General features: G+C 40.4%; 6 protein-coding genes and 2 long non-coding RNA genes across 20 annotated transcripts; 5 read left to right on the plus strand and 3 right to left on the minus strand.

Moving 5' to 3' along the window:
- The first annotated feature begins 33,000 nt into the window (after nt 1–33,000).
- FGF5 (fibroblast growth factor 5) lies at nt 33,001–58,055 on the plus strand. 3 transcript variants are annotated; one of them, XM_047719654.1, is made up of 3 exons: nt 33,001–33,519; nt 41,317–41,420; nt 57,503–58,055. In XM_047719654.1, exons 1-3 carry the CDS (start codon nt 33,159–33,161, stop codon nt 57,596–57,598), a joined length of 561 nt encoding a protein of 186 aa, XP_047575610.1. In that variant the 5' UTR covers nt 33,001–33,158; the 3' UTR covers nt 57,599–58,055. The 3 variants fall into 3 exon arrangements, with proteins under 3 accessions (XP_047575610.1, XP_047575609.1, XP_047575608.1); XM_047719652.1 differs by lacking the exon at nt 57,503–58,055 and adding an exon at nt 52,594–53,336 and having other exon boundaries at nt 33,006–33,519; XM_047719653.1 differs by lacking the exons at nt 41,317–41,420; nt 57,503–58,055 and adding an exon at nt 52,594–53,336.
- Nucleotides 58,056–79,300: 21,245 nt separating this feature from the next.
- LOC125093907 (uncharacterized) lies at nt 79,301–94,506 on the minus strand. Of its 5 annotated transcripts, none has more exons than XR_007125369.1 (6): nt 94,295–94,506; nt 93,851–93,961; nt 92,921–93,045; nt 91,196–91,260; nt 82,922–83,095; nt 79,301–80,064 (listed from the first exon to the last, which is right to left on the minus strand). It is a non-coding gene; the product is annotated as an uncharacterized LOC125093907 (long non-coding RNA). The 5 variants fall into 5 exon arrangements; XR_007125372.1 differs by adding an exon at nt 90,406–90,572 and having other exon boundaries at nt 79,301–83,095; XR_007125368.1 differs by having other exon boundaries at nt 79,301–83,095.
- A 91-nt stretch (nt 94,507–94,597) lies between these two features.
- On the plus strand, nt 94,598–728,183 carry CFAP299 (cilia and flagella associated protein 299). The gene is made up of 6 exons (XM_047719655.1): nt 94,598–94,755; nt 126,806–126,936; nt 314,637–314,727; nt 628,581–628,723; nt 700,970–701,099; nt 727,929–728,183. The coding sequence occupies exons 1-6, from the start codon at nt 94,645–94,647 to the stop codon at nt 728,022–728,024; spliced, it is 702 nt and encodes a 233-aa protein (XP_047575611.1). The 5' UTR covers nt 94,598–94,644; the 3' UTR covers nt 728,025–728,183.
- Nucleotides 728,184–785,735: 57,552 nt separating this feature from the next.
- BMP3 (bone morphogenetic protein 3) lies at nt 785,736–812,575 on the plus strand. 2 transcript variants are annotated; one of them, XM_047719657.1, is made up of 3 exons: nt 785,736–786,568; nt 801,752–802,659; nt 811,420–812,575. In XM_047719657.1, exons 1-3 carry the CDS (start codon nt 786,244–786,246, stop codon nt 811,609–811,611), a joined length of 1,425 nt encoding a protein of 474 aa, XP_047575613.1. In that variant the 5' UTR covers nt 785,736–786,243; the 3' UTR covers nt 811,612–812,575. The 2 variants fall into 2 exon arrangements, with proteins under 2 accessions (XP_047575613.1, XP_047575614.1); XM_047719658.1 differs by lacking the exon at nt 811,420–812,575 and adding an exon at nt 807,260–808,339.
- A 29,515-nt stretch (nt 812,576–842,090) lies between these two features.
- Nucleotides 842,091–947,972, minus strand: PRKG2 (protein kinase cGMP-dependent 2). 6 transcript variants are annotated; one of them, XM_047719662.1, is made up of 19 exons: nt 947,620–947,972; nt 937,127–937,600; nt 908,314–908,480; nt 903,850–903,963; nt 902,140–902,245; nt 898,829–898,892; nt 891,528–891,605; nt 889,701–889,795; nt 884,986–885,054; nt 880,690–880,788; nt 879,166–879,319; nt 877,153–877,289; nt 874,976–875,065; nt 872,828–872,969; nt 858,970–859,133; nt 855,364–855,486; nt 854,377–854,439; nt 846,619–846,685; nt 842,091–844,074 (listed from the first exon to the last, which is right to left on the minus strand). In XM_047719662.1, exons 2-19 carry the CDS (start codon nt 937,585–937,587, stop codon nt 843,979–843,981), a joined length of 2,289 nt encoding a protein of 762 aa, XP_047575618.1. In that variant the 5' UTR covers nt 937,588–937,600; nt 947,620–947,972; the 3' UTR covers nt 842,091–843,978. The 6 variants fall into 6 exon arrangements, with proteins under 6 accessions (XP_047575618.1, XP_047575616.1, XP_047575619.1 ...); XM_047719660.1 differs by lacking the exon at nt 947,620–947,972 and adding an exon at nt 947,200–947,330; XM_047719663.1 differs by lacking the exon at nt 947,620–947,972 and adding an exon at nt 937,766–937,895 and having other exon boundaries at nt 879,253–879,319.
- Nucleotides 864,494–865,822, plus strand: LOC125093913 (uncharacterized). Its single transcript, XR_007125373.1, has 2 exons — nt 864,494–864,615; nt 865,574–865,822. It is a non-coding gene; the product is annotated as an uncharacterized LOC125093913 (long non-coding RNA).
- Nucleotides 947,973–1,046,856: 98,884 nt separating the features above from the next.
- Nucleotides 1,046,857–1,087,568, plus strand: LOC125094205 (collagen alpha-1(I) chain-like). The gene is made up of 13 exons (XM_047719873.1): nt 1,046,857–1,046,961; nt 1,050,404–1,050,523; nt 1,050,932–1,051,393; nt 1,051,850–1,051,994; nt 1,052,268–1,052,415; nt 1,052,664–1,052,996; nt 1,053,190–1,053,285; nt 1,053,370–1,053,746; nt 1,053,865–1,054,338; nt 1,068,663–1,069,409; nt 1,069,497–1,069,734; nt 1,083,635–1,083,919; nt 1,087,415–1,087,568. Exons 1-13 carry the CDS (start codon nt 1,046,857–1,046,859, stop codon nt 1,087,566–1,087,568), a joined length of 3,684 nt encoding a protein of 1,227 aa, XP_047575829.1.
- A 20,922-nt stretch (nt 1,087,569–1,108,490) lies between these two features.
- Nucleotides 1,108,491–1,146,424, minus strand: RASGEF1B (RasGEF domain family member 1B). Its single transcript, XM_047719666.1, has 14 exons — nt 1,146,278–1,146,424; nt 1,134,248–1,134,430; nt 1,132,421–1,132,543; nt 1,131,706–1,131,843; nt 1,125,869–1,126,081; nt 1,125,162–1,125,236; nt 1,123,718–1,123,813; nt 1,123,495–1,123,597; nt 1,121,550–1,121,629; nt 1,120,168–1,120,263; nt 1,115,171–1,115,266; nt 1,114,693–1,114,816; nt 1,113,252–1,113,324; nt 1,108,491–1,110,502 (listed from the first exon to the last, which is right to left on the minus strand). The coding sequence occupies exons 2-14, from the start codon at nt 1,134,422–1,134,424 to the stop codon at nt 1,110,478–1,110,480; spliced, it is 1,419 nt and encodes a 472-aa protein (XP_047575622.1). The 5' UTR covers nt 1,134,425–1,134,430; nt 1,146,278–1,146,424; the 3' UTR covers nt 1,108,491–1,110,477.
- Nucleotides 1,146,425–1,153,433: the final 7,009 nt, after the last annotated feature.

Below are 1,153,433 nucleotides of genomic sequence, written 5' to 3' on the forward strand. Positions count from 1 at the left end.
CGTTGTTTTTTGGGGTTTTTGTTGTTGGCTACTAATGTCCTTTTTTTTTTAAATGATTTTATTCATTTACTTGACGAAGAGAGAGACAACGAGAGAAGGAACACAAGCAGGGGGAGTGGGAGAGGGAGACGCAGACACCTTGCTGAGCAGGGAGGCCAACATGGGGCTCCGTCTTGGGATCCTGGGATCATGATCTGAGCTGAAGGCAGACGTTTAACAACCAAGCCTCCCAGGAGCCCCTATTTAATGTTTTAAGTAAAGAAACATCAAATGTTAAGTCACTGAAGAAGTATTACTATTTATCTTTGTGTTGTGCGATGCCAGTTTTAAATGTAAACATAAGAAGGTTTAACTTGCATGCAGAAGCACCCAAATCACACAAGTGTATTTTATTTTTATTATTTTTTTTTTATTTTTAAAGGCTTTTGTTTATTTGACAGGGACAGATAGCCAGAGAGAGCATGAGCAGGGGGGAGGGACAGAGGCAGAGGGAGAGGCAGACTCCTGGCTGAGTGGGAGCCGGATGCGGGACTCCATCCATGACCTGAGCCGAAGGTCGATGCTCAATGACTGAGCCACCCAGGTGCCCCACGAGTATATTCTGTACCTCATGTATGTGTGTGTGTTCTTACCAGAAGAGTGGAAATCTGCACAAAATTAACCGGTTTTCTCTTCCTGAGAGGCACACATTCTAATACTCGCCACACTTGGCTTACTGATAAGTAAGGAAGACTGAAAGCCAGGGGAATTGTTAACAGCCCTCTCTTTTCTTTTTCTTCCATTTCATGTGGCGCCGGGTGGCTCAGTGGGTTAAGCCACTGCCTTTGGTTCAGGTCATGATCCCAGGGTCCTGGGATCGAGCCCCTTGAGCCCCGCATCGGGCTCTCTGCTCAGCAGGGAGCCTGCTTCCCCCTCTCTCTGCTGCTGATCTGCCTGCTTGTGATCTCTCTCTCACTCTGGTCAAATAAATAAATAAAAATATTTTTCTTCTATTTCATTATTTTCACCGTGAATGGTCAGCTAATAGAGGACAGTAACGCACTAACACTGTCTTCTTTCTGCATTGACCCTATTTCAAATGTTCCTGAAACCAATCAGGCAGACACGTGGCTGGCATATGCAGTGGGACCAACCTGCTCTGCTTTGTGTCCCCTTGTCCCCTTTTCCCTCATTCCTTCGAGGAATGTTTTTTTCAGAAACTTCTTTCCCTGCTTACATTCATTTTCCACAGAGATTCCACTGCCAATTGACCTTTTATTTTATTTTTTACTGTTTTGTCTTAATTTAATTTATTTTTAGCATCATTATTTGCCAGTCATATAAATTATCTGAGGCACTGTGTCCGCTTGCCACCCTACCCCATCTTTATAAAACCATTTATTACTAACATTGCACATTATAACAAAATTTTGTGTCAATTTTTCTTATTCTTTCTGAAATATGTCCTACAAATACAAGGAGTTTCTACACAAAATTTTCTCCATGAGTAAAAATAATAAGCTTCCATGTAGGGATGTCATCATCTCCTTAAAAGAGTACTAGTAGTAAATATTTTGCCTGGTTAAACATTGGTCAACATTCTTTGTTTTTTTCTTTTAAATATCTGTAGTGTCTTCCAAACTTCGTTTCTCTCTACACATGCAGGAACTGAATTATCCTTCTTCAGATGTTTTTTATCATTTGATGTTTTCACTTAGTTGAACTATCAGTATTGCACATTTACAATGACTTATTTCAGGAGCCCTATGAGTAATAAAGGTGTTAAAACTTCTGTAGAATTTATTTTTTAAATTTTTAAAAAAGATTTTATTTATTTATTTGACAGACAGAGATCACAAGTAGGCAGAGAGGCAGGCAGAGAGAGAGGGGGAAGCAGGCTCCCCGCCCAGCAGAGAGCCCAAAGAGGGGTTCTCCCCGCAGGTGCTCCGTTCTGTAGTATTTATATTTACCAAAGCATTTCACATACTTTTCATACAAATATCTTTTCATTTGATCTTCATGGCAACTCTAGGAATGATCTACAAATGTATTTTTTGGGGACGCCTGGGCGCCTCAGTCATTAAGCATCTGCCTTCAGCTCAGGTCATGATCTCAGGGTCCTGGGATCAAGACCGCATTGGGCTCCCTGCTCAGTGGGAACGCTGATTCTCCCTCTCCCACTCTCCCTGCTTGTGTTCTCTCTCTCTCTCAAATAAATAAATAAAATCTTTAAAAATTTAAAAAAATTGTAATGTATTTTTCATCTTAAAGTTAATGAATAATACGTTAAGTTGCATATTAACATACAATTCCTTTATTCCTAGGTTTGAAGGTTTTTTTTTTTAAGACTATGTATTTATTTGACAGACAGAGATCACAAGTAGGCCGAGAGGTAGAGAGAGAGGAGGAAGCAGGCTCCCCGCTGAGCAGAGAGCCTGATGCGGGGCTCGATCCCAGGACCCTGAGATCATGACCTGAGCCGAAGGCAGAGGCTTTAACCCACTGAGCCACCCAGACGCCCCCCAGGTTTGAACTTTTATAAGAATTTCTTCGGAAATTATACACAAGCCTCTCCTCTCCCTGCTGCTGCTGAGTCTCTAATGGAGGGAAGACCTGGCCTTCACTGAAAACAAAGAGAATAGTCATTTGGGGGTCATTAGAGTCAGCTGGGTTTGTAGTCTATTACAGTTAGTCTAAAATCACAGTAGAATAACTTTAAAATTCGTGGTTCTTTATTCGTTTTAATTCGCCAGGTGCTGCTTTCAGAGGTCAGACGTAGAGTGTGGTGGAAGAGGGGCTGAGCCATCAGTCTGGCCCTTTCGTCGGCTCTGTCGTGCCGCAGAGCTCAGCATTTTGTCGTTACAAAAGTGGGGTACAAACATATCATAGAACCAAACCCCGGCCCCCAATTTTCTTGAAAATACTGAATCGATTTTCATCCTCAAAATTTAAATGACACATATTCATTCTTGAGACCCGAAGTGCTGCGAAACATTCTTTCTTGCCGTGGCGACAAACAAGAATTTGGAAAACTGTTCAAGTTCAGCAGCAGCCAACGCATCGACATGCCCTGGCCACAGAGCAGCACGGTCAGCAGGATCGCAAACACACTCCGATTCTGACTATCACCTGTTTAACTCTCTTGGAAATTATTGATACATACACTATGTGCTACTCATGATTATATGACATCTAATACCTCATAGATGAATGTATCTCTAGCTTGTTAAGATTTTCATAGAGCCTCTAAGCTTTCTATTCTTAGGTAAGTTTTAACAAAGGTCTCACTGCCTGCTGCCTTATTTAGATTTCATTCTGATGACCGATTTCTATTTTAAGTCACTTTCTTTTCCTTCTGCGCACTTTCCGTCTTCCGTCCTTGGGGACACACCAATGCCCGGAATGCGTCTTCAGGTTGGTACTTCCTCTCTCCGTGGTTTCACTTCTCGTCCTTTTCCTTTCACAGGTGTTCGGTTTCCCTACTCACAGGTCCTTCCCACCCCTCCCCTCTCCACTCTCTGGGGTAGCTTGACTGGGAGTTCTCAGTTCCCAACCAGGAGAAAGAGGAAGCCTATTCATGTCCTATGTGTGTGGGCGACTTGCCTGCCGCTGCTTCTCCACTGGCACCTCTCCTGCCCCGCCCCCAACACGCCCCTTCCCTACTGTGAATATCAACCTCTCCCCTCCGTCTTTCATATCACCGAGTTTTTCCCCTTGCCTGATCATGCCCATCTTCATACACGTATCATTAGTATCTCCCATCTTAAAAAGCTTCTTTCTCATTCCTGAATTCCCCTCCAGCCACCTCCCCATCTCTCTGGTCCCCTGAAGAACAAAATTCGTGAATGAGTGCACGTTTCCAGAATCCTCTTTTCTCATCCTTTCTTCACCCATTGCAATCTGGCTTGTCACTGAGGAGTATCATGTTGTCAAATTTAAAATTCTCACTTCTCATCTAACCTATCAACATTTAACATGACTGATCACTTCTTTCTTGAAATTATTTCTTTCCTGGGTTTCTCGCCCCTATCTCTGTGTTTCTTTGACCTCGCTGGCCAAAAGTTAGCTGTCTCTTCTGCTCTCTCTTCATTCACAGCTTCACTTTGATGTCTTTATACCTCTTTCTCTCCACGCTAGTTTCCTGGGTGATCTCATCTGGCTCCAGGGCTTTAAATGTCATCTATATGCACATGGCTTTTGAATTTATATCTTTAGAGCTGATTTCTCCCTAACTTTAGACTTTTATAATCAACACCTATTTAATATCTTCACATGGTTACCCAATAGATAACCAGAAGAGAACTCCTGATTTTCTCCTCCAAATCTACTCTTCCAGCAGTCTTCCCTATCTCTCTGTTAATGGCAAATCCATTCTGTTCAGTTGCATAGTTTAAAAATCCTGGCATGCTTTCTGGCTTCTTCTGTTTCCCATAGAATTCAGACATTCTATCCATCAGTTGTTTCTGTTACTTTATCTTCAAAATGTCCCCAGCAGGGGCCCCTGGGTGGCTCAGTGGGTTAAAGCCTTTGCCTTTGGTTCAGGTCATGATCCCAGTGTCCATTGAGCCCCAAATTGGGCTCTTTGCTTGGCAGGGAGCCTGCTTCCCTTCGTCTCTCTCTGCTTGCTTGTAATCTCTGTCTGTCAAATCAATCAATCAATCAATCAATCTATCTTTTTTTAAAAATGTAACCAGCAACCAACCCCTTCAATTCCCTCCACTGAAAATGGACACATGCGTCCAAGACACATCATCAGACCCATGATCCCAGCACTGGATTATTCCAATAGCTTCCCATTAGAACTTCCAGTTTTGACCTTTGTCCTTTACAACCTAACCTCTATTAAACAACTGGAGTGATTCTTTGGAAGATTGATTCAGATCATATGGTTTTGCTCAGAATCCTTTGACAGTTTCCTTTATCACTCAAAATGAAATTCACAATCTTTACCATCAGCTTCAAGGTCACACAGGGTAAGCATCCTCCTCCCCTGGGACCTTTTCTCCTACCACTCTCCTTCTCTCTCTGTTTCCATCACATTATCCCTTTGTTCTTCTGAATTGCTCCCAGCCTGTCTGTTCCAGAATATTTCTCTACTGTGTATCGGTACAGCATGCTTCCTCACTTTTTAGGTCTCCATCCAATGGAAATTTGTCAAAAACTGCTGCTCTTGACCACTCTGTATAAAATAGCAACATTCTATCCTCTAACCTAATATCTCCATCCTGCCTACTGTGTTTCATATTTTTAGTGGTTTATTTATTTATCATTTGCCTCCCCTCTGTGCCTTGAAAGCTCAGTACAGGTCAGGGCTGTTCTGTTGCTTATTATGACATCTCTGGCAATCAGAATAGCACTGGCAGAAAATAAGCACTAGGGAAATTTTTCTGAATGAATAAACCAATTTTGTCATTACTTCAACGTGGCCATTTTAAAACCATTATTTTTAAAGTTATTAAGTGTATCAGAAAATACAATACACGGTAAGCTACTGAGACTAAACTTTGTTTTGCAACTCAGCTCTTCTTCCCAGAGCAGGATTGACACTTTGGAAAACTATCTTCCTCCAGGAATATCTTCTTTTTGAGAGACAATTTGTCAAAGGGAACATAGTAAAATATTGATGGAGTGCTATCACATCGAATCAAATGTCTTCACCCTGTCTAGTTACATAGTGTCAAGGCAGTATCCAAATCCGGCAGAGCAGCAGTCCTCAGTGACCCCCTCCTGCACAGAATCTTGATGCAGTAACCTGCATCGGGAACATTTATTCCATCGGATCATACGAGAGAAGCGTTTTACCATCATGGACAATTAGCCGTCATGATACGTGTCTCAAAGGGCTGTAGGACAAATAGAACTGGGGCCATAGCAAGATGTTTAATCTCCGGTTCTGAAGCTAAGAACTCTGAGTTCTTACAGTACTCGGGGACTCCCAGAGGCTCCTCTCACATCATTGTTCCTCGAGTGGGGAGAAGAAGCGGCATCAACAATCAGTGAAGAATAAAATGTCACTAAGGCTGCATTCTCTTTGTTTTCTTCCCTCGGCGGTGGCTGCGGCGTGTGGGCTGCCTTCTGGCGTGTTTGCTCGGGGTGACTCGCACGTCTGCTCAAGTACTGCGGGCTTCCCGGCCATCGTGGTGTGATCCTCCCCAGCCAACATGGGGCCACCGGCCGCCGCTTCCACTCTTATCACGCTCCCTGTTTGTGCCTGTTCAGGGGGTACCTGTCATCCTGCTATGACAGTCTGTTCTGCCCTGCTCCTCTATCCCCACGCCACCGTCTCTGCTCTTTCTCTGCTAGCAGTCGTTCCTGAACTCTGGTTACCGACAGCTTGCCAACAGCACACTCTGTGCCCTTGTCATCTCTCGCCTATCACACCTGCTGCTGCCACCTGTTCCGGTATTTTGCCAACATCTCCCCTACTGCCTTCAGTGCTGGCCATGCTCCTTCAGTGGGAGGAAAGATTTTTTTTTTTTTCTAATCAGTGGCTGCTGCTGGACAGTGACACAACTAAACACTGACATCTGGGAAATATCATGTCACCTGTCCTCGAGACAGGGTACTCGTCTCATTGCTGCTGAGATATTTAACCACCAAATTCTGAGTTCTGTGGTGTTTACTGCTCTAAGAATGTTTTCTTTCCCTGGCTTTCTAAGAGCTGTAGCCTCTACCGAAAAAAAAAACCAAAACTGTTAATTGAAACTACTCTAGTAAGCTTGTTTTTAAAGATTTCTTGATTTTCAAATCAAAATTTAATTAGGGGGAGAGGAAGGGAGAGACATATTGTAAAAGTTTGGTTCCAATATCACTGACATTAGCTAGGGCAGAAATAAGTCTGAATCAAAGGGCCCTATTATGTCAATGGGTAAGTCTGAATTAAACTTTCCGATTTTAAAGTCAATATTAATTTGGCATATAACCTGTAAGAGACGCATAGTTAGGCTGTTGATGAAAGACCACCTACTTCTGGGTGAATGATGTTCTCCATAACAGTCTGTTTTCCCAAAATGCCAAAGAAAAAATTGGGGGGAGAGAGAGAGCGAAGGCAAATGAAACAGTATATTTGGGAATAATAAAATTTTTCAGAAAATAGGATTTTTTAAAAACTTGTATATGCATAGACAGGATTAATGGAGATCCAAAGATTAATGGAAATAAAAAGATATGAATATGCTATGTAAACTATAAACTATTATGCAAATATAAGGATTATTTTTAACCAGGTTATTTCTAAAGCACAGCTTCTAGAAATAGTAAACTGATTTCTTAATAAGGCAATCTATTTCATTTAAGAACAGCTCTAATTGCTAGAAAAATTATACCAAGCTAAAAGCTAATTTCACTTATACTAGTTCTATGCTCTAGAATTATACAAAATACTTCTATCTCATTAGCAAATCCCTTTAAATAATTGAAGATGACTTTACAAAAATATAAAACCCAGAATATCCATGTTCCTGTAGAATTGGAGTCAAGAGTTTCATGCATTATTAGAGGGGTCTCTGGGGAGCTATACTGCTTTTTGAAAAGTGATATTTATTCAAATAAAATTGCACTTAACATATGATCTAAAGCAATACCAGTTTTGGGTATCTGCCTCATAGAAATATAGTCAGAGGTACGCTTGAATGTTTTGTATTTTGATTAGTTATGGTGAAAAAAATACTGGAAACAAATAACCATGAAAATATATATTAATTATATAGGATTCCATGGAACATAAAGCAAATATTTAAGAAAGTGAACTATGTCTGTACATATTGATCTGTATGTAGTCCAAGAGGGCTACTCTTGGTATATTTGCATGTGAGGGAAGCACAACCATGTGTATTATAAGGTCTCATTTCTTTCTTTTTTCTTTTTAAGATTTATTTATTTATTTGAGAGAGAAAGAGCGAGAGAGCATGCAAACATGGGGTGGGGAGGGGTAGAGGAAGAGGGAAAGAGAGTTTTAAGCAGACTCGGTCCCTGCTTGGAGCCCCACATGGGGCTCTATCTCATTACTCAAGATCACAACCTGAGGGTGCCTGGGTGGCTCAGTGGGTTAAGCCTCTGCCTTTAGCTCAGGTCATGATCTCAGGGTCCTGGGATTGAGTCCCGCATCGGGCTCTCTGCTCAGCGGGGAGCCTGCTTCCTCCTCTCTCTGCCTGCCTTTATGCCTACTTGTGATCTGTCTCTGTCAAAGAAATAAATAAAATTAAAAAAAAAAAAAGATCACAACCTGAGCCAAAACTAAGAGTCAGATGCTTAACCAACTGCACCACACAGGTGCCCTAAGATCTCACTTCTTAAAATGAACAAGAAACAACCCAAATATAGATGTGAAGATAAATGTTTGAAATAACATTAAAAAAGCATGGAAGAACATAATACATTTCGACATTAATTATAGATTTTTAAAATATATATATATATATATTTTTTTTTTGCTTGAATAGGTTTGCATTCCTCTTTTAACTTAAGTGATCCAGTATCCAAAAACACAAAACATATTTTTTTATAAAGTTCAATCTACACTTTAATTGTATGTGCTTCTAGGATTTCATTGGTTTCGCAATGATGCGCTGATTTTCCCAGTCAGTGACAAACGTATCTAAGGGACCCCTGGTTTTCATACAAGAATCATTAAAAATATTGATGAGTTGCTCAACTCTAACAAAGTTATGGCAATAAAGCCCACTGTTCTTTTTTTAAGTACTCACTTTTATATTTGAATTGAAATTGGAAATACAACCAAATAAATGTTGTTAAAAAGTTTTAACTCCAAAAAAAGATATAGTCCTCCAATTCTATTTTCTATGCTAGACATCCCCAGATGTTTTGAACAAATGATAATAATATAAGATCTTTTACAACATATTGGCTGTAACTCACTCACTTTCTTCCTTCCTTCCTTCCTTCCTTCCTTCCTTCCTTCCTTTCTTTCTTTCTATTTCTATTTTAAACTATGTTATCCTGCCTCAGAGACACTTATCCATATATTTCTTGCAGTCTCCCAATATTGCAATTGATATTACAAGGCTTATTTCAATAGAACTCACATTGAGGTTGTGGCAAACTAACAGTCCCAGAGTTTTTACTTGTGTGTTGTGTTTGTGAATGTTTTAATAGAAACTATGCAGATCCTCTAATATCTAGTACTAGGATGGAGATTTCCCATGCTAGGCACAGGCAGGGGGATTAGTTCATAGCCAAGGCTGAGGGTAGCTCCTAGCCGCTCCTAGCCCCTTCCAAATAGATAGCCTGTTGGGGAAATTGAGACTAGTCCTTCATCCCCTCCACCACGTCCCCAGGCAAGGGGCTGAGACATACTTCACCTGCTATGGGGAAGGATTGCAGCCTCATTTGACAGCTCCCAGAAGCTGTGTAGCCCAGCAGCATTCAAGTCAAGAGGAGGGTAGACAGAGTGATAGTTTGTAGAACAAAGCCAGTGACTCTGGCCAGAGAATTTAGGGTGTAGATCAGCATGAGTTAAGACAGCAAAGAGCTTTACAGTTTTAGAGCTGCTTCTTCCACTGCACCCAGGAAGGAAATCTAATTCATAGCCCCTCTTGTCACTGAATGAAACCTTTAGCCTAACTGACCAGGGAACCTAACCAGAGCACATAGGAAGCTTTGGAGCCCATTCAGCAGCTGTAACTACAGTGGAACTTGAACAGAGAACATTATTCATGGCTTCTTTCATCTGTAGAACAAAATTGGTGGCCTTACCTGACCAGGAATTCAGTGCACACTTAAGCCTGATTTCAGCCCCAAAACAATGAGCTGTGCAGGCCCTGGACACTGCCAAGTAAGAAAGCTAATTCATAGTCCCACCTACTACTGAATATAGTACTGAGTCCTGACCATTTAGCAAACCTGACTAGAGAACCCAGGCAAGTGTGGAGCCCCTCTACAGCTTCATTTGGTAGAGAACCAAGCTAGCAGTCCTGGTCAGCCAGTGGCATATCCCCTCCACCCCTGTCCTCAGATCTCAAGCAGTTACGTCACCTAAAACAGACCACCATAGCAGGCCCCACCTACCCAATGACATTAGCAGTGGATATACCCAGAAACTGAAACTGAGCTGGCTGCGGAAGAACTGCCTCTGGCGAAGCAGATATATGAGACTGGAAGAGAACCCCGGTTATTCAAATGCAGCTACCAATATAAGGAATCAAGGATCATGAAAAAGCAGGTAAATAGGACACGACTGAAAGAAAATAATAAGGCCCCAATGCCTGACCATAAAGAAATGGAGATCTATGAATTATTAGACAAAGAATTCAGAATGATGCTCTTAAGAAAGTTCAGTGAGCTACAGGGAAACCAACAACAACAAAATGAAAATAGGAAAGCAATGCATGAATAAAACAAGATGTGTGACAAGGAAATAGCAACCATATTGGAGTTGTAAAATACAATAACTGCACTGAAGAATCCAATAGAGAGTTCAGAAATTAGGCTACACCATGCAGAAGAAAGAACCAATGACATGGAGGATAGGATATTGAAAATTACCCAGTTGGAATAACAAAAGGAAAGAGGAATGAAAAAGAGGGAAGAAAGCCTTGGGAATGCTTATAGGAATTATGGGACCCAACAAAAAGAGATAATATTCACATTATGAGAATTTTAGAAGAAGAAATACAGAATGAGAAAGAAAGTATATTTAGCACAATAATAGCTGAAATTTTCTGAACCCAGGGAAAGAAATGGATTTCCAGATCCAGGAGTCCCAAAGGACCCCAAACAAGCTGAACCCTAGTAGAGCTACACTGAAGTACGTTTTAATTAAATTGTCAAAAGTCAAAGACAAAGAAAGAATTTTAAGAGCATCAAGAGAAAAGAAAGGTTATATACAAGAGAATCCCTGGAAAGCTAGCAGCAGGTTCATCAACGGAAACTTTTCAGGCCAGGAGAGAATGAAATGATATATTCAAAATATTGAAATAAATAATATAACTGTCAACTAAGAACTCTATACCCAGCAAAGCTGTTCTTCAGAAAAAAAAAAAAAAAAAAGGAGTAAAGACTTCCCCAGCAAACAGAAGCTGAGGGAGTTCATTACCAGACCCACTTTACAAGAAATGCTAAATGAAGTACTTTGAGTGGAAGTAAAAGAATGCTAAATAACATCATAAAAAAAAAAAACAAAAAATAGTGTAAATATCACTAGTAATGGTAAATATACAGCCATAGACTCTGTAATATGGTAACAGTGGTACATAACTCATAAACTAGTTGAAAAGTTTTTAAAAAAAAAAAGAACATAGCAGAAATAACCAAAAATGGGGGTGCCTGGGTGGCTCAGAGGGTTAAAGCCTCTGCCTTTGGCTCGGGTCATGGTCCCAGGGTCCTGGGATCGAGCCCCGCATCGGGCTCTCTGCTCAGCAGGGAGCCTGCTTCCTCCTCTCTCCCTGCCTGCCTCTCTGCCTACTTGTGATCGCTGTCTGTCAAAGAAATAAAATCTTAAAAAAAAAAAAAGAAAGAACCAAAAATGTAATAATCTGTTATTAATTACACACTATAAGTACATGTAGGGGCACCTGGGAGGCTCGGTCAGTTAAGTATCTAACTCTTGATCTCAGTTCAAGTCTTGATCTCAGGGTTGTGAGTTCAAGCCATGCATTAGGAATTATTTAAAAAAAATTTTTTTAAATAAAAAATTAAAAAATGTAACGGCAAAACCTAAAATATGGGGGGAGAAGAAGTAAAAGTGTAAAGTAAATTAATTCTATTAAATATGAGTTGTTATAAGTTTAAGGTATTTTATGTAAGCTTAGTGGTAACCATAAGGATAAATTTTGCAGTAACTGCCAAAAGAACATGATAACGAAGTTGAAGCATACTGATATCAAAAGACATCAGAACATGAAAAAAGAAAACAGTATGAGAAACAAGGGTCAATGGATCTACCAAACAAACAGAGAGTAATTAACAAAGTGGCCATAGTAAGTGCTTACTTACCAATAATTACTTTAAACTAAAACAGATTTAATTCACCAATGAAAAGACAGGATGATTGAATGAATAAAAAACAAGATTCAACAATATGCTGTCTCTAAAAGACTCATTTTAGCCTTAAAGACATAAATAGACTGAAAATAAAGGGATGGAAAAAGACCTTTCAAGCAAATGGTAACCCCAAACAAGCAAGGGTAGTTATACTTTTATCAGACAAGATAGATTTTAAAAATGGTAAAAAGAAACAAAAAAGGTTATTATATAGTGTTAAAGGGGTCGATTCATCAAGAAGTTATAATAATTGTAAATATTTATGCACTCAACCTTGGAGCACCTAACTCTATAAAGCAAAAACTGACAGAGATAAAAGGAGAAACAAACAGAAATAGAGCAATTTTTAGAGACTTCAATAGCCCAACAGTATCTTTAATACCTCAACAATGGGTAGATCATCTAGGCAAAGGATCAATAAGGAAACAGTGAATTTGAACTACACTATAGACCAAATGAACCTAATAGACATGAATAGAACATCCTACCCAACAAAAGCAGGATAAACATTCTTCTCAAATGCACATGGAACATTTTCTAGGACAGACCACATGTTAGGCCACAAAGCAAGTATTAGCAAATGTAGGGAGACTGAAATAATTGAAATCCAGTACCTTTTCTGACTACAAGGGTATGTAACTGAAGTCAATGACAAGAGGGGAAACTGGAAAATTCATGAACACATGGAAGAAATCAAAGGAGCAGTAAATATGATTTCTGAGACAAATAAAAATGAAAGCACAGCATGCCAGAACTCGTGGGATGCTGCAAAAGCCATTCTAAGAGGGAAGTTCACTGCAACAAACACCTACATTAAGAAGTAAAAAGGATCCCAAATAAACAACATAACTCTAGCGTCAGGAACTAGAAAACGAAGACTAAATTGAGATCAAAGTGAGTGCAACAAAGGAAACAAATAAAAGTTAGGGCAGATGTAAATGCCATAGAGAACAGGAAAACCAGAGAAAAGAATAAGCAAACTTAGAGTTGGTTCTTTGAAAAGATAAACAAAATTGATAAACCCTTAGCTAGTGCAACCAAGAAAAAAGAGAAAGTACCTAATTAACAAAATTGTCAATGAAAAAGGAGATATTAAAACTGACACCACAGAAATTCAGGATTGTAAAGGACTACTATGAACAACTATATTGCCAAAAAACTGGACAACTTAGAAGAAATGGAAAAACTCTCAGAAACATACAACTTATCAAGACTAAACCAGGAAGAAATAGAAAATCTGAATAGAGCAATTACCAGTAAGGAGATTGAATCAGTAATAAAAAAAAAAAATCCTCCAACAAGGAAAAGCCCAGGACCAAATGGCTTCACTGGTGAATTTTACCAAACATTTAAAGAATTAACATCAATTCTTCTCAAATCCTTCTAAAAAATCAAGGACTAGGAAACACTCCCAAACTCACCTATGAGGCTGGAATTATTATGATACCAAAACCAGAAAAGGACACTACTAGAAGAGAAAATCATAGGCCAATATCACTGACTGATAGATGTAAAAATTCTCATTAAATACCAGCAAACCAAATTTAGCAGCACATTAAAAGGATTATTCATCATGATCAAGCGGAATTCACCCCTGGGATTGTAAATTGGTATAGCCACTATGGAAAACGACATGGAAATAGAACTACCATACAATCCAGAAATTCTACTTCTGGGAATATATCCAAAGGTCGGAAAAACACTAACTCAAAAAAATACCTGTGCTTCCATCTTTTCAGCAGCATTGTTCACAATAGCCAAGACATAGAAACAACCGAGGCGTCCATCAGTGTCTGAATGGATGAAGAAGAAGTGGTGGTGCACATGTACAACAGAATAGTATTCAGCCATAAACAATGGAATCCTCTTCTTAGTGACAACATGGCAGTACCTTGAAGGCATTATCGTAGGTAAAATAAGTCTGGTGGAGAAAAACAAATACTTGGTTGTCTCACTTAGATGTGCAATCTTAAAAAAAAAGAAAACCGAATTCATAGAAAAAGAGATCAGACTGTTGTTATCAGAGGTGGAAGCGTGAGGGGTGAGAGTGGGGGGTGGAGGCATTGGAGGAAGGTCATCAAAAGGTACACGCTTACACTTAAACAAATGAGCACCAGGAATGTACTGTACAACTTGATAATAACTGACACTGTTGTATTATACAGCAATTTATTGCAATGAATTATACAAGAAAGTTGTTAAATTCTACGTCTCTCATCACAAGAAGATTGTTTTCCTGTCTTCATTTCATATCTATATGAAAAGATGTATGCTAGCTTCACTGATTATAGTAAACATTTCGCAATATATGTAAATCAAACTATCATGCTGTATGCATTAAACTATGCAATAAGGTATGTCAATTATTTCTCAATAAAACTGGAAAAAAATTAAGATGACCTTCATCTTGTTTGTTTGAACAAACTGCTATGTATCCAATGATGATATAAGAAAGAGAATTTAGAAACACTTAATTGTGGAATAGCAAGAATTTCTCACTGAGAGGATCTTGGCTACTGATGTGACCTGTTCCCCCACTTTCGGTATAAAAGCAAAGGTTGTTGTTTTATGGGTATTAAGTTTCAGTTTGTAAGATTAAAAATTTCATGGAGTCTGTTTCACAACAATGTGACTATACGTAACACTACTGAATTAACATTACTTTAAAATGGTTAAGATGGTAAGTTTCATATTATGTGTGCTTTATCAGACTTTTTTTTGAAGTATGGAAAGAACAAAACTTCTCAATACCAAGTACAGCAGTTGCGGAAGTATGTTATTACTCAAAGCATCCTGCCTTGAATAACTTGGTGGAAGGTGATTGCATTTAATGGAAAAAGTGAGCATATAGGAGGAGGAGCAACTTGGAGTGAAACGACTAATAGAAAAGATGTTTCACACCGTCTCTTCTTTGCCCAAATGATTTGAGCATTGCCAGGGTCGCATCTCAAATGAGAACTCTTGTATCTCTTTCTTTTTCTACCTCCAGGCTTTCTTCTAAGGCATGGGCACCCCCAGCCAGGGCACAGGTGCAGCCTGGAAGGAAGAAGAAGAGGAGTCAGTGAATAATTGCTCCGTCTCACCCATCTTTCGTGAGACAGTTTTGTTCCAGGTTTCAAAGGGTGCCCAGCATGTCCCCAGTGGGTCTGAACCCCAGCCCCTGATGCTGGTAATCAGTTCAGTAATCTATCCCCCCAACCCTTTTCTTGGGCTTTTCTGTATTTCTGGTTTCATTCCCTTGACTCTCTCCTTTTTGCTTTCTAGGATCATCTTCCAGAGAAACTATCGAGACCCACTCCTTGTCTCAGGTTCCGATCAAATCTAAGGTACAACTATTGAATCAGGGGCACCTAGGTGGCTCCGTTGGTTAAGCATCCAACTCTTGACTTGGGCTCAGGTCATGATCTCAGGGTCATGAGATTGGGCCCCGAATCAGCCATGGAGCCTGCTTAAGATTCTCTGCCTCCTTCTCTAAAAAAATGAAGAAGAAAAAAGAGATATTGAATGATATTTAAAACAAGCAAAGCTTAAAGATTAAAGCATAAAGATTAGTTGAAGATGTCCTTTAGAAAGCTAGAAATGAGTGTCATTTCAAAAATAACATTGTTCGGGCGCCTGGGTGGCTCAGTGGGTTAAGCTGCTGCCTTCAGCTCAGGTCATGATCTCAGGGTCCTGGGATCGAGTCCCGCATCGGGCTCTCTGCTCGTCAGGGAGCCTGCTTCCCTCTCTCTCTCTCTGCCTGCCTCTCTGTCTACTTGTGATCTCTCTCTGTCAAATAAACAAATAAAATCTTTAAAAAAAAAAATAACATTGTTCATTGTCTTGATCTACTTAGCTCTCTTTCTTTCCAAAAATTGTTCTTTCCGTCACTCGCTTACGTTTTGTACTGTTCTGTGCTTCTTCTCTGATTCTACTGTTGTTTTTTTGAAGTCTGAGATCTTTAAAAAAGTTCGTGGAAGAGAAGGTTCATTTAAAAAGCTTTATCTTGGGGCACCTGGGTGGCTCAGCTGGTTAAGCACTGCCTTTGGTTCAGGTCATGATCCCAGGGTCCTGGGGTAGAGCCCCACATTGGGCTCCCTGCTCAGCGGGGAGTCTGCTTGTCCTTCTCCCTCTGCCTGCTTCTCCCTCTGCTTGTACTTTCCCTTTCTCTCTGTCAAATAAATGAATAAAATCTTTAAAAAAATAAAGAAAATGCTTCACCGTTTTCTTCCTCAAATGGATTATATGTGACTATATACAGGTCTAGTTTGTCTTCAGAGAATCTCTGTCCCTCTTGGGTTTCTAGCCTTTAGGCCTTATTGGGTAAGGGTAAGTCCTTTTACCTTCTCTGCGCCTTCTTTTCAGCAAATGCAAAATAGCGTTCTTTGAAAAGACTGTGAAAGATACACAATAAAAGACATTTTGATCCTGCCTGATATTGTCAGTCTCCAAGAGCTGTAACAAAGATGTTTCATTTCCTTCCTTTTAAAAAAAATGCCTCTAGGAACCCATTATGTCCATGTGTTCACATCTTATTGGAGGTGCAGCGTCAGAAACGTGGTTGAAATCTGGAGAAATCCAGGATCTTTGGCACTTTTCCAAAGACTAAAAGAAATCTTTGCAGAAATAAAAGCTATTTGTCTTAGGAAAAGTAAAATTGTTCTGCTTGAATCAAAATTGTTGTCACAAAGAGAACAAAAAAATGGAAAGTTTGGGAGATGAAATGAGGATTAATCCACTCTTGTAAGTGAGAGCAGTTTTCTTCTTCCTGTTGCAAGGATGCTCTGATCACATTTCCTTACCCTAATCCTCACGCAGGCAAAAGGATGCCCATCTCTTAGGGTATCGTTTTACCCCCTGCTGTGTTTTCTCCCACTTTTATACGTGCTCCCTATTGTCTTTCCCAGAAGTAACTTTTTTCCCATGATATTTAACCTCTTCATAAGGTTTAGAGGACTTGTTAATTTGACTTAAGTTTAAATAAAATCATTGGAAACTGGGCATTCAAAACACATTAATTCAAGGATTGTCACACAAAAAAGAACGACTTTAAACAAAACAAACTAATCAAATGCTGATGATTAAAAAAAAGGTCAGAAATAATTTCTTTCTTCTTATATATAAGTTTATGTATAAGAAAATGAAGGCCCATGAAGTTTAAGTGACACGTTCAGAGCCAGTCCAACAATCAGCATTGTCAGGACTAAAACATACTCTTTTGTGCTTTGATGTAATTTAGTTGAAATGAGCTCCAACGTGGTCAGTAAAGCCCGGGCAGTAAGTGACTTCTTGCTGTTGATCTTGTTTATGACATCTGTCTTGTTTCTGAAGGAATCCTAGTGATGATCTCATCTGCTTGCTTTGACAGATTTTACATCTCACAGCTGCGGAAAGCCTGATACATTGATTAAGTAATTTGGCTAACCACGTGGTTAATCAATGGCAGAGCTAGACTCAGAACTCACTCACTCATCCATTCCTTCATTCATTTCTTTTCTCATGCAACACATATTTCCTGAGTGCATTCTCTGTTGCAGGCACCATGCTAGGCAATGCAAATTCAAATAGTGACTAACATAAACGGCCTGCTCTCCTGGAGCTCCTGGTAGTCCGTGGCTGGGTGGCCATACATCTGATGAGGACATAAGAAAGAGAGCCTGGGAACATTTAGCTGTGGAACAACGAGAATTCCCAGTTGATAGGCTCTTGGCTGTCTATGTGGCCTATTCCCCTCAGCCTCAAAGTATAAAAGGCGGGAGCTTATGTTTTGGGGGTCCCCTTACCTGGTTGGTTCTTTTTTTTTTTTTTTAAGATGTTATTTATTTATTTGACAGACAGAGATCACAAGTAGGCAGAGAGGCAGGCAGAGAGAGAGGAAGGGAAGCAGGCTCCCTGCTGAGCAGAGAGCCCAATGCGGGACTCGATCCCAGGACCCTGAGATCATCACCTGAGCCGAAGGCAGCGGCTTAACCCACTGAGCCACCCAGGCGCCCTACCTGGTTGGTTCTTAAGGGACTGAAGAAAACCAGCCACTTTGCACACACCAGCATGAGGAACTAAGAAGAAATGATCAGTGCATACAGCCCCTTGTAAACTCCTGTGGTGGTTAACCTCTACTCCCCTCGAGTGTTTGTTCTGTAGTAAAGCAAAGCGACAGCAGCCTTTGTTAGCATCTAGATTGGCTTTATTGCCAGTAGTTGAACCAGGTCGACCTTTGTGGACCAACCTGGTTTACCGTTTATCAGCCAGTGAAAGCTACTCCCAAGTGTAGCTAACTATAGAGTCCAATCCCAGGAGGAGGGAAACAGGTGGCCGTTCATCATGCCATTAGCTGGTTGGAAACAAGTTCATACCAGAAAGCTTCCTCGTTTAACCTTACTTATGTACTTTATAAATCACACTGCTGACTTCCGGTTGTACACACCGATCTTTACTTTCATGCAGATCTAGCCCCTAGAGGACGGTTCGTACAGTATAGTTTAGACTTTGATCAAAGAATTGGGCTTACTTTCACCTAGCGTCTGAAAACATTTATGAAACGAATGTTCTTTTTGGAGAGACTAGCAGGACCAGCCACACATTCAAGTCCTTTTTTATCTTCCCCGGTGTAGGAGACAGACAGATTAATTATCTCATAAAAAGCTATGTAGAAAAAAAGCTGCATAGACACAGTTGTGGTGAGTAGGGATACTTTAACAAGAATGGGACATCACGGAAGGGCCTAATCTGGGTTTGGGGTGGGAGATAAGTCAGGGAAGGCTCTTGTGAGGAAGCAGCTTTGAAGTGGAGATATTTTTAAAAATAAATAAAGGAATAAGAAAGAAGAAGTTAGATAAGAAAAACAGTAGGAAGTGGAGGGAACATCCCCCCTCCCTTCTTCATGTTTTCCATTTAAAGGACAGAATCACTTACACCTTGTCATTTATACGCCATTACATTCATATATCTTAGAGCCACTTAAAACCCAATTAAGATCTTGACTGTGGTGGTAGTTACATGTCTGTTCATTGGTCAAAACTCAGATCTGTACACCAAAATGAATAAATTCTACCGTATATAAATTTTTTAAAAGAAGTAAAAACAAAATATAAATTAATAGGGCATTAGCTACCGTGGTCCAATCGCTTCTTTGGCTTCATACTGAAAAGCGGAAGTAACATAAAAGTGTGCACAGGCTTATGTGTGCTTCCTGGAAATTCTAATCTTCCTCTTGTGAATGGAATGTTTGCTCTTGTTTTTGGCCTTTGTCTGAATATTTTATGTTTCTAACACAAGAAGCGCCCTTTACTATGGCTTTATTATTTAGACAGGCTAGAAAAATCCCTAGAAGAAAAATATGTTTTGTAACATACCAATCTGACAAACGGAGTGTCATCTGAAGGCTTTATTCTGGCGTTACATGACAGGTGTCTTTGTTATCTAGAAGAGATATGGCTGTACTCAGTGGTTAAACACATGATATAGGTGTCTGAATGTCATCACTCCAGTAATGGGAAGACATGAGAGATCATTATCTCATAGTCTGCAACACTTGTGTTCCGCTGTTGTTAAATTGGAGGCCTGTCATTTCTCCATGTGTCATCTGATGACATTGTCTCTGATATTTATGACAAAGGAAATCTCTTGTGATCTTTACCACTCAGGTGAAGTAGCATTTTCTCTACCTTTTACAGAATCGAAGAAGTCTTTCTCAGGTGCATTTGTTGACTTGCATCAAAATGTAAGTCCTCCTCTCCTCCAAAATGATTTTTCTCCAAATTCGTAAGGGGAGAGAAAGGGATTGCATTTTGATGGTTATTGGCACCGAGATGTGACAGGAAAGGACAATACTGTTCCATTTATATGGACTGGCTCCTTGGTTTTCACAGCAATCATCAAAGCAGAAGAGGTTATTACTGACTCTATAGTACCAATGAGGAGAGTGAGGCCCAGAGAGGGTTAGAAACTGGCTCCAGGTGGCAGAGCTAGGAAGTGCTCTGAGCCTTGTGCTGTTGTGGAGGGCTGACTGTGGGCTTTATGTGGGCGGGTGTGCTTGTGGAGAGGAATGATGCTGCGTAACTACTGAGCATCTTCTGGTTTTGGCGTTTTGGTCCGTGCCGAGTTCTGACTGTTGGATGTGTTCTTACTGTGGCTTGTCTCAGTTCTTACTGAGACCTCGCGCCTGGTTCCCGGCGTTTACACGGACGGTAGTTTCCCTTTAAGAAGCTCTAAGACTCTCCGGGGGTTTTGGTTCCTTACCAATCTCGCCTTCAGTGGCAGTAAGATTAGGTGTGAAACAACTGCAGTTGGACGTGCAGGTTTCCTTCCTCTTTATTAATTCATGCAGAGCCAATATTTTTAACTACCATCTCAAATGTTTCAAAATCCTTTACTTTGGCAACAAAGCAGCATCCCCTTGCTGTTAAGTAGAGGATTCCTTTATGATTCTGTTTTCCTTACAATCCATGGACATTTCCTTACAATACATTTAAAATGTTTAATCTTAGACATGTCCCAAGACTTCCATCCTACTGCTTTGTTATCTTAAACATACGATCTTGTCGCTCATCTTTCTCCAAACAAATTGAAGCATGTTATAGATGAAACTTTATGGTGTTAAGAGGCCCTAATTTTTTTTTAACTTTAAGATATAATCATGTATGAGAAACACTCTTAAAGCTGACAAGTTTTTTATCTCAGTTTTACTAATGGGGAAAAATAGATGAAAATGGGTTCAAGTTTGTTCTAAGTTTTCTCTAGCCCATCAGCGACTGTGAGGTTATTCGAGTCAGTCAGTGTGAAATTATCTGCTTGATTTTGAGACACGGAGCTTTAACTGCTGTGGCGTCAGGTGGCTGCTGCAAAGGTGTCCTGACGTGAAAGTCTGAAGCAAAATCGCTTTCGCTTTCTTGTCGCGGGGACACAAGTTATCTGAACAGATCCTTCTACCCTGCAAACCGTGCTGCACCTGCTGGAGGGCTCAGACTCGAGAAGATGACCCACCGGGGACTCTTACTGCCTTCGTGCAATTCTAGCACTAAGAAGGATCGCTATTATTTGAAGAAGATAGCTGAAAATGCAAACGCGCTTCTTGACTTTATCTTCCGTTCCTTTAGTGTTCTTCAGAATAAGGCAGATAAATCTCATTCTTTCTATAATTCACAAATGGTCACTGGAATTGCCGTTCAGTTGCTGAGACACCAGTAGGCGGCCATAATCCAACCTCGTAGACACACAGAACCGAGGTCTTCTGCCACAAAGTACGACATACACAAGCATTAATTTTATTTATTTTACTATCTGCATTTTCAAAGGGAAGTTGAACTGATCAAAATATTTTTTAAAGATTTTATTTATTATTTATTTGAGAGAGAGAGAGCACAAGCAGGGGGAGGGGAGTGTGAGGGGGAGAAGCAGGCTCCCTGCTGACCAGGGAGCCTGATGATGGATCTGATCCCAGAGCCCCAAGATCATGACCTGAGCCAAAGGGAGAGGCTCAACCGAGCCACCCAGGTGCCCCTGATAAAATATTTTTAAAAAGATTTATTTATTTGTTTTAGAGCGAGGAGGATGGGGAGAGGGAACGAGAGAATCTTAAGCAGGCTTCACGCCCCGCCCAGCCAGCAGCAAGGATAGCGAGGCTGGGTCTCACAACCCTAGGCTTAGGACCTGAGCCAAAATAAAAATAAAATCTTAAAAAAATATATGGGGTGGAGAGGGGACGTGGAATTGTAAGGGGAACTTACGGTGGAAAAGCGTTCAGAGGGAATCAAAGTAGCATCCCTGGGGCGGTTTCGCTCATTCACAAACTGTAGAGTGAAATACGTTTTCTGAACTAGAATGCCTTTTCTCCTCATTCTCATAGAAGATAAAGCGGATATTTTGGTAATGAGACTGAAATACAGTATCTCAAGCTGAGGCCAGACTCTTAATCATCAAGCTCATTTATTCATTGGAACATTTCTGCTCACCACAGTACGTCAAGTGTCATTCTCGATGTTCGGTAAGTATCTGTGAAGAGAAGAAAGACGGTTCCCCTCATGCAGCTTACAGCCTGGCGAGGTGAGAGCGACAGCGAACGGGAAGCAGGACACAGAATACGGGGTACACCTGAGAGCCGTGAGTACAGAGGGCACGGTTGTCGATGTACGGCTCCCAGAACCCGAGTTCAAACCTCGGCCCTGCCATGGCCTCGCTGTGTGACTTGGTACCTCCCCTCCGGGCCTGTCTTCTCACGGCCTAAGACGGGCGCGACGGTAGTGCCTGCTCCCTTAGGCTGCTGTGGGCGTTAGATAAGGAATGCCTGACACGGGAAGAGCTCTGTGCTCGTGAGGCCGACGGTTGCTGCGAAAAACACCGAGAAGAAAAGCAGCGTGGGTGGCAGGGACTCTGTAGAGGCTGTAGGTGACATCCGAGAAGAAACCCTGGAGGGGTTAGCGGCCAAATACCCCGGGGAACCAAGCCCGAGGAGGGAGTAATCTTTGCGAGTGTCCTAGGCTGAGTGCGGGGCTGCTGCGCTGGCAGAACCGCAAAGGAGCCAGGAGGGTCCCGAAACAGTGAGCCTGGCATCAGGTAGGAGCTCGGAGCCCACTGGGAGGGTTTGGGTTTTATTTTAAGTGAGAAATGGGAAGTGATTGGTAGTCGAAGAGGAACGGCAGACACTGACTTTTTCTTTCGGAGGATTACAGTGCTGCACTGGAAATGATGTGTGGGGAGACGAGGCCAAGAGCAGGGGCACGGGTCATCCAGACGAGAGGCGACGAGGGCTGAAACCTGGGTGGGGCGCGGCAATGGGGTCCCAAGAGATGCTGGGATTCTGTACACGTTCGGCAGACGAAGCCCACAGAGATCCTGCTAGTGGGTCCTGTCTGGTGGGTGTAGGACAAAGAAAAACCAAGAATGAATTCAAGATTGAAAGTCCTTTTAAGGACTTCTCCCACCCGCCCTCCTTCCTGCCCACCGTTGTTTCCCTCCCGTCCTCTGACTTTCTCTTGGGCATTGTTTCTCTCCTGCCGACACAGTTCCGAAGTCTAGGAAAAATCATAATGTAAGGGAAGAAGAGTGGTTTTGTGAGAGGTAATGGGGTAGAAGAGAGAAGCAAACTCCATCCGGAGGAGGAATCCGGCTCCCAGCTCCTGCGCAGAGTATCCTGGAGACCAGTCCCGGCTGGAAAGAGGTGCCAAGGGACAGGCTCCATGGCCCCGCCCTTAGAGTGCCCAACTCTGTGGGTTACCCGCCACGGGATGAGTCAGGTTCAAAACATCTCTCTGGGCTGGTATGGATTTCTATACATCTTGGACATGGGGAAACAGAAGGTAAAGAAATTAAAAAAAAACACTAAAAATCTATCTTTGAAAAATGTAGGATTTTTATCTCCTCTCTATCTCCTCTTCCCAGACTTTTTCATCACTTGTTTTCTCTTCCTTCTCCACGTATGGGCGTAAGCCATAGTCAAATATCTAAACTGTCAAAGAGGAATTAATTACTTCACGAGCGGACACTGACTTTTTTCAATGATGTCTATTAGACAAGATACACCCGTCTGTACAGGTTCATACCCCCAATGCACTCCAAATGGTGATTTTCTTTTTTTCTTTTTTTTTTTTTTTAAGATGTTGTTTATTTATTTGAGAGAGAGTGAGAAAGAGAGAGAGCAGGGGAGGGGGCAGAGGAAGAAAGAGAGAGAATCTTAGGCAGACTCTGCGCTGAGCAGGGAGCCCAACACATGATCTCATGACCCTGAGATCATGACCTGAGCCAAACTAAGAGTCAGACACTTATCCAGCTGAGCCACCCAGGTGCCCCTCAAAATGGTGATTTTTCTGAAGGAGATTATCATATGGAAAAAAATCTTCTTTGTCCCATTTCTTCTATCATCTCTCTTTTCTTCTTGCTTCCCTTCCGCCATTCCTATCACCCAGATATGCACCCATGGAAGCCATTTAGAGTTTGGTGCCTCAAAGCCTTCATCTCTGTTAAACTACACTTTTTCTTAAAAAGGAATTTTCCTTGAATCTGATCACGTTCATTTACAAATTAATAGATGTTGTGGCCACAGGCTGCATTTCTTGGGAGTAGGGAGAGCAAGGGGACTGGATTCATCGACATCTCCTGTCACAAGTCAATGAGCAATCATTCTGTCCTCTTGGGCCCTAAGCAGGTGCTCCTTCCTTCCTTTCTGCCCACAGTTGCAAAGGTTCCCAAGACTCCAGATGATAGCTCCTATGTTAGTATTTAGAGGCTCCACTGACAGGTGCTTCTCTGTATAACCAGACAACAGGTGTTTGCCTGGTGCCGCCTGCCAAAAGCCAAGGAGCCAGAGTAGAAAACAAAGCCCATTTGTGAAAATGATTACTGTAATTAAGAACTATGGTGAAGCAAACGATGAGAACACACACACATTCACACTCACGCTCTCCAGAGTCCTCCATGCCCTTGACAGAGGAAATCACAGACTACACATCTCCCAGCATTACAGTGTACTTTAAAAAACTTTTTAACATCATTTATTCCTTCTCTGATGCTTTTCCTTTCATTAAAAATTTGTCATTGATGTATAGTTGACAAACAATATCCAATTAGTTTCAGGTGCACAACTCAGTGGTGCAACAATGATATCCATCCTGAAATGCACACCACAATAAATGTATTACAATATTATCAACCGTATTCCCTAGGCTGTACTCTTCATCCCGTAACTTATTTATTTTGTAATTGGAAATGTGTTCTCTTAAACCGCCTCACCCATTTTGCCCACCCCCTACCTCTCTCCTCTTTCGCAGCCATGAATTTGTTCTCCATATTTATGAATCCGTTTCTCTCTTTGTTGTTATTTGTTTCTTTGTTTGAAAGCATAAAACTCTTCAAAGAAAACATAGGCAGTAAGTAATTTCTTGGACATCAACATTGGCAATATTTTTCTGGATCTATCTCCCCAGACACAGGAAACAAGAGTAAAAATGAATAATTGAGACTACATAGAAATAAAAAAGCTTTTGTACAGTGAAGGAAACCACCAACAAAACAAAAACAACCTACTGAATGGGAGAAAATACTTGCAAATGGCATATCTAAAGCCAGTAAGAATGGCTGTTATCAAGATAAGAAACAACCGTTGTTGGCAAGGATGTGGGGAAAAGGGACCCCCCATGCACTGTTGGTGGGAACGTGAACTGGTGCAGATACTGTTGAAAACAGAATGGAGGTTCCATAGTAAGCTAAAAATAAAAATACCATACAATCTAGTAATTCCACTTCTGGGTATTTATCCAAATAAATGAATAAAATGAATACACCCATCTGGAAAGATAAATGCACCCCTATATTTACTACAGTGTTATCTACAATAGCCAAGATATGGAAGCGACCTAAAAGTGTCCCCTGATCAAGGACTGGATAAAGAAAATGTGGTGTGGGGTGCCTGGGTGACTCAGTCAGTTGAGCATTCAACTCTTGGTTTCAGCTCAGGTCATGATCTCGGGGTGATGGGACAGAACCTGAGTCGGGCTCCGCACTTGGCTTGGAGTCTGCTTCTCCCCCCTCTCTCTGCTTCTCTCTCTGCTCATACTTCCTCTCTCTCCAAAATAGATAAATAAATGAAATCTTAAAAAATAAAAGATGGCATATATACTCATTGGAATATTACTCAGCCACAAAAAAAGAATGAAATCTTGCCATTCACAACCACATGGATGGATCCGGAGGTTATGAAGCTAAGCGACATAAGCCAGACAAGGAAAGACCAATACCACATGATTTCACCTACATGCGGAATCTAAGAAAAACACAACAAATGAACATACAATGTACTTTTAAATGCCAATGTTCTTATCTCTTTTGGTGATAAGTGGCAATGATTGGTAAGCCATCTTCTGAAACCAGCCCTGGTAAGGATCCTCATTTAGGATTCACATTATTGTGTATTGGGGGGATTACAAGGCAGTGTATGCTGGAAGGAGGCTGCCTTTGGGAACCTATGATTGACTGGAGACTATTTCTATCTAGAAGAAAAATGAAACAGCTGAGCAAAAACTGAATCACAATACGTTTGGTTGTGGCCTTCATCATAGCCCTGAGTTCCACTGTGTGTCCCTCTGGGTCCCAGCAAGAAACTGCCTCATCTACAACCAAGAAAAGCCATGATAATAATACAGTGTATGTTCCTCAACCCCTGACTTAAGGGTCATGCAGGAGCTTCAAAGACAAGGCAAAGAGCAGAGTAGCTTGCATAAACTCTTCTTTTAAAAAAAATCTGTGAACGGGCACCTAGGTGGCTCAGTCAGTTCAGCGGTTAAGTGTCTGCCTTCAACTCAGGTCAGGATCCCAGGATCCCTGTTCAGTGGGGAGCCTGCTTCTCCCTCTGCAGCTCCCCCTGCTTGTGCTCACAGTTTCTCTCCCTCTGTCAAATAAATAAAATCTTAAAAATAAATAAAAAATAAATAAAAAATAAAATCAAAATACCTGTGAATATGAATTACTCTTTTTTTTTTTTCCAGGAGCTTAAGATTCTGTCACTGCTCTAATTTGGTATGGGCCAATGGCAAAGACATAGGCTGGAAAAAGTCATGGGTTTTATCAACATGATTTTTATATTATATATATACAGTCACAATACTCAAAATAAATTATGTATATTAGGTCTTTCTGCTTCTTTTTTTTGTCCTTCTGCTTCATTTTACATCCCATTTGTATATGTTTACATGGCAGCTGAGAGGGTAGTCATGTGCGTAGTTCAATTTTATCTGTGATATACTGTGATTATTAAATGCTTTTATACTGTGATTACCAAAATAATGGTCCAGGATTTTTGAGCTAGCAGTTTTGCAATGTGGGAGGGGAAAAAAATTAAAGGAAGAAACAAAAACGACTGATCACAAATAATTCCTGTAGAGTTCACAAGAATGAGATACTTTTTTTTGCACTTATTTGTCATTGTCTTTGCTTTGTCTTTTTAATTTTTATTCATATTTATTTCTTTATTTGCTTTGGGTTTTTTAAAAGATTTTATTTATTTATTTACTTATTTATTTGAGAGAGAGAGAGTAGGAATTGTGGGAAGGGCAGAGGGAGAAGAAGACTCCCCACTGAGCAGACCCTGGGATCATGACCTGAACCAAAGGCAGACACTTAACCCGCTGGACCACTCAGGTGCCCCTTGCTTTACAGCTTTTGGTTAAGCAGAGATCACTTTTGAGCTTCTCAGAAAATTACAAATTTTAGAAAAAGTATGCAAGGAGTATTTGTCTAGAATATGATACCTACATTTTTCTTGGAAAAAAACGGAAACAAAAGCACAGCATCCACTTGCTATTGCTGAAGATATCTTTAGTTTTGTGACTTCCCTGCCAACAGCTGCCTCTCCAATTTTGATCCCGCATCCCTTTAACACTGAAAAAAATAAGCATCTTATTATTGGAGGGAAAAACCTTAGTCTGTGTGGACTGGCTTTCAGAATTAGTCAGAGAAATCAGCTTTGATCAAATTACTTTCTGAACAAATGGCCTTTGACTGGCCTGGTGAATGGACAGCCCGTGTACCCCGGTTTCAGCAGCTTCCTATCTGTTTATTACTGGTACTAGGCTTGGTCTCACTTCTGTTCTCTTCCCTCCTGTCTCATTTGGCACAAGAAGGATGTCCTAGAAGAGGACACTGTGCCTTCTTTCTCTCTATACCCCGCCCTCATTTTTCTTGAATGAGTGCCCATTTGCTTATGGCCTGTCTCTCTGGATACAAACCAAACATTCAGAATGCTAGAGCTATTGCAATAGTGGTAATTCTTTTTTTTTTTTTTTAATTTTATTTTTTATAAACATATATTTTTATCCCCAGGGGTACAGGTCTGCGAGTCTCCAGGTTTACACACTTCACAGCACTCACCATAGCACACACCCTCCCCAATATCCATAACCCCACCCCCCCTCCCAACCCCCCTCCCCCCATCAACCCTCAGTTTGTTTTGTGAGATTAAGAGTCACTTATGGTTTGTCGCAATAGTGGTAATTCTAATTCAACCTTTTTTTCCCCCCTCTCATAGACAAGAAAAGTCTCTGATTCCCCACTCTTACCACTGGACACACTTGGTATGGGGAATTAAGACAGGAAGGACCTACGTCTCTCCACATATGCTCAGAATGACCTCTCTAAACATTATTGGATGCAGAATGTGCCAGGCACAAAACCTGTTACAAAAGGCAGACTGGTCAGGCGCCTGGGTGCCTCAGTTGGTTAAGTGTTTGCCTTCGGCTCAGGTCATGATCCCAGAGTCTTGGGAACCAGCCCCAGGCTCAGGTCATGATCCCAGAGTCTTGGGATCCAGCCCCACATTGCATTGGGCTCCCTGCTCAGCGGGAAGCCTGCTTCTCCCTCTCCCCCTCCCCCAGCCTGTGCTCCCTCTCTGTGTCTCTTTCTGTCAAGTAAATAATAAATAAAATATATATTTTTTAAAGGGTCAGGCTAGACTCTGTTTGGGGAAGATCATATTTAAGCACATGATCTTTAAAACCCCACATATGGTTTGTACTCATGTTTAAGAGGCACTGGGAAGCGCCTCCTTCACCTTCTGTGACTTGCCGAGGACAGGACAGGGGCTTTATACTTGAAGAGCAGTGGCTTGTCTGGAATTGGACACTGCATGCAGGTTCAGGTGTCTAGAGGCCTGACGCGCTGTGGACTCAGTGGCTGGATTTATCAGACACTAAAACCAAAATGGTCACGAGGTTAGTTGGAGAGCCCCCGGAACGAGCTGTAGAGTTGAGCTTCAGTTGAGCTTTGAGCTACTTTTTAAAGAAAAGAACTGATTTCATTGAAGTCAATCCCGGTCACGGCAGACCCACTCCTACGAGCAGAAGTTGCTTTGCCTTCTGACTCCACACGCAGCAGACAAGGCCAGAGGCCTGCAGCCATGTCAGAACAAGTCATGGAGGCTGGACACCCATGACGACCTCTCGCCTCAGGACCTGGAGAAGTTCGGGTCACCCGCTGCTGCCACCCTGCTTGGGCACCCTGGCTTCGTGTCCTTCTCGCACATCCCTCCCGGCCCTTCCTAAGCCCTCCTTCAGCCACTATTCTTCGTTGCTGCAAGCAAGGCCGGAAACAGAGGGTCCCGGCCAGAGCATGGCCTGAAGGCCCCTCACCTCCCCCACAGTACAGCTGCGCCTCCATTACCAACTGAACGGAGGGAGCCCACACCGGCAGGTCATCAGGGACCTGGTTAGCGAAAAGGGGTCCGCCATGCGGATACAGCCTCTCGCTGTGGGGAAGGGTGTCGGGAACCCACAGGGAGGGCCGCAGGGCCCTGTAGGCCCGGGTTCAAGCCGCTGGCTCAGGAAAGAGTGCTGAGAACCTCCGGCTCCTGTGTGCTTGGATCAGAGACGACCCGTCCCTGCCTTCCCGCAGGGAACCTCAGGCCAGGCGACTCTCATGGAGTGCGGTTCGGCCCGGAGCAAAGATTGGGCGCCACCGAGGTTCTTGGAACAAACGCTTGAGCAAGTCGGGCCGGTGCAGGAGCAGCGGGTGTCCAGGGTGCAGAGTCTGTCCGGACTCGGGCGCGCGGCCGCCCAGGGCTGCTCCTCCTCGCACTGTGGACCTCCTGTCCTTGCTCGGTCCTGGCGCGACGCAGGGAGGATGGACCAGGCCTGGGCCTTCGCTCCGGAGCGGGGGTCTCCGGAAACCGGCCTCCAGGTACCACCGGCGCGAGGGTGTGAACAGCGAGCGTCTGCCCGCAGTGCGGGAGGCTCGGGCACGGACCCCCACCCCGAATTCTTTCTCCTCAGGCGTCTGGGCGCCCGCGCGAGCAACGGAGGACGTGAGAGAGATTCGCCATCGGGTTTCTCAGACGGAACCGGAAAAGGTCTGGAAGGACAGCTCGGGGGCTGGGGCTGGGAAAGGGGCCGAGGCCGGGGCGGGGGGGGGGGGGGGTCGGCGACGGTGAGGCCGAGGGGCTGCAGAGCTGCTGTAGGGCCGTCTGGGAGGCGCGCGGCGGCGGGTGACCTCCAAGAGTGGGGGGAACCGAGCCGGCGCGCGCGCACTCGGAACCTGGCGCCGGGTGACTGGGGGCGGGGGGACCCCCTCACCTACGGATTCGTTTTTCGGTTCCTTGTCGGGGAGCGGGTGTCGAGGAGTGGACACTCGGTTCGAGGACCGTTTGCTCTGCCCCTGCGAGCAGCGGGCGGCGTGCGCCTTCTCCCGGGCCGCGCGTCGGGGCTGGGAAAGTGCGGCCGGGAGAGCAGCCCCGCGCCCCGGCCGTGCGTGCGCTTCTGTGACTTGACCCTGACCCGGCCCCGCGGCTGGCGGGTGGACGGCGGGCGTGGGGGAGGGGTCGATGGTCCCCGAAGTAACCAGAGAAAAGTGGCTCGCGCTCTCCTGGAGGGGGTTCAGGGGACGCAAGGCGTGGGTGAGCCGAGACGGTGCAGCGAGACGCCTTCTGGCCGCGCGTCCGCGGGAAGCCGGGCTCAGCGGGACCCGCCGCGCAGGGCGTGGGACAGGGCGCGGGCGGGGCGGGCGCAGCCGAGGACCGCAGGGCCACCGTCCCGGCCCCTGCTAAGCTGCGGAGCCTGGGGGGCATAGGGGGCATGGGGGGACGTTGCAGGCTTCGCGCAGGAAACACGTGCCCTGTTGTCTTCCTTCACTACTCATCTTGTTTCTTTTCTTTGTTTTTAATGAACAAATACGTGTTTAACTCTCTTGTCATAGATCTTAAAAGTTTGGTGAGCCCCACCCTACTTTCTGAACACACCCAGAGGACTACTCCCCACCCCACCTCCGCCCGAGTCTCCGAGAGAGCTGGAAAGGAACCTGGGGTCTGGTTTGCCAAATTCAATCCCTTCCCACCAGAGCTGGTCACGTCTCTTGTCTTAGTGAACACTCGGCCCTTCCTGAAGTCCGCCCCTCGGACCCCAGAGAAAGCGTAAGTGCACTTGCCGGCCTTCAGCTGAGGTGGACTAAAGCCCAGGCTGACGTCTAGGCCTTCCTAGGTCACCTCTAGACAAAAGTTTGGTCCTCTACTGGACTCTTGCAGCGGAAAAGAGGGATACAAACAAAACAAAACAAAATAAAAAACCCCGGCTGTTTCAATGGGGGTGTGACTTGAGAAGCTGAAAGAAAGGAAAAAGACAAGAGGCCCAATTTCAGCCTCCAGAGGCTCAACCAAATGGTCTTTGGCTTCCCAGGTTCTGGAAAGAGGCTGATCATCTGGGGCAAGAGCTACTCCTCTTTGAGCAGACCCCTACGGAGGGAGAACTGGATTTGTTTGGAAAATCTTTGCCCCGTGAGGCATGGGATAGACTGTGTGACAGGAAAGGGGACTTAATGACGGCATCCAGCAGCACCTACCTATGGGCCTTTAACTCTGACAGCTTTGCCCCAAGGGCATCACCTGCCGAGGGCACATTGCCCAGGTTAGCTTCCCACAGTCACTCACTCAGTGGAGAGACAACTTTGGTCAGGTACACTCTTCTGAGGGACTGCTGTCTGTTCACAATGTCCGCTTGCAGGATGGCCTTGGAGGGTCTGCCTGCCCACACCAGTTAGCGCCAGAAGTACAGAGCTTGAGGCTAGAACAGTGTAAAGAGAAGGGGTGTTCAGCCCAGGAGAGAATCTCAATAGTGTATCAGGGGCACGTGTCCAAGCCGTCCACATCCATGTGCGATATGATCTCTCTCCCCACAGTGGCTTCCCTGAACTGTCCAGGTGACTCTCTGTTTTATAGCTGTCTTGATGTTAAGTATGGTAGTCACGGAATATTTCCAATCCTGAAAAATCGACAAGTGCCTTATAAGCTTTTCATTATTGAGACAGGAACTCTTAAGCGGGTAATCAGTAATGGATAAAGCTGTAACTTAACGTCAGGTTAGCTTTTGTGACTTGACCTTATCGTGCAAAATTACCACTTTTTCATTAAAATGACCAATGAATAATTTATCAGAGTGTAATTTAAAGCTCCAAATATGTGTTCAGACAAATATTCCAAGAATGCAAGTAAGGTATATTTCTCAGATAAATGACAGTAGGGGCATCGCATACGCGGAAATTCTCGGTTCTCAGGTTTCCTGAAACCCAGCGCGCGCGTCATCAATCATTCATTGGGGTCGGTCCTTCCGTCAACGGCAGCTCTGAGGATGCCGAAGAGAGCCCTTAGCTAATCCTTGCTGCCAAGGGGATCTTGGGGTGAGAGAGGACAACTGGACAGGCAGCCACATGTGCGGGTGCCCGACCTAACCCCCATGCCCCTCTCCGAGCGCGGTATGCGCGTCCGCTCCCCCTCCCGACGCAGACCGAAAGCTTCCCATAGGGAAATGCAAATCGGGCATAACGTTTAGCGCAATCCAGAGTTTCCAACAGAAGATTAGCTCGAATCGTGGCCTAATGGCTCAAGGTGGCTCTCTAAATGCCAAAGAAACCCGCGCCTTAGCTGTTTAATAAATCAGAGACAACAGCAGCAAGAAGACCAGCCTTCTCCTCCTGCCGTGCGGCCCAGAGGCTTCCCAAGTTGGGCTGCGAATCCCGGCGTGGTTCCCCGCTGCGCGACCTGGGCAGCGCCGGGAGACTCTCGGCCGGACTCGGTTCCCCGGGGCTTCCCAGCACGGGGGCTGTGCCGGCGGACGGGAAGGGAGCCTGGAAACTGGGTCCCGGTGGGCAAGAGTGCGTTGCTGGGGCGCAGGCGTGCGGCGGAGGTGGGCGAGGACGCGAACCCACTTCCACGCTTAGAGCCTCCCCCCATCTCGGTTGCTGCCCCCGGAGGACTCAGACGCTCGCGCGCAGCCAAACGCCGCGCAGCACCGGCTCCAGCGCGAGGGGGGCCGGCGGCGCGTGAGAACTGCTGGGGTGCGTGGCCCTGGTCTGCGCGTGCCCAGCGTCGGGGCGCAGCTCCTCTCCTCCCGGCTTCCCCTCCCACTCGCCGTCTCCCATCTCCTCCCTCCTGCACACCCCCGCCCCCGGGGCCGCGAGGCTCCCTGCCCGCACCGGCCGGAGAGCGCACAAAGCGGCGGGTGAGGGGAGGCTTCGCGGGCGTGCGCCGCGCAGTGAGATCACCGGCGTTATAAATATCCCCGCCGCGGCGCCGGGATCCGCTCGAGTGGCCTCTCTCCCTCCCTCCCTCTCGTCCCCGAGGCTATGTCCACCCGGGGCGGCGAGGGGGGCAGCGCCAGAGGCTCGCAGCCGCGCGGGGGCCACGGAGCCCAGAAGCAGCCCTACAAGATGCACTTAGACACCCGGCGGCTGGAAGAATGAGCTTGTCCTTCCTCCTCCTCCTCTTCCTCAGCCACCTCGTCCTCAGCGCCTGGGCTCGCGGGGAGAAGCACGTCGCCGCCAAAGGGCAACCCGGACCCGCTGCCACCGGTCGGAGCCCGGGAGGCGCCCGCAGCAGCCGGAGCGGCAGGGGCACGACGTCTTCCTCCTCTTCCTCCGCCTCCCCCTCCCCCGGCGCTTCTCCGGGCAACCGAGGCGGCGGCTTGGAGCAGAGCAGCTTCCAGTGGAGCCCCTCGGGGCGCCGGACCGGCAGCCTGTACTGCAGAGTGGGCATCGGTTTCCATCTGCAGATCTACCCGGATGGCAAAGTCAACGGCTCCCATGAAGCCAACATGTTAAGTAAGTTGCTCCCTCGCCCGGCCAAGCGCGTCCTGAGCGGGCAGCGGGGGACTCGGGCGGGACCGCGGTTTTGCCCCGGCCCACGGGGGCACCTTGGGGAACGCGGGCTGCGGGACCCGGCGGCCCCGGGGCGGCCCGCGGCTGGGGGTGCGGATGCGTCCCTGTGACCGCGCTCGCGCGCCCCTCTCCGGGTTAGAGAAATGGCGATTCCTGCGGCGCAGGCGGCCAGCGGCTAGGCTCTCCCGACAGGCGACCTCGTTTCCCGCTTGGGGGGGTCCCAGAGGAGCCCCAGCCTGTGCCTGGAGAAAAAACAAGTCCTTCTGCTTGTTTGGTTTCTGTTTACCTCCCGCTTCTGCTTGCCGGGCTAGCATTTTTCAAGAGGCGTCAAAGTGCATCCCTTCTCCTTGCCCAAAACTGAACGAACGGTTACTTCTTTTTAGAAGAATCAAATTCACAGGCCGCCCCTCCAACGGCCACCAGGAAGCCCAGAGCAGTATGTATTATACATACATGTGTCCCGATTGATACCCACGGCTATACACACCACGTTACACACATACACAGTGTGTACTGCATCCCGGGGGAGACCAAGACAGCCCCTGCCGGGAAGAAGACAGGCGTCTGGAAAGCTGGACACGTTTAGAGAAAGATAGTGGTGGGCATTGGAGTGACTGACTTCAAAGTTGGGTTTAGCAACCTTCAGTGCGTTGAGACCGTGACAGCACCTTGTGAGGAAGTGGCCAGGCTTTGGTTCCCCGGGACGGTTAAGGAAAAGTTCTTTATTTTGGAAGAAACTCAGAGGAGGTTCAATTCCTTACAGGTGCACAGTGTGTTAAGTTTTTGTTTTGTTTTGTTTTGTTGTTGTTGTTTTTAAAGCAAAGTTTGACATTTTCTTTCTGAGTTCTCTCTCTAGCTGCATCTCTTCCCTTCCCTCTTCCCTTCCGCCCGCGGGGGTTTGCAGCCTGTCACTGCTGCTCCTCGGGTTCCTCTCGCTGCCTCCAGAGCTGCTGGAGAGATGAGACTCGGGGTGTGCACGAGACTGGGGCGATCTCTCTGAGGCTTCTCCTCGGTAGGGCCAGATCGCTCATCCGGCAGGGGTCAGCCCAACAGACAGACCCACAGCCGGGGCCTGCGAGATACCCAGGAGGAGCGGGAGCGTGGCCAGAAGGCTGCGCGGCATCCGGTCCCCTGGCTGTCGAGTGTCAGCCCCGGAGCTCGCTCCCAGGTGTGCGGCCCCTGCTTCGTTTCAAATCCACGACCCCACGGGCCACTGAGCTTCTCTAACCCCCGGAGGAGCGCGGGCGCCTCGGCGGGGCTGGCAATCTGGCTGCCGCCTGCCAAGCAGGGCTGGAGGTGTGCACGTCGGGGGGGGGGGGGGGTGGTGCGGGCGGGCACGGCTGCCCCCGGGGGTTCGGGTGGCAGGGTGCGGGAGACCAGGCGGTGCGCGCGTCCACGCCCGCCCCTGCCCCGCCTCCTGCGAGCCGAGCGGTGCAGCTCCAGCGGGCCGCGGTGCGCGTGTTTCGCGGCCCTGGAGCCCGGAACCAGAGAGTGTGCCCCCGCGAGCCCTGGGGCCTACCACTCGCTCCGTGGAGGAGGCTGTTTCTATGCTTTAAGGTTCTCCGCACCCTTATCGGACAACTCACCGTCTTGGGTCATAAAGGGCAGGCGTGTTAGGGCGAAGGGGACCTTCCCGAGATTTCAGGGGCAGAGAGAGTCGCCATGTACTTCAGTATTTCCACTTGTCTTTCTCATTTCCCCCCACCCAACTTCCCACTTCTGATCTTTCCACCTTTCTTTTACAGGAAAACTTTTCCTGTTCCGTTCTTGTATTTTTATCCAGGAAATTAGCACCAGCACAAGATAACTTCTGTGTTCCCAAGGGAGGACCCAAAGTTAGCATTTAACAGGCTACTGGTTGGATCTCGGCGGGGGGGGTGGGGGGGTGGGGAGCACGTCTCTAGGGTGGGTTTGGATGTACTAGTGGTCTCTGAAATCCAAACTCCTTCCCAATATACTCACCCTCCTCTCTTGGAAAAGACAGAGATTTTTGCAACTTAGGCCCTGCCAGAAGGGAGGTTCTAGAAAAGCACAGGAAGGAACATGAGAGCAATTCAACAAAGAATACATTCACCTAAAGGAGGCGTTGACCGATATTGCTATTAACAAGGTACATTTTATTTTATTTTATTAAAGATTTTATTTATTTGACAGAAACAGATCACAAGTCGGCAGAGGGAGGCAGAGAGAGAGAGGGAAGCAGGCTCCCTGCTGAGCAGAGAGCCGGTTGTGAGTCTGGATCCTGGCACTCCAGGATTGAGACCTGAGCTGAAGGCAGAGGCTTTAACCCACTGAGCCACCCAGGCGCCCCAAGGTACATTTTATTTTAAAATCCACTTAAAAAAGATACCTAGAAAGGAACAGTGACGTTCACTTAAAAATCACCTAAATAAAACTTCCTTAATTTAACACGTGCCCCCATTCATTCCTGTTTAGAATAGCCTTTCAGAGTGTGGTCTGTCTTTCTGATGGCCGCCATCATTCATTCACTCATTCATTTATGTGTGCGTCCTTAAAAGGTTGCCTACATCATTAGCCTTAATACTTTGATTACTTCTGGGAGTTGGGGGATTTTTTAGCTTGTTTTTGCCTTCCATAGATTTTTCTCACAGAGAAAACCATAACTTGAATATTTAAGTCTTGGTGGTTTTCTGCTTTGTGATGTCTGGTGTCCAATACTAATAACTATGATTTCACTACCACAGCTGGATGGAGAATTTATGAAATATGTCATGTTTAGTGGGAAAGCATGTACATTGGAAATTTAAGATAAGCCTCTGCCCCAAAGAACTGTGAAAGAGAAACAGAAACCTGCTAATTGTGGACATACACCTCTTTGAAAGCAACACTTGACGGTTTCCTGACATGTACATAGAACTAAGGCATCGGTCATGGACTGTTGGGTAGAGTACATAAGGAAACATTTGTTGTTTAAGTCTCACAGGAGACACAGAGCTGGGACCAGAGAGGACCACAGAGGACACACCAGAGTTTTACCTCATCATCTCATTTTACTGTCTGTGAGTTAGCAATGATAGAAAACTTACATTCCTTTGGTTACAGCATAATACATGCTACTTCAGAAAACAGTCAAAACCTTGCCATCGAACCCTCTTCTTCTTCTTTTTTTAGTCAAACTGCCTTCTAACAGGTTCTTTTAAACTCAGTAATTTTCTGTAATGTTTGTCAGAAGAGATGCATATAACTATCATTTGATACTAACATTTCTGAAAACTGTGAATATTTTCTAGTTTTACCATCAGAAGTATACTCTGACCATAGATTTGGAAACACAATTTATTTAGTTAAGGCATACCACTTAATATATTCTTAGCTTCTCTTACACAGTATTTATTCTAGGTTTTGGAGACAGAAAAATAAGCTCATTCTTCATACTCTTAGTATGAAGAAGTACTAGGGAAGGATTAAGAAAGATGGACAAGACAAGGCAGATGATAAAATCCCGCTATTGAATAGAAACAAAGGTTTTGCTTTAATTTATACACTTCCAAGTTCAGTTTCAATGCTTCTGTTGACTTATGCTGGGCCACTGACGAACAGGCAGTCAAGTAATTATCAATTCAGGCAGCTAAAGTTGAAGACTATGGTTGCACAAAGCCAAAGTGTTCACATAAAATATGAAAATTCCAATCATATATTCTGACTGAACTGAACCCTTGGCTTTATTAATTTTTGAAAATCTAAATTCACTATCAATTTTGGGGTCATGTAGAGTCAACCTTTTAAGTAGTCCCCCAAGCCTAGCTAAATCTATAGCTATATCTACTGAGCAGAAAAACTCAAATGAAAGATTTCTGTTACTAATTTAATCACTGAAAACTGCTAAGTTGGGTATTTCAAGACTCAGATTTGATAATGGTACAGCATATCTGTTGCTGTGTAAATGCAAGTAGAGAAACTTCAGTTTTGAATTATTTTCTTTGAGGACTTTCAGAAGAGCTATTGCAAGTTTCTGAATACAGGTATCTGTGTCTTGTATGCCATTCACTAAGAAAAGAGAAAAGGGAAAAGTTTACATGATTTTATCAACCATCATTAATAGAGTCCTGTAGTATTAAAAAAATCTGGAGAGGACAAAGGTTAAAAAAAATCTAGACATATATTCTCTTGGTGAAATAAACTTACTTTGTAATGCATGTCTGCGCTTGTAAGTAGCGGATTAGACACTGTGTGGATAAGTTCTTGCCTCCTTCAATCCAGATGTCAACCCCCAAATTCCACCAAGAGAAAGTAGTGTTTTTCTATTAAGTACTGCTTTTTTCTTTTGATTCTCTTACACATTAACACCCTAAGAAAGATAACACATTGTCACTAGCACTCTAATGGGAAGTAATTACCCTGCCTGACTCCCCAAGCAGAAGGCCAGAATTGCAGGAGAGTAAAATGTGTGTCCATACGTGTGTGCACGTGGGGTGTCCTGAAAAAGGAAACAGAAGTTGTGAGAAAGTCAAATTCAGTTTAGTGAACATTCATTGACTATCTGATCTATGAGATATACTTGGCCTTCCACAATTTTGCTTAGGGATACCATCTTGGCATCCATAATGGGAATTATAAATTCTCATAAAATTTATTATTACTCGCTCTAAAAAGAGTCAGGAAATTACCGAAGTTGAGAAAAATTTAGTTTTAGAGAAATGTTTTCTGGGATTTATATATGTGTGATTTAATGCATGAGCGTTTAAAATATTATATAGAATTCTTTAGTGCCTTCCTGAGATTTGGTATAGTAAAATCAATAATTGTGTAATCTCTTGGAGGTGGGATCAGGGAGTTGAACTGCAGAATTTGCTCCAACATTCTCATAAAAAAGATCTTGTGAAATTACTGTTGAAATTACGTTGGAAATTATGATCTTAATACCGTTCTCAATATTATATCATAATTACATTAAGATTTAGAAGATCATACCAAAGTTACCTATGTGAAAAAATAATTATTGCATCTGATCTCATCTTTATCTTTCCTGCATTCTTCATAATTTTAAATAGAATGTATGCAAAAGTATATTTTAAGCTTTCAATTACATATAATTTTTTAAAAATTACAAAATCCAGAGGTGCCTGGGTGGCTCAGTGGGTTAAAGCCTCTGCCTTCGGCTTAGGTCATGATCCCAGGGTCCTGGAATAGAGCCCCAGAGCTCCACATCGGGCTCTCTGCTCAGCGGGGAGCCTGCTTCCCCCACCCCACGCCTGCCTCTCTGCCTACTTGTGATCTCTCTCTGTCAAATAAATAAATAAAATCTTTAAAAAAATAAAAAACTAAAAAATTATAAAATCCATTCATTCCCAGGCAATATATCATTTTTACACTGGCACTTGCAAGAAAAGAAACCAAGCAGTATATATAATAAAATAATAACCCTTTACATATATTATTTCATCTTCCCTGTGTAATTTGTTAAGATGCAAATTTTACATAGCATATACACACAGAATGTACAAAGAGTGTGTCAGAAAACAAGTGACTCAAAGTGGGTTTTTCTCAAAATAGAATACATTACTTGTCAGAAGCTATAGTTTACATAGGCAAAGCTTCAAACAGATACTTCCGGAGGCTTTGTCTTGACCTCTGAAATGTTAGTCTGTAAACGGATACATTCAATAAGAATTCTATCACTTATGCTACCATGTATTTTTTTCATTAAAACACAGGTTTGTATTTACAAAACCAAGTAATTTTCCAAAGAATGAATAAAAACACTAACGATGTAGAACCATAAGTAAATTGGGGGAAAACATCCAACTAAGTCTCCTTTTTACCAATCCATATTGTCCCTTTTGTTTCTCTCGCTCCACACGTAGCCAATTTCTCATGTTTCGGTGTCTCATTTTTTAACACATTTAAGCAACATTCACAACATTTCCCCCATCTTCCAAATATCTAAAATCCTTGAGCTGTTTTTAATATTCTGTGTGATAGAAATATAACTTTGTATCATGTTCTATTAAAGCTTTATTAATAACATCATCACAATGTATTACATCATATCTTGTATCTAACCTTACAAAGCATTCTGTGTGCTTCGTCACTATGTGATAAAACGGTAATGCTTCTAAATCCTTGGGTGTGCATCAGTCAAAGAATTTGTACAGCAAAACCTATTGAAGAGAGCATCTTGAAAATGTTTTGAAGAAAATAATTAATGAGATGTCAGTTTCTTTAGGAGTTTCTTCTTAAAAGTGAAAGTCGTCCCTTTCCAGTAGTTTTTTGGTTTTTTGTTTTTGTTTTGTTTTCAAGAAATATCCACTAATAAAGGGGTAGTGGCAGTTTCCTAGAAGTGTTTTGTTTACTCTGGACTAAATATGCTTATAACAAAGACAATAGTTCTTCGGCTACCCCTTTCCCCCCATGAACTTTCTGATCAAGTGTTTTTAAGAAATCAAGTTGAATAAATAAGCAGCAATATTTGCTACAATTATAGGTACTAACTCACATTGTGCAAAAAAGTGCCTAATGAAGGTGTTCATATATATGTATTTCTGTATGTCATATATATGTGTATCCACAATACTGCCTTTTTGGTAAGTTGAATAATTTTATATGTATTTCAAATACTGCAGGTGGAGGTTACTGTTTTTCAAAATTTCCGGCGAATTTCTCTATTCAGCAGAATATTATTGAGATATCTTACTTAGTATGTATATTCAGAATAATTTAGGCTAAAAGGTTGAGATTTTCTTCCCTTCTCCCATCCTTTCTTCTTTCCTTTCTTTCTTCCTAGGCTAAGTCCCTTCTTAGCTCTAGGGAACTATGAGATTTTGTCCTCCCTACCAATTTTTTGACAATTGGAGCAGTTAACAAATTGGGCAGTTAACAAAAATCACTACGCTTTTCTCATGTTCTTATAAACTATATATGAGTTTATGATAAACAGGCAGGAATTCCAATTATATACAGACTATGAATTTTATCTTAAAATACTGTGTGAACTGTGGTATGTGATTCTCTTGACACAGTTGATGTGGACTTTCAAATTATTATAGGAGACAGAGGAACATGGACTTGATAATGCTAACTATGAAATACTAAATATAAACAGTAATGTAATAAAATACCTCATTAAATTTTTTGCCAGAAAAACCGTTTAAAATGCAGGATGTCCCAAACCATAATGCTTTAACACTCCTTGAGCCAATAATCCCAAATTATTTACAATGCTTTCAACATCTTTTTATGTGTAGTCTTTAAACAAACTACTCACTGAATGATTGAATATGGTATATATTGATTTGTATAGTTATTATAATTTGAGGAGAGGGATTTATTTCATGTAAATAAGTAGAATTTGTCTCTGGCTTTCAGTGTTTATATCAGTCTTGGGCCAGACTTTATGAGATTTAATATTAAAAGCAGTGTATTTTCTCTGATAGAAAACAATGGATGAGAATTAGTTTGAAAAAATTTAAGACTAAGATTGCGAAGATTCTATTGGTAAACACTGTTTACTAAAAGTGACCTATTTGTAAGGAAAAAAAAAGAATTATTAATGAACCAGAACTAAGTTTTTGAATATTAAAATTTGCTATTTTAAGTGAACACTTGCATGCTAGACTTTTTTTTGAACATAATGAATGTCATGAAAGATATGGATGTTAAATACTGTTTTTTTTTTAAATCACAGCTATAAAGAATGAAAAGAATCTATGTAGAAATTTAATTCTACACAATGATATATAGAGGAGTCTGTGTTTTATTTTGGGATTTCTGTCATCCTAGGTATTTTGGAAATATTTGCTGTGTCTCAGGGGATTGTAGGAATACGAGGAGTTTTCAGCAACAAATTTTTAGCGATGTCAAAAAAAGGAAAACTCCACGCAAGTGTAAGTAGAACCACTTTATACTTGTTAAAGGTGTTACGGAGTTTCTACATTTGTAGAATGGAACAAAGTGATTTCCCACATTGGTAGAGGAACAATTTGCTCAGAGGACATAATATTTTGTTTTTTTAAAATTATATGTACATTTAACCAAGATGTTCTTATAAGTAATCATTTTTATATTTTAGTCACTTGAAAAGATAATATAGAGTCCACAAAAAATTTTTAAGGATGAATGTATTTGAAAATAGCACTCTCAAAGTGATTGCTACTATTTATTTCTTAAAATTTGTCCATCTGAAGGGAAATATTATGGAAGTGATAATATTATATAACAACTAAAATGTACATATTTGTGGTGATTGTGTGTGCATATTTACTAGATCAGGCTCTTATTCAATTTTATAAGCTATTCATGATGTCAGAAATTAGGTCTAAGTAATATAACATATTTTCACATCATTAAGTGTGGAGAGGAATCAATAATGAGAAGATTTTGATCATGCTTAGAGAAATTCAATTTATCCATTTGAGGACTCTCATTTTGTAATTTTGTTGCATTAAAAATAATAGTTAAAATTATGAAGACTAATTTTGCACTGAAAAAGTTTTTCAGGCCACTTATATATTTTGTAATCAATTTATAAATTATAGATTTCTATGTTTTTTTCTGAAAATACTCACTACTTGGGAAGCATTAAAACATTGTAAAGATAATAACTATGTCTAGCTTGGTTTTTCTACTCACAGATTTGATTTACTTGTTTTAGTCCCTATGTACAGCACTTAAAAGTGATTTATGCTTTTTCTGTAGTGTACTAAGATTTGTCACATTATATGATTTTTATAAAGCAATTATTATTTAATGTTAGTCCTTTACTTTTTATTCTCTCTAATTTTTACGAAATGAATTGGAGAAATATTGCTTTTCTGGTTTTTGAAGTATGTAGAAACTTTTAATTAAGAGTGTAATCAATTGAAACTTATGATTTTTCATTTTTACTTACAGATCTTTAAAAAATTCATTGAGAGTTTTATTTGTTTCAATGTGTAAAAATTTCAATTTTCCTTTTTCTAAAGGTGACTTGTTAATACAAGGGGGTAGCAGAATTCAAGCGATCTCTATACTTATTTGAAGATTAAATGAGATAATACATTTAAAACTTTTAAACAGCATTTGGTACATTGTAAGTAATCAGTAAATACTAATAGTATGCAGTAATCTAAATGTAATAGATACTGAAACCTGTTGATTGAGATAAACAAAAACCCTCGCTAACCTCTTTAATCACTGATTATAAGAATCATAAAAAGATTTACCTACTTCATCTTGTGAGGTGAGAAAGCTATAATACAGTTTTCACAAAGTAATCGCACTTTGATTATTTATTTACAGGGGCAAAGTTCTGCATCAGTGTGCACAAGCAGGGCATGCCATTTTATGAAAAAAGTTTGATTTTTAAAAATCCACATGCAGAATATTGTAAACAGTGATCAGACACATCTGAACACAGGAACTTTTTCCCCAGTCTACTTTAAGGTTGTAAATAATTGGAACACTTTCAGAATCTAAACATCTTAATAAAGTGCAGGGCGTGTAAAGAAACTTTCTCATACTGGTTTGTTTTGGGTGAGCATCTTAACTTTTAAATTATTCGATTTATGCTCTAGTACATGCAAAAAATAGCTAAACTTGGGCCAGCTTAAGGATAATTGCCACAGAACTCTAAGTATTACAAATGGATGCCAGTCAGAAAGGTCACGCCAAAAGGTGAGGTTACATGATTCCCCTGTCAAATGCAAATACCAAATTTCCAGAAATATGACCCAAATGTCTGAGGACGGCTGGCTGGAATAATGCAGATAACGCAAAAACAGCATCTGTTATTCTTCCTCATCTTGGCAGGCTGAAGTTATTTCATGGAATAATGACTTTTAAACAGTACAAAGCAAGTCTTGCTCCTGTCACTCACCGAAGCTCTTTGATATAAAAGTCATTCTGATGACTTTGAGGGGAGCTGTAGATGAAAAACTAAGCCCTACGATTATGTGGATTCTTCTTAAATCAATTGTCCAAGCCCACTTTCTCTTATCTGAGCTTTTATTAGCGCTTTTTTCTTTAGATGGAAACCTAATTAAATTATAAAGTGATTTATTTTTAAGGAAGTTGAATTCAGAAATAGTATTAATCCTAGCAATTATCAGTTTTATGCCCAGATGGTTTCTTTCTTGTTTTCTTCTAGTTAAACACATTGAAAAATTGTTCTTGTAACTTTAGATATAATTATTTGATTTAGTTTTGATTTGCACAAAATTGCATTGTCACAGAAAAAGCTAAAAACCTTTACATTTTAAGATTAAATGTGTAATTTGTGAGCTGCTTTAAATTAATAACTGCCCAGAGACATTTAAAGAGAACTTTATAATCATTTTGCTATGTATATACGCATATATATGAAAATTATGTTGCACACCTTAAACTTACATAATGTTTTATGTCAATTATATCTCAACAAAACTGGAAAAAATTTTAAATTAATAGAGTACTTTCAGGGTTTTATCTATAAAGTAAATATGAACCAAAAATGTAAAACATTCATATAATTCTGGAGGAAGTAATTCCCATATTGTATTGAGAAATATTCATGAATAATTGTAGATTTTCAACTTATTTTTTACAGTAACAATTAGAATATTAAGAATGAGTTGCAGGCACAGACAATGTATTTGCACAGTTCTTTAAAAACTCTTTCACTCACATTGCCTCATTACATGATTTGGGGAGGAAGCAGTCTTAGAGATGTTAAGTCTTTTCCCAAGTTAACAAGTGGTTGAACCAGAACCATCCTTCTAGAACTCTCTTTCTCTATAAATGCTATAACGCTTTGTGGGTAAAAGCTAGTTGAAAGAAGATGCTGAGTTTTGTTTGGAAACAATTTCATTGTTTTCCCCATATTGTTTTATAGGAATAATAATATTTTCATATTACATGACAAAGAATAAATATCGTGGTGCATCCTTACGATATTTTGCTTGTGCTTTGCACCCCCTTCCCCAATTCTGTTTGGATTCTTTTTCCCCATCTATTTCTGTGTCTCTAGTACTCGACTTAAAGTCTCGAGAAGCAGAGGGGATGTGGTCCCCGCAGAACTTACCACAGAATTTCACACCTGCTGGTCACTCAGTGTGATGATGTGCTGCATAGGGGACGCCTCTCAAGATGAATTTTCAAAGCAGGAGTGAGCTCTGCTTTGTTCATTGAAGTGTTTCATTTGGAAAATGCTTCCGTATCAGCGACACAAAGATGGCAGACAGGAAAGAGAGCCCGGAACGGGTCACACCTCGGCAACATTTGTGCTGATGTTCTTCTTGGGCTAAGTTTGTTAATTCGGTAAGAGAAATTTTCTCTTGGCACCAAGTATGCAGGTGAACGAGTGCACAAAGACGTGCACACGGAGATAACTGAAGTTCAAACAAAATTTCACTAGACTATTCCAAGCACTAGTGCAGCCCGCTTCCTACCGTGCAGGTGTTCTCAGCGTTCTGTGCAAGGATGAAGGCGTCTGGTCTTCCCCTTGTCAAGGTGTGCTGGGAATCATTGCGGTGGGAGCCAAAGTCTGCCTCCCAAGAGCCGTGAGGGTTAGTCAGACGGAGCCTTCGCTGGGACTCCACTCCCCTCCTCAACTCATTCCAGGCTAAGGTACTTGTGGAAATGAGCTCGCTTCTCTTGCTGTCTCTGTCTCTCTGCCTGCTTTCTGTTCCTGTTCCTTCCTCACTCTGTTCCTGCTCTCTCCTCAGCTTCCTTATCTCTGTCGAAATCCCCACGGAGAGCCCTTCTGGGTTTGTCTGAGGTGGGTCCAGATGTAGGAGTGAGAGACCTTGAGTGCAGGGGTTACCGACACAGTTAGATTGTGTCATTCTAGTTAAATTAAACCTAGTCTTTTACCTAATCTTTTTCTTCCTTGGTTTTATCAGCTGTAAACGGAGGAAAACTAAAGTAACCATCTATTGTGATAGTTGAGCAGTTTAAATGAGATAACACATATGAGAGGTCTAGAATAGCGCCTGGGGGTGGGGGGAAATAAATTCAGCATTTATTTTTTAAAGACTTTTTAAAATTTAAGAGTAAGAGAGAATGCAGGTACACTAGCAGGGGAAGGGGGGAGAGTTAGAGGGAGAAGCAGACTCTGTGTTGAGCAGGGATGCCCAAGCAGGCTCCATCCCAGGACCCTGGGATCATGACCTGAGCCAAAGGCAGACACTTAACCGACAGAGCCACTCAGGTGCCCGGTGTTCACCATTTAATTTAAGAAAGATCCTCTTTAATTTGCTCTGAGGCAGCTGTGTGATGATCCTGTCTCCTTTCTCAGAAGACTTCCTGATTTCGGGGTCAGGCAGCTGTGACCCTTCAGATATTTAGATCAGCCTCAATCCTATTTATCACGGACACTTTTTTCCTTTAGGTCCAGATTTTTTGTGTCCACAGGAGCCCCTTATCTCCAGAGTTTTCCTTTTTTTTCAAAGAACCTAATTTGAAAGCAAAATTCTCAGGCTCAAGCTCTTAAGAGACAAGGATTTCTTACGATCATAATCTCATAATTCTTTTAGAGCCCTGTTGCATCTTGTTTTTTCCCTAAAGAAAACGGAAATCCTGGAAGAGATGGTTATCACGTTTTTTTTCCAGCCTTTTCATAAAATATGCAAGATAGCATGTTGTCTATTGGAGAAAAAAACATTTTAGCTTATTTTAAAGGTCCAGAGAGAAGCATGTGGTAGAATTATTTTTGTTTCTCAGGGTTTTAGGGGATCATGTTTGGAAGGAAAGCTAATTGCAGAGTTTACGAAACAGGCATGGAATGTGTGCTTGATCAGCCCTGAGCAAGGACTAGAACGTCTTCCTTTCCTGGTTGCAGAGAGTGCCAGCTGGCTGGCCCGGGATGGGAGTCTGGAGTGGACTTCCTGCGCTGGGGGCAGTGTGAGGAGGAGTCAGCAGCCCCAAGAGCTCTGCGTGTTTACTGAAAGGGGGAATGGAGGCTTGAGCAACAGTTACCATCATCATAAAAAAAAAAAAAATAACCCATTAAGCACTCCACTCTCCCAGTCCAGACCTTGAGCTCTCCAAAGGCATTTGACTAGAAACTCCACTTGCCCTCTAAGGGCTTTCAACTTACATAGTAAAACCAAATGTCCATTAGTTCAGGCTCAAAAACGGGCTCAGGGCTCGGCCTTTGCAGTAAATGCCAATTTTCCCTCAAATTCACACTACGTGAAACTAGCTAGAGAGCCTGTTTTATTGAGGAAATCTGGGTGTGATGAGTGGACTTACAGCTCCATAGTTCCATTTCAGCCCAAAGCTGGAGACGGTGCTCTGTTTCGCCAATGGTGTGGAGAATGGCATTGTTTCTCATCAGTATTTTAACACGGAGCAACTTCCAGACAGGTAGGACTAGACGGAAGTCTAGGAGATGCCCTTGGGTTTGTGTGGTGTGAAGGAGCTGGAACTGAGGCGTTGGGAGATGGGAGCTTGAAGTCACAGGTGCCTACCTCCGCGCTTGGTAAACATGGGGCTTTACAGAATTGTTTTCTTTCCTTCTCTGACCAGAGAATTAGATAATAGCATCCTGCTTGTCTTGGGATGATTGTGAGGGAGAAACAGGAGACGTAAATTCCCCCGGCACATAGGAGCCCTCAGTGGGCCAGCTTTTTGAGTTATTAAGAGCATCAGAGAGAAAATTCTTACCTCCCCTGCATCAGGTCACACGGGATGCTGGTTAATGACGTAATTCCAGGGTCTCACCTTAGACTTACTAAAAATGACCTCTGCAGATAGGGCCTGGGGAATCTGCATTTTGAACTGGCTCCCGGAATAATTTTAGTTCAATTCGTAAAATTTGGAGGGGGAGAAATCCGGTGGTCATTTTTCTTCATTACATTATGTCAGGCTGGTTTATTATTATTTTTGTTTTAGTTTTTATTTATTTATTTGACAGAGAGATCACAAGTAGGCAGAGAGGCAGGTGGTGGTGGGGGGAAGCAGGCTCCCTGCTGAGCAGAGAGCCCGATGAGGGGCTCGATCCCAGGACCCTGAGATCATGACCTGAGCCAAAGGCATATGCTTAACGACTGAGCCACCCAGGCGCCCCACATTGGTTTATTATTAAATCCAACTTATATATTCCCTTGGTCACTCAGGATGAAGAGCAGAGATATAGAATGGACAGATGGTCAGTGCCAAGCAGCAAGCAGGCTATGCCCTGGAGATAGCATAGTGTGGCTGCAACTGACCTCTGGGAAACCTTTGTAGTCAAGAGTAAAAGACGGCCCTCTGGGGGATGCCGCCCTGTGCTGGGGTACTCTGGAAGTAGTTGGAACAGGGTCTGCCTTTTAGCCTTTAATCACCACCAAAGGTGGGGCACCTTTGCTCGGGGAATATTCAGCCCAACCACACAAGACAGCCTAGGTTAAGGGCACCTGGCCAGGGCAGCCCCATTGGTGGGAACAGGGGTGGGACCCAAGAAGCACTGACAGGAGACAGGGGAACCAGACGCAGGGATGCAAGCAGTAAGGGAACTTTGCTTAAAGTACAATTTGGTTTATAATTGTTTTTATTACAGTCTATAATAATGTTTTAATTATTTAATAATATATATTGGCTGTAGCCCACAATAACATTGTAATTATTTGTATTTGGTTAATTATTCCTTCACAAGGTTTTTCAAAAGAGGGAGGCAAATCAAAGAAAACAAAGCAAAATAAAGAATTAAAATTGAGGGGCGCCTGGGTGGCTCAGTGGGTTAAGCCTCTGCTTTCGGCTCAGGTCATGGTCTCAGGGTCCTGGGATGGAGCCCCACATCGGGCTCTCTGCTCAGCAGGGAGCCTGCTTACCCCCCAACCCCCACCGCCTGCCTCTCTGCCTACTTATGATCTCTGTCTGTCAAATAAATAAATAAAATCTTTTTTAAAAAAAAGAACTAAAATTGATTAAATACCCCACAAACTGCAAGGATTATACTGGCGTAGGTCCAGATTCACTCTTCTCCGTGCCCTTTCTGCATGCTACATACGTATTTCTGCTGCATGAAGTGAGAACAGCAGCTCGTTCCCGGCGACATCCTCCATCATCACACACCAGGGTATTTACGAAGGAATGAAACTATGTTAAGAGGTTTTAGAAAGCTTTTAAAAAATAATGTTTCAGAAAGAATTTTCTGTTTGGCTTACTTGACCCTCAGATTTCAATTAAGCGGAATTAGTCTTTTCTAAAATATCCAGTTAATCAAAGTTTTACTTTCTTTGAACTGAATTTGACCTTTCTTCTAAACATCCATTGTGTGTTCTCACTGTGGGAAGAGATGAGTAGAAACAAGGCACAGAGTCCTTCTAATCCAAAATTTCTTGTTTTCCTTAATGGCACTCTTTCTCTTCCTCTGAAGAATTAGGCTATACAAGCAAAAAATAGCTTCATTTGTTCAAGTTTCATTTGTTTTGTCCATTAGGACTATATTAAATTGCATTAGGACTGTACCAAGTTACATAAAAATTAGCCGAACATTTCATTTTAATTTTACAATTATGATCTGTTGAATGTAACCTGTTTTTACACTTGCAAGATCAGGGAGAAATTAAGGAGAAAAACTCATCATTTAATTCAACAAAGAGCATGGACAGGACTGTGTCTGTTTTGTTTTTCATTGGAAAAGTGGCAACTAGCAGAGTGCCTGACACGTGATGCATAGCCGGGAAGCACCTGTTGAGTAGACCCGTAAAAATGAATTTTTTCAAAGATATGGGTTCTTTAGGACCGTTTTAGTGTTCGGTTTTGCGATGGCCACTGGTGCTAGCCCAATGCGGCCATGGGGCTCCTGAGTTTAGTAGCTTACCTGAAATCTCATTCACCTCTCTACTTCACACCCGCACTATAGAAAAAGTCTTTCTGGCAGCTTCACTTTATCTAGGAAAATAATGTAGTTCTATTATTGAAAAAATATGTGTTTTGCCAAAGGACTTCTTATAATTCAAAGGAGATTTAAAAAATTGAAAACCGCCTGGAGAACTTACCATCCGAAACTGTGTGACGGTAAACGCATACGTATATTTGAACACCTGTAGCTAAGACCGGTATTGCTTACTGAGTCTCTGCCATATAAACGGTTCGTGCATGACATGAGGGACAGAAGTTAGGGTTAGGGCCACCGTCGTTTCTGAACAAGGCCAGGAGTCGTGCTCCTCAAGAAGAAACTGGATCTCCTGATGAAAAAATTCACTGAAGGGATTGTTTCAGATGGTTCTGTTCCATCGCAGCTGGAAGACTTTTTCAGACAAAACACGAATTTAGAAGTCCATTGAGAAAGCCAAAACAGTCTGACTGCCTTCTCTCCTGCTCTCATGTGGGGGCCGGAAAGGTAGTGGGGCATCCCATAGTGTGTGGGTCCTCGGATTCAGGGCACCTCTGCCCCCGGTGACAGTCAGTGACCCTTGGAAAATCTAGAGCCCAAAGAGCCTTCTTTCCTCTTAAGAGCTGAAGAACATGAATCCTAAGGAGGGAAAGAAGAAGGTTTTAGACAGAATAATTTGAGCGGGTGGAATTGGGGGGCTTCCACCCATATGAAGGCTCTAAGATGGGATTGCTGTAAGTTAAATTCAGCGCGGGTGTGTGTGTGTGTGTGTGTGTGTGTGTGTGTGTGTGCGCAAAGGAAAGGTTAAATACTGCAGTACACTTTAAAAAAAAAGTCAACATTGAACAAAGCAATCACTGCTATCCTTTTTCAGGAAAATGGATTTTTGTCAAACATGAGTAAAGTCAGGTCAAGGTATAATGTATAAATTTTTAAAAATGTTTTCAAGCACATTTGAAGAAAAAAATATGAGGCAGGGTAAATATACCCTCTACTCTCTTTGATGAAGCCCCATATGCCTTTCTAAAATGTGTGTCCTTCTATGCAGCAGAAAACATTACAGATGGCTATCGCTTTTATTTTAAAATAAAACTTTAGGATTATCAAATGAAATGCGACAGCATTTACGCCCTTTTAAAAGCCAAGCTATTAAAAAAAATCTACATTGACTTGTAAGAAAGTCTTTTTAATAAAAAAATATGAACAGTAAGTGCATCCTGTTGTACAGAGACGTCAGCACTGTGCCCTTGACCTAGACATAGGCTGGTAGGGACGTCCGGATGCGAGGAACGCCATAGGTGGTGGTTCTTGAAAACACCCACGTCCCGCGGCTGTAACTTCCTGGCCTTCCAATAAAGAGCCTTATTGACTGAACTATGCTTGAATGTAAATAACTTGGGCAAACTGTCGTACAGAACGTCGGTGTGCTGCTGGGAGCTGTCGGAAGCACCCTGAAACCGCTTGTCTTCCAATATCATCAGTGCTTTGCACAAGCCAACAAATTCATGTGACCACCAAGAGTAGATCTACGTAGATTGCCTTGCCGTGTTCTGACTTTCAGATGCTGAGAGAAAAGCATGGCATTATTAGAAAAAGCAAGAAAAAAAAAAAAGAACTCTTAATTCCAGCGTAGTACTTCTTGGTCTGGCATGAAAAGGATATCTCGTATATATTTTGTGTTTTTCTCTACAGACATCAGCATATTGGGTGCTCACAAACCCAGGAACTCTAGATAATGGGGCTCCCCGCCACTGTGAAACCTGGTGGTCTGGTCTAGGATAGGAATCCTTATTCTTTGGGACTTTGGGCCTCTTTTGTATTTGAGGAAAGCCACCCATCTCTTCCCTAGAAAAATACTTTGGTGCTCCCAATAGCCCTATGGATAAGGATTGTGGATAAGGAGCCTAAAGCTTGCCCTCGATGGGCAAGATTGACATTTGATTGCAGATCTGTCTCTGTGTTCATGCTTTTGCCCCATACATTTTCCTTTAATTCCTCAACAGAATCTTCTGCTAACTGAATTGTTTAAGTGAAAATTTCAAAGTAATTTAAAAACAGTAACAGAATTTAAATATATTAAGAGTTCCTGTCATTTTTATAAACATTGGTATTATTTCACTAAGTACACAGTAAACAGAAAACCGTCAGCAGGACAAGCTTGGCAAACGACGTGTCTTCAGAGCTCTCCCCGGCCAACTGTGTCAGCCTGACCTCCTCCTCTTCTACCACACATTCTGTGGGATTACTACCTCCATTACTTGCTACTACCTGTGGAAGTTGCTACCTACAGTAGTGTCTTGCTGACCTGTGGACACACTGTTTCCCCTCTGAGGACCCTTTCTCATGTCACCTGCGTTACTAATATCTTGTTGTGCTTGAAGACTCAGCTCAAATGTCATCTTTTCTAGAAGACTTCTCTGCCCTCTGCCCGGCCACCTCCAGCCTCCTGGATCCCTTCCTCTGTGCGGTCATTGTACCCTCTGCAGACTGTGATCATAAGTCTGCGATCAAGCCTCACCGTGATGGACACTTACTTGTCTGCTTTTTCTGCTATTCTGGGAACATTTCAAGGGCAGACTGTGTGTGTGTGTGTGTGTGTGTGTCAGTGTGTGTCTGTGTCTGGAGCGGGAGAGAGAGATCTGGATGAAGTATTGCTAATGACTCCAAAAGTAACTTTTTCTTCTTGGCATCGAATATTCTCTCCTGTGTCACTGTGTGAAGATATATTTTTTCCTGAAGAACTCGAACACATGCAATATTAATAGGGCCATATGCTACCCCTCTCTCAGCACCATGAATCACACCGATAACACTGAAAAACGTATCCTTGTTTCAAAGGAATAATGTGACCCCATCTCTCCGAACATGAATTCATGTTTTACCAGGCAATTGTTCCTCAGTAATTCAGTTCTGTTTATTTTCTTAATGGCTTAGGAGGGGGGGAAAATAACTTAGAATTTTAGAAGCTAATTTTTTCACTGCCAATCTCAAAGTAGAACAGTTTCAATACACTGAGTTCCTGTGATCCTTCTTGTATGCACTGATGTTATTTCGCCGAGAACACAGGAGACAGAGAGCAGCATTACAGAAATGAACCAAGTAGCGAGGCAGAAACGAAAAGTAGTAGCTTAAAGCAACCTTTCGGAAGCCGCGATGGGTCTTTGCGGGAGGGTGGACGAGGGGGCCTTGCGTCCCGAGTTCTCGGTCCGCTCGCGGCGTAGGCCTCTTTCCCTGCTGCTGGGAATGGTGTCACTGCTGCCGTTTCTTCTCTTCTCCCCCAGGCCAGGTTTACGGACGACTGCAAGTTCAGGGAGCGCTTTCAAGAAAACAGCTACAACACGTACGCTTCGGCGATACACAGAAGCGAGCCGGCGGGCCGGGAGTGGTACGTGGCGCTCAACAAGAGGGGGAAGGCCAAGCGCGGCTGCAGCCCGCGGGCGCGGCCGCAGCACGTCTCCACGCACTTCCTGCCGCGCTTCCGGCGGCCGCAGCAGCCCGAACTGTCTTTCACGGTCACGGCGCCTGAGAAGAACAAGCCGCCCGGTCCGGCCGGGCCAAAGGCGCCCGTGTCCGCCCCGCGGAAGGGTCCCAACACCGTGAAATACAGACTCAAGTTCCGCTTCGGGTAACCTTCTTCCTGGCCTTGGGGAAGCCAGGCCCTCCGCCCGCCGGAGCTGACGACTGTGAGAAAGAAGAATATCGGCTCCGGCCCCGGCTCCTGCGCGGCCTCCGAGTCGGCGCGGGTGTCAGCGCCGCCGACACATGTTTTCTGAGAGGAGCCGAACCGGAATTCTTCGTCCAAAGTGGGGAGCACACGGCTTCAGCGCCCAAGACGGGAACGCCGCCTGCCCTGCGCTTAGCGGTACCCAGAATGTTCTGGAAGGTCAACAGCGCGGACTACGTACTCTTCTCACCTTTACAGATCAACACACATGATACATTTTTATTTTTGGTTTCCAAAGAATATTTTGATGCAGATGAAATATTTTTATTAACTTTTGTTTTTGTTTTTTGGTTTTTTTTTTTAAAGTACCTCTGCATTGAGCATATTTTCTTACTTTTTTATTTTAATTAATATGACATAACCATTTGAATGCAGTTTATGAATATAAATGTGTTTATGGCCCATTTGTAACATGTGGATTTTTTTCATTTTTCTTATTCATTGCACTTTTAATTTTTATTATTTTGTTTTTTTTTAACCATACCTCAGATAATGTAAGTTTAGTTCTTCGTCTTAAAATGCTTCAATTCTCTTCAACGGCACCAAAGATTCAGCTTAGATCTGAGTGTGTGTGCATGTGTGTGTGCGTGTGTGTAAATTCGCGGCAGTATGTGGAATCCTGCCCTGGAGGTGGCTGGGCTATCGTGGGCTGGGACTAAGGAGAAAATATAAGGATTTTTGGATGGAGTTATAAGTTGGAGATAAGGAAGAGAATTCAAGGCCCGGGTACACTACGTTTGCAGGATTTACTAGGATCTCATTCTGCCTTCATTTCTCTATCTACCCCTCCTGCCCTCATTCTTGAACAGCTGGAGGAATACATTTTATTCTGTCCGTCAAGCACACACTATGGAATCAGAGCGCTTTAAAATACCTCTTGTATGACCCTCTGCTATCCCCACTGTACAGAGCCACAGGGAGCAGCCCACTTAGCAGAAGAACATGGAGACCAGAAGGAGATGAATCGTGTAACAGTCATGCATGTCGAGTGCCGTTGTCAAAAATATTCTTATTACTCAGCCTTACGCCCTTTGAGTTTGCTCTCTTGAAGGTAACCATTCCAGTGAATAGATGGCCCTCTACAATAGATACTTTCTGATGTAGATTTTTAGAAAGCTGGCCATGCCCTGTGGGAAATTCAGGGCTGGGAACTTGGTAATTGAAAATGGCACTTGACTCTCAACCCGGACACTGAATGCTGGGCATGAATCACAGAAAATTTAACTTAAGAGAATTTACATAATTTATGTTTTCTTGGGCAATCATTTCTATGGAGGTCTATAAAATGTGTTTATATTCAGAAATGTGCCAATAAAAAACGTACAGCTAAAGCTTAGAAGTATGTCTTTCATAGGAAGAGCAAAAGGGTTCACAGAAAACCCGTGTCTGATAGTTAAACATGCTTTTCTTTTAAAGGATGCTGGCGAATTTTTTTAAGGTATGGTTTATTTTGGTGCACAAATGCAAAGTTGAAATTTATCACAATTGAACTTACTACTACTTAAGCAGTTTGCTTTTTTTTTTAAATGGAAACAAAGTATACAGATATTAATATATGAAATCACCCATCGACAAAAATATCATGCCTGTACTCTAGTATTGTGTTTTATTATAAATCCAATAATCTGACTAAATATTGTTTGCATCCAATACATGATTTTAAAAAATACAAAATGAAATACTACAAAAATTTTCTTTAATTTATACATTTTAATTCTCTTGAGTTAAATGAAACAAGACTTTGGAGACAAAATATGTCTAACTCTTATCCAACTGTCATATCACCTTATATGCCCAGTAGAAAACTGAAAATAACCCTTTGGTTTATTCTAATATATTGTTAAGAATTGTGCACTGTGTATTAAGTTCTTAGCACACATGAAGAATTAAAGTTATAAAACAGAACTGTAGACACGTGTTCCTAAACGGGCAAGGAAAAGATGATATTAATGATGATTAACAACATGCTGAATTGACACGTATATTATATTAGGCTAATGCTGCTGATAGTTTATGTTAGCCATAAAATAATAGCTTGATTTGATCAGTATATGAAAATTAAAATAGGATAGTTACTAAATATATATTATGCAAGTCAGGACTCATTAATTTCAAAATTTAAAGGCAAGCTAAAATTTGAAAAAAATTTAAATTACACTTATCTTCAGTTTACTGGCCATACACAATTACATTTAATTAATGCTCGCTGAAGCTTAAAGTTACCCAAATTAATTAATTAAATGAACTCATGTACAGAAAACATGCATAAATAGAACTCCTTACTAATACCTAGAACTTTTGATGGGAGGGGTCCTTGCTTACGTGGTTTTTGATCATTTTCAAGTAACTTGGCCCATCTAATCTCAAATGAAGTTGTTTAATCACGGTTATATTTATCTAAAAAATCTATGCATTTGGCGCTAAAATTTAGGAACCTAATTTGCCTAGAAGAGAGATGGCAAATACCTTCTGACTGACAATTCAGTTTTATTAGTTATATTATGTTTAAATTAAGAAAGTCTTTATTTGGAACATCTATAGAAGTTAAGTATATGTTTCCAATAAGATGTAATAACACTGATTTTTATGTCACAAATGATACTGTCACTTCCTTCTAAAGAAACTAATTTGAGAAAGTGGGTGTATATAAATTATCTTCATTCTTTTACTGAGTTATAGTGGGCCAGCAGTTCAGAATCATGTGATGACAATAAAGGATAATGCCAAAATTTATTTCTGAATATAATAATTATATTGTTTTAGATGCTTTTTCCTCTTATCCCTGAAAATAAAACACCATATATCTGGTAGATGAATTTTCTATAAAATAGATCTTGAAATAGAAAACTAAATAATTTTCTTACATTAACATTTTTTACCCTTCCAAAGGACAGAGGAACTAAGCTAGGACTTCCCACATTTTCAATAACAAAATGAAAATATTACACAAACCAAAACCTTGAATCCTGGCACCATTTTTACAGTTGTAGAAAATAATTGTACAGTTAATTTTTTAATTAAAAGAGTATTGCAGGCATGGCTGTCCTGAGAAACAACCAAAAATAATTTGTCAAAGGAATTCTACACGTCCTTTAAGATTTTTTCATTGCTACATCTCAATTTTGATCATGTGAAATCTATTTTTAAGCCAATGATCTTTTTATTTTATTTATTTTAAAGATCTTATTTATTGAGTCGACAGAGAGAGCTCAAGCAGGGGGAGTGGCAGGCAGAGGGAGAGGGAGAAGCACCCTGTTGATCGAGGAGCCCCATGTGGGGCTCCATCCCTGGACCCCGGGATCATGACCTGAGCTGAAGGCAGGCACTTACCTGACTGAACCACCCAGGCACCCTTTCTGAAAACTTTTTAAAAAGATCATTGGTTTGGGGCATCTGGGTGGTTCAGTCAGTTTCTAATAAAAATTTTGAATGGCATGTCCCTCTGACTTAAAGACTCTGTGCAGCCTATGGGATATTCTACTTATTCCAGAACTTGGTATATAATTGTATTTACGTATAGCTTCCTGGCGTATGTTAAGTGTTCAAAAATGCTTGTAGAATGGATATAGGTGCTGAATAAGATTTAATGAAGGTAATGATGACAGAAGTTCATGGCACATACGAAATGGCACGGAATCCTGCAAGAATAAGAACACACGCTACCCCTCACTGTACTTGGACTTCTCAAACACAAATCCTGAGTCCAAACTAAAAATATCAGGCACTTGAAAGCTACATTTAAGTACCAATAAGTCACCCACTGTATGAAACCTCAATGTCATTGGTCATCAAAACAATAGCTTACTACACAAACCCTGATGCTCTCGCTATTTGGAATTCAAACAAGCAGTCCAGTGGGATGTCAGCAGGTATCAGTGGGAGAGTGAAGACATTTCTTTCTGGTAATTTGTTCCTTCCTTTAACTCAGATAAACTCAGAGAAGACCAACTTTCTCTGTACCCTACAGAGAGATTAGTGAATACGTAATCACCCAGTGACAGGTCTGGTTCCAATGTGTTTCTCATTAAATTCTCTGTCGTTTTCTCTGTGGGAAACTGGGAAATTTATCAGATTTTCCTAAAGGGTGCTGAATTTCTCCTGAGGAGGCCACACAATGTCTTTTACTCTCTGGAGTGCAATTATGTCTCTGCTTTCCCAGCAGTGATTCATTTTACCATAGGGCTCTCTTTGTAGGATGTGTCTTTATAACCTGTTTCCATACTTCAACACAGGTGATATGTTTACATTTTTTAAAGTTCGCTGGTTGTCCTACATCCTTCTCAGCAACGGGCCCCTGAGAGTAAGCAAAACTGCAGACTAGCCTATTAAATGGACCAGAAGGTACACAAAGGCCTTCCTAACAGTCACATCCTAATGGAACATGGGAGAGAGTAAGTTTAAATTTTAGGAACAAAAAGCTGCAAAGAAGTTGTATGTTCTCAGCCTGTGCTTTTCTGTGCATGAAGGATGCTCTACAAAGGGGGGAAAATGTGTTTTCTGTTGAACTAATGGCAGAAAAGCAGAACAGCAGTCATCTCAGTGACCGCGCTGATCCCCTCTGAGACCTGCCGTTCTTGTCAATTACGATTAGGAGGGAAAGTCATGCCCATTGGCGTTGCCACATTAGTTGTATCACTGGATCGTAAAATTGGGTCAGCTACGAGAGAGTCCGTTTCCACCTTAGAGATCACGTCGTCTGAGATTCTCAGCCTTCCCCATCTGGAGAGCAAGAGCTCAAATGAGAAAGAGACACACGTCCCAGCTTGCTGGCCCAGAGCTCAAACCACAAGATCTCTCTACCACTCAAGGGAGTTTAATGTTTAATGATGCGAAATCAACCCCGTCTAGCAGACTCAGTCCAAAGGAGCCTCCTCGAACTAAAGCAATAATGATTTCTTAGTTGCTAATAATTTATGGCACAAATCTCTAATACATTTCTAATAAAAAACATTCAATGTTCATTTAACTCCTTACAGTACACTAGCATTGTTCTGGATTCTGGGGATAAAACCAAAATAAAGGACTTGTCTGTATATGGGGGGTGTTGCTTAGTTTCTTGCTTATATTATCAGGACAATGGATCATATATTTTGTGTGTTACATCCAGTTCTCCGTGAGTTAAGGATGACTCTTATTCTTGTTAAAGGAATTCAATATGTTAGGATACTACGTACCACAACTGACTCAAAATCTTAAGCCGTAGGTTACATTGTGTACTTCAGAAGTATTTTACCAGTTTCTTTGGCTCTCCCTTTGAGAATTTATAGCGTGATTTCCACTGGTTATTGACAAAGATGCAAGATAATTCTATGTTCATTATGAGATAATTAAGAGTCTGATAGAACATAAGAAAATGGACTGTATGTAGGCTTTTCTAGGAAGACCTCAAATCCCATCAATTGTAACCAAGCCTAGCCTGATAGCTGGGCTTGGAAGCTCAGTGATCATCTCATCCCAGGATTGCTCAAAAATGGTGAAAACTGACTTGCGCTTGTGAAATTCTGATTTCTTCTCCAGGACAAAAGATGTACACAGGATAGAAACAATTTTGTGTGTGGATTAAAAAATGAAAGTGCGAATGTGGTCCCGAGTCTCCCCGAACTTTTCAGCTGTCTTTCTACCTTTTTGCAGGAAGCTGGAAGGAAGACTATTAACAATTTAACACTTAAAAAAATAAATAAATAAAACACTACCTCCCACTGTTCTCCTTAAACAAAGGACTATATCAGACTCCCTTTGAGAACAGCTGCTGCTTTTGGGGCCCCTAGGATTAGTGCAAACGAACCGCCCCCAGGACAAATGAGGGGGGTCGGCCAATGTTGCTCTGTCTACCTTCTGCGTTACAGAGGCACCCTCGCCGTGCTTTCAGAAAGCATGCCTGTAACGTTGGCCTGCAGTCAGTAAGTATTTCATGTCTCTTGCCCCGAGGGTGTGCTCAGAGGACCACCCTGCAAGCGTCAGCCTCTGTGGCCACAGCTTCACGCTGTGGGCGTAAAGGTGGGTGTTGAGCCAGAGGCAGGATGTTGAGGCAGGATCCAATGTGGTTAAAATTTGGGATCACTGGTCTGGCTGTAGGGGATCTGGAGACTTCTTCATGTCAACACTCATTCTGGGAGGAGAAGCATGTCCACCAGAGGATTATCATCAAGCATCATCGTGACTCACTCAAGGGTTAATGGAAGGAAGCATTCATGAGAGGTGAGGTTGCAGGTTAAGGGAGAAAGAAAGGCCTCTTGTACTTCTCACCAGGCTTTTACGGTTGAGGCAACTACAAGGTCATCTCCTGTTTAGGAAGGACACTCAAAATTCCCAAAAGCCAGGGACCCAAGTGGAAAGGGATCCGTGTCTCCTTAACTCTCTAAAACACATCATGAGCGGAGCCTCAGAACAGTGAAGCACCAAGTATTTAATGAACTGAATGATTCAGGGTTTGGTCAAGTTTCTAATTGATACAGAGACTCAAAGGCCAGAGAAAGTAGAGCCAGTTTTCTGTCACTAAAGAAAATGAAAGGGAGAATGAACATCACGGCTCGCCTAATGGAGGGTGCGTCTGGGTCTTATCATTATAATTCGGATGGCTTGCTTGTTTGTTTTTTACAGACATTGGTTGAGTACCTACTGTATGCCTAATATAATACTGAGCATTGTGTAATCAGAGATAAAGAAGGCACGGTTTCTTTCTTCAAGAAGCGTAAAGTCCAGGCATGCCTGGCTGGCTCCGTTGATAGAGCACGTGACTCGTAATCTCAGGGTGGTGAGTTCAAGCTCCACATTGGGCGTGGGGCCGACTTAAAAAAGAAAAAAAAGAAGCAGCAGCTGAGCTGCTGAAAGTCTAGATGGAAAGATGGACAATTAAACAAATAAGCCCCTTTCCTCCTGTTTTGGAGGGGCTGGGCTCGGAAGGTAATCATGTTAGTAGTAGTAACCTGACTACGATAATTACTACTACCCCCTTACGTTGGAACAGCACGGTTTAGTTCAGCATTCTTAGTTGGTGGGTCTATTTAACTGCCTTATCTAATTAGATATGGAAGGAAATCATCTAAAAAGAAGTGAACAGCTTCCCAGGTGTTAAACCTTGGATATTGTGGTGCTCTGTGCAAATTTCCTCTTCGGTCTTGGGACACTCATTCCCAGCTATTGGAGATGCAGCGGCTCAGGGCTGTGTCCCTGCACCTTGGGGAACACCCTGCCTTATCCCGGGTTACTCCCACTCCCAGAGGCACCCTGAGGCCAATGACTGGCTGATGCCAATACAGTGGCCTGGCCCCCTTGCTACAATTTGTCATTAATATAGGGCCATGCTAGCTTCAAAGCACTAGGACCCTCTGACGCCTCTGTTGTCACCTCTTCTCCCTCTACCCTGGTTTCTTCACTTCCTCCGAGGTAAGGATGCGGAAAAAACACAGTGCACTCAGTTAACGTCGAATTCCCAGTGAAGAGTGCACATGTTTTGGTATTAGCATATTTGACTATTTGATGCACATCCTCTATGTTTATTTGTCAAGTCGGGCAGCCCCATGTACCGGTGGAACTCTCCCGGGCGCTCCCCAGTAACTTGCCCGTGTGCCACTCTCAACCACAGATTGTCTTTTAGGAAATGCGTTCACTAGGAAGAGGTTTATAGTCCGTAAGCAACCAGGAGAACCCTGAACCAAAGGGAAAACTCAGAGGGAGCAAGACGAGAATCTAGGAAGACCTTTCATATTCGGGGCGACATTTCTCAACATTCTCATGGGTATGGAAGAGCTTTATACTTACAAGCAGTGACAAACTGAGAAGTTTCAGTGGCCATGCGGACCCCTGGGGTTATTTATCCTGAGGGTGACCTTGAGGCTCTGACTCTGCCCTACCCCACAGGACGGTGGCTCTGGGTCGGTGTGTTTGTGTGTGTGATGACAAAGCACAGGGATGTACTGAGTAAAATCAGACGGGGAATGTGATCAGTTTGTGACTCATCACCCACACTTCCGGAAGTCTCTTTAAAAGTTGATCACGCCCTCCTTCGTGGAACATATTTTCTACGCATTTTTCCAAAGTGCCCCAGGCTCCTGGCCTCTCTGACAGCTCAGCGGCTGCTCCTTCGTGGCCAATCCTGCTGCTGCTGCCTGGCCTCTACACCGCGCGGGATCCCAGTGCTGCTCGGGCTCTTTTCTGTCCTCTGTCTCTAAACTCACTCCCGCTGCGACCGCACCTCTGCTCCAAGTGCCGCCTGTCAGCTAATGACTCCCAAATTTCAACCCCAGCCCCAGCCTCTCCCAGAGCTCCCGGTCACGATCACTGCCTGCCCCCCACGCTACCTGCACACCTGACAGGAATCTCAAACCCAGCACGTCCAGAGCTCCGCTCTCGCTCCCAAACCGGTTAAGCTTCCTGACTGCCACAGGTTAATAAAGAGCATGATGATTTATTAATCAGTGCCTTGAGCCAAAACCTAGGAATCATTCTTGTGCTTCTCTTCTCCTCATAAACCTCATCCAGTCCACCAGGAGCTCCTTGGCCTCAACCTTCAGAATAAATGCTGAATCTCACCCCTTCTCGCTGTTTCTGTTCTATACTCTAGTCCAAGCTACCCTCGTCTCTACCCGGTCCCCTGCCATAGCCTCCTAACCGGTATCCCTTCTTCCCACCGGTGTGGAGTTTACAGAGAAGTCAGAGTGAAATTTTTAAAACGGAAATCATGCCATTTTCTGGCTTCGAACCCACCCTCCATTAGCTTCCCAGCCCACAAGACTGGATCTCGTCCCTCCTTCTCTCTCCTCTCAGATCTCCTGCTCTCCATCTACCTCAGGCTCTGTTCTAATACAATGGACTAGAACCACCTTCCCTGCAGTTCTTCGCGGACCCCACTCTCTCTCCTCAGAGACGCCTCCCCTACAACTGTGTAAAGTCTCTTCCCCATGTTATTCTGTCCCGTCCCCATCTTATTTTCTTTAACTCATTTTTCACACTCCTTAACGACCTCGCATAGCTCCGTGTTCGCTGGTTTCCGCAGGGGGAGGTGAGTAGTCTGCCTCACCAGAGTAGAACGCAAGCTCCTTGAATACTCACACTTACTGACCGAAGGAATGAATACAGCCACATCTGTAACAGCATTTGTTTTGAAAATATTAATTGGTTCTCACTTGGTTCATATATGAGGGGACAATGTGAGCATGACGTGAATTTTGGGTTTGCTTAGATGCAATTTCCTCTGTCAGAAATACGAGGCATTTCAGCTGTGCTACCTGCAAAGGAATACACAACACAACACACACAACACACACAACACGTGCTTCATGAGGTCTGTGAGCTGTGCCTGTCCTCATCAGGTTTGATGACTTTCCACCTGATTTTCAGATATATACGACATGTGAAATTTCTAGAATCAACAATTCCAGCATGTGTGTGTGTAGGGGTGGAGTTTTTCCCACCAACAAGCAATTCTCTGACACTAGCGAGGCTATCCTACAACTCAACTCCATTTTGATACTGTCTACAGAGAGATAGCATCAGATCCCACAAGTAAGAGCTCAGTCCCACAAGACGCCCTCCACTTCTGATGCTAATCATGAGCCCAGTTTGTTACCTGGCCCTCTGACCAAAAATCCAAGGTTCCTATGCCTCCCTCCCTCGGGTTAGCTTAATTTGTTAGACACAGAAACCAGTTAAATCACTAGATAATTGATTTCTTACAAAGGATTTTAAAGGCTATGAATCAACCACCAGATGAAGAGATACATAGGTGAGGTCCTTGTGGTGTTTGAGGCCCAGCACAAAGCCCGTGGAAGCGTTCTGGTTCACCAAAATGGAAGCCAACCAAGCCCCTTCATTCTGGGGTTTTTATGGAGGCGTCATTACACAGGCATTATTGGTTAACTCCTTGGCCATTGGGGATTGTTTGAACCTCTAGTCCCTTTCCCCTCCTTGGAAATCATGGTGTGGAACCGAAAGTTCCCACCCTCTAGTCATGGTTGGTTCTTCTGGTAACCAGCTCCCATCTGTAGGTGCTTTCTGAAAGTCACCTTATTAACATAAACTGTTGTGAACAACAAGACATTCCTTTCACCTTTATGGCTCCAGAGTGATTTCAGAAAACTGAGCACAACAGATCAAATGTTATAACAAAAGATGCTCCCATCGCTCTCATTGCTCAGGAAAATCCCAGGGTTTGGGGGGGGGGGGCTGTGAGCCAGGAACCATGCACAAGATACATATCTTATCTCTAATAAACCTTTGTTATAAATTTATATAAATATAAATATTTCTTATGAATCTTATTCTATATATAATATATTTTTTTCTTATAACTCACAATATTGAAATCTTCCCCCTGTCGAAGGTAGGCACCTCAGGGAAGCCACTTTATTTGACTTATTCACTGTAGTTTCTTTGGTATCAGGCAGTGTGCCTGGCCCATAGCAGGCACTCAAGCTTGACTGAATGAATGAAAACAGTCAGTTTTGCTCTACTGCTTGTTTTGAAAAGCACGAATTGGTTCCAACTTGATTCCTATAAAAGAGAATAACCGAGGATGATGTGAATTTTGGGTTTGCTCACATACGACTTCATCTGTGAAAAATACTAGGCCTTTCAGGTGAGCCAGGCTGCATCGGAGTACACAACACATACATCCCCAAATCAGTGAGCCACACCAGTCCTCATCTGGCTTTAGAACTTTCCACCAGACTCCAGTTAACCCTCTTCCAACCTCTTACGGACTGAATGGTGTCTCCCTCCCAAATTCGTATGTCAAAGCCCTAACTCCCAGTGTGGCTGCATTTGGAGACAGAGCCTTCAAGGAGATAATTAAGGTTAAATGAGGTCATAAGAGTGGGGCCCTAATCTGATAGGACTGGTCTTCCTTAGAAGAAGAGGCAGAGCCACCAGAGCTCACTCTCTCTCCCCACGCATTCACAGAGGAAAAGGTCATGTGAGGACAACGTGAGAAGGCACTGGTCTGCAGGAGACTGCTTAAAAGCATCAGGTTGAACAAAATCAACATGGCGGCACTGAGGCCTCCCCCGGGTTTGATTTTATGCTAAGTAAACTTTCTCCTCTCTTCCACAAACCTCCCTTCCTCCCTTCCCAGCCTTTTGTTTCAGGAACCCCTGCCGCGCAGAAAATGACTAAGGAGGCTGGCAGCACCTACGCCATTCCTGTCGAAACTGGCTGGATCCTGTACTTCCCTATAAACCCCCCAGCCCCTGCCCTGGGGCGGCCTTGCAGGTTTTTGGAAAGCTTTAGCCTGCCGCAGCCTCCTTGGCCCAGCAAAGCAAGAAACTGGCTTCCTCCTTGACCCAGGAACTCGGCCTCCCAGCTGCAGAGGCGGGCTCCCAAGGGCAGAGGTCAGTTTTCGACAACAGGTAAGCCAGGAAGACAGTTTTCCAGAAACCAAATCTGCCAGAGCCTCCATCTAGGATGTCCAGCTTCTAGATCTGTGAGGAACCACATTTCCGTTGTTTCGGCCACCGGTGATGGCAGCCCGAGCCGGAGAACACGAACAACTTGACGATAACTCACAAGCCGTAACTCTTCCCACAGCCGGCACCCGTCCTCCCTCCCCTCAATGTCCTCCTGCTTCCTCGGCCTTCATCTCCCCTTGCCCTCTGCTCTCTCGTCTTTTTTCTTCATCTCTTTTATGATCAAAGTTTTGTCTCACTTCTTTCTTCTCTTTCTCTGTTATACGGAATACAGTGGGCGCTTAAGTACAAGCAAAAACATAAGACCTTTTTAAAGGTTAAAATGCTGCATTTATTATAGCATTCATGTTTCTTAACCACGTACCGTGTGGGAACTGTGCTGTCATTTCTGTTAGGTTTTTATCACCTTTCATGTGTTCCTCATGAAGCTTGGAGTGTTGTGCTCGCAGTCCGAGTTTCTTATGGGTCCTATGCTTCCGACGGCACAATTCTGCATAGTGCTGTGATTTCTAGAATTATGTATGTTGGGTTACATCAGAAATGACTCTCTTATCCTCACAGAAAATTAGAGTTAGAAAAGTTTCTCTCACAGATCAAGCAAAAGATTGAAGCACTTTGTGTAAGTCACAATGTGTTCTCATTTGCTGTGCCAGGCACGCTTCTGTCTTGAAGCTTTGATATTAATCCTTATTTTTAGCCCTGGCAACCATCTTTATCTGATCATGCTCAAAGGAAGTTGTCTTTTTGTGTTGATATTTGCCTTGGCAAAAAGAAATAAGGATATGACTTAGATAATTTAGGTGCAATGCCTACCACCAACAACATAGTAGGGATTGACATTTTCAGTGGTGCCTACCCTTATTACTGGACTCAATACACTAAAGTAACAATAGCCTGACCTCCATGCATTATCTTATTTTGTCGGTCAGATAAACACTCATTATTAAATAATATCTGTTTCAAATCATACAGGTCCCTTGCAAATAAAAATAAAGTAGATTAATATCTAAAAACCACTTGATTCTTGTTTTAAGAAGCCATGCACTTTATGGTTAGATACTATTTTTCAAACATGTACTATGTGCTGATACGTAAAAATGACAATGATCTTTTTATTTATTTTAAAGATTTTATTTATTTATTCGACAGAGAGCGCTCAAACAGAGGGAGTGGCAGGCAGAGGAAGAGGGAGAAGCAGGTTCCCCACTGAGCAAGGAGCCCCATGTGCGGCTCCATCCCTGGACCCCGGGATCATGACCTGAGCTGCAGACAGGCATCTGAGTGCCCTGCATTGTAATGGGAAGAACCGAGACCGGCCAACAGGAGTCTGTGTCCTCACATCAGCCTTGCCATGAATTAACTGGAAGGGCTTGGACATGTTCGTGGAGCTTAACTTGCTGATTTGTCAAGTTCCTCAGCAAAGTGAGCGGGTCTACTAGTCAGGGTTCTCCAGAGAAACAGAACCCACAGGATATTTATATCGATATCTACAGATTTATATCTCTATCTAAGAGATTTATTATAGGAATTGTGATATGAAGGCTGGGAAGTCCCATAATCTGCCACTTGTAGAGGCAGATGCCCCAGCTCCGAAAGATGGAATCTGCACTGTCCCTTGTTCCGTTCGGGCCCTCAGTGGATTGTGTGACGGAGGCTCGCTTCTCTCCTCAGTCTACCGATTCAAATGCTGCTCTCGTCCAGAAATCCTCACACAGACACCCTCAGAAATAATGTTTTACCGGTCATCTGGGCATCCCTTCGCAGTCGGTTTTACAGATAACACTAACCGTTGTCGCTGGGTTTTCTGCTGCTTCTCCTCAGTCCACTTTCCAAGTTGGCTGCACTCGGAGCCACTCTCTGTTCAGACGTGACTGGTCTCATGGAGAGCTCTGTTCTTCCACCGAAACAAGCTACCCCACTGGGTAAAGAGGAATAAGGAAAAGTCTTTTCTAAGAACACATAGTTTCAGATATTTTGAACATGGTGTACCCAGGAATTAACAATCTAACAGTTGCAGACTACTGAGGGGAAGAGAGGATGCCAGTAAGACCCGGCTGGTTTAATCAGTACAGTTAATTGAGTGAATGCAAAAATTAACGCACATTTCTTTACTTTGCTGCTCTAGGCCAGCTGTCAAAGATTCTTTTAACATTATTCCATTCTGGAGTAAATGGAGCCGATGAAATTTTTCCAGTGTACAGATAAGCAAAACCTTTAAACTCCCACTAGATTTAAATCTTGTTTTCAACATGACTCTGTGAGAAGAGATCACACATCCTAGTGTAGCTCCCATCAGTGACTGGTATATAAGCTCGTTTCTCTTTCAAGACTCCTTTATTCCTTCTGAGAGTGAATTCTTTCCAACTGAAAAGAAAGGGAGAAAAAAACCTAACAGCTACATACACAAACATGACAAAAACCAAGGTAAATAAATAAATGCACACAGTAAGATACAGCAGGTTGTGTTAAGTTGCTTCTAAGGCACTGTCCAGATCTAAGCTTTTACAAAGTTCATAAAACTTACTAGACGTAAACACGTCAGTTGAGCAGCTGTTACACTGTAAATTAGAATTTATGTCATTTGTTCAAAATCTCCCGGAAGTGGAAAACCGTGGTAACAGCCCTCCCAGGACCTGACCTTGAGATGTGCCTCAGTATTGCCTATGCTGAGCCACGCACTCAGAAAGCTCAAGATCTTGTCTCTGGGAGAGCTGGTAGGATTAATTGTCCACATATCTTGAGCTGAAGAAATGAGAACACTATTGTTATCAACGACAACAACCAAATGAGCGAACGGCTGAATTCTACAAAAGATGGTCTGTTTTGTCTTCAAAAGACAGCAGGGGGCAAAGGAAAGGGCACTTTAAGAAAAAGGACACGCATATTTTTAGCAAAAGTTATGACCACTCATGTGATTCAACATAAAATATGTCACATCTCCATAATAGCGTCATGTTTGCCATTGTACTAACTGCACTGTGTTCTGATGCACTCCCTATTCATGTGAAAGTCTGGGTAACAAAGGGTAGAAGTCAACGGTCACGGCAATTGGACGTACTGAATATCTTTCTTCTGTGACTCTGAGTCAGTCTGCTCAGTGGATTACTAAACACATTCCAGAAATCTCATAAGTTACTACTGGTCTAAAAATGGATATAATTAAAGATGAGTAAACCTACCGCAGAGTTTGATGTAATCTTTTAGGGTAATTAACACAAAGTATTTACAATGGACTTTTATTCTACGTTTCTAAAGATTGCATATATGTTACTACAAGTTCATATAGCTCACCATTACAAAAGTGACCCCCTCTCTAACACAGTCGTGCGAAGAAAGGAGATACTTGCATGGTAACTGTCCTACAGGAGGGGAGATCAGTAACTATGGTTGTAAATTTGACCCAATCCAGGTGAAGATACGGGAATCCATCACGACTTTCACCACTTTAAGGATTTACGGGTAGATACCTTTGGGTTTCGGAGTACTGTGATTTGGAGCAGTAACTTCCAAAGTCTAAGATCTGATCGTCTCAACTAAGCCTGCTCTTATTGTTACGCCGTTAGCTAGTTTCCATGGTGCAGGGAGAGCCGGTTCATTCCTAAAATTCTCCTTTTCGGGTCTGAGACAGTGCTACTAAAATTGAGAAAGTAAAGTTCCTTTTCTGTCTATTTCCTAGTTTTCTTTGAACTCAGACACTAACTTCCCATGGTAGGGCTTTCTCTTCTATGTGGACTGAAAAAGTCTATGCAATGGGATAGGACACTTCTGGATAATTAATTTTATCTCTACTTTCATAATGACCATTACTTTTTACAGGCCTACTTCTTTGACCTCTGCAGGCCCCACAACCATTTCACATGGATGAGGAATTGGCCCCTTGGAGGGCGGATGAAGTTGACACCCAGGGACAATATCAGTCTCCTTGGAACCAGATCGGGTTTGTTTCTTTCCCATATTGCAAGCTTTCGTTTACCCAGTATATTCGTCCTTGAGACTCTGTTATGTACGACATAGTTCAAAACCTCAACTTTCCCTTGTCTACTGAGATAGCTATATATATATAGCTATATATAGCTACAGAGTTGAGAGAAGAGGGAATGGTCAGATATACATTTGCTTCTCTGAGCCGAGGCAGGGAGAGTGTATGAATTCGTTCGCTGGCATTTATGAGAGATGCACCAAGCGCTGAGGAATAACTTGGCTAAATACGGATTCGAGATACTGAATTGACCTGCTTTAACCACCCTATACTTTTTAAGGCACCCATGGGATCCTCAGTGTATCAAATCCCTTACTGACCCTTGATGAATAACACAGTTTTCTTTCCATCATTACAGCAAGAGTTATGTGTAGGTGTCCATTCAGGATTTTAATCAGGGATTAAAATAACCTTTGACTTCTTTTTATTACAGCAAAGAAACAGAAAACCAATTGTAGAAATCAATTGTAGAAATCAGTAGTCACAAAAAACAAAATCCTGCCTTTGAGCTAGTTGAGTCTCCTATGATTTGACCTGACTTTAACTTAAGAGTAGCTGAGAATATCTTCCTTTGTCGTAGTGTCACAATTCAGTTGATACATCACAGATCCCTAAAACTATGTAGGGAACTCTTCCCTTAATTCCGTCCGCTTCACTGCGAAGCATCTGTAAGAGTCCCAGCTGCGTTCAGTGAGAGGTCTGCTTGCCATGAGTGTGAGATCATGCCCTAAGTAATTACGGTGAGCGTGCAGTGAAAATATGTGGTGAGTATAATGTCAGGAAATCATGCAAATTTTATTATCATCAGTGAAGTGGTGGCTGCTGGAGAACTTGTCAGTATTTGCAACTTGAAGCCTCTAATTACCTTGATTTACTTGTAGTACCATTCATAACCTTGCTGCTGTGCTGTTCCTGACAGCACTTCTGCATTTTACAAGAAAGGAATAATGCCACGTAAATAATTTAAAAGCAATAAATCATTTAGAGTGGCTTTAACCCAAAACCTAATGCAGGAGCTGGCTGAGTTCTTGCTACACTTGACAGGTAGCTGGCATGCAGAATTCATGCGTGCATTATAAGTATTTACTTTTAAAATTCACAAATCCAAAACGGGATTGAAGAAAAAAAAAAAAAATGAGACCTAAACTCCTCTCTCCCGATTCATCCATTTCACCTTGTGGAGGTCAAATGGGAAACAGAGAAATTAAGCCCGGTTTAAGTTGCACTTAAACACAGATTTGCTGAGTTATGCTAGGTACATGAGTAATTAAGACTGATTCTCCAGGTGGAGCTGGCTGAGTGCTGAGGAGTCTCTAAACACCCCCGGGGCAGCATCCCCACCCCTCCCCCCACCCACACAGGAGCTGGAGGGGAGAGACTGGAAAGGTTGGGGAGCAGGATGAGAGCACACGCTGATACTAACCAGTTCCCACCTACTCTCCGGGAGGACAGCTCTTTCTCTCTGGTCCTTTCTATTCACCCAAGACAAAGCCAATAATGAAAAGCAAAAACCCATGGAGAAAAGCTTCTACTTAAGAGAAAAGGTAGGACTGCTTCCATTATGCCTCAGGGAGAGCTGGGTCTGCCAGCTGCCTTTGGACAATTGAGTTCCTACTGGGTGCCAAGCAGGTCATTATCTCTTTTAATCCTCGCAACAATTCTCTGAGGTAGGTATGATTATCCCCTTTTACAGATAAGGACAAAACCTGAGTTAGATTAAGTAATTTGCCTGAGATCACCAGCTAGGAAGTGACTATCAGAACGAAGTCGGAATCTGTCTGACTCAGGCAGCACCTCCCTCCGTCCCCTGCTCCGTCACACCCACCTCTCCCACAAACCTGATTTATTCTTAACTCCGTCTCCAAATTCATTTACACGTTGGTCATTTGTGAGGCAGTCCTGGAAGCATTCAGAATGGTGGAATCCCAGGGGTAAGCAGGCATCCCAGAAGTCACCAGTAAGACTTACGCCTAAAACATCCCATTTCTTCCGCTGCAAAAGGGGTCTCCTAGCAGATTCTGCCTGAACAACCCAAAAGAGGACAATAAGGCACCTGGACGGCTTGCCTGAGGCAGGTGACAACCTGGCTCTCCTCTGTACATTGCTCCCGCCCAGAAGGGTTATGGGCTCCAAGTTCCCGGTCACCTCTTTTCCCTCATCAAGTGTTTCTCTTCCGGGGAGACCTCCCCCAGATATGTTAAGACCCCCAAAGTGCTTTCTTTCTTCCCCAATACCAGCCTTCAAATATTTATTTCCTTAGGTCAGTGGTTCTCAAAATGTTAGTCTGCAAAGGAATCACTGGATGGTTTTGTGAATTACAAATGCGTAATGCTCAGGCCCTTAATGGTTATTCGCGGAATGTCTTCCTTTTCATTCTGGCTTGTAAATGATCCCCCGTTTTCCTGATTTAAGTCTGCCCTACTGTCCCCCAGGCTTGGGCACCGGTTTCTATGTACGGCAGCAGGTTCCTGAATTCGTGCAGAGGGAAGAAAGTCCTGCAGGGAGGGTTTACCCCTTTATTTGTACTGCATAAAAAAGGTAAATTTAAGATCCTTGTGTCCTCTGGTGCCTGTGCGGCATGCACAAAAGACTTCGTAGTGTAACCACAGTCGCGCATCATTTGTGGGAAGAATATACTTTCATTAGAAAACGACTCCGTTCAAATGTTTTGGCGATGTTTCGAGGAAAAGAGAGCTGCTCTTTATGAACTGAAAGCAAATGGCACAGTCCAGCGGATAAAAGCTGCTAGAAGCTTACTATAGCTGGTGAGACGCAAACACGTTTGCTGGAGGTTGGGCTAAGCACACATCAGAAGGGAAGCAGGTTCGGACTTGGGAGAGCTAGTTGTCAGAGAATCCTGCCTTTGGTAGAGAAAGATCGGTACGGAGGAAGGAAACTGGTGGGTTTTCACCAGCTGCTCAGAGGGGTGGTTCTCAGTGAGATCCCTGGACCAGCACCACCAGCACCACCCGAGGTCTTGACAGAATGCCTACTCCCTGGTCCCACCGCAGACCTCCTGAATCAGAAACCCTGGGAAATGCGTGATTAACAAGTGTTCCAGGGGATTCTGGTGAACCAGAAAGTTTGACAACCCTGGCCTAGAACACGTTTTTTCAAGAAAGGAACAAAAATGGTGGACGGTACATTGACGTGAGATTTTAGCTGCGACCGGTCTGTCACAGCTCCTATACTCATTCCTGAGGACGATGAAAAGCAACAGGAGGGCAGAAGTCCAGGTAATTCTCAACCCTGGCCACGCTGGGATTACTGGGGCACTTAAACATGCCATTCCAAGGAGATTTATGCTACAGAAACAACAACAAAACCCCCAAACCCCTAAGACAACACACAACCCGCCCCCCACTCTGCTTCACCTCCCACCTATTCTTTCATTGTCCTGAGGGGGGCCCAGGGTCCCTTACATTTAATGGTTCCTTAGATGACTCTACCTTGGTGGCCTGGGTTCACAACCATTGTTGTAGAGACCCGAAGTTTGGAACACTGCACAACTGAAAATACAAGGGAAAGTTCATGATATTTTCTTAAAGTGCAATGTAATTAAGGACTAGGTGTTAACAGCTGCCCTTTAGCTGAGTAATCTGACCCGTCACCGTTAGGACACACTGTACGTGTCACAAGGCCACTGCCATCGTTCCTAGCGGGAACTGCTGGCAGACTTGACTTTATAAGTCTGCTGGGCCACACACAGGGAGTGGTGTACAGCCTTGCCACCGAGCCCACTGCCCCTTTGTAAGTGTCCTCCGTGTGGCAGGAAGGCGCTGAAGGTCATGGAAAAAAGTTTGGTGTCCCAGTGAGAAAATCCATGTTGGAGCGCCTGGCTTGCCTGACAAGGTCCGCAGCTAGGTCGGTAACTTAAATGCTCACCACTTGTTTATCTGCTCCACCCAACAAGCTTCCTTCCAACTCTAAAGTAAAAGCTTTACTAGTAGTCTCTTTCGTTAAATGAAAAATAGACATCTGTACATTTATACAGTATTAAGAGAAGACATAATCCAATGGACCATAGATCTCCATCCTTGAGTCCTTTTCCCTTGACTTTCTCATTTATTAAAGTTAACCTTTCCCTTTTCGATAAATAAGATGGATGCTCTAAGAGAAATGCAGAAATTGCCTGAATTATGCGTACACTATGAACTGAGAATGTCCACTTTACCTCTTTCAACTGAAAAAAATCACAATGACACCCGGTGCCATCTATTAACTTACCTTTAAAATCAAGTTTTGGGGACGCCTGGGTGGCTCAGTTGGTTAAGCAGCTGCCTTCGGCTCAGGTCATGATCCCGGCGTCCTGGGATCGAGTCCCACATCGGGCTCCTTGCTTGGCGGGGAGCCTGCTTCTCCCTCTGCCTCTGCCTGCCACTCTGTCTGCCTGTGCTCACTCTCGCTTCTCTCTCTATGACAAATAAATAAAAAATCTTTAAAATCAAGTTTTGATGAAAGAAATGGAATTGGCCATAGAAAGTTAGAAGCTTGTCTGGCTGCCTTTTTAATTTTTATTTATTTATTTATTTATTTTTGACTAGTTAGTGTTAGATGTGCTTACATTTGATTTTATGATTCTTTTTTATTATGGAGCCAACGTATAAGCTGAGAAGGGCACATTCCTTTCCTCCCATAAATGATGCTCCAGACTGTACGCAATGCTGAGCGGTACCATAGGAAGCATATCACACAATTATCGCGGTCCATTCATCACGGTTGGTTTCAGCTGCTGGGTTTGGAGACCATACAAGGATCGGATTCTAAATGGAGTACTTAGGAAAGAGATAGATATGGCCTCTACCTTTATTGCTCCTGTATTCTATCCTTTTTACATTTCAATGTTGTAAATAGTCCTTCCACTGTAGATACAAGACCTCTCTTTTCCTGTCTCTCTCTTCCCTCCTACCTTTCCTCTTTCCCTCTTACTCTAACGTATCTCTAAGACTTATTACATCAGAAAAGCTCATTGGAGAGTTTCCTGTAAACTTTTATTTTTGTCGAGACACAGGTCAACCAATAAAGCCAGTTTTCATTCATATGCTTTAAACAACCTTGATACTATATGTGTCAGTACAATTCATATGCACATGTGCGCATATATACATACCGCACCCCCCACACACACCTTTGCAACCTCAATAGAAAACCCACCTCTTCTCCCTTCTCTTTCACTGACACATGGCCTTGGAGGTAATCAGGTGGGTCAGGACTAGACACGAAGTAGGAAGTATCGGAGTGGGTGAAACAAGACCTCCTCTAGTTAAACGCACAGTATGTTCTCACTAGCACGAAGGAGTAACTGATTGTTCTCAAGGAGCATGAAGATATAATGCTGGATTTCAAAAAAATCTTTTATATAATTGGCAGATGGGATTGAAAAATGATATTGTGATTCAGTAAGCAGAGTCTACATGCGTCTCTCTCATTTAGGTCTACGCAGCTTGTGAAGAATATTTTTCAGTTATAACAGCTATTTAAAATCCTATACTGGTGGGGCGCCTGGGTGGCTCAGTGGGTTAAGTCTCTGCCTTCAGCTCAGGTCATGATCCCAGGGTTCTGGGATCGAGCCCTGCATCGGGCTCTCTGTTCAGCAGGGAGCCTGCTTCCCCCTCTCTCTCTGCCTGCCTCTCTGCCTGCTTGTGATCTCTCTCTCCGTCAAATAAATAAATGAAATCTTTAAAAAAAAAACAACAAACAAAAATAAAATCCTATACTGAAACACACTGAACTTAAAGCCATAGCCTTGAGTTGTTGTACCACCAAGGGTTAAACTAAGTTTAAAAAAAAGCCTATTGGGGCGCCTGGGTGGCTCAGTGGGTTAAAGCCTCTGCTTTCGGCCCAGGTCATGATCCCAGCATCCTGGGATCGAGCCCCGAGTCCTGGGATCGAGCCCCGCATCTGGCTCTCTGCTCAGCAGGGAGCCTGCTTCCCCCATCTCTCTCTCTGCCTGCCTCTCTGTCTACTTGTGATTTCTCTCTGTCAAATAAATAAATAAAATCTTTAAAAAAAAAGCCTATTGCTCTCAGTTAAAATATTAGTATCGGGGAGCAAAATTATTTAAAGTATTGGTAAATATTATTTATACATTTAAAATTATAATTTATCTCCTTTTCGATCTCCATTTCATATATATTTATAATGTATGTTATATATTATATAATATGTATATATTATATGTATTACATAATCTATTATATATAATGTATTGTATGTTATGTATAATCTATCATATATGAATCTATTGATATTTCATGCTGTTAAAGGAAGACCACCTATGTAGGAGACAATCTGTGACAGAAAACTGTAACAAAAAAGATCCTAAGTAGATGAATTAGGCTATTTGGTTTATCCACAAGCAAAGAAAGTTAGTCCTTTTTTTTTGAAAAGAGACAAATGGAAACCTCTGTGAATCTTATTGAATACTAATAAGGTGACTGCTCTAATTCAGCAAGACAGATGCAAAGGGCATATACTAGGATGAGTTCTCCAACTATGAGTTGTGAAGTATTTCAAATACATATTAAAAGTTTGACAGGTAGAGTTCCTTTATGATACAATTTGTGTGGTTGCTATGAGCCTTGGGAATTTAGATACCTAAGGGACTCCTCAAATTCCATTTTATGCTCACTGACACTCAATCATCCTCTGTTCTCTTGTCTTCTATCATATCTGGATATGAACAAATTAAAGTGGGAGAAATGTCAAGCTAAAAAAAGACGGATGAATCAATAGGTGTTTAGAAGTATAGAGATAGGGTGAGAAATACTTGAACACCCCAGCCAGAGTCTCCATACCCTTTAAAATCAATCCTATTAATAAACTTATTTGATCTCACATCCCTAACTTTAGATCTTTATAAATTGCATAAATTACTATTGTATCAGTATATAATTATCAATAATGTGTACCAAAATAAAGTAAAATACTTTATACTGATTTACAGCATATCCAGTGGGACATTTTCCTTGTATTAGTCAGGTTTTTAATTTACTTTGTCATCTTCCCCTATCTTTTATCTAGTCTTTTGACCTCCTATGACTTTCTAGGTACTATGCTAAGAGCTCCAGATGATACACTGGGCTTGTCATATCTCACCTAGTGTGTGCCGACTACCTCTGAAAAAGACACACACACACACTAGATAGAATAGTGACTTTTGAATTAATGTGGGCATATGGTTCAATGTAGGCTGTGGTTGGTTATCTGCTGGTCCTCTATCCCAGTAGAACTGTCCTCCTGGAAGTAAAGGAGATAATAAACTAAAAGTTAATGTATAAAAGTGGGAAATTCCATTTATGTATATATGCATAAAAGGTATATGCATCAAATACATATGCTATATTATACAGTATATATAATATATAGCACATATGTGAAATATATGTGTTTTATATATGCTTTCTATATGACATACATTGTATATATAAAATATAATCTATATTATATATTTATCTTTTAAATCTGAAGTGTTTCATTAATGTTACTATTAGAATCAATGCATATGTTATAAATGAGGAAACTGTAGTGTATTCTTATCAGCTCTTAATTATGATTAAATATGAGTATAAGACATATAAATTGTTGAGATTTTCAGATAGTTAGGCTAAGAGCTGGAATAAGATTCAAAGTCGTGGCACCTGGGTGGCTCAGCAGGTTGGGCGTCCAACTTTTGATTTCAGTTAGGATCTTGACCTCAGGGTCATGAGATCAAGCTCCTTGTAGGACTCTCTGGTGGGAATGGAGTCTGCTTCGGAGTCTGTCTCTGCCCCTTCCCTGCCCCCCAAAGATTCAAAGTCTATTTGAGAACCATATGCCAAGTATTGTGCTAAATTTTTCTATGTGCATTTTATCATCTGATCCTTTAAAATACTTCATACTAAGTACTTTTTATTGCTTTTTAGATTACAAATAAAAACAGGGTTAAGAGAGACTTTGTGATTTGCCCAGTATTCCATAGTCACAAAATCATTGATCTAAAAGTCTAATTAAGATTAAAATTCAGATCATTCTGGATAATAGCTAAGGCTCTGGAGTCAATTCCAGATTGATTTTCCTACCTCTGTACTGGTAAGGGTGCGTCAGTGCTTCATGGAGATTAAAATCAACCACATTTCAATGCAGTTTATAGGGGCATGTTTGGACAAGTCACTTGTAAGTAAGCATTCCTGTGGAATGCTTTATTATGAGTTAATGATAACGCAGGCTATCAGCTCTGCCAAATTTTCATATACATCCAATAACTGTTTTTATAACAGTTAAACCTCGGTCTTAAAAAAATATGTGAGTGGGTAATTGTCAAAAATATGAAATACAGCCAGCCAGACAAGAAGACTATTTGCTTCAACTTTCCCTGCAATTGTATTTCCTTTATACAAGCACAGAATACAAACAATGTCCCCACAGTGCTGACATGTCACAGATTCATCAACTTCTTCCCAATGAGGGATTTTAAACTTGCCCTAAGTGCATCCTCTCTCCCAACTTCCAGAGAAAACTCCTCAGAAGAGATCATATTTCCTTAGGGCAACTTCATGGTTGTTCTCCCTGCAATATTCCTTGGTTCTGGAGGCAACATCCTGGGGTCAGTGGGTTGCCCTGAACTCAGTCCCCTTTGTGGTAACACAGGCTAACCTTCAGCTGAGTTCCTTTAGTGAGTGTCTCCTAGTGAAGACAGCCACACGTGAGTGAGAGATGGAATTTGTAGAAAGACAGGTCGAAAGTCTCCGTGTCCACAGGATCCCTTATTTCACTCTTCACTAATCTTTACTGCTTTGCTATCCGTCTTGTGCCGGATGCTGTGTTTTTTTTTTTTTTTTTTTTTTTTTTTACTCAATGTGTTGCAAAGTGATTGTGGGAGCAGTTTCCCATGTAAAGGGAAAAGTGGTAGGTATTTACATTTTGAAATATGGGGGGTACGTACATTAAAAATTTAATTGGTCTTTTGTGGACAGATGTTCTATTGCCTGACTTATATTAGTGCAAATTTACTGCACAGTGATATGACATCACTCTTTGGTACTTTTGATTTCTGTGTAAAATCATTTTGTAAAGAAATCTGTCCTGTTTTACTGAATCAAAGACTTCTGACCCTGTGATTAAGCAACATAATCCTTTCAAAATAAATGGTATCACATTTTGATTTTGCAGAAAGGCAGTAGTGTTACTGTGAAGAAGTGGTCAGAAGAAACAACTTTTCAAGCAATTTATATTGAAGAACAGAAAACAAAAAGAGGAGAAAAGGAATGTTTTATTAGAGATAATCATCCATTAGTGAAAAGTGGATTTTGACAAAAATGAAAAATCTGGATAATTATATAAGTTCTTACATACACCTGGACATAATACATTCAGCTGTTTCATTTAATGCTAAAATATTGTAAATTATTTTTTAAAAAGTAGCCCAAAAAGTAAAATGATTTCTATTTGAGATGACATGATTTTGTATATAGAAAATACGAAGATAAGTAAAAATACTAAGTAAAAATACTAAGAAACTATCAGAACTAATGAAAAATTCAGCCAGGTTATGGCAACAAGATCAAGATATAAAAATCAGGGGCGCCTGGGTGGCTCAGTCGTTAAGGGTCTGCCTTTGGCTCGGGCCCTGATCCCAGGGTTCCGGGATTGAGCCCCACATTGGGCTCTGCTCAGGGAAGCCTGCTTCTCCCTCTCCCACTCCCCCTGCTTGTGTTCCCTCTCTCGTTGTGTCTCTGTCAAATAAATAACATCTTAAAAAAAAAGATATAAAAATCAATATATTGTGGGTATATATGAGAGCTTATATTCTACTATAACTTTGCAATGATAAATTCAGAAATAAAATCAAGAAAACAATTTCAGGGTGCCTGGGTGGCTTTGTCGGTTGGGCGTACAGCTCTTGATTTCAGCTCAGGTCATGATCTGGATGTCGAGGGATTGAGCCCTGCAATGGGCTCCCTGCTCAGCATGGCGTCTGCTTGGAATTCTCTGTCTCCCTCTCACTCTGCTCCTCCCTCTGTACGTGCTCTCTCTATATATGGGTAAATAAAATCATTAAAAAAATTCTTAAACCAATTTCATTCAAAATAGTATCGAAAAGAATAAAATGATAAGGAATAAATTTAACAAAATATGTGCAAAAGTAATACTCTGAAAACTGAAAAATATTTTAAAAAGAAACTAATGATCTAAGGTAAACAGAAAAGTATCTTATGTTCATGAATTGGAAAAATTGTTAAGATGGCAATACTCCACAAACTGATCTATAAATTCAATGCAATCCCTATCAGAGTCCCAGCTGGCTTCTTTGTAGAAACTGACTTGCTGATCTTAAGATGCATATAGAAACACCAAGTATCCAAATAGCCAAACCAAGTTTGAAAAATAAAAAATTGGAGGGCTTATATTTCCCAATTTTAATACTTACTACAAAACAACAGAAATCAAGACAACATTGTTTTGGCATAAAGATAGATATATAGATGCACAGAACAGAATTGAAAGTCTAGAAATCAACCCACATATCTATAGTCAATTGTTTTCCAATGAGTGTCCAAGACTGAATTCAATGTGGATAAAAGAGTCTTTTCAGTAAATGGCACTAGAACAACTTTATTTCCACCTTGAAAGGAAAGAAGTTGGACTACTACTTTAATATTGCATGTGAAAATTAATTTGAAATATATTCAAGATCTAAGTATAGGGGCGCCTGGGTGGCTCAGTGGGTTAAGCCTCTGCCTTCGGCTCAGGTCATGATCTCAGGGTCCTGGGATCGAGCCCCACATCGAGCTCTCTGCTCAGCAGGGAGCCTGCTTCCTCCTCTCTCTCTCTGCCTGCCTCTCTGCCTACTTGTGATCTCTGTCTGTCAAATAAATAAATAAAATCTTAAAAAAAAAGATCTAAGTATAAAAGCTAAAAGTATAAAACTCTTAGAAGAAAGCATAGAGGTAAATCTTCATGACCACGGATTTGACAATGGTTTCTTAGATACACTAGAAAACAGTAAGCAGCAACAACACAATAGAATTTACCAAAATTAAATTTTTTTGTACTTTAGAGGACACTATCAAAAGAGTGAAAAGACAACTCATCAATGAGAGACATAATTTGCAAATCATATATCTGATAAGTGGATGGTATTTAGACTATAGAAAGGACTCCTACAATACTAAAAAGACAACCATTTAATAAATGGGCAAAAGGTAATAGACATTTCTCCACTCAAGTCATACAAAGGGCCTGTAGGTGCATGAAAAAATGCTCAGTACAATTAGTTGTCAGGGAAATGCAATTCAAAGCCACACCGAGATACACACATTCTCCAGAGTGGCTCTAATCAAAAAGTCAAATAATAACAAGTCTTGATGAGGATATAAAGAAGATAGAATCCTCATTTCATAGGTGGTGGGAACGTCCAATGGTACAGCCCTCTTGGGAAGCAATCTGGCAGTTCTTCAAAAAGGTAAACATGGAGTTACCCCTTGACCCAAGAATTCCATTCCTAGGTACATATTCAAGAGCAATGAAAACACATTCATGCCAAGAGAGGTGCACCAGTGTTCACAGGAGCATTATTCATAATTGCCAACAGGTCAAAACAACCCAAATGTCCATCAACGAATGAATGGAAACACAATAAGCCAGAAATATAAAGTAATGATACATGCTATAACATAAATGGGCCATAAAAATATTATGCAAAGTAAAATGTCAGTCACAAAATGTCACATATAAGAGATTTCATTCATATACAATGTTCCGAACAGGCAAATCTGCAGACAGTAAATAAGGGGTTGCTGATGACGGGGGAGGAATCTGGGTGGGTGGGCTGATAACTAGGGCTACACACTTTCTTTGGGGAGTGATACAATACTCTGAAGCTGATTGTGTTGATTGGTTGCACAACTCTGAATCTACCAAAAACCACTGAGTTATACACTCTAAATTTACGAATGGTAGGGTGTGTGAATTATGCTTCAGTAAAGCTGGTACCAAAAGTAGTATTTCTGAAGCAATAATCACACACTTAATATTAAGTACCTAGCCCTTTCAATATGGATTTTCCAGCCATTATCCATAACAAATAAGGAAACATTTTTGACTGTTTTTTGAAGAAACTTTACTTGGTCTGGATGAATAAACCTCCAATATACTTTCAAAGCACAGATTCATTTAAACTTTGGTTTGTTCCTTATTAACATTGTGAAGTTAATGATTGCAAAGGTCAAGGGGTGTGAAATTGGAGAACAAATTCTTTAGACAGTTTTCTTTCTTAAACAGGTGCACCCTATCTAGAAACAGTTGTTGTAACCCTCATATCCATTTTGTTGTTGTTGTTGGTATCTCGGTTGAAAATACTATTTTCAGAAAGTATTGTCCTGCCAGCGAGTTATACATTTACAACCTATCGCTCTTGCCCAGCTATGGAAATAATCTTAGGGCATCACACCAGAATCCCCAAGAGCTAGTGTAAGAGCCAATTGTGCTTGTCTCTTGTCTCTTTTTTGCCTCTGAGCCTTTCTACTTAATAAATCTGAGAAATTTATTAGTCACAGTGGTTTTGTGTTCTTTTCCTAAAGCTCTGTTCTAAGTGAGCTTTCTGCACTTCTGAACTAAAATCTCCCTGCCCTTCGCCGTCTTCCACCCTGTGCTTTTCCAGACCTAAAATGTCAAAGTATCAAGCAGATGGAATTACATTTGGAACATTGGTTTGGTGGAGAATGACTCCATGCTTTTAGCAGATCTGTAGTTGTATTCTTTTTAAAACAATGAACTGTTAATAAAAGACTTACTGAATCCAGTCCTCTGTCTCAAGTAACTACTGTGTTTAGATAAAATATTGGATACTGTAAAATAAAATCAGCACAGGCCATTTGCTGAGATACCTAGGATGTTGTAGTAGGCCATATTTGTGTCTAGTAATTCTCTAGAACAAAGGATTTTTAGGTACACTTGAATATCCTTCAGTATCTTTCTTTTTGGGTATCTGGGCTAAAGAAACTATAATACTTCTACTACTAATATCCTTTTACACAGATGGTTTGAATGGCTTCATTTTTGCCAGGGTCATTTTGTTATACCCCTACAAAGAATTGGCATTAGAGTTTCCATATCTACAAATGCACAAAGACACATTTCTGTGATTGAGAGGGGAGTCTTTTTGTTTTTCCCCTCCCTTCGCATACCGGCTTTCAGACCTATAGGACTATGATTATGTCTTAATGCGTTGTTGAATACAGCTAGGGAAAACATGGGGATGAGTACCGCCAAACAAATGACCAGGAAATCAGGAGTCTTCTGGGTCTCTCACATCCTCTGGTTTGGGGTAATAATTCCGTCCTTCAATAAATAGTTATAAGCTGATACTATGTGCAAGATACTGTTTAGATGCCTAAACTCTTTCGATTTCACTTTCTTCATCTATAGAATGAAACATGATCTTTAGGCTATAAGCTTGATTATTCTATGATCCAGAGAGCAGAGGTTAACACATTTGACCTTTTTCTTCCAAAAAAATCACAATTTTTACCACTATCTATACACTTAATACAACACTTTCTCATTCGCTGAGATGGTCCCTATTTTTCTTAATGGTGTTAATAAAGTCTCATACAGGTTTTGAACCAAATTGAAAGTCACTCTAAATGAACACTGTGCCCATGTGTATGCAGCACTCCTGTAATGTCACCAGTGGCGGTGGTGGGGGCGGGGGGTGGAGACGAGGAACCTAGGCTCCTTACTTTTAAGGGTACCTGCCGTTTCTTGCTCTGCCCCTCCCAATTTGAGGACTTAAGCGGCCAAAAGAACCTGTCCACCCAGACCTGGATCCTTTCCTTTTAGCTACCTGGGATTCCAGAATTTCCCATTAACAGAGCCTCCACCCTGCAGGTGTATGGGGTGGTCAGGCTGGGGTCAGAGCCAGATTAAGCCTTCAGGCTGGTGTGTCCACAATGTGTGCATCAGAAATGGGAGGATGAAGGGAGAGTGGACTCCAGGCCATGAAAATTTTGAGGCTGTGGGCCTGGGACTGTAACTATTCTTTATAAGACATTCTCCTCTGTGTACATTTCCATGGTTGCTTTCTCTGTTGGGCAAGAAACACACACTTGCAGAAAAAATTAACTGTAAACCCTGCCAAATGGTCAACTTGGTTAAGATCTCCTCTGCCCTTTCTTTATTCATCTCTTGGTCATACTGGTGATTTCTTCCCAACATATGCCCAGGTTTATTATTGGCTGTTCTTAGTCCTTCCACTGCCACGGGCTATCTACCTGGACTGGGCCCTCTCCTTCTGTGCACCTCATCCCTCCCTACCCCAAATCAGCATGGTTAGGTCTCCTTTGGTTCCAGAAAGTGCTATGCTAAGTAACTTGCTTAATTAATTCAATGTATCTTTGATGATCCATTTACCTATTAATGTGCTCTTTTTTCCCAGGCAACAAAAGGGTTAATCCTGTTAAAAACTACTGCTCCACCCTGAAACAAAAACTCAGTGCATCCTAGGTTTTAGGAATTCTAATCACCTGGTGACGATCAGTCTTGATACTGTTCCCTGTGTCCCTCTGGAGTTTGCTTATTCTGGTTGGTTTCCATGACTTCTGTTACCATCAGTCCTGGGCCATTCTTCTCTGGTGTGTGTACAATCCCTTGTTATTGGTGAGAAGAAAACTTTCATAAATCCTACTTCTTTCTCAGTACTAAAACAGAATAAAAGGGAGACAGATTACAAGAAACACAAAAATCTGGCTTACCAAGCACCGTCCGCTCTGCTATAACACAGTCGTTGAAATCTTAAGAAACCTTGAGTTCTCAATAATCATGTAAGAAAACAATAATTTCAATAGGAAAAGGTAGGCGTGGGGGCTAGGAGGACACCGATTCTAAAAACAAAGTTATTTTAAGGAGCAACACTAATGATCCCTGGCTGGGATCTCACGTAGGCTGTGGGGGATTTTTTGTCTGGCAGGCCTAAAGCCCTTCCCAACCACCACCTTATGGCCTTTGCCAGTGGGTTAAAGCTATTCCTTGAGGGCACTGCTGGCAAACAAAGTGGCAGCCCTTGGCTCCTGCTTTTCGTCTGGGGAGACTCGGGCAGGAGCGCCACCCACAGGAGGTTGGGCTAAATTCATTATTCGGGAAAGCAGCAGCATAGAAAAATCCAGGCCAGAAGCCACGGTCAAGGTCATACTGGAGAAGTAGGGGAAGGTATCTGGCAGAAAGGCAAAGTCAGATTATGAAGTGAAGAATGACAAATGTCATCAGTATTAGGGCAGAACTGGGGCGCCTGGGTGGCTCAGTGGGTTAAAGCCTCTGCCTTTGGCTCAGGTCATGATCCCAGGGTCCTGGGATCAAGCCCCACATCGGGCTCTCTGCTCAGCAGGAAGCCTGTTTCCTCCTCTCTCTGCCTGCCTCTGCCTACTTGTGATCCATCTCTCTCTGTCAAATAAATAAATAAAATCTTAAAAAAAAAAAAAAAAAAGAAAGGGCAGAACTGGTTGGAACACAGTGTATAAATAAAGGGCAATTGGTTCTGGACTGAGAACCTCAACAATGACTGGAAACAGTTGTCATCCGATGTCGCGGTTAAAGCCCTCACGGATGTAGGAGCTCAGGGCTTAAAATGAAAAGTGGAAAACACGGTTTCTGTTTCATGTAGCTTGTTTCTCTCAATTAACTTCAGTATGTAACTATGACTGAAGGAAGCTGTAATTTATTACCAACGTCTCTCAGTAGAATAAGATACAAGGAGTTACAGGATTTGACCCTGGTTCCCAATGAAATACACATAACAAGACCTCGATTCTCTGAAATCTGGGTCAGTGCTACATTATCATATGTCGGCTTCTCAGGAAAACGGTCTTAGTTTTTCTTGACCTAACGGAAGGCTTACCTAATTTTTTCTATTAGTATTCAAAGACCTAAATAAAACTTGCATTAGCATAAAAAAGCTATTAATTAAGGTTGATTAACACGTGAAGGAACAAATCAGCTATGTGATCATGTAACTATAATGGTCGATAAATTATATAGGTCTATAATAGAAAGTGTGCAAGTATCTTACGAAAATAGTATTTCTTAAATAATTATGCAGGCCAAACTTCCAGAAATCAGTAGGAGTTTAAATTTTATTTTGAAATTACATGGGTTATTGTTAGTCTCTTTTAAATTAAAAATTAGATTGCCCCCTGTGTATTACTAATTATTTGGAAACTTGGAGTGATTTAGTTTAACCAAAATGATTGCCAACAGTCTTCTTGTTTTTGATAGCTGCCCGTGTAGTAATGCTTGATGGTAAATCCTGGATTTTTAATTGAAGTAAAGGATAATATTTTTAACCTACAGTTGAAGAAAATTTAGGAATTTACTATATGCTACATGTCACTCTTTCTGTAATAAATATTCTACTGGGAAACGTTATGAAGGAACAGAAAGTAAAAACCAGTTTTTCTCTCCAGTGTAGTTAGCCGGAGAGGTTTTCAGAATACTTTGCAATCGATTTTTATTACCAGTCCTTTATAAAAACCTTCCAAATACAGTAATTGACTCATAAACTAAATAGCAAATGGAAAGGGGAGCAATTAAGAAGCATGGTTCATTATGCATGGTATCAGAACCAGAGGCCTAAGTTAGGATTGATGCACTCATTCGGTTGTGGCTAACTAAGCACACATACTGAGCCACGTTTTCAAGTCTCGGTTGTTATTAAGACTTTATTTTATCACAGACTCACAGCCATTCCAGCTATGTTGCTCCCATCACCTCCTCTGTCTCAATGTTCTAGAACACAAATCAGAGACATTAGCAGTGATGTGCCCCAGGAGAAATCTGTTCTCAAAGAAATTTGAAATTCTGAGAACAGCCACAATTCTGAAAAATAAGAAAGATGTGGGCTAGTAATTGTGTATTTGAATATTCAGAGGCTAGTAGATAGTCTCAATGGACATGGAAAACGGGAAGTTTTAAGAGAAAGGTAAAAAAAGTCTGATAAAAAATGTTAATGAGGTCTTCCTAGAAAAGACAACGCCTAGGGACGCTTTAATATGCTCACACAAGTAACACATTTGTGTTAAATCCATTAAATAAGTGTGCGTTTAAAGAACTGCTGAAACATCAGAAATATTTACTCTTGGTTATTGAAATCGACATTTAAAAAATTCCTTTGACTAATGTTAACCTCTTTTTGGCAAATGGTGGTATTGCCCATTTAGAAAAGCTTTTAATTTTTCTTCAAAATTAGATTCTAAGGTAGTAAAAATTTAATGTTCAGATTATTTGGCTAAGGTGAGCTTCAGTGATGTCTGAATTTTCCTAAAAATAATATCCATCGTACCTGTTTTTATATTTAAAAGTGAAACTGCTTGCGGAGATGGATGTCCTGGGCCGGTAGATGAGAAGGGAGATTAATGGGGTGGGAGAGAGAGAGGGAAGGTGACAATTTTGAACAGGAAAAAAAATGTAAAACAGACGTTTGTTTGAATAAGAGATCAGACACACCGTGGCCATATGCTAGTTTTGCCAAGCATGTTGATATCTGTGGTCGTCAAATAATTTAGTACAACAGGTGTTTTTTTCCTAGCAAAGTGCATTAGAGGGTAACAATTCTACTGTTTCCCTCTCTTCTTGGAAACGTCTTCAGGTTACACCCAACTCGTAATGATTGTGAATGTTACAAGAGAACATCACAGAATTTTGAAGATGTGATCACAGAGATCATCCAAACTTACTTTATTTATTTATTTAAAATATTTTATTTATTTATTTGACAGAGATCACAAGTAGGCAGAGAGGCAGGCACAGAGAGAGAGGGAATACCCCATTCTTTTAGAGAAGACAAAATTATGTTCTGATTTCTTAAAATATAACATGTTTGAATTCTTTCTGTTAAGTCTGTTTTTCACACATGGAATAATCTTTTTTCCACTCTTATTCTACTTCGTACCTTGTAAACATGTTTATGATTTCTATGAATTTTTTTTCGTCATTTATTTACAAAGTTGTTTCCCCAAATCTGCTTAGTTCATCTCTGTTTCTTTTACTCAACCAACTAAGTCCAGGCCCTCTGGGGCTCTTGTCTCATCCCTAAATTTTAATATCTTTGAAGACGAAAAGGACCAGGTTTTATTTCTCACTGTGTTTTCAGGGCCTACCTAGCACAGAGCCTGACTGTGTTATGGGAAATTACTGCTGGGTCAGTCAGTTTCACCTTTGCTTTGGCAAGTAAGAGCTAATGGGAGAGATGGATCAATATGTCTTTTATTGTGATTATTGCGCTTAATTTATCTGTAGTCAGAGAATGTTTGATATCCTAGAGAAGCAGAGCCAAGTACAATGAGTTAATTAGCTCTTAATGGAATTGGCATTCCTTCCTTTAATGCTTCTTCTGGAGAGGCTACTGAAGCCGAGAGTGATCGTCCCTTCCCCCTGCGCCCCTTTCTGTATTAGCTCAGTTGTAACTGGGGTTGTGTTATTACTGCGGCTGCAAAAACACTTGAATATCTCATGAGCTCTGACATTGTCCTCAGAGGCTAGAAAGAAGATGGTGTTTTAAAATAGATCAAGCCTCTCCTCTTAGGAATTCTGTAGAGGTCACTGTGTATTTTAGAGGGGCTAAATATATTCCTCAGAGAGACAGCCTGTTTCCACCTTATATCTGGGGTTTTAAGGATGTCACTTTATATTTTCTTCTGAAAATCCATCTAAATTTACTTATCTTCACATCAGTGCCTCATTATTTGAATTTATTAAGTACCAACAAGTTACCATAAAAAACCAACAACATTGATGTAGTTCTTATTTTGAGCAGGTAGAAAGTTAGACCTTAAGTGAAAGTTCTCTGAATCTTACTCAGGTGTAAAGTGTATTAAATTTGAAGTCAGTTGCTTCTCTGTAGAATTCCTTACCGACCCCCCCGCCACCAGGTTTCTTGAATCTGTCTTCCCTATACTTACTCTCCAATTCAGATTCCCCTTCCTTCTTCTCTTTTAGATCTAAGAGGTCTTTCTGCCACCCCTCCAATCATTTGGTGCTGTTAGGATAATCTTTCTAAAGTACAGTTCTGATTATCACTTCTGATATCACATTCTGATTATCACATCTGATTATCCAAACACTTCTTCTGACTCTCCTTTACATGGAGAACACGGTTGAAGTTTATTAAGTTCACAAATCACCCCATGGTCAGCTTCTAACTTAGCATACTATTTTCTCCACTCTTACACATATTTTGAATTATAATCAAATTTACTTGAACAAATCTGCAATTTCTTTTCTTTCTTCTTTCCTTCCTTCTTTTTTTTTTTTTTTTTAAAGATTTTATTTGACAGAGAGAGAGAGAGACAGCAAGAGAAGGAACACAAGCAAGGGGAGTGGGAGAGGGATAGGCAGGCTTCCCTCTGAGCAGGTAGCTGGATGCTGGGCTCAACCCCAGGACTCTGGGATCATGACCCAAGCCAAAGGGAGCTGCTTAACAAATGAGCCACCCAGGCACCCCAAATCTTCATTTTCTCGCCTTGAAACTTTGGCACATGTGACTCATTCACATGGACTTTTATTTACAGCCCCATATCCCTATCTCAGTAGTTCAAATTTACTTACAAAGTCTGTGTTATACTTTAATTTTTAATTGGATCTCCCAGGTAAAAGTGATTTTTAGCTGCTCTGGATTTACATACTGCTTCAAAAATACCATTTTGTCTTGTGCTATTGCATTTGTATTGTGAAGGACCTTCCCAAAACTTGGGTGCTAAAGTTTTTTTTTTTTTTTTTTAAAGATTTTTATTTGTTTATTTGACAGAGAGAGAGAGCACAAGCAGGCAGAGAGGCAGGCAGAGAGAGAGGAGGAAGCAGGCTCCCTGCTGAGCAGAGAGCCCAATGCGGGGCTCGATCCCAGGACCCTGAGACCACGACCTGAGCCGAAGGCAGCGGCTTAACCCACTGAGCCACCCAGGCGCCCCTAAAGTTTAAGTTTTTTATATTCCTCACACTAATAGTTTCCAAAAATGAATGAGTAAAGCATACAGGAGGCATTTTGCAAATAGTTTATCACGTGTGAGATGTTCATAATAGTGAGGGGAGTAGAAACTGCTCTGGGGATATGTAACAGAAGATCATCTACTAGATCTCAGGACTTCGATCGATACGATGGAACTCATAGTTAAAAAGAATGTGTACCTTGAAAGAGTGTTCCAGGTAGATGTAGCAATGTTTAAAGATCCGTGCCAAAAAGAAATGGTGGCTTCTTTAAAAACTGAAAATAATCCAGTGTGGTTGGAACATGTCACGTGTAAGATGGAGGGTGTCAGAGGAGAGTCAGAATGTGAAAGGCCTGTAAGCCACATTATTCTAAGGGCAAAGGGAAGTCAGTGGAGGTTGTCAGAGGAATGTGATGAAATCAGATCAATGTTTTTAAACAATCACTATGATTATACTGGCAAGAGTAGAATGGAGCCAGTGGGGGACAAGGAAACCAGAAAAGAGGCTATTTCCGGAGGGTGAGTATTAGTCTCTGGCTTAGGCTAGAAAGCAGTGGGAATGAGATGGGAGAGAAATTGAAGTCTACAGGAGTTGTACTTGGGAGACTGAAATAACAGGCTGTTTCGGGGGTGAAGGAGAGGCAAGGGTCCTGTCTTCCAGGCTTCGGCCATGAATCACCAAAATAAAGGAGGCTGTATGTTGAGAGTGGGAACCCTGGGGTAGGAGCAAGATTAGGAGGCAGGGTAAGAGAAACGAGCCAAATTTTATACACTTTATATATCCAGTGGTGTCTGGTAGGAAGTTGGATGTTTGGTCTGGAGCTTCGGAGGGTAACCTGGCTAGTCATACAGACTTGGGAACAGTATGCATGTAGGACATACGTAAAGTTAATGCATATGGATGTGGTCTCAAAGTGAAAGAGTGAAGAGGCAAAAAAAGGCCTCCAGAACAGCAGCCTGAGATTCTCCCAATTTCAAAAACTAGCTTAGGGAAAAGGAGCCAATAAAAAAGACCAAAAAAATAAACAAACAAAAAAGCCAATGGAAAACCAACCAACCAACCAACCAACCAACGGTCTCAGGGCTAAGTAATGTGAGGGAAACTAATGGAGAGAGTTTTGAAAAGGGAGTGGTCACAGGACCTAAAGCTCCTGAGAGTCAAGTAGTAGGAGGACGGAAAAAAAAAAAAAAAAAAGCTACTGACGCTTAATGGCAAGGAGATCATAACTGAATTTGGTAAAAAGTTTGTGGGGCAGTGTGTAAAACTTGGTGAAATGCATTGGGCAGAAAGTGGTTGGAAAGAAAGGGAGAGTGAGTGATTATAGCTAACTCTTTCATGAAGCTTTGCTGTGAAAGGTGGCAGGGCCTACTGCTGAAGTGGGCTGTGAAGTTGAGAGGTTTGCTTTTAAGTTCATTTGCTTGTTGTTGTTACCTTTTTTTTTTTTTTTGGCTTGGTTTTTAATATGGGGGAAAGGTGGAGGCAGATGGAGAGATTTTGAGAGAAGAAAAAGGGGAAGAGAGATACATTCATGATAAGAGTGGATAAACAAAATAAGACATGCTGGGAAGGCAGAAAGAGAGAGTGTAGAACAAAGGTCTGAGAGGAGGTAAATCTCTTCCTTTGAAACAAAAGGGAAGACGAAAAGAATTGATGTGTAAGCCTGTATATTTGACTAAAGAATATCTAATCTGATGAGTTTTACTTCATTTGTGGAGAAGTTAAGATGATATGTTTTGTAGACAGGAAGATATAGGATTAAAGGGAGAAAAGAAAACAGGAAAATTCACTGAGGAAAATCAGAGTGAACCGAAGGGAGAGAACACAGTAAGACTGGGGGGCAGTGGTGAGAACCCAGTACTCACCCAGTTGGTGAGTACCCAAGCTTTACATGGATAGTGGGGCCATCTATTTCCACGTGATGTTTTCTAAGAGTGTTTGGTGACTCAAGAGAAGTAATATTTTAGGGTAGAGCCCCATATCCATGTAGACAAACAAGTTGAGGGAATTTTCAGTGAAATTGTTAGAAAAACGTTACTGAGCCATTGAGAGTCCAAGTTTCCTTCTGTTCCAAAGAGATGGTTGTAGCTATGTATCTATCATCTCCACCCCATCGTGCAGTAGTACTTCTCAACTCTTATCAGCTGCTAACCCCCAGAAACCCCATTCTTGTTTTCTGGTCTTTTGGATCCTTCCTGTTATGTGCTGTGATAGCCAAGAGGGGAGAAAACTCAGGACATAGGGGGCACGTACACATTGTGTCTCCAGACAGAAGCCGTGGAACCAGAGCTCCAGCACTCTAGAGTAACTGAGACAGTGTCGAAGTCCAGTGATCTCATCACAAGAAATATCTTAAATTCATTCAATGTCATCATTATTACAAAGCACAAGAGAGCTCTCCTTGGCTGAGAGTAAGCAATAGTCCTCATCTGCAGTCCATAGAAATTTAGTAAGCACTTGGGCAACATCAGACACAAATCTCTTATCTTATTAGAGCAAGCATATGTTTTTCCTTCTTATGATAATGGTAATGTGTTAAGTCCATCTTAACCGAGCCAAAAGTTCTTACTCAGAGTGTTGAGCATCTCATAAGCATAGTAAACCAGCCATTCCCCTTCTGAACTTGTCAACATACCAGAAGTATGTTTCCTATTCACTTAAAAAAAAAAAAAGATTTTATTTATTTATTCGACAGAGAGAGAGAGCGAGCGAGCACGTACCCAGCAGAGGGAAAAGGAGAAGGAGACTTCCCACCGAGTGCAGAGCCCAATGGGGGATTTGATTCCAGAACCCTGGAATCATGATCTGAGCAGAAGGTAGACACTTACCTGACTTAGCTACCCAGGCGCCCTCCTATTCACTTCCTCAGACATCATGGTATATTGCTGAGCATCTGGATATAGAAAAGTGTAGGGTTTAACTTGAAATTCTCTTGTGTACTACCACCAGGTAACTACAGTACCAAAGACTATTTATTTTAAGGAGACACTTAGGCTTAGATTTTGCCTACATTCTTATGAACTTTGTTTTTACCTTGCTTTTTGCTTTGCTTTGTTTTTACTCAGAACTAAGCTAAATATGGCATATATTTTGTTATTCTTATATAGCACATATTTATTCTCTTTTACATTTTGGAATTTTGCTGGGAATATACATAATCCTTGCTGGTCCTTTTGCAAGGAATGGAATTTCTAGGATTTGGTGCTAAATTCCAGATTTCAATCTTCAAAAATCCTGGACTTTTAAGTAGGGATGTATGTTATCCAAAATATTGTCCCAATCATAACAAAGACTTCACAGTTGTAAATAGGGACTTGCTGAAGCTCATTAATTTCTCTGTCAGTCTTTTTCTCAGGCACGAGTCAAAAAGGGCTTTTGAACTTAAACTGAAAGTTAAGCAAAACACAATTGAATTAGGCCTACAGTAATTTAAGCCTCTCTGTGAGGAACAAGTCTTATAACTTTATAAGTTTATAACTTTATAACTTTAACTTTATAACTTTATAAACTTATAACTTTTCTTTTTCTCTTTAAATATTCATAGAGAAACCGATTTGTTCAAAATCACCCTTTTTGAGTTAGAAGACACAGCTAGACTCATTGACTGAAAATATTTACATAATTGTTAAAATTCAGATGCCTTAGAGATGACTTCATCAAAGAGTTGTTTACCAAATAATAAATTTAATGAGGTTTTTCCACTGAAAATGCACCATCACAATAGATCATAATAGTATGACACATAAGCAATGACCCTGCATTTTACTAAAATACAGGTCCTTATAATCAAAGTGCTATAGTTTAACAAACCCAAGATTTTCTAGATGCTTTACTGTTTCTTGAAAGTGATGACATCTTGATGGAGGAGGACCTCAAAGCCAATGTAAACACAAACAGAGGCACCGCGGAGGCTCTGACAGTAAGATACGACTTTCAGTAGTGACTGATCATCACTCAAAGCCATTTTTATTGTATCTTACTGTGTTTTTTTTTTAATGGTAACTTAAAAAAAATTTTTTTTAAAGATTCTATCCATTTACTTGGCACAGAGAGACACAACGAGAGAGAGGGAACACAAGCAGGGGGAGTGGGAGAGGGAGAAGCAGGCTTCCCACTGAGAAGGGAACCCTATGCTGGGCTAATCCCAGGACCTCAGGATCATGACCTCAGCCCAAGGCAGATGCCTAACCAACTGAGCCACCCAGGCGCCCCCTATTGTATCCTACAATATTCAAGGACACGATTACTAACTTTTCAAACCCTTCAACCTACTATTCAAAGCATTCCTAATAAGTTTCTTCCTTCAGGAAGCTTCTTTTTCTCTACTCTTCTTAACTGCCCCCTCACAACATTAAAACAATGTGCAGCTTTCCCCTACACAGAACCTAATGTTTCTTGCCTCCCCATCTTGGAATATACATCCTTTCCTCCTGTTATTTATACTGTCTATACTCGCTTGAACAATCTGATATTTTTTCTAATAAACCAACAATAACAACAAAAAAATCCAACTTCCATAATTAATTCCACGTGGCTCTTCAAACTCTATTCACCTGGGCTTTCCTTTGTGAGCAATCAGGAGTAATAAGTTGTGTTGCTATTTTTATCTTTAAGATCTCCACCAATCTGTTTGGATTCACTCTGTCTCTATATTGCGAATAATGCTAATGCTACTTTCCTAGTGGATTTGTTGTCATGATTAAACAAGATAATGCACAGAAAGCATTTAGAACAGAGCTGGCACATGGTAGTCTTAATAAATACTATACTACAGCAAATACTTGTATTTTCTGCATATAGTAAGTGGCTGAGACTTTTCTAAGCCTTTGCTGTGCTCAGTTCACACAGAATAATGCTTCTTTCAGGAGTGACTTCAAGGAGTTACTTCTCTATTCTCTATCTCTATTGATAATAAAGAATATTGAGACTTATGTCCCTTGTATGTTAGAACATCTTAGATATTAGATGATGTAAAGTTGTTGGTGATTGTTAATGGTAGCACAATTACTAGTTAAGGATGTAACCAATCTGTGGCACTTATGACAGTACTTGGCATGCAGGGAGGGTTCAGTAGATATTATTATTATTGCTGTTTTGTGTTTTTTTTTTTTTTTTTTTTTTTTTTTTTTTAGATAGGCTCCACCCAACATGGGGGTTCTACCCACCGCCCGGAGATCAAGAGTTGCGTGCTCTACTGACCGAGCCAGCCAGGTGTCCCTTTTTGTTGTTGTTGCTTTCGTATTTTGAGTGTTTAGGATTTCCCTATCCTTTCTGTTCTTCTGAATTCAATGATTAAATTGCATTAAAAGAAGTCCAAAATGCCTTTTAAAATATTTCAAGATATTTTCATTAATTAAAAAATAAGTCAGTGAAATCTTGAGATTGTTGTGTCTGTATCACTTAAAATTTGTACACTGTGACACTTCCATTTTTGAGATGACCTTTTTAAATTGGGGAAGCTAACTGACCGCCAAGTATCTTACCAGATGTTTTCATTAAATTTTTTTTAGCTCATCTGAAAATCTTCAAAAGCAACTCAAGCCGTAGAGCAACTACCACAGGCTCAGTATTGCACTATCTTAATTTCCGAATATCTGTAAAATATTAAAATCTGAGTTCTAAAAAGGTTTGCCAGCTGTCGTGTTGATTACTTTAAATCCGTTTTAAAAATAAAAAAGTTTAAAAACAAGCACTTGGGGCCAAAAGAGGTCTTCAAAGATATTTTCATTGAATTCCTTCAATTTGGGAAATTCATACCTTCCTCCTCATATCCAAATAGTAGCAATAATTAGCCTTTCGGATACATCTTTCAGAAGGACGTAACGAGTCATTACTCCGTTCTCGGGTTCGGACACGAGATTACCTCCGACGACTTCGCTCCGCAGGGCGCTCCCCGCAGAAACCCCCTCAGGAGCCGGGGCGCTCACCGGGGCATTCCCGCCGCAGGACGCCGTTTCGGAGCGAGGTCGCGGCGCCCGCGTTCGCTCTGTCTGCGCTCGGTCCGCGCGTCCCGCCGGGTCCTCGTCCCGCGCTCGGACGCAGGCCGCACCTCCCAAGGGCTCCCGCTTCCGCACGTTCGAGGCCGCGGGCGCCGTTCGGAGCGGCCATTGGAGACGGCGTCACCGGGCGGCGGAGGGGAGACTCGGGGACGAGCGCGGGGGCGGGACTAGCGCACGCGGCTGCGCGGCGGCTCCGGGCGGGGCAGAGACCGCGCGGGGGCCGCTGCGCACCGGCCGCCGCGCCTCCGTCGTTAGGGACGCCCCGCGGCCGGGTTGCGATGGATCGGGACGACGGCGTCGGCTCCGTGGACAACATCGTCACCCAGTTCAGCACCTACGAGGACTTCCTCGACTCGCAGATCACGACCGTGGACCTGTACTACCTGGAGGTAAGGGTCGCACCCCCAGACCGGACCCCCGCTCCCCCCTCGCTCCCCCAGCCCCATTTCCCTCCCTCCCAGAGCCTGCGCGGCGTGCGGTGGTCGCCCCCTGGCGGTGGACTCGGCGACGCCAGGCTGCGCCGTTCCCCGACGGTTGCGCCTGCGCCATCGCCCGCGCCTACCCGGCCCGCGCGCCCTCCGACGGTGCGGAGCTCAGGCCCCCGGTGGCTGCCAGCGCGAAAGACGCCCGCCCGCCCGCCCGCCCGCGGGGGATCTTCAGTATCCGTCTGTGCCCGCTCGTGCCGCCCGGCCCTCTCCTTCCAGGGCCCTGTGAGGAGGGGCTGCGTGCGGACGTCCGCGACACCTTGCGCCGGGCTGGAATCCCGCCGCGCGGCCGTTTCTCTCTGCTGTGCCCGTCGGTGTCCGAGCGCAGAAGACGAGCCTTGCGGGGCGAGCGGCGTCGCCAGCCCGCGGTGCCTCCGCTGCGACGCCGGGCGTCGGGGCCACCGCACACCGCTGGGCGCGGAAGGCTTCGGGGACGCGTGCCGCGCTCGGGCCCCCGTGCGTCCCGCTGTGACGTGCGCTCCCGGCGTCGGCCGTCGCGGCGGACGGGGCGGCCACGGAGGCTCCCCGGAAGCGCGCGCCGCCTCAGGAGGACGCGGTGGGCCTGGCGGTGGTCTCCTACCCGTCCTGTCCTGCCGCCGCGCGCGGACGCAAGCAGGGGCTGGGGCCTGACCCAACCCTAACCCCTCAGTGCGCTGCGGTTCTCGGGCCCCGAAGAGCCCGCCGAGCGGGACTTCCTTCGAGGCCGCCTGCGCGGCGGGAAAGTTCGCGTTTCCTCAGGACGCGTCTCTGGTGCCACGAACGGGATGTTCCTCAGGGAGGAGCAGCGGGTGGTGCGCGCCCCGCCTCTGCCGCCCGCAAGCCGAGGGGCCGTGCACCGGTCACGGGGCCGTTCCGGACCGTCTGTCAGGAATTACCTCCGGCGATACTTACGACGTGGCTTCTGGCCGCAAAAACAGGCTTTTTGGTATTTTACCCAGTTAGTACGTCTGACGTCACGAATGCGTTGCCCCGAAGACACTAAAGGAGGACCGGAAAGTAGCGGGACCGGACGACGTTTGCGTCCGCGTCCGCACGGGCGAGCAGGCCGCAGCGACATGCAGACCCGAGCACCCCGCGAGCGTGAAACCGCGGGCGCCACGCGCGGACGTGGCCGAGGATCGAGCCTCGCCGGTAGCAAGGGTGTCTGGAAACGTCCGGCTGCGGGTTCTTCGTGTAAGAATTAAAACGTGAATTAGGAGTGAGAAATGAATACTTTTTCATCAGTCGGCACTTTAAGGTCTGTAAAATGGAAAATCATATATTTGGGGAAAGGGTAAACTTACTTATAACCTGGCGTGGTTTAGCTTATTCTTACTGTACTTTCATAGAAAGTAAGATAAAGATCGAACCGAATAATATTAAGGCGAGTGTATATATTTTGGATTGGAGAGTGAAACTTAAGTGTCACTTTAGGGTGTCATGAAGCTTTCTAAGTCTCGAGTACTGGCGTAGATGCGAGTTCACTGCTCCCGTGGGTTGCACAGAGACTAGTGGACTCCCCAGGATTCCTTCAGAAGCGAGGCTGGGACGCGGGCCCCTGTGGACGGTGGCTCTCGCTCTAAGAGTATGTGTGTGTGCGTGTGTCATCAGTAGTTGAGTTTGATGTGACCGCAGCAAGTTCTAAATGGTAAGCTTGAGATGGCATGTTTTATTATTTCTTTAGAGATTTTATTTATTTATTTGACAGACACAGCAAGAGAGAGGGAGCAAAGGAAGGGGAGTGGGAGAGGGAGAAGCAGGCTTCCCGCTGAGCAGGGAGCCCGATGTGGGACTCGATCTTTGGACACTGGGATCATGACCTGAGCTGAACACTTAACGACAGAACCACCGGGGCTCCCCGAGATGGCACGCTTTAGTCAGAACAGCCTAGAGTCCTGTGATTTGGGTTCTAATTCTGTACTGCACTGTAAGCAATTTGAAACTCCCATTTCCTCATCTGCAAACCGAAGGGGCTGGACTAGATAACATTCAAGGTTATGCGTGTAAAATTTTATGAGACATCTATAAATCCACCCGCCCATCCAGGCATCCATGTATTCATCCAAATATCTAATAAGTAAAGCTTCAGCGGCAGCCTACTGTAGTAGGTAGCTTGTAAATTGCTAGGAGTTTAAGAAAGAATCAGTTCTAGTCACCTTACTTTATTTTTTATTTATTTTTAAAAAAGTATTTACTTATTTGAGAGAGAGATTGAGAGAGCACAAGCAGGGGGAGGAGAAGACTCCCTGCTGAATGAGGAGCCAGACACAGGGCTCCATCGCAGGACCCCAGGATTTGGCCTGAACTGAAGGCACCTGCTTAACTAACTGAGCCACCCAGGTGCGCCATAGTCACCTAACTTTAGTATTGTGCTTACAGTTCAGTCTGAGTTTTCTTTATTCAGCAAACATTTTGCAAGTATTTATTATCTTCCAGTTACTCTTCTGTTACACAGAATATTATTTTATAGCTATAAGTTTTCAACTAATTTCAGTAGAAGTTAGTAACGATGCTTCACATACGAAGTGATGATGATACCTCCGGTGGATGCATTTGCTGTTCTTCACCACCCATGTGTGTGTCCCTAGAAGCTATCCTCTGCAGTCTTGAACCATGCTCTTTTGGCTTTGGCTTTGTTTCAGCCGATAGGAAATTAGAGGGTGGGGAGAGAGGAGTTGAAGAATTTATTCCTTTTCCTCTTCCTACTGGTTGTGGTTTGGGACTGGCAGCACTCTCTATTCTAGGAACTGTTTCCTCTCATCTCCTTTTAGGCCTAATGGTGTTAATGACCTCCCACGTTGCAGCCCAGCAAACACTACATCATCCTGTGTTGGTTTCTGTTAATCTTGGGATATCTTTGTAAATTGTGCTTTTATTTTTTTAATCATCCCTTTTGAGTTTCGCTACTATGACCCTGACTTCTATATTATCATTCAACATCTCAGACCACTCTAAGTATACAAGTCGTATATGTGTATACTGACTGCAATGTTTTCATGCGATTATGACTAGGAAGGAACGGTGCTTACTTTGGTAGCACATACACCAAAATAGGAATAGGAAGGGACACAGGAGAAAAAAATGAAGACCTGCACCAGTTAGCTATTTGATGAGATGGAAAGGGGTAAGGTGGTTAAGGAGAATAAAAGAGGCTCTTCATCCTGTGTCCACTGTGCCTTGCTCATTTTACTGGCTGCTACCTATAAACCAAGAGACATTTATAACAGCAATTAGATTTATCTCTGCTAAATCAAATAACAATATTTATTCTCAGAGTTAGTGGTACTTTAAACTAATTAAACCCAACTAAACTGATATAAAAATACTTGAAAAATTTTAGCAAAATTTTTGCACTATGACTTTCCAGATTCTGGGTGATTCTTCCATGCTGAATAAACACAGTTCCTTCATTTCGGCTGTGGCTGCCGCTGGCCACTAGAGAACCAAAAGGCCTATTGAATTGCTTTTCCCAGGTAAAGAATCAAGGGGTGTTTTTAGAATTGTTTTTAAATTTCCCTGACTAATGCATCTTAGTTGTGGCTAAGTTACTTATAGAGATTAGCAGTGTGAAAGTTTTATTTAGAGATTACTGTTCCATCATTTAGAAAATAGAATTAAATCACACAAATTAAATCTTTGGACACAATCTTAAAATTATTTGGCAGACACTGATTAAGTGAGATTCCAGGAAAAGTCCAGTAGCACAATTTACCATGGTTATACAGTAAGCCACCCAATAACCAACCAGTATTTATTGCATTTTCCCATATTTTTGTAGTATTAATTGGATCAGGTACAGAGTAGATGATGTTCCTATGAAATAACTTCATATATTTCAGAATCAGCTGTACTCTTTTGTTGATTCAAAAGGAAAAAAATTGGCCTAAATTAGCTACTCTCTGTAAGAGGAGTCCTACATTTTTCCTTAAGTAGGTCCACAGAGGTGCTTATCTCTAAGTAAAAATATCTAATCCTTCAAGGATGTGAATTCTGATGATCAGGGGTGAAATTAAATCCAGAATGCCACATCCACAGGACTTCTGAAACTTCATAAAGACAAATTTTAAATACTGTGAGCCTAACATCATCCTCAGTATTTCAACTGTGTCTCCAACAATTCCCCTAAAATCTATATTCTTTGTATTTAGTCTGTTTCGTTCATTTGGTACTTATAGTGACTTGAAAAGGAGGAGACAAGTGGAGAAAGGGAAGGTTCCCAAGTAGTGTGGAGAATTAGACGAGACAGGAGGCCTATGGCAAAATGCTGGAGAACAACCATTATTTAAGGTGTGGGCATGGAGGTGGTGCTCACAAGGACAATGATAAGGGGATTCAGAAAAGTAGAAGGAAATAAGGAGAATGGGATGATCCCAGAAACCAAGGACAGTTAGATAGCAAAACACCCTTGAACAACATTTACACAAAGCTAGGTGAGTGTTCTTTCTGTGAACCCCAACAGTAGAGCAGATGGGGAGTAATCATCCATAGACCTAACATCTAAAAGGTATTGGCATCCACATGGTGGAAAAGTAAAGATAACAGGACAACCGTAGGACCCCTAAAGGAGAAATAGCAAGATAGTCAACTTCTGTTCACTGGTAGTGGAATGGTCCACTTTGAGAACAGCAGCTGGAAGTGGGAGGGGTTTTGGCCAGTCAGTAGTAGGTAAGTATGTAGGTTCCCCAGCAAGGTCTGAAGGTGCTGCAGCAGTGTAGCCAGTGTGAACTCTTGAAACTATCTTCTATAGCTGACTTGGGCAGCGCTCCACACTGGAGATGCTATTGGAAGTGGAATCAACACTGAGCCAGATGGGGACAGTAGAGACAAAATTTGAAAGAGAAAGATAAAAGCAGGAAAGTAAGAGAAAAAAAATCCAGAAAGCAAGTGCCAAATTTTTGAATACCATAGGGAAACAAAAGAAGAGGGAAGTTCTGTAAGCCACAGTTTCTTCTACATGTTCAGGAGAACCAAAAGTGAGATGTAGAAAATCACTGAGGTCAAAGCCCATTCAGAGTTATAAGAGAAAAGAGTTGGTAAGGAGCTGAATAGCATCCTTATCCTCCCTAACAAAACCTTGACCTTTCTGAGTTCAATCTAAAAGACATTAAGAAATTGATATACACACGAAAGAGTTCAGAGATGATGTGACAGAATTCAGGAAATGATTAGGAAAAAAAGGAAATCTTGAGAAATGAAAAGTAACTAGAAGGAACACGAGAATGGATCAACAGAATAGGTGATATCCTAAAGAAACAGACGGTTAAAAGGAGGAAAATTTTTAGTTAAAAAAAATAAGAGATAAAGGATTCAAGCAAAATTGACAATTATTGAAGATAGAACATGCAGCATATAGATAATAGGAGTCCCTGAAGAAGTAAATAAGAGCAAGGAAGCAGACTTAACCCTAGAAACTATCATTCAGAATTTTCTTGAAAGAAACAGCAAAAAAGATTCAAAATGACATATGAGAAGATTACACTCTGTACCTGTGAATTTAAACCAGGTATGACCAAGATGTATCTAGTAAAATTATGTAAACTTTATTTTTTTAAGATTTTATTTATTTATTTATTTATCAGAGAGAGAGAGAGAGAGAGAGAGCTTGAGTGTGAGCATGCTGGAGTACAAGCAGGGGGAGCGGCAGACAGAGGGAGAATCAGGATCCTCGCTGAGCAGGGGACCCAACTCTGCTGTAGGACTTGATCCCAGGACTCTGGGATCATGACTGAGCTGAAGTCAGACACTTAGCTGACTGAGCCACTCAGGCACCCAAAAAAAGTATATGAACTTTAAAGAAAAGGACAAAAAGTCATTTGGACTTCAAGACATAAACAGACATGACTTATAGGTTAAAACAAATGAAATTATCAGACTTTTTAATGTTTAGGCGAGAACAAATTGGGATCACTTATTTCACTATTTAAGATGCTCAAGCGAAGAATAATTGAGCCAAGGATTTTATATCCAGCAAATACGAATTTCAGATGTAAAGGTCACAAATTGTTATCAATATGCAATAACCCAGTTTTATGATGGGTCCTTATTCATTAGTGTCCTTATTCATTAGTGTTATAGAAAGAACACTAGGAAAAAAATAAGTAAGGTGGTATCAACGTAGGGATTGGTAACATTGAGCATCCACAGCCGCTAATGTCACAAAGGGAGAAAAGCCAATATTGGTACATGAAAGAACAAAACACTACTAACAAACCTAACAATTTAGGTTTGAAGACTTCAAAACTAAATTTGATCTAGTCTCTGGGTGCAGCCGCTAGTTCGCAGGACACAGAGAAGGCAGAGGAACACACTGGAACTATGGATATACAGTCAGCAAGACCAGGTAGTGGGAAACTATAGATCAAACCTCATATGTTCTTCTTATATAGGTAGCTGTAAATTAAGAGAAATTTAGAAAACACATGAAATTTTAAAAAGTAGGGAAGACTTGGGGAGCCTGGGTGGCTCAGTGGGTTAAAACCTCTGCCTTTGGCTCAGGTCATGATCCCAGGGTCCTGGGATCGAGCCCCACGTCAGGCTCTCTGCTCTGCAGGGAGCCTGCTTCCTCCCCTCTCTCCCCCTGCCTGCCTCTCTGCCTACTTGTGATTTCTCTCTCTGTCAAATAAATAAAATCTTAAAAAAAAAAAGTAGGGAAGATTAAACTGGTATCTAGGGTTATACGCTTGGCTGATAAACCTAAAGAGAAATGCAGAGAAGTGATTACTATAAAAGTCAGGAGAGCGGCTACTTTCGGGGGAAAAAAGAGTAGTAGTTAGGAAGGTGTACATGAAGGAGCTCCTGAAATGCCTTCCAGAGTTTTATTTCTTGACTGGAATGGTGGTTACAAGAGTGTATGTTATAACAACATTAAACTCTGTTCATCACATCTCTTTGTCTAGGTTTCTGTATCTGTGTTTTATTTTACAATAAAAAAAATTTAAAAAGCTACTGATTGACCAAACAACTGTAAGAGAAATCTTTAATATTGGATATAATAAACAAAGTGGTAGTTTTATTGAAAAACCTCAACAACATTTATCAGTAAATAATCAGCTAATTAATCTGTTCTGAGTATTCAGCTTTCTAGGTCTTTGCATTAACAGTGATGGTCGAGCAGAATTTAATTGCTAAAAGATGCACAGAACCCACAATGACAATCCTCACAAATCTAGAGTTTATTACAGAAAAGGGACACAATATTAGCAACAACATTACAGTAAAACAGTGCACCATAGCCAAGCAAGCAAGGGGTCAGGGAGGCGAAGTGCAAGTCCATGCTTTAAGCAGAATAGAATGTCCTTAAAAAGGAGAATAATATGCCAGAAACACCTGGTATACCACTGGGTTCTGGTTAAGAGAGAAAAAAAAAAAAGAGCAACTGGTCATGGAATCAGCAAAGGGCCATGGACTTGGAACTGCCCATAATGAGCTGAGTTCTTTGGGACCCACCAAGTCTTGAGGTCAAGCAGGCCAAGCAACAATGATTAGATGGGGGTGTAGTACATCTGGAACAGAGCAGGACTGGGAACAAAGAGGGTGTGCCAGCTGCATAAGCCAAGAGTCTAGATCCCAGGTTTTCAAGGCTAGTAGACATGCATTTTTTCCTCAGCTTACATACATGGCTATGTGGAGACTTTCTTATAACTGGCTACAAGAGGAAGGAAAAGTCCGAGCCTGGTGTACAAATGAGCCATTTGGTATGTGGGTGGAAATTGAAAATGGACAGTAGCTGCGGTATTGCTTCAACTAGGTGAGGTCTTTAAAGATTGTGGGAAGAGAATCTTTTCAGAGGTCATCTACTTTCTGTGACCACAGAAGCAGTTCACAGCTAAACTATATAAGGACTGCTAGGCAGTGGGAAATGCCAGAAGCAAATGTGCTTGCTCATGTGGAAGTGGTCACAATGCGCCTAGCACAGACGAGGCATACACAACCAGGCAGACAGAAAGACATGGCCAGTTGCTGTCAGCCTGCCTTTTTCATTTACCACCTCTGTGCCGACATGGTGGGCCCATAGAAGAAGGGACTGTGGTGGCAGAGGTGGGGCTCTGCAGGAGCCCCACAGCATGTGCTCCCACTTACCAAGGCCAGTCTAGCTACTGTGACCTCTGAATGTCCAACATGTCGACAATCCAGGCCAGCCCTCTGCTAAAGCACCATGTCTCAAGGTAACCAACCAACTGCTTGGTGGAAGATTCACCATGGCGGACCCCTTCCTCTTCGGAAGGGCGGGCAATTCAATCTGATAGGCATAAGCATATGTGGTATAGTCACATGTCAGCTATCCTGTCTAAGTCCTAATGGGATATTTTCTTTTTTTTTCTTTTCAGTTGTACTGAGATATAACTGACATAGAGCACTATATAAGTTTAAGAGGTAAAATGTAATGATTTATTGACATGTATTGCGAAATGATTTTTGCAACAAGTTAACACTCATTATCTCATATAGATGTAAGAAAAAAGTGCTTTTTTTCCTTGTGATAAAACTTAGCATTTACTCTCCTAGAAATGTTTAAATATGCCATACAGCAGTATTTATTTTAGTTAAAATGTATAGTATATCTCCAGTACTTATTTATCTTATAACTGGAAGTTTGTACCTTTTCACTGCTTTCATTCAATTCTCTCACATCTCTGCTCTGGTAACCATATATCTGATTTCTTTATGAATTTTTTGTTGTTGTTTGTTTTGTTTTTAGATTCCACATATAGGTGATATAGGTGATACCATGAAGTATTTGTCTTCCTCTGACTTATTTTACTTAGTATAATGCCTTCAAGGTCCATGCATGTTATGTGGTCTCAAGTAGCAGGATTTCTTTATTGTTTATGGTTGAATAGCATTCTAACACATACATATTTTCTTTATCCACTTAAAACCATTTACCTGTTGGAAGACACTTAGGTTTTTTTCTAGGTCTTTTGTGAATCATGCTGCAATGAATATGGGGCTGTGGATATTTCTTTGATATACTGTTTTTGTTTCCTTCACATACATATGCAAAGGTGAAATTGTTAGATCATGTGGTAGTTTTATTTACATTTTTATTTTTATTTTATTTTTTTAAAGATTTTATTTATTTGACAGAGAGAGATCACAAGTAGAGAGAGAGGCAGGTGGAGAGAGAGGAGGGAGCAGGCTCCCTGCTGAGCAGAGAGCCCGATGCAGGACTCGATCCCAGGACCCTGAGATCATGACCTGAGCCGAAGGCAGCGGCTTAACCCACTGAGCCACCCAGGCGCCCCTTATTTACATTTTTAAAAATTATTAATTATTTTTATTCACATATAATTATTTGCCCCAGGGGTACAGGTCTGCGAATTGTCAGGCTTACACACTTCACAGCACTCATCATATCACATACCCTCCCCAATGTCCATAACCCAAACATCTTCTCCATACCCCCTCTCCCCCCAGCAGCTCTCAGTTTGTTTTGTGAGATTAAGAGTCTCTTATGGTTTGTCTCCCTCCCGATCCCAACTTTTTTCATTTTTTCCTTCCCTACCTTCAAGCCCCCCTCTCAAATTCCTCATATCAGGGAGATCATATGATAATTGTCTTTCTCTGATTGACTTATTTCGCTCAGCATAATACCCTCTAGTTCCATCCACGTCATTGCAAATGGCAAGATTTCATTTCTTTTGATGGCTGCATAGTATTCCATTATACACACACACACACACACACACACACACACACATACACACATACCACTTCTTTGTCAATTCATCTGTTGATGGACATCTAGGTTCTTTCCATAGTTTGGCTATTGTGGACATTGCTGCTATAAACATTTGGGTGCATGTGCCCTTTTGGATCACTACGTTTGTATCTTTGGGTAAATATCCAGTGCTGTGATTGCTGGGTCGGTCATAGGGTAGCTCTATTTTCAACTTTTTGAGGAACCTCCATGCTGTTTTCCAGAGTGGCTGCACCAGCTTGCATTCCCACAAACAGTGTAGGAGGGTTCCCCTTTCTCCGCATCCTGGCCAGCATCTGTCATCTCCTGACTTGTTAATTTTAGCCATTCTGACTGGTGTGAGGTGGTATCTCATTGTGGTTTTGATTTGTTGTTTCCTGATGCCGAGTGATGTGGAGCACTTTTTCATGTGTCTTTTGTCCATCTGGATGTCTTCTTTGCAGAAATGTCTGTTCATGTCCTCTGCCCATTTCTTGATTGGATTATTTGTTATTTGGGTGTTGAGTTCGATAAGTTCTTTATAGATTTTGGATACTAGTCCTTTATCTGATATGTCATTCATGAATATCTTCTCCCATTCTATCAGTTGTCTTTGGTTTTGTTGACTGTTTGTTTTGCTGTGCAAGAGCTTTTGATCTTGATGAGGTCCCAATAGTTCTTTTTTGCCCTTGCTTCCCTTGCCTTTGGCAATGTTCCTAGAAAGAAGTTGCTGCAACTGAGGTTGAAGAGATTGACGTCTGTGTTCTCCTCAAGGATTTTGATGGATTCCTGTCTCACATTGAGGTCTTTCATCCATTTTGAGTCTATTTTTGTGTGTGGTGTAAGGAAATGGTCCAGTTTCATTTTTCTGCATGTGGCTGTCCCAATTTTCCCAACACCATTTGTTGAAGAGACTTGTCTTTTTTCCATTGGATATTCTTTCCTGCTTTGTCAAAGATTACTTGACCATAGAGTTGAGGGTCTATTTCTGGGCTTTCTATTCTGTTCTATTGATCTATGTGTCTATTTTTTGTGCCAGTACCATGCTGTCTTGATGATGACAGCTTTGTAATAGAGCTTGAAGTCTGGAATTGTGGTGCCACCAAATTTGGCTTTCTTTTTCAACATTCCTCTGGCTATTTTGGGGTCTTTGTGGTTCCATATAAATTTTAGGATTATTTATTTCTTTGAAATAAATTGATGGTATTTTGATAGGGATTGCCTTACATGTGTAGACTGCTTTAGGTAGCATAGACATTTTCACAATATTTGTTTTTCTAATTCATGAGCATGGAACGTTTTTCCATTTCTTTGTGTCTTCCTCAATTTCTTTCAGGAGTACTTTTTTTTTTTTTAAATTTTTTTAATTAATTTTTTATTTTTTCAGCATAACAGTATTCATTATTTTTGCACCACACCCAGTGCTCCATGCAATCCGTGCCCTCTACAATACCCACCACCTGGTGCCCCCAACCTCCCACCCCCCACCCCTTCAAAATTCTCAGATCGTTTTTCAGAGTCCATAGTCTCTCATGGTTCACCTCCCCTTCCAATTTCCCTCAACTCCCTTCTCCTCTCCATCTCCCCTTGTCCTCCATGCTATTTGTTATGCTCCACAAATAAGTGAAACCATATGATAATTGACTCTCTCTGCTTGACTTATTTCACTCAGCATCATCTCTTCCAGTCCCGTCCATGTTGCTACAAAATTTGGGTATTCATCCTTTCTTTTTTCTTTTTCTTTTTTTTTTTTTTTACAGCTTTATAAACATATATTTTTATCCCCAGGGGTACAGGTCTGCGAATCGCCAGGTTTACACACTTCACAGCACTCACCATAGCACATACCCTCCCCAATATCCATAACCCCACCCCCCTCTCCCAACCCCCTCCCCCCATCAACCCTCAGTTTGTTTTGTGAATTAAGAGTCACTTATGGTTTGTCTCCCTCCCAATCCCATCTTGTTTCATTTACTCTTCTCCTACCCCCTCAACCCCCCATGTTGCATCTCCTCTCCCTCATATCAGGGAGATCATATGATAGTTGTCTTTCTCCGATTGACTTATTTCGCTAAGCATGATACCCTCTAGTTCCATCCACGTCGTCGCAAATGGCAAGATTTCATTTCTTTTGATGGCTGCATAGTATTCCATTGTGTATATATACCACATCTTCTTTATCCATTCGTCTGTAGATGGACATCTAGGTTCTTTCCATAGTTTGGCTATTGTAGACATTGCTACTATAAGCATTCGGGTGCACGTGCCCCTTCGGATCACTACGTTTGTATCTTTAGGGTAAATACCCAGCAGTGCAATTGCAGGGTCATAGGGTAGTTCTATTTTCAACATTTTGAGGAACCTCCATGCTGTTTTCCAGAGTGGTTGCACCAGCTTGCATTCCCACCAACAGTGTAGGAGGGTTCCCCTTTCTCCGCATCCTCGCCAGCATCTGTCATTTCCTGACTTGTTAATTTTAGCCATTCTGACTGGTGTGAGGTGATATCTCATTGTGGTTTTGATTTGTATTTCCCTGATGCCAAGTGATATGGAGCACTTTTTCATGTGTCTGTAGGAGTACTTTTATAGTTTTCTGAGTACAGATTCTTTGTCTCTTTGGTTAGGTTTATTCCTGGGTATCTTATGATTTTGGGTGAAATTGTAAATGGGATCGACGCCTTAATTTCTCATTCTTCGGTCTTGGTGTTGGTGTTTAAAAATGCAACTGATTTCTGTGCTTTTATATCCTGACACTTTACTGAATTCCTGTATAAGTTCTAGCAGTTTTGGACTGGAGTCTTTTGGGTTTTCCACATATAGTATCATATCATCTGCAAAGAGTGAGAATTTGACTTCATTGCTCATTTGGATGCCTTTAATTTCTTTTTGTTGTCTGATTGCTGAGGCTGTGACTTTTAGTACTATGTTGAATAGCAGTGGTGATAGTGGACATCCCTGCCATGTTCCTGATCTTAGTGGAAAAGCTCTCAGTTTTTCCCTCTTGATGAAGATATTCACTGTGGGTTTTTCATAGATGACTTTGATGATATTGAGGAATGTACCCTCTATCTCTATGCTTTGAAAAGTTTTGATCAAGAAAAGATGCTGTACTTTGCCAAATGCTTTTTCAGCATCTATTGGGAGTATCATATAGTTCTTGTTCTTTCTTTTATTAATGTATTGTATCACATTGATTGATTTGCTGATGTTGAACCAGCCTTGCAGCCCAGGAATAATCCCAGTTGGTCCTGGTGAATAATTCTTTTAATGTACTGCTGGATCCTGTTGGCTAGTATTATGGTGAGAATTTTCACATCTGTGTTGATCAAGGATATTGGTCTGTAATTCTCTTTTTTGATGGGGTCTTTGCCTGGTTTTGGGATCAAGGTAATGCTGACTTCATAAAATGAGTTTGGCAGTTTTCCTTCCATTTATATTTTTTGGAGCAGTTTCAGGAGAATGGGTATTAATTCTTCTTTAAATGTATGGTAGAATTCCTCTGGGAAGCTGTCTGGCCCTGGACTCTTGTTTCTTGGGAGATTTCTTTCTTTTTTTTTTTTTTTTTTTAAGATTTTATTTATTTATTTGACAGAGAGAGATCACAAGTAGATGGAGAGGCAGGCAGAGAGAGAGAGAGGGAAGCAGGCTTCTTGCTGAGCAGAGAGCCCGATGTGGGACTCCATCCCAGGACCCTGAGATCATGACCTGAGCCGAAGGCAGCGGCTTAACCCACTGAGCCACCCAGGCGCCCTCTTGGGAGATTTCTGATGAATGCTTCAATCTCTCTACTGGTTATAGGTCTGTTCAGGTTTTCTATTTCTTCCTGGTTCAGTTTTGGTAGTTTATATGTCTTTAGGAAAGCATCCATTTCTTCCAGATTGTGAAATTTGCTGGTGTATAGTTGCTCATAATATGTTCTTATAATTGTTTGTATTTCTTTGGTATTGGTTGTGATCTCTTCTCTATCATTTATGATTTTATTTATTTGGGTCCCTTTTCTTTTTGATATGTCTGGCCAGGGGTTTATCAATCATTAATTCTTCAAAGAACCAGCTCCTAGTTTTGTTGATTTGTTCTATTGTTTTTTTTGGTTTCTATTTCATTGATTTCTGCTCTGATCTTTATTATTTCTCTTTTCCTGCTGGGTTTAGGCTTTCTTTGCTATTCTTCTCCAGCTCCTTTAGGTGTAGGGTTGGGTTATGTACTTGAGACCTTTCTTGTTTCTTGAAAAAGGCTTTTATCACTACATATTTTCTGCTCAGAACTGCCTTTGTTGTGTCCCACAGATTTTGAACAATTGTGTTTTCATTATCATTTGTTTCCATGAATTTTTTCAATTCTTCTTTAATTTCGTGGTTGACCCATTCATTCTTTAGTAGGATGCTCTTTAGCCTCCATGTATTTGAGTTCTTTCCAACTTTCCTCTTATGACTGAGTTCTAGCTTCAGAGCATTGTGGTCTGAAAATACACAGGGAATGATCCCAATCTTTTGGTATTGGTTGAGACCTGATTTATGACCCAGGATGTGATCTATTCTGGAGAATGATCCATGTGCACTAGAGAAGAATGTGTATTCTGTTGCTTTGGGATGGATTGTTCTGAATATATCTGTGATGTCCATCTGGTCCAGTGTGTCCTTTACGGCCTTTATTTCCTTGTTGATCTTTTGCTTGGATGATCTGTCCATTTCAGTGAGGGGGGGTGTTAAAGTCCCCTACTATTATTGTATTATTGTCAATGTGTTTCTTTTATTTTGTTATTAATTAGTTTGTATAGTTGGCTGCTTCCATGTTAGGGGCATAGATATTTAAAATTCTTAGATCTTCTTGTTGGACAGACCCTTTGAATAAGATATAGCTTCCTTCCTCATTTCCTTTTATAGTCTTTGGCTTAAAATCTAATTTATCTGATATAAGGATCACCACCCCAGCTTTCTTTTGATGTCCATTAGCATGGTAAATTGTTTTTCACCCCCTCACTTTAAATCTGGTGGTGTCTTCAGGTCTAAAATGAGTTTCTTACAGAAACTCATATACAGCATATTGATGGGTTTTGGTTTTTTGCCCATTCTGAAACCCTGTGTGTTTTGATTGGGGCATTTAGCCCATTTACATTCAGGGTAACTATTGGAAGATAGGAATTTAGTGCCATTGTATTGCCTGTAAGGTGACTGTTACTGTGTATTGTTTCTGTTCCTTTCTGATTTACTGCTTTTAGGGCTTTGCTTAGAGGACCCCTTTCAATATTTCCTATAGGACTGGTTTGGTGTTTGCAAATTCTTTTTTTTGTTTGTTTTTCCTGGAAGATTTTTATCTCTCCTATTTTCAATGATAGCCTAACTGGATATAGTATTCTTGGCTGCATATTTTTCTCATTTAGTGCTCTGAATATATCATGCCAGCTCTTTCTGGCCTGCCAGGTCTCTGTGGATAAGTCTGCTGCCAGTCTAATATTTCTACCATTGTATCATTGTATGTTACCGACTCTTGTCCCGAGCTGCTTTCAGGATTTTCTCTTTGTCACTAAGATAGTAAGTTTTACTATTCGATGATGGGGTATGGACCTATTTTTATTGATTTTGAGGGGGGGGGTTCTCTGTGTCTCCTGGGTTTTGATGCTTGTTCCCTTTGCCATATTAGGGAAATTCTCTATTATAATTTGCTCCAATATACCTTCTGTCCCCCCCTTTATTCTTCTTCTGGAATCCGAATTATTCTAGTATTATTTCATCTTATGGTATCACTTATCTCTCAAATTCTCCCTTCATGGTCTAGTAGTTTTTTGTCTCTTTTGCTCAGCTTCTTTAATCCCCATCATTTGGTCTTTTCGATCACTAATTCTCTCTTCTGCCTCATTTATCCTAGCAGTAAGAGCCTCCATTCTTGATTGTACCTCATTAATAGCTTTTTTGATTTCAGCTTGGTTAGATTTTAGTTCTTTTATTTCTCCAGAAAGGGATTTTATTTCTTCAGACAGCGTTTCTCTAAAATCCTCCATGCCTTTTTCAAGCCCAGCTAGCACCTTGAAAATCATCATTCTGAACTCTAGATGTGACATATTACCAATGTCTGTATTGATTAGGTCCCTAGCTGTCAGTACTGCCTCTTGTTTTTTTTTTTTTTTTGTGAAGAATTTTTCCGCCTTGTCATTTTATCCAGATAAGAATATATGAATGAGAGAATAAAATACTAAAAGGGTGGCAAAGACTCCAGAAAAGTGTATGCCAACCAAATCAGAAGAGACCCCAAACTGGGGGGAGAAGGAAGGAGTAAAAAGAATAAAAAAAATACACACACACACGTATATTAGGCTGGTGGATAGAACAGAGCCACCTACTTGATTTTGGGTGTATTTTGGTCTCTTAGAAGAAATACCTCCCAAAATTTTAAAGAAAGAAAAACATACATATACAAAAATAAGGGTAAACACGATGAAGGGATGGAATATGACTGTAAAGATAACAACTAAAACGAATTCTAAAAAAGGAATTGACAAGTTGGTTGGAAAAAGAAAGAAGGAAAAAAAAAAGGGGGAGAGAATGTGCTTAGGCTGGAGATGAGAACAAATCCCTGTGCTAGATTTAGGGTATATTTTGATTTATAAGACGAAATTGTTTCCCAAAATTTTTAGGAAAAAAAAAACTTATGTGTATACAAAAAATAAGGTTAAATACAATGAAGGATAAAATTTGACTATAATAATGGTTTTAAAAGTTTTTTTAAGAAAGGTATTATTAAGATAAACTAGTTAAAAATGTTAAAAGAGGAAAGAGAAAAAGTTAAAAAATTGAAATAAGAAAAATATAAAATTAAAAAAATTTTAATTTTTTTTCATGATCTGTGAGCTTTGTCTTGGCTGGATGTTCTTGCTGATCTTCTGGGGGAGGGGCCTGTTGTAGTGATTCTCAAATGTCTTTGCCGAGGCAGAATTGCACCACCCTTGCCAGGGGCCAGGCTAAGAAATCTGCTTGAGTTCGCTCTCGGGAGTTTTTGTTCCCTGAATGCTTTCCATAGAGCTCTGGAGGACGGGAATGAAAATGGTGGCCTCCCAGTCTCCAGCCCAGAGGAGCCAGGGGCTTGGGGCCCCACTCTTCAGTGCACCCTCAGAGAAAAGGGGTCATTCACTCCCATCTACCTGGTCTCTGGCCATGCTCTGGCCTATCCCGGCCTGTGACCGAGTATTTCTGTCTCTGGCGCACAGCCCCATTTGGAGTCTCCAAACCCAGCAGATTCCTGCTTCCAGAGGAGGAAGGTGAGTCTCCCTGGATTTGCCACCTTTGGGGTCCCTGCTCAAAGAGCAGTGGTCTGGCTGTGCTGCGGATCATGGTTTAAGGTAACCCCGAGCTGAGAACTCACTCGTTGCCTCTTTGTAGTCGGCTTCCCTACTCCGATACCTGGGAGCTCTACCACACTCAGACACCCCCGATTTTTCAGTGACTCCTGGGACCTGAGACCACACTGTCCCCACAAGGGCTTCATCCCCACTTAGCCTCTGGAGAGATATCTCTCAATGGAGCAGACTTCTAAAAGTTCTGATTTTATGCTCCACTGCTCCACCACTTGCCAGGAGCCAGCCCCTTCCCCCGTAACCTATCTTCCCATTGCTTTGTATTCACTTCTCAGCACGTCCTACCTTCCAGAAAGTGGTCGATTTTCTGTTCCTAGAATTGCTGCTCTTCTTCTCTTCGATCTCCCATTGAGTTTGTAGGTGTTCGGAATGGTTTGATAACTATCTAGCTGAACTCCTGTGACCTGATTGCAGTTCAGTCTCTACTCCTCCACCATCTTGTCTCTATCCTATTTTTCATTTTTTGAGGAACCTCTACACTGTTTTCCATAGTGACTGTACCAGTTTGTATTCCCACTAACAATGCATAAGTGTTCTCCTTTCTCCACATTCCTACCAGTGTTTGTTATCTATTGTCGTTGTGATGATAGTCATTCTAACAGGTGTGAAGTGATATCTCATTATGGTTTTGATTTGCATTTCGCTGATGATCAGCACCTTTTCATGTACCTGTTGGTACCTGTTGTACCTGTTGGCCATTTCAATATCTTCTTTGAAAAAAGTCTGTTCAGGTCTTTTGCCCATTTATGAATTGGATTATTTGTTTTTCTGCTATTGAGTTGTATGAATTCTTTGTGTATTTTGGGCATTAACCTCTTATCAGATACATGAATTGTAAGTACTTTGTCTCATTCCATAGCTCGCCTTTTCATTTTGTGGATTATTTCTTTCACTGTGTAGAACCTTTTCCTTTTGGTGTAGTATCTTTTACTTATTTTTTATTTTGTATTTTGTTCTTTATGCTTTAGGTACCATATCCCAAAAAATTGTTGCTGAGACTTACATCAAGGAGCTTTTTCCCTATGTTTTCCACTAGGAATTTTATGGTTTCTAGTCTTAATTTAAGTCTTAAATTCATTTTGAGTTAGTTTTTGAGTGGTTTAAGATATGGGTCTAATTTCATACTTTTACATGTGAGTATCCAACTTCCAGTGCCAATTATTGAAGAGATGATCTTTTTGCCATTGAGCATTCTTGGCTCCTTTGTCAAATACTAGTTTACTATATACACATGGTTTTATTTCTGGTCTCTCAATACTATTCTATTCATCTGTGTGTCTGTTCTTGTGCAAATACCATTCTTTTTTGATTGCTATACCTTTATAATATAGCTTGAAATAATACAGCTTCCCACTTGTTGTTCTTTATCAGGATTGTATTGGCTATCCTGGGGTCTTTTGTGGTTCCATATAAATTTTAGCACTTTTTCCCTACTTCCATAGAAAAATGTTATTGGAATCTTGATAGGGATTACATTGAATCTATCAATGGGGGCTTATGGAATATTGTTCTACAGGCACAGGGTTCTATATAACATCATGTCAGACCAGGGACCTATTTTAAAACAAAGGAGCAGTGGGAACAAAACTATCTATGTGATTCTTTTCTCATAATATATTCTGAAACATTCAGAGCTGCCAGCAGATATATCTTTGGGATGGGTTCCTAAAAGCACAACTGAAGTGCCACTTTGTAGATGATAGTTTAAGAGAATTGGGATGCCATTCTCCACAATACAGTGTACACTGTGAATTAAAGAACTTTGCATTTAGGTTTGTTTCCTTGGTCTGGGAACTAAGAGGTTGAAACATCTTACCATCATTCTCAATGACCAACTCAGGAAATTTGTGCTTTCTTACTTTACTATGGGCTCTGCAGGGTTAATTGTCCTCGTACTGTTACTGGATAGAGAACCAGTTCTAAATTCCAGTTTAGCTGCTCACCACTAGAAAACAATAGTTCAGAGAAGTGATGGTGGCAAAGGAAATTTCCCTTATAGGAAGCCAACAACTTAGGAGGATGGTGGACAAACGTCTCAAAGGCCATCTTCATTTTCCTGGCAAAGCCAAAGGGCTTTAATGGGGGAAGATATGGGAAAAGGGAGGGGGGCTGTGTGCAGGAGAAACAGGTACTCGGGTGGTTGGTTGTATGCCACCATGACCCTGAACAGACTTGCCGGGATCCATGGACATTATTTTCGAATGTAGTCAGGCCTTATTTTCTGGGAAAGTTTGGTCCTTCACTCCTCAAGGCCAGTGGTCTGCAAATCTTGAGGAACATGTTAGTTCTGCTACAAATCAGGGGTTTTAGGTCAGCAAGCAAGAGGTACATAAGCTTGAAGCAAGTTAACCCTTACTACTGGTTGGAGTGCTGTTACAGTACCAAATGGGGAAACACTCCCATCAGGTGACTCGGTGAGAGTCCCATTGAATTATAAGTTACAGCTCTTCCCTGGAATCTTTAGGCTACTCATCTAGGAATCTGGACCTGAGAAGACAGTCACTATCTTGGCAAAAATAATTGGCCCTGCCTGTCAGGAAAGTTAGGGCTGTTACACAATCAATAATGAAGGAATGTGTTTAAGATTCTGGTGATTCACTTGGATGCCTCTTGTTGTGGTAAATGGACAAGTGTAGCAACCAGAGCTTGGAAGGGGAATGGTTACTGGGGTTCAGACCCCTCAGGAATGAGGTCTGGTTCACAACACTGGTGATCTATTAACACTCAGTGGAGGTGTTAGTTGAAAGTGGGGGGATGCAGCATGGATGGTGGAGGTAGGAGATGCTGCATATTTGCTGTGGTTCTGAACCAAGCAGCAGTGGCAAGTGTTATATAGTTCAACCCAATATCCTTCCTTTGTATTTATATGAGCAGTCTTCAACAAATTGTATTTATTTTTATTATATGTAAATACATATACTGTTCTTCGTCATTTTCTACACAAAAAGTAATTTTTATATCTTTCTGTAACTTAAAAAAATGACATTAAGTCTTGGAGACCTTTTTTTTTTTTTTTAAAGATTTTATTTATTTATTTCACAGAGAGAGATCACAAGTAGGCAGAGAGGCAGGCAGAGAGAGAGGAGGAAGCAGGCTCTCCGCTGAGCAGAGAGCCCGATGCGGGACCCGATCCCAGGACCCTGAGATCATGACCTGAGCTGAAGGCAGCGGCTTAACCCACTGAGCCGCCCAGGCGCCCCAGTCTTGGAGACCTTTTAATGTCACTCTATTATAGGTCTCCCTGTTCTTTAGAAGTTGCTGCTTTACATGTTTTTCACTTAGGTTCTTTAGAAGTTTGTTTTCCTTATACAGTATCATGAACAACAGTGAAATGAGCATCTTTGGTACATGTTCTTTATGTGCGTTGTCAGTATATCAAAAAGTGGAACCGATGGGTCATAATGACATGGTTAAGTGCCCTCCAGAGTAGCCGTTTAGTCTCCCACCATCAGCATTTGAGACACTTCCTTTGTCAGATCATCACCAATATCGTCAGCCCTTTCATTTTTCGCCAGTATCATATGTGAAAAAAAGCTCATGGTTTTCATTTTAATTTCCCTGATATTTAGTGTCATCGATTATCTTTTTATATGTTTCTTCACCATTTGCATTTCTTCTGTGAATTGCCTGGTGATATCCCTTGTTTGCTTTACAACTTGTTTTTTCAAACCTTTTCTACTCTCTAGACTTCTGACTCTTAGTCAACAAAGAAAACAAAGAAAACCTCCAACCTCAAAGTCAACAAAGAAAAGCAAATTGAGCTGGAAACTTCCTCAGTTTTCTACCGTGAAACTTATAAAACTATCTTAATTTCTTGGCATGAGCTCTTCCTTCCCTCCTGTGTTACTAGTGTCTAGCACATGTAATGCCTGTCTGTCCACTTCCTGTGTCCTCGTTTTGAACACTCACTATCATCATAATGTTTTGGAGAATGTTCCCAACTCTGAGTCCCACCTTCCTAAGGTAGAAACCGCAACTCACCTTCTCAGTTTCCCTTGCTTCTGGTGTTATCTTTGCAGGTACATAGGCACTGCCAATCACATGCACTTGCATGAGGCCACTCTTTAGAAAAGAGTAACAGGAAGCACCATGTGGAATCCATTTTGTACTGAATGAGGTGGTGGAGGCTTTTGGCTTTCAGGTGATACAGTGGCAAAAGTTCTGGGGTCTCATGTCCTCAGTTAAATGGTGAGTTACAGTATCTGTTTTCAGTGGTGGCAGCAGAGGAATATTTGCCGAAACAGTTCCTGTGGCTATGAGTGTTGTTTCTGGCTCTGTAGTCTTAACTCAACTTTCCCTGGGGTTTGGGGACTATTGTATTTAAAAAATTTCTTTTTGTATTTGGACTAATGACAGTTCTGCTGTTTGCAGTTAATACCCTTGATTGACGATATTTACCGACATTCTGCACCCTTCCCTTTTATGCTTTTAGGGAACTGTCTGTATTGATTAGTTCCTCTCACCGTTAATTCCAGAGTCCCTTCCTGTGTTCATTGAGTTCTCTCTATCTTGCCCTACCATATTTTTCTCCTCTTCCTTTTTTATAGTTATTATTCTGGAATGAATCATAAAATAATCTCTGTCTTCATTTCCTCATCTTCCACTTTTCAACCCACTGCAAGCTAGTTCCCATCTTCATCATTCAATAGAAATTGTTTTCTCCTATGGTCGCAAATGAGGGATGTGTCCGTAAATTCAATGAACACTCTGTAGTTTAATCATTCAAATCTTCTGAGAGGATGGCTTGTATTGGTGTACAAATAGAGGCAAGAAGGCTTTTTGTGAGGCTTTTTTAGTACATCCGAAGAAAGAAGAGCGTGACTAGAACTAACGTGGACACAGCAGATTTGTAGAGCCCTGGATATAATCAACCAACCCTTCCTCCCTCCTTTCCTTCCTCCCTTCCTATTTTTCCATCATCTGTCTCCCTATTTTCTCTGTCAATATGAAAGAGAATAAATCAATAAAAGCACTAGGAAACAAGAAATGATCCATTCTAGGGAACCAGAAATTGTGCATATTTTTTGTAAATTTTAGAAAGCAGATAGTAGTTTCAGATTGACAAGATAGAGAAAACATAGGCCAAAATGAATAAAACAGATTTAGAGAAATGTCAGAGTTAATAATAATACGAGGGGCAAGAGAGAACTTGTAATTGATTAAAGAAGTTAATTCCACATAGCTAAGCCAGAGGAACACCCTATACATGGTGTATACACTCGCAGTATTTTGCCCAGGAATGAGTGAGAGGACTGTTCTCTAAGGAAAGCGAAGTACAGGCCTAATAAGGAGACCTGCAGGGAGTAGAGGAGCCTGAGAAAAAAGAAGTAAGCTCAAAGCAATTAAATCATGGTAGAAGTTTTGAAGAGGAGCATAAAATCTGGAAAAATTATACTTATGCCAAGTCCTTCTTATTTTGGCAGTTAGGTTGGAAAAGTGGGATATATCCCAACTCTCCTTTCTCTTTCATGCCAATGTATCCTCAAGTGGAGTCTATATGTTGTCATGTTCTGCCCTTTTATACATAACGTCCACAGTTGACCTATTCAGAGGAGAGTCCGGTGAGGGAACTAGACATGTACAACGATGGAGGGAATCCATGCTAATGTCTGTATCAAGCAATCCAGTCCTCTGTTCATATGTAGCCACAGATGTTTGAGGAAACAGAATGAAAGAGATAGCCCAAGGTGACGAAGGAGAATAATGTCAGGCAAAACAAAACATTTAAAACCCAGGGAACACATTAAATAAATACCAATTTTCTATCTCAGAGATATTTTAGTATCAATGAAACCTATGAGCAAAGTGATAAATGTATGAAAAGGGAGAATCAGAGAGCAAGAAAGAATTCTTAGAAATTAAAAATATAATTGACAACATTTTTAAAAGGACTAATAGAATGGACACTTTTTAAAGGACAAATTAATCATGTGGAAGTTAAAAGTGATATAATTACTCAGAATATAGTGAAAAAGGAAAATAAGAAAGAATTATACGAAAGAAAATATGAAAGAATAATTCCAGGAGGCTCAATATCTATCTAATAAACTTACCAGAAAGAAATGAGGCAGAAAATGAGGGGGATAAAATACTTAATTGAATAATAGAAAATTTTTTCTCTGTGTTGGAGATAAGCACAAAATTATAGTCTGCATTAGCTATGTAGTTGGACAAATGAAAAAGATTCCCACTAGGTACATAGTGATAGAATTTTAGAATTCTGAGAATAAAATGATAATTCAAAAATAATTCAAATTGGATTGGATGGTATTAAAATTAAAAACATTTGTGCACCAAAGTACACTATCAATAGAGTGAAAAGGCAGCCCATTGAGTGGGAGGAAATATTTGCAGATTATGTATCTAATGAGGGGTTAATATCTAGAGTATATAAAGAACTTCTGCAACTCAACAACACAAAAGCAAACAACTCAGTTAAAAATTGGCAAAGTATTTGAATGGACATTTCTTCAAAGGGTATCACAAATGTCCAATAAGCTCATAAGAAGATCTTCAACATCATTAATCATTAACTGTGCAGGGGTACCTGGGTGGCTCAGAGGGTTAAGCCTCTGCCTTCAACTCAGGTCATGGTCTCAGGGTCCTGGGATCAAGCCCCACGTCCGGCTCTCTGCTCGGCAGGGAGCCTGTTTCTCCCTCTCTCTCTGCCTGCCTGTCTACTTGTGATCTCTCTGTGTCAAATAAATAAATAAAATCTTTAAAAAAATCATTAGCTATGCAAATCAAAACCAAAATCATACATACATTAGGAAAAGAGAATTTCTTCAATAAATTGTGCTGGGAAAGTTGGACAGCTATACATAAAAGGATGAAACTGGACCACATTCTAATGCCATACACAGACATAAACTCAAAATGGATTAGAGACCTAAATGTGAGACATGAAACCATTAAAATCCTAGAAGAGCGCAGCAGTAATTTCTCAGACATCAGCCACAGCAACATTTTCTTCTAGATATGTCTCCTAAGACAAGGGAAACAAAAGCAAAAATAAACTACTGGGACCACATCAAAATAAAAAGGTGTTGCACAGCAATAAAACAAGACAACCTTGGGACGCCTGGGTGGCTCAGTTGGTTAAGCAGCTGCCTTTGGCTCAGGTCATGATCCCAGCGTCCTGGGATCGAGTCCCACATCGGGCTCCTTGCTTGGTGGGGAGTCTGCTTCTCCCTCTGCCTCTGCCTGCCATTCTCTCTGCCTGTGCTTGCTCTCTCTCCCTCTCTCTCTGACAAACAAATAAAAAATCTTTAAAAAAAAAAAAAAACAAGACAACCTACTGAATGGGAGAATATATTGGCAAGTGATATATCTGATAAGGGGATAATATCAAAAATATATGAAGAATTTATGTAACAACACCAAAAAGGAAAAAAAAAACCAGTCTGATTGAAAAATGACACACAACAGACACATGAAAAGGTGCTCAAAATCACAAATCACTAGGGAAATGCAAATAAAAACCACAGTAAGATATCACTGTATATCCTGTAGAATGGCTGAAATAAAAATAACAAGAAGTAACAACTGTTGATGATGATGTGGAGATGAGGGGACTCTATTGTGCTGTTGGTGGAATGTAAATTGGTACAACCACTATGGAAAACAATATGGAGATTACTCAAAATTTAAAAATAGAAATATCATATAATCCCTTAATTCCACTACTGGGCGTTTATTCAACAAAATGAAAACATTAATTGAGGAGTGCATGGGTGGGTCAGTCAGTTAAGCATCTGCCTTCAGCTTGGGTTATGATCTCAGGGTCCCAGGATTGAGACCCACATCAGACTTCCTGCTTAGCAGGGAGCCTGCTTCTCCCTTTCCCTCTGCCTGCCACTCCCCTTGGTAGTCGTCTCTCTCTCTGCCAAATAAATCTTTTTTAAACAAACCCAATAATTCAAAAATGTGCACCTGTATATTTATTGCAGCATTATTTGCAATAGCTGACATATGGAAGCAACTTCAGTGTCCATCAGTAAATGAATGGATAAGGAAAATGTGGTACATACACACACAGACACACACAGACACAGGAGACACACAGGAATATTACAGAGCCATAAAAAAGGACGAGACTGTGCTATTTGAGATAACATTGATGGACCTATGCTAAGTGAAATAAATCTGATTGTGAAAGACAATGTGTGATTCCACTCATAAGTAGAATCTAAAAAAACGAACAACACCAAACCTGTAAATACAGAGAATAAACTGATGGTTGCCAGAGGGAAGGGAAGTGGGGGGTTGGGTGAAGAGGGTTGGGAGATACAGGCTTCCAGTTATGGAATGAGTAAGTCACAAGCATAAAAGGCACAGCATAAGGAATATAGTCAATGATAATTGTGATAGTGATGTAATGGGACAGATGGTTGGTACACTTGTGAGTATAGCATAATGTATAAACTTGTCAGCTCACTGAGTTGTACACCTGAAACTAATGTAACATTGTGTTCAACTATACTGAAAAAAAAAAACAAAACAAAACCGTTCCACAATGATATAGCATTTCACATCTATTAGGATAGTATTTTCAACAATAACACAACAACAAAATAACAAGTGTTAGCAAGAACATGGAGAAATTGGAACACTGTACCTCTGGTGGCAGTATCTAATGGTGCAGTCATCGTGGAAATAGTCGAGCTGTTTGAGCATCTCCTCAAAAAATTAAAGTGAGGATTACTGTATGATCTGGCAATTTCACTTGTGAGTATACAGCCAAGAGCATTGAAAGCGGGGATTGGAAGAGACACTTGTGTACCCATGTTCCTAGCAGCACTATTCACAATAATCAGAAGGTGGAAACAACCCAAGAATCTGTTGACAGATTAGAGCATAGAAAAAGGTGCCATCCATCTACAAGGCAATATATTCAGCCTTTTAAAGGAAGAACGTTCTGACACATGCTACTACATGGATGAACTTGGAGGACATTATGCTAACTGAAATAAACCAGCCACAAAAAGACAAATACTGTGTAATCTCACTTTTATGAGATACCTGGGGTAGTCAGATGCATAGACAGAAAGTAGAATGGTCATTGCCAGGGTCTGGGGGAAAGGGAGAATGGGAATTATTGTTTAATTGGTACAGAGTTTCAGCTTTACAGGATGGAAAGAGTTCTGGTGATTGACGGTGGCAGTGATTGCCCAACTGTATGAATATACTTAATACTACACACTTAAAATGGACTATACACTTAAAATGGTTAATTTTATATTTTATATATTTTATCCAAATTAAAAAAATAATTTGGAGTGTCAATAACTTACCTGTAAGTCAGCTTGATCTTAGACTGCATTTCCAGGAGTGACTCCTAAAAGAAAATAATAAAATTAAAGTAAATCTTATAAATAATAAAATTAAAGTAATATCTCTAAACTTCGGGAAAATTTTATTTTGAAATAAATAAAATTTGTCTATAAATAATAATATATATTATATTACATATAATATATAATAATAAACAATATAAATATTATTCATTAATATATAAATAATAAAAATTTATTATTTTGAAAATAATAAAATTAAAGTAAATCTTATAAATAATAAAATTAAGGTAACATCTTCAAACTTCTGGAAAATTGTATTTTGAAGTAGAATTCTTTACCTGGTTGGATTAGCTATCTTCTTTTTGACCATTGAGACCTACCTGCTCTCCTACCGCAATTTGCTCTCTGTCCCAAGAGGTTGATTTCTGTTGAGTGCTTCAGCTGGGCCTCCTTTGCCTTTGGCCAGTTGGGTTCAGCCAATTAGAGGCACCAGCAAGAAATCAGAATTCAAAAGAGAGAGGTTAGGCAGCCCCCCCCCCCCCCCCCAGATTCCTTCCATACTGTGCTGTAGGTTAGCAATGGATATTTTTTTCCAAAAAGCCACAATTTAGGGTTGGGTCCTACAGCTGTTTCCCTGGGCTCTATTAACTGCTCCCTCCTCTTACCTCATCTGGGCTGGTTGGTGGCTGTTAATAGCTTATTACCCTAGCTAGGGCAGGGGCTTCATTATCTCTCTAGGATTTCTCTTAACCCTGCCTATACCTTTGTTAATTAACTCAGCCACTCAATTTGCTTAGTTACCCCATTTGCATGTGTCATCTGTTTCCCGCCTGGACTGACTAAAGTAGGTAATTTAGCATTCAAATGGGAGTGAAAAATAGTCTTTCTGTGGGGGGTATCAGGGACTTCTAAAACCACCTACTGGTCTTTTCTGATTTTGTAATTTGAGCAAATTTTCCCATGACATTATTAAAAAAAAAGTATATATAATCTCCATAGACGCAGAAAAAGCATAGGATAAAATTCTAAACTCATGTCATAACTTGATGAAGAGTACATAGCAAACACTTGTAAACCTCATAATCAATGGTTAAACATTTGAAAGTTAAGCACTGGAATAGAAACATGATAAAAGTGTGAGTACTCGTAACTTTTTATTGGTAGTCTGACCACAGCAATGCTATGATGAAAGAAAAATGTCATAAATACTTGGAAGAAGCTGGAATATTATTATAAAGGCAGTATGATTATCTACCATGAGAATACAAGAAAGTTAAACTGGAGCCCTATTAGAACAAATCAGTGAGTTTAGTCGAAGAAATCTAAGACTGAACTACAATAATAACTCTTTTCCAGCAGTATACAACATAATAACAAAAGACACAAAAGCTAAGGCAGCTTCAGTAGCCTGTGGGCAAAATCAAGTGTTCTAGTGGCCATAGATCTACCCACCCTTCTTTCTTTCCTCCCTCCCTTCTTCCTACCTCCCCTCCTCCCCTTCCCTCCTTCTTGCCCTCCCTTCCTCCTTTCTTCCTTCCCTCTTTCCTGCCTACCTTCCTTCCTTCCCTCTTCCCCTCCTCCCCTTCCCCTCTCTCCCTCCCTCCCTCTTTCCCTTCCTTCCTCCCTTCCTTCCTTCTCTCCCTCTTTTCTTTCTTTCTCTGTTTCTCTCTCTCTCCTTCCCATGAGAAGTACCTCAGTGCTCCAGATGCTGGCTACCTCTTGTTCTGGACTCACCTGTTAGGAGTCTGGCTCACACCACATAACACCAAATTCCAGTCTTCATCTACCCCTCACCCTCACCCCACTAGAGGACCAGTGTGGGAGGCACTGTGCTCCAGGGCTGCTGGGGGCAGGCATGGGCTCTGGCCCAAAGACTTGGGGACAGTACAGCCCCAAATTTGTTTGGGGAGTGAATTGTGCAGGCCAGGCCACAGATCTGTAGCCTTCCAGAAATCCGTATGACCCTGGGGAGCTTTGTGGCCTTCTGGGATGGAGCCCTGGAGTCCCAGTCCAACTCTGCAAAGTCCAGGGCCACAGCAACTGGAAGGCACTGTTGCATTGCACATCCTTGGGGTCAAACCTCTGTTCCTGCAGCTGAGAGCTGTCCAATGTCTGTCCCAGAAGAATAGTCGTGTAGTCAGAATTAAGTCTTGCACAGACATTTGCTGCCCACTTGGGTGGCCTCTTCCTTGCCACATGTTTTATGGTTCATGTGCAGCAAGGAAGCCTTCTCTTTAAGGGCGAGCCAGGTCTGGGTTCTGCTGTGCCTCTTTATAGTTAACCTGCTCCAAACTGCTGGCCTCCAAAAGTCAGTGACTCATGTTCACATAAGGGAAGAAGCACTGACAATTAATGCAAGATTACTGCCTTCTATTTATATGCTTGGATTATCATGGCTGATCACCTGTTTTTACTAAGATGAACTGTTATAGTCAAAACCATTAGAGTTTTACAGAAAATGATAATCTTTTTGCCCTTCCAAAACATGTAAGTGGAATCCCAGAAGGGTCAGAGGGAAGTAGGGAATAGAATATATTTGAAAAAATAACGCCTAAGAAGTTTCCAGATTTTGTGAAAACTATAAATCCACAGAGCCAAGGAGTACAGCACATTTCCAGCAGAATAAACACAAACCAATCCAAGGACTATCTTAGAATTGCTGAAAACAGTAATAAAGTGAAAATCTTAAAAGAATCTAAAATGAAATGACACATTATATAAAAGAAAACAGACAGGAAAGACTAAACACCTCTAAGAGGTAGTATGAGGCATGAGGCAATGGGGTGACATCTTTAAAGTGTTGAAAGCTCAGAAGTAAACCTGGAACACTAACCAACCCAGCAAAAACGTCTTTCAAAAATTAAGGTGAAATCCATTTTTTCTGTCAAACAAAAGGCAAGGTAGGTAGTTGTTGGCAGACCTACACCACAAGAAATGTTGAGATTTTTAGGCAGAAGGAAAATCATATCAGCAGGAAACACGGACATACACAAAGGAATAAAACATCAGAAGTGCTACATATGTGAATAAGTAAAAATGTTTTGTTTCTTAGGTTTCTTTATGGATAATTTCTTTAGAGATGATTGACCATTTAAAGTGGACAGATGACTTAGGATTCTCCTCGTGGTAGGGGTTGGTGAGGCAACCAACGTCTGCTTTCCACTTGTTTTCTCAGTAGGTCTTGCTCTCTGTCACACTGCACGTTAGTGTAGATGAGTGCAGAGCTATCCAGATGATTTTTTGTGGCCCAGGTAAGGCGCTCAGAAATGCACAATTCATGCCATATATGAAATTAAAAGAGCAACTTTTTAGTGGGCTTTACTATGTCAAATATTGTGTTGACTACGAGTCCTTTATGTTCTGGAAAAACCGCACAGCGTCAGAGTTTAGCTGAGAGTTGTTCCCATTTGCTCACTTTTAGCATATACTTATGTAAACTTACACTCAAATCATCTCTCTTCTGTAAACCAAATCCAAAATCTCGACTGTTTTTTTCTATTAAATATTAATTCCACTAGGTGGAGGCATTTGCTTAGTTTTGTGGTTCTCACGACCTAGCCGAGCAATAACAAGTCTAATAAGCAGGGAAACGAGTCAGAAAAAAAGGCCCACAGCCCTCCCAAGCTTGGTGGTTTGCACTGTATTAGCTTGGCAAATGCATCCCCATTACTACATGGAGTTCCATTGAACAACAGGGGATTAGGGGCACCGATCCCCATGCAGTTAAAAATCTGTAGAGAACTTTTGAGTCCCTCAGAACTTAACTGTCGATGGCCTGTTGCTGACCAACGGTCATACCGAGAACATAAACAGCTGAGGAGAGAACATGAAACGTGTGTGTTTTGTATATCACGTGTATTGTGTGCTATATTCTTACAATCAAGTAAGCTGGAGAAAAGGTGGTGTTATTAAGAACATCATACGGAGGGACCTGGGTGGCTCAGTCTGTTAACCGCCGCCTTGAGCTCAGGCATGGCCTAGGGTCCTGGAACAGAGCCCTGCTCAGTGCGGAGTCTGTTTCTCTCTCTGCCTCTGCCCCTGCCCCTACCCTGCTCATGGTCTCTCTCTCTTTTTCTCTTTCACATAAATAAATAAAATTTTAAAAGAAAGAACCTCACAAGGAAGAGAAGTACTTTACAGTACTGGACTGTTGTTTATCTAAACTTAAAGTTTACATCAACTCTTGATAAGACGAGTCGTCTGTCTGTACCTATATCACTATTGTCTTATAGGATACAGACCACTGTAGATGTTATGGGTATATTTCTGACACCAGGATGAAAAGATGGTGTATGGTCTGTAAGTGTTGATGAACTTTAATGTTTAACATAGATTTGTGTATCTTTTAGGGTAGTAAATGATAAAATAGACTAGTATCTACATGTATTTTATGCATTTATGACACAGGTAACTTTTTCATAATTCTTCCACTCTTTTTAGGCTCCACAATTCATTAGTGAGTTTTTAAAATTGCTGCAAATCTCTAAATAATTTTCCAGTATATTTATTGAGAAAAAAATGTGTGTAAGTGGACCTGTCCAGTTCAGACTGTTGCTGTTTGACAGTCACCTGTGTTTGCTTTTAATGTTTAGCAAAGGAAAGTAGCAAGTTTTCTAGGCTGATAATGTCTAAATGTTTTCTTCCTGCTGGTTTAGATTTTAAACCAGCCTCTAAGGGCTGAATCGATTGTTAACGGGGCCTCTTACATTTTCTTATTTAATCCTGTCAGGTGTTTTGTTTTTTTTTTTCTTTTTTCCTGTCAGGTGGTTCTTGCATTCCACAGTGATGTATAAAGTGTCTAACAGTAAAATGTTTGCTTATTTCATTTTAACCAAGATGATAATATAAAGAACATTATTAATATATACATATTTTTATGTAATACTTTAGTCTTTGTATCAGTAACTTAACATAAAATGACACCTCTTCAGACTATGGGGAAACAGTATTCTTTTTTGAATATGCTATGCAAGCGGCACGAATGTGTGAGACGTTTCTTAAAGTAGCTGAAATATGAAAGGGCTAAAGGATTGTGGGAAAATTTTTTTCAGCTTGAAGCTTTTTGGTTGTCATCTTTCTGGGTTTCTTCTTTGCTGTTTTTATTGGTACCAACGTTATATGGAAACAATATCTTTCCAGTTAAATAGGAAATTCATCTGCTCTTTATTTTGTATTTGAAGTTTTAATGCTCTGTGTCATCAGTTCATTGACTTCAAGGAAGTAAGTCTCTGAAATGTTGCACTTTATGGGAGGAATCCAATTCTCTTCTTGTGCAAGTGGTTTTTTAAAAAGTCTTTCTTGTATGAGAACGATTGTCTCAGTTTCATTGTTTTAAAGATACTCTATTAATTATCTACAGCTGCTCTCATAAATGGTTTAAAAACACAACAGACTTTTGTCCTTTAATCCCTTAGAGAAAATTTAGTGACTGATGTTTCCTTTTTATCTTCATTGTACATCTGTGGGAAAAGGGTGACAATCCATTGTTGATGAAAGTATCATTAGAAAGAATTCTAAGTTTTCATATCTCACATGTCTCATATTTAAAAAATAAATTTGATTTTTCATTTAAAACAGTTATTCGGTATACATCGAATAAAAACGAAGATGTCTAATTCATGCACAAATCTTAAAATTTATTTTTTCCTTTAGGATGAAAGCCTGGCCCGCCAGTTGGTGGAGCTAGGCTACCGAGGGACTGGAGAGGTGGTGAAAAGGGAAGATTTTGAAGCACGGAAGGCAGCGATAGAGATCGCAAGGCTGGCTGAAAGAACTCAGAAAAAGTAAGTGTCCGTGTTCCTAATCTAGATTTTACATCATAGCGTAGAGTCTCTGGAAAAGTCCAGCTTCACTGGGCTATTGTATTTGAAACATTGGCTGGAGCAGGTAGAGCTTGGAACATCCCAAGCGCGTGTTCTTCGGGTCGGGGCTGCAGGAGCTGTGACACGCTTGCAAGAAGTCACTTGCACCTGGAAGCTATGAATTTAGAAACATGAACGCCAAAATACTGTCATTAGACTAATAAAGTCTTATTAAAAAGTAAGTCAGTGTTATTGGCTTTATGTATTTGTATACTAAAAATATAAGTGACTTTTGCCTTAGAATTCTTTGTACTTCTGAGACCTATCAGTCTTTGACATCATTTATGTACTTATGTTTCTGAAAACATTATTTCATTTAACTTTATTAAAGATCACTGACTTTTGTTAATGTGACTAATACAGGGTACATGAGCTAGGAATCTAATTAAATATGTTAGATATATTATGAAAGAGATGTTTACCTAAAGTGAACCTTATCAACGGATAAGCCAATATGAAAGGTGTGACAAAGCAATTATCTGTTTACTTTTAAAAAATGAATGCTAAAGCTGTGCATGTTGAAGAGGACAATTACTTAGAAATTGGCATATTATTCTTAGATATAATTTAAAAAACTACCCTATAATTATGAGTAGAAATCTCTCATGTATTTATCATGACAAATAATGTTTTGGTAGTGAAATGGGAACTGGTTCCAGCAGTGTGCAATTTGAATTGATTGTTCTAGTGGTTATTGTGCTTCATTACCATGGTATTTTGGAATTTAATATACTGACATTTGGTAAGATATTAGTAATCTGATGCTGCCATAGCACATTACTACAAACTCAGTGGCTTCAAACAACATGAATGTATTTATTCATTGTTCTTTGGGTCAGAAGTCAAGAGGACAGTGGCTCAGCTGGGGCCTCTGCTCGGTACATCACAAGGTTGAAATCTGGGTGTTGGCTGGACCGAGTCATGGTCTGGAGACTTTGAGGATGAATCTGCTTCCACACTCATTCAGGTTACTGGCCAGACTCAGTTTCTTGTGATTATGGAACTGAGGTTCCCATTTCCTTGTCCACTGTCATTTTGGGGCCTGGGCTGCGGGGTCCTACAGACTACCCACATTTGTCCTCATGCTTTCCATGTGGTCCACTTTCAGCAGGAGTAGTTCAAAATTCTCTCACCCTTCAAATTTCTCTGACTTCTCCTTCTGCAGCAGCTTTCCTGATTCTAGCCAGAGAAAGAGCTCTCCTTTTAAGGGCTCATGTGGTCACACTGAGTCCGTCTAGATTATCACGATCATCTCCTTCTTATTTTAGGGTCTATAGCTTTCATTGCATCTGCAAAGTCCCTTTTTCTATGTAAGGTAACATGTTTGCAGGTTCTAGGAATTAGGGCGTGGGCAGCCTTGGGGTGGGCATTCTGTTTACTGCAGGTCCTTTGTGCCAAAGTTTGAGAATTTATTCAACATAGTGACACACGACTTCTGTTCTTCAAAAAACTGAAATGATGCCAAGTATATGGGTACAATGTGATGTGTCTTATATAAACATCAGGGGAGTCTTCTCTTTCCGTACCAGTAAATGTTTATCAAGAGTGGAAGTGGAGAGATTTTTGTGAGATTTTGCAGGGAATTAATGTATATTCATATTTTATTAGAGACTTGTCCAATTCATACAAGAGAAGTTGGTCATGTTTAAAGTGTAAGTGCGCATCATGTCCACTTTGTGTTTGAGGATCAAAGTGAGTATTTGCTCTATGCAATAGTCTCTTTAAATGGCCAAAGCTGGAAGTCATCAGGCTACTTAAGTACCAGTCATGGAGGCTAATCCCCACCCAGAGCTGCTAGAATTGGAAGGCCCTTTCATCTGCAGTTTCTATGGCTGCCTTTGTAATGGGATGGGCCCCATATGTTGCCTCTGGCCCCATGTGGCAGTCACTTTGCTCCCTTCCCTCCCTGGTCTCTGGTAGTGTTATTGACAGAAGGGCCAGCAGAGGGAGACCTAGAGTCAAATACGTCTTCGGCCTATATTTGCAGGAGAATGACTTTGAAAATATACGTGAATTATCTGCCTTTCTGCCAGTTGGAAAATTGGAAACTTGGAAACTTGAAACTTGGAAACAAGAAACACTTGATTCTACCATCAGATTATATTATATTAACTTCTCTAATGTGCAGGTGAGGAGTCCTTTGTAAATCCCAATCCTCTGGTCTGGGGGCCTTACAGCACCCATCTCAAGAAGCGCTGGTATGTTATTTACGTAGATTAGTTTCAGAGGTGAAGAAGTCTGGAGAGAAGAAAGTTAAAGGTATTGGGAGGGAGCATTGTGAGGAAGTGGTATTTTGGTAAGTATCTCTCCAAAAGAAGGCATAAGGTGAAAAAAATTATTGTGCTTTTAATTTAGTCATTCATTTTACAAATGCCCATACACAACCATATTGCATTAGGCAGTGTGCTAAATGCTGGGGATATGGCAGAACATAAGAGAGTCCCTGCCCTCAAGAAATTTGAGGGCTAGATAAATGAAAGACAGTTACATTGCTGGTGGGAATATAAAATAGAAGACAGTTCGGCAGTTCTTCAAAAAGTTGGACGCAGAGTTCCCATATGACCCAGCAATTCCATTCCTAGGCATACATCCAAGAGAACTGGAAACATACGTCCACTTGAAAACTTGTTCACCCGTGTTCATGGCAGCGTTATTCTAGTCACCATAAAGTGGAAAGAATCCAAATGTCTATCACCTGACGAATGGGTAAAAAAAAAGGTGGCATATAGACACAATGGAATAGGATTTAGCCACGAAAAGGAGAGAAGTACATATTGTCACGTGCTACCGCATAGACAGAACTTGACAGCATTAGGCTAAGGGAAAGAAGGCAGACGAAAGAACCACATATTGTATAGTTCTGTTTGTACAAAATGTCTGAAGTGCGCAAATGCATGGAGACAGAAAGTGGACTTGTGGTTGCCAAGGGCTGGGAGGAAGGGTGAATGGAGAATGACTGCTAATGGGTCTGGAGCTTCCTTTGGGGTGTTGAAATATTCCATACTTGGAGAGGGTTGCACAACTTGTAAATACACCGAGAACGTTGAATCCCACACCTTAAAAGTTTGAATTTTATGGTATGTGAATTATAGCTCTCTAAAATCAATTATAACAGAAAAGGATGCATTCTGTCATAGTTGCTGTGGTGACACCCTGAAGTCAAGATTTGGGGGATGTGAAGAACAGGGAAAGCTCTTCTTAAGGCAAGGCTGTTAATGTGGCTCTTATAGGATAGGTAGGAATTAATCAGGCAAAGAAGGATATGAAGATGGACACATCCATTTTGCCTCAATTCTGTGACAAACTCCCCTCCTTCGAAAATCATCCTCTCTACCTCTTTGTCTAAATTTGTACCTGTTTCCTTGCTAAGACTTTCCCCCCTAAAGCTGTACCACTTACTTCCACATTTTCTGGGATAAACCATCTCTGCTTTATTATCATGTAGACCTCATCTCTCACCTGTCCTGAACTGAGGTTCACAGCATCTGGTATAGTAGCTGCAGGCGGAAAGAAGCTTTAAATGTTGGGAAGCAGGAAGGCATATAGTTTTGTTGGTGAACTTTTTGTCAAGACTGAATGTTCTTCTCTCCAGGGTTTGGCCAAGGTATGTTAATGAGGAATCCCCATCATAAGTTCCAGAGAATTTCCATTTGTAGTGAGAAGTTTGGTTTGTTTCCACAGGTGATGGAGAGATGGACCTTAACTATTTGTGACACAGGTTGAATAATGGGTTCTTAGGGTATATTTAGTATTAGTTTAAGATGCTATTATTCCCATTCCTTTCAGCAAGCTAATGTCTATGGCATGCTTTTTTTTTTTTTTTTTCAGATTTATCCATTTATCTTAGAAAGAATGAACCAGAGCAGGGGGTGGGGGGGATCAGAGGGAGAGGGACAAGCAGACTCTGTGCTGAGCACGGAGCCTGATGTGGGTCTTGATCCTAGGAGAGCCCGAGATCATGACCTGAGCCAAAATCAGGAGTTGGATGTTCAACCAACTAAGCCAGTCAAGTGCCCCGACATGCTCTTTATATTCACCCTGGCTTGCAGAGGAGGGCCACTGAATTTTTTTCTTAGTGATTGTGGTTCTATTCTGACCAGTGTATTTCTGATGGCCGTGATGACTTGGTGTCCTCTGGGTCCTTCCATGGACCGTAATCCTTGGTGGATCTTCTGGCCTCACAGAATATGTCCATTCTAGCCTGCCCAGTTTTCTGAGCCTTTAATGCCTTCCTCAAAATTCTGTCTCTGCAATTTAGGCATTTCAGCTCTAGACATTGTGGGTCATTGCTGGTTTCCGGTTTCTTGGAGTCACCTTAGCAGTGACTTTGCACCGTCTTCTGGGATCCTTACCAAAATGCTATGTCTTGTGTTCTGAGGAGGTACAGCAGGTCAGCAAATTCTGATACACTCAGTCTTATTTCTGGCTCCCCTAGTCTAGATTTTTCTCCCTGTCCTGCTTATGTGCTATCTAGGTGCACAGCTCCTTTGGTAGTAATGTCCATTTCCTCTCTTACCAGACCTAACATGTCCCTGGCTGTGAGCTAACTCTTTTATAGGCGGGAGGGCCAGACGCAGAACTGGGGACATCTCCTGAGGTAGACATACTTTGTCTCATGGGAGGAAGACTCTGTGTTTTCCTTCTGTTTTGCTGCCAGTGGTGAGAGTTGGATAGTTCCTAATGGAGAGGTTGAGGTCACTTCTTCAGACTCAGAAGATTCAGAAGTAGTCTGGGGAGGTCCGAGTCTCAGGAACATCTACTCAGGTGTGTGTCGGGATCCCGGGTTTTCTTAATGAGAATTCTGATTTTGCTGTTAAAAACTGGCCCCTGCTGAACATCCGAGTGTCTTTGGACTTCAGCCACTGAGACTATCAAATCCTGGGCTGGATTCATCCTGTGCTCACCCACTGCATGAGGTGAGGACTTCTTTGTAAGCTAGCAAAGACACTGGGTTTGTTTTTTTGTTTGTTTTGTTACAGTTGTTGGTTACTTGCCCTCAGTTTTGCATTACCAACGTTACGGCATCAGTGCAATTTAGGGACAGCTAGCTATGTAATTGCATTGTTGTTACATTGTATCACTCTCCATACATTTCAAACGCCTGAATCATCCCACTGGCTAGGGCACTCCACTTTAATCCGGACAGCATCCTAGTTTTCCACGTGTGAATGAGTGTTTTAACACTGGGCTCACTACTTTGTGCTGGGGCTGTCTGCACACCACTTACCTCAAGGGCTGTGGACCTCATTACTAAAGGGCTTGTGGTGAGAGATAGAGTCCACAAAGTCCATTTTACTGCCTGCTTTTTCAGGCTATTCCAGGTATGGTCTGTCACAGACTAGCCTTTCTAGGAAGCAGGCACAGAGATGAAGTTAAGAATTCAGAAGGTTAACTGGAAAGTAAAAAACATAAAAAGAAAAGGCTGGAAGTAAAATTAGGGGGAAGTGTCAGACCTTGATGCTCACCTGGCTGAGTCTCTTTCAGGTCAGTGGAGTGTTTGCAAAGCAGATTATGTTAAAGGGATCCCACAATTGGGGGAATCTGATAGATCTGAGATCTGTTTGATCTTAGAACCGCTGTCTTGCTTCATGATTTACGGAGGCCATGCTGAGAACAGCACGACATCTGCTCATTGGTTGAGGCTGACCAAGAAAGCTAAATGGAAGCAATCACCTATTTCTTTCTTCCTTCCCTCCATCCCTCTGTCCCTCCCTCCCTCCCTCTCTCCCTTTCTTTCTTCTTCCTCTCTCTCTTTCTTTCTTTTTAAGATTTCATCTGTTTATTTGTCAGAGAGAGAGAGAGAGCACAAGCAAGGGGCGTGGCAGGCAGAAGGAGAAGCAGGCTCCGCGCTGAACAAGGAGCCTGATGTGGGGACTCGATCCCAGGACTCTGGGATTGTGATGACCCAATCCAAAGGCAGACACTTAACTGACTGAGCCACCCAGGCATCCCCTAACCATATTACTTGAAGCCGGGCAACAATTCCTTTAATTTTATAATTCATTTTTAGAAGTCAGATTTACTGATGTTTTTAAATTGTTTGATTTAATGACTTGTGAAAAACATACATAGTAGTGAGACATTCACCACAGTCAGGATGCTAATATCTTCATAACTTCAGAAGTTACACCCTGTATATCTATGCCCTCCTGGCAGTCCCTGGCAACCACTCATCTGATTTCTGTCCCTAGAGTTTTTTTTGCCTTTTCCAGAATGTCACGGCCGTAGAATCATATAGTATATAGCTGGTTTTTCACTAAGGCTTTTGAGATCATGAGTTTGCATGTATGTTTGCTCTTGTTTATTGTTGAGTAATATTCTGTTTTATGGATGGACAGTTTGTGTATTTATACATTCTCCAGTTGATGGATTTTTTTTTTTTCTTGTAATGTGTTTTCTTCATTTTTTATCAGGTTAATTTTGGTCCCATAAAATGCCTTGGGAAGTTTTACTTGTTCTTTCAAATATCCTGGAAATAATGTATAGACTTGATGTTATTTCTTCCTGAATCGTTTGGTAGCAGTTACCAGTGAAACCTAGTCCTGACATCTTCTTTGTGAGAAGGCTATTAACTGCAAATTTAATTTCTTGTAGATAATAAGGAAGTTAAGGTTACTTATTCCTTTCAGAATAAGGTTTTGTAGTTTGTATCTTTCAGATAATTGTTTCATTACATTTCTGTATCAGATATACATAGGCACAAAATTGTCATAATACTGTGTTAAATCATTTTAATATATGTAGAATCTGTGGGGATGTTTCCTCTTTCATTCCTCATATTAGTAAATTAATCCTGATTTAACTATATAGGAGTTTACTAATGTTTTCAAAGAACTAACTTTTGAACTATAATGATTTTTCTCTAGTATTTCTGTTTTCTATTTCATTGTTTTCTGCTCTTCATCATTTGCCTCAGGTTGCATTGGGTTTAGTTTTTTCTTTTTCTAGTATCTTAAAGTAGAATCTTAGATATTGATGTTAGACCTTTCTTCTTTTCTAATATGAACTTCAATGCTATATATCTCCCTCTTGGCACTCTTTTAGTTGGATTTCAACAATTTTGGTGTTTGTTTTGATTTTCATTCAATTAAAAAGATTTTAAAATTTCCTTTGTGACCCATGAGTTATTTTGAAGTTGTTGTTTAACATCCAAATATTACAGATTTTTGAAATATCTTTTTGATACTGATTTCTTGTTCAATTCTGTCATGAAAGGAGAATAAATTCTGTATTATTTCTTTCTTTTAAAATTTATTGAGATGTACTTTTTGCCCCAGAATATGGGTTATGTCAGTGACTGTTCCAGCGACATTTGAAAACATTTTGCTGTTGTAGGTGGAATGTTCTTAAAAAAAAGTCAGTTAGGTCAAGTTTGATTGTGTTCTCAGGCTTTCTGTATCCTTACTGATTTTCTGCCTCCTTGCTCTGACTGGTGTTGCCAACTCCAACTATAACAATGGATTTTTCTGTATATTTTTTCAGTTTTATCTATTTTTGCTTTATGTATTTTAAGGTATGAACTTTATGATTCCTGTGTTTTCTTGACATATAAAAGTCAAGAATTGACTCCTGTATCATTTTTTAAATTTCCTCTTTATTCCTGGTAATGATTTTTTTTTTCTGAAGTTTACTTCTTCTGATACTCATATAATTACTTGAGTTTTTATTTTACTCTTTGAGTTTTTATCTTTCTCTTTTATTTTTAACTTGCCTTTTTAACTTTTACTTTTAACTTATGAATATTTATATGTTTAAGTTGGATTTCTTGTGGACAGTTTTGCCTTTTTAATTCAGTCTTCAAGCACTGCCCTTAATTAGTATGTTTGGATGATTTATGTTTTCATAATTATAGATATGATTTTATATATATGTATGCATATATATATATGATTTAAATCTACCATCTTGCTGTTTTCTGTGTGTCAAATTTTGCCTTTACCTGACTTCCTTTAAATATAGTTTTTAGAAATGATCCATTTTTTCTTCATATTTGACTTTTTTATACTTCTTTAAACTTTTTTTTAGTGATTGTTCTTTAAAAAACTAGTGTAGGCTAAAGAACTTGTAATATTCAATTTTAGCTTCTAATAGTCTATATTCAGATAATATTATGACCTTTTCATGTAGTGTGTAAGAACTTTGCCCCAGTTCCATTCATTTTCCCCATGTTTTTTTCTATTTTTGTCATACATTTTTACTTCTTAGTAGGTTGCAAATTCTACAATACATTGTTACTATTTCACATAAGATCCTGATCTTTTTAAGTGATTCAAAATAAAATATATTCTTTTACATTGACCCTCATTTGATCATTTTGGGTACTTATCATTTCCTTGTGCAGATCAAATTTCTATTTGAAAGTGCAGTTGTAACTCTGTATCTTCTTTTAAGCTTTTTTACTGTGCAGGTCTGCAAGCAGTGAATTTTCCTCACCTGTCAGTTGTTGACAAAAATATTTTTCTTTCCTTTTGAAAGATATTTTTTGCTGGATATAGAATTCAGTGTTCAGATCCAGCTTCAGCAAGTCCGCAGTCGCTGCACGTCTGTGCCGGAGGAGTCAGGCTGGGCTTTTGGTCTCCCCAGCTCTTGCTCTTTTCCTAGCAACAGTGCATCTCCGTGTCTGTCATATGCCTAAAATTTAATGTTTCCTACTCTGTTTACCTAGTTTGTGTTCTGACAGTTAACCATTTTCTGCTTTATGAGCTTGATCAAGTGATCATCTTCAGTGTTTTCATCTAGAAAGATGGATCATTTCTATCTTTTAGATTTGTAGAGATGAAGTACTGTAAGTGATGCGTGTTACAGCTTAGTTGATTATAGTATGTTATATCGCTAATTATAAGACCAGTACTTCCAATTTCTCATTAAATTCTTACATCCATTTACATAAGCATGAATACGATCAGCTAAAATTCTTTCTTCTTAAATTCTTTTCATTTGTTTTTATGAGATAATCGGCTTTGTTTCATGTTCATTGGAATTATAATTCTTCTGAATAAATGCTTATGTGAAACTTGGTATTGAGAGATCATTTCAAATGCAACATTTTCCTAATAAGATCTAGGTACCAAAATATTGGATGGAGCTCTTCTCTCACGAAATTAAGAGTGTGATTAAATCAAAAGCTTATTTTGCATAACACTCGCTGCGACTGCAAGTTATGTGATACCGATCAATGCTCACTGTCCGCTGGGTGGATATTTTAAATCACTGAGACCTACATTCTGAAGTTTTCTCTCTTCCTCCCTCATCCTCTCTCCTTTTTTCCCTCTTTCACTCTTTTTTTCCTTCTCTTTCTGTCTCTCCAACAAGCAATTACAGATATTATTGATCTTTTCAAGAAATATATCTCTCTATCAACAAATGTATATTATTTTTTTGGTGACTACACATAGGAATATAGTTATAAGTGCAATTAATTTTAACTCAGGGACCTGTAAATGGACCCATTGCTCAGATGAATTGATTAGTTTTGCATTTGACATGTTGTCACCATTGCCACATTTAGTTTTAGATCTTAGCCTCTTTGAGCATAAAAGTAATCTAAATAATCACAGAGAAAACCATGTAGACAAGATGTAATACTGATGATAGATCAGCTAATTATAAATTAAAAAGCAAATACCGTTTACATTTTTGAAAAGTCATAGCCTTTTTCTTCAGAGTATTATTTAAATTCTGGCTTTTGTTGTACTGTTTTAGCTCTTGGCTAAAATTTTGTGAACTCATTCAGTAATCATTCATAACCCCTTTGTAGGCAAATTTACGGATTTTCTCTCAGATTGAGTGGATTTGCTTGACTGCCTCTGATGCCTTTAAAAGCAATTTGGGATTTCTTGAAATGTTCTCTTCCTTTGACTTTTATTACCTTATAACCTACCCTTTTTCCTGGTTTGTTGTTGTCTGCTGTCTCTGCAGTCTCTGCTTCCTTCTCTCAGTGCCTCGGCTCTCTCTCCAAGAACAGTTCTTCGGTATTTTCACCTCACTTGTATTTACTGTTTTCATCTCAGCTACTTTTAGGTTTTCAGTTATCCTGGGTCCAATCTGTAGTCCTGATGTTTCTTCTGGGATTTTAGTTCCATGTCTGTTTTTCAATGTTGTCAAGCCAATAATAAAGTACAACCCCCCCCCCCCTCCCATTATTATTCTCTTACAGATCTGGTCCACATACACAAATACCAGTTTTTTTTTTTTTTTTTTAAGCCTCAAGTCTTTATATTTTCAATCTACTTGATGATCGGTTCTTTTTTTTTTTTTTTTTTAAGATTTTATTTATTTATTTGACAGAGAGAGATCACAAGTAGGCAGAGAGGCAGGCAGAGAGAGAGAAGAAAGCAGACTCCCCATGGAGCAGAGAGCCCGATGTGGGGCTGGATCCCAGGACCCTGGGATCATGACCCGAGCTGAAGGCAGAGACTTTAACCCACTGAGTCACCCAGGTGCCCCTTGATGATCAGTTCTAAACAACAATAAATAGTGGGTTCCTGTTGACTCTTGTCTATGCTTGCTCCCATGCTCATGCATTTGCCACGGCTTTTATACATTGCTAATTCAGTTTTTCTTTAGGTCGACTTGGTTTATTGTGGTGTCTTAGCAGATTGCTCAGTCTGTTTTCTTCACCTTCTACTACCACGTTGCCAGATCACGCTTCTGAGAAACAGCTTTCAAACGTCTTTCTCTCATCCCTACCCCTTCACATTCCTTTATCTTTCCTTCAGCTATCTAAATCTGCATTCCTACAGAAGAATTTGAGGTGGCTTGCAAGGGAAATATGAACCTCTGGGCAATAAGATTTTAAAAGGTGGAGAAAAAAATATATAAATGTTGAAGAAATGCAATGAAGCTGAGGTTGAGGTTAGTGCATGAAATGTATGCCAGATTTGGGAAGATAATTCAAAGGGGAAAACATTTACATTCTAAAATTCCACCTGAAACAACAAAACCATTGACCAGAATTGTAGATATTCTGGGTTCTAAGAGGTGTAGGGAAGGCAAAATTTTCCTTGATCCTCATAGGGTCCCTGGATGGGCCTGAAAATTAAACTGATAAACACAGATTAACAGGAGAAAAGATTATAAATTTATTTATCATGTTTTATGTGAACAGGAGCCTTTGAGGGGAAATGAAGACCCAAAGAAGCAGACCTGAATATTTTATGCTAGGTTTGATGAAAAGTGGACAGTATGGGGGAATGTGGTAGGTTAAAGAATATGAGGTAATTGTGGTAAACTGGGGGACACTTAGCAAGGCTTGTTTGTTAGGATTCTTCTTGGCAGGCCTTGGTCTTCAGAGAGAATGATGCTCCTTTCCCTTGCGTATAGGGAACGCACCTCTAACATGAGGGTTTTATGACTACTGCAGGGAAGGGGAATGAGGAAGGAGGAGGTCAGAGCAACCTTCCTGCTTCTGCTTAAAATATTCCGAAAGCCAAGGGGCCATATTTTGAAGTAGCGTGTCCTGAGCACCATCAGCTCCAGGGTTCTTTTACCCTCTAAGGAGTTACACAGTGAGACCTAGTATAAGCGTGAACCATGTCACCACCAGCATTTTATAGTGATAATAAAACCAAGTTTTACAGAAAAAAGCAATTCACTCTTACCCTACAGGAGCAATAGGAATTTTTATCCTTAAGACTTAAAATCCTACCAAATTACCTAATTTTATCTACCAGATGTTACCTTTTATTTTTACTTATTAGGCAAATATGTTGAGCAATTATCTTAAATTAATATTGTAGAAATATTGCTGTTTGTATTTATTTTCATCCAAATTGTTCTGTTTTTCCTGGTTTTCTTTCCCTCATTGGAATTCAAGATGACACAGATTTTCAAAAATTGACATTGCTCTTGTGCTGCTTTGCATATCCACTTGGGTGTGTTCTGGTGGGACATTAGGTGTAGTATAGTGGGAAATCTTAGGGAAGTTTTCTTAAGGCGATAGGCTCAAGAGCCCTTGAATCCACTTGACTTTGACTTTTATTCAAAATGCCTTACCTGCTTTGTATGCTTTTCCTCCCAGGAATTGTTTTTTTTTTTTTTTTTTTTTTTTTTTACATTTCCCTTACTCGTGACTTAGAATCCTCCTACCCCAGGTAAACAGACACACGGACACACAGACACACACACACACACCCCAAGCACATCGATCTGTTCTACTACCTACTTACTTATCTTTTCTACTAACCAGAGGATCAGACACTTAACTCATAGCATATGAAAGGTGCTGCTAGACATAGGGACATATATTCTATTTTTATGGTGAGGATTATGCTGAGGATTCAAAGCAAAATTATTCTAGTATTCTATATTACTTGTAAATATTTGAATGATGCTGATATTAGAAAACCAGTCTTTATTAAAGAGTCTGGCACTCAACTAGCAATGTTTCAGTTATAATCTGCGAACAAAATAGTCAAGTGGCAATACTATTGGCGCCTCAGAACTCATTTTGTCTTGGGTCGCCTGGGGGCTCGGTCAGTTAGGTGTCTGCCTTGGCTCAGGTCATGATCCCAGGGTCCTGGGAGTGAGTCCTGTGTTAGAAGGCTCCCTGCTCGGCCAGGAAGTCTGCTTCTCCCTCTGCCTCTGCCCTCCCTGCTGTACTCTCCCTCTCTCTGTGTCAATAAATAAATAAAATCTTAAAAAAAAAAAAAACTCATTTTGTCTGCATTTTGAACCACTGTGATCCTCTGGGTGCTGGAATAAGCCTGAAAGAAATGCACTTGCTGTAGTACCAACTTGAAGAGATGAGAGGAAAACACTTCTATAGTGATCAGTCAGAACAAAAATTTTCATACAAGATTTATGAGATGTGAATAATTGGAGGCAAGAAGTTGTTCAGAAAAATTAACACATGAGGCCAGAACACTGATGGTATTTGTTTTGGAAAACAAACTTAATATCATGCCTATCACTTCCTTTTCAATTTAAGGACCTCGGGAACACAGAACTGAGTTGATTGTGCTCCATAGCATGCTATTGCCATGAGTCTCTGCTATGCTCCTCTTTAATGAAAAAAATTTTAAGTGTTTTCCTTCTTTATCCCACATTTTCACTCACATTTCTCTTCCTTTTCACACATGTTGGGGAGGAAGAATTTACTCTACCCTTTAAGGTTCTTTTAGCTGGACTAAGAATCAAATTGACATGAGACAACAGGGAAAAAATCAGATTTAATAGCATATGGATAAGGGATCCACACAGACATGGAAATTCTAGATAGTGAGCAACATGATGTTTATATGAGTTAAGGAGGGGGTTAGGAGTCTGAGTATTCAAAGGGTAGAAATACCATTACAGGAAAGTAAACAGACATGTTTGGAAAACAAAGATTGTCCTGTTATGCAGATAATTTTCTTAAAGAGCAATCTCAATTAATAGCTTTCTTCCTGATAAAGTGGGCAGTTGAGTTAATGAGTTTCTTTGTGAGTCTGCTGGGTTGGATTGCTTTTAACTCAAAATGATGTTCATGCCAAAGTGGTCCACCTTGGGGCAGCGTGCCTTGGTCCCTATAGACACCTCCTTAGAATATGTATTTCCCTTGCTTTCTTCCTTTCGTACATTTATTTAAATATATGCTTTTTAGAAAAATGTTTTAATTTTTACAGAAATGTGAATTGTACTATCTATATATTATATTTCTTATAATTTGTTAGTAGATTCAGTGAGTGGGGTTTCAGTATAGGTAGTCATATTCACAAATAATGTTATATTACCTTTCTTCTGATCATTTGCTTAATTTCTTCTTTTTTTATTGTACTTCTAAGGTACTTCAGTATATGGGTTAATGGAATTGTTGATAGTGGGCTTTCTTATGTTGTTCCTGGTTTTAAAGTGATAGTATCTGCTGTTCCTATGTTTATAGTGCTGTGTATGCATCTCTCTGTGTGTGTGTGTTTGACATGGAAAGTTCCCTTCTATATGCAGTTAATGGAGATAGATGATTAAATGATATTTTCCCTTTATTAAAGCGGTACAAGATATTTAAGGAATATTCTAATACTAAACTATCCTTGCATTCTTGGGATAAATGCAGCTTGGTTTATTATTTTTATTATTCATTGTTGGATTCAGTTATAATAATAAATAATAAATATAATAATACATTATTTTAAATAAATTTTTTAAATAAATTATTTGGACTGTCTACCAATGTAATCTTCTAATCCCTTTTACCTGGTATCACCATAACAAACAACTCTTCTGTTCAGGACTTCACCTTCTTTTCTTTTTCCTTTTTAAGATTTTATTTGTTTATTTATTATTATTATTATTTTAAAAAATATTTTACTTATTCATTAGAGATAGAGAGCGTAAGAGAGAGCACAAGCAGTGGGGAGGTGCAGAGACAGAGGGAGAAGCAGACTCCCCACTGAACAGCGAGCCGGATGTGGGACTCGATCCCAGGACCTTTGGGATCATGACCTGAGTCAAAGACACTTAACTGACTGAGCCACCCAGGCACCCAAGATTTTATTTATTTATTTGAGAGACTGTGAGTGAGAGAGAGAGCACAAAAAGGGGGAGGTCAGAGGGAGAAGCAGAGTCCCTGCTGAGGAGGAGTCTGATGTGAGGCTCGGTCTTGGGATTGCAGGATCATGACCTGAGCAGAAGGCAGGTGCTTAGCCCACGGAACCACCCAGGGGTCCTGGACTTCACCTTCTGACTAGCTTCCTGTCCCACTACCCTGCTCATCTAGGGTTAAATCATTTTGAGGGTCTAAGGATTTATTAAAATACACTCAATTATCATAGCTCTGGTCCGACACTCACACAACTAAAAACAGGGCAGTCCCTACCTGTTTCTAGATATTATAGACCAGGCAAGACTGGACACAGAGCAGAAACTCAGAGGTATCCGATGGTGGAAGGGTAAGTGGAATATGGTTTGGTTTGAGCTGCACCATGGTGTCAGAGAGGACTGGAAGGATAAGGCTTTGGGAGCAAATGTTTATTTGAGGGCAAAAGACGGTTTCGACATTGAGAGATCAAGATCTACTGCCTGGGCAATTCATTTTCTGGCACTACGGCTAACTGAGTTAAAGCATTTTTACTTTATACTTACATTGTTTAATCGGTGTTATAAATAGTTAATATTATTGAACACAGACTAAAATTCAGATATTTAGTACTAAAATGATTTATCAATAGTTATTTAATTTTTAAAACAATTTCATGGATCATAAAACTGAGGCACAAAGTGAAGAAATGTATTCGTTCTGAGCTGAAGACTTAAATCCAAGCAGAGTGGCCCCAGAGCCCACAATGGTTTTCTACTTTGAGAATTTATTACCAGAGAGATTTAAACATTTTTTCTAAGGATCATGCCTTCAGTGAGAAGCTTATAGTTTATGTTTAATGAATCTTAACTTGATTATTACAAATTAACAGAGAAAAGATCTTATAAAGGAAATGGAGCAACTTAAACCTGTGGCATGCAGTCTTTTGCTCTTTTTACCAAGTTGAATGAAGATTTAAAACTAAATTCAGTCCTATCAAACTCCTCATTTTTTATCAAGTCATTGAAGTAATCATTTAGAACTATAGTAATAATTATTATTAATAATCTGTACCTTCATTTAACTCTTGGTTACTGTATTCATTAAGATCAGTTAACATATATATGGCATATGATTTAGCCTGGAAAACTTAAAAATAGCTTATGTTCTACATGAACACAGGTATATGCACACACACACACACACACACACGCACACACACACTCTTTCTTTGTCTTCTCTTCCTCTGTCTTTTCATGTGTTTAAAGCCACTACTGAAGGAAAAATAAGTAAACAGAGCAGTAGATATTTGCCAAAATACTACATTTTGCTCTCTCTCAAACTTTTTAACATAGTCAGTGATTAATTTGCTTAGTTGACAAGTTATTTTTCTTGTTTGCTTAAATTTTTGTTTAATGGGAAAAATATTTAAAATACAATCAGAAAATCATGTGTTTGTTTTAAGAGGAGATGGCAAAATCCCACCACAGTTTTCCTTTGGAGTTAGAGATGTCCATTTCCAGTAATCAGTAAGAACTAGGGACAGGTGTCAGGGGATGGGTAGACAGAATTTCTTCCAGCTTCTTTTGAGTCATTTCAATCTATCATAAGATCAAACAACCCTGTTCGCCTCAAACATACTTTCAAGGGTAATTGCAAACATCCACTGAGAAAATAGAATATGTGTTTTATATATATGATGTTTCATATCTATAACATTTAGATCATGAGATCTAAAAATTTATACCATGAGTTTTATTAGCATCAGTATTAATTTTAGAGATGGGTGAAATGCATTAAGTTCTTTCTACTATATATAATCGTATGTGTAGAATTATCCAAATCGAGGTGATTAGAAGTGATCTGTTTAGTATGATCACCCTTTTAAATGAAATATTGAAACAGTTTCCAGATGTGTGCTTATTTCTTGACTTGACATAACATACATTCTAAAAAGACAGATACCTTTCTTTTAAACCAGAGGGATTTAGTCATTTGTTTATTTTTGCTATAAGATCAAAAGAATGTATGGCACATCCTTGAAATGAATTATCACAGAATTACTAGATTTTAAAAAATTAAAATTTCATTTCTGTTTGTTGGAATAATGCTGACTTTTTTATTTCATACTTTTTTTACTTTACATATTCTCTTTATGTCCGTATGTTGATACATATTTATATATGTAAATTTGATGGTAGTGAATAGATTGACAGTAGATGGATGTGACTGTATTTTGTGTATAATAATAATTAATGTTATTTTAACTGTCATTTTCTGATATGTACCAGGCACTGTAGAACATTTTTATATGTTTTACCGTGTTCAATTTTACAGATAGAAAAACTGAGTATACAGAGTTTCCATACAAATTTAAACAACCAGTAAGACAGGAATAGAATGAGAGCTCAAGTGGTCTGGTGTTAGAGTTTGGGTTCATAACTACTGCAGTCTCTTGGCTCATAAATGAAATATGGCATTAATGCCGCACCTTCAGAACATAGCCTCTTCCTTATACTTTATTCTGTGTGTTCTCAATCCTGTAAGTCGTATGACCAAACTAATCTTAAAGTGACCTTACAAGCACCGAGCACTACCTGATAATACCGAGTTTGGAAAGGAAGTCACGAAATACAAGTTTATCTTTAGCAGAATCTGAGTGGCTTGTTTCATTCACTCTAAGTAGCAAATTGGGCAATGGAGCTTTCCGATGACTAAACAGTCGTGTCCTTAATATGTTTACTTTAACACAATGTTAAATCAGCTCTGAAAAGCTGCAGGTGTGTTTGGGCAGCTTTTCTGTCTAAGTGGTGTATTTGTAACATTAGCAAAAATGTTTTTGCACCTGGATTTGGACAGTGATAACAAACTTTCTCAGCCTAAGAACAAATTTGGACTCTTTAAATTTTTTTTCTGTGATTTTATAATATTCTAATTCTAAATAGTTTTGGAAAAGCCTGCAGCAATAAATAAAATTTGTTTACATAGGTGCAACAAAACATTTCCTTTTAATAAGGATTGTTACTCTTTGTAACAGCTTAATAATCTTCAAGCAGAAGGGCTAGAGTACAGGCAATAATATATGGAGTCTGGGGCTATTATGCATAGGTTTAAGATGGTTCTGCTGTTTTGAATCCTTTTCCCCTTTCTTTAAAATAAAATATTTTTCTAAAAAGAGTTCTTAATTCCCCCCCCCCCCCTTGTGAACATGAAGCTTGTTCCCGACATAGACTTTACGTTGTTTGTTCTCTTTGGAAAACTGTTCTGCCCGATTGACCATTGTGTGGGTCGCTTCTTTCTATCAGTCGGTGTATCTCCTCAGACTGCCAATCTAATCCAGCCACCCAGTTACTTGCAACAGCATTGCTCTATTTTATTTTTCTCTGAGGTTTTACTACCTGATATGTTTTGTTTGTGTTGATTGATGAATAGATGCCCTCTTTCTCCACAGATACATTTAAACTCCATATAATTATGCAAGAATCTTTTTTCTCTCGTTCAAATCATCTTGACAAATGTCTTGACAAATCACCTTACTCCTGCATTGTCCATAGTACATCCAGCCCTTGTGCACTGTCGGTGGGGATGTCAGTTGGTACAGCCACTGTGGAAACAGTATGGAGGTTCCTCAAAAAATTAAAAATAGAGATGCCGTATGATTCAAGAATGCCACTGGGTATTTACCCAAAGAAAACAAAAATACTAACTTGGAAAGCTTTATGTACCCCATGCGTATTGCAGCATTATTTACAGTAGCTAAGATATGGTAGCGGCATGAGTGTCCATCAGGCGATGAATAGATGGGGGATATGGGATGGATATAGATAGGTAGATACAAACACATGCACAATGGACTGCTAAATACCCATGAAAGGGATGAAATACTGCCTTTTGTGACAATATGGATGGACCTGGAGAGTATTAGGCTAAATTAAATGAGCTAGACTGAGAAAGACAAATACCATATGATTTCACTTATGTGGAATATAAAAAGCAAAAAAATGAATAAACAAACAAAAAGCAGAATTGGACCTAAATACAAAGAGCAAACTGATGGTTGCAAGAGGGCGGTAAGTGGGGGTTTGGCAAAATGGGTGAGGGTGCATGGGAGATTCAGGCTTCCAGTTATGGAATGACTAAGTCATGGGGTTAAAAAGTACACCATAGGGAATCTAGTCAATGGTATTGTAATAGCACTATATGATGATAGACGGTAGTTACACTTGGGGTGAGTACAGTGTAACATACAGAGAAGTTGAATCACTATGTTGTATACTTAAAACTAATGTGTAACATGTGTGTCAACTATTTTTTAATCAAACAAATTTAGGGGATGCCTGAGTGGCTCATTCAGTTAAGCATCTGCCTTCAGCTCAGGTCATGATCGTGGGGTCCTGGGATCGAGTCCCACATCAGGCTCCTTGCTCAGCGGGGAGCCTGTTTCTTCCTCTGCCTGCTGCTCCCCTTGCTTGTGCTTGCACATGCTCTCTCTCTGACAAATAAATAAATAAAGTCTTTAAAAAAATTTAAAAATCACATTACTAAAACCTACACTTACATATACCTTTTAAAAACTTAATTCTATGTGTGTGGATACAGTATTGTCTATTTTGTGATTGGTTTAGTTCACTTAGTATAATGTCTTCAAGATTCATTCATGTTGTAGCATGTTTCAGAATTTCCTTTGTGATTTTCTGAAGAGCATATTATTTTTCTTCTTTTTAGAGCATTTAGCTCCTGACAAAGTATTAACTATATCTTTGAGATAGTTATTGTATATAGCCTTGATAGTAGTTATTAAAGATATCAGCTGATGTGCTTTTTTATTAACTGATTTAAAACTATGGCATTTTGAGTGGTTTTTAAAAAATTATACCTACCTGTCAGATTATGCCATGTCTTAACGGGAAGATAAAGGAGGTAATGTCATATACCAGACACAGATTTTAGATAGACATAGGAATATCAGTATATTGATTCAGGGTATATGGTCAGCACACAGATTATTTAATGGATCTTGTACATTAGCTTCCAAAATGTCGAAAGACCTAGTTCCACAGACTCTTAAACCTTAGATAAAGTAATTTGGTGTTGGTTTCCCAGTGGGTGTCAGATCAAACTCCATTTGTTACTAATCAGACTAATCGTTAGGTATCATTCACTTATTAGAATGTGAAAAGAAAAAAAATTTTTTTTGAAAAGGAAGACTTCAAAGTTTGATACTTGTGAAACTCTCCATAATGTGACTGTGTACTTGTCGATTACCTACTATGTAAAAACTGAGTGAGCTTCTCATGTGGTTCTCACAGCAACCTTGAAAAGGTAAGTGTACTCATATCCATCGTATAGGTGATGAGAATAAGGTGCAGAGAAGTTAAGTTACTTACCCAAGATCAAAGAGTTGGTTTGTGGCAGGGGGCGCTGTATGTTTCCAGAGTCTATGCTAGACCATGTCTACAGGGGTTTATAGTAGAAAACATAAACAATCTTAGCAAAATTCGTTACTACTTTAAGTTAGCATTTTGAAAATCAGAGTGACTTTGCCATGCTGCCTAATGATAGAATAATGAGGCCAAGCAAACTGATACATCATTAAGATAAAGTATGGTAGAACAATTAAAATTGTCAATATTGTACAACGTCAGTGAATGGACATATAGGTTAAAAAATGAATAGAACACAAAATAACAAGAATATACAGAGTAGAGCCTTGACTCTTCCAACCTGTGGTATATCTGCTATCTACTGATCACCATGAAAATTCTGCATTAAAAAGCACCTCAAAACTTAGTGGCTTAAAACAACAATAATTTATTCAGCTCACACATGAATGTTGGCTGGGCTTAGTCCTGCTGCTGTGAAACTGGCTCAAATGACCTTAGCAGGGCTTGTTCTGGAGTCTCTGGTGAGCTGGTGTGTTGTCTGGGACTGTCTGATTGGGGATGGTCTTGGCTGGGATGACCTCCAACGTCCAGGTCGAGGGTGAGTAAGTGCTTGTCCTGGGTATGTTCTCCTGCCTGAGGCAGGGATTTAAGGGAGAGAGACCAAGACTTAGAACTATCATTACTGTATCATTCTGTTCATTAAAGCAAGTGAAGCCAGTCCAGATTCAAGGTGTGGAGTAATGGACCACACCTCTTGATGAAAGAAGGTACAAAATTATAGGGAAATGTAGGGAGATGGTGTATGAAAGATGGAGCCCATTTTTTTAAAATCAGAAGTTAAGCAGCATCCTGAATTCCATAGTCATCATTATGTTTATACAATTATATAGTTATATAATTTTATATCTTTATATATTCCTACAAAATAAATTTTAAATTTTGTTTGTTTTGACTTTACAAAGAGTTTGTATTGTAGATATACTCTTTGAGACTTACATTAACATAATATTTTAGTACTAAGAGTCATTCGCTGGGGCACCTGGGTGGCTCAGTGGGTTAAAATCTGTCTTCGGCTCAGGTCATGATCCCAGGGTCCTGGGATCAAGTCCCGCATCCGACTCTCTGCTCAGCAGGGAGCCTGCGTCTCTCTCTCTCTGCCTCCTTCTCTGCCTACTTGTGATCTCTGTCTCTGTCAAATAAATAAATTAAATCTTGACTAGATAAAGAAGATGTGGTATATATATACAATGGAATACTATGCAGCCATCAAAAGAAATGAAACCCTGCCATTTGTGATGACGTGGATGGAACTAGAGGGTATTATGCTTAGCAAAATAAGTCAATCAGAGAAAGACAACTATCATATGATCTCCCTGACATGAGGAAGTGGAGATGCAATGTGGGGGGTTTGGGGGGTAGGAAAAGAATAAATGAAACAAGATGGGATCAGGAGGGAGACAAACCATAAGAGACTCTTAATCTCACAAAACAAACTGAGGGTTGCTGGGGGGAGGGGGGTTGGGAGAGGGGGGTGGGGTTATGGACATTGGGGAGGGCGTGTGCTATGGTGAGTCCTGTGAAGTGTGTAAACCTGGCGATTCACAGACCTGTACCCCTGGGGCTAATAATGCATTATATGTTTATAAAAAATAAAAAAAAATAAATCTTAAAAAAAAAAAAAAGAATGTTAACACCCAGAAGAGGCTCTGAAGATATAGGAAAAATCGGGAAGAAAATTCCCTACTTTAAAAGAAAAATTGAATTTCTAAAATGATGACACACTCCTACCATTTCTCTTCAAATTGTTTTAATACTTCTCTTTTTATATCTTTCAGTTTCAGCATTCCTAAGCACTAACAAGGTTAAGTGATGTCTGGAAAATATAAACAGCTGATAAATATTATGTTAGGGAACTGTATAACTTTAGCTTAACATGCTTGTGAAATGAGAATTTGTACATAGTTAGGAATCTTCACAATGGTGACAGAAAGAGGGAAAAAATGAGAAATTTCAGGTGATTTCAGATATAGTTACTTGTAATCATTCAAAATTAAAAAAAAAGCTAGAGTTATGGGCGCCTGGGTGGCTCAGTGGGTTAAGCCGCTGCCTTCGGCTCAGGTCATGATCTCAGGGTCCTGGGATCGAGTCCCACATCGGGCTCTCTGCTCAGTGGGGAGCCTGCTTCCTCCTCTCTCTCTCTCTCTGCCTGCCTCTTCATCTACTTGTGATCTCTCTCTGTCAAATAAATAAATAAAATCTTTAAAAAAAAAAAAGCTAGAGTTATTAGCATCTCTAAACCCCTCAGAAACATAAATCTTAATAAATACATTGAAACATTTAAACCAATACAGGTGTCAGAAAATGTATGCTTAATGTATACTTTTTAATATATTATGCTATATGTTCACCAGAAATATAGTTACCATCTGTCACAGTATATATTATTATAGAGTGTAGATTAAAGTTATAAGACATAAACCAGATTTAAAATGTACTGGGGACTCACCCGTTTCTCAAATTTATTGACAAAACCTTCTGTAAATGTTAGCCTTTTTATTTCTTTTGTTACTTATTTACAGGATACTCCTACAAAGTCTGTCAGATTATATCATTCTTAAAAGAAAATGGATTTCAATGAACATATGAAGAAAACATGTGTCTAAAATGTCATCAAGATGTAAATGTTGATGACTATTTCATGAACTGTATAAATTTGGGTTTTGTTTTCACAGCTTTTTTATTTTAGCTTTTATAGAAGGTAAAAAATGTTCTGAAGCTGTGCTCTTCTAAATTTGGTCCTTACTGACAGGGAGGGATTTTTTGAAGCACCTGAAATATGATACAAGCTTTGGAGAAAGATACCCCAAGATAATAGTATACATGATTTCAAAGCAAAGAGGATTAGGAAGAGCAATAGATTTTGGAGAAAAGGGCAAGCATACCCCTTGGAATGTTTTATCAAGAAAGGGATATAGAAGTGAAAAGTAATCCTTCTGCTTTATTTGGCATTATTGCTGTGTTCAGTTTTGGTCTTTGCTTTTGGCAAAGAATGTGGAGACCCTGGAGAAGGTCCAGCGAAGATCAGCACAAGTGATGTAAGGAATGGGGACCAGCTCCTGAGAGAGGGCTCAGTGGGATCAGGACTGTTTGACTTGGAGAAGGGAAAACTAAGGGGTGATTTAACTGTCTTCAAGTATTTGAAAGGTCATTATATGGGAGATGCAGAACAGATGTTCTTTACTTCCACAGGAGACCAAATAAAAGGAAATACTTTTAAGTCGTAGCAAGAGAAAAAGTTCAGTTGGTCATAAAGATGGACATAACTATAAAGAAGGGATTAAACATTGAAACAGGTAACCTAGGAATATGGGAAGTTCAGTCCTTAGAGATCTTTAAAACTAGGAGTAGATAGCCATCTGCCTGGATGGTCTTTTAAGTGTCATTCCACCTCAGAGCAGGGAGCTCCTTTGTATCTCTTTCTGAAACTCATCCAGCTCTGAGATCTATGCCTGCTGTTTCCACTCTTGCAGAGTTACCTAGAAGACGGTGAGGAGTATCTATCCAAGGACAGAAGCTAGAATTCAGCAGAGACAGAGCTGAAAGAGCGGTGTTGTGTTGCCCTTGAGTGTCTGATCGCCTCTTAACTCTGCAGACGCTAGTGATGGACCAGAGAGGAGAAAGTAGTTCTCACTCGTTTGTTGGAGAGACTGCAGTAAATGGTGTCTGTCTTTCTCAGAGCTTTCTGAACGTGCAGTGACAATTGAGGAAGTTGTATTAGCCACTGTTACATGGAAAGTCAGGCATTGCATAGATTATTTCAGTCACGGAGCTGGTCTGTTTCTCCTTTCACGGATAAGGAAACTGAAATTTAGAGAATTTAGTCATTAACTTAAGGTCCTCTAATGAGTCAGTGAGAAAGGCAGAATTCAAACCTTGGCCTTCTTGTCTCTTTTTTCTATTCAGAGGAGAAATCACACATATTTAGAAGCACCCTTCATTGATACTGGAAGCTTTTGTAGTTTTAGGAATTAGAGTGAGTTCCAAAAAATAACAGTCTCAGTCAGGAGAACATTAGAAAATGTGTGCTGAATGAATGAGGACTGAGACTTAGGTTTTGGGTGAAAATTGGTGACGATATATGTCATAATTAAGTTGTTCCCCTCCAGGGTAAGGGGTGTACTTGCAATGAGCACTGGGTGACACTTGGAATTGTTGGATCACTATATTGTACCCCTGAAGCCAACGCAGCACTGTATGTCAACCATAATGGAATTAAAATGAAAAATCGATCGCTCCCTACATCAGATCAGCAACATATGTATTCAAGATTGATTCCTTTGGTCATTTGATCCATAATTAACACAATCGAATGGTGATCTTATGAACTGTAAAAGCTTTATAATTCAGAGATAACCTTTGGAGCTTGAGCATCTAGACTTCTAAAAGGCATGAATGACATGGGATATTGCAAACTTTCACAATTAAGTTAGACACAAAATGATAATATAACTATTTTGGAAGAAATTAAAATAGTAATTTATATGTATAACTGGTACTTAATTTACTAATTCTTAGCTGTCCTCAATCATTTTATTTTTTCACTTATGAAAGTTTGTTTAGAGTTAACACAATCTGAAAATACTTCTGGGAAAATAATTGTTAATTTTTAAATTTTGAAAATAGACTATTTATATCCATACATAAATCTAGATACACTTATGTATTAGTGTATAGTAGTATATTATGTATTAGTATTATGTATTATGTAATATTATGTATTAGTGTATGGTAGTAGTAGACTATTAGACTAAATAGTCTAGAAATAGTTTGGAAATAGACTAAACAGTCTATTTTCAAAATTTAAAAATTAACCATTACTGTACTACAGCACTGATCTTGCTTTTAGGAAAATGGTACTCTATTTATTTAATGGAAAAAATTTTAAGAACCTGAACCTATGTACTGTGCACCCTTAATTTGTGAGGGTAATAGAAATGTGAATTCTTTCCTTATTTTAGAAATGTGACTTCTTTCATTATTTTTTGGTACTGTTTTGTTGCTATGATACCATCTGATCCTTGGGAAGCTTATTAGGCAAATAGGTGTTTAAGAGTCCTTGAATATTATTTTCTAGGATAAAATTTCCCTTTACCCAGTTTCCCTTTTGCATTCCATACTTTAGACTTCTTCTACATGTAATGAAGAGAACAGTTATATACTGATGTCATAATAATAAGTAGCGTTTATTGAGCACTTGCTGTCTGCCCAGAGGGCATCGCATAAGGTGGGTGTTCTGTCCCATGTTTGCTTTCTCCACAGCAGGTATTAATCCACATGCTCTGCGGGTGTTACCTCATCTAATCCTCCTACTCATATCTCACCTACGGGCTTTTATTAGGTCCTGTATGGGATAAGAAACCTCACACACAGGTGAAGAAGCTTACAGAAGTCACCAGTCACTGAATGACCTTGCTTTTACCCTTGTACATGCTGCATCTCTATTTGAGACCGCTTGCCGGTACAAAACCACATGATGGTCATTTCAACTGCTTGAAGATTTCTGCACCTTATTTCTGATTAGTATTCTGAATCAACATCCCAGTCTTACTTTTTGCTTATTACATGCTGATAATCATAAAATCTTTACAATTCAAATAAATATGTTTGTTATAAGCTACTACAAAATGAGTGTGTTTTGCCTGATGTATTTTGGAATAAAAGAAGCATGAGACAGCCCCTTTCATTAAGGAATTCACAGTTCAGAGAGGAGAGTAACACATAAATTCAACTAAATATGTTGCTTGAAGCTGAAAGTGTTAACCAGTATAAAAGAAGTATAAATAACATATTCCAGAAGCACAGACGAAGGAGAGATTCATTCTCATTTGGCAAGTATGGTGCTGTGGACCTTGCTTTAGGAGAGAGAGCTAAAGGATGTGCATTAAACAGAATACTTGTGAGACATGTGGACGCAAACAATGTGCAGCATAAGAAATAGGGCATTCTTTTTTTTTTTAAGATTTTATTTATTTATTTGACAGAGATCACAAGTAGGCAGAGAGGCAGGCAGAGGGAGAGGGGGAAGCAGGCTCCCCGCCAAGCAGAGAGCCTGATGCGGGGCTCCATCCCAGGACCCTGGGACCATGACCTAAGCTGAAGGCAGAGGCTTTAACCTGCTGAGCCCCCCAGGTGCCCCAAGAAACAGGGCATTCTTTTCAGCAGCCTTTTGACTAGTGAGGATTCTGGGGAAAGCAGCAACACATAGATATATATCTTAATTATTTGCTGTATTATGAACATAAAGAAATTGCACCTTAACATATACACACATATGCATCCATCTATCTATTCACTCTTATCAAATCTCTGATTAATCTAAGTTGAGATCCGATTGTCTTCTTTAATGGGTATGCATTTTCAACCTCAGGATTTAAAATGGAGTGTGAAAGTGTTTAAGACCCAAAATTGTAGCATTAATATTTGTGGGTTAGGGAAGAATCTGCTTACACTCAGTATTCTATTTGCTTACAATGAGCAAATTTCAGCCTTTTAGAATGGTAGTCTATAACTCCAAATTAAAATGCATAGTCAAGAAATTAGTTTCAACTTGTGATTTTTATGTGTAAAAGTTCCTAAATTTATCTATTGTATTTGAATGCTTAAGAGAAATTAGAATTGCCCTTTATATATTTAACATACTAAATATATAAAAAGTATATAAAAATTATTTAAGTACTTTGAAAAGGTTTTTCCCAATAAAACAATTGAAGTATTTAAAAAGAAAATTAAATATATTGAACTAATGAATGCATTTTTATATGTTTAAGTCTGTTTAAATAGAACCTTAAACATTTCTAGGCTTCTAACCAAGATTTATCAGCAGAATTTAAAAGGGTAGAGAAAGGGGTTTAAATTCAAATAATCTTGTTTCATCCCAAAGTCGCCTGTGCAGTGAATAAAAAATTGGCTAAAATTTAATCCGAATGGGTTTCAGAGAGAATGGGAGGAATGGAATAGGACAGTAGGGACAGACCCAAGTATAGACCCAGACATTAGTGTCATTACTTGGGCATTGACTGTGATGCTCGCCAGGCTCTGAAGTCTCATCCCTGGATGGTTATGCAGGCAGCAGACATTTCCAAGAGGGACTGGAGTCGGGGAGGTAAAAAGACTGTGTGTGATTGACAAGGATGTGGAGAAAGGGGAATCCTCTTACACTGTTGGTGGGAATGCAAACTGGTGCAGCCACTCTGGAAAACAGCATGGAGGTTCCTCAAAAAGTTAAAAATAGAAGTACCTTATAATCTAGCAATTGCTCTGCCAAGTATTTACCAAAGGATACAAAAATACTGATTTGAAGGGGCACATACACTCTGATGTTTATAGCAGCTTTATCAACAATAGCCAAATTACTGAAAAAGTCCAGATGTCCATCCACTGATGCATGGATAAAGAAGAAGTGGTATATGTGCGTGTGTGTGTGTACACACACATGCATACACATATATATGGAATATTAATCATCCACACAACAAATCCTACAATTTGCACAGTTGTAGATGGAGCTAGAGTGTATTATGTAAGTGAAATAAGTCAAGTACCATATAATGTCACTCATATTTGGAATTTAAGAAACAGATCAGGCGAACATGGAGGCAAGAAAAAGAGGAAGAGAGGGAAGCAAACTATAAGGACTATTAACTATAGAGAACAAACTCAGGGTTGTTGGAGGGAAGGTGAGGGGGGATGGGCTAAGTGGGTGATGGGAATTAAGGAGGGCACTTGTGATGTGCAGTGGGTGTTATACGTAAGTGATGAATCACTAAATTCTACTCCTGAAACTGATATACTATATGTTAACTAACTAGAATTTAAAGAACTTGGAACATTAAATAATAAAATGCTAGAAGAATTTTCCAAGTTGTTCTTCCATAACACTAATGTCATTTTCTTCCAATATATTTGCTGTTTATTGTTTCAGGTACAAACTTTAAATCTTCTACTGTGTTACTAGTTTTTCAATAAAAGTATGAAATTCAAATTAAAAAATAAAAGGACTGTGTGTGAGCTCACCTGTGACACCTCCCAGGGTGGGATTCAGGAGCTAAAGATGTTTACAGCTATACAGACAGGGGATAGCAGCTGCGTATGTGGCTTATTACTACTTTAGTAAGACTCTCTTTGTGCTCGTAGACTTCTGAGGCTGAAGCTCACTCTGTAAGAGTGAAAATAGATGGAAGGAAATCTGAACAATGAAAGGACTAAAATACTGCAAAACTGTAGAGAGTGGATGCCTTAGAGATTCTCGATGGAAGGAAGAGAAGCCCATTTTTAGAGTTGGGTCTCATGATGCAGCATTTGCAGGGGGTGTTGAGTTGTCTAAGTTCTTTATATATTTTGGGTATTAACCCCTCACCAGATATATCATTTGCATATATCTTCTCCCACTTGGTAAGTTACTTTTTGTTTTGTTTGATGTTGTCTTTCACATTTTTTTTAAGATTTTATTTATTTATTTGACAGACAGAGATCACAAGTAGGCAGAGATGCAGGCAGAGAGAGAGAGAGGAGGAAGCAGGCTCCCCGCTGAGCAGAGAGCCCAATGTGGGGATTGATCCCAGGACCCTGAGATCATGACCTGAGCCGGAGGCAGAGGCTTAACCCACTGAGCCAACCAGGCGCCTCCTTCACTGAGCAAAACCTTTTGATTTTGATGTAGTTCCAATAGCTTAATTTTGGTTTTGTTTCTCTTGTCCAAGGAGTTGTAACTAGAAAAATGTTTCTATTGTCAATGTCAAAAAAAATTACTGCCTATGTTTTTGTTCAGGAGTATTTTGGTTTTAGGTCTCACATCTATGTCCTTAATTCAGTTTGCGTTTATTGTTGTGTGTGCTGTGAGAAAATGGTCGTTTTATTCTTTTGCATATAGCTGTCCAGTTTTCCCAGCATCATTTGTTGCAGAGACTGTCTTTTTTCCATGCATATTCTTGCCTCCTTTATCAACGATTAATTAGCCATATAAATGTAGGTTTATTTCTGAGCTTTTTATTCTGTTTTATTGATCTGTTTGTCTGTTTTCGTGCTATTCTATACAGTTTTGATTACTACAGCTTTGTAGTGTAATTTGAAATCTGGGATTGTGTTACCACCAGTTTTGTTTGTCTTTCTCAACATTGTTTTGGCTGTTTGAGGTCTTTCGTGGTTCCATGCAAATTTTAATATTATTCTAGTTCTGTGAAAAATGCTGTTGCTATTTTGATAGGGATTGCATTAAATTTGTAGATTGCTTTGAGTAGTATGGATATTTTAGCAATATTTGTTCTTCTGATCTATAAGCATGAGCATCTTTTTACTCTTTTGTGTTGTCTTCAAATTCTTTCTTCAATGTTTTATAGTTTTCAGAGTATGAGTCTTTCACCTCTTTGATTAATTTTATTCCTCGGTTTTGTTATTTTTGGTGCAATTGTAAACGAGATTGTTTTCTTATTTTCTGTATTTCTGCCGACTTTGTTATTAGTGTATAGAAATGCAACAGATTTCTGTATATTAACTTTGTATCCTGAAACTTTACTAAATTCACTTATCAGTTCTATCAGTTTTTGGTGACACCTTTAGGGTATTTTATATATAATATCATGTCTTCTGCAAATAATGGAAGTTTTACTTCTTTACCAATATGGATGACTTTTTTTTTCTTGTCCGATTGCTGTGGCTAGGGCTTCCATTACTGTGTTGAATAAAAGTGGTGAGAATGGACATTCTTGACTTGTTCCAGATCTTAGAGGAAAAGCTCTCTGTTCTTCACCACAGAGGTTAGAAGAAAAATGAGACCAGGGAATATGTTCCTAATGAAAGAATAGGACAAAATCACAGCAGAAGAGCTAAATGAAACAGAGATAAGCAATATGGCTGATAGAGAATTTAAAGTAATGGTCATAAAGATAGTCACTGAACTTGAGAAAAGAGTGGAGGATCTCAGTGAGCCTACAACAAAGACATAGAAAATATAAAAAGAACCAGTTGGAAATGAAGAACTAAGTAATCAAAATACAAAAATACACTAGAAGGAATGAATGGGTGGGTGCAGAAGAGCATATCAGTGACCTGGAAGATAGGGTAATGGAAAGCAATCAAACTAAACAAGAAAAAGAAAAAAGAATAATCAAAAAATGAGAATGGGTTAACTCAGTGACATCATCAAGCATAAAAATATTCACATTTTAAGCTTCTCAGGAGCAGAAGAGAGAAAGAAGGGAGCAGAAAATTTATTTGAAGAAGTAGTAGCTATAAAGTTCCCTAATCTAGGGAAGGAAATAGACATCCAGATCCAGGAAACACAAAGAACCTCTGGAAGGTCCACACCAAGACACAGAGCAATTAAAGTGGGAAAAAGTCGTGGTGAAGAGAGAATGTTAAAAGCAGCAAGAGAAAAGAAAACAGTTATATACAAGGGAGACCCCATAAGGCTATCAGCTGATCTTTTATCAGAAACTGCAGGCTAGAATGGGTTGTTATGATATATTCAAAGTACTGGAAAGAAAAGCCTGCAACCAGAAATGCTCTACTTCATAAGGTTATCGTTCAGAGCTGGTGAGATTAAGTTTCCCAGCAAACATAAGTTAAAGGAGTTCATCAACCACTCATACAAGAAACATTAAAGGGAATTCTTTGAGTGGAAAAAGGCCATAATCAGGAGTAATAAAATTAGGAAAGGAAAAAATTTCACAGGTAAATGCAAACATATAATAAAAATAGTAAATTAATCACTTATAATACCAATGTGGAAGTTAAAGCACAAAAGCAGTAAAATCACAATTATACCTATAAAAATCAGTTAAGGGATTCACAAAATAAAAGGGTGTGAAGTATGACATCATATATATAAAATGCGTGTGGGGTAAAATCTTTTAGAATGGGTTCAAACTTAAGTGACCATCAACTATATGTAGACTGTTATTCACATAAGATGTTATATATGAATTTAATTATAACCACAAATTAAAAATTTGTAATAGATACACAAAAAAGTAAAGAGAAGGGAATCTAAGCATAACACCAAAGAAAGCTGTCAAACTTAAGGGAGGCTTGCTCTTTCTCTCTGTAAAATAAATTAAATCTTAACAAGGAAAAGGTAGGGGAGAGTGCCTGGGTGGCTCAGTCGGTTAAACATCTGACTCTTGGTTTCAGCTCAGGTCATGATCTCAGGGTTCTGAGATCGAGGCTTCCTTCCATGGTCGGCAGGGAATCTGCTTGAGGATTCTGTCCCTCTTCCCCTGCCCATCTTCTGATTGCATACTGTACTCTCTTTCAAATAAATAAATAAACCTTAAAAAGTAAACTATAAGGGAAGAGAGTGAGAAGAAAGGAACAGAGAAGAACTGCAAAAATAACCCTAAAACAAGTAACAGAAATGCAGTAAGTCTATATTTATCAAAAATTACTTTAAATGCCCCAATCAAAAGAAATAGGGTGACTGAATGGGTAACAAATAAGACTCATCCATATGCTGCCTAAAGAGACTCACTTCAGACCTAAAGACACATGTGGATGGAAAATGAAGGGATGAAAAAACATTTACCATGCAAATGGAAGCAAAAAGAAAAAGGGAGTAATGATACTCATATCAGAACAAATAGACTTTAGTTTTTTATTTTTATTTTTTTAACAAATAGACTTTAAAACAAAGAATTTAACAAGAGACTAAGAGCGATACTACATATTGATAAAGGGGACCAACAAAAGGATATAGCAATTGTAAATATTTATGCACCCACCATGGGAGCACATAAAGAAAGAAATTGACAGGAATACAATAATAGTAGGGAGCTTTAACACCCCACTGATATCAATGGATAGATCATTGAGACAGAAAATCAATAAGGAAACAGTGGCTTTGAATGATACATTAGACCAGACAGACCTAACCAATATATTCAGAACATTCTATCCCCAATAGCAGAATACACATTCTTTTCAAGTACACATGGAACATACTCTAGAAGAGATCACATCTTAGGTCACAAAACAAGTCTCAACAAATTCAAAAAGACTAAAATCGTATCATTCATCTTTTTTTTGACCCCAAGAATATGAAAGTAGAAATCAATCACAAGATAAAATCTGTAAAGAACACAAATGCATGGAGTCTAAATAACATAGTAATAAACAATGAATGGGCAAATTGAAATATTATAGAGAAAAACAAATGCAAGGAGACAAATGGAAAAACAAACAAACACACACAGCAGTACAAAGTCTTTGAATGCAGCAAAGGATATTCCACGAGGGAAGATTATAGTAATACAGATCTATCTCAAGAAATTAAAAAAAAAATTTTCAAACAATTTAAGCTTGTATCTAAAGGAGCTAAAAAAAGAACAAAGACCAAAGCCAGTAGAAGAAAGGAAATAATTAAGATTAGAGCAGAAATAAATGGGGACTAAAAAAACCCAACAACCAAAAACCAAAAAACCAAAAAACTATGGAACCAATCAATGAAATCAGGAGCTATTCTTTGAAAAGCTAAAATTAATAAACTTTCAGCCAGACTCATCCTGACAAAAAGAGAGGACTCAAAATCAGAATAAAGGAGAAGTAGCAGCTCATAACCACAAAACACAAAAGAGTATAAGAGAGTATTTTGAAAAATTATATGCCAATAAATTGGACAATGTACAAGAAACGGACAATTGATAAACCTACACTGACATATCATAATCACCCCAAACTTATAGTTTACATTATGGTTCACTTCTGATGTTGCACATTCTGTGGGTTTGGACAAAAATGTAATGATATGTGTCCATCATTATAGTACATACAGAGTATGATACTGAAATTCTTTCTGTTCTGCCTATTCATTCTTCTCTCCTAAACACCTGGCCACCACCGATCTGTTTACCGTGTCTGTAGTTTTCCCACTTACAGAACATCACATCATTATAATCATCCAGTCTTTTCAGACTGGCTTCTTTCACTCTGTAGTATGCATTTAAGTTTCCTTCGTTTCCTTTCATTCCATTGTCTGTTTGTCAATTCACTCATCTACTAAAGGACAGGTTAGTTGCTTCCAAGTTTTGACAATTATGAATAAAACTGTTATAAATATCCATGTGCATGTTTTTGTGTGGACCTAAGTTTTCAGCTCCTTTGTGTAAATAACAAGAAGGAGTACAACTGCTGGATCATATGGTAAGGATATGTTAGGTTTTGTAAAAAACTGCCAAACTGTATTTCAGAGTAGCTGTGCCATTTTGCATTACCACCTGCAGTGAATGAGTTCCTGTTGCTCCACCTCCTCATCAGCATTCAGTGCTGTCAGTGTTTGGGTTGGGCCATTCTCATAGGTGTATAGTGGTCTCTCACTGTTGTTTTAACATGGATTTCCCTGATGACATATGATATGGAACATCTTTTCATATATTTATTTTCCATCTGCATGTCTTTTTTAGTGAGATATCTGTTAAGGTCTGTGGCTCATTTTGCAAATCAGGCCATTTGTTTTCTTGCATTTAGTTTTAAGAGTTGTGTCTCTGTTTTCGAAAACAGTCCTTTATCAGATGCGTCTTTTGTAAATATTTTCTCCCAGTCTGTGGCCTGTTTCATTCTCTCTCTAGTGGTTTTCCAAAAACATTCTTTTCTCAAAAAGTTGCTGAAAGTAAGTACATATTGTCATTAGTATAAATGCTAGAAAACCAGTTGATACCCATATTTTAGGAAGCCTGACAGCCCAGCATTGTTAAAAAGTTCTATTAGAAGAATCCTGATTATGGGATGTCTTTATAATGGCCTATTTGACTTTGTCATTTAAAATTTTGGTTTTGTTACATCACAGATTTGTTAAGGCTTTGTGTTCTGATTGTAATTTAGTTCATGCATATTTTGTTATTTTTATTTTCACATTCTTTTATTTTTGTGAGGTTTTGTTTTGACAAAGGACCTACTGTTCTTTCCTTGAAAGTTTATAATTTAGTTCATTTGGCTGAAATGTGTTAAAAGTAGACAGAGATAATATAGAATCTCACCATATGTGTAAATGGCAGGGATACTTATTTGTCTGGAATTGGAAAACTATACATTTTTGCCCATCAGAAATAAAAGAAATATAGCAACTTTCTTTATAACATTTCAGGGTCTTTACATCAACTTCATCCCACCAATTTTTGTTTTGAATAAAACGAGAGTTCTCAAAAGATGCTATCATAATGAGCAAACCATATAATATGTATAAAGATATTTTATAAATTGCATCATTGTTTTATAATTACTGACTTCAAAAATAATTTATAATGAGCTCCCGTGTGTAGATGTTGAAGTCTGGGGATTTGGTAAAGGCCCATAATGTTGACATTCAGAAGAAGGCCCATAACATTGACACTGGGGCAAGAGTTCTATCACAACAGGTCACCAGCAGTAAAATAATCCCATTTTGTATGTGAGTTCAAGGATAAATGCTCTGATATTTTAGTGATGGCTCTTTCCTTGAGAAGGTGCTCAGTGTTTTATTTATACATTTGTTCATATATAATTTAGTTTTTAAAAAAAAATTATTTGATAGAAGGAGACACAGTGAGAGAGGGAACACAAGCAGGGGTGTGGGAGAAGAAACAGGCTTCCCATCAAGCAGGGAGCCCGATACAGGGCTCAGTTCCAGGACCCTGGGATCATGACTCGAGCCGAAGACAAATGCTTAATGACTGAGCCACTCAGGTGCCTCTATTTTATTTATTTTTGATAAGAATAAGTCATTTTTAGTATTACAGAAGAAGTAGATTCACAATTGTGTGACAGTTTGGAATCCAATCCTATTTCATGTTCCATCATGTTGAGGGTGTTTCTAGTGATACATTTTCATGGAGGAGGTTTTGTCGGGGTGCTTCTGACATGCCCCACAATTCCGCGGCTGGGCCCTTAAATTTCATGTTTTGTTCTCTTCCCAAAATGCAGCTCCATTTTTGTTTCTTTCTAGCTCAAAACCCTTTAATAGGTTTCTCGTACTCATTGCTCCAGCGTATTTTTCTATCTAATTCCTCACCAACTCCCCTTCATATTTACTTTCACCAAAAGAAACTGCTCCTGGTGTCTTCCCTTGGCCTGCGCTGCTTCTTGCGTATTCCTTTGTTGGTTCATTTGTTGGATCACTGTGTGTTGGGGCCTTCTTTGTGCCAGGCACCGTTTTGTTCTCTCTTCCTCAGATATAATCCTATCTGTCATTCAAAGCCCAGCTGGAATATTTCATGAAGTCTTTCTTGGAGATCCCACGATAGCCCTATTTTCTTTTTCTTTTGAGATTTTATGACGTGTTGTGTGATCTGTGTTTTGCACATGACCAGTCACATTCCATTTTCGTTACCATTACTTATGTCAGGCTTTTAGAGCTTCTATTAGATTATAGTCTCCCTGAGGACGCAGACTGTGTGTTGGTCCTATTGCTTTCCCCATAATCCCAGCCTGGTGCTTTTTAGATTCTTGTAAGCATTTGTGGAACAAATAACTAAAATTAGATTTTAAACCAGTTTAAATTCAAACTGATTTCTATGTTGAGAAATTAGGAAACCAATAGATCTACTTTATGACATTTTGTGGTCTTGGTCCAGCAGCTTTCTAAATTAGTACTTACTGATTATTTATAGTCCCCTGAATTTTTATTTCTCTCTGTCTTGTCTTCCCTTTACTTCAGATGTTCAGATAAGAAAGATAAGTGGTGGGGGGGCAATAGAAAACAATTTAATGTAGACACAATCAGGTTTTGAGCCTGGGTGCCCCAAATGCCTTGGAAAGGGGACTCTATGAATGAAGTTTAGAAGGTCTGGGAAGTCCATGATTCTATATACACATCTTGCTGTGGGTAAATCAGTAGTTTTTATCTAACTATTAAAGGCATCTTTTACACAAAAACAATGCAAAACGACAACAAATCCACTCTTCTCATATTTCTACTTTATCTCAGCATTTCAAAGAATGTCACTATATATAGAAGGGTTTTTGGAAACTAAATTCTATATGTAAATTAATTTTAGAGATTATGATTTTTCAGCAAAGCTCCATGCCTTAGAAATAAGTCATTTAGAATAGTTTCCTAAGAGACCATTCAGTAGTAGAACTTAGAGAAGGGAACATCAAAGTTTTTTTTCCCCATCTTATTTTCTTTTCCCATCTTTTTTATTATTTTTTTAAAGATTTTATTTATTTATTTGACAAAGAGAGACACAATGAGAGAGAGAACACAAGCAGAGGGAATGGGAGAAGGAGAAGCAGGCTTCCTACCAAGCAGGGAGCCCGATGCAGGGCTTGATCCCAGGACCCTGGGATCATGACCTGAGTGGAAGGCAGATACTTAACAACTAAGCCACTCAGGCTCCCCGATTTTCTCCCTTATGTTAATGAGATAAAATACAAAAATGTTAAGTCAGCAGTCCCAGGGGCTGGTGTGCAATTATGGAAGAGCATGTAGTTTGTTCCCTAAATACTAAGAGAGTGAAAAAAGAATGCTGCCTTCCTTAAACTTGGCCAAGACTTGAGGAGACAGAGAATGCAGTGACTCTGGAATGACACTCATTCCACTGAATGTGTACTTGTAACTATGCACCATCACTCAGGGTCCTGTAAAGTTGTTGGCATAATATACCTGATGGGAAACAGGTCTCTTTAGCTTAAGAAATAAATAATTTCCCTTACGAATCTAAAAGTACTGCCTTTTCCAGTGCTACCCATATTCAAAACAAAACAAAACATCAACTTAGCCCTTCACACCATGGCAGTGAGTTGCATTTCTAAGTATGTCTCCCGGGACATTCGCACAGAGATCCTGAGTTCCTTACAAAAGAGACTTGCAGGGTCTTGCACTTCTTCAACTTTCTGCTTTTCTTCATTGTGTTATTTTTTCTTTAAGTGGAGTTGACTAATTCATTTATTTATTTAACCACTTTTTATTGAGTAAGTGTCCTGTGCCAGGACTGTGCCCTGTGGGTTCAATAATGAGTAAGACACACTTTCCAGGGCCCAAATACTCTGCCATGACCCTGTAAATAATTAAATAGAATAAAGAATTTGTAGATGATCAATACATTTGTCTGGCATGCATGAACAGTGCAAGTGTCCAGGCGGAAAAGCAGGTTCTCTCCATTAGGGTGTGTCTAAGATAGGCCTCAGAGTCATTTCTGTGAAACCCCAACTGCCATATATATGTAAAGAACAATGTACACAGCACATATGCCAAAGTTTGGAAAGCATTCTTACCTACGTACCTTTCTTGAAAACAGTATTTTAGGAAGTATTCTAAATGGCTCACTAGTAGTTGACCAGGAAGCCAAGAATACTCAATGGAGAAAAGACAGTCTCTTCCATAAATGGTTCTGGGAAAATTGGGTATTCACATGTAAAAGGACAAAACTCCACTCCTATCTTACACTGCACACAAAAATGAGCTTAAATTGGATTAAAGTAGTAAGTGTAAGACCAGAAACCACAAGATTCCTAGAAGAAAACATCAGAATTTAAAAAGCTTCTTGATAATGGATCTTGGCAACGATATGGTACATAAAACACATGTAACAAAATAAAAAACAAGTGAGACTACATTAAACGAAAACATTTCCACATAGCAATGGAAATAATCAACAAAACAGAAAGGACAACCTACAGGATGGGAAAAGATATTTGCAAATCATATATATCTCATAAGGGATTAATATGCAAGAGGTGTAAGGAACTCATACAAGTCAGTAGCAAAAAGAACTCCCACAAATAATCCAGTTAAAAATAGGCGGAGGGTGTCTGGCTGCCTCAGTTGGTTAAAGCATGCAAGTCTTGATATTGGGGTTGTGAACTCAAGCTCCAGGTTGGGTGTCGAGCTTACTTTAAGAAAAATGCACAAAGTACCTGAATAGGCATTTTTCCAGAAAAGGTATTCAAATGGCCAGCTGGTACATGAAAAGGTGCTCAACCTCACTAATAAGGGAAAGGCAGATCAAAACCACAGTGGGATACCCCGTCCTGTCTGTTAGAATGCCTATCGTCAACAAGACAAGAGGTAATGAACGCTGACAAGGACATGGAAGGAAAGGAGCCCTTCTGTGTTGTTAGTGGGATGTAAATTGGTACAGCCAAAATGGACGACAATGTGGTAGTTCCTCAAAAAAGTGAAAAAACAAAAAACTACCATATGATCCAGCAATGCTATAAGAATATATCCGAAGGAAATGAAGACTATGTTGAAGAGAAATCCGTACTCCCATGTTTACAGCAGCATTATTTATAGGAGGCAACACATGGAAACAATCTTCGTGCCCATCAGCAGATAAGTAGATGAAGAAAAGTGGTCAATATACACTATATATACACAACAGTGGAGTTCACTCAGCCAAAAAAAAAAAAAAAAAGAAGGAAATCCTGCCATTTACAACAGTGTACATGGATCTCAAGGGTACCTTGTTAGGTGAAATGAGTCAGACAGAAACAAATACTGCATGATCTTATCTGTGAAATCGAAAGAAAAGGAAAGAAAGAAAAAAGACCTAAGCTAATTGAAAACAAGATCAGATGAGTGGTTACCTGAGGCAGGGGCTCAGGGGAGGAAGAACTAGAGGACAGTGGTCAGAAGGTGGAAACGTACAGTTCTAAGATAAGTAGGTACTAGGGTACAGCATACAGCACAGTCACTGTAGTACACTGCTTGCTGTACGGTATACTCGACAGTTGTTAGGAGGATAAATCCCAGGAGTTCTCATCACAAGGAAAAACTTGTCCCACTTTGTATCTATATGAGATGATAGGTGTCTGTTAATCTTCCTGTGATAATCGTTTCATGGTATATGAAGGTCAAGCCATTATGCGGTATACCTTAAATTTATACAGTGCTTTGTGTCAGTTACATTTCAATAAAATGGGGCGGGGGGTGGTAAAAGAAAATAAGCCAGAAAACATTAGAAAAAGAAGAGATCCCAGTGCCAGGCAAGAAAGTTCTCAGCAAATAACTTGCTAAATAAATTAATGAGAAGGAGTAAAAGAAGCCTGAAAATTTAAAAACAGGATTACAGTTCGCAGGATCTCAGAGCTTCCAGGATCAAATTCAATTAAAAGCAGTCAGACCATCAAAAAAAAAAAAAAAAGTATTCTAGATGACCCAAAGAATTATTCAGAATTAGTAATGGACAAACCATGGCATACTAAAGGGACTATTAGGTGTGCCTGAAATGAGTAAAACCTGATCGCTGGGATTATCAGATTTAGCAAATAAAAGTAAAGGGTGCCCAGCTAAATGTTGGTTGCCGTAAATCCTTTCCTTAAATATTCAAAGTCCCCCTCTGGTTCTTGGGACCTACTAAGACCAGTAGTAGGTTCTGGAGCAGTGGTTAGTGAGTTCTTGTGTTGGGTCCAGTCCCTGTTTCTCCCCCTGGGGGAGCTCCCTGACCCTCTGCCTTACACATGAAGCCAATCAGATATCCTGGAACTATGGGACTTGTACTTTTGGGGTCGGTCTTAGCTGTCGTTGGGCTGGAGTTCCAGGAGGCCGTCTGGTGAATAGATCCCTCTTCTGATGGTGCAGTATTTCTTTCTCTGATAGGTGCCGTATAGGTGCTTCCACATAGATTATGGGTAGCACCCAGGTAGGACAATGAATGAATTTAGGACTATGGGAGACTGACTGATGCTTGGGTTTGAACAGCTTGTGTAAGCCGTTTCCTGTTAGTGTGTTCCAACTGTGTTGCTGCACCCGGGCTGCAGCACCCTAGCATCAGGTGACTGGTCCGCTATCAACTGCTCACATCCAGGATGTCCTCCACCCCTCTGAAGACAGTTCTCTGGAGCGGCCACGCGCATGCCCTCTGTGGACTTTAAAGAAATTATTTTTCTCAGGGTCAGTGGTTTCTCCTGATTGATACCCTCCCTTGTCTCTGACCTATGTGTGTGCATGGTCTCCTGATTAGTCTTATGGCATTTTGGAAGAGAGAGGGACATTTCCTGCTCCAGTAGGACTCTCTTCTCTCTTCCAACAGCTCTTGTCCTAACCTTGGTGACCACGTTCTAGCAATGCACAGATTATAGTGTAAATAGTTTCTTCTGTGTTACAAAATTCCAAACGTCAATATAATATCAGAAAAGGAATTCCCATTCACACGTCCCTGCACGCTCTGGGTAAGAGTTGTTCTTTTGGTTATCATCAGTAAAGCACAGCATTTGAGGCTCAGTGGACAGCAGCACTCATGGTAGCACCAAGGATGAGGCAGTTTCTTGGGGAATGGGGTCATCAGCAGGAAAGAACTGGTATTGGAGAAATGCAGAGACAAGATCCGTGTTGTTCCAGTACAAACAACTTCTGAAGAGCCATGGTATTAGGTGTAATAATACTATTGCCACCTTTTCCTTGCCGAAGGGGAAGGGGAAAGGAATTTAATCAAGAATAGCATACTTGATAACAAAGAACATGGAGAGGTAATTCCTAGATCTGTTCAGAAAGAGATGATTCCTAGACTTAGGAGGAATTGTCATGCACTAATTGGTCAAAACAAAAACAAAAACTTAAAATACATCTTTTTTGCCCCTTAAACTAAATTGTCATCAATCGCTAGATATCCTATAGGCTCAGGAATTTTTTAATACATTATTTAATGAAATAGTTTATGTGACAGGGGTGCTGTGTACTCCAAGGCCAGCCCAGCCAGAACCAGCACTTTGTCTGGGGATTGTATAGAAGAAACGGGTGGTGCCATCTGGTCCTGGAGATTGTCCAGCACCATCTATCATGGGGGACAGTACCTCTTTCAGTGGGGTGAACACATACTTACAGGCCACTTGAGACACTGGGAATGGACATGGGCGACATGGACACCTAAAGAGGAATGACTTTTCTTTCCCTGTGTGGAACTAAACAAAATTAAACCACTTGGGAATCTCTGCCAGATCTGGGACACCCTCGTGTCAACACTTAAAGATGCATGAAGATTGAAAAGGTTTTGAGAACCTGGAAAGTAAACTAAATTCCATAATGAAGTCCATATGGAATATGACATTAAGTAGCTAAAAGTAATTTATAAGAAGATAGGATTGTAAAAAGAATTTTAAATTATTTTAAGAATTTCAGTTTTATAATAAATTTTTATGGGTGATAATAGTATTATATGTGTATTAGTCCACATATGTTCTATGCCTGTATCTATTCCACATAAGTATGAAATTATAAGATGTGTGGGATTCCCTTCAAAATACTTGAGGGGTGGGGAAAAATGGGAAATGGTAGATAAAATGATTGACAGAAAACTTTGAATATTGTGGAAGTTGAGTGAGGTGCTTGGGGCTTAATATACTACTCTTCTCCCTGGGTGTTTAAATTTCTAAATTAAAAAAAGATTTTAAACAAGTCAGCTGACACAGAGTTGTGTCAGGAATAAGGAGGACACTCTACACGTCTTCATAGGATCTGTGTACCGCTCCTCCTCATCTTTGAATTCTTACAGCACTTCGTGTTACTCTGGACAGCCTATATACGGTGTGCTCTCTGCTATGACTGCATCATAAGCTCTACTTAGTATTCCTTTTTTTTTTTAGTCATTTATTTTTTATCTTTTGGAAGGCCAGGCCCAGAATTTCTCACATTTTTCACATTGTATACTCAGCACATCTAGTAGGCACTCAACAAATATTTGTTGACTGAATAATAGATACTTAATACATTACCTGTTTGAATTGAAAGGGTAGGTATATAAGAAATGACATAGAGCAAATTCTTAGCTCTTCCTCCTGGTACTATTTCTCCATAGGAGGAATGATAAAATACATTTTCCACATATAATCTAATGCATTTGGTAGTCCATATAAATTTCTGAGAACGTGTAATTCTGGGGACAGTTTTGCTAAATCAAGAATTTTTCTCACCTCTTCCTTTTATCAGTCAAGAAAGGAATCACCGAAAATTTAAGGAAGGAGGCATTTTGGGGGGCAGTGAGAATTGTAATTCAGGAGACAGACTCAGGTGGAAACCCAGTTGTGTCTGAGGAAGGCAGAGAGGGGCCAGAGTTACTAAGACGAACCACCGCGAGTGTAGTTCTCATTTAGGTCCTCTGTGCCAAACAGGGATTGAAATTAAGTTAGTGGGGATTGGTTGGGTTTATATGCAAATGAGGGATTGAAACTTGTTAAACCGAATTGGCCCCTTTAGAAATGAAGAATGCGGATGATTCCGTTGCCATGGTGGGGGGTGCTGAGTCCAAGCTGAGGACTTTGCTGCTGGTTTGAAAGTTCACCAAGTCCGTGTTTCCTTCGGTGAGGATGTGCGTACAGTCCTCCTCTCCTTAATGGCTCCCCACCCTTTTCTAAGGGAGACTCTCAGCTAGACTTGCATTTTGAAATCCGCTTTACACTTTCCTTAGGGAAGGACCGATTCAGGCTTCTGTGAAGGTAATGCTCAGTGGTACTTTCTTTTCCATTTTCTGCTCCGGGGTCTTTTCACTTAGAATCTTTGTAAACACAGGTGTATGTATAGAGTTGTTTTCAATGAAAGGGAACCTTGCCCTCAGCAAGCCTCTGAACAGGTGTGTTCTGCACCTGCCGTAATAAAATTTGAGAGAGATAACGCATTGAATTTTAATCACCTGTTGCCTTGTTATGTATTCACTGTTTAAGAACGTTTACTTTATTGTGCAGTTGTGAGTAAAAGGGTAGTGTTGCCAGTTAAGCCACTGAATGGCTTGGGGAGTGATTTGACACGGGGGAATGATTATAGTCTTGTGTAAAAATAGCAGGCAGACAGGTTAAAGTGAGAAAACCTGGTAAACAATCTTGACGAAAGTTGGTCTCACTAGAAATGCTTGTGTGTGCGTGCGTTTATAAATTTATAGATGAAGTTGGGTTATTTTTGTCCAAGTACACAGAAGGGAGTTATTTAGTCAACAACTTTGTATACTAACATTTTGATAATGTCAGTGTATTTAATAAAATTGACCACTCAGGGACAACAGAATTTGCCCTTTTGGCATAAGAAGTATCTTGAGCTGCTTGTTTTTTAAGAAACAGCAGATGAAAAGCTCTGAAAGCCAAGTAGAAGTTACCCTTTTTGTAAGGGACTTTAACAACTTTAACATTTGTAAGGGTGTCTTCCCTGTTTGTGACAGGAAGAGGACATTGACTAAACCTCTAGCAACTTTTTTTTTTTTTAAAGATTTTATTTATTTATTTGACAGAGAGAGATCACAAGTAGACGGAGAGGCAGGCAGAGAGAGAGAGAGGGAAGCAGGCTTCTTGCTGAGCAGAGAGCCCGATGCGGGACTCGATCCCAGGACCCTGAGATCATGACCTGAGCCGAAGGCAGTGGCTTAACCCACTGAGCCACCCAGGCGCCCCCCTCTAGCAACTTTTATCAGTGGGAGGGCTGCGACCTAAACCTGCGTAACAGCCGTACCCTTGTTTACCGTATTTTGCAGGCACCTTTTTATCTCTAGCTGGAGATGGTGTTTAAGGTGGTCGCGGGGCCATTTTGAGAATGTGCACATTTTCCTGGGCCTCTTCATGTAAATAGCAGGTTCACGTGATACTAAACTTGTGCTTGTTTTTCTCCTGTTATTCTGTCTTTTATTATAGTAGGGTTTCAACCAAGAACCTAGAGGAAAAATTATTTCTCCCTTATATTACCAAAGACAGTTTAACAGAGTTCCTAGAGCTTTTTTTTTTTTAAATTTGACTTTTTAAAAATATTAGTCTGACATTTAACATATTGATTGTTTCTACATTTATTCCCCTGAACAGGCTATTGCTTATTTAATAGAAATTATTTCAACTATCTTTTTGAAGGGAATTATGGGAGGGAAGCAGATGTTATCCCTATTATCCATTTCTTTTTACTGTATATTTTAATATAGTCATTACTGAAAGGTCCCCCAATAATGGGTCTGTGATTAAAGGAGCGAGACTGATACAAAGCGAAGGTCAAGCAAAGCTTTATTTCGCGCCAAGCATCAAGAATCAGACTGAAAGTTTGGGGCCGCGCCTCTTACAGAGAGGGCGACCCCTCTCTGATTTACAGACTAGCTTTTAAGGGCAGAGGCCATGCGGTTGGGCCTGGCCACGCACAGGTGGCCAATGAGATTGTAACACAGAGAAAGCTGCACAGTCATGCTAGGTCACACATAAGTGACCAATTGAATTACAATTTACCCTTTAGTAGACATTCGAACTAGCCTATCACCTTGGTCAGAATTGGCGCCCAAAAGGCGGGGCCCACACTCCTTGGTAGCTAGGGAGATAGTATGTGCCTCACTGATTGGATACCTCCACCTGGCCTGACCCACCCTTGTATTTGGGCTTTGTTACCTGGGACTGGTTTCCTGGGCTTGTTTTTAAGTAAGTCCCCTAGGAGTGGGGGGGCAGGGACAGTTTAAGTTTTACTGCATAAACAACAAAATGAATGTTTAATCCAAGATGGAATCACTCTGGCTAAATAGGTCCTTACAGTTACATCATGTTTTGCTATGTTTTCTGGAAGGCTGTGGATATTTTCTTTATATTGGGCTACAGAGTTCTCCGACAATTTTCCAAAAGATAGAGAATATAAGAAAATGAGAATATCTGCTGTTCTTCATTCTCAGGAAAAAAAAGGCGAATCTAAAAGCCAGAATGTATGAATTTAGGTTACATATATGTTACAGTTTTGGTTACATATACGTCAGAATTTTCAGAGATTCAGCGTAGCATAATGTGGGATTTTCCAAACTTGCCTGCTCATAAGACTCTTCTGGGAGGGCCCCTTATTAAGGTAGATTCTTGGGTCCCTCAGTCCTGCTAGATCAGAATTTTCAGGGAGATAAGCCTGGGATGCTTGTTAATCATAGAAATAGTAGGTAGTAAAATATTGTGACAGATCTAAAAAGTGATTTTTGTTATATGGTCTATATTTGTTAAAAAAATCAAAATTTAACTGAGTAAATTTTAGAGATCCTACTGGCTTTATTCAGTGACTTACAAATCCAGCAGCAGCCCATCTGGCAAACAGAAAGGAGCCTAGAAGAGCTGTAGAAAATGAAAGACATAGATGGAAGGAGGTGTGACATAGAAGTCATAATAGCAAACAGCTGATTGGGGGCAAGGTCATCTTTCTTTGGAGGATGGAAGGGATCTATCAAGCAGATTACCTCACTACTGCTGACCAGGAAATTCCAGATTGACTGGGAGTATGAGACTAATTAAATTAGGTATTCAGTCTCAGTTTGGTGACATGAGTCGTAGCACAAGTGACTCCATTTTGGTCCTGTTGTCTCTTTTTTAAAAACACAGCTATGCATGAATGTTTATGCATAGAAAGTATATTATGTAGGGCACCTGGGTGGCTCAGTGGGTTAAGCCGCTGCCTTCGGCTCAGGTCATGATCTCAGGGTCCTGGGATCGAGTCCCGCATCGGGCTCTCTGCTCAGCAGGGAGCCTGCTTCCCTCTCTCTCTCTCTCTGCCTGCCTCTCCGTCTACTTGTGATCTCTCTCTGTCAAATAAATAAATAAGATCTTAAAAAAAAAAGAAAGTATATTATGTATATGCAAATTAATTTAATCTACATCTGTTAACATTTGAAATGACCTATAAGCAACCCACAGGCTGTGGAAGTTAACATTTGAAGGAGACAGTTATCTGAATCTGCAAGAGAGTTTATGAACTAATATAAGTGATTAGACATAGTTTTACATTGATGAAATAGGAGCTCTGAAGATATGTGGGTTGGATAGAAACTCTACAGGCATTGCCACTTTTGCATGGCTGGGGCAGAAAAATTAGCATCCAGCGGCATAGTCTTCTAATACAAATATGTAGACTTTCCTTCAGTCCTTTAATCCTACCACTTCAAGGAGGGGCCAATGCATGGTTCAGCTACACACTCAAATCTGCTAATCCTGCCTCCAGAATGTTATGTTTTTTTATTGCAGAATTCATCAGTAATTTGAGACCCTTGTTGGAAAGCCCAAGGACACGTGAGGACTTCATCTAGTTTAGAGAACTGGATTTGTGCCTCCTTGGTGTAGATGTTTACACATGTGATAGAATTCACTGTGAAGCTGATTTTCTTTCTCATATTTTCCATATTTTGTTAATCGGTTGTAGGGAAAGACACTCTTAGCATGGACCTACCTTTAGTCATTCCAGGCTACTAAGTATATGATACTTAGGACAAAATGTGACCAATTTTGAGTGACTGTTGTTAAAAGATAAACTGAGGCATATGCAAAATTTTAAGAGTTTACTTGAGCAAAAATCAGTTTGAATCCAGCAGTGCCAAACTAGAAGTCATTCAGAACTCTGCTTAGACAAGGAGTTAAGGGAGATACTTACATAGAGAAGGTACAGATGCAAAGCAAGGAAACTGTTGCCTTGGCTACAGTTAATGGCTAGTTGGCTGTTTAGGACTGGTTGTCCACAGTGTTCTGTTTTATAGCCATAAGGCATTGACAGGCTTAGGGTTTGGTTTGTTTGTGTAGACCATCCAGGCATTAGCATCACGTCTGTCTAGTGCCTTCTCGTTTAATTAATTTAATACCAGAAACGTTTATTTCAATTCACAAAAACCTGCTAGTTTCACCACAAGTTTTAAGGCTTGAAGATCAAAATCTTAGGAATCTTCATTTTTTTGGTTTTTGGTACCATATACTCACAAGAGCCAATTGTGCATAGCTTTTCCCAAGTTCATTGGTAGCTTGAAATAGAACATTTCAGGAATGTCCACAAGTTGGCAAACTACAAAATCCTCTACCATTCCCCCCAAAACTGTTCGTTAAATATGTACCAGCACATCACTGTGTGTAAGAAAGTACTGGTATTCGTTCTGACAGGTCTGTCCTCATGACTCACTGGATTTTAAAAAGTGTTTAGAATAGTACCTAGAAGTTAAAGGATCAACAAATGCTTAAAAAACACCTACATTTCTTGCTTGCTTTCCAGTCTGCATTGTATTATTGGAAGAAGATGTCGAATACAATAACTATAAGGACAGAATTGGACTGGGCGTTTGGCAGAAGAGGTCGGTTGAGACAAAATTCAAAGTTAAAACCCAGATAACTGAGATGAGTGACAGAGTGAATATAGACACTAGGGCTCCTGGGGGACCTGAGTGGCTCAATTTGTTGAGCATCTGATTCTTGATCTTAACTTAGGTCTTGATCTCAGAGTCCTGAGTTTTCAAACCCCATGTTGGGCTCCACACTGTCCCACCCCCACAAAAAATACAGAAAAAGAAACCAATATTCCTGTATTGATTTCCAGAAGCATCTCTTAATTTTCTGTTGTTAATAAAGACTGGTAACACCCTTAGTGTTCTTTTGGTGAATGTTCTTGAACTAAAACTTCTATTCTGAGATATTTACGCTGGAGTTGTAAAAAAAAACCATACAAAGACCTCATATGTCATTTACTCATCTCCCTCAATGGTGACATTTAATCAAACTGTAATGCATAATAGCCGTGATATTGATGTTGATACAGTCAAGATATAGACCATTTCCATCACCGCAGGGATCCCTCCTAATGCCCTTTTATAGTTATACCCTCTCCTCGCCACAACTCCCTCCTTAATGACAGGAGGCAACTGCTAATGTCGCCTTCATTTCTGTAATTTTGTCAGTTCAAGAGTGTTATGTGAATGGGATAATAAAATATGTAACTTTCGGGATTGGATTTTTTCACTCAGCATAATCCTCAACTCTCACTGAGGTTTTTGTATGCATCGAAAGTTCATTTCTCTTTATTGCTTAGTGGTTATTCATGGTGTGGATGAATCACAGTTTGTTTAATCTTTTGCCCATTGAAGGATATCTGGGTTATTTTGGTTATTATGGATAAAGCTGTTATTAACATTGGTGTCTAGGTTGTTTTGTGAATCTAAGTTTTTATTTCTCTGGGATAAATGCCCAGGAGTGCAGTTGCTGGGTCAGATGGTAATTGCATTTCAGTTTTTTTAAGAATGTGCCAAACTTTTTAGAGTGCCTGTACCATTTTGCATTCCTACTAGGAAAGTAGGAATGATCCAGAGTCTGTGCATCTTTGAGCATGACGTGGTATTACTAGCATTTACTTTAGCCGTTTTCTGTAGTAATGAGATGTAATGACATCTCATTGTGGTTTTAAGGCTTTCCTCCTGGCTAATGACGCTGACATCTTTTCACGTACTTATTTGCCACCTGTGGATCCTCTTTCTCAGCATGCCTCTTTGTGCCTGCCCATTTTCTCATTCGACTTCTTTTTTCTTATTCTTGAGTTTTCAGAGTTTTTAAAAAAATAGATCCTACATACTAATCCTTTGTCAGATATACAGCTTATAAATGTTTTCTCCTGGATTATTGTCTTTTCTTCCTTATCACATTTTTTTTTTCAGAGCAACGTTTTAATTTTGTTAAATTCCTTTTAATTTTTCCTTTTATTTATTTAATTTATTTAAAAAAAAGATTTTATTTATTTATTTGACAGAGTGAGAGAGATCACAACCTCGCAGAGAGGCAGGCAAAGAGAGGGGGAAGGAGGCTTCCTGTGGAGCAGGGAGCCTGATGTGGGGCTCAATCCGAGGTCATGGGATCATGACCTGAGCTGAAGGCAGAGGCTTTAACCCACTGAGCCACCCAGGCGCCCCTCTCTCTGTCTTTTTTATAAGTTGTTGAGAAAGCAATGTTGGAGTCTCCAAGTATACCTTTGCATTTACTTATTTTTCCTTTCAGTTCTAGTTGTTTGGGGTTTCTGTAATTAGCAGCTCTGTTGTTTGGTGCATTTAGAATTGTTATGTCTTCTTGGTCAAATTACTCTTTTATCACTGAAAATATGTTTCTCTGTTTCTGGTAATTTCTTTACTCTGAAGTCCCGTTTTATCTATTACTAATATAGCCACTACTGTTTTCTTTTGATTAACGTTGTGTGATCTGTCCTTTTCCATTCTTTTACTTCTAGCTGGCCTACATTGTTATGGTTGAAGAGGTTTATTATAGATTTCATATCGTTAGTCCATGGTGTTTAATTCACTCTTCCAATCTTTTTCTTTTAATTGATATATTTAAGACATTTTATATAATGCATATATTGATATGTTAGGGTTTAATCTTGCTGTTTTACTTTTTGTTTTGTTTGTGGTTTTGTTTCTTATATTTTTTTCCTGTGTTCTTATGTATTTCTTGAACATTTTTTGGAATTTCATTTTGATTTATCTGTATTGTTTTTGAGTATGTCTTTTTACATAGCTTTTTAGTGGTTGCTCTCAATATTAACCAAATATACACAATTTACCACAGTCAGCTGGGATAATCATTTTTCCAGTTTGAATGAAATGTAGAACTTACCTACTTTTTTTTTTTTACCTACTTTTTAAACAAAGGAGATTACCCTTTGTTTATGGTATGTTTGTCTTATATGTCTTCTCTGCATACATTTATATCCATCAGATAACGTTATGATTTTTGCTTCAACCATCAGTTACCTACTAGCTGATTTATCTCTTAACTTGCTTCATTCTGATGTAGCTAGCACTCAGCTAACCTGCTTTCTGCTCATCAAACATAAATTGCAGGCTGAGTGCTACAGATGGAGAATACCAATGCCACTCACCTGAGATCAGGAACCATAAAACAGTTACCGTCCGTGGTAGAGTCTGGGGGGTAGGAGTTGGGTCAAGTTCAGTGGGGATCAGGGCAATATTTTTGTTTTTGTCATTTTTTTTCCTCATAAAATTTCTTTCTTATTTTGTTTGGATTATGAACTATGAGAAATTTAGCATTCTTTACCAAAAAAGTACAAAATGTGTTCCAAAAACAAATATAACATTCTAAAAATTTGTTTTTTAAAATATTTATACCCTTGCTTCAGGGTTCCTACTAAACCACATAGTATTTGCAAAAAGTAGAGGAAATTCGAGGAGAATTAGGAGGAAGAATTGTAAATAAAGGTGCCATTTCTCAGGGCTGTTACAATACACCATATGTGGGATGAATTTTCTACCCTAATCCCCAGCAGCATCCGTCTCTCTGGGCTCAAACTGCCTCACTATTACCTGTGACCCTGCTTTGCCCCTCCAGATTCTTTCAGGTGTTTCAGAGATAATGCTTCTTACATAGAAGTGTGTAAAATTGTCTCTCTGGTTCTAGAAACTTTCTAAAGCATCTGCTCAGATATATCATTTTTCTTTCCAGAGGAATAAAATGTAGATTCATTTCTAACAAAATTTAGTATTAATAAAAGCGATTGTAGGGGCGCCTGGGTGGCTCAGTGGGTTAAGCCGGTGCCTTCGGCTCAGGTCATGATCTCAGGGTCCTGGGATCCAGTCCCGCATCGGGCTCTCTGCTCAGCGGGGAGCCTGCTTCCCTCTCTCTCTCTGCCTGCCTCTCTCTCTACTCGTGATCTCTCTCTGTCAAATAAATAAATAAAATCTTTAAAACAAAAAATAAAAGCAATTGTAGGTCTTAACCATGCTCATCAAGAGGTAATTTTCAACAAGAGATAACAGGTATTTTGAGGAAAAGGAGACTTTATGTTCAAAAGAAATTAAGAAAATGCTGCATAGTCTATCCCTATTTTTGCATATTTATATAGATACAACTCTGAAAAGTTATGATGTAAAGAAATTCCTGGTTAACTTTGTTTCATCTAGCACTTAGCCACAGAATTCTACATAATTTAATACTCCCAAGTTTATTTAACTTCCTAATCCCTCTTTAATGTATTTTTATTTTATGCATATCACCAATTAATAACTTAGTCTGTTAATACCCATTGAAACCAATTTTAGCTTGTGAGATAAAAATTAAAAGTAATTATTGGTGCCTCCGTTATGTAGGATATGATAGTATGCACTGATGTAATCAATCTTCCAGGTGTTTTAGAGATAATAACAAATCTTTAACTTTAGTGTTTATCTCCCCTGTAGGAAGTTTTCTTAACCTAAGCCCCATGGCCCTTCCTAGGTCTCAAAACTGAGTATGACATTTTGTGAAGATGTGCACATTTCTGTGGAAAGGGCTCATTGTTTTAAAATCAGATCTTCAGAGAGTTATGTGACCCATAAAAGATTAAGACCCATTCTTCTACAGGAAGAAGTTGCCACCATTATTACTGTTTTTCCTTTTCTAAGTCAAGGTACTACATTAAATAGCAACTTAGGAATTTAAAGAAGATAGGAAAGATACATTATAATATATTGGTGAAGACATTTAATACATTTTATTTTTTATTTCAACTACCTGTAATGCTTAGAATTTGTATAGAAAGAGGAATTCCTACTTCTTATTTGTTTATATTTAATAGCAGATTTAAACTTTATTTTTCATTATCACATCAGTTTCCTGATGTGTTTGTCAATCTGTTTATATTCACAAATAGTTATCAAATGGCTACTATTTGCTATATATTAGATACTGATGAAGTCTTAGAATATAAGTGAGGTAGGGATGAAGTCCAGAGCTGATGACCAAGAAAGAATTCTTGAGATAACTTGAGATAGCTTTGGTGCAAAACGGTGGTTTATTAAAGCCCAGGGACTGGACCCATGGGCAGAAAGAGCTGCTGTCCCAGGGCTGTGAGGAGTGGCCCTTTATATACTTGCAAGCTGAGAGGGGGTCAGGGATAGCATAAGTCTGTAAGGAATTTTGGAAGCGAGATTCCAGGACCTTGAGGCGCTAGCTGTTGTTGGGAAAAGGTCATTTATTACCGCCTAATAAAACCTTATTCATGAGACCCTTCAGATGTGTATCAGTGGGCCATAAGCTTGGGGATGATTGCCAGCACATATATTGGAGTGTTTAGAGATAAAGGAAGTTTCCAAAGGAATTTTTATATGTTAAAGTAGATTTACAGGATCCTGGTTGGGGGTGGGGGCGGTCAGGCTAGGATTGCCTTTTGCCCTTAGCAGAGTATTAAAGTGGAGGCAATTGAGTCCCTAGAGGAAGGTCACGCTGCCGTTTCAGGGACTTGTCAGTGGGCTCTAGGTAGTAAGGAAATTTAATAACTTTTCTTCTGCCTCTGTTTCCCACATCAATACCATTAAAAAAAAAAAAAAAAGTCCACCAGGTGATTTTTAAGGGATAGCTCTCACTTTGAACTTGACATTTCTCAGAAGATACTTAGTATAAGTTAATATGTGAGAGGACAGTCTACTGCAGAAGCCACTGGCCCCAAAAACATAACAAATTAAAGGGATGAAGTTTTGGCAAGTTTGTTGCAAAGTTTGTTGCAAGTGATCCCTGTTCTTGTTACTTCTGACATCGATTCTGATGCGGTCCCTCGGCTCTGTGTTATAGTTTCTCCCATTTAATGACTTCTTTCATTTGTAGTTTGCTTTTAAATTCTGCAGAGTTTTTGCTCTTATTCTGTGACCATTCCTGTTCATCGGACGTCTTGTCATAAAAAGTGTTTGATACACTGAAAACAGGTAGGGACTCTCCTCATCTGTATTCTTTGAAGTGATGTGGGCGGGACTTAGTCCCAGGGTTAACTTTAATGACCGAAGTAGGGTGAAGTAGTGTACATGGCAGTGGGGAATGGCGGGTGGGGCAGAATCTGAAACCTTGATCTCAGTAGCATCGTATTTTAACTGGCGGAATGAATTAATTTAAGAAAATAATGTACTGCTGTAGTAACACATGAAGAAAATGTTTCCTTGGGAGGAAAGCGACCTAATTATGGTAAAAATATTTCAACAGAAACAATACTGCATTCTTTTAAAGTGAAATCATGTATGGAAGTGAACTAATATTTCCAAAATTATTGACACTCTATAGACAATGTGTATATTTTTCTTGGCCTTAAACATTTTTTTCCCACTAAATCAGATTCATCACATTTGGCAAGATCTTCAGAAGGAGCATGAGGTTATTTGTGGGATGAGTATTTGACAAGTTCACACAATGTACAGTTCGGAGTTCAAAGTTGAAATCACAGTACTGTTTTTCTTTGACAAGAATTCTCTCTGGCAAATTGCCTAGAAAAATTCTGGTGGTTTCCATGTATCCACCCAATATTCAGCTAATACTAAAATCAATCATCAGCTGGGACTAACTAATTGCTCTCAACTTATTTATCTGAATAAGATGGCTCTTCATTAGCTTTGTTGAAACAATAGGACACATTTAATTGAGCGACTCAAATACTGTTTGCCTAAAAATATGCACAAAAATATACATGCTAAATTTGTATCTGAGAATAAGAATATGAAATATCATTATATTATAATTTACATTATTGGTGAGATATAGAAATACTTTACGTGTACATGACCGTATAAAATCTAAGTGGGAACTTCCTGTAACTATTTCTGCCTTAATGTCTTTTTTTTTTTTTAAAGATTTTATTTTTATTTATTTGACAGACAGAGATCACAAGTAGGCAGAGAGGCAGACAGATAGAGAGAGAGGGGGAAGCAGGCTCCCTGCAGAGCACAGAGCCTGATGTGGGGCTCGATCCCAGGACACTGGGACCATGACCTGAGCCGAAGGCAGAGGCTTTAACCCACTGAGCCACCCAGGTGCCCCTGCCTTAATGTCTTTTAATGACACATCACTGGGGCATTCTTACTATGCCATCAACATTTTTCAGTTGTTAATTTATTTTGGTGGCTATGGTGTTGAAACGTTATGTCATTTTAAACTATAAACTCTATGGAAATTTTATACCACATTCAGATAGGCTTGACTCAGATGATTATTATAGTGTGAGTCTCAAATTTGATCTTAGGAGTGTGAGGAGACTATGAAATGTTGACTAATGTGATTTTAGTGGAGTTCTCCAGGGGCTTTTTTTTTTTTTTAAGATTTTATTTATTTATTTGACAGAGATCACAAGTGGGCAGAGAGAGAGGAAGGGAAGCAGGCTCCCTGCTGAGCTGAGAGCCCAATGGGCTGGATCCCAGGACCCTGGGATCATGACCTAAGCCGAAGGCAGAGGCTTAACCCACTGAGCCACCCAGGTGCCCCTCCCATGACTTTTAATATACTTAAGTACTGCTTTTTGAAAGAAGTTGATTTGGGATTAAGAGTTGTAATTTGTAATGTGTCACTGTAAAACATTATGTAGAGTGGCTATATTTGTAAATGTATGAGGTTTAGGTAAAAGAAATAATCTAGATGCTAAAGCAGAAATTAGGAATGCAAAATTTTGTTTTATTTGCAAGTTTTTCTTCATATATACTATCACACTCTCTGAATTTTGTATTTAAGTTGGTGCCATCTAGAGTCTGAAGCTTTATAGCAAAGTTGTACGTTTTTCTTCATCTAACAGTGTTTACAAACACTACCATCAGAAAAAGTTTTCTATTTTTTTTAAATTCGGAGTTTTATATTTATATGCATAACTGAAATTCATTCATTATTAATGTAAATTTATTGAATATGAATTATGTACTAATCACTGTGCTAGTCCCTCAGAAATTATTAATAACTAAGATAGAGAAAAATTCCTGCCCTTGTGGTGTTTGTGGTACAGCAGCAGAGAAGACAATAAAGAAAACAAGCAAAGCCAGTTGCCAAATCTCAGTCCTTACTTGACTTCCAGCGCCGGCGTTTGGCACAGCTGACCTTTTTGTCCACCTTGCAGCACTTTCTTTACTCAGCTTTGGAATTTTCCCAGGTTTTCTTCTCTGGCTGTTCATTCTCTAGTTCCTTTGCTGGTTTCTTCTCATCTTTTCAATTTTTACTGTTGAAGTTCTTGGATTTTTTTTCTGCTTATCTTCTTTGCATCCGTGATGCAAAGTATTTATTTGTGTGGCTTTAAGTCCACTCTCTGCTTTGACAACTGCCTGCCTACTCATTAGTCTCCAAACTCAGAGCTCTCCCCGATCTCCAGATTATCAAACTGACTACCCATGAGTCTTCTTGAATATCAGATACATATAAACTCCTGATTGTCCCGCCCAAATCAGCTTTTCCCACATGCTTTTCCATTGCAGTAAGTGCTAATTGTAGCCCAGTTTGTTTGTTTGTTTGTTTCTTTTTTTAAGATTTTATTTTATTTGAGAGAGGGAACATTAAATGGGGGTGGGGGAGCAGAGGGAGAGGGAGAAGCAGACTCCGCACTGAGGAGGGACCCTGCAGGACTGATCCCAGGACTGAGCCACTCAGGCATCCCCGTAGCTGTTTCTAAGAGTTTTCTCTTACGCTTCTAACAAGTCTCATCCATAGTCGTTTCGCTCTCATTTCCCCTCGTTTCCCCAACGCAGCCAATCCAGCCTCCTTGCTGTGCCTCCCCTACTCCCCATAGGACCTTTTGCGGGAAATCTTGTCTCCCAGATACTCTCATGCTTTGGTTCCTCACGTTTTTCATATTTGTTTCCGAACTCACCTCAGCAGAGACCTTCCCCGACCCGTTTATTGAAAACTTACACCCCCTTTCCCTTACAGCTCTTGTCTCTTCCGTATTTGCCTTTCTGGCTGTTTTCCTTCACTGCCTTCATCCCCGACGTACTGTGTATTTTACTTCCTCTGCGCTTACTGCACGCTCCTTTCCGCCAGAACGGGAACTCCAGGGGCAGGATTTCTTACCGGTTCCGTCCAGTACCTGCGGTCTCCCCTGGCCTGCGGCATCTCCTAACTGGGATGCGGGGCCCTAGGACCAGAACCAGCTCCCGCAGGCTCTTCTTCCTTGCTGCTTCCTCACTGCTTCCTTTCCCTTTTCCTCCCTTCCTTTCTTCCTTCTCCTGCTCTTCTTCTCCCTCTTCATTTTCCTTAACAAGCTTAGAGGAGGCGGGGCTGGGCCGTTCGCTCGTTTAGCATCTGCCTTCAGCTCAGTTCAGGATCCCAGGGTCCGGGGATAGAGCCCCGCATCGGGCTCCTGCTCGGGGGGAGCCTGCCTCTCCCTGTCCCACTCCCCCTGCTTATGTTCCCTCTCTCATTGTGCCTTCTTCTGTCAAATAAATAAATAAAATCTTAAAGGAAGAAAAAGGCTTGGAGAAGTCACCAAGTTAGGGCCATTTTTTTACGCCTCTCTGGATTGGTAGCCACCTCGATTATGTGGAAAATCTGTGTCTGGTCTTCCTGAGGTGTTGACTACCTGGTCATCATTGAGAAGCCTCTTTACCTTTAGGGTAACTGCCCATCAACCCTACAGTTTGATTTTTGCTGCCACAGCACAGTACCCATCAACGCCATTGATTTGTGGCTGCAAAATTTCTTGTTTTGGGAGTGACTCTTTTCCTCCATTGAGTGTCCCAGCTGTTGCCTACCAAGGAGGCTAGGGTAGCCCTCCCTTCCTTTCCGTGATACTGTGCTGCACTCACAGGATCATTTATTGTTTGCTGTGGCAGTACATTGTAAGCTCTGTGAGGATAAGGACATTTCCTAAATATCAAGGCCTCGAATAGACCCTAGTTCAGAAAAAGGACACAATATTTATTGACTAAAGGAAGGAATGTCTGAATCTCACTTATAAATATAGATAGAAAAATCTAAAAGCAAATAAACATGGAAACTATTTTGTGATAACAAAATATTGGGAATTAGCACTGAGTTCTTCATTTGTCACATCTGTGCTATTTCTAAAAGAGTTTATAGTTTTTGGCACAAAATTTCTGGTTCTTATATAGTGTATATACCATTTTTTAAAATGTACTTTTGTTCATGTTAATGGAAATCTAGAGTGGTGTTAGGGCCAATTTAATGTTAAAACCTGTTTAACTATTAGGGCCTGCTTAGCCAGAGCAACTCCATATTGCCTTGGTAGCCATATTGTTGTTTACATCCATGGACTCATTCTGCGAATAAATGCCCCTGTAGTTCCTGGTATGGTTCCGGGTATCGATTCCGGGAGTAAACGGCTAAACAATAGAAGCCACATACCTTGGGTCTGCGGTTCTGCCCTATAAAACCAGCCTGTGAGATCGGAAGGGGGTCACTCTCTTCTGAGGCAGCCCTGGCCGGTCAGTCTGACTTCTAATGCTTGGCATAGAATAAGGCTTTGCATAACTTTCACTTTGTCTCAGTCTTGTTCCTTGATAACGGACCCCAACAAGTGCTACAGAGGGGAATAAAGTATGTCTTGCTTGCCATCTTTCCCAGAACATTTTTATTAATGTTTGTTTATAATAAAGATATTTCTCAGCTTTTTCCTCATCTTATATGCCTGATAAAGCACTAAATGTCAGTCCACTGTCAAAGAAAAAAAAAATCTACTCTTATCAAGAAAATTTTAATTATTTATTTAAAAAAATATTTATTTATTTGGCAGAGAGAAACACAGCGAGAGAGAGAGAGAGAGAGAGAGAGAACACAAGCAGGGGGAGTGGGAGAGGGAGAAACAGGCTTCCCGCTGAGCAGGGAGCCTGATGTGGGGCTCCATCCCAGGACTTTGAGATCATGACCTGAGCTAAGGCAGACACTTAACAACTAAGCCCCCCATGTCGAGGAAACTTTAAAAAGTATCTGCTCTTGGTGTGGCATGGCAAAGACTGAGCAGTTTTTCCTACACCTATTGTCCTGAATTTATTCTGTTCATGTGTTTGTTCTCTGCAAAACTATAGAGAAAAAAAGAGTTACAAAGGGCGAAAGATGTGTAATTTCTCCTCAGGTATTATTTTGTGGAATCAATATGGATGTAAGGGATTAAACAAGGGATTTAAACAAGCATTTATATGTAGGCAGATAAGTCATTTCCCAGCCTTCTGAATAATATTGCCCACTGTCGATGGGTTTGTATTCCTAAAAATGACCTGTGGTGATCGCTAAATTCTGCTTCTAGAAATGGAAAGGTAGAAAAGAGAAATGTTTGTGGAAAATGAGAACAAGGTCTTCCATTATAAAACTATTGCTCCAATTTGTGCTTTTCATAGTTTTTCAACTTATTTTATTCATATAAAAGCACAGATGGTTTTGATGGTTATAAACAAATAGTTCACTTAGTTGCCACTGATTTAATTTACTTGAAAAACATTCCAATTTTAAGCAAATAATTACATGTCACAATTTCATGCTAAATGTGTAATTACTTTAAAAAATGTGTAATAACTTTTTACTAAAATCTTACGTATGGACTATTTGATCACCAATTTGGTATAATAGAAAAATTACATGAATATATACTAATTAATTCGTTTGCCCTTAGACTTTCTAAAAAGAAGATAATCAATTTTTGTATTTTATTTGAAATTATAAAACTATATTAAGAAATATTTTTTAATTTGGAAAAGCTTTATTTTATGCACGACCCTTGGGAATTTTGTTCAATTTTGTTTTGATTATTATATTTATCATTTATATATCATATTGTTATACTTATTATTTGTGTATTATTACTTTACACCTTTATTAGATGTACCCAGTGCTTTGCATTGCCAGTATCATCAAGTAAAGTCCTGCCAGCTTCTTCTATTATAGGACCAAATGCTGTACTTTTTTTTTTTTTATAAAGATTTTATTTATTTATTTGTCAGAGAGAGAGAGAGAGAGCGAGCACAGGCAGACAGAGTGGCAGGCAGAGGCAGAGGGAGAAGCAGGCTCCCTACAGAACAAGGAGCCCAATGTGGGACTCGATCCCAGGATGCTGGGATCATGACCTGAGCCGAAGGCAGCGGCTTAACCCACTGAGCCACCCAGGCGTCCCATGTACCTTTTTTTTTTAATCCTTTTCATGTCTTAACAAAATTATGGCCCTTAGAGCAAGTGCTCAATCAATATTGTTAATTGGTCAGTTCATTCATTCTTTCATTTAACAATTATTTATCAAATGCCTATTATATACTAGACATTTAATGCAAAAGATAAGCTGTAAATTTACACCTCTTCGTACCAAAATTTATATTTAGGATGATGCAACTTGTAAAATATACCATCAACATCATTAAACCAGCAGCTACTTTTAAAATAATGTTCCAGGGGTTCCTGGTTGGCTCATTGGGTTAAGCCTCTGCCTTTGGTTCCGGTCATGATCTCGGGGTCCTGGGATCGAGCCCCGCATCAGGCTCTCTGCTCAGCAGGAAACCTGCCTCCCACCCCCCTCTGCCTGCCTCTCTGCCTACTTGTGATCTTTCTCTCTGTCATAAATAAATAAAATCTTAGAAAAACAAAAAAGCAAACAATCCCCCCAAAAAAAGATAATGTTCCAGTCAACTTAGTTCTCATTGTCATAAATGCTGGTTCACAATATGCCAACATGTTAGATCCAGACCATGTCATTTGTCTTAAGGTTACTGCAAGTACTATTTTTTGTTCCCTGAAATCCATGCTCCCCTTCTGTAATGAAAGGACTCCTGTTCTGTAGCAGGACGTGAGTCTACAGAGTGACTAGTTTTCCTCTGCTAACACATTCCAAACCTACATCCCAAGACAGGATTTGATAGCAGAAGTAGGGTGCATGAAGTGGTAGAACCTGGATACGTGGGAGGCAGGGAGCAGAGACTCAGATATTGGAAAGTGGATTAATCCCTGATATGCCGAGGCAGAGCACTGATACAACTGTTGCTTGCTAATGTTTTAGAAGGCAGGCGAGGTGGCAACAGAGAGGCCATAAATAACATTAGGGGGAATCCTAGGAAAGCTGCCGAATCTTGATGTGTGTTGGCTGCTTCGTGCTGTCCCAGCAAAATCTTAGGACAGAGATGAACTCAGGAGTTAGCCAGTCTGCAAGCGAGGTGAAAAGGAATACAGTTCTGTTAAGAAAGACTCTTTGTGCCAGGTTAACAAAAATAATTGCACTGAGAGTCCTATAATTTGAGGTCTTTTAAGGGTTGAAAAAGTCAGCTCCATCCGTACTCCAAACCAGAGTTACAGTTGGTAGCTTCAAAGCCAGTGCCCTAGTAGAAGATAAGCTCAGTGCCCTGCTAGATTTGGGAGCCGGTCCAGAGGCAAAATCAAATTAAGTCTATTGCTTTTCCACCCAAACAGAATTGTTCAGCTAGCCTGGACGTAGCTTCCATCCAGAGAGGGGTAAGCAGAGCACACAGAGTCCTAAGAAAAAGACAAGCCTCTTCAGGCTTAAAGACTACATCTAGATTAGATCTCTGGCTGTAGCTATTTACACGTGGAACCAATCCAAAACAAATTGCCTGGAAGCTCGCTAAGGTTCTGAGGGAATTGTATGGCTGAAGAACACCACCACGGCCTGCAAAACCCGTAGTGTCCTGCTCCTTAGGAATCCCGGGGCTGCACAGTCTGGACCAACGAGGATCAAGTTACAAAAGCATCGCGGTCTCTAAGAAGAGCAATTCCTGTAACACCTATTATGATTCATGGCAAGGAAGGTCAAAAAAGAGAGGAAAGCACCTTTCAGAGGGTAGAACCAGGGGTTTTGGAGGAAAATGGACGTTTCCTCCCACAAAGCAGAATCTGGGACTTGCAGATGAGACTAACCAAGGGAATTACTCCGTTGTCGGCTCGGAGAGTATCTGCAAGTCCTGCGCAGTAGGATTTGGTTACTGCCACCCCCGATAACTGCTGTGTCTCCGTCCCCTTTTGCTTGGTAGGAGCAGTTTCATTTGCCATATCCAGTAGCTTCACAAACCTCGAGTACTGACTGTGTTGTTGCCAATCAACCTGTGTTTTAGTTTACAGGTTGCCAAACCATGAGGCTCAACTGCCCTATTTAATGGAGTGGCCAGTGCACTATCCAGTGGGGAGAGACTTTCCGCAGGGTGCCGTAACCAGTGAGATTCCAGAATCTTCTCCCTTGTCGTCAGTATATTCTGTGTGGAGCAGAGACGTTGTAATGAATGTTTGGGCTGCCACGTGAATAGACTGGGACAAATAATGTTAGTTGTACTCAAATTTTCATTCTCTCCTTCTTTAACAGAGATATTTGATTTTTAGCTACTTCCAAAAATAATGTAGGCTTCCCTACCTTCTTTGCCATTTGGTGTGACTACATGATTAATATCTGGCCAATGGGATGTAAGGGGACCTGCTGGGTGCAAAATCTGAGATGTTTTTAAAAGGAAAGTGTGTTGTATTTCTGTCACCCTTCCTCTACCCCATTTTTTGGAACATGGTTAAGGTAGTGAGTTATCTTGGAACAAGAAATAAGGTTGATTTGGGGAGGAGGAGAGAACGACAAGGCAGGGGCTTTTGTCCTGGGTAACTGTGTAGCAGAGCCACCATGCAGCTATTGCCGTGTAGCAAACAATATAAAAGTCTCAGTGGTCTACAAAACATCAGCGTTTATTTCTTGCTTTTGATTTTAAGGTTGTTTGGAACAAATTTCTTTCATACTTTGGGTTGTCTGGTAAATTGTGCTGCTTTTGTCTCTCATTCTTCTCCTGGAACCGTATGAACACCTGAAGGGTATGTAGATGTGTGGGGGGGCATGAATTACGATGACCATATAAATGACTGTAGTGAGCTCTCCCTCGTAGATGTTATGCACTTATGAATATCATTTAGGTGAAAGAAAAGTTGAATGATGTTTCTAAGGGCATTTTAGTATTGTATTGAATACAAATAAATGTGCCATTGCTAATGCCAGTACCTATACAAAATTCTGGCATCTTGCCATCTCTCTATGACTGTAGGAGGTGTGGCATCTCACCATCCTTGCACACGCTAAGTCAGCCTACTGGGTGGGACCAAGGCTCCTGAGTCAGACAGGAAGGACTATTATTATTTATAGCATTAGCAGCAAACAGAGTATTAGCATTTTTTGCACTGTTCTCCGAGTCCCAATTCCCAGAGAACTGTACAAAGAGTGTGAGTTGATAAACACATTCAGTGAGTTGCATTACAGCACGAGAATCCTGAGTATGGAGAACCCCAGTTTTTCTCTAATGGGCAGCAAGTGTACCTGCCTTTTGCTCCGGAGGGGAGACACTGTATCTCACCAAGTTGGAAGTAAACTTGCCTTTCCACCAGGGGTAGGTGTATCTTCCAAGGCTGCTCACTGTACAACCATACTTGAAAAGATATTCTGGAATAAAGGACAGTCAGGATCTTTGCTAGCTATACCTGTAGAAATGAGAGAGCTGTGGAGGATTGTCTCCCAAAAAACTCTTGCCTTTTTCGTTATCCTCCCTGACTATGGTCTCTTACAGCTCACTGCACCGCTGTCATTTGCCCCAGTCTGGCTCCAGTTACACCATTTTCTCGAGGCTTTCTTCTTACCCTTTAACTTTTTATTCACTCTTGCCTTCATTTATCAAATAATGTTTTGAGTAGGTGATAAGCTACAGGTGGTCTTGTAGGCTTTGAGAAGTGAACAGTATAGAAAAAGCACCTTTGCTTTCAGTCTAATTGGAGAATTAGAGAATAAATAAGATAAATAAATGAAATAATACATAGTGTATTAGACGGTGGCAACTGCTGAAGAGAAAATTAATGCAGAGAAAAGAAAGTGGAATAGGGAGGTTAGGGTGGGTCGCAGTTTGAGAACAAAAGCTGAGGACATAACATTTCAATACAAATGTGAAGGACTCCAGTAAATCTTGAGGCTATTTGGGGTATCCTGAATGGAAGAGGTCTAAGAAAAGCCTACAGGAAATGCAAGGCCTTGAGTCCGGGGTGCGCCCCTGTGTCTGAGGAAGAGCAGAAAGACGCTGCTGCTCATCTGTTTTATGTCCAGCTTCCGGAGTTCATCCCAACTCTGGCAATATAAATTTATTTTTTTCTTCTACAAATTTTGGTTTAATAAAAACTTATCAATACTGTATTTGATATCAAAGAAGAATAGAAAGTTGCCTTTTCAAATAATGCTGTTAGTAAATACACTGACATTCATATGGAATATAAGAGAGAAAGCATGAATCTGGACAATTAGTGATTCAGGAAAACCTGACTGGTAAGAAAGAGATCTTGACACATCTTTGGTTGGTGCAAAAAGGTGGTTTTATTAAAGCACAGGGACCCGTGGGCAGAAAGAGCTGCGCTGGGGTCATGAGGGGTGGCCCATTATATACTCTCAAGTTGAAGAGGGAGTTAGAGACAGAACAAACTGCCAAGGTGTTTCGGAAACAAGGTGTTGTTGGGAAAGGTCATTTATTATTGTTTAGTAAACTGTCCGTCATGAGACCCTTCAGATGTACAACCACATGCCATATGCTTGGAGGATGTTTGCTGACATGTATGGCCAGGGATGGGGTAGAGAAAAAGGGACCTTCCAAAGGAATTTCTGTATGTTTCAAGTGTTGGGTCCATGGTCACAGGAGCGAGACTGATAGAAAGCGAAGGTCAAGCAAAGCTTTATTTCGTGCCAAGCATCGAGAATCAAACTGACCGGCCAGGGCCATCTCTTGCAAAGAGGCGACCTCTCTCTGCCTCACAGACTAGCTTTTAAGGGCAAAGGCCATGTGGTTGGGCCTGGCCACGCACAGGTGGCCAGTGAGATTGTAACACAGAGAAAGAGCTGCACAGTCCTGCTAGGTCACACCTAAGCGACCAATTGAATTACAATTTACCCTATAGTAGACATTCGAACTAGCCTATCACCTTGGTCAGAATTGGCGCCCAAAAGGCGGGGCCCATACTCCTTGGTAGCTAGGGAGACAGTTTGCGCCCCCACTGATTGAATACCTCCACCTGGCCTGACCCGACCTTGTATTTGGGCTTTGTTACCTGGGACTGGTTTCCGGAACTTGTTTTTAAATAAGTCCCCTGGGGGGCGGCAGGGACAATTTAAGTTTTACTTCATAAACTACAAAAGTAAAGTACAAAAAATTTATTTTTTGTACAAAAATAAAGTACAAAATCACTGTTTAACTGGATGGCATCGCTCTGGCTCAGTAAGCCCTTACGTCAAGCAGACTCACAGGATCCGGAGAGTCCGGCTAACATTGCTTTCTGCCCTTAGAGAAGTGTCACGGAGGCAGCCGAGCCCCCTGAGAAAGGTCACTCTGCCAGTTTCAGGGACCTGTCCATGGGCTGAAAGTAGTGAGGGAATTTGATCATTTGTTGCCTTGGTTTCCCACATCGATTAGTAGATCAAAATTTCATTGCAAGTGTATCATGCTGTAGAAATGGTAACTGGACTTACCTAATGTCACACTGTGTCTCTGAAGATGACTGCTTGGAAGAATCTTTGTTTCACAGAAACTCTGTAGCAAACTACCAAGAATAAAATGTTCAAAGTGGTAAAGGAATATTTGAAACAAAATACTAGGAAAACATTAGATATCTTTGGGCCCTGAAGGTTATGTTTGGTTGTAAGAAAGTATATGTGATTTCTATTAAGAGTTCATTTTAAACCCTAGAATTCAGGAATACATTATTTAACTAACATTAGAGATGCTCACATAGTGTTCATGTTTTTCTGTAGATGCACAGTACACATGAAAAGACATTCTTAAAGTGGTGAGTATAATAAAATCCACGCTGTTAAAATACCATTTTTAACTTTTATTCAAAGAAATCTGATCAGAACACTACTTCATACCAAAGTGCATTTGTTTCCCAAGGAGAGTTAGTCAAGAGTTGATAAAATAATTGACTGTGTGTGTGTTTGTGTGTGTTTGAGAAGGAGAGAGTGAAAGAGAAGTGGAAGGAAGTGGAAGGGCTGGTTTCTTTACACATTTTTTAAGGGGATTGTTGTTGGCATTCAAAATAGTGGATTGGGGTGTCTGGGTGGCTCAGTGGGTTAAGCCTCTGCCTTCAGCTTCAGATCTCAGGGTCCTGGGATCGAGCCCCACATCGGGCTCTCTGCTCAGCGGGGAGCCTGCTTCCTCCTCTTTCTCCGCCTGCCTCTCTGCCTACTTCTGATCTCTCTCTGTCAAATAAATAAATAAAATCTTAAAAAACAAAAACAAAATAGTGGATTGACTGACTTTTTTTTCAGCTTCTGAGAAGACTAATGAAAATATTTTAATGGGGACTAATAGAGTTAGTAAAGAAGTTGGAATCTGAAAGAACTAAGATGAGCAAAGCAACTGTGTTGGCTCAAGGAAAATATTTAATATTTTAAAATACTTGAAGGTTCAGAATCAGTATTACCACAAGAATGTTCACTTATATTTGTCACAGAAATAGAAGAAAGACATTTTTAAAGACTGATTGCACCCTTGAAATAGAATCTAAACAAATAGAACTATCTGAGTTCCGGTAATTCTGTAAAAGAGCCATTTCCAACAATTAAAATGCCGGCAGTACATATTCATTTGCTACCACCTACTTGTGTGAACAAAATTTATTGTTGGTGTTATAAAAAATTAAGGAGATGGTGCACCTGGCTGGCTCAGTTGGTAGAACATGGAACTCTTGATCATGGGGTTGTGAGAGTGCTATGTTGGATGTAGAGATTATTTAAAAATAAAATCTTGAAAAAAAATTCAGGAGGGGTGCCTGGGTGGCTCAGTTGTTAGTGCCTGTGTTAGGCTTAGGTCATGATCTCATGGTTCTGGGATTGAGCCCTGCATTGGGCACCCCGCTCAGTGGGAAGCCTGCTTCTCCCTCTTGTTCGACCTGCTGCTCCCCCTGCTTGTGCTCACTCTCTCTGTGTGTGTGTGTGTCAAATAAATAAATAAAAATCTTTAAAAAAAAAGATTAAAAAATTTTTAAGAATTAAAAAAATTCAGGAGACCATCTCTAGAAAGTCTTGGTAAGGATTTGGTTATAGCCATTCAAACATATAATCATAGACTAAAGCATTATGTTCACAAAAGAAATTTCATGTTTTATATTAAAAGTTAAAAAAAATTGGAAAGTTTATATTCAATATTTAAAATCCTCCCTAATATTTTGCATTTATTTATATTATAATCATAAAGTACAATGAAAATGCAGGACTTTTCTACCAAGCCACATCTAGATGCTGTCAAATTGACTACTGTGAAAATATATTTTTATGTGTGTCATTAAAAAAAAAGGTGTGGGGAGGAGTCAAGATGGCGGAGAAGTAGCAGGCTAAGACTACTTCGGGTAGCGGGAGATCAGCTAAAGAGCTTATCTAAAGATTGCAAACACCTACAAATCCAACGGGAGATTGAAGAGAAGAAGAACAGCAATTCCAGAAACAGAAAATCAACCACTTTCTGCAAGGTAGGACTGGCGGAGAAGTGAATCCAAAGCGACGGGAAGATAGACCGCGGGGGGAGGGGCCGGCTCCCGGCGAGCGGCAGAGCAACGGAGCAAAATCAGGACTTTTAAAAGTCTGTTCCGCTGAGGGACATCGCTCCAGAGGCGTAACTGGGGTGAGGCCCAGGCGGGGTCAGCGCGGCCTCAGGTCCCGCAGGATCGCAGAAGGATCGGGGGTGTCTGAGTGTCGCAGAGCTTACCGGTATTAGAACGGGGAAGCCGGCTGCAGAGACAGAGCCGAGGAGTGACTCTCAGCTCCGGGTTGCCTTGAACCGGTCGCAGGCTCGGTCAGCTCGGAGCGCGGCCGGAGGCCAGGGTGACGGGAGTCATTGGGCGCTGTTCTCTGAGGGCGCACTGAGGAGTGGGGCCCCGGGCTCTCGGCTCCTCCGGGCCGGAGACCGGAAGGCCGCCATCTTCATTCCCGTCCTCCGGACTCTACGGAAAGCGCTCAGGGAACAAAAGCTCCCGAAAGCGAACCCGAGCGGATGACTCAGCGCGGCCCCGGGTAAGGGCGGTGCAACTCCGCCTGGGGCAAAGACGCTTGAGAATCACTACAACAGGCCCCTCCCCAAGAAGATCTACGGGAAACCCAGCCAGGACCAAGTTCACCTACCAAGGAGAACGGCGGAATTCCAGAGGAGAAGAAAGCAAAGCACGGAACTCATGGCTTTCTCCCCATGATTTTTTAGCCTTGCAGTTAATTTAATTTTTTTTTTTCTTTTTCAATTTTTTTTTTCTTTTTCTCTTCTTCTGCTAAATTTTTTTTAACTTTTACCGTTTTCTTTTTTTAACGTTTTTTAAATAGTTTATTTAATATATATATATTTTTTCCTCTTTTTATATTTTTTCTTTATCGGCTTTCTTTTTTTTAATAGTTTTTTTTTCTTTTTTTTTTTTCTTTCTTTCTGAACCCGTTTTTATCCCCTTTCTCCCCCCTCACAATTCAGGATCTCTTCTGATTTGGCTAAAGCATATTTTCCTGGGGTTGTTGCCACCCTTTTAGTATTTTACTTGCTCCTTCATAAACTCTTATCTGGACAAAATGACAAGGCGGAAAAATTCACAACAAAAAAAAGAACAAGAGGCAATACCAAAGGCTAGGGACCTAATCAATACAGACATTGGTAATATGTCAGATATAGAGTTCAGAATGACGATTCTCAAGGTTCTAGCCGGGCTTGAAAAAGGCATGGAAGATATTAAAGCAACCCTCTCGGGAGATATAAAAGCCCTTTCTGGAGAAATAAAAGAACTAAAATCTAACCAAGTTGAAATCAAAAAAGCTATTAATGAGGTGCAATCAAAAATGGAGGCTCTCACTGCTAGGATAAATGAGGCAGAAGAAAGAATTAGCGATATAGAAGACCAAATGACAGAGAATAAAGAAGCTGAGCAAAAGAGGGACAAACAGCTACTGGACCACGAGGGGAGAATTCGAGAGATAAGTGACACCATAAGACGAAACAACATTAGAATAATTGGGATTCCAGAAGAAGAGGAAACAGAGAGGGGAGCAGAAGGTATATTGGAGAGAATTATTGGAGAGAATTTCCCCAATATGGCAAAGGGAACAAGCATCAAAATCCAGGAGGTTCAGAGAACCCCCCTCAAAATCAATAAGAATAGGTCTACACCCCGTCACCTAATAGTAAAATTGACAAGTCTTAGTGACAAAGAAAAGATCCTGAAAGCAGCCCGGGAAAAGAAGTCTGTAACGTACAATGGTAAAAATATTAGATTGGCAGCAGACTTATCCACAGAGACCTGGCAGGCCAGAAAGAGCTGGCATGATATATTCAGAGTACTAAATGAGAAAAACATGCAGCCAAGAATACTATATCCAGCTAGGCTATCATTGAAAATAGACGGAGAGATTAAAAGCTTCCAGGACAAACAAAAACTGAAAGAATTTGCAAATACCAAACCAGCTCTACAGGAAATATTGAAAGGGGTCCTCTAAGCAAAGAGAGACCCTCAAAGTAGTAGATCAGAAAGAAACAGAGACAATATACAATAACAGTCACCTTACAGGCAATACAATGGCACTAAATTCATATCTCTCAATACTTACCCTGAATGTTAATGGGCTAAATGCCCCAATCAAAAGACACAGGGTATCAGAATGGATAAAAAAACAAAACCCATCTATATGTTGCCTACAAGAAACTCATCTTACACCTGAAGACACCTCCAGGTTTAAAGTGAGGGGGTGGAAAAGAATTTACCATGCTAATGGACATCAGAAGAAAGCAGGAGTGGCAATCCTTAGATCAATTAGATTTTAAGCCAAAGATTATAATAAGAGATGAGGAAGGACACTATATCATACTCAAAGGAACTGTCCAACAAGAAGATCTAACAATTTTAAATATCTATGCCCCTAACGTGGGAGCAGCCAACTATATAAACCAATTAATAACAAAATCAAAGAAACACATCGACAAGAATACAATAATAGTAGGGGATTTTAACACTCCCCTCACTGAAATGGACAGATCATCCAAGCAAAAGATCAACAAGGAAATCAAGGCCTTAAATGACACACTGGACCAGATGGACATCACAGATATATTCAGAACATTTCATCCCAAAGCAACAGAATACACATTCTTCTCTAGTGCACATGGAACATTCTCCAGAAGAGATCACATTCTTGGTCCTAAATCAAGTCTCAACCGGTATCAAAAGATTGGGATCATTCCCTGCATATTTTCAGACCACAATGCTCTAAAGCTAGAACTCAATAACAAGAGGAAATTTGGAAAGAACCCAAATACATGGAGACTAAACAGCATCCTTCTAAAGAATGAATGGGTCAACCAGGAAATCAAAGAAGAATTGAAAAAATTTATGGAAACAAATGATAATGAAAACACAACAGTTCAGAATCTGTGGGACACAACAAAGGCAGTCCTGAGAGGAAAATATATAGCGGTACAAGCCTTTCTCAAGAAACAAGAAAGGTCTCAGGTACACAACCTAACCCTACACCTAAAGGAGCTGGAGAAAGAACAAGAAAGAAACCCTAAACCCAGCAGGAGAAGAGAAATCATAAAGATCAGAGCAGAAATCAATGAAATAGAAACCAAAAAAACAATAGAACAAATCAACGAAACTAGGAGCTGGTTCTTTGAAAGAATTAATAAGATTGATAAACCCCTGGCCAGACTTATCAAAAAGAAAAGAGAGAGGACCCAAATAAATAAAATCATGAATGAAAGAGGAGAGATCACAACGAACACCAAAGAAATACAGACAATTATAAGAACATACTATGAGCAACTCTACGCCAACAAATTGGACAATCTGGAAGAAATGGATGCATTCCTAGAGACATATAAACTACCACAACTGAACCAGGAAGAAATAGAAAGCCTGAACAGACCCATAACCAGTAAGGAGATTGAAACAGTCATCAAAAATCTCCAAACAAACAAAAGCCCAGGGCCAGACGGCTTCCCGGGGGAATTCTACCAAACATTTAAAGAAGAACTAATTCCTATTCTCCTGAAACTGTTCCAAAAAATAGCAATAGAAGTAAAACTTCCAAACTCATTTTATGAGGCCAGCATCACCTTGATCCCAAAACCAGACAAGGATCCCAACAAAAAAGAGAACTACAGACCAATATCCTTGATGAACACAGATGCAAAAATTCTCACCAAAATACTAGCCAATAGGATTCAACAATACGTTAAAAGGATTATTCACCACGACCAAGTGGGATTTATTCCAGGGCTGCAAGGCTGGTTCAACATCCGCAAATCAATCAATGTGATACAACACATTAATAAAAGAAAGAACAAGAACCATATGATACTCTCCATAGATGCTGAAAAAGCATTTGACAAAGTACAGCATCCCTTCCTGATCAAAACTCTTCAAAGTGTAGGGATAGACGGCACATACCTCAATATTATCAAAGCCATCTATGACAAACCCACCGCAAATATCATTCTCAATGGAGAAAAACTGAAAGCTTTTCCGCTAAGGTCAGGAACACGGCAGGGATGTCCGTTATCACCACTGCTATTCAACATAGTACTAGAAGTCCTAGCCTCAGCAATCAGACAACAAAAGGAAATTAAAGGCATCTAAATCGGCAAAGAAGAAGTCAAACTATCACTCTTCGCAGATGATATGATACTCTATGTGGAAAACCCAAAAGACTCCGCTCCAAAACTGCTAGAACTTGTACAGGAATTCAGTAAAGTGTCAGGATATAAAATCAATGCACAGAAATCAGTTGCATTTCTCTACACCAACAACAAGACAGAAGAAAGAGAAATTAAGGAGTCCATCCCATTTACAATTGCACCCAAAACTATAAGATACCTAGGAATAAACCTAACCAAAGAGACTAAGAATCTATACTCAGAAAACTATAAAGTACTCATGAAAGAAATTGAGGAAGACACAAAGAAATGGAAAAATGTTCCATGCTCCTGGATTGGAAGAATAAATATTGTGAAAATGTCTATGCTACCTAAAGCAATCTACACATTTAATGCAATTCCTATCAAAGTACCATCCATTTTTTTCAAAGAAATGGAACAAATAATCCTAAAATTTATATGGAACCAGAAAAGACCTCGAATAGCCAAAGGAATATTGAAAAAGAAAGCCAAAGTTGGTGGCATCACAATTCCGGACTTCAAGCTCTATTACAAAGCTGTCATCATCAAGACAGCATGGTACTGGCACAAAAACAGACACATAGATCAATGGAACAGAATAGAGAGCCCAGAAATGGACCCTCAACTCTATGGTCAACTCATCTTCGACAAAGCAGGAAAGAATGTCCACTGGAAAAAAGACAGCCTCTTCAATAAATGGTGTTGGGAAAATTGGACAGCCACATGCAGAAAAATGAAATTGGATCATTTCCTTACACCACACACGAAAATAGACTCAAAATGGATGAAGGACCTCAATGTGAGAAAGGAATCCATCAAAATCCTCGAGGAGGACACAGGCAGCAACCTCTTAGACCTCAGCCACAGCAACATCTTCCTAGGAACATCACCAAAGGCAAGGGAAGCAAGGGCAAAAATGAACTTTTGGGATTTTATCAAGATCAAAAGCTTTTGCACAGCAAAGGAAACAGTTAACAAAACCAAAAGACGACTGACAGAATGGGAGAAGATATTTGCAAATGACATATCAGACAAAGGGCTAGTGTCCAAAATCTATAAAGAACTGAGCAAACTCAACACCCAAAGAACAAATAATCCAATCAAGAAATGGGCAGAGGACATGAACAGACATTTCTGCAAAGAAGACATCCAGATGGCCAACAGACACATGAAAAAGTGCTCCATATCACTCGGCATCAGGGAAATACAAATCAAAACCACCATGAGATATCACCTCACACCAGTCAGAATGGCTAAAATGAACAAGTCAGGAAATGACAGATGCTGGCGAGGATGCGGAGAAAGGGGAACCCTCCTACACTGTTGGTGGGAATGCAAGCTGGTGCAACCACTCTGGAAAACAGCATGGAGGTTCCTCAAAATGTTGAAAATAGAACTACCCTATGACCCTGCAATTGCACTGCTGGGTATTTACCCTAAAGATACAAACATAGTGATCCGAAGGGGCACGTGCACCCGAATGTTTATAGCAGCAATGTCTACAATAGCCAAACTATGGAAAGAACCTAGATGTCCATCTACAGACGAATGGATAAAGAAGATGTGGTATATATACACAATGGAATACTATGCAGCCATCAAAAGAAATGAAATCTTGCCATTTGCGACGACGTGGATGGAACTAGAGGGTATCATGCTTAGCGAAATAAGTCAATCGGAGAAAGACAACTATCATATGATCTCCCTGATATGAGGGAGAGGAGATGCAACATGGGGGGTTGAGGGGGTAGGAGAAGAGTAAATGAAACAAGATGGGATTGGGAGGGAGACAAACCATAAGTGACTCTTAATCTCACAAAACAAACTGAGGGTTGATGGGGGGAGGGGGTTGGGAGAGGGGGTGGGGTTATGGATATCGGGGAGGGTATGTGCTATGGTGAGTGTTGTGAAGTGTGTAAACCTGGCGATTCGCAGACCTGTACCCCTCGGATAAAAATATATGTTTATAAAGCTGTAAAAAAAAAAAAAAAAAAGAAAGAAAGAAAGGATGAATCCCCAAGTTTTGTAGCAACATGGACGGGACTGGAAGAGATTATGCTGAGTGAAATAAGTCAAGCAGAGAGAGTCAATTATCATATGGTTTCACTTATTTTTGGAGCATAACAAATAGCATGGAGGACAAGGGGAGATGGAGAGGAGAAGGGAGTTGAGGGAAATTGGAAGGGGAGGTGAACCATGAGAGACTATGGACTCTGAAAAACGATCTGAGAATTTTGAAGGGGTGGGGGGTGGGAGGTTGGGGGCACCAGGTGGTGGGTATTGTAGAGGGCACGGATTGCATGGAGCACTGGGTGTGGTGCAAAAATAATGAATACTGTTATGCTGAAAAAAAATAAAAAATTAAAAAAATAAAAATAAAAATAAAAAAAAATATATAAAAAAAAAAAAAAAAAAAAAAAAAAAAAAGGTGTGCTGGGCCCCTGGGTGGCTCAGTGGGTTAAAGCCTCTGCCTTCAGCTCAGGTCATGATTCCAGGGTCCTGGGATCGGGCCCCACATCGGGCTCTCTGCTCCATGGGGAGCCTGTTTCCTCCTCTCTCTCTGCCTGCCTCTCTGCCTACTTGTGTTCTCTGTCAAATAAATAAATAAAATATATTTTTAAAAAAAGGTGTGGGCCACCTCTATATAATTCAGTGGGGGGAGAATATTGAATCAATAATTAGTGGGATTATAACGACTGAACAAAGCATTTTTCAAAATAGGCAGTGATGAAGGTAGCAATTAGAAAGTTAGACTAAAAGTTGGATAATTTTCATCAGAATAAAAACAAATGAGATAAATCTAAAGTAGATTAAGGATGATAACTTCTTGGTGGAAAGTTGAAAAAGCTTTGTCGATTTTTTTTTTTAAGATTTTATTTATTTATTTGACAGAGAGATAGAAAATGCAGCAGGCAGGGCAGCGGGCGGGGGAGGGAGCAGCAGGCTCCTCAGGGATGAAGCAGGGCGCCAGATGCCAGGCTCCACCAGGACCTTGGGATCATGGCCTGAGCTGAAGGCAGCCGTGTAACCGACTGAGCCACCCAGGAGCCCCATGCTTTGCAGATTTTTATACAGCTTTTTAGTAACTGAGAAACACATGGAGTGTTTCTATAATGCACGGAGCAGCTGGAAGGGGAAAAGGCCCCCAGGGCTGTATCCGAGCAAGCAGCTTGCGCCCACCCAGCCAATTTCTTGCTTAGGTAATTATGTTGAGTAAATGGGAGTTGTATTAGTTTGCTGAGGCTGCCATTACAGAGTGTCACAGACTGGGTGGCTTAAACGACAGAAATTCAAGCCAGAAGTCCCAAGATCGAAATGTCGGCAGGGCTGGTTTCTTCTGAGACTTCTCTCTCCGGCTCGTAGAGGGCTGCCTTCTTGCTGTGCACAAGTGTTGCTGTTTTTGATGTAGGTGAGGTTGGAGGGGTGTGGAGCCAATGGCCAAGACAGAACTGTAGAGACTTGGGTGTAAAATGGTGGTTTTATTAAAGCAGGGGGACGGGACCCGCGGGCTTCAGAAAGAGAAGCCGTTCTGCTGCCTGGGGGTTGTGGGAGACAACGGACTACAGACTTTGGGGGTGGGGGGAGTAAAGATAAGGCAAGTTCCAAAAGGATTTTCATGTATAGAAGACTCACTGGATCTGGGAGGCCTTGCTGTTGTCAAACCAAGGTTTTTCCCTCTAGCAGGGCATTCAGATTAATGCAGTCGGGAGCTCCCTGTGGGAAGGGGACACTCTGCCTGCTGCAAATATTGCTCACTGGGCTGCTCGTTATATAGACATTTAATTTTATGCATGCTTGCTCCTGCCTTTGTTTCCCTCACCACAAGCATTCTTGGCATCTCTTCCTGTGTCTGAATCTTCTTTTGTCTTAAGGACACCAGTTAGTTAGGAATAGGGCCCACCCATATACCTTATTTAACTCCGATCACCTCTGTAAATGGCCAGTCTCCAGCAGTCACGTTCTGGAATATGGGAGGTTGGGACCTCAACATGGGAACTGTAGGGCGATGTGGTTCATCCCCCCAACGGGTCCGGCAGCGCAACTGAGACTGTTGCCAAGATCTCGTTTTCAAATATTTAGGTGAGTTTATACTCTGTGTAGGAATGATTTTCAGGTTATTCAGTGATGATAGAGGAAACAGTTCTGTCTGGTACATTATTACCTAATTGTCTACTTTCATTTAAACTTTTTAAAATGCTTGATTTAGAGTTTGTTTTCAGTCTTTTGACAACATAATTGATCCCTTTCCTCTTTTGACTCTTTTACACAATTAAAGGATAGAGAGTTCCAGGGATATGTAAGCTTAATTTAGTTTTTTTCTCACTTTCCTACAGTACTCTAAAAACATTGTGCTACTGAGAAGATGGAACTTCCTTTGGGACTGACTGCATTGATCTGATCGAATCCATGAACGATTAGATCCTGTCAGACCTAAAGCCTGAGCCTGTTATTTGGAAACTTGTTCCTAGGAAACCGACTTTCCACCCCATCCTGCAGTAAACACCCAGGAATGTGGTAGGGATGTTACCTGCTCACTTGTGCCTTGTGGGCCCAAGAAGAGTTGGTGGAGATCGGAAGTATAAACCACCAGAAGAACTATAAAAGCAATTTCTAGAAGGTCTTACGAGATTTTTGCCCCACAGAGACATTATCCTGATTGATGAAGTTCTAGAACATAGGTGAAGTTCGGTGGGGTGAGGTCCGGAGCCAATGACCAAGAAAGAATTCTTGAGACCTCTCTGGTGCAAAATGGTGGTTTATTAAAGCCCGGGGACAGCACCGGTGGGCAGGAGGAGCTGCTGCCCGGGGATGTGAGGAGTGGTCCATTATATATTTGTAAGTTGGGGAGGGGATTAGGGATGGTGTAAGTCTCTAAGGAATTTTGGAAGCAAGGTTTCTAGGACCTTGAGAGGCTAGCTATTGTCTGGGGAAAAGGTTATTCATTACCAGTAATAAAACCTTCTCGTGAGACCCTTTAGATGTGTATCAGTGGGTCGTATGCTTGGGAATGATTCTCGACACTATCTTGGAGGTTTAGAGATAAAGTTTCCTAAAGGAATTGTTAAAGTAGACTTACAAGATCCTGGTTGTGGGTAGGGAGTTGGTCAGGCTAGGATTGTCCTTTGCCCATAGCAAAGCCTTAAGGTGGAGGTCACTCTGCCTGTTTTAAGGGCTTGTTAGTAGGAAGGAAATTGAATAATTATTCTTCTGCCTCTGTGTCCCACATCACTGATGATAGATGGTTTGTGGGGCTGGGCTTTGAGACTGGCAAGCCTGCCCTCTGCCTGGGAGTGCTGCTGCCTCACAGATGGGGTAGGTAGTATCCCGTATGTTGAAACCTGAATTCTTTTCTTAGATGAAAGGAATGTGTAGCCTCCACATGGCTCTGTGGGTATCTTTTTGTCAATCGTATCATACCGTTGGGGCAAACAGGCCCTTAGCTAATCATTTTATTCTCCACTTGTTGCTCTTCAACAGAATAAATTATGGGACAAGGGAATCCAAACTAGTTTTTTCTGGCTGCTGCCATTTCTGGGAGAGCAAAGTGGGTAAAATTTATTTTAGAATCTCTTTTGAGACTTTGTTGGTCTCTTAGGTTTGTAAAGGCCACGAGTAACCTGTGTGGAACTAGCTGAGTTACGTTAACATGCTGCTGTTTGGGTAAAGACTGTTGTAAAATACACTTAATAGTTGGTTATTTTAGATGACAGAAATTTAATGCCCTTTGGAGCTAAAGCTATTATTGTTAATATTGTTAACATTAAAAGGGCCATTAAACTAAGCTGAATGAGAACAATGTGGTAGAACAATAAGTTTGAAAAATAATGTAATTAAATTATTACATTTTACTTGATTACTTGTTAAGCAGTAGAAGTTGTGGGGTTAGATTATGGGATTTGTTTGAAGGGATATAACACATTTCCCCAAATGAAAACATCTGTTCACATTGATGTTTTCCATTAGTCATCTTCAGAGATGTTAATTTAACTTAAAAACAATTCACACTACTCTGTTGATGATTAATTTTAAAATGATGTTTGCATTATTAGTTGAAGTCAGAGACACCATGAAAAAGGGTAGTAAAAACAGATGGCCACGATGATACATTTGGTTCTCAGAAGTTTACATTAAAGCAGCCCCTGCTGTTTCCATAAGGCTTGAGAACAGAGGAGAAACTAAAATTGGCACAGATGATTAAAATGCCCGATTCAGAGAGTCAGTGTAACACCTGATAGGGCTCATAGAAACTGCAGTCTTACCGAGCTTCACGTGATTGACGTAACTTACACCCACCTACTCCTCTACAGGGCTTAAGAGGAAGCAGTGACAGTTCAATCTCTTCTCTTTATTGATATTTAAGGAAAGGTTTTAAAAGTATAAAGACTGTTAGAACAGATCATGCTTTTGTCTACTGAACCTTGCGTATCACAAACAGTCCGATTTTCAGTAGGCAGAGGAGCATTGCTCTGAGCATTCAGGCAGAGACAAACTCCTACCAGAGTACTCAGACTAAGAGGTGAGTTCTTCTATGTCAGTCGCTCTCAAGTTTTCCTGCCTGGATCCTGTCCTATAAATCTTCAGTCAGTGGCATGGCCCAGTAATTTAAATTTTTAACAAGCTTTCCAAATGCTCTAAAGAATGATTTAAAAAATTTCTCCTATACCTATTCCTCAAATTATCCCTTAAAAACAATCCTGGAACCTTGATGTTCATTTTTACCCATTTAGCTCTTTTCCTAGCATTTTCGATTTATAGTAGTTTGAGAGGTCAGAGATTTTTGGCTCCTGATGGCACGCTAATCGCGGTGCTGTGTCCTTTACCCTCTCAGATGCCTCGCTTAAAGGGATTAAAACACATAAACATCTTGAAATGAAGATAACGGAAGGTGAGTGTTAATAGTTGACCATTTTCAACAACTCTCTGGCAGACGGAAAATAGTCTGGGGAGAGGTATTAGAAGAACCAGAAGAGGGGGCCAGACCTCACAGGAGAGTTACCTGCACTGCTGAATCCTGAAGAGATTCAAGACTCAGGAACACCAGGTCTGATGAGGTGTAGGAGTGAAGAGTGAGTTGACAAAGAAGAACATTAGAGACCTACTCATGAAAGGTCACAATAAACTTACACTTGACGTGGCACACAGAATACCTAACAATGATCATCAGTCCACTTAGGCAAAATACTGGAGGGTTCTTCCCTTCAGAAATAAGTGAAGAAGTTGCAAGGGACAGCTAGTGTGGGAGTTGGTCACCTGATCAAAGATCTCAACATTCTGGGACATAGGCATTCTCAAACATAAGGACCTGCTCGTCACCAAGAAATCCCACCAGCACCCATCCACTTATTTCTATATACTTAAGTTTTTATCATATCATTTTTGAATGTGCATAGACAACTATGGTTCAGTAGATATTTGGGGAAGCTTGAAACATAGAAAAAAAAAAAAACACCTAAGATAAATGTGTAAAAAATGCCCACAAATGCTCACATGGGCACAAATGAACCACATACTTATTCAAATTACATGGAGATTTTGGATCCTTATTCAAATTATATGGGGATTTTAGTGGGAATTTATTTCCCACCACGCACTCATACACACTTCTACACTTTATTCAGTGTTCTTAAAAACAATGATACAATAGCAATGCTTGGAGAACAAAACAAACAAACAAAAATTTAAAAAGATAGGTGCCATACAAGATTTAAAAGTGGGCCAGTGAAGTTGTAAAAAAGTTCTAGATTTTAGAAAATAATATATTGAGTGACCTATATCTTTTTGTAACATGCAGCCCCAGGGAATAAACACTTCCTTGAAATATGTTTAATTTTTTTTTAATTAACATATAATGTATTATTTGTCCCAGGGGTACAGGTCTGTGAATCATCAGGCTTACAGATAACTTATTTTTTAATGTTTAATTCTTTTCAGTTAATTTTTTCAGATGAATTTTGGCAGTCAGCAGTATATAATATTCAGTGATTCACAAGTCAATGAATTATGCTTTATTTATTCATTATAAGAATTGATTAAGCATCTACTATATGTCCATCATTACTCTAAGCACCAAATAGTAATAAAAACTGATCAAAGCATATAAAAATATCTATATCCGTGGAGCTCATGTTTTAGTTGGGGAAGATACACAGTAAACAAAAAACCAAAAATATAGAATAGATAGTCTTAAGTGCTTTGGGAGAAAAAGCGTGTAAAGGCGATAAGAAGGTGTTGGGTGTGTGGTTGTAGTTTTAAAAAAGATGATCAATAAAGACTTAATTTAGAAGATGACATTTGGGCAAAAAGGAACCAGGGTAGGAAGCTATAAGAATATAAGAAAAGATACTCACATGCAGATAGAGAAACAACCCAATACTGGAAGGCAATTGCCAACTTGATGTGCTCGGGACCTTGTGAGGAGGCTGTTAAGGCCGGCGTGTGGGTGATTTCAAGGAGATAAGCAGGTGGGGCAGATTCATGACGCGCCTTATTGTAGACTCCCATTGTTGAGATATGAAACCATTGAGGGTTGCTCAGAGGGGTGACAAAACCTTAAATAAAGGATCACTCTCTGGCTATCATGAGAATAGATTGTAGTGGGGATAAGAATGGAAGCAAGGATATCAGGGAGAGGCTATTGTAATAAGCCAAGCAAGAGATAATGCCGCATGGACCACGACGGTATCAGTGAAGGTGGGTGAGGTGTATTTGGGGTCTGGATGTATTTTGGAGATAGAAAAAGTAGGCTTTTCCAATGATTGAGTGTAAGGCGTGAAGAGGAGAAAGACTCAAGGATGACTTCAGGTGTTTTACTGAGCACTGGAAGGGTGAAGTAGCCATTCAGTGAAGGAAGGCAGTGGGAGGAGGATTTTATGGAATTGAGAGTTTATGTTTCAGACAGATCAAGTTAGAGATGCCATGTAGAAATCCAGGTGGCAATGGAGAGCTTGGCTGGATAAGCATTTTGGAGTTCAGTGGAGAGTCCTGGGTTGGAGATATTAATTTGTGAGTCATACTAGTATGGTGGTATTTAAAGTCACATTAATCAGTAAGATAGAGAAGAGGTACAGGGAATGAACCCTGCCACACTCCAACCCATAAAGGTTTGCTTGGGCGTTGAGGAAGAACTTAGTTGCAGAGGCCAAGAAGGGTTAGCCAGAAAGAGAACAAAGAGAATGTGGTGTTCTAGATACCAAGAGAGGAAAGTATTTTGAGGAGGAGGCAGTGATCAATCATTCCAAATGCTTTTATAAAAATGTTTTCATCTGCAAATGGGTAGTGGTAGAGCTCTTATTATTTTATGAGGCTATGGGAGTAAGTAAAAATGGGAGAGTTATACTGCACTAGTAGTTTGCATTATACCAAAATGTAGCCACTTCAAATACAACTTTGAAGTAAGCAGAGTAGAAATAAATTACTGAGTTAACCACTAAATTAAAAGGCAAGGGTAGCACTATTTGATGATCCACAGGCAGCATATCCTCCCAACCCCTGCCAACCCCTCCCTGCCAATAAATCACATGGGAAATTGAGTAACTGTCTTTGTTATTTGCCTATGTCCTAATAGCATCTCTGAAACCTGGAATCATTATTGGGGTATGTTGGAAAGTTGTTTTGGTAATTTCCCTAGTTAGGAGAAGGGAGTCAAAGAGACTGCCTTTTTGGTGGTGTTTAAAAACATATTCTTTTGAGTTTTCACACTTATGCAAAATTGAATGGGTGACAGATGTCTATTCACTGAACTCCTTTGGCTCAGATGAACTGTCAGAGTAGTAGGAAATATTCTTACTTTTGATACATTCTTTGAGTACTTAGAGTCCTGTCAATACTTTATTTATTCTAAATATGTCAAGATGTGCTAAGTTAACTTGTTGAGCTCTTATTTGTTAGTTCTAAGGCTTTTATTTTCCTAAAGCCTTCTCCTTGGGCGTCCTCAACAGGAGAGAGAGCTCTTCTTATCTTGAAAATAAGGAAGATTCAGAATAGCACTTATTCCCAATTTAGTAGGATAGAGGTTGTCAGATCTTTTGAGGAGGAAGGGAGGAGTACTCCATCCACTTTGGAGGAGTACCAGGCACAGTGGGCCTAGCATGCCTGGTGTCTAAGGGTAGGGAGTCCCATACTACAGATTTCGTACCTCAGGTGTGACACAGGAGCTTCCACCGGCTAGGAAGGCCCATGTGGCTGGAGCCAGCAAATGCCACTCTTTGGTGACTTCCAGGAGGCACTGGATTAAATTTATGTGCCACAGATCTATATGGTACCATCATATCTCTCATTCTTTCCCTTGATTCCTAGGCTACTGCCCCCAAACCCAAGGTTTTGTAGTCATAGTTTTTCTCCTAAGCCAACACTATTTTCCTAGTTCTTCCCCACCCCGTGGGTCATTTTCCGATGTCTTCCATGGCCTTCTGTAACCACATTCTACCATAATACTTATTTGTCATGGAATGCTTCATGCAACATCTTTGCCCAGCCCCCTGCTGAGGCCATGATTTTTCTGGCAACCATCTACAACAGAGACTTCTTATCCATCCCATGTTTCACAGGGCTTCTAACTCCCTGTTTCTGGACCATTTCCTGCATCTTCCAGTAAAAATCCTCCTTCTACTTTGAGAATTTTTCCTGACATTCATCCTTCTGTGGCACATTAATTCATTTCTTGTGTTTGTTGAGAACTTTGGCACTTAGGTCACAGTTTTACTTTTCACTCCAAGTGCTGTCATTTTTCATCATTACTCTCTGTGGTTGACACAGCTCTGAAAGTTCACAGTTCTTACAGTAACCTGCTAGTGGCTACATCCTGGATCCTCATTCCAAGCATTCCTCTGTCTTTGGACTCCACAATTCTTCTCTCTTAACCGCTGGTTACAGTCTCCAGTATTTCCAGTTTTCTCACCCCCTACTCATCAGTCTTAATCTTCAGTCCCTTAACTATATCACGTCTCTTCCTCCCTTTCTGGCTTAACTTAATTTTCTCTTACTACTAAAATCTTCCTTTGCCTATACTCCCAACTTCTTAGTCTGTCTCTGCCTTTCCCTCTTTCCTTTTTCCTCTGTTCCTTCATTCGTATATTCCCTCCTTCTTTCCTTCTTCTGTTTGTCACTATCTTAACTTCTTGAAACCCGCCTGTGCCAGAAACTGGCTCATGGTTTACCAAAACCTCTTTTCTTTCCTCTTAGCACACAGGCATGTGTTAGGTTTTGGCATGTATCTGAGGTCTGGGCAGTGGTTGTGAGTAGAAATGATGTGTGCCACTTCTTGGTCGGGGCTATGTAAACCTCTGGTATGACCTTCCGCCATCTCTCCCATTTCCACATGCTGATTGAATGACAATACCCAAGAGAGTCCTTGGAAGGTACATGCTGAAGTTGGGTGATAATTCACTAGCTTGACTCCCTAAATAAATTTATGAGTAAATCCCTACTCCTATTCTGAAAAATTTCAAATCAGTGAGAAATAATTTCTATTGTGTTAAATCATTACAATTTCTAAGTTAGTCTGGTATAGCCATGAGTGTTATCATAACCAAAGATAAATCCACACCTTTGCCTTTTCTCTTTCCATATTTGGTCTGCCACTGACGGCCACGGGAGAAACTTAAACCATCTTGTGGATTTGTACCAAAATTTACCATCTTCAGCTTTAGCTGGATTATTAGTTGTGCTCAGCAATCATGCTATGTATCATATCGCTTTTTTTCATTGCCTTCAATAAGTATGTCTTTACCATGAACGTCCTCATTTGGGTATACGATTTGTATCCTATGCCATAGAATTAGGGAGACTTTGAAGTATGAACTTTTCAAACACCTGTCCCCTTCCCTCCATCTACAAACATGTTTGCATTCATCATGATTGCTTTACCTCCTTTCTTTGAAAGAACAGATCCTCTTTCTTCTTGAGGCTGATGACTCCATTTGGATCTTCACCCCATTGACCTTCATAGAGCCTTTGGTCCGTCTGGGTTTCTTTACAGGGCAGCATTTGTGCTAATTTAACCCATCCTTGGATCCCCAGCACGAAGCACAGTACATGACATATACTTGGTATTTATAACAAGTTTCTTGGAGGAAAGATAAATGCATTTCCTTTGCTGTGATTTCAAAATCATCCTCTCCCACTGATGCTTTTCTCCTCAGTAAATAGTTCCATTCCGGTGAAGAACAAATCAAGTAAATAGAACCTCCTCAAGCTTTAAGTTCCTTGAACTTCTGCTCCATTTCTCTTCTCTTCATGAGTAATCTCTCTGAGAAGTTGTCTATATGCACTCTTCTCAACCCACTAGAGCTAGATTTCTGTCTCTATCATCCCACTAAGCTGTGTAGGCTAAGTTCGCAAAAACTTTGTAGTTCTTAAGTTAAAATTACACCTACACTCTTTAGGCCTTAGTTTTCTTGATTTCTCTGCTGAATTTCACACCATTGTCACTCCCTTATCCCCATCCCCATACATTTTTTTGGCCTACAGTTTTGGTTTTCTTCTCTTTCTGCCATTCCCCTTTCACCATCAGTTTGTCTATTAAATGCTGGTGGGTACTTACCTGCTTTCTTCTCTTTATAGACTCCAAGTGATTTCCTCTCACCCAGGGTTTCCCAATTTACTACAGCCCCCACCTTTGTCCAGTTTCTGATCTGTTTATTCAACTACCCGTGGGATGTTTCTGAATGATCCGTAGCTGCTTCAAACCCAACATGTCCAGAGTGCACTCATCAGTCTATCACCCAGGGAGACTTCCTCCTCTTCCTAAATTTCCATTTTCAATGCATAACAAAATCCTTATAACAGCATATACTGGACATTTTAGTTTAGTTTTTAAATTTTCTGTAACAAACTCTACTAAAGTCTAGAGTACTGGAGAATACAATAGTGAGGGCAGGAGAAGGTGACTCCTTAGGACAACAGAATAGGACTAGGTGAATATCTGAGCCAAACCCGAAGCAGAGTAGGACCTAAGCACGTCAGGTAATTTTCAAGTTGTAGATCTGAGAAAAGAAACCACCTGCCCTCCCCGAAACAGGGAGTGGGACAGGAACGATCTTCAGAACCTATCTTTTGGCAACACTAAGTCAGAATAAAATGACTAAAAATTTTAAAAATCTTTCTAACTTAAGACTTATTATAACTTTTATACAACAGAAGAAAAGAAATACTAGATGAAAGACCCAGAAGAAACGCAAAACTTTGAAAATCACCTATATAGCAAATGGCTGTTTTAAAAGCACTGTCAGAGGAATGAATCAATTAGGAATGAATGCTACAAAATTATTTGAAGAAAGGAGACGAGATGTGATGAAAGGAGACCCTCTGAAGAATTTCACAGAGAAGGAAATGACCTTAAAGAGATGAAATAGAGATATTTAGTTGAAATAATTCTACATCTTTCTAGTTCTTCATGTCTTCTGTGTGTTAGTCTACTCAAGCTGCCATTAAAAAAAAAGTACCATAGGTTAAGTGGCTTAAACCACAGAAATTTATTTTCTGCCAGTTCTAGATCTAGAAGTCCAGGATCAAAGTGCCTTCAGGTTGTTCCTGGTAAGGCCTCTCTTCCTGGCTTGTATATTGCTGCCTTCTGACTGTGTCCTCACAGGGCCTCTTTCAGTGCACATGCAGAGAGAGAGGGGGAGAGATGGATCTGGTGTTCTTTTCTCCTTTTAAAGGCACATTAGTCCTCTCACATTAGGGCCCCATCCTTATGACCTTATTTAATCTTCATTACCTCCCCAAAGGCCCTGTCTCCAAATTCAGTCACGTTGGGCGTTAGGGCTTCGACATAGGAATTTTGCTGAGACACAGTTTGGTAAATAACATTATACTAAACAGAGAAGAGGTTCAATGAAGTGATGTTTTGCCTACGAGCTAGTAGGAGTATTCTGTGCATTGGCTCACATGCCCATCCATTAAAACTCTGCCAATCAGACGTGGTCGTCGTTCTCTAAAGATGCCTGCAATATTTCATATTTAAAGTTAAAACTGATTTTAAATTAGACATGCATGAAAATGTTTAAATGATCATGTTATTTTTGGCCACTTTTGACTAAATTACAAGAAAACTAGTTTTGACTCTATTTTGTAAACTAAAAAAAAAAAAAAAAAAAAAAATAAAATCGCACACTCCAGTCAAGAATTTCTATGCCAAGTTTAGGCCTGCAGCCAATGTTAAGACAAACTTATAGCTCCCTAAAATGCGGGAGGTTGCTAGCTCCGTAGCATCACTGTGCCGCCTGTTGCTTACTGTACTTTTACTTCTATTACTAGCGCTTAAGCTAAAGGAAACTGAATGCAGCTGCGTACTTAAAGACACGTGAAACCATGTGCTGTATTTTCTATGCATTTTACTCTTTTCAGCATTTACTAAGAAAATGGGTGATTTGTACCTAGAAGTAAAAAAAAAGGTGACAATCTTTAGCCGCTCACAACACGGCAATACTATAAATGTTACACTCACAGGGTGTGATGCACAACTTTAAAAACAGTGAGTGTCTTTCAATTTCCCCATATTTAGAACTTTGCTCCCAGCATTCCAGAGCTTTACAGATGAGGTATATCGTCCAGGATTCCAAACTTCAAAGACATAAAAAATAAACTGCAAAATAGCAAACTTTTTGTTTTTGTTTTACTTCTGCTATTTTGCTAACCTTTCCTTTTAAACACACTTTTTCTTGCATTTGCCACTTGCAGATAAAGTTAGTAGTACTAAAATAATTCATTTTTAATAAATTCTAAGTGTTAAGCTTTCTGTGAGTTGGACCAAATAACATAAAAATTGTAAACTCCAGAAATTTTATAGTTTCTTCAACCTTGTCATAATATTTTGACATCTTCTAGTGAGCTTCATTTTAAAAAGGTGCCTGGAATATTATTGATTAATAGAAAAACAAAGATCCTGTGAACTGCATAGAATATGTATGTCTTTTATGTTTTCAGTTATTTAATTTTTTACACAGGCAAGATAAAAGGGACAAGTTTTTTTTTTCCCTTCTATAATGAGCATAATCCTTTTATTAAAAATAGTAAAATAAAATTATTTCATAATTCCAATTAAATATATATATCTTTAAGATTTTATTTATTTGATAGAGATCCCAAGTAGGCAGAGAGGCAGGCAGCAGGGGGTGGGGGGTTTGAGGGGGGAAGCAGGCTCCCTGCTGAGCAGAGAGCCTGAGGCAGGACTTGATCCCAGGACCCTGAGATCATGACCTGAGCCGAAGGCAGAGACTTAACCCACTGAGCCACCCAGGCGCCCCTCATAATTCCAATTAAATTTTATGGACAGTCAGGAGCAGATAAAAGTTAAAAATCCTGACTCTATGTGGAACCTCAATGATCCAGATTATTTTGTCAAACTACTACTACTTGTACGCTAGGCCTTATTTTCTAGCAGACAAAACTCAAGAAAAGACAAAAATAGAATATGAGGCTTCTGCCTTATCTGATATCCTGATTCCGATAACTCAGGAGAAAATGTGAGAGCTGCAGACGAAGCTGACAGGAGAGGAGGGCAATGGTGTGGAGGGGTCGTAGTTGCCCATGAAGGCACAGATGGGAAGGGGCAGAATTTACTGCGTCAGGACAGAGGTGGTGGAAGGCTGCAGAGGGAGAAATTCCAAAATGTCCTACAGATCTCAGGGAAGGGGGTGAGGGAGTCAGTTGCTTCAACTTCTCATATCTTCCACACCCCTTCCATCTCTTCCACAGTGAAAAAAGTTTTGCTGTATTATGAGGACATTTAAATATATCCCTGTCCTCCTTCCCCCTTCTTGGGCGAGAGTGGAAGAGAAGGAAAATCAAGGGAAGAAGAGGAATGATAAGTAACAACAACAACAACGAGCCAGTGCACAAAGTAAGGAATTACAGCCTGCCCACACACATTTGGGAACCCCCCCCCCCCCCCCCCGACCGGCTGTTCCTTCCTTGAACATACCTGAGCAGGGCTCCTGAGACAGGCAGTCCCAAAGAAAACAAAAAAGGAATGCCTAATGAATAAACACTTCAGATGATTAACATTCACAGCCCGGAGGATTGCAGCCAGGCAGCCCAAGCTGTATTTCACACACGGACGAATGTAAACTCTTCATTCAGCAGCCACAATTTCTGGGAAGAAACAGATCCTCTCAGAGTTCCAGAGGAGCGCCACAACTTCCAGATTTTGAAGTCCTCAGTTGTAATTTTTAACTTGTAAATGATGATACTTGAAAATAATTCAGGGTATCTCAAAAAACCTGAATCATTTTCTAGTCATTTAAAATGCATATGACCTAATAATCGTGCACAAAATATCTAGTTTTTGCCAACCGTGAATGGCATCTAGAGCCATGTAAAAACAGTGGCGCAGGGTACAGATCAGAAGCTTTCTTTGAGCCAACATCTTTTTAGAACTTCTTTGTGGGAAAGAATAACTAGCATTAAGTCGTGGAAATGCCACCATAAATATTCGTTGTTATGTTCTTTTAAACAAAAGGAACTCAGTATTTAAGGGTTGTAAAGCTTCTACGTGAATTCCTTATAAATATTTCAAGAAAGGGAATTTGTGAAGTTATCCATAACTGTCTAAAATAGGTGCAAGGTATCCAGAGCTGTATTTCAGGATGCTTCAGCTGAGGGCTCAGTTTTGAGGTGTGGCCCTTTTCTGGAGCGTTTCCCAGCCCTGGAACTCCGGTAACGTGGTCACGAGGGCTTTCTGCGCCTGGCGCCATTGTTTTCCCACCAGTTCCTTGAAACCAGCCAACTGTGGTAGAGAGGCTTACCTTTCTCCCCAGCCCACCGCAAAGCCTGGGGAATCAGCTGAAGGCAACATTTTTCATCCCTCAGCTCCTGAATTCTGTTTTTACTGATCTGGCCCCTGTGGCCGACAGCAAGTCGTCTTTCCCACCCCATCAAGTGCTCTTTCATTCCGGGCCTCTGCACTTTCGTTTCACGTCAGCCCTGGCCCTGCAGGGTATGTGCACGGAGACCAGCTAGAGATGTCTGTCAAGACCAGAAGACCATGCTGTGAAGACCATGCTAGGGCTTTCTAAACAAAGAAACTTGAAAGACGGCAACCCTGTGCTTTTCTATCAATTACAGAGAAGAGCTGGCTCTCCATTCTACCCAGGAGAACTTCAGCGTCAACATTCTAGCTGAAAGCTGGGGAGACGGCTGTAGAGTTGTCTTGAAGCTTGTGTTTGAATAGCAGGTCCACTGTTTTTCTCTTAGGTTGTGTTTTCAGTTGAGGTGGGTTTGGGTGTGTTGGAGCCAGCTTTCACAAGCTAGCAAGTCTAGGGGACACCTCTGTTCCCGGATGGGCCATTTGTTGATTGCTTGAAACTGGCCAAGGTGGGAGTGTTAACACGCTTCTGCCATGGATCTGGCAAATGAGAACAATGAAGGCCTCTCTCCCCTCTGCCTTCCCCTCCAGCCAGGTTCAGGCATATTGATGGTAATTGGAACAGGGCAGCTAAAGCCATTCTAAGCCAATACTTTGGTGATATCTCTCAATCACTTCCTAAAATGCAAATCTTGCCTTTTTTTTCCCCTCCTTTTCACTCAACTTCATTTTGCTCTAGATTTCATTTTCAGACTAACCTGCCTACCCCATCTCCAACTTCTCCCACTCCACTTTCATTGTAAACTCATCTGCCTCTTGAATCTCTTTCCAGAAAGCTTTCTCCAATTCCCTGCTTAGTGTCGCCCTGGCAGGCTTCTAAGTCCATGATGTCTCTTTGCACCTGCATCCCTCTACCTGCATTCGACACGTGGGGGAGTGTGTTTTTCTCCTGAGCCTTCCGACTCTGAAATGTCTAATGCAGACAAAATAACACATATCTTAGTGCCAAGTGGTATAATACAGGTGTGAATGAGAACCAACTTCCAGAAAGAAAAAGTTGGGACCACAGAGGCATAATGTTACCTGTTGGAGTCCTGCCGTGCCCTGCCCCGCCTTGCCCTGCCCTCCCCTTTCCTTACCTTGCCTTTCCTTACCCCCTTATATGTAATGCAGATTTCTCACTTGTAAGACTGAAAAAAGGAAATCTGGGAAGACTGGAGATGTCTTTAATGAGAGAAGGCACTGAGAACCAAAGGGAGCATTGGTTTCTTTGTCAGCTTTAGGAAACTCATTGGTAATTGTGCTTTAGGAAGGGATGGTATTTCTGGGGATCACCTGGAGCTCCACTTCCATTATTCTTCGTCTCAGTGACTGCAGCTACAGTGCCACATTTGTGAGAAAAACCACTCACAAATTCAGTGTGGTATGTATTTAAAAGCTTTAAAATTCTAGACTGATGGTTCTCGGTATGTGGTCCCTGACCAGCAGCACTCTTCTAACATAGGAACTTGTTAGAAATGCAGATTCTGGGGCTACACTCAGGTCTACTAAATCAGAAACTCTGATTGAGGGAGAGGTGCCTTGTGATCTTTGCTTTCACAAGCCCTCCAGATGACCCTGACGCCTGCTCACATTTTGAGAACCGCTGTTCTGGGCCTTAGCCATGGAGTTGACTGCCAGGGCAGTGCCATCTTTTTATCTGAAAAAAGAATATGGGATTTGGATAATAAGATGTGCATGAGTATTTATGAGTACAATGCATAGGTGTTTGCTATTTATGTGTCCTAGGGCAAGCTACTATTTTCTCATTTGTACAAACATTTTCTCACCTGTTAAGTGGGGATAATAAGAGTGTCTAATTTAGGGGCACCTGTGTGGCTCAGAGGGTTAAAGCCTCTGCCTTCGGCTCAGGTCATGATCTCAGGGTCCTGGGATCGAGCCCCGCATCGGGCTCTCTGCTCAGCAGGGAGCCTGCTTCCTCCTCTCTCTCTGCCTGCCTCTCTGCCTACTTGTGATCTCTGTCCAATAAATAAATAAAATCTTTAAAAAAAGTATCTAATTTAAAAGATAGTCCATGTGGAAAAACACAAAAATTATGCATGTTGTACATATAGCAATAACATTGACAGTAACATTGATGATATGCAGAAGGACGCAAGTTTGGGATGTTAGGAAAGGGCATCATTTAATGTATTATCCATGAGTCTCCAACCAAAAAGATTAGTAGGTGAGACATTTCCTTTAAAAAATTAATGCCAGAAATATCTCTTATTTTTCCTCAAGAAATAAATGCTCTTATTCACTTTTGTTAATGAGAATTATATAATTGGTGGATAAACTAATTACAAGTATATTTATTTGCATTTTGTAGTTAGTTATCTCATCCAATCAGTTTGGAAACCTAATCAAATGAAGTGGAATTCTAAATGAAATAAGTTGATACTAATAACAAAATGGTAATAATGATGGTAGTAGTTATCTTACACTATTAACAAGCACTGTACTAAGTGCTTTCTGTACGTTGACTGACTTAATCCACAAAATAACCTCCTACGGGGAATCTCACAATTCTCTCCATTTTACAAAGGAATACCTGAGAATTGAGAATTTACATAACCTGTTCAAGCCTTAGAGTGGTGGGTTGTTCGGCTAAAATATGTCTGCCTTCAAGAGTGGCTGCCTTCGCAATGTATGCCGGCAATGAAGGCCTCCCCTACAGGTTACTGTACGCTGTTTTAACACTAGTTTTGATAACAGTTATATCAGAAACAAAACCAAACTCTTCCCCCTCCAGAAAAAAACAAAAAATGCAAAAAAAAAAACCCTAAAAACGAAAACAAGTGCCCCCAAACCCAAACCTATTAACAAGTATTATTATTATTTGTAAACTTACTGATAATGAGTGGCATATTCATAAAATATCTTTAAAAAGGACTGTCTGCCATTTAACCGACTTTGGCAGGAAAAATCCTCTCGAGGCATTAATTCCACGCAACCATAAAAAGAATCCTTGCAAAATGCCAGCAAATGAGGTGGTAATAACTTCGAACTCCTTCACTCGGCAGGGAGATGCCCAGCAGGGGAAACAAAAGATCTGCTTTCCAGTCTCTTAATTTTTCAACAGAAAGCCGTGATACGAGGCTCAGGTGTGCTTCATGAACCATTTAAGTTGAGAATGTATTAACATGTGAAATAAGAGGTATCCATTTTACAGAAATGATCTGTTTTCAAAATGTAGCATTCAGACTGCACCGCGTGACTGCCCATGTTTCTTTAGCTGCTGGCCCGGAGGACCTCGGCCGCTTCCCGCACACCTGTGTTTACACTGAGGCCTTGGCAGTGCACGCCCGCAGCCGGCCTTCACTCACAGCTTTCGGTTTGCTCTCAGCCACGGCGAGCCGCGCTGTCCCTGCACTTTCACTAGCTCGCACTGTTAGAATGTTGACTCAGGAGTCCCAAGCTTGGAATTTACTATAAATCAGTTTGTTGAATCTCACTCATTTTAGAATGTTACACAGACATTTTCTTAAATCCTAAACTGGAATCGATTATGGCTTGTAAATACCGTTGAACTTTAAAAATGTAGTGGAGGGGGAGTTGTTTTCATGTAACTTTTTGCTTTTATACGGGCTTAAGGTATTTCCCCCCATTTGCGTCTCTTGGAAAACAGGAGGCACGGACTGAGAATGAGTCATTTAGTGAAGCAGATAGCAAGCGAGGAGGGGAGAATGGTTTTTCTGAGGCTTCTTGGGTTTCATGTGCAATAAATTGAAGCAGGAGAGATCTATAATAATGCACCGTTGCAGTGATCGAGTTTTTGGATGGTACCTTTTAGATGAAAAATTTGATGCAAAATTACTCTGTTCAATGAAGTTTATGGCATTGCTGATGAATGACTAGTGGATTACATTCACCTCTTGACTTCTTGGGAAATAATGGGTCCTGTGGATATTTTCAAGTACAGTGAGGGTGACTCAGGTGATTAATCGGTACTCAATTCACTGATTCATGAAAAAACTACTGTGCTTTGCAACACCTATGTTGTTGAAGAAGAAAATCAGCTCCCACCCCCAAAGGAGCTTAAAATTGATTAAGAGTCAGAGAGAAGCAACTAGATCCTTGTAATATGAAATAAATATGAGGGGGAAGACCTCATAAATAAATATGAGGAGGGAGCCCAACCCAGGTGCTGTGGGGCCAGGAAAGCTTGCACAGAGGGGCAGAGTCAGCCAAGCTGAGACCTGATAGGTGAGCAGGGGCCAGCCAGGTAAGGGTCAGGGTAAAGAATGTTTTAGACAGAAGGTAAAGCCCATGTGTATTCCCCAAACCAGAAACATTTCTGTAAAACACACTGAGTAAGATGAAACTGAGGACAAGTATCACTAATCCTTCCAGAGTGGTTTTGAAGTTTAGCTTCAAATTTTATAGTTTTTGATATATATAAATGATCCATGCTTTAAAAAAATAATTCAACATGTAATTCTTTTAGGGAGGGGGACTGTCCCACATCTTAGCAAAGGGACATGCTGAACAATAAGAAAAATGATGTGTTTATTTGAACAGTAATGTTTTGTTACATATTTTTTCTGATAGGTATGATTTTATATCTTGTTGACTTATGAATTTTTTTAAAATGCTGAAAGTGAGGTTAGTGACATGACAAATAAAGACAAAGAATACTCCTTATTATTATTACTATTTTTTAAAAATTTTCTTTATTCATGCCAGAGAGGGAGGGAGGCAGAGGCAGAGGGAGAACAGGAAGTCCAATGCAGGACTCAATCCCAGGACCCTGGGATCATGACTGAGCCAAAGGCAGATACTTAACGACTGAGCCACCCAGGTGCCCCGAGGAGGGTTGCACTTTAATCATATAAATTAATTTCAGGTAAGATTTCTTTCAGTGTCTTCCTTAGTTCAGATGTTTTCACTTTAAAATAATCTTTATACCAACTCTGGAGGTGCAAGTAGTTCCCCATAATAATACCAGGATTAATCTCCTTATATTCTGTTTCCCTGTTGGTGTCAGTTATACAGAAACTCAGGATTTCCAGGATTCCTTATCCCCTGGAATTTCATTCCATTTGTGCATCCCCTTTCTGACTCTATTTCCCATCTCTTTCCAAGTTCTGGGTCCCATCCACTCTGCTCTCTGGAACGCTTTTCTAATCTCTCTCTTCACTGCCAGCTGGCTCTCTATCAAGGACATTACCTCCTCCTCTCCTGTGTGGGTGAGTTTTCCACCTTCATACCCCTGGCACTGCTGTTCCTGACCACTTTTGCTCTGTCTCCCTCAGTCTCCCCGTGTTGAAGGTCGAAGGTCATGTCTTCAGGCTATACCTGCTTCTCGATACTATCTGTAGACTTCGGTTTAGGCTCCTGGATCTGTCAGTCTCTTCCTATTGTTGAAAGTTTAAACTGAGGCAGGTTAAAATTTTCAAGTTTCTGGGCACAGATCAATTCTAATTGAGCAGTGCCACGTTGGAAGTGATTAGAAGTACTACACCAAAGGGACTGCTGAACCTTGAAGGAAATTCCTGACTCCTGTAGCTTAAAGACTTCTTGGCTATTTGTGATTCGTTGTCCCCCAGATTTTGTAACAAGCCACTTAGAGCTTAGATTTTGGTTTGCTTACTTACTTAGGTCTTCATAGTGTTAGAGTCATCTCAGTCTGATGGGCTGCAGCTTAATTAATTTAACAATCCCTATGCCTTTTATAACTCTTAGGGCTTCAGTAAGCATGGAGATAAACCTTCCAGTCCTAGCCCTCCTCTTCTTACCAAACTCAAACTTGTCTGTGTACCTGATGCATGGTAAGCCAATGTCTGAGAAACCAGTTTTGAAGCAAAGAAAGCTTTATTATCAGAAGTCCAGTGAGAAGGCAGGAGTCATCCCTGTTGAGCCTGGGAACAGCCTCTGTATGATTGGGGAAGAAGGTGAATCCATGAAAGGAGGACGATGAGTTTCTTGAAGCCCTGTGGAGGGAAAGCCTTCAAACACTCTAGGGGTCTGCATTCTTCTGGACAGTGAGATGCTAATCTGGGTCCCGGTACATCAGAGAGCTTTCAAACAACGGGTGGAGTGAAAAGGGCAAAGTTAATGGTTACTTGTGCATAGGGCTTTACGGGGGTGCTGAAAACATAATTGAGAACACGGAGCTAAGTTAATAACGTACCTAATACAACCACAGTGCTGCTTTTGCTTTCAAAACCAGTCCAGGAATCAAGCGTGTGGCCCTGCTCTCCTCCCACGATCTTGTCCACCCACCAACCGCCTCCATCTCGTTCCATCCTCAGACCCTAGATCCTGCATTATGGTATTGGCAAACTCTCCATAATCTCACCTTCAAGCAAGCCACTGTCCTGGCACTGCCCTGAGCTTTCCAGCTCTCTCCTACTTTCTCTAGATTTATTCTCGGACTTCCAAGAGCCCGAGAGCCCGCTGCTCCCACCACCTTTTTAAACTATCCTCTCAGTCTCCCTCCTCCCATTTCCCTCCCTACTTAGTTTAGATTTTCTGTCCATTATAATCACTCCCTCGCCCATGTGATCAACTCACTTGCTTTCATACTTTTGCTTTATTATTGTTGGCTGGCAAAACTCCAATCTGGTTAAATCCAACTTCCTTCTCCCTCCACACCTGCACTTGTAGACCTGAATGTGGCTGGAGGAAGCCTGCAAAAGTGACTGACTTCATTTTGAACTCGACTCTGCAGACCCTGAGCACCCCAGAAATGCTGCTATGTTTCTCTAGTACATTTATTTACCACTTTTCTAAATTGGTGATTTTCAAACATATTGCTCATTTATTTCCTAGACGAATTTTGAAAAAAACTATATACTTCTTTGTACATTTTTAAAGTTTATGCTTAATATTTTCACCATACTTTTAATTATTATAAAGGATGTCGTGCCTGGTATACTGTGTGTCACCTTTTAAAATGTAGGCAGTGGAAACTAAGTATTGTAGCAGGTGACATCCGCTGTTTTCCATTTAAAAACCCGGACAGGGGCATCTGTGTGGCTTAGTGGGTTAAGCCTCTGCCTTCGGCCCAGGTCATGATCTCAGGGTCCTGGGATCCAGCCCCACATTGGGCTCTCTGCTCAGCAGGGAGCCTGCTTCCCACACCCCTCTCTCTGCCTGCCTCTCTGCCTACTTGTGATCAGTTATACAATTTAAATAAATACAATTTAAAACAACAACAACAACAACAACAAAACCTGGACAGGCTGTTCTGTAAGGACTGAAAATGCTTATCATTCATTTTTCTTCTTGACTCTATATCCAGTCCACTCACCCATGGAATTTTATTCTAATGTAATTTTTTTGTGTGTGTGTTTGATAGTCTTTCCATTATTACTCTGTCATACTTATTTGGAATAAAAATGCACACCAGATCAAAATGTAAAAATTCTTAATTTCTGAGTGCATAATCCTCTAGCAGTTAAATAATGAATTATTATCAGTACAAATATTTCTAGTAAGCATTTGATCAAATAAAAATCTGTTACATATATTTTTTTAAGACTTTATTTATTTGAGAGAGAGGAGAGAGCACAAGTGGAGGGCAGGGGCAGGAGGAGAGGGAGAAATGGACTCACTGCGGAGCAGGGAGCCCGATGCGGGACTAGATCCCAGGAGCCCGAGATCATGATCTGAGCTGAAGGCAGACACATGGCCTACTGAGCCACCCAGGCACCTCTCTGTTACATATTTTGAAAAACAACATTAAACCTAAAAAAAAAAAAAAATTACTAGAAATTCAGTGTCGAAGAGACTGACCTAATTTTTAAAAATTCTGATAAATATGTATACTAAATGAACCCACTTTGTTTTTAAATGCAATAGCGGCGTATGAGTTGATTCTGTTTCCTTGTATGTTCATTCCTCAGATTCAAGTTTAATTCTTTGTCTTTATTTATTATCATTAAATTTATTGTTATTTATTTATTTATGAAGTTTAGAAGTACTTGCTTAGAAAGACACTGCTCTGGTCGAGTGCCCTGACTAAAAATAACGTAGTTTTTTGGGAAGGTGTGGAGGGTGTTGATACAGTGACTTTGCATAAAATTTTCAAAGAATTCCACTCTAGCAAGAGAGTGTACAGCAATAATATCAGACAAGTCCTGTTGATTAAAATGTCTCCTGATTCATGGAGTAAGCTACGATGATTGGAATAATATGCCCACTGCTGATTATGAGAATTCAAAATGATTATACATACTTTTGAAAAGGTTGGATTCCAGAAAGATAATTAGATGAGTATAAATGTGATTTATAAAGGAAAAAAAAATTGTGGGGCTTTGGTCTACTTAGTCTACCAAAGTGAAAACTAAGGGATGGATATAACAATTTTGTAATGCCAAGCATAGTACCTTGGTGAATATTGCATTGAGTTGGATTCTATAAAAGTTGAACTTAAAGTTACCAGTTTATGAACAGCCTCTGTTAAAGGAAAAACAAATAAAAAAAAAGAATGAGACACAGGAAAACTTAAAGTGAAAAAATATAGATTTGAAAAATTTGAAAACAAATTATTTAAGAATTAGAAATGAAGCATACAAGGAAGACTTAGAGGTATCTTTGTCATCCCAAGGTAAGTACTTTCTGCATGAGGTTAATATCTTTTCTGGGATATAAAGATTCCATAGTCCAGTAAATTTGGGAAATGCTGAGTTAAAGAAAAACAAATTTCTTTTTTGCAAGATTTCTCAGATGATTTAGTATGCTAACGTGCCTAAGAAAAGCAGATAAAATACTTTATATTCTGTGGAACATACTGTAGGAAAATACCAAATTAGATTTTAAGTAAATGTTTCTCTCATTAATTGGTCTTATCAACTTTTAGGTAAAATTAAGACATATTTCTGGTCAAAAGTCCAAACGTTTGCCACATGTTGGTAAAGTAATGAGTTATTTGTTTTGAAAATTGTTCTCTTTTGAATAATAGAGAACACTGTAAACTAATCCATTAGGTAAATAAATTCAAACTAGATATTTTAATGGTAAGTAGTCATGGAGAACTTGTAACATGATAGCAAGCTACATCATTTTAGGCCAATAAACTTGTTTAGCTCAATAAAGTTAGACTGCATCTTGAAAAATCTTTATATTGGTACTAACTGAATTAAGTGGACACCTGGAACATTAACACATTTTGGGAATCCTTAAGAGAGCCAAGTGACAAAAAGCTAGCAGCCCATTGCTATAAAGCTAAAACGTATGTTCAGATTTATGCCGGCCAAGTATCTGCTAATAGCCAGCTCCATTTTTTTTTTTTTTTAATGGTTATACCCAGCTGTAGCAACTTAATGTGGGCCTGGGCAATACCAGTTGATCTTTTCTTTTCCTTATGTACTAGGGTATTTTCCTTAAAAAAGAAAAAATAATGCAAAGCTTTTAATAGCATTCTTTCTACAAAATTATCCCCATGCTTTCTTATGGATAATACTCCAAGGATAAAGGATGTTTAGTAGATGAGTAAAGATGTTGCTGGTTGTAGTTTATTGAACTGATTGTTTCAAAAAATTACATTCCAAGAGGCTATATTCCTACTAAAATGAATTTCCAATTACAGTGTATGTAGAAAGACTTGTGTAATTCTGGTGTTGGGTTTATTCTCATTAATTATAGCTCAGCTCAACCTACAAAGACTGCAGTATCAAAATCATTTGTTCATGAAGTATTTTAAAAAGTTTTTCTATATCAACTTACTTCATAATTCTTCTAAACAAGGAAGTGCTGTTGTTAAAGATCAACTAATTGGTGGCCCGAAATGTGTTCATTATCCCTGGAAAAGTATCAACATGCCCAAGAGTCATAATTAGACTATTGGTCTTTTTAAGCCATGTAAGCAGAAATGGCATTTCTAAGATAATGGCTTGGTCATGTATGGCAGCTAGGAAAGCACTAATAAGAAGAGGCAACACTTTTTTTTTTTTTTTAAAGATTTTATTTATTTAATTGACAGAGAGAGAGATAGGAAGAGAGGGAACACAGGCACAAGGGGTGTGTGAGAGGGAGAAGCAGGCTTCCCGCTGAGCAGGAAGCCTGATGTGGGGCTCCATTTCCGGACCCTGGGAGTAGGACCTGAGCCGAAGGCAGACGCTTAACAGCTGAGCCACCCAGGTGCCCCTAGAAGAGGCAACACTTTGTTGAAAAAGTTTGTCAGCAGAGGCATTAGATGTTCCGGGGATTTTAAGTTTGACCTGTTAAGGCAAATAGTTCAGACATGGATGTCAGTAACTCACGGAAATGAGGATGCTCCCGTGATGTTCATGTCTCATTGTTTCTGGAAAATCTCTGTATGCCACAAAAACAAAGTAATGTCCTAAATTTGTAGATTACTATCAGATGAATCCCCCAAAACTCATAGCAATGACATAATATTTTAAGACTGGTCTATATACCTATCAATACATATATAGGTTAGTGGCTGTTGAATTTTTAACTAACACAGTTTGAACTCACTGCAGATGTTATACTCTGTTCAAGGCATTTTTTTAAAAGATTTAAAAATTTTATTTATTTGACTGAGAGAGAGAGAGCACAAGCAAGAGGAGCAGCGGGCAGAGGGAGAGGGAGAAGCAGACTCTCTGCTGATCAGGGAGCCAGACGTGGGGCTTGATCCCAGGACCCTGGGATCATGACCTGAGCTGAAGGCAAACACTTAACTGACTGAGTCACCCAGGGCGTCCGAGGGATTTTTAAAAAACTGTTGAAAGAGCAAATTCATCTGTTTTGCTGGCTTTTCAGAATACACAGGAAATAATCTTGTTAATATGAATCCTTTTTCTTAAGAGTTTTGATTACTGACTGCAGCTATTCAATGTGGGTAAAAATTTAAAACTGGAGGGAAACTTGGAGACTTAGTCTTTATCACCTTGTTTTACAGATTGACGAAACCAGGCAGGACCAGGAGAGCTTAACAGTGACTTGTTTAAAAGCTACATGCTAATTAGTGGCAGAGTGCAGGTGTTCCTACTTCGAAACCTGAAAATAGAAAATATATCTGAAGGAATATATACTTATTGTTGCCAGTTCATATAGAGTGATAATGCTGCTACCATGTATTTCCCCCCTTTTTCTGTTCATCTAAGAATTTTCCAGTAGGACCCAGTACATGGCTGATACTCAATACCAAACATTTAATTGAGGGTTCTCATACCAGGAAGAGAACAGACAGAGTATTTGTGTTATGTTATATGGCATTATTTGAAAATATGGGAACACACATGTTCTGAGTGATTATGTGAGACAGGACTACTGTCTAAAACTGGACAGTCCTAAAAGAAGTGGAAGAGTCAGAGAATCTTGTAAAAGGGTCTGTAACTGCACAGGTGGCAACTATCTGGGAATACAGATTTTAAAGAAAGATTTTATGGTGCTTGAAATTCTTTTACCAGAAATGTGCACTAAATCAATAAATAAGTACATATTAAACTCAGTAGTACCCATACTGGTTCTAACTGCCTTTTCTCTTTTTTTGGCATGAACAGAAATCGGAGGATAAGAGGTATTTCAGAGTAAAATCCCAGGGACTGTCACTTTTGTCTAGATGTTATTTCTATCATCTGTGTAATGATTATATTACCCATAAAGTGTTCTTTTGGGAAAGATTAAGTACCATACAAGATTACAGTACTCCTAAGAAATCTCTTACCAAGTCATCCAAGAAATGAGAACGTCGTAGCTCATAAAGTTAATAAAATGTCTTGGTTGCAGGCTATAGTGACAGATGCATTTTAGCATTGTTCAAGTTAGTAAAACAATAAGGAACAAAGCCGTAGAAAATAAATGAAGGAAAAGAGTCTTAACCCTGGGCAGAAATTCAAAGAGGTAGCAAATGGTGTATTGTTTTTAATAATCTAATAGTATATATACGCTTTTTAAATAATCTAATTATATTAACTAGTGTTTTCTTTGAAGGGCTTACACTAAGTCAGGCATTGGGTCTGCTCTTTGACCTAATTTACCTTTATTTTCACAACAGTCCTGTGAGGTATTTTTGTCCCCCTTTATGAGGAAAGCATTGTTCAGATAATATAAAAAATAAGCTAAATCAAATAGGCTATAAATGCCAAAGCTGAAATGTGAACCAAGGTTTCTCTCCGAACGCTAGCTCTCGGTGAATGATAATGTCACTTTAACTTTTGCCCTTTAAATATATTTAGTAGCGTGTATGTAAAGTCCAAACCAGGGGCTTCAAAGACGTCCATGTCCCAGTCCCTGGAACCTTGCAAATATGTTCCCAAATGGCGAAGAGGAAATAAAACTGTAGATGGAAGTAAGATTGCTAATCACTGGCATTAAAATAGGGAGATTATCCTGCATTATCCCTTTGGGACCAGTGTTATCACAGGGGTATTGGAAACTGGGAGAGAGGCAGAAGACTGAGGTCCTGGTGATGCTGTATGTGCTATGCTAGTATTTGTGAAGGATTCATCCTGCCCTTCCAGCTTTGAATATTGGAGCCTAGGAATGACGGTCATCTAGAATGTGGAAAAGGTTTGGTTCTCTCCTAAAACCCTAATTTACAGAACGTGAGATGATAAATTTATGTTATTTTACATCACAGAGTTTGTGGTAATTTGTTATAGCAACAATAGCAAATTAATACAGCCGGTGTGATTTTAGCATACTCTCTCTTTCTAATTATGTATTAGGTGAGTTGCATTGATGATTTTTACTTTTCATTCTCATTGCTGGATTATGGGTAAAAATATTAAGAAAATCTTTTTGTCTTTCTTAATTTTATCTTTATTGTATACTGAGTTTTTCCATGATCTTTTATGATGTGTCTTTAAGCAAGATGAAAGTGTAGGTTATAACTAGATGAAGTATGGGGTCAGTTTTTTTAAAAGATTTATTTGACACAGAGAGAGAGAGAGATCACAAGTAGGCAGAGGCAGGCAGAGAGAGGGAGGAAGCAGGCTCCCCGCTGAGCAGAGAGCCTGAAGCGGGAATGGATCCCAGGACCCTGAGATCATGGCCCCAGACAAAGGCAGAGGCTTAACCCACAGAGCCACCCAGGTACCCCATGGGGTCAGTTTTTAAAAATATGAATGAAAATATTAACAAAACTTCAGGAGTCACTTGTAGTAATCAGTTCTAAAAAATATACCTTGAATGTTGTCAATATTTAAAAAATAGTATTATTAAAAGTTTCCCCCTTCTTTGTTCCTTTTGTCCCAAACATAGACTTCTGTGATCAAAGACCCTTGTTATTGTGGTTAATTGTTTAAATAAACTTTGAATCTCTTGTGAAACCATTTTCTTTTATACTTGATTAGGACACTTGAATGTTCAAATTGCTGTTTTGTTCAGTAACATTTGTAATATCTGTTTTTTTGGCCATAGCTCTGAAAGCTTTAGATTTTGTAACATTCTTAAAAGTTTAAAGGAACAAATTCTTCATGCTAAACGTAGTAGAGAAAGGATCATTTTATTCAAGTTTGGAAGAGGTATTAAAATAGTATAGTGATTTTTTTTATTGAAGTATTGTTGAAACATAAAGTTGCATTAGTTTTGAGTATACAACAGTGATTTGACAAGGCTATGTGTTACGCTGTTTGCTACAAGTGTTACTGCCATCTGTCGCCATACGGTGTTACTACAATATCATTGACGATATTCCCTGTGCTGTGCCTTTTATTCCTGTGACTTATTCATTCTGTAATTTGAAACCTCTGTCTCCCACTCCCCTTCACCCATTTTGCCCATCCACATATCCCCTTCCCTTTCGCAACCATCAGTTCTCTGCATTTACAAGTCTGTTTCTGCTTTTTGTTTGTGTGTTATTCACTTATTTTTTATTCTACATATAAGTGAGATCACATGGTATTTGTCTTTCTCTGTCTGATGTATTTCACCTAGCATATTACTCTCTAGTTCCACCCATGTTGTCAACAAGTAGTAAGAGCTCATCCTTTTTTATGGCTGAGTAATATTCCATTACACACACACACACACACACACACACACACACACACACCACATCTTCTCTATCAGTTCATCTGTTGATGGGCATTTGGGTTACTTCTATATCCTGGCTATTACAAATAACATTGCAATAAAGATAGGGATGCATGTATTTTTTCAAATTAATGTTTTCATTTGCTTTGGATGAATACCCAATAATGGAATTACTGGGTCATATGGTATCTCTCTAAAATAGTATAGTGATTTTTAAAATAATAAATGACTTGGTTTCAACTTGCTGTGTTTATTTATCTTTTTTTTCCTAAAGAGTTAGTGAAATGGAGCTTCTTTTACAAATTTTAATTGCTAAGTTTATTAATTTTGGTTTCTCTGTAATGGTAATGCCCCAATAACGTGAGTAATTAAAGAGATCATATATAAAATTGATTTCTGCTAAAAACATCTAAATCATATTCACTGGAGGTACCTAATAAGATGCAGTTGTGTTAATGCATTTTATAAATTTAATACTTTTATTGGAATATAATTGAAATGAATACTGATGGCAGAAATTGTTTAAACTCAGTACTATAAGCTGAATATTTTTCCTTATAAGATTTTCTTTCCTGTCAGAAAAATTTGTGTAACAAATTTTATTTTTAACTTTCCATTATGAATGCAATTTTATTATAGAAAAATTTAAATAAAAAGAAAAATTATTAATTTCAGCATCTGCTGATTCAGTCACTGTTAAGTATTCCTGCTTTTTTTTAAGGGCATGTATTTTTGTTAGCTGACATAAAGGAAAAAGAATATTTAGCTTGCTTAGCCTATGAAAATTAGACTTCAGAGTAGAAATGTTTTAAATTTATGGGAGAACATACTTTATACAAAAATCCCAGCTAAGAAATACAGAAGGAATGAAAACATTAGCAAGTCACATTTGTAAAAATATTGGAAATTTTTTCAGTATTTCCACATATTGGAAAAACTTAATGAACTAGTAGTAGCAATGAAGAATGAATGAGAGGTAGCTTTATAATGGAAAGACCAGGCTATAATCACCTAAGCTTAGCATCACTAGATAAAGATAACTAGGCATGATGCGTCTCCTCTAGGATACTCTGTGTATTTCCTAGCACCACCTATGAAGTAGTCTCACTAAAGAAGTGACATCTGACTCTGACAGAGCCTTTAACTCTAGTTTTTATGATATGTATGGGATCAAGGCACATTTTGAACTATAAGAGATAGCAACCAATCAGAAAACTTCAGAATTTGAAATATTCTCAGGACAACCAACCAGTTTCTCCAAGTCAATGGCATGGATGGGTGGATGAGAATTGGGTGGTTTTTGATTAAAAATAGAATTTGAAGGGCACCTGGGTGGTTCAGTCAATTAAACATCCAACTCTTTATTTCAGATTAGGTCATAATCTCAGGGTTATGAGATTGAGCCTTGTGTTAGGCCCCATGCTCAGGACAGTCTGTCTGAGACTTTGTCTCTCCTTTTCCTTCTGCCCCTCCCCCTGCTGGCGAGTGTGCATGCACTCTCTCTCTCTCAAAAAATAAATCTTAAAAAGAAATAGAATTTGAAAACTAAATGTGTGGATTTTGTTTGTATCCCTACCTTAATAAATCAACTATTAAAAGACATTTTTGAAGATAATTGGGAGAAATTTGAATATGGACTTAATATTAAACAATTAATCGAATTTTGTTTATTTTGTTAGATGTGGTCATTATAATTATGCAAGAAAATGTCTTTTTCTATGATACCTATGGAAAAGACACTTACCCGACTGAGCCACCCAGTGCCTTACCCTAATAGATTTTGAGCCCCAGGTTATATAGCCTCTGTAGGGGGCAACTCGGATCTATTGGTCCATTAAAAACACCCACCTGCATTTTGTTCATTGGCAATCATTGGCTGGGGCATTTATTAGTTGTTGGTTTTGTTGTTGCTGTTTCTTTTTTTCTCCAGTCTCCTAAATGGTCATGAGATAAGATATCAGGCTTGCACAGAGGCAGGACCCCAAGTAGAAGGAGGCTTTTGTGTTAGTCTCTCTGATAGTAGTGCCTGAGTTTATAGCCACTCCTCCCTTGGAGGCCACTGAGATAGTTAGCTGCAATCAAAGTTATATATTTAAAATACTTTACAATTAAGTATTTTTTAAAAATGGATTCAACTCCTTCTTTAACCTTTTCAAAAACTTGCAATTAATTAATTTATCTCCTTATAGTGAGAATTCCCATCTGGAAGTTTTAAATATCTTGATTCTAATGAGAACTGTCCTCAGGTCATTGAAATTACCTTACTTAATTTGCTGGAGAATAAGAAATGCAGAATGGGGTTTTATTCCTCAAGTATAGAAGCCTACCTTACTATTCAAGAGGTATTTTTAATTCTTTTAAAAATTATGTTATTTGTGAGATCTTGCTTAAATATGGGACTACCAGTTTTGACTATTAAACAAGATTGAGGAGCATCAATCTCTTTCTAGTATCTTGTGCCATTTTTTGACTCTTCAAAGAAGATGGTTGAGGAGGAAAGGGATGGCTGCCGACCCAAGTGTCCTTAGTTTTCTTCCTTTGCCTCTAGAAGGTTGAGCAGGGTCCCCATCTAAGTCCTTTTTAGCTAAACATCTTGGTTATTAATTAATGTCAGAAAGGATTTTCAAGTATAGTAGAGGATTAGAAGTTTAGGGAGATAAAGCTGTGTGCATAGCAGAGATGATAAAAGGGAAACTAGTGTGGAAGCTCAGGGTATCGAATGCAGATTTACTATTTCATTTATAATTGATACTCATATGTATTTTTCCTATGTTTAAACAATCAAGACCTTAAAAATTTTATATTGACACAAGGGGGGGTGCCCAACATAGATCTATAGGGTCACGATTCAGTTCCCCTCTCCCATTGTCTTGCCTAATAATTCACCATGGGAAAGTGTGATAGTGGGTAAAGTGATGATGGTTTAGTACCTTTTCTGTTTTCTGTCTCTGTGTTGGAAGTGATATAGCATATAGCACCTCTAAAATCTTAATCATCTTAATTTTTTAAAATATAATGACTTCAAATAAGCTTGATGCCAATAAGTTATTAATAATTTTGGACAAAGTACTAATATAATGTATCAGCATTATAAAATATAAAATAATACTTGTAGACAAAATACTATTACCAATTGGTATATAGATGAATCTGTATGGCGATCTCAGCCTGTGAAAATAAGGTTAAGCATTTGTAAGTTTAAGCAGTAAAATGAATGCTTCCCTGCAACAACTTCCTGCAGAAGGAGAGTGGGTGTAAATGATTCCTGAAGAGTTCAGGAACCACTCAGAAATCCTAGTCAAGGGTACTGGAACATTGCTCAGAAAGATGGAGCTAGACTGATTGGAATTGAGAAATTTTAAACACAATTTATTCTTTTATTCACTGATGTTCATTGACTGTGCCTTGCTATGTGCTAGACACTCTGTACTAGGTGGGAGGTACAGCAACAAAGGAAACCGCATGATCATTGCTCTCAAACTGACTGAATATATCATATCTTTTCCAAAGGAAAAACTGTTGAAAGCAAAGGAGATGTTCAGCATGGCCTCTGAGTCAGATTGCAAGATAATGTTAATGTGTCTCTTGGTACTGACAGGATTCACTTTTATGGTTGCCTGAGACAGACATTCATTACTTCATTTTCATTGTCCTTAAAGAGCAATGACATTTATTTAGATTTAATAGAAAGAGTCAGTGGAGCTGAGTATGTTGTGCCTTCTTGAATGTTTCTCCTTTACTTTTTCTGAGTTCTTCTTGGAGATGAGTCCAGGGGTTTGGTCCCTGTTAGTTGGACAACATAGACCTAATTCTCTAACAAGGTACATTTAAAGATATTTTTACTATTATTTTAAAAACAATTTCATGTACAGTTTCCACTGAATAGGGAGCTGTTGTTCATATGGCTGCTGCTCACTCTTTGGCTGATCTAAGTAAGTCCTGAAGTAGGCAGTTCTCTTCAACTGCTGACCAAAGATGGAGGTAGGGGTGAATGTACTACTAATTAGCCTGAGGGCAGCATGGAAATTCAGAGTCTGTCATAGGATAAAGTTTCAACTTTATTCAGTGTCACAAGAAGACAAGAGATAATATGGAACAAAAGGAAAGCAAATGTAGAAAGCAAACAGAGCTCCTCATCTAGCTGGGCTACATTGCAAAAGGCATTGGGATATTCATCTAGTTGGAGACGTATGAACAGCTAGGGTTGCATATTTATTTCTGACATCTGGCCGCCTTGTTAGCTCTGGTTCTGGGAGTCAGAGTTCATCTCTCTGCCTCTTGACCTGCCTGTCACAGGGTACTACTTTTGTACTGGAAGTTTTGAAACAAGTTCCTCTGACGACTTCCATCCCAATCAAACTTTGCTACTATACTTGGCAAATTCTTAAAGCTCAAGTTTTGATCTGTTGAGCTACTAATTGTGACTTTATTTATTTATTTTTGACCATTCCAGTTATTTAACTGTCTGTTCTTGTGAGAATTCATGGCCATCAAAGCAACCTTCTGATTTTAAACTTGCTTTCTTTGTAGAATTTTCTCTTCTGAGGAAATAAGGTGATTATTTGCTGGTGCAACCTTACTGGTTTCCTCTACTTATAGTTCCCATTGCAGATTAGCTATCTGGTTATACATTAAGTTTCTTTGTTTCTAGCAGAAATTAGTATCTCTTGAGCCTGATAACCTGTGACAGCCTTCCTGTGTGACCAGCCAGCTACTTCAGACATTAGTAGTCCTAATTTCAAATTTATATTTATCGAGATCTATATTATCTCCCATATATGCCAAGTTCATTTATATGGGTTGGCTTCTTTTCTCCCCATTTCTTGGTGCTCCTGTAGCATATTACTTTAATTATGTCAAATATTTTGGAAAAATTTACAGAACTTCTGTCTCCAAAGAATACAAATGACATTACAGACAAAAGGCTGATATCCAGGATCTATAAAGAACTTCTCAAACTCAATACACACAAAACAGATAATCACATCAAAAAATGGGCAGAAGACATGAACAGACACTTCTCCAATGAAGACGTACAAATGGCTAACAGACACATGAAAAATGTTCATCATCACTAGCCATCAGGGAGATTCAAATTAAAACCACATTGAGATACCACCTTACGCCAGTGAGAATGGCCAAAATTAGCAAGACAGGAAACAACATGTGTTGGAGGGGATGTGGAGAAAGGGGAACCCTCTTCCACTGTTGGTGGGAATGCAAGTTGGTGCAGCCACTTTGGAGAACAGTGTGGAGATTCCTCAAGAAATTAAAAACAGAACTTCCCTATGACCCTGAAATTGCACTACTGGGTATTTACCCCAAAGATACAGATGGAGTGAAAAGAAGGGCCATCTGTACCCCAATGTTCATAGCAGCAATGGCCACAGTCACCAAACTGTGGAAAGAACCAAGATGCCCTTCAACAGAGGAATGGATAAGGAAGATGTGGTCCATATACACTATGGAGTATGATGCCTCCATCAGAAAGGATGAATCCCCAACTTTTGTAGCAACATGGACGGGACTGGAAGAGATTATGCTGAGTGAAGTAAGTCAAGCAGAGAGAGTCAATTATTATATGGTTTCAGTTATTTGTGGAGCATAACAAATACCATGGAGGACATAGGGAGATGGAGAGGAGAAGTGAGTTGGGGGAAATTGGTGGGGGAGATGAACCATGAGAGACTATGGACTCTGAAAAACAATCTGAGGATTTTGAAGGGGCGGGGGGTGGGAGGGTGGGGGAGCCTGGTGGTGGGTATTATGGAGGGCACGTATTGCATGGAGCACTGGGTGTGGTGCATAAACAATGAATTCTGTTACACTGAAAAGAAATTTAAAAAAATAATCAATTTTGTGGTTTCACGCTATTATTTCGTACATTATTTTAGCAATAATGGAAGATACATTCAATAAAAAATTACTTTATAAGCAATGATCTTTGTGAATTATGACAACTGAGATTAAAAAAGTAATATAAATTCTATTTTATTTTTTGTGACATTCTCTTCATGTTCTACTTCATATCCCTTTGTGAAATTTAAATATGGTCTTCCCAGTTCAGGGGTTTCTGGAGAAATTTATAAGGGGTTTCTCATGCTCTTTCTTACCTGTGAAAGTATGGATATCTTTCTGTTTCAGGTAGATCACAGGCTCTGTAACTCAGAGTGTTTCATAAACCTAACCGATTTCTCCTAATTTTGGCTCTTATACACCTTAGCTTCTTTGGCAGTTGGGTTTTCTCTGTCCATCTATACTGTCCCTTCATAGAGTTTCCTGACTTTGAATGTAAAAGTCACCATCCGTTTTTGCTCTCTTTTATCAATCTTTATCCCATAGAGAACGAAATCCATGGGGGCATGTTTTTTTTTTCTTTTTCACTATGAATCTCTAGTACCCAGAATAGTTCCTGGGTAATAGCAGAAATTAGATGTTGAATAAAGTCTGAACCCAGTAGAGTCTTATTCTGTTCTTTTTCTAGAAATAGTTTATTTATATATCCTGAGAATTCCTAATTTCTTCTTCACATTTTCCAAAAATTTTCAGGACTTTTTTGGGGAGGATTTAAATTAGTACTTAAAATACATTTCCTTTGTAGCCCCATAGCTTAAATAAATCCAATATGTTAAGTAGTCATTATACATGATATTTAAATTATTATAACTATACAGTGACTCAGTAAAATGTTCTATACAAGAGATAACTGCCTTCATAATGACATCCTTTCATTTATAACTTTTCTATTATGTAAATTTCATTTTCTTTAGTATTTCTAGAAAGAGGATGTTTTTCTTTAATCAATTTTGCTTATGCCTCCATTTTAGGAAAGATAAGTTTTGAGTTTCAGTAGTGCCTGAGTAGCTTAGCAAAAATTTCAATTTAGCCATTTACAATGTTTGCCAAGAGTAAAAATATTCAGACAGGAAATGCTTTGTTTAATATGTTTAATTTTGTCTAATATGGAAGTCATTAAGCTGTAGATCAAGATTATTTAACTATAATAAAAATAATTGCAATATGCTTTTCAGGAAGGACCACACATTTTATGTAGTGATTAAAAAAGCAAGAATTTGCATGCCTGGGTGGCTCAGTTGGTTAAGCTACTGCCTTCGGCTCAGGTCATGATCCTGGAGTCCCGGGATCAAGTCCCACATCAGGCTCCCTGCTTGGCAGGGAGTCTGTTTCTCCCTCTGACCTTTTTCCTCACATGCTCTCTCTCTCTCAAATAAATAAATAAAATCTTTAAAAAAAAAAGCAAGAATTTAAAAAAAATTCTAAGGATAATTTCATGGTTTTTTTTTTCTATAAAGATTTTATTTATTTATTTGACAGGGAGAGAGGTCACACAAGTTGGCAGAGAGTCAGACAGAGAGAGAGAGAGAGAAGCAGGCTCCCTGCTGAGCAGAGAGCCTGATGAGTGGCTCCATCCCAGGACCCTGAGATCATGACCTGAGCTGAAGGCAGAGGCTTAATTCACTGAGCCACCCAGGCACCCAATTTCATGGTTTATAGAATTAATAGAATTAATATAGGTTGGATACCAGGTTTCCTGTACATTTAATATGTTCATAAAAATAAAGATAGTAAGTTGGACTTAGAGTCCTCATTACTATTTAATAAAAACATTTAAATGATAAAAATCTTTGCTCAGTTTTTAAGAAAGAACTCATCTGGAATGTATGTTCTAGGACAACTTATAATATGCATGCAAGTATAATAGCATCCATAAATAGGACATAAAGTTAATAAACCCATTTTCTTTCTGTATTTAAGGAAATGTCTTATTATATTCAGATAAACAGAATATTATACAGCCCATTCATTTGTATGATTACTTTGAGGAACTTTTACTTTTCTGTTCATTCTCACCAAATTTCGTGGGTTAATATCTTTGACAATCCATTGTCAAGAAGAATTAGTGATAAGGATGTTTGTGAAAAGTGCATAAGCATATAGTGCCTCATGATAAACTAATTCTTTGGGATATCCAGGGAAATAATTACAACCAATAGGGAGTCAAAGGTAGAGAGTTTTATGTAGGAGAAAGTGGAGGGACTTGGAAGTATGTGTAAGGAGACAGGGAGCATTACAGCTTGGTGTAGTATTAACAGTTGTTGCTAGTTTGAATCATTTCACTGGGCTCTGGAGTAAAGGTCTGTCTGCAGTTGTTTGGTACCCATGCTGGGTTGATTGGGGCAGGAGGATAGTAGCCAGAGGGTCTGAGCCTTTTGAGAGTCTGATTTTAAAAGAGATGGTGGAGAGTAAGGGCTTTGAATATACTGATTTGCACATGAAAGTGTGTGTACTCTTAGGGGAGTGCTTTATCATCCCTAGGAACTGGCTAGCCTGAGGAGGGGTAGCCTCCCAGGGTCAGGATAAAGACATGCTTAATATACTCTCACCAACCCTTAAGGTGGGTATAGTATTTGTAATTGTCTTCTCTAAATGCACACATCATACACGCCCATGGCTTTAAAACTATTTATATGCTGATGACAAATTTATATCCTACTCCCGCTGCTCTCTCAGCTTGAGTCGGGTCTTACATCTATTGGCCCTTCTGCATCTCATGTCTGGGATCAAGAGCATTGCAGTCTTTTTCTTTGTTTGTTTGGTTTTTGGCCTCTTAAAAAATTCAAATGGAATTAACATACAGAGTTCTATTAGTTCAGGTATGCAAAATAATGGTTCAGAAATTCTATGCATTATAGTGCTCCTCATGGTAAGCTTTAAGAGCATCTTATTCTTGAAGTTAACAGTTTGCTTGATTCTAGCCCCATTCTTTATCCATATCTGCCGCTCTTTCCGTTTTCCCCACCTCCACTGTTCTAGACCAAGTCGCCATCAACCTACGCACACTTTTTGCTCTCCTCTAGAATTTCACTTAATTGGCAGTGCATTGTAAAAAATATATATCTATATCTATATATCTATATATCTAGATATATATCTATATCTGACCAGGTGGACTTCCCTGTTTAAAACCCCTGCTTGGGATGTAGTGAAAAGAAGGGCCATCTGTACCCCAATGTTCATAGCAGCAATGGCCACAGCTGCCAAACTGGAAAAAAACAAGATGCCCTTCAACAAACAAATGGATAAAGAAGATGTGGTCCATACATACAATGGAGTATGACGCCTCCATCAGAAAGGATGAATCCCCAACTTTTGTAGCAACATGAATGGGACTGGAGGAGATTATGCTGAGTGAAGTAAGTCAAGCAGAGAGAGTCAATTATCATATGGTCTCACTTACTTGTGGAGCATAAGGAATAACACGGAGGACATGGGGAGATGGAGAGGAGAAGGGAGTTGGGGGAAACTGGAGGGGGAGGTGAACCATGAGAGACTGTGGACTCTGGGAAACAAACTGAGGGTTTTGGGGGGCTGGTGAGCCTGGTGGTGGGTATTAGGAGGGCACGTATCGCATGGAGCACTGGGTGTGGTGTATAAGCAATGAATTCTGGAACACTGAAAAGAAATGAAAAACAACAACAACAACAACAAAAACACACCCCGCTTGGCTTTCCCTTTCATGTAGAGCAAAACCTAAACTTTTTACTGTAGTTTATCAGTGTCTCATAATCTGACAGTTGTTTAGGTTTCCATCTGTATCTCACAGCTGTCTACCTATGCTGCGGAGCTCACAACCCTCTGGCCGTCCTAGCCTCCTTTCCACTCCTCACACCCCAAGACCATTTTCATATTCCTTACTTTCTTTTCCCTTTGCTTGGATTGTGCTACTAGTTCTGCATATGTGACTCCTCATCCTTCTGGTCTCAGTTCAAATGTCACTTGTGTTGATCAGTGTTCCCTGACCACTTGAGTTAACTAAGCCACCCACTGCTCCTTGACCATCTGTCAATTTTATTTCCTTCAGAGCTTTTTTTTTTAACCACAATTTATAATTATATTTAATTATTCATGTATTTGTCACCGAATTTCATTACGTTGAAATGAAATCCACAAGAGGGTTGGGACATAGCCTCTCTCGCTTTCCTATTGTTCTGATCCCACCCCTATGTTCTCGTGACTAGAATATATACATGGTTGATATTTATGGAATAAATAAATATATCAATGTATGTGGTAGACTCAGAAGAATCAAAGTGATCATCTATGGCAATGAAGAGTCTTTATCCCAGTATATCTGATTCTAAGTCTAGCACTTTCTCTGGTATGATCTAAAGAGAGATGTGTATCTGCTTTACCTCATAAGTTTTTATTTTTATCTTTTTTAAGAGTTTTATTTATTTATTTGACAGACAGAGATCACAGGTAGGCAGAGAGGCAGGCACAGAGAAAGGAAGGGAAGCAGGTTCCCTGTTGAGCAGAGAACCCAATGCAGGGCTCGATGATCACGACCCGAGCCGAAGGCTGAGGCTTTAACCCATTGAGCCACCCAGGCACCCCCACCTCCTAAGTTTTAAAAGAAAATGATCACAGTTTATATGCTACATTTTATTACATTTTGTTAAGGCATATAAAGGTAGACTAGATTTTATGGATTTGTTGTTTCTCCATTGAGGTAAAATTCAGTGTTAATATATGTTTTACAATGCAGGAGGAAAGGAAGGAGAAGAAACAACTATTTAATTTGGCTGAAACTCTGATTTTCTTCCTGAAATGTATAGTTATATAGCTTGCTTTTCTAGCAAAAAAGGATCTGCAGCAAGAACAAATTTTACCTATTTAAAATAAATAACATTTTAGAAAATGATACAAAGAAACATTACAGACACATTTTGCTGCCAATTCTTGGTCATTGTGAAATTTTTAATGTGGGTAAAAAAAAAAAACCCAAATTATAGCCAGTTTCTTTTCATTTAGAAGAAAATTTCTTTATTTTCTATTCAAGTAATTATACAGTTCATATCGATTTTTCCCTTTGTTAAATTTTCTTAAAGTAATAATGTAATTTTTGTTAATAACAAGTGACTTTTTAAACTTATTATCTTATATTATTTTTTCAGTGTACAAGTGACTTTTTAAAAAAGATTTATTTGTGAGAGAGAGCACGCAGTAGGGAGTGACAAAGGGAGACGAGAACTTTTTTTTTTTTTTTTTATTTGGTTGGGGAGAGGTAGAGGGAGAGAGAAAATCTCAAGCAGACTCCCTTCGGAGTGTAGAGCCCAATGTGGGGCTTGAACTCAAGACCCTGAGATTAGGACCTGAGCTGGAATCAAGAGTCAGATGCCTAATCAACTGAGCCATCCAGGTGTCTGGGAGAAGAGAATCTTAAGCAGACTCTTGAATGCTTAACAGACTGCACCATCCAGGCTGCTGAATAAGAAGTACCTTTTGTTATTTCTTTTGATGTCGATTTCCTTACTGGACTTGAAATAAAACAGAAGGATGGTGATTTTATTTTATTTATTTTTTTAGAAGTATGCTAGTTTATAGGGCAAAGTCAGTGCTCATTATTCTAAAAGTAACCCTTTTATAAAAGTAATGTACATTCATTATGGAAAGTAAAAAATAAGTGAAAATAATAAAGATAGCCTGTAGTTCTATCAACTAGTTTTGATATTTTGATATACTTCTTTCTCTTCATTTTTTTCCATATACGTGAATCTGTATTTTATGTACTATTTAAAATTTGGGTCATTTAATGTCATATCATTTATTTAATTTTGAAACTTGCTTTTTAATCTAGCGAAAATTATAGTGTTCAAAGTCATTGAATACTTTTCTATGACTTGTTTATAAAACATTTTTTAATTTTTTATTTTATTTTTAAAATTATTTTATTTTTCCAGTGTTATAAAACATTTTTAATAACAATTGTAATATATTTAAGGTGAACAACATGATGATTTTATGTACATGTATGTGTAAAAATACTCCCACTGTTGAGTTAATTAACATGTCCATCATCTCACACATATACCTTCTTTTTGTAAGAATACTTAAATTTTACTCTATTAGTAAATTTCCATTATACAATACAATATCTACTATGTCACTATGTTATACATTTATGTTATAACAAAAAGTTTTTACCCTTTTACCATACTCTTTGTGTTTTTCCCACATGCCAGGCCCTGGCAACCACGAATTCTTCTCTTTGTTTCTATGAGTTTGACTGACTTTTTTTTTTTTTTTTGAGATACCACATATGAGTAACTCTGTATAGTATATGTTTTGTCTTTCTGACTTATTTCACTTGCATGATGGCTTCTAGGTTCATTCATGCTGTTGCCAATGTCGGGATTTCCCTCTTTTTTTATATACTGGATAGCATTTTATTGTATATATGAATCACATATTCTTTTATCCCTTTACCTATCAAAGGACACTTAGGTTGTTCCCATACCTTGGCTATTGTGAATAATGCATCAGTGAACATAGGAGTACAGATAACTCTTTAAGATAGTGACTTCATGGAACATAGTTTTTTTTTAAAAAAATTATTTATTAGAGAGAGAGAGAACATGAGTGGCAAGAGGCTCAGAGGGAGAGACTCTCAAGCAGACTTCCTCTTGAGTGTGAAGCCTGACGTGGGGCTTGATCTCATGACCATGAGATCATGACCTGAGCCAAAATCAAGTTTTGGACGCTCAGCTAACTGAGCCACCCAGTCACCCCTGGGATTTTTACTGCAGTTTATATTTCATTAGGGACATTATTTTCTTCTTCTGATATAGTATAATAATGATGATATGCTTCAGATTTGAGTTTGCCTTCTAGACCACTGATAGGTATTATTTTTACCATGTAATGATTAAATCTTGAATCTCATGTTTCTAACATTTACATTCCTATATTACTGAACATATCACTAGCATTTATTCCGTGTATTTTTTATGCCTTTAATTTTTACCTTTTGTATTTTGATTTATGTGTGTCTCTTATTAATAGTATATGTATTTGGGGCACCTGGGGGGGGGGGGGCTCAGTCGTTAAGCATCTGCCTTTGGCTCAGGTCACGATCTTAGGGTCCTGGGATTAAGCCCTGCCTCGGGCTCCCTGCTCTGGGGAAGGCCTGCTTCTCCCTTTCCCGCTTCCTCTGCTTGTGTTCCCACTCTTGCTGTCTCTCTGTGTCAAATAAATAAATAAAGTCTTTAAAAAAATAGTATATGTATTTTTTTTTGCATATCCATCTACTTGGAAAATCTCTCATAGTTTGAGAAGAGAATTTAGCCCATTTTCAATATTTTTGTTTAATTAGTATTAATTTTAGTGGGTGCCTCTCATGAATGAATTTAGTTACATGAGCTACTTTGGCCATTTTAGTTCTATCTCATTTTTAAATTGAAGTGCAATTGACATATTGGTTTCATGTGTACAATATAATGATTCAGTATTTGCATATATTGCAAAATGATCACTGTAATGTCTAATTATCATCTGTCACTATATATAGTTTCAGAATTTTTCCTTATGATGAGAACGTCTAAGATTTACTCTCTCTTAACAACTTTCAAATTTGCATTACAACAGAATTAACTATATTTGCCATGCTCTACATTATATTATCATCACTTTTATTTTATAACTGAGAATTTATCTTTTGATTCCCTTCATGCATTTCACCCACTCCCCAACTTTCACTTTGGCAACCACCAGTCCTGTTGTCTGTGTCTATGAGCTGGTGTCTGTTTTTTCAGGTTCCACGTGTGAGTAAGACCACATGGTATTTGTCTTTCACTTTGCATAATGCCCATAGGGTCCTTCCATGTTATCACAGATGGCAAAATTTCATTCTTTTTTAAGGCTGAATAAGATACTATATATATATATATATATATATATATATATATCTACATCTATATATATCTCACATTTTCTTTCCCCTCTGATGGATACATAGATTGTTTTCTCTATCCCTTCTCGATAGTTCTTTTTTTAAAAGGTAAATAATAAGCATAAACTGTTTATCTGATTAAAACCCCCATTCTAGAGTATGGAGGCAACACATAGGTCATAACTTCTCACTAAACTATACCACTTTATGCTTCATATTTTACGTATGTAAAATAGCTATTAATAGCCCACCTAGCTCTACAGAATTTATTTTATTGACCTCATTTCTCTGTTGGTGTATGAATGACTGGCTTATGCATTTGTGTTTCAAAATCAGCTCAAATTTTGTTTTTGGGAGGAACTTGTGTTTACAGTCCTGTTTAGTGCTCAGACCATTGCAGTCTGGAATGAACACTTATCTCAACTACAGCTGCCCCTGCCAGCATCACCAGTGACTTCTAGTTAATCAGTCCATTGGCCAGTTACTACTGTTCTTCCAGCTAACCTCTCTGAAGCCTTTGGCATTACTGAGAATGGATCCTCAGAAGAACATGGTGGGAAACCATGAGAGAATGTGTCCTCACAACACTCTCTTTTTGGGTGACCTTCTTCCACTGCAGGGAATACGCGGTGGTCTCAGTCAGTGTTCAGTCTTTGACTCCACTCTCTTCTGACACACTAATTTCTCCTAGCAAGAGCTCATTTAAAAGCTATTTCCTGATTTTCATGTACAAGAGCCTGATGTATTTTATTACAATAAAATCCTCAAGTCTGAATCTGTATAGGTTGTACTGTGGTATTAATAAAATTAGACTATACCAAACCACCATATTTTAAATTCCAATAATTCTACTAGTTCAGTCTACTCAATCTTCTCATTTGTTGGATTAACCAGCTATTTTTTTGTAACTGCTGTCAAAGCAATAGTAAATTTATTCCAAAATGGTTTAACGTTTGTGGTATTTGGCAGTATAGTCAGTGAGTCTTCAATTACATCTGATAGAAATACAAGTTTCATCTCTCTCACACGTGTGTCCTACTCAAAGCATGGCACCAGTGCAGGTCTGTTTCCGATGCTCATAAATAAGATTCTAACAAACCCACAATATTGGTACAGACTGTTCTGGACTAGGTTATAAAATGTTAACCATAGGAAGTGATTTTAGTTCTTTTTTTAAAACCTTTTATCCCCTCCATCAGGCTGCCTATGTGCTCACTGTGGCATTTTAAATTTCCTGTATCTTCTAAGTACTCAGAATTACTGGAATAAACAAATGGCATGTGATCTTATTTACTTAAATAAAATATGGACAAATAAGTACAATGACAGTGATCTAAGCCTGATTATTTTGAAAATGGAGTTTTTAATAAAGCCCATTGAAACTAATAAAATGTGTGGTCACAGCAAGTGCAGATCAGTGCATTAACCATCTGCCTTTCTGTTCATTTATAACACAGCTTGAGGCCTTATAACTCTAGCCTATCGTATCACTGCCCTTGGATGTTTGTATTTACAACATGAGTTAATGCTTATTGAATTTTAGATTATTTTAAATGGTAATGATGGCACTAAAAATGGAATTAATGGTGGGCTCAGTTTTTCTCAGTAGGTACCTACTTTCATAATTAATGTGTTCTTAATTAATTTCAATATATATATAAATAAATCAATATAAGTACATGTAAATTTATTAAAATTAATTAAGAATTAAAGAAATATTTATTCATATGACTTTGGATAGGGTTCCAAAAGTTTGAACTTGTCTCAACATTTTTAAACACGGAAAAAAATTTCTACATTGTTTAAAGATGGCATTATTTTTGATTATATTTATTTGTTATTTTTATTTTTGAAATATAGTTGACATACAGCATTATAATAGTTTCAGGTCCACAACCCAGTGATCTGACAATTCTATACATTACTAATGCTCATCACGGTAAGTGTAGTTACCATCTGTCACCATACAACATTACACAGTATTACTGATTATATTCCCAAGCCTGGACTTTTCATTTCTGTGAGTTATTTCTTTTATACCTGGAAGTTTGTACCTTTTAATCTCCTTCACCTATTTCACTTATTTCAATTTTTAAGTTTTTTCTGGATGGGTTTTAATTATTCTGATCATTTTCCTAAGGTTATAATTCATTGTCTTGGTTCTGCTCAACTGCCCAATATTTTACCACATGGTAAATAATTTGAAATACTTCCATGTTTTGGGTGGTCCATTTTAGTTATTCTCAATCAAGGGTGACTGATTTTATAAAAGGCCACGATATAATCCTTCTCCCATTATTTTTATATTATGAAATGCTTAGATGAATGAGTCACATTTGTGTGGTGTTGGCAAACCACAACTTAATTCAAGACCATTGTGGGTCAGAATCTAATTTTATCAACATTTGGAACTTGTATTATTTTGAGGTTTTGCAGATATCCATTCAGCGGGTAATTTGTTAACTAAAATAAGAGGAAAATGAAGTTTTATGCTTTATATTTTCATTGATGATACGATCTGACTTTTCTCTCATCCCGAAAGCCAAAGCTGTTGGCTGCCACCTTCTTTATCTCACCCAATAGCCGCATTGCGTTTCTCACTTGAGACTGACACCCCTGGATGCTGGCTCGACTCCTGCCTCCCACGCTGTATTCTCTCCTGGCTTTCCTTTTGCCTTCTTGGATCCTTTTGGGGGCTCTTTCCCCTGGATCTACTTCTGCCTGACCTTACAGTGATGGTGTTCGGCGGCCGTCGCACACCGCTTCTTTGTCTCCGTCTGGCATGGTTCTGTCTGTCTCATGTACTCCTGTGGCTTCAGCTACTAACGACTCTCAGTTTTGCGTGTGTACAACTCTTTGCGTGTGTTCAAATCTCCTGGATTGCCCATGAAAGATCGCTGTGATAGGTATTAGAGGAGCTATGAGAATAAATAAATACTTCTAAGACACTAAAAGGGAGGATCGGACCTAGTTTGGGAAAGGTGGTTAGGGAAGGCTTCCTGGAAGAACTGATGGCTGAGGGAGAATTTGAAGGCACTGATGGGAATAGCGTCCTGAAGAGGCAGACAAGGAAGATTTTTGCACCTGTCTAAAACTGAATTTGCCAGACATCATCCTCATAATCGCAATACCTGATTAAAATCCTTCAGTGCCTTCTCACCATTTACAAAACAAAGCTAAAACCCTCTAGTGTAGAACTCAAAGTTTTTCATATCCTGGCCTCAAGTTAAGTTTCTTTGTTTTATTTAATTTTCATTTGATTTCTTGTCTTCCCTCTGATGTACCTGGTTGGTCCTCAAATGTAAGTGTACACTTAAGATTCTGTCATTTGTTTCCTACTATTCTCTTTGCTTGGATTGTCCTCTTTCTTCCACATTGTCTTTTTCCTGATCAGCATCTCTTAAGCCCATTGAAATATTATTGCACCTCTGTAAATTAAATTTTCTACCCAGTAGGTTTTCATACACCTTTTGACATGACTTTGTTATGTTCTTATCATATCATTCTCACAAAAGGCCATGTTGTGTAGATGCTAAAAAGCGATGGCTCTGACACAGACCCGCCTGGAGTCAGGATCCTGATTGTCCTGTTTATTACCTGTGTGATCTTGTACAAGTTTTTTTTTTTTTAAGATTTTTATTTATTTATCTGACAAAGAGAGAAAGCACAAGTAGGTAGAGAGAGAGGGGGAAGCAGGCTCCCCGCTGAGCAGAGAGCCTGATGCAGGGCTCGATCCCAGGACCCTGAGATCATGACCTGAGCTGAAGGCAGAAGCTTAACCCACTGAGCCACCCAGGTGCCCCAATCTCGTACAAGTTAATGAGACCACCTCTGTCATAGTGTTGTCCTAAGAGTCACACATATTTGTTTCTTACAGCAGTAGCTGACTTGTGTTAAGTGTTCAGTTTCGTAGTTGTTGTCAATTTTCTATTATCCCTCATCCAGCACTTTCAGGCCACAGGCCCCTTGCAGGCAAAAGCTATGTTACTCATCTTTGCACTGACCGCAAAATAAATGAGAAAAAAACAGATATTGTTAAGTTGAGGTGAAAGAGATGCTAAAGCATTACAGTTTCAGACTTTAGGTAATTGATGGGGTGGTATTTCCTATTATGAATCAGAGCTGTTTATTCATTCAACAGGTGTTGGTGGAGTACCTGCTTTGTCCCAGGCACAATGCCAGGGATGGGACTAGGGATGAACTGGTGAGCAAGGAGACAAGGCTCATGCCGTTGTGAACTTTACCCAAGGAATGGTGGTTAAGAAAGATATTAACCAGATAGCCATGCAAATAGATGTATAATTCAAACTATGTGTACTGCTGTGAAGGGGCGGCATGTGGCGTTGTGTGTTTGTGTGTGTGTGTGTGTGTGCGCGCGTGCACGCGCTTACCATGGAGATGAGTTGATTTGGTTTGAGAGGTTATGAATGGCATCCTTGAGAAAGTGATGTTTTGTGATGAGCTAAATGAGTAAATATTAAGCAGGTGGTAGGGAGAACCTGGTGACTATGAGGGAAAGATGCTGTTGTGACTGGGACAGAGGGAACAGGGGAGAACATGATAGGAGATGGGGCAGTGGGAGTAGGTCATTGTAGAGTGAGAGTATATTTTATATTGTAAGAATAATGGGAAATCATTTTAGGTACTGGATGTTGTCAGTTTTTCACTTAGCAAAAAATAATTCTCTGTGTGCAGTGTAGAGAGCAGATGGATGGGCTTGGAATGGATATAAATTGATGTCTTAGGAAGATGAGGAGATCTTTCTAGTAGTTTGATGATGGTTAGATAAGGTTAGAAAGATGACCAGACTTGGATAGATTGAAAAAAAAAAACACAAAAAAACAAGTATCACATTGGACACATGCAAGTTCTTTCCTAGAACTTATATCCAGGGAAAGCGTTAAAAACATACAAAGTAGACAGCTTCCCAGCATTTTTACTTAAATTTTGTACTTTACTGTTTTTTGCAAATTTAAACTCAAGTTATTTAACATATAGTGTACTCTTAATTTCAGGATAGAATTTAGTGATTCGTCAGTTGCATATAATGCGGAGTGATCATTATGTCAAGTGCTGTCCTTGATGCCTATCAACTAATTATCCCGTCCTCCCACCTACCTCCCTCCCAGCAGCCCTCAGTTTGTTTCCTATTGTTAAGAGTCTCTTATGGTTTGTCACCCTCTCTGTTTTTAACTTATTTTATTTTTCCTTCCCCTCTATGTTCATTAGTTTTGTTTCTTAAATTCCACATATGAATGAAATCTTATGGTATTTGTCTTTCTCTGACTGACTTATTTTGCTCAGCGTAATACCGTCTAGTTCCATCCATGTCTTTGCAAATGGCAAGATTTCAATTTTTAATGGCTGCATAGTATTCCATTGTATATATACCACATTGTCTTTATCCGTTCATCTGTGGATGGACACCTGGGCTCTTTCCATAGTCTGGCTATTGTGAACATTGCTGCTATGAACATTGGGGTGCAGGTGTATCCTTTGAATCACTATGTTTGTATCCTGTGTATCCCAGTAGTACAATTGCTGGGTTATAGGGTAGCCCTATTTTTAACTTCTTGAGGAAACTCCTTGCTGTTTTCCAGAGTGGCTGCACCAGCTTGCATTCCCACGGTACTCCATTGTTAATATGTCTTTTGCTTCCTAATTTACTTTTAATTTTTACTTAAATATTTACTTAAACTTTATTTAAAATTCCACCATTATGGTTTTTTTTAGAAGAATGAAATGAATCCTCTCTTCTTAAAATTCTATTGGGTGAATAAACTGAAGCTTCTGTTTTTAAGACATATTCATAACTGGAGAGGCAAGAACATGAAACTATTATAGTTTTAGTTTAAGAACTCCATATCTAAGATTTTGGGGAGTTTGTGGCAGATGGGGTATAAGAAGGTACTGTAGAAGTGAGGGTTATGTAGCATTTTTTTGAAAAGGTCAAGGCAGGTAGGCTTAGAAAATGTTAGTCTGGCATCTAAGAGGAACAGGAGTAAAGAGGAAGATGAAGAAGGGATATCTATAATATATATGAAAGGTTATATATGTGTGTATATATATAAAGGATGTATATGATGTTAGGGTGTGTGTGTGTGTTTATATGTATGGATATAAATATAACGAAGAAAGGATTATATACCTAAAAAAGTGATGGAAATACATCTTACTTTTTTCTTAATTTTTTCTAGAACAGTAATAGATTAGGTAGTTAGAATTTTCAACTTCTGTTTCTTTCAGACTCCTTGAAAAATACTGATTTATACCGCTATATTACATATGTAGTGACCAAAATTTAATCTAGTTCTTTCCTGAGCAGAGGAACTAATTTGCTACATTTTAAAGTCATGTTCTTTTCTCCATTAATTTACTCATGTAGGTGCTAATTGATGTGTGAAATGGTATCCTATTATTACAGGGGAGTGACATGAACTTTCATCACCTTCTGTCATGTGCAATTGAGCTTATTTTGACAGAGGGTAGGAATGATAGAATAAAACTGTCAAAACCAATGTTGCAAAATTGACTATTACTGTAAAAAATTTAAAGGTGGAAGTCATTTCATAAAGTGTGAATATTATTACAAATCATGACAGAAATGGGTTCAACCACCATCTCATTTTTCCAGCCAAGACACTTGGATACTAAGCAGTATAAGAAGGTGCCTATTAAAGTATAAACATGTGTGGTTATATATGTGAACCGAGAATACCCCTCTTTTAATGTGAAATCTTAGAAGATACTTTATTGCAAGGGTTGAAGTTAATACTATGTGGAGAAAAAATATTTTCCTATTACCGCAGAAGGAAATCCTATGGGCCATACATAGCTTTGTGTTCTTAAAAAAATGACTGCTTGGTAATTTCTGCTGATGGATAAATTTGAAAGTACTTATTTAATGCCTTTTTCTCAACTCAGTGTAGAAGACATTAAGATGTTACGTTTTAAAAATGTCATTTAATTGCTTATGACTTTAAATATAAAACCCTGCCATTCGTTAATGGAACACAAGCAGGGGGAGCGGGAGAGGGAGAAGCAGACTCCCCGCTGAGCAGGGAGCCCGATGTGGGGCTCGATCCCAGGACCTGGGATCATGACCTGAGCCGAATGCAGATGCTTAACAACTGAGCCACCCAGGCGCCCAACATCAGTTCTTATTAAGAATTATTGGCCCCGGGGTGCTTGGGTGGCTCAGTGGGTAAAGCCTCTGCCTTTGGCTCAGGTCGTGATCCCAGGGTCCTGGGATTGAGCCCCACATCGGGCTCCCTGTTCAGCGGGGAGTCTGCTTCTCCCTCTCCCACTCCCCCTGCTTGTGTTCCCTCTCTCACTGTCTCTCTCTCTCTCTCTCTCTCTCTCTCTGTGTCAAATAAATAAATAAAATCTTAAAAAAAAAAGAGAATTATTGGCCCCACAGTAAATCTAGGTGAGACTATTTAAAACATAATTCTATATAAAGAGATTCTTGGATGTGGGAAATCTTATTTTTTTTTATAGTCAGATGATTATTATTGGAATCCGTGGGGGTTGCATACGCACAAAGATAAAATTGTGGTTGAGATAGTGTACTTGTCTGAGGGGAAATCTCATTGAGACTCGACTGGCTAAATGGAAGTCTGTGGTTTACTATGTCTAAGAAATGCATTGAATGAAGTTTTTACTGCCATCCCTGTTTTAATTTTTATTCCTGATTTTGCAGGAAAAGAAAATTTGGAGAATAAACTTTAGTTTCCCTATTATTTGGATTAGTTGTCAATGTATCAACTCCTGAGTTTATATACCATATCCAGGAAGTCCTTGACTAAATTGTGAAGTAGATAAAACTTGACTTTTGTCTCCTTCTTCTCCTTAATTATTTTCCCAAAGCTCTTCCATTCCTAAACTCAGCTTTTCTTTATCTCAGTCCCATAAACTTCAATTCTCAATTACCTGATAAGAAATTAAAGGCAGTGGGATAAGAAAATAACACATTGGGAAGTGTGGATTATTATCAGTATTTCGTACTAGGGTTAACTGTTTAGTTCTTGGAGGTTCTGTATAAAATTAACAAAGAAAAAAAAAAGGAAAAGAAAAGCTGGCCATGCACGGGCAATGGTGATTAATTCAATTCTATGAACTGGTCTTTTTAACAATATTCCCCATTTTTAGGTGATAAAGATATTATACTTTCCAGGGTTATTTGCATTTTCACTGAGAACTGAATTTACCCCCAAGTTAAATAGAATAATCCAATTTCAGATCATTCTCTTATTTCTGATTTAGAGCTATGACTCTTCTCCATCTTCTATCTGCATACATTCTTTCATGGACATTTGTCTCTTCATATTATTCAACTAGGATTTGTTTTTGTGTTTGTATGTGGGTAGTTGGGGAAAGGAGCCTGTCATCAGTTCAGGTTATCACGCCACCACAGATGTTTGAAGGTATTGTTCACGGTGAAAATTCAGAGAAATAAGCATTGAGCAGTGCAATGGGAGCGGCATTCTTTGTGGCATCATCTGCCTTCCTACCCCAACTGCTCCTAAAGTCTAAATATTAAAAAAAAAAAATACTCATTTGAAAATGTTGGAACTGTATCCTATAAAAAGAATTGAAGCAATTTCTCCAAGTAGTACATCCAGAGTGTTGCATTAATTTTATCCCAAGAACTTTAGAAGCATTGCTTCCTTGGATCTTTTAAAAGTCTTCTTTTGGAGGATTCAGCTGAAATTGAAATCTAATCTCTCACAAAATCATATTGATTTCCTTTCAGAAAGAGATCTTAAATTCCTTGATTTCTGGCCATTTTCACTGCCAGTGCTGTGGCTCATTCACATCACTTCCTCCAGAGACAACCTTCACCCTGGCCTATTTGGTCTGGTCGCTCCCACTTCTGCTTTTCTCCACAAGCCCACTGTGCGATACTTTTATAACAGAAACACATTATGGGCGCCAGAGTCCAAACCTCAGAAACCTTTGTAATGGTCTCTCTCTCTCTTTTTTTTTGGACTCCTAGGTTCCAGAATCTTCTTTTATTGGAGATTTATATTGTATATCTTTGATTAAAAAATAATAAATTACATCTGATTTCTTTGTGAAGACAGATGATACTTTAAAATAACAGTTTTGTCTTCATTCTATACACTATAATTAGACCAAAAATAACTTTAATTACACTAGCTAGGTACATTTTTAAAATAGTTCTCAGCTGGTATACAAGAATAATCCATAATTGAGACCTTAAAAATTATGTCATGTCTACTACACCCTAGGAAAAAACAAAATAAAAATTATATTTAGATTGTACAGAGAAAGGTGTTATTTCTCTAGAGGAAAGCAGTTAGTATGAATTTGATTTTTTTCCCTACTCATTTACTTACATTCTGAAATTTTCCACACTTCTGCCTTTTTAATATTAATACTCAAATAAACTGATGATCTATGCAATAAATTGCTTCACAGAGAAGGGCTGTAATATGATACTATTCTGTGATATATGTAAGAGCTATTTTTCTGTAGTGTGGGTGAAAGAGATAATTTTTTTTTCTGGTGGCAATGAATTCTGTGGAATGGATGGTCTAAAATAAGGAATTTTTCTGTTTTGATTTGTTTTCCATCAAACGTAATAAAAAAAAGGAAGGGAATATTGCAATAAGAACTTAGTTTTATAAACCTTGTGATGCCTCTATCCTACTGTATCAACTGGGTCTTTTCTTCACACTCTCTTCATCTTTTTAACACTGATCAACTCAGCTGACTATCTCAAGTAGATTTACTGGAGAATAATTCTCTCTCTCTTTCTCATTCTTCCCGACACACACACATATAAAGAGAGGAAGAAAGAGGGAGGAAATGTTGGTGGGATTGCGGCGGGGTTGGGGGGGAGACAAAGATAGGAAGAAAAAAATGAAAGAAAGAAAGTCCAGGGAGATATAACAAAGGTTGATGTGGATTACCATTCAGTTCCAAGCTTTCTTCTATAATAGAATTTCATTTTAGCTGTTAATTTGATGGATATTGGCTGACATCATCTACACTGTGATAAGCCGGTCTTGCATACAGAAGTTTGTGGTTTACATCAGTACCTATAAAATATTTCAGGTGATTTCAATATCTTCTGTTCCCTCAATCTATCAATTCCTTGCTCCTTTCTCTCTTTGATATTCATCTGGTAAAATCCCAGACCTGATGCAGCACATTCCTGCTTCCTATGTACCTGTACCTCTGGAGCTGAGCATGCCTGGAAAAGGCATGCTATGTCGAAATTCACTCCAAATTAATGAGCACTAAGCCAATGTCTTTGTTAGGTTTTCCTGGCAGTCCTATTATATTTACCTAAGCCATTTGCTCTCCCACTCTCCTACATGACTTTTTTCATACCTTCTTCCATCTGTTTAACAGCCTCCATCCTCATTCTCAGCTGATGACCCTTCTTCCCATCTTACTGAGGAAGATAGAAACAGCCTAAAACAGAAATTATAAAAGCTACCTTCACTGCAACAATGTACCTATATTCATATATTTAGACTTTTCTCCTGTTTTTATCAGTGAACTCACTGTGCTTCAACTAAAAACTCATCTTTCCACTGATACACTTGATCCCATCCTCTGTTGGAAACTCGTGGACATTGCTCCAGGCTCCCACTATACTTTCAGCATAAACTTTTCTCTCACTATTAGGTCATTCACATCAGTGGAAAAATATGCTGTAATTTTTCTCATCTTATAAATTCCTATTTTGAGTCCATATTTCATTTTTTAAAGATTTTTAAAGACTTATTTATTCATTTATTTGAGAGAGTGAGAGCAAGGGGAGGGTCAGAGGAAGAGGGAGAAGGAGAGAAGCAGACTCTGCACTGAGGGTGGAGCCCACCATGGGGTTCAATCCCACCCTGAGATCATGATCTGAGCTGGAATCAAGAGCTGGACACCACTGACTGAGCCACCCAGGTGCTCCTCAGTTTTGATGTCATCTCATTTCACTGTTCCCCTTAAACTACTTGAGATAGTTATAGTTTCTGCATGTAAGTCATTTCGTTATTTCTCACTTTAGAAAAAATTATATTCAAATGTATTGATCAGCACCACATAGTATGCAAGATCTGTTTTTTATGATTTGTTGAATGAGTGAGTTTTATCTAATGTTTTAATTTAATATATTAAAAACCTTATTTTCTATCATCTTAAAAACATTGTTACTAAAGAAAGTGTCTGCTAAAACATCCACTAATAGTCTTATGAGGTTTCCAATATAGGTAACTGTCCTATTTTCTCTTGTTGTATTTAAAAAAAAAAAGTTATCTCTACTTTTTGCTATTTTAATTACTATGTGTCTTGGAATAGACTTACTTGGGTTTGAATTTTTGGAGGGATCTCTGTGCCTCCTGGATCTGGATATCTGTTTCCTTCCCCAGATTAGGGAAAGTTTCAACTATTATTTCTTCAAATAAATATTGTGCTCCCTTTCTTCTCTCTTCAATTTCTGAGATCCCTATAAAGCTAATATTATTACGCCTGGTGGAGTCACTGAGTTCCCTAAGACTATTCTCAATTTACATAATTTTCTTTCCTCTCCTTTCTTCATCTTGGTTACTTTCCACTACTCTGTCTTCTGGGTCATTAATTCATTCCTCTGCTTCATCTAGCTTGCTGTTTTTTCAATCAAGTGTACTGTTAATTTCATTTATTTTGTTCTTGATCTCTGATTTTTTTAATTATCTCTGTGTTAAAGGTCTCACTTGCGTTGTTCACTCTTTTCTTAAGTCTAGTGAGCATCTTTATGATCATTACTTTAAATTCTCTATCAGGCATATTACTTACACGTTTCACTTAGGTCTTTTGCTATGGTTTGGTTCTGCTCTTTCATTTGGGACATATTTCTCTGTCTCCTCATTTTTCTTTAGCTTTCTATTTATGTGTGTTAAGAAAGTCAGTTACTTCTTTTGCTCTTAACAATAATAGCCTAATGAGGAAGAGGTCCTATAGTGCCTTGTAGGGCAGTGTCTGCTGTTCCCCAGGTCTTGGCCCTTCAGGGAATGTCTCCTGTCTGTGTTGTGTGTGCTCTGTTGTTGAGTCCTGGCCTCTTTTTTCTTCAGTCCAGTTGTTTGCAGAGGCTGTCTTTGCCTGTTGTGGGCAGTATTTGGTCTTTAGCAGGGGTGAGACACATTCTAACAAGGTGTGTGTTGATCTGCTTCCAAAATGAGACCTGCTACCTGGAATTAGAGGGAGGAACTGCAGCTGAGGTCCTGCAAGGTGCACAGGCCTAGAGATGTGGTATTGGCAAGGTTTGATCAGGTCTTTGGGAAGGGTCCCATAGTTTTGGGACTAAGGCAAGCATGACTGGGAGGGGTAGATCCCCAAAAACACATGAGGTGGGGGAGCTTGGTGCAAGTAAGTTAGATAAGGAGTGTTGGCACCTTGCTGGTTCCCACAGGTGGCTTTTGTTTATGCTGGGAGGCAGGGAAGGGAAATGGTGCCTGCTAGCTCCTTTGTTCCTAGAGGGGTCTCCCTATGATCCCTTTCTCTCCAGACTAACTTTAGATGAGCAAATCACTCTTCCTCCCGTCTGTCCTCTGGCACTTTTCAAACTTCTAGTTCTATGCTGTATCTGCATGGGCTGTTCGTTGTGCTGCCTATTTAAGGGCAGGGATTCTGCTTCCTAGTGCCTTCTAGGCTCTCCCAGAACTGAACTCCCTGATTTTTAAAATTCCAGGCTTTAAGTGCTGCTGGTTTTAAGAACACATGAAATTCAGCCCCCATTTCTCTCTTTCTTTCTTTCTTTCTTTCTTTCTTTTTTTCTTTTTTTAAAGATTTTATTTATTTGACAGACAGAGATCACAAGTAGGCAGAGAGGCAGGCAGAGAGAGAGAGAGGAGGAAGCAGGCTCCCTGCTGAGCAGAGAGCCCAATGTGGGATTCGATTCCAGGACCCTGAGATCATGACCTGAGCCAAAGGCAGAAGCTTTAACCCACTGAGCCACTCAGGCGCCCCAACCCCCATTACTTTCAAAGGCAAAGACAAAAGTTATGGGATTTATCCTCCCTGTTCTTGGGCCCCCCAGTGTGAAAGTCTGTTTTTCACCCTTCTCTCTGCCATTGGCTCCTTCCCCACCACAGATGGCCGTGGACCATTTTAGTCCCAAACCACATTTTTGCCCCTCCTGCCTTCCTCAATGTGGCCTCTTCTCTATCTTTAGTTGTAGAGTTTGTTCTGCCAATGTTCATTTTAGGAGTTATTTACACCATTGTGAGTGTTATCTACTTGTACCCATGCGATGAGGTGAGTTTAGGGCCCACTTATTCTGGCATCTTTCCAGCTGCCAGATTTCTTTTGCTTTTAGTTGATAGTGTTTTAAAGTATAATCTACTTTTTCCCCAAGATTTTTTTGGTAGCTCTTGGTTCATCCACTAATCAATATGCTAGGGAGTCTTTGTTCATTTCTCCAGGGAAGGAATTACTCAGAAAAATGTTTTGAATAAAGTGAAAAGCAAGAGAATGTTTTACTTCAGGAGGGTGCACTGATGGAGAGGGCAAAAAAGTCGAAAGAGAAGTTATAAGAGCTTTGATCTAGTCTGGGAGATCTCTCAGAAAGGAGCCATATCCCCTGTCTACCTCCTCCTACTAGTTGAGCTCCAGGTAAAGAGCAACAGAGACCTCAGAAAGGATTTTGAGATCCTCGAGCAGAGGAGACCTAGAGCTTACCCCTGTGGAAGGACCCAGGACCTGGGGAGGAGGGACTAGTCCCTAGAGTCAAGGGCTACCTAACAACTCTGACCAGATTGACCTGAGGCTGTCTAATAACTTTCCCATGCACCATGTTGCTCTGCAGTGATGTAAAATTCTCAGGCACCCACTGGGGTCATGAAAATAGCAGAGAGAATTACTGGACAGGGCATCATAGATGAGAATTATTAGGTTTGACAGAACTGTCACCTCAATAGATTGTCTTCCAAGGACCAAAACACAGAAGAGGTAAGATTCAGAGGATGTGAGCATGGATAAATAACACCAAGGAGTATTCCTATCCCTATTTTTTAACACTGCATAAGACCCTTGGCACTTAGTCTCAGTCCTAAACAAAAATAGCTGGAGTTTGAGTGAGTTTAGAAATTGTTATAAAAAATAATTTTTTTCACCACAATTGAATTTGTGGATGGAACTTTATACTGTTTCACACATTTCTTTTTCCAAACATATTGAAAATTTTAACCAGTATTTATCCTTGACTCAGTAGACAACCATAATCACATGATAACAGGTGATAATCACTTACTTAGGTACATTTCAGGGGCCACTTGGCTGGCATATGGAGCTCTTTGTAAGGCCCTGATTGACAAAAATAATTTCTATAGGGACTCTAGAATTGGGATTTCCTTGACCTTGGGGGATTTGAGATCTATGTAAGAGGAGAATCTAGATACCATTCATCATATATACAAAAGCACCATGAATAAATAAATTCCCATCTGTTGTGCCTAAAAGTAAGTAGATAAAAGCCACACTCAAGAGATTTTCAGGCTTTTAGATCCAACACTGAGTAATTCCCAAGTTCATGGTAAGTTGTCTCCTTCCCTCAATGTTTATAGATTTACTCTGGAACACAGCTCTCCAGACACTAGAACAGGCCAAGTGACAGGTTGCCAACAATGAAATATGGGACATAGTTGGGAGTAATTTTTAGATAGAGAGCCATAAATTTCTAGAGCTAGAGGTCAACTCTACAAATTCAGCCTTTCTTGAATGTAAATCCTGAAGATAACTGCCTGACCCCAGATGTTACCATGCTGATCCTAGTGACTAATGAAGGGAATGAGGGAAGAAGATGTTTAAACCACAGTATATAGTGTGGTTGGAGTGATGTAAATTAAATATTAAACATATTTGCCCATATACTCTAAATATGTGAAATTATATAATTTTAGTTTTAAATACTTTATCAGAGTAAAAGCATGGCATTCTGTATTTTATTAGTTTATAGCATGCTAAAATACATTGTTAAATCTTAAATTTATATGAAAGCATTTTAGAACAGACTTGAGTAGAGAAGGCAGAGTTAAATATATTTATTTTTTTATTCTTTAAAAATATATTTATTGACAACAGCACTCTGCATACAGAAGAAATAAAGTCTTAAGATGAATTTGCTTTTATATGAAATAGAATTTTACTTAAAAGGAAATGAAAGCTGAAAAAATACCAGATTTTTTTTTGTTATCTTCACCTGTGAATGTGGCTTGTAGTCAAAAACAGATTGTTATATACACTCACAACTTTCCTTTGTTATGTCTGTAATCTTGACCTCTGAGTGTGAATATTGGAACTGTATTCTGTGCTCTTATAAAGTTGCCTATATCTGAAAAATCGTCACTAGGAACAGAGTTTATCAGGTCATAAATAATTTGAAGAACATTCATTAGAACATTATTCATTAGGGATATATAATTATTATTTCTTCACATAGAATTGACTGTTGTTAGTATTAACCAATCAGCAACAGAAAATCACCATACATTTTGAGAATTGAACATTTTGTTCCGTTGAGATGAGTGATGGGGCATTTAAATTGCCTAGAAATACCGTGAATTTATCACAAAACTGATTTCCTAATCCTCCCCTGCCCTGTTTCTGGAAATGACTTTTTTTTTTTTTAAAGATTTTATTTATTTGACAGAGAGAGAGATAGATCACAAGTAGAGAGGCAGGCAGAGAGAGAGAGGGGGAAGCAGACTCCCCGTGCAGCAGAGAGCCTGATGCGGGGCTCGATCCCAGGACCCTGAGATCATGACCTGAGCTGAAGACAGAGGCTTAACCCACTGAGCCACCCAGGCGCCCCTGGAAATGGCTTTTAAACACAGAGATTGGAGCTTATAATTCATCTCTTTCACAACTCTGCTGATTCCTCATTGTTTACAGATTCCTCACCATCATGGCCGGCTTCATGGGTGAGTGAATCACAGTTGCTCAGTCTCACATTTCGAGGGGCCCCATTCTTGGTTTATGCCATGTTATCATTTTGAAATGATTAATAATTTGTACAAAGCGCCCCACATTTTCATTTTCCATTGAGCCCCACAAATTATGTTGGAAGCCTTCTTCACCTGTCCCAGGCAGAATTTATTCTTTCTTCCTCTTTGTTCTTAGATTCTTTTGGGTACCTGTCCAGACCATGAGACCAAATTACAGTATAATTTGATTATCCTCTACTTGCTTTCCCAGACAGTTGCAGTGGATGCTGTTGGTACCAACTCAGATCTTTTTTACCAGCCAATTTGCCAATCTCCTAATTGCCCACCACTGGCCTTCTCCAGAGGAGTGTGCATTTATAGAGGTACAAAAGTTCGATCTTTGCCCTAAGGGGGGCTCTCTCTGGATGTCATTTGTCCTGCAGAGCTCCTTGTAGTCTCCCTCAATCAGACTAATGGAGGCTATCACTGAGCCCACATCCTTGCCTTGCTTTATCTTCTGACCTGTCCTCCTGTCTTCTCACTATTTTTCTCCTTTGAACATTCTCTTAACAGTACACATGTACCTGAATCCCTGTGCCAGGCTCTGCTTCTAGGTACTCCTGTCTAAGCCAATCATGAATTAAGAGAGGGATCGTGAATTTCTGGTTTCTGTATTTCTACACCCAGCACAGTTCTTGACATGTTGTGGGTGTCCTATAATGTCTGAGTAAAAGACTTTCTAGGATCGTTCATCTGAGTGGTAAAGTTCTTTTAATGTAGTTTCGTTTAAGACATAATCATGGTATAAGTTTTGCTTCATTTCTCTTCCTTCACAGCTCCTCAGTTCCCTCTAGCTTCCTAGTGTGGTCTTTCCAGTCAGGGCCCCTATTTCAGACTATCTTGGTTTCCCTCTCAAATTTCTGAAAAATATTTATTTCCCTGAGTGCCTTTTATCTCATTGTTTCTTTGGAAAGGTTGTGAATTTGTAGAACATTAGAATGAGAGGAGGTTTAGAGAATATTCAGAAAAGAACTAATAAAAGAAAAAGTATCAGAGGCTCGGGCAGCAAGAAGAAAAGAAACAATGGAAGGATCAGAAGAATGGTTACATATCATATAATGGATTATCCCTTCACTCATAAGTTTTATAAATCATGTTTAATTATTGTAACAAAGTCATAGCACCATCTGGTACATAAGACAATGATATTTAAAAGTGAGGAAGGTCAGGGACTTAAATTGAAGTGAGGTGTCCACACTTAACTAGGAGTGGTAAAATGTTGGTACCAGCAGATTATTATAATCTCTCTCTCTCTCTCTCTCTCTCTCTCTCTCACACACACACACACACACACACACACACACACTGTAATACTCGGAGTAATACTACAAAAACTATACAAAGAGTTATACTCAAAACCACTATAAATAAATCAAGATGGAGTACTAAAAACTCAAGTAAAAAAATCTAACATCTTTTTATGATTAAAAACTCTTAGCAAGGGGCATCTGGGTGGCTCAGTCAGTTAAGCATCTGCCTTCAGCTCAGGTCATGATCCTGGGGTCCTAGGATCAAGTCCCCCATCCAGCTCCCTGCTGAGTGGGGAGCCTGCTTCTCTCTCTCCTCTGCCCCTCCCCCTCCTCATGCTCCCTCTTTCTCTTTTTCTTGCTCTCTCTCAAATAAATAAACAAAATCTTAAAAAACCCAAACAAAGCTCTTAATAAGAAATGCTATACACTTAGTAAAGTGTGTTATAATTCTGTATGCTCAAAATTTTTTAAAAAGTAAAAGTACTGATAAAAGAAAGAAGATCCAAGTAAACAGGGACACAGCTGGGTTCATAGGTTGGGATGCTCAATGTAATAAAGATGTCAAAATCCCATTGAGGTTTGTTGTAGGTGAAGACAGGCTTATTCTAAAGTCTATATGCAAGATGCAGAGCTGGCATAGCTAAAGCAATCCTGATGAAGAATAAAGTGGGAGGAATCACTCTACCCAGTATTAAAGTTTACTATAGAGATATGGTATCCAAGATAGCTTGCCATGGGTAGAAGGGCACACTGATCAGGATGGAATAGGGGACCCAGAAACAGTTACACAAATATGCTCAATAGGATTTCTGATGAAGATGAACAAAAAAGTCAATGAAGGAAGGCTAGGAGAATTGGATTATACCCATGGACTAAATAAACAATAAAGGAAAAAGAAAATCTCAATCTAGACCTCACATCTTGTAAAAAATTAACTCAAATTGATCATCATGTAGAATGTAAAATAAAAGTATAAAACTTTTAGAGAAAACATGGACAAAATATTTAAGATCTAAGGCTATTCAAAAGTTCTAAATGTGACACAAAAAGCATGATCCATGAAAAGGAAATTGGATAAATTGGACTTCGTCACAAAAACTTTTGGTATGTAAAAGCCAGTGTAAAAAAGCTACTGGCAGGGCGCAAAATGTTCATAAGCTGCTCATCTGGGAGAACACTAGTACGCGTAATATACTAAGAACTCTCAAAGCTCAATAGTAAAAAAATAGTCTAAACAGAAAATGGACAAACAACATGGAGAGACATTTCAATGAAGAGTGTATACAGATGGCAAATAAGCCCATGGAAAGATGTTCAACATCATTAGCAATCGCAGAAATGCACATTAAAATCTCCATTAGCCATTAGTACATATCTATCACTGTAACAAAAAACAAAAACAAACTGACAACACCAAATGCTGGTGAGGACGTGGAGAAACCACCACTCATACACTGCTGGTGGAGATAGAATATTGTATAGCCACTCTGGAAAAGTGGTAGTTTCTTATAAAACTGAGCATGTAGTTGTGATACAGTCTGGTAATTGCACTCGGAGATATTTATCCCAGAGGAATGAAAGCCTGTGGTCACATTAATTCCTAAGCACTAATGTTCACAGCCACTTTCTTTGTAATAGTCCCAAACTGAAATTAGTCCAGATGTCTTTCAGCTGATAAATGGTTAAACAGACCGTGTTTATAAACCACATAATACTACTCTGCAACAGAACAGAAAAGACCTATTGATTCATACAGGTTGTGTGAATCTCCAGGGGAAGAATGGAGTGAAAACAGCTGAGAGAAAAACAGCCAATCTCCAAATGTTACATTCTTTGATTCCATTTGTAGAGCATTTTTGAAATGACAAAATTTGGGCACCTGGGTGGCTCAGTGGGTTAAAGCCTCTGCCTTTGGCTCAGGTCATGATCCCAGGGTCCTGGGATTGAGCCCCGAGGTGGGCTCTCTGCTCAGCAGGGAGCCTGCCTCTCTGTCTCTCTTTGCCTGCCTCTCTGCCTACTTGCGATCTCTGTCTGTCAAATAAATAAATAAAATCTTAAAAAAAAAAGAAATGACAAAATTTTAGAAATGGAGACTGGATTCGTGAATATCGGAAGTTAGGGACAAGGGAATGGTTGGGGGCAGGAGGGCGATCGTGTGGTTATAAAAGACTAGAGAAGGGATTCTTATGATGATGGAACTATTCAGTATCTTGAGTAGGTGATGCATACAGGAAGCTACCTGTGATGAAACTGTATAGAACTAAATACACACACGTACATATGTGCAGATACACAGATACACACAAGTGTGAGTAAAACTGGGGAGAGCTGAATGATATTGGTATGTTGTATCAATGTTAATATTTGGTTGTGATATTATACTGTAGTTATCCACAATACTACCATTGCGGGGAGCTGGATGAAATGCACATGGGATTTTTCTGTATTATTTCTCTTAACTGCATGCGAATCTACAGTTTTCTCAAAATTGATAAAAGAATTATCTTGGTAATACGCCAGAAGAAATTCAGAGTAATGCTTTAATTGTAAATTTAAATATTTTTTGTTTAAAGTGTTATTTGATATATAGGGCAGTAATAATATCTAATTTATTACCTATGAATTTATTTTTCACTTAGGAACTGGACGTTGACACTTCATTATATATTTCTTGATGAATATCCACTTGTGAGATATGAAAGATATTGGACATTTTATAATCATAAAATTCCTCGATGAAATGGAACTATTACAACTTTGTGTGTGTGTGTGTGCAGTTGTGTTTCCCCTCCTGATCAGTTCTGACACTGAATGTCCTACAATTTAATTTAATTGTTGCACTAACTGGAATTTGAGTCAGACTTTTCAAGTTAAAGGACTCAGTGCCACAAGACTTGTACTTCAGACACCAGTTGAAGATGAGGTACCCAGGCTACCCAGGTTTTTGCCCGGTTGAGTACAAATTCAAGAGTTCCCATGATTTGTTTCAGGTTCAGTTAACCACTAGATAATTCACAGAACTGAGCAAAGTCCTTTACTTAACTACTGCCTGTTTATTTTAAAGGATACAACTCAGAAGGAGTCCCATGGAAGGGATATACAGGGCATGGTATGTGGAGAGTGTAGGGTGAGTGCAGAGCTACTGTGCCCTGTTAGAGCACGCTATCCTTCCAGCGACTTGATGTTCATCCACTCAGAAGCTGGTTCAACTATGCCATTTAGGGGTTTTTAGGGAGGGTCTCTATAGGCATGATTTTTTTAAATCATTGGCCATCGGTGATAAAACAACCTCCAGCTCCTCGTCCCTCCCTGGTGGTCTGGGTGAGAGCGTTCCAACCCTGTAAACAGGTGCTTGGTTCCTCTGGCAACCAGCCCCTACCTGAAGCTACCTAAAAGTCAGATCACTAATATAAACTCAGATGTGCTTGAAAGTGGTTGGTAGGTATTTAAAAAGACGCTCCTCTCAACCCTGTTACTCAGGAAGTTACGAGGTTTTAGATGCTCCTTGTCAGGAACTAAAGACAAAGACCAAACATCTTTCTGTGATACCACAGTGTGTGTTTTCATTTTTTTTTTAACTTAATGCTGTTACCAAGAAGTTTTGCTTTTTTTTTTTCAGATATATAGCACCATAACAAAAAAGAAAAAAAAAAACCGTGCAATCTTAAAATAACATCAATATATTCTAAGTAGAAAGATTATTCAAGATAGTGTATGATTTCATAATAAATCTATGGAAACAAAAGCTACATTAATCAAGGCTTGCAAAATGTGTAACACTACAACTATTTATTCTTTGTAGTATGTATAATGTCTAATTCAAACTACACCCAAGATTAACCATTGGCTGTCAGGCTCCTGTCCTGTTCAGCGCTGCCTTAGGAAAAGAGGCGTTCAGTACTGTCTTCTGATGGATGAAGGACAACTTCCCAAACTTCTGGCTCCTTCTTAGCCAGCTAGTGTAAATGAATTTGATACTTCTTTGAGAGGATCTTGGTCAGATCTAATAGGAATTTTTAGTGTTTCCCATCTATATTAATATTTGGCCTAGTCTATAATAAATCTATTTGTTGGAATAGCACTGTAATGTGGTGGTGATGATTAGGGTTGCTTAAACTGGACTGAGTTCAAGTCCCACCTCATGTATCTATCACCTGGGGCAATCTCTTCAATCTCTGTGTGTCTTTTCTTATAGTAAAGTATCCACCTACTTCATGGATGAACTTAGTGTAGATGAAAAGGTTAGAACTGGGGGCACAGAGGAAGCATTATATTGATGTTGGTGATTGTTACTGTTGTTGGGAAAAATAGGTGCCCATAGCATCTAATGATTTATGTCTGAATGCATTACAGCTGTAATCAGTGCTGTTGTATACATGAAATTTCCTGAATGTATAAAATGACTATATATATTAATTTGGCTAATCTTTGAGGGAATGAAATCATGGTTTAATGTAACTGTAATATAGTGAAGTACTCAAAAGTACTTGTTCATGGGGTGCCTGGGTGGCTCAGTCTGTTAAGGGTCTGCCTTCAGCTCGGGTCATGATCCCAGGGTCCTCGGATTGAGTCCTGGATCGGGTTCCCTGCTCAGCAGGGAACCTGCTTTTCCCTCTGCTTCTGCCCCCAACTTGTGCTTTCTCTCCCTAATAAATAGGAACAACTACTTTTTTTTTTAAGATTTTAAAATTTTTTTAAATCTTAAAAAAAGTACTTGTTCCTGTTTTCCACTAAAGTGAATAAAACTGATACTTTAATGTTCATTTTTTGTAAGTCAGTAGTTACTAACAATAAAGAAAGTGGTTGTGGATGTGATGATGAAATTGTTTATCGTACAGCACTTAAGGTGTGCTTCTTTCCCATGGATGTTATTTAAAACCAGAATCTTCAAACAAACCCTGTGACCCTCAAGCCCATCATATGACATAAAGGTTGACTAAAGAGAATCTTTATATATCTTGATGATTTGTTCAATCACTATAGTCGAATCAAGCATAAAGCAATAGGTCCTCTTCTCTTTAAAGTTGTTTCAACTCAGGAATTACCTTAATGCTAATTTCTCTTGGGAATCATTGTAGACAGTGCTATACTCAGGGTAAGATTTCCTATGAAATCCTGAGAGTTTCATAGAGGCATAGAAATTAAGTCTTTTAAAATTCTTAAACTTAGGAAATTGTTGATCAACTTTTGTAATAGGCTTTTTTTTTGTTTTTGAAGAGAGTCCCCCTCGCACCCCTTGTGTTATAAGGAAATTGTAAGTCAAAGTATTCAGCTTCAATTCCCCACACTTCTGTATGTGGGAAGTCAGATATACATGAAGATAAGTACAACCATAGAGTAGGAAAATAATAAAAAGGTCAGTGATAGTGATGGCAGGCCCCCATTTTACATTGCCTATAATAATATACTAGTGTGTATAATATATATAATATATAATACCGCATACATCATGTATAGCATGTATGTCCTATATATGTATATGTGTGTGTATGTAGGTGGCACAACATGTTTGGCTAAGAAGGGTTGTGTCCGGGACCCCTGGTGGCTCAGTCGGTTAGGCGCCTGCCTTTAACTCCAGGTCATGCTCCCAGGATCCTGGGATCGAGTCCCGCATCGGGCTCCCTGCTCAGTGGGGAGTCTGCTTCTCGCTCTGCTGCTCCCCTGCTTATTCCCTCTTTCTCTTTCACACCAGTAAATGAATAAAATCTTAAACAACAAAAAAAGGGTTGTGTCCTATAAAAGAAAATCAGCCCCACTTTTAGAGAGCAGCTTATGAGCAGCACGTTTAGGATCCACATTAATAAACAGTTCTAAGTGGTAGTACTCAGTGTAATGCTGTATTTTGGATCCAGATGAGGATGCAGTCCTCGAGGCTTTTAAGGAAGAAGTTATGTGTATGAGCTGCCTAATAAGATAACTAGAGCCATTTAGTAGTGAGGCTCCATAGGAAGGGAGCAGGCTGGAAGCCCAAGAAGTCACACTGTCTGGGTTTCAGTCACCTGTACCAGCTGCAGGGCCGTGTGCAAGCTGCTCAGCTTCTCACTGCGTCTGCATTCCCATCTGAAACAAGGGTAAAATAATAACTACCTGCGGGACCTTTATAAAGATTTAGTGAATTTTTATACTTAAAGCAATGCCTAGCACTTAGCAACCCCTCAAAACTATTGACTGTTTTTAATTTCATTATTTGATAATTTACTACTAAACTCTCTACAGAATTCAAGAAAAATTTGTTCATATTTTTATTTCTGCTGTGGAGTGATTAGTATCATTAAAATGTTTTAGGATTCTTTGCCTTTTGGTACTTGTTTTCTACATTTATTATTACATTATTTAAAAACATGGAATTTTAAATATTTTGTAATCCTTATAATTTTTAGATATATAGTCTTGTCTGAGTACATCAGATAAAACATATTTATAAGCATAATTTTGTAAAAACCCAACATATCTCATTAGGTTTCTCATCAATGTATCTTGGAAGACTGAAAAATCAGTACCAGGAACCAGCTGCTATGACTCTTTAACACATAGCGTCAAACGCGTTGACCAAGAAGAGCAAGGAACGGATTTTTCTAATTGAAATACAAATGACAAATATTTAGCTCTCCAGAACTACTATAATAGCAAGATGGAAAGCACAAAATGAAGGCCAAATTAGCATCCTTAACACATTCTGGTATTTAAATCCATGCCAAAAGTTTGCTAGTGAAAATAAAACAAAAAATTGTTTGGTTTGCACTGCGTGTTTTTATTTTAAAAATTGCATGCTTAAATGAAGTAAAACACTCAATGTAATTACAAATTTTATTAAATTAGGGAGCATTCAAAGTTATAGTTTATAAAGTACAAGTTTGAAAATTGCCTTTTAGACATAAATGCTAAGAGGTTGTATGTATTTGTGCCTTTCTCACAGGTCCCGCTGCTAACCCCAGTACTCATACCCTGTAGATATCATAGTGGTCAAGAGCCCGGACATCAAGGCCAGACTGCATGAGTTCATATCTCAGCTCATCTACTTGCTGGCTGTGTGACTTTGACATTGGGGAAATTTTTTTTCTCTCTGTGCGTCAGTTTCCTCATCCATGAAACAACTTATACTGGCACTAATTTCATAGGGTTTATGTGAAGATTAAAGGTATGCGCGTGTGCACACACACGCACACACACACACACACACAAACATATATACACGTACACAAAGTGCATATGTAAAGAACATCGCCATATGTGGTTTCCTCTGAAACCATTGTAACTCTGGCTACTTTTCTCTGTGTATAAGGGGAGAGAAGCCAGACCACACACTGTTCCATAATACCTTCACTGGCATGGCCAGCTGACATTTGTCTTTTATTGTATGCCATCTTTCTTTCTATACTCTTGTCTGCCCTAGTCCTGGATACTCTCCTTTTGGCCACTTTTGTCAATACAGTGCCTTTAATTAAGCCACCTACATTGGCTGTCTAAAGCCCTTCTTACTAGTACTTTCCTTGTGTCATGGCACAAAGTGCTAAAATAAGAATTTCTTGGGCGCCTCGGTGGCTCAGTTGCTTTGGTGTCTGCCTTCAGCTCAGGTTGTGATCCCATGGTCCTGGGATGGAGTTCCGCATCAGACTCCCTGAGCAGTGGGGAGGCTGCTTTCCTCTCCCACTCCCCCTGCTTGTGATCTCTCTCTCTCTCTCATGCTCTGTCTCTCTCAAATAAGTAAAATGTTTAAAAAATCAGAATTTCTTATCTTCTTGCCTTCTCTTACCCTTGCCATCAGTTTCAAATTCCTTTTTCTTTGCTGACCAGCACTTAGGACTACACCCTATAAACAAATACGTATGAAGGTGTATTTGATGAAAAAACATGCCCCTTTACCAGAGTATTGAAATTGGAATTGTGCATATGGATTGGTGTTTTTGGCTATCTGTAACTGAAGAAGTAACCGGACACCTTCTTGGGTGATGCTGACTTTAAAGATGTGAAACCCTTGGAGCTAATGGTACACAGCAGTGTCATTGAAAGATAACGAGAAGAATCTAGAATCTAGATGTTCTAGGTGAACATCAGTGGCTCTTATTTAACTGTCTCTCACTTAAAGTTACCATTTATTTCCTGCTGTTTATTTCCTAAGCCTCTACCTGAAATTATCTTGCATGTTTGAATAATTGTTTGGGGACAGGAGATGTGAGCAGAGATCTTGGGGGCTGTCTTTACCCACCCTATCTCCAGGGTCTGTGCTAAAGGAATACAAGGTGGACGCAAGAGATAAAAGTGGCCTATTTCATTTTGACTTCTGTTTGGCTCCCTTGCTTGAACACAGGTTTTTTCCTTTGTCTGTTTTGGTTTTGTTTTATAAAAGTTGAAGTTTTAATATTCAATGAGAATTGATACTGAATTGAAAGGTTTTCAAAATCTGCTCAAACACAGCTTCTGCATTTTCCACGCATGCACCAGTTGCATTCACATTATCCTGGAGGCCAAAAGGGGATGCGAGCACAGCTAGAACCAAGAGTAAAGCCAGGACTATATGCGTGATCTGTAACCAGTCTTCCTCTGCCAGCACGGTTTCATTGATCTTCTCTGGGAAAGCCAGGCCTAGGACATACTTAGAGCAATTTTGAAGAATATTCAGAATATAACCTCACAACAAGAGCTATTTTATTTTATTTATGTATTTTTTTAAAGATTTTATTTTTTTATTTTTTTTTAAAGATTTTATTTATTTGTCAGAGAGAGAGGAGAGCGAGCGAGCACAGGCAGACAGAATGGCAGGCAGAGGCAGAGGGAGAAGCAGGCTCCCCGCCAAGCAAGGAGCCCGATGCGGGACTCGATCCCAGGACGCTGGGATCATGACCTGAGCCGAAGGCAGCTGCTTAACCAACTGAGCCACCCAGGCGTCCCAAGATTTTATTTTTTTATTTGACAGACAAGTAGGCAGAGAGGCAGGCAGAGACAGAGAGGGGAGGAAGCAGGCTCCCCGCTGAGCAGAGAGCCCGATGCAGGGCTCAATCCCAGGACCCTGGGATCATAACCTGAGCCGAAGGCAGGGGCTTTAACCCACTGAGCCACCCAGGTGCCCCAGCAAGAGCTATTTTAGGGGGAAGTAGTCAGGCTATAATATTTAAATAAACAGTCTGAAGCAGGTGTTGTAATGTAACCTTCTGATAAGCACCTTTAGTTAATTCTCAACCAATATGTTAACTAATGTCATCCAGCTGCAGAGAAATCAGAGCAGAGCCTTTGTACGAATAAAAAATCAGTCACTCAATCAGTCAGTCAATCTCTGGATATCAAGACCAAGAAAGTTTAGTAAAATGTATTTGATGTTAAGTGATAATGATGTTAAGCAAAACAGTACTTTGTACTGGCTTCTACAAGATAAACTTCAATGACATATGGTTTCTTGTTTGGCATTTTTAGAATTTTCCTCTCCATTTCTCTATCTCCATTTAAATGATTAATGATAATGACTAAAATAAATTACACATAACATGTTTGTAAAGTAATTAAGGTAGAAAATAAATAGTAGATCAAGAATATTTCCATTTATAACTGAGGTGTGTTCAAATTTTAAAATTTGCTGAATTCCCATTTAAAGAAGTTAAATGGGAGAATAATAATTATTTCTTCCCTTGATATTTGAGAGATCATATGCTGTGGCTTTGGATAGTCTCAGATTATATCAGTTGTCCCAGCATACTAATTCATAACATTTTCTTTGACTTTCACAAATGTTGTGCTTTATACAGCAAATGCACATACTACCTAGTGCAAGAAATTTGCTTGTGAAGTGCTGTTAGAACCTAAAACATTGTTGAACTTTTCAGGGAACAGCTATGAGCCAAGTAGTGCCTACAATTGTTTTTAGCCTTAGCAGGCATCAGTTCTTCTGCTGCTCATTCTTACTGGTGCTGCTTTGTGATGCATTCCTCCAAATGTTTTCCAGTCCATACTCTTTAAGGTAAAAAAGTATTACTCTTTTATAGCACATTTTATTCAAATGATAGTCGAAAATGCAAGTTCATTTTTTTCTAACATTTTATTTTTGTTGCTTTTAATTTATGCAGTACTTAAGAGTTTGTATCATTGTTTGGTAGACCTGAAGAAGGATCTTTTGGAAGCTACCATTGTTAGACAGTTTTTCCCCATGTGAACTCTTGGCTTCTAGAAAGGTCCCCTAGATGTAGCATAATGTCTAGATGCAATAGGCACTTAACAGGTATTTATTGAATGAGTGATGGGTAGCAATGATAGTTTTCTTATTTTAAAAAAATAGTTTACTTTAAGTCAACAGCATTTGAAAATGATCTAAATTTATTTTCTTTAGAACCATTTGTTTTAGAACCATTTGTTTTAACTTTGACATCCAAATAAATGTTTTTAAACCAGTTGTTGCAATGTCCCTGTCAAGTGCTTTTCCATTAAAAAAATGACTTCCGAGGGATAAAAAACAGCTAGAAATATATTTGTACATAGAGGCTCTTAAATGTGAAATTAGGATAAAAGCAGAGATTGTTGTTGAAACAAATGATCCCCCACACTATATTGTTTCAGAAAAGTCTAATACTATCAATCCAGTTGTCTGTCTTAATTGATCTGATTATCCAAACTACAATGAGAATAATAAAATTCTTACTTGAAGAATATCTGGTCACTATCATCTACATTTATCAGCTTAAATGGAATACACAGGTACACTAAAGGAGAATTAACTAAATTACCCATAAGACATTACCTGAGAAACTTTAACCTATATGTTTAAATATGAAGGAAGAAAGAGACAATGTGGAGGAGAGAATACCATGAAATAATTTAATTTCTTGTCATATTGATGGTTTTCCAGTGTATTTCTGCTATAGAATTACTATTGAAAGCCCATTATTCTGAAGCCCCTTAGAAATACAATTTCCCTATTATGTTTACAACTTCCTTTCAAGGTCAGACATGGCTTGTGATTTTAGCCTAATACCAGTTAAAAAACCCACTGTATTAAAGAGGAGGAGAGCTTAGGACACCAGTAGGCCATGAACTTTTCAGGAAGTAATTTGAAACCACAGTTTGAAAACTGAATTTTAAGGGATGGGCTTTGCTCTTTGATCATGTTATTAATCTCTCAGGAATTTAATAACACTTAAGCCAATTTTATAATTTGACTAAGAGGTAGGTAATAATTATAATAAACTTTAAGTGTCCATAATAGCATTATGGGAGAAGGGAAGGTGAACAATAGAGTGGATCAGAGCTTTAAAAGTCTTTAATTCTTTAAGTTAATAGGAAGAGAATTATTGGCATTGAAATGGGCTAATTCAGGTGAATTACTGAAAGGCGACTGGCAAGCCACTCTTAAATTAAAATGATTGTTCAAAGCCCACTAGTCCTATAGGCTGCAGCTGAATCACCTCAAAGCCCTAAGCTCCAAGGCTTCTTGTCATTCCTAACCGCATCTTTGTATACTTGGTGATACATTCCCTACCTTTCCCACTCCTTTCATTTGGTTTCATCTACCTCTTTGAATAGATTCTAGTTGTTAAAAAAGAGTATCAAATTATGTCCTTTTAGGGAAAAAGAAGTCTAGTGGAAATAAAAGCATGGCCACTTCAAAGTCAATATTACTACCAAAATTGCTGGAATAAGGGAAAACGTAGCAACTTTATATCTCACTCACACTATTGTACCAAAGACTAATTTGTCTTATTTTCAAATTTAATTTGATGAGAAAAGTTTTTTTTAATTCAAAGGACAAAAGTATTAATGAATCACTTCCACCCACTCTGGACTATGTGTATTATCGTAGAAAGGAAAAAGTTCTGCAAGACCAACTTCTTTGCTTCAATGTCTTTTAATATAACAATAAAATGCCAAAAATGACAGCAGTACTTTTAGCATTTTATTCTACAGAGTTAAGAAAATGATCTGAATTTACTTTTTTAGAACCATTTGTTTTAACTTTAACATCCAAAGAAATGTTTTTAAACCAGACACCAGTTGTTGCAATGTTCCCACCAAGTGCTTTTCCATTAAAAACAAGATTTCTTGAGGGATAAAAACATCTAGAACTATATTTGTACATAGAGGCTATTAAAATATGAAATTAGGATAAAAGCAGAGAATGTTATTGAAACAAATGATTCTCTACACTGTATTGTTGCAGAAAAGTTCAACATTATTTTCAAAGTTGTCTGTCTTAATTGATCTGATTTCCTAGATAATTGCTATGCTCTTCAGCTCATTTTGTCTTTAGCACAAGCTTTCATTTAGAGAAAATGGGCAAAAACTTAGTAGCATTCAGAATACCCTTCCCTAAGTCTTTGAAAAGTTTATGGATTTCTGTACTATGTTCCTTATTAGAATGATTATGATTAGTTTATGTGCCAATGATTAAGACAAAAGAAGTTGAAATTTTTTTCTGCTTAACTTTGTAATTAGAATTAAAAGAAAATATATCATATGGAGTTAGGGAAACAAGATGTGAAAACATAAATTATATAAATGATTCCTTTGCCTCCTGGAATCTATAGAACTCAATATAACTGCCTTTTTTCCCTTTCTTTTTTTGGGGGTGGTAATTGTGTATTTAATGCTAAATCATTTTCTCATGTAGACACACATACGTATTTATTTGATAATGTGTTCACTTACTAATATTTTGGAAATCTTGTACGTGTAAAGCTCTGGGAGAACAAAAGGAGAATTTAACATAAAACCTGCCCTGAAGGAGCTTATGGTAAGTATGAGTGCCAGATAATTTACATGACCATAATACAAGAAAGGAGATCAAGTCAAAATTATATGCATTCCTGTAGGGGAACAAGATATGATACCTAATGGAAAAACAGGGAATTTGGTTATATTTGACCATCAAGAAAATAGTTGCCATCTTAAAGCTCGTTAGGGATCTGATTACCATGTCTAAAAGACACATTGGGAAAGGAGTGTCAAGAGTTTTCCTTACTAAGTCCACCTTTCAGTGTGTAGCTGGTATATTATCAGAGTAAACCGTCAGAGCTCATACTCACGAGGGCAGCAGTGGTGTTTTTTCTAATATTATTTCAGCACCTAGTTCGTGGCTTTGATGTAATAAGGGTTCAGCAAATATTTATTGAATGAATGAGTGGGTTAAGACAAAGACAGATGAGTTTTCATTGGATTTAGCAATCAGAACTTTTTGCAACTTTGGCAAGATGCGGTATTTTAGTGCAATGTCTAGTTTCACAATGTATTGAGGACTAAGTGAGAGGTGTCTGGATGGAGGCCTGTGTGTGGCAGCACTTTTGGAATTTTGATTCTGGAGCAGGAAAAAACTAGTCAGAGTAAGTGTGTCTATTGTTTTAGATAAAAAAGATCAGAATATGTTGAAATGTTGGTGAGAAGCCTCCTGAAAATAGACAATGTAATTAACAGAGCTGGCTCCATGAAAAGTTGTCAAAGGTATGATGCCATGAGAAAATAAATTCCCTGTATCCACGTGACCAAATCCTTTTCCACTGTAACAGGAGGGAAGACAGAAAACATGCATGTAGATACTATCACACTTGTAGATCTGATGGCCCAAAATTGAGGGATTTCTATTAGCTTTAATTTTTATTGTGTAATATTAAGGTCGTCATTTTATTGAACAAGGATGTAGCCAGAGCTTTGAGATGAGTAGAGACATTTTGAAATAGCTGCATGGGGAATGGGACAAGAAGATTCACTAGTGAAACTGAGAAGTATTTCTAGAAAGCAATGAGTGAGCTGTTGGTGTTGGAGGCCACAGATCTTTTGTGACACTGACATGCACTACTTCTTTTTCTCTGGCTAGTTCAACTGTCCAGGTACAGAAGGCAGACACTGGGTTTAAATCAGTGAGTGTGGTACAAGCAAGGGAGTTCAGAACATGGTAAGAGTGATTGAGGTACTGCACTATGGAGTTGAATATGAGAAGAAATCAAGTCAAGACACAAGTGGATTATTTGATAGGGAGTAAGCAGAAGCATTTAGGAACTGATTGCCTTGCCGAGATCTAAAATCTAGTACAAGAGAGAGGAAAAGCTGAATGGTAGAGCCTAGGATATTGGGAGCTGTACTGTAGTAGTTTGAACAGAGTTTGGTTGTGGATCAGTTATGGGTGATGACAAGGTCCAGGGCATTGACATGAGAGTTGGAAATGTGGAATAGAAGTGAGGTTCACTGAAGAGGGGAGGAGGTAGAGGAACTAAGAGATCAAGATGGTCCTTTTGGACTTGGAGACACCCAAGATGATATTAGCAATTGGTGTATAGGAAATGATGCTGAAAAGTGCAGAAGCCTTCAGGGAAGGCTTGACCTTGACATGACCAAGAGATTAGTAGATAAATAATAATGAGGGATAAAGGGTGGGCAGCTGGAGTGCTACAAAAACCTTTAAAATCAAAGTTTCTCAGAGAATTCTGTAGGCATAAAGATCTGGAGGCATCACTGAGGATGACTACTAATCATGACTGCAACATAAAACACAATATGAGAAAATGAATAGATTTTACTTGAGAGTTTTACTTGGGAGAACTATACTTGAATTAAGGTAAAGGGCATAGAGAAAATAAATCAGTGAAGAAGTACAGAATGCAGGTCAATTTATTTTTCATGAAAACATTTTTTTGGTAGTCAGTTTTAAGAGAGAGGATAACACTGAAATGTGTGGTCAGATGAAAAGAATTACAGAATAGTACAGAGATATGAATATAAGAGAGAGAAAAATGACTGAAGAAGCTTGTGCCTTGGATGGTGACCAAGAAAAGATAATGGGGCTGTGCGAGGCATTCTGGCTTAATAAGTCCATTGGGTTCCCCTACCCAGGTGAGTGGGAGTATGAGACCTCAGGTTGCTCAGAATTAGTCATCTAGGGCCTAGGTTAGCCTTTAAACTAGGTCCTGAAAAAGTGACTAGGACTTTGCTTAGAAAAGAAACAAGGGAGTGTATAATAAGCAGAAAGGAATAGCACACAAAGTTCTACATACAAGTATGAAAATACTTGCCAAGAAAGCGAATGCTGAAAAGTTCACTGTGGCTAGACCCATAGGATATGTGGGCCAGAGTAGTAGTAGACCATAAATACTTTGATTGTGAAGGAGTAAAAAATTTGTCAATGATGGTGCTTAAGTAAAACTCAGTTTCATTTTTTTCATCTCTGCAGTGCCATTCACTTGCTTAGTTACTAGCACTGGGTTAATAATGGTTGAACAAATACATTTGGAGTGACCTAAAGCCTTGAGGAATCATTAACATGTTTGAATTAGGATTCAGAAAATTTGAGGACAGACTGGAATGGGCCAAAACCAATGATATATAATTAATATAGGACCCAATATGCAGTCTTAGCCTCATGTCCTGAAAGTCAGCCACCTAAGTGCAGAATGGGAGTGGTGTTATGGTGGTGAGCCAGGCTGAAGTGAGCTCAGGACTACAAAATGTAGGGGTTTTAGTTGATCATAGCCAAACACATGTCAATACTATCAGAAACTGCCAAAAATCATGGGCCCACAAATGTATATTGCATACTAGAAGTTACAGCAGAAAAGCGGATAAGAGCCCTGTAATCTGCACTTCAGTTCACCCTCGATTCTCATTTTAAGTCCTAAGCACATGATTTTTATGAGTCATATAGTGAGTACTGGGATGGGCCAGGACAGAGGGAGGTATAGAAGAGAGATTTTCTACCCCTTCTCTGCCTCCACATCTCCATTCTAGGCAATCGCTAGTTTGAAGTCTCATTAGAGAACCAGCAACAGATATTTGGAGACAGCATGAAAAAGGGACATGTTGGCTTCTAAAGCTCTTTAAAGGCTCTTTATTTAACTTTCTATATGTTTGCTTTGTTTTGAGTACCTAATATGTTTACTTGTTTGATTGCATTATGTAGCACAACCAGACAGAAATAAACCTGGCTAAATGACTGTTCTGGGGAGGGGCATTCCTTAACCTGTTTTATCTCCTCTGAGCATCAAAATATTGACTGTACTAACCAGGTGGGATATATCCAGCAACAATATCTTAGATTTCACCATGTCCTGTTCTCCAACAGCATTCTTCTGTGATAACCTTGTTTTAAACACTAGGGAGGTTATGTTTTACTCAGATTGGCCCTAGGAATGTATTTATTATTTAAGATTCTTTTTTTTTTCCTTAAAATATCCTCTTTTGCCTTTAGTTGATAAGTATGAAGACATTTCTCAAGGAGAAAGTGTCAGCATCATAGCAACATAAGGTGTCCCTTGTTTTTGTCCACTCCCCCAAAACAACATAAATTTGGCATTCATCCATGGACAAAGGTGCCTCTGTGAAAGTTGTGGGATCTAGCACCATATACCAAGGGACCAGGAGTCTTGCTCATCTATGCATTGGGTAATCACCTGACAGACCTCAGTACCTGCTGTGAAACCTGAAGTAGTCTGTAAACTAGTTCCAGTCCCTCTTGGCAGTGGTCTGGAACACCTGGAGAGCACTGACTTGGGTAGTCTTTTACAAAGAAACAGGAGAGCCTCTGTGGAAGTCCAAATTTCCAGAGAGGTTTCAGCACCTTCTTGGAGCAGAAAAAAATACAAGTTTGGACAGATTGTAGTGGGTAAGAAGAACAGCTTGACTTTGCCCAAATTACCCATCCTCTAAGATCATGCAGCTTAGCCCTAAATGAGACCTATTTGGCCAGAGATTTCTCCTGCAGGGGGAGGGAAGAGCTGGTGAACAAGTAACTAGCTTTTCCAGCTGTGCAGGATGTTGCCAAAGAGAATCATTTCTCTCTCAGAGCATCTAGAGTCCTAAATTGGGAGGTCTGTGGCTAGGGGGAGGAAAGAGATCAGGAAATTCTCAGGGATATAGTTCTTGCCGAATGCATAGTATACTCCCATCAAGAAGCCCACCAGTGAGATGCCTGGGAAGCCTATGTATGAATACCCCCAACTGGCCTTTGGGCACCACCAGCACCTGCATGCCTCACACACATCTCACCCCACTCTTTAACTGGTCTTCTTTGCTTGCTCTAGAGAGCAGGGAGAGTCAGTTTTATAGAAGCCTGGTCAGCATGCACAGAAAGAAGGCCAGGTCTGTAGGCCAGAGGGGAAACACAGACTTGAGCTGTATGGTTAATTTGGGAAAACAAAAGAGAGGTTATCGGCAGCCAGCCTGGTACATTGTAGGATTGAGAGAAGACAAAGAAACTTCAGATTTCTGCCACAAGGAAGGATAAGAAGTATGGAGCAGGTATATTCATATAAGGTCTGAGAAAGCCTCAGTATTTCTAACAAGACTGACAGAAAATATTTCTATCCTGAAGGCAGCTGTTAAGTTTAGAGGAGGTGACTCTTATGTCAATGTGAAGACAGAAACACAAAACTCCAAGGAACAAGAAAAAATCAAGGAAATATGCTATCATGGAATTAGATTCAGTGATATGGAGAAATACAAGTTATTCAATAAAGAATTCAAATAGTTGTTTTAAGGAAACTCAGTGAGCTACCAGAAAACACAGAAAGGTAATTCAGTTATACCAGGAAAACAATACATGAACACAATGAGAAATTTAACAAAGCAATAGAAATAATAAAAAAGAATCAAACAGAAATTCTGTATTTGAAGAATTCAAAGAGTGAAATGAAATGGAAAAAAAAATCAGTAGAGAGCATCAGCTTCAGAGTAGATCAAAAAGAAAAAGAATATGTGAGTTAGAAGATAGGAACTTTGAAAATAGTCAACAGAGAGCAAAGGAAAAAGGATGAAAAAGAGTGAAGAAAGCCTATGTGATCTAAGGGACAGCATCAAAAGAACTAATATGTGAATTATTAGAGTTCTACAAGGGAAAGAGAAGGAGAAAGGGGTAGAAAGCTTATTGAAAGAAGTAATGACTGAGAACTCCCCAAACCTGTTGAGAGATTTAGACATACACACTCATGAAGCTAATAGACTCCTTCATTATTTTAATTCCAAATGATCTTCTCCCAAGATATTTTTTAATAAAGCTGTCAAAAATAAAAAAGAGAGTATCTTAAAAGTATCAAGAGAAGATTATAACGTACAAAGACTCCCACTAGACTATTAGCAGAAACTTTACAGGTCGGAAAAGAGTGGGCTGATGTATTCGAATGGCTGAAAGAGAAAAAAATTGCCAACCAAGAATATCCAGCACACTTGTCTTTCAGAGATGTAGGTGAAATAAAAACTTTCCCAGACAACCAGAAGCTGGGGGAATTCATTGCTTGTAGACTGGCCTTATAAGAAATGCTGAAAGGAGTTCATTAAATGAAATGAAAGTACAGTAATTAGTAACTTGAAAACATGAAAATACACAACACATGAGTAAAGGTAAATGTACAGTCGAGTTCAGATTATTGTAATATGGTGGTATGTTAAACATTTAAGTATAGTATAAAGGTTGAATGACAAGAATATTAATAGTTGTAGTTACTATAATTTGTTAATAACAAAGTAAAAAGAGGTAAATTGTGATATTAAAAATATAAAAAAGGAATGTGAATGGGTAGAGTTATTGTATGCAATTGAAGTTATTACCAGCATAAAACAGATTTTTATACTATTTATATAGGATGTTTTATGCAAATTCCATGGCAGTCACAAAGCAATAACCTATAATAGGTTGACAAAAGATAAAGAGAAGGGAATTAGTGCATATCACTGATCATTAATTCATTAATTCACAAAAAATAAATCATTAACCCCCAAATGAAAGCAACAATAGAAAAGAAAGGAACAAGGGAGCTACGAAAGAGTCAAAACGATAAGGTGGTATTAGCAATTCCTTACCCATCAACAGTAACTCTTAAGTGGATTGAATTTTCCAATCAAAAAAGTCAGAGAGTGGCTAGATGGATAAAAAAGAAGACTCAACTATGTGATACTTAATAAAAGACTCACTTCAGCTTTAAGGTCACACATAGACTCAAAGTGAAGGGTCAGAAAAAATATATTTCATGCAAGTTGAAAACGAAAGAGAGTAGGGTAGCTATCAGAAAAAAAATAGTCCTTAAGCCAAAATGTTAACAAAGGATTGTCATTGTATAATGGTAAAGGGGTCATTTTATCAAGATGGTATAATAGTCACAAATATGTATGTATCCAACATCAGAGTACCTAGGTATATTAAGCAAATACTCAGAGATCTGATGGGAGACACAGACAACAATACAATAAAGGTAGAGAACTTCAGTACCTTAACTTTCAGCAATGGATAGATCATCCGAATAGAAAACTAACATGGAAATGTTGCATGTGAACCATTCTTTAGACCAAGTAGACCTAAAAGACATACATAGAACATTCCATCCAACAGCAGCAGCATACACATTCTTCACAAGTGCACATGAAACATTTGCTGGGATAGATCATATGATGGGTCACAGAACAATTTTCAGCAAATTTAGCAAGTTTGAAATCATACCAAATATCTTTACCTCCATTTTTCAAAGATTTTATTTCTTTCTTTTAGAGGGAGAGTGTGCATGAGCAGAGAGAGGGGCAGAAGGAGAGGGAGAGAGAGAATCTCAAGCAGACTCCAGGCTGAGCTTGAAGTCCTATGCAGGGTTCAATCTCACAACCCTGAGACCACGACCTGAGCCAAAACCAAGAATCAAATGCTTAACTGATGAAGCCACCAGGCACCCCCCCCCCCAAATATCGTTTCTTACCACAATGGTGTGAAAAGATACCAAAGCCAGATAAGGACACTACATGAAAAGAAAGCTATAGACCAGTATCTCTGATGAATATACATGCAAAGAGTCTCAAAAAATATTAACAAATCAAATTTAGCACCACATTAAGCGGATCATACACCATATTACATGAGATTCATTTCTGGGATATAAGAATGGCTTCGCATATGCAAACCCAGTACATGTGATACACCACATTAATAGAATGAAAGATAACATGTAATCTCAAGAGATACAGAAAAATCTTTTGACAAGTAATCTTTCATGATAAAAACTCAACAAATTAGGTTAGAAGGAACATACTTTAACGTAATAAAGCCCATATAAGGCAAAGTTCACAGCTAATATCACACTCAGTGGTTAAAATTTGAAAACTTTTCTTCTCAGATCTGGGACAAGACAAAGGTGCCCACTCTCACCACTCTTACTCAACATAGTACTGGAAGTCCTAGCTAGAGCAATTAGGCAGGGTGAAGAAATAAAAAGCATCTAAATGAGAAATGAAGAAGTAGAATTGTCTAAAGCATTGGAATTAATGAAGGAATTCAGTAAAGTTGCAGGTCCTAAAACTAACATACAGAAATCAGAGGTGTTTTTATACCCTAACAACCTAACATCTCAAAAAGAAATGTAAAAATCTATTCCATTCACAACAGCATCAAAAACAATAAAATGCTTAGGAATAGATTTAATCAAGGAAGTGGAAGATCTGTACAATGAAAACTACAAGACTTCGATGAAAAAAATTGAAGAAGACAAAAACAAATAGAAAAATATCCTATGTTGATGGTTCAGAAGAATTAATATTGTTAAATGTCCATACTGCCCAAAGCCACATATAGATTTAGAGCAATACCTATTAAAATTCCAATGGTGCTTTCCTTAGAAATAAAATAAAGTATCCTAAAATTTGTATGGAATGAAAAAGACACCATCTAGTCAAAACAATGCTGAGAATGAAGAATGAAGCTGGAAACATTACAGTTTCTGATTTGAAACTATACTACAAAGGTATAATAATTAAAACAGTATAGTACTGCCATACCAAAGAAACGTAGACCAATGGATTGGAACAAAGGGTCTAGAAACATAACCTCAAATATTCAGTGAACTAATACCTGACAAAGGAGCCAAAAATTCTTAATGGGGAAAGGATTGTCTCTTTAACAAATGGTGTTGGGAAACTGGGTAACCATATAACAAAAATGGAATTGGATCCCTAACTTGTGCCATCACAAAAACTAACTTGAAATGGCTTAAAAACTTAAACATAACACTTGAATCTACAAAACTCTTAGCAGAAAATGTAGGGAAAAATCTTCACGTTGGTCTTGGCAACACTTTTTACACATGACTCCCAAATCCAAGTAATTAAGGCAAAAATTAAAAAGTGGTGCTATACAGCAATGGCCACAGTCGCCAAACTGTGGAAGGAACCAAGATGCCCTTCAACGGACGAATGGATAAAGATGTGGTCCATATATACTATAGAGTATTATGCCTCCGTCAGAAAGGATGAATACCCAATTTTTGTAGTGACATGGACAGGACTGTAGGAGATTATGCTGAGTGAAATAAGTTAAGGAGAGAGAGTCAAGTATCATATGGTTTCACTTATTTGTGGAGCATAAGGAATAACAAGGAGGACATTGTTAACAATAACAAGATGGAGAGGAGAAGGGAGTTGGGGGAAGCTGGAGGGAGAGACGAACCATGAGACACTGTGGACTCTGAGAAACAAACAGGGTTTTGGAGAGGAGGCGGGTGGGAGGTTGGGTGAGCCTGGTGGTGGGCATTAAGGAGGGCACGTATTGCATGGAGCACTGGGTGTGGTGCATAAACGATGAATTCTCGGGCACTGAAAATAAATGAAAAAGAAATAAAAATTAAAAAAAAAAAAGAAAAAAAAGTGGTGCTATATAAAACTAAAAAGCTTCTTCCAGGGACACCTGGGTGGCCAAAAGGTACATGAAAAGGTGCTCAGCATCAATAATCATCAGGGAAAGAACCATCAAAACCATAATAAGATACCACCTTAAACCTCTTAGAATGGCTATTATCAAAGACAAGAAATAATAAATGTTAGCAAGAATGGAGAGCAAGGGAACCCTTACACGCTGTTGATGGGAATGTAAACTGATGTATTTACCATGGAAAAAAATAATTATTTAAGTAGAGAAAGAAATAGAGAAAACTTTGCCATGCCACCAAATATATAGATAGAAGACAATCTTAGGATTACTTGAAAACTTACAAATAGTACAAAAATTTACATATTAAGAACTGAAATAATGGGGATTTTAGGCTCATTCCTGAGGAATTATACTGACAAAGACAGTCTCTTGTATGTATTGTTTTATGTAAAACTTTCACCAAATGATACCAAATTGGGTACAGATTTTCCTTAGACACAATAAAAGATGAGTTTTATTTTGATTTCTATGTGACTTTCACAGAATTAATGTTCACTTGAATATTTTAATATTTTACTGTTGGATTTAAATTGCAGTGGTTTTTATTTTGGTTATATGAAACTAATGTTTTTGTACTTTAATCCTACAACATATAATCTTTGGCTGTGACAAAAGTAAGAGAATGATTTTAACACGCGTAAAATTTCTTGTTCTGGGCCAAATATTTTCTCTGCTTTTCTGAAAATGGTAAACTATTTAAATAAAATATTGAAGAGTTATTTTACCATTTTCAAAACTTTTCCTGAGATAAAAGTTAAATACAATAAATAAGTGATACAGTACAGTCAGAGGGAAAAAATTCCATAATCTAGTGGTTGCCGAAATGTGGACCTAAGATTTTAAATGTCATTCCCAGTTTTGTTTTTTATCATAGTATACCCTTGAACAAATCTGTACTTTTTGTACTGTAATTTACACTCATACGGTGGTAATCCGTCTTGCCTGACGTGATATGTTATTTTCCAAAAGAGAGAATGATAATAATACCAGTTAGGATTTTTTTTTAAATTTTTATTATTTATTTGACAGAGAGAAATCACAAGTAGGCAGAGAGGCAGGCAGAGAGAGAGGAGGAAGCAGGCTTCCTGCTGAGCAGAAAGCCCGAATGCGGGGCTCGAACCCAGGACCTGGGATCATGACCCAAGCCGAAGGCAGCAGCTTAACCCACTGAGCCACCCAGGCGCCCCCAGTTAGGATATTTAAACTAGAGACTATTTATCATTTTAAGCAAACTTCAAGGAATGCCCTAAGTCACTGTTGAAGCTGCTGAAATTCATCCAAATTGGGTAGGATACCAGATAATTTGCTGACCGAGTCTTTTCCTTATTAGACTGGGTAACCTTGAAAACCAATCCATTGATTCAACAAACATTTAATAAATGTCAGCGTCTTCAAAGCACTGTGCTATTTTGGGGGCAAAAAAGTTACAGATGCTGCACTCCTTGGTAGGTGAACTTGGTCCTGGAGGGAGACAAACCATAAGTGACTCTTAATCTCACAAAACAAACTGAGGGTTGATGGGGGGAGGGGGTTGGGAGAGGGGGGTGGGGTTATGGATATTGGGGAGGGTATGTGCTATGGTGAGTGCTGTGAAGTGTGTAAACCTGGCGATTCGCAGACCTGTACCCCTGGGGATAAAAATATATGTTTATAAAGCTGTAAAAAAAAAAAAAAACAAGAAAAAAGAAAGGATGAATACCCAAGTTTTGTAGCAACATGGACGGGACTGGAAGAGATTATGCTGAGTGAAATAAGTCAAGCAGAGAGAGTCAATTATCATATGGTTTCACTTATTTGTGGAGCATAACAAATAGCATGGAGGACAAGGGGAGATGGAGAGGAGAAGGGAGTTGAGGGAAATTGGAAGGGGAGGTGAACCATGAGAGACTAAGGACTCTGAAAAACGATCTGAGAATTTTGAAGGGGTGGGGGGTGGGAGGTTGGGGACACCAGGTGGTGGGTATTGTAGAGGGCACGGATTGCATGGAGCACAGGGTGTGGTGCAAAAATAATGAATACTGTTATGCTGAAAAAATAAAAAAATTAAAAAAAAAGTTACAGATGATGTATTTTCAGCCCTCAAGAAGTTTATAGTCCAATAGTAGAAATTAGACGAATGCAAATATATTAAAATGAGACTTAAAGCCAGGACAGGAAATAATAGGTGTTGGAGAAAGGGAAATAGAAGTATAAATGAGCTTTTTAAGTAGATAAGGTAGCTTCGACTTCTAGTATATGAGCTGAAGACTGCCAAGTCTTACCAACTCTTAACCCCAGATCTCTCCTTCATTATCGCTTAAGGTTTTGAAACTTTTATGTAATACTTAAATGCCAGCTTAATAGTTAAAGACACACATCTTAGGCATTTAACATCTCTGGATCTAGTGCTCACTTATGGTACCTAGCAAGTGAGGAATCGTGGGGTAATGGGAGGAAGAATATACCCCGAGGAACACATTCTAAAAGCGGAAGTTGTACGCTGATATTCTTTTCAGTTTTCATTTTTCCCATTTGAGGTTCTACTTTATGTGGGAAAAGAACCCTGATTCTTAAGGCTGGACTGAGGTGAGCCTTGTATATGAAAGGGGGAGACTGATTGTCTATGTCTAGACATAGATAGCCCTGGAAACTTGATTCTTAAGGCTTGTTGTTTACCAAAACATACTAAGCTTTCCCATCAGAGATTTCTGCCTGTCTGTCTGCCCAGAACTTGGTGATAGTAAGACTCTCGTTGATGATGACTTGCCCCTGGATGGGTGATTCTGCTGGATACCTACTACTTGTTCAGTGTTCCCAGAATTTAGTTTTTGAATCCCTAACTTTTCCTTTACCTAAATATTTAAATCCAGTGAAAAATGAGCATAGGACCTCTTGAAGTAGATTCTCCAATATTCATTTATTATTTGGGTTCACCCATATCTCCCATAAAAACTGGGAGTCATCCTGGACCCTTTCCACAGCCCCACTCCCCATTTCTGGTCAGTTACCAACATCTGCCAATGTTACCTCATAAATACCTCCAGGATGTATTTTCTCCTATCCATCTTTGATACCGTTTCTCCAGTTCCACTCTTCTATACCACTGCTGTGACCTCCTTTATTTGTTTTCTTAGGGCTGCCTTAACAAAGTACCATAAATCGGGTGACGTAAAGCAACAGGAATTTATTTTCTCACAGTTTTAAAGGTTAGAAAGCTGAAATTAAAGTGTTGGCAGTGTTAATTCCTTCTGAGGGTTCTTCTCTGTTTGAGAGAGAAAAGGAGAGAGAGAGAGAGAGAGAGTGCATGAGATGGAGGAAGGTCAGAGGGACCCACACCTACTGAGCAGGGGGCCTGATGTGGGGCTTGATCCCAGGACTCCAGGATCCGGGATCATGACCTGAACCGAAGGCTGATACTTAACTGACTGAGCCACCCAGGCACCCTCATTTTTTTGTGTGTGTTTTTGTTTTGTTTTGTTTTAGATTTTTGTACCATGCAGTTTCTGTGGGTCGGGAGTCTGGGTATAGCTTAGTTGGGTCCTCTGCTTGGGGTGTGCTTTGGTTTGGACGCCATGTCTAGCAAAATTAATATGATGAAGTCCTAAAACCGAAGACGATGTTCTTAGGAGGTGGAGACTTTGGGAGGTGCTTAAGTCATGAGGGTGGATACCTCATCAGTGGAATTAGTGCCTTGTGAAAGAGGCTCCAGAAATCCTGGGTCCCTTTATCCATGTAAGGACACAGAGGGAAGACATCAGCTATGAGCCAGGAAGAGGACCTTTGCCCAGAGAACATAACCATGCTTGAATTTCCAACATCCAGAACTGTGAAAAATACATGTCTTTTATTTATAAGACACCCAGTCTATGGTATTTTGTTATAGCCGCCAAACAGACTAAAACAGAGTCTCACAAGGGTGCAGTTAATTACTCAGAAAACTTCAGCTGAGATGAATAGCTCAGCAATTTTGATCAAGAAATTAAGAAAATGTAGTCATTTGGAAAGTAGCTTGAAAGACTACTTTTTGGCATTGAAAGCAGAAAATTCATTATATAAAAAAGAACAGAAGTTCAAAGTGAAAACTAATTCTCTATTGCCTTAGGACACCAAATCTTTCCACTACCTAGTTAAAAGGAATATTTTATGCAAATTCTACTAATGCATATTAAATCAACATCATAAATCTCCAGAGACTAGTGACATAGTTTCTAATGTATACCTATTAAAGAACAAATTTAGGGCACCTGGGTGGCTCGGTTGGTTAAGCAACTGCCTTCAGCTCAGGTCATGATTCCAGGGTCCTGGGATTGAGTCCTGTCTATATGGCTCCCTGCTCAGTGGGGAGCCTCCTTCTCCCTCTCTCTCTGCTGCTCTGCCTGCTTGTGCTCTCTTGCTCTGTCAAATAAATAAATAAAATCCTTTTAAAAAGAAATAACAAATTTAAATTTAAAAATCTGTACCTCACCTTCAATATCACTTTGTCTTAGCTACTAAAAGGAAAGTGAAAATTCTAGTCTAACGATTTTTAGTGAGTATAGATCTTTTACGTCTGTACCCATGCTATATTTTCAAATTAAAAATTCAAATCAAATAAGGTATTTCCATCATTTAATTGCTGCTTTTAGTCTTCTTATTTCCATAAATAAGGTTATTCTACAATTCATAAGCCATGTGCTCTGATTGTTATGAAAACTAATTAACCCACACAAATAAACTGACATATAAGCAGAATGGGTTATCTTAGTTCTTCTGTTGCTTCATGTCTTATATCTTTTTTAGTTCCCAGTCTCACACTGCAGAGATTCTAAGAACCTATATCTAGTTCTTGAATAACACATATATAAGGCTTTTGTTTTAAGATGTTACAATTAACAGGCAAAAGTATTTTGAACTTTTTCCATCTCTTTCTGAAGCAGAGTAGGCAAGAGCAAGACACCAGCTCTGTGACCTCGGGGTAGTTACTTAAATTTTCAAGTTAGATTTTTCTCAAAGTTGGTATCTATGTCATCTATTATTATGAAGATAAAACAAGATAATGCACGCAAGTGCTTCATCAGAATACCTAGATCATGCTAAGCACATTCAGGAAATATTAGTAATTGTTATTTGCTCTTTACATAAACTCATCTCCTCAGTGCCATACCGTGCTTGCTTTTCCTTAAATCACTTAACACTTGCTAGGCAGAATTTTTAATTTTAACAGTAACATTTGTTTCTGTAAAAAAAATCCTACTTACGGGGCACCTGGGTGGCTCAGTGGGTTAAAGCCTCTGCCTTTGGCTCAGGTCATGATCCCAGGGTTCTGGGATCGAGCCCCACATCAGGCTCTTTGCTCGGCGGGGAGCCTGCTTCCCCCTCTCTCTCTGTCTGCCTCTCTGCCTACTTGTGATCTCTGTCTGTCAAATAAATAAATAAAACCTTTAAAAAAATCCCACTTATATTGGAAGCAGTTTTCATGACCAATTAAGGTAGAAAGAGAGGAGGGTATTTTAAGAATTTATCTGTGACCGGGGCGCCTGGGTGGCTCAGTGGGTTAAGCCGCTGCCTTCGGCTCAGGTCATGATCTCAGGGTCCTGGGATCGAGTCCCACATCGGGCTCTCTGCTCAGCAAGAAGCCTGCTTCCCTTTCTCTCTCTCTCTGCCTGCCTCTCCGTCTACCTGTGATCTCTCTCTGTCAAATAAATAAATAAAATCTTTAAAAAAAAATTTATCTGTGACCTTTTTCTGTTTACTGCATCTTTCCTTATAATGTCTGTGTATCTCTGGGTATTGGAAGTGAAGAAGCAAAAGAAAGATGTAGGGCCTTTTTGGTCTTCTAAAATACCACTTTGAAGACTTGTCACCTTTTACAAAAGCCTTCGATGACTTTCTGTTGGTCAAAGGACAGCGTGTGAAGTCAGAATCAGAAGGTGAAGGTCGAATTCTCAGGCCTTTCCACACGTCTTTCACGGAATGATTACGGTTACTATTCCCTTTATCCACACGACCTCCACAGACCTGGTCCAGCTCTTTTCACTTCACTGACTTTTCATTTCACTGACCCCACATGCTCTGTTTCACTCTGCCCTTCCAGCCATGACTCTGTCCTTGCCTGGTATGACCCCTCTTTTTCAGAATTTGTTAGGTCTCTGCCGCTTCTCAAAATTGCTTTTGTTAGCAGTATATGTAAACTTGAATCAAACAAACGAGAATAAAAGCTGTATGAAAAAGGTAGCTCTCCCAGATCAGGGAGATTCCCTCCTGTTGTCAGGCACTTAAATGCCAGGGTAACATTTGCTCTCGCGTTCTTAATCCCGGTATCTGGGAGTCACCAAATCTGTATTTCAAGTTGATTAGGAGCTTTTCATATTCATATGCCCAACTGGCTATTGAATGGCTCTTCTTGAATTCACTCAAAATACATTTTTTGAGCACCTCCTTTGTAGCAGGAATTTTTCTAAGGGATAGGAACAGTGATCGAAGAAACCAATTTTTTCACAAATTTTTCATTCCATTCATTTCATTTAATTCATGTCATAAAAACAATCAATACATAACTGCATAATATAATTTCAGGTGGTAATAAGTATTATAAAGTAAAGGAAGGATAATTAAACAGCTAGGAAGGGGCAGGGTGATACTGTAGCCCCGAGAATAGAGCCTGCTTGGCTTGTTTGAGGAGTGGCAAGGAGCAGACTGAAGGGGGCACAGTCAGAGATGCAGGAGTGGGGGAGTGGGGATGACCTTAGAGACCAGGCCAAGGCCTTTGGATTTTATTCTGTGTGAGGTGGGAAGGTCATGGGAGGACTTTGAGCCAAGCAATGACACAATCTGACTTAAATTTAAAAGGACCACTCTGACTGTTGTATTGAAATTTAGGAGACTGTGCAGTAATCCCAAGACAGATGTGGTGGCTTGGACTAGGATCAGAGCATAGGGAATGATGAGAAAAGGGGTTCAGGTCAGATTCTGGATATATTTTGAAGTTAGAGCCAATAGGATTTGCTCATGGACTGAATGATAAGAGACAAGGATTCCTCCTGGATTTCAGCCTTGAATATCTTTATGGAAGCTTCTAAGTCAATATATTCTAAACTAAACCCAATTCTCTCTAGGTCTCACTCTTCTTCCGGTACTTAAATTTCAGGGAATGGCATCAACTTTGTGCAGTCCCATCAAAGAGGGTAATATCTCTCCTTTCTTCCTACCATTTTTTCTCCTTCCTGGGTCTACCCAAACAATTCCTAAATCTTACCATTTTTACTACCTTCTTGATCTCAAATATGTGCATCTCTCTTCACCCACTGTCTTATTCCAGGCCTGGGAACTGCCTTGTCTGGGTTACCCCCACAAGCTACTTCTCTTGCCTTCAGAATATCTCTGTTGCTGTCTGCTCTCCACATGCAACCAAAACAGTCCTCGTAAAGCTCGATGAAACATTTCAGTGACTCCTAGACCCTCTGTGATCAGGGCGCGGCTTGCCTTTCTTCTTCTCTCGCTGAGCTCTTCAGGCTCCTGTCAGTCCCTTGCCCCTCTCTCTGACCACGTGTTCTTATGTCTGGTCCTTTGCGTGCTCTTTTCTCTGCCTCAGAGAAAACAGCTCTAGTTCCTTCCCGGAAATAAATATGACTCAGGCCTCAGGTCTCAGTGTAGTCATAGAAACAGTTTGAGAAGCCTTCACTGGCTCATTTTAGAATGTACTGCACCATATAAGATGAATTGTGTCCCTATTCTCTAAATATTAGCTAGCATAGTGTGGATTTTCAAAAAACAAAAACAAAAACACATACACACAACAAAAAACCTAAACGCTATTGCATGTGTGTGTTGGCTTATTTGTATGTTAAGAGCTAGAGGGACAGGTACAGCCTGACGGCGCTGTGCCAAGCTCAGCTGCCCAGGGAGCACAAAGGACCTCCCACAAGGAGAAGCCTTGTGAATAGCAAAGTACTGTTCTTTCCCTTTTTTCTTCTCATTACTTTAATGTCACTGGGCCAAGCACCTCAGCACTAACAAACATCTTGATAATTTCCTATTGTTGTGTCTGTTTCTCATCTGACAATGTCTAAATCTTCTGTATACTGTGACTTATTGAAGTCCTTGGAAGTATTTTCTCTGTTTGAAAAGCTTTTCACCTGCTCTACTGTAATCTGAGTTGAGCAATCTCGCAGGCTTGTCTGTGGAACAGGATTTACGAACTCATTAGAAATATTAAATCCAGAGGCAAGCACAGGTGCACAACTTCTGGCTTTGGTTCCATTTGCATAATAGGAGCTGGGTAATTGAAGCTGTTGCTGGTTACCGGGCTCAACACAAAAGATTAAGACACTGTATTCAAGTATGGTTCCCTAATACTGTCCATCTTTTACTCTTTATGAAGTTGAATGAATATTAACATTTATTAGGGGGGCGCCTGGGTGGCTCAGTGGGTTAAGCCGCTGCCTTCAGCTCAGGTCATGATCTCAGGGTCCTGGGATCGAGTCCCGCGTCGGGCTCTCTGCTCAGCGGGGAGCCTGCTTCCCTCTCTCTCTGCCTGCCTCTCTGCCTGCTTGTGATCTCTCTCTGTCAAATAAATAAATAAAATCTTTAAAAAAAAAAAAAAAGAAAAACATTTATTAGTATGCACAGGTGTGGAATTCTAGCATTTCTATTTATAAATTCTTTTATTGGAATGTCCCGGTCTCTTCTTTAAACCTTATTTTTGACTCTTCTGGCTAGAAAGGAAGTTTTTGCCGCTAAATATTTTTTTTTTCTTCTTAGGGTGGATACCTTTTGCAATTTTAATTATAGAAGAGCATTAACTCTTGGCAAAACAAAGCTACTGGGTTTCCTGCCTCAGAGAAACCTTAAAAAAGGATTGGAGAAGGTTCTTGGGACTAAATATGTAAGATCCAGTCACTTCTCACAGACTTTCTATATTTCAAACAAAATGATAATTTAGAAAGCCTTCTTTTTTTTTTTAAGATTTTATTTATTTATTTGACAGAGAGAAATCACAAGTAGGCAGAGAGGCAGGCAGAGAGAGAGGAGGAAGCAGGCTCCCTGCTGAGCAGAAAGCCCGATGTGGGGCTTGAACCCAGGACCTGGGATCATGACCTGAGCCGAAGGCAGCGGCTTAACCCACTGAGCCACCCAGGCGCCCCTAGAAAGCCTTCTAACAATAATTTAGCAATACGTATTAGTGTGTTTTAATGCAAATGAATTCCATATCACGTGCACATATGCTCTGACAGGGTGTTCCTCATAGAATGATTTATAACATGAAATACTTAGAACGCTCCCTACAGTACAATGTAGAAGTGAATATTAAGCTGTCTTTTGAAGTGGTGGTATAAAAAACTGTTTCATGGCCTGTGGTATGTCTTTGACTTCTTAAGTAGGAAATTAAATAACCCAAAACAAATATACTACATAGTATTATACACAAATAATGGAAATATAATAAATATTGATTGGATTGAGAATTGTACATAGGCAAATACTGTGATCACTGGGTTATAAGATCATGATTAATTATTGGTATCTGTCATGGGCAAAGGAAAGGCTATTAACATCCTGAATGCTGTGTATTTAAAATTATTGCTCAAAGCAGTAAAAGTGAACATTTCTTGGAGGTGAAATGAAAGGGGATTTCAGTTTTCTTTTTTTGTTTATATCTGGTTTTGTTATAGCTTGAGAAAATGAATTTGTCATTTTTATAATATTAAAAATAACCCAGTAGATTTTAAGAGATTTTCCTTAAAAACATAATCTACAAATTAAGCAGACAACTGATTTTATAAAGAAACCAAAGTTTTCCTACTGTACTTTCTTTCATTAAGGTTTAGAAAGTTGAGATTACTTTTTTTAAGAAGATTTTATTTATTTATTTGATAGAGAGATAGAGCACAAGTAGGCAGAGAGATAGGCAGAGGGAGAGGAAGAAGCAGGCTCCCCGCTGAGCAGGGAGCCTATTGTGGGGTGAATCCCAGGACCCTGGGATCATGACCTGAGCCCAAGGCAGATGCTTTAACCCACTGAGCCACCCAGGAGACCTTGGTTACTTTTATAACATTTCTGTATAAGGCGATTCCATCTCATCTAGCTTTTGGTAGTTTATGCTGGCTGGGTCTTAAACTGTTAAGTAGTTAAAAAGTTAAGTAGTAAATTAAAAAAAAAGTTAAGTAGTAAAATGCATAATTAATCTTGGTAATTAGAAATGGAAAATTATTTAAGATTTTGATGATTTTTTAAACCTCAACAAATTTACTTTTGTTATTTTTAATCTATATAAATAAGGTGATTTAATGTAGTGTTAAAATTTCCCACAACCTACTGATCTCATTGGCTTTTGTTTAGAGATTCATGAATCAGAAAGGATCTAATCTAAAAAACAAAAAGAGGGCATGTGTTGTGGTGAGCACATAGTGAACACTATGTCAAAAACCAATGATGTACTACATGTTGGCTAACTAAACATAATAAAAAATAAAAGATAAAAATTATGAAATTTAAAAAATTAAACAAAAAGGAGTTTCAAAGAGTTGTATAAGGTGAGAGGGTTCTATAGTCAAAAGTGAGCAGGAACAAAGAAGTTATACTGGACGTCTGATTGGTTAGGGGAGGGTCGCTTCTCATATGTGGAACGAAGGGAATTCTGAGAGCCAGGTCAGGTGATGTGCTGAATGGTTGACTGAGGTTTCCTTTTCTGTGAGAGCCAAGCAAAGAAATTTAGTTAAGTTTTGGTTTGCTGACATGGGGCATAACATGAACAATTCTATCTTGGGACAAATTTAGATATTTTAACAGCAGCAATCAGTTGAATATAAAAAAATAATAAAAATTTTGTATTTTTATGTCTGGAATAAAAAGACATTTTCTTCTTATTTCAGAAAGTTAACCATGGGTTCATGTGAAAGAAATGTCACTAAAATAAAGACATTTTCTTCCACTAACACAGTTATGGGACAAAGATATTTTAAGAAACTTAATGAGTGGTATCCTCTAATTTACAGACACTAAATGAATTTCTTGATCAGCATTTTAATTGACTATAGATTCCCCTCTTTTTAATGTAAGAATGATTAAAACCATTGGACAATGGGAGTAATGAGAGATAAATTTATAAGAAAATCAAGAAGTCTTTTTAAAATTCTAGATTCAGCCAGTATTTTCACTTGATTTCTGATTAATAAAAATGGTAAGGATTGAAAACTTCCATCCCACCTCTGTGCCAGTCCTGGAGCAGGTGATGTGATGTACCCATGTGTCAGGAGAGAGAGACTCATAGTTTAGCCACTTTGTGGGTGCGCCTTTCCCATTAAGAAGACCCATCTTCAACCTGGTAGGGCAAAGTACACATCATAAAAATGTTAAAAGTTAAGAATGAGACCTATTTTCTAGTTCTCATTTCTCAGCCCCACAGCTCACAGGAGGCTGAGCAGAGTGGTTATTCTGTTGCAGAGTCATCTCCAGGAATGGGACACCTGCAACAGCACCCCGTCCCAGTTTTCTAAATGGGAAGAAGAGTTCAATTTCAGAAACTCTAGATTGAGGAGCGTCAGGTCAATCCCTGGCCGTGTTTTGGAATATAAACCACTGATTGGTGAACAAGTGAAGGAGAGACATTAACACTGGAAGAGAAACTTGATTCACAGGAAAGAGAATCTTAACAAATATTTTTCCTGTTTTGATAAATTTACTAGTTTGGTTGTCATTCATTTAGCCTTGCGCCTAAATAGGAGGGGACTGAAACTTGCAAATACCTTGGGCAATCAGTGAGAAGTGACTTTGTTAAGCTTTGTGTGTGTCAACAGCATGATGTTAGTGCCTGCAAGTGTAGATCACAAACGGTCTCCCAGTGTACCCTCAACTGACCACCTGCAGGGTATAATTCTGAATGGTAAGAATTTAATTTTGTAAGAAATATTTATAAATCAGAGGCCATTCAGAGGAGGACATCGAGCTAACGAGAGCTCTAGAACCGTTTTGTGTCTTCACGACGTCGAGGAGCTGTTGATGTTCAGCTTAAAGAACTGCGGTCTAAGCTGATCACGTAAAAGCTGTTTTCGAATAGTTGAGAAGATATTCCTGATGGACAGACATCATTATGGGGTTTAGGAAAACAAAACTGGAAAGAGTGGGTGGTAGTAAAAGGGAGGAAAATTTAAACTCATTGTTAGGGTTCATTTCTAATCATTAGAACTGTCCAACAATGGGATAAATTGCCTTAAAAAAATTCTCTGCCATTGAAAATATTGCAGCAGAATCTGAACTGATGCTTTTCAAAGATGTCACTAAGTGGATTCCTATACCAGGTAGGAATCAGATTCTCCGATTTTATGATTCTGTAGTTTTTTTCTGCATAAAAAAATCTGTATAATTATCCCATAAATAATAGCACAATATATATTGTATCATGTAAAATCTTTTAATTATATTCTTCTAAGGTTCATCAGATGAATAGTATTTTATTAACAAAGATTAAGAGAAGAATGCTAGAGGGTATCATGCTTAGCGAAATAAGTCAATCGGAGAAAGACAACTATCCTATGATCTCCCTGACATGAGGGAGAGGAGATGCAACATGGGGGGTTAAGGGGGTAGGAGAAGAGTAAATGAAACAAGATGGAATTGGGAGGGAGACAAACCATAAGTGACTCTTAATCTCACAAAACAAACTGAGGGTTGACGGGGGGAGGGGGGTTGGGAGGGGGGTGGGGTTATGGATATTGGGGAGGGTATGTGCTATGGTGAGTGCTGTGAAGTGTGTAAACCTGGTGATTCGCAGACCTGTACCCCTGGGGATAAAAATATTTTTTTTTATAAAAAATAAAATTAAAAAAAAAAAAGAATGCTATATTCTCCCACAGCTCTTAGATTAAGGTTCTTTAAAACCTGTGGCATATGCAATAGAGCTCACATTTCTCCACTGTGAATTTTTTAGTAGGTTTTCATTCAGCTTCACAGCTTTGTGGCTATCTTTAAATCAAGGACAACTGTAAAGGACATATTGGTGGTTTTCCAAGGCTTTCCTAAATTGAAATTTGTCTACGATTTCTCTTTCTAAATTTAATTCACTGAAAACTTTACACTAATAAAATGATCTCATTTACAAATGAGGTACCTGGATACAACATCTTTGTATGTTGCATGTATGTATGTGTATGTACATATGCATGTATACTTTGTATGTAAAGATACAACATCTTTGGAACACCTGTCCTGTATTTGAACTTCTGTTCTAAAATTTGCGCCCTGGAATTTATTTCAATTAGGTATGATAAAGTAACAGACACAGAGATAACTGCCTTTGAAAGAATAATTTTTTTACTTAAATTGTCTAAGGGAAAGGAGCATGACGTACAGTACAGGGCCACATGGAGAAGCACCAGGTTTTATCAGCAAGCAGAAGCAAGAGTGAAGGAGAGAGAACCGACCAGAGCCTTTATTGTGTTTTCCATGGGAAAGACAAGGCAGGGCAAGGGAAATGCTTAGGACTGACTAGGTTGAATAACATCAGCAGGCTCTGGGCAATATGGGTGGTCTCTGGTTGTTCAGTATGTGGCTTTGGATGATTTAGGGCAGGAGAAATATTGGCTCACTGTGTAAGAGTTAGATAAAGGAGATGGTTGGGATCATAGAGTCCCAGTTGGTTGGAAGGTTTGTAATAAGATCTTTATATGCCTATGTAAACTGGATCATAGAGGAGATATAAATAACTTTGGCTATTAATTTAGCTCTGTGGTTAATGGGTGCCAATAGACAAACATAGAATTTAAGAAGACACAGAACACTTCTCTACAGTAGAGGCTGGAGATCATATTCGTAACCTCTCTTGCTGTTAGGGCATAAATATGTGACCTTAGCTTGACTAATCAGAGATTGGATTTGGAGGTGATGGAAGCAAGAACATTGGGAATACTTCTTTGGTGAGTAAAGAATCTAGTTCTTAGGGCAACAGTAGAGAATCTTCTAGAATTTAGTCCATGTATTTTTGATATAAGCTATGGAGCCTATAAAAGTGGCCAAATGCAGAGGCCATACTGTTTTTGCCCAAGCAGTCAATTCATTGTGACTGAGCATTTTCCAGTGGTTTCTTGAGTCTGGATTTCTGACCTTCCTTGAAGTTTTTTATGCTCTTTAAGATCCTTTAATAGGGGCGCCTGGGTGGCTCAGAGGGTTAAAGCCTCTGCCTTCGGCTCAGGTCATGATCCCAGGGTCCTGGGATGGAGCCCCACATCGGGCTCTCTGCTCAGCAGGGAGCCTGCTTCCTCCTCTCTCTCTCTGCCTGCCTCTCTGCCTACTTGTGATCTCTGTCAAATAAATAAATAAAATCTTTAAAAAAAATTTAAAGATCCTTTGATAAATTCCATTTATGCTTAACCTAGCCAGAATGGGTTCTGTTGTATAAAACCAAGAATATTGAGGTATATGGTGAATTTATAGTAGTCTGCGCTTTCCTGAACTTTCTAATAAATAGAGAATACAAACATATATAGTTGAAGATATATTCATTTATGTTCCTTAGGAATGAATATCAATAAAAGAATTCTGCTTTGAATATAAGCAGCTACTGAGGAAGTGGAGGAGCAGGTTAATAATATAAGACTATGTAATTCTGATATTCCAAACAAGGACAGAAGAAAATGTAGGTAATTTAATTCATAAACCATAATTATAAATGTAGACTTTTATGACTATTTTGATGACACAAAAATATTAGAGGAAAATGACTCGAAAATGAGCAACTTCAGTTAGAAACCAAAACAAAGTCTGTGTGTAATAGAGGGAGGAAAGACAGAGCTGGTGATCACACGTTGGGGGGTCCAGCACCACCCAACACATGGACAGCAAACTAAAAAGCTCTGGTTCAAATAAGAGGGTTGGAGTGTCTGTTTTCTCCTTATGTAGATTTTATTTCCATGATGTAAAGTGAATATTGTATACATGTAACTTAGAAATAATGAAGAGTTCTTAATACTCCACAAATGGCCCCAAGTAATTTTTTTTTCACTGTCATATAAGAAACCTTTGTTGTGATTAGTGGGAGCTATCTAAGAAACTCTTTCAACTTTTGCAAAGCTCTCTTATGTTCCTTTGATGGGGATTTTTATGCTTGATAATTATCAGAGCCGCTAACCACAGAGAAGGATCAGAGAAGCAGATGATTCAGTTCTTGCTCTGATCTTAATGTCCTCGTCAAATCAAAACCTTGTTACAAAAGAGAAGTTTGCTTCCCCTAAGACAGTTAGTAACATATTTTCCCTTTTCCAAAATACATGATGGAGAAATTATTTTATGTGCTCGAGACATAATGTGAACAGAACATAAATATTTCACATGTCAGAAAAGATAATTGAGAAATAATATACATGAAGTTTTTTCCTAACTTCCCTTAGATTGTGGAAATATAATTTCTCTCTTTATGGGCATTCCATATAAACATGGTTAAGTTTGTGTGAACTCTTCGTTTCCAGGTTGCTTCATTGCGGTTGGTAGTTCTGGTCATTATGAGGATTAAGCATTTCTTCAAAGAAACAGATGGGTTAGTTCAATCGAATTTGTAAATGTGTGAAAGATGTATGAGTATTTTCCTTCTTAGCATTATGTTAGTTGGAAGGACCTTAGAATATTTTTGATGTAGTATTATGTACCATTTCTACAGGTTTATTTGGTGTACTCACTGTACCTCACAGCTTTTATCAAACTCCCTTTCTGTCTGTTTAATGTTCTGTCTTCCCCCATTGCATTTATAACTTTTTAAGGGAAGGGACCATATATTATTACATTTTTTCTTCTAGTTCTGACCCAAGTAACTGATGCAGTAGGTAATTAATATAATAATTTATTCACAGACATTTGTTGAAGCACTCTGCTACTCTCTGGGTGGAAAGAGTTAAGGAAAATAGATAAGGTTCTTGATCTCATTAGATTGAGCCCGGTGAGGATTAAAGACATTTAACAATCAAACACAAAAATAAATGTTGTAAATGTTATAAATAAAAAGAAAGGGATTTTATGTGAATTTATGGGAACTCTAAACCAATGTGGTAGGCATTCCAAGTCATTTAGATATTACCATCATACTAGGCCACTACTGAGCCACTGGCCAAGGATGAAAAAGGGAATCAAGGACAGAAGATATATTCATAAGAAAAATGAGAAAAACCCTTTGTAAAACATGAGAGCTGGGTACTGAAAATATCCATCTATGTAATTATGGAAACTCTAAGATACAAGAGGCTCAGGTTGTATGACTACAATGTATTTTTGTCTTACCTCTGTGAGGAGAAACCTACCATCTGCTCTCTGTGTGAGTTTGTGTGAATTAGGATTTCGACAACAATGTTATGATTTGCTTAATTTATTCTCCCTCTCATATTGCTATCTGGAGAAATAACATTTTAATCTGCTGTATTTCCAGATGCTGTCATTATCTTGCATTGAAATTGTGTAATGTGTGTGATTGTGTGATGTGTATGTGACCCAGATTAGGATCGAGGTCAGGGAGGACTCTCTGAGGATATGATGTTTAAGTTGATATGCATAGGCAAGCAGGAATTAGGAAAACAAAACAACACAAATCCCAGGTAGAATTTTCAGCAAAGAAAGTACCTTGTGTGGAGATCTAAGGTAAGAAATACATCACATGTGTTAAGAACTATATGTGGGGACGCCTGGGTGACTTAGTGGGTTAAAGCCTCTGCTTTCGGCTCAGGTTGTGATCCCAGGGTCCTGGGATCAAGCCCCACAGCAGGCTCTCTGCTCAGCACGGAGCCTGCTTCCCTTCCTTTCTCTGCCTGCCTCTCTGTCTCCTTGTAATCTCTGTGTGTCAAATAAATAAATAAATAAAATCTTAAAAAAAAAAAAAAAGAAAGAACTATATGTGGACAGTGTGGTCATACAGTAGTGAGAGGAAGAGAATGGTAAGAAACACCTTACAAAACCTTTCACGACAGTTTACTATTTTTATGTTTTATTCTAAATTCTATAGGAAACTGCTGATTAAAGGGTTTTAATCATGCAAGCAACACCTAGACTATTTTTAGGGTTCTGTGGCTTCAATGAGGAAAATGAATTGGACAGTATTATCTGAGATATCAGCTAAGAAGCTACAGTAACAGATAACATCAGTGACGGTGACGGGTTGGATTTAGAGTAGTGGCAAGTAATTCAGAGGAAATTGAATGGATCTAAGGTATATTACAGAATGTGACTTGGCAAGACTTGGTGAAGAGAGAAAAACCATATGAGTTAAACTATTAAAATGTTTACAACAGAATTTCCAAAAACATTTGTTTATGTGTATACTTGTTGCCCATATATTAATGAATGTTCTAGAAAATGACAAAACGTCCTATAAAATGACTCTATGGCTAAATAAACTTTGGAAACACTGAGTTTAGGTAAAGGTAAAGAGATTTCCTCATTATAAGACTTTTTAATGTCTTTAAAAACATGGTAATGTGCATTGTGGAATTTCAGCAGGGTGACAGTGGAAACTCCTGATGGAATTCTTGTAGGCTTAGTCTCTTACTGAACATATTTTGTGATAGCAGCAAATGAGTATCATAGAAATGTATTTAATCATTCATATTAAATCTGCATTTTAATGAATTCTTTTAGTGGATTGAAAGTATATATTTAGGTGTTTTAGGAATTATGAGGAAAAGGGATTTTAGAAAAAAAATTGAAAGCACAATATAATTTTAAATAACTTTATCAAGCAAAATTTGTATATTATAATATTCACTTTCTATTTGCTGCAAAGTAAAAAAAAGAAATAAAAATTTATCTGCACAAATATTTCTTTGTGAAATTTTTTCTCTGTTCATTCAAACTCCTTACACATTACCAGTTCATTAAATAACATAGTTATATTATGCAGAATTTAACAGTCTACTAAATGCCATTATAATTTTAATATTTTATAATGACTATATATGATGGCAGGATAAAACAAATGCAGCTATTTAAAGTTTCACACACTCTAGGCCTAATCTGTCCACATTAAATTTTTATTTACCTAGAGGTGCCTGGGTGCTTCAGTTGGTTAAACATCTGCCCTCAGGTCATGATTCCAGGTCAGCTCAGGTCATGATTCCATGTCAGAGTCCTGGGACTGAGCCCCACGTCAGGCTACCTGCTCAGCGAGAAGTCTGCTTCTCCCTCTATCCCTCCCCCACTTGTTCTCTCAATCTCTCTCTCTCTCGCTCTCAGATTAAAATATTTTTTAAAGTTTTATTTCATTTACTCTTCTCCTACCCCCTTAACCCCCCCATGTTGCATCTCCTCTCCCTCATATCAGGGAGATCCTGGCAATTCACAGACCTGTACTCCTGGGGATAAAAATATATTATGTTTATAAAAAAAAAAGTTTTATTAATTCAGCAATTGAGCTTAAACCTGTACTATCCATGTATGGCATATGAAATTATGAAAAAGACATGATAATTACGTTATATTTAGTAAACATTTAGCCAACATTAATATTTACTGATTGATCATAAGTGCATATTATCCCCTTATGCTTTAACTGAATCAGCTGAATCCTGAGTCAGCATATCTAGTTCTTTCTTATATTTACAAACACATTTATCTACATATGTTTGGCTGATTTGATATAGGAAGATTATACTTTTATAGCCAAATCTCAATTGAATACTCAAATATCTTTTGATTCCTGGTTGGATAACATCTTCTTATTTAAGTTTAAAAATAGATCCTGTTTATTATTTACTCTTATTAGTCATATCAAAAATGTTGGAGTTTGGCCCCCTCTTCTTTTAATCCCTACCACTCGAATCCTAATATTAACACTGTCCCTAACTTAACTTCCCATATGATTCAGATTGTAGCAATGTGTATAATTTAGATTTCCTAAATATTTAAAAGTATCACATGCACATTTCTAAAATTATGAAATATGAAGGACAGAAATTACCTCTTCATATATAGTGAGCTATGCTAGAACCACATTGGGAGAGATTCTCAGTTAAAATTCTTTTCCCCCTTGGAAGTGGTGGGTTTTATAAACTTAGCAGGAAGTTGATAAACTAGAAAAAAAATGCATACACACACACACACACACACGCACACACACACACTTAATGCTGGATAAGTGACATGGACCATGCTTCTGGTAGCTGTGTTAACTGTTTGAAATATTCGTGCCAATATTTGGTCAGGTGTGCATTTCCAGGGTAAGCCAAAATTCTGATAACCGTGGAAACTATTCAACTGAACTTTGTGAGCAATAATAATATATTTTTAAAATCATTTACTCTGTGGAGTTTCAAATATCTTATAGTAACTGTAGTTTTTACAATTACTTTTCCATTTTATTAAACAATAAAATATGCAGTATTAAGGTCTTTACAAAGGTATTTCCTGTCCAATAGATTATGTAAGTAGCAATCAAGTGTCTATAGTAGATTTTTAAGTTGACAGCACGCCAGCAATGTCAAGACGACTAACAGCCTAAGCTTTAAAAAATGACTTCTAATTCAATTATTTCTTGTAAAGGATAGTACATTTTAAAAATCTTTAATTTAGAACTAAATACTAGATAGAAAGATAAAATATACATAAATAAAATATATTTATTCTGATAACATATACTTTGTTATTTCTAATTCATGTGTATTCTAAGTCAAGATATCAAAGAACTATATGCTAAATAATACCTTGTGTCAAATTTCTTTCATACAATAAGTTTTAGTTTTATAAATGGAAATTCAGGTGTATAATTCCTCTAATATTAAGCCTAAGATTTCTTCACATGACTAACACTAGAATTTTTGCGTATAAAAGTTTTTCATTTAGGGGCGCCTGGGTGGCTCAGTGGGTTAAAGCCTCTGCCTTCGGCTCAGGTCATGATCCCAGGGTTGTGGGATCGAGCCCCGCATCAGGCTCTCTGCTCGGCGGAGAGCCTGCTTCCTCCTCTCTCTCTGCCTGCTTCTCTGCCTGCTTGTGATCTCTGTCTGTCAAATAAATAAATAAAATCATTAAAAAAAGAAAAGTTTTTAATTTAAGTAATATATCTATTAACATTTTTAAAGTAGCTGAATTCATTAAGATAAAAACATAATTACATCCTGTGCCTTTCGAGGACGTTTTTAGGTACAAAGAGCCACTCAGATAATAGAATCTAATTGGTTTTCTTTATTGGAGCAATATAACATTGCTGTCTGGGGCATCAATTAATAAAGGATATTAAAATATTACTGCCTTTAATTAGAAATATGGTGCTAGTTAACTCAAGTTACCACACTTGATTGCTTTTATAATTGGGAAAATATAAATGGATTCTGCTCTTACTGAAGTAGAGAGTGTCCTCAAGTGGAAATGAAAAAGTAAAATACATTTTCCTTGGCTCTGAGGCTCTGACCTGTGAAATGTTTTCGTAGCATATATATATTTATTTATATATAATTGTGCCACCAACTCTGCTCCAACCAGGTGAAATTCTCAGTCAGAATATCATGGGTCATAATGCTTTTTGTTGGAAATGAGTGGTTTATTTTATTATCTAGACTTTAAAGTTTTCTGCTATGTCTAAGTATTTGTACAGCCCATAATATTAAAAGGAGACTGTAGCGAGGAAAAAAGTTATAGAAAAAGGGAAATACTTTGCCAACATGAAAGCTGATTTTAAAGATTTAAATATATTTTAACAAGAGTTCATTACTATAGCCAGTAGATAATGAGTAGCTAGTTATGAATGATAGATAAATTTGTGAAATGAAAGATAAATTAAAACAAAATTTGGCTTTCTAGGTTTGTATGTGAAAATCATTTATTTTGAGCATAAAAATAAAGGTTTATAATTTTTTCCACAGGAAATAAATTTCATTATACACTTGTTTTTTTAAGTGAGAGAGAGAGAGAGAGAGAGAAAGAGCACCAGTGGGGTGTCGGGCAGAGGGAGAGAGAGAATGAGAATCCCAAGCAGGCTTCATGCTCAGGTGGAGCCCAACATAGTGCCTTACCTCACGACCCTGAGATCATGAGCCTAAGTCAAGAGTTGCAGGTTTAACTGACTGAGACATCCAGGAACCCCTCATTCTACCCCTTTTAAGTAAATATTTGTTCTGGTTATCTACTTCTGTAAAACACACCATAGCTTAAAAATCCACTTTGTTTTGCTCGCATCTCTTGGATTAGGACTTCAGGCAGGGGTTGGCTGGACAGCTGGTCTGTGCTCATTTGGTGACATCCGATGGGGCTGGAGCTAGAAGATTCACTTCCAAGATAGCTTCTTCACTTACATGTTTGGGGCCTCAGTGATCTCTCCACAAGTCTCTCTCTCTCTTTCTCTCTCTTTCTCTTTCTCCCCCAACTGTCAGCTCATTCTCCAGGGCCTCTTCACAGCTTGGGCATTTCACAGCATGGTGGTCTCAGTGTACTTGATTTTCTTAGGTGGCATTTGGCTTCTAAGACAGTGCATTCCAAGAGAGGGAGAGAAGATGCCAGTTCAGTTACAAGCTAGATTCAGAACTGGCACAGTGTTTTTTCCCTGTATTCTATTGTTCAATGTAGTCCAACTCAAGGAGGTGGAGGAGAAAAGTCTAGTCCTCTTGCTAGGAGAGATGACATGGGAAGTACCTGTAGAATGGGAGATAATATTGCTTCCATTTTGGAGAATACAATCTAGCACAATGTCTAGTAAATATTTAAAAAGCATTGGTCTACATGGACGTTTTATGATTCATATACTTGGGATGCTTACATATGTGATCTGCACATAGGGAGAGACAAGTGAAGACAAAAGAGACTCAGAATTTAAATGTTAAGGTACATACCCCAAAATTTACTACCCCAGCTATCTCTGTTTTGATCCATGCAATGATGGTAATGATAATGATAACAAAAGTAGATATATTTACTGAGCACCTTCTATGTGCCATGCAGTATGCAAAGGACTTTTTATGAATTGTTTCAGAGCCTGCAGCAATCCTGTTACATTATGTACTGTTATCAGTGCTGTCTCTCCCTCTTTCCCTCTCTCTCTCTCTCTTTTTTAAAATTCTGGGATCATTCTGGTTTGCCATAATGCTACACTGGCAGCAATCAGACTTTTTTATCAGGGTTGAATTTGTCTAGTGTTCTTTGCCTTTTTTTTTTTTAACCTGCATTTTAACATCAGTCAGAGTGAGATCACCTTGTAAATAGTACTGTACACGGTATTTTGCTTTTTTTAAAAAAATACTTTATTTTTCAGAGAGAGAGAAAGCACACAAGCAAGGGGAGCAGCAGACAGAGGGAGAAGCAGGCTCCCTGCTGAGCAAGGAGCCCCATGCAGGACTTAATCCCAAGACCCTGGGATCATGACCTGAGCCGAAGACAGATACTTAACCCACTGAGCCACCCAGGTGCCCCTAGACAGTGTTAATAAGTTAAAAAAAAAAAAAGTTGGAGTCCTGTTATTATAAAAATAAGTGTGCTAACAGAACATAGGAAAGGTTAGAAAGAAAAAAAAATACATTTGTTAAGTAAAGAATAAACTAAAAATAGCACAGGTGTGAATAAGTTCCATGCACAGTGGTTTAGGAGAGATAAAAGACAAAAAGAAGAAAATTGAAAATTACACAGAATGAAGAGTCTAAAAAGAACTTGCACAAATTAATAGAGGATAGATCAAGACTAGATAAAAGGATAATGAACATGGGAAAAAATATGCAATTGGTGTCCCTGGGAGAAGGAGAAACAAAGCAAAGACATAAAATTAAAACTAAGCATTGTACTTTAAGGAAACTCTCTGAAATAAAAGATTTGAAATGACGTATTGAGAGGGCACATTAAATTTCTGGGAAAAAATACAGAATAGCCAACAACAAGACATGGTCTAGAAAAATGGAATTTAAGGAAAAAGGGAAAAAAAGCCCTGGGAAAAAAGACAAAAAGGCCAAGACATATTGGGAAAGACATTCAGGTTGTCATCAAATTTTTCAGTGTTTTGTGCCCACAAATAGTGAAGTAACATTTAAGAGACTCAAGAAAAGAAAATATGAACCAAGGATTCTATACCCAGCCACACTAAACTTCCTGTCTAAGGACTGCAAGCATGCTATCAGGCAAGAACTCAGGCACTATTGTTCCCGTGAGACCTTTGTGGAAACTAATTAGAGAATGTGTTTCAGACACCCAAAGTGACCAGGAAGACACCTACCAAAGGAATTGTTGTAAACATTAAATATATATTTATCTGTAAAACTAAGATTAAATGGGATATAAGGGAGACAGCATGGTATAAAAAGGATATGTGCATTGATAATACAGATATAGTAACTATCAAAAATAAGGGGAAGTAAGCAAAAAACAGAATAAGTTCACTAACTTCTGTATAGGTATTAACTGAGAGTAAAAGGTGTATTATTTCAAATTAGATGTTTAAGGATAGGAAAGAATAGAAGAAAAAGTACTGGTAGTGAAATTTTATTTTTTCTTAGTAGGAAAAATGAACATTGGTTTAAAAAAAGGGGAAAAGAATTTCATATAAAGTAATCATTTGAGCAAAATATAAACCTATTAATGCCAGGAAATATATAGAGGAAAATGTAACAACATGGACTTCTTTATGAAAAATTTTCTGTGTGTGTGTGTGCATTTATGATGATATGAATCCATATCCATCTATATATGTATATATCAAACATAAAGCAATATGAAAAAAACTAAGGCCTCTTTTATCAATCATCACTATGTCTAAATGAACTTAATTGAATCATAAAGAAAAGTTTATATTTTATACAAAGATACATCTAAATTAAAGAGATATAGAAATGTATAAATAAATAGAAACACAGGTATTTTAGACAAACAGAAGTAAAAGTGTAAGAGTTACAATTTTGATATCTAACAAATTAGTATTCAGTTGAAAAGCCACTAACAGACAATGAAGGATAAATTATGTCTCAAGCTATATAGTTCACAATTGTGGAAACAAGAGTTTTAGTAATTACTCAATTAATTGCCCAATAACACAGATTTTATAAAGTAGAAACCACAGTAGAGAAAATGATAAATAGCAGAAATGCTAATAAGAGATTTTAACACATTCTCTCAATCTAAAACAGAGTAAATGGGCAAATATTTACTAAAAAGATAAAAGACAATATAATTAATTAGGTATTTTTATAAATACATAGTCAACTCCAAACTCTGATAAAAAGACTTTCTCTTCTGAAGTCTACAAGTAACATTCTCCAAGCTGGACTATATCTTGCCCACACAAGGACACCAAAAAAAAAAAAAAAAAAAAAAAAAAAAAAAATCCCCTTAATTACTCCCCCTTCCATAACTACAAAGAGACCGCAATTCAATAAGACAACATTAATAACAACAGCAATGAAAAAGTCTTTTAAAGTGTGGAGCATTAAAAAACATCTAATTAAAAAACTCTTTGATCAAAGGGGAAGCAAAGAAAGAAATACTAGAATTTCTTAAAAATAAGAATACTGAAGGGCGCCTGGGTCGGTTAAACGTCTGCGTTTGGCTCAGGTCATGATCCCAGGGTCCTGGGATCTAGCCCTGCAGGGATCTCTCTGTTCAGTGGGCAGCCTGCTGCTTCTTCCTCTGCCTGCAGCTCCCCCTGCTTGTGCTCTCTCTCTCCCCCTCTGTCAAATAGACAAAATATTAAAAAAAAAAAAAAAAAAAGAGTAGTGAATATACAACTATCAGACTCTATGGGAAGTAGTTAAAGCAGTTTTCAGAGAAAAATATAATGGCCCTAAATATCTATATCACGAAAATGAAAAAATAAAAATGAATTAAGCACCACCCAATTAAAAAAATAGAAAAAAGACTACACGGTACCCCCAAAAATAAAAAAAAAGAAGATATTAATTTAAAAATTTGAAATTGGGGCGCCTGGGTGGCTCAGTGGGTTAAGCCGCTGCCTTCGGCTCAGGTCATGATCTCAGGGTCCTGGGATCGAGTCCCGCATCAGGCTCTCTGCTCAGCAGGGAGCCTGCTTCCTCCTCTCTCTCTCTCTGCCTGCCTCTCTGCCTGCTTGTGATCTCTCTGTCAAATAAATAAATAAAATCTTAAAAAAAAAATAAAAATTTGAAATAAATGAGTAAGAAAAAAGTGTGGAGTAAATCCAAATGTTAATTCTTTGGGAAAAAACATAAAATAGTCAAACTACTGGCTAACTCAATTAAGATAAAAGGGAAAAACTACAATTACATAGAGTAAGAAATGATTAGGAGGGGTATAACTATGAAAACAGAAGACTTTAAAAAATCAAGAGACTACTCTATGCAACACTATAAAAGAAATTTGTAAACACAAGATGACATTGATAAATTTTGTAGATAAACACAACTCTCCGAAACAGGCCAGAGTAGAGATTACTAACTGTCTGATAGATCAGTTATTATAGATAAAAATAGGGTAAGTGGTACACAGTATGATAGTTTTCGAGTTCAATTTGATGATCAGACTCATCAAACACATGGTTTTAATCTAATACTACATTTAATTAATTTAATATAAAACTTAGGACTGGAGGTATGGCAAGTAGAGTGAGTATCTTCCTGTCTTTGAAAGTGTAGCAGTAATTCATATTCACAGTGTCTGCAGGAGCTGGTGTGCACCTGGGCTACCATGATGCAGAGAAACTGCAGACCCAGTTCCATGCCGGTCATTTATACCGTGCCTGTCAAGGCAGCCATCTTTAAAATCATAAGCTATGACATTTAGAAATTGAAAGTAATTCTGGTACGTGGTCATCAGTGTTTGAGGGTTTTTTTTTTTTAATGGTCAGACAATTCTATTAATAAAATCCATTTGAAGAAAAGTAAATAACAAAGAACATCCACCAAAAAAAAAAAAAAATCACAACACCTGTAAAAAAGAACCAGCAATGAGAGGGGCTAGTTTTACCAGATATTAAAACATAATTTCTGTTATCAAAATAATGTGATACAGGGACACCTGGGTGGCTCAGTTGGTTAAGCAGCTGCCTTCGGCTCAGGTCATGATCCCAGCGTCCTGGGATCGAGTCCCACATCGGGCTCCTTGTTCTGTGGGGAGCCTGCTTCTCCCTCTGCCTCTGCCTCTGCCTGCCACTCTGTCTGCCTGTGCTCGCTCTCTCTCTCTCTAAAAAAAAAAAAAACAAGAAAAAAAAATAATGTGATACAATCAGACAAAGCACTGAAACAAAATAGGAAACACAGAAACAGGTCCTAGTGCATACGGAAAGACATCATCTCAAATCAATGGAAAAAAGAAAGACGGGGTTTTTAATAATTGGTGTTGGGATAACTGAATATCCAAATGGAAAAAGTTGAAAGAGGATCGATTCATCCCACAGTACATCAGGGTTAATGCCAAGGAATTAGATAAATGTTAAAACAAATTAATAAAAAAAAACTTTCAAGTTCTAGAAGAAAGTATAGATGGATTCCTCTATAATTGTTGATTCAAAATCCATAGTAAGGGAATGATTTGTAACACTTATAAATTATTTTATGACATATAAATGAAACATTTTCTTGGTAAAATGCACCATAAGCAAAGTAGAATGACAACTGAAAAGCTGGGGAAAATATTTGCGACTTACATCACAGAGAAGAGCTAAAATTCTTCATGTTTAAAGAAGAAAATAGAGAAGAAAGAGGCCAGTGATACTATAGAAAAATGAGGTATCAACATACAGTTTAAAGAAAAAGAAGTGCAAATGGTCTCTATATATGAAAATATGTTCACTTCTCTTTATAAGATAAATACACAATTATACTGAGTTTCTCTTGTACTAGACCAGCAAAAATCTAAAAGATTTACAATATACTTTGTTAATGAGGCTTTGCAGAAACTGAAATTTACTATTGTAAATTGTAGGGAGGACTGCACAATGTCCCAGCCCCACTGAAGGGAAATTTGGTAATATTTAACTAAATAAAATATTCATGTACTCTTTGACTAGCAATCCTACTTCTAGGAATTTATCCCCAAAATATAGTGGCAATGACATGAAATGACCTATGCACAAAGCTAAACGCTAAAGCAGTATTTATCCTAGCAAGTAACAGGAAGCAAACCAATGTCTGTCAGTGGCTAAGTGACTGAACGGTGGTATATTCCTACAGTGGAGTACTATGCAACTATAAAAAGTAGTGGAAATGTCTCTTAATACTATGGTATAATTCCCTGAAAATAATGCTAAGTGAAAAACCAAGTTTGAGGAAAATATGTATAGGAGGCTACCATCTACAAAAGTAAATACCTAGCTAGCTAGCTAGATGACAGATGGATATGCTTGTATTAAAAATAGATACAGTTAATGGGGCGTCTGGGGGGCTCAGTGGGTTAAGCCTCTGCCTTTGGCTCAAGTCATGATCTCAGGGTCCTGGGATCGAGCCCCACATCGGGCTCTCTGCTCAGTGGGGAGCCTGCTTCCCCTCTCTGTCTCTGCCTGCCTCTCTGCCTACTTGTGATCTCTCTGTCAAATAAAAAATAAAAATCTTTAAAAAAAATAGTAACAGTTAAAAAAACAATATAAGGATACTTAAAAAATGATGCTCTATGAAGGGAAAGAAATGAGAGAGAGACAAATCAAGAAACAGACTCTTATCCGTAGAGAACAAACTGATGGTCACCAGAGGGTAGGTGAGGGGGATGGGTGAAACAGATGATGGGGTTTAAGGAGTACATTTGTGATGAGTACATTTGTGATGAGCACTGTATGGAAGTGTTAAATCGATATATTATACACCTCAAACTAATATAATACCATATGTTAACTCACTGGAATTAAAAATAAAATTATGTTCTATATAGAAGGGAGAGAATAGAATAGGGTACATAAAACTGGGGGAGATGAAAACTAGATTTTTCTAAATTTCTAAATTATAGATTTAATTTTAGAATTCTGCATTTATATAACTATAAGCAAAATTTGAAATCTCTTTCAAATTGAAATAATATCAACAGATGAACCTAACTGTGTATCTAGCTGGTATCATAGCATAAAGAAAGAACCTTTATCAAGTGAACTGTCTAAAAGCATGGTCATCTGGCCATTCATCCCTAGAGGTGTATACACTAAGAAGAAAAAGATCTGCAAAAAGTCTTAAAGTGTTTTCAGTAAACATATTGTTGATGATAATATTGGCAATTTTGAGACTATATCTGTGAAAAAACAAATGAGTTATTATGCTGGCATTTTTGAACCTCATGGTTTTTGGTTTGGGTGAAAGATTGTGGTGATGAGAATACGTCTTACACTGAGAGTGTCCTTAACTGAGCGTCCCGTCACATGCGGCTCTTGTGCATTCAGATGCTGCTGTGCATTCGTACTACAGCCACACCTGCCATGGGCTGCGGCTCTCCCTCAGTGTCTGAGCGTGACAGGGATATCAACGTAGACCTGTGAATCTTTATTGGCGGAGTTTGGTTCAAGGACATGGCTTTGCTGAACCTTCCTTCGATGGCATAGCAGTCTGGGTGGCTTCCAACCACCCTCTCACCTCCCCTATCTGTGTCTCTGTCTCTGTCCCTTATTATTTATTTTAAATTTCTTTTCAGCGTAACAGAATTCATTGTTTTTGCACCACACCCAGTGCTCCATGCAATACGTGCCCCCCCATAATACCCACCACCTGGTTCCCCCAACCTCCCACCCCCTGCCCCTTCAAAACCCTCAGATTGTTTTTCAGAGTCCATAGTCTCTCATGGTTCACCTCCCCTTCCAATTTCCCTCTGTCCCTCATTTTTAAGTTGCCTCATCTTTTCTAAACTCTCCTTGTCACTAGAGGTCAGACTTAACCTCTTAATACTGCCGGCTTTATTAAAGGGGTTCATACAGAGGGGTCCTGCAGCGAGCCTTCCTAACAGTCTTCCTCGGTATCTTTCTCCCCAGAGTCTCACCCTGATACATCCCTTCTGCCCCACAGCCCTCCCCTCATCCATATGCTCTTCTGCTCCGAGCCCACCACTCTCCTGTGTGACAGTCCCTGCCGTCTTGTGTGGTTGTTGACACGGGCAGTATGGGCTCCTGTTCTGACTGCTTTTCCCTGGTGAGAAGCCACCCCTTGCAATCCCATTACGTCAGATTCTTCAGCTCCTTAGATGGAATCTTTCAAATATATGAACTAGAGACACACACACACATACGAGGGATTAGGCATGTACGACCTGAAGATGCTAAGCCTGAAGGCCCTCACATTTCTAAAGCCCGTTTTTGCTCAGTGTTTTCTGGAGCGATGAGGCTGATTGCCACAGGTAGAGACTGGAGGCAGACATATCAAACAAAAGCTTACTTTCTTTGTTTTCTACTTTCTCATTGGCTTTCACTGTACAACCAGAAGATCAGGAAGTCTATTTCAGATCAGGTAAAAGATTTAGATGCCTCCCAGAAGAGAGTAAAAATAAAGTTATATTTGAATGTATTTTCAGAATAAAATCACATTTAGAGACTAAGAATGTTTATTTCCTCTCTAAGCAACATTATTATTGTTATTTTTTTTTTATTTGGTCCCCCTTAAAGTGTGAGAACATCTTTTTTTTTAATTTAATTTTATTTTTTCAGTGTTCTAAAATACATTGTTTATGCACCATACCCAGTACTCCATGCAATCCGTGCCCTCCTTAATACCCACCACCAGGCTAACCCATCCCCCTTCCCTCCTCCCCTCCCAAACCCTCAGTTTGTTTCTCAGAGTCCACAGTCTCTTATGGTTCGTCTCCCCCTCCCAATTTCCCCCAACTCCCTTCTCCTCTCCATCTCCCCATGTCCTCCGTGTTATTCCTTATGCTTCACAAATAAGTGAAGCCATATGATAATTGACTCTCTCTGCTTGACTTACTTCACTCAGCATAATCTCTTCCAGTCCCGTCCATGTTGATACAGAAGTTGGGTATTCATCCTTTCTGATGGAGGCATCATACTCCATAGTGTATATGGACCACATCTTCCTTATCCATTCGTCCGTTGAAGGACATCTTGGCTTTTTCTACAGTTTGGTGATTATGGCCATTGCTGCTATGAACATTGGGGTACAGATGGCCCTTGTTTTCACTCCATCTGTATCTTTGGGGTAAATATCCAATAGTGCAATTGCAGGGTCATAGGGAAGCTCTATTTTTAATTTCTTAAGGAATCTCCACACTGTTTTCCCAAGTGGCTGCACCAACTTGCATTCCCACCAACAGTGTAGGAGGGCTCCCTTTTCTCCACATCCTCTCCAACACACGTTGTTTCCTGTCTTGTTAATTTTGGCCATTCTAACTGGTGTAAGGTGGTATCTCAATGTGGTTTTGATTTCAATCTGAAGTGTGAGAACATCTTAACCTACCGTGTTTAGGAATTAACTAGAAATTTTCCAGATGTACCAAAAAAGAAGAGTTCAGGGACACTTTCTCAGACAGAAGGCAGGCCATTTTGTCCCCTCAAAGAAAAGCACAGCTTTCCATCCAGCAGGGAGTAGAGTCTGACTGATGGAAGATACCACAGATTTTAGGACTCTCCCCCTTCGGTTTTCTTCAGAATAGAAGACGAAAAGGAACAGCCGTCTTGTGTGCATCCTAGTGCTTCTCGTCTTTCTTCTGTGTGCTTCCAACAGTTGAAACTTCTTCCCAGAGATGCTGGTAGCTTTACTGTACATATGGTAATTTATAAACTCTTTCATATGCAAAAGAGGCCGGGGTTGGGGGAGTGATGCCATTTATCTTAATGAAAATTTGATTCTCATTCCTCCCTACCAATAAATGAATCTCATTTCTCAAGAAGTCTTTTTCTTTTCTGAAAGTTATTAGAATATAAATTGATGACCTTGTGGAAATTCCATGGAAATCGCAGTATGTAGTGTAAAAATTCCTGAACCATAAGTCTTTCTAAATATAATTCTGATCGACCTAACCTCTAAGGAAAATTGTTTCAATTAAATTAAGAAAGAAAGAGAGGAAGGAAGGAAGAAAAAAAAGCCACCAGGAATAGTTTACAAGAAAATACAGGAGAGTAAAAAACCACACATTGGATTTAGCTCCACTGTTTTTCCCTCTTAGATCTTTTAAAAAAATAATCCCTTAGATATTAAAGATAGATTCTCCTGTTGAAATAATGCTCAAAGGAAAGGACTTGAAATGGTTCACTGGTTACTTTTATTCCTTCTATACAATTTTTGGTATATATGTAGATTTTGGAGGACATAGAATTTAGAAAAATATGTATATAACAAAACAAAAGAAACCAGAAAAATGAATATTCAGAACACAGTGAGATACTAGTACAAATATGGTGAGTTGCTTAAGAGAACAGAGTGGTTACTAGAAGCAAATTGTGCTGGTACCATGTCCTTGGACTTCCAGCCTCCAGATACATGAGAAAATAAATTTCTATTGTTTAAGATACCCAATCTATGGCATTTTGTTATAGCAACCCAGACTGATAATACAGAACAAATCTACAATAATACACTGAAAGAAAGAATGTGAAAATGTTTACCAATGTTAAAGAAACTTATAAAATACTATTTGAAAAGAAGCAGGATTTTTTTCCTCCTAATTTATGTAACGAACAAAACAAAAAAGATATTATATTGTCCTGGAGAAAATATACAAGACAAAGCAACAGGTGCCCTACATCAAAGTAGAAATATATCTCCCATATTTAATACTCAAATAAGTTGTCTAAAAATCCATACATTATGATAAATAAAATCATATTTTTATCAAGGTTGCAAATAATATTCCATTTTTGCCCTAAAAAATAAAATTTATATTATTTGAGACCACAAAAATACAGGCATAGTTTTGTCAGTAAACTTATCCATGGAAAATAAAACTGTTTCTGAAAACCGCTTTTTCATAGATGTGTGCTTATTTCCTAACAAGATAATATTGTAAAAATTTTACAATAAACTTACTCATCCATTACATTTTACTGTACTCTCCACTAAATTTTTCCAAAGTGAGTGTACAAAATCATCATTTCAAAGTAATTGAGGCACAGAGAAGTTGAATTACATATTCAAACAAGTGCAGATGAATTGAATATAAATTATAGGATTATTAAATATAGGCTATGCCAGATTTCACTGGCTAGAAATCAAACCTACCTCTGAACAAGTTATTCTAGTCTAGAATTGGAGTGATGATTATGGCTGATTAGCTTTCCACAGAGGTTTCAAGTCCACCAGCCTCTGATGACTCCTAGGGGTGCCTCCTGATGAAGCTTGCATACCTCACTGTACCCCCATTCCTGTTACTTTAGGTTTCTTCTTACCAGTGAGTTCTCATTGTTTTCTGTAAAAGTACTATGGCATCAAATGATGTTTTGCTATATTGTGTGGCTTCAGAATAATAAAATAAAGCCTTGGGGTTGGTGATATTTAAGTTTAAAAACTGAATGCCGACTGATTATCATCAAGTTCATCTCTAAAGTGGAAATAAACATGGCCTCCCTTAAGGTTTGATTTGAAGATAATTGGAAGTATTTGTGAAATACCTAGCATAGAGACTAGTACGAAGACTGCCCAATAGATAAAAAAGTATTGCTATTAAGACTGATTTAATATCGGGGCGCCTGGGTGGCTCAGTGGGTTAAGCCGCTGCCTTCGGCTCAGGTCATGATCCCAGGTCCTGGGTTCGAGCCCCGCATCGGGCTTTCTGCTCAGCAGGGAGCCTGCTTCCTCCTCTCTCTCTGCCTGCCTCTCTGCCTACTTGTGATTTCTCTCTGTCAAATAAATAAATAAAAAATCTTTAAAAAAAAAAAAAGACTGATTTAATATCAAATTTGATCTAGTGTTTATCTAGAAACTGCTTATTAGAACACATCACAATGGTTATTCAAACCTTGCCTATTAGAAAATGCCTAATTTTACATTTAAAATTCTGAGATGATTAATAACTCATGAATATTTACTGAAAGTCTTAGTAATCTTTAAAGTAAGTGACCTCTTAAGAAAATAACGTATGGAAATATTTCTGTTTTAACAGTTTTTCATTTTTTCTCTTTTGTTACTTATTCTCTTTGAGTGTTAATCCAGTAATTTAAATATGTGTGCTGACACAAACAACATAATTAAATCATAAAACCAGAAGTCTAATTGTTGAGGATTAAGAATTTATTTAGACCCATTCATGTAGGATTATATAAATGCCTTTAGCTAATGATTAAACACGATTGGTGGAGATTAACTCATCCGTATAATTTTTACCCCATTTTGAAAGTGTAGTGGATTGTAAACAGAAAAGATGGAGTATTTGCCTTTATAAAACTTATAACCCTAATATTTTGTAATGGACCTACTTCCCTTCTTGAGGAAGTGACTCCTTTTGTGATATTTATTTAAGCAAGTTTTCTCAGGTCACTGACTGTTAAATAAATCTAGTTAAGTAAGAGTAATGCATGTTAAAGATTTAAGAATTCCTTACCACACACTGCATTAACTTTCTTGCCCAATATTTCCACTTGCTGAGAAGTTTCCGGTTCTCAGATGTAGCATGCTGTAATAATTGATTATTTATATAACTTTTTGACTGCTGCACGTAGCTTAGGAGGTCTAGCCCTTACCCTTTCTGTTCCCAGTTTGTATAACAAAAGTACTTTTATCTTTCTCATAGAGGTTATAAGAAATAATATGTCTATGTATATAAGACTTGAATAATAATTTAAAAAGAGGAACTGTATAATTTTAATATATGTCAGTATAATAGCCATCTCCAGAACTTATTTATTTTAATATTGCCTCTTTTGAATTCTTTTTTTTTTTTAAGATTTTTTTTTAAAGTCATCTCTATACCTAATGGGGGCTCGAACTCACAACCCTGAGATCAAGAGTCTCATGCTTCACCAACTGAGCCAGGCAAACACCCTGTATTCTTAAAGTTTCTTTTTATCTAACAGAAATGACTCAACCTAGTTTCTTTCCTTTTTGCCTTTTTTATATCCTCATAGAGGTAAGATTAATGTTCTATGTCAGTAAAGGAATTGGTTTAGGTTTCTAGTATTTTAATTTTCTTATATTAAATAAATAAACTGTACTTAAATTATAAATAATCTAAAATTATTATGGGTAATGAGAGGTATAAATAAATTTATATGGTATGATTAAAAAGAATAAAATAGACATGCAAATGAAATTAACTCTATCTGGCTTGAGTATTGATAAAGGCATGTATGATATTTATAGACTTGATTCTAATTATTCATAAATATAGATTCTATAACTATATAATAATTTGAGGAATGTAGTAAGTTATAATAATTGTATATGACTTATAATGATTGTATATATAGTTTTTGTGTTACAAGGACATTATCACTTGGAATAAAGAAGTGTGGTTTTTGGCCACTGAATGTTTTTGATATATTTGTTTTCTAATGTACTATAACTAAGACCTGCTTTTTATAGGACATTAACAAGTGCCGGTAAAGACCTGCAAGATAATTTTCTGAAGGCCCTGGCAGTGCGAGAAGAAGACAATAGCAATGGAAGAGTGAGCGTGAGTACATTTCATCCAATAGCTAAAAATGTATGCGTTAAAGGCACAGTTGGTATTAATAATATAGGTTTTAATTCTTCCCTGAGAAGTAATGCATGAGGGATATAATATGGCTCTTTGTTGTATATATTATACAAAGTATGTGGAAAAAAATTTATTCCCACTTATGTCTATAGAAGTAGCCACATGGTGAAAAAAAAAAGATTTCATACAACTATTGTAGAGAAAATGCATTGGGATGGTGGTTGTCGTCTTCAACATTGTGCTAGTCTTATGTTGAAACTTGCTACTTCTTTTCAGCTCAGCCTCCTAGTACAATCCTCCAAGTCACATCATCCACTGTCCCCCAAGTTTTGCCTTGTGCCTACCTGATTTGATTTTGTGGTACCTTCAGAAGAGAGTCCTGTAGTTTGCCTTGTAATCCTACCTTGGGAAATGTGATAGAAACCACATAATGGAGAGATACAACTTTTGATCATCCAAGGAGAATATGGTCTTGCTTTATTAAAATGTGTGCTGAATCAAATATGAAGTTTTTAATGTTATTTGGAATACATATTTACTTTTACCTTTTGTTAATATGATATTAGAGATAACAGTCTTCTGTAGGTTTTAAAAAGGTTCTAAGTCAAGGATTAAAAAAGGCAAATACTCATGCTCAAACTGTAATAAATGTCTTAGAGAAAAATAATCAGAAGTAGTGTGATAAAAAGTTTAAAACAGTAACAGAAAAATATGTATATAAGGTGGTCTATTTTACCAAGGTTTTCTCGAAAAATAGTTGGAATTTTTCCAACAGGACTCTTGAAAATTTCACATGCAGACAAAATCCTCAATATACTTCATAGAGAGAAAAATTCATACTTTAGTTAGATAATTTAATAGAATTAACTGAGCTTGAAATCAGGGAAAGCTTCTTGGGGGAGGTGGACAAGTGAGATTGAAGAAGTGAAGTTGGAAATACGGATAGCGACTAGACTCTGGAGGGCCTTCTAAATTACAACAGAAAAGTTTAAAATTTATCTGACTCTTAATAGAAAGAGCAGCTACAAAGGCAAAACGTAGGATGTCATGGGAATCATGATAAGGACTTTCAGGAAGGGACATATGATCATTAATGATCAAACAAGATAAGGATTATGAAAGCTTTCATATAAATTTAAAATATATACTTGACAAGAACAAATTTCATCTACTCCATAACCTGATTCCATAAGGTTGAAAAAATGGCCCATGATTAGACAGTAAACCAATAAATCAATAAACACAAATAGCTTTAGAGACCCTAAACCCACATTTTAACCACAGTGGTATACTTCCTCTCAAAAATATCTTTTTAAGTCTTTCTTTCCTCTTGGTATTTCCTTTAATAATGAGTGATAGACTCATCCACTCATGTCAGTTACTGTAGACTCCCTACTCTCTCTCACTTGAACGAACCACTAATTTCTCCAAAATATAAATCAAGTTACTTCAATTTTCACCATCTCAACTATCACTTACTTTGATTCAAACTACCATTATATCTTAAGGAAATTACTATAATAGTCTCCTAAATGATACACCTATGTATTTTCTTACCCGGCTCCCATTCACTTGCCAATCAATAGATTTTCCTGTGCACCTGCTCACACCTGAAACTGTTTTCGTTCCTGGGGCACTGGGGTACAACAGAATTGAAGACCTATAGAGTTTACATTTTAGAGAGGGGGATAGGAAATAAGTAAGCAAAATGAAAGTGGAAAAATTAACTTAATCTCTGGATAGGTACTATGGAGAACATAAAAGTAGAAAATTGAGTAGGAAGAGATTGAATAGAGTGGTTGGTTGATTTATTTAAGGTATACAGGAAAATCACTTTGAGGAGGTGACATCTGTTGGGACTTCAATGACATGAAGAAGATAGCCATATAATTTGAAGGGAGAGACATCCCAAACAGAAAAGGATTTGAGAGGGAGCGACATCCCAAGAAAAAGGAATAGCCTATTAAAAACTCCTGAGATAATCACAGTCATGACATACTCAAAAAATGGTAAGAAGACCAGAATGGCTGGAATATATTTATTGAAAGAGATTATAGAGACAGGTGAGATCAGAGAGGAAATCAAGAGCCAGATCATAGGGATTTTAAGGAATTTTGGTTTTATTCTTTAATTTTAATTTTTATATTCTTCTATGTTAAACTAGACAGTCAATGGAAAATTTAAATAGAGACGTGACCTAATCTTGTTTACACTTTAGAAAGACTGATCTCACTGCTGCTGTGCAGAGTGGAAGATGTGGGAAGCAGGTCTTGAGAGAGGTAAAGATGTAAGATAGGGAGCTTTTGTAATCAACCAACAAGAGATGAAACTCAACAACAGGTTGATGCTAGCAGAGATGGAGTGAAGTTACTGAATCGTGTCTGTGTTTCAGAGGCAGAACAAATAGGACTCATTGATGTATCTGATGTGGAATGTTAAAGAAAGGAAGGTAGGGCGATTGCTCAGTTTCTGGCTTGAACGAGGGATAAATGTCGGTGCTACTCACTGTGACAGGAGAACTATTGAGGAATGCTGATTTCAGTAATCAATAATGAAATTGTGCTGTGTTGGCAGTATTAACTTTGTGACACCTATTAGATACTCAAGTAGAGAAGCTGATTGTCTTTTACACATATTGCTTTGGAACTTAGGGGAGAAGTCTTGGTTAGAATATAAATCTGAAACACACCAATATCTAAGTGGTATGTAAAGTCGTGGGCTTGCAAATATTTGTTAAGTAGAGCATGTCGGTCAGAGAATGAGGTTCTATGACAGGCCTTTACGGTACCCAACATTTAGGGATCTGGAATGTGTGGAAGAGCCAGCAACTGATACTGACAAGTAGCAAGTAGGAGAAAAGTCAGGCGGGAGCCATGCTCCAAACTGGAAGAAGAAACACTTTCAAACGAAAGAATGCTCACCATGTCAAATGCTGCTGAGAGGTTAATAAGGTGATGCATTCATTTCCCCCGGCCGCCATAACGAATTAGTCTAAATTGGGGGCTTAAAACAGTAGGAACTTATTTTTTCATAGTTCTGGAGGCCAGAAGTCTGAAATTAAGGTGTTGGCAGAACCATGTTCTCTCTAAAGGATTTATGGGAGAATCTCTTCTATGCCTTTCCCTTAGTTTCTGGTGTTCCTGAAAATCACTGGTGTTCTTGGGTTTGTAGATCTATCACTCTAATCTGTGCCTCCGTCATCATGTGCACTCTCCCTCTGTACCTGTGTTCTGTCTTCTGCTCTTATAACAACACCAATCATATTGGATCCTCCTCCCCAGTTGGGTATGGCCGAATCTTAGTTTTATGACATCTGCAAAGATCTTATTTCCAAATAAGGTCATATTCATAGGTACCAAGGGTTAAATCCTCAACATATCTTTTGGGGAGGAACAAATTCAGCCTATAACAAATGATAAAAAGTTTGACATTGTTTTTGGCTAGGTAAATGTCACTGTTACATTGGTGGAGGGCTGTTTCAATGAAGGGTATGGGCAAATGTCTCATTGGAGTAGGTAGAAGAAAGAAAAAAATATGTAAATGAAAATGAGGAGAAACAACGGTTTTTTTTTAATGATTTTTGCAGTGAAGGATAGTGTAGACATTGAGTTACAGCTGGAGCTGGAGCCCAGGAAGTTTGTTTTGTTGTGTTTTAATATAAGATGGATAATGTTAACCCGTTTTTTATGTTAGTGGGAATGATCGAGTAAGTACAGAGAGGGGTATTGATGATATAGGGGAGAAAGGAAACAATTGCTGGAAAGAAATCCTTAAAAGGAAGATGGAATCTGGAACACTAGGAAAGAATTTACTTTTGAGAGGGGCAGAAGCCACCCTTAAAGTTATAGGGAGAAGAAAGAAAGAGTCTGTAGGCACATGTGCTAAGTAGGTTGGTGAATTTGGGTTTGGGACAATAAGAGAGCTCTGCTGTGAGTATACATGTTTTCTCTGCATTGTTGCTCTGAATGATCTTTAAATACATCGTTAGGATTTGGTTTTTCCCTAGAAAATTTCCTAAATTTAACTTTGATTGAGTACACTAAATAGTTAACATTAAATGTTGGGTGGGTGGTCACTAATTTGGAAACTGGAATCTTATCAGACTCATAGCCTTGCTGACTCTGAAAATAACATGGGCATTCATTTATTTGGGTCTTTGAATTTTTGATATTATAATCAGCAGAATACATATCATTGTATCAAGAGTGGCATTTAAGGTTTAATTTTGTTTCCTAGTCTGGTCTTAAAGCAGACTCCAAATGGTTTTATAGAAAACTATAAGAGAATAAACATATTTTAGACAGATCTAATTATGAGGATCATAAGCTTACTTAAAAGCCATTTAGTTAATGGATACACTTTTAAAAAAGTAGTCCGATAAAGTATACAATATTCATGAGATTTGAATCTATATTAATTTGCTGACAACAGAAATTATATGTGAACTTTATGAGGTCTGAACTCTCCAAGGGAAACGACTATTTCCTACGTATTAGCATTTCTCTACATAGTGAATGCAAAATAAATGGAGAACTCCAACCCAGAGGCTCATTTGCTACTCTTTGTGTTTCATCTTAATGAAAGTACAAGCTGGAAAAATTATGATGTAGTTTTAGAATTGACATAGTTGATCTGCATGGCCTAGTAAGGCTTGAAGGAGAATTCCATAGCAATTTTCCTAGGTAATTTTCTTTAAATGTTGCTAGGAAATTAGAAGAAGATTGGATTTACCTTCCCACATGCACAACTTTTAATTTTATTTTTAAGTTGGGTGATACCAGGTTTCAAGTGCTATTTAGTGTAACTGAATCTTGTTCGGGGTTTCCTCTTTCTCCCTCTGGTCAACTAATTGCAAATTGATTTACTAGTTTTTTCCATTTAGGCCTTGAATTTATTCTGCCAAAGAGCCTAGAGCTTGGGAAAACAGCACTCCTGTCTGTCCCCACTTCCCAGTGGGCCCCCACCCCAATACTTCAATGCTCAAGTTATAGGATTACTTGCTTATTAAATGCACTCATACCATTTCTACAAACCTACTGCTTAGGCATGTAGTCTCAGGGCTATGCCCTGGGAGGGAACAGGGTTTTATGACAGTTGAAAGTTTATAGATACTGTTCAGATAAATCCCTTTTTTAAAAAAGCTTATATTAAGCTGGAGGTACCTTGATTTAATTCAAGAATCAATATTATTTTATGAGTGCCTCTGAATTCATACATAATATATGCTTCATGTATGTGTCTATATAATATATATATGCATGTATACATATATACACATACATACAAGCATATTATACAGAAACACATACATTCCTTTCTTTAAATTTTCTTCCAAAATACTCTTGTTTTAAGTCACTATGATGTTCTGTGCATTTAGACAAAACATTGAGACTTACGTGCAATTCATGTATAAAAATGTTAAAAGGATTTTTATTAATTGTGTAGTGCCTCATATGACAGATATAATGAGTATGTTTTCCTGAAAATGTAACTATTTAATTTATTTTAAACGTGTACCATGCATATATTAAAATATTTCTATCTTATGATTCATATATTTCAGATATAAAAATTCTTTAAAATCTAAAATGACAGGGCGCCTGGGTGGCTCAGTGGGTTAAAGCCTCTGCCTTCGGCTCAGGTCATGATCTCAGGGTCCTGGGATCGAGCCCAACATCGGGTTCTCTGCTCAGTGGGGAGCCTGCTTCCTCCTCTCTCTCTGTGCCTGCCTCTCTGCTTACTTGTGATTTCTCTCTGTCAAATAAATAAATAAAATCTTTAAAAAAAATTCTAAAATGACTAACCATTTCCTTCTCACTTATAAGCAGATTTATTGTTTCCTGAGAAAGTGTATTTTTCTGATTGCTTATGTTGTGAAGCGTTTAATACCACCTCTACAGTGAGGCAGGCATTAAGTATATGTTTATGACAAGTGCTTGGAAAAAGATTAAGCAAGTGTGGTTCTAGATATTCAGAAACTCAGAGGCAAACCACACTGATGTGTAGGTGGACATAAAATATTCACTGATTTTTGGTGGTCTTCTGGATTTTCTATATACAATGTCATGTCCTCTGCAAATAGTGAAGGGTTACTTCTTCCTTGCTAATTTGGATGGTTTTTCTTTCTTTCTGTTGTCTGATTACTGTGGCTAGGACTTCAAGTACTGTGTTAAATAAAAGTGGTAAGAGTGGACATCCCATCTTGTTCCTGACCATAGAGGAAAAGCTCTCAGTTTTCCCCCATTTAGTATGATACTGGCTATGAGATTTTTATATATGGCCTTTGTTTTGTTGAAGTATGTTCCCTCTATGACATGATGCTATATATGGAAAATCTGAAAGTCTCCACCAAAAAACTGCTAGAACTGAAAAATGAATTCAGTAAAGTTGCAGGAGAAATCTGTTGCATTTATATACACCAATGCTGAAGCAGCAGAAAGAGAAATTAAGGAGTCAATTCCATTTACAATTGCACCAAAAACAGTAAAATACCTAAATATAAACCCTACCAAAAATGTGAAAGATCTCTACTCTGAAAGTATAAAACACTGATGAAAGGGATTGAAAATGACACAGAAAAATGTTCTATGCTCATGAATTGGAAGAATAAATATTATTAAAATGTCTATACTACCCCAAGCAATATACACATTTAATATGATCCCCATCAAAATGCTACTAGCATTTTCACAGAGCTAGAACAAACAATCTTAATATTTGTAGGGAACCATAAAATACCCTGAATAGCCAAAGCAACCTTGAAAAAGAAAAACAAAGTTGCAGGCATCACAATTCTGGACTTCAAGTTATATTACAAAGCTGTAGTCATCAAAATAGTATGGTACTGGCACAAAAATAAACATACAGATCAATGGAACAGAAAAGAGAACCCAGAAATGAACCCACACAGCTAATGGTCAATTAATCTTCCACAAAGCAGGAAAGAATATCCAACAGGAAAAAGACCATCTCTTCAACAAATGATGTTGAGAAAATTGGACAGCAACATGCAGAAGAATGAAACCAGACCACTTTCTCACGCCATATACAAACATAAACTCAAAGGGGATTAAAGACCTTTATGTGAGACCTGAAACCATGAAAATCCTAAAAGAGAACACAAGCAATAACTTCTTTGACACTGGCCATAGCAGCTTCTTTCTAGATACATCTCCCAGTGTAAGGGAAACAAAAGAAAAAATAAAGCATTGGGACTACCTCAAAATAAAAAGCTTCCAGTGAAGGAAACAACAAATGAAACTGAAAGGCAAACTATGGGATGGGAGAGGACATTTACAAATGACATATCCAATAAAGGATTAGTATCCAAAATATATAAAGAATTTCTAAAACTCAATACCCCCAAAATGAATAATGGAATTTAAAAATGGGCAGAAGACACGAATAGATGTTTTTCCAAAGAAGAAATTTAAATGGCCAACAGACACATGAAAAGATGCTCAACATCACTGATCATCAGGGAAATGCACATCAAAGCTACAATGAGATACCACCTCTCAGAGGAGCTAAAATCAACACAAGAAACAACAGGCGCTGGGGAGGATGTGGAGAAAGGGGAGCCCTCTTATGTTGTTGGTGGGAATGGAACCTGGTGCAGCCCCTCTGCAAAAACAGTATGGAGTTTCCTCAAAAACCTACAAATAGAACTCTGCTATGATCCAGCAATTGCACTACTAGGTATTTACCCAAAGAATAAAATATACTAGTTGAAAAGGACACATGCACCCTGATGTTTATAGTAACATTATCTACAGTAGCCAAATTACGGAGATATCTCAAGTGTCTGTTGGCTAATGAATGGATAAAGAAATGATACACACACACACGCACACACATTAAAATATTACTTAGCCATAAAAAAAAAAAAAGAAATCTTGGGGCACCTGGGTGGCTCAGTGGGTTAAAGCCTCTGCCTTCAGCCCAGGTCATGATCTCAGGGTCCCGGGATCGAGCCCCGCATCGGGCTCTCTGCTCAGCGGGGAGCCTGTTTCCCCCTCTCTCTCTGCCTGCCTCTCTGCCTACTTCTGATCTCTCTCTCTCTTTGTGAAATAAATAAAAATAAAATTTAAAAAAAGAAAAGAAATCTTGCCATTTGCAATGACATAGATGGAGCTGGAGAGTATTATACTAAGCAAAATGAGTCAGTTAGAGAAAGAGGACAAATACCATATGATTGCACTCATATGTGGAATTTAAAATACAAGAGCAAGAGGAAAAAGAAAGAGGCAAATCAAGAAACAGACTCTTAACTATAGAGAGCAAACTGATGGTTACCAGAAGGGGGGGATGGGCTAAATATGTGGGAGGGATTAAGGATAGCATTTGTTGTGATGAACGTCAGATGTTGTGTGAAATTGTTGAATCATTATATTGTATACCTAAAACTAATATTACACTGCATGTTAACTAACTGGAATTTAAATAAAAACTTAAAAAAATTCAGAGAACTAAGCAGATTGTGTGAATACATGAGATACCGAAAAATCATTTTCTCAGAAAAACCAGAGAGAATGTTACATGCATTAAATATTTAAATCAAGTTGAGATTAAGGGTATTTTTTTCTTGCAATGTCCAAAAATACCTTATTAGATATGGTAAAATTACAGAGGGTCCTTGAATGAAGATGTAATGTCTTGAGAGCATTTCATGTATATGAACAAGACTAAAAATTGTAAAGGTCAAAAATGTGATGATTGTATGAAGAGAAGTCTATCTAGGTAGAAATAAAGAGGAAAAGTGGGTTATTGTGAAACAATAGTTTCCAGTTTCTTTCTAGATTACTCTGATCAACATGTTTCTTTCCTATCTTGGTGTCTATGACATAATTATCTTATAGTTTTCTTACTTTAGATTTTATTCTTTCTTGGGCTGACTACTTGAAGCTACATCCTTTCCACTATACACATTTTTCTTGGAATGATCTAGCCCCTGTACATCCACTGCCATTAATCCAATGAATGTGTTTCTTGCTACCAAACCAGAGGCTTAGGGCTTTGCTGTGCATCTATTAATTAATTTATTCAATTATTCATTAAATGTTGGTAGCTATTCTATACTAGGTATTATGCGAGCTTCTGGAGATACAGTGGATTTCAAGTGCCATATGGATCTTGGAGTTGCTTGGGAAAGAAAGTGAGTAACCAAGAAAGCATACAGATAAAGCAAACTTACAACTGTGGCAGGTGCTGTGAAGGAAAAACAGCAAGTTCTGATTGTGTACAAATGGTCAGGAGATGATACAATCAGATTTTCAGACAGAAAAAAATAGTGCATCTTCAGGACAGAGAATAAACTAGAGGGAGGATAAAACAGATTCCAATACATGCAAGATCAGATTAGAGAAGATAAAATAATAGCCTGGATCCAGAAGATGACAGGGAAGATGAAGAGCTGACTTGACAGTTACTTACAAGGTAAACTGGGCAGGCTGTGGTGACAGGGTATAGCTCAGACCGGGGCGGAGACAGAGGGAGTGGACGTGGACAACCGGTCCCCACAGCTGGGTAGATGGAGCTGCAGCTCCTTGCCACATGGTGCATTCAAAGGTCAAGAGAGGGGCGCAGAGAGACCATGTATCTGACTGTGAGTATATAGAGTTTGAGTTGCTTTGGCAAAAGAAGTTGTTGAAATGTTAAGTAGGTAACTGGAGAAAAAAGATCTCCAAAATTTACCCCAGTGTTTATCTCCACATTGCTATCCCTCAGATAGTTAAATTTATATGCATTGAAATTAATTTTCTTTTCCTCCTATGCTCCTCAGATCTCACAACCAGTGGGTCACCAAGTGCAGTAGTTGTACCTTATAAATATGTCTCAAATAAACGTGGGGGGAGCAGACAGGGAAGCCAAAGAAGCAGACAGCAGCCATCTCAGAGGGCTCTGCTGGGCTGCACTCAGTAGCATTAGAGAGTGCATGTAAGGGGATGAGCTAACTGTCAAAGAACGTAGTCAAATGGTTGATGTGATCAGACATGCATTTTAAGAATACACTGGCAGCAGGGGGATACACAGCTCTGTGGGAGGGGGAATGAGGTATGAGACAGCGAAGCCAACTGAAAGGCCACTGTAACATTTTAGAAAATAGATAATAAAAGCCTGGGATAAAGAAATGATGGGATAAATAGTGGAAAAAGATGGAGTTCAGTAATTGTGGAGAAAACTATGAGCTGTCTTACTGATTTTGATTTAGGAACTGGGAGTTGAGTTCTATTCTTGTGTTTCTACTTAGGGGATTCAATAGGGTGTGAGCAGTTGTTAATTTTATTAATGGAAAGAGAAATGTGATCTTGCCATTAACAGATTTACTGTATTTCAGTAGATAAGAGCATGGAACTTAGAGATGGATAGTAACTAGACTCATGTTCTAGATTTACTGCTTAGCCACTATTACAGATCACAAAGGTCTGTGCTGAATTTTCCAAGCCACAATGCCCTGCTCTGTCATATAGAGATTAAAAGAATACCCTCATCATAATATTAATTATTGAAAAGAAAATGCAGATTAGATACTTGGCACCCTGCATAAAACATGACACTTATTTAACAATTGTGATTTCTGCAGTAAAAGAAAATTGTAGCATTGCTAGAGTTATAATAGTGAATAAAAAAGAAGTTGTAGAAATATGCAGTGGTTTTCAAGGGAAGCGTTGAATGGTTTTGAGTCTCTAGAAAAGATGGTTGAAAGAGTTCCTTAAGGCATTCAGATACTTACAGATTTTCTTAGGGTTCCAAAGATTGTTGATCATTACCAAGATATTACAGAAATCAGAATATTAAAACAAACACTTTATGTTATGGGTTTTGATTTATGTGATAGGAAACCACAGTCTGTTTTATTCATTTTCTGCTGTGTGCAAACCACTTTGCTATTGGCCATGAACAAAGGAAAGACCTGGACCCTCCCAACACTGTTTCTAATGTAATAGGATTATGTAACTCTTAAGTGTCTAAATGGTGGAGTGGGGATGGGGTGGGGCTACTTGTTCTTTTTCAGATGGGAGTAAACTAAGAATCCTGGGTTTATTGAATGGAAAAAACAAAAATAAAATATTCCTTTCCTAATCAGAGACTCATGAGGATTGTAATGAAAGGTCACATGGTGTTCTGGGCTGAGAAAATGGAACCTGTTGACACTTATTTTCCCACTGAATGTTGACTATGTAAACAGTTACATGGCTGACTGGTTTGGGCTTTGAAATATGCATTATTGAAGCTGGTATAAAAGCACTGCTTACAACTTTTCCTTCAGAGTCATTCAAAGAAACCACTGTACGTGGGTAAGGAAAACCTATGAATTGGGCAGTTCCTAATATACCCATTTCCTGTGTTGAAATCTCTATGAAACATAAGATTGCGTTGTATATGACCAGTAACATTGTGCTGACATGATCTTTTCCCTCCTTGCTATTTTCCAACTTCTATAAAATGTTCCGTTTCAAGAAAATGAAGGTATTATACAGATGTTTATTTCCTTTTTAATTGAATCCATGCCTGTCCATTAATAAACCCTTATGGAAATTATATGACCCATTCAATCTTACCTTCATTTTAAACAAATTACATCAGTGTTTGGAAAATAAAATGCACATCAACTTACATTTTACTGAAAAAAGTATAGTTGAATAGATCCTTAATTTTTTTTTTTATTTTCTAGATAAAAATATGAAGCAGGCAGTGAGAAATTCTGGAAAGAGCAGATGTTTTGGAGCCATATTAATTAGAGTTAGATTCTTGGATTCCCCCCTTATTACAAGCTAAACACAAGGTCTTCAACTCTACAGAGCCTGAGTTTCCTACACATGATATAATCATTTTCATATAGCTGAGATACTTCTAGAATAAAATTTTATAATGTTTAAGGCACAATAAGCTAATACTTAGTAGATGTTTAATAAAATATAAGGAATATGTGTTTTGTGAAAAAAAAGTAAGTAATATGTGTTCTGTTATTTCAGGTTCCCTAGAAGTAGAGCCTAAGGTAGAGATTTTAGTGGAAGTTGTTTGGTGAGAAAGTTCTCTCATGTGAAACCGGTTAAGGGCACGAGGGAAGCATGATAGTACGGAAGAGAAACGTAGGCAGAGACGTGATTTCAGTGGAAATCTAGCTCCATTCTGATTACGCAGTGATCTCTGGCTCTCGAATTGTATCAGAGGTTGATTTGCCTTGAGACAAGGGGGGTGTGTTTTATGCACAGTCTCCTTCCCCTTTCCTGTCTCTGTCAACTAATCATCAGCTGCAGCAAGGGTTGGGGGAGGAGGGAGTAAAGTGACTCAGGTCAGCCAAGGGCAGTCCTTGTTGAGGAGAGAACAGGTGTGAACCATTAGCCATTTAACACCTGCAGCATCTGGTTGGGGGGGTACGAGTCTGGGAAAGGGGATCTAGGAGGGACACTGCCCACATGCACTGCAGATGAAAAAGTTTGATTTTAGACATTTTTGAAAGAAAAGAATCCTACTTCTCCAATAAGTAACTGTATATATGCCGAAAAAATATTTTCATTTAAGGTATTTAAATTTACCAATCATTTTTTTTTAAAGATTTTATTTATTTATTTGACAGAGAGAGATCACAAGCAGGCAGAGAGGCAGGCAGAGAGACAGGAGGAAGCAGGCTCCCCGCTGAGCAGAGAGCCCGATGCGGGACTCGATCCCAGGACTCCAAGATCATGACCTGAGCTGAAGGCAGCGGCTTAACCCACTGAGCCACCCAGGCGCCCCACCAATCATTTTTTATAAAGGTTTAATTACTTCTTTAGTGTCCCGTTTCTAAAATAAGAATGGTATTTTTGAATTAAAATAAAATGTATTTTACTGCAAAGGCATCTTTGTTTATAAATAATGACAAGTCCAAACATGTTTTTCAGGTCCAGAAATTTTGCATATATACTAAGCTTTCCTACTTAAATCTTACACTCACTCGTACACGTTCCCATACATAACAGGTGCTGTTCTGAAGGACTGGCAGAATGAAGCTGGCGAATCTACTTGTGATTCAGGAAACAGCATTGTGTCAGAATGCATTCACGAAAGATGTGTTTGTGAATATAATAATTGTGGTCATGGGAGCGGAGATATATTTTATTACTTTCTAGACACTAAGCATTTTCTTTTTTTTTTTTTTTTAAAGATTTTATTTATCTACCTGACAGACAGAGACCACAAGTAGGCAGAGAGGCAGACAGAGAGAGAGGGGAAGCAGGCTCTCCACTGAGCAGAGAGCCCGATGCGGGGCTCGATCCCAGGACCCTGAGATCATGACCTGAGCCAAACGCAGAGGCTTAACCCACTGAGCCACCCAGGCGCCCCGACACTAAGCATTTTCAAATGTAGTCCAGTTTTTTAAATTTTTAAATTTTATTTTTTTAAAATATTTATTTGACAGAGAGAAATCACAACTAGGCAGAGAGGCAGGCTCCCTGTGGAGCAGAGAGCCCGATGTGGGGCTCGATCTCAGGACCCTGAGATCATGACCTGAGCCGAATGCAGAGGCTTAACCCACTGAGCCACCCAGGCGCCCCAAATTTAGTGCAGTTTTTAAAGTTTTTAATTGAATTCCAGGTAGTTAACATACACTGTAGTATTAGTTTCAGGTGTACAATGTAGTGAATCAGCACATCCATACATTACCCTGTGCTCATCACACTAGGTGCTCTCCTTAATCCCCATCACCTCTTTAACCCGTTCTCCATCTCCCACCTTCCTTCTGATAACCATCAGTTTGTTCTCTGTGTTAAGAGTCTTTTCTTGGGGGGCGCCTGGGTGGCTCGGTGGGTTGAGCCTCTGCCGTCGGCTCGGGTCATGATCTCAGGATCCTGGGATTGAGCCCTGCATCGGGCTCCCTGCTCAGTGGGGAGCCTGCTTTTCCCTCTCTGCCTGCCTCTCTGCCTACTTGTGATCTGTCTGTCAAATAAATAAATAAAATCTTCAAAAAAAAAGTCTTTTCTTGGTTTGCCTCCCCCCCTCTCACTCTCTTTTTTTCCTCTTTACTCATTTGTTTGGCTTCCTAAGTTCCACATATGAGTGAAATCATATGGCTTTTGTCTCTTTGAATGTTATTGGTTGCTTATGGAATAGGAAAAAGAAGAAAATAGATGTAAGTCACTAAAATTTGAAAAATGAACTGTTTGGTCACATTATGGCATTATTATATTCCCGAAGGTCTGTGCAAACAGGTGACCTTGGCTATTTATCTGATTGGTGAAATGTAGTAGGATTGTTTAGACATTAATAGAGGTATGAATAACCTAAGAATGCATTGTTTCTATTCATAAACAAAAATAAGGGTAAAAATGGTAAAAGGCCTGCTGACTTATTCACAGTAAATGCTCCAGTAAGGCTTATGTGAACTTCTAAGTCCGCCTTCCTTTAACTGCCAATCTAAAATCCACAAAGTACTGTGGGGTGCCTGGGTGTCTCAGGGGGTTGAACTGGGAGGGGAAAACTGTACTGTAAGCTGGCTGACCAGACCAGCAACGGAATTCCAGTCCCTGTCTCAAAGCCCTTCTGGGTTCTTTCCTACCCCGTTTCCCGCGGGCACCAAAAGTACCAAGTATGCACAAGTAGAAGAGTGTAAATCCCCTCCTGCTTGTGCTCGGGGCTCAGACCTCTGGAGGACAACCTCCTCTGAGCCCATCCGTGTCAAATAAACCCCGGATCCTCCAGAGTCTCCGAGTGCCGCTTGGTTCTTCCGCCAGGATCCCGCTCAGGTTCCCTAACAAAACAGGTACCCTGGGCTCAGGCCACCATCCTAGGGTCCTGGGATAGGCCCTGGCCCCCATCAAGCTCCGGGCTCTGCAGGGAGTGAGTCTACTTCTCCCTCTGCCCCTCACTCTGCTTGCTGGCTCTCACTCATTCTCTCTCGTTCTCTGTAAAAAAATAAAAAAATAAAATTAGCAAAGTTCTGAAAACCAAAAGATTTTTTTTAGCGTTTGAAAAAGAGTAATTTGCCAGTGAAACCTGATCTGAAATGAGACTATTTATAAATCTTACCTCATTTAGTGTTGCTGTCCCTTTGGCTCATTGCCAAAAAGTGAATGTGTTTGGTTACTAGATGCTGTCCTAGGCTTACTTGCGAATGTTGATTTATATATGTATACCTACTGTGTTACCTTACCAAAATAAAAATATTCTGAATTTTAGCTCCAGAGTTTCTAGCTGCAGAGTTTTCAGATAAAGGATTATGAATACATATATGAATGTGCATATATGTATATATAATCTATGAAGTATTAATTATGGCAAAATCAGTTATGTAAGAAAACAAAACCTTAAAGATTTAATATAATAAAAATGTAATGCTTTCTCACTCTACCTTGTTTGTCCATGTTAAACTCACACTAGAGCTTTTTCTGTTTTATGTACTTACTCAAGGACCGATATGGTAGATAATCTTAAGATAATACTTCATCACATAGCTTCTGAAAATGCCCCGGATATTGAGAATCACTCGAGGAAGAGAGAAAAGAGAACCGCTGAGAGATTCTTCGTAGGTCAGGACTGGAAATCTGGTTTATAGTACTCAGTCCAGGACCAGTTCATATGGCCGCACTTACTTGGGAAGACTGGGAAAACAGTTGTGCCGAGTGCGAGGGGAAAGCAGGTGTGACTGGTGAACACTGACTGGCCGTTGTACCTGCCACGTGTACGTATGTGCACATGATATCATCGCTATGTCATAGTCACAAAGCAAAGGATTTAGTTACAGATAAATTATCTCATAAGTAAGGCCATTAGTAATCTTTAGTAAGTGAACATGTTCTAACTTCTAAAAAAAAATGGGAAAACTGCAAAAAAAAGTAATGGTGTGAATAACTAGTCTTACCATGTAACAACGTACATTAAAAAGCCATCGTTGTTAGGCAGTATGGTACTGGAGCATGAACAGGTAATTGCTCAACTGTACTAGTATCAGATAAATGAAAATTAAAATGAGTTATATTTTGCATATACAAGATCAGAAAAAAATAAAGTGACAGATCTTGCCAAATGCAGTGAGGTTGTGAAGAAGTGAGAAATCATGTTCATGATTCAACGTTCAGTACATTGTTAGGCACAGTTCAGAGAGCAGTTTAATGAAGTCTCGTAAAGAGAAAGGTGTGCATAATGTTTAAGCTAGTACATGCCTGTCTGAGAGAAGCTGTCCATCCTATGTGTAACAAGGTAGTTACAAGTATGTGCGCTGGAGCATTACTTAGAATATAGCAAAATAACTTAAATGTTCATAAACATGAGAACAAGCTGTGGCTCATTTGTAGATGATTTGTAGATGAACAGCATACGGCAATCCATGTGACAAACAAACTAGGTGTATCCTGTATTATCAGTGTGGATCATCTTACAAAGATCATGTTAAAAGGAAAAAAGGACTGCAGGACCATTCCAATAAATTTTTTGTTTTTCTCAGAGTCCAGTTTTTGGTTTACAGCAAGGAAATCTTTTTTTTTTAAATTTTTATTGTATTCTGTTAGTCACCATACAGTATATCATTAGTTTTTGATGTAGTGTTCCAAGATTCATTGTTTGTGTATAATACCCAGTGCTCCGTGCAGTACATGCCCTCCTTAATACCCATCACCAGGCTCACCCATCCCCCACCCTTCCCCTCGAAAACCCTCAGTTTGTTTCTTAGAGTCCACAGTCTCTCATGGTTCATCTCCCTCTCCAATTTCCCCCAACTCCCTTCTCCTCTCCTTCTCCCAGTGTCCTCCATGTTATTCCTTATGCTCCACAAGTAAGTGAGACCATATGATAATTGACTCTCTCTGCTTGACTTACTTCACTCAGCATAATCTCCTCCAGTCCCGTCCATGTTGATACAAAAATTGGGTATTCATCCTTTCTGATGGAGGCATAATACTCCATTGTCTATATGGACCACATCTTCCTTATCCATTCTTCTGTTGAAGAGCATCTCAGCTCCTTCCACAGTCTGGCTATTGTGGCTATTGCTGCTATGAACATTGAGGTACATATCACCCTTCTTTTTGCTACATCTGTATGTTTGCGATAAATAACCAGTAGTACAGCAAGGGAATCTTACCTACAACCTTAAAATTAGTAAGGTTTATCTCTAATACAGAGAGGGTAATCATTCAGCAGAATCCTTTTGTGAGAACAATTGCTTCCAATTCCATCCAGAACAAACCACAGAAAGCATTGATTGAATTGATTGAATGAACTATAAATTCATGCTTCATCTAAATCCACTTCTGTATACTTTATTTTCACACAGCAACTTAAAGGTCAACCAAGAACTGTTGAAAAATTCCTACAAATTTTGGAGAAAATCCAAGTACAGTGGGTCCAATAAAGTATAAAATTGTGGGATATGCTGATTGTGGTAATTACATAAGGGCTTTAACTTTTTGAATGTTTCATGTTAATGAAATTTTAAAAATTGCTACTCCAGATAACTGGAGTTATCTCATGTTAATGAAATTAAATGAAATGTTATCTCATGTTAAATGAAATTAAAAAATCTGCTACTCCAGATAACTGGAACATTTACAGATTGTTGTGGATTTAGACATGTGTAATAGTGACTGTGTGTATTCATCAGAGTATTTGATCTTTGAGGCAACATAATAGTAATATTTTTTTCTTCAAGTGCATAAATTTTAAGAAAAAACTTCTGGCTGCCTAATGTTAACAAACACAATGGCTTTCAAATTGTGAATGATAAAAAACAAGCAATGGGAAAAGAAAGGTTCTAAATACATGAAATATTTTATTAGAAATGAAAGAATTAAATAGATTTTCTGTCAACAAATAGCTTCACCTCCTCAAACTACCAGTGGTCCTCCCTCATCAGGAAGATTCTAGTGAAAATGAGCTGTCAGAGGAGACGTTGGCTGCGCTGTAATAAATAACAGAGCTGAGCTCCAGAGCAATAAGGAGACTATAGCTATGATTACTCTTTATGAACATTATTGCTCAATCTAATTTGCAAAACGTGATGGTGAAGTTGGCAGAAATTTGTAATAACTAACGTTCTAATTTAATGTTTGTATTATTAGGAAAAAATTATATTGCATCATATTCAAAGGATTTTTCTTTTGATTTCCCAAGTGAATATTTAGTACTTCAAGAGGTTGGTATGTATGATCTCAGCAAGGTTTTGATCACAAACAAAAATTTAGCAATCATGTTCATTTCTCTTTTTCTCTTTAACTCCAGTGTGCCATGAATTAATTAAGTGATTTTGACAGTCAAGCTTTGGAAACAGTATTCTGTTTAGATGCTATAGTGGAAAGGAAATGCAGTTGAGCCTTCCCATTTTTGTCTCCCATTCCTGAGTCCTAGGGGAACAGTATATTTTACAGCTGGGACTTAACAGTTTGTGTTCTTTTTTTTTTTTTTTTAAATTTCAATTTTTCATTTAAGTTCTGGTTAGTTAACATATATGGTAAAATTGCTTTCAGGTGTAGGATTTACCGGTTCATCACATAATATAACACTCAGTGCACATCACAACAAATGCCCTCCTTAATATATCACACGTTTAGACCATCCCCCGCCCACCTTCCTCCATCAAGTGTTGTGTTCCTATAGATGTAAAAAACTGTGTATGTTGGCAGGTGCTTTTCATTGGACCAATTCAACATATCTGACCATTGCTGGTCTCTATTTTTACTAATCCTGGGGAGAGAGGTTTAAGGGGAGGGAGTAGATTTGAAGCAATGTCTTCATTATAGTCAAGTTATCAAGAACACCTGCTTGATTTGGCATAAGGGCCAAATCCATTTGTATTCTGCCTTGGTTCTTGAGAGATGGGGGGAAATCTTAGATGGGTCAGTTTATCTTTCACTCATTTTTTTCGAAATCTGTTCCTCTTCGTATTTAACCAATTTTAGCAGTGTTAACAATTTTAATTAAGATAGTTGTCTTTTGTTGAATGCCCACTTTGTAGTGTTACTTATAACTTGTCATGTTACTTGGCATAAAGCTATTCATAGCATTCCTTTATCATTGTAATGTCTGTAGGATCTGTAGTGATACCCACTTTCATTCCTGATATTGGTGATTTCTTTTTATTATTTTTTTAAATTAACATATAATGTATTATATGTTTCAGGGGTACAGGTCTGTGATTCATCACTTTTACATAATTCACAGTGCTCACCATAGCTTATACCTTCCGCTGTGTCTGTCACCCAGCCAGCCCATCCTTCCCAACCCCCTCTACTCCAGTAACCATCAGTTTGTTTCCTGAGATAAAGAATCTTTTATGGTTTGACTCCCTCTCTAGTTTCATCCCATTTCATTTTTTCTTCTCTTCCCCCATGATCTTCTGCCTTGTTTCTTAAATTCCACATATCAGTGAGATCATATGATAATTTTCTTTCTCTGATTGATTTATTTCACTTAGCGTAATACCCTCTAGTTCCATCCATGTTGTTGCAAATGGCAAGATTTCATTTTTTTGATGGCTGCATAATATTCCATTGTATCTATCTGCCTGTCTATCTATCTACCTGTATCATTCCTGATATTGGTGATTTCTATCATCTCTTTTTTCCTGAGCTGTCTGGCCTAGGTTTATCAATTTTATTGATCTTCTCATAGAACCAGCTGTTAGCTTCATTGATCTTTTCTATTGATTTTGTGTTGTTTATATCATTGATATTTGCTTTTTATTATTTCTTTTCTTCTCACTTTGGGTTTAATTTGCTCTTGTTTCTTAAGATGAAAGTTTAGGTTTTTTATTTGAGACTTATTTTCTAATATAGATGTTTTTGAGCTATACTCTTCCTCTAAACACTGCTTTATTCCACCAGATGTTTTGGTATGTCATTTTTTCATTTTCATGCAATTTATTTTTTATACAGTACAGATTACTTTCTGATTTCCCTTTTGATTTCTTTTTGACCCATGAATTATCTAAAATTTGTTAGTTTTCAAATAGTTGGATATTTTCTAGTTTCTAAGATTGCCTCAGTCTCTGAGATTAATTTATTAATTTTGATTACCCATCCCTCTTATTCCTTTTCTGTCATGGTCTTATCATTTGAGATGAACAGGCTGAACAGATACATCACTGTTAGCTGATGTGCTTTCTCCCTAGTATTGTGTTCTTAAGTGATTTCTGAGGAGACTAGAATTTTTTGTTTTGTTTTGTTGGTTAATTTTCTGTTTCCTAAATTATTTCTGTGTCTTCCAGGGTAAATCTTTTTTTGTATGTATTTGTTGCAAGATTTTTCTCAAATGTCTAGTGATCCTTGGTTATTCATTCATATTTAAGAAAAAGGGAAGGTATGGGGCGCCTGGGTGGCTCAGTGGGTTAAAGCCTCTGCCTTAGGCTCAGGTCATGATCCCAGGGTCCTGGGATTGAGCCCCGCATTGGGCTTTCTGCTCAGCGGAGAGCCTGCTTCCTCCTCTCTCTCTCTGCCTGCCTCTGCCTACTTGTGATTTCTCTCTGTCAAATAAATAAATAAAATCTTAAAAAAAAAAGAAAAAGGGAAGATAAAAGTTGACTGTGAGCTCTGATAGGCTTTTCATTAACCTTTCTATGACTTGTCAGGAAACAGAGACCTTCTTAAATGAAGAAGACTTTGCTATGTGACACCAAGTATGTACTCTCATTCTCTTCAGAGGTTTAGTTTCTCTAGGTAGTAATCTTTAATCTTTTGTCTAGCTGTTTGAGGGGTATGGCTTTTGGGCTATTGATTAATTCTATTCATGCAGGTGAAGTGTGTGTTTGATTGACCTTTTGGCCCTACCTCTCACTCCTTGACTTCTCTGCAACTGCAATTTCTCAGAGCTGAGCTTCTCCAGGGATTAACTGATGAAGTTGATTTTCTTCTTGGTTGCAGTACTTTTCCTTGTCCTTGCCTCCCTTCTTCTTTTCTTCCTCCATGAATAAGCTCAACTATGCCACATCTTTTTTTGCTAATAATGCTAGGTATATATTTTTTAATTTTTAGAGGACTTATTTATTTAGTTTTTAGAGAGAGCTGTGGTGGGGAGGCAGAGGGGGAGGGAGAAAGAGAGTCTTGGTCAGACTCCACGTTCAGTGTGAGCCCAAGGCAGGGTTTGATCTCATGACACGTGAGATCATGACCTGAGCTGACCGAAATCAAGAGTCAGATGCTTAACTGACTGAGCTACCCAGGTGTCCCAATGATGCTAGATATATTTTAATTCTCAATAATTACAGATCTTTATTTTTTATTTTTTTTAAGATTTTATTTATTTGACAGAGAGATCACAAATAGGCAGAGAGGCAGGCAGAGAGAGAGGAGGAAGCAGGCTCCCCACTGAGCAGAGAGCCCCATCTCAGGGCAGGATCCCAGGACGCTGAGGTCATGACCTGAGCTGAAGACAGAGGCTTTAATACACTGAGCTACCCAGACGCCCCTAGATCTTTATTTTTTTTTAAAGCAGAATAATGTCACTATATTCTTATTACCAAGAATCTAATGTTTGATGTAAGCGTAATATGTTCATGTGTATGTGCAGTTTATATGTATGTATATAAAAAGTTTGTTATTTATTAATGTCATTTTTGGTAAAGCAGATTTTTCCATATTTTAAAGATTTTTAGGAAAAACAGGAGAAGTAACAAGTGTACCCAGTGATAATAGGAACCCTTTGGGCACTATATTTGGTAGGGTTGTCTAATATTTTATATGTATTTGTTTCTTGGCAATAGATGCTACTTGATAAGCCAGTACTAAGGTGAGTTTTGGATGCAAATCCTTTTTTGTACTTTATTGGATTGGGATAAAGACTGATCAAATAAAATGACCTGTCAAGAATTTGAAGCTAGTATGTCAAAATGAATATAAAATTCAATAAAGTGCTGTTGTTTGGGGGGTTTCTGTAGACCTAAGATACGAAACTGTCATTAAACGGATAATGCATGCCACTTTGGCATCTGTAATCAGGTATGAAATAGTTAAGTTATCTACTAAGGGAAATTATGCACATATTTTCTTGTGTGTTTTCTGAGATGACGGAGTTCTCCAAGATTCTTGGAAAAATATTTGGGGAGGAAGAACATCGAGTTCCAAAGTACTTTCTCCTTTGGGGGAAGTGGAGTTGGCAGGGTGTGAAATACTTAGCACTCTCTATCTGGCCCCCGGGGAGGGTGCCCATCACACTTGCAGGTCTTTGTGTGATTCACCTGGATGAAATAGAATTGAGAAAATAAAAGATCTCATTTAAAAATAAATCTCATTTTGTATTATTATGTTTTTAGAGTCAAGAGAGGGAGAGAGGGAGTGGAGATGGAAAGGAAGGAGGGACAAGTACCGTTGACACCAATTGCATCATGAACCATACCGTCTTATAATTGAAGAGAGCAGAGTTTATCTTCTTTAGCCTCTTTTCCAACTGGGGATTCCTTTTTCAGCTCTCTGGCGAATAACCATGCAGCCTCTGTTAAAATAGTGTAAATGTTTTCAGTGATAGGTAGCTCATTTCTTTGTAGGCTATTTCTGTTTCCGAGATTTCTGATAATTGACTGTGCTGGGGAAAACCTGCCTTCTTCCACTAATTCATCCTCTGGAGCAATATAAAATACTGCTGCTGCCACTCTGTGATTTTTGAAGATAGCTTTCATTTTTTCCTTTTATATTTTCTGGGTGTTTTGAAGTTAACTTTTTAAAATTTTTCAATCGGTATGTAAGCTTTCATATTCTGAATTTCTTTTTGATACTCCCCAATTTTCAAATATCCCTTAAAACTTTTTAAAATCAGGGGCGCCTGGGTGTCTCCGTGGGTTAAGCCGGGGCCTTCGGCTCAGGTCATGATCTCAGGGTCCTGGGATCGAGCCCCGCATCGGGCTCTCTGCTCAGCAGGGAGCCTGCTTCCTCCTCTCTCTCTGCCTGCCTCTCTGCCTGCTTATGATCTCTGTCTGTCAAATAAATAAATAAAATCTTTAAAAAAAAACTTTTTAAAATCAAAGGATAGCATATAAAGAAAAATACACAACTCATAAGTGAGCAAGCCTCATAAATTACCATAAAGTGAACAAACCATTTGATCAATACTTCCAAATTGTAAAAAAAGAATATCATAGATAATCAAATAAGCCATGTTCCTGACCATCTAGTCTCTACTTTCTTACTCTTAAACATAATCACTATTCTAATTTCTAACACCATAGAATAGTTTTGTCACTTTTGAAATTTGATATAAATAAAACCATATTGTCTGACTTCTTTAATGCAATATTTTGTTTTAAGAGTCACTCATATTATTGTGTGTATTGTGGTAAATATTATTGCGTTTCTGAGGTTTTTCCATTGATGATAACACAATTTATTTTTCAGTTTTACTATTTATGGAGAGTGGATTGTTTATAGTTTTGGGCTGCTCTGAATAATGGTGCTGTGAACATTCTCATACGTGTCCTTATTTGGATATATACATGATTTTCCATTGGATATGTAGTTACAAGTAAAATTGTTAAGTCATAGTATATGTTTATGTTCAATGTTAGTAGACAATGTCACTTTCCAAAGTAAATTGAGCAACTTATATTCCCAGTAACCATGTATGAGAGCCCCTATTGCTTCATAGTCTCATTAACATTTGGTATTTGAATTTTTGATTTTAGATATTTTAGTGTGTGATATTATCTCATTGTGCCTTAAATTTGCATATCTCTGATTACTGATGAGGTCTTCACATGTTCATTGGTCATTTGGATATCCTCTTTTGAGAAATGACTATTGAAGACTTTTGTCCATTTTTTTTTACCGTGTTTTTACCTTTTTAAAATTAAGGTGTTTTCCATATATTCAGGATTAAAACTGTTTATATGTGTTAGGAATATTTTCTCTAGCTCTACTTTGACTTGATCTACTAAGGGAAGTTCCTAATTTTAATGTGGTACAATTTATTAGTTTTTTTTTTCCTTTATAGGTAGGACTTTTTCTATGCTGTTTAACATATCTTTGCTGTCGGTCCACCTGGGTGGTTCAGTCAATTAAGCATCTCCCTTTGGCTCAGGTCCTGGGATCGAGTCCCAAATTGGGCTCCTTGCTCAGTGGGGAGCCTGCTTCTCCTCTGCCTTTGCTGCTCCCCCTGCTTGTACTCTCTGTCTCTGTCTCTCTGACACATAAGTAAAATACTTAAAAAATATATTTAAAAAAATCTTTGCTGTTCCAAGATCACAAATATATACTCTTATGCTAACTTCTAGAAATTCTATTGTTTTATTATTTATATTTAGATGTATTTTTTTTACCTACAATTATTTTTGTGTGTATGTGGTGTGAAGTAGAAATGAAATTCCATTGAGACACTTACTGCACATCCTAGCAAAGATGTTAAGTAGGCATGGATATAAAAATTTGGACTTCAGAGTGGGAGTGTAAATCAAAGCTGAGATTTGGGGAGTGTTGAGTGTACAGATGGCCTTAAAGCTATGAGATTGGATACTGTTGCTGAATAAGTGAGCATAGGTTGAGAAGAACCTGAGGAGGGAGCCCACGGGCACTCCACTATGGGACCCCAAACCAGACTCATTGCTTTGCTATACGACAGTGTAGATAGAGTACAGTATACTAATACAGACCAGAGTGTACTCCAGATTCCTGTCATCCATGTTCTACCTGTAGTAGTGCATCCCTTGATTGCACTGGCTTAGGCCACAGTCAAGTCAGAATATAAATTAAATGTTATGGTGAACCAGAACATCATATTTTTAGTATGAATCATTATTAAGCCAAGCCCTTCATTCCGCACTAAAGGAATTGGTTAGTTTGCTAGTAAAAGCAGCAATTTACATTTTTTCTTCAGCATTCTGTGATGTTTATGTTCCTCGGATCATTTGTCCTAGCTTCTCCCAATATTTTGGAATCTTAAATAATTAATTCAATATGTTTGCTGTCTCTCTGTTGCATTCAACGTTTGTGGGTTTGATAAACAAGTGACAGCAAATTCTGGATAGTATAGGACCACATCCAGAAGTCTTTGATGGGTGTGGTAGAGACCTTCCTCCTTCAGCTGACATCGCTCCCAATTCCCAACTTTGTTTGAGAAAAGCTATTTAGTTATATCTAACCTCCAGTCACCCAGGTCATATTTCCTATTTTTCTAGGAGTAAATCTTGAAAAAAGACATCTTTCTTTGAATTCTCACTTCGTACAGTCTTGGGGGCATCTGATCCTGGAATCTTGCCCTCAATCTTGTCAGAAGAAATTACTTCCAATGTCCATTTATTTCACTTATGCAAAAAGGACTTTCCACAAAATGGTATGATGCATGCCCAAATGTCATATTTGGCCTCCAGCCAAGCTCAACTGTGTGGAAGCATAAACTTCGTGCACAGTAGTTTTGTTTAGTGAAACTGAGAAAGGAAAGAACCTCTGAAGTACCTGTTCATTTCAGCTGCGACATTTACAAAGCGCTTATTTTGTACAATGCACTGGTTTACATGTTATGACGGGCACAAAGTGAGTCATGGGTCCCCAGCCAACTTACCTTATATATGATCTCTAGGTCTGTCCCTTACATTGCTGCTGAATCCACATCTCTATAATCTCCATTTCCTTAATAACTTTTCCCCAAATCATATCCTGTGATTTTACGGTTTAAGACACCCCCCCATAAATTGTTGCAAGTAGCTTTTCTAAGTTCTTCACTAGCAGTGAGTGACGATAGGTGGCTTTTTACAATCACGTGCCTAACGTTCATGTCCTGTGAACCACCTTTGATTCTGTGCTGTTGTAGGTAGAATTGGTAATGAGAGGTAAGAACACTGGGTCTCTTAGAGGGTAAGCCATAGAGTTAGTGGCCCAGAGGGGTCTAGGAAATAAATTCCCTTATCTCCGGTCCCGTTTTCTTTCACAGTCCAGAAACTGTGACTTTAAAATTACAGAGGTACTGAATTTAAGGACCCCTGTTAACAATGAATACAGACTCAAAACTCTCTTAGGTGCTCCTCATGATTGCGTTATTATGAATTTCATACAGAATGAGGTACTGCTGCTCCTGATCTTGCAAGCTGCTACTGCTACACTCCCAGGAAGTCTTTGAGGTCTGACACTCGTGTTTAGGTTGTAAGGGATCGTTTATTCCTGAAGCACTTACAGTAGTGCTCTTATGAGGTGTACGACCCAATCATAATACGTGCCTTTAGCAATGAAGGAATGAACGTTGTTGACTATCAGTAGGAAACTTGGATGTTATACACTTGAAATTGGGATACAAAACAAAACAAAAAGCTAAAGATTACCAGATCTCAAAGGGAAAAATTAGTAATCCATGAATAATAAACAGAGAAAATATTTTCGAAAGGCAGGGTGTCAAATACCTCTGAGATTAGTTTAATGTATGTGATCTGCACTTATATATAGCAGATTACCTAAATTCAGACTGACCTTGGCCACTGTGGAGGGTAATATTTTTGAAAGAATAAGCTGTATTAAAAAGTTTCTGCAATGTATTAGGCACAAATATGCTTTCCTTCCACGTTAGGCATGCAGAACTTTTTCCCACCTGTTTGTTTTTCCCTAAACAAACATATTATCTGATATAACTAGTCCAAAGAAAATTTTCTCTTCCTCTACATGAATGAACTCCCCTCTTACTCTTTTGCTAAATCCTGGAGCTCTGATGTAGTTCTTATATTACATCCATGTCACTTCTTGGAATTGCTTCAATAGCATATTGCCCTGAATTATTTTCAAACATTTAATCACCTTCTGTTTAAGTCCGTTTTCTCCTTTGACAGTGTAAATTATTTTCCACATACAGTGTATGATAATACAGAGTAGACTCCCTGTGCTATTTGGAGGTTTGAAATGAGAAACGAACTTGTCTCAAAGTCCTTATAGCCGTAAAACATGGCAAAATTAACAATGTTTCATCAAGTCTCTACTGTGGTTTTCATACCAGTTGTTGCATATTGTGGTTGTCTTTTTACCACTGAAAAATTCCATTTTTAAAGTGGAAATCTCCCAAAGAATTGGTTCTGGGTATCCAAAATATATGGAGGAGGTATCTAATAAATTTAGATTTAATCTGTGGTGAAGATAGTAGGCTCTGGAGTGAGATTCTTAGATTCATAGTTGAGCTCTGATATTTACTAGTTGGAGCACTTTGGGAAAATAGTATGCGCTTTCTGAGCCTCAGTTTCCCAGGCTGTGGAATGAGGCTGACAGTGGCTCCCACTCGTTGACTTATGGAATGCTTTAAATGAGATGGAGAATGTGACGTGTTTACTATGCTGTCTGTACTTAGTGAGTGCTTAATAAATATTAATCATTTCCAAGATTTACACATGAGATGGTTATAGAAAGTAGCAACCTTTTCAGATGGCTGATAAGAAGAACCACTAGGAGAAACTTAAAATGGTCTATTATTTTTAGTGTACATACGATAAAATTGAAACTCAAAGAGGTGAAGCTTATTATAACCATCTCACTTATCTAAATAATATAACATATGTAAATCATAAATCAATGTAAGCTTCTAACCTCAGCATTTTCTCATATGGCATTATTTAATGTGGAAAATTTGTGCTATTATGATTTATTTTTGCCTAAATTTTAAGTTTACCTAGTTTGGATAGTTACTAAAATTTTTCATTTGATGAATTTTTCATGATAGGAAACATACCATGTTTTGTGCATTTGAAGTGTAAGTGGTGTGAATAAATAATAAATAATGTTGGCATTTGAGGACATCATGTATGACTTCTCTGTTCCTCACTTAAACTTGGAACTGATTGAGAGAAGATTCTAAAGTGAGACAGTATGAGAAATGTATGGTGATGAACATAATATAATAAAAAAACAAAGAAAGAAAACGACATTGATTCTCAAGTAGAGAAGTCTGTACCAGACCAATGGAGTAGGGCTTGCTGTCGCTGTCTTCCTTTTCCAGGTGAGAATTTGGAACAGTCAGCCTACAGGAAGCTCTGTTCTGTGGAGAGGACTTTCGTACCACTCTGAGCTCCGCAGAGTCCCGAGATGCATAGACCACTAACTTGTCCCTTTCTATGGGGAGGCATAAGGGGTAGAACAACTTAAGCTTTTGTTTTTATTCAAGGAGTTCTAAGTGAATATAAATGAGGGGAAGGTAGGCATGAACCTTAAATATGTCTGTTAGTGTTAAAACACTTGGCAGGAATGTTGGCAATCACTGCAGTTGTGCAAGGTCATCCTAGAGGCTCAAGCCTAACGACATAATAAACAAACAAACAAATAAATAAAATATATAAACATGGAAAGGAAGAATCCAAAGTTTCAGTAGTGGACAATGATGTCATTTCTTCTAAAGTTCAGGAGAACTAAGTGAAAAATCGGTACAACTACTGAGAAATTTTTTTCTGGAGACCAAATATCAGATTTTTGCCTTATGCCAGAGAATTCCAGGATAAAAGTTTAACCATAAAAAAAAAATTAACCATTTGATCTAGGTTGAGGCGAGACAAATCCTGTAGCCCTGGTAGCTAGTCTCTTTCTGTTTCAGTTGCTTTGTGGAGAGCTGGCTCGGCAGTCTGAGTTAGTTCAACAGAACAGTTCCTGGGGTCCAGAGGCTCCCACTTTCCAACAATGCCAGCCCCTGATGAGGTGGTCTTCACTGTTACAGATCACATAGGTTTCCCTGCCCTGAGACTCACAAATCCATGAAGTATTGCTGACTTACATTCCCCGTCTGCTGGAATGTTGGCCATGTGCACATAGACCTGAGCGGTGGACAGTGAGAGTGGAGGGTTGGAGAGGGAGGGGCTGTGCTCTTCTGCTTCTCTGCTTAACAGCTTCCCCTTGACAACCCCCATTTCTGTCTGCACTGTGGCGTGCTGGTGGCACATGCCCATAACCTCTGTGCTCACAAAGGTATAAGCCAATGTTTATAAGCTGCTTTAGAGTAAAGAAGATCTGTAAGGGTGACACGAATGCCAGCAATGTTGAAGGCAAGGAATTATCAAATTGAGTAAATAAGGCTTTAGTATGTTGAAAGTCCCAATATTAAAAAATAGGATATAAAAGGACAAATGTGAAAATTGCATGTAGTGTATTTTACATATCAATTTTAAAAAGTCCTGTTCTTCATAGCAAATTTGGGAATGCAGAGGAATACATGGGCAAATGTCCAACAGAAAATGCCCAGATGTTCAGTGAGCACTGATGACACAGAATATGTAAATTAAAACGAGACACAATTTTTGCTTCTCAAATTGGACATAGAGGAGATAAAAATATCGTTTAGTGTTGAAGCCAGAGGTGATCACATATCACTTTTGATAGGAGCATTTTGGCCATAGGGCCCATTTAGCCAGAGCAGCTCCATCTCCGTTGAACAGCCATTTTGTTGTTGATGCAGTAAAACTTAAACTGACCCTGCCCCACTCCCCCAGGGGACTTACTTAAAAGCAAGTCCGGGAAACTAGTAAACCATGGTCGACCAGTCCCAGGTAACAGAGCCCAAATACAAGGGCGGGTCAGGCCAGGTGGAGACATCTAATCAGTGGGGCACACATGCTGTCTCCCTAGCTACCAAGGAGAGTGGGCCCCGCTTTTGGGGCGCTTTTTGGGCACCAGTTCTGACCAAAGTGATAGGCTGGTTCAAATAGCTACTAAGGGGTGAATTGTAATTCCGTTGGCCACCCGTGTGGGACCTAGCATGACTGTGCAGCTTTCTCTGTGTGCTACAATCTCATTGGCCACCTGTGTGTGGCCAGGCTCAACCACGTGGCCTTTGCTCTATAAAAGTTAGTCTGTGAGGCAGGGTGGGGTCGCGCTCTCTGTAAGAGGCAGCCCCAAATGGTCGGTTTGATTCTCGATGCTTGGCTCGAAATAAAGCTTTGCTTGACCTTCCCTTTGTATCGGTCTCGCTCCTTTGATCACAGACCTATCATTGGGGGACCTATCATTGGCAACACATGGTTATAAATAGAAAATATGTATATCTTTTAACCAGTTATAGGAATTCTTTTTAAGGAAATAGTTAAGCGTGTGTTTAAGGAATTTGCTGTTGGACTATTTAGCAGTGCGTCGTTTGTTTGTTTTTAGGTTAATACTGTTATTCTTGCTATCTAGATATAGATGCAGATTTTTCTAAAGATTTTATTTATTTATGAGAGAGAGAGAGAGCGCATGAGCAAGGGCAGAGGCCGAGAGAGAGGAGATGAAGAAACAGCTCTCCACTGAGCTGGGAGCCAACATGGGGCTCGATCCCTGGACTGAGATCATGACCTGAGCCAAAGTGAGACACTTAACAGACTGAGCCTCCCTGGGGCCCCATATATATATTTTTTAATTTTAATTCCAATATAGTTAACACGCAGTCTTATGTTAGTTCCGTGATTCAGCAGCTCTTTACATTACCGAGTGTTTGTCATGATAAGTACATTCTTTAGTCCACATCACCTGTTTCACTCCACCCACCGCCCCTCTAGTGACCGTCAGTTTGTTCTCTATAGTTAAGAGTCTGTTTTTTCTCTATAGCTAAGAGTCTGTTTTTTGGTTTGTCTCTTTGTTTTCTTTGTTTGCTTGTTTGGTTTCTTAAATTCCACACATGAGTGAAATCATGTGGCATTTGCCATTCTCTGACTAACTTATTTAATTTAGCATTATACTATCTGGATTTGTTCATGTTGTTGAAACGGTCAAGATTTCATTCTTTTTTTTTTTTTTTTTTTTTTTTTTTAGAGAGATCACAAGTAGGCAGAGAGGCAGGCGGAGAGAGTGAGAGGAGGAAGCAGGCTCCCCACTGAGCAGAGAACCCCTTTATGGGGCTCGATCCCAGGACCCTGGGATCAGGACCCAAGCCAAAGGCAGAGACCTTAACCCACTGAGCCACTCACATGCCCCAAGATTTCATTCTTTTTTAAGGTTGAGTAATATTCCTTTGTGTATTTTATATACCACTTCTTCCTTATGCATTCATCTGTCAGGGGACACTGGGGCTGCTTCTGTAACTTGGTGATTGTAAATAATGCTGCAATGAACATAGGAGTGGATTTATCACTTTGAATTAGTGTTTTCATATTCTTTGGTTAAATATCCAGCAGGGCAATTGCTGGATCATAGGTAATTTTATACATACATATATATAGTTGTTTTTTTTTCTTCAGCATAACAGTATTCATTGTTTATGCACCACACCCAGTGCTCCATGCAATACCTGCCCTCCCTAATACCCACCACCTGGCTCCCCCAACCTCCCACCCCCCACCCCTTCAAAACCCTCAGATTGTTTTTCAGAGTCCATAGTCTCTCATGGTTCACCTCCCCTTCCAATTTCCCTCAACTCCCTTCTCCTCTCCATCTCCCCATGTCCTCCATGCTATTTGTTATGCTCCACAAGTAAGTGAAACCGTATGATAATTGACTCTCTCCGCTTGACTTACTTCACTCAGCATAATCTCTTCCAGTCCTGTCCATGTTGCTACAAAAGTTGGGGATTCATCCTTTCTGATGGAGGCATCATACTCCATAGTGTATATGGACCACATCTTCCTTATCCATTCATCCGTTGAAGGGCATCTTGGTTCTTTTCATAGTTTGGCGACCATGGCCATTGCTGCTATAAACATTAGGGTACAGATGGCCCTTCTTTTCACCACATCTGTATCTTTGGGGTAAATACCCAGTAGTGCAATTGCAGGGTCATAGGGAAGCTCTATTTTTAATTTTTTAAAGAGCCCCCATACTTTTTTTCACAATAGCTGCACCAGTTTGCCTTCCCACCAAAAGTACACGAGGGTTCGTTATTCTCCACATTCTGGCCAATGCTTGTTTCTTGTGTTTTTGATGTTAGATGTTTGGATAGGTGTGAGTTGGTATCTCATTGTCGCTTTGATTTGCATTTCCCTGATGATGAGTCATGTCTTTTCATGTGTCTGTTGGCCGTCTGTGTGTCTTCTTTAGAGAAAGATCTGTTCATCTCTTCTGCTTATTTTTTAATTGGATTACTTATTTTTTTTGGTATTGAGTTGTATACTTTTTGTATTTTTGGATACTAACCCTTTATCAGATATGACATTTACAAATCTTCTCCCATTCAGTAGGTGTCTTTCGGTATTATTGATTGTTTCCTTTGCTGTGCAGAAGCTTTTTATTTTGATGTAGTCCTAATAGTTTATTTTTGCTTCTGTTCTCTTTGCCTCAAGAGACTTATCTAGAAAATTGTTGCTACCACTGGTGTCAGAGAAATGGCTGTCTGTGCTCTCTTCTAGGATTTTAATGGTTCCAGGTCTCACGTTTAGGTCCTTATTCCATTTTGAGCTTATTTTTGTGTGTGGTGTAAGAAAGTGGTCCAGTTTCATTCATTGCATGTAGCCGTCCAGTTTTCCCAGCATCATTTGTTGAAGAGACTGTCCTTTTCCCACTGTATGTTCTTGCCTCCTTTCTCAAAGATTAATTGACCATATAACTGTGGGTTTATTTCTGGGTTTTCTAATCTGTTCCATTGATCTATGTGTCTGTTTTCACACCGGTACCATACTGTTTTGATTACTTTAGCTTTGTGGTATAGCTTGTAGTCTGGGATTACAATACCTACAGTTTTGTTCTTATTTTCAAGATTGCTTTGGCTATTCAGAGTGTTTTGTTGGTTCCATTCAAATTTCAGGATTATTTGTTCTAGCTCTGTGAAAAATGCTATCATTATTTTGATAAGATTGCATTGAATTTGTAGATTGCTTTGGGTAGTGGACATTTTAGCAATATTTGTTCTTTTAATACATTAGCATGGATTATCTTTCCATTTCTTGTGTTGTTTTCCGTTTCTTTCTTCAGTGTTTTATAGTTTTCAGAATATAGGTCATTCACTCCCTTTGTTCAGTTTTCTCTAGGTATTATTTTTGGTGTACTTGTAAATAGGACTATGCTCTTAATTCTCTTTCTGCTGCTTCATTATTAGTGTATAGAAATGCAACAGGTTTTTGTATATTGATTTTGTATCTATGACCTTACTGAATTTATTAATTCTAGTAGATTTTTAGTGCAGTCTTTAAGGTTTTCTGTATATAGTATCATGTCATCTGCAAATAATAAAAGTTTTACTTCCTTGCCAATTTTGATACCTTTTATTTCTTTTTCTTTTCTTCTGTGGCTAGGACTTCCAGTATTGTGTTGAATAAAAGTGATGAGCGTGGACATCCTTGCTTTGTTCCTGATGTTAGGGGAAAAACTCTTAAGTTTTTCACCATTAACTTATGATGTTACTCTGGGTTTTTCATATATGGACTTTATTATGTTAAGCTATGTTTCCTCTAAACCTACTTTATTGAATGTTTTAATTATGAATGGATATTATCTTTTGTCATGCTGTTTCTGCATGTATTGAAATGATTCTTTTTTTGACCCTCCCTTTTGTTGATGTGATGTAGCATGTTGACTGATTTGTGAATATTGAACCAGCCTTTCGTCCTGGGAAAAATTCCATTTGATCATGGTGGATCATTTTTTTTTCCATGTATTGTTGGATTTGGTTTGCTAATGTTTTGTTGAAGATTTTTACATCTCTGTTTGTCAGAGATATTGGCCTATAGTTCTCTTTTTTGGTAGTGTCATTATCTGGTTTTGGCATTAGGGTGATTCTGGACTCATAAAATGAATTTGGAAGCTCTCCTTCATCTTGTGTTCATTGGAATAGTTTGAAAAGTAGGTATTAACTCTTCTTTAAATATTTGGTATAATTCACGTGTAGAACTATGAACTCCTGGATGGGAATTTTGGTTTTTGGGAGGGTTTTTAAAAAATTAGTTCATTTTTAAAAAATTTATTACTGATTCAGCTGCTTTGCTGGCAATTAGTCTATTCAAATTTTCCTTTCTTTCTGATTCAGTTTTAGGAGGTTGTATGTTTCTAGGAATATATCCATTTCTCCTAGGTTGTCCAATGTGTTGGCATATAAGTTTTCATATCTTTTTATAATTATTTGTCTTTCTGTGGCATTGGTTGTTATTTCTCCTCTTTCATTTCTGATTTTGTTTATTTACACCCCCCAACACACACAGCCTTTTTTTTTTTTTTTTCCTTTGGGTGACTCTGGCTAAAAGTTATCAATTTTGTTGATCTCTTCAAAGAACCAGCTCCTGGTTTCATTGATCTGTTCTGTTGGTTTTTGTTTTGTTTTGTTTGTTTTAGTTTCTTTTTTGTTTATTTCTGTGTTAATATTTATTATTTTTTTTCCTTCTAACCAGTTTGGGGTTTTGTTTGTTCTTTTTCTAGCTCCTTTAGGTGTGAGGTTAGATTGTTTATCTGATATTTTTCTTGTTTCTTGAGGTACACCTGTATTGCTATAAACTTCCCTCTTAAAATTGCTTTTATTGTATCCCAATGATTTTGGACCATTATGTTTTCATTTTCATTTGGCTCCATGTATTTTTTTATTTCCTCTTTGATATCTTGGTTGACTTACATTGTTTAGTTGCATGTTATTTAACTTCCATGTACTTGTGTTCCTTCTCGATTTTTTCTTGTGCTTGATTTCTATTTCATAGTGTTGTGGTAGGAAAAATTGCATGGTGTGACAGTCTTTTTTAATTTGTTGAGACTTGTTTTATGGCCTAATATGTGATCTCTTCTGGAGTACGTTCTATGTGTACTTGAAAAGAATGTGTAGTCTGCTGTTTTAGGATGGAATGTGTTTCCACCCTAAATATATCTTTAGATCCATCTGGTCCAATGTGTCATTAAAAGTCACTGTTTCCTTGTTGATTTTCTATTTGGATGATCTGTGCATCCATGTAAGTGGGGTGTTAATATCCCCTACTATTATTGTATTACTATTGATTAATTCCTTTATGTTTGCTATTAGCTGCTTTATGTATGTGAGTGCTCCCATGTTGGGTGCCTATTTACAATTGTTATCACTTCTTATTGGATTGTCCATTATTATCATATAGTGTCCTTCTTTGTCCCTTGTTACAGTCCTTGTTTTTAAGTCTATTTTGGCTGTTATAAGTATCGGTACCTTGACTTTCTTTTTGCATCCATTTGCATGATAAAGGCTTTTCCATCCCTTTACTTTCAATCTGTGTGTGTCTGAAATGAGTCCCTTGTAGGCAGCTTATAGATGAATCTTGCTTTTTTTTTTAATCCATTGTCACCCGATGTCTTTTGATTAGAGCATCCATTTACATTCAGAGTAATTACTGATAGGTCTGTACTGTCATTTTTTTACTTGTTTTATGGTTGTTTTTGTAATTTTTCTCTTTTCCATTCTTCTCTTATTCTCTACTTTCATGGTTTGCTGGTTTCCTTTAGTGATATAGTTGAATTCGTTTCTTTATTTTTTGATTTTATTGGAGGCATTCTGTGCCATCTCAATCTGGATTTCTCTTTCTTTCCTCAGATTTGGAAAGTTTTTGGCTCTTTTTTTTCTTCAAAGAAATAATCTGCCCTATTTTCTCTCTCCTCTCTTTTTGGGATCCTTATAATGTGCACGTCATTAACACTTCATGGTCCATTCTTCTGCTTTCAGTAGCCTACATTTATTCCCTGGTGTATTTTTAATTCATTTATTGAGTTCTTCATTTCTGATTGCTTTTTAAATAGATTTTATTTATTTATTTGACACAGAGAGAAAGAAAACATGAGCAGGGAGTGGGGTGAGTGGCAGAAGGTGAGGAAAAAGCAGTTTACCCACCAAGCAGGGGACCCATTGTGGGGCGTGATCCCAGAACTTGGGATCGTGACTTGAGCTGAAGGTAGATACTTAACCAACTGAGCCACCAGGCACCCCCATTTCTGATTGTTTGTTGTTGTTGTTTTCTGTCTCTTTGTTGAGGATTTCACTGAGGTCTTCCATTCTTTTCTCAAGTTCACTGAATATTTTTATGACCATTACTTTAAATTCTGCATCGGACATATTACTTATCTATGTTTCATTTAGCTATCTTGCTGTGATTTTGTCCTGTTCTTTCATTTGGTACATACTCCTCTCTCTCCTCATTTTGTTTAGCTCTCTGCTTGTTTCTTTGTGTTAGGAAAGCCAGTCATGTACCCTGCTCTTGAAAGTAGTGGCCTTATGAAGAAGAAGTCCTATACTGCCCTGCAGTGCAATGTCCCCTGCTCACCAGAACCTGACACTTCAGGGGTGCCTCCATTGTGTCTTGCTTGCAGCTACTGTTATGGCTAAGCCTCTTCTGCCTTCAGTCCAGTCATAGGTAATTGCTCTTTTTGTCTGTTATGGGCAGGGTTTGATCCCTGTGTTTTTAGTGTGCTAGTCTGGGATTACTTTGGCTTGAATTGAGTCAGACCAGGCATTTGCCAGAAATACAGTAACCCTGAACTACAGGGAGCTTTCCCTATGTTGTTTCCTGAGAAGATTTCAGTACTAAGCAGAGCCTGCAGTCAGACCCCCAGCCCACTGCTAAGACCAAGTCAGACTGGTTTGTGTGGTTATCTTCCCCTCACCCTAAGGCCAGAGTCACTTTGGAGTGGTGCTATTCCCTGTTGGGGCTGCTGGCACACTGCCAAGCTTGTAGCAGTGTTTGGATGGGCTCTAGCCAAGGGTGTGTTGGAGGGGGCAAGTCTACAGAAGAGGGCAGGGAGTCAGGGACACTATGTGAGCATGGTTCACACAAGTCTCTGTGGGAGGGGACTTTGAGCAGCTTTAGAAAACTTCTGATGCTGGTCAGTCCACAGGAGACTGTGGTGGGGCACACTGTGCCAGCAGGGCTCATGTCAGTCCACTGTGGGAGGAGACCTACAGCCATCAGGGAAACCTTCTGCCCAGGCTACGATGGAAGGGACATATCCATATCCATAGAAGAGCAGTGGGGCAGGGAGAATTGTTAGCAAGCTAGGTGGAGAGTGTGTTATACTGGTTCCCTAAGGAGTCTGTGTATCTAGGCTAGGGACAAGGGAGGGAAATGGTATCTGCCATTTCTTTTGTTCTTGGAGAAGTCTCCTGGAGATCCTTCCCACTCTAGCATACGCTCTGAGATTAGTGAAGAAATCTTGGTCCTGTATGCCACAGGCATTTTTCAAACTCCTACTTCTATGCTATATTTCCATGTAGCTATTTGTCCTATTGTCGTTTTAAGGGCATGGACTCAGTTCCCCACCACCTTCCTGGCTCTCCCAGAGCTGAGCCCACTGTTTTTAAATTCCAGGTGTTAAGTTCCACTTATTATGGTTGGCCCCTCTTATTTTGAAAGCCAGATGTTGTGGGGATTTGTCTTTCCAGTACAGGTTCTTGTGACTGGGGTTCTTGGTATGGCATCTGCTCTTGTTTCTTTTCTGAACCTGAGGCATCCCTCCCTCCCATAGACAGTGCTGTGATTTGTTTAGCTCTGTACCTGTCTTTGCCCTTTCTGTCCTCTTCTGTGTGTCTTCTTCTCTACATTTAGCTGTGGAGAGTCTGTTCTTTGGATCATTTTCTGGGTTATTTATACTGATGTGGTTTTTATCTAGTTGTATCCATAGGATGAGGTGAGCTTAGGGACCTCATACTCCATCATCTTCACTGGAAGTCTCAGTGCATTGCTTTTTTAATTTAGAAAGAATTGAGAGCACCCTAAGTTACAATAGTTGAGAATTGCTTAAATAATGAATCAGCCATATGATGGGATATTATATAACCACTGATGAAGTTTCAGGAAAATACACAATGGCTTAAAAATGCTATCAAAACGTAATTAAAGAATAAAAAGCCCCGTCTGTCTTGTTATATTACCTGGAAAGGCTATTCACAAAAGTCTGATTATCTCCAGGTGGTGGAATTATGGGGACTTAATTTTGTGCTTTTTGCCCCCCAAATTTATTGCTGTGTTACTTGGTGTGGTCACAAAACTAAAATGATCACTGCAAAAGGAGCATGTGTATAAAATTACAAGAATTTAGAGATTTAAACTAAGGGTTTTACTTGTTGAAATTATTGTCCTCATCCTCAGCAGACTTAATTCCCTTAAGGGTTTGTCCTAGACAAGTGAGGACTCAATCTAAAGAAAAAATTCTGGTGTCAGACACATGATCTAAAAAGGGCTTATATTTCAAAAGACGGATTTTTTTGTAGGGAAGAAATATCATTTGGGTGTCAAAGGCTAAAAGCTTGAGGGACTCAGGGCATAGGTAGAGATTGATAAAGTGGAGGTAAATGCAAGCTGATGTACTTTTTTCTGCCCAATAATACAACAAAAGTTTGGCCAGCTGACAGAGAATTGCAAGTGAATTTGACTAGTCAACACAGCTGGGTCCCTTGGAAACGGTCCAGTGCCCCACCCTCTGGCACAGCTTGACATATGTCAGTAGCAAGTTAAGAAGATTGAAACTCAGTACGTGTTTTAGGAAATTCTAGAGTAAAAGGATCTTTACCTAGCTTCCCAAAGTATGACCTGGGTTGTCAGCCTCGTGGAAATGCTTCTTGTCCAGTATGGTACCGGGGTAGCAGCAAAGAGTAGATGGGGGGCGTGGCGAGGTGGTATGAGGGCAGACCCTGAAGACTTAAAGGGCTCTTTAATTCATCACCTGGAGGAAACAATGAGCTAGGTGAGATTGGCAACTGGAAAGCAAAGAGGAACACGCACGTTTCAAGGTGAAGGCAAGGAGAACATTCACAAAAGCAAGGTATGAATGGTACAAAAGTATGCATTGTTTTTCACATAGAAAGGCCAGATGGATGGATGTTGATGACTTTGGTCTGGATACCTGTCCCCTGAGGTCTCACCAGTGATATCAGAAGGAAATTCTCACCCTAGAAAGGTGAGAAGGAGGAGAATGAGGATGAAGAGAATTCTGAGTCAGAGAAAATATGTTCAAACTAGAAAAAAAAATCAAACCTGCATTTATTTTGCCTTGGTCAGATCACATGTTTTGCCGCCAGTAAAAATGGGGGCTCATAAGGTAAATTAAGTTCAGTTATAGAGAAGATTTTTAAAAGCTACATTTTTCATGTCTGAGTCATAAAATTCATACCTCAATTAAAAGAGACGTGTTTATCTGCAATTCTACTTGAGGTCATGTTAAAATAATTTATGCATATTTTAGAAAGTGAGAGATGATTTTCATTGAAGAGGTACTTCTCTGCAAATATATTTTCTATTGAACGTTTACTTTTCAACTACATGTTTAATAAGCATGTCTGTGACTTTATTTTCCAAAGGTAAAAGGTGGCCTAAAGGGAGGAGAAGGAAAATACCAAAATGATTTTCCTAAAGTGTTTTCATAATAATCGTTTTTCCTTAAACATAAAGGAAGTCACACTAATACATCTTACTCTGAATACAAACTGGAAAACTGAAAAACTAGATTGTATAGCCAACAGGAAATGACATTATGAAATATTCTTACTGACATTACTACATCACCTTTTAAGTAAAAGAAATAGAAACAAATGTCAGGAATGTGTTTTCAAGAATGAGATATTTACTCGTGGTGTTTTATTCTGGCTCTAAATATAACTGCAAATGAAAAGGGGATAATTATTTTTATAAAAAATGGTGTGTATCATTTAGCTTCTTTTTTGGATCTTTTTATTTAGAAATAATTTCAAACTAAAATAAAAAAAGACAAAAGAATAATACTGAGAACACCTGTATGCCCTTTACCCAGATTCCCATATTGTTAGCTCTCTTTGTTAATGGCACTTTTCCAAATTTTCAGCGTCCTGAGTGCTGGAACAAAAGCTAGGCTGCGTTGTTTTGTGAGTTTCATAGGCAACATCCCTGTTTACCAGGGTTTTCAAGGAAGAACAGCTTCTGCCAGTCCACAGAAGTCCCCTTAAGGCAGTGGGGGGCCAGATCATCTTTTGTAATCCTAAGAAGGGCCACTCCCCTTGTTGAAAAAAGAGTCAAGGAAGCTCCCAACTATTCTAGCTAATGAATAACCCAAAAAGTGATAAACAAATGAATATGTAAGCAAATAAATAAGCCTTCATAATGGTATATATTTCAAAAGTGGGAGTTTCATTCTTTAACCTCATTGTTTCTTCTGCAACTAACAGTATCTTATCTTTCCAGAAATATATATAATGTATACGTTTATATATGTATGCTATATAGCCATTGATACGGTTATAGGTATAAAGTTATAGAGAGATGTAGAAGTATAAATACAACTGTAAACAGAATTACAGGTTTAAAATGCTTTTCCATGTTTTTTACCTAATGGAATTTATACTATACGCACCCTTGGGTGGCTTGCACTTTCCACTAACAGTGTACCAGATCTAGCTTGTGGCAGTAATTCACGTAGCTCTTTCTCAGCCTTTTATTTTTTTTTTAAAGATTTATTTATTTATTTGATAGAGATCACAAGTAGGCAGAAAGGCAGGCAGAGAGAGAGAGGAGGAAGCAGGCTCTCCGCCGAGCAGAGAGCCCGATGCGGGACTTGATCCCAAGACCCCGAGATCATGACCTGAGCTGAAGGCAGCGGCTTAACCCACTGAGCCACCCAGGCACCCTTTTTTTTTTTTTTTAAGATTTATTTATTTGACAGACAGAGATCACAAGTAGGCAGAAAGGCAGGCAGAGAGAGAGAGAGGAGGAAGCATGCCTCAGCCTTTTAAAAGTATCATAATATTGCAGTGTGGATATGCCATAATTGTTTAACCCATATCCTAAGTATTTTTTTCATTTTTCCCTTTTGCTGTTCTAAAAGTCATAAACATTTGTTGTATATATCCATTTCTTATCTGAGGTGTCCTATAAAATTTCTAGCGGGGTTATTTGTGCATGTAAATTGGGATAGTGATTGTTAAATCATTTTTATAATCAGAGTTTGAAACTTCTTGTCTTGGCACATAGTGTATTCAGTAAATGTTTGTAGAAGGAGGAAGGAAAGGAGAAAGGAAATAGGGGAGGAAACCAGGCAGGCCGATTTCGGGGGACAGTTTCCTTTACAAAGGTGAGAGAACACTGTTGTTCAGTGAAGATTGTGGTTGCCTTTACTTACCAGTTTTCTATTGTGCTTTTAAATCTTTTTATTTCTGTACTTTTTATTTTTTAATTTTAATTTATTTATATTTATATTTTATTTTTATTTATTTATATCATTTATTTATTTTTTATTTATTTCTGTACTTTTAACAACATTATAAGCTTTTTGTATCTTTCAGAGGCCAGCTTGAATGGTGTAGAAGTTTATAACAAATATCAGAAAGAATATAACAAATAGTATGTTAAATGTTTTTATCATCTGGTTCTGTCATACCATCAATTTTTTTTTTAATCACACTTGCATTTTTTTTTTTCAGGCTGACTGTCTCCTCAGATAGATAATAAGCAGGGAGAACCATAAGGATAGAGACCAGCCTGTCTTATTTGTCAGTGCATTCTTTACAAAGATGTCTGGGTGCTCAGCATTTGTTAAAAACAAAATGTAGAAGGACAGAATTAGAGAGAGTGTGACAGAGAGAGATAGAAAAACAGACCTAGAGAAAGATATAAGATGAGAGAGGGACAGAGATAGAGATAGAAAGTAAGAAAGAGAAGGAGGGATGATGGAGAGAGGGGAGGAAGGAAGGGAACAAGAAGATTAGAGCTGTAAATATAGGAGATACACGTAAAAATGAATGGTGAGAAAGAAAAAAGCACCAAGCTACAAGAATCCCAGTATTTTCTGAGTTCGAATCAGGGAGACATTGGATCGTTTCCCAGAAGACCAAAGTTGACGTGCATAGCTTCGCCTCTGAGTATAGGGTAAAAGCTATGGGGGTCCAGCATAAGGATTATTTCGAGGGCTTGTCTTGTAATTTAAGTTGTGCAAAGAGAACTGAGCCAGTAAAGGTGAAATACCTACTCTCTATTACCTGATTCTGTGGGAATGGAAATGTAATTACAGCCATGAACCCATCATAGTGGGGGAAGCTTGGAAATTGCACTGGACCTGGAGCCCATGTAATGTAATGACATAAAAGCTTTATGAACCAGTTTTGCTTAATTTTATTTTAGATTAGAGTTTAATGTAGTAGAGACATTTATAAAACATTTTCTAGCTAAAATTTCTGTTTGATCCTATTACATTATAACTGTATCTTTATATTTCTATATGCATATATATATATATATTTGTATACCCACATACATCATACATATGTTTACATAATTACAGTGTATGGAGACACTCACATTAAAGAAATAATCTTAAATTGTATGATTCACAAATGTTGTTAGACCTAAATAATTAGGAAATAGATTATTCAATTAATAAGCTTCTTGCTTCTTCTTTTTGGGCCATGTGTCTCTCCTCACCAAGAGTAGACAGTGAGTTCATGAAAGGAAAAGAAATCAAATATTCAAATAATTAATAGCAGGTTTACGTTTTTGTTCATTTTACTTTATCAGTATTCTCATATTTATACTCATGTGTCTAGATATTTATGCCTGACTGATGACTGATTCCAGTAATATCTGAGAATTTTACTTTAGCAGGAGGATTTGTTAACATGAAACATGATGCCTCACTTGGAGCTCCTCTTAATTTTTTGGAGTTAAATCAACAGGAGTTTGTGCAGTTCATACCTTGAAGAAGCAACTGGCAGAGAGTAGTACTCATGGAAGTTTCCTTTACAAGTTAGGAAAACATTTTGACTTCATCCTCCAAATACTGCACTCCAAGGCCTATTGCTACTGTTTTCCGAATTACTCACTGGTATGATGAATGGCAGTTACAAGTAGAGCTTTTATTGCAATGTACAGATGTTGATATTTTCCACAATTTTCTTGGACTAAATGGAAGGCTTTCATATTGAAAAAATTCATTTTGGACATAAAAAAGAACTTAGATTTCCGCTTTTTGAGGATCCATACAACTCCTACATTTTTATTCTTATTTTTAAAAGAAGGTTTATTTAAAGAACCTGTCTTCCTTGGCATTATAAAAAGCAGATGTTAACTAATGGGATGAGACCAGGGGGTAATGAGAGTTTGAAATAGAATAATCATTTTAGAAGTCTGAAATGGGTTAGAATTTCTACAGAATACTGGATAAAGCTAATGGTATTTGTGGATGTGTGTGTGTGTGTGTGTGTGTGTGTGTGTGTGTGTGTGTGTGTGTGTGTGTGTGAAGAGGGAGAGAGGGAGAGGATGATGAAAAGGAGAGAGAAAAAGGAAATATTGGGTGAAAATGATTCATGATAAAATTCAATTCTCAAATGACTTGGGATTTACCCACGTTTTAAATTCATTTTAATCATGTATTTGAAGTTCACATACTGTGCGAGACTTTTAAATCAGGCTTATAACTCAATATAAAGAAATGTATGGGTGAATTTCCTAGAAAAGTTTCCAATGGCTTTTAAAATACATATATTTATTTTTAGGATACATGTATTTGCTATTCAAGTTCCTTACAATGTCCAGAAGCTTAGGTTATGTTAGGGGGAAAAAAAGTTTTACATTATTTTATATAATGTGACTTTGTAAATAAATAGGACTCATGTGTAATTATTCACACTGGTGAAATGTTACTGTGAAATCAGAATGATATCCACAGCTATCAAAGAACTATTTTCTGTGATTTCATTTAACTGTGTTAAGGAATATTAAGAAAATTGTTGTTCTGTTCATGAAAATATTTCCAAGGTCAGGAAACTATGTGGTGAGAGTAAAAAATTATTTTGGAAAATATCCTTTTAGAAATGTTTCACAGTTTGGTTTATAGGGCTTATTTACTAAAGTATAAAGATTCTCAATTTTCTTAATGTTGGATTATTTCAAGACTATTTCTTTAATATTAGATTACTTTTAAGTAATCCAGAGTAATAAATGCTAATTTTATTTTTATTTCTTGTTTATTTTTGAAGTGAGCCAAAGTAATAATGAAATCTACAATAGTATTTTTGGAGCAGTTTTAGTTTTATAGAAAAATGAACGAGAAACCATAGAGGTTTCCCATATACCTCCTGCCCACCCCCCCATGTAGAGCCTTGCCATTATCGACATCCCCAACCGGAGCGGTGTATGTGTTATAAGTGATGAACTTCGTCGACACATCATAATCACCCTAAATCCAGAGTTTTGCAATCCATTCACTCTTGGCATTGTACATTCTATGGATTTGGACAAATAGTTAAGGACATATATCTGTTAGTATAGTATCATACAGAGGAGTATTTTCGCTGCCCCAAGTCCCCTGTGTTATGCCTATTCATCCATTTCCTGTAATCTCTGGCAACCTCTGATCTTTTTACTGTTTCCATAGTTTTGCCTTTTACAGAATGTCATGTAGTTAGAATATAGTCATATGGTCATTTAGTATGTAGCCTTTTCAGACTGGCTTTTTTCACTTAATAATATGCATTTAATTTCCCTCCATATCTTTTCATGGCTTGATAGCTCATTCCTTTTGAGTTCTGATATTCCATTGTATGGATGTACCATAATTTATTTACCTACTCACCTATAGAAGGACATTTTGGTTGCTTCCACGTTTTGGCAGTTAGGAATAAAGCACATCTGTGTGCGGGTTTTCTGTTGACATAAGTTTTCAGGTAAACATCAAGGTAAATGTGAAGCAGTACTGTAATGATTTTTTTCATGATGCAATTAATTTTGCAATTTTTCTTTTTTTTAAAATTTGGCATTTGTAGAGTTTTTTTTTTTTAATAATTTCTATTTTATGTGTAGGACTATGGTTTGGTCACTTTCCAATGACACCTAGTCTGTCTCTATATTTGCATGTTTATATGCTACATTCTGAGTTTTTGTGTTCCTGTACCTACTAATGGGTTTTGTTTGGTAAAATAACTTTGCTTAAATAGTCCATAAATGGCCCTCAAAATGACAAAGTGAAAAGAAGCCAAAAATTCTAAACTGTGTTTGAACAAATCAAATGCATATGGGTAGTGAGTCCCTCTGTTAGTCGTATGTGGGTACCATTTTGCCCATGGGAAATTTCTTAAGAGTTTAAAAAGGCTGAATAATATTCATTAGTGTCTATGGATTTTCAGACAGTTTGTGAACTTATTTAATCTTTATAGTTTATCAGGTAGTTCTAAGTAATTTATTAATTGAAGAGATCCTGGTTTCCCTTTACAGCCCTTCTTTCTGATCACATTAAGAACTTCTTTAATAGATGCACTAATAAAAATAAATAATACCAGTGAGGCTTAGAGGAAATGAAAGTCTGGTTTCTGTTCATAGAAGACATTACCCTGATTTCACTGTAGTGAATAGGTAGCACTGAACTCATCTGAACCCTCAGTTTCCCCAACTGGACATAGTACTGAAGTGGTGAAAAGATGCACATTTGAGGAAAAAAGAGCAACTTTTCCCCTAGATTTATTGAGGTACAGTTGACAAAAATGGTATATATTTAAGGTGTAGAGTGTGATGATTGGATATAATATACATTGTGGAATGATTACGACAATGAGCTAACTGACAAAGTAATGAACCTGTCCATCATTTCAGTTACCTTTCGTGGTGTATGAGAATATAACATGATTCTCTGCAGGGTTCAAGTATACAACACAGTATTACCAGCTACAGTTACCAGGCATTAAAACCCCAGAAACTATTCATCTTATAACTGAGTTTGCGCCTTGTGCCCTTGGCCCACCTTTCCATCCCCCCTACCCCCAGGTCCTGGCAGCCACCATTCACTCTTTGCTTCTATGAGTCTGATTATTTTAAGATTCCACATATAAGTGAGATCAGGCAGTACTATTCTTTCTGTGTCTGCCTTATGTCATTCAGCTTATGTAATGTCCTTGAGATTCACTCATATTGTCAAAAATGGCATGATTTTCTTCTTTTTAATGGATGAATGACATCCCATAATAATATTTTTTCTGGCTGAATAATCTGTACATACATTACACACAGTGCAATATTATATATGCCACATATTCTTTATTCATTCAACTCTTGATGGACACTTCAGTTGTTTCCTTATCTGGGCTATTATGAATAATGCTGCAGTGAACATGGGACTACAGATATCTGTTTCATATCCAGGGTTCACTTCCTTTGGATATATTCCCAAAAATGGGACTGCTGGATCATATGGCAGTTATACTTTTAATTTTTTGAGGGATTTCCATCCTGTGTTTTTATAATGGCTGTACCAATTTGTGTCTCTTACCAACAGCTGCACAAGCATTCCCTTTACTCCATACCAACACTTATCCTCGCTTGACTTTTTGATAATCGGTGTGAGGTGATGCCTCATTGTGGTTTGATTTGCATTTTTCTGATGATGAGTGATGTTGAGCATGTTTCCATATACCTGTTGTCCATTTGTATGTTTTGTTTTTTTTGAAAAATGCCTATTCAGTGCCTTTGCCCACTTTTTAACCAGGTTATTTATTTGTTGTTGAGTTGTATTGGTTCCTTATATAATTTGGATGTTAACTTCTTACCAGATACATGGTATTCAAATATTTTCTCCCAAAAGAGAGTTAATTCTAACAAAATGTTATGCTGTCTTAATGCCTGTAGACCAAGAGCCACTTCTTGTTTTTGTCTCCTGTTCTCTTATTTCCTACAACTCTCTTCACATACTTCTTGCACGGTAGTAATTAATACTTAACATCTATCTTCTTTACATTTTTAATATTGTTTAGCTCAGTTTCTAAGCTCATCAATTTGAAAATAGTGCAGAATGCTGGTTTAATTAGTCAATATAATTTAAAATATTAAATATATTAAAAGATATGTTAAAATATCTTAATGTCTTATCAGAATGGACTTAAAGCTAAACAGTCCTTTGGGACCTTATTTTTGATACTACAAAACCTACAAAAGTGATGTAAGCCTCAGTGTAAACCTGTCGTTCTTGTTAAATGATAATTATAATGGCTCTTATACCCATTGCTATCTTAAATCTTGTTACTAGCCTAGAAACTTGCTGGCGGACGGGTTTTATCAGTCATGGTTAAATTGCTCTGTGTGGTCCATAATCATTACGTCATTATCAATTACAGGATGAGCTGGTCCCACTCTTTGAAATTTCACTGAGTTGTTCTATCAGCTCTCCCGAAGTCAGTGCAAACAAATGGGTTCCAAACCCCTTCAGAACATAGCGTAAATCTTTGTAACTTCATGGCCAAATGGTAAACCGCAGGGCCACATGACTCAACTCCCCTGAGACAGTCTCGTTATTCCTGTCAGACTTTTCTTCCCTCGTTCATCAGCTGGCGGCTTTCATCTCTTTTTAAAGTCCTGACCTTTCAAGGAGGGGTGAAATTACACCTGTCAGTAATAAATGGTCCCAGTACTTTCTATCATTCTGTCATTTCACAAAAGAAATTAAAAGGAAGCATAGCCTAATCCATTTTTACTTAGCAACACTTTTGTTTTTCCTTTCTCTCTAGTACTTTTAGATGCCTTCCAGTTATGTACTTGTTAAGAGTATTTTTAAAATATCCACCTACATGGAGGAATGATATCAAAACATTGGGGGTATCAGCTTCTGTGTGAGTTATACATCGTGTTCATTAACTGTATTGAATTTACTTGACAGGAGGATTTGGCTGCATACGTAATCTGCAACGGCAATCTAAATGTGCCCCTTAGCACACTTGTTCTGTTTATTTTTTCTACATCACGCTCTGATAGCTCTGCAGTTGCTTGTAATGCCATCCGGCAGGTGCACCTGGCACCCACCATTTTGTTTACATAGAGAACAAAGTTAATGTTTTATCAAACGCAGGCCACACCTGGGTTGAGACATGAGTAGGAAGCAGAGTTCAAATCAAAGTTGCAATTTGCCCTTAGCCTGATATTTGAACTCCATTGAGCAAACTCTTTTGAGTTCTCTTGAAAGTTTTGAGGACTTTGTCTCTTAACTCCCCATTAACCAAAGGATGAAAGCCAGAAGGCTGAATACATGACCCGTAATGTACCCATAGTGAATACCCAGAGTACCCACTATGGTAGGTCTTGCTTTAAGCAATGAAAATAACTGAATTGTGTCATTACTGCCCACACTGTCCCAGGCAGAGAATGCTTTAAAAACAAATATATTTGTCTTGTTATACCTGAGTGTGGGGGGAAAAGTTTTAATCAATGCCTTAAAAGTGCCTTAAAACTGAACAATGAATATTGTGTGAATTTTACAGATTGCTGATGATGGTCATACTCGGAAGGCTTTTTGGTGGTGGTGTTGATATCTCTCAAGGAGAAAGTATTTGCCAGTTGTTTTTAGATTAGTGATACAGCTAAAGACACATGAATACAGTTAGCCACCCCCGCTAGCAAAACATCGTTAACAGAACATACAGGAAATATTTAATTCCTCTGTTTCTATATCTTGCTTCTTACCCTTTGTTTTCCCTTTTCTTCATTCCCATAAGGAAAAAAATAACAGTAAACTAAACATCAGAACCTAAAACTTGGTAAGAAGGATGGATTAACCCAGCTTGTTACTAAACTAAAGAATTTACCTCAAAATCACAGTGTGAATTTAATTTCTCTGGAAATGATTACATTAGAGTTTGATGAGAAAAAACCTGAAGTATCTGTCAAGCCTAATCAAGTAATATATTATTTATAGAAGCAACTTCATCCATATGTAAGGCTGAAAATAAATAACTTATTTAATAATTATGGTTTATGCAATATCTATATCTGTAAAATTATTTGTGAAAATTGAATTATCCCTATTTGTTCTCCAAATCATCTTTGTACTGAGTAGTTTTCTGTAGTTCAACTTAAAGTGTCCACTAATACTTTCACTTAAATAGAGGTTGAACTTAAATTACTCTCAGTCCTCTGAATTAAGCAAGAAATGCCTCTGACCGTGCCTGCCCTAACATTGTGGCCTTGGGCTCTCACTCCAAGCCTTCGATTTCATGCATGGTTCTTAAGAAGATTGTCTGTTTTATTCACCTTCAGAAGATAAGAAGCATCAAATTAAAAGAATTATGTACAATAGTTAGAAAAGGAAGACTAACAGCCAAGGAGAGAAGGGATAAGTAGCAGTGATTTGCTGGACATGTTCTGAGGCAGTTGCATGGTTGTTATCACATTTAGTCCCTCAAACCCTCCGTGTGGCGTGCTGCTTATCTCACAAATAAGTATGCTAAGGCTTAGGACATATGGCAGGTAATTCCCCCAAGGTAGGAAGCAGCAGAATTGGGATATTCACTCAGGGTATTTTACCTTAAGGATGTTCACAGAGATGACATAAGTCACCTATATAAGCTTATTTATTGACAGAGAGAGAGAGAGAGAGAGAGAGAGAGCATGCGCACAAGTAGGGACAGTGGCAGAGGGAGAGGGAGAAGCCTGATTTGGGACTCAATCCCAGGACCCTAGGAGCAAGACCTGAGCTGAAGGCAGAAGCTGAACTGAGCCACCCAGGTGCCCCCCATACAAGTTTAAATGTTGCCTAGTTTAGTTGTTAGAGAATTCGTTTTAGGAAGATCCATAGAAATGGTTAAAATATACAGAGCTTTGAAGTTTTTGACATCATGTCTTTTCTGGAACCTCTCATTTTCTAAAGATAATTAATACATTATTTTACACATTTTTATTGTCTTTGCTTGAAACATTTACCTCTGAAACATGTCATACCTATGATGCCTCAAATAAATTTAAATAATTCTTTTTTTTTTCAACTTAATTTACAGTAAGCCCAAATTATATTTTTTTTCATTTTCTATTATATGTGTGTCACCTACATAATGTCAGGACTAGTAATAGCCTTTTCCATCCCCCACCCCCACCTGCTAAATTTCGGATCGCTTTTACTGATACGCAGTAAAAGACCCAGTATTTTACAGAAGCTACCTATAGATCGATCACCTGCATGAGAATCACCCCGTTACTTCTGTAGAAAGCTGAATTAGGTAATCAGGGATTGGGGCTTAAGAACACAGTGTCTGAGAACCACTGCCATGCAGTTCAACATCATTTTCCTTTGTACTTTACGATGACTGCGTTTTATAATCCATGTGCACCTGCAAAGACTAATGCTTGACCAAAACACTGTTGGCTGAAACAAAAAATGAGGGGGAGAACCAAAGTCTGTCTTCAGTTTATAAATGGTCATTGTTGGCTGTGCTCTTCCCTATACCTTTGCCGCAGAAAAGCAGGCAGGCACATGTTTGATTCATTCTCTCCAATTATTTTAAGCATTACAGTTGTTCCCCAATTAATATGAAGCTGGGTTTTGTTCTGATGTTGTTGTTCATGTGTCCCTGCCCTATCTGTTAAGTACATTTGTAATTTGTACTCAATTTTTCCTCTCTTGTATCTATAACATATTGATTTACAAATTAAACTCACCCTAAAGTCATGTTAATGTCAGTTTGTACTGAAATTAGGCCATCGTTTCCATAGTAACCAGGAGAGTTTTGATTAAAATTAATGCTACTTTAGAATATTTTAAGTCTCAATAGGTCATTCAAAACAAATGGAAAGTTTGTTCCTGACCGAAAATGTCCTAAGAGGCGCATTTGTGGAGTAATTATGACCTGAGCCCAGTAACTCTATATTTCATAGAGATGACAGACAGTCCATGCCAGTAGTGAGGCACCGACTTTCAATGAGACACTTCTATTGAAAAGGAGTCCTTGATGTAACAGACATCAAAGATCGTCTAATTAGAGAAGACGGCTCTGATTTGATGTGGGTAATCGGGAAGAACTCAGAGCAGGTCTTCCGCCAAAGAAGCACGCTGTCTGTGTGTTCTTGGAAGTCTGGCTACACTGCAGAAAGATTAGGAGGCAAGGTTAATGTAGTTTGTTTAACAGAGAAGTAAGATGATGTGGGTAAGTTTGTTTAAACTTGGAAAATTAAATGCTGACAATTGCTTAATGTGGCTCTTTCTAAATGTGCTTACAAATATTGAATTTCAATGAGTTAGTCCCATTTACCAAAAATTTTATGAAAGCATTGCATACACATACTATTTGTGTTGTTTTAGGTTGAAATGTTTCAAAATGGCTTTTGATCAGAAGAGAAAAACATAATTTTCATGTCAATGTGCAGGATACAGCTTTGTTGCATTTATACCAAAACCTTATCAGTTTAATTATTGCTTCAAATGTCCCATTTCCTTATTAACATATTTAAATGTTTATCAACTAATTTTATTTTAAAATAAATACCATGTTATATTTTGGATTTTTTTCAGTGGTAAAGAATTTTAAAACTTCATTTGTATTTTAATAATATATTGAAAATCTCTGTATTTTTATTGCGGTAACACTTTCCTGTCTTCTGTATAGCCAGTAAATTTTGGCTAATATTGAGAACCAAATCTCCTAATATTTACTAACATGAGCAAATTAGTTTACCAGACTTTGGGAACTCTGGTTTGAGTTTTGGGGACTCCAAACACAGTGCACAATTGAGAAATTAATGGCTAGTTACTGGTCAGACACTGTTCATTGGCTAGGTAAATAGTGATATGGAAGCAAACTTACATGTTTGCAAAGTACAGTAAGTGCAAAGTAAATAACAATGTGTTTGCTTTTTTCTAATATTTCCATCTATTTATAACAAAGTATTATGGCCTATTGGAAGTCAAACTTTTTTTACAAAGTAAAGCTGAGGAATATTTTAGTACCTCACTGCAATGTGTCTATTTTGAAAGAGAAAACTGACACCACTGATAACCCCTGAGGTGGGCATGCACCTTGAAACTTCTAGCAAAATAAATAAAATTAAAAACAATTTAGGGGCACCTGGGTAGTTCAGTCAATAAGCGTCTGCCTTCGGCTCAGGTCATGATCCTAGGGTCCTGGGATCGAGCCCCGAATTGGGCTCCCTGCTCTGCACGAAGCCTGCCTCTCCCTCTCCCACTCCCTCTCTTGTGTTGCCTCTCTCGCCGTGTCTCTCTCTGTCAAATAAATAAATAAAAGCTTAAAAAATTTTTAAAAATAAAATAAAAAGAAACTTCTAGCAAAAATAGCTTAGAAGTAATCTGTATCTTCCATATTTCACTTGGCAGCCTCTTCAAGACCGTCAGGACATGATTGGAAGAAACCACAGTACTGCTCATGGTCATGGAGTAGAGTAGGTTTAGCTGGGTGAGTTTAGCTGGGTAAATATCTGGGTAAATATCTGGGTGAGTTTAGCTAATACCTTCTTCAAAATTTAGCACCATGGAGGTCACCCTCAACTCCATTTCTTCAGCTGTTAGGGAGCTGGTAATTAGCATTAATTATCTACTGCTTAGTTACTAACCCTCTCTAGGAAAGGGGAGCTATTTCTTTTAACTGCTCAATATAATTTCAGTTATCTCACATCTCAACCTCACATAAAATTATAAAAAATGTCATGTTGTATTGTTTCAAATTCTATTTCCATGTTGTTTTGCTTGTGTGTCCTCCCAAGTAAACTGTAAACTTTCATCTATGTATTTTGGGTGCCATGCCTGAAACCAGACCAGAGCGGTCCTTCTTTGTGAGGCCAGGGCTTCTGGCCATTCCCAGACATATAAAATAATGATGAAGGCTTAAGAACCCTGATTACATATGAAAGCATCTTACGATCATGGATGAAAGTCAAGTCTGGAAGGAATAAGCTTTACTTTTTTAGGTCTTTGAAGAAAAAAATAAAAGGTAAAGTGAGGTATACTTCTTGGAATTAAGAAGTAAGAGGTATTGCATGAAGTCAAGCTTTTTTTTACAGAAAAAAAAATCATCTACAGCATGTAAAAATTTTGTCGCATGCCATGTAAGTAAAGAAAGTGAAGAATTTTTCTCAAATAGATAAATGGCACTTAAGGATCACCAAGTAAGTAATTTGACAATTATTCAATATAATTCTTTCAGGTTTGTGGTCAAGTTTTCCTATATTCAAATATTCAGAAGTTGATCATAATACCAAAAAAAAAAAAAAAGTGAGGTCCTCTACTGTGTTAGGAAAAAAAGAGAGAAATATAAAAATGATTTAGAGGTAAGATGATATGAAGTAAATATCCATGAAGTCTTAGGAGAGAAAATGGAAAGACAAATTTAAATCATATGAAAATAATTGAGGGAGCGGGAAGGGAGGTCTATTTGAAGGGTCTTGCAGCCAAGTCAGTCAGATGAACCATCATTATTCCCATGGTTTTTATTACTAGTAAACAAAAAAAATGCATTAAATCAATTTTTCCCAACCCCACTGAGGAGGAGGTGGCTCATAACGAGTGGATCTGTACTTAGGTGTAAGGAGGGTGTGCTACATTGTGAATAAAACAGGCTATCTCGAAGTAAATACCTTTTGATGGTAGAAATGGAATAAAATTTTAATTTAAAGTTCATGTGAAACTAACTTAAAATTATTTGTTAAAAAATAGAGGAAGTGTGACATCTATATATTTATTATTCTTTTGGGTTCCTGGACCCAGTTCCAATGTATATGTGTGTCAGGGGACGGGGTGCTTCCCCATACCAACAAGCAATCCTTGGACACCAGGACAGTGTCTAAGAATTCAACTCAGTTCTGACACTGTCTAGAGATAGCATCAGATTCCACAGGCAAAGGGCTCAGTTCCACAGACTGCCCTGTAACTCAGATGCCAATTACAAATCAGGTTATTACCTGTACTTATGATGGGCTGACTCTAAATCAGTGGTTCCTGTGACGCCCCTCCTTGGATTCAGTTAATTTGCTAAAATGGCTCATGGAACTCAGAAGACCTATTTATTCACTCGATTACTGACTTATTATAAAGGATATTAAAAAATACAAATCAACAACCAGATGAAGAGATACATATGGTGAAGTCCTGAGCAAAGGGTCTTCTGTGCTCTGGAAGCTTGGGGCCTGGCATGGTGGCACCTGGAAGCATTCTGATTCCTTGACCTGGAAACTTTCAGAACCCTCTCCTTTTGGGTTTTTATGGAGGCATGATTGATTAACTCATTGGCTGTTGGTGATTGATTCAGCCTCTAGCCACTCTACCTCCCTGGAAATCTGGGGTGGAATTGAAAGTTCCAATCCTCTAGTCATGGTTGATTCCCCAGGCAACCAGTCCACGTCCTTGGGTGCGTTCCAAAGTCACTTCATTAACATAAACCCAGTTATGGTGGAAAAGGGGGTTGTATGAGTGACATGACATTCATTTCCGCTTTATGGCTCAGAAACATTTTCAGAAACTGAATACAGGTGACCAAATACGGTGGTAAAAATGCTCCCATTATTCTTACAGGTCAAGAAATTCTAAGGCTTTGGGAAACTGTGAACTAGGAACTGTGTGTGAAGACCAAATAAAAATAAGAGAAATTTATTTTGGTCATCTGAAGGACCAAATATTTATATTTCTTATAAATCACAATAACACAAGTACTAAAGTGATCTTTGGTTACCTATCACATTTTCAAGTCATCCAAAAATCAGGGACAATTTTTAGTGGTTGAATGTTTTATTTTATTAGCAGGTAATTGGTTGACTTCTCTGAACATGTGAAAATACAAATTAATGTAGGGAAAAAAATTATTTCTACAGCATTAAAGTCCAGATAGAATTAGTTTACTCTCCAAGTAAATATTTATGAAAGATTCCCACTCCAGTTCAGTTTTTTTCTGATAAGCTAGGAATGGATCACCTATCAAAACTCGTTGAGTCAAAATGCCACAAGGTGGCAGTGGCCTGCTCAAGGTGGAATACTTTCAGAGGACACTGAAGGCCCTTTGTAGAGTTGACATCCTATTTCCTTCTTACAGATTTTGATAATGGAACTTCCTGCTTAAAAGACATGGGATCTTCTGAATACATTTAGTGTTGAAAAACATATAATGACTCATTTTCATGACCTTTATTATGCTCTGCAATTTTTAAAGAAGGAAAAAAGAAACCAACAGGAAAAAAACCCAACAATGTATTTATTATATATTATGTGCCTCAGCAACCTAACTTGATGCCTTACATATATTATGTATCTAGAATGTAGTTGAATATTGAATAAATATTTAATACTCTTGAAAGACTGAATACAGTAGTATATTTTGCCTCATTTAAAGACACAGGGCCGGGGCACCTGGGTGGCTCAGCGCGTTAAGCGTCAGCCTTCAGCTCAAGTCATGATCTCAGAGTCCTGGGATCGAGCCCCGCATCAGGCTCTCTGCACAGCGGGTAGCCTGCTTCCTCCTCTCTCTCTGCCTGCCTCTCTGCCTGCTTGTGATCTCTCTCTCTCTCTGTGTTGAATAAATAAATAAGATCTTAAAAAAAAAATGCAGGGCAAATAGGCATTTACCAAGCACCTATTAAAACTCTTACTTCACAGCCTCCTATTACTGGCTGTTATGATTTATTTGATCTTCCCATGTTAGATATATGTCCACACATACATTTTATCTTTCGGCATATATTCCAGAGTGATTATGTCTAATTAAGTGATTTTGAATATCTCTTTCCTTATTGCAAGGGGCAATATTGAGAGGATTTGTTATGATGCTCTTAACTGCCCATTTTCACTGTGAAAATGTGTAATCTTTAAGATTATTATTTTCTAATTTCCGTAGGAACATATTGATATAGTAATGACCAATATCATCAACCATCAGAAGCATGGAGAGAATAACATAATATGGAGTGATGGAAACAGTTTTTATATGTGTGGTGTTTACTTCGTTACGTTTGTTCATACTTCCTTCATTCTAACTGTTTTTTTCTAATTGAATGCTATATATTTTTTAGTTATATTAATGGAAAGTGATGCAAAAGGAAAAAAGAAAAAAGCTCCCATTAGTACATACATGACTGAACACCTGAAGGCAGAGCACAGTGATTGAGGTGATGCAGTGAATTTATAAACAAGAATCTTGAGGGTTCAGGGCCTCCCATCACTCTTACCTTTTGGTAAGAGCAGTAATACCATGTATAACTTTATTTATGGATGGCTCACCAGTAGATGACTCTGGAAAAGAATGAAGAGAACAATTTGTTGAAAAGGGGGTGACTGTGGAGTTGCCACAGTTGTCATGGTGATAAAGGAGTTGAATACGTTTTACTCTCAGAGATAGCAAGGAAGATTTCTGAAAGGCTTTGTGATTGGGAGTCACTGATTTTCTCCAATGATGTCCATATAACAGCTTGAAATGAATTGAACAAATCTTTCATTTGTATTTTGTACCTGGTGTTTGATCTACAATTGAGTGAAATTAAACGATGGTACTGTTGCTTCAAGGTGATGGCTTGATCCTGATGCGATCCCGATAAATTCAGTTTGGTCTCCTTCCTGTCATCATTCCCATCGCTTGATTTAATTAGTTCTTCGAGGTCATGTTTAATCAGCTTTATACTGACTGATAATCTCTGCTGTCTCTCTTGTCTCCTTTTACCTGTTACCTACAGGAAGTGAGAGCACTGGCTTTGGAGTACAGTAGATCAGGGTTCAAATTTTGCTTAGCCGTTTTCTGGCTGTGAGACTTATGGCAATTTATCCTCTATAAACCGTATTTTCCTAGTCTATAAAATGAGAGAAACACCATCTGCCCCTGGGGTTGTTGGCAGTGAAAACTAAGTAATACAAGTATGTAAACACCTGGCCTACATGGATATTCAAATCAGCTGAAGCTTCTGTTTCTGTGATGGCTACTTTCAGGCCCTGCATCCCCTCAGCGTCTCCGTCCACTTCATCACCAGCGAGTGACCTTTAGCAAAGTCATTGACACCCTTTTTTACTGGTCCCCAGTGGGTATTTCCAATAAAGTGCTTCCCTCCTCTAATGATTGCCTTAATCAATCAGTGTATCATGGAAAATATTTCCTAGGTTCCAGTTACGGTTGTGAAGCCACACTGATTTTTTTTCCAAGCTGCTCTGAAATGTGTGCTGTGACTATTGCCACATGAAGGTTACATCTTTCGTTTTCCGTAGGAGTGGGCTTGGGCTACTGAATACCCTTTAGTGAGAGTTCTATTATGACAACTTAGGAGAGATTAAATATCATAATCATTAACAATTAATTTGGACTCACTGAGTAAAAAACTAAAGAGTTAAAGGCAAACATTCAGTATCCTGGGGTGACTGAGACAGATTTTCATCAGAAGATCTTAATGTCTTTAGGTCTCTACCAGTAATTAATGCAACAGGACAAATGCCTCAGATGAGGTGTAGATCAAGTGCTGGAGCATTCAGAAAAGGAAGACACTTGGCCTCCTTTTTTAGGGAAGTATGAATTTTGTGGGCCATTGGGAGAGGTGGGGGCTTCTGAGAGGAATGTGTTAGGGAAAAAGGAAACATTTCAGGTGGAGGAGCCAACAGGGAGAAAGATCTAGAGTTTTAGAGTGGAACGTTGTGTTAGGAATTTCGTGGCTGACAAAGAGGGCATTAAGGTTTAGTATTGCGAGCTGAGACTGTGGAGGTAGGTTGGGGTCATATGGTGTAGGCCTAGAGGGTCAGTGCTGTGCTTCGGAATCAGATTCTTTCCTCTAGGCTCAGGAAATAGTTTGATGCTTCAATGCAAAGATCTGTCCCGGTTATTTTTATTTGAATAATAATTTTCCTGGTCATGGAAGATGAGAAACTGAGATGGAGTAGTAATGGGAGGCTGTTGTAATGCAGTCCAGGTGAGAGAAGACCCAGGATAAACTAAGGAGGGCAGCAGCACTGAGTAGAAATACAGCAGTTCAGGTAAAATATGAACTCTACAGCGAATTGCTGTTTTCCTCTTCAGATAACACAGAATGACTTACCCTGCCCTGCGGCCCTGCTGTCTGGATCTGGCCATCCCAGGTCGTGTTAGATGAAATAACATTGATCCACATTCTGTTCCGAATCTTAGTATGCCAAAATTTTCATTCTTAGATAACAACATTTATATGGGCATCTTTTCTACAACTACCTCATTCATAACTATTAGCTTCACTGGCTTTTATTATTTTCCTTAGCAATTTTTTTTTTTTTTCAAAATAGTTTGCATCTCTATTTGGGATAACACAAAGAGTTCATGTTTAAAGCACCAACTCTGCTCCAAATAGTAGCAGTGAGAGAAGAAAATGAAGGGCAGTTGAAAAGATATGCTGGCTAAAATGTAAGCGATATCTCTCTAGTCAGAAATACAAAATTTTGAGTGAGTCTAAAACTACAGGCTGCTAGGGTCCAGTTACTGAGTCATACGGTCTAAAAAGTCTCTATGCAACACTGGAAACTAGAGAGCGTGGGCTCGTTTCTTTGTCTGAGATGGGAATGACTCTTGGCTAATCCAACTCCATTAGAGTTGAGAAAAGGTGGTTATGATTATGATTATGATCATGAGCCTGGGACAATGACTTCATAAGACACTGTAAGCCAAAGTAGGTAGAAACACCAGTGCCTCCTTTTTTAATTTAAATTTAAAATTTTAAAAAAAAAATTGGAAGTGAGTCAAGTTGCGCATTGGTTTAGTGACTGAATCTGTTATCACTTGTATCACCATAAAGAAAGAACTATTTTACGATTTGGTTGTGGACTTAACTCATTAGGAGATTTAGTGGAAGGAATGAAAAATACAGAGGAAGGCTTATAATAAGGAAGAAAGAGAAAATGGAAGGGAGAGAGGGGATATTCCTTTGATTCGAATGAGCTTGCAAACCAAGATTCCAAACTACATGAGCAAACTAATTAATTTTAAGAAACACAGCTAATAGCCTAGGCAAATGTTCACAAGAATGCATCCAAGATGAAATTAATTTTAGGGAATAGTTGATAGTGGTACTCATGAATAAGAACGGAAGTTATGAAACAAAGGCAGAAAGGAAACACAAGTAATTGGACATGAATAGAACCAAGTGAAATGTTTGGAAATATAACTGTTTTTATTGAAATTAATAAAACTTGGAATGGAACAAATTCTAGAGTGAGCATAGTCCAAGAGAAAATTAATGAATTGGGTAATAGAACTGAGGAACTTGCCCGGAATGCAGCACAGACAGGAGAGATGGGAAATATGGTAGAACGACATAGATTCAGAGACTTCCCTTGAAAAGGACTTCCAGAAACCAAGGGAAGTAATGGTACACAATCCACATTTGTGTGTGCCTGCTTATTTTTAGTCTGTGGCAGAGAAAAAGCAAACACTGATTGTTTGAAGTAGATCATTTCAAATTCAGCCTCGTCACTCTACATCTGTGAAAGTTGCATATGCCCAACTTGTGTTAGCTGTTATCAGAAAAGCCCTGTCTTTAAAGATGTCTTAAAAGAAAAATTAACAACTCACTCTACACTTACCTTTATAAATTGGTGAGTAGCATGATTTTAGAAAGCTTTAAGTCCAGTGATGACTAAGTTAAGAAGAGTGCAATCTTTAAATAAATTATGAAATGAATTTTTAAGAAGCTTTACATTTTAGGATCCTTTAAAAAAGACCTCAGTGGCAATTATAATGTTCATATTATTTATATAATCCTGTTTTGTTCATTCCAAGGCAAATAAAAGACATATTATTAGCAGCAAAATCTCTAAAACCACCACTTCAGTAGCTCTACAGTATAATTATGGTTGGCAATCATAATCCTGACTCTAAACACTTTCCAAATTACACAATTTCTTACGAAACTAAAAAAAAACACTAAGATGATACAGTATGTTGAAATTTTGTAAATATTTTAGTGCAATTGTAGAAGTAATTGATTTGCTAAGATACATGATATACAAAAACAGTATATCATAACTATAAATCAGTTTATCTAAGGGTTTTTTTAAGGGTTTGTTTATAGATATAACTTTTATAGTTGCCTCAAATCTTGCAACTTATAAGATAGTTTCCTTGGTACTGTTTTGGAAAATATCAATTGTCCTTGTATTTGGAAACTGAAATTGTTCTATATTTTGCTTTTCCTCCTTTAAAATCTTCAATTTTTTTCTGACTTGGATAAACTTGTCAAAAATTTGAAACAGCCCAGAAACCTGGAAAATGAATTTCATCAGGGTGTGGGACTTATTTAAAGGACAGAAACAGTGATGAAGTTTTCAGGACATATAGTTAATTATTTAGTATGTGGGATTTAAAGGACTTTTCATTATTTGTTATTGTTATAGATGGAAATGAATCATCCATCTATTATGAAGCAATATATTGATCATAGCTGCTTGGCATTTTTATAAGTACTTAAGTTACTTGATTAATGGTAGATTTTCCATGAAATAAATGCCAAGAATAGGTAGACTTGTAAATTATTTTTTCTTACTCAAATATACTTAAGAGTCATGTTAACATACTACTTTAGCACAGACTGTTTTTAAGATTAATTGGGTTTAAAGTAAGAACAGACTCTCACCAATTCTCATTAGTGCCAGGAAGATACCATTAGACTGCTACAATATTAACATTAGAAAACATGAACAAAGTGTGATCAGTTGTAGGACTATTCATAACTATAGTTGCTTCCTGTGTTAAAGTGGTCTTGTTTAAGTTAATTATAAAATAACACTATTTTCATATCAATTGGCCATCTTTCATATGTTAAATGATTATTATAGTCACTTGGATTATCTTTTTAACTTTAATTTCAAAGTACAATAAAGGTATTGACTTTGTGGTTATTGAAAGTTGCCAGATGAATAGATAAGAATAGTTGACTCTGTTCTTTTTTTTTTTTTAAGATTTTATTTATTTATTTGACAGAGAGAGAGATCACAAGTAGGCAGAGAGGCAGGCAGAGAAAGGGGGGAAGCAGGCTCCCTGCGGAGCAGAGAGCCTGATGCAGGGCTTGATCCCAGGACCCTAAGATCATGACCTGAGCCAAAGGCAGAGGCTTAACCCACTGAGCCACCCAGGTACCTAGTCAATTCTGTTCTTATTCTGTAATTCACTTTATATATTTGTTTATATAGTTTTTAATATGTCTTTTAAATTGTTAAATTACATATATATTTAATATGTCTTTTAAATTGTTAAATTACATATACTTTATCAGCTAATAAATTTTATAAATTTCATGAGATTCATTACAAATACTTCAAATAGATGCTCCCTATGAAGCACAGACTATGAATTTAACTATAGAGTTAGTAATTAGTAATCAGTAAAATTAATTAATTTCTTTTTTTTTAGAGAGGGAGAGAGAATCTTAAGTGGACTCCATGCCCAGTGAAGAGTCCAGTTCAAGGTTTGATCTCATAATCCTGAGATCGTGACCTGAGCTGAAATCAAGAGTGGAACACATAACTGACTGAACCACCCAGTGCCTTAAAATTAAATATTAAAAAGAAAAATACATGGTGAGATTGCTAGGTATATGTATTTTTGTCTTTTAATAATTTGCTGTTATGCAAGCATCCTTTCCTTTATGTCCCTTGGCACAGTATAATCCCAGTAGCTTCAATGTTCAAGTATATATGTTTCATTCTGAAATGAGGGTACTTCACCTTGCTTCTTCCAATGTTCAAGTACTGTCATAATTCTGCCTATATGAATATATCGTTTTCCTGTTAATAAGTTTGCTTAAATTTTCTTTCACATTTTTTTCTTTATAATGCATTTTATCATGAATTATTATTGCTTTAATTGTATTTGCAGTAGTAAAAAAAGCATTTTGGAAAATTAGAGTTATTTGGACCATTTTCTCTATAGTTTCATGTTTATTTTTAAAAAAATATTTCATTACAACATGAACATTTTTCAATAAAAATCATTTTCTTGTATCAAAATTATTTTTAAAACAATATAGTTTTCTTTTCACAAGGGCCAAATATGCCTTAAGTTATTATTAAAACTTTATTATTTATTTCCCCGTTTTCTCATAGTAGTGTATTCACTCATTGATTTGATGAATCTACATTTATTCAGCATCTATTATGGGCCTAGCAAGTGCTAGCCGCTAGTGATGAAACTTTAGAAGCTTCAGCAAGTCTCCAGACATCATGGAAATGAATGCTCCATAGGAGAGATGGACAATAAACAAATGAACAAATGAATAAAATAGTGATAACTGTAATACTCTGAGAGAAATGGAGATCAAGAATAATGGCTATGTGGACAGACTAATTTACATATACATAAGAAAATATATATATATTTATCACTTTTCATACATATAATGAGAAATAAAATTGTTTTTTGATCAGAAGGTGCCTTTTTGGAAGTTTGCATGTATTTAACACTTAAACATTATAGAACTAAAAAAAAATGTATTTGCAAGTAAAGAAGTTAAAATATTTTCTAAAATATCACTGGTGGAATTTTTTTACCCATTAATCTGAATTAGTAAAAAAAAAAGAGAAAAGAGCTTGAAAATTATCTACTTTATGAATAATGTAATTTTAGTGAGCACAATCCATGTTATGCTGAAAACTCATATGACAAATGGACAATTAATATATGAGTTATTTCTATTTGAGATCACAATTAAGACATAAACATTTACTGAAAGACTATATATTAAACATCATTTTCTTCTTTTAAAAACACCATTTATAAAGCAATTTTAAGTGTCTACCTTAGCACTATTCTTTCTTTTTAAAATTGAGAAACATGTAAATCATAGGCATTATGTTAGTAGACTTCTCTTTTCTTCTTAAAATGTGAACATGACTACTTACCTTTTAAATTACAGTTTAAAAATTACCATGTTAGGGGCGCCTGGGTGGCTCAGTGGGTTAAGCCGCTGCCTTCAGCTCAGGTCATGATCTCGGAGTCCTGGGATCGAGTCCCGCATCGGGCTCTCTGCTCAGCGGGGAGCCTGCTTCCTCCTGTCTCTCTGCCTGCCTCTCTGCCTGCTTGTGATCTCTCTCTGTCAAATAAATAAATAAAATCTTTAAAAAAAAATTACCATGTTAATTTTAATAAACCTTATGACTAGATTTAATTTTCCATTCTTAGACACATTTTACTAGACTATGCCATGGCTTTAATGTCTTACATATATGGCAAGATACTATCAGGGAATAAATTACCTTTCTAAATTTTCTCTATACCCAGTTAAGATTACAACAAAACTGGACATTAAAATAATAAAACCTTGCTCCTTTGCTTTCTTCCGAATTTCATGGGGGAATAATTTATTTTTAACTGTAATGATTATATACTTTATTCAGAGACCAAATTTGTACCATAATACCGGTTATATTAGTGTATTATATGCAGTATTTCCTGAAAATAATTAGTCTTAAATACATGGTTTAATATTTTCCATCTTTAAACATTTTTAATTACATAGAAAAGAGAATGAAAAACCATGGAACTGTTAAAACAAAAGTGTGAATATAAATTCTTGCTCACTGAGAGGAAGACTCTTGAGACAGAACGACATAATGACCAAGAGCAGGGATCTCGGTGCGAGAGGGGAAGGCGCTCGCTCACGGCAGCTCCTCGGCCAGCGTCTGGCACATCGCTTCCTCTCCTTGGTCCTCAGTTTCCCTGGGCAAAAATGTCTCAGAGTTTCATTTTCATTGTACATATGTACATACTTACAAGGGTGTGTCTGCTTGCTTTATAATCACTGTGCGATTGTTAGCGATTGTTTTCAACATTTCCCACTTCGCTGTTTAAAACCCTGTACCTTGATTGCAATGGTCATGAAGTAATACGGCCTTAGAGCAGATAGATTGAACATGGGTGACAAAACACACTCTTTCGTTTAGTAGGCTACTATAATTGAATCATCCAGGTTTACTGAAAAGTGCAACCAGATTGGATCTCCTAATGGGAACTTTCTAAGATTCTAAAAGCACTTAGGGATTTTTTTTTAGTTCTTTGAAGACAGCATTATGAACATCTACTATCATTTAATCATAGTCATATTAAAGTTATGATTGAGCAAGTTCCATTTAGTGAATGCTGGTTAAACTAGAATTGTGAAAATATGAAAGATGTAGGACGCCCTTCATCTAACTTGAAATGAACAAAATGGGAAAAGTGAAATATTATTAACATTATGTATTCCACTGAGGTCATTGTAAATTATTTATTATGTTATCTTCTAAAGGAATTTAATACACAAAATGAATTATACAAAACTGTACTTTTCTTAATAGAGGCATCCTTAATCTAGCTTCATAAAATTCTATAATTCTTAGAATTATAAAGTAGGGAACAAATTTTGTGCATGCTTATGGCAAGTTTCTATGTATGACTTTCTAGCTCTTGTTGATGTTTAACACAAGTAGAAATAAGCTGAAAGCAGGCAAAATAGGGTTGTCATATAGAGCCTTCCCCATAGGAAGTAGATTTCATGAAACAGAACTACTCCATAGAATATTGAATCTGGAATGAAATCTTCCTACCATAAGTTAATGGTCTAGAATTTGCCTTTTTCCTTCCCCTTTTATCCTCCCTACTATAAACAAGCATCCTATAACTAACAACCATTTATACTTCTTTTTACTTTACTTAATTTATATATAGCCAAAGTAAATAATACTCAAAGAAAATAGACTTACTTTTTTTTAAGATTTTATTTATTTATTTATTTATTTATTTTTAAATTTCTTTTCAGTGTAACAGTATTCATTGTTTTTGCACCACACCCAGTGCTCCATGCAGTACATGCCCTCTCTAATACCAACCACTGGCTCCCCCAACCTCCCACTTCCTGCCCCTTCAAAACCCTCAGATTGTTTTTCAGAGTCCATAGTCTCTCATGGTTCGTCTCCCCTTCCAATTTCCCCCAACTCCCTTCTCCTCTCCATCTCCCCCTTGTCCTCTGTGTTATTCCTTACACTCCACAAGTAAGTGAAACCATATCATAATTGACTCTCTCTGCTTGACTTACTTCACTCAGCATAATCTCTTCCAGTCCCGTCCATGTTGCTACAAAAGTTGGGGATTCATCCTTTCTGATGGAGGCATCATACTCCATAGTGTATATGGACCACATCTTCCTTATCCATTCGTCCATTGAGGGGCATCTTGGTTCTTTCCACAGTTTGGCAACCGTGGCCATTGCTGCTATGAACATTGGGGTACAGATGGCCCTTCTTTTCACTCCATCTGTATCTTTGGGGTAAATACCCAGTAGTGCAATTGCAGGGTCATAGGGAAGCTCTATTTTTAATTTCTTGAGGAATCTCCACACTGTTTCCCAAAGTGGCTGCACCAACTTGCATTCCCACCAACAGTGTAAGAGGGTTCTCCTTTCTCCACATCCTCTCCAACACATGTTGTTTCCTGTCTTGCTAATTTTGGCCATTCTAACTGGTGTAAGGTGGTATCTCAATGTGGTTTTAATTTGAATCTCCCTGATGGCTAGTGATGATGAACATTTTTTCATGTTTCTGATAGCCATTTGTATGTCTTCATTGGAGAAGTGTCTGTTCATATCTTCTGCCCATTTTTTATATGATTGAATAGACTTTTTAAAGTTTTGTCAAAATATAGCATTTTACTAAAAGCTAAGATAAACTCCCCAAAACAAAATTGATCACAAGTTTAATATGTTGGTGACTGCTATTTCTTCTATCCCCTGTGGCTTACTCTTTAAATTAATGAGAGGGGCGCCTGGGTGGCTCAGTGGGTTAAAGCCTCTGCCTTCGGCTCAGGTCATGATCCCAAGGTCCTGGGATCGAGCCCCACACTAGGCTCCCTGCTCGGCGGTGAGCCTGCTTCCCCCTCTCACTCTCTGCCTGTCTCTCTGCCTACTTGTGATCTCTGTCTGTCAAATAAATAAATAAAATCTTAAAAAAATAAATTAATGAGAGAAATGTAAAGATGTAATAAACAGTTTATTTCAGTATTTTACATGCTCATTTACATTTCCACAGCTGCCCTCAGATTCCTCTCATGTAATACAGCCGCCGTTTGCTAGAAAGCAGACGTTTATGACCCATAGTACTCCTGAAAGTAGCATCGGGTATTCATTTGTCAGCTAGCAGTATTCCAACAATTGTGGGTGTCCATTTATTCAACTTCACTGGCTTAGGCAACTGCAGAGAACTTGGTCTTAGAGCTTCCATTAAATAAGACCCTATGGATGACTGGGTAGTTTCACATTCTGTTAGGAATAGAAATTATATATTTTGTGGAAGAAACTTCACCTAAACTCGCTAACACTCAAAGAAAAGGTACGATGAAAAAAGCAAGTCTTACCTGACTTCCTGCTAAGTTAATTGAAGTTCTGTATAATTACCAAAAGGACAAACATTTTGAGTGCTACCTCAGTTGTCATGTACCATGTTCACTGATACTTCTCAGAAGTTTCAGAAAATAAAGGATCATTTTTCTTCTGAAAGTTCACTCTCTTTCTCAGAGGTACAGACAGGAGTTATAGGAAGGGCAAAAATGAACATCTGCTTGATGGGGCAGAACAGCTGCCTTAATCTTGGCTGCTCAGACAGTATCGGGCATCACAGCCCCCCATCAGCAGACCCTTTCCTTTCAGTATTAGAAGTTCAGCTGTGGATGAACGCAGCATTTCACATATAACCGCCCAGAAGTTTTATGGAGTGATCCTAAAAGTTCACTTTTCCAAGGAAAGCAATAAAAAAAAATGTTTTGCAAAAGAGAATTTTTAAGATTAAAAACAGTTTATCAGCTTTAGCGTTTAGCTTCTTAACGTTTGTTCATGAGTAGTCAAGGGTATACTCAAGTAACTGTAGAAATACTAGATTTTGATAACATTCACCTAGACCAAATGTCTCCAGATTACAAATGCACAAGCTCAGACAGGTCAAGAGACACACCCACAGTGACGTAGTTTATGAAGGTCGTCCTGAATCAACGTATCTTGGCGTCTTGTATTTACGATCTGTACAACAGCACCTACAGAACCAGACAGAGCAGGAGTTGTCAAACGATGGCCTCTGGGCCAAATCCAGCCTCCTGTTTGTTTTTGTAGATAAAGTTTTATTGGAGCATAGCCATGCTCACTCATTCACATATTGTCTATGGCTGCTTCGGTACTAGATGGCAAAGCTGATTAATTGTAAGAAAGACTGTATAGCTCAGAAAATAGAAAAATATATACTGTTTGGCTCATTACAGTAAATCCTTGGTATAGAGAATTAAGGTATGAGTATATGCTAGGAAAGAGAAAAATTAAAGTTTTTTAAAAAAGTGTTGTTCAGTGTGCCTTTCAAAGAAATATTCTGAAACTTTCCTCTGAATGCCCAATCAAAAATAAAGATTATGGCCATTCATGAATGACATACAGACTGGTTCTGTCATAAATTACTTCTGTTCATTCTTTTAATGATCAAGAATTATATTCAATAAAGAATAAAATGTTAGTATCGAAGGTCAATAAAAAAGTGTGGATAATACTTTCTAAATTATGTTCCAATAAAATAGAGGGAAAACTAGAAAAAATATAATGTCAGCAAGGATAAAAAATATACTATACTGTACAGTAAAAAGAAGAAGTGATAGACATGCATTTTCATTCTTGTGAAACTCTCTTATTTTGGAAAGAAATGGTTGTCAGTGCCTGTGCATTTCCTTGACAGATTATACCATGCTGCACAATGACAGTATTTGTCTTTGGTCTGTGGACCTAAGACATTCAGTATTGATGGGACCTTTTTCAGTACAGGTAATAATAAGGTGGTCAGTCAAGCAACCAAAAGATCGAGTTTAAAGTTAAAATTAAAGAAGAATTCCCAGCACTATAGCATTTCATTTTATGTAAAGCTCTCTAGCAGCCAGGCTCGTTTACTTGTCATTGGTTCCCAAATGAAAATCCAAGTTTGACAGGAAAGATACAAACAAGTAATGTAGTCTTACTCCATAGAAAAAGCTAAGAGAAACATTAGAACAAGCCTATTAGATGACGTTAAAGAATAGCAAAAAGAGTGATTAACAGAAGTATATAATCTCAATCATGTCCTTTAAAAAATAACATGTCCAAGCAGCAGTTCAGCTAAAGGTCACGGTGCCTTACTTCCTAGTCTTCACTGGAGAGGCCGTGATTAAAAAGTCAGTACTATGTGTTTCTTTTGTCACACATAGTTGGCTATCTCAAACTATCTACTGTATATTATCATGATTGATTTCTAGCAATAAAGACAATTCTTTTTTTTAAAATAATTTATTTGACAGAGATAGAGAGAGATCATGAGTAGGCAGAGAGAGGGGGGTGGGGAAGCAGGCCCCCTGCTGAGCAGAGAACCCGATGTGGGGCTCGATCCCAGGACCGGGAGATCATGACTTGAGCTGAAGGCAGAGGCTTAACCCACTGAGCCACCCAGGTGCCCAAGACAATTCTTTTTCTACTTTCCTTTAGCATTTGTATGGGAGGGAAGTTCCTAACTTTTGTCATGTTTAGTGTTCAGGGAGATTCACCTCATCAAATCCTCTTGTGTTGATAGATGGGGAAACGGGCTCAGGGAAGTTCATTTCTGGAGTTACGCAAAGGGTAGAAGCTTGGCTGGTAGGCCAGAAACAAATGACTCCAGCCTCTTGTCATGGGCTGTTTGCATGGTCCCCCTCTGACTATCTCAGTTGGAGAACTGTGATTCAGTTCACTCATTGAGGTGTGACAGGAGTTGAGTTATGCTAAGGAGCTTACTGGTAAGTGTGTGTGTGTGTCTGAGCTTGAGAGCTATTTAGCCCTCCCACTTGGGTCTAGTCCCAGGTCCCCAGATGAGGATACAAGATTGATATGAAAGATACGAGTATGAGGTAACCTTATTCTTATTTCTTATTTCAAATAAAAGGAGCTATAGACTTCCAGAATCAGAAACACAAGTACAAGCTTTTGGATGACTTAAAAGCACTTTCCTGAGAATATAAGCCTGGGTTGCAGTTCACAGTTTCAGTGACTGGACCAAGTTCTGACTAGAGTTCCTGGATCACCAAAACTATCACATTTCTTGATGCTCCTTTGTTTCCCCCTCACTTCCTCATAAGTTGAAAGTCCAATAACAGTGCCAGTGGTGGTCCTCCATGGGAGCGTGCACATGCTTATGCTCAGTGAACGCATTACAGCACTCATTTTCTATCAGGTTGTCTTTGCTCAGGTTGCTGTAACAGAATATCATAGACTAGTGGCTTAACCAACAGAAATTTATTCTCTCACTTTTCTGGAGACCAAAAGCCCAAGATCAAGGTGCTAGCATGGTCAATATCTGGTATAGACGGGCTTCCAAACGTTTAGATGGCCACCTTCTCAGTGTGCCTTCACATAGCAGAAAGAACAATAGCAAGCTTTTTGGTTTCTCTGTGTATAAGGACACTAAACCCATCACGAGCTAGATCCCACCTCCAATATGACCCATCTAAACCTAATGACCTCCCAGAGACTCCATCTCCAAATTTCAACACAATGAGGACTTAGGGCTTCAATGTAAGCATTTTGGACAGACGTAGTTCAGTCCATTGCTTGCCTATCCATCTGGGTTTACCCTTCTTCCCCCTCAGTAGGCCACCCGTTTTGGTCCAAGGACCCAAGGAAGATTCCTTGGGTCAGGTCATCTTATCTCAGTCTCAGGGCTTAATACTGATTAGCCTGTGAAGATGGAGTAATACTCCAGGTGTTACCATCGCCATTGGTTAATTTAGCGGCAGCCCCAAATTTGTCTTCATACAGTTTTCTCTATGGAGTGCTGGGAAACATGTAACTAAGTTTCAAGATTAGTCCTGGGAATTGCATAATTTCCCAAAAGTGAACTCTAATAGTGACACCAGATATCACCTATAGTACTTGCTGTATTTGTTTAAATGTAGTCTGCTTTTTCTCTGTGTCTGTTTTCTGGTAAATTATTATTTTCCTCCCATGTGCACATTGCTCATATTCTGTGTCTCAGAGGGTTACTCACGATTAATTAGTGCCCTCCTGTGTATAGAAAATGACAAGTTCTGCAGTTTATCATTGGGGAATACCATCAGTTACTTTCCTCTGCAAAATCCAGATGAAAATATTTTGCATTTCAGTGCAATTATTAAAGCGATATATAAACAAATATGCTGTGCCCTCAAATTAAATTTTTCTGGGTAATTTTGTCACTAGAAGTATAAATTTTAATATCTGCTAATATGGCATCAGATGAATTAAATGAATTTGAATAATTTTATTATACAGAGTATTATTTTGCAAGACTTTTTTTGGATCGTCAAAGCATATTTTTACAACCAAATCTTTATATCTAGGGAAGTATAGTGTACTTATGGTATAATATCTATCACTTAGGAGTCATTTTTGTGAAGTTTATATTCATCATAGCACATTTAGCTATATAAGTAAAGTTCCTTTTTTCTTTTTATTATTGAAGTGTAGTTGACATACAATGATATATTAGTTTCAGGTGTGTAGCATAGTGTTGATTTGACAGATCAATACATTACTCGGTGCCCACCAATATAAGCGTAGTTCACTAAATAGTTTCTCTTCTAAATCTAATTTCAAAATTGCATTTATCTGGAGATTTTATGACATTTTGCCCCGTTTATCACCTAAAATTAGTAGCTTTTAAAATTGAGTATGTATTCTGTGCAAGGTATTGTGCTAGGTGCTGTACAGAATTTAACCGTGAATAAGAAATCTACCTGCAGTTTACATTTTATGCAAGAGTTCAAATGATTTTAACAAGAAAGCCAAGAGAAAGCCTCACATGGATAGGACCCAAAAGAACCTGTATGACCACACAGTGGAAGACATCACATATCATCTGATCAGGGAAGAAGTACCAGAAGAGATAGGCAAAGGGGATAGGGAGAATGTTTAAGCTGAAATCAAGCAAAGCACAGTTTGGTAAGGACTTATTGAAGGAAGGGGTCATTCAGGGCCGAGAGGAACCTGTAAAATCAATGACACTGCTGGATTACAGCATTATGTACTTCAGGAAAAAGAGAAGGTTCAGTTTCATGGACATTTGGGGGGAAACTGTATGAAGCTAACGAAGGGGGATTGTTCTGCATTTAATAGGGTCATTTGTATTTAACCTGTTGCTTTTAGGGCTTTGAAAAACTTGCAAATTACAATTTACCAAACTCAGTCTTCTGATTAGGAGAGATTAGCCTGTTAGCAGCGTAAAGAATAATTTGAGCTACGGAAGATAGAGGTCAAGGGACCTCACTGGAAGGATTATGGTAAACGAAAACCTTCTAAGAGTTAACAACCGACTAAATTTGGACTTAAGTACTGTTCTGAAGACTCTAGTTGGCTAGGGAAATAAATGGTGGCATTTACTTATTGAAATAGGAAAGTCAGTAGAAATGTTGGTTTATGAGGGAAGATAATTAATTCTGTTTGGGCATTTCACAGATTAATAGGAACTCAAGGTCTGTGGTGCCAAAATTAGCAGTATGTACCTTGATAATTCAGTGAAACGTCAATAGTTTTGTCAGCATTCTGTAGATCTGGCATGTGGTCTACTACATGTCAGACACTACTTTTAACTGCGGGATATTAAGCAGTTAACAAAGCAGACAAAAACAGAAACCCTCCCCTCATGGAGCTTACATTTCGGCGGTGGAAAAAGACTGAGTGAACTAGGAGGAAAACTCCAAAGAGATGCTAAACTGAAGTAGAAGTAAAGGAATTTTTTAAAGAAGGAGAATGTGACCTACCGGGCCAGATGCTGTTGGTGGATTAGGAGGAAGACACCAGCCATTGGACTGGACAAGATGGAAGTTGTTGGTGACTTTGTTAAGAACTGTTTTAGAGAAAGGCGAGGATAGAAGCCTGAATCAAGTGGGGTCAAGAAAAAAAGACAGAATGAATGTAGACAACTATTCCACTTGTTAAAAGAATTTTCTATAAAGGAGAGTAGAGAAATGGGCCTGTGGTAGGGCCTGTGGTAGAGGGGAAAAGAAGTCACGGGGTTGTTGGCTTCTCTGTTTTGAAGTGGGTAACACTGTAGGGTATTTAAATATTGATGGAAAAATCCACTAGTGAAGGAAAAGTAATGATAGAGTAGGTAAAGGGAAGAATTATAGAGTAATGTCTTTGAGTAGATGAGAGGCAATGGCATCCAGCATACAAGTTGGATGGTCTCCTCTTGGATAGGAACATGGATAATTTATCCTGTATGATAAGGAGGGAGCAATGTTTTAGGGTCTAGATGCAGGGATTGATAGATTTCAATAGAGAAACTTGTGGAAATTCTGTTTTTACTGCTTTGGTCCCTCTTCACTCCAGAAAAATAAGGAACAAGGACATGAGCAGGGAATGAGGAACTCTTTCTGTAACTTCCATTAATAATCAGGAAACCATTTTATTATAGATTTACAAGAAATAAAGAAACCAGAATAATTTCATGTTATAATGTAATATATTTTTGAAAGATATTGTAACATTGGACAGCACAGGATTCTTTAGTATCTGTGTGAAATACTGAGTTTTGCATCATGTGAATTCTAAGATAAAGTTTCAATATCCCTAATGTCCATCAGTAAGGAAGTGATTGGATAGACTATGGTACATCTACACTGAGGAATATTGTGTAGCTGTTAGAAGATAAAGTGAAGTTAGATCTGTAGCTGTAAGACTGGCAGCAGTTCCAATCCGTCTTTGTCAAATGAGAAAAGTCTGTTACAGGCTAATGTCTTCACTGTGATCCCAGATTTTATAAAAACAACAATAAAAAATGTATCTTTTCATATCCTGTTATTACTATGGATAAACAATGCAAGAAGATACACAATCGGCTTATTAGGATTAGTTGCCTTGTGTGGGGCTGAGAATGAAAGGGTGATGGAGGAATTAACTGGTTTATTTTTACAGATCTCACCTTTCACTGGTGATAAAATGTGTGTATATATATATATATATATATACACACACATATATATATATATTTTTTAATTAAAAACTAACTGAGCAAACAGGTTTAGAGACTCTGTGCATCATTCAATATCCTCTTTCAGTAACATACCCAACATTAAAAACCAGGTTTAACGATTCCATTTGATGGTACTTTGTGTAAAAACATAAAAATCACTGTTGACTTTTTGCATATTTTGGACTTTTCATCCTACTATCCCATTTTCTTCTTTCTACATCCCCATGGAGTTACGGATCAGTTGGTAATTGGGGTGAAGGACACAATAGTAAGTATTTGTCTAAGTGTTCTATGATGGCTAATTCAGAGGAGCGGAATGTTTAGGGAACGCTTCTGTTCTTTGAGTAGATTTTGAGTAGAATGTAGGAGCAGAATGTTTAGGGAACGCTTCTGTTCTTTGAGTAGATTTTGTATCCTATTTGGAAGGATTTTATGCCAGAGGCAGCTGCTCACCCTGTAATGGGTCAGTGTGTGATGCTGGGCCTGTTGTCAAATCTCATAGAGCAATGTTTCTTATGCTTCAGTAAGAAATGAAATAATTTTTAAATGTATAATTCATAGAAAAAATGTGAGCAAAAAATGATATTAGATGCAGAAATATTTTTCATCTCTCTTAATGGTCTTTTCATCAGTGTTTGTCACTTTCAATCAAGCCCTCCTTTTTGTAAGACTACTTGAGCTTCTGTGATGTAACACTCTCCCGCAGAAATCTTAACCGCATTTATGTCTTCCAGCTCAGACTTCCTCCCTGAGTTCAGGGCTGTGTCACAGACCTTCTTCATTAGATCAAGACACTTCAAACTTGACACTGTTCAAGCTGAACTCCCCGTATTTCCCATCATTACTCTCTGGTGTTTGCTCTATCAATGAATTTATAAAAATCTTCATAGTTCCTGTAAGTGGAACAGAGAGTCAGAAGAGAGGACCAGAGAGAGAGTTGTCATTCATCCAGTTGTGAAGATGCATTTCAGCAGCTAGCAAAGAAGTGTGACCCACAGTCCAACAACCCGTGGGGTGCTTCATTCTGCCAGGAGCCCTGAGAATGATCTCAGAAGCCAGTACTCCTCCAGTGGGCCTTCAGGAAGTCGGATAATTAGGCTCTTTGATCCACTTTGATTTTGCATGTTTCCTTAGAGTCCAAACTAGATTCCTATCGCTGCTATAATAGATTACCACAAACTTTATGATTTAAAACAACACAAATTTATTATCCTAAGATGCTGGAGGTCAGAGGTCTAAAACACTGGGATAAAATGCACATGTCGGCAGGACCACATTCCTTCTAGAGGTTTGAGGAAAGAATCTGATTCCTTGCTATCTCCAGTTACAGGGGGCCACCTGCATTCCTTGGCTTTTGATCCCTCTCACAGTGTTGGGCTGAGTCTCCCTCAAGCTGCCATTTTTGGGGTCTCCATGTTACGTATCTCTCCTCAGCGTATAAGGACCCTTATGATTACCTTAGGTCCATCCAGATAATCCAGGATAATCTTCCCACTCAGAGTCAACTGATTGGCAAACCTAATTCATTACATCCATATTCTGAATCCCCCCTTGCCATATAACCAGCATCTTCTCAGGTTCTAGAGATTAGGATGGAAACAACTTTGAGAGCCACCATTCTGCCTGACACATGAGTTCACCTGAGACATTGCCTGCAAATTATAGCTTACCCCATCCCCAGACACAGAAACACACACATAACACAGGGAGATTAGAGTTGAGGTGTCAGTCATGTATAAAGTAACTGGAAAGCCAGCATGGGAAAGCAGCTATGATGTGAATAGCATGAGTGGCCATGGAGTCAGAGATATCCCTTCATCTGATGTGCTCTTAGGTGTTCCAATAAAATCACACCTGTATGGTAAGCTCATAAGAACTGATGAGTTTGGAAACACAGTAGACTAAGAGAATAAAACAAGTTGGCCACTGGAAGTAAGTCATGCTTATCCCTTCCCTTATGTCCAGCCTGTTTGTGACAGTGAATCTCCTGATGCCACACCTGTTCAGTGTAGCTCGCGCTATGCAGCTGAGAAGCAGTCGTAGCAGAGTGGCATGGACACCAGCCCAAATCCCACTGGTGATAAACTGTTTTTCTTGGGCAAATTATAACCTGTGTCCCCATCTAGAAAACAAAAAATTCTCATCCACTTCCCAAACCCTATGATTTGTATGGTCAATACTAGCCACAAATCACAATGCCAGGGCAAAGTTCCCTCTATATTATAGAGGCAGCTGGACTTTTATTTTGCTTTGAGTATAGATGAAATATTATTATTCAACTAGATGATGGCGTGAATACTGAGAGCAGGAGATTTGACTTTATATAATGCAAGTAACTACCCAGATTTGTAGCTGGTTTAAAGTACATAATACTATATTCAGAAGCTGAGCAAATTAGTTTTTATTTTTTTTCCCAAAGATTTTATTTATTTATTTGACAGACAGATCACAAGTAGGCAGAGAGACAGGCAGAGAGAGAGGGGGAAGCAGGCTTCCCGCTGAGCAGAGAGCCCGATGTGGGGGTCGATGCCAGGACCCTGGGACCATGACCTGAGGCGAAGGCAGAGGCTTTAACCCACTGAGCCACCCAGGTGCCCCGTGAATTAGTTTTTAAAGGAGCTGCCCCTGGAGCAGTCAGTAGGGAAAAGAGCTATAGGACTTAGAACTTAGGATGTTTGGGTTGCAGGCCATCTCAATTCTGGGTGAAAATAACCAGGGAAAAAAGAAGAGCTAACACATGGGTAGTTGGCATGTCTTCTCCTCACTGGGGTTATTTTTGAGGCAGGGAAGAGGTATGCGATTGCTGTCATGCGAGTCTCTTTCTCTTGGTATGTTTTTAAAGGTCTTTGTGACTTAGAAGGTCAAGTGCCAATTGTACCTTTTCTTAAACCATAGCAAGTAAAAATGAGGAAAGTGCTTGGTAGACATTATATGCAAAGAATTTTTGCTTAGAACCTGTGTTTTCACTGTGACTGAATTGCTCTTAGTTGAAATATTTGAAATTTAGCGTGATCCCCCAACATGTGGTTCTTTCCACTCCTTAGCCTTTAGGACTTTGCTTTTAACATACTAGTCACCAAAAAAGCAGCCTCGTTTCCTAAATGTGGTAGTATCTTTGAACCACAAGTTAATGAAATAGATGATTTTAGCTGCCAAACCACAACAGTGCCTCCAGTGTCTGTAATCTTGCTTTGAGCTGTCCCAAATGCATGTGTTGTACATCTGTATTAGAGAATTTAGCGTTGACATTCCTTCATCCCATGCAATATTTGTTGAATAAAAGAAGAAGAATGGGCAGACATGCTTCACCAGATGTAATATTTAGTCAGCCCCTGGCTTTGCTGTCACGGAACGGTGTGGAACCAGCGCCTGCCTCCTGTATCCAATTTAAATTGACGATTGCTGGTGACTTATTATCCTGATTTTTAATCAGCTAATTATAGTAGATCTACTGTGAACAAGAGTGCTTCAATTTATTCCAATAGAAGCTTTATTCTCAGTTTCGTGTCTACACGTTCTGTGTTTAATTACTTACCTCCTGCGTGAGCTGCTTTAATTTTTGAGTGTCTTTAAAAGATAAGAAAAAAGGAATCCGAATAACTTTTAGGGTTTTATAAGAAAAACAAGGTCATGTGTCACAACTTTATTGTATTCATTTTTCAAAAATGGTGTATGATGATTTTGACTGGTGCTATTCACCATCTCCTGCCAGTCGTCGGCACCAGATACCATGGGAACTCTTGATACTGTTTTTGTCCTTCTTTCCACCTTCCCTGTTCTCCTTTGTCCTGCCCCTTCTCCTTACTCTGCGTTTTTTTCTTTTCCTTCCAAACGGTAAGCCATATTTAGTTCTGCTAATAAGGTAATGTAAATGCAGAATGGATTAATATATTTTTCAGTCTCATAACGTGTTCTCCAATCTGACACTATGGTTTTGAAACATACAGAGTGAAAAAAATATGAAACTGGATTTCAGTTAGGTTTTCCCATTCTTTTAATCTATAGACATTTCTATAGCACTGGAAGATAAAGTGTAAGACTATACTTTGCTGCTCACATGTATGAACAGTTCTTAAAATAGCATTTGTCATGTAATAAATATCACAGAGAGCATCTGGGCACATGCTGTCCTGAATGCTTCCGACCGGAGAGCAACGGTCTTCACATGCTGAGGGTTTGCCGAGGCTCTGCAAACATTCCTTAAAATATAACTGAATTTCACATGTGTTGCAAAACATTTTGTGTCCACCAATTTACTGCCTAATTCAGATAGGTATATTTGTTTTTGGTGCAGTCCACACAATAAACTGTCTCTTTCCATCACCGTGCATATGGCTCATATTACAATTTTTTTAATCAAATGGATGATGGTATCTTTGCGCTGGTCTTGTTAGAAAGACTCACTCCTGCATGTTCCCTTATGTAAAATGGTGGAAGCAAAGGAGCAGTTGAATCCAAAGTTGACTGTGCATGTTTCATAAAGCACAACACGTACAGATGCACATACATGTATACATGCACATAAAGTGTGGACATAAGTATGTGTCTAGAAACTGGTAAGTAGATATAAAGAGAATCCTCAAGTATTTGTATTGTTAGAAATGTGTGAACAAAACTTTAGAGACTGCTACACAAAAGTGTAAGTTCAGTTATTGGTGCACTTCTAGGATACGCAGTTCATTGCATGTTTTGGGAACCCGCTATTAATTAAATTAATTAATGATAACTTCACCTCACTTGCATAGAGCCCAAACACATGTCAGGCAAGTCTCAGACATGTCTGTTTGGTGTATGCTCTTCTTCGAAGTGTAACAATATCAACTAATTTTTTTTTTTTCCTTGAGAACACGAACAAGGAAGGGGAGGAGCAGAGGGAAAGGGAGAGAGAGAGAAAGAAGCCAGAAAGTTACTGTTACATGAAATTTAATATTTAATTGTTCATGTAATTGAATTGAATGTTATGTAAGGAAATAAAATATAGGACCAAAGGGAAATGTTTAAAAGAAAAGAAAGTTAACTGGGTATTTACCTCAAAGATACAGATGTAGTGAAAAGAAGGGCCATCTGTACCCCAATGTTGATAGCAGCAATGGCCACGGTCGCCAAACTGTGGAAAGAACCAAGATGACCTTCAATGGACGAATGGATAAGGAAGATGTGGTTCATATATAAAATGGAATATTATGCCTCCATCAGAAAGGATGAGTACCCAACTTTTGTAGCAACATGGACAGGACTGGAGGAGATTATGCTGAGTGAAGTAAGTCAAGCAGAGAGAGTCAATTATCATATGGTTTCACTTACTTGTGGAGCATAAAGAATAACATGGAGGACGTGGGGGGATAGAGAAGAAAAGTGAGTTGGGGGAAATTGGAGGGGGAGACGAACCATGAGAGACTGTGGACTCTGACGAACTAACTGAGCATTTTGGAGGGGAAGGGTGAGGGGTTGGGTTAGCCTGGTAGTGAGTATTAAGGAGGGCATGTATTGCATGGAGCACTGGGTGTGGTGCATAAACAATGAGTGCTGGAACACTGAAAATAAATAAAATGGAAAAAAAAAATAAAAGAAAAGTAAATTAAATGCTTTGGAAAGTTCTGGTTGAAATCACAAATTAGATATAGAAAAACCAATTGTAAATTATTGGAAATAAGTCATAAAAATCTAGAGGACTTTTGTGTGCAAGTTGCTTATATTGTATACATCTTTAAATTCCTGCTCTGTCTTAAATTAATACGAGACTTTATAGAGGATGCCTTGGAGTAGCTTGTGTAAGAAAGCTTATAAGAAGCTCTAAGGAGCAGTCACTTACATAGAAAGGCCTTATCAATAGTTTAAAAATGGCAACTATTTGAGCTTCTGTATATTTTACTTAAAAAATTAAGTTAAATTTGTAACCTTCATAAGTTTCTCCTTAACTGTTGTTTTGACATAGTGTGATCACCAGAGTGTGTCTGTGAAGAGGCAGCTGCTGTAATTTACAAAAATACTGATTCAAAGGAGCACATGCACCCCATTGTTTATATCAGCATTACCAACAACAGCCAAATTAAGGAAAGAGCTCAAATGTCCATCAACTGGTGAATGGATAAGGAAGGTGTGGTATACACACAAACACACACACGCTGGAACATTACTCAACCATAAAAAAAAATTAAATCCTGCCATTTGCAATGATGTGGATGGAGCAAGAGTGTATTATGCTGAGTAAAATAAGTCAGTCAGAGAAAGATACCGTATGATTTCACTCGTATGTGGAACTTAAGAAGTGAAACTGATGGACATAGAGGAAGGGGGAAAGAAGAGGGAGGCAAACCATAAGAGACTGAACTACAGAGAACAAAGGGAGGGTTGATGGAGGGAGGTGGATGGGGGATGGGCTAGATGGGGGATGGGTATTAAGGAGTGCACTTATTGTGATGAGCTCTGGGTATTACATGGAAGTGACACTAAATTCTACTCCTGAAACTAGTATTATACTATATGTTAACTAGATTAAAAAAAAAAGTTGGAACAAAAAAAAATTAAAATTAAAAAAATGACATCTACTATAATTCAACTTTGACATTTCCTTCTATTCCTCTTTTATGCATCGGTAGCAAAGTAATTGAAAGACTTTGAGACTGACAGACAACGTGTTAAAAATCTGTTAACGTTTGCAACTTAACTGTGTGAGCCATGATGTTTTGATACTGTATATAACCTAAAGAAAATTCAGAAATAAGTGAAAAGGTACAGCTAAAATACATGAAAATAAATGTTACTCAGATTTTCTACTTTCAGATTCTCAGGGGGCACCTGGGTGGCTCATTTGGTCAAGCCATTCCCTTCAGCTTGGGTCCTGATCCCAGGGTCTTGCATCCAGCTCCCTGCTCAGCAGGGAGTCTGCTTCTCTCTCTCCCTCTGCCTGCCACCCCCTGTGCTTGTGCCCACGCTCTCTCTCTCTGTCAAATAAACAAATAAAATCTTAAAAAACTTCTCAAAACAGCTTCATTGTTTTCACCAATTAACTATAAAATAAGTAAAGATCATAAATGCAAACCTAAGCAAGAAATTCTGGAACACATTTTAATATATTGGGAGATCTATGTAAATTTTCATCTGGAAAGTGTTTTTTTAATCAAAAGATATTTCAAACGCTGTAATTTAGATGTGTAAAAGTGATTCAGACCAGTCTGAGCATTCAAGAAGTAAGACTGAGGGCAGTACCATTAACAGAAAGGAATCAGTGGATGATAAGCTTACTTCCCACTAAGGAGAGCAAGGAAACCTCTAGCAAATGTGGTTTAAACACAGCTCCAAAAAAATAAACAATTTTCTGACAAATAGCTAGAGGGAAAGCTAATCCTGGAGAGGAAACTGGACCAGCAAAGGCAATACAAGAGGAGCAGAAAATATTTCTGGAGAAGGGAAGGAGGTCCTGGTTCTGCAGTCAAGTGAGGAAGTGAGCTCCTGAGGCTTCAAGGCATAGGAACTTTTCAGTAAATGAATTTACTTGAGCCACTGATATACATGGAACATCTGTTAAGATGGGTGTAAAATTTTATGAGAGAAACTGTGAGAAACAATAATTCTCCTAGTAGAGAAGCTTCTTCAGAGAGAAAACGGCATTTCATTTGGACACATGGATTCATATTTTGGGACTACCTAGAGGGCATTGTTTGAAGAGGCGAGAGACCAGAAGCCGACTCATCACTACTAATGCAAAGCAATGTAAAATAATTCATGAACTTAGTGAAAGAGTTTCCCTTCTCTTAAAGGTAATTACTGTTGATTTTAAAAAATAAACTTCAAGTTGGTAGAATATAAATTAAGAAAATTTCATTTCCTTCTACTTTATTGTTCCTTTTTGCTTATGTTCAGAAATTCCACCACTAAGTTAGTATCTTGGAAGATTTGACTAATGTAAAGTGAAAAATTAATTTAAAAAGTTTCTAGGTAAAAACTGAATCATTATTCCTAAATAAAATGAAAGGGAAAATAAAGATACAATTTTACTCTGTAGAGAAATGAATGTTTGTTCAAATTGTATTTTTATTAGAAGGACACTAAAATTAGATTTTTAAATGTTTTGGAAGATTCGTAATTATTGTCGTATGGTTCAGTTTCATGTACATTTAAGAAAAATATCTTTAGGCATTAAGGAGTTTCCTTCTATAAATCACTGAAGAATGTTCCTTACAAAATGGAGTTTGAGTTTTATATATGAGTAATAGGGAAAAGCCGTACAATTGTATCTTTTTTTAAGTGCTGTACTGGCTTTCAGTGGAGAGGTTATGTTGTAAATAAGCAAAATTGCAACAAAATAGCTTCATAGTACAGAATTGCCTTATATAATGCATATGGTTTAAGAAAATATGACTATAGCTCATATATGTAATAATTTTAAAGTATGTTAGAAAGGTTAATATTTGCAAGAATTTGCAGAATACATAGCATATATATATTAAGAGCCATAATTTTTGTGTATTAGGATACTTCTTTTTAAAATCACAATTTTAAATTAATGCTTAAAGAATAAATATCTTAGAAACATCAATAAGAAAAAAACTACTTGTATTTTACTATCCCCCCAAATACTTTATAAAATTTACCTTTTCTGTATACATAAAGCTATATAAATTTTGTTTTAATTTTTTTCTTATGAAGGTACGTTAATATATTTTTAAACTTCACTTCTTTACTGAGCATATCATATCCCTTTGTCATCTATTTTTTAAAGATTTTATTTATTTATTTGTCAGAGGGAGAGAGAGAGAGAGAGAGAGCACAAGCAGGGGAAACAACAAGCAGCGGGAGAAGCAGGCTCCCCACTGACCAGGGAGCCTGATGCAGGGCTCCTGGGATCATGACCTGAGCTGAAGGCAGGTGATTAACTGACTGAGCCACCCAGGTGCCCCTATCATCTTTTTTTTTTTTTTTTAAGATTTTATTTATTTATTTGACAGAGAGAACGAGCACATAAGCAGGGGAGGAGTGTGGTGGGGAAGGGGCAGAGGGAGAGGGAGAAGCAGAGTCCCTGCTGAGCAGGGAGCCCAACTTAGGTCTTGAACCCAGGACTCTGAGATCACAACCTGAGTTAAAGGCAGACACTTAACTGACAGCCACCCAGGGACCTCTCCCTTTCTTATTTTTTAATATTCTAAATGATTTCTCAAGAATGCGATCTTAATGACTTATGCAAATGTTATCAGATTGACATGTCATATTTTATTTAGTCAGTCATCTGTGGTCGGTATTTGCACCATTCAGATTGTCGCTAATAGTGTCATGGTTGTGAATTGCCTGAGATGTAGCCATTTGTGCCCATGTCTTAGGAGACGGGGGTATGGACATTAAGCATCTTCAGGGTTTTGATTCATAGTATGAAAGAGCTATCCAATTTGTATGACTACTTTCTCTAAACTCTCCCATTCTGGGTACTGTCTCTGTTTCATTTTTGTGTTTGCTATTTTTTTTTATTTTTTGTAGTTTTCTGCTTTAAAGTAATTTATTTGCTATTGAACATACTTTCCATTTATTGGCTACTTGTGTGTGTGTGTGTGTGTGTGTGTGCGAACTGCACACCCATGTACTTTTCCGCAAGCTTACGTGGATGCTTGTGTTATTTAGGTTGTTAAGTGTTATTAATTATTATTAGGTTATTAAATATTTGCCCGTCTGTTTAGATATTTTCTTCCTGGTATTTTTGAAATGCAGGTATTTATAATTTGATGAGTCTTTTATCTAAGGATCCCACTTCCTGTCTCTGCTGTTAGGGGCATGTGATGTGCTTATGTGTGTGGGGCAGCAGGTCTGTGGACGTGCACATGTGTCTGTGGGGTGGGTGGTAGTAAATGGGCATATATAAGGGAAGAGCATTCAGGTAAATTTTGAAATATTAATCCACTACATATTATTCAGTGTCATTAAGGATAAAGTCAAAGAGCCTATGTAAATAGCTCGTATATTTATGAATTTGAGGGGTCACTTGAGTTGAAAGGTTGAGCCTTAAAAGTACTGTGGGAGCTAATAAATTCCCTCTAAAAGGAACATGTTACTTTTACAATCAGAAACCGGGATGAACACTACTCAAAATCAATGTACTTGGGTGGTTTTGAAAATACAGAAGAGAGAATTCCTAGGAAGATAACAACTACATTAGTGCTAGAAGATAAAAACCAGTGCTATGATTGAGTCTCTCAAAACATTCAAGACAAATGAGGCTGTGATTGTCACAACAGCATTTTTATCTGATGAGACCTTACAGCTGACTACAGGGCTGCCAATAAATGTTTCCCACTAGAAGTGACACTATACATTTTACGTGATGAAATGCTGTTGTTAGTGAATGTAAGACTTCAACGGGGCCAAAATTTTTCATCAAGTGGATCTCTGCATGGGGTAAAATTTACCAATTATAAAAATTTTATGAGCAATATTTTATAAAATATGTATTTAAATATTTGGTCAAACTATAGAGAAAAGCAAGAAATTAAGAACATCAATTTCAAGTTCATAGTTCCCTCTGGGAGACGGGAGTGGGATGTGATCAGGGCAAATAGGGAGCAGCAATGGTACTGAGCATGTTTAAATTAGTGGTGGCTACAAAGATTTTTTTTTTTAATTATTCTTTAGATATATGTTATACAAAGGCTTTGTTTGAATAAGGTATTAAAATATTTTAGTACATAATTTTTAAAATCATGAAGATATTTTAAATGAATTTTAAATGGTCCGTACCTACTGAATGTGTCCTGTGTGCCAAGCACTCCCCTCACATTCTGGCTCCTCTCTCCCCATCATGTTCCCGCACCGCAATAGCCTCCTCCCCGGCTTGTGTCTGGGTTCTGCCTCTGGTCCTTCCTTCGTCCTCTTTGGTGGATGTCCCCCTCATTGGACTCTCCAGAGTCTTCTGTGCAGAAATACCCTGGGTAAGCTCTCTCCAAGCAGTACACAAATGAATTTGAACTTCTAAACCTGACTCATACCCAAGTTCCTCACCTTACATGTGCCCTCTTGCCATAGAGGCTCAGCCAATTCCAAATGGAGAATCAGTAAGTCTAAGAAGTTAATATATGGAAGTTGTTACTATAAGACACGGAGCATCTTCTCTCCTTGTTGCATATTATCAGTAGCCTTCAGAGACACTGCCCCATGCCTTTGCCATCTTCTTAACACTCTTGGGATGATGTTTAATTTTTACCCCAAGCTCTTCCCTCAGCTCCACACCTCCCCATTCAGCCGCGTACTCCACTTGTGTATCAGACATATATAAAAACTGAAGGAATAATTTTCCCACTTACCCCAAACCTTTTCTTCCTGCACTGTCTTGATGAACTGCAGGGCTGCTGCTAAGTGGGGCAGGAAAGACACAGAGGAGGCGTCTGGAAGGTCATCTTCTCTGTCTCCAGGGACAACACCTTTATCATCTGTGCCCTTTGCTCCTTCATCCTCATTGCTGTAGTTTCGGGCTTCATTTTTATTCAGCTGGATTGTGTATATAATAAACATTTTTTTTAAAAATAGCAAGTGGCCTCCTTAATGATCTGTCATTTTGCCTGCTCAAATTTGTTTTCAGCACAGAGTAAACATTCTAGGATATTGATCTGTTGATATCATCCTCTTCTTCAAAAATCGTAATGTCTCTTCAGTGTATTAGTGGTCTCTGAAACTCAAACGTCAGGGGTGGGCAAGATGAGCCAGTAGAATTCATAGAGAAAACAATAGCACTTTTTTTTAAAATAAATTTTTATTGAGATATAATGGACATATAACACTGTGTTAGTTTAAGTTGTGTTGATCTTTTGCAATATGATTATGATTGTAGCTGTAGCTAATACCTCTATCACATCAAATAATTATCTTTTTTGTGCTAAGGACATTTTGCATTTGTTTTGAATGTAAAAAATCAGGAAATAAGTAGCCTTTATTAGTAGGAAAATATGAGTTAGCACTGCTTTTTAACTTGATCTCTGTTCTGTGGTCATGACCAGGTGTATTGAGGAAAGAGTGGGAATTGAAAGCCTCCTGGAGTTGGCACTGATACCTTTTTTCGCTTTCTTTCGACATGTATTGACATATTACAGTTCATGGGCATCAGGTTAAATGGATTTGCCAGTTATATTACCTAGTTTGAATTAAACTAATTTTTGAAAATGGACAAGGAACTAAGAACTTTTTAGTTAAAATGAAACGGAGGAAGGGATGGAGGAGTGAGGAAAGGAAGGCGGGTAAGGAAGAAAGGGGAAGAGGTGGGATGGGAAAAAGGGAAGCTTGCTGATTAGGAATGATACTAATGGTGAAAACACAAGTGATAATTCACAAGCAGCAGAGCTGGCCCTACTACACGTGGTACAAGCTTGTTTCATTCACACTGGAGATAAAAACAGCAATGAGCTAATTGAGATGATGAGAAGTTGGGCAAGAAATTATATTTAAGGAAGAAGATGACTGGTAGTATGGATTTACAGCCGCTAACAGTGGCTCTTACCAGAAGTGTGTACTGAGCCTTCAGGGATTAGTGATGAAAGTCTGAAGCTCCAGTGGTTTGCAAGTCAAACACCTAGAACACAAAAGCAAACTGCTTTTTGAAGCTAAATTGCTCTCCATGGTAAGCAGCATTTGAAACTGATCTGAGATTTTTCCACTACAGTATTTCATTGCTGAAAATAGTTTTAAGGCAATTCTAAATAGTCATCTTCGCATTTAAAGATTTAGAAAACCAATCTTTAAATCTTTTAATTATTTTTAAATGAAGAGGTTCTTGTGATTTTTGTAAGCTTAGTTAAAAATAAAAATCTGCATTCTTTAAACACTGTCTTTCCCAAACATTATTGAAAATATTTTCTGGGGGAAAAAAGCTTCCTTTGAGGAAACTAAACAAAAGATATTCAGTGAATGAATGAATGAATGAATGAATAACTATAATGAATGAATAACTATGAATAACTATAATGAATGAATAATTAATTTGCCAGAAAAAAACACTGATTAATGTTAGGGAAAATAGAAATTTGCCAACTGAATTTTTACCAAGACTACTATGTAATTTGTGGTTGGGATTGAAAATGAGCGTCATGACTTCATGAATGTAGCTCAGGTTGCATTTTTTGTACTTCTATCTGAGTAAGTTTGTGCATTATCTCTTTTACCTTCTGACACACATCGAAAATGAGTAAGCAGCTCATCCAAATACACAATAGATTTTTTTAAATTTATTTTTTAAAAAATTTTTATAAACTTATAATGTATTTTTAGTCCCAGGGGTACAGGTCTGTGAATCGCCAGGTTTACACACTTCACAGCACTCACCATAACACATACCTTCCCCAATGTCCATAACCCCACCACCCTCTCCCTACCCTGTTCCCCCCACAAACCTTAGTTTGTTTTATGAGATTAAGAGTCTCTGATGGTTTGTCTCCCTCCCAATCCCATCTTGTTTCATTTTTTCTTTTCCTACCCCCTAAACCCCCCATGTTGCATCTCCACTTCCTCTTATCAGGAAGATCATATGATAGTTGTCTTTCTCTGATTGACTTATTTTGCTAAGCATAATACCCTCTAGTTCCATCCACGTCATCGCAAATGGCAAGATTTCATTTCTTTTGATGGCTGCATAGTATTCCATTGTGTATATATACCACATCTTCTTTATCCATTCGTCTGTTGATGGACATCTAGGTTCTTTCCATAGTTTGGCTATTGTGGACATTGTTGCTATAAACATTCGGGTGCATGTGCCCCTACGGATCACTACGTTTGTATCTTTAGGGTAAATACCCAGTAATGCAATTGCTGGGTCATAGCGTAGCTCTATTTTCAACTTTTTGAGGAACCTCCATGCTGTTTTCCAGAGTGGTTGCACCAGCTTGCATACCCACCAACATACACAACAGATTTTTACAGCACTACTTTACAAAGTGTTAGATGTAAATGGGGATTGGGGATGAGGCATGTTTGGTTTTCAGATATTCTATATTTCATCTCCAGCACATTCTTTTAAGGATATATCTTATAGATGCTTAAATATACATACATGGTAATGAAATGAAAGTGTACATATTAATCTCTCTAAAATAAAAACAGGCACAAGCTTAAAACACTTTCATTTTTTATTTTATCTTTACCGATTGTGGACACTCTAATGTAAGTTTAGGATAGCTACAGAATATAGGATGTTGAGGAAGGCAGGATAAAATTATAATTACAAGTTTTAACAAGATAAAAAGGGCCCTTCACAATCCTGAGCACCTAATTTAAACAGACTGTGTTATTTTCACTGTCTGGTTTCCCAGTTGTCCCATAGGAAAGTGCCTGTGAGGTGGGCACTAGTGTCAAAGGGTGAAGAGACAGCTGGCATCCTGAAAGCAAAGGAAACAAACTATTTCAAGGATGGCTACTCAATTATCCAAAGCTTTGTGTAATACAAGAAAAGATCCTCATGATGGTATCAAGACTTCATCTGTATAGTAAATGGTTTTGATTTTCACTAAAATTATTCAGAGTTTATCGCTTGAAATATTACACTTCAATACTGAAAAAGATAGCATAGTCTATTTTTTCTCAATAAATCAGAGAGCAGTGTAGTGTTCTTTCCTTGCTGGACATCGCACCAGAATCTATAATGAAATTATTCTCTGCCCTCAAGTCTGCGGCCAGTTTGCTCATGTGCTGGTAATGTCTGTTGTGTATATGTGGGCGTGCATATCACGTAACGAAGGGGAACTCCGTTTTAGATATGAATGTGGTAGGCAGACAACAAGCCAATTTTGTTTCAGATGCTCACTTGTGGGAGTTACTACACTTGAGGTATAAGACTGGCCTCAGATTACGGCTGACCTGATTATAGAGCTGGACGCTGGAGTCATGGGCAATGAGGGGTATCTTCTTACAGCTGATTAGTAAGAGCAGCCATAGGGTTACATCATTGAATTTATGTTTTCTGAAACTTTATCTTTTTAATTGTGTTTAAGGAAAATGAAGCACACTTAATGATTCATTAGGCACTCCGGTTAAAGAGTCACAAAAAAAAAAAAAGAGATAAAGTTCAATGGCAGGTATTTGGGTGGTATTTATTGGGAAGTGCTCGTGGCTCATGGGACTTTCATAAACTCTGCAATGCTCCAAAGTCCTGATAGTTTTTATCGGGGCCTTGTCAAACACTATCCTAAATAACGTGATTAAGGTTCTTGGTCTTAAGGAGTTTTCTCAGCCTTTAGGTCGTCTGTGTTTCAGGTCTGGTGAATCTGTAGTGAAATTTTCTGATAGCAATGATTATCCGAGGATAAAATGTCTGTAGAAAACTCAAGTAAGCAAACCTGCACAACAGTAAGTGCGTCCACAGATACACAGCCTATATTGTGCTAATCTGTTAATTTGTGCAATTGTATATCCATTATGCTGTTACTATTTTTAAGGAATAATGGATACTTCTATTTATTTTAGCAAGACATATTCCAAGACTTCTGTTTCCTAGTCCCTTCCATCAGACCCCACAGATGGATTACTTTTTAAAAAAGACATTAAGGGTGAATTTTAGGTGATGTCACCTGATTATCAATATTAACTTACTACTTTTATTTAAAAATAATGCCCCAGGAGTTTGTATTCTGTACAGAATTAGTGAAAGACAGTCAGGGTTTTCAATGAAAGTGATATGCTAGAATATGTCTTTTTCATTAGATTATTGATGACATATCAGTGGTGCATTTAACATTTCCAGTAACCTAACTTTGTGCTAAGCTGTCTCTCTTGCATGATGGATAGAAGGAAAGATTTTACTATAAAGTAAAGTTGACATTGGGAAATATTCAGATAACCGATCTTCCATTGGTCCTTACACAATATCATTGAAGTACTGATTTTAAAAACGAATAATCTAGACTCATGGCAGGAAATACATGTTATGTGCCTTAATGTGAATCTATAAAATCTTGAGAGGATACAGGGTAGACAATTGTTATGGTAAGTGGCTCCTGCAGCTGTGTTGAGTTCATAAATGCTTTGCATGTGTTCTTGAAAAGCAAATAAAAAAGAGCAATCCCCTCATCTTCCAAGAGCTTGGGATATTTTTTTTTTCCTTTTAATAGTAGTCCCAAATATGATCCTCATTTTGTTTCCTTAAAATGTTTGAAACCATGAGTAGACACTTCAGCACGGAGACACAGCTGTTCAGTTGATCAGGCACAAAAGAAGCTCAACAATATTCTCCAAGTGAAATTGAAATTGTAATTATGTGAATTTTAGCTACTGGAATTATAAATATGGGGTCCCTCAAGGAAAGCTTGGAAAGCTGCCAACTAACTGCATTTTATGACAACATTCACATATATCACAAAGAAATTTACATTTTGTTACCCTCTTCCCTTTACTGGCATGGAAGCCATCGTTGTGCTGTCGGCCTATCCTCCTCCAGTTGAAGGTAGAAGTCAGGTGCTTGGGAGTCACTTGAATGATTTCCTCTTAGCCACTCATTAGGAACAGCTGCACCAAATTGTACAACATCACTTTGAATCCACACAGACCAGCATTCAGCTCAGATTAAAAGAAATGTGTAACTTTATCTTCTTGGATTTTTCAGTGTTTTGGCTGAACATTTTTTTTAAAAATTGATGCAGAACAATTATTGTTGCAGTTTGATACTTTGCAAAATGGACTGTTGTTGTTATGGGACGTTTAAGATACATTTTAAGTTACTTCCTGTATACTTTAGAAACTCTTGGCAACTTCTGACAAAGCTAGAGAAAATTTTGCTTTTCAGGGTTTCTAAAAACTTCGGTTTCGTCGTCTTTATACCATCCCTGGAAATTATTAATCCTACTTATTTTTCAGTTGCCAATGATTGTCACTTGTGCTTGTCAAAGCCATAACACTGTGTGCTTCTCTCCACGTATTCTTTCTTATTGGGATAATGCTAGAACTTGGTGACTTCTCACTAGTTTTCCTTGTATTATTCTATTCTTGTGTCTATCAGTTATATATTTGTTCAATTTTTAATCATTCCTTTTTAAATTTTTTGAAATTAATTTTTGAAAACATTACCTCTCTGAATGTACTTTATTTTTGCCTTAAATTTTAACTAATTATTTGTAATGTATCTTCAGCTATAATATATAGCTTCAGATTTTTAAATAAAAAATTTCCAAACAAAGAGAAAAATATTAGTTACCATTTGCATTTGGGGTAGGCATCTACTATTTAAACTAATGCTAAAAACATATTTAACATCTATACTTATCTTGTTTATGCCTTGTGGATTCTACATGCTTAAAGATGCCTTGGAAGGAAAGTGAAAAGGTAAAGTGCAGGCATTATTTTGGTACTTATTATTAGGAATTTTGAAGTGGCAAGTGATTTTGAATTTTTATCAATATTATAAAAATACTTTCTGCATGTAAAATAAAATTTTTTAATTATTAAAAATATACTACTTGTATGTCTCAAAATTATGAGATATCTGAAGTGAGAATTGTTCCCTGTAGCTAAATCTTTTGTTCCCTTCCAAGACTTCTATTCACTGGATTCTTTTTGTAACATTTGGCAGTACTACTCATTTATGCTTTTTGCCTCTTTCAAACTCTTACTCCCACCCTTAGCCCTGGTTTCCATAACAGCATCTCAGGTCACTGCTGGCCTCTCAAATACATCTCAGTATATTATTCATGCTTGTGTGTGTTCCTTTCTTCCTAAGCTTACTCTACCCTGAGTACTGTTTCACCCTCCAGGTTTTCACCTCATGCTCGAGGCTCACGGATCTCACTTCATCCCCTTCTCCCCTGAACTCCAAGACTGCATAAGCAGGTGCTACTGGAGATCCCCACTGAGTTGCTCTTCGGATACTTTAAATTCAGCTTATCCAAAATGGAACTTACCATTTTTCATATTTCCCCATTCCAACTAGTTCCGAGTTCCATATCTGCACACTGCCCTTTGAAAAAGCTAGGAACAGGGGCATCATCCTATAGACACACTCCTCCCTTCCCACCTTACTTCTGTAATGCTAAGGCTTATCAGATTTAGCTTTTCAATACCTACAGCAGCTTGTATCACTCAACGTCCATTCCAGCCTGCTTTGATCTTGACTTCTTATGTTCTAAAGCTGGAAAATAGCAGAACTATGCATTTCTAGACTCTCTTGCAAAGTAGGCTTCTGTGTGTAGTATAGATCCACCAAGTAAGGAAGAGAAGAAAAAGAAGCAGTAACCACACTCCGCAGGCATCCTGTCAAGTCTTGATGGAAGCCTCTGATTTTTCTGGACTGCTTCACATCGCAGGAGCAAGGGATGAAGAATGACTAAACATTTCTCCAGATTGAGTTGCCTGTAATTTCCATAGTCCGGTATTCAAAGCTCTCCATGATCAGCCCATCTGCCTTCAAGTTTTTTCCATACTCCCACTGCTGTGTGCTGCACACAAACAGAAGTGCTTTTGTTGTTCATACCTGAACCATAATTTCCTGCCTTTGCTCTGCATTCTCCTCCCTTATGGGGTCCTAGCCTCACCCTTACAAATGTAATCTTCCTGTTCTTAGATACTGGATTACTATTACTCCTCTTACTATTTTCTACACTGGAATTCCTTTATTTATACGATGATTTTTTTTTGGTTCTATTTTATATCTTTCTAAGATGTGGTTTATTTTTTCTTTGTAACCCCGTGGCTTTTAGCAGGAGTTTTTCAACCTTGACTATTTAAGCATTTTGAAGAAATGAATGGTTTTGAGTAAGGATTACTGAAATTTGAACATAATTATTTTATTTTGTGTTAACATTTTATGTTGTGGTAAAATAAATATAACATAAAATTTGTTATTGTAACTATGTTTAAGGGTAGAGTTTAATGGCATTAATACTTTAATGTCTTTGTGCAATTTTCACCACCACCCATTTCTAGGACTTTTTATCTTCCAGAACTAAAACTTTCTACCCACTAAACAGAACTTTCCCTTTCACCATAACTAGCCCCAGCCCCTGCAAACTACCATTCTACTTTCTACCTCTATGAAACTGACTACTTTAGGTAACTCTTGTAAGTGGAATCATATAATGCTGTCCTTCTGTGGCTGGCTTATTTACCTTAGCATAATGTCCTCCATATTTATCCAGGTTGTCAGTCACAGGGGTCATAATTTCAGTACTTTTTAAGGCAGAATAGTGTTCTATTGAGTGTATATATCACATTTGGCTTGTCCACTTATATGCCCATGACTGTTGACAGATGGCGTTTTTCTGCCAGAACCATTTATCTGTCAGTGGACACTTGGGGTGACTCCACCTTCTAGCTATTGTGAATGTGCAGCTCTGGACATGAGCAAACACGTGTCTATTCAAGCTCCTGCTTTCAGTTATTTCAGGCATATACCCGAAAACAGAATTGCTGAGTCGTATGGTAATTCTGTTTAACCTTCTGAAGCACTGTTAGACTGTTTCCCACAGTGACTGTACTATTTCTCACAAGCAGTGCACTAATTTCATCACATCCTTGCTGACATGGACTTTCTGTATCTCTCTCTCTCTCTCTCTCTTTTTTATTATTTTTAAATTTTTTTCATAAACATTTAATGAATTTTTATCCCCAGGGGTACAGGTCTGTGAATCGCCAGATTTACACACTTCACAGCACTCACCATAGCACATAGCCTTCCCAATGTCCATAACCCCACCACCCTCTCCCGACCCCCCTGCCCAAGCAACCCTCAGTTTGATTTGTGAGATTAAGAGTCACTTACAGTTTGTCTCCCTCCTGATCCCATCTTGTTTCATTTATTCTTTTCCTACCCACCAAACCCCCACGTTGCATCTCCACTTCCTCATATCAGGGAGATCATATGATAGTTGTCTTTCTCTGATTGACTTATTTCACTTAGCATAATACCCTCTAGTTCCATCCACGCCATCGCAAATGGCAAGATTTCATTTCTTTTGATGGCTGCATAGTATTCCATTGTGTATATATACCACATCTTCTTTATCCAGTCATCTGTGGATGGACATGTAGGTTCTTTCCATAGTTTGGCTATTGTAGACATTGCTGCTATAAACATTCGGGTGCACGTGCCCCTTCGGATCACTACGTTTGTATCTTTAGGGTAAATACCCAGTAGTGCAATTGCTGGGTCGTAGCATAGCTCTATTTTGAACTTTTTGAGGAACCTCCATGCTGTTTTCCAGAGTGGTTGCACCAGCTTGCATTCCCACCAACAGTGTAGGAGGGTTCCCCTTTCTCCGCATCCTCGCCAGCATCTGTCATTTCCTGACTTGTTAATTTTAGCCATTCTGACTGGTGTGAGGTGATATCTCATTGTGGTTTTGATTTGTATTTCCCTGATGCCGAGTGATGTGGAGCATTTTTTCATGTGTCTGTTGGCCATCTGGATGTCTTCTTTGCAGAAATGTCTGTTCATGTCCTCTGCCCATTTCTTGATTGGATTATTTGTTCGTTGGGTGTTGAGTTTGCTAAGCTCTTTATACATTTTGGATACTAGCCCTTTATCTGATATGTCGTTTGCAAATATCTTCTCCCATTCTGTCAGTTGTCTTTTGGTTTTGTTAATTGTTTCCTTTGCTGTGCAAAAGCTTTTGATCTCGATGAAGTCCCAAGTGTTCATTTTTGCCCTTGCTTGCCTTGCCTTTGGCGATGTTCCTAGGAAGAAGTTGCTGTGGCTGGGGTCGAAGAGGTTGCTGCCTGTGTTCTCCTCAAGGATTTTAATGGATTCATTCCTTTCTCACATTGAGGTCCTACATCCATTTTGAGTCTATTTTCGTGTGTGGTGTAAGCAAATGGTCCAATTTCATTTTTCTGCATGTGGCTGTCCAATTTTCCCAACACCATTTATTGAAGAGGCTGTGTTTTTTTCTGTTGGACATTCTTTCCTGCTTTGTCGAAGATGAGTTGACCATAGAGTTGAGGGTCTATTTCTGGGCTCTCTATTCTGTTCCATTGATCTATGTGTCTGTTTTTGTGCCAGTACCATACTGTCTTGATGATGACAGCTTTGTAATAGAGCTTGAAGTCCGGAATTGTGATGCCACCAACTTTGGCTTTCTTTTTCAATATTCCTTTGGCTATTCAAGGTCTTTTCTGTTTCCATACAAATTTTAGGATTATTTGCTCCATTTATTTGAAAAAAAAAATGATGCTATTTTGATAAGGATTGCATTAAATGTGTAGATTGCTTTAGGTAGCATAGACATTTTCACAATATTGGTTCTTCCAATCCATGAGCATGGAACATTTTTCCATTTCTTTGTGTCTTCCTCAATTTCTTTCATGAGTACTTTATAGTTTTCTGAGTATAGATCCTTTGCCTCTTTGGTTAGGTTTATTCCTAGGTATCTTACAGTTTTGGGCGCAATTGTAAATGGGATTGACTCCTTAATTTCTCTTTCTTCTCTCTTGTTATTGGCGTAAAGAAATGCAACTGATATCTGTGCATTGATTTTATATCCTGACACTTTACTGAATTCCTGTACAAGTTCTAGCAGTTTTGGAGTGGAGTCTTTTGAGTTTTCCACATATAGTATCATATCATCTGCAAAGAGTGATAGTTTAACTTCTTCTTTGCCAATTTGGATGCCTTTAATTTCTTTTTGTTGTCTGATTGCTGAGACTAGGACTTCTAGTATTATGTTGAATAGCAGTGGTGATAGTGGACATCCCTGCCGTGTTCCTAACCTTAGTGGAAAAGCTCTCAGTATTTCTCCATTGAGAATGATATTTGCGGTGGGTTTTTCATAGATGGCTTTGATAATATTGAGGTATGTGCCGTCTATCCCTACACTTTGAAGAGTTTTGATCAGGAAGGGATGCTGTACTTTCTCAAATGCTTTTTCAGCATCTATGGAGAGTATCATAAGGTTCTTGTTCTTTCTTTTATTAATGTGTTGTATCACATTGATTGATTTGCGGATGTTGAACCAACCTTGCAGCCCTGGAATAAATCCCACTTGGTCGTGGTGAATAATCCTTTTAATGTACTGTTGGATCCTATGGGCTACTATTTTGGTGAGAAATTTCACATCTGTGTTCATTAAGGATATTGATCTGTAATTCTCCTTTTTGGTAGGGTCTTTGTTTGGTTTTGGGATCAACATAATGCTGACCTCATGTAATGAGTTTGGAAGTTTTCCTTCCATTTCTATTTTTTGGAACAGTTTTAGAAGAATAGGTATTAATTCTTTAAATGTTTGGTAGAATTCCCCTGGGAAGCCATCTGGCCCTGGGCTTTTTTTTTTTGTTTGGAGATTTTTGATGACTGTTTCAATCTCCTTACTGGCTATGGGTCTGTTCAGGTTTTCTATTTCTTCCTGGTTCAGTTGTGTTAGTTTATTTGTTTCTAGGAATGCATCCATTTCTTCCAGATTGTCAAATTTGTTGGCGTTGAGTTGCTCATAATATGTTCTTATAATTGTTTGTGTTTCTTTGGTGTTTGTTGTGATCTCTCCTCTTTCATTCATGATTTTATTTATTTGGGTCCTTTCTCTTTTCTTTGTGATAAGTCTGGCCAAGAGTCTAATTCTTTCAAAGAGCCAGCTCCTACTTTCATTGATTTGTTCTATTGTTTTTTTTTTTTTTTTCTATTTCACTGATTTCTGCTCTGATCTTTATGATTTCTCTTCTCCTGCTGGGTTTAGACTTTCTTTGTTGTTCTTTCTCCAGCTCCTTTAGGTGTAGGGTTAGGTTGTGTATTTGAGACCTTTCTTGTTTCTTGAGAAAGGCTTGTGTGGCTATATGCTTTCCTCTCAGGACTGCCTGTGCTGTGCCCCACAGATTTTGAACCGTTGTGTTTTCATTATCATTTGTTTCCATGAATTTTTTCAATTCTTCTTTAATTTCCTGGTTGACCCATTCATTCTTTAGAAGGATGCTGTTTAGTCTCCATGTATTTGGGTTCTTTCCAAATTTCCTTTTGTGATTGAGTTCTAGCTTCAGAGCATTGTGGTCTAAAAATATGCAGGGAAAGATCCCAATCTTTTGATACTGGTTGAGACCTGATTTATGACCCAGGATGTGATCTATTCTGGAGAATGTTCTATGTACACTAGAGAAGAATGTGTATTCTCTTGCTTTGGAATGGAATTTTCTGAATATATCTGTGATATCCATCTGGTCCAGTGTGTCATTTAAGGCCTTTATTTCCTTGTTGATCTTTTGCTTGGATGATCTGTCCATTTCAGTGAGGGGAGTGTTAAAGTCCCCTACTATTATTGTATTATTGCCAATGTGTTTCTTTGATTTTGTTATTTGTTCGTTTATATAGTTGGCTGCTTCCACGTTAGGGGCATAGATATTTAAAATTGTTAGATCTTCTTGTTGGACAGACACTTTGACAGACACTCATCTCTTATTATAGTCTTTGGCTTAAAATCTAATTGATCTGATAAAAGGATTGCCATCCCAGCTTTTTTCTGGTGTCCATTAGCATGGTAAATTGTTTTCCACCCCCTCACTTTAAATCTGGAAGTGTCTTCAGGTCTAAAATGAGTTTCTTGCAAACAGCGTATTGATGGGTTTTGTTTTTTTGTATCCATTCTGATACCCTGTGTGTATTGAATGGGGTATTTAGCCCATTTACATTCAGGGTAACTATTGAGAGATATGAATTTAGTGCCCTTGTATTGCCTATAAGGGGACTGTTACTGTATATTGTGTCTGTTCCTCTCTGATCTACTACTCTTAGGGTTGCTCTTTGCTTAGAGGACCCCTTTCAATATTTCCTATAGAGCTGGTTTGGTGTTTGTAAATTCTTTCAGTTTTTGTTTGTCCTGAAAGCTTTTTTTTTTTTTTTAAGATTTTATTTATTTATTTGTCAGAGAGAGAGAGCACAGGCAGACAGAGTGGCAGGCAGAGGCAGAGGGAGAAGCAAGCTCACTGCTGAGCAAGGAGCCTGATATGGGACTCGATCCCAGGACGCTGGGATCATGACCTGAGCTGAAGGCAGCTGCTTAACCAACTGAGCCACTCAGGTGTCCCATGGAAGTTTTTTATCTCTCCTTCTATTTTCAATGATAGCCTAGCTGGATATAGTATTCTTGGCTGCATGTCTTTCTCATTTAGTACTCTGAATATATCATGCCGGTTCTTTCTGGCCTGCCAGGTCTCTGTGGATAAGTCCACTCCCAATCCAATATTTTTACCATTGTATACAGACTTCTTGTCCCGGGCTGCTTTCAGGATTTTCTCTTTGTCCCTAAGACTTGTAAATTTTACTATTAGGTGACGGGGTATGGACCTATTCTTATTGATTTTGAGGTGGGTTCTCTGCACCTCCTGGATTTTGATGCTTTTTCCCTTTTCCATATTAGGGAAATTCTCTACAATATACCTTCTGCTCCCCTCTCTCTTTCTTCTTCTTCTGGAATCCCAATTTTTCTAATGTTGTTTCATCTTATGGTAACACTTATCTCTCTAATTCTCCCCTCATGGTCCAGTATTTGTTTGTCTCTCTTTTGCTCAGCTTCTTTATTCTCTGTCCTTTGGTCTTCTATATCACTAATTCTTTCTTCTGCCTCATTTATCCTAGCAGTAAGAGCTTCCATTTTTTATTGCACCTCATTAATAGCTTTTTTGATTTCAGCTTGGTTAGATTTTAGTTCTTTTATTTCTCCAGAACGGGATTTTATCTCTCCGGAGAGGGTTTCTCTAATATCTTCCATGCCTTTTTCGAGCCCGGCTACAACATTGAGAATCGTCATTCTGAACTCTAGATCTGACATATTACCAATGTCCGTATTGATTAGGTCCCTAGCTTCAGTACTGCCTCTTGTTCTTTTTTTTGTGGTGATTTTTTTCACCTTGTCATTTTGTCCAGATAAGAATATATGAATGAGAGAATAAAATACTAAAAGGGTGGCAAAGACCCCAGGAAAATGCACTTTAACCAAATCAGAAGAGACCCCAAATTGTAGGGGGGGGAGTAAGGGGATAAAAAGAAGTTCAGAAAAAAAATTAAAAAAGAAAACAAATATCTTCGACAAAGCAGGAAAGAATGTCCAATGGAAAAAAGACAGCCTCTTCAATAAATGGTGTTGGGAAAATTGGACAGCCACATGCAGAAAAATATAATTGGATCATTTCCTTCCACCACACACGAAGATAGACTCAAAATGGATGAAGGACCTCAATGTGAGAAAGGAATCCATCAAAATCCTTGAGGAGAACACAGGCAGCAACCTCTTCGACATCAGCCGCAGCAACATCTTCCTAGGAACATCACCAAAGGCAAGGGAAGCAAGGGAAAAAATGAACTATTGGGATTTTATCAAGATCAAAAGCTTTTGCACAGCAAAGGAAACAGTTAACAAAACCAAAAGACAACTGACAGAATGGGAGAAGATATTTGCAAATGACATAACAGATAAAGGGCTAGTGTCCAAAATCTATAAAGAACTTAGCAAACTCAACACCCAAAGAACAAATAATCCAATCAAGAAATGGGCAGAGGACATGAACAGACATTTCTGCAAAGAAGACATCCAGATGGCCAACAGACACATGAAAAAGTGCTCCACATCACTCGGCATCAGGGAACTACAAATCAAAACCACAATGAGATATCACCTCACACCAGTCAGAATGGCTAAAATTAACAAGTCAGGAAATGACAGATGCTGGCGAGGATGCGGAGAAAGGGGAACCCTCCTACACTGTTGGTGGGAATGCAAGCTGGTGCAACCACTCTGGAAAACAGCATGGAGGTTCCTCAAAATGTTGAAAATAGAACTACCCTATGACCCAGCAATTGCACTACTGGGTATTTACCCTAAAGATACAAATGTAGTGATCCGAAGGGGCACGTGCACCCGAATGTTTATAGCAGCAATGTCTACAATAGCCAAACTATGGAAAGAACCTAGATGTCCATCTACAGACGACTGGATAAAGAAGATGTGGTATATATACACAATGGAATACTATGCAGCCATCAAAAGAAATGAAATCTTGCTATTTGCGACGACGTGGATGGAACTAGAGGGTATCATGCTTAGCGAAATAAGTCAATCGGAGAAAGACAAGTATCATATGATCTCCCTGATATGAGGGAGAGGAGATGCAACATGGGGGGTTAAGGGGGTAGGAGAAGAATAAATGTAACAAGATGGGATTGGGAGGGAGACAAACCATAAGTGACTCTTAATCTCACAAAACAAACTGAGGGTTGATGGGGGGAGGGGGGTTGGGAGGGGGGGTGGGGTTATGGATATTGGGGAGGGTATGTGCTATGGTGAGTGCTGTGAAGTGTGTAAACCTGGTGATTCACAGACCTGTACCCCTGGGGATAAAAATATATGTTTATAGATTAAAAAAAAAAAGTGGATAAAATGAAAAAAAAAAAAAGAAAACAAATAAAAAATATAAAAAATAAAATATATATATATATATATATATAATATATATATATATATTAGACTAGTGACTAGAACAGGGTCACCCACTTAATTTGGTAGTATTTTGGTCTCTTAGAAGAAAGTACTTCCCAAAATTTTAAAGAATGAAAAACATATATAAGGGTAAACACAATGAAGGGATGGAATATGCCTATAAAGATGAAAAAAAAATTTTAATTTCTAAAAAAGGAGTTGTTAAAGTAAGTTGGTTGGGAGAATAAAGAAAAAGAAAGTGGAGAGAATTTGCTCAGGCTGGAGACTAGAACAAGCCTAGATCTAGATTTAGGGTATATTTTGACCTATTAGAAGAAGTTGTTAAATTTTTTAGAAGAAAAAACCCTATATGTATACAAAAAATAAAGTTAGATACAATGAAGGATAATATATGACTATAATAATGAGGGTTCAAAAAAGATTATTATTTTTCTATGAAAGGTATTGTTAAGATAAACTATTTAAAAAAACGTTAAAAGAGGAAAGTGTAAAATTTAAAAAAAATTAGAAGAAAAAAATAAAATTAAAAAAAAATTAAATTAACTGCAAGACTAAAGAATCATGGGGCGAAAGCCATGAATTCCTTGCTTTGCTTTCTCCTCCTCTGGAGTTCCACTGTTCTCCTTGGAAAGTGAACTGGTCTTGGCTGGATTTTTTGTTGATCTTCTGGGGGAGGGGCCTGTTGTAGTGATTCTCAAGTTTCTTTGCCAGAGGAGGAATTGCCCCATCCTTACCAGGGGCCGGGCTAAGTAATGCGTTTGGGTTCGCTTTCGGGAGCTTTTGTTCCCTGAACGCTTTCCATAGAGTTCCGGAGGACGGGAATGAAGATGGCGGCCTTCCAATCTCCAGCCCGGAGCAGCCGAGAGTTTGGGGCCCCGCTCCTCAGTGAGCCCTCAGAGAAAAGTGCTCAATCGCTCCTGTCTCCCTGGCCTCTGGCCGCGCTCCGAGCTCACCCAGCCTGTGATCGGTTCAAGGTAACCCCAAGCTGAAAGCTCACTCCTCGGCTCCGTCTCTGTAGCCAGCTTCCCCGCTCTAATACCTGTGAGCTCTGCGACACTCAGACACCCCTGATCCTTCTGTGACCCCACGGGACCTGGGGCCACGCTGACCCTGCATGGGCTTCACCCCAGTTTAGCCTTTGGAATGATGTCCTTCTGTGGAGCAGACTTTTAAAAGTTCAGATTTTGTGCTCCGTTGCTCCGCCGCTTGCTGGGAGCCGGCCCCTCCCACCACGGTCTATTTCCCATCACTTTGGATTCACTTTGCCGCTGTCCTACCTTTCAGAAAGAGGTCGATTTTCTATTTCTAGAATTGTTGCTCTTCTTCTCTTCAATCTCCTGTTGGATTTGTAGGTGTTCACGATGGTTTGATAAGCTGTCTGGCTGATCCCCTGCTACCTGATGTCTCTCAGCTGCTACTTCTCCGCCATCTTAACTCCTTCCCCTGTTTCTCTCTTTTTGACAGCAGCCATTCTCATGGGTGTGAAGTGGTACCTCCCTATGTTTTTGATATACATTGCCGTGGTGATGAAGGATATAGAATATCTTTTCATGCGCCTGTTGGTCATTTGCCTGGCTTCTTTGGAGAAATGTTTATTCAGGTCCTTTGCCTTATTTGTTAATAGGGTTTTTTGTTGTTGTTGAGCTGCAGATGTTCCTTTATATATTCTGGATATTCATCCCGTACCTGACATAAGATTTGAAAATGTTTTCTTTCATTCAGTGGGCTGCCCTTTTACTCTGTCAGTAATGTCCTTTGATGCGCAAACGTTTGTAATTTTGGTAAAATCCAGTGTATTTGTTTTTCTTTTGTTGACTATGCTTTTGGGGTCATAGCTAAGAAATCATTGCCAAACCCAGTATCATGAAGCTTTTCCTCTTTTGTTTCTTTTAAGAGTTTCCCCTGTTGTTTCTTTTCTAAGATCTTATGTTTAGGTTTTCATCCATTTTGAGTTCATTTTGTATATGATGTAAGGTAAGGGTCTACCTTTATTTATTTTTTTGCATGTGGCTATCCAGTTTTCTCAACACGATCTGTTGAAAAGACAACCCTTTCCCCACTGAATGGTCTCAGCACTCTTCTTGAAAATCATTTGACCATACATGTGAGGGTTTATTTCTGGGCTCTGTATTTATTCCGTTGGTCTATATGTCTCTTTTTATGCTGGTACTAAACTGTTTGGTTACTTTGTACTAAGTTTTGAAATCAGAAAATATGAGACCTCCAACTTTGCTCTTTTTCAAGGCTGTTTTGGCTATTCTGGGTCCCTTGAGATTCCATGAAAAATTTTAGTTCCAGCCACACTTTTTGTCCTCTCCTTGTTCAGCCACACAAATGATCATAAGAATAAAAGCAGTTAAGGAGATCAAGTGATGTGATAAGCACCGGATGTTATATGAAATTAGTGAATCATTGAACACTACCCCAAAAACTAATGATGTAGTACTGTATGTTGGATAATTGAATTTAAATTAAAAAAAATAAAAGCAATTAGTATTTCATCACTTTTTTTAATGCAGGAGAATATTATATATTTTTTTATGTTAATAATATCTGAACCATTAGACTACAAAGAAAGACAGTAATATGTAATGCAAACAACCATGAATAACATTTGAGAAACTGGGAGACTGATTCTAACCTCAAACTAGCTGTGTGGTCAGCAACAAGCTATTTAATCCTTCTGGGCCTCGGTTTCCTTGTTCTTACACTAAGGGTGTTTAAATGGATTATCTCTAAAATGTGTTCTGACTCTAAAACTTTATGGAGAATTTAATCTTTGGGAAATCTGAATTGATAGTGTTTTAGTTCATTTTCTCTGCTTATACCTAGCTAATTTTATGATTATGAATAATAGCCTTTCTGTCTACTGAATGTGTACTGCGTGTATCCTGTCCTGTGACAGAAGGAAATCTCTCTTGTGAATTCTGTACGTGTATATGTTTGTTAACGTTCCATCAACCAGGAGATTGAGGAGGTGGCAGTTTAACCAAGGATGAAAGACAAGTTGTACCCAGATGTGCAGGGAGAAGGAGTGAGTCAGGTTAGCAAGAGCCATCACGAGTAGTTAAGGCTGGAAACAAAAAATTGTGAAAGGCCAGTGAAGGAAAGGAAGTGGGAAGCATGTAGAAGTGGAAAGCTTGAGACTAGAATGCTGGAAATTGGGGCAGCAGAGGATGTTTCTACCCAGGTTCTGACCTAGAATTAGAGCTGCCTACTTCTTCAGTTGCCCAGGGAACTTAGAGATACGAAGGTACAGAGAAAGAGAGAAGTATTCCTTAAGTGTTGAAAGGAAAGAAAGAAGCATACAAACAGGATGAAATAAGAAAGAGAATGTAATAGAATATAACATAGGATTAGCCAAAAGTAGTTTAACAGATGGTAAAATATATAAGATGCATAATGTGATCCTGACCAGTAACTACCAAGTATTCAGTAAAGTCCCCTAAGCTCATGGATGCTTTGTGAGAGAAATATTTTTGTGTGTGGAAAATGACAAAGCGAATTTTCACGCCTGCATCCACGTAGCCCAAAGCAGAGGCAGCCCTGGAGAATTCAAGAACTTGGAGAACATTAGCACACCCGAAATTTCCAGGGCTTTGAGGAAGGTCTTGGAAATTTACAATGTCAGAAACTGGTGGAGCATGGGGATACAAGTTGGGATCTGAATACACATAAAAAAGTAGCAATTGGCTTATTGAATGGGCTTAATTCAGTGGAATACGCAAACAAGTCTAATTTAATTTTTCTCCAACTACTGCTTTCAAATTTCTTCTGGGGAACCCATCTTCCTTTTCCCTGGACAATACTGCAGGCGTACTTTTTTTTTTTTAAACCCACTAAAAATAGTCTCATAGTAATTCAAATTCACTTTTTGTTTTTAAAAATTTATTTCAGTCTAAATCGAATCTTTCATGTGCATTTATTCTTGTCAAATAAGGTCTTCCCTTTCATTTGTGGTATGGAGCTATGATCTTTTTTGTGGTTTATTTTATATTCTTTGAACCTGTCTTTCCCTGAATCTGGTTCCTCATGTTGGGAGAATGAGAGGAGAGATTGGAGACAGAAGGGAGAATGGTCTATGTGATTGATGCTCTTGTATTCAGCATCAATTTCAACTAATTCTTTTGGTTATGAATGGCATCCAAAAAATCTGCCTCAGATTATGCCAGTGGGCTCTTTGGAGGACCTCCTCCCACTCACCCCAGCCATGGGAATACCCTCTATACAGAGTCCTGATATAAGTGACGGTTTCTGGTTAATCTCCCTGCTACTTCAGTTCAATTTCTTTTTCTGACTATACAATCCAGCAGACATGAAGAAAAAATTATGGACCATTAACAAACTCTGTGACACTGGACAAGTTATTAAATATCTCAACTTTTCATTTGTATACTTGGAATTGTACTCTCCACCTAGACATAATAACTAAAGATGTATGACGTGCTTAGAACAATACCTGGCGCATACTACTGAATATTGTCTATTATTGTCGGGACTGAGTTCTCCTTGTTCCAGTAAGCAGTCTGCTTGTCTCGGCCAGAGGAGAGGTCAGTCCTCAAACCTTCACTGGAAAGCTCGACCCACCAGAACTCCTCATAACCCTCCAGGCTTCTCTTGGCCTACGATGGAGAAGAGAAACATTGATAGAGGGAGGAATTTGTCCTGCTACCCAGTGAATCCCATTGTCTAGCATCCCTCTTCAGAATGTGGGAATAATTGTCAACTATTATTTTCACTATCAAGTCTTTAGCCAAATCCTGTGACACAGACATAAAATTTTATTTAACATTCTATTTAGCAAATTTCCAGAACAGAGATTATAGAACACAGAGGAATCCATTTTAATCCTTGAGTGGTAACTTCTAGCCAACTTACTGGTCCCTCAGTTCTATCACAAGCAGCAGGTTGATTCTTAAATGTTTCATTTTTCATTCTAAAGTTATAAATTTCATTATTGTGCTTGGAAATGCTTTTTAAAAAAATATTCAACTCCATGAATTTGATTTGTTTGGGGACATTGTTGGAAAACAGGGAGAAAAGGAAATGGAGCTTATTTCCTAGACATTTACCCAACATTGCCACAGCCATTGGAGAAATTTTTAAAAGATATTAAAATAATTTAAAAATGAGTTTTAAATATGTGAGTATGAAACACATCGAGGTTTGAAACACATTCTCAAAACACATTTGAGAAATACATAGATTCAGTTTTAATTTAAAACACAACAGTTCAAAAGTGGAGGCAAGTTGTCTTACCTGTTTTGAAAAAGGTAATTTTCAAATTATATTCTTTGTTTATTCCAAATATAGGAAGCATAGTTGGGGATATTAAATATACCCCAACTACTGAACATCTAGTCTTTCCAACTTCCTCATTTTCTTCTTGCCTAATTGCAGGGAAAATTATGGGAAACGAGCATTATCATTTTTAAGGTCCAATAATCTGTAAGTTCCTTAAAACTCTCAAATTGTTTGCCTACACTTTTACTTATTTTACTTTGATTTGTGAGCTTAAAGAGTGAATATCTTGGGTGCCTCAGTGGCTTAGTTAGTTAAGCATCTGCCTTCGCCTCAGGTCATTATCCCAGGGTCCTGGGATGGAGTCCCGCTTTGGGATCCCTGCAAGGTGGGGAGCCTGCTTCTCCCTCTGCCCCTCCTGCCACTTGTTCTCTCAATCTCTCTCTCTTGCTCTCTTTCAAATAAATAAAATATTTTAAAAAACTGAAAAAAGAAGAGTGAATATCTTGACCTTGAAAATGCATTGGTTTTGATTCCTTCTTCCTAATATCTCTCTGTGTTTTGGTGACTGAAATAAGTAGATAGAGTTGTAAATGACTTCAGGGTAGGATGATTTTTGGAGAACTGGACAGAGAACAGAAGTTGATAGAGCCAGTCTTTTAAGATTTTTGGTCTTGAAAAAAGGAAATTTGCATGAGATAATGAAAGTATCACAACTTTATTAGATGTTAACAGCTTGAACAGGTATAACTTTTTATTTAATAAAATAAAATAATAAATAAAAGTGAAAAAAAAAAGAGAAGGGAAAACACTGTGGAGTAGACTGGTTAGCAGAAAAGGAAGGAGATTCTGGAGAACTGCCACTTTCTTTCTAGTTTTCTAGAGACCAGCCCTCGCATGAAGTCAGTGTTTAGTGAGTATCTAATGAAGACCTCAAATACTGGATTTTGCATAAAATAAGTTTTTAATCAACAGTATAATCATATGATCATCAAAATGAGAAGCTAACTCAATCTCTTGTCAATAAAATATCTTAATATGAGCCTTGAACTTTGGGATGATTCATTGCAATTACGTATCTTACAGATAATGAAAGTTTAACTTCATTTAATTGCTTTCCTAAGTATGTATTTTCTCACTTATTTCTGGTTTCTCTGTGTTTAAAACCAAGACTTAATTTGAAGACATGCAAACCATTGCCAAAGGCCTTTCAGTTCTCTTTCAGTTTGAACTGTTTGAGATGATAAGCACACATTGTTAATGATAATAATAACTAATGCTGACTGAGCATTTCCTGTGAACCAGACTTGTGTTAAGGGCTTTGCCCATTTTATCTCTGAAATCTTCCCTCCCAGCAACCCTGTGCTTTAGGTATTCTTATCATTCCCATTTTACAGTGAGAAAACCAAGGCACAGGGACCTGAAGTACCCTACCCCAAATCAAACTGGTAGCTAGTGGCAGAGCTGGTCAGTCACATTGCAAAGTCCCCTGTTTCCACTCCCAAAATTTGGCTTAACTCTTTCACCTTGAAAGATCTGAAATACGACTAATGTTCTGTATTCTTAAGAGTAATACAGTTTTAATGACTAGAACAGAAGTAGTGTGTTCTGTTGGACAGGGCATGGTATTATATGTCATTGTGTTTTATCTTGATAGTTTGTCATGAAGTCATATTGAGACCTTTAGCTGATTCTAATTATCCTCCGCAAAACATTTAATAAGAACAGCAGCTAAAATTTATAGAGCCCTCACGAAATGCTCGGCACTGTGTGTTCTAAATTCAGAGCACATTTTTTCTTTGTAACCAGCGTAGCATTACCTCCATCACATGGATGAGGGGACTGAGAGGGTCTTCAGTCCGTTTCTCAAAAGTCACATTTTCACTGCTTTTTGGCTAGATCTTCCCCATTCTTTATTTTAAGACTCCAAAGCAGCATTTTATGCATATCTTCTGAATTTCATTTTTCAAGTTTCACGCTATCAGTTCTGGCCTGTTGGGATCCCTCTCATCTTATTTCTGTCATCCCACACCATTCTCTTAGCTCTTGAAGCCTGCCATCAAAAATGCCTCCACTGTCATCGTTCCAATGGTTGATAAGAATGTTGAATAGATTGGTACCAAGCACAGAGCCCCGAGGTCCTGGGCTGGAGAGCCCTCCCTACATTATCTCAGTTCATCCTTCAGTATCCTCTGAGGGCTGCTGATTTACAGGTTCTGAATTACCTCTATCCAGCCCATTTGTCTTCATTGGGCCACAAGTTTTATCAAATTATTTCTTCTCCTATAGTATGACACCTATCTCAAAGATAATATCAGAACTAATTTGCTGTCCTTTAGGCCAATGTGGTGATGGTGCTGAGAAGAATGCAGTGTAAATGTGAAGCCTCTATTAGCTATTATTTATAGATTTGCAGAAGTGGAAAACATCTCCAAGAGCCCCTCAATACATTTACCTCCATACTAACAAATAAATATTTATGTCATTCAATTCTTTTTTTAAAAATTTATTTATTTTTTTAATTTTATTTTTTATAAACATATATTTTTATCCCCAGGGGTACAGGTCTGTGACTCGCCAGGTTTACATACTTCACAGCACTCACCATAGCACATACCCTCCCCTCCCCAATGTCCATAACCACACCCCCCCCCAACCCCCCTCCCCCCATCAACCCTCAGTTTGTTTTGTGAGATTAAGAGTCACTTATAGTTTGTCTTATGTCATTCAATTCTTAAATCTCTGTAGGTCTTCAAGCTTCTTAGTAAGTGAGCGATACCTAAATTTTCATAAAGTGAGAAGTCCTATATGTCTTCCCCTTGATTTTTCAACCTAATATTTTCTGATTCTGTCATTACCCAGAGATGTTTAATAGGAGAAACTGATACTGATTTTGTAACATAAGACTTACAGGTATAACTGGAAAACCTCTACTTACTTTCAAGTCATCTAATATGGCTCCATCAGCATTAAATTTAATGAAATACCTCATGCACATGTTTGTGTATTTAGCTTAACTTTTTAAAAAAATTTTTTATAAATGTATAATGTATTTTTAGCCCCAGGAGTACAGGTCTGTGAATTGCCAGGCTTACACACTTCACAGCACTCACCATAGCACATAGCCTCCCCAATGTATTTAGCTTAACTTTTAAAGTTAATGCGTTCCATGTACTTACTGCTTAACTGCTTAAAATGAGTATTTTAGAACTTCTTTAAATTTTAGTTTTGGAAAACAGGAACAGCACAAACGTTGTGAGGTATTGAGCTCATGTGCTGTTTACACAGTGCCTTATCCATAGCCAATGCTCTGTAAACATTTGTTTGAAGAACTTTTGTGTTGTGATGGAAATCTAGTGCATTTCCTTTATTGAACTATAAAACTTCCTTCTTTAAGTGTCGAAGAGTGCACATTAGTTCCATTATCTTAATATTTGGCAGGTAAGTCTATGTTTTACAATATAGTATTTCATATTCCTATCTGTTTTTGAATTTCATTCTCTAAAGTGGAGTCTCAGTTGATTCCAGTACAGTTTCTATATGGGAACCATATAACGTCCTTGTTAATTGTCATTGTCCACTTCTGAGTCTTTGCCAGATGGGTCTTATCTTTCCTGTTCTACAACTGGTTAATCAGAATGTAAGCTCTCAGGTATACGTGACCATTATTCATTGTTTGAAGCCATTTGAAGACTTTTTTGTCTCATTTCTAAGCTAGACCCCTTCTGTTCCAGATCAATCCCATTTTTCTTATTCTTTACCCAGTGGATAAGGTTCAGCCACACCATTTGCCAGGACCACTAGTCTGTTACGTCATTCAAAACTCGTTATAACCACCTTTAGCTTTTCTTTCTCTGAGTAAATAGATAAACACTTTTCTACAGATTCTGTTACATCTGTTGCACAGTCACAAAACTCCATTTTTCTTCTATTAAAGCCCTTGCACATTAGACATAGGTGTATATTTGTCCCAGTTTAGAGTCTAGAATTTTTTTTAAATAAAAAGAAATGGTAAAATACTGAAGTTCACATAACAGTACAGTGAGATTGACATGTATCATTTCCACATTTATATTTAATTTAGGATATATCATAAAATTATTTAAAATTTGGGTCTGGATATTGCTTTATCCAGGTTTTTGCCAAACCAAAATTAAACATTCTATGTAATGCTATTGTCCTTTAAATTTTTTTTTCAGATAAAAGAGACTTTGGGGCTGGCCCCACACATTCACCTAATATTTCTCTGGAGTTTTCATCACTTATCCTAAGGCGCTCTTGCTCAGCAAATGAATTTTCAGGCACTTATTAAATTTAAGTTACTAGTTTCTCAGATTTGGTTTGAGATCTCTGAGGGAAAAGATCCAGAGCTTCACCATTAGCTGCCCAGTGCATAACGTCTGCTTCCAAAACAATGAACAGGGAAATGTGACCCCATGCTTGGGAGTTGAAATCTTGCCAATTGCACTGAAGTGTTACATTCATTATGTCATACCACACACATCTGATAAGGAAGACATAATGCTGTTGGATAGGTTCTTGTATACAAGAACTCCATAGGTCAAGTAAAGAGCTGTTTTTCATTTAATAACTGAACTATGCAGGTGCTAATTCGGACCATATGTAGGACAATGCAGAAATATGTTACTTCACAGTGGAATGGTAGCATTTGTGTGAGTTGATATTAAGGGGAGTTTTTGATTAATTAAGGTGCCTATGCTCTGCTTAATTTAAACCGTGGAAGTCCATTGACATGACTTTATATAAAAAATAAAGCTTGTAGAAAACTGTCATAATGCTGAAATTTTTCCTGTTCCTTTTCTTTACACACCCTGACTTTTTGAAGCTCCCTGCGGACCAGTTCATCTGAGAGCAACATATTGGACACTGGGAAAGACCGAATTAAAACTGAGGCAGGAACCGATTCCCTCATTAAATATGCCTGCCATGGGATCTCCACAGGGTGTCTGGCACAAGTAGTACTGAGTGATTCGGGTTCTTCATGTGTTTCATCCTCTTGTGGGAACTAAGTTAGGAAAAAGGACTCCAGAGGTAACGCTAAGAACTATTTTCACCATTTAATTGCAAATTTGCACTAACCAACCAAATACAGTCTATGTGTTGAGGATTAAATAAATCCAGGAGAACTTTGATGGAAGTTTTGTTTGAATGATATTAGAATCAACCCCCAAAAGAACCTTGGACTCTTTTCCTGTCTGGGGAAGTCCACGTTTTGCAACCTTCTGCACTCTAGTTCCTCACATGCTTCTTCAGCTTTTCGTACTTTCCTTTTGCTCCTTTTTGAGACTGCTATAAATATTACTTTATTTGCATTGCAAATATTATTCTCTTCCTTAAAAATTTATTAAGGCTAATTAATTCTGAGGTTCATTATAATCATATACATGTACATGAGGAAAAATGTTGTCACCCTACTGGGTTCAGAAATGCTGTCCAGCTCCTACTATTTTATGTCTTACTGCTGTTGAGTAACTGTGGGGTTCATGGAGTAATGGCAGCACATGGACGCCATACCTAATTCTGAGGAGCAAGAGCATTTCCAGAAAACATAATTATTGATCATATCTATGTGTCATACACTTAACCTGGATATGGCCTTTCCTCAGCCTACATTTCTGCTGTGATGTAAAGCATCTGTCCTGCAAAATGAAAATATAGACAGATTTTCTCCAAAGATGCATGCAAAACTGATCTCCACCCCATAATGAACTGATGTGGAGACAAGGTGCATGGTATAATACTTCTGTTCCCTCCTTTACGCTTCCACCCAAAACCACATGAGTGATGCACCATATATACCTGTTCCTTTGTCCCAATGACTTTCTAGTTGGACGTATTCCTTCTAATGCTCCCATCATATCAGTCACATAAATCTCCATGAAGCATACTTTACAAAAGCTACTCTTGCCTTAGAAAATATTCTTGTCTGTATAATAAAATCTGAAACCCTAGCTGGATAATCAGGTCATTCCACCATGTAGATCAACCTACAGTCAGCTTTTTCTCCTGCTGCCTTTCCTTGTACGTCTCCACTCGAGCAAGCCCGTCCATCACTAGACTTCTGGTACTATTGTGTTAGCTCTCCTCTAACCTGTTCTTGCCCAATTCCATTCCCCTGGAATGTGCACCCATTAAAGCCCCATATTCCATATCCCCACTTCAGACTCCAGCTCCTCTACCCATGATCTTCTCTGAGATTACAGAATCTCAGATTTTTCATGCCTACAGAGTTTGCTAAATGGCCTGTCTGAATATCCTCATTTTATAAATAAGAATACTGAGACCTGTGAAAGATCAAGTTACCAGCTTTGCTGTTGCAGGAATCTTTAAAGATACACACGATACACACACGGGTGATTTACCCTGACATTAAGGCATCAGTATTGTGATTTCTTTGGTCAGAGGTTGGGTTTTATACCCATCACCTACCGAGATACAGATCTGCTTTGCAGATAATTTGACAATGATATCCTGATAACTATACATGATAGGTGCATTTGTAGTCATCTAAAAGCTATCCAAAACATAGAACATTAGCTTCCATCATTAGAAGCTTCATAACAAAAATAATTTCACGTTCATTCATTCAGTTTATCAGGTTAGTTCCCTCATAGCTGTCATAAACAGCTAAGTTTCGTTATAGAAGAAATCATTCCTGGTGTTTCTATGACCAAACACAAAATTATTAAACCCTTTTATTTGAAAAACTTTATATTTATTATGGATAATAAAAATACTGTCTGCCTTAATAATGATGGTGTTTCTACCTCACCACCTAATATTGGAAATACAACAGTTGAGTTCTGAAGTCACACATGGAGTACATTCTTTGGAATCTTCTTTGTTTGATTACTGTTGAACAACACACAAAGCTTTGTATTTTTTCACCTGAATAAATAGTGCCCTGCATTTCACCCTTTGAGGTCAATACATACGTCTCACAAGACAGGCGTTCTTCAGCTCTTTTCTCGCAGATTCTAATGAAAAGCAAAACTCTCAGCATTCATGCCACCTGATTGAGTATAGAGGAGTCTGTGTCTTTTATTTTTATTTTGCACAACTAGCTGCTGGCCACCAGTAGTTTTATATATTGTAACATTTTCTTAGGAGAAAAGAGCAGTATATATTGATGTGCTGCTCTCAACTTTGATAATCAACATAGTTTCAAAGAAGATATGACTTGCCAAATACTTGAAATATTTAAATTTCATTGTAATATGTCATAACAGGTGTGCAGAAGAGTTGCCAATATCCACACAGTGCTTGTGAATTCAATGATTACTTGCCAGATAAAATGGTATTTAACTGATATCTTGAATTCTAACTTGGCAATAGGTCTTTCAAAAGTTGCAGCTTTCAGTAGAAATCTTTGTTTTTTATGAGTGTCAATTGGGAGTGGAAATATCTTTTTAAGATATCTCAGATTTTTTGCAACATGTATTTAGATGAAATTGTTTCCATTGTTTCTTGAGTTTGACACTTTTGAAAATAAAGTGAGAAAAGCCACTGGGATTGAATTGTGCAGAACAAATGCTTTGTAAATTTTAGAGTCCAGGGCAGAAACTAAAACTTCATTTAAATAGCTTAGATGAGTCACCATAATTTAGCCTTGTGTTAAATGCAGGGGCCAGATTTGGGGGGTTAAAATTGTTCAAATAGTGATCAGATCTTTAACATTTGCTAAAACCCTGTATACTCTGTAGTATTTGGAAATGTCTCACAGTAACATCATTAAAACAAACTAAGTATACACTTAGATGTGATGAAAGCTAATTTAATACAAATATGCTGGTGGTTTCCTTATTTGGACACAGGGTGACATTTCTACAGCACATCCATACCTCATTACTCCTTTAGGGAAATACTTGATGTGTTCTTTTTTTTTTTAAGATTTTATTTATTTATTTGACAGACAGAGATCACAGGTAGGCAGAGAGGCAGCCAGAGAGAGGGGGAAGCAGGCTCCCTGCTGAGCAGAGAGCCTGATGCAGGGCTCGATCCCAGGACCCCAGGACCATGACCCGAGCCGAAGGCAGAGGATTTAACCCACTGAGCCACCCAGGCGCCCCAATACTTGGTGTGTTCTTAACCAGTAGTCATTTTGGACTATTCTGGATAATTTTAGATATAATAGAACATCAGTTCCATTAGCATCTCTTCTTTTTTTCTGCTTTTTTTTTTCTTTTTTTTTTAAGATTTTTTATTTATTTATTTGACAGAGAGAGAGATCACAAGTAGACGGAGAGGCAGGTAGAGAGAGAGAGAGAGAGAGAGGGAAGAAGGCTTCTTGCTGAGCAGAGAACCCGATGCGGGACTCGATCCCAGGACCCTGAGATCATGACCTGAGCCGAAGGCAGCGGCTTAACCCACGGAGCCACCCAGGCGCCCCTGTTTTTTTTTTTTTTTTTCAATTTTTTAAATTAACATATAATGTATTATTTGCCCCAGAGGCATAGGTCTGTGAATCGTCAAGCTTACACACTTCACAGCACTCACCATAGTACATACCCTCCCACAACTCTTCTGAGTAAAGTCTAGTGATAATCTATGGCCTGCTAGACTGTTTTGTTTTGTTTACCAACTAGCTGCTTCCCACTTACCCTGTTCCAGGGACAACTTTCCCACATGCAGTGAATCCAACTTGCCATCTTCAGCAAATACCTTCCCTACTCATATGGGATAAGCTTTCAGAATTAGAATGTGTCCCAAATGGATGTGAACATCTGTGTAAGTATTGTATGTTCCATTTCCCACCACAGCATCCTCAGAAGGTCCTCTCCTGTCATACAGTTAGAGTTGACTCTGTCAGAAATCGACCAGTGCAGACTATGCATGGTCTACTAGAGTAGAAGACACAGTGGGTCTTCTTATCATCTTAAATACTACAGAAACTTGGGCATAAACAGACAAAAGCCTCATATATATTTATAGAATGTTAAAAAAGTAGACAAAAATTTGATTCACCATGTCTTAAATATACTAATTTCAAATGAGTCATTTGTTCAGGAAAGAGAAGTGGTATTTATGAAGGATAGTGTGGTCTTACCATAGCACATGAAAGGAAACCACTCTGATAGCAGTGGAGAGTGACAAATGACAACCAGATGCCAAGATAAGAGACAGAGAAATAAAGCAAGCACACAAGATCTATAGAAGTACAGTGAATCTGCAAACATCATCCCTTGGTCTCTAAAGTGATTCTGCCTTTAATAATGACTGTTTTCTATGTTCTAGATGTAAGAATACAGAACAGTGAGTAAAGCAGACACTGATGATGTAGATCAGAGGAGAAAACAAAGTCCTTCTCCCTGTATAATTTATGTTCTATTCAGAAAGACGGACAATAAACACAGTAACAAAAAAATAAATTTGATAACTTCACGTGGTAAGTGCCAATGGGCATAAAATCGAGGAATGTGATAGAGTGGGGGGTCAACTTTCAAAGGGAGGTTTATGGAAGTCTTCCCTGAGATGGTGATATCTTGAGTCTGAATGGCTAAGAACAGTGGGAAGAACTGATGATAATGTTGCAGGCAGAAAGCACAGTACATGTGAAGACCTTGAGGCATAAAGGAGCTTAATGTGCATGAAGAGTAGGAAGAAGTCCAGTGTGCTTGGGCTACAGTGGACACGGGAAGAGTCGTTTGAGAGGAGCGTGGGAGGTAGCCAGACACAAATCATATATGACCATTTATATGGAGAAGAAATTTGGATTATATTCTGTTGTGTCAGTGGAAAAGATGAAGTGAAGTTTAGTACACTTGAGACATATAAAGGACCAATGTTTTCATCAAAATTTTAATCAAACTAAGTCTTTCAAAATTAGTCATTTCTTTAAAGCAGCTGTTTCTAGTTATCAGAAGAATGACCTATGTGAAATAACTCAGAATTGGAGATTCTGCTTTAAATGAGGTGTTGAAGAAGACAAATTTCTTGATAGGGTAGTTTAAGGTTTGGAGGTAATTCTGGAAGCAAATATGTTTGTATAATCACTGTTTTTGTTGCTGTTGTTGCTATTTTTTAATCCCTGCCACTCTTCTAAAAGAACCCTTTGTCTCAACTTTCCCAGTCTGTTCAAACAGGTACCAGAACCACAACTAACCCCATCTCCAAACAAACAAACAAACACATAAACAAAACAAACCAATAACAGCAAGAGACAGATGGAAATGAGAATCAGGTGGCTTCTGGAATTTTGGACTTGGTGTTATGAATCTACACACTTTTGGCTAAACCTCAGCCGTGACATTGGACGGCAGTAGTGGGGACCACTCCCTAGAGTGGGTCATGGGTACCTCTTAGTTTTGTTGAATAGTGGCTTTGGACCAAGTTGAAAGAGAAGAGTGATTGTGACTCTTCTATTTCTCACAATGATAGTAGACAAGAGCAGGATTTATGACTGCTACCACCTGGCTTCACTTGGACCTTCTGATTTCGTGTCAGGTAACATAAGAGAGGGCAGTGTGTCCCAAGTTGTGTCCATACAAAGTGACTCAAGATAATTTGGGATTATATGATGACAAACTTTTTATTTTGATAGAAATATATGTACTTTAATGTAATTGTAAAAATAAATAACAACTCAAACTCAGAATTTTATAGACATCATTGATGTAGCAAAGTCCAGGTACCCCTATTTAAATGAAAATAGTACCTAATATGACAAAAATTGTCAACGTCATAGCTAAGTGATAGACAGTTGAGGAATGCTAGCATTAAACTAACAGAGACCCTGATGTTGAAATTCCAGCTCTGTGATTTCCTAGCTGCGTGACTTTGGCAAATCACTTTAATCTTTAAGTGAACATTTCTTATACAATGGGGAAAATACTGCACCTTCCATCATTATTTTGTAGTAATTAAATGAGATGATTAATTTGTAGACACTAACATAATGTCTCTCTAGAGTAAGTACCCCAAATTAACAATCACCATTCCTGTTTTCTATCACTGTGGACTCCGTGAGAGCAAACTGTTACATTTTTAGAACCCAGTTTAGTGCCTAGCAGTCAAGGAATGGTTTTGAATGGGTAAAAGAATGGATGAGTAAAAGAGTGAGTTTTCTGAATTTGAATTTCTTAATAGGTTTAATTAATTGGACTCTTTTCTCAACTTTTATCCAACCCAGTGCAGTAAATTATTTTTAGGTGCTGACTACATACTCACCATTCTCTTAGGTGAAATAATCATCACCTTCAAAAGACTTCACACCATATACTACAAAATAATTCCAGCACAGATAAGAGAGTAGTAAGCAGGTCAAGTGTATCTGAGCAATTACTGAGTATTTAATATTTCTGGCATAATTTGAATTTTCCTGGTCTCCATAAGCTTATCGAAACCAAAGAGGTAATTTAACAGTGACGCTTAAATTCTGCTTCTTTTTACTTCTTTATAGTAAGTGCCCTGGGCTCCCAGACCCCAGATCGGTGTAATTATTGCTCCCCCCACCTCCCAGCCAACTAGTTATATTTGAGATTAGTCAATATTGTCTCAAATGTGTTTATAAAAAACTTTGTTCCAAGTAAGTTTGTTTGCTCTGTTGGGTTGGGCAGGCTCTCTGCTGGGTGGTGGGTGGCCTGGCAGCGTTTCACTCGACAACACTTCATTGCTGTTCCAACAGATACCATGTTACCAGTGGCTGCTTTTCCGGACTTAACAATTCCCCGTCAGTTGCCACATTTCTTCCAGTTGCAGAGAGCTCATTTACTGTTCCAACAGGCAGTCCCCCATATGCCTAGCACCAGGATAGGAAGCAGTCTGTGGCAGCATGGGTGAGGGGATGGTGACTTTCTTTCCTCTGATTTACACTTTATTAGAGAGTTCCAAGAAATTCTGTTTAGCCAGCGTTTTACGGTATATTCAGTTGTCACAGTTATTGAAGTTATAGGGAACAGTTGAAGAGAGATGGCCAATGTACCATGTTTGAAACAATTCCTTACTTCCGAAATCTAGGGCTTTCTTACTAGTACAAGTTTATTTGTTGTACACTGCCATACGGATTTGCCATTGACTCTTCAATTTAATATTTCCAAAATTTAACTCATGATGTTATCTTTCAAATTTACTCTATTCCTAATCTCTTATCCTATTTTTGTTTTGTTTTTAGCGAGTTCTTGATTTATATTTATTTTTATTTTTTCCCTAGGTTTCAATTCTCCCAGAAAGTTCTAAAGTCCCCTGCTTGATAGACTCTGATAGGTTATCACACATGACACAGCCTAGACTCACTCTGTGATCCCTGTTCTCCTGGAGCGTTATATGTGGGGATAAAGCAACAAGAGTCAGCAGTGTTGGCATAGTGGGACTTAGTTTTGATTCTCCAAGTTTATTGGGAGCTCTGGAAGCAGGGAAGTAACTCATCAGAATTTAATAATTGATTCTTCTGACAGGATTATTAGGTAGATTGGAAAGGACTGGAAACAAAGAATGGGGCAATCATATTGGTGAGATAAAATGAGAATCTGAAGAGATCTGTTTATTTTATGTACAGATGAGCTAAAAATGAGCAAAATTTGGTACTAACTCAGTAAAAGAAGTGAGGTGAATTGTGAAGTTAAAGGTGACTTTTATCTTTCTGGCTTCCAAGCCGAAGTCAGTATGGTCCAGTGGTTAAACGTGTAGGCTCCAAAGGCGGGACACCTGGTTTTACTACTTACTAGCTGTGTGACTATGGGCAAGTTCCTTAAGCCTGCCCTTCCTCAGATAATGGTAGTAATTACTTCGTAGGATTTTTGTGAACATTTGTGAGTTAATATTTGTGAACTTAGAACAAAACTTGGCACACAGTAAACATTCAGATAGCTTTAGTTATTGCTCTCATGGTTTATAGTTAATGTAATACTTATAATTTTAATATTATCAATTGAATGATGGTGGTGCCACAAATGAGAATGGACAATACAAGAGGCAAAGCAAGTTTGAAAACTAAGGGGATGTTTTGATTGAGGTTTACTGAGCCCAAGTGCCAGTCATATATCCAGGGAGCAACGGACAGCCAGAAGATGAGTCTGCAGTTCTAGCAAGGGTTCTGGCTAGGAGAACATGAGTAGGTAAGATTGGCTTCTATAAAAATGAGCTGGGGTTGAGATACTAAAGAGAAACCAGTATGTTTAGTAATAAATGAAATGAGAATGTGATGACAAGATGTCTAGCATATTCTTTCAAGAAGCTGTAGATGAGAAGGAAAAAAAGTTGTGTGGAAGTAAACAGAGGGAGAACCTTTTCAAGATTTTTTAAAATAAAAATTTAAAATCTTTTAAGTAAAAATGGAATCAATTTAATGTATTTCTAGACTGAATTTATACAAAGCCAGAAGAGGATAAGGAAAGGAAAATACTTAAAAATAGAAATCAGAATGGCAACTAATATTAATGATTTACTAATGAAAAAGATGTGTTCATTTTGCGTCAGCTACTCTTCCTAAGAACTTACATGCATTATCTTACTGGAGCCTCAGAATGGAGCAAAATTGGTACTGGGTGAGGTTGTGTGGGGTGCATGGCCTTGAACCCAGGACTGCTTGGTACTCAAGCAGTCACGTCTCCACTCTCTTTTTTCTTTCTTTCTTTCTTTCTTTCTTTCTTTCTTTCTTTCTTTCTTTCTTTTTTTCTGTTTTGCTTCCCATACTTGGAATAAAAAGGATAATGAACAGTAATCTTAAAAACAGTAGTAGAAATTAGAATTGAGAACACAAATGGGAAAATAAAGTGCACCAAATGGTTAGGGATATATTTTAAGAATCTTAGGTTAGAAAGGAAGGAGTAAGAGATTATAGAAAATAGATTTCTCTTAGTTCTGCCTCCCTGAAAATAGAAATAACATTATTTGATTCAATAATGTCTGAATCCTAATATTCAGTTGTTAAACATCCAATCAAGTGAGTTTAATTAAGTTATTGCTTTTCAAAAATACCTAAGTGTGTTGATTGTCCTGAGGGAAGTGCTGAGGCTCCTTTGGCAAGAAAGATTTGGAAGTGATATTGAAAAGTAATTATCCTAGATACGAGTCCCTTTATCTACACTGATTTTATGCAGAAAATAGAGTGAGATTTATTGGTGTGTCTTTTTGTTTGTTTTCCATAAAAGTTTGAGTGTGGTTAATGGGGTAATTGTGAGCAGAAACCTTTCTCTTACAGCAGTGTTGGTGGGCCTTAAAATCTTTTGCACTTAAATTATCTGCCCCCGACCCCGCTCTTGTTTTTAGCTGCAGTATTTACTCAAGAGTAAAAAAAGAATCCCTATTGATTCATACCAGGCTTATAAAACAGAGTATCTGCTTTTACTTTTTATAGGCAAATGAAATAGAATGATTATAAACAATGAACTTGCCAGCGTGATACTGTTAATCAGCTTATTTAAACAAAACCTGAATCGTGTGCCAAATACCTGCTGTCTTGTTAAGGGACAGTTTTGTTCCCCAGAGAGCTGATGCTAGGAAGCTGGAATTCAGTTTGTATGTGGTCAGCAATGAGATCAGGTCCTAGAAACACTGCCAGGACATATCTTTCCAAACAGGTGGGAGAATGATGTGGGATAGAAGAGGTCTACAGTGATGCTTGAAGAGAGGCATAAATAGATTTATTTTTCTAATGTCTTTTCAGAAATCTCTTCACCCTCTTTCATTTACTCAAGTGAACCACGAGCTTAGGAGGTTCTCATTATATACAATATATTTTCTTTTGCTTTATACAATGTAGAGAACATCTTTCAACATCTGTAAATTTTTATTTTTTAGAACATGTTTGCATACATTTCATGAATCCATACTTGGTTTGTTAATTTTTCCCCTTTTGGTAAAAATACATTTATCAATTAAAGAAACTTATGGCACAAACATTTCTCTTGGGAATGTTGAAGAAATAAATTATTTCTCTGCTTTAATACACAGCACTGAGCTGTTTAAGTGGAATGGAGATAAATACCTTACCAAATGTCTGAAATGTTGGCTAATCTGTATGTCTGCAGTGGAGATTAGGTCAGCTCTACTCAGAAAACTGTACTCAGATAAGAACACATAACTATTTTTATTCATCCCTTTTACAATTATTACTATTTGGGTAGATTCTGGAACTTTACTGAATGTTTTCTTTCTTTCTTTCTCTCTTTCTTTCTTTCTTTCTTTCTTTTTTTTTCCTGGCTATCTTGCTTCATAATCTCTGTTAGGTAAGAAGTCAATGCATCTCTGCAAATATTTAACATTTTGTATTTTTAAAAGTAAGCGTATGACATTTTAATTACATTTGCTTATATATTATCTTAGTTAACTGCTAGTGAGGTTTCAAATCTTGTATCATGTAACAAATAAGTTTCATCAGAAAAACTCAAAACTATTCCGATCAAGTCTGTATTCTGATTCATGGAGTACTTCTGTACTAGCCTTGGAAAAATTGACAGAGTAGAAGAAAAAAATGCTTAACTTTTTGGAAAGATATCATGGAAAGAAACTGTGCTAATGCCACCCTTCATAGTTAGGTCAACCTTGAGCCCTACATATACTCAGCTGTCTTTTTCTGCTTAAGTCTGTTGTACTTTCCATGACCTGTCTTGAGTTAGTGGGACTGGAGAGGACTCTAGACCTACCCCTAACATAAACGTAGTATATTCCTACTTAATAAAGAAGTTAATAGGTCTTGTTTACTACAGGTTAACCTCAGTTAACATCTATGGTATTCTTGTTCATTAACTTGAAATCTTTCTGACCAGCCTGTCTTTGATTGGACCTAGATCTGCCACTCTCTGTAACTAGTACTTTGTTGTCTCTGAGGAAATGCCAGTGTCTGAAAGACCTAAGAAAAAGAATAATATAGCTTGTCCTATATGTTTCCCTAAAGACAGTGAAGTGCTAATAGAGCCCATAGTTTATTGAAATGATATTATAATAAACATAACTTTAGTCCTGTGCAGAATAATGGCATCTTTCCTGTGACTGAGGATGAAATTTTAAGAAATAAGAGTTTAAGTTAAGTTCTGAGAAAGTAAGCCCCATAAACAACTGGAGTATCTGTAGAAATCTGTAGAAATATCTGTAGAATCCTCTCGACTCTCTGCCCCTCTCGTCTCTGTTCTTTTGTTCCCCTCAGTTCTCTACATCTGTAAGACTGAATCTCTGTTGCTGTCCATCTGTTCCTCTGTAATCACCAGTGCATAAAACAGTCTTGGCCCCGTCCTTCCATCCAGAACAACAATCTAAAATCTGTTTGGCTATAACAGAGCAATGCCATCTGCTTTCTAATCTGAAAAACCAGAAACGGACCCATGAAAATTTGTTTGCTACTGGAAACATATAACATCTTTTCTCAGGTCGTTTTCCTTAAATTGTAGCACTTTTTTTTTGGGGGGGGGGATACTCCTCGCCTCTGTTGTCTGCACACTATTACTGAATTTAATAGACTTAGGGTGGGTTGTGTATGTAAGTGGCAGATAGTCGTGTCCCAGGAAGGGCCCAAATTGTGGGATGGTATAAGCATGGGCCAGGTACTCGCCTGCCTGGGCCAAAACTGCCTCTTCCTTAGTCCAAACCCTTCTCTGAGCCACCTTTCTTACGTTAAGAATCAAATAAGTTAATAAATATAAAGCATATAAAACAGTATCCAGAACAGAGCAACCAGTAAGTGTCAGCTTCCAATCCTGTGGGCATTTACGCACATATGGGGTTAGCCCACAGACTTTGCCTCAGCAGGCGCCGAACACACCGTTACACACCATAACTCTATGACAAAGCAAACATATATTGAGTTCATATGAATCATCTGTGTATTTTTTTTCCTAAAAGAGCATTTCTGTTTGTGAGGCCAAATAATTGGTTCAGTAAGTTCCCTATTATAGTCTCCATGACCTTGGGAAAGAATCATATCTCAGAAAGCTCATAGGAAATTTCAGAAGCATTGGTGAGTGGTTACTTCTCATTCTTTTAGCTGAAATATCTTTTATCAGTGGTTTATTTACACACTCAGATTTCTCCTCACTGCCTTTCATATGTTACCTGAAATAGAACATGAAAATGTCAGTTCTGAAAGTGTGAAGAAAGCTGTGGATTGTCACCATGTGATAAGGACACTGATAATTAACTTTGGTCTAAAGGCAGAAGAATACAGCAGCAAGAAATAGGTGGTAAGATGTAGCAGAAAACAAGCAAGTGGGACTGAGAATAGTAGCTAAGATCTCTTGCCCATTTTCCTGAATTTAAAATATGTTCTATATTTTGGTGGTTTCAGAGGCTGTGACATATTTATTTGCTTAAAGATAACTAAAGTGAAACCATGGGATATTCTACAAAGATCTTTATGTTCAGAACTCTCCCCACGCTACTGTATTCTCCTTTCCCGATTCTTCTCCCTATTCTTCCCCTGCAAGTACAGAGTTCTACCACCCGGCAAGCATATTTCCCTCCAAACATGTCCTTGTGTTGCTTTTGTGCTTCTATTTCTGTGGCTATCTTAGCCTATCTTTGGTTGACAATATCTACCTCACTTCCTCATAAATCTAGTATAAGAAAAATTAAGAAACCAGTGGCTGGAGAAGGAATGGAAGCAGAAAATATAGATTATTCTTTTAGAAGTATGTTAGTAAAAAAGAGAGAGAGAAAAAGAATAACTTTTAGAGTCTTTAAGAGAGATTTCCTTTATCTTTTTTTTTTTTTAATCCTTATGGATATGTAGAAAGAACTTTGCTTTAGACTGAGAAAATATGGAGGAAATGAAAAGAAGCTGAATCAAGGGTAAGGATGGGTGTGTTCGAAGGCTGATGATAAGGCTTCAGAGAGGTAGAGGAAAGTTTCTCCTCTGCTCTGTGGAGTAAGAAGGAACACAGAGATGAAGATAGAGATAGAGAAAAGGTGAAGAATTTGAGTAAACTCCTCAGGATGGTGTGTGTCTTTTCAGTAACATAACTGCTGAAAATGAGAAATGCAGGGTTAGGGTTGGACCCTTAAGAAGAGCAGGAAAGTTCTGGAAGAGCTATCACAGGAAAGAAGATAGGTTGTCCGCTGAATTTAAGGAATGCAGAGTTAAACCGGAAGACCTAGTTGAGATTAGATACATACTGAGATGATGCAAGTGGCCCTTAAGGAATCTCCTATTTGTTCATTTCTGAGTAAAGTTATATTCTATGGTGAGGTTCAAGATAGATATAGCAGATTATAGGCATAATTAAATGTCAGTGTTATTTTTGGCAGAAGATCAAACATTCCTGAAATTGAGAAGCAGCATGCCTTTCTTCAAGCCTTTCATTTTAATAAAAAGGATAAATATTGGTTGCCAAAACCATCTAATGTAATACCAGACCTGCCTGTCCTAGATAGAACTATATCTGCAGATGTACTAAGCATTTTTGGAGATTTCCATCAATTTTAACTTATTCTATTTTGTGAAATATTGATACACACAGGTTTACATCACTGTATTAAGAAGAACGGAGACCCCAGGGTAAGGGGTTATTTTGCCATTTTTAGGTATGATCACAGAAATTAGATAAGGCTCACCCAGTTTTTGTTATAGGTAGGAGAGCTAGAACTACTGTTTTTTACTTGTACTTGTTCATAGTTTTAGTTTAAATTCCAGTTAGTTGGCATCAGCTTCAGGTGTACAATGTAGCGATTCAACACTTGCATACAACAGGCTCAAGGAGAAGCTAGAGGTGGGAAGGGGGACAGTGAAGTCCGGAGTGGGGCAGGCATTGTGGGGACAGGAGGGCTAGCAGTTTTGTCTTGGAAAGGAGAGAGAAAATGCACCCTCTTCTTGGCCTGTATCCCTGATTACATAATAACAGAGGAATAGTAATTGCTATGAAAAATTGACCATAACATTTATAATTGCTCAGACAGCTACAGGCTTATTTCTTGTTCATGGAGCAGTCCTGAGCTATTCTAGGTTAGTAGAGGACAGTCATTCGGGGACCCAGGTTAATGGAGTCTCTGTCATCTTCAAGAAGTAGCTTCCAGGGTTGCGTAGTTTTCTCTCCAAGGGGGAAACAAGAAAGATCATGAAAGTTGGTGTATGGGCAGTTTGATGGGCCAGTTCTAGAAGTGTTGCACATTGATTATGTGTCACTATCCAGAACTCTGTCATGTGGCCAAACCTATTTGCAAAGCAAGTTGAGAATGTAGTCTAGGGAAAAGAAGTGTGCAGCTCTGTTCCATACTCAGTAACATAATGACTGCTGAGTACTGAGGTGTGGCAGCAACTCTTATATTGACCCAACAGGGAAGAACTGTCTGCTATCCAGTCCCCCATCTCCACTTCATGATTGGGAACACTTGGCTGCTTTCTTCATAGTTCTTTTTTGAAGACATACTAAAATTAAGAAATCAGCAGTTAACCTTATTATCTAACATTTAAACACTGTGGAATGTAATTAGAATTCATCTACTCAATGTTGTTATTCTAAATGGCCATTAATGATGACAATGAGGCAGTTTGGGAAATTCTTGTTTTTCCAGTAACACAAAATTGTATTCCCACTGTGATTGGCAACTGTAAAAGTAATGAGTGAGTTTTGACTAGGGAGAAGGAGAATATTGATTTGTGTGTTTTTTAGAAAAATTTTAAAATGTCTGCTGCAATACTATTTATGCAATAAATAAAAACTTACTTTTTAAATGAAGAATACAAATTTCTCAAATCTGTTTAAGGGCATATGTGAAGTTGTGCTAATGTATATGTTACTGTTAAATGGCTACTATGAAATTTTCTAAGTTCAGATTAAACTTCCCTTATAATCCTAACTTGACTTTGAATGTGGGCTCTCATAAGCATGTAATACCCAGACACATTCTTTTAAAAAATTGTCATCATTATTGGCCTTTGTTACTGTGTGGTCTGTGCTACATCTTAAGAAACTATTGTGGTTTTTTTTTTCTCCTATTTAAGAGTTGAGTTTGTGTGAACTATCTTAAAATATTGAAAATTTTAATTAAGACGCATGAGAGTATTCCAGAACCTCTGTATTGTCTAAGGATTAAGTGAAAAATCACTTATAGTAAGTCTTGCCCTCACCCATTAACATAGCCTTCAGAGTCTCAAAGAATGAAGGTTTTGCCATAGGAAAGGTTTTCTGGGGTTAAACAGGAATTCAAATCAGATCTAAAATTATTATCCTTTTTTCTCCTAATACCTTCCCAACATGTAATCATACAAACTCCTTATAATTGTAGATATCAATACATGAAATTATAGCCTGAATAATTATAAGGACAGAATTGTACAAATTTTATTGATACATTAAATTGTCTCCTACTAAGGGGCAGGAGATTGTGTGTGTCTATGTGTGTGTCTTTGTTTGTGTACTATGTGTGTGTGTTTAGCATACATGTAAGACTGACTTTTCTAGTTTCTCTTTGTCCCAGTACCTGTTTCGTAAAGTGGTATTTACTGAATGGGCTTATGCCACAGTCAGTTTTGATAACATTTCTACAGATAAGTAGATACACACATGGGATTCTCTGGTTTTGCACATGAGTGTGAAGCATTGATTTGGTCACTTACAATATTTAACCAAAATACTTTCATCCTCGGGGAAGTTGTTCTTGAACTTTGGTATACACAAAAATTAACTGGACAGCTTATTAAAAGTATAAATTTCTAATGAACTACAATTAGAGGAGAAGCATGAGTATGCATTTGTAACAAGTACTCCCCACAAGGTGCTTGACCCATTGATCACATGTCAAGGGACACTGCCTTAAAAGAGTGCAACAAGGAATATTTCAATGTTCGACTCTTCTATTATACATCTTATAACAAGGCTCAGACAAATGATGTTTCTGAAACAAACATTTGTGCCCTTGAAATTCATATTTAATCTGAATTCTATAGTGACACCTGGAGACCCTGATCAGTAACCCACTCTGTTTTGATTTTGAGCATGAAACATCTAAGCTTCAGACAGGCTGACAAACTCTGACCTGTGAGCCAAATCAGACCTGTTGCCTGTTTTTGGTGGGCCTATGACCTGGGAATGGTTTTTACATTTTAAAATGGTTCAAAAAAATCAAAAGAAGAATATTTCATGACACATAAAAATTGTATTCAAATTGCTGTGCCCATAAATAAAGTTTTATTAGAATATAGCCTGGATCTATGGCTGTTTATTCACTACAGTGACAAGTGGTAGAGCCATCAGAGCGAACATATACTGTGTCCTCATTACTTCTCATTGTTGCTCAGGGTACTATCAGTCAGTGATGGTTTTAATGCTGTAGTCTTCCAAGGGCTACTGTATGGTCATGTGGTAGCATTGGTGAAGCATTTTGTTTTTGTTATGCAGTGGTTCTACAGTTGTACCTAAGTGATACAACTTTTGTCAACATCACTAAACTAAGCACCCTTCGACAATATTCCTAACTCATAAGAAAACAATAGAAAATTGGAAATGTAATGTCTCATCATAGCAGAATTTCTTCACCAAAGTAAAAAATGAAAATGAATCTGCAACCCAAGTCAATTTCTGAGTCACTCTCTTTAGTCAAGCAAAGGAAGCTCTTTGCTGTTTTTGAGTTAATTGAATTGTGTTTGAAGTAGCTGAAGAAATGTACCCTGAGAAAATAAAGACTGTTAGCCTTTTTGTAAGAACAGTTGCTGAAAGAATTTAGGATGTTGGGAGCAACATAACAGTTAACCTAAAAACAAAGCAAGTGATTCTGAGTGGTTTTCAAGGCTATTGATCAACCAACAGATGTTAACTGATACTTCTCAGTATTGTCGCTTGCTTGTTTGAGGACTCAAGGCCATGTGTAAAGTGACGGAAGAATTAGCCCCTGTGAATGGTCTGCATGGAAAAACCAGAGACAAGAATTTTTTAAAGAAGTTTAGAAAACACTAATTCAGTACAGCCGGACATGGAATTAGCTAAGTAAGATACTGTAACTAATGGTGTCGACGAGATGTGTAGAGCAGAGAAAGGATCAGTTGTGCCGATTCACAGTTTGTGGAAATGAAAATGTGTTTACAGTATGATTTATCACTGGATGCCGTGTGGAAGGTGTTTGAGTCGGTAGTTTTATTGAACCAGTAGTGTTCAGTGGTGAACTCTTTCACTCTGTGGCTTTACCCATGGTCAGCTCCATGACTTTTTGTCAGAAACAAAAACTGAATTTCCTGAGTTGCCCCACTATGCAGCAGTTGAATGGTTTAAAAGTGGTAATGTTTTGTTATAGTTTTGTTTTATTATAGTTCTTGTTTTTATCAGGGCTGAGGATGAAACTTTTGTGACAAAGAAGACATACAAATGTCTGTCAGACACGTGAAAAAATGTTCAATATCATTAGCCATCAGGGAAATTCAAATCAAAACCACATTGAGATACCACCTTACACCAGTGAGAATGGCCAAAAATAGCAAGACAGGAAACAACATGTGTTGGAGAGGATGTGGAGAAAGGGGAACCCTCTTACACTGTTGGTGGGAATGCAAGTTGGTGCAGCCACTTTGGAGAACAGTGTGGAGATTCCTCAAGAAAGTAAAAATAGAGCTTCCCTATGACCCTGCAATTGCACTACTGGGTATTTACCCCAAAGATACTGATGTGGTGAAAAGAAAGGCCATATGTACCCCAATGTTCATAGAAGCAATGGCCACAATCTCCAAACTGGAAAGTGCCAAGATGCCCTTCAACAGAGGAATGGATAAGGAAGATGTGGTCCCTATACACTATGGAGTATGATGCCTCCATCAGAAAGGATGAATACCCAACTTTTGTATAAACCTGGGCGGGACTGGAAGAGATTATGCTGAGTGAAGTAAGTCAAGCAGAGAAAGTCATTTATCACATGGTTTCACTTACTTGTGGAGCATAAAGAATAACATGGAGGACATTAGGAGAAGGAAAGGAAAAGTGAATTGGGGGAAATCAGGGGGATCAATCATGAGACACTGTGGACTCTGAGAAACAAACTGAGGGTTTTGGAAAGGAAGAAGGTGGGGTGATAGGGAAGCCTAATGATCGGTATTAAAGGAGAACACATATTGCATGGAGCACTGGGTGTGGTGCAGAAACAATGAGTCTTGGAACACTGAAAAAATAAAATTAAATTAAAAAATAAAGTAAAGAAACTGGGCAGCTTAAAACAAAACCCATTTATCAACTCACAGTTCTGTAAGCTCAAATCAAGGTGTTTGCCAGGCAAGTTCTCCTGTGGAGGCTCTAGGGAAATGCCCATTTCCAAGTTTCACTCTTGCCCTTAGTAGAGTTCAGTTTCTTTCAGTTGGAGGAGAGAAAATCATGTGTGCTTGATTATTTCAGCCATGAGACCCTCAGCATGAGGAAGCTGTCCAGATTCCTTGCTATATGGCCCTCTCCACCTTCCAGCCAGCAATGATGCCCCAAATCCTTCTTATACTTGTAACCTTGGACTTCCTCTATCTCTGACCTCTAGACCAAGTTTACGCGGCTCATGTGGTCAAGCCTAATCATGGAAGCAAAATCCAACCTATTCTTTGTCCCAGATATTGTACATTATGTGTTATACAAGAAGGCGAGGACCTTGGGAGTCATCTTGGAATACTGCCTACTACATACAAGTGATGTCAGGCTGCTTTACACACTTCCTGTGCTATCAGAAGGCAAAATGAAAAGTGAGATCTTCATTTACACACCTTCGCAGCAGATATATTTTATGAACTCAAACTATAGATCTGGTAGTGTTTTTCAGACTTCTATGTAAGGACAGCGGAAATTTTCATACTTAAAAATCCATTTAAATGTGGAATTGAGAAGCTTTCACATAACTTTCCAATTGAAAGTGATTATTCTGCAATGTAATAATGTGTTATAAGAAAAATATCAGAAGAATATAACAGAGTTCTATAAATGCCTCCCAAGTAATGAGTACACTCAATTAAAATCTTATATTTTGTGCATTGATACCAGTATTTGGCAATAGCTATCTAAAAAGACATTTTCAAATATAAAATATGTAAAATATTTTAAAAAATATTTTATACATTTGTTTTTGAGGGCACAAGTGAGGGGAAGGGGTAAAAGGCAGAGGGAGAACCAGACTTCTTGCCAAGCAGAGGACCACCCCCAATATGAGGCTTGATCCCAAGACCCCAGGATCATGACCGAGCTGAAGGCAGATGCTAAACCGACTGAGCCACCCAGGCACCCCTAAAATACGTAAAATCTTCGTGCAGATCAGCATCAATAGGTGAATATTTGCAACTGATTTTGATGATAAGGAACAATATATTTGAACCCCAATTAAGCAAAATATTATTTAAAAGAACAAGGAATTCCATTCTTCTTAATAGAACTATTTTACAAAAAATGAATTCTATCATTATTGTTTAAATTTCATCAATAAGTTGTTTGTTATATAATTACCTATGTAATTTCCTCAATTTTATGTCTTGACCAAAAAAGCCTAAAATATTTATTCTCTGTCCTTTTAAAGGAAAAATGTGTCACTACTTGGTTTAGAGTCCTACAATTTGCTATGGGGCCATGTTGATAGTGGTAGTCTATATATCTCTATATGTTGGTCCTTGTTTCTGACTGATGTCTTAAGGACAGTGAGTGCACAGCACATTCATCAGGAATGTCCCTATGCTCATGCTTGGAAGAACAAATACTGTTGAAATGCCTGTTCTACCCAGAAAAATCTACACATTTAATGCAGTCCCTATCACAATACCATTGACATTTTTCACAGAGCTGGAACAAAATAATCCTAAAATTTGTATTGAACTGGAAAAGATCCCAAATAGCCAGCGGAATATTGAAAAAAAGAAAAAAAACAAAGCTGGTGGTGTCACAATTCTGGATTTCAAGCTCTATTACAAAGCTGTAATCACAAGACAGTATTGTTCTGACACAAAAACAGACACATGGATCAGTGGAACAGAATAGAAAGCCCAGAAATGGACCCTCAACTCTATGGTCAACTGATCTTTGACAAAGCAGGAAAGAGTGTCCAATGGAAAAAAGTCTCTTCAATAAACAATGCTGGGAAAATTGGACAGCCACATGTAGAAGAATGAAACTGTATCATTTTCTTACACCATACACAAAGATAAACTCAAAATGGATAAAAGACCTAAATGTGAGGTAGGAATTTGTAAAAGTCCTAGAGGAAAACGGAGGCAGCAACTTCTGAGATCTCTGCCACAGCAGCTTCTTGCTAGACACATCTCCAAAGGCAAGGGAAACAAAAGCAAAAGTGAACTTTTGGGACTTCATCAAGATAAAAAATTTTTGACAGCAAGAAAACACTCCACAAAACTAAAAGACAACCTATGGAATGGGAGAAGATATTTGCAAATGACATATCAGATAAAGGGCTAGTATCCAAAATCTGTAAGGAACTTATGAAACTCAACACCCCCAAAAAACAAATAATCCAGTCAAGAAACGGACAGAAGACATATAAATAGCCAACAGACACATGAAACTATGCTCAACATCACTTGAAATCAGGGAAATACAAATCAAAACCACAATGAGATACCACCTCACACCATTCAGAATGGCTAAAATTAATAAGACAGGAAACAACGAATGTTAGCAAGGATGTAGTGAAAGGGGATCCCTTTTATACTGCTGATGGGAATGCAAGCTGGTACAGCCACTGGTGAAAACACTATGGAGGTTCCTCAAGAAGTTAAAAATAGAGCTATCCTATGACCCAGCAATGGCACTACTAGGTATTTACCCCCACAACACAGACGTGGTGATCCAAAGGGGCCTGCACCCCAGTGTTTATAGCAGCAAAGTCCACTGCAGCCGAACTGTGGAAAAAGGCAAGATGTCCATCAACAGATGAATGGATAAAGAAGATGTGGTGTATATGTACAATAGAATATTACGCAGCCATCAAAAAGGATTTACAATGACATGGATGGAACTGGAGGGTATATGCTGAGTGAAATAAGTCAATCAGAGAAAGACAACTATCATATGGTTTCACTCATATGTAGAATATAAGAAATGGCACAGAGGATCTTAGGAGAACAGAGGGAAATTGAATGGGAAGAAATCAGAGAGGGAGACAATCCATGAGAGACTCTTAACAATAGAGAACAAACTGAGGGCTGCTGGAGGGGAGGGGTGAGGGCATGGGGAAACTGGGTGATGGGCTTTAAGGAGGGCATGTGATGTGATGAGCACTGGGTGTTATATGTAACTAATGAATTACTGAACTCTACATCTGAAACTAATGATGTACTACATTTTAACTAATTGAATTTAGATTTAAAAAAATAATATTTCTATGACTTCCATCTTCGCAATTCTCTCTCTCTCTCTTTTTAAAAGATTTTATTCATTTATTTGACAGACAGAGATCTCAAGCAGGCAGAGAGGCAGGCAGAGAGAGAGGGGGAAGCAGGCTCCCTGCTGAGCAGAGAGCCCGATGTGGGGCTCGATCCCAGGACCCTGAGATCATGACCTGAGCCAAAGGCAGAGGCTTAACCCACTGAGTTACCCAGGTGCCCCTTGGCAATTCTCTTCTGACCATTGCATATATCTACATCTTTAGCTCTCAGGTTGATTAAGCTTTATTATTTAAAGTCTTTATTTTTTATTATTTATTTATTAGAAATTTTGTGCTCCAGAAATTTTAGCACACATAAGACTTTCTATTGCTAGATCTCACAGTGGATTTGTGTGAAGTTGTATAATGGTATGTGCCTATGCATACATAGGCCAAAGTTAGCCTAGATGAGTGAAATGGAGAGTTTATTAGTGAGAGTTTCTATCAATAAATTCTTTTTATCCTACTGTAAGAACTTGGAGTTGGAAATGAAACCTGTGGAATATTTATATAATAGTTCTATATTATTACTGAAATTAATAGATCAGTCACTACCTAGGGAAGGATTCAACCATGCACTATCAAGGTGCAGCCAAGTATCCTTCAGTGAAATAAATCAGGCTACCCTTTGTGTATTTTCATGTCTGATATCCATTTTGAAAAAGGTATACTTCTTGATTTCCTAAAATTTTTTTATCTCATCTTATTCACTCCTATGGTTTCAGTTTCTGGCCACTGAAGACTCCGTATATATTTCTTAAAGAATTCCAAACTCAAGTTTCCTATTCTAAACTTGTATGGAGAAGGCTAATCTAACTTAGCATGTCTAAATGGAACTCAGTTTTTCATTTCTCCAGAATAAAACAAACCAACAAAATGACCCAGTGCTTCTCCCTGAATTTTTCTTTTGATAAGGCTTCTTCATTCTTCCTATTCTCTCCTTCATCCTCCTCAACTCCTCCATTTCTTTCCATTGATTACTAAATTTTAGCAACTTTCAGATGCCAGACACTGGGTTAGTCATGGTGTGGAAATATAAGGTGAACAAGACAGACTTAGTTCCTACTATATGAGTTTTCATTTTAGTTTCAGAAGCAGGACAAAAATTAAAAGTAAAAAGAACCCAAATATGTAAAATATTTATAAATTATAGCTAATACTATTCATTCATCAGTTCATTCAAAATACTTATGGAGGCGCTTCCTCTAAGCCAGGCACTATTCTACGCCTTGTAGATACAGCAGTGGATGCACAAACAAAAATATTTTTCCTAATGAACTTTCATTGTAGTGGGAAGAAACTGGCAAGAATTAAAAAGTAGTAAATGGGGGCACCTGGGTGGCTCAGTCGTTAAGCGTCTGCCTTCGGCTCAGGTCATGATCCCGGGGTTCTGGGATCGAGCCCCGCATCGGGCTCCTGGCTTGGTGGGGAGCCTGCTTCTCCCTCTCTCACTCCCCCTGCTTGTGTTCCCTCTCTCGCTGTGTCTCTCTGTCAAATAAATAAATATTTAAAAAAAAAAAAAAGTAGTAAATGGTCAAGGTCTCCATTATATTGAATGCATAGGGAATTCTTTCTTTTTTTTTAATTTTTATTTTTTATAAACATATAATATATTTTTATCCCCAGGGGTACAGGTCTGTGAATCGCCAGGTTTACACACTTACAGGGAATCCTTTCTTATAGTGAACACAAAGCTGAGACCTAGATGATAAGAAGGGCTGTTCATGCAAAGAATGGAATGTTCCATTTAAGGGAACGGTGTGTGCAAAGATCCTGAAGCAGGCCTGTTTTGCTCACTGCAGCATCCCTAGCACCGTAGATGATCAGTAAACATTTTTTTTTTTTTAAAGTGTAGTATGGCATACGAGGAGAAAAGTGACAGGCGATAAGGAGGAGAAGGCATAGTACTCAAGGCATTGCACAATTTTTTAAAAATATATATTTATATTTTATATTTTTAAATTTATTTTCAGCATAACTGTATTCATTGTTTTTGTACCACACCCAGTGCTCCATGCAATCCATGCCCTCTCTAATACTCACCACCTGGTTGCCCCAACCTCCCACCCCCCACAATTTAAAGTAAGATTAATTCTCAGTGAAACAAGAAGCCATCAAAGAGTCTTAACTATAGGATAACATTATAGATTTACATTTTGAGATGGTCATTTTCTGCATCATTACCACTTACCACCACCCATGCAATAACTATGCTTTGTGTCATTCTCTAAACGTTTCTTGCCCTATCAGCATTCCACGCCTATACTATTCTCTCTTACCTGATAGAGTCTTACATGCTCTGCAATCTTCTCTGATATCCTTCAAGAACCCAGTTCTATTTACTATTCTATGAAGCCTTCCCTGACTCTCCTCTAACAGATTCAGTTTTTCCTAGCCCAGCAGGTTCCTGATAGATCTGATACTATTGCAATCCATTTGCTACATATTATATGTTTACATTTGTGTTCAGTGATTTGAACATGAATTTTCCAAGTACAGATTCCAAGTCTTACGAATGTGTATATCCTCCACTTCTTTCACTGTGCTTGGAACAGAGTAGTTACTTAGAAAATGTTCACTGAGTAAAGAAAACCCTGAAACATTTTATCCCCTAATATAAGATTTATTTATTATTACTTTTTATTAGTAACCATGAATTCCAGGAGACTCTCTAGTGGGTTTACAAAAATTAATCACTTTCACTATTGGAAGCAGAATAATTTGGATAAGTAAATTTGCCTAGAAAAAGAAAAAAAAGAGTTTAGATTCCAACTACTGATTCCAAGTCAGATCACTTTTGTAAAAAATACCTAATCATTCTGCAGTTCTGCTGTGAATGAGGAGATGTTCAGTAAAGGCCAAGGACTAGGGTGGTATATATCTGCTCCATTTATTTTAAAGTAAAAAAACAAGAAAACAAAGGTGATATTATACAAGAAAATTCTATGTCAAACTGAGTCCTAAGAGTTAAGTTTTTGTGAGTTTCTTTTGGGTACCCATAATATCCACATATAAATTGGTCCCCACCTCTTAATCTAAGTCTATATGAAAAGATATGTTATTTCTTGCACTTCATTCAGTGTCACTGAAAAGTAGAAGGAACTCAACAGTTAGTTACATCAATTATTAGATGGTTGAATGAGTGACTGAATCTGTCTTCTTCAAGTAAATTGATAGCAAACACTGTTTTTCTCTTTACCCATCAGCTATGCTTACTTTCAGTAACTTCAACATTTGTATAATGACATTCTTAATGGTTGGATCTCATAATTTCTTGTCTTTCCCAGCTCATTTAGGTTCCCTGCCAATTTTGGCAGTTACCCACTGGCAGAGGAGTTCTGCATATCATTGAGAACTCCGTCAATGAACACACCTGGTGTCCTTTATCGTATCTTTTTTTTTATGATCTTCTTCCCTTTGACATTTAGGTTGCCTCTACATTAGACCGTGCCCTAGTTGTCATTTACTTGCACTGCTCTGACTGTGTGATGTCTGGGACGTGTGCAGCCTCACCATAACTACAGCTCAGTAATCACCTCGCCCATGTTGTTTCATTTCACAGTGCCTCTTAGTTCCCGCTCTTCTGGTCCTAGGCACAGAAAATAAATTTTAGAGCCCCAGATATCTCATTCAACTTTATTTCTTTACCTTATCTTGATGGTAATCTCATGATTTCCAACTTTGAAATATTTAATTGAGTCACACATATTGCTGAATTGTAATTATCTATACACATTCAGAATTGGAGTAAAAGAGTATTCTTTTATAGTTCAAGAAAATACCATTGTACATGTCATTTGCCACAGCTACTCTTACTGGGATGAATGAGACTCAGTGGTTTTTGGAGGCAAGAAAATTTTAGGAATCTAATGAGAGGCTTTCTGAAGGTCCAGGTAACACAAATCAGGAACGATCTATTGTTGTCATCCATGAGGGACAGGTAGCTTAAGCTTGGGACTGCTGGTTCCAAATCAGGAAGTCTAGTCCCAGTATCAATAGCAATTAGGAATGGTAACTTTGCTATATATCCAGGTAGCAGCTACTCACCAGCAAACCCAACCCTTGGCAAGTTTTTCAGTTAAGTTGTTGCATTTGTTGTGATTTTCAGTTCGACTGATGTATAGACAAGATTTTCGTGTTAGATTTCAATCGGTTCTCTTTTTGAACTGGCCAGAAACAAAGGGCTGACCTCTCTGTGCTTTATGCTTTTACATTATTGTTGCCTTTGAAGACCACCTAGGTTAGAGTTCAGTCCTCACAGGAAACAGGTATGTTCTTTGTCTTTTTCCTCTTTATGTGAATGTATTCTAGATTCATTCTGCTTTACTGAATGTAAGCAAAGATGAGTTCAGCATTCAACATGATGCCTGGCATTTTCTTTATTAGATTCAACGTGATATTTACAGTACAAATTATACTCTTCATGGAGCAATTCAATTGGGAAGGACTGGTAGTTGATATTTTTCTTATCAAGTTTGCAAGGATTCTATTTTAAATTAGGGTAAAATACTTATGAATAAAATGTCTTTAGCATTTAACATACTGAAAAGAGTCTATATTGATGTGTCCAGACAGCTTTCTTTTGATGGAGAGAGTCACTTAGGCAATTTTCAAAGTTGTTATACTATTAACTCTCCCTGTATGATCCCTGATAATGAGAAACAATCCAAATAATAGTGTCGCTAAAAACAAACAACAGTTAAAGCTGATACATCATGAGAGTGTGCCCTTGAATTTAAACTTTCAGTTACCAAAACCAAAAGCACCACTTAGAATATTGAAATAGGTGACTATATGCATTGTTTTCAAATGTAAAGAAAAACATTTTTAAAGATTAATATGAGGAACCAGGGTATGGATTAACTTGCCTTCTGATCTGTGGAATATCAGCCTTAAAACTGGAAAAGACACACGAAATAAATGTCAACTCACTTTTGACTGTTAAAAATACTATGACTGTGAATGCTTCCTTCTTTTTTTTTCATAGCTGGAAAAAGTATGCTAAACCAAAATGAGCCTAAAAAATGTTTTAACTAAGGCAAATATATTCCTATCACAAAATCCTTTTACATTTAAGCAATAGTCAGTAGCTATAAAAACTCATTTTTTTTCTTTTTAGAGTTAAGCTGTTTTACTCTTCCACATGTTTTATATTTGTTAAAGGATGTGGCTCTTCTGAAAGATATTTTGACTCACAGCCTCCCTGTTGTATGGGTAAATGAAAGCAAATGATGCTGTTGTAAAGCATAAAGACAGAAACAATGTTGCCAAGTTTGCAAACAAGTATAAGCCTGTAGTACATATAAATAATCTGGGTTAAATATCAGGGCTGTCGGAAGCACTGTTCTATATTTCTGCCCTTCTCATTCATAGTTTGATATAAATCACTCCTCCTGTGATTAAGAAACTTTATCAAGCAACTTTCATCCTGAGCTAAGTTGCTTCCTCAGTGGCATGGGGCCATGTTTCACCTTACTCCTAGTAGTTCAGATCTGGACAGTCTGATTCAGCAAGGGCCCATGGTGTTGTGTCCTCTGTAAGCCAGATAAAAGTAACACAAACACAGACTGGGTCCTTGGGGTCATTAGGCACAGGGCTGAACAGACCGGTTGATCAAGAAGTTTGTCTTATTACTTCATACAGCGATCCAGATTGCACTCCTGTTGGTTGGCAACATGCAAAAACCTTGGTATATTGTTTTGATATTGTATTAGCTCAAGGCATATCTGAGATGGATAGGGAGGGAGTTTGGGCCAATGTGTAATGGGGACTCCCATTTCACTTAAAATTCTTTGAGCCTGATAAAACTTTTACTTGAATAATATGAGTATGTTTCAAGATAGAGCAGAGCGTCATAAAAAGGCATGTGCTCTGGAGCAGATTTGCATGACTTAGAGCTGTGTGACCTCAGAGGCAAGTGGCTTCATGCCTGTAGGACTCATCTTCTTCATCTGTAAAGTGGGAATAACAGTAGCGCCTACTCTCTAGTGTAGAAATTGAATGAATTAATACATGGAAAGTTCCTCTGACCATTATTAAGCACATGATGAATGTTTGCAACAATCGTAGCTGTTCTCAGCCAGGACACATTGGAGCCTGTAATCTTAATATTTACATTCGTCGTAAATAATAGTGCCCCACTGTCTGACTTCTCATGTCTCTGAGAAACAATTAAAATCAGTGCCAATTAGGCAACTACCAAATCCATCCAAATGTCAGCTGGTGATACTGATCTCGGAACGATAAGGAAGATAAATCAAGATTGAATTCCCTGAGACAATGGAGATAATAGTGTAGCTATTGGGGTTGGAAATTGAGGCTTAAACGGGGAAGAAAACTCTGTGAATGGTGATCTCCAGAGCTGAAACAGCAGAATGGGAGCTGGGAGAGCTGGGAGAGCGTTTTATTGGAACCTCATTATTTGAGGCCCAGTGTGGAGGTAGATGAAGTTGTTTTCTCAATGGCCAGATGGTTGAGGAAAATAGATTTAACTTTGTCCAAAGAAAGCAACTTGCAGAAACCAGAAAAGGAAATTAGATTTCTTAGGGAATCCAGAAAAGAGACAAACTTGGGACTGAAAGAAAAAAGCTCAAGTAAACACACTGTAGAAGCAGAATCTGATTCCAACTCTGCCACTCAACTGCTGAGTGATTAGGACAAGTAACAGTTGCTCTGAGCACTGACTTTCTTACTTCTAAAATCATTATGTTGAAATATCAAGCATTACAGATTGATGGCCTGGGAACAAATTTGAAAAACTGAATTAAGATTGTTTTGTGTGTGTGTGGATGATGTCTAAGAGATTTGGAATAAAAGCCTTAAAGGGAAATTTTTATGTTTCCTGATTCTATCAGGGCTCCCTTACACCACCCTTACCACATGTTGTCCCCCTTACTCATATACCTGCTTGCCCCCCAACAGCATTTTGATTTAAGACCCTGTACCTCTCTTTCTAGTGCCTTTTTTTCAAGCTCTAAAATTCCATCAGTCTCTACACATAATGATAGAATGAACAATAATATTGGCTATTATTGGGATCTGTTATGTGCCCGAGACTAACCCTCAGAATAACCTTACAAGGTTATATTGTAACATTATATTTATTTTACAGATGATGAAACAGAGACTGAAGGATGCTTAATAGCTTGTATAAGGCCACATAGCTTGAAAGTGGCAGGGCCCAGGTCCTAATTTTCACCTAATTACACCCAAGATGGAACATCTTCCCATTATACCATACTTCCTTCAACTATTGTTTACTGTTGCTATTTTTAAATTGATAGACCTAAAAAGTAGAAATATTTAGTCATCTGGGAGATGTTCTCATCTAGACTAATATATTTTCTGATTATGCTGGAAAAATCAGTTGTTACCTTTCATCAAGAAGAGGCTACTTCATGACTGGACCCTGCCAGTAGTCTTAGGAGACGTTCCTTCCCCCAGACGTTATAGAACATGGGTTCTATGAATTGATTCTGTTCTCTTAAAGCAGATTAAAATGTGAAGTTGGATTATCATCTTAGTGTTTAAAGTTACGTTCTTTGCTTAACATTTCTAAAATGGAGGATCCTCTGTGGTTAAATTCTAATGTTAGGAATGAGGAGGCAATATTTAACTAGTTCAAAATGTCATTTAAAAACTTTTCAAAAGTTTGGGCCACCTGTGTGGCATCATCAATTGGGCGTGGGACTCTTGGTTTCGGCTCAGGTCTTGATCTGGGGTCATGAGATCGAGCCCTATGTTGGGCTCCATGTTCAGTGCAGAGTCCGCTTGGGATTCACTCCTCTCCTTCTCCCTGTGCCCTCTCCCTGCCCTCTCTCACTCTTCTGAAAAAGTGAATGAATAAATCTTTTTTAAAAAGTCCTCAGAAGTTTAGTTAAGCCAACTTTCTGAGAGGTTCACACATGCTGAGGCTGTGGTTTTGAGACAACCACACTTCTTGAAAAGTACAGGTCAAATTCTCTGGCAACATGCCCAATTGGTGTATTGTAGGTACTTGATGATTTAATAGTCATGCTGTCCTCAGAGCCATCATCGGCCGGTATCTGCTCCTTAAGTACTATCTGCTTCTTGAATACTCTCTGAATTTTGACTGTTGAACATACTGAGAGAAAAACCCTGCATTTGTGCATCTGTTAATATCACAGAGCCGGTGCGGCTGCGATAGAGTAGCTTAGCCTCATTTAACCCAGGCATCAGCCAAAACTTCAGTTAAGTACAAAGTCCCAAATCTAGGTTATATGTAATAACAGAAAGTATGACAGAGACCAGCTGACAATGGCGATCTTCATTTCTTAGCTACCAGCTTGAGCTTGTAGTACTGTCTGTACGAAAAATCTTGTTTTCACTTGAGTAAATTAAATATGTACATAGTAGTAGTGGTGACTGACTGTGTGATCCATACTTAACAATTTTCAATTATTTTCTTCACTAAAACGAGCGTAAACTTTAAAATCAACAACCAAATGTATTGAAAAGTGCAAAAGCTTTTTAAAAATCAGATATAGAAATGATTTGGAATGATTTGTCCTTCTATAATGATCAGATTAATTTAACAAATCTGTGAACAGTTTGTCCTAAAATGATCTGAGCATTAGCTTTTACAAAAATGGTACCACCTGTTCTGCTATGTTTATATATATGAAGACTGTTTTCCACAGTCTGACCAATATTGCACTTCACACCTGCACATGGAAACTTCCTCACATCTCCATTTCCTCATCTTTCTGTAGCAAGGTATCCTGTCAAAGGGGGTATCCTTTCATCCATTTATTCTTTGAGCACCTACAGTGTGCCAGGCACCGGCGTGTGCTGGGGGATATGGGGAACCAGCCATTGACTTGGGGGCTAGGAGAGGGTGTGTGAACCGACTATTCAAATGTACACAGGAGCCAACCTGAACGACAGGGCATGAGGGAGCCTTCCAGGAGAGCAGAAAGACTGGAGCAAATGCATGGAGGTGAGAGACTTTAGTCCTTTAAAGGTGTAGATGGGTCATAAAAAAAAAAAAAGAATAGACTGGAGGGTTGGGCAGAAGCTTGGCTACAAGAACCTGTTAATGAGCTTAATCCCCTGTAGGGAGTCATTGAGGAGCTGAAGTCAGGAGAGTTGCATGTTCATTTGCACAACAGGCAACTATGTACAGTTTTGAGAAGAGAACTAGTAGACTTCAAGGCAAGAGGCCAAGCAAGAGATGAAGATGGTCTGAATGAGGCTGTTCTTATTCCATAGAGAATAAATTGTTTTCTATAATATAAGAAGAATTTTAGGATATCAGAAGAATCCTGCAAACGGCATCACCAGTAGCAACAATGGTAACATTAGTAGCCACCAGAATTTACAGAGCACTTACTATGTGCCGGGCGCTCTGCCAAGACTCTACAGGCTCCTGGGAAATCCTTACTGGAACTTCGTGAGTTAGGTACTCTCATTATCATCATGTTTAGAGAAAGTCGCATAACCAGGACAGGGGTGAGCTGAGACACAAAGCCAGATCTTTTTTTAGAGCTGTGGTCTTAGCTACTCTGGTATACAGTTAAGCTTATTGAATTTTTAAGTTTTCGTAAAATAATAAAATAATGGCTTTCAGAATAAAGCTGAATAAATTTCTCATTATCTCAGTAATGATAGTAAATGGGTTTTGTGATTTTTGCCCTTGCTTCAAAAAGTACTTCCAAGTTTGCAGTCACTTTCATAGATGCCTGGACACCAGAGAAGAAAGTTACTCATACCCAAGTAGTCGTAGGTCACAAAGCAGGCCCTATGAAACTTACAACGTAGTAAACACACACACACAACAAACAAACAAATCAACAAGACTTCCAAAATTGTGGACCGAATCTTCAGCTCTTCTTATCTTCACCCTACTTGTTGTTGACTTTTCTCCTTATCCAAGCCATGTTTTCTGTAGTCTAGTGCTGTCCCCCTCAAGTTCTTGGAGTAAAAGTTATTTGAGAAACTGATTTGAAAAGCTATGTTTATCAGTGACCCAGTGGGATATTTCTCCTCAAAGATGTTTTTGTATGAAGAGTGGCCCATAGAAAGTGAGAGAAGGGAAGAGAAGGTGTGAGGGAAGGCCTTTTGAAAGAGTAGCTTCCTAAAAGGACTAGCTGATTTTTAAAGAGACATCTGGTATGATGAATTTAAACCTTCAAGTCACATAATAAATTATCCTTTCGAAATTCTGTCCTTCAAAGCAGTCTTCTGATTATAACTTGACTTCCGTTGTGGTTGGACTTCCTGAAGAGAATGTCCTGAGGAAAAGATGATGTACCTGGATATATGGGCAGTTATAGTTCTCCATTTTAGTCCTGAAAAAAAAAAAAAGCATTTAGTCTTATTAATTACATACCTACAGCTTTGGTTAGTGTGCCTCAGTTCCACAAATGGCTCCAGAATGCTCACAAATCAAATTTCTAAGTTCAAGACACTGAGGATGGGTCTGGAGTCATGGTGAATCGATGGAGGAAAACGCTCTCCTTTAATGCTGTTTGGCAGTAATCCAGTTTGTTTTCCTGTGTTATACCCTTACTTTTGAAAGAAAGTCTTACAAGATCTGTTAAGAAAGTCAGACTGTAAGCATCCCAAGACTTGGAAGGCAGCTAGAATTTTAAGAAAGCAGGCTTTTCCATTACCTCCAGAACATACCATGTAGGAAAATGAAGCCAGTTTCAGAAATCTACTAATCACACTTCCGACATTGATGACTTTTTACATTATCCCAAAGGAAAATATCAGTTCTGACAACCGACAATTTCTTATGATTGCATTTAATCAAAGAGTTTATTTTAAAGCTGCCTAGAGTTCTGACTGCATTCCACATGGCTGACTCTTGGCAAAGTGAGGAGTTCTGATAGTCATGCTAAAACCTCATAACTTTTCAGGTAGTTCCTTGTCTAAGTCAATAAATCACATTTTCTTTTCTCAAAAGTTATTAGGCCTCCTGGGCAGTGTACCAAGTTGGGCAGATGTTTTGAAGATGTTCTGATCAATCCAAATTAGGAAATAGGTGTTTGAAGTTCACTATGTAAACATCATGTTACTGAAACTTGGCTGTGTGGTTTGGGTGGAACACAGTAAAAGAAACACAAAGCGTTTTGCTGCCTCTATATGACCCAGCATTTAAGAGGAGAAAAAAGTGACACGTTGGCTTACTTCAGATATATTTTGATCTCCCGACAAATCCTGACAATACTTAGGTATGTCTGCTGCTGATAGTAATAGATCAAACAATTTCTTCCACAGAAAGGTTGGTTTTCTGTTTTATGATGGCATAAATTACTATTTTTTGTCTCTGATGCGGAAATAGCATACCTTTTAATTTTCTGAGGGTTGTCATAAATAGCGTACTTACGAAAAGCCAAAAGGAGTCGATAGTGTGTTGTCAAGGAATCTGCTCATCAATTTAGTTAATCACCAGTTATGGGTACATGCTTATCAGATATAAAGAAAAATGTTATTGAAAACAGGTAAAAATTGGTTTCAAATGTAGAAAATATACATTTTCTTTTGAAGGCATGTCTTGCTTAAACATTGACTATGTAAGTACAGCATAAACTCTTCATAACTGTACCATTCACAATTTGATGGAATTTGATGATTTTAAGGTTTGAGTTTATTATTCCATTTTATTGATGAGGAGTCAAACTGAAAGCTGCAGTGGTAATAAAGGTAGAGCTATATTTAAAAGTCAGGTTCAATGTTATTTCCATCAAAGTGTCTTGAATTTGCACTCATTTTAGTGATAACCATGACATAATAAACCTTCAATGTAATCAATTGTTATTTTTGAGAACTCATTTGATTTTCATGATGTCAGAATATGAAAATAATTCTATCTTTAAACTTATAAGTATAATGTTCATAGGACTGAAAGAATGCAAGAGTAGTAACCTTATAAGTCTATACAGCTCCAAACGAACATAAGAAAGAACAAACCTTACTCAGTAAAATAGGAACAAAGTAAGAGAATCAAGATAGTAATTGTGCTAACAATCCTTTCAAAACTCTGGAGTACTATACTAGTACCATGTGACTTCTATCTGGGTGTTATTTATTTATTTATTTGACACAGAGATAGAGATCACAAGTAGGCAGAGAGGCAGGCAGAGACAGAGGAGAAGCAGGCTCCCTGCTGAGCAGAGAGCCCGATGCGGGGCTCGATCCCAGGACCCTGAGATCATGACCTGAGCTGAAGGCAGAGGCCTTAACCCACCGAGCCACCCAGGTGCCCCTCTATCTGGGTATCTTATTGTTTCTCCCAATTACCTGTGAAAGAAACAAGGCACATAGTATTTTCACTTTGCAGATAAGGAAAATTAAGCGTAGACGCTTATATATCTAATGTCTGACAGCAAGTGTGACTATCAGTAAAAATAGCTCTGATTGCTAATCTGAGTTCACTGATGACACACAGAACCCACCTGCTCCCACGCAAAAACAACTGGAACATAATCACCTTACTGTGTCTTACCCTGAAACATTCACCCCCAGTAGGCAAGCTTACATCTTATATATGCGTCTTGGTTCAACTAACAAGCTCAATGACTTTGGTCAAGTTATGATCTTCTGTAGCCACTTAACTTAATTATTTCTGTAGCCACTTATTTATAACAGAACTGATTATCCTGTCCCATCAAAGTTCATGCCATTGAGTGAAATTATATGATAAAGCACATAGCTCTCAGCCTGGTACATAGTTCTCTACAAAGTAGTTTGGTTGAATCTGAATATATATACTTTCAATGTGTAGCTGTGATTAAGGAATCCTTGCTGGTTCCAAAGCAAACTATCCAGAAGATGTCTGAGGGTCTGTGGTCACCAGTGATAGAGAGGTATTTTCTCACTCCATCAAAACCTTTGTAGGAGGGTGTTTACATGTTCTTTGGTATCTGCTTCAGACCCAGATTCTAGAACTATCTTTGGCCCTAAATTTAAATGTGCACATCTGTTAGACAATGTGTTCATTTACCCATTCATTTATTCAATAAGTATTGAATTGTCCACATTGTGCCAAACTATCTGGTTGGTGGTGGAGCTAAAATGAATGAAGCAGACATGTCTCCTATTTTTATGGAGTTTGCAATATATTGGGAAAAAATACAACTAGAAAATAACTATGAAAAAATGTGATGAATATTATGATAGGGGAAACTGGGATTGGGGCATAGAACCAGTCAGAGGAGTCTAGCCTAAAGGAGATGGTGGCCTCACTGAGGAAGTGAGCATGTTTAAGGAGAAAATTGAAGGATGAGTTGAGTTAGCTGTTTTTAAATAAGAGAAGAGAAGCGGAACGTCTGGCAATGATTTTCTCCTATGTAGTTCCAGCTTCTCCCATGACATTTGAGATATACAAAATCATATTTGAATGCTTTGTTGTGACCACTGTGTGTTACTGGAAATAAACTCAGGTCAGCAGAAATCACATATGACTACTACTCTTTCTTTCCAACTACTGGTAGACAAAACATCTCAGTTCCCCTAAAATGTACTCTGGAAAGGCCTTTAAGTTATTTATATCTTAAGATCATTGTTTAATTTTTTAAAAATTCCTATCTTTATGAAAGAATGAATTGATAACAATGAAAAGAAGAACTACCATATACCCAATGCCTGTTATATGTCAAGAAAGCTTTTATATTCATTAGTTCTGATCTTACCAACAACCCGCTAAGATTGATATTTTTGTCACCATTTGTACAAGTAAAAATTGAGGTAAAGTTAGTCTAAATCTCACTTTATTCTTTAATCACAAGGTTTTACTATTAGAAAATATTAGGAGTACAACTATGTGCTAGTTGAAACATTTGACTTTCCCTATTTCACAAATACCTTTTCATTATTAATCACTGTAATTTTTTGACCATTTTATGTTTTACAATTATTATTGTATATCAATTTCCTGATATATGTTGTTTTTCTCTGGCTTTTCCTTTAATTTTATAGTTGTTAATAGTAATGCCTTACTAGTTATTGAAGGCCAAGTTTTTGTAACTCCAGGAAAGGGAAGAGAGAGCATGAAGAAATGAAGATGACACAGTCTTGTTATTAGTGGTCATCAGTGTAGTTTTTCTGGGTAGGTTCTACCATAATTTTATAAGCACTATGTGGCAGTAGTAAGTCCTTGGAACACTGTATGTGAAAATATGGAAATAAAACCATGAGGGATTCTAGTAAAACTCAAAAAGACAAAAACAGGACAGATCACCATGCTTCCTCGGGGCAAGAACCCAAAGACCCAAGTCTTTGCCATGGTACCTGTCATACCCTCATTAAGCTCAATAAATTTTTGGTGAGTTGAAGAATATACAGTTGGAAGACAGATATTTCTTTGATAAGGAATGTACTTAAACCTGTTATTTTCATCAATGCAAACATAGAGGAGCCACGTCTTTATATATTTTGGAACAGTTGTCAAGAGTAAACAGTGGTAGGAGGACTTTAGGGAATTTAATGGAACTCAGAGAGGAGGTTAAAAAAGAACTTAAAAAAAGACCAGTATTTAAAAGATTAATTATATATTAGGCCACAAATAAAACATCACTTATTTTCCCGAAGTGAAAATATTACCAAAAGAAAAAATCTGTTCAATTGCAAGGCAATAAAATTAGAAATTATTGATAAAGTTAAGACAAAAATATCCTTTCATCTGTAAATTAAAAATAAAATTTTCTATTAAACAATTCTCCAATGAAAAGGGAAAAATAAAGTTAAATAATAGAATTTCTAAACAGTAATAATTAAAAATACCACATGCCAGGACCAATGGCATATATTTGAACAGTAATCAGAAGATATTTCAAATCACTAAATGTTTTTACCACAAAAATGAAGGAATTAAAAAATCAATGAAGACCTCTGCTGCTGCTGCCTTAGTGCATAGGTGGATGGAGAAGCAGGTGAAGGAAACACTGGCTTTGGGTGGTTTATAAGTAGTTAAGGGGTTTTTACATGTGACAAAGGTAACAGGGACCAGATTTACTTCTCTCATGAAACAACTGAATAAATGTATGAAACATAAGAAACAATAATTGTCATGACATTGGATATCAGGAAAAAAGGAAAGTCACCCCTGAGAAATGGGAAATACATGCGATGAGCCCTGTGATTTTCCCAAATTACTGCCTGGAGAAAATGTGTTGGTTGTAGTGCAAAGAGGGAGAGAAACCAGGCAGAACATGAAAGTCTCCACAAGTTGAGGAGGTAAAGCTAGTTGTCTCAAGAAGCCAAGACAGCTGTGGTCCACTGGGCAGTAGACTTGGGAAGAGTCTGCTGCACAGAGAGACAGCATCAGAAATCTGTGAAGGGTCACCCTCAAGCACTGAGCTGAGTATCAGTGATGCACGTTGGCAGCTCATCTGGAGTGAGGGGAAGCATTACCTGAATAGCTGAAAAGGAACAATCGTTACAGCCAACACAAGACCACTAGCTTGAGGTGAAAACCTCACAAGTCACAGCGCATCAGGTAGAATATCAAGGGTGTTTTGCCTCAGTAGTAGGGAAGACCAGCCTCAGGTTCAATGTTGCTCTGGCCCCACCTAACAATCCTTAAAATAAGAATTGAATGGATTAAACTAATTCCAAGTAATTTGTCCACTTCTATAATAGAGCTCAAGGATTTTTACAGGAATACAAAAATACCCAGCGTCCCTAAAGGTGAAATTCACAATATCTGGCATCTAATAGAAATTACTAAAAATATAAGGAAACAAAAATTCTACACATAATAGATTCTATTGAATGAAACGAAAAATCAACCAACAAAACTGACTCAGAATTAATACAGATGATAGAATTAATGGTCAGTGATATTAAAATAGCTATACAACTATATTCCATCTGTCCATCTGTTCAAGAAACTAAAGGAATGACTGAACACATTAGTAAAAAGCTGGAAGATATTTTTTTAATTGCCCCAAATTGAACTCTTGTGATAGAACTACAGTGTTTGTAATGGAAAATACAGAATAGGATTAATAGCAGATCTGACATTTAGGAAACAAAGATGAATGAACTTAAGGAGATAATAATAGAATCTATCCAAAATTAAACCCAGGGGAAAAAAGAATGAAAAAATCCAAAGCAATTACAGAAGGTAGTTAAAAAAAAATGGGTAATGGGATGTTTATTATCCTTATAGTCAGGATGATGTTATGGGTTTTACACAGGTAAAATATAAATAGTACACTTTAAATGTGTGCATATTTTAATGTATGTCAGTGGTACCTGTTAAAAATAGTAAAATGAATAAATGCATTAAATGCCCATCCCCCCCCAAAAAAGCCTGGATAAAAAACAACAAAAGAAACCAAAGAAACCCAAAGTAGCAGTTATTAAATATAAAAGTAGCAATCAATGAGGTAGACAGTGGAAAAATAGTCCACTTACTAAATCAATCTATTACTATGAAAAAAATTTACAAATAAGACCAACCACCAGCTAATTCAAAATATATGAAACAAGAAATGATGATGTAAATATGATTAAAACATTAAAATTTCATTTCACAATAGATTTCAGAAATTTTAATACTCTTCATATCTTTGCTTGGGTTTATTTCTTCTTAGACTCAATGAGAACTGCTCTAAATGTTTAGCAGTTACACGCACACAAACATGTGGATTAAGAATATTTTATTACTGTCATTATTTACAGTTGTTGGCTCAGGATAATAAAAAAAAAGCATACTACTTTTAGTCATTTTTATTATTGTTAAATTTTTCACATTCAGCATACTCCCTTCTTGACTGTACCCCCCGGTAAGACCACTCCCATTTCACCATCCTTGGTACACCACTACCTCCAAGTACTTCCTGAATATTTCCTAATGAATATTTTATTTCAATTATTTTTTCTAATTTCTCAAAGTTTTCCCTTATTCTCTGAATGCTTCTTTTTCACATGATGGATGAACTACTTTCTCTTAACTATTTGAGTGTGTTAATTTTATATATTTTGAGGTTTTTATTTTGTTTTTATTGACAGCAGTTCCTCTGACTCTCCTTTTCTGTTTGTCTCCTATATAATCTTTGTTTCGTGTTAGAAACCACCCTCCAAAGCCTACAGATCCTTGGTTCATTTATATTTAAAAGAAAGCACTAAAAAGCCATTTGGAAGATCTCAATCTCTGTGGCTGGCTTTTCCTAAAAGTGAAAGGTCTCACCGCAGAAGTATTTGAGTGTAGAAGCCACTGATTAGTTAGGGAAGCCCTTTCCCACGTTCTGTTCTTCCTCTCCAGACGTCAGTTTCACCAGCAGAGACTTCTCTAATCTTCTGCCCATAATAGAGACAAAGAAGTAGTAACCTTTTGTGCCAACCTGAAAGTTAAAAAGAAAAAGAACTGGGGTCTTATTCAGACCTTCAGGTTTGTTGACCTTCACTTCATGATCCTGTTTTAGCATGGTGTCTGATCCTCCTGCTTGACTGCTCTGAGTTCCAGAGACCCTGTGCTTTTCAGCTTCTCAAAACTTTTGCAGGGTAAGGGAGGGAGGGACACTCCCGGCTACCAAAGCCAGAGAAGGGATGGAAAGTAGTTCTAACTGGTCCTCATACAGGCTTTCATGTAATTCTGATTTTGGGCCCACATCTGCGGGCATCTTCAAGCATCTGGTGCCTGCAGAGAACACTTGGGCATGAACGTCTTCTGCTGTATTAACTAGGGCTTAACAATCTGCTTTACATCTTCTACAGTTTTGTCGATTTCGTTCTTCTTCACCTACTTCCTCCTAGTTTTGACTGCACTTATGAATTTGTACAATCTGTATTCCTTTACTGTTACTTCATTAGGCTCTCCAGAGGGAGCACAGGTAAATGGGTGTGTTCAATCTGTCCTATTTAATGGGAAGCTAGATTCTTCCTCTATGACATAAGTAGAATGACAACCTTAAAATTTATATATGGAAGCTTCCTGTGAGTTTCACGTATTTGGGTGGGTTTTCTTTTGCAGTTAAAAAAATCCCATTAATGGGATCATTAGTAATTGGTAAGTTTAACTTGTGTTAGAAGAGAGAAGAATGTCTCTTTAAAAGCCTCCAAATATGTTTATTTCATACTTATTTTATACTATACTTGTTTTAAAGCTTCTTGAATCAAAATAAAACAAATATATTTGTACAACCTGTGTTCAGAATTGAATAAGTAACCATCAAATAATGAGAATGAAAAGGAAAAGAAAAACAAAACATTATCAAGAAGAGATTAACTTTTTCCCCCCACACTTCACTGGTGCTGAAATGTGTTATGAGCTATCTTTCTTTGTAATGCTTTTGGCATTTCACATCCATAGCAGATCAAGACTAGCATATGTTCTTTCCCCGATTTTCCATTTCTTCACTAACTTAAACATTGTGGGGACTGGCTCTGTTCCTCACCAGTTGTGGAATAAAGTAGTTGGCTTGAAATTGATTTAAATTAAATCTGATATGTCAAAGATATAAACCATGTTTTTACAGTGTTACCACAGCACCCATGGGGTGTTATATAAGCAGTTGGATGCAGGTATGTGTTTATCAGTTGGTCTTCTCTCACTGAGGAATACTTTTCATGATTGTGTTGTTTTTCTTTCAGTTCAGTAATTTAGTTCAGAAAAAAAAAAAGTCTTGTTTTCCTCTTTCCACACTTCACCCCCAGCCTTCCAGCAAAAATAAAGTAAAAAATAAATAAAAGAAAACAGATCATCATGAGTTAGGGCAATGTCCTATATGTTCCAAGATAACATTTCAGTATTTTAAGAAAAATATTTACTTTCCAAGTAAAAAAATTCTATGTGTCCTTTCTAGAAAAAAATACTTTTATTTGATCACTAGTAAAATATGACATAGCTCAGAATTTTAGGTCATTTCAGTAAGGTATCTACATGTTCTTATTTTTCTTCTAGAACATTTTATTTACCGCTTTACTACTATAATATTTTAAAATAGCTAGGATATCTTCATAAAATTATTCAACCAGCCTTACTTCACTTTGCTCCTCTAAAAGGATAAAGATTATGGAACACTATTTGTACTTTTATAAGATCTATTTATTTATTTTAGAGAGAGTGAGCAAGCGAGCACATGGGGGAAGGGAAGAGGGCAAGGGAGAAAGAGAATTTCAAGCATACTCCACACAAAGTGCAGAGCCCCATGTGGGGCTTGACCCCATAATCCCAAGATCACAACCGAGCTGAAAGCAAGAGAGGGTCAACCGATAGCTGCCGAGATGAACCTAGAACACTAATTGTATCAACTTAGATGCTACTATCATGTGATTTTGCTTTAAGTACAACAACAAAAAAGTGCCTGGAAAAATACATAGAGGAAATTGGGAATAAATGGACGCTTGAGCCAGACTGAGTTCAAATCTTGATGCTACCACTTACTGTTTTGTGGAAGCAGGGCCCTTGGTTTCCTCATTTTTTTCAATAGGGCTGGTAATAGTACCACCTGTTAAGAAATTTAAAGAAAGGTATCGTACATAAAGAGCATAACATAGTGTCAGTTACTTGGCAAGAACTCAGTAAATATTATGTATTACTTGTCGTTATTATCATAAACTGTTATTATTATTTTTATTACCAAGTTAAGGAACCTTTTATTTTATTTTTTTATATTTCAATTGTTTGTAGTTTATTAAGTAAATATACATAATTGTCATATCAGCCAATTAAAAAAACAACTGGGCACATTTTCCTTTTTTTAATTTAATTTTACTTTTTTCAGTGATCCATAATTCATTGTTTTAAAACACTGCCCTATTTTAGGTAAAACGTCTAACTGTTGTTAGATTTGGAACAGAAACCTTAGGTCTTGATTCCTGACCTCCTAGGCTTTCACTGACAAGCAAGATATATTTCAGAAAACAGTGTAGAAAACAAATGTGAACTATTTGATAAAATATGTTAGGAAATTCCTCATGTTATTTTGAAGTATAGCAATATTAATAAATTAATAAATAGAATTTCTGTTTGTCACAGTTAATATGCAATCTAAGAAAAGCTCCATCAGTTATGCATTTAATGAATAACAAAAAACAACTTGTGTGTCTAAAACAATGAAGGTCAGGCATTTTTCTTCAGAACTATTACAATTTAAAAAATAGCAGTAAAAAGTTCCAGTTGGTTTTGGGAAGAAAACTATCCCAATATTTCCATATTCAGAGCTCCGTAAGTAATTTTCCAACTGATAGGACTCTTTTTGCAAAATAGTAATATCCTTTTCCTACCCCCTTATGTTTCCAAACCTGTAGACTATTCTTTTCTCTCATCTTAGAGCTTTTTTCTTTAATTTCAAGTACACAAAACTTTGGCTTAGCACTTTCCACATATTCCAATGACAAAGGCATAGTAGACTAAAAAATATCATAGAAAAACCAAAAAACAGTAGACTGAAGATGTGATATGGATTTTATTTTTAAAAATAATAATACTCATCTTTTCTAGTAGCACAGATGTTATTTTAGTTTCTTCATTTTATTTTGAGCTTCGATTTATGAAAATTTCAGAGCCATTTTCTCTATTTATCCTTTGTATTATTTCTCCCGAACTTTTGTTTCCTTCCATATCTTTTTTAAAGATTTTATTTATTCATTTGAGAAAGAGAGTGAGAGAGAGCATGAGAGGGGAGAAGGTCAGAGGGAGAAGCAGACTCCCCGTGGAGCTGGGCGCCCGAGGTGGGAGCGGATCCAGGGACTCCGGGGTCATGACCTGAGCCAAAGGCTCCTTCCGTGTGTGCGGCGGGTCCGTTGGACAGAAGCCGGAGGCTGGGAGCGGACCGAAACCCTTTCTTCCGTCGGCTCTGCATTCGGTCCGTCGCTAAGTACCATGCATTTTTCTTTTTTAAAATCTCTCAATTCCATTATTTTTGACCGTCCCGCTCCCATCTTAGTTCCTGTGCTAGTCCCAAATACGAGGCCTTTGTTGAAATGATCCTTGTCACAAGCCCCTCCGGTCCGCTCTGCCTGTGGTTCCCGGCGCGCTCTGTACCATGCAGCCCCTCGCCCGTCCCACCGTCACAGCGTGAATCTCCTCAGCGTGGAGCAAAGCTTCCCGGTGTGGGGCACAGAGTCTGTCTTTCCTGGTGTCTGCCCATCTGTTCGGTGTCTCGATTGGCCTTCCGCACCAGCAGGGCACTCGGCTTTAGAAGATGCGATTCCTCCAGGATCCCCGAACCCCCACAGCCCGACAAGGTCAATTCCTTCTCCTGTCGTCGGGAAACGTGAGTTTGATTAACCGAGACGGTGTCTTAGGTAAAAAGGAAGTCGCTGGCTTGTCGCCTTCTGTGACGAGGCTTCGATTATAGATAGAAGCTGGGTGTGTCTTTCCCCCACGTAAATGTCGGTAGCTCCGGGCACGCCGCAGACCTTCCAGAGACTTCCCGGCCCCGTGAAGGACTGCGGCCACCCGTCTGGGGTCGTGGAACAAGAGAAGAGCTTCCGTGCGACGCTCCGGAAGTAGGTTCGCCCGCGGTTGTGGTCGGTGGCGTCTCGGTGGCTCCCAGGGACGCTCCCACCTCCTACCCTTCACGCGGCGGCGCCGGGCCTCTCCCTTTGAGTGCGTCGGCCGCCGCGGCTCCCGCTTCTGGAGCGGAACGTGACCGGCGTCAGGCGCGCGGCCTGAGATCTGGTTATAAAAAGCCTGCGGCTTCCTGCGCTCTCAGAGCCCCTCGCCCGCGGCGCTGTGGGGGGCGGCTGACGGCGAGCAATGTGCCGAGAGGACCCGCGAGGAGCTTCGCGGTGGACCCTTCAGACCCGGTCCAGCGCGGAGGTGACGGCCGCCGGGGCGACAGAGGACTATCCCCTCCCGAGAGACCCGGAACCGGAGGCGCCCGGCTGAGCTCGGTCCGGATTCTGGACGCGCAGGAGCTGTGAGGTAGTGACTGTTGTTTGTGCTGCTGAGTTGTGCGGTGACCCGGGTGACCCGTGAGAACACGTCGCTCCTCACGCACCTTCGTGCAGGTCGTGGCCGCCATTAGTCTAATCGCAGCAGCTGAAGTACGGCTTCTTACACATCCCGTCGGTACTCGCCCTGCGGTTCCGTTTCTTCAGCCTTTGTTGTGTGTGTGTGTGTGTGTGTGTGTGTGTGTGTGTGTGTGTGTGTGTGTGTGTGTGTGTTTTAAGATTTTATTTATTTGACAGGGATCACAAGTAGAGAGAGAGAGAGAGGAGGAAGCAGGCTCCCCGCTGAGCAGAGAGCCCCATGTGGGACTCGATCCCAGGACCCGGATCATGACCTGAACAGAAGGCAGAGGCTTAACCCACTGAGCCACCCAGGCGCCCCCGCTTCCCGCCTTTGCACCCGCCTTTCTTGTCGCGAGCCCACCCTGTCCAGTCCGCGTGTTTTCTGGTTTCCCTGCGAGATTCCCGAGGCGCTGACACTTCTCTGCTTTTCTTCTCGGCTTTGTACCTGCCGCCCCCGTTCTGTTGTCCAGACCTGAGACGTGGCGACCCCCAAGCGCGCAACCCAACTCTGTGCGCCGCTTCTCCCCGCACACGCGCGTCTAAACAGGACACCTGCCTTCCCTCTTGAAAAACGTAAAGGCAAGTCTTGGTGCGAGTAGAAGGTACCTGGTCTGTTATTTTTAACTTTGAAAGCTTTAAAGCGCCATTGAAATCCCCATGGGTACCAGGTGCTTCCACGTTGCTAAACGTTACCTCCGAGGACGTGGGTCAACAGAACCGGCGCGGGAAACTGGCCCGAGCTTCCGCGCCGTAGAAACCGTGTAGCGATTTCCTAGAAACCCCGCTCTCCGCGAAGAGGGAGGCACGCGGGAGGAGATGTGCGACAACAGCCACTAAAATCACTTTCCAGTTACAAGGAGTCGAGCTTTTTGCTTTCTCTCAGGGCCCAGGGGCCATCACCGACCTTTCATGGGTGCAGGTGTGGTGGTTTCTTGACCTCTTTTTGTTTTCACCTAATCCCGTTATCACTGGCGGTCCCCCAGTGCCTGCCCCGTCTGTTTGCCCTCGGAGTCTCACTCACAGCACTGCCACGGCGAGCTCAGTTTGCCCGTGGAAAGAAAAAAAAAAAAAAATCCCTCGATTTCACCGAGATCAAATAGTGAGTGCTCTTGTGTTATTAAATTCGTGGGTCTGAAACTGGAAGCCCGTGGCTGGGTTTATTTTCATGAGCTACTCAATGCTTTTCTCACGACATCATGATTATTGCCTGTTCATTTCCTAGGTCTATAATTCTAAAGAAGTCCCTGACCTTTTTTTGTTTTGTTTTTTAATTACTCTCGGCCCTCAATGCAGCCCTTTGCTGACTTATTCTTACAATTTGTAATTTCTGATTTATCAGCTTGTCATGTGTTTGCTATCCTAACCACCTCGTTACTAAAAGCTTCCATAAGCTTTCTCTTTACTGCAGGTGATTTTCTTTAAAAATGCTGTGCAGAGGGGCACCTGGGTGGCCCAGTGGGTTAAGCCTCTGCCTTCGGCTCAGGTCATGATCTCAGGGTCCTGGGATCGAGCCCCACACCGGGCTCTCTGCTCAGCAGGGAGCCTGCTTCCTCCTCTCTCTCTCTTCCTGCCTCTCTGCCTACTTGTGATCTCTGTCTGTCAAATGAATAAATAAAAATTAAAAAAAAATGCTGTGCAGATATTTCCCTGGATTAATAAATAAATAAATAAATAAATAAAACGGTATTGTGTGTTTTGAGTATAGACACTTTTAGCAGGAAAAAGACCAATCCAGTTGGAAGTGTGCCAAAAAGGGTGAAATATTTGAAAGAAATTATTCAGTCTCATGATGTTCCTCATAAATCTTGCTGTTTCCTTGGATAAAAAGCAAACTCTGGAAGTTTGCTTTAAGAATCACACACCTTGAACTATGAGTTCTGTTCATTGTTTCCAGATACACAGAGTGACCTGCTGTCTATTCCTCTATTACAAATTAACCTTGATTCCTTAGTTTTTTAATAATTAAGAAGTTCATTATTGACTGGAAATACAGAAGACTGTGAGATCATACATGAGAGTTAGCTAGAAAATGCATCTGTGTTTTAATCTACTTAGCCAATAAAGGAAAGAAACAGCAACTGGGCAGGAATTCTTTTAAAACATTATATAATCTTTAATTCTTACTGTTAATTTTTTAAATTCTTTACTGTTACAGTAAAAAATTGAAAAAACAGAAAAGCAGATGACAGATTATTCAAGCTATAAACATATGTAACTAGTATGAATTTGTATTTCTTAATTTTTTGTTATTTGACTATCAAGATCTAGTAAGAGTCAAATTCCCCAATTTTCTGTCCTAGAACCTAATTTAGTTCATAAGAAGTCAACACGCATGTGATAAAGGTAAGAAGAAAAAAGAAAGAATAATATCAGTGTTTGATAAGTGTTATGAAGAATACTGAGGGGTCAGAGACTAGGCTATTTTAGTAGTTGGTAAGGGGAGGAATCAGAATGATGATAGCAAGATCTGAACATGTTTTCTAGGGAGATAATTTTAAAAGTGAGATAATTTTAAAGATGATAATGTTTAGATAAGAGTGGGATGTAGGACACTAGCTGTGGATGCCCAAGAAGCCAAATAATATCTGTTTTAATTTAATTGGACATGTAGACAGCCTCAGCGATCTGTGTTTAAAAGCTCAAAGCAGGACAATTTTATCTCGGAAACAGAAGCAATGTTATATCTTCCAGGAGATGGAACTCATTTTGGCAATTTAGTTGTCTTGGTTCTTCCTGTATGAAAATGTGACAGATATCTGTGTAGATGGTACTACTTTGGAGAATATTTGTTGATAATATACTTAAAAATTACTCCTAGAAAGTATGAAGTCAGTTGACTTTGTTGCATCTAATTTTGTGACTGACTCAACATGCTTATGTAGCTTGTGAAATTTAAATATTTATTTTATGTCATTGGAGTTATACAAGTATACACACAATGCCTTTAAGTTATAGAATTGTGTCATTTATAGAAAAGTTCAGGTCAGTTTTCAAACATTATTTTGTTAATGATCATGGAAGTATTTGGGTTTCTTTGGAGTAGATTACCAAGTAATCAGTTAATAACAAACAGTATATTATTTTTTATTTCTAGGAAGAAGTTGGGTTTAAGTTGTTGGGTTTCTTTTTCAAGTTCAGGTGGCTGGTGATGTTTTCAGATGAGATAGAATTTTGTTCTGTGCACCGGCAGATAAGAGTTGGGTTTGAGAGGATATGTTGCCCCTAAAACTAAATCAAACTGTTTCACTTCCATTTAGTGAATTTTGATTTTAAAAATCCAAGGGAATAATAAGTATTAGTTTTTGAAAGCATATATCTGGATAGACAAAGCAATTGTCATTTCTTCATTGTAGAAGAGCTCTAAATCCTTGACCCAACTCTCATAAAAATAACTATTAAATATGCATGTAAATTCATCAGTAAGCTTGACTTCAAAGAGTTAATTAATATATTGTCATGTGTGATCATAACTTGGGCTTCACTTCATGCTGGTAATGCTCACTTTTGGTACATCATTCTTTGAATATCCTCCACTAATCCTGTAACATGGCGTGTAGATGCTAAAGTAGTCTCGAGCCAGCATGAAATATTCAACAAAAAATATTTGTAGAGCTATTATTTAATAGACCTAGAACTTGTTAGAAGTGGCAAAAAAAAATACTCTAGGAAACAAAGTGAGGGTTGCTGAAGGGGACGTGGGTGGGGGGGATGGGGTAACTGGATGATGGGCATTAAGGAGGGCTTGTGTCTTGATGAGCACTGGGTATTATATGTAACTAATGAATTATTGAAATAACAAAATGACAAAAAGTAAGAGGAAGGAAAATTTTAAACATCATAACCCAACTTAATTTTTTAGGTAAATTCATGTTTGTATATACTGTTTTCCATACAGACACACACAAGGTTTATCTGATCATGTGATCAGTGTCTGACCTCTGATAAATAGGAATAGCATTTGATGATGGCTATTAACACATGCGGTAAGTGATTTTAAATGCAAAATAATGTTAAATTGAATTTTGAGTCCACAATAGATATAATGACTTAGTCAGTTTTCACACTCTAGTTTTGGGCTTAACCTAAGTAGGGATCTTTAAAAGAAACTATTCAGCTGTTCAGTGGTATCTGGGAATGAGTAGAATTGAAATCTCTAAAATATGACTTCATTTGCCACATGTCAGAAGCCATAAAAGCAAATGTATCTAAAGGTCTTTCATGCCTACATGTACAACACAAATGGTCTTTTTCATCATTTACAGTAAATATGATTATTGCCAGATTGTAAATATGGACCCAGGCTGTTCCCTGGGAAATTTAGTTCAATCTGTTTGCAACTCTTTACAGATGTGAGTTTTCCATAAAGATAGTATCTTTGTACTTTGCTACAAAATGTAGATTCGATTATTTCATTTATCTCTCAAAGATATATATAACATTACTTATGTAATTCATGTTAGTACTGAATGCTCGTGATTTTCTGTAAAAGAAGATAATGGGAGAAAAGGGTAGGAAATAGATGGCAGTTTCTTCATAACAGAGACATCTCATTTTAAAGATAGCAATATAATGACATTGCCGGAACTACTATTGCTACTCTTGCTAGCCTTCCATTGTCTTGCTATCCTGGGAACAATCTGAGGACAGTGTGCCTCATTTGGGTCCTGGTTGGAGACCCTGCTATTGTTCTGTATCTTGGTTCGTGGCAGCCAGCTCAAAGGTGTTCAGTGTGGTTCATGAGAACTGGGCAAAAAACAGTCCACAATCGATGGATAGACATTCATCACCATTTAAAAAAAAAAAAAAAAACTTGATGTACATACTTTACTAATGCAGGTCAGCCCTAACATTTTGCTTGTTAGGGCACTGTTTTTGGCAAATAAACCTGCTTCTCTCCGTACAAACAACTCCACTCCCTTACCTTTTATGGTATTCTTTCTTTTTCTTTATAAAGGCTGTTCATTTTGTCAGTCTTTATTAATGCATATGATCTACCTGCATATAAATTATTCCTTAGGAGTCATTTATAGATTTGACAGAGTACATTGATTTGTTAAGAATTTGACCACCTTTATAATAATTATGAGCCACAATTTCTCCCCATCTTGTGAAAGTGAGTTCCATGATTGAAAATAACCCAAACCATCTCAGATGGAGATCCCTTTAAAAAAAATATATGTGTAAAATGCTACTCCAATGGTTGGGGAGTTGGGTTGATCACCTTATATGGGGTGCTGTATATTCCTGAGGAATAACAAAACATTTGTGATAGATGAATAAAAGCATTCTGAACTAAGGTTCACACCATCAAAGAGGAGTTTCCAGTGCATTGTTTGTTTCAACCAAGACAAAACCAAATAGCTCATCTGGCTAAAAAAAATTGAGAGAGAGATAAAAACTGACTTTAAAATAAAGGTTGTAGGGACACCTGGGTGGTGCAGTCAGTTAAGCATCCAACTCTCTGTTTCACTCAGGCTTGTGAGATTGAGTCCCATATTGGGCTTCACGCTCAGCACGGTGTCCCCTTAGGACTCTGTCTCCCTCCCTGCCTACCTCAAATAAATGAATAGATATTTAAATGTAAAATAAAATAGAGGGGCCTGGGTGGCTCAGTCAGTTAAAGCATCTTCCTTTGGCGCAGCTCATGATCTCAGATCATGATCTCATGATCTGGGATCCAGCCCCCATCAGGCTCCCTGCTCAGTGGGAAGCCTGCTTCCCCCCCACCCCCCGCCTGCTTCTCTTCCTGCTTGTGCTCTCTCTTTGTCAAATAAATAAATAAAATCTCTAAAAAAAATAAAATCATAAGCATACTAAGTGTCAAAATCAACTCTACAGTGTAGGCAGGCATTAAGTCCGAGGAACAACATGACCTTGTAGCAGTGAGACCGTAAATCTTCAGAAATGGTGGAAGCACATGTCTGTGTTGTAACACTCCAGTACCCATGTTTGAGATCTATCTAGATGAACCTCATTCCATCTCACAGAGCAATATTAAACAGATATCTCTAATTTGTTCTTCATTCCTTCTGGAAGTTTTCGTATGGTTAGAGTCATGGAAGCAGAAATTGATGTTCTCTACTCAAGAATGATGTTTGAATAGGAGAGCAATATATTTTTAAGAGCTTACATGTATGAAGATCTTCAACTAGATTTGATATCATCTCATTTTGTCCTAACCTCAGTATTGTGAGTTATCTGTTGTTGTTTCAACTTCACATAAGAAAACAGACGGAGACCAGTTAGGGAGTTGTTGGAAGGTCATCTGTGGATGATAAACATAAAACTAATGGTATAGGTTGTATAAAAATACTACTACTAAAATGAATACCAGGTCCCCAAAAATATGAACAAATCTTAATTTAAGCTGCAGGTTGGGGTATTGCACATGGATATATGATACATCAAATAAAATTGCCCTTGTATGTTTCTGGTAAGTTTTCACCAAAAATACTGCATTCCATTTGAGAATTGTGTTTATAGGTCTCATTTAGTAAGAGTGAGTTACAGAATAACATTGGTTTTAGTTATTTCATAAACCTTTTGCTTTAGAATAGATTTTGATTTACAGGGAATTTTGAAGCTAGCACTGAGGGTTTCCATGCACCACACACGCAGTTTTCACTGTCATTAATGTATTACATTAGTGTGATACATTTATCAGAATTAATGAATCAATGTTGATTCATTATTATTAACTAAAGTCCCTACACTGTTCAAATGTTCTTAGTTATTCCCTGAGGTCCTTTTGCTCTTCCAGGAGCCCATTCAGGCTATTACTTTACTTATAGTCACCATGTTTCCTTAGTGTCCTTTTCTTTCCCAGTTTTCTACAGTCTTCCAGCTGTCTGTGCTCAGGTAGTCATGAGGTAAAGACCCTGAGGTACAATTTAGGACCCAGAGATTTTCTGCAAGTAAAGAATTGGGAATCTTATTGATAGTAAAAAGGACCTGTACTTGAGTCTGGTTGAGTCATTTATCAGATTCTTGTACATGGGCCATCTACGAAATAAATTCATCCCCTAGATCTAGTTTACTCACAAGTAAAGTGCCACCTTCTGCTTTAGAGGCCATTGTAAGAATTAAAAGAATGAAGCATGCTTAATTTATGATATAGTAGTTTCTTGACATAGTAAGATATTAATAAATAATAGCTTTAAAAATATTATTAGGTATTCGATATAAAGAGCTGAGCACAGAATAGGCTTTTATAAAAATCCATTTAAAATGAGTGATTTGAGAAGTGGGCCTACTTAATTTGTGAAAATATTAAATTTGAAAATATTTATTATCCTAAGGGAAGTAACATTTTTGCATATGGTCTCACTAGATTACACCATAGCTCTTTCTCTGAGTAAAAAGAGAAAAAAAAAAAAAAAAAAGGAAGAAAGAAAGAAAGAAAAAAATGTATTCGGTTTTTCGAGTGCTGAACTTTTGTTGTTCATCAAATTCAGAGGTTGATCTCAATCAGGTCGACATGACTTCCTTCAGGAACAGAGATGGGTCAGCTGATCACCCTTTAGTAACTAATGATTAAAATTACATTCATAGTCAAACAATAGTTAATTCTATAGTGAACATAATCTAGTATTGGAACAGACAGCTGTTTGTACAGACTTCTATTCAAGTGGATCATGAAAATAGTAGGAGATAATATGTAGTCCTATTTGTAATGCATTTTTCAGTTAGCCTGTGAAAAGTAACCTAATCAAGCCCATTCAAAGCCTGTGTGCACAAATAAGACCATTAGAAAGAACAAACTAGAAACTAGGAAATGGTCTTTGGAATATGACAAGCTAGATAAGATTGAGTGATCATGATAATAAGGACTGGCCTTTGTGTTCACGGCTTTAAAGAAACCAGAATTGGCTCCATGGAAATTGGGCTCTGAGCCCAAGAAGAATTAGGCGGGGAGCCTAAAGGAAATTTAATGTTCTCTGTTTCTTCTTTCTGTTTTCTATTTAATTTGGTTTTGGAAGAAATCTCTATTTAAAGATAATTTTAAGCTTATCTGAAGCAGGTGAATGATGGTTTAAGTCTTCTGAGATTGAGATGCAAAGAAAAATACAGGAAAAAAGGAGAGGACACCAGTGATACCTTATCAGAGAGACTGTGGAAATCTTTGTAGGTAGAATTCAATCCTCCTGTAATAATGTAAAGGGGATTTATAGCTCCTGCCTGGGTGAACTAAATATCCAATTGTCTGTGTCTCATAGTTTGGCTAACCTGTTCTCCATGATTGTAATGGAATCATAATAATCTCAAACAAGAGCTGGAGTAGTTTGATTCACTAGACGTTTCCATTGAAGCAGTTTCCATGTACTCATAGAGTATATCTAAATACCAAGAGGGCTTACTTCTTTTTGCTTTAAACCCCACCATATTTCCTGAGGTTATGAATATGAAGAAAAGGGATAGTGATCTACAAATTCAAATGGAGATAAATATTTATTGTGGGAGGAAGAGAAATAACTAACACATCCAATAAAAATAAAAATTTATTTGCTACAAACAATATAGGGAAGTTATGTTATGGCCAAATGTTCTTTAAGATTTTATTAAGTAAAGTTCCAGAAGATACCAAGTATGGAAAGAATGTTAAAATTTGTTTTATGTGTATATTACACAGAGTACATAACTAAGGAATTTACAAGTGAACATCACCCCACATCTCTTTAATTTTTAAAAAATGTAACACTAGTTTGATAGTGATTTTATTTTTATGAAACTTACTCAAATTTTAAGTGTAAGAGCATAACCATGATCACATAAGTTCTAGACCCCACAGTCTAAGATGGACTCAGAGCAAAAATTAATTAAAACGACTGGCAGAAATCAGTAACTAATGAATTTATATAATGCACATAATAGTTCTTTTTCACCTCTAGGGACTGCGGTTGCCAGTTTTTAGTAAAAGAGATCCCACCATTAGAATAAGAGAAACAAAAAATAACAAAGAAGATATGCAATTAATGAACTAAATAATCAAGTGATACAAAGGTGGTATTTATTATATCCTAATGATATATCCTATTATATCCTTATGTAATTAAGGTCTAAGGAAGGCAGTTTGGCACATTTAAAAATACTACTATTCATATAAAATAAAAATTAGAAATTAAGAAAAAGTTATTTGGACCAGAATCCTGAATTCTAGCTAGGTTCATTGCTTAAAATCTGTATTATTTTGAACAAATGTTCATGTTGGGACCATCTAAAAGCTGGAATTGTTCCACCTATAAGCAATATTGTTGAGTAATTTAAGTGAATATAGTATAGGCTCCAAATGAAAATACTTAGTTGTACAATGGCACAAAAAGCAAGTATCCTTGATGTCTCTGTTAAAGGAATGTGTTCTCCAAGTTAGCCGATTTCAACTGAGCCTTAAACTTGAACATATTTCTAGATAGTAATTGTAATTATAATTATAATCATAGGAACTATAGACTCATTTGATGTTCTCACTGTTTACTGCTTCATAAGAACAAAACAACATCAAAGTTAATAACCTTTGAGCCTCTCCATATAACCAGTATTCTTAAACACGTTTTGAAAAGGTCAGGGGAAAAAATGGACAGAATGACTACATGCACAAAAATGACAATTATTCTTGGATCTAAGTCTCCTTTATTTTGCTTTAATTTTTTAGGAAAGGCGTAGAGAAACTAGAAAGCCTCAGTGAAATTTCCTAACAAACGACCAAATGGCAGCCTTATGTTTAGAGCCCTACTGTCCCACAAACGAACCCTTTTTTGGTTTGCACTCCAGATGCCATGCCATCAGCATATCTGTGGACAGTACCCCAAGCATCCAGCTTTGTTTCCCTAGAGCAGCCTTCATACATACGTTGCCAAGGCAATAGTTCTAAATGGTCAGAGTCTGTGATTTTACTACTAATCCTTTGACAAGGAACAGTCACTTAAAAAAAAGGGGGGGAAGAAAAGGGGGGGGAAAAAGAGTGCAGAGTACAGACTGTTGGCACTTAACCACACAGTGGTATACCTTTACTGCTATGCAGATGTTAGCTGAAGGCTTTCCAATCTGCCCATTGGGATTATCAATGGTTTAAGGGCACCGTCTGTTGGTACCCAGTGGCTAATAGGTACACATTTATCCCAGGGATAGAATAATAAAGACTTACCACATGGAATAGAGCTGCTGGCATGTAAGTGGCACTCATATGGATCCCCTAAAAAATAAAAATCCCAACCAAAGATTGATGCCTATCTTCTCTCTCTTTCTTCCACATCTCTTCATTTGTTCTTACAATGCTTCCCAGATTTCCACAGGTGTCAGCCCTGTAGCTTGTATTGGGTTGGCAAAGAGCAAGCGATGAACCAACCAGTGATGATTTAGTTTCTGTGCGTGTGTTGCTTAACACATGCCTGTTCCACTCTGACACATCTTTTACCTACTTAAAATTATTTCTGATTTGGATAGGAGGAGCTCCCTTAATATCAGTGATTTGATGTGATATGTATGAGTGATGACATCATTCTTTTGAAATATGATTGAAAACTGAGCAGAATTTAGAAGAGAGACATTAGGATCAGGAAGAACTGGAAAAACATCAGTCATTTGAGTTGTTTCCAATTTGGGCCATTATGGATAATACTGCTATGAACATTCTTTTATGGTGGACTTGTGCATATGTTACTATGGGAAATATAACCAGCAGTAGGATTTCTGGGCCATGGACCATGCTAGTAGAAAATATTCAGTAGAAAATATTAACAGTTCACTATAGTATTTTTAATGTTTCTTATGGCCACTGGAAGTGTGTGAGACTCTCTGTTTTGTAACCTCACCAAAATTTGCAATTGTTGATCTCTTTTTTAGCCATTCTGGTGGGTTCATAGAGGTACCACATTATAATATTAATGTGCATTTTTCTGATTTATCATGAGATTGACAACTTTTTTCATATGTTTACTGGACATTTCATTATCTGTTTTGTGAGATTGTGGAGGTGATTGCCAGGTTGTTGTTGTTGTTGTTGTTGCTGTTATTTTTAAAAATTCGATTATCCTTTGTTGATTTTTAAGTGGTCTTTACATATGTTGTATTTGAGCCTTCTGTCAGTCATATGGACTGTAAATATCATTTCTCACCCTATTGCTTGCTTTGACATTTCTTTAATGATGTCTCAATGAACAGAATTTCCCAAACGAATGTATTCAATTTGTTAATCTTTTCCCTTATTGGATATATATATGCAATTCATACATTTATATATATGTATAACATTTGTATATATATGTATAACATTTATATATATACTTGTATATGTATGTATATATAGTTATACAGTAGAGTTCTGAAATAAATTTTGACTTTATCTTTCCTGAGGCTCTTGTGGGCAGCCATGGACAATGATAAGAATAATCCTGGCTATGGCTTCTGTTTTGTATTATTTATAGCCTCATCTTCTATAGTATCTTGGTAGTGTTCTGCGTAGCTGGCTACATACTAGTTACTCTATTATTATTTCCCTTGTCTTCTATGGCATAGTTAGTTCTTACCTGATTTTCTTCTTCCTTTTTTTTTTTTTTTGCCAAATTCTGTGATATCTAACTTGAAATGATTAAATTCATAAAGTTTGCTCTCCTAGATTTTCTTCTCTCCTCATTATTCCTTCTCAGATATTCTTATCCATATTTATGGATGTATGCAGACAACTTACACATTTGCATCTCCAGATCAAACATCTTTTCTGAATTACTGATGTATAGACCCAAACCAAGTAGTATCTCTACCTGAGTGACTTACAGGCATTTGAAATCAAACATGTCCAAAAGTAAACTCATAAGCTTTCTATTACTCTCCAGTGTTCTCTAGCTAAGTACATCATACCACCATACAACCTCGGGTCCAGGTTCGAGGACATGATTCTTTACTTCTTTATCATCCTCTATTTGCTGTTACCTAATCCTACATTTTTAGTTATTAAATATTTTTCTGTTTCCAGCTACTCTCAAATCATGAATAGATGACAAGTCTTTAGAGATCACTCACCAGGGAGTCTTGCTTCTCCATCTCCCTCTGCCCCTCATCCTGCTCATGCTCTCTCTTATGCTCTCTCTCTCTCTCCCTCTTTCAAATAAATAAATAAAATCTTAATTTTTTAAAATAAAAATTCATTTAAAGTACAGTGTTTTTTCTTTATTATGTCACTAAAGAGATCTCTTCTCATCAATATGCTCTGCAAAATTTCTGACACTTATTGGCTTGTAGACCCAGGGACTGGCTTTGCCCTCTTGGGAAGATTGTATGTTCTGATCATTTGCCCATGGGTTTAACCTGTGCATTCTTTGACATAAAGCAACAATGAGTAGGTTTATTTCTTTTCTTTGGGCCAAAACTTGGGGTCCAGTATTAAAAATAAACTTTTGTCCATATACACAATGCAGCACCATGAATACCATAGAACTTTCTATTTAACTATTTTAATATTCTCTATCAGATTTTTTTCTTTTTAACCATTTCACCATCACTAATAGGCACACTCATTGACACATGCATGTATGCTTGAGATCTATTTATATGCCATAAAATAGAGAACATTCATCCATTTATTTTAAGGTATTTATTGAGTGCTTAGGGAATTGTGAATAATAATGCTGCACGCTGTTCAATGAGTATGAGGCAGTGCTGAGTATTAGCTACAAATCTCTGAAATCTGCATTCTGGTTTTGACTCTTCGTTGTACCATGTAAAAGCTATTCAAGCTCCTTGTTTCAGTTTCCTTGTGTATAACAGTGAAATTAGAAAAATATTTTATAAGGCTGTTGCAAGGGCTAAAAAAGAAAGCACTCTTAGTACCTTGTGCTTGGTAAGCAATGACTTTTAAATCTGACATATGGGAAAACTTATTTTTTCAAATTTAACATTTCTAATATTGTATAACTAGGTTATGCAAATACTTGATAAATCATTTGAATTGTATTAAACGGTATTATGATAAAAAGTCTACCACCCTTGTAGAATTATATTTGAAAATAGCAATTTTTTAAAGAAAGGATAGCACTTTAAAATATTTATAACATGTTCAACATATCTAGATCATAAATTGCTAAGTGCTTTGCATACTTAAATCGTAAGAGGATTCTACACCTAAGACTCAAGTCATTGTTAGACTGTAACATTCTGATGTTTAAGAAAATATAATTGTTGGGTTTATGTGTGTAATAATGCCATTTTCAAGCTCATTACATGCATGGTAACAGTGAAATCTGTGAATGAGAATCATAAATCTTGTATAAGAGGAATCCACCTGTGGCTTTATGATCTTGGAACTGAGCCATAATTTTTCAACACCAGTGAAAGTGCACCTGTCTATCAGATAAGAAAACACAGTGGTCATTAATTATATTCTTTCTTTCATTATCTCATGGACTTGGAACCATTAGTGTTATTTATAGGACATACTTTGTGTTTGATTTAAGTCATGTTGAAAGCTGCAGCCCATGTGTGAGTTACTTTGGCAAGATCATGGTTTGATCATGTAGTGAAGACATCAGAAACAGAATGTGCTTTGGATTATGCTAGGCTCTGCTTAAACTATTCTTTAAGAAAGACAAAATCATAAAGAATGTTGCAAGTTAATACTGTGTTCAGAGTTTCAGGAGTTTGGTGCACCTTTTACTTGCCAACTTCTCATAGAGGCCTGAAAAAGTAGGAGGGAGGAAAAAGAAAGCCAGGACTCTAGGCAGCATGATAAATTTCGTAAGTTGAAATAAGTGAGGAGCTTTATTCAAAATAATTGCCTTTCTGATTTTCTTATCTTTTAAAATTTACTCATTGGAAATTTCAGGTTAATAGTATTAATTTCATTTTCCCTATAGCATTCCCAGCATTTTCTCTACTATGCCTTCTCTAAATATCACAGTTGCTTTTTCACAAATTTTTATTCATTAAAAACTTTATTGAGGGGCGCCTGGGTGGCTCAGTGGGTTAGGCCTCTGCCTTCGGCTCAGGTCATGATCTCAGGGTCCTGGGATCGAGCCCCGCATCGGGCTCTCTGCTCAGCACTGAGCCTGCTTCCTCCTCTCTCTGCCTGCCTCTCTGCCTACTTGTGATCTCTCTCTCTCTGTCAAATAAATAAAATCTTTTAAAAAAAACTTTATTGACAAACAGGGACTGTGAGAGACATCATGAGAAAGGAGTAGAAGAGGCAGAGAAGGAAGGGCAAAAAGAAAAAGACAAAACAGGAAGAACAAGAAGTAGAACAAAAGGAAGAGGATGAAACTCTGCTCTCCAGTGTCTAACATATTCCAATTCCAATGGTCTCTACCTAGAGAGAGTGTATTCTGTACTCAGTTTGGTAGGGATCTCGTAACAAAATGCCAAAGACTGGGTGGCTTCAAACAACAGAAATGTCTTTTTTCACAACTCCTGAGGCTAGAAGTCTCACATCGAGGTGTCAGCGGAGTTGATTTTTTCTAAGCCTTCTCTTGAGCTTGGCTTCTGGATGGCCTTTCTCCTTTGGTGTCCTCCCATGGTCTCCCTTCTGTGTACTTGTGTCCCAATTGCCTGTTCTTATAAGGACGCCAGTCATATTGACTTAGGGCTCATCCCCATGACTTCATTTTAACTTAATCACCTCTTTAAGGTCCCTGTATCTGAATACAGTTGCATTTTGAGGTACTGGAGTTAGAAGTTCAGCATATGAATTTGGGGTGGGAGCACATTCCAATTTCTATAATAGATTTATGCACAAATTAGAATACAAAGAGTAGAAAAATTAATTCCACCCAAAGAAATTTGGGATACGTTCAGATAAAGGGAGTATATAGTCTTTTTTTTTTTTAAGATTTATTTCCTTATTTTAGAGAGAGAGACACAGCAGGGGGTCAGGGCAGAGAAGGAGAGAGAAGCTCAAGCAGATTCCATTCTGAGCGCAGAGTACAGGGTGGAACTCGATCTCATGACCCTGAGGTCAGACCTGAACTGAAACCAAGAGTCGGACGTTTAACCCACTGCACCACCCAGGTGTCCTGAGGGAGTATATATTCTTAAATTCATATACATGTCATCACAGGATGACAATCTTGAAATTTAGGGTTCTGGGCATTTTCTTTCTGTCTGTCTATCTATCCATCAATCTTTCTTTCTATCTTTCTTTCAAGATTTTTATTTATTTGAGAGAGAGAGAGAACGAGTAGTAGGGAGGGACGGGGAGAGAAAGAGGGAGACACAGACTCCCCACTGAGCAGGAAGCCTGATGCGGGGCTCAATCCTAGGACCTAAAAGATCATGATCTGAGCTGAATGCAGACATTTAACCTACTGAGCCACCCAGGTATCCCCAGGGTTTTGGGCATTTTTAATCAATTTTTGATATATTGAATATATAAAGTCTTATGTATAAGTAGGGTGAATTTTTCAGGAAGCAAGCTATGTATAATGTCCTTAGCTACTATTTATGCAGGAGAAATGTTGAAACATGCCAAGCCTTTTGTGTTAACATTCAGTTCAAAGAAATATTCTGTACTAGAGATCATTTTAGTTATAAGCATATATGGGTTATTTCCCAAAATTATTTCCAAATGTATGTGCCCTAATACATTTCCCTGTAGCTTTATAGCTTTATTTCTTTGCTACCACTCTGGGATAAGAACTTGAAATTGCAAAAGAATGAGATAGGTTTAGTTAAAAATGAAAGCAAAAGTCCATTATTTGTATGCTTAAGTTTTTAAAAAATTAACACATTATAATCCCAGAACTGAAAAACTATAAAGGTTTGCAAGCATTCTAACTTACGTTGTCCCATATTTATTGAACGTTAAATCTTCTTTTAAAGAAGGAATCCTTGTTTATTTTTGTAATCGGACCGGTTTAAGTTCAGCCTGTATTTCTTTTGCCTGCAATTCTTTCTGCACTGAAAAGATAAAGCATTCTATTTGCAAACGAATGACTTGTTTTTTATACACATTAATGTGACATTTCTGCTGTACACTGAGTGCCCCTGTGCCCTCCAAGTTCATGCTGAAACCTAATCCCCAATTTGATGGTATTTGGAGGTGGGGCCATTGGAGGGTTTCAGATCCTAAGGGCAGATACCTAGTGAATGGGATGAGTGCCTTTATAAAAGAGAGCCCCAAGTGCTCCCTTCTCCCTTCTTGCTACCAAGAAGACACAGTGAGAAGGAACGTATGTGAACCAAGAATCAGGTTCTCACCAGAAGCTGAATCTGCCAGTGCCTTGATCTTGGGCTTCAGATCCAAACTGTGAGAAGTAAATTTGTTTACAAGCTACCCAGACTGTTGTATTACAGAAAATGTCTCTGTAAAACTGCACACCAAGAACAGCTTCAAGAAATGCATCTTTAATGGGGGTGCATTTTTGACAGCTTAAATAAATAAATCGCAAAAGATAAAATCTAATACATTTTTTAAAAATACACCCTGTGATTTAATCTAGAGCCTTTACTTAAGGGTATGTAGCACTTACTAGTTTATACTAGTTGATGACAAAGTTGAAGATTATGACAAGAATGCTAATGATAACGGTGATGAAGTTGTAGTTTCATTAGCCAAGATTATTGAGTAGCTCCAAATTGTCTTTGCTTCCTCTTTATTACTTCTGGTCTAGAGGAACTAGCAAGTCTAAACATTATCTCTATCCCTAGCTTTCCAACATCTACACTTTCTCTTGTATCTGAGTGTATTACCTATCTCTCAATTCTGTTGCTCTACCAAGGTGATAATTCTTAACACAACTGACACATTAAGAACTTTCTAAGAGTGTCATTAGGGTTAATTTTAGGTAAAACGTCTGGCTAGCAAGTAAGTGTGTCTAAATTACACCACTGCCTAAGGTCAGCCTTTTATCTCAGAGTTTATATGTGCATCTACCTTATTATTTTGATTTGAATAATTAGTTATGATTGAGGTATGGTCCAATTACTTGGTCATATATTATATATATATATATATATATATATATATATATATTCTGAAGTTTTAGATTTGTATTTTCTGTACTATAAATGAGAAAATGGAGGATATGTGGATAGCTTTATAACTCTGACCATGCTATAGCTATTATTCCGGTTAAATATGTGGCTGCTAATTTTTTAAATCTTTATTTAAATATTCTATTAAGTATTTAAAAATGCACAAATCCAAAGACTATGGCTCAGGGTATCACAAAGTGAAAAAACCTACATAAATACCACCAAAACCAAGAAATAAAAAACACCATCAGCATCCCAGAAGCACCCCTTTTACCCTTTCATCACTAATGCATTATTCTTTTTAATCTTCCTCTACAAAGCAAACCAGTATCCTGACTTCTAGCTATAGGTTAGTCTTTCCTGGTATTGAACTTTATATACATAAACCATTTTGTATGTATTCTTTTCTGTTTTGTTTATTTTGCTTAATATTATTATTGTGGGACCCATTTGTGCCATTGTGTTTCAGTAGCGCATTCATTTTCATGTTTGAAAATGTCTTACGGGATGCCAGGGTGGGTTAGTCCATTTAGCATCTGCTTTCATCTCAGTCATGGTCCTGGGATAGAGCCCAGAATCAGGGTCCCTGAAGTGAGCCTGCTTCTCCCTCTCCTCCCCGCTCATGCTTTCTCTCTGTATCTCTGTTACCATCTCTGTCTCTTTCTCAAATAAAATCTTAAAAAAAAAAAAAAAGAAGAAAATGTCTTAAACTGTGTTTCCAGAGGCAGAACCTGAGGCAACAGTTTGTGTTAATGTGATTTTATCATTCCTTATAAAATCTCAGGGGAGAAAATGGTAGGGCACCGTAGAAATGGGATCGGGAAGGTTGGAGGGCCAGCAAGATAGGTGTGATATAAACAAAGTTCCTGGGAGGGGTGCTCGTGTGTTCTCACAGGGCAGCTCTGAAAGGGTGTAACTTCAAGTCAGGTGTCTGCATCAGAGGAAAAGAAGCTGGGAAACCTCCTGGAGACTCTTTCACTCCTTGGTTAAGGGTCTCCTGAAAGGTACATAAATTTTCAGGCACTTCAGGCTCTGCTTGCACAGTAAGTTAGGTTCCTGCAATCAAAACTGCCCTCGGATCTAGTGATGCACGTGTTGGCTGTTGAAAATGAAAGCACACCTACAAAGATGGCAAAGGTACAAGGAGATACAGGTGAAGCACCATTATGGTAGCACCGTATGGGTAGAATATCATTGTGTAAAATGCACTATGATTTATTTATTCATGGTACTATTGAACGACATTTGAGTTGGTTTCCAGCTTGGGCTGTCATGAATCATGCTTTGACTTGCCTTATGTGTGTATTGCTATTAGCTTCTTATTTAATAGAAGATACCAACAGTTCTCCATGGTAGTTTTAACAGTTCGGACTTCCATCTGGACTACGTGAGAGTTGTTCTGTAGTCTCAGCAAAATCTGAGATCTGTCAGTCTCCTTGTGAGCCATCGTATTTTGAGTTTGCATTTATGATTCCTGATGGAGTTGGCTATTTTTTTCATATGTTTATTGGCCATTTGGATATCTTCTTTTATGAAGTTGTGTGTTTGATTTTTTTTATTGTCTTTCACCTGTAGATTTGTCAGAATTCTTTATATAATTCAGGTTTGAGTCATTCGTTGGTTACATTGTGTGGTGGATGGAATAATGGCCCCTAATTATATCTGGTCCTAGTCTCTGGAATCTATAAATGTCACCTAATAAAGATTTTTTGGATGTGATAAAATTAAGGATTTTGAGATAGAGAGATTATCCTGTTTTTTCCTGGTGGTCTATAAATGCAGTTACATGCACATTTTAAGAGGGGGGCAGAGGGAGACTTGGCATAGGCCCAAAAGGTAAGGCAACAAGGACTCAGGGCCTTGACTGATATAGCCACTGGAAGCTGGAGAAGCAAGGAACAGATTCTCCCTTAGGGCCTGCTAACACTTTGATTTTGGCCCCATCATACTGATTTCAGATTTTAATCATCCAGAACTGTGAAAGAGTATCTTTCTGTTGCTTTAATTCACTAGGTTTGTGGTAATCCGTTAGAGCTTTAAGAAAACTCTCATCTCTACTGTATGGTTTGTGTTTTCATTCTTTTAATGGTGTCTTTGATGCACAAAAACCCCCAATGTGATTGTAGTCCAATTTATCAATCTCTTTCTTATGGTTAGGGAATTTTTTCTGGCATGTTTAAGCAATGTTTCCCAGTCTTAATGACATGAAAATATTCTCCCATGTTATCTTGTTTTACCTTTCTTCTTTATGTTTACCAACCACCTAGAGTGGATTTTTGTATATAGTATGACGGAGGTTAGGTTTTATTTTTTCCCCCTTAATGGATATCACTTGAATTTGGGACCATTTATTAAAATAACTGCACTTTCCTTCTGTACTTGAGGCATCCTTCTTGTAAGTGAGATGATTGCATATTATATATGTTTCTCTACTTTCCTATTTCATTGATCTATCTGTCTATCCTTACACAATCACACCTATCTGGATTAATTTTGGTTTATAATAAGTACTGATAATAAGAAGAGAAATTCTCCAATCTTGTTCTTTGAAATTGTCTTTGGTGTTTAACCTTTGCATAGCCATAACCACTTTACAATTTTGTCAGTTTTCACACCAAAAAAAAAAATCTGATGGATTTTATTGACTCTATAGAACAATTTGGAGAAAAGTGGGGGCATAAAAAAGTAGCTCTTTCAATTCATAAATATGACATTTCCTTCCATTTATTTAGGATTTATTTAGTTTCTCAAGATAATGTTTTTAAGTGTTTACTAGATTTATTTCTAAGTGTTTGATGTTATTGTTTATTATAAATAGTAACTTGAAAGTGTCATTTTCTGAACTCTGTAGCTGATAAATAGAAATATGAATTGATTTTTAAAATATTGATAATCAAGCCAAACTCACTTATTTACTCCAAAAAATTTTCCTTTGCATTCTTTCTATACACAATCATCTTTATGTACAAATAGACTATATATTTTTTCTTCTAAGACTCATAGATGTTGCCTTATTTTTCCTTTTTTTTCTTTATTTCATTAATAAGGCTCTCCACTACAGTTTGAATAGAGTGTTAATGATGGACATCCATATCTTGTTCCTAATATCAGAGGGAAAGATTTACCACTAAGTATGAGATATGCTTAGATTTTTTTTTGATGATTTCTTCATCAGATCAAGAATATTCCCTTCTAAGCACAGATGTTTCTAGGGGCTCAAATCAATAAAATTGACCTGATTCCGCACCCCAAAAAAGTATGTATTCCTTTCTAACCTTAATTTTACTGAGTTGTTTGTTTTGTTTTGCTTTTTTTTTTTTAATCACAAACATAGATATGCTTTGTTCTGGATGTTATTTGAGACAAGAGTTTGATTCTTCTCTTTATTCTATTTAATGTAATTCTGTTGAATTACATCAGTTGATTTTCTAATATTAATAAACCTGAACTGGTAATGACTGGTAATTATCCTTTTATATACGACTAGATTTGGTTTGTCAGTTTTTGAACATAAATATTTTCAGCTATATTTATTAATGAAATCAGTCTATAATTTTCTTTTCTTATGATATTCTCTTCAGATTTGGGCATCAAGTTTATTTTAGCCCCCTAAAGTGTGTTTGGATGTATTTTCTTCTCCATTTTCTGAACGAGTTCTTACAAGACTGACATTGTTTCTCCCTTAAATGAATTGGTAATATTTATTGATGAAACTGAGGCAGGGTTTTTTCGTACAAAGTTTTGTTTTTTTTTTTTCTTTTTCTTTACCCATCCCCTGGCCCCCTCCCCTCTGGCAACCACAAGCTTGTTCTCTGTATTTATGAGTCTGTTTTTTGGGTTTTTGTTAGTTTGATCATTTGTTTTCTTAGGTTCCACATACAAGTGAAATCATATGGTATTTGTCTTTCTCTGACTTATTTCACTTGGCCTAGTAAGCTCTAGGTCCATCATGGTCTTGTGAATGGCAAGATTTCATTCTTTTTTTATGACAAAGTAGTATTTCCAGTGTGTGTGTGTGTGTGTGTGTGTGTCTTTGTACCACATCTTCTTATCCACTCATCTATCAGTGGGCACGTAGGTAGTTTCCATATTTTTGCTATTATAAATAATGCTGCAGTGATCATTAGAGTGCACATATCTTTTCAAATTAGTCTTTTTATTTTCTTTGGGTTAATACCCAGTTAAATTACTGAATTGCATAGTATTTCTATTTTTAATTTTTTAAGAAAAATCTGTACCGTTTTCCAGAGTGTTGCACCGGTTCGCAATCCCACCAACGATGCATAAGTGTTCCCTTACCTCCACATCTTCGCCAACACTTATTATTTCTTGTCGTTTCTATACTGATTGTCCCAGCTAGTGTGAGATAAGTCTGTGTTTGGATACGCATTTCCCTCATGACTAATGATGTCAGGAATCTCGTCATGTATCTGTTGGCCATCTGCATCTTTGGAAAAATGTTGGCTCAGGTCCCCTGCCCAGTTTTTAATTGGATTGTTTTTGGTTGGTTTTGTGTTGAGTTGTATGAGTTCTTTCTGTATTTTGGGTATTAATTGGATAATATATCATTGTTCGATTTATCATTATCTTCTCCCATCAGGAGGTTGCTTCTTGTTTGGTTGATGGCTTCCTTTGCTGTGCAGAAGTTTTTAGTTTAATGTGGTCCGTTTGTTCATTTTTGCATTTGTTTCCCTTGTCTGAGGAAACAGATCCAGAAAAATATTAGTAAGACTGATTTCCAAGACTTTACTTGCCTATGTTTTCTTTCAAGTGTTTATAGTTTCAGATCTCACATTTAGCTCTTTAATCCATTTTGAGGGTGTGTATGTGTGTGGTGTGAGAAAGTGGTTCAGTTTCAGTCTTTTGCAAGTAGCTGACCACTTTTCCCAGTACCATTTGTTAAAGAGACTATTTTTTTCCTCATTGCATATCTTTGCCCCCTTTGTCATAGTGTAATTCACCATATAAATGTGAGGGGTTTTTTTGTTTTGTTTTGTTTTGTTTTTCTGGACTCTCTATCCTGTTCCACTGATCTGTGTGTCTGTTTTTGTACCAGTACCATACTGCTTTGCTTAATATAGCTTCATGGCATATATGAAGTCTGGGATTGTGATACTTCTAGCTTTGCTCTTGTTTCTCAAGATTGCTTTGTCTATTCGGGGGGCTTTTGTGGTTCAATACAAGTTTTAGGAATACTTGTTGTAGTACTATGAAATATGCTATTGGTATTTTGATAAGGATTGTATTAAATTTGCACATTGCTACATTGTTTTGGGTAGCATGATCATTTTAACAGTGTTCTTCCAGTTCATGAGCATATCTTTTAATTTATTTGTGTCTTCTTCAGCATCATAGTTTTCAGCACTTTGGTTAAATTTACTCCTAGGTATTTAATTTTTTAATGAAATTACAAATAGAGTTGTTATCTTGATTTCTTTTTTCTGCTAATTGCTTATTAGTGTATATCAACACAAGAGATTTCTGTATATTAATTTTGTATTCTGTAGCTTTACTGAATTCATTTATTAGTTCTAGTAGTTTTAAAAGATTTTTATCTATTGATTTGAATAAAACTATTATGGATTCAAGGAAATTATTTTCTTTTTATGTCAATTTAGAAGGACATGCTTGTCTGGGAATTTTATATCTTCACAGATTTTCCAATTTATTGGCATATGATCTTTTTAAAGTCTGTATGATCTGAAGTAATGTTCCTTTTTCATTCTTAGCATTGGGTTTTTTTAAATACTTTTATTCTTTCTTTTCTTTTTTTTTTTTAATCAGTATCACCAGAGGATATTTTTATGATTATTAAAGATTCAAACTTGTTTCCAAGATTCCTCTCTATTGCTTTTATCTTTTATATTCTCTATATTATATTTTCTTCCTATATTTTTCTGTTGTTTTTCTGTATCTCTGAGATGAATTAAGATTGTTGATTTTCTTTTCTTTTTTTTCTTGTTCTAATGTATGTATTTTAGGGTGCTTAACCTTCAGTCTTAGGTCTTCCCTTTCCACTGTGCCTTAGAGTGTGTTCCTATACTCTTTTGTCCCTCTCTCAAAAGTAGGAAGACTGCTGTTTCTCAGTGCTTTCCATCCTTCTGTGGATGGGACAGGGGCATTCTTTGTTGTACTGATTAAGACATAGTCTTAGGCAAACATTTTGTCAATGGGTATTGAACCTATCCCAACCCCAGATTTAGGACTGTACCCTGCATGTACTCTTCTTTTTTCCCAGAGAAGGGTGTGTGTGTGTGTGTGTGTGTGTGTGTGTGTGTGTGTGTGTGTGTGTTTAGTTCCCTTCACCTATTGCAGTGAGTTTTCATAAGGTCCTTCTAGGTGATTACATTTGTTGCCATTCCTCCACTTTTTTTTTTTTATTAAGATTTTACTTATTTATTTGAGAGAGAGAACATAAGAGAGGAGAGGTCAGAGGGAGAAGCAGACTCCCTGCTGAGCAGGGAGCCCAATGTGGGACTTGATCCAAGGATTCCAGGATCATGACCTGAGCTGAAGGCAGTTGGGTAACCAACTGAGCCACCCAGGCGCCCCCTTCCACCCTTTTAAGACTTTTCTTCTCCCATGCATAAATGAGAGGATGGGTCTGGTCAGAGTCTGTGCCTTTTCTAAAAGTGGTTACTCTTAGACATGAATAGGCTGTACCTTATAAGAGGCTCTTTCATGACTCTCATTGTTGTTGTTGTTGTTGTTATTGTTTTGAGAGAAGAGCCTGGGACTGGTATAAATTTCCCTTGTGTCTATGGCTCCCAACCATTCTATTCTCTTGCTCTGCCACAGTTAACCTGTATACAGCAATTTGTTAAGACTTTCAACTGAGTTGTTCTTCCAGACATTCTTTGGTATCTACTCCAGGTAAGCAAGCGATTGCATTCTGTCTTTGGACATGGCTACCTGCCTTATATTTCATGTTAGTTAGTTCATCTGTAACTTCAGCCCTCTCTTGAGATCAAGAAAAGTTGCATGTTTGTAGATTGTTGCATATGTTGTTGTAAGGGTTGCGGCAATGCTCTTTCTTTCTTTCTTTCTACTTTCTGTGTGGAACCAGACTAAAGTCTTTAACTATCAAGAGGCAATAAGAATCTTGGTCCTAGAGATCAGGGCATTCTGTGATTTTTCTAGGTCATTAATAATCAAATGAGATAGAGTCTATAATAGTCCAAAGAGGGAAGAGGTAGATAAATGGGCAGTGATGCTATTTTCTTGCAATTTTTGTCTGATTGCTTTATAGAAAGGTGTGATGTTATTTGGTCTGCTTTTTTTTTTTTTTAAAGATTTTATTTATTTATTTGCCAGAGAGAGCACAAACAGAGGAAATGACAGGCAGAGGGAGAGAAAGAAGCAGGCTCCCGCTGAGCAGAGAGCCCGATGTGGGACTCGATCCCAGGACCCTGGGACCATGACCTGAGCTGAAGGCAGAGGCTTAACCCCCTGAGCCACCCAGGTGCCCCCTTTGCTCTGCTTTTTAAGAGAGATGTACAACCATAGGAGTTAGGTTAAATGCAAAAATGGCTACTTTGGAGTCAGCTGTAACAAAAGGAAGGAAACAACCAAACAAAAATCATGAGTAGGAATGGTAAGCTGCTGTAAGACATTAAAATTTAATACTTCTTTCCACTTCATTCAATGGATTTTGAAGCCCTTCTTCAATATTTTCTCAATTATATATTATGACAAAGTATTTTGGGAATGAAATTAAAGGACCATAAATCATGTAGAACAAATACTTAGAAGAATGTTTAGAAGACTACCATTCAATTACTAAATTAACCCTTTACTCTTTCAGGGTGATAAGTGGATAATAAAAGTAGGAGTCAAACTGAGTGAGAAGTGTAAATCCAACGTAATCCAGTTAATGGTAAATTCTCGATAGGTCTTTGTCATTGCTTAAGAAACTTAAAGTCTCCCTTCCTGAGCTGTAATTCTTGTGCAAGAAGCAGTTGGGTTCTCATTAGAACACTGAGGCTAACAGAAACTTTCACTGCATTCATTTTAGTAGCAAGTATTTTTGTACTTTAATGAGTAAATTAAAAAGATTGGCTCAGAGGGGTCTTTCTCTTTCCAACTGGTGCTTTGGTAACAAAAGACTAGTCTCCGTTTTAGGACAGTTCTACCATCCTGCCCATAGTCTCACTCAGTAGACATATCTGAGAACTATATTGTGTGGATTCTGCTTTCCCTGCATCCAAGAAAATTTCAATTACACAAATTTGAGGAGTGAAGGGAAAAGCATATGTCCTCTGTTATACCCCTTGTCCACCAAAGTTTTATGTGTCTGAAGGGAGCCAGTATGCCCCTGCTTTGTAGTTTGGGTAGCTTTAATATAAAAAAATAGAACCATTGTCTAAAATAAATTATAATACTTCTCCAACAGAAAATTAGATAGCATGATAGATTAATCTGTGTAACTTTGTTAATTTTATTATTTTTTAATTTTCTGTGCTCCACATTTTTCCATTTTTTTTTTCTTCTCTCTGTGAAGGAGGTGGAGTTCAGTTATCTGTCTGGTTGCCTTTGCGCAGTGTCACTGCATCTACTTATCTTTATACAATCTTATTATGGTTTATTCTCTAAGTATAAGAATGTGTTTAAGCTGATTATTTTTCTATGTCTGACAACCATCAGTAAACTCAAGGTTGTTATCCAGCAACTGGAATCAGTTGACAGGCACCTCTATACCCTATATCAGGAGTTGGCAAACTATGGCCAATAGGCCAAATCCAGCCCACCACTCATTCTTGTATACTCAGGAGCCAGGAATGGCTTTTACATTTGGTGAATTATTTTTTAAATTTAATTAATTAATTTATATTATGAACATAAAATGTATTATTTGTTTCAGGGGTACAGGTCTGTGATTCATCACTCTTACACCAAACACAGCACTCACTACATCACATACCCATCATGCTGAATGATTTTTTAAAAATCAAAAGAAGAATAATATACATGACACATGGAAATGATATGACATTTAGGTTTCAGTGGTGATAAATGAACTTTTACTGAAACACAGCCACACTCATTTATTTTTGTAATTATTATTGGCTGCTTTCTACTACAATGGCAGAGTTGAGTAGTTGCTGGGGAACTGTATGACCCACAAAGCCCAAAATATTTTTTATCTATCAGTTTACAGAAAAGGTTTGTTGACCTCTGCTGAATATGAAGTTTCTAGATTGATCAGGATCTGCATTATTTCAAAGAGAAAGAAGTGTGTTAAACAGTAGATGATGTAGAGGAGTGGATATTGTCATCATCATAGAGTTCATGGCTTCCTACGATATATTGGGTATTTACAAAATAATGCATTTGACATTTGTGGTTATATGCAGCTAATATTAATACCTCTCCAAGACACACACACACTTGGGTTTTTTTTTTTTTAAGATTTTATTTATTTATTTGACAGAGAGAAATCACAAGTAGGCAGAGAGGCAGGCAGAGAGAGAGGAGGAAGCAGGCTCCCTGCTGAGCAGAAAGCCTGATGTGGGGCTCGAACCCAGGACCTGGGATCATGACCTGAGCCGAAGACAGTGGCTTAACCCACTGAGCCACCCAGGCGCCCCCACACTTGGGGTTTTAATCACTTAATTATTTCATGTGAAGAACAGTTTTAAAATAATGAAAATGATTGTGACACCTGGGTGGCACAGTTGGTTAAGCATCTGACTCTTAGTTTCAGTTCAGGTCATGATCTGAAGGTCGTGAGATTGAGCCCCACATCAGGTTCTGTGCTCAACACAGAGCTTGAGTCTCTTTTGCTCTCCTTCTGCCCCTCCCCCTCCTCTCTCTCTCTCTAAAATAAATAAATTTTTAAAAATCCTACAAAAAGATAATGATTGTGTGGATCAACCCACACACAGAAATCAGTACTATTTTTCTTTTCTTACAACTTATCAATGTTTGGTGGTTTCTGTGTTCCAGTAAGTCATTTTTATAATCTTGCTTTATTATCTCCATAAGAGGCATTGGAAAGAATTTTTTTAAAAGCAAAATTATAATTAGAAACAAACTCTCAGATATTCACCAAAAGTTCAGTTTTTAAAATATCTTATTACCCAAAGAGTTGTTAAACATTCAAAATTAATTAAAAAATAATTTTAAAATTATTTTCCTCATTACTATAATTGGATTGACTACCAATGAGGATATCAGTGTTTCACCAATATTTCAGAGGGAAATTTGTTATTTTAATTTATATTGATTTTTTCAAAACATTTACTGATAGCTCACTTACTTATACCAAATGTATATTCTTTTATAGTCTTTCTAATGTCAAGAAAATTCTTCTATCCCAAAAGCTTCTGTAGTCTCTTACCAGAGTTGATTCGTTTTATTTGGTTTCCTAATCTAGTATTAGATATTAGTAGGTTAACGTGAACATTATTTCACTGTTAAACATTAGTTCTAACTTTTTCACAGAATCAGTTTCTTATTTTCCCAATCTCAGTTACAGTAAACTGATGTTTCCTCATGCACACGTTTCATAACATTCATACTATAAACAAACATAATAATATGGAATGTCTAAATGACAGAAGGATAATAAAGGATGTCTAAATAACAGAAGTTTGTGGGGCTAAATGATTAGTACAGATAGAATACCATTTGCTCTTCCCAAAATGTTTTAATTTGATTGCCAAAGAGTGTGTGTTGGTCAGGTAAACATGATATATTTCCTAAGGCTAGCAAAAGAGGGAGAATTGTATGTCAAAGATGACCAGAAAGCAAAGGTAAACTTTCTCAAAAAATGGATAAAATCAAGGCAAATTATATTGGCCAAAAGGAATTCTTACAATGTTCTGAATATTAAGACAACAAGGAAGCATTATTGATGTTTTATGTACCATCCGGGGTTCATATTCTTAAAATTAACTCAGGGAAAGAAATAGTGAAGATCACTGAAATTATTTTGAAAAATATATTTATTATTTATTTATTTTTAAAAAGATTTTATTTATTTATTTGACAGAGATCACAAGTAGGCAGAGAGGCAGGCAGACAGAGAGGAGGAAGCAGGATCCCTGCTGAGCAGAGAGCCCGATGTGGAGCTTGATCCCAGGACCCTGAGACCATGACCTGAGCCAAAGGCAGAGGCTTATTAACCCACTAAGCCACCCAGGTGTTCCATGACTCTTCTCTTTTTAACATAAATATATTTTCCAGGGGCACCTGGGTGGCTCAGTGGGTTAAGCCTCTGCCTTCAGCTCAGGTCATGATTTCTGGGTCCTGGGATTGAGCCCCACATCGGGCTCTCTGCTCCTCGGGGAGCCTGCTTCCTCCTCTCTCTCTGCCTGCCTCTTCCGCCTACTTGTGATCTCTCTCTCTCTCTCTTATCAGATAAATAAATAATCTAAAAAATAAAAATAAAAAAATAAGAGTCATGACTGCAAAAAGATATAAAACTTGATTTTGATCACATCCATGCCTAAAACTTCCTGGGGATTTTGTTTGCTTGTTTTGTTTTGTTCTCCCCCACCCCCACACTGTTTAAATCACTTTCAGTTTCAATTTAATAAAATTTTTCAAATGCTTTTATTGCCAGGTACAGTGTTAGACTTTGAATAGGGTACAAAGTGGATGAATGCATAGACCTAGTTCTGAAGGTAACCAAAGTCCAACAATTGATGTTGAATGTAGATGATAACTACATGGCAAAATATGTGTCAGATAAGGTCATGAGAGAAAGTATATATATATATATTTTTTTGCATTTTTTTAAATTTTATTTTTTATAAACATATATTTTTATCCCCAGGGGTACAGGTCTGTGAATCGCCAGGTTTACACACTTCACAGCACTCACCATAGCACATACCCTCCCCAATGTCCATAACCCCACCCCCCTCTCCCAGTCCCCCTCCCCCCATCAACCCTCAGTTTGTTTTGTGAGATTAAGAGTCACTTATGGTTTGTCTCCCTCCCAATCCCAATTCTTTCATTTATTCTTCTCCTACCCCCTTAACCCCCCATGTTGCATCTCCTCTCCCTCATATCAGGGAGATCATATGATAGTTGTCTTTCTCCAACTGACTTATTTCGCTAAGCATGATACCCTCTAGTTCCATCCACGTCGTCGCAAATGGCAAGATTTCATTTCTTTTGATGGCTGCATAGTATTCCATTGTGTATCTATACCGCATCTTCTTTATCCATTCATCTGTTGATGGTCATCCAGGTTCTTTCCATAGTTTGGCTATTGTAGACATTGCTACAATAAACATTCGGGTGAACGTGCACCTTCGGATCACTACGTTTGTATCTTTAGGGTAAATACCCAGTAGTGCAATTGCTAGTCATAGGGTAGTTCTATTTTCAACATTTTGAGGAACCTCCATGCTGTTTTCCAGAGTGGTTGCACCAGCTTGCATTCCCACCAACAGTGAAGGAGGGTTCCCCTTTCTCTGCATCCTCGCGAGCATCTGTCATTTCCTGACTTGTTAATTTTAGCCATTCTGACTGGTGTGAGGTGATATCTCATTGTGGTTTTGATTTGTATTTCCCTGATGCCGAGGGATGTGGAGCACTTTTTCATGTGTCTGTTGGCCATCTGGATGTCTTCTTTGCAGAAATGTCTGTTCATGTCTTCTGCCCATTTCTTGATTGGATTATTTGTTCTTTGGGTGTTGAGTTTGCTAAGTTCTTTATAGATTTTTGGACACTAGCCCTTTATCTGATAATGTCGTTTGCAAATATCTTCTCCCATTCTGTCATTTGTCTTTTGGTTTTGTTAACTGTTTCCTTTGCTGTGCAAAAGCTTTTGATCTTGATAAAATCCCAATAGTTCATTTTTGCCCTTGCTTCCCTTGCCTTTGGCGCTGTTCCTAGGAAGATGTTCCTGCGGCTGAGGTCGAAGAGGTTCTCCTCAAGGATTTTGATGGATTACTTTCTCACATTGAGGTCCTTCATCCATTTTAAGTCTATTTTCATGTGTGGTGTAAGCAAATGATCCAATTTCATTTTTCTGCATGTGGCTGCCCAATTTTCGCAACACCATTTGTTGAAGAGGCTGTCTTTAACCATTGGACATTCTTTCCTGCTTTCTCTAAGATTAGTTGACCATAGAGTTGAGGGTCTATTTCTGGGCTCTCTATTCTGTTCTATTGATCTATGTGTCTGTTTTTGTGCCAGTACCATGCTGTCTTGATGATGACAGCTTTGTAATAGAGCTTGAAGTCCGGAATTGTGATGCCACCGACTTTGGCTTTCTTTTTCAATATTCCTTTGGCTATTCGAGGTCTTTTCTGGTTCCATATAAATTTTAGGATTATTTGTTCCATTTCTTTGAAAAAAATGGATGGTACTTTGATAGGAATTGCATTAAATGTAGATTGCTTTAGGTAGCATAGACATTTTCACAATATTTATTCTTCCAATCCAGGAGCATGAAACATTTTTCCATTTCTTTGTGTCTTCCTCAATTTCTTTCATGAGTACTTTATAGTTTTCTGAGTATAGATTCTTAGTCTCTTTGGTTAGGTTTATTCCTAGGTATCTTATGGTTTTGGGTGCAATTGTAAAAGGGATGGACTCCTTAATATCTCTTTCTTCTGTCTTGTTGTTGGTGTAGAGAAATGCAACTGATTTCTGTGCATTGATTTTATATCCTGACACTTTACTGAATTCCTGTACAAGTTCTAGCAGTTTTGGAGTGGAATCTTTCGGGTTTTCCATATATAGTACCATATCATCTGCTGAAGAGTGATAGTTTGACTTCTTCTTTGCCGATTTGGATGCCTTTAATTTCCTTTTGTTGTCTGATTGCTGAGGCTAGGACTTCTAGTACTATGTTGAATAGCAGTGGTGATAACGGACATCCCTGCCGTGTTCCTGACCTTAGCGGAAAAGCTCTCAGTTTTTCTCCATTGAGAATGATATTTGCAGTGGGTTTTTCATAGATGGCTTTGATAATATTGAGGTATGTGCCCTCTATCCCTACACTTTGAAGAGTTTTGATCAGGAGGGGATGCTGTACTTTGTCAAATGCTTTTTCAGCATCTATGGAGAGTATCATATGATTCTTGTTCTTTCTTTTATTAATGTGTTGTATCACATTGATCGATTTGTGGATGTTGAACCAACCTTGCAGCCCTGGAATAAATCCCACTTGGTCGTGGTGAATAATCCTTTTAATGTACTGTTGAATCCTATTGGCTAGTATTTTGGTGAGAATTTTTGCATCTGTGTTCATCAAGGATATTGGTCTGTAGTTCTCTTTTTTGATGGGATCCTTTTCTGGTTTTGGGATCAAGGTGATGCTGGCCTCATAAAATGAGTTTGGAAGTTTTCCTTCCATTTCTATTTTTTGGAACAGTTTCAGGAGAATAGGAATTAGTTCTTCTTTAAATGTTTGGTAGAATTGCCCCAGGAAGCCGTCTGCCCCTGGGCTTTTGTTTGTTTGGAGAATTTTGATGACTGTATCAATCTCCTTACTGGTTATGGGTCTGTTCAGGCTTTCTATTTTTTCCTGGTTCAGTTGTGGTAGTTTATATGTCTCTAGGAGTGCATCCATTTCTTCCAGATTGTCAAATTTGTTGGCGTAGACTTGCTCATAGTATGTTCTTATAATTCTCTGTATTTCTTTGGTGTTCGTTGTGATCTCTCCTCTTTCATTCATGTTTTTATTGATTTGGGTCCTTTCTCTTTTCTTTTTGATAAGTCTGGCCAGGGGTTTATCAATCTTATTAATTCTTTCAAAGAACCAGCTCCTAGTTTCGTTGATTTGTTCTATTGTTTTTTTGGTTTCTATTTCATTGATTTCTGCTCTGATCTTTATGATTTCTCTTCTCCTGCTGGGTTTAGGGTTTCTTTCTTGTTCTTTCTCCAGCTCCTTTAGGTGTAGGGTTAGGTTGTGTACCTGAGACCTTTCTTGTTTCTTGAGAAAGGCTTGTACCGCTGTACATTTTCCTCTCAGGACTGCCTTTGTTGTGTCCCACAGATTTTGAACCGTTGTGTTTTCATTATCATTTATTTCCATGAATTTTTTCAATTCTTCTTTAATATCCTGGTTGACCCATTCATTCTTTAGAAGGATGCTGTTTAGTCTCCATGTATTTGGGTTCTTTCCAAATTTCTTCTTGTGATTGAGTTCTAGCTTCAGAGCATTGTGGTCTGAAAATATTCAGGGAATGATCCCAACCTTTGGATACCAGTTGAGACCTGATTTAGGAACGAGGATGTGATCTCTTTTGGAGAATGTTCCATGTGCACTAGAGAAGAATGTGTATTCTGTTGCTTTGGAATGGAATGTTCTGAATATATCTGTGATGTCCATCTGGTCCAGTGTGTCATTTAAAGTCTTTATTTCCTTGTTGATCTTTTGCTTGGATGATCTGTCCATTTCAATGAGGGGAGTGTTAAAGTCCCCTACTATTTTTGTATTATTGTCGATGTGTTTCTTTGATTTTGTTATTAATTGGTTTATATAGTTGGCTGTTCCCACGTTAGGGGCATAGATATTTAAAATTGTTAGATCTTCTTGTTGGACAGATCCTTTGAGTAGGATATAGTGTCCTTCCTCATCTCTTATTATAGTCTTTGGTTTAAAATTTAATTGATCTGATATAAGGATTGCCACTCCTGCTTTCTTCTGATGTCCATTAGCATGGTAAATTCTTTTCCATCCCCTCACTTTAAATCTGGAGGTGTCTTCGGGTTTAAAATGAGTTTCTTGTAGGCAAAATATAGATGGGTTTTGTTTTTTTATCCATTCTTATACCCTGTGTCTTTTGATTGGGGCATTTAGCCCATTAACATTCAGGGTAAGTATTGAGAGATATGAATTTAGTGCCATTGTATTGCCTGTAAGGTGACTGTTATTGTATATTGTCTCTGTTCCTTTCTGATCTACTACTTTAGGGTCTCTCTTTTCTTAGAGGACCCCTTTCAATATTTCCTGTAGAGCTGGTTTGGTATTTGCAAATTCTTTCAGTTTTTGTTTCTCCTGGAAGCTTTTAATCTCTCCTTCTATTTTCAATGATAGCCTAGCTGGATATAGTATTCTTGGCTGCATGTTTTTCTCATTTAGTACTCTGAATATATCATGCCAGCTCTTTCTGGCCTGCCAGGTCTCTGTGGACAAGTCTGCTGCCAATCTAATATTTTTACCATTGTACGTTACAGACTTCTTTTCCCGGGCTGCTTTCAGGATCTTTTCTTTGTCACTAAGACTTGTAAATTTTACTATTAGGTGACGGGGTGTGGACCTATTCTTGTTGATTTTGAGGGGTGTTCTCTGAACTTCCTGGATTTTGATGCTTGTTCCCTTTGCCATATTGGGGAAATTCTCTCCAATAATTCTCTCCAATATACCTTCTGCTCCCCTCTCTGTTTCCTCTTCTTCTGGAATCCCAATTATTCTAATGTTGTTTCGTCTTATGGTGTCACTTATCTCTCGAATTCTCCCCTCGTGGTCCAGTAGCTGTTTGTCCCTCTTTTGCTCAGCTTCTTTATTCTCTGTCATTTGGTCTTCTATATCGCTAATTCTTTCTTCTGCCTCATTTATCCTAGCAGTGAGAGCCTCCATTTTTGATTGCACCTCATTAATAGCTTTTTTGATTTCAACTTGGTTAGATTTTAGTTCTTTTATTTTTCCAGAAAGGGCTTTTATATCTCCTGAGAGGGTTTCTCTAATATCTTCCATGCCTTTTTCGAGCCCGGCTAGAACCTTGAGAATCGTCATTCTGAACTCTAGATCTGACATGTTACCAATGTCTGTATTGATTAGGTTCCTAGCCTTTGGTACTGCCTTTTTTTTTTTTTTTTTTTTTTTTTTGTGGTGAATTTTTCCGCCTTCTCATTTTGTCCAGATAAGTGTATATGAAGGAGCAAGTAAAATACTAAAAGGGTGGCAACAATCCCAGGAAAATATGCTTTAACCATATCTGAAGAGATCCGAAATCATGAGCAGGGGGGAAAGGTGATAAAAAAGAGGTTCAGAAAGAAAGAAAAAGAAAGAAAGAAAAAATAGACACAATTTAAAAAAAAATGAATAAAGAAAAAATATAAAAAGGAAATATATATATATATATTAGACTAGTTTAAAAACATTGAAAAAGAAAAGGGTAAAAGTTAAAAAAAATTTAGCAGAAGAAGAGAAAAAAAAATTAAAAAAGAAAAATAAATTAAATTAACTGCAAGACTAAAGGATCATGGGGAGAAGCCATGAGTTCCGTGCTTTGCTTTCTCCTCCTCTGGAATTCCGCCGCTCTCCTTGGTATTGAAACTGCACTCCTTGGTAGGTGAACTTGGTCCTGGCTGGGTTTCCCGTTGATCTTCTGGGGGAGGGGCCTGTTGTAGTGATTCTCAAGCGTCTTTGCCCCTGGCGGAGTTGCACCGCCCTTACCCGGAGCCGGTCTGAGTAATACGCTCGTGTTCGCTTTCGCGAGCTTTTGGTCCCTGAGCGCTTTCCGTAGAGTCCGGAGGGCGGGAATGAAGATGGCGGCCTCCCAGTGTCCAGCCTGGAGGAGCCGAGAGCCCGGGGCCCCACTCCTCAGTGCGCCCCCAGAGAACAGCGCGCAATGACTCTCGCCACCCTGGCCTCTGGCCGCGCTCCGAGCTGACCGAGCCTGCGACCGGTTCAAGGTAACCCCGAGCTGAGAGTCACTCCTCGGCACTGTCTCTGTAGCTGGCTTCCCCGTTCTAATACCTGTAAGCTCTGTGACACTCAGACACCCCCGATCCTTCTGTGACCCTGCGGGACCTGAGGCCACGCTGACCCCGCGTGGGCTTCACCCCGGTTAAGCCTCTGGAGCGATGTCCCTCAGCGGAACAGACTTTTGAAAGTCCCGATTTTGTGCTCCGCTGCTCGGCCGCTTGCCGGGAGCCGGCCCCTCCCCCTGCGGTCTATCTTCCCATCGCTTTGGATTCACTTCTCCGCCAGTCCTACCTTGCAGATAGTGTTTGATTTTCTGTTTCTAGAATTGCTGTTCTTCTTCTCTTCAATCTCCCATTGGATTTGTAGGTGTTTGCAATCTTTAGATAAGCTATCTAGCTGATCTCCCGCTACCTGAAGTAGTCTCAGCCTGCTACTTCTCTGCCATCTTGACTCCTCCTTGAGAGAAGTATTTAAAGTGATAGTTTGCAGGGCACCTGCATAGCTCAGTGGGTTAAGCATCTGCCTTGGGCTCAGGTCATGATCTCCATGTCCTGGGATCACCACCCACTGTCAGGTCCCCTGCTCAGCGGGAAGCCTGCTTCTCCTTCTCCCTCTGCCTCTACCCCCGGCTTATGTACTGTCTGTATCTCTCTCTTTCTGTCAAATAAATAAATAAAATATTAAAAATATAAAAAATAAAGTAATAATCTGCACTCTGATTAAAGAGAAAACCTTGAATGCTATCTTTATAGTTAGAACTTTATTCTGGACGCCTTAAAAACTTTTGAGCACAAGGCAATTATTCTTTGGGTTGTGCTTAAATGGCACAAAGGAAAAAAAAATGAACAAAGTTGCCTTTTGTTTTATTTCTTTTGTTTCCTTTTTTTTCTCCTTTCAACCACTATTCTCATCGGTGTTAAGAAATAGAAAAAAGATCAAATTAATAGTATTAACCATTATATATCCAATGCAATTTTGACACCATTATTTAATTTCTTTATGGAATTGTTTTATTGTTGTTCTTGTTGTTAGAGACACATTTTCCAGTAAACATCACCGACTGGAATTATTTGAAGTCAGTGTTACAGGGATTTAGTAAAAATAGAAATAACAATGATTTACATAACTTTTGCACTTCAATTTATTTAGTAACCTAATTAATTCCATGAGTTTACTCCATATTTTGTTCCTGATTTTCTGTAACTTTCTCCACCTCAATGTGGACCTAGGTTTCTTAAGCTTTCTATATAACATATAGAAATATATGTATATATATCTGGATCCCATATTTATATTTCTATATTTCATATTTATATTTTAGTATTTGGGAATATGTTATGGGTAAGTTTGCACAGAGCTGCAAACAGTCTCTTCACAAGGCTAAATGTGTCCAAGGGTAGAGAAAAATCTTTGTTTATTCAGCTTACCCTGATTTAGTCAACTTTGTGGATTTCATAAACTCTTCATATGGATAGGCTGTTTTCTTCTTAATTTCCAAATTGGTTCAGTTTTTTTTTTTTTCTGCAATGAAAATCTCCCAGGGAATCAATAACCCCTTAATTTTTTATCTTTAGCATTTTTAACAAAGCATGAAGTAATCTGAAAGAAATGGTGGTTACTACTTTTTGTATTAGAGTTTTATCAGGAAAGTAGAATTAGTGTGGGGATTATGGAATAATGCACTCATTCTGACACCTGAGACAGTTGTGGAAGAAGATGAGGAATAACTGGGATTCTGGAAGGTAGGAGAGCTGGATGCGGAGAAAGGGAGAGCAAGGACAAACTGGACCCACCACCCCCTTTGCACCTTCTCCCACCACATCCAACATAGTGTCATTCAAAGTGCAGTGACCACTGTTTAATTTCCAGTTGCCAAATCTGCAGATTTCTCTTTTGCCTAACTTTAACCAGGAATTCTACAGGAAAAGGTTCTGAGAGACAGTTTTCAGCTTAGCTAGATTGACATTATACACAACTACAACTATTTTAAAAATCATTTACATATGTATTCATTTAACCTACAGTTATTTAATATACACTTATTACTTGCCAGGCTCCTTGTTAATGAATTTTATAAAACTATAAAAAAGAATGCTCCCCCTCCTCAAAATTCAATTTTTTTTACAGGACAAAAATACAAGAAGCAATTAGAGTAAATTGTAAGAAGTACAGGTAAAAAATGAGAGGGAATAATTGAGGTCCTTTATTTATTTTTTAAGACTTTATTTTGAGAGAGAGAGAGAGAGCAAGAGCAGGGGGGAGGGGTAGAAGGAGAGAGAGAAGCAGACTCCCCACTGAGCAGAGAACCTGACTCAAGGCTCTATTCCAAGACCCTGAGGTCATGACCTGAGCATGAAGGCAGACACTAAATTGACTGAGCCACCATGGCACCCCATCTGAGGTCCTCTAAAAGAGTTCACCAGCAAAGCCTTCCCATTCAAGGAGACATCAAATGGATACCTGCTGGTGGGGCACATATGATGGGTGGGGAGAGAAGTAGAGGAAGGAAAGCAGCACAAAATTCCCTAGGACCAAGAGAGATGATAATATTTTGGGAGAACTGAAAAAAGTTCAGGGTAACTAGAATGTTGAATTCTCAAAAGAAATGGGTAATTTGTGGTGGACAAGTTACTATTCCATTGGTAAATTGTGATACATGTATTTAGTTTTTTTCCTCCTCCCATACTCATTTCAGTAGTAATTCATTTACCTGAGGACTGTCACTTTAAAAGTTCTTCTGATGCTTGTTAGGAGTGTGTTTAATTGGTATTATTGTCTGACAGCAGATGTTCTAGAAATATGTAAGTCAGATAGAAACTGCATTTCATTTAAAAAATCTCAATTTAAATTTGTCTAAATAGAATATAAACAAGAACATGTGTCTAAGCAAGTTTTTTTCTCTCTCTCCATATCCTTCTAGCAGCAAGTCCTTTCCTTCTGGGTGGTCACTATTGTGGTCTTTGTTTTTATACAAAGAAAAATACAGGAGGACTCTACTGTAAACCAAACTACAGTGGAATTTTGCTCAGAATTAAACTGCTAACCACAATCATGCATTCCTTCCTGTGGTTATTATCAGCATGGTTAATCTCCAAACACAATGATACGCGGCACTACTCAAGACTCAAAAATTGACATATTTCTGTGGAGGTGGAAAAAGAGAATATTTCACCTTAGATTCAAATAGCCACATGGTAAATTCCAAAAGGTTTGCTCAATAAAGTGGGTAACTGCACAATGTATACCAAGAAAAGCGCAAATTTTCCTCCGTCATATCTGCAATAATCAACAAAGAAAAAAATTCAACAATAAATGTAAAATCATTAGACAAATTAGACAAATAAAAATATGCAGGTCTGAATTATGTAGTAAGTTTCAATCAAAGTACCAGCAGATTTTTTCTGCAATTTTAAAGGCAATTTCAATGTTTATTTGTTTGTTGTTTTTTAAAGATTTATTTTTTGAGAGACAGAGCGTGTGCATGCTGGGGGGTGGGGCAGAGGGAGAAGGAGAGAAGCAGACTCCCCAGAGCTGAGCAGAGCTGGCATGGGGCTCTTTTTCATGACCCGAGATCATGACCTGAGCCAAAATCAAGAGTCAGAGGCCTAACCGACTGAGCCACCCAGATGCCCCACAATGTCTGTTTTAAATAATAGTTGTAGCCTATGTTAGCAGAGCATATGATCTTGTATAGTAAAATGAATCATGGACCTACAAATACCAAACCAATGTGATACTGGTACAGAAATAGATAAGAAAATTAATGGAGGCGACTAGAAAACACAGGAACCAGTTTCAGTGTTTGAATGTGTGCAAATTTATATGCATCAGGGTTTCAAAAATAAAAGTATCATTTTAAATCAATGGATAAATACTTATTTCATAAATAGCCCTGAATATTAATTTGTAACAGAATAGGCATCTATTACATTTGATAGAACTCTGATAAATTCAGGGTAAGTCTTAAAAATTGAAAACCTAATTTCCTTTCCTGCAAGTTGATGGACTAAAATAACATGAAAAACTTCATATGAAGTTAATATATATGTAATATTCAATGTTCTCCCTACACCCGGAATTTACATATTTCTATATATAAGTTATATATTTATATATTTATATTTACATACAATTATATATTTATATATATTTATTTCTCTGACAAAGATGAATATAGGGCAATTAAAATAAAGTTATAATTAACTAGTGAAACAAACAAAAAACTTAGAGTCTCTTTTGAAAGAAGAGAATTGCGTTTGATAAATAGTAAATAGAAATATTCAGTTCTTCAAAATAATGAAAGTTATCTGATAATAGAGAAGTCAAGTCATGAAAAGTTGTAAGAAGGATACAACTGAATATCAAAAATAATACTAACCCAGTTATCACCCTTATCACATTATTCAGGGTTTATGGAAATGCAACATGACTCATATTTGCTTAAAACTAAAACTTATTATTTTAAACACACATACACACAATTTTAACAGGTTTGATTCCCCACTTAGAGTCTTAAATCAGGGAGTTAAGTTAACGATGGTGTCAGGGTAAAAAAACAAACAATAAAGTGATGGCTTCACAGCAATTTACAAAGTAAACTTTGATGAGAGCTGGCTAAATTTCAGTTGCTTAGACTTCAAACACAAAACATTATTTCTAGCATGGAATAATATTCCATATCCAGGCTGTGTGTGTGTGTGTGTGTGTGTGTGTGTGTGTGTGTGTGTGTGATGTAAATATCACACACATACATTATAAAATACATAATATGCATAAATAAATATATATATGAATTCCAGGTGTAGTGAGAGCATAAAAACCAAAAAGTTGATCTTCCAAATAAAATCACAAGGAAGAAAGATATTTAAAGTCAATAATATACTTTCCATTTTGCCTGGGACAGTCCTATTGTCCCAAGGGTGATCGGATTCTTAAAAATTTCTTGGTTTGGGGGTGCCTGGGTGGCTCAGTGGGTTAAAGCCTCTGCCTTCGGCTCGGGTCATGATCCCGGGTTCCTGGGATCGAGCCCCATGTTGGGCTCTCTGCTCAGTGGGGAGCCTGCTTCCTCCTCTCTCTCTCTGCCTGCCTCTCTGCCTACTTGTGATCTCTGTCTGTCAAATAAATAAAAAAAAAATCTTAAAAAAAAAATTTCCTGGTTTGGATGACTCCAGTAATTATAAACAGGAACTAGAAGCTCGTGAACTATTAATGCACCTGGTCCAGGTGTAGGGGTTGGAGTGTGGTAGGAATGGAGTTTGTAATTTTGATGTCAGTAAGCTAGAGCGTCAGTTTAATGCTCATATGGATACAGGAAGTGGAGTTTGGAGCCCACCTGAGGAACAGAGTTGGGGCCCTTGAAGTCCACTGTGATAAATAATGCACTGCTGGATTCCCTTTCAGGAATAAGGGACTTCCTGCCCCAGTTGTGAGGAGTAACTGGCAAATGGTCTCTTGTTACCACCCCTTTTAGGAAATTACTTCAGCTAAAGAGAGCTGTCCCGTTAAATGCTGTTAGGGCCGCCAACATCCAATGACTAACAGGGGTGTAAATGCCTGACCCTCTTTCCTCGGTGGGAAAAAACCAGAGAGGACCATCTCAACTCCAAAGGCACACAGAGGGTGAGCGGAGGCATTTAATATAACCGCCTCACAGCTCACCTTCTTCCACCATCCAGTGGTATTTCCTTCCTTTTCCTTCCACAGGGTTCACCTCAAGAACACTTCCTAACAAATAGCTTGAGCTCTAAACTTTTTCTGTCTTTTTTCTAGAGAGCTCAATCTGCGACCTGTGAAAGAATGATCTAGAGATGATCTGGTGAAAGAGTGACCTATAGATAACCTGCCCCATGGCACAGGAAGGCTGCCTGTCTTTCCCCAGGTTCTGGGTAGGAGGGAGAGAAAAAACCATCTGACAAAACTAAGTGCTGGATATGTGGCCTTGCTGTGCTGAGGGTCCACATTTGCTCTTTCTACGTTCGGGAAGCCTCATGCTGAAAAATTATGAAACTTGTCTTTAATCAGAGCTAGCACCTCACTTCACTGCCATAAAAAAGAGTGCTAATAACACCACCCAGACTGGAAATGATTCCCCTGCCAAAAAAAGAGAAAGTGTTAGCTACTTAAGATGAGCTCACAATAAAAATTTTCGGAACAAATCAAGAGAATTCTTTGTGGATTAATTGGTATAAATATACTGAGGCAGTAGTTTCAAGAATTTTCAAGATAATTAGATTGGAAATTTTAAATCAGTATTTTTAAGTGAATAGATTTATAAAGAAAATGATTAGATTTTTAAAAACAAGATACTATGAAATATTAACTTTCAGTTGTAAAGGAACTAATGTGAACTTCAAAAATGAAATAAAAACATTATAATTAAAGGAGGAAAAAAATCTCAATGGACAAATTAAAGAAACCAAAGAGAAAATTCATAATTTGGAATATAGAATTGGAAAAATTGCCCCAAGTGCTGTACAGAGGTATAAAACTGGAAAATTACGAAAGAGGTTATGACACATGGACGGTATAATGAGATGGTGCAAGACGTCAACTGTAAGTTTCAGAAGGACAAAACAGAACGGCAGTGAGGCAATACTGGCAAAACAATAGCTGAAATTTTTTTTGAATAGATGAAAGGTGGGAATCTTAAGACATGAGAAGCATAGTGCTTTAACAGCAGGATAGATAAAAATTAACCATCACCTGGACACAACTTAGTGAAAAGATGTAATACTGAAGACAAAGAGAAAATCTTCAAAACAACTGTAGAAAAACACTCAGGCAACCTGCGAAGGAAAAACGATTAGGCTAAGATGTTAAAATGTCTGCAATAGTGTAAAATGTCAACAACAAAATAGATCAAAAGACAATGAGAAAATGCATTCAACTTCCATCAGGTTAATAAATGTTTCGCTAGAATTCTAGACTCAGCTAAATTGTTGTTTAAGTATAAGACTGTACTTATACAGATGGAGAATATATACAGGAAATGACTTGTTCATTTTTGCGTGCTTAAGACAATTGAATTTTATCCCTTCTACATAGTTACAATAAGAAATCATTGGCAATGGCCAAAAACTAGTTTTGTAACATTTGTGGGGTCTTTGTAGCTCATATGTCAACTTTAACATTTTTGTGTAGCCTTTAGACATTCACCCACCCACCCCTAAATCCCCATCCCCCTCCACAGCCTGGACAGGAATATTATTTCATGCGAGAAATGATGTTTTGTGTTTGAAATCTAAGCAACTGAGATTTTGCCAGATCTCATCAAATTTTGCTTTGTAAATTGCTGTGAAGCCATAGCTTTATTGTTTTTTTAACCCTGACGGCATCAAATCAGCAATAACCAAACTTGAATAATGACACAGAAGATTCTAAAACATAGCTTTTAAAAAGCACCGAGGGTTCCACAGGTGTTCTCAAGTGGTTATGTGATGGACCTGAGAAGTAAGAAGGCCTCAGCTAACAGTAATTATATCTGTTGAGTGTAAATGGCAGTGCCTTTCAAAGGTGGAGAGTAGATGGGTAATGTCTATAGAGTCCACTGAAGGAAACATTTAAGGTTTTTGCACTTTTCTTAGAAATAATGATACATACATCTTGTTAAGCATTTACTAGGTGTCTTACATTTTATTTCCACTTAAGAATGATTTCATCCAGGGACACCTGGGTGGCTCAGTGGGTTAAAGCCTCTGCCTTCGCTCAGGTCATGATCCCAGGGTCCTGGGATCGAGCCCCGCATCGGGCTCTCTGCTCAGTGGGGAGCCTGCTTCCTCCTCTCTTTCTCTGCCTGCGTCTCTGCCTACTTGTGATCTCTGTCTGTCAAATAAATATTTAAAAAAAAGAATGATTTCATCCAGTGTGCTATGGTATGTGGGCATTACTGTCCTATTTTACTAGTGCAGAAACTGCAGCTTAGTGAGTCTGCTACAGAATTGTACTGAGAGTGACATAGCTTATTAGTAGGTCTCTTTGGTTTACATTATTGTACAACAAATTACCATCATCTTAGTGGCTTGAAACAATTCCCATTCATTATCTCAGAGTCCCATGGTTCAGAAGTACAAGTACAGGTTAGCTCAGTCTCCTGCTCAGAGTCTTGCCAAATTGAAATCAAGATACTAACTGGGGCTGTGGTTCTTATCTGAGGCTTGGAGACCTCTTCTGAGCTCATTTGTTATTGACATGATTTATTTCCTTGTGACTGTGATGTAGGTCCCTGTATTCTTGCTGCCTCTTGGTGGGGTCCACTCTTAGCATCTAGGGGTTGCCCTTAGTCCCTTTCCAGTGAATTCCCATGGGAAGTTCAGTATGAGTCTTTGTTTTCTTCCAACCCAGCAGGAGCTGTTCGCTCTGATTTCTAAATACCTCTACAGACTTCTGGGCTGGAGGCTTATCGGATGGAGTGCAATCACTGAGTGACAGACAACCCCATCACCACTTGCCATAACATTTAGCCTAAAAATGAGTAAATATCTCATCATATTCACATGCATAGGTTCCACCGACATTTGAAGGGAGGTGACATAGGAAGTTGTGGAGGCCTTCTCACAATTCTGCTTACCTTGCTCTGCCCTTCCTAATGCAAAATACATTCACTCCCCTTCCAAGGTCCCCCAAAGACTTCCCATTACATCATAAGCTGTAGTCCAAAATCTCATCATCTAATTATAAATTTCATAATTTCATCAGGTGCAGTCCAAAATTGTATCTAAATTTCCTTAGCTTAAAGTAAAAAAAAAAAAAAAAAAAAAAAAAAAAAAAAGTCCCATCATCTAAATCATCTTAATGAAATGCAGATGAAGACCTACTGTAATCCATAAATCTAACTCCTGGGGCAGAATTCTTCTACATCTGTGGACCTATAAAAGTAAAGAAAAAGGTTAATTGCCCACAACATTCCCTACATGCAATAGCAAGACAGGCATTTAGGATAGTAGTTATAAACATTTTCATTCAAAAAATGGAAATGGGAGGTAAAAGGGAGACACTGGTCCAAAGCAGTTCTGTAATCCATCCAGCAAATGGGAGTTTCTTGATTAATTTGTAAAGATTATGAATAATGCTGTATGGCTCTTGGTTCTACCCTCCAGGTTCTTCATTTTACCGTTGGAGTCATTCTTCCTTTTTTATGAAAAGTAGCACACATTTTCAGGTTAGTAATTTATCAGCCTGCTTCTTGCCATTGAATGGGGGACGTGGTGTCTGACAAAGTCCTTTCATCTGTACTTCTTCTGTCCTTTTCAGGCCAAGTTTGAGATGTTTCCGCTGTTAGAATTTTTTCAAAGATTCTGTGGGCCTTCCTTGAATTTCCATGGCACTAAATCTGTTAGACAAAAGGCATACCCACAGATCTGTTTGAGATAACCCTTCATTTGTTTTGACTCCTCTTGCAGAAGCCCTCTGGTTTGGTTGAGATGTGTGAGGCAACTTCTGATTTCCTGAAATGGCCTTTGTATGACTGGATTCTCTAACATTTTACTGGAAGCAGCAAGTAGAACCCAGGCAGCATCTTCACTGGTTTACTTGGAAATTTCAGCTATATGTCCAAGAAAACGGAGTTTTTCACAGCATTGGACACAGCTTTGCTCAGCATTCTGCCATGACAAGAATCTCTCTTCCTCTTTCTAAGATAAGGGACATATAAAAACTAGTATTTCTGCACTTCCAAACATCTCCTCTAAAGGTGTGTACCCTTTCACACTTTTTATCTGCTACTATAAATGTATACAAACACATGCAGACATACTTAAAGTTCATTTTATCTTTTCTTTCAAAAACACATTTCTTTGAAATCAAGATGTTAGCCAGGTACCTCTTCATCTGAAGGCTCAAGTTTTTGCTTCCAACCTCCCTCAGGTTGTTTGCAGGATTCAGTTCCTTTGGTTTTGAGAGTAGGATGGGAGTCATCTTACTATCTGTCAGTTGGGGACCACCGTTGGATCCTAGAGTCTGCTTTCTGGTCCTTGCCACATGGCCTCTTACCATAGGATCTCTCACTCTTCCACTCTTTCGGGCTCTAGAAATGGTCTTGTCATTTTTTTTTTTTAAGGGCTTGTTAATTAGGTCAGATCCACCTTGATTTTCTCCATTTTGATGAACTCAAAGTCAACTGGTTAATATCTTGGTATAAGGTAGGTTCTGTCTATATTCAATGAAAGTGGAATACAACCAGGGGACAGGGATCATGAGGGTCATTCAGAATTCTGCCTACCACAGTGACATAGCTCTAACCCATATCCAGACCTCTTCTGGTCTCAAGTTTCTTCCTTTGGTATTATGCTATACCACCATCTTCTAGACTTATTTTGAAACATATTTCTTAATTTAATATATTAAAGCCAGTGTAGATGTGCATGCTTTTTCAAAGTATTAGGCACAGACCAAATTTATTTACCTCTCACTGGTGAAAAGATAAATCCACATTTGCTCAGAAATATAGGTGTTTGGTACCAAAACATTTTAGATGTATAAACATTCATTAAATTACTGAATGGTATAGTTAATATAACTAGTTTTTCCTCTTGTCCAATCAGTTCCATCAGATAAAAATCTATTCTGTGTTCTCAACCAATGAAAACTAGCTTCACACATCACTGTGCATCTTCTCAGCTTATATTATTAGTTAGAAGTATATTCAGCTAGTAATAAATAGTAGAGCATAAGACAGATTTTTTATTCTCCCTTCAGTAACAGATATAAAGGCCCTTTGGTGCTGAGGACTCATGCTCGTTCATGTTTTTGCTTAGCCATCCTAAATTCATGTCTTCCTTTATGTTCTCTAAGGTGGCTCCACTGGCTCCTCCCACAATTCCTGATAATGTAGACAAGGAGAAGGACAATGAAGGCATTGACATTTGTATTTAAGAAAATAATTATTTATAAGATGTGGCTTCCTCCTATATCCCATTTTTATAGAATCTAGTCGAATGGCAATTCTTAGCTGCAAAAGACTATAAGAAATTTAGTTTTTGCTGAACAATGATAGATCTAGCCCAAATTTTTATTAATACAGCAAAGAGGAAAAATGGAGATCAGAGGACCATTAGCAATGACTGCCTCATGTTTTTAATTACTAGTGGTGGTTGGCCAGTACTTGAAGTTATGACCATTTTTGACCTATCATTTCTAACTGATAAAAAGTAGGCAAATTATAGGGCAGAAAAATCAAACGAGTTATGAAAATCTAAAGTTTTACCAGTTTAGGACAGAGAAGCACCTAAGGCACCCACCAAATAAACAGGTGGTGAGGATCCATGGTCAATAAGAAATTAGTGGAAATTCTTTGCTTTATGAAAGACAACATGAACATGAATGGGACATGAAGAAAAGTGACCAAAATTGTCAAGAGTTACCAGAAAAGAGTGTGGTTCAGGCAAAAGATTGCTTCTGGGGATGTGAAGAAAGGAGGATATGATTGACCACATAAGGACACAGGAACACAGTTGTGCGGGGAACAGGTATTATTAATTTTATTTAGCTCTGATTCAGATTATGCTTCCATTTTAGAAAAATCATCTCTGATGCTAAGTAGAATAGTGACTCTATGTCAAATCATTAAACTAAAATCCCACATATAATTACATTAATATTTGTCTGTAACCACATGAAAAATACAATTTCCTAATGTGCACTACTTTCCTTGTAATTGTCATTAAGACGACTTAAATGATATAATCACCAAATCAGCATAGCTCTGACACATATAAGGAATGTAATCAGATATCATTTAAGTATCCTTAAGAATTGTGTCTTGGCTATACTCTAAGAATATGATCCAAATTCAGGATAGTATGAAGAAGGGAAAGTGACTAGGAAATGAGGCTGTTGACTCAAACCAGAGAGAAGATAATCTTTGTTAAAGTTTCTCCAATTGAAAGTGTTGGTGCTATTAGCCAACTCTATTTAGATGGTATGGATTTGAATTCATGGCTGTCAAAGTCATTTGAAAAGGTAGCCCAATGTGTTCCTCAGTAGAAAGGGAAAAATCCATCTGGATGTCTGCAATCCATTTTTTTTTTATTTTTTTTTTTCAGCATAACAGTATTCATTATTTTTGCACCACACCCAGTGCTCCATGCAATCCGTGCCCTCTACAATAACCACCACCTGGTGCCCCAACCTCCCACCCCCCACCCCTTCAAAATTCTCATCGTTTTTCAGAGTCCATTGTCTCTCATGGTTCACCTCCCCTTCCAATTTCCCTCAACTCCCTTCTCCTCTCCATCTCCCCTTGTCCTCCATGCTATTTGTTATGCTCCACAAATAAGTGAAACCATATGATAATTGACTCTCTCTGCTTGACTTATTTCACTCAGCATAATCTCTTCCAGTCCTGTCCATGTTGCTACAAAACTTGGGTATTCATCCTTTCTTTTTTTTTCTTCTTCTTTTTTTTTTTTACAGCTTTATAAACATATATTTTTATCCCCAGGGGTACAGGTCTGCGAATCGCCAGGTTTACACACTTCACAGCACTCACCATAGCACATACCCTCCCCAATATCCATAACCCCACCCCCTCTCCCAACCCCCTCCCCCCATCAACCCTCAGTTTGTTTTGTGAGATTAAGAGTCACTTATGGTTTGTCTCCCTCCCAATCCCATCTTGTTTCATTTACTCTTCTCCTACCCCCTCAACCCCCCATGTTGCATCTCCTATCCCTCATATCAGGGAGATCATATGATAGTTGTCTTTCTCCGATTGACTTATTTCGCTAAGCATGATACCCTCTAGTTCCATCCACGTCGTCGCAAATGGCAAGATTTCATTTCTTTTGATGGCTGCATAGTATTCCATTGTGTATATATGCCACATCTTTATCCATTCGTCTGTAGATGGACATCTAGGTTCTTTCCATAGTTTGGCTATTGTAGACATTGCTGCTATAAACATTCGGGTGCATGTGCCCCTTCGGATCACTACGTTTGTATCTTTAGGGTAAATACCCAGCAGTGCACTTGCAGGGTCATAGGGTAGTTCTATTTTCAACATTTTGAGGAACCTCCATGCTGTCTTCCAGAGTGGTTGCACCAGCTTGCATTCCCACCAACAGTGTAGGAGGGTTCCCCTTTCTCCGCATCCTCGCCAGCATCTGTCATTTCCTGACTTGTTAATTTTAGCCATTCTGACTGGTGTGAGGTGATATCTCATGGTGGTTTTGATTTGTATTTCCCTGATGCCGAGTGATATGGAACACTTTTTCATGTGTCTGTTGGCCATCTGGATGTCTTCTTTGCAGAAATGTCTGTTCATGTCCTCTGCCCATTTCTTGATTGGATTATTTGTTCTTTGGGTGTTGAGTTTGCTAAGTTCTTTATAGATTTTGGACACTAGCCCTTTTTTCTGATATGTCATTTGCAAATATCTTCTCCCATTCTGTCAGTTGTCTTTTGGTTTTGTTCACTGTTTCCTTTGCTGTGCAAAAGCTTTTGATCTTGATAAAATCCCAAAAGTTCATTTTTGCCCTGCTTCCCTTGCCTTTGGTGATGTTCCTAGGAAGATGTTGCTGCGGCTGAGGTCGAAGAGGTTGCTGCCTGTGTTCTCCTCGAGGATTTTGATGGATTCCTTTCTCACATTGAGGTCCTTCATCCATTTTGAGTCTATTTTTGTGTGTGGTGTAAGGAAATGATCCAATTTCATTTTTCTGCATGTGGCTGTCCAATTTTCCCAACACCATTTATTGAAGAGGCTGTCTTTTTTCCATTGGACATTCTTTCCTGCTTTGTCGAAGATGAGTTGACCATAGAGTTGAGGGTTCATTTCTGGGCTCTCTATTCTGTTCCATTGATCTATGTGTCTGTTTTTGTGCCAGTACCATGCTGTCTTGATGATGACAGCTTTGTAATAGAGCTTGAAGTCCGGAATTGTGATGCCACCAACGTTGGCTTTCTTTTTCAATATTCCTTTGGCTATTCGAGGTCTTTTCTGGTTCCATATAAATTTTAGGATTATTTGTTCCATTTCTTTGAAAAAAAATGGATGGTACTTTGATAGGAATTGAATTAAATGTGTAGATTGCTTTAGGTAGCATAGACATTTTCACAATATTTATTCTTCCAATCCAGGAGCATGGAACATTTTTCCATTTCTTTGTGTCTTCCTCAATTTCTTTCATGAGTACTTTATAGTTTTCTGAGTATAGATTCTTTAGTCTCTTTGGTTAGGTTTATTCCTAGGTATCTTATAGTTTTGGGTGCAATTGTCAATGGGATGGACTCCTTAATTTCTCTTTCTTCTGTCTTGTTGTTGGTGTAGAGAAATGCAACTGATTTCTGTGCATTGATTTTATATCCTGACACTTTACTGAATTCCTGTACAAGTTCTAGCAGTTTTGGAGTGGAGTCTTTTGGGTTTTCCACATATAGTATCATATCATCTGCAAAGAGTGATAGTTTGACTTCTTCTTTGCCGATTTGGATGCCTTTAATTTCCTTTTGTTGTCTGATTGCTGAGGCTAGGACTTCTAGTACTATGTTGAATAGCAGTGGTGATAACGGACATCCCTGCCGTGTTCCTGACCTTAGCGGAAAAGCTTTGAGTTTTTCTCCATTGAGAATGATATTTGCGGTGGGTTTTTCATAGATGGCTTTGATAATATTGAGGTATGTGCCGTCTATCCCTACACTTTGAAGAGTTTTGATCAGGAAGGGATGCTGTACTTTGTCAAATGCTTTTTCAGCATCTATGGAGAGTATCATATGGTTCTTGTTCTTTCTTTTATTAATGTGTTGTATCACATTGATTGATTTGCGGATGTTGAACCAACCTTGCAGCCCTGGAATAAATCCCACTTGGTCGTGGTGAATAATCCTTTTAATGTACTGTTGAATCCTATTGGCTAGTATTTTGGCAAGAATTTTTGCATCTGTGTTCATCAAGGATATTGGTCTGTAGTTCTCTCTTTTGTTGGGATCCTTGTCTGGTTTTGGGATCAAGGTGATGCTGGCCTCATAAAATGAGTTTGGAAGTTTTCCTTCTATTGCTATTTTTTGGAACAGTTTCAGGAGAATAGGAATTAGTTCTTCTTTAAATGTTTGGTAGAATTCCCCCGGGAAGCCGTCTGGCCCTGGGCTTTTGTTTGTTTGGAGATTTGATTTTTTTTTTTAAAGATTTTATTTATTCATTTTACAGACAGAGATCACAAGTAGGCAGAGAGGCAGGCAGAGAGAGAGAGGAGGAAGCAGGCTCCCTGGTGAGCAGAGAGCCTGACATGGGGCTCGATCCCAGACCCTGGGAACATGACCCAAGCCGAAGGCAGCGGCTTTAACCCACTGAGCCACCCAGGCGCCCCTGTTTGGAGATTTTTGATGACTGTTTCAATCTCCTTACTGGTTATGGGTCTGTTCAGGCTTTCTATTTCTTCCTGGTTCAGTTGTGGTAGTTTATATGTCTCTAGGAGTGCATCCATTTCTTCCAGATTGTCAAATTTGTTGGCGTAGAGTTGCTCATAGTATGTTCTTATAATTGTCTGTATTTCTTTGGTGTTCGTTGTGATCTCTCCTCTTTCATTCATGATTTTATTGATTTGGGTCCTTTCTCTTTTCTTTTTGATAAGTCTGGCCAGGGGTTTATCAACCTTATTAATTCTTTCAAAGAACCAGCTCCTAGTTTCGTTGATTTGTTCTATTGTTTTTTTGGTTTCTATTTCATTGATTTCTGCTCTAATCTTTATGATTTCTCTTCTCCTACTGGGTTTAGGGTTTCTTTCTTGTTCTTTCTCCAGCTCCTTTAGGTGTAGGGTTAGGTTGTGTACCTGAGACCTTTCTTGTTTCTTGAGAAAGGCTTGTACCGCTATATATTTTCCTCTCAGGACTGCCTCTGTTGTGTCCCACAGATTCTGAACCATTGTGTTTTCATAATCATTTGTTTCCATGAATTTTTCAATTCTTCTTTAATTTCGTGGTTGACCCATTCATTCTTTAGAAGGATGCTGTTTAGTCTCCATGTATTTGGGTTCGTTCCAAATTTCCTCTTGTTATTGAGTTCTAGCTTTAGAGCATTGTGGTCTGAAAATATGCAGGGAATGATCCCAATCTTTTGATACCAGTTGGGACTTGATTTAGGACCAAGAATGTGATCTATTCTGGAGAATGTTCCATGTGCACAGAATGTGTATTCTGTTGCTTTGGGATGAAATGTTCTGAATATATCTGTGATGTCCATCTGGTCCAGTGTGTCATTTAAGGCCTTGATTTCCTTGTTGATCTTTTGCTTGGATGATCTGTCCATTTCAGTGAGGGGAGTGTTAAAATCCCCTACTATTATTGTATTCTTGTCGATATGTTTCTTTGATTTTGTTATTAATTTTGTTATTAATTGGTTTATATAGTTGGCTGCTCCCACGTTAGGGGCATAGATATTTAAAATTGTTAGGTCTTCTTGTTGGACAGTTCCTTTGAGTATGATATAGTGTCCTTCCTCATCTCTTATTATAGTCTTTGGCTTAAAATCTAATTGATCTGATATAAGGATTGCCACTCCTGCTTTCTTCTGATGTCCATTAGCATGGTAAATTCTTTTCCACCCCCTCACTTTAAACCTGGAGGTGTCTTCGGGTTTAAGATGAGTTTCTTGTAGGCAACATATAGATGGGTTTTGTTTTTTTATCCATTCTGATACCCTGTGTCTTTTGATTGGGGCATTTACCCATTAACATTCAGGGTAAGTACTGAGAGATATGAATTTAGTGCCATTGTATTGCCTGTAAGGTGACTGTTATTGTATATTGTCTCTGTTTCTTTCTGATCTACTACTTTTAGGGTCTCTCTTTGCTTAGAGGACCCCTTTCAATATTTCCTGTAGAGCTGGTTTGGTATTTGCAAATTCTTTCAGTTTTTGTTTGTCCTGGAAGCTTTTAATCTCTCCTTCTATTTTCAATGATAGCCTAGCTGGATATAGTATTCTTGGCTGCATGTTTTTCTCATTTAGTGCTCTGAATATATCATGCCAGCTCTTTCTGGCCTGCCAGGTCTCTGTGGATAAGTCTGCTGCCAATCTAATATTTTTACCATTGTACGTTACAGACTTCTTTTCCCGGGCTGCTTTCAGGATCTTTTCTTTGTCACTAAGACTTGTAAATTTTACTATTAGGTGACGGGGTGTGGACCTATTCTTATTGATTTTGAGGGGGGTTCTCTGAACCTCCTGAATTTTGATGCTTGTTCCCTTTGCCATATTGGGGAAATTCTCTCCAATAATTCTCTCCAATATACCTTCTGCTACCCTCTCTGTTTCCTCTTCTTCTGGAATCCCAATTATTCTAATGTTGTTTCGTCTTATGGTGTCACTTATCTCTCGAATTCTCCCCTCGTGGTCCAGTAGCTGTTTGTCCCTCTTTTGCTCAGCTTCTTTATTCTCTGTCATTTGGTCTTCTATATCGCTAATTCTTTCTTCTGCCTCATTTATCCTAGCAGTGAGAGCCTCCATTTTTGATTGCACCTCATTAATAGCTTTTTTGATTTCAACTTGGTTAGATTTTAGTTCTTTTATTTCTCCAGAAAGGGCTTTTATATCTCCCGAGAGGGTTGCTTTAATATCTTCCATGCCTTTTTCAAGTCCGGCTAGAACCTTGAGTATCATCATTCTGAACTCTATATCTGACATATTACCAATGTCTGTATTGATTAGGTCCCTAGCCTTTGGTACTGCCTCTTGTTCTTGTTTTTGTTGTGAATTTTTCCGCCTTGTCATTTTGTCCAGATAAGAGTTTATGAAGGAGCAAGTAAAATACTAAAAGGGTGGCAACAACCCCAGGAAAATATGCTTTAGCCAAATCAGAAGAGATCCCGAATTGTGAGGGGGGAGAAAGGGGATAAAAAGGGGTTCAGAAAGAAAAAAAAAAAAGAAACTATTAAAAAAAAGAAAGCCAATAAAGAAAAAATATAAAAAGAGGAAAAATATATATATATGTTAGATAAACTATTTAAAAAACGTTAAAAATAAAACGGTAAAAGTTTAAAAAATTTAGTAGAAGAAGAGAAAAAGAAAAAAAATTGAAAAAGAAAAAAAAATTAAATTAACTGCAAGGCTAAAAGATCATGGGGAATAAGCCATGAGTTCCGTGCTTTGCTTTCTTCTCCTCTGGAATTCCGCCGCTCTCCTTGGTATAGAAACTGCACTCCTTGGTAGGTGGACTTGGTCCTGGCTGGGTTTCCCATTGATCTTCTGGGGGAGGGGCCTGTTGTAGTGATTCTCAAGCGTCTTTGCCCCAGGCGGAGTTGCACCGCCCTTACCCGGGGCCGCGCTGAGTAATCCGCTCGGGTTTGCTTTCGGGAGCTTTTGTTCCCTGAGCGCTTTCCGTAGTGTTCTGGAGGACGGGAATGAAGATGGCGGCCTCCCGGTCTCTGGCCTGGAGGAGCCGAGAGCCCGGGGCCCCACTCCTCAGTGCGCCCTCAGAGAACAGCGCCCAATGACTCCCGTCACCCTGGCCTCCGACCGCGCTCCGAGCTGACCGAGCCTGCGACCGGTTCAAGGTAACCCCGAGCTGAGAGTCACTCCTAGGCTCTGTCTCTGTAGCCGGCTTCCCTGTTCTAATACCAGTAAGCTCTGCGACACTGAGACACCCCCGATCCTTCTGCGACCCTGCGGGACCTGAGGCCGCACTGAACCCGTGTGGGCTTCACCCCAGTTAAGCCTCTGGAGCGATGTCCCTCAGCGGAACAGACTTTTAAAAATCCTGATTTTGTGCTCCGTTGCTCCACCGCTCGCCGGGAGCCGGCCCCTCCCCTTGCGGTCTATCTTCCAGTCGCTTTGGATTCACTTCTCCGCCAGTCCTACCTTGCAGAAAGTGGTTGATTTTCTGTTTCTAGAGTTGCTGTTCTTCTTCTCTTCGATCTCCCGTTGGATTTGTAGGTGTTTGCAATCTTTAGATAAGCTATTTAGCTGATCTCCCGCTACCCGAAGTAGTCTCAGCCTGCTACTTCTCCTCCATCTTGACTCCTCCCCTGCAATCCATTTTTATCCTTCATTCCACAGAAATGATGATCCCAATTTTCTTTTTTTTCTTTGGCGGGCAATTTTTTTTCAGACTCTAAAAGTACTAGAGTTGTAAATATAGATGATAAGGTGTAAATTATCATCAAAGCCTTACTATGCTTTTGTTAAATTTAGAAATGGAGATATTTTTGGTAGTAATTTGGTCAATTAGTTTTATTTGATATTTTAAGTATTTTAGTAAGGTAATTGGGAATAGTTGAGTATTTAGCAGATTAGCTAATTAACTACATATCTGAATCCAATTAAATGCGTAGCTGAGAATTCTTAGGACTTAAAATTTCTAGATCAAAAGTTGTAAAATAATTTTTCATGTATTTAATGAGTCTTACATGTCACTGTACTTCAGAACTTAATATATTAAGATTCCTGAAGTTATTTGAGTACTCTAGTAAGTTATTTGACTTGGAGTCATTAAATTAAAGTTGATCCTTGAACAACACGGGTTTGAACTGTGTGGGTCTACTTACACTGGATTTTTTTCAATACATACAGTATAGTCCTGTAAGTAAATGTATTTTCCTTATGATTTCTTTTTTTTTAAAGATTTTATTTATTTGATAGAGATTACAAGTAGTCAGAGAGGCAGGCAGAGAGAGAGAGAGAGAGAGAGAGAGGAGGAAGCAGGCTCCCCGCTGAGCAGAGAGCCCGATGCAGGGCTCGATCCCAGGACCCTGAGATCATGACCTGAGCTGAAGGCAGAGGCTTTAACCCACTGAGCCACCCAGGTGCCCCTCCTTATGATTTCTTAATGACATTTTCTCTAAGTTACTTTTTTTGTGAGAATTTGGTATATAATCAACATAACATGCAAAGTATGTAGTAATTGTTTACATTATTGCTTCTGGTCAGCTGTAGTTGGTCGTTAAGTTTTGTGGGAGTCAAAAGTTACAAGCAGATTTTCAGCTCTGTGTGTTGAGGGTGGGTCAGGGGCCCATTTAACCACTGCATTGTTCAAGGGTCAACTCAAAGGTGGTGCCTGGGCAGCTCCATCAGCTAAGCATCCATCCTTTGGTTTCAGCTCAGATTGTGATCTCTGTGATTGAGCCCTACATCAGGCTCCCTGCTCAGTGCAGATTCTGCTTGAGATTCTCTCTCTCACTCACTCCCACTGCCTCTCCCAGTCATGCTCTTTCTCTCTTTAAAATGATAAATAAACCTTTAAAAAAAAAAGGGGGTCAACTCAAAAGAGACTTAATATGTTAAATTTATACTTGAGCCATGGTTGATAGGGTTTCAAAGAATTAATCAAGTTTGTAAATGGTAGAGATTAAAAACTTTCCAGTGCTTTCACATTAGACTGATCACACATTAGTCAGAAGTTCCCTTGGAAGATGTTGTAAAATTTTCTCAATGTATGAAAAATACAGGATAACTTAAAATTTGAACTTAAAACCTTAAGTAAACAGATCTGGAAATTTGTGATTTTATCAAATTTAATATTAATTTCAGGAATCCAAGGAGCTATAATTAATTTCTCCAGCACAGAAGTTACCTTCAGGGTCACCAAAATTTTATATGATATGCTTTTTAGAGGAAGCATAATAAAACTTTATATTTTTTAAAAACGAAGGTAATATTGATTTAAACAAAACGAAGGTACATATAAAGACTAAATAATCTTTCTGCATTTCCAAACACTCTCTTTCAGTTACATGTGTCCTTTCAAACATTTTTCCCTGCTAATATAAATATATATATATATATCTGTATACATAGTAAAAATTTGCTTTCTTTAAAAAAAAACATTTGTTTGGACAAAAATCTTAAAAAACCAATTCTCAAAAAAATTGCAAATGGCCAAAAACTATATAAAAATATTCAAAACACCTTCAATTAAATAAATAATAAATTTAATAAATAATAAATTTAGTAAAATAATTAATAAGTCAAATAAATATGTACTAAGATAACCATATAATTTTCATAATTTCATTTTAGCAATTGTTTAATAAACACTCAGAAAAGTCAGTGAAGTGAAATGAGCCCTCACATACACGGATGAAGGTTCTGGAAACAGGCAGACTCAGATAGATACTCTGGGGATACATGTCCAAGAGCTCAGCATATCCATGGTTTCTAGTCTAGTGATTCAGTTTCTAAATATTTGTGGACAAGGGTGATTGTCACAGTCACATTTACAAAAACTTTGAATAAATTAAATGTCCAAAGAAGGACTTATTAAAAAATAGTGTTTACATTTGGTGAACCATTAAAAACTGTGTTCTAAAGAAAAGTGGCCTAGGGATATGCTTTGCATATAAAAGATACATGAACATGCTTCTAATTAAAATGAGTATATACTCTAGAGATATACTTGCAAGGTGTAAATGAAAACAGAAAAGTACTATAATTTTAATATTTTAGGGTAATAGAAGTACAGATTTTTTTTTAAGATTTTATTTATTTGAGAGAGAGGGAGAGAACAAGAACAGAAGGGAGAGGCAGAGGAAGAAATAGGCTTTCCACGGAGCAAGAAGCCCGATGCAGTACTTGATCCCAGGACCCTGGGATCATGACCTGAGCTGAAGGCAAATGCTTAAGCGACTGAGCCACCCAGGCATCCCAGAATTACAGATTCTTAAATGTTTTCCTTATGCTTCTCTGTATATGCAGGTTTTCCTCAATGAGTATCCATTATGTTAATAATTATAAACAAAAAGAAATTTAATATTTAAAAATAAAATAATGGATATTCAATGTCAGGTATTCATTCATCATATTTACTAATTTCTGATGAGGCCTCTTCCATGTGTAATACACCATATTTACTATCTTGCTAGTTGGCTCTGTTTAGTTGATGTATTTTTCAATAATCTAGTTAATCAGTTTGGAAAATAAAATTAGAACACATTGATTCTGATTCCAGCCAAGTATTCTTTACCCTAGACTACATTGCAAAATAAAAAATAATTTGAAAATGAACTAAAAGCAGCACCAGAACACTAAAAGTAAAAAAAAAAATCAGTGCAAATACGTTTGTACAAAAGTTTAAAATCTTGAGCTTGTGAGAATTTTGGAGGATATTTTTGAAAAACTGACCATCCAAATAAAGCAAGTTTGTCTGGGATGCAAATTTATAAACAAAATGGTTATATGAAGTGAGAAAGGCATGAGTCTTTGTTTGCTTCGATATTATTTTTAACACGTTGAACTATTCCAGTAAGTGATTTGAATTGCAATTTAGGAACCAACTGAGTCAACAAAATAAATATGACAATTCGATGCCATTTGAGGATATTGGCATTTTATAAAAGAAATTATCTTGTAGAGTAGATGGTGGTTCTGGCTTGGGTTGCATCTCTTTTTCTCCTTTTTCCCCCTCTGGATGGAGATCCTTGCCACCAGGTTTAAAGCTCTCTCTTGCCAACTCTAACACCATGGAAATAATTTAAAAGGTGCACTGGAGGAAATGCTTCAAGGTAGTGGAGGCTTTTACGACTGTGTAAGATACAAGGGTATACTTGTACAGGTGATCAAGAGAGGGAACATACAAATATATCATGCTAATTTGGCCATTTTCACAATTATTTTAGGACCATTGCCAGAAGTTCATCAATCTGTGCTTCCATTTTCTCTACAATGGCAGGCTATACTGGTTGTCCAGCCTCTCCCTGAATGTTTATAGAACCAGAAAACTCAGTCTCTCCTGGGTTCTTACCTTGAGGTCCTAGATGCCATAGGAACGCCTAAGTAAGTTTTGGGGATCAGATAACACCTAAATTACGTGTGAATTTTTAAAGATGTGGTTTAGTTTCCATACTTATTCAAATTCCTGAAAGTCCAGCAACCTCAAAAGAATTAAGAGCCAGTGCAAAAATAGGCGATTCCATTTTCAAACAGCTCAAATAACTGAAAAGCCAAAACCAAAATGGTATTACAATGACAATTTCTACAAGTTGTATAGATGTAAAACACTTGAAATTCAAATCTTAGTTCCATCACTTATTAGTTATATGATCTTGGGCAGTTTAGTTAACATCTCAAAGCATCAAGTTCTTCATCTATGAAATGGAAATAATATCTAACTCACAGTGTTGTAAGAATTAGAAAAGATAATCTATGGGCAATTTGCTAGAATAGCTTTATTCTTTCCTTCTCCCCTACCTTCAGTTTTTAGTGGAGTGTATATTTGTATGGTATTATATGAATTAAAAAACTAAGGAATGCTTAGTAAATTCTTGGGTCTTAGATCATGGGCCTAGGTCAGCTCTGTAGCCTATCCTCCTCCTGCCCCCTTTACTCCTCTGTTTTTACCACCTTGCCTTTCTTGCTGTTCTAAAATGTCACACAAACTCCCATTTCAAGACTTTTGATTGGCTGTTCACATCATCTGGATTGCTCCCTACTTCCTTCTACCTTTCCCCCAGTTTAAAAAAAAAAAAAAACAAAAAATGAAAGACAAGTTATTTCCTCTCTTTCTTGTCTGTATTTTTCAAGTAAAGCCAGTGTATCAAGATTGCAATACCTGTCCCCCTCACGCATAGGAGATAGACCTGGAATGTCCTGAAATGTTTAGAAATCAAGCTGTCGAAGAATCATGAGATAGTGCTGAAGACAGTTCCAGAGTCAAAAGGAAGAATGATACGTAGATGAAACTTTTATTTCTGGCTATTATGGAGTGATCTGTATCAAACCGTCTCTTCTACTGAGTATAGTTATAAAGGCAGAATACAAAAAAGACTAATAAATAAGCACAATGTTGTAAAAGTAATGAGTGAGCAACCAAGGCATCCAGCACTGGGACCCCACATGCCAGAAACAAATCTAGGAGAGCCAACTGCCTCTGCCATTTTCCCCGTGAAATATTAGCCAGACTTCAGACACAGCACTGCAGTGATACAGAATATGATGGCCTAATGCAAGAAAACAGCAAAGTACAACCCAGAGGCCGAGTGTGGCTTCCTGTGCACAGCATGCCCATTGGTTTACGTAATGCTCATTGGCTGTTTCTGCAGGACCGTGGCAGCGTTTAGTTCTGCCAGAGACTGTCCAGCATGTGGAGCAGAATCATGTCCCTCTCACCTAGCTGGAAGGATAAATACTGGGTTCTAGAGCTGCCAGTGAGAATGGGGCCCCAGAAAACACTGTGATCCAGTCGAGACCTCTGAAAAGCTGTGCTCTCTGCTCTAAGGAAACACTTAAAATAGACACTTCTACAAAACGAACACCCAGCCTTGATTTGATCAAAGTCATTGATGTGCCTCAGTTCTTTCTGACAACTGGACAAAAGTAGATCCTCCGAGGAAGAAAATAACCTTATCCAGAACTTCTACAGTTTTCTATACTCAGTATCTAACATTAAATCAGTAACTACCAGAAATGTCAAGAGATGGGGACGATGACAGAAAAGAAAGAGAAAAAAGACAAATAATAGAAAGAGACCCTAAAGTGGTCAAGAAGTTACCAGGAGTATACTTTGAAGTAACTGGTTAATATATAAAAGAAAATAGATGACAATATTGATAACTCACCATAGAATCATAATATAGGCAAAAACTGAAAATTCTAAAAGTGATAAAATACAATTAAAGACATTAAGAATGCAATAGATATGTTTTAGAGGCATTTAAAAAATAACTACACAAAAGCACTGAAAGAAAGAAGTATGGAAAATGCATAGCAGAATGCAAGAGACATGGGACCCAATGAAAATCCCGTAACATAACTGTCACAGGCGTCCCATATATAGCAGACAGAGAACAGGGTGGAAACAAAATTGGAAGAGATACTGAGAAGTTTTTATTTAACTAAACTAACAATATCAAGTCACAGATTAATGAAATCCCATTAATCCTATTGAAAAAAATGAATGAAAAGAAGCCACACCTGTGTATCCTATAATTAAATCTTCTGAAAACCTGAGACAAAGAGAAAAACTATAAAAATTGAAAGAAAAGAAAAAGGTACATTTTTCCCAGTGAGGCTGCAGTAAGACTGACAGCTATTAATTAATCAGACACTATAGAAACCAGATGAATCCGATCAAACTTCTAAGTCTAATTAGCAAAAACTTAAGACAATAGGAGTATGTCATTAGGTATAAAATCAGCCAAATCCAGAATGTCAAAGGTCATGTGACCTGATTTCCTCATCCAGTAAATAGGAGGAGGAGGAAAGGAGGGAAGAAAAAAGAAAAAGAAGAGAAGGAAGACGAAGAAGGAATTATCTTGAAATGCGTACTAATCAGATGCAGTGTTGGAACCTTCTCTATGTCCTGATTTCAATAAACTAAAGAAAAAAGACACTTATGAACCAATGGGGGAATTTTAGTTGTGATAATCCTATTTTGAATATTTTTAAAAAACCCTTAATTATTAGAGACAAACTGAACTATACACACGTTAGTAATATGATATTTATTATCTCCTTTCATATAATTCAGTGGAGGTGTGACTACATGGATAAATGAGATAAGATTTACCATTTGATAATTTTTGAAGCTGATGAATGGATGTAGGAAATCCATTATACTGTTTTATCTATGTTTGTGTTTTAGAATATTTCTATAATAAAAAGGCAGATATTAAAAAGAGAAAAACCATTAATCTAAAAGTATTGTTAACTATTGAGTTAAACAAAATGAGCTTATAATTCATACCAAAACAAAGACACTTCTGGGATTATTTTATGATACCTAGACTTAGGTATCTTTTTTGAAAATCAAGTAATTCTACATTCCAAAGTTTCAGTCCCTTTATAGAGGGTCAGGATTTTTTTCCCCTTAATTTTCTCTTTATTTCCAGTCTATGCTGTAAGAAACGGTTCAAGTCTTTCTTTGCAGTGGAGACTGTCCTTTGTACCCCAATTTGGACAGGAGTAGGTCTTGCCGTGTACCTATACTAGCCCTTGCTGCTACTTGTGTGAATTAGCAAAATGGCCCTTTTCTTGAGTGGAGGCCTCACGTGTAGGTCTGGGCTCCAGCCTTTGCAGATCCCTCATTTGGGTGTCACTGTGCACTGAACGAAGTAAGCTTTTGTGGCAGCCTTGGGATTATGAAATCTTTTCTCAATTTTCCAGTTTCACTGGCAGTGAAGCTGATTTTTTTTCATAGAAAATTACTGATGTATTATTCCCTCTTCCTCCCACTGAGTTTCTCTACCTCCTTTCTTCACACATTGCTGGCGCCAATTGCTTTTAAGTCTGTAATCAATGACTCTTCTCTCTGTGTCACGTGAAATCCTTCCCTTCACATAACCCAGGGCATGGCAATAGGTCCATTTCTTCCACAGATTTATAAGGAACCCAACCCACACTTCTTAAAAATTACACTTTTTATTTTGAGATAATTGTAGATTTGCCTGCAGTGTAAGAAATACTGTCCTTTACGGCTTTTGCTAATGCGGCCATCATACGTACTGCAGAACCACAACCAGTACATTGACATTGATGCCACTCACCTGTGTTACTCAGATTTCCTCAGTTTTACTTGTATTCATTTCTGTGTGTGTACTTAGGTCAGTGCAGCTTTGCCACATGCATAGTTTAACCCACACAGTCATCCATTTGTACGGACACCATGTCTTCGCTCAACTACTTATAAGAATAAGAGCTGACACATAGAGTGTGTAATAGATGCCCAGTAGTGTCGTAAGCACCTTATATGTATTAATTCTCTCAATACTCAGAACAAGGTTAGAAAGGATGCACTCTTTATTATCTCCATTTTATTTTGTTTTATTTTTTAAAGATTTATTTATTTGAGAGAGAGCAGAAAGGAGGATGGCGAGGGAGAGAGAAAACCTCAAGCAGACTCCCTGCTGAGGGCAGAGCCCAACATGGGGCTCCATCTCCAAACCTTTAAATCATGACCTGAGCTGAAATCAAGAGTCAAAGCTCAATCGACGGAGCCACCAGACACCCCTATTATTTCCATTTTAAAGATGAAAATACTGAGGCACAGAGAGGTTAAGTTCCTCACCCCTGTGCCCCATAGCAAACCAGGGGCGCTGGTGAAACTTGACCGAGGCATTCTGACCCAGTGTCTGTGGTCTCTGCACTCCGGGTCCTGGCAAATTACTTCCTGTTTTCAGCTTCCCGATCTTCTTAGGGGGCACTAAATGGGAATATCTTGAGTCAACATCTCTATTCAGTTTGTTTTCTAGTTCCGTGACAGAAGAGGTAGTTTTTTTGGTGACTCCAAGTGCAGGTCCCAGCTTGGCCAGCTCCCAGATAGCTGCAGGAGGGTATGAGGGTGAAAGGAGCCTCGGTTCGTCAGCAGTCGGGCCCAGCACTGGAGGGATCGTCAGGCTTCCTTGCTTTCTCTTTGCCTGGATCCTATCCTTCTTTCTCCGGGTCACCACAGGTAGGTCCAGACCCGGCCACCGCACACCTGAGCCCCTTCAACATAATAAACTTAGATACTCAGACACTGTTCCTATAGGTACTGTATGAACTGAACATATATATATGTACTGTATGAACTGTTCGCATGTGTGCATATGTGTTCTCTCAGCGCTGCCTCCCGTCTCAACCCCCAGTGATCCACACCCTCCTCTCTGCTCCCCCAGCACACCCTTGCCCACAGCTTCTCCTTGGCACTCCTTTCCTCATCGTCTTAGTGTCTCCTCAGTCTTTGGCTCTCAGCTTTTGTGTGCATGTTTGTTTGCTTACTCACTCGTTTGTGTGTAGAGCAGTAGTACTCTTCATTGAAGAAAGCGTATGCAAAAGCCCAGTGTGTAAGAGGCATTAAAAAAAAATGGTTTCCAGAATCCTCATGACTCAGAGTTCCAGGCTCTGGGGAACAGAGCTTGAAAACAATCCTACTTCTCTTTACGCCATCTCTGCGTTCATTTCCTACGTGTTGTGCCCCTCTGGATCCTCCTCTCCTCTCCACATCTCTCTCTTTTTTTTTTTTTTTGCTTTGATTCCTACCTTTCATTTTTACCTATACTTTCTCCTTTCTCCCTTCTGCATTTGCATTTCCGTTTCATGCTTAAACTCTGAAATGTTTTTAAATTAAATAAAATAACAATAAATACATTTTTATAAAAAGTTTTCTTAAGAAACCATCTCCTTCCCTCATTCCACTTTAACCCCATATTCTTCTCAGCAGTGTCTCTGGCTGCTATTGGCAGCGCCAGTGTGTCCCTTGGGGCATTTAATGATATGTTACTTTATGTTGAGATTTGCTGCTGCTGATAGTCTCTTTGTGCCATTGCTGAGTCTCATCCTTAATAATCTTTAATAATAGTCTTAATTCTCCTTTGTATTCCCATAGCAAGTGGCATAGCATACTGTATCTATGACCCACCCAGTTGTTTTGGTTGAATGAGTAACTTCAGTATTTATAGCATCACAGCCTGAGATAGATATAGAAATTATGTATGTTCAGTGTTCAAGGGAGATAGCATCTAAATTCTGGGTAGCTTTAGAAATAAACAAATGATTCTTCTTGACTTCATAGTTCTCTTTAAAGTTGGTATAAATAAAAATCTAAAGAAAAAAGGGTTGATAAATTGCTGTTTTTCTGAAGTATGCTATGCCTATGACTTGGACCCAAACTCCTGTTCATGCCGATTCTTTGTGACAGCCTTCTTCTGTAAGAAATTTATGTAAGATGTGTATTGCATAATTACCACATACATAATTATATACTTTTTATCTTTAGATAGTATTATCATACCACGTTGTTGTTGTTTTTTCCTTTAAAGAAGATTTACATTTAGTCGAGCTCAAGAAGCCCCAGTGGGAGACACTGAGGAAGGGAGGACCAAGATTCAGGTGACCCTGATTCTCTGCTGTGGCTGATGAATGAAGACAGCTGTTTTGAGTGGAAAACAATACCATTTTCTTTGTTTCAGGGAAGGTGACATAAAGGGAAATTATTTCATTATCTTCAGAATGGTTGTACTATTGATGATCTCGGAGAACTTAGCAGAGTGGTTTGAACAATAACTAACAGTTTTTAAGTGGTACTTCAAAGGAGCCTGGGATGAGAGGGAATTCTAAGCAAAAGAGATTCAGGCAATCTTGATATATTAAATAAAGAAAGCACTTGTATCTTTTTATAATAGTTTAGGACTATAGGTTGTCCTGGACATTTAATCTTCAAGGAATCGATTTCATAAAGAGCAGAAAGGGTAGTCAACAAAAACTTGCCTGTCACGGCCCTCGGTCTAGTTGGCTGGAACTAGAACGGGACTATCTGCGAGGGCTGAGGGGGAATTTATGAAGACTCATTGTTCATCCAATAACTATAATGAAAAGTTTCAATAACGAGATTGTGCATTGATGCTCTGTAGCCTCGCCGCCCATTTGAGGTATTTTGTCCAATTCAGACATTTAGATTTCATAGTTGAGGAGAAAGGATAATTGAAGAAATTGATGAGATCCTGCAGGACAGGAGTTTAATTTAGGATAGAGGGAATGCAAAAGGTGAAATGTCTAAATAACTCAAATTGCCAAGTCACAATAAAATAATAACTCATAGGCTTACTTAGAGAGGTAATACAATAATGTGCAGCACACAGGCTCTGGAATCCAACTGGCCATTCCATGTTACAGGTGTGCAACTCCAGGCGAACACTCAAGCTCTGGGCTCTATTGTCCTTTGTGGAAAGTGGTAATATTATCAACTACTTGATGTAACTGATATGTGGCATGGGAGATATCTATTATTTTTGCCCAGCATCCATTTTATCTTTCTAATCTGAAGATCCTGGAACCCTAATTTCCCTCTGGTAGCCACCCCCACGCCCCTTTTAGCCTCTGCATTCATAAGAGGAAGCCTGTGATTTAACTTGGCCGGCTGTGCTCTCCTTACCTTGGCTCTGTGAGTGGGTCAGAGATGTTTGATGTCCAGTCAGAGCAAAACTGATGCAATGAGAATTTTTCTGGGATTATTGGAAGGAAGAGTCATTTCTTTCCCACTGGACTGGAACCTAGAAGAACATAAAGCTGAAGCTGCTGAAACTCATCTGTCCATGAAGAGCGTGAGAACTAAAATAAAATAGGAGAGCAAAGCCCAAAGAGCAGGGAATATTGCTTAAGTCCCCAAAAGTAGCAGTTTCTGAAACAATCTCGCCGCCTGTACTTATAGTTACTTGAACCAATAAATTCCTTATTTTGGGGGTGTTGGAAAGGGGTTCAGCTTAAGCAGGTTTGAGTTGAGTTTTCTGACACCTGAAACATTAAGAATGTTAACCATATGAGGTTCAAATTATATAAATTATAATATAATATATAAATTACAATAAAATTATGTATTTTATATATATATTTAAATTTTATATAATTATGATAAAATTAAATTATTTTAAATTGTATATATATTCTATCCCTCAGGAATGTAACTGACACCTCTTGTGTATTCATTATATTCTAGATACTATACTGTTAGCCTCACATAATTACTCCATTTAACCCTTAAAACCTCATCAGGCAGGGCATATTAGGTATCTGTTGGTGCATAACGAACTACACCAAACCCTACATTTGTTATTTCATAGTCTCTCTAAGTCAGGAATTTGGGAGCAGCTTATTTGACTGGTTCTGGCTCATCGTCTCTCATAAAGTCTCAGTTACAAAGTCATTTGGGATTGCAGATGTATGAAGGCCTGACTGGGGCTGGAGGACCCATTGTCAGTATGAAAGAGTGAGTGATTCAGCACAGACAAGAGTTTCAGTATGTTTTATGATTGTGTACTGGAAGTGACATAGTGTCACTTACATAACACCCTACCAGTCACGCAGGCTAGCTCTATTCAGTGTAGCAGGGGAATACCCAAAGATGTGAGTTTCAAGAGGCAGGGACCATGGGGCCATATTGGAGACTTGCTAAATACAGAATATGTTATCTCCATTTTATAGATGAAGAAATGAAGCCTTAGAATATGTAAGTACTTTGTTTAGGGTCACATAACTATTGAATGATGAAACAAGATTTGAGACCCAGCCAGTCTCATTACAGAACATGCTCTCTTAACCACAGTGCAGTGCTTTTTAGTTAACTGTCTCCGTAGAAGTTAACAATTATTATTTAAGTATAGTGCATTCAGCAACTCAGAACATTTAAAACTCATTTAATGTTTCTCTCCATCACTTTAATATGTCTTTGTTTTCAAACTAATAAGTAAGGCTTAAAGCAGCATATCCCTGCAAAAGACTTTTTAAAGAGATTCCTTATATATTATGACATTTGGAACAACATCCCTGGCATCTCCATTGGCCAGAGCCAGTCAGAAGCCAGCCAGTGTGGGAGCCTGGAGTGTATGTCTCAGGACCAGACTTCAGGTGTGGAACCAAGAAGAGAAGGGCAAAGAAGTTCCATAGAGGGAAATGGAGAATTAACATGCTCAATATCCCTACACTTTAGTTAGTAAATAACTCATTTGGATAGAAGCAAATTGTAAGTAAAGTGAAAAATAATCCTGTGCAGAGTACCTTTTTTAATGAGATTTTCAAAAAATTAATTCACTGAAATATCTTGAATATTTAATATTTCATCCTTTTTCCTTCTTTTTCTTGCTTTAATCAGCCTGTCTTTCCTCATCTTCTGTATTGATTTTTTTAGACCAACATTATATTTAGAAGGCTTTGTCCAGTTCATAAAGTCATGTGTTTAAATAAATGTTTAAATGTCTTAGCATGGCATGTTCCACATTGCAGAATAGATAAATGTTTTGTGATTGACAAAGAAGACAAGTTGTACCAAATCATTTTATTTAAAAGATTGTTTTAGCAGAATCAGGTTGGCTGATATATTCTACCAAATTTCAGTATCAATTTTTCAGTGAGAAACTATGTGTGACTCTTTTAAAAAAAGAAAACTCCTTTAAATATTTTCCTTATTATTGTGGTTTAGCATTTCATGTTCACTTGTCATCTGTGACTTATTTTTTGTTTTTGCTTTAACCTAAGATTCTTATTTCATGTGTGTTAAAGGTTCCCTGTTGAAAACACAAGGTTGTACTTTCATGGATATCTGTATATGACTTCATACTTTCCCACCCCTGCCAAAGGGATCCCCCTTACCACTGTCCTTGAGCTAAGGTGTTCTCTTACCCATCAAGTCTGGAATTCTTTTCTTTTTTTAAAGATTTATTTATTTTTAATAGAGAGAGAGAGAGAGCGCACACACAGCGGGAGGGAAGGGGATGCAGCAGTGGGGCAGATGGAGAATCTCAAATAGACTCCCTGCTGAACATGGACCCTGACACAGAGCTTGATCCCACAACCCTGAGATCATGACCTGAGCCAAAATCAAGAGTCAGACACTTATCCGACTGAGCCACCCAGGTGCTCCAAGTCTCGAATATTCTTGCAGAGCATCTCTGGGATCCACCAATTCCTCTTCATTTCCATGGCCAAAATTTCAATTCACATTCTAATCACCTTGGCAGCTCCTTGCTGAGCTCATTCAGTTAAGTATGTACCCCAAACATTTATTTACTAAAAATAGTGAAAATATGGAATTGTGGGTGCTTATGTAGACACACTTGTTTTGGGTAACAAAGAAATAGCAATGTTGTATAGACAGTAAGAATCATCAGGCTGTAGTGGGGGACAGGATGGCAGGATAGAAGTTCCAGTCCGTGAGGCATATGGAGCTGCCTGTTGAAGCCGTATGAACAGGTATTTTCCCTGGTGATTACTGGAGTTGATATTTTTCACAGCATAACTTTTGTTTTTACTTGAAAGAGTCTATAATTGGTTTCATCAATATAGGAAAGTGCCTTGCTTGAAAACACAGTTAAAGTAATTCAGAGAAGTAAAATAATATTTTTGTGGTCCCCTTTTTGAGTTTGGCAACACAACTCAATATTCAGGGCCAAGCAGAACAGCATAATGAAAAAAAAAAAGTTGCTGGGTTTTTTGTTTTGTTTTGTTTTGTTTTTGTTTTTCCTTTTAATGTCAGAAGGGACCTCCACATATTTTCTAGAAATCTTGCTGTGTGGAATTGCTATTGTTTTTGGCTCTGTTTTAACCAGTAAACTAGTTACCCTGAATTCTAAGGCACTCTTGATAGACATGTGGGTAGTGAAATAGACCCTCTGTTTAGTGGACTATGGTTTCTGCAGAACGAACAGTAATACTCCAGGTTATTTTAGTGTCATGGCTTTAAAAGGATCACCCTGGTGCAATTAAGTCATAGTCTGGAGTGGAAAGGAGGTGGAGAAGGAGATATTAAAACCAATGAAAACACTGCCGACGAAATTACTTTGGCTGTTTGATGGAGCAGATACAACAGATTAAAAAGTGGTGATTTGCAGTACTGTGAGCAGATTACACCGTGCAAGAGGGTTTGACTTCTAGATTGATGAAGCCGTAAAAGAAAAACTGCCACCTATGCGCTTGCTTATTTTTCAAATACGAACTGCTTTAAAAACTGAAGCCTAATTATGGACTATATTTCTCCTGTGAACGTTAATAAAAGTTTGACCAAACCTAAATTATGCTTTCCACAACCTTTTTAAAGTCAAATGAAAAAAAAACAAAAAAAAACAAAAAAAACAAACCTCAACCAATTATAGTAACAGTGCTGTGTAGGAGGTTTGCAAATATATGACACATTTGGACAGCTGTTTTTTACTAGAATCCTATCAAGACCATCACTAAAATATTTTGGAATGCTTAAAATGAGGGAATGCTAAATTTGTCGCTGTGCCTCCGCCGCTGGACGCCCCGACTTCGAAAGTGTTTCTTGGTTGCGATGGTGCTACCAGTTCTTGAAGCCGGCCCCACTCTGTAACCCAGATTCCCCAGTGGCTAATGCAAAATATTTACACGAAATCCTTCACTTTTCAAAATGTTTACACTGTTTGTCTGTGGGAGGTGATTGTTCTGACACACTTGATCAGTAAAATAGGCAAGTAGGATATTCAAAGACTGCCCCTATAAAATGGGGTGGAGGGTTATTAAATGATACTATCAAACGTGTAAATAACCAAGAGCTGTAAAGATACAGGAAGGAATAGAAGAGTGTGTAGATCTGGTCTTTGACCCTGTCCTGGTCAAAAGTATCTTCGATAAAGATGAAGACAAGATAATGTCCCACCTCTTGGTCTGTGAACTCTGAGTGTCTATAATAACTCTATAATTGCCATACATATCCATGTGGTTAGTCTTAATGTTCCCTTTGTATTTTTGTTGTTGCTGTTAGTGTGTGTTTTATTTTGAATAGAGTTAACCTGGATTTTAGTTAAAAATCACCTTTTCCTATCCTTCCACCTCTTTTCTTCCTTCCCTTTACTTCAGGCTTTAATTAATTTTGTCAAAGCCCAGCTTGGTTCCAGAGATTTCCCACAGGTCCAAAAACACCTGAGTCTGGGGCTTCCTTCTCTTCCTTCTGATTCTCTCCTTTTCTCCCAGCATTGGATACCAGTCTGTTCAATCAGATGTTTCCAGGGAACCATGGTCAGTTTGGTGACCCAACAGGAAAACCAAATTTTCAGGAACATCAATTCCAGGTCCTTTTCACAGTGGGTTCCTGAAGTTTTTTATGACAGCCCTTATTTCAAGCATAAGGCTTAAAGTACCCAATACACACAGACTCTGGCCCCAGCCAAATTTCCCTTTATCTATTACCGTCCCTGCCTCACACTAATGTGTTAGAATGTCACACACCTGGCATTCTTCCCTTTCTGCTTTTGTTAATGTTGTCCCTTCTTCCTGGAAATAAAATGGTACAGATCAAGTGTCTCTTTCTATAGAAGCTTTTTCCCCCATCTCCAGGGGAAGCTGTGTGTTTCTTACCAACATTTCTGTTAAGACCATTGGTTCCAAATTTGGGGTGCACCAAAATAACGTGAAGGGCTTGTTAGAATACAGATTCCTAAATTTCTCATTCAGTCGATCAGGGAGGGGGCCTGAGAGTTTGCATTTCTAACAGTCCCTTGGGGACTGATAACCTGGGAATGATGCTGTGAGGAGCACTGTTCCAGGTGTTCATTAAACCCAGGTAGTAAGATGGGGTTGTTTCCTCAACCCAGCTGTGTCATCTTTGAAGGCAGACGACTTGATCATCTCCCATGTCTTTATGTGTATTTGCAATACCCAAGTACCACACCTGACAGTATGCAATTGGTCCTGAAAAATCAAAGCTAATAGACAGGAGTGCATCATGGTGCTGGAAATGAGCTGAACTAGCTATCAGGAAACTCATTTTAGTTATCACAGTCTTTCAGTTTCTTCATCTCTGATTAATGATTAAAAAACTGGTCTACCCTCTCTGCTTATTTTGAGAAGATTAAATTAAATATAAGGACCTATATGTTACATATATACACATGTGTTTGATGTCATTCTCTCCATGGGTTTTGGCATGCGTGCGTGTGGTGTGTGTGTGTAATGATGATTTTACTAGCTAGTACGTCTTAAGTACCTAGTAAGTGGTATCTTATTAGAATTATGAATAAATTCATTTGAAAAGTCTCTGCTGTTTATGTTATAACCGTATTAACCACACAGTTTATACTGGCTGGTTTCTATAGGGGGCCGGGGGGAGGGGAAGCAGGAGGAAGAGAGACACCATTATGTAGAAGACAAGAGGACACATAATAGGCCCCTGAAACATCATTTGCTCTGGTAACTGCGAAGTCTTTGTTTATTAAAAGTGGTTTAGGGTTAGACAATATGTTCTTGAGTTTTCAAAGCTTTGGTTTTCCTTGGAAAGGGTAAGCCTTTAAATTAAATGTGGTCAACTTAACATGAACATCTAATACTTTCTTCATCTCTCATATCTTCTCTCTTTGGCACATTGCCAAGTCACTGGAGGGCTGCCGAAGTACACAGTTCTTGAGTAATAATTAACGTACAGTGTAAGAATAGTTTTCCATCTAGATATTTTACGTATGTGCACACTAAAACACTGAAGGTTTCTGACTACAAAAAAGTCTTAAATTCCAGGAAATACAGGTGAACAGCTGTCTTCCAATAGCAGTATACAGCTGAGTGTTGGACAGGAAGGCAGGTGCTTCTGTCTGTCTGTCTGGTGGTTGGGAAGTTACTGAGGCAGTGCATACCACTGAAATCCTGGAAACTGGGCATACCCTGGGAGTATCTTACTCTTATATTAAAGAGACTTAGGTGCCAAGAATAGTATATTTAGGTGAGGGGTTAGGGAGGAAAGCAGAATAAACTCTGCTTTATTAGAAAGGGTAATTGATTTAAATTAGAACCTAACCTACTCTACTTAACTTTAGAGAACTTCATTAACTAGGGTCAGATTTAATACTGACATGAAGTTACCTGATACAGAATTAGCAGGGGATGATTTTATTAATATTCTGATAAATTATTCTGTCCTCAACACCCTTATAGGTTGGTGCTCAGTTACTTTTACCATCTGTGAATAAGCAAGCACACATTATTAAGCATGTGCTGTGTTTCAGGCTCTGAGACATTCATGTATTCATCACATGACTGATTTTTATCTCAACCACCTTAGAGATGGGCAAACAGAAGCTCTGAGTAAGAAAGATTTGCCCAAGGAAATAACTCTGAGTAAGCAGACATGGGGCTAATCCTTACTGCAAATCCAGAACTGACTGCATTTTAGCAAAGTCCTTTTCATCAAGCATGAAAATCTCTTCACCGATTGACATGTGTTAAATCTACATTAATTCTTTCTGTGTGTTAGCCATCCAGCTGTGCTGCTGAGGTAGACCACTCACCCACTGAATTTGCCTTTTAGAAAATAAAAATGTGCCTTCCCCCCTTACATATTCAACCTGTAATGGGCAGATAAACATAAGTACTAATATATCTACTTGCGCTTTATTTCCTTAGGAGGAATCAGTAGGATACTTGCAGAAGATTATCCAACAAATAAGTCAGAATCTACCTCATTATATTCTCTCCCCCCAAATCCAAACTTTCTTGCCCTTACATGTGAATTCCCATTATAGTTCTTTTGTACTATAAAATAAGATCAAGCATTACTATAATTCATTTGCTACTTTGGAGTTTTAAAACTACCAGGATCCATTTTAATTGCATTGGTTTCCTTGAGAAACAAGTTTACCTGTGGCAAAATCACACACAATTTCTGCATTGTCTTCTAATTTACCTTGAAGTGTCATAGTCACAGTACAGCACAGATTTCATAGACACTGAAGGATTTGAAACTCCCTGTCTTAATGGTCACAGCATGGATTTTTCGTGAACAGTGGGACTGTCTCAAACCACAATCAGTACCTGTAATATAGTGAAACAACCGTTACATGTGGGCAAAGAACATTTTCATGATGAATCATAGTCAGAGATATTTCACACAACTCTTGAAAAGCAGAAATGGTCCTATAATAAAATTCTAATGGGACACATTTTTTAAAGCATTTATTTATTTAAGAGAGAGAAAGAGCACACAAGCGGCGGGGAGAGCTGCAAAGGGAGAAGTGGACTCCACACTCATCAGGGAGCCTGACGTGGGCTTGATCCCAGGACCCCAATGATGATCTGAGCCAAAGGCAGACACTCAATGGACTGAGCCACCCAGGTGCCCCATGGGACACTTATTTTTTAATATATCTTAAGCTGTGGGACTATGCAACTGAGACTTTACAATTTTCTAATTTATAATGTTGAATATATATGCATCCTCACTCAGGAGGGAAAAAAAAACTCTCAAGTTTTCAATGACTAGATCGTGATTGGCTTAGGAACATAAAGTTCTAAGTCAAATTTTCTAACTGGTTGAAGGTTTTCTGTTATTCTAGAGAAAGGAAATGTATTACATAATAAGTCTTATTTCATGAATATAAAAGAAAATTTTCTTATTATAGATAAGAGTTTCATGGAAAAAAATATTTAAGTCTGTGGGCTTTAAAGTCAGACAGACTGGATTTTAATCCTAGCTCTGGTATTTCCTAGCAATGTTAACTTGGGCACATATTCAGCCTTGTGCTGACTCCTAGTCGAGGGATAGTGGTCAGGATAATGACACTTTCAAGAGTAGTGGTGAGAATTAAGTGATATAATCCATGTGTTCTTGCACACTAGAGGTCCTCACCATATATCAGCAATTATAGCAATCACTGGGGATAAAGTACAAATTTTGATAAGATAGAAGTAAGCTCTCCATGCACGTTAGAACCTAAAATTGAAATGAGGGAATGAGAATGTCATTAGTGAAAAAGTAAGAATAACACATGATTTGCCACAGCTTTACAAACCCTTCAATATGTGCAAATTGACTTTAGAAAGAAAACAAGTCTGGACTAAAAACCAGTGAGTGATGTCAGGGAGCTTAGCCGTATTACTAGCTACATAAGTAATTTTATAAACTGCAGAATCTCACTGGATAAGGAAGTTGAGACCATCTTCCCTCAGAGAATATATGTTGGAAATCCGTAAAAGCTCGTTTATGCAAATGTGTTCTTAGAAGCATGGCAGACAACACAGAGGAGCAGGATTATCAAACATATGAACAACTTCAGCAGAGAGCTACTAATGAAAAACTTACCAAATCAGTTGAAATTAGTAACTTGATGTCACAGTAAATTTTATCTGAAATTTCTGTAATGTTATTATGTATCATTTTGTATATGGAGCTGGAAATTTATATCAGATCGGATGATAGTCACTGACTGCATGTGAATATTCCAATTAACATTTAATTAAAATTAAATTTAATTAGGAGTCTAGCTCCTTGGTACCACTGAATTGGACCTTTAATATCATTTAAAAAAAATGACCCCATCTCTATTACACACTATTGACAGTAAAGCCTTTGTAGGAGCCTGGTGTTGGGTAGTGAGGAGGGCACGTGTTGCATGGAGCACTGGGTGTGTTGCATAAATAATGAATCTTGGAACACTGAAAAAAAAATTACCAAAAAAGGGTGGGGGGAGGAAACAAAGCCTTTGTAGGCATCAGATAGAACTTTAAACCAAAATTATATCTGGGTTAATTTGGTCTCATAAGTAATTTGAGTTACTTGACTGAGTTGCAGTAAGATTTGTTCTACTTTTGGATTTAATTCCTAACCCATGAGTGCTGGACTACCCAGGTAAATATGAAAAACCTCCCAGAGATAGTGAGAGAATTGAACAACTTTAAAGAAGGCAAAAAAACATAAGGACTGAAAAAATTGTGGGAGAAGTCATGGTGTCAATATTTGATACTGTTTTCCCCCTGCAATGATTACCATCAACTCCCCAAGAAAGACATTATGAAATGGAATCTGTGAATAACAGATGTTAGTAGTGGATTGATTTTTATCAATAAAATATGTATCTTTACCACTTTATTCTGAAAACTCTTGTGAAATCTTCTATGAAGTAAAATTCAAATAAAGAGAAAAATGCATTGACAGCCAATGACAACCACTAAATAAGTGGTTGACAAGATACTGATAGGCTGTTTATTAAGGTCATGTACATAAGAAAGAATAGAGGCTCTATTGTAGAATATTCGTTCAAAATCAGCATTATTAATTACTAAACCAGAATCTCTTGCTTCTTTCTGAATCGTGGTTAGCCCAAGAATTCATGTTCCACTATCATCTGTAAATTGTTTGCAGATTCTTCTCAACTTCTGTCCAGTTATCAATTGGGAAGAAGGACAAAGGAGAGCAAAATAAATTGCTGATGAAATTGCAGTAGGCAAACCTTCATGCAAAAGGAGGTGCCTCTAAATTTCACAAGAATGGGTTAAGTAAAATCTCAAAACCATTCTGCCCAAAGCACTCTGGTTTCTCACATTCAAGCTCCTATGAAGTTCAGCAGAAATACAATCCTTATGTTTCTGATTCATTTTCAACTAATTCAGCACAATGTTTTGCAAGCACTTTTTGATGTTGGAGAAACATGTTGTGTTGTGTCTCTAAAGTCATTTTTTTGTTGAAGCAGGAAGTTGAAAATTAGCGTAAAGAGCAAAACACTGTATTTTTTTAAAAAAACATGAATTCAAAACGAATTAGCCTAAAATTTATCAAAATATGATTGTTTTATTCATTTTAATTAAAGAATTTGAAAACGTTCTTATGTCAAGCACATAGCTTATTTTACAACAGAAAGACTAGATGCAGAAATTATAGGTGGAAGAGGGAGTAAATAATTTTAAATACATTTTGAATGCAGTGGAACAGAGGTTTTACAACACTTAGGCTTTATCCGTTTGAGGCCTGGCTTTACTCAAAATATATGTTTTTAGAAGTGGGTAAGTGCTTTGAGTTGTGGTATATATCATTATGGTATTGTTTATTTTACACTGCTTGTTTTCATTCTATCATATTTCATTTTAAAAGAATAATAGAATTATGGGTTCTCTAATACATGCCTTGAACATGGTTTCATTATTAGCAGCTATGATGTTGGTTCATTAGTGGTCATCTATGAGCACTTGAGACTTTCCCTCCACCATCTTAGAATCTCCCAGATGCGCTTCTCTCTCTCTGCCATCAAAAACAATCTTTGATATTTGAAACCTCCTGTGTTTAGAAGAAATTCTGGGAAAATGATCAATATTTGAAATGAGGCCTGCCATGTCTTCTTTTCATTTCTTTCCATCTGCCTAAGTATAATTTGAAAAGATTATGCTGTCCTTCACTTGGATTTTCCTTAGTACAAGCATTTCATGTCCATTTAACTATAATGAATTTAATAAGTTTAGAAAAAAATGCATAATTAAAAATGTAAGAAGTTGCCATTCTAAATTATGGCACCTCCATTATTAATTTGTATAATTTCAGTAACTCTGTAATGTAACTCTTACTGAAATCTCTCATCAACCTTAAGCCAAGACCTGGAAATATGTTTATTTGTAAAACCTGGAAACATCTCTTATTGACAACTGGTTAAATGGGAAGGAAACTAATATAAAGGATATATTTTGCAAAGGAGTATCAAATGGTGTATAGTAGAATAAGCACAGATTCAACATGACCTCTGGGTATTAGATTGTCTGGGTATTAGAATTGAAATAAATTTTCCAAATTCATGTATTTGATCAGTGGTGTGGACATAATTCAAAGCAAGTCTGTTTGATTCCAAATTCCATTTATGTTCTTTTATCTGATAAACACAAAGTGCATTTGCAGTTTGTGGGAGAAGCCAAGTCTGTTGTAGGAGGTAAATGTGTACCAATGATTATTGTAGAGTACAATGAGGGAGATCATTAACACACATACAGGTGTGTGAACATCATCAGAGAACAAGTGTCTGATGCTGCCTAGATAGAACAGAGTAGATCTCATGGAAAAAAACCACAGAAATAAGTTTTGAGATAATAGGATTTTACCAAGGAAATCAGAGACTAAAAGGACTTCTGTGAAGGCCCCTGGGTGGTTCAGTTGGTTAAACATCTGCCTTTGATTCAGGTCACGATCCTGAAGGTCCTGGGATCAAACCCCACTTCGGGTTCCCTGATCAGCAGGTAGTCTGTTTCTCCCTCTGCCCCTTCTCTGCTTGTGCTCTCTCTTTCTCAAATAAATAAAATCTTCAAAAAAAAAATAAATAAAAGGACTCCTGTCAAAGACATTAGGGTGTTTGGAAGTCTGCATGTATGCACCTCGAGAAGGGGAAGCTTGCATTTATCCTATGGATCAATTTTGTCCAACAGAATAATTTTAAATTTTCTAGTAGCCATATTAAAAAAGTTGGTAAAATTAATTTTAATGACATAGTGTACAGAATATTATACACTATATTTTATGCATAATATATAAAATATTTTCTCTTTGGGACACCTGAGTGGCATAGTCGATTTAGCCTTCAAGTTTTGGTTTTGGCTCAGGTCTTGATCTCAGGATCATGAGGGGGTTCCACAGTCAGCATGGAGGCTGCATGAGATTCTTCCTCCCTCTGTGCCTCCTGCTCATGCACTCTTACTCTCTGTCTCTCTCTCTAAAATAAATAAATAAATGTTAAAAAAAAATGTCCTTTTTTAAATTCTTTATTTAGAGTCAATTTAGTTAACATATACTTATTATTAGTTTCAGGGCTAGAATTTAGTGATTCATTTTTTGCATATAACAAACACCCCATGTTCATTTCATCAAGTGCCCTCCTCAATGCCCATCATCCAATTATCCCTGACCCCCACCCACCTTCCCTCCAGCAACGCTGTTTGTTTCCTAGAGTTCAGTGTCTCTTCCTGGTTTGCTGCCTTCTCTATTTTCATCTTACTATATTTTTCCTTCCCTATGTTCATCTGTTTTGTTTCCTAAATTCCACACATGAGGGGAATCATATGGTATTTGTCTTTCTCCAACTGACTTATTTCTCTTAGGATAATACCCTCTAGTTTCATCCACATTCCTGCAAATGCAAGATTTCATTCTTTTCGATAGCTAATATTCCATTGTATATGTATACACCACATCTTTATTCATTCTTCTATTAACAAAAATCTGAGCTCTTTCCATATTTTATCTATTGTGGATATTACCACCATAAATATTAGCATACATCTGCCCCATCAAATCACTATGTTTGTATCCTTTGTATAAATACCTAGTAGTGCAGTTTCTGGGTCATAGGGTAGCCTTATTTTTAACTTTTTGAGGAATCTCCATACTGTTTTCCAGAGTGGCTGCACAGGTTTGCATTTCCACCAATAGTGTAAGAGGGTTCCCCATTATCCACATCTTCACCAACATCTGTTATTTCCTGAGTTATTACTTTTAGCCATTCTGCCTGGTGTGAGATGGTAGCTCAGTGTGGTTTTGATCTGTATTTCCCTGATGCTGAGTGATGTTGAGCATTTTTTCATGTCTGTTGGCCATTTGTATGTCTTCTTTGGAGAAAGGTTTGTTCATGTCTTCTGCCCATTTCTTGACTGGGTTTTTTGGTTTTTGGGTGCTGAGTTTGATAACTCCTTTATAGATTTTGGATACTAACTCTTTATCTGTTAAGATATTTACAAATATATTCTCGCATTCCATAGGTTGCCTTTTAATTTTGTCGAATGTTTCCTTTACTGTGCAAAAACTTTTCATCTTGGTGAAGTCCCAGTAGTTCACTTTTCCCTTTGTTTCTATTGCCTTTGGAGATGTGTCTAGCAAGAAGTTGCTGTGCCCAGGTCAAAGAGGTTGCTGCCTGTGTTCTCCTCTAGGATTTTGTTGGATTCCTGTCTCACATTTACGTCTTTCATCCATGTTAACTTTATTTTTATGTACTCTCACCATTGTTGTTCAACATAGTACTGGAAGTCCTAGCCTCAGCAATCAGACAACAAAAAGAAATAAAAGGCACCCAAATCAAAAAAGAAGTCAACTTACACTCTTCGCAGATGACACGATACTCTACATAGAAATCCCAAAACACTCCACCAAAAATTTGCTAGAACTGATACAGGAATTCAGCCAAATGGCAGGATACAAAATCAATGCACAGAAGTCAGTTGCATTTCTATACATTAACAGTAAGGCAGAAGAAAGAGAAATCAAGGAATGATCCCATTTACAATTGTACCAATACCCACAAGATAACTAGGAAAAACCCTAACCAAAGGAGTAAAGTATCTGTACTCTGAAAACTATAGAACACTTACGAAAGAAATTGAGGAAGACACAAAGAAATGGAAAAGCATTCCATGCTCATGGATTGGAAGAACAAATATTGTTAAAATGTCTATGCTACCTAAAGCAATCTGTACATTAAATGCAATCCCTATCAAAATACCATCAACACTTTTCACGGATCTGTAACAAACAATCCTAAAATTTATATGGAACAAGAAAAGACCCTGAATAGACAAAGTAATGTTGATAAAGAAAACCAAAGCAGGAGGCATCAAAATGCCAGACTTCAAGCTCTATTACAAAGCTGTAATCATCAAGATAGTACAGTACTGGGACAAAAACAAACAGATCAGTGGAACAGAATAGAGAGAACCCAGAAATGGACCCTCAGCTCTACCATCGACTAATATTCAACAAAGCAGGAAAGGCTATCCAATGGAAACAACAAATGGTGTCAGAAAAGTTGGACAGCCACATGCAGAAGAATGAAACTGGGCCATTTTCTTACACCACACACAAATATGTCCTATTTAACTCAATATATTTTTTAAGATTCTATTTTATTTGACAGAGAGAGAGACAAAAAGAGAGGGAACACAACCAGGGGGAGTGGGAGAGGGAGAAGCAGGCCTCCTGCTGAGCAGGGGCTTGCTCGAGTGGGGCTCGATCCCAGGGCCCTGGGATCATGACCTGAGCTGAAGGCAGCTGCTTAATGACTGAGCCACCCAGGTGCCCTTCGATATATTTAATATATGTTATTTTAACATAAAACAAAAATTATTAATGAGATATGTTACATTTTTTATATTAAGTTGTGAAATTCCCATGTGTATTGTACACTCATGACACATCTTAATTAGGACTAACCACATTTCAAGTGCTTAATAGGCACACTGGTCTAGTAGCTACTATCCTGAATGATTTGGCTACAGGCAATAAATAGTAAACATTTTAAGCAGGGGAATAATACAACCAGTTTATGCCATTGTGCTGGCGTTTTGAAAGGTGAGTTAAAGATTGGAGGCAAAATACTGGCTGAGAGGTTTTGGCAGCAGTCCATTCCATGATGAGAATTGGAACTAAAGTAATGATCATGCAAGTGGCATTGAAAGGTGGATCAGTAGTAGAGCTGAATGGACGTTACTGATCACTTTGTTGTGGATATGAGGGAGCAAGAGGTCCTGCGGATGATGAAATTTTTGATCTGGACAGGTTGTTGGTTGGTTGGTTTATGTTTGACTCTGTGCAACAGATTGTAGGAGTTAAGAGCAATGATTCCAGTGCCAGTCTTCTTGGGTTTGAATCCTGTCTGCTTCCTAGCAGTGAGTCCGTGGGCAAATTACTTAGCCTCTCTGGGCTTTAGTGTTCTTTTCTGTTACATGGAGAGAACAGCTTACCTTTCTCATGGTTGTTCATAAATGTGCAGCACATGGAGCAGTGTTCGGCATACTACTAAATGATATCAGTGCTAGCTATAATTTTAATCTCCTGAAAATTGATCATTTATGTATAAATTTATGAGGTTATAACACTAATAACTAAAATGTTGAGTTACCTAGAGCACCCACAACCTGCCTACATAAATGAGAATTTGTTGACCTGTTTTTTACCTTTATATCTAATAGTAGAATCATTAAAAACATAGGAAAGTTCTTTCTTTTTTTTTTTAAGATTTTATTTATTTATTTATTTATTTATTTATTTATTTGTCAGAGAGAGAGAGACAGCACACAAGCATGCAGAGAGGCAGGCAGAGAGAGAAGCAGGCTCCCCACTGAGCAAGGAGTCTGATGCGGGACTCAATCCCAGGACCCCAGGATCATGACCCGAGCCAAAGGCAGCGGCTCAACCGAGTCACCCAGGCGCCCCAGAAAGTTCTTTAAAACAGTATTGTAAGCCATTTTATGAGTATAATGGAGGCATATATTTTGTCAGTACATTAGCAAATGTGATTGAACTTAAGAAAATTTATTTTACTCTTACTCATATACAGTGGACCCTTGAACATCATGGGTTTAAACTGTGTAGGCCCACTTATAAGGATTTTTTTTTTACGAGTACAGTACTGTAAATGTACTTTCTCTTATGATTTTCTTATAACATTTTCTTTTCTCTAGCTTACTTTATTAAGAATACAGTGTGTAATATACACAACATACAAAATATGTGTTAATAGACTGTTTATGTTATCTCCAGGCTTCTGGTCAACAGTAGGCAACTAGTAGTTAAATTCTGGGGGAATCAGGAGTCATCCATGGCTCTTTGACTGTGCAGGGGCTCCGTATCTTTAACCTCTGTGTTGTTCAGGGGTCAACATTAGTTACAGACTTCTGTCGTGGTTTGTGAAGTTTTCATGCAGATGACACATAAATTTAATGCTTTAACCATTTAACCATTGCCTCTCCCGTTCTTCTCTACTCTAGAAATTATTTCTACCAATTTGTTTCTTATTATCCATGCATCTTATCTATTTTTATCCACATAACTTATCTCTCAATAATTTCAAGGAACAATGATGTCTTAGAGTACTATTATGTCCCAAATGACCCTGACAAATTGAAAATTGTCAAACTTGTAGAAGATGTGATAACAAGGAAATGATCGCTACTATATCTGAGAGTATCCTATATTGTCACTCAATCTTTGTACTAATCCCATTACCGAAATTTCGATTTTATAGATAAAGAATTTAAGACACACAGAAGTTAAACTGTCCATTATCATTTTGAAATTTTCTTTTTTTTAATCATTTTTTAAAATTTATTTTCAGCATAACAGTATTCATTGTTTTTGTACCGCACCCAGTGCTCCATACAATCCGTGCCCTCTCTAATACCCACCACCTGGTTCCCCCACCTCTTCAAACCCTTCAGATTGTTTTTCAGAGTCCATAGTCTCTCATTGTTCATCTTCCCTTCCAATTTCCCCCAACTCCCTTCTCCTAACTCCCCATGTCCTCTGTGCTATTTGTTATGCTCCACAAATAAGTGAAATCATATGATAATTGACTCTCTCTGCTTGACATTTTACTCAGAATAATCTCTTCCAGTCCCGTCCATGTTGCTACAAAAGTTGGGGATTCATCCTTTCTGATGGAGGCATCATACTCCATAGTGTATATGGACCACATCTTCCTTATCCATTCGTCCGTTGAAGGGCATCTTGGTTCTTTCCACAGTTTGGCGACCGTGGCCATTGCTGCTATAAACATTGGGGTACAGATGGCCCTTCTTTTCACTACATCTGTATCTTTGGGGTAAATCCCCAGTAGTGCAATTGCAGGGTCATAGGGAAGCTCTATTTTTAATTTCTTGAGGAATCTCCACACTGTTCTCCAAAGAGGCTGCACCAACTTGCATTCCTACCAACAGTGTAAGAGGGTTCTCCTTTCTCCACATCCCCTCCAACACATGTTGTTTCCTGTCTTGCTAATTTTGGCCATTCTAACTGGTGTAAGGTGATATCTCAATGTGGTTTTAATTTGAATCTCCCTGATGGCTAGTGATGATGAACATTTTTTCATGTGTCTGATAGCCATTTGTATGTCTTCATTGGAGAAGTGTCTGTTCATATCTTCTGCCCATTGAAAATACAGAAAGGGAAATTAGAGAATCAATTCCATTTACTATAGCACCAAGAACCATAAGATACCTGGGAATAAACCTAACCAAAGAGGTAAAGGATCTGTACTTGAGGAACTACAGAACTCTCATGAAAGAAATTGAAGAAGACACAAAAAGATGGAAGACCATTCCATGCTCTTGGATCGGAAGAATAAACATTGTTAAAATGTCTATACTGCTTAGAGCAATCTATACTTTTAATGCCATTCCAATCAAAATTCCACCGGTATTCTTCAAAGAGCTGGAGCAAATAATCCAAAAATTTGTATGGAACCAGAAGAGACCCCGAATCGCTAAGGAAATGTTGAAAAAAATAAAACTGGGGGCATCAGGTTACCTGATTTCAAGCTTTACTATAAAGCTGTGATCACCAAGACAGCATGGTACTGGCATAAAAACAGACACATAGACCAGTGGAACAGAGTAGAGAGCCCAGATATGGACCCTCAACTCTATGGTCAGTTAATCTTCGACAAAACAGGAAAAAATATACAGTGGAAAAAAGACAGTCTCTTCAATAAATGGTGCTGGGAAAACTGGACAGCTATATGTAGAAGAATGAAACTCGACCATTCTCTTACACCGTACACAAAGATAAACTCAAAATGGATAAAAGACCTCAACGTGAGACAGGAATCCATCAGAATCCTAGAGGAGAACATAGGCAGTGACCTCTTCGATATCAGCCACAGCAACTTCTTTCAAGATATGTCTCCAAAGGCAAAGGAAACAAAAGCCAAAATAAACTTTTGGGACTTCATCAAAATCAAAAGCTTCTGCACAGCAAAGGAAACAGTCAAGAAAACAAAGAGGCAACCCACGGAATGGGAGAAGATATTTGCAAATGACAGTACAGACAAAAGGTTGATATCCAGGATCTATAAAGAACTCCTCAACTCAATACACACAAAACAGATAATCATATCAAAAAATGGGCAGAAGATATGAAATTTTCTTCTTAAGAATACAAACATAAACTTCAGGATGTAATATTTAGGTTGTGTATCTGAAAGAAATTTTGAGAATGGGTTGTTTGGGATAATACTGAGAGAAACATCACATTTACAAACTTTTGCTACAGTCTTCGTAAAAGTCTTATCAGAGTACAATTTATGTCACCACGATTTTAAAGAAGAAAAGAAAAAGTGATATAAGTAGGATCTTTATATTGAATTACAAAGCTTCATGAAAGTAGATTCCACATGTCTTTAATTCCTAAAATAAATTATTTTAAGTTAAAGCAAAAATGTATTTAGCAAATAAAGTGGCAGTTAGTTTTTGAAAACCTATTCAGAGCACAGTAATATGCTAAAAGTTCTGAGAATACAAACAAATGTAATAATCTCTGTGCACAAGGATGCTATCCTGTAATATACTCATGGAAATTATACTAGTTAATAACATGTAAAATAATAATAAATTAGATATAAGAAGGGCGTCCTAAATAACAGAACAATAAAATACTAAATAACAGCGAAGGGAGGCTGTGGGCTCACTTTTCTCTGTGCACTTTTAGAAAGAAGGTAATTAGATATTCATGCTGATTGATTTAATGATGAGATGGATGATTTATTGAATACATTCTATGTGCCACTTGACAAGCATATTGTACATGTTATCATTTAACATCAAGTCCTGTTATAGAGATTCATCCATAAGTCCTTGTCTTCCACCTCTGTTGAAATTTTCAGAAAAAGACACTTTGCTCGCTTTCTAAAGCCATGTTACTGAATATCCATCCTCTGGATATTAGATATTGAGCACCTGCTATGTGGCAAGCCTTATACTAGGGTCTAGATTTGTAAAGGTGTCCTTAAAGAACTTTCCAAAGCAGTCAGATACAGAACCAAAATATAAGGGGAAATACTTCTATTGTTAAGGAGTTTGCAAAGATAAATTCCTTCAACAAATTTTACTAAGCCCATGAGCCAGGCACTGTTCTAGACATAGATCACTGGAGATACATTAAAAGAAAAACCAGAAAAATCCCTGCCCTATGGAATTCATTTTCCAGTGCCATTGGACCATCTATGAAGATGTAATCAACTCCAGTTATCGCAAAGAGTTAGTAGAAACTACACAGAGCCAGGACATTCAAGGCGGGTTTTGAAGGATGCACTGGAACTTGCTTGGTCAGCAAGGAGGTGTGGGACATTGCCAGAGGAAGAGGAGGACTTCCCAAAGGCACTGAGGGAGGCCGGGCTACCATGGTATCTGTTCACACACATTTCCTTCCTCCTAGATGGTCAGATAAAAAGGAAAGAAAAAACACTTATTAGATCTTAGAAAATATCATGACATGTCTAGGGTATATCTTCCTAATTTTTAATCATCTGAAGATGTTAGCTTTATTGTTAATAGTTGTAAAAGTACAGACCCAATTATATTAAGTTACTTTGAAAATAAGGAAGAATTACTTTTGGACTCATCCATGAGGGTTTACAGTTGTCCACTGAAGGATGGCAGTTTTTGGATACAAAGTTACAAACAAATGCTTCTTTTCCTTTAGAAGCAAATTATCCCTCCGAACCAAGGTTCTGTACTTTAAAGAAGGGATTTTTTTGAACATTATAAACTTATTTGTAATGAGGTGAAAAATAAATCTATACATTTTGGCATTGCATTTTGCCCACAGATAGAGCCAAATATTTTTTTAACTTTTATTATGTCATGTTAGTCACCATACCATCATTAAAAATATTTTAAATAAGGAATTGTCTTTATAATAAAGTACAACCATTGCAAGAATCACCACATAGGAATCCATTATTATTTTCCATGTTAGTTTAGATTCAGATTAATACATACCTCTGCCAGCTTGTGAAGTAATTAAAAGATATTGCACTACGCCATACCACACACGTTTTAGGGTATACTCATTTATTGCAAAGAAATACCAGAGAAAAATCAGAGATTATTTAGGGAATTTATTTAATACTTTAAAAATGCAGAGACTTGAATACAATACATAAAATGAGTCAGTTAATAAAGATGCTTAAGGAGGAAAATAGGACACACTTAAAATCTGATCTTAAAAAGGGTTCCTGAATATTAACATTAAGTCATGGCAATGTACTGAAAAGACGTTGCTCTTTTGCTCTAATTGCCTTAAAGAAAGGCTTTCACATTGAGTAAACATGACAAAAAGCATTCATTAAAAAAATACCATTCTGATAGTAATTTACTGTATTCCCATGATGGATGACACTTTGCAGACATTTCGAAACTTATATGTTAGGAAGCCTCAGTTCAGTAATGATGTATCTGGCAATTAAAATAAAGCCATAATCCATTTTGCTGTGGGTCATAATGAAAAGTCAGGGGTGTTGAGGGGGAATGAGGGGACCTTACTGGTTTGCATCTAAAATTCGCATGCAGAAACAAAACAGGAAAAACCAAAAAGAGAATTTGACCACGGACCATGAGCATTTTAAACAGTGTTATTGAGAAGCAAAGAGACAAGGTTGGGGGGGGAAGCAGTGTATTTTAAGAATCTGGAACTTTAAAAATGTTATACATACAAGATTTTATATGGAATTATTTAAAAGTTCATAAAATTATATTTTAGTTTTTCCATATTGATACTGAAATACTGAAATGTTGAGTTAAACTAATTATTTTGGCTGTTAAAATTTTCTAAGATGCATATGTTTACCATTATGACAAAACCATATTCGTTCAGAGTTCTTTCGGTTACTAATCAAAATTACATTCGAAGAAGGAATTTGGCATTCATAGATCATGATCTGCTGCTACCCTGGATGACCTTCATTTGCCTGCAAAAGGGTGGAAGCTTAGCTTAACCTGAAGTTCCAAACATAGTTATGTGTTGTCTGTATTTTAGGTTACCTTCCTACAGAATAGCGCCATAATTTCACAGGAAAAAAATGTGGAACTTAATTTTGAATTCAAATGTATGTTTTTGTAATGCTCTAAAATACATTCTTAATTCTGATGTGCAGGGAATTCACTGGGTTGTGTGAAGTAAACATCTTCGATTTCAGCGTGTGTTAGATGGTCAGCCATAATGCTTTTGCATTGAGTATATAGGGATCCTTTCTGGTTTTCCATAAAAGAACCATTTCAAAAGCTGCAAACCTGCCATTCCATCTGCTACACATGTTAGACATTAACTAATGTGATTTTTCAAGCATCTCTTACATATGACACATTTAGGACTAAATGCTTGTGAGAGTCTTGATTCTAAGAGCCACAATTATAGGTTAGAGCCCATTCTCCCTTTTTATTTGTGGTTAGGTTTTAATGTGGTCATGGTACATAGTCGCATGATTTACAATCAGATAGATTAGCCACTGACTTATGCCTCACATAAGCATTATAAATTCATATCCATACCTTCCAGATGCAGGGAAAATGCAGAGAACTTTTTATAATGGATTATTCAGACCATTTTGAGTAGGGAAAAACCAATCCAAAGCAAAAAGAGCTTTTACATATGGTATCCATAGTGGTAACACTATTTTACAGAAAATGCTCAGATGAAGCAAAAACATCTTTGACAAAGACTAAAAAACAAGAACAAAACACACACACACACACACACACACACACATATACACAAACCAAACCAAACCAAACCAACCAACCACCTATTTATAGCTACAGCTCAAGCTGTCAAATTTAGAGTAAACCTTTTGCCTGTAACCGCATTTGCAGCCGCATTCTTCGGGCTAATTGCAGGCTATTCCTGCTTTGCACGGAGACATCTGTACCGTGGCACACCCTGTAATTCTGTGGCAAGGGGTCACTCATGATTTGGTAGATAGTGTGTTATAGCAAAAGCCTTCGAGTGGGAACAGGAGGATTGCATTGTTACAATCGAGGTGACAAAAAGTGAAACCTTTAAGGAAGTAAAATTGCCCACAGCACAAACCCTGCAAGTGTTCTAGAATGTTCCATATTTTATTTTAGCTGTAGAGGGAGACTTTTTAAATCCTATGAAAGAAAAAAAAGGGGGAAAGAGGTGTCTTCAGACAATCAGGATTATTTCCTCCAGCATATGTTTGAAATGAGTTACATGTAATTGCCTCTGCCCTAGTTCATGTTTTTATCACCTCTGGACTATTTACTGCAAAATCTTAGTACAAGAGTCTCCTCTCAGACTGCATCATGATTCCCATTCTTTAGTCTCTTCTGGACACTCACCATTAGCACAATCCTCCCAAGTCCCTGTTTCTGTTGCGTTATACCTCCTTTCAGAAACGTCGGTGACTCCCATTCCTTGCACATTCTCTCACCTGGCTTTCACAAACCTCAAAAAGCTGTTCCTAAACCCCTTTCCTAGCGGTGCCCCTTCTTGTAGTACTAAATCACTATCCTGTTTGGAATTGTCTATGGGCCCCTGAATTCAGATCGTCTAGGTTTGAGGTGCAGGCACATCACTTACCAGGCACGTGACTGGCAACCAGTGGTTTAACAACCTTGGGGCTCAATATCTTCATCTATAAAGTGGGCTTTAATAATTGCACCCACATTTTAGGGGTTTGGTGAAGATTCAGCGTCTTAATAATACACACAAAACGCTTAGTGCCTGGTAAGTGCACACCCTGATAGCTCTTTATTGCCATTGTTTACTCGGGTGTGCATACTGGGTGTCCTCCAGCGGAATCTTTCCTCCAGAAGTGTGTGATCTGGCAAGCAGGACTTTTTTTTTTTTTAATTTTCATACTCTTTAGACTGATCTTATTTTCTAATAACTTGTTACTTACCCAGTTGTTGGCCGAAATTTCTTCGGAGTTCTCTGCCTCTGTGAGCACTAATCTGCCCATCTGTGGTGAATTAAGCAGTGTCCCTCCCTCCAAATTCACATTCTTCCTGGATCCCAGAGTGTGATGTTATCTGGAGATGGCAGCCTTGAAGATGTAATTAATGAAGAATCTTGAGACAAAACTGTGTTGGATTTATGGTGGACCCTAAGTCCACTGACAGATACGCTTCTTCTTCTTCTTCTTTTTTTTTAGATTTTATTTATTTATTTATTTATTTGACAGAGAGAAACACAGTGAGGGAGGGAACATAAGCAGGTGTAGTGGGAGAAGGAGAAACAGGCTTCCGGCTGAGCCCAGAACCCTGGGACCATGATCTGAGCCAAAGCCAGATGCTTAACCCACTGAGCCACCCAGGCGCCTGACAGATACCCTTCTAGGAAGAGAGGACACAGACAAGACAGAGAAGACCGTGTGTAGACCAAAAAGAAATTCAGAGATTGCATCTACAAGCCATGGGACACCAAGGGTCACACGACACCAGAGTCTAGGAGAACAGCATGGGACAATTTCTCACTCCAAGCCTCGAGAAGGAGCCAACCCTGCCCACACCTGGATTTCAGACTTCCAGCCTTCAGAACTAGGAGAAAGTTCCTACTGTTATAAGTCACCAGTTTGTGGTAATTTATTGTGACAGCCTCTGGAAACTAATATTGTGAGCATCACTTTATCCATCTTCCAAGTCTCAGTTCTGTTCCCACCTATGTGGTGAAACCTTCACTGCTTAAATCACTCCAGTCTGACACGAGCACACCCTGTGCCGAACCGTCATTGAAACGAGGCCTCTGCCCCCTTCACTTGGAGCCTCGCTTACTTGCTGCGTTCATACGTGTTCCACAGCAGGACTGTGAACTGATAAGGATGAATGCTGAGCCCCACACATTTGTATGCCCTGATGGCAATTTCAATACCATAGACTATGATAAATGTTAATTGATTGATCCAAATTGCCTCTGAACTTTATGAAAAATATGGTTCATAAAAGTATGGAAAGTGTGCCATAAAAACAACCCACTTCAAATGCAATCATCTTTCACCAGGATGTTGTTAGTTTGCATCTACAATATGTATATTTAAATACCTTTTCAGGGACACCATGTCACATTGATAGCCAGAAGCTTATATCCATATGCACTACTATTATAATTGCATAAATATAATATTTTCCCAAAATAAATACAGATATTAGTTGTGATATGTGGCTACATCTTATAGTTCTTCTTTAGAACATGACTTAATGGTACAAATTATCAACTATGATAATAATTTGATTTTCATGCAAGTATTTTATTCATTCACTGAAAATGCATGCTTGAAAATGGGGAACCCAAACATGCCATCTAGTTAATGTGATGGATGTCTTGGTAATTGTTTCACTGAGTTATTAATAATTAGTACTTTCAAGGATGTGGCTAAGGCCACGGATTTCATGTCCTTATGGCCTGGCTGGTTTTGCAGCTAAAGACCGTCCCCTTTACCAGAGCTGGCTCACTCACCAATTTGTGGTCATTAAGGGGAGTGACCTGCCAACACTGGGCCTACTGTGTCCACTTTGTGTCCAGAGGGCAGCAAATTGAGAAGGTGCGTTGCAGGAAAGCCCAATGTAAAGGGACTTCAAAGATCAAAGTTAAGGCATCTGGCACTGAAGACTTGAGAGGTTAATCTGGGTGTCAACTGAAGGTCTAGAGTCACAAATGCTTGGAAAAGCACATGGTCGAGCACACGAAATACAAAGGCAGAAAATTGGAAAGGATCAGGGAATTCAGCAGATCCGGAATAAAAGCAGGATTACGGGAGGTAGGAAATATATAAAAATGCAAATATATATATTATATAGATAATAAATATATAAAAATGATGTTAAGGAAAATTAGATATGTGTACACCCTCCCCAAAAAATGCAATACAAAGTAGCTGAAAAATAAGATTATATGAAAAGGTATTGCAGTAACAGCCACAAAGTTCTATCAGGGGGACACGGAGTCTCTTTTCAATGATTCCAAGAGTGATGTATTCATATATTCCTAAATTCCAAAAATAGAACTTGTGAAAAGAGTGAATAATGTATGTCTGTCATCTGTACCCAGTAAGATAACTTGACCAATGGGCCATAGCTGAAGGAACTGTTTTTCTATTGCCTTGATTTTTTTTTTCATCAACATTTATTGATCACATATTAGGAGCCAAAATCTTCTCTAGACCATTAGTCCCCACCTTCCATGAGACTGCAGAGCTGGCTGGATGCATTGATACTATGAAAGCACAGGTGACAAGTGTTTGGAAAGAGGCCTGTATGCAGGGGGTCACATATTCCATAAGAGAGCCTCCTCCCTTATCTTGAAATTGAGCAAGGAAGCATCCCAGATGAGATGTCCCTTAAACTGAAAAAGAAGCTCTGAAAAAGTGGCAGGAGCCCTAAATTCCATCATGAAAAGTTACTTGCACTTATCCATTTACTGACTTCCCAAGTATTTCTTGAACCACCTGCCATTTTCAAGGCACTACAGAGGGCTTGGAAAACCTTCAGAGAGTTAAAATCTCATCTGAATCTTTCAATCCAATATAGGCAATCAGTGTGGTCAATATAGCAGGAACAGTTGTTACATTGTTTTCAAACTCGTAAAAACTTTCCCCTGGGAATAGTAGAGCATTTGTATTTAAAATGTAATAGGCTACAGAGGAAATTCATTAGTTGATAATAATTCACATAAATAATATTCAGACCATTTTGTCCTGAAGACTGGCTGAAATACGCTTGTGAGTTCTGTATTGATTATTCCACCGCACGTTGGTTCCACACTGCACATTTGAGTCTAACGGCATCACTAATATATTTATTTATGGGCGTACTCATTGAAGTCTGCGGACATTTCTGTAAGAGATTATTGACAGTTCACACAAAGTTATTTTCTATCACAATGTTTTATTAGTCAACTTTCGGAAGGTGTTAGAGAAAAATGTGTTGCTTTAAAACATTTTAACTGAACACGTCACGATACAAGAATAATGTGAAAAATGATCATCACCTGTTAAGTTATAGCATCCAGCAGACTTACTAAATTCTCATTCTTCCAGTATGCGCAATCATGGCCATGCATATAGAAAGAACCTATGTACTTAATTAAAGCATACTTGTTAGAGAAAAAGCTTATATCTTCAAAGTTTAGATTGTCATTAAATATATGAGAAAAATTATTATCATGGGTCTTTGGGCATAATAAATTGAGAAGCAATTTTCTATCACTCAGCAGCTAGATTTATGAAAGGCAGATTTCTATGAACAAAGGAACTGTTGTGAACTTACGCTTATCCTTAAAGCTATATTATTCAGAGAATTTTTGTGACAATCAAGGAGAGTTACATATAGTGTAGGATACTTAGCAAAGGGTCAAAGTAGTTCTCTGTATGTATTTGCAGAAATGACATCTTCTGTTCTCCTAATATATTTATTAGAGCTGGGTGTCTTGTCCAAATAATCAGCCCTCTGGGCTAGTGAATAAAACCTGTGGCTCATCAACTATGTCTGTACCAAATGAGACAGAATTTATATGACCCAAGACTTTCATTTAATTGACATAGAATTTAGATATTTAGAAATTGAAGTTCATTTAAACATCTGTTTTGGGGGTTGGGAGGAAATAGATATGTGAGTAATCATAACAGGTGTTGTAAGACAAAGAAATAAATAAAAATAACACCAACAAATAATTGCCAGAACTGTAACTACAAATTTGAGGCCAGACCTGATGTAAGCAAAACTATGCTCTAATTCTTACCCAGAAAAGAAAAAAAGAAAGAAAGAAAGAGAGAGAAAGAGAAAGGAAGGAAGAAAAGAAAAAAAAAAAAAAAAGCAAATTTGAGGAAGTATTTGCAAAGTCCTTAACTTATTGTGAAATTAGTTGGATCAATTTGTCTGAATTTATTGGCATTGCTAAATAAAGATAGGTTGCATTCAATCTTATTTTCTCTCTTCTAGTAAATTACGTTTTAAGAAGTTACAGTACTTTATTCTAGATATTCCAGTCTGTGGGCCGGCATATATGTCAGCTACCTCTCGGAAGTACTGCAAACTTTTATTTAGCACCATTACTTTTTCTTCTTCTGTCTTCTGTCATTGCTCTCTCCCAGAATTCTAAGTAGAACTCTGTAGCTCAAAGCTTTGTAAAGTGTGTTTGAATGGGTTGAACTCTATTACACTTCATCACTTCCCTTAAACAAGTGAGCTAATGATGTCCTTTCCTTTTAAAATGTGTATTGAGACATCCACACATGTTCCACAGCAAGCCCCCAAACTTGTTAAAAGCACATGCCTATTTCATGCTCTGGAAGTGCACTTGATGTTGGCACTTGGTATCAAACACATATGGACACGAGTGTCATCATGAGTCATTAGTAATCCATAAGAGAGACATTTTTCCATATTTATAGTGGAGTTTGAAGGCCTTCAAAGAGTTTCAACAAAAAACGAATACTTGAGCCAGAACACACATTCCATAGAAAAATATGTAAGAAATCAACTCCCTGGTGAGTTTTGTGTTCGTATAATTTTTTTTCCCCTAAGATTCTTTGTAATTTGGGAGTAATTTAATGTCTCCAACTTGTTTAAGCTTTAAGTATGTGATTTAAAATACTTCCTTACAGTATTTAGCAAAATTAGTTATTTTTACTTGCTTTCAGCTATTAATTTAAAATGGAAGTTAAAAAAAATTGGTTTCCTTTTTTTAACAAATTAAACAGTTTGGCTTACAGGAACTCCCAACTGAATACTGACACTAGAAAAATAAACAGGGCAAAACTTGAGGTTAACCTCTTATCTCTATAAGGACAGTCAAGGGAGAAAAAATATTAAGGAACAAGACTGTGTTCTAGGTTAAAGTCTGCATTGAAAATTCTTACCCAGATATCAAGGTAGTAAGGTAGTACCCCCAAGACATGTAAAATCCAGAAAATGTGTCACCCATACATCTCAAATGGACGCATGTTCTGTGCCCGTACACACATACATACGTACACATGCATGCACATCACAAGAAGTTGGCCAGTGCAATCAGCCTCTAAATTCACCAAAGGCAAACTGGAGTTATCAAGTACAAATATAAGCAAATAAACCAAACTTGCCAAAATTTGATGAAAACCAATAGCCGAAGAGAAGTGCCAACCTCAATAAAGAGAAGATTTAGCATCCAAAAAGTTAAGACTGAAAACAAAGAAAAACTTTAAAATTGGCATTTAATGTACCCAGAGTTGAGAAGATATTGCATCTATAAAATAAAGTTAAGCTATTATGTGAGAGAAATAAAAATCTATAAAATTAAAAATATGATGTAACCAGTGATGTAGATTTTTTTTCTCAGCTCTTTCCCAACTCCTCTGTAGCATAGTTTACTGCATGCTAGAGACTGGAAAGTTTGTAGTTCTCAAATGGTCTTGCCACTTGGGTTTTCTGTGGGACCTAGCTAGCTTCTTAAAAGGAGGACGCAATGTGTGAGGTTTGGAAGAAGTAGTGAACATGCTGAGGTGTGGGCTACACCTGCTGCTTTTAACTGCTTTTGTGTCTGCTGGCAGATCCAATTAGGAGGTATTTGACTTTTCTATGGCAGCTCCAGGAGAGGTCCAGGTGTCTGTTCTCTGGCTTCATAGGCATTCAGAAGCAGCATGTGACATCTGTTTACTGGCACAAGTCAGGGCTGAGGTTGCATAGTCTTGTAGCCAGCAGGGATGGAATGCAATGGCACCTTATCACTGGGTTGTGGGAGAAGCATTTGCACATGGAGCCAGCAATGGTGGTGGCAGAACCTCCATATTAGCAAGAAGGGTATGTGCTGTGGTGAGTGCTGTGAATGGTGTAAGACTGATGATTCACAGACCTGTACCCCCGAAACAAATAATACATTATATGTTAGTAAAAATACATACCTACATACAATATTTAAAAAAAAAAAAAAAAGCTCTTGGCCCTTTCCCTGTCCAGCTCTATCACATTCTGGGAGTTGCTTTTCGATTTCTCCATCATAGACTGCTCATCCCAAACTTTAGATCATTTTGTACACATCTAATTCCATCTATTAAATTTTTTCTGCTTTAACTAGCCAGCGTACCATTGAACCTTGGTTGATATATGTGGTTATCTAAATAGTACAGCTTCATATTTAAAAGCTGAAGTACAAAACAGACATATTTGAAGACTGAATTACTGAGCTGGAAGATCAAACTAATCTCTAAAATGTAACAAAAAGATCCAAAGATGGAAAATATAAAAGAGAAATGAAAGGACAAAAGATAAATTTAGGTGTTCTTTCATTTGTCTAGTAAGAGTTCTAGAAGGATAGGACTGAGAAAATGCAAGGGAAGAAGTAAACAAGTAAAAAGAAGAAATTCCCAATACTGAAAACAATGTTCAGAGTCCAGTTCCAGAAAGTCACTAACTAAAGACCATTTCAATTCTAATTACTTACAATTACTGTAGCAAGAGGTTTGTATACCAACAGTATGAAATGAACTTAAGAAAGAAGAAGGCACTGGGTGCCTGGGTTACATAGTCAGTTAAGCATACAGACTCTTGGTTTTGGCTCTGGTTCTAATCTCAGGGTAGTGAGATGGAGGCCTACATTGGGCTCTGTGCTCAGCATAGAGTCTGCTTACGTTTCTTTCTCCCTCTGCCCTTCCTCCTGTGTTCTCTCTGTTTCTGTCCCTCTCTAAAATAAATACATCTCAAAAAAAAAAAAAGAGGAAGACATCAAATTAAATATGTTTATAGCAAGGAATGGTGACACATTAGTTTAAAAATAAGATGGCAGGAAAAGTAAAATAGACATATTGCTAATCACAATAAATACAAGTTGATTAAATTTATCTATTAAAATGATACTATATTCATGAATTCATTATAAGCATACTGTGGAGTCCTGAAGTGTTCTCCAGTCTTAAAAATAAAATTTAACAAGAAAACAATATGTAAATTATGGTCAAAATTATGTTTGATCATTGTGTATATGTATATGTATAAATATGTATAATGTATATTTATAAATGTGAATGCATAGGTAAGGGACTAGAAAGGTATACATCACATTTTTAACAATTTTTTCCTCTGGAGTTGGAACTGAACTGGGATTGAGGGTAGGAATAAAAAAATACAGTGATAATTTTTCCAATAAAATATCTTTTATTTATATATTTAAGAGAGAGGGAGAGAGAGAGGAGCAGGGGGAGGAGAAGAGGGAGAAGCAGACTCCCCACTGATCAGGGAGCCTAATGTGGGGCTCCATCCTAGGTCTCCAGGGTCATGACCTGAACCAAAGACAGATACTTAACCAACTGAGCCACCCAGGCATCCGAAACTCAGAAAATTATGGCCAATATTATCATAAAACTCCTATTTGGCAAACAGTTTCTACAAAACACTAAGAAAGTCAATGAATTAGAGTATGTCAGAATTTGAGAATAAGGTTGTTTTTTTTTTATAGACACCTTCTTTGGAATAATAATTCATATAAAACATGCAAAATTTCCCCAAGAGCACCCCATCCTGCAGATATTTTATAAATGGTTGTGGATAAGATTATTCCAAATCTAGAACCAACATGTAAACTATAATAAAGATAAAGTAAACTGTAGACTCTACAGTAAGTCTGAAAAAACTTTTCATTAAAAAGAAGTTATCAGTGTATCTTAAATAATAAAGGAAAATGAATTTTTGTAATATAGAAAATGGTGTAATGGAGCTATCTCTATTTGAAAGCAGATATATTTTAATACCATCATTTTTTCCTGACCAGTACAAACCAGGAAATATCAATTTGATTTCAAAAGAGATTTTTTCCAACTTTGTAAAGAATGTACTATCAGGGGCGCCTGGGTGGCTCAGTGGGTTAAAGCCTCTGCCTTCAGCTCAGGTCATGATCCCAGTGCCATGGGATCAGAGCTCTCTGCTCAGCAGGAAGCCTGCTTCCTCCTCTCTCTCTGCCTGCCTCTTTGCCTACTTGTGATCTCTCTTTGTCAAATAAATAAATAAAATCTTTAAAAAAATGTACTATCAGCCTAGGTGGTGTTTTAGTCCTCATGTCAGCTATATATCTCAATGAAAATTAATAAATTGGTTTTGATAACTCTCTAACAGATCATGGTAATGTATCTTAAATATTTTTTTATTTTTAGTTTTTTTATTTTTTCAGCATAACGGTATTCATTATTTTTGCACCACACCCAGTGCTCCATGCAATCCGTGCCCTCTACAATAACCACCACCTGGTGCCCCCAACCTCCCACCTCCCACCCCTTCAAAATTCTCAGATCATTTTTCAGAGTCCATAGTCTCTCATGGTTCATCTCCCCTTCCAATTTCCCTCAACTCCCTTCTCCTCTCCATCTCCCCTTGTCCTCCATGCTATTTGTTATGCTCCACAAATAAGTGAAACCATATGATAATTGACTCTCTCTGCTTGACTTATTTCACTCAGCATAATCTCTTCCAGTCCCGTCCATGTTGCTACAAAACTTAGGTATTCATCCTTTCTTTTTTCTTTTTTTTTTTTTTTACAGCTTTATAAACATATATTTTTATGCCCAGGGGTACAGGTCTGCGAATCGCCAGGTTTACACACTTCACAGCACTCACCATAGCACATACCCTCCCCAATATCCATAACCCCACCCCCCTCTCCCAATCCCCTCCCCCCATCAACCCTCAGTTTGTTTTGTGAGATTAAGAGTCACTTATGGTTTGTCTCCCTCCCAATCCCATCTTGTTTCATTTACTCTTCTCCTACCCCCTCAACCCCCCATGTTGCATCTCCTCTCCCTCATATCAGGGAGATCATATGATAGTTGTCTTTCTCCGATTGACTTATTTCGCTAAGCATGATACCCTCTAGTTCCATCCACGTCGTCGCAAATGGCAAGATTTCATTTCTTTTGATGGCTGCGTAGTATTCCATTGTGTATATATACCACATCTTCTTTATCCATTCGTCTGTAGATGGACATCTAGGTTCTTTCCATAGTTTGGCTATTGTAGACATTGCTGCTATAAACATTCGGGTGCACGTGCACCTTCAGATCACTACGTTTGTATCTTTAGGGTAAATACCCAGCAGTGCAATTGCAGGGTCATAGGGTAGTTCTATTTTCAACATTTTGAGGAACCTCCATGCTGTCTTCCAGAGTGGTTGCATCAGCTTGCATTCCCACCAACAGTGTAGGAGGGTTCCCCTTTCTCCGCATCCTCGCCAGCATCTGTCATTTCCTGACTTGTTAATTTTAGCCATTCTGACTGGTGTGAGGTGATATCTCATGGTGGTTTTGATTTGTATTTCCCTGATGCCGAGTGATATGGAGCACTTTTTCATGTGTCTGCTGGCCATCTGGATGTCTTCTTTGCAGAAATGTCTGTTCATGTCCTCTGCCCATTTCTTGATTGGATTCTTTGTTCTTTGGGTGTTGAGTTTGCTAAGTTCTTTATAGATTTTGGACACTAGCCCTTTATCTGATATGTCATTTGCAAATATCTTCTCCCATTCTGTCAGTTGTCTTTTGGTTTTGTTCACTGTTTCCTTTGCTGTGCAAAAGCTTTTGATCTTGATAAAATCCCAAAAGTTCATTTTTGCCCTTGCTTCCCTTGCCTTTGGTGATGTTCCTAGGAAGATGTTGCTGCGGCTGAGGTCGAAGAGGTTGCTGCCTGTGTTCTCCTCGAGGATTTTGATGGATTCCTTTCTCACATTGAGATCCTTCATCCATTTTGAGTCTATTTTCGTGTGTGGTGTAAGGAAATGATCCAATTTCATTTTTCTGCATGTGGCTGTCCAATTTTCCCAACACCATTTATTGAAGAGGCTGTCTTTGTTCCATTGGACATTCTTTCCTGCTTTGTCGAAGATGAGTTGACCATAGAGTTGAGGGTCCATTTCTGGGCTCTCTATTCTGTTCCATTGATCTATGTGTCTGTTTTTGGGCCAGTACCATGCTGTCTTGATGATGACAGCTTTGTAATAGAGCTTGAAGTCCGGAATTGTGATGCCACCAACTTTGGCTTTCTTTTTCAATATTCCTTTGGCTATTCGAGGTCTTTTCTGGTTCCATATAAATTTTAGGATTATTTGTTCCATTTCTTTGAAAAAAATGGATGGTACTTTGGTAGGAATTGCATTAAATGTGTAGATTGCTTTAGGTAGCATAGACATTTTCACAATATTTATTCTTCCAATCCAGGAGCATGGAACATTTTTCCATTTCTTTGTGTCTTCCTCAATTTCTTTCATGAGTACTTTATAGTTTTCTGTGTATAGATTCTTAGTCTCTTTGGTTAGGTTTATTCCTAGGTATCTTATAGTTTTGGGTGCAATTGTAAATGGGATGGACTCCTTAATTTCTCTTTCTTCTGCCTTGTTGTTGGTGTACAGAAATGCAACTGATTTCTGTGCATTGATTTTATATCCTGACACTTTACTGAATTCCTGAACAAGTTCTAGCAGTTTTGGAGTGGAGTCTTTTGGGTTTTCCACATAGAGTATCATATCATCTGCAAAGAGTGATAGTTTGACTTCTTCTTTGCCGATTTGGATGCCTTTAATTTCCTTTTGTTGTCTGATTGCTGAGGCTAGGACTTCTAGTACTATGTTGAATAGCAGTGGTGATAACGGACATCCCTGCCGTGTTCCTGACCTTAGCGGAAAAGCTTTCAGTTTTTCTCCATTGAGAATGATATTTGCGGTGGGTTTTTCATAGATGGCTTTGATAATATTGAGGTATGTGCCGTCTATCCCTACACTTTGAAGAGTTTTGATCAGGAAGGGATGCTGTACTTTGTCAAATGCTTTTTCAGCATCTATGGAGAGTATCATATGGTTCTTGTTCTTTCTTTTATTAATGTGTTGTATCACATTGATTGATTTGCGGATGTTGAACCAGCCTTGCAGCCCTGGAATAAATCCCACTTGGTCGTGGTGAATAATCCTTTTAACATACTGTTGAATCCTGTTGGCTAGTATTTTGGCGAGAATTTTTGCATCTGTGTTCATCAAGGATATTGGTCTGTAGTTCTCTTTTTTGTTGGGATCCTTGTCTGGTTTTGGGATCAAGGTGATGCTGGCCTCATAAAATGAGTTTGGAAGTTTTCCTTCTATTGCTATTTTTTGGAACAGTTTCAGGAGAATAGGAATTAGTTCTTCTTTAAATGTTTGGTAGAATTCCCCCGGGAAGCCGTCTGGCCCTGGGCTTTTGTTTGTTTGGAGATTTTTGATGACTGTTTCAATCTCCTTACTGGTTATGGGTCTGTTCAGGCTTTCTATTTCTTCCTGGTTCAGTTGTGGTAGTTTATATGTCTCTAGGAATGCATCCATTTCTTCCAGATTGTCCAATTTGTTGGCGTAGAGTTGCTCATAGTATGTTCTTATAATTGTCTGTATTTCTTTGGTGTTCGTTGTGATCTCTCCTCTTTCATTCATGATTTTATTTATTTGGGTCCTCTCTCTTTTCTTTTTGATAAGTCTGGCCAGGGGTTTATCAATCTTATTAATTCTTTCAAAGAACCAGCTCCTAGTTTCGTTGATTTGTTCTATTGTTTTTTTGGTTTCTATTTCATTGATTTCTGCTCTGATCTTTATGATTTCTCTTCTCCTGCTGGGTTTAGGCTTTCTTTCTTGTTCTTTCTCCAGCTCCTTTAGGTGTAGGGTTAGGTTGTGTAACTGAGACCTTTCTTGTTTCTTGAGAAAGGCTTGTACCGCTATATATTTTCCTCTCAGGACTGCCTTTGTTGTGTCCCACAGATTCTGAACCGTTGTGTTTTCATTATCATTTGTTTCCATAAATTTTTTCAATTCTTCTTTGATTTCCTGGTTGACCCATTCATTCTTTAGAAGGATGCTGTTTAGTCTCCATGTATTTGGGTTCTTTCCAAATTTCCTCTTGTTATTGAGTTCTAGCTTTAGAGCATTGTGGTCTGAAAATATGCAGGGAATGATCCCAATCTTTTGATACCGGTTGAGACTTGATTTAGGACCAAGAATGTGATCTATTCTGGAGAATGTTCCATGTGCACTAGAGAAGAATGTGTATTCTGTTGCTTTGGGATGAAATGTTCTGAATATATCTGTGATGTCCATCTGGTCCAGTGTGTCATTTAAGGCCTTGATTTCCTTGTTGATCTTTTGCTTGGATGATCTGTCCATTTCAGTGAGGGGAGTGTTAAAATCCCCTACTATTATTGTATTCTTGTCGATGTGTTTCTTTGATTTTGTTATTAATTGGTTTATATAGTTGGCTGCTCCCACGTTAGGGGCATAGATATTTAAATTTGTTAGATCTTCTTGTTGGACAGTTCCTTTGAGTATGATATAGTGTCCTTCCTCATCTCTTATTATAATCTTTGGCTTAAAATCTAATTGATCTGCTATAAGGATTGCCACTCCTGCTTTCTTCTGATGTCCATTAGCATGGTAAATTCTTTTCCACCCCCTCACTTTAAACCTGGAGGTGTCTTCGGGTGTAAGATGAGTTTCTTGTAGGCAACATATAGATGGTTTTTGTTTTTTTATCCATTCTGATACCCTGTGTCTTTTGATTGGGGCATTTAGCCCATTAACATTCAGGGTAAGTATTGAGAGATATGAATTTAGTGCCATTGTATTGCCTGTAAGGTGACTGTTACTGTATATTGTCTCTGTTTCTTTCTGATCTACTACTTTTAGGGTCTCTCTTTGCTTAGAGGACCCCTTTCAATATTTCCTGTAGAGCTGGTTTGGTATTTGCAAATTCTTTCAGTTTTTGTTTGTCCTGGAAGCTTTTAATCTCTCCGTCTATTTTCAGTGATAGCCTAGCTGGATATAGTATTCTTGGCTGCATGTTTTTCTCATTTAGTACTCTGAATATATCATGCCAGCTCTTTCTGGCCTGCCAGGTCTCTGTGGATAAGTCTGCTGCCAATCTAATATTTTTACCATTGTACGTTACAGACTTCTTTTCCCGGGCTGCTTTCAGGATCTTTTCTTTGTCACTAAGACTTGTCAATTTTACTATTAGGTGACGGGGTGTAGACCTATTCTTATTGATTTTGAGGGGGGTTGTCTGAACCTCCTGGATTTTGATGCTTGTTCCCTTTGCCATATTGGGGAAATTCTCTCCAATAATTCTCTCCAACATACCTTCTGCTCCCCTCTCTGTTTCCTCTTCTTCTGGAATCCCAATTATTCTAATGTTGTTTCGTCTTATGGTGTCACTTATCTCTCGAATTCTCCCCTCGTGGTCCAGTAGCTGTTTGTCCCTCTTTTGCTCAGCTTCTTTATTCTCTGTCATTTGGTCTTCTATATCGCTAATTCTTTCTTCTGCCTCATTTATCCTAGCAGTGAGAGCCTCCATTTTTGATTGCACCTCATTAATAGCTTTTTTGATTTCAACTTGGTTAGATTTTAGTTCTTTTATTTCTCCAGAAAGGGCTTTTATATCTCCCGAGAGGGTTGCTTTAATATCTTCCATGCCTTTTTCAAGCCCGGCTAGAACCTTGAGAATCGTCATTCTGAACTCTAGATCTGACATATTACCAATGTCTGTATTGATTAGGTCCCTAGCCTTTGGTACTGCATCTTGTTCTTTTTTTTGTTGTGAATTTTTCCGCCTTGTCATTTTGTCCAGATAAGAGTTTATGAAGGAGCAAGTAAAATACTAAAAGGGTGGCAACAACCCCAGGAAAATATGCTTTAGCCAAATCAGAAGAGATCCCGAATTGTGAGGGGGGAGAAAGGGGATAAAAAGGGGTTCAGAAAGAAAAAAAAAAAGAACCTATTAAAAAAAAAAAGAAAGCCGATAAAGAAAAAATATAAAAAGAGGAAATATATATATATATATTAGATAAACTTTCAGATAGTGGTTGATTTTCTGTTTCTAGAATTGCTGTTCTTTTTCTCTTCAATCTCCCGTTGGATTTGTAGGTGTTTGCAATCTTTAGATAAGTTATTTAGCTGATGTCCCGCTACCCGAAGTAGTCTCAGCCTGCTACTTCTCCGCCATCTTGACTCCTCCCTCCGATCATGGTAATGTAAATACATTCCCTTTGTTCTCATCATTAACGGAGAGACTGGTAAATTCAGGAATGTGTAAGACTCTAGGCCTTTGATAACTCTACAGGTACCATATAATTCTCAACAGGAAACCATCAGTATAATAGATGCTATGGTGCTCCATCCCATTCCCCACTGGGTCCAAAGCATCACTCCTCCAACTACCAGCAACTAAGTCCCTTCCCCAAAATGCTCTTACACAGAAGAAGCTGCTTTGTACCAGGTTAGTCCCTGTCCCTGGCAGCTGCCTGTATCCAATGACTAGTCCATTTTAAGGATGCAGGTTATAAAGGCTTGTCTGCTTTACCTCAATCAGGGTGCCTCTGCAGACCATGCCATCTCTAGAGCTCCCCAGAGGATGAGTTTAGGCATCTGCTGCAACTGCATTACAGTTTAGCTTCCCTCTGCCCTGTCCTGCTTCCCTCACTCTTCACAATTGGTGATCCCTAGAGCATACCCCCGCAAAATCTTCTCCATGCAAATAATCACCTCAGAATCTTCTTACAGGGAAATCCAACCTAAGCTTTCTAACCCATTCTAAGTTCAATAGTGTTTACTGAAGTAAAAGTAAGTTTACTTTTCTATGGACTCTGAAAAACAATCTGAAGGGTTTGAAGAGGTGGGGGGGTGGGAGGTTGGGGGAACCAGGTGGTGGGTATTAGAGAGGGCACGGATTGCATGGAGCACTGGGTGTGGTAAAAAAAAACAATGAATACTGTTATGCTGGAAATGAATTTTAAAAAATGATTAAAAAATATTTAAAAAAGTAAGTTTACTTTTTCTCCAGTTGTCTTCATTTATATAAATATTTTCATTCAATGTAACTTTTTCAAAACATTTTCTATATATTTATTTCAAAAATAAAACCATTTAATAAAAAATGTGTCATATTCTGTATTTTACTTCAGTAGAATATGAATGTTTTCTATCTTACATATCTTTGTATCCTTTTGAACTGCTTCATAATGTGTCAGTGAAAGAGTACACTACATACTTATGGACTTTTGGTTGCAAAAATTCAACTATTAAAATGACTCTGCAGTAAATATCTTTGTGCACATGTTAGTGTAGACTCATGATAATTTCCTTGGGATATGTTTCTTGGTATAGAGTTCCTGGATCAAAGGGCACACACACATTTAAGATTTTTATTGCTCGATTTCGCTACCAGAAACATTGCACTACTTCCACAACCAGACATCTTTGAGAATAGATACTAACTTGGAAAGTATCTTTATTAAGTCATGAAAACATATCTTGTTTTAATTTGCATTTTTTGTAATAAGTGAGATTGAATTTTTTATATGTTTATTAGGTATTTGTGAATTTCTTTGATGAGGTACATATTCATATCTGCTGGGCCATTTTTTTTTTCTATCAGGTTAAATGTAGTTTTCTTATTAAACAGAAAAGTACCCTACATATTAAGAATATAGGGGCACCTGAGTGGCTCAACTGGTTAAGCATCCAACTCATGATTTTGGCTCAGGTCATGATTTCAAGGTTGTGCAATTGAGCCCTATGTCTGGCTGGCTTTCAGTGAGGAGTCTGCTTAAGATTACCTCTGCCCCTCACCCTGCTCACACTCTCTTTCTTTCTCTTTCTCCAAAATAAATAAAATCTTTAAAAAAAAACAATATTTAATATAAGGACTGACACAAATGATAATGACTGATACAGAATTCATATTTGATATGTTTTGTAAGTATGGATATATATGTTTAAATTAAGTGGTTTTAGATGTAAATATACTAAAACTACATTACAAATGCAACTACCTTAATATGGTCTTCTAGATCCCAAAGACACATCAGATTCCCTTCATATTATTTCTTAAATCATTATGCAATTTTTATTTACAGATCTTATCACAATATACATATACACTCATATATACTATATATATACATATATAGATTGTGTATATATATATACACACACACACACACACACACACACACACACATACATTTGAAAAAAGAGGGAATATTTGTTTAATGAAATAAATTTTTTCCTTTTTTAAAATTTATTTATTTTTTAATTTTTAAAATTTTTAATTTATTATTTTTTATTAACATATAATGTATTATTAGCCCCAGGGGTACAGGTCTGTGAATCCCCGGGTTTACACACTTCACAGCACTCACCATAGCACATACCCTCCCCCATGTCCATAACGCAACCACCCTCTCCATACCCCCCTCCCCCTGGCAACCCTCAGTTTGTTTTATGAGATTAAGAGTCTCTTATGGTTTGTCCCCCTCCCGATCCCATCTTGTTTCATTTATTCCCTTCCTACACCCCAAACCCCGATTTTGCCTCACAAATTCCTCATATCAGAGAAATCATATAATAATTGTCTTTCTCTGATTGACTTATTTCGCTCAGCATAATACCTTCTAGTTCCATTCATGTCATTGCAAATGGCAAGATTTTATTTCTTTTGATGGCTGCATAGTATTCCATTATGTATATATACCACATCTTCTTTATCCATTCATCTGTTGATGGACGTCTAGGTTCTTTCCATAGTTTGGCTATTGTGGACATTGCTGCTATAACCATTCAGGTGCACGTACCCCTTTGGATCACTACATTTGTATCTTTAGGGTAAATACCCAGTATTGCAATTGCTGGTCATAGGGTAACTCTATTTTCAATTTTTTGAGGAACCTCCATGCTGTTTTCCAGAGTGGCTGGACCAGCTTGCATTCCCACCAACAGTGTAGGAGGGTTCTCTTTCTCTGCATCCTTGCCAACACGTGTTATTTCCTGATTTGTTGATTTTAGCCATTCTGATTGGTGTGAGGTGTTATCTCACTGTGGTTTTGGTTTGTATTTCCCTGATGCTGAGTGATGTGGGGCATTTTTTCATGTGTTTGTTGGCCACTTGGATGTCTTCTTTGCAGAAATGTCTATTCATGGCTTCTGCCCATTTCTTGACTGGATTATTTGTTCTTTGGGTGTTGAGTTTGAGAAGTTCTATATAGATGTTGGATACTAGCCCTTTATCTGATATGTCATTTGCAAATATCTTCTCCCACTCTGGCAGTTGTCTTTTGGTTTTGTTGACTGTTTCCTTTGCTGTGCAAAAGTTTTTGATCTTGATGAAGTCCCAATAGTTCATTTTTGTCCTTGCTTCCCTTGGCTTTGGTGATGTTTCTAGAAAGTATTTGCTGTGACTGAGGTCAAAGAGGTTGCTGCCTGTGTTCTCCTCAAGGATTTTGATAGATTCCTGTCTCACATTGAGGTATTTTATCCATTTTGAGTCTATTTTTGTGTGTGGTGTAAGGAAATGGTCCAGTTTCATTCTTCTGCATGTGGATGTCCAATTTTCCCAACATCCTTTGTTGAAGAAACTTGTCTTTTTTCCATTGGACATTCTTTCCTGCTTTATTGGAGATTAGTTGGCCATAGAGTTGAGAGTCCATTATTGGGCTCTCTCTTCTGTTCCACTGATCAATGGGTCTGTTTTTGTGCTAGTACCATACTGTCTTGATGATTATAGCTTTGTAATAGAGCTTGAAGTCCTAAACTGTGATGCCACCAGCTATGCTTTTCCTTTTCAATATTCCTCTGGCTTTTTGAGTCTTCTCTGGTTCCATACAAATTTTAGGATTATTTGTTCCATTTATTTGAAAAAAGTTGATGGTATTTGATAAGGATTGCATTAAATGGGTAGATTGCTCTGGGTAGCCTAGACATTTTCACAATATTTGCTTTCCTAACCCATGAGTGTGGAACGTTTTTTCATTTCTTTGTGTCTTCCTCCATTTCTTTAATGAGTACTTTATAGTTTTCTGAATACAGATTCTTTGCCTCTTTGGTTAGGTTTATCCTTAGGTATCTTATGGTTTTGGGTACAATTGTAAGTTGGATTGACTCCTTAATTTCTCTTTCTTCTGTCTTGGTGTTGGTGTATAGAAACACAACTCATCTCTGTGCCTTGATTTTATATCCTGACACTTTACTGAATTTCTGTATGAGTTTTAGCAGTTTTAGGGTGGAGTCTTTTGGGTATTCCACATAAAGTATCATATCATTTTCAAAGAGTGAGAGTATGACTTCTTCTTTGACAATTCAGATGCCTTTTATTTCTTTTTGTTGTCTTATTGCTGAGGCTAGGACTTCTAGTACTATGTTGAATAGCAGTGGTGATATGGACATACCTGCCATGTTCCTGACCTTAGGGGAAAAGCTCAATTTTTCTCCATTGACAGTGATATTCACTGTGGGTTTTTCATAGATGGCTGTGATGATATTGAGGTATGTACACTTTGAAGAGTTTTGATCAGGAAGGGATGCTATACTTTGTCAAATGCTTTTTCAGCATCTATTGAGAGGATCATATGGTTCTTATTCTTTCTTATTTCTATTCTTTTCTTATTTTTTTTCTTTTTATGGATACTATTGGTTAGTATTTTGGTGAGAATTTTTGCATCCCTGTTCATCAGGAATATTGGTCTGTAATTCCCCTTTTTGATGGGGTCTTTATCTGGTTTTGCGATCAAGATAATGCTGGCCTCATGAAGTGAGTTTGGAACTTTTCTTTCCATTTCTATTTTCTGGAACAGTTTCAGGAGAATAGGTATTAATTCTTCTTTAAACGTTTGATAGAATTCCCCTGGGAAGCCTTCTGGCCCTGGGCTCTAGTTTATTGGGAGATTTTTGATAACTGTTTCAATTTTCCTACTGGTTATGGGTTTGTTCAGATTTTCTAGTTCTTTCTGGTTTAGTTTTAGTAGTTTATATGTCTCTAGGAATGCATCCATTTCTTCCAGATTATCTAATTTGATGGCATATAGTTGCTCAGAATATGTTCTTTGAATTGTTTGTATTTCTTTGGTGTTGGTTGTGATCTCTCCTCTTTCATTCATGATTTTATTAATTTTGGTCCTTTCTCTTTTCTTTTTGATAAGTCTGGCCAGGGATTTTTCAATCTTATTAATTCTTTCAAAGAGCCATCTCCTGGTTTGTTGATCTGTTCGACTGTTCTTTTGGTTTCTATTTCACTGATTTCTGCTCTGATCTTTATGATTTCTCTTCTCCTGCTGGGTTTAGGCTTTTCTTTTCTTTTTTTTTTTCCTGTTTTTTTCTCCGGCTCTTTTAGGTGTAGGGTTAGGTTGTGTATTTGAGACCTTTCTTGTTTCTTGAGAAAGGCTTGCACTGCTATATACTTTCCTTTTAGGACCACCTTTTCTGCATCCCAAAGATCTTGAACAGTTGTGTTTTCATTATCATTTGTTTCCATGAATTTTTTCAACTCTTCTTTAATTTCCTGGTTGACCCAATCATTCTTTAGAAGGATGCTCTTTAGCCTCCATGTATTTGGGTTCTTTCCAACTTTCCTCTTGTGATTGAGTTCTAGTTTCAAAGCATTGTGGTCTGAAAATATGCAGGGAATGATCCCAGTCTTTTGGTACTGGTTGAGACCTGATTTGTGACCCAGATTGTGATCTATTCTGGAGAATGTTCCACGTACACTAAAGAAGAATGTGTATTTTGTTGCTTTGGGATGGAATGTTCTGAAAATATCTGTGATGTCCATCTGGTCCAGTATGTCATTTAAAGCCTTTATTTCCTTGTTGATCTTTTGTTTAGATGATCTGTCCATTTCAGTGAGGGGGGTGTTAAAATCCCCTACTATTATTGTATTATTGTCAATGTGTTTCTTTGGTTTTGTTATTAATTGGCCCATATATTTGGCTGCTCCTATGTTAGAGACATAGATATTTAAAATTGTTAGATCTTCTTGTTGGACAGGCCCTTTATCTATGATATAGTTTCCTTCCTCATCTCTTATAGGCTTTGGTTTAAAATCTAGTCCATCTGATATAAGGATTGCCAACCCAGCTTTCTTTTGATGTCTATTAGAATAGTAAATTGTTGGAAAACCATTCCACCCCCCCCTCCCAACTTTAAATCTGACTGTGTCTTTGGGTCTAAAATGAGTCTCTTACAGACAACATATTGGTGGGTCTTGGTTTGTGTTTTTATTTTTTTCTTCCATTCTGATAACCTGTGTGTTTTGATTGGGGCACTTAGCCCATTTAAATTCAGGGTAACTATTGAAAGATGTGAATTTAGTACCATTGTATTGCCTGTAATGTGACTCTTACTGTATATTGTCTCTTTTCCTTTTTGCTCTTTGTTACTTTTAGGCTCTCTCTTTGCTTAGAGGACCCCTTTCAATATTGTGGGGCTGGTTTGGTGTTTGCAAATTCTTTTAGTTTTTGTTTGTCCTAGAAGCTTTTTACCTCTCCTTCTATTTTCAATGACAGCCTAGCTGGATATAGTATTCTTGGTTGCATATTTTTCTCATTTTTCTCATCATGCCAGTCCTTTCTGGCCTGCCAGGTGTCTGTGGTTAGGTCTGCTGCCAATCTAATATTTCTGCCATTATAGATTACAGACCTCTTGTCCCAAGGTGCTTTTGGGATTTTCTCTTTGTCTCTGAGAGTTTTAAGTTTTACTATTAGATGATGGGGTGTTGACCTATTTTTATGGATTTTGAGGGGGTTCTCTGTGCCTGGATTTTAATGCTTATTTCCTTCCCCAAATTAAGGAGGTTCTCTGCTATAATTTGCCCCAATATACCTTCTGCCTCTCTCTCTCTTTCTTCTTCTGAGATCCAAATTATTCTATCATTGTTTCATCTTATGGTATCACTTTCTCTTGAATTCTCCCCTCATTATCCAGTAGTTTATCTCTCTTTTTCTCAGCTTCTTTATTCTCTATCATTTGGTCTTCTATATCACTAACTCTCTCTTCTGCCTCATTTATCCTAGCAGTTACAGCTTCCATTTTTTAATTGTACCTCATTAATAGCCTTTTTTATTTCAACTTGGTTATTTAGTTCTTCTATTTCTCCAGAAAGGGATTCCCTAATATCTTCTATGCTTTTTTCAAGCCCAGCTCGTATCTTTATAATCATCATTCTGAACTGTAGTCCTGACATCTTACTAATGTCCAAATTGATTAGGTCCCTGGCAGATTTATAATATTCTCATACCTAGTTAAGCACATATGCTTCATTAGTCTTCTCTTTAAATATCATTAGATTCTCTTATATTCTTTCAAGGTAATATAAGGAATTGTTTTATCAGATACCCTTCTCTCCCCAAGAACGAAAAGAAAAGAAATCTAGGTGTCCCATAGTGTACTGAAGTTGGAAAAGTAGACCAAAGAGAGCTGTCAAAATAGAGATTTGGACAACCTTGATAACACTGTGATGTAAGGAACTAAAAAAAAATAGTGAGTTGTCCTATTAATCTCACCTAGGATCATAGAAATGTTTTTTACTTTGAAATGATTTTAGAGTCCTCCAAACAGAATCCTTAAGCTTGAAAATCAGAAATAACTAAATTATAAGCCAGTGAGAGAAAGATAAATAGTGTATGATCACATTTATATATGAAATATTAAAGGAAAAAAGAAGCCATAGAAACAGAGAGGAGAATAGTGGTGTTATCAAGGCTGGGAGTACAGAGAGTGAGGGAAGTGGGAGGTGTTGATCAAAGGATATAAAGTTGAACCTATGTAGGATAAGTTCTAGAGATCTAATGTATAGGCATTATGACTATAGTTAATAATTTTGTATTGAATACTAGAGATATGTTAAGAAAGTAGATTTTAGGTGCTCTCATCAAAAAATAAACAGTAAATTTGTGAGGAAAGGGTGTGTTAATTAGCTTGAGGATAGTAATCATTTCACTGTGTGTGTATCAAATCATGTTGTACACCTTAAATATATATGATTTTTATTTTAAAAATCACCTAGTAGTCCTTGACTTGGGTTTGGAAAATATATTACCCATAAAAAAGTATGTGCCACTGAGCCAAACAGGATTATATATACTGTCATGCAAACAGTGGCTGGTGAGCCATCCCCTCTCTCTCCTCCCTCAGGCTTCACATTGTCTCCTTTTGAAATGTCCTTTAACCCATCCTTTTAAATGTTGGGTTATTACATCATCATGGTATTGTTTTAATTGAGTTAAATAAAACTCACCAACTAAAAATCTTAAAGAAAAGAAACCCCTAAATTACTGACAAAATGTGTACATGTCACACAGAGTGCTTTGCAGAACAGATGAACATGCGTAATGTAAGAACTGGGAGAATGTAATTTTCTTTGATTTGAGTATATTAGGAAGTCATTGTATATGAAATGGATTTAATCTGTGGTGAGAAAGTGTTGAAGGTGTTAACATGAAGCAATGAGTCCTCAGGGGCAGAAGCTATGTGGGATTCATGACGGCTGCAAGTAGGCAAAAAAGAATTCAAAGTAAAAACAAACTGTAGGCCTCAAAAGTCACCAGAGGTTTGTAGAACAGCCTCAGTATAAAAATACTGAGTAAAGGCAAGCCTTGGCTTTAGAGTGCAAGTGACCTAGGATTTCTGGTTAGGAGTGTTGAGAGTGTGTTAGTTGAAAGAAACAAGATGGGATTGGGAGGGAGACAAACCATAAGTGACTCTTAATCTCACAAAACAAACTGAGGGTTGATGGGGGGAGGGGGATTGGGAGAGGGGGGTGGGGTTATGGACATTGGGGAGGGTATGTGCTATGGTGAGTGCTGTGAAGTGTGTAAACCTGGCGATTCACAGACCTGTACCCCTGGGGATAAAAATATATTATATGTTTATAAAAAATAAAATTAAAAAAAAAAGAGATGAGAAATTTTAAAAAACTGAAAAAAAAAAGAAAGCCACTGATTTCTGTACATTGACTTTGTATCCTGCCATGTTACTGAATTGCTGTATGAGTTCTAGTAGTTTGGGGGTGAAGTCTTTTGGGTTTTCTATACAAAGAATCATGTCGTCTGTGGAAAAAAAAAAGAAATCAAATCAACTGGTAGGTTTTGGAAACTGTCAAGAGAGTGGCATCAGACAAAAGCTACATTAATGAGCTAGCCACATCCATCAAGAATACATAAGTTTTCACAAATGAGCCAGGTAGGTGGTCAAAATTAACTTGATGTCTAGACAAATAAAAAAGGGGGGAAATTGCTTACTGGTGTGAAGGAGGAAATTGCAATAACTTATGATCGCAATAAGAATAAGTAGGGGAGCAATATAATTATTCATTTCCAGGCTACAAAACCAATCTCTATGAACACTGACCTTAATCATTTCTTTTCTACCTACCTAAATCAAAAAATCTATTGGAAAACATCCCAATTCATAAAGTCCAAAAAAGCTTTAACTTAAGTAAGTACCCTGAGAGTCTTAATATAAAACTGAAACACAAATACAACAATGTTGTCAATGTCATGCTCCTACTATTTAGTTTTTTAAAGGCTCCGTTCTCATGGATAGTCAAATCCTGAGAAGTCTTCCTGAGATTAATTCCAAAACTGTAGGCAGAGTTCTTGAGAAGAGGCTGAAAATTCTTGAAAAATAATTGCTTCTTTCTTTCTTCTCTCTTTTTCTCTTTCTCTTTCTTTTCTTCCTTTCCCTTCCCTTCCCCTCCCTCCCTTCTTTCTTTCTTTCCTCTCCTCCTCTCTCCTCTTCTCTTCCCTCCCCTCCCCTACCGTCCTTCCTTACCCTCCTTCCCTTCCTTCATTTCTTTCTCTTTTCTTTTTACATTGTTTTCATTTTTTTTTCTTTTTTGAACTTCATACCTTTTGAGAAGTGATAAGAGAATTACAGATGGAAGTGGCTATATCACAGTAGCCAAAGGAAATATTAATAATCTAAGAAAGATTGAACCAAATGATGTTTTCCATGACTTCTAAACACACCTTTAATATCATGTGGATTTACATTTTAGTAAATTTGCATTTTTAGGAATATAGACAATTATATGATCAATGACATTATATGCAGTCATTGAATAAATATTTATTCAATTTCTATTCTATGAAGGAATATTCCAGACACAGGGGATATAAAAGAGAAAGATGAAAAAAAAAAAGAAAGAAAAGAAAAGGCCTCATGAAACTTAAAATAATTAGATCAGACCAAAGTAGAGACCAGTGAGAACAGAATCAGATCAGGAGTTAAATCCATGGCAAAGACAGAGAAATCTACAATTACGGTTTGTAAGACAGGGAGTTGGGGACACATGCTTGCTGTGTGTTGTAGGAAGAAGGCCAGCGTTGCTGAGGCAGAGTGAGGGGAGGGGTGGAGTAGGACATGAGGGTAGGGAGGACATGAGGAACTTAGTGGTGGTTGTATCCGTTTTAAGTGGAAGGGCCATGTGAGTAAGTCATGTTTTAAAAGAGTCCCTCTGGTTGCTGTGGGTCGGTGTGGAAGTGCAAGTGCAGGGTCATTCCCTTTGTGTCCCTGCTGCCTTGCCTGGCACATTGCCTGGCCCAGACTGGTGGTCCATTCAGTGCTCATTGAGTGAGTGAATAAAAGAAGATGCTTATGACTGACTCTAAATTTTATCAACATAGTAAACAGCAACTTTTCAAGGGATATATTCCCTAATTTTGGATAATATATGTCATTAGGCAGAGACAAAAATTTTAAGTCCTGAGAACTAGTTAAAAGGTTTGTGCAGGCTAATAATCCTGAACCACTTTTCACTTTATCCCATCTCTCTAACTGTAGTCAATAGGTCCAGAATATTATTAGAGTAATTATAGGGAAAAATGGCAATAAAAGTTGATAGAACACATGTATTATAAAACATGTGTGCTGGGCAAAGTCTATAAATTAGCAATTCCTTCAGCAGGAATCATTTTTTAATATTGTAGGTAAGATACTAAACTTTATACATGCAGCTATGACTCTGCCCTGTAGGTAGAAGAGCGACCTTCCTATGTGTTAAGAGGTATTTGGAGATGCATCACAGAGCAGTCTTGACAAGGAAGCTCCATCCTTATTCTTGGGCCACTGAAAATGTAAGCTGAGGAGGAAAAGGTTACAAATTTGAAAAGATCTTTGTTTCTTTCCATTTGACTATGAGCAATAGATTTGAAAAACAAAATACTTCAAAATCACGTGAATGATTCCTAACTCCTTTAATGGGACCCCCCCCCTGGTTTGGAAAACAAGTCATATAAACAAACTTCTGAGGAAGAAAACTGCCTCAGAACCAAGCAGTGGATGTGTTCTTCTGGTAAAAGCTGAAATGAAAAAGCAGCACACCTGCTTCCAGCGGGTCCCCCCCTTCACATAGCTCACACGGCCTTGCCATGTGAAGTCTCGTCCAAATCAAACAAGTAGCAATTTTAAAGTAGCACCTAAAGAGGAACTCAGACAGCGTTTGCCAGCAAAACCCCAGACCCTAAAAGTCCCTGCTGCACAGGTCTTATTTTCATTTCCTTGACCCATTTGCAGAGAGTTGTTACTGATGGCCAGCTCTGCCTCCCTGTACACAGCACACCAATAATAAACAGAGGCCAGCTGACACCCAGAGACACCTGCAGAACCCTCACAGTGCTGGATTGTTCATCCAAGGGGAAACGTTTGACTGGGGCTGGATGAGTAGCCATCCACTGGCTCAGTACACACACACACACACACACACACACACACACACACGGAAGAAGTTTACCAAGGACCCTCCTGAGGGCCTGCGGACTGCCAAGAGAGCTCAAAGAAAAGAGCGGCTGACTGTGGGGAGCAGCATGTGAAAGGATCTCTGTATGCAGTCGTCCCCTTGTGTCCCAAGCACTTGGACCTGCTGAAATTAATTTTGCAAAAGTTTGGTAGAAGCTGCATGCAGTCCTTTGCACAAAGACTTGACGGCATGGAGCTTATTATTCCAGTTTCTTAAGATCCAGCTTCTTATTTATTCATAAATTACATACTTGCCAATGAAAATACTTTGTTGAAGGTCTGATCAAGCAGGTGCATTCAAGTAACCTGAAAAGCCTTGACTAACATTTGAAAACTTTTCAGACCTGGGTTTCTTGGAATTGACAACAAAGGTCTTTTTTCCTTCCATGAATTCAGGTTTGAAGTAGTTTTCTAAATAATTCAGAAAATATGATTTAGGTTGGTAATAGATCAATAGGAATATATATAACATTCATCATGTTCTGAAAGTAACTTATTTCAAATGTATTCAAATACAATACTTAACTTCTTTAAGGGGCCCGCTTGGGATTAAAAATATTCAGTATACTCAACATTTTTCACTAATGCGCATTCATGATAGGAGAAATAAAGGGAAGTTGATTTTTATAATTGTGTAGCTTCAAAACCAGACATTAGATTCACTAACACTATTTTTGAACTGGATAAGATGTACGAGAGGGCATAACAGTAGAAAAATATTGAACCCAAAGGTGTAACATAATATAACGAAGAGCCACATAACATAGGAACAGAGTGAGAATGGAAACTAGATTCCAAACCTCCAATAATACAACACTCTTTGTAGAATATTGTGCAGCCTATCTTGTGCATGTCTTCCTTCTGAATTTGTCGATGATACAGTCATCTTCTGTGAGAAGAATGACTAAAATATTGGGTACTATCTCTAAAATTGCCGTTTAGTGATGCTAGCATATTAAAAGTCTTTTGTCTCATTTTTTTTCTCATTAACAAAGTGCATCTTTATAAACATATATTTTTATCCCCAGGGGTACAGGTCTGCGAATCGCCAGGTTTACACACTTCACAGCATAGAATACCCAAGTTTTGTAGCAACATGGACGGGACTGGAAGAGATTATACTGAGTGAAATAAGTCAAGCAGAGAGAGTCAATTATCATATGGTTTCACTTATTTGTGGAGCATAACAAATAGCATGGAGGACAAGGGGAGATGGAGAGGAGAAGGGAGTTGAGGGAAATTGGAAGGGGAGGTGAACCATGAGAGACTATGGACTCTGAAAAACGATCTGAGAATTTTGAAGGGGTGGGGGGTGGGAGGTTGGGGGCACCAGGTGGTGGTTATTGTAGAGGGCACGGATTGCATGGAGCACTGGGTGTGGTGCAAAAATAATGAATACTGTTATGCTGAAAAAAATAAAAAATTAAAAAAAAAAGTGCATCTTTCTGATGTTCTTTAAAATCATTTGCATCAAGTCTTAGGAATACAGATATCCTCTGCTTTTTGAAAGTTCTTATCACACCACATTAGTACCTATCTTAGTATCCATTTACGAAAGACCTACATTAGTACCTTCATGCTAACTGAAGGAAGTCTGAAGGTGAATTTTCGCTTTTCTGAAAAAGGTGAAAAGTGCAAATAGCATCAGTGTCTGTTTTGCAGCCAGCTGCTGTAGACTCAGTGCCCACCCTAAGCAGGAGAGCAGCCCTACCAAGCTCCTTCCCCCAAACTACACTCAGCTTCTCAGCGTCCAGCCTTCATTCCTTTGAGCTGTGTCTGTACACACCTGTGCTCTATCTCAATTTATTTTATGCATCCATTAGCAAGATGTGTTCTAAGGTATTAGAAAACCCTAGAAGAGGTTATGTTTTGGGTCTGGGAATGCTCAGAATGTTTCCTTATAAATTAATGGCCATTGCTTGTTCAATTTAGGCCATATCAGCTTACAGAAGGTGTCACAGGAACGCCCTACTCTCGGATAGCAGGGGAAATCTGTTGTCCAAACCACTCAGGCAAAAGAAAATACACCAGCTGTGACTTAAGCAGCAAATGCAGCTGCAGAAAGTATGTGAGAACTGAAGCTGGAGAAAAGCCAGTTTGCCTGAGTCCCACCTGGACCTACTTAGCACCTCCTCCCTTGTCCTAACCCTAAACACATGCCCTTAGGACTCCTGAGGGACAGAGATGGAACCTGGAAAGAGCAAGAGGCTTATGTCTTAGTTTGGGTTAACAAGATTGTTCCAAGGCCCTTCTATTGTCTGTTTCACCCTCATTTAGGTCTTCTTCCGCCTCCCACACCTCTCCTTTTTGCTCCAGCAGACAACTGAAATCAGTTTGGCCCGTAGTCCCTGCTATATATTAATAAAGCAGAGACTATAGCATTTCCCCCATATTGTCTTTTTATGTTTTTATGAAGTAAATTCAAGGGACATACCAGAGACTTTCTCTCCATGCAGGTGACCAGAGAAATCTAAGTGCTGAATAACTGGACTGGTGCGATCTTACGTAGGCGTGCTGGTGCAGCAATTGAAACAAATTTCTGTGTTCCTGTTCTTCTGGTGCTTACCCTTAAATAAAGACACCCTTGTTCTACAACCTACAGTCAAAATACAGACATCCAATCTCCTTTAAAAGTTTTAGGAACTTTATTATATATTCATTCATTCATTTAACAAACGCTTGAGTACTCTGCTCTCTGCTCACTGGGGAGCCTGCTTCACCCTCTCTCTCTGCCTGCCTCTCTGCCTACTTGTGATCTCTCTCCCTCTGTCAAATAAATAAATAAAAATCTTTTAAAAAGAGGGGGAGGGAGAAGGCATGAATAGACATTTTTCCAAAGAAGACATCTAGATGGCCAATAGACAGATGAAATGATGCTCAACATCACTGATCATCAGGGAAATGCAAATCAAAGCTACAATGAGATACCACCTCACACCTGTCAGAGTGGCTAAAATCAATGACACAAGAAACAACAAGTCTTAGTGTGGATGTGGGGCAAGGGGAACCCTCTTACATTGTTGGTGGGAATGCAAACTGGTGCAACCACTCTGGAAAACACTATGGAGATTCCTCAAAAAGTTCAAAATAGAACCACCCTACGATCTACCAGTTGCACAACAGGTATTCACCCACAAAATATAAAAATACTAATTCAAAGTGATACGTGCACCTCTGTGTTTATAACAACATTATCTACAATAGCCAAATTACAGAAAACAGCCCAAGTGTCCATCGATACTTTCATCCATGATGAATAGAAAAAAAGATGTTATATGTGTGTGTGTGTGTGTGTGTAAAAAGAATGAAATCTTTCCATTTAGAATGATGTGGCTGAAGCTAGAGAGTATTATCCTAAGCAAAATAAGTCAATCAGAAAAAGACAAATACCATATGATTTCACTCATATATGGAATTTAAGAAACAAAGCATATGAGCACAAGGAAAGAAAAAGAGAGAGGCAAACCAAGAAACAGACTGTTAACTATAAGAACAAACTGAAAGTTACAGAGTTGGGGGAGGAGGTGGAGATGGGTCAAACAGGTGACAGGGATTAAGGTGGGCACTTGGTGTGATGCGCACCGGGTTGTATGGAAGTGTTGAATCACTATGTTGTACACCTGAAAATGACATTATACTGTATGTTAACTAACTGGAATCTGAATAAAAACTTAAAAAGTACCTAAAAAACAGGTAACAATTTATATATAAAGATAATTATTATATAATTTTTTATAGTGGCATACATTTGAAAAAACATGAATGTTCAAAAACTAAATGTTATTTTTATTCAGTGGGGAAAGAAACAGTACTAGAGGTCCTAGCTAGACAATTAGGCAAGAAAAAGAAATAAAAGGCATCCCTATTGGAAAAGGAAAACTAAAATTACCTTTGTTCTCAGGCAACAATGATCTTATACTTTGAAAACCCTGAAGATTTCACAAAAATCTTTGACAACTAATAAATGAATTCAGCGAAATACCAGGATGGGAAGTCAACACACAAAAGATTAATTGCTCTTCTTTCCACTAATAATGAGCAATCGGAAAGGGAAGTTAAGGAAACAATTTCATTTACAATAACATCACAAAGAAAAAAATACTTCGGAATTCACTTAATCAAGGAGATAAAAAAATCATACACTAAAAACTGGAAAACATTACAGAAAGAAACTAATGAATACATAAGTAAATGGAAACACATTCCATGTTCATGGATTAAAACACTTAATGTTGTTAAAACATCCTTTCTACCAAAAGTGATTTATAGATTTTAGCCAATCCCTGTCAAAGTCCTGACAATGTTTTTTGAAGAAATAGAAAAAACTATCGTAAAAAAACCATCATGTCAAATAGGAAAAAAAAAAATAAAAGGAACAAAAATGGAACTTTCTGATTTCAAAACATACTGCAAAGTTATAGTAAGAGATATAGTGCGGCACTGGGGTGCCTGGCTGGCTCAGTGGGTAGAGCATGCGACTCAGTCTTGTGGTTATGAGTTCATGCTCCACACTGGGCATAGGGCTTACCTAAAATTAAAAAATATATATTTAGAAAGAAAAAGAAATAGTGTCATACAAAAACAGACATATAGACTAATGCAACAGATTAAAGAGCCCAGAAATAAACCCTCATGTATATGGTCAAATGATTTTCATTATTTCATCAAAGGATGATAGCACGATTAGATGGAGATGGTTTTTTATTTTTTCAACAAATGAAGAAGTGGATATTCATACAAAAGAATGAAATTGGACCCTTACCTACCACTATATACAGAAATGAACTCAAAGTGGATTAAAGATCTAAATGTTGGAGCTGAGACTACAAAACTCTCAGAAGAAAGCATAGGATAAAATCTTCATGCCATTAAATTTGTCAGTGATTTCTTGGATATGACTCCAAAGGCGTAGGTAATGACAGAAAAACACAAATTGCATCCTCTGCCATTCCCCTTACTTGTGCTCTCTTGCTCTCTCTCTCTGTGTCAAATAAATAAATAAAACTTTAAAAAAAGAAATTAAAGTGATGTAGACAACAGTTCTTTAAGAACATTAAAAAATAGAATGACCATATGACCCAGCAATTCCATTTCGGAATATATACCCCAAAGAATTGAAGGCAGGATCTCAAGGAGATTCTCATATACCCATGTTCATAGCAACATTTTTCATAATAGCTAAAACATGGAAGCAATGAAGTGTCCATCGATGGATGAATGGATAAGCAAAGCATTGTGTATAGATACAATGGAATATTACTTTTTTTTTCTTAAAAAGGAAGGAGAGGGGCACCTGGGTGGCTCAGTCTGTTAAGTTAAGCGTCTGCCTTCAGCTCAGGTCATGATCCTGAGGTCCCAGGATCGAGTCCCGCATTGGGCTCCTTGCTCAGTGGGGAGCCTGCTTCTCCCTCTCCCTCTACCCCTTTCCCCACTTGTGTTCTGTCTCTCACTCTGTCTCAAATAAATAAATAAAAATTTAAAAAAGGGAGGAGATCCTGGTACATGCTGCAACGTGAATGCAGCTTGGAGATATTATGTGAATTAAGCTACAAAGCTACAAGCGCTGCAGCATTCCTTTTATGTGAGTTCCCGAGCATAGTGCATGCGCACACGAAAGTAGAGTAATGGTTACCAGAGGCTGGGAAGAAGCAAATGGGAAATTAGGGTTTATTGTATATGAAGTTTTAGTTCTGCAAGATTCAAAGTGTCCTGGAGATGGATGGTAGTGAAGGCTCTCGACAATATGAATATACCTAATGCCACTGAACTGCACACTTAAAAATTGTTAGGATGACAAATTTTATGTTTTTTACAATATTACAAATTTTTTACAATAAAAAACTAAAAACACAGATACTAAAATGCAGTCATCCAGCTATTCCAGGATATACTTTTTTTGTTTTTGTAAAATATCAACATTTTAAAAATATTACAGGATTCTCAGTTGTCAAATAATGTTTGTGAGAACTATCCCAAGTCCCATATTATTGCATGAAAAGCGCTCAAATGAATAATCACAATAAAATATGATGTATTGTTTTATAAAGGGGACAAGTCCATAGGAAAGTGATGAAACCTAGTCTAAAGGCAGAATAATCTTCCAAAGGAAGGTAAAGAAGATGAGGAGTAATGCATATGTGTTTAAGGGAGAGGGAATATTTGTACATAGACCCAGAAGCAAAAGACAGTCCAGCACATTCCAGGAATGAAAAAACGTTCATTGTGGTCTGAAATTGAAGTGTGGCACTCAAGTGTAAGAGGCAAGACTGGAGGCTCAGGGAGGAACTAGAATGAGGAGCATCTTGTAAGTCACGTCAGGAAGATCAGATCCTTTCCAGGGCAGAAGTCAGCCATTGAAGGACTTGAGTGCAGAATTGGCATATTAGATGTCTCTGGCTACAACTTAGAAGGAGCAAGCCTGAAAACAAGGAACTCCACTAATTGTAGTAATCCAGGTAAGAGGTGATACTGACCAGACTAAGGTAGTGGAAGTAAAAATGGATACAAGTGGACAATGACTTCAGCTAATTAACAAGTGGAAGTCAGAAAATGGTGATTGTTGGGGCACCTGGGTGGCTCAGTGGGTTGAACTTCCAACTCTTGATTTTGGTCCAGGTCATGATCTCAGGGTCATGAGATGGACCCCTGCATTGGGCTCCTCACTGTGCATAGAGCCTGCTTAAGATTCTCTCTCTCCCTCTGCCCCTTTCTCCACATCTCTCTCTCTCTCTAACTAAAAAAAAAAAGGAAAATGGTGACAATCTGTGAGACAAGCAAGGAGTTAAGAATGATGACAATGGCTAACTTATTAAAAAGGCTTTTCACATCCAAGAGATTGCATTAAACACATTACATAAGTCATCTCATTTAATTATCACAGTAATTAGGTGTTTACTAACTTAGAAATGCTGGGGAATATGTGGATAGGAAATAGTAGACATGGGACTTTAATCAAAGACTGTTCACTCCCAAATCCATGCTCATAAGTACAACCTAGGCAGTTTCTCTTCGACTGAGTAGATGATATGGCCATTTATTAGAGAAAAGTGGGAGAGAATGGGTTGAGAAAGAAGGTCAAGATAATGAAAATATTTGTAAAACACTTTAATGGAAATTGATGTTATGTATAATGTATTAGTTTTGTGATCTAAATACTGAAAGAAGTTTTACTAATTCTCTTAAGTAGGTCAGTCATTAAAAGCACTTAATAATAAACAGCAAATGGAACGTAATTCTATTTACCAATGTTTCTCAACCTAGCTGCAAATCAGAATTTTAAAAATCTAGGCATCCCTGGACTTCACCCCTTGTGGGGTAAGTACATGGAGAAGTATCTGTATTTTTCTTACACTTCTCAGAGATGCCAGGGCTGCGAGCCACCATTATATAGAATTTATACCAGTGTTTTTCACATTAGGAGAGCAGGATTGCTGGCATTAGAAATCTAAGAGTGCTTATTAAAATGCAAATTTTCAGTATATTCCCATGCCTCTAAATCAGAATCTCTGGGAGTGTGTCCTGGAAACTGAATTTTAACTGGCTTCCCAAGTGATATTTCTATACAATAAACTGTCAAACTATTAATATATGTTATTTATCTGCATTTATATTACAGATGTTTTAATAATAAAAATGATATCATTACTCTTCCATATGTGTAACACTGATACTATCCATCGAGGGCATACCATTTTAGCATCAAACAGTTTTCTGTTCCTTCTTGTAAACTGTTTAAAAGCATAATACTTCATTTCTCATTATTCCTGAATTAGTTAATATTGAATGAAAGAAAGAACACAAATCCTTGAATCAGCGGGAACTGGTACTTGCTAATAGTGTTCCAAACAATTCTGCGTATCAGAACTGTACTACACCAATTCATAATAAATCTAGGCCATGGCAAGTTTACAGGATCTCTTTCCAAATAAGCCTTCCACAGAAGACATGTGTCAGATTTGTTTTTCTGTGTCAGAACAATGAGCACAATATGAATGAGTTTCTACCTCTTTGATGCTCCAAAATATTTGTTAGTCACAGACTTTTAAGTCCCCCCTGGAGTTGGTCTCCTGTGTCCATTAGTTAGGGACGTTGTGTACAGCAGCAACGCAGGATACGCACTGCATAGTTCCAGGGAGCACCATTCATACTGTGGTCTATGATATGCAGCTTGTCGCCAGTTCTCAGGAGCAATACATATACCCCGTGGGAATTTTAAATTCTAAATTATGTCTTGCAGTACTGTTTCCTATTACATCACACTGGAAAGCATGGGCATTACTTGAAAAGGTAGATGTAAATTTGTCCACTAAAATAACGTAAAAGTTCACCAGTAAATAAAAGAAAAGCGAGACATGTATTCACCAAAATGAAATTTGGTTCAGGAAAAAAAATAAGTGATAAAGACTGGCTGCTAATTACAAAATAAAAGTATAAAATTTTCAAAAATATTACATTTGTTTAAAATAAATATGAAGTTCTGATTTGTCCTTAATTTGGCTTTAACTTAAAATGTAAGGATTTAATTTAATCTTTATTTTAATCTTAACCACTTAAGTGTTAAGTGGTTAAGTGTTAAGTAGATGATTTTTAATTCATTTCTACAGCAGTAATGTTTGTTATCACAAAGTTGAGGCCCTACTTAGAGAATGTTTTCTATTACAGAAATATCTGTTGTAAGATTAGGTAAAAGTTTTTATCAAACATATTCCACTATAAAAATCACCACTATATATTTACATTCTAACAGGAACATGATGGCATGTCTCAACTGTTTTAAGAAATTTGACATATTATTACCATTTAAAAATACCTAATAATAACAATTCTAATTCTTAAAAAAAAACAAAAACGGGTTTTTTCTTTTACTTTTTACTTGTTCTGCTTTTTTAATCTTCTAAAGTATAAGAGTCTTCTAAATAAAAGAGTTTAAATGTGAAATATTCATAATTGGAAGAGAGTACTACATTTTAACTTTTGTCAGTTTAGAGAAATTATATTTTCTTAACCATATATTTTAACAATATTTTACTTTATTCAATTAGCATGGCATTATGTAAAACAGATTTCACAGTATTTACTGAACATAGTAACCAAAAGTGGGTCAAACATTTTTGGATAATAAAAGGCACAATTTACAAGCCCATAAACCCCTATTTTATGAAATACTATCATTTTAATTTCAGAGTGTTGTAGTGAAGACAAATAACATCAATGGCTTTGGACCCAAAAATATATTAAATATTGATAGTTAAAATCAACACTTGCTTATTTGGGAACCATGAGCCCATGAGATCACCCCCCACACACACACTCATCCTGCCCTCTCCGTCTACATGCTTCATTGTTACTATTTTATTTTATTTTTTTTTCAGTGTTCCAGAATTCATTGTTTATGTACCACACCCAGTGCTCCATGCAATTCGTGCCCTCCATAATACCCACCACCTGGCTCACCCATCCCCCCACCTTCCTCCCCTCCAAAACCCTCAGTTTGTTTCTCAGAGTCCACAGTCTCTCATGGTTCATCTCCCCCTTCTGGTTTCCCCCAACTCACTTCTCCTCTCTGTCTCCCAGTGTCCTCCGTGTTATTCCTTATGCTCCACAAGTAAGTGAAACCATATGATAATTGACTTTCTCTGCTTGACTTATTTCACTCAGCATAATCTCTTCCAGTCCCGTTCATGTTGCTACAAACGTTGGGGATTCATCCTTTCTGATGGAGGCATCATACTCTATAGTGTATATGGACCACATCTTCCTTATCCATTCGTCCGTTGAAGGGCATCTTGGTTCTTTCCACAGTTTGGCGACCGTGGCCATTGCTGCTATGAACGTTGGGTACAGATGGCCCTTCTTTTCACTACATCTGTGTCTTTGGGGTGAATACCCAGTAGTGCAATTGCAGGGTCATAGGGAAGCTCTATTTTTAAATTCTTAAGGAATCTCCACACTGTTTTCCCAAGTGTCTGCACCAACTTGCATTCCCACCAACAGTGGAAGAGGGTTCCCCTTTCTCCACATCCTCTCCAACAGTAGTTGTTCACTGTCTTGTTAATTTTGGCCATTCTAACTGGTGTAAGGTGGTATCTCAATGTGGTTTTGATTTGAATCTCCCTGATGGCTAATGATGATGAACATTTATCATGTGTTTCTTAGCCATTTGTATGTCTTCTTTGGACAAGTGTCTGTTCATGTCTTCTGCCCATTTTTTTGATATGATTATCTGTTTTGCCTGTGTTGAGTTTGAGTAGTTCTTTATAGATCTTGGATATCAGCCCTTTGTCTATAGTGTCATTTGAGAATATCTTCTCCCATTCCATGGGTTGCCTCTTTGTTTTGTTCACAGTTTCCTTTGCTCTTCAAAAACTTTTGATCTTGATGAAGTCCCAAAAGTCCATTTTTGGTTTTGTTTCCTTTGCCTTTGGAGATATATCTTTTTTTTTTTAATTTTATTTTTAATAAACATATATTTTTATCCCCAGGGGTACAGGTCTGTGAATCGCCAGGTTTACACACTTCACAGCACTCACCACAGCACACACCCTCCCCAATATCCATAACCCCACCCCCCCTCTCCCAACCCCCCTCCCCCCATCAACCCTCAGTTTGTTTTGTGAGATTAAGAGTCACTTATGGTTTGTCTCCCTCCCAATACCATCTTGTTACATTTATAATTCTCCTACCCCCTCAACCCCCCATGTTGCATCTCCTCTCCCTCATATCAGGGAGATCATATGATAGGTGTCTTTCTCCGATTGACTTATTTTGCTAAGCATGATATCCTCTAGTTCCATCCACGTCATCGCAAATGGCAAGATTTCATTTCTTTTGATGGCTGCATAGTATTCCATTGTGTATATATACCACATCTTCTTTATCCATTCATCTGTTGATGGACATCTAGGTTCTTTCCATAGTTTGGCTATTGTAGACATTGCTGCTATAAACATTCGGGTGCATGTGCCCCTTCGAATCAATACGTTCGTATCTTTAGGGTAAATAACCAGCAGTGCAATTGCTGGGTTATAGGGTAGTTCTATTTTCAACATTTTGAGGAACCTCCATGCTGTTTCCAGAGTGGTTGCACCAGCTTGCATTCCCACCAAAGTGTAGGAGGGTTCCCCTTTCTCCGCATCCTCGCCAGCATCTGTCATTTCCTGACTTGTTAATTTTAGCCATTCTGACTGGTGTGAGGTGATATCTCATGGTGGTTTTGATTTGTATTTCCCTAATGCTGAGTGATATGGAGCACTTTTTCATGTGTCTGTTGGCCATCTGGATGTCTTCTTTGCAGAAATGTCTGTTCATGTCCTCTGCCCATTTCTTGATTGGATTATTTGTTCTTTGGGTGTTGAGTTTGCTAAGTTCTTTATAGATTTTGGACACTAGCCCTTTATCTGATATGTCATTTGCAAATATCTTCTCCCATTCTGTCAGTTGTCTTTTGGTTATGTTAACTGTTTCCTTTGCTGTGCAAAAGCTTTTGATCTTGATAAAATCCCAAAAGTTCATTTTTGCCCTTGCTTCCCTTTCCTTTGGTGATGTTCCTAGGAAGATGTTGCTGCGGCTGACGTCGAAGAGGTTGCTGCCTGTGTTCTCCTCAAGGATTTTGATGGATTCCTTTCTCACATTGAGATCCTTCATCCATTTGAGTCTATTTTCGTGTGTGGTGTAAGGCAATGATCCAATTTCATTTTACTGCATGTGGCTGTCCAATTTTCCCAACACCATTTATTGAAGAGGCTGTCTTTTTTCCATTGGACATTCTTTCCTGCTTTGTCGAAGATGAGTTGACCATAGTGTTGAGGGTCCATTTCTGGGCTCTCTATTCTGTTCCATTGATCTATGTGTCTGTTTTTTAGCCAGTACCATGCTGTCTTGATGATGACAGCTTTGTAATAGAGCTTGAAGTCCGGAATTGTGATGCCACCGACTTTGGCTTTCTTTTTCAATATTCCTTTGGCTATTCGAGGTCTTTTCTGGTTCCATATAAATTTTAGGATTATTTGTTCCATTTCTTTGAAAAAAATGGATGGTACTTTGATAGGAATTGCATTAAATGTGTAGATTGCTTTAGGTAGCATAGACATTTTCACAATATTTATTCTTCCAATCCAGGAGCATGGAACATTTTTCCATTTCTTTGTGTCTTCCTCAATTTCTTTCATGAGTACTTTATAGTTTTCTGAGTATAGATTCTTAGTTCTTTGGTTAGGTTTATTCCTAGGTATCTTATAGTTTTGGGTGCAATTGTAAATGGGACGGACTCCTTAATTTTTCTTCTGTCTTGTTGTTGGTGTAGAGAAATGCAACTGATTTCTGTGCATTGATTTTATATCCTAACACTTTACTGAATTCCTGTACAAGTTCTAGCAGTTTTGGAGTGGAGTCTTTTGGGTTTTCCACATATAGTATCATATCATCTGCAAAGAGTGATAGTTTGACTTCTTCTTTGCCGATTTGGATGCCTTTAATTTCCTTTTGTTGTCTGATTGCTGAGGCTAGGACTTCTAGTACTATGTTGAATAGCAGTGGTGATAACGGACATCCCTGCCGTGTTCCTGACCTTAGTGGAAAAGCTTTCAGTTTTTCTCCATTGAGAATGATATTTGCGGTGGGTTTTTCATAGATGGCTTTGATAATATTGAGGTATGTGCCCTCTATCCCTACACTTTGAAGAGTTTTGATCAGGAAGGGATGCTGTACTTTGTCAAATGCTTTTTCAGCATCTATGGAGAGTATCATATGATTCTTGTTTTTTCTTTTATTAATGTGTTGTATCACATTGATCGATTTGCGGATGTTGAACCAACCTTGCAGCCCTGGAATAAATCCCAATTGGTCGTGGTGAATAATCCTTTCAATGTACTGTTGAATCCTATTGGCAAGTATTTTGGTGAGAATTTTTGCATCTGTGTTCATCAAGGATATTGGTCTGTAGTTCTCTTTTTTGATGGGATCTTTGTCTGGTTTTGGGTCAAGGTGATGCTGGCCTCATAAAATGAGTTTGGAAGTTTTCCTTCCATTTCTATTTTTTGGAACAGTTTCAGGAGAATAGGAATTAGTTCTTCTTTAAATGTTTGGTAGAATTCCCCCGGGAAGCCATCTGGCCCTGGGCTTTTGTTTGTTTGGAGATTTTTGATGACTGTTTCAATCTCCTTACTGGTTATAGGTCTTTTCAGACTTTCCATTTCTTCCTGGTTCGGTTGTGGTAGTTTATATGTCTCTAGGAATGCATCCATTTCTTCCAGATTGTCAAATTTGTTGGCGTAGAGTTGCTCATAGTATGTTCTTATAATTGTCTGTATTTCTTTGGTGTTCGTTGTGATCTCTCCTCTTTCATTCATGATTTTATTTATTTGGGTCCTTCTCTTTTCTTTTTGATAAGTCTGGCCAGGGGTTTATCGATCTTATTAATTATTTCAAAGAACCAGCTCCTAGTTTCGTTGATTTGTTTATTGTTTTTTTGGTTTCTATTTCATTGATTTCTGCTCTGATCTTTATGATTTCTCTTCTCCTGCTGGGTTTAGGGTTTCTTTCTTGTTCTTTCTCCAGCTCCTTTAGGTGTAGGGTTAGGTAGTGTACCTGAGACCTTTCTTGTTTCTTGAGAAAGGCTTGTACCGCTATATATTTTCCTCTCAGGACTGCCTTTGTTGTGTCCCACAGATTCTGAACCGTTGTGTTTTCATTATCATTTGTTTCCATAAATTTTTTCAATTCTTCTTTAATTTCCTGATTGACCCATTCATTCTTTAGAAGGATGCTGTTTAGTCTCCATGTATTTGGGTTCTTTCCAAATTTCCTCTTGTTATTGAGTTCTAGCTTCAGAGCATTATGGTCTGAAAATATGCAGGGAATGATCCCAATCTTTTGATACCGGTTGAGACTTGATTTAGGACCAAGAATGTGATCTATTCTGGAGAATGTTCCATGTGCACTAGAGAAGAATGTGTATTCTGTTGCTTTGGGATGAAATGTTCTGAATATATCTGTGATGTCCATCTGGTCCAGTGTGTCATTTAAGGCCTTGATTTCCTTGTTGATCTTTTGCTTGGATGATCTGTCCATTTCAGTGAGGGGAGTGTTAAAATCCCCTACTATTATTGTATTCTTGTCGATGTGTTTCTTTGATTTTGTTATTAATTGGTTTATATAGTTGGCTGCTCCCACGTTAGGGGCATAGATATTTAAAATTGTTAGCTCTTCTTGTTGGACAGTTCCTTTGAGTATGATATAGTGTCCTTCCTCATCTCTTATTATAGTCTTTGGCTTAAAATCTAATTGATCTGCTATTGGGATTGCCACTCCTGCTTTCTTCTGATGTCCATTAGCATGGTAAATTCTTTTCCACCCCCTCACTTTAAACCTGGAGGTGTCTTCGGGTTTAAGATGAGTTTCTTGTAGGCAACATATAGATGGGTTTTGTTTTTTTATCCATTCTGATACCCTGTGTCTTTTGATTGGGGCATTTAGCCCATTAACATTCAGGGTAAGTATTGAGAAATATGAATTTAGTGCCATTGTATTGCCTGTAAGGTGACTGTTATTGTATATTGTCTCTGTTTCTTTCTGATCTACTACTTTTAGGGTCTCTCTTTGCTTAGAGGACCCCTTTCAATATTTCCTGTAGAGCTGGTTTGGTGTTTGCAAATTCTTTCAGTTTTTGTTTGTCCTGGAAGCTTTTAATCTCTCCTTCTATTTTCAATGATAGCCTAGCTGGATATAGTATTCTTGGCTGCATGTTTTTCTCATTTAGTACTCTGAATATATCATGCCAGCTCTTTCTGGCCTGCCAGGTCTCTGTGGATAAGTCTGCTGCCAATCTAATATTTTTACCATTGTACGTTACAGACTTCTTTTCCCGGGCTGCTTTCAGGATCTTTTCTTTGTCACTAAGACTTGTAAATTTTACTATTAGGTGACGGGGTGTGGACCTATTCTTATTGATTTTGAGGGTGGTCCTCTGAACCTCCTGAATTTTGATGCTTGTTCCCTTTGCCATATTGGGGAAATTCTCTCCAATAATTCTCTCCAATATACCTTCTGCTCCCCTCTCCGTTTCCTCTTCTTCTGGAATCCCAATTATTCTAATGTTGTTTCGTCTTATGGTGTCACTTATCTCTCGAATTCTCCCCTCGTGGTCCAGTAGCTGTTTGTCCCTCTTTTGCTCAGCTTCTTTATTCTCTGTCATTTAGTCTTCTATATCGCTAATTCTTTCTTCTGCCTCATTTATCCTAGCAGTGAGAGCCTCCATTTTTGATTGCACCTCATTAATAGCTTTTTTGATTTCAACTTGGTTAGATTTTAGTTCTTTTATTTCTCCAGAAAGGGCTTTTATATCTCCCGAGAGGGTTGCTTTAATATCTTCCATGCCTTTTTCAAGCCCGGCTAGAACCTTGAGAATCATCATTCTGAACTCTATATCTGACATATTACCAATGTCTGTATTGATTAGGTCCCTAGCCTTTGGTACTGCCTCTTGTTCTTTTTTTTGTTGTGAATTTTTCCGCCTTGTCATTTTGTCCAGATAAGAGTTTATGAAGGAGCAAGTAAAATACTAAAAGGGTGGCAACAACCCCAGGAAAATATGCTTTAGCCAAATCAGAAGAGATCCCAAATCGTGAGGGGGAGAAAGGGGATAAAAAGGGGTTCAGAAGAAGAAAAAAAAAAGAAAAAAAAAGAAACTATTAAAAAAAGAAAGCTGATAAAAAATATAAAAAGGAAAAAAAATATATATATATATTAGATAAACTATTTAAAAAACGTTAAAAAAGAAAACGGTAAAAGTTTAAAAAATTTAGCATAAGAAGAGAAAAAAAATTGAAAAAGAGAAAAAAAAATTAAATTAACTGCAAGGCTAAAGAATCATGGGGAGAAAGCCATGAGTTCCATGCTTTGCTTTCTTCTCCTCTGGAATTCCGCCGCTCTCCTTGGTATTGAAACTGCACTCCTTGGTAGGTGAACTTGGTCCTGCCTGGGTTTCTCGTTGATCTTCTGGGGGAGGGGCCTGTTGTAGTGATTCTCAAGCGTCTTTGCCCCAGGCGGAGTGCACCGCCCTTACCCGGGGCCGGGCTGAGTAATCAGCTCGGGTTTGCTGGGTTTGCTTTCGGGAGCTTTTGTTCCCTGAGTGCTTTCCTTAGAGTTCCGGAGGACGGGAGTGAAGATGGCGGCCTCCCGGTGTCAGTCCCGGAGGAGCCAAGAGCCCGGGGCCCCACTCCTCAGTGCGCCCTCAGAGAACAGCGCCCAATGACTCCCGTCACCCTGGCCTCCGGCCGCGCTCCGAGCTGACCGAGCCCGCGACCGATTCAAGGCAACCCCGAGTTTAGAGCTCACTCCTCGGCTCTGTCTCTGTAGCCGGCTTCCCTGTTCTAATACCGGTAAGCTCTGCGACACTCAGACTCCCCCAATCCTTCTGTGACCCTGTGGGACCTGAGGCCGCTCTGACCCCGCCTGGGCTTCACCCCAGTTAAGCCTCTGGAGCGATGTCCCTCAGCAGAACAGACTTTTAAAAGTCCTGATTTTGTGCTCCGTTGCTCCGCCGCTCGCCGGGAGCTGGCCCCTCCCCCCGCGGTCTATCTTCCCGTCGCTTTGGATTCACTTCTCCGCCAGTCCTACCTTGCAGAAAGTGGTTGATTTTCTGTTTCTGGAATTGCTGTTCTTCTTCTCTTCAATCTCCCGTTGGATTTATAGGTGTTTGCAATCTTTAGATAAGCTATTTAGCTGATCTCCCGCTACCTGATGTAGTCTCAGCCTGCTACTTTTCCGCCATCTTGACTCCTCCCTCTGCCTTTGGAGACATATCTTGAAAGAAATTGCTGTGGCCTATGTCTATGAGGTTACTGCCTATGTTCTCCTCTAGGACTTTGATGCTTTTTTTTTTAGAGATTTTATTCCTTTGACAGAGAGAAAGCAGAGGGAGAGAGAATAGGAGAAGCAGACCCCCCACTGAGCAGGGACCCCCCCACCCCCGTGCCGGGCTTGATCTCAGGGGTCTGCGATCATGACAGGAGCCAAAGGCAGATGCTTAACCAACTGAGGCACCCAGGTATCCCTCTTTGTTACTTTTATATTATCAACCATTCTATGAGTGAGGAGAGAAATATCGTTATTGAACCTACCATGTGCCACACAGCTTTTATGAAATCAGGAGGGGAAAGAGAAGAGGCAAAACATAAATGGGACAATTTTGTTACTGATTGATAGCTCTAATAAGCTTAAGGAATATATGACATTGTTGATTAAAGGCATGCTTAGGGATTTTTCTCTATGTTTCATACATTCATTATGATTCCCCCACAGTACGAATGATTATTGGAGATAATTTCACAAATATGGAATTTCAAATACAAGTTCACAGTGGAACCTACCCTGTAGAGAAAATCTATACTAGATCTCTAGTAGACTAAGTATCTAGTAAAATATGCCTATTCCAACAAAAGGAAAAGCGTCCTTATAGAGGTGAAATAACATTTGTTCTCCCCTAGCACTCGACATAACTGCTGCAGTGCTACACAAGACAACTCCATGTCAATTTTCTCAGTAAAACCAAGAATTAATTTTTGGCACAGAATAGAGTAAGAGATGGAAGCCAGTAGAGAACATCGCAAATCAGTGGCACATTACAGAGCAAATGGAAGTAATAAGCTCACAGGTTAGATTCACAGGAAGAGAGAGGCACAAGGGTAAAACTCCTTCAGTCATTTCTGATGGGAAACAGTTGCTCTTTGCTAACTGTATGTGTATCTGAAGAAGAGCTTTTTGGGTTTTTGGCTTTATTTTGCCTTTGCTTTTCCTCAAAGTGGATGTGCATTCCCAGTTTGTTCACATGACATAGCCCTCAATAAATATTTACCAAATGGATGAGCCAGTGAGTATTTCTAAGACTTGCTTGTGATTAAAGGCACTGGATGGTGCTGTGAGAGTCAGAGTCGTACTGAGGAAGAAGTGTCGTGGACCATGAGGAACACAGTGGTCTCCTCATCTGTGAAGTGCCTCCCTACCTCATGGGTTGTTGTGAGGATTACTCCAGACCACAACTCTTTAGGAGAGAGTGTCCAGCACCAAACATTGGATGGTTGCTAAGGTCACTATACCACTATTGGGGCTGCAAGAGGTGATGCCTCATGTGAGACCACAGGATGTTGGGAGCTCCTAATTTTATGACTAAAAGGATTTTCACTGAGTGTCCAATCAGACTGTGCCACTTTTCACCCCAAAATTCAGTAGCTTCCTCAGACTGGTCTCTGTCTGGGCTTGCTATGACAGAGGAAGGGACACGTACATTCTGAATGTAGCCATTTCATGCCCATTATATTGAACTAAAATTATTATTAATCTTGGTTGATCGGTTCACAGACCAGCCCCTTATCACAGTTCACATATAGCTGGAGCAGAGCTCGCCCCATCCAATTGCTGAAGTTATGACTATGTTACCTTCAAATACTTCTTTTTTTTTCTTTTTTTTTAAGATTTTATTTATTTATTTGTCAGAGAGAGAGAGGGAGAGAGAGCAAGCACAGGCAGACAGAATGGCAGGCAGAGGCAGAGGGAGAAGCAGGCTCTCTGATGAGCAAGGAGCCCGATGTGGGACTCGATCCCAGGATGCTGGGATCATGACCTGAGCAGAAGGCAGCTGCTTAACCAACTGAGCCACCCAGGCATCCCCTTCAAATACTTCTTGAGTTGTGTTTCTCAAATTTCAATGTACACATAAATCACTTTAGGATCTTGTCAAAATGCAGTTTCTGTTTCAGTCAGTCTGGAGTCAGACACATCTCATTAACTAAATACAACTGAGTATGGTATCCGGCCCCCGAAAAAAAGGTAGTGTATTACCAGCACTCCAGAAATCAACTGGAGTGTGGGCTGGATAGTGGCCCCCAAAGATAACAGATCCCAAGCCCTGGAACTCATGAATAGCACCTTGTATTGTAAAGGTTTGATAGATATAATTATATTAGGGTCTTGAAATTAAAAGCTTGTCCTGAATTGTCCAATTGGGTCCTAAATGCCATCCCAATTGTTAGAGAGACAAAGGGAGATCAGACACACACAATGGAGACCATGTGAAGATGGAAGCAGAGGAACACAACCAGAAGAAGCTGGAGAGGCAAGGAATGGATTTTCCCTAGCCTAAAGCCTACAGAGGAAGTGTAGACCCACCAACACCTTGATTTGGGATTTCCAGACTGTGGAACGGGAGAGAATAAACTTCTGTTGTTCTAAGCCATAAAATCGATGATCATTTCCACAACAGCAATAGGAGACAAATATACCGGCTTTAATTCCTTTTTAAATAAAATATCCTTCATCCTTCAGTGCATTAAAATTCATCTCCTTTTTTGAGAACACTTTTTAAGAACTTGAAGAAGATGGGTAGAAGTCCCTTGTATGGTATCTTCACATTACTACCTGATATAACCTACTCATTTTTCTCATGTTTTCTATGCTGTTTATAACAAATTACCACAGTTAGAAGCTTAAAACAACACAACTTATTATCTTACAGTTGTGTGGGTCAGAAATCTGACACAGGTCTTGGGCTGAAATCAAAGTATCAGGAGGGCTGAGTTCCTATCTGCAGACTCACAGAGGAAATCACCCTTCTTCCCTTTTCTTGCTTCCAGTGGTTTCCCACATTCCTTGGCTAAGGGCCCCCTTCCTCCTTAGTCAAAGCAGTAATGTTACATCTTTCTGATCCTTCTTCAGTACTCACATCTTCCTTCCTGATGACATCTTTTAAGGGTCCTTGTGATTATACTGGGCTGACCCAGACAATCCAGAACAATCTCTCCATGTTTGGGTTCTTGACTTTAATCACAAACTCAATCCCCTTGCCATGTAAAATGGTGTATTCACAGATTCTAGAGATTCAGATGTGGACATCATGGGGGTGGGTCAGGGATTATTTGCCTACCATACCTGCTGTATAGTATAGAATTTCTAGTTCTTCAACCTAATTTTGATGATGGAGGTTTTGATATTTCCCATTACTTTTAGGAAAAAAAAGCCTTTTTGATTTTTTAAACTATTTTCTAAAGTCACTCACTTAGAGTCCTTATATAAAGCATTGCTCATCCAACTATTGTATCTTTTTATATTGCTGCTAAATACAATTATAGAGTCTCAACTATTCTGAGAATCTTTATTATTAGGGTAATTGTTATACTGGAGTTATCACTTTTCCTAAAGTAGGGATGCATAATTTTAAAACTTATAGCCATCATGCTGTACACTACACGCCCCAGAACTTGTTTATAGCTGGAAGTTTGTACCTTTGGACCACCTTCATCCATTTTGACCACTCCCAACCCCCTGCTTCTGGCAACCACTAGTCTGTTCTGTTTTTATAAATTTGTTTTTTTTAGATTACACATGTAAGTGAGATCAAACAGTAATAGCCTTTCTCTGACTTACTTCAGTTAGCATAATGCCCTCATGGCCTATCCACATTGTTACAAATGGCAGGATTTCCTTCTTTTTTGTGACTGAATATTTCTGTGTGTGTGTATGTGTGTGTGTGTGTGTGTGTGTGTGTGTGTTTATTTATATCTATTTGTATTTATATATATTTATTTATACACACACACACACATATACCACATTTACTTTATTCATTCAGTCAGTCAATGGACACTTACATTGTCTCAACATCTTGACTACTGTGAATAACTCTGGAAGGAACATTAGAATGCAAATATCTTTTCAAGATAGTGATTTTGTTTCCTTCAGATAATGACCAGAAGTGGAATTGCTAGATTATATCATAATTATATTTTCTGAGGAAACCCCATACAGTTTTCCATAGTGTCTGAACCAATTTAGATTCTTACCAACAGTACACATGGATTCTCTTTTCTCCACATCTTCACCAATACCTGTTATCTCTTGTTGTTTTGATACTCACCATTGTGAGGTATGCACAGGTATGCACTGTTACCTCATTGTGGTTTTGATTTGTATTTTCCTGTGATACTGAGTACCTTTTCAAGTATCTGGTGATCACTTTTATGGCTTCTTTGGAAAATGTCTTTTTAGTTTCTCTGCTCAGTTTTGTTGTTGTTGTTTTTGTTGTTGTTGTTGTTGTTTTTGCTTTTATCTATCTATTTATTTATTTATTTATTTTTAATTTTTATTTTATTTTTCCAGTGTTCCAAGATTCATTGTTTATGTTCCACACCCTGTGCTCCATGCAACTGGATTTTTTTAGGGTTTTGTCTTTGGGGGCCTTTTTGTTTTTTGTTTTGCTGTTGAGTATATGAGTTTTTATGCTTTTAATATTAACTGATTATCAGATAGATGCTTTGCTACTATTTTCTCTCACTCTATACATTGCTTTTTCATTGTTGATATTTTCCTCTGCTGGGAACAAGCCTTTTAGTTTGATGTAGTCCTACCTCTTTATTTCAGCTTTTGTTGCTTTGCTTTTGGAGTCAAATCCAAAAAATCATTGCCAAGACCTATGTCAAAGAGCCTATCCCCTACATTTCCTTCTAGGATTTTTATGATTTTCAGATCTTACAATCAAGTCTTTAATCCATTTTGGGTTATATTTATATGTGTGTGTGATGTTAGATACAGTTTCTTCTTCTGCAATGGGCTAATTTTCCCAATGCCATTTGTTGAAAAGATTGTCCTTTCCCCATTGTATATTCTTGACCCCTATGTCATAAATTAGTTAACCATATATGCATGTTCTTATTTCTGGGCTCTTTATTCTGTGCCATTGGTCTTTGTGTCTATTTTTATACCAAATGCTATGCTGTTTTTAGTGTTATAGTTTTGTATTATAGATTGAAATCAGAATGTGTGATACCACCAACTTTGTCCTTGTTTGTCAAGATTGTTTTTTGGTTATTTGAGGTCTTTTGGGTTCCATACAAATTTTAGAATTTTTTTCTATTTCTGTGAAAAATGCCACTAGAATTTTAATAGGAACTGCACTGAATCTGTAGTTTGCTTTGTGTTTTAGAGTATTTTTAGAGTATTAATTTTACTCTTGACTCTTGATTAATTTTAGAGTATTAATTCTTATAAACCATGAGTAGGAATATCTTTCAATTTATTTGTCTTCATATTTTTTTATTGATGTCTTACTGTTTTTAGTCTAAAGATATTTCAGTTCCTTGTTTAATATTACTCTTGGGTATTTTATTCCTTTTGATGCAATTTTCAATGGGATTGTTACTTCATTTTTATTTTTTAATTAATTTTTCAATTCAATTAACATACATGTTATATTAGTTTCAGGTGTACAGTATAATGATTCAACAATTCTATACATTTTTCAATGTTCATCAAGATAAATATACTCTAAATCCCCTTTAACTATTTCACCCGTCTACCAATTCACCTCCCTCTGGAAACCACCAATTTGTTCTCTGTATTTATGAGTCTGGATTTTGTTTGTTTGTCTCTTTTGTATACTTGTTCATTTGTTTTGTTTCTTAAATTACACATATAAATGAAATAGTATGATATTTGACTTTCTCTGACTGTTTCACTTGGCATTATACCCTTTAAGTCTATTCTTGTTGCAAAAAGTAAGATTTCATCCTTTTTATGGCTAAATAATATTCCTGTGTGTGCGTATGTGTGTGTGTGTACATCACGTCTTCTTTATCCATTCATCTATTGACAGACACTTGCATTAATTTTTCTTTCTTATACTTTGTAGAGGTATATATAACTTTTAATAGTATTATTTTAAAATGTATTGTTTAGTAAATTTTTAGGTGATCTCTTTTGAGGTGAATAATAAGAATTGCCTGATTTTTCTAAATTAACAAACTGAGATGGAGAAATTGGTTTTATAGTATCTGTCAAAAGAGGGAGGAAAGCCAAAATTAGAGGTAGGAAATATTTTGCCTATGTTTTTCACTTCTTTATATCTTATTGTCCCCAACTAATTGACTCATTTTTAACAAATTAACTATATATGCTCCCTAATTGTTAGAGAAAATTAGCAGACTCTCATCTGCTAATATTTTAGGTATGTGGACACCTGTGCTTGTCCCCAATTCACAAATTCATCAAAACCCATTAAATTTCTCTCTTCCAATAAGCCTATCTTGATCATCCCAGGCAACAGCGATATGGTACTTCTTCCAATGACTTAAATTGCTTATCTTGTTTATTGTTCGTTTGATGCTGCCTATGAGCTGCCTTGAGTTATTCATCACTTTTTATTTGATTCAACATTTTTTCCTAGATGAATTATGAGCTACTTGGTGGCAAATGATAGACATCATGTTTCTTCAGACTTCTTTTGTGTGTATAATGCTGTTCTGCCCATTATGGACAATGAGGGTAGAGTTGCTTCCTGGTCAACAGTATCACATCCCCATCCAAATCATCACTCTCAGCATCTTCAGTAACCATTTAATGAGAAAATGACAAGTCATTGTCTAGAACAGCAAAGAATATCTTCAAAAATGTTTTAACACATTTTTCTTGCATCATACACAGGGAAGAAAACACTGTCTCTTGTACTGGGAAATTCAAGGGCCAGTTATAAGCATAAAAAGTTGTGTGATCTAATGGAAATTTTGAGAAATTGAAAAAATCAGGAGATCTGTCCCCCACTCCACCCCTTCAGGCCTTTACTAGCAAATTACTTTAGGCAATCTGGATCATACAGACCAATGCTCTATTCCTCATTTTCAGAATTGCCATTATGGTGGGGCGCCTGGGCAGTTCAATCTGTTAAGCATCTGACTCTTGATCTTAGCTCAGGTCTTGATCGCATGGTCATGAGTTCGGGGTCATGAGTTCAGGCCTCCTCATGCTGGGCTCCACATGAGCCTACTAAAGGAAGAAAGAAAGAAAGAAAAAAGAAAGAAGAAAGAAAGAGAGAAAGAAGGAAAGAAAGAATTGTCACTATGGCAATTTCTTTCATGTATTTACCATTAGGCTATACTATGGGCAAAATGAGAAAATACAAGATAACTTACTTTAAAAGGTAAATAAATTCCTTATAAAACCCAAATTCTTGGGGCGCCTGGGTGGCTCAGTGGGTTAAGCCACTGCCTTCGGCTCAGGTCATGATCTCAGGATCCTGGGATCGAGCCCCGCATCGCATCGGGCTCTCTGCTCAGCAGGGAGCCTGCTTCCTCCTCCTCTCTCTGTCTGCCTCTCTGCCTGCTTGTGATCTCTCTCTGTCAGATAAATAAATAAAATCTTTAAAAAAAAAAAAACCAAATTCTTGTTCATAATCATATTAAAATTACATTCTCAGATAAGAATTCCCAAGAGGGGGGTGCCTGGGTGGCTCAGTTGTCTAAACGTCTGCCTTTAGCTCAGATCATCATCCCAGGACTGGATCCTGGGATGGAGCCCCAGTTTGGGCTCCCTGCTCAGCAATGAATCTGCTTCTCCTTCTGCCCCTCACCCCACTTATGCTCTCTCACTCTCTCTGTCTCTCTCTCTCAAATAAATAAGTAAAATATTTTTTTAAAAAAGGTCTTAAAATAAAAAGAATTTCTAAGAGGATAATGGGTTTTAAAAGATAATTTCTGTGGAATTCCCATTTTAAAAATCTCCCTGAATGTGTTTCCAAGTAACTAAAGCCTCTGCTCTCCTTTGCTGCACTAAAGTGACTCATTTGCCTTCCTTGCTTCTGTGACCTTGAAGTCCCTGGGAAACATTCAACAATGATCAGAGTCCCAGCAAGGAAAAACCAAGCTCACTTTGAAGCTTAATGTATCTTAATTATTATCCTTGTCCCCACAGTACAGGTGACAAAACTGCCTTATAGTACTGTGGTAAGTTGCAAATGAGATAATTTTGTGAAAACCCTTATGCAAAAGCTTGATGGTTTTAGGTGCTTAACTCATAAAAACTGAAAATGTTCATCTCTTAATCTATTTTTTTCTTGATGTTAATAAGAAGTATATATTTTATGAAAAATGCACAAATTTGCCACTTCAGATTTGAGTGATCCACATTCAGGTTAATGTTTCTCATAATCAAAATATGAAACCTGAACTACATAAGTGTGTGCTATGCTCTAATCTCCAATTAATTAATAAGATATAGCGTTAAGGGCCACCTGGGTGGCTCAGTCGGTTAAGCGTCTGCCTTGGGCTCAGGTCATGCATGATCCCAGGGTCCTGGGATTAAGCCCCACATCAGGCTCCCTGCTCAAGAGGACCTGCTTTCCCCCTCCCTCTGCTGCTCCCCCTGCTTGTGCATCCTCTCTCTCTCTCTCTCTGACAAATAAATAAATAAAATCTTTAAAAAAAGATGTAGCCTTAAGTACTTATATGGCTATGCCTGTCAAAAATGTTTACCTTTCGGGACACCTGGGTGGCTCAGTGGGTTAAAGCCTCTTCCTTAGGCTCAGTCGTGATCCCAGGGTCCTGGGATCAAGCCCCACATCAGGCTCTCTGCTCAGTGGGGAGCCTGCTTCCTCCTTTCTCTCTCTCTCTCTATCTCTCTGCCTGCCTCTCTGCCTACTTGTGATCACTGTCTGTCAAATAAATAAATAAAATCTTAAAAAAAATATTTACCATTTCAATGGACTTAAAAATGCTTAAAAAGTCATATAGGCAGAAAGGACTTAGATGACTTGATATTTTAAATTGACATCAATATAAGTAGACAAGTTGGTGTTTTGGCCTAAAGGTAAATGCTACTTTATTTTGGCATAATTATTGTAGTTTAGAACAAAATATTTTACAAGGGCAGATAACAAAGACAAACACACATTTATTATTATTTTTTTAATCTTGAGATCACAATTTTGTATTTGCATTTTACCCTTAAACCACATCCTGCATGTTTCGGATTTCAGAGAGTTTAGGATTAAGGGAAGTTCTTTTTATCTAATGCTTATTCTCATGGTTTGTTTTGATTTTTTTCCCCTTAGCATGATACATAAAAGTTTTGAGTTCTTTAAAGATTCTCTGGATTTATGAGCAAAGGAAGAAGAGGATTAAGATGATTTTATTTTTATTTAATATTTATTAAGCACACTAGTTATTCCAGAATTTTTGGAAAATCCAAACTAAAATAGTCTCCAAATATGTGTTTGCCTTTTAGATTTTTAGATTCAGATGCCTAATGAATTCTGCCACCTTCCTTTTACAGAAGAATTGAGTCATGAAAAACTAGGTTGTTTATCTGTGGTCGTAGAGCTGGCTAATAGCAGAACTGGGAATAGACACTGATGTTTTCAGTCCCACCAGATTCTTTCCACTATACCAAACTGCCACTCATGGCAACTAAATATTTCCAAAAAGGATAAATATGTAATTATGCATTAGAGTGTAGGAACACTGTGGGCAAGGATGGTGTTTTGTTCATCCATGTGCCCAGCATAAAATAACAATAAACACTTCATAAATATATGTTGAATAATTGAGTTGCTGACCAGTGCTCATTTAACTCTATTACATGGCATAGGAGTCAGTGCATCATCTTTGACTGAGTTTAACATCTTAATTGAAGCATAGCTGTTCAATTAGCCTTCATTTTGTGGTCTCACTGGTATAAAGGCTGCAAATTCTTCCTATCTCAGAGGAAATTACCACCTCTAGAGCACTGGTCTCAAAAATCCTAATGCTCAACATGACCATACAAAGGTCCCTGTACTGCTCTCATTTTACAACCCCTTAAGTTAATATTCCAACACAGCCCTGACTGTTTTATTACGCAGCCTAGATGAGCAGGTAAGTCCTCACAGGCTCAGCAATTTTTATCACAATAGGGTCCTTTAATAAGAGTCTTAAGAAACCAAGTAAGTAATTGAAAAATTATAAAATCAAAATGTAAGTTACATCTTAAGGCAGCATTATGTCTATGTTTTGATCTAACTCCAAAAAATACATTAGATCTCCAGACAACTAAAACTTGTATGACAACAACCTTCGCCAATAGGGCTCTAAGGTAACAATTCAGGCAAATGGGTACCATCTTTAAAAATGAGACTTTTGTGCCAAATCCCAAAATAGACCCATCATGAGCTAAACTAAACCACATAAAAGGTGCCTTTTTGTCTATACTAGATTTTGTCTTCCATGATCTAAGACACTTGAAGTAGATTGAGAGGCCTTCTTCCTGTCCCCTTTTCACCCAAGCCCTCTCCTAAATCTTTGCTTACCAGTCTGATAAGAAAGTCTGGGCAATAAAACAAGTCAGAATTTCTCTCTGTGGACAAGAGGAAACTAGCCTCATCTATTTACCACAGGCTTTCTCAGTGTGCAACCAAGGAGAAGAGACCGCAGCCCATGACTCTTCTGCTGAACACACATACTGGAACGCAACACATCACTTTGTCTTGGGGGCGGTATGAAGAAGAAGATTGCTGAGGAGGGAGAGCTGGGAGACTTTGGCTGAATCTTCCTCCAGACAGAAGCAATAAATTACACATAGATGAGAAGAGGCTGAAGCATGCTCTTGGGTGATATCCATCGATTCCTGAGTTCTAGTCCGGGCTCCACTACTTACTGTACGGGTGAACTTGACCAAGTTAAACATTTGCCAATTCTGTCCCAGACACTAGGGAACTGTTGGCCTCTATTTCCTTTTTCATATCACTAGCTTTCTTTACTATTATGGTGACAGAGTGGCAGTAGTGTACAAATGCTGAATAAAGTGGACTCAAGGATCAAACAGACAGTGTCTAATTCCAGTGCTGTCACATAACTCTGGAAAATTACTTCTCTTAAGTCACAGTTTTCTAATCAGTAAAATGGTTGTGATAAGTGTGCTTGCTTAGTAAGTTCACTGAATATCAGATTAAATAATGCATGTAAAGTGATTAGCATGACCCAGTTTCATCATTCAGCAAATATGAGATTTTAGTAACAAGAGTCAAAGCTTGGGTGTGAGCTTAAATGGGATGAAGGAAGTGGGAGCCTTTCAACCAGCTATGATCTTAGATGCAGGCTCAGTTCAGGCACCTAAGTAATATGGTCTCTTCATGTGATTGAGTCTAAGTCCTTAGGCTGTGACACCAGGTATTGTCAACAAAGCCTCCAAGTAGTCACGATGTCTGCCAGCCTTGAGTGTGTATTTCCTTCAGACTCTTTGCAAGAGTAGGTAGTAGACAAGGTTTGAGAGCCTGGGGTATTGTAGCTAAATACAAGGTTATTTATGTCTTTAATTGTAATGTTGGTTAAATGTCAACACACTGAGAAAAACTCAAATAGAATTTATGTCTGCCGTGATCATGTTGATTGCTTGTGTTGGGTGCAACAGTCCTCACCCTGAAGGGTTAGGGTCAAGTCTTCTGCTTCATCCTCTATTCTCATCACAGCAGATCTGCTCGGACCCCACACTGTCTTCTCTAGGAGAGTGTTCAGATTCTCTGGTGATTTCTTTAAATTAAGAAGCTGACCATGGTATGCATAAAGCAACCCAATAACTTCCCATTGCATTTATATAAAATTGAAAGGCATTTTTTGAACCCATTTGGCCTACAGAATTTGGCTATTTCCCAATCCCAAAATTTATTCCATGTCATTCCTTCCCTAAACCCTTCTTTGCTCTCAACTTTAATCCAGTCACATGGACTTTTTATTTTTTCTGTTTCTTGAGCAAGCCAGGCTATTTCCTATATGAGGGCCATTGCCCTTGCTTTTCCTTCTGCATAGAATGTTCTTCCTTTGCAGTTTCTCATGGCTTTCTCACTATTCAAGTGTCAATTAAAACATTTTCTTCTCCAAGAAGCCTGATTTAAGCTCCTTATTTAACATAACTAGGCCCTTTCTAATTAATATCAACTTTATTGTTCTTATAGCCCAATATCTCTATCTGCAATTATTTGCTTATATATGCATGGTTCTTCTATCTCCATTAAAAAAGAAAAAAGCAGTCTGTGGAGAACAGGGATTTTATTTTATTCACCATTTATCACTAGTTTCTAGAATAGTCACTTGCTCATGGACTTTTTTCAGCCCTGATTAATAAGGTTTAGAACTTTGCTATCTTCAGAGCAATGATCTTTTTATATAAGCCTTTAACCTCACACATGGTCACCCTGCATTTCACCTTCCTGGTAACACTACAGTCTTCCCTTGTGCATTTGCTCCCTGTTTGCTGGGTGGAGCACCATCACCTCTATTTTCGGGTGAGGGAGGGAGAGGTGAGACACTCAGTAACCCTTAGATAGACCCTAGAGGCTTCAGCAGAAGGGCCTCACTTCCAGGCAGTGTTGCTTGGAGAAATCTGGTCCCAGAAAACATGAAGACCTCTCTAAATTCTTTGAGTTTCTCCTATGCTCTTTAAGCAATTTCTACAACTGTTGTCTTTTCACATTGTATTATCTGTACATTCTTCATTTGTGCATTAGCAAGCCATTCCTCATAACCATATTTATTCTTTCCCACTCTCAGTTGCATTTTCTATGCTCCTCAGTGGAATCCCCTAATAACTTAAGCAAGAAAACATAGCAATTAACATGAATTTCTATCATGCCTAATTTCCTTAATTCAAGTAGCCATTTGTTTATTTACTCAACAGATATTTATTGAGTGCCTACTATACTGTGTCATATACTGTTCAAACTCAGAATATACTAGTGAACAGGATAAAGTCTCTGCATTCACTAGACTACGAACTTCCTGAGGTCAGGGTCTTATTTTGTTCACTATTATATCTCCAGCACTGAGAACAGCAGTGGGAACACACTGGTCTCATTAAGTATATTTGAATTAGCCCCTCTAAAGTATAGTATGACTTACTCTATTCAGAAGTCTATATTAAAACACATAAATGAGTTGTTTTTTTTTTTTTTTTTTTTTTTTACTGAGAGTTGTATGGAGACAATGACAGGATTTCTTTAGACTGACAAAACTCAGTCCATAATGAGAATGATAAATAATTATTCAATTCAATCAATTGTATTGTATTTGAATTCAATTCAAATTCAATCAATTGTAAACCCTATCTAGTGGATTTAGATATCAGTACATAGTTGCCCCTTACTAAGGAAGTGGTTTTAACCCATAATCAGTTCTTGTTAATTGATGGGACTCCATTCTGGCTTGGTGATATCCTCTGTTGTATGGTGTCAGTTCAACGACTAGTAGCCCCAGCTACATGCGGTAGCCCTTGAGGTGACCCTGTGCATCATCCATTAGTCTCTGTGTTAATAAACAAGTGTTGCCATTGTTTTCTGTTGGAATTCTTATAACATATTAACCATATGAGCCTACGCCCAAACACCTCCTGGTGTTTTAGTTTTCTTATCTATAAAATAGGATTAATAATGATATCCATATTATTGGAACTTGTATTAGGATTAAAAATGAGAGAAAACCTCGGCACATAGTAAACACTCATGAAAAACTAGCTTTTAGCACTATTATTATTCTATTGCATGGTGACACTTTCTGTGAGACATAATTAAATAAATAGCACCTTAGCAGACTATCTTGCTGGACTTCATTTAGTTGCCTCAATTCTTTTTTTTTAATTAACATATAATGTATTATTTTCCCCAGGAGTACAGGTCTGAGAATCATCAGGCTTACACACTTCACAGAACTTACCATAGCACATACCCTCCCCAATGTCCATAATGCAACCACCCTCTCCATACCCCCTCCCCTAGGCAACCCTCAGTTTGTTTTGTGAGATTAAGTCTATTATGGTTTGTCTCCCTCCCGATCCCATCTTGTTTCACTTTTTCCTTCCCTACCCCCCAATCCCCCACATTCCCTCTCAAATTCCTCATATCAGTGAGATCATATGATAATTATATTTCTCTGATTGACTTATTTCATTCAGCATAATACCCTCTGGTTCCATCCATGTCTTTGCAAATGACAAGATTTCATTGCTTTTGATGACTGCATAGTACTCTATTGTGTATATACACCACATCTTTATCCATTCGTCTGTTGATGGACATCTAGGTTCTTCCCATAGTTTGGTTATTGTGGACATTGCTGCTATAAACATTCGGGTGCACGTGCCCCTTCGGATCACTACGTTTGTATCTTTAGGGTAAATACCCGTGCAATTGCCGGATCATAGGGTAACTCTATTATCAACTTTTTGAGGAACTTTCATGCTGTTTTCCAGAGTGGCTGCACAGCTTGCATTCCCACCAACAGTGTAGGAGGGTTCCCCTTTCTCTGCGTCCTTGTCAGCATCTGTCATTTCCTGACTTGTTAATTTTAGCCATTCTGACTGGTGTGAGGTGGTATCTCACTGTGGTTTTGATTTGTTGTTCCCTGATGCCGAGTGATGTGGAGCACTTTTTCATGTGTCTGTTGGCCATCTGGATGTCTTCTTTGCAGAAATGTCTGTTCATGTCCTCTGCCCATTTCTTGATTGGATTATTTGTCCTTTCAGTGTTGAGTTTGCTAAGCTCTTTATAGATTTTGGATACTAGCCCTTTATCTGATTTGTTCTTTGCAAATATCGTCTCCCCTTCTATCAGTCGTCTTTTGGTTTTGTTGACTGTTTCCCTTGCTGTGCAAAAGCTTTTGATCTTGATGAAATCCCAAAAGTTCATTTTTGCCCTTGCTTCCCTTGCCTTTGGCAATGTTTCTAGGAAGAAGTTGCTGCAGCAAAGGTCGGAAAGGTTGCTGCCTGTGTTCTGCTCAAGGATTTTGATGGATTCCTGTCTCACATTGAGGTCTTTCTCTATTTTGAGTCTATTTTTGTGTGTGGTGTAAGGAAATGGTCCAGTTTCATTTTTCTACATGTGGCTGTCCAATTTTCTCAACACCATTTGTTGAAGAGACTGTCTTTTTCCATTGGACATTCTTTCCTGCTTTGTCAACCAGTAGTTGACCGTAGAGTTGAGGGTCTATTTCTGGGCTCTCTATTCCATTCCATGATCTATGTGTCTGTTTTTGTGCCAGTACCATGCTGTCTTGATGATGACAGCTTTGTGATAGAGCTTGAAGTCTGGAATTGTGATGCCACCAACTTTGGATTTCTTTTTCAATGTTCTTCTGGCTATTCGAGATCTTTTCTGGTTCCATATAAATTTTAGAATTGTTTGTTCCACTTCTTTGAAAAAAATTAATGATATTTTGATAGGGATTGCATTAAACATGTAAATTGCTTTAGGTTGCATAGACATTTTCACAATACTTATTCTTCCAATCCATGAGCGTGGAACATCTTTCCATTTCTTTGTGTCTTCCTCAATTTCTTTCATGAGTACCTTTTATTTTTCTGAGTACAGATTATTTGCCTCTTTGGTTAGGTTTATTCCTTGGTATCTTATGGTTTTGGGTACAATTGTAAATGATATCAACTCTTTAATTTCTCTTTCTTCTGTCTTGTTGTTGGTGTATAGAAATGCAACTGACTTCTGTGCATTGATTTTATATCCTGACAATTTACTGAATTCCTGTATGAGTTCTAACAGATTTCCAGTGGAATCTTTTGGGTTTTCCACATAAAGTATCATATCATCTGCAAAGAGTGATAGTTTGACTTCTTCTTTGCTGATTTGGATGCCTTCAATTTCTTTTTGTTGTCTGATTGCTGAGTCTAGGACTTCTAGTACTATGTTGAATAGCAGTGGTGATAATGGACATCCCTGCCATATTCCTGACCTTGGGGGAAAAGCTCTGTTTTTCTGCATTGAGAATGATATTTGCAGTGGGTTTTTCATAGATGGCTTTGATGACATTGAGGTATATCCCTAAACTTTGAAAAGTTTTGATCAAGAAAGGATGCTGTACTTTGTCAAATGCTTTTTCAGCATCTATTGAGAGGATCATATGGTTCTTGTTCTTTCTTCTATTAATGTATTGTATCACATTGATTGATTTGCGGATGTTGAACTAACCTTGCAGCCCTGGAGTAAATCCCACTTGGTCGTGGTGAATAATCCTTTTAATGTACTGTTGGATCCTATTGGCTACTATTTTGGTGAGAAATTTTGCATCTGTGTTCATCAAGGATATTGATCTGTAATTCTCCTTTTTGGTAGGGTCTTTGTCTGGTTTTGGGATCAACATAATACTGACCTCATGAAATGAGTTTGGAAGTTTTCCTTCCATTTTTATTTTTGGAACAGTTTCAGGAGAATAGGTATTAATTCTTCTTTAAATGTTTGGTAGAATTCCCCTGGGAAGCTGTCTGGCCCTGGGCTCTTGTTTGTTGGGAGATTTTTGATGACTGCTTCAATCTCCTTACTGGTTATGGGTTTGTTCAGGTTTTCTATTTCTTCACATATAGTTTATATGTGTCTACGAATGCATCCATTTCTTCCAGATTGTCAAATTTGCTGGCATTTAGTTGCTCATAATATGTTCTTCTAATTGTTTGTATTTCTTTGGTGTTTGTTGTGACTGCTCCTCTTTAATTCATGATTTTATTTATTTGGGTCCTTTCTCTTTTCTTTTTGATAAGTCTGGCCAGGGGCTTATCAGTCTTATTCTTTCAAAGAAACAGCTCTTACTTTCGTTGATCTGTTCTACTACGGTTCTTTTGGTTTCTATTTCATTGATTTCTGCTCTGATCTTTATGATTTCTCTTCTCCTGCTGGGTTTAGTGTTCTTTGGTGTTCTTTCTCCAGCTCCTTTAGGTGTAGGGTTAGGTTATGTACTTGAGACCTTTCTTGTTTCTTGAGAAAGTCTTTTTCACTACATACTTTCCTCTCAGGACCGCCTTTGCTGTGTCCCACATATTTTTGAACCATTGTGTTTTCATTATCATTTGTTTCCATGAATTTTTTCAATCCTTCTTTAATTTCCTGGTTGACCCATTCATTCTTTAGAAGGATGCTCTTTAGCCTCCATGTATTTGAGTTCTTTCCAACTTTCCTCTTGTGATTGAGTTCTAGCTTCAGAGCATTGTGGTCTGAAAATATGCAGGGAAGATCCCAATCTTGTGGTACTGGTTGAGACCTGATTTGTGACCAGGATGTGGTCTACTGTGGAGAATGTTCCATGTGCACTAGAGAAGAATGTCTATTCTGGTGCTTTGGGATGGAATGTTCTGTATATATCTGTGATGTCCATCTGGTCCAATATGTCATTTAAGGCTTTTATTTCCTTGTTGATCTTTTGCTTGGATGATATGTCCATTTCAGTGAGGGGAGTGTTAAAGTCCCCTACTATTATTGTATTATTGTTGATATGTTTCTTTGATTTTGTTATTAATGGGTTTATATAGTTGATGCTCCCACGTTAGGGGCATAGATATTTAAAATTGTTAGATCTTCTTGTTGAACAGACCCTTTGAGTATGATATAGTGTCTTCCTCATTTCTTATTATAGTCTTTGGCTTAAAGTCTAATTTATGTGATGTAAGGATTGCCACCCCAGCTTTCTTTTGATGTCCATTAGCATGGTAAATTGTTTTCCATCCCCTCACTTTAAATCTGGAGGTGTCTTTGGGTCTAAAATGAGTTTCTTGCAGGCAGCATATTGATGGTTTTTGTTTTTTCATCCATTCTGATACCCTGTGTCTTTTGATTGGGGCATTTAGCCCATTTACTTTCAGGGTAACTATTGAAATATATGAATTTAGTGCCCTTGTATTGCCTGTAAGGTGACTGTTACTGTATATTGTCTCTGTTCCTCTCTGGTCTACTACTTTTAGTCTTTCCCTTTGTGTTAGAGGACCCCTTTCAATATTTCCTGTAGGGCTGGTTTTGTGTTTACAAATTCTTTTAGTTTTTGTTTGTCCTGGAAGCTTTTTATCTCTCCTTCTATTTTCAATGAGAGCCTAGCCAGATTTAGTATTCTTGGCTGCAAATTTTTCTCATTTAGTACTCTGAATATATCATGCTGGTTCTTTCTGGCCTGTCAGGTCTCTGTGAATAAGTCTGCTGCCAGTCTAATATTTCTACCATTGTATGTTACAGACTTCTTGTCCCTGGCTGCTTTCAGGATTTTCTCTTTGTCACTAAGACTTGTAAGTTTTGGGGCACCTGAGTGTCTCAGTTGGTTGGGTGACTGCCTTCGGCTCAGGTCATGATCCCAGAGTCCTGGGATTTAGTCCTGCATCAGGATCCCAGCAACATGGGGAGTCTGCTTCTCCCTCTGACCTTCTCCCCTATCATGCTCTCTCTCACTCTCTCTCAAATAAATAAATAAAATCTTAAAAAAAAAAGGACTTGCAAGTTTTACTATTTGATGACAGGGTGTGGATTTATTTTTATTGATTTTGATGGGAGTTCTCTGTGCCTCCTGGATTTTGATGCTTGTTCCCTTTGCCATATTAGGGAAATTTTCCACTATAATTCGCTCCAACATAACTTCTGCCCCCCCCCCTTTCTTCTTCTTCTGGAATCCCAATTTTTCTAATATTGTTTCATTTTATGATATCACTTATCTCTTGAATTCTCCCCTTGTGGTCCAGTAGTCGTTTGTCTCTCTTTTCCTCAGCTTCTTTAGTCTCCATCACTTGATCTTCTAGATCACTAATTCTCTTTTTTTCTCATTTATCCTACCAGTAAGAGCCTACATTCTTGATTGTACCTCATTAATAACTTTTTTTATTTCAGCTTGGTTAGATTTTAGTTCTTTTGTTTCTCCAGAAAGGGCTTTTATTTCTCCAGACAGGGTTTCTCTAATATCTTCCATGCCTTTTTCAAGCCCAACTGCACCTTAAGAATTGTCATTCTGAACTCTAGATCTGACATATTACCAATGTCCATATTGATTAGGTCCCTAGCCTTCGGTACTGCCTCTTGTTCTTTTTTTTTGTGGTGATTTTTTCCACCTTGTCATTTTATCCAGATAAGAATATATGAACAAGAGAATAAAATACTAAAAGGGTGGCAAAGACCCCAGAAAAATATACACTAACCAAATTGGAAGAGAACCCAAATTGGGGAGAGAGAAAGGGAGTAAAAAGAAATTTAAAATAATTTAAAAATTTTATATATATTAGAGTGGTGAATAGAACAGAGCCACCCACTTGATTTTGGATGTATTTTGGTCTCTTAGAAGAAAGTGCCTCCCAAATCTTAAAAAAGAAAGACTTATATATATGCAAAAATAAGGGTAAACATGATGAAGGGGTGGAATAGGACTGTAAAGATGAAAATTTATAAAAAAAAAATCTAAAAAAGGAATTGATAAGTTGGTTGGAAGAAGAAAGGAAAAAATTGGAGAGAATTTGCTCAGTCTGGGGACTAGAACACAGCCCTGTGGCAGACTTAGGGTATATTTTGATCTATTAGAAGAAATTATATCCCAGAATTTTTTAGAATTAAAAAAAAACCCTATTTGTATAAAAAAAAAAAGCTAGATACAATGAAGGATAAAATATGACTATAAAAATGTTATAAAAAGGGGCGCCTGGGTGGCTCAGTGGGTTAAAGCCTCTTCCTTCAGCTCGGGTCATGTTCTCAGGGTCCTGGGATCGAGCCCTGCATTGGGCTCTCTGCTCAGCAGGCAGCCTGCTTTCCTTCCTCTCTCTCTGCCTGCCTCTCTGCCTACTTGTGGTCTCTCTCTGTCGAATAAATAAATAAAATCTTTAAAAAAAATGCTATAAAAATGTAGGTTTAAAAAGAATTTTTTAGATAGTATTGTTAAGATAAGCTAGTTAAAAAATGTTAAAAGAGGATAGAGGAAAAGTTAAAAAATTTAGAATTAGAAAAAAATAAAATCAAAAAAATTTAATTAACTTTGCAAGACTAAAGAATCATGGGGAGAAAGCCATGAATTTCATGCTTTCCTTTCCCCAGCTCTGGAATTCTGCTGTTCCCCTGATCAATGAGCTTGGTCTTGGCTGGCTGTTCTTGCTGATCTTGAGGGAGGGGCCTGTTGTAGTGATTCTTAAATGTCTTTGCCTGAGGCAGAAATGCACTGCCCTTGCCAGGGGTTGGGCTAAGTAATCTTCTCAGGTTCGCTCTTGAGAGCTTTTGTTCCCTGAAAGCTTTACATGGAGCTCTGGAGGACAGGAGTGAAACCGGTGGCCTCCCAATCTCTGGCCCAGAGGAGCCAAAAGCTTGGGCCCCACTCCTCAGTGTGCCCTCAAAGAAAAGCGGTCCATCACTCCTATCTCCCTGGTCTCCAGCTGTGCTCTGAGCTCACCCAGCCTGTGACTGAGCATTTCTATCTCCGGCACACAGCCCTGTTTGGAGTCTCTGAACCCAGTAGATTCCTGCCATGCTGCTTTCTGGTGGAGGAATGTGGGTCTCCCCGGACCTGCCACTTGTGGGGTCCCTCCTCAAAGATCCAACTGTGCTGCCGATCACAGTTTAAGGTAACCCCGGATTGAGAGCTCACTCCTTGGCTCCGTCTCTGTGGTCAGCTTCCCCACTCTGATACCTGCAAGCTCTGCTACACTCAGATAGCCCCGATCCTTCTATGACCCCACAGGACCTGAGACCACACTGTCCCCAAGAGGGTTCCACCCCCACTTAGCCTCTGGAGTGATGTCCCTCAGTGGGGCAGACTTCTGAAAGTTCGGATTTTGTGCTCTGCTTCTCCACTGCTTGCCAGGAGCCAGCCCCTCCCCTGCGGTTTATCTTCCCATCACTTTGGATTCACTTCACAGGTCCTACCTTTCAGAAAGTGGTTGATTTTCTGTTTCTGGAATTGCTGCTCCTCTTCTCTTCGAAATCCTATTGGGTTTGTAGGTATTTGGAATGGTTTGATAACTGTCTAGCTGATCTCCTGTCATCTCAGCCTGCCACTCCTCCACCATCTTGACTCTTCCTCCAGTTGCCTCTTCCTCCAGTTGCCATGTTGGTTGCACCCTTGCCATGAACTAAAATCCAGGAGAGATAATGAAGCATACAAAGCTAGATAAAGCATACGACATTAGATATGGTCTCCAGCCAGCAAGGACCTCACAAACTACAATATAAAGGAGCAGGTACAAAATAGAAATATTTAAAAACTGTTATGGGAGCTCATGTGAGAAGCAGAGGAAATTCCTAAGGTAATACTGAAAAGAATTTCCAAAAAAATGATTTCAGCCTAGAAAGAATTAAATATAGGGAAAGGAAGACTGAATTCCCAAAGGTACATCTCCAAGGAAAATAAAAACTGACAGATTATGAATGTATTGAGGAGAATGGTGGTAGTTCTGTTGAAAATTTCTAGTTGATTAATGATAGGTTCATAGAAAACTTCAAGGGTGAGAATCCAAGGCAATTAACCTTCTAGGAAATAAAAAATTGTTGAAGAAAGGAAAGTAATCATAGCTGGGTGAATAAATACCTTGACCTCTATGATTCTGTGGCTCAGCTGTGGTAATGTTTAAATGGTACTAAAATTGTATACACTACATAATCATTTAACCTAAAATTAGGATATTGCTCTATTTGGGTGCTGGATGGAAGAAAAGTTTATAAGTGGTTTGAGAGAGAAAAGGAGGCTGGTAATAGAGATAAATCATCATCTTCCATGATGTGAAGTAGGTAAAAAAGAAAAAAAAGTCAGGAACATCAGTATTAATATGTCATTTAGAAACAACTAAAAAAGTTAAATGAGGTTCTTCTGAGGAATAAGTACCAAGATTAAGGAAGAGTGATGAAGATGTAACTGTACTTCTAGATAAATTTTGAGGTAGTATTTGAATCTTAGAAAATATACAAATGCATTATTAAATACAAATAAATACTAAGGGAGAAATTAAACAAATACCTTTCACCAAAGGGGTCCCATGAAAGGGGGAGGTAGAGGTTAGAGTGGTCCTGGACTGGTAGTTTGGCATCAGATAATGGACAATCTACAATACTAAAGAGGTTGTGATTCAGAACTCCAAATAACCAATAAAACAGGAGAAATACATTCAGATTTCTGCTTTAGAGAGGAAATTCTGGAATACTTTTGAAAGTAGTTGGAGCAAAGAAGAAATGGTATCAGGGAAAGTGATTATGCTAGGTCAGCAGGGAAACAGTAAGTTTGTTATTTCAAACATCTTATTCAATGTTGGCAATGATCTTAGAAAGCAAAAGCATGGCTTGAGATATATCTTAAAGGTATGGTCAAGAGAATTTGGTGATTGATTAGCTGTGGGAATTAGAAGAGAAATCAGAGTTGATGCAGAGGCATCTACATGTTGATGGTGAGTTTCTTTGCTTTGGTAGGAGGCATAATTAAAAGTGGATTTATAGAATGATGGTACAGTTTTGCAAACCAAGGTGCCGGCATTACATCCAATTAAAATGATGTTGCAGACGATAACACATACTATGTTGAAATTCAGGGAAACTCCAAGGCTGGAGATAAAGATTTTGATAAAAAAAAATTATCCACATTAGTCTAAAGTTCATGAAAGAATACGAACTGATACTTAAAGCTCTGAAACTGGAGAAGAGCAATTGGTGAGCAAACACAGACAAAGATGAAGACCGAGCCTTGGAGAGCTGCAAAACTTAGACATCAGAAAAAAAGGAGGAGCCAGTGAAGAAAAGATCTATGAAGCAAAAGAAAATCTTGGAAATATATAATGTCACAGAAACAAAAATAAAAAAGTTTCAAGAAAGAAGAATGTGAACAACCACTGCATGAAGTTCAAGTAAAAGAGAAAATGAGACTTGACCGTTGGATTTGGCAAGATGGAACAGTAGATGTGAGAGGCGGAACTGTTCATCAGAGTGCTCCAGGACAAAGAGACTGTAACAGCTAAAGAGATCATGAGAACTGTAAAGAAAAGCAAAAACTTGGGACTGTAACTAGCTGTTTCTTTTTCAAATAGTAGATAATACCGTATGTTTATATGTCCATAGTAGCAATTGCGTGGAAAGTAAGACATTAATGATTCAAGAGCAAGTTATTAGTCCACGATTCCCCTCAGAAATCAAATCCCCAACTGTTACAAAATGAACAAACCAGCTACATGCGAAACTCCTAGTTTAAGGTAAGTAAGTATAGATTGAAAAGGACCACAGTTCTCTACTTAGTCCTTTATCTATTGCCCCTTTGCACTGACACTTTGGCAGCTCCTCCCTCAAGAGGAGTCAATCTCCCTGCCTCTTGAATCTGGGCTGGCCTGTGACCTGCTTTGGCCAACAGAACGTGGAAGGAAAAATGTGCTGGTTCGGAGCCTAACTAAACCTTCAACAGGAAGGGCAAAGAACTTTCTTAAGTATAACCCTGAGAATTGTGTATGTAAGTGAAAAGATGTGTCAAACTGCAATTGAATAAAATGATGTCAAATTTTAAAATAATTATCAGCATAAGGAATTTCAGAAAGTAAGTTTTACAGAAATAGGTAAGGACACATTTTGAAACGTTACAAAAAATTGTCAGAACTTGGATTCCATTTGCAAAATCATTTCTCTTCTGAAAGGAGAAAAGGATTCCCTAAACCTAATGATTCATGAAAGTATTCCAAGGGTTTTAAAATTAAAGGAGATAAAAATTTCCTCCTTCATTTGTTTCCATCAGGGAGCATACTGACAGTCTCAGGGGGTCCACATGAACTTTGCTCGTGTGACAGCCCTCATTCCCTGAAATGGATGTTTCAGTTTTAGCAACATACTGTTTACTATGATTTTTTTTTTTAAACAAGTGACTTTGGCTTCACTATTGAAAAAGTCCCATTTCAATGTATCAAGTTTATGTCTCCTCATTAGTGTTTGGCAAGAAAAATCAGGCAACACATGTACTCGACTCATAACAAGTTTATGAATTTGTATTTTAATCCACTTCTGGGAAAAGACAAGCAGCCAAAGATCCAAATGATATATTAATGGTCTAAATTGTACTTTAATTCATTTTTTCCCAACACATGAGGAGTAATGAGGACCTAACTAGGCATTCCATAAGTCTTTTCAGCTGACATTGGTTCACACTTGAGGACACAGACCATCTCAGTAAAATCTCAGATTCCCACATTTTCCTTGGTGTCTGAGCCCCTGCTTCAATATCAGGAATACTTGTATCTTAATTAATCTATCAAAGGCTTGTTCTTGTGTTTTTGCTGCTGTAACAAGAACTAGTGTTTTCTACCTAGGTTGCAAGTAAATGTAAGCCAATATTTATGGCTTCAAATAAATATCATTTGATTTGCTGAAATATTTGTGGTGGTTATACTTTGACTTATTCTAGAGAGAATTAAAAGGTTTTATCTAAGGACAATGAGTATTTTGGAAGTCTGCCTTCTTATAAACATAACATCATCATTTAAGAGAGCCTTTATAGTTTTCATGTATCTCCTGGGAAATTAACTCTGATTTAAAAAAAAAAGTCATTAGGGGCGCCTGGGTGGCTCAGTGGGTTAAGCCGCTGCCTTCGGCTCAGGTCATGATCTCCGAGTCCTGGGATCGAGCCCCGCATCGGGCTCTCTGCTCAGCGGGGAGCCTGCTTCCTCCTCTCTCTGCCTGCCTCTCTGTCTGCTTGTGATCTCTCTGTCAAATAAATAAATAAAATCTTTTAAAAAAGTTATTAGAATGAAAAAGACCATATATTGTATGATTCCATTTATATGAAAAATCCAGAAAAAGCAAATCTATAGAGGCAGAAAGTAGATTATGGTTGCCTGGGGCTGGGGGTGGGAACAGGGATGACTGCAAATGGGCACAAGGGATCCCTTTGGTATAAAAATATTCTAAAACTGGATTGTGTCGCATAGATCTGAAAATTTACTAAAAATCATTGAACTACACATTTAAAACTTGAGGGTGAATTTTATTTTACATAAATTATACCTCAATAAAGTTGTTATTTTTTTTTAAAGCAAGTGTTACTGGAGAAACTTAATTATTTATAACATTCTATAATTCTTAGTGAAACAATACAGGGCTTCACATAAGAAAGCTTGCAATCACTAAAATATGTCACACTCGGGCTGAAATATACCTGATTCTTCAAAGGGCTCTCTTAGCTTATTCTGCCCATTCTGGATGCCAGAATCATGACTTTATTGCCAGTTGGGTCCATTCTGGTTGTATATAGTAATACCTGGAAAAAATGTTTAAACTTTAACTTCAAAATACAAAGTTTTAACTGAGAATGCTGAATGTAACAAATGAATTGAACCATGTCCAGCAACATAATTATACACAACCAAGCAATGGAATTCTGATACGAGTATTCCCTTTCCTTATCACTAAGAAACTGATAAAACTCTTAACATGATATAATTTCAATAGCAACAGTAATAATAAAAATTTTTAAAGACAATAGATAATATTCACTGAGTGTTTACCATGTGCCAGGCATTGTTAAGTGCTGAGCAAAAATAGTCTCAATTCACACAACAACCTGAAGAAGCAGATATTATGTCCATTGTGTAACAGAAGAAACTGAATCTTACAAAGGATAATGAATGTACCAGTGTCACAAAGTAAGCAGATGGCAGGGCCAACATTGGATCCAAGTCTGTGTGTCCACTGTGGAGTGATTATAAAAATGGACTTCTTGGGACGGCATCCTGGGTGCGAGTGTGGTTGCCCCATTCTTGAGTTACATGTCTTTTGAGGTGGTCATTCACAATGCTTTCAGCACCTACATTTACAAAATGACAATAAAAATGACAAAAATGACAAAAAAAAATACAAAAAAAATGCTATCTAACCATTATACATTTTTGAGAGAATTAAAGGTAATGAATGTAAAGCTCCCAGTATTTTGCTCAGAACATAATGGCTTCTTAATAACTGATACCTAGTAGTATTAATAGTAGGGGTAATTAGTATTCACCTTAGAAGAAAATACATATTTGATAATGGAATATATTAAATTTGTTAATCAGGAGTGTGAGTTTGGGGTCCCTGGGTGGCTCAGTCATTTAAGTTTCTGCTTCAGCGCAGGTCACGATCCCAGGGTCCTAAGTGGAGCCCTACATCAGGCTCCCTGCTCAATGGGGAGTTCGTTTCTCCCCTTGCCCCTCCCCCCCACAGCTTGTGCTCTCTTTCTTGCTCACTCTCTCACAAACAAATAAAATCTTAAAAAAAAAAAAGAGTGTTAATTAACTGACTTGTAATTCTTGGACAATCCATATAATAAAATATAAACAAGAGAAAATAAAATTTCAACCAACCATCAAGTACCTTACAACTATGTCTTACCTCTTCTGTTTCATTGTTTTTTTCCTGTCACCTACATTGTTTTTGTAATGATGTAGTTCAAAGTTAAATATTGAGTTGTAATTTCCTGACAGTCTTTTGCCAATTACTACACATCAATAGTTATAATCATTTTTTAATTTTTTTATTTTTTTAAGTTTTTTTTTTTTAATTTATTTGACAGACAGAGATCACAAGTAGGCAGAGAGAGACAGGAGGAGGAGGCAGGTTCCCTGCTGAGCAGAGAGCCCGATGCGGGACTCGATCCCAGGACCCTGAGATCATGACCTGAGCCGAAGGCAGAGGCTTTAACCACTGAGCCACCCAGACACCCCTATAATCTTTTTTTTTAAATAATTTTATGAAGCATGTTATCCGTTAGGAATTTTTTTAATTTTGCAGATTTTTTTATTTTACTAAAAATTCTTTCATAATATATTTTTACAACTAAATAGCCATACTTGGAAAGACATCAATGAAGTAATTTGTTTCTATTGAAAATAAAAGAAATTACAGATACAATGATCACTAGACTTTCCCCATTGAAAAAGAAAGAGCATTTCCATGTTGCATACAAATTGGGTGCACAGGCAGAAGGCAAGGCAGAGCACCTGACTGAGCTGAGCCATTTCATGCAAGACAAGAGGCAATTTCATTGCTCTACAGAGCTGAAGGAGAAACAGGAGGAGGGGAGAGGCTACAAGAAGGCTTAGCTAACTAAACGCTTAGGTCCAAGGAAACTTGCCTGTTTTTGTTTTGTTTGTTCGTTTGTTTGTTTTGGAGGTATTCAGTTTGGTTTTGTAGAAACTTGCTAGATTTTGCAGGAACCTACTTAGGAGCATAGGACTTAAGAATATAGAGGAGTTAAGAACTTGAACAACCCACCTAAGGACAAACAGTGAACTTTATACTCAGTTTGTCCTGACTTGAAGTTCTCTAGCTTCAGAAAACCCCTAGATTCACAAAAATCACAGAGCATCCACTTAACTCTCACAAGGCTAGAGAAGTGAGATTTAAAGTAATGTACTCAAATTCCCATAGACAATGGGCTTTAAACTCACATGGGAAAGCTGTATATAATAATGTAAAATAGTGAGATTATGGAGATATATATACACACACATATAATCTTACACCATTATTCATTTTACCCACAAGACACTGAAGAGTAAAGATGTTTAGGTACTTGGTTAAGTGAAAACCAAGCGCTCACCCTTGTGTTTTTAATTCTTTACAATGTATATTAAGTTTTTAATGATTATGGAATTTATGGTTTGATCCTGGATTAATGAGAGAGATAAATTTACCGCAGTGATGATGCCGTGTCTATTTATCCTCAAACGGTTCTATCGATTTTTTGCTTTCCACATTTTGAGGCTATTTTTCCAAAGGTTAATTCAAAGTTATAATAGCTCTGTCGTTTTCTGAATTGAAACTTTCATCATCATCTAGTGACTCTCCGTCTCTAGGAATGCTTTTTGCCTTCAAGTTCATTTGTCTCATATCAATATGCTGATGCCAGCAGTTTTAGACAGACATTTCCTTATGCACGTTCTTGGATCAGTTAACTTTCAGCCTCAAGTTTTATATCCTTTGTTTTTATCCACTCTAAGAACCTTTGTTTTTTAACTTAAACACTTGGCCATTCACGCTGACTGTATTTACTTAATTATTTTCATTTATTACCATGTGTATTAGTTCTTTAGGGCTGCCATAACAAAATACCACATACTGGGTGGCTTAAACAACAGAGATTTATTTCCTCACAGTTATCAAGGCCAGGAGTAAAATGCAGATCAAGATGTCGATGTCGGCAGGGTTGGTTCTTCTGAAAACTTCCTCCTTGGTGTGCAGGTACCCATTTCTCACTGTGTCTTCATGTGGTCTTTCCGCTGCGTACAAACCCCTGGTGTCTCTCTGTATCCAAATACCCTCTCCTCATAAAGTCAGATTGGATTAGTGACTAATGGGCTCCTTTAGGTTAATAACTTCTTTAAAAGCCCTATGTCCAAATATATTCTCTGAGGTACTGAGGGTTTCAACATAGGAATTTTGAGGGAACACAATTCAGCCCATAATGCTATCATTCCATCATATATTTTTCTATATATTTACTATTTTCTTGGAATTTCATTCTATTCTTTATCTCTGACCTTTCAGTTAGAGTCACTTTTTTTTGCCTGAAATACAGTTCAGTTCAACAATATAAGGGTTAAAGGTGCTAACCCCACTACAGAGTCAAAAATCTGCATATAACTTTTGACTCCTCAAAACCTTAACTACTAATAACCTGCTGTTGACTGGAAACCTTACTGATGACATAAAGGGTCAACTAACATGTATTTTATATGTTGTGTGTATACATACTGTATTCTTACAATAAAGGAAGCTAGAGAAAAGAAAACATGAAAATCATAAGAAAGAGAAAATACATTTATGGTGCTGTACTGTATTTTTTAAAAAAAACCTATCCATATATAAGTGGAGACATGTAGTTCAAACCCATATTTTTCAAGAGGCGACTATACATCCTCTAGGATTTCTTTGAGTTAACAGTCTTTTGTCAATCAAGGCTCTCATTTTTTGGTTTGCCCACTCAAAAGATATTTTCTCTGGGCTTACAATTCTGGAATCATTGTTCTTTTCTATGGACACATTAAAGATTGTCTTTATCCTTTTTTCATTTCTCTGCCCTATGTTGAGGAATAGTCCTAGTCTCTCTACCTGAAAGGCTGGATTTTGTCTCCTGTCACCTCCAACTCCCAAGATCATGAAACCCTTTCTAAGATTCCCTGCAGTTGGGCACATGCCTGCAGGACAAAGATGGTTCTAAGGCTCTGCTTTCCTTTCTGGGAATCTATTTCCACTTAGTTTTTAGACTCTAAATATTCCTCATTTTTGACAGTGCATCAATGCATGTTACAAGTTGCTTTTTAGATTTTATCCAGAATTTATTTTTTGCTATCATCAGGAAGGTCAGTTACAATATTTGGTATGCTATTCTACTGAAAAATAGAAGACTGATCCATTTCATTTAAAGATAGAGGCAGACAGAGGAGGGTGTTTTTTGTTGTTGTTTCTTTTTCTGTTAATAGAGTTCCATTTAGTGGTGCCTGTGTGGCTGAGTTGGTTAAGTGTCTGACTCTTGGTTTCGACTCAGGTTATGATCTCAGGGTCATGGTATCAAGGCCTGTGCTGGGCTCTGCGCTCAGCTCAGAGTCTGCCTAAAATCCTTCCCCCACTTCCCCCCCTCCCTGCTCCTCCCCCCATGCTCTCTCTTCTCTAAAAAGTAAATCAATCAACCAATCAATCAATCAAATCTTTAATAATAGAGTTCCATTTTAAAAGTAGACGACTTATTTGGGACATTTTTCCCTCTATGTACCTGTAAAATTTGCCTCAACATCAGGAGCAGCCTTGGTGGGGTAAAGATTTCAAGGACCTTAAGGACTTCGCATGAAACATTGATAGTTTTAGTATGTGGTCCTGATTAAGCAGAGATAGCAATCTTAGGGATGGATTTAGAAGTGTAAAAGTCTTAACACGTCTCTGAGTTACTGTCCATTTAGAATTTGTGCTGTAAAAGCTCGAAACCATGTGGCTGAAAGCATGGACAAATCTGAGGAAGTTTAACTTGGAGCTGTGTGGTGGAGATGAGAAGGCGCAGGACCGAATCTATGTGAGACTGAGCACAGGAACCACAATGCTGGCTCCTCGAGCCGCCTCTGTGGTGAACGGTGCAGATCCATCACCACACTCTCCTTAAGCCAAGGATGTGCCTCAGAAGCCTTCTCTGCGTGGCCTTCTCAGCACCAAGTGCCAAACGACCGCAGGAGGCAGGAAGATGCAATTTAGCAAAATAACAACCAACGGTACCTCGTGGCTTGTTCTTCTGTTTTTCAGTTGGGACATTGTTAGCAACATGTTTTCTCTGGTGCAGCAAGAAAAAGGATTCTTTCCGTTTTCTCGGTTCACCTTTTTGGAAGCTGTGTGAAGGTGACCCACATGAGTGCTTCCTGCAACTGACTACACAGAGACCCAACAAGGAACCGTCCAGCGATGGGCAGAGAGGAAAAGGAAGACTTATTTACAGTTTCTTCCAAATGTGGAACTTTGCCATGAAATTCTGCACTTTGAACTAGACCTGGAAATAAAGCCATTAAGAACTTTTCCAGCTAAATAGGTTTTCTGTTTCTTTGCTTGCTTGGTTTTGTTTTTCTCTTGGAAGTTGAGATCAATGTCTGCCTGCTTGATAGAGAAAAGACTGCCATTCTTCCATTGGCTCGAGCTGACTTCCACTTACACCTCGGTGTCCACTCCTCCCCTCACCTGACAGGCTCCTGGTCTAGGTCTTTACATGCCTCACTTTTTCTCATCCAAGCTTCAAGTCTTGGTTTAAACTGACCTCCTCGGGGCGCCTGGGTGGCTCAGTGGGTTAAGCCACTGCCTTCGGCTCAGGTCATGATCTCAGGGTCCTGGGATCGAGTCCCACATCGGGCTCTCTGCTCAGCAGGGAGCCTGCTTCCTCCCCTCTCTCTTCTGCCTGCCTCTCCGTCTACTTGTAATCTCTCTCTGTCAAATAAATAAAAAAAAAAAAAAACTTAAACTGACCTCCTCAAAGTCTTTTCTGATGACCAAAAGTAGACTTCACCACCAACAATTCATTCTCTTGTCAACCATGTTCTTTATTTTTTTTTAATTTTTTATTTCAATTCAATTAGCCAACATATGTAGTAAGTACATCATTAGTTTCAGATGTAGCGTTCAATAATTTATCAGTCGCATACAACACTGAGTGCTCATCAAATCATGTGCTTTCCTTAATGCCCATCATCCAGTTACCCATCCCCCCACCCATGTCCACTCCAGCAACTCTCAGTTTGTTTCCTATAGTTAAGAGTCTCTCATGGTTTTTCTCCCTCTCTGATGACTTCATTCTCTAATCTACCATGTTCTTTATTTGCTTTGTGGCATTTATCACTCACTGGAAATACTTTTTTCCTTTTCATGTCTTATCTGTCTCCCCTCACCAGAGCATACATTCTCAGAGGCCAGGGTACTTACTGTCTTGTATCCTTGGCACCTTCAACAGTATCTAATATGTAGCAAGTGCACAATGATATTTGTTCAGGAATTAATATGAATGAGAAATATGTACTTTTTATTTTGACCTATGGACTTAATTTGGAAGGTGACTTTATTTATAAAGAGATTTTAATTTTATTAAGAGACTTTTTGGCTCTCACAATAATGAGAAGGGACCAATTTATATCTTTATAATGGAAAATACATAGGAATTGAGATAGAAAAATGATGTAGTGATTAAAGAGACAAACACAAGAACTTGGGTTTTAATCTCAATTTTTTGATTACTAACTGTGAGACTATTAGTGAGGTACTCAGCCTCTTTGTTCCTTAGTTTTCTTATCTAAAGAAATTATGACAATGAGAAGACAATAGGATTTGGGGGAAAGGAAATAAATTAATGTTCTACAAACACTTAAAATGTCTGCCTTTTGGAAGACCTTAAGTTAATTATTGATATTGTCTTATAAAATTATTGTAAATGTACATTATACTCCTGTGCAGTTAACTTTTCATGAATTTCTTCATGTGTCAGGATTAAATAATCATACCTGCTTCATAGGATCATGGTGAGAGTGAAACGTAAAGTACTTAGAATGGGGTCTAGCACATGTAACACTCAAAAACTAGATTTTATTATCATATGCAATATATTCAAATGACTTTTATTTATTTACTCTTTTCATTCTGTTTCTTTTGTGTGTGTGCTACCAGACCGTGATCTTTATTCGTGACAAAAATTCTCATGGGCAGGAGATATCAGGATACATTGACTATGCCCACAGGCTAAAGATTGAAGATTTTGAAGTCTACTTTAGTGGAAAAAGAAGACTTCTTCCCAAACCCACAGATTTGAGGTAAATTTTATGTACTTCTCATACCTTCAGTAAGAGAACAAGCTCCTCAGAGGTATGGCAAAAGATTCTTATTTTATGTTCTGCATCATGCCGAGAGTGGAATATACACATATACATTATATATATATATAATGTATATGTATATATATGGAATGTGGTAAGACTGGCTTGAATAAAAATTTTTAAAAATTTAAATGCGCAATGAACATAGATGCATTTTTCCCATCAACATTCTGATGAAGAGAAATTTTCAGAGATGAGGTAAGTAAATTCTCAGTGATTTTCCTTTTAAATTAAAAGTAGAGCTTAAAAATGGCTAATCTTATAAGGCTCTTGGATCACTTGGCACTTGGTCTGCTTAGGAGCTACAAGAACAGTCCACCTGACACGTTTTCCCTCTCTTTTCTTTGACCACCAACCAAAGTACAAGCCTTTGCCTACCTTTGCCTCCTTTACTCTCACTGCTGGCCTATTCTGGGATTCCTTCCCACCCATCATTCTGTTTACCATTCACCCCTACCCCTTCCTCTGGAGACCTTGTCCTATCACATATGATCTGCTCCTTCCTGTCAGTTTGTTCACAGATCAGCCCTTGTATCTCTTTGGGAATAGGTCTTAAGCTAATTTTTTAGTTCTTTTACTTTCCATAGAATCCAGAAGTGGTAGCAGCTTTCTACTTGAACTGTTCTCTATATCCAGATTGTTCGACACTTGTAACAACACTCTCCTTTGACATTCCTGCTGTCTTTTACCCATCATTATTGCTATTTTCTTTTATTTTTTTATTTATTTACTTGACAGAGATCACAAGTAGTCAGAGAGACAGGCAGAGAGAGAGACTGGGAAGCAGGCTCCCTGCTGAGCAGAGAGCCGGATGCGGGGCTCGATCCCAGGACCCTGAGATCATGACCTGAGCCGAAGGCAGGGGCTTTAACCCACTGAGTCACCAAGGCGCCCCCCTTATTGCTATTTTCTAAAGACTTCTTAACCCATCACCACCTTAATGGACCTACCTCTTTTCTGATCCCACCTAGATGTACGGCATGCCATTTAATTTCCCTCTGTAATAATCTGTTTTTGTGCTTTTGCTAACTTCAAGGGTAGATTGATAAGGACTTTGTTTTCTGTACCTGTAATTGAATTCCTGGGTTCTTGTAGAGGTAATTTTAGGAAATTTCACTAAGGTGTGGCTATCCAAAAATATTCTAAATCTTCACTGGTCTCTCAAGATCTTTGTTGTCAACTGCTGACACTGACTCCTCTCACTGTATGATTTGCCTCACATTGCACAGATTACACTGAGTCTAAACATAGAAACTACCAAATGATCTCTTTTTTCCAGGCTTTTTTCCAGTGATGTTTCTAAAACAACATAGTTCTGACCTTAGGTGGCTGCACCTTCTTCTTTTAGAAATAGATTTATTTCTTGAAAAAAAAAATAATACTTCAGTCTTACCAAGTGAAGTATTTCTTTTATACATGCACCTACTCTCACAAATTTTTTACAGATTCAGAGAAAAAAATTACTTGTTCTGTTTAGAGCTAATTTATCCAACTTTTTTTTGATGCTTTCCATCCTTCTTTCTGCTGAAACTATTTTTCATGTGTTCCCCCTGTTTTTTAGAAATTCTCAAATTCACTCTCTTGACTGACTCCTTTATCTCACCTCTAAACATGCTGAAGCCATTTCTATTTAGAAAAAGGAGAAGCCATTTCTATTTTAAAAGATTATTTCTATTAAAAATCCCCTTTTGCACTCCAACTATTGAACTGCCTCTCTTTTGGTTTTCAGCTAATCTCCTAAAACTAGCAGGTGTTCCAATTCTCACTGCTCACGTAGGCACTAACCCATGGTAATTAGGTCTGTGCCACTATTATTCAAATGGAATGACTCCTGGTAACAGCACCGGTGACTGCCAACTTGGAAAACCCATGGATTATTTCCAGCTCTTCTCTTCCTTAACTTCTCTACAGTATTTGATTAGTGTTGATTAATCATTATGCTGACTAATTCTTTCTTCTCAAAACTATTCAAATGCCCTTTTTATTTTCAGAATCCCTCAGTAAATTCTTCCCTTGTTTATTTTGTACACGTTGGAATTCGTCAGAGTTCATCCTTCGATTTCGTTTCTTACCATCTACATTTTCCTGGGTGATTTGATCACTTTCCTAGAGGGGAGCTGTTGTTCTTATTTCATATTCAGTTATCCCACTGCTTACTTCAGAGAACTTTCTGTGTATTCCTTTAGCACCTAAAACTTATTTTCAAAATTAAACTCATCTTAATCTCTGTAGTTTGCTGTTGCTTCTGTATCCTCCATCTTGGCAAATGGCACCACCTTCGCAACCCAAGGCAAAATCCAGATGTTATTCTAGACCTCTTCCTCTCTACCACCACTTCATAACTAATAATTTACTAAAAATGCCAGATTCTATAACCTTAACATCTTTGTTTATATTAAAGCAAATGTTAGATGTGTCATTTCACCTATATGAGTTGTTCATATTACTATTTCATTATGAATCTTTATCTGATAACATTTTAACAGAAAATACCTAACAAATAATTCCTTAATATTCTCTAATACCTAGTTAGTCCTTATTCGTATTTTACTGTCTTAAAGTTATCTTTTCACAGTTGATTTGACCACATCAAAATCCAAATAATATTGTGTTTTTTTATTCTATCTTTTATAATTCTTTTACTATATAACAGTTCCTTCCTTATTTTTTATTATTTTATGCTGTTGGTTTGTCGGAGACACTATGTCATTCATCCCAAGAAATGTCTCATAATCTACATGTGACTGATCACTTCATGCTGTTGTTTCACATCCTCCTCTATCTTTCTATTTCCTGTCAACTGGCCTGATAAAATCCAGTCTCCATTTTTTTTTCAGCTAACCACTTTTAATCCTGAAGTTCAAGGTGAGCTCTTGATCAGTGGGTTCAGCTGGTGTCAGTCTGATCACTCCACCAGAAAGTTCCCCATTGGTTCATGTAAATGGTTTTAGAATACAGTAACAAAAGCTACCTAAATGTATTTACAGAAGGTTGTATAATGGTAATTCTCTAAATCTAGCATTCATTCTGCATTATTTAGCCAGAATTCTTCCATCGAGAATAACTTTTTCTCATCACTTGGTTACCCTAAAATAGAATTCAGTGCATACAGAAATACAAAATAAATATTTGATTATTTCCTTAAATTTATGGGAAAAATGCAAAGCCTGAAGCACAATGGAGTACACAGGTAATGCCAAATTGTTTTCAAAGTGGTTCTACCAGTTTGTACCCACCAGAAGTACTATGTAAGTGTTCCAGTTGACAGACATTTTCCCCACTTTACTGAGTTACAAATGATCTCTCATTTTGGCTTTTAACTTTCATTTCTGTAATTACTTATCAGATTGGGCATCTTTCATTGGTTGATCAAATTTCCTCTATGTGAATTATCTATTAAGACTTTTCCCCATCTTTTTTATTGGTTATTTATTTCTCCTTTTCTTATACATTGTGAATTCTTTTTATTTTTATCTTTTGGACATTGATCAATCATTTGCCATTTGTATATATTGAAAAAATACCATCTTCTGTGTGCAATTCTCCTTTAACTTCCTGTACATTGACTTTTGATAGAAGTCAGAAGTTTTGATAGATTAATACATTTTACTAATCTTTTCATCTGAGGTTTGCATTTTTTTGTGTTTTGTTTAATCAAACTCTGCATTTATGCAGGGCATAAAAATATTGTCCTATAGAGTGTAGTTTTGCTTTTTATTTTATATCTTCAGTGTACCCAGATTTAATGTTATATATGATAATTGATTGGGTAAGGGTCCACTTTTTATTATTGTTTTCCTAAATGACTAATAATTTGTCCTAGAATACTTACTGAAAAGTCCACTATCTTCTCTCTCACATGTGCAGCACCATTTGTGTCTTAAGTTATTTTCTGTACGTGTTTATTTCTGGGCTCACTCTTTAGTTTTATTGGTCTTTCCTTGAAATAATAGAATCTTGGTCATTTGGTATATTTTAGTGATAGTTTTTAAAATAAAGACAGTTTTTCTTCAGAAGCATCTAGGCTGTGCTTGTCCTTCACTCTAACATATAAATTTTAGAATCAGAGTGTGAAGTTCACACACACAAAAAAAGTTGTAATTTTAATTGGAATTGCTTTCAAGTTATGGCCAATGTACAAGTAACAGCGTCTTTATGATATTCAGTTTTCCATTTATTTATTTAATTTATTTACACCTTTAAAAATTTCTTTTAATAATATTTTATGTTTTCTAATTAGTGAGTTTTACCATTTTTTTTTCTCATGGATGCCATATTATTTCTGAGGTTTTAAACAAAGTTAGCTCTATTCTGATGATTCTCACTGGATAATTTTTACCACATGAGTTTAATGTAAGCCATCTATCAGAATCAAACTTCATATTTTTCACTCAAGAGATTTCACACCAATAAATGATTAAACAGTGTTACCAGGGGGGTAAAAATATCTTTGGTATACGTATTCACCTACTTAGCTCAACTTAGAAGTCAAACAAAGACTTTAAAATTAAAGATTCACTTACCTTTTGATGTGCTATTCTACTCTGTGAAGGAAGAGACATTAGTTCTGTGATTGGAATCTTGTTTTGTGGAAAATAGAAATATTGACAGCTATGGCTATTATGCAACACAACAGAAGAGAGGGCCCTGAAAACTTGATGTCTTGTCAGTTCACACTCCCTCCGCCCATTTGTTTAAGATTCAGTACCTTCCTGTCAGCATATGTGAGTACCTCACAAGTCAATAGGATGTTGCCATGTAGGGAGCTCACATTTTCCCACAACTTAGTGAAATGGGTTCAAGACGAATTATTACCATCTGAGAGAGGAGAAGCTAGAGCAGACCACTTGCTAAAGTTCACGAGAGAGAAACAGGGTGAGTGATAACAAGTTCTTAGGAATTACAATTCACTGCTCACCTCCAGAACACTATTCTGAGTTTAAAAGCTTTTGTAGCCTGAATGTGATTGCACTACATAGGATCCCTGAGTTATATTCTGCCCCACGTTTAGCTGCTTACATATCCATATTTATATATCCATATAATTTCCACAAAGATCTAAAGTCTGCCTGTAGAGCTCTACCTATCCCTCGAGTAGACTGGTCAGGAGGAAATGAAAAGTTTTCTTTGTGTTTCTCTTTAGAGAGTCTATGAAATATTCATACCCTTGACCGAGGAATGCCCCTAAATATTAAAGCCTTGAGATATTATTATCAAATTTCCCTTGCAATCCCATTGTCTGTTTTATTAAAATATTTAACATGCCAAACTTCTGAAGTTGGAATTTAAAGTTGTGTTTATCCTGTGCTTAAGTGTGTTCTCATGAAAGCATCTGGTTCTCAAGTTTAAAAGAAAAAGGTTCTCAAGTTTAAAAGAAAAAGGAGTAAATGACTCAGTTCTGCACAGAGTATAAAAATATTGCCTGTTTTTAAGGTTATTAATATTGTTCCACATCTAAATTTGGTGACTAATTAGTAAAATATCCATTTAGTCTCTTCAACAGATATTTGCTGAATTTGAAAGAAAAGGAATACTTTGGGTGAAAAAGGATTCTGACCGAGGGAGACTTTCCGCAACCACCAGCTCCTTGATACGCAAAGTGTGGTCCATAGACCAATAGCACCTATAAAGTTCGAGAAGCATACTCTAAGCATACTGTGCTGTCCAGCAGAGTAGTCATGAGCCACATGTGGCTGCTGAGCACTTTAAATGTGATTATCTGAATTAAGCTATTCTAAAAGTATAAAATATATACCTGATTTCTAAGATTTATCATAAAAATATTAACTATCTTATTAATAAATCTGCATTAATTACATGCTAAAATGATATGTTAGATATGTAGGGTTAAATGAGACATATTATTAAAATTATTCTCACCTTTTAACTTTTCTTTAGTGTGGCTGTTAGAAAATTTACAATGACATACGTGGCTTATGTTTATGACTCAATTCTCTCGATAGATAAATCTGGTCTACTTGTCCTCACCCCAGAGTTTCAATCCCATCCTGATCTTTAGAACCAGTATTAATCTTAGATAGGCATGATGTAAGAAACCATAGACTAGAGATCACTAGTTAGTGGTGTCTGGATGCAGACACGTTTTGTTTGGCCTACACAACGTATCTAAAAATTGCATCAGTGCTTGAGAAATAGGAAATGTCACATAAAATATATTGGATTTGCAGATTCTCTTAAAAACTAATAAGGTCTTCCCACACTGAGCCTGCATTCTCTCATTGCAACCATCACCTAGAATTAAATAGCAGCTGCCTTCTGAGATGGGCTATGTTCTCACCAGATTAACATAGACGTAGACTTGACCACTCACACATCTTGGCATCTACACCATCCCCCTCAAGTCACTCATTTAGAGTACCTCCTGGATTCTCCCAAGTATTTGAATCTCTGACTACTAGCCTAAATTACCATCTCAGATGTTAGAAGTTATATTTGCCATTAGCCCAGTCATGCCCTCTGTTGTTCTCCCCCTTTGGTGAGGTTAATTTCAGCCCTCAGGCTCTTCCAAACTACTGAGGCAAAGTCTGAGATAACTTTGATCCTGATAAAGATTAACTGAGCATTTATGTGGACAAGGCACTGAGCTAAATAATTTATAATTTATATTCATTTTTTCACTTACTTGACTACTTCATGGATTTTTTTTTCACATTCTGACATCAAAGAATCTGCATCATAGAGATGTTAATTTGCTTAACCCAAAGTTACACACAGAGACATTTGCACCCACAACTAGAAATCCAGGACCAAAGAGGGAATCTGTGGAACACCAAATACCATATTTTTTTTTAAAATCGATACATGATTCTACTTTCAGACTCTGTTGTGAAAAGATATAATTTTCCTCTTTGGTCTCATATCCATATCCTAGTCATTGTCAGGTTGTATATTTCTTTTGCAGATGTGTATCTGACTTGACAAGACCTAATTTGGGATTGTTTTTCAGAACTTGAAGCAATCCCGCTATCCACAGTTAAGACTGGGGAATTTCAGCCATCCTGTACCCACCCTTGCCACTTCCTCCTTTCATTGAGCTTGGCAGAAAACAGCCCTTTGTACTTAACCAGGCTTATATTTTCAGTCACTATGAGTAAGAATTACAGTGTCCCACAGCTTTGTGTGTGGAAGAGCTCTGGCCAGAACTAAAAGTGGCCTTTAATTGTGGCTTCAACCTAAAAGTCTTTAGGGAAAAATTGGCCCTGACTTGTTGAACCTCAGTTATGTCCCAGGATACTTTTAGAATCTATTCATATCCTCTGAACTGTGGTTCACATAATTTTTGTAATATTTACTTGGAATTCTTATACAAATAAATTTAATTTTCCAGTACTTAACTCATTTCAGTTTCTCTTTATCCCAAGCTAAACATTAAGTACTATCTCTCATGGACAACTCAAGGATGGAGAAGAGAGCTCCCCAAAGCTATATTAAGATGAACCTCCTCCTGCCTGTCTATATAAAACCCAAATATACTGAAACTAACTTTTCCTACCAAATTCCTTCTGAAGTATCTGCCTGCATTGTTCTACAGTAGAATTTTATTCAGACCCTGTTTGTCTCATTTCTTTAAAAAAAAATCAGAATACCAGAACAATCATCTGGTGGTCTCTTTAATTGTCTACAATATGCTTCCCTGACGATAAGTGAATAATTAGAGTGAATTATTAGTAATAATAATAAGGGTAAACCTTAAGTGAATAATTAGAGATCTGAGACAACCTTAAACATTTCACCAAGCATCTCCTAAGAATAAGAACATCCCCCTATATAACATCATGTTATCATACATAAGAAAATTAGTAATTATTTCCTACTGTCATCTAATATCCGGCTCATATGCAAATTGTCTCAAGTTCTCAAAAGGTGTTTTCTGACTAGTTTTGGGAAGCATCATCCAATCAGTGTTCAAAAATTGCATAGCTTATGCCTCTCGGCTATCTTTCACTCTAAGATAGCCCCACACATAGGAGAGCTCTGCACATCCCAACAAGAAGTTTATGTTTTTGTTTTTTCTCTTGGTCATGACATTGACTTTTTAATGAGATAAGTCCAATTGTTTTTTACATTGCCCTGCATTCTGGGTTTTTCTGATTGTTTCCTTGTGGTCTCTTTTGACTTGTTTCTCTTGTCCTTGAATTTTCTTTAAACTGAGAGGTAAATCACAAGGCTTGATTCTATTAAGTGTAAATATTTTTTCACTAAGAATTCTCCATTGGTGAGTAACTACACATTCCAGCATATCAGAAGGCAATTAATGTCAAGTTGTCCCATCATTAGTCATGCTCAGTTTGGACTGGGGTTAAAGAAGAATTGCTAAATATCTCCTCTGAAAAGATTTTCATTCGTTGTCAAGCTTTTTTATAGTAGCTTAACTAATATCAACTAATATTTATGTGTTTATACAAACTTATTTGTTTGTCTAATTTTCCTGTTCAAAATTTACACTTTTAAAAGAAAGGCTACTAGCAAATTAATCTTCATATCCAGAATTCTTTTCATTTAATTTACTAAATTAGAAGAAAAGATGGTAATCACCATAACAGAATTTAAATGGCATTAAAACTATAGTGTAGAATTATCAGAGATCATAGACAACTTCAGGTGGCACCAGATTATACTTGCTTACTGTTCAGAACCCAGAACCAGTTTCCTAGAGAAGGTGTCAGCTTCCCAGGCCATTCTACAAAATGCCAACTCCATTATTTTTATTTAAAAAGTAATTTTTTATATGTAACAAAAAGAAACTTGAAGATATCAAAGAAATATCTCCATCCCCCTGCACCTTCCCTGTCTCAGCTATGTAATAACAATCTCATTTGGATTAATAGAATAAGTAGTGACTCACCATGATCACCTTCCTTCAGACGTCACATCAGTGGCCATCACGGAATCAAAAAAGTCATGTAACATGATATCTTGGGGAACACATCTTGCTCTCTGAAGTCATAGGCAAAATCAGTTTCTATTCTTAGAATACATATAAGTCAATACATTCCAGGTAGATTCTGTTAACACAGAAGTGTTAAGTCCAACACTTAAAACTTGGAAAATACTAGAAATCTACTGATGATTGGAAATCTAGAAATATAAAAATGCTTGAGTGTAAATCTCACAAATGAGAAGAAGATTCATGGCTTGCTTTCGCACAAAAGAGTAGATGTAACAGAATTGGGACTAGATCCCAAGTGTCCTAATCCCAAATCCAGATTCTTTTAACATTCCAGTGTGCTGTGTATTTATCTAAATGTACATATGACTTGAGAGTCTGCATTTTACTTTACTTCGTTTTATTTTAAAAACAACACTAGCTTAACTAGTGATAATCAAAATCTGGTCTACTTGCTGTAATTAATTTTTATAATCTCCCCTCCATCTGTGCCATTTTCCTTCATCTATGGTTGAGGTAACATGCAGAGAAACTAGAGAGTGAAATCACATGGACTAAATCCAAATCAATCTACAGTACTTCTGGTGAGGGAATTCTGAAGCCATTCTGGAACTGAATTTAACAGAGAGACTTACTGCTCTCTTTCCACCCTGATTCCCCCGACTCCAGAAATTCTGCTCTCCACATTAGAAAAGTCATCTCAAACTTCAAGAGTTGAGATTAGCATTCAGCAAGACAGAAGTCTACTTAAACATTTTTTTAGGATTCAAGGCAAGCAAAACCTTCCGGTATTAGATTAAAAACTCCCATCAACTTCCCTGTCTTGTTTCATGTGTCTATCTACCTCTCTTCATGCTTTCATTACAAAGAACCACTCACTGTTTCCTAGATACATCATGCTCTTTCATGACCCTCTACTGGATATACCTGGACCCACATTCTCTACCCAGCAAGCCCTTTCTTAACGACACAGTTCAAGTGTGACCTTTTCCAAATTCTTCCGTTCCCTGAACTGAGTCCACCAAGGTGATTCCATATCCTTGTGTCTACCTCTTTTCTTTTATATTAATTACAACATGATTTTGACATGTTTACTGTGAGCTCTTCAGCACAGGAACAACCACGGTGTTGAAGGTTTCAGATACCAAATATCTGTACCTCCTCTCTTCTCATGGCTATAACTGCCAAGTAACTAATACAGCAATCCCTCTGGGGAGCCATCCAACAGATAGTTACAGAACACCTTTGATGTACCAAGTTCTAGGAGTGGGGATACAATAACCAGAAAAAAGTAAATATGTTCTCATAGAGTTTACGTTTGGTGGTAGGAGATAGAAAATAAACCAATGACAAATATGTCTGTCCATCTGTATGTATGTATACGTATACATATATGCTAAATAGACTTATGTTAAGTAATTAAGTAGAAATTTCAGCATCTCTACATCTATATGAAATGTCAGAGCAAGGTAAGTGCTGTGGAGGAAAATGGAGCCGGAAGGGGGGCTTCTGGGTGCCGTTTGAAATTGAGGTAGCCATGGAAGACCTCATTGCGCCATAAAGCTGGCACGAGCCCAGGGACCTGAAGGAACTGAGGCGGAGGGACCAGGCAGGAGGCCGGTGTAGGCCAAGGACTCAAGCTCCTGAGGTGGTCTGTGTGGGGAAGAGCTCGGCTGCAGTGGGGAAGTCATGCAAAGCAGGTTGGTAATGAGGTCAGGGAGGAAACAGGAGCCAATCACATAGGACATTACAAGTTGTAAGGACCGCATTTTCATTCTGAGTAAAATAGGGAGCCACTGGAGAGTTTTTAGCAGTGGACCAATGTGATAACATTACATTTTTGCCTAACCAGGGGCGCCTGGGTGGCTCAGTCTGTTAAGCGGCTGCTTCTAATTCAGGTCGTGATCTCAGGGTCCTGGGGTCAAGCCCTGCATTGCAAGGTTCCCTGCTCAGTGGGGAGTCTGTTTCTCCCTTTCCTTTTGTTTTTCCCACCCTGCTCATGCCTGTTCATTCACTCTCTCTCAAATAAATAAAATCTTAATTTTTTTTTTTTTTTTTACCCATACTATTTGCAGAATTGAGAGAAGATAGAAGTAAGGACAGAGGCCGTGGGAGGCAAAGTATTAGCTTTGTCCATGGTAGTCTGGTAACCCAAGCTCTGAGTTTTCTGATAAAGTTGGTCCAAGCTGTGGTTCTTAAACTTGACCATGCCCCCGAATCACCTGAAGTGCCTGTTAAAACCAGATTTCTGGGCCCTGTTCCCAGCAGCCCTATCTCACTAAGCTGCTACCTTCCAAAGGCCATGCGCCAGACAGCGAGAAGTCTCCAAGCAGCCCTGTGCTGACTTTTGGACACATGGACCCTGCCCTGGGAATGTATGGCTTGAAGCAGTCAGGTCGCCACCCTTCAACACAGACGTTTCCTACAGGATCCTCTTCTGTGGAGATGTGGACAGTGTATTTCTGTTTATAATATAGTTGCATCTGTGGTGCCGATCTAAAGCCTGGCACTTGGCAGGGACTTACTAAAAATTTATTACATGAATATTTGAATGAAATGAGCGATTTTTAATGAAGGAAATCTTTAACCTGATTTTGAAAAATTTCAGGAATGAAGTTTTTACTTAAAATATTTACTGGGGCTCCTGGGTGGCTCAGTCCTTAAACATCTGCCTTCAGCTCAGGTCATGATCTCAGGGTTCTGTAATTGAGCCCTGCATGGGGCTCCCTCCTCAGTGGGAGGCCTGCCTCTCCCTCTCCCACTCCCCATGCTTGTGTTCCCTCTCTCACTGTGTCTTTTTCTGTCAAATAAATAAATAAAATCTTAAAAAAATTTTTTTTTACTTATGGCGTGCCTGGGTGGCTCAGTCCATTAAGCATCTGACTCTTGATTTGGGCTCAGGTCATGATCTCAGGGTGGTGAGGTGGACCCCTGCATAGGGCTCTGAGCATGGAACCTGCTAAAAATTCACTCTCTCCTTCTCCACCTCCCCCTTCTCACATGCACTCTCTAAATAAATAAATAAACAAACAAACAAATAAAATCTTTTAAAAAATAAAATAAAATAATAAAATATTTACTTAAAAACCATCTTAGCATTGTGGAAAACAATTTCGATAAAAGAGAAAAGTTGTATATTAATTGCTTTTACTTAGGGTTGATTTTCATTTTGTTATAACTCTGGGTATCTGGCCCAATAATTTGAATCTGCACTGGCTATTAATACTATAGCAATTCTGTCAAAAGGTTATTATATTGTATTTTAAGTCTGGATTTTTGCTGCTGATTCACAAAATTTGCTTTGTTGGTAGGACAGAGTTTTCAGTAGATTTGAAACTGTCAGATAACTTGAGAACCTTTTCATAAGTGTTTTCCAAATCAAATTCCATCTCACAGTGTGAAGTAAAGGTTAGAAAATAATTAAAATTTTAGTATAAGCTTGCTTTCAATGTTTTCATAAGTATCCAAGAGTATAGGGTATGATACGTAATGTCTCTGCATTTCCTTTTGGCGTTAGTATAGAAAGGATTTTCTTTATAATATTGGATTCCCCGTTGGTTCCAGTTTGTTACAAAAAAAGGAATGCATTGGGCAACAGGACACAGCAGCTTGTGCTTGAACTTTAGAACTTCAACTGTCAAAATGCTCATAGAATTAAATTCACTTCATCTCCAATTTTAGGAAATTGAATGAAACAATGTGATACCAGTTTCTTCAAACAATATAAGATTTCATTTTTAAATATTACAAAATGTCAATAAATGTAAAAACCAGGACATTTTGAAAAAATCAAATTGATCTTAAAGATTTTGCTCTAAGGAGAGCCATCTGTGTATTATTTTGCATTTTCCCTACCTCTACTTTTAGGAGTAAAGATGGGTCATTTTAAAAGAACTAAATAATTTACTTCAATTTGATAATATGTCAGTTTGTATCCATGGGCTAACTTGAGAAGAATGAAACAGAACCCTGATTCAATTATGTCTGATCCTTGACTATTTCTGTAGGAAGATCCAGGAACATATGAAGATTTCACACCCAGTCCTAAGCATGTTCAACTGAAGTAGTCAAACGAGGCTGAGTTTTCTGGAGTATTTGAAGTCAGAAACCATTGATTCTTTGTCTACCTTTCCCACATTAGCAGAATTAGATGTTATTTAGCCATAGAAATGGCAGGATGGCGTATTTATTTAAACCCTTACACATACACACAAATATATGGTAAAGGCTTATTAACATATTAATATAATTCCGAGTCATTAATGTTCAACCACCCATAAATTTGTGAAGACACAACAGAAGGAAAGTTAATTTGGTGACAAATCTAAAAACCCTATACCAACATTGCTCTTCTTTTAACTCTCAGCATGTTTATTCTCTATTTTTTATATTTATATTTGATTTTTACTTATTTTTTGCCTAATAATTTTTTAAGAAACACTATAAACTAGATGAGCCCTTCAGTTGTATAATTCTACGCACAATCACACCTTACAATCCCGTAACATGTGCATGCATCTCTCTACCGAAACCTAATGACACAGAATAATGGTACTTTCTTAAGCAGTATAGCTTCTTCAGTCATAACTCAGAACTCAAGGGGTCATTTCCCTCTCCCAAATAAAGAAAGCAATAAGCAAGTCCAAAACGAAAAAGCAAGTCATTGGGCATGCCGACACACTGTCTTATTAGTCCCATAATCTCTAATTCATTATCCTCCGTCTGACGGGAAGTCTGCATTATCAAACCTTTGGGGTTTTCCTGTTTAAACTGTAGAGTATTCTGGGTGCCTAAGTCCTTTGACTATGACGCACTATCAAGAAAGTGAAGAAAAATGAACATGGAAAAAATAGGAAGGGAAAGGAAAGGAAATGAAACAAAATGAAAGGAAAGGGAAACCGAAAGAAGAAAGAGAGGGAGGAAAGGAAGGAAGGTAGGAGGAAGGAAGGAATAGAAAGAAAAAGCAAAGAAGAGAGAGAGGGAGGAAGAAAGGCTTGAGGTTTATTGAGATAACTTTAAGAAATCTCAAATCTTTTCATTTCATGTGTGAATACATGAAATGAGCCCATTAAACAATAATTTTTGCCTTGGTTCTTCAAGGCATTATGTCTCATGTTAATTAAAGCCACTTTAAAAACATTTGGGTGAAATACTCCATAGTTGGTTAATCGACCTGTAATAGATGAGAACAAAACTAGAAACTTTCTCAATTTCCTGGAAAGGTTTATTTGCTTTATTTTCCAAATGCCTCCTTTATGTTCCTTATAAATCTAGGATTGTCCTTTTAGTTTTCAAGGAATACATATGACTTGAATGATATAGAACCAGATAATTATGCTTGGGTCTTTCTGTAGTCAGTCTCCTTGAATGCTCTCTTAAAGAAAGGTAGCAAACAGAACTGTCACAAAGAGATTTACGTCACTATTTCTGTGCAAGGCATATAGGATTAGCCCATAGTCTCAACTTGACTAAAGATGAAAATGAGCTGTTTAGCTCATCTGGGAAGCAGCTGTGCAAAACTATGGAAGGCAGTGGTAAAGAAAAACCACTATTAGGTAAACAAAAGTAACAGAAAGATGGTGAAAAGGGTAAAGGAGTAAGAAATTAGAATCCATTCAAACAAAACTTTTGGATGAATGCGGAAGAAAGTCTTTTCCTGCCAACCTAGTAAATGTTTAATCTGGAAAAGCATGCTTCCACATCTGGCTTATATTTTATATTGTAAATATTAATTCTTTCATTTTTTAAATTTTATTTTTGATGTAAATGTTGGTTTGTTAACAAAAATAAAATAAAAATCAGTGGAGAGATGTGGTATTAATATTACAAATGCTAAGTATTTCAAATAAAATATTCAAAATACAAACTATTACTTGCTCTCAAACATAGGCTAACAAAGCCTCTAAAGAAGAAAAGTGAAAATATTGGAAATAATAAACATTTATATTATTTGAATATGAGTCACCTAATATGGTAAATACCATGGAAAAGCGCTCCAAATGACCAGAGTAGTTATTTTGTGATACTTGCAATTCAGTATGATTTTCAGAGTGGGTATAATTTATTTAAAGAAAACAAGGAAGTAAAAATGATTCACTTACGTTTATTTGTTTGAGGACAATATTGTAATGTTTGAAGGAATAAGCTAGTTCCAAAATGAATTATTACTTAATTTTCGGAGCAACGACTCTGAGGACTGCTACTCTTCTACTTGCTGAGTCAGCCGTGCGACTTAGCATGTGGCCTCCCATGGCTTCTTGGCCCTTCTTTCCAGAGCTTGAAAAAGTCAGGTCAGGTGTAAGGCCAGTAGCTCCACGAAAGAAAAGATAAATGGCATAAATTAGAAGTCTGTGTACCTGGGAAGAGAAATAAGTACAATTGAACGATAATTTTCCTCTGTTTCTGCTTGTAGTGATAGATAATAACTTACGTTTGTGAGTTCATAGCACATTTTCACAAGCATTGTGTCATTTTCAGGATCTTCACCCATACATTTTTTTTTCACCTAGTAATTTCAACACAATGACTCAGAATAATAAAACGTTACAATAAAATATCTACAACGTTTATTACAGGAACACAGATTAAGATGTGGTTAATTAAACATTTGGGGAAGTACAAGAAAGGTTGCTGCTGCCAAAAAAAATAATAATTCATTTTGTCCTTGAAAAATGAGTAGGCGTCTGCCCAAAAGAGTAGTGGAGGATTGGGTATTCTAGGTATGAGCAGAAACATGAGCAAACATGACAAATTTAGGAACAGTGAGTAACTGATACCTATTCGGCTATCTCAACTCCATATATATATACACACACATATATATATGGATATATATATATATCTCATATTCTAGGACTGAGTTCAAATGAAATATAATACACCTAGAGAATGAGGAAAGTAGCCTGTCAAGAGTTTCCTTAGAAGGTATCCCGAAGCAGTTTCTGTCACTGTGGGAGAAGCTAAACCTTTCTAAAACTTTGTCATGAAATTCCGTCGTCATATACTAATACCTACTGCAAGTTAAGATGTGCCTGGCATTGAGAACTCAGCAGTTGACAGTAAAAGGTTAACTTCTCTTGGGCTCTTATATTCTGGCGGGTAAGAGAGACCCAAGAAGAATTAGGTGTATGCATCAGCGTTCTTAGCTGCAGACGCAGTCTCTACGGAGGCTGGTTTAAACACAAAGAGATTTACCAAGGCTATAGAAAGCTCAAAGAACCACTAGGACTGAGGAGCAGGTGCGACACTGAGTTTCCTCACCGAAGCCTCACTGCAGAACTGAGCCGGCAGAGAAGCTGCGGCCTCCGGCAACAAGCCGGAAACTACCCTCTCAGGAAGCTTCCAGCACGGTGAGCAGCTCAGGGACATGCCCCTGTGCAGCAATCAGGAGCCACATTATCTGGAATCTTCCACCACACCTGACGGCTCTGACATTGCGCCCTCTCTGCCATCATCTATTTGAGCAAAATTGCTCCTCATGTTCTGTGTCTCTCCCCACATAACTGAGTTCCAAATCAAATTCTGTGAGAGCTTCTGCTTGGTGACTATTAAATCACGAGAAAGGCCCGTCGCCAAGGAAACCTTGGAGAAGCAGATTCTAGCTCCCCTATCTCTAAGTGCAGAAGGCACATCAGAAAGCGGGCCGACCGAGTACTGAGCAACACGACCCTGGCGTCTGACAAAAGTGGTGAGTAAACTGCATGACTGACAACTTTTTTTTTTTTTAAGATTTTTACTTATTTGAGAGAGAGAGAGAGAGAGCACATGAGTGGGGAGGACAGGGAGAAGCAGGCTCTTCAGGGAGAAGGGAGCCTGACGCAGGGCTTGATCCCAGAACCCTGGGATCAGGACTGGAGCCTAAGGCAGGCGCTTAAGCAACTGAGCCACCCAGGCGCCCCAACTTACAACTTTTAATCAGTAATTGCACGGAAATGAGCTAAAACAGGGCTCATTTAGCTCATTAGGGCTAAAACAGGATAAGCAGACAGGAGCTGCTCTAGATAAGATGGTGAACGGCAGCCTCTCCGCATAGGTAAAATTCAGGCTTGTTTCTAAAAGTTGAGAGTGCTTCCTACCTTCCCACATGAAGAGTAAGGAAAAACCGATTTCAGGCAAAGAGATCATTCAGAGCCTAGCAGTTAAAGAGCCAGATCTCTGGAACTAAACTGGGCTAAAACTGTCATTGCTCCTTACTTTATTATCTTGGAAAAAATCACTCAAACTCTCTAACTTATCTTCCTTGTTTATAAAATGGGGATGATAATAATACCTACCCAAGAAGGTTACTGTGAAGATCGTAAGAGTTGGTGTATGTAAAGCATTTATAACAGTGACTGGCATGTACTATGTTTAAGACATAAGTTTCTATTATCACTAACTTTTCAAATATGTTAAATGTGAATTATCTCTGAGATATGTCTCAAGTTGAAAAGTCCAAAGATAGAAATTTGAAAGTATCAACAGAAAGTTAGTGCTTAAATCTGTCAGAAAGAATGTTACAACTAGGGAAGAGAAGAGACAAAATGTGAGATTCCCAAATTTTAGATCTTTAGAAGAGGAGAGGAGTAGAACCCATGCACTAAAGTGAGAAGGAAGACACGAAGCAAAAGCAGAGCACGGTCATATCATGGAATTCAAGAGAAAGACGTATTTCAGGAAAAAAAAATTCAGGAATAGGAAAATGGCACGAGTTTCCTCCAGAAATTAAAAACTAAACAGAACTGCTGTATGATCCAGCAATGCCACTTCTGGGTACATATCCAAAGAGATGGTGACGGGACATGGAAGAGCTATCTACACTCCCGTGTTCACTGCAGCCCACTTCATCCTGTGGCGTCGTAAATCAGTTCTTTTACATCTTTCTATTATCATGTCCTATAACGACACAGTGGATACGATAGGGAAGATGATAAAACAGGAATGCCATCGTCTGGTAGTATACTTTATGTTTGAAAAGGCTGGGCTTTGCAATCACTCAAACCTCATTTCTAATTCTTGTTGTATCATCTTGAGCAAATATCTTGACCTCTCTGTATTGTGTACATCTTTATACAAATTGGTAATAATACCTTCCTCAATTGGTAGAGAGAATCATATGATCAATAAGGACTTGCATATAAAGTACCTAGCATGAAAACCAGCCCACATAGATGCTTAATATATTAAGACACCGTTAAACATTTTTATCAAGGAGTACTGAGTATCAATGAGTAATGAAGTTGGCATTTTTTTAAAAAATGGAATAAGAAATTTACAAAGGCCAGTAAAAATGTCAATTTCCACAGACCCTATAATGTGAACTATACTTTGAGAAAAATGTATGAAGTACTAGGATAATTTTGGTCCTAAAACTGGACAGTGGACAGCTCTGGACCACCATAAGTAAAACCACGAATCCCCTCATAGTAAGCACCTGTGCACCAATCAGATGGCAAGGTTGCCTATTTGAGGCGAGACTCTGCTGGGGGCATGAATAAAGGTGGAGAAGGTACGTAGGAAGGTAAACAAAATATACCCAGCGCAGTACGAAACACAATTTCAGGTGGGGGTCTGGTGTAAAGAATCCGGCGAGAACGCGCGCACGCACACGTACGAACACATTGCACATTAAGCGGTTGTCATTTTTGAAACCCTTTGCTTTATCAGAGCCTTGACTGTTTTGGCAGTTCTCGGGATCTGCTAGAAACATTCTCTTCTCCTTTGGACGAAGCACTGTAATGGTGTAATGGCTGTTACAAGGTACTCTTCTTGGGGCGCCTGAGTGGCTCAGTGGGTTAAGCCTCTGCCTTCGGCTCAGGTCATGATCTCAGGGTCCTGGGATCGAGCCCCGCCTCGCGGTCTCTGCTTCCCCCTCTATCTCTGCCTACTGCTCTGCCTACTTGTGATCTCTCACTCTCTCTGTCAAATAAATAAATAAATAAAATATTTAAAAAAAAAAAGATACTCTTCTTAAACATTCTGGGTCTTTGTGAAGGTAGAAAAGAAGTCTTTGCTCTCATATCATCCAAGGGAGCAAATATATATGTTTTTAAGAAAGATATTTGGCTTCACTTCGTCATGACCCGTAGGTTTTGCCACAAGTACATGACAGCCTGTTTTATCTGCTTGGAACTTTAAACACCCATGGAAACTGGGTCACTGTGAATTTTCAACTGATTCCACTGTCTAGAATAACAGGTTTCTGGACAATAGATTTAATAATCATGAATGTTTTATCCTCTAGGCCCGACTATTGTCAGCTGTTCGTCCAGCTTTCCCATTTCTCTCAGATACGGATACCTAATTTAGCTTGAATATGACCAGAGACTAATTAAGCTTGAAATATCCAAAAAGAACTCTAAATTAAATCTTCTTTGAAAGTTTTAGAGTAGCTTTCATTTTCCTCTCAGGAATTGCCAATTGAATTCTCCCCCTTCCTCCTGCATTAGCCAGCTAGCTTTCGGCTTAGGCTAAGGTTTATTTTCCCTGTCTCCCTACTCCGATCTGCCCATCTCTAAAATAGACACTTTTGCATGTATATACAGCCTTCCTAAAAAAGTTATGTTCAAGAGTGGTAATTTTAAATAGTAAAATTGTGATTTTTCATCTGAGTCAGGTGCCTCTCTCTTCATCATTGTGAGACACCCTCAGTCCCATTTCTTCCATGAGAAAAGTTTGAATATTTTTCCTAAGGTGGAGAAGCAGCTTGCTTTCTCTGGGCCAGGATGGAAAGAAGGTCCATCCCAACCATCTGCACATCTATAGTAAGTGCCTGGCAGAGAATGACTCCTGATTTTTAGTAATACTTTTTTAAACTGATTTAGAGAATCTCTAGTTAGGACTGCAATAGATCTTCAGTCTTTGGCAAAAAAAAAGAAATGGCTTGTTTGCTAACCACAGAAGAAATTATTTCAAGAGAACATCACTTTCTCTAAGTGCAGACTTTTTGAAGTTATTTTTAAAGAAGATGATGATAAACTACTTATCTCCAATTCGATTTTATAGCTATTCAAATCAGAGTATATATGATTTTTATAGAGTAAAATGGAATTTGTAGGACATTATGGCAGTGGTTTGTTGACTTATATACACGCATAAGTATCTGTCAGTGAATATTGTTATGCTGCAAATAAGTTAGATTTTTAAAATATTTTAGTACAATTTCTCACAAAGCATTAAAGTATAAGAGGTCATTATAATTTACTAGATTCTTAGAATCCTCAAAGATGAGCTTTTTAAATTAATTAACTGGCAAAGACAAAGTGAGAAAATCTAAATCTTTGGCAAGATGATATTGGAAGTTTTCCTATCTTTTGGGGGGAGGGTAAACTATGGAATGTTACAAACACCTTCTTTTTTTTTTTAAGATTTTATTTATTTATTTGACAGAGAGAGAGATCACAAGCAGGCAGAGAGAGAGCAGGAAGCAGGCTCCCCGCTGAGCAGAGAGCCCGATGCAGGGCTCGATCCCAGGACCCTGGGATCATGACCTGAGCCGAAGGCAGAGGCTTTAACCCACTGAGCCACCCAGGCGCCCCAAACACCTTCTGTTTTGATGACTGTTGCCACACTGGGACACCATGACCTTAGAAGTCAAATCACGTCTTGTCCGCAGATGGGTCAGAGATACAAAGTCCTCGATGTGGTCCACACCCATATCATTAGTCTGCCACAGACCAAGCAGAGATTTTTTCCAACCGGCCCAAGAAAGAGCCCAAAATTCCGGGGAATTTGGGGAATGGAAAAGGGAGAGAGCTAACTCTACTTATTATCCAGAGGGGAAATTTCTAGTTCTATCAGTTGCATAGAAAAAAAATTGAAATCAAATGTAATGAACTTTCTCATAAGAAATTTTTATTAGAAAACATTTTTGGTTGTAATTATAAGGATGATTTACCTTTATGAAGACAATACAGAAAGTACACAAGAGTATAAAGGAAATCAAAATCACCCATAATTTTAGCATTCTGAGGTATTACTATTGTTTGGACTTTTTTCCTTTTAGTATTCCTTTATGTGTGGAGGTATATAATTTACTGGTATTAAATTGATATCAACATAAGAACAAATATAGATATATTGCTATATAGAGATATATACTAATATTGATATATAGATATATAGAGGGATAGATATTGAGATATATACAATTGATATAAATATTAACAATATTAAAATTGATACCAATATAGAAACAAATATAGATAAATATCCAGATCCTAATATAGCTTTTTTCAAAATTTTAAACATGTTCTCATACAAAATTATTTCAATTGCTCTAAGAAAATCTGTGTTAGAATAATTATTTCAATTGCTATAAGTCCCTCAGTTATATCTGGGAAGTGCCTATCAGTCAATTCACAATGAAATCTATTAAATAATTCCGATTTTAACAGACACAATAATGTAACATATAGTCATCGGTCTCAAGAAGCTTTTATTATTTCCTTCATTTATATAAAGATTCATAGAAAATAAAATTAAAATTAAATTCATACTTGATCAGGAGCATGGAGAAGCATTCTCTGAACTGCCCAAAGACATACACACTTAGGAGAAAATCTGTCATGTTTATTTGATGATATACTTCATGAAGTAACTGGAAATGTTACAGTTACTGCTGTTTGCCAAGCGTGATGCTAAGTGTTACCTGGCTTAATGCTATGATGCGATTGGAGGAGTAAACATTTTTGGTCTCAGGAACACTGGATCCAAGCAATGCTTCTGAAGAAATGGTTCAGTCAGGCTAGGAACAGTTTCAGCTTTTTTATAAGAGTCTTGGAGTGCATACTAGCAAGTCAATGAGTGAGGTTTGCTGGAATGAAGATATAAATACATCTGCCTCTCTTCATCCCACCCACCCTACCCCAAGGTCATGGTCAGATTGACAAATGTGTGCCTTTTGCTTGGATGCTACAGGAAAGCCTTCATAAGAAGCTCTAAGATGGATAATTTCATCTTTTTGTTTCATACCATGGTAAAGGAAATGTAGTTTTCCACATTTTCCTTGAAGGACTTGTCCTTGGAGTTTGACCTTCCTCACAATTGGTATGTTAAGATCTAGCGGGACCAGTATTAGAGATTGGACCCAGATGAAAAAGACAAGAGAGCTGTTCAGCAAATTTCTTTAGACTTTAGGTCAACCTGCTCAAGGAAAGCCATCCTTGGTAGCTCTCCATGTTTCAGCCTAGCTCTCCAGAGAACACATGAGGATTTGTGACAAAGCCCAGTAATAAAAAAGCATGCATGTATATACATCTTAGCAAGAAGAACTTGAACCTTTTGGTATGCAGTGAAATTGATCCGCGGGGAACCCTGTGATGTGTATCATAAGAAGCAAGGATGAGTACCCTAAGCCTTTGTCGCAGATAATAAAAAGCACGTGCTAAATATGAGGAAACTATATTTTACTTTGGGAGATGAGTAAAAATTATTTTGCAATATAAGCTTTTGTTTGAATACCCTGCTTTATGGTATTTAAAAGTATGTGTGAGCTAATGTAATTTTGCATGAAAAAAGTTTGTAAGAAAAACATGATCCAAATTTGTTAGTTAAAATAATTTTCAAAAGACACAGTATTCCCTCTCCCTTTACTTTTTATATTAAGGTCCCCATTTCTTGAGATTGGGAAAAACTGGAAAAGCTTAACTAAACTAACAGAATGCTTTGGGCTGCATTGCAAACCTAGATATCACTTGACTGCCAACTTTTACTATTTTGACCATTTGATTATTTTAATCCACCTAGTCAATGGTCAATACATTTGAACCTAGTCCATTCAGTGGAAAAGCTAGGAAAAAAGAAAACCCACTACTAGACCAAACTGACTGGGGAGTTTGCCCATAACGATGGACTGCCACCTAATCCCTGCTCCCAAGCTGGGACTGCTGGGCTGACTTCCATTGTTTCTTCTAATCATTAAAATAGTTTTAACCAGAAATAGTATCTGTTTTAAAGGGACTAGAATTCTAAGAACTTGGATGTGTGCAGCAGTCAGATCTCAAAAGAAAATCTCCTGACAGTGTTTTCCTTCTGCATCTCTCTCACCTTGACTGGGGCCAAAAAGAGAAATCTGCCAGGAAATTGAAGGGACCCAGCCCCTTGCTGCAATGGAAGAATGGTTCTGTTCGTTCCCTTTGGCTTTCAGCGCAGTTTCTCTATGGCAAAGCACCCTTCCCTGCGATTTTCATTGTGTGTGTGTGTGCGTGCGTGCGTGTGTGTGTGTGTGTGTGTGTTGTTCTTTTTTTCTCCCCCACATCTCAAGATTAACAGGCAAAGTGGTTCCAAGCTTTGCTCAGGAAGCCTAAAGTGTCTTGTTCGTGGGTGTTTGGATTTGTCACACACTCTTCTGTTCTCTCAACGGTCCACGATGGCCACTGAGTCAGTGTGTCATGAGCTGTGGTGTTGCAGCTGAGATGCTCACGTCTGTATCCAAGGGCAGCTTGCCTCCAAGTAGCGGACAGACCCTGTGGGTTACATTTATCAAAGCTGTGTAAACGGCTGCAAAACACAAAGTCAATAATGCTTAATTTATTTTGCTGATAGGACGTCCCAGAGAGTTTAAACTTTACAGACATTCTCTTGAGTTCAGGTTTTGTTCTCCCCCACTTCTTGTTTAATATTTTGAGAATATGGATTTAGCATGACATTCCTAACTGCTTAAGTAACAAGGCTTGGAAAAAATTAGTGAAGTGATCCAAGACAGAGCTGCTTGCATGCCAGGGTTTTATTCTTGCCTACTCTGCTTGGGAGATGCACCTGTGCCTACATATTAGAGTCACCGGAGGGAAAGCATTTCCTTAAGGACTGCTTCTTATTCCCTCTCCAGCTCAAAATGTCCTTCGGAAATAAGTGTGCCAGCCCAACTGCCTTGCTGGGATTGGTGTACTGTGCCTTGGGTAATATTGCTAAGGTTGTTTAATCAATCAGTAGATAGATTTGTTACAGCAGTTTGTAGGTTGGGTCATGTTACCCTTTGGTACTAATGCTCACCTGTCTCATTACTGCTTTACCTTTGTGTTTGACCTATGCCAAAAACCTAACTCTGATTTATTCCAAATGTTTGGAAATGCATTTTAAATATACAAACATACACGTGCCTATGTGCACACAAATACACATACACGTTTGCACATTTTGCCTTAGCACCTGATTTGAACCATCAGGTAATGAGTCCTATGCTGACACTGACATTATGCCCCCAAAACTCTGCGTAGTCTCACGGGATGATAAGAGATTTGTACTCTCCAAAACACCTGCACGACTTTCTGTAATTCTCAAAATTCTCCCCAGTCTTACACATGCAAAACCTGTAATCACTTACTTAAAATAAAAATCCACAGTGACGGTTGTGAATTTAGATTCTTAAACTTACCTGGTCAGCTGCCTTAATTTTTTCTACGACTTGAATACTAAAAATTAACTATACTCGGTTCGACAAGCACCAAGCTTCAGTAGGTGTCTAGGGTGGTTCATAATTGCAGTAGAAAAAGTTGAGTGTTTTCTATAAGAGTTTATCTGGATATATGTTACAAGGCTTGGTTTCCAACTTTAACACCAGATTAAAATTTGTAATTTAATTTTATGATAATTTTAATGGTAAATTCATAATTAGTTACTCTAAACAGATATGGGAAATTATTATATAATGGCTTAATGTCACAAAGAAATATGTATCAATAATATTTAATTTTAGAGTCCCAGAAAACTTTAAATGAGCCATTAAATATGCAGTGTATGCCTTGCAGTTCCAAATTTTTCATTCTGAGAAAGTATTTTTCATTATACGTTACCTTTTTTAAACTTCAGGTGGAAAAAAAATTTACCATATTTTTTAAATTCTTATTCTCTTTCACAGATTGAAATGTTTTGATATTCTAAAATGATAAAATCTCTGTGATTTTATTTTTTTAAAAGATTTTATTTATTTGACAGAGATCACAAGTAGGCAGAGAAGCAGGCAGAGAAGCAGGCAGAGAGAGATAGGAGGAAGCAGGCTCTCCGCCGAGCAGAGAGCCCGATGCGGGGCTCGATCCCAGGACCCTGGGATCATGACCTGAGCCGAAGGCAGAGGCTTTAACCCACTGAGCCACCCAGGCGCCCCAAATCTCTGTGATTTTAAAAGGCATAAATGGACTCTGTAAAATTTAGAAAACTGGATGTTTTAAACTCTTTAATCAGTTTTGGTATTTTCTGAAATAGGCTTGCAACAGTAACAGTTTTTTTTAATGACTCAAATTAAAATAATTGAACTTTTTTGCAGCCATAAATGGAATTCAAATAACCTATTATTAACTATCTTTTGAATAACAATTCCTTGAATTAATTCATACCTGTAAAAATTCACCAACTGATATTTACAACTAAATTAAATATGCAAAGAAAAGGTTCAAAAAAATGAAATTCATGTTTGGTCATAAAAAGTCCTCTTAGACTAGCAAATCAGTACACCAAAGTTTACATCTGAACTTTATCTCCAAATAGACAGTCTATTTTATATAACTTATCAATTTCATTAAAACAGGTCATTGTTATTATTGCCTACTCTGTAAGTAGAATAGCCTGGGAAATATGAACTCAGTTCTCTGCAACATTTGTGCCATCCTTTCTAGTTCTCAAGACAGACTATCGAAAGTGCTTCCAAATTAAAAAAAAAAAAAAAAAGAAAAAGAAAAAAGAAAAAAGAAAGTAATTTGGTGAAGTCCCAAAAGTTCATTTTCGCTTTTGTTTCCTTTGCCTTTGGAGACATATCTTGAAAGCAGTTGCTGTGGCCAGTGTTGAAGAGGTCACTGCCTATGTTCTCCTCTAGGATTCTGATGGATTCCTGCCTTACGTTGATGTCTTTTATCCATTTCAAGTTTATCTTTGTGTACGGTGTAAGAGAATGGTCGAGTTTCATTCTTCTACACATAGCTGTCCAGTTTTCCCAGCACCATTTATTGAAGAGACTGTCTTTTTTCCACTGTATATTTTTTCCTGCTTTGTTGAAGATAAGTTGACCATAGAGTTGAGGGTCCATACCTGGGCTCTCTACTCTGTTCCACTGGTCTATGTGTCTGTTTTTGTGCCAGTACCATGCTGTCTTGGTGATCACAGCTTTGTAGTAAAGCTTGAAATGTCCTTAGCAATTCAGGGTCTCTTCTGATTCCATACAAATTTTAAGATTGTTTGCTCCAGCTCTTTGAAAAATGCTGGTGGAGTTTTGATCAGGATGGCATTGAAAGTATAGATTGCTCTAGGCAGTATAGACACTTTAATAATGTTTATTCTTCTGATCCATGAGCATGGAATGATCAAAAGCTTCTGCACAACAAAGGAATCAGTCAACAAAACAAAGAGGCAACCCACGGAATGGGAGAAGATATTCACAAATGAGAGTACAGACAAAGGACTGATAGCCAAGATCTATAAAGAACTCCTCAGACTCAACACACACAAAACAGATAATCATGTCAAAAAATGGGCAGAAGACACGAACAGACACTTATCCAAAGAAGACATACAAATGGCTAATTTGTATGTCTTTATGTCATCATCAACCAAGATGATGAACACATGAAAAAGTGTTCATCATCAATAGCCATCAGGGAGATTCAAATCAAAACCACATTGAGATACCACCTTACACCAGTTAGAATGGCCAAAATCAACAAGACAGGAAACAACATGTGTTGGAGGGGATGTGGAGAAAGGGGAACCCTCTTACACTGTTGGTGGGAATGCAAGTTGGTGCAGCCACTTTGGAAAACAGTGTGGAGATTCCTTAAGAAATTAAAAATAGAGCTACACTATGACCCTGCAATTGCACTACTGGGTATTTACCCCAAGGATACAGATGTAGTAAAAAGAAGGACCATCTGTACCCCAATGTTCATAGCAGCAATGGCCACAGTCACCAAACTGTGGAAAGAACCAAGATGTCCTTCAATGGATGAATGGAAAAAGAAGATGTGGTCCATATGTACAATGGAATATTACTTAGCAGTCAGAAAGGATGAATACTCAACTTTTGTATCAACATGGACAGGACTGGAGGAGATTATGCTGAGTGAAATAAGTCAAGCAGAGAGAGTCAATTATCATGGTTTCACCTATTTGCGGAGCATAAGGAATAACACAGAGGACATGGAGAGATGGAGAGGAGAAGGGAGTTGGGGGAAATTGGAGGGAGAGACGAACTATGAGAGACTATGGACTCTGAGAAACAAACTGAGGGTTTTGAAGGGAAGGGGGGTGGGAGGTTGGGTGAACCTGGTGGTGGGTATTGTGGCGGGCACATATTGCATGGAGCACTGGGTGTGGTACATAAACAATGAATTCTGAAACACTGAAAATAAATTAAAAGAATAAAAATTTTAAAAAAGTAATTTGGATAATATGACACATGTTCAATAACCCATTATCTTAATAAGCTTTTCCTAATCTTTGGTTTTCAAGTTCTTGACTCATTTCAAACTTAACATTTCACTCTTAAAATATTTATATTTAAAATATTTAAGCATTTATAATTTATAAATTTATAATTTATAAAATATAAATCAGAAAAATAATTTTGTTATAATATAATATAATAATATATAACTATGTATGATTATATATAATTACACATTATATATTATTGTATAATTATTTAATATAATCTTTATAATATAATTATAAAAATATAATTTATATATTATAATTTATAATATTTTATAATAACAAAGTGTTTAAGTAAACTGAAGGGGTGGCTGGGTGGCTCAGTCATTTAAGTGTCTGCCTTCTGCTCAGGTCATGATCCCAGGGCCCTGGAAAGACCCTCATGGGTCTCAGTGGGGAGCCTGCTTCTCTCTCTCCCTTTGGTATTCTCTCTGTCTGTGCTCTATCGTTTGCTCTATCTCTCTCAAAAAAGTAAGTAAAATCTTAAAAAAAAAAAGAAAAGAAAAGAAACAAGTTGTCCCATTCTATGTTCCGGTATCTGTGATCTGCTTCATTATTTTAAGGTTTATCTTTTTCTTGTGGTTGTTTAACTTTGAGCTTTCTAATCCATCTTCTATATCTTTTCTTCTCTAGTATCATGCTTTTTTCAGCCCTTCCCCGCCTTCTTCACTCACATATTCTTCCCAATGCATTCTGAAAAACTCCTATCCAAATACATAATTCTGACATAAATACTAACCAATTTACAAAAATTTCCACATCAAATACAAGTGAATGTGTTGATTAAAAAAAAGAGAAAGAGTCTCTTATGGTTTGTCTCCCTCCCCAGTCCCATTAAAAGACTCTTAATCTCAGGAAACAAACTGAGGGTTCCTGGAGGGGAGAGGGGTGGCAGAGATGGGGTGGCTGTGTGATGGACACTGGGGAGGGTATGTGCTATGGTGAGCACTGTGAATTGTGTAAGACTAACGATTCACAGACCTGTACCCCTGAAATAAATAATACATTTTATGTTAATAAAATTTAAAAAAAAAAAAAGAAAATCAAAACCTTTTCCAGCTTATTTTACTACTAACAGTATTTTGATGGATTTGGAACCCAGTATCTATTCCAAATGGTTTTTGTTTGTTTGTTTGTTTGGTTGGTTGGTTGGTTGGTTTGGTTTGGTTTTGATTTTGGTTTTGGTTTTGGGTTTGGTTTTTGTTTTTGTTTTTGTTTTTGTTTTTGTTTTTGTTTTTTTACCATGTATTTGTCTGTATGCTAAGAGGAAATTAAAATTGCATGCATTCAACATTCAAACAGACATCAAGCTTAGTTTTTTAGAAAAAATTTTAGCCACAATAAGATTCTGGTCAGTGGGAGGAGTCAAAATGGCGGAGAAGTAGCAGGCTGAGACTACGTCAGGTAGCGGGAGATCAGCTAGATAGCTTATCTAAAGATTGCAAACACCTACAAATCCAACGGGAGATTGAAGAGAAGAAGAACAGCAATTCCAGAAACAGAAAATCAACCACTTTCTGCAAGGTAGGACTGGCGGAGAAGTGAATCCAAAGCGACGGGAAGATAGACCGCGGGGGGAGGGGCCGGCTCCCGGCAAGTGGCGGAGCAACAGAGCACAAAATCGGGACTTTTAAAAGTCTGTTCCGCTGAGGGACATCGCTCCAGAGGCTTAACCAGGGTGAAACCCATGCGGAGTCAGCGTGGCCTCAGGTCCCGCAGGGCCACAGAAGGATCGGGGGTGTCTGAGTGTCGCAGAGCTTACAGGTATTAGAACAGGGAAGCCGGCTACAGAGACAGAGCCAAGGAGTGAGCTCTCAGCTTGGGGTTACGTTGAACCGGTTGCAGGCTTGGTCAGCTCAGAGCACGGCCGGAGGCCAGGGTGACAGGAGTCATTGGGCGCTGTTCTCTGAGGGCGCACTGAGAAGTGGGGCCCCGGGCTCTCGGCTCCTTCGGGCCGGACACCAGGAGGCTGCATTCTTCATCCCCGACCTCCGGAACTCTACGGAAAGCACTCAGGGAACAAAAGCTCCCAAAAGCGAACCCGAGCGGATGACTCAGCGCGGCCCCGGGTAAGGGCGGTGCAACTCCTCCTGGGGCAAAGACGCTTGAGAATCACTACAACAGGCCCCTCCACCAGAAGATCAACAAGAAACCCAGCCAGGACCAAGTTCACCTACCAAGGAGTGCAGTTTCAGTACCAAGGAGAGCATTGGAATTCCAGAGGAGAAGAAAGCAAAGCACGGAACTCATGGCTTTCTCCCCATGATTCTTTAGCCTTGCAGTTAATTTAATTTTTTTTCTTTTTCAATTTTTTTTTCTCTTCTTCTGCTAAATTTTTTTAACTTTACCCTTTTCTTTTTTAACGTTTTTTAACTAGTTTATCTAATATATATATATATATTTTTTTTCCTTTTTATATTTTTTCTTTATTGGTTTTCTTTTTTAATTGTTTCTTTCTTTTTTTTTTTTTTTTTCTGAACATCTTTTTATCCCCTTTCTGCCACTTCACAATTTGGGATCTCTTCTGATTTGGCTAAAGCATATTTTCCTGGGGTTGTTGCCACCCTTTTAGTATTTTACTTGCTCCTTCATATACTCTTATCTGGACAAAATGACAAAGAGGAAAAATTCACCACAGAAAAAAAGAACAAGAGGCAGTACCAAAGGCTAGGGACCTAATCAATACAGACATTGGTAATATGTCAGATCTAGAGTTCAGAATGACGATTCTCAAGGTTCTAGCCGGGCTCGAAAAAGGCATGGAAGATATTAGAGAAACCCTCTTGGGAGATATAAAATCCATTTCTGGAGAAATAAAAGAACTAAAATCTAACCAAGTTGAAATCAAAAAAGCTATTAATGAGGTGCAATCAAAAATGGAGGCTCTCACTGCTAGGATAAATGAGGCAGAAGAAAGAATTAGCAATATAGAAGACCAAATGACAAAGAATAAAGAAGCTGAGCAAAAGAGGGACAAACAGCTACTGAACCACGAGGGGAGAATTCGAGAGATAAGTGACACCATAAGATGAAACAACATTAGAATAATTGGGATTCCAGAAGAAGGAGAAAGAGAGAGGGGAGCAGAAGGTATATTGGAGAGAATTATTGGAGAGAATTTCCCCAATATGGCAAAGGGAACAAGCATCAAAATCCAGGAAGTTCAGAAAACACCCCTCAAAATCAACAAGAATAGGTCCACAACCCGTCACCTAACAGTAAAATTTACAAGTCTTAGTGACAAAGAGAAAATCCTGAAAGCAGCCTGGGAGAAGAAGTCTGTAACATACAATGGTAAAAATATTAGAATGGCAGCAGACTTATCCACAGAGACCTGGCAGGCCAGAAAGAGCTCTCATGACATATTCAGAGCACTAAATGAGAAAAACATGCAGCCAAGAATACTATATCCAGCTAGGCTATCATTGAAAATAGAAGGAGAGATTAAAAGCTTCCAGGACAAACAAAAACTGAAAGAATTTGCAAACACCAAACCAGCTCTACCGGAAATATTGAAAGGGGTCCTCTAAGCAAAGAGAGACCCTAAAAGTAGTAGATCAGAAAGGAACAGAAACAATATACAATAACAGTCACCTTACAGGCAATACAATGGCACTAAATTCATATCTCTCAATAGTTACCCTGAATGTTAATGGGGTAAATGCCCCAATCAAAAGACACAGGGTATCAGAATGGATAAAAAAACAAAACCCATCTATATGTTGCCTACAAGAAACTCATTTTAAACCCGAAGACACCTCCAGGTATAAAGTGAGGGGGTGGAAAACAATTTACCATGCTAATGGACATCAGAAGAAAGCAGGAGTGGCAATCCTTATATCAGATCAATTAAATTTTAAACCAAAGACTATAATAAGAGATGAGGAAGGACACTATATCCTACTCAAAGGAACTGTCCAACAAGAAGATCTAACAATTTTAAATATCTATGCCCCTAACGTGGGAGCAGCCAACTATATAAACCAATTAATAACAAAAACAAAGAAACACATCAACAATAATACAATAATGGTAGGGGACTTTAACACCCCCCTCACTGAAATGGACAGATCATCCAAGCAAAAGATCAACAAGGAAATCAAGGCCTTAAATGACACACTGGACCAGATGGACATCACAGATATATTCAGAACATTTCATCCCAAATCAACAGAATACACATTCTTCTCTAGTGCACATGGAACATTCTCCAGAATAGATCACATTTTTGGTCCTAAATCAGGTCTCAACCAGTATCAAAAGATTGGGATCATTCCCTGCATATTTTCAGACCACAATGCTCTGAAGCTGGAACTCAATCACAAGAAGAAATTTGGAAAGAACCCAAATACATGGAGACTAAACAGCATCCTTCTAAAGAATGAATGGGTCAACCAGGAAATTAAAGAAGAATTGAAAAAATTCATGGAAACAAATGATAATGAAAACACAATGGTTCAAAATCTGTGGGACACAACAAAGGCAGTCCTGAGAGGAAAATGTATAGCGGTACAAGCCTTTCTCAAGAAACAAGAAAGGTCTCAAGTACACAACCTAACGCTACACTTAAAAAGTTGGAGAAAGAACAAGAAAGAAACCCTAAACCCAGCAGGAGAAGAGAAATCATAAAGATCAGAGCAGAAATCAATGAAATAGAAACCAAAAAAACAATAGAACAAATCAACGAAACTAGGAGCTGGTTCTTTGAAATAATTAATAAGATTGATAAGCCCCTGGCCAGACTTATCAAAAAGAAAAGAGAAAGGACCAAAATAAGTAAAATCATGAATGAAAGAGGAGAGATCACAACGAACACCAAAGAAATACAGACAATTATAAGAACATACTCTGAGCAACTCTACGCCAACAAATTTGACAATCTGGAAGAAATGGATGCATTCCTAGACACATAAAAACTACCACAACTGAACCAGGAAGAAATAGAAAGCCTCAACAGACCCATAACCAGTAAGGAGATTGAAACAGTCATCAAAAATCTCCAAACAAACAAAAGCCCAGGGCCAGACGGCTTCCCGGGGGAATTCTACCAAACATTTAAAGAAGAACTAATTCCTATTCTCCTGAAACTGTTCCAAAAAATAGAAATGGAAGGCAAACTTCCAAACTCATTTTATGAGGCCAGCATCACCTTGATCCCAAAACCAGATAAGGATCCCATAAAAAAGAGAACTACAGACCGATATCCTTGATGAACACAGATGCAAAAATTCTTACCAAAATACTAGCCAATAGGATTCAACAGTACATTAAAAGGATTATTCACCACGACCAAGTGGGATTTATTCCAGGGCTGCAAGGTTAGTTCAACATCCGCAAATCAATCAATGTGATACAACACATTAATAAAAGAAAGAACAAGAACCATATGATCCTCTCAATAGATGCTGAAAAAGCATTTGAAAAAGAACAGCATCCCTTCCTGATCAAAACTCTTCAAAGTGTAGGGATAGAGGGCACATACCTCAATATCATCAAAGCCATCTATGAAAAACCCACCGCAAATATCATTCTCAATGGAGAAAAACTGAGAGCTTTTCCGCTAAGGTCAGGAACACGGCAGGGATGTCCGTTATCACCACTGCTATTCAACATAGTACTAGAAGTCCTAGCCTCAGCAATCAGACAACAAAAGGAAATTAAAGGCATCGAAATTGGCAAAAAAGAAGTCAAACTATCACTCTTCGTAGATGATATGATACTATATGTGGAAAACCCAAAAGACTCCACTCCAAAACTGCTAGAACTTGTACAGGAATTCAGTAAAGTGTCAGGATATAAAATCAACGCACAGAAATCAGTTGCATTTCTCTACACCAACAACAAGACAGAAGAAAGAGAAATTAAGGAGTCCATCCCATTTACAATTGCCCCAAAACTATAAGATACCTAGGAATAAACCTATCCAAAGAGGCTAAGAATCTATACACAGAAAACTATAAAGTACTCATGAAAGAAATTGAGGAAGACACAAAGAAATGGAAAAATGTTCCATGCTCCTGGATTGGAAGAATAAATATTGTGAAAATGTCTATGCTACCTAAAGCAATCTACACATTTAATGCAATTCCTATCAAAGTACCATCCATTTTTTTCAAAGAAATGGAACAAATAATCCTAAAATTTATATGGAACCAGAAGGCCTTGAATAGCTAAAGGAATATTGAAAAAGAAAACCAAAGTCGGTGGCATCACAATTCGGGACTTCAAGCTCTATTACAAAGCTGTCATCATCAATACAGCATGGTACCGGCACAGAAACAGACACATAGATCAAGGGAACAGAATAGAGAGCCCAGAAATAGACCCTCAACTCTATGGTCAACTAATCTTTGGCAAAGCAGGAAAGAATGTCCAATGGAAAAAAGACAGCCTCTTCAACAAATGGTGTTGGGAAAATTGGACAGCCACATGCAGAAAAATGAAATTGGATCATTTCCCTACACCACACTTGAAAATAGACTCAAAATGGGTGAAGGACCTCAATGTGAGAAAGGAATCCATCAAAATCCTTGAGGAGAACACATGTAGCAACCTCTTCGACCTCAGCCGCACCAACATCTTCCTAGGAACATTGCCAAAGGCAAGAGAAGCAAGGACAAAAATGAAATATTGGGATTTTATCAAGATCAAAAGCTTTTGCACAGCAAAGGAAACAGTTAACAAAACCAAAAGACAACTGACAGAATGGGAGAAGATATTTGCAAATGACATAACAGATAAAGGGCTAGTGTCCAAAACCTATAAAGAACTTAGCAAACTCAACACCCAAAGAACAAATAATCCAATCAAGAAATGGGCAGAGGACATGAACAGACATTTCTGCAAAGAAGACATCCAGATGGCCAACAGACACATGAAAAAGTGCTCCACATCACTCGGCATCAGGGAAATACAAATCAAAACCACAATGAGATCCCACCTCACACCAGTCAGAATGGCTAAAATTAACAAGTCAGGAAATGACAGATGCTGGCGAGGATGCGGAGAAAGGGAAACCCTCCTACACTGTTGGTGGGAATGCAAGCTGGTGCAACCACTCTGGAAGACAGCATGGAGGTTCCTCAAAATGTTGAAAATAGAACTACCCTATAACCCAGCATTTGCACTGCTGGGTATTTTTTCCTAAAGATATGAACATAGTGATTCAAAGGGGCACGTGCACCCGAATGTTTATAGCAGCAATGTCTACAATAGCCAAACTATGGAAAGAACCTAGATGTCCATCAACAGACGAATGGATAAAGAAGATGTGGTATATATACACAATGGAATACTATGCAACCATCAAAAGAAATGAAATCTTGCCATTTGCGACGACGTGGATGGAACTAAAGGGTATCATGCTTAGCGAAATAAGTCAATGGGAGAAAGACAACTATCATATGATCTCCCTGATATGAGGGAGAGGAGATGCAACATGGGGGGTTGAGGGGGTAGGAGAAGAATAAATGAAACAAGATGGGATTGGGAGAGAGACAAACCATAAGTGACTCTTAATCTCACAAAACAAACTGTGGGTTGATGGGGGGAGGGGTGTTGGGAGAGGGGGGGTGGGGTTATGGACATTGGGGAGGGTATGTGCTATGGTGAGTGCTGTGAAGTGTGTAAACCTGTTGATTCACAGACCTTACCCCTGGGGATAAAAATATATGTTTATAAAAAATAAAATTAAAAAAAAAATGCTGGATATACCCACAACCGGGTTCACCCAATCCCCCATCCACTGTTGGTGGGTATGAAGGAGGGCAGGTATTGCATGGAGCACTGGGTATGGTGCATAAACAATGAATATTGGAACACTGAAAAAAAATAAAATTTTAAAAAATGAAAAAAAAATGATTCTGGTCAATTCCATAAATCTCATGATGACTTTCATGTCATAATAAAGTGCATCAAACCAACCTTTAAAATATACCACATATCAGGGAAAGGAGGCCAGCATTGCTTTTGTCCGAATCAGCACAATGCTGTGAGAAGTACTTCAAAGGGAGAAAGATTTACAGAAAAAGAAGAGGCACTTGTTCTACATTCAAGAAACCTGTCCATTGACCTGTTTCTTTTTCATACTGTGCCAAAATGGTTTAGTCTTTGACATTATAGCAGACTTAGAACTGAATTTCAAAAGTAGAATTTGTCTGTAGTTGCCCAGAGGAAAAAAATGTGTATTTTACTCTTCTATTTGAGGAATACTGACCCTAAGATAATAAGCCAACATTCTTTAATAGCTTCCCTTTTCAAGAGGGAATAGTAAGTATCCAAACCCTTCAATGGATCGTTTGATTTATTGAAAATACTGAGTATTCCATGGGCCTTTCAATCAGTCCATCAGAGAAAAAACAAACAGTAATCACATTTTAGTGCCAAAAGGAGAGCTAGAAACAGTGAAAAATGCAAAAGATACTGAAGATACAGTGTCTCTTCTAGGGCAAGATCTTATTCTGTCTCCAGGGCAAAATTAACATTTAGGCTGCAGTTAGAAAATACTTAAGCACAAAATTACCACTGCACCCTGCCTTTTACCCATTCTACCAGAAGGACAGGTGAGGGGCTTATGGGCAGAGCCAGTGAGGATAGTGCTTATCCACACCCACATGACCTCAGACAGACCCAGAAGAACATGAATTCCTCAAAATCCATCCTTAATCTTATCTGGGAACACAATCTCCTGTGATTCTCTGAAGGAAATGTTGCAACAGCCAATGGAGTCCTCCGTGAACCAGACCACCTCTAGCTAAAGGATCCAGGAAGAACCCAGAGGTGCGAGTTCTGGGGCTTCTTGAATCTTTTGGTAGACTCTACAAGCAGCAGTCAGGGATAAAGTGTCAGGGAGCACCATGAAGGGGAAAAACAGGAACCAGGGATAGTACAGGTCTTGGTGCAGTCTGATTCTCCACCCATTGAGAACTACCTCCTGCGGGTGGTCCCCAGCACTAGGAACCACTGAAAGGCACTGAGACATTTTTTTAGAAAGTCTCTCCCAAGCATGGGTTTCTCGGAGAGGTAAGTCCTGGTTTCCTGTCCCTAAGCACAATACTGTCAGAAAGAAGGGCTGGAACTAAGCTTGGAAATATAGTAAGGATCCAGGTAGGAAGAAAGAAAGACTTAACAGTAAGAAAGAGGGAAAATTTGGGAGGCAGTAAAGGAAAAATCCCAAATGAGAAGAAAAATGAACAGAAGAAAAATGAAGTGCAGCAGAGACCAGCCAGGCACACTATTGGAAGGTGAGCTGAGGAATTATGGTGGGTCCTTTAGAATGGCTCCTTCGTTTTCAGTTCCAACTTCCATTTGATAGGCCTTCAGGTACGGTGGAATCTGGATAGCTAACGAAGACACGGCTCAGACTTCAGACAGCCAGGACTCTCACCAAGAGACAGGCTGTCCTGCTTCAGTGTGGAAGTGACTTTGTGGAGAAGAGGCCAGTGGTGTGCCCTGTGGCTGAGGAGTTAGAGAGAGCTGAAGTTGCAGATGCAGCTTCCTACCTAGGAAGGAGGAATCCTGATTTTGGCAGAGGCTAAGTCGGGCTGAAACACAGCTGTAAGAGGAGTTCCCCTCATCTGGCATGCAGTCTCTTTTTTTCTTTTTTTTCTTTCTTTCTTTTTTTTTTTACTTTAATCAGTTTATTTTGAAATATAACCTACATGCAAAGAAACTTCCTGACCGTGAAGTGTGCAATTCACGAGTTTCAGCAGGTATATAGTATGCAAATGACTATGCAAATACCACCACGATGAAAACGTAGAACATTCGCCTCATCCACTAAAATGTAAACTTTACCCTTTGTAGTCGATCCCCAAACCCCGCTCTAGCCCCACTGATCTGCTTTTTTGGTACTATAGTACTTCTTTCTCTTAAAATCCCTATAAACGAAATTAAGCAGAAAAGAGTCTTCGGGTTATGGCTTCTTTCCTTGGATTAGTGCTGTTTGCAGTTCGTCTGTGCTGATGATGGGTCAGTGCCTTATTCTTTGTCCTTGCTTAGCAGTGTTTATATATGTATATAGGTACATGTGCATATACATATATAAATACATAAACACATACATACACCGTCAGTTTGCTCATTTACCAGGTGATGGACATTTGGGTTCTTCCCAGTTTGTGGCTAATTTGAATAGAAGGGACAGGAACATGCACGGTCTTTATGTGGACGTAAGTTTTCATTTTCCTTGGGTAAATACCTACCAGCAGGATTGGTGAATAGAGTAGGCTCATGTTTAACCCTGTAAGAAACCGGCCGGACTGTTTTCCAGAGACAGTGTAACACCTTTCACGTCTATCATCATTTTACAAGTTTCTTTTGCTCTACATTCTTGCCAACATGGGTATTTTAACTCTTTTTCATTTTAACTATCCATGTGCGTGTGTGTGTCAAGTCTTTTAAGCTCGGCACTACTGACATGTAGAGACAGAATTTTTTGTTCTGTTCATTGTAAGATGTTTAGACGCATGCCTGGCCTCTGCCAGTCAGAGGCCAGTAGCAGCCCTCCAGTGATAATGACCAAAATTGTCTCCAGACATTGCCAAAATTCCCCTGGAGGTAAATACACTCCACCCTGCTGAGAACCACTAATGCAGAGGTATATCATTGTGGATTTAATTTACATCTCTCTATTGACCCACGGCAGCGAACACCTTTGCTTGAATTTATATATAGGGCTCTCCAGTTTATCTATTTCCTCAGTTAGGCTTCGACAGTTTGTGTCTTTCAAAGGATATGTCCGTCTCATCTAAGTTGTCAATTTTATTAATTTAAAGTTGCTCATATTTCCTCATTATCCTTTTTGCTATCTGTAGGGTATATCTCTTTTTTCTTAATCAAACCAACAAGTCTTCTCAATTTTATTGATATTTTTAAGGAACAAGCTTTTTAATTTCATAGATTTTCTCATCTGTGTTCTGTCTTCCAAGTTTATTGATTTATACTTTTATCTGTATTATTTCCTTCTTTTCTTAGATCATTGACCTTAGACTTTTTTTCTTTTTCTAATATAAACATTTGTCCCTGTAATGTTTCTCTAAGCACTGCTTTAGTATCCTCCTACACATTTTCACATATTTCTACTTTCATTCAAGTATTTTCTCACTGTTCTTGTGATTTTTGCTTTCACTGTGGGTCATTTAAAAATATTTGGAAGTTTCTCTCAATTATCTTTGTTCATGAAGTGTCTTTATTTCACCTTCATTTTTGAAGGATATTTTCATTAAATATAGATAAAATTCCAAGGTGGCAAGATTTTTGAAGTACTTTAAAGATGTCACTCCATTTTTTTCTAGCATACATAGTTTCTGATGAGATATTGTCTATCACCCTTACCCTTTTTTATATCTGCACATGATGTATCTTTTTATCTGGTTTTAAATATTTTTCTTTTTGTCACTAATTTTCCACAATTTGATGGTTTTTTTTTCATAATTTGGGGTAAATTGGTGCATTGTTGGATTTTTTTAGTGTTTGATCTACTTGATGTTCATCGAGCTATAAAACCATGGGTTTGTAGTTTTCATTAAATTTGAAAAAAATTAGGCCTTTATTTCTTCAAGTATTTTTTTCTGAACCTCCTTTCTACAACTCCCCTGGGTTCTCCCTCTCTCCCCTCTCTCCTTCTAGGACACCAACAAATGTATGTTAGCTCACTAAGCTTCTGTTATTTGGCGGGGGTGTGGGGTGGTGAGGGAGGTAGTTTCTATTGGCATGTCTTCAAGTTCACTATTTATTTTTCTTTTTGCAGTGTCTAATCTTAATCTCCTTAAATGTAGTTCTAATTTCAGATATATTTTTCCTCTGAGATTTTATTTGGATTATTTTCATACCTTCCATGTTCTCTTCTTACCACATACGTCTTTTAGCACACTTATAAAATACATACTAGCTACTTTATAACTGTCTCCTAGTCTCATCATCTTTGTCATTTCTGAGTCTATTTCCACTAATTGATATTTTCTTCTGGTTGTAGATTATATCTTCCTGTTTCTTTGTATATCTAGTATACTAATTGAATACTGGACATGATGGATATTACATTTTTGGGTTCTGGATATTTTTGTATTCCTTTGAAGAATGCTCCTTTGTCCTAAAATGTAATTAAGTTATTTAGAATCAGTAAGGTCTTTCTGACACTTTTTTTTGGTCTTATTTTGTTTTTTAAGATTTAATTAATTAATGTATTCATTTTAGAGAGAGAGCATGAGTGCGGGAAGGAAGGGGAAGGAAGTGGAAAGACTCTCAAGCAGACTTCCCACTTAGCACAGAGCCTAATGCAGGACTTGATCTAATGATGCTGAGATCATGACCTGAGCTGAAACCAAGAGTGAGATGCCCAACCGACTGAACCACCCAGGTGCCCCATGACACTTGTTTTTAAACCTTGTTTGGGTAAGTGCAAAACAATAAATAGGAGAATATAAATCATAAAAGATAATGACAGTCAAGCTGGAAGCCCAGTTCCAACTTAATGTAAAAGTAAAGATGGAACTATTATTGATTTTTGAGGAGATAGATGATACAACATAAGGAATTAAAATCTGGGGTGAGTTGATATGTTCCATGTAGTCAAGAAAAGAAAGTCTTGAGCCCCTAGGTGGCTCAGTGGGCTAAAGCCTCTGCCTTCGGCTCAGGTCATGATCCCGGGGTCCTGGGATCAAGCCCCATATTGGGCTCTCTGCTCCCCAGGGAGCCTGCTTCCTCCTCTCTCTCTCTCTCTGCCTGCTTCTCTGCCTACTTGTTATCTCTGTCTGTCGAATAAATAAATAAGATCTTTAAAAAAAAAGAAAAGAAAGTCTGGAATTAGGGAAACCAGCTAGGAAGTGGATTAAGTAATCCAGGTGTTGCTTAATAGTGATGAGCCTAGAATAGTAAGAAGAGAAAAAATGGTTAATATGAGCAAGATTTGTAAGGAAGAAATGATTTGAAAAGTGTGATAACAAACTAGATAGAATTAGAAATGGAAAGGGAAGGGTTGATGACTCCAGGGTGATACAGAAAGAAATGAGCAAGGAAAACTAGCTTTCAAGGGGAGATGATGAGTAAGTTTTGGACTTATGTTTTGTGATGAAGGTGAGCACATCCAAGTAACAATGTCTGGGGGCCTGTTGAAAAATAACACAGTTTCACAAATAATAGATCTGAGCAGGAGGCCTAAGTCTGGACAAAAAGAGACATGGTGAATATGGATGAGTTTAATTGCTTTTTAAAGGTATTATGGTCCAAAATCCTATCCTCATGTCAATCTTATTTTAGTAAAAGAAAAACTAATAATATTTTCTCTGTTTTAGATTTTGAATGCCTCTTGGTTTCTAGATTTGAAAAGGAATTAGAAATATCATAATAACGCAAGGGAAGCTATTCTTCTGTGTAATTACTTACACAAGTATTGGAAGCCTTGCATAAAGTTGTTGTGTTTGAGGGAACTCCAGCCCATATTCTTTACCAGAATTTTGGCTAACTTTCAGATAAACAAGCCTCCAAATAGTTTAATAGTCACCACCAGCAGTTGCCAGGCTAATGCTTTCATTTCCCTTCATGGCACATTTCCCAAAGAATCTGAGCCTTTCGTGTCTAGAGGAAAGATTTCATACAGCAGAAGTAGGCTTAAAAACACAATAGATTATTATTTTGTTTGTTTCATGATACAGACAACTTCCAAGATACATCACACAATTTTCTGTTCTCTACAAACAATTTCCTAGGGTAAGAACCCATTCACTAATACTATTCAAATTAATCACTAGACAGAAACACTGGAAATCACCTACTCCAGATGCTTTATTGAGTAGATGTAGAAATTTTTGATGAGAAGGTATAATTCAGATTAATGGCCTAGTTACAAATATTAAGTTTCTTGATACTCTGTCCAGTGCTATATGCTGTATCTTTAGCTCTGCTCCCTTGCAAATATTTTTGAAAAACCTCAAGAAGAGGCCAATCAAACACGATTTTCTTGATTAATTCCCCTTTACTGTCAGTATCTTATTTTGTCCTGATTTTCTATTCCACTCATAAAGCAGCTGGGTAGCATTGTATAATCTACTAATTGGCCTATGGTGATTCAGTCAATTTCACAACACATCTAAAACAAGTATTTTGCTTATATCTCTTTTGTTACTACATGCCTTGACTCTAATTATGACATAAATTTCTAGTTTTCATGGCTATGAATAACAAAGCAAATTTTCTCCTCACTTTACTTTTTAAATTTGTTTATTTCAATTGTCAGTTTTATTTTTTCTCTTATTATTTCAATCCCATTTCACATGCTTTTTATTTTTTTAATTTTTTTCTTCATTTTATTATTTAAATTCAATTAGCTAACATGTAGTATGCCATTAGTTTCAGTTGTACTATTCAATAATTTAAGGACTCGGGGGGGTGTTTTTGTTTTTGTTTTTGTTTTCGTAATCTCTACACCCAGCATTGGGCTTGAACTCATGACCCAAGATAAAGAGTCACATGCTCTACTTCCTGAGCCAGCCAAGCCCCCTTCTCCCCACTTTAAAAGTAGGAAAAGCTAACAAATGACAGGTTCTGATTTATGACTCAATCACATCTAGCTTATCCTTGTAGACCCCAATTTGCATAAGATTTATATTCCAGAAGTTAGCAAACTGGCTATTAGAAACATTTATATGTTTCCAACAGTGTTATATATTGCAGTTAGGTAAATTCAATAATACCATTATTTCTGGTGTGTGTGTGTGAGTGTGAGTGTGTGTGTGTGAGCGAGTGTGTGTGTGTGAGTGTGTAAACTTTTAATATCAAACTAGTAACTATCTTTTTTTTATAATACTGGTTTGTAAAACTTTTTTTTTACAAGTTCTAATATTTGTTGTCAATCATACATCTCCCCCACCCCAAAAGAAAGGGATCGTTTCCCACCATACCCAGGCTGCCCAATCACAGTTCCAGTAGAGGAGAAAGGGAGAAGGAGGGCGGAAAGGATGATGGAATCTTACAAATCTTACAGTTTGGTGTTTGGGTTGCTTCAGGGGCCGCTGCTGGATTCAAGGAAATGCTTCCGAGGATGTGAGTTTTATTTACAGGGTTCATCTGTAAGGTAGACACAAGTAAAAGGTTTGTGGACTGTGATGGTGGTTGAGGAGCTGGCATCAATATCAGCCCCTCCTTCAATCAGGAAAGTAAAGGAAGAGCCCCACGGAACAGACTGTGTCACTGCTAGTTATAAGGCGAACGGGCAAAAGCCAAAGACTGTCTGTAGATTGCGCAATTTGGCACTAAATCCAAAACCCTGAGGACCTGAAATTATTTTCTTCTTACTATGCCAGTAAATGCACATTTAGTTCTAAATATTAGTTCCTAAAGCATGCTACAAGCCGAGCAAATTACCAAACAGAATATTCGTAGTCAGATGGTTTCTAGATTCCACAATTCAGGTTATAATCCAATATATTATATCAGTATTTTAGCCTCTATATGTTTTAATAACCATGTTGAATTACCATGCAACTCTCTAATTCAACTTATTGGACAAATGTGGTACATGAAGTTCAAGAATTTAGCCCCTGGTCACAATCATGTCTAAGGCAGAAATGTAGTCATCTGCAGTACAGCACATTATAATTCAAATGGGTAGAATTTTCTGTTATAGTTTCAGGCTATTGCAATGTTTTCCATTTTCCACCATCAGTATGAGATCCTCAGGTAAAGCTGAATTATCCATTACTTAAAGTTAAGCAGTTTTTTTCATTTTCCAAGCTACATAAGAAACTGTTTTTTCTTGAGTCCATGACTCACAAACTCAATATGCTTGAATTATTTCTTTACTAGTTAGAAACCATTTTCTGTTGTTTCAGTCCAAATTTATCTGGTTCACATAGACTCAGTTCACTGAGTTCATTTGAGGAAAATTTATTAATTTCTATTATTTCCAGGCCAATGTCAGATTCTACTATTACAAAGATCACCATCCAGATAGAATTAAAGGTGGCTGTAATTTTCTCACATGAACCCAGGTACCTCAGGTGCCAAAAGTTGGATGCCTACCCCACATCATTTGCATGGTCAGGGATTTGATGTGCCCCTGTATCTGTGTGCCTCCTGGAATACCCCATAGTAAAAATTTGGACTTGCAGAACCTCCTTTATGAAAAACTCTACTCTTTTTTGTTATTATACATCATTTATATATTATATGTTATTACACATTTTGCATTGTAGTCCATTTATCTATTTGGAAATGAGTTAAAATAGAACTATAAATTTGCAAGTTAGAACCCAAAGTAATCTTGCTGCCCTCTGATTTCACAGGCATTGTTGTTTGTTTGTCTTAATTGAAGTATAGTTGTCTTGCAATGTCGGGTGTACAACGTAGTGATTCTACACGTCTATATGTTACGCTATGCTCACCACAAGTGGGGCTACCATCTGTCAGTACACAACACTATTACAATATCATTATTTTCCTGTGCTGTACCTGTTATCCTCAAACTACTACTCTCGCATGACGTGTTCTCCCGTTCCCACCCCCACCCTAGGATCTTGCATTAAAATGATGGGGCAAGACAAATAATCCTGGTCAGAAATCGCTCCTGACAGATAGCTCATAATGAAGATTGCTAAATATCCATGGACTAAGACGGAGCTAGACTACTGGCTCTTCAGTCTAAGTGTGACTCACCTGTCTTCCCTCCATTGAATGCATGTTGGATCCTGTTGGAGATAGAAGCATTTCCTGGCTGAATCAAACTGAACCAAAGCTAAGCAAAGCACTGAGAATGGGGTCATGTAGGGTTCAAGCCAGACTGTTAGTGTCAGCACCTAATCTGCTTCCTTGTACCACAGAAGGGGCCAAGACTCATGACTCAAGTCTTCCCACCATGTCCTTAGGCTCGAGAGGGTATGCCACATGGATGTACTCTTATCCTCAAATTATAACCCCCTCTCCCACTTTCTCATCCCACAATGCATCTTCCTTTTAGCTCCTTTCCATGCGATGTCTCTGAGCCAGCCTGTCCTTGACATGTGACCTTCCACTACAAAATAGTAATGCCTCAACTTCCATTTTCTTTTTATTGCTTACTAATAATGTCCAGAAGTGCCCTGAATGTCCATGACTTCTTTCTGCAGCAGGAAGGGGTGAGTTCTGACCTCATTTTCTACTTTAGGTGGATCTGCAGGGGTTCAGGTAAAGAAGGGTTGAGATGTGGTTAAATAAGGGTAAAAACTTCTATTTTGGCTTGTGGCTGATTTCCTGAATGCAACTGAAATTAAATCCAATTTACCAATAAAACATTATTTTCTCATTAAGGGTTACTCAACCAAATCCTTATAAAAAACACAAATTCCTTCTGTTAACCTTCTCTTAACTTTTATTCTATTCCCCTGAATTAATAATCATTTTCTTATTTGCTATAGGGGTATTTGCCTCCTCTAGTCTAAGTTTTCATAACAGGTTCCCCCATGTTAATTGACAAAGACAAGCACTAAACCCGAATTCATATCCTTAATCCCCAGGTAGTCAGTATATCCTTCCACATTTGATTTATTCCTTTATTTTCTAAATTCCTATTTGTGAACCTACTATGTGTTGGGCAGAGTATTAAGTGATTTGACAAAAGATAAATAAGGCTCAATTCCTTCCTTCAACCAACACAGTATCTAGTCAACATAGAGAGGTAACTGTAGAACAATTTGGAAGTACAATGATACAGATTTACTGGGAGCATATCCAAATATAAAGGAGAATATACAAGGAATGAGTGCGGGGGAAAGGCAAGTCTTGCTGGAAGAGGTGCTGACAGAGCTCATTCATAAGGAATGCATAGGCATTTCCAGGCGTGGAAGATGGAGAAATAGCATATAGGCCAAGGGGACAGTATGAACAAGGGCATAAAACAGCATGATCTATGAAAAAGAAGCTATTAGCTGTTCAGTGTCACTATAGCATAAACCTCAGACTCAAAGAAATAAGACATGAAGAGCCATGCAAACCAAATTAAAAAGGTCCTAATTTATGCTATAAGTGGTGATGAGTCATTGAAAGGGATTTGCATCAGGGAATAACATGGTTAAATCCAGGTGTGAGGAATGGGTTTGGAGACCTGGAGGAAGATGGAGTGAGTAGGCACAAGGCAGGAGGCCCAGAGGCAAACAAGCTGCCGCTCAGGACCTGGATTAGGATGGTGGTGGGGGGTGACATGCCAAGGGCCCACCCACTGTGAGAGAGGTTTATGGAGCCCTACGTGGAAATGGGCTGCACAGAGAGGGGAGAAATGAGCACAATTCCAAATCTAAATCACGGGTGTCTCCATAGATAGGAATCAACAAATATAAAACAGAGAATTCAAGGTGTCAGTAGTTCAGGGAGAGGATCCAGGACCCAGTTCTGGGCGACTTGCTTTTAAAATGCATGTGGAGAAGAGTAAATGAAACAAGATGGGATCAGGAGGGAGACAAACCATAAGTGACTCTTAATCTCACAAAACAAACTGAGGGTTGCTGGGGAGAGGGGGTGAGAAGAGGGTGGTTGGGTTATAGACACTAGGGAGGGTATGTGCTATGGTGAGTGCTGTGAAGTGTGTAAACCTGGCGATTCACAGACCTGTACCCCTGGGGATAAAAATATATTATATGTTTATAAAACATAAAAAATTTAAAAGGGAAAAAAAATAAATAAAATGCATGTGGAGAATCTGGAACACAGTAGATGGACATATATGTCTGAATCTCTGAGATGACTGGTTAGAGAAATAGACATGGAACTTTTGAAATATAAATAGTAACTAAAACAATGAGAGAAGATGAAATTTTCCAAGGAGGGCTTTTTTTTTTTTTTTTTTTTTTTTTTTAGCATCAGCAGTGATAACATTCTTTTTACAGGAGTACCAGCTTTGCTTACTATTTTTGAAGAATGACTGTTATTCTTTGTATATATGTGAAAAGCACATATTTTTGAGAAATACATTTGGCAGATACGCTTACAGCTTTAGTTGCGAATTAAAATATAAAAAGGTAAGGAAACAGGTACAATTCTTTTTTTATGGTTTCATGACTAAAAACTTGAGGGGTAATTATAAATATAGTTTTTGAACATACAACAATAGCTTTACTATTTATAGATGGATTTCATGTCTATTCTTATAGTCCTAGATAAAAGCCTCAAGGATACTTGACTCTCAAAATCAACCCCAGTTTATATTCCAAGATGTTTCATGTAATGTTACTAAGTATATCATAGACGGATACTTAGAGCCAAAAGAAAACCAAGCATTGTATTTATCTATTCGATACACATCTTATAACAAAGGATTTTCTATTTCCTCCATTTAAAAGAAACACTTTGTTCTTTTTGGATTTAAAATAATGCCTACTCTTGTGGAAAATATGTGAACTATAGAGGAGTATGAAGCATAACTAAGAAAATTGAAATCCCTAAGTTCCCAATTCAAAATTTTAAAGTATTATAAATATTAAAATGTTATGAAGATAAAATTTGTAAGTATATTTCAACTATTATAAATATCATAAGCATATAAATATAACATTTATAATATACATATATGTAGCACACACATACACCCAAAAATATATCTTAAAGAGCTAGGAGATGGCTACGGGGCAGAGCTGTGTTTGCCAGGTCAGTGCCGGGAGGTCAGACGTGTGCGGCACCATCGGCCGCGCCTGCTACTGGTTAACAAAGACAAGAGCTACAGAACATTCGCATTTTCCTTAAATAACTTGCTCCAAAGGAGAACATCACCAAGTCAAGGAGGGTTTTCTTCATGATTGCTGTGGGCTTTGCCTTCTAAGGTCTTTTTTTTATAAGTTTTTAAAACTTTATTTAAATCCAATTAATTAACATACACTGTATTATTAGTTTCAGAGGTAGAGTTCAGTGATTCATCAGGTGCGTAACACCCAGCACTCATTACAACACATGCTCTCCTTACTGCCCGTCACCCAGATACCCCCAGATACCCCCACCCCCAGAGGCCTTCTGCTAAAAAACAGTTTGCCCCCAGCCAGATAGGGATGGGGGCTTCCTGACACCCTCAGGCCTCCTCCTAGTTTGTGAAGTTGGAGTTGAATCCAGCTGAATCCCAAGCTGTGACCCTGTCACCGCACCGAACCACTGTCCCTTCCAGTATAGCCTTTTACTTTTGCCTTTAATTACAGTCTCTAGGATACACCGAAAACAGCATATAGAGGGTATTTGCTGTTCTAACTGCCAGGAGAGCAAGACTCAGGGACACATTTGCCCCTTTTCGCTGTAATGTTACTCCAAGGAGGGAGAGGCTTCGTTAAAAGTGACAGTGACTGGCAAGTAGTCAAATGCACGTGTAAGTGTGTTTGTGAATGCATTTGCTCTCTGACTGTATACTTACCACACTGGATCTTATTATATTCTAAACACTTCATCTTCTCTCTGAAAATCCGGCATGAGTATCAATTACAGAAGCCACCGGGATCTCGTTTTCATGCTGCTCTTTCATTAAGTAATTGTCAGTCCCTGAACATTGGTTCAAAAGCATCTTGTGCCCGCTAGGGCGTCCAGGACCCCTACAAAATATGGACCTTATTTAGATTCTGAGTTGAGCAAAGTGTACTTCCAAAAGAAATAAATGGGACCGTTGGGGAACTTTGAATGCTAACTGGGTACTTGATGACACTGCAGAATTATTACAGTTTTAAGATATGATAATAAAATGCAGTTATTTTTTTATTTCTTTGATGTAGTTGTATTTTTTAAAGCTAACTTTTAAAGATTAAAGGAAAATTGTCAGTCTACTTACAACACTTCTGAGTTCAAGTAGTTAGTGTCAGAATTGTAGGTCGCTTGTGTCAGACTTGTATTAAATTCTCACACTACCCAGAGTTAGTGCCAGACTCCACAGACTCAAGGACTCAGCCCCACGTAACTGCCCTTATTTCAGAAGCCAGTTGCAAATAACGGATCTCCTGGGTACTCATACTTCTGTCTCATGGCTACAGAGTCAGGAGTTCACCTATAACCGCCACCCTCAGGTTTGGTGATTTGCTACAACATATTCTACCCCCGAAACTAACCCCACACTATATATTAACTAACTAGAATTGAAATAAAATCTTGGAATAAAAAAAAAGGAAATATTTACTTATGTTTACAGGGTTTTTATGAAAAAAAGTTACAAAAGATGCAGATAAACAACCAGAGAAAGATTCATAGGTCAATGTCTTGAAAGGCCCTAAGCCCGGAAGCTTCTGCCCATGTGGAGTTTGGGATACACCATCTTCCTGGAAAGCAGATGTTCACCAACCCAGAAACTTTCCAAACCCTAATGGTTAGGGATTTTATGGAGGTTCTATGTGTGAATGATTGGTGATTAACTCAATCTTTTGCCCTGTAGCCCCCTTTCCCTCTCCAGAGGCAAGTGCGGGGGTTGGGGGGGCAGGGGGTGTTCTGGCTGAAAGTTCTAACCGCTAATCATATGGTTGGTTCCTCTGGCAACCATCCCCCACCTTGAAGGGTCTAGGGTCCCACGGAGAGTCACCTCATTAGCATAAACTCAGCTGTGGTTGGAAGGAGCTCTTTGTGAAGAACAACAGATGTACCTTTCACCCTGTCATTCAGGTGATTACAAGGGTTTGAAGAGCTCTGTGCCAGGGACAGGATGAAAACCAGATATACATTACTTATTATATCACAGTATCAAGGAATCCACACTGAAGTTTTTTTGTTTGTTTTTTTTTTTTTTTTGGATGAAATGATGCTATGTCCAAGATTGAAAATAATCTAGCTGATGGGAGTGAGTTTGTGGGAGGGAAGGAATGACACCAATGCGCCCTTTCTGAATAATTGTTGAAGCTGCAATGGACCCATGGGGACTCATTATTCCAGTCTCTCTACTTTTAGGTGGGTTTAAAGTGTTCCAGGATAAATTTTTTAAAAGGGGAGCAAGGGATGAACTGAGTCTCTAAATACATACACTGAATAAGTATTTTGTGGAACTTCTGTTCGCCTTTACCTGGTGAAGTGCCCCCTGATATTTCTGTTCTACACTATTCCATATTTTCATTCTGCAACTGATTTTCCAATTCAAGAAAAGACCACAATATCCGTTGTTTAAAAACCACTGTTCTCCCCAGGTTCCACCTCCTACTCAGCCTTTTATCGATACTTCCTCGTCATTTCTACTTCTTGTAGACCCAATTTAAATTCGAATTTTGCCTTCTGATTGCCTAGAATGGGAGTATGGTGAATTTCAAACCATCGCTATTGTAAAGAATCCTGCGAACAGTCTTTATGTGTATGTATCTTTGTCTGTAATGCTCGGAAGTGGAATTGCAGTGTCAGGTAACATGAATACTTAGCAGGCTTGTTATGCACGTTGCCAAATTGCTTTCCAAAAATGAATAACTCGCATGCCCACAAGCAATCGATGAGCATAATTGTCTCATGGTACCCTAGCTGGTAGGGAATGTTATACTCCTTTTAATGATTCCTCATTTTGAAAGACAAAAACATTTTTTCACTCAAATTTCTTTCACCATTAGCAAAACCTATGTTCTTTTCAATTATTTGTTGGCTATTTTATTTTCTATGATCTATTTTTGTCCTCTCCTGATGTTTTGAGTTAGAAACATTGAAACTTTTTAAATTACTTCATAAGAGAATTTTGTAATTTAAGGTTATTTATGGCACTTATCATTCTCTCTTAACCTTCTTCCACCAACTTTCTGAACAAGATATTGCTGATTTACCTTTTTATGTTTTGTTATCAAGTCCAAATATGTGTCAAAGGCATATCTTACTAGCTTCTTTTTTTTAAGATTTTATTTATTTATTTGACAGAGAGAGCTCACAAGTAGTCAGAGAGGCAGACAGAGAGAGAGGAGCAAGCAGGCTCCCTGCTGAGCAGAAAGCCCGATGTGGGGCTCGATCCCAGGACCCTGAGATCATGACCTGAGCAGAAGGCAGAGGCTTAACCGACTGAGCCACCCAGGTGCCCCTCTTACTAGCTTCTTAAGGGTGAAACAATGGATTTTTATATGGAATGTGTTTTACCCAACTAAAATGATCTCTGATATTCAACTTCCAGTGCGATGTTTGAGGCATCCGTCATACTGACCAGAGAGTTATGCTTTGTATAAACAAAAGAGGTTTCTGAATATGTGATGTGGTTGAAGGACCATCAGGAAACCACCACACCATCTACTCAAAAACACCTCCTCTTAAAAGTGCCAGAGCATACACCCCACAATTAGAGATACATGACAATGGCAAATGGAAAGAGAGGCAGATTTTTTTTTTTTGTGCTAATATACGAGTGTCTGATAATGTCCTCACCCAAGCTTTTAGCCGGGCAGAAGACTAGAGGAGAAAGAAAGTGAAAGCAGGCATAAGAGCAAAAGAGAAGCAAATTCTGAAGATGAATGTCCAGTCACACCCCTCATGGCAGTCTCATGGTCTCAGAGGAACACCCTGAAGATTTGTCAGAACTAACCAAGTGCCAGGTGGTACTGCTCGAGGAATAACTGGGTAAAGCCCAGGTCCTATCCTTACCTCAGCTGAGAAGTCAGAATGGTAAATCAGTTACTACAGGACAGAGCTTCGTTTTCTGTGGTACGGTATTCATCACAGACACTGGCAGATACATTAAGCTGGCTGAGGGTTGTAGTTCCCGCAGCAGGTATTGTGTGATATGAGATTTAAAGATTGAGTAGGACTTAGCTAGGTAGAAAAAATGTAGAGAGAGCAGTCCAGGCAAAGAAAATAGCGTGTCTGCATATAGAGAAGTCCTGGCAGGGCTTTGGAATGACTTGTTTAAAAGAAATGCACATAAGGTGCCTGGGGGGCTCAATTAGTTAAGCATCCAGCTCTTGGTTTTGGCTCAGGTCATGATCTCAGGGTCGTGAGACTGAGCCCCACGTTGGGATCCGTGCTCAGTGCAAGGTCTGCTTGAGATTTCTCTCTCTCTCTCTCTCTCTCTCTGTCTTTCTCTCTCTCTCTTCTTCTATCCCCCTCTCCCCTGCTCGTGCTCTCTTTCTCTCTCTCTCTCTCTGAAATAAATAAATAACTCTTTAAAAAAAGAGAGACACACACACACACATAGTGGGGAAGACTCAAGAAAAATCTGGGATAGTACGTGGGATGGCCAGAGAGGCAGCTTCTAGATTTTGGAGAGTTTGTGTGCTAAGCTATAGAGTGTGTTTAGAAAGCCATTGGTGTTAGGAAAGTATTTTTTTTTAAAGATTTTATTTATTTATTTGACAGAGAGATAAATCACAAGTAGGCAGAGAGGCAGTCAGAGAGAGAGGAGGAAGCAGGCTCCCCACTGAGCAGAGAGCCCGATGAGGGCCTCGATCCCAGGACCCTGGGATCATGACCTGAGCTGAAGGCAGAGGCTTTAACCCACTGAGTCACCCAGGTGCCCAGGAAAGTATTTTAAACATGGATGTCATATCTGATGTGATATTTTAAAAAATAATCATAATTGCAAGGGGATGATAGATGAGAGGGGATGAAGAGAAAAAGCAGGGCTGATTGTGAAGCTATTGTAGCAATCCAGGTGAGAACTGGTGTATGATGCAGCATTTGGAAAGAAGCAGACAGACCTGGGAGATTAAGGAAGTGGAATCTGTAAGACTTGATGAGAGACAGGATGCACAGTGAGGGAGAAGGAGAAGCCTGAGATGAACCACATTCCTAGCCTGGGTGATTAAGTGGGTAGTCCTATCACTTACTGATGCGTCATTCTCATCAAATCGTGACTCACAAACATGATAAGACATTGAGGCTTCTGTTCGGCTACTAAAAACTGGCAAAGGAAGGAGAAGCAGAAAGAGTCGTGCAGGAAAAGACTGTGCAGCATTGTAGTGTAGTGCAAAGAGTTCTGGTATAAGAGTTTATGGAGCAAGTATAAATTAATGATCTCTCTTGTAAATATAAAACACCTTATTATTTGAATGAAGAAGGCCTTCAGACAGAGACGTATCAGCTGAGGAAGGATACCCAGATGAGCAGCTCTAATTCTTCTTTTTTTTTTTAATTTTTTATTTCTTTTCAGCATAACAGTATTCATTGTTTTTGCACCAAACCCAGTGCTCTACTTAATGTTTTCCCTCTTTGGTTCTCCCCACCATCACCACGATGGATCCCAGTAAACAACTGCTCCCATTTTAATTCTGGCCCAGAAGAACCAACCAATCTTTCCTTGGCTTTGCTCTGAACAGTTGAGGTAGACAGACATTTTTTAAAGATAGCTTTCCACGTCATGTACAGAAATACCAAGTTGTCCAGAGGAAAAAGTCAAAGGCTGTGAAATGGTTAGCTTCTCTCTGCCTCAGGTTGTTTTCTGATTATGTGGATTCTCAGTGTTTTAGTCTGTGTTGTTTCAGTGTTATTTTTTTATTTCTCTGTGATCACATTCTAATTATAACTTATATTACTGCTTCCCCAATCTCGAATACAAAATGAGGTCACATTCCTTTCAACATTCAAAATAAATTTTGACCCTGTGGTCCATCCCAGTACCCTGACTGTCATAAAATGTTTATTTCTTCTTCAACTCAACTCCCTGACGGTAATTCCAAAATCTCCACAATGTCTAATATATGAGTTTACTGTTGCTGAGTACAAATTACCACAAATTTAGCAGCTTAAAATAACACTAATTTATTATGTCATAGTAGGTCAGAAGCCTACCATGGTATGGCTGGATTCTCAGTTCAGGGTCTCACAAGGCTGAGATTAATTTGTCAGCAGACCTAGATTCCTTTCTCGATGTTCTGGGGAAGAGGCCTCCACCAAGCCCATTTCAGTTGTTGGCAGAATTCAGTTTCTTTTAGTTACAGGACTGAAGTCCCTGTTACCCCTCCAGCTTAAAGCCAGCAATGGTGCATCAGGGCATTTTCATGCCTTGAATTACTCTGACTTCTTCTGCCTTCCTCTTCTGTTTTTAAGGGTTCTTGTGGTTACACTGTACCCACCTGGATAATCCAAGATTTTCTCCTATTTTAATAAGGTCAAGCAATTTATAAACTTGTTTTTATCTACAAAGTCTCTTTTACCACAGAATGTAACATATTTTCAGATAAAACACCAAAGGGTGGAAATCACAGTAGATATATTTAATTCTGCCAGCCATGTCTACCTGTTCCCAAGAGGTAAGTCTTTTTTGCTGTCCTTTGAGGGACACAAACTCAAAAAACCATTTCCAATAACTAAGGAGCCTCCTTTCTGATATAAGAAGTTATCCCTGTTGAAACATGGGTACCTACCAGCTCAAGTGCCTTCCCTTTCTAGAGGGTTGTGATTTAAACACAAGAACTTTGAGCTTCTCAAAATTATCTTCCTTGTAGTACCAAATGACCCTGTTTCCCAGATAAGTACTACCGTCAAAACTTGATAATGCATCTGCCTAGTAAAGCTCCTGTCCACTTAAGAAAGGCATTTCAGTGACCTGGGGCTAACATAGCTCTGTATTCTCACCCTCAACTTCGTGCTGCTCCATCACAGCTCCACACTGCCAAAGCTTACTTCACAATGCTCATTTATAATATGACTGTATTGCACACCTCTTTTAACTTACACCAACTTGGAGCTGTTTCACCTCAAAGCACACCTACACAACCTGAGCCTGGAGGAATGGTCAGGATCCCTCCCAATACACTTACACCCAGTGTTTTCTTCCCAACTTCTCTACCTGATCTCTAGGAACCAAGATTCCCTCTTCCCATATGCTAACCCGTCCTTTAATGTCAATCTTTACTTATCACATGATCATGAGTAAAAGATTATAATTCCCAAAGTTTATCCACAGATGTGAAAGAAAAGTATGGTAATTACAACACAGATTTCGTGACTCCTCATAGAAAGATCAGTGAGCTGAAAGAGCGTCTTAATATTCATAATGTAGAAATGAATGATGAGGTCGCTGATGCAATAGCTCCAAATATTTTCATATTCACAAAAATTTGAGTTGCCAAGACCTTCCAGGATAGAGAGAATATGATAAGTCAGATAATGTTTGTTATTTTTAAAGAACAGGAATTTAATCTTATAATTCAATAGAAACAGCAAAGATTACTTATCTACATAATCTTCTTAGCGTAAGATAAATACATGCTAGCCCTTAAGACGAAAGTTACCAATACCAACTGCCACATTTTGGTCATCATTTTCTCTTTCCTTGCTTGCATTTGACAATGAGGATTTCCCTGTTATTTTTCATACCTTCTATTCCCCTTGATTCGTATAGTGCTGTCCTATCCTAACTCCCCCTACATTTGTATGCAATTCTCGGTCTCCTTCTTGCACTCCTCATTTATACATATACGATGTAAATTGTGACATCAAAAACAAAAATGGGATGGAGGAGAATGTGTAAATGTAGACCTTTGTGTGCATTTGAAATCATTATCAACTTAAAAGAAACTGTCATAAATAAAAGATATTTTGTAAGTCTCATGGTAAATACAAAATAAAAACCTATAATAAATATACAAAATATAAAGAGAAAGAAATTTAAACATAAAACTACAGAAAATCATCAAATGACAAAGGAGGAGAGTAAGAAAACAAGAAATCAACAGAGGAATTACAAACAGCCCAAACACAAAATGGCAAAAGTAAGTCCAGACCTATCAATAATGAATGTAGATGGATTAAATTCTCTAATCAAAAGATATAGAGTGACTGAATGAATAAAAAATTTTAAAAAGTTAAAAAAACAAAATAACAAAAACAAGTCTCAACTATATGTTGCCTGGAAACAATTGACTTCACCTTTAAGGACACACACAGACCGAAAGTGAAGGGACAAAAAAACATACTCCATGCAAGTGAAAATTAAAAGAAAACAAAGGCAGCTATACTTACATCAGACAAAATAGATTGCTATAGATTATAATAAGAAGCAAAAACAGATCATTATATAATGATAAATGGGTCAAATGAACAAAAGAATATAACAATTATAAGCATTTAGGATATACATAGGGTCATAGGGTCTACTCACAGTCCACCATTCTCATTCTCACCAAATCAGTAGAGAGCAAAGGGCCAGGTATATTCAAGTAAATTTCTCTTCTTCATGGAAGCATGCAGGAAAAGTATTCATTCTAACATTCCTTAGTGCTAATAATATCACTATCCATCCAATTCCTCAAGCTAGGAACCTAAGAGTCATCTATAATGCTTCTCACTAATGACTTCTAGACTTGCTATCTGCTGTATATGTGTGTGTTTGTGTACGTGTATAATTTTTTTTGGCAACCCCATGACCTGTAATACTTTTTCAGTTCTAGCCTGGGGTTAGTAAACAGACTTTAATTTGGTCACATGGATTCTAGCGCTCTTTACTGCCATCACCTTAAATCAATTCTTCACCCACTGCCAGAATAATCTATCCAAACTGCATATCTTGCCCTGCCACTTTCCTATTTCCTAACCCTCAGATATTCCCATTGCCTACAGGATGAAGATAGTATTGTTTGGTATTATAAATAAGGCTTTCTGTGACTTGTTCTCTGGGTATATCTTCAGTCTCATTTCTCACCCACCTAAGTGAACTTTCTGTTCTATTGATATGAAATTGCTAGCTGTGTTACCCCCTGCATTCTCCATTCCAATTTTCAACAGCATGATTTTCCATGCTGTCTCATCTAGTTAGCGGCTGTTCTTCTATCCCTGATGCCATCCCTCTACCTGGTTAATTCCTATTACTCATTTAAGATTCGGGTCTCATGTTACTTCCTCTAGGGAGCTATTTTTAAATTCTGCTTATCTTCCCTCAGTCTGAGTAAGGTTTCTCTCCTCTGTCTTCCCATCAAATTTCAAGTATATTTGTATTGTTTGGATTGTGTTTTCTCCTACTAGATAGTGAACTCATAAGGCAGAAACTGTATGTTATTCCTCATTCTATCCCAAACATGAAAAATTGTGCTTGGTGCATAGTGTATCCTCTCCATTAATGTTCTTTTTAAAAAGAAGTGAATGAATGAATAAGTGAATTACCGTAACTTCTCAGGCCCTTCTCTCAGCTCCTTGCCTTGCTCTAAGTCATGTGACATCTAGACAACATATTTCCCTCTTAACTTGCAGGAAAAATTGGACAAAGAACTACTTTGAAGCCAGAACCCCTCCAAATTCTTATTTCGTTCCCTATTAGAACCCCTTTGATGGCCTGGTTGGGTAGGAGGAGGAACAGCAGATGGCACCTCTTTAATCTGGACAATTGACAAAATGCCCATGAATAATGCCATGTATTTAGAGAGGTCCTGGACCAGATCTCTGGTTCTGCTGTGTCTCACTCAGATGATAACGCTGATACTCACAAGCAATTGTTCCTACAAGATCCACTCATTACGATATCTGTAACATGCCAAGAGGGGGCTCTCGAACGTAAACAGATTGCGCAGAAGGACTTTATTTCAATCATCGCCCTGTTGGGCTGGGAAATCTATATTGAATTTTAACACACCCACCCCACATATATCCAGCTTGGTAAATGCAAGCAAAGCTTGAAGTTTTCTAATCCTGCTCTAAAACATATGGAAAATTAGGCCCAATTTTTTAGAGGAGTCCTTTAGTGCACTCCCTGAGATGAAACAACTCCTTCTTTATAACTTCCTTTTTACCATAAAGGGACCAGTTGGCTCAAAAAGCTCTGTATTTGGGGGCGCCTGGGTGGCTCAGTGGGTTAAGCCGCTGCCTTCGGCTCAGGTCATGATCTCAGAGTCCTGGGATCGAGCCCCGCATCGGGCTCTCTGCTCAGCAGGGAGCCTGCTTCCTCCTCTCTCTCTGCCTGCCTCTCTGCCTGCTTGTGATCTCTCTGTCAAATAAATAAATAAAATCTTTAAAAAAAAAAAAAAAAAAAAAAAAAAAAGCTCTGTATTTGGAATTTATTCCTTGCCTTCCTCCTTATGTTTTGCTCCCAGGGGACAATCTTTACTACTTGCTTGGGATATAGACGATTGCCTAGCCCGAGAAACCTGACACAGAGTAATAGTTAGTAGACAAGAGATGAAATAACCATCTTAAAATCTTAGATTAAATGCTGATTTATTGTTATAAATGCTGATATTAATTAATATCATTTAATTAATTAATTAATTAATATCAATTAATAAATGCTGATATTATTACACAATATCTAGAATATTCTGTAGCTCTCATTTTCTTTTCTATAAAGTGATAATTTAGTAATAACAATAATATGTACATATATACATACCACGTCTACCACACATGGTTGTTCTGGACATTAAAAAAGAGTATAATGGTGAAAGCTCTTTGTACTTGATAAAGCACTACATCAATGCAAAACAATATTCACAGTAGTTGTTTCAAAATATCAGAAAAACAATGAGATTAAGAGAGGACTCTGTGACCCCCACCCCATCCCTGCACCATCCCTTCAGATTCTGCTTTGAGAAATTTCTTTTTTTTTTTTAAGATTTTATTGATTTATTTGACAGAGAGGGAGATCACAAGTAGGCAGAGAGAGAGGAAGGGAAGCAGGCTCCCTGCTGAGCTGAGAGTCCGATGTGGGGCTCGATCCCAGGACCCTGGGATCATGACCGGAGCCGAAGGCAAAGGCTTTAACCCACTGAGCCACCCAGGTGCCCTGCTTTGAGAAATTTCCGCTGCTTCAGTCTCTTTACCAAAATGACCGCAGAGCCCAGTTGCTATAGGAGCCACTGGTGGCATTCCTGCTTGACCTTGAGGTTCTCACTCTAGGATTTGCAACTGAGAGGTACTCTAAAATGTTTCTAATAATTGCTCTGATTGAAAAATCAAGAAGAGCTTTGTGTAACTTGTAAGTCTATTTCCATAGCCCTATCTTGGGGAAAATCTGGTAATGTGTTCATCTGTTACTATCACCCACTCCTTTCCCACTGCGTGGGGCTGGAAATTCCAGATGTCCCATCAGAGCACTGGGGTCCCCAGTGAGGAGACCAGTATACAGTTTAGGAGGATGGAAACAGGCATGAAATCCTCAGAACCTCTCCCTGTAAGAAGGGTCCCTCTGAACAAGGAGCTCCTTGGTGGTGACCTAAGAAATCCTCCCATTTGGCTATATTATTCTCTTCCCTTGAGAATCTCTTATAATTAGTCAGGTATCCCAGGTGTTATATTCTATTCATCACTCCCTCAGTGCTTTCTAGAACCAATCTACCCACCGACATCAGACGTTTGGTTCAGAGCCACAGTGAGCCGAACAGGTCATCTGTCTTCTTGCACTGGTGAAAACTGAGAGTGACGGCCTGCCAGCGGTGAGCTCTCCCTCCCATCCCTGCACCATAGGATGATAGGAGACCCAGCCTTACCAGCGCTCCTTGCTTTCTTCACTGAGCACACTCTGTCCCCAAAGGGAAGGCACACAGTTTCTGCATTTTAGTAGGAAACAGTTAAGAATCATATTTCATATTTAATTTTCAGCTTACAGCAGTTTACCTTCTGCCTTACCTCCCAGTGTATGACTGAAAATTTCTCATAGTTGTAAGAAGTGATATATGTATATTTTTCAGTTCTTATCAAGTCTACTTTGTTACTAGCCTTTCCACCCTGAATGCTTGGCCTTATTACTTTCCATCAGGAAAATCTCACTAGAAATACATTTGACCAAGACATATATTCTTTTTTGACCCCTATGGTCCAAAAATACCTTACATATATTTCTACTGTATCATTTTTCATGCTCTACTATAATCTTTTGTTCACATTTCTGATGTCCCATAGACTGTGAGTTCCTTGAAGGTAAAATCTGTTTTTCTGGTGTGTGTGTGTGTGTGTGTGTGTGTGTTATTGTTAAATACTCAGGATCATTCCTGGCACAAACTAGATGCTCCAAATTGTGTTGAGTTGAACTGAATGACACCCTGAATATCTGTCTTCAGGGATTTTAATGTTCTCAATTATTTTAATAATTATAGGGCATTGTTCAACAGTTATCTGTATTTTCCCAACTTGCATGAGTATTTACTAAATAACTGATTGAATTTAGAGAGATAATATTTGGCCATAAACAGGAACCAACTTAACTAACTTAAAGAAACACTAAACTTTATGGGGGCGCCTGGGAGGCTCAGCGGGTTAAGCCGCTGCCTTCGGCTCAGGTCATGATCTCAGGGTCCTGGGATCGAGCCCCGCATCGGGCTCTCTGCTCAGAAGCCTGCTTCTTCCTCTCTCTCTGCCTGCCTCTCTGCCTACTTGTGATCTCTCTCAGTCAAATGAATAAATAAAATCTAAAAAAAAAAAAAAAAAAAAAAAAAGAAACACTAAACTTTAGACTTCATATTCTTACCAACCAAAATGATTGATCAAACATATATTTTTATATAGAATATGATATTTGAGAAAATTAATTATTATAGAATGTTATGCTACTTTGATATTATTTGAAAAATAAAAAAGAGCAAGAGTATTTTTTTTAAAGATTTTATTTATTTATTTGACACAGAGAGAGAGATCACAAGTAGGCATAGAGGCAGGCAGAGAGAGAGGGGGAAGCAGGCTCCCAGCAAGAGTATTTATTATTCCAGATTAAATTTCATGTCTCTATACCACAATTGCAATTTAGTATAATATAATTTTTCCACAGCAATAAAATTTTTTAAAAAAATCAACCATAAGAAAACATGCTTTAGCATTGTTTAAACATCTTTGTATCTTTGGCAAATCTATGGCAAAACTTTGGAAGCATTTTAAATAAACACTGGATAAATCAACTCTAAAACTGCACTGTTTAAACGTTTAGATTTGTGGTGTATCGACCACACGTCTCCATCTCGGCTTGTCCAGCATCACCTGAGCTCACTCTTGTTGTCTTGGCATAATTATTAGGAGCAACCCTATCTTTTCCAAGAGGATCCCAGTTTGGACAGCAAAATTATAAGGCCATCTTACTTATAGGCTGTCTACACAGAGATTAAAAAAGGAGACAATAAAGTTTAACACTTACGTGTCCCTATGATTGATATGAAATCTCCTGATTTTTTCATTTTTCAAATCTTTTGATTTAACAAAACTAGTTCTGTTGGATTTTAGTTTTATCTCTGTTTTTTACAGATTTCCTTTAAATATGAGTATGTCTTTGTCCAACAAATTATATCTTATAAATGCACCTTCTTTCTTTTTATCTCAAAGAGAATGTGCTTTACTTTTAGAACCATATGCAAATCTTAAGTGCTATAAAAGCCTACGGGTCCTACTGTATAAAACTTAAACAGATTGTATTATTTTTTTTATTTTAATTCTTTTTTTATTGTGATATGTTAGTCACCATACAGTACATCGTTAGTTTTGTTTTTTTTTTTCCTGGAGATATCATTTATTGACACACCAGAAACTATGCCAAAATGTCATGTTCATCATCTAATTGTATCTTTACAAACCCATGTGATAATGTCTACGAACTGTCATCCCCTTTCTATAGGAGAGGAAATGAATGTTACATGGAATTAAATGGCTTGTTCAAAGTCACACCCAATCTTGATGGAGTCAAGTTTAGAGATCTTTTTTTTTTAAATTTTTTATTTTTTCAGCATAACAGTATTCATTATTTTTGCACCACACCCAGTGTTCCATGCAATCCGTGCCCTCTACAATACCCACCACCTGGTGCCCCCAACCTCCCACCCCCCACCCCTTCAAAATTCTCAGATCGTTTTTCAGAGTCCATAGTCTCTCATGGTTCACCTCCCCTTCCAATTTCCCACAACTCCCTTCTCCTCTCCATCTCCCCTTGTCCTCCATGCTATTTGTTATGCTCCACAAATAAGTGAAACCATATGATAATTGACTCTCTCTGCTTGACTTACTTCACTCAGCATAATCTCTTCCAGTCCCGTCCATGTTGCTACAAAAGTTGGGTATTCATCCTTTTTTTTTTTTTTTTTTTTTACAGCTTTATAAACATATATTTTTATCCCCAGGGGTACAGGTCTGCGAATCGCCAGGTTTACACACTTCACAGCACTCACCATAGCACATACCCTCCCCAATATCCATAATCCCACCCCCTCTCCCTACACCCTCCCCCATCAACCCACAGTTTGTTTTGTGAGATTATGAGTCACTTATGGTTTGTCTCCCTCCCAATCCCATCTTGTTTCATTTACTCTTCTCCTACCCCCTCAACCCCCCATGTTGCATCTCCTCTCCCTCATATCAGGGAGATCATATGATAGTTGTCTTTCTCCGATTGACTTATTTCGCTAAGCATGATACCCTCTAGTTCCATCCATGTCGTCCCAAATGGCAAGATTTCATTTCTTTTGATGGCTGCATAGTATTCCATTGTGTATATATACCACATCTTCTTTATCCATTCGTCTGTTGATGGACATCTAGGTTCTTTCCATAGTTTGGCTATTGTAGACATTGCTGCTATAAACATTCGGGTGCACGTGCCCCTTTGGATCACTACGTTCGTATCTTTAGGGTAAATACCCAGCAGTGCAATTGCAGGGTCATAGGGTAGTTCTAATTTCAACATTTTGAGGAACCTCCATGCTGTTTTCCAGAGTGGTTGCACCAGCTTGCATTCCCACCAACAGTGTAGGAGGGTTCCCCTTTCTCCGCATCCTCGCCAGCATCTGTCATTTCCTGACTTGTTAATTTTAGCCATTCTGACTGGTGTGAGGTGATATCTCATGGCGGTTTTGATTTGTATTTCCCTGATGCCGAGTGATGTGGAGCACTTTTTCATGTGTCTTTTGGCCATCTGGATGTCTTCTTTGCAGAAATGTCTATTCATGTCCTCTGCCCATTTCTTGATTGGATTATTTGTTCTTTGGGTGTTGAGTTTGCTAAGTTCTTTATAGGTTTTGGACACTAGCCCTTTATCTGTTATGTCATTTGCAAATATCTTCTCCCATTCTGTCAGTTGTCTTTTGGTTATGTTAACTGTTTCCTTTGCTGTGCAAAAGCTTTTGATCTTGATAAAATCCCAAAAGTTCATTTTTGCCCTTGCTTCCCTTTCCTTTGGTGATGTTCCTAGGAAGATGTTGCTGCGGCTGAGGTCGAAGAGGTTGCTGCCTGTGTTCTCCTCGAGGATTTTGATGGATTCCTTTCTCACATTGAGATCCTTCATCCATTTTGAGTCTATTTTCGTGTGTGGTGTAGGGAAATGATCCAATTTCATTTTTCTGCATATGGCTGTCCAATTTTCCCAACACCATTTATTGAAGAGGCTGTCTTTTTTCCATTGGACATTCTTTCCTGCTTTGTCGAAGATGAGTTGACCATAGAGTTGAGGGTCCATTTCTGGGCTCTCTATTCTGTTCTATTGATCTATGTGTCTGTTTTTGTGCCAGTACCATGCTGTCTTGATGATGACAGCTTTGTAATAGAGCTTGAAGTCCGGAATTGTGATGCCACCAACTTTGGCTTTCTTTTTCAATATTCCTTTGGCTATTCGAGGTCTTTTCTGGTTCCATATAAATTTTAGGATTATTTGTTCCATTTCTTTGAAAAAAATGGATGGTACTTTGATAGGAATTGCATTAAATGTGTAGATTGCTTTAGGTAGCATAGACATTTTCACAATATTTATTCTTCCAATCCAGGAGCATGGAACATTTTTCCATTTCTTTGTATCTTCCTCAATTTCTTTCATGAGTACTTTATAGTTTTCTGAGTATAGATTCTTAGTCTCTTTGGTTAGGTTTATTCCTAGGTATCTTATAGTTTTGGGTGCAATTGTAAATGGGATGGACTCCTTAATTTCTCTTTCTTCTGTCTTGTTGTTGGTGTAGAGAAATGCAACTGATTTCTGTGCATTGATTTTATATCCTGACACTTTACTGAATTCCTGGACAAGTTCTAGCAGTTTCGGAGTGGAGTCTTTTGGGTTTTCCACATATAGTATCATATCCATCTGCGAAGAGTGACAGTTTGACTTCTTCTTTGCCGATTTGGATGCCTTTAATTTCCTTTTGTTGTCTGACTGCTGAGGCTAGGACTTCTAGTACTATGTTGAATAGCAGTGGTGATAACGGACATCCCTGCCGTGTTCCTGACCTTAGCGGAAAAGCTTTCAGTTTTTCTCCATTGAGAATGATATTTGCGGTGGGTTTTTCATAGATGGCTTTGATAATATTGAGGTATGTGCCCTCTATCCCTACACTTTGAAGAGTTTTGATCAGGAAGGGATGCTGTACTTTGTCAAATGCTTTTTCAGCATCTATGGAGAGTATCATATGGTTCTTGTTCTTTCTTTTCTTAATGTGTTGTATCACATTGATTGATTTGCGGATGTTGAACTAACTTTGCAACCCTGGAATAAATCCCACTTGGTCGTGGTGAATAATCCTTTTAATGTACTGTTGAATCCTATTGGCTAGTATTTTGGCGAGAATTTTTGCATCTGTGTTCATCAAGGATATCGGTCTGTAGTTCTCTTTTTTGTTGGGATCCTTGTCTGGTTTTGGGATCAAGGTGATGCTGTCCTCATAAAATGAGTTTGGAAGTTTTCCTTCTATTTCTATTTTTTGGAACAGTTTCAGGAGAATAGGAATTAGTTCTTCTTTAAATGTTTGGTAGAATTCCCCCGGGAAGCCGTCTGGCCCTGGGCTTTTGTTTGTTTGGAGATTTTTGATGACTGTTTCAATCTCCTTACTGGTTATGGGTCTGTTCAGGCTTTCTATTTCTTCCGGGTTCAGTTGTGGTAGTTTTTATGTGTCTAGGAATGCATCCATTTCTTCCACATTGTCAAATTTGTTGGCGTAGAGTTGCTCAGAGTATGTTCTTATAATTGTCTGTATTTCTTTGGTGTTCGTTGTGATCTCCTCTCTTTCATTCATGATTTTATTTATTTGCGTCCTTTCTCTTTTATTTTTGATAAGTCTGGCCAGGGGTTTATCAATCTTATTAATTCTTTCAAAGAACCAGCTCCTAGTTTCGTTGATTTGTTCTATTGTTTTTTTGGTTTCTATTTCATTGATTTCTGCTCTGATCTTTATGATTTCTCTTCTCCTGCTGGGTTTAGGGTTTCTTTCTTGTTCTTTCTCCAGCTCTTTTAGGTGTAGGGTTAGGTTGTGCCCCTGAGACCTTTCTTGTTTCTTGAGAAAGGCTTGTACCGCTATATATTTTCCTATCAGGACTGCCTTTGTTGTGTCCCACAGATTTTGAACCATTGTGTTTTCATTATTATTTGTTTCCATGAATTTTTTCAATTCTTCTTTAATTTCCTGGTTGACCCATTCATTCTTTAGAAGGATGCTGTTTAGTCTCCATGTATTTGGGTTCTTTCCAAATTTCCTCTTGTGATTGAGTTCTAGCTTCAGAGCATTGTGGTCTGAAAATATGCAGGGAATGATCCCAATCTTTTGATACCAGTTGAGACCTGATATAGGACCGAGGATGTGATCTATTCTGGAGAATGTTCCATGTGCACTAGAGAAGAATGTGTATTCTGTTGCTTGGGGATGAAATGTTCTGAATATATCTGTGATGTCCATCTGGTCCAGTGTGTCATTTAAGGCCTTGATTTCCTTGTTGATCTTTTGCTTGGATGATCTGTCCATTTCAGTGAGGGGAGTGTTAAAATCCCCTACTATTATTGTATTCTTGTCGATGTGTTTCTTTGATTTTGTTTTTAATTGGCTTATATAGTTGGCTGCTCCCACGTTAGGGGCATAGATATTTAAAATTGTTAGCTCTTCTTGTTGGACAGTTCCTTTGAGTATGATATAGTGTCCTTCCTCATCTCTTATTATAGTCTTTGGCTTAAAATCTAATTGATCTGATATAAGGATTGCCACTCCTGCTTTCTTCTGATGTCCATTAGCATGGTAAATTCTTTTCCACCCCCTCACTTTAAACCTGGAGGTGTCTTCGGGTTTAAGATGAGTTTCTTGTAGGCAACATATAGATGGGTTTTGTTTGTTTATCCATTCTGATACCCTGTGTCTTTTGATTGGGGCATTTAGCCCATTAACATTCAGGGTAAGTATTGAGAGATATGAATTTAGTGCCATTGTATTGCCTGTAAGGTGACTGTTATTGTATATTCTCTCTGTTTCTTTCTGATCTACTACTTTTAGGGTCTCTCTTTGCTTAGAGGACCCCTTTCAATATTTCCTGTAGAGGTGGTTTGGTATTTGCAAATTCTTTCAGTTTTTGTTTGTCCTGGAAGCTTTTAATCTCTCCTTCTATTTTCAATGATAGCCTAGCTGGATATAGTATTCTTGGCTGCATGTTTTTCTCATTTAGTACTCTGAATATATCATGCCAGCTCTTTCTGGCCTGCCAGGTCTCTGTGGATAAGTCTGCTGCCAATCTAATATTTTTACCATTGTACGTTACAGACTTCTTTTCCCGGGCTGCTTTCAGGATCTTTTCTTTGTCCCTAAGACTTGTAAATTTTACTATTAGGTGACGGGGTGTGGACCTATTCTTATTGATTTTGAGAGGGGTTCTCTGAACCTCTTGAATTTTGATGCTTGTTCCCTTTGCCATATTGGGGAAATTCTCTCCAATAATTCTCTCCAATATACCTTCTGCTCCCCTCTCTGTTTCCTCTTCTTCTGGAATCCCAATTATTCTAATGTTGTTTCGTCTTATGGTGTCACTTATCTCTCGAATTCTCCCCTCGTGGTCCAGTAGCTGTTCGTCCCTCTTTTGCTCAGCTTCTTTATTCTCTGTCATTTGGTCTTCTATATCGCTAATTCTTTCTTCTGCCTCATTTATCCTAGCAGTGAGAGCCTCCATTTTTTATTGCACCTCATTAATAGCTTTTTTTATTTCAACTTGGTTAGATTTTAGTTCTTTTATTTCTCCAGAAAGGGCTTTTATATCTCCCGAGAGGGTTGCTTTAATATCTTCCATGCCTTTTTCAAGCCCGGCTAGAACCTTGAGAATCGTCATTCTGAACTCTATATCTGACATATTACCAATGTCTGTATTGATTAGGTCCCTAGCCTTTGGTACTGCATCTTGTTCTTTTTTTTGTTGTGAATTTTTCCGCCTTGTCATTTTGTCCAGATAAGAGTTTATGAAGGAGCAAGTAAAATACTAAAAGGGTGGCAACAACCCCAGGAAAATATGCTTTAGCCAAATCAGAAGAGATCCCAAATTGTGAGGGGGGAGAAAGGGGATAAAAAGGGGTTCAAAAAAAAAAAAGAAACTATTTAAAAAAAGAAAGCCGATAAAGAAAAAATATAAAAAGAGGAAAAAAATATATATATTAGATAAACTATTTAAAAAACATTAAAAAAGAAAACGGTAAATGTTAAAAAAATTTAGCAGAAGAAGAGAAAAAGAAAAAAAAATTGAAAAAGAAAAAAAAATTAAATTAACTGCAAGGCTAAAAAATCATGGGGAGAAAGCCATGAGTTCCGTGCTTTGCTTTCTTCTCCTCTGAGATCCGCTGCTCTCCTTGGTATTGAAACTGTACTCCTCGGTAGGTGAACTTGGTCCTGGCTGGGTTTCCCGTTGATCTTCTGGGGGAGGGGCCTGTTGTAGTGATTCTCAAGCGTCTTTGCCCCAGGCGGAGTTGCACCGCCCTTACCCGGGGCCTCGCTGAGTAATCCGCTCGGGTTTGCTTTCGGGAGCTTTTGTTCCCTGAGCGCTTTCCGTAGAGTCCGGAGGACGGGAATGAAGATGGCGGCCTCCCGGTGTCCGGCCCGGAGGAGCCGAGAGCCCGGGGCCCCACTCCTCAGTGCGCCCCCATAGAACAGCTCCCAATGACTCCCGTCACCCTGGCCTCTGGCCGCGCTCCGAGCTGACCGAGCCTGCGACCAGTTCAAGGCAACCCCGGGCTGAGAGTCACTCCTCGGCTCTGTCTCTGTACCCGGCTTCCCCGTTCTAATACCGGTAAGCTCTGCGACACTCAGACACCCCCAATCCTTCTGTGACCCTGCGGGACCTGAGGCCGCGCTGACACCGCCTGGGCTTCACCCCAGTTAAGCCTCTGGAGCGATGTCCCTCAGCGGAACAGACTTTTAAAAGTCCTGATTTTGTGCTCCGTTGCTCCACTGCTCGCCGGGAGCCGGCCCCTCCCCCCGGGGTCTATCTTCCCGTCGCTTTGGATTCACTTTTCCGCCAGTCCTACCTTTCAGATAGTGGTTGATTTTCTGTTTCTAGAATTGCTGTTCTTCTTCTCTTCAATCTCCCATTGGATTTGTAGGTGTTTGCAGTCTTTAGATAAGCTATTTAGCTGATCTCCCGCTACCCGAAGTAGTCTCAGCTGCTACTTCTCCGCCATCTTGACTCCTCCTCCAAACATATTGTATTATTAATGGAGATTGAAACAGAAGTTCTTCCTAATTATTATAAATTGTTGATTGTATTCATGGGGAAAATCCCTGAGATGATAATAGCTTCAGTTCCAGTGATGTGTTCTCTGTGATGTCAAATTTCATGTTTATGTGGTAGTGATTTTCATTTTTTCTCTATGTTTTACGTACTGGTGACTAAACAATCATTTTGTTTATTCTGTATTCGCCCTAAGGCCTTAACTTGCCTTTAATGTATTTTATGTGCATTTTTAAAATCTTTAATAACATTGGCCATTTTGTGCCTTCGTAATTTCCCTTAGTATGTTCCTTCCATTCCATTTGAAGGAAAGTAGTGAACAAAACTAGGCCAAACATGGTATTCTGGACAACGGCTTTGAAATTTACTCCCCCTGGTGGTCCAAAGCTCTGTTGCCCTGTGATGTCATCAGAATGTTTTCTCTGGTATCAACAATTGTCATGGAAAATAAATGACAAACTTGTAATTGTTTCCAAAAACATACATGAGGCCCCCTTATCACTTAATGAACACAGTTTCTGCAGATTTCATTTTATTACTACAATTTATTTGTATAAGTTGTGTATAAGTACCCTCATACCTATACACTAAAATGTCCAGGATGTTTATCATACGGAGTAAATGGAAAATTGTTCTTTTAGCAAAAGCTTCAATGATTTTACATAAATTACCTCACAAGTTCTTCTATCTGTTATAAATACAGTATGTTTAAACTTTTCTGTAAGTATTTTCAAGTTGTGAACACTGAAACATAAATCGAATAATGTGTTAAAACTCACCGAATCAAAAGAGGCTTTTAAATCATGGAATACTAGCATTGTAAAGAGCCTTTGAAATATATAGCTCAACTTCTGAACTTCACGTAAGAGAAAATTGAAATCTTTGCATCAGGGTTTAGATCAATTGTCTTTATTTCCTCTTAAAATAATTTCTCTTGCATCTTCTTTAATTCTGTAGTAACTGAAAATATTATTAATTGGGTTATAAATAATAATAGTAGAGATGGGTAAAGATCATGTATTTAACCAATAAACATGTATTGAGTGTTGCTTATTGATATGGAGAGTACAGCAAGGAACAAATATTTGTTGGTATATTGAGACTGAGGAGTCTGAGGTTTATGTCCGTAAGCACGACTGAGCAGGTGATGTGCACCATCAGCTCAGGTGAGAGAACTGAGATGGAGCTCAGGGTGTGGGGCAAACAGGCATAGAGAAGAGGGGTTTAATTTTCATGTATTAGGAGAAAAATGTGACAGCCTGGAGCAAATCTGATTTGGAGGAAGTTTTGAAATCTCTTTTCTCTTTTTCCCTTTCTCTTCCCTATTCCTCTTCTTTCCACTTCTTTTCTTCTTTCTTCCGTTCCTTCCTTCCTCTCTTCCTTTCTTTTCTTCCTTTCCCTCTCTTTCTTTTCCTCTTTTCCTTCTCTTTCTTTCCTCCTTTCCTTCTTTCCTTTCTTTCTTTCTCTCTCTCTTTCTTTCCTTCTTTCTTTCTTCCTTTTCTTCTTCCCTCCCTCACTTCCTCCCTTCCCTTCTCCCTTCTTTTCTTTTCTCTTCTTTGTTTAGTTGGGAACATTGATATGTATTTATTAGTCCTGGGGAAAAATTTATGGTGAAATGAATTTGATTATATCAGAAAATTTTTAGATGATTATTGAAGTAATTAAAGAGGCCATAAGGGATGAAATTTAGAACGTATATGGATATGATTTTTTTCCAGAAAGAAAGAGGGACACCTAATTCCTCTGAGTTGAATAGAAGGAGGTAGAGGACATTGTCAATATAAACAAATTTGCTACTCATGGAACAGGATATTGATCATTAGTTTCCATTTAGTGTCCTTTATTTTCTTAATAAAGTAAGAGGTAAAGTCATCTTTTGAGACTAAGGAGGAAAGTGGAGGAATGGGAGGCCGGAACTGTATAATAAATGACAGAGAAGATAACTAGAAACATGTAAAAAATTGCTCTGTAGTGCCTGAAATCCAACCAAGGTTAGAAATTTGGAATTCAGAATTGTATCAGTGGTACCGTTGTTTTAGCAAGAGTTTTCTCTTTACATGGGGAGTAATGGAGAAGATAGACATTTGAATCAGTTTTGAAACTGGTACTTTTCAATATAAATAGGGTCCATTGAATGATAAAGCTGTGACAATTGACAAGTATCTTGTGAATCATGGGTAAGTAAAGAAGTAAGGAAATTAGTTGTTGTACGTTAGGAGGACGGTGAGCCAAGGAGCTCAAGGCCCGAGAAGGTGAAACAGTAGATGAACTAGCAAAGGACACTGATAGACACTAAAAGTTCAAAAAAAGTCAGATGTTTCAGGGGGATTTCAAGTTCAACATGTCCAAAACTGAACCTCCGTCTTCCCCCCAACTCCTTCCTTTTATATTTTATATCCTGGTAAGTAATGCTGTCCACTGAGGAATCCACACCAGAAATCGGAGGATGATCCTAGGCTATCATCTTGTTGACATCCTCCTCATAACATCAAACCCACTTTTTTTTTTAATTTTATTTTTTTTCCAGCATAACAGTGTTCCTTGTTTTTGCACCACACCCAGTGCTCCATGCAATCCAAACCCACTTTTTTGTATCTTTCAAACCCAGCCCCTGCCTCATTTTCACTTACAAGTTCATGTTAAGATCACCTGGGCTCTGCATGTATAAAACTTGATCATTTTGTACGTATTTCATGGGGTTGGTGATAGGACTAATGAGACAATATATCCATTAGGTTCAGTACAGTACCCAGCACATGGTAATTATTGTCTATTTTCCTTATTAAATACTAATACTTATCAGCTCTTAGAATTGACATGCAAAATGAAACCTGTTTCCCGTCCTTGCCTAGAAGAATGAAAGTATTGAAAAACAACCTAAATTGCTCATCAAAAGTACCACATGCTATACAAATTAACTTTTTTATATAAAGAGTGTGTGTATATATGTATTTTTTCCTGCCTAGACTTTAATAAGACTTTTAATTTGAGATCTGAGTGACAAGTTCAGAATGTGTGATATAAATCATGCCACTCTAAGCACAGCTAAGCTAGGACTCAGACATTTTACTGGCATTATCTATAGCTATATATCTCATAAATAATTATTTAGAGAGATATATAAAAGGTTAGAGTCACACCCATTGTCCTCTATTCCAACTTAGCAGTCTTTTAACTGAACAGCCAGTAAAATGGAGGTCAAATTATCTTTTTTTCATGGATTAAAGTGAATTTGAGAATATAGTTTGGGTGCACAGTCAGATTGGCTCCTAATAACTTCACCACTGCTACCTTACGTAGTGGGGGTAGAGGCTGCCATGATAAACTTCACTTTTGAAGGCTAGCTGAAGTAAGGACCTAGAAAGGCATGAAATGCTCAGCTCCTTTCCTCTATTCACCAATCGAAAATTCATTCCTCTCTCTTGTGGAGGACATACTCAACAGACAAAGATGATTAGAAAACCACTTTTTCTAACTCTGTGCATCAGAAAGGGGAGCTATTCCTATGTCTTGGCCATAAAACAAACAGTAGGGGAAGAGAGAAAATAGTTCTCATTAATATGCCCCCAATTATACAAATATATGATTGATATAATGAACCTTTTCTAATTATTAAAAAATATGAAGGTAAACATTACATTTTCAGGTAATGGCACAGAAATTGGTGCCTCAGAAAATACTATAATTCAAAGTGAGTTTGATCAATGAAATCTACTCTTTGAAAATGAGTAAGGGAATCATAAAGGGCAAAACAACCCAGAAATAGGATAATAGACATAGTAGAAACATGTTAATACTTGAACATATTAACATAATATTAGAAATGTGCTAATAGGAATAAGATATGTGAAATTAATATATTGAGTATTCTTACAACTCATATTACAGTTATTATATTAATTTTTGACAAGTAAGTATAAAGCAAGACATGGAAAAAATAGAAAGTTTCCACAGATCAACCAAAAGGGGGGATGCTTGTAAAATGCAGGCAATGTTGAACAGCAGAAAGAACATGCGTGTGCTTTGAAATGCACAGATCTGGGTTGAAATATCAGCCCTGTCGCATGCTAGGTGCAGGGCCTCCTCCATGCCAGTCGACCTCCCCTAGCCTACTTGCTGGTCTCTGAAGTGAGTGCAACTTCCTGTGGGTGTAGGGCTAGAATGCACCACATCATGCCAGGCCTATGGTAACCTCTCACACTCCCATAGTTTCCTCACTCCCTGGGAAACATATGATTAAAAATAAAGCCTGAAAGAAATGAAATAATTTGTTTTGAATGAAAAGAGGTGACTTAGCTGGCCTTTCCTTCCAGGAAACAGGCTCCTAATAAGCTGAATCTGAGTGGGAAGAAACAGCTTCAAATTGCACCAGTTTTCTTCTTGACTTCCTGGGGAGTGTAATACTGGACTAAGTCCTAGTTCATAAAGTGCCCAAACCAGGAAGTTATGCAAAATAGTCATAAATATGTATTTAAATAATTTGAGAATAACCTAGTCTAATCTCTTCTGCAAGAATTTTAATCACACATGTGTCTTAAGTGGTTATACAGACTATGATCCAATTCATTTATCGGAAAACTGAACTGCCCTGAATATTTTCTGAAATATATTTGTTAATTTATTGTATCATACATATTAATTTTTAATAAAATTCATTTTTCTAGCTTTTACAACTGGGACAGTCATATTGCTGTTTGGAATTCAACTCCCAATTATCAAGTGATTGCTGATAACCCAGAAGGCTTACTTTTCAAATACAAAAGAGACAGAAAAATTCTCAATGTGGATCCAAAGGTAAGACTGCTTTTACATTTGTATATCTCTCTGAATTTTATTGTATTTTTTCCACTATTAAAAAAATCTATTAAATATTTGACACTCTTCAGTAATTTAAACCTAGAAATAAAAGACTATGTTGAAACATAAGGTATTCATTATTCCTTAAGAAAAAAACTCCAAACTTAATCTATTATCAGAAATCAGTAAGGAAGAGTTTGGGGGGGATTTAAATAGAACTCACAAGTGAGAATTCTTCTCCAAGCCTACCAGCGAAGTTTGATCAAGCAGCCATCAGACAGTGCATTTGTGTGCTCTGATCCTGGGTATGTCCAGTACTTTTTGCTCTAAATGGGAAGACAAACTATTTATGGAAGGGAGACTCTCACCTCAGAAATATTCCCAGAATTCTAATCCCTTTTTATATGTAACTAACAGTGAAAACAGTATTACCCTTTGTGTATTTCTAAGTGATAACTTAGAAAATACATTTTATTTAAATATTTTAAAGACATGTCCCATGATATTTTGTATTTGTTCAAGGACAAATATTTACATCCTACATATTTTCAATGACTGTGTTTGCATCATGACTTTTAATCATAACTTGTATGTTTGGAGGAGAAGGTTAAAACTTGATTTAAAGTCATATGTTCTTGAGTTGCTTAGGCATTTTATTTAAATTTTGGAAAACATATTACTCATATGACAGCATCGGTCTAAAATCCAAGCCAAGAAGAATATTCCTTCACAGTGAAAGAAAGGAATTGTATGATATGCCTGGGATAGAGACAAGGATGGACGAAAGGAAAATGGGAGTCTGGTTCTAAAAACTTTCCCAAAACTTTTTAGAAATTTAAAATAAAAATAATAATAATAAAATTATTTTGTTTCATATCCAATTAGTAAAATTTCTTGCTGATAAAAATTGCACAAAATTATATGCTCAAAGAATGAAAAAAGAAATTCTGTAGTAAGAAATGGATTGTTGTCTGCAATCAGATACAACTCCAACACAGTGACTTAACAGAACAGAAGCTTCTTTCTTTCTCATGTATGAGTCTCAATTGCCAGTCCAAAGTTTGAATGGCTGCTCCACAGTCATCTAGGCCAAAAGGGCCCTCATCCTCTTGGACCAAAACAAATCTCCAGTCAAAATAACCACATTTCAAACAGAATTCATGGAGGGAGTTCAGACAGTGCAAAGGACACCTCTGCTCCAGTGCCTTTTAAGGAAGTTACCCAAAATCTACCACTCGAAGGTTCACTTATATTCCATGGCAAGAGCTTAGTCACATGGCAACATCTATCTATATGGATGATTGGGAAATATAATCTTTATTCAGGTGGTCATACACCTAGCTGAAATCAGAAGTTCTGGAGAAGGGAGAGAAGATGTGCAAGTAGAAACTAGCAGTTTCTGACACAATGTTATCTCCTTCAAAAGAGCACTATTCTTGGGGCACCTGGCTGGCTCAGTAGGAGGAGCATACAACTCTTGATCTTGGGATCGTGAGTTCAAGCCCCACATGGGGTTGTAGAGATTACTTAAATAAATAAAATTAAGAAAAAAAGAACACTACCCTTTAATTGTTCTAGGGTTTCTCATTAGTAAAATGAAGGGTTGAACCTGAAAATAATTACAGCCATAATTATTATGAATTGATAACTATCAGCACAGCTTCTCTCTAGTGGTGCCTCTTTGCCGCTCACAAATGTATGTCAAAATTGAGGCAAAGTACAGGAAACTTAATTATTCACAGAGACTTTTACTTTTAGAGGGTTAAAGACATAAAAGTATTAATGGCTTCATTAGGAGGTATGAAAAAAAAATTTGAATCAGTTTTGATAATACCACATTTAAACTACTTTATGGCTCTATTTTAACTAATGGCATATACATATTTCAAGAACGTATGTCATGAATTATAGTTTTTACAGCCTTTGTGAAATCATTATGGAATAAAAACTGTTTCTTCAACATGGTTTAAATAAGTTAACTAAATCACTCACTTCCTAAATAATCAATCATGAGACTTCAAAGATTTAATTTTTAATACATGAAATATAACATTTTCTTCTTTGAGGGAGGAAGGTTATTTGTTTGTTGTTGTTGTTTTTGTTGTTTAGACTTTATTTATTTGAATCAGAGTGGGAGAGAGAGAGTGAATGAGAGAGAGAAGGAGCAGGGGGAGGGACAGAAGCAGACTCCCCATTGTGCAGGGAGCCCAATGTGGTACTCAATCCCAGGAGCCTTGGATCATGACCTGAGCTGAAGGCAGACGCTTAACAAACTGAGCCACCCAGGTGTCCCTAGGGGGTGAGAGATATTTTGATTATAATTTCATTATAATTCAAAAGATTTGTGATGAGTCTTAAGGAAAGGTATTTCCAAATCCTAAAGGAAGAATAGGGTCCAGTTAATTAGTGATGAGAGGAAAAAATATTTAAAGGAATTAGTTATAAAAGAACCATTGATGGGACACCTGATAAAATTTAGATACTTATATTTAATTTTTCTTTTAATTTTATCTTTTCAGAGATAAATCTTAGTGCTGACCTTCTAGAAAAAAAAATGCTGGTTTCAATACCAATAAACAAAATTCTATGCCTTACTTTATAATTAACTGGCTGCCTGGCCTGGTGAAATTCACTTAACTTCTCAGAGTTTTCACATTCACAAATGGAAGATGTGAGTGTTGCTGCTGTTTCCTGATCTCTAAAGTCCCCTCTACAGCCCCAGTTCTCAGAGATTCTGACTCAACTTGTCCCAGGCATACATATTTTCACAAACAGCCAGTGTGGTTCTATTTCAGCTTATCTATGAACCACAAATGGAGAAAAGCTTCTCCTTAAAAGGACAATAATCTCAAGAGATCTGGCACTCTGTTTTCAAACAGTGTTCTCAAACATTTGACCTCAAACAAAATATAACACATATATTTTAATTTTTATGGACTAGATATGAAATTAGCATGTACATCTACATAATACCTTAACTTACCTCCTTCTAAGAGCTATGATCCTTTTATCTTTCATGCACCCACATAGCATCTCTTACAGACCTACAGAATAATCAAAAAACAAGCTGTTGAGTTTTTAAAACTACAAATGCACAATGATAAGTTACATTTTTAAACTTAATGTTATTATTAATAATTTTATTTGAAATTCTTCCTAAAATGAACACCAATACTGGCACAAAAACAGACACATAGACCAATGAAACACAGTAGAGAGCCTAGATATGGACCCTCAACTCTATGGTCAAATAATCTTAGACAAAGCAGGAAAAAATATACAGTGAAAAAAAGACAGTCTCTTTAATAAATGATGCTAGGAAAATTGGAATGCTATGTATAGAAGAATGAAACTCGACCATTCTCTTACACCACATGCAAAGATAAACTTGAAATGGATAAAAGGCCTCAACATGAGGCAGGAATCTATCAAAATCCTAGAGGAGAACATAACCTCTTTGACATTGGCCACAGCAAGTTCTTTCAAGATATGTCTCCAAAGGCAAAGGAAACAAAAGCGAGAATGAACTTTTGGGACTTCATCAAGATCAAAAGCTTCTGCACAGCAAGGGAAACTGTCAACAAAACAAAGAGGCAACCCACAGAATGGGTTGTAGTGTCGCAAATAACACTACAGACAAAGGGCTGATGTCCAAGATCTATAAAGAACTCCTCAAACTCAGCACACACAAAACAGATAATCACATTAAAAAGTGGGCAGAAAACATGAACAGACACTTGTCCAAAGAAGACATACAAATGGCTATCAGACACATGAAAAAATGTTCATCATTAGCCATCAGGGAGATTCAAATCAAAACCACATTGAGATACCACCTTACACCAGTTAGAATGGCCAAAATCAACAAGACAGGAAACAACATGTGTTGGAGGGGATGTGGAGAAAGGGGAACCTTCTTACACTGTTGGTGGGAATGCAAGTTGGTGCAGCCACTTTGGAAGACAGTGTGGAGATTCCTTAAGAAATTAAAAATAGAGCTACCCTATGACCCTGCAATTGCATTACTGGGTATTTACCCCAAAGATACAGATGTAGTGAAAAGAAGGACCATTTGTACCCCAATGTTCATAGCAGCAATGGCCACGGTCGCCAAACTGTGGAAAGAACCAAGATGCCTTTCAACAGACAAAAGGATAAAGAAGATATGGTCCATATAAACAATGGAGTATTATGCCTCCATCAGAAAGGTTGAATATACCCAACTTTTGTATCAACATAGACGGGACTGGAAGAGATTATGCTGAGTTAAATAAGTCAAGCAGAGAGTCTCGATTATCATATGGTTTCACTTACTTGTGGTGCATAAGGAATAACATGGAGGACATAGGGAGATGGAGAGGAGAAGTGAGTTGGGGGAAATTGGAGGGGGAGACAAACCATGAGAGACTGTGGACTCTGAGAAACAAACTGAGGGTTTTGGAGGGGAGGGAGGTGGGGGTTGGGTGAGCCTGGTGGTGGGTATTATGGAGGGCACATATTGCATGGAGCACTGGGTGTGGTGCATAAACAATGAATTTTGGAACACTGAAAAAAATAAAATTAAATTAAGTTAAAAAAAATAAATAAAATCAATACCATAACTTATAACACCATAATATGCTCTAAAATACTATAAGAACAACAAAACTCAACTCTCCTTGTCTTTTCCTTAAAAATAATCCCTTTGAAATATTTTACGCTGGTTGCCCAGGTAGCTCAGTCAGTTGGACATCTGCCTTGGGCTCATGTCATGATCTCCAGATCCTAGGAGATCCAGATCCAGATCCTCAACAGGAAGCCTGCTTCTTCCTTTCTCCGGCTCCCCTTCCCACTTGTGCAGTTTCTCTTTCTCAAATAAATAAGTAAAATCATTTAAAAAAAAGAAATATTTTACACTTAAAATTTTAAAAGGTCAAGATAAATGAAAGGTGGAAACTGTGATAAACAGGATGTCATTCCTCTGTATAACACAGATGTGGACTCGTTAACTCTGAAATGAGTTAATGTGGTTCCCATGAAACATAGTTGTTTGTGAATGGTAACAGTGGAAAAAAGAAAATTGTGCAGATCTTAGAACGAGTAATATGAGTTCATTGGTTAAGAAATTCCAAATGCAATAAGAGTATGGTTGCATTGAAAACAGGACCACTGGCTTTAACTTCCCTGCAGCTATATAACATCTGGAACAAATAAAGCTGGTTTCTATTTTTGAGTGAAGAATGCTTGTCTGAGTGATTCACACCCACCAAAATGTTTCCAGTGTATTATCTTAGAAGGATTGAGTGGAAGCACTTTGCACTCACTCCCTGCATTATCTGGACAAATGAAAAAAAATGGAATTTTGCTTTTAAGAAGCATTAACCATGGGAGAGTTTCCTTGAGTCTTAAAATAATATGGGTGGTCTAAAACCTTCATGATCTACTAATTGGAGGGACAGATTGTATAGAACAGTTAACCATAGGAAAAATCTTCCTTAATGGCACCGGCTTTTCTCCCCTCCCTCCTTCCGTTCACTAAATGTGATAATGCATCACCTAGAAAACAAGCCTGGCTAATGGATGCTTAATAAGTATCATGGAATAAATGATTGAATGAATGATTCCCTCCAAACATACAAAAATAATACTACACTAATTAAAAGTTGAGAAGCAGATGATGTCACTGATACTTGGTATATAATGATAGCCAGAATGGGAATAGCCACCTCATTCTATATTGATCCAAATAAGTCAGGAAATGAGTACAAGAATTTATCAGTGAAAACAGCTAGTGAAGCCATAATTTTAGTTTTTTAAAGGTTATGCAGAAATCTTAATTTTGGTATATGTTTGCAAGTGTTGTACGAACCCAGAAATAAATAATTTAAACCAGCTGAAATTAAGACTGTTGAATTAGAACATGTTGTTGAGGGGCACCTGGGCAACACAGTCAGTTGAACATCTAACTCTTGGTTGCAGTTCAGACCGTGGTCTCTGAGTCTGGTCTCCAGGTCATGGGATCGAGACTTGCATGGGGCTCCATGCAGAGCATGGATTTTGCTTGAGATACTCTCTCCCTCTGCACCTCCCACTCATGCTCTCTCACTCTAAAATAAATAAATAAGTCCTTTGAAAAATGTTTTTGGTTTATGAGTAAATTCACTCAAACATGTTTAATGACTTACTCAAAGTCACATAGTTCACTATCAGTGGAGTCTAGCAATGGAGCTTCAGTGTAAATGTTATGAGACACCGTAGGAGATCTAAAGAGGAGCAAGAGTTCAAGCCTTGCCCTTTATTAAGCTTATAGTACTTTTAGGGTAATAGGCATGTAAAAAATATAACTGCAGTATAAAACAGAAAGTGATATATTGCGAAAAAGAGAAACACATTGGGAATTCAGTGGAAGGAGAGATGATATTTGATCTGGTGTAGGAGCCAGTGGAGAGGGAATTGTGAAAGGATAGCATTGAGAGGAACTAAGCATGAAGAGGTCATGGAAAGGCTTGAATGTAGGACTGTTGAGGATCGTGAACTAGACTTGGGAGGAAATGGGGATACACCAAAGCTCTTGTGCAGGGAAATAACAAGATGAAAGTTATGTGATATTTTTTTATTTTGTTTTGTTTTGGGTTTTTTTTGTAGATTTTATTTATTTATTTATTTGAGAGAGAAAATGGGAGAGTGTGTACACATGTTGGGCTGTGGGGAGAGGGGCAGAGGGAGAGGGAGAGATAGAATCCCAAAGTCTCTGGTCTGAGCTTGGAGCCCCACATGGGGCTCTATCTCACACCCTTGAGATCATGACCTGAGCTGAAATCAAGAATCAGATGCTCAACTGACTGAACCACCCAAGCACCCCAAAAGTTATGTTTTAAGAGAATGAGAGGGACTAAATTAGGACAGACTAGGGAGGACAAACTAGAGAAGATGCTAGCATAACAATAATCCAGGTAAAGACCAACAGGACTAGAACTAGATAGAAGTCCTGCTGTAGTTAGCAAGTTTCTGTGTTGATGTTTTAAATGTTGCAACTGCCTGATCATTTAGGCAAAGACAGAACTAAGAGAATGCATATTTATGTGGAAAAAAAAATCTGAGAGGTCTTATTTCACCCCAACCTTCAGGAAAGAGAAAGAGAGAATATGAACTAATCCAGGTTGAGTACAGAGAAAAAGGTGAGCTGAATGAACGTTTGTAAGTCTGTTGTCTCCTCAATCTTCCTTCCATCCCCCTTTTCTGAATCTGGCACTTACTGAGTAACTACTGGGCCCTGTGAGATATAAAAATGAATCAGAAAGGTGGTTTTCTTGCCCTTAAAATGCTTACAGGTTAATTGAAGGTGGGTGGAAAAATACAATATGCACAGAAATGGCAAACTAGCTAGTGAGCTGAAAGGACAGAAAAAGTTCTAAAGAATTGAGAAGAGGTACAATTTACTTTGGACCCAATGCATTCAAAAGTGGGTTAACAAAGGACATCGTGTGGCTCAGTTGGGTAAGCGTCTGCCTTTGGCTCAGGTCATGATCCCAGGGTCCTAGGATCAAGTCCTACATCCGGCTCCTCATTCAGTGTGGAGCCTGCTTCTCCCTCTGCCTGCTCTGCCTGTTCTGCCTGTAGCTCTCCATGCTTCTGCTCTCTCTCTCTCTGACAAATAAATAAGTAAAAATCTTTAAAAAAATGAATAAAATAAAATGGGTTAACAAAAGAGATAGCATCTGAACTGGATCTTGAAGGGGGGGTATGGTGAGGACATGAGGATTGGAGTAGAATGGGTGTTCTGGTAGGAGGGAACATCAACTACGTAGGTGAGGAAGCACCAGGCATGGGTCTGCATGAAAGGAGGACCCCGTTTTGTTTAGAGAGGAGCTGTGTACACGGGCCGGACATCAGAATCACGCAGGAAGCTTTAGAATATACGATGCCTAACCTCATCCCCAAAGATTCTAACTTAATTGTTCCAGGTGGAAGGCCTAGGCAACTGTACTTTTCAGAAGCTCTCAGATGATTCTAATGTGCAACCAGGGTTGGGATCAAGGTGTAAGAAGGAACGTAATAGCAAAGAAATTCTGAGAGAAAATTGAATTTCAAGGGTGGAAACCAAATCTAGTAGGTTTTTCCCCATTCTACATAGTTCAGTGAGAATCCGTACCATTCACGTCATGACTTAGAATTTCTGAGTATGAAAATGATTAAGCCATTTTGAAAGGAGGTGAAGTTATTGTTCTATTGGCTAGCCTTTATTGGTGTGCAAAAGAAAATCAGTATGAAAAATATGAAATTCCATAAGACAGTCTCCTTTTTGTTATTTTGTTTAATGTCTAATAAAATCTGCTTGAATATAGACGTTTGATAAATGGCTGATAATAAACAAGCAAACAGACAAGCAAAAAACATGTTAAAAGTCCCTCTCATGTTAAAACATGTTAAAAGATGTCAAAGATGCATGGTTCCTGTGAAATGTAGGAAATTGATGAAACAAAAGACACTTTTATGGACTAAACCTTCCTGGATCCATCCTGGTGTCACAGAATCTGGAAGGCAGGTACAGTGCAGACAGTGCATTGACTTGGCAGGATGTAGTTATTTTCTCTTTATACAACAATACTCCTTACTGTACAACAGGATGCCCCCAATCCAGACTTGTCCTTTTGAAAATCACAATTGTTGAAACAGAAAAATGTGCTGCTTTTGAATGCATACTCTTACCATAAGAGCTCTTTATCAGTGTCCAACCCACAGTGTCTTGATTAGGAGTGATTTCTGTCAATTCAGTAAAGGATTTGCCCTTCCTCTCTCCTCATAGTGGCCAAACAGAGCCCTACACTCCACCCCAAGTGATTCAAGCTGAATTGGTCTGTGGAGAGGCCCAGGAATATGTATTTTTAGATGTTTCCCCAGGTGGTCCTAAAGATTAGCTGGATTCGATATCCATTCTTTTGTTATTAGTTAATTAGTACTTTATTAGCTGTTGGTTCCAACTTACAGATTATGTATGTCCATAAGGTAATCAAACTTCATTCTTCTAAAATAAGTTTTAATTGTAAGTGGTCTAAATTACATATTCCTGAGACTATACATACTAGAAAGTACAGACCGCATGCCAAAGACTTCTGGATATCCTCCGTGGTAAAAAGACTGACCACACTAGATGGTTCTGGAATAAACTGTCACTTTTTTCCCTCACTTATGTGGATCATTACAGAGTTGGGTGATGGTATCCATTCTTGCTATCATGGTCTCATCAGGAGTCACTTTGTCGGTGGGTTTGTCCAGAAACTCAAAAGAAACAGATATGTGCTACAGAAACTCATAAAGCAAAAACTGAAACCTGGGGCAGGAACTTTTCTGGTCACTTTACCATGTATCTCCAGTACTAGCATATGGTAGATGCTCAGTAAACATCTGTGGAATGAACAAATTGAATATTAAATATTTGCTAAAGAAATGAATAGTGGGGCCAAAAATAATTCTGGAAACTTTTGAGGTTAATTTTAACATATTTCAGGATCTTGGGCACTAGAAACATATGTAGAGCTAATGCTATTTTTAGCTGAAAATTACCAGAGTAATTGACTATGGTGCTTTTCTCTCCTTGGCAGATGAATAAAACCTGGGGGTTTTTACTGAACTTTGGAGTGGTGACCTTGGGTGTCAGGGTAATGGTGATATGTTAGGTCCATGGGTGAATGAGGAAAGTATTTCTTTTAAGATTTTTTTTTTTTAGTTGTCAAAGAAGGAGAGAGAGAGAGAGGGCACAAGCACGGGGAGTGGCAGGCAGAGGGAGAATCAGGCTCCCCGTTGAGCAAGGAGCTCCTTGTGGGACCCTGGGATCATGACCTGAGCCCAAGGCAGACACTAAACCAACTGAGCCACCCAAGCGTCCCAAGACAAATATTTTTATTATTTTTTAAAATGAATTTATAGTCATCATTTTATATTATGCAGATACCAAAAAAAGACAAATTCTACTTTCTTTTCCTATGAGCAAAAGACAAGGTGAACAAAGCTTAAAATTCTACCAATAAAAACACAATTTTTGTTTGTTTAATTTAGAGGAAGATTCGAATGATTCTAGTGGTATTTTATCAAAACTCCTCTCTGTTTTGTTCCTCCAAAGCAACCACCACCCAAGTATTTGCTATGAGCAGGAAAGGTATTAATTGCCTCAATGCTGCCTCCTGGTTCACTGACTACATTAACATCAGAAGGAACCTGTCACAGGACTGAAATTGCTCCTCTCAAAATGGCGGCCCATTACATGTCTACATCCTTCCTGCAGATGATCCAGACTTTATCCCTTGAAGCTCCACAGTCCTAGTGAAGGTTCTCAATTTTACCATCTGCCTTTTTAAGGAGTTCAGGCATATTTCCTACTGGACATTTAAGGAAAAACAAACAAACAAACAACCCCTACTGAATAGAATATATTTAAGCAAAGATATGGTTTCTTCAAAGTCTCCATCAGTGTTCCCTCCAGCCCCACGCAAACTCAAATTACTGGAGCACAGGACACTCACTTACCTACACCACTTTTCTGGCTCCTAGATTTCCTTGGAGGCCTCTTGTAAATGTTCCTATTTAGCTGTGGCACAGGCACACTTATTAGGTAAAGCTGAGGTCTTTCCAACTTTCTGGTTTCACTGCCCAAATTACTGTTTGGTTGATTATAGCCCTAAAACACCCACATACTAAGAAGCTTTTAAACATTTTCTCCCCTGGGCAATCACCTGGTATACCTGAACTGAAAGTCTACCACATATAAATTAAGTATTTACTCCACAAACTGCTGCTAAAATCAATGGCTTTGAGGAATATCTTAAAATTACATAACAGAGCTTGAGTTTTATGAATTAAAACACCTAAAACTTCAATGCTGTGCCCTCCTCTTGACCTGAAAAACTGATTTTAATTTTATACACACTATTACAGAACATCCCCTAGAGATAACCATATGTTGTTAGGTGTCCAGTGTATGAACTCACAGATGAAGCATAGCACAAGAAAGGTGAGCTGGAGGAAAGAGAAAATTAAATATAAAAATTTGCATTATTGTTTGCATATCAGTGCATAATGCTAAGAAAGTATGAGTGATAACCACTCACCATCCAAGCTGAATGTACGCAGTGAAAAAAAGGAAATATCCCAATAAAAATACACGACAAAGAAAAAAATGCAGCTTTAAGCTTCTAACTAGAAGGGCAGCATAATAAAACAGAATTCCAAAGGTATAATAGAATTACTGTGGAAGTGAGAAAGGAGAAACTGGAGAAAGAGCTTTTCCCTCAATTCATGCTCACTTTTTTGCAAAACTTATTATCACAAGTTAGGGCAAAAGTATCAGAAAAAGTGGAAGTTTAGGTTCCTGGCTGAATGAAATGCATGAATAAGAACAAAAGAATTCTTTCCTCCATGATTTCAAAGACTTAATAGTTAATGACAAAGAAACAGACACCAGAAAACTCACAAATCAGGCATGGAGTCATTGCAGGTGCAAAACCACAGCTAAGGGATTATTTCTAATTCAAGGGGAGCATGATTTCTTCTGGTCTCAACAGTTGAACCGGTAGTCAACTCCCATGGTCCCTTCTTAACCATTCACCACCCCAGCAGATGCTTACAATTTCTGAGGCACTGAAATCCCAAAGCAGAGTGAGGGATGTTGACATTTATTGGAACATGGAACACGATAGCATGAACAGTGATCAAGGCCATTGGCAAGAGTGGAAAATTTTATGTCAACAGTTTCTCAATTGTTATTGCTGGCTGGGATATCTCAGCATAAAACACAATCAAGCAAATGGCAGCCCCAACTTGGTATCCCCAGAAAACGACCTCACAAGCACAAGAGGCCGCTCCAGAGGATAGGTTCTTAATTTTTTGGGAAATACAACTTATTTTAAAATTTCATGGATTTGCTCCAAAAAAAATGTACATATGGCCATACACACAGAGTAGTATAATAGTTTAGGATATTGAAAGACCTGCATACATCTCTTAATGAATTCCACTTGAAAATGAGACCTAAGTACTCTCCAAAATACCTGGGAGCAGTTCAAGGGTATGGATGAACAATAGAACAAACAGGAAAGGGTCAGGAATTGCTACCAGGACTCAGGCTGGAGCTTAGAGCTATTTAAGAGGGGCTAGACCTAAATAGATCCTATCAGCTTTGTGATCAGGGCAAACTGCTTAATTTCTCCAAGCGCTTTTCTACCACTATCTTCTCATCTGTAAACTCTGTAAAACAACCATTTCACAAAAGGTTGTTGTGAAGATTAAATAAGAAAATGTATTTAATATGCCACTGAATAGGTGGTCAGTTACTGAATATTGTTTCCTTGCAGTGTATCAACTTAGAAACAATGGAAGTCCTAGAGTATCACTCTTCCCTACAGTAGTCAAACACTGGAAATAATCTGTGTGCCCATGACTGGCAATGGTTAAATAAATCATGATACATCAACATAGTGAAATAATATGCAGCAGTCTTAAAAAAAATAAAGCTATAGTTAGTAAAAGTGATGTACTAGTATGAAAAAATGTTCATGTGACATTATTAAGTGAAAAAAGCCAGCTGTAAAACAATGTAAATAATATTCTAGGAATTAGTGATAATTTACATAGGAATTTCCCACTTATGGACACTGGTCTCTGTTTTTCTCTCCAAGGTTTTTTTTTTTTTTTTTTAAAGATTTTATTTATTTTTCAGAGAGGAGAGCGAGCGAGCACAGGCAGACAGAATGGCAGGCAGAGGCAGAGGGAGAAGCAGGCTCCCCGCCAAACAAGGAGCCCGATGTGGGACTCGATCCCAGGACGCTGGGATCATGACCTGAGCCGAAGGCAGCTGCTTAACCAACTGAACCACCCAGGCGTCCCGGTTTTTTTTTTTTTTTTTTTTTTTTTGTAATTTTTTTTTTTAATTTGACAGACAGAGATCACAAGCAGGCAGAGAGGCAGGCGGAGAGGAGGAAGCAGGCTCCCCGCTAAGCAGAAAGCCCGATGTGGGGCTCGATCCCAGGACCCTGGGATCATGACCTGAGCCCAAGGCAGAGGCTTTAACCTACTGAGCCACCCAGGCGCCCCTCTCCAAGGTTTAAATGAGTGTCTATAACCAAGTTTCTGATTTTGTCTTTAAGATGGATTCTTTTATTTTTTCTTTTAAAGATTTTATTTATTTATTTGAGAGAAAGAAAGCCAGAGACAGAGCATGAGTGGAAAGAGAGGGGGAAGAAGAAGAGGGAAAAGTAGAGCCCAACATGGGACTTGATTCCAGGACCTGGGGATCATGACCTAAGCCAAAAGCCGATGCTTAACTGACAGAGCCACCCAGGTGCCCCAAAGATGGATTTTTAAAATGGAAAATGCTTAGTCAAAAAGATATATCAGAAAGCTTTATAAGGATATTGTTAACTCACTTTGTAGTTAGTATCAATTTACTGAACTATTTAAGGCTGACTATTCACCATGCCCTATTTTTGCATGCTTTTTAAACTTTGTTGATTTTATGGTTCAGACTTATTTGGAGTCATTTTCATTTTCATTGTTACTTTTTAAAAAGATTTTATTTATTTATTTGGTAGACAGAGATCACAAGTAGGCAGAGAGGCAGGCAGAGAGAGAGGAAGCAGCCTCCCCGCTGAGCAGAGAGCCTGATGTGTGGGGCTGGATCCCAGGACCCTGAGATCATGACCTGAACTGAAGGCAGAGGCTTAACCCACTGAGCCACCCAGGCGCCCCTCATTGCTATTATTATTAGAGGTGAACATTTCTTTCATATGCATGTTAGTATATTGTATTTCTTCTTCTATAAATTGTTATTGTCTGCTACACACTTTTCTATACAGAATTTTTAAAATTTTTTACTGATTATTTTTATTAACATATAATGTATTATTTACCCAGGGGTACAGGTCTGTGAATCATCAGGCTTACACACTTCACAGCACTCAGCATAACACATCCCCTCTCCAATGTACATAACCCAAACACCCTCTCCACCACTCCCCCAGCAACCCTCAGTCTGTTTTATAAGATTGAGAGTTTCTTATGGTTTATCTCCCTCTCAATCCCATCTTGTTTCATTTTTTCCTTTCCTATCCCCAAACCCCCAACTCTACCTCTGAGATTCCTTATAGCAGGGAGATCATATGATAATTGTCTTTCTCTGATTAAATTATTTCGCTCAGCCTAATACCCTTTACTTCCATCCACGTCATTGCAAATGGGAAGATTTCATTTCTTTGGATGGCTACATAATATTCCATTGTATATATATATATATACCACATCTTCTTTTTTTTAATGTTATTTTTTATAAACATATATTTTCATCCCCAGGAGTACAGGTCTGTGAATCACCAGGTTTACACACTTCACAGCACTCACCATAGCACATGCCCTCCCCAACGTCCATAACCCCACCCCCCTTCCTCCTTTCAACCCTCAGTTTGTTTTGTGAGATTAAGAGTCACTTATGGTTTGTCTCCCTCCCAATCCCATCTTGTTTCATTTATTCTTCTCCTACCCCCTCAACCCCACATGTTGAATCTCCTCTCCCTCATATCAGGGAGATCATACGATAGTTGTCTTTCTCCGATTGACTTATTTCGCTAAGAATGATAACCTCTAGTTTCATCCACGTTGTTGCAAATGGCAAAATTTCATTTCTTTTGATGGCTGCATAGTATTCCATTGTGTATTTATACCGCATCTTCTTTATCCATTCGTCTGTAGATGGACATCTAGGTTCTTTCCATAGTTTGGCTATTGTAGACATTGCTGCTATAAACATTCAGGTGCACGTGCCCCTTCAGATCACTACGTTTGTATCTTTAGGGTAAATACCCAGCAGTGCAATTGCTGGGTTATAGGGTAGTTCTATTTTCAACATTCTGAGGAACCTCCATGCTGTCTTCCAGAGTGGTTGCACCAGCTTGCATTCCCACCAACAGTGTAGGAGGGTTCCCCTTTCTCTGCATCCTCGCCAGCATCTGTCATTTCCTGACTTGTTAATTTTAGCCATTCTGACTGGTGTGAAGTGGGATCTCATTGTGGTTTTGATTTGTATTTCCCTGATGCCGAGTGATGTGGAGCACTTTTTCATGTGTCCGTTGGCCATCTGGATGTCTTCTTTGCAGAAATGTCTGTTCATGTCCTCTGCCCATTTCTTGATTGGATTATTTGTTCTTTGGGTGTTAAGTTTGCTAAGTTCTTTATAGATTTTGGACACTAGCCCTTTATCTGATATGTCGTTTGCAAATATGTTCTCCCATTCCGTCAGTTGTCTTTTGTTTTGTTTTTTTTTTGTTTTTTTTTAAAGATTTTATTTATTTATTTGACAGAGAGAGATCACAAGCAGGCAGAGAGGCAGGCAGAGAGACAGGAGGAAGCAGGCTCCCTGCTGAGCAGAGAGCCCGATGCGGGACTCGATCCCAGGACTCCGAGATCATGACCTGAGCCGAAGGCAGCGGCTTAACCCACTGAGCCATCCAGGCGCCCAGTCTTTTGGTTTTGTTAACTGTTTCCTTTGCTGTGCAAAAGCTTTTGATCTTGATAAAATCCCAATAGTTCATTTTTGCCCTTGCTTCCCTTGCCTTTGGTGATGTTCCTAGGAAGATGTTGCTGTGGCTGACGTCGAAGAGGTTGCTGCCTGTGTTCTCCTCAAGGATTTTGATGGATTCCTTTCTCACATTGAGGTCCTTCATCCATTTTGAGTCTATTTTCGTGTGTGGTGTAGGGAAATGATCCAATTTCATTTTTCTGCATGTGGCTGTCCAATTTTCCCAACACCATTTGTTGGAGAGGCTATCTTTTTTCCATTGGACATTTCTTTCCTGCTTTGTTGAAGATTAGTTGACCATAGAGTTGAGGGTCCATTTCTGGGCTCTCTATTCTGTTCCATTGATCTATGTGTCTGTTTTTGTGCCAGTACCATGCTGTCTTGATGATGACAGCTTTGTAATAGAGCTTGAAGTCCAGAATTGTGATGCCACCGACTTTGGCTTTCTTTTTCAATATTCCTTTGGCTATTCGAGGTCTTTTCTGGTTCCATATAAATTTTAGGATTATTTGTTCCATTTCTTTGAAAAAAATGGATGGTACTTTGATAGGAATTGCATTAAATGTGTAGATTGCTTTAGGTAGCATAGACATTTTCACAATATTTATTCTTCCAATCCAGGAGCATGGAACATTTTTCCATTTCTTTGTGTCTTCCTCAATTTCTTTCATGAGTACTTTATAGTTTTCTCTGTATAGATTCTTAGCCTCTTTGGTTAGGTTTATTCCTAGGTATCTTATAGTTTTGGGTGCAATTGTAAATGGGATGGACTCCTTAATTTCTCTTTCTTCTGTCTTGTTGTTGGTGTAGAGAAATGCAACTGATTTCTGTGCATTGATTTTATATCCTGACACTTTACTGAATTCCTGGACAAGTTCTAGCAGTTTTGGAGTCCTTTGGGTTTTCCACATATAGTATCATATCATCTGCGAAGAGTGACAGTTTGACTTCTTCTTTGCCGATTTGGATGCCTTTAATTTCCTTTTGTTGTCTGACTGCTGAGGCTAGGACTTCTAGTACTATGTTGAATAGCAGTGGTGATAACGGACATCCCTGCCGTGTTCCTGACCTTAGCGGAAAAGCTTTCAGTTTTTCTCCATTGAGAATGATATTTGCGGTGGGTTTTTCATAGATGGCTTTGATAATATTGAGGTATGTGCCCTCTATCCCTACACTTTGAAGAGTTTTGATCAGGAAGGGATGCTGTACTTTGTCAAATGCTTTTTCAGCATCTATTGAGAGGATCATATGGTTCTTGTTTCTTATTTTATTAATGTATTGTATCACATTGATTGATTTGCGGATGTTAAACTAACCTTGCAGCCCTGGAATAAATCCCACTTGGTCGTGGTGAATAATCCTTTTAATGTACTGTTGGATCCTATTGGCTACTATTTTGGTGAGAAATTTTGCATCTGAGTTCATCAAGGATATTGATCTGTAATTCTCCTTTTTGGCAGGGTCTTTGTCTGGTTTTGGGATCAACATAATGCTGACCTCATGAAATGAGTTTGAAGTTTTACTTCCATTTCTTTTTTTTTGGAACCGTTTCAGGAGAATAGGTATTAATTCTTCTTTAAGTGTTTGGTAGCATTCCCCTGAGAAGCCACCTGCCCCTGGGCTCTTGTTTGTTGGGAGATTTTTGATGACTGCTTCAATCTCCTTACTGGTTATGGGTCTGTTAAGGTTTTCTATTTCTTCCTGGTTCAGTTGTGGTAGTTTATGTGTCTCTAGGAATGCATCCATTTCTTCCAGATTGTCAAATTTGCTGGCATTTAGTTGCTCATAATATGTTCTTCTAATTGTTTGTATTTCTTTGGTGTTGGTTGTGATCTCTCCTCTTTCATTCACGATTTATTTATTTGATCCTTTCTCTCTTCTTTTTGATAAGTCTAGCCAGGGGTTTATCAATCTTATTAATTCTTTCAAAGAACCAGCTCCTACTTTTGTTGGTCTGTTCTAGTGTTCTTTTGGTTTCTATTTCATTGATTTCTGCTCTGATCTTTATGATTTCTCTTCTCCTGCTGGGATTAGGCATTCTTTGGTGTTCTTTCTCCAGCTCCTTTAGGTGTAGGGTTAGGTTATGTACTTGAGACCTTTCTTGTTTCTTGAGAAAGGCTTGTGTGGCTATATGCTTTCCTCTCAGGACTGCCTGTGCTGTGCCCCACAGATTTTGAACAGCTGTGTTTTCATTATCGTTTGTTTCCATGAATTTTTAAAATTCTTCTTTAATTTCCTGGTTGACCCATTCATTCTTTAGTAGGATGCTCTTTAGCCTCCATGTATTTGGGTTCTTTCCAACTTTCCTCTTGTGATTGGGTTCTAGCTTCAGAGCATTGTGGTCTGAAAATATGCATGGAATGATCCCAATCTTTTGGTACCAGTTGAGACCTGATTTGCGACAAGGATGTGGTCTATTGTGAAGAATGTTCCATGTGCTCTAGAGAAGAATGTCTATTCTGGTGCTTTGGGATGGAATGTTCTGAATATATCTGTGATGTCCCATCTGGTCCAATATGTTATTTAAGGCCTTTATTTCCTTGTTGATCTTTTGCTTGGATGATCTGTCCATTTCAGTGAGGGGGGTGTTAATATACCCTACTATTATTATATTATTGTCGATGTGTTTCTTTGATTTTGTTATTAATGGGTTTATATAGTTGGTGCTCCCATGTTAGGGGCATAGATATTTAAAATTGTTAGATCTTCTTGTTGGACAGACCCTTTGAGTATGATATAGTGTCTTCCTCATTTCTTATTATAGTCTTTGGCTTAAAATCTAATTTATGTGATGTAAGGATTGCCACCCCAGCTTTCTTCTGATGTCATCATGGTAAATTGTTTTCCATCCCCTCACTTTAAATCTGGAGGTGTCTTTGGGCCTAAAATGAGTTTCTTGTAGACAGCATATTGATGGGTTTTGTTTTTTATCCATTCTGATACCCTGTGTCTTTTGATTGGGGCATGTAGTCCATTTATATTCAGGATAACTATTGAAAGATATGAATTTAGTGCCCTTGTATTGCCTGTAAGGTGACTATTACTGTGTATTGTCTCTGTTCCTTTCTGGTCTACTACTTTTAGGCTCTCTCTTTGCTTAGAGGACCCCTTTCAATATTTCCTGTAGGGCTGTTTTTGTGTTTGCAAATTCTTTTAGTTTTTGATTGTCCTGGAAGTTTTTTTTTATCTCTCCTTCTATTTTCAATGATAGCCTAGCTGGGTATAATATTCTTGACTGCAAATTTTTCTCATTTCGTGCTCTGAATATGTCATGCCAGTCCTTTCTGTCCTGCTAGGTCTCTGTGGATAAGTCTGCTGCCAGTCTAATATTTCTACCATTGTATGTTACAAGTCTGTTTGTTATAGACTTCCTGTTCCAAGCTGCATTCAGGATTTTCTATTTGTCACTAAGACTTGTACGTTTTACTATTAGATGATGGGGTGTGGACCTATTTTTAATTATTTTAAGGGGGGTTCTCTGTGCCTCTTGGATTTTGATGCTTGTTTCCTTTGCCATAGTAGGGAAATTATCTACTATAATTCACTCCAATATACCTTCTTTCCTTCTCCCTCTTTCTTCTTCTTCTGGAATCCCAATTATTCTAATATTGTTCATCTTATGGCATCACTTATCTCTCAAATTCTCCCTTCATGGTCCAGTAGTTGTTTATCTCTTTTGCTCCGTTTCTTTATTCTCCATCATTTGGTCTTCTATATCACTAATTCTTTCTTCTGCCTCATTTGTCCTAGCAGTAAGAGCTCCATTTTTTATTGCACCTCATTAATAGTTTTTTTAATTTCAACCTGGTTAGATTTTAGTTCTTTTAGTTCTCCAGAAAGGGATTTTATTCCTTCAGAAAGCATTTCTCTAGTATCTTCCATGCCTTTTTCAAGCCCAGCTAGCACCTTTATAATCGTCATTCTGAAGTCTAGCTCTACATATTACCAATGTCCATATTGATTAGGTGCCTAGCCATTGGTATTGCTTCTTCTTCTTTTTTCTTTTTTGTGGTGAGTTTTTCTGCCTTGTCGTTTTATCCAGATAAGAATATATAAATGAGAGAATTAAATACTAAAATGGTGCCAAAGACCCCAGAAAAATGTACGCTAACCAAATCAGAAGAGTCCCAAAACTGAGGGGGAGAAGAAAGGGGGAAAAAAGAAATAAAAAATAAAAAATTATATATATATATATATATATATATATACATATATATGTATATATATATATAGACTGGTGAATAGAACAGAGCCCACTCACTTGATTTTTGGTGTATTTTGGTCTCTTAGAAGAAATTACCTCCCAAAGTTTTAAAGAAAGAAAAACTTATACATATACAAAAATAAGGGTAAACATGATAAAGGGAAGGAATATGACCATAAAGATGAAAATTTTTTTTAAAATTCTAAAGAAGGAATGGTAAGATAAGTTGTTTGGAAAAAGAAAAGAAAAAAAAGGGGGGACGGAATTGCTCAGACTGGAAACTAGAACAAAACATGTGTTAGATTAGGGTATATTTGGATCTATTAGAAGAAATTGTATCCCAACATTATTTGGAAAAAAAAAACACCTATATGTATACCAAAAATAAGGTTAAATACAATACAATAAGGGATAAAATATGACTGTAACAATGAAGGTTTAAAAAGATATTTTTAGAAAGGTATTGTTAAGATAAACTAGTTAAAACACGCTAAAAGAGGAAAGAGGAAAAGTTAAAAAAATAGAATAAGAGGGCACCTGGGTGGCTCAGTTGGTTAAGCAACTGCCTTTGGATCAGGTCACAATCCTCGAGTTCCGGGATTGAGTCCCACTTTGGGCTTCCTGCTCAGCAGGAAGTCTGCTTCTCCTGCTGACCTCCCTCCTCTAATTCTCTCTCTCTCAAATAAATAAATAAAATCTTTTAAAAAATAGAATAAGAAAAAAATAAAATTGAAAAAATTAACTTTGCAAGACTAAAGATCATGGGGGAAAGCCATAATTCTATGTGTTGCTTTCCCCCAAGTCTGGAGTTCTGCTGTTCTCCTTGATCGGTGAGCTTGATCTTAGCTGGATGTTCTTGCTGATCATCTGGGGGAGGGACCTGTTGCAGTGATTCTCAAATTTCTTTGGCAGAGGTAGAATTGCACCACCCTTGCCAGGGACCAGGCTAAGTAATCTCAGTTTTGCTCTCGGGAGCTTTTGTCCCCCCAAACACTTTCCATAGAGCTCTGGAGGACGGGAATGAAAATGGCAACCTCCCAGTCTCTGGCCCAGAGGAGCCAAGAGCTTGGGCCCCACTCCTCAGTGTGCCCTCAGAGATAAGCAGTGAATGACTCCTGTCCCCATGGTCTCCGAACGCACTCCCAGCTCACCCAGCCTATGGCTAAGCATCTCTATCTTTGGCACATGGTCCCATTTAGAATCTCCAAACCCAGCAGATTCCTGCCACGTTGCTCCTCCAAGAGCAGGAAGATGAGTCTCCCCAGTTCTGCCACTTGTGGAGTCCCTGCTCGAAGAACAGTGGCCCGACTGTGCCTTGGATCAAGGTTTAAAGTAACCCTGATCTGAAAGCTCACTCTTCGGCTCCGTCTCTGTAGTTGGCTTCCCCGCTCTGATACCTCACAGCTCTGCCATACTCAGACACCCCCAATCTTTCTGGTACCCCACAGGACCTGAGACCACACTGTCCCCACAAGGGCTCCACCCCACTTAGCCTCTGGAATGATGTCCCTTAGTGGAGCAGACTTCTAAAATTTCCGATTTTGTGCTCACTGCTCCGCCACTTGCCGGGAGCTGGCCCATTCCCAGTGGTCTATCTTCCCGTCACTTCAGATTCACTTCTCTGCACATTCTACCATTCAGAAAGTGATAAATTTTCTGTTTCTAGAACTGCTGCTCTTCTTCTCTTCGATCTCCTGTTGAGTTTGTAGGTGTTCAGAATGGTTTGATACCTATCTAGCTTAACTCCTAGGATCTGATGTCATTTCAGTCTGCTACCCCTCTGCCATCTTACCACTCTCTTACTCTCTATAGGGTTTAAATAGGGTTTTTTAAAATTAAATTTTAAGTATTCTATATATAAAAGGTAGAAAATCTTTGTCGATCATACTTTTTAGTGACATATTACAATTTAGATATCTATTTTTTTAACCTAATGTTTTTTGACATTAAGCTTTTATATAGTTCAAACTATTAAATTCCCTTGATGATTTCTTCTGTGTTTCCATGTTTAAAAAGATTCCCATGCAAAGACTGGATGAATATTGATCTATATTTCCTTCTACCTTAGTTTGTTGTTTTCTTTCTATATTTAAGTATATAATTTTTCTAGGATTTTTTGAAGTAAGGTAGAGTCTTTTTACTTTGTTCTATCAATTATTATTTTTCAGTAATTTATAACTATTGATCTTATCCCAATAACTTTATTTACTTATATTTTATGTTTGGCTTAGAAACCCATCTCTTCTAGGAACTAGTAATGGCTTCAGGTATTAGTTGTTGTTGTATATGTAAGATTGTTTTAGAACTCTTCTTATCTATTGTTGAGGAATAATTTTTAAAAGAAGGTAGAATCATGATTTTCATACAGACATAAAATAAACAAGTGTCAAAAATTTTTAACTCATTAATGAGGGACCAGTAAAATGTTACTATTGGTTTGAAGAATTCAAAGGGCAGAGATTTATAAAGGGAATAAGAAATTCTGAAATGAAGGGGCACCTCAGTGGCTCAGTTGGTTAAGCATCCAACTCTTGATTTCAGCTCAGATCATGATCTCAGAGTCATGAGATCAAGCCCTGCCTTGAACTCCAAGCTTGGTGTGACAAGGAGTGACAAGCTGAGACTTAAGACTCTCCTCTCCCTCTCCCTCTGCTCCTTCCCGTGTGTGTGTATGTGTGTATGTGTGTGTGTGTGCGTGCGTGCTCACACTCTCTTTCTCCCTCTCTAAAAAAAAAAAAAAAGAAGAAGAAGAAGAAATTCTGAAATGAATTTACACATGTGCAAAACTAGTCTGTCAAAATCAATGCAAAAATCAGTTTCATTCTATGGAACTCTACTCTGCATTTATACAGACATAATTTTTTTGCATTATAATGAAATTTCTACAACTTACAGAGTTGTAATATCAGTTAAAGATGAGAAAACCTACATAAGTGAATAGTCACAGTAGCCATTATTTGATTTTTTCCTATTTCAAATTCTCTCACAATTTTTTCTGACAGTCTCCTTTCCTCTTTCTATCATAATAAATTCAAAGAATTATCATTGTTATAAAATAAGACTAGTCCCATTAGATTTGCCTGATCGCTTACATAGATGCAGTAAAAGTGCTATTTTACCATATGGGACACCTTAAGTTTCTTTTGTAAACTCTAAAACTATACAATTTTGAACAAATACTAAATTAAATTATGTCTGAAAGTTTTTATACGGAATCTCAAATTGGATTTTTAAAATCCTCTATTATCTGGTGACCTGAGGCTAGGAAACCAAGCTCAAGAAATGTTCTTCACAATATTTAACCTGAAATATTTATAAATATGGGTAAATTCCTCTTTCTCAAGGTCCCCCAAATATACTAAGATTACATATATTTAATGTATAATATTCTTAGACTTTCTAAGCCAAGAAATAGGTCAGGGCTTTGTAGGCATTGCTTCCATAAGTAAAGTCAAACTTAGTTCATTAAGAGTGGCTTCTGACTTAAATGAGTTCTGTTCTCAAATATGACATTCCAGGTAGGTCCTTGGCTTTTCAATGTGTACAATTACACCCTGATTTAAAAAAAATTAACAGCTCCTTTTTGAACCAATGCAAATAACTAAATGGCCATGGAAAATTAAGTGTGAAGTATGTGTAAAGTTTCATTTAATTTTTCTACACTTGGAGTCCAATTAATGGAAGGTAAAAATTAGAAATTAAAACTGTTAGAGGATATTTGGACATTTGATTAAGCTAGGATCAGGATACTAGAGAAATAATACTTAGTTATATATTTAATTAAATAAGCATTTAAAATAATAATACATTTTAGGGGCACCTGGGTGGCTCAGTGGGTTAAGCCGCTGCCTTCAGTTCAGGTCATGATCTCAGGGTCCTGGGATTGAGTCCCGCATTGGGCTCTCTGCTCAGCAGGGAGACTGCTTCCCTCTCTCTCTCTCTGCCTGCCTCTCTGTCTACTTGTGATCTCTCTCTGTCAAATAAATAAATAAAATCTTAAAATAAAATAAAATAATAATACATTTTAAATAAGTATAGACATTAATATGATTATAAAGGAACTTATCTTTATATAAGTGAGTAATCTGTTCTTTTCTTTCTTCTCTTTCTTTTTCTTAATCAGGAATGTAATAAATTCAATATAAAGCATAGAAAAAATTTCCTATAAGACACACATTATTTGCTAACTAGACAGATGACACAGAAGGTAAAAAAAAAATATTTTATATATAGGCCAAGGAACAAACCAGTAAGTAAAAAAAAAAACAAGCCCATCAAGATAAGGCAAACATTAGGAAAATTTTATTATATCTCATCACTTCATTTCAAACTCAAGTGCTATAAACCAAGTCAAGTAAAATTTACTTCCAAATTTGCCCTTTATTTTGCTTTTTCTGTCACAACAAATCTCAGGGTACCAAGGAGTTCAAAATAATTTTTATATTAATATTAAGATGTTATTTCTGTTAACATTTTAATTCATGTTCATCATTGTTCTAGTCAAATGAATCAGTAAGTATTTAAAAATTTCTCAGTTTCAACTTCTAATATGGTAAATATTGATGTTTATAACCCACATAAAAGTTTTTTGTAGTCCTCAGTAAGTCTCAAGATTATAGAGAGGTTATGAAAAGGAACAAAAAGGAAAAAAAGGCCTGAAAAACACTACTGTATATATTTACACAATGTATATTCATATGTAAAACCAGTACTATAAAGCTTATATTATAAAACAAAACTATTTTCTCTTTGGAACACAAAAGCACATAGACAGTGGTTTTAGTCTGTCCTTATTACTTTGTGTAATTTGATCAGTGTATTTGAATAAATTTAAGAAAAGCAAACCCAAGTAGAATAAAATGTATGCTTGTATTATACCTAACACTGATAAGTCACACTATAAGCCATTTTTATTAAGCCAAATGATTATACTAGTCTGACTTACCAAAATTTACCTTAATTACATGAACTTTAATGTTCAAAACATTTCTGAGTTTCAAAATAATAATATTTTTTAAAAGGTTTATGTATGTATTTCAGGGAGAGAGAGCATGCACGGGTGGGGAGGGGTAGAGGGAAAGGCAGTGAGAATCTCAAGCAGGCTCCACACTGAGCTCAAAGCCCAACCCAAGGCTCAATCTCATGACCCTGAGATCATGACCTGAGCCAAAACCAAGAGTCAGACACCCAACCTATTATGCCACCCAATTACACCTATAAGAGTAACTTTTTAAGTATACACATATCAAGCATTCAAAATTTTGATTTCCTTGTTTTCCTGGAATTTTAAACATTAGCCACAGGCCAAAAGTAAACACAAAAAGATTATCAGACTATATATCAAAAAGTTGTTTCCTTTCCTGATAAGCACAAGATTCTCAATCTGAGCTCAAATAGACAAGCAGACAAACAAAGAAAATAAAATACTAACTAATCATATTCTCTGTTGTCTTCTCTCCAAGAAAGAATAAATCTCTATAATCTATTACTCCATTTACAAAGATCACAAAATTTTGACCACAAAACCAAATTGCTGTTACCAATGGGGAATAATTTGTTGATTTTAAAAGTCCCCAAAACAAAAACAAATCACAAAAGTAGTAAAATGGAAAATATGCAAAGAAACAGAGGATAGGCAAAGTGAAAGTTCTGTCAAGAGGGAATTTACCTCTTGAAACCAAGAAATGCCCCGGATTATGTCCTACATGAGGTATAATACTCCTCCAACAACACAGGTTCCTCAGACATCAGCTGACTCAATCGGGCATTGTAATTTACTACAAGATAATTGTTCACAAGGTAATTGTATACAAGATAATTTTTTATAGAAGGATATAATTATGACTCTCCTACAGATATGACATGAATGTACCAACTATTTTATTTAATTTACTAATTATAGAAGGAGCAATTCAAAGGAGAATTCTAGGAGCAAAACATATATAGGGAATAAGAAAAATTGAAATTAATTTATAAATAGAACTCAATGCAGTGTAATAATTAATTGAATTCTATTGTGTACAACTAATTTGCATCTTTTTGACAAGAATATTTTGCATTATTATCAAGTTTTCCAGAACTTAAAGAGTTGTAACATAGCACAAAAACCATGAAAGGCAGAAAAAAGTTGGATGGGTGAGTCACTCAGGCTACCCACTCTTTTTGTTTACCCATTTCAGTCTTTACAGTTTTGCTGACTCTACTTAAAAGATAAACTAAAACATTTTTTCTTGCTAACAAGAAATTACTATCATGGGGACAAAGCAGGATGAAAGCTTTCTTCTAGTCCTACATCTAAATGCCTTATCATCTCTTTCTACAAGAAGAGAGAGCAAGTAACTTCATTCTTCTATGCATTGAATAATATTTCCAATTGTACATATTACCAACTTTTTTAGAGTCTCTCTTTTCTCTCTTATCAATACCACATTAGTGAATACTCCTTCCCACAGGAGTTCCCCAGGAGCCTAGATGTAATATAGATTATCTTGAATAAAGATATAAAGAGCGAATCTTTTTTCCCCTTCAAAGGGAGGGGAAAAAAGTTCAAATAGTTTTTAAACAGATAGGAAGGTTTTAATTAAACCCACCATGGACAGGCACTTCCTCTAGTCTTCATCAATTCCAAAATCAAGGTCATTTTTATTGGACAAACTTGAAATTATGATATGATTTTTTTAGATTTGTTAACCTGTGATCACATATGTCTATAAGTCCTTCCTTGGAAATTCTTCAGAGTTAGTGACTTGTGGGGTTTAGCAGGGTCCAGACAAGTATGAGCTTCTGACAGTTTTGACCCTAGGTATTTTCAGTAATGTCACAACCCAGAGCCTTAAAGTTTCTGATTGGAATTATCACCACTCCTAAGAAAAAGAACCTGAAGGGAAACATAAAAATGTCTCTTTTTTAAACATTTTTATTTATTTTTTTAAATTTCTTTTCAGTTGAAACATGAAAATGTCTTGATGGCCATTGCATTTTTTTTTTCTGTTGCTATAATATTGAAACAAGAAAATTTGTTTAATGCCAATCATTTGCATGATGGACTGGACTGATTAATGATATAATTTATGTATTTTAGTCTTCCCCAGGTGACAACTCTACTAGAACCCCTATCCAGACAGAACTCTACATTCAAGTTGTCCTTTTTGACCACATTTCGAGAAGAAAGACTTAACTACCAACACGTTACATGTCTCCCTAATGGCTTGCTAAATTTGAATGAATTCTGTAACCAGAAACAACTTAGAAAATAAATGAGTCCTATAGCTGGGAGGCAAGCTGGAATAATAAAAGTTGATAAAGAAATTAGAAAGAAAACCATAATTGTGACTGTCTTTGTGTGGTACAGATCTTAATCTGACTTGAGGTTTTTCTAAATTTTTCTCTCTAAATCCTGAAGCTGATTGTAACAGTTCATGGAAGAGAATCTTCTTGCTACTTATTTTGTAGCTCAGATTTTCCAAAACAAAAATACTCCAGGTCCTACTATTGCCAAATATAGAGGTCTGGAATCTATACCATGTGGCAGTTCTATCTACTAAATTTGTTGAATATTGATAAGAAGTCTGAAATTGAAGAACAAGAGTAAGAAGATATAAATACAAGGTTTTCAATAGCTCTGTATGAGGAAATAAAATCTCAAATGTCCCATGAGATGATGTATAAAATGAAGTGTTTGATACACTTGTGTGCCTGGACAATATGAACCCCATGACCATGCATGCAGCTGAGAAAAGGAAATCTAAGTGAAACCAAAAGATTTTAGGGAAGTGAGGACTTCATTAGGGAAGGACATGTTTTCCTCACGTGACACTGCAGGTGGCTTTTGTGCCACTTGTGACTTAAAAATTAATATTTGAGTCTTCCTCTTCTTCCCATTCTCTTCTCTTTCTAAGTAATCCAGTACTATGGCCATTAGTTGGGGCCAAGCAAGACAGTCTGGTCAATGTGTGGGAATGGGAAAGCCCAGAGTAGGGCATCAGAGCTCCAATGGGATGAGAAGGGTGTATTCACAGGGGGGTGATGGCCTGCATAATATTGGAGATTTCATGCAAGAGGAGAGTGGTATTAAATTAGAATTGGGTGTATTGGTGTGATCTCATCATTTTCAATATATACAAAACTTACAGAACATATGTTAATGTTTTATGATGCATCTGCCATTTCTCTGTTCAATAAAACAGCAACACCCAATATCAACGAGCACACATAGCACCCAGATCTTGGTTTCTCACCACCATTTTCTACCAAAAAGAAGCAATCATCCTTGCGGAAATGACTGATTCCAGGGCTGAGGCAGGGAAAATACGTGAATCTAGAACTTCTTTTTGTGCCAGAAAGCAAAGAAATTCTTGAAAAATGAAGGGATTTTTTTCAAAAGGAAACCACATTCACATTGAAAAAGTTCCTTCTGGCCAAACCTGGGACAGTTTGGGCATCAAAATAAATAACGAAAACAACAGGCAGAAAGTATAAAACCATGAACCCATACTCATCTACTTAAAGGAATAAATGAAATGTTTGATGAGGAATGGGATATTTACATAATATCTCCCACAAAATGTGTGTTAGTTACAGAAGGAATAATGGGAAAAACTGGAAGACACCACTTTCAACAAGCGATAGAAGGGAATATGTTTAGTAATGAAGGAAACTGAATTTGTCCCCCAAATAATGTGCAAGAGAATAACTTACCATCACTTTTGTAATAATCTTGCCAAAGTCGCGTAACCTGAATATGATCAAGAGGAAACTTAGAAAAAAAAAATCCATAGACATTATGCAAAATAACTGGCCTGAGATCTTCAAGGTGTCGAGATCTTGAAAATAGAAGCTTGAAAAGCGGTCTCAGACTGAAGGAGACTTAGAGAGACACGATAATCAAATGCAACACATGATTCTGCATTGTATCTTTATCCTATAAAAGGATTCTGGGGCCATCTGGTGAAAATTGAAGGGTTTCTGAAGATTAGATGGTGGTAATGTAAAAATGTTTGTCCTGATTTTGATGATTATGTTGTGGTTATATTAGAAAATGTCCTTGATTGTAGGAAATTACACTAAAGTGTTTGGGAGTCAAGGGGCATCATGTCAGCAAATTGTAAATATTTCGGGGGGGTGTCTTTGTGTTGTCCTTGCAATTTTTTGTAATTCTGAGATTGTTTTGATCTTAAAAAATATTTGATTTATCACATTTGTAAATTCAAAACTCTATTTACTTATATTCTAAGTATTTTAATTTTTACTATCATTTTTCTGAGTTCTTTTATAGTTTAATTAACTAAATTTTTTAAAACATTTTAGATGTTGTGATTTTCATTACATTCAATTTTCTAATTACTTCAAAATTTTGATGGCCTGCATAATATTGGAGATTTCATTAAATGTATAAATACAAAGACTCATATTCTCTTAAAAGTTTCAGTATGTTGCTACAAAAGTTGGGTATTCATCCTTTCTGATGGAGGCATAATACTCCATAGTGTATATGGACCACATCTTCCTTATCCATTCGCCTGTTGAAGGGCATCTTGGTTCTTTCCACAGTTTGGCGACCGTGGCCATTGCTGCTATGAACATTGGGGTACAGATGGCCCTTCTTTTCACTCCATCTGTTTCTTTGGGGTAAATACCCAGTAGTGCAATTGCAGGGTCATAGGGAAGCTCTATTTTTAATTTCTTGAGGAATCTCCACACTGTTCTCCAAAGTGGCTGCACCAACTTGCATTCCTACCAACAGTGTAAAAGAGTTCCCCTTTCTCCACATCCTCTCCAACACATGTTGTTTCCTGTCTTGCTACTTTTGGCCATTCTAACTGGTGTAAGGTGGTATCTCAATGTGGTTTTAATTTGAATCTCCCTGATGGCTATTGATGATGACCATTTTTTCATGTGTCTGATAGCCATTTGTATGTCTTCATTGGAGAAGTCTGAAAAACAATCTAAAGGGTTTGAAGAGGTGGGGGGGTGGGAGGTTGGGGGAACCAGGTGGTGGGTATTAGAGAGGGCACGGATTGCATGGAGCACTGGGTGTGGTACAAAAACAATGAATACTATTATGCTGAAAATAAATTAAAAAAAATGATTTAAAAAAAAAGAAGCTTATTTTGCTAAAGTACATACAAAAGTATGACAAACTGTGGAAAGAACCAAGATGCCCTTCAACGGACGAATGGATAAGGAAGATGTGGTCCATATGCACTATGGAGTATGATGCCTCCATCAGAAAGGATGAATTCCCAACTTTTGTAGCAACATGGACGGGACTGGAAGAGATTATGCTGAGTGAAATAAGTCAAGCAGAGAGAGTCAATTATCATATGGTTTCACTGATTTGTGGAGCATAACAAATAGCATGGAGGACAAGAGGAGATGGAGAGGAGAAGAGAGCTGAGGGAAATTGGAAGGGGAGGTGAACCATGAGAGACTGTGGACTCTGAAAAACAATCTGAGGGTTTTGAAGGTGCGGGGGGGTGGGAGGTTGGAAGAACCAGGTGGTGGGTATTGGAGAGGGCACGGATTGCATGGAGCACTGGGTGTGGTGCAAAAACAATGAATACTGTTACGCTGAAAATAAATTTAAAAAATTTTAAAAAATACTTTAAAAAAGTTTCAGTATGGCTTATAAATTTATAAAATTTTAGTTGACACTCATGTCTGAACTAATCAAATATCACATTTTAAGTTGGAAGATATGTGGTAGTTTTCATAAATGTTTTAACTATTTTAAAATTTTTTTAAAGATTTTATTTATTTATTTGACAGAGAGAGGCCACAAGTAGGCAGAGAGGCAGGCGGTGGGGGGGGGAGCAGGTTCCCTGCTGAGCAGAGAGCCCGATGAGGGGCTCGATCCCAGGACCCTGAGACCATGACTTGAGCCTAAGTCAGAGGCTCAACCCACTGAGCCACCCAGGTGCCCCACTATTTTAAATATTTTTAAATGTAGGTGTTTAAAATACTTAATATAATTACAGATTATTCCCATATTTAATCCCAAGGTTTAAGACACTAATCATTAGCTTCTGGACTGAATTTATGGATAGTGAATACTGAATGGAGGTTTGAGTTGGGTTATGGGAGATACTCATTTGCTAGGGCCTCCGTAACAAAATACCACAGACAGGGTGGCTGAAAAAACAGAAATTTATTTTCTGAAAGTTCTGGAGACTGGAACCAAGATCAAGGTGTCAGCAAATCTGATTTTTTCCTGAGAGTCCTCTCCTTACTTGCAGATGGCATCCTTCTTGCTATTTCTTCATGTGATCTTTCCTCTGAGCAGGTGTCTCTCCATGTATCAAAATTTCTTCTTCTGAGAACACCAGATTGCATTAGAGTCCACCCGTGACCTCATTTTAACCTAAGTCTTTAAAAGGGCCTGTCTCAAAGTACAGTCACATTCTGAGGGCCTAGGGGATAGGACCTCGACCATGAATTTTGGAGGGATACATAATTTAGCCCGTACATGGGATATGGACTGCAAATATCTGGGATATTTTGTCATGATTAGACCCATTCTGCCAATGCTAAGCCAGGTCTAGACCTCCAAGGATTCCAGTTTTATGCCGTTCAAATGTGGGCTGCCTTGCTGTCTGAGAGCTGTGGTCTCGTATCATATTACCTAATTCTGTCGTCTGATTGGAGTTTTCAGGACTCACCCAGGTCGGTTGATGTTCTGTGAATCTATGTAGGGTTTCATTCTACTGTGAATTGTTTTTATATTCTTTCTACTGGCAGAGCCATGACACTTATAAATATTTAAATGGTTTCTGATTATATTGAGTGTATTTCTCCTATCGTGCCTTGTTCTGTGGTCACAGGTCTAAGGTCAAACGAATGCGGCTATTGTAGATTCGAAGTTCCTTTCGTGGAAGCTTATTGAGGTGACTCTCCCAGTAAAGAAGAGAGTAATTCGAGAACTGTTACGCCTGAGTACAGGGTACCCTAAGAAAGTAATTTAACTTGACACTAATGGTGGAATGCAGGACCAAAGGGAAGGAGTATGTGAAATGCATGTGAGAATCAGCAGAAGAACAGTGGGCCAGCAACACAGGACCCAAGAATGGAAGAATGAACAAGCCGACTGAAAGGAAATGAAACAAGAAACTGAGCAATGCAATAAAGAGGAAAGAGCATTAAGAACCAGACTATTTGGCAAACCGATGTTGGTAATTGGCCAAATCATTTTATCTCTCCAGACTCTGGCTCTTGAAGGTCTCCTCAAAATCCAAAACATCTCTGATTTCCCTTGCTGTTTTTCTATTTATAGACTCCCTCCGAGGAATAGAATAGCCTTGCGAGTTAAGTAGAATTTTCTCCAAGTGACAGTCCAAGTGTGTTATCCAAGACTATGCTTGCAAGTGACAGAAATCCAATTTGAACCTTTATTAAAAAACATGGAGGCATCTCGCGGGACTAAAGAAAGGAATATGTCTGCATCCCAGGAATAATCATATAATCATAATCAAACGCTTGAATACTATTGAAACTCCTGCTCTATTTCATGACTGCATTTCTCTCTGAACATCATTATTCTCTTCTAACAGAAGAGTCTTTCTATTTCAATGGTCAGATTCACACTCCCTTCCTCCCTCCCTCCCTTCCTGCCTTCCCCTCTCTCTCTCTTTTTCTTTCTTTCTCCCTTTTCCCCTTTCTTCCTATTTCTTTCTTTCTCTCTTTCTTTCTTTATCACTCTTTCTCTCTCCTTCCCCCTCTCCCTCTTTCACCCCTCCCTCTCCCTCCTTTCCCCACCTTCTCTCCCTGTCTCCTTTTCCTGCCCTCATTCCTTCCCTCCTTCTCTTCTCTTTGCTAATTCTGGAATCCCAGAAAAGGGACACTTGACTCAGCTTTACTCAGGAGCTAAAGCCCCCACTAAAATTTAAAATCAAAAGTGATCAGGCTGTACAGAATTATGTTTCCCACAAAAAAGAGCAACTGTGATAATCCTGCAAATGGATGAGAATCTTCAGAAAAGCAGGTAACTTGGGGACACAGCAATGCATCCAGTTGAACAGAGCAGCAAGAACAGGTAGGAAAGAGGAAGGGGAGAAGCACCCTGGGACGCTCGCCCAGGTACTCAGCCACGGAGCAGCAATTCATTTCTCCCCTTTTCGCTGACGGTTAGCAATGGAAGAAAGAACAGTGGTGGCCGTATGACTGATGAAGATTCTCTTCGTGCGCTTCCTGCTTTATAATGCAATTTTCTGGGATAAACAATTACATAATCAAAACTACCTGACATATGACCAACTTGTTGAATGTTATTGTAGCTCCCAGGATATGTTTTAAACAATAGATAATAACCATAAACTTTCTTAATCTCAAGGAAATTAAGAGGAAATGTATACTCATTTATTTATGAAGGACCTTTTCTGAGCCAGATACTTTTCTAGGGGCATAATAAAGAATAAGGGCTTCCCTCAAGGAATTCATCAGCTTGGAAGAAGGAATCTAAAGACTGAGGTTTTTATAGTTGTCCCTGTCATTACTGCTGTTGTAAATGGATTTTCCCCTCAGCTACCAATAGGTTGTCCTAGATAACTACACGAATTGACCGAGACTTTCTAGAATCAAATCGTTAAACGATGCTGCTGCTGATTTACTGGGAATACCACTTGGGAAGTATTTCCCAAAGTATGTTCTATAGCATACTAGTCTTTTAAAAGTATCTGCCAGGGGCACCTGGGTGGCTCTGTCGGTTAAGTGTCTGTGGTCGGTCAGCTCAGGTGGTGATCTCAGGGTCCTGGGATAGAGCCCCACGTCGGGCTCCCTGCTTGGCGGGGAGTCTGCTTCCCCCTCTCCTTCTGCCTGCCACCCATCCTGGGCTCTTTTACTCTTTTTCACTGTCAAATAAATAAATAAAATGTTTTTTTAAAAAAAAAGTATCTGCCCCCCCCCCAAATTTTCTGTGATTGACTGACTATTACTGATTCTGAGAGGCTCCAAAATAGAGTTCTACAGGCTTGTTAAACCTAGGTTCACTAGTTGTCCCCTGGTCAACATCCCCATTTTCACATGAAACACCTCTGTTACTGGAGATTTTTTGTTGTTGTTTGCAAGCCACACACACACACAAACACCTGACACATTTAAACAGGAACACGTACGTACTAAAATCCAAGAAAGAGTTGAAAAGCAAGACTCAGGAGAGAAAAAAATAAAGAGGAGTTCTGGGAGCCTCTCTGATGAACACGGCCAGTCATAAAGCCGAGCTCCAACTACTTCCCAGTCTCTGTCTGTCAGGAGAGGAAACTTAATCAGCCCCACGAGGGTCAGGTGCATATCTCTGGATCAGTCAGCGGTGGTCAAGGTCGGAAGGGAGTCCTAACACCTAAAGGTCCATCTCTGTGTCTCAAGGGCCCTTTCTGGAGAAAGAGGGCTTATCATGAGCTGGGAAGAAAGCTCTACTGTGAAATCTCTTGAAACTAGCAGTATATCACACACTGTTAAAAACCATTAAGTATGATGTTGACTCTTGATTTATATTCATATTTTAATAGTAGATGGAACTATACTCCTATTTCCAAATTTGCTTTGAGACTTAACTAGGAATGAATATCAATGTTTCCTTCCAAATGCATTTTTGCCATCAATGGAAATTATTATTAAAACTAAAATCAAGTTAGATGATATGGTACATGTATAAATTTTTTTTTAAGATTTTATTTATTTATTAGACAGAGAGAAATCACAAGTAGGCAGAGAGGCAGGCAGAGAGAGAGGAGGAAGCAGGCTCCCTGCTGAGCAGAAAGCCCGATGCGGGGCTCGATCCCAGGACCCTGAGATCATGACCTGAGCCGAAGGCAGCGGCTTAACCCACTGAGCCACCCAGGCGCCCCGGTACATGTATAAATTTTGATATACATTCCAGGTAAAAATGCTTCTTGAGCAATTTCTTCAGTAAATTGTCCAAATTGGTTTGCTCATATATTATTTGAGATTTTTGCAATTCTATTTATGAGAATGCTTTCAAATGTTCTTATTGTTGTCATAATCTGAAATTTCCTAACAACATATGATGTTGAGCAATGCCATAAATTTTCCATTTGTGTGTTCTTTTTTGGTAAGGTATCTGTTCCAATATTTTGCCCACTGCTTAATTGGACTTTTTTCTTACTGCTGCTTTTTAAGAGTTCTTTGTAAATTGTAGACACAAATCCTTGATCAGTTATGTATTTTGCATATATTTCTTCCCAGTCTGTGGCTTATCCCTTCGTTCCTTAAAGTATATAGCTGTTTTTAAATTCTATCTTTAACAGATTATTTTTTAAAAAATCAAGGTAAGGTTGGATTTTTCCATATTTCAAAAAACATTTTATGTAAAAACTTGGATTATCTTTTTTATTAAAGATAACTCTCAATAGTAAAACCACATAGCTCAAAGCTTTTCAGAAGAAAAAATTTTAATTATCTTTTTATTAGAGAAATTAATGTTTTTTTATTTCTTGAGCCAATTTTGAACATTAAATTTTTCTCTGAAAAATAATCTACTTCATGAGGTCTTCTAATATCTTTTCATAGAATGGTACATATTCCCTCTGTACTTTTTGTGATATTAAATGTATAATTCCTATTTTTTTAATTTGTGTCATACCTTATCTCTTAATTATATTTATAAGAGATTTGACTTTAAAATGCCTACCATTTTGCTTTTGAATAGATTCAGATTCTGTTTTGAATTAATTGTTTCTATTTTTGTTTTTCATCATATCCTTCTCTATGCCTTTTTTATTGTTTTTTCCCAAACTTTTTGAAATGCAATTAGTCATTATTTTTATTTCTGCTTTTCAAAAATAATGAAACGATTTAACACAAAAAATTTTTTTCTCAGAACACCATTGGCCACAACCGACAAATTCTGAGAATTACTGTTCTCATTTTATTTTATAAAGACTCCATACTTGTATTATTTGGATTTGCTTTAGCCCAAAATTTTAGTTGGCTTTTGTTTTAATTTCAAAGTAATCCTAATTACTTTTATCTATGCTTGTGAGCATGATTTCTAATTTTATTGCACTGTTGCCAAAGAACCTTGCCTTTACAATTCCCACTTTGGGGATTTTATTGATATTTTCCTGTAACTTAGCTTACAGTTAGCTTTATATTTTTTAATGTAATGTTTCACAGATGGTTAAAAAAATGCATATTGTTTATTTTAATGTGTATTTAAACTGAAATAACATGTTATCCGAGTACCTATATCACTTGTTTTATATATAAATGCATATACAGGGGTGCCTGGGTGGCTCAGTTGTTAAGTGTCTGCTTTTGGCTCAGGTTGTGGTCCTGGGTCCTGGGATGGAGCCCCTCATGGGGCTCCCTACTCAGCGGGAAGCCTGCTTCTCCCTCTCCCACTCCCCCAGCTTGTGTTCCCTCTCTCGCTGTGTCTCTCTGTCAAATAAATAAATAAAAATCTTTTTAAAAAAAATTTTTAAAGTACAAAATAAAAATAAAAATAAATACACGTACATACGTACATATGTATGAATGTATGTGTTTTGGCCCCTCAAAGGCTAACAGAGATATGGCCAAGACTTTTACCCTGAATAGTGTTTAATACTCCTTATAAATCTAACAATTTTTTCCTTAATTGATTTTGAAACTCCTCCTTTTGTTATTGTCATGGGCATTGTCAGCATGGACTATACCTGTACTAAAAGAATCTTTGATTTCCTTTTTTTTTTTTAACTTGAATCCCATATTTTCCCTGAATTTTAAACTATCAACTTTGCTTTATTTCTGTTTTTATTTGTCTGATAAATGAGTGCCCATTTTATTACCACTTCTAACATTTTTCAGTGTTTATTAATGTAATCTGGTGGCTTAAACCTGGGTTATTGTCATTTTTAATATATTCTGTCTTTTAATACTATTCATTGAAAATTAATTTTGTAGCAACATTTATGACAATTATTCTTGCTTCTGATTTTAAAACGCTTCAGTTGTCATTGTCAGTCCTGTTATACCATGAAATTCTTATTCTTAAATTCTAGTTTCATCAAGTAATATTTTTCTTGCTTATTCTTCCTGTTAATTCTAAAATATGTTCACACTCTCATGGCAAATAATTCAAGTCGAATTGAAAAATAGATGGAAGTAAAGGTCCTTTCTCACAGGTCTGGGCCAGGGTGGGACATGTGAGGTCCCTAGCACACACAGTTGAAGGAGATGATCTCAGACCACTTTCTCAGGTTTGTACCCTAGCTACATTTCCACCTGACCCTAGGACCATCCCTGCTTCCCGGTACTTGTTCCACTGCAGAAAAGATACCACGGCTGACAGTTTGTCTCTCTAGAAACCTGTGTGAGTGCGCGAGTGCATGACTTTTTAAATTTTTTCTTTGATATTTGGTATGGTCGCTACATACAGTTTCCCATTGCTCCACATTTAGGATGGGGTCAATCCACTCACTTCAACAAATATTGATCAAGAGGCCCCTGGTGCTCTTTGTTGTAGGCATTTAAACAAAACAAAGACTCGATGAACACGAACATATTTCAGTCTTCCAAAGAACTGCACGCTCTTCCAGTATATGGATCTACCATAATGTTTTCAACCATTTTAACCATTTTAACACTGATGATGTTAAAGTATTTGTTGTATTAAACTATGATTTTCTTAACATTTTCTTCCATGTAGAAATTCTTGAATATGGAACTGCTGGATCAAAAGGCTGGTGTGTTTGTTTAAACGTTGAGAGATATTATCAAATTGCCTTTCCAAAGTGCTGCACCAGTTCATAGGCCTAAGGTGAATATGAAGGTGCATCTTTCCCTCCACTGATAGTAGATACCAGCTGTCTTTTCCTTTCCTGTTTCTCTAACAGGTAAATATTTGTACTCCACTGTAGTTTCAAGTTGTATTTCTTTAATTATAAGTGAGTTTGCACATATTTTCATAAATTTATCAAATACCTTAATTATATTTCTGTGTCATCTTCTATTTTTTAATTTGACATTCTTTATATTTTTTTATGTTCTTTATTTTTTAATTGATTTGGAAAAGTTTGGGATATACTGGGATTTTTTTTTCTGAAATATTGGATGCAAATGTTTTTCTTAGTTTATTGTTATTTGATTTTCTTTGGTTGTGCAAAAGGATTCAATTTTTAAGTAGTCAGGTTCAATTGTGCTCTATTATTAATAGCTGTTGTATTTCGTGACAGAAAGACTTCCCCACCACAAGATAGTGATCATTTTTAAATTTTTCTTCTGGATACTTTTGTTGTTATTTTTAGATGTAGATTTTTGTCGACTTGAGATTTATTTTGATATAAAGAATGATAAAGGAATTCAACAACTTTTTCTTAAATAACTATTAATTTGCCCCAGTATTTTTCAAAATAATCCATTTTTTCTTGACTAACTTTAAGTCCCAGATTTACCATAATAAATTCACTCCTTTTCTTTTGTTTCGTTCTAGTATCTCTGTATTGTGTATTGCTGGGTCACCGCATGCTTTAATTTCTTTTTTCTTGTAGCTTTTAATATCTTTTAGGTCAATTTCATCTTCATTCCATTTTTTTTTAACAGTTGAGGCAATGAATTTTCTTTTTTATTCTAAGATTATTTATTTATTTATTTATTTGACACAGGGAGAGAGAGAGAGATCATAAGTAGGCAGAGGGAGGTGGTGGGGAGGGGAAGCAGGCTCCCTGTTGAGCAGAGAGCCTGATGTGGGGCTTGATCCCAGGACCCTGAGATCATGACCTGGGCAGAAAGCAGAGGCTTAACCCACTGAGCCACCCAGGTGCACCAAGGCAATGATTTTTCTTTACATTATCTTTAATATAATTTTTCAAACTTCAAGAGCATATAAGGATTACATAGGCAATTAAGGTAAACATTTAACATAATACCGGTCACACAGTAAATAATAAATCATAGCTTCTTAAATTAATTCTCCAGTGTAGTGAATCCATGTAAACCTGTGCTTGCTGCCACAGACGGTGAAATGTCCATGGTCTCCACTTATCTGCACTTGGACGTTGCTTGGATTTTCTGCCCCCCCCTTGTTCCTCAGCCACAGCAGAATCTGTTCAGCTCTCCTTTGAAGCTGTGTATATGGTGTAACTCTCCTGGACTGAGATGGGACTTTCTCCTACGTTCATGATACCAAACACTGAAGGATATCATGATAGTTGTCATTCCTGGCAGGCAAATTTGCCAAAATGGTTCCCCTCTCTGCCCCAGGGTTTTGTGCCTGGAGCACACATACATACCACTACAAGGAGCCCCTCATCTTCTTTTCCAGTTACTTAGGAATAAGAATCGTGGTAGCCATGTCAGAGAGCAGTACTTTTTAAATTGTTTTCTTCAGAATCTTGACGTTACGTTTAAAAGCCTTAGGGCCATCTCAAAGGGCAATATATATATAAGCCAGAGTTAGTGAGCTTACAAGATTCTTGTGCATTTTCATCTTTCTGTTTCAAAAAATACTTTGTTTGGACAAATGATGACATTATTTTTAAAATAAAGGTGGGGAAGGAGAGGACAATGGAGTAAAGAGACTCTTGTCCAACCCTCTTGTTAGTCTAGACCACGGCTTTTCAATATCGGTGCTATTGATGTTTTGAGCTGGATAATTCTTTGTTATTGGGTAGGGGCGTGGTATCCAGTGAGCTGTGGGTTGCTGAGCAGTATCCCTGGTCTCTAGCTGGTAGAAATTCCTCCATAGTTACGACAAATGGGAATGTCTGCAGACATTGCCCCAAACCACGTGGTGGGCAAAATTGTCACAATTGAAAACTACTGGTATACATCAGGCTTTTGTACAGTAAGGCCATATAGTGGATGCATGTACCCCCTCCACATCTTCCTTCAGTTTGACAAGTTTGCTTTTTTTTTTTTTTAATCACTTTTTTTAAATTTATTTTCAGCATAACAGTATTCATTGTTTTTGTACCACACCCAGTGCTCCATGCAATCCGTGCCCTCTCTAATACCCACCACCTGGTTCCCCCAACCTCCTCTTTGGAGGACAAATTTGCTTTTGATAACAAATTATGTTTTTCAGTCCACTTCATCAGACTTTGATTAGTAGAGGTTCCCTCCAAACTGTGTAAGATTTAGTATTTTAGTGTTTGTGGGGTTAGAAAAACCACATCCGGGGGCGCCTGGGTGGCTCAGTGGGTTAATCCTCTGCCTTCCGCTCAGGTCATGGTCTCAGGATCCTGGGATCGAGCCCCACGTTGGGCTCTCTGCTTAGCGGGGAGCCTGTTTCCCCGTCTCTCTCTGCCTACTTGTGATCTTAATAATAAAAAAAAAAAAGAAAAAGAAAAACCACATCGGGGCCCCTTGGCTTCATAGCATTTAATACCAGCCTCCTCGAAGACTTTAAATTGTACATTACTTGCATAATAACAAGGAACCTATTTATCAGTTAAGGATGATCAGCAAAAAAAACATTAAACAATCAAGCAATGTCTTCTCATTGGTGGGTTTCAGCCCCCAGAAGCCTATCAAAAACGCGCATGAGAAGTGGTACCTGGTTACTGTGATGTTACTCTTTATCCACTCTTGGGTTTACTTCTGTGTCTCTCTGCCTGGTTAGTTTGGATGCTTGATTTCTCTAACATTTCACTTGCTCTCTTCGTACGCTTTAAATGGATCCGTGGATACTACCAGCTTTTGAATCCGTTTGCCTCTCCCAACCCTTGTCACTGATGGTGCCTATTACAATAGTATCTATTTTCTACAGATCACAGCTGTCAGTTTCTAAGGAAGGATAACATTTCATTTAATTTTGAAATGACTTTTAACAACAACAAGAAAACCCAACATTTGAAAGCTTTCCTTTTCTCAGAAATAATTTCCTGCTTAAGAAATATAAACATTCAGCAATATGTTGTGGCTACTTCTTTCAGGAAATCAAATAAGTAGGTGTTTGCTAATCTGATTATGTAATAAGTAATATTTAAAAGTGAAAAATAATTCTGCTTTTTTTCTTGGCATTTTATTTATTCCATAACTAGCATATAAAAATGAAAAAGAAAATGCACTTACTAGACAAGTTATAACCACAGGACAGAGTTAAAAGATCAGTGAACTTATAAAACAGATTTTTAGTTTTTAATTTGCCAATTATTTTTAAATTGGTCACTGTTTCTTTCAAATTATCACTCTAAGAAGGATTAACTGTTATAATGATGAGAAATTCCCGTGTAAGTTCAAAAGTATACAAGGAAGCTGAGCACTTAGAAAGTTAGATATATGCTGGGGAGGAGGGGAGGCAGATAGAGCAAATAAAAGACTTCAAGGGGAGAAATGTAAGTAATAGAAACTGATGATTCTGGATACCTGCACCTAAAGGCAAATTTTCCAAATTATTCTGCAACTGTTACTGCTCCCCATAGCTCGGCTCAGCCATAGCTATGACACAAGCAAGAAGGTACCGTACGTCTTCATTCTTCCACACCAGTGATGCCAAGCATTTCAGAAACCGTGGCCTTAGAAGATCCAACTTCACCTTCTGCTATGCTACCCCCTGCAGTGTACCTGAGTTTTCTACCTGCTCTGACCCCCTCTTCAGTGGCTCAGCTCTTTCATAATTCTCTGGCTAAAGTCAGTTTAGAGTATGGTACCAGGCCCTCTCATGCCTACAGGTTTAGGACTAGTTTGTAAGCACTCCTTTATTTATCCCCTGGGTTAGAGTCTGCACACAGCTCAGCTCGTAGCACCTGAAAGCCTGCGTCTGAAACTGCCACATAATGGAAGTTCCTAGAGAAATGAAAACAAATACTTACTAAGCACCTATTATATGCCAGGCCATCTTCCTACCACTGGTAGGAGAGCAGCAACCAATACAGTGAAAGCCCCCTTACCCCCAGCCATCTTACCTTCCCATAAGGGAGACGACAGACAAAGGAACAGCCAAGAATTAGAACATTCTCTAATTTAAAACTGTCCTTCTGAGATTGAGAGACAACTATAGTATAATATAAAAAAGCAATGACTGAGGACTCAAGATACCTTCTTTTATGTGCCATTTTAGCAGAATTTTGCTAAGTAAATCACAATTTAAGTTTCTGAGCTTTAGTTTCCTCACATGAATGTAGGAATAATAATATCCATAAACTCATATAATACCTGAAACAATCCCTTGCGATAAAATATTGAAAAAAGAAAATATTTACAAGGTTAAAGTCATCTTCCAACAATACATTCTTTCCCTAGCAGTAATGTCTTCTTTGAATTGTCCTCTTTATGGTTTCTGAAGAATTCAAAAACACCCCCAAGTGCAGGGTTCTTCCTGTTGCCCAATACAAAACATGTCCTGATGTTCTGTTAACTTCAGTGGAGTATCAGTAAGCAATGGCAGAACAACACAGGCAAAAGGCCAGGAAAGAGGTGGCTAAAACCTAAAATTAAATTCAGATGATCCTATCTCAACTGTAAGCATTTTTGAGAGGCAAACCTCAATACCCTGATCTTAGACTGAGATAACAATTTTTGATATTTTGAAATGTTTCTTTGAAGTAAACGTAAATACTTTTTAAAAATGCCAAAGAAATTTACTAAACATAATGAAATTTAGGGCAAAAATATTAAATGCCAAGTCATATTCTTACATTTCTGTGTGAGAGTTGACAACATAAAATAAGAGTATATTATAAATTACAATTTGATATGGGGACTACCAATTTTGCTGCTTTAATTGTATTCACTTGACAAGATGCAATCTGTTTTTTATTTTTATAATAAACATTATGTAGAATGTCTTATCGAAGTTGATGTATCGCATAAGCAGGAGTTATATGAACTGCTGGGACACAGGGCCCTGCATCTTTACCATATTTCTAAGCCTCAACCTGTCTCTCAAGATTCAGATGCATGTTTCCAACTGCCTGTTGAATTTTTCTGCCTAAATAATTCACTAGCACATCAAGCTTAACAAATTCAAAATGGAATTCATAATTTTGCTTTCTTAACCTTGTCCTTCTCCTGACATTTCTACTCCTGCTGATATCCGTCAGTACCCGGGAACTTCACCTTAATTTCAAAGACCATCTATTAGATCTCCGTCTCTGTGTCAACCTTTTCTTCATCTCCTGTGTCAACCCCTTCTTGATATTCTCACTACCAGTGCCCTAGCTCAGTTCTATACTGTCCCGTCTGTAGGGTAGACCAAATGCAACCTCATCAGTTACTCAGGACAAGTGTCTTCCCAGCTTCAATCCATCTACCTTGTGGAAGATAGACTCCTGGCTTCCAAAGATGTTCATGTCCTAATCCTCAGAACCTGTGGCTGTGTCACCTTCCATGGCAAAAAGGGACTTTGCAGATGTGATTAAGGTTAAGGACTTTGGGCTGGAGAGATTATCATGGATTATTCGGGTCAGCCCAACCTAAGCACAGATTCAGAAAATCAATGGAATTTTCTCATGTGATCCAAGGACAATGTGACTAAATGAAAAGGATCAGAAGAACATAAGGCTACAAGTTAAGATGGAACAAGGGGACCAAGAGATAAGGATTGTAAGCAGCCTCTAGAAGCTGGAAGAGGAAGGGAAAGGACAGGGAAACAGTCTCCTGTGCTGCCTCTGGAAAGGAATGTAGTTCTATTCTACACTTAGATTTTTGTCCAGCAAGACCTCAGCTTACGACTTACAGAACCATAGGATAATAAACCTGTATTGTTTTAAGCCACTCAGTTTGTGGTAATTTGGTGTGGCAGCAACTGAAAATGGATACTCATGTACTGTTAGGTTAATCAGTTTAAGAACATCCCTACCCCCTTATTCCCACTCGAGACTTTGTAGTACCCTGTTTCCTGCCAAGTATAATTCATATGCTTCTACCTTACACACACAAGATTTTGTCGTTTCATTGCAGAGATCTTCCACTACATCCCTTCGCCATTACACACAGAAGAAATGTCTATAAGCCATTCCCCATATCAGTTCTCTACTTTTCCACCATTGTGCCTTGGCACATCTCTTCTCTCTAATGTGCTTCCTCTTCATCTCCACTTGCTAAGATTCTGGTTGTCCTTCAAATTTAAAATCCATAGCCATGTCCTCCAAGTGGCCCTCTCTGATTTCTCTAGCTGGAAATGAATCATTTTTCTCTCCTGTGCCTTCTTTACCATTGTATATATCTCTTAATTTTGTTTTAATTTCTATCTTTATGCAAAAATGTTGCTTTGTCTTTACTACATCTATGAGCTTTTTAAGAACAATTTTGACTTTTATCTTTGAATCACTAATACTCTCATTTCAGGTCATTGCACTAAATAAATATCAAGAATTCTTCTGTTGAACCAAAGGAACAATGAAAGGATGAAAAAATAAATAAGTGTAGAAAACAACTAATTTTATGCCATCTCCTCTTGACCAATTTAAAGAAGACCTGGTATAATATATCTGGTCTGTTTTAAAAGGAACACTTCAGATTTTAAAAACCAATTTTACTAAATCATCTTTATGGTACTAAAGAGTAAATATCATATTATGGTCTTCAAGAGGCAGCTATAGTAAAAATCATCTGGTGCAACAGTATCATCTGGGCCTATCCAAAATATACAATGCAAAAAATCTTATAGATAATCTTTAGACCATGAACATGCTTGAAGTCTGAACAATTTCCCTATGGTTGATATGATTCTTTAAGGATGCTCTGATGTTTGTTTCTCCATCTTCTGATTTGCTTATTTTCCTTATTTTGAAAATGACAAGTTTGTTGTCTCTAAACAATGTCATCCCAGAGCCCTGGGCAGACAAAGTAAGTCAAATGTGCCAAACATATGTATGACAGGGGAATGATTTTCCCAGAAATGATAACCACATGAAAGTTCTCAGAATGCCCTCCTGGGCTGTGGGACTTTTTAGCCAAAGAAAATGCAAATTGTATGGGCTGAAATAGGAATCATATAAAAAGAAAAAGAATAGGAAACTGGTTCAGTATTTTTAAGAAAGAAAATTGCTTCTTGACATGCAAAATATCTGCATTATTCTTAAAGAATATTGACTCTACTTCTAAAATGGAACTGTTGGAAAATGGTATTTTCATGGAAAAAAATCACTATTGTTGGAACTAGCAACACTTGGAGACATGAAGGGAGTCGTGATTAAATTGTATTGGAGAGATCATTTATTGAATGTCTGCTCTGCTGGGCACTAGACTAGGAACTGGGCACACCAAAATTAATAATGTAAAGCTTTGCCCTCAAGAAGCTGAAGTACTAAGCCAATTCAAACTTGGTTAATTCACCAAGGAGCTAACTGGTTTTTGATTATTTGTGTCCAGTGAACTGACTTATGGGAAACCAACCTGCCTCTGAGAACTTCCAAGAAGTTCGGGGAATAAGAATATCATAGTAGGAATAGATAATTAAATAATTTTAGTTAAGTGGGATAAAGCAAATGACAGACATTTTCATAAGATTACGTGATAGTCTAAAGAAGAAGTCTCTAGAAGCCTTGTTGGCTGAGGGGACAGCTAAGTCCCAAAGAAGGAAATAGCCAGGCAAAGGTGGGGCATCTACAATAAAATGGTTAGAGAGAGGACAGGACGTGTTTGAGGAACTCTAAGGGATCAAACCCTCTGGCACATACTGTCTGAAGTAGAACGGATGGTGAGACCTGAAGAAGGAGAGGTGAACTCTAGTCAGATCACCGAGGATCTCCTGAGCTCCACCCGTGCATTTGCATTGCAGAAAGACAAACCCGGGAGAACTATCAACAGGATTGAGGTAAGATAAAATGGAAGAAAGGACATTTTCATTTTTAGATTAGATCACACGGGGTTGGAGAGAGAAAAATAGAGGTTGCTTCATGTTTAAGCTTCTGCAGTGATGTGATTGGGTCACTCAGTGTTGTGGATAAACTGGACTGGAGAGAGGAGAGGCAGGAGAGTCATCTCCGAGGAACTGGGAGAATCCTGTAAGAATCGTAAGTCAGCGACAGAGGCCCACAAAGAAGGAATCAATGTGAGCAGTATTTTGGAAGTAGGATTAACATGATTATAGAGATCTGTTGGGAATGAGGGAGGAAGAAATTATAGATGCCCCAGTGACCTCTAGCCTGGGAAACTGGGAAAGCGATGGTGTTGCATCCATGAAACAGTGTGAAACCTGCTGAACGTGGTGCAGAGTTCATGGTGGACACAGGAAAACAGCGTGTTTCATTGTTTTGATGCACACGTATCAGCCCAGTGTTTCATAGCTTAAAGTTTCCCAAGAGCTAAAACTTTATAACTTATTAGGAAGGTTCACTTAAAATATTTTCTAGGGCATCTGGCTGGCTCAGTTGCTTGAGCATCCAGCTCTTGATTTCAGCTCAGGTCAGGATCTCAGGGTTGTGGGTTTGAGCCCCATATCGGGCTGCTCATTGGACACGGGGACTGCTTTAAATTTTTTCTCTCCCTCTCCCTCTGCTCCCCCTCCATCTTCTTTCTCTCTCCCTCCCAAGCAATTAAATTAAATTAAAATATTTTCTAAAATTTTGCCCAAACACGTCATCAATACATAAAACAAGGTTCATGAAAGTAGACGTTGTATCACCCCCTTAGGGTGGTTTCTATATATTCTTACTTGGCAAAAGGAAAAGACATTTATACTTACAGAATACCTACTATGTGAAGGCACTCTTTTAGAGTATTTTTTGCATACTATGCCTTTTAATACTCACAAAATTTGAAGAAAATTATATCCAGGAACGTTCCAGAAACTTAGAGGTAGTAATCTCTGACCGCCACTGTAGCCTAAACCCTGTCTTTGTACACCGGCTCTTTGTGCCCAAGGTCATAGACTAGCATTTCTCATTTCTGAGTACAAAGTAGGCCATTGAGTGATACTTAACACTCTGAGACACTTAGCTTTGTGCATCTTTGGGAAAGTGGTAATCCGTTCGGTCTTTGGTCGGACACTGGATGGCAATATTCTAAATAGGTTAACATCCAGTTCAGGGTGTTGGGGCCAGTGTTACATGGGTTTGCATAACAAAGCTTCGGTTCTGAAATCCCATTTAGTCTCTGGCTTTGAAGAGTATGTTGCCAACAGAAAATAGAAAAGGCCGTTTGGCTAAGCCTGCCAGTCTGTCCATCCAAACGCTTGCAATTGGTCAATCATATTATCCTTAATGATGGAAACAATATATGTAGTAAATTAATTCCAGAAGGCCAAGGGCTAAGTTTTCTTATAGTGAAATTAAGAATATGAGCACATTCAAATAATTTCTGTTCCAGTGCAAAATGTGAACATCCGTAATTCCGCAGCACCCACGTATCATCAGCATATTCTGAACTGGATGTGATCTGGGTGTGAATATGTGTCACTGTCCCCCAAATTGGGAAATTTGTGGAATCTTTTATGATGCTGGTCTGTTTGGGAAATCATGACACCAGATTAGGAATCTGAGGAGGAAGAAAGGAGAAGAACATTATCAGCTGGCCAGAACTTGGTATTAAGACAGAAGGGAAAGGATTGTATGTGGAAATAAGGGAAGGAAATCATCTGATAGATCTCTGCATGTAACAAAACACAAAAACAAACAAAAAACGAAAAAAGAACTAGGATGTTCCCTTACTCAAAAGAACGAATATAGAGCTATGTGTATTTTGATGGCTTTTGTTTCTTGATTTCTTTTTGGAGATATCCAAGGACGTGACTTGCAGCCAGACTTGTACAATTCCAGAAAGTCTTGCAGAACGTCTGGGCAGGGCAGTCACATGGGCTAAACTCTAAGAAAGTGCCTCACTTCCTCCAACTTTTCAGAGATCACCCTTGACAATGGATTCAAAATCAAGACTAATAAATAAGTTACTGACGCCAGCCATGTGTCCTGTGAGCACAGTTCTTGGCCATTTCCCTTGGACAGTGTCTCAAAATGGTAATAAGGAAAAGCACCATGAGGAATTACATTGAACCCGAAGCACCGAGTGAAGTTTAGCTCTCCAGATGCCGTCAGAGCTGGGCTGGCTACAGTGCAGATGTGTGCTCCGGCCAGAAGGGATCATTCTCATCCGTAACCGCTTGCTCTGCTAAACCCCACTCCATTCTCCTTACAGCACAAAGGATGTTTTAAAATACAGGAAAAAGAATTACACCTTAAAACAAACAAGAAAGTCGCACCAGCAGCAAAAACTTATTCCCCTGAGAAAAGTATATAATGTATGTTCACCATTGACATGTTGTCTTCTGCTTTACGACATGATTTCTGTGTGAGTTGAACAGAGGTTGCAGAGAACTATAGAAGCTATGGAAACGTTAGAGTCAAATCAACTTATAGGTGAAAAGGAAAATATCAGAAAACACATTTTATTAGATTTCAGTCCCCCTAATTTCTAAAAGAGGGTGGAACTGAGGACACTCATAACTTCTCTGAGTAGCTGATTGCCAGTTCCTGGGCAGATAGCAATGTAACAGCAACTTACTAAACAAAGATTATATTTGGAAGTAACAGAGTATGCGTCTGTTCGAGCAGTAAGGGAAATAAAAACTCATGTCTATAATTGCATGTATATTCTCATTTGCATTTTTATACATGTGGTTTCCAAGAAGCTTGAAAAGTGTGCTATTTCTAGCTTTTTATTTTTGTGGAGAGGCAGTGATAAGGATGTGTAGGGAGGTAGTTGTAGAGGAATGTTCAAATAGGTTACTCTCTACAAATCTGGTGGATCCTAAACTTGGCCCCATATTAGACATAAATGGGAAAGTCTTTTAAAAGCACACATTCTAGGCTCCACCCCAGCTCTCATGCATCAAGATCTTCAGGCATTGGGACATTCATTTACTGTCATTAAACACTGCAGGAGAGCCCTTGTTAGTTGGAATGCCATGGCCCAGCAGGCAGCCCTCTGGGATAGGCTCCTTTTAAGACAGCTCAGGCCTACCACCATCCTAAATGCCCCATTATCTTCAGGAAATGACATGCTCTATTTCCCTGCCAGTGGGCAGCTTACCCAACGGTAGCCTTCTTTCCTCAACCTGCTAGCTTCCCACTTTCAGAATTTTCCAGGTAGGAAGTAATCACTAATCCCTACTGCAATGTAGACTGCCAGCCACTAGGGAACGTGCCCTGAGGTCATTCTTACCTGACGCTTTGATCAAGGCCCCTGACGACTTCAGCACATAAATCTCCAGCCTGGTTAATTCCAACACATGCCCACCCAATTTCTACAAGTGTTTCTTGACTTAGAGACTGCTACTTGGCTGAGAAAAGAAGCACCATCTTCCTCTCTCTGGGGGAGAAAAAAAAGGTCAAAATATTTTCTACTGTAAGTTTCTTTAGAGAATCAATCTTTCTAAATCATAACTTTCTCATCGATGTGCTGGAGATAAATCCTGGTACTTGGGAGACAAGTTTATTCACCACACAAAAAGAGGAGATAAATTTAGTAATTCTCTTTAGAATATGGGAATACTTATCTCTTATTGTTTTCAGCTTTCAGCTTTAGCCAACATTCAGGATGTCACTTTTAATTTCCTGTTCCACAGATATTTAAACTGAGTAAGCTGAGTTCAATAATAAAAAGATTGTAATGGTAAATTTTATGTGTCAACTTTGACTAGCCATGGAGAAGCCAAGATATTTTGTTAAACATTATTTCTGATGTGTCCATGAGACTGTTTCTGGATAAAATTGACATCAGAATCAGTAGACTGAGTAAAGCAGACAGGCCTTTCCTAATGTGTGTAGGTCTCATCCAATTCACCGAAGGCCTGGTTAGAACAAAAAAGCTAAGTAAGAAAGAATTCTCTCTCTCTCTGCATGACTGTCTTCAAGTTGGGACATGGGTCTTCTGTTGTCTTATGACTTGGACTTGGATTGAAACTTACATTATTGGCTCTCTAGGTTCTCACACCTTTGGACTCAGACTGGAAGTGTACCACTGGCTCTCCTGGGTCTCCATCTTGTCAACCACAGATCTTGGGACTTATTGGCCTCCACAATTGTTTGAGCTAATTCTGTATAATAGATAAGAGAGAAAGAGAGAAAGGGAGATGCCTTGATTGGTTCTGTTTCTCTGAAGAACCATAGTAAATGTAATTATTTCTCATCACTCCCTGCTAAGTTGATTCTGTGGGCCTATTCTCTTGTTCACACCAACCCCCACCCAAGACTCTGTTAGGAGAAACTTATGCTATAGCTTTTCTTTTCTCTGCTTATTCAAGACCAATCTCAACTGCCTGGCACCAACTCAATTACATTTTAAATTTATCTACTATTCAGAGAATCTTGACACTGGTTGTTAAAGCTTTGGTTGCCTGACATGTGAGAGTAGTTATACCACAAAATTGGCAAATGCTAAAAATCAGGGGTTTTTAGGAGAGGAGATCCAGTTTTACCAATACCACTTGGGGGTAACAATAAAAAATTTGCCTTTAAACTATCCCCTCCATAAAATCTGGACACTGTAAGTATGAAATTTACATAAAATAGATGTTAATAAAAAGGTTTTTAAAAATATAAAGTAAAATAGTAAAAAAGTTAAAATAACTCTCCATTTCTCTAAGCCCAAGACTATAGCTAGCTTGGACTTAGACACCTAGAATGTGGGGGAGGAACAGAGGAACACGACTAGCTTCTTTTCTACTCTTCCTTCTTGCCCCAATAGTCTTTCTTTCCTACTTAGTATTGCTGTTACTAATCTTTCTAAGGTTGGGCTTCAAAGGAGAAATGGTTAGGGAGAAAGGACACAGCTTTAGGCAGCTGGTGCAAATGTAATCTGGCACTTGTTCCCATTGACTATAGTGGCTGCACATTGCTATGCTCTTCTCCTGCGGGCTTCTCTTGAGGTCAGAGTTTTCAGGCAGGGGACCTCCGGCTGCTGGTCTCTGGATACTTCCCTGACTAATTGCTTAGGTCATTCCCTTAGCCTTTGGACTCAGAGGGTCCAGTCTACTCTCAAGTTTCCATGGCCCTTCCAAGTAGTGCTCTTAGATGAGATCCTTTCAAGATGATTCCTGGTAGGATTTCTCCCACCCTCCCACCCACATTTTCCCCCAGTACACATTCTTTTCCCTCAGAAAATAGGCACTTGCAACCCTCTATCAGCTCTGTTCCTCAAGAGTCTATTGCCCTTGACTTTGCAAACGTTGAGTCATGGTAACTGTGCCTTCCAAACCCCCGATGACACAGGTCACAATCTCTCAGTAATTCTCATGAAACATCCTTTCCCACTTGGGTTGATGTGAAGAGGAAGGATCCACCCGAGTTCCTCTCTGTGAGGAAAGGAATCCATAAGCAGAAAAACAATGCTCCAAAATGTTATTCCCCCAAATTTCCTTTTATAGTCTTGTTATGGATAATGAGCCAACTGTGGCTTCTAAGTGTATCCTATATAGATAGTCTAGTATCCTGTTCTGCTATGAGGGGAGAACTTGGTACCTACTTTATTGCTCTGCGCTTTTGGAGCCTCAGCAGAAATTCTTTTTTTTTTTTTTAAAGATTTTATTTATTTATTTGACAGAGAGAAATCACAAGTAGGCAGAGAGGCAGGCAGAGAGAGAGGAGGAAGCAGGCTCCCCGCTGAGCAGAAAGCCCGATGTGGGGCTCGAACCCAGGACCTGGGATCATGACCTGAGCCGAAGGCAGCGGCTTAACCCACTGAGCCACCCAGGCGCCCCAGAGCCTCAGCAGAAATTCTAGGATAACAAGTCATATTTTGACATCTTATTATATATATATCTGTAAGTATGTTTGAATTTAATACATAAACTTGAGCAATATCTTGAGCAACACACGTATATATTACAACTTAACCTTTGGGAGAAAAATATTGGGGGGATATATGTACTTTTACTATAGATTTTTCTGTAGTATTAGTTTATTTTTACAGTATAGATGTATTAGCATATTCTTTTATAAAGAAAAGATGCTTCTGATGCCTATTCAGGTTTGAGAACCACTGATCTCTCAGTACCCATTATTTTATTTAAGCAACTTGTAATTTGATAAGTTGTACTTGTAATAAGTACAACTTATTATACTATTTGTGTGTATTTTTACTGTTTGCTTCTCTCTCTAGACTGTTATGTCCAAGGGCTGTCAGTATTTGTTACCAGTGTATCCCTGACACTAAGCACTTAGTAGATGCTCTTTCTTGAAGCAAAAATTAGAAATAGAAAAACAGGAACTAAAAGAAGTGGTCGTCTACAATGGGTCAGTATGGGATAGACGGTAGGATTATACCTGTATATTTTTCATATTTTCAATGTATATTTTTTATATTTTTTGAAGTTTGAACAATGTAAATACATTTTGAGTTGTAAAAATGTCTGTCAATGGACATCTGCTGACCATGTATGCTATTTGCTAGGCTAAAATCTTGCTTTCTTCTTGGAAGTCCCAGATCCTATCCCAGCCTAGCAAATGTCCTGCCTCCATGTAGGGAGCTCCATATTAGCACACATAATCAAAATATGTCCATTAAAAGACATTTTTACAATTTAAAATGTATTATCAAAGAATAGGTCACATACACACACACTCACACATACACACAGCTGTCTTTTAAATTTCATATGACTTAAAGATATTCTTTAACTAGAAATATTTCTGGACTATTCATCAAGTGAACTAGGATTATTATCTCAAAAACTCAGAATTTTAAATGAGTTCTAAATTTCAGGCAAACAAGACATCTACTTTAGTTTGAGGTTAATAATGTGATCTCTATTGTGAAATTTATTCAAAGAAATTAGCACATAGAGTAAGCTGAATGAAGAGTTGCATTTTATGACTTTCTGTGGTCTAAAAACATGTGCTTATTTTCCAGCTTAAGTGAGATTCAAATAGTAGGGAGAGAGAGAAGCCTCTCTAGGGTCCTAGAAAGTTCAAATATTTCTTATAAGTTATAATGTAAAACTCAATTAAAGAAATTTTTTTCCCAGGAAGACCTTTTTTCCTTACCTGTTTTCTTATTCAATTACCTAATCTTAATAAAGATAGTCTTTAAACTCAGGAAGTGAAATGAGACAAAAAAGATACATAAAGGCACTTGAGGTATAAATGACCCCAAGCACAGATCAAGAACATTAGAGCCATTATTACCATAGGAGGATGAAATGGGCTTCCTCATCAAATTTGTGGAGGAAAAGAAATAAAGTTTCCACTGCCAAACAGATTCACTATTATGAGATAATCTCACCTTCTCATTTGGGTGTAATGTGAAGCACGGACAATTATGTAATTTAGAAACTTACCATAAAGAGACAGAGGAGAATCCATGATCACTTAAAAAACAAAAAAACAAAAAACAAAAAACTCAACAGAGAGGACCTTGTCCTCTTGATTCATTTGCAGTTTTTAAAATTCATTACATTTCTTGAATAATAACAGATATTTAATCAGTCTAAATAGCAACTCCTCGAAGACCCAACCATGTGTCACCCACTTTCAACCAAGCATCCAGCTTCAAGATCTTTTGCCTGTAGAATCGATGTGGGGAAAACTCAGTAACATCCCAAGTGTCCAAAGTATGGTAGTATTTCCCATTTATTAATGCATTCAAAATACATCTAGTAAGAGCCCAATGCCTAGTGCATACCCATCTCGGTGGTATGAAAGACATCTCCTGTCTCCATGGGAACGGCTCATGGCGTAACCCAGCACAGCGTGGTAAGTGGCTCACCGAGAGGGCACAGAGTTCTGTGGACGAACACGGCAGAAGCAGCTACAGGCGTCATAGCAGCTGTGGAAGGGGAAGGCGGCAGACTGCAAGGAAGCGATCCGAAAGCTGGTATGTGGCTCTCTTCTCCCTCCTCCATCCCTTTTCTCCGCCACCTTTCCCTCCTTTTTCTGCAGATATCTTTCTTTTGGCTTTTCTTCTCTTGCCCCAATCTGCTTAGTTCCTCTGCTCCTTCTGCAATTGAATTGACATAGGACTTGAGCAAAGTCCTCTTGATAGCTAAAATTCACCTAATTCACACCCAAATTCCGTTCTTTAAAACCGCGGACGGAACTGCAGCCTTGCGGAGTAGTGAACATTGAGCTGGGACTCCAGAGACCTGGTGCTAATCCCGGTTTGGCCAAGGAGCAACAGCTGCGTGGGTGAGAACGAACAGCCTCTCAGAGTCTCGGTCCTCCTCTTCGTGGGGAACCCATCTGGCAGGGGTGCTGAAGCGGGAAACGTGGTGAGAATGCGGTACAAGACGCACACTCAGACACAGGGACTGACAAGCCACTCTCTTCTCATAGTATTTCCAGATAGTGAGTCACCTTTTGTCAGAAAATTCTGGAAGAATATATTATACACATATTCTATAAAACAATTTCGTCCACCTGACTCTCTTGTGAGATCATTTTAAAATTTCTCCTTCTTTGGGCAAGGCAATGTTCAATCCTGGCATTTCAGGGAAACTCTGCACTTGTCTTTTGGTTGTTGACTGATTCAGTCACTCTTTGAACAAATATTTATTGAGGAATAGCAAGCACCAGGTCACTTTCAAGGGTTATTCCTTGTCACACTCACCGCAACCCTGTGAGGTACATAACATCCTCCATTTTAAAGGGAAAGATGCTTGGACAGGGGCAAACCGAGCAAAATTCTGTCCAAAGCATACACAGGGTTTCTATCATCATGTCTTCATGGAATTAGTTTGTTCCTTCAAGCACACGGCGCAGTAAACACCAAAACCTGTTTTGACCTGTTTTCCAGTGGAAAACATAGTGCCTTCGGAACTATGGAAAGGCACTGGGGAATCGCTGTGTCTTGGCTGAGAACACTCAGTTAGATTTCCACCTCATACTGCCAACGCTGTCGGGACCCGGGAGACGGAACAGGAATCAGCCACCTCCCACCTAAAGGATTTGCCACCTGCTGGCAAAGTTTAGCAAAAATTATTGTTCTCTATTAAGACAACTTTCTTTAAACAGTACTTTTCCTAGCTCTACATAGGGATCCCGGCTACTTCCAATGATCAAGACAGGCACATTTTCATGAAACTAAGCTAGTACGCAGAATTTCTAGGTACGAGGGGAAAACTCTTTGGTTCTCCCTTCCTTGAAGAAAGGGCAAAAGTGCACCTCTCCGTCAATGCTGCTGCCTTTTGAGAGAGGCATATCCTCTGTGTGCCACAAAAACGACCAGCAAAAGGACATTGTAAAGAGTTTAGTAGGCTGAACTAGAATTGGGGGCCTGTGGATTCATAAATCATCTGCCCTTCTGTTTCTCCGGCTCTCAAAAATGGTGTTGGCAAGTATTTTACTCTTTGGTTTCCTGATTTTTTAACTTACAAAATACAAATTTCAGTACTTCTCACCAAGTGACAAATGTAAAGTGTTTTGGAATTTTCAGAGGAACAGTGCTTTTGCAGACACTGCTGTTTGCCAAAAAACTTGAAGTTGAAGTCTGAAAAAGTACGCGGCTTTAATTAAAAGACCAGGCAAGAAATGTATCATTTCTACACCATGGGCAGGTATATAACTTTTTAAAATTTTATACTACAATAGAATTCTGCAGCTGAAACATATATAATATTGCAGTTTGGGGCCGGGATGAGACTTTTGTGTGGAGTGGGAACGAACAGGGTCACTCATTCTCAGATAAAATGCACACAGTCAAGAGCTCCATGACTGTCTGTGAGACAGATGGGAACTCCTGACGCATACCAGGCCACTGTTCTTCAGCAAAGAAAACAAAAACCCAGGTGCAGAATGTACTGGAACCGTGCAGATGGGCCTTCCAGGGTGTTCACTGTTTACAAGAAAGAGGAACGGAGCTCTCCTCATTGAGTGACCACTCTTCCCGGGGATCTATTTCCCCCAGCTGGTCTCAAGCAGAATATCCCCCAAAAGGCCCAAGCAGCAGCTGTCACTGACCTCTGCCCCTTCAAAGAGCGAGGCTGGGTGGCCGCTTGCACCCTGTCAAGATGCGCTAATTGCCTGAATGCTGAGAATCAGAGCCTACATACTAGAACAGTGTCCTATAGTGGGGCTGCCTCCCACACATCTTTCTCTGGCCCTTAAGTGTTTTAAAGGAAAACAGTTTCCATCTGTTTCTTTACAGATCACTGGCATCTTTTCCATCCGGTTGTATGTTATCAGCTCCCAGTTATGTCTGAAGGATGCTATTATCTGGGGAAGGAAAAAGTCCACTGTAGGAAGACGGATCTGGGAGGAGTGGGAGGGTCCTCCAGAAAGCGCTCCCATGCCAGGTACACGTCCCTCATGCACAAGCATGGCTGTGTCAGAACACTCCTGCTCACACTCGGCAGACCAGTCAGCTGGTGCTGGGGGAGACGGCTGCTCTCCACACCGCTCTCCACACCACTCTCCAGTCTCTCCTCCCCCTGTCTCATGCTCGACACAACCTGGTCAGGCTTCCTAAGATGAGGCTTGGGTTGTTTTTACTCCAGTGCCCTTCCCTTGGTGAGCCAATGAGGAACAGACTCTTCTGTCTGCCTCCTAAGACGTAGTCTCAGCCCGACATTCCAGATGTATTCTAAACTCCTTGCCAACCAAAGCTCTCCGGCTGTATCCCAGGTTTCTGCCCTCCCTCCTACAAATAAGGCTTCTCTGACTCATCCATCTTACCCTTTATTCTTGCCTCCTTCCAGGGAGACCTGACTGTATTTCACAGATCAGCACAAAGGTCATCTCCCCCAGAAAACCTTTTTCCTGCCTTTTATATGTGTTAAACCCATTATAACTCATTATGTTCCACTTGTAGCTCATCAAAATCCATTAAAGATGATGCTCACACTGAAAATCATCACTAAAATGCAATATGATAATCGTCCTCACAGAACATTGTATTATGCATCATGTAAGGAGAATTAGAGAAAAGAGGTAAATTTTAAAAATCTCTTCAGAGCTGTCTTGAGAGAGAAACAGAAAGAGGAGAACAGAGTCACATTAAGAAAAATAAACTAAGTGTGGAGATAATAATATGCAATTGAGTTTCCAAGTAACAATCTGTGGTCATTCTGTTTAACTAGAGGTGTTGAGATCAACACCTATACATTCTAAAGAGATGGCTCAGGTGAAGGAAAGTTAATGTTGCATCCCTACAGATGATGAGAACCTATTTATTATCTCATCCTACCATGAGCAGGGAGGTACTAATAAAGGTACTAATAAGTGTTTAACAATAGGCTCTGGAATGAAAGGGGGCCTTGATCTGTCGTTTTTGCCAATTTCTCTAGTGTAAATTTTGTTTGAAATTAGTTCATTACTAATATTTCAATCTGAACCTACGGGTGTGACATCGCTGATCATGGAACTAGAAGAGATGGGCACTTTGGGCTCTTCTGAGCTGGTACAAGCCCCCTCCACCACCTCACTCTAAGTGCCAATTGTTGTCCCTATTCAGCAGATGAGGAAACTGAGTCAGAGGTTTTATAACCTGTGCAAGATCAAGATCATATGACAGACATATGGAAGATGTGTGCAGTTAGTGTGTCCCATTAGATTGCAAATCCCACTCTTTTCCGCTAGAGCACACTATCTGAACAACGTCAAGGACTTAAGTCACTCTTGAGTCCCCTGATGCTTCTACCAGGAGTGGGGAAGCAAGACACAAAGGAATAGTCACACGGCAGACAGACCTCAGTAGAATGTGTCAATAGGAGAGACATGTCTGGTAGCATCTAGTGATATTTTTCAGAAAGATAGAGAAATGGAAAAAGAGAGAGAGAGAGAGAAATGAGCAGGACTAGAGCTGTTGCCTCTCACATGATCTCCCCCCAAGCCCTCAGTCTCACCAAAAGCACTACTTTCTTTTAGTCCTTAACACAGCCACACAACTAATTTCTCCTTGTAGTTTGTATTTTTCCATCTCTCATTTATCCCTTCTTCCTTCAATCATGCCTTCCTTTTTTTACTTCCTATCTGCCTCCCGGCCTTCCTTCCTTATCATTCTTCTCCGAGTACTATTTTACTGCTGTCTTTTCATCAATGAGGCTCTGAAGTAATACACAGCACTGTGTTCCAGTGTCGCCCGTCACACGTAATTCATCCTGCATCATCTGGAAAGCCACTGGGTCGAGAAGTATAGTCCCAGAATCAGGATCCGTTAATGGAGTAGACAGAAGCATGTTATGAGGGTCCAGTGGATTTCCCCGGAGGCATAAAAAACACACTTATTAAAAGTTGGGAGGAAAAAATTCATTTCTGGGGTATCAAGCTGAATTTTGATTCTTCTCAATAAGCACAAACCAAGGTAAAATCTAAATGTCGATGCATATAACTTTCAGGTCCCAGTATCTTACAGAGAAAAGAATTATAATACTGCAAGGCATAGACAAAGTACACTTCCTCTTATTCCCATCATGATCCTTCCTGCTACTCCATTTAACACTAAAATGCATTTCTAACTTAGCCTTCAAAATAAAAAGGACCAATTCTCTGGTAGCTGACAGTGCACATCCAATGAGGTACAGAACAACTCATGACAAAAGGAGGCATTCTGGTTAAATCAAATGAGGCTTTTAAAAAGTCACATACTCAGGGATCACTTTGTAGCCCTTAGCTTTTGTCTAAAATATTCCCAAGGGGAGAATTTGCCTCCTCTCGCACCACCAGCACCCTCTTTACATCTCCCATTTGTCAAGCCATTTGTCAGCACGCAGGGGTACCCGAAGGGCCTGGACTTTGTCAGAGTCTCATCTGGGAAACACAGCAGAGCCGTCTCACGTCCTGGCGCGGCCACCTCCTAACAATGAACAGACCCAGCCCGTGCGTGACCTGCCGCATCTGACCCACACTCGCAGCACAGAGCGCTCTGAGTTGCTGTGACACATCTGGCTGGAGGACCATTAAAGAAAATGGCGTAAGAGAAGGGACAAGAGACAGGACGCAAGACCTGGCCCTGAGTCTCTCCAGGCCTCAGTTTCTTCATCTGGACCCTTAGACAAGAGCCCGAGGATTATACGGTAGTTTCTAGCTGAGAAACTCTGTAACAGAAATAAAAACATCACCAGGCTGGACTTTCCTTTTTTTAGCTGTATGAAGAATTGAAAAAAAAATTTTTTTTTTTAATTTTAATCTGGGGGCTGTTTGCCCTAAACAAACAAACAAACAAAAAAGTGAGAGGGGCGGCTGTGTGCTTTGGAAGTTTACTTGTCATCTTGGAAATTCTGGAAAAGAGGGATCCATAACCAGAGGTCTCAGGAAGGATGCTACCTGGCCAAGCATTGAGAGAAGGAACCTGCTACCCGCTGGGCACTCGCCGTGGGTCAGATGCTGAAACGAAGTGCACAGAAGAGGCAGGGACTGTGAGGGCAGCAGCTTCTGGGCAGAGTCACTGCCTTCTGGGGCCTAGGCCTGAGCCCTGGTCTGAGCCGTGCCTCGCTTCTCTGGGAGATGAACAGCTTCCAAGAGCCTGCCTTCCGTTGATGAAGGAAAATGACGGCGTCACAAGGACATGTCTGTCCTTCCCCCGCAAGTACAGGCTGAGGAACTGAAGTTCAGAAATGGTGAGTAATCTGCCTCCAAAACATAAGACTGTAGAAGGAGGTAGAGCTTGTGTCAAACTTTGATCTCACTAACTGCAAAGTTATATTCCCTGATAGTCCAGTACACAGCGGGGCCTCATCTAAAGACTGTATCAGAATCCCTGGGGGTGTCTACTAGCGAGATAGGTTCCCTGACCACAGGCTAGATCTTCCAAATCTGTGTGTGTGTGTGTGTGTGTGTGTGTGTGTGTGTTGCACAGCAAAAGGGGCAGAAATCTAGTTTTGTTTTTTTTTTAAACAAGTTCCTTGAGTGATTGTTTTATGCATTCAAATTTGAAAACTTTTTCACAATACTATATGGCCTTCCTAAATAAAACTTACAGGAACCAGATATGACCCAAAATGCAATCACAGAAAGAATTTTAACAAGAAAGATCAATATCAGGACCATCATAACACTCGAGTTGGCTGGCCAGTCCATTCCCTTCCCAGCACAGGAGAAACCAAACTCCTCTCAGCAAGGGGCCTAGGGAGTGAACGTGGAGTAAGGGCAAAACTGTCTGGATGCACTAGGAGTAAAGTTAGTCTGTCTCCACGAGGGGCTCAACTCGACAAGGAGAACCAGTTTGCTCAGTACCGTCGATGGCAGCCACATCTAATTTTGCACTGATAAATTCCTGCTCTTTGTCTCCCCAGGACCAATTCTAATCTCCTATTGATACACTCTTTACCAGTCAGGTGCAATAGCGTTGACTAGGCTATGGTTCCTGTTTTTAACTTCTGAAGAAACAGTTCAGATACTTCAATTAGAATGAGACTCCTGCCCTCTTCTCCATGGGGCAGTAGGTTTTCAGATCTTTCCAACAGCTGGCGCTTATACGCGCTCTTCTGAGAACCTGACTTCTGTCGTCTTCATTAATCTTCACAGCAGCCCTCTGAAGGAAGAGCTGTTAACTGTCCTCACTCTACAGACACAGAAACTGAGGCACCTAGAGATGAGGTGACTTTCTGATTGTCACACGGCTGTCAGCAGCAGAACTGGGGTTTGAACATGTACAGCTGAGCCCCAGATCACACTCTTATCCACACTGCCATTGACTTCGAAGCTATCTCATATGCTTATTTTTACTTGTATTTTTTGATGGAACACAGATCTCTATATCTAGGTGACATTTTAAAGAAAAGATTGTGTCTGTAACAAAAGTACAACTTTTTTGTTTTGTCACATACATAGGAGAATGACTTGGAAAAAAATTAAATTGCCTTTATAATACCCACTTGTCTTAAATTACATACTGTAAATTCTACACATAAATTATCGTTGGGAATATAAAATCAACTGGATAAAACAGTATGAAGTAAGTGTATCACTTCTTCCCCTAGTTATTTCATCCCACCTGATGTGTGTCTAGATGTTTTGACTGATAAATTGTTTCAGAATCACCAGAACTTAAATGAATTTAGACTCTTTCTGTCATGGTACTATTCTCCCTGCATTACTGATGATGCTGAAGATGGTTTCCACGTAAGCTGAACTCACGCATACCTTTTACATTTATTTTTAAAAGATTCCTTCAAAGATCAATGACATCAGGAGATGAGGGTCTGCAAGAATGATAACAGGCCAGATACAAGCTCTGTTTCTTCTGTTTCTTCCCTTTTATGTGAAGATGCAACTTACACAACATCCTGAAATTTCAAAAAGAGACAGAGTTATTTGAATTTTCCAAAAAGTGATTTAAGAAGCCATAATCCCTCTTGGCGTTTGGAACCAGACCATGTTTCTTCTTGAAATGTTTGTCTTATTTTTATAAACAAATTAAAAGAGCAAGAATTGGGGCACTTGGGTGGCAGAGTCCATTAAGTTAGTCTTGGTTTCAGCTCAGGTCATGATCTTGGAGTCACGAGATCGAGCCCTGGGTCAAGTTCCACGCTCAATGTGGAGTCTGCTTAAGTTTCTCTCTCCCTCTCCCTTTTGCTGCTCCCCACCATGCTCTCTCTCTCTCTCTCTCTCTCTCTAGTAAGTAAGTAATTTAGAAAAAAAAATGAATATAAATAAAAAATAAAAGAGAAAGAATTTCTCTTTTCCCCTTCACTTTGATTTTGATTGATGGCTAAAGAACTAGTCTACAATATTTTACTTTAAGAAAATCTCCAGCAAACTTATCCCAATTGAACACGAAGATCATACTATAATGCTGCATCAAGTTGAGATTAAAGTTCACTATAAATAATACAAAGACCATTTTAGACTTCCTGCTCTACCAGGTAAGTCAAACATTCTATCAGTTCATGCATTACCAAGAGATTAAACATTACAACCAAGTCAACAAAAGATTAAATGATTCAGATCTAGGTGAATGACTAGATGAACACCATTACCACCTTGCTAAAAGAGTACCAAATACTCTTTCATTGTGGAGAAAGAATCTCAAATCTGTGTCATATGCATAAAGTCTATGGTTAGCATCTTGAAGAGCATGTAGGTGACACTGTATCTCCCAAAGTTTTCCAAGACAACCTTGAGTCAAACATCCTGCCTTACTCACCCCTTGAAATTACTGAGTAGCTCCCATCCACCATACTATTTGTCAAACTATGTATCCTAGTTTTTTTGTTTGGAAAATACGGTCAGAATAGGCTTTTGCTTCATTTACCATCAATGAGCTTTGTGAGGGTTTCCTTTCAAAATGTATCTCACAGAACTTGGACTGAAAGAGTCTTACAAGGGTCAATGTTTCTGAAGCCAATTGCCTGGGTTCTTACCATAGTCCCCATCTGCTCCTTCCTTGCTCTGTGAGCCAGGGAACCAATTTAGCCCCACCAAGACATAGTTTCCTCAACTGCAAAATGAATACAAATAAAAGGTCTCCTATTGTGTTGTTAAGATAATTTAGTAAGGCAATAGTTATTAAGTTCTTAGAATAGTCCTTAGTACATACTAACTTCTCAATAAAAATTAGCTCAGTATTTTATCTAAGCTATTAATCAATTTAATTGATGATTAGATGAGACCAATACAGAGATATTGCCATTTTCCTTCAAAAAATGGCTCCACACTAGGGATACCTTGGTGGCTCAGTCAGTTAAGTGGCCAACTCGGGGTTTCAGCTCAGATCATGGTCTCAGGGTCATGAGACTGAGCCCCGAGGCGGGCTCCACACTCAGGGGAGAGTCTGCTTGAGAGTCTCTCTACCTTTACCCTTCCTGCCCATGCACTCTCTGTCTCTGTCTTTGTCCCTCTCTCTCTCAATAAATACATTAATAATTAAATATTTTTTAATGGCTTCATACTATAAGAAGGGTATACCGTTTGTAGTCACACTATGGAGTTGTTGATATAATTTAACCCATTCCTGGAAAATTATCTGCCTTGCTTTTGATTTATAATATATAACTACCATATTGTTGTATAAGTACTTTAACAATTGGAGAAAACATTCTTGTCAGTTTCTTGTTGCCAATATTTTATTACATTAATTGCTCATTAAAGGAAAACCGTCCATGAGGGCATTATCACATCTGCTTTGTTATCTGTCTCCACAGGTTTTTAAGTGAATGGATCTGCCTCTTATACCAGGGCTGAATTATTTCAAGTATTACAACAAAGATATGTTTGTTTGCTCTTCTCTTCTTTGGGCTAACAAGTATTGATACACATTTAATATCAAATATTCCATTTTTAATGTTTAATAAAAGGTTGGCAAATGAAATGTAAATATGGCATATTTTTAATTTGGGATAGGAAATATTTATACATGATTTTCCCCCCAAAGAGGGCCTAAATAGAAGGAATAATGTGGAAAAGTGTATGACCAAGACAATCTGAGTCTAACAAATAAGACTTCATTAATTATTGAGAAGTAATTCTTATAGTAAACAACTACAAAGGTCCTAACTGTTGCTCATGGACAACCAGTTCTCATGAGCCCACTGTGAAAGGACAGATGGTGCGGCTTGTGGGAACCAACTGTGTTTGCTGAGGGAGGTCAGAGCACTAAGGGGGGAAAGAGAGGTTTATTCAGACATGTGCAGAACAACTGTAAAGCACACAATCTTTTTTTTTTAAGATTTTATTTATTTATTTGACAGACAGAGATCACAAGTAGGCAGAGAGGCAGGCAGAGAGTGAGAGAGGAGGAAGCAGGCTCCCTGCTTGGCAGGGACTCAATGCGGGACTCGATCCCAGGATCCTGAGATCTCAACCTGAGCAGAAGGCCGAGGCTTCACCCACTGAGCCACCCAGGTGCCCTAAACCACTCAATCTAATATAAGCACACCAGTCATACAACCAACAAGCCTCACTAATAACAGGAATTAAAGAAATCTGAGCCGGATGAAGAAATAATGAATGAGTTGGATCGTGAAGATCTAAGAAGGTAGGAAATGCAAAATAATGTGTTTATGAGCTTTTTATTTGTTTGGTTATTGCTGTAATGGCAGTCAATTAACCTACCTCTCTCTAAACCTCAGTTCCTTCTTTAGGAAAATATATATAGTAATAATACTATAAATTAATGCGACTTCCTACCCCAGAAGACTGTCGTAAATGTCAAATGAGGATACTCTGGAATTTACAAATGCTGTACACAATTAAGTAATTTTTATTTCAGTTCCTTAAAGAAAGTGAAAAGCCACTGGTATATTTACACAGATTTTTTTTTCCTCTTTAACCCACCTTTCCGTATCTAGAGGTGTGGGGTTGCAGTAAAGGGTGGAATGTTAAAGGGAGAAATCATTATTCCTAGGGAAGGCAGGCGTAGAATCTTCAACTCTCTTTCCCTCTGATGGTTTAAAGGGATTGTCTGCAGAACCTGTGAAATGAGAGAAGGAAGTCATCATCAATTTCCTTGGCAAATCCAGCACCAGATGGTTTGTAGGGAGCAAGGTGTGGCCCCTGAAGAGAAAGGTGAGAGATCGCAGCTGGTAAGTCGAAGAACAGTCATCACAAGTTCCAGGTGTGAAAGCACTCTTGGTCCGACGGAGCTGTTTCAAGCTTCACTTGCACTCTTGCAAGCACCATATGAGGGTTGGAGCTGGCCCCTCCTGAATGCAGCGGGAAGACCATCAGAAAGGGGAACCACAGAGTTTCCTGTGTTAAAATATTAATTATTTGTGGGTGGCATTTTTTAAACATAGCCATGAGTTGCTATTGAAATGCAAATGTGTGCTTATTGCCCTGAGGGAGATGTTATTAAAAAATTTTAAAAAGACAATACCCAGAACTGGAAATTGCCCCTGGGCCAAGGGCAGATGTTGGGCAAGAGCACAAAGTCTCTGGGAGGACAGGAAGAAAGGAGGAGGGGCAGAGGAAAAAAAGGTCAGAAAGAAGTAGAAAAGGCCAACACGGACATCCCGTGAGAGCTGATTAAAAAGTCACAGCTGAGCCCAGTCGTTGTCAAATCCAAGGTAGGATTCACAAGATTCAACGCGGACAGTAGTCAGCCGGCGAAGACTGACAGACACCTCCCAGGAAGCAAGTATGGCAAAGCCCAGCTGTTCTGCCTTCACGGTGGGAAACGACTCTGCACCTGGTGAGCCAGTGACCAGCTATGCCGTCCCCAGCAGTAGAAGTTGGCTTAGAAATAAAACAGCCTCTGAACACCCAAGTACAGAGCAGAACACTGGAACCCCTTAGAGAAGCAATAGAAAAAAGACAGAAAAAGCCGAGTTTTTGAAATACTTAGTGGAGAGGTTTTCCACTCACCTTTTTTGCCCACTGGATGGTGGAAGGAGAGAAAACCAGAGACTCACTAGGAAAGCACCTGAAGAAATAAGGGGAAACCAAATCATCAGGCTTCCAGTGTGGCTGAAGCAATGGGACAACTGAACAAACAATTAGAGATATATGTGGACTTAAGAGGCACTCAGTCAACCAAGCACCATGGCTATTTCCGGACAACTCAGTATATAAAAGCAAAATGTTGAGGAAACCCCAGTCCATTATAGGTTGGCGGGAGGCAGAGCTGGAACTACGTTCCTACCTTCATGTCTCCTATAGACTCAAAGCTCCTCCGTAGGTGACTCTAGCACGGTGACATGAAGTGTCCCAGAACTACGTATTTCATTTAGAAGTTACACCCAAGCCAAATGGAATTGAAAAATCAGGTTTTTAATTGATTCGTTCAATCAAAAATGATGCATGAGTGCTTCCTTATGCCTCGTGCCCTACAGGTCCTGGGCTAGCGCCGTAATGGGAGAGAACATAAACTTTACGGCCACACCGTAGACATGTAAGAGCATTGATGAGACACCCCCGTGAAGTTCATACCTTGAGGTAGTCGGGCTTTTTTCCCTTAATCAGATGGACGACAAGGAACCATGAAATGTGTTTTTACCAGAGGAAAGGCAGAAGTAATTTATACTTCAGAAAGACTGTGGATCAGGTGTATGTAAAATGGATGGACGGGAAGAAAAATCACGAATTTGAAAGTTTGGGGCACCGGGGTGGCTCAGTCCTTAAGCATCCACCTTAGGCTCAGGTCATGATCCCAGAGTGCTGGGATCCAGGCCCGCATGAGGCTCTCTGCTCAGCAGGAAGCCTGCTTCTCCCTCTCCTGCTCCCCTTGCTTGTGTTCTGTCTCTCGCTGAGTCTCTCTCTGTCAAAAAAATAAATAAAATCTTAAAAAAAAAAAAGAATTTGTAAGTTTGGAAAACTGTTTCTTGAGGTTGCCACATTAACTTAGTTGTCAGGACATAGAAATATGAATCAGAGTGTCAGTGAGAACATTTTTAAATGGACCGGATCTTTAACAGAAGAACTGGCAAAAGTTGGGAATATTGAGGTATGTGCGATATGAGAATTTTGAAGGGGTGGGGGGTGGGAGGTTGGGGGCACCAGGTGGTGGGTATTGTAGAGGGCACAGATTGCATGGAGCACTGGGTGTGGTGCAAAAATAATGAATACTGTTATGCTGAAAAAATAAAAAAAAAATTTAAAAAAAAAAACAAACAAAAAAAAAACAAAAAAAAAAAACAAAAAAAAAAGTTGGGAATAATTAGAGACAGAGGATAGAAGAAGAGGGGAAGATTGCAAAATGATGAAATGTTTTCAGTTACAAGAGCCCACATGATAGAGAATAATTTGTGCGTGTAAATGACCTAGGTCATTCTAAGAACCATAGAAAACCAAGAAATCAGTAACTTTTCCTCAAACCAGTGGTAACTGATAAGACACGTCAGAATGCTCACAGCTTTCCAGGCACCGGGGTCAAGAGTAGCTTCCAGGCTCCAATGTTACTTATCTTAAATTCATCAGTAAGATCCTTAATGTTAACATACGCTGCGTTAGAGTCAACGATTTGTTTTACAATTCGTGGAGATATTCTTCATTACACCAAAAAAAAAGTAAGTGTTGGAGGAACAAAAACACATTTGAGAATGACCCCTTATTTATTTTTAAGGACATGGACATACTGACAGACTCACCACCTTTCACAAAGCAGAAGATCTCCTTGTCAGAACACAAAATAGGTCTCAAGGATCCCAAATGTAATGTTAGAGGGTAAAGATTAAGGATAAAGTGTGAATAACCTTGGATCAGAAAGAACAATTTTTTTGCTAACCCTGCCCTGCCCACTAGTAATGTGAGTTGAATAAAAAAAATCCTGTGCTTTAGCTAAACACACACACACACACACACACACACACACTCACACACACACACACACACACACAGGAGGACTTGAGTAGGACTCATTCATTCATTCATTTATTCACTTAACATACTTTCATTAAGTCCTTTTGTACTAAGCAGTGTCCGTGACCCTGGGGAATGAGAAGAAAACAAGGTGCCCACAGTGAAACAAAAGACAAGACAGTTTGGTGGGAGCATAACCAAACAAGACAGTCAGGCTCCCCTTGGCTCTGGCGGGATTTCACAAAGCAAGTAAAATCCGAACTCTCTGGAGGGTTGACCAGGAGTTTCCCCCATTCCCCTGCTGAGGATGACTTTCCTAGAAGGAAAGACTGCCTGGTGATCTTAACTTTAACTTTTAAATCTTAAACTTTAAAGTATTTTCTTCCAGAGAATAATACATGTTCTTTTGAGAAGGGGTAAGAACATGTGAGAAACTCCCCTCCTTGAGAGAAATTATTAAGAAATTTTATGAAAGCTTTAAAAAGAGATGAACAAGATTCACATTCTCATATTGTCTGAGGAACATAGATCAGGGATGTTTTAAAATAGTGACTTATTAATTCAGTATTTTTACAAAATATATTAAGTTTTGTTACAGGTTTTTTTCAGTGTGTTTCATTCTTTTTATTGTTCTACTGAAAAGACCTAGTTACTCGAAAAAAAAAAAATAAAGGATTCTGTTCAATTGTACAAGTGTTTAGAAGCTTCTTAATTTTTTTTTTGAAATTAATGTTTTGCTTTTATGATTGGGAGAATCAGGGCAATAAGAGTTTGTCTTTTGAAGTGGTAACAAACTTTTTGAGTTTGTCTTTTGAAGTGTCCTGTTCCATAATTGTATTTGTCTACACATAAGGGTTCACAGTAGATCTAACAGGCAACAGTTTTTGCCATATATCTTCCAATGTTAACATTCCAAAAACGTTTCCTGTTCTTTCTTTGAGATATACTTTACAACATATATTTTTCTTTTAATTTTTATTTTTATTGAAGTATAGTTGACATAAAATATATTAGTTTCAGGTATACAGCATAGTGGTTTGAAAATTCTCTACATGATGCAAGGCTCATCACAGTGAGCATCGCTACTACCATCTGTCACTGTACAAAGTTTTTACACTATTGTTGACCAAATTCCCTTTGCTGTGCTTTTCATCCCCATGACATAGTTATTTATAACTGTAAGTTTGTACCTCTCATTTTCACTTATTTCACGTATTCCATTGTAACATGGATTTTAAAGGTACCTTTTAGAAGTGATGTGTATAAAAGCAACATAGTAAGATTTGCATTAAATGATCTTTAAAATAGGATGAAGTGATACAGTATCTTGAAAGAGAAAAAGATCTTCAATTTGCTCAGTTTCTTTGTGTCAAGTGTACTAGATTATCTTATTTAATCTCTACAATAGTCTTAAGAAATAGTCAATTCTTTGTTATTCCCAGTAGTCGCCTTCTATAAAGTCACTGTAAACACCGTATTGGAGAAAATGGACGCAATGTTCCTGGGCAAAGACGTGTAGGGTTAGGTTCCTGCAAGCCTCTGACCACAGTTATTTTCATTAACTGATTGATGCACAGACTTCTTTATGACTGTTTCTGTTTAAAGACACCTTATCTATTATATATTGCTGTTTTATTAACATTGAACTCATGGCCAACATTCAACCATAACTCATGCCTGGTAAAGTTCCTATAACTCATGTGTTTTCTCCATTAGGCACATCAAGCCTTCTTACATGTAAGAACACTAGACAGCACTTGAGCACCATAATTGGGGACTATCGTGGAGGCACGTGGAGGCTTTTTGGTGAACAAAAAAAGCACAAAAATGTGAAAAAACATGGCATCCAGTAGACTGTGAAAAGGACACCTGTTTATAGAATAAGAGCTGAAATTAGGGGGAAGAGTGTTGCCTTGTCCAGCTTCAGCTGGGATCGTGCACATTGGACAACTCACATTTTTCACCACTCTGCACATGTCCACGAATCACAGCAAAGGTGCCAAACACTGATTTTGAGGATACAAACAAATATTACAAGGACGTGAATTTGCACATATAGAATGTGCAAATATAATCTCAATGACTGTTACTCCTATTTAATTGGGGAGTAGAGACCTAGAGACTTAATACTTTGCCCATGGTCATCCAGTTGGGGAATAACCGGCTCAATAATTGTGCAAAATTAGCCTCATCTACAGACTTCAACCTCAGCTAATTTTTCCATATAGTCAATGTACTAGGAGTATTAGGAGCATAGTGGCTGGGCTCAAACCCTACTTCTTCCAATTACTAGTTGTTTGGCCTTGGAATCTTGGTTACTACCCCCACCCCCCACCAAGCCTGAAGATCTGCTGATGAAGTGGGGACAATAACAATTGTAATTAATTGGGTGGTTGTGGGGATTAATGGGACTAACACACTTCTTAGCCTGTGAAAGTGCTTGGTGACTATTAACTTCTTAGACTCCACTCTGTAGCCACCATATATATATTGAATGTTAACGGAGTCATACACTGAACCCAGAACATGGAATTATGTACTCCTTCCAAAAACCTAGGACAAAGGTTAAAACACATTTTACACATGAGTAAACTGAGGCTCATAGAGGTTTAAGCTAAGGCTAAGTTTATTGCTAAGCTTAGTAGAGAAATCCAGATTTGAGCTCAATTCTGACTCCTGCCAGCTTGTTCCGGATGCCTTCTCCCATTGCCTCTTTGGCTCATCATTGTGGGATCTGTATTTGAATAATAATTATTTAAGTGATTACATGCACCATAGTCTGAAATGCAACCCTCTTTCATCTGCTTTGTGCTCTTACATATAATTTCAGATGGATCAGTAATTCTGTAATTGCAAGTACAATTATGTCAGAACTCTGAAGTATTGGTCATCCTTTTATGACCATATTTTGTGACCTGAAAAGGTCATATTTTGTGACCTGAAAAGGATACCAACAATATCCATATTTTCGTTTGATTTCTTTTTGAAATATCTTATCTCCATTGCTCCCTTAAGACTGTAATGCTGTTGACATCGAAGTTTTCAAGAGTCATATAAAGTAAGGTGATTGTGATGATTGATTTTATGTCAACTTGGCCAGGCTGGGCTGCCTAATTGTTTCATCAAGCACCAATCTAGATGTTGCTGTGAGGTATCTGTGGATGTGATTAATAGTTACAATCGGTTGACTTTAAGTAGACCAGATTATTCTCCATGTGTGGGCCTCATCTAGTCAGTTGAAGGTTTTAAGAACAAAGTTGAGAATTCCCAATGAAGAAGGAATTCTGCCTGGAGACTGTATAGAAATCCTGCCTGACTTCTAGTCTGCCAGCCCTATCCTAAGAATCTGAGATTCAAGACAGCAATAACTCTTACCTGAATTTCCAGCCTGCTGGCCTGCCCTACAATCATGTGAACCAAATCCTTCAGAGAAATGTCTTGATGGATAGATGATAGATAGATAGATAGATAGATAGATAGATAGATAGAAGACATATATAGATAAATGTTAGATCTGTGTGTGTGTGTGTGTGTGTGTGTGTGTGTGTGTGTGTGTGTCCTATTGGCTCTGTTTCTCCAGAGAACCCTGAGTAATCCAGTGACCAAATATCTTATTTTTCCCAGGACAGAGAAGTTGTGTGGGACATGGATATTTCTGTCCTAAAGTCAGGATGGGCTTGAGTCAACCAAAACAAGTTGGTCACCTTACATTAAATTATCTCTTCCCTGCAGCAAATTTCATGGTGAAAGGGGACATTAGTGTTACACCAATTTATAGGTTCCTTCCGATTATTGTTGGTACAAACTATCCAGCTAATAACAAGTCAAACTATGTTAACTTTGCACTTTACTAGGTTGTGTTTGTGCATGGTAAAGCACACATAACATAAAATTTACCATTTAAACCAATTTAAAGTTACACATCAATGTGCAACCACCACCACTATCTACTTACAGAATTGGTGCATCACCCCAAACCAAATCCCATACCTGTTAAGCAGTCACCCTTTCCAGCTCCTGGCAAGTGTTAATCTGTTTTCTGCCCCTGTGAATGTACCTATTCTAGATATTTCAAACAAATGGAATCATACAGCATAAAGTAGAACTTGTACAGAAACTCTGGGAACACAGATTATGAGACAGAATGAGGAAAAGTGTTTGAGGATTTAAATCATTCATTCATGCATCCAGCAACTCTTTATTGAACAGTTACTATGAACCAGATGCTTTTCATGGTTCTGAGACCATAAACGTCCCTACAGCCATAGCATTTACACAGAGGGCAAGCCATCAGTGGCAAAATGTTATTGAGTTTATGGAAAAATGTCAGCAGAGGAGAAGCTGATAAAAGATAGAGGCCCTTGAACTCTGGACCAAGGAGTTCAAATGTTAAATGTTAGGACTTAGACCGTCACTATAGGTTCCTGGAGCATTAAGACAGCAGCCATACTTGGCTCTTCTTGGCTTGTTTCTGTGTGTGGAAAGAGACAGGGAATGCAAGCAAGTGATTGTTCTGAAGTGGAGGAAATATGAGTGCAGTCTGTCATCACACAGGAGGATACTGGTATGAGTGGAGATGGAAAAGAAGGCCTTCCCTCTTTTTCACAGGATTTTTAAAAACTCCTATCAAGACTGACTTTGAGCAGGGCTTAGTTACACATTCGGCTATTACTGCTTTCTGATAAGAAACACCATAAAACACCTGTGTTGAGTAATACAGGCCAACAGTATCTCCTCGAGATCAAGACTTCCTCTGTACTCATCAGTATTTACCAGGAGTTCTACCATGTCCCAGCAAAGAGATACAAATGGGTCCACCTCTCCGCAGAAGTAGAGATAAGTACTTCCACAGAATATTACTATAAGATGTTACTTGGGTCTCCTTTACAGTCCTATAATAAAACCAATAATAACACTTTGTACTGATAAACTCCTTCACACTGGAAGTCTCAAGTGTTCTATAGCCCATAAATTCTCCCAACACCCTTTATGAGATAAAGAATAATCACTCTCTCTAATTAACAGTTAAACTAAAAACTAGCTTGGCCGAATGACTTGCCCAAGGCCACTGAAGTAAGTCAGAAGTCCACTTGTTCTGGAGACTCAAGCAGGGCTGATCCTCAACGCAGGAGTGAGGGAGGCGGTCCTTCACCCCAGGTGCCATGTCCTCTTCTTCTTTCTTTCTCTACCCACTTCCGGCAACCCTCCTCAGTCTCCCTCAAGGTGCTAACGGACACCAGTTGATAATTCTCAAGATGCCGGCCTTCCCAGGAGTATCTGCCTTTTATTAGGTGGCTCTCGACAGCCGGCTGAATTTCAAGAACACACAGAACGAGCTTGTTGACTTGCTGAGAGAGAGTCTGTTCTCTCCTCAGAGCTCACAAAGTGTACAGCCCTGGGGTTGTTCACCCCTGTACTCTGCCACCAGGAGGACCCTCCATCCGTCCAGTGTCCTATTGCCAACCATCTCCCTCCTCCTACATCAACCAGTACGCTGAGGTTTTGCTTTGTCTTAAGGACAGAAATAGAAAGGAAAGTCATCTTTCTGCCCAGAACTACCTGATACCAGGACCCATCTGGTCCTGCCTGAGCTTTTTGTAACTACATTCTTTGTGTCCTAATATTGTTAGCAGGTATATTGTCCCTTGAAGTGTGCTGGGAATACAACCCAAACACTGCCACCAGGTGGGATCTCTTTCTCCTAGCAGGACAGACATTTTCACAGCATTTCCAAGTTCAACAACATTGAAGATCTCTCCTTACATGAAAAGGGGGGACATGGAACAACTTGAAACCACTGGGAAATGCCTGGTTGCCATTGTCTTTTGTTAGGACTTAAATCCAGTTTTCTGTAATTTCACATAGCCAGTCTGTTACACATGATTGAAGAGGAAAGTGGGAACTTAGGACATGAAGTTTGCTATATGATCACTCGCGTACCTTTTATGACACACATCCCTTCAAAGTTCTGGAGAAGGCAACCACACATTACATATAAGGGCTGAATGCACAGAGAAAAATATTGAGCATCTGTTCCCTCCCAACTGTTACACCATTGAAAGACAAGTAGTAGTGTGTTTCACTGTCCAAAAGGAGAGAAATTTCTATGAACTTGAAGTTCGTCTGTGTAGCTCTGTGGATGCTACAGAGACGTAATAGACTATGCCCAGGTTAGGGAAAAAAAAAAAAAAAAAGGAAGCTTCTTTTTGCGTCTTTCTGCCATTCTGGTGACAGCATTAGGATGTCACTGGTTTTGCCGGTGTGTTCTTACTCCAGGTGCTCTCCTAAGGGATATTTAATGAATACCTGCTGCAGGCAAAATGCTGTCCCAGGTGCTGTGCATGACTCTTACGCTTAAGAAGCTGCGTTTTAAATGGAGACACAAATGTACACAAATGCCCATTTTATATGGTCAGTTAACTTCTCATGTGTTTATGTATCAAATAAAAATGGCCTTGAGTCATCAAGAAGCTCTATGAAGACATTGAAATCTGTTTATATATTATACATTATTATATATTTTATATAATAAATATATTATTATATAAATATTTATTATATATTATAGTTAACATTTATTATGATTTTATAATAAATATTAATTAAGTTAATTAATTATATTTGTTATAAATATTTATTATATATAAATATATTATAAATATTTTATAATAAATTTTTTTTTAAGTTTGGTTTTGGCTGTGTGTCATATGAGAAGGAAATTTGTACCAGAGTCTTTTCAAGCAAGAAAACTGCTACAGGACAGCATTCCTTGTTGATGCGTCAGAATTAAAAAATACATACTGACCTAGCTGCAAAGGTCATCGTGAATCCTTTTTAAATTATTTATATTTCCTCCAAAATATGAACTTCAATAAAAATGTGTTGCATACGTAGTATAAATGTGGGAATTACAAAAATGGAAAAGCAGCAACCATTGGTCTCATGGAGCTTGAGATCTGTCCGCTTCCAGTCGATTGACATTCCTGCCCAGACCTGGGCTCAACTCAGTTCACCCAGCACCATCCAGGCACTCCTGCTCTGTTTACGGCTCAGCAATAGTTACTACGATTGACAACATGGAGACCTGAAATATTTATATAGCGTTTGTGCAATCAGTTCATTGCCCAGTAAAAGAATTGGTTTGCAGGACCTGGCTCCTTGCCAGAGTTATCTAGCTCTTAATTTTATAAGGCAAAAATTTACCCTAGAGTTCAAAAATTAAAAAACAGGGTAGAGGAGTTATTGGGGGTGATTATTTGTGGCCGAAGAAAGCTGTTTGCTTTTCTATGGGCAGATTTCCAGGAGCAGTTTAAAATGACTTCCCACAAGGAAGAAATACCAGAAAAACACCTGGAAATCCTGAAGCAAAAGTAAAGAATAAAATTAGTTCCCAATGGTGATATTTATCATTTCTACACCCCATCTGTCCATATTTTTAGAGCATTCGTCACTGTACCTAAACAACATTAATTGATCCTGTTAAGGTTTTAAGTAGGCGATCTGAGCAGCTACACCTGGAAATCTATAGGGTGAAAAGGCAGATGCTTGAAAGCATGACAATGATTGGGTCCCTGGATTGCAGAGGTGACAAATGAGATCACCTCCCACTAGCGTCTTTCAGCCCCAAGTTACTAGAGGGTCAGTAACGTCTTCCGTCCAGTGTCCTATTGCCAACCATCTCCTGGGCTGTATTTAGGGGAAGTCTTGGGGGAAGGAAAAGGGGCAAAAGGAACATGGGAGAAGGTAGATAGAGGAGCTTGAGAACAGAAGATAGAGAGAGGAAGGAGAGAGTCACATGTATTTCAGCATTGCCAGCTGAGGGAGTTTGGAGACATGAGCACCTGGGAAAATTCTATGGAAATAGGAAGGGAAATGTTCATTGAATTGTTTTGGCACCATTGCTTGGTCACAAAATCATCTAAGTATTATGCTTTTAGAAACCCAATTTAGAGGTGCCTAGGTGGCTTAGTTGGTTGGGCATCTAACTCTATTAATTTTTAAGATTTTACTGATTTGCTTGAGACAAAACACAAGAGAGCACAGAGGGAGAGGGAGAAGCAGGCTCCCCACTGAGCAGAGAGCCCAACACAGGGCTTGATCCAGGATCCTGAGATCGTGACCTCAGCTGAAGGCAGATGCTTAACTGACTGAGCCACCCAAGTGCCCGGGCATCTGACTCTTGATCTCAGCTCAGGTCTTGATATCAGGGTCATGAGTCCAAGCCCTGCATTGGGCTCCATGTTGAGTATGGAGCCTACTTTTAAAAGAAGGAGAAGGAGAAGAGAAAGAAGAAAGAAAAGAAAGAAAGAAAGAAAGAAAGAAAGAAAGAAAGAAAGAAAGAAAGAAAGAAAGGAAGGAAGGAAGAGAAAAAGAAATCCCACTTAGGAAACTATCACCAAAATGATGAGGCAGAAAAGAGAGATGCATTTTAAGAAGACTTTTTTAAAGTAACTATTTTCCCCAAAAGACAAGAATCAGACTCAATAAACTGCCATGTACAGAAAGGGCTAAGTCCAAGAGAGAGAAATCTTATGGTAAAAAAAAAAAAAAAAAAAAAAAAAAAAAAAAAAAAAAAAAAGAAGGCTTTAGAAATTCAAACACAAATTATAGAGGAAGGATGCCCTCTGGACTGCCTGCAGGAAGAAATGGATCAGGATAGGGAGTAGAGTCTGCATGCAGATCCTGTAGACAACGGGTGAAAACAATCCAAACAGCACCCAAGGAGCCACCCCAACGATCAAATCACACGGGCTAAATTAACAGCCAGGGGAAGAACCTTCAAGGTGGGCTTGCCAAATTTGTCCTGCTGTGATGCAAGCGCAACACAAAACATTCTACCAAGGAGAAAAACAGCAGTTATTACAAGTAAAATTCCTTCCATTTTTTAGCGGGGGAGGGAGTAGGTGTCGTGGTAAATTCTGACAGCACCATTATCAGTAGAAATTTTCAGTATGGGTAGAGTTGTATTAATACAAGGAGAAATGGGACTAAACATGTCAGTTAATTATATAATCTTAGCGCATGGTTGTTCTGATATGTTAATCATGAATCAAAATATAAAATAGCATAAAAAGGGATCCAGTCACTTCACAATATAATTCCTTTTTAATTAAACAGAAAAGGTCAAAATCGTGTATGACCATAAAGATATAATGAACACAGGGAAATAGTCTCTGTTCTAGGCGTAGAAAAAGGGAGACTGAGAAGATATATCCCAAGATACTAATCTTGGTTTTGTTTGTTAAGATGACAGATAATATGAAAATACATAAAACAGAGTTTCTTCCCTCGAGGAGCTAATTCTTCTTGTTAAGATTTTATTTATTTACTTATCAGAGGGAGAGGGAGAGAGCACAAGCAGGGGGAGCAGCAGGCAGAGGGAGAAGCAGGCTTCCCACTGAGCAAGGAGCCAGATGCGGGATTCCATTCTAGGACCTGGGACCACGACCCGAGCCGGAGGCAGATGCTTGACCGACTGAGCCACCCAGGCGTGCCCAGGAGCTGACTAATTCTTATTCCTTAATATATTTGTTTAGTCATCTTTAATTTTAATGATTAAAGTTCTAAGGAATGTCTTAAGTGAAAAACAATTAAAATGAATGCAGAAAAGAAAGGAAATAAGCAAAGGCTAAAAGCAAATAGGAAGATAAGTATATTTTTATTCTGTCTATTTCTAGAGGACCACAAATTTACTGGAGGGAGACATTTGATAAAACAGCCCTTCAGCTTATCACTACGCAACTGAATTCAACTCCACAAATACGTGTTAAACACAGAACAAGGGATAAAGATATCAGGGGAAGGCAGTGGGGGTGAGAGGAGAATGGTTATCTCTGCCTTCAAGGTTCTTGCTTCCAGTAAGAGGCAAGATCAGGACGTTGCTTCTACCTCTTCGTACCCCCAATCTATGCCTTCAATCTTGTCTGATTTTCTTATTTACGATAGAGAACAGGGCCAAGCATTCAGTAAAACCCTCTCAGTGACTAACTGTTCTCCGTGTAAAACATTAAGAAAATGGGAGATCCTCTATCACTGGACGGTTCTCAGCAGGGTCTCCTTTCCAATTTTTCCTGGGGCTGGAACATTTTTCTGCCAGACCTTCTTCAGGCTGACTTTTCCATCTTCAGGTCTCAGATTCTCAGAGATGCCTCCTTGACCACCTCACCGTCCTGGAACAGCACCCCTGCTGACATTCCCTTCCCCATATCCGCACTATTTTTGATCTTCTTTTGTTTTATTGTCTCCATGGTAATTCTGTGAAATCCTTATTTTTTTTTTTGTTTGGGTTTATTGCCCATTTCTCTTAAAATATAAACTCCATGAGGGTAGGGATTTCAAAGTCTTTTACATGGCCGTGTCTCTAGATTCTAGAATAGTATAAGGTTTACGACGTATAGTCATTGAATATTTATGAACGAATGAGAGAGAAAACACCTGCCTCTCTGGGTCTTACTGTTTTGACCCTAGATTTTCTTTAAAAAAAACAAAAAAAAACAAAAAAAACCCCACTCACTCACTTTGTTCCCAGCTGCATCTCCAGCATCTGAAAGACTTACTAGTACATAATGATGTTCAGCCAAAAAAAAAAATTATCAACAGAATAATGACAGAAGCCAGGAAGAAAAAGACCTAAAAAGCAGAAAAATCAAGAGGAAAAGTATTGTTTAAGCCAGATTGTGGAGCTGTGTGCTGATTTCCTGTGTTTATTTTCATAAACCTTTGTCCATTGTTGATTGCAAGTTCCAGGCTTGCCTCAGCTATGTGACAAAAATCACACATTAAGGATGAGCTGTGTGTGAACACTTAACCAGAGCAATTGAGGAAGGAGTAGCAGAATCCTTTGCAGGGCAGTAGTAAAAATCACGATCAGCCAGAGAAGGATCGGACAGATGGGAAGTCTCCAGTGATGGAGAGTGAGACAAGAGATCCGGACCCAGGTGGAGGTTCTCCCATTACTGCCACCCCTGGGGGAGCTGGTTTTATTAGAGAAGGAGCCGTTTCTTCATAAAAGTAAACAACAGCAGCATAGGACAGAATCTCTTAAACGCTAGGAGAAGTCCTGAATGCTCTGATGACTGAAAGGGTTAAGAGCTCACAAGCCATTAGACTGATTAGGAAGCACTTCATGGAATAGGTACCATTTTCAGATGGGTCTTGAGGAGCACAAACCAAGCATATGAAAACGACACGTGCGGAAAGCCGAAAAGGACCATCGAGTACGGCTGGAGCATAGGGGACTGTGGGAAAGAAGAGACACACGAAAATTAGGTCAAGAACAGATTATGGAAGCCTATGAATACCAAACTGAGGTTTGCTTTTGTTCAGATTTAGTTTCTGCTTTTTGAGAATGCTTAAAATACTACTGAACTAAGTTCTAGGAAGATCAGTCTAGTAGTATTTAGATGGTCACTAGGGTAGGCAGGATTCTGAAATGGCTCTTGGTCATTTGCACAATCACCTCCGTCTTCAGTTCCCAGTGTAAGAAGGAGCTCCACCTTCAGTGTAAGAGGACGTTGTGGATATGACGGAGGGTCCCTTTGGTGATTAGCTTATGATATATGGCAAAACTGAGTTTAAGAAAAGAGGTTATCCTCAATGGCTCTGAACTCAGGCAAGTTCCTTGAAAGAAAGGGAACTCTTTCAGGAGAAAGAGATTAGAAGTACTATATTTAACACGTAAGACACTCTCCACTGGTGGCTTGAAGATAGAGAAATGACAGGTGGCCTCCAGAGGCTGATAACAAGCCCTGGTAATGCCCAGCAAGACAAGGAGACGTCAGTCCTAAAACTGTAATGAGCTGGAGTCTGCCAGCAGCTGAATGAGCTTGGAAGAGAATTCTTACTCAGAGCTTTCCAGCAGAACACCACCTCCCGAACACCTTAAATGTGAGATCTCGAGTGGAGAAGCCAGATGAGCAGACCTGGACCTCTGGTTCACAGACCTGTGAAATAATGGGTGTGGTTTTAAGCCCCTAAGTGTGTGGTGACTTGTCACATAGCATTAGAAATCAAATACAGTTGGGAGTGAGGAGGAACAGAGAACCATTCGGGGGACTCTGAAAGTAGTCTAGGTTAGAATAAACTAGTAACTTAACAAAAGAGGTTGCAATAAAAATGAAGAGAGGAGATGGAAGAGAGATCGAAGACATTGCCTACGTGTGACTTAGTGATGGGTCAGCTATGATGGTCGCAGGGGGAGAGGGCGCTGTGAGTCTGAGATAGGGGAACTGGATAGCTGAGAGGACAAGGTGCCATTCACAGAGGACTGTAAACCAAGAATAATATTGGGGGGGGATGACCAATCATCTCAGATGTGCAGAATTTGTGATGACAACAGCCTATCCACAAGTTTATAAAAAATGGAGGTCTAAAATCTATAGAGAAGCTTAGGAATGTCATTTTTTTAGAGTATCTAATAAATAAAGAAATAATGCATAGCCACAGTGAGTTAACGGAGGAAATTACTGGAGAAATTAGTATGAAGTCATGAGGATTCCCAGAGGAAAGTCCCCTCTCACTTCTGTGCTCTTGAAACTTCCTCCGTCTGGAATATCCTATCTGAAATTGTCTTGGAAAACCACCTACTTCAAGCATCATCTCCTTCTTAAAGCAATTCCTGCCTCACACCGTCTTTCAAAATTATCTGGAGGTTCCTTAAGTGACAATATCCCTATCTCCCCAGTAGACTAAGTCTTCAGGAGACAGGGGCCGTCTTATTTCATCTGCGCATTTTCAACACCAAACCAAGTGTCAAGAGTACGACAGACACTAAGTATTTGTTGAGTGAGTGAAACAAAGATAGGAATAATCAAAAAGATAGGGAGGAACCAGGATAGTGCCACATACGTAAGATAAAAAGGGACGAGTTCCCAAAAGAGGGTGGTAAATAGTGTCAAACGCTTCAAGATAAAGGACGAAAGCTCGCTGGTGGGGAGATGTTGGTTTGATCATGGGAAGTGAGTGCCTAACACAAGAACAGCTTGAGTACCAAGATCACATCACAGATGGTCAGAAATAAAACCAAGTGATGGGATTTAGAGATAGTGAGAAGGTGAAATGGTAGGTGAACTTTTTAAAGAAGTTCAAAGATCAAAGAAAGGAAAGTGACAAGGTGATAGCTTGTGAAATAGATAAGGAAAGGGGTTTTTATTATCATTATTGTGTTCAGCTGGCCACTGTATAGTACATTATTAGTTTTCGATGCAGTGTTCAATGATTCCTTAATTACAGAAAACACCCAGTACTCATCACAATACAGATGTGTGTTTAGTTTAGTTTTGTTTTGTTTTCTTAAGATTTCTGTAAATATCCTTTTTATGCTCTTGACAGATGTTGTGTTCTTGGCTTGGGACTGGAGAAAAGCTAAACAAGTTCACAAGCAGAAGAGAAAATAACCCATAAATGGGTTGAAGACTCCTGGACCGTTGATGTTGGATGGGTCCTTATACAAGACCCTGTTAGTTACTTTCTATTTTCACTGTTCCTTCTTCCTTGACAGTTGAATTCAGATTCCTCTTGCAACGGCGGTGTGCCAGGGCCCAAACAAGATGCCAGATTTCCCAGACGCCCTTGCAGGTAGAGGTGACCAATGTGACAAAACTTTGACCAGTGAGATAGAAGAGATACCTGCCAGGGCTCAGAGAGCTTTTGTTTTTCCCGATGAAAAGGAAGAGATACAGCCAGGGCTTCCCTTCTCTCTCCTTTCTCCCTTGAGAAAGCACTTGATGGCTGAAATTGCAAGAGGCATCCAGCAGCAAGAAAGAGGAAAATATAGTGAGTCCCATAAACACTGGTAATGACATTCGTCAAGCCACTGAGCAGATACCAACAGCTCCTTAACGGCAGACTTTCTGCAACAGAAAGAAAAATTAACCCCTAAGTGTTTAAACCTCTGTGAATCAGACACACACGGATAGATACATTGATACGGATACAGACTTTGCGTATAGATACGAATTTTATTGCCCCCAAATAACTTTGCAACTAAAAAGGTGTTAAATATCTTTAGTCAGCCTGACGATATTTGAATCAGGCCTAAACTATCTTTAAGTTGTCATCGACCTTATGTGTATCTACCTCCAGGGGCAGGACACCTATGAGTTAGTAAAACTGTTCAGACCATTTTGGAGAATTTTGACCATTAGAAAGCCTTCTCTTCTCAAAAACTTTCTACGGTTGCCTCCTTTCCCCTGATCCAGGTTCTGCATAAACTCATTCCGCCCCGCATCCCGTCTCTTTTCCCCTGTGCTCTCCAGCATACAGACTCTGTACAGTCAGGTCAGCTTTCGTCCCAGGCGACGCGGCCTCAGTAACAGGACAATCTCATGCTCACTCCCACGCCTTCTCTCTCACCACTCCTCTTTCCTAAATTGCAAGTCCTTTATGTTTGACTCTAAAATGTCACCCACTTTTCAAGGTTAAATAAAGCCCCACCTATTCCAGGAAACCTTCCCTGGCTATCCTAGCTCCCGCTGATCTCCTCCTGTGGCTGGCCCAGCAGCTTGTGACCCGTTCTACAACGCACGGTTGAACACCGAACTGATCCTTCTCCCCTTGTCCCGTGCGGGTTTCTTTGGCTCAACCACTAGAAGGTAAACTCCTCTAAGCCTAAGATACATTCTTCTCACATATTCTGCCCACAGCTGCTAATGTGGCCTTACATACGTACTTAATAATTTGATGGAGTTTTTGGGATATGAAGGTGTATAGTGTTTAAGGGAACTAACAAAGACACACAGAATACATGTTAAACACACAGGATGTTGTGGTCAAAGTAGAGCCCAACTCAACAGAACCCAATGAAGGTCAAACTAGTGTTTGCTTTACAAAAATGTCTTTCTTTAATTCTCCTTCTTTTTAGGAAAAGAGACATGATAAGTATCCTCTGATTCACTGATGGGTTGGAGTGGTAACCCTTATTCTCTAGCATAACATGGGAAATTCCTGTTATTAAAATATAAGGCAAACTTAAATTAACGAGATTCAAGAAGAAATCAGAAGCAGGCACGTGTACCACCATTCTATTCAATTCTGAAGTTCTCCTTTCTGGCTAGTTCTACATCTTCCGCATGTCCAATAAGCCAGTCGCTCGGCTGGAATTATGAGTCCTCTGATTTACTCCTTGAGGGGGACAGGAATGCATCTGAAGATGCCGGCCTTCAGAGACTAGTTCGTCCATCCAGATCCAAGCTTCTGCAGACTTTGGTTAAAGAAACACTGTCTTGAAGTGTCACAAGATGGCGTCTCCAGATGTTCTGATGAAAGAACGATTAATTCCAACTTAGTTTGCTCTCAGTTTCCCAGCAGATCGCTCAGCGGGTCTGGCATGGTTCCCGTGAGTTTGTCACGGCCGGACAGGCTGCTGCTGGCTTCCTCTGTCTCATCCCTTGCTCCAGCTTCTCGGGTGTAGGCCAACTGCCAATGAGGCTTTCTTTGGTCCAGCATTTGGTTGCCACCAGTGTTCCTTAGTTCGCTGGTGGTCACCCACACTTTGTTTTCCAAACTTGCCCTTACAGCCGCAGGCCCCCGCGAGGGATCATTCTACCTGCTTATCATCTCCTAGTGACCTTGTTTATTCTGAAGGTGCTGGCTGGACCCTGAAATGTAAAGGTGGGTATGGCTTTTCCTCGACTTTACACAAAAACGCACAAGCAATTATCTCAGCTCACGGCTGACTCCTGTTAAGCGTTTGCTCTGTGGTAGGGGCTGTCCTCGTTTCCTGACACGGACTGCCCAGTGATTCTCTACAAGGACCTTGTGAGACAGGAACCATTATTCTGTACTTACAGCTCAAATAAGAAAATAGAAGCACAAGAAAGGGAAAGCACACAGGGCATCTGGGTGACTCAATTGGCTAAGTGTCTGCCTCTTGCTTTCGGCTCAGATCATGGTCTCGGGGTCAGGGGTTTGATCCTGAGCCCTCCCCCGTGCTCAATGGAGAGTCTGCTTCAGGATTCTCTCTCCTCTCCTGCCCCTCCCACCTGCTCACCTGCACTCTTTTTTTCTCTCTCTCTCTCTCTCAAATCAATAAATATTTTTTAAAAAGAGGAGAGGGGTGACTATATGCATCTAAGAAGTGAAGGTAGGCATTGAAAACACGCAGCCAAGCCCAGCACCCACAGCACAGCCCCTCCCATGGAGAACCACATCGAACGTGGTGTTGCAAAGGTTGCCACAGATACACACGAGAGCTCAAGGAAGAGAAGTCTCAGGGATGGTGACACAGGTGAGGAAGGAGAGATTTTGGCATTGCAGCGGGGGGAGGGGTGCTGGTAGAAACCCAGGACAATATAAATTTAAAGGTCAGAGGTGACCACCAAAGCAGAAGATTTTTCTTCTCAATTTGGCATCTTCTGGGACTGAGTATAAAGATGTGAGGACCATTGGAGGCAGCCTGGGAAGAGGAGGCAGCTCCCAGAGCCGAAACAAAGCAGAAAGGAGAGGGAAAGAACAGAAGAGTCACGGGGAAAAATCAGAGGGAGAGAGTTTCCAGGACCTCTTGAATTTTGCAATTGGGTCTTCATTATTAATCACAAAAGCTATTACGTTCTTTATGCCAAGCGAAGATCATACACATGAACCCATTGAATTCTCACCACCATCTTTGAAGTACGGGTTATTATCTGCAGAACCGTTCTGGGGGTGGCTAGGGGCAAAATCCAAACCGCAAGGGGTTGGGAAGTGACAGAGTGGGGAGAATGTAGTCTGCCTTTGGGATAAATTTGAGATAAAAGGGGACTGAGTCCCTAGTAAAGGCTAGTCAGGGAGCCAGTCATTTCAGCACTGGTTTCCAGTCTCAACCGAACAAAACTCTCAAAGAGACGTGTCCTTATTCTCCTTCAAAGAAAAACGTGGGATGTGGAAGCCCAAGGTGACCGGGGAGTCTATCTTCCTTTCAATTAGCCCCACTCTGCTCCCACAGAGGGGACAGCTCGCTGGAACAGAGGGTCACTAAGGGCTTTACCACCAGGCTAGGCTCCGGGCTAAGAACATTTACGTAATTGTCACATTGAAAGTCAGTTTAAATGCTAATTGCATTATTAATTCTGTGGTAAGGGCCAGGAGTCACACTCCCTGAGCTGGGAGTGTCTTTTTCCTCAGTTTCCTCGTCTGTACAATGGGCTTCCCTGGGAAGATTCTTTAAAGAGAGTGAAGGGCACGCGGCTGGCTGGGTTGGTAAGGCCGCGCTTGCTCTCGGGGCTGTCGGTTCAAGCCCCACCTTGGGGGGTAGAGGTTGCTTAAAAAAATGCGCGCGGCGTATCGTGCACAACGCGTGCTTAGGGCGCGAGAGGCGCGGGGTAAAACGTTCACTGGTAGTTAAACCTCCATTTTGCAGCCAAACGTAGGAGAATGAGTGAAGGTCTCAGAATCCGCGACCCGAAAGCTTGCTCGGGACCCCCGGCTTTCGCGGGGTCACCCCCAGCCCGCGGAGAAACCCCTGCGGGGAGGGAAGCGGCGGGGTGGGGGGCTGCGGGGTCGCGCGTTGACTTTTCTCACGAAAGACGGACTCGCACGTGTGTTCGTCCTGGGGGAGGCGAGCGCTGCCGGCTGAGCCCGGGGGACCGGGGCGGCCCGCGCAAGTGCGGCTCCGCTTCTTCCATCGGGGCCGCGCGCGGGGCGAGGCCGGCGCCCACGTCGGTTCGGCCGCGTCCGGGGAGGAAGGAGCCGGGCGGACGCGCGTCCCCCTCCGCCCCTCGGAGGCCGGGACACGAGCGCGCTCTCCACGGGGTCCGGAGAAGCGCCCGGTCCCCGCTGCCCGGCCTCCTCGGTCTCCCTTCCCCTCCTCTCCCCCGCACCCACCCCTACTTCCTCTCCTCTCTCTCCCCCTGCTGGTCTGCTGTGGCTTCCCCGTCCCGCGCCTCCGCTCGTAGCAGGGGCCGCGCTGCCGGCGAGGGACGGGGCGAGGCCGGCGCGCACGGAGCAGGAGGCGGCTCGCGTCTCTCCACGCGCGCACACGCGCACACACACGCGCACACACACACTCAAAACTCGGGCTGCGGCACCAGCTGTTCCAGTCCCTGGAAGAGGCAGGCGGGCGCCCCCGCCCCGCTCCGGCCCCCGCTCCGGCCCCCGCCCCGCGCGGGCGCCTCCCCCCTGCGCGGCGCTTCGGCCGGGCGCTCCGGACCAGACGGGCAGGGAGGACAGGACAGACCCGAAGGCGCCCGCGCCGAGGTCTCGCCCGCGTCCCGGTGAGGTCGGCGCGGCCGGGGAGCCACCTGCCGGGCCGCGGTCGGTCGGCGCCCGAAGTGCGGCTCGCGGCGAACGGCTCGGGCAGTGCGCGGGGCTCCCGGCGGCGCCCCCGGCCCGGCTCACCTGAGTCCCAGCCTCCGCCGTCGCGGGCGCTCGTGGCTCGGAGCGTCCCCCGCCCCCGCCCCCGCCCCCGCCACGCGCGGAGAAGACGCGCGGCGGCCGGAGCTCGCCATGGCCGGGGCGCGCGGGCTGCTCTGCCTGTGGCTCGGCTGCTTCTGCGCGGGCCTGGCGCGCGGGGACCGGCTGAGGCAGAGCGTCCCGGAGCCCCGCGGCGCTGCGACCAGCGACCGCGCGGCAGGTGCCGGCCCGGGCCCCGCGCTGCGGCCGCACGACCGGGTGTCCGTGCACATGCTGCGACTCTACGACCGGTACAGCGGCGGCGGCACGGCCGAGGCGGAGCGCACCCCCGGGTCCTCGGAGCGGGGCTCGCGGCCCCCGCGCCCCCGGCCCCTGCGCGAAGGCAACACGGTGCGCAGCTTCCGAGCCGGAGCAGCCGGTGAGTGCCCCGCGCGCCCCCTTTCCGCGGTCCCTCCCGGATTTCTCGGGGACACCCCCCAGCTTCCTTGCCTGCCCTCCGCTCTCTGATGCCACCCGGAGCCGCTCCCTCAGCCTCCGCACTAGCCCACCGAGCCCCACTCCGTCCCCAAGCACCCGGCCAGCGAGGAGCCCCCCGTTTAGAGCCCGGACTGAGAGGGGATCTGCAGAGCCACCAAGGAGGTCGCGGTGGTCTGGAGGGACGGCCCGGGGAGGGGCAGGGGCTACCCCACGCCCGGCAGAGCCCTCCTGCGCTGGGGTCTGTGCACCCCAGAGCGCCTCGTGCGGCTGTTCCAGCGCAGGGCCGGAGCCAGGTTGTCCCGAAGGCAGATGTCATTCCATGCCAACCCCAAGGCACCAGAGGGAAAAGTCACCCTCGAACGAGACGCCTTCCCTCGCCTTCTAGACAGTCGCTTCTCCAGACCGTGCGCCCCTCTTGACTCGCGTCCCCCGTGCTCCTGTATTGGACACTTTCCCTCTCACAGCCCCTTGGTGACAAACACACAAACTAACCCAGGTGGTCGGTTTCCGATTCCTTAAACCCATCCGGGCAGACGGGGGCTGCACCTATGCCCCCCTGGGGGAACGCGGGGACGGGCGGTGGTGGACGCCGGCACCTCCTGGAACCTGCGGGGAAAATCTGCTCATCCCGTTTTCAACACAGATCACTGCGGACCGAAGTTCATGGCTTAACAAGGTTCCTCCGTCCCCTGTGGGGAAGCCAGTAACTTAAGCAATCAGCCTGCCTCCCTTGTGCCAACAGCTTGAGGGAAAGTTTCCTGGACACTGACTCGGTTTATATGCTTTGAGGACGCGTCAGGCTTTTTCTGCTCCCTGCAGCCATGGCACAGGGAAATGTAACTGCAAAGCCTCCAGCGAACCGTTGAAAAATAGCCAAGAATCTTCAAGGAAGGAGGCCTTGCCCCGCGCTCTATCAGTTCTGTCAGAATCACTAGAAAGAAATCTCCCAGAGCTTTGATATGTAGGACTCCTGGAAGAAAGGAAAACCAGAGCATCCATCAAGGAAAGCCCTAGGCTGACCCTGTGAATACACTCTAGAGCCCCAGGCAGGACGACGCTCACAATAAATGTGAGTTATGCTTTCTGACGCAGAGGAGCTGAGCCAGATTTCACTTTCTTCCTAAAACCCTGAGCGTCATCTGTAAGGGGCTGCCCTCTGCCAAGGAAACAAAGCTTCTCTGAGTTCTGCACAGTCGGCCAGCCCCTCCAGGAGGCTGTCCTGACCGCTGACCACACGGCGCATACGCTGTTTATTTCCGTGCACCTCCGGGGGCAGAGCTCAAGGCAGGAGCAGTGTGGGAGCCGCAGGGATGGGGAGGACGTGGGCTGGTAAGGCAGGTGGCCGTCATGAAGATGCGCTCAGATCGCTCTTATCCTGACGTCATTTTCTCGGTGACATTACCAGGGAGTAGCTAAAGCACCCAAGAGATGAGTAGTACTTTTTGTATCAACAAGTTTCATTTTTAGTCCGAATCACAAGGTTGGGAGGTGGAATGTGAGTTTTTTCACTCACACCTATTGCCTGGTTGTTTGTCTGTCTGTCTTAGGCTGAGTGCAACGTGCGTGGGAGACGGGTAAGGGTTTGAATAAGGCAGGCCCGTGTTCTTTGGGGCTTCGGCTCATTCTGTGCATTATAATTTCTAGTGCCCTTTATCAGCCTCACGGGTCTTACACCCACAAATAACAAGCTCTGATAGGGAGGCCAGAAGTTCCCTGAAAATGACGGATTGCAGCCTGATGCGTATATACAAGGCTGTGTGCCCTGATAAGAAAAGTAATTCCTTTCGCATCCCAGAGTCGGTCTTAATGACTTATTCATCAAACGTAGACACTGGTTTTTGTGGAAGCTGAAGTGTCGTGTTACTGCATTGGATGGAGACTCCTGGAGAGGTGGTTCGTGTTGGACCCTTTCCAAGCGTGTTTGGTTACTGGCACACTCAAAAGCCCTTATTATAAGGCCGTCCTGGCTCCAGGAAGGCACGACTTCAGGAAGGTGCTAAGGCTTTCACGTGGGTCCCTCCCCTTCATCCATATCAGCGTTTCCATAACACTCTTTGTCTTGTGACATGTGTTCCGATGTGGGTGAAAGATGCTGTCTGCTCTAATAAATCAGATGTGTTTTCTAGTCCGTGGTGTTTAGGTTTCACAGCGTATGGATTTCTCTGCAGCAGCGACCTTACCAATGTTAGTGGAGGGTCAGGTGGTCTGCTGGGCATGTGGGGTGGCTGCTGATGGGGCAGACTTTCCACGTGCTTATCCAGGCTGACTTACAGCCTTCGAGCCCTGTTTGCTCCTTGGAACATACCTGATTACAATTATTTATTGTTCTAAACCTAGAATATCTTTGGTTGAAATTTAGCTGCTGTGGTATCCCTCTGATTACTTTCTACTTAAACCATTACTTGATGGTGGGTGGCATCGATCCTAAGTACACTTCCTGCTAACTCCTTTCTCCTCCCTCCATGCTATGCCGAGGCTGTGCCAAAACCCGAGGTTTGGAACACTCCTCAGTCTTTCTGTGATGTGTGAGGGCTTACAGAAAGATGGGTTTTCTCTTTCCCTTCGTAAAGGTAATTTACAGAACTGTCGATGACAGAGAAGTTTAGCTCTTTAAAAATATACCGTCTTGAAGGAAGATAAGAGGTATATGAAATTAGATTTTATTCTTATCTTAGTTTAAGGTGTCCTGGGCTACTTTGTAATAAAAGAAGAGTATTTTGCATCAGCTTTCCTCCTGGCTTGATCTTTGAGGATGCAGACTTTGTGCTCATTACTTTCTCATCATTCCCATACTCACTCTTATTTGTCCTACTCATAAATTTAACTTCTTCAGGAAAAATGATTAAAGCACATGTGTTCTTAATAGGAAAGTATCCTTATTTTAATTTATGACATGTAACTACAAAAAGATTATATTTCGGTGAATACTTGTCACTTTAAAAAAAATCACACAGTCTTCATAGATAAAAGAAAATTGAGGTAATTGGGACCGTAAAGTGAATCTTGTCATTCAATGAGGAAGGGGCAGTGTTTCCTAAGGTGACCAAAACTCTTTAAAAATGAAAATTACCATTTGATGTGTTTCTGAAGGGCAAGGAGAACATATAAGGCTTTGGAAAAGATAGAGGTGAGGGCAGAATGAGCGTCCTGTAAGGTACACGGGTCAGTGAGCGAACATTATTTTTGATGCGTTTAATGGCAAGGGACTATGATGACTTTATTAAGACACAGTTACCTTAAAATCTCTGGCACCCAGAAACTAGGCTTGAAATTAATGAGTACCCAGGTTATCTAATGTTTTCATTCAAAGGACAACCGTGCATCTGCTAGAAAGGGAGCTGGGTGTGCAGCTGCTTTGAATTACACACTACTTTGAATACAGGATACCCCCTAATGAAGTTTTTACTATAATAGGCAAAGCAGCTTTACAATCTCTAACATTCAAAAATCCATAATGCCATGAATGCTTGATTATCCATACTAACGAAAAAGAGAAAGAGAATGAATTACATGAAAAATTTATTTAAATCTAGCTTTTTAGTATAGTTAGCCACACTCAAAGAGACCAAGGGACTATAAGGGTCAATTAAAAAGTCCCCTAAGTAGATAATCCACTCAGGATATATTTATCCATCAAAAATATATATGTAATTAAGAATGTATTAGGAGGGTTACATTCATTTTATCTAAGCAGTGGACCTCTGTAAGCATTTGATTGGCCTGGTTCAGGTATCTCTAGAAATTAAATAGGGATGTGAATGCCAAATCTGCTCTTGGGCATTTTGGAGTTCTACAAGTTTGTATTTAAAGAGGCTTCAAGGAAAGCGGGCTCAACCCCCCCCCCTTACATGGAAGAAGAAATGGATGTCATGATGTATTTACCAGACAATTTTTCAAAGATAGTGAGCTCATCTCAAAACCTATTATTTATAAAGTCTAGTCTAATTTTCTAGGAGAAACTTGGGTAGAAAGGGGTCTTTGGAAGATGTTAGCGGGTGTCATGTGTAATTGGGTCCCATGGTCAAACAGGATTGGAAAAAAACGATCATTTTTACTTGCTCTGGGAACTTTTGGGGCCTTCAAATGCTAGTGAGTCCCCTGGAGAGTGGGTCATTTTCCCCCTGAGAGCATTTTAGAAAATTATGGTTCTAAGATACCAAGTTGGGGAAACAGTGGTTCAGTGCCTTCCGAATTTCTCAAAACGGAAGATACACAAAATTCAAGTGAATATCACAACTGAGAACTGTCTCATTTCTCACTTCCCGGTGAGTACCTATCTCAGGATGTTTACTCGCGTTGTTCCTGTGTGGACCTGGGTCCAATGGGCACTGGACCACCTTCCTGCTTTCACGTTTTAACTCCTCTGACTGTAATTGTACAGTCTGTCTGTCATTAAATTTCCATTCTCTCAGTTTCTTTATGAATTCTCAGCCACTGTTCTCTTCTGTAGGAAGAAAACTTCTATTTCTTAATATTCATCATTTCACAGCTAGTATTGTGCTTTTAAAAGAAAAGCTGCTCTATTTGTGGAGGAATTCACAGGAGATCCTATACATCACTTTGTTTTATCACCATTAATATCTTGATGAAAGACGCACTCAAGACACCTATCAAATCCCTTCTAAAATCACCCGAGTTTGTTGTACTTATGAGAACAATAAAAATTGTTCCTATCAAAAAGCCTCCTGAAAACTATTGAGGAACTTTGCATATACTTACTAGTCGCTACTCTGGAGGTTGTTTTTTTTTTTTTTTTTTTTTGCTACATCAGAACTTTCCTCCCCAAATGTGGATGGTTTTCCCATCTATTCAGTTTGCATATCCTAACAATCTGTATCTTAATAACTTGATTTTGGTGGGAGTAGTGGAAATGAGTTTGGCATCACTATTTGTGTCCAAATAGTCTCAGCTTGCATATCCCCCTGCCAAGCTCCCATTCAGAGCACATTGTAATGATTAGGTTATGAACCCATGAACACAGAATCATGTCATGGAAACACTGACCTAGTATCAATCAAGGGACACATGTATACAGGATAATAGCTCCCCTGGACAGCAGTAATGACAACAGTGTATGTGAAAAGCACTCAGCTAGGGAGTATATTTAGAAATGCACAAGGTTGCTGGTCTCTTCACATGCCTATAGTGGCTGTGTCCCAGCACACTGGTACCTCAAGTAGGACTTTCGGTGACACACTTTTTAGGGATGGCAAGTTTAAAGGCATAGATGTCTGCATTCATTTAAAACACCTAAGCACCTAAGTCATGGAGCCAGTTGAGCACGGTGTGTTTACTGACTCCTTCAGTGATGGACCTACCTTTAAGACCATCATTTCCTGACAAAGAACCACAGTAAACGCAGTGCCTAGATTTTATTTGGGCACAGTATGAATAAAATTTTTGGACAAACTGATGCTACCGTATTACCATCATCCATAAGTACTTCTTACTTTACTGAGTGAATTCTATTAAATGTTCTTTCTATAAAATAAATGCATCTGATGGTTGTAGAAATACAAGATCCTTTGTCCAATCTTCCGATTTTACAGTTAAAACAACTGAGACCCAGCATGATCTTATTTGTTTTCCTTTAAAAGGATATTTTAAAACTAAAACTGCCCATGGAACTAAGCTATAGATGATCTGAATTAAGTGTAGCTGCTACACTTAGGCATGTGTAAAGGAAAATGATTTTCAAGTAAAGAAGAGATTCCTGGTATTTTACTTTTTCTATTCCTTGAGGTTGAGTTAAGAGATCTAATGACTAATCTTGGCTGAACTGCCAACTAATGAAGATATTGAATAGTGCTAGACTCCGTTTCTTCATCTATCGAATGATTAAGTCACACCTGCTGTGCCAGTCTCACAGAAAGATGGTAAAACTCAACTGAGATAATGAATGTGAAAATGCATGAAATGGTTAGAAGCTCTCTATAAATGAGATACTCTTAATATCGTAAAAGGTATCTCTCTCCAGCTTAAACATACCTAACCTGTTGACCGTGTGTAATTGTCTGTGGCACAAAGGATAATATTTCAGCACTAATGTGACTAGAAGGAGGTGACAACCCTCTTGTGACAAGATCTGTGACACCCCAAACCCACATTGAAGAAGCTACTGTTTCTGTCCTGACCTTGGCAGCTGAATGAGCAGAGCTGCATCTTTTAGAGTGACTTCTTGAGGAGACTTGTTCTAATGTGCGGTCTCTGGGTTAGCAGAATCGCATCACCAGGGAGCTTCCTGGGGATTCTCCCACCCACCCAAGAGCATCCAAGTTAAAATCTGGGGACGGGACCCAGAAATCTCTGCTTTCACAAGACATCAACCTGATTCTGACGCATGTTTGAGACACACTTGTCAAGCCCATGTCCCTCGAGTTTGGGGGATCTTATAACAGCATCTGAAATCCAGGATTGATTAATGTGTAAGTCCTGGTCTCATCTGGCACTTTCGTGGGCCTTTCTGTGGACAAATGGTTTATTCATTTCCATAATGGTAAGCTTCTCTCGTGGTAGAAGGTATATTTCTGTCTTTATGGAAGTTTTCTCTCTGGAGTGGACTTCAAAGGAAGTTAATAAAGACTTCTAATCCTCCTTCCATAGCTGCAGAGAGTTTGGAGCCTAACAGATTTGGTGGAAGGAGGATATGGGACAGGGATCTATGAAGCACGTCTTGTGTTCTGAGGACCTGGCGTAGTTGGCCACAGAGCAGGCACTCAGTAAATATCTCGGTTGAGTGGAATTAGATGTCCAGGGGACTAGATAAGAAGAGATAGTAGAAAGGCTGTCCACCAACCAAAGGATCCTTTAAAAACAAACTTTAAAAAATAAACTTGCCATGAATGAAGTTCCCATGAGGCATTTTACCATGTGTAGGTCCGGTCGCAGTACCAGTCTTCTCCATATACAACTGTTCTAATGATGCTTCTTTTCCGATGAACTGAGAGGAAACGCCATTTGGTACCTCTACCCAAGAAGGGCTTCTGCTGACTTTGGAAAGTTGAAACTACTTGAAAGTATTTTCACTTTGGTGTTAAGTAGGAAACATTTTGAATCTGGTAAGTTTACACAGTTGTTCACTCAACAAATTAGACATTTTTCAGGATATAAATATTCCAGAGCGTGCAAAGTCTAGGAGCTCAATGATTTATTGGGACACGAGTCTGCCCTCCAAGAGCTCACAGTCCGGGAATGCCCTTCGGTGGAGGCTAAGAGTAGATAAACTGATTGACGAACATGTCGCTCTTCCAGAAAAACATACCTTAGATCATCCTTGGCCACGTTTTACTCTGGACACAGAGAATGGCTGTCTTGAAATTCCAGAAAACTCAGTCATTCGACTGGCACTCTGCAAGGAAAACCCAAATGCTATGACTTTGTGTTCTAGCTAGGAAGTCTCTATCTTGCCTTGCCTGGGAGTTCAAGGTGGCTGAGTGATCCCGTCTTCTCCACTGGGTAATCCGCAAGCGTTCAGCCAGTGACGGGGGTGAGCTCGGCTCTTTCCTGGGTACCCCTGGCATTTCTCGTAGCTGTACTTTGTTTGGAGAAAGAAGTAGGGGAAAAAACGTTGTCCTGACTTACATATTTTCTGTATGACTAAAATGTTTTCCCTGCTTTCTGGGGATTTAACTAATCATCAAGATTTCATTTAGTCTATTTGTTTTAAAATCAGACTTTACATAGAAAGCTTTCCATTGTGTGTTCTAATTCCCTTTGAAAACGCTCTGTGTGGGCCTGCATGAAGGTGAACTTCTACTTCACCACTCCCTGGGCACCGCCCCAGCGGCTCCAGGCCGGGGGCTGAGCCCTCGCGATGATGGCAGGGCCCGTCCTGAGTTATACTCTCATCACTGTGTCCCTGGTTTCAGTGGGCTCAGGTGCTTTGTTTTCAGATGAAAACAGAAACAAATCTTCTGCCTTTATCTACGAATCAAATTCCGAGGAAAGTCTGTACAGGTAAGGGCCGGTTCCTCTCCGAAGTCCGTGTTAACTCGCAGTTGCCTCATTTCTGCATTTCTACGTGGATCAGTCGGACTCAGTCTGTTTATTCGTGAGAGAAGCACTTACCGAGCACGGCGCTAGAGTCAAGCCCAGTGCCCCTGGCTGAGGAGTCCCATGAAGTTACCGCAGGGCCTTTCTCTAAGGAGTTTATGGTCGTAGGAAGGAGCAGGGATGCTAGGAGAATCCTGTTAGAGGCCGGGCTCCAACAGAAGGAGTGCGTTGGCATGACAAGCGCACCTCAGGAGGTGGGGCCTCCCCTTTGACTTAAAAAAACAAGTCTGGAGTGTCAAGGAGAGGCGGGGGGTAGGACACGAAGTCATTGCAGGGAGAAGTGGCGGCAGGTGCCACGTCCTGACAGGTGTGCAGAGAGGAGGGTAACTTGAAACTCACCTGACAACTGAACCTCTTTCAAGTCACAGATCCTTTGACTCTAGAAAAGTCAAAATAAGAGGATAATGGCCATGGCGAATCCTAACTAGAGGCCGGGCCGCATTCCCAGCAAGGAAGATCCCGCGCGGGCTCGTGCCAGCGACCGTGAGAAAACAGCACCACCTGTTGGTAGCAACACTTCAGCATCGAGCGTTTCCTGAGCAAGAGCTGGAAAATGAACAAGCTTCATTCCTCGGGTGCGACCTGCGAGGTTGTTACCCCGTGCATCTCTGCCGCCCTCCCTCCCGTGAGGGCATCCTCCTGAGTCGTCGGAATTAGGACTTTCTCAGGGAGCCCAGTCTCCCAGACAGGCCTCACCGCCATACTCCACACTTAGAAAGTCATTCCTTACACGTACCCATCTGGATTCTGCCTCCGTGCACCGGTCTGGTTTAGACCTCAGTCCCGTCTCTGACCCTGGAAAGAACAACTCTGGGACCGCCCCCCTCTTCAGCCCCTCACGTATTTGTCAACAATTTTCATGCCATTGGCAAACCGTTTATTTTATTCCTGAATTCAAACTCGTAAGGCAGAATTTCCAGACCCTGCATCATCTTGGCTACTACTCTCCCCTGCACCAACGAACTGGTCAGAACGAGGGTGTTCAGAATGAAGCACGTGGCCCCAGATGTCGTTCAGCAGGTGTGGCGCCGAGTGTCTCCTCGTGCCCGAGGACTGCAGACCACCTGCAAACGCACACGCGATTGTTTTTTAACCTGATAAAACCCACCATTGTTGTTACATTATGTCAGTTTGTTGTTATTAATCAGAAGGTGTACCTCGGGTTTCTACTTCAGTAATTCCAAACAGGTACGTGTCAGGGTATCTCAGAGCCGTGGCACTTTCCATGCACCGGTATCGGAGATGTAGCTGAAACGGTACCATCCCAGAGAACAGAGACGCCAGCTGCAAAGCTCCTGTTCTTACACGTGTGAAGACTCTAATTTGGAAAGTTAAGTCCGTTTACAAAATCTATCAAATAAGAAGCGTGAGCATAAGTCAATAGATGTTATCAGTTATGTCCCTTTGCAGGGAGGTGTCTGTCTCCTTGTGGGGTTCTCTGTACTCATTTGCTCAACTGCTCGCTACTCTCTTACTCCCGTTTTCTTCCTCTGTAAATACTACGTATTTGTTGGGTCCTCTGGAGGGAAAGAGTATTAACTTGCCCAGAAACTGAATACTTTAAGGTGAAAGAAGACAAAAATACAGTATGGGTTGGAGAAGTCAAGACATGTTTTGGCGGGATGCTTGAGACTTCTAGCTTATTGTTAAACCAGAGTGGGAGAGGAGGTCGCCTAGAATGGCCAGAATAAGGCGCCCCCCAGTCTGGGTAGGAACGGCCAAGTGTCACGTGCTGGGTATACTAATAACATGGGACCTCGAGTTAGGAGCTGAATATGAGTTGGCCGTTCCTTTTCTGAATTTTGTCAGCTTAGATGTCTGTTAGGATCAGATTAATTTAGGACCTACTATATTTCTCTTTAAAATACAGGGAATATTGCTATGCACATGTCTCTGGGGATGCACATTGCCCGCTACTGGGATGGGCTCCTTCCATTTCCCACCCACAACACCCCTGTCTCCCTTCATTCTGAAAAGTCTGGTTCCCCGTGTGCGTTTCTTCCCTTTACTCTGGCAGAGTTAAATGCTCACTTCGGTGCTGCTCCAAGAACGTAGTTAACACCTTTGACAGGAAGTAGGATCCTTATGGCACAGTTACCCCCATTTTGCTTCTCAGCCCCAGAGCCCCCCACTTCCTTCCACCACCAGCGTGGACCGCAGTGGACATTTGAGTGGCCCTGAGACCCAGCCCAGGAGCCAGCGCCTCTTAGATGTTCAACTCATGTTTGTTAAAGTGGGACATTTGTTTTGCTTTGGTTCTGGTTCTTTGTTGGCTGTAGTAGATGTATTTGTGTCCTACACAAATGACACAACTGAAGCCATGTCTGGAATCGCTATGCCGGGAAGCACTGTTGCTGACCTGCCCGTTTAACTCTTCCAACTCTGTCGAGCGGTTTGTTAATCTTAGACTTCGGACTGCAGACTGAACCGATTAGCTACAGCTGGAGGGAGAATTAAAAAGCAATTACCAAAATTATCTTCATCTAATGTTCTTGGTGAGAGAAAGCCTGTTGCATTCCAAGAAGGGAATCTTTTGCCCAACTTAGTTTCTGGTTCGAGGATTCATGCTCAGCAAAGTCCTAATTCTTCTCTGCACTTGGAAAAAAAAATTCCCTTTTTTTTCTTTCCTTCTGGACTATACGACTACAAAAGTGACAGTTATCCTAGACTACCATTGTCTGGTAGAAATGTAATCTGAGCCACAAATCTGAGTCACATATGTAATTTAAAATTTTGGGTGTCCACACTTAAAAATATGAAAAGCAACAACTGACATTAATTTTAATCATATATTATTACACTGAAAATATTCTGCACCTGATTCTAGTGTGGGTGACATGGGTCAGAAGTTGCCCACACCGAAACGCAGTTGTCAGACACCAGCGGGGTATCTGAGAATCCGACTCTGGCTCCAGGAGATAACGTCAGATCCCAGAGGACCTCCTTCCACTTCAGATGTGGATCACGAGCCCAGGTCATCGCCTGGAGCATAGGTCCAGATTGGAGGTTCCCATGAACCCCCTCCTTGGGTTTTGATTAATTTGCTAGAGCAGCTCGCAGAACTCAGGAAGTCCATTTGCTTTCCGGGTTACTAGCTTATATTAAAAGGATGTAACTCAGAAACAGCCAGATGGAAGAGATCTGGAGGGCAAGGTGTGCGGCAAGGGTGTGGAGATTCCATGCCCTCCCCTGGTGTGGTGTGTTGCTTTCCCCAAATCTCCATGTGTTCACCAACATGGACACACTCTGAACCCCATTCTTTTGGGGTTTTATAAAGCTTCATAATACAGGCATGGTGGTTTAAATCCTTGCGGAGGGCTTCCATCTCCCACTCCTCTTTCCTCCCTGATCAGGGATGGGGCTAAAAGCCTCAACCCTCTAATCAGTGGGTTGGCTCCCCTGGCAACCAACCCCTTTCCCTATTGGTCCTCCAAATTCGCCTCATTAACATAACAAAAGGCACCTGTATGGCTCTCTTGGGAATGACCAAGGGTTTTAGGAGCTCTGAGCCAGACAGGGGACAAGGACCAAACATATATATTTACGATAAAATCACACTATCATGATATTCAACCGAAGACATCCAAGTGTTGTCATTTTAGCATGCGGTCCATGTAAACCTCTGGTCATGTGATATTTTATATTCTTTTTTGAACTGAGTCTGTGAAATCCCGAGTGTATTTTATTCCTACAGCGTATTTCAGTCCAGCCGTAAATGGCGACCCTTTTGGACAGCACAGTGCCGGCCAGCGAGCCTTCACAGAGCTTTTCCTGGGTGCCAGGTGCTTTCCCTGTGCCCTGTCGATTAATTCCCACATCCCTGCCTTTGATGCTATTGGGCTCTTTTCACAGAGGAGCAAACAGACTTATGGAGCTTGGGTTATTTGCCCAAGGATAGCGAGTGGGTGTGGTGGTGCTGGGCCTGGGCCCCAGGGTGGGACTTGGAAATCGTGTGCCGAGCTGCACTGAAAGCACCACCAGAGGCAGTGGGGCAGATTCTGAAGCGTTTACGAGAGGATATTGAAGATTAGACACAGGGCTTGGAGCTGCTTAACAGCAGGTCACAAGGTGTCTGGAAACATGTTTGGAAGAAGGAAACTTTTTTTTTTTTTTTTTTTTTGAGGAGGAAACATTTGAAACCAAAACGTTGGGGGAAGGAGCACTCTGACTTTACCCACTAGGGCACCACCACCAGATCCCTTGTAGTTCCCATCTCTCCCTGCCAGGATGTCTGTTGGGCAACCAATGGCTTGCCACATACTTGGAACAGAGGCTTCCCCTCCTTGCACTTGGAGCTCCCATCTGCGATGAGAAGTCTGGGTAAAAGCACGCGCTGCGGGGACTGCCATGCATTAAGGCAGGAGTCTCTGAACAGCCCTGATGCCGTGGCTTTGTTATAAAGGTCTGCGAAGTATTATCCTGCTGTCGTGGATTATACAATGTGCACAGATGGCAGTTCCCTCCTCTTCCTTCCCATGGTGTTAAAAATGAGTAAAATATGTTTCCCATTGTATTTCCCTTGTGCTTGGGGACTCAATGAACTCATTTTAAGTTTCCACGTCTTTATAAAAATGTTTTGTTTTTACTGAAATATGTTTCTGATCAGGAACATAACTTCAGGATCGTGTGTGTGTTCCTGAACCCAGTATGTATCAGGAGCAAGTGCATGGAGGAGGGTTCGGGCTCTGGTGACAGATCCCGGGACGGGGCGTTCTGGAGTCGAAGCGCAGCCTTAACCACCGACTTGGTAGATGATCTCAAGAGAAGGAACCAGCCTCTGCCCTGACTGATAATCTCTTGTTCTCTTGTTCTGTTGCTCTCTCATGTTTGAAGGATTGAAACACAATTGACCAATTTCAATAATTTTCATCAAACAACATGGAAGAAATTCAACTCTTAAGTTCTTGGGATTTTATAAACCTCGGGCAGGCTCTACAAGGGCATTAATTCTTTAGGATGATTTGAATGTGTGGCTCATTGTTTCACATAAATTACCTGAATATTGACCTATACGGTCTTGCTTACCAGCCCTCACTCTGCACCGTAAACTCTGTGAGGCAGGTAGAAGATACAATCCCACAGTACAGTCTGTGCCAGCACTAACAACAGTAAGAACTTGTACTGTGAACTGCTTTACCCGCATCTCATTTAATCGGGATGGAGGAGAGGGAGGTGTGGTCTCCGTGTTATGAACGAGAACGCCAGCTTGCCTGAAGCAGCTGATTCTCCGCTTGAATCCAGGTGAGTCTAATCCCACTGGTGCTTGTAACCAGTAGGCTGTCCACTGCCACGAGTAAGAAGCTATTACAGTCCTGAGCCGGTTTTATAGGACTGGTTCTCAGTAGTATTATAATGAAGGGCCAGAACTCTCAGCTCTCATGGCAGGAGTTCACTGCTGAGTTACAACTTCTACACATCCGTGGTGCTTCAGGAAAAGAAAAACCAAAAACCAAATTAGTAAACATGGCTCATCCTTGCTTTAATCTTTCTCTAGCTTTAAAAAAAAAAAAAGATTTTATTTATTTATTTGGCAGACAGAGATCACAAGTAGGCAGAGAGGCAGGCAGAGAGAGAGGAGGAAGCAGGCTCCCCGCTGAGCAGAGAGCCCGATGCGGGACTCGATCCCAGGACCCTGAGATCATGACCTGAGCTGAAGGCAGAGGCTTAACCCACTGAGCCACCCAGGCGCCCCAAATCTTTCTCTAGCTTTAAAAATTACTCCTGTTATCTTTTTTTGCTTGTCTGTCTAGCTGAGGTGAGACTCACATAGCACAAAGGTAACCATCTCTAAGCGGACAGTCCGCAGCGTTTGGTACCTTCGAACTGTTATACAACCACCACTAATTTCGAAATAGCTCCTTAATTCCAGAATGAAGCACACCCTCCCCCCCGTAAGAGCTTCCTCCCCGTTCTGCTTGCCTCCAGTCCCCGGAAAACAGCACCGTGTGTTCTGTCTCTATGGCTTTACTGCCTCTGACTATTCCATGTCAGTGGAATCACGCAGTCTATAAACTTCTATGTCTGGGTCTTTCATTTAACATGATGTTGTCAAGGTCCCCCCACATTCTAGCATGTGTCAGTCCTTCATTACTTTTTATGGATAAGTAATATAAATATTTATATAATATTATATATAAATATACATATATGTTATATATATTGACTTTATGGATAAATAAGTGTCCCCTGCAAGGACACGGTGCCACCGTCCAGCCACCCCTCCAGGGGGGCACTTGCGCGCGCCCTTCACTTGGGCTGTTGTGACCGTATCCTGCAGGGAAGCCTTCGCATGCACTTGGCTGAGTATCTGTTTTCCTTTCTTTGGGCTACAGAGGAGTAGCATCGTGGGGTCATATCGTACTTCTGTGTTTGACTTTTGGAGGACCTGCCAGACATTTCCACACCCGCGGAAGCATTTTACCTTCCAGCCAGCAATGTAGAAGTGTTCCTCTTCCGCCACATCCTCGCTAGCACTTACTTTGGTTCTGATTACCAAAGCCTGGCGGGCGCACGTCACATGGTACCACAGTGTGGTTTTGACTTATGTTCCCCAGTGACTGTTAATGTGGAGTGTCTCCTCATGTGCATATTGGCCCTTTATAGGTCTTCTGTAGAGAAGTGTCTACTTGGTGTTTTTGCCCATTTTTTATTGGTGTCTTTGGCCTTTGCGTTGAGTTGTACGAGTCAGTTGTATGCTCTGGGTGCCACAGCTTATCAGGTGTATGATTTGAAAATATTTTCTTCCTCCTCTAGGTTGGACAGACTTTCTTGACAATGTCCTTTGATGCACGAAAGTTCGTTAATCATGATGAAATCCGACTTACCCATCTTCTCAATTTATTTATTTATTTTCCCTTTGCAGCTCATATTTTGGGTGTCATTATCTAAGAATCCGTCACCAAATCTAAGACCCTGAAGATTTTACTTGTATGTTTTTGTCTAAGAATGTAATGGCTCTAGCTCTGTATTTAGGTCATTCATTCATTTTGAGTTACGTTTTGTATGTGGCGTTAGGTGTTAGGTAGGGGTCCTGTTTACTCCTGTTAATTCTTCTTTTTTTTCCCCTCCCTAGGAACCCTTGGAAGCAAGGGACTGCACATTTTTAACCTGACTTCTCTAACCAAGTCTGAAAACGTTTTATCTGCCACCCTGCACTTCTATGCCGGGGAGCTAATAAATGTGACCTTGAGCTGTCCCGTGTCCCGAGGATGCACACAGCAGGCCCAGGGGAAACACTTGCAGGTTGATCTCTCTGCGTGGATTCTTAAATCTGACAGAAACCAAAGTCAGCTCCTGGGTCATCTTTCAGTAGACGTTGCCAAATCTCGAGATTTGGGATCCTGGCTGTCTAAAGACATCACTCAAGTCCTGAGGAAGGCCAAGGACAATGAGGAGTTCCTCATAGGATTTAACCTTACCTCCAAAGGACACCCACTGCCAAAGAAGATGTCGCCCTTCCCTGAGCCTTATATCTTGGTGTATGCAAATGATGCTGCCATTTCTGAGCCAGAGAGTGTGGTCTCAAGCTTACAAGGACACCGTAATTTCCCCACCAGAGCCCTGCCTCCGCTGGATAGCCATATCAGGGCTGCCCTTTCCATGGAACGGAGGAAGAAGCGCTCGGCTGGGGTCCTGCTCCCTCTGCAGAACAATGAGCTTCCTGGGGCCGAGTACCAGTACAGGGAGGATGGGGTATGGGAGGAGAGAAAACCTTACAAGACCCTTCAGACTCAGGCCCCAGAGAAGACTAAAAACAAGAAGAAACAGAGAAAGGGACCTCACCAGAAGAGCCAGACGCTCCAGTTTGATGAGCAGACCCTGAAGAAGGCCAGAAGGAAGCAATGGATCGAGCCTCGGAATTGTGCCCGGCGGTACCTGAAGGTGGACTTTGCGGACATCGGCTGGAGCGAGTGGATCATCTCCCCCAAGTCCTTTGATGCCTATTACTGCTCCGGAGCCTGCCAGTTCCCCATGCCCAAGGTAGCCCTCGCTCTCTGTCCTGTCCTTCCTGCTTGGGTAGAGTAGAGAGACGCTGACGGAGCGTGTGCTTTCATTTACAAACCCATCTGGACGCTCACTGATTGCATCGCAGCACGCACGGGCAGTCGTGGTCAGGCTTGTTTTTTTCCTCAATGGTTGTTACCGTAACACGCAGTCAGTACTGGTATGAAGAAGGGTACGAGGGAAAACGTATGTGTGAAATGTGCTTTTCGTGTGCTTCCAAACACGGCGTGTGTTGAGGGATGTGGCGTGGTCAGCTCTGTGCGGCTCGGCGCCCGCAGTCACAAGCCCCAAGGGACAGAAGGCTGGTCTGGGAGGGGATGGTTAGGGAAGGCCTAGATGTCGTGGGAAGAGGGACGGGGAAGGACTAGTTCGAGTGATGCCCCCGCAGGGTACTTCTTGACGAGTGGTCTCTTGTGGGACGAGCCGACCCCACCAGGGTCGGGATCAAGGCCGGGCCGGGGACTCACCCCATGAAACCCACCAGGTGTGTGTTTCATCTGCATCCTTAGTAAACACCAGAAAAGAAAGGCAAAGGAGGGTGTTTTGACCCTGTAAGTTTCTTCCAAAACTTACTGCAACCCTCTAGTTCCATCCACGTCGTCGCAAATGGCAAGATTTCATTTCTTTTGATGGCTGCATAGTATTCCATTGTGTATATATACCACATCTTCTTTATCCATTCGTCTGTAGATGGACATCTAGGTTCTTTCCATAGTTTGGCTATTGTAGACATTGCTACTATAAACATTCGGGTGCACGTGCCCCTTCGGATCACTACGTTTGTATCTTTAGGGTAAATACCCAGCAGTGCAATTGCAGGGTCATAGGGTAGTTCTATTTTCAACATTTTGAGGAACCTCCATGCTGTTTTCCAGAGTGGTTGCACCAGCTTGCATTCCCACAACAGCGTAGGAGGGTTCCCCTTTCTCCGCATCCTCGCCAGCATCTGTCATTTCCTGACTTGTTAATTTTAGCCATTCTGACTGGTGTGAGGTGATATCTCATGGTGGTTTTGATTTGTATTTCCCTGATGCCGAGTTATATGGAGCACTTTTTCATGTGTCTGTTGGCCATCTGGATGTCTTCTTTGCAGAAATGTCTGTTCATGTCCTCTGCCCATTTCTTGATTGGATTATTTGTTCTTTGGGTGTTGAGTTTGCTAAGTTCTTTATAGATTTTGGACACTAGCCCTTTATCTGATAGGTCATTTGCAAATATCTTCTCCCATTCTGTCAGTTGTCTTTTGGTTTTGTTAACTGTTTCCTTTGCTGTGCAAAAGCTTTTGATCTTGATAAAATCCCATCATGCTTAGCGAAATAAGTCAATCGGAGAAAGACAACTATCATATGATCTCCCTGATATGAGGGAGAGGAGATGCAACATGGGGGGTTGAGGGGGTAGGAGAAGAGTAAATGAAACAAGATGGGATTGGGAGGGAGACAAACCATAAGTGACTCTTAATCTCACAAAACAAACTGAGGGTTGATGGGGGGAGGGGGTTGGGAGAGGGGGGTGGGGTTATGGATATTGGGGAGGGTATGTGCTATGGTGAGTGCTGTGAAGTGTGTAAACCTGGCGATTCGCAGACCTGTACCCCTGGGGATAAAAATATATGTTTATAAAGCTGTAAAAAAAAAAAAAGAAGAAAGGATGAATACCCAACTTTTGTAGCAACATGGACGGGACTGGAAGAGATTATGCTGAGTGAAATGAGTCAAGCAGAGAGAGTCAATTATCATATGGTTTCACTGATTTGTGGAGCATAACAAATAGCATGGAGGACAAGGGGAGATGGAGAGGAGAAGGGAGTTGAGGGAAATTGGAAGGGGAGGTGAACCATGAGAGACTGTGGACTCTGAAAAACGATCTGAGAATTTTGAAGGGGTGGGGGGTGGGAGGTTGGGGGCACCAGGTGGTGGGTATTGTAGAGGGCACGGATTGCATGGAGCACTGGGTGTGGTGCAAAAATAATGAATACTGTTATGCTGAAAAAATAAAAAAACTAAAAAAAAAAAAAAAAAAACTTACTGCAACCAGTCAGAGCTTACCTGTGTCTCTTCCAAAGTCAGCCGAGACGACTTTATCCCACCAGTCCTCAGTATCCTAAACCTTTACTCTCAGAGGCTTCCCCAGTCCTGCCTCGGCCTGCACAGCACATCCCAGCGACTCTTCTGTCTTTGGATCTAAAGTTAGGAAGAGACAGTGGTGCCCTCTGGCCTTCAGTCAAGCTTACCGCCGAAATTCTATTCTTGGCTTCCAATAGTATGAATCTCTGACATACAGTGAAATGAGGCTGTAGGAACAGAATTCAGAGAAAGAATAGAGTTAGGTTTGTTGTTGTTGTTGTTGTTGTTGTTTTTCAATTTTTTTTAAAGATTTTATTTATTTATTTGACAGACAGAGATCACAAGTAGGCAGAGAGACAGGCAGAGAGAGAGGAGGAAGCAGGCTCCCCGCTGAGCAGAGAGCCCGATGCGGGGCTCGATCCCAGGACCCTGAGATCATGACCTGAGCCGAAGGCAGAGACTTTAACGCACTGAGCCACCCAGGCGCCCCTGTTTTTCAATTTTTGCTGCTATATAATAATGGAGGAAAAAATTCTTTGCCTCCAAGAGGGAAGAGCTTCTGCTTATAGTTCTTTTTTTTTTTTTTTAAGATTTTTTATTTATTTATTTGACAGAGAGAGATCACAAGTAGACGGAGAGGCAGGCAGAGAGAGAGAGAGAGGGAAGCAGGCTTCTTGCTGAGCAGAGAGCCCGATGCGGGACTCGATCCCAGGACCCTGAGATCATGACCTGAGCCGAAGGCAGCGGCTTAACCCACTGAGCCACCCAGGCGCCCCTGCTTATAGTTCTTTAACGTTTCCTGCTCTCATGCTGCTAGTCCCATGATCATTGGGTTGTTAAATGGAGCACATGCAGAAGGTCTGGCTGAACAAGGCCAGGTGTCAGCCTCAGGGCAAGGAACTTGACTGAAATCCCTGTTTTCTTATTAGAATACCCCAGAAGGACAAGTTTTCTACATCTAAGACTTGTCTTTCCCGAGGATTTTTGCTGATTCCATGTTTCGTAAATCTAAACACTAAGTAAGGATTATGTACATTTACTATGATATAAACAGCCTTATTTTCTCTAAATATTCATAAAGACTGCATCACTGATCAAATAAAACTTGTTCCAACTAGGGAAGCATTTAAAAACACACCACAAGGACGCAGAATGTAACAGTGATGAATTTTTACAGTGTGGGTTGCTTCACAGCATTGAGAGATGGAACGAATTCAAATCCGTCTCTAAACTCAGGATGACTGAGTTTTCCAAATAATCTCTCACACTCGTACACTGTAACTTCTTCTATGTAGCCTGGGGAAGGAGTTTTCCATCCTGACTCCAGATTTTCCTTCCTGAGCCAGGGAGCCCTGACCATGTGGAGCTCTTCACTGAGTTTTCAACTCCTCCCTCCGGAGACCAGGTCCCATCGCCACTCCACAACAGTGACCCCCACTTGCCCACCTTCTCCTGTTGGTTACACCTGCCTTGACATTCAGAATCCTGCTGTTGCTTCAGTAGATCTTCCTGATGGTTCTCCATGATCCAAAGCATAATTATTTAAAAGCTTATGAGGGATAAGTTAAGAGTAACAGAGATAGGTTTGAGTGTGTCAGTGCAGTGGAATGACTAAATGTACAGGCTCCTTGCTGGGCTGCTTAACCTTAATGTGGCTACAGCTTGCCTGGGGCTGTGTCGGTTCTGATCCAGTGGTTCTGAGCATAGAGCCTAAGAATCTGCATTTTTAGTAGAGCTCCTGACAGTTGCTGATGCCGCTGGGCCACAGACCTCTCCGAGTAGCCACAATGAGAACTAAATCCTTTGCCTAAAATCTTGGCTCTACCTCTTACCAGTTATGGTTTTTGGGAGGAGTTATTCATATTCTACATAGTTGACCCTTGAACAACATGGGGGGTGGGGCCCTGATGTCCTGAGTGGTCGGAAATCCACGGAATACTTTTGATCCATAACGTAACGACTAACAGCCCACTGTTGATTGGAGACCTTATCAATAGCACCAACAGTAGATTAACATGTATTTCCTATGTTGTATGTACTCTGTACTGGATTCTTAGCAATAAAGTAAGCTAGAAAAATGAAAATGCTTAGAAAAACTAAATATGAGAAAACACATTTACAATACTGGATTTAAAAAAAAAATTCACATGTAAGTGGACCCATGCAGTTCAAGCTCACGTTGTATAAGGGGCAACTGTGTGTTAGTTTTCTCATCTTTGAAATGGGTACAACGGTACATAATAAAAACAATAGTATCTACGTAATGACAACCGTGGGGAAATGAAACACCTTGCACATAGTAGGCACTCAGTAGATATTTGCTGTTGATATTATTGGTAATGTCGTTGTCGAGACTGAGGAGAACAGAACATTAAATACAGGGGCTGAAGAGAGACCAAACAGGGAAAACGATCAAGAGAATAAAAGATGTTAAGACAAGAAAAAGCTTCTTAAACGTTTCTAGCCCCTTTTCAAACACCACAAAGCCTAAAATAGGATTCTCCCTGCAGGTTCGACAGCCTGTAAGCTCTTCCAGGAACAGCCCTTTGGAGAGTCGTAGAGCTCAGGACAGCACTGGTTGCAGCGACTGAACTCATCATAATATTTGTCCAAACTTGGAATGGCATCAGAACTCCAGGGAGACACAACAGGGATAGTGAGGAGCTCTCTCTCTAAGCTCGAGGATTCGCTTTGCCAAGTGGAGAGTGGAAGTTTGGCTGCTCCGTGGCGTTCTCCGTCTCTCATCACTTGTACGGATCTGCTTCACTGTGAAGGCTTCCGAGTGGGGCCCTTTCGGCCTTCCAGGCTCCGCGGCTCTCCGGTGGCATAGTAACCCGAAGGCCGGGAGGCGGGACCCATCGAAGCGGCTGCAATGGGTGGTGATTGATAAACGTCTCTGTCACAGCCCAGCTTCCAGCAGGGTCACCGGAGCAAACGATCGGAAAAAAGGGGTCTGCACAGCCGGGGAGAACGAGGTCTCTGACCAGACCTGGAGGAGCCCATGTGGGATCCAGGAGGCGCCCAAGAACTCTCAGATGTCAGGTGCACATTTTGCCCCAGCGAGAAGTTCCCCCAGGCCACCCTCCTTTGCTGGCCCTCCTTCCCTTGGGCCTCCCGAGCAAAAGCCTGCTTGCTCTCCACGGCCGGGTTCCTCGTCTGCGAAAGTCGACAACCTGTTCTGTAATTCAGAACAGCTGTGTTCTGCCTTTCCCAAATTCCAGGCTTTGCCCTTTCACTGATTCCAATTAGATGGTTTCTGGGCGATCACATCCATGTGGGCTGGACTGGAAGCGCGCGGAGCAGAACCCCACGGCCCCAGTAGGAATGAGGGGCTCTCGGCAGAGGACACAGTCTCCCTCGCTAACGCATTCATAATCAGATTGAACTCGCGGCCCTGGTGCGCGGCTCCGCAGGTGCCGGCCGGACCATGGCAGGTCTCATTCCCAGGCACGGCCGCGGGGATTTCTCGGATTTCCAGCCCCTACAGCCAATCTGGGCTCCCGGGGCGAGACCGCTGGAATTCTGTGTGACATGAAAAATACCCGCAGAGCTCAAGCCACGTCGCACGCCTTTGCTTCCCCTCACCAGCGTAGCAGAGATGGGACACGAGCCTGCGGATGACGTGTGTGACTGAGCCACTGCTGCTGACCGAGACGTGGGAGAACCGGCAGGGCTGGAGGAACGGAGATGGTTTTGCAGGGAATGGCACGAACGCTGAGAATAGCCAAGACACAAAATGAGGCAGTGAAGGATCTAAACACTTGGACCCAAACAGCCTCTATAAAGAAGAAACTCACATTTAATGAGTTCAGAATGATACACCCTCAGTCAATTTCCTGAGTTTCCAATTCCAACCTTGGGTCCTGAAAAAAATGACCTAAAAATCCTCAACCTTGATGTACCAAGTTATCCAAGCCCAAATTCCCTAGACTGATGTTAAAGTCATGTTCTACTCTCATTAAAAACAGAGACAAGGGAGAGGGACGCCTGGGGGCTCAGTTAAGCATCTGCCTTCAGCTTAGGTCATGATCCCAGGGTTGTGGGATCAAGTCCCACATGGGGTTCCTTGCCCAGGGAGCCTGCTTCTCCCTCTCTGCCTGCCGCTCCCCTGCTTGTGCTTGCTTGCTTTCTCTGACAAATAAATAAATAAATAAAATAATCTTAAAAAAAAAAAAAAAGAAGAGACTAGGGGGAGAGAGAACACAGATTGACAGATTTCTTAAGCTATGCAAAGAGAGTTATGAGAAGGATGATCTGAACTAAAAAAAACAAACATTATAGACTGGCAACCTGTTTCAGAAAAACAATTACTGCATGGATCTTTTGTGCATGACGTAATGATTCCGAGTAAAGGCAGCTTGATCAGAGGATTCTGTAGTGAAGAAACATGGGGGAAACTCCCTAGCAAATTGAAGGTTCCTGATAAGACACGCCAACCCGGAATCAAGAGCCCGTGCCTACATTCCAGTGAGCCCACCAGAGACTGCTCATAGTTTCTGAATCTATCATTTGTGAGTTAGAGCTTAAAAAAAAAAAGGACAGGAATTTTCCTAGGAAACACCCATGAATATTTTCCGTATCTACCCTGGGTCATTTGCACAGAACCTCCTATTTTTGTTGATGGGAATGATTTCCACAGTAATAGGTAAAATGGAGAGCATGTTATTTCTTGTAAGTATTTTGTCCATTTAGCAAGTACTTTTTCAGTGTCCAGAGCACGCTGTGTTCCAGGCCCCGGAGACCAGAAACACACAGCAGTTTTGATCAGTCGAGACCCCTTCTGCTTAAATAGATCCACTTCATATGAAATTTAAATATTACAAGTATCATTAAAACACTAAGAATAACAGAATAATGATGTCAGAAAATCTGTGGTTTAAAGAAACTCTTTGGGGCGTTATCATAGCCTGTTTGGATCGCTGAGTCTTAAGAATAAATCAATAGAGAAAAGTGGATGGCTGCAAAATTTTCTTTGGAAATTACCAGTACCGATGAAATCACAAACAGTGGCTACGGGTCTCTCTGGTACAATAGTTACAGTTTGTACCAGTTACACAGTTTACGGATGTGCCAGACACATGACATGCGATATCGGACGTAGACTTCCTTTCCTCAAAGGGAGCATACTTTGCTTTGCAAAGCAAATTGAAAGTTAATAATCCTTTCCAACACATACTTAAAATTTCTAGGAAGAAAGAGGAAAACAAAAACCAGTTGCCCACCATTCAGACCATATTGTAAATAATTTATGCCCATTCACAGTAAAGTTAAAGTCTCATATATGGATAATTTCTTTCATTAAAGTTGAAAGATGGGGTGAGACAAATTGGACTTGCCTTTCTCTGCCAAAAATAATCCTTTTTTCTTTTCTTTTCTTCTTTTTCTTTTTTTAGTAGTATGCCAGCTTTCTGTGTTATTTCCTTCTCCCTTGGTTTGTATGTGCCTTAACCTATTGAAGTTGTCGTATGGGAGTTTTTAGGAGGTTGAAATTAAAACACCAACTCAGAGTTCCCTCTCAGCCATGAGAAATATGGCTCGAAGTCTTGAAATTAAAAACCCAGAGTTTTGGCCAAAATCCCACTTCTGAATTGACATGTGATCTCTGGCAAGTTGCCCAATTTCTGTTTCTAAATGTATGTAAGACAACACTGGGTTCACCTGCCTAAAAGAGACGTTGGGGAACACGGATGCGGTGCGGCGGGTGTCCGTCCTGTGGTCTGCAGCGCTCTGACAACACCTGCATGTCCTGGGCTTGGACAGGGGCTGTCCTTCAGGGCATAGCAGAGCCTGATAGAGCCGAGTGACAGTCACCTGTGTCACGTGGGTGTCAGGGGTTCCACTCGGCATCTTCCCAGGAGAGGACTTCACCAGGCACCTTTGGTCCAACTTCCGATACCCATGGAATAACCTCGGGCCCCCTGTTCCCAGAGGATTTGGCCTCCCATGAAACTCATTTCCACACGGCCACCTGGAGTCAGAACCCATGGAGCGACAGTGACCCCCAGCGGCCAGCGGGGCGGTCTTCTTCACCTCTGTGCTTCTGGCAGGCCAGTCATCACAGCGCAGAGCGATACCATCCAGTCCATCCTGGCAAACGGATCAATGTTCCTTGATGCTTGGTTTTATTTTAACAGCGAAGTGTCAAACCCTATAGCGGGGGCGATCATATATCTATGGGAAGCGTAGACTCTAGAACGAATGGGGCGTTTTGCAACCCTGTTGTTGAAGACATCCGAAAAAAAACCCCGTGTGGGGACCAGGTTGTGTTTAATTAAGTGACTCTGGTTTAGGTAACTGGGTTCAAATCCTCATTCTGTCACTTCCGAGCTAGTCGACTTTGGACATGTCATTTGAGTTTTCGAGACTATTTCTTTACTTGAAAAATATAAACACTGGTAGCTGTGGTTGTAAGGGCGTGATAGCAGGTCACACACAGCTGGCGCGTATATATACACACATAGCCGGCGTGATGGATGTGTGTATCGGTGTACGACAACCGTCGTGGTGGGGGTGGGATCCGAGCTTGTACTGAACGGGCAACAGTGCCAGAACATCACGGACGTGTTGACGCGCGTCCGCTGCCGGTGCCAGTGAGCTCAGGTGATAAGCAGTGAATGATGGAAAAGCAGCTCCCGCTAACCTCCGTGTTCTTCTCCCATTTCTTTTCCAGTCTTTGAAGCCATCAAATCACGCCACCATCCAGAGCATAGTGCGAGCGGTGGGGGTCGTGCCCGGAATCCCCGAGCCTTGCTGTGTGCCTGAGAAGATGTCCTCGCTCAGCATCTTATTCTTTGATGAAAATAAGAACGTGGTACTTAAAGTGTATCCTAACATGACGGTAGAGTCTTGTGCTTGCAGATAACCTGGCAGAGAACGCGTACGAATGCTTAATTCTACCAGTACTTTATTTAATGGACTCCCCCCTCCTTTTTTTTTTTTTTTGCACTGCCAATGCATTTCACCCCAAAAGATCTTTTTATAGTCAAAGAGAATGAGCAAATAGACTGATGAGTCCCACCAAGGAGAACGGACTGTGCTTGTTTCTGAATGTAACTCAACGCAAGATTTTAGTAAATATGGACATATACTTCTTTTTTTAAAAAATCACAAAAAAAGATCACTCAAACTGTTTTTAGAGCTATTAGAGGACACACTGATTTATTTTTGTAATGGGCTTTGAAAATAGGTTGGGAAAACACCAGTAGCTTTTCACTTATCTCTAAGTAGGCTTACTGCCCTAGATTCCTGAGCGACTCAGCGAGTGCTGAATTATCCAATCAACATTTATGTTTATCTTAGAAATGTTTAAGACTCTTGTTTGCCGGTGTTTGTCCTCCATGTGTCCTTGTGTGAACGGATGACGGAGAGTGTGTGCTGAGTGTGGGTGTAAGGATGCGGGTGCATTCCAGCTGCCCTGGCCCTTCTGTAGGAAGTTTTGCTCCGCATGGTTTTATAATTCGGTCTACACGGGATTCTTTGTTTTTTTCCTTTCACGTTCTGGCAAGCACCATTCAATTATGAGAACTTTACCAAGAAGGAGAGAGTGATCCAAGAGCATAAGCAGCGTGTTACCCCTTGGCCCGGCCCTTCAGTTTGAAATACACTTATTTTCATTTCATTGTCTCCGAGAAAAGGGAAGCAGCAACCCAATTTTCAGAAACCCAGGGGGAGTTCCCCTTCTGTACTCCTTTGTCACAAGTACCTTCATTTGTTCTTTTAAACTGAATTCAAAAATTCAACTGAGGGGCGCCCGGGTGGCTCAATTTTTGAGCGTCTGCCTTCGGCTCAGGTCATGATCCCGGGGTCCTGGGATTGAGCCCCGAGTCAGGCTCTCTGCTCGGCGTGAAGCCTGCTTCTCCCTCTCCCACTCCCTCTGCTTGTGTTCCTTCTCTCACTCTCTCTCTGTCAGGTAAAAAAATAAAATCTTTAAAAAACAAAAAAAGCAAAAATTCAACTGAATTTTTAAAATTTGATTAAAATTGTACTTCTCTGGATACGCCTTGACTTCCTGTGAAGTAATCCATAGATACCAAGGCTTGAGAACAGATGGAACATTGGAGATTTCCTTAAATGAATGAATCACAGTCACATGTGGGATGTCATTCTTCAGCCACATCCAGGTCGAGGCACCTTTTCAGGTGGATCAAGGCTCAGCCTTGAAGTCAGTAGGTTTGCAGACTCACTAAAAATTATTCACCAAAAAGAAGGAAGTCAAATACAGACACTTTGTTTTTCTCCCCACTTCCGTTTGTCATAAATATCCTCTCATACTTTGCCATTGAAAACTTGTTTCAAAAATCTCTCCCGCTACATTCCGTGTGTGACAAAGACGTTTTCAGACCCTGGGCTGGTGAGGATGTCACGCCTGTGGTTCACCGTCCTCTTAGTCGAGTCTCACCTGATTAGAGACAACTAAGCCGTCTCTGAGACCATGAACTCTCAGAAGACGTGGCTTTTTCTCTCTCTACCTGTAGCTCCCGATCTTGGTTTATCATTTAATGAATATTTACTGAGCATTTATTTTGTAAGAGGCACTGTGTTAGCTGTGTGTCCTCAGCATCCTCACAGTGCAGTGAAGAGGTTGATGAGTTGAGCGAGAAGCCCTTTCTGATACTCCGCGTTGGGGCGTGTGACACGGGCTGTTTCATACACATCTTCCTCGAATGGATGACACCGGCAGATACAACACCGCCTGGCTCTGCTCCTAAACCAAAGGCAAGAATGTGCTCCTCTTCAGCATTTGGGAGTGAGTATGGAGATCTCTGTGGTTTCAGTCGTATTTCTAACTTTCTAACTTACTAGAAATCCATTCAAAAGTTACCACGAACAGAAGCTCTTTGACACTTTTGGAACACACACAGGTCGGCGTGAGTTTCTATTAACTCCGTTAACTTCTGTTAACACCCGTTCTGAATAGTATGTTAAGCTCTGGGGCCTGAGTTACTGTGATTTCTCCGAGTTCATTTTTTATTCTGGCTGCGCTATGTTAGATATTTGAAGTGAGACAGGTGATGGAATTACTTTTAATAAACTTTATCAGAAGGTTGAAAGCAAAATTATATAATAGAAGCGAGCCGGTATGTGGCTACCCTATTCTGGGCATCCCATCTTTCAATAAAGATTTCTTTTTCATTGGAAGAAATGATGAAATTCTATATTTAGTTTTTTCCTGTAGCAGTTCCCAGCATTACTTTTCAGCCTTCTTCCCTGATGTCTGTTTGTCACCTTTCTTAATTTTAATTGATAACCCCTTTTACAGATTAAATGCCACAATGGCCAGAAAAGCCTCTAAATAATAAAAATTTATGAGTATGAACTAAGTAAGATTTTATTTTAAGTAGCAGTTTATATAGCAAAATTACAACACAATTAAAGTGCATGGTAGTCTTTCAGTAATCAAAATATTTTTTTGACCACTAGTTAGTTATTTCTGGGTGGCCTTGTGGCCATTATTTGACAACCACATTGAAGACATGTTATGCTATAAACAGGAAAAGTTTTATTCCCTCCAAAATAAAGGAAGATTTCTTTTTAGTCAAAGGGGTTGAAATAAATGATATTTTAACTAGTAAAAGTTTACTTGAAATAGTTGGAAAATTGAGTGACTATTTCACAATTTCTTAGGTACTAGTATATGTGTAATTTTTACATAGGCTTTTTACAAATCTCCTGGTATAAAAATGGCAATGGTGTGAGAAGAGAAATTATGTTTAGAAATGACATTTCTTAGATCATGGATCTGTCTGTCTCTCCTTCTTCTCTCTCTCTCCCGTTCCCCCCTTTTCTTTCCCAACCACCAGTGCACCCCCATTCCTAGATGTGACACGTGCACACACACAGTCACTTAAAAAGTGAAATTTTTTTCAATAACTTTTCTTAAATTCATATTCAGGGGCTGCTGATGTCAATATAGTATTTTCAAAATATCTTACTATAAACAGTGCAGATAATATATAATTTACAGGATTTGGGATTGTGGAATTTAAACTGGAAGATTGGATTCCCCAAATCTCAGGAATACAATACTCCAGATACATTTTTACATTCACCTAGCTATATATTAACTGATGATCATTTATTCATTGAAAGAAGATTTTTTACTTTAATATTTCTGGAACAACTCTTGTCACCTGCTTAATATTTTTATAGACAATCATATGTGTATAGTACTATTACCACCCTGCACAAATTTTTTTTCTATAATTACATTATTTGGTTGAGTCTTTCTGCTTTCACTTTTCTCTGTGCTAACAAGTAACTAACATCTGGTAATTGACTTCTTTTTGAATCAAGGTTGGGTTAAAGAATAGCTATGCACATGTGATGTGTAAGATTAGATACGAAATTAAATAAGAAAGCTTGGATAAATCTGACTTCTCTGTATAGCTTTTTTTCCCCCTGGAGAATCATATTTTAATGTAGTTTATAGGTGATTAAATGATCCCCCTTTTCTAAAAACCAAACCTTCCCTCAGCTTTTCACACTAGTTTCTGTAAATGTGTTAGTCCAGAATTTAATGCTTGTACAGTTGATGGCAATTTAAAATATATATATTATATATATATATACATATATATATATATATATGGGAAAACTTTTAAGATGCTTTTAATTTATTTAATGACTGTTGCTTTTCTATAATGGTAATTTTCATCCTTAGATGGTGAGAAGAAGTTCTTTTTGCTGTAGTTATTACACGCAAAGTGAAATTTGGTTCTTTAGTCAAATCTGCTAATGGGGCATGTCGCAGTGAGACTGTGCAAGACACATCACTACTGATGGGTAAGCTTCGCTAACTTTGTATCATTTTCCTCCAATAATGGAGAGCTTTTCATTATACAGTATGAAAATAAAAATTGCTTAATTGAACGCTTCCCCATTCTTTTCTATTATACTGTGCTGCGTTTGAAAAGAGGTTATAGAGGTTGGGCACGGAGTTGAACATTTTCACATGGTGTTATGAGTGGGGCGTTGTCACCCACTATCAACAAAGTATGGTTACATCGTGGAAAAAAACTGAAACACACCCAGAAGGAGGAAACTTGTCTTCCGAACTGGAGAAACTCCACTTGAATTCTTTTGTGTTTGTTTGGTTTTAACCACAAAGTCCCCATTTTCTTATTTGGAGATATTTTTTTAACCACAAAGCCCCCATTTCTTAATTGGAGATTTTTTTTTCCCCCTCTGGGAGCCTGACTCCCTGTTTTGACAATAACATGACTTCACCACATATTGTTAGAGTATTCTAGGTACATTTTAGATGATAAGCATTTAACTGTAGTTAATCTGATCATCAGGGTAGATTGCTTTATTTTTGTTTAAGCTCTTGCCTTCCCTTGAAGAAAAAGAATGACCTGATGTTAAGAAGTAAATCATAATTTCCTATTATTTGCACTCATTTAATCTATATCAGATTTATTCGGACTGTGGAGTTAATTAAAATCTATAGCATTTTGGAATTTTTAGGCACTTTAGAGATCTTGAACAACTTTCTTCACCTCTTTGGGTCTCAATTTACTCATCTATAAGATGAGGCAATACATTTCCTGCCTCATAAGCTTGTTGTAAGGTTTAATAAGACAACACATGCAAATTATTTTACCAAGTGTTTGAAACAGAATACTTAGTTATTGTCAGTTATTTATTATTATTATCTAATTCAGTCTTCCCATTTTCCAAATAAGGACCGGTAGACATATTATAGTTTACACCTACTGGAATGTCTACTGATTATGCCCTCCACTAAAAACTCACTCCCACCAACAAGGGATGGTTTCCTTGACATGACAAACATGGGCATTGGACAAAAGCTGGACCAGTGCTGGTAAATCTGGGGGGAGATACAGTGGCACTGCTGCCTGGAGGGTTGTAATTCTCTTACATCAGGCATGCAATGTCTAAATTGTTCAGTCTCAGAACCGCAGATAAGTTCTACGTCACTATTATCAAGTGACTATCGACCAGTAAAACTAAAACATACCATAGGAAAAAGCATCATGCCACAAGGTTTTATACATTTAGATCTGCAACACACAAAATTAAGAATCCATGAAACTTTTCTTCATGGTCTTTTGCTCACAAACGGATGTTCTCATAGCTTGAGTTTTTAAATTCAATTTTTTTTTGTTCTAGTATTTGTCTTTTTCAGTTGCATTTGCTGTAATCCCGGAGTCCAGCCCTGGCGTTGTTAAGCTCTGGGCTTGTGCACTTTGCTATGTTCCTTTTCCTACTTTCTCTTAGGGCATTTTACAGCATAGGGAATCTAGTCAGTGGTATTGTATAATAGCCTTGTATGGGGACAGATGGTGGCTGCAGTGGTGGTGAGCACAGCCTCATGAGTAGACTTCTTGAATGGCTACATTGTATACCTGAAAGTAACATAAGTTGTGTGTCAACCACACTCACATTAACAGAACATACACAACTAGATTTGTAAAGAGAGTACAGCGTGGGAGTTAGGAGCTCAGGCTTGGAGTCAGACTATCGCATCAGAATCTCGGCTCTATCACTTACTAACAACATGACTTGTGCAAGTTGCAAACCCTCTGTCCACTTCCATGTCCTCGTGTGTAAAATAAGAATGAAACACAGACCCTCCCTTGCAGAGTTGGAAGGATTACGTGAGTTGTTACCTATGAAGCTTTACAGCTTCAAGGTTCTATAATATTAGCTTTTTGATGGATTAGATGTATTTTGTGTGTTTCTGTGAATGAGACCTCCTTTGACCTGAGAAGTGGGATCTCAGGTGTTATTCCCAGTTTATTCATCAAGGACAATAATTGCCTCCGCCGAGGCTGGAGCCATGTTGGTGGCAGAGCTGGGGGTCACATAGCAGTGGACTTGCTCTGATCGTCCCGTTCTCCACTTTGCTTCCCATGCCTCTTCCCAAAGAAAGCTGTCAGAGTAAATATTCTCTCAGAGTTCAGAGAAATATGGAGGAAATGGACCAAGGCGTCCGATGGGAGCAAAAAATAAGCTTCAGTCTTTAGTAAGGGCAACGTTTGATAAGTGTTTGAATCTGAGGCTGTTTGCCTGAATTGAATTTCCTGCCTGATTGTAGTCAACCCTAGAGGGTATGGAGACTGTCCATTGAGCTAAGGTCCTGAAAGATGGAAAAGGTGTGTTTTGAGTAGATGATCCTAAAAAGGAAAAAGTCAAAGAGGGGCTGAACTTCCGGTTGCCATTTTTCCCCATGATCAGTCAGACAAGTTGACCCCTTAAAAAGAAAGAGTGGAGACAGGAACTGAAAATGTTACTTCACTACTCTCCTGGAAGAGAGCACACAGGACTCTTTTTCCCTGTATGGGAAACTGGAAGTCTGGTATTACGAGGAACCTCCTCTTCCAACTCCTGTAGTGCCATCACAATGGGAAGTTACGCCCTTCCCCATATCCCATTAAGCAAGAAGAACCCGAAAGAACAAGTTTATGATGTTTGATTGTAATCTTAAATCTTCACCTGTCCCCACTGAGAAATATGGACCAATGGGTAGATGGCCAATTCTCACTCTTTCACTATTTGGATCAACCACTGCCTTCCCATGAGGAAGAGCCAGGAGAGGAGAGAGAAGTAGGACGTGTCTTCTACCACTGTGTCCTTTTAGCCAGCAGGGGTAAAATTGAACCCCATTTATGGAAAGGTGAGGAATGGGTAAAACTGACCCCCCCAACATAAACGATGTTATGAACTGTCTCCTATCACCTTTTTAAATTATACTGAACATTTATTATGAATCTAAAATGAGCAAACGTGGTATACGGTAATCGTTTCAGTTAGTGATTGGGATGTGGTTTTGTAAGAATTCCTCTGCCCTGTTTATTAGTCCTATTTTCTCCAGGACAATCAAAAGACATGGGAAAAATAATCCAACTTTGGTTGCCTTGAGTCCAAGGCCAGAGTGGTCTGGGTGTTTGAGCTGCAGCCTGCAGGAGAGAGAAGTCTATCTGTGAAACAGTCGGAAGCTGCTCTCATTAACGAGGCTAGAGCCTGAATCACACTCTTCCTCCTGCCCTTAATGTTGTCCGTTTTAGTTTGCAACAACTTGGTTTTCGTTTTGTCCTCATTTCCTTCTGGGACACTGAACTGCTGCTCTGAGGGCAATGAGAAATCCAGTCCTAGAAGAAGTTAAAATCAGAGAGTAGCAGGTGTTTTCCTCCCCCACATTGCCTTCATCTCAGCCCCGTACGCCATATCTCACACACACTCACACACGCACACACACGCTGGCTCCACAGCAGTGTCACTGAAGCAGAGAGTGAGGTATGGTTATGTTCCAACCCCTGAGCTCAAATTATCAGCCAACTACATTTTCGAACTCGAAGCATGGGCAAACTGCCATCAAGTTACAGTGAAAACCCACCCCCGCCTCATGAGGGCTCGGGCCAGATGTGAATGCAGCAGTCCAGAGGTGAGGCGATTATGTGCAAGAACCATGTGACAGAGCTTTTCCCAAAATGGACTGACTTAAGAGAAACATTCTGGTGTTTTCAGGACCTCAGTCCTGCTTTCTGGAGATTTTCCATCACTATAAACACGAGTATACATACAGACGAGCAGACTTGAAGCTGGGTCCAACATATGTCGTTTCATTAAAGAATCTTGTTAGAAATGGGAGAAATCAATGACACAATCTAAAAGTTTTGCCAGTTGAAACAGTCAGACAAATGCTGTGTGGAATCTGGAGCCCATGTTCCGGTGTCAGTAATGTGGATTAGAAAGCCCAGAGCTGTTAGTAAGGTTTGGATGATTTTATAATGCAGGAGTAGATGGCCTGCCTGGCTAGGGGTGTGCTTCAAGAAATAACGGAGCCCTTTGGAGCTGTGCTCTCTACTGCCTTTAATTTGAAGCTCACTTTGTATTACGTCCATGGAGGGAAGCATGTTGCAAAGAGAAATTTCAGCTGTGATAGGTTGGGCCGAGAGCATTCTGAAGTCGTATTTGCCTGTAATGTCCTTAGGAGTTCCCATTTCCCCTAGCAGAACATTCTAGAAGTTACATTAAAATTTTACTCCACTCTCTGTAGTTATGAAATGGAGATCTAGAGTTCATCATCAAGATGAGATATTTCTGTCTTGTAGCAAGCAGACTCTCTAGTGCCTTCTGCTTTGAATCACCCGTGAGACACCTAAGGAAATGACTCAATGCTTTGAGAACAAGGAAGAAAGCACAGAAACATGAGTATTTTGAGCTCAACGAAAATGTCATATTTTAAAGTAAAAAATCTTAATTAAACTTAGACTTTATTATTATTCTTCCTCAAGTCTCTAATAGCTTTCTGGAATAAAGTTTGAATTTGTGAGAAGGACAAATAGTGTCTATCATGGTTATCAGGCACACATAGATGATGGACAACATACTTGAGCAAGAGCACAAAGAAGAATGAAATGACTGAATCTACACATTGAAGATTTACTTACTGAAAGGGTCTTCTCTTAAGTTTATTGATTTTATGGAAATGCCAGAGCCAGTTCCTGGATATTTATAACTGATGAGAGATAGTTATCTTGACTGTAAAGCCACTTACTCAAAAAAGGAAAGACAAAAGAAAAGAGGAAAGGGGAGAGAATGAAGAGAAGAGAATAGAAGAGAAAAAAGAAAAGAAAAGAAAAAGAAAAGAGAAGAGAGGAGGGGAGGGGGGGAGGGAAGGGAGAGAGGAGGGGAAAGGAAGGGAAGGGAAGGGATCTTTTGAATCCCTGGGAATCTGAAGACGGTTACCATGACCACAGATGGAGACACAAGGTCCTAGACAGTAATTTATTCTTTCATTGACATAAACCAGGGGCTAAAGGTGGAAGGACCCTAAATAAGAGATTCTTTAGGTTCTTGGATGACAGGCAGCTTGAGTTTCAGTTTGGGCCAAGGTTTTAAAGGTCTCGTGTCTGACAACACTGAACCATCCAGAACAATTCCCTCACCATCAAGAGAGTTAGGAGAGCTCGAGTCTAAAGCTGTATGAATACTGTAGCCATTAACCAGATGTTTAACTTTATTTAACTTCAAATCAATTAAAATGGGATAAAGATAAAAATTCTTTTCCTCAGTCCAAAAGACCACATTTCAAATGCTTAATAGCCACACGTGGCTAGTGGCTCTCTGACTGGACAACACAGATGTAGGACGTTGCCATCATTACAGAAGCTTCCCGACAGTGCTGATCGAAGGAATAACCATGAGTAGTTTCACCTGGGCCCTTCAGGAAAATGTGGTCTATTTTAGGCCCTCGTCTGAACAAGCACATAACTAAATAGTGAGGTTCTTGTCCGAGATTCAAGCCTCTGAAAACTGACAGAAGATGAGTGCCCTCACAGCTAATTAAAGTTGAAAAATTGTTATAAAATGTAATTTAATCCATACATATTTAAGATTATATGTTAATCACTGTCTGACCTAAAAGCTGCCTCAGGACCTTTGTCCCGGCACAGATCCAGTTTTTGCTCACCTGCTCTTTAAAATACAGGCGTTAATTACCGTCAGGCCCAGCTGGGCGACTCCCACCCTGACCTTGGGTTCCACGTGGCAGAATGCCCCCAGCACGCCTTCCATTGACTCGGAACAACTGCGTGTGATAACGTTACACCTGCCCACGGTTGTTCCGCATTCATTAAGTTCACGTTCACATGCCGCTGCCCCTTTGCCCTTTCTGAGCATTCGGGACATGTCATGGTAGACGATGGTAGACAGGTAGATAAGTGGATGAAGTTAAATACCGATAAAGCATTTTATCCTGTTTCTCATCAGCAGTTATTTCAATCCCTTCTTGATAACGACTCTGTTCAATAAGTTTTCTACAAGCAAATGACTTGACAAATAAAAGGCATCAATTAAAACACATAAATGTTACAGAAAAAAATCACGGTATTATTAAAATTATATTATTTATTTGTATCTTATAAAAAGTTGAAGAGTTCTCCAAGTATACCACCAGACCTCCCTCCTTTGAGATAGACTGCTATCAAAATAAGTCATAAACAGTTAAAAGTAATTATGTCATCAAGGCAGCCATTTTCAAGGCTAAAATAGAAAGTTGTGGGGTAAGCGAGACACAGTCGGTTTTAAGCTCTCCTGTTGTCTCTCCATGTAATATTGGGTGTTTGCCTAGAGAAGCCTTCGTCTTGGGGGGACACGTCAGTCTCTATAATCCGGAGAACATACTTGCTTTCTGTTTTCTGGAGGAGTTACACTCCTCTAAGACCCTTTTTAGAAAAGTGTTTTTTAACTTTCCAGCGTACAAGAGTTTGTGTCAACTGACTGAACGTGTTAATGTTTCTAGCCTTGGACGGGATTCTATCTGTGGAAAACATCTTAGTTATGTTTTCAGAATGTGTGTGTGTCGCTCTAAGGTTTTTTCCTCAGTATCCTGTCTACAGAGATGAATGGATAAGCAAAATAAGTACTGAACTGTCATCCTTGCTTACAAGCCAGTTTGAGGAAAAAATCCATATCTGAAGCAGGATGTTTTTAAATGGAAACTGCGAGCAGTGCTGAGTAATCAAGATGATAATATCATACCGTGTGGAACTATAGAGTGTCCTAAGTTCTGCCTGAGACGTTAGTGAGTGAGCGTCTTAGCCAGCGAGAGACCCTGAAGACCAGAGAGTCCAGAGTCCTGAGCGCCTGCTTGAAACTCTTACTCCTCCCGGGCTCAGAACACGTTGTCAAGTTTCTTTGTCTCCGTCCCTGAATGCACAAGGAGCTCTCTCCACTCTTCTACCTCTACCTCACGCAGGCTGTGTAGACAGAGATGCTCGTGTGTTCACGCACCCACACACATACACACGCATTTACAGAGAGGGTTTCTCCGGTGTTCTCCCCCACCTAACAAATCACAATAAACTCCTTCCAGTCCCTCTGACACACCTGCATTTTGGTTTTCTGGCTGGGAAAGAGAGAGTGGAAACTTCTCGAAGCTCTCAAGCTCCTCTTCAATCAGCCGGGAACATGAGTTACATGCGGTCCTCCGTGTCTGTGGGAGCTCCCAGATAACGTGCTGAGTAAAGGCGAGCCGCAGTAGTGCGTGAAACCTGCCCACCGCTTCGTAGCTTGTTCCAACATTGTGGATCTTGTAGAAATGCTTTGTGTACCTTATGATGCCGTAAAAATCTTTCCGTATTAATTGGTTTCTGTGCATTGTATCTATTCCCTTCATCCTCAAGTCCCAATAATCCAAGCCTAATAAACCTTCCTGGCTTTCTAATTGTGAAGAAGAGTGTTAATTTTTTTTTATAAACAAAAAAAGACACTTTTATTTTACATATGATAGATATGTAGATAATAGAAACAAATGCATAAAATTCTAAGACCTTACAGTAACCTTTGATATGAGTCATGATATTGATGATAGTATCTTTCATTTGTTAAATATTCATTTCCTTTCACAATGTCTGTTTACTCTTTTCTTTTAAAGATCTATATTTGATAAGTGTACTTTTTTTTTTTTTTTTTTTAGAGGGAGAGAGGAGGAGGTGGGGAGGGGCAGAAGGAGAATCTTAAGCAGGGCCCATGTCCAGGGTACACCCCTATGCAGGGCTTGATCTCACAACGCTGAGATCATGACTTGAGCCAAAATTAAGAGTTGGACACTTAACTGACTGAGCCACCCAGGTGCCCTTATCTTAGTCTTCTTTTTTAAAAAAATTTTTTAAAAATTTTGATATGGGAAGTCTTTATTCTTTTAATTTAATTTAATTTACATTTGATTAATTAACGTGACAGTGTATTATTAGTTTCAGAGATAGAGTTCAGTGATTCACCAGTCTTATATAATACCCAGTGCTCATTATATCACTTACCCTCCTTAATGTCCATCCCCCGGTTACCCCAAACTCCCACCCACCTCCACTCCAGCAACCCTCAGTTGGTTTCCTATGATTAAGTGTCTCTTTTGGTTTGCCCCCTTTCTAATTTGCTCTTGTTTTATTTTTCCCTCCCTTCCTCTATGCTTCTCTGTTTTGTTTCTTAAATTCCACGTATGAGTGAAATCTTATGATAACTGTCTTTGTCTGATTGACTTATTTCCCTTACCAAATACCCTCTAGTTTGAACCTCTAAACTGTTTTCCAGAGTGGCCCCTCGCTTGCAGGAAACTGAGACTTGGATGAAATAAGTTAATGTTCAAATGCTAACCATTAATAAAAAGTGGATAGATTCCATGGGAACTCAGACTGATCTGAACCCAAAGCTATTAGCATTGCCACTACGACTTACAGACTTATTGTCTTAATAGTATTTATACCTAATACCTTTTGGTGACAACTGGCGTACCTGATGCCACACTGTGAGATATTTTTTTTCACATTGTGAGGTTTTCTATCTCCCTTCTACAGATATTGGAAACGAGGCCCAAAGATAAGTGAACTTTCCACATTTATATGGCAAGTTATAATACTCCTTTCAGTTTTTATCTTTGGATCTTTATTTCATAACCACTTAATTATCACAATTTCTTATGTTTCATCCCACGAATATTTATTGATATCTGTGTGGAGACTCTGTAAGGGCTGGGAATACACTTGTGAACAAAACCACCCCGCTGCTTCCTCTCCAAGGGCTCAGTCTTACGGATTCAAGAGATGATTCTGCAGGCAAAGCAGTGACCCAACAAGACGCCAAGAAAGCCAGGTAGGGTCTGAACCCCGTCAGAAAGTCCCACTACCTCGTCTGGAGAGCAACAGCCAGCAACTCTCTTCTGACCCAACAGGTAGTACAGATGATTGCTGCTGTCGGTGGCGGACCATCGGGGTGCAATTTTCAGACTGCTCGGAAGCTGGGCTTGTAGCCAGGAGCCATCCAGATACTGCAGGAGCCATTTCCTGGCACCTGAGACTAATGGTTCCAGAGCATCTGGTCATAAGTTCAATAAACATTTATTGAGCATGTACACTATGCTAGGCACCATCGATGTAAAGTCACACAACACACCATGGGGATGCTGACATGCAAGTGAGTAACCGTAATGCCCCGTAAGTGCACCGCAGGGCGTCCTCAGAGTCCCCTGCCCCACCCCCACAAGGCAGTCCTTCAGAGTCAGCGCCGTCGATCATGCACCAACCACCACGAACGTTGCACAGTTTGAGAGAATCACCTTAAGAACCAGAATGGCCATCTGTCCTAATTTGCTCAGGTCAGTCCCCAGATCCCATCTTGCACTGGCGTAACTAAAGCACCCCCCCTTTCACTCTCAAAAATGACCCTGCTTGTATGATGAACGATACAATCAACCAACCGAGGTCTCATGGAGGTTGATACCTGTTTGGCTCTAGCACACAGGAAATGGTTTCCTGTTCATTTCTGGAAACCTGACTAGGCGCGGAGCCTAGTGCTGGGTGCTATGGCCGCCCCACCCTTCCAGAGAGCCAGAGGCAAAGTTTTATACCTGCTCTACTGATGAGGATGTGAAATTTAGAGAGTTCAGTTACTTCCCAGGAGTCACAAAGATATTAAAGGGTAATACTGGGATTCAAACACAAGTGTGTCTCGCTCCTTGTAGCCACAGATGGGGTAAGTTTGACAACTACATTAAGGACCAGAGAAGAACGATTCTCAGAGAGGCTATGGAAAACAAAGTAGTTGATCAGGTGCGAGACACTCAGGACCTGGACCTTCACTGTAGAGATGGGAGGTCTATGGACATCACTGAGCCTGTGAAAGGCCCATCCTCCCCCATCCCCACCCTCTCCTTGTCTAGGCTTAGCTCTCCACCACCATTTCTTCATCTCAGACGGATAGATTCTGACCACAGCACAGGTACAGGCGCAGGGGTGGCTGACTGAGGAAGCTGGTGGGGGTGGGAATGTGTCCGCACCGCACACAAGCTCTCTGTTGGGCTGCCTCCCTCAGAGACAGCCTTTGTGTCTTTGCAAGTTTCCTTTTTCCCTCCTTCCATATGGAGACTTAATATAATGCCTCGGGGATGTGAGAAGAGAGAATTTTTCACCAGTGAAATGGAACTTTTATGGTCTGTGAAAGATACATCTCTTTTGTTAGTCTCTTTATTTACCTCTGCAGTACTATAAACCGAAGCAGGAAATTATACTTTCAGCTTAGGAAACATTGTAGAAGGCACAGTTAGAGCATTTCATGGAAATTTGTCCCAGTTGCTTAGGCTTTATTTCCATCTTCAATAAAAATTGCTTAATTGGTTTATGTGATAATAAAAGTAATCTATCATAATTGTGCGCAATACAGACAACAGAGAGGAAGTATAAAAATAAAGTGGAAATTGTAATCTCACCACCGAGAAATAACTATTAGTAACGTTTTAATGTATATGTTCCTGGATATTTTCCATGCTAATTCACGTACACACGCAATTTATCATCTCAAATAAAGTTGTGGTATACTTTTCTAAGTTATGTTCTCTGTAGCGCATTATGAATATTTTTATGGCATAAATGTAGATCTACCTAAATTTTCATTGCATTGTAATAGTGTACTATGTGTCTATACCCCAATTATTTTTATCATTCCCAAATAGCAAAATATTTGGATCGGTTGGTTGTTGCTTGCTGTGTTCTGTTTTTAGGGTGTTTTTTTGTGGGTTTTTTTTTTTTTTGCTATTATATAAAATCCTACAATGATGATTATTACAAATATATTTCTGTATAATTGTCCACTCAGTTGCTTCTTTTAGATTCACTCTTAACAATGACATCTTTTCTTTGTTGACTCACGTCACCAGACTTAGATACATCACTTTCCCATCTTCAGTGCACAAAAGCCTGTAGTCTGCACAGTACATTCACTATTAGGGCTCTTGACCCTCTTAAACTTTGCTTCTCTAACAAGAAATTTTATTGTTATTAATAATTAACTTGAGTTAATTGAATAATCAGGAATTCACACTAATTTAATTAAGAGTTAGACTGATCTATCTAACTGCTGGTGAGCTTAATATAGTTTTCATGGATTTTTAAACATGTGTAGTTCTTTTTTTGAGAGTGTTCTGTTCATATCCTTTGCTCATTTAGTCACTAAAAGGAGTTTTTATTATTGTTGTTGTCATTATTATTATTCATTTCTTTATACGTGAATTCTTTGTATGTGAGCAATATAACATTTTGATCTGTTGTTCATGTTCCAAGTGTTTTCCCCGGGTGGTCTTCTATTTTTTTGTTGATTGTGAAATTTTAAAATTGGCTTTTGCAAGTGCGTACATACAGATGTACTTGTGTGTGTCTATCTTTGTATGCGTGCACACACAGAGAACAGGTGTGGACATGGATGTAGCCACGGACGGGCGCAGGCGTTCCACGTTCCCTGTCATCGCTCACTGCTGTGACCTCCAGTGCTTACCTGACCCTCACGTTTCCACACGGAAGGTTCCCTGGTCTTCTGGTGTGGAACTCTGCCCCTTCTGTGATGGCTTTTTGGTGCCCACAGTAAACTTTTCTCTATTCTCTTCAGCTGGAAGCTCCTTGAGCTCCACAAAGCACCCAGCCGAGTGCCCGGTGGGTATTAAATAGGGGAGTGGAGGAAGCTTCGTCTCTCACCTCCTCTCAGGCACGAGGACATTGTCCCACAGACGTTTAGCCTCAGGGATCTGCCCCAAGTCATGGAGCAGAGACCTTGTCCCGACAGCCCACCACTCCTCTTTCCAGCATCTTCCCTCGGGTCCCGTAGCAACGAGAGGCCCTTCACAGAGCAGCGGGACTGCGCTGCCTCCACGGCTTCCCCCACAGTAGGGTCCCAGCTGTGACAGGAGGGAGGTACCTGATGGGCCCCGCGCTTTGCTGCTGTCCCATTCAGTCCCCGCAGGCCCTCTCCGCTCTCAGCAGCCACGTCCCTGCTTCGGCGTCTCTGGAGGCCTCTGAGCCCCAGTTTGTCGTTTTGGCCACTAGATGGAGTCTGGCCATTAGCCTGAAGGGACAAGATGCTGACGCGAACCCCACCTCCTGGTGGACCCAGTGGCCCTGGGGTAAGCAGAATGCGACCCCGCCACTACGCAGAACGGTCTCCGGTGGCCCTTGCTACCCTCGGGGACAATTCTAGGTATAGCTGGAGATCAAAGGGCTTTGTCTGTCTCCCGGTCATGAACTAATTATCCATTTGTGAAGCTCCTCGGGAAGATTTGAAATTGCACTTTAGGTGTTCCTGGACCCCTTTCCGCTCCCCTCCGGTTCCCTCTCTCTCTCCTTAACCTCTGTTTTCTTTTCTTTTTTTTTTTTAAAGATTTTATTTATTTATTTGTCAGAGAGAGAGAGGGAGAGAGAGCAAGCACAGACAGACAGAATGGCAGGCAGAGGCAGAGGGAGAAGCAGGCTCTCTGATGAGCAAGGAGCCCGATGTGGGACTTGATCCCAGGACGCTGGGATCATGACCTGAGCCGAAGGCAGCTGCTTAACCAACTGAGCCACCCAGGCGTCCCTAACCTCTGTTTTCTTTAAAGACAACCAGTGTTCTCTGCATCTCTGTCCTCAGTCAGAAATGTCTGCCCCGAAGTATTCCGAGCTCTTAGACTCACCTAGTAAGGAAAGGTTGCTGCGCTGAAATAGGGAAAAAAATCAAGAAATAGGTTGACCTCTTAATTTTGTCTAAAGGATGAAACGCCAGACGGACCCAGAGCGGAATGCCTCCTGGTCGCGGGAGCTCCGTCAAAACCTTGTCAGGAAATGATATTCAGGAACGCTTTTGTCACATTCCTATTTCTCTGTCAGTTTTCACAGAGAAAACGGCACATTTTGCAATTGCCATCCTATTCTGTGCTTTATTTCTTAAATTCCCGGGTTTTAGTGGTCACCTGCCTGTCCCTGACCCATCAAGTACAAGCTACAAATGAGACACGTGAGATAAGACACACAGAACTAGGGACGGCAGTTATAACCCGAGCACTCCCGCTTTTAAAATTCAAGATCATTTGCTTCACCCGTACAAAAATGAACTCCCCAGGAGGCCTACCCGGTCGAGTTAACTTCACCCTCATTTAGGATTAGAGAATATACCACTTTACAGACTTATACGAATAAGTCTCACTGTTTCCCCCTCTAAACGGCTCCAGTCTGTAGCGATTATGACAGAGGTCCCCGCATCAACCTTCGTATTATTAAGCTTGAGAATGATGGAGACATTTAAAGGACAAACTTGAGAAAATAATCAATTATTTAACTGGACAGTAGAGGAGCGCCATATGTGTGAACTCCAAGACAGAGGAAACTTTCAGGTTAAAACAAAAGACCCCCTCATATATTTTCAATGCTTTAAAAAACATATGTTATCACCTCTTCCTATAGGTGTGCTTCTCAGGTATACAGTTCAGGCTGAAAAAGAGTCTAACACCTTTATTCTTCGGTCTAGTTCTCGGATAAATATTAAGAGTCTCAGGCAAAAATGTACAAGGACAGGTTGGGTCTTACAGCTTGATGTGAAAGTCAGATTGTTGCAATAATATTGATGGTTTTATATGAAAATGTAAAGTTGTCATCCTCTGAATTTGCTGTAAATCATAACATTTCTAGAGAATTTATCTCCATCCCATTGTATTCATAAAAAATAGAATTTTGTGTATCTATACACGACTTGATCTGACGCGGTCTTCTATTTAACATGCTAATTTGAACAGGGTATAGCCCTGATTAAAAAAAAAAAAACAACAGTCAAATTCTAAAAAGATAGTATTTGAGAAATGAAGAAATGCAAGCTATACTCTGAATTCTGTGGTTCTTGTGTTAGGAAACAAAATTTATTCATTTGAAAATACTTAAAAGTAACAGGCGACCAAAACAAATGCAAATTCAAACTTAAAATACAGATATCGTAGGGATAAAAGAGTATGATGGAAAAATACAGTGGATTAGAGAATCTGAAGATGGAGGTCCCGATGAAGTCTTGCTAGCACAGGGCAGGTTATTTAACTATTTTGGGATCGGTTGCTCCATCTGTAACTCATGCATTCATCCAAGAAATTCTTGTCAAGAGCTCACGTCTGCCTAGCACTGTTCTAGACACTGGACACCGAACACCCTATCTTCCTCAAGGTTACAATGTGCTGGAGAAAAACAGAAGGTAAGAAATGTACCTAAGTCAAATGTGTCAAATGTGTATTGTATTAGGGAGCAGGAAAGACTATGGAATCAAGTAGCAAGGGGAAGAGGGATAAAGAGAACCAAGGCCTTGCCATTCTAAGAAGGGTCATCAGGAAAAACCACACTGAAAAGGTGAAGTTTGAGCCAAAGTCTAAAGAAGTAAATGTATTAGGAAAAGCATGCATCAGGGGTCAGTGCAAAGACCCTGAGGTGGGAATATAACCCTCCTATGTGAGGAAGGGTCAGGACGCTAACGTGGTTGGAGGAGAGTGAGAGAAAGAAGTGGGACAGGAAGTGAGAGAGGGATGGAGGTGGAGGTGGGGTGGGTTGGCTATAGGGAAGGGATGATTTCAGCTTTTTCTCTGAAAGAGATGGGAAGTTATCATAGGGTTTTGTGGAGAGACATAATATCTCCTGGCTTGTATTTAGGAGATCACGTGGCTGCTGTTTTGAGAAGAGATGAAATGGGGCCAGAAGCAGAAGCTGTAGACCAGCAGGGCAGGGATTTCAATACTCAAGGTGAAAAGATCAGGTGACTTGATCTAGAGAACAGCAGTATGGATCCTGTAGACACTTCAAATCAGATTTAATAATTCACATGAGAATGACTTGGAAGTGTATGTTCTTCACAAATATGAGGTGGTCATAATGTTCTTATTTATAGAATTTTTGACTTTTCTTCTGCATATGCTATTCCAGAGCAACTTTAGAAACAATTTGTGAGTTTCATTTGAAAAAATAAAAAGCTGTCAAATTCTAAAAGAAGATATTTGAGAAATGAACAGCTTCAAGCTATACTCTAAATTCTGTGGTTCCTATTTTAGGAAACAAAAACTTCTATAAAGAGACCTGTCCCAACTGGATCTTAAATCTTATCTCTTAAAGATTACCTGTCAATATGATGATATATTTTTCCATTAATCCATTTATTTTACAGATTACATTAATATATTTCCACATAGTTAGGACTAAACTCTACCTGGTACAGTGAGTCTTGTAATGCTGTTTTTGGATCTGATTTGTGATATCTCATTTAAGACTTCACATTTATTTTTACAGATAAGATTGGTGCATGTTTTTGTTGCTAAAAAAAACACACAGCTGGATAGTTGGATGTCATGGTTATAGTAGCTATAGGGAATGAATTGGGAGGTACTTCTCTTTGTACAGAGTTTAACTATCATAGGAATTCCCTATTGAACACTATTAAATTATCTGAGCTGATTGCCTTGTGGAGAGAAGTGGTTACCATTTCATTGTGGACTATACGGATACTCCTCCTCTACATAAATTGACTTTTAGCAATTTACATGCTCTTGGAAATTACATTTTTATCTACCTTTGTAATTTATTTTCTCATTTCCATTAACTCAAATCTGTTGTTCTTCCTTTTCTTAGTCCTGGCAACATTATTTATGCTTTCTCTCCTGGGTCAAATGTACATATTTTCTTTTCTGTTATGATGATCTTTTTTAAAAAAAATCAGCTTTTGTCTGTAATAAAGATCTAAGTTTTTTTTCTTTTGTCAAGTAATACTTTATCAGTAAAATAGTTTCTTATAATTCCCTAGGATTAATTTTTTTTTATTTTTCTACCCTCTTGAGGTGACTATGGAGTTCCCTTATTTTCAATTCTTACAGTGTTTTAATAAGTTCATGGAAGAATAACCATTTTCCTCTGGGTACTATTTCACTATATCCCACAGGTGTTTGAAATGTATTGCTCATGTTCTTATTAATTTCTACCATGAAATCTTATATTTTAAAGTCATCTTTAAAACTCAGAGTCATTTTGAAAAACAAAATATCTCATTTCCTACTGAATAGTTGTTTGGGGGTTACCTGACTTTTGGTTCCAGCTTTATTGCATTGAGTGCTGGATTTTTTTTTCTAATCTCTTTATGAACACAATAAGCACTACTTTGAAGAATCAAGACCCTTTATCCACAATTTAATTTAACATAAAAGTTAGTTTTAATTTGGATGAAGTGCTTTTAAGCAAAACGAAATTAGACAAATTTAGACAAAACGGAAATACACATGCTAACTGAGAGGAATCTAGGCTGAATGCAAGGGGAGAAATCCTAAAGAGTTCAAAGAATCCTGGCAAGAGATGGTGTTAGCTTGAACGGAAATGGAGACACAGAGGGCAAGTTCAGTTTAGGACTGAGTTGGTAGTTTCTAGAAAATTTACGTGAACATGATCAGAGGACTTCTGGTCGGGAGCTCGGCAGTCAGGTCAGCCTGAGGGTAGGGACTTGAAGTCACAGTTACTCAGGCGATATGAAAAATCGAGTAGGAGGCACGGCCGTCTGTAAGGAGTGGTGGGTCAGAGGCATGAGGAGAGTGGTGAGAGTCTGATCATACAGCAGCTGGGAAGGACGAAGAGAGGGAACACCGGAGTCCCGAGCAGAGTGTTAACTTGGAAGTGTTGAATTATTAGTTGAATCTTTGTATCGGCTGGTTGGCCTGTGTTGCGTGGAGGTTGAGTTTAATAGCTCTTCAGCTCCTTCCACAGAGAAATGACAAGAGAAGCAAGATCTGGAAGACGAGAGATGAGGACTGGTGTTGTAGACATGTTTAGCACAAGGTACCAGATCTTCTAATACAGGAGAAGCTGAAAATCTGAGTGCCCAGGGCTGCCTGGGTGGCTCAGCCAGATCGGTGTCCGACATGATGCTTAATTTTTGCTTGGATCATGATCTCAGGGTCCTGAGACTGAGCCTCTCTCCCCACCTCAGACTTGACACTCAGCGGGGGGTCTGTTGGATAGTCTTCCTCTCCCTCTGCTCTCCCTGCTGCTCCCCTGTGTTCTTGGTCTCTCTCAATCTCTCCAAAATAAATAAATAAATCTTAAAAAAATAAAAAAGAAAATATGAATGTCCAGAGTTTGATTCAAGAATTGTAGTAGTACTGAGCCTTAATCAGGCAGTAAAAAAACAATAGATAAATAAAATCTGGCAAATAGAAGAAGATGATGTGCGGGTAGTATGACCCTCTATCTAGTGGCATACTAGAATTTACTCTCCTCTGTGCTGCCCTCAGTGCCTGAAGCAATTTCTGTGGGAGGCTGTACACTCATTCCAAAATTTCTGGCATCCTACCCCCCTCCTTGTTTATCAGAAGGTAAATTTCTTCTCCTGATAGCATGTTGAACAAAATGATATTGCTTATCATTCTTTCTGGTCTGTAGTTTCAGGATTGCCTTGTGCCTATTTCCAAGTTGTTTCCATACATCTGTAGGTTGCCCTTTCCATTGGGAGAGAGGTTGGAGTAAAGGATGCACTGATTCGTTACCTGATTCTGTAGGCAACTTCCCTGAATGGTCAACAGTCTTCCGAATATAGCTTTGTACTATTTAAAAGTTGTCAAGCAGAGAGAGTCAATTATCATATGGTTTCACTTATTTGTGGAGCATAACAAATAGCATGGAGGACAAGGGGAGATGGAGAGGAGAAGGGAGTTGAGGGAAATTGGAAGGGGAGGTGAACCATGAGAGACTGTGGACTCTGAAAAACGATCTGAGAATTTTGAAGGGGTGGGGGGTGGGAGGTTGGGGGCACCAGGTGGTGGGTATTGTAGAGGGCACGGATTGCATGGAGCACTGGGTGTGATGCAAAAATAATGAATACTGTTATGCTGAAAAAATAAAAAATTTAAAAAATAAATAAAAATAAATAAAAGTAACCTTGTTTGTTCATTTTCATCCTTGCACACCGTGAATGCAAGGCATAGAAGCAAAGCAAAAACAAAAACAAGAATAAAAAAACACACAAAACTAAAAAAGAGCCAAAAAGCTCTACATGAAAATAAGAGATAAATTTGATGACCTAATCCTGCTGGGGATAATCAGAAGTAGGTTTAAGTTTGAAAACAGTGCAGTAAAGCGAACGGAGGAGCGCTATGGAAACTGCGTTGGCGTCTGTGGGTTGGGTCTACCCCATGGGAGGGAGGTGTTTTGGACTCCCGCAGAAGAAGGACACCGCGTACAAGCAACTGTCCAGGATTATTAGAGCAGCTGGGTGGAAGCCAGTGTCCCCACTGCTGTTTTGTTACGGGGAAAACTACTAAGGTAGCAGAAGTTGAACCTGGAATGAAAAAAGATAAAAACAAAACAGAAAAAATAACACACAAGAAAACAACACAACCAAGTTTAAACACTCCCACCCTGGTCACACTCCACCACCTAAAACCATAACAACATTGTTTTGTATAAGACATTATATATTTCTGCTGACACCCTGGTACGGTGCATGTTTAAGAATAGTTTGACCACAGGTCCTCTGTCTGGTTCAAGTTAGTGAGTGGAAGGCAAAGTCTTTTGTTTTAACTAATTTGGCACCCAGAAAATATACCACCCAACAAGGAGGATTTCAAACTTCTTTTCCCAGTGAGTGGTCAGCGCGCCATCTCTATGGTGATGAAGGCACCCATTCTTAGCCTCAGCTATGGATAAAACACACACAGTAGTTCCTTTAAAAAGGTGGGTTGAATACATGTTTCAAGTCTGTTAGTCTGTTCTTTTCCCTCTAGAATAAAGTTTCCTCACCTATAAAATAGTAGAAACAGTAATTTCATAAAGCTGAGGCATACATTTCAAGTGAGATGACATGTGTAAAGTATTTAGCAAACCACCTTTCATGTAAGTGATTAAAATGTTAATCATTTTTTTTTTCTACCTTGGACAGTGTGATTAGCGACATGTAGCAACCCTACTTAAAAAATAACTGAGACCACAGTCTGCACAATGGTTTTAAAAGAAAGTGTTTTTTTTAAATGACGTTATGTATCTAGACACACGCACACACAACCTTGCATTTTCATGTACACACACGCACACACACGTTTACCTGCATCCGTACATTTACTCACCTAGAACCGGGGAAACCCCAAGAATCATCCTGGCTCGCTTCCTCTTCCTCTTGTTGCTCACATCCAATCCTGTCACCTCTCTCCAGACACTGTCCCACCCCTGGCTCCTTGGACGTGACCCATTCGACATTCTTGTCTGAGCCAGCTTCCATTAGTTTCCCAAATTAAATAATTCAACTGCCCACTGTCTGGGTCTGCCTGCTTTCTTTATTCCCCAATCTACACTCCCTCATGGCGCGGCCAACATACTGATCTTTTGAAAACATAAATCAGATCAAGTCACTCCCCTGCTCCAAAAGGAAGGAAAAAAAATCAAACAGCTTCATATTTCGTTTGGGAGAAAAATCGAACTCTTTTCTGTGGCCTTTGAGGCTCTCACAGCCTGGTCCTGCCTACCTCCCTGAGTGCTCGCTCTACAGGAAACTTACAAGACCTCTTTCTTTTCTCCAACATGCCAAATTCATGAATAGCCCCACGACTTTTGCGTTTGATTTTTCTGCCTGGAACACTTTTTCCTAGACAGTCTCAAGCCTGTTTCCATGCACCGTTCGAGTCTCAGCTCAAATGTCACCGACTCAGGAAAGCATTTCCTTACCACTTACTCAAATCACTCTCTCCTCTTCTCAGACCCTCTGCCACATTAGCCTGTTTAATTATATTAATAGAGTTTATCACTGTGATGAAAGTTTACCATTTACTTTCACAAAGCGAAGAGAATTCTCCTTTGAAATTATTAATGCGATTTTGTTTTGACTTCCTGAGAATAAATCTTGTTGTTTTTTTTTTTTCCTAGAATCATTTGCCTGCTGATTTAGATTAATTCCAGGAGGGTTGTACTGAGAAAGTCTTAGGTAACAGCAAGCTGTTGAAATTCAAAAGCCATGCTTTGGTCCTGAAAAAGGATGATCTAAATTCCTCTATCTCCTTTAGCTTATAAAAGATCAGGGTTTTGTGGAAGAGATCAGAGAGCTTTATGTATATAAGGGAAATCCAGACAGAAAAGAAAGACCAGGAAGCCTGTTTCCTTTCTAACCCGGGAACTGTGGAAGGAAGAGGGAGGAGAGGAAGCCCCTCCTTCCCACACTTGGGTCTCATCAAAAGCCGCCCTTAAGCAAAGCACAGATAGTTAGCTTGGGGGCACAGCATAACCCGCAGTATGAGGCCCGGAGCTGGAGTCACCCTGAATTCCCTTGCCTTCTACAATGTAAAGACAGGACCTCGAACTCTGAAGGTCCGGCAGGGAAGCTTATCAGAGTTATCTTCCTAAGAAGCAGGTGTCTTTGTAGGGAGTTCTGAAAAGCAGGTCTTAGCTAGAACTGGAAGGAACCACAGTCAAACCCAGAAGCCTTTAGGAGCAGCAGTAACTGAGAGGAACTCAAGACCTTGAGGGATGCCTTGGGCCCTGTCTCAGCCCAGAGAAGGCAGATGATGATCGTTCCCCAACATAAACTTCTGCTGCAAACATCAGACAACTAGCAAGGAATTCCCTGGCCTAGAGCTTTGACTCATCCTCCCTTTTGGTCAGGGAAATTACTGGAAGAGAAGCCAGACGAGCACCTGAGCACGTTGTCCGAGAGAGACTGGGCATTGTCCAGATAACGGCTGTCACAGTTCATGGCTGGGTTATCAGAACCACCTGGGGAGCTCGCAAAGCCCCCGGAGGCCCCAGCTTCTAGAAGTGGGATGGGCCTAGGCCTTGATACCCATTTCATTCCCCGTCACAATCTGATACCCACCAAAATTTGAGAACCACTGCCTTGGAGGGACTGTTTCTCATGATTTGTTTGGATTAACTTTCAACTAGAGGAGACTAGTCCCTCCCACTAACCAGTAGGTGGAAGCTCAAAGGAGATGGGATATACTATGGATGTTTCTTAATTTACATTTTATAATATAAATAAGTTAAAATAATATTTATATACAAATATATATTTATATAAAATAACAAAATTTTATAAAAATAGAAAAATATATTTTATAATATTTACATTGAATTTACAAAAATTCTTAATTTCCATTTTTTCTCTGTACATCCAACTTTTACATGGGGCTCAGTTACATAATGTGCACCATTTGTTTATTAATTTACCATTATCCTCTTACAATTAGAGTAGATGCTTCATGACGGGAGGGATCCTCTCTCTGCTGTTTACTGCTGCCTGCCAGTGTCTGGCACAGAGGAGTCACTCAAATATTTGTGGAGGGAATCATCAGTCAGTTGATTAACTAAATCATTCACACATAGGCACTTAGCAGAGAGAATCTGGTGCCAGGAGACACTCTATCTACAGGTAAGGAAGAAGTAGAGAAACAAGGCATTGAAATTCTGGCAGAAGTAGAACCAACTATTTTTCCAAAACAGCTAAGAAACTTTTAAAGAAGTAAATTACCTGTCCCTATCAAGTGAGAGGGTTGCTTTGCATTCCTATATGTGGAAATACATCAGAATCGAGAGGTAAGGAATAGAGTCTTTAAAAATTTGACACGAAGATTTAAGTAAGTAGGGGCTGAATACTGGAGAGGCTGCCTGGGGAGCGGTGTGACCGGGTGACGTGTGTCACTGGCTTTCGACAGTCCTTTTGTGCATTGATCTTTCTGATACCCAGTTTCTCTGATTCAATTTATTTTTTTTTTTAAAGTAAGTCTTGGGGCGCCTGGGTGGCTCAGTGGGTTAAGCCGCTGCCTTCGGCTCAGGTCATGATCCCAGGTCCTGGGTTCGAGCCCCACATCGGGCTCTCTGCTCAGCAGGGAGCCTGCTTCCTCCTCTCTCTCTGCCTGCCTCTCTGCTTACTTGTGATTTCTCTCTGTCAAATAAATAAATAAAATCTTTAAAAAAAATAAATAAAGTAAGTCTTGTTCCTTATTATGAGATATAAGTCTAGTGCATAAATCTTATAAAATATAGAAGAAAAATACCCACGATTATATTACCTGGCTATTATCATCACCGTTAACCAAGTGATCTCATAAAAAGGAGTGTTCATTAGGACTGTGATTTTTGTCCCTCTGCTGTGTCCTCAGACCTACGCGTGCCTGGGGCAGTGCGTTCATTAAGACATGCATTAACTAGGTCTCTGCACCATTGTTACCCACTAGAATAAGAGGATTCCCCCTCCTCCCTTTGATCTTTACGGGTCCTCAGAAAGAAAAATGTGTGTTTGTACGTTTTTATTAGCCCTTCTTCACTTTCTTTGGCTTTGACTCATGGATTGAGCTTTTCAATATTTCTAGGCACACTTTAAAATCTTTGACTCTTCTTCCTAAATGCAAAACTGAGCACAGACTTTACAAGAGACAGGCCAAGCAGAATGCAGAAGAGGGCAACTTTCCAGATCTCACATTTTATGATCCATTTAGCAATCTGAGCATCCGCCTGAATTTTAAATAGCAGGGCTGAAGATTGACTCCCAGTCAGCTTGAGTTCTGCTGGGACACCTGGCTTTCTCCCACCCCCCGGAGAGAAGTTCCACGAGCTCTACTCGGTTTCCGGGATGGATGCATCACTGGTGTTTTTCCTTTATCACATCAGATTTTCTTCTTCCTTTTCCCCTTTCTCAAGGCACATCTCCTTCCTCACTGAGAAAGTTTGTATGTATTGAAACAAATTTCATGTTACTTTTTATTATACCGTTTTTAACATAGTAACCGACAAATAAACAAAAATATCTTGGTTTTGTATCTTTCAAAGTTGAAAAAGCTCCAGCTCTTACTCAGTTTAGAACTTGCCTATAAATCACCAGAGAAAAGTCGTTATTGCTGGTTTCACCTGAGTCATGTGGCTTTTCTCTATGTCCACTTTGATAACTACTGGGTAGAAAGAGAGGAAGGAAATCTCATTACTTAAAAATCCAAACTAAATAAATCATAGAAGAATAATTATATATTACATTTATATATTTTACTAGTTTTGAGATTGAGTGACTTTACACTTTGTCGATTTAGCTAAGCCAGAAATAGAATGTTTCCCAGGATTCCCTCCTCTGTATGGTTCTGAGTTAGGCTTTGGACGCAGAAGAAATCTGCATAAGATCTGAAATGCAGAAATGCGTTGCCGTCATGCAAGACCAAGCTACTGCGGTGGCTTATGAAGTCTTGCCAGTTGCTGGTCACTGAGCAGCCAGGTCTCTGGTTCCTCCAGCTCCAGCCAGATCGGCCCGTCAGCATCTGCAAATCCCAAGCGAGGTGGACTGGAAGAGTACCAGCTCATCCCACAGGCCCCCCATATGACCAAGCTGGCAACCGTGAAAGAGAGAGGCCGGTTCCAGTTTGTCCTCCCAAGTCTGGGGAGTTGTTTATGCGGCTACTCTGCTCATGCACGGTCACTAGGGACAATCAAAATGTAGGCCATGGTTTCAGTCTCATCTGGAGGAGCACCTGCTTCCAATCTCATCTCCGTGGTCACTGGCACGACTCAGCTCATCGCGGGTGTGGGACCGAGGGCCTCACTTTGTCCCCGAGGGCCTCACTTTGTCCCCGGATGCTGGCCAGTGGCTCCTTCAGTTACTCTCCACATGGGCCTTTCCAGAGACGCTCATATCATGGCACCTGGTTTCCATCAGCGCAAGCAAATGAGAGGGCAAGGGGGTGACAGGGGAGAAGCAGAGTCACTTTGTAACCTACTCTTAGAACTGACATCCCATCATCTGGATTACAATGTTTGTTAGAAGGAAGTCACTAGGCTCAGTCCACACTCAGAGGAGAGGATTATAAAAGACCATGAATGCCGTAAACAGGGATCACTGAAAGCCATCTTTGGAGCTATTATACCTTTTCAGATCAAAAGGCCTTCTGAGCATGTTAAGTAATGTGTTGTGCACACCCACTCTTTACAAAGAAAAACAACTTAAAAAAAAAGATTTATTTATTTATTTGACAGACAGAGATCACATGTCGGCAGAGAGGCAGGCAGAGAGAGAGGGGGAAGCAGTCTCCCCGCTGAGAGAGAGCCCGATGCGGGGCTCGATCCCAGGACCCTGGGATCATGACCTGAGCTGAAGGCAGAGGCTTTAACCCACTGAGCCACCCAGCTGCCCCAAAACAACAACTCTTAAGAATCACTTTCTCTATAGCACCTTCACAGGAAGATATGGGGTATAGCCTTTGTCTAATGGAGTGATCACAGATTTAAACATAGGAAACTCACAAAGTTTTTAAAGAAAACATGGCAGCTTAGAATGAAGAGCTAGAGACAGACAAATGGAAAAAGTCGTTTCAACCACCAAACAGCAGGAAACAGACTAGGAAGTCTGTGCAGCTGCAAACAGCAGCCATATCTCACAGAAAGGGAAGGATGACTCGAAAGGCAGAACCAGGACTCTACACAATGAGGTCAAGAGTCACGGAGAACAACTTGTGGGGAGTGTGACTCAGCCCCAAGCAGAGGAAAGGTACTATGTGTCAGACCAGATTTCAGAATTCAATGTACTCATGACCACTTCCTGCCTCCCATCGTTTCCCTCTCTGAATGCGAGTATCTGTTGTGGTTATCCTTGGATGGCTTCACCACTTGGTTGACGACTTCGTCACTCAGTTCACAGACTTCCAGGACTAAAAGAAAACATCCACAGAATTATAACTGAGGATTCTTATCCACACTTGAATGGATTTGGATGGACAGAATCTAGGTCTTAAGCTTGAGCCTGATACTGTAATTAAATTGTATTTTTAGGGAGGCTCTTGGAAGGGAATGTTTTTGTTGCCCATGCAGTAATATGATTCATCTGTGACCAGAAAGTGGACTGTGGCAGTTTTTAAAATTGCTTGCAAGCTCTGTGAAACTCTCTTCATTAAGTCTATGTTCCTGTTCCTCAAAGCTGGGTGGGCTTTGCTTCCATCAATAGAATATGGTGGAAGTGATGTCATGTGATTCAAGGCTGGTTTGTAAAGGATTAAAAGCTTCTCCCTTGTTTCCTAGAATACCTGTTCTCGGAATCCTAAGCTTCTATGAAAGGAGTCTGACTAGTTTAAGAACACCAGCATGGGAGGATTCCAAGCTGTGGAGAGGACATATGCAGGCGCTCTGGTCAGGCGTCCTGGTCTTCGAGTGGTTTCAGCCTGGGCTGCAGAGAGTGGATGACAAGGCTTTAGGTGACTCTAGCTCCCAGCTATGGATTCACCCCAGGCTCTGAGTCTTTTCACATGATATCCCCGATATTGTGGTGTAGAGACAAGCCATCTTCACCATGTGTCTGAATTCCTGACCCATAGAATTTATGGTAATCATAAAATGGTTGTTCAAAGCAACAAAGTTTCAGTTGCTTAGAGCTGGGACTAAGCCATGAAAAAACCACAATGGCAAAATCATGAAGGAAATGCATATTTGAAGCCAATGTTTAGCTTTGAGGGCAATTGATAGTGAGTATGTTTATAATTATTTTACAATCTTGTGTGAATGACATGATGGATGTAAATACTCCTAGCACAATGCCTAGCAATAAAAAACAAGGGTTTATTATCATGCCAAAAGAAATATATGTATGTATTTATTTCCAAATGATTATTGTCAATGGCCTACAAGTAATAATACTCTGGCCCAATGCCCCAAAACTTTACATGTACATCTCCAGTTTACAGATGGATGAAGATGTGGTTTATCATTTACACAAATCTGGGCAGAGCTAGAATTCAAACCCAGGTCTCTTTAACTCGAAATCTCTTACTTTTTTTTTTTTTATATTCCTCTCCTTCCATTTTCATATTTAGAGAAAAGATTAAGAAACTAGAATTATGAAAAGTTGCCCCCACAGAGAAGAGACTCAAGACTGAAAACTTAACTTTGTACTTGGAAAAGAGAACAGGAATGATTTGATGATTAGGAATATGATGCGTTTGTATATTGGGGGATTAGGAATATGATAGGTCCTGTATTTTTGAAGAATATATTTACATATATATATCCTTATTTCATAAAAAAAATTAGAATTTAGAAAAGTAGGTGAGCTCTTAATAAAACACTTCATTTTGGTAAGTATTAACCCTTCATTGTACATACTAAAGTTTAATCTTCATGATTTAAAAGAAAAAGATAAATACTGGATTTAATTGGAATAACAATACATATAGATATCAACAACACATAGGTTCAGGGCTAAATGGTTATTAAGACCCCTTTAATTCTAATAGAGACAGTAACAGTAGCTCCCTCCTTTGCAGCACTGATTATCTCACAGATGTCCACAAAGGACCAGGTATCTCTCTGAATCCCTGAAACAGACCTCTAAACCAGGTGCTACTTTACTACGTCTTCTTCTGCAGGTGAGAAAGCTAGTTGGTAGTCTACTCAAAGAAGTGAACTCAGTTTCCCAAGCTCACTCAGCTAGGAAAGAGTGGAATTGGAATTACAGGATGGTTCAATTTCTCAGTTCTTCATCTTTATGAAGTACTCTAAAGGAAACAAAATAAAATCACATGTGGAGATGACATACTGATATGGCCAATCACAGGCAAAATAAAACTGTAGTACTCAATGTTGGTTTTTATTTGTATATCTGTAAGTCTTTTTTGAATTACAATTCTTGATCTCCTCTGAGAATATCATTGCTGTTATAACTGTAGAGTTCTAATATCCATCCAATGCATAAGTTTTCTACATTTATAGGTGGGTAATTTAAAAATATATACATGGAAAACATACAATGCTTACAAACCAAATGCAAATAAAAATCTTTAAAAATCTTAGAAATTCATTAAGCAGGTTATGTTAATCCTATTAAAAATGGTTCATCTATGTACAGTACATAATCTTTTAAAAATACTACTCCAGGAAACAAAAATTCTTTGGTTCAGCAAAAGGATTTTCTAAATGTGGAAATTCAATTTGTTAAGGATGCACCCTCTTGGGTTGGGCCTCACTTAACTGCTTTGACTCTTCAGGAAGCATACAGCTGAATGTTTTGGAATGCTGAAAATATGGGTGGAGAGTGGGTAGAAGTTGCTTTTCCCATAGAACATTCGTATGTGAAAATATAACCAGAAGCTTGAATAATGCAGGAACTTCGATGCTATTTTTACTCTGCCAGATCAAAAAGATACAGAAAAAGTCTACTTCCCATCCATTTGGTGGGTTCACGGTCGATGCCTGACAACATTCTCTAGTGAAGTTCTTCGACGCTGGTATCCAGTGCCATTGAAACTAGTCTATTCATCATCTGGAAGATTGTGAGGAGACACGAGGGCATGTGCTGGATGTCCCTTTTACTGAAGTCCCATCACTTCCCCGAGACTTGCCTACCTTACAAATCTAAAATTATAAACACATTTGTGACTCAAATCTCTTTAAAAAGAGTTATTGATGCAACAGTGATTACAGGGCATCAACATGAGCCAATGAAATTTTCATTAAAAATTAACTGTGGTTATTCTGTATTCTTGATTTATTAATGGCAACAAACACAGAACTGGCCAAAATATCTCAGTTTTGAAGAATCAGCAACCTTACCTATGAGAAGTTATTCTCCTCCATATTTAATGGGAAAGAGAAGCCTTCACAATTTTGTGCCTGCGTGTTTTCTACTTTGATTGTGAAAATATTTAATATATGAGACAAAACCCTACCAAAGGCCCATCACTTGACCCCACATTATAACTACCTTTCGCAAGGCTTTCAGAAAGTCTCTGATGTATCACAGCTGGTCACAGGAGAACAAAAAATATTTTTTGCTTTATTTTTTCAAAGTTCTCCATTGGAATATGATTACTGGCTGGGTGAGATAACTCATTTATTCTCGGAAGTGGCACCATTGACTAATACTTAAACTTACCTTTCCCCAGACTAGTATTAGATGCATGTTAATATGTTTCTGGGTTGAATACAGGGCAAAATCAAGAGCTTATATCGACTATGCAAGTTTCTGCAGACCACGGCTTTAAGATGCCACAATGCTTACATGGAATTGTTGAGAGCAGGAGAAGTCTTCCAAAGTTCAACCGTGTTCTTCCTTCCATTTGCGTGACTTAGTTGCTCAAAGGCAAGACACTTTTTAAACCTTATTAGGACTCAAAGGAGACAAGTATGATTGGGATGGAGGAATAAAACGCAGAGAAAATGATGCCCCATCAACAAAAATGGTTCTGACTATTGAGAGGGGAAGAGAATGGCCTCCAACATTTGAGAAGAGCAAAGAATAGAATACATGAATAATTCAGAGCATCTAAATGAGACATTATAGCTTGGAACCACCTTCATATCCACACTGTCCACCCAGCTCAGGGGCAGGGAATTCTCTTCCCTAATGGTCTCCCCAGAGACATCATAACACTCCAAAGAGAGAAGCGATCACTGCTGGATTATTGGTCCTTAGAGTCCTCTTCCGGATGTAGAGACAATAATCATCTTTTCTTCGGTCAAAAGTCTTTATCCCAGCCTGACAGCTCATCCGGAGGCACTCCTTTTTCAGGAGGATACTTGTCGAAGTAGCTGTGGTCTGTGGGTCCACTGAGCTAACAGAAGAGGAATTAAGCCAAAAGGTGAGGATAATGTTATTATATACAGGTCATGATTTTTATATCTGAACACTGTATATATACGGTAACCACTGGAAAGTCGCAGGTAAGGAGACAAGATGACCAACTATCATTTCTGAGTCACACTCTCAGCCTCTGAGGTTCCCCCTTTAGACCACATGGATCCAGTCACTGCATTACATTCCACAGAAGTTACCTGGCTTGAGGAGGTAAATCCAAAAGAAAAGGAGACAGAAATGGTATCTAGTTTTTTGTTTTTTGTTTTTTTTTTCCAGATTGAAAAACACTTTAAAAGCAAGTATTTTTTAAAAATTAAAATTGAGAGCGCCTGGGGGGTTCAGTCGGTTAAGCATCTGCCTTCAGCTCAGGTCATGATCTCAGGGTCCTGGGACTGAGCCCCGCACCAGGCTCACTGCTCATCGAGGAGTCTGCTTCTCCCTCTCCCTCTGCTCCTATGCATGCTCTGTGCTCTCTTTCTCAGATAAATAAAATCGGAATCTGCCACTTTTAAATCTTTTTTCTACTTTATAAAAGTTTCTCACTGACCTTGAATTTCTATATGGTTAATTGACCCATATAAATTTTCCAGGATGCCAAAGGGTCAGTTCAAAATATTATTGACCCTGTTCAAAGAGTGAAATGATTCTGGAATTAAACTATTTTGCAAATCAGGTGATTTTCAATTCTTTGCTTTCAAACAAATTTTAAAAGTACCTGATTGAATTTTTATCTGATAGATCAGTGAAAATACTACTTATGACAAATCATAATGTGTTTTTTTGGAGAGTGGGGAGATCACTCAGAAGGCATTCAAAGTGGCATTGCTTTTATAAAACCCTCCACTCCCAGTTATTTATGTGAACACAACTTTCAGCACTAAATGGCCATATAATTTTAAAAAGGAATAAAATTGACGTGGAACCTGATCCCATTTTTTCAATAAGTAACATTTCTCTCCTGGTACATAAATAATTTCTTTTCAAGAAATAATTGTTAAATACTTGCTTTAAGACTTTGCAACGTATTTCTGTTGTTTCATATTCCATGTTATAAAAATGTAATTACAACTGAATCCAGAAGAAATATGTGTGTTGTCACAGAAATTCCTGTTGTCAGAGAATTTTAAAATTTAGAAAACTATAATTAAAACCCATTTAAAGAATAATCAAATACTAGCATCCATAAAAATATTTTTATGTAAGATGAAACTCTTTTGGGAAAGTGGGATGGAAATACAAAAATATAAATTCAGAGAGGAAAAGAAATTATGTAATTTTACTGTCTGTAGATTTTAAATGGCTAGTGGGCATCCGATCTCACCAGTGTTTAGATTACACTACATATATTGAAAGGAATAACATTTTACTTTAAGATTTTATTTATTTATTTGACAGACAGAGATCACAAGCAGGCAGAGAGGCAGGCAGAGAGACAGGAGGAAGCAGGCTCCCTGCCGAGCAGAGAGCCCGATGTGGGACTCGATCCCAGGACTCTGAGATCATGACCTGAGCCGAAGGCAGCGGCTTAACCCACTGAGCCACCCAGGCGCCCCAACATTTTACTTTAAAATGTCAATATTCGGGGCGCCTGGGTGGCTCAGTGGGTTAAAGCCTCTGCCTTTGGCTCGGGTCATGATCTCAGGGTCCTGGGATCGAGTCCCACATCGGGCTCTCTGCTCGGCAGGGAGCCTGCTTCCTCCTCTCTCTCTACCTGCCTCTCTGCCTGCTTGTGATCTCTGTCTGTCAAATAAATAAATAAAATCTTTAAAACATAAATAAATAAATAAATAAATAAATAAATAAATAAATAAATAATGAAATATCAATATTTACAATGCACTAGAAATCACATCCTTCACAACAATTAAAACATCTGATGAAAAATTGAGATGTCAACCTAAAAATGGTTTTTAAAATTCCTTTAAGAGTCTATAGGGTGCTGACTGAGATCACTGCTGAGTCCTTTGTCGCCCGCCACCCCAAGTTAGCGGATGTTCTGTTTTCTCTCAAGCTGTCCAATCAGCAACAGGTGGCGAGCACCCCGAAAGTGGCCACCCCAAATTGAGACTGCTGTAAAATGCACTTGGGATTTTAAAAACAGTACGGAAAAATGAATGTGACATCTCATTAATATTTTATTTTGATTGTATAACAAAATGACAATTTTCTGATATATTGTAATAATTAAAATTAATTTCACCTTTCAATTCACCTGTGGCTAACTAGAAAATTTCAAATCACGGCACAATTCATATTCTATTTCTAGAGCCCTCCATGAACTGGAACAACACGGACTGCCTGCAGACTCAGATTTTCCTGTAATTAGTTCCTGAGAACTGAACTGATCTCCATCAAATAAGAGATACGGCTTAGTCCCTATAATCACAACTGCTATGACATTTTCACTTAATTTAAAAAAAAATTAAAAATCTAAAATGTGGTACATAAAAACACACCCCTATTTTGTTTATGAAAATAAAAACTAGAAAAAGTTAAGAAAGTAATATAGCGGATACCATACCTCTCTCTGCAAAGGTGATGGAAGGTTCCGTGCTTTCAGTCCCTCCCAATTAAAACCATTTAACCACCTGAGAAGTAAAAGCAGCACAGAAGAATATTACTTGCCTGATAAACTGTCAGGGTGCCAACTTATCTGTTAGTCTGTTTTGCTGCCCTCTCCCTGACCTCAACAGTGCAGGTGCAAATGGTGGTGGAGGGGAGGAGGAGAGGGGAAAATGCATAACCGCGCTGGTTGTCTGGTCTCACGTTAAATCCATGCCCACTAACCGCAATGCTGCCCAGCAATAGGTCTAGATTTCCCTGTCGTCCCCCTCACTGTCACACTCCCTTAGACTCATATTTATACTTTGTCCTCTCTCCTTAGACTTCCAGAAACTACCCCCCATCCTCACTCCCCAATGATGACCCGACTTCTATTTCACTGAGAAAACTGAGCTGGCACAATCTTCTATCAGTCTATCCGCCTGCCTGTCCACATCCGTGTGCTCCCTTCTTTGGGAGCAAAGAAGTCTTTGCTTCTAGGGAAGGTCAGCTCAGCTCTACGTACTTGATCCTGTGGACTTCTCTGCTCAAGGGCATGCTCCTGCCATTCTCCTCTCTCTTGACACCTCAAGGACCACCCGCTAGATCCTTCCCATCAGTATGAAGACATTTTATTTCTTCCAACCACAAAATAACCTCTCTTAACATGAGCTCCTATCCATCTTTCACTTTGTTTCTCTCCTCCCACAGGAGGAAAACTCCTTGGAGGTTATCCAATCACTCTGCTTACCCGTTTCTCTGACCACACTACCATCAGCATCCACCCTCCACTCCTGTGAAGCTCCTCAATTCTCAGTTTTTGTCAACTTCACCTAGGAGCATTGGCCACTGTTCATTATTTACACTTCCTGAAACACTTTTCTCACTTGGCTTCCAGACACGTTATTCTGCCTTCTTGGGTGCTTTCCCTCTATTTCCCACTGCCTTTTCCACAGGAAGCTGGTGTGCTCCAAGGCTCAGTCCTTGGACCTTCTTTTCTCAACTACTCTCACTTCCTGGGTCATCTCAATCAGTCTCGTGACTTTAGACAGCATTTATATATCTACTGGTTACTATTTCTATTTCCAATAAAGACCTCCCCATTGCTTCCCAAGCTAATAGCTGTTATTCCTCATCCCCCAAGTGGGTGTCTATCCAGCATGGATCTGGCCCACACTGGAGCTCCAAATGTTCCCCAAGGCACTGGCCTTGACTCTTGCATTTGTTCAAACCAAGGACGTTGAAGTTATCCTTTCTCTCACTCCCTCAGTCCATACTCAAATCTTGTCAATGTTACCTTCAAAATCAAAAATTCTCATCACCCTCAGTCTACCAGCATGGGCCAAGCCACTACTATTCCTCCCTTGTGTTACTGTAATAACCTCCTAATGGGTCCTCCTGCTCTTGTCCATGAAAAATAACCAAGCAGCAAGTGTGAACATTTAAAACACAAGTCAGGTCACATCAAGCCTTTGTTCAAAAACCCCCCAGTGCATTTTGCTCAGTATGAAAGGCAAAGCCTTTACTAGAAACCCTAAGGCCTTGTACATCACCCTTTCCACCACCACGGCACCCCCAGCTCACCACTGCCCTACTTTCTTTCCTCCCTCCCTCCTCACCATTCCTCCAACAAGCTAGAGTTCCTCTCACATTCATAACTTGCACTCAAAGTTAGAGGTTCTTTCTCCAGATCGTCACAGGGTTTGTTCCCCCCAACACCTTCAGGTCTTTTCCCAAAGGTCATTTTCTTAATGAGACCTTCTGTGACTATCCAGAGTACTATTTCACCGGCCTCCCACCTCCTAACCTCCTCCTGCTCTAGTTTTCTCTTTAGCTCTGACTGCTCTCGGATGTGTCTGCCGTATTCTGTACTTAGTTATGCTGTTGATTCTGCTGCCCCACTAGAATGGTAGCTCCACGAGGGGAGGATCTTCATCTGTTTCCTTTCCTTCTGTGTCCCTCACATGTGGAGCAGGACTCGTCATCAAACCAGGCTCAATAAACGTCTTTGGAATACCTGAATGACCCTGCAGGAGAACACACTGCGCAGAACCTCTTACTCTCACATCCTAGAACATCACACGGCCTTAACGGTGATGCTCCTACTGATCCGTACACAAAACGCTCCAAGATAAAAAGGTGTCTTACAGTAATCTGTAAGGAGGTTAAGCTGATAGTCAGATGAAGTTTCTTTCATTTATTTGCTTCCACATCATTAATCTAAAAGAAATGATCCGGTCTTTAGGACACACTTCAAACTTGGTGGGCTGGAAATCTAACAGCAGAAGTGGACATAAAAAATGTATTCTGTCTCTCAGGATCTTAGAAGGAACATGGAATAGTACTGTTCTTTACCCACTGATATTTTCTACTGGGACACTGAGGTCAAGTCTGCTAGCTAACAAAATTTACAGAAAGTCAGTTCGGTCCCAGGCACTGGAAAAAACAAAATCCTACTTTTAAGATATTCTTATTTTGGCAGGAGGTGACAAACAAACAAACAAACAAAAACTAGTGAACAAAATTAATTTCAGATACTAGTAAGTACTAGAAAGATAAGGGAGAATGAAGTGGTGGCTGATGACTGGGATGGGACGGGTTGAGAGTGGCTAGAATGAAGACAAAGGGATAGCCATGGGAAGACTTGTGAGATATTTATCTATCTATCTATCACCCTTAAGGCTAGATATATGTATAGATATATCTCACATATTCTTTATCCTGGGGCCTTATAAATGGAAGGAAGTGATAGAAATGAACTGAAGTGTGGTGAATGGAGCAGAAACTAGAAAAAAAATAATAAGGTATCTGAGAACCGGCCAGAGGCCAGTCCATGCAGTCCTTGTAGAACACAGTATGGAATCAGGATTTTACACTTAATGGGAAGCCATTAGAAAGTTCTAAGGAAATGATGGGATCTAAGCACATTTCCAAAAGATGATTCTGGCTGCGATGTGAAGCATGACCACAGGAGCCATGAGGGGCAGCGTAGTGGCAGGGGTGTGAGGCCGAGCGCCGGGGAATGTGGGTGGCTCTCCCACTCCTGTCAGCCATGCTGAAAATGTCGCCCTTCCATCTTTTCTAATCTCTTCTCACCCCTGGAGTTGGTTTCTGTTCAGTCCCTGACTGATTCCCCGTTCCAGATCTAAGCTTAGCTAGAGAAAAAGTACTATAAACAGAGGGAAGGCTCTAGTACATTCCATTTCAGACGCCTTTCTTAACCCAAGGGGCCATTTTAGGAGGAGCTGCTGAAACACTGATCAAAGACAGAAAGTCGGACAGCAGCTCTAGCTGTAAGGCGTCCCCTGTGCTGCTACAAAACCACAGACGGCTCTCCTTGATGCACCCGTCGGCTTCTCTGCATAGACTGAACCTTCATTTTTAGGGATTTCTAGGTGCACAGTCATGTGGATTCTTTCCTTTTGTTGCCAAATACTGCCGCAATTTCTTTTGACATATTTTACAGTGCTCTCTGCCCAGAAGCAACTCCATAAATATTAATAAAAATCATTACTGTTACCCTACTGAATCAAAGAGCTTATACATTTCTTGCTGAGTACTTGTTACAATTTGACTTATGGCAACATTTACTTAACATGAGTGGCCATTCACTTAACACTTGGCCTTTTGACACTAACCACATTTTAAGTAACACAAGTGCCAGCATGCTTTCATGTGTAAAAAATATTCACCAAAGAAATATTAGCAGCAATGGCACATAAATTGCTTCTTCATTTTTAGAAGACTGGTAGAAGCTATTCTTGAAAGTAATTTTAGGGCGCCTGGGTGGCTCAAGTGGGTTAAGCCTCTGCCTCTGACTCAGGTCATGATCTCAGGGTCTTGGTATCAAGCCCCGCATCGGGCTCTCTGTTCCTCGGGCAACCTGCTTCCCCCTCCCTCTCTGCCTGCCTCTCCACCTACTTGTGATCTCTCTCTCTCTGTGTCAAATAAATAAATAAATAAAATATTTTTTAAAAAAGAAGGAAAATGCAGTGGCTAGAAATATTGAAGGTAACATTAAGGCAGTTGAAGCAAATTATTCCTCTATCTAGCAGGAAAGATTTAATTGCACCCTACAAATATATTATCCCTCTGTTCAGATAGGTGTTGGGAGACATGACTGGTGCCTAGTTTATCCATCAGCTGAAAAATAGGGGAGGGGAGAGCTCTGTCTGATTATTTTTAGTTAAAATGATTTAACTCAGAATGTACAAACATAACATGCGATGTTAAACTGCATTGTTTTTAAGTACAAAGTTAAAATGAATTGTTCTCTGAGAAAAAAGCATACATTTTACTTTAGAGAAGAGTGAGAAAATCCGATGGCAAATTTCAGAAAGATTTTCTTTTTACTTCCAACAGTATACAGAGCAGAGAAGCTGTAAGCCTTGAAGACTTATGGAAGGTTTTAGAGAACTCCTACTTAAAGACAGGGAGAAATCTATTTTTCAGGTCCCTCCCTGCCCACATACCCCCAACCCCCCTACCTCAGCTTTATATCTTAAGAAACACTAGGAAAATCAGATGAAATAATGTGTGAGCTCCCTGAGCTCGCTGAAAGGCACTGTGTAAATTCGGTCCATCCTACTTTTGAACTCTACCCCATGCACCGCACTCCAAATCTTCCCTTACTGTTAAGAAGAGTGGGCAACATGGGCAGTAACCTCTTTGACATCAGCCACAGCAACTTCTTTCAAGATATGTCTCCAAAGGCAGAGGAAACAAAAGCGAAAATGAATTTTTGGGACTTCATCAAGATCAAAAGCTTCTGCACAGCAAAGGAAACAGCCAACAAAACAAAGAGGCAACCCACGGAATGGGAGAAGATATTTGCAAATGACACTACAGACAAAGGGCTAATATCCAAGATCTATAAAGAACTCCTCAAACTTAACACCCACAAAACTGATAATCACATCAAAAAATGGGCAGAAGACCTGAACAGACACTTCTCCAATGAAGACATACAAATGGCTATCAGACACATGAAAAACTGTTCATCATCACTAGCCATCAGGGAGATTCAAATTAAAACCACATTGATACCACCTTACACGAGTTAGAATGGCCAAAATGAATAAGACAGGAAACAACATGTGTTGGAGAGGATGTGGAGAAAGGGGAACCCTCTTACACTGTTGGTGGGAATGCAAGTTGGTGCAGCCACTTTGGAGAACAGTGTGGAGATTCCTCAAGAAATTAAAAGTAGAGCTTCCCTATGACCCTGCAATTGCACTACTGGGGATTTACCCCAAAGATACAGATGGAGTGAAAAGAAGGGCCATCTGTACCCCAATGTTCACAGCATCAATGGCCACATTCCCCAAACTGTGGAAAGAACCAAGATGCCCTTCAACGGACGAATGGATAAAGAAGATGTGGTCCATATACACTATGGAGTATTATGCCTCCATCAGAAAGGATGAATACCCAACTTTTGTAGCAACATGGACGGGACTGGAAGAGATGATGCTGAGTGAAGTAAGTCAAGCAGAGAGAGTCAATTATCATATGGTTTCACTTATTTATGGAGCATAAAGAATAACATGGAGGACATGGGGAGATGGAGAGAAGTGAGTTGTGGGAAACTGGAGGGGGAGACAAACCATGAGAGACTGTGGACTCTGAGAAACAAACTGAGCGTTTTGGCAGGGAGGGGGGTGGGGGGTTGGATCCTGGTGATGGGTATCAAGGAGGCACCGATTGCATGGAGCATTGGGTGTGGTGCATAAACAATGAATTCTGGAACACCTAAAAAAAAATAAAACGGAGAGGAAAAAAAAGAGTGGGCAAATTAATCCCTGCAGGGAAGGAAATTCAAAATTCTTCATTACCATGCTGAGGAGAGAAAATCCTTTAGCATCAATTCGCAGCGCACCCAATCACAATTTGACAGCTACATTTAAATGAGTCTCAGGTAAATAGGAAAGAAAAGATAAAACCAGAGCATGTTAATCCAACCACCCCAGAATAAAATGTGCAGATGCTTCCTTAATGAGCGAGAAGAGGAAAATGCATCAGAGGAAGGACTTTAGCAGACGGGACACTTGTTTGCTCAGTATCATTGTGAATAGTGTGTTTATGTGTCATTTTTATAAGAAGAAAAGAAATTGTGGTAACAACACAGAGAAAGAGAGATAAATTGGAATCTAAGACAAATAATGAGCTTCACACTGAAGGCAAACAGAAATACTCCAAGCATTTCGATGTCTACAAAACGCAGATGCGTCTGTCTCTATCGTCCTCCCTCTCTCCTAACACACCCTAAGGCAAAGCCCAATATGAATTTACAATGTTGAATTCATGGCTTTATCTCAAGGAAGTTCATGAATAGACAGAGCAAGGCTGGCAGCCTGGGGATTTTTTTTTTTTTTTTTTGAAGCTGCACCACTATGTGAAGCAAAATGAATAGTGTTTCTATTCAGAAGCTTCTCTCCTTTATGTCCACATGTTCTGTGTCTCAGATTCTTCTGTAGAAAATATCCAGATAGGAGTGAAATACTAAAAGGTGTTTTCATTTCTGAACATAAATAATTCAGTGTGTTCACGGGTTGTCAAGGATGAAATTCTCCAATTTAGTTTTTCTATTACCAATAGTACTATCAGTCAGTAATAGTTTTTGTATATCCTGAGCAAAATTAAAACATTTTGAGGACTGCTGGATTTAGCTAGGCATCAGTCATTTTAAAAATCTGAAAGGCTTGGGGGCACCTGGGTGGCTCAGTCCATTAAGTGTCTGCCTCAGCTCAGGTCATGATCCCAGGGTCCTGGGATTCAGCCCCGCATCAGTCTCTCTGCTCACTGGGGAGCCTGCTTCTCCCTCTCCCTCTGCCTGCTGATCCCTCCCCCTGCTTGTGCTCTTTCTGTCTTTCCCTCTCTCCATCTCTCCCTGTGTTAAATAAATAAATAATTAAAAAGAAAACCTGAAAGGCTTGAAGTCCATGTATGTAAACCGAATCAAAGAGGATAATTCACGGAAGTTATCACTGGCTCTAAAGGCTCCTTTAGAACCTCACAGAACTGCAAAGATGCATGTTAGATTGTTGTATAAACCTACACTTCATTTGAGAGACTTTGTGGAAATCAACGTACTTTACCCCAAATGTAAAATACAACACTAGGCTTCAAAATTGAGAAAGCTAGTCAAAAGAATATTACACTTAAAATAAATATGTATTATTAGCTAGAACTGAAACAGAATACTATTTAACAGTTAATTTCTCTTTAGCATTGACAACGGCAACTATATTGTACTTTAAGCACCAAAAAACGTCAAAATTAGAACTTAATTCCTCAAAGAATCCAAGTTGATATTTTTAAACATAATAAGGGGTTCCTGGTAGCTCAGCTGGTTGAGCGTCCAACCCTTGTTGGACCAGTCAGGTCTTGATCTCAGGGTTGTGAGTCTGAGCCCTGTGTTGAGCTCCACACCCAGTGTGGAACCTACTTAAAAAATAAACATAAAAATAAAAAATAAAAATAGCAAAATATAAAAAGCTAAGTAAACTTAGAGATGTGATTTTGTCACTTGTTTTAGAATTTCATCCGTTCTTGATGGAATTTTCAGCATTAGAGAAATCACCTTGAGACTGATTATTATAACCACACCTAGTAAAAACAAATTAAAAATAACACCAAAAAGGAAAAACTGAATATCTGTAAAGGGGCCCTTGTGATTTACAAGGTAAGCGTCAAGTACGTTTTTCTATAAATTTCTATTTTTTTCTGGGCTACGTACCTGTGTTTCTTAATGTCATTGATTCCATTCTTCAGATTTCCAAGTCTTTCTGTTGGATTTTGCCTAAAATAAAAATTTTTTGACAGGCAATTCATAATAATTATGCTTCAGTGAATTTTAAATTAAAATTTAACATTTTTTCTTTATGTATTCATTTATTCAACAATATTCATAGATTCAGAGGCTGAGTATAGGGAAATGAAAATCACACGGCTCTCTCCAGTGTGTGTGCGTGTATGTGTACACACACACACACACACACACACACACACACCGGTGTTTTAAATGAGCTATGAAGAAGGATGCTATCTTATCAACTTTGCCGAGGAAAACAGAGAAAGCTTTAGAGAATCATTTACATCTGAGCTGGAATCTTAGAAACATGCAGAGATTTCTGCTGGCAACCCATAACTAGGTTTCATGTTCTAAATTTACTAAATGCTAATGCTTTCTTAAAAAAAAAAAGTTCAAATGTGCAAAAAAAAAAAAAGAAAACAGTGACAAAGTAAAGTTTAAACACAAATTCCAAAAGTCTTCCATTCTCTAATATATTATTTTGAAGGGTACATAGAAATTAGGAGTAATTTAAAATAAGGCCAGAGATGTACTGCTTTTTAAAATGAAGACTGACAGAAGGCAAGTAGTGACACTTTATCACCACCATTGGTTTTCTCTCAAAATAACAAGGTTGTAAATTAATTACTCCTTTATTAAACTAATGTTCTTTTTGCCCTAATACACATAAAGATGATTCCCAAGAAGAAGCTGATAACTGTAGATCTCTTTTAAACTGTAAGTAGGTATTGTGGCTCTGTAACATGAAGTAAACTCAAACTCCTAATGAAGAAATGATTTTCTTTGAATATAATTTAGTTGCATGAAAAGTACAAAAAGTAAACGCATGCCTAATTTTAAATTGTGTGGACACAGAAATGAGAAGACTTCACACATTCCCCAAGAACTAGGGTTTTTAATTTTCGTTCTCACCTGCAAAGCCTCCGAATCAAATCCTCAGGTCTTCTTGTGATCTTTCTGGGAAAATCCATTTTTTCAATTCCTTTGAGAATCAAATTGTAGGTCATCATCTGGTCGATCCCAGAAAAGGGAGGGCTGGAGGAAAGCCAAAACAGGACACTAGGACCAACGTGTCAGACACATTTACAAGTGGCTTTCTTACCTTTTTTTCCCTTCCTCCTCCTCCGTTCTCATTAGTCGTTGTATTAAAAAATCTGGATATATGCTAGAAAATAGTTGCATTGATTTCATATCACCTAACAAATGACACACATACACATACAAGTAAGTTGTCAGTTGGTGATAATCACTAAAAAGAAAAATAAAGGAGCGGACGGAGTGGCAGAGGGAGGTGTGGTTTTCTCAAACCTGGATGAGGGGAAAAGCCTCTGTCATAAGCTGACAACTGAGCAGTGACATCAATGAAGAGATGCGAGGAATGAGCCGCACAGTCATCTACCAGCAAATGACGCAAGGACAGCAAGTACCAAGTCCGTGAGTCAGGGGTGGCGCCAGTATTCTAGAAAAAGTAAGGAGGTCTGGGTTGCTGGGGGGAAAGTAAGGAAGCAGGAGAGAGGTAGAAGCAATGAGGGCCATATCATGTGAAGCTAGAGGTGACGCTAAGGGCCTAGGAAAGTGCTCTGAGTCAGGTGATGGCGTTGACAGCAGTCAGAGTAAGCATTTTTTAAAAACGTCTCAAAAGTGACCCATGACGGTGCTAGCAGCGGGGTAGGAAGTCCTGGTGGCCTGAACGAGGATGGTAGAAGGGAAGGTGGTGAGATGGGGTTAGCTCCTGGATCTGTTTAGATGGTAAAGCTAATAGGAGTTGTCAGTGGGTGACATGGTCTTGACATGACAAGGTGATATGTAGGAGAAAGAAAGGATTCGAGAACAATGTGGAAGTGTTTCGACTTCTGGAATGGAGCTACAGCTTTCCAAGAGAAGAAGGCTGGCATGGGGCTGAGAGTGGGAGTCCTGAGGTACAGAGCAGGTTATGAAATGTCCAAATAGAGTTGGGTTTTAAATGTCCACGCAGACCTCTGAATTTGTTAATCTGGCATTCAGGAAAGACATCAGAGCTGGAGGTATGACTGTGGGGCATCATGAGATGGGATTTCTGGCAATGGACTTGATGGTATCAGCCAAGGAGAGAGTAGAGGGAAAAGAGATCAAGGACTGAAGTGGCCCAATGTGGAGATGTCAGGAGGATCTGGCAGTGAAAACAGAGATGGAGCCATTAGTGTGGGAAAAGAAATGAGAGAAAGGAAGGTCCTAGAAGGCATGTGAAGAGAGTACTTCAGGGGAAGCGTTGCTAAGGTGAGTCAGAAAGCATTGGGAGTTGACCACTGAATTTGGATAATGTTTTAACCCACACGCTTTGCTATTAAAAACACTTTATTCTATTGTGTCATTTAATTTTTGAAAATTGAAGATGACTTTCATGAACTCCTCTGCTATATCCTGGCCGTGCATGAGACGCTTTGCTACTGAGTTCCCACTCAGGAATAAACTTGAAATAAGGTTGGTGTGACAACTTTGCAACAATCTCTGTCTTGCTTGTAAAGAAAATGAGATATGGGGGGAAAATAAGAAAATGAGGTATGAAACAAAAAAACACTGCTCTATTTTCCATACATCTATATTTACAATTACGTAGTGTTGTGTTTTAGTTCTTTTTCTCATTTGCATATACCTCCTGACTCTGTAGGGTTCAGGGCATTTAAAATTAACTTTTCTCATGCCCTACCCTGAAAACCTTTACAAGAATAATTCCTTAACATCTTGACAATTCAAAGCCATTTTAACAAACCCCAAGTTATTGGGGATCCTTCCTTCCTATTCCCTCACTTTATTTCCTTATTCCTTGTAGAAACGTATCCCAGCTGATAAAGACTGAGTTGTATATTCCCTAGCAACCTACAGGAACCACCATATATTTCTTAGAAATGCAGCTGACAAATTTTGCAGGGATGAAGGAACAAGTTCTTGAAATAGAACTCCTTGTGTCCCAAGACTATAAGCAATTTTCTCTCTGAATGACATTCTGGAAAATTTTCTCTTCTTTCCTTCAAAATCTTAAGCAATGACTATTTGAAAATGAATACAGATAATATAAAATACTCTTTCATATCTGTTTGCTCAATGCATGTGGACAAGGAGGTCCAATATAGCTACATGAAATCTCACATTAGAAATTTGTAGCATAGGGGTGGCTGGGTGGCTCAGTGGGTTAAGCCTCTGCCTTCAGCTCAGGTCATGATCTCAGGGTCCTGGGATCGAGGCCCACATCAGGCTCTCTGCTTGGTGGAGAGCCTGCTTCCCCTTCTCTCTCTGCCTGCCGCTCTGCCTACTTGTGATCTCTCTCTCTCTGTCAAGTAAATAAATAAAATCTTAAAAAAAAAGAAATTTGTAGTGTAAAAGTTCAAGATTTTATGAAATTCTTTCTAAGTATGTGTTGAGACTTGAAGCCCACCGAAGGGCTTATTCCAGTATTTGGTATGCCAGTCCATGTGCAAATCCTCTGAAAATCTGAGAATATCTGCTTATAAGGGTTTGTAAGGATGATCAAATCAGCTGATGAGAAACAGAGGAGAAAACTGAACTGTATCCCACGGGGGTGTCCATGCATTACATTAAAAACGCACATTGTAAGGCGTCAGCATACAGTGGAAAGTGGGTCATATTTAAGGTTAGAAGATCTGGGATCAAATCCCTGATCTTAAGCAGGTAGCTCTCTGTCCTGACCGTCTAATCCATAACACTGAAGTCATAAAATAATAAAAATTCTTCTTTAACTTCCACACAGATCCGTGAAAATGAAACTAGAGAATACACATGTGAGAGCTTTATAATGTGTAAAGCGCTTCACCGTCCAAGGTAGGATGGCATGGGGCCTGTATATGTGTGTGTGCATGTGTGGGTGTAAATGCTTGTGCATGTGTGTGTATGTGTACATACATGTTGAATATTTGGGGTCCCGGATTCATTAATACAACCCTTTAATCCCTCCAGGAGCGACAATTCAGTTTGGACCGCTAAGCCTCCTGCCGTGTCTGGTCTCTGTTCATTAGCACCTCTGGAAAGCAGCTGACAAGGAGATTAAAATTTAGATCCAGCAATTTTCCTTTTCTTAGCTTTTCTGGTTAATGATTTATTGGGAAGATGGAAGAACGGGGCTAAATTTAGTTTCATTGTTTAATGGATTTAATTGAAACATGATTACAATTTTCTCGATTACCAAAAATATATACAAGAGGAAATAAAAACAGCCTACAGCCTCAATTCCTCTCCTAATTCTCACAACAGAATTACCAAACCTTCCCACAGTTAACAGGTCATCTATAACAACAGGTCCTGACATTTTAGGTAAACCAGAGCTATTCTGTACATCTTTCCTGCACATTCCCACATGTTTTCTCCATGTTACAAACCAGCAAGCATGTTATATGCAGAATAGACAAAGGGGAAAAGGCATCACATGTAATCAAAACCATTCTAAAATGTTAAACTCTTAAATTATATACTTTTTTATCATCAGTAAATTATTTTGGCACTTCTGTGAACTTGAAGGTGACTTACTTGCCCGTTAGGAGCTCGTACACTAGAATCCCCAGAGACCAAAAATCCACACTGAAGTCATGTCCTTTGTTGAGAATGACTTCAGGAGCTACATACTCTGGAGTTCCGCAGAATGTCCATGTCTTCTGTCCAGATCCTATTTTCTTAGCAAATCCAAAGTCAACCTGGAAAAGGATGTCAAAGACATTTTCAGAGACTATAAACTCATGTTCTTCTTTACGTCTCCCTCTAACTTCTCCTACCTACTGTCTACACCTCCGTCCTCCCGTTCACACACATATACACACACACCACTGACCCTCTCATTCATTCTTTTGCAGGACCAGGTACAAATCTAGTTATACTGGAGCAAGTTCCACATACACACTTCTATGCCCATGACCCCTAAAAGAGGAGAGAAATGGCTAGCAGGTGTAGGCCATTACAACATATGTACAGCTCAGAACAAGCAGACAATTTTCTAATCAATGGTGGCACTCATTAGGGAGAGGAGAGAAAGGGGAGGAGATAGACCCTGGTGCACTTTAGGCTCCGTCATAAAAGAAAAGCAATAGCAAATTTGAGAGTCTGGGAAAGAGACCATTGTTGAGAAAAAGGGAGTCTTAAAAGTCGGATCCATCTTTAAAAACCACGATGCACCATGTCTGCACCCTTGACATTCTGGCTTTCCAAAGAAAAAGTCAGAATCACCTCTTCTCAACATGGGCCAGACCATGGACACTTGGAGTCCTTCTCGGGCAAGTCAGCGGTGAATAGCCCTGCACGAACTTACTTGTCCTGAAAAGACAGTCAGCCTCCACCACTGGCCAGGCTCTGTGCTAGGCTTACAGAGACAGAGCTGCCTGGGAGAAACCCAGAGTGCGGGGAATACTTACACATATGCGATTAATACTGCTTCAAGGGATACATGATAGAGTGGAAGATGACGCAGGGGGCCAAAAAACATACCCTTCTGGAACACGAGGGAGAAGATCACGGCGGAAGATGTCCTTAGGAGATGATACCTGAGCTCAGCCCTGACTCAGGATGAGGAACTCTCCCGGTACTGAATCGGCGCTACCCTCCCCTGTCTCTGCAGAGTAGGTCCCTCCACTTCTCTGAGGCTCTATTCAATGAACCAGCCTCGTGCCCAGAGTAGAAATGAGCAAGAAGTCCGGAGTGACAGGAAGACCCACTCACTGGGTGCAGGCCGTGAGCGCCACTGACATTCGCCCGCAAGACAGACAGCTGCATTCTGTCCGTGGACGCTGTTTGGCTGGTACTTTTCATCTCCAGTATATGCAGGAATTCTCATAGGACCCCCTCTCCTCCCCGGGGTAAAAACACACAAATTATACCTGAGCCCCAACATGCACGTGTTAATGGTTTCATTACGCACATGGACTATCGCAATAAAATGACAATAATATTGAGTAAAAAAACAACAAATAAGGTTAACATATCAAAATAGGCCCTCATCTGAAAGAGTATGTCAATGAACTATAAAATCCAGCCCTCCTTTATTTATTCAAACACTAATAGTTAAAGTCTTTGTGTTATATGTAAGTTACCTTAAATAAATCTCTTAGAAATTTAGCATTTCAGTAATACCTTTTAGTATTTATCATGTAACAGCAAGGATTTCCTTATTAGAAAAAGGAAATTTAAACAGCCTAATTTGAAGTGGGATTTTACCATTTTCTTCTATCTATACAGAATGACTCATAAAGATTTTATCTAAGGGATGGCTGGGAATACTATGAAATTAAAATTTGTAACCAGCTGAGATTAGCTTATCTACTTATTCCTCAGAGAAGGAACCAATATGAAAATCCTAGCTAATTTTATAAAGACTGAAATTTAAGAGACAAGAAAGCAATGTTTATAATTGCATTTGTGTGTATGCACATATGGAGATATTATAGTTTGTTGTTTTATAATGGCTTTTCAATACATTTTTTCATAACATTTAAGTTTTCCTTTGAAAAATGACTGTGTGTTCATTAGACGTTTAAGAATTTTTCTAGCTCTGAAAATGGTGAATTTTAATTTGAATAGCTGGTTTTGCTTTTGTAGTATTTGAATACTGACCCACAGAGATGGCCATAAGTATATTAAGATTTTAAGATTTATGGGAACTTACCACTTTTCGTTGATCTTATCAACTTTAGTCTAACCCATCTGGTTAGACTGGTTAGGAAATAGACACTCAGACCAATTTAAAGTCACATGCTTAATCGAGAAGGCCTTAGATCTTCTGATATCAAGTTCTGTGTATTTTCTATAACCATTCCCACCACCTCTGTCTTATAACCATGGATTCCACCACAAAGCTCAAGTCTTTTTAAACCTCTCTCTCTAGGCAACAGAGATGTAAGTTCCTTCCTTCCTTCACTCCAAAGTATCTACAGAAGACCAGTATGTACCAAGCACCAGGATACAGACAGAGCCCCAGTCCTCTCAGAGATAGCATCTAAGAGAAAGAGGAGAACAAGCATGAAAATAGAAGATCGTATATAGTAATGCCAGATAGTGACCTATGTTAAGAAGAAACATATGGCAGAGTGAGGTATGGAGATCAATAGGAGTTTTACTTTAAAAAGGGTGGCCGGGAAAAGGCTTCTCTGAGGAGGTAGCATTTGAGAAGATTTCAGCAGGAATCTGCCTGAAATGAGAAAAAGGCTCATAAAAATCTGAGCAAGAATGATTCTGACAGAGAAAGAGCAGCACAAAGGCCCTCACCTTCGGGAACGTGCGTGGTAAGTTCAAGTATCGGCACAAAGGCCAGTGTGCCTGGGCCACTGCGTGTGTGGGGGAGACAGACGGGAAGTGAGGGCAGAGTTTGTTTTGCATCGGCCTGGTCAGCCCCAGAAAGAGCTGCAGAATTTTTTTTTTTTTTTTGGTCTAAGAGGCCACTAGAGGATTGAGAGAAGGTTATACATGTCCTGACTAGTTTTGAAGGATCCTTCTAGAAGGCAAGAAAACAGACCCACACTTTTTTTTTAATTCTACTCACAAAACGGATCTTTCAAGAATATCCAGAGAAGCTATACACAGGCTTTCTCTTGCCTCTATCAAATTTCCATTATGAAAGTCAGCTTACATGATGCCGAGAGCTTAAAAACATTAAATCTCCGAGAATCTGCATGAACTAGAAGGTTTGAAGAGGGGTTCTAAATCTGCAGTGGTGGTCGCGTCATTCAGAAATAGAAAAATTAGCACTGTGGCTTGCTGGAGCCTGTGTCTGGTCAGTATTAGCTTTTTCCCAGAAGTTTCTCTCTGGGCCAGGAAATTTGTCAGCCATTGGTTCTTTTGGTCACATAAAAAATGGATACAAAATGACCAGTCTAATTAAGCCAAATGATTCATGGGGACATAACTTTCCAAAACAATATTTATGTGGGATTTTCAGGGCACCCACTTTACCCAAGTCTAGACAAGGGTACAATGGAATCCGTGTATCCCCTGTGCAGCAACCAAAGACGATTTCACGTCCTAGCGATGTTGAGTCCGTCCACCCACACAGGCAGCGGCCGACGGCTTCCACGGGGCCGGGGCGGAGGGAGGGAGGCTAAGGCATGCGTCTTGTCTTTCACGGCAACAACCCACTCTGCATGGGGGAGTGGTGACTCACCCCGAATTCTCAGTGCGTTTACTAGAAAAGGAGCAAGCTGAAGGGGAGCTCAGACCCAAAAATTTCTGCTCATCTCCTAGGCCACCTCCTCTTTGAAGCCCTCCTTGAATTTACAGAACCAGTTCCTTTCTCCTCCGAGGTGCTTTAACACTGTTTCTACTCTACTCTACTCCTTGGGGCAAAATCCTGCAGTCGTGTGTGAGGAACTCTAGCTCCTTGAGGAGAAGCCGCAGTATATCCTACTCACTTTGTAACCCCGAGAGCATCTGTGACACAGCAGATGTCCAACACCTGTGTGGTGAAAAAATCTGAATGAAGAGATAACTGTCCTCCATGCTATTTGTTATGCTCCACAAATAAGTGAAACCATATGATAATTGACTCTCTCTGCTTGACTTACTTCACTCAGCATAATCTAATAGCATGGAGGACATGGGGAGTTAGGAGAAGGGAGTTGGGGGAAATTGGAAGGGGAGGTGAACCATGAGAGACTATGGACTCTGAAAAACAATCTGAAGGGTTTGAAGAGGTGAGGGGGAGGGAGGTTGGGGGAACCAGGTGGTGGGTATTGGAGAGGGCACGGATTGCATGGAGCACTGGGTGTGGTACCAAAACAATGAATACTGTTATGCTGAAAATAAATTAAAAAAATGATTTAAAAAAAAGAGATAACTGTTCACACCAGTTTCAATAAGATATGTAAATGCACATGTACATGTATGTGTGAGATCTTCACAACAGCTTGGGGGGGTGAGGGACGGTCATCCCGATGTCAGAGCAGAAAATGAAACTCTCGGAAGGCCGTGGATACTTGAGGTGAGGCTCGAACCAGGCTCCGAAGGGAACCTTTCCGTTATACATAAATTGACAAGGAAGTAGAAGATTTTTAAGAGGAAAGCAGCAACGTATATTCAGCACATTGGTGGGAAAAGCTTAATCACTACTTAGTAAGTACAACCAATAAGGGTTAGTACAACCCTTAGTTAGTACTAAGTAACTACTTAGTAAGTACTACTTACCAACTACTTAGTAAGTACAACCAATAATAGAAAGTACAACCAATAAGGGTCTGGCAGAAAGGATATAGTAGGAGCTGATAATTTCATTGGTCAAGTGAGAAAAAGCTTGAAACATATAACGAGACTGTATGCAGGTTGTAAAGCCTGAGCAGAAAAGCGGAGCCCCGTAGCCACCACCAGGTTAATGAGCAGTCGGTGCAGAAGCCTGGTGCGTTCCTTCCCTGGAGACCCACTGCCCATTGTCAAGAGGTCACCACTACCCTGAGGCTGGTGTTGGTTGGGCACTCGAATTCCTTTCTAATTTTACCACGTACTTCAGATCCTCAAGTAAAATAAGTTCTTGTTCTTAAAAACTTTAGATACATCTTACATCTATTCTTGGAGAAACTGCCTAATTTCGTTTAAATTTACCTTTGTGAATGTAATTGATATTGGAGCACATTTGTTTCACCTCTTTATCATACAGCACCGAATTAGCGTGCAATGATTTCCTGGTCCATCCTGCTATTGACCTTGAATCGGAGAGTATTCTACCACAAAAATGCTCCTGCTAATATTGTTTTCCACGTTACGTAGCAGAGGCCCATGTAAGATGGTAGAATTACAAGATCAAAGATGTGGTGTCTTCAATTTTACCACACGTCGTCAAATTACTTTCATTAGGGATCATACTGCCCTACTGCCCACCCCACCCTTCCCCAGCAACAATGCAGAGTTCCGGTTGGTGGCCCTATGTCCTCGCGATCCTCTAGGGAGAGCAACTTTCATTTTTGACATTTGTAAGTATTAAATCACTGCGGTTTTAATTTGCATTCCCTCCGCATTAGTCATTAGTTTGAACGACAGCATTATAATTCTGATATGCACGAGATGTTCTCCCCCACCCTCTTCTTGTTTGCCTTCAGAAATGTCTTGGTTATTCTTGGCCCTTGGTTAGTCTATACAAACTTTAGGATCGGTTTGCCAAACTTCATGAAAAGCTTTGCTGGAATTCCACCAAAGTGTATCTAATCGGTTTGTGATTTTGGTGACTATTCATATCTTTGTGATGTTGAGTCTTGCTATTTTGAAACCTTGTACATCTTTCTGATTTAGGGTTATGCTAGAGCTACTGTTGAACAAACATATCTAAGGAAGTATAAATGCTTAAGTCCTACATTAATTTATTTCTCAAAATGAATTTTCTTGAGCAGTAGGGGGATCTCTAACCAGTAGGTCAGGGACACAGGATCCTTCCATTTTCTTTCCTTAAAGATTTATTTCAGAGATTGAGAGAGAGAGAGAAGGAGAAAGTGCCTGAGTAGGGGAGGGGAAGAGGAAGAATGAGAACTAGAGATGAATCCCAAGTTGCTCCTCTGACCTTTGATTCATTCTTATATGCAAAGCAAAGTTCTAAGTCTGGCAGTAAACACCATAGCATGGTTTCTGCTCTCATGGGGCTATTAGCGTAGAGGGGAAGATTGGTCATAAAGAAGCAGGCAACAATATCAACTTTTACGTGTCCTACATTGTATTTTCTTACATAATACTCACTATAGGGTTAAGTTCCTCTATGACGACATGAGAAGATTACTCACGTGAGTTCATAGCACAACCATACAGAACATTTATTGATGAGTGATGAGTTAAGAGCATGACCATAGAGAATGTTTATTGATTTCTTGGATTGCTACTAAGTTTTCTGCCGAGCAAACCCAAGATGGGAAACTACAACACGAATTCTGCTCGGGCTGAGAACAAGAAGGATTTTTCTTTAAACTCCTTACTGTCCTACACCTTATTATTGTCCTTGATTCATTCATGATAACCAAGAGAAAGACTTTTAATCATTATTGCCTACATCAGCTTTTCTTGGCCTTGAAAGTGGAGAAAGTTTGGAAATTATTGGATGGGCAGATGAGAGATGGCGATGTGATGTTCTTTTAGTAATATCTGCTAATCCTTGAACTCCTTTCAGTGTTTTTACTGATAGAGACAGCTTGGACCAGCGAGGACTCACCTGGAAACAAATCTGGCTGGCCATCTCAATTGTGAACTGGGGAAGAAGAGTAGAATGAGGTCTTCACTGCACACTACAAACTCATCCTCTGTATTATCACAGAAAGGCACACCCTTACAGCCTCTAGAGGGACACTTCCAAAACCCAGACCTTTCTCTAGCTTGGGTTTTTTCCCCCAAGCTTTCACAGGCCACGCTTTGCTGGTAAACAAACAAACAAACACTGTTCCTTTCTTTCTGTCCTTAGATATCTGATCCCTCACAGATACTCTAAGAAGTGATGTAGGAAGATGAAAAACACCATTTAACCAAAACTGGGGAAGGAGGCCAAGTTCAGCCTTACACGGACCCTTTCATCCTTGAGGACTTAACGTCCGAGGCTGGACAGCCCGGTGTCATCACCCAGGTGTGCGTTCTCGCTGTGCTGTCACCAGGCACCTCTGCTGCCCCCATCCTTACGCAATCCCTCAGGGACTTTGCCGGGAGCCGGTCGGCCGGGCTGCTGGCCGGCAACCCAACTCCTGTTTCTCATATTTGCTGAAACTTGCTTAACGGCCCTAATGGATGATCACATTTCGTTAATTTGTATTCTTCAACTCCTGGGAACAATATTCTAAAAGCTCATTAGATCAAGTTTATTAATTGTGTTGTGCACATCTCCGAAAGCTGTCGTGCTTCTTGGTCTGAATGCGCCATCGGTTTCCGAGAGCGGTGTATTAAAATTCCCTACGGTGGTTCATTTCTCCTTATTCTTTCGAATTCTGCTTATTTTTTGAAACATTTTAGTAGGTAAATAAAAGATCAAGATTTTTATATCTTGGCAAAATGAATCTTTCGCCCTCAAAGGATAATCCTTTTTGATATCCAGCAACCCCCTTCCCTCATACTGAAACCCGCATTTCAACAGGTTGACTATCTCCTGGCGTGTTGTCTTCTGTCCTTTCCGCTTCCAGCTTCCTGCAGCCTCGTGCCTCAGGTCTGTCTCTTACAAACACCGCACGGCTGACTTCGTTTTCTAAATCTGCTTGACAGTCCTCGGTTGTGATCTGGAGGGCTGTCTGCGCACCTTAGATGTCTTTCTGCTCCCGGTGCCTGCTCTCTCGCTCTGGCTCCTGGGTTTTCTCTTTCCCTCTTGCTGCCTCCTTTGAGGATGATGGGCATTTTCTCCTACTTTAATTCCAATTGTACCGACTCCTGCTTTGCGTGCTGCTGTTACTCAGCGTTTCCTCGTTCTCACCACCCGAGAGCAGAGTGAGCGCGAGTCCTCTCCTCCGTCGTGCGAACACATCTAACCTGTTTTCCATCTTCCTAAGGTTGCATCTCGGATCCGTCACCAGGGATCACTTTTCAACTCCTTTAAGCACATCCCCCCTGTGAAGGTGGTCAACACCCTTCATCCTGGTTTGAAAACACCCTTATTTCCACTCTGTTGGAGGATAGTTTCCCTGGATGTACAATTCAAGTTTTGTAGTTATTTTCGGTCAGAATTTTAAAACTACTCCTCCGCTGCATTGGATTCTCTGGTAACGCCAGCATCAATTTCCCAGCCTTACGAGTAAGGGGCTTTGGATGTGGATGCCCTGGTCAAACCCCAGACAAGCCCTAGCCGACATCGGACCGAAAATTCATGGGACACCTCAGGTCAGAACGACCTGGCTGAACCACTCCCCAAATTCTGACCCACAGAAACTGCGAGAGATGACGAATGACTCTTGTTGTTCTAGACGTTACATTTCAGAGTGATTTGTTACCCCAAGATAGGAGCCACAGCAAATACAATTTGTCCCAGATGGGATTTGTTTGGGTTCCTTTACCTGATGGTTGCTGTTTCTTGTAATTCCCCATTTTCAGCCACTGTTTCTTTAAATACTACTTTTCCCTGATTTTCTATTATTATTTTTATCTTGGATTCCAGTGTATAATTTTAAGAACTTCTCACTCCGTTCTCTTATTTTTTCATCTTTTTTTGTGTGTCTCTATGTGACATTCGGTGTAAATTAAATCTATCGTTCGGTGAACTGATTTTACTTGTGACTCCTCTGACATTGAACCTGTTACACTTTTCAGATTGATGTGTCATTTATACACAATGATACGCATCGATTTTGGCATACAGTTCACTGAGTTTTGATGCTGATTATACATGTGACCAAATTACCACAGAGTCAAGACGGAGACACACTCATTCCCTCAGCAAGTCCCCTGGTGCCCCTTCCAGTCGAACGGCTCTCCCACGAGCAACCACTGTTTTGATTTCTACTGTGGCTTCTAGAATGGCGACAAACGTGATCATGCAGCAGACACTCTTGTATCCGGCTGCTTCCGCTCGACACAGTTTTCAAAGTCCTTGCACACTCGCTCGCACAATCCACGCCTTTCTGCCGCCGAGCAGCGATCCGTTGCTGACGTACTGCCACCGCACTCAGACATCGGATGCTGACGGATATTTTGGCTGTTTCTGATTTGGGGACTTTTAGCAATAAAGCTGTGATGAACATTCTCTTTTGTTTGTTTAGGAATTTTATTTGACAGGGAGAGAGCGAGAGAGCATAAGCAGGGGAGGCAGCAGAGGCAGAGAGAGAAGCAGGCGCTCCGCTGAGCCAGGAGCCCGATGCGGGACTCGATCCCAGGACCTTGGGATCATGACCTGAGCCGAAGGCAGACACTTAACTGACGGAGCCACCCAGGCGCCCCTGTAATGAACATTCTTGCCCAAGATTTTGGAAGACATGATTTCAGTTTTCCTAAACAAATACTAAGGAGTGAAGTTTCTCCCTGGAAGTTGAATTTTTGTCACAGATTAGCCAAATGTTTGGCTCAATATAAAACGGACAGACTGTTCTTTAAACAGTTTTCTTTCTCCCCTAGGAATTTAGGAGAAAGTCCTCACCAACCCTGGGTATTGCCAGTCTTTTAAATTGTTGTCATTTCAGTGGCTATAAAATGGTTCCCCTTTGTGGTTTTACTCTGCCTTTCCTTGATGATGTCTGGTAGGACTTAATAATCATTCCTATGCCTTCTTTTGGGAAGTGATTTTTCAAGACCTTTGACCATTTTTTTAAATTGGGTTTTCTTTTTATTGAACTGTAGGAGTTATTTATGTATTTCCCAATACAGTCAATTCTTTTGTGTATTGCAAATATTTTCTCCCAGTCTGTGGCATGACAATTCATTTCCCTAAAGTATTTTAATTACCATAAGTTTTTAATTTTGATGAAGTCCAATTATTATGGACTGCATGTTTGTGTCTCCCCAAAATTGGTATGTTGAAACCTTAAACCCTGATGTGATGGGATATGGAGGTAGGGCCTTTAGGAGGTAACCAAGCCATGAGGTCAAGCCCTCATAATGTGATTAGGAACTCTTAGAAGAAGAAAGCTCCCTCCAAACTCTGTGTGTGTGTGTGTGTTTGTGTGTGTGTGTGTGTGTGTGTGTGTGTGTCTTTCTCTCCCACATGAAGGAATGAGAAGGCAGCTCTCTGCCAACCCAGCAGCGGGTCCTGACCAGACAGGTACCAGATCTGCCAGCACCTTGATCTTGGACTTCCTTGGCTTTAAAATTGTGAGAAATAAGTGTTTATGGTTTAAGTCACCCAGTCTATGATATTTTTATTATAGTAACTGAAATTTTTATAATTAATACAATTAATACAAATTAATACTATTTGTATTCTATGAAATCGATGCCTACCCCATGCTGTGAAAATATTACCATATTACCTTCTTGAATTAATTTTTCTATCTTGTGTGAGGTGGGAGCAGGTTCGTTTTTCCCACATATGCATGCCCAGCTGTTTCAGCATCATCTATTGGGAAGACTGGCTTTTCGCTTTTTGCTAAAATAGTTGATTCTATGTCTTTCTTTGGACTTTATTCCATTAGATGAAGCTATTTTTCTACCCTGTGTTATGACACTGCCTAGATTACTATAGTTTACAGTGTTGGATATTGTAAATTCCTCAATTCTGTTTTTCGTTTTTCAAAGTGGTTATTAACTTTTCTAAACTGTGGTTTAGAAATTGTGTTTCTGGGTAAATCTTAGAGTAAATGTCTCAGTTTCTAAAAATGCACCTGCTCTAATTTATATTACAATGACCTTAAATCTGTAATTAATCTGAGGAGAATGGACACTGTATCAAATATTGAATTATACAATACATAACCATAGTATACCTTACCATTTAGTTGTATATTTTTTCTCAGTAATATTTTGTAGTTTTCAGTATGGAGGTCTTATATATTTTACACATTAAATATATTCAAATTTATTTTATAATTTTTGATGTTATTATAAATAGTATTTTTATTTCATTTATAAATGTTTCCTGCTAGTATAGAATAATAGTTCTTATCTATATATTGACTTAATCTACATGTTGACTTAAGTGACTTATAATTTTATTCATACATTGACATTGTACTGATTATCATGCTTCTTCCTTCTAGTACTTCTTTGATAGATGCTTTAGGCTTTTCTACATAAATAGTCATGTTGTCTGAAAATAAAGACAGGTAACTTCTCCCCTTCTCATCTCTGAGCTTTCATTTCTTTTTCTTGGTTTATTTCATTGGCTAAGACCTCTATGAAAATGTTGAAAAAAAGTGGAAAGAAAATATTCTTACCTTGTTCACAATCTAATGGGAAAATGTTCAATATTTCACTGCTAGGTATGATGTCAACTAAAGATTTATCCCCATGCCTTACACAGTAAGGTGTGTCCTGAAACGAATGGTTTAAACAGCTATAGTGATGTGGATTTGTCACAGCATGATGCCCTTTTTTCAAGGTTTAGATATCCACTTTCTGTTGCTCTCCACATATTTTCACATACATATTATAATTAATCTCATCAAGAAGATTAGTCCAATGGAAGCTGCTCCCGCATTAATGAAACTTCCTTAAATCTGTAATTTCAATTATTATATTCTAAATTCCTTAATAGAAGTTTTCTTCATTAGCTTTTTCTAAACCTATTAGATTTTTTCCCTCTGTTCCTTACTCATTTGTCATTTCCTCTCTTATTTTTAAAAGATGTGTTAAGTGGATTTATTTTACATTTTGTATCTGATTACTCCAATAATGAAGCACTTATTTGCCTGCCAAATAATGCTCATGGTACCTTTTTTCCCCCCTCCTATATGTTTTTTTGTCTTATGTTTTTAAATGTGAGCTCATGTTCTCTGGAACTTTAACCCTGGGAGTTCTTCGTATCCTGAGTTAAGAGTATTTTCATCCAGACAGATATACATTGATTCTCGAAAAGTTGGGCATCCTACCAACATGAACCCATTCTCAAATCCTTGCATGGGTTTTCCATCTTAGAAGACTAAGCACCCAACCTCCATGAAGACGAGCCTATGGCCAAGAATTCTTAAAGGAGACTCTTTTGCTTTTCTACCAAGAGCCCAATAATGAGAAAAGCATGTTTTCTTGCAGGTACTCTGTCTTTATAAATTAGATCTTTTTTCTTGCTTTCCATTTTTCTGACAGTGTAATCTGTATGATTCCTGGTTTTGGGAAATGTTCTCTGATTCAACTTCCCACACTACCCAGGTCCAAAACTTGGTCCGCTGTTCTTACAAGGTGCAGCTACTAAAATCAGACCCCTGGGCCATCTCAGATCGCTGGGTGCCCACAAGACCGCAGCTTCATGTCTGAGTTCTAAGCTATACTCCGGTCCAAGCGTGGTTCCCAACCTCAGGGGAACCCCAGTGCTGTCTTACGAAGTCAGCCACGCAATACTGCTTTTCATGTTTCATTCAGTATTTTTAGACATTTAGTAGTAAGAGGATTTCAGCCTATCTAGTTTGACATATAGCTAGAAATGGAAATATTCAACATTTATGTTTTAATCTCTAAAGGCTTTATTGTCATTCTTCGTTTAGCTAGTTGGCAAATGAGTCAGCTGGATGGATAACACTGGCTGACAGGAGAGATATTTATGGACCCCCCATGGCTATGTATAATAAATATGCTATCCAATTTTTAAAAAACAGCTCTGAAAAAAAAAAAAAGAAATGAATCTAATGGCTAGTCTGCCTCCCTGGTGATGGCTTTGGTTCTAGAATATTCCGAAGCTATCCGTAAACAGCTGCAAGAGGCACAGCCAGCGAAGGAATTGTGAAGAGGGACAACTGAGGCCTGTGTTAGTGCCTCCCCAGTTCGCAAAGCTGCCTTTCACAGACAAAATAAAGCTTGAATGGATCAAAATGTTTCTTGGAAGTTCACCAGATTACACATGAAAGGACTTATTTTACTCCTTTCTGTGGAGAGAAATCGCTTAGCAATTACACATAATGAGTTTAATTCCTAAAGCTACATTACCCAGTCTAACGTGTGGATGATAAAGCCTATCGCTATTGTTAACCGCATTCCTTGCAAAATGCTTAGCGCAGGTCTTGACATGTAACATACTACACGACTTACGAGGTGACAGCTAGTGTTATCTCCGTATGAAAGTCCTGATGTGAGGAACTTTTAATCTCCTTGTAAATGTTACATTCAGAGACGGTTTCATGTCCTTGACATACTGACAAGATAAACTCAGGAAAACTCAGCGTGAGCTCCCGTCTGCGTGGGTTCCCTCCTGACATCCAAAGTGCCTGGGCTTCTCCCCTCATGACTGCCCAGTTTCTCCTAGATTCACCCTGGAAGCAGTTTGTGTGACTGCCAGGGGATGCGTGTTGGGCTTCAGAGGACTACAAAGATGGGAAACACAGAAAGTGTCTGTCCTCAAGGAGCCTCTGGTCTAGTGTTGTGATTCGCAGCCCTGGATTCTCACCTAGAAAGATTTAAAAAAAAAAGCGTACTAACATTCCTAAGTGTATCTTTCCTCCCTATACAGACAGTGGCTATCTTGGGACAGGAGACAGACTATCACCTTCTTTCCTTATTCCTTAGATCTAGTCCCTCTATGTAGTGAGAATGTATTAAAATCTCTTTAAATATATTATACAAAAATATTAACCAAATCCAATGTTAAAGGCATTCTATTACATGCATCCTTACAAGCAGTCACAAATACGGCTGAAATATTAAATTCCTAGGCCAAAAAGAATATGCTTGTAACACTTCCCCCCGGATTAAGGTGCCAATGTCCCAGGCCATACGCCCTCCCCATGATGAAAATAACAGGTGTCCAAAAATTAAAAGTAACTTGCAACCGTGACATGCCTTCAGTATTTGGAAATGTCTCTTATGACACTCTACGTGACAGAACTTGGCTTACCAACTTCAGATAACCCTCAGCATCTAGAATTAGGTTTTCTGGCTTCAGGTCTCTGTAGATGATACCTAGTCGGTGCAGGTAGTCAAACGCTTCAGTCACGCAAGCGACGCAGAACTTGGAGGTGGCTTCATCGAAGCTGCCCCTACAACGAGATCGTTTTCCCTCTTAATACTCTGGACACACATATCCGTGGTCTATTCCAGGTGTCAGTTCTCGCATTGGTAATTTACACCATGTAAGCATTCTGTAGGGTACCAACACTAAGAAGGACTCCGTGCCACCCATGAACGAGCCTGATGACGGTAAAGAGATTTAGGGGACGCTTGAGGTGAAAGCGAAGTACCTCACTACAGTTAAAACGTCGCCATCCCAACAATTGTTTCTCGTCATCATGTATGGGTACGTAAAATACAACCATAAGAAAACAAGACTTTTTAAGATATTTGTGGCAAACTCTAGAGAAAACGCAGCTATTTTAACAGAGAGCTTAAAGCACTGTAATTTATTGCTTGACTCAACAATGACTCAAGTGATCGTTTTCATTTCCTGTTGGTATAGCATGGTAACAAGAACCCATGCAGAAATGGGGTCATAACTCTTTCCTGTTCGGTGCACCTTGATATTAGACTGGCCCTGTGTCAGCACCGCATGCGCATTTCCATACTGCAGCATTAAAACATGGTGGTGATTTGTGGCAGGGAGTTGTGGAAGGGTATGGCTTTGGGGTGAGTTTCTACTGGCTTTGACTCCTGCTTCTTCCATCACTGTGTCCTCAGCCAAGTGGTGTGGCTGTTCTGAGCTGCAGATCCCTGTCTGTAAAATGGGTTTACTACTTCCTGAACAGTGTTGTTTCGAGAGTGAGACACAGTGCCCAACAGACAGTACCGACTCCCATTCCTACACAGACCCACCTGCTGAAGCAAAGGTGGAGGGAGCAAATGTTTCTGTAGGTTCCACGCGAGTCTCCGCGCCCTGCCTGGTCTCCCCCACCCAGATCCACCCAACAGCACATTTCTAACACGACACATCCATCTCTTCTCAGATGCTCAGAGGTCTCCCCTTCCCTAGGTCTGGGATTCTCCACCATGGATGCACATTAGAACTGTTGGGGAGGTCATTCACTAGACCCCATCCAAGGTGAACCAAATCATAATTCTGGCATCAGGGCTCGGCACTGTTACTTTGCAGAGCTCTCCACATGATTGTGATGAGAAGCCAAGGTTGAGACACCCAGACCCAGGTGACACTCTCCAAATATTTGGCCTGGCATTAACCTCCATAACCTCGTGCAAACCCACCTTGCCACCCCCTCTTTTGCTGACCTTGTCTTCTACTCAAATTCTACTGTGAAACACCCCCAAGGACACATAATCCTATCTCAACTTTCCTGTAGTGTGTTACATCCGTTTCCCTTTCTTTCTGCCTTTCCAAAGTACTGGTCATCTCTAGAAGTTAGGTCCAGTCTTCCCTCTTTCATCACATTTTTATATGTCTCCTCTCCTCCGAACTCACCATCTGCAACTCTCACTTGGCATTTAGTTACAAATCAGCAACTTCTCTGTCATATTTAGCTCACACACCTAATAATGCAATGTTTTAAAACTTACCTCCCCAAATAAGATCTAAACTCACTGGGGGAAAATTTATACCTTTTACCCTTTTGGTTAGGAAAGTTCACCCCCTCTGGAAAGCTCCCACACTGTCTACAGGGAGGCCTGCATGCCGCTGGCGCCCAGTAAACACGGGAGGCTGCAATTCAGCAGGAACTGGCCCTTCTGTAAACCTGAATCTTTGCAGCACGCTCCCTGCCTCACCACGCCCCGCCCCTTCTTCATCTCCCCCGCAGAGATTCCGGGTTTCTAGCGACCCTGCCTCACATTAACCACAGGACTGTGGAGCACTCACTGTCTTTTGAGGGCTACAATTCTTTGACCCCGAATATGGAAATGACGGACGACCTTTTACAGTGTCTATTGCATGGCTCCAACATTAGAGAAGAAATACCACCGTTGCTCTGTTATCAGATGATAATATTTTCTTAGGACAACTTCTTAATGACTTTCTTTATGTCTCTTTAAAGGATCATGAATAAAGCATCCTTGAGACCAAACGTGAGAACACGGCCTGATGTTTATGCTTTTCAATTACCTGTCCCTTAATATACTCCACAGCTCCCCACCTAAGCAGGCCTCCAGAAGCATGTATACATACTTAGTGTCCTTGAAAGTGCGATACAATCTGCGAAGACACATAAAAACATGGTTGTTATTAAAAATCTCGTTTCAAAAGCTTTTTGAAGTTGCTTAAGAACATCATCGGTATCACTTGGGACACTCATGCTCCTCTCGTTCCGGACACCCTCCAGCCACACAGGACCCCTCACTGAGTGCTCGTCCTACCTGGCTTCTGCACACGGGAGCCCCTTCCCTTACTGGCCTCCCTCTACACACACACTGACCTTCTTCATCTCAGTTTTGCTGTAACAGTGTTATCCATTCCTCAAGACCAAGCCCAGGAGCCCGCTAAGGCAGCTTATCTGCCTCCTTCCCCTTTACAGCTTCTCTTCCCTCCACAAGCCTGGAGACCTCTGCCTGCATCTCCTTTACGATGCATCTCCTTTATGAGCTCCCTTCACACCCATGTCTTATATCCTCTGGTTGGTCTCAAAAATAAGACTGTGAGACAGAGACCTATAAGCAGTGAGTTCAGTAGGCAGTATATCTGGGAAAAACCCCCGTCCCCTAGGGGAGGAGTAAGGCACAGACATGTTTGGGTGGTAGGAGAGTTCATCTCTGACGGAGTCTCTAGTTTCCATGAAAGCCTCAGCCTCAAGGAGTTCTGCCCTCATGGGATGTGGGCTGCACCTGGAAGCAGAGTATGATCCTGGGCAAGGGGCTCTGATCACCTGACAGCAATGACCAGGAAAGGACCGAGCTAGAGTCCTCAGCTGACACACTCCCAGAAGCTATGGGAATGACAGCTTCAGTCCCGAGGTGGACCTGGGCCGGGTACCATATTGCAACACTGGGTGCCAGCTGAGCACCCAGACCGTGTGCCGACAGCAGAAGCAATCTAGCAGAGCAGCTCAGAGTGGGCTCTGAGTCCAGACTACGCAGGCTTGAATCTCCGGCCAGCTGCTCACGAGCGGGCAGCCCAGCTGCTAACTACTGCTCTCAAGCTCAATCATCACATTTACCTCGCTGTTACCTCATAAAGGTCAGACGAGTACATGCATTTACTGGATTCTATGTTAGTTACATATTAATTCAAAATATGTTGCATGTCTGCATATATAGTAGGTAGAATAAATATAACATATTTAAATATATATTAAACATACTACATATGATATACCACATATATATTGTGCTTACAGCAGTGTCTGGCACATGTTAATTTCTCAATAAATGTTGTCATTAATATTTATTATTATATTATCATTTCCTTCTATGCCAGGCACTTTGCAGGGAGCTGGAAATGAGAATAGGAATAAAAGCTAAGCCATGTCCTGAAGCTGCTTATGATAGTTTGTTAAGGAATTATTGATGAAAGGGGGGGCATTCTGGGAACGCATTAATATAAAAATAATTAGATAACCCAGCATTACCTGGGTTCAGCTCTTTTAATGTTGAAAAAAAGTGGGTGTGGGACTATGGATAGGCAGGAAGGTCCTCTCAAGGCATTTGATCCAAAACACAAATTCTATCCGCCGTAAGGGCACTCTGCCTCGCCTGGAAACCACTGAAACTATATTCTAGGGCCATGACCTGCATGAAAATACAGGTCTCCACTGGCCTACAGCACAGACTCATGAATTCACAAGTAAGGAGAACTGTGGCCTCGAACAACCGAATTCTCGTCCCGACTCTGGGGAAGGAGGAGTAGTGACTATGGGGAGCTGGATCTCCCAGAATCTCGGCTCTGCTAGGATCATGCCCTGGGGCCCCCGGAAGACTACATGAACCCAAAGGCCTCTTCTTGCAGAAATTTAACAGCAGTGTGTCCCTTGACAGTTTCAAATGAATTCTTTTCTTCCCAAATTCTGCAGTAGGTATGGATTAAATATCAGTTCAAGTTATTCCACAACAATTTCATATTCTCTCCCACACACACCCCTACACACACACACAGTCTCCTCAGATATTCTCAAGGATAAAAAACCTGCACTCTTGACTCCAGACTTCAGACTTCTCACATTTTATGAACTGTTGCTGTGACAGGGGTGGAGAACTCAGAGTGGGGCCTCTTTTACTGTTCTGTGCTCTCGCATGGAAACATTCGAAAGGGTCTACAGTCCTAAATTGTGGAGCCAGATGCTCACTTACTTCACGATGAAGGGAGAACACAGCTCTTCCAGAATCCTCTTCTCTGAGTAGACGTGCTCCTGCTGCTTCGTGTCCACTATGTGCTTCTTCCGTATACACTTCATAGCAAAAGCCACATTCTCATTCTTCACCTTAACCTGCACCAGAAGAGAAAATCCCTCAAAATTAACTTATTAAAAAGATTCACAATATCTATATAAAACATGTTAACCAATGAGGAGTTGAACTTCTTTCGCATTAAACAGCATGTACCCTCTTAACCACGTATCGCTCTGGGAACTAACTTTTACTCAAGTGTACATCCTTCCCTTGCATCGCAATTTCCAAAAAAGTTCACATATCTGGAACATGGTCTTAACACGTTTGCATTAGAACAAGAAAAACAAACTCGAGTTAGGTTTAATGTTTAGAAATCTATTCACTTTTGAGTGTGTGATATGAAGAACTTTGACCAGAATTGCCAAAAATGGTTCTTCCCTAAGATGCACTTCTTTGATTTTCAAAACAAAACATACTGAGTCAAAATCCATAGCTGTACTATCCAACATGAAGCAACTAGTCACATGAGGTTATTTAATTTTAAGTTAATTAAGATAAGAAATTCAGCTGCATTAGTCACGTTTCAAAAGCTCGCCAGCCACATCTAGCCCTAGCTACCCTTCTGGATAGCAGACGGTTAGGACACTTCCCGAGGTACAGAAAGTTCTTTTGGAACCTGTTGCTTTAGATGGACAAATAAAAATTTCCCTTGAAAGGAAATAAAACATCTTAATAGATACGTACTCAGATAGGCTTACAACTCCATAAGCACACGATATATGGCAAGACATGAACCTGTGATTTGGCCGCGCCCCACATTTTCTCACATTTGCCATTAGTACTATGCAGGATTTTTAAATTAAGGTGGAATTATTGTTTCAATTATTATCTAACTATACAAAAAACCCCCACATCTCAGCATTGCTAATTCAATCCTTTTGCCAGGATGTTTGGTGAAAAATACCACTGCAGATGCGTATCGCCCTTGTCTCTCTATATGGCATAAAAACAGTGACAAATACTCTTTGGCTTAGGAAGAAATTGTTTCTTCCCCTCCCCCTCAACCCTCAGAGAGGAGTCTTGACTAGGGTGAAGTGGGTTATCCAGAGTCTCCTGGTGGCACTTCCGATCTGCTCATGTCCGAGGCCATCCAGCAGACGAAGGTGTCCACACACTTCCCCGAGGTTAAGGTACAGTGAATCGTTAAAAATCTGCTGGGTGAAGAAGGGCTTGGGAACAGCCAAAGGTTCAGAGTCACCTGTCCCCAGTAAGGCCACAGATCTCCATCCCCCCATTTCCCCGGAGCACTGGATCTGACAGGAACGCTCTGTTATTCCTTGGAAGCTAGTGGTAAAGCTCCGAGAGGTGGTGATATGGAAAAGACAGCCGAAATCAGGCCGAAAGTTCCCAGCTGTCCTGATCAACACTACAGAAGGCTGCTCTTCAAATATTCCCTTACAGTCATCTTCTCTTTTTTTCCAGATAGAAAATCTTGAGCAACCCAAGACAGGATAATGGCAGCCAAATACAGACATGGCAGTGGAGTTGTGTCAACTATAATAAGATTTTATTTCTAGGACACTTCCACTGGACACACTCTTTTCTTTAGTAATAGTTCACGTGCCATGAGTGTATGTGTGCACACATTTTCCTCTTAAAAAACACAGTTTTGATGAGTTAGAGTCTCTGGGAACGCTTACTTGGTACATCTCCGATAATTATAACCAAGACGAGAATTCACAAAAGGATGTGACACAGAAGCTGAAATAGCAGCTCCATTACTACAAGTGACTTATTAGCACAGACCTGCTACCATACAACACGCACAGTGAAAAACGTGCTTTCTTAACTTCAGCTCAAAGCAACACTTAAGATAGCAATAACAATTCACATGTTCGTCCAAGATACACTGGAATATAAAACAAGAAAAAGTCAAAAGGCTTCTCTCAGATGCTTGAAACGTAAACCCCTTACAAGCTCAACTCTTCCGAACCCACCAACGCCCAGTGTTGCAATAATCTCAAGGTTCTGGAATGGGGATGAGGAGGAGAATCTGGCCACCTTCTCCTTCAGCTGAATCATCTCCAGCGAGAGTGCTTTGGACAGCTTCCAGTTAGACATGGATCTCCTGTGTGAGAAAAGTGAAACTTGGCACACACCCCCTTAGTCAAGCCAGGGTCATGGCACACATAAATTCCACTCACGCAACAGTCTTAGTTCTGCCAGGGTTGCTGCCCATAGTGGCTACAAAGGCTACCTCAACTTTTACACAATCAGCTTCATTTACATCTGGGAAGGAGGACAGTAGGATATACAAACAAAGAAACTGACGCACACAATGATGAATAAATATCAAACCGAATCAATGCGAGGTAAGGAGAGCTGGACTGTGTAGTGTTTAAAGCATACTTCAATAAAGATGCGTGTGGGTTTTTTTTAGGAGTCAATGAGAGGAAGTAAAACCGGTGAGTCACTCCCTTGGCTGTACATACAGGGGAATGCTACACTGAGAATCTTTGCTGTGTTTTGCTATTTTTGTCAGATTTTGAAGTTTTCCATGGCTGAACCAGAATGACTGCTTAGTGAAACATGAAAGAGATGTTTCTTACTTTATGTCTAAATATCATTGTTTGAAAATACTCATTTTTCTCTTTTAATTAAGGTAGACTGCTCTGACTTCTATATTATACATATATTCATGAAGTGTTCTTACTACGAAAGGCCTTTAAAGACATAAAAACTGCAAATATATCCCTTGCATAAAAAGACAAAAGCAAAAAACTTAGGCGGTCCTCACTGAATGTTCTAATTTAACTCAAATGTCAGTTTTCTAGAACTTTCGACTCCAGCTTCGTTAGTCCTACCTGGTGAATATATGCTGAAGTATTTACTCTACAAACTGTAAAGGATTTTCAAATATTTTTAATTTTACAACATAGTTTTTCTATGAAGCACAAAATTATTCATAAATATCACTATATTTAGCCCAACCCAACTCCTTCCTACATACACGCATGCGCGCGCGTGCACACACATACACACACACACACACACACACACACACACAGAGCCCTGGGTAATAGCTCCCTTATATTCTGAAATACTTCTGCCTCTCCCCATAGCTCTTTACCCGGAATCAGGATGAATGGGTTACTCTACTGCCTTGGCATTCTTGCTTGATCTCCATGGGCAAGATACGCTTCATTTCTGAATAACGTCCTTTTGACATTGAAAGACAATGTCAAGCATCCCCTTCCCAAGGCCCCCTCTCAGGAAATGTCTCCCTCACATTACTACTTGTCAACCCAAAATAAGAAGCTGACCACTTACAGACTAAAATCACATCCATACTACTGGTAAGTGGCATCTCTTTGTGGAAGAACAATTTAAAAGAACTGCCCCCAGTTTCTAGTGGCGGCACAGCAGCAGTCACCACCGAGCGAACCACACACACTTGCCAGAAGGCATGCGCCTCGGAGAAGACCCTGCCGCACTTACTTCGCATGTCTTTTCTCATCATCCCGGGTCAGGTTGGCCACATACCCTTCAAGGTATTTCTGGAGTTCTTCAAAAGTCCCGACTGTCTGGTTGAATGTTCTAAGTGAATAAAATACATAGGTGCCTTTGTAATTCGACATTTCCTCCAGCTCTTAGAAAACTTAGTTATGATTATTGATGACTTTGTAAATGGTTTTTCAATAATTTAGGTGATGGTAAAGTTGTCACAAAATGTAGAATAGCTATTAGAAGTTACATAATGAATTCTTCACGTTTATGAAAACAAAGAAGAGAAAACCTTTCAATAGTTTTCTGCCTTGTGGTTCAGGTTTACTAACAATTTTTTCAAGAAGATATTGGAAAGAAAATAGTCTGTATAATCTCTTTACTGAATCAACAGGTTAGACGGGTTGCAGATTTTCCTAACTTTGTTTCATCAAATTAAGCTATTTATTTTAAAAACCAAGGATAAAATGTTTCTCTTCTTTTCCCTTGATAATGCCCCTCATTTTACATTGCTTCATGATTAAATCCAATTTTTTTTTTTACTTTATCGCAGTAGTTCCCAGAGGCTCAACCAATGTCTTCCCTTGACCAATCTCGCCCACCACAAATCAGACGTGGGTGGTGCCATCTAACTTTATTTACGACATTGTTTGCGGGAATTCTTATACACAGCCTTGCCCACAAGAAATAAGGTATCCCCTTCCTCACCAAGTGAAATACATTTTCTTGATTTCTTTTCAATGCTTCCCCACCCCTACACTGGACAATCTACCTCAATTTGTGATTTTTAGAGTAGTTTTCTTCCCTACTGCAAAACAGTATCCTTCTAGAGGGACGCCTAGGTGGCTCAGTTGGTTAAGCAGCTGCCTTCAGCTCAGGTCATGATCCCAGCGTCCTGGGATCGAGTCCCACATCGGGCTCCTTGCTCAGCAGGGAGCCTGCTTCTCCCTCTGCCTCTGCCTGCCACTCTGTCTGCCTGTGCTCACTCTCTCTCCCTCTCTCTCTGACAAATAAATAAATAAAATCTTTAAATTAAAAAAAAAACTTAAAAAAAAAACAGTATCCTTCTAGAAACTGTGCTTTAATCTTCTGGCTGAATCTGAAGCATCTGAGCAGAGCAAAATGAAAGGGTTGAAAACTGACCCCCAGACACCTCCAGCTAATAAACCAGACCGTCTCATTACTGTACAGTTGCCATCTGCTGCCTGCCTAGCCCCGAAGATCTCTACCCACACTGAACTGGCCACCAATCTACATTCCCACTATTATGTAGATCTTACATACTATGCTGGGTATTTCCCATTTTCCCCTTCAAATCCACCCTCCACTCTTTTCTACCCTCCTCTGTCGACCATCCTTCATCGACTATAGAACAGTGAGAAATAAGAGTATTGCCATGAAATTTCAAATTTCCAATGGCTGAACTTTTCAAGTGAAAGGAAAATACTTGTTGTACTTCACTTCACTCTTACTTATTCTATATGTCACCACTATTGGCCTGCTGTTAAACTAATTCGAGCACTGTGAACAAATCTCATGTTTAAGATGTAGGCTCACACTGCTGTCCCCGTTCCCTAGAAATTCTTTGCAAACTCGAGTTAGTGCAGATTTAAACAGCTACAACATTCTAGCTGGAACAAACAGCCTGTAACCACTCTGGTGGTGTAACATGAGGTGGAGTCACTTCCTCTGAGACACAGCCCAACAACCGGTGACAGAGATGTCACAAATCACACTTCCCACGCACATAGAGCTATTGCCATTTTGCACATTTTATTACATTCTAAAAATAGGGAAACTTTAACTCTCCTCCTTGCAGTGGATTCATTCTACGCATTTTGAAAACAATGCATTAAGAAGGAGGAAATGAAGTCGCCCCGCTTCACTGCAAGGACGGTGCCCTTTATTCAGCCAACACGTGGAGCCCTTCCCATCTGCTGAGAACTATGACGCTCGCCGGCCCTGCAACAGCAGTGAACAAGGAAAGGTTTCTGTCCCCGTGAAGCTTACAGAAGTGAGGGAAGACAGATGTTACATGAAGCAATTAAGTAAAATGTAAATAATGATATGAGGCTATATAGGGTAAAGTGGGAGAATTATCATGGGGCCTTTACCTAGTCTATTAGTCATTACTATGATGATGATATAATTTATCACTCAAACTCAATACTTTTCAGAGTGAAAGTTGGTGTCAATAACAAACATGCTGGGACAACCAGAACTATCCAGAAATCCAGGATGTAGGTCAGCCTGGTCACACCAGATATCCAGCTCCTCTCACCCACAGAATAAATTCATGTAATGTTTTGAGTCTCATTGAGCCTAACACAATACTCCATACAGTACCAAATCTCATCTGTACACATGTAAATGGAACATTTTAAAATTATAAACTTCCAAATAATATATAAACTCTACAAAATCCCTGCATCCTTTTCAGGGATGATGAGTGCATGAGGTATTGTATAAATACTTGCTTGTGTGATTACAATGAAGAAAAATGAAAGGAGTTCTTCCTTTGTGTCATATTTTTAGTCCCAGCATTTCAGAGCAATTGATAAGATTCTACGGAACAGCTAATGCTATTCAGGGCATGCATTTATTTTTAATGAACTCATACACAAAACAATGCACTATCAGGACAACACTGTACCAATATATTTTCCCTTTGTGAGCTGGCATCCAAAGATTACCTTTATCTGAACATGTTTTGCACTTTCTAGACCCCATGCCTTTGTTTTTAAGTTCTACTTCACCTCAAGTGACTTCTACATTTCCTATTGGCCTGAAAAATTCCTATTAATTTTTAAGCCCCATTTCCACACCTAAAAAAAAAAAAATAAAACCTTGCCCACTTTATTGCACTGTAATTGCTCCTTTTTCTGAACACACGCTATGGGAGCCAAATGGCACAGTGGAAAGAACTCTGAAAGAAATCTGGGCTCCGTCACAGATGGCTTTGCTGGGACAACTCTACTGATCTGGGACTTCCATTTCTTATCCAGAGAGAGACTGAAATAATTTGAAGTGATATTAAGAATTATTGTTCTGTGCGTGGTGATGGATGCTAACTAGACTGATTGCCATGGTCCTTTTGTGATATATACGTATTTCAAATTGTTATGTTGTATACCTGAAAGCAATTTAAAGTTATGTGTCAATCATCTCTTAATCACAAATAATAAATAAAAAAGAATTAGTGCTGTTTGTGTATGTTAATGTTATTGTGGTCATGTATTTTAAGTAACATTTACCTTCTAGAGATGCTACTAAAATTTATAGATGAAATAATTTTATGTTTGGAATTTGCTTGAAAGTAGTATGGAGAAGATGGGGAGGGGTGGCAAAGTGATAGAGATAAGGCATTAATTGATCATTTTTGAACTTGCATTATGGGGTCCATAATAGTATCCTGTCTGCTCTTTACTATATGTGAAATTTTCCAAAATAAAAGGCTTTTGAATGTTCTATAGTTCTTTCCAATTCTAAATCTCTATAATTTGATGTTCAGTAGGAATGTTATGTTCAACTGCAACCCACTACATACTCCTTTGTGATATTTCCTGTCATTTTACTGTTTTTTGTTAATAGTTCATGTGCGTATGTCCTATGTTTTTGACTACACTAAGACATTTCCTAGACAATGGCCTAGATTTGTATATTTGAATTTCCTTTATTATAGAAAATCAATAAACAAACAACTCAGTAATGAGAGACCCAAGGGGCCAGATTCAATACAATTTGAAATGAGTGAAGGATACAAGGTAAGACTTTTTCCCGAAAGCAACCTGAGACACTTAGAGATTAATATTAACACACATCACTTGCAAATTATTACAAATGTTAAATCAAACCTTCTCTGGAAATACATATAACTAAGGGGTATTGTATATTATGTCCAAGAGAGATAGGATTTATTCAAAGTTTTTTGACTGCTTAGAGCATTTTAGAAATAAATTATGGAATTGTGCACTATATTGTGCAGGGGAGAAAAATCCAAAAGGGCACTAATAAGCTTATTTCTCTGGGAGATGAAGAATTTAAATCAGTCTATCGCTGATGTTTATGTACAACTTTGCACACAAAATATTTAGCCCGCCGGCATCTGCCACTGCCACAGACAGATTCATACCCGAAGGCCCAGTTCCTCCCCATGAATTTTAATGGAATGTACTCGCCCAGCATTTCTGAGTGGTGATGAATGAGAAGACAGATGGGCCCTTGGAGCAACAGAAGGCCAAGTCTTCAAAGGTGGCCACAGCCTGCCTTCTCTGACATCAGCATACTCACTCTCGATCTATAACCAGGCACGCCACATCGTTTTCTTCAGCAATAATGTTAGCTGATCTGACATCCTCACTGCAGACAAAAACAGGGAAGAAATTAAACATCCATTTTTATTAAAGAATCTGCTTTTTTATGAAACACTATCACTTAAACCTTCCAAAGGCTGCTGTTTTTAAACTATCATAACTTATACTCCATCCCTTTCCAAAAAGGAATTTGAAATGCACCCCAATGAAGGTTATGTATGCAAGGAATTCAGACAAGAAGAAAATTGCGCCGGGAGCAGAGAGAGATCAGTGACTGTGACTTTCTATAGAATCGCCTTCTGGGCTTTGTGTCAGCCAGAATAAAATACCTCTCCGGTGACCAAGTGGGAACTGCTCATTAATAAGCAGCCCAAATCTTCTTTATCCATTCGACTGTTGATGGACATCTAGGTTCTTTCCATAGTTTGGCTATTGTAGACATTGCTGCTATAAACATTCGGGTGCACGTGCCCCTTCGGATCTATGCAGCCATCAAAAGAAATGAAATCTTGCCATTTGCGACGACGTGGATGGAACTAGAGGGTATCATGCTTAGCGAAATAAGTCAATCGGAGAAAGACAACTATCATATGATCTCCCTGATATGAGGGAGAGGAGATGCAACATGGGGGGTTAAGGGGGTAGGAGAAGAATAAATGTAACAAGATGGGATTGGGAGGGAGACAAACCATAAGTGACTCTTAATCTCACAAAACAAACTGAGGGTTGATGGGGGGAGGGGGGTTGGGAGAGGGGTGGTGGGGTTATGGATATTGGGGAGGGTATGTGCTATGGGGAGTGCTGTGAAGTGTGTAAACCTGGCGATTCACAGACCTGTACCCCTGGGGATAAAAATATATGTTTATAAAAATAAAATTTGAAACAACAGACAGGAAAAAATATATATATAAGCAGCCCAAACTGAAATTAATGGATCAAAAAAATTCACTGGGAAAACATTCAAGTAGTTAACATAGAATAAAAAATAAATCAAGAATAAAGCCCAAAGAAAGTGTTTTGAGTACCATATCATCCAACGATTTAAATAAACACTAAAATACTTCAATTTCATAAAGTCTAAGATGTATGTTTTCCACTAAAATCTCTGAAATCAGAACATACCCTACAACCGGTGATGAATCACAGTGTAATTAATAGCACCGTCTTTCCTCCTCAAGGGCACATAATGTAACTGGTGCATCTCACCGCTGCGAACCTAGATACAATGAATCATGGCCTGCGGTCTAATGATGGCAAATTTAACGACCAAAGAATACCAATGGGCCAAGCATTGGGTAAAGTATTTATTTGTACTAGTTTCCTCCCTCCATTAGTTACAAACTAAAGACACTGAAAAATAGTACACCCAGATGGTACCCAGTGCTGCGAGATTCATTTAAGGTAACCGGGAGGAACAAGTATGTCGAGACAGCTCTAAGCAACTTCATCAAAAATGGTATCACACAAAGTATATATAGTTCCTTCTTCTTCCCTCAGTGTTGAGATGGGAAAAACTTGGTGACCCATTTCTTATTGCAAAGAAGTCCCTTATCCACACAGCTAACATTCAGAGTCCTTCCGATATAACCCAGAGCTCCTCCCAAATTTGCAGGGTCCCTGCTGGAAGACATCAATGAAAACATTACAGCTTGATGAGCTTTTGAGCTGGGAGCTGGGTAGTCTATACTCAACCTGTGTGTGTGTAGACATTGATATGTACGGATGGATGTCCACACACCCATGCATGCACACAGACCTATGATCTTAGATGTGAGCCAATCTGATTTGCGAGTTCAGAAAAACAAAGGTGTGGCATCCCTTGCACTTGTCAATGTCAAGACTGACTGGGAATATTCTCTGGCAAACACTTCATAAATATTAGGGTTTATAAGTACACGTACGCTTCTTTTATAATAACTGTGTAAGTGCCATGAGTCCATCTTTGCACATAAAATGTTGTAAGAACTCCTGGGACTAATTAATGTCAAGTCCCAGAAATACATAGACCGTAAGGAATACCGAGTCCCCATCAGTGGCCCTAAAACACGATAGCAAATAAGTGCACAAAAATCTACAAGTATTTGTATCCAGGGCTCCTTTTCCTTCATTTTAGCTTTGTGCTTCCAAACGCCTGGGGAGTTGGGTATATATATTAAATATAAATTCCCATGTTTCTCATGGGAAAACACCGTGATTGGCTAGCTGTGACACAGAGCATAAATTATTTCAGATCCAGCAAAATCAGAAAGTGTATTTCCTTTCAAGAGCTATTTTGACTCTCCGGTGCATTTATAAAGTTCTCTGTACTTTCAGACTGAGTTGTTTTGTTTGCAGGTATGAGAAAAATAACCTAGTAATGTTAAGAACAAACACACTGAAGTTTTGAATAACAATATTACATAATTATATCACATGAAGCTATTCACACCGCCACAACCAAAAACATTAAAAAGGACAATTTCCCTGTTACTGAAACAATTATGAGCTAGAAAATGAGAAAGAACAGTTTAGCTTGTCTTTACATTCCATTTTTAAACTGTTTACAAAATAACCACAATCTAACTTCCTAAGTTTCGTTTTTCCTTTAAAAATAAGAACTATCTAATTTTTAAGTAATCAGATTTGTCTCCAGTAACTTATGAACACCCTTTCTTTGCTCTACACTTAATATTATCACCACATACAAATCAGCAGAACTGGGAATTCATGCAAAAATTAAAAAGGAAGAAAAAAAACAGAAATAATACTTGTTTCTATAAGCATAGATTTGAAATAAAAACCATTTAGTAATAATAGTAAAACTTTAAGTAATGTCTTAACTAATTTCAAAATTTAAAAACATATGTAACTCCAAAAAAAGTATTGCTCGAAACTCTACACTCGATCTGACCCAAAAGGCCAAGAGGCGATTCAAAACTCTAATTTCATCTTTTATAAAGTTATTTATAGTTAAGAAAATGTGGGGTTTTTTTAGACTTGAGGTTGTTTTCTGAGTCCCAGGAAGCACAGTGTCTCCTGAGACATTTGATTGATCTTTATAAACATTTCTTCCATAAGTTGGATCAAGAGTAGATAAATTCATCCCTCAAAAGACCTAAGGTTTGGGCGCCTGGGTGGCTCAGTTGGTTAAGCGACTGCCTTCGGCTCAGGTCATGATCCTAGAGTCCCGGGATGGAGTCCCGCATCGGGCTCCCAGCTCCATGGGGAGTCTGCTTCTCCCTCTGACCTTCTCCTCGCTCATGCTCTCTCTCACTGTCTCTCTCTCAAATAAATAAAATGTTTAAAAAAAAAAAAAAAGACCTAAGGTTTGGGTAGAAGTTCCATACACACTATTATGAGTTGTTTCTTAAAACTTGCAAAATGAGGCAATAAAAATTCTTAATGTTGCTTTTGGCATAATAATTTTAAAGCACACGAAATATGTAAAGTCATTATTTTTTTTATTTTAAATTTTATTTTTAATAAACATATATTTTTATCCCCAGGGGTACAGGTCTGCGAATCGCCAGGTTTACACACTTCACAGCACTCACCATAGCACTCTTCAAAGTGTAGGGATAGACGGCACATACCTCAATATTATCAAAGCCATCTATGAAAAACCCACCGCAAATATCATTCTCAATGGAGAAAAACTGAAAGCTTTTCCGCTAAGGTCAGGAACACGGCAGGGATGTCCGTTATCACCACTGCTATTCAACATAGTACTAGAAGTCCTAGCCTCAGCAATCAGACAACAAAAGGAAATTAAAGGCATCCAAATCGGCAAAGAAGAAGTCAAACTATCACTCTTTGCAGATGATATGATACTATATGTGGAAAACCCAAAAGACTCCACTCCAAAACTGCTAGAACTTGTACAGGAATTCAGTAAAGTGTCAGGATATAAAATCAATGCACAGAAATCAGTTGCATTTCTCTACACCAACAACAAGACAGAAGAAAGAGAAATTAAGGAGTCCATCCCATTGACAATTGCACCCAAAACTATAAGATACCTAGGAATAAACCTAACCAAAGAGACTAAGAATCTATACACAGAAAACTATAAAGTACTCATGAAAGAAATTGAGGAAGACACAAAGAAATGGAAAAATGTTCCATGCTCCTGGATTGGAAGAATAAATATTGTGAAAATGTCTATGCTACCTAAAGCAATCTACACATTTAATGCAATTCCTATCAAAGTACCATCCATTTTTTTCAAAGAAATGGAACAAATAATCCTAAAATTCATATGGAACCAGAAAAGACCTCGAATAGCCAAAGGAATATTGAAAAAGAAAGCCAAAGTTGGTGGCATCACAATTCATTATTTGATCATTTTTTAAGAAGGGGAAAAAGACAATATTTCAAACTTTGGAAATATAAAAACATGTTCTCAAAGGGAAATTGTAATTCTCATGTCTTTCATCTCTTTCTCTTATACTCTTTTCAACTAAAGAGTCTAACAGAACACTGATTTTATTTTCACTAGCAAATTTAAGCCTTCCCCATTTCTTTGCAAAATTAGTCCACTTATTTTGTGCATAACAATGAAATTTCTAGCATCCAGTTTAAATTTTTGGTTTAATCCCTGAATATTTGCTGACATTAATTTGGTAGCTCAATTTGACATCTCTAATGGAGTAGTTGCACATGTAAGGCAATCAAAGAATTATTTAAGTATGGCACAGGAATTCATGGATTTACCTGATAAGAGCTTTTTCCCCAAAGTATTCTCCTTTCTGCAGTGTTTTTATCAGTTGTGGCTGATCATGGCCCTCTGTGCTCTGGGTGACTTTTACCTAAATGATGTAAAACAATTAAAAAGAGAGAGAGAAAAAGAAAAAAAATGAGAATCTGGACACATATCCATTCAATCAGACCCTTTGGATCTATGAACCTTTGACTGAAATAAGGAACTAGACAAGCCTTTGCTTTGACTTTGTGATAGTCAGAACAGTCTTGCTACAGTCAACTCGTTTGGAGGGACTGAGAGAACCTGTGACTGACAACCAAACGACGCCCAGCCTGTAACAGGAAGATCCTCCGTTCAAATCCTTCCTCTCAAAGCTAGAATTTTTTATGCAAATCCAGCGATTCCTTCTGAGGGATACTCAAGGAAAGTAATTTCAAACCATAAGAGACTCTTAATCTCAGGAAATAAACGGAGGGTTTCTGGGGGGTGTGGTGGGGGAGATATGGGGTGGCTGGGTTACAGATGCTGAGGAGGGTATGGGCTATGGGGAGTGCTGTGAATTGTGTAAGACTGATGAACCACAGACCTGTACCCCTGAAACGAATAATATGTTATATGTTAGTAAAAAAATAATAATAATTTCAAAAATCTGAAGACAGTGGACAAAGTAATCAAGAATAAGGCTAAGTATCAGAAGTTTTGAATCTGGTAGCCTCAACTGACTTACTGAATCCTGCGTACCCTCTAAAACTGGTTGCAAAATGTGGATCTGGAGAAGGGTCATAACGCTCATGGGAGTCTTAGTGTGATCCATTCCCACGGCAGAACCAAACAAAAACTTCAATATTCCTTGTTTGTGGCTAAAATTATGCCAAATCAACAGGATAACAAGGGTTGCTTCATGTTGATTAGAGATTCTGATTAGCATTTACGAAAGCCACAATGAATTAAAATTTTAAAAAAATGTTATTTGTTTATTAGTCAGAGTGCTTTCAAAGCATGGGGTCCAGGTTTGGGAGAAATGATAAAAAGTGTTTCTAAGTGTTGAAGAGTTTCTGAGGTTTGAAATTATTTTGTTAATCTTGTTTTCCTTCACTGGGTGCCCAGGTTAAGTTCAACCACAAGTCGGTTTGCAAAGGGCAGTGCCTGACTCTGATGACAAACCCTTCCGTGGAAGAAAGGACGTCGTAAAATCCAACAGGTTACACACATGGGTGCTCAAGCTTCTCTCTACCATTCAATACTTCCCTAACGCTCTGTATCTCAGGAACATTGTAGAGAGTCAGCATGGGAACAATTGGTAACACGTTATCACTCAATATCTAAGTAAAGGAAAAGGCCTCCTGCATATACACCAGCATAAATTTTCATCGGCATCTGAACCAATGGTATATGAATTGATGTCTGGAGCCGTATCCATCTATAGCTTCACGGCTGGTCCCTGCTGTCCTCAACTGCCAAGGTCATTTTCCCCACACCTGCCGCTTGTCACATCCATTGGATGAAAAAATTTCCAGCCCTAATCTTGGACTCTTGGGCAGATTGAGAAGGAGAGATAAAAGGGATCCTAGAAAGAAACCAGTTATTTTATGCACTATGAAACGTGGTCCAAAGAAAATCAAGTGACATACCCAGGGACCACTAAGAAGTGACCACTGAGCTAGAACCATCACAGGTCTCCTGCACCCCCGGCCGTGCTCAGACCAAACCTCACAGAACTCTCCCGAACAGAAGCTCCTTCACCTGTTCAGTGCAGAGGCTTTCCATAGCAGTAGCTCCCAGACTGATGGGGACCGACTTTTTAAATTTGCTTTAAGTAAGCTTTAATTAATATTTACCTTTCCTTTCGCTAAGATGAAGAAGGTACTTCCTTCCTCGCCCTCTCTGATAATGTAGTCCCCTTTGTCATAGTATTCCTGTTGGGACGAGAGAGGAAGAAAATGTTCAGTCCAGTGGAGATACAGAGATGAAGGCATACATGAAACCGGACTCCTCGTGTCTGGCAATGAGCATTCCATGCCTGTTTCTTTTATTTGTTGTTTACTGTCACTGCAATCTTCTCAAACATTGTAGTCATAAGCTGTAGAAAAAGTAAGGAGACTTTTCCTTCATTATGTGCATTTATAGTTATCTTTTCCAGAGAAAATTCACCTAAAAGACCAACTTTCAGGCATGAAGACTAAAGAGCATGAAGAGCAATGAGAGAAAAGCAATGATCACTGGTATACAGGGACCTTCTGCGTAAGTAATCTAAATTCAAGTGGTCCAGTGATTAGTCACAGTCTGAAACTGGGACTAGAGCTTAGGAAAAGATGATCAAAAACGCTGAAAATATTAGCCTCAGTGGACTATAGGAATATCAGCCTCACTTTCTAACTCCTTGAAAAGCAAAGGCTGGGAAAGTTCTACCTACAGAATAAGTAGCCCTTTAATATGGATTCGTCAAAAAATTTATCATCATAGAAGATAAACATTAGAACTTTTCACATGTAAATTCTGTTCTTCTGTGTAGGTTTATCCTCATGAAATCTCAATTTGTCACTTATTTCTTTGTTTCCCTCATATATGAGTCTGTAAGCAGAGAATTCTTGGGAAGGGAAAAGTAATTAATCCATTTGTCACTGAAAGAGCAACTCAGTCTCAGAAAACAAAAGATTTTGGGGCATCTGGGGGGGTGGTTCAGGGGGTTGAGTCTCTGCCTTCGGCTCAGGTCATGATCTCAGGGTCCTGGGATCGAGCCCCACATCAGGCTCTCTGCTCAGTGAGGAGCCTGCTTCCCCCTCTCTCTCTGCCTGCCTCTCTGCCTACTTATGATCTCCTGTCTGTCAAATAAATAAATAAATCTTTAAAAAAAAAAAAAAGAAAGAAAACAAAAGATGGATAAAACCCTCTACCTCTACTTCATTTTAACATTGTCTCAAAGTCAGAGAACCAAAATGAATCTCTTAATTATTTATACAAATAAAAATGAGCCTGTTTAATTTCTTTAGAAAGGTGTAATTAACAACAAAATAGTTCTCTCTTATTTTTCTTTTAGATTTGAAAATAAAATCCAAATATAACTACTTCTGTGTCTGCTGTATTTCAATATTCTTTTTGGTCATTTACGTTTAAAACCTATTTACATTTTTTAAATAAATATGATTCCTAATATGAATAAACATACCCTTTATTTACAGAGCACTATGTACATTTTATAAGACAATTCAACATCTCATGGAAAGGAGCATAGCATCTTGGGGAGGAAGTACTTTGAAGCCAAACACATGTCAATTGAAATCCTAGTTCTGCTTTGAATTTCACATCCATCAACCCATAAAGTTCAAATAAGAATATTTACCTTCAAAGATTTAGAGAAGCACATTAGTTCTCTACTGCTGCTGTACCAAATACCCACACACTTCTTAGTGGCTTCGAACAACCCCCATTTATTATCTCACAGTTTCTGTGTGTCAAAGAGTCCAGGGTGACCTGGATTTTTCTGTCAGAGTTTCCCAAGACTGAACTCAAAGCGTCAAGTAGACTGCTTCCTTCTGGAGGTTCTGGGGGAAAAGCCACTTTCAAACTCCATCAGATTGCTGGCAGAATTCAGTTTCTAGGACAAGGCCTCATTTCCATGCTGGCTGTCAGCCCCTTAGTTCTTAGAGACCCCTCTGAGGTCCTTGCCCAGAGCCCCTGTGCTTTATGACCAACAATAGCTCATCAACTCCTGCTCAGACTTGAAAGATCCCTGACTTCCACTTCCGCTACCTCTCTCTGACTCCAGCCAGAGAAAATTCTCAGCTTTTAAGGGATCATGCAATTATATTCATCCCACTTAGATAATCCAGAATAACCTCCTTATTTTAAGGTCCTGAATCTTAATTACATCTGCCCATTCTCTTTGGCCATGTAACATAACATATTCACACATCCCAGGCATTCGGGTCTGGGACATCTAGGGGGGGGAGGTCTATTCTGCCTATCACAATAAACCAATTAAAGACCATGTTTTGGTGCATTAAAAGCATCTGAAACATAGTAAATAATTAATGGTTGTCATATTGAGGAAGAAGATGTTTATGATTTGCTTAACTATTACTTAAATTTTGGGGGCCTCAGTTTGCTTTTCTGTGGAATTAAAATGGCATGACCTGCCACACCTAGTGTTGAGACAGTATATCTAAAGCTTCTGATAGCACATTTGATAAACACTAGGAACTGGGTGACTCTGAATTCCTAGGAAAAAGCCTGTGAGCTGGTCAGCAAAGCCTTCCTCGGTATACATGGCTGCCCAGATCAACTGTACTCCCCAAGCTCCCTGTTAGCTGTAGCATGTGATTAAATTCCAGTTAAAAGAACCTGAGCTGGTGTGATGGGAGCCACTCTGGGCGAGGTCCGTGAGCTGTTTCAGGCATGTGTCTTCACTGAGAGATCTTGGGAGAGGGGTCATCTAGCCCTTAGCCTGAATGCCTGAATGACTCCTTGTACCCTCCCTGGGCTGTTATGCAAGCAAAAGACAAACCTCCACTTTATTTGTAAGATGATATTGGAGTTTCTTATATCCCAGTTTACTTACTCCAACTCTCTATTCTCTCTCATTCTAGCTTTATCACAAACCTTCGCCACATACAAGCTCAACTGTACAGTTGAGCCTTGGTGTTTAATGACTGACCCCACTACACAGTTCAGCGTTTTCATTATGCAGCTACTGTTCAATTCCCTTTCACCGGACTGCCGGCATCCTGTTAGATGTCCCTGTTACAGACAGTCTGCTCTGTAGTCTCTCCAATGCCCACCCCAATCTCAGGTTCCACTACCCACATGGAACAGAAAGAACATGGAAAATTTCCAAAGTGCTGGTAGGCTGTCTTTCGGTTATTATAAAGCTTTGGTGTGTGCAGATGTGCAGCTTTAATTCCTGTCAGTCAGGGAGGCTAAAAGGAAGCTTGAAAGGGAACACTGAGAAAGAGCTTTATTGTTTCTTAAGGGGCAAACTTCCTAGCAGTATTTTTCCCTAGGGATGGTTCTTTGTCACCCAAAACCATGGGAGGAAGATAAATAATACCTCCCAGTGTGTTGACAGTACCTTCACAGATCAGAAAAGGCTGTGGATGTAGGTCAGACCAAAAATATATAGTGGTAAGTACAGGCTATGATGCTAGACTGGCCAGTGTTTGTCAACCGGGGAGCGTAGCCAGTCCAGCCAGGGTGGTCACCAAGACCAAAAAGAGAAATGCAAACAGTGTGGTTATTATCTGGTGGTTACATTGCAAAGGGGTCCCTTATAGGACCAAAAAGCCATGGACCCCATCCTCTGAAGCAATGGTTTTCAGGCATTTTCACTCTGACTCAGAGCAAAAAATACATTTTCATGTACACCCAAATACACCTATGTAAGCATACACACATACATTTTCTAAAATTGAAGTATATTTAAATAACACTTACACTTACTACTCTGATATTTTTTAAAATGTTCCTCCAAATTAATTTCCTGATCTACTAATGACTTGTGACCCTGAGTCTGAAAAAAATATTTTAAAAGAAGTTGTAATGGAAACCCTGAGAGTAGTTACTTGGTGTACAACAAGAGGGAAAACTAAGGGAATCAATCCAGGGCAGACTAAGAGGTAGAGGTCAGAAGAAAACTATACAAACAGCAGTAGTTAAAGCTAAAAGTAGTTTTTGCTGTAAAGAAAATGCTCCTTGTGTGGTATCTAGAAAATGCTAGAGACTGAATTTCTATAAATAATATATATAAAACAGAAGAAAACCTCAAGGTGATGAAGAAAGAAGACTAAGAAGCAAGCCCATAGCTTCCTTAAAGTCTTTAGTGTGTGGCTAGAAATCTTCATTACAAAGTACTGATGTTACACAATCAGACGTATGATACACACACACACACACACACACACACACACACACTCCTGGAATCATGCGACTCTGTACCCACGTTGGTTGTTTAAAAAACTGTATACAGTTATTTGGGTGGTTACCAACAATTCTTTTGTTCGTCCAAGCAGGATGGTTAAAACACCTCAGAAATCTCAAAGCAAACGCATCTGGATCAGGCTGCTCTTACCAACCAGTCCGGTAAAATTTAGTACCCGATTGCTCATTTCCAAGGAACTAGAGCCTGCAAAATGAAAACCAACAGGAATTCCTCTATCTTGGGTGAGCCAACCGTCTAGAAGCCTTAACTGAAACGGTGTTGAAGGAGCCTTAGAGATCTGGCCAACACGCCCTTATTTTGTAGGTGAGGAGACCCTAGTGCCACCGTAACTGATGGACAGCTGTGAGCGGCAGAAGCTCGACCGTAAGCGCCAATCTCCACACTTTGGACTAGTGAACTTTCTGGGACACTCGGCAGCCCTGCCTGTAGCTGACCGGTCCATGAACAGGCAAATTACCATGAACAGGCAAATGCACAATTATCTCAACTGTCTTATGACTCCGGATGTAATCATTAAAATGAGAAAAAACCCTGGTTTATGCAGGTGTTATGCAGGAACTATAAGAAAGAAAACTAGACTTTTTAAAAAGTTATGAAAAATGGAAAATTCCTGAGTAAAGAGATAGACTGTGGTAAACTTAAACATATGTGTTCTAGTCATAACTTTGAACTAGTGCCTCCCAAACTCCAATATGTATAAGAATTGTATATCAAGTGCTGAAGTGTGAATTTCTGGGCCGGTACCCCAGAGTTTTAATTCAGTAGGTACAAGGTGGCACCTGGGAATCTGCCTTCCGAGCAGCACCACAGGTGATGTGGGTCAAGGGCAACAACCCTCCACAGGAGCACACCCCCCCGCCCCACTCCTGCTATACATCCAGCTTCACGAAAGGTGGCGTGTCAGAGTCCTAGTGCAGAGGGTCACTGGGTCAAGTAGCAAAGCTCTGTAACAAAGCATGAGGTGACATTTGGGTCAACCACTGTCAGATCCCACGCCTCTGCGCACGGGAACAGAAACTCGTCCCACTCCTGTGCTCCACACAGCACAAGAGCAGAATTCACACGGTCATCTTCATGACCATTCACGCTTGCCCCGCGCGCGGAATCTGCGTCCTGCTGCATGACGTTCACTAGTTAACCCTCGCAGGTGTCGGTACTGCTTTCCCTTCAGAACACAAGAAGAGGGTTAAAGGTGATGCCTCCCCCTAGAGCTGACCTTGCGGGGGTTTAAGCTGAAGCAACAAGCGCTGCTGGGGGACCAGACCATCGGAGCCGCCGGTCCAGGCGCTCAGGAGGCAAAGTCTTCACATCATCCCAGACCAACGGCTCGGTGACGAGGAATTCCGATATCCCTTCCCTGCCCCCGCAGAAAAATTAAAAACCTCCCAAGTCAATTCCTGAACAGCATGCCAGATTCGGCCTGTTTTGTCTCAAAGACTACAGAGCCAGTTTGTGGGGCAGCTGGTCCCGGAACTCCGCGGGCGCTCCATTAGAACTCCAGGGCCTCAGTGGTCGGCTGCTGTCAGGACCCTGCTGATGGGTCATTAGTCCAAGCTATGCTGGTAAATTATGTGCTTTTCTTAGTGCTAAACAGACCCCATCACTCCCTGGCTAATCACTTTTGCACTTGAGACTTTTCACGCGCTACACAGACACATTTCTTTGCCAGGTATGAATAAAGGGCCCTTTATAAACTGTGCTGCTGTCTGCAAATGCTGAGATATAATAAAGCCTTTCTGGGGTGTTTTGAAAGATGAGAACTTTCAAACTCAAATTGTGTGTTAATTAACACTGGATTTGCACTCCCATCTGTATATTCTGTAGCTAGTGCCTGTGGCTGCAATAAATATGTCCAATTTACCATTTATTTTTAATGATAGTAAATTTTAATATTTGCTGTCAGCATGGAATTCCCCTCTGGTGAATATACTCTATTAGTATTATATTTAAAACAGATTTCCTCAGTTAACAAAAAATACATAGGGCTACTCCAGCTTTAAAACACATACACACACACGCTCAGAAATTAGGATGAATTATTAATTTGTAACATCTGTGAATGGGTTATGTTACATTGGGAAAATCCCAAAAGAGGCAGGGCAAGCCGTCCTCTTGAAAATGACTTCATATCTGAACACTCTGGGGACACAAGGCCAGGCACTGTGTCATCATGGCCTGTCCTTGATAAACTGCTGAACAGGTTCCATGAATTGTGAATGGAAACATCACTGGTGTCACTTACACTTAAGGATAAACCGTCATGCTCCTTCTCAACAGACATTAGTTTACGCTGTATATCGTGGCTGACAGAGGCATGAATCTGTCAACAGTCAGTCTTGTTGGGATTTTTATATCTCCCACTGAGAACAGCTTTATAAAAGCTTAAAGTCAGCATGTGACTTCTTTACTATTCCTTACTTCCTTTAAATTCTGTAAAAGCCATTTTGGCTCCAGTGAAATTGACCCCCCACACACACAAAAATCAGAGAGAAATGACTTGCGTTGCATTTTAATCTCTGACATCTGAAGGGGTTCTCATCTAATGCGTATCATTAGAATCTAAGGTACATGTTATAAACGCTTTATTCACAAAAAGACTTGACTAATCTTGGACTAGAACCAACCATTTGGGCGATGCCTTGTATGAGTTTTTGAACACATTTCAATACGCTGTTTCCCCTACACGTTAAAATACGTAAAGTGCTCCTTAAATGCAAGGGTTTTTAAATGTCTTTTCATGGTGTCGAGTTTTCAAGTACGGAGTTGTTTCATAACCTGACTCAGAAGGCTGTTCCCGAAAGCTCCAATATATCCTTCTCTACTTCATTACCTAATTAAGCTTCTCTGACTGCTTTATATTGGGAAAACTCTACGTGGGATTGTGATATTAACTGCAGAAAATCAAATGCCTCGAGTAAGTCACATTAGTACTGTAAAATACATGAAAAAGATTAAAGTATGTAAATCAAAGGTCATTTTACACACGCAAATCCAATTTTATACAATCCAGAAGAGTCCCCTAAACCCATCCCAGCCCCTCAACTCCCTGTGAGTGGTCTAAGGTTTTTCACAACAAAAAAAGGCTCCTGGTCTCTGTAAACTGGCAACTTACCATCTTTTCCTTGTTATGCCTTTACAGTACTAATAACAGCTAGATTCCATAGTCTTTTAATGAAATGTATTCTTTCCCTTATAATTTCTTACCACTTCCAAGCAGTCAATGATCTTGGTTAGTTTATCTTCAGGTAAATTCTTCAGCAAGGATACACTTCAAAATTAAAAAGAAACCTTTAGTTATCTTCCTGAATTAAACCATAAACACACACCTATGTGTAGTTCAAAAAAATTTTACCTGCATCTAAAAAAATTTAATGCACTTAATTTTTCCAAAGTAAACCTCCAAAATATATCACACATAAATAACTGAATTTCAAAGAAACTGAAATTATAAGACCACATGTGATTATAGATATTTATCATAGGCAAATACATAAAGATAGTTAAGATGCCATAAAGAGAAAAAAATCAATTTTTTTCTGTTTGGGGAAAAAACAACACTTTATATTTGTTGTTGGTTTTCAAAGTGAATCACATCCAGAAATGTGCTTCCCTCCACATCTCAGTATCTCTTTTTTTAGCACGAGTGAGGAGCTCGGCTTCCAGAAGAGGATCCGATTTTCATCTAAATCCTTGTAATTAAGTAAAGGCTGAATCCAGAGGGGAATGTAGGAATTAGCATGGAAATGACCGTTGATTATTAGTCATACCGTACTGTCTTTTAAAATTAATGGTAGCCAGGGACAAGGAATTGGAACATTTTTACAAGTAATAATGATATGCAGAGGATGAAATAGGTATTGGAAATTATTATTTGGAAAAAAAATATATCAGGGGTGCCTGGGTGGCTCAGTCCATTAGGTGTCTGGCTTCAGCTCAGGTCATGACCCCAGGGTCCTTGCATTGAGCCCTAAGTCGTCGCCAGGCTCCCTCCTCGGTGGGGAGTCTGCTTCTCCCTCTCCCTCTGCTCTCACCCCTAGTTATGTTCATGCTCTCTCAAATAAATAAAATCTTTAAAAAAATCAGAAATTCCACACAGCATGATTAACCAGTCAAACGATTAAATTATCCTTTTAGAGAAATAGCTCTTCTACCTTACCTTACCCACTTTTACTCAGGACAGTTGATATAAATTCTTCTTTTGTACCATCTAAAATTTGACATCTCTCGGGAAAAAAAATGATGCGACTCCAAAAATGCATGATTGGATCTATTTTTGAAAAGAGAGCTAGCTCTAGGCTGACCCTTGCATGTACACACAGGGAGGTACATCGTCAGCAGATGGAGATACGAGTGTACAGAATCCTTTGTAGCTGGAAAACACTAAAGCGTGCCCCCGCTGGACAAGAGCTGACCACACTGCAGTAGAGTCAGGTAACCGCACACTACCACAGGGGAACTGCCAAACTAACCGGGTGACATAGAAAAAAATACTGAATAAAAAGCTGAGTCACAAAAGTAAGACTTTTTTTTTTTTAAAGTTCAAAAATAGGTTAAATCGAGCTATAGGCAAAGTAATAAAGAAAACCAAAGAATGATTACTAAGCTTCAGAATATAGACCACTCCCATGCAGAGGCACGTGGAGGCTGGGAGATGAATGGGGAGCACGTGAGAGCAACAAACAAAGTTGTCAATGTCCCAGTTCTTGGGCTGGGCTGTGAGGAGCTCCATGACGCTCATTTTGTTGTGTTTCATAACTTACATAACTACTATATACCTTTTACACATATATTACACACTTCATAATAAAAAGATGTAAATGGAAAAGGAGCTCACTGTGTGTTATGAAACCAAGTGAAACGTCCTTCTCTAATCTCCCCTCCTATGAATGAAAAGGTAAAGAAAGGGTAACCAGACTTTTCACTGGCTGACACACGCTCATCGTGAACGTTCTGCCTCTGGTCCAGACTGGGATCTATCATGTGGGTGAAAATTCTCTCCTGTAAACCTGCCACCCTTGGGGATTAGTGAGGAGGCTGGTATGAGGAAAATCTCTAGTCTGTTTTCCTTCTATAAAGAAAGAGATAAGGTTTATCTGGGTCCCCACTGAACCACAGTGTTTAGGGCCTGGCAATAAGGATGTGTTAAATGAGTGCATGAACAAGATAACAAAAGGAAGAAAAAAGGAAAGAAGGTTTATGTGCTAGTTAATTCGCTGAGCTCCTTCCACTAAGACAGAAGACTCCAGACGCCAAGGGAACGACAGGCAGTACCCAGTGGCTCAAGCTTTATCTCACCTGCTCAAAGGCAATTCACAAGCACTGGTTGACTTATTTACCCCCTTCTCAGCCCTAGCGTGACTGTAGTTCCTTCACTTTTAGTGCTGACCTGTGTTGCTCAGTTGTCGGACTTTTAGGGCACCCGTACTCGGGCAGACCCCACTACACGGCAGCCGGGATGTTGGCTGGCAACTCAGTAAGGTGCCTGCTCACTGCTGCTGAAGGTCTTTGCCAGGAGGCAGTGTTAACTGTGGGAGGATAAATCAGCAAGACTGTATAGGAAAACCCTTCACACCTACAATGTTCCACTGATGAACAATGCATTCATTCACTATTTATTGAGTCCTTACTATATTCTAGACACTATGCCAGCTCTAAAATCATTGGCTTTGCAGGCTAGTTATGCAAGATAAAATCACTGTAATTAAAAAGAGCTCACAATTATTATTATTATAATTATTATCACCATCACTTATCATAGGTAACATTTTGTTACAGTATGTACTACAGCTGTAGAGACTGTCAAATCTCCCACAAAGAAACATGGAAATAGTTTAAATAAAGAACTTCTATTCTCCAAAAAATATCTGTTTATAGTCATAACTGGCTTTTACAGCGAGACAGGTATTTGTTTCTCTATGAATTAATGCATCCGAGTTGTGGGGGGGCGGTTACAGAATAGCTCACAAAATATGTTCCAAGGATCTGTGTCATTATGACAAACATAGTAACATTTCTGGCAAGGTAATTTGCTACAAATAATAATAATTTGGAAGATGGGGTGGTTATACAAATGAGAAAAAATGTCTCAGGGAAAGCAATTAAAGACAGTAAAATAAGTTAATTTTAATATTATTCTAACCAAGGCATTACTAGGAAAACTATCTTTTGCTATCCACTTCCAAATTATAGAATGTGTTTCAAAGCCAACTGAGCAACTGGGGTGAATATTTTAGAATTTTTTGCCCATTCTTCTACACTGTATACAACGACTCTGTCAACACAAGGGCAAATTCAGTGAAAGGAAAAAATCAGTGTGCAGGGCCAACTGGGATTCAATATAATTTTTTTACCTAGTGGCATTTACTGCAAGGGAATACTTTCGCTCCAGTGGTTTAGTCATGTAGAAAATGCTTAAATGAGAAAGGCTACAGTAAAATGATTATTATGATAAAACCAACATGTCCACAAGAAGGCCACCCCACCTTCTGCTCTTTGCACCCATGCGTTGTTCTTACCTCCTGAGGAAGTTTCTGTACTGTTCGTCTCTAGCTTGAGCCGTCCTTCTCATTATGTTCTGGAACACCTCTCGATCTAGTGCCCATGTTTTAACGTTGGTAATAGCTTTCAAAAAATCAAGAAAATAATAAAATACTGTTTAGCCCCACATTAAGAAAACATTCCAAAATGTTAATCAATACATTTTCCATGTATTCTCATAAAATGATATTTCTTGGAAAATGCATTATTTAACATGCAAATGGAAGGAAATAGTGACATAAATCGTGGGCAATTTCATAAAATCATCTTTGGCTTTGAAATGAACCATGATTTGGAAGTGAGTAGCAAAAGATTTCCTCTCTAATTATGTTTTGCTTAGGATGATATCAAAATTAGTTTGCAATTCCTAATTACATACTACATCATCAGGATGTAGTTCAGATTTGTGCTGCGATACAAGAGAAAACCAGCCAGCTTGTAGCTAGATCAGAGAGCGACGAATTCACAAGTCGATAATTGGAAGTTTAAGATCTCTCAGTGTATGAGTATGTTTTTATATATTTTTATGTTGTTCAGACATTGTAGCTAATGAGAGCCAATATATTTTAAGGATCTCTATGGTTACTTTTGTATAAAGTGCATACAAATCATTTTCATAGAGATTATGCAAGACAGTTTTTGAGACAATTTTTTTATAGGAAAGACATGGAAAGCAAGAATAAAATCTAAAAAGGAAGAAGAGCAGAAGTTGCAGCTCTAAGAGATCTAGATTAAATTATATTTGTACTTTTTTTAAAAAAAGAAGTAATGAGAGCCTACAAAACAAATCAAGACCCAAAGCTTTGGTTTCCCAAAGTTTGGAGCAACTCAGGTTTATCTTGGCATTCTTGTCAAAAATACAGGTGCCTAGGCTCCATTGCCAAAGATCCTGACTGAGGTTTGGAGTAAAGTCCCAGAATCTCATTGTTATCAAATCCTGCAGCAATTCTGAGGTGCCCCAGCCAGTCCTAAACACTGAGAAACACACCTAATTAATTCTGCCCAAGATTACCATGAATAAAATCAATAAAAACAGGAACGCTTAAATTAATCCCAGAAGTCACTCATGAAATTAATCTCACCAATTAATTCTCATCCCTCTTGATATTTATATATTTTCCTTGGTTTCATTAATTTTTCAGGTTTATAATATGATCAGAACATCATGGAGAATGAAAAGCAAATACTCTGGACGAACTAAAGGCAGATGTTTACACAGTTAAAAAAAAGTGAAGTGGCAATTAAAGCAAATATTGGAATAATTCAACAATATGAAGCCATTTTCATTTTTATATGCAGGCACCTGATGGAAAGGTTCTCTTAATTTGAATTGTTTAGACGTGCGCTTTCAATATAAATCCTGTGAGCCCTGCATTTCTATTAACAAGAGCACGTGAGGCACCATGAAAGACAAAATACTCAGCAGGCCATAGTGACTGAGATTGTCATAAGCATTGGGTAACGATTAAAAGATGCAACAGGGGCGCCCGGGTGGCTCCGTGGGTTGAGCCGCTGCCTTCGGCTCGGGTCATGATCTCAGGGTCCTGGGATCGAGCCCCGCATCGGGCTCTCTGCTCAGCAGGGAGCCTGCTTCCCTCTCTCTCTCTGCCTGCCTCTCTGCCTGCTTGTGATCTCTGTCAACTAAATAAATAACATCTTTAAAACAATGCAACATGTAACCCTGTTACCTTTCACGGAGGCAGTTCTTGTACAGTTGTACAAAATGGCCAGTTCCCCAAACGTGGTCCACATAGGGATGGATGATAGAAACTTCTCCCCTTGGAACACCTCTAGTCGGCCCTCTGTCAGTCAGAAGTAAAGAAAAACACAAATGATCAAAACCCATCTGGATTCCATAAATTGCAAAAGTAAGACAACCAGAAAGTACACAAAGCACACCAGCAAGATATCTTATGATCCTTGTTACAATATTGTGGTCGAGAGTGTAGACCGATAGCAACTTGGCCATGTTAGCTGATCACCCTGAAAGAAAGAGTTATCTACTTCGTCTGAGGTTTTTTGTCTGTAAAGGGAATACTAGAACTAGTATTTACTTCACACAGTGGTTGTGAGAATTAAATACGTTAATATAGGTGGGGAGCTTAGAATAAAGGCTAATACATAGTAAATACTGTATTAGTGTTTGCTGTTGTTAATATTATTATCATTGTTACAAAGTTCTTTCTCTGAAGCAGTAGATGGCAAGTGTTGTATTTAAAATACTTTTGGAAGGGGAGGTGAACCATGAGAGACTATGGACTCTGAAAAACAATCTGAGGGTTTTGAAGGGGCGGGGGGTGGAAGGTTGGGGGAACCAGGTGGTGGGTATTGGAGAGGGCACGGACTGCATGGAGCACTGGGTGTGGTGCAAAAACAGTGAATACTGTTATGCTGAAAATAAATTTTAAAAAATTTAAAAAAATTAAAAAAATAAAAATTAAATACTTTCTACCCCATGAAAACGTAGCACATAAAACTATTTCTCTTATGCAAGGAACGCAACAATCCCTGTATGTTTTAAAAACACAGCAGAGCTGCTCACATTAACAGAAGGACTAACTAGTCCTCCCTGAGCAATGCACCGGCCCTGGAGTCTGACCGTCTGGCACTGACTGATCATTGGCTGTAACCCTGGGTAAGTAACTTCACCTTACTTCCACTGTGGTCTTCCCCTCAATCACTGAAACGAATTAACAAATGGAAGTTGATAAGTAAAATGCTTGAGAAAAACAGTATCAGGAGAATTAGAAGACAAGCCACAGACAGCAAGAAAATATTTTCGCAAAAGACACATCTGATCAAAGAATGTTTTGCAAAATATACAAAGAGTTCTTACAACTCAACAAAAAGAAAACAGTCTCATTCGAAAATGGGCCAAAGAGTTTAACAGACATTCTCAAAGGAAGAGACACAGATGGCAAATCGACATATGAAATGATGCTCCACATCCTATGTCATCAGAGAAACGCAAATTAAAACAACAGTAAAATGCTACCACACGCCCGGTACAATGACAAAACCTGGAGCACGGAGGACACCAAAAGTTAGTGCAGATGTGGAGCAAGAGGAATGCTCCTCCACTGGTGAAGGAAACACAAAGTGGGACAGTCACTTTGGAAGACCGTGTGGTAATTTCCTATAAAATTAAACATAAGAGTTTGCCATATAATGCAGCAGTGCTCTCTTTAGTATTTACCCGAAGAAGTTCAAAACTCAGGTCCACATAGAGACCTGACGCGGACATTTATTGCAGCTTTATTTGTAACTGCCAGCACTGAGAAACGGCCGAGGTGTCCTTCAACAGATGAACAACACACTGTGGTCAGTCCCGACAGTGGGGTATTACTCAGTGCTTAAAATGAAAGGAGCGATCAAGCCAGGAAAAGACCAGGAGGAAACTTAAGTGCACACGACTACGTGAAAGTAGTGAATCCGAAAGGGTTACACAGTCCATGATTCCAGCAATAAGATATTCTGGAAAAGGGAAATGATGCAGAAAAACAAAGAGATTAGTGGTTGCCAGGCATGGGGTTGGCTGAGATGAACAGGTGGAGAACAGAGAACTTTTAGGGCAGTGAGAAATGCTCTGCATGGAATTATAACGTTAGGTTCCATGTCACTAGACATTTGCCTAAACCCACAGAAGGCGCAACACCAAGAGCGAACCCTAAGATGACTCTGATGATGTATCAATATAGGTTCATCCTTGGTTAAAAAAAAATAAAAAATAAAAAATAAAAAATAAAAGGACCATTCTGGTCAGTGATGTCGATAATGGTGTAAGCTATGCATGTGTGGGGAGAGAAGAGTAAGGAAAATCTCTGTATCTCCCTCTCAACTTTGTTGCAAACCTAAAATAGCTCTAAAAAAAAGTTTTGTCTTATTAAAAATGAGAAAGGGTCTGACACAATCTTTATCTAGGCAACAGTTGGGGGAAGGGGAAGACAGCAAACTCCTCACAATTCCTTTGCCTGGTGATTCTCCCCTCCTTTCCCCTTGAACAAGTGTGAATAAAACCTTGCCTAACAAACAGTCATGTGCTAAAAAGACCTACATTCTTAAAGGAAGAAAAATGGTGGGGTCATTCTCTTTCCCTTGGAGAATTACTCTTTCCTTCTCCTAATTCACCACCAAGCAGCTCTGGGTCACCTCCCTCCAACCATCCATTCACCAAATCGGATTTGAGTACCTGTGTTGTACCAGGGGTTGGTCCAACAGCCTTCGAGACAGTGTGGACAAAACACAAAAGATACTTACTCTGATAGAACTTAAATTGTAGTAAGAAATAAACTCTGTTTTGGCTCCAAATCCTACAGACATGATACAAAATTTAATAATTTCTCATTACAACTAAATTCTACTCCATTGAAAGCACTTAGTGGTACCATTGAGTTGATATCATGGACTGTCATGCATCTCAAGTTTTTTTTTTTTCTAATTGGTGATGACTCATAGTACTTGAGCAATACTGAAGAATTACATGGAATATCAGAAGTTTAAGCCAAATATGCTTTTATTATGGACTATTCATGCCGTATGTTATAAAGGGGAGATTTTTAATTAATTTGCTCCATCAATTACATCAGGCAAGTCAGTCCTTAGATAATACCATAATCAATTCAAAATAAGAAACGGTCCAATTTTCATTGTCGTGTGTGCTCTAGCCCTGATATCTATGACTGTGTTGAAACAGGTTTCTGTCCTAACTCTTCCCTGCCCTCGCCTTTCGCTGGAGTCACTGGCAAGGAACCTGATGGGCTGACATGAGTTTCTCATCCTTTCCTAGCAGGTCCATGAAAATTGTTGAGTTAATGATCTATCTCTTCTTGTCAGAATTTCTGGTGTTGCTAAAGTAGAAGTGAAACGGCCAAGAAAAATGCTGAAAGAGGGGAAATTGCTCTGGATCTCTGTCCCTAAAAACTTGAAGGCTAGCTAAATTCAGACCGTAATTCACTTCCTGGGTAGAATAATTACTTGAGAATGACTGTGTAATTTTAAGGGTGTCTACAAAGATGTTTACAGCAAATAAACACCAATATTTATGGAACTAGAGTGTCTAAAGAATCAAAGTATATGAAAACAATCTTTCATATGGTTATAAATAGAATATTACACGTTTATTAACTTGTTTGAATAGGCAACTTCTGTCCCATCCCTAAGGTCCTAAGGAAACAAGGATCATAAAAGCATTCTTAGATTGCCAGGAACCAGCAGTAGAAAATAAAAGGTCGCAGGAAATCTCAGTTTACCACTCCATTTGGTTAAGCTGCTTTAACTTTCTCCCTAAAACTCAAAAAGTGGGTGATTCAGAATTTGATAAGGTGTTCAATAAGTGTATACCCTGTTCAGATCATGTCTTGCTTTTGTATCTAAAAGAACTTTTAAGTACCATATAAGGCATGCATTTGATATGCATTTAAGAAATCCTTTGCTTATCTGATTTTTAAAATCTATCCAGCATGTAAACATGTTCCTATAAGATATATGTAGAAAACCATTTAAATGGTTCTTAAAACCTCAGTGTTAATCTTCAGGCATTCCATTTGAGTCATGTGTGCTTACATGTACCTAAATTATCTTTTAAAGTCATTTATATATATGTATATAAGTATATGTCATGTATATAACCAAAGTACTTCACAGAACCACAAAAATAACTGTTTGCCTTATCCTGTTGCAACAACCTAAAAATGTCCACATGAGCAGCAATATTTTGAATATAAGTGCCTTTTTGTAGTTGAGCAAGTTGCCCTGTGACCGAGAGTACCGGCTCAAGTCAGACTGCCTACATCTGCACTCCACCTGCACGTGGGAGCTCTGTGGCCTTTCTGAAGTCACTTAACTTCTCTGTGACAGAGTCCAAGTCCGGAATATGGAGATAACAGCACATGCCTAACAGAGTTGGTGAGATGGTAAAATGAGATCCCTCTATTAATGCTTAACAGGGGCCTGACATAGAAAAAGCATTCAGTAAACATCACCATCACCAGAATGATTAGATCGACCATGTTACTATTTCATGAACTCAGATCTGTGATGTTGTGTATACACAGAGCAACCAGTGTTGCACTTTGATAAATGTCTGTAAAAAAATCATAAGACAGTAGGCAAAGTATTGTTGTATGATACCTGGAAAAACCCGTGAAACCCACCTGCTAGCACAAAGATGTGGTTTCCTGGTTCTCCTTGCTTAATAATGTAACTGCCTTGCTGGTAGTTCCTCCCGTACATGCATTCCACCATGTCTTTGATCTGCTGAGGATCCAGTCTCTTTAGAAACTGGTTTTTATTAAGGGCATCTGTAATGAGCTTCTTCTCACTGGCGTAATGGGAAAGAGATGAAAAGTGACATTGATAAAAACGATGTTTTGTTGTTTAGATTTACTTTATTTAGATTTATAATATCACCACCTATGTACTTACCACTTTTCCAGGAGGGACAAATTTTCTTCTGGCCTCACCCACACATACCCTTATAACTACCATACTTCACATATAAAACCTTTAAAAATATTTTTGAATAGTTTTCTGTAATTGGCATTAGATCAGTTTTATCACTCCTAGCTGTCATCATCACAAATGCAGCATCTCTCAAGATCTCTAGGCTAACATATTTAATATATTCATAATAGTAATGGATAGATGATTTTTTTAGACAGAGAGAAAATCTGGCTGGTCGAAGGTCATTTAAGAGACTACCACAAAGGATGCATTTATTCATGTACATTTGCATGCATAGTGCCTATAGTAGAAGTTATTTTATATTTTATTTAATCTTCCTGTGAGATAATTACTGTTCCTACTTTCTGGAAAAATGGACTAAAAAGTAAGAAGCAACTTAATACCCCTAGGATTTCAATCTAAGTCCGAGGGTTGGAAGACTACTGCCTCTTCTGAGCTAAAGAAGTCAGCCCCTTTGGGACTTGCTAGGTTTGATCAGAAACAGAGGGTGACTGTGGCAGGCTGGGTTCACCTAGGTTTTGACCCTCAGTATGTCTAGACTAGACAGAACATACATTTCCAATCTCATAACCTAGTCATTTCCCAAATCCAAGGCCCTCTTGTTGATAGCCCTTGAACATTCTGTTTTCTTTTGGAAAAGAAGTAGCTCAAAATAATTACCCAATCTTCTTTACTGTAAATTTAAAAAGTTTTAATTAACATACTTTTTCCATAGTTATTATAGAACTATTGAGCTGGCAGGAAAGCGACCTCGTGGGCTAAGTTAGAATCCCTGCACAACACACTTGCTTTCAGTCAAACTCAGTGTGATTTCTAAAAATAGGGGTTTCTTTTCTGCATCTTTCCTTCAAACTCTTTCTTGCCACTAGCTTTCCTATTTCAAAACTTGTCATATTTTTCTACACAGAAAGTTCTCAAACATAAGTAAAATTTCATGGATTGGCTCCTTCCTGGATGACCCCACCCATCAGATCATGAGGTTATAGGAAGAAGACAGAATGAAGAAGTTCCTCCTGCCCTCCAGTGACTCCATCACCCTCGGAGCCACACAAACTCTTTGAGTACCCGGAGAACTTACCTTGTCCTGCAACTAACCTATCACCAAACCTGTCATGTCTCTTTACAAAAATATCAGTTACTCATTTCAGTTTCCGTTTTCAAGGATGTCACCACGGTCCAAGAAAAAAACTTGGGTCTGTACAATGTTAATAGCTTCTTTTTAAAAATAGTTTCAGCTTCTAACCTCTTTCCCTGTAGTCGATTCTATACTTTATTATCAGATTATTCTTGCTAAAAACTGACTTCATCCTGATCTCATTTTCCCCTCATCTGCTAAAGCCAATAATTCATTCAGCTGATATATATCGAGAAAATATGTTGACAACATGTTCTTCTCAGAGCAAGCATCTGAACAATGCCAAAAAGGCCCCAGCTTTCACAGGCCTTTAATGCTCTCCTAACATTCCAGCCAGTGTTTCATCAATGCCCACATGGCCTAATTTCCCAAAATATGTTCCAAGAAGTGCTTTTCCTTTATGAGCAAAAGTGTGCTGAGTTGAACAATTTTGGAATTCACAATGCATACTTTCAGAGTTCAAAGAAATCTTCCAGTAAATGAATCTCTTAAACCAATGTTTCCAAACCTCAGTGTCTTTTTTATTTATTTCTTCTTTTGGCTTAACTTCTATGAACATTCCATGGAAGCAGTCTGAAAACTCTTTTGCCCATAGAAGAAAAGCAACATCCCACAATCTGGTATTCACCATTTCACACCACATGACTCCACTCCATCCATCCAGTATTTACTTGCAAAAAAAAAAAAAAAAAAAAAAAAAAAAAAAAAAAAAAAACCTTTGCTTCAATAGGCTGGTATCCTCATGGCCTCATATGCCTGCCAGCTTTATCATTAGGCTGAGTCTCTGTTTTCTCCTCTAACTTAATTTCTTCTTCCCTCAATCAGCTCAAGCTTTATAATTCTCCCTTTATGATCTAGCCGACCTGCCCAGGTGCTGTAGCTCACACAATCCTTTAAGTCTATTCTAAACTCCTAGAGTATTGTATCCATGTCTATTCAATTCAACAAACTTTATCAAACATTTACTTGGGGCGTAAAAATTAACTAAGCATGGCCCATGATCTCAAAGAGTTTCCAAATCCTTTTAACTTAATTGAGTATATAACCCTATTATAACATCCCAGTATTAGAAAAGGGTTCTCTCTATAACTTTTTCTCCAAACAAGATTAAAATTCTTTTTTTTAATTTTTAGAAAGATTTTATTTATTTATTTGACATAGAGAGGGGGAGGAGAGCAAACACAAGCAGGGGGAGCAGCAGGCAGAGGGAGAAGCAGGCTCCCCATTGAGTAAGGAGCCCAATGTAGGACTCAATCACAGGACCTTCGGATCATGACCTGAGCCAAAGACAGCAGCTTAACCAAATGAGTCACCCAGGTGCCCCAAATTATAAATTCTTGAAGGACTGGGTCTTCTCTTGAAATGTCTAAGAGGCAGCATACAGCAGTGACTAAGAGTATGAACTTGGCCACTCCTTCTCCAACAATGATAGACCAGCTATTACCAAAACAACTGTCCCTGCTCACACAGTACAACTCCCAAAGCTAAAGTAGATATTCACAAATTTGTTTGAAAGCACTGGACACCTATCAACATAACCACAGCTTGAAAAGCTGTCATCAACAAGAAAATATGAGCTTGACATTCACCTCTGCTTTTCCCTTCAAGGCATTTGTTGATTTGTACCCAGCACTGAGCAGAGTTTTGGCAGTCTCAAAGGACTAGGAAGACCAAAGTTAATGTTCAAAGTACACCGTGAAGGAAGAATCCTGGTAAACACCCAGGATTTCAAAGGGGACATCCATAGGGTGGTACCTAGAGTAAGCACCAGCCCAAAAGAGGCTAGCTCTGGAAAAGACTGATCACTAACTTCAAAGTGACAAATCCCATTTTGGTTCAAATGATTTGTTCCTAGCCTGACTGGCTGCCACAAGCAAAGGTAAGTGTTTTCTCCAGGATATTCACAAAATCTAGAGACTCAAATTTTCTCTAGAGCTTTCCCCTAAAGAGTACGTGGTAAAACATCTGGCATACCAAGAGAAAAGACCAAATGAGTGAAGACCAAGAGAAAAAAAATAACAAAAGAACAATAGAAAGAGACCTAACAGATCAACATATTGTAGGTATCAGATACAGAATTTCAAATAATCTTATCCAAAGAAAACCATATCTAAGACCATCATAGTCAAATTAATGAAAACCAAACAGAAAGGGGAAACCTGGGATGCAACTGGAGAAGCAACAATTACCTCAAACAACTAGTAAATAAGTTAAGGAGTTAGGTGACTTACTCCTCGACTGAAATAAAAGAAGCCAGAAGACAATGGGATTTCTCCAAAGAGCTTCACAATGCCTATTTCCACTATCTTAACCCAGTGAAAATGCCTTCAAACGTAAAAGCAAAACGAATACATTTCAAAATGGCATTCCATTGACAACAGACTCATAATGTTGGAGAGCTCCAGACAAACAGAAACGACCCCAGATGGAAACTACTAGATGCTAGAAGGAAGAAAGAGCAACGGACAAAAGACGCATCAATGACCAAAGGAAGCTCGTCTTTACAAAAGTAACAGCCACACCTCAAGGATTTTAAAATGTTTGAGAACAACAGTGAAGCTGTGCATGGGGTGGGCAAGATGGCAGTAAACATAATTTAAGGTCCAGGAAGTGATAAAAGCACTAATCTATTATTAGAAATTTACTAAATTAAGGAAGCGTGTTATACTTTAGGGTAATCCTTATAAGATGAGCCAAATAATGTTTAACTAGAAAGCTAACAGAAAAGAAAACAGAATAATAATATGCATCTAATCAACCCTAGAAAATGTCAAGAAAGTAAAGAAAAAGAAACTAAAGAAGTGTAACAAATAAGAAACAAATAGTACTATGGTAATAAGTAAATATTTGTATTTACATTAAAGATACATATACTAAATACTGCAATTTAAAGAAAAGACTGTCAGATTGAAAAATAAAATAAAAGGGAAATATGAAATGTGTTACTTATAAGAAGCATTCCTTAAAGATAAGGATACAGAAAGGTTGGAAGTAAGAAGGTAGAAAGAGGGGCACCTGGGTGGCTCAGTGGGTGAGGCTGCTGCCTTCAGCTCAGGTCATGATCTCAGGGTCCTGGGATCGAGTCCCGCATCGGGCTCTCTGCTCAGCAGAGAGACTGCTTCCCTCTCTCCTCTCTCTCTCTCTCTCTGCGTGCCTCTCTGTCTACTTGTGATCTCTCTCTGTCAAATAAATAATATCTTTAAAGAAAAAGAAGGTAGAAAGAGATATTTATATTATATAAACACCAATTATAAAGAAAATGTTTCTTGATATAGGTAACTAGAAAAACACATTTCTAGAAATAAAGATGGATATTTCATATTGATATGATCAGGAAATACAGGTATTCTAAATCTGTATGCAATTAATTAGATAGCATCACAATACGAAAAACAAAATTGGCAAAAATAAAAGAATAAACTAATCCACAATTGTCTTGGGAGATTTTAATACATCCCTTTAAGTAACCAACAGGACAAGAGACAAAAATCAGTCAGAACACGGTTTTAAACAGGTGACTATCAAACTTAATTTCTTGACCTCATTGATATTTCACTTAGACGATTGCATTTGGGGCACTGGGTGGCTCAGCTGGTTAAGGGTCCACTCTTGCTTTTGGCTCAGGTCATGATCTCAGGACTGTGAGACCAAACCTGGCATCAGGTTCCGCACTGGGCATGGAGCCTGCTTTAGATTCTCTCTCTCCCTCTCCCTCTGACCCTCCCCAGCTTCCTCTCCAAAAATAAAATAAAATAAAGTAAATGATTGCATTCAACAAATTCAGAATACACACTCTTCTCAATGCATGAAAACCTTAATGAATATTGACGATACGGTAAGCCATAATGCATGTCTCAGCAATAGAGTATGTTCTTTGAACAGCAGAATGAAGCTAGAAATCAGCAACAAAAAATAATAAAAAAATTCTCAAATGTTTAAGAATTGAGTAACACATTTTTTGAGCAATATATTTCTTTTTTTTTAAGATATTATTTATTTATTTGACAGACAGAGATCTCAAGTAGGCGGAGAGGCAGGCAGAGAGAGAGGAGGAAGCAGGCTCCCCGCTGAGCAGAGAGCCCAATGCAGGGCTCAATCCCAGGACCCTGAGATCATGACCTGAGCCGAAGGCAGAGGCTTAACCCACTGAGCCACCCAGGGTCCCCTATATATTTCTTTTTTTATTTTATTTATTTATTTATTTATTTATTTTTAAGAGACAGAGTTCATGCTTGAGTGGATACACAGGGGCAGGTAGTGGGCAGAGGGAGAGGGAAAGAGAATCTCAAGCCGGTTCCACACTCAGCATAGAGCAGAACGCAAGGCTTGATCTCACAACCCTCGATCAGGACCTGAGCCAAAACAAGAGTTAGACGTTTAACCGACTCAGCCTCCCAGGTGCCCCGAGCAATACTTTTCTAAGTTGCCCACCGATCAGTGATCAAATCATAAAGAAAACCAAAGAGTATTTTGAAATAATTGATAAAAGTGTGACATACCAAAACTTGTGAGATGTACATAAGTCATGCTAAGAAGGAAACTTACAGTATTAAATAGATATATTAGGAAAGAAGAAGATAAAATCAAATAAATGCTAGAAAAAGAAAAGCAGAGTGAGCTCAAAAAAAGGGAGAAGGAAATAAACAATAAAATGAAGGCAGAAAATAGTAAAATAGAAAAAAAAAGAACAATGAAGAGAATCAACACAGCCCTCAATGGTTTCTTTAGAAAGATACAAAACTGAGGAATTCACGGCAAGGCAAGGAGACAGAGAGAATAATTATCAATAAATATCCATCACTATAGATATTACAGATATAAAAAGAAATGATTGGATATATAGTATAATCAACTCCTGAAAATTAAGTGAAATGAAAAACCTTGAGAAAAATATAATAAACCATGTATGACAGAAAAGAAGCAAAAAAGTGTTTAGCAATTAGAAAAATTGAACCAAAAATAAAAACGGTCTCACAAAAGGAATTCTAAATCCAACCACTAAGTTTTTCAGACACTGAAGGAAAAAATAACATTAATCTTACATAATCTTTTTCAGAAAATAAAAAAGAAGAATTCTTTCCACCTTATTTTAGAGTATGAGAATAGGCTGATAACAAAATTCACATCACAAGAAAGAAAAATTAATGTGATTAACGACGTAGAAAGAATAAAGATTTAAAAAATTAGTAAAGGGGCGTCTGGGTGGCTCAGTGGGTTAAGCCTCTGCCTTCGGCTCAGGTCATGGTCTCAGGGTCCTGGGATCGTGTCCCGCATCGGGCTCTCTGCTCAGCAGGGTGTCTGCTTCCCCCCACCCCTCTCTGCCTGCCTCTCTGCCTACTTGTGATCTCTGTCTGTCAAATAAATAAATAAAATATTTTTTAAAATTTAGTAAAATCTTATTGGATGCAGAAAAAGCATTTGATAAAATTAAACACCTGTATATTATTTCTAAATTTTAAAAAAGCTCTTAGCAAATTAGGAATAGAGTGGAATGGAATTTCATTAATCTGATAAAAGATTATGTATAGAACAAAACAAAAACAGAAAGCATTAAATCACATGGTAAAATATTGAAAGCCTTCCTCCAGGTATCAGAAATGAGACATTTCAATTTGACCAAACCAGGAGTCTGGGCAAATGTAATAATGTGAGAAAAAAAAGAAAGAAATAAAAACACACACACACACATACACAAAGAGAAAAAAAGAAAAAATACCAAAGATGTAAATGTAGGAAAAGAAGAAATAAACCTATCCTTCTTTCTAAAGACACGTTGTGTAAGTGAAAGATTCAAAGGAATGTATAGGTGAACTATCAAAATTAACAAGTGATTCCAACAACTGGAGTCAAGGTCCCCAAACAAATTCAATTTTATTTCTATATCCCAGCATCAAATAATTAAAAATGAAAAATTTTAAATCACATCACTTTAAAAAGATAACAAACATCAAATATACAGGATTATATCTAACAAAAACTGTGTAAGACCTCTACAGAGAGAAGTACAGAATTTTAAGAGAAATGAAAGAAATGGAAACATACACCATAGTTGTGGATGAGAAGACTAAATTTTTTAATGATGTCAGTGCTACTCAGATCAGGTTTGATGAAATCTCAGTCAACATTCTGAAAAATTTTATGAAAATTAACAAGCTGATTCTAAAATTCTTGGTCATCAAAAGGCCCAAGAAAAGCCATCGCAACACGGGAGAGCAGTATCACAGTTGGGAGACTTAAAGTAAAGGATGTCAAGGTTCACTAGACATCAAATTAGAAAAATAAACTCATGGCACAGGAAGGAACAAGAAGACCTTTGGAACAGAGGAGAAAGTTCAAAAATCCACCTACACGAACGAAGAGCCTTCACGTAGGACAGTAGTTGTACTACAGAGCTTTAGGGGAAACCAGACATCAATGGAAAGTATGTATTCCTAAAACAGCTCACCCTTGTTAAAGATCAAGAAAGAGTTAACCAAAGCCGTAACCAGATACCACAACGTACACACCAGAATGGCTAAAATGGAAAAAAAAAAAAAAACAAGAAACAACTGACAACTGACAACGCCAAAGGCACCGAACGCGCAGAGTAGCTTCATGCTTACAGGTTACGGGACGGAGTCTGTGTTTGTTCAACTACTTCGGAAGATTATGTGGCAATCTGTATTACATGTGAGCTTAGATAAAATACTACCCAGCAGTTCCTCTCCTAGGCACATAACCATCATAAATCACATGCGTACGACATAGCGCGTATGTATAGACACATACGGATACAGACAGATATACAGAGGGAGAGAGACATGCAAAAATGTTCACGGCAGCCTTGCTCAAAACTGCTAAATCAATCAAATGCCCGACGATAGTAGAATTGACAAGCTGTGGCATAACATCCAATAAACACTATATAGCACTGATAATTAATAAGTCATTATTATTAATTAATAATTAATTAATTACTGCCACACACAATAACATAAGTGACTCTCACTATGTAAAACAAACAGGTTAGTCTATAAACCCATTAAGATAAAATTCAGAAATAAACTGGGGAGCTGGGTGGCTCAATTAAGCATGTGCCTTGGACTCAGGTCATGGTCTCGGGGTCTTGGGATCAGGCCCCACGTTGGGCTCCCTGCTCAGGGGGGAGCTACTTCTCCCTCTGCCTCTGCCCCTCACCCCACCCATGCATGCTCTCTCAAATAAGTAAATCAAATCCTCAAAGAATACAAAGATAGGCACAAAGTAATTTGTGATAATCCTAGCACTAACCCTGCCTACCTGTGAGATGGATAACGGTAGAGGTTAGAAGAGAGAAAGAGGGACTGAGGAACGGGGAATGTGCTGTTGTCTGGTCTGTCTGGGGGTAACATGGGCTTGTTCCCTTTATGATTTGCGTACTTCAGTGAAAAGTTAATCAAAAAAATAAAATGTGGAAAAAAATGTGTAAACGAATTTGGAGTCAGAAAATCCTTCGTTCGAATCTGTTCTGCCCCTTGCTCATGGTGCCCCCTTGGACACGTCACTGAACTTTCCGAATCCCAGACTCTGCTGCGGAGAAAGCACAGGAATCGTATCTGCTTCACAGGAGTATCACGCGCGTTAGTAAGATAATGACAGTTGTAGTAGCTGGCAATGGGGGCGGCAACGGCATGTGTTTTGGGGGTGGGAGAGCGGAGCGGGAAAAGTTCTAGAAACCAGGGATGCACAAAGAGGCACTGCTGAGACACCCAGCTCACTTCCAAGCTCCTCCCACCAGGCTGGATCTCAGAATGCACACCCAGAACCTCCTATAATCCTTTTACATCCTCTGCCTATGTAATCAACATTCTTGGAAGCAATAAATTTATGTCCTTTAATTTGCTTCAGGAAGTTTAGTTGGTCAAAGTCCACCAACAGTTTTGTTACGTTAGGGTCCCCCATCTTTTCTCCAGTTCTGACGTTAGAGGTCTGTGTTCTCATTGTTTGTTTCTGTTCGGCAACAGCGTATCCCGCAACCTTCTTTGCATAAGCTCAGGGCAAAGTAGGGGCCAGTGGCCTCTGCCTGCTGCCTTCTTTCTTATCTACCAAGGGTTTCTTGTGAGCAGAGAAGCTGAGGCCATGCAACTCACACGGCACGTCGTAGCTCAATTACACACAGAGAGAGAAAGCGTACTGTAACGCACATTTGCCAAGCGCACAGGATCTGGAGCCGCAGTGCCAGGGTTTGAGTCCTAATTCTGCCCCTTATGAACTGTGGAACCCTGGGCAAGTTACTTAATCTCGAGTTTCCTCAGCTGTAAAATTACAATAAACACAGTCCACAGGTCATAGGATTTCTATGACAATTTAATGAGTTCGCTATAAACCTCTAAGAACAGTGCCCTGCACGTAAGATACATTACCTAAGGGATAGCTGTTATTCTTATAAGCCGGCAAGTTACCAGCAACTTAAAAACCTCAAACAGCCCTAAAAACTATACGTAAGACCTACCTTGATTTTATTTAGGGAGCTCCCCTCCCAATGGTGGTAAAACTCTTGACAATCCAGCCTCGCTGCCTGTTCAGCCTTCCGGTGCTCAGAGCACCCACAGGCCACTGAACTGCTTACAAGTCCCCAAATGTGCCAGATACCTTGTCTCTCTGCCGGCCATTCCTCCTTCAAAACCCAGCTTGGATTCATCTTTTCCATGGAGCCCTTCCTGGTCCCACCAAGCAAAGTGTGCTCCCTCCTTCCTCTATACACCTACTTCTTAGAATACAAACTGCACAAGCCGCAAGCATATTAGCTTCCCCAAGGAGACTGTGGTCTCCAACTGCGTGGCCATGCCTTCTTCATCCTCTTAGGAGTCAAAACCTACGAGTGCACCTGGAGCCCAGAGGAACTCAAAAGATTAAGAATGCTAACGGGCTATGAACGTTCCTACTCTTTCCCCAAGTTTACAAAATACGGGTACAGACAAGAATGGAGAGGAGAGGTGTCGCTACTTCGTAAACAAGCCGCAGACGATAAGCAAATTAAGCATCTCTTCACTTCCTTCCCCCAAATATGCTTTGAGCAATAACCCAACGAGAAAAAAAAACTAATAAAGGCACAAGTTTATGATTTGGAGAAACTAGCCTGAGAACGATGAGATCACTCCGTGCGTAATCAGAAAATGAGCACGACTTTCTCCTGTCCGCTCGCTCACTCTATTGCCATGTAATTGAATACGGTTGTGATTTAATCACGTTTACTGTTCCTTCATGCTCACGGCAAAGACTTCTCTGTCTCTCTCTTAAATGTGTGTCCAGGAGATTATTCCCACGAGCATCCAAGAACAGAGTTTAATAATGAAACGTTAAGAGGGAGGAGTCAAGATGGCAGAGAAGTAGCAGGCTGAGACTACTTCGGGTAGCGGGAGATCAGCTAAATAGCTTATCTAAAGATTGCAAACACCTACAAATCCAACGGGAGATTGAAGAGAAGAAGAACAGCAATTCCAGAAACAGAAAATCAACCACTTTCTGCAAGGTAGGACTGGCGGAGAAGTGAATCCAAAGCGACGGGAAGATAGACCGCGGGGGGAGGGGCCGGCTCCCGGCGAGCGGCGGAGCAACGGAGCAAAATCAGGACTTTTAAAAGTCTGTTCCGCTGAGGGACATCGCTCCAGAGGCGTAACTGGGGTGAGGCCCAGGCGGGGTCAGCGCGGCCTCAGGTCCCGCAGGGTCGCAGAAGGATCGGGGGTGTCTGAGTGTCGCAGAGCTTACCGGTATTAGAACGGGGAAGCCGGCTGCAGAGACAGAGCCGAGGAGTGACTCTCAGCTCAGGGTTGCCTTGAACCGGTCGCAGGCTCGGTCGGCTCGGAGCGCGGCCGGAGGCCAGGGTGACGAGAGTTATTTGGCACTGTTCTCTGAGGGCGCACTGAGGAGTGGGGCCCCGGGCTCTCGGCTCCTCCGGGCCGGAGACCGGGAGGCCGCCATCTTTATTCCCGTCCTCCGGACTCTACGGAAAGCGCTCAGGGAACAAAAGCTCCCGAAAGCGAACCCGAGCGGATGACTCAGCGCGGCCCCGGGTAAGTGCGGTGCAACTCCGCCTGGGGCAAAGACGCTTGAGAATCACTACAACGGGCCCCTCCCCCAGAAGATCTACGGGAAACCCAGCCAGGACCAAGTTCACCTACCAAGGAGAACGGCGGAATTCCAGAGGAGAAGAAAGCAAAGCACGGAACTCATGGCTTTCTCCCCATGATTTTTTAGCCTTGCAGTTAATTTAATTTTTTTCTTTTTCAATTTTTTTTCTTTTTCTCTTCTTCTGCTAAATTTTTTTTAACTTTTACCATTTTCTTTTTTTTAACGTTTTTTAAATAGTTTATCTAATATATATATATTTTTTCCTCTTTTTATATTTTTTTCTTTATCGGCTTTCTTTTTTTTAATAGTTTTTTTTTTTCTTTCTTTCTGAACCCCTTTTTATCCCCTTTCTCCCCCCTCACAATTCAGGATCTCTTCTGATTTGGCTAAAGCATATTTTCCTGGGGTTGTTGCCACCCTTTTAGTATTTTACTTGCTCCTTCATAAACTCTTATCTGGACAAAATGACAAGGCGGAAAAATTCACAACAAAAAAAAGAACAAGAGGCAATACCAAAGGCTAGGGACCTAATCAATACAGACATTGGTAATATGTCAGATATAGAGTTCAGAATGATGATTCTCAAGGTTCTAGCCGGGCTTGAAAAAGGCATGGAAGATATTAAAGCAACCCTCTCGGGAGATATAAAAGCCCTTTCTGGAGAAATAAAAGAACTAAAATCTAACCAAGTTGAAATCAAAAAAGCTATTAATGAGGTGCAATCAAAAATGGAGGCTCTCACTGCTAGGATAAATGAGGCAGAAGAAAGAATTAGCGATATAGAAGACCAAATGACAGAGAATAAAGAAGCTGAGCAAAAGAGGGACAAACAGCTACTGGACCACGAGGGGAGAATTCGAGAGATAAGTGACACCATAAGACGAAACAACATTAGAATAATTGGGATTCCAGAAGAAGAGGAAACGGAGAGGGGAGCAGAAGGTATATTGGAGAGAATTATTGGAGAGAATTTCCCCAATATGGCAAAGGGAACAAGCATCAAAATCCAGGAGGTTCAGAGAACCCCCCTCAAAATCAATAAGAATAGGTCTACACCCCGTCACCTAATAGTAAAATTGACAAGTCTAAGTGACAAAGAAAAGATCCTGAAAGCAGCCCGGGAAAAGAAGTCTGTAACGTACAATGGTAAAAATATTAGATTGGCAGCAGACTTATCCACAGAGACCTGGCAGGCCAGAAAGAGCTGGCATGATATATTCAGAGTACTAAATGAGAAAAACATGCAGCCAAGAATACTATATCCAGCTAGGCTATCATTGAAAATAGACGGAGAGATTAAAAGCTTCCAGGACAAACAAAAACTGAAAGAATTTGCAAATACCAAACCAGCTCTACAGGAAATATTGAAAGGGGTCCTCTAAGCAAAGAGAGACCCTCAAAGTAGTAGATCAGAAAGAAACAGAGACAATATACAATAACAGTCACCTTACAGGCAATTCAATGGCACTAAATTCATATCTCTCAATACTTACCCTGAATGTTAATGGGCTAAATGCCCCAATCAAAAGACACAGGGTATCAGAATGGATAAAAAAACAAAAACCATCTATATGTTGCCTACAAGAAACTCATCTTACACCCGAAGACACCTCCAGGTTTAAAGTGAGGGGGTGGAAAAGAATTTACCATGCTAATGGACATCAGAAGAAAGCAGGCGTGGCAATCCTTATATCAGATCAATTAGATTTTAAGCCAAAGATTATAATAAGAGATGAGGAAGGACACTATATCATACTCAAAGGAACTGTCCAACAAGAAGATCTAACAATTTTAAATATCTATGCCCCTAACGTGGGAGCAGCCAACTATATAAACCAATTAATAACAAAATCAAAGAAACACATCGACAAGAATACAATAATAGTAGGGGATTTTAACACTCCCCTCACTGAAATGGACAGATCATCCAAGCAAAAGATCAACAAGGAAATCAAAGCCTTAAATGACACACTGGACCAGATGGACATCACAGATATATTCAGAACATTTCATCCCAAAGCAACAGAATACACATTCTTCTCTAGTGCACATGGAACGTTCTCCAGAATAGATCACATTCTTGGTCCTAAATCAAGTCTCAACCGGTATCAAAAGATTGGGATCATTCCCTGCATATTTTCAGACCACAATGCTCTAAAGCTAGAACTCAATAACAAGAGGAAATTTGGAAAGAACCCAAATACATGGAGACTAAACTGCATCCTTCTAAAGAATGAATGGGTCAACCAGGAAATCAAAGAAGAATTGAAAAAAATTATGGAAACAAATGATAATGAAAACACAACAGTTCAGAATCTGTGGGACACAACAAAGGCAGTCCTGAGAGGAAAATATATAGCGGTACAAGCCTTTCTCAAGAAACAAGAAAGGTCTCAGGTACACAACCTAACCCTACACCTAAAGGAGCTGGAGAAAGAACAAGAAAGAAACCCTAAACCCAGCAGGAGAAGAGAAATCATAAAGATCAGAGCAGAAATCAATGAAATAGAAACCAAAAAAACAATAGAACAAATCAACGAAACTAGGAGCTGGTTCTTTGAAAGAATTAATAAGATTGATAAACCCCTGGCCAGACTTATCAAAAAGAAAAGAGAGAGGACCCAAATAAATAAAATCATGAATGAAAGAGGAGAGATCACAACGAACACCAAAGAAATACAGACAATTATAAGAACATACTATGAGCAACTCTACGCCAACAAATTTGACAATCTGGAAGAAATGGATGCATTCCTAGAGACATATAAACTACCACAACTGAACCAGGAAGAAATAGAAAGCCTGAACAGACCCATAACCAGTAAGGAGATTGAAACAGTCATCAAAAATCTCCAAACAAACAAAAGCCCAGGGCCAGACGGCTTCCCGGGGGAATTCTACCAAACATTTAAAGAAGAACTAATTCCTATTCTCCTGAAACTGTTCCAAAAAATAGCAATAGAAGGAAAACTTCCAAACTCATTTTATGAGGCCAGCATCACCTTGATCCCAAAACCAGACAAGGATCCCAACAAAAAAGAGAACTACAGACCAATATCCTTGATGAACACAGATGCAAAAATTCTCGCCAAAATACTAGCCAATAGGATTCAACAGTACGTTAAAAGGATTATTCACCACGACCAAGTTGGATTTATTCCAGGGCTGCAAGGTTGGTTCAACATCCGCAAATCAATCAATGTGATACAACACATTAATAAAAGAAAGAACAAGAACCATATGATACTCTCCATAGATGCTGAAAAAGCATTTGACAAAGTACAGCATCCCTTCCTGATCAAAACTCTTCAAAGTGTAGGGATAGAGGGCACATACCTCAATATTATCAAAGCCATCTATGAAAAACCCACCGCAAATATCATTCTCAATGGAGAAAAACTGAAAGCTTTTCCGCTAAGGTCAGGAACACGGCAGGGATGTCCGTTATCACCACTGCTATTCAACATAGTACTAGAAGTCCTAGCCTCAGCAATCAGACAACAAAAGGAAATTAAAGGCATCCAAATCGACAAAGAAGAAGTCAAACTATCACTCTTCGCAGATGATATGATACTCTATGTGGAAAACCCAAAAGACTCCACTCCAAAACTGCTAGAACTTGTACAGGAATTCAGTAAAGTGTCAGGATATAAAATCAATGCACAGAAATCAGTTGCACTTCTCTACACCAACAACAAGACAGAAGAAAGAGAAATTAAGGAGTCCATCCCATTTACAATTGCACCCAAAACTATAAGATACCTAGGAATAAACCTAACCAAAGAGACTAAGAATCTATACTCAGAAAACTATAAAGTACTCATGAAAGAAATTGAGGAAGACACAAAGAAATGGAAAAATGTTCCATGCTCCTGGATTGGAAGAATAAATATTGTGAAAATGTCTATGCTACCTAAAGCAATCTACACATTTAATGCAATTCCTATCAAAGTACCATCCATTTTTTTCAAAGAAATGGAACAAATAATCCTAAAATTTATATGGAACCAGAAAAGACCTCGAATAGCCAAAGGAATATTGAAAAAGAAAGCCAAAGTTGGTGGCATCACAATTCCGGACTTCAAGCTCTATTACAAAGCTGTCATCATCAAGACAGCATGGTACTGGCACAAAAACAGACACATAGATCAATGGAACAGAATAGAGAGCCCAGAAATGGACCCTCAACTCTATGGTCAACTCATCTTCGACAAAGCAGGAAAGAATGTCCAATGGAAAAAAGACAGCCTCTTCAATAAATGGTGTTGGGAAAATTGGACAGCCACATGCAGAAAAATGAAATTGGATCATTTCCTTACACCACACACGAAAATAGACTCAAAATGGATAAAGGATCTCAATGTGAGAAAGGAATCCATCAAAATCCTCGAGGAAAACACAGGCAGCAACCTCTTCGACGTCAGCCGCAGCAACATCTTCCTAGGAACATCACCAAAGGCAAGGGAAGCAAGGGCAAAAATGAACTTTTGGGATTTTATCAAGATCAAAAGCTTTTGCACAGCAAAGGAAACAGTGAACAAAACCAAAAGACAACTGACAGAATGGGAGAAGATATTTGCAAACGACATATCAGATAAAGGGCTAGTGTCCAAAATCTATAAAGAACTTAGCAAACTCAACACCCAAAGAACAAATAATCCAATCAAGAAATGGGCAGAGGACATGAACAGACATTTCTGCAAAGAAGACATCCAGATGGCCAACAGACACATGAAAAAGTGCTCCATATCACTCGGCATCAGGGAAATACAAATCAAAACCACCATGAGATATCACCTCACACCAGTCAGAATGGCTAAAATTAACAAGTCAGGAAATGACAGATGCTGGCGAGGATGCGGAGAAAGGGGAACCCTCCTACACTGTTGGTGGGAATGCAAGCTGGTGCAACCACTCTGGAAAACAGCATGGAGGTTCCTCAAAATGTTGAAAATAGAACTACCCTATGACCCTGCAATTGCACTGCTGGGTATTTACCCTAAAGATACAAACATAGTGATCCGAAGGGGCACATGCACCCGAATGTTTATAGCAGCAATGTCTACAATAGCCAAACTATGGAAAGAACCTAGATGTCCATCAACAGACGAATGGATAAAGAAGATGTGGTATATATACACAATGGAATACTATGCAGCCATCAAAAGAAATGAAATCTTGCCATTTGCGACGACGTGGATGGAACTAGAGGGTATCATGCTTAGCGAAATAAGTCAATCGGAGAAAGACAACTATCATATGATCTCCTTGATATGAGGGAGAGGAGATGCAACATGGGGGGTCGAGGGGGTAGGAGAAGAGTAAATGAAACAAGTTGGGATTGGGAGGGAGACAAACCATAAGTGACTCTTAATCTCACAAAACAAACTGAGGGTTGATGGGGGGAGGGTGTTGGGAGAGGGGGTGGGGTTATGGATATCGGGGAAGGTGTGTGCTATGGTGAGTGTTGTGAAGTGTGTAAACCTGGCGATTCGCAGACCTGTACCCCTGGGGATAAAAATATATGTTTATAAAGCTGTAAAAAAAAAAAAAAGAAAGAAAGAAAGGATGAATCCCCAAGTTTTGTAGCAACATGGACGGGACTGGAAGAGATTATGCTGAGTGAAATAAGTCAAGCAGAGAGAGTCAATTATTATATGGTTTCACTTATTTGTGGAACATAACAAATAGCATGGAGGACAAGGGGAGTTGGAGAGGAGAAGGGAGTTGAGGGAAATTGGAAGGGGAGGTGAACCATGAGAGACTATGGACTCTGAAAAATGATCTGAGAATTTTGAAGGGGTGGGGGGTGGGAGGTTGGGGGCACCAGGTGGTGGGTATTGTAGAGGGCACGAATTGCATGGAGCACTGGGTGTGGTGCAAAAATAATGAATACTGTTATGCTGAAAAAAAAATAAAAAAAAAATTAAAAAAAAAAAATAAATAAAAAAAATAAATAAATAGCCACAGCTATTCATTGGGATGCTCTCTGAATGCTGTTGGTTTCTTTCTCATCACAAAAAAAAAAAAAAAAAAAAAAAAAAAAAAAAAAAAAAAAAAATAATGAAACGTTAAAAACAACCAAAATTTACAAGGGAGTTAACCTGACACACTCAACGATATGCACAATCGTCCTAAGTCTGAGATGAGCCCTGCTCTTCAGTCGTCGAACTGAATGTCTCTGGAGTCGGCGGTAGGAAGCTTGTTCCTGTAACAAAACACTGGCTCCCAATCATCGCTGCACATCACGATCCTCTGAGGAGGCTGTATAAATCCTGGTGCCCAGGGTGCTCACCACGAACCAATTTAATAAGACCCCCTGGCGGTTAAACCTCAAGGATCAGTATTTTTAAATCCTCCCCAGCTGATTACAATGCACGCTTAAGGCTACGAATTATGGCTGTAAACAAGAAAAGGCAAGGGAGCTTAAAGTTGTCCTTTTCCTCTCGATTCCCACTGCACTGGAAACAACCACTGCGGGCTGGTGAAGCAGACTGTCAATTACTATCAAGTAATTAACAGTGGCTGGTTAATGAACGATAACAAATTAATGTCTGTTGTAGGAGTTTTCCGTATCTTATTCTCCTCTGCAATATTACAAATAAACAGAGAAATAAGAAAATCGTTACCCTCTCTCCCTCGTCCCAGGAAACCATACAGAACCCGCAATGTGGGTTAGCACATCGGGGCCAATGCTGTCAAGTCAGCCCCAGGACTCTGGAATTTTTTTTTAATTGTGGTAAAACACATATTTGCAAACTATACCATTTTAACGATTTTTAAGAATACAGTATAGTCACACTAAGGATATTCTCATCAACCATCACCACCATTCATCTGCAGAACCTTTTTCTTCTTCCCAAACTAAAACTCTACCCATTAAACAATAACTCCCATTCTCTACTCCCAGCCCCTGGCAACCTCCAATTCTGCTTTATGTCTCTACAAATGCGATTAGGTATGCCATGTAAGTGGACTAACACAATATTTGTCCTTCTGGGTCTGACTTACTCACTTGGCATGATGTCCTCAAGGTTCGTTCATGTTATAGCATGAAAAAAGGAAGGAGTTTCCTTCCCTTCTTAAGGCTGAATAATATCTCATTATATGTATATACTGTATTTCATTTACCCATTGATCCCATCATCAGTGGACATCTGGGTTGTTTTCACGTCTGGGCTACGGTACATAGCTCACAGCCTGCTGCCACAGACACGCGTCTACAAGCCTCTGGATTTTTACGTACAGCGTTGCATCTCCAGCATGGCCGGCGTTCTTACCTGGGGAATCTCACAACAGAAAAACAGAAGGGCCTGGTTCTAAGATGGCTCCATGATCTCCAATCCCTTGTGTCAAACTCTTGTATAATCCCCAACCCCTGAGAGAGGTAGAACCTGCGATCTGCTCCTTGCCAACAGAATACAGCGATAGTGAAGGGAGGGTCACCGCATGTGTGTGATATAAGATTTCATCTTAATCAACTATAAAGGGATTCTCCAACTGGCCTTGAAGAAGTAAGCCGCCACGTTGTGAAAGGGTCTGGGAGCAAGGATGCGGCTAGGAAGTCCGGGCAGCCACTAGGAGCTGAGAGCTGCCTCTGCTGACAGCCAGCAAAAAAATGGGGACGTCAGTTCTACAACCACAAGCAACTGAATTCTGCCAACAATCACATGAGCTTGGAGGAGGGCTTCTTCCGCTAGAAAGCTCGAGGAAGGGACACAGCCAGCCGACTCTCTGACAACAGAGTGAAACAGTCACAAGTTTCACAGTGTGAAACCCTGAGCAGATGACCTAACTGTGGTGCCTCAACTCCTCAACTTTCCCACGGAAACTCTAGGTAACAAATATGTGTTGCTAAGCTGCTAGGTTCGTGTTGGCTCATCACTCAGCACGGGAAACGAATACCCCTGGCTTTCCCAGTGTTTCTATTCCAAGAAATTTCAGGTGATACCTTTCTCGCCTTTTACCTCCCTCTTCCTCATCTGACCTGGAAAGAAGGGACTGGAAGCTACAGATCTTTCTTTCCTTCATATTTCCGAGAGCTTGATCTATCATCCCCAAAGGGATGCTCAAACCCCTGTGGCTTGAAAGTTACCAGTTAAAATTAATGGACACGATAAACATACATTCCGGGAAGCATTAAATGGACACTGAGAGTTCCCAACTGCTCACATTTTAGTCTGAATTATATACAAGACACCCTCTGGTCATTCCTGGCTGTATATCTCAAACAAAACAAACCAACAACAACAAAACAAAAAACTTAACAAAAACCTGTTAAACAAGGCTACACTAAAATACCTACGACTAGCAAGTAATCTGAAGGAGAGTCAACATGGAGGGAAGGAGGTAAATTATTTTAAAATGAGATTTTAAGAGAAGGAAACAGCTTTAATCAAAGAATAAATACAAGAAACATAAGAAACATATCTTTCACAGACAAGGTACTTCTAGAAAGAGTCTAAAAACCAACGGGCGCCCGGTGGCTCAGTTGGTTGAGCATCTGCCTTTGGCTCAGGTCATGGTCCCAGGGTCCTGGGATCGAGCCCCACATCAGGCTCTCTGCTCAGCAGGGAGCCTGCTTCCCCCTCTCTCTGCCTGCCTCTCTTGACTACTTGTGATCTCTCTGTGTGTCAAGTAAATTTAAAAAAATAAAATTTAAAAAAGAGTCTAAAAACCAAAAAGCTTTGCCCTTGGCTTCAGGTATGTTCCCTTTCTTGAGAATTCCATTGCAATTTAAACCCTAGAAAAAGTCAGGGGACAGGAGCAGAGCTGCTCAGGCTTCCAGAGAGAAAAGGGAGGCTTCTTGGGAAGAAGACTGTGCTGCTTCTCAGGGCAAAGTTCAGTGGAGATGCTTCCCTCTGATCCAAGGTCACTGTTTTCTGGACTGTACTGTTTCTATTGTACTCTTTCCTGTGAATCTAACCAGAAAATGGGCATTGTCCAGAAAGACACGCAATGTCTGTAAGAAAAAACTGGGTCAGAACAGAGTAGCGCATTTCAGAAGACACTTAGAAGATGTAAGTGAGGGCAGCTGGAGGCTCCTCTCAGGCCTGCAGGACGGTGGTTCAAAGCCAGACCCACTCGGTTCATCTGCAGGAACCTATCCGCAGTCCAGCAGCCCCACAGACTGTGGTCAACATCGTAGAAGTGAGATCGCAACAAGTACAATAGAATGAGTATAGGCTTCAGGGAGGCTCTGGTTAGGTGGCAGCTGTCTTGACATCCAGGGGACGTCACAAGGCTCACGGCACTGCACGGTGAGCCCGGGCCGGTGACTTCTGCCTGCCAAGCCTCGGACAATAATACTTAGCCAGCAGGCGGCTGTGAACCTGCAGAGAGAATTCCAACCGGGGTCACACTGCGGTGTGCCTGGCCTGGAGCAGGTACTTGAAATCGGCACTGGGGGCCACTGGCTGAGGATGAAGGAAGATGAGGGGGAACCGACGAAAAGTACACGATAGAAAAGGGAGAGACGGGACAGACGTACAGAAAGGGGAAGCAAAAGAAGGAGAAAACGAAATTAAAAATGAGCTTGGCTGAGTAAGAGGTTCTAGTTACTGAACTGAAGCCGTTGACCCGAAGGACTGAAGGAGACCTTGGCCATTACCCAGCCGCTAGCCACGGCTGCTGGCTCTCGTGGGGTCTGAGGACAGCAGGGCACGTGCCAGGACCCGGGGGCACGGAGACCGCCAGCGCGGGCGCCGCTCCGAGGCAGCTGGGCGCGCCCACCTGCGCCTGGACTCTGGACTGTTCCCAGCAGTGAGGCCTCGGGTGTCGAGTGTTTTCTGAGGCCTAATGAGACATTTTCCCCAACACCTGGCAACTGGCAGACCAGAAGATTTGAGGATAACGCGAGCAGGGGCAAAGGGCAGCCATAAACCGAGCAGAAGACCATCTGAGAAGCCAAAGGGCATAAACCGAGCAGAAGACCATCTGAGAAGCCGAGAGGCCACCCGGCTGCGGGTGCACAGTGAGGGGGGCCCAGAGCCTTCGGCTGCTGGAGAGAAAGACGACAGGTCAGAGGCCAGAAGTGAGAGGGACTGGGGCCAGGAATCAGAACGTCCGCCTAAGCCTCCTTAAGGTCACCAAGATGTCCAGGTAGCCGCTACCTAATTCTAGGAGGTTCCTCAACTTGTCTGTGCTCTTTAACTCTCCCCTACCTTTTTTTTTTTTTTTTTTTAAGCAGCATCACCCTTTCCACTACTCCCCTGCATGCACACCTCCAGGGGGAGCCATTCCCACGGCAGGCTGTGCCTGCCTCACACACCGTGGAGGAGAGCTCGCACTTGACATCAGGCAGACACAGATGTGAATCCTGGTTCAGGGAACTACAGATCCCACGACCTTGAGCAAATTCAGAAAATTGTTGAACTACTCTGAGCTTCCACTTCTCTTTCTCTGGTGCCATGGAAAGCAACTCCCACCTCATCAGGCAAGTCTCCTGTCTCCACGAGAAAGGAACAGACTCCCAGCAGTTAACCAGTAACGTTTTCTCACGCATTCCTGCGTAGCCGGGTCTGATCGGGGTGTCTCATTGCAGGCCACCGCAGGAAAACGTAACCACCGTTCTCAAACGTGCTGACCACTTATGCCAGACATAGCACCCTCTGCCTTCACCCGTAGCCTCTGGCTATCAGATCACCGCACAACTGGACTTTGTCTTCTTTCTTTCCTTATATAGAGAGTTTCATTTTCTGCTTTTTGGAAGATGCAAGTGAAGACAATTAAATACAAATTTTTAACTGTCCAACTGATTAGCAAAAGTCAAAGTCAAAGCAAAAGCAAAGCAAAACTGTACGCACACTCCTTCAAATCTTTAATAATCGATTACGTGAAATCTGGGTATAGAACCTCTCAAGCAGCAACATCTAGTCATGATTTCATGGAAGTAAAAAAAAAAGAAGTTTCTTTCTCTCCCATCCCAGCACATGCTCCTCTACCGCAAACTGAGGGCAGGACGGTACTTTCTGGAATCATCATTTTCAGGGAGATATAGTAGCCGGGAGCTGTGTGGAATCATACAAAACCAAAGCACTAGAAACGCATCCATTTCTAATTACATATTTAATTTTTTTACAAGGGTTCCCAACCAAAATGTAATTTTCATCTTGGAAAAGTGGTATATTGGAGTTGTTGGAACAGACTTGAGACAGCAGAGTTTCTGGTGTTGAATCCTGGCTCTGGTATTAAGAGCCGTGTAATCTCAGACAAGATAATTTCGCATGCCTCAGTTTCCTCATGCATAGAATGGCGGTGTAATAATACTGTCTGTGGTATAGGTTTGTTGTGAGAATTAAATAATTCAGTATTTGTGAAGCATCCAGAATGGTGGCTGGCACATAATTTGTGACATATAAAAGCTATTATTATTACTACTACTGGTCATTCCATACAAGCAGTTTTGTCCAGTAAAGAAGCCACATTTCCGTAACACACACTCAAATGCTCGGCCCTGCTTCAGGACAGAAACCCAGATGATAACAACCACACTCCTTCTCGATCCCTTCATGTAGATCTTATTTCCATGGATGACTCACCAACATTTTCTACTTTTACCTATTTTGCTCCTGCGGTGGGAGTGACAATGGAAACTAATTGTCCTTCCTAAAACTAGAGTCAACATCTGAAGTCAGAAGGCAAGTCTTTGTTTTATCCTTCCTTTTCAGGGAAGAACAATAGTTTCAAATGATAGTTTTTGCGTTCTTAGCGAAAGGCAGTCATACTAGCAACTTGCCAGATGTCTCTGATTAATGTGCCTGTGTTCTTCCAGACATGCAGCATGAGCTTGTAATTTTGCTCTGCCGATGCTGAAGTTTGCTAAACAATGTCTACATAAACGGAAAATTTAATTTCAGGGAAAGGTTTGACCTCTGAGTCCATGGTTGTCTTGGTGCTCAAGGCAGGTCAGACATGACCAAAAACGCTATCTGAATGCTTCCTTGCCCTCCTCTGCCACTAATATTCAGTTCTCAGCCCTGAAGAGTGCTGGGCTCATTTGGGAACCCGTTCGTGCCCCTCCATAGATATCGGAGTGCACTATCAGGGAGATCTAAGCCATTCCCTGTGTCACACAGGCCTGAGCCCTGAGGATCCAGCACTTGGTAAGCACTGATAGAGTGAGTAAGCTCTGCTCAGCTCCACTTGGAAGGAGCCAGGAAGCACCCATGCTCTTCCTATCCATCAATAAAGCAGGTGAAAAGGTGCCCACACTGTCTGACGTGAGGGCTTTGATTTTTGTGGGGAGTTCTAAGAAAATCAGGATTGTAGAGGAAACGAACTGCTTTCAAGGTCAAGAATCTTGGGTCCTAAACTTAGCCCTGCCACTTACCGTGACATACTCTGCAACTCCCCTGCCTGTCTCCCCTCTTCTGCGGTAAAGGTTCTTCCAGCTCTAAATCCCCAGCTGTTTGCCATAATAAATTTAAGTCAGAAATCAGAGCACCTGATACACCGTAGTGCTCTGACTCATCAAAATTTATGATACTTCAGTAAGGCTAAGTACCTGTAATAGAAACGGGCTCTGTGCCCACATAGTTGTATGCCTCTGAAGTCAAAAATGGTCAGTGGATACAAAGCCAAGTCGCTGCAAAAGGCCATGATACACCGCAGGTTCAGTGCCATTTAAGAGTGATCCCACATTGTGCTCACCTCCGTCTGACAAGCACATTCTCATTTGCTGTGGCTTTGTCCTGGAACCAAATACGAGTCCTATGTTGTCTACATACTTTTGCCAAACTTCTCTAGGTCATAATTCCCATCTCAGGAAATAGCAGTTCCAGTCAAAAACACACAATCGATTTCTAAAGAAGACTTGAAAATGGCGAACAGATGCAAGAGAAGACGTTCAAAATCACCAATCATCAGAGAAAGGCAAATCAAAGCCACAATGAGGGATCATACCTTACACGCGTCAGAACCGCTAGTATCAAAAAGATAGGAAATGACAAATGTGGGCCAAGATGCGGAGAAAAAGGAACTCTAGTGCACTGTTGGTGGGAATGTAAGTTGGTGCAACCATTATGGAAAACGGTGTGGAGGTTCCTCAAATCATTAAAACAGAAACAGCACACAATCCAGTAATCGCACTCCTGGGTAGTTACCCAAAGAAAATGAAAACACTGGTTTTAAGAGATGCGTACATCCCTATGTTTATTGCGACCTTATTTACAGCCAATGCATGGAAGCAACCCAAGAGCCCATCAACAGATGAATGGATCAAGAAGCTGTGGTGTGTCTGTGTGTGGCGGAATATTACTCAACCATAGAAAGAATGAGATTTTGTCATTTGTGACCACATGGATGGAACTAGAGGGTATTGTGCTAAGTAAAATAAGTTAACAGAGAAAGACAAATACTATATAATTCCACTTATATGCAGACTCTTAAAAACAAAGCAGAACAAACCAACAGAAACACACCCATAAAGACAAAGAATAAACTGGTAATTGCCGAAAAGGAGGACGATGGGGGCTGGATGAAGGGGGGTGTGGAGTGTAGGCTTCCAGTTCTGGAAACAGGAAGCCACAGGGATGAAAGGCACAGCATAGGGACATAGTCACTGGTATTGTAATAGTCCTATAGACCCAACAGATGGAAGCTACGCTTCAGGGGAGCACAGCATTCCTTAGAGTGGTCGAATCACGACACTGTACGCCTAAAACTAGCATAACATTGTGCGTCAGCTCTACTTCGGTTAAAGCATACTACGTAATCCAGAACTGCAACATCCAATACAGTAACCACCAGACACGTGGCTATTCCATTTTAAAGTTAATTAAAACAGGGCGCCTGGGTGGCTCAGTGTTTAAGACTCTGCTTTTGGCTCAGGTCATGATCAGGGTCCTGGGATCGAGGCCCACATTGGGCTCCCTGCTCATCGGGAAGCCTGCTTCTCCCTCTCCCACTCACCCCGCTTGTAATACTGCTCTTACTCTCTTGTTCTCTCTCTGCAAATAAATAAATGAAATCTTTTTAAAAAAATAAAATAAAGTTAATTAAAATAAATATTCCATCCCTCTGTGGCACTAGCTATAGTTCCAGTGCTCACAGCCCCATTTTGCTCTTGGCTACCACACTGAGCAGCACAGATTATAGAACACATCCACCACTGCAGAAAGTCCTATCAAATAGCACTGAGTTAAGAGTTTCCCAGCACCACTACAGTACATACATTGTTCCTCTATACAGTTTAAGTTCCCCCTTCATGCCCCACGGGAACACTTGATGGGTACGGGACAGCAAAGCTGGCATGAGTGGGCTGTCTGGTCGTTACTGAGGTTCACTTGTCATTTACAATAACCTTGAGCACGGGCCCCAGCAAGCTCACAAAGTACCGGGGCTGGGCTTTCCAGTTTCTCATGAATTACTGAATCTGAATCTTCAGGTCACAAATCTGTCGTCCCCCAGTGTTATCTCACGGTTTCCGCAGGTACATTGTATACGCCTAGCGCTGTTGACGGCAAGAGGGCTGGGAATCTCCCCTCACTTTCCTGCTCACTGTTAAGTCCGGTACTCATCGGACACATTCTTGCTGACAAAAAGACCAAAAAGCCGTTCAGTGGTTTTCTGACTTGGTGTGGAAGCAGGGACTCCAAAGTGTTGTTGCCACTTATCAGTAGGAACAAATTCAGTCATAAAATCAGCCAAGAAACTTTATAGAGCTCAACAAATAAGTCATGAGAACCTCAAAATCAATGAAGGAAACATGTTGACGGATACGTTAAATTCTCTAATATCGCCAGTAACTGCTTGGAAAAGTAGCTAAGCCAGCGAGTGCCATCCTCTTATCAATTAAAGACGCTCCCCTCTTTTCTAATGCTCTCACTCCTAGAAAATTGTTTCTTGCAAGATTTTTGGTAGACTCTGTGAAAGATATATAATAATATCCAAAGTTTACTTGAGGCTTTTCTCTAAAACTAGAACTACTTGAAACTGGGAAATGATTTGTAATGCTGACTGATTTTTAAAAAACTGGAAAATTTAAAGTCTCTGACTTGATGATGTTAGCCATCTATATTTAGGCAGTTATTCCAAACTTAAAAAGAAAGACATCTGCAAGGGAGATTGCAAGAAAACTTGAGGCAAAAACTGCTGCAAGGGAACCTGGGGCACAAACCAATCCATGAAAAAAGAATGGATGGTCCCCGAATTCTAATTATTTTTTTTTCAATTTAGAGCCACATGTTTTATGGAATTGTATGAGGGAACATTAGGACAGGGATGATCTAGTTTGGTCTCTTCAGGATTTATTCATTAAAAAAAAAAACAAAAAACAAACAAAAGAAAGCCATTAGCCTACTTCTTCATCATGGCCTCAACGTAGACTTGTACCCGTGGCTTGCCTTTACAATGAGGAGAGTCATTTTTAGTCCTCATTCAAGAGCTCTAATGTTTTCCCTCCTGTGTCCCACTCACTATAGACAGGTGGTTTGGCTCAGAAACTGACTGCACCTAACTACTGATTTCTTTTCCTGATTACAAAAGAGTTAATAAAGAAATACAAAGAAAGAAATTTTATACAAAGGAATATGTTTGGTCCAGTTCCCTAACTTGGATGGTCCAGTTCCCTAACACCAGGAGAATGGTGTTCTGCCTCAAGATGGACAAGTCTTTGGAACAAAAGAATGAACACAACTTCTGCTCAAGAGAAATCTGGTAGAATATGTACGGGCAGGTCAAAGAAGATGAATTGCTATTAAATTCTCTGATGCTTCTCTTAGATATACAAGAACATTCCTATTTGAAAGATTTTTGGTGGGACAAATAATATACTGTGCTTACATACATATAATAATAGACTACGTAATATGTAATATTACTATATATGCAAATATCTGTTATATCAAAAGAGAAGATTAAATGATTTCCAGCACAAATCCACAAATCCACACCATTAAAAATAAATATTAGTTTTGCAAAGGGAGTAGAAACGACCTTCCTAAACCAACTAATAATAAAAGCCTTGGCTTACAACAAACTCTTTTTTTTTTTTTTAACAGCAAACTCTTTTGAACTCTAATATTAATCAGATTTCTTTCAGGCACAGAGTATTATGATTAATAACCCAGTGTGACTTGTTTCCTTAGCAAATATTTATTGATCACGCACTATGTGACTGTCAACAAATTGATGAATTAAACCTCCCTTTGTAATTCTGTTGTCAAAATTAATCATTTATTTGTTTAAGTCAGATGTTTTATGTTGATTTATATGACTTGTGTTTATGAATAAGTTAAAATTTGTTTTAGATTCACAAATCTTGCATTTTGCTCAAGAGTTCCAGGCTCAGCCAAGATGTTATCAAGGTGAAAGATTTAATTTCAACTAATAAATGTTCATTCACTTAAAAATAATACAGAAAAGAGACCCTAACTTGGGTTGTTTCTAGTCAGTCTTCCCAGCTTGGGAAACCCAACCTTCAGTTGGAAAAGAAATGTATACACACACGTGCACATGCACGCACGTACAAGAACGCTATCATCAACATTTATAATTTCTTGTAAACATCTTTATTTTCAAAATTCATTCTTTTGATTGTTCCCTCCACCTGAAATGCCCTTTCCACCCCATCCAGGCTTTTTTTCCTCCTTCAGGCCTCAGGTAAAGGTCACCTCGTCAGCCAGGCCTCCAGGACAACCCCAGTTGTGCTGTTTCTTGCCTTTCTCTCCCCGAACTGCAGACACCAGCACGATACTGATCCCGTTGGTCCCATCATACCATTTATCCCAGTTAGTAATTACCCCGCGTCCGCTGGTCTTTGTGTAGACGGCGGTCTCCCCCAGGAAGGCTCTGCGCCTGTCTGCGCGCTAACACCCGCCGGGCATCTAACACAGCGGCAGGCCGTGGTGCTCCGCCCGCGCCGTGGGGTGAGCACGAATTCGCCCCCCTCTGAGGATCCCACTTCTTCCTTTCCCTGACGCTTAGCGTCGGTGCGGGCAGCAGGGTTGAGCCCGCACACTGACCATGCACGGTGATCCGTACCCGCATCCAAGCCTACTCCTCCGGGCAGGCCTCCTGGGACCCCCTCCGCGCAGCCCTCGGGGCGCTCGGGATGACCGACATGACCTTCGCGAGCTCAGCTCCCGGGTACACGCATCCCAAGGGCCGGCTGAGCGCCTCCCCCGTGGAAAGGGGAGCTCAGCTTCGAGGGGCCCTTCTCCAGGACCCACCCACGCTGGAGGTCCCCTGTGTCCACATCCGAGAGGGGTCGTGTCCCCTTTCCCCGAAGCGGCCGGAGGAAGCCCCTGCCCTGCCCGGCCGGAGCGCGCGCCCCTCACCTGGAGTCCTTCCTGACTCTCGCCTTCTCGAAGGAGAACTCCGGGGGCTTGTTGAGGTCGTAGGTCCGGCTCGTGGGCTCCGCAGACACCCCGGCCTTTGCCCCCCGCCTGCTGTGCAGGGAGACCAAGCCCGAGGCCTCGCGGTGGACGTCCAGCGGCGCCTTCCCGGGCGAGGCCTGCGGCGCGCCACCGCCCTGCGAGCGCACCACGTCCTGCAGCTGGTTGAGCTGGACGCACTTGGCCTGCAGCTGCTCGGTGAGCTCCGCCACGGCCGCCGTCTGCTTGGCCAGCTGCTCCCGCAGCTCCTTCAGCTGGTACTCGCGCTCCTGGACGTCCGCCTCCCTCCGCCGCAGCTCGCTCTCCAGCTCGGCCACCCTGGCCCGCAGCGCCTGCACCCCTGGGGGCCCCGCGCGGCCATCGGGGTGCTTGGGGTGCTTGGGTTTCACCGACCCATTGCCCATCTTGCTCCAGGACCTGCGAGAAGGCAGAGAATCGGGGTGACCCAGTGCGGGAGAGACCCACGTCCCGGCCCGCCCGCCTCATCCCGATCTGGATCATAAGCGCGAACCCCGTGGGTCAGCACTATGGACAGTGGTGCCCCTGCTTCCAGGCGGCGAGCGAGCCACTGATTTCCTTCACCTCCCCGTGAGCTGGCACTTGGTTTTGCTGTTCCCTGTCCCTTTCACGATGGCACAGGTGTCACACCGAAGCACTGTGCACCAGCGGCCCGAGCTCCCTGCGCGTCTCTCCGCTCATTCTCCCCGGACAGCCGTCGAGGGCCCCACAGCAAAACTGGACGTCAGCACAGCCAAGAGGCCACACGAAGGAGCCGCTACAGAAGCAGAGGCTCGGACTGGGCACCGCTTTCCCAGCTCCCTGTGCAGCCGCGGCAATAAACTACTCCCTGATCTAGAAAACCGCGTCTGCTTTCCTCCTGTGGACCAGACCGAGCCGTTCTGCCGCCTTATAACGCGTTCCTCCTGCTGCGTGCACCCCTGTGTTCTGTATTTCCCTGTTAAAAAGTTCTGGGCAACAGTTCCTAGAAAGGAAAACAGAGGGATAAAGAGTCCTTGACATCCTTTATGTAATATCCTTAAGCCAAGGTTTATCCCAAAACGATGATGTTCGGTGCAAGGCTCCACTCCTTTCCGGTTCACAATATGCTCAATGTAGGCCCCAACGTGCGTCCCTAACCAGTAGATCTCAGGCGGGGGTAACATAAATGAGGATTATCAAGGTGGTTTTAATTCTGTCAGAATCCTTTCATCGTTGTTCAAAGCTCTGTGTTTACTGTAACATTCCTTATAAATACAAGTAACTGGCCCCACAAACTGGTGATTTCATTGATATTATTGCTTAAGTGGGAGATAAATTAGGTACCAGGCTTACTGAATCAATTCAATGAAAAATTTTTAAAAAATCTCCTGCAGATCAGAAGCGCATATGAGCAAAACCAGTAAGGAGAACTTGAAAAGGTGAGTTTGGAAAAATACTGCTTTGATTAATTCCCATTAGGTGTAGGTCTTTTTAGGCTACCTATCTAAACGTCAGACTTCCACAGGTGTACTTTTTGACAGCCATAGCTCAAGACGCATTATAACACTTGTAAACTAAGTTTAAATTCTCTCTCATGATGTAGCACCCGAAGATCTAGATGACACTTTGTAGTTAGAAAAGCCCCACATTCTTGCCCTCTCTCCCTCTAAGTTTCAAACTCAAGGAGAAATGAAAGCTCAGACTAATTTCACTAGCTCCCCCAGGATCATCGTGACCTCTACGGCAGTAAAGGCAAAGGCGGACAGATGTAAAACAGCCTGTAAGCCTCAAGCAGACGCAGCCAAACAGCCAATGCACATGGCCTGAGACAGGCGGCACACGCAGCAAATAAACGTCCTGACAGAAGGAATCTCGTAATGCCCAGATGTTCCTCATAGAACTCAGGTTCAGAGTGGGCATTACTCAACATTAGCCTCCGGAAGACCGCCATGCGATGCTGCAGAGAAGTGGCAGGCGTAACCTTTAAGTTTCTCTTGACTTGGCAGTATTGACTCTTCTTACATATTAAGAATATATAAAGAGGCTGAGGAGACTAGAATTCAACAAAGTGGACACCCTTGTATCCAAATAAGCAATTCAGAAGACATGAGACTGGGACCTAGGAATAAACCTGAATGTGATTCTGCACGGCAGGCGTGAGATGGGGCTCCCAGGGGTGTCTTAAATTAATGAGTGCACAAATTTTTAACATCCAGCAGTAACCCATTTCCTAGACATGCTTTTTAGGTCCATGGACAAGCATTCCCAACCAAGGCAGGTTGGAGGAAGGGGTGGGTTGGAGGAAAAGGTATTGCCTTATTAAAAAAAAAAAAAAAAGTGAGCATAAAAACTTTGAAAAGTAACATTAAACTAACTTACTCTTATTCATAGAACAACTGTTTACTAAGACCTAAGGCAGTGCCATGTACTATATCAGGGGCATAACTCCATGAATTTGGAATCCAATTGGACAGAGAAAAGAGTTCCAACATTCTTAATATGAAAAGGCTTAGAAACATTTTTGCTCTATGTATAGTACTCAAAATACCCTATTCCAATCCAATAATTTTACAAACTTGAAACACAATGAGACAGGTGTTAAGTTCTCCCAAAACACCAGCTCTTCCCCCGTTTTAATGCAGATGCTTTAGAAACTGTGTAAATCCTTTAAGCCAAGAATTCTTAAGGGGGGTGAAATTAACTGATCTTTCAAGTAACAAATTTAAGATACGTAAGTAAGTTACTGAATGGCTCAATGCTGAGTCTGATTTCTCAGTTAGCTCACTCATTTAAATTTTGTTGTCCCTCAAGCCAAAGCTTCAAGTGCCTGGCTTCACAAAATCTAATTAGATTCACTGTTTCCTATATCAGTCACTAGGATAGATAAGCTCTTTTTCAAAAATGTATTGCTAGCCACAAGGAGAACATATTGCTAGAAACACAGGATGTCGCTCCATCAAACTAGCAACTGCAGGTCATTAGGGTCATTCTTAGAATCGGAGGGCAAGACTTGATGTAATAAGAAATGAACTTGGAGATGAAGATGAGAATTTAAGGTGAGCAACACAGTCAGGCCAGCCAGGGTTTGGAAGACAACCTGCTCTTTCCAGTTGTGTGACCTTCTACAAATGACTTAGAATCCTGTTTTCCAATCTAGGAAGCGGGTATAATTATATTCAGCTCATAAGGTCATTATGAAGATTATGTTTATAAGGTATCCTGTACAATGTTTGACACACAACAGGCACCACTACTGGAAGTAGCTCTTACAGTGCTGGAGACAGGCACTGAGTGTCTTGGTGGGAGGAAACTCCCAGAAGAGATCATTGGTGGTTGGGACAAAGTCTAGCATGTTGGATGTCTTCCAGACAAGAGGTCTCTAAAGATGCCAGTTATTCCCTGGGGGTGAGGGGAACCTTACTCTGCCTGGCTTATCTCTTCCATTAAAGAAAGAAATGATTCTGGAAAAGCCTGGGCAACCTCCCCTGAGAAGGGAAGCTCCACCTAAGAATGGAGACCAGAAAGCTTCATGAATGACCCAGCTCAGGATCCAGGACTGTAAGGACTCCACAAGCTTTGTCATTCCCTCATACTGCCTCTACCTGTTTGCACATAGTCAGGGTAAGCCTTCAACCAAAGGGGCCCACCAAACTATCTGGGAAGACAATTAATTTAAAAAAAAAAAAAAAAGGCTCACCGTGAAGGTGGGATTCTTCTGTCTCCATAAACAGGCAAGAGGAATGGAATGAGTTGTGGCATTGAGCAAGAAAAGAAGAAAATACATGCAATTTTAAATTATTATTGCATTAATTTGATCACCACTTAGGAAATATCCCAAACAAGCAGTACCTGGAAGACGCAGGAGAAGCCAAACTGCCTGCGAAGGCTCTTGCGTGTGGTCAAACACCTGGTGGCCGGTGTGGGGGCAGCTGGGCTCTGTTGTCTGTGTTTTCCTCCAGCCCTAAACTAGTTTGAAACCACAATCTTGGCTCTGATCTAGATGATATCTATTTCTCTCTCTCCCCATATGGAGTCTGACATAAATACATTTATCTGTAAATATGGGAGATGATACAGTGCTGACTAAGGTGACAGAGCCAGACTCTCAACCCAAGCAGTTTCCTTAGTATATATCTGTCCTCGGGCATGACTTTGGGCTTGGGTGTCAATAATAGAATAGATGGACAGACCTACAGACAGAGCCACGGGCAGATGAAAGTCACTATGCACATCATGTAAAGTTGTTAGAGGGTCAAATGAGATAAGCCATATTAAACATTATTACTTTTACTGTTACCATTATTTAACATTATTATTAGTACTGTTACCATTATTTACCCAACAAAATAACTCAGTAGAAAAATGTACTGATCAAAAACCATGCACTAAATGAACACAATATTATCAGAGAACCAGGCAGTGGTGATTCAAGCAGACTTCAGAACTTACTAGTCAAAAAGGACTTACTCTACAGCTGCAGTACCAAGACAGCGGGGTTAGTGAAAGACGAATCGATCAACGGGACATAACAGAGCTCGGAAAGGGACTCACACAAATATGGTTAACTGACCTTTGACAAAGGAACAAAAACAGTTCAGTGGAGAAAGGATAGTTTTTTAACAAACTGGACACACCCACATTAATCTAGATACAGATCTTATATCTTTCACAAAAATCATCCTCAAATGTATCGAAGACCTAAACATAAAACACAAAACTATAAAATTGCTAGTAAGACAATAGAGGCAAAATTCTAAGTGATCTTGGGTTTGGTGATGACTTTTTATTTTTTTTTAATATTTTATTTGACAGACAGAGATCACAGGTAGGCAGAGAGGCAGGCAGAGAGAGAGGAGGAAGCAGGCTCCCCGCTGAGCAGAGAGCCCGACGCGGGGCTCGATCCCAAGACCCCGAGATCATGACCTGAGCCAAAGGCAGAGACTTTAACCCACTGAGCCACCCAGGCACCCCTGGCGATGACTTTTTAGATAAAACATCAAAAGCACAATCCATGAAAAGAAAAGAGTCGATAAGGTAGACTTCATTAACCCTTAAAACATCTGCTCTGCAAAGACACCATTGACTGAATGCAACAACAAGCCAAGACTGGGAGAGAGCACTTGCAAAGCACATATTTAATAAAGGACTAGTATCCAAAATATACAAAGAACACTTAACATTCAACAATAGGAAAACAAACAACCCAGTTAAAAAATGGGCAAAAATAAGGGGTGCACGTGTGGCTCAATCAGTTAAACATCTGACTTCAGCTCAGATCATGATCCCAGGGTGCTGGGATCAAGCCCCACCTCTGGGCTCTCTGCTCAGTGGTGAGTCCACTTCTCCCTCTCCCTCTACCTGCTGCTCTGCCTGCTGTGCTCTCTCACTCTCTCTCTCTGTCAAATAAATTAATAAAATATTTTTTAAATGGGCAAAAATCTAAACAGATACGTCACCACAGAAGATACACATGTGGAAAATAAGGATGTGAAAATATGCTCAACATTGTATGTCGTTAGAGAATCTCCAAATAAATCAGTCGTGAGATACCACCATATACCTATCAGAATGACCAAAATCCAAACACTGACAACACCAAATGCTGGAAAGAATGTGGAGCAGCAAGAACACCCATTCATTGCTAATGGGAGTGTGAAGTGATACAGTAACTCTGGAAGACAGTTTGGGAGTCGCTTATAAAGCTACATAATTATATAATCTATCAGTAGTGTTCCTTGGTATTAATTTGACTGACATGAACATGTACGTCCACACCAAAACCTGCACATGGATATCTGCAGTAGCTTTATTCATAACTGCCACAACGTCGAAGCAATCGGGATGTCCATCACTGGACAGACATGTAAACAAACTGCGGTAAACCTAGACAACGAAATATTATTCAGGGTTGAAAAGTTATAATGATCAAGCCATGACAAGACATGGAGGCATTTTAAATACATATTGCTAAGTGAAAGACGTCAGTCTGGAAAATCTATGTACAGCATGATTCCAACTATATGACATGCTGGAAAAGACAAAATTTAGAAACCTTGAAAAGATCAGTGGTTGCAGAGACTTGGGGAGAGGGAAAGAGGAAAGAATAGGAGGAGCACCGGGGGGTTTCTGGGCCGTGAAACTACTGTGTGATGCTGTGATGGTGGATATGCATCTTGTCCAAACCCACAGAACGTACAATACAAAGAATGAACCCTATTGTTCACTAGGTACTTGAGTTACTAATCATGGGCCAATCCTGGTTCATCAATTATAACAAATGTGACATTTATTACCATACTATATATATAATATATAATATAATAATAATATGTAATATAATAATATATTATAATATATTATATTTATAAATAATATATAATAACATAATAATAATATATATTATTATACAATTGTATCAATGTATCACATTGATACAAGATGTTAAGAATAGGGGATAGGAGGAGGGGCAGGGGAGCATATGGAAACTCTGTAATTTTCGCTTAATTTTTCTATAAACCTAAAATTGCTCTAAAAACTAAAGTCTATTAATTTAAAAAAAAACATGTATTAAAGAGTGAAGGCAAAAAAGTTGACAGCATATCCAGGAAACAGACTGAGATGCACGGTGGGAGAAAGAGAGTGACGAGCCATGAAAAGTCTAGGGCAGGAAAAAGACACTGAAGAATTCATATGCCATGTTATGGTATCTGCATTTTAGTGTAGGTCAAGTTTTTTTCAAGTTATATGGTCAGATTTGTCCTTGAGAAAAGACTATTTTCTTGGCCATAAATATGGAATGGAGTGAAAAGAGCTTAGAGGGAGGAACGAAGTAAGAGGTTATTGCATCAATCCGAGTAAAAGGTGATGGGGACCAGGTAAGGCCAAAGTCCCAACCCCATGCTCATGTCTTGAACTTCTGGAACTCAAGATAACTCTACTTACATGAACCAACTCCATGGCAGCCAGAAGAGAAAACCATGATCATCAGGGATTTGGTAAAAGCTATGACTACAGGTAACTCCGCAATTTCCTGGCCTTCAATAGACCATGAAAAGTAGAATCAATTCTTTTTCTTTATGATATAGAGAGTTTGCACTGAAATCAGAGAAGTGAATTACACAAGTTTTTATAAATAGTCTTTTAAGTCTATGTGAAACTGATGCATTTGGTGCTATCCTTAATTTGTTTCACCAAATTTCTTTTATAAAATAATTAACCATCACTAAATATATAAACCCCTGCTTCTTCTCCCCAAGATGAAGCAGACAGAGCTGCCCTTGTGAGAACAGCTCAGCACCCTGTTGCTGCTACAGTTAGAACCATCCACCCGTCTTGTGACTGATGACCTGGGACTCAGTTTTGAATCTACTGTGTGTTTTCTGTAGCCACAGCATGTCAGTTCGAGAGCAATCTTCTTTCCTCAGGCAGTCATATGAGCTCAGTTCCAGCTATCCCAGAGGTTGACTCTCTCTTTGAAGGGCCTCTCCACCCAACAGAATGTTCATAGTGAATTTTACGAATGACACATATCCTGTGTTTTCACTGTCCAATGTGGTGGCATTCCATTCAGCTATTTTTGGACGCCGCAGTATCAGATAGACAGGCCAAGACAGAGAAATGTAATTTTATAGGTGTAGGTCAGGATATTATAGCTGATGGAACTTGAGTGGTGATAAGAAGAAAGAGAACAAAGATTTGGAAATTTCCACTGTGGCAAACTGGGTAAGAGGGGATGTCATTAACCAAAAAGAGGAGCAGATTGGAGGGATGAGACAGGGAGTTCAATTCCGGACATGCTCCGTTTGAAGGACCTGTAGAAACTAATATGGAGGAGTTCAGTAGGCTGTAAGATGTGAGGACTGGAAAATCAGGAGCAGGGAGTTACAAATGTGTCTGATAGCCTCAGTACAGGCTGAAGCTGAAGTAGTAGATTAACATGCCCAGGAGACTGGCAATAAGGAGAGGAAAAATATCTAGGCATACATCCCACGTGAAAGAAAAACTAGAGATAGGGAAAGAAGAAGCTATTGCTTTGGTAAAAGTGAGAGAGGGTATGAATGGGTTCATAGTCAGAATAAGATTGGTGGAAGGAATCCTGCAGGGACTAAATCCCTCAATGTGTTGAGTAAATGGGTATACACAGAGGGAAGTTAAAAAGAGAAAGAAAGAAAGAAAGAAAGAAAGAAAGAAAGAAAGAAAGAAAGAAAATGATCCCAATATTTTGATCTTAGAAGACTTAGAGGAAGGTAGTACTATTAACTGATTCATTCATTCAAAGATGAACAGAGCACCACCTATGGGCTGGGCGCTGTGACATTGACCCAAGTCAGGGCAATGAGCGTGATTTATGGGGACAGGAATGAAGCTGACCTTATCTGTGTTGAGCATGAGGTGTCTGAGTGTCATCACGGTAGAAATGTCGAGCAGATAGCAGCAAAAAAGAAAGGTCGAGGCAAGAGACTGCTTTACAGAGGGAAGACTTTGAAGTCCCATTAGTAGATGAGATCACTCTGAGAAAGAGAGGGAATGCCTCTGCCATTACATATGTACATCTAGATAATACCTACAGATCCTGTTGATAGGAGAAGAGGCAGAGAAGCAAATAAGGAAGACGCAGAAGGCGCAGTTGTACAAGTAAGAGAACTCGCAGAAGTATCCTAGAGGCCAGGAAGGAACGATTTCCAAGAAGTGAGCAGGCTGCCGTTTACATCCCACAGATACACCAAAGCAAATTAAATCAGAGGGGAAAAGCATGGAATTTAGCCTTTCACACAAGAGTTGGGATAGAAATCTGATTCCAAAGAACCGTGGGAAGAGCTGACCTTGAGAGCAGGGGGTTCAAGATGATAACTTGGTTCATGAAGTGGATTTTTACAACAGTGGGAACTTGGGTGTGTTTGTAAGCCTGGAATCATGAACCGTGAAGATGTAGAAAAATGAAATCATAGAAGAGGGAAGAACTGATAGGGAAATGGCCTAGAGGAAGACAACGTGGGATCAGAAGATTTGAGCAACATCCAGGCAGCACCCGCCTTCCCCGGGGGCGAGTTAGCCTCACCTGTAAGGACCGCACAGGACTGTAGTTCAGCCTGCACACGGAGCACAGAGATCTCTGCCACATCGTTTGAGGCCGTTTATTTTCAGGTACACAGTGTCTCAGCGCAGGCACAATGGCCTCTCGTTCTCCAAAGAGGATTCTCCACCATATTAGGTCCTGCTCTCCCGTGCACTACACAGGAGATCGGCCACAGACACTGTGCTTGTCCGGGAGTTAAACAGAAACTTGCCAAGAAAAGAGACAATGATTTCTAAAGAACTGGGGACGGGGGTCGGGAGCTGTACGTTGCTCCCTTCCCTTATTTAAAAACAACAACAACAAAAAACAAAAAAACAAACAAACAAACAAACAAAAAGAGCCCCTCGGAACCTCTGGAACAAGGTGGAAATCAGACTTTTCTACCTGTTAATTCTGCCTCCGTGGTTCCTATCCTCATCTCCGGCCTCGACCGCCGCCCATCCGCACCCTAGTCCTTCCCCACGCTGACCCCTGCTTTCTCCCCGATCCTCTAAGCGGACGATTTGCGGGGTCCGCTCGCTCCTGTCTCTGCATCACTTAGAAAGCAGGAACGCGAAAGCGCCTCCGGGAGCTGGGAGCGCCCCCGAGCACCCGCCCAAGTTTGCGCGGACTCCCAAGTCCTCGCGCCCGGGCCCGCCTGTCGCCGCTCCGCAGGGCTGGAGGAGCCCCGGCCCCGGAGCGCCGCCGCCACGGTGGTGACAGCCGCAGGACCCCCGCCCCCAGAGCCGAGCTCGCCCCTCCCGCCCCTGCCCGCATCTTAGGATCACGCAGCCCGTCCGCGCCCGCGGCGCCGGGGAGCACGGCCACAGCCCGCGAGCAGCGCGCGCCCGCGTCCACACACACACGCAGGGAGCGGCGGGTGTGGAACGGCGCCCCGCGCGCCCCGCATGCACCGGCGCACCCCGGCCCCGCGCCTCCCCGCGCGGCCCCCGCGCCCCAGCCTGCCGCCCGCCGAGCTCACCGCACCGCCGGGAACTTTCCAGGTGCGCAGCTCGTCACCTTGGCGCCGCCGCCCCCGCGCCTCCGCGTCCTCTCCCGCGCCGCCCTCCCCTGCCGCCCGCGGCGCCCGAGCCTGGAGCGCGGGGCCCTCGGCGAGCCCGGCCGTGCGCGGGACGCGCGGCGCGGGCCCGGGGCTCCGGCTGCGTGGGATCCGGGGGCGCGGGCGAGCGCGCTGCGGGCGGGAGCTGCGGCGGCTCGGGTGCTGCCGCCAGGCTCCTCCGCGGGGGCCGGTGCGGAGCAGACGCGCGGGGAGGGAGGGAGGGAGGGAGGAGGGAGGGGAGGAGGCGGAGGAGGGGGAGGGTCAGCGGGGCGGCCGCGGGCCGGAGCGCGGAGCCGGCCTCCCGGAAGGTGGGGTCCCCGCGCGCATCCCCCGCGGCCGAACCTTTGCTCCGCGACGAGCCTCGGCCGGAGCCCGGTCCGCACTTTACACCGCTTCCCTCCGGAGCGAGGCCGCTGGAGGGAGGTAACGTCGGGGTAAAGCGTGTTTTATGTTACTGTTATTTCCACCTCGAGCGTGTGGGACGAGGGGACAGGAAAGTTTGGGGGCGCGTTCGTCTCCACCCCCGTCTGCCGTGCGCCCCCCTCCCCAGCTCGCCTTCCCTCGCGGAGCGCACGCGGGGCGCAGGGCCGGACGCGCTCTCAGGGTCACTCGCTGCCCTCCCAGCGGACGGGTGACCCCAGGAGCCCCGAGCCGCGCTCTCCCCGGACTCTGGAGCCACAACTTGCGCCTGGTTTGCCGCTCACGTGATCCCGGGGGCAGGGGTTTGCACCGAGTTTTAAGGAGGAGAGATTAGACCTTGGGAACCGGTGGGTCCCTGAGCAGGGACCCTCCCTGCTCGCCCAGGCCGCTGTTGCTCGCCCAGTCGCCTTCTGATTCCACGGTTGTTTGCCTTGTTTTGTTTTTCCCCTGAGGCTTGCATTATGGTTTTCTAAATATATACGTGCCCCGCCGTGTTATTTGCTGTGCTCTGGAGTTGTGAGATCCCCGTGTGGCTTTTCCCCTTTCCTCCTGCCACCAGAGGAATTTCACTGGCAAATCCACCGAGGACAGGGCAGTGTCTGTGTTGAGGAACGGGAAGTACAGTGAGGTTTTATTCTTCTCCGAGCCTCTAGAGAAGGTCGGAACCCACCTTCCCCGGGGGTTAAACCTCGTGGTGGCAGTGGCTCCTGTCCGACTGGTCAGCGCTGGTACATACGTAGACTTATATAGAAGTGAACCCAGGGAGGGTCTGTTGAATGGGGCCACTACATTTCAGAGGAGGAAGAATGCAGTCCTGTTTGTTTTTGTGCCAACTGGAAAAAAAAAAATTAAGCAAAAGTACAAAGTACTTTTTCATGAACATATGCTACAGTCTTCCCATTTTATGCAGGCCTTCAAAATAGCCCAGCTAGAGAAGATGGTCTAGGGAAGGATTCCATAAGAAAAAGAAAAATAATTAAGTCATTGTTAAGTCACTGTCATCATGGACTTCTCAGTCAACAGAATGGATTTTTATGAACAGTTTAACAACAACAAGAAGGAAATCAGATTTTCAAAGTCCTTCAAAGTCCTTTCATTCATTTAGTCCACGTTGAGGGGGTGGGGGTGGATAGTGGATTGCTAATTAATGGGTCCACCTTTTTAAATGAAGTAGAATAAAAATATCAGAGACATCATGCATAGTAAGAATAAATATGCTCTGTATATCTTTCGTTTCAGTTAAATATGTGTATGTAGGGTCAACCATGTAATACGTATTTTCTTACTATTCCTTGAGGCAAAGGCTTCTGTACTCCTGCTGCCTGAGGTCACCCGTCTAGTCATTTTGAGGGGAACATAAGCTCCTATCCAAAGATCCTGTCCTCCGGCAACAATGCCATGCTGAGCTGTTAAAAAACAAGGAGGATGGTGAGGAGGAAGAGAAAATGACCTTTTTTTGAGCCTTTATTCACTCTTTGAACAAGTGTCTTTAAGCTGCTCCTGTGTCTCGGGGACAGTGCTGCAACCGGAAATTCGGTGGTGAGCGAAATCAACATACGATCCTGGCAAATTAGACTCTACGATCCAGAGGCGGGAGACAGATATCAAACCAATAAACACAGAAGTAGCATATATGTCAAAAGTGCTGTGAAAGATAATAGGACATGGGAGGGGGAAAATGGGTTATGATCTAGATGCAGAAGGCTGCAATTAATAATTAACCTAGTTTAAAATGTCTTAAATGATAAGGAAATTTACGGTTTCCTGCAGCTTGAAGTCCCAAGGTTGAGAGGCTCTTGCTGGTAAATTCAGCACCTCAGGGATGTCAGGGTAGGCCTGGGCTGTTTCCACATTCCCCCGGCCAGCTCTGCACCTGGGTGTGCCCCCACGCCCCGTGGTCCCAGGATGGCTGGAGCAGCCGCAGTTACCACAGATAATCCTGGCAATGCCCGAGAGCAGGGGAAGGTGTCTCTCCTCCAGAGCTCACGGAAGCTCCTCGCTGACCTCCTCTCACCTGTCATTTGTCCAGACTGAGTCTCGTGCCCACACCTAAGTGCTGGGTGTGGAGGGAGGATTACCAAAATTGGCTTAAGCTCTTCAGAATTTGCCCTGGAACTTTCCAGAATCGCATTCTTTGAGGAGTTGATACTCCAGCAAAAAGGAGTAAGTGGCCATGGATGTTGGGTAGGCAACGCAGAGTCTGCTAAAGGGACTCGGGGATGACTCCTCTGAAAAAAATAACATTTCAGTGTAGGATGAGTAAGAGTCAGCAAGGAGGAGAGCCTTCCGGCAGAAGGAACTGCGGGTACGGTTGACTCGCCAAGTGTTGAAAGACACACATGCGATTTCTCATTTACTATGTGGAAGAAGTGAGCCAACCTCGGGAAGCCAGCTCAGGGAGTTAGATAACGGGATCAAGTTCACAGAACTACTAAATTGCAGAGCCTAAATCTTGACTCCTCCTTCTGAGAGAGGAGGAAGCCAGAGTCCCCTGGCCTTCCTGGTCACCCACTGAGCAACACAGCCTCCTCCAGGACGCCCTGCAAGATTTCCCCAGGCCTACTGGTGGTGAGGGACCTGATTTGGGAACAGCCCCTCCCCCATTGGGTCGGCCTTTTGTTCCACTGGGTGGCCTGGTCTCTGCCAAACACTGTCACCAGAGCCTGAGGGTTGTCCCAGTGTCAACCCTCTGAGGGAGCCTGCGGAGATGTGGACGGTACAATGCAGGTCTCACGCTACAAACAGCTCAGGGAAGTATCCAAACAGCCCTGGATTTTACAAACATCTCCCGATTTTTCCTACTTTCTCTTTCTTTTTTCTGTCTCCAAGGGACTTCCCTGGAGACAGCCCCCAGCAGTGCCTCCGTGCCGGACACAGGCTCCCAGGCCCCCGCGCGACTGAGCTCCGGTTCCAGCTCATCCAGCCGGAATCCCATTTTCTTGGGATCCTTGGCCTCACGGGAGGCTCCGTAGCTGTCCTGGCACAGGGACGTCCTGTCGGGCCGCCCGGTCAGAGCAGCCGTGCTCACTGTGTAAGCCGCAGCCGCCCCACGCTCCAGCTGAGCTCTCCGCCGTGAACCCCCAGAAGATCTCCCGAGGATGTGGAGGGTCAAACCCCATCCAGGTTTTCACCATCTCTTTGGCTTTGCCCCCCTCCCTTCTTTGCTCTGTCACTTCTCTACTGGCTTGTTTCTCTTACGGTGCTGACCCCCTGCGCAGCCATTTCTGTTGCTAAGGCTGGAGCCTTAGGTCCCGGGGCCTTCGATCTTGTCAGCTTTGCCAAGCCCTGATCCTGGACCGAACTGCCATTTGCCTTTGGTGCTCTGGCCCTCCGGGCACCAGCATCCCTCCATATGGTAATGGAATGGGGCCGGCGGAGTCCACTGCCCTTTCTCTGTCTCCAACCTCCCTGCAGCCAATAACCCCTCTCTTCACCTCAAAGCCATTTATTTCTTCATGACATCTCACGGATGCTGCAGGACAGTGGCTCTCCCCTCCGGGATCCCACAGCAGCCCACTGCCCCACGTCACATGTACCTGTTAACTCCCGGTCTCTCTTACTGGACGTCAGAGCAGGGGTTTTGCGGGATCGCTTCGTATGTCCTCAGCACATACGTCGCTCAAATCTTTAATACGTAGAAAACAATCAGAACATTCCACTTTCAACCTACTGCCTCGATTTTCAAAATCAATCAATCGATCTATCTTTTTTTTTTTTTTAACTGCTTCCCAAGATGCTAGAGACTTGAGCAGGCACCCCGTCTAGTGTCTCTCCGTCCTCGGCGGAAGCTCGTTACTAACATCACAGTCTTCCCCGCCCGGCTCTGGGAGCACCGTTCTCCGTTCCACTCTCGTGTCTTCAACGGGACAGTGACCTTTCATTTGCCAAATGCCTCCCTGATGATTCCTGATGGAGAGGAGAGTGAAGCCTGTGGGTATGAACCCAGAGCATACTCAGGTGGTCTCCCAGCTCACCAGACAGCGGCCAGAACCTACATGTGTCCCGCACTTGGAACTGACCTCTTACCCATGCTCTTGTCGAAAGTCCTCCCTCCTCCACACCACTTTCACTCATTCTGACTCTGCTTCCCACCTCCCTCTCTCCCCGCGCCCTTTCTCCTCATAACCTCCCTCATTACTTAGGGGTATGCTGTCAGCACCCCCACAAGACTGTACTTTATCTCAGTCCTTCTTATGCTGTTTGTGACTCTCTACTTTGTATTATCGTTATCTCTAGGCAGTCCTCATCACCCCGGAGTCACTGCGAATATCTGGAGGGCATAGTTCATCTGATTCGTCTTTGCTGAATCTCTTAAAGCACCCGCAGTGGGTCCAGACCCTAGGGATAGAGCGAGCTCTGACGTACTACCCAGGAGATTTATACCTGTGTTTCCACCATTCTTTAGAAAAAACTTGAAGGGGCGCCTGGGTGTCTCAGTGGGTTAAAGCCTCTGCCTTAGGCTCAGGTCGTGATCCCAGGGTCCTGGGATCAAGCCCTGCATCAGACTCTCTGCTCAGTGGGGAGCCTGCTTCTTCCTATATCTCTGCCTGCCTCTCTGCCTGTGATCTCTGTCTGTCAAGTGAATAAATAAAATCTTAAAAAAAAAAAGAAAGAATTTGAAATATGTTCTTGGTTTTCCTTCTGAAATAAAAGCTATTGTTTGGAAAATGACACAATTAATTAACAAATTCATAATCTGCCTCATTAACAATCAGATAATAGAAAGTTTTACTCTAAAAAACTAACACGTAAATACATTTCATTTTGCTTTTCTCTGCACATATTGAATTTCAGTCCATAGTGAGTTGATTTTCCTAAATAGTGATTTTTTTTCTAGTTATGGGGGCTCATTAAATAATACAGCCAATGTATATCAACTATGCACTAAACTCTCAGTGTTTGGAATCCCGCCGTCCTGTGCTATTTCAAAGTCAATCTAGACCATCCGTCCATGCTTTGACCTTGAAGCTCCCTAGTCCCCATATCCAACATCCTTCTCAGCTTCACACTCCCACAGTCACATCTGGACTCTCCTCTAAAATCTCTGGCTCAGATGATATATGTGCTCCCCAGATCTGCTCAGCCCTGCCTGCCCCCAAGGCATCAGCCCTCCGCCTTGCTTCTCAGACACGATGGTCATCACAGTGCCTCATGCTGCTGCCGTAGTAGCAAAGCTGAGGCTAGCACTGCCCTGACCTCGGCCTCCTCGACAGTGAGGAACACAGCAGCATGGCTTGCTGTCCACCATCGAGGCAGCCTAAGCTATTCTAGCACGGGTCTGACCTGTCTGGATCCACAGAACCTCCAGCTTCCCTAGCTTCTACCTGGAGGGGGCCCAAGACATAGCCTGGAAATATAGTAGAGTTAATTCCCTATGGAGTCAACTTTGACCGTTGAGAGAAAGGAGCCAAGAAGAAGCCGGCAAATAATTGCTCATCCTTCCTGCCCACCCAGGAGGCGGTTCTGCACTTCTGGCTGCTCTGTGTGACTCAGCAACCAGCTTTGTTTTCTGGAGAACCTGTGGACAGACTCGTAATGTACCACCTTGAGTCTGTTTTTTCTCCTTCTCTCCCTCATTTCCCTTCTTCCATTACTCCTGCTTCCTTAGGATAGCACCCCTAATTGAGAATTAGCATGTGAGCTTTGCCTCAGGCTCTGTTGTCTTTTTCTTTTTTTTTTTTTTTAATTTAAATTCCATTAGCCAACTTATAGTACATCATTTGTTTCAAATGCAGTGTTTGGGCTAAGACGAGATGGTCCTGTCTATGACCACAGCCTCTGTCCTCCAAATTCGTTTGCCCAATTACTTCTCTTCATTTTTGTCTTTAAAGTGACCTCTAATTCCTTGACCATTTCCTTTCTCTCTCTCTCTTTACCCAACTTCTTACTCTGTTTAGTATGCAGCGCTATATACTGAATATGTGCTAAATATTACTATAGTATTTCAAACTATACATAAAGTTCTAGTAATTATAACAGTATTAACATAAAACAGATACATAGATCAATGAAACGAATAGAGAGCACAGAAATAAGCCCATGCTTATAGGATCAGTTCATTTACAACAGAGAAGCCAAGAATGTACAATGGGGAAAGGATAATCTCTTCAGTAAATGATGCTGGGGAAAACGGGATGACAACATACGAAAGAACGAAACTCAAACACTATTTTATACCACACACAAAAATTAACTCAAAATGAACAAAAGGCATAAAACTCCTAGAAGAAAACATAGGCAAAAAGGTCTTTGATATAGGTCTTGGCAATGGTTTTTGAATCAGACACCAAAAACAAAAGTCACAAAAGCAAAAGTAAATAAGTGGAACTAGATCTTATTAAAAACCTTCTGCACAACGAAGGAAAACCATCAATAAAATGAAAAAGCCACTTACCTAATGGGAGGAAATGTTTGCAAATCATATATATGATAAGGGGCTAATATTCAAAATATATAAAGAACTCATACAAGTCAAAAGCAAAAAAAAAAAAAAATCACATTACAAAACAGTCAGCTTACATGGGGTCCCATAGGCAATAATGAAGAGTTGGGTTTATGTCCGTATATACACATTTATGTTTATATTTAAGTTTCTCCCACCTTAAGCAAGGGCTTCTTCCATTATATCTTATACAGAAACTTCTCAAATTTCCCAACATCTACGCATCCTGTCTTTATTTCCTCTGTCATTTCTTTGATTTTCAGTGTATCAGCTTCTTAGTGCTGCTATAACAAATTACCACAAACTGAGGGGTTAAAGGAACTAACAATATGTACTTATTTTCTTAGCATTTTGAGATCAGAACTCTAAGACCAGCCTCGCCGAACTAAAAGCAAAGTGTCCTCAGAGATGTGTTCCTTCTGGAGGCTCTACGGGGGAAATCTATTGCCTTGTCATTTCCGGCTTCATGAAGTTGTCCACAGTTCTTGGCTCATGGTCCCCCTCCGACTTCAAACCTAACAGCTTAGTATCTTCAAAACTCTTTGACTCTGACTGTCTTGCTTCCCTCTCTTGCTTGTTAGGACTCTTGTGACTACACTTGGCTCACCCAGATGTGGTGGATATCTTGTCTCCTCAGAACCCTTACCTTCATCCATCTGCACAGTCCTTTTGCCATTTAGGTAACAACGTCACAGGTCCTGGAATTTAGGACATGGCCATTTGGGGAGGCTGTTGTTCTGTCTACCACACTCAGTAATCTGGTTTCCCACCACTCTACCAAAACCACTTTCCCCGAGGTCACCAACGACCTCCATTTTTCTGGTTTCCTTAGAATCTGTCTGGTTGAGTTGACCTCTCCAGCTGTACCACATGCAGCCTCTTCACGTCTTCCCAAGGCAGCAGCCTCCATGAGCACATGTGCCCCAGAGCTTCTCTGTGTCTCCACTAGCTGCTCCTTCTCAAGCTCCTTTGCTGCTGGGTCTGCCTCTAACCATGAGTGGCCAAAGTCCTTGCTGCGTAAGGCACGGTTGTTCTTCCTTCCTGAGACTGATGGTCCTCTGGAAAGTAGTGCCCCTTTTGGTCCCACAGTAAAGAAGGCGGCGCTTAGAGACGTCCTTGTTTCAACAGCCATCTGCGTGATGGTGGCTCCCAACCTGACATTTCCAAGTCAGGCTTCTCTTCTGGAATTCCAGAACAGATTGCTCATCTGCCTTTTTAGTATCTCCACTCGGGGACCAAGATGCAAGCCAATCAATAACAACATGGCCAAAAATAAAGGAACATCTTTTTCCCCAAGAACAAACTGTTCCTTCAGTGTCACTCGTGTGCATAAGCCATTTTCCAGTTAGATTTCTGGTTGGAATTCGAGGAGTCATCCTTATCTCCTTCTCTCCCTCACTGTCCATAAAAACTTCCTCCCAAAGTCCTGCCAGTTCTGTCACACACGTATCTCTGATATCCGTGAGACTCCCTCCGTCACCACCACCAGCCTCATCTCTTACCTGAGCTGCTCTGAGTCCCTTCGCTCAGTTCCTTTGGCTTCCGTCCAGTCCCAATGTGTTCTCCACACTGCTGTCTGAGTGATCTTGTCAGAACAGAAAGCTGACTCTGTCGCTTCTCTGCTCAAAGGCCATTAATCTAACAGGCATATAGCCACAGTGCTTTGTTATCAAGGACCTATGAAATTACATGAGACCTGGAAAAAAAATATTGCCTCCATGCTACAAAAGAAAAAGTCAAAAATGTTTAACTGAATATCTATAAAGCATGATATTCCAACTAGCAACTCAAGTGTACATGTGTATTTCATGTATATGTATATATATATATATGTATATATATATATACACACTCATTTTTAAATCAGAAAACAAAAGGAATAATTTCATCATATAAAAACTCAATTTTTGAATTATAAAAAATATTGATTCTTTAAAAAAATTACATCTGCATGTTGAATGGGATGCCAATATATTTGAATGTTCTTACTGTGTTGTGGGAGTGAAGCCTCTGAAAGTCAGAGTGTGTAGGGCCTATAAAAATACTTAAACAGTTTGGCCTCCAAGACCTTCTTGCTGCTTTTACAATAAAGTCCCAAATCTTTAATGGGGCTTTCTAGCAGGTCAGGGCTACATTTTATAGCTTGCCCTGGGATGTATCCATGTTGGAAGAATACACTGGCTTCCTAGGAGGCCCCAGACCAGTACTTTTCAAATTGCAGTGTGCGCCTGGGCACCTGGGAAGCTTGTTACAATGCAGGTTCTGATTCAGCAGGCCTGGGAAGGGACTGAGATGCTGCAGTTTGTCACAAACTCCCAGGTGCTGGTGCTGCTGCTGGTCCACAGATTTGGTGGCAAGATCCCAGAGGGCAGCTCTGCCTCTTGCCACTGGCTCTCGAGTACTGCTAAGAGCTCCATGGGTCTAAGTTGACTTAGAGGTTCAAGGGCTAGGAGGTACTTGTAGTCTGATGGGAAATCTTTATGAGAGAAGAAGATGATTTTGAGGATTAGAAGATGAGAGACTTAATATATGCAGTATCAAGACTGAGTACACGGGGTAGGAGAGCAGGAGAGGCAAATGAATCTGCTTCCCTTTATATGTGCTCACACTCGGGGCGTGTGCTCACACAGCCTCCGACTGCCCCCAGGCCTCTTTCCCTGATGTCAGAATCGGGCTGAGACTCTCCCTGTAACAGCTTTCATTGGGCACGTTTGTAACCATGGGCTCATGTGCCTGTTTTAGGATTAAACTATGAACTCCTAGGTGGCCAAGATGAGCTCTTCTTCTCCATTCAGGGGCTAACAGTGAAGAAGAGAGTGATGTTAATACCTATTCAGGTGTAACTTCCAGCCAGAAGGCAACGTTGTTCTGCAATGCCAGGAAATAATTCCACCCCACAGGACCACCTGTGTACAGTAACCAGAGTTGGCTTAGCTGCTTTGGCACTCAGATGCCGTACACCCAACAAATGGAACTAGCACATAGCAACAGCTCTATAAATGGCAGCCCTAGCTATAAGATTTAAAAGAACACCCGTGCCTATGTAGCAACAGCTGGGGTAACACAAGCTGTTTGCTAATGGTGGCTGGTGTTTGCTTATTGGTTGGTTTTGCCTGTTGTTTATAGTGTTGTTGTGTGATAATTTGTATTATGAGCAGGGACAACTTTGCCTCCAAAGTAGTGAAAGATAAATGAAAATAACTTGAGTGCTATTTTTTTTTCACTTGATGCTTTGCAAATGCTATGCCGCGTAGATGTGAGCTATTATGTGTCTATCCTGGCATTTAAACAGCAGAAACCTGGCTTGACCTATGGTACGTTTGTCCATCGTGTAAGCATTCGAGGGAAACCAAATCTATTAGGACCTCTCTGGAGACGTGAGCTTGTCTATAACGGATTTTTCCTCCCAGAAAGTCCTCCAGATACGGAAGGTTTCATTTAATCAGTCAGTGATGATATTTCCCGGAAACAAGAGTAGTTGAAAATCCAGTTTCGTTTCAGTACTTCAATGGGGCTAAACTGTTTTTCAGGCCTTGCTCAGTCTGCATAAACAGTGTACCACTGAGTGGGCCCATTTAACGCCACAATGCCCGCAGAGACATCTGCTCAAAGACACCGATAATAATAAACCAAATCTGGGCCTGTAGCGAGCCAGAATGTCACAGGAAGAAGCCAACCAAACAGAACTACATGTTCTTCCGTCTTAGTGCATGGTTGGACGTCCCTCTTTGTTTCTCTATCGTGATCTTTTCAGTGGGGATAACCATTCATTAACCTAAAGTACATGTCCTCCCTTTTCTCTGACTGCTCTGTTACCGACTTTGCAGTTTACATGTCCAGCTTCCCTTGGAAGATCTAATTGGGCAAAGGCTGCTACTTTAATCGTCCGGGTGGTCCATTTAAAACAGGTACCTATGTTAACAAAGTATAATAAAAATTTTATGCAAAATTTTATGTTTGTTCTGATCTCGAGTCAGTTCATGTTACAGAAGCCAAGGTTCAAGGATTATTCATTAGAGATGGCCACAAAATATGCAAAATTTTGTAGGCTGGGTATTTACAAACATTCACAGAGTGTAGCTAATACAGAGTGGGTGATCGATAAATATTTCTTGAATAGATGTACAAATGTTGCTGGCTACTTCGCCATAAGAAGAGAGGTGAACATCACACTGTTTTTGAAAATTTAATTAAAGTGAAAATGTATGAGGACCAATTTTTTATTGATAAAAATATAAAATTTAATAAAAATATATTAGAGGTTCTGCAACAGTAATTGAGTTATTGTATTTTTCCCCGTCAGTGAATGACTTCTGTATTGAGAGAACATTTCAGTAACTACATAATTAACACACTCTCCAGTAGCTGATTGTAATTAGTTTTCCTTAACAGATTTTATGTAGGAGTTGAGGCTTCACAGTGTTGGGAGAAGAATGTTTTGAGAGCTTTGCGGTAGGAAGAATGGACACCAGAGTTTGGGCTCAGGCCAGAAATATCCAGTTCCAATTGCAGATTCCCAGAGAAGCAGATTAGAGTTGGCCTGCTGGAGGGTGTGTGTTCACAGGAATAAGGTAAGGAGGAGGGGGGGTCCTAGACCATGTAAGTGACACACTTCCTGCCTCTGCACCCAACTTACACACCAACTGAGAGGGCTGTGGGTTTTTAAACTGCTTGTTAGCCCATGTTTGGCTAATTTAGTGGTTCTCACCTTTTTTTTTTTTTGTCTCAGAAGACTTTTACAGTCTTAAAATTCTTGAGGACCCCAACGTACTTTTGCTCATGTGGGTTATATCTATCAGTATCATATTCAAAATTAAAACTGAGAAATTTCATAAGTATTTATTTATTTGAAAATAACTATTATAAAACCATTAGATTTTAACACAAAAGATATCATCTTTATGAAAAATAACTCTTTCCCCCAAAATGTAGAAGAGAAGCATTATTTTATGTTTTCACTAATCTTTTTAATGTTTGGCTTCATTGAAGGTAGCTGGATTTGCATATAGACCTTTGCATTCTATCTGCTATTGTGTTACGTATCACATAATGTCGGGGGAAGTCCACTGAATGAGAACAAAAAGGCAAATAAGGTTTCAGTATTGTCATAATAACTGTTTCCATCTGTGATTCCCTGAAGAGATCTTGGGGACCCCCACGTGTCCCTGAATCACACGTTGAGAACCATTACTTTCATTTATGAGCCCCATACTACTTTATATGTCATTGGTGATCCCATCTACCACAGTGGTTGTCTTTGACAGTTAGCTCAGTGGCCGGCCTAATTGGCTACTGCAACCATAGGCTTCCAACGATGGTGGCAGAAAAAAAAGGGAAAAAAAAAAAGAGGATTGCAAATTATTCAGCTCTAGTGTGCTTTCTCAACTTCCAAGGTAAGTAAGTACGTGAATGAATATACAAATGAATGAAAAAAGTTTAACTACTCCTCAATTTTAATATTTTCATTTACTTGATCCTGAAATTAGATTATAGTCCCTACCATGAAGCTTGATTAGCTACGTTCAATCTGAGGTTAACAGAGATTAGATAAAATTTTGGTTTTTGATCCCTTATCACTCTCCCAAACCTTATAAAATACAGAGGGGAAACTGCCACACGCGGGGCTTCTGGTCAGCTACTATCCACTCCAGTATTTATCCACCGACCACGTGTCCCTTCAACCAACAGACTCTTATTCAGCTTGGGGACTCAAAATTTCAAAAGGGAAGGTCTCTGTCTTCTCCAAATTCACAGCCGAATAGGATATGCTGTAATTCTATAGTCCGTGCGTTCACTCAGCACCAACCCGTTCAATGACTATGTACAGGCACCTGCCGTGTGCCACCACTGGAGCAGGTGGAAAGAGGAACAGTTTTCTTGCCTTTTGCAATTCAACCAACCGGGGCCACAAACCCGAGTAAGTAGTTAAAATATGCTGAGTCCCAGTGAAAGCAGGTGCAAAACTCCAAGGGAACCTGGAGAGGAAAACATGGGTCTTCGGCGAGGGAAGTGAGGGGAGGTTTCGAGCGTGGGAAGAGCCCAAAGTCAGATCGCATTCTGTCTTCTGAAAGGGCCAGTTTCTAATACCATTCCTACCCCTCTCTGACCTTTGAAGCCTAGATCACTGGGCCGAGAATACACGTGTGATCCCGTCCGTGCAGCGCCCGGGACAGCGCCGGGCCTGTGGGCATCAGAGAAGCGAAGGCATCGTCCGGAGGAAGTGAACCGGGCACATCTGAGGTGAGGAAACCCAACGTTTCCAGGAGACATGGAAGAGCGCGTGTTATCCGAGAAATGAATGACGTTAAGCCAGATTGATAAAGTTGGAAGAGGAAAATACCACAAGATCCTTACTGAGGTTAAAAGTGGAATTTTACTGCTTTTCTCAAATATCACTCCTGGCAACACCGGCAGAGAGAAAAAGTAAGATGTAAAGACGTTGACAAAGTACATCTCAATGCTGAAAAAAGACAAAGAGGAGCCCTTTTCCGAGAACAGGCCTCAGAAACTTTTCACAGTTGTTATCAACAAGTGAGTCTGCGTGGAAACGGGCGTCCCAGGTTGCTGGGCGCCAAGGCGTGCTTCAGAGGTGCCTGACCCACTGCCACTCCTCCCCTTGGATGAAGATGTGGCTTTGTCTGTTTGAATGGAATTAAGATCAAGAACCTGAAAAGTACATTTGTAAACATTCTCTTGAACAGAAGGCCCTGGATGGTAAATTCTTCAGGGAGGACTCGCAAGTGTGGTCATCACAGGGCAGTGGTGGCCCCTTCTCCAGATCTGCGGTGCCTCTGCCTCGCAGGCGCACTCTCAGAGCAGCTGCACCCGCCAGAAATGCGGGGGGCTTCGGGAAGCCAGGCTCCGTGGCCACTCAGTCTCACAAAGTATGGGATCTATTGGAGCTTCGAGGGCTGCCATGACAAACTCCCACAAATCCAGTGCTTGAAACAGCAGAAATAGGGTGTCTCATCCTCCCGGAGGCTAGAGGTCTAGAGTCAGAATGTCAGCGGTTCCGTGCTCCCTCTGAAACCTGAAAGGAAGAATCCTTCTTTGCCCCTGCTGGGGGTAGCCATCGATCCTTGGTATTCCTTGTCTCATAGCTACAGCTCTTCGATCTCTGCCCCCATTACCACATGTCCTTCTTCCTGTGCCACAGGAACGTCCCTCTTCATAAGGACGCCAGTCGCTGGAGTAGAGCCCACGCTAACGACCTCATCTTGACTTAATCCCATCTGCAAAGACCAATTTGCAAATAAGGTCATACCCATAGGTCCCAGGGGTTAGGACTTTAACATATTTTTGGGTGAAACACAATTCAACTCCTAGCAGTATCCTTAGCTTTTTAATTTTGGAACCGAGTCTCAAGATGGGTGTGTGCTGGCAGTGGTGGGGTAGAATCTCTCTTCCCACCTGTCCAAAACCTACCTGAAATTACACAAGGTCATACAACCAAGATATCAGAGTGGTTTTGAATCACAATTTAGGTATCATTTGTGAAGGGAGAAGTGACTTGCTGTCTGGAGAATAAGTGTGAGCCAAATTGTGAGTCATGGAGGTATTTGTACATGACTACTTAAGCAATGAGGTGTTATTGCTTAAATGAGAGGTTTCCAACTCAAAAAGCAGTAAGACTCAGCCTGTGTTACAGAAAAGTTGATCTGTGAATAGTATGAGGGACAAATGGTCCAGAAAATGCAAAGGCAGGAAGGGCAGTTAGGGTCTAGAGAAAGAAGCTGGCTGGCACGGGCTGGGGCGGGTGTGTCTACAGCAGTAGAAGGGTTTGCTGGACAAGACAGTGACCCCGAAGAGGGGGGAAGAGAATGGCTAGGAACATTCTGAGTGACCTGTGGTATCTGACTAGTAAGAAAGACAGAGGAGTTGATAGTAACTCTGGCGTGATGAGCTTGGTTAAGCAGGTGGGATGTATCACCATTAAATGGGACAGACAGCTCAGGAAAAAAATCCAGATTTTTCAAAGGAGTGAAGAAATTACAATACAGAAGGTGCTATGCAGAGATAACAGAGGTGTATGTTTTATTAAGAGCATTAGGTAAAAATGTGTTTGTCTGTTACGTCAGACACCAAGACATGGCCGCCTCTACGCTAAAGGCTTGCGGTGACCCCATGCTCAAAGTGTCCCCAAGGACTGATTTTTCCTTCCTACGGTCAGTTTGCATCACTCCCCCACAGCCAGTCTTGTCTTCTCTGCTTTGGTGGGTGACATCATGATTTGCCTGTCTTTTGAGTCATAAATCTGGAATCTTTCCAATGCCTCCTTCTTCCCAAACTCTCATTATCTAGTCATCAAGTCTTGTCCATTCCGTCTTGTAAATCTCTTGAATCGATCCTGCTTCTCCATTTCCATGGTCTCTTCTTTATTGAAGGTTGTAGCCCTCCCTCATCTGTTTTATTACACCATCAGCACCTTGCCAGGTCAGTCCCAGTGCACTTGGACTCATTCCAGCTATACGAAGTGCTCTTTGCACAATGCCAGTCTGACCATACTGCTGTGAGACAGCTTATCCATGCTAAGACCTGTCCCTGCCCCCTACCTCACTGCCTGTTAAAGTCCAAACTCCATAACCTGACCTACAGAGTCATGCATGTTTCTCCCCCTGCTTACCTCTAGACTTTGTCTCTTTCTATATGGTGCTCCTTCTTAGCACATTTTAGCACCTTTAAGGATTTTGGAACTTTGTAACTTCCGAATACCTCCTGTATCTTCTTTGTGTGATGTTTCCTCCACCTGCTCCCCTGGCCTACGCCCCTTTCATGTTCTTCCTGACACAAGGAGGAAATCCTCCTCCTTTCTCTCTGGGATCTCCCTATCATGACACTCTTCCCCTGCTACACTTCCTAACACTATGTGTCATTTTTTTACACAGCTGACCCTCCCCCACAAGTCACCAGCAACCTCCTTGAGGACAGAACACCCAAATTCCATCCCATAAACAGACAGATCATCTATTTTTTTATGCACAATTTTTTTGTTCAAGATCCAAAGATGAATGGGTCACTCTTTTCAAGTTTATGAAAACTGTGGACCAAAGAATTGGATTATTCTGGGGCACCTGGGTGGCTCAGTGGGTTAAGCCTCTGCCTTCAGCTCAGGTCATGATCCCAGGGTCCTGGGATCGAGCCCCGTATCGGGCTCTCTGCTCAGCGGGGAGTAGAAGGGTTTGCTGGACCAAACCTGCCTGCCTCTGCCTACTTGTGATCTCTGTCTGTCCAATAAATAAATAAAATCTTAAAAAGAAAAAGAACTGGATTATTCAGACATTGAAAAGAAGCTTACAGCCTAACAGGAGAGTCAAGGTAAATGAAAATGTAAAAAGAAAAAATAAGTTGGTACAGTCAAAAATGAATTATTACAGGTCAGAATTTTAATGTGTTTGGTTAAAAGCTACTGCAAGAGACACAGGCTGGAGGAGCTACAGTATTATCTTTAAAGCAAACCACACAGATCAAAACAGAACAAAGTGAGAGTGAATTTCCAAATATAAAAATGATGACATTTTTTAGTTCTTTTGAAGAGGTCAGTAGACCGATACATTGCTTTTGACATTTTATTTGCACCAACTAAAGTAGCTCTCAACTCTGCTTCTCTCCTGTCAAAATAGAGAAGTGGTATCAAAATAAGTGTATTTTGAAAAAATAGTAGAGTAAGTATCCATTTTCTGATCAGAACTGACCTCTAGGAACGTCTGACCTGGCTGTGACTGAGGGCAAAGCTCTCTCCCCTGCTGCCCGCCCCCCCTGCAGCGCACCCGCACTCATTTCCACTGGCGTTAGTGCGGTCAGGTCCAAAGGGAACTCCCCTGCCCCTCTCTTGCTCTCCAGGAAAGTATAATCTTACTCTGTTCTCCACACAGCGGTAGATGATTCTTAGAATAGATGCTTTTCTTTCTTCTTAAAATCTGTCAGGGGCTTCCCACTTCAGTAGAATAAACTCCAAACTTGTCTCCTGATCAGGACGGCCTGCGTGATCTGCCTCCTGTCTCGTGGGGCTTATACCCCAGTGGAAGTCACTGGAACTCCATTAAGTCTGCCTGGTGGCGTCAAGATCTTCAACCCCCAGGGCTTTGGTCTTCCTGTTTCCTCTGCCTGGAAATTTTCTACTTCTTCTCAAAATGACAACTGCTTTCATCTTTAGATCTCAGCTTAAATAGTACCTTCCCTTGGCTCCCAGTGTCTAAAGATGGCCCTACTTTTGTCTTCTCCTCTGTTCATTTGTTTTTATAGCATTAATTTTGTCTAATCTTTAATTAGTCCTTGTTTATTTTTAATGAATTAGTGCGTTGGTATTTTGGGCTCTCTCTCACGCTAGGAAGGGAGCTCCATAAAGAAAGGGGCATCTCTGACTCATTCACTTTGCCATTTAGTGTTCATTTTATGTTATAATCATAGAAATTTTTACCATTTTATTTTTATTTATTTTTTTTTAATTTTTTTATTTTTTCAGCATAACAGTATTCATTATTTTTGCACCACACCCAGTGCTCCATGCAATCCGTGCCCTCTACAATACCCACCACCTGGTGCCCCCAACCTCCCACCCCCCACCCCTTCAAAATTCTCAGATCGTTTTTCAGAGTCCATAGTCTCTCATGGTTCACCTCCCCTTCCAATTTCCCTCAACTCCCTTCTCCTCTCCATCTCCCCTTGTCCTCCATGCTATTTGTTATGCTCCACAAATAAGTGAAACCATATGATAATTGACTCTCTCTGCTTGACTTATTTCACTCAGCATAATCTCTTCCAGTCCCGTCCATGTTGCTACAAAACTTGGGTATTCATCCTTTCTTTTTTCTTTTTTTTTTTTTTTTACAGCTTTATAAACATATATTTTTATCCCCAGGGGTACAGGTCTGCGAATTGCCAGATTTACACACTTCACAGCACTCACCATAGCACATACCCTCCCCAATGTCCATAACCCCACCCCCCTCTCCCAACCCCCTCCCCCCATCAACCCTCAGTTTGTTTTGTGAGATTAAGAGTCACTTATGGTTTGTCTCCCTCCCAATCCCATCTTGTTTCATTTACTCTTCTCCTACCCCCTCAACCCCCCATGTTGCATCTCCACTTCCTCATATCAGGGAGATCATATGATAGTTGTCTTTCTCCGATTGACTTATTTCGCTAAGCATGATACCCTCTAGTTCCATCCACGTCGTCGCAAATGGCAAGATTTCATTTCTTTTGATGGCTGCATAGTATTCCATTGTGTATATATACCACATCTTCTTTATCCATTCGTCTGTAGATGGACATCTAGGTTCTTTCCATAGTTTGGCTATTGTAGACATTGCTGCTATAAACATTCGGGTGCACGTGCCCCTTCGGATCACTACGTTTGTATCTTTAGGGTAAATACCCAGCAGTGCGATTGCAGGGTCATAGGGTAGTTCTGTTTTCAACATTTTGAGGAACCTCCATGCTGCTTCCAGAGTGGTTACACCAGCTTGCATTCCCACCAACAGTGTAGGAGGGTTCCCCTTTCTCCGCATCCTCGCCAGCATCTGTCATTTCCTGACTTGTTAATTTTAGCCATTCTGACTGGTGTGAGGTGATATCTCATTGTGGTTTTGATTTGTATTTCCCTGATGCCGAGGGATGTGGAGCACTTTTTCATGTGTCTGTTGGCCATCTGGATGTCTTCTTTGCAGAAATGTCTGTTCATGTCCTCTGCCCATTTCTTGATTGGATTATTTGTTCTTTGGGTGTTGAGTTTGCTAAGTTCTTTATAGATTTTGGACACTAGCCCTTTATCTGATATGTCATTTGCAAATATCTTCTCCCATTCTGTCAGTTGTCTTTTGGTTTTGTTCACTGTTTCCTTTGCTGTGCAAAAGCTTTTGATCTTGATAAAATCCCAAAAGTTCATTTTTGCCCTTGCTTCCCTTGCCTTTGGTGATGTTCCTAGGAAGATGTTGCTGCGGCTGAGGTCGAAGAGGTTGCTGCCTGTGTTCTCCTCAAGGATTTTGATGGATTCCTTTCTCACATTGAGATCCTTCATCCATTTTGAGTCTATTTTCGTGTGTGGTGTAAGGAAATGATCCAATTTCATTTTTCTGCATGTGGCTGTCCAATTTTCCCAACACCATTTATTGAAGAGGCTGCCTTTTTTCCAGTGGACATTCTTTCCTGCTTTGTCGAAGATGAGTTGACCATAGAGTTGAGGGTCCATTTCTGGGCTCTCTATTCTGTTCCATTGATCTATGTGTCTGTTTTTGTGCCAGTACCATGCTGTCTTGATGACGACAGCTTTGTAGTAGAACTTCAAGTCCGGAATTGTGATGCCACCAACTTTGGCTTTCTTTTTCAATATTCCTTTGGCTATTCGAGGTCTTTTCTGGTTCCATATAAATTTTAGGATTATTTGTTCCATTTCTTTGAAAAAAATGGATGGTACTTTGATAGGAATTGCATTAAATGTGTAGATTGCTTTAGGTAGCATAAACATTTTCACCATATTTATTCTTCCAATCCAGGAGCATGGAACATTTTTCCATTTCTTTGTGTCTTCCTCAATTTCTTTCATGAGTACTTTATAGTTTTTGGAGTATAGATTCTTAGTCCCTTTGGTTAGGTTTATTCCTAGGTATCTTATAGTTTTGGGTGCAATTGCAAATGGGATGGACTCCTTAATTTCTCTTTCTTCTGTCTTGTTGTTGGTGTAGAGAAATGCAACTGATTTCTGTGCATTGATTTTATATCCTGACACTTTACTGAATTCCTGTACAAGTTCTAGCAGTTTTGGAGTGGAGTCTTTTGGGTTTTCCACATATAGTATCATATCATCTGCGAAGAGTGATAGTTTGACTTCTTCTTGGCTGATTTGGATGCCTTTAATTTCCTTTTGTTGTCTGATTGCTGAGGCTAGGACTTCTAGTACTATGTTGAATAGCAGTGGTGATAACGGACATCCCTGCCGTGTTCCTGACCTTAGCGGAAAAGCTTTCAGTTTTTCTCCATTGAGAATGATATTTGCGGTGGGTTTTTCTTAGATGGCTTTGATAATATTGAGGTATGTGCCGTCTATCCCTACACTTTGAAGAGTTTTGATCAGGAAGGGATGCTGTACTTTGTCAAATGCTTTTTCAGCATCTATGGAGAGTATCATATGGTTCTTGTTCTTTCTTTTATTAATGTGTTGTATCACATTGATTGATTTGCGGATGTTGAACCAACCTTGCAGCCCTGGAATAAATCCCACTTGGTCGTGGTGAATAATCCTTTTAATGTACTGTTGAATCCTATTGGCTAGTATTTTGGCGAGAATTTTTGCATCTGTATTCATCAAGGATATTGGTCTGTAGTTCTCTTTTTTGATGGGATCCTTGTCTGGTTTTGGGATCAAGGTGATGCTGTCCTCATAAAATGAGTTTGGAAGTTTTCCTTCTATTTCTATTTTTTGGAACAGTTTCAGGAGAATAGGAATTAGTTCTTCTTTAAATGTTTGGTAGAATTCCCCCGGGAAGCCGTCTGGCCCTGGGCTTTTGTTTGTTTGGAGATTTTTGATGACTGTTTCAATCTCCTTACTGGTTATGGGTCTGTTCAGGCTTTCCATTTCTTCCTGGTTCAGTTGTGGTAGTTTATATGTCTCTAGGAATGCATCCATTTCTTCCAGATTGTCAAATTTGTTGGCGTAGAGTTGCTCATAGTATGTTCTTATAATTGTCTGTATTTCTTTGGTGTTCGTTGTGATCTCTCCTCTTTCATTCATGATTTTATTTATTTGGGTCCTTTCTCTTTTCTTTTTGATAAGTCTGGCCAGGGGTTTATCAATCTTATGAATTCTTTCAAAGAACCAGCTCCTAGTTTCGTTGATTTGTTCTATTGTTTTTTTGGTTTCTATTTCATTGATTTCTGCTCTGATCTTTATGATTTCTCTTCTCCTGCTGGGTTTAGGGTTTCTTTCTTGTTCTTTCTCCAGCTCCTTTAGGTGTAGGGTTAGGTTGTGTACCTGAGACCTTTCTTGTTTCTTGAGAAAGGCTTGTACCGCTATATATTTTCCTCTCAGGACTGCCTTTGTTGTGCCCCACAGATTCTGAACCGTTGTGTTTTCATTATCATTTGTTTCCATAAATTTTTTTCAATTCTTCTTTAATTTCCTGGTTGGCCCATTCATTCTTTAGAAGGATGCTGTTTAGTCTCCACGTATTTGGGTTCTTTCCAAATTTCCTCTTGTTATTGAGTTCTAGCTTTAGAGCATTGTGGTCTGAAAATATGCAGGGAATGATCCCAATCTTTTGATACCGGTTGAGACTTGATTTAGGACCAAGAATGTGATCTATTCTGGAGAATGTTCCATGTGCACTAGAGAAGAATGTGTATTCTGTTGCTTTGGGATGAAATGTTCTGAATAGACCTGTGATGTCCATCTGGTCCAGTGTGTCATTTAAGGCCTTGATTTCCTTGTTGATCTTTTGCTTGGATGATCTGTCCATTTCAGTGAGGGGAGTGTTAAAATCCCCTACTATTATTGTATTCTTGTCGATGTGTTTCTTTGATTTTGTTATTAATTGGTTTATATAGTTGGCTGCTCCCACGTTAGGGGCATAGATATTTAAAATTGTTAGATCTTCTTGTTGGACAGTTCCTTTGAGTATGATATAGTGTCCTTCCTCATCTCTTATTATAGTCTTTGGCTTAAAATCTAATTGATCTGCTATAAGGATTGCCACTCCTGCTTTCTTCTGATGTCCATTAGCATGGTAAATTCTTTTCCACCCCCTCACTTTAAACCTGGAGGTGTCTTCGGGTTTAAGATGAGTTTCTTGTAGGCAACATATAGATGGGTTTTGTTTTTTGATCCATTCTGATACCCTGTGTCTTTTGATTGGGGCATTTAGCCCATTAACATTCAGGGTAAGTATTGAGAGATATGAATTTAGTGCCATTGTATTGCCTGTAAGGTGACTGTTATTGTATATTGTCTCTGTTTCTTTCTGATCTACTACTTTGAGGGTCTCTCTTTGCTTAGAGGACCCCTTTCAATATTTCCTGTAGAGCTGGTTTGGTGTTTGCAAATTCTTTCAGTTTTTGTTTGTCCTGGAAGCTTTTAATCTCTCCGTCTATTTTCAATGATAGCCTAGCTGGATATAGTATTCTTGGCTGCATGTTTTTCTCATTTAGTGCTCTGAATATATCATGCCAGCTCTTTCTGGCCTGCCAGGTCTCTGTGGATAAGTCTGCTGCCAATCTAATATTTTTTTTTTCTTTAAAGATTTTTTTATTTATTTATTTGACAGAGAGAGAGATCACAAGTAGACAGAGAGGCAGGCAGAGAGAGAGGGAAGCAGGCTCCCCGCCGAGCAGAGAGCCGGATGCGGGACTCGATCCCAGGACCCTGAGATCATGACCTGAGCCGAAGGCAGTGGCTTAACCCACTGAGCCACCCAGGCGCCCCGCCAATCTAATATTTTTACCATTGTACGTTACAGACTTCTTTTCCCGGGCTGCTTTCAGGATCTTTTCTTTGTCACTAAGACTTGTAAATTTTACTATTAGGTGACGGGGTGTGGACCTATTCTTATTGATTTTGAGGGGGGTTCTCTGAACCTCCTGAATTTTGATGCTTATTCCCTTTGCCATATTGGGGAAATTCTCTCCAATAATTCTCTCCAATATACCTTCTGCTCCCCTCTCTGTTTCCTCTTCTTCTGGAATCCCAATTATTCTAATGTTGTTTCGTCTTATGGTGTCACTTATCTCTCGAATTCTCACCTCGTGGTCCAGTAGCTGTTTGTCCCTCTTTTGCTCAGCTTCTTTATTCTCTGTCATTTGGTCTTCTATATCACTAATTCTTTTTTCTGCCTCATTTATCCTAGCAGTGAGAGCCTCCATTTTTTATTGCAACTCATTAATAGCTTTTTTTATTTCAACTTGGTTAGATTTTAGTTCTTTTATTTCTCCAGAAAGGGCTTTTATATCTCCCGAGAGGGTTGCTTTAATATCTTCCATGCCTTTTTCAAGCCCGGCTAGAACCTTGAGAATCGTCATTCTGAACTCTACATCTGACATATTACCAATGTCTGTATTGATTAGGTCCCTAGCCTTTGGTACTGCCTCTTGTTCTTTTTTTTGTTGTGAATTTTTCTGCCTTGTCATTTTGTCCAGATAAGAGTTTATGAAGGAGCAAGTAAAATACTAAAAGGGTGGCAACAACCCCAGGAAAATATGCTTTAGCCAAATCAGAAGAGATCCCAAATTGTGAGGCGGGAGAAAGGGGATAAAAAGGGGTTCAGAAAGAAAAAAAAAAAAGAAACTATTTAAAAAAAGAAAGCCGATAAAGAAAAAATATAAAAAGAGGAAAAAAAATATATATATTAGATAAACTATTTAAAAAACGTTAAAAAAGAAAACGGTAAAAGTTAAAAAAATTTAGCAGAAGAAGAGAAAAAGAAAAAAAAATTAAAAAAGAAAAAAAATTAAATTAACTGCAAGGCTAAAAAATCATGGGGAGAAAGCCATGAGTTCCGTGCTTTGCTTTCTCCTCCTCTGGAATTCCGCCGCTCTCCTTGGTATTGAAACTGCACTCCTTGGTAGGTGAACTTGGTCCTGGCTGGGTTTCCCGTTGATCTTCTGGGGGAGGGGCCTGTTGTAGTGATTCTCAAGCGTCTTTGCCCCAGGCGGAGTTGCACCGCCCTTACCCGGGGCCGCGCTGAGTCATCCGCTCGGGTTTGCTTTCGGGAGCTTTTGTTCCCTGAGCGCTTTCCGTAGAGTTCTGGAGGACGGGAATGAAGATGGCGGCCTCCCGGTCTCTGGCCTGGAGGAGCCAAGAGCCCGGGGCCCCATTCCTCAGTGCGCCCTCAGAGAACAGCGCCCAATGACTCCCGCCACCCTGGCCTCCGACCACGCTCCGAGCTGACCAAGCCTGCGTCCGGTTCAAGGCAACCCCGAGCTTAGAGTCACTCCTCGGCTCTGTCTCTGTAGCCGCTTCCCCGTTCTAATACCGGTAAGCTCTGTGACACTCAGACACCCCCGATCCTTCTGCGACCCTGCGGGACCTGAGGCCGCGCTGACCCCGCCTGGGCTTCACCCAGGTTAAGCCTCTGGAGCGATGTCCCTTAGCGGAACAGACTTTTAAAAGTCCTGATTTTGCTCCATTGCTCCGCCGCTCGCCGGGAGCCGGCCCCTCCCCCCGCGGTCTATCTTCCCGTCGCTTTGGATTCACTTCTCCGCCAGTCCTACCTTTCAGAAAGTGGTTGATTTTCTGTTTCTAGAATTGCTGTTCTTCTTCTCTTCGATCTCCCTTTGGATTTGTAGGTGTTCCCAATCTTTAGATAAGCTATTTAGCTGATCTCCCGCTACCCGAAGTAGTCTCAGCCTGCTACTTCTCCGCCATCTTGACTCCTACCGCCAAAATTTTTACCATTTTAATTATATTTATATTGTTATATTTTTATTAACTAATTTAATTATATTTTTATGGGTGCTTTTTATTGACTTTATATCTTCTTTACTGAAGTTTTAGGAAAGTAAAGATCAAGTCCTTTTTGTTTGCTGATGTTTTACTGTAACCTTCTAAGTCATAGGTCCTTAATATCAGTTTATACAATAAGTGAATTATTAAATAATTATTAACCAATAGTAGACACTTGAAAGGGTAATATGAAAGTATCTGAAAAAAAATTGCCCAGACAATCCACTGTGTTAAAACAATGCAAATGAAGTCTGTTGTCAGTGATAACCTCAAAAATAAAAACCTAATAACCAGCCCGTCGGATAGGGATTTCACTTTCTTCTTAAAATCAATGATCAAGTCTTGTATGTTAGCATCTGCTTGACAAAAACTATTTGTTCATGGGGATAGAATGTACTCAGATGCATCTATGATGTATAACAACCCAGTCCTTACTATTTGGCATTGGCCTCACTGTAATTTTGATAGAAAGTTCCAGTGAAGAGGTTTCCAGAGTTGATATTGAAGCATAATCTTCTTTTTTTTTTTTTAAGATTTTATTTATTTGACAGATGGAGATCACAAGTAGGCAGAGAGGCAGACAGGGTCGGGGGAAAAGCAGGCTCCTCGCCTAGCAGAAAGCCCGATGCAGGGCTTGATCCCAGGACCCTGAGATCATGACCTGAGCCAAAGGCAGAGGCTTAACCCACTGAGCCACCCAGGCACCCCGATATTGAAGCATAATCTTGACCCATACTCGTCCTCTGTGGAAAGTTTCGTGTCATAGTGTCAGATGGCTGTTGTGGTCTGCAGGTGACAAAGACGGCCATGATACCCTGTATGTCCTTCCACTAAGAGGGGGAGTCCACTTTCCTAACTGTTGAGTCTCTGTTGGCCCTGGGACTTGTTTTGATCAACAGAATATGGCAAAAGTGATACTGTGGCTGTTCTAAGTCTCAGCCTCAAAGAGCCTCTTATACCTTCTGCTCTTGCTTCCTAGAAATCTGCAAATGCCATGAGAATTAGCTTGGCCTGTTGGAGGTCGAAAGAACAATGGGGAGAGGCCCCAGTTCTTTAAGATATCCCTGCTGAATCCATCATAATCAGCCAGGCCGGCCACATGCACATTGCCAACATGCGTAAGACAGCCCAGCTGTATGAGTTGGCCAGGGCTGCTGGAACAAAACCCTGAAGACCGGCCAGCTGAAACAACACAAATTTGTGTTCAAAGTTCTGGAGGCTCGAAGCCTGAGGTCAAAGTGTTAGTGGGGTTAGCGCCTTCCGAGGGCTGTAAGGGAAGGATCTGTCATCCCAGGCTTCCCTCCTTGGCCGACAGTCTGCTGTCTTCACGCTCACATGACGTTCGCCCTGTGTTTCTGCATTGCCTTCTCTCGGCACGTGGCTGTGTCCACATTTCCTCTTATAAGGAAGGACGGCGATCACGTTAGATTAGGGCACAGCCTAATGACTTCTCCTTACCTTAATTACATCTGCAAAGATCCTATCTCTAGATATAGTGACCTTCTGAGGTGCTGGGGGGTTTGCACTTCAACATATGAATTTGAGGGGACGAGGTTGGGGGCGGGGGTGTGGTGACACAATTCAGTTCGTAATACCAACCGAAATCAACAAAGACAAGGAGAACGGCGTCTCCCAAACTGCTAACCCACAAAACAGAGAGCTACATAAATAGCATTGTTTTAAGTTACTGAGTTCTAAAGCAGCTTGTTACACAGCAAAGGTTAACTGATAGAGCCAGATTTAATTGAATTTTAGTGTGTTTACTCTTGGGTTTTATGACTGTAGACTACTGTCGTCCATTTGGGCCGCTCTAATAAAATACCATAGGTGGGTGGCTTAAAAGCAAACATTTATTTCTCAGTGTTCTGGAGGCTGGGAGGTCCAAGAGCCAGATGCTGGCAGTTTTGATGTCTCATGAGAGCCTGCTTCGGATTCGTAAGGTGGCCGTCTTCTCCCTGTGCCCTCACTTGACAGAAAGATGAGAGAGCTCTCTGTGGTGTGCTTTATAAGGAAAACAATTCCATTCATGAGGGCTCCCTTCTCTAATCTAGTCATGTCCCAAAGAGTCTGTCTCCTCATAACATCACTTGGAGATTAGGTTTTAACATGTAGATTTTGGGAGGGACACAAACTTTTGGTCTATAGCAGCAGATTTCCCAGATATTACTAAGTGAATTACAAGAGCTCTGCTGGGGGGCCTGAGTGGCTCAGTGGGTTGAGCCTCTGCCTTCGGCTCAGGTCATGATCTCGGGGTCCTGGGATTGAGCCCTGCATCAGGCTCTCTGCTCAGCAGGGAGCCTGCTTCCTCCTCTCTCTGCCTGCCTCTCTGCCTACTTGTGATCTCTGTCTCTGCCAAATAAATAAACAAAATCTTCAAAAAACAAAAACAAAAACAAGAGCTGTGCTGTTTCCATGTTTGCTGTGACAAACATTCACTAGAAACATACACAATCTCTCCAGCCTTCCAGCGATGAGCTAGATGTCATTGACCATGACTATTTAATTCTTTTCTTTCGGTTGATCCTCTGGGAAGTCCAATAGCAGTGATCACACTAACACCTCAAACTCAGATTAAGTATTTCCGGTCAACATCTCTGCCAAAGGTATGTTCTTCAAAATATGTGCTTGTCCAAGTTTAACCTGATCTATTTTCTGAAAAGTCTAACCCAGCACACCTCAGAGCACCCTCACCTAGGTAGAAATCATGGTTTACTTACTTTTATGTGTAATGTTACATCTCTAAATACCAATATTTTCACCAGAATAAACTTAGTCTTGCAAAGTTAAATTTCATGCATGTCAGAAACATTTCCCCAGTGGAATAAATACTAAAATGAGAAAATTTTTAAAAAGAGAAATTCTACTTTTTGGCAGAGAGTGTTAAATGTGTTTGGTCATCAAATTGACTTCGTATTCCAAAGAACATCCCAATGTTTCGACAATGTCTCAAAGCTCTTGTGAGTCTCCCAGCCAACTGTTGCTGAGGAGGGCAGTTTCCCCACCTAGCAGGAAGGTTTTCTGATTAATTCACCTTAGAATCCCATATTGACCTCTTTTAATTTTTTCCTACATATTTAAGCACAACTAAAATTGTTACCAAAGGATGTTGTAAAAGTCCTACCTGGTTAAGTAGCCTCATTACTCTCATGTTGGGAGACTGATAATTGATTATTCTAATTTTAACTATGTTAAAATCCTACTATGCATATTACACATCTTATTGAGCAATTTTATGAAGAATTTGACAACAGTATGTGGAAAATGCTGAGAATTGAGATGTTTTGCTTTTGAGGGACCATTATGCATCTTCTAAAATGCAGTTTAAAACCAAGTCAATTTCATTTTCATTTTGAAAAAATTTTTTTAGGAAACTTAGTTTCTTTGGGATTTTTCACCAGAAACCATGGGCCATCTTAGTCTCGGAAGTACCACTGTGGGGCACCTGGGTGGCTCAGTTTGTCAAGCACCGGACTCTTAATCTCAGCTCAGGTTTTGATCTCAGCATTGTGAATTTACGCGCTGAGCTGGGCTCCAAACTGGGGTGTGGAACCTACTTAAACCATCAACAACAACAACAAAAAAGTGCCACTGTGCTCCCACAACCACAGGTTCTTACTGTACTGAGGGCTAGTTACTGTTTTGCTTCAAAGTGTCAACATTTTCCCTGTGGTTGTCTGGGGAGATGGTTGGGTTTTGCTGCTCCTTGAAACTCACAATGCGTTCCTTTTTGCATTGCTTGTGGCTGGGCATCTGCCATTTCCTATGTTCCAGGAAGCCGACTGCTTTTCTGGTCTCTGTTTCAGTTTGTTAATATGTGAAGTTTATCTGGTTTAGGGCGTAGATGAAGTCCTAGACAATTTCATCTCTATTCGCAAATTGTCTGAACCAAACAAGAGACTAACGTTCGTAGCAGGCTGCCCAGAACCCTTGGTGCTCTGACCATTCGTTTCCATAGTCTGTAGCTGGGGAAGGTTGGTTTTGGCATCAGTCATCCCTTCTTCGGTTCAGGGCCTCATTCCATCTTCCATCTCTGGCAGTATAACAACCTCTCTACCATGTGCTTCCTTCCTTCCTCCCTCCCTCCCTCCCTCTTTTTCTCTCTCTCTTCTTTTCCTCTCTTGCTTCCTTCCTTCCTTCTTCCTAATTGTCTTTTAATCTTCACATGTTGGAGGACACAGGAGTTCTTCAGTTTCACTTCGCATTCTCTCCTGCTCTGGATGTGTTCTAGTTCCCTCAGGGGTCTCTTTCATAATCTAATTTCCTTGACTTTGCCAAGTATTTCCTAAACAGAAAGTCTATGTGCCAGACCATATTAGATAATTTTTTTCCTCCAGATTTTTCTAACTTGAAGAGCCATTGATGTCTCTATTCTTGCAAAAATTACCATTGGAATCCCTCTTTTCAAGGCTTCTGACAAGCTCTCATGTTCATAAACTACTTCTTCACACTCAACAAATTTTCCAGAGATCTGCAGAGAAATGCTTCTCTGTCCAGGAGTATCAGCTTGTTAAAAAACAAATAAAAGGCATGTCCAGAAACAGCAGCCAGAATTGTCCCTTTACACTGTTCTGCTTTGTTATTTCAAAAACAGCCTCATGAGTTTGCGATCACTGTGACTTCAGGGGCCAGAACAGAGAACTTAATCCAAACAAACGATTGTGACCATTTCCTAATGATACATGTAACTCATGTCAGCTAAACTAATCAGTCCCTGAGATGGGCAGAACAAACTTAAAGCAGGCTTTGTTAGGGGGCCATCCTTTGGGGTATCCGATATCACCCGCGACAGCTTATATTGTTAAGTATGTGACAAGCGCTAAGTCTTTGACTATACTAAAAACCTTTCTAAGTATCAGCTACTCAGAAATTCAGACAAATAGGTGGTTTTAGTTTTTTTTTTAAATTTAATTTTATTTTTTCAATGTTCCAAGATTCATTGTTTATGCATCACACCCAGTGCTCCATGCAATCCATGTCCTCCTTGATACCCACCACCAGGCTCCCTCAAGCCCCAGCCCCCTCCCCTCCAAAACCCTCAGTTTGCTTCTGGGAGGGTTTTTAACAAGCAGAAAGTAAAAATACTGCTATGACTGGGATGATTTCCTCCAACCAAAAATGGAAGGAATCAGTATTTATTAAGCGTTTACTTTAGGAGAGGCACTTTACAAAATGCTCTCTTTGTCCCTCACCGTAGTCTTTCAAGGAAGCCTGACGTGCCTGTGTTCTCAACGGGGAAGCCAAGGCCTCACGGTGTCCAGCCACCTGCCACCTGCCACAGGCCCCGTTGCGCCTGGCCGGGCTGCGGGTGTGCGGGGTCAGGGCGGGAGCCCGGGGACCCCCGCGCTCACACGGTGTCCGAGGAGGCGAAGTAAGGCGGAAAGGAGAGGCGACAGGACTGGTCTGTCTCCACCATGCCGCCGCGACCACTGTGCCGTGGGGACTGGGAGACGACGCAGGTCGTGCAGGGCGGCCCGGGGAACCGGCCAGATGCGGGATGTATGCGTCCCGCACGTGTGGTGTGGACTGAGGAGAGTAACGTCGAAGTCCGAGTCTGTGGCTCGGGACAAGGCAACACGGATGGAGGACACCAGGCCCCTGCTTGTGGCCGCAGAGACCGTCTGGGACGCGGGTACGGACGTGAGTACAGACGCGGGTAAGGACGCGGGTAAGGACGCGGGCAAGGACGCGGGTACGGACGCGGGTAAGGACGCGGGAAAGGACGCGGGCAAGGACGCGGGAAAGGACGCGGGTACGGACGCGGGCAAGGACGCGGGTACGGACGCGGGAAAGGACGCGGGTAAAGACGCGGGCAAGGACGCGGGTAAAGACGCGGGCAAGGACGCGGGCAAGGACGCGGGTAAGGACGCGGGTATGGACGCGGGTATGGACGCGGGTATGGACGCGGGTAAGGACGCGGGCACGGACCCGGGTAAGGACGCGGGTATGGACGCGGGTATGGACGCGGGTATGGACGCGGGTATGGACGCAGGTAAGGACGCGGGCACGGACCCGGGTAAGGACGCGGGTACGGACGCGGGTAAGGACGCGGGCAAGGACGCGGGTAAGGACGCGGGCACGGACCCGGGTAAGGACGCGGGCAAGGACGCGGGTAAGGACGCGGGCAAGGACGCGGGTAAGGACGCGGGTACGGACCCGGGTAAGGACAGGGGCAAGAACGCGGGTACAGATGCAGGTAAGGACGCGGGTAAGGACGCGGGCCAGGACACTGGCAAGGACCCGGGTATAGACGCGGGTATGACACGGGCCTCCCGGCCGCACGCCCCGTCTTGCTCTCACAGAGGCGCGGCCGGGGCCGTCCCTCAGCCTCCCGGCGTGGGGGTTTCCTCATCCGTAAAGCGGTTCCCGGAGCAGCTTGTGTCGCGGGGTTCGAGGAGCTCCGGGAGCCGCACCCGACAGTGACCCCGACGGCCGGCGCGAATTGTGCTTCGAATCTCCGAACCCCGTGAGTCCTCGTCCTGCAGCAGCCGCGAGCGCACGGCAGCGCCGTCGGGCCATGCTCGGGGTGCGGATGTGTCACAGCTTCCCAGGAGCCCCGGCTGTGTCGGCGACAGTGACTGGAAACGGCACGAAGCAGCACAGACACAGCGGCCGCCGCGACAGTTGTTCCCACGGACCAGGTCAGCCCCGACGGCACCGCCCGGTCAGGACGGAGCAGGTCGACCCCAGGGGGTGCTTTCCCGTGTCTGTCATGGGAGACACCGACCACTCCCGGAGCGAGGACTCCTTTGCCGGTGTCCATGGAGTTCTCCTCCCCAGATTGCGTAGGATGATGTCCTAAATCCGTGGGGGCGTCCCAGCCTATGCAGCACCTCACACCCACTCCGTCCCTAAGACAACTCTGCGAGACAGACGTCGCGGTCGCCAGACCCAGAGACCAGCTCCGAGGGGCGCAGCGCGCACAGCCGCCAAGGAGTCGAGCCAGAGCTGGTGCCGGTTCCCCTCCTCAGGGACATCGTCTGCGCTAGTTCCTTGTCGCCCTGCGTCCTTCGGGCTGTCCTCGGGGGACTGTCCAAGATCTGCAGCCCAGAGTCACACGTGCTTCCGCCAAATACGTTGCATTGATCGAAGTGAAGCAAAGAAATAAAGTCTTTTCCTAAACGCAAGTAGATCGTTTCAGGGTAAAGAAGAAAGAAACACGAGGATATGCTTCATCTTTTTTTTTTAATATTTTATTTATTTATTTGACAGACAGAGATCACAAGTAGGCAGAGAGAGAAAGAGGAGGAAGCAGCTCCCCAATGAGCAGAGAGCCCCATGTGGGACTCGATTCCAGGAGCCCGGGATCATGACCTGAGCCGAAGGCAGAGGCTTAAACGACTGAGCCACCCAGGCGCCCTGTGCTTCATCTTTTGTAAATATCTTTCACTTGCTGTTCTCCAGACAGAATCTTATGACAGGTTAGGCTACAGCATTCCCATTGAGACCCGTGAACCCAAAAAAGGAGGGCAGGAAAATCAAATGAGCAAAGTTTTTATATTTTATGTTTTCATGTATTTTAAAGTATATTGTTTTCATGCACATACCAATATGAACATTGAGAAATCATTTTAAAACCCAGTAGAAATAGTATTAAATTACCAAAGGGACAGTTGATAGGGATGGATAGATAATTACTATGATTTTTTTTCCTTTTTTGCCCTAATCCACTGTCAATAACTTATTCCAGTGGTAGAAGCTGACATTTACTTTCTTACCTTTTTTAAACCCCTGGGTTTCGGCTGAAGTTCAGTTTCCAGGAAACGTCTCCCCATGCGGGGTCACTGTCCACCACAGCCTCAAATTCTGCCTGAGGCCTTTGCCCATGTACACAGTCGGACAACTCATCGTCTGTTTGGGCTGGTTTAGAGGACAGTGCCCATGTGACCAAATTATATCCCTTGGAAAAGAGCTGGAATGAAAGAGAACATATATTACCCACTCAGGGATGGGGTTTAGTGTAGGAAACCAAGGACGTCTGTGGGCCGTGCTCACCACCTTTGCCAGCGGGCTCGGATTTTTGCATTTTGGTCTCTTGTGCCTGCCGTGCTCCTTTTTAAAGAGTGCCGAGATACAGAAAGCAGAAAGCCAAGTCCTTGTATTCAGGAGGGCTGTCCTACTGGTGTTCACATGGAGGAATTTAAACAAAAAGGTAAAAGATTGGAATATTACAGGAGCACTTACCCCTTGATGGAGAACAAATAAGGGGGATGTTCAGGTTAAATAGAAATTCCTTAACAAGCCAAAAAGACCGAAGAAATAAAATTGTGTATCATAGATACAAAGATTGATTTTTCCGGTTAGTGAAACTAAGGGACTGACCAAATGTCTTTCCCCAAATGATGCAGCTAAATGCCCGGGTGTTTGTTATTTCGTCCAAGATCACACACTCCCCCTCCCACCCTAGGAGACCCCCGTCGCTCAGAAAGTCGGGACATTCTCTATGTTCGCTGTGACTGTGTTGTGAGCTTGCTTACCAGCCTCACAGATGCGCTGTGCAGCCTCTCGTTGGTTTGGGACCACAAGTGCGTGTGGTGCGAAAAAGACCTCACCATGCAATTTAACAGATTCCCAAAAAAGGAACAAAAATCCTGAGAGAAGGCATTCATAACAGTAAAAATTATGGTTGGTGAAACTTGGCTGAATTGGCTGAGGAATTCTTCATCTTTCTAAAAAGATTTGCCTCGTGTATTGGGGTTAAGTTCAGCCCTGAAAGGGCCTATTTGAAATCATGCTGTTCTGGCATCTGGCTGAGGACATTCTACCCCAAATTAACCACACACAAATGCCATTTTTAGTCTCCCAACATTTGATGCAGACAAGGGTTCACATCCTTTGAAGCACAAGTCTTTATAGTTGCAATGAAGTCAATAAGCATTGGAAACTGCTTAGATACAATGTTACCCACAACCAATTTTTTTTGGTCCTTGTTTCTTCACAGTCATGCTAATAGGCGTTAGATTAGCCATCTCTGCTTTAGAAATCAGAATATACTGAATGTAATTTAATGATTTCTTATATAATGGTAACCTGAAAGCAGAGTAATATATTAAATATCTTTAAATTTTTTCTTCTGAATCTGTAATCGCTAGGAACTCCAGGGTCCGGGAAATAGAATATAAATAAAAAAATATCTGACTAAGAAATCTTGCCTCCAAAAACAATGCTTTCGATGGTTTTAAATATCTCAGTACGTTTTCAGGTTCTGTTGTGATCATTAAATATATATGTCCCACGTGACGTTGAAGAGGATGATGCCTTGTACCAAGCTGAGTCTGTGTTCTAGAAGATCTGCTTGTAAGAACAGCGTGATTGATGTACGTAGCAGTGTTATTCTCAACAGCTGGAAGATGGAAGCCACCTGAGTGTCTGTCAACAGACGACTGGGTAAACACAGTGTGGTATATCCGGAGGAGGGAGCGATACTCGGCTTATTATACAGTGGGAGATTATCCAGCTTTAAAAAGGAGGGAGATCCTGTCACATGCTACAGCACAGATAAACCATGAGGATATTAAGCTAAGTGAAATAAACCCCACTCGTGAGGACACAAATACGGCATAATTCTACTTCTGTGAAATACCTAGAGTAGTCAAATTCATAGAAAGGGAAAGTAGGATGATAGTTGCCAAGAATGGGGCCAGGGGGTTGATGAGGAATTACTGCTTAATGGGTACAGGGTTTTTGGAAATTGGTTACACAACAAGGGGACTGTATTTAACATGACTGAACCATATATACCTTAAAAATGGTCAAGAAGGTACATTTTGTTATGTGTCTTTTGCCACAATTTAAAACTTTTTAAAATTATGAATTCTATGATTTAAGCTTGCAATAGTGTCATTTTCTTCTCTTATAGATTCCATATGTAGAAAATAATGTAGGTTGATGAGAGGATGGCGTTAAGATTTCACTCTGTAGGAAGCAGGTAGACCAGTAAGAACTTAACCGTAAAGTAGCCTTGGTTTCCCTTTTACAGCACATAGTGTTGATGGGAAAACATTCTTTCTACCAGAAGTCAAGGAAGAGATTATTTTTCTAAAAGTTTGTAGTTCCTTAAACTTTCTTATTCTATTTTCTCCCCTCTGTTTTGTTTCTTTCATTTCTCCATCCCCACTGACTCCTTACCGTCGTCTACTCTGTATGCTCAGCCTCCTGAAATCCATTCTTCTTATTTGCCTCCATCCATTTCTTACCTTTTCGTGTTCTTTATAAGTAATTGGATAAGAGAAGGTCGGCAATTCAAAATGCTAGTTAGGAAGTCCAAACTGTCGAATCGGGATTAAAGATTCAAGCCCGGATCTGAGGGAGGAGGCAGTGGACCAAGGGATGGTGAGATGGCTGGGCCAGGAACCAAAGGAAGAGAGAGGCCAGGAGACCGAAGTAGAGATAAGGTCTTCCGCTAAAGGCGCGAATTGGCCTAACAGAAGGCCGGCTTTGGAGACAATGAATACAGGATGCAAACATGGATGCTGCCCAATGTTGGTGTGTTTCCAGGATGCGTCCTTACAGTAGGAGGGTTCCACTGAACAACAGCTCTGTTTGAGATGTTACAACCAGCGGATCAATGACTTTTACAATTTTAGCACAGCCGGTGTTCCAACCATCTGTCTTCATTGTAGCTCTACTGAACTCTTCATTCCCTCTCATTGCCATGATTTTATGAATACTACTCTTGGTCTAGACAAAACGCTGTCCAAAAGAACCTTTTCTGGAGATGGAAATGTTCTATATTGCATGGTCCGGTACAGTAGCCACTAGCCACATGGGACTAGAGAATGATCTATTGGACATCATAGGTCTAGAATGTTCTTCCCTATTTCCTAATCTGTCGCAGCTCTACTCCCTTCTGTTCCATGTCTAACACTGTAATGAATACTGTCAGTGTTTCACACAGAGCCTCTCAGATCCCTTTTCTTGCTTCTGTGTGCCTCTCTTGGCTTCTCAGTTTTTGATTCTAGTAACTTATACCTACGACTCTTAGAAGATTGTCCTGTGGGTACTGGAGCCATTGTGCATGCAAGGGATGAAGTCCAAGAGCCTGGGAGTTTAGATCCTGCCCCGTCTCCTCACCCCAACTCCAGGGCAGCCCTCAGTCCCTGAATGACCAGGGCAGGATGATGAAAGCCCTGCTTTCTTTGGATCAGACCAGTCCTGAAGTAGAAGGCACACTCCCAAGTTCTCCCCAGTATTAGGTTCAAGCTACTTCTGCAGGACTTGGAAATCTTGCCCTTATGCTTGGTTGGTTTCCCTTCCTTGTCTGCTTCCTTACCAGTTTCTTCTGGGAACACTTCCTCAGTAAATCACTTGCACGTGAATCTTCACATCAGGGTCTGTGTCTAGGGAATTCTAAGACAAACTGAAATGCTAATTCCTCTGTGAAGCTTTCCCCAGTTCCCCAATCAAAATTAATCTCAAAGTCCTATAAGCTGCCATGACACTTTATTTACATTTCTAGTATAACACCAAGTAAATGTAAATTACATCCGTAACTGGGTCCCCAACCAGAATGTGAGCTATTGTGGGGTAGGGATCATGTCATATTCATCTTCACATCCTCTTTTTTAATGTCATTATGTTATAAATTCCATAAAATATTTATTGAATTTATTTGACTATAAAGGAAAATGTGGACATCGTGACTTTTTCACCATTTTTAATAAAAATATTTAGTGATTTATGGTTATTAAAATTTGTAGAAAAGAGACTTGGTTGCCAGAAGGTATTTATTCAATGTACTATAGATTTTTTCCATATTCAGTGATGATGGCTAGCACTTTTTTTAATTTGAAAGAGATTAACATGAAAATATGTCTTACCCAAAAACGGCTCATACACTCATTGACAGGGACAATACTTCCTGATTTCTATAAGCTCTTCAAACTTTAGAGTCTTCAGAAGTTCAACTGGGAATGATTCAGATATATCACTGAGCCAAATCAGGGCAGCACACACAATAGAAAGAAAAAGCCACATCTTTCCCATCTTTTGATGATTATAAGTTAATAAAACATGGACCAAGTTGAATATCTTGTAGCTATTTAAAAACATATAACTGAAGATACTCAAAGAGATTTATCAAATGGACAAATAAATAATGTTTAATGCCAAAGAAAAGTAGACCACAGAGTAGTATATATTTCTAAAAATGAAATATATATGCACATAGGAAATAAAAAAGAGAAAAAATGTTAGAAATGGTTGGCTCTGAATAATGCCATTTAAGGGGGTTTCTTTTTCTTTCTTTACTCTTTGTTGATTTTTCCACACTTTTTTTTTTTGTTTATTTATTTGTTAAATAATCTCTACACCCAATACAGAGCTTGAACTCACAACCCCAAGATCAGACTTGCATGCTCCACTGACTGAGCCAGCCAGGCAACCCAATTTTCTAGGTTTTCTCCAAAGAATATGTGCACTATTGAAATAAGAAAACAAATGTATTTTTTAAAAGCCTCTAGTTACTTCCATAACTTCCCAGCGTTGCCCACCCCAAAAATCAGCAACCATAATCAAATAAAAATGTAGGTTTACATACAGAAGAATAAAAATGATAGCAACAGTCGTTTTGTTCACTGAGAATCATTTACAATCCAGTCAAGTGCAGAGTGATCTGCTTCTGAATGCTGGACGCTCTGAGTCAAGAAAGTCGTGGAATGACTGCTACGATGGAGACGGGAGCCCCTTCGCTTGTACCATTTGGTCCTTCCCTTAAGCACTTTCATGTAGGCATGAAGTTGAATGCAAAGCCTATGTCCTTACGACAAAACGCACCGATTCAACCATTTGAACATTTTGTTAGCAATGGACGTATCATTGTTCGTTTGATTATGTTGAAAAGTAACAAGTTAATTTGGCTGAAAGAACTTAACTGGCCACGCTGCATTATGGAACTATCTTTTAAATGGACTGAAATTACTAAATCAGAAATAAATCACTCAGATTTCCTATCGACCAAACTGCTCAGATTCTGCAAGGAAATATCCTAATTTTTCCCTTTGAAATTCTCCTCTGGCAGTAAATTATAAAAAAAGGAACCTGACCTTCCCCTCACTGTATGGAGAGGAAGATGACAATCAGTGAGGCACGAAGGTTTTAAGTGATATTAGATGATCTAATATCACATGACATTAGACTCCTGTCTGAAAGAAAACTTTCAGTAAGTTCACAGCTGTTGTTGAGGAGTAAGAATATTCTGTCCCCCAAGGTCCTTTCAGCCAGACTAAGACTCAGACTGACAGAAGAGAGACAAGGAGGAGAAAATCACATTTAATGGCGTTTGCACAGGGAGCCCACACAGACATGGCAATTCCAAGACGGTCAGGCAGCACGAGGTGTGGGTACATACGTCTTCCTGAACTGAGGAGAAGGCAGTAGGGGTGTGGGAATGTGGAAGGACGGACTGGAACTCACAGGAAGTTGACCGAAGAGCCAGTGTTCATTAAGTGCTTGCTAGGCCTCTGAGAAATAATGCGACACAGAGGACTTTGATCAAACCGGCCTTGCCGGGCCCCTCCCGGTCTGCTGGGCCTGGTTCAAATCATACTGCGGTTATCTATGGTGATGGCTTTCTTCCTGGGGCAGGTCTTAATTCTTTGCAGGCAGTTGTAGGGATCAGAAAAGAGCTTTTCCTGAATCCGCTGAATTTTGACCGCTTTTCAACTTGAAATAATCTTTATGCCAAAGCAGAATATTTTGGGGAGGGGGGCCGCCATTGGCCCCCTACAATGTATTTTTTTAAATGTGTTCATCTTTAATTCCACATCTTACACATGTAATAGCTCAGAGAACTCGGAGGGCCTATTATCTATATTTTTCTGGTGTAGAATCTGAAGCCACAATTACATCCTTTTAAAAGACCAGCTGCCTCTGGAGCACAGCCGTCCTGACTCGCATTGCAAGGGCATCGCAACAGGTTTGGCCTTGAACACCTGAGGGATGGTCTGTAGATTCAAAGCTGAGAGGAAATAATATTTCTTTATTCCCTCAGGAAACTGCCCAGTGTCCTCCTGTCTTGAGAACTTCTCCAAGGTGCTTGGCAGAGATGCTCCATCATGGAGTCTGGCGGGGTTGGGGGGAGGGGCAGCGCACGGCCCCACTCACACCGCCCCCTCATCAGGGTGGTCTTCCCGGAACCCCTCAGAGGAGCACCGATTAGGACCAGAATTGCCATGCCACCCGCACGGTTCCCAGGGTCAGGGCCCAGCCAGCTAAAGCATATTAGCCATCCTAAAATAATAAAAACAAATTAATGGAATTGCCTCAAGGGAAATCAAATTCCACTTACAGGCCCAGAGGCAGAAACAGCTGTTAAAATTCATTAAATTAGAAGTTCCTGTAGTAGCTTCTTGAAGATGGTTTTCAAAGTCTTGGGGCCACCACTATAAAAAAAATCTAGTTAAATATTATTCATCAGAAAGCATTTTTGTGGGGAGGACATGGAGTGTATTTTGAAATCTTCACAGGCTATAAGAGAGGGGTTGGACCATCTCCAAAGTTTGTACTTCAGTAGGCTTTGACAGATGGGCTCATTGTAGTTTTAAAATTTAAGAAGTGGAGAATCAATGGCTGCATTTAAAACCCCAAAAGCCTTTCCACTGAGGATTAGAAACCTGAAAAGCATTCCACTGAGCATGATTTTCCTCATCAAAGAAGCTTCTAGAAGATGTTTATGGATTTTCACAAGTCTGACTACAATTTCTACAATAAAATTATTAGCTAATGACAAGAATGACTTAAAACCTGTTACATGTTGAGGGGGAGGTGCCTGGGCGACTTGGCCTGTTAAGCGTCAGTTAAGCATCCAACTCTCCGTTTCTGCTCATGTCATCTTCTCAGGGTGATGAGACTGAGCCCGAGTCGGCCTCTCTCCTCAGCTGGGAACCTGGATTTCCTCTTCCTCTTCCTCTGCCCCTCCCGCTCATGTTCTCTCTGTCGTTCTCTCTCAAATAAATGAACAAATCTTAGCGGGGGAAAAAAGAAAAACAAAACCAAAAAAAACCACAACAACAACAAACAAAACTGTTTTTTGTTTTTTATCTACCTTTCCTTCCAAGGACACTTCCATGCAGTTGAAAGGACGATGCTCGTTATATGGGTGAACTATGTCAGGAAGAATTCTTACGATGTCAGCAATAAAGGAGTGTGTCTGACAAGACACACAATGAATTCAGCTGCTGTCTGTGTCTCAAATTCTTCATCTTCAAAAGGGACAACGGGGGTTCGATTGGATGCTCTCTGAGGCCTTCGTCGGTTCTGAGCTGCAGGAGACCAGAACCCCGGGAGCGCGCCTCGAACCGGGGAGTAGCCGCCAGCCCGAAGGGCACAGTTATGGCTTCATTCGATCAGACCCCGAGAGTGCCGACATCGGGAAGACGTGATCAGAAATCTGTCGGTTACAGTGTCTGATTGTCAATAACAAGATTCAACTCTGGCTAACGACAGGTAAATGGGAAATCATCACAAGGTCATGGCGGACCCAAAAGGAACTTGCAGAAGCCCGAAAGGACAAGAAGCAGGACCTCCTAGGGATCAAAGTGGCAGACGCGCAGGCCACTGCGTGGGGACCGGTCGGCTCCAACCGTTTTCCTTCCGCCCTGTGGTCACTGGGCTCGAGAGTTGAAGCACTGGGGAAAGACCCTTCCTCAGATGCTGGGTCGACGTTCACTGCCCACTGCGCCCTATTCCTGGGTCCCCGCACTCACTCTAATGGCTCGACAGCTAAAAACGATATTCGCCCGTCTCCATTGCGGCCAGTGTTCCAGAAGATTCTGAATGATTCAGCGAGTCGCGTGCATTTGTGTGGGACTGGGAAGGCAGGAGCGAGACAGACACCCTGTGTGTGCAGCTTCTGTGATTTTGTTTCCAGACCATGGACGTCAGGGAATCTGATTTTTCTGCAAAGGCTCTAGCCAAGGTCCCAGGATCCAGCCGTTAGCCTAATAGGTGTTGAGAGGCGTGACAGGATCATTCGCTGTGTTGGTGCAGATGTGCGCGGCTCTGGAGACATTAACCCAGCGGTGGCTTCTAGTCCCCAGGTCGCAGCTAAGCTGGCATGTTCCTGGAGCCAACAGTTGGCATCTTGGCTTCCTCTTTCCTCGGCTTTCTGGTGGTTGTCATTCTGTTTGTAGACCAGTTTTGTCCTGCCGGTAATTTCTGGAAGTACCGTTCTCTGTCGTAAATCCCCTCTCGCTGAATAGCCAGAGAGTGTTCCATCAGCGTCCAGTTGGCAGTGGTGGTTCCCACATCCGCCTCTGGGCCAGGGGAAGGCAGGACGTGCTGAGTGTCACCCCCAGCACAATTATATACACAAGAGGAATAAATCTCCCAAAAGAAAATAAGTTGCCCTCTCACACAGAGGAGCTGGGAGGGGGACAGTGACGGATTGTGAGTGGCAGGAAACAACCCTCCTGCAAATAAACACAAAGTTAATCAAATCAACACTGTCCAAGAGTGTATTGCAGACTCACTGCACAAACCGCAGTTTTCCAGAAAGTCCTGAAGCGTTACCTTGCGTTAGGAGAGCATGACTGTCCGGAGGGAAGGACCCAGAGAAGACCTCATGAAGTGGCTTCTCATTCAGGGCTTAAGGCTCACGTAGACAGGAAGGGCTTTCTAGGTAGTAGGAAATTAATAATTTATGATTTAAGAAATTAAATTTCTTTTAACTTAATTTTTACTATGTATGGGGAAGATTGAGGGATTAATTAAATAATAAAGGGGAAAGTTTTGTTTTTTAGTTGTTCTCAAGTAGGTGTAAATATTGTAACTGGGAGGAAACCCTGAAAGATAATGCGAACAACAGAAACGCAACAGACCCCAGTGAGCCCGCAGAAGAGTCAAAAGCCCAGCGTCACGTCTGAGCCCACCCTAGTCGCCGCAGAAGCCTCTGCCCATCTCTGCCCTCTTTATTGCTCTGCGCATCCTGACCTCCTACAGTAGAAACTGGACTTAATTCCTGAAGGCATTCCAAAGGCTAAGGTTCATTTTCCACGGGCTCTCCCATCGCCTGATTTTCTTTTATGACTTCCTAATATTCTTCCCGAGCCTTACTGTCCCTCTCATTGTCACAGTCACCGGCTCGAGGACGGCCCCGAGGGATGTGAGCTTTGACCCTCCAGATACTTGGGCTTTCCCCCAGGGAAACCAGAACCCATTACTTCTTTCTCAGCTGGAGCTCAGGGCAGAGTTTTGTTTCTCTTCCGCCCCGTGACCACTGTTTTTCTCACTCAGCCGTTTCACACTTTACCTGCCCTGGAAACGTTGCCAGCGCAGCACTGTCCCAGTGAGACTTTGACCCAACTCGCACAGCGTGTTTTATGCGCCACCTGGTAGCATCATCAAGATCCGGAAGGGAAGGAAAACGAATACTAATTGAATTTCCATTATGTGGCAGGTACATGTCTAAGCCCTTTCCCATGTGTTGTGCATTTAATATAATTTACACAGTGGTGTGTAGCCCCCAGCCGACCCCTTTCTGTCTGTGGCAGCACTTCCCAGGGGCTGGCTAAGGGCAAATTCAGTTTAATTAAATGCTTTCCTCCTACCAGTGCGCTTTCTCCCACCCGTCCTGCTCTTTGATCCGGTGACACTCTAGCCCACCTCTCCAGCCCTGGCTCTCCGCCCCGCTGTCCTCTCCGGCCCCACGGCCGTGCTCTCCTCCTCCTTCCTGACTCCGGTCTCTCGTGCGAAGCTCTGATCTCAGCCCCAAGTTCAAGGCGGTTCTGAGTGAAATGCACCTCTCTCCTCACGCGCTGATACTGACCCCGCAGAGAGGGAGGGAGAAATAGTAACGAGAACGAAATTTCGAACATTCCTGCCATTTTCCTAAAACTGTGTTCACCTGTTTTGAATCAGCGGTATCTGTGGAGTGAAAGCAATCTCCCAGCAGGATAACAATGACTGGATGTTACTTATCGCACAATTCCTCAAAGCTTTTCTTCTCTCCTTGACCTTACACATTTTCTTTCCAAGTGGCAAGAGGACTACTAAAAGATACGTTTCTAAAATATGATAGTGTTCCTCAGAAGATTGGGGAGTAAAGACAAAATCGGAGATCAAAAGGTGAATGAAAAGTAATATACACAGCCCCGAGAAGATTTCCATGAGCTGCTTAGACAAGGAAAGTCCTGATTCCTCTGTGAGCAAGCTTGGGCACGCGCAAGCCCACACACACGTGCACGTACACGCACACACGCACACGCACTCTCCCCGTTTACCCTTCTGTCATAGCATTTAAAAATTGAATTTGTTGCAAGGCCTCCATTCTTCACACACTGAATTCTTAAGCATAAAAGCCGTAAAAAAAAAAAAATCTATTTTGAAGCAGCGTTCCTGAATTAGGTTTTGGATGAGATGCATTTTAAAACACTTATGGCCTGGGAGGAAGGGGGACACGTTCTGGGGGGAACTGTCAGAACTTGGGTCCAATCACCTGTCCAAGGCCTGAGGGGTCAGGACAAGGCATCACTGACTCCATCCTCTCGCCCCTCAACAGTGTAGGAGGAGGAATGAGAGCCAGAAGGACCACCTTTCCGGGGCTACAGCGCGTTCCGGGAAGAACAGTTTCCTCCCTTCCTTCAGCTCCCCTGCTGGGACGAGAGGACTTTTCTCCCGGAATCCGAGGGAGGGAGTCCCGCCAGAGTTCTGGTAAGGCTTAGGGTGATGGCTGGAAGTGGAGGTTGTGCTTTATTCTCTGGCTACATCACTGCTTGGGTACTGGGATGGTTCCTCTGCCCAATGTGTTCAAGCAGGGAAAACGGACCACTGGGAGGCTGGCTGGGAGCCGCAGCCACATCTGGCCGAAGAGGACCTAACAGAGGAAGGCTAGCTGAGGTCGCCGGCTGCCTGTCAGAATGTGATACGGGCTAAGATATCTCAGCATTTTGTGTTTACACGTCACACTGTGAAGTACTGAAGCATGAACAGGCTTCCGAAACCTTCCTCTAGAGTCAGTTTCCAGAAGGAGCTAATTCGAAACTAGCCTGAGGAATGACGACAAAGTAGAGCAAATGCATCACTTTTCATAGCGGTAATTTTGAAGGAAAATATGCTTAGATACACCATTTTGTTGTACTTGTTCCAAAGAATGGCTCTCAGTCCTTTGTAGTCCCAGTGACAGGGACGGTCATATCACTGAAGCAGCTGTATGTACAATAGGTCCCCCGGTCACTAGGTCTCCAGTGTGGGTTTGCATAATTCACCTTTGTTCTCTTGCTTTCGTTTGTTGACCAGAGGCAGTGATTTTGGGGAGCAAGGGATGCAGCTGATTGGTAAAGCTGTAAACACACTTGATCAGACTCTAATGCCAAGCTACCAATGTGATCCCGCCAAGTGTGGGGTTGGGAAGACAGGAGCTGAGGTAAGCCATCTCCAGCACATCCCAGACCGGTAAGTGTGATCGTTAAGATCCACTCAATTTGAACCACCTAAAATGTTATTATACTATTAAAAAAAAAAAAAAAAAAAAAGATCCACACCCAGCGTGGAGCCCAGCACAGGGCTTGAACTCACGACCCTGAGATCAAGGCCTGAGTTGAGATCAAGAGTCAGACTCTTAAACGACTGAGCCACCCAGGAACCCCCATTAATTTGTCCTTTGGTGTCCTTCCACAAACAATTGCAAATGGTATGCCAAAAGCAACTATAGTACTCGAGTAGGGGCAAGCATGGGGATGAAAAGGAAGTAAAGAAAATGAAAAATGTTAGCTTTTCAGAGAAGGCCTGACTGATGAAGGAGCTTGTTATGCATAGCATGGTAAGTGTCATGTCCATATTTAAGAAGACAAAAATGCCCACTTGTTTTGGATTCTTGCTGTAAAGGCCCCTACCGTAGCATATCTCACAGCACGGGCTTTGGGTACATTTGCCACTGTGGCTTACAGAGTACCTCTCTCTTCCTGTGTACTAGGAGTTAGCTCCCCAGCCCCTGAGAGACGTAGTTCTTACCCTCGGCCGAGAGCAAAACCCAGAGTTCAAAGCTGGGAGAGCTTATTTTCTAAAGAAGGAGGAGTTGTGTCCCTCAAGCTGATGGAAGGGTGTGCTGGCAGCAAGCCACAGTAGCCCAGAGATCCTTTCCTGCTAGAAGTTGCCCAGACAAGTTTTCTACCAGGGCCTCTGAAGTGACACTCTGCGTCCACTCCGATGCTCAGCCGTGGCCCGAGGGGAGATGGAAATGACCATGGCCCATTAAGGTGCTCTCTCAGAAAATGAGATAAAAAGATTATGACTAGCACTGCTCTTTCATAGAGAATAACATCCAAAAATCTTGGTTTCCAATCAAAAACAAAAACAAGAAAAGAATTAACAGCATGACCTCAATTTCATATCTGCACCAACAACTCAACAATTCTGCAGTCATCGATGTGTAGGAAATGCTATCACTGGCATGATTCCAGTACATGTTAAATAGAGGCCAGATCAATAAAAAAAATTCTCTAAAAAGCATAGCAAAGACTTTCCGGTTTTTCACACAGAAGTTTCATAGAAGATTCACTTGGATTTTGAGGCCCTGCGTTTACACGTTCTAGTTACCCTGGATCAAGTTCAGTGAGCGGCTGGAGGTCGGCGCAGTTAACTGGGAACACGAAGGCCTCTTTCACTCCCTGATCCATCCGTGCCCCACTGCAATTGCCCCATTTTATAATAACTAGAAGCTTCATATAGAGTCTTACTGTTTTCCTGCTCTATGAAACAGAGGAAGACGCGGTTATAACGGTTTCATTTAAAACCTGTTCAAGGTATAAATGATATAATACAGCCCTTCATCACGAAAGGGATAGGTCGGACTTACAGGACCATAGCTACTCATATTCTGTCACTTGTCCTCATCCATTCTTCTCTCTTTCATAGAAAGGGGGGGGGGGAGAAAGAGATAAAGAGAGGATGAAGATACGCTGCGTGGCTCGGAGAACACCCTCCTATTGAAAGAACTTCTGCAGGCGTCCAGAAGGAGGCGGAGGCAAGGAGGCAATCCCCAAAGTGTGCCCACAAAGTGTTGGTTCGATGTTGCACAGATGGACGAAGAAGACGCCTGAGCCGGGGAGGCTAGCCCCTTTGAGATCCCAGCCAGCAGAGGGTGACTTCAAAACTAAAAGCCCAGCTGCAAACAAGCTAAGAGTTGTACGCACCTTGCAAGTCACTTCTCGCCCGAGCATTTCCAGCCGCATTCCGTGAGAACCTGCCGGACAGCAGACGGGCTGCTGGGGACTCAGGAAAGTGGCCTTCATCTTGGCATAGCCGTATGGAACTGACCCCATTTGGGAAATGGATGACCCCCAGACACTCAAGGACCTTTCATAATGGTGAGCTAAAGTAGGGCAGCCCCACACAGGATGGGGCAGGAGGACTATTTTAAGGACTCCCTGAAGCACAGCTTCAAATGACGGGGCCCAGCTTTGTCACAGCAGTCTCATGAAGAAGCACTTTTAAAGACCTTGGGCTAACTGCAGAGACCCAGACAGGGCGAGCAAAGGCCTGGGCTCTGCGAACGGCAGCTGCAAGCACGTTCTAGGAATGGAGGGAGTCCTCTCCACCGTTCTTACTCAAACAATCAGTCCGTCACTGTCATCTTGGAATTGGAAAGTCTATGCCTGCAAGGGATCTGGCCGGAAGAGAGAAATTAATTTGGCACAACTTGCCTCAGCAACGTTAGTGGGAGGCAATGAGTCAATGTATCAAGAACGGTTGCAGATCAATAGGAAAAGGAACAAATGCCCCAACTGATTTTTTTAACTGGGAAAAGAATGTGAAAGGGCAATTCTTTTATTGAAGTGTATGTAGTTGCCACAATGTTACTTTAGTTTCAGGTGTACGACCTAGTGATTCGGTAACTCCATGCTATGCTATGGTTACCACGAAAGAATGTGAAAGGGCAATTTTTTTAAAAAAAAATTTATTTATTTATTTGACAGAGACAGAGATCACAAGTAGACAGAGAGGCAGGGAGAGAGAAAGGGGGAAGCAGGCTCCCTGAGGAGCAGAGAGCCCGATGCGGGGCTCGATCCCAGGACCCCAAGACTATGACCTGAGCTGAAGGCAGAGGTTTAAGCCACTGAGCCACCCAGGTGGCCCTGAAAGGGCAATTTTTAAAAGTGGAACCACAGTCATCAGTAAACATCTGAAGAAAATAAAGGTCAACCTAAACAGTAAGCAAAGACATAGAAGATACCATTAACAAGATGTCAGTTTTCACCTGTTTGAAGATTTTTTTTCTCTTAATGATAGTGTAAGGCCAATGGCAGGAAAACAAGGCTGCATTAATTTATGCATTAAATATTTATTGAGCACATAACACATGCCAACCACTATCTCAGGTGCCAGAAATAGAGTAATGATCAAATGAAACAAAATCTTTGTCTTCGTGGAGCTTATACTCTACAGCAGGAGAGAAACTCATAAATGATTAAACAATTTCAGACAGTGATAATCCTATAGAAAGTAAAACAAGCTAACTGGATAACGAGTGACAAGAGAGAGGTCCATTTTGGACAGACTGGGGGTGGCCTCTCAGAAGAGATGACATCTGAGTCATAATGGCAGAACGGGTACAATCATACCTCAAAAAATATAAAAAATATATATAATACATATGTGTATGTCTGAAGTATTTAATTGTAAAGCTGTAACTTCAATCTATCTTATAATTGCAAAAACTTAGAAACAACATAAAGGCACTATAGCTTCCTGCTTCTTCATTGTCTCCGTAAGATCACTCACTATTGGGAGAGCTAGAGGCTATGCTGTGAGCCTTTGGAAAGGCCCACGTGGCGAGGAGTTGAGACCTCCCGCCAGCAGCCATCTGAACAGGCTTGGAAGGGATGCTGTGGGCCTGGAACGTCAACTCTGTGCCTGCAACCCTATGAGAGACCAGAATGCCAGCTAAGCTCTTCCTAAGTTCCTGAACCACAGAAACTTTGAGCTAATACACGTTTGCTTTAAAATGCTGGTTTCTTTAGGACAATCGGCTGCACAGCGATAGCCAAACTAGTATGCCCGGCCAGAAGACGCTTTTAAGCCTGGTTGTTATACGCAACTAATGAACCACCGAACACGACATCAAAAATGCTAATTGAATTTAAATTTTTAAAAAAAATGAGAGAAGAAGAATGCTTTTACAAATTTGAATTTAAATGTCTTTGAGGGACACCTGTGTAGCTCAGTAGGTAGAGCATATGACTTGATCCGGGGGTTGTAAGTTCGAGCCCCACACTGGGTGTAGAGGTCAGTTAAAAAATAAAATTGGTGGCTCAGCTGGTTAAGCATCCAACTCCATCTCAGCTCAGGTCTTAATCTAAGGATTGTGAGTTCAAGCCCAGCATTGGGCTCCACACCCAGCACGGAGCTTACTTAAAAAAAAAATTTATAAATAATTGAATAAATAAATAAATAAAATCTTTTTTAAAAAATAAATGTTTTTAGATTGGGAAAATATCTTCCAGTTTGTCACAGACTCTAGCACTACCTGCCTCAGGCTTTCATGCAGTTTGTAAAGACATTTGAGTTGGAAATACCCGTAAGACTCAGCAGATATCCAAAGGAAGTTGTGTATTTTAAAGAGTTGCCCCAAGCCATATGTTTTTCTAACTCATGCCCCAAAAAAGAGGTTTTGCTATTTCAAAAGTGTTTGGGAAAAGCACAGAGTAACTAACTCCCACTTAAAGCTCACGGCACGTTGCGATCTTGAAGGGTTTAGGATGTCCTTCAGGAAAGAATTCTGTTCAACTCTCTTTAGTCTAGTATTCCCCCAAATTTAGTTTCCTTTCTTCCTCCATTCCTTCCACACTTTGTCGTGTGATAGCTCTCCTCATACCTCAGAACACGTGAAGAAACACTGTCCCCATTGCATTTCTGGGCTGCTCAAATTCAGAGGTTTGCAACATCACCCGCAATGCACTAGCAGAGAGATGAACTGGGGTCTTGGCTTTTTTCTACATTTCGGTGAGTATCTGGAGCCCTGCTTGATCTGGTGTCCTAGAAATTTGCCTAGCCCGCCTTCTTACCATAATCCGTTGCAAACCTGGGTGCGTAGAAGAGTCATTCGTGAAGCGTTAAATTACTACCATATTGTAAAATCTTGCCCAGCTTTCCTCCCCTATTAGCTGACACCTGAAACAGGAATGCATGATTATTTAGACGTTAGCTTTAAGAAAACAACAGCAAAAAATTAAAATCATAACAAGAAAAGAAAGAATGGATCCCAGCATAATGCGGTTATTGGCTACTTGGATATTGATAACATAGTTCTTCCCCCCTTAATAAGGGTTATAGAAAACCTAATTATAGTTCCCTAAGAGCTTTCATAGGATGGAGATTTCTGAGAATTACCAGAAGCCTGAAGAAACTCTAATAACCATGAACGCTTTTATTTATTTTAAAGATATGCCATCTATAAGGACGGGAGAACATTTTGGCCACAGTTCGGAGCCATGTCACATTAGAAATTCATCCCTGGAACACGACATCAAAAACTAATGACATACTGTATGGTAACTAACAACATAAAATTTTAAAAAAATAATAATAATAAAGAAATTTATTCTTTAGAACTGGGCCTGGCCTACAGGTAGGCAGCAGCAGAGCAGATAGACCTTGAGGAAGCAGGATCTGAAAAGCCCACGAGCGCAGTGTCAGCACTCGGTTCCCGGTAGGTTCTGATGCCGTCGTAAATCCGTCGTGTCGTCCAGTGAGGGAGTGAGGTTCACTATCCCCAGAGTTCTGCAACCGCAATCTGCTGGCAAGATCTAGGCCAGCAACCAGTCTGGGAAACAATGCAGGTTAGTGCCCTGCGGCTCCGAGTGCGGTCCCTGGCCCATCAGCACTGGCTTTTCCTGGGAGAGTGACAGAAATGCATCTGCATCTCTTGGTTCATGCCCTCCGTGAGTGCTGTTGGTTAGTGGGACTATGAAGCACTTAATGGTTGGAGATTCATAAAGATGCGCTAAGCTGGGAAATTTCTAAACACACACACGCACACACACATACAGTTACGGCTGCTGATAGCCGTTATAACAGGTGTTGTCCATTAATGATGTTATGGAATTATTTTTCAGAATAAGAAAGTAGAAGTCCACTAATTTATCGACAAAAATAATGAAAAACTTGCAAAATGTGGTGGGTTCAAATAACAATCATTTGACATCAATTACAGTTACTTCAGTTTCTTCTTTATGGGAAGAGCTTGGCAGGGTGGTTCCGCCTTAGCAACCTGGTCCGCTACAGTCAGATCGTTTTTAAGGCTGGAATAAGCCGCAGGCTGGCGCACTCACACATCTGGGGCCCGCGCCCTTCTCTCTCCCTATATGATGTCTGCACATGGGCTCTCCACCGCGGGGGCTTTACCGTAGCCGGATTCGCACCTGGCGGGGAGGACAGTCATCTAATTCTGTCAGAAATAAAAGTAGTGTTTTTGTCTCTCTCATTTCTCTTTATTTCTGTACTTGGTTTGGACACAGGAAACAGAGGGGATACTTCCCAGGACCCCTTACAAACTCAACACTTTGGAGTGACTGTCCTCTCACTCCTGGGGGGTCTTGTGGCTCTGGGACCTGCCCCACTGTGGTGCCCTGCTGCGCTCACACCCCAATCTCCCCAGCTCCAGCCCCCTCCTGCCTCACTCTGGCCACCTCACCCTCTTCTCTTAGGGGACAGACAGAGATCACAAGTAGGCAGAGAGGCAGGCAGAGAGAGAGGAGGAAGCAGGCTCCCCGCCGAGCAGAGAGCCCGATGCGGGGCTCGATCCCAGGACCCTGGGATCATGACCTGAGCCGAAGGCAGAGGCTTTAACCCACTGAGCCACCCAGGCGCCCCATACTTATGCAAGCACTCTTTCCCTGACCCCTAGAGACCTTCTAAATCATTGAGTGACTCTTTCTTTTAAAAAAAAATTTTTTTAAGATTTTATTTATATATTTGAGAGAGGGAGTAAGAGAGAGAGAGCCCGAGAGCGGGGAGGATCAAAGGGAGAGGGAGAAGCGGACTCTCCACCCGGCAGAGAGCCCTGCTCGGGGCTGGATCCCGGGACTCTGGGACTGTGACCTGAGCTGAAGGCAGATGCTTAACGGACTGAGCCCCCCAGGCACCCCATGAGTGCTTCCTAGAAGGGCCGGAGGCTCACCCGTCTGCCTGATCCTTGAGGCAAACTTTCTTGTGCTGCTGCTGCATCGGGTCACACCCCCTCCACAGTCCTTCGTTACCCTCACTGGGCCCTTGGGATTCTGAAATGCAGTAAGATATGATACGTAAGATTGCTGGTGGAAATTTAGTTCCTTCACAAAGCTACATATTTTAATAGCCTTTGGTAGCAGCAGGATAGCTACTCTGAAAACAACCATTGGTAACTGTTTGCCAGGTGGGGTACTCAACTTCACTCACTCGGTTGCATTCACCAAACACTTGTTAATTAATCAAAAAGGAAAGTTATATGAGCCACCCAAGAATGTACAAACATTTTCTTTTCATTTTGACCTTAATTATAAATCACTTTTTGCTCTTAAACATTAGGTAATCAGACTTTCCTAAGTCTGATATGTAAAACCTATGAATTCCCATTTCTTCATTCATAACTAAAAGTTGAAACTGTTGCTTCAAATCTTGGCTTTTTTGCTGGAGAGACCGAAGATTTTATGGGTCCTATGACTTTAGAGGGATTACACTGCTTAGTCACATTAACTATTACACTTAAAGTACGAATGTCCACCCAATCCCGCTTTCCTCCACGACTTCTCCTGGAAAAATGTTAATCGATGAAAAACAAAATATGAAAGTACGTGCTTTTAGGGAAAGAAACAATCTATGCACTTTTCAGTACCTTAAGGGCATAAAGCTATCTGTTGCTTTACACTGAAATGTTAATGAGAGAGAGGGAGAGAGAGAAACAAAACGGTAGCATCTCTGAAGGAGAGAAGAGTTACCAGGGTAAAGATGGAGCCTCAAAAGCCTGAATATAAACACTATTAGAGGCATTTATCTGGAAATTATTGAGAGGGTTTTGTGGTTATTTTTGTAGTATCTTTTAAAGTATTCTGTAGAAAAATCTTTAAAGGAAAACAGTCCAAGATGTCTAATTTACATCTGAAAGAGAAAGAATTTCAATACAGCTTTTGTGACAGGAACTTATAAAGCAAGTTCCTTTCTGTTTGTTTCGTTTTCATCACTTCCTGTCTCTCTGCAATGACCTAGACGCTCTTCTGAAAGTCCCCGATAGCCCCGGAGCCCATTTGCACTCTCGGACAGCCCTGCTGACTTGAGAAGGAACAGTTGTTTTCAGATAAGGGGAGAAAATAACATAGAAAGTAAAGGCTGAATGTTTTCCTTTTTCTGACCCAAATGTCAGGAAGTGAACGGTCTACAAAACAATGTTAACTCATCTGTTCCTCTGTAATTTCATTGGGAAATGATTGAGTTTCCATCTTTAATAAAGCCACTTTGGAGCCTCTGTGAAACGACTTTGACAGTGAGATCCGTGGAGCTCCCATGTATGAGGGCCTTTCTTTTTGAAGTTGTAAGCTTGACGTTTCACCAGTGTAGTATTTTCCACTCTATTCCTTTTTTTAATGGGCTTTAATACTAGAATATACTGACTTAGGGAATAACAAGAGAAAACACTTCCTCTTCCCCTGCCCCCCACCCCCGTGTTTACCCAGGCCCACTCTCTGGAATAGGTCACTTCCAGGTTTCTGAGTGTTTTACCGGCCTCTGCTTGCTCAGTCCTCATGACAATCCACGTGATATGCGCTGTCACCGTCTCCATTTTATAGATGAAGGAACAAAGACACAAAGAAACTAAGTAATTTCTCCCAGGTCGCGGTTTGTAAGAGATGGAACTTATGTAACTTGGTTCTTGAATTCAAGATTCCTAGCAGACGTACCTGCTACGTCTCCTCCCAAGGTCCTAGAAGACAGCTGTGAAGGAGGCAAAGCGGATTTATCTACATTTTGTTTTGTTTTGTTTTCTGCAAGGTTTGTTTATTTGTTGTTTTGGAAACTGATCTCAGTGCCTCTTTCCCCTTTCCAACACTCCTTTACCTGAAGTCTATAGTCTGTTCATCTCTTGTCAGAGCTCTGACCATTTATTTACATGTGGATCTGTGTTTATATTTGTACTTACAGTTAATAATGCACACGTATGACTATTACGTATATATATACATATATAGTATCTACCATATCTGAATTCAATTCAACAGCACAATCATCTGACTCAGTCCATTCTGCATGAAAATACCAAGCCACTCCTCATGCTTGAATTTGACCATACAGCCACATAAATATGACAGCACTCTCAGTATATCACACATTGGAAAATATTCAAACTCTCTGTGAGTCTCATGCTATGTATCAAACCTGATACAAAATTTAAGTCTTTCGTGTACATGTGTTTTCTAATATATCTGCCACATTTTTTAAACATTTCAGCTGTGTCATGTCATGTGCTACTTAGAAGTAGGAAATAATTGCAATATGTTTTTAAAAATATGATATGCAGATATATTCTTGTATTTCTATAGCCTTCAAAAAACAAAAACAGGGGCGCCTGGGTGGCTCAGTGGGTTGGGCCTCCGCCTTCAGCTCAGGTCATGATCCTGGGGTCCTGGGATCGAGCCCCGCATCGGGCTCTCTGCTCAGCGAGGAGCCTGCTTCTCCCTCTCTCTCTGCCTGCCTCTCTGTACTCATGATCTCTGTCAAATAAATAAATAAAATCTTAAAAAACAAACAAACAAACAAACAAAACAAAACAAAAACAAAAACAAAAACAAAAACGGTGACAGTTCACCAAGTCTTTGCTGAAGATATGAACATAGACTCACACCAGAGTCTCACCTAGCTGATCGCCCAGTCTTCCCAACAAGCACAGGTTCCTGAAGGCTGGTGAGCAAAGGAGGAGAGTTTCACAAATTCAAGAAAGAAACTAAAGCAAAATAGTTGAGTGGAAGAAGGGAACCAGTAAACAGAAACTTAAAACAATCTCTCAGGAAAATTCTTTGAATCTAAAAAATTATAATTTTCTAAAAAAAAACTATAAGTTCATAAGAAAAAAAAAAACTTGGTACAACATTTTACAGACATCGTGACCACACACTGTTCTTAGGGTATCAAGGAAAGGTCACTCCTCATGCTCTTTTAAGAACACTTTTCAAACACTTTTCATCAGGAAGTGTTTCGGGTATTACTGGTTTAGGGATGTTTTACTGGGTACAGAAAGGACTGGAGGTTTATTTTGGAAGTAATCTACATTTAGAATAGGATGATATTGGTGAGAAGCTTAGTACAACTTGAAAAAGCCTGGCTCCCGATTGTAGTCCAGGTTCTGCTGGGTGCGGGCTCTTTCTCGCCTTCCTCCCTCCCTCTGTAATAGCTGCTTCAGCCACCACAGATGGGCTGAGTTGGAAGATCCTGCAGACCCTTCCTTCTTCCAGCTTCTGTCAAAAGGATCTGCACTTGGCAGCCCGTATCCTCAATGTCCTTAAAATCAATTTACATGTTTGACTCAAGAAAAATAATAAACAGCACCGTTGTTACTACTTATATTTGATTTAAAAAAAAAAGCACCTAGTTTGACTATTCTTATTCTCTTTTATTTAATTGGCTGGTTATTTCCATAAACTGACCAAATCCCATCATTTAGAAAGTCAGGAATATATAGATTAGGTGAAAAATCAACAATATTCTTTTTCCTCCTACCATTGCTGGTTTAATGACATGATTTGATTCTGACTAAATTATAAAACAAAGATATGATGGTTTTGAAAAATGCAGATATTAAAAGTTAGCTTGGAATATTAGTATTATACAATCTGTGCTCAATGAGGGAAATTATTGTACCTAAAAGGATGATCTGTGTCCTAGAGATAAGAGTAGAATAGATTTATCTCGTAATTTGGGGGGCTTTCTAAATTGTTCATTAGATTTTCCAATGACGCACTAATAATACATCATTCAGGCCCCCAAGGTGGTTTTAAGTATATTTAAGTTTTCACTGTTAAAGTTATTGTGCATTTCATCTTAAAATAGGAATAATATAGCACTTAGCTATTCCAGAAATAGATCACTCCTAAACAATCACTTGTGAGAGAACGATAAAGAGAATTTATATTCAACAATTCGATAAATAGATCACAGTCTTCAGAAAAATCACAAAGATCCTACTATGAATTAAATTCTGCCCCCACTCCCAAAATTCACATCTGGAAGTCCTAACCTCCACTGGGACTGCATTTGGAGAAAGGACCTTTACTGAAGTAATTACTGTTAAATGTGGTCCTAAGAGTAGCGTCGTGATCGCATAGGATTAGCAGACTTGTTGAAGAGGAAGAGAAACCAGATCTCTCTCTCTCTGCTGTGTGAAGACACGGCCGGAAGGTGGCCATTGTCCAGGAAGAGTCGTCCCCGAGAACCGAATCGAGCAGCACCTTGATCCTGGACCTCCAGCCTCCAGAACTGTAAGAAATACATTTCTGTCATTCAAGCCATCAAAACTATGGTATTTTGTTATGGCAACGAGTGCTGATTAACAAAAATATGATGGGGGAAGAAAATAAATGTTTTTGAAGCAGGATAAGGAAAGAAAACCTCATGAGGTGATGGGTGAATGCGTTTTTTAGTGTTTTCCTGCAGGTATTGTTTGTTTGTTTTTCAGAAGTGGAGATCCCAACATGGTCTGAGAACAGATTAGTCTATGAAGCTGGTGTGATCTTGACATATAGTCCGTTATGGGATCTCCAGTGTTTCTTCAGGAGCCCAAGTTTCTGACCCCTAGATTAGCAAATAGGGTTATTCTCTTCTTTACATCAGTCAGTGAGCCTGTCCATGTTTTCTGATCCCGCTAGCACGACGATCTCTCTCTTCCCATCCCCCGCAGGACCTGCCGAAGGAGTTAAGAACACCATAAATCCACAGATCTCATGAGATTCGTCAAGATAGGAAAAGTAAGTCCATGTGAACACTGCTGTTGTTTGAGTTCCGATGTCAGATTCATTTTTATCTGCCCAAGTGGGAGTACAATAAAAATGTTCTAGAAAAAAGATACTGTTTGTTTCTTCTCATAAGAGTCACAGCAGACAAACAGCTGGGTAAAAGCTGAAAGAGTCCTTGCGAATCACAAAGACAGAAATAGATTAAGTAACAAACATATGCTATGAATAACATTTCTGGAACACACACTATGCGGTGTGTACTCTGGGGAGCAAAGCGAGGCAGACTCTGACCCTGCATGTGGTGTAAGGTGATGTCATGAAACGACACGGCACAAAATCCATCATCTTGTACTTCCTCAAACCTAACCATGCTCGAGGCATCACACTCGATGCTATGGCGAATGCTTGTTTTTTCTATACGCAAGGAACTAATAAGCCAATTGGAGAAAGTCTGCACATATGTACATATTAGCAATAGGAAATAATAATATGTTGACTGGAAATTCGTCAAACTAAGACAATGATTCTTACGTCACAGCCTTTCAGGGGATCATGAGTGAGGACTGAATGGAAAGCAAAACATTTAAGAGCTCCAGACAAGCCTGGGTTTGATTCCCTGCTCTACTGCTTGTGAGACAGTCTTGTGCAGATGTACTCTCTGGAAGAACGGATGATACTTGCAGCTTTACATGACTGTCGAGAGGACTGAGTAAGATCACCTGTAGAAAAGGGTTTGACACAATGCCTGACAGGTGGTAAGCACTTGATAGATGTTATTTAGCTCATTATACACATTTTAAGTACCCAACGCAGGGCCTGTGCAGTTGTTAAACAAATGTTAATTTTTATTTTTTCCTCAAGTGCCAAAGGAAGAAGGTCATCCACAAGAAATAATGTTCACACCAAATGTGGAATCAGAAAGATGAACAAGGGAAAGAAAAGGAATAGGGTTATCGTGTTCTCTAACCTGAGTTACAGGCAGACATACCCAAAGCCAAAGAGCACTAGAGGAGTGGTCTCCAAAAGACGCCCCCTGGAAGTCTTGCAGGGTCTTATGTGACTGATCCCAGATGGAAATCCTATTGTTGGGAACCAAAATAGAATAACTCTGCCCACCACCTCTGCTACCACCAGGTCCAAGCCACCGGTCTTCTGCTGGATTACTGAAGCAGCCTCCCAGCCAGTTTCACAGCCTTTCCCTTTGCCCCCTATACCCTATTCCCAGGCAACAGGAGTAATTCTTTTATGATGTGCATCAGATCATGTCACTCTGCTGATTACAACCTTATCACAGCTCCCAATTTCACTGCTAGTAAGAGCTGACCTCCTTGTAATGTCTTACAAGCACTCAGAATTAGCTCCCTGGCCCAGCATTCCTTGTTTTCTGGTCCCTGACCTCACCTCCTTTCATTTTTACCCTCTGTGGCAGCCCCAGCACGCTCCTTGCTGTTTGTTGAACAAGCAAATAGCTCTTTGCCGCAAGACTTTTGCACTGGCTCTTCCCTCTACTTGGATCTATTGTCCCTCAGATAACCCCCTCTTCTCCTTCAAGCCTTTGCTCAAAACTCAACCCCTCAATGATGCTTACCTCATTTAAAATTGCAACCTATTAAAATAAAAGCAAAAGCAATCTATTGACTGCATCAGAATAAAAAGCTTCTGCACAGCAAAGAAAACAATCAATGAAACTAACAGGCAACATAACAGAATGGAAGAAGATATTTGCAAATGCCATATGCAATAAAGGATTAGTATCCAAAATATATAAAGAACTTATAAAACTCAACATCCCAAAAAACAAATGATCCAGTTAAAAAATGGGCAGAAGACATGAATAGACATTTTTCCAAAGAAGACATACAGAGAGACAACAGACACATGAAAAACCCTCAACATCACTCATCACCAGGGAAATACAAATTAAAACTACAATGAGATACCTCCTCACACCTGTCAGAATGGCTAACATCAGCAATACAAGAAATAATATGGGGAGGACATGGAGAAAGGGGAACCTTCTTGCACTGTTGATAGGAATGAAAACTTGGGCAGCTGCTCTGGAGAACGGTATGGAGTTGCTCAAAAAGTTAAAAATAGAACTACCCTATCATCCAGCAATGGTACTACTGGGTATTTATCCAAAGAATACAAAAATAATAATTCAAAGGGCACTTGCACCTCTATGTTTATAGCAGCGTTATCTACAAGAGCCAATTGTGGCAACAGCCCAGGTGTGCATAGATGGATGATGGATAAGGAGGAAGTTGCCATTTGCAACAACATGGACGGAGTTAGAGGGCATAACGCTATGCATAGTAAGTTAATCAGAGAAAGACAAATGCCATATGATTTCACTCAGATGTGGAATTTAAGAAACAAAACAAATGAACCAACGGGAGAAGGAGAGAGAGACAGAGGAGAAGACAGAGAATGAGATGCAGACTCTTAACTACAGCTAATAAACTGATGGGGGGCGTGGGGCTGGGTGAGCTAGGCCATGGGGACTAAGGAGGGTACTAGGACGAGCACCAGATGATGGAAGTGTTGGGTCACTATGTTGTACACCTGCAACTAAAATGGCACTGTAGGGGCACCTGGGTGGCTCAATGGGTTAAAATGGCACTGTATGCTAACTAACTGGAATTTTTAAAAAACTTAAAAAATAATAAAAAGATAAAATCGCAACCTTTCTCCCATTCCCCTCCAGCACTACCGATGTTCCTTGTCTTGCTCTACTTTCTAATTCTCCTGTAGTACTTATCAGCTACTTAATTTACTTATTTATGACAGGTTTTGCCCATTTTGTTCCTCTCCCCCGCAGAATATAACTTTCTACATTCATAAGGATGTGTGTTGGTTTTATTTACAGTTTTGTTCCTAGATCTAAAAAAGTGTCCCGCAAACAGCGAGCTTTCAAAGATTATTTACTGCGTGATTGACTAATCTGTTACTAATCTATATAAATATATTAATATTATGTTATATAGGGTATTATACATAATTGATGAATTGTTGAACACTACATCTGAGACTAATGATGTACTATATGTTGGCTCATTGAACTTAAATAAAAATGTAAATAACTTCATGAAGAGGTTGAATTTAAATCAAAAAAGTTATGTGTTACACACTAATATGTAATATATGTTATATATATGTTAATATGTTAGTAATATATCACTACTAATTCTAATATCTCTACCACCTTTAATTCTAACTTACTATGATAGAGTTACTAGTAACATTAGTAACTTCCAGAATTATTAATAATATAGAATTACTTATGATTTAATATACTAATAATTCTGATTGTTATTGATGTAATAAGACAGGTCATTCACAGGGAGGAGCCACAGCTCCGCAAACTGCATCGTCGACAGAGCATCAGTCCCTGGTAGGCCGGGCTAGGACACCGAAGAGGTAACTGTAGGCACAGAGAAGCAAAGAAAGGGCAAAGGACCCTGCGGCCTCCTCGATGGGGACTGCCAGGGAAGCCATTGGGAATGCAGTAGATACACCCTAACTGTCAAGCTAAGGCTGTGAACCAGGTTTTTAGGGAGATGACGTCAGTGGGCACCAGCTGGCAGGTCTCCGTAGTCATCGTCATCCGGTGTGTCGTTAGGCATCTCTGGAGAGAGGAACGGCCCTGACCCTTCGTGCTGCCCTGCCCCTGGCACTAGGAGTATTTCTTTTCTCAGGTCTTCCTCTCCCCCAACCCCAATCTGTCATGGTGGGATGTGCCTTCCCTTCCTATTCACACAGCGAATCTTTCCCACTTCTTCCCGAGACACATTGTTTATCAAGCTCAGTTTTTACCTAAAGTGTGGAGTGTCTATTTTCCTCGTATAACGGAAAGGTCCTGTTTCCAGCGATTTGTTTCAGTGGGCCGCAGGGGAGAATAGGTGCTTTTCCACATAACTAGACGTGAAATATGGACTTTCCTTCTGGCAATTTACTGAGTGACATATTCTCTCTCTCCCTCTGTCTGTCCCCCTCCCCTCTGTTTTCTCTTTTTCTGAATCTCTCATGGTTACCCAAAATCTTGTGAGCAAAATACAATGTCTAAAACTTGGCAATGGGAATTACTTGCAGGAAACCTCTTTCCAAACTCCAATACATGCACTTTTTCATTTCAATCCAATAGGACACTGAATTCCATTCCGTTTTCTTCTTTTGGAGGAAATCTCTTCATTTAAACACAGGAATGTAGTTACTTTATCCTTACACATACTAAGTAGTACGCAAATATAAATGGGGGATGGCTGTTCTTGTAACAGCAGAAACCATGTCTGAAAGAAGGAGGGTTGAAAAGAAAGTAGTGAATGCGAAACAACGGCAAAGCGCGTTAGGCCATTAGAAGGATAGTGACCTCTGGGTTTAAAAGTCATGTGTAGATGTAGGAAACAGCTGATTAAAAAGGACTTTCCACTAGTTTCAGTTAGCATCTAAGGACTATGAGCATTATCACCTTGCTTTCTATTCCGAAATAATGTTGCTGCACGTCCCCTTACCTTAAAAAATAAACAAACAACAACAACAACAGAGCTGTGGTCTTTCTCCTGAATCAAGGTCAAGGCTAGCCACATCAGTTTAGGGGGAGAGAAGGATCATTGCCCATTTCTTCCAGCTGAAACCATCTTTATAAAACTCCAAAGAGTCACAAAATCATCTCAAAAATTTTTTTGAAGTAGATGAGATATAAATAATCAATATAGTCTCTTATCAAAAACAGGTGAGATGGCGGGCCATCTCATGGAACATAGGCCATGGATTGAGAATTAATGAGAAAGTGGGGCGGGGTGGTAAACAAAAACGGAAGCTCTTCAGGTCCCTGAGTTCGGGCCGCACAGCCCGCTCACGTGTCCTCTAGGAAACGGCAACTAACCCCATGTAGAACATACACTCCGACCTGACTCCAGCTGACAAAATGTTTTGGGTGCTGCGGTTTTCTCCCGGGCTGAGATGTAGGCAATCACGCTAAAAGGAATGAACTCCCAAGGGCTTCAGAAATCAATCACCTTGGCGAAGGGCATGTGCCCCAGCAGCCTACCAGGAACCACACATGTTTGAACCACACAGTCTTGAATTTGTTCAGAGCCAATGTGCTTTACAGATTTTTTGTTTTTTAACTTCTCACAGTGTCTGAAATGGATCTAACAATAGATCTTTTACTGACTCCAGAGTCGAAGAAAATGAAGCTTCTCTTCCAGGCTTGCTCTGAGGAACCTGCTTTCGTATGGGAAGAAGTGACTGAGGTTTCAATTTTACTTTGATAATACTTCGGGTTACTCTGTTTATTTTTTTTATTGTTTTCACTATTTCTTTTCTTTTTAAAGGTTTTATTTATTTATTTATTTGGCAGACAGAGATCACAAGTAGGCAGAGAGGCAGGCAGAGAGAGAGGGGGAAGCAGGCTCCCCGCCGAGCAGAGAGCCCGATGCGGGGCTCGATCCCAGGACCCTGAGATCATGTCCTGAGCCAGAGATGAAGGCTTAACCCACTGAGCCACCCAGGCGCCCCTCTCTGTTTATTTTTAAAGGGTTCTGTCAGGACACAAATTTTCCTGGTTCAAATTGTGTTGCCACGTAAGTCTTCACATATTTGCTTTTAGGGCTGGGGTGGGACAAAATGAGAATCAGGCCTGTTATCTTGCTCTGGCATTTCCCAGAATGCTGGCAGGTAGTGACATGTGGCCCCAACATTAACAAATAATAGCTAAAATATGCTTCTGTTACCAATAATAGTCCTGCCAGATGGCTGGCATCAGGAGGAACACGCCAAGGAATCATTCCCATACTTTGTAGTTAAACCTGTTTTTTAAAAAAAAAAAAAAACTTGAAGGTGAACCTTACAAAAAGGGGTTGAGATTGAAGGATTTTATTTGCCCTGCTTGCTCTACGATTACTCTTTAACTTAGGTCATCCTGAGATCTAACGCAGTATCTACCCCAAACACTAAAACATTTTGTTATAATGAGTCCCAGGGCCAGAAACAAGTCTCTGGTATGGGCTCTGGTTCTAGCATTTTATAATATTGTCTCTGCAAAGAGAAAATACAGCTTGTGTTGCAGATGGGAATAATCAGTGGCAAGGGCACCTGGGTGGCTCAGAGGGTTAAGCCTCTGCCTTTGGCTCAGGTCATGATCTCAGGGTCCTGGGATCGAGCCCCACATTGGGCTCTCTGCTCAGCAGGGAGCCTGCTTCCCCCTCTCTCTCTCTGCCTGCATCTCTGCCTACTTGTGATCTCTGTCAAATAAATAAATAAAATCTTTAAAAAAATAAAAATTAAATTAAATAAAAATTAAATTAAATTTAAAAATTAAATAAAAAATTAAAATAAAAGAAAAGAATCAGTGGCAGAGTGTACATGACATCCCGTGTCCTCACGGGGATGGTGACTAAGGTCTGTGTGACCAGAGAGAGCTGCTTTCCTGACTTGCATGCAGAGTTCAGTGCATCTTTTATTGCCGTATGAGACCGAAAAACCAAGTCACTGTACGTTCAGTTCACTACTGTTACAAACGTGGCTTTAGTTAAAGGAAGAAAGATCCTTCCTTAGGCATATAAAGGGACTGAGTCAGACCCATGGGAGACTCAGGAGCCTTACGCATAGCTCAAGAAAACTTCGGGGCGTCTGGGTGGCTCAGTCAGATGAGGGTCTGACTCCTGATCTTGGCTCGGGCTGGGATCTGAGTCCGGAGACCCCATATGGGCTCAGCGCTCTGAGGAGAATCTGCTTGAGATTCTCTGTCCTCTCCCTCTGCCCTTCCCCTGCCCCTACTCTCAGATAAACAATGATTTTTTTTTTTTTTTAAAGAATGAAAGACAGCATGGTACTGGCATAAAATCAGACACATAGACCAGTGGAACAGATTAGAGAGTCCAGATATGGACCCTCAACTCTATGGTCAAATAATCTTTGACAAAGCAGGAAAAAATATACAGTGGAAAAAAGACAGTCTCTTCAATAAATGGTGCTGGGAAAACTGGACAGCTATATGTAGAAGAATGAAACTCAACCATTCTCTTACACCGTACACAAAGATAAACTCAAAATGGATAAAAGACCTCAACGTGAGACAGGAATCCATCAGAATCCTAGAGGAGAACATAGGCAGTAACCTCTTTGATATCAGCCACAGCAACTTCTTTCAAGATATGTCTCCAAAGGCAAAGGCAAAGGAAACAAAAGTGAAAATGAACTTTTGGGACTTCATCAAGATCAAAAGCTTCTGCACAGCAAAGGAAACAGTCAACAAAACAAAGAGGCAACCCACGGAATGGGAGAAGATATTTGCAAATGACAGTACAGACAAAAGGTTGATATCCAGGATCTATAAAGAACTTCTCAAACTCAACACTCACAAAACTGATAATCATATCAAAAAAATGGGCAGAAGATATGAACAGACACTTCTCCAATGAAGACATACAAATGGCTATCAGACACATGAAAAAATGGTCATCATCACTAGCCATCACGGAGATTCAAATTAAAACCACATTGAGATACCACCTTACACCAGTTAGAATGGCCAAAATTAGCAAGACAGGAAACAACATGTGTTGGAGGGGATGTGGAGAAAGGGGAACCCTCTTCCACTGTTGGTGGGAATGCAAGTTGGTGCAGCCACTTTGGAGAACAGTGTGGAGATTCCTCAAGAAATTAAAAGTAGAGCTTCCCTATGACCCTGCAATTGCACTACTGGGGATTTACCCCAAAGATACAGATGGAGTGAAAAGAAGGGCCATCTGTACCCCAATGTTTATAGCAGCAATGGCCACAGTCACCAAACTGTGGAAAGAACCAAGATGCCCTTCAACAGACGAATGGATAAGGAAGATGTGGTCCATATACACTGTGGAGTATGATGCCTCCATCAGAAAGGATGAGTACCCAACTTTTGTAGCAACATGGACGGGACTGGAAGAGATTATGCTGAGTGAAGTAAGTCAAGCAGAGAGAGTCAATTATCATATGGTCTCACTTATTTGTGGAGCATAACAAATAGCATGGAGGCCAAGGGGAGTTAGGAGAAGGGAGTTGAGGGAAATTGGAAGGGGAGGTGAACCATGAGAGACTATGGACTCTGAAAAACAATCTGAGGGTTTTGAAGAGGTGGGGGGGTGGGAGGTTGGGAGAACCAGGTGGTGGGTATTGGAGAGGGCACGGACTGCATGGAGCACTGGGTGTGGTGCAAAAACAATGAATACTGTTATGCTGAAAATAAATTTAAAAAAAATATTGGAAAAAAAAAAGAATGAAAGAGAAGAAAAACTTCAGCCATGGCTTTGGGTCTATGAGCCCTAGAACAACCGCTGTGCCGAGTCTGTGAAACCCACAGCACTTTCCACCTGCTTCACTCCGTCCTTCTGCGCTTCTGAGGCCTCGGGGAAATGTGTGGAAACCCAGCTCGCACAGGACTGCCGTTCCTGAAGCCGTCTACACGGTTCACCCAGCATGGAGTGTGGCCCTACTTGACAGTTTAATGGTCCCATTTGCTCCTTTCCTCCAAGGGCGTCTGAGCCCCTGTCAAGTGTGCAGCCGGACCTCACATTTTGTTGGTACTTTTCCCCTCCCCCATCCTACGCTTCGAGTCCACTGCCTTGAAACAAACCACTCTCCTGAACAGGACTGTATTCCTTTACAGGGGAAATGCCTGCAGACCAGGTGGTTCTGCCACACTAGCAGCTTCTATCCCAGCCCCATGGGCAAATTCTTCTAACCGGGGCCCCTGTAACGCACATGTCCTTCCAGCAGCAATTACAAACCAGATCTGAGGGCACCATGCTGCCACGCTCCTGGGCTCCAGGAAATAGCACGGTGAGGGTTCTGGAATGATTTGACTTGGGATGATATCATCATTTTAGGATTGCGCTATTTCGTTTTCCATTTTTAATCACTTAGAATTTATATCCCCCATAATGAAAAGTGTTGATGAAATGTTTAATAAGTAAAGACTAATTTTGAAAGCTCTTTGCTGGCTCAGTTCTGTGTAAAAATAGGACTTTAAAAAGAAATTATGTTTTATGAAAGACCCTGTGAGGCTCTCCTTTTTATAAGAAAACAATTTGTCAATTGACCTCATACTAAACAAACTCTCTGTCTTCTTGGTTCCATGTGTGGTGCCAACCTTAGTGACGTGGAGCAGGGAAAGTCGTGCTCATGGCTGGGGAGTCACCGTGACCCCCACCTGCTGCTGGTCTGGAAGGTGAGCCATGCCGGCAAGGGAACGCTTTGCCCCGGGAGCGAGCGGATTCCTGGACTTTGAGGAGAGACAAGAGAGCATGACCGGCCTACGCTGGGGAAGTCCTGACTAGAGCTGTTAAGGCTCCCCTTCGTGCCCCAAGTGACAGCCCCCCAGGCTTGAAGATGTCAATTAACACAAAGCAATCACGTTCTCATCATTAGCATGTGATCTTGCTCTAGTTCTTTATACACCTTTCAGCCCAGAGTTCTGATAAACACCCCACTCCTTACACACCTGCACACACACACGCACACAAGCACACATACACCCCTTTCACCATCTACCCACATACACTGGCCAACATTTTCTTTTATCCTGAGACCCAACAGCATCAAGCATGCGAAGCCGTAGATGGTCTGTTGGAGCAGATCCTCATTTCATGAACAGCATTCTTAAATGCATGGATGTTAATTTATAGCACGTTGCCCCAGAGGTCTTGGCATTTGGTTGGCAGTTATGTCCAGCGGATGCAACATACAGAAGTTCCCAGTAAGTACAAAATTTCTACTGAAGTCATTGTTGATAAACTGTCTGTTGTTTCCCATACGAAGGCCCTCTTCTCGGCCCAGGAGGCTTCAACAACTGAATAATATGTGTTGATTCTTTGACGAAATGTCACGCCATGACCTAGCCCATTATACGAATTAGCATCGTTGAGCCTGTTCTATGTGCTAGCACTATGCCTGGGCTTTTGCAAGTTCTTTTTATCAAATATGTCTTTTAAGGTGTCTTTTTATTTTTTATTTTTAAGGTGTCTTTTTAAAAGAGAATTAAACTAATAACCCACTTGCATTGTTAAAGTAGTGGGAAATGAGCTACTCGTTTCCTGCCCTCATTTCTATCCTGTTTCCCATGGCTCAGATAAAGGTCAGAAGAAAAGCATTTCTAGGGTCCATGCAAACATCTAGCTCCTGTGAGGACTCTAGGATCCATGAGGACAGAAACCTGAAGTTTCTATGGGAAGCTAAAAGGAAAGAACTATGCTTCCGTTGTGTTTCTGTAGAACACGCCACAATCCCACCGGCTCTGAAAAGTAAGGGTTACTCATGAAGTCATTGGTTTTACATCTCAGTTTCTAATCTTTCACTCATAAGAGCCCTGGACAAAGTTCATCAAGATTTATTGCTCTGTCCAAATGTTCAGTCAACAGGTCATATGATGTTAGAGTTACCCTGAGTAGTCTGTTTCCATAGATAAAGATAATAAAAATTTATGACCATGCATGTTTTTAGCAAAAGGAAATTGAATTGCATCCTCGAGTCCAAACAAAAGCACTGCAATGTAATTGAATAAAATAGTAGGACAGTTAATTATTGTGTTATGATAACTCATTGTCTAAGTATTATCTTCTCTGGGTTATTTTATTGAAACCAACCAGGGCATCTTCCTTTCAGACCGAGATTTCTGGTAGCCCTGCCTTTACCATCTCCTCTGAAAACCAACCAAGATATCAGCATAAGAGCCATTGAAAAGAGCACAAAGATTCTGAGAAGTTTCCAGTATTTGTTCAGAGGAAAAGCAAATGGAGAAAGACAGCTTCGGTGAACAAGAAAAATCTGTGCAACTTTTAGAGAAGAATGGTAACACTTACTCTTTCTTTACTTAGGAGATACGGGGCTGCACAAAGAATTTTATTTAGGTCAAATTTTGGACACATCAGGAGCCCTTGGGAAGCTTGTTCATGATTCAGAGACTGGCTCCTCCCACCCTTGTATGTTCTGACTCAGCAGGTTTCGATAGAACCTATAGTGTATTCCCGGTTTCCAGCACAGCCTGCCACCTTCCCTGCTTTACTTTCTTTCACAACACTTATCACCTGCTAACATACAAAACAAGCAAATTATCTAGGGTGTAAAATTTCTCTTTGTCGATCTCCCCTTGACCCCACATGTTTTGTCTGCACAGACTGGTGATAGAAGGGAAGAAGGGATGGTACATGGGGTGATTGGCTGTGTGATCTTTTCAAAACCCTTTTAGTCTAGTGTTGGGTCTGCTGGCAATCCCAACACTGAACTATCCACTCCAATTCCTAATAACTGGGTGCCAGGACTGGCACGGGCAAATGGCGATTCCTTTGAGGGCGGGCACACATGCAACCTGCTCACCTCATTCTTACCTACTGGCCAATTCCTTGCCTCTGCGTATTTCTCCGTCAGAAGGCAAATGTCAAGAGAACCAGGAAGGGCTATGGAAATACTGTCGAAGACTAAGAGGAGGGAATTTGTCCTTATCTAAACATGAAGAAAAAAGACACTGTGAAAGAAGTAATACAAGATAGACCACTGAGCAAATTCTCTAGGTCCATGGGGGCAACTAAGTGGAAATTTGCCCAGGATCTGCCCAGCTACAAGTGCAAAATCAACCTTCACGTAGGAAGCCTCTTTGAACTCTACATATCATTTTGGATCGACCAAAGTCAAATCTCAATTATCTTAGCTCTTCCTATAAAGAGTTTGATATACAGTCCTTCTAAAAAGAAAATATGAGAAACTGGAAGTACCGAGACATTAGTGAGCTAGGAACTTGGCTTAGGTTCCCATGGGACTGACAACCAAGCTAAACAAGGGAAGCCAAGGGAAAAAATGAAACGGGACTAAATTGGGAAAATCTTGGGCTATACTTTAAGCTGTGTCATTTAACTATGTAAATGTCTGCCTCATTTAAAAGAGATCTAATAATGTTATAAGTATGAAAATTGTGTAATGGGTATTTTTGGTATTTTTTTTGTAGGCATCATGTTATTTACGGAACACATAGGCTCTATTGACTTAGATCATAGAGTAAGTTTTTATAAAGGAAACTTCCCCTACTGACTTCTATTATAAAGTGGAGTATTCCTAGAGAAAAATATAATAGTATAATAGCGAGAATAGTAGGTCCTTTCCAAAAAAAATGTAACCCAAGAAATGCCCACAAATGCTTTTTTCATATCCTGCAGCTCATGGTGTCATAGGCTAAAAGCTTAAGTTTTCCGATGTTATTTGCACCATATATTGCACAAATAAAAATTAACTTGGGGCAACAATTTATTTTTTAAAAAGTATTTTCTATGTGGGTTAATCTTACCACTTATTCATTCAGTAATGCCTAATAACACCAAGCCCTGGAAGGAATTGAATAAATTAGGTCCCTGACAGTCTTTGTATAGCAAACACAGAGTGGAATGTCAAATAAATAAGATTCATTAAATATACAATATAAACTCAGCATTATTCTAGGACTGTAGGGTTGGCAGGAAATGTACATAGAAATAAAAGATGATTTAGTCCTTAGGTTGGGAAATTAACAAACTTCTATACCAAACTGTATTTTTCTATGAGGCACTGATTTGCAGCTTGAGGAATCCCATCCAGTGCCCAGCAAAATGAATGAAAAGCAAAGAGCATAACATAAAAGGGCAAATTTAAGACTTACTATGTATGTCACATCAATGGACAAACGTAAGACAAGAAGATTCTCTGACTGGGTATAGAGTAAAATCCATGGAATGTTGCATATGGCACATTTAAAACAAAGTGATGTGGGAACACATCTCGGAAAGTTTAAAATATGGTTCCTAAAATTTAAAAATAATAATAATAAGCAATATGGTTGGAAGGTAAGGTCGAAGAACTCTGTTACAACAAAGCTAAAGGAAAATGAAAAGTTAATGGATGCCCACCCTGCGGAGTTGAAAACAAACACGTGAAGGAGTATTATTTTGCAATTTTAGAACTCAAAAATAAAGAGAAGATCTGAAAAGCTTCGAAGGAGGAAAAGAAGGTCAAATACAAAGGTACAAAAAACAGGCATCCCGACAGCAACATGGGCTACTAGAAGACAGTGGAGAGGTGCCTTCAAAATTCCAAGAGATAATAATACCAACTTCAAAGTCTAGAATCAAATGTAGATGGAGGTGGTTTGTGGAATTTCAAGTTCTCATTGTAGTAAACCTTTGCTCTGTAGATTTGAAGGGACATACTTTAAAAAACAAGTCCACAAAATCATGATTAGTTACAAATATTAGGTAAAATTAAGTTAAATCAAGTTATTTCCTATTTGAAAAAAATTTCAAGTGGAAATTGTTTAAAGCAGTCAAAATATAATACAATATTAGCATCTTGGTGTCTGAAAGCAATCACTGTACCATATTTAGAATTAGAAGAATATTGTTTCTCATATGGATTGTTGGTCAAAGGGCACAGAATTGCAGCTAGAAGATTAATTTCGGTTCTTGAGATCCAGTGCAGAGCATGGTGACTACAGTCGAGCAAGACGGCATCATATACTTCAAAATTGCCAAGAGACTGGATTTTAAATGTCCTTACCGTGAAAAAGAAATTTCAGTTATGTGCCTTAATGACGGAGGTATTAGCTAACACTGATGACAATCATAAGGCGACATATAAACATGTCAGATCCACTGTGCACCTTAGACTTACACAATCATATATGACAATTACATCTCAACCTTCAAATTGTTACATTGTGCACATTAGACTTAAAAAAATAGTGTTTCTTGGGGCACCTGGGTGGCTCAGTGGGTTAAAGCCTCTGCCTTCAGCTCGGGTCATGATCCCAGGGTCCTGGGATCGAGCCCCACATTGGGCTGTCTGCTCAGCAGGGGAGCCTGCTCCCTCCTCTTTCTCTGCCTGCCTCTCTGCCTGCTTGTGATCTCGGTCTGTCAAGTAAATAAAATCTTTTAAAAAAATAGTGTTTCTATATACGAAAATAACTTACCAGAAGAAACACTTAAGAGTTAAAAATGGTTGCCATTTATAGTGGGACTCTGTATTAGATTGGTTTTGTTGTTGTTATTGTTATTGTTTTTTATAAAGTCTCCTAGGATGGCTCGGTTTTTTAAAACTACCAAATGTGATTTGTTTCAAATGTTTAATAAAATAAAAGATATTTGTTACAAAACAAATGAAGAACAAACACCTTTAGAACTTTGCACACCCATCTTTACTCTACTCAAGGTACTTTTTCTAATTCCCAAAGTATAAATACTGCCATTATGGTTGATTTCAAGCTACCAGCATGATGTTACTGAATGTGGAGTTGGGAAGAGATGCAAATTAACTCACCATTATATAGTATTTCCACTATACAGAAACAATAATGTTAAGTAACCTTAAGAAAAAAGATAATCCTGAAGTGTAGTAAAATAATTGGGAAGTATTGAATTTTGAGTATTTATTAACCTTATTTTTAACTCATTTTAACTCCTTTATTTTAATTCATTTAATTGTGGGTTTATATCAGTTAATTTTTTTAAATGGCTGTACTTAAAGCCTGCAAATTTCTAGAAATTTAACAATTGTCACACTTGCAAACCAGTTTGAACCAGCTTGAGCACCCAACTGACACCCAACACTAACATGTCATCATACCCTATGGACTTGGATGGTTGTTAGAGGGATGGATAAATGGATGGACAGATGGACGCATCAAAACGTAACCAACTGAAAACACTACCCATCCACGAGTCAATTCTCAGGGACAGTTTTCCCCTGCTATAATAAACACTTTGAAAATTGAAGGCCGTGTGTCCCCATGGTACCCATCCTGTGTGGGAACTGGATACTTAAACAAGCACTGTTAGCTGCTCTGTTATTAAAAGCATCATTGCTTATTATCTGACAGTTTTAGCTACATTCATAAAAAACTGGAGTGTTTCATCAAGTAGCACCATCTTGAAATCCAAATAAACTATGAATAATCACCAGAAGCCATATATCAGGACCCAGAGTGGGGATTTGCCTGGATTATCTGATGAGACTGTGTTAATGGAATTCAATCCTTCAAGGAAATTACGAGTATCTGAGGACAGAAACTGTGTCTGGCTTATTTTTCTAGCCTCCGTAACACTCACCCAATGTTTACAACTGGGTTGGAATTTACCAGCCAGTATTGCAATGACCTATTTATGTATTCTCTTCCAACAGACTGTAGGCTCTCCTTGAAAATGAAGTTTTGTCTTGTCTACTTCATGTGACAGGGCCTGGTTGATATTAACCTCTTACTAAATATTAGTTCAGCTACACTGAAGATTTGCCTAATAATTCATCATCGAGTTAAATTAACTAGATTGAATCAGAACTCAATTTAAGGTCATATTGGCACAACCAAAAAAAGGTTGTACAATAGGCAAGTCTTTGTATCATTAATCAGTATGATATATACTAGCTGAATTCAAATTCTAGCTCCATCTTTTACAAGGTTCCAGAACAAGTATGTAATCCCATAAACCTCAGTTTCTCCATACTATTAGGTAGCCAATAATAATACAATTGCTAGGATTAAATCCACGTTAAGTGCTTAACATAATATCTGGCACATAGTAGGCTTTTTTAAAGATTTTTTTTTAATTTATTTGACACAGAGAGAGATCACAAGTAGGCAGAGAGACAGGCAGAGAGAGGGGGGAAGAAGGCTCCCTGCTGAGCAGAGAGCCCGATGCAGGGCTCGACCCCAGGACTCTGAGATCATGACCTGAGCCAAAGGCAGAGGCTTAACCTACTGAACCACCCAGGTGCCCCACATAGTAAGCTTTTAATAAAGGCTTGCTGCTATATTTTTATGCCTTGATGTCATAAATAAATGTGATAGGTTGTCATAATGCATGATTGGCCTAAAGGGATAGCATACATGTTTGAAACAGTGAAATGTATTCCCCATTATTAGCCACAAGACTTCTCATAAAATTAAATTTGTAACATCATCAGATTGTTATAGTTTCCCTCCTATATGTAACTGTGATTCATTCATCTGAATCAAGATTGAGTATTAAAAGATTATTGAAGGGCGCCTGGGTGGCTCAGTGGGTTAAGGCCTCTGCCTTCGGCTCAGGTCATGATCCCAGGGTCCTGGGATCGAGGCCCGCATCGGGCTCTCTGCTCAGTGGGGAGTCTGCATCCTCCTCTCTCTTTGTCTGCCTCTCTGCTTACTTGTGTTCTCTCTCTGTGTCAAATAAATAAATAAAATCTAAAAAAAATAAAAAATAAAAAAATAAAAGATTATTGAATTTTTATCTTTTCTTCTGCCTTGGGTTTGCCTTGGAGATCTGCATACTGATAGAAGTCATATTCTTGGTCTTATCTGAGTAGTTCTCAGGCCAACCATGGAAGTTAACAAGTTTTATTTATTTACCCTGACAGGAAAGCTGTTGCTTAAAGTCAGAAAGCTCATACATAAATCACAGGATTTTGCCTCCTCGGTCTTCACCACCCAAAGCCCTTCTTGCTACAGAATCTTGCTCTGCTTAGATTACATAATATTTCATCTCACTTTTCTCACCAAGATTTCTACCTCGAGGTGTGCCGTCTGGGGCAATCAATTACACGCATTCACTCCTGATCCTTAGTGGTCGACGTGAAGCTGGTCCAGAGGCAGTTTTATTTATTTTTTTTAAAGATTTTATTTATTTATTTGATAGAGAGATCACAAGCAGGCAGAGAGGCAGGCAGAGAGAGAGGAGGAAGCAGGCTCCCTGCTGAGCAGAGAGCCCGATGCGGGGCTCGATCCCAGGACTCTGAGATCATGACCTGAGCCGAAGGCAGCGGCTTAACCCACTGAGCCACCCAGGCGCCCCCAGAGGCAGTTTTAAAAAGTAGCTGAGGGGCGCCTGGGTGGCTCAGTGGGTTAAGCCGCTGCCTTAGGCTCAGGTCATGATCTCAGGGTCCTGGGATCGAGTCCCGCATCAGGCTCTCTGCTCGGCGAGAAGCCTGCTTCCCTCTCTCTCTCTCTCTCTCTCTGCCTGCCTCTCCATCTACTTGTGATCTCTCTCTGTCAAATAAATAAATAAAATTTAAAAAAAAAAAGTATCTGAAAACTCTTTGGCATGTTTTCAGTTGAGAAGTGTGATCTCTGTTTATCTCGTGGAATCCGGGTGAGCTGTTTTAACTACTTTGACCCATACAGCATGACAGAAATGACACTCATGAGACTCGAACATCAAAGGCCTTGAGTCCTTCACTTTGTTCCCGGAAGCACTCGCTCATGGAGTCCTGAGCTGCCAGGAAGTGCCTTGTTATGAGAGGGCCCAAGCTGTACGCAGAGGCCAGGAACAGACCTTCTAGCCAATGGTTCTAGGTGAAGCCCAACTTGACTAAACCCAGCCCACGAGTCAAACATGAGAAAGGAGAAGCTTCCAGATAATTCCAGCTCTCAGCCATTCAAGTCACCACTAGCTGTTTTACTCTTCCCAACTGAGGCCTCAGATATCTATCTATCTATCTATCTATCTATATTATTTGTTTATTTATTTGGGAAAAAGAGAGAGCATGCAAGCTAAGGGGTGGGGAGGGGAAGAGGGAGAGGGGGAAGCAGATTCCCTGCTGAGCAGGGAACCCAACGCCGGGCTTGAACCCTGGACCCTGAGTCAAAGGCTGACTCTTAACCAACTGAGCCACCCAGGTGCCCAGACGCCTCAGATTTATGGGGCAGAGAAAAGGATATCCGCTGTGCTGTGTCAGAATTCCTGGCCCCCAGAATCTGTGAGCACAATAAAACAGTTGTTTTCTGTATCACTCAGTTGAAGAGGGTTTGTTACACAGCAGCAGGAACTGGGACATTTACCTCGAACCACAGGGAAGCTGTAGAGGTGGAAATTCACAGGGGGGACGGATATAAAAACAACCCCCATGTGGGAAATGTTGCCAGGAAGTGGACTCCGGCACTCAACGTGCAGGCATCCCGCGTCTCCTGTCCTTGTCTCTTTAGTGCCGGCGAACGTCTTCATCTTCATCCTAACCTCTGCCTCCGTCTCGCCACACTAGACACCCCCAAAACGTAGTTGCCAAGACCCTCTCCCTGATGAACTATATGTGAGATGCGGCTGTATGTCGGAAGAGATTTTTTAAATGGGAGACGGGAAACCACTCCTGCTGGGGTCAGGAAGGAGAAGAGCGTAAAATGGAGGTTCTCTTGAATTCTGTTCTTTTGAAACAAAAGATAGAGGCATGAAAGGAAAAAAGAAAAACAAGATTTTTCTTAAAACCTGGAGGAAAAGAAAGATGCTTTGTTAATTTGTCTTGCTAAGTCAGGCACGACATCCTATGATTCCTGCGAGATCCCCGGTATTTGCTGGTTCCTGCTGTTGTATCTTTGACCCGACTTTTCCTCACAGTATTAGTCATGCGACAAACGATTTAAGACTTGGCTACAGGCTGTATTTTTTATTCATATTACCTAAGCTAAAAAATCAAAACACTATCAGTTACAAAACTAAAAACTAAAATTAAAAAAACAAAAACAATATTCATGGCTGTAAAATAAGTAAATTTCATACAAATGAAGATACAAAAATAATAATTAGTACCTTTTAATTAAAAGCAACAAGCTAATTTGAAAAGGCCCCGTAATCCCGCATAGTTCTTTAGAGATATTATCTAGCACAGACGGTGGTAATGGAGAACAGCTCTAATTCAATAATAAAAATGGCAATTACCCGTGTAATGCTTGCCCTCCGAGCTGGGTACATTTTCCCTCACATGACAGCTGAAGAAGGGAACACGCCCAAGGTCGCATCACTAATCAGAAGGGGCCCGGCAGAAACAGAGGGGGGCCTGTTCCAAGCCTGTCTGTCAGGCCAACTGTCTAGATTGCACTTGATCATTAGAACGCGCCTCCAAGTGCACCGTTTAACCTCACTGGATCCGGAAAGCCGTGCTGTGAGTCAGCCTGTTGTTTCTGTTTTCTAAAGAGTCTTCAGCTCAGGAAGGCAGAGCAAATGTCCCCAGATCAAAGCATAGCTATGAAACAATTTTGTACATCACAACTTCTCCATAAATGATACTTGAAATGTGTTCCGTGAGAACAATAGGGGATATATCAGTTGGAAATATGGCACCTTGCGAGGAGACATCTTGGTTTTGTGGGAGATATTTTTAAGAAAAAATGTACGACTACATATAAAATCAGGTACCAACGTGAGTATTTGCTCAGAATGAGAAAACAGCTCACCATAAACTACTAATTTTAAGAAACTGAAAAATATGGGGCAGCTGCGTGGCTCAGTTGGTTAAGCATCTGCTTTGGCTCAGGTCATGATCTCAGGGTTCTGGGATCGAGCCCCACATTGGGGTCCCTGGTCGGGAGCCTGCTTCTCCCTCTCCCCCTGCCTCTCCCCTCAACTCACGCGTGCTCTGTCTCTCTAATGAGCAGAGAGACCGATGCGGGGCTCGATCCCAGGACCCTGAGATCATGACCTGAGCCGAAGGCAGAGGCTTTAACCCACTGAGCCACCCAGGTGCCCCTCAAATAAATAAATAAAATCTTAAAAAAAAAAAAAAGCTAAAAAATACCTCTGCATTGCAAAACTCCAGAAAATAACAAAAGATTTTTATGAAATGTAGCTCTGTACTAGCTTTTCCCTACATTTTCGGCTGCATGATTCTGTACCACATCTTTATATGACAATGATTTTTTAAAAATAGTACTCTAGAGAGAGAATAGAAAGATAATTCATTCTTTCTTTTAATGTGTCTGATAGCAATCTATTTTCATTATAGGCAGTTGAGAGGACTAAAGCTCATGGCCTCAGACACAGGCCTTGTCCCCATCTGTAGAACGACCGCAGGTTTATGTCCTACAAGCGAACAGTCTCAGAGAACATTACTTCAGCTGCTCCTACGGACAGGATGGTGGGGGTGACAGCTGTGCGTCCGGCAGTACTGATGCATCCCAGACGCGAGAGGACTTCTATTTCGACCAGGAATAAGCAAGAACTGAACCCTCTCTCTGGCAGCTGTGCGTGTCCAAGGATTGAAACGATTGTCTGTGAATTAGCTGTGGGGTCTATATTCTTCAAGCTTCGCTTCTCCCCGGTGACGCACCTGCTTCCAGGGCTGGACACTGGTGTATCACCGTATACCTCCGTCCCAGCACCCCCATGCCACCCGCCCAAACCTGAAAACCACGTCACAGAGGAAAAACCAGCAATAACGTAGCTACCTCCCTAAGTCTACTCTTATTCATGACCCCGAAACGTTCACAGCTACTCCAAGGTCTCCAGACAGGGAAGTCGGTATGAGAGGAAGACAGAAAGGAACGAGACAGAGGTCTGACTAGACTGAAGTTCAATGTCATGCACTTCTGCGAATCTTACAGTAACAGAGTCTATACAACAAGACCAGGAACCTTCCAGGGCCTTGGCAACAGCTGGTCCCATGGAGGGACCTGCAAGGTTAAGCTACACTGAGTCACAGCAAACCATCTCTGCCTCCTGAGAAGGGCGGTAGACAAGAGAGCTCAGGACGATTAAACCATCCGGCTTTTAAAAGCTTCCATTTCTTCTTCCACTGGGACTTTTTTTGGCCAGTCAGGAGGCAATCAAAATTCTAAGTACTAGGGACGCCGGGATGGCTCAGTAAGGGAAACATCTGCCTTCGGCTCAGGTCGTGATCCCAGAGTGCCGGGGTCGAGCCCCTCTTGGGGCTCCCTGCTTGGAGGGGAGTCTGCTTTTCCCTCTCTCACTGCCCCTTCCCCTGCTCATGCTCTCTCTCGCTGCCTCTCAAATGAATACATAAAATCTTAAAAAAATTCTAATTATCTAAGGATCTGCCCACAGTGCCTTCATCTCTCGGATGAACTCGCTCTACACCGGCCGTCGCGAGACTAACGGGAGTACTTAAAGTACCCAGATAATTTAGGCGGCAGAACCACCTCATCGCGATCAATTAAAAAGTGTTCTTGGCTAACTTCATTTGCATATTTATATTAACTCTCCACTTCATTTGGATCGTATGATCTAAAGGGCTGCATTTAATTATAGCACAACCCTTCATTTATCAACCACAACCACTGCTGACAATCAATAAGGGTTATCTGTCCACTTAGAGTAAAGCCATCATAATCCTCAAGCAGCAGTCGTCTTCAGGCTGGAAAGGCTTGAACAAACATGATGGCAAGGGAATAGCGGCCCAGCCTCAGTGGAAAGAGTTGGAAATAAAGCTCTTAGTGGTTTTAAATAAACACAAGTCTGCAGACAGAGATGAATTCCTTCCCAAAGTACTGAGAGGATTTGCAAATGTGAACACTGCTCATTTTTGTAACTTTTGCATAATTACAGAAAACAGAGATGCTGAGAATCTAAAAGTGGAAAAGATGTCCACTCCAAGAGAGGAGATGGATGTACTTGAAAAACACAGGACTGAGGATCTTGGTGCCGATTCCTAGCAAAAGGCTAAAATAGATGATTTTATTAAGTAGGAAATTAATAATTACTAGCTCAATAATCAAATTTGAATTCTGGCTACCAGCCATAATTCTAGCTGATAAAGAAAATCATCTGCTCATGTCTAACGTAAATCCTATGCAACTCAGCTATTTTCTCAATCATTCTGATTTACAGCTCAAGAAGGGTTAAGACCATTTCTCAGGGTTGTTGTTGCTTTTTTTTTTTTTCTTTCCCTTTCCTCCTTGAGGTTGATGCTAAGCCCTAAAGGGTCTTTAAAAATGGGTATGTTGTTTCCTTCTTAGTAGGGAGGAAGAGATTGTATTTGAGTTTGCTCTCTCTGCCGTCTTCCTGTGTGAGCCTCGTGCTCTGCACAGTATCATCCCAGATCCTCGGGGCAAAGAAGGGCTGTAGCCCCCAGTAGCATCCTCTTCGTGCCATGGACCAGGAGAGGCTGCGTCTGGAGTGTTCACAGGGTCAGTGTCAGCCTGAGATAAGCCTGGTGCCCAGGGGCTCTTCTCCAGGAGCCACAGGCGGTGCTGACTTTGGTACTTCAGAATACCCTGCGCCATTCCAATATGGGTTTGTGAACAGCCTTCAGAGCAAACTTACGCTGCTTCTGTGAATGCCGAATGATCCCCCTTTTGCAGAGATAAAAATAATAGACCACAGCCTTTAAAGTACCAAGATCATGGAAGAAGTCCTGAATTGCCTGAGAAATTGCAGAATTCAATGGAGTTTTCCTTGATTTTACATCTTCTCCTAGGGACCAGAATGGGGTTCAAAGATGAAGTGAAGCCTCATTTTCAAAAAACTAAATTTCCAGTTTTGTATAATGAGGCCACGATCTAAATATTCACACCTGATCAATTTACTGCTGTCTTTTAAGTATCTTACAAAGGACGCATTTATCACAAGGATCCCACATGAATTTATGAATAATAACTTCTATTAAACTAACCACGATTTTTTTAAGTTTAGAAGAAATCCAAGAAGTCTGGGAAAAACTATAAGTACTAAATCTCAACTGAAGAAAATTAATCCTGTTTTCCATAACATCTCAGAGCCCAAAAACAATGGCAGGAGAGAAGAAGCACCTTAACTTCCGGGGCATGGAATGAGGCTCTAAGAGGCGGGGACACCCTCGAGGTCAAGGCCTCGGTCGCTCCGGAGACCTCACTGGACACGGAGCTCCTCTCTCAGACCATCCACAAGCCTGCCCGGCGTCCGAATCTGCCTTGGGCTGAGCACTAAGGACGGGGATTCACAGTGTCGCATTAGAAGCTTAGCGCTCGGCCAGGGGCAGGCAGGGGCCCCCAGACAGCTGCCGTCTTCAGGCCAAGGGGCGCTCCTGGAACTTGTGCTTCTCCAGCTGGTGCAGGAGCCACTCTGGGCCAGCTCGCAGGAGCCACCTACATGCACGTCCTCCCAGGGGCACACCCAGTGACGTCCCGTGGGTGCACTGAAACTGGCAGTGGTGGGAAAACTTACATGGGGGGCCCTGGGCCAGGCCACCCCCACAGCCAATGTGCACCTGTCTTCCAGCACGCCTCTGCTCCGGGATGCCCTCCTGCCACGACCTTTCCCGGCCCTGGGCTCTTCTCCATGAAGCAGGATCTGCCGTTAAAGGAAGGCTTCCTCTGTCTTTCTGTGGCCCCTAAATGCAAAACAAGAATGAACAAAAAACAATACAACAAATAAAAATGTAAAAAAAAAAAAAAAAAAAAAACCTTACTGCGGTCAAAGGCTTAAGGTTATCACAGAGGTAAACAGAAATCAGGTAAGCACATAAGCAAATTACAAAAATTCACACAAGAGCCTATAGTTTGCGTTGTTAGTACCTTGCTGGCCTCTAGTCTTTCCCTCTGAGTCCGGAATGGATACGGAACTTATAAAGTTCCTAGTGAGTGTCTGGCAGCTAGGGCTGGTGCTTAATAAAGGTAGAAATAATTATGATTATAGTATTAACGTATGGGAATTCCATGGGGATTCTGTCCCCAGAATCCCTTTATTGGACTGGGTGGGGATACAACAGTCCCCCTGACCAGCCCTCCCTCCTCAGGGGAATAACCACCTTCCATGAAGTTCCCTTTGGAAAAAAGGAGGCCTGGAAATGCAATCCCTATGGCCAACACATGCCCTGTTATCTGCCGGCTAATGTGTTTACATCGCTCGCTGTTACCAGGCTGAGGCCTACTCTTCCCCTGAACCCAGATCCCCACAAAGATGACCATCCCCACACACACCGTTTTAGAGAATTCCCTGATGTAGAAACATAGTCAAAAATGAGGTGGCTAGTACAAGAGTAAGGAGAAAGTCTACGTGTGACAGCTGGTTAGCCTGGACGGGGGCAGCAGGAATGGGAGAAGGCCTCGTATGTTCTGGCCGTGCAAGACACATTGGCCAAGTAGATGGAGAACGGAGGATCTATAGCGAAGGGGGAGACTGTCCCGTCAGTTCGGAGGGAGATCCCCAGGTCTGGACATGCAGATGTCTACTTGGCCCTGGGTTGCTTGACCATTTGACTGATATAAAGGAAGACATAGGAAATCTGTCACTGCATTTTTGTATGGCACAAAGTGGGGAATGACAAATAATGCACCTACGAGTAAGAACAGGAGACCTCATCAGGTGGGTCACATGATGCCCTAAGAAACAAAATGAAGTTCGGATGTAGGATAAGTAAACTCTGGCTCTTGGGTCAGCATAGGGAACATCCTGTCCTTCCAACATGATCTGGCTAACACAGGCCCATGCCAGGGAAATTGTATCTGCTTTCCTCGTTCCAGATTTGGGGCCACGAACGGGGGTGATTGCTGGTTGGCTTCTGGTAGACAGCCCAAGGCTGAGATACCAAGTGTTTCTTTTTATAGTTATCTGGCCCTTCAAGTGATTGGGCCTGGTTTTGACATTAAATGAACCATATTCTAACCAAACGAGCTAGCCAGACTCTAATATATGAATTGGGAGGGAAATTGATATTGAATTATCTAGCCAATTTCTCAATTCTTTAATTAACATTGTTTAAGTCACAGCAGATAGAGAACCGTGGTTCTTAATTGGGTCTGTATGTAGACATGACTTCACGACCAATTCTAGGAAATGCTTAAGCAAATGAACTTCCTTACATGCAAGGTGCCATCTTCTGATGAATGCATGAACATATTTTAAATAGCCTCAAAATATATTCTTTAGTGGATGCAAAAGATATTTCTATATTTAAATCCAAAAGGCCTTATCTGTTTCCCTCGGAGATGTTAAAAAAAAAAAAGTTTATTACCTTTCTTGTCAGTGGAATTTTGTCCATTAAGATATATTATTATACCATATCATAAAAATCAGCATTGGATATAACCTCACGGATTATTTTTCTGAAATGCGTCTGAACTAGATAATACTAGCAATTGCCCTTGTATAAGGAGAAGATACTACAAACCTGTCCCCAGTTTTTTAATATAATCTCAATCCAAATATGTTTAAAGGCTTAAAGTTACACTCGGCAAATGTATGCACTCGATAGAATAAAGAATGCAGAGTCAGTTTGTTAGGTGTAAGTAAACTATATCTGGGATATGTTAAAAGAAATACTTGCATATTGTAAAGTCCCACCCATTCATTTATGAATTTTCAAGCCAGGAAGGTTGTAGTCAAAGTCCACATTCATAAAGTCCATAAGATAAATAACGACCTGTTGAGGAGAAATGTGGTTCTTGACACAGAAAAAGATCTGGGAGATTTTCTTGTCATGGATGCTCTGCTCACCAGCAGCAGACCTGGACTGTAATTAGTTTCACGGGCTTTTCCATAGTCACAGAGCAGAGTTCAGTCCTCCTCGGACACTCGGACACACACCAATCCCTCTGTGGTCACTGATGCTGGGCTAGAAGCTGTGATGAAGAACAGTGTGTCGTTTCTCCCACTGGGGGTCATGGAGAACTGTCTGTGTGAGGTCGTATATGAGAGAAAGGGAAGAAAACAGAATGATTTTTTTAACAGAATGATTTTTAAATATGTATTTATTTATAGCACTGGAGTTGGTCTTCTCATTTTGAAACACCCACTGCTTGAAAGAAGGGAGCAGGGCCAGCTCTTCCTCAAAATATTCTGAAAAGCTTGATAGATTTTTGAGGAAAAGGTGGAATTTGCTTACATATTGAGCCTAAAGATTTGGGGGTGAAAAGGGAGGAAGACTGAATCTGTAGCTATCTGAGAGCGTAAACTAAAGAAACCAGTGGGCCCAGTGGTTTGACTATTGTTATTGGCAGCGAAGATCACCAAAGACTCCCCATTGTTCAAGGAAAGTTCATAGAAATTAGGGAGAGGACTGGTTCCAACATACAGGGAATTGAAGCCAGAAATCACTGTAGCTTAGCTCAGTGGCTGTGGTTTGAGTAACAGCCACTGGCCACGTGTGTATAAGCTGAAAAAGCTTTAACCTAGGATTCTAAGCAGAGGACACCAGGGGTCCTGTCCAGAGAGCAAGCCATTCGCCAACCATCACCAACCATCTGACACCAGGCCACAGACAGAAGCAAGAGCAGCAGTGAACGGATCCACTTTTCCAGTTTTCTGTGTCCTTGGCTTTTGGAAGCAGGTGAATTCCTGGCCCTCTCCCCAAACTAATTAACCTTCGTGATGGATGGACAATTTAACACAGTGGAGAAGGCACTCAGAGAGTGATTCTGGACTTCCTCTTAATCAGAAAAGTGGTCTTCTCCAGCGACCGGAAAAATGCAAGAGATGTGCCCACGTGGGTTCCCTAGCCTTGGGGAATGGTTCGCAACAATTGCAGGACTCAGGAATGGCGCTGTGATCCAACAGTGGAACTGAGCAGCCACATAGCTCTAAACCTGCCTGTGGATTTCTGCTAAACTATGTGCAGACAAAGGGAAAGGAGCCAGGATGCACACTTACAGTGTCTATGTCAGGGAAAAAAAGAAAAAGGATCACGTCGGGAGGATGTTCAATATGAGTCTTGGCATCCTGTTGTAATGCCCAAAGTAGCTTTCCATAATCAAATGTTTCTTTAAGTATCTTGAAGAAACAATGTTCTCTAATAATACCTGGTGGCTTCTGTCCATCCGAAGTGTTTAATTAGTGATTATTAAGACCATAAACATATTGTGCACTTGACATTTCCCTCCTGCAGATCTTGTAAAACCGCCATGAAAGACACCACCATAATAGAAAAATTCTCTATCAGTTTGTTCTAAAAGGGGAAAAAATTACAAATAAAAAGAACATATTTCCCTTGATATTCTGGTTTCCATTCATATGTTCATTCCATTACTCATGTACGGTACCAACTTTGAGACAGTCATTTGCTAAGCACTGAGGATAGATATATGCGTGGAGCACATCCCTAAGCTCTAGACATGCCCAGGCACAGGGGTAGAGAAGGATGGGCACGTAATGTGCTGTAGGAAGCTAAGGGTAGGTTTCAGACTCGGCAAGCTCAGGAATCACGGTGTCATTAACCAAGATGGGGAATGTACCAAGGAGGACTCATTTTTGGGAGGAGATGAAGAGTTCAGTTGTGGAATTTCACCTTGATTTTGCTGCCCTGGTTTTGAGCAGCGTGGTGTGGTTGGTAGGTAGTGACTCTCACTTCAGCGGAACCAGGCTCGTATCTGGGCTGTAACGATGCTGGTGCCCATAATGTTGGCTTAGGCAAATTCTTTAAACTCTCAGAGCTATGCCTTACTCGTCTGTAAAATAAAACTGACGACACATACTTCATAAACGGTAAGGATTAAGAGGTACAAATGGTAACTGGACGTGCCATTCTTCTAATAATCCCTGCACACACCTCCCTGCGCCCAGTCTGAACCCAGACTAGATCCATTTGCTTCTTCTTCATTTGTCTTTACCAATGGACGGTGCGCTTCTGTCACCTACAACCCCATCTTTCCTGCCACGCTGGCTGGTTTCCAGGTGTCCCCACTCCTTTATGGAGCTGAATCCCCATAGTCCCAGCACACTTCATAGCTGGTGTTGAGAAGCATGTCCTATCTCACCATTGTCTTCAAGTCCTTGGGGAGTGGACGAATAAAAATAAGGCTGGCAATTGTCGCCCCAGTTCAAATACATATCACCTGCTGTGACCACACCTTGCTGACGGATTGGGTGTTTAGGTCCATGAATTTTGTCCTAACTTCCTTCATTCTTCAGTCCTCCTTCTTCCAAGGGGACCGACGTCCTCCCCCAGTCCTGGAGCGGAGCCAGGGTACACAGTCATGTCGTTCTGAGGACTGCTCACGTGCCCTGGAGGGTGACAGCTGCATCCCAGACAGCTGTTGTGTGGCAGGCTGAAGTGGGATAATCACGAGCCGGGAGGGAGAAGGAATGCTTTATGGAGTCACTGAAGCGCAACTTGAAGAAACAGAACAACGGGAGGCAGTTCGGAGCATCAGGCTGACAGGCAGCTCTCAGAAGCACAGCTTTCCTCTCTAAACAAAGGCAGTTGCTGACCAGGAAACAGTCACAAACAGCCTCGTCTCGTTCCAATGGCTGTGCCTGGCCGTAAGTAAAGCACATGTCCTGTGCACCCGGTTCAGCAAGGACTCCCGGCCCAGGGAGGATATTTTGGGCTGCACGTTCATCCAACTTCCAATGCTCCCGCTCTGAGGAGTTGACCACATGCCTCTCTCCTAATCCCCCTGGCTACTTCACAGGACATCCAAGAGGAAGGCCTCCCAGCCACTGCTCAGTCAGATAAAAGGACGTCGGCAGCTGCAAGAGGAAGGAATACAGCGCGTGAGACCAGTGAGCCGGACCCTTGGGTCAAACAGCATATATCCTGACAGGCTGACTCCCAGGGCTGGGCTGGGCGATGGCAAAAAAAAAAAGTCAAGGGTAGATTCAAATCCCAACTCTGTGACAATATGAGAATTTGCTTTCTGGTCTATAAAATGGAGAGAAAGTCTTTCTCGTGTCTTCTAAAAATTAAATGAGATCATACAGTGTGCTCATGATAGGTGTTTTCAAAACCAGCTCTCTACTCTCTTCCCTGTACTGAGGGAAAACAGTCAGGCACAGAAGTGGGATTTCCCTGTGCCTTTAGCTGTGGCGTGTGTCTGTGAGTCCCCACAGCTCTCCTGTCTCGCTTACTGGTCAAAGGGAGAAACATGATGTTGTCATAACCGAATTTTGTCCTTCCATTGATGTCATTTATGAGTTCACGAGTGAACAATGCAAGTACTCACCATCTATCTCCCTCCCTCTGTAGGGAAGTCACCATGTGGAATGCTCGTAGTTATGGTATGGATCGAAAAAAAAGTCATATTTTCAACCTTGATGTTAGGTAGGGGGAAGGATGAGAAGGCAAAGTTCTGAGAACGTCCCTACGCAGAGCAGCCTTCCTTGGAAACACCTCCAACATTGGCCTATCCACAAAGGATTCCATAACTGAAAAATTAAGTCTGAAAACCACTTTCCTATAATATTTATGTTCAATAAAACACTTGAAGAAAAAGACAGCAGTACTTTTATGACCTGGGTCAACCGCTATGTCCACTCCATCCATTTAGTCCATGCAGGGCTGGAAACTAGCACATGATACAGGAGCTGTTCCCACCAGAAAGGTCTCTGACTTGAACCAGCCCCTGAAATGATAGGGGAAAATGAAACATTTCAAGGATACAAGGTTGAGGGTTCCCAAAACCATCTTCAGGTTTGATGAGGGAGGACGACTGGAGAGGAGGAGATTCAGAATCAGGAAATGGGCATACTCGTGGTTCAGCGTAAACCAAATGGTTGGTACAGGCAGTTTGAACACGGCGAGCTTCTCTTACCCATCAGAATGGCATGAACCCTCCCCAAATGCAAGTTGCCAGCTGAGCCATTCATAAGAGAGTAGTCAGGCCTGCTGTGTTTTGCACAGACATCCACAAAACAGTTTGAAAGTTGATGAGGTAAGCATAATAGAAACATCAAGATATGAATGAGTTTAAGTCATCCATTACCGTATAAATTCATTAACAATACTATAAACCACCATGGCCATCGCGCCAAGAGGAAAGAGTTACGGGAAAGACTAGAATCAAGTGAGCAGATACGGTATTCCCTTGTAACCAATGCCATAAAATGTGAACTTTGAGTTCCTATACCAAGCTATGCCTTTAAATAGGGGGAAAAAGCACAAGCCATGGTAGTGAAATGACTGTAATAAAGGAATCTTGGATCACAGTTCAATCCTCCCATTTTACAAGTAAGGACATAAAAATCTCAAGGATTACTTGGCTGATCCAAGATCACACAGCTGGCCGCAGGCCAAGCAGAGCACAGAGCCCAGCTGCCCAGCTCATGGCAACGGGCTTCTCCCCTTCACGTCATTCCAAGCTTCGTGTGTGGAGGTCTCCGGGAACAGCAACCTCTAAGTTTAAACACAGTGCTCAGAATTGTGTTAGGTCAGGGCCAACACAGTAATACTAGAGGAATATTACTCGGGGGCCCCCGAACTAATTGATCAATCAACAAATACTGCAGAACCCCAGGGAAGGTGTTGAGAAATGAGCTCCCCAGACCTCCAAGCATGTGAAGTGTCCAAACACATAAAATGTATGTCACTGGGACAAGGTTAGTGGGGTGAGGGCGGGCTGGTCCCGGACAAGCAGATGCAGATCGGGTGTTGGGTGTGTCAGCGTCGTCCCAGGATATGCTCTTGGGGAATGTCCTCTGCGTTCAGATCAGTTTTGGACCAGTAGGTGTTAGGTAGTCATACACCTTGTACTTTCGCACATTCTGCATCAATTTTCACAAATCTCCTTTCCTCTGTGGGTTTGTCCTTCACACATGGTTGGACAGAGTTAGGTCATCATGGGATGTCTCCAGCTGGTAGCCCGGGGAGAAGGGGGCTGATACCACAGAGGCAGAGGGGTGCGGTGGGGAGGAGGGGGACCCCCCTTCAATTTTCTGCTTGTTCTCTCCCTACCCACTTGTTTCTCAAAAGGTAACGCTTTTTAGGGTGAGTAGGAAGTGATATTGCCCAGATTCAGGGTCCCAGAAGTCCTCGGACTCCCTGGGGGGGTGGGGGGTTAGTGACAGGCAGAGGGGGCGTCGCCCTCCACAGCTTTATACAGGATGTTAGGAGCCAAGAAAATGGAAACTTCAGAGAAGGGACCAGAGTAAGGAAAAGACAGGCCTCGTCCCTGGGGCTGGAAAGTATGATGAGTGAACTACCAAATGCCCATTCCATGTTAAGTTTCTCTGTTCATGTAAGTGAAGATTATCAAAGCAAAATCCAAGCACTTCACTTGGTACGAGGTGGCGGTTGTTCTCTTAGCAGGGACTAGGTGAGTCCCTGCAGGACGGCGGGGTTAGCCTCGTAGCCTCGTGATCTGACATGAGTTATGTCTTCATGATCCACTCACTCGTTCGTCCTCCCACTGGCTCTAAGGCAATCAGGGCTTTATGACTCATTTATTAAACATGCTGGATGCAGCAGATACAAGCAGAAGACAGCGCTTTCCTTCGTGCCACTCTCTGAACCCACTCTTCCCACTTGTTCCTTCTCGACCCTGGACGAAAGCTGGGCAGCTCTCGTGGGTTCCCAGGTCACGATGAAATACTGTCATTATCAAACAAGCGCAAACTTAATCTTTTCCACTAACCACGGATCTCCAAACTCCCATTCAATTTAAATCTTCCCCGTAACCAGCTTAGGTCTGCTTTAGGCTTACAGGACTGCGGAGGCGGAAATGCCCACTGCCTGCTTCTCTATTTCCGTCCTTGTTCTGAGTTAAACATTGTCTGCGAGAAGAAAAGACGAAGGCAGTCCTCGCTCCTGACATCTCCATGCCAGTGAGTTTACTGAACTCATTCTCAAATCCTATCTCACCGACGGCAGCCTCAGCTCAAGTCCCTGACTCCCTCAGCTATGGGGGCAACTGTGTCCCTTTTAGCAAGAGGGGACAGAGTGGGAGCCTCATCCCTACAAGTCTGGCCTCCCCCTGCACAAGGCCTGAGGCCACGCGAGCATATAAGGGGAAGCCAGGGGAATGGGCTATGTTGGCTCATTACTGCGTGTCACGGACAGGGCAGGCTCCCTAATTTGTGGGGCCCCAGGCAAAATGAAGACGCAGGATCCTGGCGCAAAAATGATTAAGGATCTGAAGACAGTGACAGCAGAACATGGCCTCAGGAACAGGGCTCTCTGAGCACACGGACCTGCCGCTGCACGGATCACGAGCGGTGAAGCGCGCTCTGATCACAGAACGAACCCAGGATGAAGAGCGACGGGAAATGAAGAAAACGAGACCTTCTGTTTCCAGGCAAGGGCGGCGGCTGAGAACAAAGTCCGGAGCAGAGACGATGAAAGGAGGCCCTTTAGGAGGAAGTGGCTGAGGATTACCAGAAAAATAGGCTCGAAGGACACTGCTGGGTAGTAAAACCTCTCGTTCCTCCTGCGATCATCAACCACATGCGGGTGTCAGAGGCGCTCCAGGCAAGCAGGTTTGCAGTGAGTCGCGGCCTTCCCGCAACCCTCGCCCCAAGTTTCCCGGTGGGGGCCGGGTTCCCGGTCAGAGCCCCGGAGCACAGCAATGTGACACAGCAACGTGACAAAGGGAGAGGGACTGCCCATAGACCGATGAAGCAGCAGGGACAGGAAGGTCCCCAGGACGTACACAGGAGCAGAACACACAGGGCTTCGGACTTTGCAAAACGATACTGCAGGGTCGTCTCACCGACCCGGCATCTGCACCCACAAATCCCAAGGCTGTTTCAGTTAAAACATCGTTTGTAGATGGGCACATCCAGGGCCCCCTGAGAGACAGGATGTGGGAAGACCAGCCGTCCGTCACCAGAACTTCGTGGGCCTCAAGTCTGCTGCGGGAGCGGCCTCCCCATCCTCCGACTGCGGCCACTCCTTTGTGGATGGGAGAGATGGTGCCAGAGGGGGACACCACTCCTCTGTGGGACTCATAGGACCTTCCCTCCCGAGATTGTACCTGTTTATTTTGCAGAAGTGAAGACACCTTCCCAAATCCTAAAATGTCATCAGCGTCTCCATCTGCATCATCCTGCCATGTTATTGTGACATGTCAGATGACTTCAAAGGGGTCAACGGACGTGAAAAAGATCAGAACCCACTTCCAAGTAGCTCAAACACTTGGCACTTCACACTGAGAATGTAAAACTTGACAACCTGTCTTTTTTTTTCTTTATTTTCTCCTAGGCTCGCCCCTTTGGTTCAGTCTACTATTGCTTCCTCAATTATCCTCTGGATAGAGATATTTGATACATCAGAAAAGTACTTTCGTGTTGGCACTAAGAGGTTTTTAAACCTTACTTTAAAAAAAGAACTATATTATATATGAGTACATATATATTTTTATATAATATTAGTGTGAATACTATAATACAATGAAAATAATATTAAATATGTGTGTGTACATACATGGGTATAAAGAGACACAGAGAAAGATTTGAAAAACATTCACCAAAAAATTTGCAGTAGTTCTCTGAATAGTAGTATTAGGGATGATTTTCATTTTCTTCTTTACATTTTTCTGTTTTCCAACTGTTCTATATTGATAACACATTTCATATTATCAGGGAGAAAATTATTTTTATATGTCCCTTGGCAACCAATAAGATCACACATGTTTCCTTAAACATTTCTAGGCTGACAGCCCTAAATGCAGTCCTCACATTTTCTCACAATAAATGTGTTTTCATAGCTCCTTTCCCTACTGGACTTTATTTTCTTAAGATCTGTGACTTATTTGCTTTTATATTCCTGGCTACTCAGCTATCTAGCACACATAGTTAGTAATAGATGTTCATAGGATAAATGGGAGAATTTATGAATGAATGTAATCAGGCCACTTTCTAGTCCAGACATTAAACAACTCAACTTTTATTATACTTTTCTAAGAAATATTATGGTTCATCTTACACACTAATTCAACAGCAATATTTTAAGTGACTTTTTTTTCTTATTTTCTTTTTTTTAAGATTTTATTTATTTATTTGACAGAGATCACAAGTAGACAGGCGGGCAGAGAGAGAGGAGGAAGCAGGCTCCCTGCTGAGCAGAGAGCCCGATGCGGGGCTCGATCCCAGGACCCTGGGATCATGACCTGAGCCGAAGGCAGAGGCTTTAACCCACTGAGCCACCCAGGTGCCCCTCACCTCATTTTCATAAAAAAAAAAAAAAAAAAAATACCAAAACCCTTCTCTGCTTTGTGTACTCCTTTTTCTTTGGTTCACTAGTATGCAACGAAATCACAGTTATAAGAACAAGTGCAACGGGCAGGGAGAGGCTTAAGTTTACAAACGAATTCCTGGGCGCCGCCTGGTTGGCTCAGTCTTGGTTCCAGATGAGGTGAGGATCTCAGGGTCACAAGTCGGAGCCCTGAGCTGGGCTCGGGCTCAGCACTGGACCGGCCGGGCGGAGAGTCTCCCTCACCTTTTCCCTTTCGCTCTCCCCACAGGTCTCGCACACGTGCTCTCTCTCTCCCTCTCAAATCGATCAATAAAATATTTTTAAAAATCATATGCGGAAGCATTCAGCCCAACAGTGGAAGCAGAAGTGGGGGGGGTGAACTAGAAAGTGGCCCAAGGGGACCTTTAGGCTGTGCGCCTTCGGAACACCCGAGGGAGGAGCCAGAGCTTCAGCGAAGGCTGCTCAGGGGAGCGCGGACCTCCCTGCAGCAGACTCTCCCTGTGCCTCCGGGGTGCTCCTGAGGGCCTGATGGCCCCGGCCCCTCACAGTTGCTGCCCCTGCTCTTCAGAAGCAAAAGAAAACACTGAAAAGCAATAAACAGAAGAACCTGAATCTTTCTGCGCAGCGCTCACGTGTGTGTGTGTGTGTGTGTGTGCGCGTGTGTGTGTTTCTGGGAGTGGAGTGACATTTAAAAATCAGTTAAATGTAAGAGGAAAAAAAAACCCTAAAGTCACTTAGTTACAAAAATATCCTAAATTCTGGGACAGTGGCCCAAATCCTAAGAAGATTTGGATTTCATATTAGACAAACAAGGCAACATAGAAGAACTTTCTGGTAAACATTTGTGCATAAGAACACAACTGGAATTAGTTGAAAGAGAAAAACTGAGAGCAAACGGGGAAGGAAAAAGATCCTAACCAGCACTTAATTTATTTCAAAGTTAGCGTCGAACCTCACTCTTAAATACAGTGTCTGCTTAATACTCCCTAGGTTTAAATGATGTAATAAAGAGATTTCTTTTTCCAAAATAACAGTGGAGCCAGACCTTTAATTAAGCCCTTGTTGTTTGAATTCTATGACCAGAGCAGTGTTCTGCAGGAGTTTGCAGGAGTTTGCAGCCTACGAGCGCTTCGAATTTAATTTCGACAAGTAAATACACCCAGCCCCAGACATAAAGCAAGGTACGGCCTGGCCGGCACCATCACAGCGCTGTGTCTCTGCAGAAAGCCCAGGCGAGGCAGGCTCCTCCACTCCCTTTCCTTTCAGCCCCGAACCGACTGACTTTTTCTTTACTGTAACCAGAATTTTCCTTAATGCTCGATTATTAATTTATACTATTAGGGAGGGCTTGGAGTATATTAAAAAAATGTTTAGAAAGGCAAATTATTTTCTAATGAAATCAGCACTATTTCTTGCAGCAGATTACTGGATATTGGAGATGTTATTCATAAAATACCTGTCAGCAGACCAGAAAGGAAATCTAATTGTGTACCACATAGAAGCCACAGATCTCTGGGTTTGTACGAAGAGACTATATTGGGCTAAATGAAAATTTCAGAGGAAGTTCAAGACTTACGTAGAAACCAGGGTGTTATCTTAGTAATGATGTAAAAACAAAAGTAAATTCGTTTAAAATAAATAATTAAATCTTATACAAATATATATACGGACAGCTCACTTGGCCTACAGTAGTTTCAAAAGCAAATGTGTAGTACAGTGATGGTTGTTTCCACCTCGAAAAAGAATCACAAAAATTAAATGTAAAATATATTGTCTGATGGATGCATTTTGCTGATATAATGTTTGTACTACAAGGATAGAGGACGACAAATATTGCTAGTTACAAGCTCTTGTTTGGCTGAAGCTTCAGTTTCAATATTTATCCCTTACCAACCTTTCATCTATCCTTCCTTTATTGTTTGCTGCTTTTTAGTTCTCCTTTTCGTCACGGTGCAAATTTCATGAAAGCAGACATTTACCCTCTGACACTTTTGTACCTTATCTCCTCACAGTAGCAATATCATTTGGACATCTAATCAGATTTTCCTGTTGTGCAAAAAGTTTTATCTGTCCACTGAAAGTACAAGGTACATAAAAAGGTACTTTTTCTACAAAAAGTAGATACAGTAGTCATCATCAAAATTGAAAACTCTTAAAAACTCTTAAAAAAACTCTTAAAAAAAATTGAAAACTCTTGTGTTGTAAAGGACACCAAAAGGAGAGAGAAAAGACAACCCACAAAACAGAGCATTTTTTCAAATTATACAATTTCAAAATTATATATTTATATATAATTACCAGTAAGGGACTTGCATCCAGAATATAAATAACTCTTATAACTTCATAATAAAGAGACAAATAACCCAATTAAAAAATGGACAAAGGACTTGAATAGATATTTCTCTGAAGAGGATGTACAAATGACTAATAATTAAACACATGAAAAGGTGTTCAACATCATCAGTCATCAGGGAACTGTAAACCGAGACCACAGTGAGGACACTACTTCGTACCCAGTGAGATGACTGTCCTCAGAAAGTCAGATAAAACAAATGCTGGGAAGCACAGAGAGAAATTGGAGCACTCACATACTGCTAGTAAGAATATCAACTGACACAGCTCCTTTGAAAAACAATCTGTCCTCTTTTAAGTAGTTAGACATGTAGTTCGCATACGATCCAGCAATACTGTTCATAGTTATATAATCACGAGAAAGATAAACCGATCTTCACACAAGAACTTGCACACAAAAGTTCATAGCAGCACTCTTCACAATAATCAAAAAGTGGAAACAACCCAAAATGTCCATCAATGGATAAATGGATAACAAAATGTGGTGTATCCATATGATGGAATATTGTTCAGCGATAAAACAGAAAGAAGTACTGACAGCTGGTACACCATGGACGAACTTGAAAACATGCTAAAGAAGAGAAGCCAGTCACAAAGGACTACATGTTGCGTGATTCTATTTGTGTGGAATACCAAGAAGAGTCAAATCTATGAAGATAGAAATTATATTTGTGCTTTCCCGGGGCGGGAGGTGATGGGGAGATTGGGGGTGATGGTAAATTAGCTGTTAAAAAAAGGTCCATCTTTTATCCTCCAGGTTCTGCTGTATCAAGGCACCAGTAAGCATAAGTTGTTGGAAATTCCATCTGATGCGTTTCCATGCATTTGCTCACTAACCTGCCCCTGGCTGTGCAGGAGTCCTGGGTTCAATGTCACAAGCCCAAGGTTTTGTGTCCCATATTCCTCTAACTATATGCTTGAAATATTCACTTAACCTTTCCAAATCTTAATAAAATAGAGATCAAAAATAATTACCTCACAGGCACCGTGAGAGTTAAATGATATGGCATGAGTCGGACTTTCTAAACTATGAGTCCTGCACAAATGTAACAGTTGCGGTCATCAGTTCTCCAGCCCCAGGGCCTTGGTTTCTACTTTCCACAAGAAGTCAGGCCCAAAGAGACCTGACTCACATCACCAAATACATCATATGCAGGAGCCAGGGGCTTAATGAACAGTGAGAAATCACACCGGCAAGCAGATTGGATAGGCATGTCAGCTTGTCCACTCATTTCCTTCCCAGGAGAGAAATCTATTTGAGAAACTCAATTACCATTGGGAGGTTCCTTGGAGAGTACAGAATCAGACCTCGGGGAGCTGGATTATCCTGGGAGCATTATTACGCAGTTATGGCAAACTAATGAGTCCCCTTCCTTCCCTATGGGGCAGATTTGTCAAGCAGACTAACGTCCTTCCTTCTTTAGAGCAAGAGACTGCTCACGGACATCACTTTCACCCCTAGTTTTTTCGGTAATCCTCCTCTTCAAGGTATTCATAACCACTTCAGTTTCATCACCCTTCCGTATCTCCTGCATTGTTATGATGAATCCATTCCCAATTTCAAACTTCCTTGGTATTAATTGTATTTTGTGGGTTGACTGCTTCCCTGGTGACTATTTGTGACACACAAGTCCCCACACTCTACAGACACTTTGGTCCCATCAAGACTGACCAGAATAAAGCTAACCTAACTTAAGGTACGGCTCCTCTTCTGACCCAGTTGGCTGTCCTGCCTTCTTCCACACAACTTATATCTGACCTAAGACGTAGAGTCCTCCACAAATGTGAGTTGTGGTTACTGTAAACCCTGTAGATCAAACCTTCATGTCTGCTCGTCACAGCATGACTAGTACTCAGTCCCTCTGGCCTTCCTTCCTTTCCTGCACACACTGACCACCATTTTCTTTTAAATTACCTTTGCTTTGAAAGAATTTTGATAATAGAGAAATGTGAGCTTTCTACTCTTCTAGGATGAAAAATTAATTATTAATATATTCATTGGTCTCTCCAGAAATGTAGATATCATTTCAGGTGTCCTCTGGCATCATAGTGGAAAGCATGTGAATTTTGGAGTCAGGGAGTTGAAGGGTTCTGACCCAGCCTCTCAGTAGTCATATATCTTGGTCCAGCTACTCAACCACTCTGAACTCACTTTCTTCATCTGGTGCAAATATCTTCATTACTGGTGTCCTGCAATAACAAAAAATAATGCAACATAACAAAGATGGTGACGGGCATGTTTTTTTGTTTGTTTGTTTGTTTTAAAGATTTTATTTATTTGTCAGAGAGAGAGGAGAGCGAGCGAGCACAGGCAGACAGAATGGCAGGCAGAGGGAGAAGCAGGCTCCCCGCCAAGCAAGGAGCCGGATGTGGGACTTGATCCCAGGACGCTGGGATCATGACCTGAGCCGAAGGCAGCTGCCCAACCAACTGAGCCACTCAGGTGTCCCCGGACATGTTTAAGTCCAAGGTGAAGGATAGCTCTCATTATTGAGACTTTTGTGTTCTTTAAAAAGGCCTCGATCGGAGCACCTAGGTGGCTCAGTAGGTTAAAGCTTCTGCCTTCAGCTCAGGTCATGATGCCAGGGTCCTGGGATCAAGCCCCGCATCGGGCCCTCTGCTCAGCGAGGAGCCTGCTTCCTCCTCTCTCTCTGCCTAGTTGTGATCTCTGTCTGTCAAATAAATAAGTAAATAAATCTTTTAAAAATAAATAAGTAAAAATAAAAAGGCCTCTATCGCTGTGAGTCAGGTCGTGACTTGCTATGCGATCTTCTGAAACTCTGGGTCTTTCTGTTCATTATTTGAAAAGCAAAAGGAAAAACACCCTTTTTCGTGTTCAAAAGTAATAACAGTGTGGTTAAGGAAGTTTTCCTCAGCACACACATCTGTCTTATACGTTTCAAGAAAGTGGTTCAGAGTATTAGAGAACCTCAGTAAGATTTGTAGGGCAGCCTCCTAAGAAACATAGAGAAACACAAACAATATCGGTACCAATTTTCTCATCTGATCTCACCGACTATTTCAGGAGAGAGAAGTAGCCCACAGCATTACAGGCCTCTGGCTTCAAAGGCTCTTAGATTTTAACTGCTGTTTGACTTGGAAAAACCATGGTTAGATGCTTAGGCTTAAAAAAAAAAAAAATCAAACACCATTTAAAAGTCCTGCTAACTGCATTTCTAAGGTTTTATAACCTGCTCCTTTTCCAGAAAGGAAAGCATCATCTATGAAATCTATGAAAGGAATACTAGGTAATGAAACATTTTTAGTGAGTTGCATTGTTTACTTTCTCACTACTGATGATACTAATGCAGCTCATTCACTGAATAAAACAGATGCAGAAGACAAACCCAAAAAATCTAATGAATAATAAAAATCTAATAAAAAGTCTACATAAGGAATGATGGGTATAAGACATTCCTAAAAGAAACAAAGGTAGTATTTCAGAGTTCTTCTCCTTAAGATGATGTTCTGAGAATTGTTCGTTTTCTTAGAACGGCCTTTCAGTTGTCTTCAGCCTGTCCACCCCAGCCACGGCACTTCTCACTCACTCAGAGTGAGGCCGCTTCCCCGTTTTCCATTGCCTCCTTGTAGTAGGCCATTCAGGCTGCCACAACCAAATAGACTAGGAGGCTTAAACAACAGAAATTTATTTTCTGACAGTCTGGAAGCTAAAAGGCCATGATCAGAACGCCAGCATGGCTTGGTTCTGGGGAGAGCTCTCTTCCTGGCTTGTGGCAGCTGCCATCTTTCTGTGCACTCACATGACCTCCTGGCGTACGTGGAGAGAGCGTGCGTGTGTGCACAAGGAGAGATTGAGAAAGAGACATTGACAGAAGGCTATCTGGCGTCTCTCTTATAAGGGCATGAATCACGTAATGAGAGCTCATGACCTCATCTATTTACCTCCCCTAAATTCCATCTCCAAATACCATCTCACTGTGGGTTAGAGCCTCAGCATATGTGTTTGGTGGGAGGACACAACTCATTCCTCAGCTCTCCTCTAAACCTCTTACTGGATAACTTCCCTAAAATTTAATGCCTTCGTGGTTTATTTGGCCTTACAGTGGGACAATCACCAGATAAAGTGAGCTGATATGCTTATAGACATTAAGCAAAAAAGTGAAGCCCCATACCAGGTCTCAGATCTGAATAAGAAAAGGTCAACGTTTGATTGCCCAAAAGATTTCAAATGAAAACTCAACCTTGATGAATTCGCCAATATTCAGAGATTGGTCCTTGGTCTTTTCAACTCAGAAATCAGATTTTTGTAGATGCACATTTCAAAGCTCAATTTTGAATCAAAAAATTCACGTTCACCCCACTCAAGAAGCTAGTGTATAAATCAGAACGCCAGTTAATCAGTAGGCGATGAGAAATGAAAGCTGTCACACACACTAGAACACTCGGATTGGCACAGACTAGATTCTAAGTTCTTTTTGGAAAGCCAAGTCATAATCAGAAAGCTGCTCGCTAACCAAGAATTCAAAAGACAAGAGATTATTTGCAAGATTAAAATGTTTAATATCACGAGGCTAAGAGAACCTGATACCTCCAGCCTCAGTGTAGAAATAGTCTAAACCAAAGGGACTGTGAAAACCAGAATTTATCAGTAGGACTTCCTGTCCCTGAAAAGTGCCCTCACTGGCCCTCCAGAGGTAGGCCGCTTTCCCACTCTTCTGTTGCTATGTAACACCGTATACAGTGGAACCCTCCAGACTTGTTCAGCTCTGGGACTCACCGTACCTCTTTAGCACAGAGATCATAATGTGGGAGTGGAGACCAGGAGCATGAGAGCCGGAGGATCTCACTTTGAATCTCTGGTCTGCCCCTTCTTGGCCATATGACCTGGAGGGCTTGCTTGAAAATGCCCTACACCTCACTCCTCCATCGCAATATGAAGAAAATAATCCCATTCAGGTGCTTAGCGGGGACCACTGCACAGACGAGACTTCCCTCGTTCACATGCCTCGTCCTGTTTCCTCTACAACCAGTTCTGACAACCGCTGTGTGGCTGAGATCGAGAAACCTGGTAAGTCAAAATTGAAGAAGACAAACACAAAAGAAAACCCACTGCCTTCCAAAGAAACAACAGAACAGGAGAAGGAAGCAGACGCACCCTAATGCGGCACACGCCACTAGCGCACCCTGTAATTTCACGGACGCCGCCTTCTTGTTGTACTCCTTTTAGCCATTTAACTCAGATACAAGGGGTTGGATCAAGTTTAAATGAGGGCGCAGCCACTTATCGCAGCAAAGGATCGAGAACCACTGATGAGGGCCACACCTGCCTCTCGCATCTGCCGGTCCGGCTGGCAGGGAAGGAAAAGAACTTGCATCTTGGTGAAGGAAGAAGCTTGCTGAGACGACAGTGAAATCAGAGTAAAAGCTAAGCTAGTCCAAGGTGTCCTGCACACTGTAAAATGCAATTTAATCCGAGTGCCATTTTTTTGTGTGTTCAAAACTTTTAAATTATCGGAATGTACATTTTTTTAAAAAGTGTAAATAAAAAGTTTTAAAACCTGAAAGGAGAAAATAATCCCATTGAATTTGCAAGGTCGTTGCAAAGATTATGCATGTAAAGCTTTTAGCGCATTAGCCTTCATAAAGAGCGAAATAAACCTTAACTGTTATTTGGTAGAAATTTGCAAATCTCTGCTTTAGTTCATTACTGGATGTTATGGCTTAAACTCTCAGGGTGCACTCGTGTCACTTACTCCCACCTTCCCTGCGTGTTTGCTCTTGAAACCTACAACCGATCACACAGATGACAGAGACGAGTGATGTAACTCTTCATAGAGAACACGCTGACTTCTTTTCTAACTCACTAGATAACATAAAATTTAACAGAGGACTTCTAGGGACAATGCTATTTACCACTTTTCCAGGACAGAAGTTCAGGTCATCAGCGCGGAAAGTTTGGGATGGTATGTAAAAGAGGCAGCCAGAGAGAACGACTGTAAAGTTCAAAGGCAGAGGAAAACTGCTTGCGTTCTCCTGAGTTTGTGGAAACCTGTGATTAACCCTTTCTTTTATCTTATACTTTACTGAAAAACAGAATGTACACATACATATACTGGCTTTGTTAGTAATTCTTTCCTTGCTTTGATTTATACTTTTACTGCCCAAATATCTACTGATAGCTACTGTATATAGTCTCTCTTTGGACTTTATGTAAATGTAACCCCACATTATTTTATACCTAACTTGTTTGTCTTAATTTCGTTTTCAATTTTAACTCATGATGCGGGATACCCTGGAGTTCATTCATTTCATTGCTATATGGTATCCCATTCTATGAATATAACACTATTTATCCATTCCCCTTTGGTAGAATTTATTTAGGTTCCGGCTTTGTCGACTGATTGCAAAGAACGCTTCTTTGAACATACTTGTACATGTCTGGGTGAATCGCCACAAAAAAAATAATCCAATGGACAATCTAAAACTGGAAAATGTAATATATTAAAGAATGAAAACATACTGGCTAAGCAGCAGATGGGACACAACAGGAGACAAGAGAGAAGCAGTGGAGAAAAGGCCCTGGGAGGACAAGACAAAACTGAAAGGCTCTCACGTTGGAGCACGTGACCTGCCCCAGGGCCAGCCAGTCAGAGCACTGGTGACTGGCTCAGGAGCGGGCGTGTGACTCAGGTTGGTGCGATCAGGGCTAATCCCGGAGCTTGGGCTTCAGGCGCCAGAATGAGATGCTTTCTTTTCCACTGGACTTGAGCCTGGAGCTTCTGGGCTGGCTTCTAGCCAGAGCCAAGAGGGAAGGGTGACATCTCCTGAGGCCCTGGAGAGAGCTACCCCAGCCCTATGACTGGACCAGAAGGTTCCGTGAGCAAATATTTCTCTATTTACTTTAGACCAGTTAGAGCTGGTTTTCGTTTCATTGCCTTCCATGGAAGTCCTAACTATAACCACCTTTCTGCGTTCTTAAATTCTGACGCACTCAAATGCACTCTGCCCTCATTTGTACCTTCCAAAAGGAAAGGTGTATATCGTATTACAGGAAAACTTCAGACCGATTCTCTGCTCTATTTCCCGACTTGTAAATGGTCTTCCTCCTGGGCCTTTCCTAATGAAGCCAGAGCAGCAATCCAGAGATCTGACCACACGCAGGACATCGGCACTGAACTCTTCCTCACTGGATCCCTGTCGACGTACATTCGTCTAGCGAACCTTCGCACTTCTCTGTACCCATAATTTTAATGTATTGTTTTAATTATCATTTTAGGAGCTCAAGTCTGAGAGGACTGTGAGTGTGTCCGAGCGGGAGGCTTCATGGTTACTCGGCAGAGGACTCATACTCCAAGTGAACAGAGCTGGCTGTGAACTGCGGTGGCTTCTGCTTTTGAGTCTGAGGATGAACTTAAAATTCAGAATGGCCATCAGAAAGCCTGGTTGCTTAGATCTCTGTAAACGGACTTATCTGAGCATCACAGACCTCCCCCACTGTGTTCTGTCTCCAGCCCCCTTTCCGTTTCAGGCGTGATGTGCTAAGCTCCGGGCTCTGGGCTCCGAACCGAATGCTGGGCGGGTCATTCATTGTTCATTGTGGGCCTGATTATTTCCACGCAGAGAGAAACTTCCCTCTTTAAAACTAGATGGAGGGCGCCTGGGTGGCTCAGTGGGTTAAGCCGCTGCCTTCGGCTCAGGTCATGATCTCAGGGTCCTGGGATCGAGTCCCGCATCGGGTTCTCTGCTCAGCAGGGAGCCTGCTTCCCTCTCTCTCTCTCTCTGCCTGCCTCTCCGTCTACTTGTGATCTCTCTCTGTCAAATAAATAAATAAAATCTTAAAAAAAAAATAAAAAATAAAAGTAAAACTAGATGGAAATCTCTTTTTCTTTGAGTTTTATATTATTCCTTATTCCTTCTTATGTACTGGGATAATATTTAAAAAAGAAGAGGAAGAAAGAAGAAAAACCCTCACAGATAGGCTTTGATTCCAATCATTTTTTTTTTTAATTCTTTGCTTGGCTTTCCCTTCCTGTCCCCCCACACTCCCCACACACCTAAAATAACTAGGTCAGAACACAGAAGCTGGCAGGCCAGCCCTCGGACATGTCCTACTTGACCTTTACAATGTATTTTAAAATTTTGTTTTTGTTGCACAGTTGATACCAGGAGAGTCTACAGTACACGTCTCACCTCGGGAGCCTCCTGGAACATCCAGACGTCTGGCGCCCCACGAATTCCCTCATGGTGGCCATTAGCTCGAGCAAAGTAGCAGCTGCTTCTTCGGTCTTCACTTACTGACTCTCCCACCGGAGCCCCAGCAAGCAGCAAAATGCGGAATAGATGTCGTGCAAAGTGTGACCCCAAGGCCTCAGATGGGCTGCTACTGCGCCGTCTGAAAAAGGGACAGAAGTCGGAAGGCTGGACAGGAGGGGCCTTGAGGCGGCGGTCACCAGAAACCCGCAGCAGCAGGCTGCATTTTCAGACACGCCATGGAGCAGGAGACAGTGGAGGTCGAAGAACAGATAATCCACGGGCAGGATCGGAAGCCCCAGTACCTCAGCCTCACAAAGGAATGGAATGAGGAAAGGGAACACGTGAAGCTGCATTTTCACAGTTTTAAAAGTTCCTTTTTCTGGTGTGTCCGCATACGTAGACCGAGACCCGTGGTCTCCACGTTACCGACGGAGCCCTCACATGAAGCTTTCTTCTGTGTCCAACTGGGGCCCACCTTGTTTTCCTCAACAGTTCTTCCCCACCCCCTTCTGCTCAGTCTCTGCGCACGCCTCATTAGTGCGGGAGCCCTTTCCTGAGGCGTCACCTGGAGAATTTATTGTTGGGGATGAATGTTGCCTTTCCGCAACCCACCCCGAGCAGTGACTTAAACAGCAGCCAGCCTTCGTCCATTCGGACAGGACACGGCAGGCTTGGTTCATCTCTGCTCCCCGAGCTGTCAGTTGGTGACCCACATCTCGGGACTGGAGTCTTCGGGAGACTGGCTCACTCACGTGTGCCGGGCCGGTGGCTGTGTGGACCGGGCTGTCCGCCGCGGCTGTCGGCTGGAGTGCCGAGAAGGGGCCTCGTCATGGCTGCGTGGCTTCCTTACAGCACAGAGGCTTGGGCCCCGCAGGAGAGTCCCCAGAGACGGGATGTGAAAGCTACCGGTTTCTTAAGTCCTGGGCCCCGAAAACCGCACAACATCCCTTTCGCTATATTCCACCGGGCAAGCCGAGCCGGCGCCGAGTCAAACAGAGGGGACATAGAACACAGCTCTCAGTGCAGGAAGCGTCAAAAAACCCGGGGCCATGTTTTAAAAAGTGCTACATTTATTAAAAAAGCAAATACTTGGATTTCACCCTAGACTCTCCAAATCAGTACTTCTGAGGCTTAAAACTGGGAATGTATTTTTTTAAAGATTTTATTTATTTGACAGAGACAGGCACAGCAAGAGAGGGAACACAAGCGGGGGAGTGGGAGAGGGAGAAGCACGCTTCCCGCAGAGCAGGGAGCCTGATGCAGGGATCGATCCCAAGATCCTGGGATCATGACCTGAGCCAGAGGCAGACACTTAACGACTGGGCCACCCAGGTGCCCGAGACTGGGGATGTATTTTTAATAAACGCCCCAAATTTCTGTAAGTCAACCAAAACTTGATTTCCACATCATTTTGGAACCTCTTGTCACATAAAAGTTCCCTTTCCCCTATGTTCCTCTAGGGGAGAGAATTTTGTAATATCCACAACCACATGCTTCATGAGAAGGGAAGGGGTGGTGTTAACGCGTCTGTTCTCAACTTGAGCTCCCCGAGCACTGCAAGCAGAGCAGGACCCAGGAGAAGGTGCGGGGAAGTGAGGGTGGGGGCGAGAACCCTGACGTCAGCACAGGTAGACGTCCAGCATGCGGCTGCACAGCCCATCAGAAAGTTCAGCTGACTTTTTATCTGGGGTACCCTCACCTGTGAGAAAACGTGCTTCCTTTTCCTACAGATGTTAGGGAGAGGGAAATGTTTTCAGGACGGCTGTGTTTCCATCTGTGAAGTGTGCCGTGCTGCAGGCCAAATGAGCAGTTTCTTTGGGTGGTTCGGGGACAGAGGAGGGAGGAGAAATGAGGCAGGAGCAGGAGCACAATGTTTCCTCAAGGGGAAACCAGAGTTTGATCCAACGGAGAGACTCCGGGAAAGGCATAAAGACATAAACGTCAGAATTATCCAGCCAAGAGGTGAAGGAACAGAGATATTTCCATTCCCACCCCCTGAAGTAATTCAGTAGCTAAGTAAGGATGCCCCGATGGGGTCATTCATTCCCAGGCGCTTCGCTGGGCAAAGTGGGTTCCAGGTATCGGCCGTCGTAAATCAGGCTGGTCGCAGGGAGGGATAAGGGGCCAAGAAGGTGTGAGGAGAACACGCTCCCATGTCCCACCTCACATCTGGACCCTGCTTTAATCGAAACAGATTAGACTAAGGACTTTAGCGTTTGAAAATTTCCAACATGTTCTCTATGATTGTTCTCTGCCTGTTGTTCCAGATTCTACAAGGAGACGCCTTACTTCTCCACGGAGCGAAGAGTCTGCCTGGGAAACCTGCAGTGTTTCCTCGTTTACTGAAGAAAGCGACCTCTTCTCATTGGAAGAATCAAGTTCTGGAGCATTCGCGGTGTTATTCCCAGATGCACACTTGCCCGACATTACCAGCCAGTGCAGAGGAGCCCATGTCTCAGGGCAGCAGCCCATGCGGGAGAGCCAAAGTGATCACAGGCTGAGTTCACCGACAGAGACTCTGGAAAGCTTCCCCCTTCCAGGTCATGTAATACATTATTAATAAGGGGAGACTGACCTTCTGCACCTTGCAAAAGGAAAGGGTAGTCACCTGAGATTCCAGCGGGTCACTCGCTGCGGCTCTGGGTGCCAGAAACTCAGCTGTTTCTCTCTCTACCTTCCTCTCATGGGCGCTGCGTTAGCTCTTAGAACTATTCAACTAGGGACGCCTGGGTGGCTCAGTTGGTTAAGCAGCTGCCTTCGGCTCAGGTCATGATCCCAGCGTCCTGGGATCGAGTCCCACATCGGGCTCCTTGCTTGGCGGGGAGCCTGCTTCTCCCTCTGCCTCTGCCTGCCATTCTGTCTGCCTGTGCTCGCTCGCTCTCCTCTCTCTCTGACAAATAAATAAAATCTTTAAAAAAAAAAAAAGAACTGTTCAACTAATAGAACAAATAGTTAATTTAATTGTTTTTTAAAGAGATCTTACTGGTCACGGAGAAAGTATGTGGCTTTGCTTGATGTTTGCAGAAGGTCTTTGCTTTCTGCGGTTTCCTCGTGCACAGATGGGGGCCCAGGAGCCCCTCGCGATCAGGGAACTTGTCTGCGGCTCCAGCCCGGCCACGCTGACGCCCGAGCTCCTGACCCGAAGGACCCAGCCGCAGAGCATGGGCTCCCCCGACCCGGAGTCCTGAATCCGCACGGCTTTGGCACAACAAGGAGGGAAAGGAAGCTTGGCCAGTGGCGCCCTCGGAGTAGAAACCCGAACTACAAAACCGCTAGAAAGCGTAGGACACCGTCTGTGACACTGAAGGACGAAGCATTCTTCCTCCGCTTGAGAAGCAAATTCAAGCTCACCTCCCTGCTGAAGCCGGACGCGAGGGACCAGCCTCCGAGGGCCTCTCTCGCCTACTGCCTACCCCCGGGCCTCGTTTCTGTCCCCAGACGCGGCAAGCCCACTCTGGGGCCCTGAACTCACCTGGCGTGGTGTGACCTCACGAGGACAGCTTGTGCTCATCATTACGTCACCTCCTCGGAGAAGCCTTTCCCGACGGCCCCGTCTTATGCACTCACTGCCACCTTTTCTCAGATTTTATCTACTTATTTGAGAGACGGCCAGAGAGAGAGAACGGGTGGGGGAGGAGCAGGAGGAGAAGCAGACCCCCTGCTGGGCGGGGAGACTGACGGACGCGGGGCTCCATCCCGGACCCTGGGATGGTGACCTGCGCCGAAGGCAGAGTCTTACCCGACTGAGCCCCCAGGTGCCCCCACTGTCGCCTTCACCTGCAGCGGAAGCACCGGAGAGTCCGCTCCGGAGAACCGGGCCCGACCCCGTTCATCGCTCCGCCCCCGCCCCTGCGAGCAGCACGAGGGCAGGAGCAGCGGTCCGCAGGCACCGGGGGTGAAAACGCGAGCCGGGGCCTGCCCGGAGCTCGGCCACCGCGGTCCCTTTCCTGTCCCGGCCGCTTCGCGCTCAGCGGAACTTGTTTTCCCTTTTAAAAAACTGCGGTAGAGTCGACAAGGCCGCGCAAACGCGAGCGCGCAGCGGGCCGACTGCACTGACTGGATACATTGTATCGCCGTCGGACCGCCTGCGGCGACAGCGGCACCCCCGTCCCACGTGAGGTCACTCCGCCCGCGCTGGGGACAGTCACGGTCCCGTCTCTCCCCAAACTCCGAGCTCCTAACCCGGCCGTGTCCGCCACGCCGCGCCCGGGCCTCTGGGACTCACAGCTGCGGGACGGCCCGTCCGCGACCTCCGCCCCCCGGTCCCCGCCTGCGGAGCGGCCATTCCGCTCTGTCCTTCCGTCCGCGTAGACCAGACTTCCCGGCGCGTCCTCGTCCGTCCGGCCCGTCCGCGTCGAACACCGCAGCTCCCCGCACAGGACGCACCGCACAGAGCCCGGCGGCCGCGGCCGCAGCGTCCACACACCCGCTCCCGTGCGGGCTGACACCGAACCGCACACAGAACTCTACAGCCCGGGAGCGACGCACCGAAGAGCCCCGTGTAGACACGGGCAGCGCTACCAGACGGGCATTTTCCCGCAGAACCTCACGGGCAGAACGACGGAGCGGAGTCGCGGCCAGCGCTGTGCCGTGGTCCCCGCCGGCGCGTTCCGGGGGCTGGGGCCGGGGCCGCACGCAGCAGCGCTCGCAGCACGAGCCGGACCCCAGACGAGCCCCGACTCCACACAGCTCGCGCCCCCGCCCCCCACCCCGTGCCGCCGGCCGCGCCTCCCCGGCCCCGACTCCGGGCTGGAACAGCCTCCGGAACGGCCAGTGCGTGCCCGAAGCTCCCAACGCAGGTCCCTGGGCCACGGGGCCCGGTTGTGGGCGACGAGCTGACCCTGCAGCAGGCGCGCCGGCCCCGCGACGACGCTGTCCGCATCGTCCCTCCGCAGACGAGTGAACCCACGCACTGAGCGCACACACCGGGCATCGCGCGGGCCGGCCCGGGGCGCCCTTCGCGCCTCTGTGTGTCCACGGCCCCGTCCCCGTCCCGGGCGGCCGCGCTCGGCGTCCCCTGCGGGTGCGCTCGGGGAGGAGAGTCGCCGCCTCCCTTTCTCCATCTGCCGACCCCGACCCACAGACCCGCGGAGCTCCGGACTCCACCCGCGGGGTCAGCCGTGAGGCCGTGTAGGAGGGTCCGCGCTCAGGACTCCGTCCCCATCCGTGCGCGGCCTCCAGCAGGCTGCTCCACACTGTGCTGCCCCAGTGCCGCCCCCTGGCGGTCAGTGCTGCCCCCCGGTGGTCCGGAGCTGCCCCCTGGCGGTCAGTGCTGCCCCCCCCCCCCCCGTGGTCCGGAGCTGCCCCCTGGCGGTCAGTGCTGCCCCCTGGCGGTCAGTGCTGCACCCCGGTGGTCCGGAGCTGCCCCCTGGCGGTCAGTGCTGCCCCCTGGCGGTCCGGTGAAAGCTGCTGCAGCCCCAGCCCCAGAAGCCGCATCGTCCTCCTTCGTCCGGGACACACGCACGGAGGGACACCCACAAGTAGGGCCAAAGCGCCACCCGATGGACCCTTTAAGAACAATTTCGCTGCGATCATCGGGCGGCACAGGGCAGCCCCACGCCATCGCCGGCTCTGACCCAGGACTGGGTCAGGGGCTCCGAACGACCGACGAGAGACTCCTCCAGGGCAGCGGGCCTCGTCCTGGCAGCGTCGGGCGCAAGCGCGTCTCCCCGCGCTCCTGTCCCCGCGGAGGGACCGGCACAGGCGGGCTGCCGGGATGGCCGCAAGGATCGCCCGCTCCGGGCTCGCGACAAGGAGGCGCAGGAGCGCGGCGGTTTCCGCAGTGAAGGCGCCAGGTGAGGTGCGACCCACCGCCTGGACCCCCGAGTCCGAGGGCAGAGGCGGGGTCTGGCGGAGGCGGGGCTGGCAGCGACCCCGGGAGAGCGTCGGGCGGGAAGAATGCGGAAGCGGGAAGGGACTCGCGGCGCCGCCGTCCGTGCTCGGAAGCCCGAGAGCTCGCAGCCCGTGCCTGGGGGACGCGGTGGACGGCGCCGGGCGAGGCAACCGCGGTCCCGCCACGCGGCCTTCACGGACTCGCTCGCAGGATGCACCAGCTGTGGCGGCCGCTCGCGGACCAGGCCGGCGGGTCGGGCCCCAGCGGGCGGAGCTCCCACGTGGACTCGGTTCCCAGCGGCTTTCACCTCAGCGGATGGCCGGGGCGGCGTGTGGCGGCCGCAGACGACGTCGGGGGCGGGGCTGACGGGCTCCTCGAGGACCCGCCCCCGGCCCCGCCGACGTTCGGGGTCGCCAGGGCCGCAGGGGGGCAGCCGCCTCCGCGCACGGAGCGGGCGGGTCTACGCGTTGCCTGGCATCGCGGGTGTCAGCGGAGAGCGGTGGCCGGGGTCCTGCGGCGGCGTCTGCGGGAGGGGCTGCAGCCGTGCGCGGGGTGGGGGTGGGGGCGCGGGCCGGGGGCACTGGGGTGGCGGCTGCGTTTCCTCCCAGAGGATCCCCGCGTCTGCCGGAGAAGCCGCGACGCAGCATTCGTTTAAGCTCGACGTGGTCACGTGGCGCCGTCCCAGCCAATGAGAGCTGGAGCTCCGCGCTGAGCGCCGCCCCTCCCCGGGCGAAAGGCCTCCGGGGAAGCCGGGTCGGCCGCCGCCATCTTGCACTTGCTCCCGGCTGGAGCGCGGGGACGAGGCCGGCGCCGCGGCCGCCGTTGTGCACCCGTGAGGTGACGCGCGCGGAAGGAGGGCGCGAAGGTTGAGGCTGGTGAAGACTCCCCGGTGGCCTTTTTGTTTCCTGTGAGACAGACGAGCCGTCGTCGAAGCCGCTCGTTGTGGTCTGAGGCCATGCTCGGGGGCGCTCCCCACCGAAGCCGGAGGCGCTCGCTGCGGCCGTGTCCGTCCTGGCGGCCCTGCCGGGCCGGGGCTGTGCCGGCGGACCCTGCGGCTCGTCGTGACCGCGGGAGCAGGAGCCGTCGGGCGCCCTGCGGACAAGGCTGAGTCCTCGCGCTCGCCCCGGGCCGCAGACGCGCCCCGCGGTGGGGCGGGGGAGCACGCGGGCGTCCGCCTCACGGAGGCCGGGGTGCGTGCGGGCGGCCGAAGCACGGGGCGGGGGCGGCGGAGAGCACAGTCCGGGCCACCCGGGCGGTCACTGTCCCCGCCGCCGGGTCTTCTGGGGGCGCCTCGTGAGTGCGACGACGCGGTTCCTTCCCGGGGGGTCGCGGGGAGCCGGGCCCTGCCGCGCACGGGGCGTCCGCACGACCGGTCAACGACCTGGGCGCCGCCCGGCGCTTGTGCCCACAGTGACCGCGGAATCACGGCTGTCCCCGTCGGCGGAGCCGCCGCAGCCCAAGGCCGAGATCCGGGCGTCCCCCGCTCGGCGTTCGGTGCGGCCCCGCTGGCGGCTCGCGGAGGGCCCGTCCTGCAGGGTCCAGCGGCCTCTCCTCCGTGCGGGGGAGAACGAGGTTCTCTCTCCTCCGCTCCCTAGAAAGGTCGCTAATCCCGTCGGGACGGTCCTGCCTCCTGACGTCATGGACACCAAATCGCCCCCAAGGTCCCAGCCTTCAAATGGGGTCGCCCTGGGGCTAGAAACTCCACACAGGATTTTGGAGGGAACGCGGCCGTTCCGCCCACGGCACGGACGCGGCGCCGAACGGGACAGAAGTCCCACGAGTTCACCGGAGTCCCCTGGACGGCGCCGGCTCACCGCGGGCGGAGGGCGGCCCTGCATGTCCCGCGGGCGCGTGGTCGGGCTGTCCTTGCAGCCCAGGATGCTCGGTGAGCGTCTGACTCGTTGGAGAACTTGGTGGAAGTGACCTTGCTAGGCTGTGCCCACTTGGAGAGAGAGGACAGTTCGATGAAGCGTATTTAATTATTGGATTAAGTTCCTAAATTTAACTTTTGTCTCTGTTGAATTCGGTTTTGAGTAACTAAAAAGTTTTCTATATTTGGCTATCGAGTACAGAGACATACATCAGTTAAGAAAAAGACACACATAGAGTTTAAAAATCTTTACTTGCCGATTTCATTTTAGGATCCAGCCTGTTTCTAGCTCCTATTTCTTTTTTTTTTTTTTTTTTTTCATTTTATTTCATTTCTTTTCAGTGTTCCAGAATTCATTGTTTATGCACCACACCCACCGCTCCATGCAATCCGTGCCCTCCATAACACCCACCACCAGGCTCACCCCCCACCCCCCTCACCTCCTTAACCCTCAGTTTGTTTCTCAGAGTCCAGTCTTTTCTGGTTTGTCTCCCACTGGATTTCCCCCAACTCACTTACGGAGCATAAGGAATAACATGGAGGACATCGGGAGATGGAGAGGAGAAGTGAGTTGGGGGCTCCTCTCTATTTCTTGTTGACACAGACTCATCTGAGGAATTAGAAAGAGGAACAATCCAGGCTGTGAATACTTAACAAGTCATTGTTCTACACTGGATCATCAAGAACTGACTTAAAAGTGTGAATTAATGAAAATTTAGAAAGCAACAGATTGGGGTGGTGTACTTGAAAGAGAAATTTGGCAGTAAAAGACAAGATGTCTTTGTGTTAATTCAGCAGAAAAGAACCTGGTTATCATTGAGAGAAAGCTATTAGCGTCATATGGGACACATAAACATATGCCTGGTAGTGATTCACAACTGTAATTTGGGGTCATAACTATGCCTTCCATTATTATGTGTTTTTGTGTTTTCTGCTGTATGAATACTTCTATTAACAAGTCAAAGAAAAAATAAGCAGTGTGCACATTTGAAACCTTTCAGTGACTCCTGAGTTTTTTCATTCTAACAGTTACGGAGAGCTCTAGAGATAGAACACACATTAAAATTTCCCTGTCACATTCATAAATCACTCAGCATTATATAAGAATCCCTGAGGTTTGTAAACTCTGGCTTCATAGCCCACAAGAGGTTAGTTTTTGCCTTACTCAGTAAGCTAACACCTTTCTGCAGTTCAGCTGCGATCCGTGAAGGGACGTGAACACAGTGTAAGGTAAGGAAGTGGGGACTATGTCTAGTTTCGGTGTTCGTTAAATCTGTGCCCACGCGGAGAGATGGCATTTTTTTTTACATTGACAGCATTTATGTTGCATTCTTTTTGAAAAAGTAAAACAAAACAAGAACCTACCAATTTTTATCTTAACATACTTGAGAAGCAGGTGGGTCAAAATACAAAATATACAAGAGTGTGCCAGATGCCACCCCCTACAGCCAATAAATAATGTCCAGATTTGGACAATGCTAGCAAGCCATCTGGGTTTACAGTCTGAGATAATGACTCTAGAAGTTATATCCTGCCCTTTGGGGATTCTGATACCTCTCCTTTGCCCTGGCTCTTATCTGTAATAGATTATCCAAATATTTGTTGACCTTTGAAGGCTAACCTTGGAGTCTAGATGAAACTAGATTTTCTACAGCCATTCTAGAAGTATTTGGATCTCGATGCTGAAAGGAATTAAAGCTCAGAAACCCTTTAAACAAACCAACATATAAACATACCCCCTCCCAAGTAGATTTCAGAGTGATGAAAATGCCTGGCCTCATCCCTTTCCCCAAATCTCTCCCTGCCCACTCCCACACATAACCCCAGGAGACAGGAGATACTAATACAGACTCTCCACAAAAAAAGTATCTGGTTATACAACTGGTTATACAACTGTTTTATAGGGCAGAGGGGCTTAGAGATGAAGTAATGGTCTGTTTTGATTATGCAGAATGTACTCTCTCCTTTATAACTGGTTTAAGGCTGTCCGAATAGAAATTAATAATGTTACTGCACCCGCCCCCCAAAAAAAGGAAGAGGGGAGGAAAGAAGGAAAGGGGTTGGAGATGAGGGGACACAGCAGAATATCTAACTATGAGTGACTTACTTCATTTCACAATAGAAGATTTTGTCAATTTATTTCTTGGTAGAAGAATTTCTTTTAATGTAAAATATTTTTATTTTAAAGCAATTTAATTTTAATTCCAGTAGGGTTAATAATAGCCAACACACAGTGTTACATTAGCTTCAGGCGTGCAATATACTGACTCCGTAGTTCCATATATTAGTTCACGTCACGATAAATGTACTCTTAGTCCCCTTCAGCTAGTTCACCCTCCCACCCACCTCCCCTCTGGTTACCATCTGTTTGTTCTCTGTAGTTAAGAGACATGTTTTTGGTTTGTCTCTTTCTTCTTTTGTTCATTTGCTTGTTTCTTAAATTCCACATATGAGTGAAATCATATGGTATTTGTCTTGCTCTGAATGACTTATTTTACTTAGCATTTATACTCTCTAGATCCATCCATATTGATGCAAATGGCAAGATTTCGTTCTTTTTATGGCTGATTAATGAGATGATATCGTATATATGATCTGTGTGTCTTCCTTACCCATTCATCTATTAATGGACACTTGGACTGCTTCCATAATGTGGCTATTGTAGATAATGCTGCTTATAAACATAGGCCTGCATATATCCCTCTGAATTAGTGTTCTCATATTCTTTGGGTAAATACCCAGTAGTATAATTACTGAATCATAGGGTAGTTCTATTTTTAATTTTGTGAGGAACCTCCATACTGTCTTCCCCAAGGGCTGCACCAGGATGCATTCCCACCAGCAATACAAGAGGGTTCCTTTTTCTCCAGATCCTCGCCAGCACTTGTGATTTCTTGTGTTTCCGATTTTAGCCATTCTGACAGGTATGAGGTGGTATCTCATTGCGGTTTTGATTTGCATTTCCCTGATGATAAGTGATGTGAAGCATCTTTTCACGTGTCTGTTGACCATCTGGATATCTTCTCTGGAGAAATGTCTACACTGTCTTCTTCCCATTTTTTAATTGGATTATTTGTTTTTTTTTTGTTTTTTTGGTGTTGTGTTGTATAAGTTCTTTTTATAGTTTGGATGTTAACACCTTATTGGATATGTCATTTGTAAATATCTTCTCCCTATCTCAGTAGTTGTCTTTTAGTTTTGTTGGTCTTTTTCTTTGTTGTGCAAAGGCTTTTTATTTCGATGTAGGAAGACATTTTTAATCCCATAATTTACATCATGCTGTAAATTTTTGCATCTCTCCTTGTATCTACGAAAGATTTGGTATCAAACCCCACCCCACCCCACCCCCCGAATTTGTTTCTTCTCATCATAGCTTTTACTCTAAGCAGTAGCTTTAAAGCAAAAGGGCTATTGGGGCTGTTTCATAACTCATAAGCTTGAAGACTATAGGTTCTTCCTGACTCCTGCTCTGGAAAGTTCATAACTTTAAACCCTTAGAATTCATATCCTCCTCTACTGATATTTTGCCAGATTGTTCCCTAATACTGAGTTTTATCTGATAGTAAAATATTATATGTCCCTTCACTTTCTAGAGAACACCTGAGAATAGCATGACTTAGAAAATAATAACCTAATCTAGTGAAATTAGCCATATTACATGGTTATGATGGAAAGTGTTTCAAATAACAAATAATTTTTAGAATATTTATTCAACTGAGAATAATAACAAGTATGGGAAGTGCATTTTGTTATATGTATATGTCAATAAAAACTTCTTTAAAAGAAATAATATGAAATATGACAAGTTGTAGCTATTGAGTTCCTTTCTGTTAAAAAGATTACCCTTGTCATTGAAAACTTTCCAAATGAAGTCAGACTCTTCGGGGTTCACATACCCTTAGTGTATTGTTTAAATAGATTTTTCTTCATCTGCAGTGATGATGACCACTTTTTGGAAGTATTGGGGTTGCAATTTTTATTCTGTGCTTGTGAAATACATTGTACTAAACACTCGGGAGAGTCAAATCTATAATTTATTCTTATAACTGGTACCACCTGCGGAGGGGAAGCACCACAGCCCCACCCATGACTCCTTCCAGGGTTTCACCACAGACAAGGACCCTGGGAATTAAAGAATCTTGATTTGTAGCATTCAAACGTGTGATTTAATCACAGTAAGGAAAGGAGCTCTTACCCATATGTAAAAGTCAGAAATGGTTATAGGGTTTCCCAATGACATTTTCCATGAAGTTATACATTCATGAGTCCCACAATATTGATTCGGACATCGGTCCTATACCTCATTTCCTCTCCCTTTTACCTGTGTGTGATGTGTGTATCTGTGCCTACGTGTCTGTATGTACTTTTCTCACATGCAGTCAAGAGAGAGTGGCTGAAAGGAGCATTACAAAGGGCTAGTTAAGCAATCATTACCCAGTAGTGTCGAACCATGTAAGGTTAACCTACCCATGGACTAGCCAGTATTTTTCAAAGAATATTCTACCTCCCCAGATCTATTAAATGAGAATCCCTGCCATGGACACCGGAGCATCTGCATTAAAAATTTCTAAGTAGTTCTTACCCATATTGGAATCTAAAGAATGCCCAAGTTTGATCCTTTATTCATTTATTTGTTTGTTTAGCAAACATTTACTGTTAAGTAGCAAGAGATACAAACAGGAACAAGACAATCATCCTGTCTTCATGAAACTTAGAATTTAACATTTGCTACACTGTGTCTCACAGACCCCCTCCGTGTCCTGTAAGAATTACACAATTGTTGCAAAATGTCCAGCCAACTTCTCTGCTGAACAGGACCAGAGCCAGAAATAATCCACATTCTAAAGAATAAAGAGAACTGTAAGCAATTGGAGACCAGATTCTCACTGTCTCTAGGGTTTAGCATGCGGCCGCTGAACCACCTCCAATATCTGGCGTCATCATCCAAATCCAATCCCATTTTCTACGCATGAGAAATAGGGAGGAAAGGGGACGGCGAGGGAAGGCACAGGTTCAAGAGCCCAAAGTATCAAGTTCTTCCCACAGGCCCATAGCTCCTCACTCTCCTCCCTGTGAGGACAGCAGTTGCCTCCTCACCACAAAAACCAAGTAAAGGAAGTACTAGTTAAGACTCCCTTGAGACTGGCAGTGTTTTTAAGAAGGAAAGATAGGGGGGCGCCTGGGTGGCTCAGTGGGTTGGGCCGCTGCCTTCGGCTCAGGTCATGATCCCAGGTCCTGGGTTCAAGCCCCACATCGGGCTGTCTGCTCAGTGGGGAGCCTGCTTCCTCCTCTCTCTCTGCCTACTTGTGATTTCTGTCAAATAAAAAAAAAAAAATGTATTAAAAAAAGAAAAAAAAGAAGGAAAGATAGACCTCTACCCTCCCAGTGAAATGTCTCCTTCCGCCATGAACTTGCTGGTCAGCCAGTCGTGGCTATCTGAGAGAAGCCATGTGGAGAGGGGGCAGCGCGGCAACTTTCACTCCCACAGAAGATCGCCGGACTGAGCCGCAGCGCCCCATCGAAGCGGGCAGCTCGTTGATGAGGGTCCCCAGAAGCGAGAGGCTGTGGGGTCTGCCATGCAGGTGGGAACTTGGGACACTGGACGAGATCAGTCCAGGAGCTCATCAGCGCCTTAAGTCGTAAGGATCCGCCTCTCGGAGAATGTAACTGAGAGCTTCGAGAGAGTTAACATTTGAATGCCTGTCATGCCAAGTAGGGCTTCATGGCTAACCAGGTTCCCCAAGCCCCCAAATTGCACTTGTAACTTTCAATTTTTTTTTTCCTACCCCAAATGTCTGTGCTGAGGAAGAGAATGGTGCCGCATTGGGTATGAGATTGAAGCTTTAAACTGGCCAGATTAGACCAGAATGACCAGAAGCCTGTGAGACCTTGCTGTCTCATTATGGCCTGTAGAATGTGGCTGAAGGAGGGAACTGAACAAAATCAGTATTGCATGTTTATACCACACCGCGCTAGGCTGAATGTGTCCTCCCACGATTCCATGTTGAAACACACTCTCTGGTGCAGTGGCACTTAAAGGTGGGCCCGTAGGAGGTGATTAGGTCATGAGACTAGAGGCCTCGAGAGTGGGAAGACCGCCCTTATCAAAGAGACTTCAGAGGATTCTTCACCCTTTCCTCCATGTGAGGACACAGCAAGAAGATGGCCTTCTTTAAGCCAGAAAACGAACCTTCTCCAGGTACTGATTCTGCTGGTGCCTCCATCTTGGACTTCCCAGCCTCTAGAAGTGTCAGAAATAAATTTCTGTAGTTTATACCACCCCGGTTCTGTGGTGTTTTTGTTATAGCAGCCTTATCTGACTAGGACCAACTACATAAGATGGAGAAATAATGTAAATGAATCCCCCATTAATACCACCCCTGCCGCTGTCTCCACCGCTGCTGCCACCCCTATCCTGAAACCGACAGTGACCGTCAGCACACTAAAGACTCTGGGAAATGCTGCAGGAAAAACTTCATAATTATACTCAACCTAGCGTTTTTCTTATTTATTCAGAGACAACAAGAGAGATGGGTGTGTGTGCGTGCGTGTGTGTGTGTGTGAGAGACCCATAACCCTACAGGAGGCTAATGTTCTATGGGAGGACACACAGGAAATGCACACTGGAATAGACATTAGATGTGCAGTGCTCTGGGTGATAGATCAAAAATTACTCACATCTTAATGTGTTATTATATGATCACATGGTTAATAAAGTAACTTTGAATACATTAACATTCATAAGATGATAATAATAACTAATCATCATTGAGTGCTAACTGCCTTCTGGAGAATAAAGATTTTCCATGCATTATCATAATTGAATCTTTCCAAGAACCTATGATGTAGGTACTACAGTCAGTCCTTGAACAACACAGGATGAAGGGCACCAACCTTCGAATAGTCAAAAATCCATGTAGGGACATCTGGGTGGCTCAGTGGGTTAAGCCTCTGCCTTCGGCTCAGGTCATGGTCTCAGGGTGCTGGGATCGAGCCCCACATCAGGCTCTCTGCTCAGCAGGGAGCCTGCTTCTTCCTCTCTCTCTCTCTGCCTGCCTCTCTGCCTACTTGTGATCTCTCTCTCTGTCAAATAAATAAATAAAATCTTTTTAAAAAATCCACGTATAACTTCTGCCTCCCCTGAAACTTAAATACCTACTATTGATCTGAAGCCTTATCAATAACATAGTCAACTAATACATATTTTACAGATTATATGTATTGCATACTGTATCCTTATAATACCTTTTAGTCAATATTTTCGTATTTCTAAGCTACAGTAGTTCATCTGCAGGTATTTTTTAAATTGTTGCAAATCTCTCCCCAATTTTTCAGGATGTTTATTGAAAAAAGTCTGTGTGTAAGTGGACCTGAGCAGTTCAAACCCATGCGGTTCAAGGGTCAACTGTATCCTGTCAGGTTGTTGTTAAGGAAATGGGAGGCCAAAGTTGCACTCCTGTAGAAATCCTTGTCTGTCTGAGCAAGCCCTGCTCCAGACCACTGGGATAAATTGCTCTGTATTCACAGTTCTCCCTGCATCCTTACGGGAAATGATCCAGACTACGATTCTACTATTCCTTGTGACCACACTGAATCATCAGTCATAGCTGTGAAACTCGCGGCAATGAAATTATCTGTAATTTTCTAGCCAGCATTTTCAGGTTAAACAACAATGTGAGAGTCTCCGTAATAAGTGTGGTAAAAATTTGAAATTGATATGAACTACAAGAGAAAGGCCAAAGAGAGGCTGAACAGCTGTACGCTTTGGAAACATTAAGGTTCCTCTGGGTGGCATATTATATGAGTCTCTGTGTGTGCCGAGGGGGCGAGGGGGGTCATGGGGGTAATATTTATCCTCAATATACTCTAAGTATGAGCAAATTGGTTGCAGATGGCTCACAGCTGTGAGGAATACCTTTGTTTCATTTGAAACTTGTTATAAATCTGTTCCTTAAACTACCTGCTCCAATGGCGCTTAATTTAGAGGATGTCGGGTAATTCCTTGTATATGACCTTCATATATCATCATGAAAGCGGTGGGGTGGTTTCGCCTGGAAGCCCCTGAGACAGTCCCTAGATTTATCAAAGGGCCGGGTTACCTCGGGCACTTAGGGGAGTTTGAGGAAAGTCTTTTATTGATTATCAACATTGTAAAGAAGAAATCAATTTTTACAAAGAGTGGGATTGAGGGAGAAAAATTCCCTTTGGATTTAATAAAAAAATAAATACGCTAGAATTACTCTTTTTTCCTCTGTATTTTGTAAACCAGAAATACTATTCTATACATTAAATGAGTTTGAGCTGCAATGGAAAAGCTGGTTTTTGTGAGTAAACAGTCTAACTTGCTTTTCTCTAGAAAGGCAACTAAGATTGAATCAATGTCCAGGGTGTATTTGTTGGGAGTGGGAATGGGGTGACAGGGGAGGGGATAAACTGATGATCATTACATGACTTACTTGATTTCATAAGTCCAAATTAGTGGAGCTCATACTTGGAAAACAACTTTTTTTTCCAGTTATGTTTTTTTTTTTTTATTTTTACAGCAAATATTCATTAAATGCTTTAAAGTGACTTTATACTTGAAAAAAAAACTTTTATTAAATGTTGGGAGTTGCTATAATTCCTGTTCTGGTTTTGTTTTATTATTGGAATTTCAGTCCTGTGGTCCTTTTACCCCAGCTCTTTAAAGTAAAAAGCTTTGAACTTATTCTTCTGGCTCCTCAAAAAGTCGATGGCTTGGTACACTCTGCACTTGCCTCCCTTTCTCTACCTCAGCCAGCAGTTCAGGCTTCCTCAGAGAACCGTCCAGGAGGTCAGTGGGCATTGGACCTTCCCTAGAAGTGGTCAAAACAGAGATCTGGGTCTATTAAAAACCCAGGAACCATTTATAAGTTTCCCTGTCACACAAAATCCATGCAAAGGAAAAGCAAAATGCATCTTAAAGAGTAACCACTGAGCGGAACAAAGGAGGCCCCGGCAAAATAACAAAGGACATCCACTCTCCACTCAAAGATTTTCTCCAACATTCATATCATCAAACTGACAACAATTTTTAAAAGCAACCACTATAATTTTGAATAAAATTTAGAATCTTAAACATTAAAGAATTCTTCTATTTGCAATACAAAGTTTTGCCAGGGGGCAAATACATCTGCATTATGTTCCTAACTTCACCGAATGTACTGTAAGATACATTGTCGACTCAGCTCCTACAGAAATAGCCTAAAAAGACAGCAAAAGATGCTTGGTTTTACAAAAAAAATTTTTTTTTCGCTAATAACCTAAAAATTTTTATTTCTGTTTTGTGTCATGTTCCTTTATTTTGTGATCAATGGGTTTCCAGAGACCAAAAAAAATCCCTAAGCATATAATTGCCCTATAAGAAATAAAGGTTTTACAGCTGGCCCAACTTTAACGACTGTCCAGGAACTATTTAGTCATATTTTGGGGGAAAAGTGTTATCACCCATCAATTCAACTTGGGGTGTTAGTACAGGTTTTCATTTTCCTCTATTATGAGAGTTTTGGAAAAATGGCTGCCATGTTGCAGGAAAGATGACCCAAATGTTCTAGAAAAATAGTTCTCAAATTTTAGCGTACCTGCAAACTACTTTGAGTTCTAGTTAAAAGGCAGATTCTGACTCATTAAACTCAGCGAGGGCCTGAGATCCTGCCTATCTAACAAGCTAACAAGATGATCCCGATGTTGAAGCTCTTAGAATCCCTGGTACTTGGATGAGTAGGAGGAAAAGAAAGTTTCTAAATAAAGGAAAAGGCACAGCATAAAACAGTAAGCACCATGGCATCTTAGCAGCCATCTAGAAATATCTTAAAAGAAAATCGACAGGGGTGCCTGGCTGGCCTGGTTGGTGGAACACATAACTCTTGATCTTGGGGTTGGAAGTTCCAGCCTGCTGTTGTGTGTAAAGATTGTTTAAATAAATAAACCAAAAAAAAAAAAAAAGAGAGAGAGAGAGAGAGAGAGAGAGGAGAAGAAGAAGGAGAAGAAGAAGGAGGAGGAGAAGGAGAAGAAAGGGAAAAAAAAGAAAGAAAATGGACAAAAAATGTAGTTACAGCCATAAAGATCAACATAGCTGGTTAAGGTGTAGGGAAAGAAACATAGCAAAAGAGCACCAGATTGGAAGTCAAAGAGTCTGGTTCTAACTTTAGCTGTGCCACTAACCCTGCGAACTTAGATAACTCATCTGCACAGTAGATCTTGGTTTCACTCAATTGCACTGTCTGGATCTTGGTTTCCTTGTCTCTACGATAATGCAGGCAGGTCCCCAGCTGATTACAGCACCTGAAACAACTAGAGTAGGAAGGTTCAGGCAAGTATCAAGTTCTGCAGTCAAGAGAGATGAATCAGCCTCCTCAAGGCAGTGATTGAGTGTATGTTCTGAAAAGCAGGATAACGATCCCTACCTTCGGACAAGAATGCCCCTCTGGAAATTGACCCCGAAATACGATCAGAAATGCACACAAAGAGAGGTAAGCATAGCTTCATTTATCGTAATAAAAATTCAGAAAAGATCTAAGTATCTAAAAATATAATGGAACTGTTAAATTGATTAGGGTTCATCCAACTAATGAAATGCCATGTTAACATTTTAAAAGCATTTTTAAAAGATTTACTTATTTATTTTAGAGGACGAGCACACACATACACATGCACACAAGTGGGGGGGGAGGGGCAGAGGGAGAGAATCTTCAAGCAAGCTCCCCACTGAGTGAAGACCCCAACCCAGGGCTCCATCTCCCGACCCATGAGATCATGACTTGAGCTGAAACCAACAGTCAGACACGTAACCAACTGAGCCACCCAGGTGCTCCTAAAAAACATTTTCTAAGGATTTTGTGATACGATGTTATGTAATAGGCATATGAAAAACTTCTGTAAGGAAATCGACCAGATTTAAATAAGAATTTGTATTTGCCTGATTTTCTTTAGTAAGCATCTAATAGTTTTATAATCAACAATGAGACTTTTTTTTTAAAGATTTTATTTATTTATTTGACAGAGAGAGATCACAAGCAGGCAGAGAGGCAGGCAGAGAGAGAGGAGGAAGCAGGCTCCCTGCTGAGCAGAGAGCCCGATGCGGGCCTCGATCCCAGGACCCTGAGATCATGACCTGAGCCGAAGGCAGCGGCTTAACCCACTGAGCCACCCAGGCGCCCCAACAATGAGACTTTTTTTAGATTAATTCTCACTGGAGAATTGAGAAATCATCAGAGATAATGTGTCATTTCCTGTCGTCCTTGAATAGTTGAATGAAATCATTTCTTAGGTCCTTTCCAGCTCTAAAATGCAATCATTTTATAGACGGGATGCTTTTCCTAACAAAGCAAATCAAAGAATTGGAAAAACTATCCAGATCATCATTCAGTATTCAGAGTTTTTGTTTACATCAAGTTTTCAGTGATGCTTATGTAATACCTTCCAATTCCACTCACTCCATCTTCTACATATTGACCTCTCGGGAATTAAATATGACAATCTTATCCCTGCCAAAAGCGTCTCCATTTTTGTTTGTTTGTTTTTTCCCTTTCTCAATCTTGAAATCACATAAGTGTTGTTTGGTTAATACAAATTTAATATTGATCAGAAAGCAGAAAAATCTCAAGTGTTAAAATTTACGGAGCATCGCGACAGGCTGGCCCTGAGGAGTAGAACAAATTAGACTTACAGGTCAGGTGGTGTGTGTCGGGCTTTTATATATTTAGTGATCTATGAAGGCACATTTTGCAAAATGTTTAACTGACAATGTAGCTGAAACTGTGCAATAATAGACTTTGTTACAAACATACATTTTCTCAAAACCCGATTGAATGGCACATGCCTTAGGACATAGAAGAAAATCTTAAGATGCCTTCTGACTTAAAATACGTATGAATCCATGCTCATCTCTCTTCCTTTGACCCGAAACCGTCAACATGCAGTAGAATGTCTGCAGTATTTATTAGTTTGGGGCTGAATGATACCACATTTGTTCACTTCCCCTGAAGTCAGGCATGACATAGAAATCTACACTGTCCACCCTCTTGGGGTTCCCAGGACCTCACAAGCACATTTGCAGAATACTGCGGGTGGGCAGGTGGAGAGTTTCCACGTCAGGCAGTGCAGTAAAAATGTTTTAAATGTGCATGCCATTTCATGTTTGCCTATCAACTGTTTTTATTTTTCCCCTGGATAGAAAGAGGCCAAGTGGAAAGTTTCTACATGGGTGAATTCAACACCTGTTTTGAAAAGCTTAGAAGATTAATGAGACAATTGACACCTAAGTTTCCAATACTAAAGAATTAGACTTTAGTTTTCACTTTTCAACCAGCCCATTCAGTCATTTGACTTGGCCTCAGAGATGAAATGTTTAAAAACCTTTACAAAGAATTTAGTCTGAAGACTTTTCCACTGTCACCTAGGGTCGTTGTACGTAATCAGAGTGCACTGTCTACCTGTGACCTGTCCTGTATGTGGCATGTTTGACTCAGAATGTCATTTGGCAACTTCTTGGCAGATGATTTCATCTAGGATTTTTTAGAGTGATGATAACATTATTTTTATAAAAATGATACCTATTCATGATAAAAAAGAAAGCAGATAAAGTACAAAGAAATCCCACAGATGATCCCAAATCTTATCACCTGAAAATAAACATTTTTAATATTTGATGACTATTATTCCAGATCTTTATACATGTATAGAATAAATGCAAGGGAGAGGAGAGGAGAGAGAGAGGTAGCAGAGAGAAGGAGAGTAAGAGATCATACTATATCCATGAATTTAAATTTAAGGTGGCCTAAAGGATAAATCCTGATTTTATCCTTTTTTTAAGTTCAATTCCATTTCCAAGTTGTCCCAAATACTTCCATAGATCCCTCTCATGCTCATCTCCACTGGCTCCATCCAGTTTAGGTGAAGTGCTTAGCACATTTTCTTGAACAAGATCCATGCTTTTCTGTCTTCAATCCTACTCTTACTGATGTCTCCCAGTGCCCTCCCTGACCAGAAGTGCTCTCCTGCTCTGGCCTCTGAAGACGTCTAAGGACCCATACCTCTCTTTGGACACCTGCTGTCTTTATATCATGAATTGTCTTTTTGTGTCTTAGAAGTGTTAACTCAATAAAAAAATAATTAATAAACTTTAATGTCTTCAGAGACATAAAGGAAGATGAAAAAAAAGAAAAAGAATCTAGATCCCAAAATAGAAAAATAAAATTAAATAAAACGAAATGAAAGTAAACAAAAATTAGAAAGTATATATAAATAAAATTTTTAAAAAGTAAGAAGCTTTAAAAAGGAATTGGAAAGTGTAAGAGAAAATGAAATAATATAAAAGATAAAGACTAAAAGTAAAAAGGAAGGTAGATCCTATTTCCCTTAGAGTTGAAGATTTGCAGGACTCCGTGATTTACAAACTCGGTGCCAAATTAAAAAAGAAGGAGAAGGAGGAGGAGGAGGAGGAGGAGGAGGAGGAGGAGGAGGAGGAGGAGGAGGAGGAGGAGGAGGAGGAGGAGAAGGAGATTGTAACCTTCCTCAGAACAAGACCTGTGTTTTCTTCTCCATCACCCCGCCCCTGCCCCTTTGGTCAGGGCTTTCCGCGCAGTTCTGAGGACGACACCGGTAAGTGTTCAAGGACAGTTGTCAAGCGGTAATTCCCAGACGGCGCTGACGACAGTCAGTATTTTGCATAGTCGGTGACTGTGGTTCGCGCGGAGGCAGGTGCGGCGGCGACGTGTCGCTGGACGGTTCCGGGACCTGAAATTCCAGATCGTGCTAAGGGGCGCCGGGGGGCTCAGTGGGTTAAAGCCTCCGTCTCCGGCTCAGGCCGTGACCTCAGGGTCCTGGGATCGAGCCCCTCGTCGGGCTGTCCGCTCAGCGGGGAGCCTGCTCCCCCCGCCCCCGCCTGCCTCCGCCTGCTGTGATCTCCGTCTGTCAAATTAATAAATAAAATCTTAAAAACAAAACAAAAACAGCAAACGCGTCCCTAGGGAGGCCGGGAGCTTAGTCGGGAAGGACAGAAACGGGCCTGACAGCCGCGGGGCCGCAGGACATCCTTGGGCTGCCGGCGTAGACCCGACTAACCGCGCATAAATAACTAACGGTGTCATTTGCAGGGAAGCCCGAGCCTCACCACCCCCTGGATTAAAAGAAAAGTGAAGGAGGAAGCGCACGTGGCGGGCGAGAAGTGGGCCGGAGGGGTCGCGGGGAGACGACACAGTTACTAGAGGTTGGCGGGCGGCGGGGGACTGTGGGGACCCAGAGGACCGAGGCCGAGGGCAGGGGCAGCCCCTTGTCGGCTGGAGTGTCGCCAACCGGCCGAAGCGCCGCTTCCCTGAAAGGAGCGAAACGTTCGGCTGAGCGAGACCCGAGACCGAGACCCCGGGTGACCCGGCGTCGCCCCGGGTCGGAAGCGACTGTGCCCCGTGGAGGCCGCGGCGGGGCCAGGCGCGTCGTGCGGCCACAGGGACACGCGGGCTTCTCCGCACCGGACGCGTCGTGCGGCCACAGGGACACGCGGGCTTCTCCGCACCGGACGCGTCATGCGGCCACAGGGACACGCGGGCTTCTCCGCACCGGACGCGTCGTGCGGCCACAGGGACACGCGGGCTTCTCCGCACCGGACGCGTCGTGCGGCCACACGGACACGCGGGCTTCTCCGCACCGGACGCGTCGTGCGGCCACAGGGACACGCGGGCTTCTCCGCACCGCGAGGAAAGTCCCCCCGACGACAGCCGCGCAAGCGCTCGAGGCAGCTCCTTCCTCTCCTTCTTCGCGCTCAGGGCCCGGCGACTCGCGGGTCAGCCGGTGTCCGAGCGGGGCCGCGGCTGCGGGACACGGCGCGGGGGCGTCCGGGGCGCGACCCACGTCCTCGCCGCTGCGGGCCGACGGCTCTGCCGCTGCCCCCGGGGACGTCCCGGAGGACGCTCTGTGCGTCGCCGGCGCCGCGGTGGCCGGACGGGACGCACGCAGGGAAGGGAGGTCGGATCGCCGCAGCCCCTCGGCATCAGCGGAGGGTCCCGCCCTCGGCCCCGCCTGTCCCGGCCCCGGGACTCCTGGTCCCCTCGTCAGGGGCCGCGAGGGAAGACGTGAGGGCGACAGGTCTGGAGTCAGACGGGCTTGAGTCGGGACTGCGACCTTGTGGTCCGGAGGACGCGCCAACCCTCCGGCCTCAGCTTCCTCTGCGGTGGAACAGAAACACCCGCCGGGCGGGACCGCGGCGACGCCCGGACACGCGGCCACACCCGGGGGACGGACAGCCTCGGAGCAGCCACGGCCCCGGGGACGCTCGCCCGGACGCCCCGCTGGACGGAACGTGACCCGCACGACCACGGTCCAAAGTCAGAAACAGCAGGACGTCCAGGCTGGGCACGACCTGCGCAGACACCGACGCCGCGGCCCGCGGGCGCCTGGGTGCGGAGCTGGGCCTGCCGCGGCGTCGGGCCGCCCGGAGAGGGGACAGGCAGGGACGGAGGGAGGAAGGAGAAAAGGAAGGCCCTTCCCCGCGTCCCGCCGCCGTCGGTTCCTAGTCCCGCTGCCCGGGAGTGTCGCTGACTTCCGGGGCGTAGACGGCCACTCAGCTCTGGGCCCCGTGGAATTCCCTCCGCGACGACAGTCGGAACCGCATCTCCGTCCACGGGCAGTGACACGAGTTGCCGAAACCGTATGTTCAGGACCGCGCAGAGCTCCTGCCCAGCGGGGATGAACTCCCGTAGCCCCGCGACGCGCTCGGAGAGAGAGACCCCGGGAATCCTTGGAGGAGCCCCTTGGGACGTCGAAGCCAGGACGGAAGCATCACTTCTGCGGGCGTTGGGCAGGTTCACCAAGACAAGTGCTGGCGGCTCGTCGGTCGGAGGATAAACAACAAAGCAGAGCCTGAAAACGCGTTTATAATGAGAAACGTTGACTCACCCAATGTGGGGTTTATCCCTCCCTGTGTTCCCAGTTCATGTTCCGCCAAACACGTTTACCCAAACAACATGGATAAAATATAAAAATTAATAACAAAATTACCTGAAGTTATTTTCGATCTGTGAAATTATACCAGATTCTTGAAATGCAGGTGATTACAGTCCTTCTCTCTCAAGAACACATTTACCTCCTATGAAAGGGCGACTCCACCTGTGCCCTACACAGAAAGCGCTTTGCCCAGCTCTCTCAAAGAGTTCAGGAGTACGACAGGAGAATCCAGCAGATGATGAAGAAAGAAATGAAAAGCAGGAGACCCATGAATGAGGACTTCTCCCAGCTCAGTTTCACAAACTTTTCTTCAGTTCCTACAACGCACAAAGCATTGGGTGACTACGTAGGAAGATAGTAAGACCCTATCCTCAAAGACATTGTAGTTAGATAAGAAAGAGAAGACAAGGATACAAATACAGTGACTCTAAGTCTATGGGAGTGTACTAGAAAGGGAGCACTGAAGGGTAGCAGAACCAACCAACCCGAGACATGCTGCTTTGGGATACTGTGTATTTTGAGCTGCTGGCACTTGAAAAGGAGCAGACGCTGGAGGACGCTTTCTCTGAACTTCCTTTATCTGCCTACAGACAGATCTTCCAAAAGGAGCTCAGTTGTCATAGATCCCCTCCTGGTGACTGTCATCAACCAGGGGGATTGGTTTTTGTCCCAAAGAAGGAGATTAGACATTGACACTACACCCAGACAAACCTTGCCACAAACTGTCCTGCCTCCCACCTAACCTGTAAGGAACCACTCATCTTTCCTCAAGATTATATACTCTCCCCTAAGAGGTCTGTATGTCCTGCCCCTTTCCCTATTAAGATGGTATTTAAAACTAAATTCTCAGGAAATTACCTCATTTTTTTCTGGGTGTTTCCCATGATGTATACAAGAGCCATACATGTTAATAAACTTCTGTTTTTCTCTTGTTAACCTGTATTTTATTACAGGGGTCCCGGCTAAGAACTCAGAAGGGAGAGGGGAAATTACCGTTGCTTCCTTACCATGGCGAGGTCTACAGCAGCAGAAGGCGGAAACGGAGCCACCAGCCTGGACTGAGGGCATATGGGTGTGAAGCCAACACAGCACCTGAGCTGGGCCTCAGAAAGCAGGTGGGTTCTAGGCAGAAGTGTGAGAGAAGAGAGCACGAGAAGCAGCACTGAGCTCAGGACACTGCCCCTTCTCCCTGCAGCTTCCTCTCCCTGCCCCCTTTCCATCCTAACCCGCCCCTACTTGAAGACTTGGCTCACTCGGGTGACTTCTCCTCCAGAAGACCTTCCTACGCTCAGTCCCTCAGCAGGTCAGGCCAAGGTGCTCAGCTCTGTGCTTCTCCCAACACTGCACGCTTCCGTCCCATTATGATGACATTTTTTGGTCCGAGTCCCTCACTAGGCCAACAACATCCCTTAACATCCCTTATTTATTTATTTATTAGAATGAGCAGATGTCTGGAAGGTCTTAAAGAAGGAGCTGGAGAGCCAGGGTTATGGGGGATATTTGAAAGCTCAGAGAAGCCATCATTTGCCAACCAGTATGAAAGTATTGCGAGATGTTTAACCTCGGGTGGGCTGCACTGCTGCGCACCTGGAGAACATCAGCTCTGTCAGGTGGAGGAGAGGACAGGAGCGATACTGAACAAAGAAAACGCTCAGACTTCATGTGTGCTAAGACCCTGGAGATGATCCCTGAAATGCATGCCATGAGAAAATGTAGCCTGTAAGAGATTTCTAGATGTTCCAAGAGAGTTTCTAAGGTCGAGTAAGATTCAGAAACACCACGCACGTTACATTCCTCTTCTATCCGATAACACGTTAGTGAATTTCAAGTCCTTGGATACAGAAAACTCTTGAAGTCTGTTCATCCCAAGTATTTAATAAACTTACTTCCCCAAGGGAATCCCTTTGTCATGAAATGATTTAGCTTTTGGAAGAGATTAATGTTCTACGAGACAAGGTTTGGGAAACATCATCCGAGGAAACACCCTCTGCACGTTTAAGTACACCCAGACAGGTGCGTCCTCACAGACCGCTCGCCACTGACGTGCACAAAGCCAGGTTATCCCGCTGCCATTATTTTCAGGAAATGTCTCTTACACTTTATTCCAGGGGCTCAAGGGCCTTGACCATTTGTTTGCTCATTCCAACCCCAGGAAAGTCCTCACACACCGACTCATAGTAGTCAGGGGTCAGAAATGTTACCTGGAACGAGCAGAAAATGGGGATGCCTGGCGGACTCAGTCAGTGGAGCGTGCAAGCATCGATCCTGGAGTTGTGAGTTCGAGCCCCACGTTGGGTGTATTGTAACTGAAAAATGAAATCTTAAAAAAATAAAGAGCAGAAAACAGGTATCTTCAGTTTTGGGTACTGCCACGACTTCTTAACTTTGTGGTTGTAACTGAAGAGCAGCCAAACACAACATGTAAGTGAATGGGCATGGCTGTGCTCCATCAAACTTCATTTACAAAAACGGGTAAAGGGCCAGATGTGCCCTGTGGTCCATAGTCTGCCAAGCCCTGATGTAGGCTGAGAAAATGGTAACCTCTTCAGGCTCTCTTCTTCTGGCTTCAGAATGGTCTTTGATCTCTTATTTGTGTCTTATGAAGGACACTAGATCTCAAAGGTAAATTAACTTGAACTTTAAAAATTAATAGAGATAAGTTAACTGAACAAGTCCTTGTTGCTTTTCAAATCCACAAGAAGAAATGAAGGAGGGGTCCAGAGGGCAAGGAAATTACAAAGAACAATGTAAACCAGGCACTAGGGAGTCCAAGTAGGAAGACCTTTCACTGAGCTCTCTGAGATATTTAAAATTAGCCTCACTTCAGCTCTTCCACGAAACATTTCGGGGCTAAAAGCCTAATGACAATTCTCTGGCTGAGAATCAAGTTGCTGTCTCGTCAGCGTTCCTGCTGTTTGCTACTATTTTCATTTGATAAGCAGAACCTTCTACGTGGGCCTAGATTTGAGGCAGGCTCATCAGTGATTCATGGTTTAGAGACAAGAGGCCCCCATCTCCAGATTGTTCGGGTTTCTTTGGCAGATGGATTGTAGATGTTTTCAATTAGGTGAAAAACAAAACCTCCACAGAGTATGGCTTTAACCCAAATAAAACCTCCCCTTGAATATAATCTCTCTCTCTCTCTCTCCCCTTCCTTCTCTTTCTCTCTCTTTCTCCCTGTCTCTGTACGTGTGTGTGTACATGTGTGTAAAACGGTCGAGACAGCTGCATTACACAGGTGGTATCCTAGGCAGTAAATAATATGGCTTTTATAGATGGCTTGAGACACACAGTCTCAGAGCAATTAATTTTACCACTACGTGTCTGACCTAGGAGCACTTTTTATCACAGCAGGAATTCCTTATCAAATTCTCAGGTGCAGGTGCTCCGTAAACACTTTGGAGGCACACGGACCTCATGGCTGAAATGGGCAGTAACTTGAGAAGGCAGGAAGAGGTGGCCTGGGAAGACAGAGAAATATAAAACACTGACCTCGGCTCAAAAAAGCAAACCAGACTCATCAACCCTGCCCTTCTGTGGAGTCTGTATATCCCTCACCCACTCATGATGCTAGGAAACCTGCAGAATTAGGAAGTCAACCATCAGGGGAAAGCTTCGCTTTGCTGTCAGAAGGATGTGTGCGTGTGCAGCTCCAGGTACCTAGATTTGGATTTCAAAAATTCCGACAAAAGTTGCCAAGTGGAGGACAAGGAGGTCATCCTAGCAAATCAGGGAATGGAGGGCCACTAACACAGCTAGTCGACAGGAATGTTCCACAGAAAAAAGCGCATCTGATGAAACAGACATATATACTTGTCTTTAAACAGCCATCTGGCTCTCACACGAGCTATGATTTGTTTTATTTATTCATAGATTAATGAATTTTATCTCCAGAAAACTCCTAGTCTAATATTTTCTACTTGATTAGCTAAACCAAGATTTACTCATCTGAGACACACAATCTACAAAGTAAAGATTCCACCAGAATTTAAATTTCAGGGTTTTGTTGTTCTGCCTGGTTTTCCCTCAGATGGCTGCTGGGGCATGACATTTTTGTTAAAAACAAAACCAAGGACGAAAAACTATGACAAATATTTTTGAGACCCATCAAAACCCTAACTCTTTTCCAAGTTCAACAAACATTTTCGGTGGATGAACAGCCCTGGTGACATCTAAATGAAGAAATCGTCACTCTTAAGACAAAGGTGCAGAAACACAGTCGTTTACTGACCATCCAGGAGGCTCTCCTGACACAGCGGCCCTTACCTATTGGGAGGGAGAAGACAATGGGAAGGACAGGGAAAAGCATTAAATGGAAAAACCTGACAAAAATTACCCTTTTAAATCTGAGCCCTCATGTAAGTTTCATAAGGAATCACAAGTTTATAGACTTAAATTTTCCTTTTCTACTTAAAGATGATAAAGAGAATATAATTATATTAATTATAATATAATATAATATATATTATAATAATTATTATATATCATAGTATAATGTATTAATTATGTTATATAATTAATATATTATAATATATTAATTATAATATATTATTATATTATATATTAATAATTATCTTATATTATTAATATAATTATATAAAAATATAATATAATTCTCTACATCTCTTACTTAAACCCCCTTTTTATTGCTTTTTTTTTTTTACCTGCTGTATCATTATTAATAACATTGTTTCAGTTTCTTCCTGAGCAGAGGATCTGACTTTGGATGACTGGGGACTTGATCTCAGGGGAAGAATTAAATGGTTGACACAGGATACACATGACATCGACACATAACTAATTAGAAATAATCAGGAAAACAAAATCCCTGAGGCAGCCTTTAACATAAGCCTCTTTCTAGGAAAATTTTATTCTTTCTTTAAAGCCTAATGTGCCTATTTCAAGAACTATTTCATTACTTTATTCAAAATCTGAAATGTCTGGCCCTCCCCAAGTCTCCCAACGACGCCTTCTCTTTCAAAGAGCAGAGCGTTACAGACGTTATCTTCTAAGGAACAACCACTCATAAGACAAAATGGCAGAATACTTTTTCTTTGAATTTAATTGTCACTTGGGCATCTTCCTTTTCCTCACAAGTAATGAGGAATCATATGTTCAAGACAACCATAAATATGAGAATCTTCTAATTTGTTTGATCAGAAGCCAGAAGTACTCGCATGTCCCCCACGTGAGGGGAGGCAACTGAGGAGTGCAGATAGTCAGATACTCCATTCTACAGACGTTAGCTGGAGAAACGAACCCCTCTCCACTGAACTATGAAGTCATGAGAACACCCCGTACATGTTTTTAACTTTAGAAAAAGTAACGGTGAGACTACAATTCTGTGTCCATTACACTTGGAGAACTGGGGCGAAGAGTAGGCTGAGGACGTCTCCTGCGACAGAAAGCACATCCTTCAAACGTGGCTCCCCTCTGCAGATCCAAGAAAGCCACAGAGCCTTCTCTTCTCTGACCTGCCCTCGCTATCTTTCTGTCCACTCGAAGAGCTTTCCCAGGTTCCCCGCACTTCTTCAGTCTCACAGAGAGTCAGAGAAGTTCCCCCAGGTGTTCTAGGAATATGCTGGGACCACCTTCTCTCTCTCATGTGAGCCAGTTCTGGGACCCTCTTCTCAAGTCCATGTTCCATGTTCCAAGGATGTCACACTGTAGCTAGAGATTAAACATACAGCCCCATACCCATGCCTTGGTCGCAACTCTCCTCTCTCTGCTTCTCCTGTATCAAATCCGATCCAACTTCAGAGATGCTAAATTTGGCAGAGATGGGCAGAGGCTGGGGAGAACATCTTAGAATCAGTGAAATATGGTCATTAGGCTCTCAGGTTCAGACTCCACACCTGGGGTCTAAGCCCAAGGGAGATGGCACCTCTCTGGTGTCTTTGCCAGTCTTTCATTCCAACAGAAGTTGACTGCACGCTAGAAGCACCTGGTAGTTCTTAAAATTATCTGGCCCCAAATAAAGCAGAATTTCTGAAATAAGAAAAGATAACCAAACAAACAAACAAACAAACAGGAAGCCTCTCCAGGAAATTCCGATGTTCACCTATTTGTGAGAAATGCTGAGCCTCATCTTCCCAAATCCCATCCACTCCATTTTCTCCTTACAAACTTTATTGCATATAGTATGCAAAAAAGGGCAATGCTCTCTGTGTTATCTGGATTTCCTAAGGTTAACTTGCCAATAGTTGTTAGGGCAGAAGTAGGTTACAGCTGCTTCTTTTTTTTTTTTTTTGACATTTCCCCCCCTTAGGCTCAAAATCTTATCTCATAATTCATATAGTTTGGGTTCATATGGGTGATTTTCCTTCACTCTTACAGATCTAGTTAGTGCAAGTCTCTAAAACTAACAGTTCTTCATCCTTTAAGCAGTATTTTCTTCAAATTTATTTTAAATATTTGAAAAACATTTAAATATCATTTTGATAGAAATCCTGAACCTTCCTATGAAATAACTTTGGTTATAAACTAATGGCATATCGATACCATAAAACATTCCTTCCTGGGACCAAATCGTTCCTAGTGTGGAGGGAATAACACAGTTTATTGGAGACAACAATTTTAGTTAGGGTGTCTTCTCTCTGGGAAGGACATCCATTGATCACCCTGGAAATACTCAGTCTTTTTAGCCTTGGAAGACTCTAAACCACAGTTCTCCCCAAACCAATTTCTCCCCTTCGTTTTACCTTCTTCCTCAAGAGAATCTTAATTGTTCTTCAAGTGTCTGCCCCACTTCTACACCCCAAGAGAGACTCTTGGCTACTGTCTGTCAGTTAACTCATTCTCCTGGCTACCATTACTAATCCAGACAAGGGGGCCTAATCAGACTAGAGGAAAAAACTCCTACTCCACCACTGAAAGTAAGTTTTCTGGGGCGCCTGGGCGGCTCCGTGGGTTAAGCCTCTGCCTTCAGCTCAGGTCATGATCCCAGGGTCCTGGGATGGAGCCCCACATGGGGCTCTCTGCTCAGCAGGGAGCCTGCTTCTCCTCTCTCTCTGCCTGCTCCTCTGCCTACTTGTGATCTCTGTCTGTCAAATAAATAAATAAAATCTTTAAAAAAAAAAAAAAGAAAGAAAGTTTTCTCATCTGTCTCTCCTACTGAGTGTGACAAGGAGGCATGCACCTCTGATTACCATTGGCCAACATCTGAGACCATGAGGGGAACCATCTTGAAAATGAAATCAACCCTGAGCAGAGCAGAGAGAGAATGAATCTGGGCCCTCAAGATCACCTTGAGGTGCTCAAGGTGACTTTAAATCTTGTGAATTAGTAAATTTCCCATTTAAGTCAGTTTGAGTCAGATATCTGCTACAGCTAAAACGATCAAGACTATACAGTTTTCTTCCCTGCGCATCCTTCAAATATCTGGATTCTAGCTCTGTTGGAGCTAGGAAGGCTAGGAAAAGAATGAAACTTTGAAATCTGACTCCTTGTTCTGTAGGATTTGGAATGGCTTAGAAAGAAGGCAAAGTGGTAGGGGAGGGAGCAGAAACAAGATCTAGAAAGAAAAGCCCTGTGTCAGCTTAGAACCATCAATTTAGCATTTTTTTAAAAGATTTTATTTATTTATTCGACAGACAGAGATCACAAGTAGGCAGAGAGAGAGGAAGGGAAGCAGGCTCCCTGCTGAGCAGAGAGCCCAATGCGGGGCTCGATCCCAGGACCCTGAGATCGTGACTTGAGCCAAAGGCAGAGGCTTTAACCCACTGAGCCACCCAGGCTCCCCCAATTTAGCATTTAGAGCCTAGATTCCTCACATGGAGGATAAGTCTGTTATTACACGAACACACTAAACGGGGATCAGCAAACTTGCTTGCAAGGACCAGATCATAAATATTCTAGGCGTAGTGGGTCGGACCATCCCAGCCGTGGCTACCCAAGGGTTAGACAGCACCTGAAGGAGTGGGTGCGGCTCTCTTCCAACAACGCCTTCTTCATGCAAGCTGGCAGCAGGCTGGATCTGACCCAAGAGCCTGAGCTGGTGAGATCGGCATGAAACTGCCTTCCAGGTAGAGCAACCAGACACCAGGCACACCTGAGGTGAGGCCACAGGAGGTACAAAGCACCGTCTAGAAACCGTTGGGCACCACCTGCCTCGAAGAGTTTAACTTAATGTGATTAAAACGAACTTCCAGCTTACAAGAAATACAAGAACTAAAGAATCAAGTTAAGTGATACAATGGGAGAATATACAGACAAATCCAGAATGTAGGACATTCAAGGTGGCTGAGGTCTGCTCCAGATTCAAAGGGATTCTTCTTCAACTCGGTGTGTGGACTTCGGGTTTGAAACCAGAATCAGACTGACTGTAAAAGAAGAAAGACAGGGCCGTGGGTGGCTCAGTCCGTTAAGTGTCTGCCTTCCAGTCCGGTCATGATCTTAGGGTCCTGGGACTGAACCCTTGCATCAGGCTCTCTGCTCCATGGGGAGCCTGCTTCTCCCCCTCCTTCTGCTGCTCCCCCTGCTTGCACACTCTCTCTCTCTCTCAAATAAATAAATAAAATCTTTTAAAAAAATATTTTTAGATACTCAGGAAAATTTGGAAATATTTTTGGTGTCAGATTGATACTAAGAAATTATTAACTGTGTTGGGCATGATAATGACATTAGGATGATGTAAGAAAGTATCTATACGTGTTGTGATGTATTTTTAAGTATATATATGAGTGAAATGACTTGAGACCTAAATATTTCTTAGAAATGCTTTGGGGAAAAAAATTAAGGCAATGAAACATATATGAAATAGTAACATTTTCTACATCTTAGCAAACCTATTTTTGGAGATCCTTGCCTTGAATCAGCCTGGTTCTCAGGGGGCCAATGTTATTTTGACACTCATGTTAAATGGCAGCACGGTTGAAATGCACAGAAACACAGCTGACTAGAGAAACTGGAGTGAGATTTTGGTGCAGTGATTTCTCAGAAACTGGCTCTGAAATGTTACCTGTTTTTATTTTGAGAAGTTGCCTCTATCTTTAGTGCCATGTAGCTCTGCATAAGTGAAATGAACATCATGAGTATATACCTGCTTTGCACGCACACAAGCAAAATGGATCTGGAATCATGAGCCAAAAGAAAAAAAAAAAATGGGAACATCCTTGTCTTTGAGGAGGAACACTGGGTGGCGTAGGATGGAGAAATGAAGGAGATTTTTCATACTCATTCATATCTTTCGAATTTTTAATCCTATAAATGCATTGCTTTTAAAACAAAGAAACACCATTTAAAAAATAAATAAGATCCCCTTGTAGATAATTTTGCATTTCCAGGTTTTGTGGCCGCCTATGTCTCAAACATTCTGCTCTCACCCACATAGAAGGAAGCTCATCAACAGTTTTATGGTGATCAAGCCGGGTATAATAAGATAATTTGGGGGGTAATTGATTTCTTAGTTCATGAAATCATTGTGTGTATTATGTGGACACATTAGGCCTTTCCTGAATCTACTCCTCAATATCAAAGTCAGAATCTCATGAAAACACAAAGGCACCAACTAGAGGATGGGTATGTAAGTAGGGGCAAAGGGAAATTACCAACACAAGTCTACACGTGAGTACGCTCTTCCTTCTGCAGAGTAAGCTCTCCGCATTCGTTGCTCCCATGTGAATGACCTGGCCAGACTGAGACTAAGGGCACCTTACGGTCAGGGGTTCCCCAAACTGAGAAGGCAAGAAGCATGGGTCCCAGAGGGAAGCAGGTGGTGCAGATGTCTCAAATGCCCTCATATGTTGCACTTGAGGACAAAGACCAAGACTCCTCCCCTAACCGGAACCCACCACAGATACAACTTGCTTATTCACGGGTGCCTGGGTGGCTCAGTTAAGTGTCTGCCTTTGGCTCAGGTCATGATCCCAAGGTTGTGGGATCGAGCCCCACCTGGGACTCCCTGTTCAGTGGGAAGTCTGCTTCTCCATCTCCCACTCCCCCTGCTTCTGTTCCCTCTCTCATGTCTCTGTCAAATAAATAAATAAAATCTTAAAAAAAAAAAAAAGAAAAAGTACTTATTCAGTTTTCCCAGAATATATAATTTAGTTTCCACTTTTCCGACTTTGCTTACTTTGATCATTTCTTCCAGCTGGAACAACTTTTCTCATCTATCTCCTTTCCCAAAGTCCATCCGTCCTTCAAAACCCACATCCTCTCTCACTCAAGAGGCCTGTGCAGATCACCCAGGCCCGCCCAAGGGACAGGGGAGGCCTCCAGGACTGCAAGTTCCGGACAAGGTCAGCAGCGTTCTTTGCTCACCTGCTGCGGCACATAGGTGTGCTGGAACCATCCTGGCTCCTCGGCTGGCAGTGTGCACTGACTGCAGTGCTGAGGGAGCAGGGAGGCAGGAAAACAGAGCGCAGGTAGGTCATTTTCAAGCCATTGCTTGCTCTCCATCCCTCCCTCCTCTAAATTTGTAGGTTTTATTGTCTACTTAGTCATTTTTCATTTAACTAGATTTGCATATTCAGAGCTCCTAGCGCACAGACGACAATAATATTATTAATTGGATAATTTGAGCTACCTCTTTTTCTTAAACAAAATCCCCTTTTAAGTGATTTATTTTTTTTTTCTTTTACTGACAGTTTATTTGTGTCCTTTTGGATTGTGGAGTTTACCTAAGAAGAAGTGATTTCATTATCTCTGAACAGGTTATGTTACTACTTGGAAGGCAAGAGGGGACTGTGTCTGAAAGAGTGGAGACGTGTGGGGGTGGGGGCCCAGGCCTGTGGGAGCCTAGCCTGGCTGTGCGGATTTTCCCCTCCTGCCACTAAAGCCTGGAGCTTGCCGCTGGTGCTCCAGAAGGACACAGGGAGAGCAAAGGTGGGAGCCTGCACATTCTTAGTGACACAAAGTACCTGGAAACCAACTGTGGTCATCAAGCCCTCGGCTTGCTCCCGCCTTTTGGCTTAAAGTTCCATTTATCTGTGTGAAACACAAGTGTATTAAACCCTGATGATGACTCATGGGCCGTTAGTGAGCCTATTGATGGAGCCAGTGACAGCTTCTCATTACTCTAGAGTGATTCTAAATATGTCTAGGAACTTGTAGTAAATTTTCACCACTTCACTAAGCTGGATGATATATCCACTAAAAATCCAGGATTCAGTTAAATTCAACAAGTAATCATATCTCCAATATATCTCTATTAGGTATAAGATAAATGAATATTTCCATTTCTGAGCTTTCATTGTGGACCACAGTCTGTGCTAAGCATTTGACCTATAGTATCTCATTTAATCGTTTTGACGTTCCTATAATGACTCACTGTCCTCATTTGTCCTTGAGGAAACCGAGGCAGGGGGATTCAGGGACTTTTTCAGGGACACTAGCTACTGCAGGGCAGGGTTCCCGTGACACCCGTCCGACTCTAAGCCTGGACTCTTACCTCCTTTGGCGTACTCTCCTCTCCTGCTTGAGTCTAGTGAACTGGTTGAGGAATCTGAAATCTGAGCTCAGATCCGGTGACCCCTGCGACCCCTGACCCAGGAAGTAGTCAAGCAAGGGTCAGCCAGTTCAGTTCCCCTTGACCTCACCTCTTCTGAGGCTCCGACACCTCCACGACTGTTTACTAAAATGCTCCTGAAAGACTTTATATTCCAGCAGGGGACTCCCTGGGGCCCTAAACATCAAGCCCCTGTTTGTACAGAAGCGCCCACTACCCTGGGAGCAGGGCAGGGTCACAGATGCGGCTCCCCTTCTGCGGCCTCCTCTCACTCCCAGTGCCTCCACCAGACTGAGGTAAGACCAACGTAACACGATCAAAAAAAAAAAAAAAAAAAAAAGAATTTCACTACAAAACAACATTGGGAGAGCAACCAGAGATAAGAAAGGAAAACCCCAGGGGCACGTGGGTGGTTCAGTCACTTAAGCATCTGACTCCTGGGTTCTGCTCAGGTCATGATCTCAGGGTCATGAGATGGAGCCTTCTGTCAGAATCTTCTGGAGGATTCTGTCACTCCTGTCCCTCTGCCCCTACACCTGATCACTCTCTCTTTCTCATTTAAATTTAAATAAGTTTAAGTAAATTTATTTAAAATAAAGATTTAAATAAACCTGAAAGAAAGAAAGAAAGAAAGAAAGAAAGAAAGAAAGAAAGAAAGAGAGGGAGGGAGGGAGGGAGGAAAGCCAGCCCCAAAGTCGAGGAATGGAAAATTCACAGACCCTAGTGGTTTTCAGCTCACAGTCCCTTCAGGCCCAGATTCTAGTTTCTCCTCATCAGCTCCCCGTGGGGACCAGGTGGCTTGTGCTCACATGGCACTAGGACAGGGCAGCTCCTCAGACCACTCTAGAAGCCGCTTTCTCTGGCTTGGTTCTGGGCATCGGAATTGAAGGTTTGGGATGGGGTGGGAGAGGCAGGGAGGCACATTTGTCCAAAAAAATGCCGTGACGAAATGTGTGAACACGAGAAAAAAATGTTAGAGACAGACAAGGGAGACGTGTGGGCCGCGGGCTCGGAGGCCCGTTTGTCCCGGGCGCTCCCTCTCCCCCCACTCGGGCTCGCTCTTCCGCAGTGAGACCGCAACCCTTCTAGAGCCACACTCCCCTGTTCATCTGCCGGGGGAGAAAGACGCTTTTTGATCGAGTCCTCACAGTCCTCCTGTATTGCCTACGAAGCTGATGACGTTCTTGAACCTAGGTGAGGTTCAGTGGGGGTGAGGTTCGGAGCCGATGGCTAAGAAAGAATTCTTAAGATGTCTTTGGTGCAAAAAGGTGCTTTATTAGAGCCCGGGGACAGGACCGTGGGCAGGAAGAGCTACCCCGGGCATGTGAGGAGTGGCTGGTTATATACACAGGAGTCGGGTGGGTGAGGACAAAGGGCTGTTCAGAAGGGCTGTTGGGGTAAAGAAGACTGTCAGGATATTGAAGGCCTGGTTACTATCAAGCCAAGGCCGCTTTCCCTCTAATGAGGCACTAACATAAAGACAATTGGGAGTCTCCTGGTCATTCCTGCTATCAAGCGTCCTTGTTAGTGAGATTTGGGTTTAGAAGAAACTTAACTTTATTTACTTTTCCTTCTACCTCAGCCTCCTTTAGTTTTTATGGAGGGGAGGGTGACATTAGGGCTTGAGGAACTGAGTTATGTGCCTCTGGAAATTGGGCTATTGATAAGGTAACTTCTTTGTTGTAAATCTCAAGGACATTTGTAAACCAAGGGAGACTCCTGCCTTGCAGGATTGTGATCTCTGCAAGTTAACTATTTGTTTCTCGTTTATGGCAGTCAGGGGTGCCCGAGGAATGTGACACATATTACCGAGGGGAGCAGGTGGAGAGGGGTGCAAGGTGCCAGCTTTTGCTTTGTTTTCAACCAGCCTCCTGCTCCCTCATCAAAGCCACCGTCTTCGCTCCGCAGAACGGAGCCGGACTCCAGCCCCCAGTTGTGCTCCCGAATCTTCCGTGTTCAGTCCCGCTCACTGCCTGAAGCCCGGTACCTGCCCCGGCGGGTCCTGCTTCTGGACGAGCTCGGGGGCTCCACCGGCTCTGAGCGAGGCTTCTCTTTGACTCCAGCTAAGACCCGTGCCAGCTCCAGAGGCATCAGCCAGGGTGCGGCGTTCAGCGGCAAGCAGACCCAGTACACGGCTCCGCAAGTGTTCCAGAACGAGGCCAAGGCCAGCGGGGACGCCCCAGCTCCGGGCCGGTGGGAGACAGTGACAGCAGCGCAGAGGACGCGTTCCCCGTGGCCTCTCCCTTCTAGCACCGAACGAGGGTGCAGTGAGGCAATGCGTGGGACACACTTGAAATAGTGCATCCTCCTGTTTTCCTGAAGAAAAAGAAAAACTGTGGCCTTCGCCCCGGGAATAAGGTAAAGATTTTTCGGCCCGTCTGACTTCTCTTAGCTCTCAGGTCTGCTCTAGTCAATATTCACGTGTCGACCCAAAGCATGTTGATGCTGAGCTCAGAGGAATTAAACCGATCCATTTTTTATCTATCTTGTCCAGCCTTTCACTGGCCGCTGCTTTTTGGAAGCAGCAGACGCGGTAGGAACCCCTTGGACCACAGACAAAGGAACGGGGCTCACGCTTAACTTAGGAGCTCAACAGTTGTGACCCATTAGGCTATTACCATCCAGAGTTGTCCTGATTCCAGAAACATGAGACCCACAGGGTATCAAACCCATGTAATCAATAGCTATTAGAAGATTCTTTTGTGCTTGAAGAAAAGTGCTTAAAACCGACTGGTTCAGGCAACCACTATGTACTATGTAACCAAACAATGTTACTGATATGGGCTTGTCAGATTTCTTCTTCCTCTCCTCCTCCTTCTTCTTAATGGAGATGCTGTGTTTGGCTGTAGTACCTTCCCTAGAGGATACATTATATCTTTTAAGCATGATTATGCTACTAGTTGGCTCCATGCCCAGCATGGAGCTCAGCATGGGGCTTGAACTCATGACCCTGAGATCGAGGCCTGAGCCGAAATCCAAAGATGGATGCTTAACACACTGAGCCACCCAGACACCCCCACAATGATTTTTAAATATAATTTAATTTTAATTCCTGTGTAGTTGACACCAGTTGACACTAGTCAGGTGTACAATACAGTGACTCAGCACCTCCATACTTCATCCGGGCTCCTCCCGGCAGGTGCCCTCCTTCATCCCCATCACCTGGCTGACCCGTCCCCACCCACCTCCCTTCCGGGAACCGCCAGTTTGTTCTCCACAGTTAAGTCTGTTTCTTGGTTTGTCTCTTCTCTCTCTTTTCCCTTTTGCTTGTTTTGTTTGTTTGGTGCTTGGATTAAGTGTGAAATCCTATGGTATTTGTCCTTCTCTGACTGACATCTTTCACCGAACATCATACTCTCCCGCTGCGTCCGTGTGACGGCTAAGGCACGGTCTCGGTGAACACGATGATTATTTAAACCTGTGCGGTGGCGTCATTTGTCCTGAGGCTTTATCGTTGCTTGGTCTCTCTTCCTTAAGGGTCTGAATGATTTTTTCCCAATTTACAATTCTCTTCTACCTGCTTGCCCTCTGCCTCTCACTACTGCGAGTAGAGGCTGTTAGAGAACAACAGCCCCGACCTCACAGTCTCATTGCAGGACCCTCTCCTCTCAGTGATCCAGAGAGACAGCTTCCTGCTGAGAGCGGGGTGCACACGTGCAGCACGGGCTCTCCCGCAGAGCTCAGCAGGGATATTCAGGGACATTCGTATGGTGAGACGCGGTCATTTCTACAATACACACGTAAGAAAAGAACAACGGAGGCTTTGGGGAGGGAAGAGACCACCCACCGCAACAGTGGTAATAACCCATCCTAACTGCAAAAATAGCCTTCTTTAAAAAAAGGAAAAAAAAGGAAACAAAGTATATTCCACCTTCATCTTTCTAAGATCACCCCGAAAGTTTCCCCGTGGGATTCCCTTAAACCTTTGTCCTTGGTGCATTCTTTTTTTTTTTTAAAGATTTTATTTATTTGACAGAGAGAGAGATCACAAGTAGAGAGAGAGAGAGAGGAGGAAGCAAGCTCTCTGCCTAGCAGAGAGCCTGATGTGGGACTCGATCCCAGAACCCTGAGATCAGGACCTGAGCTGAAGGCAGAGGCTTAACCCACTGAGCCACCCAGGCAGCCGTCCTTGGTGCATTCTAAATGATTATCTCATAAGAATTAAAGTTGCACATGACTTGAGGAACACATGCTGCTTAATCAAGGAAAGCCCACCTTCCTGTGGTTCCAGATGAGAGACTAACCAGAGCTGGAGCAAAGGAACGCAAACGACTTCCAAAGTAGCAACAGGTCAGCCCGCAGGTCAAGTGCATGCTGAGTGTCTTGTCTGTGCCAGACGCTTCTAATTCTCCATGGTTTGGATACAGCAGGCAATCAGACAAGGCTGCTAACCTCAGGGTCACTGGCTGCATTACTGACAGCACATTTAATTTCTCAGTTTTGGGTTAGTTCTTGCATTTATTTTCATCTAAAACAGTGACGGATACTTTTGCATAATGAAACTGGTCTACATACAAACTATTTCAGTTTCGTTTTAGTTTTGTCCAGAACAAAAGGATAGTATCCTCCAAAGGTAAATTCAACCTGCCATTTCCAGTAAGACAGAGAACACTTTTTAAAACTGTTAAATATGGGCACTCGGTGGCTTAGTGGGTTAAGCCTCTGCCTTCAACTTAGGTCATGGTCTCAGGGTCCTGGGATCGAGCCCCGCATCAGGCTCTCTGCTCAGTGGGGAGCCTGCTTCTCCCTCTCCCTCTGCCGCTCCCCCTGCTTCTTCTCTCTCTCTCTGTGTGTCAAATGAATAAATAAAATCCTTTTTTAAAATGTTAAATGGCATTTTGCTTGGTTTCTCCTTAGAATTTAGGAAAACAATTAAGTCCTAGTCTCTTCCAGGATATCCTCTTATGTTACCTCCGAAGAAAGAAGAAGTGGGATGGAAGAACTTACAGTTAGATGGAAAAGGGCCCCTGTTAGGAATAATTTTTGAAATCACTTAGTGTCAAAACTCCTAAACAAACACTAGTCGACACTTGCCACTCATCTCTGCAAAGACGTCCTCCGGGGCCGGCTGAGGGAGTCAGGAAGCGTGAGCGTCACGGACCATGACCAGGGACCGAGACCCGACTTCCAGCGCTCACGGGGTCAGGCTCCACAAAGGCGGCCCGAGCTGCCTTTCCCAGTTGCTGCTCCAGGGACTGAAGGCACGGAGAGGGGCACAGAAGAGGCCGGCGTCTGTCCGTCAAACTGGGCCCCACTGGAAGGGACGAGATCGGTCTTTTTTTTGTTTTTTTTTTTAAGATTTTTATTTATTTATTTGACAGACAGAGATGACATGTAGGCAGAGATGCAGACAGAGAGAGAGGAGGAAGCAGGCTCCCCGCTGAGCAGAGAGCCCCATGCGGGACTCCATCCCAGGACCCTGAGACCATGACCTGAGCCCAGGGCAGAGGCTTAACCCACTGAGCCACCCAGGCGTCCCGGGACGAGATCGGTCTTAAAGCAAAGCTCCAGAACCACAGCTGCTATGTCACTGGGCCACACGCACGACTTCTGACCCACCCGGCTGAGTAAAGGAAGCAGTTTCGACACAAATATTAACCAAACGGCCGCTGCTGTGCAGAGCTCCCCCTTTCCCAGGCGCATACTAGATGGCTCTGCCTCCTGTTGTCCCCCAAATCATGCCCTCAGCGATGTCCTCGGTAACCGTCGGCAGGAACATGGGACGGAGTCAGTCACCGAGGAGCCTGCCGCTGGCGTGGACGCCCACACGGGATGGCGTCGCACACTCTGGTGGCCACACATGGGCAGAAAGCTGTTCCTGTGTGAGCTGCTGAGCAGATGAAGCCTGGAGGAGCATGAGGCAAACTGCCCCCCCCCCACACGGGCGGGATGTCACGTCTGTGCTGTGGGGACACTGGGCGAGGCTTACACCTGGGCAAGTGCTTCTTAATCCCCAGTGTCTTGGCTACAGGTGTCCCAGCCTGAGCAGCCTTCTGGTTGCCCAGACCTCGGCGGGGCTGATCCCAAGAACCCTGTACCTAAACCTTAATGAATCTGCCTCAGTCGCGCGGCCACGACGGTCCCCTTGCTGTGCGCATATCTAGCGTGTGACGTGTCCTAGTGGAGAGTTCCAAGTGGAATGCATCTGTGACCGTTGTAAACTGGTTTGTTTCTATTGGGCCAGATTCTTACCCCTGAATGTGGATCTCTCTCTCCCAGAGCTTCAGGGGGTAAAGATCTGGAATCCGGCCTGGGGTGTAAGCCTGAGCGTTTGGTTCCTTCCAGAATGTTGCAGTGGGACGTCTGAAATCCTTCCTTCTCACATTTGGGGATTGAGGTTAACTTGCCCTTAGGTAACGTAAGCAGGACAAGCCACATCAGCACCAATTACCAGAGGAGGCGGCCGTGTCCCTAGCCATGGAGAGGGCTCAGCGCGAACCCTGGGTAGGGAGGTTGGGGTGCAGTCTGCGAACGGTCCTCACAGCTGTGGGAAGGCTCACAGCTCCCTGAGTATCTTTGACACCAGCATCTGCTGTCATCTGCGGCGGGGGTTTACCCATTGATGTCAGGGTACTCTCCTATATGTCCATGTGGCTTTCAATCAATTCAGAATTATAAGCGACTCGGGCTGTAACTACGGTGACATCACCAGTAACAAAGACCCAGACATAACCCCAAGTAGTTTTTACGTTTACCATTCTCCCGCAGCCCCGTGTTTTGGCTGTGATGCAGACTTTTAAGACTGTTCCTTAAATTGTTACCACAAGTATATTATCACCCATTCTATGCAGAAAGCCCCTTGGAGACCAAAGCCATATTCCAACCATGTTTTTGGCAAAAATAGGACAGTGAAATGGACATGCTTTTGGTAGTGAACTGTCTTGTGTTTGAATGACAGATCTTCCTAGGTCGATGGCCTTGTGCAATTTAATTAACTTCTCTGAGCGTCAGTCTCCTTATGTGTAAAATGGGGATAACACCCTCGTCCTAAGTTCTTGGTTCCTTTTTTGACTTTCCACTGCCTTCCCCTCACCCGGTGTCTGTTACGATGTCATACGTGCATGCAGCAGAGACTTTAATATGTGAGCCGAATCCCTTACAATAACCAGCTCACATTTTCAAAAGGGGAAAATGTTTTCTTTAACAATCCGATATATGAATGAGTGAAAGATAGAACCAGAGAAACCCAATAAATTGTCCATGGCCCTATAGATCATGGGTGGCAGGTCCTGGATAAAATCAAGACTCCTAGAGCTCAGAGGAGCCCTTCAAGGTCACTGAAAGCCTTTCACAGATGCATGATTCATGGCAGTCCACGAGGGAACAGGACAGAGCAGGGAGGTGGCAGGGCCGGAAATCCTGCCAGAGCTGATGCCGTTCTTGAAGGCGCCACACCACAGCTGCGTGGCCTCCATCAAAGACATTAGGACAATGGAGATAGACTCCACAAAATCCAAAAGGTACATTATTAACTAGAAGGATATGTTCGTTCTGTGGTCTCCAAGCACAGGGAAAGGAGGTAAGATAGAGAAGAAGAAACCACGGGATGGGTAACCTCCCATCCCCACAGATTCCCCTCACAGCAGGCAGGAAGAGACAGAGAAAACGAGAGCAGCTCGCCATCATGGCGGACGCATTAGAGGACTGCTGCCCGGGGACTTCCCCAGGGGCCCTCCTCCTGGCTCAGGCGCTGGCTCTGCGGGAGGGGCCCAGGTCTGTGTGTTCTTGCACACATGAGCCCATCCAAAAGCTCGAGCTTGTGAAAAGATACATTGTATCTAACCCAGGGATTCTCAAGCACTTTGAAATCTAAAATATTCCCCATTACATGGTCTCCTGCATTTGCTTAGCTGTGCTCTGTCCTAAGTGGAAGTCATCGGACTAGCTGGTCTCCTTTTTTTCCCCAGTCTTTTTTTTTTTTTTTTTAAATTAACATCTAATATATTACTTGTTTCAGGGGTACAGGTCTGTGAATCGTCAGGCTTACACAATTCACAGCTCTCACCGCAGCACATACCCTCCCCAGTGTCCATCACACAGCCACCCTCTCCCTCCCTGCCACCCCCCAGCAACCCTCAGTTTCCTGAGATTAAGAGTCTCTTATGGTTTGTCTCCCTCCCCAGTCCGATCTTGTCTCATTTTTTCCCTTCCTACCCCCCATGACCCACCCACCCCCCACCTGGTCTCTCAAGTTCCTCATATCAGAGAGATCGTGTGACAATTGTCTTTCAGCATCTAGCTGTTCTCTTTAAATGTGTGACGTGCATCAGTGACGCAGCAGTGAATCGGTCTGTTGTGCCCCGGGGGAAAATATGTTCCCATTCGCCAAACCCACTGAATGAAACACTGTTTAGGACAAGTTCATTGAACAGAGGGAGTTGCTGAAGGTCACACGGTGTGTAAAGTTGACAATGCAGGGATGGTGGCCCCTGGGGGGCCTTGTGGGTTTCTTCCCTAGGGATAGGTGACACCTATTGACCTTGACCTTTTCCTTAAACACCACTGAACAGGGTGGGAACATTGATCCTGGAGACCTCCATCAATGCACTCTTGCCATCCAGGAGGGGAACCCTTGGTATCACTCCATCTCCATCTGCCTGGGACCATATTTTCCGTCAACTCCTGCTCCCAGACTCACAAAGGAGAAAGGGCAGCGTGTTGGGACTGGAGCACACCTTAGACTACATAAAACATCCCCAAACGTGCCCCCACAGTGGAATATCTGATCATACTTGGAAAGCTGAGGTCAGGGAGTGGAATGCTGGAAATCAGAGAGTCACATGCACAGTGCCACAGAACAAGCTGGCCATGTCCATGGGGCACACCGTGTCCACGAGGGGCGGGGCACAGGGGACCTCAGCACTCACGCAGCTCTGTCCCCAGTACCTCCAGCTTGACCCTTTGCTCTCTTTCGTTTGTCTTTGAGAGGCAAGACAAGCTGTGGGAGGAATGAAAGGCATGTATTGTGGGGACGCAGCGCCCCGAGCTGGACAAGCAGGCAAGGCGGAGGGAGGGGGAGATGGGAAGGAGGAGGGTGGAGGGGCCAGGAGTTGGACACGCAGCCCCCAGCAGGTGACCCGGGGAACGAGGCGCAGGCCAGGGAGGGGAGCACGGAGGGAAGCAGCGGGCACCACGGGGAAGGGAGAACTCGAGTCCCCGCTACACGGGCTTGGCAAGACCGGACTTTCTGACTTTTCCAAAGCAGTTTGAAACCCGAACTTTCACATGAGCGCTTCCCGTTTCTGTGTCTTGGTAAAAGGCCGTTCGTCCCAAAAATTCATGCAGGGCGGACTGGAGGCAAGAGCCACGTGTGTGGCCAGCGTGTAAGCAAAGAACGGAGGAGGAAAGGCCCAGACACCTTCCGAGCACAAATGGGTTCATTTTCGCCTGAAGTACCAGAACAAGGAGAGAGAGACTCGGCCGAGCCAAGCGGGACGCTGGACCAGGGATGCCCTGGGGGAGCGTCTCGGGCGCGCATCTTGGAGCCTGGAATCCCTGTTTGATGCCAGGTGTCACTGGGCAAGTCATTTGACCTCAGGGGCTTCCGCTGCCCTGGTCGTGAACAGGAGAACGACACCGACCTTGCCTGGCTGTTAAGAGGATGCGGTGAGCTGCTCTGTCTGGACGCACCTGGCTCGCAGTCCGGGCTCCGTGGATGTTGGTCCACTTGCCCCCTGCCCCGCAGAGGGGATGGTTGGGTCCCGAGAAGATAATTCCTTGGTTTAAGGGACCAAATGTTCTTACATGCTGGAACACCGTTTAGTAGGGTCACTGAGGAATTAGGAATCCTTCTGAGAACTCCAGAAAACGCCACACCGCACCTAGGAGGGGGCACACTGAGATATTTGGACACATCGTTAGTGAACAAGAGGGAATCCAAGGCCATAATGGAGACCAGGTCTCCCCTCTCTGAAGGCCTTGCCCTACATGTGCCAGCAGAGCACTAGCAGGTAGCAACACACTCCCATGATTTCCACCTGCCTTACCTCTTGCTCTAGACTTTGCAAGGTCATTTTCAGAGGCTCTTTGAAAATTCCATCTAAACCCACCCCTCGCCTCTCAGGAAGTACCACACCTGACACAGAAACGACTCTAGTATGTAACTGGTCTTTCTACTACATTTACCCAAAACTCAAGGTGGGGGGGGCGGTCCTCTAAGCGTTTCCTAAGAGATACATTTGTAAATATGATTGATCCCTCTGAAGCTGAAGAGGAGTTCCTACCTGCTATGAACTGAAGGTAAGTAAAGAGCATCATGCAGGGAGATAGGGCCTGGGGTGGGGGGGATGGAAAGGGAGTTTGGTCTTGGGAGATCCTGGATGGAGGCAAAGCGCTCTTGACACCCAGAAAGCTCCAGGCCTCCCTCTGCCAGCCCGCGTGAGGTGGGGAGCATGTCCCCAGAAAATCCAGAGCCCTCATGGTCCGCCAGGCAAGGCTGGTTTGGGGATCTGTGTTTCTCCTTAACTCGGGACCATTAAAGAGGGCAGGTGGCACCTGCAGGATATGAGCAAAGCCTTCCGGGAAGTCTAAGCAGAGCAGGAACTCCCCAGCTCTCCAGTGCACGGGGTGGCCGTCTTTCAAGTCGCTGACTCTGGAAAATGAAAATCAGCAGCCCTATTTCTTACTTCTTATTCAATGTTAAAATCATGATTTCCTAAGAAGCATTTCCCCAGTTTTATCATCTATTTCTCCCCTTACCGCTGTAAAGAAACAGGAAGAAATGTAATCGACAAGGGGGGTTGTCTATTGTAACATTGTAACATTGTAAACAATGTCCTTGGACTCTTTCCTGGGAAACCTGCGTTTTGTGGGTCCTGTGGGCTCCCCTGCATGGGGATCTGCCTTTTATATAGGACCAGTACCCGAGAAAGCGCTGATCTACACAGCGGGACCCCGGGAGGAAGCGGCACTGGAGGCTTTCAGCAGAAACTCAGCTAAACGACTCTTCAGTTCAGCTGGAGTTCTACCGAGTTGCCCTTGAGAAACTCGAAATTAGTGTTCACTTGTAAAAATAAAGATTTATTTCTGCCATCCTACATTTTATGGACTGCTGCAACCCCAAAACAGCACGCGGTCACAGATAATTCAGCGTGAATTGATGTGCGCAGGACATTTATTTTCTAACAGGACGAGGCGGGGACAGAAAAATGCAAGAAGCTCCTGTGGTGACGGAGGCAAAGGATCAAGGGAAACAATGCGGATCCGGTTCTGCAAGTATCACGGTGTCCATTTTACAGATAAGGAAACTGAGGCTAAGGAATTCATTTATTTATGGCTACACAGAAGTAACAAATCTGTCATTCAAAAACAGCCTCCGTCCTTTCCGTACAAAAGGGAGGATGGGAAGGTCAAAGGTCTATCCCGCTGGCTTCACACTTTTGCTCAGGGCCAAGTTCCCGCTGGAATAGGTGCAGATTTCTTCTCCCCAAACACAGCCGTTTCTGGGAGGCCTCGGTGTTCTTTCCCACTGCCACAAGGCGGCAGCGTTTCCCCAGCGATGCGGCTGCCCGCGCGGCCGCAGGAATCCCGGACGGAGCCCGCCGCGGGGGTCAGGACACAGCCAGCACGGGACAGGTAGGAGAGGAAAAGTTCCCAAGCTGTGATGGCACCTAAGGAAGTGAAAACCTTTAAACACCATCGTTACTTTCAAATTTAAGAGCTCCCGGGCCCTCTGCCGCCTGGGAAAGTGACTCCTGTGGATCACTTGAGAGCCGTCCTGGTTTCCGCCACTTGGTGGCAATCACGACCCGAGAATATCCAAAACCCGTGCTTTTTCTTGGAAGTTGGGAATCCCGTTTGGAAATGTCAGCAGCCTCGGCCTTCACAGGTCACCCGCGGTGGGGCAGGGAGGGGTGGGGTGTGGAAGGTGCCCTGAGTGCGACACCCCGACCGTCATTCCACCCACGACCTCCCTCAGCTCCCCGGGCGTGAGGACAGATTCACACACCCAAGTCTGCTCCGTGCTGGGTGTCATAATTTCCTAATTCTCCCCCACAAAGCTTCGTCCCACCGCGGTTTGGGTTCTCCTTCAAATAGCTCCTCCCTGCTCGGCCCGGCGGGCCCCACGTGCGATGGCCACGACCCTCCCCTGCCGGCCGTGGCACCCGGGGCCTTAGACACGGGCACGCTGTGCGATGCGGATCCTAACTCAGGTACCTAATGGCGGTGGCGACTCTCAGACGGCCCCTGAAGCTGACCAGGTCTCGGGCGCTCGTCGTGAGGCCAGCTTTAAGGCTGCAAAGCCTAGGGCTGTGTCTGCAGGATGGGTCATTGTGAAATTGTGGTTTCCTTGACTTCCGTGATGCTGATGCTAAATTTTCAGTGTTTCTGCTCGGACATGAGCCACCACTGGCCAGTGGTCTGTGAAGATGCTGACGGTAGGGGTGAGTCCATGTCACGTAGAAGAAAGGTGGAATTCGTGAGTGAGGGGAGAACACCGCGCGCGGTGTGCCGATGCCAGAGTCGGTGACACAGCCCTCAGGAGCCGTGAGAGCCCGCTCTGCACCTTCCTCCCTCTCAGCTGGGGCATCTCCGGGATCAGCAGTGGGCTGGCATGTGATGTCAAGCCAGGTGTCGATTTTTTTTCTGAGGTGAGTTAAGTTATACATCAAGATGCTATTGCTTTGGCCCTCTTAGCTGTAGTTTCTTGGCTGAACGCTGCTGGGAAGAAACGGTGGAGATCACTCAGGAAGGCCGTGCTGTGATGAACATGAAGGAAAGGCTGGAGAGTCGGGAAGTGGCAATCAGGAAGGCTGAAGAGAAGCTTCTCATGGCTCCTCGAGTCCCTGAAGTTCACGAAGACAGAAATGAATGAAGAGTGGGTGTCCTCACGGGAAGAAAGCAGTCTCCGGGACATCATTCTGATCTCTATTCTTTATTTTTCTGTGACTCTAACTGAGGACGCCCTATCTCTTCTGTCTACCGTGTAGCTGCCCAGATCGTATCTTTGTGCCGAGTGAGGCAATGGTTTCTTGGCATCCACTTCACACCCACTGGGTGTTTGTCGACAGTTACCATGTCGTTAGTCATTGCCTGGGTAGCTCTGCTTTCATGTCTCCACATAAATGAATGCTGCCCACTCCCTCGGTCTTGTCTGTCCTCGTTCTCTGATCTTCGTCCAGCATTTCTATCTCCTTTGGGCCCCAGAACTCTTCACTGGGTTTATTGTCTCAGGTGAAATACCGGATCTACCCAGAAGAAAAATAGGGTTGTGTGGACTCAGAGGGCGCGTTAACCTTTTTTGTACAGTTTTAAAGTTGGAAGCTTCATTACTGGCCACCTTATTTGGGTGAAATCCCCAAACTGGTTTTGAAGGGCTTGACTGTTTGCCGGCTGTACCCGTAAGGAAATTTTGAAAGCAGGCCTCTATAATACATCATAATCCTTTGTCCCCAAATACCAAAGCCTTAGAACAGGGATAATGACCTTTCATAAAAGGAGATGCAGCAAGATCCCAGGCAAGTGGAGGTGGGAGGAGACCCCAGGGAGGGTCTTGAAGCTCGGGCAAAGAGGCTGTGCCCAGAGGGCCCTAGCGGATAGTTGTGCTGGGTACAAACACAGACGAGTGGGTCAGGAGGGTGGGTGGTCAGTGGAGGGAGGTGAAAATTGGGTTGATTTTCCCATCGACCTCAATATTCTTGATGAATCAGGGGCAAGACTGGCAGTGGAGTGCGAACAGGGGTGGGGGATGGAAGGAGTGTTGAAAACAAAGGCGGGAAGGACCCCAGGAAGAAGGAGGTATGGAGAGCCGGGCTGAAGCAGGGAACCCTGACCCGGGAATGGCTTTCCTCTACAGCCCTACAGTTCTCTTTTCCAGCCGATTGCATCATTCTAACTGTGAGATGTGCTCATCCTGCCCTGTCCTCACTGCGGCTCTCTACATGGCTGTCACTTTTCACTGCTACCCGATTAGTCTCATCACCTCCCATCTCTCTCTGCCAGCTTTCCGTCTTTCTCGCCACTGCTGGAGTGATAGTTCTTTCTTTCTTTCTTTTTTCTTTATATATTTTATTTACTTATTTGAGAGAGAGAGAGAGTATGAGAGAGAAGGTCAGAGGGAGAAGCAGACTCCCCTCAGAGCCGGGATCCCGATGCAGGACTCATCCCAGAACTCCAGGATCATGACCAGAGCTGAGGGCAGTGGCTTGACCCACTGAGCCACCCAGGCGCCCCAGGAGTGACATTTCTTACCACCCAATCTGAGCACAGGACTCTGTGGCATGAAAGTCTGCAGCAGCTCCCTTGACAGTTGGTTAGAAACCAAGTTCCTCTCCTTCGCACAGGAGGCTGTGGTAAGTTGAAAAACAGCCACGGATTGTTCCTTTCCCTGTACAGATGCAGTTTTGCGAAGTGACATCGCAGGTCTTCCTGTCAAGGGACGGACTCCATTTCTCCATCGGTCTGGGCTTGGGCACGAGATCGGCTCTGAGCGATGGAATAGCCAAGTGGCTACACGCAGAGACATGAGAGGCCCGGGTGCCGTCGCTTGCTCTTCTTGGGGAAGTGGAAGTCCCCGTGAGTGAGCTTGAGCTGGGGGGCTGGCGGACGAGAGACCCCCTGGGGAGAGTGTCTGGTTGTTCTAGACTTTCCAGCCAGGGCCGCCACCAACCGGTCCAGTCTAGCTGACCCCAGACGCGTGAACAAGCCTAGCCTGGACCACCACAGCTCACTCCAAATTACCGACCCAGAGGTTCACGAGTCAGAACACGAAGCGTTGGCTGAAGACGGGAACTAGGGTAAAGTAAGTGAGACGTGCATAGTGCAAACCGTAAGGAGGCTCTCACTTACATCTTCACAGCACTGAGCGGGAGCGCCGTCTTGGACCCCACACATCGTACCGGCCTCTCACCCGGCTCCGGTCCTGGCCCTTTTAGGTGTCCTAAGGCCATGGGTGACGGGCGCAAGGATCTCCTTGACCCGGCTCCTGAGTCTTTATTCTGGTCATTGATGGTCACATCGATACCTTGGACCACGGCTTCCATCCCCTCAAAGTGTACCCTATGATATGTCGCCCTGTCCTACTCCCAGTGACAGCCACTGGGCAGGGGCTGGAACCTGCCCAAAGCTCACAGCAGATGACGACTGTGCTGGTCGGAGACATTCTGCTCAGAACAGGTCAGTGATGCTTATCTCGGCCAGAAGATTCTCTACCCTGGATATGAACTCCTGCGTACGAGGTCCCCAGAGCATCCTGAATCCCGAATCGCCCTCCAGAATCAGCCTCCGTCAAGGCTCGCTATATTACAGGGCTTTCCCGCCAGATTTCCTTGTGATTCCTGCCTCTCTTGAGCTAACTTGCTGGGATTTTCCCCTTAGTACCACAAAAGTCTCTTCTTGAGCATTTTCCCTCCCCACGTTCTGTTCACCCTCTGTGCTGAGTAACACTGCATCTGGCCCTCTGGGCACACAGCCTAGCTCTTTGGCTGGAAGGCCCTCCTTTCCAGATCTTTGACAAGACACTGCAGGTCTGGAATCTGGTTCCCAGGCTATGTGTGATCGCTGGACTGTGTCTTGCGCCCTTCCTTCAACTTCAGCACCTTCTGCTGCTGGCGGCCCCCACCCAGCACCTGTGCCCCTCAGAGGATTGTACTGGAGATGTCCCACCTCTTCCCCATATGCTGGGGGCTTTATACCCCCGCCCTGCTCCTCCGTCAGGGCACCAGTGACCAACACCTGTAGAAGTACGAGAGGCCCACTATTTCCGCTACTTCCCCTCCAGAAGGACAAACTCTGAGTGTCCTTTATGCTCCAGAGCTCGCTATGGGCATGAGACTCCAGCTGAACTGGGGACCTCACCTGAAATCGCACAGTCAGCCCATTACCGGTCAGTGGGCACTTTGAAGGCCGGGGTATGGTCACACAGGACATAATTGTTGATGACAGAACTCCTTGCATTGACTTGAAATCTGCCTCCTGGCCATTTCCCTTTCGGACCCTCATTCCTCCCTTTCACGAAGAGGAAGACTTCTGACGGGTGCTACTTCCCACCGTGACTTCGCTTCTGGTAAATAACTGTGGGCACCACATCCTTTGATTCTGAAACTTTACGGTCCTTATCACGGCCGTCATGGTGCTCCCAAGTTTGTCAACGTCCTCGTCAAGCCCAGCACTCAGAACTAAAAACAGTAGGATGACAGCGGCGCCTGGGCGGTCCAGTCTGTGAGGCGTCCGACTCCTGGTTGTGGCTCAGGTCAGGATCTCAGGGTGGTGAGATGGAGCCCCATGTGGGACTCAGTGCAGAGTCTGCTGCAGATTCTGTCTCTCCCTCTCCTTCTGCCCCCCGCGTCTAAAATTTAAATCTTTTTTAAAAACTTAAAGATGATAGGATGTTGAAACAACAGGATGACCTAAACAGATGTCAGTTAGCAGCCCCCTGACTATAGACCTCTAGTCTTCCCCCACCAGGATGTAGGATTTGTCCTAGTAAAAATGGCTACTGCAAATACCTATTTGGGTCCGATGAAGATACACGTCAATTAAAATCATGAGCGCCCTTTACATGAACTTCTGTTAAGACCCGTCTTCTTCCACCTGAATTTACAAGAGTGAGTTTTCCTTTAACTTCAGTCTGTCAAGCTTCGTCTGGTTTGGTTTAAATCACCATCGCAGCAAAACGAAAGCTCCATCGGTATCGTGAACTTTTTAAGCGTCATGCTGGTCAGTGATAGAAATGAGAGCAAAATGAGGCCAGAGTCAGAGATCCACATCCCGTGACCCACTGCACGCGAGCGGACGCTGACGTCACCCCGCCCTCTGGGTGCCAGTGCCCAGTGAGCTCGAATTCTCCGCTGCTGTGTGCTGTGATGTGGCCTAAATTTGTGCACCGATAATGCCAAAATCAAGTTTTCTTATGTCTTTGGGATTTTTCTAACCTAAGAAGCAAACTGACATGGCAATTAAGAGCGTGACTCTTCTAGTCGACATGGATAATCTAAGCTGCGTCATTTACCAGTTTTGCGATGTTGAACAACCCTCTAACATTTCTGGGCCACGGTTTCTCCACCCCTTAAATAAGAATAAGAATGACCTCCATGTCGCAGGATATTTGTAAGTAAATTAGTTTATTTCTATCAGTTTAGCAGAGAACCCAGCATGTAGCGGTGAGCTCGATGTGTGTTATTACCAACTTAGAAATACATAGGGAGGGGGCTGCTGATTTAGGGAAAATAATTCTGATCACCAATTCCAGCACGCGAGGGGTGCACCATCAAGCCATTCTCCAACAGCTGGATGTCCCATGATTCAGTGAATTCTGAGTCAGACCCCATAGGTTAAGGGTTAAGTCCTACAATACTGCTCCCTGCTCCCAATTCAGTTGCCAATCGCAAGTCCAGGTTGTAACTTGAACTTCTGACCGACTGGCTATAGATCTGAGGTTTCCACCACCTCCTTCTTGGTTCAGAGAAACATTTTAGTTAGTAGATCACCGGTGTGTTCTAAAAGAATATGACTCAGGAACAGCCAGCTAGAAGAGAAGCACGGGGAGAGGTCTGGGGCCGGGGTCACAGCCTCTCAGAAAACACCCCTTTCTCTGCTTCCCCTGTGGTCACCGACCTGGATGGTCTCTGAGCCCTTCCTTTTCAGCTTATATGGAGGCTTCATTACTTAGGCATAACTGACCAGATCATTTGGCTTTGGTGATTGATTCAATTGATTCAACTTCCAAATTCTGGAAGGTCTGGGAGGTAGGACTGAAAGTTCCAACCCTCTAACCACAAGGTCGGTTTTCCTGGCAACCAGCCCTCTTCCTCAGGGGCTTTCCAAAAAGCACCGCATTAACATAACAAAGGATACTTTCATGGCTCTCCTCACTTAGGAAATTCCAAGGGTTTAGGAGCTCCAAACCAGGAAGGGGAGAAAACCCAATATATATTTCTTGTTACAATTCACAATGTCACAAGAAGGCATCAACCAGAAGACCTCACTGAGAAGGAGACATCTGAGCAGAGCTGGTGAAGAAGAAACGAGCTATGATGACCAGGGAAGCAGGCTCCATGCCAAGGGGATGTTTAGGATGAGGCTCAGTGTGTGTCTGGACTAGAAAGGAGCGCATGTCTGGATCTGAATGAGCGAGGGGAGGGTGGTAGGAGGTGAGGCTGGAAAGGCAGCAGCGTTTGATCTTGGGGACTTCAGATTGTACTTTGAGTGAGATGTGAGACCATTAGGGTAGTATGGGCAATGGGGTGAGTGACATAGATGGACCTGTGTCCTAAACCACCACCCTGAGATGGCGCGCAGAGGCCACAGCGTTTGGAAGGCTGTGTAACAACCCGGGAAAAGTTGATGGTGTCTCACCCTGGTGCAAGGGGTAGCAGCGGTGAGAGCAGTCAGTTTCCATACATGCGGACGCGGTCTACAGGACTACTGGTGCGCACCGGAAGAAAGAGAAAACACGGATGAGGCCAAGTGATCCCGCCAGAGCAACCAGAGGACTGAACTGGTGTTTACGGAGTTGGAAAAACGGGAAGCAGGGCCTATCTGGGAAGTCCATCAGTCAGGATGGGCTGGGTGACACTGTGGTAACAAACGCACTCCTGGGTCTCACTCGCTTAATCCACGCGAATCTCCTTCTCACTCTTAGTACCTGTCTGTTGCCTGGTGGCAGGGAGCTCCGTTCTGAGATTTCACTGAGGGACCCAGGAGGGCCGAGACCTCCTCCTGACACCTTTCCTCTGTCGCCAGTGCGGTTGGAAGGGAGCACCGTGAACTGAACTCTGGCTTCGAAAGCTCCTGCTGGGAAATGAAATCACTTCCACTCGCATTTTATCAGACAGAGCAATCGCAGAGCTCTGCCTCACTTCCGAGGATGACGGGAAGCGCAATCCCACCGCGTGCCTGGACACCAGAGCTGGAAAGGCTCAGTGACTAGCTCCGGTGACGGCCACCGGTGAGAAATTCCCAGTTGTTTTGCTTTTGTGTTTTGGACACAACCATCTGAGTAGAGGTACAACGTACAAGTCCGAAGTCCAGGGGATAGTAAGATGTGCATCCAGGCTTGCAGGAGCCTAAGTTTATATGATTTTAGGAGAAGCTTCTTGAAGACAAAGACTTTGAGACTCAGTATAAAATTAGGGCCAGGGTCTTCGAAGGGCTTGTACACGTGAGAGGGCCTGAAGCTTCCAGGTGAATCTGCCTCTAAAAAAAGGCCTAGACCCCATAGGTGGAAAAGCCACCAGACAGCAGAGGATTTTAAACCAACGGGACCGAATGAGGTCACCTTTGAAGTGAATGTAAAGGAGCCCCTGAAACCGGGGCCTCGCAGTGTTTTGAGAAGCGATCAGTGAAGGGGGTTCTCAGGCGGCTGGAGATGCTCCATAAAGAAGTAAGTCCCTTCCTTCGATGTTTCCTTTGTGCTGGTTCTGCTCCGGCTGCGGCTTACGTCCACCGCGCCCCTTCTCTTCCTCACCGCGGAGACTTGAACTCCAGCCTGCGGAAGCCGGGAGCGGCCCCAGACCCCGTTCCAGGGGAGGTTCAGCCCTGACCCAGCAGCAGGAGAAAGAGCCGGCAACAGGTACAGAGATTAAACGTTAACCTCCAGCCCTCATCACCGTGTTCTCTCAGCCCCGGGACACGTAGGGTCTCCGGGCCTGAGCATGTGACCCTGCACAACGAGGGAGCACAGTGTTTCCAGAGTCCGTCCTGACTCTGCCACTCAGCCCAGATACTCCACCTCCCCCTGGGCTGGGCCCTGGGACTGGATCCCATCAGCAGGGGATTTAATTGCTTTGTGTAAACATTTCAAGTCCCCCCTTCATTTCACATTGATTAAGATATGATCCAGTTGAAGGTCGTAAATAAAGGAAATACGGCACCTTAGAAGGATGTTTGGCAATACAGTGGAATGAGGGCGGTTGTGGAGTTCAAAGTCACCTGTAGAAGTATTACCCCGTCCCTTTATAAACCTCCTCTTCATCAGAGAAGTGTAATGCATGGCAGACTTCAGAACAAGTAACTGAGTCACGGGAGATGCCATTAGTTCGCTGGGGCTGCTGTGCTGACGAAGAGCCTCGAACAGAGCGAATTGAGCGGCTGGAACAGCAGAGACAGACGCTGTCAGCTGGGCCGGGCTCCCGCTGAAGACACAGGGGAGGACCCGGCTCCGAGCCTCTGGAAGTTCCTTGACGTGTAGCCGCACGACTGCGTCCCCACGTGGCCGTCTCCCCACATCTGGCTCTGTTTCAGCTCCCGGCCCTCTAGGAAGACACCAGTGGTACTGCGCTGGGGCCCCCACTAATCTCTGTAAACACCCTCCCTCCAAATAAGGCGGCCTTCTAGGGGACGGGGCTAGGACGCTGGTCCCTGTCCCGGGTACTTGGATTCTGACTGATCTTTGCAGGGGGCACCGTTCCCCGAACACAGACCTGGGACAACCCCTCGGTCACCCTCCCCCAGGCCTTCTTCTCTGCCTCGTTAAGGTTTTCCCAACCCTCCCCTTCTCCCCATCCTCCCTCTTCCGGCTCAGGGTCTCCTGATCGCTGTCTGGTCTAGACAAGCATCTTCTGCTCCATCCCCTAAGTCACCCTCAGGTCCCCCCTGCCCAGGCCGACTCCTCTCTGAGCAGCCAGTGTCCTCTGGCTGAGACGCACCTCTGGCCTCCTCACCTCATGGCCAAAAACCCTTCCGCGGCTCTACACAGACTTGGAGGGAAAGTGCAGTGTCTCAGGCCAGAGCCCAAACCCTTCGTCCAGCCGCTCCCACCTCCCACTCAGCCACAGCTCAACCCTCAGGCAGCAGGAAGAAAGGCGGGTTCTTCGATGAGGGCACGTCATCTGTGCCCTTCTGCAGGGATGGCTGCAGCAGCGCGTCCAGTCTTGGGGCAGTGAGGGAAGGGGGCCTCGCGGGGAGCTGGGTGACACCAAGGCGCCCTGGCCTCCTCCGCGAGGAGCTCCACCTCTATCTCCATCTCTGCACAGCTCAGTGGGGCGAGAGGACGGGGTGGGGGTGGTGGGGCTCGTTGGATTCCAGCAGGGACTGTCCTCCTCTGCCCGGGGGCAGTTCGAGGAAACACGGGGCCTGACCTGCAGGCAGGAGGAGTCTCCCTGGGCAGACCTTGGTAAAACCTCAGGTTTGTGTCCGCCCTGGAAAGGGCTCTGAGCCTCCGGACCACTTAGACGGGAAGAAAGTGTTGGGGGCAACGTCCAGAAGAGAAGAGCTCCCGACACCTGTTACACTACAGAGGGTGATTTTCTCGGTGGGAGGTGAGTCCCCCAGCCTAGGTGCTGGGTCTCACTCACACCTCCGTATCCCTGGCCCTTGGCACTGCGTGCAGCGGGCATAGGAACTCAGCAAATCCCAGAGACTTTCCCTTTGTTTTCTTGACAGAGAATCTGTAACTGCCAAAGTGCCGGGATAGGGTGCCCAGGTGGCTCCGTCGGTGAAGCGTCTGCCTTGGGCTCAGGTCATGATCCCAGGGTCCTGGGATCGAGTCCTGCTTGGGGCTCCCTGCTTGGCCAGGAGTCTGCCTCTCCCTCTGCCTACAGCTCCCCCTGCTTGTGCACACTCTCTCAGTCAAATAAACAAAACCTTTAAAAAACAGGTGGGGGAGGGGGGCGCGGGATAGCTGAAAAGAGGAATTGCTAAGGACGGGAAGCTGGGCAGCGCCCTAGGCAGGCTGGCCGCCTTCGAAGGAGTCTGCCTGGTGCAGGGAACAGTCCCGGGTTGTGGTTTGGTCCCAGGCCACTCGTCAGCCAGCTTGAGAGCGACATTAATCAACTGCTTGGGAAAACTTTCAAAGCTCTTATATTTTAGGGGTTTACAAGTTCTCCTTTTCCTCATGTCTCCCCTCGTTGCATAAATTGTTAAATTTCACTCTACTGGACGCCTTGAAATTCTGCCAGTTAGAAAGCTAACGTAAAACGATTCTTAGTCGATCTCGTAACAGAATGAACGAGAGTAACAGATTCAAACCTTCCAGCCGCTCGCCTGGATCGGTGACGCTGAAGAAAGTGATGTCTTGCTCTGGAGCGAGGCGTGAGGGGAGCTCGGGGACACAGAACAGGTGAAGCAAGTAGGATGGGAGCTGGGACTCTGCCAACCTTCCTGGGAGCAGTGTCATCCGTCATCAGCAGGGCTGAGTTAGCTCCGTCCACCCCAGTCCGCTGAGCCACAAGACCATCACCTTCTGGGGCCCAAGTGCGTTTCAAGTAGAGACCATCGATGGGACTCGCTGTTATGGCAAAGGAAAGAGAGGCTCTGTACAGACAGACGCACCTGGGAGTTTTGCTAAAAGAGGCGGCTGCTCTTAGCAGTAACACAACTATTTCCCTTTGTTCCTTCCACCTCTGCTGGAGCCCAGCGATTCATGGAGGAGAGAGTCTGGGAAGTGAAGGCTGGACAAGGTTGGATGGGGCCGAGTAAAACTCCCTTCGGGCTTGTTCAGGATTGACAGCTGCGGGCCAAGAAAATAACTCGAGGAGAAACACCGAAGACCTGTTTGTACCATGTCCCAAGCTCTCTGAACCTCGGGAGTTCCATGTATAGGAATATTTTGGTAATAAGTCTGTATCCTCACTGCCTCGCAAGATGTAAGGGCAGAGAGCTAAGGGATCCCACTCATTTGACTGCCCCTGATGGCACACAGGGCTGGACTGCTGTGAGAGCCAAGAGAGTGGTCTGAAGGAAAGAAAGCATTTCACAATGCCCGAGCCTTTGGGGGGCACCCGTGGGTTATCCTTACTTCCTAGCTCCAAACTGGCGGAGAGGCAAACACTGCAGTCAGCTTCTCTTTGGCTTGCAACAAAGGCCTGGGTCGTTTCTTTCTTTTTTCTTTAAATTTTTATTTATTTATTTGACAGACAGAGATCACAAGCAGGCAGAGGGGCAGGCAGAGAGAGAGAGAGGGAAGCAGGCTCCCCGCTGAGCAGAGAGCCTGATGCGGGCTCGATCCCAGGACCCTGAGACCATGATCTGAGCCGAAGGCAGAGGCTTTAACTCACTGAGCCACTCAGGCGCCCCTGGTCATTTCTTTTTAAGATTTTATTTATTTGACAGAGAGAGAGAGCAGCAGCAGAGGGAGAGGGGGAAGCAGGCTCCCCACTGAGCAGGGAGCCCGATGCGGGACTCTATCCCAGGACCCCAAGATCACAACCCAAGCTGAAGACAGATGTCTGGCCGACCGAGATGTCCAGGTGCCGCAGGGCTTGGTCATTTTTGAATAAGAGGGAGGAGAAGAACCGATGATGCCCATTTTCCAGAATCTCATTAGATGGTATGGACTCAGCTCAGTAGGTGACTGTGCTTACAAGCAGTCCTCCTGCTTCCCCAGTTCTATCATTTATCGAGTAGATACTTCGGTAGCGAGCAGGTTGTCGCTTCCCCGCATAGTCCCAGCGTCACTGCTCCGTTAGCGTCTGCGCGCTCCGAGCATCTCAGAAGCTCTGACGTTGCCGCATCCCACGTCTTCCTAAACTTGCCAAAAGCTTTGTGATGTACAGATCCTTCCCCCATATTTTTTTCTCCCTCTTCTGAGGTCGTGCCTGTTGCGATCTTCCTCTAATTTTTCCCTCCACGGCCAGGGTCTCCGTCTCCCTGGATTAGGATTCCTGCAGCATCGGCAGCTCCAGGAAAGAAGGTGTCCGTCCTCAGGACACTGGCGTGTGGCCCTTCCGGCGTCCTTCAGCGAGGGACGTCCCCTGACAGGTAAGTCAGACTCTGCCACTTCCCACCAAGGAGGGCCCCCTGGGCCCGAGACAAAACGCAGGAGCGGGCTCTGATCATCACTGGTGTGAATCCGGGTCTTCTGAGCCAAAGCGTGACTCGTGTTTAAGTGCCGAGGTGTGAACAGGCAATTTCTGTCTGATTTTATCCACATAATCAGACACGATTAGTCCAACCCACAGAGTCATGCTTGTCGCCTTCAGAAACTGTGTTTCTTATTCTGGCACCTTTGAAATCATTCCACTGGCCTTGCACAAGGGTATTTTCTGGTTTCTGGTGTAACGTCACTCTTCCTGTAGAGAGCTCTGTCCCGGTGTGGGACACGACCCGATGGGTGAGTGGAACTTCTATCACTCCTTTGTCTCCTCCGAGGAGCCATTAGCCTCTGATCCCGTCCGTCCTCAGCACAAGGACACACACACAGAAGAGGCCGGTGGGAGGAAGAGAAGGCTGCGGCCGGATGCGAGACGCCGTGTTTACTTGTGAAGTCGCCTTTCAGCCCGGCAAGCCGAGGAGGGCTTTCCCAAACCACAGACCCTTAGCTCAGGAATGGTCATTCCACAGCAGTTAGTCTGGACCCATTGCTCACAGAGGAGGACCCTGAGGTTCAAAGAGGAAGGGAGACGTCCCCAAAGTCCCACAGATCTCTGCACGGTCAGGTTTAGCAGTTGACCTCATGAAATGTGCATCGGGCTCTCTGCTCAGCGGAGGGCCTGCCTCCTCCTCTCTCTCTCTGCCTGCCTCTCTGCCTACTTGTGACCTCTGTCTGTCAAATAAATAAATAGTCTTTAAAAAAGTTAAAAAAAATAAAAATTTTAAAAAGATGGGTTTCTTGTTATGATTATTGGTACTAATAAACAGAGGGGGATGTTAGCAGACCCAGCTAAGAGTCATCCTAATGAAAACCAACCTCAGTGCCTTGGATCTCCCTTGTTGGTCTCTGGGCACCAATGAGTGGAACAGAATTACTTAAATTTCTACTTATTTCCGAAATCCAAATGTCTTAGAGGTGCGGTTGGGATTTAATCAACCCAAACAAAGCAAACACCTGTGAGTCTGGAATAACCAGGGTGGTGACAGGCTCGCTCCTGCGTCCAGCGCACTTCTGGGCGCACCTGAAGTCACACCACTCACCTGCCTGTGTGAGATTTCATAATTGCTTTGCAAAAAATTTAACAACGCCCGCGGTCCTTCAGCTCCGTGTTTCAGCCAGGTTGACGGTACACTGTGCCGACCTTCCTTTCCCACAGCAGTCCGTCTAGAGAAGGATGATTTCGTGCTAACTCTCATTTTCTCCAAGCAGCACAGGCGGAGAGAGGGAAAGAATGCAAACGGTGTTTCATTCGGTCCCTTCAAGAAGTACATCATTTTCTTCTTGATTCTAAGAAATATCGTTTCCCTTCCCCCTCTTTAATTCCCTAAATTATGACCTATAAAACCGGTGCCTAGAAACCCAAAAATGTTGGCTAATGCATTCATTTAAAAAAAAAAAAGTATATATACATCCTTTAGGAGGAGTTGAGTTTTCATATAGAATTAGGGCAGTGATCTTTTTGGCATGAAGCAAACCTTATTTGCTAGTTTTGGACATTAGGCCCCTGACCTGTTGGGTTCGGATGCACAAACCTCAAACCCCAACATGTCTTTTCTCAGCTTTTAGGGGAGCCAGTGGTCTTGATTACGTGAAACAGACAACTGAGGGGAAGATCCGATCATTCAAATCCAGAAAAATACTGTGGCTTGACTTCTCCAGGAAGTTTTCATTTTCTACTGAAACTCTCGAAGTCCAAATCTGGCAAACATCTTTCCTTTTCAAATGTCTTCAGGGTCGAGTGTGCAGCTCTTGATCTCGGGGTTGAAAGTCGAGCCGCACGGTGGGTGTAGAGATGACTCAGAAATAAAATCTTAAAAGAAAAAATGTCTCAAGGGAGAAGCTGACGGAGCTGCCATCAGAATATCTTTGAGTTTTTTATGTTTAGTTACTAGTTTCCAGGTAACTCACGTTTCCCCCCAGGCAACAAATCTAGGAATTCCTTTGAACCCTAAGCTCCAAAGGAAAATTACCCGCCGTTGTGCACCCTCAGTGAGGATGGTAAGACACCTTTGGGAAAGAGGCAGGCACTGTCTTGAGACAGGTCACAGGGTCAACAGAATGTCCCCCAGCAGCAGGTAGAAGATGTTAATAATCCACAAGTCAACATTCCTGTAGGGTTTAGCTACGGGGCCCCCACGGGCCCCCACGGTAGGCTGTGGTTTCTGGAGATCCTAAGGGCAGGAGGGCTGTAGGCGGCGTTGAGAGAAAGGGAAGCACAGAAAGCTGCTGCTGGCAGGAAAGCACCAGGCGGCTGAGGCACTGGGTGTCGGAGCCAGGAGCCAGTCGTGGGGGACAGGTGAAGCCGAAAACCTCCCACAGTGAGGGAAAGAGGACGGTGCTTGGTGAGATGAAAGGCCGCTCCTGGGGAGCTCAAGCCCATGGGCAAACACCAGGGACACGTCCTTGGAAAAAGGTTCATTCTTCTCTCCCTCCCCACCCCAGGTTGCTCTGAGGCTCCCCCAGGCCTCAGGGCAGAGTCTGCTGCGGAATGTGTGGTGCGTGCGGACAGGCGACCTCCCGAGTCTGAACCTATGAGTGACAGGGCCGGGGCCACCCTCGCTGAGTTTCCGGAGGCCGCGGCCCAGCCACACCCGTGGGACTGGAGCTTGCTGGGGGTCCGAGCCCACGGCACGGAGAGAAGAGCTGGTGATCGCCACCGAGCCGTCACCTACACGCCTGAAGCCTGGTTTCTCTAGATGTTAAGACAACAGGCTGCGTGTGACGATGGCAACTTTCCACAAAAACTCAGCATCCCATGTTTTAAGCCAATTCCCCTTCAGTAAAATATTTCTAGCAGCCACATGTGTGCACCTCATGCCCCACGAGAGACCTCACGCCGTCTGGGCAAACTCACCGATGGGACGCGCGGGAGGACGGCGGGGGACCAGGGGCCGGTGGGCAAACGCTCCGGGCAGGGCCGGCCGGGGCGGGGAGACTCCAGGGCAGAAAGCGGCCCCAAGACGGTGCGCGACCGGAGGAGCGTGGCTGCGTTACTGAAATGTAAATTTCATAGGATTTTCACAAATGGGAAAATTTTATTCTGTTTTTTCCAGCCGTTGTTAGCTCGCGGCAGGTTGGGCCAGCAGCCCGCATGGGCTGCCCTGAGTGGGGACGGTCGCGAGAAAACACCGCCCCCGCCCCGCAGCAAGGAAAGGGGCACAGAGCTCGGGGAGAGGCGTTCCCCAGGGAAAGCCCGGTATGGCCGGGCGTCTGCCTCCTCTCAGCAGGTTCCAGGACTGGTGCATTAGCAACCTCTGCGCCCTACCCCAGACCTACAGAACCCAAAGCTGCTCCCCAGCGAGATCCCTGGGCTGACAAGTCCGAAAGGTCCTATGGAAGCTGGAGAAGGCTTGGCAGCGCGGGTCAAAGCCCGGCCTCTGGAATCCAAAGGCCTCCTTCCAATCTCCAGGCCTCTTAATAGCCACGTGGCCTTGGACAGATTATTGTTATTATTATTATTAATACGCCCATTCCCACACCTAAAAAGGGGGGATGGTGATCCACACTAAGCACTCGCGGCACCTGGCCAATGCTCGTTATTCAACCCTGCTCCGACCCCTTTCTAGAAGATAAATGTCTACACACTTACTCTGGCAGGCCCCTTCCTCCAGGGCAGACACACTCACGCCGGTCACTGAGCTGAATTGCTCTGACAGCCCCCTCCCTCGGCCCCCCACGACCCCATCCATAAAAGAAGAGAGAGACGCCACAGCTCCTGGCCAGGAGTGTAAAATATATTGATGGTTGTAAAAGGACAACTTAGCGACATTTTCGGTCTGCGGAGAAGGCGTGCAGCACACACACATGCTCTGTTTTGGGAAACCATGTCATTAAGTTCTCAAATACGTCTCTGTTTTTGAACATGATGTTTTGTTTTCTTCATTAGCAGTTTACTACTCTACAGTTTCTCCTAGAGTAAATACACAGGATGGCTGTTTGCAGAGCAACGACAGGCTTATTGAGATGTTTAACAAAGTGAACTACTTCACAATTAGATCGACCTTTGAGTTAACAGCAAGATGTTTTCCGTTTGTTTTCCTTAACTGCCACAGTGGAGGGGAGGCACGGGTTCACATGTTTAGTCACCAACAGACTCCCAAACATAATGACAAATAAGAGTCTGTTCAAAAAAATTAAGTTGTAATTAGGCCATGGGTTTTTTCCAAGACTCTTAAAGTCAGATAATTTAGATTTACAAGAGGGAAAAAATAGGCATAATGGAAAACTAAGTAACAAAACAACTACTGAAAAATACATCTGTAGAACACAGTGGTCAGTTGTAAACAGCTCAGAAGGGCAGAGAAAACAAACGGTCCTTCTAGAACACAAGCAGTCTGACGACAAAGTCTGCTGCTTTTTCCCTAGTGGCTATTTTCCTACCATAGTGTTGAGCTTCATTATATTAAATAACTTATATGGGTAAAAAGGAGTTTGCTAACCAGCAGCCCACTCAAAGTTGCAGGAAGAGGGAGGAGAGGAATTGGAAACGCAGCACACACTAAGGGGAACCGAAGTCCGAGTCCGCGCTGAACCAGTCTTACCCCTCCGGGCAATGCCGTGGAGCTCAAGTCCGGATCCACAGGGAAGGTTTTCTCCCCTCCCTCCTCTCCCTTTTTCACTTAAGTTAAAGAAACATGGGCTTCCTAAGAGCCAGCCCTCAGCTGGGCAAGTCCCATTAGCAGCAAATGTTCAAGCAAATAAAAAAAACACAAACACACACAGAACAAAGCTCCGTCCAGGTGCAGAGCTGTGATTCACATGGAAATTCCAGAAGATGAATCACGGGCCGCGCCGGTCGGTAGAGGATTCTTTCTCAAGCATCTTCCGTGAACATCTCCATCTCCCAGGGTCCGAGTCATCCGTCGGCCGTGGGACGTTCGTCCCCCTCTGCCCAGAGCCGGCCTGCTTGTGGGGACTACGGGACACTGCAGAACTGAGTGTGGGAGACGCAGCCCGCGGCGGTCTGCGAGACTCCGCGGCGGCCACGGTCAGCGCCTGCTCCTCAAACTCTGCCTAAGAGGCTGGACCTGAAGAACAAAGATGACAGTGAGAGACCAGACGCGGCGGCAGATTTGGGTCAGGGTTACAGTGTCCCACCCGGTACCGGTTCTACCTCTCCTAGGCGCCGAGTTCAATTACGCAGAGTTAGAAAGAGGAAGAAACGTTCACGTCTGCACTGGTAGGATCACAGGTGGCCTTACTCGGTAAAGAGAAGCATCTGCACATTCCAGTGCCCATGGAGGGCATTTAAACAGCCAGGGACAAGACAGGTGTCTACCCCCAGGGGGATGTTTGTCATCGCCACTGCTGAGCCTCAGTGAACGGCGCCGGCACCAGCAGGGAAAGCGTCTATGGGGAGTCACCTGATTGCCTTCTACGTTAGAGTGATACAAGTTTCACGTAGGTACTATCAGCCTAGAACAATTAGCCTTTGTATCCACTTAACATGCAGCTTTGCAAACGATCACGGCCTATTTTCCTTGTCCTCTTGGTGGCTGCTACAATGTGGCCAACACCTGCCACAACCCGACGTCCTTCCCCGGCATGGCAGGAGCGCGGGCCCAGCGCCGCAGCAGGCATGGAAGACCCCGTGCTTGCCCTCGAGGGGCTTACATTGTCATCGGGGTAAGAAGTAGGGCACTAAAAATCGCCTGTCGGCTTGGAAGCGGGGAAGTCTGCCTTGTTCTCCATCGGAGGAGATACGGATCAGAGAGGGGAGGCAGTGCAGTGGGGCTTGAGATGACCCAGGATGTAGAAAGGGCGCAGTGAAAGTCTGTTCTTCAAGGCTCCTTAAAAACAACTCCCATGTAGAAACTAGTGTGTTGTACGAAGAACACATTTCTCCTGTGTCTGTCTACATACTTCCCCGCACACTGTTCTCTTTGGGCTGGGGTGGCCCCTCGGAGAACGCTTACCAGAAGTGTCACTGCTGAGCACGTTTGAGCAGCGCACAACTGCGGGCAGCCTCATGGATTTGTCCCTGAATTTAAGCCTGTACAGGGCACCCTCTTTTTCACTTCCTATTTCTAAATTATCCACTAACCTCTCTGTTCATATTTCAACCAATCGAACGTTAACCGTTACTGTATATTGTGTGTCCGGTACGTGTAGATATGGGAAGAGGTTGTGTAACTCGGTCTTTGGTTTTCACTGTCAACGCTCTGACTTTATGAGCCCTTCCAACTAACCACGAACCACAAGGAATACGGCATAAAGAATAACAATCAGAAAAGCCTGGAAAAGATGCGTGTGGGAGGCTCGGACTATTTAACGTGTCTGGACCTCACAGGGAACGCCGACGCCAGGTATCATGTAAGTGCGGCCACTTTCCCGGCTTACCAGTGCTTACAAATCTACAGAAGTCACAAGAGCTAAGCCCTACTCAGGGGCCATAACAACTTCAAACTCTTAAAAAAAAAAAAATAGAAAAGGAAGTAAAAAGAAGAAGAAACATGGAAGGCAGAGAACAAGGAGTCAGTCATTCCTAAAGTTCTCACCCAGCACTGAGGAGTGCCCCAAATATCCGTGAACCCAACAGAGTAATAGGAAACTTTAATATAAATATGTCACTGGCAGGCCCCCAATTTGTGACAGTCCACCTGCGCACCAGCCCCGCAAGCCTGCTACATTCCCCTGATGCTACATATCGGCCGCACCTTCTTCTCGTTTGTATCTGGAATAAAAGAAACCAATCGCTCACCCATCACCTTGACATGCTCTAAGGATAACGATTCCACTGTCTCCGGACCTCATCCCTCATTTGCATCCAAATGAAATCAGAGAAAACCCAATATAACTGAGACACCCTGGTTCATGACATGTGGCCCAGGATCAAGTGTGATAAAGACTCCCAAACGACTCTGAGAAGAAGAGAAACGTGCTTGTCCGCCTGGTACTACAAAGCACATGTTCCCAGAGTCTCTTAGCAGAAATACAAATAGAGCAATTTTGACTATGGGATTACTGTATCCTGGGCTACTTTACTTATTAAAATATCTCAAATGGTTAAAATATACATTAACCTATTACCTATCCTGGTTTTTTGGAAAACGCATTTACTAGAAAATGCCAGTAGATTAACACAATTCTTTAATTTGAACAGCTTCTGGATCATGTTTAAAGTCCCAATTTCTGGGGTGCCTGCCTGGCAGGCTCAGTCGGTTGAGTGTCCGACCGGATTTCTGCTCAGGTCATGATGTCAGCGTCCTGAGATCAAGCCCTGCATCAGGCTCCGTGCTCTGCTCGGGATTCTATCTCTCCTTCTCCCTCTACCCCTCCCCACCGCTCAAACAAGCACATCTTCAAAAGATAAAGTCCCAACTTCCTCCTTCTCTCAAACCAAAATGGGGACCAAAATGCAGTCGCCAAGAGAGTGACACACTCAGACTGACTGAACCAACTGGTACTTGGGTCTCTTTCATCGCAGGTCAAATAAAATTTTAGTGTTCGGACTCTTCAGAAACAGAGTCTGAACTTGTTATCTCTTAGATGAAAGGAACGAGTCGGTTCTCTTTCTACCATCCACACTGTGTGGTAAATAACGAGAAAGAAGGAGAGTAGAGTCACCGCACACGAGACAGCATAAACAAGTGAAAGGCAATAAAACTGAATGAGGGCAATGAGGATTTTCAGCCGCGAAGATTCAGGTGACAAGAGAAAAGGAGCAGAGAGGACTGGAACACACAGGAGGGACGTCCTACAGAAAGCATGTGGCTTTCCTCCAGTAAGTCCCATGCGGCCCGTCGAGCTGCACAGCAATGAGAAGCACAGACTCACCGTAAGGACTTCCATCGGTCCTTCTCTATGTGATTTTCAGGTCCTTCACTCTCGTAGGAAGCCAGGTAGAGCGCTACAATCAACCAAAGTAAGAGCGCGTGAACGCTGAGGCCTTCTCCTGCGCACACCCCCGCCAACCACCCTGTTCACCAGCTGAACCCGGAAGCAAGACTCTTTAGCATGTCATCTACGACTGGGAAGCACCCTGGTTTCAGTGAGAACACAGAATATCACTTGGCCTGACTGACCATCTCAACAAAATCCAAGGGGCCGGGGCGTCTGGGTGGCTCAGTTGGTTAAGTGACTGCCTTCAGCTCGGGTCATGATCCTGGAGTCCTGGGATGGAGTCCCACATTGGGCTCCCTGCTTAGCAGGGAGTCTGCTTCTCCCTCTGACCTCTCCCCTCTCATGCTCTCTCTCTCTCTCTCTCAAATAAATAAAATCTTTAAAAAACACTAAAAAAAAAAAAGCCAACCCAAGGGGCTCTGGGCCAAAAAGGCACTTAATTAACTGAAGTTTATGAGGGGAAACAGCTTCCAAATGCAAACCACACGATGCTATCACAGGCTCACATTCACGTTCTTTATGGGGGTGGAGGTCCTCTCCTGCTAGCCTTGATTTTTTAAAAAGCCTTTCTTAGCTAAAGAGCCAGATTTTCCAGGCCACTTTTTCATTCTTGTAATATTTTTTTCTTTAGTTTTAAATCAAAAAGAATCTCACTCAAAGGTTTAAAAGCTCGGTATTAATCCCACGTGTAGAGGTTATGAACGATCAAGTCCCCTCTAGGATGGGTAACGTTAGTGCGAAACGCACATCAGTCATGATCACAAACACCACCGATTTGCGACGAGAAATTACTAACACACTGATTTCCAAGATACTAGAATATAAAAGATCGAAAGAATAAATCCCTAAGTCTTTTATAAACTTTATCTCTCTTCTCATCATTTTTTTTCAGTATAGACAATCGCTGTTTCTGCCTAAAATTCCTTAACATCTTAACAGGTCAAGATTCCCACTAGTTCTCCAAATAGCAGCAGGTAGTGACTGTTTTTGCTTGTTTTTCAAATCACTTTTAATACCAATGTGCCACACACAGAACACCTTTTTTCTCCAGTGAAGCAAGTCTCAAACAAGGTGGGGAAAAACGTCCTTCAAAGGACTGTCCCCGTGTGTCCCCAAAGCTCGTCCGTGCTAGGATTACAGAGAATGTTTAAACACAGAAACAATCTGTTTGTGGGGGAACAGCGAGTGCCTGGCCCATACTCTAGGGGCACAGCGCGTGGTCCCTGTGCAACAGAAAACTCTTCAGGCGGATGAGCTCAGAAGACAGGCCTCGTGTTCGTGCCGGACCAGACCGAGGCCTGCTGCACCCGCGCTGCGCCCCACGGCAGGCTGCGGGGATGTGGGGACGGGCGGCTCCGCCCACAAGGCCACTCACCGTCCTCGCTGAAGACCGGCACCGTGAGCAGATACTGCAGGATCTTCCGGTCCCTCTCGAACGGACACTCCGCCTGTTTCCACGTCATGAACTCGCTCACTTGTTTGGCTAGTTCCCAAAATTTCTAAGAAAAAAAAGAGTTGAAAAGCGGTCACGAAAGTCACCAGCATTCCACGGACGTTCCCTCCCCGCTGGCTTCGAACCAACTGAACTTCATGATTTTCTTAATCATATAACCGAGCTCTAGGTACCTGTGTGGAACAGGTGAACATCTACACACAACCTCCGGATAATTATTAATAACAACCCTGCAGCTAATCTATTCTGCTCGGTCCTCAGGAGCGGCATTTCCTCACAAAACAACAGACAGAGGGCAAACTTGGTTCTAGAACTTCAGAAGCGGCTCAGGCAGCCTGGCCGGGAGGGAGTGTGCCGGGGCCGACCCTCCCTGCACTCGGACCCCGCGGCCTCCCCTTACCTCGAAGTTGACATGGCCATTTGGAAGGCGGTTGGCACAGCCCTCATTGAGGAAGTAAATATCTTTGATTAAAAGACTGAAGAATGGTATCACGATCTAGAGGAAAGAAAAGATTTGGGTTTGCTCGGGCAAATAGGTATTCAGTCTCTCATGGAACAGTACAAGGGTTCCTGACGGTCATTAGCGACTCACATAAGAGGCAACAAGGAAGTAAGACACAGTGTTTCACTGGCCGCCCACGACAGCACTTTCCTCCCTTGCGTAATTGTGCTGAAGCTGCAAATGCTAATAACAGCCAAACCCCAACAGAGACAACGGGCATTAGGGGGTGGAGGCCTACGGAGCCTTTGCAGTCCTCCCCACTGCCATATCACAAATGTAAAAGTTCTAGTTAGAATCAAGGGAAGAGCTACAAGAACTCTGGCTTCTTGTTTAGCAATCCCTTAGGTCGAGCAAAATACTAACAGAACCTGTCACTGCAGGTATCTTCAGATTTTAAGACGTGTGATCCACTGCCCCACTAGAAATCCGTCCTGCTGTATCCTTTAGACTTACATGTCTTAGACGAATCTCTTTTGAGATGAACATTTTACTCTTGAAGACATCGCTCAAGATAACATGAGAGCTCAGGGTTTGAGGTCATGGTTGCAGCGAACTTGCTATTGGGTAAACCTGGCCTCCGGCAGAGAACAAGCAGACACCTGTTCTCGGGGGAAATCACCTGGGCAGAACCTTGCACAACATGTTGTGAGATGTGTCCAAGCGCGGAGGAATATAAACGTGTCTGTTAGAATTAATGGCTGTTTGAAAAGCAGTAAACCTCCAGTAAGACGTTCCTGCCTCGGGTCTTTGATTTGATGAGGCGGTATTTAATTAACCTAAAACAATCATCTCTAAGAAACTATCTTAAATCCTGTGAAGTCCATAACGAACAAAGAACAAAGCTCAGATACCGTAACTTCCACTTTTCTCAAGTGCCAACAAGCTTTTGCAGATTCTAAGTGTGCTACAGCGTGCACAACACTCCAGACACAAGCCGTGGGCCCTGTTGTTCACCGAAGAGCAGGTGTTTGAAGTTCCCCTAAGCCTGTGACTCACGGCGCACATCCACCCCAGAGGAATGGGATCCCTGGAAAACAGGCATTTGGGCTCACACACAAAAATATGAGGTATCACTTTTCACTTCTAGAGGTAAATTCAGATGTCTCCCCAAGTCATTTAAAAAAAAAGTAAGCCTTGGTTATTTTTTTATTTCATTGGTCGCTGGAACAGCCAAAGTGAATCTGTGGTTTTGACAGTGTCTTTGAGTCACTTGTAATCATTGCTATGGTCTGTAGAAGCCTCTCAGTCCAGATGCCCTCATCCCCTTCCCCTTCCAAGATCACCGGTTAATCCTCTGTTATTTGAGGACTAAACGGCCCTCGTAACAATGAAAAGGCGCGCCCCGGACCTCGCTTCGTTGAAAGGCCACCTCTGACGGGGAAGCCTGGGTTTCGGACCCCGCTGGGCCTCGGCTTCCCGCGGCCCCACGGTTTACCAGCAGCGCGAGCTGGGAGTCTACACACAGCAGCCTGCAGCCCGGCCCAGGCCCTCCCCGTGCTGCCAGGGACCACGCATTTAACATTTTTAAATGGCTGGAAAAATATCAAAACAGTATTTCATGAGCATGAAAATGACAGGAATTTCAACTTCCAGTGGCCCGACAGCCTTACTGGAAATGAGCCACACTCACTCACGCACCTATGTGTCGTCTGTGTCCACTTCTACGCCTGTGCGTCACAGCAGAGTAGCTACACGGCCCACAGAGCCCAAAATACTTGTGACCTGGCCCTGGATGCGAGAAGTCTGCCGACCCCTGATGCAAGCTTAACATACTAAGAAACCTAGTTTCCTCACCTTAAAATGGGAACAACAGTAACCACCTCACTGACTTGTGGTGAGGATTAAATAACACAGGTCTGACCTGAGGTAAGCTCTCCTGAAAGCCAATGGGGCCCATAGAAAGGGGAAAATATGACTGATGCACCTTTATGATAACAAGGATGTATCAACACAGGACAATGAAGACTCAGTCATAATCAAGATGTGGTACATAGTATAAGAGTTTTAAGCAAGAATTTTCTTTATTCTCAGTGCTGGGCTGTGAGAGTCACGTGGTGTTGAGCGTTCTGTCTCACACAGATATCGTACACTTCTCAGAACCCCTTGTCATGTGCCTCCAGAAGAGGCACAGGGCTACTACACCTTACGGAATATTCACACTCACGGTGCCTCCAAGATGATCCTATATATACAGAGAGAGACAGACTTCACGTAGAAGAGAGAGCATCTGGTATCTGTCTGACTTATTTAACTCAGCATAATGTCCTTGAGGTTCATTTATGTTAGAAACGGCAAGATTTCATTCTTTTTCATGGCTGAGTACTACTCCGTTGTGTGTAGCGATCACAACCTCTTTATCCATTCACCCACCGATGGATCCTCAGGTTGTTTTCATATCGTGGCTATTGTAAACAATGCTGCAATAGACACAGGGTGCTGAGATCTTCTTGTTTTCTTTGGATAAATGTCAAACGTGGAACTGCTGGGTTGAGCCCTAACTAACAGCTTGCATTACTCTTCCAAGAACACAGAAATGTAAGTCATCTCCCTTCACTGCTCTGTTCCTTACACCCATACGCCTTCAGCTTCTAATTTACTCATGGACAGTTCTCTTCGTATCTGCAGCCCCTACAACAAACCTAACATAATAAAAATCAGGAGATTATAAGGGCTTTGGCTTCCCAGGCTCTAAGGTAGATACATGGGTTGCCAATAGGAGGGAGCAAAAGCTCTGGTTTCTGGGAGGTTTTTGGAGGTCCTGCCAATGATGCCTTTAGTGGGAGAACTTCTCAAGTAATAATGTTTTCTAATTCACTTTCAAAACATTCTCTTTTTTTTTTCGATTTTATTTGTTTAAGTAATCTCTGCCCGCAATGTGGGGTGCAAACCCACGACCCCGAGATCGAGAGCCCTATGCACGCTTCAGCAACTGAACCAGCCAGGCACCCTCTATCAAAATATTCTTAATTCAGAGACTTAGCAAATATGCTTTAGAGACACAATCGATTTCATGCCTAGAAATGCATGCTGTTGAGCGGGAACTAGTTCCCACAAACACGGAGAGAACGGTAAAAGGATTTAAAACCATGTAATCGTATGGGAAATGGCTAAAAACCTGGAGGCAGGAGTACCCACAGGAAAAGTAGCTGTTTAAGATCATTTAAGGGCCTCTGTGCAGAAGACAGAATTGATCTGTTCTAGGATATGGTACCTAGAGATGTGCCACCTTGCTCACATAAACTTACACTCTGAAAGAATATTAAAGGTGCCGTTACCCGAACTGTGTTGCTAGAAGATTTATAAATTACTTGGGAATAAAGAGAGCTTCTCCTCACTTCAAAAAAGGAAAAATAAACCCAACCCTCCTGAATAAAAGATGTGTTTTACCCCAAAATGTTCTCATTCATAGCCTTTGAGACCAATTGTGAAAAAGCAATGGCATTTTTTTTTTTTATGGTGGTGATTTTGTTTGTTTTACGAACGAGAGAGCAAATTCATACTCCCACACAGAACTGGTTTAAAAGGACGGCAAAACTACAGCGGACAGAGTTTATTACATGATGAAGGAGTAAATACTTTGGACTGTTCTCTGGAAAAAGCTGTTGGGGTCCCAGAAGTCTAGTCTTTCTGGGGGGTGGGACTTCAGAGTGACTTTGGCTGGGGCGCCCTGCTGGAGGTAGGGGTCGTTAGCCTCCTGGCTCTCCTGGAGGGTCCCGCAGAGACAGCCTTGCACCCTACTGGGGAGGGGGGATGAGAGGATGCGGCCCCCCATGTGCTGATCTCCTGAAGCCGAAGCAACTTCTGATTAGACTTTTTCTCAGTCTTGTCACAGGACTGCTGAGACTTGAGCAAGTAAAACCTAACAGCTGGTACACTCCGTCCGGATAAATTGAGACCGTTTTCCCTGCTTCATCTCCTCTCTGACCTTGTCTCTTCAAAAAATTTAACTATTGGGCTCCCAGCATCTGTCAAATGTTATCAGGACTGATACTCTGGACTTTTTGGAGAAGCAGTTCAACCTTTCCAAAAGGCGTATCCTCTTGTGATTTCTTTTGTTCCAGATCACTGAGGCTGGAGCTTTCTTGCAGATGGCACTGAGATGCCCTGCAGTGTTTTCCACCCTCATTCCTAAAATTTGTTGATGATACAGTTTGACTTAAAAGATGGACAGAATCTAAGCGAAACATACTTCATCAAACAACCTCGTCAGCCCATTTACCGTAAGCAGGTATTGACTTCACAAATGACACGATCTCTAAATGTCAAAAGGACTATTCCTTTTCACGTAAGAAATAGGACACTAACATGGGCTGAGAAAGGACCCGCAGAGTCAAGCGCATGACAGAGCCAGGGCTGTATGAAACTGTTTAAGGGGCGAGCAGACAGAGCGCGGACCATTCGTCTCTCAGACATCACCCTGCACTTCCTCTGCTGCCCACATACCCACCTCGTAACAGCCTAACGCTACAGCAACCAACCTCCTTCCTGCAAATAAATGACTTAGCCACGGGAGTAAGTTTATTCTTGTAAGAAGGAAGGTTATACTCCATCAGCTACCTTGTGCCGAGCTGAAATGTCTGTTTTCCATTAAGTCAAATTACTCTAATGTTAGCCGTCATCTTAACACATGACCTCATTTATTGCTTGAAAAACAACTAAGACATAGAACAAAACGATCATTTAAATAATGCAGTAGCAACGCAGTCCTGTCCGTTTATAAGGGACACTAACATGGCACCTTCCTCTAGCGTTCCCCTTCTCCACATGGCACAGCACAAACCCTTCCGTAGCCTCTCAACTTCTCTCCTGGATCTGAAGCTTGGAGCAGGAGTCCATGGTGCATTTTTATGCCACACGTGGTAACTGGCATGAATACAACTCCTGTAGGCACGTACCTTCTCTCGGCTGCTGTGAGCCGTTAAAGACCTTTGCGCTGCCCCACGAAGAGCGGTTCGGTAGTTGTAGAAATTACTGGAAGGGTCCATCTGATGCTGTCCACAAAAGAGAGAAGAGTATTAATCCTTTACTTCCCACCAGCACAAAGTTGGCAAGACCGTACTTTGAACCCTACATAACACATTGCAATATGTGAGGGGGGCCCAGGGAGCGTCGTGGGTTAAGCGCCCACTCTTGGTTCCAGCTCAGGCCCTGACGTCAGAGTCGTGAGATCCAGCCTGCTCAGGGCTCCAAGCTCCGCGCAGAATCTGCTTGTGTTTCTCTCTCCCTTTCCCTCCTCCCCACCTCTATTATCTCTTTCTCTCTAAAATAAATAAATAGATCTTTTTTAAAAATTGCAATAGGTGAGACAACTCATTAAAGATAGGAATGACCCCCTCATACACATGCAGGCATAAAACCCATCAGAACACACGTTTTCTTTGCTGAGGTTTGATTCATTTACGTAAGCTGAAGTCGGCTTCAACAAGGTCAAACCTAGACCAAGTTCTTTCCAGGTTCACCTTGGAGACTCGACTTAAAACTGATAACAGAGAATCAGAAGCAGCATAGAAAACCATTTCCAGATTTCACTCAAATGTTAACGGACCAGTTGCCGGTTGGCCGTGCCTAGTGACCCTTTGTTGTGAACGTGTTCTTTGCATGTGGTAACAAATCACTCATGGGTAACCGAAGCATACTGTCTTATCAGAAGGAGAAGACATTAGACAATATGAATAAAGGCATAATAATGCAATACGTCAGTGCTGCTTCCCAATTTGGAGAAAACTTAGGAAAGGGCATTTTTTTATCATCTCCAAAGACCACTGATTCAAAGCACCAACATGCCAAGGTCATAACGATGTTAGTATGATCCAAACACAAATGCCTTTATGGACAACTCTTACTATCCTCCGAATTACCCTGCAGAGCCTTTGCGCAGATCAGCTAACCGTGCTGAAAGATGGCAAGTGAGTATTTCCATAGGGATGGGAACTCTTCCCCTGGGACACTGCAAATACAGGACATCAACCGGCCCTGAGGCAGAACTCCCAGTGGCTCAGGATCTAGACTCCATCCTGGCAAACAACAGGATGTAGCTGACAAGTCGCTATTTCTTCAGTCAGTCCGCCCCAAGGTGGACCCTCTGTCTATGAAAGGGCCAGACTACAACCCGATCTCTCCTTGCCAGTTCTAACGCCCTTCCCTTCCCTTCCCTGTGTCTGTAAGGAGAGACGGGCTTTCTTCCCTGTAGGACGCCCTGATCAAGGGCAAAGCTCACACAGAAGAATCTCACTTTCTGGCTGTAAAATGTTAACAGCAAGGCCCCAGCTCCACGTACCTCAAGAACATCAAACTTTGCAGTCTTCACTTTAGCCCATGTTTTTTTCAGTCGAGACACTGGGCTCATGTTCATGCCAGCTTCCCACGCGGAATGGAGTGGAGACAGGAGAAAAAGTTGAAACAGACAAGTAAGAGAAGTCATTCGAAATTATGCCCCCAAAAAGTGTTCATTACTAAGTGTAAGTTAACTTGATAAAAAAAACAGCCACCAGTTTTCCACAGTAGAAATACGTCTCATACCCCACCAGTAACACACGGACTTCCTCTTTCTCCTCATCTTCACCAATATCTGGTTCACCCAGTCCTTTTTTTGTTTTTTTTAAGATTTTATTTATTTATTTGACACAAAGAGAGAGAGATCACAAGCAGGCAGAGAGGCAGGCAAAGAGAAAGGGGTGGGGGGAAGCAGGCTCCCCACTGAGCAGAGAGCCTGACGCGGGGCTCGATCCCAGGACCCTGAGACCATGATCTGAGCCGAAGGCAGAGGCTTAACCCACTGAGCCACCCAGGCGCCCCTCACCCAGTCCTTTTAATTTCAGTCATTTCAACGTGTGAAATGGTTTTACACTGTGATTTTAATTTGTATTTCTCTGACGACTAATTATACGGAGCACATTTTTATATACTATTATCTATAATATAACGATAAGTATACAGAAGCAAATTTTTGTGACATATCTAAGTATCTGCCCTGTTTTTCACTAGGTTATTTGTGTCCCTATTGATTCACAGGGTCCTTTATAGAGTCTGGATGCAAGTTCTTTTTCAGCTGTCATGTATTACAGATACTTTCTCCCACGACATGGTGTGTCTTGACATTTTCTTAGTGGTATAAGGGAGAAAATTAAGTAAACTTCTACCACCTAGACTGTGGACTTTCAGGTCCCTGATTTACATGGTCTTTCTGCTCACTATTTTCAAGAAGTAAACCAAATAAAAAGCCAAAATGTGGTATTTTTAGCAAGAAAACAAGGAAAATCATGTTGAAAAGAAAACGGAATTCAGAACTGGTGAGGGGGGAGTTATCGGGATCAAAAGCACTGAATCACATCTGGTAGATTCTCCAACTCCAAACTGACAATGACTCTAGAGGGTCCAGTAAATATTCAACTATTTATTGACTACCTAAAATGTATAGGATAAACATATGATTTATCCTATAAATAGGGTATTTTCAAATGAAAGAGTCACTATCAATAATTGTGGCATGACCCGGGCACTATGTTTACAGGATGAATGAAAAGAAACATGGTCACCGGTGTTAAGATCCCCATGTTACAAAGAAGGAGCAAAGTTCGTCCACCAGGGTAATACGGGGTTGCAGGTGTCCTAGGAGCACAGACGGTCACAAGATCCCGTTTCTCGGGCCACCCTCCGGTCCATGCTGCTAACATCATACAGCGCAGTCTCAGATCACACATTTTATCATGCTTGACACACAAGCTGCCCGAACACTTTCTAAATCCTCCTTTTAGATGAATCTCTCCCTCATGAGCTTCTACCGGTAAATACTTAGAGGAGGACAAGTTGACTGGCTGTACCCCACGAAGTCACACACGTCAGAGTGTGCGCACTTGTACGATGCTGATATTTAAAGCATTCGGAACATTCTAGAACAACTCGGAATTCAAAAGTAGAGTTGTTTTTTTTTTAAAGATTTTATTTATTTATTTGACAGACAGAGATCGCAAGTAGGCAGAGAGGCAGGCAGAGAACGAGGAGGAAGCAGGCTCCCCGCTGAGCAGAGAGCCTGATGCGGGACTCGATCCCAGGACCCTGGGATCACGACCCGAGCCGAAGGCAGAGGCTTTAACCCACTGAGCCATCCAGGTGCCCCAAAAGTAGAGTTTTCATTAATGAAACTGTACTACGTGTGCATTTTAGTGGACACCCTTCCCAGGACCTCACAAGTGAAGGACCCGTGCCTTCCAGAAAACACTCACAGATTATGGCCATCAGGGAATTGAAGTTGCCAATGTTGAAACACTCCCGAGCTACGTCGATGAAATACTCGATCATCCTTGCCCGGTGCTTCTTCTTTACGGGCTGTACAGAGACAGGGGAGAAAAGGAGGGCAGTGATGCAACACGTGGACCCAACAAATGTAAAATAAATATGAAAAGAATAAAGGGAGAGCGAGGAGAAAGGGAAAACTCGTTTTCTCACCGTGCAGATCTCGGTGGCAACCAGATAGCTGACCCGGTTGAACCACTGCACATACGCCTCCAGGTTTCGGGTTTTCTTCTGTTCACTGTAGCAGCTCTGTGGAGAGCAAAGTGAGCTGATGAGCTGGAGACCAAGAATGAAGAGTGGACTGGGCTCTCGTCCCTGTCAGACATGGGCCTTTAGTCCAGTTTATGGAGCGAGACAGCCTTCCAAGACAAGGGGATGGGGAAGGAGGGAGAGAAAATCACTAACATTCTGGACTCCCTTCACAGAAATACCAGTCTCTTCCTACGGTCCAGTGAAATCTGTAAGATCTAGCCAGAGACGTACTCTAAAGTGTTCAAAATGGGGCCCTTCCCCCCCAGGAACGAAGTCACTCTTGGTGGGAACTGTCTTCCGAAGCACAACTCAAAGGGGTTTTGGCTGTGTTCCAAAGCAGCCCGGACTGATGAGTGGCGTGGGAATGCCAGCTGCTAGCAACATGGCGAGGAGAGGCTGAGAGCAGGGACTAGGATATTTTCTCTTAAAATGCAGTCTAGGTCAACATTTCAGAGCATCATGTAGCAAGAAACGAAACATCTTCCAAGCTAGGTAAATGATAGTCTGGGCCGTCCCAGTCCTTAGGAGGGTGAACGGCGCCTTATTCAAAAGCGAAAGGAGTTCCCCTCATCTTGGTGCTCAAGGCCAAGCCTGAACAGGGTAATTACACCCCTCTTTCCTTCCTTCCAAAAAAATCTAACAAACAAAAAAAAGTCCACTAGCCTCCTACTGCAAAGCCGAATCCTTGCTTCCTGTACTGAGGGAAGCTATTCTAAGGCCGGAAAACAGCTGTTACCCCTAAGTTCCAAAGGGAGTTTTCACTAGTGGACAACCCAGTCTTTGCCTAACAACTCGAGATGCTTCTGGGGGCCACTGGGGAACCATTTCTTATGTGTGTTCACCGATCTTACATCCATGCGTGCTACCTGCTTCACATGTGGCTCACTTGGGGAACGAGCCTGTCACGAGAGATTGACCTTGAAACCAGCAGCAAAGCAGCGGAGACCTTACTCGCTCCCTGCATGTGTGTCCTGTCTTTCCCGCCCCTCTGATTGCTGACTCACAAGCGGAGCATTCTCTGGTATTTTTTCTGACTTAATCTGCTAAAACCATTACGCCTTTATCTCCAACCTTCATCACCGCAAATCCTGTGTCTACTTGCTTATTTAATTTCCCAATAAGGAGGAAGAAGAGGCTAGGGTTTGTGACAGGGTAAGAATCCGGTGACGGTGTTTGAAGACCAGGCTTAAGAAAGGCACAATGAATCAGACGTGGCTAATGAAAAAAACACCTTCTGACTGTAAAGCCTAAGACAAAATAATTCCAGTCTCTGTCTCTTGCATCTACTATCACAGACTAAGAAGTCCCATTTCCAGTTTCAGAGCTGACCTCTAGGACCGATTACCTTGTCATTGTCCAAAGGGTCCTTCTGTACAAACGCCTGAACAAATTCTTCTGGCCCAATATAATTGAGCCTTTCCTGAAACACCAAACCAGCAGATCAACGTTAGTAAAGAAAATGAGAAGAAATGGACTGTTAACTCCTGTTGACTTCTGGCACGGCCTCCACTTTTTATGCAGCTTCTAAAATGAGCCTTTAACCCTAAATACTGTCATCATCTTCACGATCTGAGCAGAGGCAACTTTCTGCTGAAGTCAGTGCCACACGACATAGTGAAAGGCTGGGCAAGTCATGGAAATGGAGGGTGAAGATGAGGGAGGTCAGTCAATCTGCCCTTCAGTCTTGCTTGCTAGTGTTTAAGTGAATTCCCCAGGGCACCTGGGTGGCTCAGTCGGTTAAGCATCTGCCTTCAGCTCGGGTTGTGATCCCAGCATCCTGGGATCGAGCCCCACGTCAGGCTCCCTGCTCAGCGGGGAATCTACTTCTCCCTCTCCCTCTGTGCTCTCACTCTCAAATAACAAATAAATCTTAAAAAAAAAAAAAAAGTGAATTCCCTGAATGTCAAAAACATTCATGTTCAAGGTCTAAGCAAAACATATCCCAGCTACTGCCCATAGCACTTCCCATTTGGGTCATGCTAACAGAGTCTCCTGGGACGTGACCGCTGACAATGTGTGCATTGCCACAGCAAACGGTGACAAGGACCTTACCAGCTCAATGTGAGTCAGCTGCTGAGCCAGAGTGTAAGGGTCACTGCAGACGGTAATGATGTCCCTCTGAATGGACTGTGGCTTGGTCTTGAGAACCGTGAGCCGATCCGTGGATGTGGAGCTGATTTTCGCCAGGACTTCCTCGTACTGGCTGAGCGTGGTCAGTTTGCGGATCAGACCCTGAATCATCTGCTGGACGTTCTTCCTGTATGTCTGCCGGGGAGAAGCGCAGGATTACGCTCACTCTGCATGTGGACCTTCCCCGACAGGCAAACTCAGGCCTGTGTTCCCGGGCGCTGGAGAAGCCGCGCGCAGTTACAGGACCACTGAGCCCAGCTCCTAGAGTCCGAGAGGGACACGTCGCCCAGAAGGGGCCTTTTCGGACCTGGAAAGTGAGCTCTTTGCTCAGGCTGCTCTGAGAGGACGATTCAGGCTGAGCCAGGAAAACCCCACAGTGACACTTCGATGAGCTACTGCACAGAACTAAGTGCTCCCTGGGCCAGCACAGGAATGCCCCGCTTCACCCCACGCAGGCTAAGGCACTCTGATCTCCACTCGGAGCAGCCTCTTCCTAAGGCTTCTCCGCCGGGTCACCTTCTTGATCTCCCTGTGCCTCTCGTGCCCGGTCTCAGTCGTCTATAAGTGACGCCAGCCAGACAGAAAATACCACTATCACCCCTTCCCCCCACCCCTGCCCACACCCCCCTCTGGACTTGCACAGAGGACGCAGCTGGCACCAGGAGGCAGTGGCTGTTCATTGCTGGCACCTGACCTGCACGTGACTCACTGTCCATTTCTCTCGCACTCGTGAGTCAGTGCGAATGTTCGCGACCAGCCAGGCTCCCCCGCGCTGCGCGACAGCCACAACCCTTAAGACCAATCGGTTTCCAAAGCAACTCACGTCTTCGAGACAATGTCAGTCTCTTGACTTTTCAGAGCACTCGTTAAGTCAAAGAAATAACTTCACAATTAACCCATCCGCAGGGGCCTGTTATCACGACAGAAGCTACAGCATTCTCTTCTGTCTTGTCTCATCCCAGACTCCCAAGCAAACCACCATCCCTGTAGGTAAGTGAGCTGAGAAAGGCCCCCACGCTAACCCTGTCCTGAGGTCAACACCTCCGAGGAGGGCCATCCCTCTGAACTGAGACGTGGAAAGGCCTATGGTTATGCTCCTCTGCTTAGTCAGACCCTTTTTAAAAGTTGTTACCCACTATTACTTTCTGAGATTAACTGTTTGAAAACTGAATGGCATCTTACCTACAAGTACAAGAGCCCTATCACGTCACAGAGGCAACCCGGTGCACCAGAGCAAATTACAGAAACTCAGATGGACAGATACCTGCATACTTAAGGAAAATCCCAAACACTTCTGGAAATGACCGATTCTTACTTAGTCAAGGCAAAAGCAGCTTACCCAGGCTTCTTTTTCTTTTCTTTGTCTTTACTTGTCTGGAGTATATTCTACTCAGTTCTTTAAACTGGCCCGTTAGATCACCTCTTTTTTTCCCTCTGTTATTCACAGACCACCCTAAATCATTAACGAAATACCTCAGTGTTTAAAAAGTTGAATCTTCAAAAAACCTATCTTCCACCCAGCATTAACGTTACCAATTTAGAAGATGTTATCTATTTGGTAATATGCTTGTCCCTCAAAGAAAAATGTCTTTTTCTTTGGAATTTGAAGGAGCTCGAGACTGAATTAAGGGCTAATTAAATCCCTCATGGTGGGGTGAAGCCGGGGACAGGGGAGGGGCAAAAGGTAAAAACTTCTAATTACAAAATAAATAAATCCTGGGACGTGATTACAGGGACTATAGTTAATAATACTGTATTGCATCTTTGACACTTGCTAAAACAATGGGCCTTAAAGTTCTCATCACAAGGGAAAGAAATTCTGTAACTGTGTAGTGATGGATGTTAGTAAGACTTACTGCGATCACTTTACAATATATGCAAATATCAAGTCATTAAGTTGTACACCTGAAACTAATAGACTGTTAGATGCTAATTAGACCTCAGTAACAACAATAAATAAAAATAAAACAAAATAAAATAAATCCCTTGTCCCCATCTCCCTCGCTCTTCTGCTTTCATCATTTTGAGTTACATTACCAATCTGTGAACTTAAAATGGTTTCTTCAGTCCCTGTCCCAAATGTCATACCTAACATCCCCGGATGATGCTGGTATGTAGCAAAGTATCAGGATCTATGCTCTACTGGCATATCTGGTGAAAGATTCTTTTTTTTTTTTTTTTTTTTTAGATTATTAACTAGCTTTATTTTTATTTATTTATTTAACTTAATTTCTTTTCAGAGTTCCAAAATTCATTGTTTATGCACCACACCCAGTGCTCCATGCAATCCGTGCCCTCCTTGGTACCCACCACCAGGCCCTCCCAACCCCCCACCGTCCTCCCCTCCAAAACCCTCAGTTTGTTTCTCAGAGTCCACAGTCTCTTATTCTACACTTTAAAGCATACTTTTTTAAGAGAAGTGGTTGAGGGATGTATGGCCAAGGATTCAGCTAGTGAGCCAAAAGCAACTAGCTGTAGGGGAACGTATGCAAGAGGGTGTAGGGTAAAGCCATTCAAATAATGAAGAACTAGTGTGAGTGTGAGTGTGTGTGTGTGAGAGAGAGAGAGAGAGAGAGACAAAGAGACACACAGAGAAAGAGCGTATGCATGTATGACCTCTTTTAAGCTTCCTGCTGCCATTTGAGTCCATTCCAAGCTTTGTGTTGTTAGACGTGCTTCCTTACTGAGTCATGAATTGCTAAATATGCACTTATTCTTTTTTATAACTTCCAATGCCAGTGACAGTAATTACCTGGCAAATAAAGATAGAAGAAAGACCAGCACCTTAAGGAAGAGAAAATTGCATTCTCCCCACTATAGTCACTTGTCACGTAATTCAGTCATTAGCTCCATTTCATGTTTCTTGTGGGCAAGTCCTAATAAACCACTTCATTTGGGGCAAATCCCCAGGGGGAAACATATTAAGCCAAATTATGCAGAACTGTCCCAGCAGATTCAGCAGAACCAGACAAAATCATACACAGGGCGCACCTGGAGTCACTGACTGCCAAAAAATCCCTAAAGTCTCGGGCGAGAAGCAACAAGTCTCCAGCCAAGCCCACGCTCCTTCCTGCGGAGGGAAGTATGTGTTTTCCTCTTCCAGAAACTGCACAGTTCGCTCCTTCATTCATGTGCAGGCTACTGAGTACCTACGCGATGCCGGGCACTGAGCTAGGACTTAGGGACACTACGATGAACAGAGCGGGCACCAGGAGTTGGCGGAGGGGAGGGGGGAGGAGGTGGAGAACAAATAGTAAAAAAAAAAGCAAGTAATTCCCAGCCACAGGGTGCTCTGAAGAAAACGGTGGTGAAAGCCAACAATGAGGGTGTTGCAGGGGGACAGTGATTGCGGTGGTGAGGGAAGGTGTCTCTCTGAGGAAAGCATCCATCACACGATCTTAGAGCTGACCCGGGCGTTAACACAGCACAGATGCCTCCTCGATTTCCAGGAACAGAGAAGACAAGGAATCTGGGGAACTTGCTGAAGCCTGCTCAGATCGACCAGATGCCAACAGCGGCCGATTCCAAAAACAGGACTGAAGGGGCCAAAGGAACGGCCTCTTCCTGTAAAACCCAACCTGATCAAGGCAGGGGACGCATGGCTGCTCAAGCCCTGGGTTGATCCATTCCTTGGTTCCACCTGGCTTACCTTCTCGTTTCCTCTTTTCTCACTCAAAACCATCTAACAATCTCAAGGTTTATCAAGGATTTGCTATTAACAGAGGAGTGTTCACAAGAAGCCGGTTCGAAGGCCCTGGGGCCCTCTAACTTCCTCCCAACACTTGAGGGGCTTGAGCCTGACCCAAAAAAACAGACAGGATCCAATCAGACTGATACAGATATAAGTGATCTCCCTCATTGACCACCACCACACGACAAACCAAAGGCCACCCGTCAGACACTTTCAGAAGGCCAACTTTTTATCTGTAAAAGATTCTTCAGGTGTTCCTTTGGAAAGGATCAAGTGACCATTCCTACCTTTTAAAAAAGGCAGTGGGGGAAGGTCAGTTGACTGACCTATCAGGTTAGGTACCTAAAGTACAACTTAACTAAATGTGGTACCGACTGACTCCAGACTCGGACTTCATACAAGAAAAAGTCCTTATGATGCCACTAATCTTTTGAGCATCTTGTCCTAACCCGCGTTCACTGAACCAGGACTGATGCAGCCAAGCAGCCCGACAGACACAGGCTGAGTAAGATCAGCTAGAAAACCACCCTGTGGCACTGAACTTCTGCCTTTGTGCGTGGTGGACCCACCAATTCATACCTGGCTGGAACCCATCACAGGCAAACCAGCAAAATAATTTTAACAGTCATAACTTGCAAAACGACTCAGGAACCCACTCACTCGGCCTTACGGATAAATCACAGCCGTCTTGATCACCAGCGTCCAGTACAACGTCACATGGGAGCAGCAGAAGGGTTAAATCCGCTCTCATGAGGACATAACTGCAGGCAAGTCAAGTTTGTCAACCGCAAATCTGAAATAATTTTTTAAGGTGGGGGGAATGGTCTTAAAATAGATTCACCAGAAGCAGACACAACAGAGAGGGCATCTTGTTACTGATCTTCATGGCGCGGCACCGAGGGAGTGCGTTCTCAAGGAAGGTCACTCTGGAGGGAAAATGCATTTCAAGACAAACAAAACAAGACATCTCTCCAGCGGCCAAACGCTCTGTCCGTCTTTCCCTGCATGGAAGGGCTGTATCTGCGCCCAAGGGCTCTGCCCCCAGGAGCTCACTGGCTGCACAGAAGCTACAAAGACGCCCTTGCCCAACAAGCCTCAGCAGAAAATACCAGGCCTCCAGGCCTCCTTCAGGGAGGATCGCCCTGCTCCATGTAACAGCCAGTCAGCTCTTGTCAAAGGCTTGGTGCAGGGAAGTGGTATTTATGACAGAGTATCCAAGAGACTCACTTTTCTCCACCTGCCCTAGGTACTAGCCTTGAACCAACTTCCGGCCACCAGGAGACTTGGATCTTGTCCTCCTTGTCTTCTCCTCTCCAGAAGAATGACCTTTGCTAATGACACAGGAATCACACAGCCTCGGTTTTTTATCAAGGAGCGTTTGCTATAAAACCTACACGGAGCAGTCTCCCTGATCTCATTCTGTGCCCCCTGGAGAAAGTTCTCCATAAGAAAGTTCTTAAAATTTCATTTAATTTAATGCCCCGAAGAACTAGTAGGCTTTCTTTTCTGATGGTGAAAATCCCATAACCAACTGTGTTTCTCTTTTACCCGAAGTTGATGCCGAAACTGCAGCAGTCCTGTCGTGCTAGTCGCCTCCAGACCCTGTGTTTTCTCCCTTCCGTGGTTACAAAGTGTCTGTTTCTGATGTATCAACACACAACTTATCATCTGCTAATACGTTACCATGTTATTTATGTTCTGTGTTTAGATCTACTAATATGATATGTATTATCGTACATGCTATGTAACTTGCTATGTCAAACCTTTCAGAAGGAAGAAAAGTACAAGTAAAATTAAAACACCCTTGCAATGTGAACCCTACACATGAATGGACACGAACGCACCCCCAGATTAATCACATAAAATTCCAGATGATAACCCTTCCAAGTGGGATTGTGTAATCCTCCCCATTCCACACACCAAACGGGCCATGAGGCTATGTCGAAGACTTGCCCAAAGGCAACACAGAAAGGAAGATGTGGAGATCGTGATACACAATTCAGCACCAGTTCCCACCAAGGCTCGGCCTGGAAATTCAAGTGCTTTCGCTAAAACTCAGGACACCAACCTCCTCGCCGCTGGCTATCCGGTGAGCCAGATCCTTCAAGTTTCTCATCATTCTTTCATCCCGAAAATCATAAGGAAACGTTTCCGTCCATTCCGTCAGGAGCTGAAGGATTTTGGGTGCAATTTTTCTTATCTGGTTCTGGAAGAAAGAGCACATCTCGTTCAGTGATCTCTATCACCACGGACGGCGTCACATCTGTAACTGAACAGAGTCACTGGTAAACGTCTCCTATAAAGTCTTTGGGCTTGAAGAAGTCTAGTCCCCCTCCCCCAAGTCAATGCCAAGTGGCACCAACTTCAGGCAGGATCTAGGGTTCTTCCATGGCCTTGAACTTACACTGCAGGGGCTGGTTTGTTTCGCAAGAAGGACATGATGGTTTATTTTTTAAAAATTCTACCATACTGACCATAATGACCAGCACACACACTGTGCTGCTGGCTTTTCTCTTGGGTAGTAACATTGCAGTATTTTTATATACTGAAGTGATTCAGTAGGCCCAAGAACGTTAGAGAAATAAAGATCTTAGATGAAAAGGAACATTAATTCCGGTGTCCAAGCCTCCGCAGTGTTCTTTATGCCATTCCCCATTGCCTTTGCACAGCCGTGACACCATTTATGCCCTTCAGCCCGGGGGAAGGGAAGCAGCTTCACAAAATCTAAGCGACAGAGTTACCAAGCCTAACAGAGAATAGTAAAGTTCAAGGCATAGCATTACCTTGTCGCTGTTGGGGTCACTTAGTCTCTGGTGCTCAACACATAAGTGGCAAACTTTGGCCATTAACTCGTAGGGATGCATGAACAGCCGAGAGCTGAGTAGGAAGGTGAATATGTACGTTCTCTGCGGCGGGAGGAAAAAAATCATCGTGGTTACATTCTCTCTGAGACTAGTATCTCCCCCATAGTTTACACATCTTATTTCATTAAGTTCTCTCAATCCAAGTTAACACACTGCAGTTTCAAAAAATAATGCTTTGTAGTAAAACACCTTAAGACGGACTTTTCCTTTGCCTTCTGATGTACCTCTTTCCTTCAACCACACTAAGAATAACAGAAGCACAAGATAAGTTTATCTACTGAAATTATTCAAAGCACACTTTCACGTCCTTCCCTCTGGGCGCCAGGACACCAGGGCACATCACTCACTCTTGCTAAGGAGCGTGAAATTCAGCCCAGAGACACAGATCTGACTTAAGCAGATCACCCCTACAGAATCCTGTTCTGGGTCCAGATATTATGGTAACTCAATGGAAACCAAAAAAACACCCAGCCCACAACAGCTCGAGGATTCTCCAGTGTGTCTGGTGGGCACGTGGCAGAGTCCATCCGCTGGTGCTAGAACATTCAAAGGCGGCTTTCAAGTAATCTGCTTACTCCCTCGGAGGCTAAGCGACTTGATAAAACACAGCATCACACTGCACACTTTTTCTTAACTACATTGTCTCCCAAGAAGCCAGGAATGAAGTAGGGTTTATTTGCTATAACAGTTTCAGACTCCCCGTGAAAAGAAAAATCCAGGGCCATTTTTCATTTTGTTTTGTGGGTTTTTTTTTTTTTTTTTCTGTATTTTTTACCCCCTGCCTCCCCCCTTAGGCGCCTTTACTAGCTCATAAACACTTACAGGGCTGAACAAGGGATTCCTTTTACTTCTGATCACAAGTGTTCCCTGTGTGGCCACGTATTTCACAACGCTATGTAACAAATCGCACAGAGAGATAACTCAGGGAGAAACACTATGGTGAACTAGGTGGCAAGCACAAACTATCCTTCGTGCACCAAGGTCATCATTATATTTATAAAAACATGTGACTCTGTGTCTAGATGGTTTCATGACCTCCTTATCATCTACCAGCTGCTCTTCAGTAACAAGGGCAAGTCTGGCACCAGTGAAAACGGGGAGAAAAACAGCAGTTGCCCAGAAACAGAGAGACCTAGGTTTGATGCTGATGCTGGCTGAGACCGTGTGCGGCTCGCTCAGCATTCTGAATTTCAGTGCTCTCCGCTCTGGCCTCTTGGAATTGCCGTGGAGAGTGAGAAAATGTAAGTGACTTCTCTAGACTAGAAAGTATTACGCATGTAAAGGCTGGCTATCAAAGTAAAACATATGAACCGCATCTTGAATATGCCTGTTGTTCCCCTTTCTAGGAGTCTTCCTGTCCGACTTCACTTTCCTCAGTATGGAGATGGTCTTGGAAAGAAAACAAGCATTTAAGTATCCTAGGAGTACGCACTGTCTTCCGGCGGTTCTACGCAAGGACAAGGCACATACATGAATTCAACCTACAGATACCGCACTTGGATGGCATCTGGCCACCTACAGTGTGGTACCAGCCCCGAGAAGAAACGGATATGCAGACAATAATCAAAATGTGAATCCCATGCGGCTCCACTGGATCTCAAAACACTCAGTAATCAATAGGCATTTTCTGATTTGAAAAATTCTTAGCAGCCCAGATACAATTCAGGAGTATCTGGGGTCCCTGCCCCCTACGTCGTAACTTCCTGTCAAGACCAGCGGGGACGCGCTTCCGAGGAGGGTACCTACGTCCGGGTAGTAGTCCACGTTAGGCACCAAGTGCTGCACGAGCGCCTCCAGAGACCCCGACAGGAGGTTGTTGTCGTGGTAGCACAGGCCGGCGCAGCCCGCGTCCGCCGCCTGGTGCAGGTTCCGGTTGTACCCGCCGCCGTCGAACAGGGCCGAGAAGGGGGGCGTCTGCGGCATGCTTCCCTGCAGCGGGTTTGAAGGGAGAGACGCAGCGTCAGTGACAGGCCGTCGGGAAGGAAGGCGCCCTCGCGGCGATGCGGGAGTCGGGAACTTCCAACACGGCTGCGCTGGGGCGGAACAGCCGCGCCGTCGGGACGCAAAGCGCTCGCGGAGGAACACGCGCACCGTCCGACGAGCATAACCTCATGCAGCCCGATGCTCGGCCAAGCTGCCGTCGGAGGACGCAGCTCGGATCTGGGTTGAGTCTCCGGCTGCGGCGCGGAGATCGTCCTTCGTGGAGGACGGCACTGGGCTGCGCACTGCTTCATCTCGGAGCCGAGCGCCGGCCGGGGGAGCGCGAGCCTTCGAAGCTGCTGGGAAGACCCAGCACCACGGACAGGCAACGCCGGACGGACACTGGGTACAGCAGGGGATAAGCAGGACAGAGGCTGAAAAGTGAAATTGTAAGAGGCCTAGACGTCAAGGACTGTGTGCGCGCGTGTGTGAGCGTGCATGTGTGTTTACAGGCGCGCGTACCTAAGTCCAGACCTTCGATGCTGACCCTCCAGCTTCCACTGGGAGGTCTGACACGGCCGATTTTCACCCATTTGTGTCAAATTCTTTTGGGGTGGGGGCTCTATAAAGCCTCCGTTCTCAGCAAACGCGTGGGCCGAGAGGCTCCTGATTTGGGGGACAGGAAGCCCGGTGCCAGTCCTCACCATTCATATGCTTTGCAACTCACAAAGCCCTTCTTAGAGGGACTCAGTAGAGGCCAGAGGCTATTAAGTTGTGACTCGGATTTCTAGGGACAGAGCTCGGACCCGAGAATAGACTGTCGGTTTCAGGCAGCGTGTCTGGACAATGGAGGCATTCAGGAGCCGACAGACTAAGGGTTTCAGAAGGCAAACAATGCGGGAAGCCAGCCCTAGCTTTGGACCCAGGGGGACAGGGTTTGTGAAGGCCGCAGGAGGACACAACCTGGGCTAATCTTTCTTTTCAAGATGCCAAGGATATTTACATCTGAATGGGAGAGAGGTGTGGAGCCCTGTCTGGGAAGGCACATCCTACACTCCAAGGGCATCGGCTCCAGCTCCAGCCAACGGGGACCATGGCATCATAACGCATGCGCGCGCCTTGGCAAGGGTGGCCAAGGGGTGGAGTGTTGGGGGAAAAATCTACTATTAGGACAACCTGGCAGATGAAAACAGCATTTAGGGAAGGAAGCATCAAGAAAAAGAAACAGAAGAAAAGCTTCAGCCTTTTGTACTCTATCCCAACCACAAACCAATGCCATGGGAGAATGCCGGAGGGAAAAAACAGCCACCAATGGGAAGAAATTGATTACTGAGAATCACTCTGGGAGATCTGTCACTACGTGCGTCATCATTGCCATGTCTCTCGCTGAGGCAGGACATGGTCATAACAGCCAAAGGATCAGGAGCTACAGGACATAAGCATTAACACAAATGCTCTGAGCTTAGCCGAAGTCATTGTTAAATAGAGAACTCAATGTCAACATTTTACAAGACAGCGGACAAAGTGTGTTTCTGTCCTCTTCAGACTGCCAGTTTTCTCAGTACGATTCATGTGCAATATAATCTTTGCAAACAACTTGTCCTTGGCGGGAAGATTTTTTTAAAAAAAGAGCCTTTTTTTCATCTACCCTTTCCCTGAGAAACTCGAAATGTCCATAAACTGAGACTCTGGGACCCAAGATGAGAAGCGTCTCAAAGTTCAGTCTGAGAGCCTGCAGGGAACCGTCCATCCGGATTTGGTTACCACTTCCGGCTTACAAAAGCCGTAGATGGTCAAAAACCATACGGCGTCCAGCACGAGCAGGATCACAGGTGGGATTCCATCGTGCCCTGGGAGTTAGGCTTTTCTTATTTTTTCTGCCAAGAACCATGAATTTTCTTCGATTTCTCCATTTATTCATCACTACTGAAACCATCCTAATAAAGTGATTTGGGGAGATGGTTGGCCAAAGACTTGGGAATTTCAGAAAAATCAGAAAATGCTGAAAGTTCAAAAGGATCATAGAGATCATCTCGTCCAGGATGAAAAATAGACTTCACCTCACTGTCCAACTGCCATCAGTTAGAAGTGGGTGCCTGGCGGCCTGAGGGAGGAGAACACAAAGGCTGTAACAAGGTGGGAGAATGTGTGTCCTAAGCAATTAGCACTGACCGCAAAACAGGTCACGGAAGAGGCCAGAGCCCCAGTGCCGCCACAATCTGCTCCGATCGCCTATTGTTTCACGTGCAAACCCTAGAAGGTGGAACGAAGTGACCAGGCTGAGATGTCACAGCGCTGTGGCGGCATTGGACCCCCCGCCCCGTGAATCTCGCCCCCCTGCTACCTTCAGCTTATTAACAGTAACCACTAGCCCTTGATAGTCAAAGGTCACCCAGCTCCCTTTCAAGAAATCAGCACCAAAGCCACAAGTATTTGTACTTCTCAACTTCTTACTCCCACGAAGCAGACAAGGACTTAGATCTGACCACGGCCTCCGATTTAACGAAGCCCTGATCCGGTGCCTCACAGCTGTGAGAACTACAGAAGGTAACGCCACCACTGCCTCCCCCAACGTGTGTTTTTTATTTAGAAAATGGGTCTCAATTTTGTTCACTCCTTCCCAAATCCTAAATCGTAACAAAGCTATTAAATTCTCTTATGGCAAAGTTCTTCTTAGAGCATTATTAGAGTGACAGCATGAGTCTTCTATATCGTTCCTTGGGAATGGGTCACTCATGGGATTTCTTTGATGAGGCACAAAATATCCACACTTAGGCACACCCCCCCCAAACCAAGCACCAAGGAAAATACTGCAAATAACCACGGAAACCTACCTGGGGTGGATGAATTGGGGGTACAGCTTATGACAACTACGAATCAGTTTCAAGAAGAGGGTATGTCACAGGTCACTTTCTGCCTTCTAATCACCCCCAAGTTCTACTGCTAATCAGCTGAGCTCATTCTCCCACGAAGCATCGTGATTGTCGAACTTGCACAGAGCAACGACTGACCGCTCAGATCCGAGTCGCTCCAAGAGACGCCAGGCCCTCATTCATGCACGTTGGTCCTATTTTTCTACGTTGCCTTATACTCAAGACGAGACGGCTTCTTTCCCATACCTTAGGCCCTCTCCCTCCCTCCCATTCTGCTACTATGGGATCCTCGGAGCAAGGGAAAGGTCTCCATGTTCCACCTTCCCTAACTGCTCTGATTCCCCTTCAAAGCCGCTCACCTGGAAATGCCTAGACGCACAGCACAGAAGGCTCTGAGAAGGTCAGCAATTCTGGTCTGTGTAAGGTTTACTGCCTACAAATGCCTTTTGGGATTCTTAGAGCTACCCTTTATGGCAGACATCCTCCCGTTGTTTTGACTGCGTAAGCAGCTACGGTTCAGAAAACCTGTCATCACTGACTGGGGTTACATAGCAGATTAGGGACAGATCGGACCGTATTTCAAACCTAGACCCTCAGGTTCCAAATTTATTTCACTACATCATGTTGTGCTACAACTGGACGTCCTTAAACCTATAACATTTAACCATAAAATGAAAAATCTGCCAGTCTGTCCCAAATTGTAGGCTGTAAGAACAATTCCTGTGCTTCACATGGTCCATGTAAGTCATTGCTGTCAAGATGTATTAATGCCACTAATTATTCTTAGTAAGAAGCAATACTACCAGGTGCCTGGGTGGCTCAGTGGGCTTAGCTTCTGCCTTCAGCTCAGGTCATGATCTCAGGGTCCTGGGATCGAGCCCCACATCAGGCTCTCTGCTTGGTGGAGAGCCTGCTTCCCCTTCTCTCTGCCTGCGTCTCTGCCTACTTGTGATCTCTGTCAAATAAATAAATAAAATCTTAAAAAAAAAAAAAACAAGCAATACTATCATGACAGCAGAACTATTTACATTACTGACCTTTGCAATCAAGGCACAATCCCATCTAGGCAGAGATTTTGGATTTTAAGATACACTATGTTAACATTTAGTGTCTTTGTAATCGGAATGCACATAGTGATAATAAGGCATGTGTAACAGTATTTTTTTTAGCAATATGAAATTAAAGAGTGTCTTACAATGGATGGCATCTCAGATTCAATTAAAGAGAGTAATACTTGTGTTTACTTCATAGATCTCCAGTTAAAAAACAATCTTACTGAGACAAATGAAGAAAATAAAGATCACGGATCACAGTATTCATCACCCGTTTCTGGACAATCTCTAACAAGTGGCCAGTCTAGCCATTTACAAAAGAAAGAGAAACTGCCTTGTGTAGGAAATGCATTTGACCAACGAGGGGAGGCCAGCAGGACGGTCCAGGAAGCACTGTCCGTGAAGCAGACCTTATATACCTAAGAAGACAAACATAGTAGTTTCTTTCTTTCAAGTATCTTCCCTGGTATCACCCACATCAAGAACTATTGCTTGTTCAGTGATACTCAGATTTCTCATCCAAGATTTGAATTCTACTTGCTCTGGTTCTGGAGTTGAAAAACGAGGCTCAGAAGATTAAACATTAACTTGGTTCTTGTTTAAAAAAACAAAACAAAACAAAACAGAGAAAATACCCAAGTACTGGACATGAGAATGCAGAAAAGCATTTACTCCCAGGCACTATTAATGCCAGGAATCATTTGCTAATGGTTTCCATAGTGGAAGAAGGGCAAAGGGTGACACTGCTCTTATCCCAGAGACCCCATTTATTTATTTGTTTTCATCTCAGTGTAGTTCTGATTTCTTATCTGTAGCAAACCTTCTCCTTACAGTTCTCACAATTAATATTATCTATCTCTACGGTCCTTTAAACTCTCAATTCTCCCCTCTGCCATTTCCAGTACAATCTCAAAACCAACCTCTCCACTGTCTACCACCCTTCTCAGCACAGATGCAGCCCAACCCGACAGACCTCTCCGCTAACCAAAAATCTTGTTCAGGAGAACCCGACTTTTCCAAAATTAGAATGTGTGACAGCATTAGGGTAAATGCTGGCATTAATTTACTATTAAGTCAAACTTCAAAGTAGTTAATTCCTTTAGGAAAAAAAAGATTCATATGAGATACTTGAAAAAAACTGATGTCTTTATTCAAATCACTATCAATGAGATAAGGAAAGGACAGGTTCACCTCGCAAACAATTCTCACCTTACAAAAAGTTTCATTTGTAAATCCTTTCCTGGGAAACCATATATTCAATGTGGCCAGTGGCTCTTAACTTTCTGGGGGGGTTCACAAACCTCTCCCCACACTGCCCTGAGGGAAATGTACCACCAAGTCTGCTTACACCCTCGGGGAGTTCAGACCCCAGTTTAGGAACAGGTGCAGACCTGTACAGAGCCTAGATGTGATTTACTGAATCAAAGAAGAACATGGCGGTTCTGAAGGGAAGGTTGGTCTAACACATTCAAGCCTGGCTCCTTGGAAATCAAAGAATCCTCGTATTTTCAGGTAGTGCCAATCAAGTGGAGTTAGAGAATTTTAACAGGATACTTCTTCTGGTTTGGGTAGAGATATTTAAACAGGTATTTTTCCCCCTAAATTGAGATGGCACTTTGGGGTGGGAAAGATGCAATGAGACAATGGGAAGCAGATTTTGGTTTTTAAAACCATGAACTAGGCTAAACGAAAGCTTAGAGCCATGAAGTTAGCATAGAGATCACAGGTTCTATTGGAAACTTCCCAACGGGAAGCAACAGATCTATCCAACTCAGGTGTACAAGATGAATGCTCTTTCTTCAAATTGACTTGGTAAGCTGAAAAGTTGGTTGACAGACTAGATATGTTGCATGGCGGCTAATTCAGTCACGAAGATATATCATGCTCTTCCAAGGACTCTGAAAAGTTCAGCCTGACATTGATCCAGAAGCAAGGAAGCAAGCTCTGGGTGATTTAAGGGATGAATGGATTTGAAAGGCATGCCTGATGGTTTCAAAGCAGCGAAAGCACCAGATGAAAAGCTGCCTTTTTCTAAGCAGCAGACTGTGTTTGAATTAGTGACTGCTTCTGCACAACGTTATTTATGAAGAGGCAGGTGCACCGGGATAAGGTGGTTTCAGGTGACAATCAAATTGGAAAAGAGGCTGCGGAAAAGATGGGTGTGGGAACTAAGTCAGAAGCTATCCTTCGACATCTGCTGTATGTGCTTTGTAAATCTCTACCAGAACGTCAAGTCAGCATTTCCTTTACACTTAAGAGAATGAGCTAGAAAAAGTAGGACTGGAAAAAAACAAAACAAAACAAACAAAAAACAAAAACAAAAAGAAACACGGGACAGGGAGCTTTCGATCCGTATCTCATCACAGAATACTTTGGTGAAATATTTAACAAATCCAATGCCTTTATATTGATCACTACCTTTCTGTTTCTGTTCAAGCACTGGGCATGTGGCCCAATTTAAAAAAACAAACCCACTGAAGTAGAGGAAGGCCTCCCTATCACAGCTGAACTTTGAAACTATATTTGTTTAGTGAGGAGAGGCTCAATTTAATATCCTGGAATTACCGGTTTCCCAATTCCCATCTCGATTCCAAAGGGACTTATCACTTTGCTGGGGGTGCACCTTCTTCCTGTTCTCCTTTGAGGTTCCAGAAAGCTGAATGAGAAAGAGTTCACATGTTTCAGCTTTACTCTCCCTGGTTTTCTCAAGTACGTCTAGCCTGTTTTTGACACCACTGGATCTTCGAACACGAGGACGGACTGTGTGTAGAGAACTATGGACTGGCTCAGGGTGAAAGTGGGAGTCACGTTTCTGACGATACCTAAAACATGGCTTCTTTGGAGCTTGAAAAGGTCTAGAAGATTATCTTCTCAGGTCTTTCCTGAGCCAGGGAAAGTCCTAAAGGCAGAGATTTGTAGCAACAGCTCTGGAAACTGCAGAAATGCTACACTTCTGGGGACCTCCTTGAGAAGAGAGGTATAGTTCCTGAGAGCACAAACGATGCAGAGTGGACAACTCTGAAACAACTCACTTCTTTGGCACGTGAAGAAAAAGTAACTCACTCCCACATGGGTACATTCTTTGGAACTGAGCCCCAAATGCTGAGTAAGTTTCATAATCAAGGAGGGAAAAATGAATATTTCTTATTAAAGGAGGTCTTACTTCTCTCCATAATGATGAACTTGGTGGTATTACTTACCAATGTTACAAGATTTCATTTAAAAAAAAAAAAAGAATTTGCATTTTGCTTGATTTACCCTGGATGCTACTTAAGAAAACCTTTACTAAATCTTCACTAATTTACTAATTGTGACTCAAATAATTACTATGTTTGGTTTCCCTGGAAGAAAATTAAAGCTAAAAAATTTGTCATGTTTTGTCTTGGAGATATCTTGTTAGCAGTTTATTTATTAAAACACAAAACAAAATTTCACTACATGACAACTCTACATGGGCCTGGAGAGTCATTTGGAACTTTCCTACAAGATTAATCTTTACTGCGTGGGAACAGGACCCGTCCGTCCATATTCTTTATGCCTTGTTTTCTAACTACAGCTTCCATGTAGTTCCTGAGCTGAGCGGCAGATGGCTCCACCTTCCTGGTCTGTGAAAACACTGGCGCTTTCCAGCTGAAAACAGGGGGTGCTGGTTTGGAAAAGTGAAAGGACAACTGGAGTTCTGGGCGGAAAAAACCTCAGAAATTGGTGTTTGTGATCCTGGCATATTACTGAGCTTTGGAGAGTGGCACTGTTCATGCTGTACAGCTGAAAACAAACACTGGCTGAAAAAGTCCGTCGGTCTTATGTTGTAGGACTTAGGTGCCCAAATACAATGAGAATTAATTACTTCTTTTTCCCAGGGGACAAAAGTGATCTTCTGGCTAATCAAAATCATCCTGATCTAATTACGTGCTGTCAAAAGGAACCTTCTGGGATATTGGAAATGGTCCCCTTCTACACTGTCCAGGACAGTCGCCATCAGCTGCCCAGTAGCTATTAAGCGCTTAAAATATGGCAGGCACAACTAAGAAACTCAATTCTTAATTTTGTTTAATTTAATCAAACTTAAGTTTATAGGTCTCCACGTGGCTAGCGGCGACCACACGGACGACACAGATAGAAGGTGTAGAATCATCTGTACGATAGCTCTCAGGCCAAAGTACAGAACATCATATCATTTCGAAAAGGGTTTATGTTTCTAAACCCAATTCATTTCAGCAGAAAAATGACCTGATACTTAGTGAGGACATGTAGTAAACAAGCAGAATTTTCTATTTACATTTATTATGGAACATGGTTCCTGCTGTTCTTGAAAAACTTTTTTTTGCTGCATGTTCTTGAAAAACTAAGCTTATCCCTCCCTCTCTGTCCTTCCCTTTTCGATAAATAGAACAATCCTGGTGGTCTGCAAAGGGTTTTCCTTCCCTACATGGCTATTTTGTATTTTCCCTGCGTGAAACTGATTTTCGTACCAGGGCTTCCTAATAAAACCTGAATCAAATGAATGACTTCTAGATAAAGACATACCTTGAAATGGAATAGTAAATATATAAACCTCAGAAAAAATGATAGGTCAAAGACTGATTAAAAATTTCATAAATGGTGGGACACCCGAGTGGCTCAGTCAGTTAAGCATCTGACTCTTGGTTTCCGCTCAGGTCAGGAGATCGAGCCCCACGTCAGACTCCATGCTCAGTGGGGAGTCTGCTTGAGACTCTCTCCCTCTGCCCCTTGTGCTTGGGCTCTTGCTCTCAAACAAATAAATAAAATCTTTTTTAAAATTTCATAAATAGTAGCACTGACTTAAGTCAAAAAAATTTCCAACTCAACCTTCTTGATAGTAATTTTTGGCACACTTACAGAAGAAAAATAAAAGCAAACAGGAGGTCAAGAAAATATTGAATCTCTACATAGTTTTTATCAATACAGAGAAACTTTACTCTCTTCTCTTCATTTCCCTACACCCAGAAAGTAGCTGCACATACTTCATCCTTCATCTTCCATCCCATTTAGGGCACAAATGCACAAAGTGATAGTACACCAAAATAAAGCAGTTGTCACAGAACAAAAAGAGATTCATAAATCACCTAGTTCAACACCCCATCGACTTTACAGACAGATAGAGGGAGAAAATTGCAGATAGAGGGAGAAAACAAATGACTTGTTAGGGCTCCAAACCCATCTCCCTAATCCCAGGGCAGAAATCTGTCCATAGCACGAGGCTATAATATCTGTTATTTTAAGATAATCGGGGTTGGTATAGATCTATTTTTTTAAGTAGGTCTAATGGGAGAACCAAAATAGGACAACTGTAGTTCTAGAAAAGTGAAGGGGTGGGGAGGTAACACCTAAATTGAACCACTAACAACAAAAATGCCATACATCTTAAGCTGTATTTTCAACAGCATAATTTGTCTCTTTTGGGCTTCACGATATGTTATAATGTCTTTTCCACTTATTATTTGTAGCATCAGAATCAAGATTCTCAATCCCTGCTTCGGGAATTCCAAGTTCTTTTCTAGGTAAAGGAGAATACCTTCTTTTCCCCATCTCTTGTCTCACAGGGAGACTTGCTAGAGGCATCCAAACTGCTTCTCCAAAGTCCACTTCTTCCAAGTAGCCTTTGGAGATTGATAATGTTGGTTCCCTCACTTCCTGTGCCGTTATTAGGTATCTTACACCTCATCTAGATTCTCACCCAGCTTCTCCCCTTCATTTCTTTTTCCTAGATAGGAGTTGTTCAGTTGTCATTTTTTTGAAAAGGTCTATTGTACTTTATTAGCTGGTGGTTAATTTTAGATTATCAGAATGTACTGTTACCAATAATTCAAGAAATGTGTATTATGATAAATAATGCATTTTTAGAAACATTAAGTAATGTGTACCTAAGAATAGTTTAGATTAGATGCTAAGCTGGGGTAAAAAAGACAATAATTGTAGATGCTTTCTGGTGATTTTGTATTCCAAAAGACAGTGTTATCTCAGGTATCAGGTGTGGTAGGGTCAGAGAAAATGAGCCATGGGAGAAATAAATTCTAAGAATTTAACATAGCACCCCACTAGAGAGCTGGAAAGTACAAGGCCAGTATGCTTAGGAACCAGAAATGTTGCCACCTCCAGCAAAACAAAGGACTGACCGACATGTAGTGGAATGATGCCAACAAGAAATTTGCTAATCAGGAGCTGATCTTTTCATCTTGGCCAGAAAATCTGCTTGAAAGGAACAATAAAGCAATGCTTGCGAACCCTGATTTCTGTCAAAAGAGGCCCAACACTGTCCCCCCCCAAATTAAAATAAGCACTAATGACAGGCTCTAACAAGATGCCATTCTTTTATTCTGTTAGGAAAAGCGCAACCGCCAAAAATTTTTATTTGTATGGCTTTTTGAAAATCAATTCTGTATTTCCCTCAAACCTCATCTGATCAGTTACAGTCCTCCGTAATCTGCAATGAGGCATCTCTGTGGTGAACTGTAGCCTCCTTGTGTGTTAGCACAGGTTTTACCACAGTCGTGCAACTACGTTTCAAATTGAGACGCGGCTATCACAGGCCAAGCTCCGGCTGCTGTTCTCAGGAGGAAAGAGTCATTATTCACCCCATCTGAGTCTGACTGTACCAGACATTATTCAAGAGCGCAACACCCTGCTCCCTAGGCTCTTCCGCTTTATGCACCCGGTTCAGAGACCCTCCCTCCGCCTCTGGAGCTCACCCAGGGCTAAATATAGATCCCGGCACCAGCGGTTCGACCGCTGTCACACGGTGCTGCTGACCGCGGGCTCCTTGGAGACACGCTGCACCCAAACACACATACACAAATGTGTGCATGTTCACCTACACACACCGGGTTCATCAGCGAAGTGGGCACCTCCACATCCGGAGGAGAAAGTCGCTGCCTGGAGATCTCCTCGGCTCTTCGCACCACCTGGACCACCCTGTGCGCCGTCAGACTCCCTCGCTTTAGCCGGAGCTGCGTAGGTTCGATCTCGGTCAGGTGCAAAACAGCAGCGCTCGGGCAGTGCTCACGGGAAGCGGACGTCCACACGCGCGCACAGGCGTGCACACAGCAGCCCCCGACCCGCGCACAGGCGTGCACACAGCAGCCCCCGACCCGCGCACAGGCGTGCACACAGCAGCCCCCGACCCGCGCACAGGCGTGCACACAGCAGCCCCCGCCCTCCTCCCTCGCTCCCGGCCGGCGCTGCAGTGGCGGCCCTAGACAGCCGGGCCCTCGCGCCGGCGGCCGCGGGGCTCCCAGGCCCTCGGGCTCACGTCACCGCAGCCCAGCCAGGTGTCTCCAGAGGCTCACCTGAGCTCGGGCAACAGCCAGGACACCGGTGAGCCCCAAATTCGCCAGGTGAACGGGGGGCTGGACACCACCTGGTCGTGACAAGCGCAGGACTCCTGCTTCCCGTCCTTTCCCAAGAATCGGGTGTCACAGGGCGCCCCGCCGACCGCGCGCAGCGCCCCCGCCCCCACACGCGGAAACGAGCCGAGCAGCAGGACGGAACGGCCGGCAGCGCCGCGGACCGGAGACAGGAACGGACGCGCGCGGCCAGAACTCGGGCCGACCCTCGACCTACCACGACCTCCAACCCGCAGCCTGGGGGCGCGATCGCGGCGAGAGAAGCAGAGCCAAGCCCGAGCCCGTCCCTGCCGGCGGCCCGGCCCCGCACCTGTTGGCCCCGGTCGGCTCCCGGGCAGCCTCCGGCGTCCTCGGCGGCCGCGCAGGGGAGCCCCCGCGTCCAGCTCGGCCGGGCGCTTTGTGCGGGGAGCACCTGCTGGCCGCGACGCTCCCGCCCCTCCAGGCGCCGCCGGCAGCCGGGGCGCGGTCCCCGGAGCGCGGTGCCCCAGCGCAGAGCGCAGCGCCGCCGCACACTCCCGGGCCGGGCTCGGGGCCCTGCGGGGAGATGCCTGGCCGGGAGCAACCCACCTGCGGACGGACCCCGGGTCTTCGGCTTCCCGGAGCTTTGCCGCGCGCCACCAGCGCGACCCGAGACAGGCGGCCACAGCGCGCGAAGACGGAGAGAAAACCCGCCCGACCCGCCCGGCGCCTTGTTTATACTGAAACCTCGGCCTCAGCAGCCGCGCACACCCCCTCGCCCCGAGGCCCCGCCTCCCGCCGCGGCCCGGCCCCGCGCCGCCCCGGACCAATCGCGGCGCGGTTTACCGCCCCTCCCGCCCCGCCTCCCGCCGCCGGCCCCGCCCCACCCCGCCTCCGACCAATCGCGGCGCGGCTCGCCGCCCACGCCGCCACCGCCTCGGGAGCCCGCGACCCGCCCACGCGCCGCGGGGCGCCCGGGACTCCCGCCCACCGCGGCCGCCCGGTGCCCGCCCCCGCTGCGTAGACCCGCCGGGCGGTGCGCGGCGGTGTTTACCCGCGTGGGTTCGGCCGCTCGGGTGCCGCGCGTCCCTTTCTGAGTCCGCCCGCCCGGGGCTGTTTGTGAGGTCATGTGTGTGTGTGTTCCTTTGCCCGCGTGCTCCCTGGAGACACCGGCCCGACTCGTTACACTGTATCCGCTCACGCAGTCGGGAGCCCAGGTCGCCGCCCGCGCACCTGCGCAGGACGCCGGGACGGCCCGCAGCACGTCTGCCCGCCGGTCTTTCCGCAGGGCCCGAGTGCGAGCCGTCGAGCAAAGCGCGGGGCAGGCTCCCGGCGAGAGCAGGCGGGCCCCGCGGTGCTGAAGCTCACGGCGGCCTCGTGGGGACACAGGGGAAGCAGATGGTCACAAACAAAGTCTAAAACTGCGGCTCTTACAGGTTCCACAGGGAAGGGAATCTGCTGTGAAATAGGATTCTGGAGGCGAGGGGGAGCCCAGTCCTCGGTGAGGGCTGTGTTGTCATGGTAACCACATACTCTATCATTGGATACTTGATAACTATTTTAGAAAAAGGGTAAAAACCTCAATAGTTCACCTTGTACAAATAAAAGAGACTGAAGGGAAGGAACGATGGAAACAAGGGAAGAAAGGCAAAAATTGAAGCATCCGGAGACTCTGCTGCAGCTACATGACCTCGAGTAAGTAAAGTGTCTTTTCTGGGCTTCGGTTTTCCCACATATAAAAAACAACACGATTCATACCTGCGCTACAGGACTATAACTAGGATTGCTGAGCTAGAGGAACCCTTCTGGTCCCTACTCTTCTGTTCCTCCTCCTTCCTGGCCTGGAAACGGTCATTTTCAAGTTCACCTTGCCTATTCTAGGCTGATTCCTCCCCTCATTTTCTTCATCTGCCCCTCCTTTCACTTCTCTTCCTCTAATTATATTCTCTCCTTTACTCCTGCAAAGGGGTCTCCCCCACTCAGTAATTCACCCTGAGCCTCTCTGCAGTGGAAAGGAGAAGCCATGCGGCCCAGCAGGCTTGGTGGGAGTGGGCCACGCAGGGAGGCACAGGGGCTCTGCTTGCCCAGCCTAGTCACTGAGGTTGTACTGGTTGTTTTGTCTTTCAAGCTCAGTTCTCCATCCTAGTTCTGTAACAAACAAGCCACTGAGGTTGTGCAAGCCATGTGCAATACTGAGGTTCCTGGGTCGGTAGCAATTAATTAAAAGGGTGAGAGTAAACCAAGATTTCTTAGTGGAAGTATCTGACACATCCTTTTTAACCTCTGGATACACCCACCCACCACCCTGAAAGATTTTGTCCTGTTTCCCTTTCTTAAGTGTTTCTCACCAAAGCAAAAATGCTTATTTCAGATTCTCAAAGTATAAAATGGACACTGTGATAATATTGATTTAATGTTTTACTAAAGCACATTCCCGCTCCCCATTCTGATGGATCCCCCATGGCCCCTTCTAGCTCCCTGTGTGAGAGGCAATACATAAGGATGGGGACAGCTCCAGAGCTGGGTAGCCTAAATTCGGATCCTGTCCTATGGCTTTGCCAGTTATCAAACCTTACAAAGTCCCATACGGAGGGACCCTGGGCTCCAGTTTGATCATATGAAAACAGCAGTCATAGTTTACAAAAGTAACTTCTTCGCAGCATGTTAAGAAGATTCTTTAAAGGGACACCTGCCTGGTTCAGTCGGTGAAGCGCCTGCCTTCCGCTCAGGTCATGATCCTGGGGTTGGGATCGAGCCCCACATCAGCTCCCTGCTCAGTGGGGAACCTGTTTCTCCCTCTCCCACTGCCTTGTTTGTGCTCTCTCTCCCTGTCTCTCTCTTGCAAATAAATAAATAAAATCTTTAAAACAAAAACAAAAACAGGAAGATTCATGAAAAGAGTTAATACATGAAGTGGGTTTGGAACAATGTCCCTGAGCAAATCCTTCCCTGACTCCCTCTCCACAGGGTCCTTCCCTCCATTCGTTGTTGTTCCTTCTGTAGGACTTACCACCATTTAACATATTGTATGTTTTACTCACTGCCTTTCTCCCTAGTTAGAATATAAGCTCCAAAACATCAAGTTTGCTATTGTCATTGTAGTTGTTGATTTCCTGCTGTATTTCGAATGTCTAGAACAGTGTCTAACACAATAAGCACTCAGTAAATATGTATTAGTTGACTTCATTAATGCCTAGTAAATGGTAACTACTCCATAAATAATAGCTGTGATGATTATGTATCAATCATTCTCTATCATGAAAAGATATATTTTTTTTCCATTTTCTACTTCTCATAGTTTCTTTCTGGTCTTTTGACTCCATTGGCTCAATTCTTATCCGGGTAACGTTGGTGAGCTCAGTAGTACTGTTCACACTGATGCAAATAAAGCCCCGCGGAACAGGATACTCAGATAATAAAATAACCGCTTGTACAGAGCTTTGGGTACATGGCAGGCCCTGTGCTAAACAGTATTTTTCTCTTCTTTTCCTCTTGGACCTCAAGTGCACAAAATTAGAGCAATCAGCATGACTAATCCATGTCTAACACTCTTAAATCCGCGGCAGGGGGCGGGGGGAGACAAACCATGAGGACTGTGGACTCTGAGAAACAAAAGAAGGGTTTTGGAGGGGAGGGGTTGGGGGAGGCTGGTGGTGGGTATTAAGGAGGACTTTGGGTATTAAGGAGGTATTAAGAGACTGTGACTCTGAGAAATGAACAGAGGGTTTTGGGGTGGGGGTTGGAAGAGCCTGGTGGTGGGTATTAAGGAGGGCACAGATTGCATGGAACACTGGGTGTGGTGCATAAACGATGAATCTTGGAACACTGAAAAAAATTAAATAAAAAAAAATAATAAATTTTATTATTTTAATATATTTAGTTTATATTATTAGTCTCTTTCATTTCCCATGTGAAGTCCTAGTTTCCACCAATCCAAAGGCACATAACTCTTCCGCCATGTAGGCAGTGTGTGTTTCAGTCCACCTTTCATACCCAATGATGGTGTCGCTTTATGTGAGTTCCACATGAATCAACGTATCTAAATGTTACTGTACAATCCGTCTTGTTCTGGTTTTCACTGTGTTCCTTCCAACTTTCAATTTCGCTCATCTCTCCGTGTTGACAGACATTGACGTTGTTTACCCCTTTCACCTTCTGTTGAGCGTTTCACCGTATTTGTGTTGCGTTTTTTACTCACATTATCTTTGATCCTTGGCAAAACTCAGAGAGATACGTACTATTTTCTCCACTTCTGAGATAAAGGAATGATGCCTAGGAAAGTAAGTAACTTGCCATGGCCGTAAACCTGAAGAGACCGTAAGTTAAACTGGTGTCTCTCTCTGGTGCCAGTGCTCTGGTCTTCCTACTCTATAAAACGGATTTAATTACTGACTGTAAGATTTGTGAAATAATGTCTAAAAAAATGACATCAATTTGACTCATTTTACATGTCTAAGATATTGCTGTTAAAACTAGTAGATATATGCATTTAAGCTAGAGGAGTTTTCATTGGAAAGCAATGTTTATTATTCGTCTGAGACACAAGTTCAACATTAACCACGGTTTATGATTTTCCTTTTTTTTAAGGATTTATTTATTTATTTGAGAGAGAGAGAGCAGGGGAGGAGGAGAGGGTGAAAAGCTCAAGCAGACTCTGCACTGAACGTGGACCCCAATGGGGGCTCGATCCCAGGACCCTGAGTTCATGACCTGAGCCACAGCAAGAGTTGGAAGCTAGGTTGAATGAGCCTTCCAGGTGCCCTGGTTTATGATTTTCTTAAAACACTTGAACATTAAATGAAAATTTCACAAAATATAACTACCTTCAAATATGTAAAACTTGCTCCGTGAAAGACGAAAGAGGCTCCAGAGCACAAAATAGGACTAAAGAGGGAAAAGAATAAGGGAACAGATCACAGCTTCAGTGTAAGAACTTTAAAGATATCCGAGGTGGAACAGCAGCCTTTCTCAGCATTGAATTCCCTCTCTCTGGGTCTTAGAAGGCCTTGTGAAATGGCCAAGTCACTCTCCAAAACACTTTGACATTTTCTCTTTCATTTATTTTCTCCGTGTCACTCTGGAATATGGAGAACAGTTTAAGCATAAGGCATTTTAGTCCGAGCTTATACGGGTAAGAAACAAAGGCACCGATCACCCTACTTTTATCAACAACCAATCTAGACCACAACCATGGCCTTCTCACTTTCAAAGCCAAGGAGGACAAACCAACTAAGTATGATGTGCATTGCCTGTCTTGTCTTTGAACCAAAGATTCATGAGAATTTTATAAAGCAAGAACACGAAGAATGATCAAACGCAATTTGGAGAAAATCACTTAACAGTTTCTAAGCAAGGTATGTTAATATGACCTAAGCAACCTCTGTTCATATGAAGCAGAGCTGTTCTACTCCCATACCCACTGCTTTCACACAGGATGTGGAAATACTATTGTGGCACGGCTAAGTCAAGACAGAAATATTTTGGAGCTGTAGGACTCCTTTTTTGGGATCCCCTCTCTTTGGACTCTCTCCTACAGGGCAGCAATGGTTAAGGGGAGATACTGTGCAAGATGTTGGACAGGCCAATTAGATCATACCAGCTCCAGACCTTAGAGAAAACCCCTCATCTTCGCCTGGTGGTTCAGTGGGCTTCTCCTGGGCTTTGCTTTCCTCATCACCAGGGCGCCTAGAGTGGAAGGCTTTAGGCTTCTTGGCAGGATTTGGTGCCCTGCCGTCTTCCTGCTTCTATACTGAATGAAAGAATTCTCTCTGTGGGCCAACCTAGCTCACTGGTGGACCACACTGGAATCTCATAGTAATGGAAGCCATGTATGTGTTTGGCATTGACCTGTGTGCCTGCATTTCCTGGAACCTGAGAGAAGAACGATGAAGGTAGGACATTAAGATTTAGATATTGAAGATCTCGAGTCCCTGGCCACCTGCGTGAACACCTTCATAGCCCCGCCATTTAGAAGGAATTTTTGTGATGAAACATGTGCTTGGATCAGTCTTGGAATTATCATCTCAATAGTAATTCACAACATTTATTACTGTTTACAATGTTTGTTCACATCCGCTGTGTCCTTTAGAGAGAACATTGGGTCGGTGAGGGCCATTTAATTCTGACGGTGGTCATTACAGAGGCATATATTTCCCTTTCCTGGGGTCACTAAAAATATTACGGATTGTTATTCGCCAGACTGGCTGAGAAGATACTCCTGAGGACACAGGAACGGACTAAAAAGGAGAACTCCGGGAAAGTCTCTTCCACAGACCCACATGATTTCTATCACTGTCACTTTTTATCTCTCAGACCTTAAGTTGCACAAAAGAATGTAATGACCCCACGGGAAATTCCACAACAGATATAGTGGGTTTTCAAAATCCCCTAGGGAGATGTAAAACGTTAATGGATCTTCATTTATGCTAGATGAGAACTGCTGAAAGGCAAAGTTATTATTTTTCCTTTATCCACATTATCGTTTGACTCATTTGCCCACTCTTATTTACTAATACAAAGTAATTATTTGTAATAACCTCAGGAGGGATATTGATGTTGAGAAATAATATAACTTGGCCTGATCATGAGGTTATGAGACAATCTCATCGTCTTCATTGGTTATATAATGCACAGTAACTTATTTTTTTCTGCACAAAGAAATATTTCATAACCTTAAGCATCATTTTGACAAGATGTAATGCTGTTCTGAGTGTAAGTTCAAATTTGTTTACCATGAGTTTGTTTAGATAAGTATTCATCCTATAAACTATAGCAAATAGTAAATATAAATATATTTCTCTATTTCTATTTTCTCTTTCTAGCCATTTTTGTCAGCTTTCTTGTGAGTAAATTGATCTTAAAATGAATTAAGATAAGGTTTTCTGTTTCAAATTCTTACAGCCTTTAATGTTAAGTCTGATTACTTTGCTAGAAGATCTCCTTAGTTTTGACTAATTACCAGTCTATGTCCTGGAACATTGAGTGGGAAGGGAGAAGGGAGAAAATGAATAATAGAATAATAAAATTTTAGAACTGGTAGAAATATCAATGACCTCTCTTTTAATCTTTCACTACCCCCATGCCACCAACCAAGGCATTTTTGAAAGGAAATTGAATTCTAGAGAGATTAAATGATCTTTCCAAGGCCCTCCAACAAGATAATAGCCAAGTTATGCAAGTCAAAGAGCCTAGGTGATAAGCCCAAAACTTCAAAAACTATATGATTTTATTTCCTAATTATTTCTGCAGGGGTGACATCTGTGGAGCTACTTTGACACAGTAGAAGGTAAAATTTGTTTTCAAATATTCTCAAGATATCAAATCTTTCTTGATGAAATGATAAAGAATTCTAGATGTTGCTAACACTTTTCATTAGAATTCTCTGAATATTGCCAATACCACCTATCTTATTTAATATTCAAGATAGTAAAATAGTGGGCGCCTGGGTGGCTCAGTGGTTTAAGCCGCTGCCTTCGGCTCAGGTCATGATCTCAGGGTCCTGGGATCGAGTCCCAGATCGGGCTCTCTGCTCAGCAGAGAGCCTGCTTCCCTCCGTCTCTCTGCCTGCCTCTCTGTCTACTTGTGATCTCTCTCTGTCAAATAAATAAATAAAATCTTTAAAAAAAAAAAAAAGATAGTAAAATAGTAAACTCTTAGTTGCTGTATCATTAAAGTAACCATAGCGTGAACTATTCATCAGACGTCATAAAGTATATTCAAGAAATTATGTTGATCCAAAAGTTTCTCTAGTAAGAATTTACTGTTA

This window comes from Lutra lutra, chromosome 2 (genome assembly GCF_902655055.1).
Source record: "Lutra lutra chromosome 2, mLutLut1.2, whole genome shotgun sequence".
Lineage (NCBI taxonomy): Eukaryota > Metazoa > Chordata > Mammalia > Carnivora > Mustelidae > Lutra > Lutra lutra.

Excerpts from the sequence above, each read along its gene's own strand:
- FGF5 (XM_047719652.1), top strand. The coding sequence starts at position 33,159 with ATGAGCTTGTCCTTCCTCCTCCTCCTCTTCCTCAGCCACCTCGTCCTC. Across the intron at positions 33,520-41,316 it reads CCATGAAGCCAACATGTTAA|GTATTTTGGAAATATTTGCT; the intron begins GTAAGTTGCTCC and ends CTGTCATCCTAG. Across the intron at positions 41,421-52,593 it reads AAGGAAAACTCCACGCAAGT|GCCAGGTTTACGGACGACTG; the intron begins GTAAGTAGAACC and ends CTTCTCCCCCAG.
- CFAP299 (XM_047719655.1), top strand. The coding sequence starts at position 94,645 with ATGGATCGGGACGACGGCGTCGGCTCCGTGGACAACATCGTCACCCAG. Across the intron at positions 94,756-126,805 it reads TGGACCTGTACTACCTGGAG|GATGAAAGCCTGGCCCGCCA; the intron begins GTAAGGGTCGCA and ends TTTTTCCTTTAG. Across the intron at positions 701,100-727,928 it reads TTCTCAATGTGGATCCAAAG|TCTTCCCCAGGTGACAACTC; the intron begins GTAAGACTGCTT and ends TATGTATTTTAG.
- BMP3 (XM_047719657.1), top strand. The coding sequence starts at position 786,244 with ATGGCCGGGGCGCGCGGGCTGCTCTGCCTGTGGCTCGGCTGCTTCTGC. Across the intron at positions 786,569-801,751 it reads CTTCCGAGCCGGAGCAGCCG|GAACCCTTGGAAGCAAGGGA; the intron begins GTGAGTGCCCCG and ends TCCCCTCCCTAG. Across the intron at positions 802,660-811,419 it reads GCCAGTTCCCCATGCCCAAG|TCTTTGAAGCCATCAAATCA; the intron begins GTAGCCCTCGCT and ends TTTCTTTTCCAG.
- PRKG2 (XM_047719662.1), bottom strand. The coding sequence starts at position 937,587 with ATGGGCAATGGGTCGGTGAAACCCAAGCACCCCAAGCACCCCGATGGC. Across the intron at positions 891,606-898,828 it reads TCATTGACTGCTTGGAAGTG|GAATACTATGACAAAGGGGA; the intron begins GTAAGAAATTAT and ends TCGTCCCAACAG. Across the intron at positions 859,134-872,827 it reads CTGAGGGTTATCTGAAGTTG|GTTGACTTTGGATTTGCTAA; the intron begins GTAAGCCAAGTT and ends ATCCTTTTCCAG.
- LOC125094205 (XM_047719873.1), top strand. The coding sequence starts at position 1,046,857 with ATGGAGCAGGAGACAGTGGAGGTCGAAGAACAGATAATCCACGGGCAG. Across the intron at positions 1,051,394-1,051,849 it reads AACAGCCTCCGGAACGGCCA|TGCTGCCCCCCGGTGGTCCG; the intron begins GTGCGTGCCCGA and ends CCTGGCGGTCAG. Across the intron at positions 1,052,416-1,052,663 it reads TTCCGCAGTGAAGGCGCCAG|GATGCACCAGCTGTGGCGGC; the intron begins GTGAGGTGCGAC and ends ACTCGCTCGCAG.
- RASGEF1B (XM_047719666.1), bottom strand. The coding sequence starts at position 1,134,424 with ATGCCGCAGACGCCCCCCTTCTCGGCCCTGTTCGACGGCGGCGGGTAC. Across the intron at positions 1,123,814-1,125,161 it reads ACCCTTTGGACAATGACAAG|AGCTGCTACAGTGAACAGAA; the intron begins GTAATCGGTCCT and ends TGCTCTCCACAG. Across the intron at positions 1,115,267-1,120,167 it reads CTCACAGCAGCCGAGAGAAG|ATCGTGATACCATTCTTCAG; the intron begins GTACGTGCCTAC and ends TCTTTCCTCTAG.